This window comes from Sus scrofa, chromosome 12 (genome assembly GCF_054392235.1).
Source record: "Sus scrofa isolate SSC_HxYL_T2T_F1_AM1 chromosome 12, Sscrofa_HxYL_maternal_Yorkshire_Landrace_v2.0, whole genome shotgun sequence".
NCBI lineage: Eukaryota > Metazoa > Chordata > Mammalia > Artiodactyla > Suidae > Sus > Sus scrofa.
The window spans coordinates 552880-1603012 of NC_139394.1; the positions used below are offsets into that span (position 1 = coordinate 552880).

At 61.5% G+C, this 1050133-nt stretch overlaps 60 protein-coding genes, 15 long non-coding RNA genes and 1 pseudogene across 317 annotated transcripts in view; 47 read left to right on the forward strand and 29 right to left on the reverse strand.

Moving 5' to 3' along the window:
• Window positions 1-2135, forward strand: part of RAB40B (RAB40B, member RAS oncogene family) — a 23792-nt gene extending 21657 nt beyond the window's left edge. For both annotated transcript variants that reach the window (XM_003357921.5, XM_013989822.3), the window contains exons 4-6: window positions 1-60; window positions 652-874; window positions 1273-2135. The exon at window positions 1-60 is cut by the window's left edge and continues 18 nt beyond it. In XM_003357921.5, the coding sequence (XP_003357969.4) occupies window positions 1-60; window positions 652-874; window positions 1273-1544 (555 nt within the window). In that variant the 3' untranslated portion in view covers window positions 1545-2135. The remainder of the gene's footprint in view (window positions 61-651; window positions 875-1272) is intronic.
• Window positions 2136-8006: 5871 nt separating this feature from the next.
• WDR45B (WD repeat domain 45B) lies at window positions 8007-32824 on the forward strand. 13 transcript variants are annotated; one of them, XR_014820199.1, is made up of 10 exons: window positions 8007-8177; window positions 13467-13541; window positions 22590-22691; window positions 25837-25924; window positions 26622-26716; window positions 29133-29323; window positions 29749-29800; window positions 30489-30590; window positions 31478-31599; window positions 31793-32824. XR_014820199.1 is itself a non-coding variant. In XM_084982625.1 (10 exons), the coding sequence occupies exons 5-10, from the start codon at window positions 26644-26646 to the stop codon at window positions 31897-31899; spliced, it is 681 nt and encodes a 226-aa protein (XP_084838751.1). In that variant the 5' UTR covers window positions 8007-8177; window positions 13467-13541; window positions 22590-22691; window positions 25837-25928; window positions 26550-26643; the 3' UTR covers window positions 31900-32824.
• A 9868-nt stretch (window positions 32825-42692) lies between these two features.
• Window positions 42693-46385, forward strand: LOC146397954 (uncharacterized). The gene is made up of 2 exons (XR_014820501.1): window positions 42693-44960; window positions 45423-46385. It is a non-coding gene; the product is annotated as an uncharacterized LOC146397954 (long non-coding RNA).
• Window positions 46349-101129, reverse strand: FOXK2 (forkhead box K2). Of its 2 annotated transcripts, none has more exons than XM_013989821.3 (9): window positions 100665-101129; window positions 71209-71403; window positions 68129-68276; window positions 66030-66176; window positions 61132-61325; window positions 60265-60440; window positions 59080-59376; window positions 58670-58876; window positions 46349-49352 (listed from the first exon to the last, which is right to left on the reverse strand). In XM_013989821.3, exons 1-9 carry the CDS (start codon window positions 101075-101077, stop codon window positions 49162-49164), a joined length of 1968 nt encoding a protein of 655 aa, XP_013845275.2. In that variant the 5' UTR covers window positions 101078-101129; the 3' UTR covers window positions 46349-49161. The 2 variants fall into 2 exon arrangements, with proteins under 2 accessions (XP_013845275.2, XP_003357968.2); XM_003357920.5 differs by having other exon boundaries at window positions 46349-49355.
• Window positions 83752-91990, forward strand: LOC146397955 (uncharacterized). The gene is made up of 2 exons (XR_014820502.1): window positions 83752-87268; window positions 91646-91990. It is a non-coding gene; the product is annotated as an uncharacterized LOC146397955 (long non-coding RNA).
• Window positions 101130-101659: 530 nt separating the features above from the next.
• On the forward strand, window positions 101660-107136 carry LOC146397956 (uncharacterized). The gene is made up of 2 exons (XR_014820507.1): window positions 101660-101717; window positions 103903-107136. It is a non-coding gene; the product is annotated as an uncharacterized LOC146397956 (long non-coding RNA).
• A 9081-nt stretch (window positions 107137-116217) lies between these two features.
• On the reverse strand, window positions 116218-135818 carry NARF (nuclear prelamin A recognition factor). 4 transcript variants are annotated; one of them, XM_005656876.4, is made up of 11 exons: window positions 135702-135818; window positions 134689-134772; window positions 131654-131797; window positions 128690-128822; window positions 126254-126388; window positions 121635-121753; window positions 121211-121340; window positions 120221-120284; window positions 119395-119529; window positions 119004-119161; window positions 116218-117746 (listed from the first exon to the last, which is right to left on the reverse strand). In XM_005656876.4, exons 1-11 carry the CDS (start codon window positions 135726-135728, stop codon window positions 117505-117507), a joined length of 1371 nt encoding a protein of 456 aa, XP_005656933.2. In that variant the 5' UTR covers window positions 135729-135818; the 3' UTR covers window positions 116218-117504. The 4 variants fall into 4 exon arrangements, with proteins under 4 accessions (XP_005656933.2, XP_084839325.1, XP_084839324.1 ...); XM_084983199.1 differs by lacking the exon at window positions 131654-131797 and having other exon boundaries at window positions 128690-129526; window positions 134293-134772; XM_084983198.1 differs by lacking the exons at window positions 134689-134772; window positions 135702-135818 and adding an exon at window positions 133346-133531.
• A 5674-nt stretch (window positions 135819-141492) lies between these two features.
• CYBC1 (cytochrome b-245 chaperone 1) lies at window positions 141493-146532 on the forward strand. Of its 13 annotated transcripts, none has more exons than XM_084983201.1 (9): window positions 141493-141676; window positions 141920-142121; window positions 142527-142651; window positions 143404-143615; window positions 143703-143836; window positions 143931-144004; window positions 144511-144607; window positions 145174-145318; window positions 145647-146532. In XM_084983201.1, exons 4-9 carry the CDS (start codon window positions 143569-143571, stop codon window positions 145765-145767), a joined length of 618 nt encoding a protein of 205 aa, XP_084839327.1. In that variant the 5' UTR covers window positions 141493-141676; window positions 141920-142121; window positions 142527-142651; window positions 143404-143568; the 3' UTR covers window positions 145768-146532. The 13 variants fall into 13 exon arrangements, with proteins under 13 accessions (XP_084839327.1, XP_084839326.1, XP_084839328.1 ...); XM_084983200.1 differs by having other exon boundaries at window positions 141493-141556; XM_084983202.1 differs by having other exon boundaries at window positions 141493-141556; window positions 145668-146532.
• Window positions 146512-161932, reverse strand: HEXD (hexosaminidase D). Of its 17 annotated transcripts, none has more exons than XM_084983195.1 (16): window positions 161753-161932; window positions 161502-161637; window positions 160158-160206; window positions 158354-158486; window positions 155402-155511; window positions 155167-155262; window positions 153809-153896; window positions 151728-151892; window positions 150774-150957; window positions 150035-150106; window positions 149726-149921; window positions 149022-149104; window positions 147928-148006; window positions 147754-147855; window positions 147517-147606; window positions 146512-147028 (listed from the first exon to the last, which is right to left on the reverse strand). In XM_084983195.1, the coding sequence occupies exons 7-16, from the start codon at window positions 153812-153814 to the stop codon at window positions 146842-146844; spliced, it is 1164 nt and encodes a 387-aa protein (XP_084839321.1). In that variant the 5' UTR covers window positions 153815-153896; window positions 155167-155262; window positions 155402-155511; window positions 158354-158486; window positions 160158-160206; window positions 161502-161637; window positions 161753-161932; the 3' UTR covers window positions 146512-146841. The 17 variants fall into 17 exon arrangements, 15 of the variants coding, with proteins under 15 accessions (XP_084839321.1, XP_084839320.1, XP_084839322.1 ...); XM_084983194.1 differs by lacking the exons at window positions 161502-161637; window positions 161753-161932 and adding exons at window positions 154115-154571; window positions 160854-161154 and having other exon boundaries at window positions 155190-155262; XM_084983196.1 differs by lacking the exons at window positions 161502-161637; window positions 161753-161932 and adding exons at window positions 157525-157660; window positions 160854-161154.
• Window positions 161196-173982, forward strand: OGFOD3 (2-oxoglutarate and iron dependent oxygenase domain containing 3). Of its 2 annotated transcripts, XM_013989804.3 has the most exons (10): window positions 161196-161372; window positions 162936-163037; window positions 163132-163352; window positions 164375-164450; window positions 165612-165654; window positions 166517-166581; window positions 166679-166735; window positions 168937-169090; window positions 169723-169846; window positions 172025-173982. In XM_013989804.3, exons 1-10 carry the CDS (start codon window positions 161299-161301, stop codon window positions 172189-172191), a joined length of 1083 nt encoding a protein of 360 aa, XP_013845258.3. In that variant the 5' UTR covers window positions 161196-161298; the 3' UTR covers window positions 172192-173982. The 2 variants fall into 2 exon arrangements, with proteins under 2 accessions (XP_013845258.3, XP_003357963.4); XM_003357915.6 differs by lacking the exon at window positions 162936-163037.
• Window positions 172251-176893, reverse strand: LOC146397957 (uncharacterized). The gene is made up of 3 exons (XR_014820506.1): window positions 176776-176893; window positions 173434-175259; window positions 172251-172399 (listed from the first exon to the last, which is right to left on the reverse strand). It is a non-coding gene; the product is annotated as an uncharacterized LOC146397957 (long non-coding RNA).
• On the forward strand, window positions 176795-177818 carry LOC146397958 (uncharacterized). Its single transcript, XR_014820508.1, has 3 exons — window positions 176795-176921; window positions 177442-177539; window positions 177690-177818. It is a non-coding gene; the product is annotated as an uncharacterized LOC146397958 (long non-coding RNA).
• A 1469-nt stretch (window positions 177819-179287) lies between these two features.
• UTS2R (urotensin 2 receptor) lies at window positions 179288-184838 on the reverse strand. The gene is made up of 2 exons (XM_021066354.2): window positions 184703-184838; window positions 179288-182364 (listed from the first exon to the last, which is right to left on the reverse strand). Exon 2 carries the CDS (start codon window positions 182279-182281, stop codon window positions 181163-181165), a length of 1119 nt encoding a protein of 372 aa, XP_020922013.2. The 5' UTR covers window positions 182282-182364; window positions 184703-184838; the 3' UTR covers window positions 179288-181162.
• A 6356-nt stretch (window positions 184839-191194) lies between these two features.
• Window positions 191195-193890, reverse strand: TEX19 (testis expressed 19). Of its 2 annotated transcripts, none has more exons than XM_084983035.1 (2): window positions 193687-193890; window positions 191195-193009 (listed from the first exon to the last, which is right to left on the reverse strand). In XM_084983035.1, the coding sequence occupies exon 2, from the start codon at window positions 192780-192782 to the stop codon at window positions 191757-191759; it is 1026 nt and encodes a 341-aa protein (XP_084839161.1). In that variant the 5' UTR covers window positions 192783-193009; window positions 193687-193890; the 3' UTR covers window positions 191195-191756. The 2 variants fall into 2 exon arrangements, with proteins under 2 accessions (XP_084839161.1, XP_084839162.1); XM_084983036.1 differs by having other exon boundaries at window positions 193829-193871.
• A 5081-nt stretch (window positions 193891-198971) lies between these two features.
• Window positions 198972-201635, forward strand: LOC100624315 (testis-expressed protein 19.2). 2 transcript variants are annotated; one of them, XM_021068066.2, is made up of 2 exons: window positions 198972-199156; window positions 199834-201635. In XM_021068066.2, the coding sequence occupies exon 2, from the start codon at window positions 200061-200063 to the stop codon at window positions 201084-201086; it is 1026 nt and encodes a 341-aa protein (XP_020923725.2). In that variant the 5' UTR covers window positions 198972-199156; window positions 199834-200060; the 3' UTR covers window positions 201087-201635. The 2 variants fall into 2 exon arrangements, with proteins under 2 accessions (XP_020923725.2, XP_084839163.1); XM_084983037.1 differs by having other exon boundaries at window positions 198972-199014.
• A 10985-nt stretch (window positions 201636-212620) lies between these two features.
• Window positions 212621-219100, reverse strand: LOC146397960 (uncharacterized). Its single transcript, XR_014820585.1, has 4 exons — window positions 218974-219100; window positions 218415-218567; window positions 213208-215778; window positions 212621-213060 (listed from the first exon to the last, which is right to left on the reverse strand). It is a non-coding gene; the product is annotated as an uncharacterized LOC146397960 (long non-coding RNA).
• A 26-nt stretch (window positions 219101-219126) lies between these two features.
• Window positions 219127-253552, forward strand: SECTM1 (secreted and transmembrane 1). 7 transcript variants are annotated; one of them, XR_014820559.1, is made up of 7 exons: window positions 219127-219194; window positions 226125-226270; window positions 226426-226740; window positions 227207-227239; window positions 227393-227608; window positions 227980-228116; window positions 253536-253552. XR_014820559.1 is itself a non-coding variant. In XM_084983356.1 (7 exons), the coding sequence occupies exons 2-6, from the start codon at window positions 226183-226185 to the stop codon at window positions 228073-228075; spliced, it is 681 nt and encodes a 226-aa protein (XP_084839482.1). In that variant the 5' UTR covers window positions 219127-219194; window positions 226125-226182; the 3' UTR covers window positions 228076-228116; window positions 253536-253552. The 7 variants fall into 7 exon arrangements, 6 of the variants coding, with proteins under 6 accessions (XP_084839482.1, XP_084839484.1, XP_020922015.2 ...); XM_084983356.1 differs by having other exon boundaries at window positions 227460-227608; XM_084983358.1 differs by having other exon boundaries at window positions 227536-227608.
• Window positions 230392-235740, forward strand: CD7 (CD7 molecule). 6 transcript variants are annotated; one of them, XR_014820554.1, is made up of 5 exons: window positions 230392-230538; window positions 231718-232032; window positions 232245-232378; window positions 233004-234318; window positions 235017-235740. XR_014820554.1 is itself a non-coding variant. In XM_021066357.2 (4 exons), exons 1-4 carry the CDS (start codon window positions 230469-230471, stop codon window positions 233109-233111), a joined length of 627 nt encoding a protein of 208 aa, XP_020922016.2. In that variant the 5' UTR covers window positions 230392-230468; the 3' UTR covers window positions 233112-235740. The 6 variants fall into 6 exon arrangements, 5 of the variants coding, with proteins under 5 accessions (XP_020922016.2, XP_084839476.1, XP_084839474.1 ...); XM_021066357.2 differs by having other exon boundaries at window positions 233004-235740; XM_084983350.1 differs by lacking the exon at window positions 235017-235740 and having other exon boundaries at window positions 233099-233355.
• Window positions 253553-257612: 4060 nt separating the features above from the next.
• Window positions 257613-285060, forward strand: CSNK1D (casein kinase 1 delta). Of its 2 annotated transcripts, XM_021066360.2 has the most exons (10): window positions 257613-257744; window positions 266380-266490; window positions 276193-276341; window positions 276754-276982; window positions 277169-277339; window positions 278100-278248; window positions 279673-279844; window positions 280357-280496; window positions 282586-282649; window positions 283550-285060. In XM_021066360.2, exons 1-9 carry the CDS (start codon window positions 257669-257671, stop codon window positions 282616-282618), a joined length of 1230 nt encoding a protein of 409 aa, XP_020922019.1. In that variant the 5' UTR covers window positions 257613-257668; the 3' UTR covers window positions 282619-282649; window positions 283550-285060. The 2 variants fall into 2 exon arrangements, with proteins under 2 accessions (XP_020922019.1, XP_020922017.1); XM_021066358.2 differs by lacking the exon at window positions 282586-282649.
• Window positions 285061-286244: 1184 nt separating this feature from the next.
• On the forward strand, window positions 286245-288015 carry LOC146397961 (uncharacterized). Its single transcript, XM_084983337.1, has 2 exons — window positions 286245-287160; window positions 287868-288015. Exons 1-2 carry the CDS (start codon window positions 286245-286247, stop codon window positions 287993-287995), a joined length of 1044 nt encoding a protein of 347 aa, XP_084839463.1. The 3' UTR covers window positions 287996-288015.
• Window positions 287443-297360, reverse strand: SLC16A3 (solute carrier family 16 member 3). 4 transcript variants are annotated; one of them, XM_084983331.1, is made up of 6 exons: window positions 297287-297360; window positions 291426-291544; window positions 290206-290453; window positions 289653-289796; window positions 288777-289535; window positions 287443-288302 (listed from the first exon to the last, which is right to left on the reverse strand). In XM_084983331.1, the coding sequence occupies exons 3-6, from the start codon at window positions 290426-290428 to the stop codon at window positions 288052-288054; spliced, it is 1377 nt and encodes a 458-aa protein (XP_084839457.1). In that variant the 5' UTR covers window positions 290429-290453; window positions 291426-291544; window positions 297287-297360; the 3' UTR covers window positions 287443-288051. The 4 variants fall into 4 exon arrangements, with proteins under 4 accessions (XP_084839457.1, XP_013845288.2, XP_084839456.1 ...); XM_013989834.3 differs by having other exon boundaries at window positions 291426-291552; XM_084983330.1 differs by having other exon boundaries at window positions 291426-291572.
• On the forward strand, window positions 295332-302654 carry LOC146397962 (uncharacterized). Its single transcript, XM_084983363.1, has 5 exons — window positions 295332-295481; window positions 295815-295873; window positions 296259-296383; window positions 296528-296628; window positions 302381-302654. Exons 3-5 carry the CDS (start codon window positions 296296-296298, stop codon window positions 302555-302557), a joined length of 366 nt encoding a protein of 121 aa, XP_084839489.1. The 5' UTR covers window positions 295332-295481; window positions 295815-295873; window positions 296259-296295; the 3' UTR covers window positions 302558-302654.
• Window positions 302655-310635: 7981 nt separating this feature from the next.
• CCDC57 (coiled-coil domain containing 57) lies at window positions 310636-408186 on the forward strand. Of its 50 annotated transcripts, XR_014820519.1 has the most exons (23): window positions 310636-310695; window positions 323563-323983; window positions 325296-325404; window positions 333075-333176; window positions 334527-334684; window positions 334879-334953; window positions 335667-335867; window positions 339043-339201; window positions 342142-342304; window positions 342612-342743; window positions 347798-348017; window positions 348677-348826; window positions 351432-351573; window positions 352720-352823; window positions 354281-354392; window positions 355729-355905; window positions 358807-359014; window positions 360642-360755; window positions 380076-380206; window positions 381708-381805; window positions 384616-384735; window positions 385034-385256; window positions 407755-408186. XR_014820519.1 is itself a non-coding variant. In XM_084983270.1 (22 exons), the coding sequence occupies exons 1-21, from the start codon at window positions 310650-310652 to the stop codon at window positions 405221-405223; spliced, it is 3198 nt and encodes a 1065-aa protein (XP_084839396.1). In that variant the 5' UTR covers window positions 310636-310649; the 3' UTR covers window positions 405224-405256; window positions 407755-407890. The 50 variants fall into 50 exon arrangements, 22 of the variants coding, with proteins under 22 accessions (XP_084839396.1, XP_084839392.1, XP_084839393.1 ...); XR_014820531.1 differs by lacking the exons at window positions 360642-360755; window positions 380076-380206 and adding an exon at window positions 352010-352257 and having other exon boundaries at window positions 352559-352823; XR_014820520.1 differs by lacking the exon at window positions 380076-380206.
• On the reverse strand, window positions 383356-390680 carry LOC146397963 (uncharacterized). The gene is made up of 2 exons (XR_014820596.1): window positions 390017-390680; window positions 383356-387399 (listed from the first exon to the last, which is right to left on the reverse strand). It is a non-coding gene; the product is annotated as an uncharacterized LOC146397963 (long non-coding RNA).
• Window positions 408187-413108: 4922 nt separating the features above from the next.
• Window positions 413109-428273, forward strand: FASN (fatty acid synthase). Its single transcript, NM_001099930.1, is given in 41 exon segments — window positions 413109-413248; window positions 413867-414019; window positions 415139-415312; window positions 415524-415724; window positions 415840-415962; window positions 416053-416168; window positions 416256-416390; window positions 416707-417169; window positions 417254-417441; window positions 417517-417706; window positions 418317-418411; window positions 418539-418673; window positions 418762-418965; window positions 419057-419172; window positions 419341-419513; window positions 419600-419791; window positions 419873-419956; window positions 420077-420256; window positions 420387-420566; window positions 420644-420847; window positions 421364-421668; window positions 421875-422261; window positions 422391-422555; window positions 422654-422772; window positions 422850-423004; window positions 423157-423360; window positions 423457-423607; window positions 423698-423876; window positions 423962-424081; window positions 424205-424327; window positions 424431-424654; window positions 424735-424936; window positions 425033-425184; window positions 425312-425403; window positions 425573-425724; window positions 425811-426056; window positions 426235-426423; window positions 426606-426836; window positions 426920-427140; window positions 427235-427333; window positions 427418-428273. Coding segments are annotated over 41 exon segments (7539 nt in total). The 5' UTR covers window positions 413109-413121; the 3' UTR covers window positions 427808-428273.
• Window positions 428274-435848: 7575 nt separating this feature from the next.
• On the forward strand, window positions 435849-442134 carry DUS1L (dihydrouridine synthase 1 like). 3 transcript variants are annotated; one of them, XM_021066391.2, is made up of 15 exons: window positions 436422-436596; window positions 437101-437137; window positions 437440-437686; window positions 438071-438179; window positions 438565-438615; window positions 438905-439017; window positions 439381-439463; window positions 439582-439685; window positions 439926-440070; window positions 440224-440320; window positions 440400-440488; window positions 440941-441083; window positions 441369-441406; window positions 441579-441654; window positions 441750-442134. In XM_021066391.2, exons 3-15 carry the CDS (start codon window positions 437450-437452, stop codon window positions 441887-441889), a joined length of 1425 nt encoding a protein of 474 aa, XP_020922050.1. In that variant the 5' UTR covers window positions 436422-436596; window positions 437101-437137; window positions 437440-437449; the 3' UTR covers window positions 441890-442134. The 3 variants fall into 3 exon arrangements, with proteins under 3 accessions (XP_020922051.1, XP_020922050.1, XP_020922049.1); XM_021066392.2 differs by lacking the exons at window positions 436422-436596; window positions 437101-437137 and adding an exon at window positions 435849-435919; XM_021066390.2 differs by lacking the exon at window positions 437101-437137.
• Window positions 442135-442281: 147 nt separating this feature from the next.
• Window positions 442282-447946, reverse strand: GPS1 (G protein pathway suppressor 1). Of its 5 annotated transcripts, none has more exons than XM_021066381.2 (14): window positions 447872-447946; window positions 446343-446435; window positions 445640-445821; window positions 445117-445281; window positions 444689-444824; window positions 444512-444589; window positions 444291-444351; window positions 443811-443896; window positions 443558-443652; window positions 443335-443440; window positions 443175-443255; window positions 442960-443097; window positions 442758-442892; window positions 442282-442670 (listed from the first exon to the last, which is right to left on the reverse strand). In XM_021066381.2, the coding sequence occupies exons 1-14, from the start codon at window positions 447932-447934 to the stop codon at window positions 442596-442598; spliced, it is 1494 nt and encodes a 497-aa protein (XP_020922040.2). In that variant the 5' UTR covers window positions 447935-447946; the 3' UTR covers window positions 442282-442595. The 5 variants fall into 5 exon arrangements, with proteins under 5 accessions (XP_020922040.2, XP_020922044.1, XP_020922043.1 ...); XM_021066385.2 differs by lacking the exon at window positions 447872-447946 and adding an exon at window positions 447319-447381 and having other exon boundaries at window positions 444291-444348; XM_021066384.2 differs by lacking the exon at window positions 447872-447946 and adding an exon at window positions 447319-447381.
• On the forward strand, window positions 447463-452077 carry RFNG (RFNG O-fucosylpeptide 3-beta-N-acetylglucosaminyltransferase). 2 transcript variants are annotated; one of them, XM_021066394.2, is made up of 8 exons: window positions 447463-447783; window positions 448315-448363; window positions 448879-448981; window positions 449080-449233; window positions 449484-449572; window positions 449659-449824; window positions 450192-450277; window positions 450351-451146. In XM_021066394.2, exons 1-8 carry the CDS (start codon window positions 447490-447492, stop codon window positions 450430-450432), a joined length of 1023 nt encoding a protein of 340 aa, XP_020922053.2. In that variant the 5' UTR covers window positions 447463-447489; the 3' UTR covers window positions 450433-451146. The 2 variants fall into 2 exon arrangements, with proteins under 2 accessions (XP_020922053.2, XP_084839464.1); XM_084983338.1 differs by lacking the exons at window positions 447463-447783; window positions 448315-448363 and having other exon boundaries at window positions 448461-448981; window positions 450351-452077.
• Window positions 452078-458396: 6319 nt separating this feature from the next.
• LOC102160997 (uncharacterized) lies at window positions 458397-468275 on the reverse strand. Of its 8 annotated transcripts, none has more exons than XR_014820579.1 (5): window positions 467421-467556; window positions 466425-466507; window positions 463859-463958; window positions 460093-460162; window positions 458397-458529 (listed from the first exon to the last, which is right to left on the reverse strand). It is a non-coding gene; the product is annotated as an uncharacterized LOC102160997 (long non-coding RNA). The 8 variants fall into 8 exon arrangements; XR_014820575.1 differs by lacking the exon at window positions 458397-458529 and adding an exon at window positions 462259-462391 and having other exon boundaries at window positions 459312-460162; window positions 467421-468275; XR_014820580.1 differs by lacking the exon at window positions 467421-467556 and having other exon boundaries at window positions 460093-460159; window positions 466425-466563.
• Window positions 464092-466341, forward strand: CBR2 (carbonyl reductase 2). Its single transcript, NM_213827.1, is given in 8 exon segments — window positions 464092-464149; window positions 464566-464663; window positions 464766-464920; window positions 465015-465057; window positions 465146-465245; window positions 465369-465433; window positions 465663-465780; window positions 465878-466341. Coding segments are annotated over 8 exon segments (735 nt in total). The 5' UTR covers window positions 464092-464097; the 3' UTR covers window positions 465982-466341.
• LOC146397964 (uncharacterized) lies at window positions 466605-468347 on the forward strand. Its single transcript, XR_014820589.1, has 3 exons — window positions 466605-466707; window positions 467061-467158; window positions 468207-468347. It is a non-coding gene; the product is annotated as an uncharacterized LOC146397964 (long non-coding RNA).
• A 122-nt stretch (window positions 468348-468469) lies between these two features.
• On the forward strand, window positions 468470-470343 carry DCXR (dicarbonyl and L-xylulose reductase). Its single transcript, XM_021066401.2, has 8 exons — window positions 468470-468560; window positions 468651-468748; window positions 469256-469410; window positions 469495-469537; window positions 469614-469713; window positions 469802-469866; window positions 469955-470072; window positions 470184-470343. The coding sequence occupies exons 1-8, from the start codon at window positions 468509-468511 to the stop codon at window positions 470285-470287; spliced, it is 735 nt and encodes a 244-aa protein (XP_020922060.1). The 5' UTR covers window positions 468470-468508; the 3' UTR covers window positions 470288-470343.
• Window positions 470344-470786: 443 nt separating this feature from the next.
• Window positions 470787-472852, forward strand: LOC146397965 (uncharacterized). 2 transcript variants are annotated; one of them, XR_014820592.1, is made up of 3 exons: window positions 470787-470901; window positions 472446-472497; window positions 472702-472852. It is a non-coding gene; the product is annotated as an uncharacterized LOC146397965 (long non-coding RNA). The 2 variants fall into 2 exon arrangements; XR_014820591.1 differs by lacking the exon at window positions 470787-470901 and having other exon boundaries at window positions 472376-472497.
• Window positions 471386-474505, reverse strand: RAC3 (Rac family small GTPase 3). The gene is made up of 6 exons (XM_021066402.2): window positions 474385-474505; window positions 473791-473862; window positions 473499-473616; window positions 473324-473386; window positions 471968-472127; window positions 471386-471850 (listed from the first exon to the last, which is right to left on the reverse strand). The coding sequence occupies exons 1-6, from the start codon at window positions 474417-474419 to the stop codon at window positions 471720-471722; spliced, it is 579 nt and encodes a 192-aa protein (XP_020922061.1). The 5' UTR covers window positions 474420-474505; the 3' UTR covers window positions 471386-471719.
• Window positions 474506-475008: 503 nt separating this feature from the next.
• LRRC45 (leucine rich repeat containing 45) lies at window positions 475009-481719 on the reverse strand. 10 transcript variants are annotated; one of them, XM_084983308.1, is made up of 17 exons: window positions 481203-481719; window positions 480687-480748; window positions 480263-480333; window positions 479861-480039; window positions 479500-479628; window positions 478775-478887; window positions 478543-478601; window positions 478262-478339; window positions 477900-478035; window positions 477721-477798; window positions 477511-477622; window positions 477367-477437; window positions 476839-476931; window positions 476640-476732; window positions 476017-476187; window positions 475786-475933; window positions 475009-475584 (listed from the first exon to the last, which is right to left on the reverse strand). In XM_084983308.1, exons 1-17 carry the CDS (start codon window positions 481420-481422, stop codon window positions 475388-475390), a joined length of 2010 nt encoding a protein of 669 aa, XP_084839434.1. In that variant the 5' UTR covers window positions 481423-481719; the 3' UTR covers window positions 475009-475387. The 10 variants fall into 10 exon arrangements, with proteins under 10 accessions (XP_084839434.1, XP_020922032.2, XP_020922031.2 ...); XM_021066373.2 differs by having other exon boundaries at window positions 476017-476190; XM_021066372.2 differs by having other exon boundaries at window positions 479500-479640.
• A 298-nt stretch (window positions 481720-482017) lies between these two features.
• Window positions 482018-485250, forward strand: CENPX (centromere protein X). 5 transcript variants are annotated; one of them, NM_001435259.1, is given in 6 exon segments: window positions 482018-482094; window positions 483844-483895; window positions 484093-484146; window positions 484409-484497; window positions 484595-484732; window positions 484789-485146. In NM_001435259.1, coding segments are annotated over 5 exon segments (240 nt in total). In that variant the 5' UTR covers window positions 482018-482064; the 3' UTR covers window positions 484610-484732; window positions 484789-485146.
• An 838-nt stretch (window positions 485251-486088) lies between these two features.
• ASPSCR1 (ASPSCR1 tether for SLC2A4, UBX domain containing) lies at window positions 486089-512260 on the reverse strand. 8 transcript variants are annotated; one of them, XM_021066376.2, is made up of 16 exons: window positions 512150-512260; window positions 511298-511353; window positions 508436-508550; window positions 506807-506907; window positions 499792-499849; window positions 498896-498969; window positions 498199-498643; window positions 490947-491086; window positions 490623-490704; window positions 490346-490412; window positions 489625-489687; window positions 489199-489251; window positions 486771-486822; window positions 486519-486588; window positions 486268-486443; window positions 486089-486178 (listed from the first exon to the last, which is right to left on the reverse strand). In XM_021066376.2, exons 1-16 carry the CDS (start codon window positions 512249-512251, stop codon window positions 486108-486110), a joined length of 1725 nt encoding a protein of 574 aa, XP_020922035.2. In that variant the 5' UTR covers window positions 512252-512260; the 3' UTR covers window positions 486089-486107. The 8 variants fall into 8 exon arrangements, with proteins under 8 accessions (XP_020922035.2, XP_020922036.2, XP_084839430.1 ...); XM_021066377.2 differs by having other exon boundaries at window positions 486089-486186; XM_084983304.1 differs by having other exon boundaries at window positions 486089-486186; window positions 489199-489389.
• A 14526-nt stretch (window positions 512261-526786) lies between these two features.
• LOC146397966 (uncharacterized) lies at window positions 526787-527591 on the forward strand (annotated as a pseudogene).
• NOTUM (notum, palmitoleoyl-protein carboxylesterase) lies at window positions 526798-535107 on the forward strand. 2 transcript variants are annotated; one of them, XM_021066404.2, is made up of 12 exons: window positions 526798-526975; window positions 528173-528528; window positions 529647-529699; window positions 529781-529876; window positions 530329-530389; window positions 530605-530663; window positions 531081-531183; window positions 531672-531863; window positions 531948-532048; window positions 532557-532704; window positions 534118-534165; window positions 534398-535107. In XM_021066404.2, the coding sequence occupies exons 2-12, from the start codon at window positions 528200-528202 to the stop codon at window positions 534702-534704; spliced, it is 1497 nt and encodes a 498-aa protein (XP_020922063.2). In that variant the 5' UTR covers window positions 526798-526975; window positions 528173-528199; the 3' UTR covers window positions 534705-535107. The 2 variants fall into 2 exon arrangements, with proteins under 2 accessions (XP_020922063.2, XP_084839455.1); XM_084983329.1 differs by lacking the exon at window positions 526798-526975 and having other exon boundaries at window positions 527916-528528.
• Window positions 535108-535919: 812 nt separating this feature from the next.
• LOC146397967 (uncharacterized) lies at window positions 535920-545874 on the reverse strand. 3 transcript variants are annotated; one of them, XR_014820593.1, is made up of 3 exons: window positions 545731-545874; window positions 540614-541349; window positions 535920-537628 (listed from the first exon to the last, which is right to left on the reverse strand). It is a non-coding gene; the product is annotated as an uncharacterized LOC146397967 (long non-coding RNA). The 3 variants fall into 3 exon arrangements; XR_014820595.1 differs by lacking the exon at window positions 545731-545874 and adding an exon at window positions 538737-538763 and having other exon boundaries at window positions 537492-537628; window positions 540614-540745; XR_014820594.1 differs by lacking the exon at window positions 545731-545874 and adding an exon at window positions 538733-538763 and having other exon boundaries at window positions 537492-537628; window positions 540614-540745.
• A 51-nt stretch (window positions 545875-545925) lies between these two features.
• MYADML2 (myeloid associated differentiation marker like 2) lies at window positions 545926-548429 on the forward strand. Its single transcript, XM_021066407.2, has one exon. The coding sequence runs from the start codon at window positions 546072-546074 to the stop codon at window positions 546993-546995; it is 924 nt and encodes a 307-aa protein (XP_020922066.2). The 5' UTR covers window positions 545926-546071; the 3' UTR covers window positions 546996-548429.
• A 2140-nt stretch (window positions 548430-550569) lies between these two features.
• Window positions 550570-555530, forward strand: PYCR1 (pyrroline-5-carboxylate reductase 1). 5 transcript variants are annotated; one of them, XM_084983339.1, is made up of 8 exons: window positions 550570-550767; window positions 551748-551870; window positions 552108-552178; window positions 552878-553057; window positions 553235-553456; window positions 553612-553704; window positions 553851-554014; window positions 554683-555530. In XM_084983339.1, exons 2-8 carry the CDS (start codon window positions 551804-551806, stop codon window positions 554846-554848), a joined length of 963 nt encoding a protein of 320 aa, XP_084839465.1. In that variant the 5' UTR covers window positions 550570-550767; window positions 551748-551803; the 3' UTR covers window positions 554849-555530. The 5 variants fall into 5 exon arrangements, with proteins under 5 accessions (XP_084839465.1, XP_020922076.1, XP_020922075.1 ...); XM_021066417.2 differs by lacking the exon at window positions 550570-550767 and adding an exon at window positions 551287-551591; XM_021066416.2 differs by lacking the exon at window positions 550570-550767 and adding an exon at window positions 551287-551377.
• Window positions 555531-559656: 4126 nt separating this feature from the next.
• MAFG (MAF bZIP transcription factor G) lies at window positions 559657-565262 on the forward strand. 9 transcript variants are annotated; one of them, XM_021066420.2, is made up of 3 exons: window positions 559657-559858; window positions 563828-563891; window positions 563986-565262. In XM_021066420.2, the coding sequence occupies exons 2-3, from the start codon at window positions 563856-563858 to the stop codon at window positions 564436-564438; spliced, it is 489 nt and encodes a 162-aa protein (XP_020922079.1). In that variant the 5' UTR covers window positions 559657-559858; window positions 563828-563855; the 3' UTR covers window positions 564439-565262. The 9 variants fall into 9 exon arrangements, with proteins under 9 accessions (XP_020922079.1, XP_020922085.1, XP_020922083.1 ...); XM_021066426.2 differs by having other exon boundaries at window positions 559657-559854; XM_021066424.2 differs by lacking the exon at window positions 559657-559858 and adding an exon at window positions 560197-560482.
• A 3578-nt stretch (window positions 565263-568840) lies between these two features.
• SIRT7 (sirtuin 7) lies at window positions 568841-574828 on the forward strand. Of its 7 annotated transcripts, none has more exons than XR_014820163.1 (11): window positions 568841-569008; window positions 569079-569216; window positions 569298-569402; window positions 571308-571378; window positions 571482-571554; window positions 572078-572176; window positions 572248-572484; window positions 572642-572722; window positions 572901-573007; window positions 573464-573549; window positions 574147-574828. XR_014820163.1 is itself a non-coding variant. In XM_021066030.2 (10 exons), the coding sequence occupies exons 1-10, from the start codon at window positions 568856-568858 to the stop codon at window positions 573471-573473; spliced, it is 1074 nt and encodes a 357-aa protein (XP_020921689.2). In that variant the 5' UTR covers window positions 568841-568855; the 3' UTR covers window positions 573474-574828. The 7 variants fall into 7 exon arrangements, 3 of the variants coding, with proteins under 3 accessions (XP_020921689.2, XP_084838662.1, NP_001107744.1); XR_014820165.1 differs by having other exon boundaries at window positions 572274-572484; XR_014820164.1 differs by lacking the exon at window positions 573464-573549 and having other exon boundaries at window positions 572274-572484.
• Window positions 574829-575184: 356 nt separating this feature from the next.
• PCYT2 (phosphate cytidylyltransferase 2, ethanolamine) lies at window positions 575185-581765 on the forward strand. 2 transcript variants are annotated; one of them, XM_021066428.2, is made up of 14 exons: window positions 575185-575336; window positions 577169-577257; window positions 577738-577899; window positions 578032-578098; window positions 578785-578869; window positions 579017-579061; window positions 579279-579332; window positions 579730-579868; window positions 580011-580093; window positions 580273-580350; window positions 580440-580505; window positions 580636-580701; window positions 580882-580970; window positions 581070-581765. In XM_021066428.2, exons 1-14 carry the CDS (start codon window positions 575248-575250, stop codon window positions 581179-581181), a joined length of 1224 nt encoding a protein of 407 aa, XP_020922087.1. In that variant the 5' UTR covers window positions 575185-575247; the 3' UTR covers window positions 581182-581765. The 2 variants fall into 2 exon arrangements, with proteins under 2 accessions (XP_020922087.1, XP_020922088.1); XM_021066429.2 differs by lacking the exon at window positions 579279-579332.
• A 1612-nt stretch (window positions 581766-583377) lies between these two features.
• Window positions 583378-583947, reverse strand: NPB (neuropeptide B). Its single transcript, XM_021066433.2, has 2 exons — window positions 583678-583947; window positions 583378-583603 (listed from the first exon to the last, which is right to left on the reverse strand). The coding sequence occupies exons 1-2, from the start codon at window positions 583918-583920 to the stop codon at window positions 583475-583477; spliced, it is 372 nt and encodes a 123-aa protein (XP_020922092.2). The 5' UTR covers window positions 583921-583947; the 3' UTR covers window positions 583378-583474.
• A 1874-nt stretch (window positions 583948-585821) lies between these two features.
• ANAPC11 (anaphase promoting complex subunit 11) lies at window positions 585822-589945 on the reverse strand. Its single transcript, XM_021066434.2, has 3 exons — window positions 589815-589945; window positions 589190-589309; window positions 585822-586119 (listed from the first exon to the last, which is right to left on the reverse strand). The coding sequence occupies exons 2-3, from the start codon at window positions 589296-589298 to the stop codon at window positions 585974-585976; spliced, it is 255 nt and encodes an 84-aa protein (XP_020922093.1). The 5' UTR covers window positions 589299-589309; window positions 589815-589945; the 3' UTR covers window positions 585822-585973.
• Window positions 589946-590036: 91 nt separating this feature from the next.
• Window positions 590037-593793, forward strand: ALYREF (Aly/REF export factor). 4 transcript variants are annotated; one of them, XR_014820557.1, is made up of 6 exons: window positions 590037-590330; window positions 590759-590890; window positions 592359-592523; window positions 593060-593123; window positions 593220-593397; window positions 593484-593793. XR_014820557.1 is itself a non-coding variant. In XM_021066430.2 (6 exons), the coding sequence occupies exons 1-6, from the start codon at window positions 590097-590099 to the stop codon at window positions 593496-593498; spliced, it is 771 nt and encodes a 256-aa protein (XP_020922089.1). In that variant the 5' UTR covers window positions 590037-590096; the 3' UTR covers window positions 593499-593793. The 4 variants fall into 4 exon arrangements, 2 of the variants coding, with proteins under 2 accessions (XP_020922089.1, XP_020922091.1); XM_021066430.2 differs by having other exon boundaries at window positions 592359-592506; XM_021066432.2 differs by having other exon boundaries at window positions 592359-592506; window positions 593229-593397.
• A 4479-nt stretch (window positions 593794-598272) lies between these two features.
• Window positions 598273-604023, reverse strand: LOC110255935 (uncharacterized). Of its 3 annotated transcripts, XR_014820573.1 has the most exons (4): window positions 603963-604023; window positions 602858-603730; window positions 600968-601392; window positions 598273-600198 (listed from the first exon to the last, which is right to left on the reverse strand). It is a non-coding gene; the product is annotated as an uncharacterized LOC110255935 (long non-coding RNA). The 3 variants fall into 3 exon arrangements; XR_014820572.1 differs by lacking the exon at window positions 598273-600198 and having other exon boundaries at window positions 600913-601392; window positions 603130-603730; XR_014820571.1 differs by lacking the exon at window positions 598273-600198 and having other exon boundaries at window positions 600913-601392.
• A 102-nt stretch (window positions 604024-604125) lies between these two features.
• Window positions 604126-608081, forward strand: ARHGDIA (Rho GDP dissociation inhibitor alpha). 5 transcript variants are annotated; one of them, XM_084982760.1, is made up of 7 exons: window positions 604126-604202; window positions 604528-605405; window positions 605772-605988; window positions 606095-606178; window positions 606406-606482; window positions 606562-606625; window positions 606721-608081. In XM_084982760.1, exons 3-7 carry the CDS (start codon window positions 605799-605801, stop codon window positions 606918-606920), a joined length of 615 nt encoding a protein of 204 aa, XP_084838886.1. In that variant the 5' UTR covers window positions 604126-604202; window positions 604528-605405; window positions 605772-605798; the 3' UTR covers window positions 606921-608081.
• A 4336-nt stretch (window positions 608082-612417) lies between these two features.
• On the forward strand, window positions 612418-622132 carry P4HB (prolyl 4-hydroxylase subunit beta). 4 transcript variants are annotated; one of them, XR_014820548.1, is made up of 12 exons: window positions 612418-612789; window positions 613870-614076; window positions 615818-615951; window positions 616038-616175; window positions 619014-619118; window positions 619302-619427; window positions 619524-619724; window positions 619825-619945; window positions 620018-620199; window positions 620323-620409; window positions 621245-621889; window positions 621934-622132. XR_014820548.1 is itself a non-coding variant. In XM_021066427.2 (11 exons), exons 1-11 carry the CDS (start codon window positions 612645-612647, stop codon window positions 621323-621325), a joined length of 1527 nt encoding a protein of 508 aa, XP_020922086.1. In that variant the 5' UTR covers window positions 612418-612644; the 3' UTR covers window positions 621326-622132. The 4 variants fall into 4 exon arrangements, 1 of the variants encoding a protein (XP_020922086.1); XR_014820549.1 differs by having other exon boundaries at window positions 621245-621880; window positions 621928-622132; XR_014820550.1 differs by having other exon boundaries at window positions 621245-621880.
• A 5024-nt stretch (window positions 622133-627156) lies between these two features.
• Window positions 627157-628345, forward strand: PPP1R27 (protein phosphatase 1 regulatory subunit 27). Of its 2 annotated transcripts, none has more exons than XM_021066435.2 (3): window positions 627157-627484; window positions 627563-627713; window positions 627992-628345. In XM_021066435.2, exons 1-3 carry the CDS (start codon window positions 627295-627297, stop codon window positions 628113-628115), a joined length of 465 nt encoding a protein of 154 aa, XP_020922094.1. In that variant the 5' UTR covers window positions 627157-627294; the 3' UTR covers window positions 628116-628345. The 2 variants fall into 2 exon arrangements, with proteins under 2 accessions (XP_020922094.1, XP_084839480.1); XM_084983354.1 differs by having other exon boundaries at window positions 628015-628345.
• A 343-nt stretch (window positions 628346-628688) lies between these two features.
• On the forward strand, window positions 628689-635445 carry MCRIP1 (MAPK regulated corepressor interacting protein 1). Of its 4 annotated transcripts, none has more exons than XM_021066463.2 (5): window positions 628689-629038; window positions 633732-633827; window positions 633906-634024; window positions 634480-634581; window positions 634665-635445. In XM_021066463.2, the coding sequence occupies exons 1-5, from the start codon at window positions 628944-628946 to the stop codon at window positions 634727-634729; spliced, it is 477 nt and encodes a 158-aa protein (XP_020922122.2). In that variant the 5' UTR covers window positions 628689-628943; the 3' UTR covers window positions 634730-635445. The 4 variants fall into 4 exon arrangements, with proteins under 4 accessions (XP_020922122.2, XP_084839488.1, XP_020922123.1 ...); XM_084983362.1 differs by having other exon boundaries at window positions 628689-628721; XM_021066464.2 differs by having other exon boundaries at window positions 628689-628721; window positions 633772-633827.
• Window positions 635446-640476: 5031 nt separating this feature from the next.
• GCGR (glucagon receptor) lies at window positions 640477-648080 on the reverse strand. Of its 8 annotated transcripts, none has more exons than XM_021066445.2 (14): window positions 647845-648080; window positions 644433-644573; window positions 644252-644354; window positions 643498-643605; window positions 643280-643401; window positions 643086-643192; window positions 642862-643018; window positions 642616-642775; window positions 642483-642543; window positions 642209-642278; window positions 641829-641917; window positions 641548-641686; window positions 641409-641450; window positions 640477-641060 (listed from the first exon to the last, which is right to left on the reverse strand). In XM_021066445.2, the coding sequence occupies exons 1-14, from the start codon at window positions 647902-647904 to the stop codon at window positions 640839-640841; spliced, it is 1581 nt and encodes a 526-aa protein (XP_020922104.2). In that variant the 5' UTR covers window positions 647905-648080; the 3' UTR covers window positions 640477-640838. The 8 variants fall into 8 exon arrangements, with proteins under 8 accessions (XP_020922104.2, XP_084839441.1, XP_084839444.1 ...); XM_084983315.1 differs by having other exon boundaries at window positions 644204-644354; XM_084983318.1 differs by having other exon boundaries at window positions 643280-643396; window positions 647845-647958.
• Window positions 648081-656065: 7985 nt separating this feature from the next.
• LOC110255939 (uncharacterized) lies at window positions 656066-680983 on the forward strand. Of its 3 annotated transcripts, none has more exons than XR_014820565.1 (5): window positions 656066-656407; window positions 658173-658349; window positions 658819-659017; window positions 659432-659652; window positions 661415-661858. XR_014820565.1 is itself a non-coding variant. In XM_084983364.1 (5 exons), exons 2-4 carry the CDS (start codon window positions 662651-662653, stop codon window positions 680134-680136), a joined length of 360 nt encoding a protein of 119 aa, XP_084839490.1. In that variant the 5' UTR covers window positions 659520-659652; window positions 662578-662650; the 3' UTR covers window positions 680137-680251; window positions 680863-680983. The 3 variants fall into 3 exon arrangements, 1 of the variants encoding a protein (XP_084839490.1); XM_084983364.1 differs by lacking the exons at window positions 656066-656407; window positions 658173-658349; window positions 658819-659017; window positions 661415-661858 and adding exons at window positions 662578-662710; window positions 679540-679770; window positions 680068-680251; window positions 680863-680983 and having other exon boundaries at window positions 659520-659652; XR_014820566.1 differs by lacking the exon at window positions 656066-656407 and having other exon boundaries at window positions 658098-658233.
• Window positions 680984-681630: 647 nt separating this feature from the next.
• On the forward strand, window positions 681631-685066 carry LOC146397968 (uncharacterized). Its single transcript, XR_014820570.1, has 3 exons — window positions 681631-681717; window positions 682607-682723; window positions 682868-685066. It is a non-coding gene; the product is annotated as an uncharacterized LOC146397968 (long non-coding RNA).
• On the reverse strand, window positions 682436-688609 carry SLC25A10 (solute carrier family 25 member 10). 3 transcript variants are annotated; one of them, XM_084983345.1, is made up of 11 exons: window positions 688386-688609; window positions 686394-686513; window positions 685824-685938; window positions 685701-685749; window positions 685453-685494; window positions 684735-684778; window positions 684573-684643; window positions 684226-684318; window positions 683959-684036; window positions 683513-683569; window positions 682436-683432 (listed from the first exon to the last, which is right to left on the reverse strand). In XM_084983345.1, the coding sequence occupies exons 1-11, from the start codon at window positions 688476-688478 to the stop codon at window positions 683331-683333; spliced, it is 864 nt and encodes a 287-aa protein (XP_084839471.1). In that variant the 5' UTR covers window positions 688479-688609; the 3' UTR covers window positions 682436-683330. The 3 variants fall into 3 exon arrangements, with proteins under 3 accessions (XP_084839471.1, XP_084839472.1, XP_084839473.1); XM_084983346.1 differs by having other exon boundaries at window positions 686739-688609; XM_084983347.1 differs by lacking the exons at window positions 682436-683432; window positions 683513-683569; window positions 683959-684036; ... (1 more) ...; window positions 684573-684643; window positions 684735-684778 and adding an exon at window positions 684965-685102.
• A 3076-nt stretch (window positions 688610-691685) lies between these two features.
• On the reverse strand, window positions 691686-694974 carry MRPL12 (mitochondrial ribosomal protein L12). 2 transcript variants are annotated; one of them, XM_021066454.2, is made up of 5 exons: window positions 694815-694974; window positions 694015-694201; window positions 693796-693879; window positions 692174-692308; window positions 691686-692087 (listed from the first exon to the last, which is right to left on the reverse strand). In XM_021066454.2, exons 1-5 carry the CDS (start codon window positions 694886-694888, stop codon window positions 691971-691973), a joined length of 597 nt encoding a protein of 198 aa, XP_020922113.1. In that variant the 5' UTR covers window positions 694889-694974; the 3' UTR covers window positions 691686-691970. The 2 variants fall into 2 exon arrangements, with proteins under 2 accessions (XP_020922113.1, XP_020922114.1); XM_021066455.2 differs by having other exon boundaries at window positions 694015-694230.
• Window positions 694975-698415: 3441 nt separating this feature from the next.
• On the reverse strand, window positions 698416-711101 carry HGS (hepatocyte growth factor-regulated tyrosine kinase substrate). The gene is made up of 22 exons (XM_021066440.2): window positions 710999-711101; window positions 709508-709592; window positions 709206-709281; window positions 708776-708868; window positions 707250-707373; window positions 704807-704859; window positions 704237-704305; window positions 703613-703737; window positions 702782-702857; window positions 702615-702713; window positions 702422-702517; window positions 701903-701941; window positions 701687-701827; window positions 701532-701591; window positions 700989-701196; window positions 700652-700824; window positions 700433-700573; window positions 700172-700349; window positions 699618-699751; window positions 699416-699535; window positions 699241-699330; window positions 698416-699006 (listed from the first exon to the last, which is right to left on the reverse strand). The coding sequence occupies exons 1-22, from the start codon at window positions 711033-711035 to the stop codon at window positions 698896-698898; spliced, it is 2328 nt and encodes a 775-aa protein (XP_020922099.2). The 5' UTR covers window positions 711036-711101; the 3' UTR covers window positions 698416-698895.
• Window positions 711102-711342: 241 nt separating this feature from the next.
• On the forward strand, window positions 711343-716917 carry ARL16 (ARF like GTPase 16). Of its 5 annotated transcripts, none has more exons than XR_014820562.1 (6): window positions 711343-711414; window positions 711570-711628; window positions 712068-712181; window positions 712576-712774; window positions 712919-713180; window positions 716129-716917. XR_014820562.1 is itself a non-coding variant. In XM_084983360.1 (5 exons), exons 1-5 carry the CDS (start codon window positions 711354-711356, stop codon window positions 713088-713090), a joined length of 522 nt encoding a protein of 173 aa, XP_084839486.1. In that variant the 5' UTR covers window positions 711343-711353; the 3' UTR covers window positions 713091-716917. The 5 variants fall into 5 exon arrangements, 2 of the variants coding, with proteins under 2 accessions (XP_084839486.1, XP_084839487.1); XR_014820560.1 differs by having other exon boundaries at window positions 712659-712774; XR_014820561.1 differs by having other exon boundaries at window positions 712919-716917.
• Window positions 716918-718092: 1175 nt separating this feature from the next.
• On the reverse strand, window positions 718093-724161 carry CCDC137 (coiled-coil domain containing 137). 7 transcript variants are annotated; one of them, XR_014820552.1, is made up of 7 exons: window positions 723969-724161; window positions 723450-723583; window positions 720950-721172; window positions 720493-720772; window positions 719721-719803; window positions 719478-719557; window positions 718093-719315 (listed from the first exon to the last, which is right to left on the reverse strand). XR_014820552.1 is itself a non-coding variant. In XM_084983344.1 (6 exons), the coding sequence occupies exons 3-6, from the start codon at window positions 721054-721056 to the stop codon at window positions 719091-719093; spliced, it is 495 nt and encodes a 164-aa protein (XP_084839470.1). In that variant the 5' UTR covers window positions 721057-721167; window positions 723450-723583; window positions 723969-724161; the 3' UTR covers window positions 718093-719090. The 7 variants fall into 7 exon arrangements, 4 of the variants coding, with proteins under 4 accessions (XP_084839470.1, XP_020922131.2, XP_084839468.1 ...); XR_014820551.1 differs by having other exon boundaries at window positions 720493-721172; XR_014820553.1 differs by having other exon boundaries at window positions 720493-721172; window positions 723680-724161.
• Window positions 724162-724278: 117 nt separating this feature from the next.
• Window positions 724279-725787, forward strand: OXLD1 (oxidoreductase like domain containing 1). Its single transcript, XM_021066473.2, has 2 exons — window positions 724279-724361; window positions 725235-725787. The coding sequence occupies exons 1-2, from the start codon at window positions 724305-724307 to the stop codon at window positions 725634-725636; spliced, it is 459 nt and encodes a 152-aa protein (XP_020922132.1). The 5' UTR covers window positions 724279-724304; the 3' UTR covers window positions 725637-725787.
• A 1548-nt stretch (window positions 725788-727335) lies between these two features.
• On the forward strand, window positions 727336-730776 carry PDE6G (phosphodiesterase 6G). Its single transcript, XM_084983365.1, has 4 exons — window positions 727336-727767; window positions 729194-729392; window positions 729818-729858; window positions 730294-730776. The coding sequence occupies exons 2-4, from the start codon at window positions 729247-729249 to the stop codon at window positions 730368-730370; spliced, it is 264 nt and encodes an 87-aa protein (XP_084839491.1). The 5' UTR covers window positions 727336-727767; window positions 729194-729246; the 3' UTR covers window positions 730371-730776.
• Window positions 730777-731239: 463 nt separating this feature from the next.
• TSPAN10 (tetraspanin 10) lies at window positions 731240-742714 on the reverse strand. Of its 6 annotated transcripts, XM_084983336.1 has the most exons (6): window positions 742606-742714; window positions 739902-740278; window positions 735332-735531; window positions 733624-734216; window positions 731844-732342; window positions 731702-731810 (listed from the first exon to the last, which is right to left on the reverse strand). In XM_084983336.1, the coding sequence occupies exons 3-5, from the start codon at window positions 735365-735367 to the stop codon at window positions 731886-731888; spliced, it is 1086 nt and encodes a 361-aa protein (XP_084839462.1). In that variant the 5' UTR covers window positions 735368-735531; window positions 739902-740278; window positions 742606-742714; the 3' UTR covers window positions 731702-731810; window positions 731844-731885. The 6 variants fall into 6 exon arrangements, with proteins under 6 accessions (XP_084839459.1, XP_084839460.1, XP_020922128.2 ...); XM_084983333.1 differs by having other exon boundaries at window positions 731240-732342; XM_084983334.1 differs by having other exon boundaries at window positions 731240-732342; window positions 735332-735787.
• Window positions 742715-742818: 104 nt separating this feature from the next.
• NPLOC4 (NPL4 homolog, ubiquitin recognition factor) lies at window positions 742819-776984 on the forward strand. The gene is made up of 17 exons (XM_021066476.2): window positions 742819-743044; window positions 746865-746945; window positions 750380-750492; window positions 751090-751266; window positions 752782-752830; window positions 753590-753684; window positions 755410-755533; window positions 756449-756628; window positions 759569-759655; window positions 762262-762333; window positions 762715-762841; window positions 764942-765102; window positions 769681-769752; window positions 772097-772192; window positions 773103-773219; window positions 774450-774552; window positions 774726-776984. Exons 1-17 carry the CDS (start codon window positions 743030-743032, stop codon window positions 774881-774883), a joined length of 1827 nt encoding a protein of 608 aa, XP_020922135.1. The 5' UTR covers window positions 742819-743029; the 3' UTR covers window positions 774884-776984.
• A 2738-nt stretch (window positions 776985-779722) lies between these two features.
• FAAP100 (FA core complex associated protein 100) lies at window positions 779723-788484 on the forward strand. 3 transcript variants are annotated; one of them, XM_084983303.1, is made up of 11 exons: window positions 779723-779972; window positions 780155-780273; window positions 780394-780618; window positions 780875-781827; window positions 783120-783276; window positions 783738-784510; window positions 784604-784740; window positions 785828-785944; window positions 787085-787171; window positions 787519-787656; window positions 787884-788484. In XM_084983303.1, the coding sequence occupies exons 4-10, from the start codon at window positions 781056-781058 to the stop codon at window positions 787648-787650; spliced, it is 2175 nt and encodes a 724-aa protein (XP_084839429.1). In that variant the 5' UTR covers window positions 779723-779972; window positions 780155-780273; window positions 780394-780618; window positions 780875-781055; the 3' UTR covers window positions 787651-787656; window positions 787884-788484. The 3 variants fall into 3 exon arrangements, with proteins under 3 accessions (XP_084839429.1, XP_084839428.1, XP_020922134.2); XM_084983302.1 differs by lacking the exon at window positions 780394-780618 and having other exon boundaries at window positions 780827-781827; XM_021066475.2 differs by lacking the exon at window positions 780394-780618.
• A 3151-nt stretch (window positions 788485-791635) lies between these two features.
• Window positions 791636-800840, reverse strand: FSCN2 (fascin actin-bundling protein 2, retinal). The gene is made up of 5 exons (XM_003357929.5): window positions 796422-800840; window positions 792984-793140; window positions 792463-792584; window positions 791969-792136; window positions 791636-791879 (listed from the first exon to the last, which is right to left on the reverse strand). Exons 1-5 carry the CDS (start codon window positions 797245-797247, stop codon window positions 791674-791676), a joined length of 1479 nt encoding a protein of 492 aa, XP_003357977.3. The 5' UTR covers window positions 797248-800840; the 3' UTR covers window positions 791636-791673.
• Window positions 800841-811753: 10913 nt separating this feature from the next.
• Window positions 811754-814565, forward strand: ACTG1 (actin gamma 1). The gene is made up of 5 exons (XM_003357928.5): window positions 811754-811843; window positions 812219-812587; window positions 812879-813317; window positions 813413-813594; window positions 813686-814565. Exons 2-5 carry the CDS (start codon window positions 812225-812227, stop codon window positions 813827-813829), a joined length of 1128 nt encoding a protein of 375 aa, XP_003357976.1. The 5' UTR covers window positions 811754-811843; window positions 812219-812224; the 3' UTR covers window positions 813830-814565.
• Window positions 814566-841660: 27095 nt separating this feature from the next.
• On the reverse strand, window positions 841661-898225 carry BAHCC1 (BAH domain and coiled-coil containing 1). Of its 6 annotated transcripts, none has more exons than XM_013989840.3 (27): window positions 897904-898218; window positions 876592-876771; window positions 866676-866798; window positions 861630-863354; window positions 861268-861376; window positions 860825-861033; window positions 860555-860713; window positions 860148-860380; window positions 859655-859985; window positions 857835-858641; window positions 853750-853949; window positions 853467-853603; window positions 852853-852963; window positions 850684-850804; window positions 849917-850208; window positions 849039-849221; window positions 848647-848948; window positions 848361-848468; window positions 848119-848257; window positions 847904-848018; window positions 847706-847781; window positions 847493-847601; window positions 846658-846777; window positions 846331-846507; window positions 845045-846222; window positions 844419-844655; window positions 841661-843930 (listed from the first exon to the last, which is right to left on the reverse strand). In XM_013989840.3, exons 1-27 carry the CDS (start codon window positions 898079-898081, stop codon window positions 843724-843726), a joined length of 7866 nt encoding a protein of 2621 aa, XP_013845294.3. In that variant the 5' UTR covers window positions 898082-898218; the 3' UTR covers window positions 841661-843723. The 6 variants fall into 6 exon arrangements, 4 of the variants coding, with proteins under 4 accessions (XP_013845294.3, XP_084839339.1, XP_084839338.1 ...); XM_084983213.1 differs by having other exon boundaries at window positions 848884-848948; window positions 849039-849217; window positions 849913-850208; XM_084983212.1 differs by having other exon boundaries at window positions 849039-849217; window positions 849913-850208; window positions 853479-853603; window positions 897904-898217.
• Window positions 895218-897049, reverse strand: LOC146397969 (uncharacterized). The gene is made up of 3 exons (XR_014820586.1): window positions 896912-897049; window positions 895791-895872; window positions 895218-895352 (listed from the first exon to the last, which is right to left on the reverse strand). It is a non-coding gene; the product is annotated as an uncharacterized LOC146397969 (long non-coding RNA).
• Window positions 898226-942169: 43944 nt separating the features above from the next.
• On the forward strand, window positions 942170-945641 carry LOC110255945 (uncharacterized). The gene is made up of 2 exons (XR_014820590.1): window positions 942170-942545; window positions 943924-945641. It is a non-coding gene; the product is annotated as an uncharacterized LOC110255945 (long non-coding RNA).
• A 27389-nt stretch (window positions 945642-973030) lies between these two features.
• Window positions 973031-1006351, forward strand: SLC38A10 (solute carrier family 38 member 10). 11 transcript variants are annotated; one of them, XM_005668573.3, is made up of 17 exons: window positions 973031-973415; window positions 975944-976061; window positions 979513-979558; window positions 980337-980430; window positions 980576-980719; window positions 981367-981491; window positions 983849-983951; window positions 984381-984563; window positions 985413-985524; window positions 985943-986049; window positions 995374-995545; window positions 1000281-1000448; window positions 1000582-1001037; window positions 1001501-1001608; window positions 1002631-1002654; window positions 1004528-1004698; window positions 1005101-1006351. In XM_005668573.3, the coding sequence occupies exons 1-17, from the start codon at window positions 973317-973319 to the stop codon at window positions 1006063-1006065; spliced, it is 3195 nt and encodes a 1064-aa protein (XP_005668630.3). In that variant the 5' UTR covers window positions 973031-973316; the 3' UTR covers window positions 1006066-1006351. The 11 variants fall into 11 exon arrangements, with proteins under 11 accessions (XP_005668630.3, XP_084839421.1, XP_084839418.1 ...); XM_084983295.1 differs by lacking the exon at window positions 1002631-1002654 and having other exon boundaries at window positions 1005101-1005912; window positions 1006152-1006351; XM_084983292.1 differs by having other exon boundaries at window positions 995374-995530.
• Window positions 990602-992941, reverse strand: LOC146397970 (uncharacterized). Its single transcript, XM_084983341.1, has 2 exons — window positions 992027-992941; window positions 990602-990886 (listed from the first exon to the last, which is right to left on the reverse strand). Exons 1-2 carry the CDS (start codon window positions 992797-992799, stop codon window positions 990751-990753), a joined length of 909 nt encoding a protein of 302 aa, XP_084839467.1. The 5' UTR covers window positions 992800-992941; the 3' UTR covers window positions 990602-990750.
• Window positions 1006166-1021793, forward strand: TEPSIN (TEPSIN adaptor related protein complex 4 accessory protein). 10 transcript variants are annotated; one of them, XM_084982812.1, is made up of 14 exons: window positions 1011646-1011943; window positions 1012356-1012502; window positions 1014195-1014267; window positions 1014465-1014556; window positions 1014670-1014763; window positions 1016148-1016215; window positions 1016370-1016448; window positions 1016591-1016662; window positions 1017386-1017589; window positions 1018291-1018468; window positions 1018574-1018687; window positions 1018832-1018910; window positions 1018992-1019126; window positions 1019941-1021793. In XM_084982812.1, exons 8-14 carry the CDS (start codon window positions 1016593-1016595, stop codon window positions 1020463-1020465), a joined length of 1305 nt encoding a protein of 434 aa, XP_084838938.1. In that variant the 5' UTR covers window positions 1011646-1011943; window positions 1012356-1012502; window positions 1014195-1014267; window positions 1014465-1014556; window positions 1014670-1014763; window positions 1016148-1016215; window positions 1016370-1016448; window positions 1016591-1016592; the 3' UTR covers window positions 1020466-1021793.
• Window positions 1009193-1011343, reverse strand: NDUFAF8 (NADH:ubiquinone oxidoreductase complex assembly factor 8). Of its 2 annotated transcripts, none has more exons than XR_014820251.1 (3): window positions 1011217-1011343; window positions 1009601-1011066; window positions 1009193-1009402 (listed from the first exon to the last, which is right to left on the reverse strand). XR_014820251.1 is itself a non-coding variant. In NM_001435434.1 (3 exons), the coding sequence occupies exons 1-3, from the start codon at window positions 1011298-1011300 to the stop codon at window positions 1009388-1009390; spliced, it is 210 nt and encodes a 69-aa protein (NP_001422363.1). In that variant the 5' UTR covers window positions 1011301-1011323; the 3' UTR covers window positions 1009193-1009387. The 2 variants fall into 2 exon arrangements, 1 of the variants encoding a protein (NP_001422363.1); NM_001435434.1 differs by having other exon boundaries at window positions 1010956-1011066; window positions 1011217-1011323.
• A 4773-nt stretch (window positions 1021794-1026566) lies between the features above and the next one.
• CEP131 (centrosomal protein 131) lies at window positions 1026567-1046024 on the forward strand. 4 transcript variants are annotated; one of them, XR_014820541.1, is made up of 26 exons: window positions 1026567-1026783; window positions 1028247-1028447; window positions 1028679-1028788; window positions 1029170-1029284; window positions 1029494-1029621; window positions 1033935-1034048; window positions 1034510-1034665; window positions 1037308-1037425; window positions 1037771-1037887; window positions 1038037-1038187; window positions 1038643-1038737; window positions 1039122-1039304; window positions 1039813-1039989; window positions 1040071-1040196; window positions 1040550-1041358; window positions 1041685-1041801; window positions 1042253-1042355; window positions 1042751-1042952; window positions 1043224-1043331; window positions 1043418-1043535; window positions 1043800-1043874; window positions 1044371-1044513; window positions 1044589-1044766; window positions 1044850-1045046; window positions 1045690-1045750; window positions 1045827-1046024. XR_014820541.1 is itself a non-coding variant. In XM_084983291.1 (26 exons), exons 6-26 carry the CDS (start codon window positions 1033972-1033974, stop codon window positions 1045943-1045945), a joined length of 2736 nt encoding a protein of 911 aa, XP_084839417.1. In that variant the 5' UTR covers window positions 1026567-1026783; window positions 1028247-1028447; window positions 1028613-1028788; window positions 1029170-1029284; window positions 1029494-1029621; window positions 1033935-1033971; the 3' UTR covers window positions 1045946-1046024. The 4 variants fall into 4 exon arrangements, 3 of the variants coding, with proteins under 3 accessions (XP_084839417.1, XP_084839416.1, XP_084839415.1); XM_084983291.1 differs by having other exon boundaries at window positions 1028613-1028788; window positions 1040550-1040675; window positions 1044850-1045035; XM_084983290.1 differs by having other exon boundaries at window positions 1040550-1040675.
• The last annotated feature ends 4109 nt before the right edge of the window (window positions 1046025-1050133 follow it).

Sequence of the window (1050133 nt, forward strand, 5' to 3'; positions counted from 1 at the left end):
GACATCGCAAACCGCTGGTCCTTCGATGGCCTCGGCCGGTGGATCACAGAGGTCAACCAGGTACGGCTCGGCCGGGCTCCCGCGGGCGGGCCCGTGGCGGGAGGGCAGGGCCGGGGAGGGGCGACGACACAGCACCTCCTGCCCAGGATCTGGGGCTGCTGTCGTCAGGTGGGTGACCCGGGCACCCGGACTGTCCAGCTGCCCTGGGGACGTGGAGTGTCAGTACCACCCACGCATGCGTGTCCTGGGCCGTGACCGCTGCAGACTGCGTGGCTTCGTACGGCAGAAACGTACCCTCTCAAGTCCTGGGCTCAGAAGGCCAACAGCAAGGTGTCGGCCGCACTCCCCCAGGGCACCAGAGGAGGGTCCTTCCTGCCCACTCCGGCTTCCGTGTGGCGGACAGTCTCAGCCTGTGGGCGTGTCCCTCGGTCTCTGCTCTGCCGTCACCTGGTCTGTCCCCTCTCTGCTTCTTATAAGGACACAGCGACTGGATGTAGCTTCCAGCTCAAGACCTCGTCATAACTCATTCCATCTGCAAAAACCCTATTTCCAAAACCCACAGGAATTTGGGGGACGGCCCTCATCCCAGGACACCCCGGTGCCAACCACACTGTCTGCAAGTCCCCCCACTTTCCTTTCTCTGCCCTTTAGCACGCCCCAGGGGTCCCCAAAATCCTGGTGGGGAACCGCCTGCACCTGGCCTTCAAGCGGCAGGTCCCCACGGAGCAGGCCCAGGCCTACGCAGAGCGTCTGGGTGTGACCTTCTTCGAGGTCAGCCCGCTGTGCAATTTCAACATCACCGAGTCCTTCACGGAGCTGGCCAGGACCGTGCTGCTGCGGCACGGGATGGACCGGCTCTGGAGGCCCAGCAAAGGTAAGCGCCTGCCAGGACGCCCGGGCCCCGTCTGCCGTCTGCCCAGCTGACACCCGCTTTTGACGTCAGCCACACAGTAGGGAGAGCGTGTGTCCATGAGCCCGGAGGGCGGTCCTGTGGGTCCCGAGGAAACCACCTCGGCGGGGGCCGGCCAGGTCCCCACACCTCTCAGGCCTAGAGGGGAGGTGCTGGGGGTGTCAGGTGTTGGAGACCTGAGTTTATGGTGATGAAAGCAGGGCCAGCCATCCCCAGGGGCCCTGACGTCTCACCTGCACGGGCCCAGAGTCGCGGAGAGGAGGGAGGACAGGCGTGGGGGCTGCGCCCACCCCATCCCCACCCTGCGGCCGGCGCCCAGCCTGAGCCCACACACACTCAACGGTTCTCCTTTCTCCCCCAAGTTCTGAGCCTGCAGGACCTGTGCTGCCGGGCGGTGGTGTCCTGCACGCCTGTGCACCTGGTGGACAGGCTGCCACTGCCCGTGGCCCTGAGAGGCCACCTCAAGTCCTTCTCGATGGCCAGCGGCCTGAACGCCCGGATGATGCACGGCCGCTCCTACTCGCTCACCACCTGCTCCGGCTGCAAGAGGACCAGCCTCCGCAAAGCCAAGGCCGGCCGCCCCCCCCAGAGCCCCCCCAGACGCCGCAGCAGAAACGGCTGCAGAGTCTCCTGAGGAGGATGCGGGCGGGCTGCGGGGCCAGCAGAGGAGCGGGACAGCGGGGACAGGAGGCTGCCGGCGTGAAGGGGACCGTGTGCTCAGGGCAACGAGACGTGGCCGTCACGGTCAGGACGGGGCTCACCTGGCGATCCTGCGTGGCCCTTCACCGGCCTCTTGCTTTGGACCCGGGTTTATAGAGAGGTCGTGATCACAGGGCAACTGTTTTGGGGGCCACACTCTCAGCACACGAGTTCCGGGCCAGGGGTTAAACCCCCGCCACAGGTCCTTAACCCACTGCCCCACCAGGGAATTCCGCAAGTTTTTTCTTAAAATAACGGCTTCTTTATAGGAATGGTGACGTGCATGGGGTGAGTGCAAATCCTAGGGATTCCGAAGAGCAGGGATGGAGGGGAATCAGAATCTTCAGCATCGCGAGGGGCCTCTCCGTAAACCTCTGTTTAACGTCAAGGCGCTGATGTGTAAATGCCACAGGCCCGTTGGAGGTTCCGTGCAGCGGATCTGTCCAGCGTGTGCGGGACACAGACTTGATAAAGGCTTTGCTATGTCATTGACTACATTGTGGTGTGAATAAGTGATTTACATGCATATTTTTCTGTGAGTCTACGTTTTTCTGTACGAGATGTTCCATGAGTTACGAAGCGAAGGGAAGAAAAGGCCAAAGACACCTGGAGTTGTGATGAGCAGGCCGCAGCCCCTGACCCCAGGTCCAGAGCAGCGAGAAGATGTCCCCCTCAGCTGTTTTGGCTCAGAGCGAGGCGAGCACTCAGCCAAGGAAGTGTTTCTCGACAAGAGAGAGTGTGCTTGCTTCCCGGTAGAGCTGTGGGCTGTTCTCTCTGTTTGTTTTTTTAGGGCCGCATCCACGGCACATGGAGGTTCCCAGGCCAGGGAACTAATCGGAGCAACAGCTGCCGGCCTACGCCACAGCTCACGGCAACGCCGGATCCTTAACCCGCTGAGCGAGGCCAGGGGTCGAACCCACAACCTCGTGGTTCCTAGTCAGGTTTGTTAACTACTGAGCCATGACGGGAACTCCCGTTTTCTCTGGTTTTATGTGCTGACCTGCCCTTCAGTCCACCCACTTTACTGCCGTGTCAGGCTCCGCAGAGCTGGTCCCTGGTCTTAGCAAAATGGCCCATCCCTGACCCGTGTCGGCTATTTTTCTGGACAGAACCAAGAGGCTGGTGCTGGGGCCTTAGGGGCGGCTGCCCGGCCTGTGCCCCTGATGGGCTAACAGCGCCAGGTGCTCTCGGGCCCCAGCGGGCGGGCCCGTCTGCTCCCAGCACAGAGACGGAGCAGAGCTGGCCCTGCCGAGACTCCAGGCAGGGCCTCCCCCTCCTGGTTCTGCCGCTCCGTTCTCTGTGGGGCTGGAGGCTACGACGAGGAATTGAAACAATAACTCCAAGAGAAGGGAAAATGCCCCAGCATCCTCGGACTCCCATAATGCTCTCTAGACCCAGGGCCCCCGGAACGCGAGCCACCCTTTCATTCAGAGAGAGTAGGGCTGAGGCCCCGAGGGCGGGTGGCATGGCCACCACCAGTCACCCAGCCCCCTGGGCATGGAGGGTATGGCGCCCCCAGGGGAGCCATCGAGGGGACAACAGGAAGCCCTGAGGTCTGTGGGCCTGGGAGGACCCTTTGCGTGCTGGTTGGTGGGCAGAGGCTCGAGAAGTGCTGACCGCTGACCATGGGGCCCTGACTGCTACCAGCAGAGACGAGGAGGGCCCCCTGAAGGCCAGCCCCCGCCTTCCCCAGGGGCCCGTGACGGGGAAGGCGCACGTTCCCGAGGCCGTGGGGGGAAGGTGGCCTGGTGGATGGATGCCTGGAAGCCAGGCTGAACTCGGCCCCTTCAGCCCGTTTTGTGGTTTAGTTGAAGGACCCCCTGAAGCCAGGCTTCTCCAAGCGCCAGCTGTTCAGGAGGGCTCAGCCCTCCTCAGGCGAAAGACACCCGGGGCCGCCAGAGCCACCCCGGATGCAGACTCCAGCCTGCAGAGCCATGAGAGGCGCATTTCGCTTGTTTCAGGCCGCGAGTTTGGGGCAGTGAAGACGACCGGGACCCTCACAAGACAAGGAAGTCCGTTAGACTTCACAGTAGAAACTGCTGTCACAGTGGCGTTTCTGGGAGTTCCCTGGTAGCTCCGCAGGTTAAGGACCCAACATTGTCACCACTGTGGCGTGGGTTTGATCCCTGGCCCCGAAACTTCCACATGCCGTGGGTGAGGCCAAAGGAAAATAGTGGCATTTCTGTGAAATAAAAACAAACCCAGGAGTTCCTGTCGTGGCTCAGCCGTAATGAACCCAACTAGTATCCATGAGGACACAGGTTTGATCCCTGGCCTCGCTCAATGGATTAAGGATCCAGAGTGGCCGTGAGCTGTGGTGCAGGTCACAGGCGCAGCTCGGATCCTGCATTGCTGTGGCTGTGGTGTAGGCTGGCAGCTGTAGCTCCAATTCAACCCCTTGCCTAGCAACCCCCGTATGCTGCAGGTGCGGCCCTAAAAAGCAGCGTTCACTCCCTGCTCCCTACAGGCTGCTGGGCCTCACCTCCCCGGGGGCCCTGCCTCCACTGGGGGTGACACCAGAGCAAGGCTGTGAGGCTCACAAAGCCTCCGAACCAGGCAGCCGTTGCTGCAGAGGCTTCTGCGACCCACTACACTGGGCCAGGATCAAACCGGGGCCTCTCCAGCAACCCAAGCCACTGCAGTCAGATTCTTAACCCCCGAAAAATAGAAAATAAAATAAAAAGATTCTTTTTTTTTTTTTTTGGTCTTTTTGTCCTTTTTTTTAGGGCCTCACCTGAGGCATATGGAGGTTCCCAGGCTAGGGGTCGAATCGGAGCTGTGGCCGCCAGCTACACCACAGTCACAGTAACATGGCATCCAAGCTGAGTCTGCAACCTACACCACAGCTCACGGCAATGCCAGATCCTTAACCCACTGAGCGAGGCCAGGGATCGAACCCACAACCTCATGGTTGCTAGTCGGATTCGTTTCTGCTGCACCACAACAGGAATTCCCTAAAGTAAAAAGATTCTTAACCCAGGGTGCCACAGCAGGAACTCCCCAAGTTTGGGTTTTCATATGACTGTCCCTTTCCCGCCTCAGTCTGGAACTCAAGGGTGCAGTACTGCTTCTTTCTCTCTGCTTTTCCACAATAACAGTGGAACCAGCCCAGCGCAGAGGTCTCTGAGTCATCGTGGTGAGGAAGACAGAGGCAAAAGTCCACCCTGCCCCCAGGCAGCTGCTGCTGCTCCAGCCTTCGCCCCTTCTAGGTGAGGCAGTCAGAGGTGCTGTCACTGCCGTCAGCCAAAGACTAGCAGGAACTCACGGAAGAGGGAGACTTTGCCTGGCGCTTCCCGTGGGAAGGTGCTGGAAAGGACTCTGCCCAGCCTGTGCTGGGGGAGCACTGTGCCAGGCTCCATGCTCTCAGGGAGCGGCGGCGAGGCTGGGATGGCCATCTGGGTAACTCTGGGCTGGCAGGAATGGAGGCTAAGAACGGCTAACATGTCAGGTCTCCCTCCGCTTTCCTCTTGGGAGGACGCAAGTGATGGCATTTAGGGCACGTTCAGATCATCCAGAACCCCCCCGCCCCCTGCCCTCAGGTCCTTAATCTAAACACATCTGCACAGATTCTTTTCCCCAAATGCAGTACTGTTTGCAGGTTCAGATGTGAGGACCTGACAACTTTGAGGGCCCTTCTTCAGCTTGCTGTGAGCTGAAGCAAGCTTCCAGCTGGCCTGGCTTAAACCTCACCTGTTCATTCTACAGCTGTGCAGTCAGGAGCTCGGAACAATCCTCCAGGGGCTAAACTCAAGGGGTGGGCAGGGCTGGTTTCTTCTACAGGACAAGGGAGGACCGGGTCCAGCCTCTTCTGGTTCTGGCTGCTGGAAGCACCCAGTTCTCTGGCCCCCCACTGGACTGGGCTAACCTCTGCCTCTGCTCACACAGGCCCTCCTGGCTCCCTCTCATAATGGGGTGGCCTTTGGGGCCCAGCTCAAGGTCCATAACACGAGCCCATCTGCACAGTCACTTCCGCCACATGAGGTGACACGTTCGCATCTCTGGGGCCGTTTTCCGGCCTTACGCCGGGGCCCCTCTCCCGGTGCGGGGAGCCTCTGCCCAGGAGCAACGCCATCGCCAGGTCTGTGAACCACGCCTGCTTCCTTCCACGTTGGCATCCACGGACCTACGTGTCCCGCCGTGAGCCTCGCGCACAGTGAGTCGTGCGCACCTGTCCATCGCCGGGGTGGGTTGGGGGTGGGAGGGCACGTCTTCTCTGCGCAGGCGGCTAAACTCCCTGGCCTTGCCCGGCACTTTTCATCTTGCAAAAGCACCTTTAATAAACCTGCAGATGCGACCCTGGGTCACAGGGACACTCAGAGTCTCCCCGAGAGGGTCCTGGGCAGCATCTCCTCCTGGGGCCAAGGCTGTGGAGACCCTAGGTAGTGTTTTCCTTACAAAAGGGGGCTGGGCTCTCCCACAGCACCTATGGCAAGCCTGTGCCCCTCTGCCTGGCTCAAACCCCGTCTGCCCTCAGAGGTGGGAGTGGCTTGACAGGGTCCTGCTCTCCCTTCCCATCTCCCCAGAAGACTTGGGGCTCGTCATGGGGCCAGGAGGGCCCCCATCTGGGGGTCTAGGGGGTGGTCGTGAGGCCGCGTGGGCCCCCATCTGGGGTCCAGGGGGTGGTTGTGGGGTCTGGGGGAGAATCCCTCCCAGACCTCTTCCAGCTCTTGGTGGCCCGAAAACCTTGGCTTTCGCTGCCTTGACCACACCACCCCAATCTCAGCCTCCACCACCCCTGGCCACCCTCTCTGTGCCCCTCCCCCTCCTCTCTCCAAAGGAGAAGGTTTGCCATTGGACTCAAAGCCATCTTCCCAGGGTGAAGGTGAGCCATCTTAGAATCTTTAATCATGCATCTGGGCGGACAAATTGTTTTTGTTTTTGTTTTTGCTTTTTAAGGCCGCACCCTCGGCATATGGAAGTTCCCAGGTTGGGGACTGAATCGGAGCTGCAGCTGTCAGCTCCACCAGAGCCACAGCAGTGCCGGATCCTTAACCCACTGAATGAGGCCAGGGATCGAACCTGAGTCCTCACGGATACTCGTTGGGGTCATCACAGCTTCGGCTTGACGGGAACTCCTGGGTGGACACATCTTTGAGGCTCCTGTCAACCCCAGCGCAGTGGGTGCAGCGCCTTGAGCTTCCTGGTTAGGCTGTGGTAAGGAGATGCCCCACAAACACCCCAGCCCGGTACCGCAGTGGAACTGAGTGACATGTGAATTGGAGGTGGCCTGGAGGTAGCCTCTGGGAAATCAAGAGAAAAGCTGGGCCCCTCACTTCCCCACGCGCCGCCCAGGACCACAGGTAATTGCTGGAGCTCCAGGTGGTAACAGCCAGACCGGGCTCCAGCAGCAGGGTTCCTTGAGTCTGGGCTGTGCCGCAAGGGGCCCTGGGTCTGGGATTAGATCTCGTCCAAACCATGGGTTGCTGCCTGTCCAGCCCTGCCAGCCTGCAACCCCCACGGTGGATGGAGTGAGAGGGTTGCAGGTGGGTGGGTGTGGGGGGAGGTGGACAGTGGAGCGGAAGGCCGGAGGGGTCTCTGCGGGGGGACTCACGGGCCAGATGCTCCTGCCTCTGTGGCCTCTTGAGCTGGATAGGAGCTGGGCTGGCTCCTTGGTGCTGGGAAGCCCAGAACCTTATCCAGGGATGGGCTGGATCCCAGGGGCTGTGTGTCCTGGGGTGGGGGGGTGAGGGTGCCAGGTGTGTGTCCTGGAGATTCTGTGTCCTCCCACTCTCCACATAGTAAAAAAATCTGCGTGTAATTTGGAGTCAGCGCTCCTATCGCGTCACTGCGGTTCTGCACTTGCTGCTGCACTTACTACTGAAAAATGCCTGTGTAAGTGGCCTGCATTGGTCAAGGGTCACCTGCACTTCCATTTCCTCACTTCCACCCATTTTGGTGTTTTTGCGTACATTTTACTAGCATTCCTGTAAAAACTCCATAGTGCACTGTCATTTTCACCGAGACACATCTTTTTATCAATTAAAAATAAGAAAAGGTCTCTTACGTTTGCCTTAATTTACACGATTTCCGGGGGAACTCGAGTTACTGTGGGGGTCTGGGCCCCGCCTGCTCCTGAGGGTCGAGGGGCACAGCTGTTACTTTGAATCGAAGTTCACGGGTGGGTGGGTGGCCCTAGCGGGGGTGTCCTCCCACCCAGGCAGGCGGTTCCGGGCCCCCAGCCCTCCCCGCCCTCTCCAGATGAGGCCCCGCCCCTCGGGCCAGGCCCCGCCCCAGAAGCGGCCCGCCGGCTCCGCCCCCAAGATGCCCCGCCCCTTCTGGCGCGGCCCCGCCCCCCGTGGACGTGACGCTCTCGACGCTCCTAACCGGCCTGCAGGCCCCGGGTGGATGCGCTCGGAGCTCCGCGCTCCCTGGCTGCGCGCGCAGGTGGTGGCCTCTCACTTCCGGCCGCGGCGGCCTCCGCGCTGGCCAGACAGACCCCGACGGCCCCGGCCTCCCTGAGCGGCATGCGGCGCTGAGGCGCGGCGGACCCCGGGCGGCGCCATGAACCTCCTACCCTGCAACCCGCACGGCAACGGGCTGCTGTATGCCGGCTTCAACCAGGACCACGGTGAGGGGAGTCCCGCGGAGGCCCCGGCCCCGGCCCCGGCCCTCCCGCCGCCGCTGCTCCTCCCGGGCGGCGTCCCGCCTGGGCCTCCCGCTCCCCCGGGCGGCGTCGGCGCCGAGCCCAGGCGGCTCGTCCGCGGCCCTGCACGCCCCGCCCCCCGCCCCCGGCGCCCCCTCCTGCCCCCCGGGCACCCCTCCGCTACGCCCCTCGGCCGCCGGCCCACCGCCCCGGCCCGCCCTCGGACCTGACGGGCTTTCCCTGCGGCTTCAGGGTCACCAGCGGACGGGCCCGGGTCGAGCGAGGTGCGGACGCCCGGCCCTTCGCCGCCCTCCCCCACCCGCGCAGGCCCTCGCCCTCGCCCGCGAAGGTCTTCGCCTTTTCTGCTGGTTTCAGAAGAAAATGCCGCCGGATGCACATTTTCTTCTTTTGTTGGGTGCAGCACGCCTTTGGGGAAATGGCTTGTTTCGCGTTTCGAGGCCGGCGGGGTGCGGGGCCCCTTGTTCGCCGGCTTTGGAACCGGACTGTAGAGGATCCAGAAGCAGGAGCTGCGGTGCCGGTATTTGTGGAGAAAGTTCTGAGCAGATAGATTCAAACAGACCGGGCCGGGGTCGGCCGGCTCTGTCGGCGCGGGGTCAGTGGCTTGTGGGGTGCTGGCTCCGAGGTTCTGGCCTGGGGCCCAAGGAGACTGACGTGTGTCCGGGGACCGGGGCGGGGCAGGGTCTTGGAGGGGTGGGGCTGGGGACCGCAGGCGGTGTGGCCCCACCGCGGGGGTTTCGGGGTGCGCTTGGGGGGCCACTTGTTAGACGCTGGGGAGTAAGCAAGGGGTTGAACACTATGAGTTTTGAATTCCAGAAGGAGGACCAGCAGGTTTTTAATAGGTTTTGATAGTAATTGAGAACTCTTTAAGGAGTTAACGTGGTTTTGAAAACTCTTTGAGAAATGTGCTTTCAGTGAAAACAGGTGGGTAAGGGAGGGGAGAGGCAGCTTCAAAAAAAAAAAAGAAAAAAAGGCAAAATCGAAAAGCTTGCTGCCTCTGAGGCCCTTAAATGCAAGGTCTCCTCTGTCTCCTTAGTGGCAGACGAATCCTTGTACTAAGTTTCAGCATAAGGATAGAGGCTTGTAAATGGTGTTAATTACTTTACAGTGACATTTATCCTTTTTTATTAAATTTTTTATTGTTGTTGATTTACATAGTTCGGTCAGTTTCTACTGTACAGCTCGGTGAACCAGTGACCCTCTTTCTCGTATTATCTTGAGCCATGCTCCATCACAAGTGATTGGACATAGTTCCCAGTGCTGTGCAGAGGTCTCTGTCTACCCGGTCCTAAATGTAACAGTCTGTGTCTGTTAACCCAAACTCCCACTCCCTCGCCTCCGAAACCACACTTTGGCTGAGTCTGCCTCTGTTCTGAAGGTAGCTTCAGCTGTGCCACATTTTAGATCATTTACACTGTTTTGTGTTTTGTTTGTGTGTTTTTTTCATTTGTGGCCACCCAGTGGCATATGGAGCTCCTGGGCCAGGGATCAAATCCGAGGAGCAGTCACGACCTAAGCCACAAGTGTGGCAACACCGGATCCTTGATCCACTGTGCTGGGTGGGGGATCGAACCTGCGTCCTAGTGCTCCCAAGAAACAGCCAGTTCCGTTGCGCAACAGTGGGAGCTCCGGTACTGCTTTTGTAAAGGTTTCATCAGGAGTTCCTGTCGTCTCAGCGGAAACGAATCTGACTAGCATCCGGGAGAATGCAGATCCGATCCCTGGCCTCACTTAGTGGGTTAAGGATGTGGTATTGCCGTGAGCTGTGGTGTGGTTCACAGACACGGCTCAGATCTGGCATTGATGTGGCTGTGGTGGAGGCCGGCAGCTGTAGCTCCAATTCGACCCTTAGCCCGGGAACTTCCATATGCCTGGGGTGCAGCCCTAAAAAGACCAAAAATAAAAAAGTTCCATCAAAGATTATTTATTTAGCTTTTTAGGGCCGCACCTGGGCCATATGGAGGTTCCCAGACTAGGGGTCAAATCAGAGCTACAGCTGCCGGCCTGCACCACAGCCACATCAATGCCAGATCTGAGCCACGTCTGCAACCTACACCACAGCTCACGGCAGCAGCAGATCCTTAACCCACTGAGCTAGGCCAGGAATGGAACCCCCAACCCACAACCTCATGGTTCCTAGTCGAATTAGTTTCCGCTGTGCCACGACAAGAACGCCCATCAAAGGTTGTTTTAAAAGTAGAGCTTCGGGAGTTCCCGTCGTGGCGCATTGGTTGACGAATCCGACTAGGAACCATGAAGTTGCGGGTTCGATCCCTGCCCTTTCTCAGTGGGTTAACGATCTGGCGTTGCCGTGAGCTGTGGGATAGGTTGCAGGCGTGGCTCGGATCTTGCGTTGCTGTGGCTCTGGCGTCGGCTGGCAGCTACAGCTCCGATTCGACCCCTAGCCTGGGAACCTCCATATGCCGCTGGAGCGGTTCAAGAAATGGCAAAAAGACAAAAAAAAAAAAAAAAAAAAGTACAGCTTCGGCTTTTACATGGTTATGTTTCAGATGTCTGAAAAATAAATGCGCTTTTAACAAATCATGAGGAAAGTTTACAGTGTTACTGAAAAAATATGCTTTTGTACTTAAGCTTTTGGTTATCCTTAGGCTAACTCACTGTAATGTAGATTTATGCCGGAGGGCTGAGTTCATTACATTCTGGTTTTATTCATACTGATTTTTTTTCTTTGAGGGCCACACCTGTGGCATATGGAAGTTCCCAGCCTAGGGGGTTGAATCCGAGCTACAGCTGCTGGCCTCCACCGCAGCCACAGGAACGCCAGATCCGAGCTGCATCTGCAACTTATACCACAGCTCACGGCAACGCCGGATCCTTGACCCATTGAGCAAGGCCAGGGATCAAACCCGCATCCTCATGGATACTAGTCAGATTCATTTCCGCTGAGCTAGGATGGGAACGCCCATGTTTATACTGATTTTTAATTTTCACTCAGTGTTTTTTGTGTTGTTTTTTTGCCTTTTCTAGGGCCGCTCTCTCGGCATATGGAGGTTCCCAGGCCAGGGGTCTAATTGGAGATGTAGCCGCCGGCCTACGCCACAGCCACACAGGTTCCAAGCCATGTCTGCGACCTACCCCACAGCTCACGGCAATGCCGGATCTTTAACCCACTGAGCAGGACCAGGGATCGAACCCGCAACCTCATGGTTCCTGGTCGGATTCGTTAACCACTGAGCCACGACGGGAACTCCTTCACTCAATATTTTTAGCACGTTGCAACTTTGGGTTTAGAAACATCTGCTCATAGCTTATTATTATTATTTTTATTTTATGGCTGTGTCTGTGGCATTTGGAAGTTTCCTGGCTAGGGGTCAAATCACAGCAACCCTGGATCCTTACTCACTTGGTGAGGCCAGGGAACAAACCCATATCCTCTGGCAGACTGTGCTGGTTTCTTAACCCGCTGAGCCACAATGGTAACTGCTTTTATAATTGTTGTTGTTATTATTATTTGGTTAAGGCATGTAGCAGCTCGATGTGGGATCTCAGTTTCAGACCTGAAATTGAACCCAGCCACGGGGTGAAAGTGCCAAATTTTAACCACTAGAACACCGGGGAACTCCCTCATAATTTTATTTTATTTTCTCTTTTTAGGGCTGCACCCATGGCATGTGGAGGTTCCCAGGCTAGGGGTTTAACCAGAGCTACAGCTGCTGGCCTACACCACAGCCACAGCAACGCAGGATCCAAGCCTCATCTTCGGCCTACACCACAGCTCACAGCAGCACTGGATCCTTAGCCACTGAGCAAGGCCAGGGATCGAATCCGCAACCTCATAGGTAGTAGTCAGATTCGCTTCCACTGCACCACGACGGGAGCTTCTGTCCCTGGCTTTGTATTCATGTCACGTTTGTGGGATTCCTCCCGCGTTGTTGAGTCGATCGTTCCCGTTGGTGTGGTGTCTCTGTGGCTTACCTGCTCTGCTCTTGGTGGGCGTTTGGGCCAGCGCCAGCTCGGGGCTGTTGGGAGGGTACCAGTGCTGCCGGGAGCCCTCTCCCACCTGCCTCTTGGTTCCCGGGTGTCGCTCTTCCTACGAGGCTCGTGTCGGGAGTGGACGTGCCCGTGGGAGTCGGGCAGACGGCTTGCTGCCCTGGTGGTCCTGCTTCGCCCTCCACCCCCAGGCCCTCCTCACACTCGGCGTGTTGGCCTTCGTCTTGGCCTCTTGGGTGGGTGGGTGTCGGTGTCACTGTGGCGGGTGTGAGGTGGTGGCTGCGTTTCCCAGATTCTGCGCGTGTAAGGACCGTTTGGTTGTGCTCCTTTGTGAGGTGTTCAGGCCTTTTGCTCGTCTTTCTGCGGGGTTGGCTGCTTTTCCCTTGTGGATTTATAGGGATCGTTTGTGTGTTTTTACACAAGTCTTGTCTGGTGCCCGTGGAGCCCGGGGGCTGCTTCAGCGCATCTCCAGATCCTGAGGGCCCTCTCACCGTGAGAGGGTTTATGCGTGACTTGGATGGAACAGAAGCTTGTTCTCCACTCCGGGGGGTGGCCGACGGGCGAGAACAATGTCATCCCAACACTGGGACGTGGACCCAGAGAGGCTGCCGACTCACGGCAGCCTTGGCATCCAGACCCGCCTGCGGGCACGGTGCGGGCCTGGGCTCTGAAGCCTGTCTTGGGTGGTGTGTCTTTTCTGGCCACAAGCCCCGTGTGAACCGGCAGCTGGACCTGAAGGAGGCGGGCGTGGTCCTGGTCACACTGTGGCCTCGAAGTCCGGGTCACAGGTCACCTACATGCGAGAGCTCCGTTCCCTTCCTAGGACGCCTTTCGCTGGCCGCTGACACTCTGGTGTGTGCCTCGGGGTGGTGGCCGTGCTGGGATTAGTGCCAAGGGGAACCTCAAGCTGCCTTCTAGGGGACCCCGCCCCTGCCGGGCCTGCCCCCACCTGCTGGGCTGCCCACTCTGCGGCTGTCCTCCAGGGGACGCGGCTTTCTTGTCTGCAGTTGTCCCCTGGGGCCTGGCGCCTGACAGCCCTCCAGAGGGAACTAGGAGGCGACAGAGGCAGGGTGGGGGCAGTGTGGGGCGGCAGGCCGGGCCCCTGGCGCTGGGGCGTCGACACTGGAGCGGAGCCTGCCCCACAGGAACCAGGAGGGCCTGTGGCAAGGGGATGCCCACAGCTCCGCCCACAGTCCTGTCTGTGCCACAGCCGCCAAGGGCAGCCCCTGGCCTGTGCTGCTCGCTCCAGGCTGTGTCCTTAGCCAGGAGCCCGACGAGGTGACTGCTGTGTCTCTCACACTTCAGGATGCTTTGCGTGTGGGATGGAAAATGGATTCCGAGTCTATAACACCGACCCGCTGAAGGAAAAAGAGAAGCAAGGTGAGATATGTTCCCGTTTCTCTCCCTTTCCAGCCCCCGGGGCCTGAAGGTACCTTGGGGGTGGGGGTTGCTGGTTTCGTGACGTGCATGGGGTTCATGGCCCTTTGCCCTCTCGAATGGAGCTGCCTTCCGTCCTTTTCTTCTTTCCTTTTTTCTTTTTTGTCTTTTTAGGACTGCACCTGCGGCATACGGAAGTTCCCAGGCTAGGGGTTGAATCGGAGCTGTGGCTGAGGCCTGCACCACAGCCAGCCACACAGGACCCTTAACCCACTGAGCTGGGCCAGGGAGTGAACCTGCATCCTTTTGGAGACAGCCTTGGGTTCTTAACCTGCTGAGCCACAATGGGAGCTCCCTTTTTCTTTTTATCTCTCCTTCTGCCTTCTTTCTTTCACTGTGCTTCTGCGGGCCCAGCTCCCCTGGCTGGGATACAGCAGCGGTTCGATTCAGGGGGTGTTGGTGACTCTGGTTCCGCCAGTGAGTCCTGGCTCTACTGGGAGAACCAGGAGTGGTTGGTCCAGCCACCGCACTCTTGCTGTTGAATGTGAAACGGTTGAGAGCTCAGATGAGGGATTTAGTTACAGCTTCTGGGACTTGGACTCTTCAAATGACTCACACTTAGAAAATACCGCTTGTAATAGCAAAGTATTATTGCTGCTCTTTACATAATGCATTGTCTTAGATTAGGTTTCCATGGAGTGCAGGTTTTCAAAAGCTGGAGTCAGGGTTTCTGTGGGTAAAATAAAATAATGGTGGTCCTTTTCCCATTTGACAGGAAAAATGTGTAATTTGTGGGTGGCATCTTTCCATCCACTTCTACGTGTTTTTCTTTTTTTTTTTTGTCTTTTTGCCATTTTCTTGGGCCACTCCCACGGCATATGGAGGTTCCCAGGCTAGGGGTCGAATCAGAGCTACAGCCACCGGCCTACACCAGAGCCACAGCAACGCAGGATTCGAGCCATGTCTGCAACCCATACCACAGCTCATGGCAGCGCTGGATCCTTAACCCACTGAGCAAGGCCAGGGATCGAACCCGCAAACTCATGGTTCCTAGTCGGATTCCTTAACCACTGTGCCACGACGGGAACTCCTACATGTTTTTCTTATGCTTTTGGTGTCTCCTGGTCCTTACCTGCCAACGGATGAACAAATCTCAGATAAGTCAGACAGTGAGAAACCTTTTTCTTCCTGCGGTTGTGGTTTGTTTTTTATTCAGTGCACAAATTATATTTTCTGATGCTAGAATTTTTTCTCATCTGTAGGAGGAAGTCGCTGCATTTGGGGCTCCCCTGTCGGACCCCAGTATGTGGAACAGTAGGTGGCTTTACATCTGGAAAGTGCTTAGGCATCAGCTGAAGTCTCTCCCTTGCATCTATTAGAGAAAGACAGGGTGGCCTGGGAGCAGAGGCCTCAGACTCCAGGCCGTTGCGTGCTGCCCCCTCCTGGTCTGGCCCGTGTCTAGTTGCTGTGTGACTTCTCTCGGCCCTGGTGTCTCTCTGAGTGGAAATGGGAATGGTCACTGTGAGGCCTACCTCCTAAGACTGCTGTAGAGACGGGGGAGTTCAAACCCGTGAGACACTCGGCGGGTGCCTCGAAAGCTTGAGTCCTCCCAGTGGGCAGTGGCAGAGGGCCTGTGGGGTCAGGGAGGGTTCCAGGCCACCGTGGGCCTCTCCTGCCGGTCTGGTCTTCTGTCTCTTTTGCTTTGGTCGCTTTAGTGAATTAGGACAGCTCTGCTTTTTACAGAAAAGAAGTTATGAAATATTTTGAAACAGCTTGACTTGCAAATTTCAGGATACTTTTTAAAAGTTGAATCATCAGGGGCATGCTAACCACTGCTTCCCAATTAATGAAGTGTTTTCAATAAAAGTAGGTTGCTCATAAACAGAAGTTAGACAGGAAGCAGCTCAGCCTGCTAAGTGCCGGGAAGCTTTGCTGCTGTCCTGCTGCCCCTCGGCTCCGAGCCGCCCGTGCCCGGGTCCAGCTGTCCCCAGGCTTGGCTTGTGGAGAGTGTGCAGGGGAGCCGGCAGGGCTCTGCAGTGCTGACTGGTGGCTCGTGTGGGACCTGCTGCTGCCACCTCCCTGGCAGCTGGCTCAGCAGTAGAAAGAGGCAGAAGACTTGACCTTGTTCCTTCTTTGTCTGCGAGATGTGCTTTCCCAGGGGAGGAAGGAAGGGGCCAGCCTGGCAGGGTCATTCCCGGGTCTGGGCGCTTAGCCTCTTCCAGCCGTGACGGTGGCTTCAGGAAGGAGACCGCGCCTGGCCGTGGACAGAGTGCCTCCCTGGACGGAGGCTGGTGCGCTGGGAAGCCGTCTTGGGCCTCCTGGGTCCCCGGAAGGCAGCCTTCTCCTCTGAGGCGCTGCTGGCCCCGTGTCTCTGCACTGAGTGGCCGTGCAGGGGCCTCGCGGGGAAGCCGGGCCGTCGAGTGTGCCTTCCGGTTCATTACACATGTCCGAGTGTGCGCTAGAGGGAAGGTTCAAATCTCATTCAGGCAGAGATGTGCCAGGAATGATGATTTGGATAAAATGCTACATCCTCTGGTTATGGAAATAAAGGGAATATGTGAGGAGTCAGCTCCACTATAGCTTTGGAAACACAACCTCCCACGTCCCAAAGGTGCCTAGAGCTTCTGTGGTCCACGCTCAGTGGACTGGAAGGGTCCCCCAGCTGCCTCCTCCACGCAGCAGTGCTCACACGCGGGACGGGGCAGCGTATGTGGGGTGGCGGAGGAGCTGCGACGGACGGGCAGGGCGGTGGTGAGGCTGCACGGGGGCAGTGATGGACGCCACCACCCGTGTCGGGAAGTCAGACGTGACCTGACAGTCTCAGCCCATCATCCTCCAGTTCAGAGCAGGTGCGTGGGCTCCGTGCCCCCGTGGTCAGCCCAGCCTGCTGGGGGTTCGGGGCCTAGAGAGAAATGAGCATGAAAGATGGAGGGAGGTGAGCCGATTGGGGCGGGGGCTCTGGTGAGGGTGTGGGGACGCAGAGCGTCCCACGGCCTGTTGTGACAAGTTCAGGTTGGTAGAACTTTTTTTTTTTGTCTTTTTAGGGCCGCACCTGCAACATATGGAGGTTCCCAGGCTGGGGTCCAATCAGAGCTACAGCTGCCGGCCTCCACCACAGCCACAGCCACGCCGGATCCTTAACCCACTGAGCGAGGCCGGGGAGCAAACCTGAAGCTTCATGGTTCCTAGTTGGATGCGTTTCTGCTGCGCCGCGACGGGACCTCCAGAACCTTCTTTGTAGACTAATTTGGCAAGCTGTTTTCTGTGTTTAAACATACTCCCTTCAGGTATAATTGCTCCAACGATTATACTTAAAGGATTTTTTCTTTCATTTTTCACCTTTTCTTTCTCAATTGAAGTATACTTGATTTGCAGCGTGTATAAATTCTCTTTCAGATGCTTTTCCGTTACAGGTTCTTACCAAACACCGCGCAGGGCTCCCGGTGCGATACGGGAGGTCCTTTTCGGCTCCTTTATGTGTACGGCAGCGTGTACTGGTCACCCCGACCTCCTGAGTGATCCCTCCCTAAAGGGTTTTATCTGAAGGAGAACACTGAGGAGAGAGCCAGATGCTTGTTATAAATACCGCCTGCAGCGCAGTTTCTGAGAGCGACCAGTTAGCGGGGGGCAGGACCGTCCTCTCTCGGACGCGGGACATCCTGCGGCCGTGCAGCCTGTGCGTCCTGACCTGCAGGGTCGGCCCTGATGCTGCTGTGTGAGTTCAGGGGGCATGCGTGATCTCGTTCACAGCGGTTTCTACTTTATGCTTTAATGTGCTGTTTTATTTTATGATACGTATAATTTGCATAGTGAGAGATAATTAGGTCTTTCCATCAACTTCGGAAATAGGAAAGAGCGGGCCGGGGCTGCAGGGCAGAGGCCGGGATGGAGAGGCAGGAGCTGGGGCCCTGCTGGGAGGGCTCATCCTGCCCTTCCTGCAAGACCACCCTCCCCCATTGTCTTCCAGTTGCTCGGGTTTTGGAGGCAGGTTCTGTCAGGTGTTGATTGGTGTTGGCCTTTCCTGGACACCCGCTCTGTGTCTCCTCGCCCTCTCTGCAGTGCTGGTCTGCGGCACAGCCAGCCGGCCTGGGCACTTCCGGAGATGTCCAGTTGGGTGCGGCCTTGGGCACGGGTCTGCTTTTCTGTCAGCGAGAGGTGCCTGTGGATCTTTCAGGACCAGCCCTTGGGGTCTGGGGCGCGGGCTCTGCTGGCAACCTTGGGCTTCCTTTGGGGGTTAGACAGCCTTCGGGGCTGTGGCAGATGCCCTCCGGGGTGGAGGCTGCGGCCTTCAGGGGTGAAGAGTCCTAACTCTGCTGGGATCAGCATTTCTGTGCTTCTGCCCCTTCCCATGGAAGCCTCGCAGCCCCTTTAGTTGAGGCTGAAACGTCTGCGTTTCTCTTTTTCTTTCCGAAGTTAAATCCCAGAGGCCACAGCTGTTGATAGTGGTCAAAACTGCTTGGAGTTCCCATCATGGCTCAGCGGTAATGAACCCGCCTAGGATCCACAGAGATATGGGTTCAATCCCTGGCCTCACTCAGTAGTTCGGGGATCCAGTGTTGCCAGGAGCTGTGGTGTAGGTCACAGGCTCGGCTCGGATCCTGGGTTGCTGTGGCTGTGGTGTAGGCCAGCAGCCTTAGCTCTGATTCGACCCCTAGCCTGTAACTTCCATATACCACGGGTGTGGCCCTAAAAAGCCAAAAAAAAAAAAAAAATTTTTTTTTTAATTGTTCCTTTGTCTTAATTCTTAACTTTTTTGTAATCTTTTTGTTGTTGTTTTCTTTTTCAGCCGCCCTGCAGCGTATGGAGCTCCTGGGCCAGGGATCAGATCTGAGCCACAGTTGGGACCTGAGCCACAGCTGCAGCAACACGGGATCCTTAACCCACTGAGCAAGGCCAGGGATGGCATCTGCAACCTCATGGTTCCTAGTCAGATTCGTTTCTGCTAGCCCATGATAGGACCTCCTTTTTTTTCCTTTGTGGCCACGGCCATGGCATGCAAGAGTTCCCAGGCCAGGGATTGAACCTGTTCCGCAGCAGTGACAGCACCAGATCCTTAACCCGCTGAGCCACCAGGAAACTCCTGGGTTTGTTTTGTTATTATTAGAAGGCGGCTTAGAGCAAAACCTCAGCCTCTATCATTTAGAACACTATTTCATTTTCTTTTTAGGGCCGCACGTGTGGCATATGAAGTTCTGAGGATAGGGGTTGAATCTGAGCTGCAGCTGCCAGCTTACACCACAGCCACAGTAACGTGGAATCCGAGCCACGTCTTCGACCTCCACCACGGCTCACATCGGCACCAGATCCTTCACCCACTGAGCAGGGCCAGGGATGGGGCCAGCCTCCTCTTAGGTGCTAGTCCAGCTCCTTACTGCTGAGCCACAAGGGGAACTACAACAGCCTGGGTCATTTAAATGAAAACTTTGAAACAGAATGTAGCAGATTTTTGGTGATTTCCTCTGTGAAGTCCTGCAGCCTCCCCCCTCCACGGAATTGGCTCCCTGTGTCAGGTTGAATTGCAGGCGCTGCTGTGTCTCCTGGTGCCCCTCCTTCTCCGTTTGCTTGGTCACATCCTGCCTAAGGGACCTGCGTGTCGCTTTAGGACTTTCCAGGACCTAGGACTCTGACAAAGGCAGCCCTCTGGGCTGGTTGAGTGGTATTTAGAGTGCTGGGTGGGCGTTCCCTGGTGGGTCAGCGACCTGGGCCAGTGACCTGGCCTTGTCACTGCCGTGGCTCCATTTCAGTCCCTGGCTGGGGCACTGCCACGTTCTGTAGGAACTTCCGCATGCGGCCAAAACAAATGAAAAATCAAAATAAAACAGAGTATGTTGGTTCCTTCTTGGTGCAGTTCACAGGTTGCTCTTAGTTGATTGGATCCTAGAATTTCCCGGGGCTGCACTGAGGAAACCGGTGCTCCTCGCAGACCCCAGAACTCTTGGTCTTGCAAGGCGGAGCCTCTGGGCCCATGAAACACTGCCCCCTGCCCCCCCCCCCCCCCCCCCCGTCCTGCTTCCTGCCTCTGAATTTCTCTCACTCGGCATTTATCCTTTCGTGACGAGGTATTTCTCGCAACAGGATTCTCAGGGCCCGCCGTTTCCTTCCTCTTTAAGGCCGAGTGGCGCCCCACTCTGGGGGTGGACGGGGTTCGGTCCCCCGGATGAACGTGTGTGTGGCTTCCACCTCTCGGCTCTTGGGACTAATGCTGCTGTAACACGGGCGTGGAAGTCTTTCGTCGAAACCTCGCTTTCCGTTCTTTGGGGTGTAGACCAGCTGGTGGCGTTGCTGGTCGTGGGTTGGTTCTATTTAAGTGTTTGAGGAGCACCACTCAATTCCAGCAGCAGCTGCAGACAGTGCCAAGGTGAGGGTTCCTGCTTTGCCACTTGTGACTTGTTTTCTTTTTTGGTAGTAGCGTCCTGGGGCGTGTGGCAGGATAGCTCACTGTGGGTTTTTGGTTTGTTTTTTATTTTATTTATTTATTTATTTTTGTCTTTTTGCCATTTCTTGGGCCGCTCCTGCGGCATGTGGAGGTTCCCAGGCCAGGGGTCGAATCGGAGCTGTAGCCCCCAGCCTACGCCAGAGCCACAGCAGCGCAGGATCCGAGCCGTGTCTGCGACCTACACCACAGCTCACGGCAACGCCGGATCGTTAACCCCCTGAGCAAGGCCAGGGATCGAACCCGCAACCCCATGGTTCCTAGTCGGATTCATTAACCACTGTGCCATGACTGGAACTCCTGGTTTGTTTTTTAAATGGGAGTTGTAGTGTTTTTTTCAGGTTCTCTTGTTTTTTCTTTTTTCTTTTTTGCCACACAGGCAGTGTGTGGAGGTTCCTGGGCCAGGGATCGAACCTGTGCCACACAGCAGCAGCCAGAGCGACAGTGATGAGAACTCAGGAGCCTTAACCCTCTAGGCCATCAGAGGTTTTAACGTGCATCTCTGCGATGTTGGTGACATGCCCATTTTCCGGGTGTCGGGCACTTGATGTCATCTTTGAAGAAAGGTCTCTGCGTCCATCACCCTCTGTTTTATCTTCTCTTTTTTTTTTTTTTTTTTTTGGTCTTTCTAGGGCCGCACCCGCAGCATATGGAGGTTCCCAGGCTAGGGGTCAAGTCGGAGCTGTAGCTGCCGGCCTACACCACAGCCCCAGCCACAGCCACTTGGGATCTGAGCCGCGTCTGCGACCTACACCACAGCCACAGCAACGCCGGATCCTTAACCCACTGAGCAAGGCCAGGGATCGAACCTGCAACCTCATGGTTCCCAGTTGGATTCATTAACCACTGTGCCACGACGGGAACTCCCATCTCTCACTGTTTTATAATCCAGTTACTTGGTTTGTTGTTGTTTGTTGTTGTTGTTGGGTTGTTGTTCTTTGTATATTTTTGACATCAACCCCTTTTCAGGTGAATGATTTACAGGTGTTTTCTCCCGTTTTGTGAGTCGCCTTTTCACTCTAAGTCCCTCTAATGCACAGCAGCTTTCAGGTCTCACACAGACCCTTTTGTTTATTCTTTTGTGTGCCTTCGATGTCGTGTGTGAGGAATCATTACCAAGTCCAGTGGCATGAAGATTTGTGCTTCCAAGAGTTGTGTGGTGTTGGATCGTACATGTGGGGGTTTTTTTGGTTTGGTTTGGTTTTCGTTTTTGTTTTTGTTTTTTGTCTTTTTTGGGCTTCGGCATATTGGAAGCTCCTAGGCGAGGGGTCGAGTTGGAGCTGTAGCCACCAGCCTATGCCAAAGCCGCAGCAGCATGGGATCTGAGCCTTGTCTGCAACCTACACCACAACTCGTGGCAACGCCAAATCCTTAATCCACTGAGCGAGGCCAGGGATCGAACCTGCATCCTCATGAATACAAGTCAGATTCATTTCCGCTGCTCCACGATGGGAACTCCCTTACGTGTGGGTCTTTAACCCATTTTGAGTTTGTTTTTGTCCGAGGTGTGTGATATGGGTTGCCTTCATTCTTCCGCATGTGGGTGGCGGGGGCTTCTCCCCATGGGAGCTCAGGAGCAGTCGTTGCAGGTCTTGCTAAGCTTTGCTCTGTTAGAGCCCATTGCTCTCTGGGTGTGAGAGGCTGAGGCTGAGGTTCACGAGCAGCTGAGGCGGGAAAGGCCCCCCACCCGCCGAGGTGGCCCAGCAAGTCCCAGCTGGGCTCAGGGACCTGGTGTCGTACCTGGAGGCCACATCCCATCTCGGCCGGGGGAGCTTGGACTGTTGGGGAGCAAGCCGTGCCCCTGCTGGGTGGGCGCCGCCCTGTCTGGGGCTTTGGGGCATCTGTGCGGCCCTGACTCTGCGGGCGGGAGTCAGCTCCAGGGCCGAGCCGCTGCCGGCTCAGAGTGTCCTGCTCCCGACCCCCCACAGCCGGCCGTCTGCTGACCCTGCCCTCCGGACAGGGCACCCGCGTTTCTGCGCACATGGGCTCCGGCAGGAGGAAGAGGTGTTCGAAGCCGCAGGGAGTTCGGTGTTGGGCTCTCTCAGTGCGCGAAGTTTGCTGCACCGTCTCCTCGAGTTCTGATCGCTGTGGGCATGTTTGGCCGCATGGGCTCTTGGGAGCCAAGTGTTCACACGAGAAAGGGAGTTGCTGGTGAGCGGAGCAGGGACGACGGAAGCTAGTCGTTTTCCTCGCCAGTCGCCGTTCTCAGCACTCAGGGTAGATGCGCGTCGCTGGGTAAAAATCAAACACTAAAGGAGTTCCCGTCGGGGCACGGTGGTGAACGGCTCCAACCGGGGACCATGAGGTTGGGGTTCGGTCCCTGGCCTTGCTCAGAGGGTTAAGGATCTTGCGTTGCCGTGAGCTGTGGTGTGGGTCCCAGACGCAGCTCAGATCCCGCGTGGCTGTAGCTCTGGCGTAGGCCGGCGGCTACAGCTCTGATTCGACCCCTGGCCTGGGAACTTCCACATGCCACGGGAGCGGCCCAAGAAATGGCAAAAAAACCAAAAAAAAAAAAAAAAAAAATCAAATGCTGAAAAAAAAATCACATGCTGTTGTTGCATTTTCACCTTTTCTTTTTTTTAATAGTGAAATGTTCATACTAACTTTTATTATTTCAGAATTTCTAGAAGGAGGAGTTGGCCATATTGAAATGTTATTTCGCTGCAACTATTTAGCTTTGGTTGGTGGTGGGAAGAAGCCGAAATACCCTCCAAACAAAGGTAACGTCATCGTGCATTTCATAGCTTTGTCTCACATGCAGTCCCATCCAGACCTGTTGGCGTATCCTTGGGTCTCTGGCCACGCCAGCCCGTCCCTGGTGGCCCTGTGACACTTGCAGGACTCGTGCTTGGGAAAGAACCCTCCGGAGAGAGTGTCTGGTCTCCGCTTCTCCTGGGAGATGCTCTTGTCCTCTCGGATGGAGAATGTGCTGCCAGTGGAGGTGGCCTGGTGGGACATGCCCACACCAGCCCGCCCCGTCCTGGGCGCTCTGCTGCGGTTGGTGTCCTGTGTCCTGAGCTAATTTTAGAGGACGGGGCTGTCCACAGAAGCACGTGGAGCAGAGAACCAGCTTGCTCTGGGCTGAGGCGTGTTCTCGGTGTGCGTGTTCAGAGAGCGGGTGGCGTGGAGTCTAAGGGAGAGTCAGGCCATCCCAACCACTGGACCCTGCGTGCCACTAACTAGCTGTCTTTGGGGGCGAGGAAGAAACCCATAGAAGGAGGGTAGAACCTGGAGGGCAGGTGGACCAGGGAGGGGTGGGAGCGTGGTCAGGCTAAGAGGGAGGGGAGCCGTGTCCTGGGGGGGCGGGGAGAAGTGAGTGTGGTTGTCAGAGGCCGGGGCTGTCCAGCTGGAGCCCCGAGACGGGGGTGGGGGGCAGTGGGGCCACGTTTTCGGAGCTTTGGGCTGTCGTGAGGGAGGTCCCCGATGGAGAGCGGGGACAGACGGGCTGCCTGAGACGGTGGGGAGTCGGGGGTCGGGTGGCAGTCGGGTTGCCCTGGAGCCGCGGGGAAGCAGCGTTCTGCGTGACCCTGGACAGGCCTGGGGCCCAGCCGGCAGTTCCCAGTGGAGCCCGCTGTGGGCTGTGCGTGATCTGGGAGCCCTCAGCTGAGGGTTTGACCTGATGACCGCAGAGGGCTGAGGGCAGAGCGCCAGGCTGCTCTCCCGGTCGGTCTGCCCGGCATGGATGGTAGGGCCTGTGGCCTGGCAGTTACTGGGCAGCAGCTGTACTGGGGGCCAGGCCTTGGCGCTGGAGTGAGGTGACGGGGCTCCTGGGGGCCAGGCAGAGGGCCCACCGGCACCACTGAGGAGTGGAGGCAGGAGCCTGGCCCCACCTGGGGCACTGTTTCCCGAGGGGTCACCGTTCCTGGATCATCTCTGGGTCTCTCTCACCTGGGACACCTTATTCGCAGTAAAAGGAAAAAATCTGAGACTATGTTAGACTTACAAGACAGCAATTTTCTTTCTTTTTTTTTGATCTTTTTGCCATTTCTTGGGCCACTCCCGCAGCATATGGAGGTTCCCAGGCTAGGGGTCAAATCGGAGCTGTAGCTGCCAGCCTACGCCAGAGCCACAGCAACATGGGATCTGAGCCGCGTCTGCAACCTACACCACAGCTCACGGAAACGCCAGATCGTTAACCCACTGAGCAAGGGCAGGGATCGAACCCGCAACCTCATGGTTCCTAGTCGGATTCGTTAACCAACTGCGCCACGACGGGAACTCCAGAAAGCAATTTTCTAACAGAACACTTTGAGTAGAATGTAAGCTTCTAGACAGTGCTAAAGGCAATTTAAACAAATCATTTGTTTATTTATCTATTGTTTTTTTAGGGCATATGGAAGTTCCCAGGCTAGGGGTTGAATCTGAGCTACAGCTGCTGGCCTCCACCACAGCCACAGCCACGCCAGAGCCCAGCCGTGTCTGTGACCTACGCCACAGCTCACGGCAGCGCTGGATTCTCAACCCCCTGAGCGAGGCCAGGGATCAAACCCAAATCCTCATGGATACTAGTCAGGTTCATAACCTGCTGAGCCACAGTGGGAACTCCCTGAAGGCAATTTTTTTAAAAAGAACTTGGTCTGTTTAAACTTTTATAAGGTTAAAACAATTTTTTTCGATAATGTCATTATTATTTCTTCATGTTTTGATGACTACGCATTAAGAAACCCATTGTTGCAGCGTAAAGAATCTGGCTTCTTCGGTGTGTGAAGCCAGAGTGAAGGGGAGTGGAGGAGACTGGGAGTGGAGGCCAGCTGAGTCCTGACAGCGCCCAGGAAGGAGTCCAGGGCTGTCGAGAGAGTTACTGCTCTCAGGAACTGCAGGGCCGGGCCAGAGCCCTGTTCCCTGCAGGAAGGTGCCACAGTCCTCGGCCACTGCTGTCCTTGGGGCTTCGTCACGGAGCTTCCAGAAATTTCGGAAAATGGAATCCGGTCGTGTCTGTGACCCCCTTGGCCTCCTCGGGTCTGGCGGGGCTGTGTTAGGTGGCAGGGCCGGAGGTGCACCCCGCCCTGTCCCAGCTCGGAGGAGCGAATGCTCTGCCCCGAGCGAGACTCGTGAACATGTGGGTTTGGAAGGACGTTCTGGTGGATCAGGAAGCTGCCCGCTGCCTGGCCGGTCGGTGCCCAGTGCCCTTGCAGGAGGAGCTGGCGGTGGAGGTTCATCCAAAGGGGTGTTGGAGGGGCAAGAACGAAACTCCGGCTTCGCGTTGGAGTGGTTAGGAGTCATAATTAATCTCTCCAGCAGGAAGCCGGGCTTAGGCTGTTCCGTGCGCGTTTTGGGGGTTCCGGCCCGCTGCCCTTCAGCTCTGCGTGGCTTGAAGCCTGCTCTGGCCAAGCTGACTCATCATTTCCGCCGGCAGGACTGTGTTGGCCATGGTTTCTGGGCCTTTGGGGGAACCTTCTTCCCCTCCCATCCCTGGCCTCACAGGCAGAGATACGCCGATCCTGCTCCCCCGCGGGCTGTCGAGGTCGCGGTGTGAGCGGAGGACGGTGCTGAGCCTGGAGCCGCGCGGGAGCAGTCGGGTGGCCCTGCTTCTCGCGCGTCTGCCTCCCTCCCGGGTCCGGTGTGTCTCCAGCACCTGGTGCCTGTGGTCCGGTTTGCTTTTGGCTCAGTCTGGGGGGAGCAAGGACGGGAGGGGAGAGAGTTTGCCTGGAAACTCGGCGGGGGGGGGGCGGGGGGGCGAAGGGCACGCGCACGTGTGAACGCGCGTCTGGAGGTGGGTCTGGAGGTGGGCGAGGCCCGGTTGGCTGCCCGGGACGAGGATCGGCTGGCTCCCTCCCCCTCCCGGTCGGGGTCGAGCCGCCGGAAGCCCGGCGGGGTGGCCGCGCAGGCCGGCCGGCCGCGCTCACCGGTCCTTTGCTGTCTCAGTGATGATCTGGGACGACCTGAAGAAGAAGACGGTGATCGAGATAGAATTTTCCACGGAAGTCAAGGCTGCCAAATTGCGGCGAGACAGGTAGGTTTGGCGCCTGGTTTCCGGAAGTGGAGTAGTTCCTTTCTCCGAAGAGGCTGGAATGGCTTTACTTTGGAGGAAGCGTGTTAAACGTGGGCCTCCGTGTAGTTGGTGACCCAGAAACGGGGGGGGGGGGGGGGCAGTGACTTTTACCTGCTTGGAGGCGAGTGGTTGGCGGGCTGGGGGAGGGGGCCCCCGAGCCTCTCCGGGCACCTGTGCCCGAAGAGCAGAAGGCCCTCACCAGAAGGCCCTCACCGGGCTTTTAATCTGCTGCGATGGACATTTACGCTGGGCTGTGGGGGAGGGGCGGGTGCTGCACCAGGCCAGCGGGGTGTCTGTTCCTTCGGGCGGCGCCGGCCCCCAGGAGCCGCAGGGGACGCCAGCCCTGGGGCCAAGGCTGGGCTCTCACATCTCTGCCTTAGCAAGTTCAGCGTCTGAACGGGGTCGGGATACAGTCCCTGCCCTTGGGTCCCACCTGGCTGTCATTGTAGACGGGACGTCTGTTGAGGGCGCCCCGTGCGCTGTGCCAGCCTGGCACCCAGCGCCCCCCGCCAACCTGCCAGGCGGCCAGCGCCCGGGCCCAGGCCTGCCCTCTTGTGGGTGCTGGTGGCCGTGCCTCCGTTGGCAGCGGACAGGAGCGGAGCCTGCAGCCTGGGTGCGTCGGCTCCGGGCGGGAGCAGTGCGGGCCTCTGCCTTGCAGGATCGTGGTCGTGCTGGACTCCATGATCAAGGTCTTCACCTTCACGCACAACCCCCACCAGCTGCACGTCTTCGAGACCTGCTACAACCCCAAAGGTGAGAGGCGGCCCGGCCGGCCGCGGGGGGGCGGGGGGCGGGGCCTCGAAGGTGAGAGGCAGCCGGCCGCGGGGGGCGGGGGACGGGGCCCCCAAAAGGTGAGAGGCGGCCTGGCCGGCCGCGGGGGGCGGGGGACGGGGCCTCGAAGGTGAGAGGCAGCCGGGCGGGGGGCGGGGGACGGGGCCCCCAAAGGTGAGAGGCAGCCGGCCGCGGGGGACGGGGGACGGGGCCCCCAAAGGTGAGAGGCGGCCAGGCCGGCCGCGGGGGACGGGGGACGGGGCCCCCAAAGGTGAGAGGCGGCCCGGCCGGCCGCGGGGGGCGGGGCCTCGAAGGTGAGAGGCAGCCGGGCGAGGGGCGGGGGCGGGGCCCTCACTGTGGTTCTCAGCCCCCCCCCCCCGCCCCCGCCCAGCAGAGTCCCCCGGGGCGTCTCCGCCCCGCCACCGCGCAGCCCTGTCTGCCTCTGGGGCCTGAGGAGGCCCTGCTTCTCTTTTCTGCTGGAGGGAGGCTGCAGGCGGCCGGCTGGGTGGGCGCCGCGTCATCTTCGGCTCCTTCCAGCATGCTTGGGGGTGTCCTCTCACCTCGAAAGCTCATCCTGAGTGAGTCACCTCGGGGGTCGTGTCGCTGCTCCTCCGGTCAGGCAGGACGCACGGTCCGTCCCCGGAGGACCCGGCCCCGCCGGCCGTGGGTGCTGCCGTCGCAGGCGAGCGTGCCTTCCCCCGGCTCACCGACACCCCCGCGCCCCGTCCGCGGGCTCGCTGGGCGCTTGCTGCTGCGCGCGATGCCGTCTGCGGGGGCGCAGCCCGGGCTCTGGCCGCCGTGGACCGACCCCGCGGGTCACGCTCGCGTCTGCGTGGACGGCTCTGTTTGCGGGGCCTGGTCGTGATCATTCCTGGACTGCGGCGCAGGCGGCGACTGCGGTCCTTCCCACGTCTGACGACTCGCGCTCGCGAGTCGCCCTCAGGTCCCTGCTGCTGCAGGGGCAGCGGCGTCTGTGTGGTGGGTGGGTGTCCTCCCACTGGCACCTTCCGTCCATGACCCCTCGAGTGATTCCTGCTGGGTGTGTGCTTGTTGCCACTCATCGGTGGGGGGTTTGTAGGTCTTTTTTGGTTTTTTTCTTCTCTCCCTTGTGAGTGCACGACTGTCTCCAGTGTCTGTGTGGGTGTGGGTCTGTGTGAGCCGTGTGTGTGCGTGTGTGGACTCGAAACAGCCGGGGTCTTCAGCTCAGATGCGTTTCGCTGCCCTCCTCGTGTGCTGGTTTTGACGTCAGGTTGTGCAGCGTGTTCTGTGTCCCCTTTGCTTAGGGCGCATGTGTGGGACCTGACTTCTGCCTCCTAACCACCCACCGGCCGCAGTGGCTGCCTTCAGTCCCTGCTCCACGCGGGCCTTCACGGTTTCCGCGTCTCCAGTCGGGGTCTTTCGTTTTTGCTTGAAAGTCTGCCTCTATTTACCATGCGTTTAAAAGGCTTTCTTCTGCACTGAGTTACTTTCTACCTTTTTAAGTCAAGTCTGTGTAAGGTTTTCCCGACTCCCGTTTCTGTTCCTGTGTCTGCGTTTCTGTCCACAGGCCAGTGTCAGGCCATCCTGATTTCTGGAACTTTAGGATGATTCTTGGAATTGGGTCGTCCGAGTTCTCCCATCTTGTTCCTTTTTTTTTTTTTTTTTTTAAGAATTGGGGGCTTGGGAGTTACTTTTGTGGTGCAGAGGAAACAAATCTGACTCGGATCCGTGAGGACGCAGGTTTGATCCCTGGCCTCTCTCCGTGGGTTAAGGATCTAGCATTGCCCCGAGCTGTGGTGTAGTGTAGGTCGCAGACGTGGCTCAGACTCTGAGTGGCTGTGGCTGTGGTGGAGGCTGGCAGCTGTAGCTCCGATTCGTCCCCTAGCCTGGGAACCTCCATAGGCCACAGAAATGGCCTGAAGAAGGAAAAAAAAAAAAATTTTGGTGGGCTGCCCTAGGCCTTTTCCTTCTAACTTGGGGATGGCTTGTCTCTTTCTTCAAAAAGCAGGACGGCCCCATCTCTGGACAGTAGGTGTGCGTTTCAGCCCCTGGTCCCGGGACACCTCCATCTGCCGTGTGGCTTAGTGTCCTTTTCAGCCACCGTTCAGCTTATTCCCAGGTTTTGGGTTTTTTATGCTATTGCTGATGGATTCGTTCTTAAGATTTTACACTTTTGCACTCTCGGGGGTTGGGACCCCGGAAGGCAGATGTTTCATTCAGTTTATTCCGTAATGAATTCAGCAAACATTCCAATCAAGAAGCCGCCTCGGGGAGGTGGCTTTGCTCGGCCCTCTGCTGCCCTTCACAGTGGCTAATGCTCTTCTTTTCCGGGGCTGGAGGGCAGCGGGCAGGTGTGGCTGTGGAAACACAGAGGCTCCCAGAGGCTCTCTAGTCCTAATGGTCGCTCATCTCTGTCTAGGCCTCTGTGTCCTGTGCCCCAACAGTAACAACTCCCTCCTGGCCTTCCCGGGCACACACACGGGCCACGTGCAGCTCGTGGACCTGGCCAGCACCGAGAAGCCCCCCGTGGACATTCCCGCCCACGAGGGTGTCCTCAGCTGCATCGCCCTCAACCTGCAGGGAACAAGAATTGCGACCGCGTCTGAGAAAGTACGTGGGTGTCCTCGCCCCGCGTCCCCGTCCCCGCGTGTCGCGAAGCGAGTGGTCGTTGACTGAGAGGGTCAAGGGTGGTGCTTGGTTCTGCCTCCTCCATTTAGTGGCAGAGTGACGTGGGTACCTTTCTGCCTGGCTCGGGTCTTGGAGGGAGCGAGCTGATGGCCCTGGGGCCTGGCTCTGCCTGGGGAGGTGCCCGGGGCTCGATGACCGAAGACCCCAGTGAGCTCTCGGTGGCAGCAGGGGGACAGGTGGAGTCAGGTGGTGCGGGTGGGTTTGGGAAGGGGGTCCGATGGGCTCGTGCCTTTGTGAGTAGAAGTCATTTCAAAAAAACTGAAAAGTTGTGACTCTTTGATAATGAAACGAAACACTTCACTGTTTTTCCAAGGGGACCCTTATACGAATATTTGATACTTCATCAGGGCATTTAATCCAGGAGCTGCGGAGAGGGTCTCAAGCAGCCAACATTTACTGGTAAGCCGCCCGCCGCGCGGCCCTGGCAAAGGCTGTGGTCACGGCCTGACCCGGGCCGCCTGGTCTGGAGGGCCCGTCCCGACCACCCGCACGAGCAAGGGTGGGTTCGAGCTCGTGTTGTGACGGTGTGACCGCCCTGGGGCGGAGACGCAGATGTGGGCACAGAGCCTGGCCCCCGGGCCCTGGCCCCCGCCCGTCCACCCTGGCCCATTTGCTCTCCCGCCCCGCCGCACCTGCGCTTCCTTCTGGGCGCGTCTGAGGCGGCACTGTCTGTTGTCCCTTCGCCCCGGGGCTGACCTGCTTTTGCAGGGTCGTAACCGTGGCCCGCGGGGTCCGGTGCTGCAGGGGCCGCGCCCCCGCGTGGCCAGGACCTTGCTCCTCGAGTCTGCGGCCTTTGCAGGTGTGGGGCTGCAGTCGGGCCCCAGCGATAAGCATGTAGCGGGTGCCCTGACGGAGGCCCGTCCTGGGGCTGCGGTGCAGTGGGCGCGCGGCCCTCCGGCCAGCCTGGCAGGTGCCCGCCCCCATGGGCCCGGGTCCTCGGAGGGGAGCTGTTCTCCCCTGGGGGCGGGGTGCCCTCCAAGGAGCCCTTGGCGGGGGGTGCCTGGAGCGGCGTCCTGAGCGCAGGAGGCCAGGTGGGGCAGGGCGCCCTCGACCCCACGAGACCCGAGCCTCGTCTGTCTTCTCGCAGCATTAACTTCAATCAGGACGCCTCCCTCATCTGCGTCTCCAGTGACCACGGCACCGTGCACGTCTTTGCCGCTGAGGACCCGAAAAGGAATAAGCAGTCCAGGTGGGTCTGTGTCAGCCAGGGGCGCTTTCCTGGTCGCGGGTCTGGTTCTCTGAAGACCGGAGCGGGCGGCTTGGGGCGAAGGCAGTGGGGGCGTCAGCCCGCCCTTAGCTGCTTAGACGTCGTCGGGTGACCTTCCGGGCGCCTTCCGCCACCCAGAACCTGGCCCCGGAGTCCGACTGCCACCTTGTGGTTGGTGCCCTGCTGATGCTGGTAGTTTCTGGGTTTATAATAGAGCCGTTAGCGGAGTTCCCGCTGTGGCACAACAGGATCGGCAGCGTCTTGGGAATGCTGGCTCGCAGGTTCGGTCCCCGGCCCGGCACGGGGGTATTAAGGATCCGGCATTACTGCAGCCATGGCTTAGGGTGGACTGCGGCTCGAATCTGATGCCTAGCCTGGGAGCTCCATGTGCCATGGGGAGGCCAAAAATAAAAATAAAAAAAGTACATAACAAAGCTGTTAGTAAAGACCTGGTTTGCTCATGCGAAAAATGAAACTTAAAGGCAAAATAGAATTTCAGCAGTTCCCTGCGTGGCGCAGTGGTTAATGAATCCAACTAGGAACCATGAGGTTGGGGGTTTGATCCCTGGCCTTGCTCAGTGGGTTAAGGATCCGGCGTTGCCATGAGCTGTGGTGTAGGTCGCAGACGCGGCTCAGGTCCCGTGTTGCTGTGGCTCTGGCTTAGGATGGTGGCTACAGCTCCGAGTAGACTCCTGGCCTGGGAGCCTCCATGTGCCGTGGGTGTGGCCCTAGAAAAGGCAAAAAGACAAAAAAAAAAAAAAACCAACAAGAAAAAAAAGAATTTCAGTCCCGAGGGCTTGGCCACACGAGGCAGAACTGTGTCTCTGCTGCGTGGACCTAACTTCTCTCTTCGCTTCCTTTCCTCACAGTTTGGCATCGGCCAGTTTCCTTCCAAAGTACTTCAGTTCCAAGTGGAGCTTCTCCAAGTTTCAGGTGCCCTCGGGCTCCCCGTGCATCTGTGCCTTTGGGACAGAGCCCAACGCTGTCATTGGTGAGTGGCCCTGCCTGTCCCTCCGCGCGGTCGTGGGGGCGGGTCCTCGGCTCTCCGGACTCTTGACCAAAGAGGGTGGCTGAGCAGACCCGGCCCTGAGCGGTGGGTCCTGGGCCACGTGCACCCACCACCCACGGCCCCTTGGAGCGGGCGGGCTTGCTGTCCAGCCCGAGTGAGACGGTCTCCTCCCCAGCCATCTGCGCAGACGGCAGCTACTACAAGTTCCTGTTCAACCCCAAGGGCGAGTGCGTCCGCGACGTGTACGCACAGTTCCTGGAGATGACCGACGACCGGCTGTGACCCGCCCCAGGCGCACCGGCAGCACCGCGGCCTCCGACGCCAGGCGTGAAGGGGAGACTCCCCGGGCACGTGGGCGCCCGCCGCTGGCTCTACCGTTCAGGCGGCCACCGCGACGCTCACCTCAGTGGCTCCACCGCGTCCTCTGCCTGCACCTGGGGCTCCGGACAAACTTAGGGGCGCCTTGAAATGTCCGTCATTTTTCCCGAGTCTGTAACGGGAGGGGAACGTGCCTGTGAACCGGACTCGTGTGAACTGGACGTAAGTGGGTGATCACACCGGCAGCCTTAGCGGAGGAGGAAAAGCCCCTCTCCCGTCTGAGCGGAGGCGGCGGCACAGGCCGGCAGCCCTCGGGAGCCCGCGGTCTCACCTCGAGCCCGCCAGGCGGCCCTGCCGTCTGCGGCAGCTGTTGGGGCGGCCCTGCCTTCTGCGTAGCGCCGTGGCCTCCTGGTGACGCGTTTCCCTCCGACGCGGACTTTAGAAATGAGTCATGGGAGAACGCGTCCCTTAACGCGGAGGCTACGAAGGGTGACCGCTGCCGCAGCGAAGCCAGGCAGGGCCTCGTCCGGGGACCTTGGTGGCCACTGGCCGCCCCTCGGCGCTCGCTGGCCTTCGGGGAGCTGTGCGCTAGCACCTGGGAGCTGAGCTGGGTCGTGGGCTCTGTCCTGTTAGTCCTGCTACAGTATACGTTTCATTTTCTCAGACTCCCTTTCCACCTAATTTTGTTTTGATTTCAGGCTGCAAACATTCAGGACCTACAGGTTCCCCGTTTTGTCAGTTCTTTTATTGTCCTGTAATCAGCTAATCCTGTCTGTGGGTTTCAGTGTAAAGTATGCATGTTACTTTTATGTGTATTTAATCATGAAATTTAATTTTGCACACTTATTTGTAATGTTTCTTTTAAATAAAAGTGACTAATTTTGTTGTAGTCTGTACCCGTCAAGGGAAGAGAATTGTACGGAACCAGATGCCTCTAATTTAGAACCTGGACGGACTGCAGGCTGCAGGGCGGCCCCTGTGTCTTTGCACGTGAAGCGCCTGAGGCCGGCTGGACGCCCTGCTGCCCGTGCGGGTGACGGCCTCGCCCGGGGAGCAGGGGTCAGTGGCTTCTGTCTCTGGTGAGGAGCCCCTGTCCAGGCCCTTTGGGGACGCTCCCCTCGGGGAGAGACGCCCGCCTGGGGCAGCGTCCATCGAGCCAGCCCTGCCGCGGGGCCGCCAGGATGAGGGCGGTCCCCCTGAGCCAACCACCGGCTCCTCTTTGCCCCGCACAGTCCCCGCAGCGCGTCCAGGTTTACATCCGACCAGGAGACGCTCAGTCACAGCGCCCGGAGGTGCCTCAGGCTGGTGAGGGAGGCAGGGCTGGGAGAGGCTGAGCCCTGGGCAGCCCGGAGTGTTCCAGAGCCTCTAGGAAGAGCCCGCGGCCTGCGGGCGAGCCCCGCCGAGGGGCTCAGGTTTGTCATAGGCGCGTCGCCTCGAGACTGCGGACGCGGTGACTGGCCTGGGTAGGGCCCCGGACGAGGCTCCTGGACACAGGGCCTGCAGGCACCGTCGCCCCCCAGGCCCGTCGTGGCCTGGCTTCGCCCCGAGCAGGTGTGGGGAGCAGGCCCACCTCCGCAGCCCCCCGGACAGTGGCAGTCGCCGCCTTTCAAACGAATGACCTCTGACGCGTGCGGTGTGAGCTGGGGCCTTCGCCACCCTGCCTCAACCCCCGATGTGGGTCCAGGGGGCACAGTTGTCAGAGTCCCCGCCCAGGGCTCCCACGAGGCCTGCTGGGGGCCGGGCTGGTCAGGACTGGTCTGTCCAACCCCAGTGTCCACAGGGGACATCCAGGGGCCACCTCACAGGGCCGTGGACGAGGAGGGCTCCGAGGTCCTAGGTGGGGCCGGGGCGTGGAGGCTCGGCCGTCCCGCTGGGCTCAGCCGCAGTGCCCCTGCTCCCCGAGACCTGGAGGCTGAGCCCCGCTCCCTGCCCCCGTGCAGCTTGTGAGACCGAAGCCGTGGGAGCTGCGTCTCTGCCACCAAACCAGACTTGCAGACGGTCTCCCGCCAGGTCCTCCTCCTGTGACAGGCCTCGGCGTGACAGCAACGCTCTGGGAACTTGCGCTGACGTTTTGCTCTTCGACATGGATCAGGAAATGCTTGAGATCAAAGTACAAACTGTCTGCTGTAAGACAGGAGAATCATACAGAAGAAGCAGAATACTCACCCGCCCTGTGGGGGCCTCCAGAGAAGACCCTCCGGGAAGCCCGCGCCTTTGGGGGAGGCCAATTCTGCAGCATTTCGGGGCCCGGCTTCAGCTTTTCCCCACACGTGGACGTGTCAGGACACGCTTCCGTTGCCCAAAGATGCGTATTGGAGTTTTTCGCTTTCACAAACGTCTTGGAAGCGCCTGTGCGTCCGCCTTTACCCCGTCCAGCTGTTTCTGCGACAGCGGCACCTGCTCCTGCGAGGTTTCCTGGCTTGGCTGCCCCTCCCGCCACGAGGCCGTCCGCCTCGGCCTGGCCTTGACCGAGCTCGGCACACAGGCTGACCTTCCCTGAACCAGAAAAGAGCGACGTGCGCCAGGCCGGACGCTTCCAGAGCCTTCGCTGGCCGTCTCCAGCTGTTTTGTAACTTGTCTGTCTTGTCTGTGAGAACCCTGGTCATTTTTTCACCTGCTTGTTCCAGTTTGAGGGGTTGTGCTTCTCTGTGTTGCGCCCGATCTGTCGGCCTTGTTGCTCAATAGTTCCTGGTATCAGCTCACGATTAAAACAAAAGGTTTTCCAGGGGTGCTCTGTGTGGTCTTTGCTTTCCTGCTTCGTCCCGAGTGTGACGTCCGACGCGCAGCGAGGTGCGGGCCTTGTCTTGCTGCTCCAGACGGGCGCGGGGTGACCCACTGCAGGGCACCCACAGCCCACTTGATGCTGCAGGTCTGGGGTCTCCTGCACCGTGGTGCCCGGTGTGCTTTTCTGGTTTTGATGAAAATCGTGCATGTGCCCTGTGATGAGGCCACGTGTCAGATTCCCTTGTCACCCGCTGACTTAGAGTTTTCTGCGTACGTGGCTCCGCTGACTAGAAATATTCTTAAGGACTTTTTCCCCAGATGAACTTTAAATGAAATGATACTTGAGACTCTTATAGTTGATTTACAGGGTTGTGTGCACGTCTGCTGTTCAGCAGAGTGACCCGGTCACACGTCTGTGTCCATTCCCTTCCTCATATTACCTCCCACCACCTTCGACCCCAAGAGACTGGGTTGAGTTCCCTGTGCTGCACGGCAGGACGGCAGAGCTCACCCCTCCCATCCTGCTGTGTGTCTATAGTACCCGAAGTAAATCTTTAGTTTGCATCTACCAACCCCAAGCTCCCAGTCCATCCCACTTTAAAATTCTATTGGAATTTCTTTCTTTTTTTTTTTTCTTTTTCTTTTTACGGCTGGACCCACAACATATGGAGGTTCCCAGGCTAAGGGCTGAGTTGGAGCTGCAGCTGCCGGCCTACACCACAGCCGCAGCCACGCGGGATCTGAGCCACATCTGCGACCTACACCACAGCTCAGGGCAACGCCAGGATCCTTAACCCACTGAGCGAGGCCAGGGATCGAACCCGCAACCTCGTGGTTCCTAGTCGGATTTGTTTCTGCTGCGCCACGATGAGAACGCTTGGAATTTCAAAACTGCAAGTGCGATTGGCTCTCAAGCGCTGAGGGACAGAACGTGCGAGGATTTCATAAACGTCTTCCCCCAGCGGTGACGCGGTGGCGCGGGGAGGCTCCGAGGCGGTGTGAGCCCGCCCTCGTCTTCTCTCTTCTCCAAGTGACGTGGAGCTGGGCCACGCGTGTGGAAAGAAGCCGTGAGTCCCCGTGTCCTCTCCGTGTTCTCTTTCACGATGACGAGAACTGTTTTATGAAGTGACGGTTTGCAAACTGTGACGTGGCTGCGTTGGTGTTCTTGTGTGGATCATGCGTGGGGCTCATTGAGCTTTGTGAATTTTCGCCAGGAAAGCCATGGCTTTCTTCTAACTTGTGAACATTCAGCCGTTATTTCCTCAGATAATTGTTCCTCCTTCGTCTCTTTCCTACTGGGATGCAAGCGCACGTGCTTCACAGCCTGTATTGTAAAGTATTTTCCTGTTTTTAAAATAGGGTGGTTTTCATTTCCTGTGGACTGCCACCGTTAATGACCTACCACTGCCGCGCCGCCCACTCTGCCCAGAGCCTATACCGTGCAGTTTAAGCTTTAGATGAATTTGTCAGTTTTAAATCAGCTTCTGATTCTTTTTTTTAATATTTATTTCTCTTGCCTTTTAGGGCTGCACCCGAGGCACATGGAGGCACCTAGGCTAGGGGTCCAATTGGAGTCGTAGCTGCCGACCTCCACCACAGCCGCAGCAACGCAGGATCCTTCACCCGCTGAGCGAGGCCAGGGATCGAACCCCCATCCTCATGGTTCCTCATTGGATCCTTTTCCGCCGAGCCACAGCGGGAGCTCCGGGAGCTCCTAATTCTTAACTAAGCTTTTTCGCTTGTTCGTTCGTAGGAACAATCATGCTTTACATCTCTGTGTGTGTTCAGAGCACCCGAGTTAAAATCTTTGGTGACTCCCATCTAGACACTCTCGGAGCAAGTCTGCATTAATTTTCTTTTCTTTTTTTCGTCTTTTTGTCTTTTCTAGGGCCACTCTCGTGGCATATGGAGGTTCCCAGGCTAGGGGTCCAATCGGAGCTGCAGCCGCCGGCCTCCACCACAGCCACGGCAACACAGGATCCGAGCCGCATCTGCGATCTACCCCACAGCTCACGGCAACGCCAGATCCTTCACCCACTGAGCAAGGCCGGGATCGAACCCGCAACCCCACGTTCCTAGTTGGAGTCGTTAACCACTGCGCCACGACGGGAAGTCCTCCATTAATGTTCTTTTATTCCGAGTAAGCGTCCCCCTACCTCGTGCGTCTGCTACTTCAGGGTTGTAGCCTAGACACCGTGTTGGTGGACTTTAGATATTCCAGAATCTGGTGTGTTTCTCTGAAGAGTGTAGATTGTTCTGCTTTATAAAGAGTGTAGGCCCCTTGCGCCCCCCGACCCATCCGCCCAGGATGAAAGCGCGGCGAGCGAGGCGTGGGCGCTGAGCGGAGGGCTTCCCGCCGCTGGCGGGGACAGGCGTGGGTTTCTGCCTCCATCATGTCCCTGCCTCCATCACGTCTGAACCACACCGCCGAGTGTCCGGCCAGCCCGCGATCCTGCGCTGACCCCTGCCCGGCCTGCGCACGTGGGCCGCTCTCCTCGGTTACTAGTCATCGTGAACTCGACCTGCCGGTGCACGTGTGGGAGTGCGTGTGTGTGCTCGCCCGCGTGCGGAAGAGACGCTCGTCTGCCATTCTGCAGTGTCATCGCCACATGTGGCTCATGGATATCAGGTCAGTTGTTTTGGTGTTAATTTTAAAACTATTTGCTAGATGGAGACAGAGTGGATTTTAACAAAAGCACATGTCCTCAAGAACTGAGGACTAGTGGAACATGGTTTTAATTTTTACTGTATTTTTAAGGCTGCACCCACAGCGTATGGAAGTTCCCGGGCCAGGGATTGAACCTGTGCCACGGCAGTGACACCACCAGATCCCTTAAGCCCCTGTGCCACAGCAGGAACTCCGACGTGGGTGTGAAGCTCGACCTGAGAGAAGCCCCCGGAGGCTGTTCTCGCCCAGACCTTTGCTCTGACTGAGCTGCCCACGGATGGGGCGGCATGTCCTGTTGTTCTCCTCCGGGCCACCGGCCGGGGTCCTGTCGCTGAGCGAGGCCTCCCGGGCGGCGGATGAGCACGTGTTGCCGCTCCTGGGCAGGTGGCCCCCATCACGGTCTAGCTCTGGCCGGAACCTGCGGAGGAGGGTGTCCTGGGGACATCAGAGCAGACGTGTGGCTCCTGCCCGGGACACGGGCTCCTGCCAGCAGGCGCTTACAGCCATTGTGCCCATGGCGACCAAGGCCGTCCTGTCCTGTGAGCGAAAACAAGCCACGAATCAGGCTACGTGATTGATTCAAATACAGGAATGGACAGGGTTTCTGCTCTCAGACTTGAGACCAAAACCAAGTTGCTTTTCTGATGCCGAGGCAAGAGCTGACTCGTTACACCGTCCCGAAGCTCTTCCCGTGAAAAGCACGGTTTCCTATTAAACGTCGTACTGACCTGACGGCCAAGCACGTGTCCCGCGGGGCAGTCTTCCAAGGCCTGAAAGTGTCCCAAGGGAGGCGTGGAGGCCACCAGGACCTCGGTGCAGCCCGACTCCCGTGAGCGGCCTGTGTGCTGGACGGGGCCTGGGCCTGGAAGGAGGTGATGCCCCCTCCTTGCAAAGCCAGCGGCCGAAGAAGCAGCCGCTCGGGTCTCCAGAGCTGGCCGGCTGGCGTGTGAACCGCATCCGAAGCCGCCGTCCCAGGTGGACCGGCGTCCGGGGCACAGTCTCACTGCTGCACAGCCCGTCAAGGCCACCGAGCCAGATGCCACCCGCGGCCCCCGGCCCCCCCAACACTGGCCTCCGTCCGGCGCTAGCACCTGGGACTCCCGCATCTTTGCCAGACAGTTCGGCCTGGGCCGAGGCTGCGTTTGGTGTCTCAGCGTCCCGCCCAAGGCGCCCCCGTGGCTCACTCGTTCCTCCTTTGAGGGCTTTCGTGTCACGGCTTGTCCGTCCGTCCACCACGGAAGGACACTTGGAGTGTTTCCAGATCTGGGCGACGACACGCAGTGCTGCCGTGAACGCCGTGGCGCAAGCTCTTGGCGGGATCTGATTCCTTTGGGGGTGAGATGCAGACCCGCTCGTGTGTCTTCACAGGCGGCGGCTGCCCCCTCCTCCAGCGCCAGGACTTCTTCAGCCCAGATGACCGCGTGCCCCGGGGAAGCCACGGCCGCTCCCCCAAGCCCCCTCCCTGTCCTGGGCACGGGACGGGCTGTCCCGTCCGTGGATCGGCCTCTTCTGGACATGTCGGCTGGAAGCCGTTCCGCCGCAGGCAGGGACCGCCGGCTTCCTCAGCTCGAGCCGCAGCCCGGGTCGGGCGGCCCTGCTCTGCGGGCCCAAGGGTGTTCTGCACGGAGGGGCCTCGTCCGGTGGTCCGCTCCCACGCGCGGGGTGGGCGCCGGCGTCGCTTGTCTCGGCGGCCGGGGCGGCGCTGCCGCAGACGTCGTGCACCGAGGCGTGGGCTTGCGGGCCGTGCGGTAACTCCTTCCAACTTGGGAGGGGCCCGAGCTACCGTCCGTGGCCGCTGCGCTCTTTCACTTGCCCGCCAGTGGTGCCGAGGCTCCTGTTTCCCCGCATCCCTTTATCTTCTTTTTTTCCAAATCCACACCATCCTGGTAGGTGTGCAGTGGCTCCTCGTGGTTTTAGTTTGCGTTTTCTTGGTGGGCAGTGATGTTGAGCATCTCTTCGTGTGTCGGTTGCTTGGTTGTCTGGGAGACACGTCTGCCCAAGTCCTTTGCGCGTGTTTGTAATTGTGCTAAAGTGCTCAGAACAAAACCGATCACATGACGTGTTTTTCTCCACCGCTCGGTGGCAGGAAGCACATCCGCACTGCTGGGCGGCCGTCACCACCTGCACCCCTGGAGCTCTTCTCCTTCCCAAACGGAAGGGCTGTGCCCATTAAACGCCCTCCCATTTGTGCCCCTCAGCCCGTGGTAGCCTGTTTCGCTCACTGTCTCAGATTTGAGCGCTATCGTACCTAAGTGGAATCAGACAATATTTGCTTCTGCTTTGTGTCTGGCTTATGAGTGTCTTCAAGGGTCATCCGTGTTGTAGGATGTGTCAGAACTGCATTTGTTCACCTTTTTTTTGGTCTTTTTTAGGGCCGCACCCATGGCTGTGGAGGTCCCCGGGCTAGGGGTCCAGTCGGAGCTGTAGCCGCCGGCCTGCACCACGGCCACAGGAACTCGGGGTCTGAGCCACATCTGCGACCTACACCACAGGTCGCAGTAACGCCGGATGCTTAACCTGCTGAGGGAGGCCTGGGATCGAACCCGCAACCTCACGGTTCCTGGTCGGATTCCTTGCCACTGTGCCACAGCGGGAACTCCCATTTGTTCATCTTTATTTTCTATCATTTTACTTTGTCTTTCTACGGCCGCTCCCGCAGCGTGTGGAGGTTCCCAGGCTGGGGGTCCAGTTGGAGCTGTAGCCACCAGCCTACGCCGGAGCCACAGCCACGCGGGATCTGAGCTGTGTCTGCGACCCACACCTCAGCTCACGGCAACGCCGGGTCCTTCACCCGCTGGGCAAGGCCAGGGATCGAACCCTCAACCTCACGGTTCCTGGTCGGATTCCTTGCCACTGCGCCCCGACGGGAACTCCCCGTTCACCTTTAAATTGGGTTTCTGGATGTTAGAGTAGGAGTTGCTGCGCGCCCGGTCTGTGGACTCGTCTCTCCACCCTGTTGGTGCCGCCCCCTGAGGCCCGCGTTTTCACGGTCACGAGGCTCCGCCGATGTCGTCTTTCTCGTTGCTCCTCCTTCTGGCGTCAAACCTGAGACTCCGTCGTCAGTATCTGCCCTCTGTCGTCTTCCGCCAGCCCTTCGGTGCCAGCTCAGTCAGGCCGCCGCTCCCGTCAGTGTCGGTCGTTGAAGCAGCGCCGACGTGGACGACGCTGGTTTCGGGTGGTCGAGTAGCGGTGCGGCTGTGCGTCCCGCACCACGGTCAGCGCGGCCTCGCGGGCGCGCATCCCTGTGCTGCGCGTTCCATCCCCGGCGCCGTTTTGCCGCCGGCCCTTGGCGCCTGGGCGTCCCCCCCGCCAGCCCCTCGGGTCCCCTTTCCAGCTGCGTCTACTCCTGTTCCGTCCTATTTGTTTTGTGGCCGATTCCACACCTAAGTGAGAACACACGGAACTTGCCTTTCTCTGACTTGTTTCACTAGACATCCGAGCCGGCCCGGCAGGCATGAGGTGGTATCTTGGGTTTTGATTTGCATTTCCCTGATGAGCGATGCTGGGCATCTTTCCACGTTCCTGTCGGTCGGCTATATGTCGTCTGTGGAAAACTGCCTATTCAGGAGCTCCTGTTGTGGCTCAGCTGGGTAGGAACCCAACACAGTGTCCGTGAGAATGTGGGTTCAATCCCTGCCCTCCTCAGTGGGCTAAGGATCCAGCGTTGCTGCCAGTTGCAGATGTGGCTCAAATCCAGTGTTGCTGTGCCTGTGGTGTAGGATTCGACCACTAGCCCTGGAACGTCCATGTGCTGCAATGCGGCCTTAAAAAGAAAAAAAAAATCAATTGACAGAGTTCCCCTGTGGCACAGTGGGTTTAGGAGCCAGTGTTCTCCCTGCACCAGCTTGGCTTGCTTCCATGGTGGGTTCAAGCCCAGGGATTTCCACATGCCACAGGTGTGTCCAAAAAGAAAAAAGAGGAGTTCCTGTTGTGGCTCAGTGGTTAATGAATCCAACTAGGAACCATGAGGTTGCGGGTTCAATCCCTGGCCTTGCTCCATGGGTTAAGGATCCGGCGTTGCTGTGAGCTGTGATGTAGGTTACAGACACAGCTCGGATCCCGTGTTGCTGTGGCTGTGGGGGAGGCTGGCAGCTGCAGCTCCAATTAGACCCCTTGCCTGGGAACCTCCATATGCCACAGGTGCGGCCCTAAAAGGACAAAAAAGAAAAAAAGAAAAAAAAAGTGCATTAAAAAATCAATTGGCCACGGATGTTTGGGTTTATTTCTGGACTCTCATTTCTACTCCATTGGTCTATGTATCAGTCCTTATGCCGGAACCACACTGGGGGTTTTGGTTTGGTTTGGTTTTTTCTTTTTCAAGAGCCACACCCACAGCATGTGGACGTTCCCAGGTTGGGGTCTAGTTGAAGCTGCAGCTCCCAGCCTACACCACAGCCACAGCAGCTCGGGGTCTGAGCCATGTCTGTGGTCTACACCGCAGCTTGTGGCAGTGCCGGATTCTTAACCTACCGAGCGAGGCCAGGGATCGAACCCCCTTCCTCATGGATCCTTGTCGGGTTCGTAACCCCTGAGCCACGACGGGAACTCCACAAACCACACTGCTGTGATTACCGTCGCTTTGTCGGAATTACTGAAATTGGGAAGCGTGGATCCTCCGACTTCTTTATTTCAACACTGTCTTGGCTTTTTAAGGCCCTTTATGCTGCTTTCTGAATTTGAGGACTGGCTCTTCCATTGCTGCGGAGCGGACTTCTGGAGTCCTGACAGCGACTGTACTGAACCTGCAGACGGCTTTGGAGGTGACGCCGTCGTCACGGTATGAAGTCTACCTGCCCAGGAACAAAGGATGTCCTTCCACGTACTCGGAATTCCATGCTACGGATTTCTGAGTTTTTCCTGCTTGAATTTGTTGAGCTTCTTGTACAGGTATTTATCTTCTTTTTCTGCCTCTTTTTCCTGATTCTCATAACACAATGTGGGGTTCTAGACGGTATCCCACACTTCTCCTTAAGTTGTTCTGTTTTTCATTCTTTTTTTCTCCTGATTAGATTGGGTTATTTCAGTTACCCTGTCAAGTTCACTGATCATTTCTGATGTCTGGTCAGATCTGTTGAACAGATTTGATTTTCAAATCTCAGCTATGAACTTTTCACCTCCGGAATTTCTGTATGATTTGTTTGTATAATTTCTCTTTATTGATTACTCTATTGTTCATAAACTTAGTTCTTTGTCAATTATTTCCATCAACTCTTTGAGAATATTTAAGACTCTGTAGTTAACTCTAATTTCTGCGTTTGCTCATGGATGGTTTCAATTTTTTTCACCTGTGAATGACCCATGGTGTTTTTGTTTGTTTGTTTGTTTGTTTTTAGGGCCGCACCCACAGCAGATGGAAGGTCCCAGGCTAGGGGTCGAGTCCGAGCTACAGCTGCTGGTCTACACCACAGCCACAGCAACGCAGGATCTGAGCTGTGTCTATGACCTACACTGCAGCTTGCAGCAACGCCAGACCCTTAACGGGTACACTGAGGGAAGCCAGGGATTGAACCCATATCCTCAGAGCGACAGCGTGGGGTCCTTAAGCTGCTGAGCCACAGTAGGAACCCCCACAGTTCTCTCTTCCTTTCCATGTTTTGTAATTGTGCGTGTGTGTGTGTGTGTGTGTGTGTGTGTTTCCCATTTCTTGGGCCGCTCCCGCGGCATATGGAGGTTCCCAGGCTAGAGGTCTAATTGGAGCTGTAGCCACCGGCCTACAGCACAACCACAGCAACGAGGGATCCAAGCGGTGTCTGCGACCTACACCACAGCTCACAGCAACGCTGGATCCTTAACCCACTGAGCGAGGCCAGGGATCGAACCCACAACCTCATTGTTCCTGGTCAGACTCGTTAAAACACTGAGCCACGACGGGAGCGCCATATGTTTTGCAATTTTTTGTTGCCAACCAGGCATGTTGAATATTGTAGCATGTGAGGCAGAAAATCAGTCTCTCCCCTCTCTCCCAAGCACTGCTGCCTTAGTCCTTGGGGCCTTGCAGATCTTACAGCCAAAGGCTGTGGTCATCCGTGTAGTGACCTACAAACCATCTTCACACACTGTATTTCTTGTCATGCATGGTCACTGAAGTCTGTTACTTAAGCTTCTGTTCAACTAAGGTTGTGTCACAAATTTCTTTAAATTCCTGGATCAAATAAGATTGGGGGGGGGGAGGCTCTTCTGCCTTTTTATTTTAAATGGCTATATCCACAGTACGTGGATCGCCCCAGGCCAGGGATGTAATCTAAGCCACAGCTGCGACGTGTGCCACGTTTAACCCAACGTGCCAGGCTAGGGATCGAACCCACACCTCCACGGCACCCAAGCTGCTGCAGTTGGACTCTTAACCCACCGCGCCATGGTGTGAACTCATTCTGCCTTTTGAATCCCCGGATTCATGCTACCAGAGAGGCTGTTCTAGCTGTGGATGCTGAAATAATGACCACGCTGAACCGGCTCCTCAGCAGAGTTCCAGGCAGATTAAAACACACAGCTCGAATCTCTGGAGGCAGAAGCTCCTTTTATTCACCCTGGCTTGAGCAGGTTGTGCCAGTAAGGTGGGGTGCTGTTCCCCCCGGCTGCCATGGCGGGGCTGGGCGTGGTGGTGGCTACATGAAATGCCAAAATTCACTGAAATCTGCCAGCCTTTCTTTATCAACCACCTCCTTGGATGTTGTGAGTCTGAGGAGACTCCTCAGTGCTAAAATAGTTATTTTAGTTCTTGTCGTGGCTCAGTGGTTAACGAACCCAACTAGTATCCATGAGGATGCAGGTTCGATCCCTGGCCTCACTCAGTGGGTTAAGGATCTGGTGTTGCTGTGGCGGTGGGGTAGGTCGCAGACACAGCTCGGATCCGGTGTGGCTGTGGCCGTGGCGGAGGCTGGTGGCTGCAGCTCTGACTGGACCCCTGGCCTGGGAACCTCCACATGCCTTGGATGTGGTCTTTAAAAAACTGAAGCGTTAATTCAGACAGATTTTGCAAGCTCAGTAGTTGATTTGGTGGGGTACTGATTCCTGGAGCTTACCTATGTTGGAAGGGTTTGAGTTACACGTTCAGCTGTTTTTTTTAGGTTCCCAGGCTAGGGGTCAAATGGGAGCTGTAGCCGCCGGCCTATACCACAGCCACAGCTGCACCGGATCCAAGCCACATCTGCAACCTGTACCCCAGCTCACAGCAATGCCGGATCCTTAACTCACTGAGCGGGGCCAGGGATCAAGTCCGGGTCCTCACGGATGCGAGTCGGGTTCATTAACCACAAGCCAGGACGGGAACTCATTCGTTCTTTTTGAGTTGCGTAACTTCATCTGCGTTGAGAGCACTTGCCCTCATTTCATGGGGTGTGGTCGCAGCTCATGTCCTTTCTGCTGCCCCCGGCATATGCTTACGTCGCTGTTTTCTCTCCCTTTAGGGGTTTTCCTGGCTCTTTGCACATCGAGTCATTCTGGATGGTTCTGGACATCTTGCGTGGTCTCTGAATCCTATGTAAAGCCTCTAGAGAATGTTAACTTTTTTTCTTTTTTTAAAGCAGGCACATGATCCAGCCAGGGTCAGACTGAACTGCCAACCTACCCGCTGTGCGCCGTGGTTCCAGGTCAGTGGTTCTCCAAGCTTGCCGAGCAGCGTGGGCAGCTCAAGGTGAGCCGGGGGGCGGTATCCAGCTCCAGGGGGGGCTTTCTCTACCTTCCTCTAGGCCTTGATGTCCTGTGCGTCCTGTCTCCTGACCCTCAGCTAACAGGCCCAGGTCTCGGCCCCCCCGTGACGTTACGCACCTCGTGGGGCCAGATAAAGCCTGTCTCCCTCCCACCCCCGCCTGGACTGGCAGCGCCCCTGGTCCGGCCCCTCCGCGGGCCCACTGTCTCCAGGGTGTGCAGTGCTGATGCCCAGGCCATCCCAGAAGCTACGCCAGGAGACGCGGGGGGACAGTTGAGGACAGTCGTTGCTGCAGGGGCTGCTCTTCTGGGGATGATCCCCTGCTGTCGCTTCTTCCACGACCGAGACGGTTGCTTTGTCCCGTGAATGCCCGAGACACAGGGCAGAGCGTGTTCACACCATGGGGACCTCAGGACGTGTCTCAAGTCAGAACTTCTGTGTTCACAGGTTTCGTCGTCTCACCAGAGCGCGTCTGAAACCTGCGAACACTGGTCACTGGGGACAGGAGCACGGAGGCGGGTCCACCTGGGTCTTTCCACCCCCGCACGCGGTGCAGCCTCACCTCCGCTCGGGCCTCAACTCACCACGCGGTGATGGCACGGAGCCTCCAGAGCTGCCTCAGCCCACGGGACGGCACGGGGCCCAGACGCGCGCCTCCCCCAGCGGCTGCCACCCTCTGCTCTGAGGAGCTCGTCGGCTTCCACGAACCGAAGGCCTCCTCTCTCGACTCCTTTCTCGGGTGGAGGAAGGTCACCCTGCAGGACGGCGGTCGCCTCCCCCTCCGCTCCATTCACTTCGGCGTGAACTACGGCATCACCAGAGCGGCTCCTCCGGAGCAAGAAGGGGCCGAGACCTAAAGCACTGGAAGCAGGGATCCGCCGCGGACCCCGGCCCCAAAGGCGCGGCCGTCCAGGCCGCTGTCCGCACCGCCCTGCCTGTCTCTAGGGAGGGCGCCACTCTTCGCTCCGTGGGAACTGTCCTTGAAGGCGGTGCCACACCCCGGGTGACAGGCCGGGACCTGCGTGCCCGCCTGCCCCTTAGACACGGTTTCCGTCTCACAGGACGACGTGGCTCAGCTGCTTTGCAACGTCCCTTCCCAGGCTGAGCGCTGAGCCTGCAGGAGAAACGGCAGCTACGGGCTGTTCAACTCCAACTCGACGGCAACAGCCAGGCTGACTCAGCGGGGCCTGCGACCGGAGCCTGTGCCCGGGCACACGCGCTCCCCCTTCCCGCGGTGGAGCCCGGAGCTGGCACTGCTGTCGTCACAGCCGCTCCTTCCGACACTTGTTCCAGCGCACGAGGCCTCTGGCGAGCTCCGAACAGAGCAGTGCCTGCTTAAGCTTATCCAAAGGACAATGATACTCTGTATTCAATTAAAATTAATAAAAATATTTTATTGAGTTTCAGGAACTTGGTACGTTTAAAATTTCAAATCTTTGCACACAGATCACCACTATACCTTATAGAATAGTGGAGGTTAGGACCCGAAGATTGTCACTTGTCTCCTTGTGTCACAAAGCACAGAAATCCCAAGTCCTGACACGGCCCCACCCTCTGACCGTGACTCTGGCCTACTCTGTCGTCCTGGGAGGGGACGGTGCGAGGGGTGACGTGTCCGGAGAGCTCAACTGTCCGAGTGGAGACCCCCCGACTCGAGAGGAAGCTCAGTCCGCGCACGAACCCGGGAGGAGCCGCGTCACTCGCCTCCCGCGTGAGTCCCCCTTTTGCGTCTTGTCGGGTTCAGGGCGAAGCTGCTGAAATGAAGTTTCTTGTCCCTGAGGGAGCGCAGACGTTTGGCAAAGGTCAGAGCAGACACTGCCTGCAGTGAGGCGCTTAGGAACAGCCGTGCGCGGCTGGGCAGGGTCCAGTGCGACGTGACCTCTGCAGCACCAGGCTTCCCCCGGGGCCACGGGAACCAGCTGTTTCTCCCAGGGCTCGGGGGCCACAGGGCTCCTGGGACTTCCGGGCTAAATTCAAACATAAAAAGTGCCTGCGGTGTGGTGGTTTGTTAATCTGTGGGGTTTTCTGCCCTCTCCCTGGCATTCTGAGATTTCTATGTGCCAGTGAGTAAGCCGACTGAACAAGACGGAGGAGCAGCAAAGAGACCGCCTCACCTGTGACAAGGGCGCACGTTAGCGCCTGACAACGCAGCCTGTCCTCCTCTTCTTGGGCTCTGAGGACGGGCGCTCTTCCGACCCATGAGCCCACCAGGGAGCCCCCCAGACCCACACAATCCACACACGGGCATCATCACCCACCGACAGGCGGCGCCTGCAGGCGACGGTGGTGGGACGTGTCTCCTAGGAGCACGGGCCAGGCCATCTGCCCGCGGGGGGCCCCGTCCACCTCCCTCCCCAGAACTCACGGTCAGGGGCTCCAGCGGCCATCAGTGAAGCCACCCAACCTCACACGCGGACACAGCGTGATCTGAATGATTTTGCCGACTGCAAACCTTCTGAGTCAAAAGAGAAACACAAACGTACATTCCAAGGTCTCTGGAAAGTGCCTGGGAGGCAGGCTGCTGCCTGAGGCACTCGGACCCGTCCGTGCTGCAGTCTGCAAGCGAGGCTGTGCCACTGTCACACACGTGGTCTGGAGTTGACATGATGGTTTTATTTCTGAGATGGCTGAGTTATAAATCCAGCTAGTGTGCAGTCATTTCATAATTTTTAATACGCATCGTCTGCAATAACATTGTGACAGCTCCATACCGTGGATTGACACACAATACTGAGAACAGATTTATCATATTTGGTCTTTAGGTAAATAATAAATGTTTTAAAATTGCCTAAATATACCATTCTGAGCCGTTTCATTCCACCAGGAAAATACAGGGTTTTTTCCCCTCTCTTTAAAAAAAAAATTAAATACCAAAATAACTACATTTAAATAAATAACGTTATGATGATGACATTTAAAAATTCACAAGAAGGCCAGCGCCCTCTTTCTGCCTGCAGGGCTGCTCAGCTCCGAGCCCGGATCGCTCTGGGAGGCGAGTGGCTGCTTCCCGAGGAGGGCGAGGGCCGTGCGAGGCCGCCGCCTCCGACTCTCTCACCTTCGCTTGCTCTCCGCCTGCTCTTGTTTGGGTGGGAGAGCAGTGAGCCGTAGTCCTCGAGTCAGTTCTCACAGGCGAGGGGCATTTCCTAGTACAAGTCAGAGAACGACCTGGATGTTTCCAGCGCTTGCCCAGAGGTGCCGCAGGAACAGGCAGCTTCTGCTCCAGTGCGAGGGGGGCTTCGGCAGCGCTTCGGGCGGGCGGCCGGCGGGTCAGACGTGCCGAGAGCTGGTGATGGCACCTCCGCTGCCGACGCCCTCGGGGAGATCTGTGACATCTGAGAGGATGTGTGATAAAAAGATTAAATCTTTTTTCCAAATGAAGAAGTGATAGCTCTGTTGTTTTAAACATACACACTACGTAGGAGACCTGTTTTACTGAGAGTGGAAATTGTGCCGGGGTCAAGGTCGACACAAAGGGACAAACGACAGCAAGGAGCAGAGAAGAGAAACAGGAAGCGCAGCTCCGGAGCCCGGCGGCTCCTCCGGCGGGGGTGGCGCGGTCGGTCGGTCGGTGCCCCGCGTGGGCGTGGAGGAGGAGCAAGAGCAGCGGCCCGGGGCTGACGAGGAGACCCTGCGGGTGTCGTCAAGGGCCCCATCTGACTGGAGCAGGACAGACAAGGGTCCGTCATCCCAGAGGCTGCAAACAAACAACAAAAACAAACAAAACCACGTCGCTGCTTCTCCCCAGACGAAATCCACGCGAGAGGTCCGTGGGATTCCGAGCGTGCCAGGGCGGAAATGGAGTGATCTGAAATGTCAAAGACCCCATTACTTTGCAAAGAAAGAAAGTACACCTCAAAATATTCTACTTCCACGTGTCAACAACAAAACACTGTCTCGTGCGCCAGCGGCGGGGGCCCCGGCCCCGGCCCCGCAGATCCGCGTCCTCCCCAGGGCGGGGCGCGCGCTGGGCGGGAGGCCCCCCGCGCTGGGCGTTGCCACGCGGTCTTGTCGGGGTGACGCCGGTCTCTGCGCGCAGGGGTTTTAAGGCCGCCTGGGTGTGTGTCCAGTGCGGAGGGGAGTCCACCGCAGGGCCCTCTCCCCACCGGGAGCACGCGCTCGGGCGTCGCGAGAGGCAGTGTCTCCTTTTGGCACCACAGGTTGACAGTGACGTGGGAACGCCCGGCCGCTAGTTCTGGACGCCCTTCTCCCGTCCGGCGGCCGGTGCGTCCACGCTCAGGGCGATCACGATGCCCTCGCCGTCCTCGGTCTTGACCCGCTTCAGCTCCGGCTGCTCCGCCGGGTCGCCGTTCTGGCGCTTGGTGGGCAGGGAGGCCGAGGCCGAGGCGTGCGTGGCCAGCATGTGCAGAGGACTCGCCGCTGCTGTGGAGAGACAGCAGGTCAGACAGAGCCCGTGCCACCCGGAGGGCCTGGGTCCCCACCCCAAGTCAGCCGGGGCCTCGGCGGCGAGCGCTGGGGCTGACGGCTGGCAGCCTCCGCGTACCTCCTGCTGGCGGGCAGGGGTGGTGGAGGCCGGGCCCGGAGCAGACGCCGCCGCACAGTCTCGGCCGAGAGGCTGCTGCCAACGCCCCCGTGCGCCCTGGCGGCGTCTCTGCACCGCCACGCGGGCCCCGCTTCTCTCCCGCCTTCCTCCCCCGGCCCTGCCCTGCCCTCGCCGGCCGCCGCCCTGAGCAGCCAGGCACCCGCGGAACGGCCCAAGGTTGCCGCCTCCACCGCGTGGGAAGGTGGGCCTGGGCTGGGCGACGCCACACAGGCTGGGGGGGGGGGGGGGCGGGGGCCGGGGACACAGTGACCCGGAGAAAGTAGCATCGGTGTGGGGGACCCCTGCCACCCGCCCCACGCCTTCGTGCCCCGAGGGAGGGTCGGGGCCAGGGCAGCAGACGCCTGGTATGGAGAAAGGAGCGCAGGAGGGCAGCCCCGACTCCCGGCTGCCCTCAGTGCAGAAAGGAGCCTGTGGGACAGACCCACACATCTGGGTGGCTCTTGACGGCGTGCAGGGTAATCCAGTGAGGAAAGGAGCATCGCTAAAACCACACAACAGCTGCAAGACGCAAAGGAGAACTGTTGGTGACCGGGCTCCTGACAAGGACCCGTCACGCCATCTCTTTGGGAGGGAGGAAAACTGCAGAACGCTGACGACAAAGGGGACGTCCCTCATCCCGCAAAAGACACGCGTGAAGGCAGCACGCCAAGGCACAGACCCGGAGGAAACACGTGCAACCTACGCATCTAGTGGTGGCGTTACCTCCAGAGCACAGAGGCAAACAACCCGCACCGTCCAAGTGGGTACACCACCCGCCCTCCCACCACGGCGATCCTCAGCCGCGAAGGGAGCCGGCGACAAGACGCTCGGTGTCAGCCGCCACCAGGAAAACAGGGAGTTGAGCCAAGGGACCAGCCCAGACTGGCCAGAGGCTGGCCATTCAGAGTGCTGGCAAGGACACAGCCACAGAGGGAACCGTCCTCTGAGGCTGGGGAACGGGGACGGTCTCTCGAAAGGTTACTCGTCCAGCACATGACCTGGCCAACCAGCCACCCTTGGCTGTTTACCCAGAGAGACGAGCACGGGTCCACCGTGGGAGATCAGTCCAGGCAACCACGTGGGAGCTGGTGGACGTGGAGGCAGAAGTTCGGCCTAAGCTCAGCCACCGCTAATACGATTCGCACCCACCCAAAGCAGCCAGAACCCCCGATACACAACTAACAGGAGGCCTCTAGCTCACCTCCACTGTCCCCTTTCAAGAGGGACGGCTGTGTCCTTCTCCTGAATAAGGCCTGCGTGCGCTGGGGCGGCATGGAGCCTGGGTCCTCCCAGCAGGACACGTGTGTCACTGCCATGGCCCCCGCGCAGAGAGCCCAGCTAGTCTGGGAGGTGCCCAAACTCTGGCCTGAACCAGTGCTACTGGCGGAGGGTGGAGCGAAGGCAGAATCAGGGCAGCAGGGGCTTAATGTAGGTCAGGGCAGATGTCAAAGCCAGATTCCTGAAGGCAGGCAAGGGCCGGGCCAGGAGGGAGCCTGAGGAGCAGGAAGAGGAGACATCCCCACAGGAAGGGGGGAAGGGCCCTGGGCCCAGTGAGCAGGAGGGAGGGACGCCAGCTGAGCACAGGGGGCCCAGGACGCCACGTCCCACCTAAGCGACAGGAAGCCACCTGGAGTGACGGGCACACCCGTGCTAGGGGATCACACACACGAGATGGGCTGGGGCCGAGAGCCCGCCTCTCTGCTCCTCAGAAACCCCGGGCATCAGAGCACCAGGCTTTCCTTCTCACACCTCCCAGGTCGCCAGGGGTCAGGGCAGCCCTGTGCTGCATGATCCAGGCAAGTGCCTGGTGACACAGGCTTCCTGTCCCCAGGGGAGAGGGGAGAGTGCGGCAAGGGCTCTCCTGGGAGGGGCTGGGCTGCCCAACAGGTGCCTCAGCAGGAGGGTGACAGCCCCAGAGTGTCCTTCCAAGGGACGCCGGGCACACCCTGACCCCTCACCCCCACCCGTCCATCAGCACGGAATGTGCACACAGGCAGAGGCCAGTGGCTCAGCCTAGATGGTGGCATAGCCTCCTCGTGGCCGGAAATGCCCCCAAACACCCGTCTCGGGCCCGGAAGTTTGCCGTCCCACCTCAGCCCCAGCCCCACCCCGCCGTCCTCGCCGACGTCCTGTCCTTGGTTCAGGACACCTCTCCACTCAGACTCCACTCCCGCCGAGTGTGACCACAGACCGTTCCTGCTACAGGCCAGAACACCTGCTCCCAAGAGCCGCCTGACACAGACCCAAGGGGCTCAGTGCCCAGGGCTGAGCCACAGCAGGCGGGATGCGGGGCTGGCGGGCGCCGAGCCGCCGACCCGGGGAGACGCGGAGCGGGCTGGTCAAGGGGTGAGCGCACACCTGGCTCTCCGCCTCTGACTGGAGACGGTGTAACCTATGCTGCTGGTCTGTCACCAATGCGTCCTTGCCGTGTCTTCCTGTGAAGCCCTTCGCACCACAGCTCTCTCTGCCTAGAACACTCTGGGCCTTTTCAGAACTATGCTCAGAGGCCACCCGAAACATCAAAATCACCAATGAAAAGCCTAGACCATGAAAACCGTGGCCCTGAGAGACGGTGAGAAGGACACATGTTCACAGCAGGAGCAAGAACGAGGAGGCGGAGCCAGCACACGGCACTCAGTACCCTGGTGCCCCACTTGTGCCCACAGGAGCACTGACGTGGGTGCACCTCAGGGAGCAGGCGAGGTCTGCAAATGCGGATCCACGCACACTGAGGCTCATCTGCACAGGGGTCACCCCCCAGGCGTCCCCCAGGGCACCACCTGGACGGGGCGGGTGCAGTGGCAAGCAGTGACCCGGAGGAGGCAGTGGGCAGTCGCTCCAGTGGGCACTCTGCCTGCTGCAAGCATGACCCGCGAGCGGCTCCTAGAGGCCGGTCAACAGGACGCATGACCAGCAGATAAGGGGTTCTGAGACACGGGCCACCCTCAGCCGTCACTTCCTCGCCCACAAAACCACGCCCACAGCAATGCTGGATCCGAGCCACCTCCTCACATCTGGCAGGGCCTGGACCCCAGCGCAGCACAGGCTGGAGGCTGGGGTCACTTCTGTGGACACGCAGACTCTGGAGGACGACAGGGAAAATGCTGCTCGAGGGAGGACACTACCTGCAGGATGTGGACACCCTCCTTCCTGGGACCCCCCGACCCAGAGGACGGAGGCCTAGGGCAGCAGTCCCCACAAAGACTGCCCGGGTGCCTGGGACCACAGCCCAGGTCGGGAGAGGCCGACAAGTGGCCAGGGCACGGCTGTGTTTTCTGGGGGGCAGCGTGAGCGGCCCAGAAGCTGCCAGGAAGAGGTCCCACCCAGCAGGGGTCTGGGCCAGATCCAAGTTCATTCCACAAGGCCCACATTCCCCAGACACCAGAGCCAGCCAAAGACACGACGGGGAGAGAAAACTCGAAACCAGTATCCCTGATGCGCACAGACACGGCATCACCAACAAAGTATCAGCACATGAGTTCAAGGGCACGCCCCCCCCCCCCCCCCCACCGCCGCCGGGAGAGGGGATTAACCCCAGAAAAGAGGGTGGTTCAACGTGTAAGACCCAGCAACGGAAAACAGTGCACTCGCAGAACGGGGGAAAAACCCACACGATCTTTTTTAGGGGCATACGAAACTCAGGGCCAGGGATCTGAGCCGCTCCACAGCTGCGAGGCAAGCCACATCAGTGCCAGCTCCTTAACCCACGGTGCCACCAGGGAACTCACACATGATCGTCTTTTTTGGGGGAGGTGTCTTTTAGAGCTGCACCCACTGCATATGGAAGTCCCCAAACCAGGAGACAAAGCAGGGCTGCTGCTGCTGGTCCACACACTGGGTCCTTAACTCGCTGAGCGAGGCCAAGGTATCAAACTCGCGTCCTCATGGATACTAGCTGGGTTCGTTACCACGGTGCCGCCATGGGAACTCCTGATCACCTTCTGGGTTTTTTGGTCTTCCTGGATGCGAGCCAAATCTGTGACCTACACAGCTCACGGCAGCGTGGCCAGGGATGGAACCCACGAGCTCATGGTTACTAGTTGGGTTTTCAACCCGCTAGTCACGTAATCTCGTTTTTGTTTTTTGCTTTGCAGGCCACACCTGCGGCATATGGAAGTTCCCACGCTGGGGGTCGAATCCGAGCTGCAGAGCCGGCCTATGCCACAGCAACGCAGATCCAAGCTGCATCTGCAACCTACACCACAGCTCACGGCAACACCGGACACTTAATCCACGGAGCAAGGCCAGCGAGCGAACCCACATCCTCACTGATACTAGTCGGTTCGCGACGGCTGAGCCACAATGGGAACTCCCTTTTTAAAAATTATCACTACTTTTTTATGGCTGCACCCACTGCATATGAAAGTTCCTGGACCAGCGATTGAATCCAAGCTGCAGCTGTGACTGACACTGCAGCTGTGGCAACACTGGGCCGCGGGACTCAACCCGCACCTCTGCAGCGACCCAGGCTGCTGCAGTCGGATTCTTAACCCACGTGCCACAGCGGCATCTCCCAGATGGCCATCTTAGGTAATGCCAAAGACTGAAACTCAGCTCGTCTGCGACCTACCAGTCCCCGTGGGCACAGTGCCTCTTCGGCCTCTTCAACTGCTCGGTCTCATTCAGTGTCTCCTGCTGGGAGAGTGTCACCCGTGGTCCTTTCGGCAGAAGTGGGAACATCGGCAGGATGGAAGAGGAGGAATCCCCAGACCTTATTCTCCGGAGAAACACCACTCGACATACTGCCTGAACGAATTTATGAAAACGCCACACCCCTGTGATGAGGTCACGGCAACTGAGAGCCACACTGAAACGGTAGGAGAAGCCGTCCCATTTCACCCCGAGACCCCTTTCCCCAAACCAGCAGAGCTCGGCACAGACGGGGGTGGGGAGTAAGACGGCCACGATTTACAAAAAGGAGAAGAGCAAGCGCTGGTGCGGGTGGGCACGAGTCGGGGCACTCCTGTGGCACTGCGGGTGGGGGGCAGGGATATGGCTGCTGTGGAAACGATTGGTGGCGCCTCAGTAAACTGAACCCAGAATCACCACAAAACCCAGTAACTTCACTTCTAGGTACACACCCCAAAGAAATGGAAACAAGGGCTCAAACCAGCACGTGTGTATGAGCTCTCATGGCCACACTACTCCCCACGGCCAGGAGGGGAAACAGCAGGAAAGGAAACGCATGCGGCTAAGGAACGGCGCGCGGACACAGGCTCCGGCAGGGGTGAGCCTCGGCACACCATGCTGAGAGGCGAGCTGCGAAAAGCCACACGCCACAGGAGTCCACGCACAGGAAACCTCCGGTTCAGGTAAATCCTGGGGCCATACAGTACACGGGCGGCTCCAGGGACCGAGCTAAGCGGGGGATGGGAAGTAACTGCATTATGGGTACGAGGGCTCCTCGTGGGGTGAAGAAATGGCGTTTCAACTAGTTAGAAGTGATGGCTTCGGAGGTCCCGTCGTGGCCCAGTGGTTAACGAATCCGACTAGGAACCATGAGGTTGTGGGTTCGATCCCTGCCCTTGCTCAGTGGGTTAAGGATCCGGCGTTGCCGTGAGCTGTGGTGTAGGTCGCAGACACGGCTCGGCTCCCGCGTTGCTGTGGCGCTGGTGTAGGCCGGTGGCTACAGCTCTGATTGGACCCCTAGCCTGGGAACCTCCATATGCCGCGGGAGCTGCCCAAGAAATGGCAAAAAGCAAAAAAGACAAAGAAAAAAAAGTGATGGCCTCAAAAAAACGGAGTGAACTTAATGCCACTGAACTGCACACCTGGAAATGGTAGACTTTTTTATGTTATGTACAGTTCACCACAATTAGAAAAAGGCAGGCATGTGGAGTTCCTGCTGTGGCGAGTGGGCTAAGGAGCCAGCGGTGCCGCAGCTGTGGAGCAGGCTGCAGCTGCAGCTCAGGTTCAATCCCTGGCCCAGGAACTTCCACATGCCGGGGTGTGGCTGGAGGGGGAAAAAAGGATGGTATAGAGATCTGAGCCCTAAGGAGACACTGGGAGATCACTGCTCGGAGTTCTCTTGTGGCGCAACGGGTTAAGGGCACAGCGTTGTCACCGCTGTGGCGTGGGTTCAACCCCTGGCCCAGGAACTGACGGGTGCCAAGGGGAGCATAGGCGAATTACACCTCAATAAAGCTGTGGCTGGGCATCTTAAATAAAAGATTAAAAAGAAAAAAACTTAATCCAGAGCCAAATCATATAGGAGTGTGTGTATGAAATAAGTAAAACGGGAAAATCTGTCTTGAACTTCGTAATTTCATCACCTCAACCACATTTGACAAAAATAATTGACGTTAATTAACCATTAGGTTCATGTTCCTCCAAACAACTAATAAGTATATACAAATATTTATATCCTGCATGTTAAGGAAGAATCTGTTGCTGTTGATTTAGCAAAAATAAAATCATTCTATGCAAAAAACAAACAAGCAAACAAAAAAACAGAGTCCCTATTGTGGCTCAGTGGCTTAAGAACCCAACTAGTATCCATGAAGATGCGGGTTTGAGATCTGGCCTCGCTCGGATCTGGCCCACATCTTCATGGATCCAGTATTGCCACAAGCAACGTAGGTCGCAGACGCAGCTCGCATCTGGCGTGGCTGTGGCTGTGGTGGAGGCCGGCAGCTGCAGCTCCAATTGGACTCATAGCCCAGGAATGTGCATATGCTGCAGGTGAGGCCCTAAAAAGATAAAAAAAAAAAAAATTCCTGTTTATTTTTCAACAGTGATAACAGTACTATGCTTATATATTAAGAAAGCTCTGGAGTTCCCGTCGTGGCGCAGTGGTGAACGAATCCGACTAGGAACCATGAGGTTGCGGGTTCGATCCCTACCCTTGCTCAGTGGGTTAAGGATCCGGCGTTGCCGTGAGCTGTGGTGTAGGTTGCAGACGCGGCTCGGATCCCGCGTTGCTGTGGCTCTGGTGTAGGCCGGTGGCTACGGCTCCGATTAGACCCCTAGCCTGGGAATCTCCACATGCCGCGGGAGCAGCCCAAGAAATAGCAACAACAACAACAAAAGACAAAAAGAAAAAAAAAGAAAAAAAGAAAGCTCTTATCTTCTGGAGACACTAAGACATGACATGACTCGTCCGGCTCTGGATGGGAAGGGATGGGGCAGTGGGAATATAGAACGAGACTGGCTGTGAAAAAAATGTCCAGAATGTTTGTTATTCTCCATGATAAAAAGTTCAGGAGTTCCTGTCGTGGCGCAGCGGAAATGAATCTGACTAGGAACCATGAGGTTGTGGGTTCAATCCCTGCCCTCACTCAGTGGGTTAAGGATCCAGCGTTGCTGTGAGCTGTGGTGTAGGCTGCAGCCGTGGCTTGGATCTGGCGTGGCTGTGGCTGTGGCGTAGGCCGGCAGCTGCAGCTCCAATTAGACCCCTAGTCTGGGAATCTCCATATGCCGCGGGTGCAACCATAAAATGACAAAAAGACAAGAAATAAACCCCCCAAAACCAGTTTAAAATATAAAAGCTTCTGATTTTCAGAATTCACTAGTAACAGGCACTGCCTCCCCTTCTCCAGAGTGACTTTCAGTGGAAAGGCGGTCAAGGTCATGCAGTGTCCACACCAAGCCTGACGCTTGCAAGGAGTCTTCCTAGGGGCGCACCTGCCCTTCCTGCCCTTCTCAACAGCCTCCTTCACCCACTCAGCCAAGCTGCATGTGGACGAAAACGTCAGGATGGAGCCAGAAGCAGAGCCAGAGTGAAAACACTGGTGCTGTGAACCCGAACATCACTGACCGAATATCCAACCCTTTCTGGACCCAGTGATTGCTAAGTAAAACACCGCAACTAGGGGTTCCCACTGTGGCACAGGGGTTAAGGACCCAGCATCAGCTTTGCAGGCAGGGGCTGAGGTGGCTGCGGAGGCACGGGTCAGACCCTGGCCTAGGGCCTTCCACGTGATGCTAAGGCACATGCTGTCTGAGCATCACTGGCCTACAGAACGGCTCAAGACCGGGAAGAACGGCTCAGGCCAGAAACAGACCGTCCACCTCTCGAGCCACCTGCTCCCAGACGCACGCTGGGCCCCGCGTTTGCTGCATCTAGACCATCCGTGTCCACACAGCTGCTCATGGAGCAAAGAAGAGCGGGGCCCGAACGACTCTGAATTCCTTAGGAGATGCAGGGCTTGAGGAAGAAAGCACTTTCTTTGGCCACACCCGTGGCATACAGAAGTTCCCAGGCCAGGGACTGAACCCACGCCACAGCAGTGACAATGCCAGCCCCCTAACCTGCTAGGCCGCCAGAGAACTTAGAAGAAAACATTTTAAATGGGCAACTGATTGCAAATTTCTCAGTTTACCCGCAGGTGGCCTGTTACCTATCACTTAAAAAACTCCGAGAGGTTAGTCTTCCCTAGAAGACACTTCCAATAAATACGGGAGGGGCAGGGTGGGCCCCGGAATCACTTGAGTTCCCTCAGCAGCTCAGTGACGATTCAGAGGCCCACACACTAAGCCTTCTGTTCCCCACCCTCTTCCAAAGCAATGACTTCTGGGCACCGAGAGCTGCTTTGGGGCAGGGGCTCCCGATCCTGCTGTTTGAGGACCTGGATCCCTGCAGGTGCCTGGGATCGGGACAGGGCAGCGTCCTGACAGCCCACACGTGGGCACAGCAGGCACTGCACACGCGGGGTGAGGTCGCCGCTGAAACATCCTCACACGTGGTCCAGGACCACCAGCTCCTGAGCTGACTTAACAGCCAGCTGGACCCCAGCCTTCACACTGCTCCCCGGGGCTGAGCAGAAGGAAAGCTCCTCTGGTCTCAAAGCTGAGCCCCCTCAGCCGTGGGCGTGAGAACAGCAGCACCCCTCCTGCCCCCGGGGAGACCCCTGGGGACGGCCCCAGGCCCCACCCAGACGTCTGCGGGAGGCAGGGGCATCTTCACCTCTCTGGGTGCGTAGAAAGGGGCTCTCCCCAGACGGCTCTGCCCGCGGGCGCCAGCGGTCACAGCCACGTCCCACTTCCTAGAGCATCTCTGCTCCTTGCACTTCAGAAACGCGAGCGTTTCTTCGGATGAGAAAATTAAGGCGGGAACAGTGGGAACCAAAACCCTGACCCCCGCCCCTCATGAAAGGAGAGCGGGGGCCATCGCCGGCGCTATCAGCGCCCAGACACCGGGGAGAACGCCGCTTACCGTTGTTCACCTGGCTGTGGACGGCGGGGATGGGCACCACGTGAGTCCCGTTCTGCGTGACAGCTTTTATGGGAAGCTGGTGCTGACCTAGAGGGGCCTGCTGCACGATGGTGACGGTCTGGACAGGGGTGGCCTGGGGCGTCTGAATGATCCGGCCGGCGGCACCTAGCGTGGCGTGGCTAATGGCAGGGATAGGCTCCACTTTCACTACATTCAAAGAAAGGGGGAAAAATGACACCAACGGACATTACTGGGCAGCGTACAGAAATCTCACCAGTTTAAAACAAAACCATCAGGAGCGAGCAGCCCTGCTCTGGCGCCACAGAAGGTGACCCGTTAGAAAGGGGCTGGGATGAACAAGGCTTCCAGAGCCTGAAAAGCGCCCCCAAGTGCCTGCTCCCACCACTCACCTTTTACCTCTCTGTGGTCCCCGTTCTCTTGGGGCTCAGCCTTGGGGGGGGCCAGCACGGCCGCCTGAGTGACCACAGCCTGCCCCGCGACGGTGTATGTGTTTGCTGGGGCCAGTCCGGCCACGCTGGTGACGGACACCGCTGGGATCTGGTGGACGACGTGGACCGTCTGCACGACGGGCTGCTGGGAGGTCGAAGTGGTCACAGGGGTGGTGACAGTGTAGGTGACAGGCTTGATCGTCGGTGGCAGTGGTCGCTGCACGGCGATTAAGACTGGCTGACCAGACAGAGGGGAGCCTGCCGAGGACAGGAGCAGAGTGAGGCTCGTGCACCCCAACCAGCGTGACCCCCACTGGCAACAAGCAGATGAGGTGAGGAAAAGAGGAGGTGCCCCCACCCTCCTGGAACAAAAGACGTCACTCACAGTGAACGAAACGCAGAACTGGATGAGGACATTTAGTGCGTACAGCTAACTACTAAAAACGCAATCTCGGATGTAGTCAGATTCCTTTTTTTTGTCTTTCTAGGGCCACACCCTCGGCACATGGAGGTTCCTGGGCTAGAGGTCAAGTCGGAGCTGCATCTTTGACCTTCACCACAGCTCACGGCAACATCAGATCTGAGCTGTGTCTGTGACCTACACCGCAGCTCATGGCAAGGCTGGAGCCTCAACCCCTGAGGGCGGCCAGGGATCGGAGCTGCACCCTCGTGGATACTAGTCGGCTTCATTACCGCTGAGCTAAGATGGGAACTCGTACCTTTTTTTAAAAATTCTCTGGGGCACACAGTTTCATTCTGCATCATAATTTTGCAAGCACACGACAAGATACTTACCTACTCAGCAAAGAGACTTTTTTTTTTGCTGCCTATGTCTAGTTTATCTGTTTTATTTCATTTTTTTAAGGGAAACTTTTTTTTTCAGATTTCTGAATGACGAAGCAACCAACTGAGAAACAGTTCTTTTTCAGGCACCTGCCAAGAGTCACGTAGAAGAATGCTGACTGACTATTTAAACACAGTGCTAGCAGTTTTTCAGAGCCTATGAAATACACTCAGGTGCTGTGCAGAGTATCAGGACAAGGGACAAAGGAGCCGTGGTCTCCCGCTGTCTCTTCTCCCAGGAGCCCGGCTCACATGCCCATCTGACCCACCTCTCCCGCCACACCTGCCCGCGGCACACCTCACCTGGCGCACTCTGGGCAAACCGGGCTTCCTGGATGACAGCAAGTTTGGGCTGTGAGGCGCCAGGCTCAGGCTCCAGAGGGGCTGGTGAACCTTCCCGCGACAGGCTCTCAGGGGTCTGGGCACCACTGGAGTGAGCAGAGAGCACTCCAGCGTGATTGGGAGAGGCTGGGGCACTTCTGCATCACCAAAGAGAAGAGAATGGATTTTCACAGGTAAAGCACTCACAAAGCCGTCCTGCTGTTTTAGTATGTGTATTCTGCAAAAAGTGGCGTCATGTGTCACAGTTCCCTGGGGCGGACACTCAGCAAGACGGGGACGGAAGTGACAGAGCCACCGCGTGCCAGGGTGCCGCTGCTCCACACCCAGCACAGGCCACACAGCCGCCCGCTCTAAGCAGCCCCCGTCCACAGCCAGGCAGCGCGTGAGCCGGCTGGGGCTCACTCTTAGGGTCATTCCCATTTTGTTCAAAAAGAGGGTATCTATTAACGAAGCTAAAAATACGTATTTTAAAATCAGGCAACAAACACTGTACGGATCAACCCTGAATTTAAAGCAGCTGAGATGTAGCTGTAAAGAGCTTTCCAGTGGCAAAGAAAGGGACACCATAGCTTCGAGGCGGCATCACTCTGCGGCCGACATGTCGCCTCACTGCGTGGACCCCACGGGGTCAGCGAGGCCACAACTGCTACACAGGCGTGAAACGTAACACAATCCCGACTGTTCCAGACCATTAGAAACAACAACCCGTGGGTGGCGTTCAACACTTTTTTCCAAATCCCCATCCCACCATTTAATCAGGAAAATTTACCAGCATTTCAAAGGTAAATTTACTGACCAGTAAGTGAGCTTTTTGTCTTTTTTCCTTACCTAGATGAGAGCGGTCCCAGAGGGGTTCTAAAGCAAGGCACGCCCCTAGGCCGTCTTTTCCTAAAAGCCTGCTCTATTAATTTGCTTTCAGAGGCAGGATCTATCCTCCAGAATGAGCCTTTGCCTGGTTCTTCCTGGGAACGTGGTACTTTGATGAAATAACGATTCAGAGAGAGATTGTGGCGAATTGAATTCTATGAAACATAAAAAAATACGTAGAATTCATACATTTCTTTGCTGAGAAATTAAAATGTGCCCCAGTTTTAGTGCCCTGCAAAGCAGCAACCCTGAGGCTCGGCTCCGGCAGCCCAGCACGGGAAGGACCCAGCCCTCCCCAGGGCCAAGGAGGAGCCGCGGTGTGACCACACAGAGGCTGCCACAGGGCTGCCAAGGAGAGGAGGGCACGAGGATACCAGCACTGTGAACGGCATGGCAAGTGGGCACCAGGGAGCAAGGAGGGAGGGCTGGGGGACGCGGACGGGGTGAGAAATCGATGCCACACACAAAGACGCTGTTTCCAACGGGAAGGACGTCCGCTTCCACCTTCCCACCAGGTAGGAACCAAGGAGACCACAGAGCTGGGATCACCATTCCTTTAAAACACTTTTCTGAGCACAAAACTACCTAAAAGCATATGTCATAGCCTTTAAAATGAATAATCCAGGATAGGATAGCAAAGGAGAAAACTAGCAAAGAGGAAAAATGGGCCAAAGTTTAAAAAATATTACTGACACCACCTTCCAGTAAAAGAACTTCTAGATACTTTATTTCACCCTCAAAATAATCTCTTGAGGCACACGGAGAAAACTTCTTCCTCGATTCCTAAATCCATTCTTTCTAGGACTAAAAGCTCAGCTCACGGTTTGTACAGGATCTAAGGGCAGCTCTCCACCGTACCGCATCCCGAGACCTCCGAAATCTCAGGGGAAGCTGGACGGAGTCATGCCTTCTGGTCGTTTCGTGCATTTGCATTAATGCTTAAATTTAAAATTAATAAACTATAGGCGTTCCCACCGTAGCTCAGCGGTTAGCGAACCTGACTAGCATCCATAAATAAGGATGCAGATTCGATCCCTGGCTTTGCTCAGTGGTTAAGGATCTGGCGCTGCTGTGAGCTGTGGTGTAGGTTGCAGATGCGGCTCAGATCCCACCTTGCTGTGGCTGTGGCTGGTGGCTACAGCTCCGATTCAACCCCTAGCCTAGGAACCTCCATATGCCACGGGTGCAGCCCTAAAAAGACAAAAAGACACACACACCCCCGAAAATAAATAAATTAAAAATAAAATAAAATCAATAAACTATTAAAGTGTCAACCCAAAACTAAAATTTGGCCATCCAAAAATCATTTCTAAGTTCCCCACCTGGCTTTCTAGTAGAACTGCTAGCAATGACCTGAAATTCTAAGTGGCCAGAGGTGGCTCAGAAATCAAGACACGCCAATTACTACTTTACAGCCAACTGAAGGGACTGCTCAAGAACCGTGTCTCAGGCCATGGTAAGCCACCAACGCCTGTGGCCATCTGCCACCTCGCCGGCAACATGCAGGGCAGGCTAGGTTGTGCCTGTGATTTGTGAGACTGTTCACAGGTAAGTTATATCAGACTTATAATATCTTCATAACCACAGACGTTATAACGTTTTATCAAAGGGCCTGGCTGATCACCAAGATTTTTCTATTAATCCCTCCAGAAGGTCAACTCTGTGACAGGCGCCCCTTCTCCACCTTACGCGAGTGTGGAGCAGGCGGCAGATTCCAGGACCGCGGATGGAGAGAGGCAGCCGGGACGATGGCACTGGGGAGCCACTGGCTGTCAGCAGCGGGGGAGGGTCCAGAGCTCCCTACGAAGGCTGGCCCTGCAGAGCCTGGGGTGGGGCAGGCTCATGCTGTTGGAGGAGGGCTAGCACAGTGCAGATCCGGAGGCGACTTCAGGGGCCTGGGCCGCCGGGATTTCTACCCTCTGACAAAGGTCAGGACCAGAGGCAGCAATGCTGCTGTCCCGTTACCCCGCACACCCACCCCACAGGCTGTACAGTCAGCTCTGAGGTCAAAGAGACACTCTTTTCCGCCCTGAAAACCTAACAGAACCCACCCTGAGTCATCAGTCTCCAGTCTGAAAACAATCCTACAGGCAAATGAGCCCCGTTAATACACGGTCACATGCAATCCTGCGGCCACCAAGACTCTAGAAAGTATGAAGAGATAATAAGAGATGTTTAGACACCGGAGAATAAATACTGTGTTTCTGAGGAAACCTAAGGCCGCTATGATGTGGTCAAACCAAGCGACACACATCGGAACCACCCTCATTCAGTTGCAGGCATCCAGAAATTATCGTGACGTCTTCAGGGAAAAGGCAGGTTATTACTGAAAGCGACTCGTGAAGACAAGGAGCTGCAACGCTGAGCCTAAGTACCCTGGGCGGGGCTGCTCCCAGGACCCAGCTGGCGGGGGGCGGCACCTCCCAGGGGAGAGTCCAGTGCAGGTGAGGTGGGCACACTCGGCGCACGTGAGGAACCCGCTTGGTCCTTTCGGAGGCCGAGAGCCCAGAACTCTCAAACCTTTCACAGTCACGACAAACACCTCAGCTCTGGGCCGGGTAAAATTTAAAAGCCGTAGGGAAGGAAACACTCTGCCCCGAGTACCCGGAAACAGGCCGTCCTACAGCTGGGTTCTCAGACCACCGTGCTGCATCCCACGTCTGCTCCAGAGCGGGCAGCTCTGCCACAGGTAGACTGCGAAACGCCCGCAGTCAGTCGGAGAGGAGCCCCGGACCGGCACCGAGAGCTCAGAGCAGGCCTGGTGGGCAGTGTCGCCCTAGGAACGGAGGGAGGGCAGGGTGTGATCTTGAACCCACAGCTGGAGGGAGGGCCCTCCGCCTGGACACTCTCAGTGCAGGCACTCGGACGGGCAGCTCTGAGTCCCGTGACAGGACAGGGACGGGGGTGCTGGGAGAGCCGGGAGGCCCAGGGCAGAGGGCCTCTGCAGGCCTGTCCGTCACTTAGAGGAGGGCTGGAGCAGGCGCAGCCTGACGCAGGCAGGCGTCACAGTCACCCTTACGGACCTGGACCTGGACAGAAAAGATGTCTCAACACAAACCAGTGGGGTTTTTTTGTTTTTTTTTTTTTTGTTTTTGATAGGCAAGAAATAGATTTATTAGGATAGGATACTTGTGAGAGATGCAAGCGGGCAGGCCTGGAAGCTCTGCCTCAATACAAACAAGTGTTAATGACGGTTCAATAGCAGGGGCGTTTGGCTTTCGGTTCTGACTGTGACTCTAGGTTCCAAGTGGGCTGCGAAGTCACTTCCAGGAGCCAGCAGCAATCCGTGCATCCAGGAGTCACCTCTAAGGGCCACGGCCACTCCTGGCCTGACTCACTCCCCAGGAGGCTGAGGCCTGGATGCAGTGGCCCTCCAGCCTTCTTTAGCAAGAAAACTTGGGGATGCCTGGAACCAGCTGTCACATAAACAGATGCCACGACGCACAGGGCAACACGGCCAGGAGGGAAACAGACCACCGCAAGTCTGGCCAGGCTCTTAGAAACACTCACTCCCACGAACGCCCAGCTCAGTGGCATCACAAACCATCAGAGGCGGGCACACGGACCTGGCCGTGACTGCACTGCGCTCAGAGGCCTCGCCTGCCTGCGCACAGGGAGCTGGGTCCGCCGGCAGCCACTACCCAGACGGACCAAGGTAACTCTCTGCTTCTGCTTCTTCTGTTTCACGTTTCTTTGCAGCACAACCTCGTGGTAACAGATTCAACCTGGCAAGTGCTGCCAGGACTTCCTACACTGAGAGGAAGACCGGCCCACAGCCGACAGGGGAGCCCTCGCCCAACCAGCACCTCCCTCGCCGCCGACCACCAAATGCCCCCTCGCGGAGAACGGGGGGTGGGGGTGGGGGGCAGCAGGATGATCCAGGCCGATGGGGAGGCTGGTCTCGCCTGCACCTTCTCCAACCAAATATCCTGACATGACTGAAGACCCCTTATAAAGGAAATACTCAGGATTTGGCTGGGACACCGTTTTTATGATGACATGTTTGTACACCTGCAGGCAGAAGCAAAGTGCCTACCCTCCATTAAGGGGGGAAAGGTTACCCTCTCCCCACCCCCGCCCCCATCACCTGATTAGGGTCATGGTGCGACAGACGCCTTTTTCATGGACCACTTGCTCATTAAGCCTCGAAGGAATTCTGAAGCTATCACTGGTTACCAAATGAATTCAAAAATCACAAATGTGTATTTCTTCTCTGCTTATACAATGTAAAGGTTTAAATACTGAACTCAATTTAAAAAGCGAAATAATGGAAATACTATGCACCGATTTCAAAGTGTCTTCTGAGGAGGCCCAGGCCCAGGCCCAGGCCGGGAGCACAGGGGACAGGCCGGGCGGCCCCAGCTGACGCGGGGCGGCAGAGCGCCCGGCTGGTTTACACAGCGGCCGACGGGGGGCCGGAACGTCTGAACAAAGGGTTCCTCAGTGAAACAGTCAGAAAACCGTGTGTGCGCGAGCTTCAAAAGCTACATCCGTGGGCAGCGGCAGCCGAGGGCGGCGGGAACGACCGTCAAGGGGAAGGAGGGCTCCTCACGCGGCTCCACCGCCCGCGCTGCGCGGGTGGAATCGACAACGATCGACAATCGATCAACAGGCCACGACCCCCCCCACCACGAAGACCACGACACAAAGAAACGGGCTGCGGCGTCGCCTCCTGCTCTGTGCTGAGGTGGTCAGAGCAGAGGGCACCAGCAGGCCGCTGACCCGTCCTCTCCCAGCAAGAGAGACCCCCCACTCATCTCCCTCCGACTGTGCCCTGGCACGACTCGCCACTCAGCCGCCAGTCAGCATCTACGGGACGCGGGACACAAGGAGCCGATGGCGAACGGAGTGGGACCTACCTGCCAGCCCTTGTCCGCGGTCCTGTAGTAGGGGTAGTTTTTGGTGATGTGCGTGTAAATGCCGTTCAGGGTGAGCTGCTTGTCAGGAGCCATCGTGATTGCTTGAACGATTAACTGTGCATAGGAATAAGGTGGCTTCGAATCATCCTGTATTCAAGTGAAAAAAAAAGTTACCAAAATTTGAAGTTATCAAAAATCTTTACCGAATTTAGGATTCCACTCTTGATGCTTCTGAGCATTCTTGAGATAAGGCTTAGTTTTCTTTCCTAAAAAGTCATATAATTTCAGGGAAAAGCATTTGGAGAAACTGGAAGAAGCAAATGGAGGAGTGCGAAAAAGAACATAAAAACCACATAAGGAGAACGTCCAAGTGGCAAAAATGAACAGACTAAGATGAGAAGAGCTGCATGAGCCCAGCAGAGTCCAGCGGTCTCTGTGCCTGAGCCGCGGCCGAGGGCGCATCAGTGGACCCAGCAGTCAAGTCAAGAGCTGGGCCAGGCCTGCGGGGCGAGCAGTGTAGTGAGCCTGCATGTCTCCCGGGCCCTGGGCAGGGTCCTCGCTGCATGAGATGGGGGAGCAACGCCCTGCTCCGTGGCACGGAGTCGTGGCTGCTCAGAAGCACCGAGCGTCTGTCAAGGGCCTCCGCCCAGAGGACAAACCTCCTCGGAGGCACCAGCACCCAGCCCAGGCCACCCGGGGCTCCTCGGCCCTGTGACAGCTCAGAACCCCATGCTGGCACACAGGCCCTCTGGCTGTGAACTGGGAAACAGGCATGTCCAGAGGAAGCCCGAGGCAGGAAGCCGGTGCAAACAGGGCACCACGCGAGAACACCTTCCCGCTGGCTCTCCTCACACACGCCTTAGCAACCGACACGTGAGACACTGTTGGGGGGCACACGCAGAGGAGCAGGCAGCAGTGGCCTGCAGGGGGCATGGCGAAGGGGGCGGGGCACCAAAGGGAAGGCGGGCTTCACTGCAGAGAGACCGAGGGCCCCCAGAACCCAGCACCCCACGTCCCAATGCCGAGATTCCCCAGCACCGGGCTGTCCCTGGGTCCCGGCCGGGCAGGAGCACAAGCCTTCTTCACCCGCTCGTTTCAATCTTTTACGAAAGCTTTCAGCACATTCAACAGTGTAACAGACAGGAAAGGCCATCCAGCCCTATCTGCTGAAAAGGGGCCGTGCACAGCAGTGCAGCCCACACGGGGTGGAGAACGCGCAGCCCTGAAGCTCCCTTGCCCCTGCCCGCTCCACCTGCCTCCTGGCGCTTGGCCTACCCATGACCCTGCTGCAAGGGAAGCTGTGCATCTGAAACACCACCATTGGTTCTGCCTTGAAACAGATGCACAAGCTGGAACCCTCAGGGGGCCTCTGCGTCTGCCCCTGCCCTGCACCCCGTGTGCCAGGCTCCTGGGGAGAGCACACAGGCACGGTCAGTGACCCCACAGCTGTGCCGTGTCCTACCACACGGTGTAAACGCGTGCTTAAAGTAACACCACGCCTGGTCTGACTCCTTGCTCACCCAGCATTACACCAAGGGCGCTTCAATCCGCAACTGGGTCACATAACAGCCCCTTAACCATCCTTCCTCGGTGAAGGACACTGGGCTGCCTTCAGTTTTGTTTTATATGAACTTTTGTTTGCGGTTTTGTCCGTTTCCCTTAGACGACGTCCTGGAAGGGGCATTACTGGGTCAGAGAAACTGTCGTGGTCCTACTGTGGGCCACTGACAATGCCTGCCAAGAGAGGCTGATGGGTGCTCCCAACATGGGTCTGAGTGCACTGGTGTGCAGAGACAGAACCTTCAGCATTTGGGACAGCAGGACTAAGCCCCAGGAGCAGTGTCCTGGGACACCAGGCGCCAAGCCCCTGAGGACCAAGGGTTCAGACCTCAGCCCGCAGCGGCCACTGGGGAGGGCCCAGTGCGGAGGGACCGCAAGGAGGCAGGCACCTGGAGCATGGTCAGCAGTGAGCCTGCATCCACGCCGAGGGACACTTCGCAGGAGGCCCGGTGGTGCTGCTCCTTGACACGCAGGCGAGGAAGTGAGCCCAGGGGTGCGTGTGGCCCCTGGGTTCTGTTTCGAGGCTATAAAACATTTACCTTCGGGCTGTCTCCACCTGAAGCTTCCTTCTCGTTTTCTGGCTGTGAGTTGTCAGCCATTAAATTGAGGTCAGATGGTATCACACGGCCCATTTTGTACCCCGAGGACCCTGCTCCCCGGGGGCTGGATGGACAGGAGTTTGCAGCACTGTAGACGAGAAAAGGTTGTTCCCATCAGCCTCTCACTGATCACATATCACACGATGTTTCAATAACTGGCTCTTATTTCAGAGAAATAAATTTCACCCGTCAATCCTCTGAAACGGAAGCTCACCCCAAGAAATCCAGTATTTGCTTCCACATGTGTCATCCTAGGAACTTACCAAGGACACAGGGCCCTGTCTCAGGGCTCCAGGGCTCAGCCTGGCAGGGGATAGCACTGTTCGCTCCCCGCTCCCCCTCAGGGAGCTGAGGACAGGCTGCGACGAAAAACATAGCTTTCAGCTACAGCAGAAAGGTGAGGGGGAGTCTGGAGAGGGAGAGGGAGAGGGAGAGGGCAGCCAGGCTGAGGACAGGACACAAAAGAGGAGAGGGGGCTGTGACAGGCTCAGGGAATACCCAGAAATCAGAGAAAGGAACCCATTTTTAAACATGCACCATTGTTCGTAAGGTAGTAAGGCCAGGCTGTGATGCTGGGAACATTCAGATTCTTGATCTGCTGATTAAAGGCCCTATCTGTTTGCGACAATTCGCCAAGTTCCATATTTAAGTTACCCCCTTCTGTACAGTATTGTACTTTAAAAAGAGAACAGGCGGCGTTCCCGCTGTGGCTCAGTGGAAACGAATCAGACTCGCATCCACGAGGACAGTTTCGATCCCTGGCCTCGCTCAGCGGGTGAAGGATCTGGCGCTGCCGTGGCTGTGGCGTAGGACGGTGGCTACAGCCCCACTTTGACCCCTGGCCTGGGAACCTCCGTATGACTGGAGTACAGCCCAAATAAATAAAAAAATAAATAAGAACAAGCTACTGAAATGGAAGGATACCAAGTTAAGATTGTTAAAAAAATCCAGTAAGTTATAAAACAGTAGGTATGATTAATTCTCATTTGTGCTTTGGGTAAAAAGGACAAGAGTTGTCAATGTAAATGTCTGGAAAAATACCTAAAAAACAGTAGTTGTGTCCAAAAAACCAACCTTGAAACGAGGGGCCCAGGGGGTGGCGAGACACCTGCACGAAGCGCAGCACTTAGGGGCTCTGGACCACTGCTGTGGACGGTCGGCACGCGCACTCACCCGCACGCCAGGAACAGCGCCCGGGCACTGGGCGGAAAGGAGCAAGGCAGATGGCAGGACCACATGCACCCTCAGGGTCTGGACGCTCCCAGGCCAGAGACTGAATCCATACGCCACATCTGTGGCCATACAGGGCCCTTAACCCACTGGGCCAGGCTGGGGGTCGAACCTGCACCTCCGTGGTGACCCCAGACACTGCAGCTGGATTCTTAACCTACGCCACAGTGGGAACGCCCCTGCTTTATGATTTGAAAGCAGCTGACTTTTGAGAAGTGTTGCCATGGGGCAGGTGAGCGGCTCCACTGGCTGGATGTGGTGTGAAAGGCAGGTGGGGGAGTTCCTGTCGTGGCACAGCGGAAACGAATCCGATTAGGAGCCATGAGGTTGTGGGTTCGATCCCTGGCCTCGCTCAGTGGGTTAAGGATCCAGCGTTGCCGTGAGCTGTGGTGTAGGTCACAGACGCAGCTCGGATCCCACGGTGCTGTGGCGTCAGCTGGTGGCAACAGCTCTGATTAGACCCTTAGCCTGGGAACCTCCATGTGCCAAAGGTGCAGCCCTCAAAAGACCAAAAAAAAAAAAAAAAAAAAAGTAGATGGGCTCCCCTGAAGCTGTCTCAAGAGGAGGGCGCATGGGGTCAGGGGGCCATGGGAGGCCTGAGTAAGGAAAACAGGATGAAGACGGAACAAGGGGTGAAGAGAGACTGGATCAGGAGCTGGTCCAAACCTCCTCTGCTTCCCCGACACCCGCACGTGCCAGGCAGTGTCGACGGCCAACTCAGGGCTGTGCCCTTCCCTCTGTGACCTCTGCCCACTTTTCACACGGTGCAGAGTCAAAACTGGCCACGTGGCTGCTGACCTGCACCTGCCCACAGACACAGGGCCTGGTCCATCGAGTCACACGTGGGCTGGTTCACCAAGCAGGAGACGGAGCAGCATCCCTGCAGAGCGGCTGCCACGGGAGGCAGAGGAGGGGTGCAGCCAGAGGCCTCGCCAGGGGGATACCTTTCTATCGAAGCTGGTTCAAGGTAAGAGACAGAAGCCCTGACTGAAAGCTATGACCCAGAGCCGCCAGGCCCTCTGTGCTCTCCTCAATCTGCTACAGGTTCCAGGTAGGGTCAGTCTGGGTGGACAAGGCAAGGCCTTCCCAGCCATGCCCTGCGGGCACACCTGGACAGCAGGAGCCTGGCTCTCGAGAGAAGCAAACGTGCTCATTTTGTACCTCATGTGGAAAAAGATCCAAATAACACTTGGCTCTCCTAAGACGCAAGAGAATGTAAGAGGTCTGACATTCTGGCCTGTCCGAGAGGCCCAGCAGAGACCCAAGAGCAAGCGGCTGGGGGTCCGGGGACGGCTCCCGACCTGACCCTCCTCTACCGCCCTGACAGCTGGGGCGCCGGTGGAGTGTGTGCCCCGAAGGCACCGTCCTCCACGTCCTGAGGCTCCGAGCGTCTCTCAGGACATCAGGACAAGCACAGGTTTCTCTCTCTCGGGGATCAAACTCAGTAAGTAATCCAACGTGTAAAATCTACGTGAAACTGTAGCCCACTCAAAACACTCAAAATCCTACTGAAAATCCATCTCACGCTTTAGACCAACACGACAAACCATCTGTCCCTTCACCTCACGCTCAAACAGAAGAACCTCCGAGCGAAAACCAGGAACATTCGGGAGTTGCACTTCACAGGCAGGAACCTGAGAGCAAAGAGTGCTCAGAAACTAAGGGATGTTTCAAGCGCCCTCGACATCGCTCCACGCGGGAGAGCACAGGGGTCGCCACGCGTTGCTGGCTGCTGTACGTCCCAAGGCAAGAGGCAAAGACTGAAACCTGGACCACGGCAGCCGCCGTACCTGATGGTTCCTGTCGGGGAGGGGAGCGGGCTGATGAGGTGGGCCATGGTGTCTGGAATGTTGATGGTCAGCGGCGAGATGTGGGCCTGCACCGGCTTCACCGGGGACTCGGGCGCCTCCTGCGTCTCCCTCTTCTCACTGGACAGGGCAGTGAACGTGATCTTGATGTTTGTGCTCGGGAACCTGAATGTGCACCTGGAAAAGAAACGCCGAGCGTCAGCGCCCATCTGTAGGCAGGGCCTGGGCGTCCCGCCCACGGCTCGTCGCAGAGCCTCGACTTGTGTGCAGGATCAGCAAGAAGCCCACCTCAAGCTCATCCCGTGGGTTACGAGTCGCTTTAATGACTGAAACCGCAAACGCGGTGTCTCGCGACCTAGAAACCCTGGTGGTGAGAGCGAAAACATCGCCGAGGCCAGCCCAGCAGGAGGAAAGGCTCAGCAGACTCAAGAGGCTCAACCGACACTTCATCAGCGCTACTCCTTTCAGGATAAATACATGAATGCATCTGCGTCATTAAGCAACAATTTTGTGGTTATTTCTTTTTTCTTTCTTTCTTTTTTTTGGTCTTTTTGTCTTTTCTAGGGCTGCATCTACAGCATATGGAGTGGAGGTTCCCAGGCTAGGGGTCTAATCGGAGCTGCAGCCGCTGGCCTAGACCACAGCCACGGCACTGGGGGTTCCAAGCCACGCCTGCGACCTACACCACAGCTCACGGCAATGCCGGATCCTTAACCCACTGAGCGAGGCCAGGGATCGAACCCGCAACTTCATGGTTCCTAGTCAGATTTGTTAATGACTGAGCCACGACGGGAACTCCTGTGGTTATTTCTTATTTAAGAAAAACCATTCCTTTTGTCTTAAAAAAATCCCATCACCCTTTTTACTTAGCAAATAAAAGCCAGATACTCAATTCTTGGGAGAGCTTTGCCATTTAACACCTTTACTATTCCCTTGGCCTCACTCAGGAATATTTTACATGTACTTCAAGTAATGCAAGCCGGACACCTTCAAAGAATAAAATTTTCAATCAGCTCCAAAGACTCATGGCCTCTGAGCCTCGATGTCACCCCAGCTGCCAGTGCCTGATTAGAGAGCAGGTAAACGGCCAAGGGCTCAGCCGACCTCTGTGCATCCAGCCAGGGTACCCAGCTCATGGCCAGCTCTGCCCACCGCCCTGTCTGACCTGGGTGGCCACCAAGGCAGGGTCCAGCACGTGGAGGTCACATGTCCCTCCTACTTCTTCAAGGTGTACTGCCCACCTTCTGGTCTGGCAGAAAGGACACCACTGGGCAGCATGTGACAGTCGCTGCCTGGCTTCTTCCTCCCTCACACCCCCGCCTCTGAGGCCGCTGCCCTCAGGTTCCCTGCCCTCTACCTTGCCGGTCAGCACTCCAGTCTCCGAGGATGGAGCAGAACCAGTGGAGGCCCCGTGCCCTGCCTGCCCCTCGGGGCTCCTTCTCCACCCCAGGGCACTCTCCTCCCTCCTAACCCACATCCACGGTCCCCGGCCAAGATGCGAACTTCTGGGCTTTTCAGCCAACACCCACGCTCCGCTGGGTGCATCCAGGCCTGTGACCTTCAGCCCCCGACACCCGAATGATTCCAAAAGCTCCGTTTCCTGCACGCTGGACCCGTCTCCCACCGCCCCACTGCTGCCTCGTCTGTGCCCACGCTGGACCTCTGACAAGACTCCCACACCAGCTCCTCTCCAGAGCTCTCCTTGGCAACGAAGGGCGCCACCCAGCTGCTCGGGCCAGAAACACAGGATTTACCCAATCCCCCAAAGCCGTGAGCACCCACCTTCAAAACACACCCGTCACCAGGAATGAAAATGTCTGCTTGTCAGAGACCCTGCTAACACATGAAAGACAAGCCCCCTTCTTCCTCCGCTCACATTCTAGGAGAAAATTTTTACAAATCACACATGCAACAAGGGACTCACACATACGCAGACTATCTATCTAAAGACAACAGTAAGACAACAAGGAACACCCTGAGAGAATGGGCGGCAGATTCAAAAGAAGCTACCGCACGGAGATCTACAGATGGCAAATAAGGACATGGAACGATGCTATGATATCACTGGCCATCAGGACCCGGCCAAGTAAAACCTCCACGAGGTACCTCCGAGTCCTGTCAGAGGGTAAGACCCAGAAGACTGGCGGCCCCAGGGACGGAGCAGGTGGAAAAGCACGCGCTGCAAAAGCAACAGGGCAGCCACCCAGGAGGCCCGCGTGGTGGCTTCCCATCAAGCTAAACATACACGTGTCATCCGTCCAAGCAACTGCACTCTTGGGTATTTCCTGGGGAAAAGAACGCGGGCATTTACACAGAAAATCGCACGGATGCTCACAGCAGCTGTATTCGTAATAGCCCCAAACTGGAAACTACTGCGACGTCCTTCAACGGGAGACAGTGTCCTTGGCCCACGTCACAGAGCGCAGATCCAAAACAAAAAGGACTGCCTACTGGTACGGCGGCGGCTCTGCAGGGCACTGCGCTGGGTGAGAAGAGCCAGCTCCCCAGAGTTACAGCCTGTGTGATTCCATTTCTGTAGCAGCCTCCACACGACAAAATCAGAGCAAGGGCCGGTCAGGGGATGCGGGGGGGGGGGGGGGGTGCAGTCCCAAAGGGGCAGCACCAGCGAGTCCTCAGTGGGTCGGAACTGCCACACCTTGACCATCAGATGGTTACATGCAACTGCGCATGTGACAAGTCACAGAAACACAAAGACACCCCCCTCCCAACAAACCAAAACCAATTCATGCGAAAAACAATGGGAAAACTTCTGTCTGCAGCCCCAAACCACTAGTTCCCACACTTCCATTTCCACCGGCTCCTGGATGATGGGCCTCAGCCCCCAGGGGCACCAGGCAGCGACTGCAGACAGGCTGTGGGATGGAGAGAGGTGCTCTTGGCACTGAGTGGAGGGAGGCCAGGCAGGGATGTGGCCAACCCCAGGTGCACAGACAGCCCTCACAAGGAGGGTGCCCAGGCTCGCCCCTCACCTGCTGCCCGGCTCTGTTGGCGCCCTGTACCCAGCCCTTCTCTCAAGTTCCCACCCTGGTCTGTCTGCACCCAAAAGCCAGGGTAATTTTCTAAAACAGCAAGAGCTACATGTGGTGTCCAAAGATCCAGAAAGGCTGCAGCCAAGTTCCCTGTTGGCTCAGCAGTTAAGGACCCACCGTGGTCACTTCTGTGGCTCTGGTTACAGCTGTGGCGCAGGTTCAATCCCTGGCCTGGGAACTTCCCCATGCCATGGGTGTGGCCAAAAATAAATGAATAAACAAACAAAATGAACCACTAGGCCACCAGGGCGCTCCCTCGCTTAATCTTTTTTTTTTTTTTTGTCTTTTCTAGGGCCGTTCCTGCGGCATATGGAGGTTCCCAGGCTAGGGGTCTAATCGGAGCTATAGCCGCCAGCCTACAGCAGAGCCACAGCAACGCGGGATCCGAGCCGCGTCTGCAACCTACACCACAGCTCATGGCAACGCCAGATCCTTAACCCGCTGAGCGGGGCCAGGGATCGAACCCGCCACTTCATGGTTCCTAGTCGGATTCATTAACCACTGCGCCACGACGGGAACTCCGTCCCTCACTTAATCTTAATTAATCCTAAAAGCCCTGTCTCCAAATACACCCATAAAATCGGGGAAAGCTGGCCTCTGTCTCTCCTGCCCGCAGGCACAGCCGCTTCTCTAGGGAGGTCCTGCGGGTGCAACCTCCCCCCACTCCCAAGGCCCAGAGCCCTCGGCCCACTCTAGGTCAGAGCTACACCCTGCCTCTCAGCCACCCATCCAAGGGCCTCCCTGCCGCCTGTCCTTCAGCTCACTCTGGCCACGTGACTGTTACTGCGCATTCACTTGCTGTCACCAAACAGGACGCAAGCTCCACAGGAACACGGCAGGGTTCACGTTATAACCTGGAGACCAGAAGAGTTGTTGGTACACAGAGAAGGCCCTCAGGATACACTTGGTTTTTGTTTTGCTTCTTCAGTTTTTTTTTAAACTTTTTTTTTTCTTTTTAGGGCTGCACCTGCGGCATACACAAGTTCCCAGGCTAGGGGTTGAACTGGAGCTGCTGGCCTGCACCACAGCCACAGCAACACCAGACCCAAGCCTCATCTGTGACCTACAACCACAGCTCATGGCAACGCCAGATCCTTAACCCACTGAGCGAGGCGAGGGATTGAACCTGCATCCTCATGGATACCCGCTGGGTTCTTAACCCAATGAGCCACAAGAGCAACTCCCTACACTTGTTGAATTAATGAAAAAGTGCCCAGTTGCATACATTAAAAAAGAAACTGAGATAAGCAAATCACATGACTAAAACACACAGAAGCCCACAGTTAAATACTGTGCAATTACTTCTTTGTCTTTAGCACGAGATCTGAATAATCGACTCCAGGCCCAGAAAAGGTCATTACGACCCCACCGGCCTTAACTCTGGCACGACACATACAACCTCCATCCCGACCTTCTTCTCCCTCCTGCACGCAGCTCCCAAGCCCCTGCCTCAGGCGACAGTCACTGCTCGCCGGGGAGGCTGGGCCACTGGACTGGCTCCATCACCCAGCGCAAGAGCCCATGGACGTTGCAGAGCTATTACCTCTGCACCTGCCCCTCATTCCACAGAAAGGGAACAGCACCCTCCTCTGAGACTGTCACGAGGATTAGCTCAGACTTTTACCAAACACTCAAATGTCCATGAAAATGAAAAAACCAAACTACCTTCAGCCCCACTGCAAGACATCAACCCTTACTCTTCCTAGAGCCGACCCTGGGCCCCTGCCGTTGTCTGCTCCATCGCCGAGAGCCCCCAGGAAGCCCAGCCTGGACCAGAGGAGCAGCACTGCAGAGTCCCAAGAGGGAATGTGATGAGGGGGGCCCTTCCCTCCCCATGGGGCACCTACCTGTCTCCAGGTCTGTTTCTGCTTCCCACAAAACAGGACCACACCCTCCACGCTGGACCGCTGCCTGCACACTCCTCACTGTCACCCACAGGCCCACCCACACAGATGGGCTGAGCACGGCCTTCGTAACCGGCACCACATCAAGGACACGCGTCCTTCACATCCCAACGTTTCCAACTGCAGACACAGGCGTCTCCCCGGCACAGGCTACAAGGGCTCACACGGCCACCTGCCATCAGCCTGACTGACAGAGTATGGGGGAGCTCCGGCCACCAGTGGACTCTGACGCCTGACAGGTGAAGACACGGTATCTGTGTTTGCTTCTAAGAGTGAACTTCTTTTCACACGAGTATGAGCCTGAAACACATTTAAAAGCTATGCAGGTTTTCCGGAAACTTTCTGGTTTTTAGCCTGGATTCTGACTACACGGGTAAGTTCCTGTTTGTGAAGATTCATCGAATTATACATGAATGGTACATGTGCTTCTCTGTACACGTAGTACATTTCAACAGAGAGGGTTTTTTTAAAGGGTAGATGGATACAGAAATTAGCAAAATGGTGGTAACACGTCAGGGGTTCCCAGTGCATTTTCTACGCTGTGGGGTTAACAATGGCTTACTTCCTGGGTTGGGATTATGTGGGTACCTATGTTATAATTTTCACTGGTTTTTCTATGTAGGTTACCTTCAGAGCAAATACATCAAAACAGTTTGATTTCCCTATGGAGTTCAGCTACTGAAATACCATTCCCCTTTAGGGTATGCGAATGGCCACTGCTTGACTTTTCTAAGCCAAAAATAAAAAATAGGGGGATAATTTTGATTGTTTCACAGAAGTAAAAAGAGCAGCAAATCATTGTAAGAGCAGATCAAACCAGGTGAGCGTCAGCCCTCCGCCCCCGCCCCCACTACCAAGAGGCCCGGGCGGCGCTACGTCTGCCCACGCGGGCCCCTCCCTGCACCAGTTCCCGAGGCGGCCTCTCCGCTGGTCCCGCAACTTGTTCCCGTGAAGCACTCAGGTCAGAGAGGCACGTACTGATCAGAAGAGCAAAGCGCATGCTGACCGTGTCTCACCCCGCTTTGTACCAGGTGTTCTTTAAAGGCACTTTGATGGTAAAGCTCAGTATAAACACACACGTCTGTGTATGAGAACCCTGGGAAAAAGAACCAACCAACGGAGGAAAGGGAGGGATTTCAAAATGAACAATAAAAGCCGGAAAGCAGAATTGCAAACCTCTACACAAAAAATGACCCCTAAACAAACCCCTAAACAAAAAGTGACCAGGTCCCAAGCACACATCTCAAGCCACAAAATCAAAACTAAAGGCTCCACGCTCAGGCAGAAGAACCCTGGTAAAACTAAGTTTCTCTTACTTGGATAAACACGAACAGTGTTAACAGGACTCGGAGTTGCAGACACTCTTCTCTCCACCTCTCCTGCTCTTCAGTACTTGGCACCTCTTTTCCCTTCCACTTTTTAGGGCCACGCCCACGGCACATGGAAATTCCCAGGCTGCGGGCCCAAAGGGAGCTGCAGCCGCCGGCCTCCGCCAGAGCCACAGCAACGCGGGATCCGAGCCACGTCTGCAACCTGCACCACAGCTCACGGCAACAAAGGATCCCTGATCCACTGAGCAGGGCCAGAGATCGAACCCGCATCCTCCTGGATACTAGTCAGACTCAGAGTTAGTCCCGCTGCAGCACATGAGCACTCTGACAGGCATTTTTCTTGCTGGAATGGAAACTCATACTAATGACACACGCAAACCGATGGCTTGGGTCTAGAGCTCTGAATTTCCAGATTCGCAAACATCTAAGGATTCTGAAGACCCGTTCTTTATGTACAAAGCCAGGCCTTGCTGCAAATACTTCGACACCGACTACCAGCATAGAGCTCTGCAGAAATAAGCCATATTCAAATAAGGCTCCAGCCAAGTGGAGCCAAATTTAGTGATATGCTATGCGAAGTAAATTCAAACAATTAACCAACTGGGCAAACTAGTCCCTACAACCAAGTGCAACTGGGCCACTTCAGAGGCTGCACTGGCCTCAGAAAGAGGCTGCATCCCAGGCCCCTAACTGTAACAGGAGGATGAGCCAGGCTGGAGCAGTGCTCTGGCTCCAGAGTGCCGCTCAGCAAGGGGAGCACAGCAGAGCTGCCTTCCTCCTCAGCACCCGTAGCGACCGAGGGCCCCGGGGGGATGGCCACCGTGTCCCCCAGCCTTCTGTCACTCTTCTCTGTTTGGGCCCAGATTAGACACAGTTCCTGAGTTGGAAAAATCTCCCCACCAGCAGGCTCCCTTTCTACCTACTCAAAAAAATATGTCTGATTGCAAATCAGACAGCCATCGTTAGGCTAACTCTGGAGTCCCCCAGTTTTTACAGGATTTCAGAAAATTTAACCAACAGAGGCCTCAGCACAAAACAGCAAACAACAGGTTCCTGCCCTGGGGCACTGAGAGGACCCAGCCTCATCGCTGGGTTTCCCACTAAAAACAAACCTGAATCTCACCAAAAGGAAACATCAGACAAATATTCTAAAAAACTGGTCTGTCCTCTTCTAAAGCTTCAACATCAGGAGTTCCCATCGCGGCTCAGTGGTTAACGAATCCGACTGGGAGCCATGAGGTTGCAGGTTCGATCCCTGGCCTCGCTCAGTGGGTTAAGGATCCCACATTGCTGTGGCTGTGGTGGAGGCCGGCGGCTACAGCTCATGCCATGGGTACAACGCTAAAAAGACAAAAAGACGAAAAACAAAAAACAAACCAAACCAAAACTCAACATCAGAGAAGACACAGCACGGCCACAGATGAGAGGAAAATTCAATGTGAGAGAAAGAGCATCACCAAACTACAGCCCCTGTCCAGGGAAAGCCAGAGGTGGGGTCACAGTGTCGCACCAGCACTAGGCGGTGTTGGCACTGGGCTATGCGTGTGGAAGAGAATTTTTTAGGACACACACGTGGAAATATTTTAGAGGAAAAAATGCATCATGTATGCAACTCACTCTCAAACATTTCAGGAAAAAAACAGTGATGAAGCAAGTGTGGTAAATGTTAATATTTGGGAACCTGGGAAAATGAGAATCTCTGCTCTATTTTCGCAACTTTTCTATAAGTCTGAGTAATTTCAAAGAAAAACAGAACCTTTCAAGATGTCCAGTGCAAAAAGCTTGATGGTCTCGGCTGTGCCCCTCTGGGTGTGGCTGGGCCTGTGCCAGGCCAGGAGCTATGTCGTGGTCCATGGCAAGGTAAGCTGGGCAGAGCGCCTAGAAACCACTCACTCCTGTGGCTGTGCGCTGGGCCTGCTCAGGGACAGCCTGAGAGCCCTGTTCTGGGACATTCTCGTCACTGACTCTCTTCCCATGAGAGTCTATGCATTTCAGAAATTTATCAAATTCCAGCGGAGTTCCCGTCCGTTGTGGCGCAGCAGAGACGAATCCGACTAGGAACCATGAGGTTTCAGGTTCGATCCCTGGCCTCGCTCAGTGGGTTAAGGATCTGGCCTTGCCTTGAGCTGTGGTGTGGGTCACAGACACAGCTCGATCCTGCGTTGCTGTGGCTGTGACTGTGGCGTAGGCTGGAGCTACAGCTCCCATTAGACCCCTACCCTGGGAACCTCCATGTGCTGCAGGTGCAGCCCTTAAAAAAAAAGGCAAAAAGACAAAAATAAAAATAATTAAAAATTATAAATGAGAAAAACATTAAAAAAAAGAAATCTATCAAATTCCAAGGACGATCTGGTGGGACGCCTGACACAGTTATGAAAAAACGTTGCTTCACTGCAGTTCGATTCTACACCTGCCTCCAGGGTGTCTATGTGCCTGACAGTCAGCCTCAGGCCAGGCAGGGAAGTGCCACCCGGTTCTGGGGTACACAGGGTCAGGGCCACATGACACAAGCGACCCTGCCGCCTGTGTCACTCACGCAGCACAGGTAATGTCAGAGCGACACACCAACCTGTCACTGCGATGACACCATACTCCGGACTGCTCTCCAGGGAGTAAGGTTTGTTCCAGGGCGGTGAGGACAGAGAGGGGGACGGGGTGTGACGGGCGTGGGCGCGGAGCCGGGAAGACCGCAGGACGCGTGGCTTCACGTCTGGCTTGCGTGACTAAGGGAGTGTCGCTGGCCGTTCCTGGGATGCGGGTGACGGGTGGGTGAGGAACAGGCTGGCGGCCCCATGGCTAAGGGGACACAGGACCTCTGGGGTACTCATGACCCGCCATCCCAGGGGGACAGCCGACCAGCCCTCTCTGGAACTGGACAGACACTCAGTGTCCCTGGAGGGCGCACTGGCCACATCACAGAAGAGAAGCAGCCTCAGAAACTCAGCTCGCAGGTCTGGTGGAAGAGGGCAGCCCCTGAGACGCCAGTGAGCTCACCTCGAAGGAGGGGCACTGACACGGGAGATTAAAAGTGGGCTCCAGGAGTTCCCATCGTGGCGCAACGGAAACGAATCCGTTTAGGACCCATGAGGTTGCGGGTTCGATGCCTGGCCTTGTTCAGCGGGTTAAGGATCCGGCGTTGCCTTGAGCTGTGGTGTAAGCCGGCAACAGCAGCTCCGATTAGACCCCCTGGACTGGCAACCTCCAGATGCTGTGAGTGTGGCCCTAAAAAGACAAAGGACCAAAAAAAAGGAGGGGGGCCCTCCAGTGCCAACCCAGCAACAACAGCAGCCATGCTGCCTCTTTATCTTCTGCAGAACTGGAAGAAAAATTCCTCTTCTTTCCAAACCCGCTGTCTACTTTCACATGTTCATCATTCTCCACCACCAGTTTCCTCTAGTTTCTGACGGAAATAACGAGGCCTACACTACAACCTTGAAGGAACGGTGCTGGTGACTCATAAATTACTCCCCCAGCCCAGGCTGCCTCTTCTGTGGCTCTAGGAGCCACACGTCCACACCAGCAGCCCGTCATGCCTGCTGGCCAGGCCCAGCTGCCACCACCATTGGTCTGAAAGGGCCACCGAGAGCCTAGCAGGCACTTCCTTTGCCCCAGAAGCGGGGGCTCGTCCAGCTCAGGGGAGGGCGGCCAGCAGCCACTTAAAGAGTAAAGCCACAGGTCCAGAGCCTGACCAGCTATGAGACCATCAGGACCGTGCAGACGACGCGGGAAGGAGCTGGGAACGAACCCTAAGAGTCCACATTTCTCTCTGTTGCTCCCCAGCAATGCCTATCACCTCAGCTTGACATCTTACCCTGAAAAGCACTAACGCATGAAAACTCACGAAACACCACGGTGTCCATTACAGCAGGCAGTTTTTGTTGCATTTAACATGCACTTCTAAAAGAAAGAAACAAAACAAAACCCCCCCCAAAAAAACAAAAACACACGCATTTCTAACCAGAGCCTCAAGAGCCTGATTCAGGAAGACAGCTGTGACTCGGGCTCAGGCCCTGGCTGGCAAGTTCCATCTTTGAGAGAAGCACTCTCACGGCCCGTGTGGCTTGGAGGTGACAAAGGAACTAGAGGCACACGAGACCAGACTGTGCCACAGGGACAGGGCCACTGCGGGTGTGTGGCTGCCCAGTGCAGTCGGACAGGTTATGTGCTCAGGACCACAGAGGAGGCGGGCTGTTCTCAGCCAGCACCCAGGTCGCCCGTGAGTCCGTTTTCTCAGTGAGGCCCAGTGGGTCAATGGAGCACGGCCTGGGGCCTGCAGGCTCAGCTCACAAACACCTCGCCTCCTGCAGCCCTTCCCTCCAGGACCATTCCGGCCGTACTCTTCCAAAGTGGTTATGCCCACGAAAGCCGAACACACGTACACCCTGTGAGCCACTGGAGCCTTCCCAACAGAAATGTGCACATGCTCATCAACACTCAGCTACCAGAACCTAGCTCACATTTTCAACTACAAAAGCATGCCAACTTAAAAACATCTATAAGATACTCAGAGCAGCATTATCCATTATAATAGTCCCAAATAAAACTACCTAGGAGTTCCCTGGTGGTTCAGTGGGTTAAGGATCCGACGTTGTCACTGCTGTGGTGCAAGTTCGATCCCTGTCTGGGAACTTATGTGTGCTTCAGGTGTGGCCAAAAAAACCAAAAAGCCCTACCTAGAGAGTTCCTGTCGTGGCTCGGCAGTTAATGAACTTGACTAGCATCAGTGAGGATGCGGGTTCGATCCCTGGCCTCACTCAGTGGGTTAAGGATCTGGCATTGCCTAGAGCTGTGGTGTAGGTCGCAGACACGGCTTGGATCCCACGCTGCTGTGGTTCTGGCGTAGACCAACAGCTACAGCTCTGACTGGACGCCTAAGCTGGGAATTTCCATAGGCCATGGGTGCGGCCCTAAAAGACAAAAAAAAAAAAAAAAAAAAAAAACCACAAAACCCTATCTAAATGCCATTCTATATCAGAATATCAAGTTGTGGTATATTCATATTATTAAATATGTTACAGTCATGAGAATGAATGATACAAAAACATGGGCTAATCTCAAAAACATTTTTTATTGCCTTATTTGGCCACCCCTGCAGCATACGAAGTTCCCAGGCCAGGCAGCAAAATCCAAGCCAGAGCTGTGATCTGCGCCATGGCTGCATCAATGCTGCATCCTTAGCCCAATGTGCAGCATGTCCCCACACAAGCCGGATTAACCCACTGCACCACTGTAGAAACTCCTCAAAAACATTGTTTTCTTTTTTTTCTTTTACATCCGCACCCACAGCCTACGAAGTGCCCAGGCCTGGGATCAAACCCCTGCCTCTGCAGCAACCCAAGCCGCTGCAGTCAGACTGTTAACCCACTGAGCCACAGCAGGAACTCCTCAAAAACATCTGATTCAGTGAAAGGCCAGCACCACCCCTGACGTCCATTCTGTTTAATTCCATGTACACAAAGTCAAGAACAAATAAACACCAGGGTTTAGAACTCAAGATAGTGGTTCTGTGGCTCGGAGCGACACAGGGGCTTCTGGGCTGCTGACAAGGCACTGTGTCTTAAACAGAGGCAGGTTACACTGTGGGGTCTCACTAAGCCTTTTTTTTTTTGGCTGTATCTACAGCATATGAACATTCCTGGGCCAGGGATCAAACCTGCACGATAGCAGCGACAACACCAGATCCTTAACCTGCTGAGCCACCAGGGAACTCCTGGCAGACCTGTGCTGTCCGGCTCTCTGCTCACTGCCATTTCTCCAACTGCCCCACTGTAGTGCCCCCTGCACCCAGCAAGCTCACAAAGCACCTGAAAATAAGTGTTCGTCTGTGTGCAAAAGAGCTCGTTTCTCCTACTGCCTCCCCGGTAACCAGAATCCCACTTATGAATCATGTCTGAACCTCAATAATCTGATCAGCCTCTATACATGATCAAACTGCAATGTGGGTTCTTTTTCCTTTCCTTTTTTTTTTTTTTTTGTCTTTTTCCCTTTTCTAGGGCTGCTCCCCTGGCATATGGAGGTTCCCAGGCTAGAGGTCTAATCAGAACTGTAGCCACTGGCCTACGCCAGAGACAGCAACTCGGGATTCGAGCCGTATCTGCGACCTACACCACAGCCCACGGCAACACCGGATCTTCAACCCACTGAGCAAGGCCAGGGATCAAACCCACAACCTCATGGTTCCTAGTCGGATTTGTCAACCACTGAGCCACAATGGGAATCCTCTTTTTTCATTTTTAAAACTTTTTGTTTTCTGTGTTTCTTTTTCTTTTTATTATTTGTATTTTTTGGCAGCACCCATAGCATGTGGAAGTTCCTAGGCCAAGGATCGAACTGGCACCTCCTCAAAGATAAGCCAGACCATTAACCCACTGCAACACAGCAGGAACTCCAATGTTTCTCGTTTTTAAAGATACACTTCACCAGGAAATTCTAACCCTGGCAATGCCCAGGATGAATCTCGAGGATATTGTGCTAAGCAAAATAGGCCAGACACAAAAGGACAAACACACTGGAGTTCTCACTGTGGTACAACAGGATCGGCGGCACCTTGGGAGCACTGGGATGCGGGTTTGATCCCCTGCCTGACACGGTGTTAAGGATCTGGCAGCTCGGTTCTGATCCCTGGTCCAGGAACTCCGCATGCTGCAGGATGGCCAAAGGAGGGAGGTGGAGGACAAACTGTATGATTCCACATGAAGAACCTTGAGTAGCTAAATTCAGACACAGAAAGCAAACTGTGGCGGCTGGGGCTCAGGGAGGGAAGATGGGGAGTTAGTGTTCAATGGGCAGAGCCTCAGTTTTACAAAAAGAAAAAGAGTCCTGGGAGTTCCCATTGTGGCTCAGCAGTAATGAACCCAACTAGTATCCACGAGGACATGGGTTTGATCCCTGGCCCCACTCAGTGGGTTAAGGGTCCAGCGTTGCCAGGGTTGTGGTGCAGGCCGGCAGCTGCACCTCCAATTCAACCCCTGGCCTGGGAACCTCCATATGCTGCAAACACAGCCCTAAAAAGAAAAAAAAAAAAAAAAATCTTCTGGAAAGAACCATTGGGAGTGACATCAGCAAAATGGCTCAGTAGGAAGCTACAAGCTCTCACCACCACCCCCCAACACCCCCCGCCGCCCCCCCCCAGAGGAAACCAAAGCGAAACTATCAGAATCCATGTCTGAAAGCTGCAAAGCTGTCAGGCGCCTGTAACCACCCCGTGTAACCACCACTGGGAAAGAGGTCCTGAAAGGTAGGAGTTTGGAGTTTGCTGTCCCTGTTCACACCCTCCACAGGGCAGCAGGCCTGGTCCTGGAGCACAGAAGGTCTTAAAGTGGCCGGTCCTCAAGCGGTGGCAGCCTGGGTTGCCAATACGGCACTGTGTCCCTGGTGCTGGGGAGCAGAGCAGACCTCACTCACGTTTTACTGCATCTGTCTGTTCCAAACCATCTCGCGGCTTCCGAAAGGACCACCCCTCTGTGTTCTGCCTACTACAGAACGCAGACTTGAAAAAGCTTGAAAACACAAGTCAATTTTGCCTCTGAGCCTACAGCAAAAGACTGCAGTTCAAACACATGATATACTGCCTACGGCAAAAGCTGGGGACAGTTTCCCTGGGAAATGAGGACATTGGAAAATAACAGTGCCCACTGGGAAATTCGGAAAGCCACACACACACCAGGGCAGGACGCCCGTTGATACAAGACCTGAGAAGACCCTGGGCCTTCGCTCTGGCCTGGTCCCCAAGCACGATGCAAGCCTGACCAAGAACTGAAGGAGGGCCCAGGCACAGAGCCGACTTTCAAAGACTAGGAGATGGGAGCGCTCCTGGCGTTCAAAGAAATCTCTGTCAAAACACCAGCTGAACACGAGCCATTAAAGAGGACTTCAGAGTCAGAGTGTCAAGGAATAGTCTTTGCAATAGCAGTTTGGGAAAATCAAAATCACTATGCAAAAAGGATACCTATAGCCTTGAACAAACAAAAACAGAGTTCCTGTCGTGGCTCAGCAGAAACAAATCTGACTAGTACCCATGAGGATGCAGGCTCGATCCTGGCCTTGCTCAGAGGGTTACGGTCCAGCATTGCCGTGAGCTGTGGTGTAGGTCACAGACATGGCTCAGATCTGGCACTGCTGTGGCTCTGGCGTAGGCTGGCAGCTACAGCTCTGATTCAACCCCCTAGCCTGGGAACCTCCATATGCCACACGTGCAGCCCTAAGACAACCAAAAAAAAAAAAAAACTTAAACAAGAAACAGCAAACCCTAAGGAAGAAGTAGAATCTGATTTCCAGAACTACTACATTATAATAGTCAAATATCTGGTTTTCAACAGCAAATCACAAGGCACAAAAAGAAACAGTGAAGTATGACTCAAAGGTACAGAATAAACGAACAGAAATCATCAGTGAAGAAGGTGAGAGATTGGACTTACTGATAAAAACTTTAGAACATTCTGCTACGTGTGCTCCGGTAACTGAAGGCCAACACCAACAACTAAAGGAAGTCAGGAAAAGGATGTACGAAAAAAGGAGTATCGGTAAAGAACAGAAATAAGAAGGAATGAAACACATCCTGGAGATGAAAAGCACAGTGTATCAAATAAAAAATTCACTACAGGGCCCAAAAGCCTATCTGAACAGGCAGAACAAAGAATCTCCAAACTTAAAGACAGGATCACTGCAATTATCAAGCCTAAGGAGTAGAAAGAAAAAAGAATGAAGCGTGAGCACAGGAGTTCCCGTTGTGGCTCAGTGGTTAACGACTCTGACTAGGAACCATGAGGGCGCAGGTTCCATCCCTGGCCTCGCTCAGTGGGTTAAGGATCCGGCGTTGCCGTGAGCTGTGGTGTAGGTCACAGATGTGGCTCGGATCCCACGTTGCTGTGGCTGTGGTGTAGGCCGGCGGCTGTAGCTCCAATTCGACCCCTAACCCGGGAACCTCCATGTGCCACAGGTGCAGCCCTAAAAAAGCAAAGCTCTTCTCATTAGAGACACACAGGCAAAGAAATCCTAAGCACTGACGGCCTGGTTACTAGGAACCCACAGATGTTGCAAAGAACTAGATATTTTTCAAAACTGTGACTAACAATTTGCATCAATAAAATGTACACTCTGAAAAACAAGCTTTATGAGAGAACAAAGTAAAAGATCAGTGGAAAATAAAGTTTCACTTTCAGGGGTGGGGAGGGAGAGGAGGATAAAGCTGGACCACCACACTAAGGACAAGAACTTGCTCCAGCTAGGACAATTCCAGAAGCATCTCCCTAGGCCTCTGCAGGAGTCCTCCACCAGAACAACCACCAGGAGCCTGCCCCTCCTCCAGCATGAGACACAGGCCACAGGAGCCAGGGTCCGTGCACCTGCTGTGTGGGCGAAGTGAGGACGCATCTGCAAGGACACAGGCAAGACCAGACACACCGTGACCAGCAAGGAGTGACACTGAAGAAAAGAAAACTGCATGGGCCAACTGGCCTCTGGAAGAGACCTCTGCTGGTTACCAGGCAGCACAACAGCTATGTCACCAGCACACATCACCAAGGACATTTTTCTTCAACTACAGGAAACGCTGCTCACAGGTATCCAACTCCCCCTTGCCACGTATCCATCAATCTAAAATACAGGGAGTGCCCCCTGTGGCTCAGAAGGTTATGAGCCCAACTAGTATCGATGAGGATGTGGGTTCGATCCCTGACCTCACGCAGTGGGTTAAGGATCTGGCATTGCCACAAGCTGCAGCATAGGCCAGCAGCCTGGGAACTTCCATATGCCACAGGTATGGCCCTAAAAAGCCAAAAAAAAGGAAACAAAAAAAAAAAACCGAAACCAAAAACTAAAACCAAAAAAACCACGTAGTATGGTCTACCATCAACATAAACAAGACAAGTGCAGAGAATTAAGAATCAGAGAGTGAATTTAATTTTATATTTAACTGTCTACACGGTTTCCTTGATGCAATATCTACCAAATAAAAATCCTGAAGCCTACAAACTCACCAACAGACATCTGAGTCCTGTCAAGCTCCTGGCACCACCCAAGGTCACTGAGGGTCATAGGCCACAGTCCCAGGAAGCATACAACCCGAGGATGAAGAAGCCCAGCCCAAGGAGCACTTGAGTGCCAAGGCGCAGGATGTGAGCAGTGTTTAACAACACGTGTGGGCCAGTCCAGAGGGAGCCTAGGCAAAGCAGGACACAGGACTCGGGAGAGGCTGGAATGCACAGTTTGCATTTAAGCCACATCCTCCCTGCCCAGCTCAAAAGGCTGTAAAATTGATCCTCGTGATCCTAACACTCTCCAAAAGGTGAGAAAGAGAGCAAAACAGAGTATTTTTAAAACATCACTTATCACTCAAAATGCTATTACAGTCTGAGAAAAACACCAACAAAACACAAGTCTTCAATTTACTAGTTTAGGGTTATCTGTATTCCATCTGTTCAAGGGTAAAGAGACGAGGGTTTTTTTTGGTGGGTTTTGTTTCTTCTTTTTTTAGGGTGGCACTAGAGGTATACTAGGAGGTTCCCAGGTTCCAATCAGAGCTGTAGCCACCGTCCTACACCACAGCTCAAGGCAATGCCAGATCCTCAACCCACTGAGCGAGGCCAGGGATCGAACCTGCAACCTCATGGTTCCTAGTTGGGTTCGTTTCCACTGCGCCATGATGGGAGCTCCAAAAGATGAGTTTGGTGCTGCCAATTACTGGTGACTAAATACCAAGAAAACGGCGTCCGGCAGCAGTCCCTCACGGTGTGGTGGTAGTGACAAGGATGTCACTCTCCCTCACGCCACCAGCAGATGTTCCACGGGAACCAAGACCACAAACCACTGCCTAACTCCACTGCAGCAACTCAGTGTTTCATTAGCCACGGATGCTCTTAGAAGGATGTGACCAACCTAAAGAAAGCCGCTGGACAGAGGGCTGAGAGCAGCCTCCTTACAACCCAGGGAAGGCTCAGGATCGCATCCTGGGAGTGACCTTCCAAAGCTGCCAGGGGTGATTCCACCCCAGGCCCGGAATCTCAGTCTTCGTTTCAGAAAGGCTCTGCTCCTGAATTCGAAACAAATGCTTTGGTACCTTAAAGGTCTCAGACACCTGCAAATTATTAAAATTCAGCATCTATGGGGCAAGGAGTGACGGCCACTGTAACCGTCTGCTAGATCGCTGTGCTCCAAGGGTCTCGCCATCCCAGCACTGAGGCTCCTCTGTTGTAGGTGGAGTGCCCTGCATCACAGGGCTTGCAGCAGCATCCTGGCCCCAGGCCACTAGATGCCAGCAGCACCCTCTTCCAGTCGGGCCAACCTAACATGCTGCCAAACAGCCTGGGGAAGGGAAGGGCACCCTAGTGAGAACCACTGCTGTACTCTGACACCTCTCACTGCGTAAGACACAAGAGCATTCCGTCCCAAATGACAAACTGCAGCAAGAGCCAAATAACGTCTAAAATCCCTATGGAATTCTCACGTGCACACACACCGGAAAGTGAGGCACACACCCTGGGAAAGGCACCATCCTACAAGGCGCTTCCTCGTCTCCTCACAGCCACCTTCTAAAGTGACGGTGGTACACCTTGTCATGATGCTCCAACTGCTTCAAATCACAGAAACGGGAGTTCCCACTGTGGTACAGCAGAAACAAATCCGAGTAGCAACTACGAGGTTGTGGGTTCGATCCTGGGCCTCACTCAGGGGGTTAAGGATCCAGCGTTGCCCTGAGCTGTGGTGTAGTTCGCAGATGCAGCTCAGACCTTGCATTGTTGTGGCTGTGGTGTGGGCCAGCAGCTGTAGCTCTGATTGGACCCCCTAGCCAGGGAACCTCCATATGCCATGGGCGTGGCCCTAAAAAACAAAAAACAAAAAACCACCCAAAAAAGGGCCTTATTAAAAACAGGGACCACAGGAATTCCTGTTGTGCCTCAGCGGGTTACAACCCAACTAGTATCCTTGAGGATGAAGGTTCATTCCTGGGCCTTCCTCAGAGGTCTAAGGATCTAGCGTGGCTGTGGCCAAGGCCAGCAGCTGCAGCTGCAATTCAAACCCTAGACTGGCAACTTCCATATGCCACAGGTGTGGCTCTTTCAAGAAAATAATAATAAAACCTGGGACCAGAAGGGTAGGAGCTGACCTACTGTATTATTATTTAAGATATTGTAAACTGGTCAAAAACCCAAACTTAAAAAAAAGTATGACCCTCATAAAAGTGTTAAACAGATTAGAGTATCATCAAAAATGCTAACCGCTTTCATTAAAAGCTTCTTTATCTCAAAGGGAACAATCCCAAAGACATTCCACAGAGCCACCATCACCCTACTACCAAAACCAAAGACACTAACAAAAAGGAAAATTATAGTCCGATATCTTTGATGAATATAGGTGCACAAATTCTCAACAAAATTTTAGCAAACCGAATCCAGTAACACATAAAAAAGATCATACAACACAACCAAGCGGGACTCATTCCAAGTTCGCAAGATGGCTCAGCACAGAGAAATCAATCAATGTTAACACACTACATTAACGTAAGTAAAAAACCACATGATCATCTCAACAGATGCAGGAAAAGCTTTTGATAAAACCCAACATCCATTCATGATAAAAACTGTTACCAGGAGTTCCCACTGGGGCTCAGTGGTAATGAACCTGACTAGTATCCATGAGGGCATGGGTTTGACACCTGGCCCCACTCAGTGGGTTAAGGATCCAGAGTGGCCATGAGCTGTGGTGTAGGTCACAGATGAGGCTTGGATCTGGTGCGGCTGTGGAGTAGGCCAGCAACTACAGCTCTGATTCGACTCCTATCCCTGAAACTTCCATATGTCGTGGCCTCGGCCCTAAAAAGACAAAAAAACAAAACAAAACAAAAAACCTTTTACCAAAGTGGGCAGAGTGGAAACATATCTCGGCATAATAAAAGCCATTTATGGGAGTTCCCGTCACGGCTCAGTGGTTAACAAATCCAATTAGGAACCATGAAGTTGCGGGTTTGATCCCTGGCCTTGCTCAGTGGGTTAAGGATCCGGCATTGGCATGAGCTGTGGTGTAGGTCACAGATGCGGCTTGGATCCCGCGTTACTGTGGCTCTGGCGTAGGCCGGTGGCTACAGCTCCAATTAGACCCCTAACCTGGAAACCTCCACATGCCACAGGAGCAGCCCTAGAAAAGGCAAAAAGACAAAAAATTTAAAAAAAAAAAAAAAAAAAGCCGTTTATGACAAACCCACAGCCAATATAAAGCTCAACAGAGAAAAACTAAAAGCCTTCCCACCAAAATCTGGAACAAGATGCCCACTCTCACCACTTTTATTCAACATAGCACTCAAGTCCTAGCCATGGCAATCAGGCAAACAAAAGAAATAAAAGGTGGAGTTTCTGTCGTGGCGCAGTGGTTACCGAATCCGCCTAGGCACCATGAGGTTGTGGGTTCAATCCCTGGCCTCGCTCAGTTGGCTGAGGATCTGGCGTTGCCGTGAGCTGTAGTGTGGGTCTCAGACTTGGATCGGATCTCACGTTGCTGTGGCTCTGGCGTAGGCCAGCGGTCACAGCTCCAATTCAACCCCTAGCCTGGAAACCTCCATATGCCATGGAAGCGGCCCTGGAAAAGGCAAAAAGACAAAAAAAAAAAGAAAGAAAGAAAGAAAGAAAAGGTATCCAAATTGGAACCGAAGTAAAATTGTTAGCATATGCAGATGACACAATACTATATATAGAAAACCCTAAGGCCTCCACGGAAAACCGACTTGAACTGATCGACAAATTCGGCAAAGGAGCAGGATATAAGACGAATGTAACCTGCTGTGGCTCAGGAGGTTAAGAGCCCAACATAGGGCCCGTGAGGATGCCGAGAAAATTAAACACCTAGCAATAAACCTAAGCAAGAAGGGGAAAGACCTATATGCTGAGAAGTATAAAAATTAATACTGGAAATTATTAAAAGGATTTGAAGAAATGAAAAGATACCCAGTGCCCAGGACTAAAAGAATATTATTAAAATGACCGTGCTACCCAAAGCAATCTACAGATTTAATGTGATCCCTATCAAATTACCCATGACAGGACTTTCAGACGTGGGTCAGATTTGCAGTTGCTGTGGCTGTGGTATAGGCCAGCAGCTGCAGCTTCAATCTGCCCCCTAGCCTGAGAACTTCCATATGCTACAGGTGCAGCCCTAAAAAGATTTAAAAACAAAAAAACCCCAACTACTCATGACATTTTTCACAAAACTAGAATAAATAATCCAAAAATGTATATGGAATCAGGGAGTTCCCATCGTGGCTCAGTGGTTAACGAATCCGACTAGGAATGATGAGGTTGCAGGTTCAGTATCTGGCATTGCCACGAGCTGTTGTGTAGGTTGCAGATGCGGCTCGGATCCGACGTTGCTGTGGCTGTGGTGTAGGCAGGCGGCTACGGCTCCAATTCGACACCTAGCCTGGGAACCTCCATATGCCGCAGGAGCAGCCCAAGAAATGGGAAAAAGACCAAAAAAAAAAAAAAAAAAAGAATATGGAATCATATAAGACCCAGAAGTGCCAAAGCAATCATGAGGAGAAAAAAAGGGGGGGAAGGAGGCACAATTCTCCCAGGGTTCAGACAACACTATGAAGCTGCAGTAATCAAAACAGTATGGTATTGGTACAAAAACAGACATACAGACCAACAGAACAGAATACAGAGCCCAGAAATAAACCCTCACACCCACACACCTACAGTCAATTAATCTTCAACAAAGGACGCACGAATATAAAATGGGAAAAAGACAAGTCTCTTCAGCAAGTGGTGCTGGGAAAACTGGACAGCTACATGTAAACCAATGAAATTAGAATAGACCGTGTACAAAAATAAACTCAAAATGTTTTCAAGACTTAAACATAAAACGCATCACCATAAATCTCCTAGAAGAGAACACAGGCAAAATGCTCGCTGACATAAACCGTAAAAATGTTTTCTTAGGTCAGTCTCCCAAGGCAATAGAAATATAAACGAAAGTAAATAAATGGGACCTAATCACAAACTTTTGCACAGCAAAGGAAACCATTACAAAAATCTGAAAAGATAACCTACAGAAGGGGAGAAAATGGTTGCAAACCATGCGGCCAACAAGAGCTTCATCTCCAAAACACACAAACAACTCATACAACTCAGCACAAAGACAAACCAAATCAAAAAATGGGGGGAGTTCCATTTGAGCCACATTTGAGTTCCATGTGGCAGTGGGTTATGAACCTGACTAGTATCCAGGAGGATGTGGGTTCAATTCCTGACCTCACTCAGTGGGTTAATGATCTGGCGTCATTATGAGCTGTGTTGAAAGTCGCAGACTTGGCTTGATCCCACATCACTGTGTCTGTGGCATAGCCAGCAGCCATGTAGCTCCAATTCACCCCCTTGCCTGGGAACTTCCTAAAAGACCTAAAAAGAAAAAAGGAAAAAAAAGAAAGAAAGAGAAAAGGATAATTTTAAAAAGGGGGCAGAAAACCTAAACAGACATTTCTCCAAAGAAGACACACAGATGACTAGTAGTCCCAAGAAAAAAATGCTCAACATCACTATTTATTACAGAAATGCAAATCAAAACTACAACGAGGTACCACCTCACACTAATCAGAATGGCCATCACAAGTAAGTCTACAAGGAGTTCCCGTCGTGGCGCAGTGGTTAACGAATCCGACTAGGAACCATGAGGTTGCGGGTTTGATCCCTGCCCTTGCTCAGCGGGTTAAGGATCCGGCGTTGCCGTGAGCTGTGGTGTAGGCCGCAGACGCGGCTCAGATCCTGCGTTGCTGCGGCTCTGGCATAGGCTGGCAGCTACAGCTCCGATTCGACCCCTAGCCTGGGAACCTCCATATGCTGCGAGAGCGGCCCATGAAATAGCAAAAAGACAAAAAAAAAAAAAAAAAAAAAAAACAACAAGTAAGTCTACAAATTAATGCTGGAGAGGGTGTGGAGTAAAGGGAACACTCCCTTTGGTGGGAATGTAAACTGGTAAAACCACTACGGAAAACAGCACGGAGGGTCCTCAGAAAACTAAATACAGAACTACCATACGATCCAGCAATCCCGCTCCTGGGCACATATCCAAACAAAGCTATCATTCAAAAAGATACGTGCACCCCTATGTTCACTGCAGCACCAGTCACAACAGCCAAGACATGGAAGCAACCTAAGTGTCCACTGACGGATGAGTGGATTTGGAAGATGTGGTACATTTACACAAAGAACTACTCGGCCATAAAAAGAACAAAATAATGCCATTTGCAGCAATATGGATGCAACTAGAGATTCTCATACTAAGTGCAGTCAGAAATAGAAAGACAAATACCACAATACCACTTATATGTGAAATCTAAAATACGGCACAGATAAACCTATCTACAGAACAGAGACAAGCTCACAGACATGGAGAGCAGACTTGTGGTTGCCAAGGGAGAGGGGGATGGGGTGGGATGGACGGGGAGTTTGGGGTTCATAGACGCAAACTATGACATTGAGAATGGATAAGCAATGAGGTCCTGCTGCCCGGCACACGGAACTCTATCCAACCTCTTGGGACAGGACATGATGGAAGACAATATGAGAACGGGAATGTATATATACAAATGACTGGGTCACCTTGCTGTACAGCAGAAATTGGCACAAGACTATAAATCAACTATATTTTAATTTTTAACCCCCCCTCAAAAAAACTCCTTTATTTTAGAAACCCTCCTTTCTTCCTTTTCCAAAAACAAAACTTTCTCCTCAGCCAAGCAAGAATAGCTGCATTTTCACAATGGAAAAATGTGCTCTGTTACTATAACAGCCTCATCTTCTGGAATATTTCCACCAATTATGCATGAAGCAACTGCGGGTCTCCATGGGATCTGCTGATAAATGGGGAACCATAAATGGAGCAGCCACACCTGACCAGAATCCTGTCACTAAGGGACCCACATTTGAGAATACTCATGAAACAGGAGCGCCCTAAGGCGCCAGCCAAGGGGTACACATGAACGGTGCACGTACCAAGTGATGACGGCTCTGGGCCCTTCCAGGGCGTATCAACACACACGGGACCTGGCCCCCTCGGAGAACCAGCAGGGGAGAACGCCAAGCAAGAAGGCAAGTTAGAGCACAAGGTGATGAGAAGAGGACATCCTGCCTCATGCAGCCCGACAGCAGCGAAGGTTACCGACAGGCCAGTGCCAAGAGCAGACCCCCCGCCCTTGCACGCCGCGGGGCCGCAGCACTTCCGAACGCAGGAGAGCACACGGGTGACATTCGAGACCAGCGGGAAAGCCCGGATGGAGGTCCCCCTGCCTTTCAGAGAGGGACCGTGCCAGCGTTTCAACGGAATACGTGGTTTGCTACACTTTAGTAAAAAGGTGGTTTCAAAAAGAAAGCAGGTGTAAATCAACTAAATTCAATTCTTTGAAGAAATCCTTGAAAAAAGGTAAGCAGTCTATCACAAACTGCAAAGTTCTTTGGACGAGAACCTCCCTTCATGTACAAAATGACAGCACGGCCTCCACAAACAAGAGTCCCCAAACCAGACCACAAACCAGACTCGGCTTTCCACCAGCTCCCCTTCCTGACTCTGCCCCCAAGGCAAAGGCCCTTTTCCTCCTCCCCTGAAACAGGGAAGGTCTGCAGGGAAGCCCACGAGCCGGAAGGGGGCAGAACCGGGCGGGGGGCGCCCCCCCCCCCAGAGCTCTCCCGCCCCGCCTGCTGGACGACCCCAACCACCTCCCACAGCCCGGCTTCCTCCTCAGGTCCCGGCAGGGAAGAGCCAACATCTCCCAGGTGAAGAGATTTCAAGCCTGGCCGCCAGTCAAGCATGTGAGCACGCGGGCGGCGCTGCGAGCAAGCTGGAGAGTGCTGGCCCCTGGAGGACGCCCCCATGTCACATTTTCCGCCCCGCTAGATCTTCACGGGCCCCTCCACACCAGGACACCGGGGCAGATTAGACACAAGCGGCCCCTGGTGTCCAGCCAGGGCACAGCACGGGCCACACGACGTCAGGTATCACTTCTGCTCAAACTGAAGGAACCTGGAGTTCCCGTCGTGGCGCAGCGGGAACAAATCCGACGAGGACCCATGAGGTTGCGGGTTCGATCCCTGGCCTTGCTCAGGGGGTTAAGGATCTGGCATTGCCGTGAGCTGTGGTGTAGGTTGCAGACACAGCTTGGATCTGGCGTGGCTGTGGCTGTGGCGGAGGCCAGCAGCTGCAGCTCCGATTCAACCCCTAGCCTGGGAACCTGCATATGCTGTGAGTGCAGCCCTAAAAAGCAAAAAAGAAAAAAGCAACTGGGCTCTCCTGTGGCGCAGCGGGTTAAGGATCCAGTGTTGTCACTGCAGCGGCTTGGGTTCCCTACTGAGGCACCAGTTCCATCCCCAGCCCAGGAACTTCAACGTGCCTCAAACATGGCCAAAAAAATAAAAATAAGAATAGATAATAAAGGGCCAGGGCCTGTGGCTTGGCTCTCTTTTACTTAAAAAAACCAAAAAACAAAAAAACAAGCAAATAACAGCGATGACAACCATGAAGGAACTAGAACTCAGGGAGGTTAAGTGGCAGGACTGGAAGCTGACTTCAGCCTGTCAGCCTGAGCTTATCTCTGCCTTCTCCTGACACAGTTAGTTGGCACATAATTGATCCCCACAGGAGACAGGTCCCATCATGCAGGCTTGCTTCTCAAAATGTGTTAGAAATTCAAATTATTTTAAATCTAAATCATCTTAAACCACTCCTTATGTAAACAGTTTTACCACTGGAAGGACTACTGAGCACTAGATAAAGTAGATGTAAGCTGGCTGTTGGGTTACTTTTTTCCGGGGGGGGGGGGGGGTAGGCCTGTGGCATATGGAAGTGCCCGGGTGAGGGATCCAATCCATGCCACAGCAGCAACCCTAGCTGCTGCAGTGACAACACCTGACTTAAGCCTGACTTGACCCGCTGCGCCACAAGGGAAATTCCTGGGTTACTTTTAACTTAGTAAAGTAACATTTAGGTTAAAATAGCTGCACTGTATTCTCAGGGTCTACAAATCAGTGATTAGAATGTATCTCAATTTGCTAAGTGAACATACAACATTGCAACTTTTAAAGGAAAATACATAGGGGTCATTAAAAGCAAAAGCACACTGAGCACTTTCCAAAATGCCAGCTGCCTCTGCCACCCTGCTGTAATCCTGTCAACATGTCACCCACCCCTGGGTCCTGGAGGCATCCTGGACCCCAGCCCTCAGCTCTGCTTACAAGCTGGTCAGTCTCAGGTCATAAAAGGAAGGTGTTTCAGCCAACCCTGCAGTCCTGAAACAAGAAAACACAGCAGACCCCACGAGAGACGCTGCTTAGGTCTTCAGAGCAGACGCCCCGTTTTACCTTCTCCTACCGGGGACTCTGTCCTCCACACCTCACCCGTGTCCACTGTCTGAGCCCCAGCTCAGCTCTCGGTGGTTCCCTCCCCCCTTCACCCGGTGATCCGCAGGGTTTCCACGTGCGGGACCCTCATCTCACCCCGCCCTCCTCACAATGGAACACCCACCCCTCAAAAACACCCCTACTCCCTCCTCGCTGTCTTCACCCGGGAGTCCCACACTCTGTCCCTCTCCTCCAAGCCCTCGGTTCCCCAAGAAGGACGACACCGCAGCTCACTGTCCTGCTCCCAACACTCCCCTCTCTTGGCGTCCCCTCCTTCCCTCCTTCCCTCCCTCCCTCTGGGAACCCTGGCTCTGAGCAAGACCCAGTCACTGCAAGGCCCTTCATTTCTTTCCTTGGCGTCTTCACCTCCAAAGCTCCAGAAGCCTCTCCAGTCCTCACGGTGGAGGACGCTGTCTGGGATCCAACGAGAAAGTCTCTGAGTGGGACATGACCCAGTCCCACCTGCAAGTTAAAACACGCCACAGGAGAAAAGAGTGCTGCTGTACCGCCAACTGCCAGGCCGTTAATTTAGCAGGAACAGGGTCACTTTTCCAAATAAACACAACTGAAGGTCCACACGTTCGATATCTTTGGGCAAGAGTAAATTCAATTTGTTCGACTTATGTTTGGCTGTTAGACACGTGAGATCTTACTGATGAAAAAATTTATCAAATTCCCTTGATGGTTCAAAGTACAAACAAGGGTTAAAGAGTTGCTTGTTTTTATTTATTTATACCTAGTTTGCTACAGTGGCCACAACAAGAGCAACAACAGCAAACCCAGACATTCCTACCCAACAGGTCTTCCTAAAACACTTTACTGCTCATTCAGGCGCCAGACCAGGTCCTTAGACAAACAAAGACCCTGTTAGCCAAGAAAGCATTCTTCATCCTCCCGCTGCGCTGACCGTGGAGAACCGTGGAGAAGCGGAGAAAACGCTCCCCCACAGGCCCAGACAAACCCCACACTCCAAACCTGCCCTCAGGTCCTTTCCAGCCTGAATCCTACCTCCTCTAGCACCAGGCTGCCCGCCCAGCCACACCTGCAAGGCCACCTCCACCTGCCCACTCCAGGAGCCCAGCCCAGGTGGCTCCAACATCTCCCACCTGAACCTTCCACAGACCCCAATCCCCCACTCCCAGTCATACCTGCACCTGCAAGGAGTCAGAGGCTCCTAGAAGGGAAAAAGTTGCATTTCTATACACACAACCCTGCACACTTGGCTGAAAAATCAAGGATTGTTGGAAATCACTTGTTTTCTGGAAAACCACAGGCTCTAACACTCCTGTTCTGATTCAGCCAACCCCAACCCAACACACACTAAGGCATGGAACTTACCAACCATCAGGGAGAAGGTGCTTGTACTCAGACCTTACCCAAACCACTCATGACCACAACTTAGAGGATCACAGAGCCTGTCTTCCTCTTTGCTCCACAAATTAATACTTCAGTGTTTTAATAAACTAGTGACCACACTTTAAGCTTAAAACTATTTATGTACTCTTCCAAATTCTACGTATAATTTTTTTTTTCTTGTTTGGCCACCCCACGGCATACGGAGTTCCCAGGCCAAGGGTCAGATCTGAGCCACAGTTGCCACCCAAGGTGCGGCTGGGCAACGCCAGATCCATAACCCACTGTGCCAGGCTGGGGATCGAATCTGCGTCCTAGGACTCCTAATCTGCCACCGATTCCATTGTGCCACAGCAGGAACTCCTGTAAATTTGTAATACTAACTACAAAATGTAAATTCATTTTTAAAAAGTTGGAATAAAATCACGGTCATTCAAATAAGAGACCAACTGTAGATTGCCATATTTTTAAAAATCCTGTGATTTCCAATTCAGTGAGCAAGTCTGAAATAAGCAATAAGAGTATTTCAATCTTTGCATAACTGCTCTAAATTACATGTACTTTTAAACTTACACAATTGGATTTTTTAATGTTAAAAAAAATATAAAACTGACTTTCGGAAAAGATTTTTAAAACAATTTCACTACATTTAGCTAGCACCAATTGTCTTCACACAGTTTTTCCACTAACCTGTATCTATTACCACCCTACACCAACAATTTGGAAACAACTCCTTACCAAAAGGGAAGTGCTGGAGTTCCCGTCATGGCTCGGTGGTTAACGAATCCGACTAGGAACCATGGGGTTCGATCCCTGGCCTTGCTCAGTGGGTTAAGGATCTGGCGTTGCCTGTAGTGTGGGTCGCAGACGTGGCTTGGATCTCACATTGCTGTGGCTCTGGTGTAGGCCGGAGGCTACAGCTCCAATTAGACCCCTAGCCTGGGAACCTCCATATGCCTTGGGATCCGCCCAAGAAATGGCAAAAAGACAAAAAGAAAAAAAAGGAAGTGCTGCAAAATCCACGCCGAACGGGGGGGGCGGGGGGGACACTCCCCTCTATCAATGTGAGCAGAGGTTCCCAGGCCCATAAGCCAAACGACTCCTGCCCGTGTACCAGCTGGAGATGAAGGCCAGAGGCAAGGCCGCTACCCCCACCTCTATTCCTCATCTCTTCTGTAAGGCTCACTCTACCCTCAGAAAACCAGAATTCTTCACCCTAGGAGAAAGGTCAACGTATTTCCATGTTTCAAATGTTAACACAAATGGTTTTCACTGAACGGTTATAAGAGGATTTTCTTTAAAAACCTCAAAACTCTCAGAGTAAAAATACAACACTCTTTCCGTGACGTCAAGTTATTTGTAAACAACAAACCGTCAAAAGACAGCTGTCGGGCCCCTACCATTGACTTTACATCTCTTACAGTGTAAACACACACGAACAGCTTTCTGGTTTGAAAAATCACATTCTTTAACTTGCTCCCATCATGGTTTCAGGAACTAGCTGGTGCAGCTTTGCAGGCTAAGCAGTAACACAGCACACATGTTCAACAGCCAAGGAACAGAGAAAAGCAACAGCTCTTATCAGCATCTCCAACAACTGAAAGCAATTAAAAATTCCAGTTTGTGGAGAAGGTTCTACTGGGAAAAATCTAGGAAGTCCCTTGAGGAGTAACTAGCATTTCCTAGAAAGTAAGTTTGTTTCTCAAGCAACCTAAATGATAACTTCACAAAACCACAGAACCAAGCTGAATCGCTTTGCAGCCAAACTGACAGTTCCTCATGAAGCTCGCTTAATTATACTCCACAAGACCTTAGAATAGTTTCTAATAATCAAGTGACTTTTTCAAAAAGTTATGTTCAAAGTACCCCATTTCCCCAAAATTTTCAAGTTCAGAGCACAGATTTAAAAATTCACCCCGTTTCAAGAGTTTTCAATTTTTAAGCTACGAAAAATACGATGAAAAAAAGAAGTCCTTGCAGCTTAAAAAAAACCCCAAAACTCTTGTAACAATACACTACTGAAAACACGCACAACAAAAAGGAAGTACCAGCCAGCCGGCCACCGGTCACCGCTCAGGAAGGTACAGATTGCAGTTCGGGCCCCCCCCACCAACCAGTCTAACGCCCCTGTTCCGCACGACCTACACGCTAGTTAAGAAAACTGCACACAAACTCCCGGAACGCACTGAACCCCAGACACCTCGGCCCACGTGGACACTGCCCGAGCCTCCCGCGCGGGGGGCGGGGGCGGGGTCCCACGCAGGGAGGGGGCCGGGGCCCTGGGGCCGGGGTCGGGCGGGCGACCAACGCGGCCAGACGCCGCATCCGGTGCCGGCTGTGGGCAGGACGCACAAGGCCTGGGCCCGGGGTCGGGCTGGGTTCCGAGCGAGCCCGCCCGCCCGCGCCCCGGCCCGGCCCACTCACACGCGCGGCAGCTGCAGCGGCGGCGCCCCGCGCCTCTGGAACACGCCGTCCACGAACACGCCGTTCTTGCCGAGGCAGCGCAGGTAGAAGTCGCCGCCCGCGTCGGGCCCGGGCTGCGCCGACGGCTCCGGGGCCGCCCCGCCATGGCCGCCGCCGCCCGGGGGCGTGAAGATCTCGAGGTGGCGCCGAGAGATGAAGCTCGAGTGGCCCATGCTCACGTCCACCGAGCCCTGCGACGAGTTGCGCCCGATGGTCACCGAGCGCTTCTTCATCAGGTACTCGAACTCGCGGCCCTCGAGGCGCGCCACGGCCCAGCCGCCCGGCGGGGACCCGCCGCCCGCGCCCCCGCCGCCCCCGGCCCCGCCGCCCGCGGGAGGCCCGCCCGCGCCCGGGAGCGCCGCGGCCGCCGCCATGGGCCTGCGAGGGCCCGGGCCGCCTTCCGCCGCCGCCACGGAGCTGAGGGCCGAGCGAGGCCGCCGGCCGGCGAGCGACGAGCGGCGGCGAGGGGCGGGACACGCGCGGCGCGCCGCGGGCCGGCCCCGGGCCCGTGACTGACGGGCGGGCCAGCCTATGGGGGCGGCGCACGGCAGTGGGGCTACCGGCGGCGGCCAATGGCGAGGCACGCCGGCCGTGCGGCCGCACGTCGGCCGCGGCGCCCGACGCAGGCGCGGCTCCGGGCGGCCTCGAAAACCCGGGGCGGAGCGGGGCGGCCGCGGAGCCGCCGTGCGGACGCGCGGCTCGGGGGAGGGGGAGGGGGGGCGGGGGCGGGGGCGGGGGCGGGTCAAGGTCGGCGCAGGTGGCGGCGGCAGGGCTCCCCCAGCGCCCCAGCATGTTCGCACCCCGAGCCGAGCTTTGCCGCTGCTGTCACGCGTGCATCCTCGAGCGTGGCGGGAGCCGCGTGCTGCCAGCCGAGCGAAATCCAGGCACTTCTACAGTTGCAGTGTCTGAGGGACCCCATGATGCGTGTCGGCGGGGCGGCCGGGAGGGGCGCGGCGGGAGTCGGGAGGGGAGTAGGGAGGAGAGTGGGGAAAGTCTGCGGGGAAGGTCCGCCAGGTAGGTCCACGGGGGCGCGGGGAGGGAAGTGGGGAGGGTCCCCCGGGAGGAGAATGGAGAAAGTCTGCACGGAGGGTCCGTGGGGAGGGTCCACGGGGGCTCGGGAAGTGTCCGTGGGGAGGAGCGTGGGGCCTCAGGGCGGCAGGCTGATCTGGCTCCTCTGACAGCCCGTCTGTGAGGGTTCTCCTTAAAAGGCCATTCTAAAGAAATGCGAATTAACTGGCCTTCCGAGTGCAACACCTACCTGTCTCATTTGCATGTATGTTTGCAGTTATACTACAAACGCCTAAGGGTTCACTCGGCTTTAAACCCTAAGTGTGGCAGAATGTCCTGGGCAGAACACAGGTAGTTTCGTTAAATACTCATTTATAGGAGTTTTTTTTGTGGCTCATCAGTAATGAACCGACTGGTACCCAGGTTCCATCCCTGGCTTCGCTCGGTGGGTTTAAGAACCCGGCATTACTATGAGCTGTGGTAGTAGGGCGAATGTGGCTGGGAGCCCAGGTTGCTTCCACCTGTGGCCCTAAAGAGACACCCCCCCCAAAAAAAAATATATATATATATATACATGGGAGAAATTTGAGGTGTTGTTGAGACAAATACGGAAGTGGTGAGTGGGGAAACCTTTCATTCAACAACCAAACAGGAGTTCCCATCGTGGCTCAGCAGAAATGAATCTGACTAGCATCCATGAGGATGCAGGTTGGATCCCTGAGGTCTCCCAGTGGGTTAAGGATCCGGCATTGCCATGAGCTGTGATATCGGCCACCGATGAGCCTTGGATCTGGCATTGCTGTGGCTGCGGTGTAGGCCGGCAGCTGCAGCTCCAATTGGACCCCTAGCCTGGGAACCTCCATATGCCATGGGTTCGACCCTGAAAAGAAAAGAAAAGAAAAAAAAGGTCTCAAAAGAAAGCATCTAGATGGAATTAGAAACTGTCACACTAATTGTAGTCAGACTGTGAAAGACAAACATATGATTCACTTATATGTGGAATCTAAAAAAAGGACACAAGATTCCCCACTGTGGCTCAGGGGGTTATGAACTCGACTGGTATTCATGCGGATGTGGGTTTGATCCCTGGCCTTGCTCAGTGGGTTGAGGTTCCAGCATTGCCACAAGCTGTGGTGTGTATCTCAGATGAGGCTCAGATCCTGCATTTCTGCGGCTGTGGCATAGGCTGGCAGCTGCAGCTACAATTCAACCCCTAGCCTGGGAACTTCCATATGCAGCATATGCATCCATAAGAAGAAAAAAATACATCCTAAAAAGAAAGAGCATCAGGGAGTTCCCATTGTGGCTCAGTGGAAACGAATCTGACTAGCAACCATGAGGACGCAGGTTTGATCCCTGGCATCCCTTAGTGGGTTAAGGATCCAGCGTTGCTGTGAGCTTTAGTGTGGGTCTCACGTGCAACCTGGATCTGGCGTTGCTGTGGCTGTGGTGCAGGCCAGTGGCTACAGCTCCAATTCAGTCCTTGGCCTGGGAACCTCCCTGTGCCGTGGGTGCAGCCCTAAAAACACACACGCACTAAAAAAAAGAAAGAGAGGATCTGGGAGTTCCCAGTGCGATGCAGCTGAGGCTCAGATCTGATCCCTGGCCCAGGAACTTCCACATGTCCTGGATGTAGCCAAGAAAAAAAATACTTCTCCTGAATTGAATTAGCATTACAACTATTGCTAACATAGAAGTGACTGCAACAGTAATACTATATGCAAGTTTTAATTAAGACTAAAGATTGGGAGTTCCCGTCGTGGCGCAGTGGTTAACGAATCCAACTAGGAACCATGAGGTTGCGGGTTCGGTCCCTACCCCTGCTCAGTGGGTTAACGATCCGGCGTTGCCGTGAGCTGTGGTGTAGGTTGCAGACGCGGCTCGGATCCCACGTTGCTGTGGCTCTGGCGTAGGCCGGTGGCTACAGCTCCGATTCAACCCCTAGCCTGGGAACCTCCATATGCCGCGGGAGCGGCCCAAGAAATAACAACAAAAACAACAACAACAAAAGACAAAAAGACAAAAAAAAAAAAAAAAAAGACTAAAGATTGGACATTTGTCTCATAACATGTCTAGGGCTTTTTCCCCGGACAGTCCATGTGGCCAGTGGGGAGGGTTACTAGAAAGAGGCACGGTACTGAATCAGCATTATCCCTATTTTTTTTCTTTTTCTTTGTGGGCCACCTGGCAGCATGTGGATTTCCCCAACCAGGGATCCAAGCCCCAGTCGCAACCCAAGCCGAAGCTGCAGCAACGCTGGATTGTTAACCCACTCTGCTGGGTGGCTGTGGCTGTGGCTGTGGTGGAGGCCAGCGGCTACAGCGCCCATTGGACCCCTAGCCTGGGAATTCGACTCCTCCCATTTGACTCCATATGCCACGGGTGCAGCCATAAAAAGCAGAAAAAGAAAAAGAAACACTTTAAATCTAAAGACCGAGATAAGCTGAAAGTATGAGGACAGGGAAAGGAGCGGAAGCACGCTGGCGATGTCGGCCTCAGACAAGAAGACCTCAGGTCGGGGAGGACGGCAGGAAGGGTCGTCCACAAGGACAGAAACAGCTCATCAGTAAAAGGCAGGGCTCCTGAGCGTGTCCAATAACTCGGAAACGCTCAAAGCAGAACCGACAGAACCGAAGGAAAAGTAACCCGTCAACATCCCACGAGATTTCAACAGGTCTCTATGTGATTAATGGAACCAGCAGGCAAAAACGTCAGTAAGGATAGCGATGGCGCCGTTAGGAACTCAGCCGGTTCCACTCCACAAGCGCGCCTCTGTGCTCTCCCCGTCACCCCTGCAGCGGTCCGGCCACAGCACAGGCCGGCGCAGTAGGAAGGAGGCGCCCGGAGAAGTCACGTGGCCACCTCGGTCTGCACTAATGCAGGGGTGGTGTGGCCTGGCTCCCACCGTCTCATCCACAGCTCGGTTCCCTCGCCTGCAAGGTGGGCCGAGCCCAGGTCGCTCTCTGAAGGCTCTTCCAGCTCCAGCCCTCCATCCTGAGCGGGCTCTGGGGCCTTCCCAGGATGCCGCCCACTTGAAGCGCCTCTTTCTAGAAGAAAGGGGGGTTCAAACAATGCCTGACACCTCCAGTGTGGCCGTCGGGGCTGTGCATCCGTGATGTGGTCCGCGGGCCCTCGTGCAGTGTTCTCTGCATGCCAGGCGCTGCCCTGAGAGCCGTCTAGATACCAGCTCAGGCCGTCCTCCTGATACAGCCCAGGCTGGCAGGGGGCAACTGGGAGGCACGGAGCGGTCGACTCACGTGCTCCGTCAGCACAGCCAGTCTGCTCCTCGTCACTTCCCTGGAGTTCCGATGCTCACTCACAGTAGAGGGGGTGCTGGTGGATGATAAAATAACCATGAACTCTGATACTCTTTAGGAATCAAAAATTGAGAGTGAACTCCAGCGCTGCGGCGGGTTTCACTGACCCAAAGAACAACTCCCGGGGAGAAGCCCTGTGGTCCTGAGGCCGTCGTATGACTGTCCTACTAAATAAACTACCTTGAGAAGCTCGTTTCCTCCCCGTCCAGCTCCTGCTCAACCTTCCCTGTTCTTCCCGCCAGCCCCTCCCTGCACACCTGCCCTCCCTGCACCCCACCTGTGCCCGGTGGCACCTGGGCACCCTCCCCCCACCCAGCCAGTTCCCTTTTCTCGCACAAACTGTCCCCTTGCTGTGGCAGCTCTGTGAGGCTCCCCAGGGCCCTGAACTTGTAACTTGTGTGTGTTACTTGACAATAACCACTTTCTGTGCTGTTGCTTTTCATGGGTGCGTGGTGTGTGTGTGGCCTGTCTCACTGGCTCTATTAAAACAGCAAGACCTTGAGCTGGGCCTCTGAGTCACAGTGACAGGCGCCTGGTACCATCTGCCTCACGAAACCATGTAGCTCCATCCGACAGGGCTGCCAGGTGCTGCTCTCCGCTCCGTCCTTGGCTGTGGGCACCCCCTCCATTTGGATGCGGTGGAAGCGGCACTTTGAATTGATGGGGAAAAAATGCGCACTACAGAAAGGAGACAACTGTTCTTATTTGGGCTAAGCTTTTGCAGAAAATATGAGGTACATTCATTAAAATACCGCCCTGGTGGTAATCGGTGCCATCGAATCAAAAGGTCTTATCATGGATGGAGAGTAGTACCTTGAATACATGATAAATTTCAGAAACGCAAATGCTAAAAAGTAAAGAAACCCCACTACCCACGGCTTTTTGCTACCCGGGAGTCCAAGAAGAACGACATGCTGTGTTTGCTCCGACGTCCGAGGCTCTGAGGCAGGAGTGTGGCCACACCTGCACCGCAGCATCGCAGAGCAGGTGTTCCATGTGTTGGTCAGATCACGGAATGGAACTGAGGTCCCCTTGCTCAAGAAAAAGCCACATTTATCACATGACCATGAGGGTTCAAGTAGTTGAGACACAGCTGAGAACCTAACATCCAGACCTTATCACGGGCAGTTCCCACTGTGGCTAAGTGGGTTAAGAACCTCACTGCAGGAGTTCCCGTCGTGGCGCAGTGGTTAACGAATCTGACTGGGAACCACGGGGTTGTGGGTTCGATCCCTGGCCTCGCTCGGTGGGTTAAGGATCTGGGGTTGCCGTGAGCTGTGGTGTGGGTCACAGTCGCAGCTCGGATCCCAAGCTGCTGTGGCTCTGGCGTAGGCTGGCAGCTACAGCTCCGATTAGACCCCTAGCCCGGGAACCTCCACATACTCCGGGAGCAGCTCTAGAAAAAGGCAAAAAGACAAAAAAGCAAACCTCACTGCAGCCACTTGGGCCGCAGTGGAGGCTCGGGTTCAATCCCTGGCCCAGCACAGTGGGTTAAAGGATCCGGGGCTGCCACCGCTTTGGCACGGGTCGCAGCTGCAGCTGGGATGCAATACTGGCCCTGGGGACCTCCACACACCACGGGCTCGGGGCAGAACAAATGAACGGCGAGGAAAGACCCTCATCACTGGCGTGGCTTTCGCCTCCTGACATGGTCTCGTGGCGCACGTGATCGCAACTGGGAATACCTTTTGTTTGTTTCTGGCCATGCCCACAGTGGGCAGCAGTTCCCAGGCCCGGGATCAAACCTGCACCACAGCAGCGGCCATGCCAAGTCCTGAACTTCTGGGTCACCAGGGAACCCCAGGAATGCTGTTTTCTTCATGGCCCTGCGATGTGCCAAAAAGCCACCTGCCAACACAGAGTTCATCCTGACTGGTTTAGTTAAATATATTGGTACAGAGCACGAAACAAAAGTATTCTTGAATATTGATTTGTAAGCTGATCTCTCCTTCCAATCAAAGCCCCAGCTGCCTGCTGGTGGGAGCTGACAAGCTGATCCTAATATTTATATGGAAATGCAAAGGCACCACAATGGTCTCGAAATAGAAAACCTCGGAAGGATTTACGGCCTTAATAATATGAATTAAAAATAAAGCTGTAGTAACCCAGTGAATGTGATGCTTTTCTAATTCAGCTTTTAGCGAGAAGCTAATACAGTACAAACTGGAGCTAATAAAGCTGCAGTGATCCATCAGGTAAAGCTCATTGCAATTGTGTGGCACTGGTGTTAACAGACGAGTCGGTGCCGCACAACAAAAAGCCCAGAAACAGGCGCTCCCGCTATGGCACAATGGCATTGGTGGCATCTTGGGAGCCCTGGGATGCGGGTTCGATCCCCGACCCAGCACAGTGGGTTAAGGATCCAGTGTTGCTGTAGCTGTAGCTTAGGCCAAGACTGCAGCTCAGATTTGATCCCTGGCCCAGGAGCTGCATATGCTGTGAGGCAGCCAAAAATGGGGGAAAAAAGGGCCCAGAAACAGAACTCCACATACAAAATCAAGTGATTTTCAGCCAAGGTGCCAAAGCTATTCCACTGGAAAAGGGCAGTGTGATATGAATATATACTTGGTCTCTGTCCCCAGGTCCTGACGCAGGGCGTCTGAGCCCCTTGTTATCTCCGGGGGACCTGAGCAGCTTCTGTTCTGCCCGAACAGGTCGACTTGGGTGGGTTCCCAGAAGGGGGCTGGTTGGCGGTGGAGCCCTCGGCCCACCCCATCCTCCAGGGAGGGAAGAGGGGCTGGGTGTGGAGTTAACAACCGATCGTAGGATAGATTAAAAATAAAAATTAAAAAAAAAACCCGCAACCAGTCGTGACTATGTGAGGAAACGTCCATAAAAATGTCTACACCACGGGTCCCGAGGGCTCCGGGGTCTGCGAGGGCCCACGTGCCAGAAGGGTGGCACCCCAACCACTCAGGGACAGAAGCTCCCGAGCTCAAGACTCTGCTGGGCTCCCCTGGGTGTCCCCCCCGCCCCCAGCTGCTCCTGAGTCTCTGGAAAGACGCTTTACAGTGAACCAGACAACGCGATGCAGCGTTTCCCAGGTCGTGCACCTGAGCAGGGGTCGTGGGAGCGCCTGGTTGGTAGCCGGCTGGACCCTGGGACCCGTTACTTACAACGGGCGTCTCGCGTGGGGACGAGCCTGCCACCTGTGGGATTGGCACCAACTCCGGGCAGCTGTGTGAGAACGGAGTTAAGGTGCAGGACGACAGCTGGCGTCCACAGAGAACTGGAAATTGTTTGGCATGGAAGCCCCGCACATTTGGCGTCTGAAGTGTTGAAAGTGTTTCTTTAGGAAGGCGACTCAGCAGACAGTGCTGGAACAGCCGGATCCCTGACTAACCGTCCCACCAGGGAGCACTGGCCATACCCCACAGCACACAGAATAAATAATTTGAGCTGGATCACAGAGCTGTGTGTAAAAGCCGAGACTAAGCTTCCAGAAAGAACCAGGACTCTCCTGTGTCTTCTGGGTCCCAGGTGCCCCAAAGGGAGAAAACCTATGGAAGGAAAAAAATGGCTAAGTTAGAGTTGGGCAAAAATTGTACATTGTGCTCCTCAAAAGACAATGAAAAATGGGAAGACGTGAGCCACACGCTGAGAAAATATTTGCTACACATACACCTGACAAGAAAATCTGAAGAGAACTTAAAAGAACTCCTAAAACTCCATAATAAAAGGGAAACTGGAGCTCCCTGGTGGCTCGGCAGGTTAAGGATCCAGTGCTGTCACTGCTGCGGCTCTGGTTACAGCTGTGGTGTGGGTTCAACCCCTGGCCCAGGAACTTCTCTACGTGCCACACATGTGGCCACAGAACAAAGGCCAGCCTTACTAAGTGCAGGCAATGATGTGAAGCGGCCAGCCAGCCCTCTTTGACACAGCCCGTGGGAATAAAGAGGCTCGACCACCCAGGAAGGTAATCTGGCAGGGTTTTTGTTTTGTTTTTGTTTTTTGTCTTTTTAGGGCCACACCCAGAGCACATGGAGGTTCCCAGGCTAAGGATCAAATCGGAGCTGCAGCTGCCGGCCTCCACCACAACCACAGCCATGCCCGATCTGAGCCGCATCTGCGACCCACACCCCAGCTCACGGCAGTGCCGGATCCTGACCCCACTGAGCGAGGCCAGGGATCGAACCTGCAACCTCATGGTTCCGGGTCGGATTGGTTCCCGCTGTGCCATGATGGGAGCTCCAGCCTGGCAGTTTCTGATACAAAGTCACACACATGCACACGGCTACCACTCGGATCTGGCGTGGCTGTGGCTGTGGTGTAGGCTGGCAGCTGCAGCTCCGATTAGACCCTTAGCCCGGGACCCTCCATATGCCATGGGTACAGCCCTAAAAAGCAAAAAAAAAAAAAAAAAAAAAAAAAAATCAAACAGAAGGAAGGAAGGATCTTAGTAGTAGTGGGATTGGGAAAGACAAGAAAAAGGAAAACAGAAAGAAAAAGTCTGCTAGAAACTTCAAAATATCCAAAAAAAAAGAAAGTGTACCACAATGGAAATAAAAAATTGTAATGGTCAAAAGCATGAAGAAAGAGAATCACAGCCAAGAAAATGTGGGTAGTGAAAATGACAACACAGAGATATAATCAGAAGGAAGACAATGGTAACAGAGGAAGGCCAGGAGGCATCCGCTAGGCAGCTCGCAACAGGCGGCCCACCCTCCGAGCGTGGAGCCCTCGACCTCACTGGGCTGCGAAGTTTCCCTCTGCCGCTAGAATGAGCAACCACTCCCCCACCCTGTTTAATGAAAAATTCACTTTTCAAAATCGTGATCCCGTTTATAAAGAATCAAGTAAAATGTACCATGAGCAAAAAAGATATTTCTTGAAACATTTTTCTTTTATGGCCACACCTGTGGCATATGGAAGTTCCTGGGCCAAGGACTGAATCCGGGCCACAGCTGTGACCTTCGCTGCAGCTGCAGCAAAAACAATCCTTTAACCCACTGTGCGGGGCCGGGAATCGAACCCTCACCTCTGCAGTGACCCGAGCTGCTGCAGCTGGATTCTTAAACCACTGTGCCACAGCAGGAACTCCCTCTTGAAATGATTTGAAAGTTATTTTTTTATTTTTTTTATTTTTATTTTTTTTTTTTGTCTTTTTGCTATTTCTTGGGCCGCTCCCGCGGCATATGGAGGTTCCCAGGATAGGGGTCGAATCGGAGCTGGAGCCACCGGCCTACGCCAGAGCCACAGCCACGCGGGATCCGAGCAGCGTCTGCAACCTACACCACAGCTCATGGCAACGCCGGATCCTTAACCCACTGAGCAAGGGCAGGGACCGAACCCGCAACCTCATGGTTCCTAGTCGGATTCGTTAACCACTGCGCCACGACGGGAACTCCGAAAGTTATTTTTTTAAACAGGAAAACTGCTCCATGATACTGACTAGCCTTTTCCAAGACAAAAAGTTGCCTGTATTATTTTGCTTGGATACAGCTGTCAATAAGACAGACAGCATTCCCATCAGACAGACTTCAAAGTCAGTGAGTATCTCCAGAGCCCACAAGCGTCGTGAAGTCTGCCCAAAGCACATGACCACGTTAACTTGGGTACAGACAGGTTACGTGGAGATGGAGTAGGCTCCTTCTGTAAGGAGGGCGGAAACAGAACTCAGGAGATCTAATTAGTGAAGTGAGAAAAACCAGCAGGGAAAGTGCTTTCCATTTCTTCCTGATCTGACGGGAAATACAAATTATGAAACGCATGGCACAAAGCTCCTAAAAAGCCACCAGTTAGAGGTGTCCACAGACCGAAACGCCCAGACCCTTCGGCTTTACACGGGGCAGGTTTGGCCAAATCCGAAGGCAACCCTAACAAAGCAGGTAGCACCACCAATAAGCATGCAACACTGACAGTCTTTTCTCAACTCGTAATAATGAAAAGCAGATTTTGATCAACCCTGCTAAAGGAAAGGCTGAACTGTCTGTTTACTCTGTGTGAACAGCATTCCCAAATCACTCCCATGTCAGCATCATCCAGGTCTGCACCCAAAAGCTTAGGACAAAACACCTGCGGTGTGTCAGGCGGTTCACTAATGAAAGGCTTTAACTGTGTCGAGTTTGTGGTATTTACCAGCTGGGTATAATTTCACACTGGCTGTGATCTCTTGTGTTAATCAACCTTCACCTTCGTATCAAATTTTGCCTTCTTTTTCATTGAAAGGGTGCTCCGGGGAGTTCCCTGGTGGCCTAGCGGTGAGGGGTCCCACGTTGTCACCGCTGAGGCGGGGGTTCTATCCCAGGCCTGGGCACTTCCGCGTGCTGGCGGTGCGGCCGAAGAAAACCAGGGTGCTCCAAACCGCCCGAGCTGGAGACCTCACGCACCCTGCGCGGGGCGCAGGCCTCCCGGGACCCCGAGCGGGCGGCGGGGACCTGGGACGCGACCCGGAGCGCGCAGCGCCCACCCAGCCCGAGCATCAGTCTGCGCGGCGGCCTCGCCCAGCCGGACCCCGACCCCCGAGCCCGCGCTGCGAGGTGAACGCGCACCGGACGCACGCAGGGCGCGTGACGCCCGCGGGTCCCGGCCGCCTCCGGGCGGGCAGGTGCGGCCCCGGGGGCGGGCCTTGGCCGCGGGCCGCGGGGTGGCGCTGCTCGGCCGGCCCGGGGGTGCGTGGGCTCCGACTCGCCTTTTGGGGGCGCTGCCCCCCGGGGGGTGACGCGCTGCCAAATTCTGTAACTTAAGCAGTTTGGTGTGGAGCAAAGAGCTTCCTTGGCCGTGGGGAAGAAGTCGGTCAGGAGAGGAAGCCGAAAGAAAAGGAGAGTTTTTGAGGAGTGGACAAAGTGGGAGTCGCTTTCAAGTGATGGGGTGAAATTGTGTGTGTTCTTTTCTGAGATCCAAGCAGCACCTGCCGCCTGGTCCAAGGACACTCTGGGCTGAAGGTTGTGTGCCTTGACTCTTTTGAAACAGCACAAGAGGGCATGAATTCAGAGACTTCCCTGGGCAAGAAGTTGAGGGAGGGAAAGGGAAAGTCCACTTTATTCATAAATGGGCATTTGCAGAAGCCCCTGGTTGGTTCCTCCCACTGGGCTGTGCCCCAGGGAGCCAGCGGCCCTGTCACAGGCAGGATTGAGCAAGAGGCCTTGGGGCAGCAGAGTGGCGCAGCGGCAGCGTGCTGGGCCCAAAACCCAGAGGTCGATGGATTGAAGCATCCCCTGCCATGAGCCTGCGTCTTCGCCAGCGACGGCTGGCGTTTGGGTCCCCGGCTGCTGGGTGAGGCCGTGCTGTGGACCCTGATGTCCAGGGTTGGCAGCTGGGACCTCTTCTGTCCCCTCCCAGGGGCACTTAGGCCAGGAGTCGCCCTCAACGGGGCACAGCAGTGTGTGGTTCTGTGGTGTAATGGTTAGCACTCTGCACTTTGAATCTGGCAAGTCTGGGTTCAAGTCTTGGCAGAGCCTGCTTTGTTTGTGGCCATTTTGTCTTCCTCTCTTGGGTCCCCATCCAGGCTCTGAGTCCTCCCTTCCCCCTTCCACTTATATAAGGACACCTTCCACTGTGGGACAGGGGACCTGGACTGGCACAGGACAGGTGGGAACTCTGAGACCCTCGTCTGCATAGTCCCCAGAGGAAGCCACTCAAGGGAGTCCCTGATGTCTTTGTTCCTTCTAATGTCCAATTCCCTCTCTCTAGTTTGGCTTTTTAAAAAAGGAGACCAAAGGGGCTTCTGCTCCTGAGATTTCCCGTCATGCACATTTCAACCGCTGAAATCCCACGTCGGGACAGACGAGTGCTTAACTTCTCCACTGATGAGCTTGAAGCACAGTGTTTATTTTCACAAACGTGCACGGGAGAGTGCCTCTTGGGTACCACGCACAGGGCTGCTGTGTGGCAGCCGTGGCAGGAAAGCTCTGGAGAGTGATGCTGTGCTGGCAGCAGATGCACCTGCTCTTCTCACTGACACGAAAACTTCATAGGTCACTTGCCCAAGCATATGTTTATGCGTGTGTATGCATACATGTCTACACGTGCTCAAATGCTCACGTCGTGTGTACCATGTACATGTATATGTGCATGTGTGCACATATGAACACCTATGTATGTATACACACATGCATGCCTGTGTATGTGCATATTCATATACATTTACATGCGTGTGTACATTGCACGTGTACATGTGTGTGCACATATGCTTACATACCTATGCATTACAAGCACTTGAGCAGCTGTGCACACGTATGTGTATGCATGTATGTGTATATGTGAAAAAAAATTTTTTTTTTGCTTTTTTGCTTTTTAGGGCCACACCTGTGGCCTATGGAAGTTCCCAGGTTAGGGGTTGGAGCTGCAGCTGCCAGCCACAACCACAGCAACACCAAATCGGAAGTTCCTGTTGTGGCTCATTGGTAATGAACCCGACTAGTATCCATGAAGACCCAGGTTCGAGCCCTGGCCCTGCTCAGTGGGTTAAGGATCTTGCATTGCCACAAGCAGTGGTGTAGGTTGCAGACGCGGCTCGGATCCTGTGTGGCTGTGGCTGCGGTTGTGGCCGGCAGCTGCAGCTCCCATTCGACCCCTAGCCCTGGGAACTTTCACGTGCTGCGGGTTCAGCCCTAAAAGACAAACAAACAAACAAAAACCCCACCACCACCCAGGCTGGGTGGCGGGAGGAGGGGCAGCAGCCAGGCAGCCCAGCTTCGAGAAGGCTCCTGGCACCACGATGCCCAAGTGGAAGTTCAGCTCCGCCCAGGGGGCCGCCGAAGAGGAACACGAGAAGAGACCTGCGAGGTTGCCAGCTCAACCTGCTGCTGCAGAAGCGGCAGGGAAGCCGAAAAGGCAACAGGAGAGGATGACTCTTCAGCCAAAACAGGAGAGATGGGAGCAAAGGGCACACGGGCCGACCGCTAACGGAGTGCAGGATTCACTGCAGCAGAGGGAGAAGCCAGAGGAGAGCCCAGCCACCAATGAAGTGGGAGAGAGTAGCCACGTGCGGTGACAGGCACGACGCGCCCGGCCCTGGCAGGTGTCCGTCTCTCTTCTTGTACAACCCAGAGGAATGTTTTTATCAACAATTTTGCAAACGCAAGTTTTTAGTAACTCTAGAAACACCTTTAAGAAGGCGAGAATCCCACCTCATTCCACTTTTTAAGTGTATGTATATACATATATATATATATATATTTTTTTTTGGTCTTTTTAGGGCCACACCTGCAGCATATGGACGTTCTCGGCCTAGGGGTCGAATTGAGCTACAGCTGCCAGCCTGCACCACAGCCACAGCAACACTTGATCTTTCACCCGCTGAGTGAGGCCAGGGATCGAACCCGCATCCTCACGGACTCTACGTCGGATTCTTAACCTGCTGAACTCACTCCCGTAAGTCCTTTCTTTAAGAGGTGAAACGATTTGCTGGTGGTTCATTTTTTTTGAAAACAGAAAACAGCGGCATATTGACTGGGGCAGCCCTGTCCTGGGGGCGGTGCGCCATCCCACAGGCGGGGGCTCTCAGCCGTATGAAGGGATGATTTGGAGTCGGTTGTGCATTTGTCTCAAACGCTTCCACTGGCTCCGCCTCCCATGTTGTTTTTGGTGGAATTGGTTCCTAAAGCAAACCACTCCTTGTTCTTGGCTCCCCGCAAGTTCTGTGCAGTAACACCTGTGGTCGTGGCCGACTGAAAATTGGGGCACGTGGTTTATAGACGTTAAACTGAATTAGTGGCACTTATAACAGCATATCAGCATTTGAAGATACGGGTGCCTGATATCCTGTTAAGGAAAATCTGCCTTGAAAAATTTATTCTTTTTCAGCTGCGCACACAGCACATGTCAGTTCGCAGCCACGGATCAAATCCGAGCTGCATCTATCGTTACAGCTGCGGCAACACCAGACTGCCTCCGGATTTCAAGCTGTTTAGAAAAGTCTCAACTGTATTATTTTTTAGATGTTTGGTACATATGTGAAGAATCGTGTACAAATCAGGAGTTCCTGGCTGTGTTGAAATGGGATTGGCGGTGTCTGGGGAGCACTGGGACGCAGCCTCGATCTCTGGCCTGGCATAGTGGGTTAAGGATCCAGTGTTGCTACAGCTGTGCTGAGGTCGAGACTGTGGCCTGGACCTGATCCTTGGCCAGGAAGCACCATGTGGCACAAGGCGGCAAAAAAAAAAAAAAAAAAAAAAAAAAGTGTGCAAACTGCAATGTCTGTGTACTGATCTTCAAAACAGCCAATAATATCTCAATTATGGAAAAAAAGGGAGTTCCCTGGTGGCTCGATGGGTTGAGGATCCGGCATTGTCACTGCTATGGCTCAAGTCACTGCTTGGGCACAGGCTTGATCTCTGGCCTGGGAATTTCCACATGCCAAAGGCACAGCCAAAAAAAAATTAAAAAAAAGAAAGCCAGACTTTTCACAGCTTCAGTGTAGCATCAGAAAGACTGGTGCCATGTGTCTCTTATTAAGCATGCTACATCTGTGACTCACACAAGACACACGGCTTATCCTCATTCAGAAGGTACGAGGGCCCGAGGGCCCGTGTCTGTCCATGCGCGAGGCCCTGGCCTCTGCTGCCCTGAACGGCGAGCTGAGGGTTATTTGCTGCGGCCAGGGCTAGGCCTGCGGCAACCACTCAGGAGCAAGGCCGATGCCATGCCACAGTTGGGCCCAAGGGGAGGGAGCCCACGCTAAGTGGCTGAGACATCAAACGGCTGTGGGCAGTGGCTGAACTCCCACCCTCTGCCATCCAAGTGGAGGAGGAAGCCCAGCGCTACACTCCAGAACTGACCCAAGCTCCCAGGTCCGGCGGGAACAGACTGAGAGACCTGGGCTCCGTCCGACAAGGTCCCGAGCGAGGCTGCTGGAGAACAGAGCTGTTCACCGCTGTGGCCAACACATGCCTGCAGGACGCGTCCTCGGTCCCTGGGGGTGCCAGCCACCCTGAGACAGCAGCACCTGGGAGGCGCTGCTGCTGCCGGGCATCTGGTCTCCCGTCCCCGCCTCAAGCTGGGACGCCCGCACGCTGCCCCTTGCCGGCCTCACGTGCACCCTCGTCCCGCTTTCCTCTCCCGCCGTAACCCAAGGGGAGCTGCCCCTCAGCCCTGGCTGCGGGGGTCTCCCTGCGGCTGGAAGAGGCGGCTTTTGAAGCCAGAAGAGCAGCCCCACCCGGCTCCGGGTGTCTCTGGGAGGGCTCCAGGCTGCTGACAAGGGCACGAGCGGGCGGGGGCACGAGCGGGGGCGGGCGCAGGCTCCAGGCTCAGACACTCAAGTGTTTATTCCATCATCAGTTACTGTAGCGGATAGAGACCCAGAGGCAGGTAGGATGGAAGCAAAAGTGACACATTTTCACACAGTGTATCCAGTTGTCACCCAGCGAGGCACAGCAGTACCACCACACCCAGGAACAGCAAGAAGGAGCTCGCAGCTGGAGCTTTACTGCAGTGAGGGGTCCACTCAGGCTCACAAAAGCCACTCCACGTCTGTGCCGAGGCTTCTCTGGTTTCACGGCTGGGCCAGCCGCGGAGCTCCAGGGTCCACGGTCCCCAGAGCCGGCCGGCCCTTTGTTTCCGGTGCAACTGCGCTCCAGCTGCTTTCCTGGGGGCACGCGTCCTCCCACAGGAGCAGTGCTTGCAGGTCGGGGAGTCCGGGGAGGGGGGGAGGCTTCACCAAGGCCACCGGGTGAGCCTGCCCGCGGGGTGCAGGAGCCTCAGGAAGCTGCCTCCCTCAAGTTCAGAGTCAGAAGGGCCGTCACCGGCCCGGTCCCACCCCGCGGGATGGAGGGGCTGATCCCCTGCCACAGCCTGGCCTGAGCGGGGCGCCTGCCCCTGCGACCTTCCAGCCAACACCCAGCACCGTCCTCAGGCCTCCCTCTGCTCGAGGCAAGTTCAATGCTGAACGGGAAAGCATGACTCGGGGCCCAAGCTGCCAGAGCCCGAGGGACCCCACAGCGAGAGGGTCTGGTGCCAGGAGGCAGCCGCCCGCCGCACCCTGACCTCCGCAGCAGTGAGCCGCGCGGCCCGCTGCGCCCCAGCGCTCCTCGAGAGAGGCCGGAGACGCAGAGCTGTACCCGAGCTGCGGTTCCAAGAGGACACAGTTTACTCACGTCGGGCAAGAACACCTTCAGAAGCAAAGCGCGTGGGTAGGAAGGGGGGCCCCCTGGGCAGACGGCGGCCGGACCCCCGCGGCCCGTCATTCCCACATCCGCCGCGCGGGAATCACAGCTTCCGAGGTCTTCGCTCTTTGCAGACCCTTTTTGGGTTTTTAAGCATAAAAGACAGAGCTCTGTCTCCGGTCTTGTTCTTTGGGATTTTCAGTCGAAAGGAGACCGACACCGGGCAGCCCTCCTCTCACGTTAAAACACTGCAACCACACACACGGCACGAAGGTAGCACCACACGGAACTGAGGGGGGAGCTGCCGACAAACGCGGGCAGCAGAGAACTCTGACAACGCGAAGGAGCCGCAGAAAAGCCACGCTGTTTCCGTCACGGGTCTCCGGTACCCACGCGCGGGGCCCATCCATCCTCCGAGCCTCCCCGCCGCCGTCACCACTTGATGTCTCGGCCGTCGGCGGGGCGCCCGGGGCCCTGGTGCGCCGTGTGCAGGGTTCCCCGGGCCCGGGGGGCGTCGGCGCCGTCCAGCCACTCCCGGTACAGGTCCTGCACGTGGGCGCTGGTCTCTGGGGTCCGCCCGGGGCCGGCGGCGTGGACGCCTCTCATCCTCTGCAGCAGGGCCTTATCCGCCCGCCCGTCCTCCGTCTGGGCCTGGCCCCTGCCGTTGAGGCACCCTGAAAAACACGGGTGGCCGGCCTGCTCTTCGCCTCCCTCTGTCTCGAGGCCACGGCGCCACGGCCACATCCCGTGGCCAGAACCTGCAGCTGGAGCCCGGGCCCCGAGCCCCAGCCACAGGCTCCCTGGCCTGCGACCTCCTGCTCCTTTTTTTTTGGCTGCCCCCACAGCATGTGGAAGTTCCCGGGTGGGGATCAGGTCCAAGATGCACCTGCGTCTACATGTTTGCGTTTAAGTAGCAGCAACATGCAGCAAGCCTGTTCTTTTCTCAGACCGTGGGGTGTGGCCTCCCAGGTGGGCTCCTTAAACCACTGTGCCACAGCGGGAACTCCAGCTACTCTCTCCTTCTCACGTTTGCCCATGAAATGTTCTTCCTAAAACAGACACAACTTGCCGACCTGTGAGAACTGGGTGGCTGTGTGTCTAAGTCCCAGTTTCCAGTTTTGCTTGACATTCATCAAACCCAGGAAAGCACAGAAATCACTGGCCGACAGCTAAGCCACTGGCGTCCACGTGATGCCTTAGTGTGCGGGTCCACGCCTGGGGGCCTGGCCCCATACCCCGCAGCCTGAGAAAGAACAGGCTTGCTCGCGTGGGTGCCGCTGACTCTCGAACCCCGAGACGCCGGCAAGACCGCAGATCTCCAAACCTCCCTCCGCGAAGCCTGCCGCAGCGGTGCTCACCTGCCATCTGGCCCTCCCGGCCGACTCCCCAGGTGCCTGCTTTCTGCTCGGACTCAGACCCCAGCCCCGCCCCCACCCCACATGGACCCCAGCTCACCTGCTGCCTCCCTGTCCTCGCCCCCTGCCGGCCCCTGGAGGGGGAGCTCCAAGCCCCCACAGGATGGCACAGTGTCCCCAGTGCCCTCGCCTCTGTCACCACGGAGGGGGGGTGGACCGCAGGGACACGGGCTCCCCTCCTCCCCGACTCCACAGGCACGTCCTCCTGCGGGTCCCTGCCTCTCACGCAGGTCCCTCCCCTCCTGCTGTCACTCAGAGACAGAACCCGGCCACCTGGCAGCCTCAGCGCTCCTGACGCCAGCTGCCACTTGAGCTGGCCCTCACCTGGTGCCATGTCCCCAAGAGGACTTCCCGGGTGACACCTCCCGCCCGCTCCTTCCACTGTGAGGGAAGGCGTGGACCACAGCGCCACAACCCCCGGGGCAGCGTCCACACTGCGGCAAAGCCGCTGGAGCTGAGTGAGGCTGGGGTGGCCTGGGGCTTGGAGGGGCCCCGCTCAGCCGGGCCCGTGCTCACCCCCTGCGCAGGCGAGGACCTCCACAAAGTGGTACGGGAACCTGCCCCTCTTCAGCTTCAGGACCACGTTCTGGATGTTTCGGAAGCCGTAGGCGGCAGCAAAGCGCAGGAGAACCTTCCCGCTCTTCTCGAGGGTCACCTCCTGAAAGTCTCTGTTCCTGCGGGAGCAAGAGAACAGACCGCGACCCCTGCCTTGAGCACCACCGCCGATCTAAGTCGGGACACCAGCAGAAACTTAAAAAGTCTGTGAGTGACACCGAAAAGGCCTTTCCACCCAACTGGCGCAAAGTCCACCCACAGGACCGCAGCGGGCTTGGGGGTGGTGTCTATACCCAACGGCCAGGGCGGCCCACACAGCCAGGCGGGCGGAGGCCGCCCCAGCCCCACGCACCTCAGGGCCCGGTAGGTGAGCTCCCCCACGTCCTCGTCGAATAGCTCCTTGGCGGCGTGTCTGAAGATGTGCGCCAGGCACCCGTCGGAGCTGGCTCCGTCGTGGCGTCTCACCTCTTCCCTCACGTCTCCAAACCTCGGCAGGTGGGAAAAAGCGATGGCCGGAGTTAAAGCCGGATCCCCGAGTGTCACGGCCCAAGGTCATGAAAACCTTTACAAGCGTTCAGGGCGGGTGCTCCTGCCACCACCGGATGCCCAGGCATCAAGGCTCGACCCTCAGAGCTCTTGACCTGAACAGGGCAGGAATGGCCATCAGGGGGCCACTTGAGAGAGCGCTGCCTGTGACCGGCCACGACCAGGGCTCTGAGGCGGCCTGGACCCAAGCGAGGCTCTGGCCACCTGCTGCTGAGATGCCGTCGCCCTCGGCCCGCCCCCACACTAGGGCCACGTGCCATGCGAGCCCCCTGGTCTGTGTGCCCTGGGGCCGGGTTTGAGGCAGGAGTCCACTCATCGGTGGGGGGGGGGGGTCACTACCAATGGCAGAGACTCAGCCTGCTGCTCTGCGTCCCTCCCCCGCAGGTCCAGGTGTGAGGTCAGGAGCGTGTCAAGACCACGGCAGGTGCTGATGTCCAGGTCAGACCACGGGAAGCGTGGGCTCCCGCACCTGATGAATGGCGTCCAGCCACAGAGCTGCCCACACTCGATCCGAGCAGAGGGTCGTGGTGGGGCCGCCCCCCGCCCACACCTCCGTGAAAAGGAGGGAGGCCCTGGGGCACGCACCTGGCTGAGGAGGCCCCCGAGCTGCCCCTCCCCGCAAAGCCACTTACAGGGTGTCCAGGGCAGCATCTCTCACCGAGAGGTCACTCTGCTCCATCATCTGAGCGATTTCACCTGCAGACGAAGAAGAGGCGTGAGAGGCCGTGACGGGGCGCGCGCAGCCCCCGCTCCCCAGCCGCTGTTCCGACGTCACCTCCTCGCCTCAGGACACCCCAGGTCAAGGTCATCTTGGACGCCTCTCACGGGCAGTAGGTGCAGACCAAGGAAAGGTCAGGGAGAACCCACTCCCCTCCTGCCCCGAGGAGGAGTTGTGAACGGTCTCTCCGCACGTTTGCCTCCCGAGCAGAGACCCTGCGTGGGCGCCAGCCTGCTGTGGGCAGGGTGTCGGCTGGCTACGCGGAGACCAAGCCCGTCAGGACCCCTTTCCTACCTCCCCCTGCAGGAGGGCCTGAGAGCCGTGAGCCCGGGGGCACGCAGTGGGGGGCAGAGCAGAAACCCACTGTGTTCAGAGACCAGCGGCCCGAGTGCGGACTTCGGGAAAACCCGTCCCCCGCCCCCGCGAGCGGGGGCCGAGGCTGGGGCTCCCTGCGCCCGCTCACCCCGTCACTGCCACGGCGTCCTGCGCCGGGGTGGGGTGGGGGGGCGATTTCCACGGGCTTCCAAGTAGGGGTTTCTGGTCAGGAACTTAGGGCTCGCCGACGCCGCCTGCGAGCCGGCCGCCCTGCCCCACACCGTGGGGACCTGTTTTGGGCCGTTTAAAGTACACCCGCCCAGCTTCAGCAAGGACTTCATCTACCTCTTGACTGACGGCAACACTAAGTGGGTCTTGAGGTCCCAGGGAGCCCCTGCCGCCCCCAGGGGCTGCTGGCTTTCCCCACCAGCCCAAGGGCAGGGCCCCCCCGGAGACCACCCGCAACGCCCTTGGCATGTGCACACTGTCCCCTTGTCCCCGGCTGCCAGGCCCTCACTGGGGACACACACGGGATGCTGGCTGGGGCTCGCAGCCCCCCTCGCTGTGCCTCCCGAGGCCCCACCCTCACCTGAGGTCAGCACACAGTCTGTGCCGCGGAAACCCGGCGAGGCCGTGGGCACGTCCTCCTGAAGGGCCTCCAGCTTCCTGTCGTAGCAAGGGGCCACGATGACGTGGAAGATCCTGTCTGCGGACAGGTCCTGTGCAGAAGGAGCAGACCCTGCACTGCCCGCACCTCCTCGGGGCCGAGGCCTGAGCTGTGGCCTGTTTCCCCCAAAGCCACGGCAACGACAGGCCGCTGCTGGGCTGGACGTCTTCCCGCAGACTTTCCAGATGCCTCCCAAGCAACCCGGCCCCCAAACGAGCAGGATCAGTGGCCCCACCAGGAGCCGGCAGCTGCCGCACAACCTTCCCGGGCCCACCCAGCCCCCGCTGTCCACGTGGAAGCTGGTCGCCTAGCCTGCAGGCTGCCCTTCGGGACAAGGCCAGCTTACCTGCCGCCTGGCAAAGTAGTCTTTCACCAGGGAGCCCATGATCTGCTGGGGAGATCTGGCGGTGCAGAGGTGGGGGGTGACCGGGTGACCCAGCACCCGCTCGGCATAGCGGACCCAGCCTGAGGAGGGAAGGCGCCCGTGTCGCTCCTTGCGGCTGCCTCGCCCTGGGTAGAGCCGGGCAGCGCGTCCCCCAAAGCAGGAAGAACACAACTCGCCTGCAGGCTCAGCTTCAAGGCGGTGTCTGGGGCAGCAAGGGCTCAGGGCCACCACGCCCGGTGCCCGGCTGCTCGCAGTGGGGACAGGGGCCCCCGCTCAGACGGGGCTGGCACGCCAGGCCCCTGCTCCTCTCCAGTGCTGGGGATCAGCCCAGTAAAAGGACCGATTTCAGACAAGAGAATGAGGACCCACAGCCCTGGTGACAGGCAATACAGCGACATCCCTGGCACCCGGCCCAGGCATGTCGCTGACGCCCACCAGGCCTCGGGCACCACCACTGCCACAGCATCTGGGGTGGAAGCAGGTCAGAGGGAGGTCAGCGGACACCGCGGCGAGCAGCTCCACATGCGGGATCCATGGCTCACTCCCTCCTCCCACTGGGCACAGCGGGTGACACCGCTGACCCCACACACCAGCAGTCACACCACCGCATCGTGGGGGGGAGGGCGTGGGAGCCCCAGCCACACGCACCCGCCCGGTCTGAACAAACTCGAACCACAGCCGCCACCCGCTTGCAGGCTGAGGACACTCAGGAAGTGTCCCTGAGGACCAGCAAAGCCCCCAGGAAAGCGCTGCTGGAGCCTGGCAGCCCCCGCTCCCAGCCACGCACAGACAGTTACGTTAAAAAGAAAAACGGGGGAGTTCCCGTCGTGGCGCAGAGGTTAATGAATCTGACCAGGAACCACGAGGTGGTGGGTTCGATCCCTGCCCTTGCTCAGTGGGTTAAGGATCTGGCGTGGCCATGAGCTGTGGTGTAGGTTGCAGACGCGGCTCGGATCCCGCGTTGCTGTGGCTCTGGCGTAGGCCGGCTACAGCTCCGATTCGACCCCTAGCCTGGGAACCTCCATGTGCCGTGGGAGCGGCCCTAGAAAAGGCAAAAAGACAAAAAAAAAGAAAAAAGAAAAACTGGTCAGTTCCCATTGCGGCTCAGAGAGCTACAAACCTGACTAGTATCCATGAGGACACAGGTTCAATCCCTGGCCTCACTTAATGGGTAAGAATCCGGCATTGCCGTGAGCTGTGGTGTAGCTCGCAGAGCAGCTCAGACCCCATGTTGCCGTGGCTGTGGCGCAAGCTGGCAGCTGCAGCTCCAATTCGACCCCTGGCCGCAGGTGCACCCCCGCCCCTGGAAAAAAAAAAAAAAAAAAAAAACCATCACGGGCTATGGGGCGTTGAGGGTCAAGGCCCATGTGCACCCTGGGCTCAGCTCCCTGGGACCTGCAGACTGGGTCTCAGGCAGGCCCAGCCCTGTGCCGGGAGTGGGTGCTGTGTGCTAAAGGCACCAGGACGGGGTGGGAGGGAAGGACCAAGCAGGGGTGACAAGGAGGAACCAGGTCGCGGGGTCCAGAGCACCCAGCACCCAAGGTCAGACAGGCTGGCACTTTCCCAAGACGCCCCACCTCCAATCAGAACCTGGGACCAGTGTCAGCCTGGGACCTGGTCAGCCCCACTGCCGCCCCCTGCCCCCCCTCACAGCAGCGTGGGCACAGATAGGGCAGCCACATCCCATCAGCCTGTTCCCTTCTCAGTGACCCCCTCTGAAGGCACAGAGGGTCACCTGCTCGGAGAAGTGCCTGGCACAAGGCGCCTGCTCTCCAGACGCTGCTGGGCTGAAGAGAGGATTCCCGCCCTTTGGCCTAATGAGCGCCCCCTGGGCGGGTCCTCCTGAGGCCCGAGGCCCGCGAGCGCGTCCAGAAGCTGAGCTGCACGAGGATGCGTGGGCGAGGCGGCGTGCTGTGGGTTTGCAGGCAGCAAGGGGCCCACCCCGACATCCCTGTCCTAGACAAGCCGCTGGGTGGGAGGGAACCTGTGTGGAAGCCGTGCCCAGCGAGCCAGCCCAGGGCCACATGGCCCGATGCTGCATGCCAGGCAGACATTCTTTTTTTTTTTTTTTTTGTCTTCTTGTCTTTTGTCTGTTGTTGTTGTTGTTGCTACTTCTTGAGCCGCTCCCGTGGCATATGGAGATTCCCAGGCTAGGGGTTGAATCGGAGCTGTAGCCACCGGCCTACGCCAGAGCCACAGCAACGCAGGATCCGAGCCGTGTCTGCAACCTACACCACAGCTCGCGGCAACGCCGGATCGTTAACCCACTGAGCAAGGGCAGGGACCGAACCCGCAACCTCATGGTTCCTAGTTGGATTCGTTAACCACTGCGCCACGACGGGAACTCCTTTTTTTTTTTTTTTGTCTTTTTGTCTTTTGTCTGTTGTTGTTGTTGTTGCTAGACATTCTGATCTTGGTGCTGCTTTCATGCCCCTCATCTCACACGGAAGCAAAACCAACCCCAAACTATAGGAAAGAGTTAGTTTTGAGCCAGCCCTCACCTGACCAGCTTGACTACAAAGAGCTCCAGGAGAAAGAGCACCGAGACGCCCCAAAACCCCAAGTGTATGACCCTGAGCAGCTCAGAGCCCACAGGGCTGGGGTAGGGGAGCGGCGGGTTCGCTGCAGGGCTCCCGAGGCAGGCAGGCCACCCGGGCTCCACCAGCGCCAAGCTCACTCCGCGGCAGGGGGCTCACTGGCGTCCACGGGGATCGGCCACCTGCTCACGACCCTCATCGGCAGTTCGTTCCTGCCAGTGTGGGGGCTTCGGTCCCAGGCTCTGTCTCAACAGCGCCTCCCATGAGGCCACTATCTGCTGGTCCGCCAGGATGGCACAGGAGTTCCTCAAACGATGCCCAAGTCTGGGACCACTGCCCCGGGGGCTCGGCCAAGCTCGTGTCATTTTAGGCTGCCTCTTCCTCGGAGGGGCTGAACCACATTGCCCGTGGTGTGTGGCATCAAAGAGAGGGCCCCAGGGGCAGGGGCGCCTCTGCAGGGGCCCTTGGAGAGCCGGGCAGTCCCCAGGGCCTTGGCCGTGCACGTCTCCCTGGCAGTGGCCACACAAACAGCTACAAGGGCATCAATGCCCAAGTGGAGCCCTCGGCCCAGCGCAGCCTGCGTTCAGCCTGAATGCGGAGGACAGAAACTGCTTGCCAGGCCCAGAGAGCGGGGAGCACCCACCTAAGCTCCCCCTTCCAGGAGAATGAGCCACATGCCAGAAACAAGCCTCCCCGGAAGCCGAGGACCGAGCACTGAGTGCTAAGCACCAGAGGCCACTCCCTGCAGCCTGCGGGCTGCTGAACAGCACGGCTCAGCCACCAAATCAACCCACGCGCCTCTTGGACAGACGGCCAATTTCCTCTCCGCGGTTTTATCAGCTCCTAGAAAGTATCTCCAAATTCTAAGCAACCATAATGTCAAAACTCCATTTTTCAAAAATCATAATGAGATGGATGGGTGACGTGTAAAATGTTGGAAAAATTCGGAACCACGGGGAAAGCGGAAAGAAAAACCTGAGAGTAGAAACGTGAGCAAAACCCTGAGATCGCAGGGCCGCCACGGCTCAGAAAGGCGCGCTCCCTCGCTCTCACGGACCCGATCCCTCAGAAGCGAACTTCGCCAAACGTCAGTGACAGGACAGCACGTCCTTCCTTCTCTCGGGCATCATTTGTAAACATTTCCTTATCCCCAAACCTCCTATTTTCCTGGAATTAAAAAAGCTCATGACAAAGCTCTTCTCTTACACCTGAGGCACCAGACTCCACATGAGGAAACTAGAGACTGGCGTTCCCATCGTGGCTCAGTGGAAACGAATCTGATCAGCACCCATGAGGACACAGGTTCGATTCCAGGCCTTGCTCAGCAGATTAAGGATCCGGCATTGCTGTGAACTGCGGAGCTGCTGGCAGCTCCAATTCCACCCCTAGCCTGGGAACTTCCACATGCCATGGTGTGGCCCTAAAAAGGCAAAAAAGAAATACTTTTTATTATGTAATTTCTTTTTTTGAGGGGGGGATTACAGGTGTGGCATACGGAGGTTCCCGGCTGGCAGCTGAATCAGAGCTACACCTGCTGGCCTACGCCACAGCCACAGCAATACCAGATCTGAGCCGTGTTTGCGACCTACACCACGGATCCTCGCAACACCGGATCCTTAGCCCGCTGAGCAAGGCCAGGGAATAAATCCGCGCTCTCATGGATACTAGTCAGGTTCATTTTCACTGAGCCACGAAGAGAACGGCCACGTAACTTCTATTCAAGCTGGCAAAGGGTACACGGGCATCTGCTGCTTTATCTGTAATCACAGGTCATGCTTTTAAGGAAAAATACATTCGCTTTCCTCAATACACATGTTTGTCTCAAACTTCAAAAACTTTTATAAAGAAAGATAAGAATTAATACCTACCTGCTAGGTCTTCCCAGCAAACCACCCAGAATCAATAAACACGTTGCCTGACATGAAGCTCCTCCCAGAGGCCCAGGGACCCCTGACCTCGCCCGCTGCCCAGGCCCGGCCCCAACCGCAGCCCACGTGAGAGAGCGTCTCAGGCCCCGCGGCCCAGCAGCCGCCCTGCGCTCACCGGGACAGGCGGAGGTCAGCATGGGCAAGGCGGGCTCTTCCTCGCTGTGCTGGTGGAACCGGCGCACGAACTCCTTCTGGCTCTCCAGGATGCTGAAGTCGGCCGCGATCGTGGCATCGAAGACATAGTGGACCCCTGCAGGAGGAGAGGCGTTGGGCTGCATGTCACGGAACGGGGGTCGCCTCTTGGGCCTGCCGCCCAGAGACCACGTGCCCGGGCAGCCCCCACAGGCGCCGCCAGCTGCCCAGCACAGGGCTGCACTCCTTCCAACAGCAGGTGAGTCGCTCTCCCCAGGAAGCACAAAAGCGCTCTCTCCTGCTTCGTCCTTCTCTCTCTACCGCCGTCTGCGGACGCGCCTCGCGGAGTCCGGGCTTGAATGAATGAAACTGTAAGGAAGCAGCAGCATTCTCTGCTCGTTCACTAGGGACGTTAATTTTCAGTCTCTGACGGTCTTTTTTAAAATTGTACTCAGTTTGCCTTTCTGGCTTTTTAGGGCCACACCTGCGGCATACGGAGGGTCCCAGGCTCGGGGTCTAATCAGAGCTGCAGCCGCCGGCCTCCGCCACAGCTCACGGGTCCTTAACCCACTGAGCGGGGCCAGGATGGAACCTGCATCCTCATGGATCCTAGTGGGTTTGTTTCTGCGGAGCCTCAACCTGCAGCCCTGAGAGTCTTGGATCTTTGACGCGGATGCTGAATGGCTGAGCGTACCTTTACGATGGCCTTACTTTTTATGCTGATGTGTAATTAGTTATCTTAAAACATTGTCTTAAATCGAAGTGTAGCTGATAGACAGCATTGTATAAGTTACAGATGTACCACACAAGGATTCGCAATTTTCTTTTTCTTTTTTGCTTTTTAGGGCTGCACCCATGGCACATGGAGGTTCCCAGGCTAGGGGTCGAATTGGACCCCAGCCCCAGCCACGCCAGATCCGAGCCGCATCTGCCACCCACACCACAGCTCACGGATCCTTAACCCACCGAGCGAGGCCAGGGGCCGAACCCACCACCTATGGTGTCTAGTCGGATTCGTTTCCACGGTGCCCCAGTGGGAACTCCCCTGGGGATGCACAGTTTTGAAGATTGTGCTCCACTGACAGTTGATATAAAACATCGCCTGTGTGTCCACGGTGCGCCGTCTACTCTCGAAGCTTATTTTATATGTGAGAGTTTGCACCCTTCTTCCCTAACCCCACCTGCTACTCCCCGTCCCCACTGATCACCACTAGCTTGTTCGCTCATCAGAGTCGTCTCCGTTTTTGTTATGCTCATTAGCTTGCTGTATTGTTTTAGATTCCACATGCAAGTGACATCATCCAGTATTTGTCTTTCTCTGACTTATTTCACTTGGCGTAACACCTTCCAAAGTCCATCCATGTTGCTATAAGTTTTCATAACACTGGAAAATAAGCCTAAAAGTTCCGTAGTTATGATAAAGTAAACCAGGCAAATCTCTTAAATACCTGCGGCCGGTCTAAACCTTAAAAGCGAATCACGATTTATTTTTTCCAAATCATGGTATTTTAAAAAGAGAGTGGTAACGCTAATATTCAAGGACATGTTGGGGTCTCTAAGAGACAGACAGGCCGTGGAGACTGAGCGGTACTGACGGCGCTCTGGTAAGAGCTGCAGACAGCTAAGCACACACACTCAACTCTTCTAGCTGTACCCTTATTTTCGAATTCTCTTGGCTGGCTGCGCCTGCGGCATGTGGCCGTTCCAGGGCCAGGGATCGAACCCGAGTCACTGCAGGGAGGACCCTTACCCCACTGCACCGCAGTGGGAACTCCAATACCCTTACCTTACGTAAAGGATACCACATACTCCTCAAGGGCCTCTCTGAGCCCGCCAGGGCGTCACCCACAGGGCTGCAGTCGGCGGCCCTTCAAGGTGAAAGCAGGCGGCCACAGCTAGGTGGGCGGGCTGGTCTCAGGACGGCCAGTCTGCGTGGCAGGTGCTCTTCCCGCTCCAAGGCGGGACCCGGGAGTGCGCTCCCCCGTGAGTCCGCGTGAAACAACGACCTTTCCTTCTGCACACCAGGACGCAGCGCCCCCTGCGCTGCTCCTCTGAGAACCTCCTGGGAAACCAGATGCCAACCCTGCCAACGAGGTTCTCCAGCGAGGAGCACCCTCTGCAGCCCCCGCGAGCAGGGCGACCCGACGCTGCTGGGCAGTGTGGGTCCCAGGTGCGCCAGCCGCGTGCCCTAAGACGGTCAGGGGCTGCTCCTGGTGGGCCAGCCCCGCTGTAAGACAACACGCTCCCGCCTCCGGGGCGGAGTCCCCTTACGGTCCACACGACTCCCCGGGAAGTCCTCACCTACGCTGTGCCCTCGAAAGCGGAACTCTCCAGATTCAAAGGGCAGTTGCAAACTCAAGTTATACATTCAAATTGTATCAAATGGATCTGCTGTAGATGCTATCAAAGGACACCTCACCGAGACTTTTGAGGAAGCCACAGAGTCTTCTGGATGCATCCGTCACACTGAGGCTGAACTTCGCAGCAAAATAAGGCAGGGACTGAGGACACACCGAAACTGCCAGCACCCTGTGCTCGGAGGCATCACACTTCTAGGAGAAAGAGAAAAGAGCACCGTGGACGCGACGAGCACCCAGGAGGCGCCACTCGGACAGCAGAGGGCAGCAGGTGTCCCACGGAGGACGCAGAGAAGCCACAAGAGCCAGCACGTACAGTCCAGGAGAGAGGAGAAGGCGGCTAGAGACAAAAAACGAGCACGGCAGAAATCAGCCCAACACCGCACACCCACTGCACTTTAAAAAGAAGACACCCTGCAGCTCCGTCGTGGCGCAGCCGAAACGACTCCAACCGGGAGCCACGAGGTTGCGGGGTCGACCCCTGGCCTTGCTCAGTGGGTGAAGGATCCAGCGTTGCCGTGAGCTGTGCTGCAGGTCGCAGACACGGCTCGGATCCCGAGGGGCTCTGGCTGTGCCGGCTGTAGGCCGGCAGCTATAGCTCCAGGTGGACCCCTAGCCTGGGAACCTCCATGTGCCACAGGTGCGGCCGTAAAAAGACAGAAAAGAAAAAGACATCCCAAGAGATTTTCTCCATTTTAAGAAGAATACTATATGGTAAATAGGCTTTATATCAGTATCATATGTAAGGGCAAACATCGGGAGAAAATTGATAAATTTTAGTGAAAAGTAAAAGTTCTGTACAATATTGGCCCATAAATAACTGAAATGACGAGTTCCTGTTGTGGCTCAGAGGACGTGAATCTGATCGTGTCCATGAGGTTGCAGGTTCAGTCCCTGCCCTTGCTCAGTGGGTTGATGATCCGGCGTTGCCGTGGGCTGTGGTGCAGGTCACAGACATGGCTCAGATATGGTGCGGCTGTGGCTGCGGTGTAGGCCGGCGGCTACAGCTCCGATTCGACCCCTAGCCTGGGACCTTCCATATGCCGCTGGTGTGGCCCTAAAAAGACCAACCAACAAACAAAATAACTGAAATGACCCATAACAATGAAACTACATTGAAATGGGGCCCTGCGGTCTGTCCCCAAGAGACCTTGAGCTAAGACACTTAGTGACCAATTTTTATTTTTTATTTTTTGTCGTTTTGCTATTTCTTGGGCCGCTCCTGCAGCATATGGAGGTTCCCAGGCCAGGGGTCGAATCGGAGCTGTAGCCGCCAGCCTACGCCAGAGCCACAGCAACGCGGGATCCGAGTTGCGTCTGCGACCTACACCACAGCCCACGGCAACGCCGGATCATCAACCCACTGAGCAAGGGCAGGGACTGAACCCGCAACCTCATGGTTCCTAGTCGGATTCGTTAACCACTGCGCCACGACGGGAACTCCTTAGTGACCAATTTTAGCAAATTTTAAGAAGGTAATTCTCCTCTTCTATGAATGATTCTAATAAATGTCACACAAACGAGCGTGACACCAAGCTATCCACACCCTGACACCAGAAGCAGACACTGGCAGCTCAAGGAATCCCTAGAACAGACAGAGTTGAGAAGCACGCTGACTCACCACAGACATGCAGCATGTAACCCAGGGAGCAGCGTGAGCCAACGGCTGGGGCAGCACCAACTCAGCAGTCTGCAGTTCCCATGTGGCTCAGAGTTTGGTTAAATGCCCAGTGTTGTCACTGCAGTGGCACGAGTTCAATCCCTGGCCCAGGAACGTGCACGTGCCTCAAGTGTAGCCAATAAAATAAAATAAAGCGTTTTTGTTTTTGTTTTTTTAGGAGAAAGTCAGCATTGGGATCCCCGACCCCCGACCTGGACGTGAAAGGAGACAAGGGGCTGTTCAGGTCGGATGCCGCCCGCAAATCCAAAAAGCAGCGACCAGGACCGTGGACTGGTCTGGTCCCGTCCCCACGCCCCTGCCTCGCAGCTCGGGCTGCCCATGCCCTCCCGACAGGACCCCACCTGCACCCGAGAAGCTTCCAGGTGCCAACCCAGCACACGCCACCCTGAGGCTCCCCCACAGGCTCCTATGACGCCCCAGCCAGCCAGGAGGGTGCCTGTCGCTTGCGACCCACCGCAGCCTCATACAAACTGGAACAGGAACGAGGAAGGACAGGGAGGAGGGGCAGAGGCGGTCCTGCCCCCGCGTCAGGAGCCAGACTTCTTGCTGGCCTGACACCTGCCCAGGCCACCAGAAGCGCGCTCTCGAGCCCTTGTCACTTCAGTCCCACTCAGACGTCACCTCCTCTGAGGGAGGGATGTGTGATGGGGGTGGGGACGGGGGATCAGCCTGAGCCCAGAGCCACAGGCGGCAGAGACGTAGAAGGTGCTTCTTCCTGATGACGGCTCTGTGTGACCGACGCAGCCAAACCCAAACGGCCCCCGCTTCTTAGCGCTCGGCTTCATGGAATAACTAAGCATGTCCTCCTCATGCTGGTTTGAGTTGGGACCCCGTTTTCTACAACCAAACGCTGACTGGTATGGCTGTCTGCCAGCAGTGAACATTTCTGCAAACACCTACCTAATGATGCACCTTCACCAGCACTTCCACGAACATCGGAGACGAGCCTGCAGCAGCGCGACTTTTACCAGCACTGTTACCCCCGCACCCGCACCGCCAAGTGGGCAGGGCCCCCCACCCCCGGCACCACGCGCAGAGCCCCCGGCACTGCGTGCAGAGCCCGAATGCAGCCTGGGAGCTCGGAACGCCCGGAGCATGGAGCAGGCACCCCAGGCCAAGGGAGCCTGGATGGTGGTGCCAGCCACAGCTGCTGCCAAGTCAGGGAGGGGGCGAGTCTGCGTGGGGTGTGGTTCCTCTGGGGAGCAGCTCTGAGGGCCACCGAAGGCAAGGGACACAGGGACAGGGCCAAGGATGTACCCTGAGCCCCAGCAGAGGCTCCGTGCCTCACCTTGGCCTCTGCCCGCCTCCCGCGCCGCCTCCCGCGCCGCCTCCCGCGCTGCTGTACCTTGTTAAGGTTCAGGACGCGGAGGAAGTCCTTGGCGTTCTGCTGGGCGACCTGGACTCCTTCCTCTGCAGACACACAGCTGTCACATGCCAGGCAGTCGCTCAGAAATATCTTGGCGTCAGCCAATTTATGGAATTCTCCCTTCTATGAAAGAAAGATGATGTTCCGGCCTGATTCTTCCACAAACCCTTTTTCGGACGCTCTCCTTTAGGGAAAGTAACAGCCTCACAGCACAGCAGACTGGCAGGACACCCCGAGACGGCGGGGCCGGCCTGGAGCCAGTGCTGTCGCCAAGACGGTCCCGCGGGGGAGCGGGCCGCTGCCTCAGACAAGCTCCCTCCCTCTCTCTCCCTCCCCTCCCTCCCTCTCCCTCCCTCTCCCTCCCTCTCCCTCCCCTCCCTCCCCCTCCCTCCCTCTCCCCGCCCCCTCTTCCTCTCTCCCTCTGCTTCAGCACTTCTCTGGCCCCATGCCCCTCCCTGTGGCTCCCTGTGGCACGGGGGCTGCAGCCCTGGCCTGCTCCCCTACCCCCGCCCCAGCAAGCCTCCAAGGAAGCCCGCAGCCTGGCCGCAGCCTGGCCTCCGCAAGGCTCAGACCCAGGGGACATCAGGGTCCTCAGGCCAGTCAAGTCGGGGCAGTGATGCTCAAACCCACACCACAGCCAAAGTGACTCTGCTCCACTGGACGCCAAGATGCCAACCCTCGCTGCTTCCTCTTCTCCTGGCAGCTCTGCCTGGGCAGAGGGCACTAGAGCACAAGCCGTGCCATGCCCCGCCCCACCCCCCCGCCGGAGCTCAGCTCTGGCACAAGGCCCCCTGCTCTGGGTCTCCCTGAGAGCAGCGCTCCCCAAGAGCCTGGCTCGCCCCTGGACCCTCGCAGCCCCTCCCGGCACCGACGCGCTGCCCGCCTCTCGCCGCTGAAACACAGTCTTGTTCCGTTCCCTTCTGTTTCCTGACGTCTCCACGAGGCCCTGTATACAGAAGGCGCTTCACAAACACTTGGTGGACGAATACACATTCTGAGACCTACTAGAGCCATTTCAACAGATTAGTAAGAGCTTCTGGTAGCTGTCTACCTGCTTTTCACTCAAGCATGATTTGGTGAGAGATGGCTCAGAGCAGGGGTGGCCTCCTCTCCACAGCTCCTGCGAACAGGAGTGGGCGCCATCCCCTCCCCACTCCCCCCATGTGCCCCAGCGTCCCCGGGCAGCCCTCATTCCGGGACCCTGTTACTCTGTAGAGGCTCATTCCAGACATCTGTCCGGGCTCCAAGCGTTGGCCCTTTTCACGAGCTCCCAGGAGCACGGGGTCTGGCATACAGCTGGGGCCTCATAGATACTGCTGAGCTGCACGGAGAGTTCTGCCTCCACTGCCCCTGCAGGGGTGTCTGGGACAGCAGGGCTTCCCTCGTCTCGATCCTGCCCCCTCAGCACCTCTCTTCAGGGCAGCGTCCGTCCCACACCCCCGTCTCTCCATCAGGCCCCCACGAGCCCTCTCCCTCACAGGCTCCAGACTCCAGCCTGCAAAACTCAGCGTCCACCCAGCTCAGACTGCACTTGGCTCGCTGGGCAGCCCCCTCCTTCCTGCTTCTGCCACCGCCCCACCACTCTCTGCCCCCGGGTCCTCCTGTCCTTCCCCTGCTCTGGCCAGCTAGAGCCAGCTGCCTCTGCCACCCGCCCTAAAACACACATCTGACCTGTCTGTCTCCTCGCCCGAGAGCCTCAGGGCCCCCGAGCCCTCCCCAGACAGCTCCCATCCACACCCTCCGGGCGCCTGGTGAGCTTGCTTCCCATCCCTCGCCCCCTCCCTCAGTTCTCACCGCCCCCGGGGGGCGCTCATCCCCCCAAGCTCAACAGCCTCGGGGCTGGCGGGGCGCCCACTCAGGCGGAGCACTCACTTTATCTCCTGCTGCCACAGCCGGGGGAGAGGAGTAGCCCCACTCCCCCTGTCACTGATAAGGAAACTGGGGCTCCAGGGTTAGATGTCTGCTGGAGGTGGTGCAGCTGGAGGGCAGTCAGGGAGGCCCTGGCCGGCTGCTCTGGGGCTGCGGGCCTCGGGGCTCCCTGCCTCCATGCCCTGGGTGCCTGTCCCACCATTGCTGCCCACGAAGCCCCACGGGCACCAGGGCAGTGCTGGCTCCCGAGAACCAGGTGTATCGGGAGCACTGAACTAAAGAGGAACCTGCTGCTTGCTTCCCCTGCGTGGCCAGGTCTGCATTCCTGAAACCGGGACCAGTTCTTCCTACCGGAAGACGGAACCTCAGCCTCCCTGCACCGCATCCTCCTCTCTGAGAAATGGAGGCAACAGCAGGGCGTACCTGAGACGCTCGTTCTGAGCACAGAGTGAGTTCACAGGTATAAGGCACTTTCACTAGTGCCTCGCGCAGGGTAGGAACCCAGTAAAAGTAAACCATCACCACCAGCTAAGGAGGACTAAAAACTCGAGAACCAACAGAAAAAACTATTAGAAAAAGAAACTTCCAGAATCATGAAATTTGAGTTGTTTTATAAATTACCTAACTAAAACCCCATTATACAGAATGAAACTTTACATTAAAAAAAAAAAAATTATAGGAGCTCCTGCTGTGATGCAACAGGATTGGCGGCGTCTCTGCCGCGCCAGAACGCAGGTTCAATCCCCTACCGGGTACAGTGGGTTAAAGGAGCCAGCATTGCTGCAACGGTGGCTCACATCTGATCCCTGGCCCAGGGACACCATCTGCTGAGGGACAGCCCAAAAAGAAAATAAAACTTGGAGATTTAAATATCACAGCGCTGTTCCTACTGAGAGGCCTTTTCTTTGTCCCTAATGCCGGGTCTTCTAAGGAGACGGGCTCGTCGGCGCTCTCACCTTGAAGACCAGGGCCCTCCACCTGCACATTTGGACCCTGGCTGGGGCTTTCTAATTTTCTAAGCCCCTTTATTTCTTGCTTCTTTCTTAGAAAAACAATGTAAACAGTGACATGAGGCGCCCCCCAAAGGAGAAAAACAGCACTAGATGTTCACTCCAGGTGGATACAAAACTGAAAAATTCACTTGCCTCCTCTCCACTCTCCGGGGCTGGACTTGGTACCTCGACTGATGCATTCTCTTGGTCATCGGTTTTTGTTTTTTTACTACATTCCTTGAAAAGACGAAGGAACATACGAAAGATTTTTTAGGTTGATTCTCTTAATTAAAAAAACGAACGTACAAAAAAGTACATACCTGCTGATGAATTAATCTCACGCCTAGAAATCTTTTCTACAGAAAGGACAGCACTGATACTTGTGGACACGCAGACACACTCCCACACACCCCTATATCTGCACCATTTGCAGTGACTGGAAACTAGAAGTGGCCTCTCCTGACAAGGTAATCAGGGCCCAACTAGGTGGACACGTGTATACTCAGAATACAACTAATTACGATTGCAGGTAATGCTCTGAAAAGGTATCTCTCGTGCAACCCTAAGTGAAATAAAGTCCAACTGAAGAAGGAGTACGATCCAACTTAGAAAATACAAACACAACCCGCGCCGGGCACCGTAGTTATTTTATGTTACCATAGCCTAGAAACACGTGTGGACGGCTGGCACCGTTGCCATGGCTACCCAGGTGGAGGAGGCCCAGCCCCGGGTTTCCTTCCTGCGCTTCTGCGCCCTTCTTGTTACTATAAGCACGGAAGGTTGGGAGAAGCATGACGCCCCTAAGCACTTAATCGCCGTGCAGATCATTCAGACCAAGGATAGTGCTCGCCTCGCGTGCCCTGGGAGGTAGCTGAGGTTGGCTGGTTTTCCGGGGGCGGGGGGTTGGCTTCGAAGGCACTTTGAAAGGCCAGACGCGCGCCCCGACGTCACGCCGCCTTGGGCAGCTGGGACCGGACGCGCCGGCAGCCTCGCCCAGAGCCACCTCCAGCGCGGAGAGCACGAGCCGCAAGCCGGGCCCCGAGGTTCCGTCAGCGACAACGCGGGGCAGAGGCGCTCAGAGTTGCCGGGCTCCCGACGCCCCCGAAGGCCCGCGAGCGCAGGCTCCTCCACCCCGCCCGGCCCCGCCCGAGTGCCTCCGAGCTCACCTTCCGCGTGCAGTGCTCACACTTCATCTGGAGCCGGGCGGGCAGGTCCGGGCGCGCGGCCTGAAGGGAGCACCGGGAGACGCGGTCACCGCCGCTCACCACCCGCCGCCCTTTGTTGTCGTGGTCCGGAGCGACCCCACCCCCGCAGCTCCGCTCGACCAATGAGGGTACCGAGAGCGGGCGAGCCACAATCCTGAACCAATAGGAACACGCGAAGGGCGTTGCGGCTCTACGGCACTAAGCTCAGCCTAAGCCAATGGGACTGCGGGAAAGAGGCGGGGCTGTACCAGGAGCCAATTGGAGAGCGCGGGGGCGGAGCGCGACCCGCCCCGTCGAGACCCCGGGGAGGCCTGGTAGGTTCTGGCGTGGGTTTCCGCGGCGTGTGGGTCTGGCAGTGGCGCAAGGCGAGCGGGCTCAGGGTACCCAGGGGGCTCGCCGGAGTTGCTCCGGGGCGCTCGGGACTCGCGCCTTCCCCCCGGCTCGGACCGCCCGAGACGGCGCCGCCCCGGCCCGCCGCCATTGCCGCCCGGGGGCGCATCACGTAGACCCGGCGCGGCCGCAGTGCGCAGGCGCCGCGGGACCAGGAGCACGTGGCGCGTGCGAGGCGGAGGTCTTGGACCTGGCGTCTGTCCGCAGCCTCTTAGCAAAGCCGGGGGCGATGCAGGGTCAGTGGGAACGTTGAATTCCGATAACTTTGAACGCTTTGTGAAGTCAGGGGATGCTCATTTCAGCACCATCGAAGGTGAGAAATACGCCTGAAGAGTCCATTGGACCCACGTGTGTCTCTGCAAACGTCAGTTCTCAGGAATTTTCCTCCTCACCTTGGGGCCGCAGAGGCCAGCAAACTATTTAAGGCTATTCCACGTTGCAGAACCTTACTGGTATCTTTAACAGTTCCCCGTTAAAACATTACAAAAGATTTGTTTGGCTCATACCATCTTTCACAAACACATGTTTTAGGAGGTCCTCTAACCCTAACTGGCTGCCAGATTAACCCTCTGCATTACTCAAATTCATGTTGGCACCTCTCAAAAAACATCTTCAATCATCAGCATGAAGAAAAAAAGGATAATTTTATTTATTTTTTATTTCTATTATTTTTTTTTGACATTTCTTGGGCTGCTCCCGCAGCATATGGATGTTCCCAGGCTAGAGGGTCGAATTGGAGCTGCAGCCGCTGGCCTACACCACAGCTCATGGCAACGCCGGATCCTTAACCCCTGAGCGAGGCCAGGGATTGAACCCTCAACCTCATGGTTCCTAGTCGGATTTGTTAACCACTGAGCCATGACAGGAACTCCACAAAAGGATAATTTTAGGTTGTCATTTGTATACATTTTGTTAATGTTTAAAAACCATAACAATACCATATTTTACTTTCATCAAACATATAGTTAGTGTTCAGGTTTCTCCAATCTTTTAAATTGTTTTTGGCTGCATGAAAGTCATATGGAAATTTCTGGGCTAGGGACTGAATCTGAGCCACAGATGCTACCTTCTGCCAGAGCTGGTCAGATGTTTTGACCCACTGCACCAGGCCTGGGATCTAACGCACCTCCACAGCCACCCAAACCATGGTAGTTGGATTCATAACCCACTGTGCCACAGCAGGAAGTCATTTTTTTAAAGTTTCAATTAGGACCTAAATAAGTTTCGATGTTTTATTGCCCATGTTTCAATTAGTGAGTTTGTCTCTCTTTAAAAATATTTGTTCCTTAAAAAAAGTTAAGTTTCACTTAGAAGTTGCAAAGATAGGAGCTCCCCGTTGTGGCGCCGTGGAAATGAATCTGACTAAGAACCATGAGGTTTCAGGTTTGATCCCTGGCCTTGTTCAGTGGGTTAAGGATCCAGCATTGCTGTGAGCTGTGGTGTAGGTTGCAGACACAGCTCAGATCCTGCATTGCTGTTGCTGTGGCGTAGGCCGGCAGCTGTAGCTCTGATTAAACCCTTAGCCTGGGAACCTCCACGTGCTGCAAGTGCGGCCCTAAAAAGAAAAAGAAAAAAAGGTTGCAAAGATAGTTCAGGGACCTCCCAGTCTTAAGGGTTTCAGTTTTATTTACTAATTTATTTATTCTATTTTTAGGGCCATACCTGTGGCACATGGAGGTTCCTAGGCTAGGTCTAATCAGAGCTGCAGCTGCTGGCCACAGCCACAGCCACGCCAGATCCGAGCCACATCTGGAACCTACACCTTAGCTTTCAGCAACACCAGATCCTTAACCCACTGAGCGGGACCCAGGGATCAAACCTGTGTCCTCATGGATACTAGGTGGGTTCATTACTGCTGAGCTATACGGCAATTCCCAGGGTTTGTTTTGTAAACCTGTAGGTACTGGCCACCCCCCTCTCTCCTAGCATGTCACTATGAAGGGTTCAGGTTGTTTGCATGCAGGCTTTTCAGCAACTGCTGACTCATCTCTGTGGAGCTCTTTGGCACATCCTTGTTCTGGATTTTCAGTACAGCGTGGTTTGAACATTCTAGTAACTTGATGACAGGGAGGTTAAAGTTTTTTGGCGAGATATAGATGGAGTTGTGAAATTCCATCAGGAGGTTCCAAGTTCTTTTAACATCACATTAACTAGCAACCATTGATGAGATTGCCTCGATTGACTAGGGTGATTTGGGTTTTTTTTCCTTTCGGCCATGCCATGTGGAAGATGTCCCGCCAGGGATGGAACCCAGGCCACAAGAGCATCCCAAGCAGCTGCAGCGACAACGCTGTGCCAGAAGGAAACCCCGTAGGTGATGTTTTAATCCTATCATTTCTTCATTTACTAGCAGGAATACTTCCATGATGCGACATTTTCTTATCCACTATTCAGTTGTTCTGTTGTAAATCTTATAATAAGAAAAGCAGGATAAATGCTTCTTTTCCTTCATTAACCAGTCAAGAAGAGCCACGTTTGTGTCTCAGCACCATCCAAAAGTTATCAAAGAATTTTTAAAATATCATGAATTACGGATTTAAACACATGATTTTTTTTTTTTTTTTTTTTTTTTTGCTTTTTAGGGCTGAACCCTCGACATATGGGAGCTCCCAGGCTAGGAGTCAAATTGGAGCTACTGCTGCTGGCCTACACCACAGCCACAGCACCTTAGGATCCAAGCCGTGTCTGTGACCTACACCACAGCTCATGGCAATGCCGGATCCTTAACCCACTGAGCAAGACCAGAGATGGAACCAGCATCCTCCTGGATACTAGTCAGAGTCATTTCCACTGTGCCACAGAGGGAACTCCTCCAGCTTCTTCTTTTGACAGTTTAACATCATGCCAGAGAGCACAGAAAAAATAAGGGCTCAGATGCATTTTCACAGAGCAGGCGATGAAGTTTGAATTTACAACACAGATACAGTCCGTGAATGGCTGGCACAATACACAGATTTAGTCACTCAGTCCCCTATTTATGGATTTTGTATTTATTTAGCCTTTTGCTGTTAGCAACATTCAGCAGGATTTTAACCAAATCGGAAATTATTTGTTCATTCGATCCCTGGCCTCGATGAGTCGGTGAAGGATCTGGCATTGCTGTGAGCTGTGGTGTAGGTCACAGACGAGGCTCCAAACCCGTGTTTCGGTGGCTGCGGCGGAGGCCAGAAGCTGCAGCTCCGATTCAACCTCTAGTCTGGGAACTTCCATATTCCTGGGTGTGGCCCTAATTAAATAAATAAAGGACAAAAAATAAAATAAGACCATTTAAATAAAAAAATAAATGGCTTCTCATCCAGTAAGAAAGGTGAAATTATACAAATAACTGTAATGCAAAGCACAACATTCTGGGCATCAATTCAGTCCTACCTAAACGCTAAGGAGTAAGATCACCTCCAGTTGCACGAAGTAGGAGGACTTGGAGGAGGTGCTAACCATGCAAACGGACCTTCACAGAGACGAGGGCATTTCAAGTAAATGGAATTCCACGAGCTGCCGCCTTCAGCCGGAACCTAGTTTTGGTGCAGCTTAGAGCAGAGGTCCTTCCAGGGTGGTTCCCAGCCCAGTAGCATCAGCACATCTAGGTTTTAAGGCCCTACTCACGAACAGGAACAGGCCGCTTCAAAAAGTCCATCAGGTGATTTTTTTTTTTTTTCCTTTTTAGGGCCGCACCTGTGGCATATGGAGGGGTCGAATTGGAGCTACACCGCTGGCCTATGCCACAGCCACAACCACACCAGATCCTTAACCCACTAAGTGAGGCCAGGGATTGAACCTACAAACTCACGGTTCCTGGTCGGGTTCGTCTCCACTGCGCCTCGACGGGAACTCCCGTCAGGGGATTCTGATGCAAACTCAGGCTTGGGAAGCACAGGCAAAGAGTACATGAAGGAGACCGGTAACGTAGGAAAGCTGTCTCCAATTTTTCGGTGTTTTTTGGCCATGGTGTGCAGTGGCTTGCTGTGGGATCTCAATTCCCAGACCAGGGACTGAACCTAGGCTGCAGTGGTGAAAGCACCAGATCCTAACGACAGACCATCAGGCCCTTACCTCCAAATTTCTGACCCTTGCCTATGCTGGTAAAGCTTACATGCTTGGGCACACCCTCGTGTATTTCCTTTTAAGGTCATGTGCATGGTATGTCAATCTTACATAAATTATAAAACACATAACAGATGTAAAAAGAAAAAATAAGTAGGGATACAGGCTCTAGAATGTTCTTCCAGCACTCCACAGGTCATCTTGACTGCTCCACTCTGGAGGCCACTGAAGTGGGCAGCAGCTGTGTGGTGGAGGCCCTCCTGTTCCAGGTGAGGTCTTTCCCTGCCTGGTGGGAAATAAAAAGGCAAGTTAGGGTCCTGCTGGGGACCTTCGTGCTGAGTGTCTGGGTGGAGAGTGGAGCAAGACGGCCACTTAATCAGCCACTCCAGGGTTTCTCCGGAGAAAACTGTCCTACGACAATCCTCCCTCCCAGACTCTGGGGCACGTCTCTGAGTGGCAGAAAAACTGCCATCACAACATGGGAATGTTGAGTTTTCCCAGCTACATTGAGTTTTTCGGGGTCACGGGTCTCTGGTTTCCCCCTATCCTCCTCCACAGTGTCTTGCAGAACTGTTATTATCATTATTATTTTTTTGTCCTTTTAGGGCTGCAACTGCGACATATGGAGGTTCACAGGCTAGGGATCAAATCGGAGCTCCAGCTGCTGGCCTACACCACAGCCACAGCAACAGATCCAGATCCCAGACATCTGCGACCTACACCACAGCTCATGGGCAACGCGGGATCCTTAACCCACCGCGCGAGGCCAGGGATCGAACCTGCCTCCTCATGGGTATGAGTCAGATTCACTTCTGCTGAGCCAGGACGGGACTCCCAGAATTGCTTAGATTTAGTTTTTTAGCCTGGTGATATTCTTACTGGGTTTGCATGGAAACTGCAGATGAACAGGGGCAAGTTTACAATTTTACAATAACCCCGTGATCTATCTTAGTTCTGCTCCAACGTTTCTCACTGAAGTTCTCACAGAATCTACCATGACGTTCGTACACACCCGCTGTTAGGTGAAATAATACTTTATACGTTTTTCTCGTCATCCTCAACACCTCTTTCACCTCCCGCTGCGGACCTTTTAAAGCCTATCACCCCAGACGCCCTCAGGTCGGGGCCTGGGCCCTTGCACCACGCGGCCGCCGCCGGCCGGGATCCGCCCTCCGCAACGACCTCGCTCGGGACCCGCCACCGGACCGGCACCTGCGCGGCTGAAAGGGGGCCCCCGCCGCCCGCTCCCGCGGGCCCGGAAGTCGGTTGTCCCATCCGCCCCCGCGCGCCCGGAAGTGGGCCGGGCCCGCCCCCAGCCCCGGAAGTCCGTACCTGGCGGGTCCGCAGGTCCCGAGATCCCGCCTGCCGCGCGCCCTCGCCCGCAGGTCAGTGTCTGTGGTGGGCGCCGGGGCCGTGGCCGCGGTCTGAGCGGGTGCGGGGCGAGCTGGGGGGCGGCTCCCGCAGCCCGAGGGCCTCCGGCGGTGCTGTCTCGGGACCGGGCCCTGGTAGGTGGCCCGGGGTGCTGGCGGCGGGCGGGGGCTTGCGGGCGGGGGGGGCGCGGTGGCCGCAAGGGTCAGGCGGGGCATGTCCAGGGCGGCTCGTGCCGGGGACCCGCGTGATCTCGCCCCGCGGGCAGCGGAAATGCGTGGAGGCTCCTCAGGGGAGGGGGCTAGTGATGGCCAGGAATGGGCTTCGTTTGTGTGCAGTGAATCCGCTGTTTCTTGCCAACGTTTGATTTAATTTTACAGGAAGTAGCTGAAAAGCTACCCAGAACGGGGTCCCTGGAGCCAGCTTTTCGAGCGCACTGCAGCGTCCTCCACGCTGGAAGATAAGCCCCCCGCCCCTTGGTGACTCGTTCATTCAGCCGGAGCTCAGGGACCTCGGGACCTTCTGCCGGGTGCAGCCTGTTGGCTCCGCAGCTGGTGAAGCCTGCAGAGCTGACTTTTTCCGGTCAGTGCCAGTACAGACTCAAACCATGATTAGACTTTCAGTTCCCTTTTTCAAAGGCCAGCAAAGGAAAATGAGGGCGTTCTGACAGGTTCTGGTAGGGTGCCGGAAGCTTGAAGGCTGCTGGAGGCTGAGGGTTTCCAGGTAGGAAGGAGGCAGGGGGTGATCAAGTGGTTGGTGCTTTGCGGGTCAGAGCAGGGGATGCAGCCACAGTGCAGCCGTTACAGTTCAGCAGAGAAGGGCCTTCCTTACAGAGAAAATGGGTCTCTGGGGGATGAAGTGACCTGCCTGCCTGCAGAGACTGCAGTCAGCAGGCGGACTGGTTCTGGAGCCTTCCCAGAGAGGAGCTGGGTGCCTGCCTGCGGGCAGCGGCTCCGGGGCTCCAGCTGTCTCTCTGCTCTCCCCTAGCCCGCGTCTCCTGTTGAGAGAGGTGGCAGCACGTTCTGGGATGTACATGCAGGTGGAGACACGCACCAGCTCCTGCCTCCATCTGAAAAGGGCTCCAGGCATCAGGTCCTGGTCCCTGTTGGTTGGTAAGGACGTCCGCTTTTCCCCTCAAGTTAAAAATTTAACTTTCAAAAAGGATGAAGGTGAACGTTAGCTTGTCCCTGCTTCTACTCCTCCAAGACATAACAGCTGTTTAATTCTTCCGACTTTTATGTTCTGTCTGTGCTTTTACAGATGATGTGTGTCTGTCTAGGCTTTTTTTTTTGTTAAACCATTTAATAGCTTCCGGTTAATGCTCCGCATGCTCTTCTGAGGTCCCTGTACTTCCCTTTTGTTTGCTTTCACACACCCATTCCAGGCACAGGGTTTATGCCAGGGCCCCCCCCCTCCATCCAGGTCATACCCCTCAGAGGGCCCTGCATCTGCCGGGCAGCTGCAGTGTGCTGCTTGGGGCTGACGTGTGAAGGGCGGTGCCCTGTGCCGTCCACAGCCCAGCTCTGGCTTCTTTCCAGGGACCCTGCCAGTTTCATTCCACGTGCCAGACTGGGCCTTTGTCTGCAGTCTGGTCTTAAAGTTCCGCTCCCTGTGCTGTTGGTGGGAGTCCATCCACTCTGGAGGCTCCCGTACACGTCTGGTGAACACGGTGACTGGCGGAGAATGTTCTCCTGAGCAGACCTCCTCTGCCGTGTCTCCACCTCTGAGCCTGGTGGTCGTCTCACCCCCCCCCCCCGCGCCCTCAGCCATCCCCGGGCCATGGGCGGGGCCTTCGGGTCCTGGGGGGAGGGGGGTTCCGGGCTGGTGGTGGCCTATTGGGAAGGTGCCTGCTTCCTCCTTGCAGGAATCGCGTCCATCGGCCTGGCTGCTGCGTATTACAGTGGAGGTGAGATGCGTCATGTGCCCCTGGAACTTCCTCGGCTGACTGACGGGAAGTTAGAGAAAAGGAGGGGCTGCTGCTGCGTGTGACCCGCCAGGGCCCGGCTTGGCATGTCGCCCCTGCCTCTCGATGGTGTGCAAGGCGGCCCCACCTCTCTGCTGGCGTGTCCCCTGCAGGTGGCAGTCCTCCCACTCCAGCATTTTCTTTGGCCGTAAAACAGCCTTCAGAAAGGCAGGCTCACATCCGCCTCGGGTTCTTTGCAGGGATGGTCCCTGTGCGCATGCCCACCTTCCTGCTCTCACACGCTGCGCCGCTACTGTTGGCTCCAGGAGACCCCGGGGGAGAGCGGAGGGCCCGCCATGTGGTGTGGCCATGGTGGCGGGGGCTGTCCTTGCAGGTGTGGGCGGTCAGCCGGGTCCCCAGGTGTCCGGGAGGGGCACCTCGCCCCCCACTGCCATCCCTCACTGGGCTGTCCGGTGTTCACTCCCCAGACAGTCTGGGCTGGAAGCTCTTCTACGTCTCCGGCTGCCTGTTCGTGGCCGTGCAGAACCTGGAGGACTGGCAGGTGAGGCCCGTGGGCAGGGCACCCGGGCACTCGGGCTGCCCTGCGGAGGGAATCAAAGCAGGAAGGCAGGCCCGGGGTCCACGGCCCCTCACCCAGAGGCATCAGCGTACTGGTTTGCAGCCCACTGGACCCGGCCCTGATGTGGCTGGTCTGCAGCATCCCTAAGCCAAGGAGTCCTCTGGGCTGTGCTTCTCCCGGAGGTCCTGGAAGGGCCAGCCCACTGCCCCTTTGTCCCCGTTCATGTGTCCCTGGGCCACCTGGCCCAGTGTTGCCCTCTGACCTCCAACCTCCACTCCATCGTTGGCTGGCCTTGCCCACTGTGCTTTCTTCTCTTCAGCGGAGAGGAGTGGCCACCTGCCGGGGCTCAGGCTCAGCGGCTCGGGGTTCTGGCTGGGATGGGCAGGAAGGGGGGCTGCCCTCCGCGTCTGTCCTGGTGAGGGTGGGGACGCAGTCGGTGAGTGGGCATCCAGGCCAGCGGCGGGGTGACCCTTTCTGGTGGCTCTTAGGAAGCCATCTTCAGCAAGAGCACCGGGAAGGTTGTGCTGAAGACATCCAGCTTGTACCGGAAGCTGCTGACCCTCTGCAGAGCGGGCCACGAGCAGGGTGAGGCACGCAGTGGGCCAGGGCTGCGCTGACCTGGGGCTGGTTGGAGCGCGGCAGTGTCTGGGCCACGGCAGGGACCGGGCTCAAGGCCTGGCAGTGGCCTGGGTCCAGCTGGCTGCTTGGGGACCAGGGTAGTGTCCATGCCCAGGCATATGCTGGCCCAAAGGATGTTGCCAGGCAGCCTCCAGCTCAGTGACCGGCCTCCAGAGACCGGGAGGGTCGCCTGCAGCGGCCAGGAAAATGACGCGGGAGACAGCGACGACCCTGAGCCGCCCCGAGTTAGGTGGGGGGTGTCTCACTGCAGCCGGGGGTGGGGTGGGGGCGCTGCTGGGCCTGCCTTCTCACCAGGCTGGAAGTCCGCTAGCAGCCATGGGACCCTGCACTGTGGTCACTAGCCTGTGACACCTGAGATCGGGGTCTCAGCCTCCTCCGGGGCCCAGCCTCAGACTTGGAGTGACGCGCTTTCTGCTTCGAGGCAGGCGTGTTGCGGCTCTGGAAGGTCCGCCAGCGGGCCGGGGGGGCGGCGGGCGGGGGCGTGGCCACTGACCCCCCGCCCCCGCCCGCAGTGGTGGTGCAGCTCAGCGACATCCGGGACGTGAGCGTGGAGGAGGAGAAGGTCCGCTACTTCGGGAAGGGCCACGTGGTGGTGCTTCGCTTTGCCACGGGCTTCTCCCACCCCCTCACCCAGAGCGCCGTCATGGGCCACCGCGGGTGAGCCGGGACGGGCGGCTCGATGGGCCCACGCCCCTTGCCACCAGTCAGGTGGCCCTCGCAAGGGACTACCGGCCGGGCAGGGCGCAGAGGACTGGGGGAAGCTGGGAGGTGAGGTCGGGGCAGGCCTGCCCGCACCCGCTGGGGGATGTTGGGAGACCCCACAGGGCAGAGGGGACAGAGGGCTGGGCAGGCGTTGGGTGAAGGTGGGGGCTCTGGAGCTAGAGGACCCAGGACCAGACCCGTGTGGTGCCCTGGCTGCTGTGGGGCGGGGGGCCAGGACGTCCACCACAGTGACCTGCCCTTCCTCCTCGGCGGCCGGGACCAGTGACGTGGAGGCCATTGCCAGGCTCATCACTACTTTCCTGGAGCTGCACCGCCTCGAGAGTCCTGCGGAGCCGTCCCAGAGCAGCGACAGTGAGGCCGACATCCTTGGGGACCACAGCTGACCCTGCGCACCCCCAGCTTGGCTGTGACCCCCGGCTCCGGTGCCTCAGCAGGCCCAGAGGGCTGCCCGCAAGTCGGCCTCCGCTCCGGGCTTGGCCCTGGCAGCTCCGGGGCAGGACCCTCCACTGTTCCTGCTGTTCGCTTCTGCCCCCTGAGCCAAACCACAGCAGGAGCACCTCTGGCCTCCCATCTGCCTCCTCCGGGAGTCAGACGACCTGCTAACCTCTGAAAGGGGAAGGCAGGACGCATGAAGCCCAGGGCCGAGCTGGGCCAGGACGCTCTTCAGCCCCGGGTCCCAGGGCGGCAGTGAGGGCGTCAGGCAGGTCCTGCTGCGGATGTCACCTCTGTGCACAGACCCCCGGGATCCCTGCGTCTCCTGCCCGGCTCCCCACGCCATCCCTCGCCAGGCCGGACACCCCCTGTGGTAGGAAGGAAGGTGCTTGCCCACGAGCTGCTGGGGCTCAGTGGATGCCAAGGTGCCCGCCCACCCGCCCAGTGTGCTGCTGCCCCTCCCGAGGCCTCCCCCACGACCGCAAAAGGCTCATCTCAGGCCCAGCCAGGCTTCGCCCCTCCCCGCCCCCAAGTAGGCAGAGCTTCTCTAGCCTCCCGCAGCATTTACAGACCAGGATCCCTGAGTTCCCTTAAAGCCGAGCGGGTTAAGGACCCGGTGTCAATGCTGCGGCGTGGGTTCAATCCCTGGCCTGGGGACTGCATGCTGCAGGTGTGGCCAAAAAAGTAAAATAAAATAAAGGCGTGAACTGCTGTAATTGATTTCTGGTGTTTGGCCGCGGGCTGGGAGATGCTTGGAGAACAGAGGGAGGGTGTTTGGCCCGCTCCTCCCTCGGGCCGGCTTCTCGGGCCACCGTGAGGGCCCACCTCCAGCAGCCGGAGCCAGGGCGCTGACAGGGACTTTGCGGTTTCCTCTGGCGTGACCTCTGGCTTCCACTCTCCTCTTGAAGGAATCAGTCGTCTGCACTGACCGCGCACAGGCCCGCGCCTCTGCCTCCCGGTCCGGGCTCAGCCTCAGGGACAGGAAGGCCGGCGGCCGGCTCACCGCCCCTGCCCCCGCTCCTTGCTCAGGGGTCTTGGCCCGAGTCGGGCCTGGGGCTGGCCGCCTCGTGGAGGTCCTGCAGCAGCGCCTGCAGCCGCTGCAGGCTGGGGTGCACGTTCTCCTCCAGCCACTCCTCCACCGCGTCCGGGTAGAAGACTCGCTTCAGGGCAGCTTCCAGCTCCCCCACGACGGCACTCCACCTGGACAGGAGGCTGAGGGCCAGCAGCCGGTCGGCCCGCAGCCCCAGCCCGCCCACGGGGCAGTAGGTCCCGCGCCTCGGTTCGCCCGTCCGGGGATCAGGACCATCAGCAGCAGCTCCGGTGTCGGGAGTGAATGAGAGGCTGGAGGGCGCCTCCCTGCAGGCTGGCGGGCTTTCAGCGCACGAACCTGCCAGCAGCGGCCGCACCTCTTACTCAGAGGGGGACAGAGTACCGGCTGCTGGGACCCTGTCCCCATGGGGCCGGCCACCACAGGGCCAGGGTCAGCCCTAGGTCTGGGTCTGGTTCTGTGAGGAGCCCTAGACCCTGCTCAGGGTACCTGGTGACCATGAGCCTTTCAGGCAGGAAGGCCCCCGCCTCTCTGACACCCAGGGCGTGGCTGCATCAGCTGCGTTGCCTACGAATCCACGGCTGTGACACCCAGGAAGCTCGGCTAGAAAACTGCCAGCCAGCAGCCGGGGCGGGTGCGGGGGAGGGGGTACCTGAGCGCCCGGGGCTGGATGTGCTGCACCATGACGGGGTGGATGCGCCGCCGCCTGCGGTGGTAGGGGCTGAACCAGCCGGTCACGTACCTGGCAGCAAAGAGCACGCAGCTGGGCGAGCCGCGCCCTCAGGGCACCCTCAGTGGAAGAAGGTGGAAGAAGCTTTTCAAAGCTGTTGCCCCCCAGGCGGTCTAACTGCATCGCCCGTCCCTCCCCTGCCCCTCCCCTGTCCCTCACCTGTCCCTCTCCAGCAACGCGTCCACGGAGCCGCACAGGTGGAGGCTGACGTGGGCGACGAGGGCCAGGATGTCGCTGCCGGGGAAGGAGCCGGCCCGCTCGCTGCGCAGAGAGCCGGCTGAGGACAGGCGAACGTGGCGGGGAGGCGGGGGCGGGCTGGGGAGAGGGGGTTACCTCGTGAAATCTGTTACTTCTAAGCTCCAAATCCCAAGAAAGCTCTCCACTCTTGCTTTAACGGTCTCGGCAAAGCCTCCTGAAACCCAACACAGACGAGGGTCGGAGGGGCCTCTGGAGGAGGAGCTCCTGGCCCTTGCGGTGAGGAGGTGGGCAGAGCATCTGGAAAACTGCGGGCCACGGCCCGGCCGCCCGCACGCCGGCCTCAGGGACGGCTCAGCCCCCCGCTCCCATCAGACAGGAGAGAACGTGTCTGTCTTGTTAAAAGTCAGAAGACAGAAGTAGGACCGGGTCGCCGACAGTGCCGCTGCATGAAGACACCTGCCCAGACGGCTCGGGACGAGCGGCGGCCCTTCCTGGGCTGCCCAGCTGCCCGCTGGCCAGGGCTACCAGGAATCGCCAACTGTGGTTTCTCACACCTTGGGACCTCGAGAGCGACGGGCCGCTCGAGGGGCCTGCGGGGAGCAGGGAGGCACCTCCAGGCCAGCGTGGGTGCTCCACTGGCCAGCGGGGAGGCCGAGGCGCTCTCAGCCCATGGGCGGCCGCCCCACCGTCTCAGCTCCACCCCCCCGCCAGCCCAGCTCGGCAACAAACGGGTTTATTTTCAGGCCTGACTTTCCTCAACACCTGGACGCACTTCTGCGCCAACGCCACACACACAGTCGCTTAACTTCCTCGCTGGTCTCAGCTTAACACACACGGTTAACATAATCAGGGCCTCGCTGGGACCTCACCTACTGGTCTCGCCTGCCCACCTCTGCCCGCACCTGGTTGCTCCCACGAGAACCGGAAGTGGGGAGCTGCCCCCCTGGAGCCGCGCCTGCAGCTGGGCATTCAGGATATTTATACGGTGCAGGTGGAGCCTCTCAGCACCCCATCCAGAAGGAATTTTTCTGTGGCTTCGCCATGCTGAGGGGCCCTCCCTCTAACTTCCTGGCCTGTGTCTTAGTTTTAGGTTTGAAGACCCAGCCGCCATTGGGGTGGGGGGCAGCTGAGCTGAGGCTGTGGGCATGCGTCCCCCCGCCCCCGCTCAAAGACCACGGTCCAGCCCCGACCCCGGGCTCACGGCTTCCTGGGAGGGGCAGGGGCCGTACCGTGTAGGAGCGTCTGCAGACAGACGGCCAGGGACGGGACTCCCACGGGCAGCAGCTCACACAGCACAGAGAAGTGGTCGTACCTAAATCCGCAGGAGGGGGGCCCTCAGCAGCTCGGATGCTGGAGCTCGAGCCACTGCAAGACGGGACTGGGATCCAGAAGCTTCTGCAGAGCAGCTTCAGGAAGGTTCCGTGGCTTCAGGGGCATACAGCTGGCAGTCACACTGGGACCCCACTCAGAGGGACTTGCCTGGGTGGGGACCCTGCCTCTAGCTGCCTCCTGCCCTCAGGGTCACGGCCAGCTGGCCTCCCCCTCAGGACGGGACCCGAGGCCAGGACCTGGCCCAGGACCAGGGGTTTACTCACAGCTCTGCTTCTCAAATGGCACAAAGCCCCGAACAAGCTAGCCTGTCCACACCCCTCCCAGGCTGCAAATGCGAGATGTGTGGCCCTGGCTTGGGGGCGGGGGTGTTGTGAACGTGCAGAGACAGGAGCAGCCAGGAGGCCCGTGTGCCCAGGACCTGAGTAGCATGTCCTCAGCGGAGCGCAGTGCGGCTGCTCTTCCCACACCCTCCTCAGGGCGAGAAGGACAGAGGCCCAGGCTGGACACGCCGGAGGGTGGTGTGTCTGGGCACTGGGAGCTGCTCTGACCCTCCCAGGACAGGGCACCCCCAAGAGCATCCCTGGGGCCCGCGTGGCCTCACCTCTGCCAGCCAGTCAGGACAATGCCCCTCAGCGAGTCTGCTGGCACGCTGCCCGCCACCTGCAGCCACTGCACCTGGTTTCTGAGGTGGTGCTCGATGGGGGTCAGGGCCTGGTTCGCCCCCGTGGCCCCCTTGAAGGCGCTGGCGGCCCAGAGCCAGGCAAAGCCGCTCTTGCGGTACTTCTCCATGAGGAGGGCTGGGCGAGGAAGCGAGAGGCGTCACCGGTGCAGCCGCAAAGCCCGAGGCGCCAGGCCTGGCCAGGCAGCGACCCGGAGGGAGCCCGCCACCGCCTGGCTCCGCGCTACTGACCCTTGCCGTGGACGTCCAGGTCGGCCCCGTAGTCCCAGAGCACGGGTTCCACCAGCTGCGGCAGCCTCGACGCTGGGGGGAGAGGCCGTGAGGGCACGTCCCGCCCGCCCGCATTTCTCACGGTAACATGGGTTTTAAGTACAGACCCAACACCGCAGCCACAAAGCCAGCCAGCCTTGGAGGTGACTGACACTGCCGGAGCTGCCAGGGGCGAGCCCCGGGAACACGACATTAACTGGACTTAACTGCAGTTCATCAGTTAACACCCAAGGACCCCCTTTGAGCAGGGACTGCAGGAGGGCGCCTGGGCCAAAAAGAAGCAGGGCAGTGAGCCCCCTGTCTCTCCCCAGAGCCTCCGGCAGGCCGGGCTCCCCTCCACCAGCCTGAGTGAGCCTCAGCCGAGGCCCCTGTGGGGCTGGCCATGCAGGTGTATGGGGCTGAGGCCCTGGAAGCACTGGATGCGCTCAAGGCCCCGGGGGGGTGCTGTGCCCCTCACTCGGCCTTGCTCCTCCCAGCCACGCCCCCTGGAGCCAGTTCTCTCACAACTGCATCCTTGCAAGAAGGCGCCAGAAGGCCTTTTAGGGGAATGTGTCTCTACGTGAGAAACTGAAGGTGGCTGAAGCAGGATCATCTGGAGTCAGAAGCCTGCGTGTGGACCTGCTGGGGGTTTCTTTGCAGGGGCTCAGGGCTTCCTCCCACCCGACCCCCGGCCCCCAGCTCAGCCCACCTCCCGGCCCACCTGCCAGCTGGTCCCCCGGGATGTCTCGCAGCATGTCGTCCCACACCAGGGGTGTTGTGGCAGGGTGCCGGGCCCGCACGTGGCTGGCCACCGCCTCCATGTGGGACAGACACAGCTCTGCTTTGGAGTGTGGCTCCTGCTGCAGCCACCGTCTGGAAGTCTCGCCCTCTCCGAGGTAGTACACCTGGGGGAGACAGGTGCGCTTGCCCGGGCAACACCGGTTCTCACCCGCGGGCGCGCCGTGGGGAGGGGGCGACGGAGGTTGCTTCTGCGCGGAGACCCAAACCTCCACTCAGGGCTCCCTGGAGCCTGTGCACAGCGGCCAGAAGGTGGGAGAACCAGGCGCCCGCCCCAGAAGACAGTCAACGAGGCCGGCGCACACGCTGGAAGGTCAGCTACAGGCAGGCACCGGGCGGCGGCGCCCCCGCCTGGACGAAGCTGGAGGGGCGCCGAGGGAGACGCCCCACGTGGAGCGGGACTCCTGCGCGGGGCCGGGCGTCCACCCCCGGGACCAGACTGAGACCGGCTCGAGTTACTGGGCTGGTCACTTTAAAGTGGTTACGATGCTGGATTTCACGTTATGTGTACTTTACCGCGCACGCGCAAAAGAGATTTTGAAGTGGGGTTTCTCTAGGACGGGAGCCCCCCCCCCCCGGCCCCCTCCCGGCCGCCCTTCCAGCTGGTGCGTCACGGCCCCGAAGCACTGTTTCCAAAGCCGCACCTGTGCAGCTGGGAGAAAGTCACCGCCCCAAGCTCCCGGCCACGCCGGCCCGAGGACGCGCAAGTGCCGCCACCAGGCCGCCGGCTGCTGCCCCGCGTCCAAACCCATGGGAGCGCGCGCCCCCTGCGCCCTGCTCGGCCCCGCAGGTCCCCCGTCAGCGGGGACATCTCCCCGGCCGGCCGGCCTCTCTCGACCCGGGCGCTGTTTTTCTGTTGGAGCGGAGAGGCACCCACCTCGTCACAGCCGACGTGGAGCCAGCGGGCGCCCGGGTGCAGCTCCATCACCTGGTCCACCATGGCTGAGACCAGCGCCAGCGACTCCGCCTCGTGGGGGTTCAGAGTGTTGGGGAAAAGCGCCACTTCTCGGAGGTGAGCCAGCGCCTCGTGCTTCAGCACAAACTGCGGGGACACGGCAGGGAGCGGCCTGTGCCCCAGCGCCTGGTCGACCCGGGGCCCGGAGGGGCTGCCTGGTCAGCAGCCCTTCTCCCTTCTAGTCGCCGGGGCGGAGGGAGAAAACGGACAGGGGCAGGTGCCCTTCAGAGCAGAGGAGCGCCCTGGCTTAGGCGGGCGAATCTTCCTCCCCAAACAGGCACAACGTGGAACCACTGTCAGAAACGACCGTCTCAGGGCTCCAGAGGCCAACCACAGGTGAACCAGAAGCACGGAACTCTCTGTTCATGTAAGGCTGCTCTGGCTTCGGATAGGAACAGGCATCCTGCAGCTCCTGCCTAGGTGTCCCGGGGCCTTGGGGAGCCATCAGCAAAGTGGCAACCTGTTGTGAATTCTGTGGTCCCCAGAGGGCCACAGAGGTGACACACATTCCCCTCGCACACGCGGGGGCCCAGAGCACTGGGCAGGAAGCAGAAGCTGGTGGACGGAGAACCGGCTGAACTCTGAGCACAGCCCCCAGCCCCTGCGGCACAACCGCTGCCCAAACCCTGGTAGGCCACCAGCTGTGAAGACGGAAGAGGGACCCCAAGGGAACCAGGTGGAAAATAGAAACAAGAATAAAAAGCCAACAGAGGCAACAGCGGCCACACACAGCTGGGGAGACGTTAAATCCGGGCAACTTATGATCGCCCCCAGGGAAAAAAGTCAGATTTGCTATAACACATAATCTGAAACGTCCAGTTTTCAACCAAACATTATGAGACATGCAATAACTAGAAAGACCCAGCCTCAGAGACAAAACAAGTCTATGGAAACTGATGCCAAGCGGGCCCAGATGGTTGGATTTAAGGGACAATCATTTTAAAGTAACTATTATGAATATGTGCCTAGAATTAAAAGGAACTATTTACAATTAGGGAAATAAAAAATCCATTCAATGGGCTCAGCAGACTTGAAATGTCAGAAGAGAAAGTCAGTGACTGGAACAAAAACCAACAGAAATTATTCAGTCTGAGTGACCTTGAAAAGGTGGAAGATGAACAGCCTCGAGACCACGTGAGCAGAGGGGGTCCCGGACGGAGACAAGGGGGTGGGAAAAAACACGAAGAAGTGGAGTTCCCGTCGTGGCTCAGTGGTTAACAAACCCAGCGAGCATCCCTGAGGATGTGGGTTCGATCCCTGGTCCCGCTCAGTGGGTGAAGGATCTAGTGTTACTGTGAGCGGTGGTGTAGGTTGCAGACACAACTCGGATCCCTCGTTGCTGTGGCTGCGGTGGAGGCTGGAACCTACAGCTCCGATTTGACCCCTAGCCTGGGAACCTCCATATGCCGCGGGTGCAGCCCTAAAAAAGATAAAAGACAAAAAATTAAAAAAAAAAACACGAAGAGATGCCACAAATTTCATAAACATGAAGAAGCTCATCAAACCCTCAGCAGGATGAAAGCAAGGAAACAGATTCTGTTCTAACACAGGAGCTCAGGAAAATACTTTCAATATTTGGTGAGAAAAAGAGAAAACAGAAGGTACATTTTCTCTACTTTTTTTTTTGGCCGTGCTCGTGGCATCCATTACTTCCTAGGCCAGGGATCGAACCCATGCCCTAGCAGGGACCCGAACCGCTGCAGGGACAATGCTGGGTCCTTAACCCACTGCACCACTAGGGAACTCCAGAAGGCGCATTTTCTTCCTGCTCCACTTCACTGGCACAGTAGTGCTTGGATGAAGCACACTGAAAAGGAAAGCCACCCGTCCAGTGGCCCCGTGGAAAGCAGGCACCTCCATCTGCTCTCCCCTCTCCTCCCTGGAGCTCCGAGCTCCTCGGCTGAGCACGGGGCTGCGCCCTGCCCTGCCCTGCCCGTGCCGGCCCCGAACCTGCCTCCCCACCGGGCACCTGGGCACCAGGTCGCTTCACTCGTCCCGCTTACCTCCATGTGTCCGAACGTCTGCACCAGGGGGATGACCTCCAGCTCGTTCAGGGTGGCCAGACGCAGGATCTCTTTGATTTCGGAGGGGCTGGAGACAGAGACCCCCCCGGAGAGGTTCAGCGCCTCCCCCCCGCCCCCCGCTCTCCCGCCCGCCTCAGGTTCCTGGGGGCCTCTGCTGAGGAAACTAGCAGCGTCTGACTCCGAAGAGCCCAGCAGGTATTGTTAAATCTGCAGGGAAGACCCCCCGCCCCGAGAACTCAGGACAGCCATGCTGCTATGTCCCCAAGTTAATGGTTTGCTTCTTACCAGTGACTGTGACCCAAACCCTACAAGAGGCTCAGGACATTTTACAAGAAACTGGGCCACACAAAGAATCATATTCTAGAGCAAGGGTGGCAAGACTGGCCTGAAGGCAAACTTCCTGCCTGCTTTTGCGCAGCCCACGACCTAAGAAGGGTTTCTGTATCGTCAAATTGTCGAGAAAAACCAAGGAGAGACTGTTCGTGAGCTGGGAAAGTCGTGTGCAATTCATCCTGCAGGGTCCACAACGAGGGTGTTGTTGGGACGCAGCTGTGCCCACTCGTCACTATCGCCCGTGGAAACTCCGGCCCCACAAATGGTTCTAAGAGGCCAGCTGGGCTGCGCAGCCTGAAACATCTACTGTCTGGCCCTTTATAGAAGCAGCTGGTGACGCCACCACAGAGCACAGACGGAGGAAGAGTCAAGGTCGGGGGCAGTGACATCCGGGGGGCAGCACCCCGACCTGCAAATGCATCGAGCCCTCATGAGGACAGTGCCCTCGCCCACCTGAGGGTCCCTGCCCCGAGCTCCCCCGTTGGGGAGGCCCCTGAGGGCTCCATCCTGAGGCTGTTTCTGTGTGCGTTTGAACCTCTCTAGGGCTCACCAGTTCTATAAATGCATTGACTAGGTAAAGGTCCCCTCTTCTTCTTTCTTTATTTATTTATTTGGTCTTTTTGTCTTTTGGGGGCTGCACCAGCGGCATATGGAGGTTCCCAGGCTAGGGGTCTACTCGGAGCTGTAGCCGCCGGCCTACGCCAGAGCCACAGCCACGCCAGATCTGAGCCACGTCTGCGACCTCCACCAGAGCTCACGGCAACGCCGGATCCTTCACCCACTGAGCGAGGCCAGGGATGGAACCCCCCTCCTCATGGATGCCAGTCAGGTTCGTAAACTGCTGAGCCACGAGGGGCACTGCCCACCCATAATTTAAAGGCGGGCCGGGTGGGCAGTGAGCACCCAGTCTGACTTCACTGACTCTGACCCTCTGCCCTTGACCTCACTTTCCCGGCGAGGATCCCACCTGCGGCTTTAAGAGCAGCCCCTTCCCCACGTGACACCTGTCGAAGGGTCCGCCACCCACTTGCCGCTTTCAGCGCTTCCTCGTGGGGCTCGTGGTCAATGCTTAGTTTCTCTTTTAAACGAGTCCACGTTCCCTGCAGCGAACATGCTTTCTTTGTACGAGGAAAGACGTGCACGTCACCAGAGGGCTGTCCCGCCCGCGCCATCCCCCACCCACCCGGCCCGCACACCCCTGCGGCTCCGCCGGGGCGCCCTGCTGGGCGGCACGGGTACCTGTAGGCGTGCTTGGCCCTCAGCAGCCCCAGGCGGCCCCCGTAGGGAAACATGTCTTCATACTCGACGAGGAGGCCGTTGGCGCCCAGGGCTCGGAACAGGGGGAAGACCTGGAGGAGACGGACGCGTCGAGTGAGCACCTGAACCGCAGGCCACAGACGCGCGGCCCAGACCCGTCCTTCTGGCCGAGGGGGACAGAACCCGTCTGGATCTCTCCCGGGAACTGGCCCCCTGGAACTCGTGCGCTGTGTGACGCCGCATCCAACTCTAGCGTGGTGACCGTTCACCTGACACAAGAGGGCGGGGACGCCCGCCACGGGACAGCAGCAGCTGTCTGGTGCCACAGCTGGGAGGGGGCTGGGCAAGCTGGGTCGCCAGCCCCTCAACCGGGACCTTCGGGAGCGGGGCTGGGGCGAGGGTCGGTGGTGAACGCGGGAGGCTGTCCCACTGTGCTCATGCACCCCGCCCCCGGTCCCCCATGTCTTTCTCAGCCCGCATCTCAAAGGACACGGGGTCCTGTCCTCCAGGACTGGAGGGCGAGCCCCCCGTCTACCGTCCACAGACAGCAGACTTCCTCCTGGCCCGGCGCCCTGGCCGGGTGGGCGCTAAGGGAGGGGCTCCCTGCAGGTGCTCAGAAGAGCAGCCCGCCTCCAGACAAGGGCTGCGCGGCTTGGGTGGCTGCAGCCCTCTTGCTGATGTTGCCGTCAAAGGCTGCTCCCCACGAACTCGGGGACGTTGTGAAGCGTGCTGGGTGGAAGGAGAACGCGCTGGGGAAATTCAGAAAGTGGGTGATGGCTGAGCGATGGCAAACTGGAACCCGGGCTGCACACGCGCACCAAGGGCACCTAACAGTTACGGGGTCTTCGAGTTTTCTTGGCAGTTTCGCCCCCGGGCTCCCCGTAGCTGTCGGCCTCTCTGGCACTTGTGTTGGGGGTGGAGGCATCCTTGGTGCTGTGGGTGGCTGGCAGGCTAAGCCCGGCCTGAGGGCGCCCCCAGGGGGAATAAGAACCTGTGTCTGGACCCGAGGCTGGGCGGGCTGTCGGCAGCAGCGGTAATGAGCTGGGTGCTCGCTCTGTGACTGATGTGCAGCTGCCCCTTTGTCACAATGCTTTCATCTCGTCACACCCGACGTTTTCTTCTCTGCCCGCTATTTCCCATTACTGCTCCCTCCGTGGTGGCTGCTCTCCGTGTGTCTGCTGTCCATGGTGTCTGTTCGCTTCTGTTCTTTTTCTGGTTTCGTCTTAATGTCTGACTCTTTCACTCACCCGAGTTCTGGAGGCAGTCTTTTCACAACCTCCTCGATGGGGCTGTCACGCTTCTGGGCTTTTCTATTTCTGATTCGTGCTGTTCTTCTGTAGCTTCTACCACTTCCTTACTTCTCTGCTCTCATTCTGTTTTTATTGTCATTGTTGGTTTTGGCCTCACCCGCGGCAGGTAGCAGTTCCCGGACCACACCAGTGACAATGCCGAGTCTGACCCATGGCACCACCAGGGAACTCTAATGGGTTTTTTTTTTTTTTGTCTTTGTTTTTGTTTTCGTCTTTTTTTTTTTTGCATTTCTTGGGCTGCTCCCGCAGCATATGGAGGTTCCCAGGCTAGGGGTTGAGTCGGAGCTGTAGCCACCGGCCTACACCAGAGCCACAGCCACACGGGATCTGAGCCGTGTCTGCGACCCACACCACAGCTCACGGCAACGCCGGATTCTTAACTCACTGATCGAGGTCAGGGATCAAACCTGTGTCCTCAGGGACGCTAGTCAGGCTTGTTTCTGCTGAGCCACGATGGGAACTCCATCTAGTAGTGCGTTTTTAAGTGAGATGTGTTTTCCTGTGTTTCCAAGAGCAGGTTCTTGAGCTGCTGTTATGCAGGGTCAGCACTTTCGGACTCTGTGCAGCGACTCCCACGGACTCGGTCCCGCGTCCCCAGGAGCCCGACCTTCGCTCTCCTGCACCCACGAGGTCCCTGCCAGCTCAGTGTGGATTCTTTCTGCGTCCTTAGCGTAGGGCTCCGCCCCTCTGAAGAAGTTTCTGGAAGGAACTGTGGAGTGCCTTGAGGCCTGTCTGCACGCGCCCTTGGGGTGGAGCCAGAGACACCTGGCCCTGTTTCCCTCTGACAGCCCTTACCTGCGGGGCCCTGTTCTGGGTCCCCTGGTCTTGGCGCTGTCGCAGTTCCTCTTTCTCCTCCCGCTCCTCCCCGCAGCCCGGCCGCTGGCCCCACGTGGGCGTTATGCTGTCAGTGGTCCAGCCCCTCCGCCTGCATCTGGAAATTCAGCGAGATCCCTGACACCGACTTTAGTTTGAGAGTCCCTGGCTTTCTCCCGTGGCCCCCATAACAAGTCACTGCACACTGGGGGCTTCAGAAAGGAAGCCTTCGTTCTCCCACAGTCCTGGAGGCACAAGTCCAGCACGAAGGTGTCAGCAGGGCTGCGCTCCCTCTGAGGCGCATGGGGAAGCCCCCTGCCCCTCCCGCTTCGGGAGGTTTCTGCCATCCGTGGCCCTCCTGGGCTTGTGGCTGCATCCACTGTCTCTGCCTCTGTCCTCGCGTGGTACCTCCCCGTGTCCCCACACCGCCTTCCCTGTGTCTGAATTTCGCTGTCCTTATGAAGACGGCAGCACTCCCCCAGGACCTCATTTAACGTCGATGACACTGCAAGGACCGTCTTTCAACCAGGTCCACTCACGGATCCAACGTGTCACGTCTCTTTGGGAGACGTGACTCTGCTCACAGCGAAGCGGCTGTGGGTGTCCCCTGTCCCCTGTTTTCCCCTTTGCTGTCCTGGCTGCAGCCTGTTTTGTGAGGGCATCTGGGGAAAATTCGAAATCTGTGCTGCTGCCACCACCGCGTCCCAGCCCGGAGTCCACAGCTGCGTTCCCGGTGCCGGCCCCGGGACACGGTTCACAGCTTCAAAACCACACCCAGAGAGGCGGCGCTCTGAAGAAGAGGGGCGCTCACCTCCGAGAGGTAGCAGACCCTCGGCGGAGCGCCTTTCAGGTCCAGGTGAACTAATCGCATCTTAAATGGAGAGGAACCCGCCATGTCGCTGCTTCCTGTGAGGTCACACGGCAAAGGTCTCTTGTCCGGACACCTGTTCCCAGTAAAGAAACTGAGTTATAGACGCAGAGGTCCCTCTGGCCCCGTCCTTCCAATGTCGGTTTCGTCCTGATACCACCTAGGAGGAAACGCTTTTCACCAACAGGAAATGACATCAAGATGTTTGTGTCCACGTTCAAATACAGGGACCTCTGCCATTTAGTTGCGATCGGTCCCTGAAAACGGAATAGCACCGGTTTCCTTATAAAATGGCATAACATGTAATAACACAAGTGACTGAAAAATGAATTCTTGCTTATTTTTTTGTTTCTTGGGGGGGGGTTTTGGCTGCGCCCACAGCAGGTGGAACCTCCCAGGCCAGGGACCGAACATGAGCCACAGCAGTGGCAATGCCGGATCCTGAACCTGCTAGGCCACCAGGGAAGCCCCCTTTCATGTTTTAAAGACCTTTTCCTGCATATACAAACCGTATCTACTACGCCAGTGAAAACAGACGAACATTGTTTAAACATTTCTCAGGCCCCACAATGCGATGTTTCTATAGAAAATTTATCCTCATTTTTACTCTATTTTGAATAGTATTAAAAATAACTTCTGTTTCTAGAACTTGAGTCAGCTTGGTTGTACGGAGAAAGAAACTGCAAAAATTTATCTTAGGTCAGAGAAAAAAGTCTAGGATTCAAAATAGACCATTGATAATGTGACAAACAAATGAGTCCCAAGATTTGTCCGTGCTGACTAGTGTACATTAAAGGAAGTATCCCTAGGATACCTAAGCAAAGCAGTTGGGAAACAAGGACTTCTTCTTTCCCGTCACTAAACACAAAGGATTAGATGAGAAAAAGAAAGAAAGTCGTTGTATATTGGTCACATATTCAACTCAGTAATTCAAACTACTCATTCTGTGCAAGAATTCATAAATCCCTGACCTTAATACAGCAAGAAGATAACATAATGCACACAGAAATGAATCCGTTGGATTTTTTTTTAATTTTATGGCTGCACCCACAGCATAAGGAAGTTCCTGGGTCACGGATTGAACCCGAGCCACAGCTGCAGCAACGCCAGATCCTTTAACCCACTGAGCATGCCAGGGGTTGAACCTGCCTCTCCGCAGCTACCCGAGCCGCTGCAGTAGAAATTTCTAACCTGCTGCGTCAGGGCAGGAACTCCAGTTTAATTAAAAAAAAAAAAAAATTTGCATTCAAGATAATCTCAATGAGAAAATTCTTAAGTCAACTAAATTATGAGCTGAGGACTGAATGAATTTAAGACAAAGCACTTTAAAAAGCTGCAACGTTTTGAGGATGAACTGTTTTACTTTTTAAAAAACCAAATCTATTTTCCAGGGAATCAAATTAAAAGGAAAACATGCAAGCTAAGAAGTTTTTTTTGGTTTTTTTTTTTTTTGTCTTTTTACGGTCACGCCCGGGGCATATGGAGGTTCCCAGGCTAGGAGGCTGATTCAGAGCTGTAGCTGCTGGCCTACGCCACAGCCATGGCAACGCCGGATCCTTAACCCACTGAGCGAGGCCAGTGATTGAACCTGCGTCCTCATGGATACTAGTCAGTCGTTTTCGCTGAGCCGCAATGGGAACTCCCGAGCTGAGAAGTCTGCATGGGTGCCCTGTGAGCCTCCTCGGGTTCAGAGAGAAATCCTGTCATTCCTGCAGCCCCGGGGTAGCAATGAACGCAGACGTCTTACCTGCAGCAGATGCACTTGGAATTGTTTACCAGCGTGAGGTGCTGCAAACCTAGAGGAAGAGGGAGAAGTCAGTACTCCATCTTCTGTGTGTGTGGCTCCATTGCTTTGAGTCCCTCCTCCATGAGTTCTACAGAAATGAAACTATTTCAAAGACTTGTCAACTGTCACCCCTGTTCTTAGACGACCCGCTAGGCCCACAACTGTCCCTTCTAGGTAAGTTGCCATGAGATGGAGTCTGATTGCCCCAGTTTCAGGACTGCTGGGCTGATCTCTTTTCTTGTCCAATGAGTCTAGGAAGGTTTTCTTTTCCCCCTGTACCAGTAAACTACTCACCTTCTTCAGACTTAACCTTCATGAATGAACCTCCCTGCTAATTCCACTCTTTCAGAATTTTAGGTATCCTGACAGGGCTCCTTAAGAGCTTACTTCTTGCCCACTGGATGGAAGGTTCTCTAGGGAAATTGAAAGCTGTAAACAAAGCAGCAGGGGAATTCCTGCTGCGGTGAAGTGGGTTAAGAATCCCACTGAAGTGGCTCCAAGGCTTCGGGTTTGATTCCATGCCCTGTGCAGTGGGTTAAAAGGGTCCTGCTTGCCGCAGGTAGGTCGCAGCTGCAGCTCGGATTCAGTCCCTGACCTGGGAATCCCCATATGCCATAAAATTGGGTGCAGCCATAAAATTAAAAAACAAACACAAACCCAAAGCAGCAAGTCCTTAGAGATGCAGGTGTACAAAGCACCAAATGGGTACAGGGTCCTCAGATGCGGCACGGGCCCAGGGAGAGGGGCCTGGAAACCCTCCGGGAGAGGCCTGGAGACCCCTGGGGAGCTGGACCTGGACCGGAGACCCCGGGAGAGCGCGCACGGCAGGGCGAGGACACACTTCAGAGAAGGCTCAGAAGCTCGTCCGGTTCCGTGGAGCGGGCAGGTGTGCACTGCAGAGTGCGCGCCAGGTCGGCGTTCAGGTCCCCGCCCCGCACCGCTCGGCCTCCGATTGCTCCGGCCTGACCAACAAGCCGGAGGTCGACAGCCGAGCGCGTCGCTCCGGGTCCGCGGCCGCGCCGGCCTCGCACAGCCTCTCGCGGCGCTCGTCCGGGCTCGTGGGGGATCCCGCGTTCCGCACAGCGCCGCGGCGGCCCGGCCAATGGCACCTCAGCGGAGGGGCGCGCCCAAGGGGCCCGAGGGCTGCGGGGCGGCGGAGCGCGGGCGCCCGAACAGGTACCGGGCAGCGGGGGGGAGCGCGCGGGCGGCCCGTGGGAGTGGCCAGGGCGGAGGGGCGGGGCCTTCCCGGCGGGTTGTGGGCGGGGCCTTCCCTGGGACGTCGCGGCGGCGTGGGTGTGGCCTTACCGCCGGGGCGTGGCATGTCCTTGAGCGGACCGGGAGCCGAGAGGGGCGTGGCCTGGCCGGAGGGCGGGGGCTGCCCGTGGGGGGACCGTCCCTGACCGCTTTCCGCGTGTGTATCGCGGGCTCCACGCCGCGCCTCCTGGACGGGGACAGCGGTCGTGAGGCCCCCCTCGTCTGGTCTCTGGGCTTTCCTTAGGGCTGTGCACACGAGGGTTCACCGATGGGTGGCCCGCTGAATGAATAAATGATCTCACCATAGCCTTGGAGAGGATTCTGCCGAAAGCTTTCAGAGCCAGGGCGTATCTTCATCCTTCCACGATAAATCACCGCGTAGTCGTGCTTGCCCCAGGGGCCGTGGACCTTACTCCCAATTCCCTTCTGTTTTGGCAGAATTCTCAGGGTACAGCTTGAGCCCGCTAACCCTGAACAGGGCTGGGTTCCTGTTTTGAGGAGAGGCCCCACCCCCTCAGGGGGGTGTTGCATCCGAATCTGGCCCAGGAGGCTCTTCCCCCTCTCTTGTCTCCGCACCTCCCTCTCCAGGAGAACTGTAACACCCACAGCTTTGTACCTCTCCTTGGGGTTCCAGCCCTTGCCACTGAGATGGGGGGTGCCGTCCCTCTGCCTCCTTCGGAGTTCTTGGGAAAGAGAAGTGATGGGCCCGCTGGAGTTAGGTGTCCACCTTGTTCTAATAAGAGGAGGCCAGGTGGGCTGGAGGCTGGACGGCCGTTCCGTGGTGTGGGGATGGGGGAAGGGGTCTTCGGGAGCTGGGCATCCATGCTCCCCGTTTAAGAGGACCGGTATCTGTCCAGCATGGTCTGACTGAGCTGTGCGCCCCGTGGGACTCATTTAATTGGATTTCATGTGTTACTTATAGAGCAGTTAGAGGTGGGAGGGGCGTATAAAAATAGAAGGCAGCCTTCCTGCTTTTCAGGAATCGACCTTGTACTTGAAGGAACAAGGTGCACCTCCATAAAAGGATTCCCGGGTCGGCTTCTCATTTCTGCCCGTCTGAGCCCTACACATGTTTCTTGGGTAACAGAGCACACGAGTGCTCCGTGACACCAAGTGAGCACAGACACGCACGGTGTGCACCACACACACACACAGACACGCCCGCAACTTCCACGGGGCGGGGTGACTCCCGCAGTTAACCTGAGGGCACAGAAAGTGTCTTGGTGGCGAGTCATTCTGTCATACTTGTGTTCTCTTTCTGGCCGCCAGTGGTTTCGGTGAAACTGGTTTGACTCACATTTGACTTAGTTCGCATGGTGCGCGCACGCCGCTCCGGGACCCCACGCATGGGGTTGTATGGGGCCGTTTTTAGATGCAGGCAACCTGATTGGTGCCACAGACTGTGCAAGGACCCTCACACAGGTTCTCTGTGGGCCGGGCTGGGAGGGAGGGACACTGACGGGCATTTCACCTTGCTGCCCTCAGAGGTCACAGTGAACCCTGCCTCGTCACGGGGGTGCTGGGAAGTGCCCCTGGACGGACTGTGAGTGGCTCTGACCGTGGCCAGCATGGGGACACTTTAAGGCTGTGAGTGAGTGTGGCATGGCCTCTGGTGGTCGTGGTCTCCCCTTTCAGCCCCGGCAGGTGTGTCTGGGTGACCACAGCTGTCTTCTGTTCTCAGCACCAAGGGTGTCCGGGCACCGCGGGATGTGCGGAGGAAGTGGCTGCGAGTCGCCGTCCTGGGGGCCTGCACCACGCTGGCGGGGCTCCTGCTGTGGGGCCGCCTGGGGGCTGATAAGGATGGCATCGCCGAGGTGCTTGCTGGCCGCAGCGAGGTCCTGCCGGGCAGGTTCATCGAGGTGCCCTGCTCCGAGGACTATGACAGTCAGCGCAGGTTTGAAGGTACTCGATGCGGAGGTGACGGGGGAGAGGGCAGCGTGGTCACGCCCTCTGGGAGTTCCCACTGTGGCTCAGCAGTAACGAACCTGACTAGTGTCCACAAGGACGCAGGTTCGATCCCTGGCCTTGCTCAGTGGGTTAAGGATCCCGCGTGGCTGTGGCTGTGGTGCAGGCCGGCAGCTGTAGCTCTGATTGGACCCCTAGCCTGGGAACCTCCATGTGCAGCAGGTGCGGCCCTAAAAAGACAAATAGTCATGATGATAATGTATCAACGTTGAGACCGGTTGGCCTGTGTGGGAGGGTCTGGGCTTCCAGTGGGGAGGGCGGGAAAGGTCGGGAGGTGAAGGTCCTGGTCATTCAACAGCGAGGGTGTGGGTAACGCCGCAGCTGCTCCTCTAAAACGGTTCCAGTGGCAAACTGGAGGTTGTGTACATTTTTACGACACCCCTCAGATAGCTGGGTGTGGTTGAAGCCTCTGGACTCCCCTTCCTCGCCCTCGGTGCGGGCGGCGTGTCTGTGGAGGTGCACTCCCGTGTGTGCACCGACGCCGACAGCTCACTTGCTCACTTGCTTACTTTCCAGGAGAGAGGCAGGGAGGGTGGGGACCATCCTGGGGCAGCTCTCCAGGCCCTGCAGAGGGACAGCGGCCAGAGGCACAGACACAGCTTTGGTCCTCCAGAATGGGCTTCCCAAAGGGGCCGGGTCTCTGCTCCGTGATGGTGCTAGAATGGTGTGGATGCCGCCTCTGGGCTGTCCTCCAGGGTGGGTGTGTGCCCGCTGCTGGGCCGCCCAGTGGGGTGTGGGGCACCACAGGGATTGCTTGTCCTGGAAAGTCGCAGTTGTTCATCTGAAATTCAAATCGGCCCCGCTGGCCTGTATTTTCCTGGCCAAACGGCCCCTCATCCCAGCAAGGCAAGGCCCCATCCCACAAAATTCCAAGGCCCCTGGGGAGCGCCATCCACAAGAGGCAACTCTGTTGTTGGGGTTGCGGAGGTGGCATCTCATCCTGGCTGCCGTCTTCGCAGGCTGCACCCCGAGGAAGTGTGGCCGGGGCGTCAGCGATGCCGTCATCACCAGGGACGAGGCCCGGAGGATTCGCAGGTACTCATCCCTGAGCTTCTGTCCTGAGCAGCAGGTGCAGGAGGGGGCTGGGGGGTGGGGAGCAGAGATTCACCCCTGAAAGGATGACTTCAGAAATCCGTTTAGAGTTAATCCCTAAGAATCCCCTTGAGCACTTCCAAGGCAAAGAGGCTTTTCCGAGTTCCAGGAGGGAAGGCTGTTGCCCTAGCGATGCTGACGGAACCTCCCGGAGGCCCAGGCCCTCTCCAGGGAAAGCAGCTGTGGCCCTTTGGGAAGGTGGGGGGATGCACCCATCAGACGGTGGGGGCCACTCAGCAGCAGCAGGTGGCCTCTAGGCCGTCTTCCGGTTTCCTCTCCAGCACTCATTGGCACCAGCCCTTCTGCTGACTCAGGAGGAGCAGGAAGTCTTACTGTGAGCAGCTGGCACTGGATTCTTCCTTGCTGTCTTTGGAAAAACAAGACCTTTTTTTTTTTCTTTTTAGCCCCTCCAGCCCCTGGTGGCATATGGAGTTCCCAGGCCAGGGATAAGATCCCAGCTGCCATTGCAACCTATGCCACAGCAGCAGCAATGCCGGATCCTTAACCCACTGTGCGGGCCAGGGATTGAACCTGCATCCCAGCGCTTCCAAGATGTTGCCGATCCTGTTGGGCCAGCACGGGAGCTCCAATCTTAGAGCTGTGTGTAGTTCGGACACGAGGCAGCTGCCCCCGAGGGAGGAGTGTCTGGCCGCGTGCCAGCTGAGTCCCAGCAGGGGTTCCTCCTGTTTCTAGGCCTTGCAGGGGCTTGCTGGGTGGGGGTCACCACTGAGAGGGATGGACCGGCCTGGGTCGGTTTCCCGGGGTGGCATCTGTCAAGGGCACTAGAAACACCTGCAGCTTCAGTGAGGTCTGCCCCCCAGCTGGTGGGTAGGAGCTGCCGCCAGCAGGCTGACAGGAGGGGCCCTCGGCCCAGAGGAACCCATTCACCATGGCACCGTCTCGGGCTAACAAGGAAGCTAAGCCCTCTGTGTCACTAACCAGCTGGTGGCAGAACATGGACTTTTACTCACTTGAAATTCAAGTCTTTGGTCTAAATGCTTAGCGCTCCGTTAACCACGTTGCCCATGCTGGTGGGCGTGTGTAGACGCGCGTGGCGGGTGCTGAACTCAGGGCTGAATTCTGACCCAGGTGCTCTTCCCACAGCATAGCCGAGAAGGGGCTTTCTCTGGGCGGATCCGACGGAGGGGTGAGTCCTGCGTCCTTCCTGCTCCGGCTCCTTCACCCTTAATGTTGCTCTCCCTCGGAGGGGCAGGGAGGGTGCCCACGGGGCAGGGCCTGCGTGCGCTGGGGGGAGGCTCCCCCTCCCTTCCCGGGAGGGCTGCCTCGGATCAGACCCCAGGCAGGCAGAGGGGGGACAGAGCGGGTGGCCAGCAGGGGAGGGGGAGGGCTGTGGGGATGGGGGGGAGCCAGCCCAGCTCTCAGTGGGGATGGGGGAGCCAGCCCAGCGCTCAGTGGGGACGGGGGAGCCAGGTGGGGGGGGCCCCAGACGTGGGCAGGAATGCCGTCGTCCGGGTGAGAACGCACAGGGTCCAGCAGTGGCCTGAAGGATGCACCCGCCGAAACCTGGAACCTGGGAAAAGGGTCTTTGCAGATGTCATTAAGGGCCTTAAGATGAGGTGGTCTTGGGACATCGGGGTGGCCCTAAATCCAGTGACAGGACTCCAGGGCCTGACGTCTGGAAACTAACAGCTGCTGCGGCAGAAAACGCACGGTGGTGGCTGGGCAGAGGGAGGGGTCGCAAAGGCCGCGAGGGGGTCTGGGTGGCGGCTGTGCCCACCGCCCTGAAGGGATGGTTTCCTGGGCGCGTCCAGCATCGAACCTACCCTTGGTCGTCGTCGGCCATACCTCGACACGGCGGGGGAGGGAGTCCGCAGACCCCTTCGCAGGGACTGTGTCTGGGGGCCACACTCAGCACGTGAGACCAGTCTTCGTCCGGGGGGCATGGGAGAGGGCGCTGCCCTCACAGCCCTCTGTGCCCGAGGCCAGTAGCTCTTAGAGCTCCCGCGCTGCTGGGCAGCCCTCAGCCGCTCTGCTGTCGTCTTTCCCAGGCCTCCATCCTGGACCTGCACTCGGGGGCCCTGTCTGTCGGGAAGCACTTTGTGAACCTGTACAGGTGAGAACTGGGGGAGGGGCGCCCCGCCCAGGACCTTCCAAAAAAAGGAAATAAGGAAACACCATGTCACGTTTGTTAATCCTCCTTATTTTCCCAGGTACTTTGGGGATAAAATCCAAAATATCTTCTCGGAAGAGGACTTCCGGTTGTACCGGTGAGGGGCAGGCCGGGTCAGGAGTGGGAGGGCGGCGGCGGTGGGGCTCTGAGTGCGGAGCGTGCAGCGCAGCCTCCGTCTGGCCCCTTCCTGGCTCTCTCCGGGGGCAGGGCCGGCGTTGGGCCGAAGTTCCTGGAACCACAGCAGGTGTGAAGCTGAGACGCTTCCTACTGGTTCGTAAGTGGTGTGAAGGGCAGAGCCCACCTCTGTGGCCGTGGTTCCAGCCTGGTCGTGCTCACAGGACCCTCTGGGAGGGGACCTGCCGGGAGGCGTGAGGCTGGCACCCACCCAGGTCTGTTCCTGCCCCTGATGACAGCACACATAACCCCGCCCTGCCCTGGTGTCAAGCACAGCTCCTGCCCAGGCGGCTCCCTCACCCGGGAGTTTGCTTTTTCCACCCGAGTTCTCGAGATAATCGAGATCCCATGGTTATAAGAAACGAGACAGGAGGGAGTTCCCGGCGTGGCACAGTGGAAACGAATCCAACTAGACTCCACGAGGATGCGGGTTCTATCCCTGGCCTCACTCAGTGGGTAAAGGATCCTGCGTGGCCGTGGCTGTGCTGGAGGCTGGCAGCTGCAGCTCTCATTCAGCCCCGAGCCTGGGAACCTCCATATGCTGCAGGTGTGGCCCTAAAAAGCAAAAAAAAAAAAAAAAAAACCTAAAAAACAAAAAAAGCCACACACAGGAGACCCGTGTACCTTCACCCAGTACCCCAACACCTGCAGAACTGGGTTCATCACCCCGGGAAGGACACCCCCCATCTTGCTCAGATTCCCCGCCTGTCCTCATCCGTCTGTGAGTGTGTCTAGTTTTGTCTCATCACCTGCTGGTCAGGTGAGGACCACCGCAGGCGCAGGCTCACACCGGACGCTTCCCTCACCAAGTGACGAAGCCCAAGCGCACACGGGCGGGACATCGGGAGCCGAGGGCTTCTGCTGGGAAACCCGCAGCCCCGGAGGTGGAGGGCGTGGGCTCGTGTCCCACAGAGCCGTCCTGCCCGGGTTAGAACTCAGCTCTTCGTACTGCAAGGGCCGGGGCTCCAGGCCAGACGGGCGGGACGTCATGTTCCACCTGCAGCCCTTCCCGGGGCCCTGGTCGGAGGTGTCGGGAGCAAAACAGGCCATATGCACCTGCAGCATATGGAGCTTCCCAGGCCAGGGGTCAAGTTGGAGCTGCCGGCCTACACCACAGCCACAGCAACGCGAGATCCGAGCCTCATCTGCGACCTACACCACAGCTCACAGCAGCACTGGATCCTTAACCCACTGAGCGAGGCGAGGGATCGAACCCGCGTCCTCATGGATGCCAGTCAGATTCGTTTCCGCTGCGCCACGACGGGAGCTCCACGCGAACATTATCAGTGGCGTTGAGGTCACAAACGGTCTACTCGCGGAGGGGAGTCTGAGGGTCAGCGGAAGAGTCGCTCACCCTCTGGACCCGTCAGCTCGAGCCGGGCATGTGGGGCTTGGCTCCTGGTGTGGAGACACCGGGAGGGTCGTGGGCTGCCGTGAGCTGGCACGTTTGGGGCCTGGCTGGTCACGTGTCCCGCGGCCGGCACAGGGGTAGGTACGCATGTGGGCGGGTTTATGTGACTGCGTGTGCTGACACGTGTGACCGTGTGGGGATGCGTGTAAGCGTACCTGTAGGTGTGCACGTGTGTACACATGTGCAGTCATGCGTGCAGCCATGTACTGTGCGTGCGTACGGGTGTGTGGGTAGGCATGTGTGAACATATGTGTGTAAGTGTGCCCACACGCAGGTGGGATGTGGGTGTAACCTGTCAGGCCCTGCCCCATGTTCCCGGCTCTGGGGGTCAGTGGCAGGCCAGGGAGGGCCCCTGGTGCCCCTGGTCACGTGGCTGCACGGGTGGGACTGGGAGCCCAGGCCCCGGTCAGGCCAGGGAGGGAGCCGTCTCCCTTCCGCTGAGTCAGGCTGCTGCCCCAGCCACAACCAAGCACAGCACAGCCCTCCATCCGGCGCCGGGTCCCCAGGGACACTGCCCATGCTGGGTCTCTCCTGCAGAGCACTGGCCCTCAGGTCCCCGGGACCCACTGGTAACTGTCACAGGGCGTGGACGGAGGGCACAGGCACTCACCTGTGGGCCCTCCCGGCCTGGGCGTGACGGAGTGTGGCCCCAGGGGCCACGGAGAGCCCTCCCACGTGGCCGCGCTGCCCCGGGTGACAGTGCCCCTTCGCAGGAACGTGCGGCAGAAGGTCCAGCTGGCGATCGCCCAGGCGTTTGGCATCAGCGCGTCCTCGCTGCACCTGACCAAGCCCACCTTCTTCTCCCGCATCAACAGCACGGCGGCCCGGACGGCGCACGACGAGTACTGGCACGCGCACGTGGACAAGGTGCGCCCGGGGCTCTGCTCCCCTCGGGAGTGGGTGCGGCTTCTCTAGACTTGTTCCTCCTGCGACCAGGTCGGAGGGCGTCGAAAGGCACGATGCAGAGCAGCAGGGCCGGGTGGGGGCCCGTCCCAGACGCCGCGCTGTCTGCCCCCGGAGCTCGGTCCGCCCGCGTCCTAACCCCGCCTCTCTGTCCGCTGCGTCCCCGGGGCCCCTCCCCACTTTGCACCTCTTCTTGGGAGGTCCTCGCCATCACTCCAGCCTGAGCGGCTTCCCCTCGCTCCATGTCCTGCTGTTCCCCGGACACAGTGACGCCTAATCAGGGTCCTCCCCGGCCACCCTCGAAGCCCCTCCCGCCTGCACCAAGGCCACTGTCCTGCCCCCGCCTGCAAGCCGAGTGGGCCGCAGACCCGTCTGCGGGCTGCTGGAGGTCCCCCCGGCTGCGGGTGTGCTCAGAGGACCCAGCAGCACCCGTGTCTCCTGGTGCTGGAGCAGAGGAAGCGAAGCGAAGCAGCAGAGGGTCTGGGCAGGAGCTCGCAGATGGGGCAGGACAGGACCCTGTGCAGCTGGGAGGCTGCGAGGCCTGGGTCCGGCCCTCTCCAGAGGGACAGTGACGCGCCCTCCCGCTTTGCCCACAGGTGACCTACGGCTCCTTCGACTACACCTCGCTGCTCTACCTCTCTGACTACCAGGATGACTTCGGCGGGGGGCGGTTTGTGTTCATGGAGGAAGGGGCCAACAGGACGGTGGAGCCCAGAGCAGGTAGGGTGCGCAGGTGGCCCCGGGGCACGTGGGCCGCATCCCTTCCCGGATGCTGCGTTTACTGTGTGTCTGGCGTGGCCACGGAGGCCATTGGTCAGAGGAGGCAGGCGTGGCCGTGGTCACTGCGGTCGCTGCAGAGCGGGTTCCTGGAGATGCCCGCCCTCCGTCCCCCGCAGTTCCTCACAGCTTAAGACGATGCAGTGGGCCCACCCGAATCACGTCGGTCACGGCACCAAGCACGGGGACCTGCCTCCCTGACCTGATGGTCCCGGACCCCTGCTGCCCGCAGCCCAGCCTGCACACCAGCCATGAACTGTCCCCTCCCCTCCCTAGGACCCTCCAGGGGCTTCCTGAGGAGCAGCCCAGGCCCCGGTCCAGCCCCAGCCGAGACTGAGCCAAGCACAGCCACTGGGCTCTGGCCTGGGCACCTCAACTGTGCCAGCGCCATTCTCCTGCTGCCATGGCTGACCCATCCCCACAGTGTCGCCCTCACCTGCTCCCTGCACAGCTGTGTTCACACACGCCTGGCGGCAGGCAGCTCACACCAGCAAGGCTGTCCAGTTGTGTTAGTTCAGGACATCTGCACTGGCCGTGGGCCAGTCCCGCAAGCCCCTGGGTCCAGGTGGGCCCTGTGGGAGCCCTGAATGCAGGCGGAGCTGCTTGGACGCCAGGAGGTACAGAAAGGAAAGCGGACAGCTGAGGGCTGGCCTCCTTCCTCAGGGGGCAGCCCCCGGATGCCCTGCAGCTTCCAGAGAAGCTCTGCTTCTTCAAACTGCCTGCTTCTGCCCCAGACGAACTTTTCCCTCCGAGGCTCCAGCATGACTGGTGGGTGGTTTCCTGTGGTCCCAATGTCACGAGGCGCCTCGTTTTTTCTTAGTTCTTTCTTCTCTTTCCTTTGCTGCCTCTGTTTGCAAAGTGTGCAGAAACGCTGGGCTCCCAGAGACCCCTACTCTTGGGGCAGGTCGATGACACTTGATAACACGTCTGGGGCGGGGTGTTGGGCCTGCTGTGCAGACGGCCCAGCTTCTTGCCTCATGTCTCAAGTGGGACTGAACGTGGACAAACAGGTGGAAACATCCTTTGGCGAGAAGCCTGAGAAAGTGCGTGACGCCAGCTGTTCGGGGAAACGGTGGCCTGGCTGCTCCATAGGAGGGTCTGCGGGTCGGGCATCCCGGGGGCCCCCAGCAGAGGTTCCCCGAATGTCACACCTTCTCTTTTGCTTCGCTGTCTGCAGGCAGAGCACAGCTCTGTTTACAACCAGAGAGCAGCCACCTCTGGGGTGGACTTTTCTCCGCTTTCAAAGGTTGAGAGTCAAGTTTCAAATGTGAAAGGAAGCAGCCCCCTTTGAAAGGCTCGCAACAAGGAACAAGGCACCAGCAGGGGCCGGGGCTCCTCCCCCGTGGTTCTCAAATGGTCCACTCACCAGCGCTAAGACACCTCTGGTGGCGTGAGAGCCCCTAAGCACCCGGCCCTGTGATCGAAGCCGAAGCCGGCAGAGGCCCCTCCCGCAGCCTGGGGCCGCCCTGGGAGGGGCTGCCGGTCCTGCTCTGTCTGCGGAGCCTCCTGACTCTGCTAAAACCCTGCCGTCCCTCCAGGGTGTGGCGCTGTTCCACCAGGGATTAGAAGTAAAACCCCGGGGAGGGGCCCCAAGATGCAATCCTGCTGGAAAACAAAAAACAAAAACAGACAAGGGAGTTCCCGTCCTGGTGCAGCAGTAATGAACCTGACTAGGAACCACGAGGTTGCAGGGTCAATCCCTGGCCTCGCTCAGTGGATTAAGGGTCTGGCATTGCCGTGAGCTGTGGTGTAGGTCACAGACGCGGCTTGGATCTGGTGTTGCTGTGGCTGTGGTGTAGACTGGCAGCTGTAGCTCCGCTTCAACCCCAAGCATGGGAACTTCCATGTGTCGCGGGTGTGGCCCAAAAGGCAAAAAAGAAACAAACAAAAACACCTCAAGGGGGCCCCGGGGCTGTTGCATGGCTTGTTGGGGCCCTGGGGTGGCAGGAGGCCTCACCCCGAGTCCAGGCGCCTTGTGGACTGGGGAGCCTGCGGAGCTGGCGGGCTGGGGCTCCCCTCGCCCTGCCCTGCACGAGGGCTCTGCTGCTGCTGGCTGTCTCCACAACCCCCCCCCCCCACGGTTCTGGGGCCTCGTGGTCACCTCTGCTGTCCTCTCCCCAGGCCGCGTGTCCTTCTTCACCTCGGGGTCTGAGAACCTGCACCGGGTGGAGAAGGTTCACTGGGGCACCCGCTACGCCGTCACCATCGCCTTCACCTGCAATCCCGACCACGGCATCGCGGACCCGGCGCTCACGCCGCCCGGGGGCCCGTCCGCCCAGCCCCGCTAAGCCCCCACTTGGCCGGTTCCACTCAACAAGGTGCCTTATGAACCCTCCTGAGCGAGTACCGTTTGGTCCTTTTTGTCTGCGTGAATGGACAGATCCAGCCTTCCCCTCCCGAGGTCAGTGTCTACTGTAGGGCCCGCAGGCAGCCGTCCTTCCCCGGGAGGGGATCCCGTGCCCCCAGCTGACAGAGGCTCGAGCCGCTGGAGACCCACTGAAGTGGAGAGCAGGTTGCGGAAGCACAGTCAGTCACCGTGACCCCGAAGAAGGTCCCGGGGGCGGGCCGTTCTGGGAGCCGGAGCAGGAGGGCGGGCAGGGCTGCTGGATCCCAGGGCGAGGCGAACGTCTGATGTGCAAGCAGCCCTGAACCCCCCATGCTGCTCTGTGATCACCCTGGCACTGCATTCGTGCCAGGCCAGGCTCTGCCGCATCCCCAGCCAGGGCGCCGACTTGGCGTCCACGTGTGTTCCCAGCACGGCCGTCCCCAGCCCTCCAGGGCCGCCTGCCCATGGGACAGTCTGTCTGCCCAGCTTGCTGTCTCTGCGTGCGTCTCTCACGGAGCTGCAGCTGCCCCTCACTAAAACCAATGCTCAGGACATAGTGGGGGAGGGAAGGCCTGGGCAGCCTGGCCCAGGGGTGAGGAGGGGTGGCACGGCCACCAGTAGGGTCAGGTGAGGTCCTAGGGACGCCCCACCAAGCGCCCGGCCTGGGGTTTGTGCACCTCCCGGAGAAGGGCCGACTTCCCCCGTGAGTGCAAAGCGAGCCCGGGCAGTGGCTGTGGGAGCAGAACCCTCCGGGCCATCGGGCCCTGACCGGGAGAGCACAGCACCTGCTTGACCCACCCGGTACAGATGCGTGGACACAGCCCGACGCCGGAGGAGGCTGCACCCTCAGCCCCACACGTCCCCACGCACCGCAGATACAGAGCTGCTTGGGGCTTGTGGACCAAGGGGCAGCTGCCTGGGCCCGGGTGGGCCGTCCTCAGGCCGCTCAGGGTCTGGAAGCCAGGACCTGGGTCCCCTCCTTGGTTTTTCGGGGTCCCTCGTGCCCCGTGGGCAGTGACATACATCTCAGGGCTGTGGGATACACGCTGTGGGATGTGCCCCCTTCTGGGTCCCAGCTGCACATTCTGGGAAGGCCCGGCTGCCACCTTCCCCGGGGACCTCGATTGTGGCTCCTGTCTTGAAAGGACTTTGGGCAGATCTGGGGAGGAGGGAGGCGGGGCTCTGGGTGGCGGGCAGGGCTGACCTGGAGGGTCGTGGTGCTCCGGGGACACTGCCTCTGGGTTGGACCGCCAGGCCTCGGTGCTCTGCTTGGCCTCTAGCTCCTCCCGTCTTGACTTCAGAGCGGTTGCTCTGGTCTCAGGACAGACGCTTCGAATCCGACAGAGGAGAGGCCCACCCAGGCCACCCTCTGTTCTGTAACCTTCGGGCTCCCTGAATGATGCCGGCACCTCGGTGTGAAGACAGGCACATGCCCTCAGGCCTCCACGGCCCACGGGCCGCTCGCCGCGTCTAAGGGGGCATCTGGTGGTTAGTTGGGGCCGAAGTGCTGTGGAAACAGCTGAGGCGCTGGTGTTGCCGGGCGCTCGCTGCTGCTTCTCCTGTTGGTGATGATCACGGAAGTACTCGGGCGAAGAAACGAAGGTGTTCGGGAGTTCCCTGGCGGCCTAGGGGTTCCGGCGTTGTCACTCCCGTGGCGCCAGTTCTGTCTCTGGCCCCGGGAGCTTCCCTGTGCCATGGGCACAACCGAAAAAGAGAGAGAGAGAGAAGAAATAAAGATGTTTGGGCAAAAGCACACACGTCCTCCTTTCGCAGGGGGAAGGGCTGCGTGGCGTGGAGCCGCTCGTGTGCCCGCTGGGCGGCGCGGCTCCTGGTCTGTTCCAGGGAGAAGCAGGGGCCCGGGAGGTCCTCTGCTGAGTGCCCACTCCTCAGAAACACATTTAGCCTGAGTCACGGAGCAGGACGTTGGTCTCTGCCCATAAACGGGTGGCCACTCTGGCTGTTCTGCAAGCCGGCCCCCTGGGCCAGGCCTGAGCCGGGCCTGAGGGCCGAGGCCCAAACGACGGCCTTCCCGCCTCGCGCCGGAGCAGCCTCGCCTGCGCGCTCAGGGCAGAAGGGACCAGGGCGGGCCTGCGGGCGCGGGCGCCATGTCTCCTCGGGCTGTGTGGCTGCCAGTGCGGCACAGGAAGAAAAGGGCCTTTTCGGGTGTGGCTCCGGAGGCAAAGTTTTTTAAGAAGAGGAAGCGGGGGGGGGGGGGGGGGGGGGGGGGGCTGCCCCCCGCCGGGCGCGGCCTCGGGGGCAGCCTCAGAGGACGGGAGGGAAGGTGCAGCTACAGACAGCGGGGAGGACGGGCTGCGGCGACCGGGGGTCCGTGCAGGGCCAGGGGCAGGGCCGCGGGGAGGCCCCTGGGGGTTGCGTTTGCACAGATCCGGCCCCGGGGCAGGAAGCCGTCCGCTCGTTGCCTTCCAGTCGCAACCAGAACCGCGTCCGTGGCCTCGGGACGGCGCCGGCGCTCAGGGCGGACGCCGCGGCCTGACCTCCCTGCCCGGCCGCGTCCCTTCCGGTTCTCCCCGCGACGCGGTCTTCGCACGAGAACAGGGGCCAGCCCCCCCCACCACGTCCCCCCCTCACGTCCCCCCCCCCACCAGGCCCCAGCGGCTGGCGGGCTTAGGGGCGGGTTTTTCTCCCGCGGCCGCTGCGCTGCGGGCCTGCAGCGTCCAGCTCGTTTGCCTTCGGGTGTCCCAGCGTCCCGGAGCCTCTCACGCCTCCTACACGTTCTCACAGGCAGAGGCTGGGGACATCTCTGCTCCTCCCGAGGCGAGGGACCGAGGACCTCAGACCCCACCGATGTGTGTCCCGAGTGACACAGTGTCTTCCAGAGACCAAAGCAGTCACGCGGCACTCAGGCCCCAGGGCGCAGCCTGGAAGGCGGGCGGCTGGGGGCAGCAGGGGTTTCTTCCTTGGGTCAGGGATGCAAGAGTACGAGGCAGTGAGCCGGGGAAAGGAGAGCAGGCAGGGGTGAAGGCCGAACCAGCTGGCAGTCAGACTTCAGGCCTAAGGCTCCTGGTGGCCCTGGGGAAGAGGGCAACGTTCTCAGTCCAGATCCAGCCCCACCTGTGGTCACCTCCGAAGCACTGACACTGGAGGCACCCATTTCTTACTTGATCTTGAGGTTCCAGAGAACAAACTGTAGGCCCCCATTGCTCCTCAAGGAAGGGCCTAGGCTCCTGTTTATTTTCCCAGCCCCCAGAAGCCCCTCCATACCCCTGCTCGCCTTCAGGGGCCTGAACCTCTCCTGCTGGCCAGCACACTGTGCCCCACAGAGCGCCAGGGGAAGGTCGCTGCCAGGTGACGGGGACAGAAGCCTGTGCTGTCCCCTGCGATCTGAGGCCCCACCTGGCATCCTTTCCATCCCAGCACCTTTGAGGCCACGCTGACCCCAGCGGACCTGGGGTGCAGGTGATCCCAGGTTCTTGAGAAGGCCGATGTGGGGGGGTAGGTACTGGGCCACACCTGCCCCGGCGCAGGGCAGCTCTCCCACCTGCAGCGAGGGCGTCATGCCAACCACTGCCCGTCCCAATGGACACACAAAGGGGGTGCAGAATCTTCCCACAGTCACACACTGGCCAGGTGCCCGGCTGGGGCCCCCGACCCTGCTGGCCATTCCTGGGTCGCCCAGGCCTGGGGGTATTCACTGCCCCCCCCATGCCCCTTGATTAAGGAAACAGCTGGGGACACTCAGGAAGGGCCTCATTCCTGGAGGAGGAGGGAGGGAGGAAGGGGGATGGCAGCTGGGCACCATCCAGGGTCACTTCACACTCAGGGTGGGTTTTGGACCAAGACTTCCTGCCCAGGAAAAAGTGGGCCATGTGCACACACCTGCCCCTTTCTGGGGTCCCCGGCTCCCCGCAGGCCCTCCCTGCAGACCCCATGCAGCCAAGCTTCCCCCCACTGCCCTCAGCTGTGGGGGCTGAGAGGGGCCAGCAGGGCTGGGGGCTGGGCAGTGGGAGTGCTCCTGTGCCTGTGTTTCTATGAGGCCAGGGTGGGGTTGGGCTGGGGTCTGTGTTCCCAGGGGACCCCCGCCCTTCATGCCCCACCTGCCCCCCAGGGCTTGGCTTTAGGCACACACCCCTCAGAGGGGACCCTCAGCAGGGTCAAGACCTGCCCATGAGACCCCAGCTGGCACTCAGGCAGCCTTCCCGCATCCATCGCAGGGGGCACTTGTGCCTTCCGCACCTTTCCCACCCCCGTAAACACCATCAGGACCAGCTCCCGGTCGCCTTTCTGGTGGAGAAGCTTCCTGGCCTCCAGCTGCTGGCTGCCCGGGCTGGCACATTGGGCACACACGCACCATCCCAGCTCTGCCCAGCCCCCAGGGATTGGGGGGGAGGGGCAGGATGAGGGGAGGGGTGGGGGCAGACGTGGAGGTTCAGGGTCAGGCCCCACCCCACCCCGGTCAGGCCGCGCCCTGGCGAGGAATCTTGGCGCAGGGCAGCCAGCTCTGATGCCCAGGCGGCTTTGGTATTTCACACTGACATAGTTTTGGGGTGAGACCAGGCTCTGGACTTTCGGTCATACTGCGGGGTACCAGAGGCCATGGTGGGCAGAGGGCACTGAACCCGCTGAGCTGAGGGTAGGAGCTCCTGGCTCAACCGCACCTGCTGGTCCTGCGTGGCCTGGATACTCAGCTGAGAGATGGGAATAAGGGAATTTGGGAAAAGAGATGACGCAACGGTGAGCTCGCTGAAGGGGCCGCCTGGAGGCCAGGGGACTTGCACACAGAGGGAGGGCAGAGGGGCTGCACCACCAGACAAGTCCCCAGGCTGCCGACGGCCTCTGCTGCCTCCCCACCCTGACCCTGCTCCCCACCCAGGCCCACCAGCCTCGCTTTCTTCAGCTGCACGGGGGACTCTGTCTCACCCGGGGGCTCGCCGGTCCTGCCCTCCAGGGCCTCACCACAGCCAAGAGGGGCTGGGCCATCACAGGCCTGGAGAAGGCAGGAGGCCGGGGCTCCTGGCTACTGGCCCTTGGCAGCCTCTCGGCCTCCTGCTTGGAGTGCCCTCGTCATCTGCCTGGCATTCCAGTGGAAGAACCTGCTCTCGCAGGTGGTCCTGCAGCTCCCAGCCCCCGCTTGGTGGTTTGTGGGTGTGGGGGCCCCCACCTTCTGCTGGCTCAGCCCCCTCCTCTCCTGCCTGGTGGTGGCGGGTGGGGGCGGGGGGAGGGAAGGTGCCCGTGAACAGAGTCCTTTCTCCAGGGTGAAAAGGAGCCCCAGGACCCTGCCCCCAAGGCTGGCCGTCCAGGGAACCCTGGCCGACAACACCTGTCACCCAGGCATGCTCAGCTTGGAATCAGGTGAGAGTTCAGGTCTCTGCCAATGGCTGGGCCCCCTCCCTGCAGGACCATTTTCACTGGGGTCACCCACGGCCCCCCAGAGCCCCATTTGGCAAGGACGGTCTTCAAAAACCGCTCTCTCGGGTAAACAGTGGCGTCTACTGGTTGTAGGTGCAACACAACTCCCGAGGAATGAGTTCCTGGAAAAATCCGGAGCAGAGAAGCTTTGGACAGTGTGTGTTTCTTTGTTGGTAAATAATCTCCACTAAGCGAGCTTGGCAGCCCTGCGGGCGCACCCGGGACAGGTGCTCTGGGCCTGGGCCTGTCCTCCGCACAAGAGCTGGACTCTAACCCTCCGCCCCACTGGGACCCATGGAGGTGGAGGGGCGGCTCAGGACTCCGGCCCCGGATGGGGCCAGGCCACTGTCCTGGGCCTGCAGAAGCCCACGGACAGCAGCCAAATCCCAGCCAAGCCCAAGCCTCCCGGAGACTGCAGGCCGCCGGCAGGAAATGTGCCTGCGCCTGGGAAAGCCATTGTCCCCTCCCCGCCACCAGGCGCCTGGATGCCCCGCCTCCGGCGAGCGGGGCTGTGAACTCGGCTGTGAACTGCCCGCTTCTGGCTTCTTCGCCACCTCCTGCCAACCCCCTCCACCACCTCATTCGGAGGACAGAACTGGAGAGGGCGGCGGGCCCCTGGTGGGGTGGGGTGGGGTGGGGGGGTGCACGGTTGGTCGGTTCACTCACTCACCCCTCCCCCGCCGGGTGCCGGGCGCCTCCGTTGGCCGCGCTCCTCAATTCTGCTCCAGGAACTGAGAGTAGTTGCGGGGGGGGGGGGGGGCCCTCAGGGAAGGGGGGGTGGGGGGTAGGGCAGAGGGACAGCCCCAGGCCTGGCACTTGGCCCCTCCCCAGCTACTCCCTGGATCTGAGGCCAGCCAGGCCTGTGGCCGCGCTGATCACTGCCTCCCCGCAGATGGGAAAACTGGCCAAAAGGGTTCAGAGGACCCACGGCACCAAGATCCATGGCGATGTCAGCGGTGGTCTGTCCGTTTCTCTGGAGGGGCTCCGCTGGCTGCCCCTCCCCTGGCACCTTACCAGGTGGGGAAGCCCAGGTTCCTGGGACAGGGCTGGAGGTGAGGCAGCCTGTTGGAAACCGAGGTGACGCAGTAGCAAGGGGAGTGCCGCTGCCCCCGCCCAACCTGCGGGCAGCCCTGCCACCACCTGCGGCAAGGCCTATGCCCCAGCCCTGCAGACACGCGACTCAGAGACATTGGCGTGGCAGAGCTGCCTGTTAGCAAATGGAGTTTACCCACAACAGCTGCTCTCTTGTCATAAAACGGTGCCTGCCCAGAGGGGCCCTCACACACGCTGCTGGAGGGCACTCAGATGTGTGGCCTTGGGGACAGCCTGGAGGTTCCATGGCAGCTGCACCTCCAGTGGAGGCATCTCCCCAGAGAAAGGAAGCATAATATCCGCACAGACCCGCGCACGGGCCGTCACGGCCACCTTGTTCATGTAGCAAAAAGTTGGAAGCAGCTCAAATGCCCACGACAGACACGTGTACCCCCAAGGGGAGCGTTCAGCTCTGACCACGCTGCGTGGACGGGCATCCGCTCTAGGAATGTGGGCACACGGGGCTCAACCACTGGGTTGCAAGCCTTCCAGCAAAGACAGGGTTTTCCGGGAAAGAAGGACTTCTGCGTCACCTCCAGCTGGAGTTTCCCACAGATCTCAGACTTGCCAGCCCCTTGGGCATGGGGCCACCTCCTTCAGGGAGCCTTTTATTGTCATTAATTATTATTTGCTCAGCTGCACCCAAGGCATGTGGAAGGATGAATCCAAGCCGCAGCCACAACTTATGCCACAGCTTCAGCAACGCTGGATCCTTAACCCACTGTGCCACAGTGGCAGCCGTGAGCCTTTTATTCTTTACATGTGTGTCCTGTTGGTCAGTTTCTGTGGCGCTCCAGGCCTGGCGATGGCCTGCGACTGGACAGTGGTGATGGTTACACAGCTCTGTCATGCGACTGAAAATCATTACTTGCACTTTAAGTAAGTGAGTTTTATACAATGCAACTGCCCCAATAAAGCTGCCCCATCAAATAGCAGCCCTGGGAGTTCCTGTCATGGCTCAGTGGTTACCGAATCCAACTAGGAACCATGAGGTTGCAGGTTCGATCCCTGGCCTTGCTCAGTGTAAGGATCTGGCGTTGCCGTGAGCTGTGGTGTAGGTGGCAGACATGGCTCAGATCCCATGTTGCTGTGGCTGTGGTGTAGGCTGGTGGCTGCAGCTCTGATTCGACCCCTAGCCTGGGAATCTCCATATGCCGTGGGAGCGGCCTAAGAAATGGCAAAAAGACAAAAAATTTAAAAAAACCGAAAAACAAAACAGCAGCCCTGACCTGCTAGGGCCCATTCTAGCCACATGCACACTCACCCCGGGCCACCCCTAGCCCAGGGCCCTCTGTCCAGCTTGCTGAGGGCCAGGCACTGTGCCTGCCGAGCTGACCACTGTGGATCTTGAGCCAGACTAGCCTCCACAGATCCTCTGTGCCTGACTGGTGGGTCCAGGGGACCCGGGCCCCCAGCTGTCCCAGGCTTGGCAGCAGAAGCTTGCCCGGCCCACCTGGGGGTGTTAACCAGGATAGGTCTTAAGTGTGAGGCCAAAAATGTAACTTCTTCAGCGTCCCACCAAGAAACAGAGCAAAGATCACACGAGCAGCTGAATGGGGGCTGGGCAGTGAAAGGCGTCTCGGAGGGGCATGGCTGGTGGTGAGCTGGGGGTGGGATCTGGGGCCACAGCGTGGCGTCTACTGGCCATCGGGGGCAGGGGCAGGGGGAGCGGGCGGGAGAGGTGGGTGGGCTCGCTGTGGCCAGGGCCCTGTGGTCTTGGGGTTCACGCGGTGCTTCACCAAGAGGCACCGCGTGAACCCCTCCATGTATCGTGTGATCACACCCCACCCCCACCCCCATACGTCGGGGAGGGCGAGGCAGCGAGCTGCCAGGGGGAGCGTAAGTCTGGCCCCTGGGTTCAGTCTGGGCACCTGTTCCTGCCCTGGAGCGGCGCCTTGCTGCCCCTCCTCCCTGAGCAGGTTGGCCTGGTGGCTCCCCGCCTGGCCCCGGGGTCTCAGGCCCCACACCCAGGGCCCAGCTCAGCTGGATGACACCAGCCTACCCGGTCAGGGTGGCTGGATGTGCAGCCTCTCCAGCCAGGCAGGCGCCTCCAGGTGGTGGGGCGGGGGAGGCCTTTCTGGGGGCCGCCTCCCTCGACATCCCACCCTGGCTGCTGCTGCGGCTGAGTGTGGAAGAGCCCAGGGTTTATTGCTCCAGGTGCTGAAGCTGCTGGAGACGGAGCCCCGTGGGGGCGGGGCGGGGATGGGGCCGGGTGCTGCGGGGCCAGGCCCCGGCCAGGACAGGTGTCCCACGCAGGCGCTCACGTCCGCTGAGGGCAGTGGAGACGCCACTCGCGAGGTTCTTCTGAAGCTGGTCCTCAGCGATGGGCGGGGCAGAGGGAGCCCAAGAGAGCGACGGAGAAGGGGCGGGGGAAGCTTTCTAGAAGGGGTCGGAGGATGGGGGCAGTCTGGAGGAGGAGCGCCGGGAGCGACCTGGGCTCTGGGTCCCCCCACCCACGCGCCGGCCCGAGATGCTCAGGCGCAGAGCCCCCCAGGCGCTGCGGGGGACAGCGCGATGGTTTCGGTGGCCCGCCGGCTGCTGGAGGACAGCGAGCGGGCCGAGGCGCGCGGGCGGCGGGGGCGGCCCTGAGGGATGCCGGCGGCGGGGGCGCCCGGGCGGCGGCGGAGCGGGCGCCGGCGGTAGTCGCGGTAGTTGCTGGTGAGCAGCGTGTAGAGGAAGGGGTTGACGCAGCTGTTGCCGTAGGTGAGGCAGGTGGTCAGGTAGTTGACGATGCGGGCCGGCCGGGGCGGGAGCGGCTGCGCCCCGCGGTACTGGGCCAGCAGCTGCCACAGCCAGAAGGGCAGGAAGCAGGCCCAGAAGAGCAGCACGATGCCCAGGATGAGGCAGAGCACCCTGGGGTTGGGCAGCCGCCGCGTCTGCGGGAAGGAGGCCCGCTGCGCCAGCCAGTAGGCGCGGGCCAGGCGGACGTACAGGAGCGCGATAACCACGCCGGGCCCCACGATGCTGGTCCCGAAGAGCAGCGTCAGGTAGGCGCGGTGGGCGCGCGGGCCCCAGGCCGGCAGGCAGAGGCTCTTGCGGCCGCTGCGGACCAGCCGGATGGCCAGCATCATGGGCAGCGCCAGCAGCAGCGCCAGCAGCCACGTGCCCAGCGCCAGGAGCTTGCGGTAGCGCTTGGAGCGCCGCACGGTGTCCAGCGGCCTCGCCACGGCGGCGTAGCGCTCGCTGCTCATGAGGGTCAGGGTGAAGATGCTGGCGTGCATGGTCAGGAAGTCCAGGCTGAAGAGGAGGCGGCAGCCCACGTCGCCGAAGTGCCACTCCCTGGTGACGTAGGTGGCCACGATGAAGGGGACGCTGAGGAGGTAGAGCAGGTCCGCCAGCGCCAGGTTGACCACGTAGACGTACAGGGGGGCCGAGGCGCGCAGGAAGCGGCAGGTGACCGCCAGCGTGTACGCGTTGCCCGCCACGCCCACCACGCCCATGGCCGAGAGCAGCACCCCGAGAGTGCCCGTGGCCACCAGGTCCTCCAGGGAGCTGGACTCCGTGGGGCTGGCCCACGAGCTGTTGAGGGACGCGTTGGGGGCGCCAGGCGATTCGGGCGCGGTGCTGCTCGTCGGCTCTGGGCTCAGGGCCATTTCTGCCGCCTCACGCCGGGCTTGGGACGGGGTCCTGCTGCTCGTTTAGACGGAGAAGGGGCATCTGCGGCCACAAGCTCGACCTGCAGGAGAGGATGCCCATTAAAGATGTGGGCAGCCTCCCTCCCTCTCCGCTCCCAGGAGGGCGGGGGCTCGCCAACGGTGACACCCCCTTGGGGCTCTCTATTCAGGGCTCTACCGCTGGGCCTGGTTTCCTGGCTGTCCAGGGGGACTGGAGAACCACCTGGCCGTCGCCCCGGCCCTGGGCCTCAGTGCAGGCCTCCAGGTTGACTGGGCTTTTCCAGCGCCATGGGTGGGGGGTGGCGGGGGTCAGCCGTGGAGTCCTCCCTAGACCCTCCCCCCTAGGTCTGTGAAGGGCAGACCCCAGAATCCTTTCTCCCAATGCATTTCTCCCATGTGTTTAAAAGAAATCTGTTTTGTCCAGATTGCAAAAGTAACATCTGCTGACTTAAGTCCAAATGAGAAAATATGGGAGTTCCCGTCGTGGTGCAGTGGTTAACGAATCCGACTAGGAACCATGAGGTTGCGGGTTCAGTCCCTGCCCTTGCTCAGTGGGTTAAGGATCCGGCGTTGCCGTGAGCTGTGGTGTAGGTTGTAGATGCAGCTTGGATCTGGTGTTGCTGTGGTTCTGGTGTAGGGTGGCAGCTGGAGCTCCAATTCGAGACCTAGCCTTGGAATCTCCATATGCCACAGGTGCAGCCCTGAAAAGACAAACAAACAAACAAGCAAACAAATACCATTATATAGCACAGGGAACTGTGTCCATTCTCTCATTCTCTTGATAGAACGTGATGGGGAGGACGTGAGAAACAGACTGTAGATACATGTGTAGGTCACTTGGCGGTGCAGCCGGAATTGGTACACTGTTGTAACCAACTACACCCAATATCAATCAATCAATCAATAAAACATTGAGGTGATTTCACTAAACTTAAGATCTTCACTGAGAGAGTAAAAAATGTAAACCATGGACCGAGCAAAGATTATCAGAAGACACATGCCAAAGAACTAGTAATTATAACATAGGAAAGAACTACAAATCAATACGGATTAACAATTCATTTGGAAGGAAAAAAACAAGACAAGATTTGAAGCGTAAATTCTCAAAAGAGGACACCCAATGGCCAAGAAGCACGCAGGGATGCTTCACACCAGCAGTCACCAGGGCGAGGAGGGCAGAAGCCACTGCAGCCTCGCCAGGACAGCTGGAATCAAAAAGGTAGTTCCTAAGGGCTGGGAGGCCGTGCAGGAACTGGACTCCTGAATGGCAGGTGGGGCCTTGGAATGGCACAGCCCCCATGGAAAACAACCTGGCACCATGAGTAAAGTCGGACACGTGCATGTCCCATCAACCAGCAACTCTGGTTTGTACCGGAGAGAGAGACGAGAGCAAGTGCCCCCCAAAAGCAAGAGTGAGAACGTTCACAGCAGCCAGGAGCTGGAAGCCACCCACGTGTCCAGTGAAGGGTAGTGCAGCTACAGAAACTGACATCTCCATAAAGAAGCTGGTGGTGATGAAAAGATGGCATTACCCTGAATCAACAGCTCCGTGGAACGCACATAGGCTGTGATGAGCAGACAAAGAGACACAAGGAGCACACACTGTGGGTCCGTTTACCCCAGGTTCAGGAACAGGCAACATTTCTATGACAAGCGGTACCCGGAGGGGAGGGGTGTCATTGGTAAGTGGCACTGGAGAGCAGGATCGTGCGCTATGTCCTCCCGTGGTGGTGGTGGTTACACAGGTGTAGGCACGTGTAAAAACTCCTGGAGCTGCACACCTACGACCTGAGCCTACTGTGTGGAAATCACGGTCATAAAACTGAAAGGACAGGTCCCTCTGTCGCCCCACCTCGCCACGTCCAAGGATAATACCGGCTCCAGGATTTTTCTCTCGGCTCTCCAGCGTTTCCATTAACGCAGATAACCTCGGGTCGACCACCCGCCGAGCCCTCCGTTCAGAAAGGAACCTGGGTGCAGGGATGCTGCCTCAGGACCTCTGTCCGCAGGACCCGCCCGGCTTCCAATCTGGCGAGGGGAGCGGGGGTCCTTCGCACCAGCCGGAGATCCCTTCCCGACCGCCGCCCCGACGGGTCGGGGTTCCAGCGCCTTCCCCCTGGGACTAAGGCGACCCCGCCGACGGCGCCCCCGCGTCTGCGGCCGCGGCAGGACCTGCGAGTGCTGGGACCGCGCCTCGGGGCCCCGGAAGGGACGCAAAGCCGAGCCAGCGGCGCGCACCTCACCGCTCGCCGCCCGGAGCCGAAGCATCCTCCACGGGGCGCGAGGAGGGCTCGCTCCGTGGCCGGACGATCCTGCCGGGGACGGGGAGGGCCGCCGGGGAGGGCGCTCGCCCCCCCACCCGCACCTACCGGCCTTGCCCCTCTCAGTGCTCGCGCCCACCTCGGTCACCCGGGCATCCGGTGTGCGCCCCCGCGCCGCGCCCCGGGGTTCGCGCTCAGGACGGTCCACGTCTCCAAATGCTCGGCGCGCGGAGGGACGCGGGGGCGCCCAGGCGCGGGGCGGAGCGGAGCCGCCCGCGGGTCCCGCAAGGAGAGTCACGCTTCTCGCCCAGGCCCCTGTCGCCGCCGCCACCTGCCTGGCCGCCAGCTGGGAATGCGCGGCGGCCCTGCGCCCGGCCCGGATATTAATAACCCGGAGCCGCGGGAGGGGGGCTGGGAGGCGCTGGGGGAGGGAGTTGGGGGGGCAGCCGGTGCAGGCGCTCGGGGCGCAGGGGGGCAGGTCACCTTGGGCCACTGAGCCTCTGTCTTGCGATTGTCAATCAAGCCCTGGGCCCTCTCCTGTCCGGGGGTGGGGGGTACGGGGGTGGGGGGGTACTGAGAGACCGCGGTGGGGGGGGTACCAAGAGACGGGGCGGGAGGGGGCGCGTGGACCCAGTGGGACATTCAGAATGTTGTGCACTTATCGCTGCTCCAGGAAGGAGCCAGGGTCACCGGCCAGGCTCACTGAGCCACCTAGCTTGACCCGGGCCCTCCGGGCCGCAGGCTGAGATGCTTGCGTGACCAAGGACAGCATTTGTGTGTCAGTCAGCTCTCTGCATCTCGGAGTGGCCTGGATCTCATCTCCTGGTGGTGATGTCCTGCAGAGCCACCCACAGGCTCCACGGCCCACAGCCTTCTCTCTATTTGCACCAGGAGAGAACAGATACCTGTCCTGGGCAGGCCCTGGGGTCAGTGGGGTAGGGGCTGGGCTGTCTGCATGTGAGCGACAGGGGCCAAGAGTGGAGGAGGGAGGTATTGCAAGGCCCAAAGATGCCTGTGGCCAAGGTATGTCCCCTCAGGGGGAGCCACCAGCGAGACACGCAAGGACACTCCCAAATTGCACTGTGTCCTCCGCATGGGCCTGAGAGGACCGAGTGGCCTCAGAGGGGGCCCGAATCCTGCAGGCTGCTGTCCTGGGGTTGGTGGGGCCGCCCTGCTAAAACCTGCTACTGTGATCTGTGCAAACGCAACTCTGCCGCCTCTAATTCGGTTGATGGACCATTAAATCATAAACCATAATCACACAACTTACTTCCCACAAGTGTGACCTTAATGCTTTGCTCTGCATATCATGGGTTCATGGGTTTTTTGCTTGTTTTGTTTTTTAGGGCTGCACCTGTGGCATATGGAGGTTCCCAGGCTAGGGGTCCAATTGGAGCTACAGCTGCAGGCCTACACCACAGCCCCATCAGATCCAAGCCTCGTCTGCAACCCACCACAGATCATGGCAACGCCAGGTCCTTAACCCACTGAGCAAAGCCAGGGATCGAACCCGCAACCTCATGGTTCCTAGTCGGAGGGTTTTCCGCTGAGCCACGACGGGAACTCCAGGGTTCATGGTGCTTTGAAATGATAGTTTTCCTGCCCGCAGCTCTTCCCAGTTGAACGTCTCATTACGAGGAGAGTGAGGTTCCGCGGGCGGAATCAGGTTTCAGGGGATCTCTTCCCGGGTGCCCTCCAGCCCGACCACACACTTGTCAGAGGCACATCTTGTCACTGCCCTGTCCCCGCCGATGCTCAGGAAAGAGAAAGGACTGGGGTGGGGGGAGCACAGGCCTTGGTGCCCCCCTCAGAATCTAGGCCAGCCCCTCCCAGGAGAGCAAAGACGGGGAGGAGGCCTGTGTTGGGCAGAACTGGCCGGTGTAGCCCACCCAGAGCCCAGGCACCGGCGGAGGCTGCTGGGGCCCAGCACCTGTGCCAGAGGTCACGCCTGCCTGGCCGCACCCCTGAGCCCAGGGCCCCCCGCAATCAGTAGTTAACTGTGCTTTTCCAGGAGACGCTTCCCTTGGTGCTGCTGCTAGTGTTACTACTTGATTTCAATTTCAAAAATTACAATCTGTTCAACCACCATGCCGGAAACCCAGCTGGAGGGCTGAGGTCCTCAATCAAACCAATTAAAACACGCGGGTTCCCAGCTGGAGGCACCCCGGGACGTCCGCCAGCGCCTCGTCCTGCGGGCAATCCTGGGGCTGGAGCGTGAAGCTGGCACCAGGAGGTGGGGCCTGGACTGGAAAGCGGGGCTGCAGGATGGGAAGAGTGTCCAGGACGCACACACTGTCTCAGAATCAACACTGGGCCCTGAGGGAAGCCATGTGGGCCTGCTGCAGCCTCCTGGGGGCCACTTAGGGGACCTGTGGAAAGAGGCCCCAATTCAGGGTCCACGAACCTGCGCGATGCAGAGGCTGCAGCGGCGCGCGTCCGTGTGGGATGGGCTGGGAACCTCGGGGCCTCCTGATTTCTCCTCAAGGCAGGACAGCCGGGGCCACCTGTCTGCTCGGTGTCCGTGGGCTCCACCCCTGGTTCTGTCCAGGTGACAGAGATTGGCGCCTCCCCCTCAGCACAGCCATCGCCCTCCTCCCTGCCTCCTGGAAAGCGAGCAGGTCAGGCCCCCCCTTCTTCCTGAGGCCCTTCAGCCCCATCCACAGAAACAGCAGTGGGGCGCCCGAGCCCCCAAACTCCTGGAGGGGCCTCTGCAGCAGCCAGAGTCCCAGGGGTGGGGTCCCTGTTCTGCAGGTCTCTCCTGGGGACTTTCTCCATGAGCACCACCTCCCCGTGACAAGGACCCCATTCCTGGGCCAGATGCTGACAGAGCGAGGCAGGGCTCTGGGGTCATAGGACCCACCCCACCCCTGCTGGGCAACTGCTACCAGGTTTGGGAGAGCTGTGGCACCACCCCCCATGGCCCCTGCCCAGGGGAACGCCGCCTGCACTGCAGTAGGTGTTTCTGGAAGGCCGCGTACCCGAGGCAGGTTGCCACATGCCCTGTGTCCACCTCCCCTCCCTTTGGGCCCCACCCGCTCTGTCCTGTGCTCTTGCCAAGCGCCTCGCAGATGCAGGCCAGGTACTGAGAAAACACAGGACCCCAGTGGAGTTTGGCTGCCGATCAACCAAAACAAGTAATTAACGTTATTTGCAACACCGGACAGAGAGTCCCTGCGCAGGCGCCCAGGCTGGGGGTGCAAATGAGCGTGACTGTTGGTAAAATCACCGTGTAATTATCTGCAGCCTGAAGGCCTGCATTTCCACTAAAGGCCAGAACTCACTGTGGCTGTTTTAATGGAAAGAGCGGATTAATTCACATCGGAGCGGCATTGTTGGGTCTGGGGCACCGTGGGGGCTCTTCCTCGCAGGCCCTCTGGAAAGAGAATGCACAGTCATCCCAACCCTAGGCCAGTGGGCTCCAAGTTTTACATTTTTAAAAAATTGAGGTGAAATTCACATAACAGAAAATTAATTCTTCAGTGGGCGTGGCGCGTGCGCAACATTGTGCAGCCGCCACCCTCGCTAGTTCCAGAACATTCCTATCATCTCGGGAGACCCTACACCCATTTATTTTTTTGGCTTTTTAGGGCCACACCTGCAGCATGCAGAGGTTCCCAGGCTAGGGGTTGAACCCTACACCACAGCCACCGCAACGCTGGATCCTTAACCCATGGAGCGAGGCCAGGGATTGAACCCACAACCTCATGGTTCCTAGTCCGATTCGTTTCCACTGCACCATGACGGGAACTCCAGAGACCCTGCCCCCATTAAGCAATTACATCCCATGCCTCCTTCGCCCGTCTCTGGCAACACTCATCTGCTCCTGTCTCTAGGAATTTGCCTCTTCTGGGTACTTCATGTAAGTGAGGTCATACAGGACTTTAGCAGGTTAAGGACCCAGCGTTGTCCCTGCAATGGCTCAGGTTGTGGCTGTGGCATGGGTTGAACTTCTGTATGTCAAAGGCATGGCCAAAAAAGAAATATAGTCATATAACACACGGTCTTTCGTGACAGGCTTCCTTCACTTATCACGCTGTTTTCAAGATTTGTCCACGGCGCAGCCCAGGCCAAACCTGCACTCCTCTCCATGGCCGAGTAGCTCTCGGTTGTGAGGCTGGATCGCCCTTTGGCACTCCATCCAGAGGCTCATGGACTGCCAGATGGTTTCCACCTCTAGACTGTCGTGAATAAGGCTGCCGTGGGCACACGTGGGCACATATCTTTATTTATTCATTTATTTTTTGATCTTTTCTAGGGCCGCATCCGTGGCATATGGAGGTTCCCAGGCTAGGGGTCAAATCAGAGGTACAGCTACCGGCCTACACCAGAGCCATAGCCACGCCAGATCTGAGCCACGTCTGCAACCTACACCACAGCTCATGGGAACGCCAGATCCTTAACCCATTGAGTGAGGCCAGGGATCGAACCCGCAACCTCATCGTTCCTAGCTGGATTCGTTAACCACTGAACCACAACGGGAACTCCACCCACGCACATATTTTTAATGTATTTGAGTCTAGCAGTTCCCATCATGGCTCAGCAGAAACGAATCTGAGTAGCATCCATGAGGACACGGGTCGATCCCTGGCCTCACTCAGTGCGTTAAGGATCTGGTGTTGCTGTGGCTGTGGTGTAGGCTGGCAGCTACAGCTCCGATGTGACCCCTAGCCTGGGAACCTCCATGTGCCACGGGTGTGGCCCTAAAAAGGCAAATATATGTATTTGGGTCTATACCCAGGAGTCGAGTCTGGCTCACATGGTGATTGTAGGTTTACTTTTTGAGGGTACATTTGATCTTATTTCATCTTCACTGTCACCTTGTCAGTTGATGTTTTTCCCCATTTTCAGACGAGACTTGCTGAGGAACCATCTGCAACCTCTTGGTAAAGGGTGGAGGCACTTGCTGGGCCCTGCGGCCACGCTGCCTTCCAGACCTCAGCGCCCCACAGTGTGGCAAAGCGGCCGGCTCACTAAGAAGTCTGCCCCACACAAGTGTTTAACCAGGAGGGACAGAGAGAGGCGGCTCGGCGACGCAGGATGGAGCAAGCTGGGTTTACTTGATTTGTTTTTTTTGTGTGTGTGTGTGTGTTTGCCCTTTCTAGGGCTGCTCCCAAGGCATATGGAGGTTCCCAGGCTAGGGGTCTCATCGGAGCTGTAGCACCGGCCTACACCACAGCCACCGCAACACGGGATCTGACCTGCATCTGCAACCTACACCACAGCTCATGGCAACGCCAGATCCTTAACCCATTGAGCGAGGCCAGGGATGGAACCCGCAACCTCATGGTTCCTAGTTGGATTCGTTAACCACTGTGCCACAGCAGGAACTTCCGTTTTGTGTCTTTTTTAAGACTGCACCCGCGGCATATGGAGGTTTCCGGTCTAGGGGTCAAATCAGAGCTACAGCTGCTGGCCTACACCAAGCCACAGCAACGCTAGATCCTTAACCCACTGAGAGAGGCCAGGGATCGAACCTGCAACCTCACAGTTCCTAGTCGGATTCGTTTCTGCTGCGCTACGATGGGAGCTCCTGGGTTTACCTGGAACGAGAGCCAGGGGCATGTTCTAATACAGACTCCAAGGGAATAAATGCCCACAATCATGAGGTTGTGTGGAAATGATGTGTTTTGATTGGCAACTGCATTAATGCCTTCCCTCCATTTAATGAGCAGCGGAAACCTTCGTGATTTACGGCCTCGAGACTCACTTTCGAGAGACACATGAGAGAAGACTGTCCTCCAAATCCAGGATGGCAGTGGCAGCCCCCAGGCCCCAGCGTGGACCCTTAGACCTGCATCTGTCACTGAAAGGGACATAGCCAGTCCTTGAAACATGGGGGGCCATGCCAGCCAGAGACCCCCACGCAGGATTGCAGAAACTTCCAGACCGGTAATTTTCAAGAGAGACTAGCTGCCAACTAAGAGCTTCTTCCTGACCCACAGCACCCTGCTGACGAGACGGCCAGAGCTTCTCCTCCAGGGAGTCTGTGCAGAGTGGGGGCACTGGCACCGTCCCCCCACCCCAAGTCATGAACGTGATTCGCAGTCTTTGTACATGGTTTTGCCTCAGGGATTTTTTTAAATATTAAGGCCACAGATTTAGATTCATTAAAACCTGTATTCGGGAGTTTGTCATGGCTCAGTGGCTAACAAATCCGACTAGGAACCATGAGGTTGCGGGTTCGATCCCTGGCCTCGCTCAGTGGGTTAAGGATTTGGCGTTGGCGTGAGCTGTGGTGTAGGTCACAGATACAGCTCAGATCCAACATTGCTGTGGCTGTGGTGGAGGCTGGCGGCTGCAGCTGATTAGACTCCTAGCCTGGGAACCTCCATGTGCTGCGGGTGCGGCGCTAAAAAAAGAGACAAAAAACCCCCCCTGTATTTGATGACATACGTATTGTTCAAAGCCCGGCCCTTACTGTAAGTGTGTGTGTTTGTACTTGTTCTTTGTAAATAATGTGATAAACACCTGTGAAACAAACTCCTCCCATGAGCCAAAAACTAACCAGAACCCTCCCTCTGCCCTTCTGTCCCCTGCTCCCAGGGGACCTTAACCTGTAAGAATAGCTCAACCCGGACCTAAGACAAGACCAGTTGACAAGGGCTATGCGAGGAAGCAGCAGCACAGGGGCTTGATGCAAAACTTTTAGTGCTTTATTTAATTAAAAACAACAAAGAAAACTAAACTGTCAAACTGCATTAAATGGCCAACGTTTGGAATCAGATTTTCTCCGCTACAGATTAGAGCATCCAGCGCTGCTGACAGGGTCAGGTAGCGCCCCAGAGACCATCAGGTGACGCTGTCAGCAGGACTTCAGCCTGGGCCTAAGCTGGTGTGCCACTCACAGCACCTCTCCACAAGTCCAGGCTGGGCTGGTGCACGCTTCACACTCACACTCTACGTGGCTGATCCCGCCGGCACATCCTCATCAGTGTCCTACCCCTCCCGCCACAGTAGCCAACCAGTAAACTCTTCTCTCCCCAATTCTGGCATTTGTGTTGCTTCCCCTGGGGCCCGAGCAGGTCCCATTTCTCAGCGCCCAGACCACTCACCATTCTTCCCCCACAGGCCCAAGGCCCCATCCCTCGTCAGGTGCCACCCCGGTTGTTGCGGCGAGGCGGCGGCCAGGCCTGCCCAGCCTCCAGTGTCCTGGGGAAGCCAGGACAATGGTGACCACCCGGGGCCTCGGTCCCTCAGTTCTGGGGCCCTGGGCCGAGGGGCTGGAAGCGTGGCAGCTCCCCCAGGGCAGAGGCTCCCACGACAGCCAGGCCCTCCCCAGGCCCCCAGAGCCCGCCGCCGCTGCTGCTGCCGCCGCCGCCAATGGGATCCCACCCCAGGGGCCAGGACTGTGGCCTAGAGGCTGAGGCCCCCTCCTCTGCCTCCCTCACGGCCCTGGGTAAATAGGAGAGAACGGTGAACCCCCTCTTGAGCAGGGCTGAGTCCGCAGGGACCAGCTCTTCATCCTCCCCTGAAGGGGAGGATTCCAGAACGCTCAGCTTCCAGCGGTGCAGCTCTTGCTTCTGGGGGGCGTCTTGGTACTGCACCACCCACACTTCATCCGGCTCCAGCAGCAGCTCCCAGCACTGGCCTGGGGTCTGCAGGGCCCACGCCGCCTTCATCTTCCGCAGGTAGACGGCGTCATAGCAGCCCACTATGTACAGGACCTGCAGGTCCAGCAACCAGGCCCTGGCCTCGGCGGGGTCCATGGCCTGGGTGGTGCCCAGCTTCAACACCATGGGCTCCCCCGGGGGCAGGTCCGCCTTGAAGAACCCCTGCCTCGGAGGAGACGGGCTGGGCCAGTGCGAGCAGACCGGAAGCCTCCCCAAAAGCCAGGGAAGGCCCTGAGTCCAGTCGGCTGCCTCGGCGCCCAGGCCCAGGGGGGCGGCGTCCTGAGGCTCCAGCTCCGTGGGCACAAAGTGGTGGTGCAGGCCCACCCCTTCGGACTCCACGGGCCCTGCGGCCAGGGCGGGCTGCCCCTGGCCCGGCCCCAGGGGCGACTCCTGCTCAGACCCCTCCTCCGTGTAGTCCATCAGCTCGGGGTCCCAGTCTTCATCTTCCCAGTCTTCGGACTCCAGGAACGCTCGAAGCTCCTGAAAGGCAGTCCTGAAGCAGGCGAAGCACATCCTCACCCGGCCGCCATGCTGAAGCTGGTACATCCAGGACGCATAGAGGTGGGACACGCCCTCCGCCCAGTACCGCCCGCTGACCGGGGGGCACATGGCCCCGCCGCCCGCCGCCCGAGTGGTGGACCCAAGGGCAGGACTCGCTGGGACCTCAGGGGTCTGGCCCGCGGGGGAGGGTCGGGAGGAGGAGGAGGGCGTCTCCCGCTCGGGGACCTGGGGCGGGGGGATGACCCGGGTCCCGATTCCACAGGGACCTGCAGAGGCCGGGAGGGGTGCGCCTCTGCAGCGTCTTCAGCGGATGCAACGGCCGCGTCCTCAGGGGGCTGAGAAGGAAAGCACGTGAGGTCAGCGCCCCCCGGCAGGCCGGGTGGGAGCCGACCCTGCAGGGACCACAGGGCACAGGGGGCCTTGCGCTGAGACCCCGCCCTCGTAGCTCTGCCTCTGCTCAGCTTAGCTCTTCTGGGGCCTGTGGGTCACACGCGCCCCCCCCCAACTCCCAACACCCCACCTCTGGGACCCCCCCCCCCATCCCAGTCAGTCTTGCCTGACAGAACCTGAGAGAACTTGAGGAACCTGACAGAACCTGACAGAACTTGAGGAACCTGACAGAACCTGACAGAACTTGAGGAACCTGACAGAACCTGAGAGAAGCAGACAGAATCTGTTAGAACCTGATGGAACCGGAGAGGAACTGACAGAACCCGAGGGAATGTGACTGAACCTGACGGGTCAGCATCTGAGAGAACCTGTGAGAACCTGAGAGAACTTCACTGGCCCTGCTGGTAGCTGAGGGAACCTGGCAGAACCTGAGAGAAACTGACAGAACCTGAGCGAATCTGACAGAACCTCACGGGACCTGCTGGAACCTGAGGGAAGCTGACAGAACCTGAGGGAAGCTGACAGAACCTCAGGGGACCTGCTGGAACCTGGCAGAACCGATGAGAACCAGCTAAAATCGGAGAGAACCTGATGACAGAACCCAACAGAACCCCCCCCCCACCTGAGCCGACCCGTCTGGCCCGAAGCCACGCTGGACCACAGGGCGTGGCGGGTGGCGGGTGGCGGGTGGTCTTCAGCCTCTAAGCCCCGCGCTCAGCCGGCCCGTGGGCCCCAGACCCTCGCCTCAGTCCGAGGGCTCTCACCAGGCCGGGCGCCGCCCCGCTGTGGGCGCCCCAGGGGGGAAAGGAAGGGCGCGCGCCCACCTGGGCATATAAAGGGCCATTTCCCATGGTGCTCTGGGCTCATCTGCATATCTCCCATGAGCCTCAGCCGCCAGGAAGTAAAAGCGCCGAGTCCCCGGCCCAGCCCGGCCGGCCCTGTCCCGGTCCCCTCCGCTCGGGAGAGCCTCGCACTCGCAGGCGGCAGGGGGCGGCCCGGGGTGGGGGGCGCGGACCTGGTCCCCCAGCCTGTCCCCAGCGTGGTCGGCCTGTGGCCCTTGCTCCGAGGGCTGAGACGGCTGTTCCTGCCGCTCTTTCAACCCGAGGGTTTCTGGGGGTCCTCGTCCCTCGGGGGTGACCTGCCCGGCCTCGGGCCTCGGGCCTCGGGCCCCGTCCTTCCGTGGTTGCGGTGGAGTCCTTCCTCGTAGCTCTTGACAAAGTTTCTTCATGAATTTCAGAAACTGACATGGTGCCAATCATTTACATTTTAAGCACATGTCTGTCTCTTCGGCTTTTCTCACTTGTAAAACAAAGCCTTTTTAAATGAACACCGTTTTTGAAAATAGGCATTATTTTTGAAGTCGTTTTGTGTTCACAGCGAGATTGAGCAGCCAATGCAGAGAGCACCTGTATTGGTTTCCTCACCCGCCATGAGCACAGCCTCCTTAAAATCTGCACCGGGCGGTACAGCTGCAAAAATCAAAGAGCCCGTAGTGACACACGCTTATCAGCCAAAGCCCGCAGTTTACATTAGGGTTCATTTTTAGTGCTGCAATTCTCTGGATTTGGACGAAAGTATTATGACACATATTCACCGTTATTAATTTATTTTTTTGTCTACTTTAGGGCTGCATCCGTGACATATAGAAGTTCCCAGGCTAGGGGGCGAACCCGAGCTGTAGCTGGGGCCTGTACCACTGAGTGAGGCCAGGCATTGAACCTGCGTCCTCACGGATGCCAGTCAGATTTCTTAATCACGGAGCCACAATGGGAAGTCCTCACCAGGCCACTTCTTAGAGCCCATCTGCTTGGCGATAGGGGCGTCCCACATCCCAGGCCCCCCGTTTGCCCTTCCAGGTGGCGTCTCTGAAGAGCTCTCCGCAGTGAATTCAGGAACGATACGAAACTGGTTCTCTCCTTCTTTAGTGCCTGTGGTGGGGGGAGGAGGCCACCAGTAAAAACCCACCGAAATGCTTGGCGCAAACATGCAGACAGGCATTGAGGGCTGGACTTTGTACTATAAGAGCGACAACGTAGATGTTTCTTTAAGATCCAAGGACTTGCACTTGGCCGGAATAGGCCGTGGTCCCTCCCTCGTCTGGATTATTACAACAGTTCTCAAGAAGGTTCTATCTAGTGAGTCACTTGATTGTCTAAACACACGTTTCTTTCTCGTCGGGGACCGACTCCAGCTGGGTCACCTGCCCAGAGCCAAGGGCCCCATGGTGGGGTGGTTTCTGGGCACAACTGGCCCTGCTGGGGTCAGATTCCCAGACACGCTGGCAGAGCCCGTGCCTGCTGGCCCTGGACCCAGCCAGGATGCAGCGCCCAGAAGCTCTCCTCCAAAGGCTGGCTATCCTGAGGATGGCAGTCGCCAAGCCAGCGAAGCAGCAGGAATGTGTCCGCCCCACAGACACCTCTGGAATGTTCTCGAAGCCTCAGAAAGTACAGCAGGCCCAATGGGTAAGATGGGTCCCTTCTGCTGCATCAAAGGCGCCTGCTCCGAGGGGAAGGGGCCTTGGTGTCCTTCCTCCCGAGGGCCTTGGCGCCCACCCCGTGGGCAGTGGGTCCTGTGCCTGACCAGGCAGTGGTCCTGGTGCCCATCTGGTCTGTTGGCCCCAACTCACTCGCCCCTGCACTCCTTGGCCTCCCCCTCTTCTCTGCAAGAGCTGCCGTGGCCCGGGCCCGTGGGGGTGGGCTCTGGACTCTGGGCAGGCCCGGGCCCTGCTGGCCTCCAGGCTGTGACCGCTCAGTTTCCAGAAGGTCACCATGGGGCGACCAGGCAGACCATGGCTCCTGGGGGTCCCTGTGGCGACTGGCTTGGGAATTAGTTGCTCTCAGACCACTTTTTGGGGGGACAGAGGAGGAAGCAGAGGACCCATCGTCTGTGAAGACTTCTAACCTCAGCTGGTGCTCTAGGACTGGTTCTTGCTTGTCCAGCGTTTTCAAAGAACCCGCAGAGTTTGGGGCCCTGATGCCTGCAGGCTGTATGTGCGAGTTCTCACATCGCTGCCAGGGGAGTGTAAGCGCTCTTTAGCTTTGTAACAAATTACCAACCATAAAAAAATAAAAAAAAGAAAAAGAAAAAGGATTTAAAAAATAAAACTACCCAATGTAGTGGCTTAAAACAGAACACATTTCTTTTCTCAGTTTCTGCGAGCTGGGGGTTGGGACATTCCCGGCTGGGCCCCTGCTCAGGCTGCCACCAAAGTGCTGGCCAGGCAGTGCCCTCAGCTGCCGGAACCAACATCGTTGGAGGTGTAGGCCTGCGGGTTTCAGCTGGACTGGCTGGCAGCTGGGCCGGAGGCCACCCTCGGTTTCCTTCCACAGTGCACAGTGCACTGTCACAGTGGGAGGGACACTGCCACATAACAGAACCTCATCACGGCAGTGCCAGCCACCACCTTGACCACTGCTCTTGAGTGGCTCCACCCCCACTCACCAGGCAGGGGTGACGGGCGGGAGGCGGGGGGTACCTTAGCTGTGTCTGCCACATGCCATGATGCGGCCACTGGGACTCCAAAGCTCCTGAGAAAGTGGCGCGCAGCAAAACTGGGGAGCCACTTATCCGAAGACTTTCACTGTTGTCTAATTCTAGAGGCAGCTGTGCCTCCTTCCTGCAGGCGTTGCCCAACCCATGCCCAGCCGCCAACTACTTCATTCTGCGTGCTCTCCACACTTCGAGGGGGGATGTTGCCCCCAAACTCAAATAACGAAGCCCTAAGCCTCAATAGGACTATGTCTGGAACGGGCTCTTTAGGAGGAAATTAGGGTTAAATGAAGTCCTAAGGGTGGGACCCTAACCAGACAGGACTGTGGCCTTAGGAAGAGAGAGAGCGAGGTCCATGTCTTGGTCACGCGAGGACACAGCGAGAAGGAAGCCATCTGTGCAGCCAGGAAGAGGGCCCTCCCCAGAACCTGACGGAACTACCCCCATCTAGGATTTACAGGCTCCAGAACTGTGAGAAAATAAGCTTCTATTGCCTAATCTACCCAATCCGGTATTTCCTATGGCAGCCACAGCCGACTAACACGAGTGAATAAGAGGAAAATGAAGGAAACTAACATCATGACCTTAGAGTTGTAGGATGTGCTTTAAGAGAACAAAAAAGAAAAGACAGAAGTGATAAACATTTGATAATATCAAAAAAAGCCTCTGGACAAGTTTTTATTTATTTATTTTTAGGGCCACACCTGCGGCATATGGAGGTACCCAGGCTAGGGGTCATGTCAGAGCCGTAGCTGCTGGTCTACACCACAGCTCACGGCAACACTGGATCCTTAACCCACTGAGCAAGGCCAGAGATCAAACCTGTGTCCTCATGGATGATAGTCAGACTCGTTTCCGCTGAGCCACAACAGGAGCTCCAAGTCTTTGTTTTTAAAAGTGTCTTTTACCTACATAAATCCAGTCTTTTTTACAAAAAGACAGAGGCAATACAATAGAGAAAAGATAGTACTTTCAACAAATGGTGCCAGAAATAGTGGACATCCATCTGCAAAAATACGGATCTATTCACAGATCCTGCATAAAAAGTTAGATCATAGACCTAAATATAAAATGCAAAACTGGGAGTGCCCGTCATAGCACAGTGGTTAACAAATCTGACTAGGAACCATGAGGTTGCCGGTTCGATCCCTGGCCTTGCTCGGGGGTTAAGGATCCGGTATTGTGGTGAGCTGTGGTGTAGGTTGCAGACGCGGCTGGGATCCCGCGTTGCTGTGGCTCTGGTGTAGGCCAGTGGCTGCAGCTCCGATTCTACCCCTAGCCTGGGAACCTCCATATGCCGCGGGAGCAGCCCAAGAAATAGCAAAAAAAAGACAAAAATAAATAAATAAATAAATAAAAATAAAAACTTCTGCTCTGCAAAAGACACTATCAGAAAAATGAGAAGACAAACCATAGATTAAAAGAAAGTATTTGGAAAAGACATACATGGAGTTCCCATTGTGGCTCCGTGATTAAGAAATCTGACTGGCATCCGTGAGGACGCAGGTTCAATGCCTGGCCTCACTCAGTGGTACAGGCCCCAGCTACAGCTCGGGTTCGCCCCCTAGCCTGGGAACTTCTATATGTCACGGATGCAGCCCTAAAGTAGACAAAAAAATAAATTAATAACGGTGAATATGTGTCATAATACTTTCGTCCAAATCCAGAGAATTGCAGCACTAAAAATGAACCCTAATGTAAACTGCGGGCTTTGGCTGATAAGCGTGTGTCACTACGGGCTCTTTGATTTTTGCAGCTGTACCGCCCGGTGCAGATTTTAAGGAGGCTGTGCTCATGGCGGGTGAGGAAACCAATACAGGTGCTCTCTGCATTGGCTGCTCAATCTCGCTGTGAACACAAAACGACTTCAAAAATAATGCCTATTTTCAAAAACGGTGTTCATTTAAAAAGGCTTTGTTTTACAAGTGAGAAAAGCCGAAGAGACAGACATGTGCTTAAAATGTAAATGATTGGCACCATGTCAGTTTCTGAAATTCATGAAGAAACTTTGTCAAGAGCTACGAGGAAGGACTCCACCGCAACCACGGAAGGACGGGGCCCGAGGCCCGAGGCCCGAGGCCGGGCAGGTCACCCCCGAGGGACGAGGACCCCCAGAAACCCTCGGGTTGAAAGAGCGGCAGGAACAGCCGTCTCAGCCCTCGGAGCAAGGGCCACAGGCCGACCACGCTGGGGACAGGCTGGGGGACCAGGTCCGCGCCCCCCACCCCGGGCCGCCCCCTGCCGCCTGCGAGTGCGAGGCTCTCCCGAGCGGAGGGGACCGGGACAGGGCCGGCCGGGCTGGGCCGGGGACTCGGCGCTTTTACTTCCTGGCGGCTGAGGCTCATGGGAGATATGCAGATGAGCCCAGAGCACCATGGGAAATGGCCCTTTATATGCCCAGGTGGGCGCGCGCCCTTCCTTTCCCCCCTGGGGCGCCCACAGCGGGGCGGCGCCCGGCCTGGTGAGAGCCCTCGGACTGAGGCGAGGGTCTGGGGCCCACGGGCCGGCTGAGCGCGGGGCTTAGAGGCTGAAGACCACCCGCCACCCGCCACCCGCCACGCCCTGTGGTCCAGCGTGGCTTCGGGCCAGACGGGTCGGCTCAGGTGGGGGGGGGGTTCTGTTGGGTTCTGTCATCAGGTTCTCTCCGATTTTAGCTGGTTCTCATCGGTTCTGCCAGGTTCCAGCAGGTCCCCTGAGGTTCTGTCAGCTTCCCTCAGGTTCTGTCAGCTTCCCTCAGGTTCCAGCAGGTCCCGTGAGGTTCTGTCAGATTCGCTCAGGTTCTGTCAGTTTCTCTCAGGTTCTGCCAGGTTCCCTCAGCTACCAGCAGGGCCAGTGAAGTTCTCTCAGGTTCTCACAGGTTCTCTCAGATGCTGACCCGTCAGGTTCAGTCACATTCCCTCGGGTTCTGTCAGTTCCTCTCCGGTTCCATCAGGTTCTAACAGATTCTGTCTGCTTCTCTCAGGTTCTGTCAGGTTCCTCAAGTTCTGTCAGGTTCTGTCAGGTTCCTCAAGTTCTGTCAGGTTCTGTCAGGTTCCTCAAGTTCTCTCAGGTTCTGTCAGGCAAGACTGACTGGGATGGGGGGGGGGGTCCCAGAGGTGGGGTGTTGGGAGTTGGGGGGGGGCGCGTGTGACCCACAGGCCCCAGAAGAGCTAAGCTGAGCAGAGGCAGAGCTACGAGGGCGGGGTCTCAGCGCAAGGCCCCCTGTGCCCTGTGGTCCCTGCAGGGTCGGCTCCCACCCGGCCTGCCGGGGGGCGCTGACCTCACGTGCTTTCCTTCTCAGCCCCCTGAGGACGCGGCCGTTGCATCCGCTGAAGACGCTGCAGAGGCGCACCCCTCCCGGCCTCTGCAGGTCCCTGTGGAATCGGGACCCGGGTCATCCCCCCGCCCCAGGTCCCCGAGCGGGAGACGCCCTCCTCCTCCTCCCGACCCTCCCCCGCGGGCCAGACCCCTGAGGTCCCAGCGAGTCCTGCCCTTGGGTCCACCACTCGGGCGGCGGGCGGCGGGGCCATGTGCCCCCCGGTCAGCGGGCGGTACTGGGCGGAGGGCGTGTCCCACCTCTATGCGTCCTGGATGTACCAGCTTCAGCATGGCGGCCGGGTGAGGATGTGCTTCGCCTGCTTCAGGACTGCCTTTCAGGAGCTTCGAGCGTTCCTGGAGTCCGAAGACTGGGAAGATGAAGACTGGGACCCCGAGCTGATGGACTACACGGAGGAGGGGTCTGAGCAGGAGTCGCCCCTGGGGCCGGGCCAGGGGCAGCCCGCCCTGGCCGCAGGGCCCGTGGAGTCCGAAGGGGTGGGCCTGCACCACCACTTTGTGCCCACGGAGCTGGAGCCTCAGGACGCCGCCCCCCTGGGCCTGGGCGCCGAGGCAGCCGACTGGACTCAGGGCCTTCCCTGGCTTTTGGGGAGGCTTCCGGTCTGCTCGCACTGGCCCAGCCCGTCTCCTCCGAGGCAGGGGTTCTTCAAGGCGGACCTGCCCCCGGGGGAGCCCATGGTGTTGAAGCTGGGCACCACCCAGGCCATGGACCCCGCCGAGGCCAGGGCCTGGTTGCTGGACCTGCAGGTCCTGTACATAGTGGGCTGCTATGACGCCGTCTACCTGCGGAAGATGAAGGCGGCGTGGGCCCTGCAGACCCCAGGCCAGTGCTGGGAGCTGCTGCTGGAGCCGGATGAAGTGTGGGTGGTGCAGTACCAAGACGCCCCCCAGAAGCAAGAGCTGCACCGCTGGAAGCTGAGCGTTCTGGAATCCTCCCCTTCAGGGGAGGATGAAGAGCTGGTCCCTGCGGACTCAGCCCTGCTCAAGAGGGGGTTCACCGTTCTCTCCTATTTACCCAGGGCCGTGAGGGAGGCAGAGGAGGGGGCCTCAGCCTCTAGGCCACAGTCCTGGCCCCTGGGGTGGGATCCCATTGGCGGCGGCGGCAGCAGCAGCGGCGGCGGGCTCTGGGGGCCTGGGGAGGGCCTGGCTGTCGTGGGAGCCTCTGCCCTGGGGGAGCTGCCACGCTTCCAGCCCCTCGGCCCAGGGCCCCAGAACTGAGGGACCGAGGCCCCGGGTGGTCACCATTGTCCTGGCTTCCCCAGGACACTGGAGGCTGGGCAGGCCTGGCCGCCGCCTCGCCGCAACAACCGGGGTGGCACCTGACGAGGGATGGGGCCTTGGGCCTGTGGGGGAAGAATGGTGAGTGGTCTGGGCGCTGAGAAATGGGACCTGCCACAGCATCAGGTAGAAGGGTCCAAACCCTTGTAACAGAAGTTTTCTGTCCGATGTCACGGAATCAGGAAATTGAGGTTATTCAGGATGTGCTGTGGAACATGTGAAAGGCAGGAGTGATGCAGATCTGTGCACCTGGCCGGGGTGGAGGGGACATCTTAAGTGTGACACAGCTGCAGGGACACGCTGGGGTCTGAGTGCTTGCCTCTACCCAGGGGCCTCTGGGCTCCTCTGGGCCCCATTATCAGCACTGGGGGCTCTGCAGCAGGAAAGACCTTGTTTCAAACATTTCCTACTTTATGCAGTTTGGCTGTTTAGTTCCCGTTTATTTGTGTGTCATTTTTAACAAAATACAGTCAGAGAGTTTTGCACCAAGCTGTTGCCCGGAACTCTTCCTCAGAAAGTCCTTGTTGGTTCACCTGTCGTCTGCCCTCAGGGACCGATCAATCCTGGCCACCCCTGCTGAGCCCTCGGAGTTGACCAGGATGACTGAGAAAATCTATAGCTTCCCAGTGAGTGATGGTTAGGAAGTCTGAGGGTGACCCTGTCTGGGTCTTTCCTATTTTATTTCTTAGGAAGGACAGAGGCTGGGGCCAGAGAAAGTCTTTCTGGAAGAGTAGAAGCCCTGGTGGGCAGTGTCTGTTTTCCCGCCTACCTCCAGATACTCCCAGAACCAAATGAATGTTCAGTCAAAGTCCCAGGCTTGGTTTATGGAACTTTGGACCCAGCACACACATACACATGCCCGTTGACACTAACTCACACCAATGATCTACATGACACGGGCCCGCGCCACGCAGACCTTTGGGTGAATAGGATGTTGGTAAATTGCCATGTCAACACTTCACATTTGTGCGATGACTGTTCTGTGATTGGTGCGGGGCGCAGTCAATCACTGAAGATTTAATGAGCCCTGCTGTGCGCCACATGCACCCTGTTCCAGGCACAAGGGTCACAGAACAGATGGAGAGTTCCCCGCGGGGGAGTTTCCAGTCCTCGGAGGAGCAGGGTGATGAAAAATGGGGCTGAGGATGGAGAAGGTGGTGAGGGAGGAACCTCAGCTGTGCCCAGGGGGCCACCGTCCAGAGAGCCGGTCCTTCCAGCCCACCCCTCCTTGTCTCACTTGCTTTGCCCACCTGCTGACCTCTGTCGCCTTTGTCCTTCCAAGGGACCTGGACGCTGCAGGGCGGAAGCCTATCCACGTGCTCTGCCGCGTCTCAGCAGAGGTTTGTGGGACCAGAAACCCCCGCAGTCTCTCTTCTCATCCTCTGGTCATCATGCACTTATAGACTGTCCTTTTATTTTTTAATTTTTTTAATTTTAATTTTAATTTTTTGTTTTTTTAGGGCCACACATGGCACATACAGAAGTTCCCAGGCTAGCGGTCAGATCCGGAGCTGCAGCTGACAGTCTACACCACAGCCACAGCAACGCCAGATCCAAGCTGCATCTATGATCTACACCGCAGCTCATGGCAACACCAGATCCTTAACCCACTGAGCAAGGCCAGGGATTGAACCCTCATCTTCATAGGTACTGGTTGGGTTCATTACCACTGAGCCATAACAGGAACTACCAGACTGTCCTTATAAAAGTTAACTTCCAGTATTTGCTTATTTCAAAATGATGTATATTAGAGTTCTCATCGTGGCTCAGTGGTTCATGAATCTGACTAGCATCCATGAGGACGCAGGTTCGATCGCTGGCCTCGCTCAGTGGGTTAAGGATCCAGCGTTGCCGTGAGCTGTAGTGTAGGTCGATGAGGAGGCTCGGATCTGGAGATGCTGTGGCTGTGGTGTAGGCTGGTGGCTACAGCTCTGATTGGACCCCTAGCCTGGGAACCTCCATATGCCCTGGGTGTGGCCCCCCAAAAAAGACCAAAAAATTTTGTTTAAAGTGTGGTCTATGCATGTCATTTTTAACAAAATAAAGTCAGAGAGTTTTGCACCAAGCTGTTGCCCGGAACTCTTCCTCAGAAAGTCCTTGTTGGTTCACCTGTCGTCTGCCCTCAGGGACCGATCAATCCTGGCCACCCCTGCTGAGCCCTCGGAGTTGACCAGGATGACTGAGAAAATCTATAGCTTCCCAGTGAGTGATGGTTAGGAAGTCTGAGGGTGACCCTGTCTGGGTCTTTCCTATTTTATTTCTTAGGAAGGACAGAGGCTGGGGCCAGAGAAAGTCTTTCTGGAAGAGTAGAAGCCCTGGTGGGCAGTGTCTGTTTTCCCGCCTACCTCCAGATACTCCCAGAACCAAATGAATGTTCAGTCAAAGTCCCAGGCTTGGTTTATGGAACTTTGGACCCAGCACACACATACACATGCCCGTTGACACTAACTCACACCAATGATCTACATGACACGGGCCCGCGCCACGCAGACCTTTGGGTGAATAGGATGTTGGTAAATTGCCATGTCAACACTTCACATTTGTGCGATGACTGTTCTGTGATTGGTGCGGGGCGCAGTCAATCACTGAAGATTTAATGAGCCCTGCTGTGCGCCACATGCACCCTGTTCCAGGCACAAGGGTCACAGAACAGATGGAGAGTTCCCCGCGGGGGAGTTTCCAGTCCTCGGAGGAGCAGGGTGATGAAAAATGGGGCTGAGGATGGAGAAGGTGGTGAGGGAGGAACCTCAGCTGTGCCCAGGGGGCCACCGTCCAGAGAGCCGGTCCTTCCAGCCCACCCCTCCTTGTCTCACTTGCTTTGCCCACCTGCTGACCTCTGTCGCCTTTGTCCTTCCAAGGGACCTGGACGCTGCAGGGCGGAAGCCTATCCACGTGCTCTGCCGCGTCTCAGCAGAGGTTTGTGGGACCAGAAACCCCCGCAGTCTCTCTTCTCATCCTCTGGTCATCATGCACTTATAGACTGTCCTTTTATTTTTTAATTTTTTTAATTTTAATTTTAATTTTTTGTTTTTTTAGGGCCACACATGGCACATACAGAAGTTCCCAGGCTAGCGGTCAGATCCGGAGCTGCAGCTGACAGTCTACACCACAGCCACAGCAACGCCAGATCCAAGCTGCATCTATGATCTACACCGCAGCTCATGGCAACACCAGATCCTTAACCCACTGAGCAAGGCCAGGGATTGAACCCTCATCTTCATAGGTACTGGTTGGGTTCATTACCACTGAGCCATAACAGGAACTACCAGACTGTCCTTATAAAAGTTAACTTCCAGTATTTGCTTATTTCAAAATGATGTATATTAGAGTTCTCATCGTGGCTCAGTGGTTCATGAATCTGACTAGCATCCATGAGGACGCAGGTTCGATCGCTGGCCTCGCTCAGTGGGTTAAGGATCCAGCGTTGCCGTGAGCTGTAGTGTAGGTCGATGAGGAGGCTCGGATCTGGAGATGCTGTGGCTGTGGTGTAGGCTGGTGGCTACAGCTCTGATTGGACCCCTAGCCTGGGAACCTCCATATGCCCTGGGTGTGGCCCCCCAAAAAAGACCAAAAAATTTTGTTTAAAGTGTGGTCTATGCATGTTCCTTTTTTTTTTTTTTTAGGGCTGCACTTGAGGCATATGGAAGTTCCCAGGCTGGGAGTCCAATGGGAGCAACGCAGGATCTGAGCCATGTCTGCAACCTACACCACAGCTCATGGCAACGCTGGATCCTTAACCCACTGAACGAGGCCGGGGATTGAACCTACGTCCTCATGGATACTAGTCGGGTTTGTCTCTGCTGAGCCACAACAGAAACTTGCGTGTTACTCTTGAGTTAGGAAGAATGGCTTCGGGAGGTGCTGGAAGAGGGGCCTGGGCGCTGATATTTGGTTGTGGCCAGTGCTGCCCCGAGACCTTCGGGTCGGGATCTGGGTGAGCTGCATGTCATTGGCTGCCCTGGGCAGGTCCAAATCCCGGTTGCGGCACAGAGTCCCCTCTTTTCCCTCATGGCCAGGGCGTCCCTCCTGAATCCAGCACCTGTGACGCATCTAGAAGCTCCAGCAGGTTGTGTAGACAAGAAAGGAGCAGGACAGGAGCAAATGGGTGTGAGAACTGCAGGGCCCTGGGCCGAGTGGCCCCGGTGGTCTGCATACACCAGCCGTCCTTGCCACTGAAGCGGCACACATCCATTTAAAGGTGGGTTTCCTGGGTTTGTTTCTGTTGCTCTTTTTTCTTCCCTTCTCTTGTTCTCTCCTCTTGTGGTTTGATGACTAGTGTTGTATTTGGGTTGATTTTTCGTATTTGTGCGTGTATCACTTGTAGATTTTTGGTTTGCAGTTACCCCGAAGTTTTGATACAGGAGTCTGTCTCTATATGAGATTGCTTTAAGTGGCTGGTCACTTAATTGCAAGTGCATCCCAGTGTCCTGCATTTGTACCTTCCTCTGCTCATGACTTCTGATTTTGGTGGCATTTTGTGCATGGGTGGTTTCCTACCTTTCCATTTAAAGGTGGGTTTCCTGGGGACCAGTTAGGCGGTGGGGAGGTGTGCAAGACCCTGGAAGGGGGGGCATTTCATGCACCTGCCACGGCCAGGGCACCCTGCGGAGTCAGCAGAGACCTCCTGGGGGGGCCCTTTCACAGTCTGAGCAGCGCCGTAGGTGGGGGCACTGGTGTGTCCCCAGCAGAACCGGGAAGGCCTGACAAGGCAGTTTGGAAATGCTGCCCCCACACAGGCTGGACCCAACCAGCGACCAGGCCGGGCCCAGGGCATCCCTCAAATGCCCTTGCGTCCGGCTGACCGTCCTTCAGAGTGAGGTTCTCAGCCCCAACCCACAGCCACTCGGGTTTACTGTGTTGTTTCCGGGAATGTAGCGATATCGGCTTTTCCTCTCAGGTTTACGGGGCCGGTCAGTGGCCCAGACCCGTGGTCCCTAAATGCCCATCTCACCCCACGGCCGAAAGCTGCCCCCGGTTTGCAGAGCGCCTGGTTCAGACCACCTGCCCTGGGAATTGTCGGTGCGCTCGCCCACCTCTGAGTGGGGGGGCGGGTTCTGGCTTCACCCTTCCCTGGGGGGCCTGGGACATCGGATGCTGCAGAGGCATGCAGAGTCCCTGCAGGCTGGGTGGTGGTGGCAAGTCAGGAGTGGCTGGGACTGGTGTCACCGCTGTCACTGAGCATGCCCGCCAGCCATGGCTCCCTGCTCCTGCCAGTGCCAGGAAGCCCAGTCTTGTCACCTCCACCACCGGCCCAGGGTGCCCCTGGGGAGTCGGGAGAGTCTTCCCACACCGGCCAGGCCATCTCTGCTCCCCTCTCGCTGTCTGGAGACGTGGAGGTCAGGGTGCCTTTGGGGTCGGGCTGTGGGCTCCCCTGAGGGAAAATCCCAAGGCTTGGGGGTGGCCCCACTCTTGTGCTCACACTCCTCCTACCACCCCCCGCCCCCGCCCTGTCTCCCCATCACACTGGGTGGGGGCGGGGTACACGCTGGACGCTGGCTTCCAGGTCCCTGTGTGTGCTCCCTGCCACCGCCTGCTCCTGGCTCGGGGTGCATCCCCCCACCCCTCAGGGCACAGAGCGGGCCCTGAGTGTGGCCGCCCACACCCCACCCCCCCAGCTGATTTAGAGGTGGAGTCTCTGGGCTGCCTGGATTAGAGGGACGGTTCGGAGCCTAGACGCCTGCGCCCTGCTGCTCTGGAGGAAGCCGCCTCCTCGCCCAAGGAGCCCGTCAGCCAGGGGCCCCTTTGCCACAAGCACGAAGTTGTCACCTGGGCACTTCCAGCAGACTCCTTTTTCCCTCTCACTCGCCTTTGCCAGCGGCTCCCCCTGCTGGTGACTTCAGGCTGTGTGGACTGACCGGTGCTTCCCTACCCAAAGCTCCGCTTCCTGGGAAGGAGCCGCCGCCCAGCCTTAGCTCCAGAGAACTGGAACTAAGGGCCAATCCCTTAACTCGGAGAACTCGAGCTCTGCCGTCTGCTCTGGCCTCTGTTTTCTGATCAGGGAAGTCAAGCTGGTGGACATGGGGGTCCCGCCAGCTCAGGATCCCTCCCAGCAGAGCCCAGTCTTGCGGGCTGGGGGCACACCCGAGCCACCCGCAGGGCAGCTCTGCTGCCGCCCGGCCCGGGAGACCAGGCGTGCGCGCGCGTGCACATGTGCACCTGCAGCCGGCCCGCCCCCGAGGTTCCTGCCCCCCCCCCCCGGGCTGTGTCTGTGAATTGGAGTAAATAGAAGATGCGATTAATGACCACAGGACCTTGGGGTGCAGAGGGCCTGGTCCCAGGGAGAGAGGACCGAGAACCAGATGTTGGCAGAGGCCACACCTGTGGGGATGGGGTCTTCTGCTCCCCTGTGTTTCCCGTGGCTCCTAAAATGAACGCGGGGAGTTCCTCCTGTGGCGTAGCAGAAAGGAACCCAACTAAGAACCGTGAGGTGGAAGGTTTGATCCCCGGCCTCCCTCCGTGGGTTAAGGATTCGGCGTTTCCGTGAGCTGTGGTGTAGACGGCAGTCGTGGCTCAGGTCCTGCGTTGCTGTGGCTGCTGCTGAGGCATAGGCGGGCAGCTGCACCTCTGATTCCACCCCTAGTCTGGGAACCTCCATACGCTGTGCCGCAGATGCAGCCCTAAAAATAAAAATAAAAAATAACTGCCGTTCTCTGGGTAGAAGTTTAAAAGTTTTTTTATATCAATGGCTTGGGAGAACGGGACTGTTGGGTCTTAGCAGATGTGTCCCCAGTTGTAACAGTTTCATAATTAGGAAAACCACTAAGAAAGATGCTATTAAACCATGCATGTGGCTCCATGTCTCAGCCGAGCGTAAATCAGCAAAGTTACCCAGGCGTCAGGAAAACCAGGGAGGGCCGGGCAGGTGGTGGAGGTCGCGGAATCACCCTCTAATTAAAGGTGCCCCAGGCCCGGATCCTGGCCCAAGAGGTGGAGTTGAACCCTCAAAGGGACAAGAAATCCGTTCATGGGGCCCCACTTCTCGCTCAGTCACCTTCCAATGGCCCTGCCTCCCAACACAGTCACCCTGGGGGCAGGATTTCACGTGTGGATTTGGGGGGACACCACACCCAGCCTCTGTGCAGACACTGTTTCTGTGTCTCAGCAATGACTTTGGGCGGAAGGTCCCGCTGTTTTATTTCTAACTCTTAGGGTGGTTTCCGAATAAGGGGGAATGGGCATCCAGTGTGGGGGTGGGGGGATGAAGAAAAGGTAGCAGGTGACCAGGGCAGGACAGTGGCCTCAGGTGACCAGGAATCGCAGGAGGCCTAGGAGGGGCCTTGACCCTGACTGCCCCTTCTTCATCAGCAGGTGCAGCCGCCCCTCCAGAGGCCCTGGGCTCCGGTACTTTCCACCCTCCAACCATGGGCCCCAGAAGTGAAAGAGAAACCCAAACCCTCTTCCCACAGTGGGGACAGGAAACCTGAGGCCCCTCAAAGGAAGCAGGAATCAGAGGCAGAGGGCACCAGCTCTAAGGAAAGAGAACCACGGGAATGTCTTTGGGGCATCAGGAGCCTGTGACCCGTGACCTGTCCCACCGTGTGTCCTGAGGGGGTGGCAGAGAGCTCTGGCCGCTGGCCCGCCCTCAGGGCCGGGACCTCTCCCTCTGGTCTGTTTAGGCGCTACAAGGCCTGCCATTGGTGGCTCCCGCAGAGCCGGGTGGACCCACCTGAAACAAATCTCTGACATTGCCATGGCCACGGTGCGTGAGGTGTGGACAGGTGCCGCACGGCGCACAGAGAGTCGCCTCGCCCCATGTGACCCAGGAGCAGCCGCAACTGGTGAGCACAGCATCCACCACTCAGACCTGCAGAGCCAGAAGCCACCAAGTGACCAGGTGCCCCAGGTGTGTGCAGGTGGGAGACGGGGCCAGTCCCATCCTGTATTTCCAGGCGGGGCTGCCCCAGCCCCTGGTGGGGGCTACTTTTCTTTTATTTTAATGTTTAATTTTTTTTGGCTGCTCCTACGGCATACAGAAGTTCCCAGGCCAGGGATCGAACCCATGCCACCGTGGAGACCTGAGTCTCATCAGTGACAATGCCGGATCCTTAACGGCTAGGCCACCAGGGAACTCTAATTTTAAAATTAAAACTTCTGGGAGTTCCCTCTGTGGCACAGGGGTAAGAACCCAGTGTCTCTGTGACGGCACAGGTTCAATCCCCAGCCCAGCACGGTGGGTTAAGGACCAGGTATTGCTGCAGCTCTGGCGTAGGTTACCGCTGCAGTGTGGGTTCAGTCCCTGCCCCAGGAACGTCCATGTGCCGAGGGCGTGGGGAGCTTTATTTGCTGTCTGACACCAGGACAGCAGTGCTTCCCTGTCCAAGGCTGGGGGCTGAGGGCTACTCCTTGCCTCGTGTCTGGCTCAGAGCCCCCACCTGGGGACTTGCACCCCCAACTTTCACCCTCACACCCCACGCCCACTTCCAACCTCACACTAGGGCCGTGAGGTATGGACAGTCAGGGAGTTTTTTGGTTTTTGTTTTTCTTTATATTTTATTTATTTTTCTTTTTAGGGCTGCACTGGCAGCATATGGAGTTTCACAGGCTAGGGGTCCAATCAGAGCTGTAGCTGCTGCAGCAAGGCAGGATCCGAGCTGCATCTGCGACCTACACCACAGCTCACGGCCACGCTGGATCCTTAACCCACTGAGTGAGGCCAGGGATCGAACCCGCATCCTCAGGGATGCTAGTCGGGTTTCACCTGCCGAGCCACAGCAGGAACTCCCCCTCCTTGCTTATTCGTAAAGACGTTTTCCCTGATGATTCAGGCACATATCCACTGTAGAAATTTGGCAGGAAAAAAAGTAGAAGAAACTGCAAAACCTGTAGTTCCTCAACTCAGACTTAATTCCTGATGACATCTCATGTCCTGGCTTTTCTGGGAGGGGTACGGAATGTTCCTGTGCATTAAGAGGAACCAGGCGGACCCGTCGGTGCAGTTGGCGGCTGGCTGCCCGCTTCTGCCGATGCCCGAATGGCACCGTCGGACGCGCCCCCGTGTCACCCTCAGTCCACGCCAGACACTCCGGGCACAGGGGCTGCTCAGGGAGCCTGCAGCCGATGAAGCCGGTGTCATGAGAGCTGCCTCAGCCGGGTCCTCGGCTTCTCCCCAGACCATGCGGTGGCCCCAGAAGCCCCTCCAGGAGAGCACCCGGTGGCCCCTCTGCCTCACAGCATCCCCGGGGACCCTGCCCCTGGAGGACCACCTTCAAGCAGCCCCTGGAGAAGGTCTTCCCAGCTCCTGCCCCCCAGGGACAGCGGCAAAGCCTCTGGAACTGCCCCCCTCTGCCCTTGGGATCGAGGTGGGCCCCGCCCAGGGCCTGGCCTGCCACTCGCTGGGGACTAGTTTTCCGGGGAAGTGTCCTGGCTCCTGCAGTTCTGGGAACAAAGGCTGACAGCTAACGGGGGAGGACGGGCCACGAGGGGTGACAGCCGTGGGCCGTGCTCACTCTGGGCGGGACTGGATGGGAAACTGCTCCGAAGGGCTCTGACCTCGATGGGCCTCAGCCCCTCCGCACCGTCCTCCCCCGCCCCCCGCGGCCGAGCGTCCAGGGATTCCGCAACGGGTCCCAGCCGCTGGCTCCCCCTCGGCCCAGGTTTGCTGAGCGAGCAGATGACTTGGGAAAGAACCCATGTTGTTAGAACAGAGACGTGTCGACAAAAATCACCGGTAAACAATGAGAGAGAAAAGACGTTCATGTGACAGCCAAACGGAGGACTGGCCCTGAAGCCCGCTGCCCAGACGACGCGGAGAAACTCCTCCAGGGAAGCAGCGTTTTCGGCACAGTTTTAAATCTTGTCAGAACAAAGTCAGGACCACAGTCCTTCAAGGATTAGAGAAACAAAAAGGAGTTCCCACCACGGCTCAGCGGAAACAAACCTGACTAGCATCCACCAGGATCCACGAGGACGTGGGTTTGATCCCTGGCCTCACTCAGTGAGTTAAGAATCCAGTGTGGCTCTGAGCTGTGGTGGAGGCCGGCAGCTGCAGCTCCAATCCGAGCCCTAGCCTGGGAAGCTCCATGTGCTGAGGGTGTGACCCTAAAAAGACAAAAAAAAAACCCCAAAAAACAAAAAACAGACCACAGACTAGCAGGTACAGAGCGAGTGAGCACGTGAGCGTGGCCTTGGCACCTGGGGAGGGAATCTTATTGAGGCAGACTGTTCACTCGGGTCGTCCGCGCAGGAGCGTGGGCTTCGACGCCCGCTTGGACGTGGCCACTGATGAGCATGTGTGGCTTAAGGGCTCCGGGAGTAACAGCCCCGCAGGCCTTGTTGGCTGCAGGGAGTGCACCTGCGCCCAGAGGGACAGGAGTCCCTCACCCCGAGACTCCCTTTACGGGAAGAAAAGGTCAAAGAAACTCTGAGGCGTACGGGACATTTCCACCCCTAGGACCCTACTGGACAAGGACGGATGTGGGTAATTGAGCAAGGCCAATGGGAGAAGACCCCACCTCTCTGGACCCCATCTTTAAGGAACAAAAACCCCTATAAGACAATGGGGGAGGGGGCTCTTCTCCCTGCTCCCAGCAGCCCTGGGAGCTGTTTGCTTTCCTTTAATAAAGATTTTGCTCGCTTGAAGAAGAAAAACAAAACAAGATGCAAAAACCAGAATCCTCACAGACACTATGTCAGGTTCTTAACCTGCTGGCCGCAGTGGGAACTCTGGAAATCGTTTTAAAACTTGACAGATGCCATCAAAATAGCCAAGCAAGTGATTTAAACAACACTTTGACCCTTTTTTTTTTTTGGTCTTTTTAGGGACACACTGGCGGCATATGGAGGTTCCCAGACGAGGGGTCTAATCAGAGGAGCTGGAGCTGCCGGCCTACGCCACAGCCACAGCAATGCAGGGTCTGAGCCGCATCTGCAAACTACACGACAGCTCACGGCAACGCCAGGTCCTTCACCCACTGAGCAAGGCCAGGGATCAAACCTGCAACCTCATGGTTCCTCGTCGGATTCATTTCTGCGGCGCCACGACGGAAACTCCTAATCTTTATTTTTAACATGACTTCCTTACGTCTGGTCAGTGTGTCCATTTCTCTCATGATTAAAGCAGACGCGCAACGTATGTCTGAGTGGCCATACACAGGCTGCTTCAGTTGGCGTAAATTCAAGTTAACTCACGTATCAGCCAGAGCAAGGAGCTCCCATTGTGGCTCAGCGGGTTAAGAACCCAACATAGTGTCCAGGAGGATGCAGGTTCGATCCCTGACCTCTCTCAGTGGGTTAAAGTGTAGCTGTGGTGTAGGTTGCAGACGTGGCTCAGATCCCACGTTGCTGTGGCTGTGGTGCAGCCCAGCAGCTGCAGCTCCGATTTGACCCCTGGCCTGGGAACTTCCATATGCCTCGGGTGTAGCCCTAAAAAGGAAAAAAAAAATAAATTCAAGTTACCTCATGTATCAGCCAGAGTTTCTGCCCTGTGTCTCAACATGCGAACATTTCTTTTATGAGATTAAACCAACCAACAAATGTCAAGGACGTAGAAATTAATGTAATTCTGCCCAGAACAACCCCAGGTACATCTACAGCTTTGCAGGTGAGGGTTCTGCGGGGAGCAGGTCTGGATGCTGCGGGTCACCTGCCACCCCGGCAAGAACCCTGGAAGGAGCTGCGGGCCGGGTTCATCCCCACCTGCTCCCCCACCCCATCACTCTTGATCCTGCTCAGATGCCCCCCCACCCCGAGAAAGGCAGAGGTGAGGCTACTTCACGGAAGCGGCAACAAAGCAGCCACTTCTACGAAGAAGGGAAGAGAGCGCTCAGATGGATGGAAAGGTATCTGGTCTTGATTAGGAAGGATGAATGCTGAAAACACGCTTCTTGCTAAAACGAAGCTACAAAGACAGCAAGGTCCCAAGTGTATTGAAGGCCGGGTCAGGGGAGGACGAAGTAATGAGATGCTCGAACGCAGCCTTGTCAGAAGGAAAACAACAAATTCGGCTTAAATTTAAAATCTAAACAATCCCCAACACAGAGAGAAGTTAGAAGAACAAGAACAGAAAGGAACAGCAAAGAACCGAGGAAAAAGAGTCCCCTCTGTGGCTCAGCGGTTCACGAACCTGACTAGCATCCATGAGGACGCGGGTTTGATCCCTGGCCTCGCTCAGTGGGTTAAGGATCCTGCGTTGCCGTGAGCTGTGGTATAGGTTGCGGATGCAGCTCGGATCCCGTGTTGCTATGAGAGTGGCATGCGGCCAGTAGTTACAGCTCCAATTAGATGCCTAGCCTGGGAACCTCCAGATGCTGGGGATGTGGGTCTAAAAAGAAAAAGAAAAGAAAAAAAAAAAAAAGAACCGAGGAAAAATCTTCGCTAAAAAAAAAGGTGTGACCACGGGTTGGAGGCTGGGACCTCTGGGCAGGGGCAGGGCCAAAGAAGAGGAAGGAAACGCATTTCCTGGAGTTAAAAATCTGAAAGCCACCACAAGCCCCAGGAAGGGAGTCAGAAAACACTTCCTTCCCCCCACCGAAGAGGAGGAAAAGCTTAACTCTTCCCCAAAGGATGACGATGGAAGGAACAGACCCTCTGACGCCCTCTGCGGCCCTGCCTGCAGGACCGCCCCGACCCAGGCTTGCGAAGGACAGAGTAAATGGGTGACGGGGATTCTGGGACTGTGCCCCCGGCCCTGGGCATCAAATGCGGACTTTCAGGCCCGTTGGCCCCCAGAGGGTGTGCACGCAGAGGGGCCCTGGTGCCAGCAGACACGTGGCGCCAGAAGGTGGCCCCCACCCCGGGGAAGCTGCTTGTCCAAATTCCGGTGAAAGTCTGCCCGCTGCCAGGCCATGCGTGGTGATGCTGAGCCGTAATCTGATGCAGGCAAAGTGGGCTCAACGACCAGGTGGGCAGCGGGATAGACGTCTGGAGTCTCCCCTCCCAAGAGACGTGCCCGAAGCCTGTGGGGGCACAAGGGTGAAAGTCAAAGCCGGAAAATGACTCCTCAGGGCTATTCCAGCCAAAGACGGTGGGATTGTGGGGTTGCTCTGCTCATATCAGACTAGAGAGACCAAGACAAGTGCACGGTTAGGGAGAAAGAGTCGCTGTCTGCTGACAAACGCTCGACCAACCAAGAAGAGAGCAATTTAAAATGCCTCTTGGAGTTCCTGCCGTGGCGTGGCGGAAACGAATCCAACGCGTATCCGTGAGGTTGTGGGTTCAATCCGCGGCCTCGCTCAGCGGGTTAAGGATCCAGCGTTGCCGTGAGCTGTGGTGCAGGCCGCAGCTGCAGCTCGGAACTGGCGTTGCTGTGGCTGTGGTGGAGGCCAGCAGCTGTAGCTCCAATTCAAGCCCTAACCTGGGAACCTCCATATGCTGCAGATGTGGCCCTAAAAAGCAAAAAATAAAATAAAATGCTTCTGCATCTAATAAAATAGCTTCCAAACGCAGCATGAAAGCTCCAGAACGACAGGGACAAATGGATGCCTCTATCATGCCAGCGACCACGGCCCACATCCCCCGTCACTGGCAGACCAGCTCCAGCTGATCCAGACCCGCAAGCCTGTGAATGGTCCACACGACCCCGCTGACCCCGCCGTGACGGGAGGGACCCAGAGGACAGGTCATCTCAAGGACTCTGGGGCACTGACAACAGCAGGTGTGTGTGTGCGTGTGTGTGACAGCTGAGGCACAAGACCGGAACATCAATGCGCCGGAGCCGGGAGAGAGAGGACAGCAGTCAGAATGAACGTACGAGCCGGGAGACAAACACGGCAGCACTTCTGGGCCAGGAAGAACTCGCCGCTGGATGTGTCTCTAGTTGGGCAGCCAATCAACTGAAACCTGCAAACTCCTAGAGTCAAAAGAAAACGAACCGCCACCTCTCGCTGCAGCTGAGATTCCAGGGTGACCCTCTGGAGAGAGACGGGCTCCCGGCGTTGCTAAAAGCAGGGAGACAGGCTTGGCCCGGCTCGTGCCCACGCAGGCACATGATTGCCCAGGAGTCACGTGGTTGAGCGCCCACGGCCTTGCCTCTGGGAAGTCACCTCTGAAAGCACTGTTCACTTTATGGTTTTATGACATTCCAGCGGTTTGCGTTCAACATAAACAGACTAGTTCATTGTCAGACACCGAAGGGCTTCATGAGGACACCCCTTCCCATCAAAGTCCCTGGGGCACCTCATCTGTGAGCCCTCAGCCTTGGAGGCCCCTCGGGGTGTGGGAGGCCCGCCCAGGAGCCCCCGCTGAGCTGGATGGGCAGGAGGGCAGGCTGATTTGGGAGGTGGCCTCAGGGACCAGCCCCTGCTTTCAGCCCAGGGGGTGGGGCACTTGGGTCCCCAGGCCAGGCCATTTGTGAGGCCTCTTTCTCATGCCTCCTCCGCCCTACTGCCAGAATCTCGGCCGCCTCTGGGCACTGACACCAAATAGAGTCACGGGGAGACGGAGCACGAGGAAACAGCAGGAAACAGCTGGCTAGAGCCGCAAGGACCGTGGCCCCTGCCCCGCGGGGCGGGGAGGGAGGAGTCCCAGCGGGGGAGGAGCAGGGCGGGATCGGCTCGTGGACATTTTCCTGATTGGCTGGTGGTGAGGTCATCGGGAGTGGGCGTCATCCTCCTCTGGTTCCAGCTGGTCGGGGGTTTCGGGGTTTCCGTGCTGGGGGCAGCATCCAGTCGACTTCCGCCTGGTGGGGCTTCGGCATCTGCAAAACAGCTCGGAGGACAGGGCTGGGGATGCTACCTCGAGTCCTTGGGGAAGAACTCAAGGTTCTTGACTTTGTTGAATGACTAAAAGACTGTTTTCCTCCTTCTCTATATTTTCTCATTTCTCTGATTAAATTGATTCCTTGACTGAGGTTTTTCTATAAACAAACGGAGGTGGAGGACCTGAGCCAGGGTCCCCAGGGTCCTGCTCCCTTACAGCCCTCGGGGCAGGGTGGGGTCTGGGGCCCTGGCCTCTGCGCCCCTCTGGGGGCTGGATGTCACAGTGACTTGGTGCCATCGTCCCGCGAGGACGACTGGATTTGCGCTTTATTTGCCCACTGGGCAAAAGTCACAAAAGTCACTCCTTTACCACGTCCTGGTGTAGGGACTCTGTCCTGCTCTGCCCACCTGGTTCTAGATGCTCCACCTGTGGGGCAGCTGGAAGGTTCTGCCCTATCCCGTCTGGGCCTTTCCTCTGCCACACCCAGAATTCAAGGGTCCCCCAGACTCAGTTCTGCATTCACCTCTCGTTTCAGCAACGTGGGGCATCACCCACTCAGCACCCTTAGCCCCAGCACCCAGCACCCTTAGCCTTGTGCCCGACGAGGACTTGCCACCTGTGGGCCCACAGCCTGGGGACCACCTCGTCCCTTTCTCCACCCCACACTTGGCCAGCGTGTCACCTTGGATTCTAGTGGAAGGAGAAGGCCACATGCCCAGCTGGCACTCCTCTCCCCACCCCTAAACCACCAAGATCTGTGGGCTCTGCCTCCTCTGTACCCTTCTTTTTTTGGTCTTTTTGTCTTTTTAGGGCCGCCTCTGTGGCATATGGAGGTTCTGAGACTAGAGGTCGAATTGGAGCTGTAGCCATCAGCCCACACCACAGCCACAGCCACAGCCACACAGGATCAGAGCCTCAGCTGCAATCTACACTACAGCTCATGGCAACGCTGGATCCATAACCCATTGAGTGAGGCCAGGGATCTAGTCGGTCGCTAACCGCTGAGCCACGATGGGAACTCCTCCTCTGTACACCTCTGAGCCTTCCCCACCCTGCCTCGGACACCCCGCTCAACCCCTGACCTCCAGACCCGCCACCCCCCCACCCCCCTGCCTTCCAGGGCTGATGAGGGGCCCTGGGCTGAGAGCAGCTGCCACTTGTCAGCCGAGTGCACTGGCCCTGGCTTCTCTCTGACACTTTAAGGAAAAAGCAAACAGCAGGCGCCAGGCTCTGCTGGAGCAGAGACAGACCGCTCCAACAACACATGCTCAGACAGGTGCCTGGGGTCACAAGGGAGGGTGCCAGCCCAGGATGAGTTAGCCCCCCCTGATACCCCCCACCCCGGGCTGGAATCCACCTGGGCGAAAAGATGCACAGGTGAGGCCCTGGGTGTGGTCAGGTGTGAGAAATAAAGCAAGATAAGTGGCCAGAGAAAAACAACCACGCGGAAGGCCTGCCCCACGTCCCTTGGCGGCTCCCCACCATGGGGCGTCCACACTCGCTCTGCGTGCGCTCTTGGGCTTCCGCTCCCCTGCTCCCCCGGCGTGTGCCCTCCCGATGCCCTCCCGATCCCCATAAACTTTGTGCCTGTTTTCACCGTCTCCTCCTCCTTGCAACACCCTTGCTTTCAGAAGGCTAAGAATCGGGCAACCTGCTTTTTGCTTCCAGCCCCCAGGGGTCTCGGGGCTTTAATTCCCGGTTTCCTCCCAGGCTGCCCAGGCTCCATTCCTGAGCAGAGAATCAAGATCTCGCCTCAAGCCGCCGCTCAGTACTGTCTCCCCGATGTCAGTCCCACTCTGGAGGGGACAAACCCCCTCTCTGGTCCCCACCCACGACATGGCGACCTCTAGGTCTCCTCCTGGGGAAGCCGGGCCCCGCCCGGCACGTGACCCCTTGTCGCCCTTGACTGGAGGCTCCGTGGCCGCGTCTGCACCTGGCCGGCTGCTCTGCCACAGGGAAGACGGAGCTTAGAGAGGCTACGCAGGCTGGCCAGCGGGGAGTGATAACGAATGGGCGAAGGACCAGCAGCCAACTCCTAGTCAGCAGTGAAGCTGGCTGGGCTGGCGATTCCCCGAGAGCTGGGGAGGCTGGACGTGGACCCAGGGTGCAGGTTCAAGTCCAGGACGCCTGCTTCCCTGCAGCAACCTGGGGAACAGGGCCTAGAGGTGAACAGGAGTGACTCCCGCACCCCCATCCTTCCACATCTGTGTAGCTCGCAGGTATCCCCTTGCCCCGCTCAGAGGGTCAAAGAGAAACTTATCCTAGTGGTTTTATAATAAGCACCAGACCCGTGTGTACAGAAAACTGCACAGACCCTGCAATGAACTCCGGCTTCCACGCTTCTCCCAGGTCAGCACCCAGCAGCCTCCACCCTCTGGAAACGCGCTCACACCGGTGCGTCCCCAAGGCGTCTCCACGCCCACCCCGTGGGTCCCTCAGTGGGGAGGGAGCCGGGAGGACCCCCCCCCCCCCGCACCCTCTTAACCCCTCACCGTGGCTGCCATCCCGCTCCCTCGCCCTGCCCGGCCCCCACATAGACCCAATGGATTCTCAGCCGGTGGCTCTGCCCTGTGTGGGCGCGGCACACAGGAGGGGACTGGAGGTCCCCCAGTCCACGCAGGGAAGTGAACCCACCTGGCTCCTGCCCGCAGAAAGAGGCGCATCCTTTCCGAGGAGCTAGAGCTTCGACCTCCAGGGACGGGGGCTCCTGAAAAACCATTTCCTGCAGTTTTCTTCAGAATGACCATCTAATGCAATGCTTCTAATTAAATTGCGGTGAGGGATTCACTACCAAGAAAACCACAGGCGTTTCCCATCACTTCAGGGCAGTTCCGAAGCTCTTTTTGAGTGACTTCCCATAACTTGGGGTTTCCCTTTTTTTTTTTTTTGGTCTTTTTGCCTTTTCTAGGGCCGCTCCAGAGGCATATGGAGGTTCCTAGGCTAGGGGTCTAATCCGAGCTGTAGCCACTGGCCTACACCAGAGCCACAGCCACGCGGGATCCAAGCCGCATCTGCGACCTACACCGCAGCTCGGAGCTGTAGCCACTGGCCTACACCACGGCCACAGCCACGCGGGATCCAAGCCGCATCTGCGACCTACACCGCAGCTCACGGCAACGCGGGATCCTTAACCCGCTGAGCGAAGCCAGGGATGGGACCCGCAACCTCATGGTTCCTAGTCGGTGTCGCTAACCACTGCGCCACGACGGGAACTCCTTTCCGAATCCCGGACCAAGTGCTGCACCTCCTGCCCATCCTGGATCCGCCGCCTTTCCTCCGCCTCCTCCGCAGGCTCCGCCCTGGGATTTTCTCACCCGGCGAACCGAGGAGCGGCGGCCGAGGGCGTGGAGAAGCCGCGCGGGAGCGGAGCGGAGTCGCAGGCGAGGCGCGCGGGGGAGCGGAGCGGAGTCGCAGGCAAGGGGCGCGCGGGCAGCTCGGGGCGTGTGGGTTCGCGCCGGGGTGGAGAAAGCGGGGCGCCGAGCTCCTCGACCCGCCCCCGCCGCCTCTTGCCAGGGTGTCGGCGCGCAGGGGCCGAGGCGCAGGTTGCGCGCCGCGGGAGGCAAGGGGCCAGGGGCTCTCGAGGCGGCGGGGACTGAGTCTCTGCAGGGCGCCCCCAGGCTCGGCTCTCAGAGGGGCCGGGAGGTGGCATCTCGGGTTAGGGCGCCCAGCGCTCAGGACAGAGCCCCTCCTGCCCCAGACCGGTCCCGACCCAGCACGGCGGTTCTCACACTCGCGGGCACAAACTCACACTTATGTGCACTCACAGGGACACACACGCACGCACACGTGGACACTCACAGCCACAGCTTATTTACTCACAAACACTCATAAAGCAATAAAATCCCAGCCCCCTCCCCCGAAGGTGAGGGGAAGGCACTCGACGGCCCCTGTCCTTGCTCAGCTTTCATTTTTGGTTTGACCGCAGCAACAACTGCGAAATTCAATTCAACACCCACTACTGGTTAATGATCTGCAGTTTGAAAACCCCGGGGCCCCTGGAGGCCCCTGTCCCTGGGGCCCGAGGTTGTGAAGGGAGTGGGAGGTGCTGGGGCCGCCGGAGGGGGGGCCCGCGGGTGCGAAGGAGGAGGATTCTCAGGGGAGGTGTCTGTGTCCTGGAGCAGAGGCACAGCGGGTGCTGAGCTGTGCAGTGGGAAGGGTTTGCAGGCTCGGGCCCCAGGCCCGGAGGACTCTAACTGCCCAGCAGGGACCCGGCTGGGTAGGGGTGCCCCAGACTGGGGCCTTTCTCCCTCTGAGCCGGGGTTGGGGCTCTGTCTTCTGGAGCCGGTAGGTCACATCCCTGCACGGTGATCAGCGCCGAGCTCCCCCTCCCACGTAAACACCCAGGTGCATCCAGGTGGGTGTTCCTGGAGCCGCTGCAGCAGGTGGGAAAGCTGTGCCAGCTGCCCTCGGGTGCTGTGGGCGTGGAGATCCCTGATGATGCAGGGCCCCTGCAGACCTGGCCAGGCGACACCCTCCCTTCCACAACCTGCTGCCTCAGTTTCCCGAGGTCTCACAGCAGAAAAGGTGCTGGCCACTGCACACACTTTCTGAGGTGTTTCGCTGGCTCCCAAATGTGAGCAGCTCCCCAGTGGCCGCACAGACCCCAGCAGTGTCACCCCGTGTTGATATGTGCAGATGCCAATTCAGCATCAGTGATTTGGGAGAAATCTGAATTGTTGCCTGTGCTTTTCCACTTCCAGAGGTCTGGAGGCCCCTCCAGGCCATGCCACACGGACCCGTCTGCGCCTCTGCCTCCACCCCTCACTTTCCTCTCTGTGCCTGGGCCCCTCTGCTGTGTGGTTTTCTGTCTGCAGAAGTGTCAGGGAAAGGTGGGGAGCCGTGTGGAGCTGCCAGATTTAGGGACCCATGTGAATTTATGATAATGAAGCATTTTGAAATACCAGCATATCCCAAATATTGCATAGAATATACCTGTGTTTAAAAATGAGACAGAAGGGAGTTCCCGTTGTGGCACAGCGGAAATGAATCCGACTAGTATCCATGAGGGCGCGGGTTTGATCCCTGGCCTCGCTCAGTGGGTCGGGGATCAGGTATTGCTGTGAGTTGTGGTGTAGGTTGCAGACGCGGCTTGGATCCTGCATTGCTGCGGCTGTCTCGTAGGCCGGCAGCTGTAACTCCGATTGGCCCCCTAGTCTGGGAACTTCCATATGCCTCAGGTGTGGCCCTAAAAAGCAAAAAATAAAAATAAATAATAAAAATAGAAAATAAATAAAAATGAGACAGGCGTTCTCATTGTGGCTCAGCGGTAACGAACCTAACTACCATCCATGAGGTCTCGGGTTCGACCCCTGGTCCCGCTCAGTGGGTTAAGGATCCCACGTGGCTGTGGGGTGGGCTGGCAGCTGCAGCTCCTATTAGACCTCTAGCCGGGGTACCTCCATATGCCACGTGTGGCCCTGGGAAGACAAAATAAATACAAAATAAGAAAACTAAAGACGAGACAACAGTGCAGCCATAGACAGATCAGGGCAGCAGGATACGCCTGAGGGTAACAGGGGGCCTCTGTCTCCAGTCGTGCTCTGTGCAGACAGCCTTCCGCGCTCCATGAGGTGGAGGCGTGTCTCCACTTACAGAATCGGCTCAGTGAGTTAAGGCTTGTCTGTGGTTGCGGGGTCTGCCCCCCGCTTGGGGATCTCCCCCACTCAGCCTCTCTCCTCTGATGGGGGCGACCCTGGTCCGAGGTGGGTACAGTTTGGGGGCAGAGATGGGACAACCCAGGCGTTTCCTTGTCTGGCTTCTGGAGCCACCCAGGGGCAGGGGCTTTCATGGCAAGGGGGCCCTCGATGAGAGCGTGAAGATGGACCCAGAGCCCATTGTGTGGGGGCAGAGCCCCTCGGCCTGGGGGGAGCTCGGAGGAGACCGGGGCGGGGGTGGCCTGGGGCAGTGGGGACAGGAGCCTGGAGCCCACACCTTCAGCAGTCCCCCACTGCCCGTGACAACATGACAGGATGGCCAGGGCCACCTTCGCAGGTCACACCCCTCAGGAGGACACTGGGCGGCGCTCGCAAGCCTGTGACTTCCCGGTTGGAGGCTTCAGGCCACTTCATTGTGTGTGAAAACATCCCTTGAAATAGCACGTCTCAGGACCACAGACGTGGATTTCTCAAGGTGAAGCCGAGAGTCGTGTTTTCAGAGTGAGTCAGTGTGACCTGGCGGTTAGATCACCGGGTCCGCAGGGTGCTGAGAACCGCAGAGCCTGGGGCAGGGAGGCCCGTGAGAGTCTCCTGCCAGGAGACCCAACATGCAACGCCGGCGTGAAGCACAGCCCGCAGCACGGACTGGGCTCGGGGACCCCACACCCCTTGCTCAGAGGGCCACGTCCACACCCCCAAAGGCCACCCGCCATCCTCCCTGCCGACCTCAGGGCCCAGCCTGCTGCTCCCTTGGCCTCCCTCTCGCCGGGCAGCACACGCACTCTCTCCCAAAGCCCAGCCGGGCAGGTCAGCATGTGTCAGGTCACCCCCGCCCCCATCTCCGCGTCACCTGGTCCAGCTGAGGACCAAGGCTGACCTTTGACCCACCCAGCTTAGCCGAGGCACCTGCCCAGGGTGTGCGTGTGCGTGTGTGTACGCGCACCTGCGTGGCCTGACTCCCGTCGATGGGGCACCCGGACCCACGTTGGACGGCTGGGAAAATGGGGGGGGCAGACGCTGTGCCGAGGTCAGTGGAGGCGGCAGGGCGGTGTTGGGGGGAGGGGACCTTGAGGAGCCAGGAATGCTGGGTGTCCTGCCCAAGGCCTCATAAACGACACAAACACATGAAGTGTTTATTCCGGAAACAATCGGGAGAGTTGATGGGGGTGCAGTTGCCATGGTGATGGTGTGTTTCTGCTAAAGCTCTATCATCACGGAAGAGTTGGTGAAGGATTTGCAAAGGCCATGGCAGCGTGGGAATGAGAAGGGCTGAAGACAGGACAAGCCCACCAGTCTCTCGAAGCCCCGGCTGGGAGTCCCCTGGGGGAGGTGGCACCAGGAGCCGAGGGCCCCCGGGAGGTAGAGGTCACCCAGGGTGACCTGCAAAGGGAGAAGCAGATGCAGAGAAACGGACAGAGCATGAGCCAGATGGCTCCCTCCTGTGTTTGGGGTTTGTGCCTGGTTATCCCTGAGTGAGGGGAAGGCTGGGGTCCCTCCTGGGGACAGACCAGCAGTGGGAGACCAGGGTGTCAGCAGGCTTCCAGCTCCACCTCCCTGGGCTTGAGGCTTCCCGCCTCCCCCGCCTGGCCGCTCCCTGCCGGGATGTGTCCCCTCTCTCATCAAGACGCCAGTTTCCCAACCTAAATGTCCATCGACAGAGGAGTGGATCCAGAAGAGGTGGTACATATACACAAGGGAATATGACTCAGCCATTAAAAAGAACGAGATACCGGCATTTTTTGCAACATGGATGGACCTAGAAACTATCATGCTAAGTGAAGTCAGCCAGACAATGAGACGCCAGCATCCAATGCTTTCACTGACATGTGGAATCTGAAAAAAGGACAGACTGAACTTTGCAGAACAGATGCCAGCTCACAGTCATTGAAAAACTTATGGTCTCCGGAGGAGACAGTTTGGGGGGTGGGGGGATGTGCCTGGGCTGTGGGATGGGAATCCTGTGAAATCAGATTGTTATGATCATTATACAACTACAGATGTGATCAATTCATTTGAGTACTAAAAAAAAAAAAAAAAAAAAAAAAAAAAGGCGCCAGTTTCCATGGGGTCCCTACTCCTCGCAACCGGCCTCCTTTTTCCCCAGAGGGCCCCGTTTCCCAGCAGGGTCCCCTCACAGGTTCTGCGTGGACGTGTCTTGGGGCCACTGCTCACCCCAGTGTTTGCGCTTTGCGGGGGAGGGTGGGCAGTGGGCGTCGCCGCGGAGCCTCCTCGTCTGAGCCGATCCCCCTCGCGTGAGCTGGCGCGCACGCGTGCACACTCGTGTACAAGAGCGTGTCTCTCAGGGCAGCGTTTTCGGGTGCCTCTTTCCTCCTCAACTGCAAACATGGTGCATATGTGAGAAAAGACACCGCCGTTCTTTCGACAATAAATTAGAAATAGGAACAAGCCCGGAAAACGAAAGGCGGGGGCGGGGCCGACACCAGCCCCGCGAGCTTAGACTCCGCCCACCGGACCCTCGGGAGCTCAGCGCGGTGGGGCCGGGCGACTCAGCTCCGGGGGACCTACACCCCGCGTCCCCGGGCTGGGCCTCGCGGCTCCCTAGCAAACACTGCCCGGCAGCCTGACCTAGATTAAAAACCACTAAAATAAAGCATCTCTGGGTTTCAGGGATGCACAGAGGCGCAAAACAGTGCCTCCGAAAGCAAAGGAGTGGTGCCAGGGGGTGGGTGGGTGCAGGGGAGGGGAGGTCAGCCGCGGCCGGCATGGGCGGTGGGCTCCCAGGCGCTGGGTCGTGGGCAGATGAGCGGATGAACTGGACCGGTGGCGAGAATCACAGTGACGCCGCTCTGGGCTGTGGGCGCCGGCCGATTAAATGGGCGTCCACGCAGATGGAAAGCTGGCACCCAGCGCAGAGCAGTTGCCACTGGTGGACAGAGTTCAGGACACACCACCAAGCCCTGGCTTCTCGTCCCGTTTGCCCTGGCTTCTCGTCCATGGTCAGCACTGGAGGCCAGCGAAGGGCAGGGCTGCGATGTTACGGGCCCATCACACCCTGTGAGCAGCCCCCCAGGACCCCAGGAGCCCCTGTGTGTTAGGGGAGAAGAAGGCCCCTTCCGCCATGGGCCTGGCCATCTGTCTGTCTGCTCCCCCAGTCTGTCCCCCAGGAGGACAAGCCGGCTCGGGCCACCCCTGGGCCAGTGGGCACACCTGTGACAAGGTCCCCCGTGCCCCCAGGAGAGTGGTGGTCAGCCCAGAGCCTCCGCAGGCCCGGCCCTGCAGGAGGAGGACAGGAGAGTGCTGGGCAGTTTGCATCGTATGTTCCTGAAACTCCCCCTGGCTCAAATGAGATGTTTCTTTCAAAGCTGGACACAGCCATTCTCCTTCCAGGGCGCAGTGGGCCTCCCTGTGCTGCCGCTCCGAGGCCCCCAGACCAGCGGGGTTGTGCACCCGCCCCACTCCCACCAAGAACCCCTTGTGCCCCCATACACTGGCCCACTGGCCGGACATGCAGGCCTCAGGCCCCCAGCCCCACAGGAGCCCCAGGGGGAGGCAGGTGGGGGCAAGACCACTGGTGGTCGCTCAGCTAGAGGCAGGAGCCCAGTTGGGGGTGGGGCGGGGAGGATCACAGCCCCCCTGCCCCCCCCCACCCCAGTCCGAGCTTCCGCACTTGCAGCACTGGGGAAAGGGTTGTGCTGCCGCCAGCTTGTCCCCCAGTCATTCTCCTTGCTCAGCCCAGAGCCCCACGGGTCAGGACGGGGCCTGATCGCCAATGGCCCGAATCTCTCAGAGGCCTTTATGTTCCCGTCTGGCTTTGCTCCTGGCCCTTCTGCCCAGTTCCCCCAAAACTGGGGGAAAAAATCAGAAGCAGTTGCATTCAAAACCGAACGATCCCAGCCCTGACATCCTGGAAAAGGCGAAACTATGGCCTTCGTCAAAAGATCAGAGGTTGCCAGGAGTCGGGTTGGGGGCGCACAGAGGGCTTAGGGCAGTGAGACGGCTCTGCGTGGTGCCTAAGGATGGATGCGTCCCACCTCTGCCCAAGCCCACTGGGTGTCCCGCACCGGGGGGGCCCTGCCGGACCGTGGGGCTGCGGCCAGTGTGGCTGAACAGGCTCATCAGCTGTGTCGAAGGGCCCGGGGGTTCGCGGTGCCTGTCCTGCGGGGGCGCAGAGCCTCCGCACTTCCTGCCCCGTCTTCCTGTCGGCCTGCAACTGCTCAAAAACAAAACAGTCTATCATCACTACTGTCATTCTTTTTCTCAAAGGGTCAGTCGTTTAATTGAATCAGTGAAGCTCATCTTTCGCTTTTAGTGGGAGCTGAAGATGGGAGCTTATTTCAGAGGAAGTGAAAGTCCCGTTTTCCAGATAACTCACGAGCTCCACGGGGGACTTTCTGTCGCTGAGAGCAAGTCCCCACGTGCCCAGCCGGGCGTGCGGGAGCGGGAGGGGGCTGGGGGCCGAGGCCGGTCGCCTCCAGCTGTAACCCTGTGGGACACACAGCCCAGCCGTTTGGCACATTTTATATAAAATGGAGGAGGATGCCTGTGGCGTGAGCGGGGGCATCTCCCGGGACTCGCTTCCTGTGTCCTCTGTCTGCCAGTGTCCCCTGGCCACATGATGCAGTCCAGAGAAGGGTCGGGACACAGTGGCCCAGGAGGAGCTGGGGAGCTTCTGCGGGAGCTTCTGCAGCAGCCCAGGGCACCCGTGACCCCTGGGCCTTCCCTCCTCCAGGAGCATCCGCAACACCGCTGAGGACCAGGGGCCCCGGGGCCGACCCCGGCCGCCAGCCATGCAGGCCTCCGTGTCCCGCCTCCTGGTGGCCAGGCTGCTGTGGGCCGTCCTGCCCTTGGCCGCCTCGGGGAGCGCTCCGAGAGGAGGTACGCGCTGCTCTGCCGGGGGGATCCCGCAGGGGCCAGGCAGCGGTGGGAGCCAGCCCCGGGTCAGGCCAGGAGGGGCCCAGGCCCCCGGGGAGGGCGGTCGGTGGGCGTCCTGGCGCCCAGCCCTGCCGAGCGTGTGCGACATCCCCCCACAGGCTGGGACAGCCCCAACTGCACGGCGGGCGTGGTGTCGGTGTCCCGGGGCGAGCACGCCGAGCTGGCCTGCAGCATGGCCAACCCCTTCTCCCACGTGCGCGTCTCCCTGCGAGCCCACCCCGGGGAGAGCTGGCAGCTGGTCTTCGACGAGCAGGCCCCAGGAAGCTTCCGCCGGGATGGGTGGCAGCTCTGGGTTCAGGGGAGCGAGGCACGGCTGGTGATTGAAAAGGCCCAGGACGCCCAGGCGGGGACGTACAGGTGGAGTCTGGCGGGCCTGCAGCGGAGCTTCGGAACCACCGTCCTGAACGTCTTGGGTGAGCCGCCTTTGCCTTAGGGAGGGGCCGAGGCCGGGGTGGGGAGCTGCTGCCCGGCTGAGGGGCCCGGAGGCACAGGGACTGGCGTCCTGCTCCGCCCACCCTGTCCAGCGTCTTCCCGGGGCAGCCCCTGTCCACACGCCCCGGGCCCCCTGCCCTGTCTTCACTGGGAGCTGGTCCCCTTCCTCCCGAACCCCCCCTTCCTTTGCTGCCAAACTCTCCAGATCACCCCCTGCCCCCATGCCTCGATGTAATGCCCTGGTGGGCACCCTGGGGTCTGGGGACGGGGAGCAGGAGCATGGGGGGCTGAGGATGGCACCCCCAGCCTGGCTGAGCCCTGGGAAGGGGACCCAATGCACACTTCCTGGACTCCTGGGACCAGGGCTCCCCTGACACCCGGCTGGAGGGGCACACTGGGGCTGGCCTTGGGCAGCCCCCCAACCTGCCCGGTGTCTCGCTTTGGCAGAACCCCAGGACCAGCTCTTCACGCCTTCCTGGGGTAAGTGTTTCTGTCTTCATCCTAGGGCACAGGAGGGGAGCCCCAAGGACACCCCTTGAGTCGACACCCCCGCCCCGCCCTCTGTGCCCAGTGCCCAGGCCCATCCTGTACACTTGTCCGCCTGCCACTCTCCCCCCACGGGCATCCCGCCAGAGGTGACATCCCCCCGGAGGGTGCCCCCAAGGCGGGCAGAGGATGGAGGCCTCGCCGCTGCCCGCAGGCCCCCAGATGCTGCCCCCCAAGCCCACGCCCAGTCCAGAGAAGATCCCGGTCCAACTGGCTTATCTGGCCTTCAGCCCGGTGGCTGTCTTGTTCCTGCTGGTCTGGCTCCAAAGGCGTGCTTCCAGGAGGCGCTCCAAGGTCGCGCAGGTACGGTCGCTGCAGCAGGGCTGGGCAGGGTCTTCTCGGACCCAGCATGGCCACTCCGCCCACGGTACCCACAGGGGCGGGGAAGGTGGGGAGGGGCAGGGTCCCAGCCAGGGTGTCCTCTCCCCCAGAACACGGATGCCCCCTTCCAGCCAGGCCACTGGGTCACCCTGGGAGACAACAGGGGGGCAGGAGACCTGGGATGTGTGGACGGTGGGAGTGTCTGCACACGGCTCCCCCCCCAGATAGGGAGGCTCTGGGCTCCACACAGAGGGGAAGCTCGGGCAGGACAGCAGCTCCTGTGGCCCAAAGCACAAAAATCTCAAGTTCCAAAGCCCTCGACCCGAGAGGATCCCCTCCTCTGCCCCGTCCAGGCCCCGAGCGACGCCGGAGGGCCATGCTGCTGTGACCCCAGAGACCGCCCGGGCGGGGCTCTTGCCTGTGAACACACTCCTGGTTTTGGACCGTGAGCGAGAATAGTGTTTGAGGACCCTCCGGCCCGCAGCTGTGGTTCCAGAGACGGAGCGTCGGCTCCACCAGCACCACCAGGGGGCAGAGCCGTCCCTCTGCCGGCCAGGTGGCTCCAGCAACACGCCCCGCCTCCCCGACACCTGCCGCCAAACACCTTTGTGCTAATGACATCATACTCCAAAGTCTACCTCCGTGGAGTGTGTTCTTTTGTTTTTGCAGGTCTTTTTCTTTCCTCTTTTGTCCTCTGTGATTCGAGGACTCTCTGTAGCATTGCATTTGGATCTGTTTTCTTTCATGTGTGTGTATCTGTTACCGATTTTGGTTTGCCTTGCCATGGCTCCCGTGGAAATGCTGGTTTGTGCCACACGGGGCCAGGCTGTCAGACACAAGGGGCCGGGCGTCTGGGACTTCCGTGCTCTGGGCCCGTGGGCGTCTCTTACATTTTCCCCAAAACAGACCAGAAGTGTTGATGCATTTAAACAGATGTCAGGAGTTCCCGTCGTGGCGCAGCGGTTAACACACCCGACTAGGATCCATGAGGACGCAGGTTCAATGCCTGGCCTCGCTCAGTGGGTTAAGGATCCGGCATTGCCGTGAGCTGCGGTGTGGGTTGCAGATGCAGCTCGGATCCCGTGCTGCTGTGGCTGTGGTGGAGGCCGGCAGCTACAGCTCCGATTAGACCCCTAGCCGGGAACCTCTGTATGCCGTGGGTGTGGCCCTAAAAAGACAAAAAGCCACACACACACACAAAAAAAAGAGAGAGAGAGAGAGATGTCAGAGGTGATTTTAACATTGCTGTCACATGGGGAGGGGCTCGCACAAGCTGGGCAGGCCCTGCACATGCCAGGCGAGAAACCTAGGAGAGGCCGGTCTGTGTCTGTGACTAATTTCAGTTTCTGCATGTTGCTTATTCGTGTTCTCAAGGACTTCCCTAAAGAAAGTTTAGTGCTGGGTCCTCGCAGTGTCCCAGAGGCCCTCCCGAGCCCCTCCCCTCCTCAGCCACACTGGCCCTCCCCTCGCAGGCCCTCAGACACACCAGGCACTTTCTGGCCTCAGGGGTCCTGCACCTGCCAAGCCCTCTGGCTGGAGCCCTGTTCCCAGATACCACATGACCCCTCCTCACCTCCTGGGCCCTTCGTTCCTGCGGCCCCTCCCCTGACACGTGCTGTGTGCCCTGGCGTAGGCCTGCTCCTACAGACCAGCGTCTTGTCTGTTTTGCCCTCCGTTTTTGGCACAGCGGCTGGCACGTGCAGGCATCCGGAGAGTGTCCGTGGTGAACAAAGGCAGCAGGAGACCAGGAAGGGGGCTCGTTTGCAAAGCCGGTGCCCTCGTCCCCTCCGGCCAGCAACTTCCTAGGACCCTCGGGGCAACTCCTAGGGTCTGTCCCCAGACAGATCCGTCTCGAGTGCAAGGAGAGGCTCTGGGCAGGAAGGCAGCCCCCGCTAAACTGCCCCCACCCCAGACCCCAGCCACACCCCGGGACTCTGAGCCATCAGCAGACAGGAGCGTCCGACCGGCCAGAGGAGGGGATGCCGGGGAGGAAACAGCTGGGGGCTGTGGGTCCATGTGTGAGCCGGGTGCTCGCTCCTGTGCACACATGCGCATGTGGCCTTGGGCGGCTTGAGGCTGGGCCGTCTGGCCCAGGGCTCCCGGGTGGAGAAAGTCACCTCCTGATCATCCAGTCTCTTCTTCCCCAGGGACCTCCGTGAGGGCACAGGTCTCCCTCTGCTGGGGGGGCAGGGTGGTGACTGAGCTGAGCCCTCGAACCTACACGAGGCAGAATCAGAGCCACTGGGGCAGCCGCAGCCTTGGCCATGTGCCCTGGCCCATCTCTAGGGCCACATCGCACCCACGGGCTCAGTTTGGCAGTCCTACCCCTCCCACTGCAGGGGTGGGGTTGGGGGGTGGGGAGCTACTCCAAGTTTCTGGGCACAGATCAGGTCCCAGCAGAAAGGGAACCAGAGGACCAGGGCGGCTGGACCCCCAACCCGACCTGGGGACCCCCTTGTCTTCCTCCTGGTCCTGTCCCCACCCAACCTTGACCTCCTCCCTCCCCCTCCTCTCCCTGCTGTGCTCTGTGGAGATGCCAGAGGCCAGGACCACAGTCTACCTGTGGGCACAGAGCAGGATGGGGGAGGGCATGCAGGTGGCCCCCCAGCCTCGCCCGCAGTGCCTCTCCTTGCTCAGGGCACCACCTTCAGGAAGCCCTCCTGGAAGTGCCCAACCTCCAGTCACTGCAGGCAGCCCCCCCCCCAACCTCCGGCTCCATCCTGCCCCCACCACCCTAGAGCTGCGCCTGTGAGGTGGTTGCACTCAGTTGGGTGCCGCTGTAGACAGGAAGAGTCGTGAAGGCCCTTAAGAGGGGCCTTGCCCTTTCCTGCCACCCAGCGAGATGGCCCGGCTCCTGGGGCTCCCGCTGCTCCCCCTGCTCCTTGCCCTCTCTTTCAACCGGGCTGCCCAAGGTGAGTGCTTCCCAACTGCCCCCCCCCCGCCGGCCATGCCCCCTCCCCCAGGGTGCCCTTCCCAGGGTGCATGGTCCCTGGATGTGGAGCGTGGGCGTCCCTCAGAGCCCGCAGCCCTTCCAGAGAGTCAGGGCCAGCCCTGAACAATGGGCACCAAGACGGCGGCATCTGGGTGCAGAGCCGCCGCGGGAGGGCTCTTCTTTTCACGGGGGCTCTGGGGACTTTCTCTTCGACAACCAGCAAGGCTGCCTCGTCCTTCACATGCCTCCTGTGAGAGGCTCTGCGGTGAGAGGGAGACACCAGTCATACAGGTGGGAAGGGGCTCTCTGCAGGCACCATTCTTGTGCCCCCTGCCCCCAAAAGGGCTGCAGAATTTCATTTGCTGAGAAGCTGACATTTGGATTATGTTTGCCCCCCCGGGAAGCTGGTCCTGCTGGGCCCCCGTGGGCAGGCGAGGAGCCTTTCTGGGCATCCCACGGACAAGCCAGGATGTACCCACCCCAGGGAGCTGCTGGCTTCAGGTGCCTGGAAACGGTGGGGAAACAGAGGCAGTCGGCCTCGAGAGGGCTGGGCAGGCAGGACAGTGCCCTGGCTCTCTGGGAACTGGTCATTTAAGAGGGAAAAGCTGGGAGTTCCCGTCGTGGCGCAGTGGTTAACGAATCCAACTAGGAACCATGAGGTTGCGGGTTCGGTCCCTGCCCTTGCTCAGTGGGTTAACGATCCGGCGTTGCCATGAGCTGTGGCGTAGGTCGCAGACGCGGCTCGGATTCCGCGTTGCTGTGGCTCTGGTGTCGGCTGCCGGCTACAGCTCCGACTCGACCCCTAGTCTGGGAACCTCCATATGCCACGGGAGTGGCCCTAGAAAAGGCAAAAAGACAAAAAAAAAAGGCTGTGGAGCTGGGGAATGCCCCCCATCCCCCCCCTCCAGAGCTCTCAGCAGGGGTCCCGGTGCTCTGGAGGGAAGAGGCCCCAGCTCAAGCGTCCCTGACCTTGACCTGCCACCTCCTCTGGTGGGAGAGGGTGTCGCGAGTGGCCCAGCCCCCAGGGGAGGTCAGCGTGGGGCTGCTGGGCCACGGAAGCCACCCCATCCCCGGTGACACGTCAGCAGTGAGCTGTCCCCAGGAGACTCCCCTGCCCCCGTGCCCTCTGCAGCGGTGGTGACCGGCGGTCCCCCTGCAGAGGTGTGGCAGTCCCCCGGCCATGCCATCGCTTTGGAAGTAGGCTCCATCCACATCACCTGCTCCAGCCGTGGGCCCCTGCTGGGCATCTACCTGAAGCGAGTACTGCCGAAGGCCAGCAACGTGATCTACTACGAGGAAGGGAGGGAGGCCACCGTGGACGAGCGCTTCAGGGGCCGCGTCACCTTCTCGGGGCTGCAGCACAACCTGACCATCAGCGTGCACCGCCTGCAGCTGCCCGACACGGGGGCCTACGCCTGCCAGGCCATCATGGACAGCGAGGTCTGGGGCCCCGGGACCCTGGTCGTGGTGACAGGTAGGGAGGGTGCACCCCCCGGCCCACCTGGCCCTGCCTGGGGCTCTTCCCTCTGCGCTTGCTCCGGTTATGCCTTCCAGCTGGAGCCCACCGCCTCCAGGAAGCCTCCTGGATTCCCCCGCACACACACACTCCAGAGCCCCTTCCTGAACCCCCAAGGCTCTCTGGGACTCCCCGCCTGCCATCTGCCTCTCTCTGTCCCTTCTTCCCAGACAAACTGCCTCAAGCTGCGAACAGCTGCCGGGAGGCTCAGTGGACACACATGGCCCTCTCTGCAGCCCTGGCTGCGGTCTGCTTCCTCGCCGGGCTGGGGCTGGGGGCAGTGTGTGCGCGCCGAGGGACACAGGTCAGTGTGGCCTCGGATGTCATCCACCAGCCAGCTCCTCTCAGGGAGCAGGGAGGAACCGGCAGGGGTGCCCAGGGAGCTGGCGGTGTGGGAAAGCCCAGCGCCCCCCCACGCCCTCCACCCAGTCTCGGGAGCTGGGCGTGTGCACAGCAGGGTCCACGTTGGGAGGAACCTAAGAACTGAGCCCCAGCAGGGCCGGGCATGGGGCCCGGGAGGACGCCTGGTCAGACACCTAAGGGCAGTGAGCGGGGCATCACTATCTGAGAGTCTGGGGGTGCCCGTGGGACTGAGAGCGTGCGTGTGTGAGAGCCCGTGCGCGTCCGTGTGCAAATGGGAACGCGGGATCTGTGGCTGCGGGAATCTGCATGGGCATGGCCTGGAGGTGGGAGGAGCCGGTGACACGGGCCAGCTCGGCCTGGCCCCTCTGCTGTTGCTCCCATTTTCGCCTGGCACCTCCATCTCCCAGGCGCCTGCATTCCCCCCTCCGCCTCCCCAGGCCTGGCAGCTTGGGAGAGCTGGGGGGCTGGCATGGCCCCTCGGGAAACGGCTTCCTGAGCAGAGGTGTCTGGAAGACGGAGGGGCCCTGGGCTGGCTGCCCGGGGGGAGACATGAGGCTTTCTTCCAGATCCGCAGACTCTGCTGTGCGGGGGGCGAGAGCTCTGTGTGTGTCATCTACGAGGACATGTCCCTCAGCCGCAGCAACACCGTGTCCCTCCCCAGCCAGTTCCAGTGAGCCTGCAGCACTCAGCCTCCCGCTGCCTCCTCCCGGAAGCCCTCCTGACTGCGTCCCAGAGCCCACCTTGGAGCCCCCAGAAAGGAAGCCTCTCTGTCCCGCTGCTGCCCTGACCCTCGCACCACTGGGCGGGGGGCTGCTCTGTAGGACGACGCACTTGGGCAGCTGGTGGGGGGCGGGGGCGGGGGCGGGGGCGGGGGCGGCCCGGCCTTGCCAGAAATAAAGGCTTCTCTTCTCCCCTTTCCTGCCAGTGTCCATTTCTCAGCCAGCTCAGAACCCACAAGGGGGCCTTGCCTGAAGCCCCCTCTGGTGTCTCCTAGGACTTGGGCAGCCTAAGTGCCTGTGGGTGAGACGGTCCATGGAGAGGAAGGGGCGGGGGACACATGTCCCCTCGGGCCCCTGGACGGGACTGGGGGAGGGGCGATTCAGCCAAAGCCGCTCGGTGGGGCGGGGCTGACGAAGGGCTGCTCGCCCGCAGGCTGGGGTCCTGGATGGGGAGAAGCAGACGGTGCTGGCCGCCAGCTGAGCCGAGCTCGCCCTTCATGCCTGGGATTCTGCGCAGATTAAACTGTCATTAGCAGATGGCGTCCCTTTCACCCGGAATCCTATCTTTGGGAAACGAGCTTTGGGCATAGAAATGAACTGCAGTGAGATCCACGGCAGAGTTGCTTCCAGGACGGAAATCAACTGAGAAGTTGCCCGAATGTCCAGATAAGAGATGTGCTGCGTTGGCGACGTCGCGCACCAGCTCAGATGTTCAAAGGGCACCAGGGGCATCCGTGGGAACTTCGTGGGACACTGGAGAGACACAAGCGGGGTGCAGAGCGTGTTGTGGCCCCGCAGGTGTAAAGCGCAGATGGGTGTGTGTGCTTCTGTGTCTACGTGGTGACACCATGGAACAGCAGAGGGTTGCTGACACTGGCTGGGACTGCGTGTTGCCAGGGATGCCCTGGGCTTGCGGTGGGCAGCTCGGGCCACTCTCAGCCTTTTGTGGAGGGCCCTGGGCCTGCAGCTGGGATCCACACGGGTGCCGGGCAAAGGCAAGGAGCACAGCGCCTCTGCACCCTGCCTCCAAGGACCCCGAGGAAAGGCAGAGCCAGGAACCTGGTGGTGTCCGCCAGCTGCCTGCTGACGCCTGGTGCCTACGCAGGACCACTTGGCAGCGTGGCCCTGGGCAAGCCCTGCCCTTGGGCCTGGGTCCTCATCTGTAAGTTGGGGGAGTGGGGCCCCTGCTCTCCTCCGGAGCCCTTGCGGGCCCCTCTCCACCCTGCTGCGCCTGCCACCAGAGGCCACGCCCACTCACCAACCCTGACCGGTCACTTCTCGGTCCACACGGGACTGTGGAGATGGGCGGGCAGGGTGGAGCCCTCGTCTGCGTGCCCCCTTCCCCCCCGCCCCGAGCATCGCTGGCATGGAGCACATCTGCGCTTCGGTCCTGGAGCACCCCTGGCTGGGTCCGGGCCCTGCTTCTCCGTGTGTCCCCTGAGCCGGAGCTTCTGGGACCTCGGATTCCTCAGTGTAAAACAGGGGCCCAGGGTCAGGCCTCAGCGGCCTCCTGGAGCAAATGTCCTACACTGTGCGGGTGTGGGCTGAGCCCACAGAAGCTGGAGGCAAAGGCCTTGACTGTGGGGGGCCCCCCCACAGACTGCAGCTTTGGGGCCCCTGGGGGCTTTCAGGTTTGGAGAAGGGGGGGCCAGGGGGAGCACAGCGATGGAAACATGTGCCTGGGGGATGGGCTGCTCCCCGCTCTGGCCCCCAAGGCCCTGGCATGGCTGCGGATCCTCCCAGCACAGGCCCTGCCAGAAGGCGGGAGGGGCAGAGGGTGGGCTCTCACCTGCCCAGGGGGTGCACCCCTCCCTGCCCTCGAACCCCAGGCTGAACTCACCAATACTAAGGTCCTCTCAGATTGGATTTAGAAGAAAAGATTCAACACTGTCTTGTGTGCCGAGAGACAGACCCGCCTTCAGCAGGACACCGTAGATTGGAAGGAAGAGAATGGAAGAGGTACGAAGCAAACAGGCACCAACGAGAAAGCTGGAAGGGTCCCCCCTACCTTCTGACAAAGCAACAACAGAACAAAATACATAACCAACGTGCAGACGGGGGGATCTAAAAATAGCCAAACACGAAGGCCAGAAAAGATACACCCGCTGGGAAAAGAGACCAAGCAACCACTTCCGCCTGAGAGTTCAATGCCCCTTCAGACCGGAATCTTCCTGCTAGTGGAAGAGAATCCCACGCTCATCGACAGGAAACAGACAGGACCGCTCACCACCCGTGAAACTTTTTGAAATGAACATTCTCTGTCAACAGGGGCTGAGCAAACCAAGAACTGAATGAAGTCTGCAGGCCCAGCGCTGCCTGCGGGGGCTGCAAACAGGCCCGCGGGTTTACCTTCAGCAGACGTACCTGTGACGGACTCAGCCCTGGGCTTCAGGGGCGGGGCGGGGCCGGGGGCGGGGCCTCTGTCGGGGACCCAGGCTGAGGCCCCGGTGGCCACCACGCTGACCATCCCAGGGTGCCGGCCACAGGTGCAGCCCAGCCCTCCGAGGTCCCAGGTACAAAACCGGCACAAAAGCAAGTGCTAATTTAGAATGAGAAAAGAAAATTTTTTTTACAGCATCCAAAATATCTGGGAAATGACACTATTTTAAAATTAGCTGACCCCACTCACAATTCTCTCTCCTGCTCCCTGCCTCCCCTTTGCCTCTTCGGGTGACCAGAAAAGAGCGCAGCGACCCTTCAGCCCCAAAGCCCAGCGCTGGCCAGGAGGGGGCGGGGGGTGGGGGTGGGGGTGGGGATGGGGGGGCCCTGCTGGACCAGGATGTGCTCGGCCGGCTGGGGAAGCCGAGCAGGGGCCTGGGCTCTCCGTGAACCCAAAGATCTCAGAAAATTCTACTTTTCAAGCGTCTCCAAAAAGAGAAAGGGGGGATGGTGCAGCTAAGCGTCAGGCTGCCGGGCTGGGCGCAGTCCTGGGGCTGAGCCTGTTCTGACCGGCCCGGACACGCACCAGGACTTCTGCCACACCGTCACGCTCCGCACACCTCCGCCGGCATCGCAGGGCACCCGCTCCGCCCGCCCCGACCCCCACCTTCCTGTCGGGGGCCGGAGAGCCCCTGGGAGCTGGGATGTGAGGACAGGCCTGTGCAGGTGCCCACAGCGCCCCTAGCGGACTGCGGGCTACGACAGCTCGGTTGGCTTAGAACAGAAACTGATTTTCTCACGATGCTGGGGGCCAGAAGTTCAAAACCAAGGCAGGGTTGGTTCCTCCCGGAGGTTCTGAGGGAGGGTCTGCTCCAGGCTGCTCCCAGCTCCCAGCGGTGCCAGCGAGGGCTCCTGCCCTCATCCCCAGTCAACACATGGTCTTCTGGGCCCAAAGTTCTCTCTGCCTCTAAGGACACCAGCCACACCGGGTTTCGGGCCACCCGGGTCTCCTGGTAACTCGATGACAGCTGCAAAGACCCACCGCCAAATCAGGCCCCAGTCAGAGGCCCCAGGTGGACATGAATTTCGGGGTCCCGTTCACCCCAGTGCACTATCCCTCCCCAGATCGACAGCAGAAGCGTCATTGATCTTGGAGCCAGCAGGAGTGCAGAGGGGGCAGGGGACACAGGCGAGGGGACCAGCAGGTCACACACTCACTCTGGGAGGGCCCGGAGCCGGGTGGCCTGACTGAGGGCGTTACGGTTCTTCTGGCTGGACGGCGGCCAGCCATGAATCGGCCCCCAGGACTGCAGTGCACAGAGCAGATAGAGGCTGAGGACGGTGGCAGGTCAGCTCTGGACGCCTTGGCGGACCGGCGGGGACTGAGTGGAGGGGTTGCAGATGGGGGCCTGTGGGCATAAGAGGTCAAGGCCATGTCCTGGGGGGCAGGGGGACTTCAGCCAGACACCAGGCCGAGGGGCAGGGCTGGAGCTAAGTCTGCCTGCTGCCCTCGCTGCCCTGGGGAGGACTCAGGTCCGAGGGCCTGGGGAGGAGGAGGGGCAACCCCAGGAACCCCTCGCTCACAGGCAGAGATGAGCAGCCACAGAAACGTCAATCTGCCCACAGCGCCTGGCAGCCTCACCACAGAGCCTGCGGCTCCTGTGCCCGGGCCCCCAGCTGCACGCAGGAAGGAGAGGTGAGGCCTGCAGGGCCCCTCAAATTCTCACCCCCTTGCCGGCCACACCTGTGCCCCCAGCCCAGCTCAGTCCTGCAGCCCCCCCACCCCCAGGGGCAGTAGCACAAGTGGCCCCCATACCCTGGCATCTGCCTTTCACACCTCGACCCCACCCCTACCCCTGCCCGGGCACCATCACCACCTTTGCAAACGAAAACCCACAGCCCCGAAGGGCCAGGGACTCCTGTGCACACCGCCCTGCCCCCACCTGGCCACCAGTGCGGCCACAGTCTGCCCCTCAACCCCGGGCACTGGGCCCAGCCCGCCCCACCTGTCCGGGCTCCTGGAGGCGCTTTCGCCCTCCTCCCCTCCGGGTCCCGGGCCCCCACATCCCTCTGCCCCCCAGGCCCTGGCTTTGCACTCTGACCTCCTTGCCATCTGGTAGAAGGTGTCCAGGACCTCCTGAGCACCCGGTCTCTCGGGGGATGGCCGGCCTTGGGCAGGGGGCTGCCTGCTCCGGTGATGCCTTGGCCTGGAGCTCCCGCCGTCCCGCAGACCCCCAGCATCCGCCACTCAGGCTGGAGTCCTGGGCTTCCGGCATCACGTAATGCATCCGCAGCCCCCCACCCACTGACCCAACCCCGCCTTGGCCCCCACCCCGATGGGCCGCCCAAGAAGGAAGGCGGGCTCCCTTCAGGAAAGACTCCAAAGCCCCCGGAAGTGCCGTGGCTGCATTTCAGAAGTGGCATCACAACCCCTGCCCCTCATTCAGACGAGCTGCCCCGGGGTTGGGGAGGGGGCTCTGCTTCACTGTAAGACCTGCGGTGGGGGGTGTCCCCATTTGACAGTTGGAACGTGGGGTCCTAGAAGCCAGCGACACACAACAGCAGGCCTCAGGGCCCCCAGCCCCAAGGCCCTGCAGCAAAGGGCCCTTCCTCACAGCTCAGCACTGTCTAGGGGCTTCCTGAGTCCCAGCAAAACCTGCCTAGAGACCACGGACGAAGATTCCAGAAGCCTGGAGGACCCCGTCCTGGGCGCTACACGTCATCACTGTGCCCACTGCCGGCCACTGGAGGGGAGGCTGCTGTTGACCAGAGCACCTGGAGAGACGTGGCACCCAGGGCCTGGGGATCTTGGAGGGGCGTCCCAGGCTGCAGCTGAGTGGAGTCTGTGGGTACCTGTCCCCTGGGTCACAAGCTCCAGGCCTCCCCGGGATATGAGGAGAGCCCCCAGAGGCAGGTGGAGACGGCGCCTTGTAGGCGACCCCGTGAGGACCCCACAGTGGGGGGGCACCGCTCATGGGGAGCCAGCCTGGACCCACAGCTCTGCAGGCCAGTTCACCCAGCCAGGCCCACGGGTTCGCACCACAGCGGCCGCGCTTCCTGCTTCTCATAGGTGGGCAAGGAGGCCACATCCTGCCTCTCCTGGGTGCCCTCTGTGAAAGCCCACTGGCCCAGGCCAGCCCCAGCCCCGGGGGGCCCCGCTGCAGCCTCCCCCCAGGACCGCCCCCCCCATCTGGTCCATGCGAGGGGTCCAGTCTACACTCAGCACGTCCAGAAAGCCACCACTTTGGCTGCAGGGTCCTCTCTCTGCCTTCTTACCCCCGTCCACCTGGCCGCGTGGGTCTCTCTCCACCTGGGCTCGAGGCTTCAGCCTTCACTCGCCGGAGGTGAGGGTCCCCTGGGGGACCAGGCAGAGGCTGGGATGTCCCCTCGACCACTCTCCCTCTCCTTGGGCTCCAATGTCCCCCTGCCAAGGGGCTGTCACTTGCCAGACCACAGGGCCAGAAAATGGTGGTCAGCCCCAGGAATCGGGGCTCCTACGGCCCTCCAGCCACAGAGCCTTGGGAGCCACTGGCGCTCCTGGCTTGGGCCTCGTCAGAAGGGACACCCGGTCCTGGTCACCGAGCTTGGGCAGGTGGCCCTTGTGACACGGCCGGTCACATCTTGCTGGTATCCAAGCCACTTAGGGGTGGGGCTGCCTCTCTCATCCAGTCCCTGGACATTGTATGGCCCAGGCCAAGCCCACACATGCTGGACCCCTGCCTGGACCCCTCTCGGCTCCAGCCAGGGCTCCGCTCCCCCAGTTCTCACCTGGGTCCCTGCTGCCCCACACGCAGACCGGAAGGCCTGCGTCACCTCCTCCCTCTTCACTTGGAGAGCTTGCTCTGAGCGCAGATCTGCTCTCAAGATGCCACTGCTTCTGCTCCCTGACATGGGCACAACCCCGATGGCCCCACCCAGTGGGTTCTGGGCACCTGTGGCGGGGAGGTCCAGTCCTGACCCCTACCCTCCATCAATCACCTCAGCCGCTACCCACCATGGCCCCCAGAACCCCTTGCCTCTCCACCCCCTTCTTCTGGAGCCAGAGGAAGGGTCCAAACAAGGGAAGAAGCCCTGGGGAGCGGCCGTGTCAGAGCTCAGCCTGCACACACCCCCACCCTCGCCAGCCCCTGGCTGCCTCCAAGGGCCCTCACTGCCCACAGGTGATGAGCCTGTGCCCAGCCTGGCACAGCAGGGTGACCGAGCTGGTCCTGAGCGGGGTCCCCCAGCCCCTGCGGATGCTGTAGAGCCCTAACCGAACCCGTCCTCCAGGCCGCAGCTGCCGCCCTCGAGCGCTGTGGAGCACGGAGCTGCCTGCCCTCTGGTGGCAGGACTGGGACAGGGCAGGGAGCGGACCCAGCCACAGTTCCCGGATGGACATGCCAGGCCTGGAAGGGACTGAGTGCCGGGTTCATGGGAGTCCAGCCCCTTGCCGACAGACGGGAGACGGAGGTCCGGAGGTGGCCTTGGACAAGAGTTGCAGCCCCCAGCCTCAAGGTGGCTTCTGCGGTGGGCTGACTGAGGGGCATGGAATGGTGAGAGGGTGTCACCAGGCTGTCAGGGTGTCCCTGAGAAGTGGGCACCCCTACCGCTTCACAATGGTTTGGGGGTCCAGGATCTGGGAACTTTAACGACCGCCCTGAAGGGCTGGGGTGGTTGGGACCCCCTCCAGGGCTCCAGATCCTCAGGCCTCACCGCTCCTCCCCTTCTGGCCATTGAGGGGGGTTCTGGCCCATGGATGGGGCCTGGTCGCCCAGCCTGTGGGGCAGCAGAGCCTAGGTCTGACAAGCACCAGTACGCAAGCACACGGGGCCTTCACGTGGACCAAGCTGGCTCCCCACCCGTGCAATTTTCCACGTGCCTGACCCCCCCAAGCCGTCTCCTCCAACCTCCTCATCTCTGCACAAATCTGGAAAGGAGCTCAGCTCTTTCCTGCTGGCAGTTACGGACTCAAATCTGTTTTTGCCACGTTGGTGGGCTTGGGAGACTGACACACACACTCACATGGCCTCGAAGACAGCTCCTGCTCCGCAGCCTTCACTCCTGCGCCCGGATCAGCCTGCCCACTGCTCCCCCGCCCTGGACAAAGGCCTGGGGGGCACGGCTGGGGGCACAGCGGGCAGAGCCACTTTGAGAAGCCCCCCTGCCTGGGCCTCAAAGGGGCTTCTAGGGTCCGCTGCTCTGGCTGGACCTCCCAGCCGTCCCTGGGGGGCCCTGCTGGGAGGAGGCTTGGGGCACAGTGGGGAGCAGACATTCAAGAAGGGTGACCCCTGGAGTTCCCTGGTGGCTCTGTGGGTTAAGGATCTGGCATTGTCACTGCTGTGGCATAGGTTCAATCCCTGCCCTGCGATCTTCTGTGTGCCACAGTGCAGCAGGAAAAAAGAAAAGACAAAAGAAAGAAGAAAGACAGGTCCCGAGGCTGTGGCTCTGGGTTTGGAGTCAGAGGGGCCGAGTGTTCCCACGGCTCCTCTCCCTGGGCCACGTCATCACTCCAGGCACAGACTTCCGGTGCGCTGGCCCGCTCGTCCACGGTCGAAATACGCGTCATGGGACAATGACCCAGAACACGTCCGAGACAAAGGAAGAGAAGCTCTCTCGAGGCAGAAGCCCACGGCCCAGCGCACGCAGGCTCTGGAAGCGTCTGGGTCCGGCGAGCCTGCCCCCAACGCCTAATGGACACCTACGGTGCATTCCTCCCTGCCACCCTCCACCACCCACCTGGGCCCCTCCAGGGTGCCCCCAGCCCCACCCCCTCCCAGCTTTTCCAGACCAACACCTCCTCCCCCTTTCTCACCACTCGCTCGTCCCCTCCCCCCACCCCCAGGTCTCAGAGGGAAGGGACCCAGGCCAGGCACCCCCGCCCAGCACCGTCCTCACACCAGGATGCCAGGAAACAGAGAATGCCCCCCTTGGTACTTTGTGTTTTAATTCAGTTCCAAATCATCTGCAAAGGTAACAATAAAATGACAATGAAATGTTATCAAAATTTTTAATAAAAACTTGGAGTTCCCGTCGAGGCTCAGTGGTTAACGAATCCGACGAGGAACCATGAGGCTGCGGGTTTGATCCCTAGCCTCACTTAGTGGGTTAAGGACCCAGCGTTGCCGTGACCTGTGGTGTAGGTTGCAGACACGACTCGGATCCCGCGTCGCTGTGGCTGTGGTGTAGGCCGGCGGCTACAGCTCCGTTTAGACCCCTAGCCTGGGAACCTTCATATGCTGCCGGTGCGGCCCTAGAAAAAGACAAAAAAAATTTTTTTTTTAACAAAAACTTAAACATAGAAAACATCTTTGTACTTTTATCAAGTTTTTGGGCTTTTTTTTTCAGTCTCTTCAAGGCCGTAACTGCGGCATATGGAAGTGCCCAGGCTAGGAGTTGAATCGGAGCCGGCTAAGCCACAGCTACAGCCACAGCCACTTGGGATCTGAGGCAGGTCTGCGACCTACACCCCAGCCCATGGCAAGCACCGGGTCCTTCACCCACCGAGCGAGACCAGGGATCCGTCCCCCGTCCTCATGGACATATGTCGGGTTGGTCACCGCTGAGCCCCCACGGGACCTCCCTCGAGTGTTTCTGAAACAGACAACACCTCTGACTGGAACCCAGCCAGAAGCCAGATTGGGACATGAACCTACCGTTTTTGTTTTTGCTTTTTGTCTTTTTGCCATTTCTTGGGCCGCTCCCGTGGCATGTGGAGGTTCCCAGGCCAGGGGTCCAATCAGAGCCGTAGCCGCCGGCCTACGCCAGAGCCACAGCCACATGGGATCCGAGCTGCGTCTGCCACCTACACCACAGCTCACGGCAACGCTGGATCCTTAACCCACTGAGGAAGGCCAGGGATCGAACCCGCAACCTCATGGTTCTTAGTTGGATTTGTTAACCACTGAGCCACAACGAGAACGCCCTGAACCTACCGTTTTTAAATTAGAATCGCTCACCTGGTGCCTTGATTTACGGGAGTTCAGGTTCTTTGTGTCTCAGCGCAGAAGGAACTCAGCAAGAGACAAAGTGATAGGCGAGAAATAGATTTATTAAGATAAGATGCTTGTGAGAGATGCAAGCGGGCAGGCAAGGAGGCTCTGCCCGGGGATCCGGTGGCACCAGTTTTATAACCCAGGGAAAGCGGGGAGGGGGAGAGACCCCCTTCTTCCTCGTCCTTCAAGGGAAGGTCCGGCTTTACGTGGAGGTCCCTAGCCCCTCTTCAGACTGGGTGAGAGAGTCTCTGATCCCATGAGGTCAACCTGGGACTGTCCTGGTGCTTTTTCAAATCAGCAGAAAGGTGGTCACAGCCGCTAACATATGTTGAATCATCATCTCAAGTTCCGTCTCGTGAGGCTCCCACGTGCAAGGTCATCTTTCCCTCCGACTCCTGTGCTGGGTCCTGGGGATCCTGTCTTGCTGAACTGGAACGCAGGCCTGCTTTCATCTTTCACTGAATGCCCTCAGCCTGTGTGTCAGCATGTCTCGTGCTTGCAGTTATGGTTTACAGCGAAGCAAGCCTGCTTCACCCCCCAATGTTCTGATGGCTTTGTTGAGTGATTATTAACTTACAGGGTCTCCCAAAGTCCCCTAGGTTTCCCTCCTGGGACTTCTGCAACTGCCTGTGTAACTATCCTACTCCATCCTATCAGTTTTAAAGCACAGACTTCGCTGAAGATGGAAGAATCCTGTCCTGGGTCCTTTCAGATGGGAGATGGTGACAAAATGCTGCGATCTGGCCGCCTGGGGGCCGCTTCTCCCTCCACCGCCAGGGCCAGGGCTGCTCCCTTTTCATCTTCCGATGTGCTTCTCTTTGCCTCTCCCGCAGCAAATAAGAGGTTCCCGGAGCCTCCACTGCGCTCAGTAGAGCAAACTGCCCCCAGAGAGGTGTCTTGGGAAAGAGGACCGTCCCCCCGAAGCCCCTTGGGAAAACTGCCTTCCCTTTCACAGTGGTTAGTCACCGTGGGCCGAGAGGGAAGTGTGGAGAGCAATGACGAGTCATTCCTTTACTGAGCAGGACCTAGGGGGCAGGGGACAGTCCCTCCCCCAGGGCCTGTGCGCCTCCCTAGGGTACCTGCTGCATGTTCCTGAGTTGTTCTACACACGTGAAAACCCGCCACCAAATGGAAGATGTTAATTACTTGCTTAGGAGCACGTGGCCCGGCCTCTTGGAGCCTAAACACAGATGCTGTGACCCCCCCCACGTGACCCCGCCCTGTTGTCTCACCATCAACCAGAGAGTCGTGCAGGAGCTGATCCCGCACCCTCTGTGCCCTCTGCCCTTAGACGGGTTCTTGCAGCACCCGGGTTCATGGTCCTGCATCGCCACTGCAGAGGCTCGGGCTGGCTCCCTGGCTTCGGAACTTCCACATGCCCGCAGGCTCGGCCAAAACAAACAAGCCAACCGACGCTTTCCTGAAAGGCACCGGGAGTTCTGGCTTTCTGGGCACTAGCTGCCCGGACTCCTTACTTGGCGCCGGCAGTAAACGCCGCCGCACGTCCCACCTCCCCTCCCCACGACCCGGTGTCAGGACCCAGTGTCAGGCCAGGGGCGCCGAGCTGGGCTTGTCAGCAACCTTAGGATGATGAACTAGCAAAGCTACAGGAAAACTAAGACGCGCTGGTGGGCCCACTCTAAGTGCAAGTCAGGAAGCGCTTTATTCTATTTAGAAACAGCGTAACCGTGGGTACCCCGTGCACTTCGAAGACCTGTACGAATTAAAGCCTCACCGGAGTCAGAGCGCTGGAGAGGCGTCTGACCCAGGCCGGACCCGGACCCCCAAAGGCCACCGGCGCAGCTCGGCGCAGCTCGGGAAGGAAAGACGAGCCCGTGAGTGCCGCGGGGGTGCGCGGGGACGCCGCCCGGGGGCGGGGGGTGTGGGGGAGGCCGGGCGGGGGGCGGGGAGGCCGGGGGGGGCGGGGCTCAGGGCGCAGGCGCGGCAGGGGCGGGGCGGGTGGAGAAGGCGCGGCATCTGCGACCGCTGGGGACTTGGGGCGGCGGAAGCTGGCGGGAGGACAGGATCCACTGAGGATCACGGGGGCCCGGAAGCCGGCTGCCGACCAGGCCAGACACTCCCGCCGGGGTTTGTCCGTGCGGCCCCAAGTGGATGGTGACCCAGGGAGCGCGTGCGCCGGGGAGGAGACTTCTGCCCGGACGCCCTCAGTGTCTTGGTCTGAATGCGGAGGTTCAGGACCCCGGGCCGCAGCGCAGGCGTCAACGGACCAGAGCCCAGGAGGCAGCCCTCGGGTGAAGGGACACCATGCCAGGCAGGCCCGCTCCCAACCCCAGGAGGGTCCGCGGCCAGGCTGCTTTCTCCGGAGGAGGCGCCTGTTAACTCCGCACACATCCGTGCCTGTTTGCCCTCAAGTCCTTGCAACAAATGATGCGATTAAACGCAGACATCCACATCGCAAAAAGAGATCCTGCGTCATGTCGTGTCTAAAAATTAATTTCTAGATTTAAAGGTGAAAGCTAAAGGAGTAAAGTTTTCAAGGAAAACGGGGAAAAATCTGCTTGATTTAGGAGCAGGTTAAGGCTTCTTGGCAGTAACCCTAAGAGAATAAATAGAGAAATTAGAGGTCACTGAAATTTAAAATGTCTGTTCCTGGGTGTTCCTGTTGTGGCTCAGCGGAAATGACCTGGCTAGTATCCATGAGGATGTGGGTTCAATCCCTGGCCTCACTCAGTGGGTTAGGGATCCAGTGTGGCTGTGGCTGTGGTGTAGGCTGGTGGCTGCAGCTCCAATTCAACCCCTAGCCTGGGAACTGCCATATGCCACACCTGTGGCCCTAAAAATTTAAATACAATAAAACAAGGAGTCCCTGTTTTGGCCCAGCAGCAGAAACTAATCTGGCTAGTATCCATGAGGATGCGGGTTCCATCCCTGGTCTCGCTCAGTGGGTGGGGGATCCAGCATGGCTGGTGAGCTGTGGTATAGATTGCAGACCCAGCTCAGATCCTTCGTTGCTGTGCCGTAGGCCCTGCAACTGTAGCTCCAACTCGACCCCTAGCCCGGGAACTTCCATGTGCCGCAGGTGCAGCCCTAAAAAGAAAAGAAATGAATAAATAAAATGTCTGTTCATGAAAAGACACTAAGACAAGCAGCAAGCCACTAGGACTGGAGAGGATATTTGCAAACCTAGTATCTGACACGGACTGGTCTCCAGACTATGCAAAGAACTCCCACTGCTCCACAGTAAAAAGTCAAAATTGGAAAATTCCATAGTATCTCACTTTTGCTCTTTTGACCACGTTGGAGAAAGGGCCAGCCAAAGCTCCAACATGAATACAACTGTCTTTTATGAAATCAAATCCATGTTTAGGGTGTATGACCTCTTCACCCTGAGGAGGAGAACCAACCAGCCCAAGAAAGTAAATTGGGAGCCGTCCGTAACTAAAGGACACGAGGCCAAAGCATCCGGAAGTAAAAGCTAAGGTGATCACAGGCAGAAGGTGGAATGTGCGCTTTTTCAGATTGACATTTTGAGTTGCCTACATGATGGAAAGTTAAACAAAATGTACACTAACCTCCTTCCTCTTTTATTATCACATACCCTCCCTGCAGCGTGACTGAAGCTGGCACTGTGAGGAGTGCCCGCCCAGAACTGCCAGAGGCCAGCAGGTCCTCCTCAGCAACACCACCTGCAACACACAAGTTTAGGTGGGCCCACAGACCAGACGCACTTCCGCTGTCTGAAACAAGGGTTTAAACACGGGGACGGGTATTTTGAATCCACCAAAAACTTGTTCTTCTCAAAAGAAGAACAAAGTACCTAGTCATCAAGACAAGGCAATTGAAAGCCACAGTGACATACCACTTGCGTCTTTAGTAGAATGACTGCTAATTTTTTAAGTGCTGGGGTCAAGTAGTTAGGATTTGGCTCCTTCACCACTGCAGGCTAGGTTCAGTCCCTGGTCCTGGACAGCAAGTCGCTGTGTGCTGTGGCCAAAAAAAATACAAAGTGCCGATGAGCATGTAGGGAACGTGGAGCCCTTGTTCGCTGTTCGTGGTGTGCAAACTGAAAGTCGTGGTGGACGATGTGTTGGCTTCTAGTGACACAAAACACTCCTATCCTTTGACCTGGTCCTGGATATCTGGCCAGAGAAATAAAAACATATGTCCACACAAAGACGTCCAAAAGAAGGTTAGCAGCAGCTTTATTCGCAATAGGCCAAACCTGGAACCAGCCCAAGAGTCCGTCACAAGGTAGAGGAACACAGTGGAGCCGACCTCGGCTACAGAAATGACCAACTGCTGATGCACCAAACACGGATGGTTTTCAAAAACATTACCCTGAGCGAAGAAGCCTTACACAAAACTATGTTCTTGGTGCATCATGTATGCGACTCCTAGAATATCCAAGACCACAGTGGAAAAAAATCACAACAGTGAATGCCTCTGGTCGGCTGGGGTGGACATGGAATGGGAAGGGCAGGGGGAAACTTTCCGGGTGGTGGGCTTGTTCTCTTTGCCTGGACAGCGTCTGGGCTCACTCAGTGGTTGTATTTGCTAAAGCTCAGCAAATGTATGACTAGGATTTACCAACTTCACTGTGAATTTAACATTAAAAATCTGTGAACAAATGCTACATGCTAAGGGTATGGGTGCTGAAGTATTCGGGGGGAGTGTGCTTATACTTGCAACATAATAATATTAAGTTTTTTATAAAAAAGTATGTTTTTACCATAGTGGTGTAATAATATAATGAGCACCTGCAAATCAACCTCCAGCAGCAACATCAGAGCATTTCCAGTAATTGGCGTCTATCGCTGTGCTTCTCCTCCCATACCCAAGGTGTTTAGCATTTTCCAGCTTTAAAAGGTACCTCCCTATGTCCGTATGCTGTTATGTATTGTAAGAGTTTATAACACATTTACAGGCCTAAAAAAAAGACGGACTGACAGATGTCAATGGCAAAGTTTCGGTGGAGTTTACTGGAAAATTACTTCCACTTTGCTGAGTTGCATTATCCGTTGAACAAAGCCCTGAAGGGCAGGGTGGGGGTGAGGCGGGGGTCTGGTCTTTGGGTGTTCCACCCTGGACGAGCGCTTTGCCCAGGGCCAGGGGCCCGGGAGGATAGGCTTCCAGCGTTCTGAGCTGGCCAGCCGGACGCAGCCTCGGCGATCAGCAGGGAACCCAGCCCGGCTGACCCTCCCAGCTCCCTTAGCCGCGGCTACTCCGCACATGACCCAGTCTGGCCAATCACAGAGGCCGACTGGGCCCGAGATGGGCACATGATCCTAAGTAGCCAATCATAGCCCAAGGAGGTCTATTTAAGGTGGAGCTGGCCCCCTTATCCGCAGCTTGGCGTGCTGGCGTTTGCGGCTGTGAGTTTGCTTCTCGTGGGCGGTTGGAGGGGGCGCTGGCGACCGCAGAGAGCTTTCGAGACGCTAGGGGCGCCCACTTGGACCACGAGGCCCCTTGCTGCATCTCCCAGAGGGTGACTTGGGATAAGTCCCGAATAAGCCCGCGAGGTCAGGGGTCGTTGCGGTGGTCGGCCTGGGGCGCATAGTCACGTGTGTTTCTGGGGTCCTGGCTCGCCAGTCCCTGCAAGCCTCCCCCGCTGGCCCACCACTCTATGGCCGCTACGACGTGGCAAGAATAAGCCCCAGGAGGGAGCACAGGGGGCTGCGGAATAAATGCCGGGTCTTTAATTGAAATACAACGCACCGGACTTCCCGTGCGGCTCGCAGCATAACTACTCGGCGTTGCTTCTACAGTGGCTGTGGCTTGACCCCTGGCTGGGGGACTTCCATGTGCCACTTGTTTAAAAAAAAAAAAATGCAACGCACCTACTATAAAATTCGCTTATTTAAGCTGTGTGGTTCAGGAGTTCCCGTCATGGTGCAATGGAAACGAATCCAACTAGGAACCATGAGGTTGCAGGTTCGATCCCTGGCCTCGATCAGTGGGTTAAGGATCCCGCGTTGCCGTGAGCTGTGGTGTAGGTTGCAGATGCGGTTTGGATCTGGCGTTGCTATGGCTCTGGTGTAGGCCGGTGGCTGTAGCTCCCATTCGACCCCTAGCCTGGGAACCTGCATATGCCACGGAAACAGCCCTAAAAAGTTAAAAAAAAAGGGGGGGGTGTTTCAGTGGTTGTCAGTATATTCAAAGTTGTGCAACCAAACCCCTCTATCGAATTTCCATTTTCATCACCTCAGAAAGAAGCCCTGTACCCATCAGCAGCCATTCTGGGTCCAGTCCCCCCGCCCATTCTAGGCAAAGCACTAATATACTTTCAGTCCCAGTAGCCTTAACTCTGTGGCGCATACTAAAAAATTATTCCGGGTTCATTTGAAGTAGAAGTTTGATTGGATGTCTTGTATTTTCATTTGCTAAGAGTGTTCAAGCATCCTCACCTGACGAGGGGTGACTCTCTTTCCCTATTGTCTAGTTTTCTCTATATTTAAAAATAGTTCAGAAGTTCCCAGTGGCCTAGCAGCTAAAGAACGGGTGTTGTCACCGCTGTGGCTCAGGTCACTGCTGCAGCATGGGTTTGAAACCTGGCCCTGGGAACTTAAGCATGCTGGTGTGCAGCCAAAGAATACATTTACATGTGATAGTTCACAGCGAGTTTCCTAGGTCACATTTCAATGTTGTCTTTTAACCATTTCCCAGTTTCACTACGCAATGGCTCAGTAACCCTTCCTTTCACCTGGAGGCCCTGCGGGAGGGAACCGGGGCTGGTGCCTCCCCTCCCTGCCCTCTTAGCGGAGTAAACAGGCTGGGAGGCCTCACCAGCCTAGCCAGAAGCAGGCGGGCTCTGTGGCTTTGGGGCTAGCCTTCCAGTTTCACAGCTCCCTCTTTCTCTGAGAGTCGAGTTCATCACACGTCTCAGGTTGTGGAATATGATCGTGCTTTGTAGTGCGAGGCCCTTTCTTGTTTCGTCTGTTTGTATTTTACTGATTCATTTCCTGCTCTCATTCCCTGACCCCATAGGCAGCCCTTCCGATGGGTTTTGTGTGTTTTGTTTGCGTGTATGTTTTTTCACCTCAGAGGATGGTTTGACTTAAATATTAAGTGAATACTAATTATCAGTACAATATGAGCCAGCTAGGGGTAATGGGGGAGATCTTCCTTGTTATGGTAACAATCGGGAGCCTACAGCAAATATCTTTTTTCTTTAGAGCCATTTTCTTTGTTTATTACTCAGTGAGGTTATTACATTTATAGTTGTACAAAGATCATCACAATCCAGTTTTATAGGATTTCCACCCCCCACCCCCCACCCCCCACACTGTCTCCTTTGGAAACTATAAGTTTTTCAAAGTCTGTGAGTCAGTATCTGTTCTGCAAAGAAGTTTAAAAAAAAAAAAACAAAAAACCCAAAACTGATGTTCCCGTTGAGGCTCAGCGAAACAAATCTGACTGGTATCCATGAGGACGCAGGTTCGATCCCTGGCCTCGCTCAGTGGGTTAAGGATCCGGCGTTGCCGTGAGCTGTGGTGTAGGTTGCAAACAGGGCTCGGATCCGGCGTTGCTGTGGCTCTGGTGTAGGCCGGCAGCAACAGCTCCAATTGGACCCCTAGCCTGGGAACCTTTGTATGCCACAGGTGCAGCCCTAAAAAGACCGAAGTAAATAAATAAAAATCAGTAACAAATAGACTAGACCTGCTTTCTTCCAGGCAAGTGTCAAATGCTCTTCCGTTCCTATGCTTCGCAGCACCTTTCTCCCTCTGCTGTGAGGATGAACTACGCGAGGTGTTTGATGTTAAATCCAGACCTTGAGGCCTGTTTCTCACTTACCACGGGGGCCCGACCTAGCGTTTTATCTCAGATCTTTTGCATCCAAGTTCCTGAGTGAAACGGGCTTCTCATCTTCTCTTCTCATTTGTCTGGTTAGGAGCCAGAGTGAGCTGGACACATCCCACTCTCTTCCACTTTCTGGAACATTCTGTCCAAGGCAGGAATTAACTGGTCCCTGGAATCAGGGTGGGACTCTCATAAAAGCAGCTTTGGCTCCAGGCTGGGGGAGGGGACGGCCCTGGCAACCACTTTTTAATCTATTCCTGCTTTTTGCTTCATTCTGCTCTTCTTTTTCCCACTTTATATATTTTTGGGAATTTATCTACCTCATTTCGGTTTTCAACTTTGTTAGTGTGTACAGTTTCCTAATTCTATTATTTTTTTTTATTTTAAAAATTTTATTATTGTTTTTGGCTGCACCCATGGCATGGGGGAAGTTCCTGGGCCAGGGATGGCACGTGCCCCACAGCAGTGACAGCACCAGACCCTTAACCACTAGGCCACCAGGGAGCCGTGTCTGCGACCTACACCACAGCTCATGACAACACTGGATCCTTAGTCCCCTACATGAGGCCAGGGATCGAACCTGTGTCCTCATGGATGCTAGCCAGATTCGTTTCTGCCGAGCCACGATGGGAACGCCCCACGTTCTATTATTTGGAAACTCAGGTTGTGCTGCAGCTCGTGCTCTCTGGCTCTTCTGCTTGCTTGTCTCTCTTCCTGCCTTTCTGCTGGAGGGCTTTCCTGTGGTTCTTCTTGCAATGACCAGCTTTGGGTTTTGTCCCTCTGCCCTCTTCCTGCTCTCCCTCACGCCAACCTTGACCTCTGCCCTTTTCAATTTCTTTTGTATCTTCTCCTCGTGTCTTTGGATTTGCTCTGAATTAAACTGCATTTCTGGGACCCATGCTCAGTTGGAGCAGAGCTAGTCTGGAGTCAGCTGCCCCCATGACCCCGGCACCACGATTATTTCAACCTTCGGGACAACTGTGCGCCCCTCTCGGGGCACGACCCTGCCCCCAGCCCCCACCCCACTCCCCGGCAGGAGCCCCGCCGGAGAGCATTCCGAGTCTAGCCTTGATTTGACTCCGGAACCCTCTGCTCCTGGAGGCCTCCCGGGGAACAAGGTCAGGGCTGGCCAGGGCCGGGTCACTCGACCAGACACCCTTTGCAGGCTGCGATTGGGGGTATCTTGGCTGGAGCAGACTGCTGGACCTGTGTTGTCAGAGGCCCCGGCCCCCACCTTGTCAGGGACTGTTCCGTAGGACCCTCCACGTGTGTGACGGGCTCCAACCTACCTGGGGTGGGCAGACCAGTGAGGCCTCAGGGGAAGGGGTGTCACGGAAGTGCCTGTGGCTGCCAGCTCATCGGGTGGCACCTGGGGTAGCATCTCAGCCCAGTAACTCACCGCCCAGTTGCACAGCACAGCTGCAGATGCGGAGATGGGCAGACAGTGGTCTGAGCGCCCCCAGCTGACCTGGCCCTGGGCACACAGAGTGACTACGAGAGAGGACACCACCTGAGGCCAGGGACAGGCCGGCAGCCACAGCCCATCAGGGAAGGGGCACCCCAACTTCCTTCTGGCCAGATCAGAAGCACAGGTGCCCCCGTTGTGAGGGCTTCACTGCCTACCCACAGGCCGCTGTTCCTGGCCCCTGGACAGTGTGTAGCCTGCTACCAGGGCCGGCAGGAGCACGTCTGGACCCTGCCTGCAAGAGATGACAGAGGGTGGCGAGGCCAGAGGTGAGAGGGGACAGCTGGGAGAAAGGCCTCCCGCTGGAGGGGTCACCGCCAGAGATCCTGCGGCTCATGTGGACCAGGGCGGGACTCCGGACGAGGCTGCAGGGACCTGCCTCCTGTCCAGGAACAGGGCCCGGGGCCCTCTGTGTCTGTGGGTGACACCTCCAGGAGGCACCTGTTCTTTACGGCCCACCTGAGCCAGGCATTCAGGCGGGAAATCAGCTCCCTGAGGCTGGAAAGTAATCAGGGAGCCGCAGAGAGGGGTGGGGAGCTTGGGTTCAAAGGTCAGGGTTGCCTTGCTGAGATGCTGCTGCCCCTCTGACTGCCCTGTGTGTGAGTGCTGAGGACCCGCAGAGCCTCTGCCCACTGCGGGCTGGCCTGAGGATGGGCTGCTCCTGAGCCGGGCCTGGTCACACGGAGACCGAAGACCTGGCCGCCGTTGTGAGCGGCCCCACCGCCCCCAGCTTGGAGGCCCGGGACTCCCAGCGTCGGATCCCAGCCGCCCAGAGCCTGGAAGGCTGCTCCACCCGAGCCCGCGGGTGCTTGTCTGGCCAGGGCCCGGGGTGACCGCAGTGCTTCCTGGCCTTTTCCTCAGCCAGCGGCTGGGCATGAGCACAAGCAGCCTCTCACCCCTGGGAGGCCCCCACGGGCCCCGCTGCCATCCCCAGGCGAGGCCACGCTTCCTCCTTCAGGTCTCTGGGCAGGTCACCTCCCCATGGAAGCTGCCAGAAGCCTCAGACCGCAGGCCCCTGCCCACACCAGCCAGGAGCCCGCCCGGGCACGGCCCAGCCCTTGTCCGGTTGGTAACGGCGTCCCTTCCCAGGGGGTGGACTGGGCAAGCTCGCCACCGCCCACTGCCCCCACCGCAGCTCGCTTGGTGAATTAATTCTGCAAATTAAGTGGGGATGACCATTGATGTGGGGGGCAGGGGTGGGGGGGGTGGGCATGGTCCCCACTGCCCTGGATCTGAGCAGGGGGCTCCAGAGGGGGCCGGCTGGGCTGTGGGCTGTGGGGCAAAGGAGCCCCTGTGCACAGCCTGGCGGGTCAGGAGCCTGGGTCACGGAGGAGGAGCCCGGCCCAAAGCGCAGGCTGCTGTGCACAGCCTGACTCAGCTTTTTCAGGAGGAAGGAGGGGGCCCTGCTGGGGTCCTGCTCCCAGCGAGGCTGTTGGGGGAGAAGACGGGGCTGCAAGTAGGGGAGGGGGAGGGGCCGCCGCAGGGCCACCCCAGCGTGGCCTCCCCCCGGGGGCCGTGGGAGGGCAGATGTGGGATACTGCGGTGGGGTGGGCTTCCCCTGCGGCTGGGCTCTGGCCTTCAGGGGCAACGGGCCTGGCGGTTGCCCTTTAAAGATCAAGAATGGCTTCCATCAGTCAGGGGTGTTTGCCTCCCGTGAAGGAAGCAGGGCCTCATCTTCGGCTCAGGCCGTGGTGAGGAGTGAGCCCTTCCTGGGGGACCATCTGTGGGGGCCGAACCCCCTGCCCTCCCCCTGGGCTGTCCCCTGCGGAGGATGGCCTGAGAGCCATACCCCTGGAAAGGGCACAAGGGCCAGGGGAGCACTGGGGGCGAGGAGGAGGGGGAAGGCCCTCCCCATGCCCCACCTTCCAGGCCTGGGCTGAGGTCTTGAGGGGGCAGCCCCCAGCCAGCTCTCAGGCCTGCGTGACCGTCTGGAGCCTCCCTGTGCACACGCCTGGACCCAGCCCTGAGGAGCCTCCCAGCTCCGGAGGCCGAGGGCCCTCCTTGGACGGCCTCCCGCTTGCTCAGGGGCCCCAGAGAGCCTTTCCATGGAGGGGCCACGTGAACTGGGTGCAGAGCCCACCCCTGCCAGCCCACAGAACCCCTCCAGGTCCCCTCTTCTTCCTTCAACATCTGAGGGGCCGGCTGCTTCATTTCTCTGGCCGACGAGTGACCGACAAGCAGAGTCCCCTCCCAGCCACGATGGAGGCTGGAGGTGGGGTATCAGCAAGACGTAAACGCGCCTCATCAGTCCCCGAGGTCTGGGGGCTCCTTGTTACACAGCTTAGCCAGCCTGGCCTGACGGAGACCATCCGTACCCCAAACGGTCCACCGAATGTGGCCACCCGGAACATGCAGGCTGGGGACTGCTCTGTGGGCACCTGCCGGGCGAGAAGCAGGCCTCCCCGCGGGGCCCAGGAGAACGTCGAGAGCACGTCGTGGGGGACACAGGCCCCATGGGAGAGCCCCACCCAGGCCTCTGAGGTGTGGCCGCTTTCCTCAGCCTTCCTCCAGCTCTGACCGTGAGGGTCACAGAGCAGGCACAGGGGCGAGGGGACCGTGCGGGAGGCTGGACCGGGAACCTCCCGGAGCTGTCACACCCACCAGGGCCGGCTCGGAGGAAGAGGCAGCTGCTCCCCCCACCCCCGATTCAGGCCTCTCCCCACCGGGGTCCACGCCCTGGAAGCCCCGCAGCACTTTCTCTCCTCGACCTCGTCCTCGGAGGGCCCTCCCCTCCCCGAGGTCAAGAAGCAGCCGGTCTTTTCCTGCCTCTTTTCCTGCCGTCTAAACAAGACCCCAGCTTGTTTTCCCCATCAGGTCCCTCTCCTCCGCGCCCTCCCGAATGACAAGAGGAAATCCCTGGAGGATTCACTCCTGTGTCCTCCCCTCCTGCCCACCTGTCGTGAGACCTCAGAAGGAGTCTATCGTTGACTCCCCACCCCCAACTTCCGCTTTTTCAGCGCTAGCCACAGATGGATGGCCTGGCAGCAGCCCCTTCTACAGCAAGAATCCTCACTGAGAGCCTCCTTCCCCCGACCCCGCGAGATGTCACTACCTACTTCCACTCCGTGTCAGCCGCACGCAAGCACAGACACACAAACCATGTGTGTGTGCCCGTGTCTGTCTGCAGGATGCGTGTGCACATGTGAACTCACGAGTGCGCCCGAGGCCGTGCTGTGCCTCGTGCACCCGTCGCACACGTGTGGATACGAGCGCTGGGGGAGAGCCGGCAGAGGAGGCTGAGCACTTCTCCGTGGTCCCTGTACCTCTCTGCCTGGAGGCCTGGTTCTGTCTCATTCTCGTTTCCCAGGAGGCCTCTCTGGGCCCCTTCCTGGCTGGCCTCAGGGCATCCAAGTCGGGTGGTGTCTGCGCCGGCCCCTGCGTCCTGGGAGCGGCCAAGGCTGCTAGAATGTGCTCTCCCCCAGCCTCTGCAGGCTTCTAGTCACACAAGGCGCCGGAGGCCAGCCTGCCTCTTTTTCCTTTGTCAGCATCTGCTTTCTCAATAAAGTTTTGAAAACCTCTTCTTTCCCCATGGGGTGTAGGAGTTTTATCGGGCTGGGCCTGGGTGGGCCTGTCCTGGCTTCCCACGCCCGGGATCCCCCTTCGGCTCAGAAGGTGTTTGGTCATCTGTCCCACAGTCCTGGTCACACTCACCACCTGTCACCTGCCCCCTCTGGGTCTCTACCCTCGGCCGAGGTCCAAGCCTCGCATCTCCTCCTGGTGCCTGGCATCCTGGCGCTTTCCCTCTGTGGTGAGGTGGTCCTTCTGCCTGCACGTCCAGGTGTTCATCAATGGTGGCCTCTCCCTCCGGTCACTGGCTGACATTTTTCTAGTTCGGCTGCAAGGATTCCTTTGCGTGTGTGTGCGTATGTGTGTGTGTGTGCACATCTCTGTTGGTTTTCTCTGTGGCGTGTGGGGGCCAGGTGTTCGCACTGCCTCCTCTGGCAGCTCTTCCTCTCGGACTCCTGGGCTCTGGCCCATGTCCCCTCCCGTGTCACATGTGCCAGAAGAGGAGCCTGGGCACCTGTGGCCCCACCAGGGACGAGGACAAAGCCATCCTCTTGCCCTGGGCGGGCCCATCTGACGGCGCCTTCTGGGCGCCCCCTCCCCTGTGCCTGCGGGCTTCTCCACTGTCTAGGTTACAGAGTCAAGACACAGAAATAGCAAGACGCGGGCACGCAGCACAGCACCGTTGCAGCTGTCTGAAGCTCTGCCACGGAAAGCAAGAAAGATAGATAGGCGCCATTAAGAGGTATAAACAGGTATCTACAAAATAAGCTGTAAGGATATACTGTACAAGACAGAGAACGTAGCCAATATTTTATAATAACTACAAATGGAGTATAACTTTAAAAAATTTATGAATCCGGTGGTCACAATTTATGCAAATGACCCCACCCCTGCCCCATCATTTGGCTCTTGCCAGTGACCTGTGACTCCCTGCAGACAAAGAACTGGCCGACCAGGACCAGCCAGTTAGCTGAAGAGGCACAGAGGGAGGTCACGGGAGCTCAGTGGCAGAAACTACCAGAAGCCAGAGGAGGAAAGAGAATGGAAGCGGTGGCCGGGAGGTGCGAGGCCACTGTGACAGCAGCAGCAGCGGGGGGACCCCAGCAGCTCCCAGCCCCCACCAGGCCCAACAGACACATGCACACACCCCAAGCTCCCTCCCCGAAGGGCCTGAACGGGAGAAGGGAGGAGCGTGCTTTCAGGACACGAGAAAATGCGAAGGTCTGCAGCCAGGCCCTGCGACCTCAGAGCACAGCACTTTGTTCATGCGTGGGCCTGGGGCATGACTGTGGGGTGGAGGCTTCTCTTTGGGGTGATGGAAAAGTGAAGTTGACTGTGACGATGGTTGCTACGTGCTAAAACCATTGACTCGCACACTCTGAATGGGCGCATTGTGGAGTTCTCGCAATGGCGGTGTGGGTTAAGCAGCCCACCGCAGTGGGCTCCGGTGGCTGTGGAGGTGGCTGGTTGGATGCCCAGCCTGCTGCAGCGGCGTAAAGGATCTGGTATGGCCGTGTAGGTCACAGCTACCATTTAGATTCAATCCCTTGCTGGGAAACTTCCATATGCCGCTGGTGTGGCCATGAAATCTCTCTCTATATATGTCTATATATTTTCCACTGTGTGTCAGGCACAGGCTGGGTGTCAGCTTTGAGTCCGTGTGAGCTGGGACACTACTGAGGCTGTTGGCACCCAACAAAAAAGCGTACCTAGCACCTAGTGGAGGGAGCATATTACTCCCTGCAGGTGCCGGTGCAGGGAGGTGCCTACCCCCCCCCATAGGGCACTGCCTGGGAGCCTGTCCCAGGCCTGCAGCAAGGAAACGCTGGCTTCCCAGACAGCTGCAGGGAATCCTGCACGAGCCCATAGATCCTGCCGGCGGAAGGGGTCCAGGCGAGGGGCTCTGGGCCCTGGGCTGCTGCCAGAGGCAGGGGGCAAGGAGCGGGGGGAGGTGCCTGGCCGGGTGCGTCAGTGGATCGGGAGAACGCGGTCCCTACCCCTAGGGCTGCGCAGGCCCGCCCCCAGGCCCCGCCCCGCGGTCGCGATCGCCCCGCCCCGGCCGTCGCTTGGAGCCGCGGCCCCGCCCCGCCGGGTTGCTAGGGGAAGTGACGTCACAGCGCGATGGCGGCGGCTCCTTCAGGCCCCTGAAGGGGGATTTAGGCCCGGGAGATCCGAGTCCATCCGCGGCGGGGAGAGGGCGAACGGGGTTGGCGGAGGCCGGAGCAGGGGCGGCGGCGCCCGGACTGTCCCATCCGCCCCGTATTGAGGCGCTGGGAGCGGCAGGGCGGCCGGAAAGCGATGGTGAAAGCGGGGCCGTGAGGGGGGCGGAGCCGGCAGCCGGACCCGCAGTAGCGGCAGCAGCGGCGCCGCCTCCCCGAGCTCAGACCCAGGAAGCGGCCGGGAGGGCAGGAGCGAGCCGGGCCGCCGCCGCCATGGAGCTCAGAGTGGGGAACAGGTACCGGCTGGGCCGGAAGATCGGCAGCGGGTCCTTCGGAGACATCTATCTCGGTGAGGCGCCCCTCCCCCCGGGCGCGGCCCCCAAACCGGCGCCCGGCCGCCGGGCTCCGCTCCGGCCGCCGCCCCGGCGACCCCGCCCCCGGCGGCCGGACCCCTGACTCGCCCCGGGGCCCTCACGGCTCGCGCCGCTCAGCTCCCCGGGCGGGAGCCTGCGGCCCCCCCGACCCGCGCCCCGGGGCAGCCGCCCCAGCCTGCCCGCGGCCTCCGGGACGGCCGGCGACCCCGCAGGCGACAAAGCGGTCGGCGGGCGTGCGGGCCCGCGTCCTGCGCGCTGCGGCCGGGCACGAGACGAGGCGAGGCTTGCGCGCTGCCCCTGGCGGTGCCCAGCCCCTCCGGCCGCGGAGCGCAGGTGCAGCGCGGGGCCGCGCGGGGGGCCCGTCGGGCGGTGGTGGGGTACGTGTTGCGCCTCCAAGTTGCAGCCTCTGTCCCTGGCCGTCAACCAGAACGACGCTCAGGCGACCCAGGACGAAGTCAGCGTTTAGGCGTGGGCTGAAGTAGAGGCAGGTCGAGTGGCGCAGCGCTACCCGGAGCTTGTCCTTTGCTGCGAAAGTTCTCGGGGTAGACGGGAAAACCTGGGGTTAGAATGTCCCGGATTGTTTGAGGTCTCCAGCGCAAGAAGGCTCGGATACACCCGTGTGCTAGAGGGTGGGCTTGGATCTTAAAGTTGGAAGTTTAAACAGAACTCAGCGGCATTCCTCGGAGGAACTGTGGGCCACTCGCTGCCACCCCCGCGTCGGGGCTGCCCAGCCCGGCACGCCTGCTGTGCGGCGGGACTGTCGTTGCGCAAGTTCGGGGTAAACATGCGCCGGTGGCGCAGCCCGCCCCGGGGCTTCCGTTCGGCTGCTGCGCTTGTCGCCGAGGGTCCCTGATGCTCCTGGTTATGCCTTTCAGATGGTCCCAAGTGTGCGAGCTCCCCGCCCCATCCTGGGCTCTCGTTACCTGGAGCGGGTGCGCGACCTCGGTGGGCTGGTGTGTAAGAGGAGCCCCCACTGAGGGAGTTGGGAACTGCTTTTGGTACCCTTACCCCACAGGGTACCTGTCCCTCCAGCATGTGCGCTGCTCTCCAAGTAGGATACACTTCAGAGACACTTGCATTTTACTACTTAAATATTTATGTCCAGTCGTCGGGAGCTGCCTTCTCAGCAGGGTTTTGGAGGCGAAGCGCTGGGTAAATGCAAGCTGTTTGCCTTATTTATAGAACAATAGATTTTGGCAAAAGTTTTAACCTAGGATCTAGGAGCTGTACTCCAGAACCGATCCATTAGCCGCCTTTCCACAGATAAGAAAAAGATATTTTGAAGCTTTTTGTTCTCCTTTCTGAGACTTTGCCAGACGGCTGCTTTCCGAAGCTGCTTTTGGACGCTCAAGTGGAGGAATGTTGTGACCAAGACATTCACCAATATGGGAGCTTCGTGGGAGACACCGAAGGCCTGTCCCCAGCTGTGTCCTCCGGGCCTCACCTTGTGATGGACGCACCGGTGGTGCTTGATACAGATCGGGCTTGCCGGCCTCAGAGGGGTCTGTCCTCAGTCTCCTCCACCTTGACTCTAAGAGGGCCGGACCTGAGGCTCGGGAACCCCCGTCAGGCGCGCCGTGAGGCCCACCTATTGGAGTAGACTTTGACTGACTTGTGTGGCGTTCGCACAACTGATTTATTTTCTGTCACCGTTGGCTCTTGTCCCATATGGTGGTCCCTTCAGGCTGCCTGCGACCCCACAGAAGAGCCGCAAAGTGGTCTTGTTAGATTAAGATGTAGCGGGAAGGCGGGTCTGAGGAAGCTCACATATACTGTGGTTAAGGGTGGAAGAGGGCAGATCCGCCACGAAGACCACGTGATGGAGTGAGTTGTCTATATCACGGGTGTTTTCTGTTTGTTAGGAGACTAATTAGGTAAGGAATTGGGTCCTCATCTTAAAAATCAGTATGTTCTCCGTATCCTGGCGTGACAGTTAAAACCACGCCTAGTACTGTCCCTTCGCCCTAGTGTCAGAAGGCTCCTGACTCCTCCAGGTAGGTTCACCTTGTCTTTAGGCCTGGGGTTTGGGGTCCTGAATTTCCACCTGAGACTTTCTGGTGCTTTCAGGTATTTGAGGTGGGAGGAAAGAAAGCTTGTTCAGCTTGCCAAGTGCCTCCTGGACCCAGAAAGCCCAGTGTTGCCCTCCCTTCTCAGCGGCCTGCTGTGCTGACGTGGGCAAGCGGCACTGTGCCCTGCCAGCTTGTTCCAGTCCTTCCCAAACACGTGAGCCCCTATTCTTAGGGAACTGTTCTCCCCCCGCCCCCCGTCACGATTGGCGGGATGGAGGTTTCCTTCCTACCAGTTCTTGGCACTTGGGCTCGCGCCTTTCGCTCCATCAGTTCACTGGGGATGGCCTCTCCTGTCCAGATGTTACCCAGCCGGACTGTGTCTGTGGCTTCATCACGGACACAGGTGCCTGTTGGGAAGGAAGGAAAGCTTAGTACTCGCTGACGGTGCTTCTCTGCAGTGGACCTAGCTGGATGTCTGGCACGTAGTAGGGCTTCTGAAGTGCTGGCCGGCTGGCTGTCAGAAGAGGAGAGCAGTTAGCTGCCTGCATGCTCAGCTTGAGCTTTCGTCGTTTTCTGTCTGTGTTCTCAGGGTGGTTTCTGGTGAGAAGTCACCAGACTCTGTCAGCTGTCTCGTCAGTGGTTGCCCTGCGAGAATGACCTTTGCCCTGCTGTTCAGAGGCCTCTCCCTGTTTCTTCGCGATAAGACAGGCGTCCGTGGGAGTTACCTTTCTGTCCCAGGACAGGGTCCTGCTGGGGGTTAAGTTCAGGTAATTTACCATCTGCCTTTGCGCAGCTTGAGAGATGGAATTTTGTCTTCCTAGGACCAGCCTTAGCCTGTGTCTGACGTAGCCGGACGTCTCTGCTTAGTGAGGAGGACTCCTGTGTGACTGGCACTGGAGCTGCACGGCAGAGCTGAGGTTGTTGCGAGATAAACACGCCCCGTGAGTCAATGTGACATGCTCCGAATCTGGCCTCCAGAGCTTCGTGGTGTCTTGGGGATTTTTGTTCCCCATGTAGAAGTACTTCTAAAAGTTACCTGTGGTGAAGGACTGGGTTTTGTAATTTCTGATGTTACAGACCGGCACTTTTGTAAAATAAAGTCTTGTCGCAGTGTCACGTTGCTGTCAGCTCCTGGGTGCTTCCTGGCTGTCCTCTGTGTGTCCCCATGTGGGCTGGTGGCGGCTTGAGGAGTAGACATGGGGCAGCGCAACCAGTGGAGCATATGGGCTGCTTTCAGCCAAGGGAGCTGGGACAGGACTGCAGGGCTGGGGACTGGTGGACCTCAGTTTTGCTTAGTGGTCTCTGATGTTTGGTTTGCATGGGAGGCACAGAACTTGAAGCTCTGCTGCTTCACCCAGTGGGGGAAGACCTCTCAAAAAAGGCAGCCTTTAGTGTTGTGCTGCCCTTGAGTCTGTTTGGCAGGGAACCCTTGTCCACCTCCTCTCTGAGTCATCAGACTCAGGGCAACCTTCACATCTGTGGTCCTGGAAGAGGCTGGCGGTGTTGCTGGTGTGATCCTGCGGGAGGCTGACCCTGTTGCTGGTGTGATCCTGCGGGAGGCTGACCCTGTTGCTGGTGTGGTCCTGTGGGAGGCTGGCCCTGTTGCTGGTGTGGTCCTGCGGGAGGCTGGCCCTGTTGCTGGTGTGGTCCTGGGGGAGGCTGGCCGTGTTGCTGGTGTGGTCCTGGAGGAGGCTGGCGGTGTTGCTGGTGTGGTCCTGGAGGAGGCTGGCCCTGTTGCTGGTGTGATCCTGGAGGAGGCTGGCCCTGTTGCTGGTGTGGTCCTGCGGGAGGCTGGCCCTGTTGCTGGTGTGGTCCTGGAGGAGGCTGGCCCTGTTGCTGGTGTGGTCCTGGAGGAGGCTGGCCCTGTTGCTGGTGTGATCCTGGAGGAGGCTGGCCGTGTTGCTGGTGTGGTCCTGGAGGAGGCTGGCCCTGTTGCTGGTGTGGTCCTGGAGGAGGCTGGCCGTGTTGCTGGTGTGATCCTGTGGGAGGCTGGCCCTGTTGCTGGTGTGGTCCTGGAGGAGGCTGGCCCTGTTGCTGGTGTGGTCCTGGAGGAGGCTGGCCCTGTTGCTGGTGTGATCCTGGAGGAGGCTGGCCGTGTTGCTGGTGTGGTCCTGGAGGAGGCTGGCGGTGTTGCTGGTGTGGTCCTGGAGGAGGCTGGCCGTGTTGCTGGTGTGATCCTGTGGGAGGCTGGCCGTGTTGCTGGTGTGATCCTGGAGGAGGCTGGCCGTGTTGCTGGTGTGGTCCTGGAGGAGGCTGGCCGTGTTGCTGGTGTGGTCCTGGGGGAGGCTGGCCCTGTTGCTGGTGTGGTCCTGGAGGAGGCTGGCCCTGTTGCTGGTGTGGTCCTGGAGGAGGCTGGCCCTGTTGCTGGTGTGATCCTGGAGGAGGCTGGCCCTGTTGCTGGTGTGATCCTGGAGGAGGCTGGCCCTGTTGCTGGTGTGGTCCTGGAGGAGGCTGGCCCTGTTGCTGGTGTGGTCCTGGAGGAGGCTGGCCCTGTTGCTGGTGTGATCCTGGAGGAGGCTGGCCCTGTTGCTGGTGTGATCCTGGAGGAGGCTGGCCCTGTTGCTGGTGTGATCCTGGAGGAGGCTGGCCCTGTTGCTGGTGTGGTCCTGGAGGAGGCTGGCCGTGTTGCTGGTGTGGTCCTGGAGGAGGCTGGCCGTGTTGCTGGTGTGGTCCTGGAGGAGGCTGGCCCTGTTGCTGGTGTGATCCTGTGGGAGGCTGGCCCTGTTGCTGGTGTGGTCCTGGAGGAGGCTGGCCCTGTTGCTGGTGTGATCCTGGAGGAGGCTGGCCGTGTTGCTGGTGTGGTCCTGGAGGAGGCTGGCCCTGTTGCTGGTGTGGTCCTGGAGGAGGCTGGCCCTGTTGCTGGTGTGGTCCTGGAGGAGGCTGGCCCTGTTGCTGGTGTGGTCCTGGAGGAGGCTGGCCCTGTTGCTGGTGTGATCCTGGAGGAGGCTGGCCCTGTTGCTGGTGTGGTCCTGGAGGAGGCTGGCCCTGTTGCTGGTGTGATCCTGTGGGAGGCTGGCCGTGTTGCTGGTGTGGTCCTGGAGGAGGCTGGCCGTGTTGCTGGTGTGATCCTGGAGGAGGCTGGCCGTGTTGCTGGTGTGATCCTGTGGGAGGCTGGCCCTGTTGCTGGTGTGGTCCTGTGGGAGGCTGGCCGTGTTGCTGGTGTGGTCCTGGAGGAGGCTGGCCCTGTTGCTGGTGTGATCCTGGAGGAGGCTGGCCGTGTTGCTGGTGTGGTCCTGGAGGAGGCTGGCCGTGTTGCTGGTGTGGTCCTGGAGGAGGCTGGCCGTGTTGCTGGTGTGATCCTGTGGGAGGCTGGCCCTGTTGCTGGTGTGGTCCTGTGGGAGGCTGGCCGTGTTGCTGGTGTGATCCTGTGGGAGGCTGGCCCTGTTGCTGGTGTGGTCCTGGAGGAGGCTGGCCCTGTTGCTGGTGTGGTCCTGGAGGAGGCTGGCGGTGTTGCTGGTGTGATCCTGCGGGAGGCTGGCCCTGTTGCTGGTGTGGTCCTGGAGGAGGCTGGCCGTGTTGCTGGTGTGGTCCTGGAGGAGGCTGGCCCTGTTGCTGGTGTGGTCCTGGAGGAGGCTGGCCCTGTTGCTGGTGTGGTCCTGGAGGAGGCTGGCCCTGTTGCTGGTGTGGTCCTGTGGGAGGCTGGCCGTGTTGCTGGTGTGATCCTGTGGGAGGCTGGCCCTGTTGCTGGTGTGGTCCTGTGGGAGGCTGGCCGTGTTGCTGGTGTGATCCTGCAGGAGGCTGGCCCTGTTGCTGGTGTGATCCTGCAGGAAGCTGGCCCTGTTGCTGGTGTGGTCCTGGAGGAGGCTGGCCGTGTTGCTGGTGTGGTCCTGGAGGAGGCTGGCTGTGTTGCTGGTGTGGTCCTGGAGGAGGCTGGCCGTGTTGCTGGTGTGGTCCTGGAGGAGGCTGGCCCTGTTGCTGGTGTGGTCCTGCAGGAGGCTGGCGGTGTTGCTGGTGTGGTCCTGGAGGAGGCTGGCCCTGTTGCTGGTGTGATCCTGTGGGAGGCTGGCCCTGTTGCTGGTGTGGTCCTGGAGGAGGCTGGCGGTGTTGCTGGTGTGGTCCTGGAGGAGGCTGGCCGTGTTGCTGGTGTGATCCTGTGGGAGGCTGGCCCTGTTGCTGGTGTGGTCCTGGAGGAGGCTGGCCGTGTTGCTGGTGTGGTCCTGGAGGAGGCTGGCCGTGTTGCTGGTGTGGTCCTGGGGGAGGCTGGCCCTGTTGCTGGTGTGGTCCTGGAGGAGGCTGGCCCTGTTGCTGGTGTGATCCTGGAGGAGGCTGGCCCTGTTGCTGGTGTGGTCCTGGAGGAGGCTGGCCCTGTTGCTGGTGTGATCCTGTGGGAGGCTGGCCGTGTTGCTGGTGTGGTCCTGGAGGAGGCTGGCCGTGTTGCTGGTGTGATCCTGGAGGAGGCTGGCCGTGTTGCTGGTGTGATCCTGTGGGAGGCTGGCCCTGTTGCTGGTGTGGTCCTGTGGGAGGCTGGCCGTGTTGCTGGTGTGGTCCTGGAGGAGGCTGGCCCTGTTGCTGGTGTGGTCCTGCGGGAGGCTGGCCGTGTTGCTGGTGTGGTCCTGGAGGAGGCTGGCCCTGTTGCTGGTGTGGTCCTGGAGGAGGCTGGCGGTGTTGCTGGTGTGATCCTGCGGGAGGCTGGCCCTGTTGCTGGTGTGGTCCTGGAGGAGGCTGGCCGTGTTGCTGGTGTGGTCCTGTGGGAGGCTGGCCGTGTTGCTGGTGTGGTCCTGCGGGAGGCTGGCCGTGTTGCTGGTGTGGTCCTGGAGGAGGCTGGCCCTGTTGCTGGTGTGGTCCTGGAGGAGGCTGGCCGTGTTGCTGGTGTGATCCTGTGGGAGGCTGGCCGTGTTGCTGGTGTGATCCTGGAGGAGGCTGGCCCTGTTGCTGGTGTGGTCCTGCAGGAGGCTGGCCCTGTTGCTGGTGTGGTCCTGGAGGAGGCTGGCCGTGTTGCTGGTGTGGTCCTGTGGGAGGCTGGCCCTGTTGCTGGTGTGGTCCTGCGGGAGGATAGAATTCATATTGTTCCAGAGTTGCCTGTGGTCATTTGTCCCCAAGACTGTCAGTATTGCAGGGTTACTTCCAAACCTTAGCTTTGTCCGCTGCAGTATGGTGGAGCTAGACGCGTTCTTAGCCTTCTCAGAGATGCTAGTTCTGTAGGTAGCCTGTGCGGGCCCAGGCTGTCTTGTCATTGAGGACCTGCCTCCTAGCAAGGGTGACAGTGCCAGCGAAGTTGGAGGAGCAGGAGTGCTCTCAGCAGAGGCTTCACTGCTCCTGCCCTGGGGGGCGGGGAGTTGCTGATGTAACTCGTGAGATGAGTCAGCCGTTCCTCCTGGGCTTCCGAGTTCAGTGCAGGGCTCCAGTCCTCACAGGAACTCTGCGTTCATTTTTCATCTGCACGGTACACTTTATGATGAAGTCGTTTCTCTTGATAGACTGTCCCAACCTCAGGCAGGAAGAACAAAATGTATTACCTGTCTTTCTTCTGAGTGCCCAGGAGTCTCTGTGGAATGGTGGTGGGAGTTCTTCAGTCAAGCATGGTCACTGGCAGTGACCAGGTGGTGCCTACCCCCCCGGAACCCCAGCATCGGGGACCAGTTTGGGATCCAGGTGGGCTAGGAGTGGTCACATATCGTCAGCGAGCTGAGCAGACGAGGGGAGAATGCCTCCCTGTCCTTCCTCGGCACTTACTGGGTTTGTGACTCAGCTGACAGCTCTCCTGCAGGTCTTGTTGCTCTAATGCCTGCCGAGTTCTCTCTGCCTTTTGTCCAGGAGTCTCCGAGTGCTTTGTCACCATCACCCACTCACCCCACAAGTCCCTCAGGACGCAGACTGCAGGTCTCCCCACCGAAGACAGGTGGCAAGAGAAACTGAGTCGCCCAGGACCGGCGGGGTTGCTTTGCCCCGCAGCACGGGTCTCCCTGAGCAGGCCGTGTCTCGGCTTCCGTCTGGTTGCTGATCAGAGCGTTAATTCCTTCACACACAGCACTGCTAGCGGGAGGGATTAAAGTGCATGTACTCGGAGGAGCTGGCGAGGAAAGCAAGGGGGAGCGGGCTGAGCGCCGAGGCTGCTTTTCCCTCGGCTTCTGGAGGAAGGTCCTGCAGCGCAGCTTTGGGCCTCCACTGATGCCTGGAGGGTGGCGGGTGTCACGTGTGCTGGCCCTTACTGTAGTCAAGAAGAGGGTGGCTGAGCTCCCGTCATGGCACGGCGCCAGTGAACCTGACTGGGACCCATGGAGATTCAGGTTCGCTCCCTGGCCTTGCTCAGTGGGTTAAGGATCTGGCATTGCCGTGAGCTGTGGTGTAGGTCACAGACACGGCTCGGATCCCACGTTGCTGTGGCTGTGGTGTCGGCCGGCAGCTGTAGCTCCGACTCAGCCCCTAGTCTGGGAACCTCCATGTGCCGTGAGTGTGGCCCTAAAAAAAGCAAAAAAAAAAAAAAAAAAAGGTGAAAAGTAGGGTATTTTCCCACAGGGACATACCTGTCCTGACCACATCTGACAGCAGAGAGTGGGGTGCGCCTGTCACCCTGCAGCCTTCGTCTCTCCCGTGTGGGATGACTTGGGTTGGGTGGGGGACTCCAGATGGCTAATGCCTGTGATTTTCTTTCTTTGCCAAGGTACGGACATTGCTGCGGGAGAAGAAGTTGCCATCAAGCTTGAATGTGTCAAAACTAAGCACCCTCAGCTCCACATCGAGAGCAAAATCTACAAGATGATGCAGGGAGGAGGTACGGCTCGCCTGGTGGCAGCGAAGGCCAGGGCAGTACGGGTGTCGTGAGCTGCTTTGTGTGGGGCGGGGAACCGTTCACACCCTGAGCCCGTCCCATGGCTTCTTCAGACTCTGCCTGAGTCCGCGGACCCTCCGTCCTCAAAACGTCGTTTCGTGCTTTTCTCATAAACATCCCCTTGCTTGGTTTTTTGTTACGTGACTGTCTTTGGACACGGCCTGCGAGGACGCTGACCTGGAGGACGTCACTGGTTCTCCTGGGCCACCTCTGTCACGCCCTCGGCTTTGGGCCAGACCCTGCAGACTCTCCTGAGCGAGGGGCACGGCCTCAGCCACCCTGTCCAGCTCAGTTACTGCCCCCGCCCCAGGAACCCGCCTTGGGGCCCGAGGGTGCCTGAAGGCGGAGGGTGCCCAGCCTGAGGTCAGGGTGCTAGCCTTCTCTCAACTTTGGTTGTTTGGCTGGCGGAGCAGGAGGGGGTCTTGCTGGGGGTCTCAGAGTCCTGGGGATGCTGTAGCGTTTTGAAGGGTGTGCCCGGGCCACTCCTCAAGGAGCTCAGGAGGCCAGGGCGTGGCCCGGGGTGTCTCGGGCCTTCTCCGGGGTCAGGGCTTGCTGTGCGGAGGCGGGCCGTGCTGCTTCCTCTTTGGCAGCGCGTCCATCAGAAGCCCCCGTGGTGCCTTCCTGGCGGGCGTGGGGTGGGAGGGCTCTTGGCGCTTTGCCAGGGGAAAGCTTGGCTGCACGGGCCCTGTGGCCCTTCTGTCGGGGAGGAGGGGACTGGCGAAGCCACGTCTTGACATCTTTGCTCTGCGAAGGGGGTGAATGCGTGCTGCTCCCTGAAGCCAGCCTTTCTCTGTTGTCACCGCACAGGGTGTCTCTCCAGCCGCGGCTCGTCCTAGAGCAGCGCGGTCCTGCGGGGGCGCCGCGCACCGCAGCGGCCTCGTCCTGCGCCTCCTGTCCCGAGTCCCCGGGGCCAGAAGAGGCTGCGGGCTCTCGGGCGGCCTGTGGGGAGGCGACTCTTTGGCTCCCCTCGTGCCCGGGAGAGGTCGGTGGAGGACCCCACGGGTGTGTCGGCCCTCGGCGGGCTTCTCTGCGCAGCTGTCGGCGGAAGCGGTGACGTGGGCTGCGGCCCTCGGGGTGGGGAGGAGCCCGAGGCTGGACGTTGTGCTCCGAGGAGCAGCATTTCCGCGAGGCCGCGGAGGCCTGGCGTCGGAGTCCGGGCCGGGGGAGGGCGGGCGAGGGCCGGCGGCGCCGCTGTCACATCTCTCACTCGTGTGCCTGGTCCGCTCCCACGGTGGGGCCCAGACGCTTGCCGTCTTTTTATTTGGAAGCCTCGATGGCACCTAAGAACATGCGTGGCGTGGGGCTTCAAGGGCGGTGACACGGAGCGCGGAACGCCACCGGCGACCTGCCTCCCTTGTCTTTAGATTGTTGTCGCGCTCACCCTGCCGGAAGTCTGTCTTTCACAACCCGATGACGTGCTCCCCGAAGCCAGCCTTTCTCTGCTGACACAGCACAAGGTGTCCCTCCAGCCGTGCTGTTTACGTGGTTCTCAGGTTGAATCGGCAGACACTTCGTGAAAAACTACTCGCGTTCATGCCGAGTCCCCATGTTTGCATTGAAACCTCCCACAAGTCAGGTGGAGGCCTGTCCAGGCGGGCGCTGTCCCCCCTGCCCCCAGGTGTGTGTGGTGCCCTTGGCCCCGATGAGGGAAGAGGTGGCAAGTGGCAGCAGGCGGGGTGACCATTTCCTGTGCCGGGGCCGCGGGCCAGGGGCAGCTGGCGTCCGCGGCTGGCAAGACCCGTGCCTGGGAGCAGGGCCGCATCCCGGCCGCTGCTTCTCTAACCCCTGGCCCCGCGTGTCCTTCCAGTTGTCTCAGGTCACAGGGCGGCCGTCTGTATGGGTAGCAGCCCGTTCTTGCGTGTGGCTTCCTGGCCGTGTGCTGCCTGGGGCTGTGGCACGTGGTTTGCAGAGAGTCCACGTAGGACGAAGCAGGTGACCCAGCGTCCTCGTCCTCTGGCCGGAGTGCTGCGAGCAGAGCGCCTGGCCGGGCGTGTAGGTGCGGCCAGTGGCTGGAAGGAAGGAGCTGCTGTGACAGGCCGTCAGAGCGGGCGGGCGGTGGCCAGCCCCTGCCACTCGCCCCCCCAGTCCCCCCGCTTCCAAATAGACACAGTACGGTCTTGCTGGGTGCGTTCTGCGACCTTCCTTTTTGACTCGCTGTGCTCCTGAGGTGGGTCTGCGGTGACGCAGCTGTGCTTTGATGGTTTTCGTTGCTGTTACCGTGCTCCCTGGGCTGGGAGCCGAGGTTGGCGCTCAGCACTTTGCTCTTAAAGATGGGACCTGGATGACCCCGAGCCCACGTCTGCAGGTGCAGAACCCGAGAGTGCCCCTGTGTTTGCTGGAGCGGCCTGCAGGGTGGCACCGGGGCTTTGGGGAGCAGGGGTGCGTTCCAAGGGGGCGCTCGTTTACCCTCCCGCCTGCGCGGCATTGGGGCTCCTGTTGGATCCGCATCCTCTTCAGCCTCGCCGTTGCCCCCTCTCCAGCGTGGCCGGCGGTGTCCCAGCCAGGCCAGACGGCGTTTTCACGGGGTTGTTTTCAAGAGCGAGGATGGGAGAGCGAAGAAGTCGGAGTGCTCGTGCTCGTGCTCGTGCTCGTGACTAGGAGACCCCCGTCCATCGGCTTCTTCTCGGTCCCGACCCCACTTTCTGCCGGGGCCCCTGCTTCTCTCCCTGGGATCAGAGGTTAAGTAGGTTTGAGCAGCCTGAGTGTCACGAATCACGTCCAGGAATGGTCTTGGCTCAGGAGGCTGGCAGCAAGGAACGGAGTGTTTCTAGCTGCTTCCGTTTTTTGGCGCAGGCCACCTAAGGGTTGTGGAGACAGAGTTCCCATCATGGCTCAGCAGGCAACAGACCTGACTGGCATCCGTGGGGACACAGGTTCAATCCCTGGCCTTGCTCAGTGGGTTAAGAATCCGCCGTTGTCGTGAGCTGTGGTGTCGGTCGCAGATGAGGCTCAGATCTGGCGATGCTGGGACTGATGTCTGGCTGCTTTTCTTTCAGTACAGTAGGGAGTTTGCAAACAGTGGAAACCCTGGAAGAACTTGGGGAAAGACCCACACGCTGCACCGAGAGCGGCTGCGCCTCACCTCCTCTGCAGCCAGTGCTCACGGGGTCCCGCGCAGCCCTCGCAAACGGTGGGGCGGCAGAACCCGGTGTCAGCACGTCTGCCGCCTTCAGGTGCAGTGAGTCCAGCAGGCGAACCAAACCCTTTGTCCTTCAGCCGCCACACTGGCCACTGCTGCCATGGGCAGGACGCTGGCACCAGGTGCTACGGAGGAGCCCTCGCCTCTGGTCTCAGGACGCCGAGGGGAGAGAGCCACGCCTCGTTAAGCCTTAAGGATCTGGGTTCTTGCTTCCCGTGGCCACCCGGTAGCTCAGGGTGGGGGCACAGGACCCTGGTGAAGGGCCAGGGAGGGACACACGCCTGCCGGGGGAGGTGCAGGAAGGCTTCCAGCGCGGAGACAGCCTTCCCCGCCTGGCCTCCCCTGCCCCGTCCGAGCCACGTTTCCTGATCGTGCTCATTCCTGCCTTCTGGTAGGAGGCGCTCAGCTGGAGGGCAACAGAGTCAAAACCTGGCCTCCAGTGGAACGGTGGAGTTGGAGGGTTTCAGGAGGGCAGACGAGCCAGCTCTAATCGGCAGAGTGAGATGGTGCGGTAGACTCTGCTCTCCAAAAAATTGTCCTCCTCGGTGTCAAAACCCCAGAGTTGGTGCCTGCCGTGCTTTCCGGGAGCCACCGCCACCGCCGCTGGCCTGAGACTGAGGTACCCAGACGAGTTTCTGTCAAGAAAGGGATTGAAACGCGCAGATGGGTCGTTTGCAGAGGGCTAGTGCCGTTAGCACCCCGAAAAGGGACCCCAGGGAGCAGTAGGCCTGTGCTGCCGCAGGGCTGTAGCTGTTGGCCTGCCTCCCTTCGCCTCAGCCCGGCACCCCGCCCCGCCAGTGGGTCTGGAGGAGACCAGCGCGGCCCTGAGGGCCCCCCGAGAGAGCACTTTGCCTGGCCCTGCGCCTGGTCTTCTGTCGTTAGCGTGTAGCTTTTCCTTTTAGGAAAACGCCCGGCCTCTTTCCAAAGCTGGGGTTTGGGGTGGAGACGCCAGGAAACAAGCGGATGCGGGAGGGCTGTCCCCCACGCCCTCAGGCACTGGCACGAGCAGGGTCGGCGCCTGGCACCCCAGCTTTTTCCACTTCCTCCACCCCCTGTGGCTCAGTCCTGGTAGGGCAGGGGTGTGAGCTCCTGCTCCTGAAAGGAGGCCGGCTCACTGTGGGGTGAAGCCCTGGCAGAGGGGGCGCTTCTGGGGTAGGCCGGGGAAAAAGTGGGTTCCTTGGCACGCAGGTCTACACCTGCCCACAGCCGCCTCTGGCCTGTCTCCGTCCATCTCTGTACTCCTGACACAGAACACCCGCCAAGGTCGGTGGCTAGAGAGCTTCCAGGCCCTTGGCCGCCTTCCAAAAGGTCAGCTCTGCTGCCTCGTCCTCCGTGAAGCTCTGGACGCTCTCCGCGTGCGTCTGACCCTGGGGCTCAGACATCCGCTTGGAGGCCAGGCGTGGCCTCGGGTGCCGGCGGCTCTGCTGGCCGGAGAAGTCCAGAGGCCAGCGCGTCGTTCTTAAAATACTGTTTACAGCAGCGGAAGAATCCGTGGGGTATAGGTGTGACCTGTATATGGAAAATTTTAAGCTTCGTTGGAGGACGCTGACAAAGACTGGTCAACGGCAGCCGTTCTGTTCGTGGTCAGGGCACCGCGGCAAGATGCCGCCTCCCAGCGCTCCGGGGCTCCGGCCAAGGCCAGCAGGCCTCTTCCCACAGAGCAGGCTGAGAAGGGCCGAGTCGACGATGGCATGGATGCCACACGCCCACACACAACGCCTGGGCTGGTGACGACCCGGCACCCTGGTCATGGCTTCTAGTGTCACTTGCCACCACGAGGGGCCCAGGTGCCAGGTGGGGCAGGAAGAGCTGGCAAGTCACGTGGAAGGGACACAAGTGCTCCCAGGCCAGTGGGCGGGAGTCCAGAGGGGGGCGCGAGCCGGGGGCAGCGTCTTTCGGCCACGCTTGGGTCAGTTAGAGCCTCAGAGCGGTGAGGGGTGTGACACGGGGGCGACCTCACCCTTTCAGCGCTGATGGCCGTCCTCGCCAGAGCGGTCGGATGAGGAGAGGAAATAAAGGAGCCCGACTGGCGAGGAGGAGGTGAAGTCGTCCTGATCTGCAGGTGCCGTGAGGCGGCCTGTGGGAGAAACCCTGGAGGCCCCAGGCCGCCTGCCGGGACGGGTGGACGGGGCCGCAGGGCCGCAGCGGGCAAGGTCGACGGACATTTACACTCACAGCGAAGTGCCCGGGAGAGTCTGAAATACCTCGGGGTACACCTGCCCAAGGAGGCGGGAGAGTGACATGCGGAGAACCGTAAGATACCAGCAGAGGAACTTGTAGATGATGGAAAGAAATGGAAAGACCCCCCAGGCCCTGGGTTGGAAGAACTGCCGTTGACGCGGCCGCACTACCCAGGCCGCCTACGGACTGACGCTGCTGGAGACCACTGAGCAGCCGAGCTCTGCGGAGGCTCCGGCTGCGGACTCGGCGGACTCGGCTGTAGAGCGCGGGGGCGCCTTCAGAGACGTTGTGCAGAACTGCTCTTCCGTAAGCAGCCGCACTGGGCCCTGGAGGGACGTGCCGGTGCTGATAGTGGCCTTTGTTGTTCACCAAGCGGTGGCCTTGTCGTTGCCTGTGCCTGCTGCCCACTCATAGCCACACAGCACCTTCCTTAGTAAAGGGCGTGTGGCCTGAAGCCCAGGGCCTTGGTTCTGCGGAACAGGGCCTCCTGGTGCCGCACTTTCTCGTGGAAAGGGGTCTCGAGGGCTTCGCGATTCTGCCCACTCCCCCAGGACGCCCCGTTTCCCGGCAGCGCTGGACAGCGCGGCAGAGTGGTGCCCCCTTAGTTCGGTCCCTTTCAACTTCATGCTTGGCCTTTTTCACAGAATTAGAGCAAGTAGTCCCGAAACTTCTATGCGACAGGGTTCGCTTTGCTGTCAGTTGTCCTCTCATCTGGTCTCGGCTTTGCGTTTCCCCTTTTCTCGGCTTACTTTGGGTCGATGAAGTTTTCCCTTGGGTTTCAGGATGACTTTTGTGCTGAGCCCCTTTGTTGAATTCCTTCGCCCTGCCTGAGCCGACTCGGGGTGGTTGTCTTTGATGTGTCACCACCCACCCCCGAGTGCATGTGGGGTGCCTTTCCCACAGAGCCCTGTCTGCGGGGAGAAACCCACCCGCGTTTGGGTTTACTGCGGCATCATTTTTGTGGACGCCGTCGCATCTTTTAAATGTCAGTTGTCTTTATGTACTTGGGTTGCTACTCCCCCGGCCTCATCCCTTTGTGTAGGCGTGGAGTCCCGTAGCAGGGGTCACAGGGCGGGCCTGCTGGGGATTGACTGGTCACCTCCTCGGTCTGTGACTGTTGGATCTTAGCTCCGAGGTGTTTTTGCGGATGGCCAGTTCTGTGCCCAGCGCTGGGAAGGTCTTCCTCCACGGTGCCCTTTCTCTGGCTGCTTCCAGGGTGGTCTCTTTGTCCCTAGCTGCGAGCAGTTGGAGTGTCCCGTTCTGGGCTGGCGTCTGTGTCTCCCTCGGCTTCCCCTCCGTGTGCTCTCGGTTCCCTCCTCCCCTCTCCGTGGGGCTCCAGTTTCAGGTGGCAGGGTCCTGAGGCTGTCCTGTAGCTCTGAGCGCTTGTTGGCTTTTGCAGTGGCTTCTGTCGCTGTGCCTTCAAGTTAGGCGTCTCTTGCCCCGCAGTGTCTGACCTGCTGTTAATCACATCCTCCTGGACAGTGCAGTCTCGTCTCTGGGAGCTGAGGTGTGCATCTTCCACTTCGTCTCACGCGGGACACAGCTGTTGTTTATGGTAGCTTCCTCCTCTGCTGCCTCTGACACCTGAGTCTGTCTTCACGGGTCTTCTCCGCGTGGGTCCTGTTGGCCGCTTCCTGGCGTATCTGGTGTTCTTTGGGCGCAGCACTGAGGTTCCACGTCCTCAGCTCTGTGATGGGTTGGAGCTGCCCGGTTTGCCCCTCTGCTCGCTCAGGCAGGACTGGCGTGTCGCGTCTCCGTGGTGGTGTCGCTCGATGCCCACGGTCGTGTCGACTCGTGTCTTCTCCTGGTTATTGTGTGTGAACCTAAGTTGGGTCCCTTTGTCCATCTTGGCTGGACGGAGAGTCAGGATGGGCTCTCACGTAAGACACCAAAGAGCAGTAAAGGAGCGGGCCGAGACCTTGGAGCTCCCGTCGTGGCGCAGCGGAAAGGAGTCCGGCGAGGAGCCATGAGGTTGTGGATTCCATCCCTGGCCTCGCTCAGTGGGTTAGGGATCCCGCGTTGCTGTGGCTGCGGTGGAGGCCGGCGGCTACAGCTCCGATGTGACCCCTAGCCTGGGAACCTCCATGTGCCGGGGTGCGGCCCCCAAAAGCAAGAAAGAAAAGATCAGCACGTTCGTCTTCGTTGAAACCTAGCATCTCGGAGTTCTCATTGTGTCTCGGTGGTGAACAAACCCGACCAGCGTCCATGAGGACGTGGGGTCGATCCCTGGCCTCGCTCAGTGGGTTAGGGATCCAGGGTTGCTGTGAGCTGTGGTGTCGGTCGCAGATGTGGCTTGGATCCCACGTTACTGTGGCTGGGGCGTAGGCCGGTGGCTACAGCTCCGATTCAACCCCTAGCCTGGGAACCTCCACATGCCACCGGTGAGGCTGTAAAAGACAAAAAAAAAAAAAAAAAAAAAAAAGTAGCGTCTCTGTTCATCACAAGACCCAAAGAAAGTAAAAAACATCCATTAACAGAGAGAAGGTATTTATTTGCCTTTCATAAAAATGATAATAGTTGAGTATCCAGAATTTATAAAAGAACTGCTATAAATAAAAGACCCTGTGATAGAAAAAAATCATCAAAAGATATGACTAGACGTTTTGGAGAAGAGGAGACATACAGCCAGTAAATAATGAAAAAAGATGCAAACTGGGAGTTCGGTGAGAACCGTTTCACACCCACCCACCCGGCTGGTGGAAGTTAAGAGCTCTGATGAGATCCTGCCTGAGCTGGAACCTGTTCACTTCTGACCGGCTGTGAACGGGGTTGTTTTCAAAAGCAGTGTGACGTTATCTTGTGTAGTCAGACGATTTGTGCCCTGTGTTTCTCGGTACAAACCTGGGAGAACTAGGTAAGAACAGGGACTCACGCGTGGGACCTTTGACCAGTGGACACGCGTGAGAATGTCCTCTGCATCCTGTTTAATTATGAGAAACCGGGCCTGTGCTGTGCTCGCCGAGCAGGTGCGTGTGGCGCGTACACATCATCAAAGCCGGGGAAGGGCGCAGTCCCTCGTGGCCCTCGTCCAGGGGGTGGGAGGTGAAAGCGGACCCCGTCTGTGTTCACTAGGGTGCCACAGACTTCCTTGCATCGTGTGTATGCCTGTGTCATGTGTCAAAGGTATGTTTTTAAAACTATTTCATTTTTTGGCCGCACCTTTGGCATGTGGAAGTTTCCAGACCAGGGATGGAACCCGTGCCACAGCTGAATCCTTAACTGCAAAGCCAGGGAACTGCTGAAGTGTGTTGTTAAAGTACTTAATTTAAAAATAACAGGCGTTCCCATTGCGGCTCCGTGGGCTATGAACCCGACTGGTACCCATGAGGCTGCGGGTTTGATCCCTGGCCTCACACTCAGTGAGTTAAAGGGTCCGCCATCGCTGCGAGCGGTGTTGTAGGCCGGCAGCTGCGGTTCTGATTGGACCCCTGGCCTGGGAACTTTGATATGCCACAGGTGTGGCCCGGAAAAAAAAAGCCCAAAAATGAAAAACAAAAGGAAGCGTTTGTCCCATTGGTATCAGAACTAAAACTATTAGCGTCTTACAGTATCGGAAGGTAAGGCAGTGCTCAGAACGGGCAGCGCCTGCCACGAGGGGCCGCTAAGGAGCAGCCAAGGCTGGGACATGCTGTGCAGCAGGGTCCAGGACGTTGTTGGAGAGCGGGCCGCACGGATGGGAGACACTGAGCGCCTAAACGGGGAGAAGAGAACTCCCGAGACCCGCATGTCGGTGCTCTGCTCCGGGAGGGCACAGACCCCTTCCGTGTGGGCCGTGCCTGGTGACCTCCCCCCAGAGAGCAGGAGGACCACCGGGGGGCCCAGGGCACGTCCATGGCCATGAGTGGCCTTGAGAGCCCGGGCCCTGATGCGACGTGATGGGAAGGGCACTTTCCCCCGAACCCACATGCCCAGACTAACGACGGGGAGAAGACGGACACCAGCACAGGGCCATCTGCGAGCCCCTGCCCAGCCCTCCTCCAAACTGCCGGGCCCTTCACCCCAGGAAAGGCTGAGACCCTCCCAGCCGGGAGGAGCCCCAGGCGACGGGGGTCCAGGGGTCCGGGGTCCTGGAGCAGCAGGAGGGCGTGAGGTTGGAACTGAGGGGACCCAGAGAGTGTGTTGCTAATGACAGCACCACATGCGTGCCTTAGTTGTGACAGGTGCACCAGGCTGCTCTAGGATGTTGGCTCCGGGAAGCCGGGTGCTGGTGTGGGGGGAGCCCAGCCCCTCCCCCACTCCTCATCGAGGGGCTGGTGCAGTTGGTCACTGGTGCCAGCGCAGTGCCCCAGGGTGGTGGGGGCGGGCTGACGCTGGCTCTCTTGCAGTGGGCATCCCCACCATCCGGTGGTGTGGGGCCGAGGGCGACTACAACGTCATGGTCATGGAGCTGCTGGGGCCCAGCCTGGAGGACCTCTTCAACTTCTGCTCCAGGAAGTTCAGCCTCAAGACCGTCCTGCTGCTCGCTGACCAGATGGTGAGAGCGCCTTCTCAGGTCACACGCTGGGTCTGGCTCAACAGTGCAGGGCCTGCGAGCGCACGGGGAGGGCAGGAAGGGCTCGGGGCCCTCCAGGGCTTTGTGTCCACAGCACAGCTGTCACGTCAGGCTGCGGCTGCCCCCCTGTGAGAGCCCAGGACGGGGCCGGAGGGATCGGCTCGGTGCCCCCACACGTTTTTAAATTGGTGTAGGATGCTGGGGGGTTTTTTTTGGCTGTGCCTGCAGCATAGGGAAGTTCCTGGGCCAGGAACAGCGCCCAAGCTGCAGCTACAACCTGCACCACGTGGGTGCTTCCTTTGTGCCCCTTTCTGACGCCGAGGGCTGCGGAGTGTGGGCACCGGTCTCCTGTGGGGCCCCCTGGGCTTTGACCTGGCTCCCCCCCTCCCCGCAGATCAGCCGCATCGAGTACATCCACTCGAAGAACTTCATCCACCGGGACGTGAAGCCGGACAACTTCCTCATGGGGCTGGGCAAGAAGGGCAACCTGGTGTACATCATCGACTTCGGGCTGGCCAAGAAGTACCGGGACGCCCGCACCCACCAGCACATCCCCTACCGCGAGAACAAGAACCTCACCGGCACCGCGCGCTACGCCTCCATCAACACGCACCTCGGCATCGGTGAGGCCTCCAGGCCCGGGCCCTTCCCGGCTGGGGCGGGGCGGGCGCGGGCTGGCTCCCTGGCGGCCCCCGCGACGCTGTTGCCGCCCTTGCCGTCCGGGCTGAGAGCGCCTCCCGGCAGCACAGCAGGGGCGGCCTGTGCCGCGCAGGCCTGCGTGCCGCCCTGACCCTCGGCCCTCTTCCCAGAACAATCTCGGAGGGACGACCTGGAATCTCTGGGCTACGTGCTCATGTACTTCAACCTGGGCTCGCTGCCCTGGCAGGGCCTGAAGGCGGCCACCAAGCGCCAGAAGTACGAGCGCATCAGCGAGAAGAAGATGTCCACGCCCATCGAGGTGCTCTGCAAAGGCTACCCCTGTGAGTGTCCCGGGGACGGGGGGCGGGGCCCGAGGCTGGGGGGCGGGGCCCCGCCCACACCCCGTGAGTGTCCCAGGGACGGGGGCCGAGGCTGGGGGGCGGGGTCCCCCCACACCCCCGTGAGTGTCCCAGGGACGGGGGGCGGGGCCCGAGGCTGGGGGGCGGGGCCGCCCACACTCCGTGAGTGTCCCAGGGACGGGGGGCGGGGCCCGAGGCTGGGGGGCGGGGTCCCGCTCACACCCCCGTGAGTGTCCCAGGGACGGGGGGCGGGGCCCGAGGCTGGGGGGCGGGGCCCCGCCCACACCCCGTGAGTGTCCCAGGGACGGGGGGCGGGGCCCGAGGCTGGGGGGCGGGGCCGCCCACACCGTGAGTGTCCCAGGGACGGGGGGCGGGGCCCGAGGCTGGGGGGCGGGGTCCCGCTCACACCCCCGTGAGTGTCCCAGGGACGGGCCGAGGCCCTGCCCACACCCCTGCGCTGGGGCGGGACAGGGGCAGGTGGCCTCTGTCCCTAGAAGAAGGCTCCCCTGTCTTCCTAAGCCGTGCCTCCCGGGGCCCTTCGTTTTCGTCGGGCGCCCCCTGGGGAAGGTTCCCCCAATGAAGCCTAGGCTCCGCGGCACTGTTTTCTCAGCCTCTTTGCTCAGTGTGTGCCCGCGTTTCACGTCCGGCACGTGGCAGGCCTGCTCAGGGGTCCTGCTGACAGACGCCGTGCGGCCCTCGGTCGGGCCACAGCTGGTTACCCTGAGTTTCCCGTGTTTTGCAGCCGAGTTCGCCACGTACCTGAACTTCTGCCGTTCCCTGCGCTTTGATGACAAGCCTGACTACTCGTACCTGAGGCAGCTCTTCAGGAACCTGTTCCACCGCCAGGGCTTCTCCTACGACTACGTCTTTGACTGGAACATGCTCAAGTTTGTAAGTGTGCCACCCGCCACCGAGCCTTCCCCTCCCTCCTCGGACGCCACAGGGCGGGCTTCGGGTGGCGTCGCTGATGTGGGGAGCGCGAGGGCCTCCGAGACCAAGAAGGCCCTTCCAGGACAGCCAGGGCCACGGGGGTGTCTGTGGTGCAGGCCTGCCCCCTGAGGTCACTGTCGTCGTCGTCGTCCATCCTGGGGTGTGCAGCCGGTGGCCTGGGTGGCCGGGTCACTGGGGCGTGGCTGCCCCCCTGGGGTGAGGACCTGCCTCCTCCCCTGCGCGGCCTCCGAGGGGCGCCATGTGTTCCCGAGGCGGGAGCCTGGCTGCGTGAGCAGGAGCCGAGCAGGCTGGCGCTTTGGTGTTGCTCTGAGACAGGCCTCCTGTCGCTGAGTCTGTCGAATGCACTCGATCAGTCTTCGGGAAGCACTGCCGGCGTTCCAGTGTTTCATTCAAAGTTGGTTCTAAGTTTTTGGTTCTGCGCTTCAAGCCCAAGCAGGCACGTTTCTGGGGTGACGGAACCTGATGGGGACAGAACCTCCCCTTGAGGCCCCAGCGCAGGGCAGGCAGCCCCTTCCCGGGGCCTCAGGTGTGCAGTGCTCACCCCGGGATCAGGTGGAGGTGGCTGCAGCCTCCTGCAGTGGGGCCAGCGCCAGGCCTGGTCCGTGTCCCCTGGGAGCCAGGCCCCTCTGTCAGGGTGGCCGTCGGGACAGCCCCGGGGGAGGGGGGTGTGGGTGGCCCGGAGTTGCCACCGCGCTGGACCTCCTGCCAGAGCCGCTCTGCCACGGTCTGTTCTCCGGAAGATGATTTCGGACCTGCCGTCTGCACCGTGTTGGCACCGCTGGTCCCTGTTGTGCCCAGAGAGCTGCCTGTGCGGTTTGGACGGAAGGGCGTGGCTGCGCCAGGGGCGGCTCGGGAGCCGGGGGCTGCGAGGGCCGGCGGGAGTGCCCTTGACTAGGACGGGTGCCAGCACCGCACTTCCTCAGGTGCCCCCAGGCTTCCGGTTACACTTCACTGTTCCGGGAGCAGCCCGGCCGCCTCGTCACCTACGCGCCGCCGTGACCTTCGCCTGGGGCTCTGGGCTCGGGGCTTTGGCTGGAGCCCTCAGCCGACCAAGTGCTGCCTCTCCCTCCGGCTTCGCGGGCCCCGACTGTCGCGGGGCTGGGCCACCTCTGACCCAGGCTGGCTCCCGTCCCACAGGGCAGGGCCGCTGGGCGCCGCCGGTCCCGGCTTTGAGGAGGCGGCGGCTGGGGCTTTCTCTGCGCACCGGCGGGCCGGGCCGCCAGGTTCCGGGGGGGACCGCTGGGCTGCTGCGTGGCTGGCGACGGCTGCCCCGGCCCACGGACCCCCATGCCCGGCGTCGCTGGAGCAGTGGCTGAGAATCGCCGAGCCCAGTTCAGTCCTGGTCTCGCCCTCTTTCCTCGCAGGGAGCCAGCCGGGCAGCCGACGACGCCGAGCGGGAGCGCCGGGACCGAGAGGAGCGGCTGAGACACTCCCGCAACCCAGCCACCCGCGGCCTCCCCTCCACGGCCTCAGGCCGGCTGAGGGGGACCCAGGAGGCGGCCCCTCCCACCCCCCTCACCCCTACCTCACACACGGGTGAGTGTCCTGGCGCCCCAGCACGCGCCGCCACCCGCTTTGCCGGCGGCCGGCCCTCCGGCTCGCGTGTCGGTTGCTCCGGCCGCGCCAGCGTGTGACCTTGTAGGTCCCCATCCCCGTCGGTTGTTATCCCGAGGTGCCCGGGCGGCTGGTAGTGTCTGTTGGCGGGTGCTGGCCTCCTGAAGGGCTGCGTCCCCCCCCGGGAGCTCCGCGTTGTCGTCTCGCTCGTCTCGAGACTTGAGTCCTCCCCACCACCTACCCCTCCGTTCTCTTCCTCGCCCGTCGCCTCGGCCGCCCTCCCGCTGGACGCCTGGCTCCCAGGAGTCAGCTGGGTGCTGCCAGGGCCCCGACGCAGGGCCGGCCCAGAGTCCGGGTGCAACAGCGCTCCCAGCCCGACGCCGGCGCAGCCGTGGCCGCGGGTCCTCGTGAGACACGGCTCCCGAGGAGAGGCCCTCGCGGAGTGTGGGGCCGCGTCCTGAGGCCTCACGCTGCCCTGTCTCCCTCTCCTCCAGCGAACACCTCTCCTCGGCCCGTGTCCGGCATGGAAAGAGAGCGGAAAGTGAGTATGCGGCTGCACCGCGGGGCCCCCGTCAACATCTCCTCGTCCGACCTCACGGGCCGGCAAGATACCTCCCGCATGTCCACCTCACAGGTACGCGCCCGGCCGCCACCGGGCCCTGCGCTCTGCAGCCGCGTTGCGCGCCGGTCCTGCGGCCCCCGCAGTGGGCGACGGCCTCGGAGGCTTCCTGCTTTCCATCCTTCTCGTTCTCCCTCTTCGGAGCGTCTGAACTGCCGGGGACCTCGTGTCCCTCGCTGCCGTGGGGCCCTCGGTTGAGGGCCCCAGGGACGAGCTCTGGGGCCAGGCTGCGCCCTGGCTGTGCTGGGACGCCCGCTGGCGCCTCTTCTCTTGCGCCGTCTTCCCTGGGCGGACGCCCCCAGCCTGTGGGCGCCTGGTGTTGCAGCGCGCCTGGCCCAGCCTTCGAGCCTCTGTCCTCGCTCTTGTCAGCCGGGCGCTCCACCCCCGCGGAGAGCCCTTGTCGCCCGCCGGCAGTCACTGTAGGGCGTCCTAGGCGCCCGGCGCCATGTCTTCTCTAGCCACGCCCTGTGCCCACTCGCTCTGCTCGCTGTCCCTGCCCAGCAGCGCCACTCCTCGCCTGCGTGCTGGCAGGTCTTCTGCGCGTGGGTGGCAGGAGGCGGGCAGGGTGAAGAATGGTCCAGGTGGGCCTCTTCTCTGCTTCAGCCAGTGTCCCGTGGGGCCGGGGTCACCCCATGCTGTCTGCTGGGGGTAGCTTGTCGGTGAATTTGGCGGGTTGAGCGTGTTGATCTGGAGGCACAGGGCCTGTGCGAAGTGCCCAGAGCCTGGTTCTGCAGCGCCGGCTGGCCAGGCAAAGGGCGGGGTGTGCCCAGCAGAGGAGGTGCCCCGACCACGTTTTCTTAACTGCGTGAAGTAAACAGGGCACCTGTCGCTTGCTGGCACTTCTACTGGAAACGGGCTGCTGTTCGCCCATTAAGCTTCTCTCTGGCTGGAGACGCAGCTGGTCGGAATCATGGGGCACAGAGGCTCTGGTCAGGGGTTCGAGATCGGCCCCATGCGGCTCCCGGCCCCCAGCCATCCTGCCTCCCTCGGGACACAGAAAGGGCCTCCGGGTGTGTTCCCACGAGCCCTGGAATGCACGCCTCAGTGGCCTGGCACGGGCCCAGAGCGCCTCGGCTGGGACGAAGGAGGGCAGGCCTCGCTTTGGCTTTAACACAAGGAAGGATCAGGAAGCGCCAGGGGTTCAGGGGCGCCGGCGCCTCGGGTCTGCGACCACCTCTGCCGCCGGCTCCTTGGGCTTTGCTGCCCAGTCTCCCCGTGAGGGCCTGCCTCTGCTCTCTGTTCTCTCTCTGCTTTCCTACCAAGACGTGTGCCGTGGCTCTGAGGATGGGGCGCCTCCACTTTGTCCCTCTTCCCCCCGGGGTCTCCTTAGGACCTCTGCGTTGAGGGCACAGCCCCAGTCCCCTCCATCCAGGACGGCTCTATCCCTTGGCACTCTTGCTGGCAGGCGCCGTTCCTGGCCGCCAAGGGCCTCCGTGATCAGGGCTGTTCCAGGCTCGGTCTGGCTTCTTCCCCCAGAGATGCGAGCGGAGCAGGGGTGGTGACACAGGGGTGCAGGGTCGCAGTGGGCTGGGGTGGCCACTTCCCTAGCCGCCTCTGCCCCTTAGGGAGGAGGCCTGCTGATCTCAGCTGGGGGCGGGGGGACGTTGGCCTGTGTCCCTGGTCGTGGCTGGAGTGCCGCGGAGACGGCGGAGGGCTGCTGGCGGACGAGCCTGGCGGTGGCGTTTCTCTGAGAAGTGCCCCCTCCGTCCAGTGCTGTCGAGGGACACGATCCCGGCTCCTGGTGCCAGTCACTCGTGCGGACTGACTTGTGCGAATCCCTGCCTCCCCCGCCCCCCCGAGGCCCGGAGCCCGGTCTTCTTCCCCGCGTCCAGCCCTCGCGCGCCTGGGCCTCGGGGAGCCGTGGGTGTGAGAGCCGATGGAGGGGCCGCCGTCGAGGGTCCCGTCCTCTTACAGCCTGAGCCCTGGGGGCGGGCTCCGTGTCGGCAGGTCCAGGGACCACTCTTGAGAGGCCGCTCCGCGGGGAGAGGCCCGGCCGGGGGCCTGGTTCGCGCAGGCAGCGCTGGTGCAGGAGGAAGGAGGAGGGGCCTCCGTGCTGGTCCCGCCGCGAACCCTCCCCAACAGCTGTCTTTTCCCCCCACCTCAGAATAGCATTCCTTTCGAACACCACGGCAAGTAGCTGCACGGCTCCCGTCGGAAGGCAGCGCTGGGTGAGTGTGCGCAGGCCGGGTGGGGGGCTTGCATGCCAGGAGCCGCCAGCGGGCGAGGCCCCTGGCCCAGGTCTTCTCCTCAGGCGGATTCCGGGGCAGCTGTCCGCTGGCCCTTGGCACCGGCGTGGGGCGCGGGAGCCCGGTGGCGGCTCCCGTGGCCCCGAAGGCTGGTGTGGACGTGCGTCCCGTCGTGCTGGCAGAGGGCCGCAGGGGGAGGGGGGCCCCTGCGCTCTCGCTGCGGGAGACACTCCTGGTCTCGGCTGTCCCGGCTTTGTCATCTCTCTTCCTTAGCGTTGACCTCTGTCGTCCTCGTTTGCTTTTCTTTGCGAGCTCGGTCTCTGCCCAGCACCTCGTCCACGCGCTCGTTTGCATTAACCCATCAGCCACAGCCGCCTGCTCCCTGCCGTCGGTGCATGGCTGGGCGTCCACGCTGCTCCTCTCGGCAGCGACTCTTGTGGCTCCTCCTGGCTCTGTCTGCTGGGCGCTGCTCTCTGGGGGCGTCTCGGTGGGGAGTGCTCGTAGGTCTTGCCCGCCGGAGTCCCAGGGCCACCAGGGCCTGGGTCCTGTGTTCAGAGCAGCAGGCTCCTTTCCAGGAAGCGGCTGGGAGCAAGCGTCCCTTCTCCGCTCGGGCCCTGGTCTGATGACCGGCTCTCGGCCCCACGCCGCCGGGCTTCCTCGCCTGCATGGCTCTCCTTCCCTCCCCGTCTTCTGTCACTTTCTCTGCTGCACGTGTCCTGGCCTCAGAGGGACCTTCCGGAGCGGCTGGGGGTGCGCGTGCAGAGGGGCCAGGCGGTGTCTGTCCCCTGTGCCAGGGCACTGTCCCTGGTGGTGTGTCCAAGCCTGACCGGCTGCGTCCCTCAGGCCTCATGCTGACCTTCTCCTGTGCTTTGGCTCCGACAGATTGCCGGTCGGGTGGCTGCCAGCGGTCTCCAGTCCGCCGTGCACCGGTGAGAGCGCTCCTTTGGCTGAGGGCAGACATGCATGGCCGACCTACTCTGTTATAGTGACACGCCCCGGTCTAGAACCGAACCGTTACCACCGGGAGCTCTCCAGGCCACCCACCCAGCGACGCCCACGGGGAAACAAACACAAACCCAACCGGACAGACTGCACGCGCTGCCATCGCCAGGGGCTGCGCCGAGGCCCCGCGAGCTCGGTGGCAGCGGGGCTGGGAAGAAGAGAGACGAGCGCAGAGAGAATCAGACTCCCATCCAAGAGCCTCTTGGTCCGGTCCCTCGGGTGGCGGCGCGCCCGTGCCCCTGCCGAGTCTGCCGTAACCACCGACCTTCTACTCGGCTAAGACAGTTTTGTATCATTTTGCTAAAAATTATTGGCTTAAATCTGTGTAAAGAAACCTGTCTTTTTATTGTTTCTTTCCTGTCTGTTTTGCTGTCTGTAAAGAAATCCGAAGCAGACGCTGGCGTGGAGTCTGGGAGGGCAGGCCGGGCGCGGAGGAGCCCACGGGGCCTCCCGGTCTGTGTCTCGTGCTGTCTTGTGCGGGCCGCTTGGGAGCCTGGCACGTGTATACGCGTGTGTAAGTAACGTGTGTGTCCGTGTGTGCCTGTGTCTCGTGACCTCCCTGACCCTCCCTGCCATCCCCGTGGACTGAAGCGCCTGCTCACAGTGGACCCGCTGGGCACTCGAGTCGTCAGAGCGATTGGACAGTGCCGGCAACAGCGCGGGCGCAGCAGGTGCCTCCCGATTGAGCAGCCACGGCGAGGAGGAAGCTGAGCCTGGAGACGTGGGGCCCTCCTGGGGGCGGGGTGCTTGTTTCAGTGGCGGGTGCCTCCGCGCCTTTGCGTCTGGGAGGTTCTCTAAACAGACTGTCGGCGTTAATAGCGCAGACTGGTCTTCCGTCCGTGTTAGCATCCGGATGAATGGCCAAGGGCTGTGGCGTCCGCCCCGGATGCCAGCTTTGCCCAGGCCCAGGCAGGCCGGCGCATCCAGGGGGATCGGCTCTGAAGTGCCGCGAAGCAGGGGACTCTTGACAGCCTGACCACCCAGCAGGGCGAGGGTCTGGACGGGGGTGGGGGCCTGGGCAGCCAGGGGCCTGAAAGGCGTCCGTGTCCTGGGACACCCTGACTGCCGAGTGGCCGGCCCGGAGCACAGCCGTTTGCGTCTTTCCGAATCCCGAGCCGGCTGCTCCGTGTGTTGGGGCGCGGGCACTCGGCCGCGTGGGCTGAGACCCAGGAGGGTCAGCGCGAGCTGCCCAGTACCTTGCGCAGAGGGCGCCTGCCTTCCCGGGGAGGCATTGGCAGCTGCGGCCCTCGCCCCGCGCCGCGGCTGCAACGTCTGCATCGCCTGTGTGCCGGCGGCCGGTCCCTGCGCTGCGCTTCTGTTGGATCACTGTACCCGTGTCCACCCTCCGTGTAAATAATAAACTCGTGACCACTTCCACCTCTGCTCCCTGACCTGCCGTCTGCTCGTTATTTACCTCATCAGTTCCAGGCTCGGTGTCCGTCCCTGACGCGAGACTAGCTTTCTGAGGCCGGGCGTCGTGTTTCTCCTCTGAAGCTGTCGCTGTCTTTTGGCAGCTGATGGGGGGGCAGGTGGAGTGACACTGTGGACATGGCACGGCCCCGCCCCCTGGGGATACCTGTGGGGAGACAACTGCGCGCTGGCACCCAGCTGTCTTCCTGCTGCCCGCAGGGGTGCACGTAGCTCCCAGGAGGCAGCTCCCAAGGGGGCCCTGCTGGGACCCAGGGGCTCAGGCCTGGCAGCTGCTGTTCCAGTCAGGGCAGCGCCCTGCCCACCCCGCACCCTGGCGCTGGCCCTTCCTATCAGCCAGCACGATCCGTCCGTCCGCTGCACTGTGGCCTCCACTTCCTTCTCACCCTGGAGTCGTTAAAGCGCAAGATGTCCCCAGCTCCAGGGAGCCCCGGGCGGCGCCGAGTAAGAAGGCGTGGGCCCGGGTCCACCCGAGTGGCCCCAGCAGGCCCTCCTGTCTGTGGGGACTTGCCGGCCGGGGCGGGGGGCACCTGGGACCGCAGATGTGCACTTTCTGGTCCACGTTCAACTCTGGAGCTGAACACGCTGAGCACAGGCTGGGCACGGGGAGGCCCTGGCCTTGCCTGCCCATGGGACACTGCCCTGGGCCCGGGGGAGGGGGCAGCATAGCCCCTTATCCCTTCTGGCTGGCTCTCCTGCCGTGCCAGGTGGTCCCTGAGGTTCCCAAGGGGGCCTGGGCCCTTGGCCCCCCCTCCCCAGCCTGCTGACAGGTGAGCTCCTGAGCTCTGCTTTCCCTGCAGGAGGGGGAACCTTGCCTGGCCCACTGCCCGGTCCCGGACCCACGTCACAGGGTCTGAGCTCGGGAGAGCAGCCCTGGGAAGGAAGGTGGACTCTGTCCTTGGCCTGCTCCCCCTTCCCCACCTGCCCGGAGCCCTTGGCACCACGGCCCATAAGGGTTTCTGGGTTCCGGGGCAGAGCAGGAAGCCACGAGGGGACTGGCGGGCAGGAGGGTGGCGGCCTCTGCCCTGCTGCCAGGCTCCTCTCCGCTTCAGGCCCTCCCCTGTGTGTGTGGCAGGCGGGCACCTCAGGTCTGGCCAGGCTGGCAGCCCAGGTGCCTGACTCTGCTGTAGGCTGATGTCCTCCTAGGATGCTGAGCAAGGCATTCAGAGGGCAGGGGCGCCCTGTCCGTGCCCGCCCCTCCCCCCAGCACCGCTCTTTGGGCCCTTGGCTTCCTGGGCATCAGACGTTTCCCTTGTGCACCTTGGGCACAGCTGCAAGTACCCGTCAGAGGACTTGGCAGACAGGCCGGTCCGGTCACCCTGTGTCCCCTCATCCTAGCCCTGCAGATCAGCCTCCAGTCTGGGCTGTCACTGCTGTGCAGGCAGGGCCTCGGGTCCACCCCCGACCTGCTGTGGGTCCCGCCCCCAGGGGAGCAGGTCCCACATGTCGGCCCTCTCAGAATCACAGACCTGCGGACTCCGAGCCTGGGGCAGGGGTGAGGGTGAGGCTGCTGTGGCAGGGTATTCGCACCCAGACCAGGAGACCCAGGAGGGGTGGGGTCCGCACGGAGCAGGCCAGGGTGACTGGGGGAGGGGCTTGGGCAGCCTCCCTTCCCTGCCGCCCCTGGCTCAGCAGGTGGCTGTGGGAGCGTAGGTGGGGCTGCCCTTTGAGCCCTGACAGGTGTGGTGTGCCTGGCTCTGCCTTGCCTGGGGCGAGGGCAGTGAGGCTAGGCTGCCCCTCACCCCAGCATCGCTGCAACCCGAGCACCTGGCAGCGGGCACAGAGGGGCAAGGGCGCCCGGCTCCCCCTTAAGAGCTCAAGGGACAGATGGAGGAGGCGGCGGCAGCCCCCTCAGGATGCCGTCCCGGGGGCAGCCCGAGATGTGAGCTCTCGCTTGCTTTTCGTTGCAGAGGAGCAGGGACGTGGCATCTCTCCGGCTGCACGCGGCCCGCCAGGGTGCCCGCTGCCGTCCCCAGCGCCCTCGACGCACCACCTACTGAGGCGGCCCCAGCGGCCTCTGACCGGCTCCCAGCCACGCAGGCCGCCGCTGGCCACAAGGGCAGGTGGGTGTGAGGTCCCCGGGGCAAGGAGAGTGGGGAGCAGAGACCCGCCCTGCGCGCGGACCGCGTGGGGCGACTGACCGGGGGGCCGGTGAACGGAAGGCAGGCAGACCGCCTTCTTTAAACACACGCAGCGTGTACAGAACCCGCGCCACCCTCCAGCCGCCGTGCGGCCCACCCCCCGGCAGCCCCCAGGGCGCCGTGGGATGCTCTGAGCCGTTGGGGCCCAGCAGGGCAGGGTCCAGAACCAGCGGTACTCAGGAGGCTGACACGGACCAGAACCACTTTGTAAAAATAACTAGGCTGTTTGTTGAGAAAGTGAGATCCCGGGCACGCGGGTCAGACCGCTGCCCTGCGGGGAACACAGCTCCTGCCGCTCCGGGAAGGCGGCGCCTCCCACACGCAGGCTTATTTCAGCCCTTCCAGACTTCGGGGGTGGGGGGCTTTGTCCACTAGACCCTCAAGAGAGGGGTGGGCTGGGTGCCCAGGGAGAGCCGGCAGGACGGGGAGCTCGTGGCACCAGGGAGGGCCGTCATGGCGGTGCCCGATCTGCAGCGCCCAGCCCTGCCCCAGTGAAAGTCGTGTTGTCTCCGAGGCGTGGGTTTCTAGGTCCTCAAGCCCCGCGGTGGGCCCTGGGCTCGGGGCAGGGGGTGGCAGGCGGGGCCCCTGGCGCAGATGGCTTGTAACTTCGCGGCTTGGCTTCACCACAGATCCGCCTTGGAACGACGCGTTCCCACCCCGCCACCTCCCCCGAAAAACACGATGGGGCGATGACCTGCTGCGCGGGCAGCTGGTGCCCAGCCGACGGCCCCGCCCACTGGTCCTGTCTGTGAAATAAATACAAGCGTTGGCGCGCCCCGTCCGGCTCCCTGCGCCCCTGCCGGCTGCCCCGGCTCAGACGCTGGTTTCCGGCGTGTGAACCACCTCCCCGTTCTGCTCGGGCTCCGTCTTCAGGAAATGCTCCACCTCCCGGGAGTCCACCCTCACGTCCTCGGGGGGCTTGGGGGCCTCCTCCGGGGCGGCCGCGGGCCGCCTCCCGATGCAGAAGAAGTTGCCCAGCACCAGCACGAGGGAGGAGGTGAGCACCTCGGCCCCCGCCAGGATGAACACGTACTGGTAGACATGCGTCGCGTCCAGGAGCTTGCCTGCAGAGGGGACGGGGTCAGCCAGGGTCCCCCTCACCGCCCCCCGTCCCCCCTGCCCCTCGGGCAGCACAGACTCAGAGGACGGGCCAGCGTGGCTCTGGCGAGGGTTTGGAGCAGAGCCTCCCCCCAGCGGCCCTGCCGGGAGCCGCCCGGGCCCCAGGACCGCAAGGCAGTGGCAGTTCAGGCCCCAGACCGCTGCCGGAGGGGAGAGCCAGAGGGGCCAGGGTGGAGTAGGAGGCGGGAGACTGCAGGGCAGGGCAGGCCGCAGACCCACAGCTGGGTGCGGACAGCCAGGGAGGGCCAGGACGCCGCCTCGTCGCCACCGCCTGTCTCCAGCACGCCCTTCCTCGGGCCCGGGCCCACGGCCGCCTCCCCCGGGGACCAAGCACGTGGCTCCTGGGGCCGGCGCGAGGCCGCGCTCCCTGCCGACGCCTGCTGGCCGGGCTGCCGCGAGCCTCCCCGCCCGGCACTCACCTCCCGACGGGGGCCCGATGAGCACGGCTACGGCCTCCAGCAGCAGCACGAGGCCGATGGCGCTGGAGAACTGCTGGGTGCCCACGATGGCCATGAGCACCTCGAACTGCAGGGCCCCCACCATGCCGTAGGAGATGCCGAAGAAGATGCAGAAGACCACCAGGCCGCCGTAGTCGCCGGCCGTGGACCCCGTGAGGTCCGTGAAGCCGTTGAAGAACATGGCGAAGCTGAAGAGGTAGACGGAGTAAGGCCGCACCCGCTTCAGCCCCGCCACGAAGCCCGCCGTGGGCCGGGCGAAGATGTCGATGAAGCCGAGCACGGTGAGCAGGAAGGCCGCCCGGGTGTCGGGCACGCCCAGGTCCTTGGCGTAGCTCACCACGAACACGGGCGGCACGAAGAGCCCCAGCACCATGACGGAGGCCGCCACGGCGTAGATGACGAAGCCGCGGTCCCGGAAGACGCTCAGGTCCAGCAGCCGGCGCGCCGGCCGCTGCGGCCCGGGCCCCTGCCTGCCTCCGGGCGCCTCCAGGGGCCGCATGAGTGCGGCGCACACGCAGCAGTTGAGCAGCAGGCCGCCCAGGATGAGGAAGCCGCCCCGCCAGCCGTAGTGGTCCTGCAGCAGCTGCCCCAGCGGCGACAGGGCGCACAGGAACACGGGGCTGCCCGCCGCCGCCAGCCCGTTGGCCATGGGGCGCCGCTTGTTGAAGTAGCGGTTGAGCATGATGAGCGAGGGCTGGAAGTTGAGCGCCAAACCCAAGCCTGGAAGGAGCGGGGCGGGTGAGGGCTGGACGGGCGGGGGCCCGGCAGGGGCGCCCCGCTGCCCACCCCCAGAGGCCCTGTCTCCTCCCTCAGTCCGCTCCCGCGGGCCCCGCTCACCGGTGATGACCCCAGTGGTGAGGTAGAGCTGAACGATGCTTCCGCAGAAGGACGCGGACACCATGCCCAGGGACGCCAAGAGGCCCCCCGCGAGCATGACGGGCCGGCAGCCAAAGCGATTCACACACACACTGCAGAGCGGGCCTGGCGGGTGGGAGACAGCTGTGGCGGGGGGGCGAGGCCGAGGCCCGCCCTCCCCGTGCCCCACCTCCGGCTCAGCGGACACAGGTCACCAGCTCGCCGTCCGGGCAAAGCGGGGCTCACCAGGAGAGCCTCCCATGAGAGGCCTCTCCTCCGGTGGAGCTGCGCAGGCGGCAGGACCCAGGCGTCTGTGGGGACTGGCGCCGGGACCCAGCCCAGCTGGGCAGACACAGCCCTTTGGCCAGGGCCCCAGGCAGCCTGGGCGACCACGGAGCCCTGGTAGGGCTTCCCTCTGGGCAACCCCGGGGGCTGGGCTGCAAACACCAGGTGACCCCCGATCCCCGGGCCTCTTTGCCCAGAACCGAACCTGGTGAGCTCTCAGAAGCGTCCCGCGGGCACGACGGCCCCTCACCTGTCCCGTACAGCATGGCCAGCAGGATGGAGGAGACCCAGGCCGTGTCACTGTAGCCGATGCCGAACTCACGCATGAGCTCCTTGAAGAAGACGCTGACCGCCTTGGGGAAGGCGTAGGAGAAGCCCGTGATGACGAAACAGCCCCAGAGGACGGCCCAGCCCCAGCCCCCGTCCGGGGCCTTGATGCCTGTCGGGCCCTCGTCGACCACGGCCCCTCCCATGGCCAGGAGGGCTGGTTCCGCGTCCCTGAGAAAGAGGAAGCCTGGCTCTTCACCTGCGGCAGCCCGGCAGTGTGGGGACAGAGCTGGCCCCGGGGGCCGGCCCCCCGCCCCGTCAGGCCTCAGCCCCCGGCAGCTGCCCCGCCTTACCTGGGAGCCCCGCGTCTGGCTCTCACCTGTGCCCGGCGCGGGGCAGGAGGGTCTGGGGTGACGGGCAGCTGCGTGCCTCCACCCTCCTCCCTCCCCCGCTCAGGCCTGGCCAGCTCCCATTCAGCTGGCTCTAAAGGGCAGTGGCTTTTTTGGGCTCAGCCAGGTCTCAGGTTACCTCCTGAAGACAACAGACCCCAGGCGGGAAGTCAGCCCTGCTCTGCCTCCCCCCTGACCCTGCGTCTGAAGCAGCTCCCCCTGCAGCCTGGTTCTGGCTGCCAACACCTCCCCTCTCCTCCGGCAGCGACGCCAGCCCTGGTGGGGACCTGGGGCCTGAGCTGTAGGGCGCTGTCCCTTGAGCCCTCAGCCTAGATGTGGCCGCCCAGCTCTCCCACCCCCGGGGGACAGGGCTCCCCTGCCCACTCGGGCACCCCACACCAGAAGTGCGCCGGAAGAAGAGGCTGGGGCGCCTGTGCCGTGGACTCAAGCCGTGCCCCCCAGCTCCCCACACCCGTTCCTCCCGCCTGCACAGCCCTCTGGGACAGGAAGGGGCCCAGGTGGAAGGCGGGGAACGGGCAGGAGGGCCGGGCTGACACCCAGCCACCCAACAAACCGTCCCAGCGTCCTAGCACCGCTGCCAGGCGCGGAGAGGGCGGGCCGCACCCGCTGCAGAAGCCCGGCCGACTTCCCTCTTTTAAGTCCAGGGGCCTCGGCTCCTCTGAGGCCCAGGAACGCGAAACGCCAAGGCCAGATTTCCACCTGCAGATACCCCCTCTTTGCTCCTTGCCCGCCCCGTCGCCACTGCAGACACCCCCTGAGCCCCAGGCCAGCCCAGGGCCCCTTCCCGCCTCACCTGGCAGAAGCTGCTCCGAGGACGGTCGGCCTCCTGCGGCAGGCGCTGGGCCGGGAGGGCTTGTCCGCCGAGGCTCTGTCTCTGCCCCCGCGGCAGGCTGCAGACCCGGCGTGCAGGGCCTGTGGGGCTGCAATGTGAACGCTCCACCTGCACAGATGCCCCCAGCACCTCCTGACCAGGAACGCTGGGCCAGCACCAGGCCCCTTCCCTCAGCCCGCCCGCCCCCCCGCCGGTTTCATAACCTGTCCTGGCTCCACCCCTTGCCCCTTTTCCTTGGGTCCCTCTGGACCTGGCACAGCCCCCTGGGTGGCCACCTCTGTGTCCAAAGTGGACACAGAACCCGGGGTGGGACCCCAGGACAGACAAGGGCCTCTGCCCTGGGACAGTCTGAGCAGAATGTGGACCCCCACCTCCAGCCTGCTCCCAGCACCTCGGTCACAGCCGCCGTGCCCCCTGGGGGCCCCAGGTCGGCAGTGTGGTGGGGTCTGGGCTCTGATTCAGAGTGTGTGTGTGGGGGGGTACCGCTTTAAGGGCTTTCTAGGTCCCAAGCCACAGCCACTGTTCGTGACTAGCACTGTGTGGTGGCCAGACCCCCAGGAGCCAGCTGGCTGTCCGGGTGATGACCAGGCAGACACAGCCCACTGGAGCAGAACAGTGGCCCTGCCCCCACCCTAGGCTGGGCCAGAGGCCCACCTTCAGAGCCCGCGCTGCCTCCCAGCTGGGCCAGTGCCACGCGCGCCACTTTCGGGAAACCCAGAAGCCCTCGCCTCTCTCGGCCCTTGGCCCCCGGTGCTCCGAAGGCTTGGACTTCAAGGGGCAGGATGGAGGGTGCATCTGAGGCCAAGGGCTGCGCAGCCGAAAGGGGCCTGGGGGCGCCCCAGCCAAGGGAGCCCGTTCCCCTGCAGACGCGGGCACAGCCCCTGGGTGGCCACTTCCGCGTCCGAGGCGGACACCGAACCTGGGATGGAACCCAAGGAAGGGCGCTGGGACAGTGAGCACCGCTTCAGTGTGGCCTGCCCCCAGGGTCTCCACGTGCCTGGGCCTAGGACAGGGCAGATGGCACCGAGTGGCCCTCCCGTTCCCTTGTCAGCGGTAAGTGTGGGAGGTCTGTCTCCAAGCTACATGCGACAGAGTGGCTGAAAACAACAGCAGCTGTATCTTAGGAACAGGAAGGCGCTGTGGCGCAGTGACACCGTTTCAGGCAGAAAGCACGCGGACCCCAGACCCGGCACCCAGCGATGCAGCTGGCCACGGGCATGGGGCGCTGAGAGCCTGCTTGTCCTCAGGATCCTGGCTTGTTTGAGGCCGTGGGCTTCGTGAGTAAATCACACGGGCCTCGCAGAGGCCCAGAGGGAGCGGGTCTGGGCCGAGCAGGTAGGAAGAGCCCAAGTCTCACGCATTTCAGGTCATAGAACAAGACGAGCCTCCCTCTGGAAACTTCCTGGTTGCACCCAGTGCTCACAGGGGGTGGGGGTCACAGAGGCCTGTTCTCTGCCCACCAGGGCCGGGCCCTTCCTGGAGAACTAGCATCTAGGAGAGCAGGGAGGCAGAGGGCTGGTGCCAAGGCCCAGGGGAAGGAGGACACAGCCTGTTCCGGAACCTCTGTGGCCCAAGTGGCTGCCACGTGAGGCTCGTGTGGGGAGAGGGCCATCTTCTGAGCCTGGACCAAGGCCCAGGGTCCCCTCTCCCACCAACCCCTCAGCCTGGGGTGCCAGCCCCACTGTAAAGACCCCACCCATTCCTGCACCCACCGGCCCGCAAACAGGCTTCTCGGGGAGCTTTCGGCTTGCCCCCGGGGAGGCAGGCAGGGAAGGGGATAGAGGCCGGGGTGGGGTGGGCTCTAGGTTGGGGGCCAAGGGAGTCCACCCAGCAGGGCTCCACGGGTGGAGAAGGGGCTGGGATTTCCAAGAGCAGGCAGTGGGGCCTCATCAGACCCGCCCGCTTGCCCGCCGGGTAGAGGCGGCAGTTCAAACACAAGCTGGCTGAAGTTCAAGGAGAACCCTGGGTGGGAGGAGCGGCCCCTCCGGGTGGGGGCGGGGGGGACCCTCAGTGCAGGGCGGGGGGGGTGGCACCAGCATATCTGAGGGCACATGCTGGCCAGCTGTCCTTGCAGTGACATTTACTCTCCCAAGGAAGCACGCAAACCACGTCCCCAGCCCAGAAATAACCCGCCCTGTGGGCCTCAGAAAGCTGATCTCCCAGGTGGGGTGCGTGTGCCCACTCCTGGGTCAGGTGAGGCTCTAGGGGCCACCCGGCAGGTCCCGGCCCAAGGAGGGGTGTGCATGGGGCCCCCTCAGGAGGGCCCGTCCGCCTTGTCCTCCCAAATTGGGACTCTCCCTAGCTGCTCGCCGGGCGAGGGTCCTACCTCAGGCCAGGCTCCAGCTTTTGCGTCACCCCCTCCCCCAGGGCCCTCCTTCTCTGCCTACCTCACCCCACCCCGCATCTCCACCCAGAGAGCTAGAGTTCCCAGCACGACCACCCTCCCCTCCACCCGGGAGTCAGCCCTGGCTGTGTCTGCTGGCCCCATCTCTCTCTCTCACACACACACACACACACACAAACGCGCGCACACGCGCGCGCTCTAGACGCTCACCCACCTTGTCAGTCCCCAGGGTGGGCCATGAACCTGGGGCGGGGTTCAGGGGGGCCCCAGAGCCCTAGAGCCTGCAGCCTGTCCCAGGTGCTTAGGCGGTGTGCCCTCTAGGCTGGCTGGTTACCTCACTGGACTTCCAGCTCCTGGCACGTGGGGCAGCAAAGGGCAGTTACATTCCTTCCTGACTCTTCCTCCCACACCAAGGGAACAGCCCAGCCTGCCTGGCCAGCACCCGCTCCTTGGCCCCGAGGCCCCTGAAATCCGTGGCTGACGGCTAGAGGGTGCCACATCCTCAGGAGGGGGGGTCTCCCCTTCTTCCATCTCCCACTGCCCCTGTCGTGAGACAGGACTCAGAGAGCACTGCTGGTCAGAGTGCCTGTCCCTTCCCAAGACGCCCGCCCTAGCCACACCCGCCTGTGGCTGCAGCTGCGGCTGGAGGGAGGTGGGCAGTGGGTGAAGGTGTGATGCAGGCCTGCTCGGCCGGGCCTGGCCCTCCACTCCAGCTCCCCTGACCAGGCGGCCCTCCCACGTGCCCAGTGCCCCCGCGGGCCCTCAAGTGGGGATGGAGACAGTGGCCTCACTTGCCAGGTTGGACACGGCACCCTAGGCCAGCCCCGAGCTCGGAGTCATCTCCACTCCACCACCGTCACCCCATGATGACGAGGAGGCCACTGGAGGGGGCCTGGGACATTTTTGTGCTCACCAGGAGGAGACCCTCCTCTGGGAGGGGGTGATGGGGAGGGGCCAGGACCGAGTCCGGACTTGAGCAGACGCAACCCTGCCCAGCCTGGGAGTGCCCGGCCTGCCTGTTCACGTGGTCGCCTTGTCCCACTCCGCAACTCCCTGAAGCCGCACAACCCTAAAGCCACTGACCTAGGGCCAAGGCCCAGAGGGTGGTCCGTGTCAGCAAGCTCCACCAGCCAGGAGGGGCCCCTGCCCCCCCAACTGGGTTCCTAACTCCCACCACCACCACACAGGGCCTTTGGGGCAAGTGGGGGAGGGGAAGGGCAGTAAGTGGACGGACCCTGAGCTCCACCCACTCCCCTGGCCCCGCCCCCACCCCACCCCCTCCCGGAGGCAGCTGGATGGATGCCCCTTCCCGCGCCAGCTTCCGGCTGGTCAGGCGGGGGGTCGGGGTCGGGCTGCGCTGACCCTGCTGGGCGGGGGGGTGGGAAAAGGGAGGATGCTACGTGCGGCCCCGCCCCGGACCCGCTGCCTGGCCGCGCGCGGGACGTGGGGGACGTGACCGCGCCAAGGGAGGAGCCGCCGCCGTATTGCCTGGAGTAGGCGCCCCCCCGCCGTCCGCTACCGCTACCGTATTGGCCGGAGCGTACAGCCAAGGCAGGGGGCCGCCGAGGTCAGCGAGTGCCGGGGCTGCACTGGGCGTCCCCGCCGCGCGGAAGAGGACCCCGAGGCTTCTCCAGGGCGGGGCCCGCCTCCCTTTCCCTCCTTCGGGTTCCCAGGTGGGCGCGGCTCGGGCTCGCAAGTTGACTGAGAATTCTGTGTCTCTGGGACCCGCTTTCCTGCCCTGAGGCCAGGTCTGCACTTGCAAGCGATGCCACGAGGAGCCCCAGGCCCTGTCCGCTCCTGCCCCGCCCCTGCCTCTGGGCCCAGTGCCCGGCTGGCCCGAGGCCCGATCCATGCCCGAGGCCCCATGCGGAGGCACCTCCAGTGGATCAATTGCTCTGCGAGGCCGTCTTCTCCCCTGACCACCGCCCAGAAGGGCCAGTCCAGGGGTCGCTCTACCGGGCTCCTCGCCTCGAGGGGGGAGCAGTGACCCTCTCCACACCCACCAGGTGACTGCGAGGACCACCCTGGAGCAAATCAGCCTTGTCAAGAGGGACATCGCTAGCCAGTGAGTGAGACCCCACAGGCCCCGCTCCACGCACACACACGCACACGCACGCACTAGTGTCCAGGAGCAAAAGCCCTCCCGCTGGGTGCAGCCCTCCACACTGAGGTGTCCAGCTGTAGTGGGTGAGAGCAGGGCTGCCTCCTGGGTATCAGGCCCTAGCCAAGGTCACATGAGGTCATTACAGAGCCTGCCTTGGGGTCAGGCCTCCCAGTGTCCACCCTAGGCATTATCTGGAACACACCTGCCTGGGCACTGACCCCCGGGGCCCTCAGAACCCCTTGGGGGCAGACCTCCCAGAATGCGAGCAGCTCCTCAATCGCTGGGCCCAAGGGGACCCAGTCCACCCTCCAGGACACAGGCTGGCATCTGTCCCTGTCCCTCCCAGTGCCCATCTGACCCCTGAAGAATCCTGGTCCTTCAGAATGAGGCAGGGGACCCACCAGCTCGCACAGCACCCACCCCTGCTCTTGGCTTCAGAGCAGCCCTTTGACCTGGATTGCACGAAGGCTGGTGAGTTCGGCTGCCATCTCCTGCGCCTCAGACCCCTCAGCTGGCCATGGTCAGCACACAGAGGGACCCCGCCAGCCCAAGCGCCTCTGATGGGCAGCTCAGGGCTTCCGGGACAGAAGTCTTTGTCCCTCACCACGACTCCAGGCACCCCCAGCGGCCACGACCCCCATGGCCTCCCTTCCACTCATGCCTGCTGCCCACCGGCCTGGTTCAGCATCCAGGCGCCTTATCAACCAACTTTCCGGGTAAGTAAACCCAGGCCCCCCAGGTGTGTCGCCTGGTTTTCCCAGGGCTAGGGGCCTGCTGGGAGGGCGCGAGCGAACTCAGGACTCCAGTCTGGTCCCCGAGGGGCTCCCCTCCTCTGCCCGGGTCTGGAAAGGAACCGTCTGGTGTGGGTTGGTGAGTGTTCGGGGCGGCGGCGACAGCAGGAAGGAGGTGAGAGAGGACGGCCTCGGCGCCGCCGCCCGGTGCGCACGTGCTCCCCGCTCCCTCCCGAAGGGGGCCCCGGCCGGCGGTAGCCCCACCAAATATAGCCGGCGCGCCCCGGCAGCTTGCCGCGGACCGCGGACCGAGCTATTTATACCCGGGACCGGCTCTGCAGCCTGGCGGAGCCGTCTCCGGGCCCGAGCCCAGCCCCCGAGGGGCGCCCAACAGACGGGTCCCCGGGCGACCCTGGGAAGTCGCGGCCGTGCGACCCGGGTCCGAGGGCGCGAAGCGGCGAGGCTGGCTCCCCGGGGCCCTTCAATGGGGGCAGCCGCCGGCGAGGGCCTCGTCTGTGCCCGAGGCGCCCCCCACGCGAAAGCGCGGACCCCGAGGCCGCCCCCACGCCGAGCGCAGACTCAGCGCGCGGGCGGCTCGGAAGGTCCCAGGACCCGGCCCGCGGAGCATCCGGGCCGCGCCTACCTGTCGCCGCTCGGCCGCCGCGCGCCTCTGCCCGCCTCGCTGCCAGGCGCCGAGCCGGGGGCGACTCAGTGCTCCGGTCGCTGGCGCGGCACGTCCCCCGTGCACGTCACCGCCGCCTGGCGCCGCCCCGGCCCGCCCCTCCGGACCCCGCGGGAGGGGCGCCCTAGTGCTCCCCGACGGCGCGGACCCCGGCACGGGCTGCGCCTTCTCTCCCCACCAGACCCGCGCCCACAGGCCAGCCTTGCCAGCCCCTGGCGCTGGGCTGGGGGCCCGGCGATGGGACCCCTTCTGCCCCTCTATCTCCCACTCGGTCCGCGCTCGCCTCCCTGTGCCCGGACGTGATAGGAGCACGCCCGTCGCCCCCAAGCCCAGGGCCGCGCCCTCTGACAGGTGCTCCCCACACGGCGAAGTGTCCGCGGACCCGGCGGGGTTCCCGCGTACCTGCTCAGCTCTGGGGTCTGCAGGCCTCCTTCGCCAAGTCCCCTGGGATTTGCGCCCCCATCCAAACCTCCTTCCTCCGGGGCGGGGCGGCGGCGGCTTCTCCGGGCCACCATGCGCTTGCCCGAGTGATCTTGGGCAAGGCCGGCATCCTCTGTGGCTTCCGTTTCCCCCTGTGGCTCCGAGCGCCGCGGAGCCAGATGCGGCTACGGCCCCTCCCCCCCCGCAAGCGCGCACTGCCTGTGCTGGGGTGAAGGGGCCCCACTGCGAGCTTCCCATGCCCACGCCCGCGCCCTCCATCCGGCAGGATCCTGGGCAAAGCGCTTCAAACCCAGGGTTTTCTGTTCTTTCTTTTTTCTTTGTTTTTTTTTTTTTTGGTTTTTTTTTTTTTTTTGCTTTTTAGAGCCGCATCTGTGGCATGTGGAAGTTCCCAGGTTAGGGGTCGAATGGAAGCTGCAGTTGCAGGCCTACACCACAGCCACAGCACCACTGGATCTGAGCTGTGTCCACAACCTACACCGCAGCTCATGGCAACATCGATCCTTAACCCACTGAGCCGGGCTGGGGATGGAACCCGACTCCTCAGAGATACTAGCGGGATTCCTAACCTGCAGAGCCACGGCGAGAACGCCAAACCCCGGGTTTACTGATCTGCCACATGGAGAGAACTCAGGTTTGAGGAGCTGCCGCAGCAGAGAGAGGTGTGGCCTGGGCCCAGGATACCTCCTGGGGGCGGCCCCCCAGCCACGTGACCATTTTCCACCGAGTTTACTTCAAAACAATAGCCAAGTCTCCTGGGACCACAGAGGCCAGGCACTGGTGCCTGGGCTTTATCGCAACAACCCCAGTCCCTCTGGGCCAGGGTGGCAGAACGACCATCCCTGGAGGACCACCCCTCCAGGCCTGGAGGGCGGGCACCCCCCCTTGGCACAGTAAAGAGGGGTGGGCAGAAAGGCAGCATTGGCCTCCTGGCCCAGAGTTCACCATCTGACCACCCCTTCTTTTTTTTTTTTTTTTTTTTTGTCTTTTTAGGGCCACGCCCACAGCATGTGGAGGTTCCCAGGCTAGGGGTTGAATCGCAGCTGTAGCCACGGCCCTATGCCACAGCCACAGCAACACCACATCCAAGCCGCGTCTGCGACCTACACCATAGCTCAGGGCAACGCCAGATCCTTAACCCACTGAGGGAGGCTATGGATCGAACCTGTGTCCTCATGGATGCTAGTCAGATTGGTTTCCGCTGAGCCACAGTGGGAACTCCCCAGCCACTCCTTCTGAGACACCAAGTCCACTGAGGCCTTGTGCTCTTTTTTTCCCCGGCACTGGGAGACCATCACCCACCCATTCCCTCTTAAATGAGCCCTGGCACTCACAGAGGATGTGCCAGCCCACCCCTGCCTCGGCCCAACCACCCTCACCCCAACGTGCCAAAGCAGTTGCTACAGGGGCACGGCCCAAGCCTCCAGAAGCCTGGCCAAGACTCCCAGGTGAGGCCCACTGAGTTGACCTGGACCCTGGCTCTCTGTAGGGACTCTTGGGGAGGAAGGGGGTCCCCACGGGGTCTGGGCAAGCCAGCCGCCACCTGCCTGCACCAGTGACAGTCACTGGCCTCCTTACTGCTGGAGGTGAGAGATGTAGCAGCGTGGGGGTGCAGGGCAGAGCTGCAGAAGGGGTCCCTCCCCGGGGCGGTACTTCCAACCTCTGGGGGCACCACCCTCCTCTGCCCCATCACCGAGGCGCACACCCGCTCTGCCCGGGCCCCTCTTGCCACCTGCCCGTTTTCATGAGGCTTGGGACCTGGAGACCCCACCCCTGACGCCAGAACCAATGATTCCCTGCAGCCCCAGAATCCCCTCCTACCCCTCAACTGGGAGAGCTGAGAGGAGCAGCCAAGCCTCCCCCAGACGGGGGGCTGGGTCTTCTCTGAGACCTGGGACACCCCACCCAGTGACTTGGGGGAGTGCCGGGATCCCCCCTGCCCCCCAGAAGGAGGGTTCCTGAGGGTCCCGCCGGGATTGGTTAGCCAGAGACACTGTGGGCCTGCAGGGGCCCTGGGGAGGCAGAGGTCGGGCCCCCAGCCCCGGGCCCGGCAGGTCGTCCCTGGGTGTGGCCCCTCCTGGGGGCACGGAGGGCAGGCTGACTTGTGTTCCAGGGTGCATGCTCTCTTGGGGTGTGGAGGACCAAAGTGGGGTGATGGCGTGCTGGCTGCCGTGTGTGGCCCTGCGCGGGAGCCAGCCTACTGACAGCCAGCGGGGCAGAGCAGGCTCACCCTGGGGCCGCCCCGGGCGGGGAACCACCCGGACCTGAGACCCACAGCCCTCTGGACCCTGAGCTCCCCCGGGTGCTCCATCCCATGTCCAGGGCCAGGAGCCCTGAGCACAGCAGGCAAGGAGTGGGGCCAGCTCCTCGGAGCGGGGGGTGGGTTGGGGTGGAGGTAAGGCTAGGGGTACCCTCCCTGGACCTGGCTCACATGCCCAGTTCCCCACTGTGGCCCTGGGCCAGCCCTCCACCCCAGGCTGCCCTTTCCTGAAAGAGAAGGGGGTGGCGACCCAGGGTGGGGGTGCAGCCAGCCCCGGCGAGGTCCGACCCCGGTCCACCGTGCCCCTGCCAGTGCCCCACTGGCCGCATCCTCCTCTCCACCTCCTGGACCCCAACGCCTCCGGTCGTTGCAAACCACAGCTGCAGGTCCCGCCCCCCCCCCCCCAGCTGCAGCTCCTGGGGTCTCTCCAGCCTCCTGGGAGGAGCAGGTGGACGTGGAGCCTCACCCCACCTCCGATCTCCACCTCCCACCCAGACGGCGGGTGGAGCCAGGCTCTGCAGGGCGGCTCTCCCTGAGAGTGAGCTGGGAGACCTGCAGAGACGTCTGAGGATCTCAGCCGCCCCTGCGGAGTGGGGGGGCAGGCCTCTCGCTCCTGCCCAGGGTCAGATCTTGGCACCAAGGAAACTTCTGGGGCCTAATGGAGCCGTGGAGGCGTCCCATCCTTTTAATTTTTTTCTTTTCTTTTCTTTTTAGGGCCACACCTGTGGCATATGGAGGCTCCCAGGCTAGGGGTCGAAATGGAACTACAGTTGCCAGCCTACACCACAGCCATAGCAACTCCAGATCTGAGCTGCATCTGTGACCTACACCATAGCTCATGGCCACGCTGGATCCTTGACCCACTGAGGGAGGCCAGGAATCGAACCTGCGTCCTCATGGATACTAGTTGGGTTCTTAACTCACTGGGCCATGATGAGATCTCCAAGGGACCCCATCCTTGAGCCTTCCACACCTCCCACTGGACTCCAGACCCCAGTCGGCCACTTGTCCTGCCCCAGGCCTGCCTGTGCTAGCCAGCACTGGCTGCCACCACCCTGGGGACAAGGTCGGGGCCAGCACAGGCCAGATTGTTGAAGAGGTGAGTCTTGGGATGGATATGGGGCTCCCTCTGCCCTGGAGTCCTGGCTCTTGAGCCCGCCCTCCTTAGGGACCTGGAGGCAGGACTGTCACAGCAGGGCCTCGCTCTCACACTACACCTGCAGGAGGTGCAGCAGCAGAATCTTCCCTGAGGCCTAGATCTGGGTGGGGAGGCCGCCTTTCCAGCCAGAGGGCAGTGATGCCCAGGCCTCTCTCCCAGCAAGGCCCCCCCTTCCTCCTGCGGCCCCTGGGCTTTTCCTTGGAATCGGCTCTGGCTTCCAGTAAAATAAACACATTAACCACTTGGCTGGCCCAGGCTGTAGGCAGAGGCAGAGCCAGCTGCAGAGGCCAGCGCCCGCCCAGCTCAGCCTGCTGCGCCTGCACTCCCCACCCGGGGCTGGTGCTGGCACGGCTCGGGGTGAGCATGTGGGTGGGATTGGGGTGCTGTGGGGGAGGAGAGTTTGGGGGGAATGGGGCAGGCTCTGGCCTGGGCCTGGTGGGTGACCACCTGGAGGCCCAGGCTGGCTGCCACCACTCCGGCCAAGGTCAGTCACGAGGGGGTCACCCCAGCTCCCTCCTCCTTATCCCACAGCCGCCCCCCCTCGGGGGGGCAAGGAACAGCAGCCTGGCTGGGGTGGGGGGAGGCCCGGCGTCTCTCCAGAGGGCTGGGTGTCCTCGCACCGTGTGGCAGCCGCCCCCAGAGGGATGATTCAAAGCAGCCTCGGAGGCTCTGCCGACTGGTCCCGGAAAGCCAGCGCCGTCACCCCGGCTGCCTCCTGTGGGCACAGTCCTCCATCCAGGCCCCACTCGAAAGGAAAACTGGCTCCACTTTGGGAATGCCCTGGAGGACACAGACCCTGGACCCTGAGAGGAAGGGGAGGGGTGGCAGGTGCCAGACTAGGATTGCTGTCTGGGCCACGACCCCCGGTCCCCTGGCAAGGGCACCGCTGGTCCTTCCTTCCACCCCAGCCCAGAAGTCTCCAGGCAGTGCCCCTTCCAGGTGGGTCTCGGCAGGGGGTGGACTTGACCATCGAGCGGCCAGAGGGCTGTGCAGACCCTGCCCCCTCCCCTGCCATGCACACCCCAGCTGCTCAGCCACGGTGCCCCCCTTTGCCTCTTCTCCTGGCCTGGCCCAGGCCCCTCACCGGGCCCTGGGGGTTCAGGTGTGGCAGTTCTGCCACTCGGCCCCTGAGAGCAGCCTGGGTGACAGAGTGTGCTGTGGTCAGCCTCATTTTACCCAGCTGGTCCTGTTTCTGAAGGCGACGCCTGCAGTCCTGCTGCCTGCCGACCCCGAAGCGGGAAGCAGCGCCGGAGGGCGAAGCAAAGGCCACGTGCTTGCTTTTAGAAAAGTACCCGCGTGGCCTGGGAGCGACAGAGGCCCACGCCCCCGGGGGTCAGGTGGGGCGATACTCCCTTTCTCCTTTGCACTTTTCTAGGCTTTCCCAGTGTTCCTGCAGGGAGTGTCTATTTGTTGAGTCTTTGCCTTTTTTCCAGTTGAGGTTATGTTCACATAACACGCACTTAGTATGTAAAGTGTGCAACTCAGTGGCGTCCGTGCACTCCCAGTATTGTGCAAACACCAGCCCTCGCTCGTCTCAGAACTTCTTCACCACCCCGTAAAGACCCTCCCCGGATCCGAGACGTCGTCGCGCCCCGTTTCTCGCTCCCGAATCCTCCGGGAATGGCTGACCCGCGCCGCCCCCGTGGACCCGCCTCGTCCGGGTCCGCCACGTGAAAAGCACCCGGGGAGGGGGGCCGGCAGCCTTTGTGTCTGGCTGCTTTCACGCTGCAGTGTCCTCAGGTCCACGCACGTTGCCTCTGCCCCTTCACTCCCTTTAGGGGTGAACGCCAACCCACAGTTGGAGGTCCAGTTCTCCGTGGACAATGGGGTCATTTCCCCCTTTTGGAGATTGTCAGTAACGTGTCTATGAACAGGAAAGGTTTTTAGTTTTGCTTTGTTTCGTTATTGCCTTTTTTTCTTTTGGTCTTTTTAGGGCCACACCTGCGGCGTATGGGGGTTCCCAGGCTAGGGGTCCAATCAGAGCGGTAAGTGCTGGTCTACACCACAGCCACAGCCACAGCCACGCGGGATCTGAGCCACCTCTGCGACCTACACCACAGTTCATAGCAACGCGAGATCCTCCACCCACTGAGCGAGGCCAGGGATCGAACCTGAGTCCTCACGGATGCTCGTCAGGTTCTTTAACCACTGAGCCACGAGCCATGATGGGAACTCCCCGTTTTTGTCTTTTCAGGGCCACATGTGCATCCTATGGAAGTTCCCAGGCTAGGGGTCAAATTGGAGCTGCAGCCACCGGCCTACACCACAGCCACAGCGATGCAGGATCCGAACCGCATGTGCAACCTACACGGCAGCTCACGGCAACGCCGGATCCTTAACCCACTGAGCGAGGCCAGGGGTCAAACCTGGGTGCTCATGGATCCTGGTCAGACTCATTTCCACTGAGCCAACCCAGGGACTCCCCTGCTGCACCCTTGTAGGTTCCCAGCAGCACACGGGCAAGTTTCCGTTTTAGAAAAATCAAACCATCTCAACAGGCGCGAAGCGGTCTCGCATTCTCATTTTGATTCGCATTTCCCTTGTGACCAGTGACAGTGCATCTTTTCCGGAGTTCGCTGGCCACTTGCACATCATCTTTGGGGAAATGTCTCTTCAAGTCCTAGACCATTGTTTAAATTCGATGATCTTTTCTGGCTGAGTTTCCTCTGTGTTCTGGACCCTATCAGATGCATGTTCCTGGGCCTCTTTGCCTTTCACCCTCTGACTCTGCCCCTTGATGCAGAAGGCGTTTGTCTCTCTGGTTGCTGTGTCTTCCGTGTCACAGCTCAGAAGCCATTGCCTTGAAGACTTACCACACGTTTTCTTCCAAGGATGTTTGGGTCTCGCTCCTTGGGTTTAGGTTGTCGAGCCTTGAGGAGACATTTGTGTGTGACGTGAGCTCGGATCAGACTTCATTATTTGGCAGCTGGAGACCCACTCATCTCAGTGCCGTTTGTTAATCTATTACTTTCACAACTACGAAAATAAGTTAAAAAAAAAGCCTGTCCTGGAGTTCCCGTCGTGGTGCAGTGGTTGGCGGATCCAACTAGGAACCATGGGGTTGCGGGTTCGATCCCTGGCCTCGCTCAGTGGGTGAAGAATCCGGCGTTGCCATGAGCTGTGGGGTAGGTTGCAGACGCAGCTTGGATCCCGCGTTGCTGTAGCTCTGGCGTAAGCCGGCAGCTACAGCTCCGTTTGGACCCCTAGCCCCGGAGCCTCCATATGCTGCGGGAGCGGCCTAAGAAATGGCAAAAAGACAAAAAAAAAAAAAAAAAAAAAAAAAAAGCCTGTCCCTGTATTTAAATTGGAGTAGGCATTGCAGGACAGAGGCCTCCCTTGGGTCCAGAGGCTGCCGCAGGCTCCCCTTCCTACTCCCAGAGCCGCAAAGCCCTGCCCCCACCCTTGTCCTCTCCAGCCTGTGGGCCACAGGGGGCCGATGAGCAGCCTCGAGCCGGAGGCCCTACTGATGGATGTGGAGCAGAAGGCCACTCGCCTAGGGAGGCCAGGCCAGGTCAGGCCATGCAAGAGACCCATCTCTCCCTGGGATCAGGCTGGGCAGGTGGGCCGGTGGGTGGGGGCACAGCCCTTGGCTCTCAGCCCAACCTCTTGGCCTGGAGGCTGGATAGGGCAAGCCCCTAGGGTTTGGGCTCTCCCTGCCCCCACCTGCTGCCCCAGGCCCTCAGACCCAGTCCTCTTCATCCACTCCCCGCCGGCGACGCTAGGGCTCTGTTGCCCCTGCTCCATCCCGAGCTGGGGGCTGAGGGCAGGAGGGGGTCAGGGCTCCCTCTGCCCCTCCTCAGAGCCCGGCTAGGTCCTGGGGTGGGCCTGGGACCTGGGGGTGCGTGGGTCAGGGTGGGAACTGTCCTTTCGTGCTGCTCACCAGCCGGAGCCTCCCACCTCCCTCTTTGCTCCCTGTGTCCACACCCTCCTCTCCCTGAGGCCTCCTGGACCTTCCAGCCATGGGCCCCACTGCCCACGCCTCCCCTCCTGCCGGAAGCCGCCCAGGTCAGGCGCCCAGCAGACAGCCGCTCTGCTGGCTTCCTACAGGCCCGTTCTTCCTCGGGGTCTCCTCCCCGTGCACCCCCCACCCCGCAGCCTGCCGCTGTCTGCCCCCCACCAGCCGTGGCCTGAGGGAGGTGTTGCTAAGAGCGGTGGAGCGGCCAGGCAGGGAAGGACTGGGGACAGAGTCTGTTGGGGGTGGGCTGCGGGGGCCCCTCTGCTGGTGGGCCTGGCCCAGGCTGGCCCTTCGCGATGACCAGTGGGGATTTCAGGAACTGGCGCCTCCACGCATGGTCCGGCCTCCTCGCCACCCTGCAGCCCGTGCCCTGTGCCACGGCTGGAGGGAGCCTCCCATCCCGCTCCTGGCCCAGGCCTCCACCTGCTGGCCCAGGCCACCGTTGAGGCATCCGCTGCTCAGGTGGGCTGCCCGGTGGCCCCGGTAACTTAGCCCACGCTCTTGGCCCTGACCTCCCGCTCACTGGGGATCTTCGTACCTGCTGAGGGCTGAGCCAGCTGTGGGCCCCCTTGTTTCCCGACTTCGCTCTCTAGGGATCAGGCTCGCTCACCCGGGCTGCCCGCTTCCAGGTGGCACCTGGAGTTACAGCTCCCCACTAACCCCCTAATCTCAGCCCCAGGGGACAGAGGTTGTAGCCCCTGCCCGGCACACGGAAACCCTGGAAGGTTCTCCTGAGGTGCAGGGTGGGAGTCGCAGCCCGCGCCCCCTTCCACCTTCACCACGTCCCTTCCAGGAGTGCTGTCCAGGCCAGCTGGGGGTTGCAGCCAGGCCTTGGCCAGGAGCCAGCCAGGGAGCCACCGTGGGGCGGAGGGACGGGGCTGGGGCTGGGCTGTGTGCCAGCTGCCGGGAGGCCGAGGCCTTGCCCAACCTTCCTGCGCCGACCGCAGCGCTCGGCTCCCAGTGACTCAGCACAGCGAGCGCGGCCCAGGGCCTGGGGGAGCCGGGAGAGGGTGGCCCAGTCAGGAAGGCGTCCTGTCCCCACTGTGCTTGGCCGCTGCCCCCACCCCCACCCCCCCCTGCCCTTGTTTCACCCCGGAGGGTGGACCTCATGGCCTCTGGGGATTCGGTGACAGGCAAACTCTCCAGGAGCCCCCAGGCCCCAGAACCCCCTCGCAGGCTGCGGTGGGGGCACCAGCGTCCTGGGCAGTACTGTGTGGGGCTACACTGACCTGCAAGGCGCAGCCCCTCCTGGTGCCCACCTGCGAGCATCCCGTGTCCATGGTCCAGGCCTTGACCTCTAGGATATGGCCACACTGGGCTCCCTGGTCCCCTCTCCTGTCCCTTCCAGGATTACTGACCTTCCCACCAAAGTCCCTTCCTGGCTGTGGGGCCGTGAGGATGCCCCCCCCACCAGTCTTTCTTCCCCCTGACCCCCCCCCCCCGGTTTGCAGGCAGCAGGGAATCTTCCGGCCGATAGGCCACAACCTGGCACCTGTAGAGGTGAAAGACATCTCCCACTGGAGCCCCCTGCTGGTTGCTGTTTCCTCCGGCCCCACCAGGGGTTTGCCCTTCTGAGGCTCAGAAGGACACGCAGAGGCCCAGGTGGCAGCCCGGCCTTTCCTGCCCTGGGGCCTGTGAACCAGTGGAGCGGCCATTGCAGGCGCCCTCCTAACCCGAGGGGGAACTGACCTGCTCGTGGCCACGCAGGTCGGTGCCAAGCCTGCCCCACCCAGATCCTGTGCTCCCAGCACCGTGAGCCCTGAGGCCAAAGACCGGAGGAAGGTCCTGAAGTCACAGGCAGTCCAAGCGGGGCCTCCTGGGCCCGCCCCTGGCGCTCCCCACATCCTCCGTCCCGGGGGGACCTCCAGCTGCCAGGCCAGGCTGCCCACCCAGGGCTCCCTCGATGGCCACCAAGGTCAGGCTCTGTTCTGTCCCCTGATGGGCACTGTCCTGGTTTCTGCCCCCACAACCACCCAGCCTGCCCCCCGTGTCAGCGTTGGCTCTGGGCTTGGGCGCGGGGCCTGCTGATGGGCGCAGGCTGGTAGCTTCGGCCACGCCTGGACCCCAGCCTCGGGTTCCCCATCTGTGAGGTGACTCTGAGGGGACGATGAGACAGGGCAGCAGGGCCCCCCAGGGCAAGCCGGGGAGGTCCCGGCCGGGCGCTGGGCCGCCGTCAGGGCTGCTGCGTGTTGCTGCTCCCGCACCAGCAGGAGCTGGCGGCCTGGGGCGCGCAGTCAGCCGGGTCCTGGCTACACCGGTCGCGAGGGGGCTGGGCAGGCCCTCAGCAGCCACTGTCCTGTCTCGCATCTGTGACGGTGACCTCAGGGTGGCCTGAGGGAGGCTGGCCTGGCCAAAGCCGCCTGACCGCCTCAGGGGTGGTCTCTTCCAGAGCATTCGGTCCCAGTGCTGTGGGGCGAGCTTCACGGCCGTGGGGCGACCCAGGTGGAGTCGGTGAGGCAGAGGTCACGCTGGAGCAGGGTGGGGACCTGCGTCCGTGGGAAAGAACATGCGAGACGGCAGGGGGGAGGGAGGCCGTGGGGTGACGCCTCTGCCGCTGAGGGAGGAGGCGGGTCAGGGTCCCAGCGGGGCCTTGGGCGGGACCAGAGCCCCACAGGCACCTTGACTGCGGCTTGTGGCCTCCAGAGCTGCTGCCTCAAGCCCTGGCCTGTGGTTCCTGTCACTGCTACCACAGGACAGACGCATGGCCAGCCAGCCCTGGGCATCGGGGGAGGGGGGGTGCGGCAGGCCGGCCGGAGGTCACCCGGCTTGCAGGGGGGCAGAGGGCATTCTGGGCAGAGCGGGAAGGGTGTGGGTCTGCCTGGACCTGTGTGGTGACAGGGCAGGGAGCCGGGCAGAGAGCAGTCAGAGCAGAAACGAGGGCCCACTGTGCGTTGCTGCCGGCCTTGGCCTTGTGGGCTCAGCGGACAGGAGCCCCTGATGGCCAGGGGGCCACTGGGTGGGAGGTCACTGAAGGCTGGTCAGGTGAGCGGGGTGTGAGGGGCCTGCCCGGGGACTGGGCAGTACAGAGGCGCCGGGCACACAAGGCAGTGAGATGGGCAGAGACGGCCCATGCCAGGGCCTGGTGTCAGCATGTCCCTTCTCCACCCCCACTGGGCTCCTGGATGTGAGGCACAGATAAGGGGCCGGGCTCCAGAGCCCCAGAACTCCAGATGGAAGACCTTGGAGGGGCTACGGGGCCGGCCAGGAGTGACGAGGCCCCTTGCAGGGTGGCGACCCCACCACCACCGCTGGCTCTGCTGTTCTGTGGCTGTGTGACGCCCGGGCGCAGGTGTGTGTGCCACATCTCTCCGGGCCTGGCCCCTCAGAAGCCTTAGGTGGGGCTAGGTGAGGGAGTCAGAGGTTCTGGGATGCTGGGCAGTTGAAGTGGTGGGAGCTGGCCCTGCCGCGGGAAGCAAGGCCACGCTCCACCTGGGCTACCCTTGGGATTCGTGCTAGGGTCGGAGTCTGGGTTGGCGTTAGTGGGGGCTTCTGCGGGGACAGGGCTCTGCTGGGGTGGGTCTCAGGGCATGGACGGTGAGGTACAGAGCCTGTGTTCATTGTTCCTGTTTATCTTTATTCAAAGGAGCACGTCCTCTGGCCCCTCGGCTTTGCATAGACACACCCCAGAGCCCCTTCCCCGGGGCTGAACCAGCCCTTGTGTAGCTTCTGATCCTCAGATCCATGGGCATCCACTGGGCGTTGTCCCTGCTTTATGAAGAAGCAGAGTCCCAGGAAGTTGTAATAAGGCTGAAGCAGAGCTAGGATTTAAAAAAATGTATTGGGAGTTCCCGTCATGGCGCAGCAGAAATGAATCCGACTAGGAACCACGAGGTTGTGGGTTCCATCCCTGGCCTCATTCAGTGGGTTAAGGATCTGACGTTGCTGTGGGCTGTGGTGTAGGTTGCAGATTCAGCTCGGATTCTGCGTGGCTGTGGCTGTGGCGTAGGCCAGCAGCTGTAGCTCTGATTCGACCCCTAGCCCGGGAACTTCTATATGCCGCTGGTGCGGCCCTAAAAGGCAAAAAAATAAAATTAAATTAAAGAAATGTTTACTATTGTTGATTCACCATGTTCCACCGATTTCTGCTGTACAGCAAGTGCCCAGTTATACGCATACATACATTCTTTTCCCACATTATCCTCCATCAGGTTCCGTTGCAAGTGATCAGATGCGGCTCCCTGTGCTGTGCAGCAGGATCTCATTGCTTATCCACTCCCAGTGCGACCGTTTGCATCTACTAACCCCAAACCCCCAGTCCCCGCCATCCCCTCCTCTTGGCAACCACAAGTAGAACTAGGACTCGAACCAGGACTGTCAGGCAGGTAACCAGGTCTGGAGGCAGCAAGGTTGCCCAGGGCCTGAAGGATGTAGGTTAAAGGTCGTGGGAACCTTTTGTGGCTCCTCCAGGCAGGCCGAGCTGTTTTCACCTGCTCTCTGCACCCATAGGCTCACACCTTCCACTTTCCACGGGTCTTGAATTATTGATCTGCCTGATATTTAATACCCCCTGGACTTCCCTCAAGAGCTGCCTCCTAAAGCAGAGCCGTTCTTACTGTCAGCCGGGTTGGGATGCTCATCCAGGAGTGGCAGGACCAGCTTGGGGACTGCCCTGGGCAGCCAGAAGGCTGCTGGGGTGGAGAAAACACCGTTGGAGAGGAGGGACTGGACCCAAGACTGTGTCCCCCCCACCCCTCTGTGCCCATCCTTGCCCGGAGCCCTGTGGTGCCACTGGCGGGGAGGCTGAGCGTGGGTGTCTCCATTGGTTGGGACAGCTGCCTTCCCTTCAGCCTGGGTGGAACCTCGGATGCTGGGGAGGGTGTCCCTAAGCACGGGGTGGGGGCCTTGGCGTAAAGTTTGCTTGTTGCCTCTGTGAGAGTTTTTTTTTTCTTTTTTTAACTCTTAATTGAACACATTAACACCAAACGCACAGGTTATGAGGGCACACAAACTCAAGAATCCAAACAAGCCAAGCACACTGTGCAACACAGCTCCGAACAAAGGGCATCCCCCGCTCTGCACCAGCGGCCAGCGGCCTCGCCCGGGATGCCGTGTCGGCCTCTTCCACGGCTGGAGGAGCCACGCTGCAGGGAGAGACGCCCCACGTCCTGTGGGCCCGGGCGTTCGCCCCGCGGTAACTGTGCTCCAGCCCACGTGCAGCCCCAGGACCCCCACGCCCCTCGCATCCCGGGCCCCACCGCTGCCAGGTCCAGTCCCGCCCCGCCCCGTCCGGAGCCACCAACAGCCTGGGGCTACGAGGCGGGCGGGATCGCGGAGTCCCGCTGGGCGAGGGAGGACCGTCCCTGCGAGGAGCCTCGGCCGCCGCCCGTCCACCCCAGGACCCCGGGCCCTGGATAGTCCGAGGCCTTCCTCCCTGGGCGGATCCGCCCGAGTCCGGTGGGAGGAGGGGGCGGGAGGAGCCCGGAACCCGGCGCCGGAGCTCGCGTTTCTGGCCGGCGGGACCCGAGCGCTGCACCGAGCGCGCCCGGACCTCGGCCGACGGACTCAGGTCACCATGGCAACGCGGCGGGACCAGAGGCTGCTCGCGGCTGGCGTTCCGGGTGAGGCGCGGGCGCGGGCGGTGCAGGGCGTGGGGGACCGCAGCGCGGGAGGGCGCGGCCTCTCGGGCCACCTGTTGCGGGTGTCGTGCTTTCCTTGGAAAACCGGAGTCGTGCCGGCCCACCGTGCGTGGCTGGGTGCGCGATCGGTGCTGGCCGGCGGAGCCCTGTTCACCGAGCTGGGGCTGTTCCCTGCTCATCTGTTCCCTGCAGCGCCCGGCCGGCCGCCGGGGTCGGGGCACTGGAGGCGTTCGTGGGCGTCGCGCTTTGTTTTGGGAACTCGCGGTTCCCTAACTCGCCCCTACCAGGTGCCTGAAGAGCGGGGCGCTGCGGAGCCGAGAGGCTTTGCCGGGTTCCGCAGCCGGTTCCGCAGCCGGTTCCGCAGCCGGCGAGCTCGGGTCCAAGGCCAGGCAGGCTGGTCCAGAGTGATTCTTTGTTATTTGAGACTCACATACAAGTTGCAAAAGTCTAAATATACAGGATTTATTCAAACTCAGCAGTTATCTTGCGACGACTTTACCTGTTTACAGAATCCAAGCTAGGACCATCCGTGTTTTCTTCGTTTTCTCATTCCTTAATCTGGAGCAGTTGCCCAGTCTTTCCTTGACCTTTATGAGTCAGTTGTCTCGCAGAATGCTCCTCACTTTGGGTTTATCAAAGTTCCCTTACGATAACTTGTATTTTTGGTGAGAAAAACCTTACCAGTGGAATGGTGTTTTCTCTGCACCCTCTCAGGAGGCACATGATGCCAGTTTGTCCTATTACTTCTTTTAAAATGATTTTTATTTTTCCCGTTATAGCTGGTTTACAGTGTTCTGTCAGTTTTCTACAGTACATCAAAGAGACCCAGTCACACACACATGTGTACTTTCTTTTTGTCACATTGTCCTCCATCCTAAGTGTCTAGATGTTCCTATTACTTCTGATACTAACTTTGGTCCTTTGTCCTAGGTGATATCTACAAGGTGTTTGCATCATTAAGCTTCCATTTCCCCCTTTATCTATAGTAAATATTTTGTGGGGAGATACTCTGAAACTATGTACATAGCTTGTTTCTAACCACACTGCCAGTCATCTGGAGGTGAGCATTTTCTGAAAAAAATTATAAATGTACTTGCCAGGCGATGATATTTCCATTCACATTATTTCTTCTGCTTTTATTAGTTGGAATCTTTTTCTTTTTTTTGTCTTTTTAGGGCCACACCCTCAGCGTGTGGAGGTTCCCAGGCTAGGGGTCAAATCGGAGCTACAGCTACTGGCCTGCACCACAGCCACAGCAATGCCAGATCTGAGCCACGTCTGCAACCTACACCACAGCTCACGGCAACGCCGGATCCTTCACCCACGGAGTGAGGCCAGGGATCAAACCCAAATCCTCATGGTTCCTAGTCAGGTTCATTTCCGCTGAGCCATGACAGGAACTCCTATTAGTGGGAATTCTACCGTAAGGACGAATCTTCCATGTTTTAATTTATTCAGTTGTTTATGTTGGTGTAGACATTTTAATTCTATGTTTGTTTCACAGGTTATAATCCATTCCTATCATTTATTTTGATGCTCTTGTTGTCCAGATCTGGCCCGTTCTGTTTGGTTTTTATGTCCTTTTACCCTGTGTCCTTGTCCCCAACAGTTTGAGCACCTCCTCATGTTTGACACCAAAAGATGTCCCAGACTCATCAGTGCTTCTTTGACCTAGGCTGGAATCAGGCATTTCTGTGAGGAGTGTTGGCTCCTTTTAGTTGAGAAGGTGTTTTCCATAAACCAAGATGTGGGGAGGTGTGCTGCTGGAGTGTCATTGCTTTTTGGCTTTCTCGGCGGGAGGAGCCGGGAGCCAGGACACTGCACGCCCTGTATATACATCTGTATCTATTTCTAGATCCACATGTCAGCGTGTGTTCAAAACTGGGTTTAGGAGTTCCCGCTGTGGCTCAGGGGTAGCGAGCCCAACGCGTATCCATGAGGATGCAGGGTCGATCCCTGGCCCCACTCGGTGGGTTCAGGATCCTGCGTTGCCACAAGCTGCATCACAGGTCACAAACCCGGCTCAGCTCCCGCATTGCTGTGGCTGTGGTGGAGGCCGGCAGCCAGCTGCAGCTCTGAATTTGAACCCTAGCCTGGGAACCTCCATATGCTGCGAGTATGGCCCTAAAAAAAAAAAAAAATAATAATAAAATAATAATTTTAAAAACCCCGAGTTTATACTGAGATCTCCAGTTCCAGTCCGTCACCGCAGGGTTCGTCGCACATTTCTCTTCCTCTCGAAATCTGGCTCCTGTTGTCCTCGGCGTGGGTACCCTCCCGCTCGGCGCTAGCCTGCACGTAAAGTAGGTTCGGGGCTGCCCATCCGTGTTTCCGAGAAAAACAAACCGACAGGAGTTCCCGTCGTGGCGCAGTGGTTAACGAATCCGACTAGGAACCATGAGGTTGCGGGTTCGGTCCCTGCCCTTGCTCAGTGGGTTAACGATCCGGCGTTGCCGTGAGCTGTGGTGTAGGTTGCAGACGCGGCTCGGATCCCGAGTTGCTGTGGCTCTGGCGTAGGCTGGTGGCTACAGCTCCGACTGGACCCCTAGGCACCTCCATATGCCGTGGGATCGGCCCAAGAAATAGCTAAAAAAAGACAAAAAAAAAAAAAAAAAACCGACTTACCTAGAGCAGGATATATGCCTGCGCGTGTTTGTTTTTATCCTTAGGACAGGTAGTCAAGATACTGTTTTACAGAGTCGCTATAGTGTTTACGTCGTTAATTTATAATGAAGTTATAGGTTTATTTGTTTCTGATTATATTTCACCGTGAGTCCTTACTGATTTTAAGTTTCAGGATGTGACGCATTTATGTGGTTCTAAAAGTTAGCAGAGCTCTTAAGTACACGCTGTTGGACTTCTCTTTTTCTCTCTCATTTGTGTACTTTTTTTCCCCTGCTTTTTAGGGCTGCTCTTGCAGATTTGGAAGTTCCCAGGCTAGGGGTCAAATCGGAGTTGCAGCTGCCCGCCTACACCACAGCCACAGCAATGCGGGAGCTGAGCCACATCTGCATCTTAAACCACAGCTCATGGCAACGCCGGATCCTTAACCCACGGATGGAGGCCAGGGATCGAACCTGCATCCTCATGGATACTCGTCAGCTTCATTTCTACTGAGCCACGGTGGGAACTCCCCATTTACTTTTTTTAGAAGGGGGCAAGGCAGCTGTAAATTCAAGTAAAGCATTTCATTCCTCTCAATGCAGCAGTGTTCTCTCCCCCAGCAAGTTCCTGCCGTGGAACTGAGGTCCGTCTGCTGCTTACCTCTCTCATTTCAGGCTTTGCACATGGTGGTGGGACTATTTGGCAGTCAGTGAAGGGCAGGAGGAGAGGCTTGGGATCACAGGCCCCTAATTTTCATCCCCCAGAGCACCCGAAAGATCCCCTGCACTGAGTTGAGTTCCCGAGGCCCATGCTGGGATTCCAGAGGGTGCGACACTGAGTCCCTGTCCTGAGGCCGAGACGAGCCACCTCTGGACTTTCAAGTCCCACAAAAATGTTTTGTCAGTTCAGCTTGTTAAATATGTTTGCAGAGCAACAACAGGACAGTATTCTTGACCGAGGCAGACCTGGGTTCTTCTGCATAAGGAATGGTGTTTGGGGAGTTCCCGTCATGGCTCAGTGGAAACAAATCCGACTAGCATCCATGAGGTTGCAGGTTCAATCCCTGGCCTCGATCCGTGGGTTAAGGATCTGGCGTTGCCGTGAGCTGTGGTGTAGGTCGCAGACGCAGCTTGGGTCCCATGTGGCTGTGGCTGTGGTGTAGGCCGGCAGCTACAGCTCCGATTAGACCCCTAGCCTGGGAACTTCTATATGGCACTGGTGCAGCCCTAAAAAGACAAAAAAAAAAAAAAAAAAAAAAAGGTGTTTGGGTGGAAAGCCAAAGGCACCTCAGTCTTTCAGAGGAAGGGGGGAAGGGACCTTGCTTTGGGTGTCTCTCTGCTCAGCCAGTGCGCCTACGTGGCGCGTTTGCGAGCGTCTGGGGACTGACTTTCAGCCTTGGCAACAAACGGTCCTTTTGCGTAAATGCTAGCGTCTGCAGCTGCTTATATGTTATTGAGGTCATGCAATGCTTTCCCAAGGGCGCACTTTCAAGTGCATGTTCTAAAACAATTCCTCCACGTTTTTGGTCAGACCAACGAAAGTGGGATTAGTTCCGCTGTCGCAGCTGCAGGTGGGGAGCCTGGGCTTCCTCTCTGATGGCTGTGCTTTCCTCTGCCCACCCGGTGCTCGGCGAGGCCTGAGGGTGGCGTGGAGGGCGTCTTCCTCTGGGGCCTCCTCCCCGTGTATCCCGCTCGCAGCCCCTGCAGCCCCCTCGCTGGGGGGCGGCCCCTGCCGGGCAGGACCGGCCGCTCTGCAGGGCCCACTGCGCTCGGGAGGCTCTGGCTCTTCGGCACGGCTCCTCCTCGCAGCGACTTCGGGCCCATCTTTTGCCTCTTCTCTTGAGTGCGCTGCTGGCTTGGGGATGCTTGGCTGTGGCCCCGGGCGCAGCTCCCACCCGGTCTGGGAAAGGGCGCCGAGTCTCTCTCCCTCGTCGGCCACCCTCTCGCGGCTCCCTTTGATCTGACCGGGCTGGGGCCCCGCGCGTGTCCCAGCTGGTCCGGCTCCGCTGTGTCATCTGGCGGCTGAGGGGGTCTTCCCGGCGGGGCCTCTGCTGCTTGTGTCTGGCTGCAGCCTGCCCGGCTTCCTCGTGTGGGAAGCATGGCTTTCACGAGGAGTCATTTCCACCTTGCGAAGACCCAGGGATTTGCAGGTGCCTTTCAGACCTGACAGGCAGACATCCCCCTTAGATTCAAAACGGAAAGTTAGAAAGCTCAGCATTTTCATTGGGTTGTGATGTTCGTTGTAGAGCTGTAAATGTAATACAATGCACTGAGTTTAAAAAAAAGCCCAGCATTTTACAGATAAGAAAGTCAGAGATGAGGTGACCCGGCCCGTCCCCTGCTGACCCCGCTGGTTTTCGTAGGGACCATGAACGCTGTGGGCAGAGCTGAGTTGCCAGTGTGCTGCCCCGCCTTTCTGGAGGTTTCTGCTGTTTCCCCAGAAGTTTTGCGTGGTTCCTCCTGAACCCTGGGTGCCTGCTGGGGCATCCGCTGGTTGGCTGACAGACTGGCTCCGGATCGTGAATCGGTGACATTTAATAAAAGCGGATTAACTTCGGCCTTGGGGCTTCAGGATTTGTGATGACAGAGGCAGGCAGGCTGTCTGTGAGGGGGTAGGAAGGCAGGGAGCATCAGTGCTGGGTGTATGGGGCACGGGGAGGGGGGGCCTGCACGGCCAAAGCTGTCTCTGGGGAGCCACCGGAGCTGCAGAGGGAGCTGTGCTGGGTGTGGTGGGCAAGACGGGCCAGGCCACCCTAGGGATCTTTGAATCCTGTGCCAAACAGGTGCAGCTTTACTTTGAAAAGGCCCCAAGCCACGGGCACAGGGTCACGTGTCCAGATTTCCGTGCCGTAACTCCCGTGGGTGGCTGTGTGACCATGCCTTTAAGAGGCGAGCCTGGTGGCAGGGCGCCTGGCACGGGACAGGGCACACAGGGCGGTCCTCAGAGGAGGGAGGCCCTTCCTCGCAGGCCTGGTGCACTGTTGAGGCAGCGCAGCGATGACTCACTGCACTTCGCCCGGGCACGGCATCGGCGCCATCGAAGGTTGTGTATTTGCTTGAATCCCGGTTCGTGGCCTGTGTGTGCACTGATTTCTGCCGACAGGCCTGTGCCGGAGCCCAGAACCCGCTCGGCTGTGCACCAGCCCCACCGCAGTCAGCGGGTTTGTGTGAATGTTAGGGTTTGGGGGGCCAGGCGTTAGGCGGGTAGTGGGTGAACTCCCAGCCGTGGAGGTCACCGCATCGCCTTATTGTTCCTTGATGCACTTTCCCTGAGCTTGGTGGCCTGACCTGCTTCCCGGGGGTCCTGGGCTTGCGGGCCGGCCTGACCTGCTTCCCAGGGGTCCTGGGCTTGGGGGGCCGGCCTGACCTGCTTCCCAGGGGTCCTGGGCTTGGGGGCCGGCCTGACCTGCTTCCCAGGGGTCCTGGCCTTGGGGGGCCGGCCTGACCTGCTTCCCAGGGGTCCTGGGCTTGGGGGCCGGCCTGACCTGCTTCCCAGGGGTCCTGGGCTTGGGGGCCGGCCTGACCTGCTTCCCAGGGGTCCTGGGCTTGGGGGCCTGCCTGACCTGACCTTGGAGTTCCCAGGCCAGGTGTCATATCTGAGCTGCACTTTCAACCTACCGTGCTGCTGCGGGCACACCAGATCCTTGAACACACTCGCCTGGCTGGGGGTTGAACCTGCTTCCTGGTGCTGCAGAGACGCTGCTGATCCTGTTGCGCCACAGCAGGAGCTCCTGAATACTTGTTAAGTGGAATTTAAGAAAGATTGCTGGGTCTGAGGGAGGGAATTTTCCACTACTTGGTATCATTATTTTTCTGGCTACAGTGATTCCCACTCGAAATGGAGTTGGAGTAAAATGCTTGTTATCTCCTTCAAGGGGCCAGGGACTGGCGTACGGGACAGAGTGTGACTCGGGACATAGACGAGGACCTCCTTTGCTGTCTACTTGGGGGAAGTACTTGGTCACTGACTGAATTTGAACCCAGTACCTCCAGTTTTTACTGATTGAAAACTTTTTTTGGCCGTACCTGCTGCGGCATGTGGAAGTTCTTGGGCCAGGAATCAAACCTTCACCACAGCAGCGACTGAGCTGCTGCCGTGACAAGGCCAGATCCTTAACCTATTGTGCCACCAGGGAACTCCTGGAATCAAAATTTTTTTTTTGTCTTTTGTCCTTTTAGGGCCGCACCCATGGCATATGGAGGTTCCCAGGCTAAGGGCCAAATCGGAGCTGTTGCTGCCGGCCCATGCCAGAGCCATAGCAATGTGAGATCTGAGCCACGTCTGCGACCTACACCACAGCTCACGGCAATGCCAGATCCTTAACCCACTGAGCGGGGCCAGGGATCGAACCCACAACCTCATGGTTCCTAGTTGGATTCGTTTCCGTTTCCGATGTGCCATGACGGGAACTCCGTGAAATCAAAACTTTTTAAAGTAATTGTCCTTCGTTTGCCCCTAGTTCCTTGGTACACCCTTAACACGCTTAAGGGTCAAGTGATCACAGCTCTTGGGACGACTCTGAAGGGTGGAGGCTTGGGGCCGAGTGCAGGGGCCGGAGTGGGGGAAACCATGGCGGGTAGGGTAGCCCAGGTGGGCCGGCGCCTCAGCAGGTGCGGGCCCATCCCCTGGGGGTGGAGCCACGTGGCGGAGACTCCAGCCTTGGGAGGAAGGGGTGGTTTGGAGGGCGGGGACCGGGGAGCAGAGATCCCTGCCACCCCAGCTCTTCTGCCGGAGCCCCACGGTTGTGTGTGTGGTGTGACAGTGTCCCCGCAAAGTTACGCAGCTTGGGAGCGCCTCCTGGGGGCTGCCGTGTGGAGGGGCAGGGAAGGGCGACGGGCGAGCGGCCCCGCCGTCGAACTTTGAACAAGCCGGTGGGCGGGGCTTCCGTCTGTCCCCGCCGGGGACAGACCGACCGACGGAGCGAGCCCGCCGGGGGCGCGCGGGGCCCGCTGTGCTGGGCGCGGCCGGGCAGGAGGCGGGGCCCGCTCTGCTGCGAGCCCCGCGCGGAGCCCCCGCGCCGCCCCGCGGTTAGGGCCCTGACCGCCCTCCCACCTGCGCTCGCTCCGACGCCGGCGTCGCCTCCACCAAGCGCCCCCAGGTCCCCGCGGACGCCAGCGAGCCGGCGGGCGGGCGTCCCGCGTTCACCTCGGTTCCCACACCGACCGCCCGGGGCTGGTGCCGGCCCCGCAGACGCCGCCTGGAGGGGCCGCCGGCCCAGGTGGTGGCCTCCGCTTCCGACCGACGCGGAAAATCAGGGTCCCTCCGCCCTGCGGAGCCTCAGCTTCAGCAGCGGCAGCTCCGGCAGGCGCTCTGCTGACCGGGCCGCCAGCTTCTTAGGAGGACGCGACGCAGGGCAAGGGGTGCGCGCGCAGGGGGACACTGGCGTCCACGTCTCGCCTTCGCCGGCCGGGAGCTCCCCACACCTGGTGGGTCGGGATGCCACGAAGCTGCGCCCGAGGATTCGTCAAACCCTGCACCTGCCTCCACTAATCAAGGTCGTCCCAGGACCTTTAAGACCAGAAAGAAAGCCGTCTGCCTGAGTCTGCCTGAGTCGAGTGCCGGGCGCTGCCGGTTCAGACTGGCTGGGGCCTCGGACCCTCCAGCTTGGCGTGGGGGCGCGGGCGACACCTCCACCCTCCGAGCGGGCAGGGGCTGTGGCTTAGTTAGACCTGTGCCGGGCAGTCCCACACCTCCTCCCAGCCCCCTTTCCTCACCCCCCCTCCCCAGGCCTCTGACCGCCTGCTGTCTTTTTTCAAGGTCCTTTTAGGGCTGCACACACGGCATGTGGAGGTTCCCAGGCCAGGGGTGAAATCACAGTTACAGCTGCCAGCCTGCACTGCAGCCGCTGCAACGCGGGATCCGAGCCGTGTCCGCGACCGACACCGCAGCTCACCGCACGGCCGGATCCTTAACCCGCTGAGCGAGGCTGTGGGGCCACAGCAGGAAGGCCTCTGACCGCCTGCCCTTTTTTCCTGATGCCCTAATGCCCTGAGCCCGCGGCCTCTGGGGAGGTGGATTTCAGCTCCATTTCCCTCCCTCCACCATCTGGAGAATCAAGCCCCTCTTTGCTGCAAACCAAGGTGCGTCAGTGTTGGACTTTGCTGTGTGTGTGGACCAGACTGAGTTCCTCTTGAACGCCGGAAGCTTGGGGCTGTGGGACCAGCCTGAAGCAATGGTCGGCCTTGTCACCTGGTGCGGAGAAGGCACCCTGCACAAGACTGGCCTTTGGCCAGACTCGGCCTTTTGTCTTCTGCAGCCGCTTTCACCAGCCACCCTGTAACCCCGACTGCCCTGTGGAGAGAAAGCGCGCCCCGCTGGGCTCTCACAGGAAGAACTGCATAAGGAATTCGTCTGGATCGAAATGCCAGGGCTTCTCCTGAGACATTGCCTTGCTTTTTCCTTATGAAACGTGCAAATCCTAGGACGGACCCTGTCTTCCTCTGCGCTTTGCCTTCCAGCAAGCCCTTAGACGCGTTGCTCAGTGCTCACCAAATACGTGGCCTCTGTTGCTCACCGCTAACGTTCATCCTGTTGTGTTTTCTTCTCCCTTTTTTTGGCTTTTTTTCAGGGCCACACCGGCAGCATATGGAGGTTCCCAGGCTAGGGGTCTAATCAGAGCTGCAGCTGCCAGCCTACCCCACAGCCTCACAGCAATGCCAGATCCTTAACCCACTGAGCGGGGCCAGGGATCGAACCTGCATCCTCATGGGTACTAGCCGGATTCGTTATTGCTGAGCCACGACGGGAACTCCTGTGTTGTGTTTTTTTATTTTACTTTCTGTGTTTTAAGTGCAGAGATAACAAATGTCGAAAAAGCTTTTGTGGGGAGTTCCCGTCGTGGCGCAGTGGTTAACGAATCCAACTAGGAACCAGGAGGTGGCGGGTTCAATCCCTGCCCTTGCTCAGTGGGTTAAAGATCCGGTGTTGCCGTGAGCTGTGGTGTAGGTCGCAGGTGCAGCTTGGATCCCGCGTTGCTGTGGCTGTGGTGTAGGCCGGCAGCTACAGCTCCGATTCAACCCCTAGCCTGGGAACCTCCATATGCCACAGGAGCGGCCCTAGAAAAGGTAAAAAAAAAAAAGAAAAGCTTTTGTGTCTGCTGGGCATCCTGGCACACAACATGCATCTTCTCCCAGAAAACACACCCTGTTTTTCTTTGGTCCTGACGGAATATTTAGGGATTCTCTAAACACCAGCCCAGGCCATTATGACACTTCCTCCCTTACTGTTTTCTTCATTTCGTTACCAAGATGTTATAGTCGTAATTCTTTTTTTTTTTTTTTTTTTTTTTCTGGCTGCGCCCACAGCATATAGAAGTACCTGGGCCAGGGATCGAACCTCTGCCTCAGCAGGACAACAGTAGATCCTTAACCCCCCAGGCCACCAGGGAACTCCTGTAGCACTCATTCTGACTACATAGATCATTTTTTGGTGGGGTTCTGGGGTTTTTGTTTTGTCTTTCTCTGTTGTTTTATGTGTTCTGCTAGTGGCCATATTAGTGATCACGGGGCAGAGGGCTCTCAGCTCATAAACTGAGCAGGGATGTGGGCTGTGGAGTGGCAGCAGCTCTGCAGTCCCGCCGAGAGCTGGATCGCAGTAAAACCAGTGCTCTCAGAGTGCTGCTGGGTAAAGGAAAAAATTTTCCGCTTCCCCTTCCACTGGGTTTTAAAGATAATGTTTCATTGTGGAGCAGTTGTTGGGTTTTGTTATCAGTAATTTCAGGACTGAAGTGAACCTCGTGTCTCTAAAAAGTAGGGTTCTTTTAAAACGGGTTAGAGAAGGGAGTTCCCGTCGTGGCGCAGGGGTTAGCGAATCCGACTAGGAACCACGAGGTTGCGGGTTCCATCCCTGGCCTTGCTCACGGGGTTAAGGATCCAGTGTTGCTGTGAGCTGTGGTGTAGGTCGCAGATGCGGCTGGGATCCTGCATGGCTGTGGCTGTGGTGTAGGCTGGCGGCTGCAGCTCCGATTCGACCCCTAGCCTGGGAACCTGCATATGCTGTGGGAAGAGGCCCTAGAAAAGACCGAAATAAATGAATAAATAAAATGGGTTAGAGAGTGTTTGCTGGATCAAGAATTCTGTTTAGTTTTTGAAGAATGTGTACGTGTATGTGCCTGGGTCACCTTGCTGTGCAGTAGACAATTGACAGAACACTGTAAACCAGCTACAATGGAAAAAAGAAAAATCATTATTAAGAGAAAATAATTAAAAAAAAAAGAATTCTGTTTAGTTTTAAAAGAAGAACCCCCCCCCCCCCGCCCCGAGTTCTCTTGTTCCTGTTTCCGAGTCTGGATGTTTGCCGTGACCCAGGGGGACCAGTACTGATGCTGCTGGTGCCCCTCGGGAGGGGCTGGGGGGCCTCTCCAGCTCACAGGTGCTCTCACAGGCCCCGAGTGCTCGCTCCTCTGCCCCAGGGCCTGTGAGTGTGTATTTCCCTGTGGCTTGAGACCACCTGGGACACTGTGTCTTTTTCTTCTTAAAAAAGACCTGTTTAAAGTGAATGGGCAGGAGTCCCCGCGGTGGCTCAGCAGTCAACGCGCCTGACTGTCATCCATGAGGATGTGGGTTCGATCCCCAGCCTCGCTTGGCGGGGTAAGGATCCGGCGTTACCGTGAGCTGTGGTGTAGGCCGAAGATGCGGCTCGGATCCCGCGTGGCTGTGGCCCTGGCGTAGGCTGTCAGCCACAGCTCTGATTGGACTTCTAGCCTGGGAACCTCCATATACCATGGGTGTGGCCCTAAAAAGAGAGAAACACAAAAACAAAATAAAATGAATCAGCAAACTACTGCCTTCGGAAGGTATAAGCAAGGAGATCCTGCTGTGTGGCTTCGGGAACCATATCCAGTCACTTGTGACGGAGCCTGACAATGCGAGAAAAAAGAATATATACGCATATGTGTGCCTGGGTCACCTTGCTGTGCAGTAGAAAATTGACAGAACACTGTAAACCAGCTATAATGGAAAAAAAATCATTAAAATAAAAGCCTGGAGGAAGAAATATTGAATTGCTATGTTGTGCGCCTGAAGCTAACATAATAATGTAAAGGAACAATACTTCAATTAAAAATATTTTTAATAGAAATAAAAAGCCTAGAAGGAAAGGGTTAAAAAAAAACAGAATCAGGCGTTCCTGTGTGGCTCAGTGGGGTTAAGCATTGTTGCTGCTTTGGTGCAGGTTCCAGCCCTGGCCCGGGAGCTTCTTCATGTCGAGGCCAAGGCCACAAACAAACAAATCAAACGAATCAGACATTTCAGATTCTTTGGGGACAAGATGCCTGTCCCTCCACCCAGCCCCCGGAAAGCCGCTCAGAGCAGAGTTTCATTCTCACACCCCCAACCCCGGAAGATGCCAGGGCACCTCTGTCAGCCGGCCACCCTCCAGGCTGGTTGTGCAGCAAAGCTTCAGGCCCAGCCCGTGGGTCCAGGCCAGGAGGGCCCCCACCAAGTGGCTTTTCCCATCGGAATCCACCCCTTCCCTGCCAGCCGGCTGCACTGGGAGAGTTCTGCAGGTGCCGGTGGTGGGGGGGGGGTGTGCTGTGGCCTGGGCAGCCCGGCCCCTGGCAGGTCGTCCTCGGCAGACCGGGGCAGGGTGGGGGGGGCTCAGATGCTTGTGGGCAGTTTGACAACGCAGTTGTATGCTGTTTAATACTTTCAAAAGTGGAACAGGAGTTCCCGTGGTGGCGCAGTGGTTAACGAATCCGACTAGGAACCATGAGGTTGCGGGTTCGGTCCCTGCCCTTGCTCAGTGGGTTAACGATCCGGCGTTGCCGTGAGCTGTGGTGTAGCTTGCAGACGCGGCTCGGATCCCACGTTGCTGTGGCTCTGGCGTAGGCCGGTGGCTACAGCTCCGATTTGACCCCTAGCCTGGGAACCTCCATATGCCGCAGGAGCGGCCCAAGAAATAGCAAAAAGACCAAAAAAAAAAAAAAAAAAAAAAAAAGGTGGAACGTATATCTGGGGTTTTTTAGTTCATTTTTTTCTGGCACTTTATTGTTTGGGAAAGTATCGGTGCTTAGCAGGTCAGAAGCGGAGGACGAGGTACCTGGTCCTGGGTGGTGACTCTCCAGGAGAGCGGGGGCAGGAAGGGCGGTGGGAGCGGCCTGGCCCTGCAGGACTCGGTGTGGCTGGACAGCGGTGACCGGCCAGGGCATCCTCCCGCTTCCGGGACAGCGGCCACTTGGGCGGGGATCTGAGGTGAAAGTCGGGGTTCCTAATGGTGAACCCGACCCGCGCCTTCTCTTTGCTGCAGCAGCCGAGATGCCGCCCCCGCCTGGGCCCCAGGACCAGGCCCTGGACGCCCTGCTGGCTCGCAAGGAGGAGGAGTGGCGGGCGCTGCAGGCTCGGCGCTGGCAGGTGCAGGAGGCCGCCCTGCAGGACGCTCAGCGCCAGCTGGAGGAGGCGCAGGCGAAGCTGCGGCGCCTGCAGGAGGACTTCGTCTACAACCTGCAGGTGCTGGAGGAGCGGGACCGCGAGCTGGAGCGCTACGACGCCGCCTTCGCCCGGGCCCGCGGCCTGGAGGAGGCCCGGCAGGCCGAGGTGAGCGAGCTCCAGATCGAGGTGGCCAAGCTGAGGCAGGCGCTGGCCCGCGAGGCCCGGCGGCTGGAGGACGCGCAGCAGCAGCAGGAGCAGAGGCTGCGGGAGCATCGCCTGGAGCTGGAGCGGGTGCACAGGTGAGGGGCGCCCCGCCCTCGGCCCCGCCCCGGCCCTCGGCCCCGCCCCCGGCCTCGGCCCCGCCCACTGTTGGTCCAGGGCGGGCGCGCCGGCCCCCGCACCCGCACCCGCACCCGGGCGTCTCTCGGGGTTTAGCTGTTTGGAATCTCGCATGAATTGCAAATCTATATCATTTTCATAACGCGTATTTGAGCTTATGATTATTTCGATGAGGTGAGATACGGATTCCATTCAAAACTGAGCGAGCTACCTCGAGGCACGTGGGCTGAGGCCCTGAAGGCGCCCTCAGGTCCTGGGGGCTCCACTCAGGTGAGGCAGACAGGCCTCACCTACCGCGCTCTGCTCTCGCCTGGAAGTGCTTTGTGTCTTTCTGTGAAGCGTCTGCCCGGGGCTTTTGGTTCCTTTTCACTGTATTTGGAACCTTTTCAACCGCTGTTTCTTCAAGTACATTTGGGCCCCACTCTCTTTTTCCTTCCGTTCTGGGGCTCCAGTGACAGTAGGGTGAATGCCAGCTCTTTTGTCCTCCTCCCATAGGCCCCTGAAGCTTCTGCTCAATTTGTTTTCAGCCCGTTTCCCCTGATCCTCGGTCCGTAGCTTCTGCTGCTCTGTCCTCCTTCTTCCTCTGACGGATTTGCTCCGCCGGCCGCCCAACCGGACTGCCCTCCGTTTTGGGGTGGTGCTTTTCAGTGCTCAGGTTTCCATTTCATTCTTTGTTGTGTTTTCTTTTTCTTTGCTGAGAGTCTCTGTTTTCCGTTTGTCTTAAGGCTGTCTGGGAGTTCTCCTGTGGTGCACTGGATCTGTTAAGGATCTGGTGTGGTCACTGTTATGGCTCAGGTTGCTGCTGTGGTGCAGGTTCGAGCCCTGGCCTGGGGACTTCCGCATGCCACGGGCACGGCCAGAAAAAAAAAAAAAAAAAAAAAAAAGATTATATGAAATTGCTTGTTGAAGCGTTTTTGACAGTTGCTTTAAAATCCTCGTTAGGTAATTTCGGCATCCGCGTCATCTTGGTGTTAGTGTCTGTCGGTTTTCTTTTCTCCTTCAAGTGGAGGTTTTCCTGGTTCTCGGCATGGCCGGTACTTTTGATTGTGTCCTGGGCACTTTGGGAATTACGTCGTGAGAGCCTGGGTCCCACGTCACATTCTCTTCTGCAGGCAGTCACCTGTCTACGTGTGGTATGCAGACCCCAAGTGTCCTGCCAGAGCCACCTGCAAAAGTGAAACCTATCACTTCATGTTTGCACAGGTGACCCTGCAAATGTGTACTTTGGAGGCTGTTCATTGTGACTTTCCAAACACCGTGTTTTTCACCCAGTGACAGGAACAGTGAGCTGGACCAGCAGCAGGAGCAGTACAGAAACCTGAAGTGGAAGCTGGAGCGGAGGCTGGAGGAGCTGGACGGCGAGCTCGCCCTGCAGCGGCAGGTGGGGTGGGGCTGGGTCTCAGGGGCTGGTGCAGTTGGGGGGGGGTCTCAGGGGCTGGTGCAGTGGGGGGGTTCTCAGGGGCTGGTGCAGCGGGGGGGTCTCAGGGGCTGGTGCAGTGGGGGGGTTCTCAGGGGCTGGTGCAGCGGGGGAGTCTCAGGGGCTGGTGCAGCGGGGGGGTTCTCAGGGGCTGGTGCAGCGGGGGGGTCTCAGGAGCTGGTGCAGAGGGGGGGGTCTCAGGGGCTGGTGCAGTGGGGGGGGTCTCAGGGGCTGGTGCAGTGGGGGGGGTCTCAGGGGCTGGTGCAGTGGGGGGGGTCTCAGGGGCTGGTGCAGTGGGGGGGTCTCAGGGGCTGGTGCAGTGGGGGCGGGGTCTCAGGGGCTGGTGCAGCAGGTGGGCTGGGCTCGTTGCAGGGGCAGGTGGGGCCTGGCAGGTGGAGCGAGGCTCCAGTCCCTCCTCGGTTGCCCGCCTGCCCGCTCTGACAGCAGAATTGTACCAGGTGGAGAAGATGGTCGTTTTGTCGCCACCTGGTACCCTGAGGGCTGCAGGAAGTGGGATGGGGTGTCTCAGTCTTCCTCGGTGCTGACTCCAGGGTTCTCTTTCCTCAGAAATCAATCAACATTTCCTCCTTTATTTATTTCAGAAAAAGGTATTTGAAGTTAAATCCAGAGAGACTTACTGTAGAAAAGACCTGGGAACACAAACTGTAGTAACTGCATTTCTTTCAACAAAACAGTAAATGATCATAAGTTTAAATATAGATGCGTCAGCTGACTGGTGACACTTAAACCTGTCACCCAGATTTCTCCTCGGTGTCCTTGAAACTCGGCCTCCACCTCCGCAGGTCTAAGCTGTGTGGGGTTTGCGGGAGCCTCTCCTTCACATGTGCGGCCAAAGCGCACGTCCAGCAGAGCTGCGCGCGTGCAGGGGCCTGGGGTCCCTTGGTCTCTTCCCAGGAGGCGCCGAACTTGCGTCATCGAAGCAGTGGCTGGTGTTGATGGAAACTGCCTCCATGACGCTCCTCGAGCAGGGGGGTGAATTTATCTGCTCAACCCGTTTGTTGTTACTGTTGTTGCTTTGTCTTTTTAGGGCCACACCTGCGGCACATGGCAGTTCCCAGGCTACGGGCTGAATGGGAGCTGCAGCTGCCGGCCTACGCCATAGCTCACGGCAACACTGGATCCCCGACCTACTGAGCAAGGCCAGGGATTGAACCCGCATCCTCATGGTTCCTAGTTGGGTTTGTTAACCACTGAACCACGAAGGGAACTCCGGCAGAGGCCAGTTTTGATCTACATTTTACAGACACGGGGGCCTGAGGTCCAGAGGTGTTAAGTAACCCGCCCAGGACCCATCTTAGTAAGTGGCATAGCTGTCATTTGAGCCCGAGACACCCAAACGTGTGAACTCGGGCGCTGTCGGCCTGTCTTGGGGCAACTACTCACGCCTTATTTTTAGCCTCGTGTCTGTGATATTGGAGAAGGAACTGGATCTAGACGTCAGCCTTGCTGTGCCCTCGGAGTGATGCTGAGTGAGCCACTGGACCCGAGCTCGGGCCCTGGTTTCCCAGGAGACGTGCCGTGGGGCAGGTGTGTTCCTACACCGGCCTGTGCTGCTCTGTGCTGGGCAGGGCCCCGCAGTTCTCAAGGACAGCCCCCCCCCGCCCCGCCATCCTCGGCCCCGCGCCAGTGCCCTGAGATAGGGCAGCATCGTGAGCCATGCTGTGCCCATCGGTCAGGGTAGACAGGCACCTGCCCGAGCCTCCCGCGTGGCCGGCGGCAGAGAGCGCCCCCCCCACCCCCACCCCCCCGCCTCCGCCCGGGTCTGGAAGCCCCGTCCTCGGTGCTGCGCGCGACGCCCTTCCCTGAGCTTCCTCGGAGGGCTTTCCTGTGGGATCCTCGGGGCCAGTCTGACTTTTGGAAACAGCCCAAGGTCACTGGGGCCTAAGCTGGGTGGCCAGGAAAAGCCCAGCTGTGACTCGTGTCCCTCAAGGGAGGCTTCCAAAGACGGCGCTTCGGAAGGGCTCCGGCCAGGCGGGGGCCGTGGCCCTGGGAGGCAGCGGTGACCCGGGGGAGCTGTGGCTGCTGGCCTGGGTCTCTGGGGGCAGCCCCGCCTGTCCACACGCAGCCCTTGCTGAGACTCAGGCTCGTTCTGGCTTTGCGCCCTCGCGGCCGTGAGGAGGGCGCTCCAGACTGGGTTTTCACTCCGGCGCTGTCTCCGGAGCGAAGGAGAGGGCGCCCGGCTCCCCCATTGCCAGGGGCTCTCTGGGCCGGGCAGCCGGGCCCACGCCGCCTCTGTCCGCCTTGGGGCTTCCCTAGCCGCTTTGCTGTCTCCGTTTGAGGCTCTGTGGGCACACTTTCCACCCGTCGGAGGGTGAACGCACTCAGTGCTGACAGTGAGCTTTCCTTCGGGAAAGAAACAGAAGACGACAGGCACCGAGTTACCCTGCTTAGCGCTTGGTTGGGCCTGCAGGTTGTAGACGGTGGACTTGGGGAAGCTTTTCCCTTGCTGGTTGGCAGTCACAGGATTAGAAGCCATTGGAGGAGAAACAGAACAGCTCATGGGCTTACTCATCCTGTAACAAACGGTCTCTGCCAGGCCCCCGCCCCGGGCCCAGGGTTGGGCCTGAGCACCGGCCCCGCCCGCCCTGGGTGCACAGTGCAGGCGGAACAGCACCGTCCCTGGGGGGAAGCCACGGAGGGACACGGAGGCGGGGCCCCGGGGGGGAAGAGGACATGTGAGCGCAAGCCTGCAGGTGCCGGGGGTGTGGGAGGGAGCACGGGTGCCTGGGGCCAGAGTTCAGGTTCCCCAGGCCGAGGCGGGGCGGCGTGGCCCTCCCAGGCCCTCGGGGGAGGCCTGTGCTCCAGGTGAGCGGAGACGCTCTTGGGTGCTTTTTAAAGGGTCCTCTGCTGTTGCACTGAGGACAGGCTGTGGGGCCCCGAGGCTGCTGCAGCACTGGTGAGAGGTGGGCTGAGCCCCACAGCAGCGGGCAGGTGGGGACACACGCTGAGAGGGCAGGCGGGCCACGAGGCAGGCGCTTTGGAGCTGAGGGCCGACCTCGGGAGCCCAGCAGGGAGCGGGGGGTCGGGGTGGGGCTGGTCAGGCTGCGTGGGAGGTGGGGGCGTCACAGGTTCAGAGCTGAGAGCCTGGGGCTCCCCAAAGGGTGAGCCTTGAATGCAAGGACCAGGAAGGGGAGGGGACGTCAGACGGGGTGGGGGCAGCAGAGAGGGTGGTGAGGCGTGGGCCGGCTGGCCTTGGACGCAGCGCCTCGTTGCCTTCGCACCAACTGCTTCCCGCCGCGGGCCTGCGGGCCTCCTGCCCCCTGGCGGCCGCGGCCTGCGGAACCTGGGGCAGGACCAAGGGCTTCGCTGTTGTGAAGAGTGCTGGAAGGAGCGACCTGGGATCCTTCTGTCCTGATCCCAGTCTCTCGCGTGCCCCTACTGCATCTCGCTTCGCAGAGGATTAGAAAGTGTGACGCTCGTGTCTGTAGCTGTGTTTCTGCGCAGTGTCGCTGAGGATGGCGGGGAGGCTGCTGTGTGTGTATCGGCCTCCCCCAGACCCCCTTCTTGGGAGTTGTCCAGGCCTCTTCAAGGCAGGCCCCTGGGGAGGTCCCTGGTGGCTCAGTGGGTTAAGGACCTGGCCTTGCCACTGCTGTGGCTCTGGTTGCCGCCGTGGCGCAGTTTTGATCCCTGGCCCTGGAACTTGTGCATGCCGCAGGGGCAGCCGAAAAGAAAAAAGCAGGTGCTGTTACTTGGTCAGAGATCTCGAATCCGCTAGTGTGCTGTGCTGTCCGTGACTTCAAGCCGGTCCTCACCGCCTCGTCCCTGGCGTGAGCTCCTCGCGCTGGCCGGCGTCTGGGCAGCTGGCCCGCGGGAATGAGTGTCATCTGCGCCCCGCTCAGCACGGTGCCGGATGGAGTCGCTGTGGGATTCTAGGGCAGGAGAGGGACTGGAGTCGCACTGACCCGTTCCAGTGTGACTCTCTCCCTCACTGGGTACTTGGTGCGGCTGTGTCCAGGCCTCTGGTCCGTGTGGCACGTCGGCCACGCTTGTCCACTCTTCCGACGCCGCTGGAAACGGGACGATAAAGGACCAGGGCGGTGAGGCCCCACAGCGGTGATGGGGGCAGGAGCACCACCGCGAGGGCTTAGGGCTCAGGAGGCCAGGGGCCCGCGTGTGCCGTGCGGCCAGACGGGGGTCGGAGGTCCGCAGTTGGGGCCAGGACCCCCTCGCGTGCAGATGGGGTTCCCAGGCTCCGGCAGAAGCTCGGTGCAGCTTTCTTTCAAGAAGCTGAATTGCCCAGGGGGAGAAGCAAGGCAGCCCTGCGGGCCCCTGTGCCTGCAGCGCAGGTCTGACGTGGGGGTGATGCGCCCTCGTCACCTCCCGGAGGACTCAGCCCTGCTGAGCTGTAATTTCCTACGGCCCCGGCACCCGTGCTAAGCGTGTGCTTCCACAGGGTTCCAGGCAGGTTCTCCTGTGCAACCAGCAGGAGCACCCCCCGCCCCCCGGCTGGGGGCTCCCTGCTCTGGGAGCTGGGAGGTGGCTCCTGCCGGCTGTCTGAGGCATCCCGTCTGTCTGTCGGGTGGGCGTAGCTCGTCCCTTCTCTGCCCGGTGCCCTGCAGCTGTGTGGGCGCTCGGGCTGCTCTGTTCCCCGGCCGTGCCGCCGCACGCATCCTCGGGCGCGGGCTCGGTGACTGCCATGCGGTGCTGGCTTGGCTCTGACGTCAGAGCCTGCCCAGCCGTCTTCCTGGACGGTTGGGGCGTTTCACAGATGGGCCTTCTGGTCGCTCCGGTCCCGGCCCTCGGCGCCGTCGGTCTCTCTCTGTCCCCCGTCTCGTGGGCCCGTAGTCGTGCCGGGCTGTGGCTTGAGCACTCCTGATGATCAGCGTCTGAGCGCCTTTTCCTGCACTCGTTGTCACACGTCTTCTTTTGGGACGTGTCTGTTCAACTTGTTATTTGTCTTCCTATTATTATTTGGCCGCACCCACGGCAGGCAGAAGCTCCCAGGCCAGGGAGCAGGCCTGCAGCACCGCAGCAACCCAAGCCCCAGCAGTGACAGTGCCGGGTCCTTAACCATTAGGCCACCAGGGAACTCCTTATTTTCGCATTATCAATGTGTAAGAGTGCTTCTTGTGTACTCCAGAAACACATCTTTTTTTTTTTGCCATTTCTTGGGCCGCTCCCTCAGCATATGGAGGTTTCCAGGCTAGGGGTCGAATCGGAGCTGCAGCCACTGGCCTACACCAGAGCCACAGCAATGCAGGATCCAAGCCGCGGCTGCAACCTACACCACAGCTCACGGCAACGCCGGATCCTTAACCCACTGAGCGAGGCCAGGGATCGAACCCACATCCTCCTGGTTCCTAGTCGGATTTGTTACCCGCTGCGCCACGACGGGACCTCCCAGAAGCTCATCTTTAGATGCATACATTTGAAGTAGCTTCTCACTCTGTGCCTCCTCTTTTCCTGTCGCGCATGAGAAGCAGGTGTCTTTAATTTTGACGTCCCAGTGAGCTCTCTGTTGCCTCAGTCCGGAGGAGAGGCTTACAGCTGAGGGGGATCATGCAGCAGCAATGCCCACAACACGAGAAGAAGCCCAGGGAGACGGGGGAAGTGACCCGGGTAGGACGGAGACGACTCCTGAGGCGGTGACCCCAAAACCGGCCACCGTGTGGTCCACTCAGGTGTGAGGTGACGGGGTGGGCTGCCTGGCCAGCAGGGAGACGGCGGCCCAGGCTGTGCGCGTGGCCCTGCCCGAGCGTGGCCCTGCCCGTCCTTGCCGGTGCAGCTGTCTGCCTGTGGCTCTGGGCCCCGCAGGCAGCCCTGGAGGAGGGCTGGCCGTGTTCCTCCTTCCCGGGCTCATTCTGTGCCCTCCCCCAGGCGAGAACTTGAGCCTGTTGGAACCGGCGGTGGGGACAGGGCCCCTCACCCGCTAGCGCTTCGTTTTCAGCCTCTCAGGGCGTGCTGCGGGGCGCCCTGTGACGAGCACCCCCAGAGTTGTGTTTTGTGTCCAAAACTCGAGAACAGGATGCCAGGAGAAAGGGCATCAGAACAAGAAGGATTGTGACAATTAGAAGTATGATTTGAAAACTAAATTCAGGAAATAGAAGAAAAGACAGAACATCCTAGAGAACATTTAAGAGACACGGAGGATGAATCCAGGGTTCACCCGCGACGGAAATTCCGGGACCCTGCAGGGGAGAACGGGGCGGGGGGCGGGGTGTACCGAGCAGACAGGGACGCCGCCAACAAAGGTACCGCCCGGAGTTCCTGTCATGGCGCAGTGGTTAACGAATCCGATTAGGAATCACGAGGACGTGGCTTCCATCCCTGGCCTCGCTCAGTGGGTTAAGGACCTGGCGTTGCCGTGAGCTGTGGCGTAGGTCGCAGACGCGGCTCGGATCCCACGTTGCTGTGGCTCTGGCGTAGGCCGGCAGCTGCAGCTCCGATTTGACCCCTAGCCTGGGAACCTCCATATGCCGCGGGAGCGGCCCTAGAAAAGGCAAAAAGACAAAAAACACCCAAAGGTACCGCCAGGCCCCAACCCCACAAGCGCAGCTGGGCTAGGAGACTTGGGACGAGGTCTTCGGTGTCTTGGGGGGAGCTGTAAGCGGGGGGCCCAGCCCACATGTGGGGGTGTGCACCGCCCGTCTCGGCCACGGCCGCCCGTGGGGTGGCTGGAGCGTGACCACTGAGTGAGTGCTGTGTGGGGTGCTGTTGCGGGGGGGGCAAGGGCTCAGCCTAAGGCTGCCTCACTTTCCTTTGTTTTATTTTTTGTCTTTTTAGGGCCGCACCCGCGGCATATGGAGGTTCCCAGGCTAGGGGTCGAATTGGAGCTGCAGCTGCCGGCCTCCACCACAGCTCACGGCAACACCAGATCCTTAACCCACTGAGGGAGGCCAGGGATCGAATCCGAGTCCTCATGGTTCCTAGTCGGATGCGTTTCCTCTGCACCACAACGGGAACTCCTGCCCCACTTTCTCCTCTGAGTCTGAGAACCAAGAGATGGCGCAGAGCAGCCTGCCTGGAGGAGGAGGCCCGGGCAGGGCAGGCTCCCTGGCCCCAGGGCTGACCGGCAGCTTCGCACTAGAAGCGGAAATGGGAGCCTGGGACGAGACGAGGGGCAGGAAGGTCCTTTCTGGCAGGAATGACCCAAGAGGGGAGGCCTCTGGACCCAGGAGAGCTGCAGGGGGGTGGTGGCCCGGGGGACCCCAGAGAGGGTCACGCTGTGGGGGTGACCTGGGACGTGGACAGGGAAGTGATGAGGGGGTGGGGTCAGGAGTTGGGATTGAAAGCTGCAGGGCGGTGGTCGTGGTCCAGTGGTTCTTGTACCTGGGCCTCGTGGACTCAGCCTGGAGTGAGGCTCAGAAGCCAGGGCAGCCAGAGCCAGGGGTTGGAGCCGTGAGCCGGTGTCAGGCGTCGGGGGGCGCCTGCTCGAGACAGACGGGAACCAGCAACCAACGGCCGTGGGCTGGGAGGGCGGCTGGCGGGCCTGGTGCCTCTCCTCTGAGCCACCAGCAGCTGTCTGTGCCCGGCACCGCCGGGACCTGCCCACGTAGGCGGCCGGGGCACCGCGAACCCGCTGATGCCCTCTGTGCAGGGTCACAGGTCGCTGTGGACTGTGTGCTCCAGGGGGCCCCACGTGGCGCTCTCACCACGAGCCCTTCCTGTTCCAGGAGCTGCTCCAGGAGTTTGAATCCGAGATGCAGAAGCGGGAGCACGGGTTCCGCCTGCAGGCCGACAGCATGAGCAATGTGGTCCGGGCGCACGAGCTCAAGGTAGCGCCGCCCTGCAGCTGTGCCTGGTCCCCTCGGAGCTGGGAAGCCCCTTGGGAGTTAGGGTTCACACCAAGGCCCCTTTATACAGGGGCTGGGGTGACATGTGGGTGCTGCGGTAGCTGCTGTGTCAGGTCCTGTTACCCGGCCTCCAGGAAGCGGCACCCCCAGAATAAAATGCCCTCTTGTAAGCCCTGTCCTTGGCCTGTGGCTTCCTGGGACCCCTGAGAATGGGCCTGTGTGGGGGTGACCCAGGACCCCTGAGAGTGGGCCTGTGTGGGGGTGACACGGGGCCCCTGAGAGTGGGCCTGTGTGGGGGTGGCCCTGGAGCCTGAGAGTGGGCCTGTGTGGGGGGTGACCCAGGACCCCTGAGAGTGGGCCTGTGTGGGGGTGACCCAGGACCCCTGAGAGTGGGCCTGTGTGGGGGTGACCCGGGACCCCTGAGAGTGGGCCTGTGTGGGGGTGACACGGGGCCCCTGAGAGTGGGCCTGTGTGGGGGTGGCCCTGGAGCCTGAGAGTGGGCCTGTGTGGGGGGTGACCCAGGACCCCTGAGAGTGGGCCTGTGTGGGGGTGACCCAGGACCCCTGAGAGTGGGCCTGTGTGGGGGTGACCCGGGACCCCTGAGAGTGGGCCTGTGTGGGGGTGACACGGGACCCCTGAGAGTGGGCCTGTGTGGGGGTGACACGGGGCCCCTGAGAGTGGGCCTGTGTGGGGGTGACCCTGGACCCCTGAGAATGGGCCTTTGGGGGGTGACCTGGGACCCTGAGCGTGGGCCTGTGGGGGGTGACCCGGACCCCAAGAATGGGCCTGTGTGGGGATGCTGCCCATCCCAGCTCTCAGGAGGCCTGTCTGTGCTTCACGCCCCCAACACCCGAACTCGAGTTCTCTAAAGTGCTGCCCCCACCCCAGCCCAGGGCAGGCGCCAGAACCACTCACTGAGACAAGGACCAGCCTGGAGGGGACAGGGGTGTGTGGGGGACGAGGAAGCGGGGGTGACACCTGGCTTGGGCCCAGGGCCCCAGCTGGTTGCCCTGGGCAGCATCCAGCCAGGCCTTAGTAAGACAGACCCCTGCCCCCGCCACCAGCCCCTGTAGCCCGCGGTCCCAGCCCGGGCCGCCTGAGCCCTCACGGGAGCCCCGCCCCTAAACCACCCCTGCCGTGTGAGTCCAGCGCCTACAGGCCGGCCGGGGTCGGGACCCCACATGCTGGGAGCGCCTGAGGAGGCTCCCACTGGTTCACGGCCCCTGAGTTCCAGGCTTTCTTCTCTGCTGCTCCTGGTAAGACAGTGAGGCTGTCCTCACGCCTCATCTTGTTCTGCTTACAGCCTCATTTTGAATGTCTGCCCTCTCCAAGGTCAAGCTGTTGAACAAGGAGCTGGCGGCCCTGAGAGAGGCCAGGGCACAGGCGGCGGAGTCCCTGCAGAGCACGGAGGCAGCGCGTGCCGAGCTGGCGGGCCAGCTGCAGCGCAAAGAGCTGGAGCTCAGGGACCTGGCTGCCGTGAAGGACGCCAGGTGTGCCCCCCAGCCCTGCCCCGTGGGTGGATGTGGCCGCCGTGAAGGACGCCAGGTGTGCCCCCAGCCCTGCCCCGTGGGTGGACGTGGCTGCCGTGTTGAGCATCTGGACTTGGTCTGGAGGCATCCGCCCGTCTGGCTCAGGCTGTGCTGCGGCCTTATCTGCCTCCCCACTGGGGGCCGATTCTTTCCAGGATAAAGGACTTAGAGGGGACACTTCGCTGGGCACGTGACACCAGGAAAAAAGAAGAGGAAACGCTCAGGAGGAAGTGAGTGTGTCTCGTGCCAGTTTGGGGAGCACGGTACCCCCCCAGGCGGCAGAAGGTCCCAGGCCTGCTGTGGGTCCCTCGTCCGGGTCAGCCTTCGCGCTCCCTTCCAGGGGGCGTGTTTCCGCGTGGGGGGGGCGAGGGCAGTTCGCCCTCGTCCACGTGCCTCCTTGAAACGAACGGCCCGGTCGGAGCCGGGCGCACGCAGACCCCCGTCCCTCCCCTGCCGCGGGACCGGCAGGCGCACACGCGGCCGAGGTGACGAGGGACCTGTGTGGAGAAAAACTAACCGAGGGGCATGAAAGCAAGCAGTTGGGAAATAACTCCCTTGCTTCCCTGGCCGTCTGGACCCGACCCGGCTTGTGCCGCGGTGAGGACGCGTGTGGCCCGCCGGAAAGGAACGGCCCCGCGACGGGCCTGGGCAGAGCTTTTGCCCCGAGACGGTGGGACACACTGGCCAGTCGGCAAGATAAGTGAGCTGAGTGACTGGGAGGAGACGTTGAGCCAGCCGTCTCTCGTCTCTCGGAGCAGCGCTGGGGCTTCTCACGATTCTTTGCAACCGAACAGAATGAAGGTGCAGAGCGAGCAGCGCCTCCTCCGCTTCGCGACGCTCAGCAGCCGCCGTCTCCTTGAGACGGAGTCTGTTCCGCTCAGCACCCGGCTCCAGGGCTTCCGGGGCCCCGCGAGCTGCCCGGGACGCTGCTGCTGTGTTTCAGGCACGAGGAGCTGGACCGTCTGGCCCGGGAGAGAGACGCGGCGCTGGCGGCGGCCGAGAGCGCGCACGAGGAGCAGCTGCGGGCGGCCGAGGCCCGGGCCCTGGAGCTGCAGGCGCGCTGCGAGGGCCTGGAGGTGCAGCTGCGCCGGGCCGAGTGGGGACAGACGGCCGCCTCCCGGGAGAGGGACGCCACCATTGACAAGTGAGCCCGGGCCCAGGGCCTGGCTGCCTGCTCCCTGGGTCAGAGGAAGGGAAGTGGGCCCCCCCGGGGGGGCGTCCCCGTCGGTGTTCTCACCGTGATCTTCGCTCTTTGTTTCGAAGCCGCGCGGTGAGCGTGGCGGCCGTGCGGCAGTGCGCGGGTGCTGGTGGTGAAATACACGCGGCCTGAGCCTCCCGTGCGAGCCGGCTTTAAGTTCAGCACGTTAGGGCGTTCCCTTGCCGGGCGCTGCCCCCCACTCGCCCGAGGCCTTCGCTTTGCGAAGCCAGGCCTGCATCCACCGTGCGCGGCGCTCCCACTCCGGGCCCCTCCTGTCCTGTCCATGAACTTGGCCACCCCGGGGTGCGGGGGAGCAGGACCCTTGCAGCGGGTCCCCTGGGCGTGATGGCGCCAGGGTCCAGGGTGTTGCGGCCGGTCCCCCTCCGTGAGGCGGAGGCGGGCGCGTCGCAGCGTTGGGTGAGAGCTGCACGTGCTTTATCGGCTCCGCCGGTGCCGCCGTTTGGGTCGGTTCCGCCTTTGGCTGCGGTGACCAGTCCCGCCGTGAGTGTGAGCGAGCGGCACCTATGCAGGTCTCTCTTCAGCTCTTTGGGGGCGCGTTCCCGGAGGTGGGTTTGCCGGGGCACTTGGGGACTCTGGGTTCCGCTCTTGGAGGAACTGCCTGACTTTTCCACAGTGGATGCGCCGTTTTTCACAAGGGTTCCAGTTTCTTTTTAAACCCGGTTTTCTGGAGTTCCCATCATGGTGCAGCAGAAACGAATCCAACTAGGAACCATGAGGTTTCGGGTTCAATCCCTGGCCTCCCTCAGTGGGTTAAGGATCTGGAGTTGCCGTGAGCTGTGGTGTAGGTGGCAGACGTGGCTCGGATCCGGCGTGGCTGTGGCTGTGCTGTAGGCCAGCAGCGACAGCTCCGATTCGACCCCTAGCCTGGGAACCTCCATGTGCCGCAGGTGCGGCCCTAAAAAGACAAAAAGGCAGAAAACCCAAACAAACCCAGTTTACTTTTTGGCGTCTAGGCCAGGCCACGCTGTGAGCCGCTCTGTCCCGCTGTGCCTGGTGTCTGGGGTGGGGTGGGGGGGCGTGTGCCCGTGATTGAAGTTGACTGACCTCCGTCTTGGCGGCCAGGAAGGAAGTGGTCCTTAGGGCAGCTGTGTTTCCGGAGCGTGAATCAGACAAATAGGTCCCTTGCAGAGTCTGCTGTGTAGCGGCTGGCTTCCCCTTTGTTGGGGCATATTTCTGTCTCTTCTTTACCGAATTCTCTGCCAGATTCTGTTTCTGTCTGAGGGCCCAGCAGCTGTGAGATACGCGAGGTACACTCGCTCCTGAGCTTCCTTAGACGTGGCTCGTGTTACAGTCGGTCGGGTCTGTTAGAGGCAGCAGCAGTGGCTGGGGGAGCAGAGGTGGCTCTGTGTGGCGTCGCGTGCATGGGAGCTCTCTGGGCCCAGGGGCCTCTCGGGGTCTCCACCCTCACGTTCCCTCCTGCTCCCCGTGTGACCCCAGGCCGGGGCTGTGGTCCCCAGGAGAGCCTGGGTGTCGCGCCAGTGTCCATCTTTGTGAGGCGGCTCCCGATGGGCCTGCTGGGCAGCAGCGCGTGTGGCGAGCTCGCCGTCTCTTTGGGCCTGCTGGAGAGGTTTTCCTGGGAGCGTGGTTCGTGAGTGGCAGCGGGGAGGAGCGTGAGACCTGGCCCCCGCGACACGGTACCGTGCGTGGGCCACATGCACCCCTGCTTCCCGAACCCACAGCTGAGACGCAGAAAGGAACAGGTGAGGTTACTTCCTGCGACCACCCTTCTTCGTCTGAGCCAGAGCGAGCCGTGTGCGATCACTAACGAAGGATGAACGTACCGAGCAAGTTACTGTTGCGTGATTTGCACTTTTTGGTGCTAAGATTTGAAGCCACATCTCAGTTCAGACCGGCCGCCTGCCCAGGAGCCCCGCGTGGACGTGGAGCAGTGTGGGCAGTGCTGGTGTGAGCGCTGGATGGGGGCTGGACTCGGAAAGGGCGAGTTCCCGGGCTCTCTGAACGCGCAGCTGCTCGCGCTGGGCTGGTCTTGGCGGAGGGGGCAGGAGCCAGGTCCCAGTCCTGGACCCACGTAGCCCGGGGCGCCCTGCACAGCCTCAGCCCTGGAAGAGTCGGGCTGGGCAGAGGAGCGGAGTGACCTGGTGGGAAGGACGGCGGCAAGAGCCGTGTGGGAAGACGCGCTGAAGCCCCGGGGGCGCGAAGAGGTGGCGGCTGGAAAAGGCACAAACCCTCCCAGCCTGCGCCGCGGCGGGTCTGCCCTGAGCAGAGAGCCGCGCTGTCCCCGCACGCAGGGCCGGGCCAGGACGCGGGGTGCCCGGGGATCAGCTGACCCTTTGCCGAGTCATCTGCCTTGATGCTGAGTGAGGCCTCTTTAAGCTGAAACCTCCAGAGAAGTCTCCCACGAGGAGGCTGCTCCCTTCTTCCCGTCTGCTGGGTCGGGGTGGGTTCTGTCTGGGCTCGGAGCTCGTCCGCCTCTGCCCCGTGGGCTCGTGGCTCTGGGCCGTGGCCGGGCGTGGCCACACATCCACCCTGCAGCGGGGCCACGTGCAGCTTAGAAGGGGGCAGGCCAGGGCTGCAGATGGGGTGACGGCCCGCGGGCGCTGTGCGGCTGGTAGCTCGGCCCCTCTGGTCAGCATCTGCAGGTGTTGCCCCCGAAGCTCCGCCTCCCGGGAGACTCGCCCAGTTTTGGTGCCGCTCCCGGGAGCGGAAGGGTTTCTGCCGGACCGTGTCTCTCTGTTGGCGTGGAAACGTGTGACCGTCTACACAGGGGGCCGGTGCTGGGCCGGCAGCGGCACGACGGCTGGCGCTGCCTCAGGACCCTGGGCTCCGGGAGGTGTGTCCTGGCCCACGGTTCCCCACGGGCCTGGCGTGGGCCTGCAGCGGGCTTGGCGTGGGCTTGGCTGCTGCCGGTGCCCGATCCAGGCCTGGGTTGGTGGGGGATGGAGGCCGGGTCTCGGGAGGGACCAGCCCCTGATCTGGGCGGGGAGGGCGAGGAGGCCCCTGCCCTGCGAGAAGAGCCCCTGGTCTGCCCTCCCCGTGCGGGCTGTGCGGGCTCGCGCTCGCGCTCGTGCGCGTGCGGGTGGGCGTGAGGGCGCTCCGGCGGGAACCCGCCCTCGTTCACGTGGCTCCCGTCTCTGTTTAGACTCCGGGAAGATGCGTCGGCTCTGAAATCCGCCTGGGATGCCGAGGTGGCCCGGCTGTCCAGGGAGATGACGGCCCAAGACCTGCAGGTCCAGTCGCTGCGGGAAAAAGAGGGGGAGCTGAAGGCACAGCTGGCCAGATGCCAGCAGGACGTCGGAAGGTACTGAGCGGGGCAGGTGGGGCAGCGGGCGGAGGAGGCCCTCCCCACGGAGCAGGGCTGCCAGTGGGGCCCCGGGGCTGGCCAGGGGCGCGTGCCGTCTGGTCCCGGTCAGGAAACCTCTGGAGCCTTTTGTGTGATTGTTGGTGTCTGAGAGTCTTTTCCTTCTGAGGGAATGGACACTTGAGAGACAGGGGGTTTTGGTTGGTTTTTTATAATGATTTGTATTTTTCCCATCATAGCTGGTTTACAGTGTTCTGTCCGTTTTCTCCTGTGCAGCAAGGTGAGCCCGTCACACGTAGGGGTACACATTCTTTGGCTCTCACTGTCCTGCCGCACCCCGAGGGACTGGGCTTAGTTCCCAGGCGACACAGCAGGATCTCATTGCTTCCTGGCTCCAGGGCGACGGTCTGCACCTCTTAAGCCCAGACGCCCACCCTCCCCTCCCCCTCGGCAACCACAAGTCTGTGCTGCAGGGGCGTGCGTTTCTCTTCTGCCGAAAAGGTTCATCTGTCAGGCTGCTCTTTCTTGAGGCGTCTTTGGAGTACCGAGCACGTGTTCTCTGACAGGCACGCACCCAGCACGGCCGCCAGGCTGCTCGCCTCCTGGGGGACCCCGCCTCACGGGAGGAGCCCCGCAGTTTGCTCTTTCCTGTGTCTAGCTTCTTTGGGTGCTTATTTGCATATTCAGGATCTCTAGTTTCTTCCTGTGTTACTTTTGGCAATTTGTGTCAGTTGGTGAGTTTGTCTCTTTCGTCTTTATTACTGGGATGAAGTTGTTTGTAATGTTTCTTTCCTTTTTTCTTTTTTCTTCTTTGGGCTACACCCATGGTGCGTGGAGGTTCCCAGACTAGGGGTCGCCTGGGAGCCACAGCCACAGCCACACCGCTTCTGAGCCACATCTGCCACCTACTCCACAGCCCACAGCAACCCTGGACCCTTAACCCACTGACCGAGGCCAGGGATCAAACCCTCGTCCTCATGGATGCCAGTCGGGTTCGTGAACTGTGGAGCCACGACGGGAGCTCCTGGAGGGTTTCTTTACTGTCCCTCTGATAGGTGGAAGTTCCTGGGCGAAGGATTGAACCCGGGCCACAGCAGTGACCATGCTGGATCCTCAACCTGCTGCACCACTGGGGAACCCCTGCGTTTTCTCTTTTTTCCTCCATCAGTCTAGCTAGAGGTTTGTCCTCCTCACAGATCTTTCCAAAGAGCTCACGCTCGGTTTCACTGCGTTTCCTGTCTTTAGTCTCATTCTCCGTCTTACCCTGACCACTGCCTCTGCGGCTCATGGGCCTCCCCGGCCTGCTGTCCAGGAACTGACAGCCGGTTCGGCTTCATCGGGTGTCCTGGCTGTTGAAGAGGGAGGGCAAGCCTGCCGACAGGTGTCTGTGGAGGCGCCGAGCTGGCCCCGAGCTTGGCTCCCCCTCGCAGCCGCGGGGATTGGACGTCTGTGACCGTGTGTGCTCATCTTCTGCTCGGCCTCCTGTGGCTCGGGGCTCTCGTCCCTCCCACCCCAGCTTCCACTGCCGCCCCGTCGGGGCCGCTCGCGGAGCCCTTCCCTCAGCGTGGGCAGGGCACGGCCCCGGGCGGACGCGAGGGCCCTGGAGCGGGATCTGCCCGGGCCTGACTCGGGTCTGCGTTCCCGAGCCTGACTTGGATTAACCGAGGGGTTTCTCTTGGAAAGCGGCCTCCGTCGAACACATCCTGCTCGCGGAAGCGAGGCCGCGTCCCAGATGCTGCAGCGGTGCCCCCCGCGACCTCCCACGGAGCGTCCTGGGCCTTGGCCTTTGGGCGACAGGGTGACAGCCTCCACCCGGGAGGCAGGGCGCAGAGAGCTCAGGCGGGTGAGGTCCCGCGTCCACTGTGTGAAAGCCTGGGGCCCAGCAGCGGGCGCTTTAAAGACTTGCTGCCTGGGACGGGATCTTCGCGGCCTGTAAGAACCGCCATCCGACGGTCCGCCTCCGGGTGACCGGCTCCGGGCGACCGGTTCCGGGCTCTGTCTTCCGGGGCTCCGTCTTCCCTCCTGTGTCAGTGGGGACCTGGCTGCGCTTTGGGTGCCGGATGCACATCCTTTTCCCTCTGGATTTTAAATCCGTCGAGGGTGACCGTCGTCGCTTTGTGCGCGTGACGCCATCGGAGCGGCCTGACTCGGTACCCCCCCCGCCCCGCGCCCCCGGGACTTCGGCCTCTGTGCTCAGAGGCCCAGCACGGCCCACTCCCTCGGCTGCGTCTCTTCTCAGGCGCGGCCACCTCCCGGCCTGTTCAGGCTGCTGGGGAGGTCTGCTCGGGGGCGAGGCCTCCGTCTCCTCCGTCTCCTCCTCTCCTCCACCCCTGCTGGCCGGCAGCTGGGCTGTCCTGGCCACGTTCCTTCTCCGTGTGGCCAGCAGGAGCGTCCCCTGCAGTGGGCACGACACATCCTCCCGGGTCCCCCTGGGGAGGGCGACCTCCTGCCCTGTCCCGGCCCCGCCCACCAGGGACCCCCACCCGCGCTGGTCCGCGTGGCCCTGTGGCTGCCGAGAAGCCTCCCTCTCCGTGCCAGCTGCCTTCCCGGCGTGAGGCGCCTCCCGTCTGGCCCCGCGGACCGTGTCCCTCCGCGGCTGAGGTGGCTCACCTTCTGCTTCCGTGCTGGTCCTTCCTCCGTCCTGGCCTCTCCCAGCCCCCTCGTGGATGGATGCTGGTCTCGTGCGTCCTGTTGGACGCCCCGCTGGCCGTTGCCACTCCAGCTCCGTCCATCCACCTGCACGGCCACGTCCTCGCCTGCAGTCATCCTCCTGGGCTCCTCTTGGCCCCTGGCTCCTCTTCCTGGAGCCGGCCCTTCTCTCTCGCCGCCCCGCTGCTCTCTGATGCTGGGCCTGCAAGTGGGGGCGTGGCCTGGGGGCCGCCCGCTCAGCTGCCTCCCACCCCTGGGCGCGGGGAGCTGACGCTGGTTCTGTCACCCCAGGTATAAGCAGCAGCTGTCCCTGGCGGCGGAGAGAGAGCAGAGCCTGGAGCGGGAGAAGGTGCAGCTGGAGCTGGACTGGCAGCGCCGCTGCGACGGCGTCGAGCGCGAGCAGTACCAGCGGTCCGAGGACTTGATTCAGGGCCTGACCGCAGCCAGAGACCAGGTCTGCGCCCCCAGGGCTCACTCCCGTCCGCGGGAAGAAGGGCGGGGAGCTCCACTCAGCGCGGGAACCGGCCTGGGCTGCCCCCAGTCGTCCTCTGCCTTCAGAACCCCAGCCGCGCCCAGCAGCTCGCTGTGGACCAGCCGGACTCGGGGTGATCACAGCGCTCGTGTGCCCGGCTGCTGGGTCCCTGGCCCCCGAGCGGGCTGCCTGCTTCGCGGAGGCCCGAGGGGCACCGTCTGGACCCTGGGGGCCGACACTGCCCCTTCGTAGCCCCCCCCAGGTTGAGCCGAGTCTGCCTCTTCCCCAGGCTGCCGCCAAGCTCCAGGAGGCAGAGCGGGTGCTGCACGAGCAGGACGTGGTGCTGAAGGCGGTGACCCGGGAGCGAGACCAGGCCCTGCAGGCGCTGCGCACGCGCGGGCCCCGCCCTGAGGAGGCGCAGGTGAGGCCCTGGGGCCACGTGGGGGCCTCTCCGTCCCAGCCTTAACCCAGGGGAGCCTGCTCTCGCTCTGTATCTTCCGCCTCTGCGGTCCTAAGAGACCCCAGGTTCAGACAGCTCGCAGGCCGTGTGGCGGGCTCCTCCCAGGGCCGCCCGGGCCGCGTGCGCCCTGAGTCTGCCCGGGGACGACACCCGCGCCTGGTGCCAGCTCACCCCCCCGCCTGGCCTGCCTCCGAGGTGGACCCTGATCGACTGGCCTGAGCTGTCGCAGCTCGGAGGGAGGGTCCCTGGTTAGAAGGGCCAGCGGGAGGGAGGGGCTGGGGCTGGGGGTCGCTCCAGGCCGTGCGGGACTCGCGTCTCCTCCTGCTTGTCTGTTTAAATGGGGGCATCGCCGTGCAGGGAGAGGCACCTGCTACCCACGCCGCTGATGCGCGCAGCGTGTGGCCACCCCAGAAGGTCCCCGTGCTCTCCCTGTGCCCCCCCCCCCCGAGGCTTGTCATGGGGACCCAGCCGGGCAGGCTTTCCGCCAGGCGCCCAGCGGCCGAGTGTCCACAAAACCCCGGACTGTGTCGCCTCGTCACTCACCCAGCCCCTCGCTGACAAGGACGCAGACCAGGTGCCCGTCTGCCTCTTCCGAGAGCTTGACGCTCTCACACAGCGTCGGCGTCGACATCAGTGACTCTGTCTTAGCGGCCCCCGGGGACTGTCGAACCTGGAGACTGAGCTGGTGGCTGAGTGGACGGAGGCGGGGCGGGCGGCCCCGCGCAGGAGCCGGAAGGCCAGCATCCACCGCACGCCATCCCGGCTGTGGAGCCGGCCGGCCCTCACTTGGCAGACCTGGGCGGTGCCCCCGCCGGCTTGCTTCAGGTGCCCAGAGCGCCGCCGCCGCAAGGGCCCCCGGTGACACGAGAACCGAGTCCTCCCCTTGCCTCTCCCTGCCTGGTGACGGAGCCACCAGAGCCGTGAAGACGGCCGCTCCCTCCCACCGCTGTGGCCGGGCCTGGCTGACCGTGGGCCCAGTGCCCCGGCGGGCGACCTTCACGGCCATGGGGCGTCCGGCACGGAGTTGGTGAGGAGGAGGTCACACTGGAGCAGGTGGGACCTGCGTCCGTGGGAAGGAACACGCGAGACGGCAGGGGGGAGGGGCGACGGGGCAGCACAGGGCGACGCATCTTCAGCCGACGGGCGCCAGGACGAGCGCCGAGGACACGGAGGCTGCAAGCGGCCACAGGGGGGCCTGTGCCTGGACTCGGGTGTCACGTGCACTCTGCTCGGCCCAGGCCTTGTCCCCGTCCACCTGGGGCCTGGAGGGAACCCGCAAGGACGGGGCCTGCGGAGCCGCTGCAGCGACACTTGGCACAGCCCGACCATCTCGGACGCGGCCGTCCTGGTTCCGCGTCCCTTTGTGGAAAGCCGTTCGCCCGGTCCTCCAGGGCAGCGGAGCCCCAGACCCCTTGCTGTTTCCGGGGTACCGGCCTCTTCCTGCCATCCGCCCGCAGGGGCTCTGGGTGAGCAGGAGCCACGTCTCCAGGCATCCCCCTGCCTGCTCACACTGTCGGGGGCACAGCTCACAGTCCCTGGGCCCTCTGCGAGGGACACGGGCTCCCTGCGGGGAAAGGCTGCCGGGGCCCCCTGTGGCCTCTGGGGCTGGTGCATGCCGGCAGTTGGTCAGGGTTGACCGGGACTTCGCCTGGACGAGGTGGCCTCCACCAGCCATGCCGTGTGGCCAGTGACAGTCCTGTTTGCACAGGGGCCTGCAGAGCCCCAGCCTGCCGCTGGGAAAGCCCGCGGCGTCCGGAATGCACCCCTCAGCCTCCCACCTGGGCTGCTAGGCTGCATGCCCGAGGGGTCGAGTTCTGGAAGGCGTGCCTGAAGAAGCCCCCAGGAACAGTCGAGGTCAGCAGGGGGTCAGGCCTGGGAGCACCGGTGTCCCCGGAGGCGAGGTGGGACCGACTCTGGCCACCAGGGTTCCCCACGGTCCCAGGGCTCACGGCAGGTGGTCTTTGCATGGGCGCCTCCTCCAGGGCGCAGGAGAAAACGAAGGCCTCTTTTTCTGTCAGTGAGCCATCCCCCGCCCCAGTTCTTTGTCGTGTTCTTTCCCCAGTCCGGCAGTTCCAAGTTGTTTGTGTCCAGGCCCCAGCTCAGCATTGGAGGAGGCCTCTCGGCGCTCTCCTTGTTCAGTAAACAAGGAGCCTTAGAAATGCCTGGCAGTCGGGCACAGGCACCTGGCCATCCCGCGTGGCAGGGGGCACCCACACCTTGGCCCTGTCCAGAGGGTCTGGCCACGCGGCCACGGGGGCGAAGCGAGCGGGGCGTGGCGGAGCGGGTGGTCTGAACGTGACCGGCCCTGACGGAGAGACGTGGCTTCTGAGCCGGGACGGCATGGGGGCCGGGGCTGCCCAAGCTTCTGGCTGACACAGTGGAGTGAGGTTCCGAGCCCTGCAGGTAATCCAGCAGGACACAGCACCTGCATCCCCCCTCGCGGAGCCTTCCTGGCTCCCACGGCGGGGTGTGGCCCCCTGGCAAAGCGGCAGCTGTCAGTGGGCAGCAGGTGGCGCTTGCTTCTGCAGGGCGGGGCCCTCCTGGCACACGCTCCTCTGGGAGCAGCAGGATCCCTGCCTACGCCGAGGTCGGACGGAGGCTGCACAGGGAGGCAGCGCCGAGCGTCCCCGGGTGGCGGCCCCCGCGGTGTCCGCTCTTGGCTGCGGCGCGACTTCCCGGCACGGAGCCTCTGCGGGGGGCAGCGTGTCCAGCAGGAGGCAGGGGCTTTCCTCCAGCAGACTCCGCGGAGGGCTGGGCGGTGCCAGGCCAGACGCGGGCACCCGCAGACCCGGGCCGCCCTCCTCCGCCCCCCGTCCTGGGCCGCGGTGCCTCCCGCTCTCCTGGGCTTTCCCGGCGGAGTCGCCGCCGCCGCCGCCGCCGGGCGAGTCCTGCGGCCGCGAACGCCTCCGGGGCCAAGGCGGCGTCTCGCCGCGCCTCTCAGAGGCTGTTCTCAGTCACTGCAGCCCTCACGGGCTTTTCTTTCTGAGAGTGGTTCCGGCGTCTTCTAGGTCGCCCTGGTTCTCACGGGAAGTTGGCAGTTTGTTGTATGTCACTGCTCCTCGGCAGTATCGTCACCTATCTTTTTTCTGTTTTGTTTTTTTTTTTTTTTTTTCGTCTTTGTGTCTTTTCTGGGGCCGCTCTCGCGGCATATGGAGGTTCCCAGACTAGGGGTCAAATCGGAGCTGCAGCTGCAGGCCTCCGCCAGAGCCACAGCCACTCCGGGTCCTTAACCCATGGATCAAGGCCAGGGATCGAACCCGCCACCTCATGGTTCCTCGTGGGATCCGTCGACCACTGCGCCCCGACGGGAACGCCTGCTCTGGTTATTTTTACGAGGCTTTTCTCAGCAGTTGGACTGTGAGGCACCCGCTGCTGTGAGCTTCTTTGTGTTTATCCTGCTTCGGGTTTGTTAAACTTCTTGAACCCGCGGACGTAGCTTTTCATCAGGTTTGAAATCTTCGGCCCGCACGTTCTGCACATTCCCCGTCCTCCTCATCGGTCTGGGCCGGTGCGTGTGTCGGCCACTCGCTGTTGCACGGCCGCCAGTGCCCCCCGCTGTTGGTTCTTCTCGGCCTCCCTCTCTCTGCTGGAGTTTGGGTACTGCCCTGTGTTTACCCTCACCCGCCGCTCCCCCCGCAGTTTCCGACCTGCTCATAATCCGCAGCCGTCCCAGTAAGTGTTTCTTTCAGATCATGCGGTTTCTGTCTCTGTAGGTCGCATTTGACTCTCTCTTTGTGTGTATCTGCCATTGCACTCTCTCTCGCTCTCTTTTTCTCGGCTGTGCCTGTGGGATGTGGAAGTTGCCGGGGCAGGGATCAAACCCACACTACAGCAGTGACACACATGCTGCAGGGACAACGCCGGGTCCCTAACCCACTGTGCCGCAAGGGAACGCCCTCTTCCGTTTCTCTCTCTCTGATTTTTTTCCTTTTTCCACTGCACCCACAGCATATGGAAGTTCTCAGGCCAGCGATGGAATGTGAGCCACTCCTGTGACCTACGTTGCAGCTGCAGCAACGCCAGAGCCTTAACCTACTGGGCTGGGCCAGGGATCAAACCTGCGCCCCTACAGAGATAAACTGGATCCCTAACCCATTGCCCACAGTGGAAATTCCCATTTCTCTTTTCGTGTTCTTGTTTTCTTTATAAATCTCTGAGCAAAAAAAAAAAAAATCTCTGAGCATATTTATGGGAACTGCTTTAAAGTCCTAACTGTCACTTAGCATGATGTTTTCATGGTTTGTCCATGTTGTACTTTGTGTCAGGACATCACCCTTTTCGTGGCTGAATAATATTCCACCCTGTTGCTTTGTGTTGATCCATTCACCTGGTGGTGGGCATTTGCGTGTTTCTGCACTTTGGCTGCTCTGAATATTGCTGCTGTGAACGTGTGCTCGGGTTTCCGTGGGGCTGTGTGTTCTCAGCTCTCTCTGTGTGGAGGCTCCGCGGTTCCCTTGAGAGGAGCAGCTGCTCTGCGTCGGGTTCTGCAGCCCACAGGGCTCGGTCTGCTCCACATCCTCCCAACACTAGTTGTTGTCTGTCTTCTTGTCACTGCCACCCTAATAGATGCACAACGGCTATTTTTTTTGGCTGTGCCACGGCCTACAGAAATTCCTCGGCCAGGAAGCGAACCCGAGTCACAGCAGCGACAACACCAAATCCTTAACCACTTGGCTCCAGGGAAAAGCCATTGCAGTAGCTGCCTACAAGGGCTGAATCTTTTCTGTCCCTCATAGATGTGGCTGAGGGTGTGCCTCGGCTTCCCCAGGGAAGTCCAGTAATGGCTTTTTAACCGAAGAGGCAGGGTCCCCACATTTCTCAACGAAAGTTTTGTTTGAAACCAGTGGTCTCGTGTTTGTGAAACCTAGAAGGAAAAAGTTCTCCGTGCTTCTGTCAACACCAGCCACCTCGGGGACAGCCGGGGGCAGGGACAGAGGGCGGGAGGTGCAGGAGCCAGCCGTCGGTTCTCAGTGGTGACGCCTCCGTTTCTTGCTTTGTTTTCCTGTGTTTGACAGACGCTCCTGAGGCCTCGTGAAGAGGAAACGGGGACCGGCTCTCCGGCTCTCGCGGTGCAGCAGCTGCAAGAGCAGAACGCGAGCTTGCGAAGTGTCATCGCACAGATGAGACAAGAGATGGAAACGCTCAGCGATCAGATGCTCCCTCCTGCCCGCTTAGGGGCGGGGGCCCCCGAGGCCACCCAGGACCCAAAGGCAGCGGCCGATCCCACCGTTCCTGGTGAGCGGGGGAGGGTCTGCTGAACCCACAAACTGACACCGCTGCAGTGGTTGTTTTTTGTTTGGGGTTTTTTGGTGTGTGTGTCTTTTGGGGGCCAGACTCATGGCACATGGAGGTTCCCAGGCTCGGGGTCGAATCGGAGCTGTCGCTGCCGGCCTGCACCACAGCCACAGCCACGCCAGATCCGAGCCACGTCTGCCACCTACACCCCAGCTCACGGCAACGCCGGATCCTTAACCCACTGAGCGAGGCCAGGGATCGAACCCGCGTCCTCATGGATGCCAGCCGGGTTCGTTAGCCGCTGAGCTGCGTCGAGAACGCCCCTTCAGTGCTTTCTGCAGAGTGGCAGCTGCTTTTCCCCAGGGGAGGGCACCTTCAGTCGGATGTACACGCACCTGGGCGTGGGGGGAGCACAGGGCGTGCGCACAACACGGGGAGAGACCAGAGCCGAGCAGGGGCTGGGATGGCGGGGACCCAGCACCGGTGGGCGACCCACGAAGGGAGGTGCAGGTGCCCGAAGCCGCGGCTGTGCCAGTCCCGGGGGCAGACCTCCTTGCAAGGCCGGCGTGGGAGAGTCGTGGGTCGGCAGGCAAGCACGGGTGACAGATGAAGGGCGGGGAGTAAACGCATGTGCCCTTGTGTTCACTGGGTTTTGCAAGGTTACGTTCTGGCTCTTGAAGCAGAAATGCGACACCTAAAGCATAAGTTTAAAACCCTGGAGGAACACCTGGAAGTGTCAGAGCCTTGGAAGACCCCCTCGTCCTGCGCCGGTGCTCAGCCCGGTGTCCCGGCTTCCGCAGATGCTGCCGGTGAGTCCCTGAGCAGCGGCACAGCCGCGGAGCTGCGGCAGACGTGCCGCCCAGAGGCATCGGGTGCCCGCAGCGGGGGCTGCCCTTTTCCGTGTAGGTGGGATCACGCGCGGGCTCGTCTGCCTTCCGAGCCGTGGGTGTGGTCAGTGTGGACGCAGCCGCCCTCTCCCCGTGGCCTCCCGGTGGCTATGAAGTGGCTGCCGCAGTGGCTGTCGTCTGTACCCGTCGACTTTTTCCGTGTTCCCTGTGGTGTCCGTCTGCTTGGGCTCCACGGCAGACCCTGAGGCGGGGGCCGAAACCGCCGACCTTTGTGCCTTCACTGCTGTCTTTGGTGATGGAAGGTCTTTTTTGTTGGGTTTGGGTCTCTGCTCTTTTGGGCCACACCCACAGCCTATGGAGGGTCCCAGGCTCGGGGTCGCTCGGAGCTGCAGCTGCCGGCCTTCCCCGCGGCCACAGCGACGCGGGATCCCAGCCGCGTCTGCAGCCTACACCCCAGCTCACAGCAACGCCGGGTCCCCAACCCGCTGAGCGAGGCCAGGGATCCAGCGCAAGTCCGCATGACCCTAGCTGGATCTGCCTCCGCCGCAGCGCAGCGGGGACTCCTAGACGGTCTTTTTTTATTTGTGAATTGCTGTTTTTTTGAGGTATCGCTGATTTACAGTGTTATGTTTCAGGTGTACAACTGTGATTCAAACATTTCATAGATTTTACTCCATTAGAAGTCATTATAAAACGTTGCCTGTTCCCTGGGCAGTAGCTTCTTCACTTTTTTTTTCTCCCCTGTCTTTTTAGGGCCACTCCCACGGCATATGGAGGCTCCCAGGCTAGGGGTCTAATCGGAGCCACAGCCACCGGCCTCCACCACAGCCACAGCGACTCGGGATCCGAGCCGCGTCTGCAGCCTACACCACAGCTCACGGCCATGCTGGATCGTTAACCCCCTGAGCAAGGCCAGGGATCGAACCCGCAACCTCATGGTTCCTAGTCGGGTTTGTTAACTACTGAGCCACGATGAGAACTCCCAGCTTCTTCACTTTATACCTGACAGTTTGTCCGTCTCACTCCCCTGCGCTGTCTCGCCCTCCCTGCTCCCCACCGCTCGCCGTGGGCTTGCTCTCTGCACCTGTGAGTCTGCTGCGGTTTTGCTCCGCCCACTGGCCCGCTGTGTCCCCAGACCCGCATGTCGGGGTGCCACACAGCACTTGTTCTCGCCCCCTGCCGTGTCCCACGAGCAGAACGCCCCCCACGTCTGTCCGTGTTAGTCTGTGACCAAGGAGGCGGAATAGGCAGGGGAGACAGCACTCTTGTCAGTGGCGCAGGGACCCCTGGAGGTCGGCACACCCGCCAACACGGGTGCAGACACAAACTCCGGGTGGACCAAAGACCCACACCCGCGACCAGACAGCGGGGCGGGCCCGGAGGCGAGGCCGGCAGGCGCGCGGCCGTAAATTGCAGCCGCGGCATCCGTCTGGATCCACGGCCCGAGGCCCGGCAGGCGTGGATCTCGGGCGAGCCGGGCGTCCGGCTGGCCCTCTGGGCAGGCCCCGCAGCGCAGGGTCCGTCCCGTCTCCTCGCTCCAACTTCCTTTTCCGACGGAGACGCCTGGCTCCCGCGGCCGCCGCGCGTCTCCCGCCCAGTCGGAGGCCGCCCCCTCAGCCCGGGCTCCGCGCTCGGACGCCCCGCCAGGTGACCCTCCCCGCGAGGCCCCCAGGCGGCTGGCGCCCGGGGGACCAGGGGACGGGGTGGCCGCCAGGAAGGGCAGGGCAGCAGGGCCCTCTGCCTGCGGAGGCATCGCCTCCCAGATGGTGCGGTTTTGTTTTTCTTTTCCAGGGCTGGTGTCTCTTGCTTCTTTGTGCGATTTCCTTGGGCCGGAATCTCCCGTGTGAGGGATCATGCCCAAGTTTCTGCCTGACCCCAGAGAGAGACTTTCCACATTTTACTTTCATGTTTACTTTCGCTTTCCTGCCTTCCTTCCTTCCTTCCTTTTGGTTAGATTAAAGAAGATTCTTCCTGGACTTCCCGTCGTGGTGCACTGGTTAACAGCCCCGACCAGGAACCATGAGGTTGTGGGTTTGGTCCCTGCCCTTGCTCAGTGGGTTAAGGATCCGGCGTTGCCGTGAGCTGTGGTGTAGGTTGCAGACGTGGCTCGGATCCAGCATTGCTTTGGCTCTGGTGTAGGCCAGCGGCTTCAGCTCCGATTGGACCCCTAGCCTGGGAACCTCCATATGCCGCGGGAGCGGCCCAAGAGATGGCAAAAAAAAAGGACAAAAAGAAAAAAAAGGAAGAGTCTTCCTATTGTCATACAGATCTTTTTTTAAACCACAATTGTGTCCATTTTTGGTTAACATTGTTAGATGCACGTACGTTTAGAATTATGTTCTCTTGGGAGTTCCTGTCGTGGCTCAGTAAGTTAAGAAACTGACAGTGTCCGTGAAGACGCAGGTTCGATCCCTGGCCTCGCTCAGTGGGTTAAGGACCCGGCGTTGCTGGGAGCTGGGGTGCAGGTCGCAGACGCAACTGGGATCCCACGTTGCTGTGGCTGCGGCGTAGGCCGGCGGATGCACTCCAGTGCGACCCCTGGCCCAGGAACTTCCATATACTGCAGATATGGCCTTAAAAAGTCAAGAAGAAAGTGTGGATGTTAAAAAGAGAGCGAGGGAGCGTGTCAGATTGCCTGTTGGAGTTGTGGGAGTTCCAGCGTCTGCCGACCGGTGGTGCCTTCTTTCTTTCGGGGCGAGACTTCCCTTGTGAGTACCACGAGTGACTTCGCTTCTGTCCTGGGCATTTTGAGTCTCAGGTCGGGAAAACCTGCCTGTCACAGAGTCTGTTTTAATTCCGCGTCTTTTCTGTTAGCGGCCATGGGGTTTCCCTCGTCCGGCCCTGCCTCCTGCTGAGCTCAGCGGTCTCTCCGGGCTGTGGCTGCTCCAGTGCTGAAGGGGGAGGCACGGTGGGGAAAGGCAGGCGCTCCCTGGGGTTGGAGCCCCCGCCTCTGCCTCCGAGGCCCGCAGCCTCGCTGCCTGCCTTTCCGCGCTGTTCAGGATCCGCCGGGGCAGCCTTCCCGTTGCTTTCGCTGTTTCTGTCCCCCTTTCCTGCTGAATCTCACCAGGGACTTAGTTTGAAAAGAACCGACTCTGGTCTTTCTTTTTGTTTTTTAAGAGCCTTTTTAATTTTTTTTTTTTTTAGGGCCACACCGGCGGCATATGGAAGTTCCCAGGCTAGGGCTCAAATTGGAGCTACAGCTGCTGGTCTACACCACAGCCACAGCGAGGCCAGATCCGAACCGCATCTGCGACCTACACCCCAGCTCACGGCAACGCTGGATCATTAACCCACGGAGCGAGGCCAAGGATCGAACATGCGTCCTCATGGTTCCCAGTCGATTCCTGGGCCGGGGATCCAGCCCGAGTCACAGCAGCGACGGCGTCAAACCCGTAATTAACCTCTAGGCCAGCAGGGAACCCCAGCCCGGTCTTGCCCTGCCCTCAGCACCCGCGCTGCTTTCCGTTTCCTCGGTGTCTGCTGTTGGCTTTATTCTCTCCCTCCTCTACTTTATTTGCTTCTCCCCTAGTAAGTTTTTGGGCTCCCTTGAGGCACATGGAGGTCCGCAACGTCAGATCCTTAACCCACGTGCTGGGATCGAACCCGCGTCCACGTGCTCCCCAGATGCACCACAGTCCCAGGTTTTGAGATGAACGTTCAGCTCATTTGTCTTTTATCTTTCTTTAAAATAAGCTATGAATACTTCTGAGAGGAGAGCTCCACATACATCCTTGAGATTTCATCAGCCGTGCTTTGGGGACAGTTCAGAACTTCTAACCTGCACGGTGACTTCTTCAGTGGAAGCTCCCCCCCGGCTGTAGGAGGTGCGTCTGACAGGGTCGCTCTTTCTGCAGGAGGAGCTGTGCCCGGCGACAGCACCTCCGCGGGACTGGCGCTCCGGAAGCTTCGAGACAGGGCACGGCTCTTGAACTTCCTGGTGGCGCGGCTCAGACGGAAGGTATGGCCACCCTCTGACCCTCGGGCTGTGAGGGCCTAACGGCTGGAGAACGCTCCTGGGCCGGGAGTGAGCCCGGCCGGCCACGGCCCCTCCGAGGCGGGGGTTATTTGAGGAGCCGCAGGGAGGCATGTGTGGTGAGGGCCTGGTGCACAAGGGAGGGAGCTGGAGCAGGTGCACGGGGCCTGGTCTCTGCCCCCTCCAGCAGGTGCTCGGGCAAGTCCTGGGACCATCCTAACAGGGGACCAGCTGCCGGAAGGTGGTCACCAGTGCTGGGCTGACCCGGCTCTTCCTGCGGAGTTCCCAGCGCAGCTCCAGCTGGTACTCCGGGGTGGGTAGGCCATGCGGTAAAACGTACCTTTTTTTCTTTTCTTTTCTTTTTAGAGCCTCACCTGTGGCATATGGAAGTTCCCAGGCTAGAGGTCGAGTTAGACTGGCCTACACCACAGCCGCCTACACTGCAGCTCCGGACAATGCTGGATCCTTAACCCACTGATCAAGGCCCGGGATCCAACCTGTATCGTCATGGATACTAGTTGGGTTCATTATCACTGAGCCACAGTGGGAACTCCTATACCTTGGTTTTTTTGGCCACCCAGCAGCATACGGAATTTCCCAGGGCAGGGATCAAATCCGAGCCAGAGCCTTAACCCACTGCACCAGGCCAGGGATTGAACTCGCGTCCCACTGCACCACAGCAGGAACGGCTCAAATATACCATTTTTGTGGGTACAATCTGGTGGCACCGAGTATACCCATGGTATTGTGTAGCCGTCAGCAGTCTGTTGTCAGGCATGTCCATCGTTTGAACAGAGCTCTGTCCCCATTGGGCACTAGCTCCGCACCCCCTGCCCCTCTGTCTCCGTGGCCCTCATGCGGCGAGTGCATGGCACTGGAACTGCACCGCCTCAGCCCCTGAGACCGGCTCCCTGCATGGGCAGTGTCCCCAGGGTGCATCCGCGCTGTGGCAGGTGTCAGGGCTTCATCCCACACTGTGTGTCCTTCTGCTCCACCCCGGGCTGCTGTCTGTCCACGCCCGGCTCCGGCTCCCCGGCCGTGTGCATGGAGCACCTTCCGGGTCACAGGGCAGCTCTGCACCTGACTGCCAGCACCCACCAAATGCACCCAGGGCGGCTCTGTGCCGTCCACACCTGGCTGGGCGCACGAGGGTCCCGCGTCCCGTGCCCGCCCAGCGCCTGCCGCCTTATGTCTTTTTGACTCTGGGACAGCGCTGTGGTTTTGACTTGCACTTTCCTGGTGGGGGTTGATGCTGAGAGTCCCCTCACGCGCTCACTGCTGCCGTTCGTACCTCTTCTTTCCCGAGAACACCCTCGGCCCACTTTCAGTCGGGTTGTCTGTTGTTGCAGCCTCAGAGGGCTTGTGCGTTCTGGATACAAGCCCCTTGTCACATGTGCAGGTCGTGAACGTTTGCTGCCATCCCATGTCTTGTCTTTTCTCAGTCTGGCAGTGTCCTCGGGAGCAGCCCATCTTCCTGGGGAACCACGCGGTTCCGTCGCCTTTTGCACATTCCCGCGAGGCGATTTTCACGTGTCCTCTGAAGTCCGTAAGCATGTAAATTCCAGTGCCTGGTGGGCTTTGCACCTTCTGTGAAACAGATCACCCGGCTAGTGACACGTCACTCGAGCTTTCCGTCCCCACAAGGGGCAGGCAGTGCTCCGGAAATCAGAGGCCTCATCCTGGCGGAAAGTGCACTTTTGCTGTCTCAGTGGAGACGAACTCGACGGCATTTCTGTTTCTGGGATCGTGGGTCTTTGTCACGTAGGAGGGGAGGCCTTTTTTTTTTTTTTTTTTTTTTGTCTTTCTGCCATTTCTTGGGCCGCTCCCACGGCATATGGAGGTTCCCAGGCTAGGGGTCCAGTCGGAGCTGGAGCCACCGGCCTACGCCAGAGCCACAGCAACGCAGGATCCAAGCCGCGTCTGCAACCTACACCACAGCTCACGGCAACGCTGGATCCTTAACCCGCTGAGCAAGGGCAGGGATTGAACCCGCAACCTCATGGTTCCCAGTCGGATTTGTTAACCACTGCGCCCCGACGGGAACTCTGAGGGGAGGTCTTCAGACCTCAGCCCCAGTTTAGCCCACTGTCAGGAGTTCACGCGCACGCACACATGGAAGGCACGCACACATGCACACACACACCAGCATACAACTCAACCCCCCCCCACTCACACTACTAACAGGAAGGAGACATGGAAGTAAGAGCCGTCAGTCTGTCCTCAGTGGTCCCGCGTGGCTTGATTATCCCGAGGGAAAAAGTCCGCCTCGAGGAGCTTTTGCGTTTTCCTTAGCGGTGTCTGCTCAGCCCGGGGTCACTTTCCAGTGTCTGTGAGACGAGGCGTGAAACACTCCCGCTGCCGCTCTTCACAGGAGCCTCTGCCACAGGCCGACGGCGTTTTATCTTCCTGAGACTCCGACGGGCAGGGTGCGGTGCAGAGAGCTGTGGCTTTCTGCCTGTTCCTTTTTCCCGCCTGGGGTCGGGAGCGGGGGCAGATGTCAAGAGCAGCCGAAGGCTGAGGCTGGTCCCCGGGCTCCGGCCAGGACTCTGCCCGGGCACTTGCTGGCTGCCTGCAGCCGCCCCAACTGTTCCTGCGGCCGCACCTCCCTGCCAGCCCGTCCACCCACCTCTGGCCCTGCTGGGCCTCCCCACGCCGCCCTTGGCCTGCGGGACGAGGGCCTCCGTGCAGACCCCGGCGCGCACGGCCTCTGCCCAGCCGGGCTTTGCTGCAGGGGCCACGGCCCCTTTTGAGGCTGGGCGGGGTGGGCAGCCGTCGCACGCCCTCCCGCCCTTCCTGCACTGACCGCCGTCCTCCTCTGTCCTCGTCCCAGCTGCCCGTCCTCCCCCAGAGCCGGCCGCCTTCCTAACGTTGTCCCCGCACGGCCTCCCAGGTGCTGCAGGAGCCCCTGGACGTGGACACCGTCCAGCGAGAGCTTCCCCACGAGCTGGACCAGATGCACCTGGAGGTTCTGCAGCTGCGGAGGCAGGTGGCTGAGCTGGAGCAGCATCTCGGGGCGGCCCGGAAGGAAGGCGGGGACACCTTGGACACTGCGGGCCTCGGAGCAGAGGTGGGTGCCCTGTGCCGGTCTCGGCTGGGTCCTGGCCACCTGGCCCTCCCTCTGCTGCCTCTGGCGGGGCTGCCATCCCATCTCCGGCCTCCAGGTCTCCGAGCCCCTGGGTTCAAACCGGGTGGGGAGCCTGCACACGTGAGGAGGCTCTCCTGTCTCCTCCAACACCGGCTCCTGGACCGCCTGCCTCGGGCCCTGGGAAGCTCTCCGCGCGCAAAATGGCAGCTTTTCCTTCCCGGGATGCCTGAGGGTGGGCCCTGCAGGTCCCAGCAGCTTCTCGGGGTGTCTGTGGCCAGGCTGAGCCGGGGCAAGGGCTCCGGGGCAGCACGCTGGGCCCATCGCTGAGTCAGGCCACCTTCCTGCACCCTGAGTGCAGGGACACAAAGCTCTCCTCACGGGTGTCCTCCGACCCGCTTCCCAGGCCCATCGGTTACCTGTGTTCCCTGTGGTTGCAGGCAGTGACCTGCTCACGAGCGGGTCCGGGGACCGCTAGACGCCGTCTGGAAGCCACAGGGGCCAAGGGTTGAGAGCGACCCTTGGGAGCGCAAGAGGACAAGGGCCTCGTGTCCAGGCAGCGAAGGGCCTGGGCTGGACAAATGCGGCCCGGGGCTGGCTGCCTGGTGGAGTTCGGGGGGCCTGCAGGGGAGGAGCTGGTGTGGGGGGCCCGGAGGAGGGCCAGGCCCTCGGTTCTTTTGGAAGGTGGACGCCCAGGAGCCTCGTGGTCTAGGCCGGGCTCTGGGCCGGCTGGCGGCCAACACGGGCGTGACCCACGTGCTGTCCCACAGCACAGCCGCTCCAAGGGCGCCAGGCACTCGCTGCAGCCCTGGCCCTCGCGGCCTCTGTTGCAGCCCTGGCGTCACGAGCTGGTCCCACTTGTTCAGAGTGAAGGGAAAGAGGCCGTGCACGTGAGGGAGTTACAGCCCGGGTGTTTGCCAAGAGGACCCCGTACCCGAAAGCCGCGCGGGGTCCTGGGCCCCGGGCCCGAGACACAGGCCTCAGAGAGGCCGGAAAGGACGTGCTCTGGACGCGGCTGGAGGCTCCCAGGCCCCCGCGTCGGCTCACATGGCTGAGCCCCTGGGAGACGGGAGGTTCTGAGAACCGGTGGTTCTTAGGACGTGCTGGCTGCAGGGCTCCGGGGCGCGGAGTGTCCAGCTCACTCTCGCCTGGCGCGGGGAGCGTGTGTGCGGGGGGCAGTCACCGTGAGGGGCGGGACAGTGGCCTGGGGCCTTGGGCAGCCGAGGGCCTCCGTGCAGGGTTGCGGCTCTGCCCCGAAGGGGCCAGTGCCGCCTGGAAGGGAGCCTGGGAGCCTGGGGGCTCTCGTGGTTACAGCGGCCCCCATGGGGCGGGCGCTGCAGGGTCACACTGTCACTCTGTCACAAACACCGCTGGGCAGCCCCAGGCCTTCCCACTGCCCTCGGCCGCTGGGGGGCAGTGTTGGCTGGCAGTCCTCCCGCCGGCTCAGCCTGGAAGTTCAGGAACCTCTTTCGTGGCCCTTGGGAGCCGACCAGGGCGGGGGCTGGGCTGGTGGGCCCGTGGCCTCGGGGCCTGAGCTCAGCGGGGGCAGGAGCTCTGGGCGTCCCAGTTCATGGTGAGCCTAGTGTTGTGGGGACAGGCGGGAGTCATCACACACCCCTCAGCCCCCACCCCGTGTGGCGCGGGGGCCGGTCAAGGTCGGGACGCGCCTGCTACCGAATTTGAAGAGATTTTCAGTCTGTAAGGTTCTGCAGTTTGCGGGTCTGCTTTTGCGGTTGTCCCCCACTTAAAAGAACAGGAGACTCCAAGAGCAAGTCCCTGTGGAGGCTCAGGCCTGGAGAAGGGGCGGCCTGGGTCCCGGCCCCAGGGCTGCTTGCCTGGAGGCCACAGGGACTCCTGTGCCCCAGCACCCAAGCCAGGCCTGCCTGGGGGCCGGGGCCCGAGGCCTTTCCCTGGCCTTCCCTTGGCCACCTCGGCCCCCTTCACAGCAGGCATGTGCCCGGGGACATTGTGCAACCACCGTGGGCCCCAAGCCACAGGAGAGCCTGGCGCCCGCAGCCTGCAAAGGTGCACCAGGAAACTGGCCGGGACAGGGCGTGCTGCTCTGTTCTAGCCAGTTCCTCCTTCTGGTGCCAGCTCCTGGGGGTGGAATGGCACAGGGTGGCTTTTCATAGGTGTCAAGAGCAGCCAGGCTAAGTAGGCCACCTGCTTCCCTCGGGGCCTCGGACGCCACCGCCCCGCTGGCCCACCTCCCCTCCCCCACCCCCACCCTGTTCCCAGTGCCTCCGCCGGACCCTCGCGGCGGGACCAGGAGTCCAAGCCGGGTCCATGGGCTGTAGCTCAGCTCGGTGCTGGCCCAAGGCAGCCCCCAGGCCCAGAAGCTGAGGCCCCAGGTGGCCGCTGCCCCCTCCCTCTGCCTCCCCTGGGCGGGCCGCACATGGTAGGGGTGGCATCCACCGCAGGTAGAGAAGGTGGGGGGCTGGGCTGGGGTCCAGGTGGAGGGGCCAGCCGTGCTTCCAGGACAGAGGGAGAGAGAAGGAGGCCGCCGCCCCCCCCAGCCCTGCTGGGGCGCCGCCAGCCTCCTTGCACCTTGGGCGGGCGGCACACGGGAAGCAGGGTCAGAGCATGTGGGCAGCCCTCAGGGGTCCGGGGACGATGGCTCCTCCTGGTCCCTGGGGACACACAGGTTTGGGGGGCACAGAGTCAACGCAGACCGGCAGGCCTTGGCCAGGGAGCCTGGAGGCCTTGACACCCCAGGCCCACTGTGAGCCAGGAGGCGGCTGCGTCTTGCCACCAGGGCACCGCAGCACGAGACCCTGCCCTTCGGTGCGTCCCCATGGAGGGACCTCGCCCAGCGGTGCCGCTCTGGCCTCGCGCCCTCCTACCTGTTCCCAGCGGGGGCGCTTCTCACAGCAGGTTTGTTCACAGGGCCCCACGGAGGCAGACGGAGGGCGTGCGGGCACCGGGGATCCGGGGGCACGGCCCCCCCAGGCCCTGTGTGTGCCCCGGCTCCAGAGGAAGCTCAGGGAGGCGGCAAGGAAAATCCTGCGGCTGCGCCTGGAGAAGGAGCAGCTCCTGGAGCTGGGGAACCGGCTCCGTGCAGAGCTGGGCCGCCTCCCTGGTGGCGAGTGCCCTGGTGAGTGCCCGCCTCACCGCCCGTGGTTGGGGCTGGGGGTCAAGGGGGACGGGGGGGGAGGCCAGGGCGCCTCACCTCCGCGTGGGGACTCCCAGGCGCCCGCTCTGGCGGCGTTTGTGAGAAAAATACTGCAGGTTAGCCGAGCAGCTGGCCTTTTGTGGCTGCGGCAGAGGCTGCGTGTCCCCAGGCCGGCTGGGGCCTCAGTCTCCTTTGCACAAAGCAGCAGTGTCTGGGCGAGGCACGGCCTCTGGGCTGCAGATGCCAGGCCCCCATCGTGCTTGGGGTGCTGGTTCCCGAGAAAGCCGCCCCCGTGTCCCATGTTTGCAGCACAGAGCGGCCGGGAAGGCCCCGGGCCCGCACTCCCTGCCGAGGGCCTCTCGAGCGCTCGGGCTCCCCCACCTGCAGAGCCCGGAAGACAGGGCCTGGGCGGTGGGCTCTTCCCAGCGCTAAGCTGTGTGGGCAGCAGCCGTAGCTTTGAATGCGTCCGTAAGACTCCCAAAGAGACCCCGTCAGGCCATGGGCTTGGGAGACCCCTGGATGGCCGCGGGTCTGGGCCCCCGGTGCCGGCGCCCGGGGTGCAGGGCGGCAGGTTGGCACCCCTGTCCTCCGAGGCTGCCAGTGGACCTTGGCCTCCTTGCCAAGCGCTGCCCTACAGGGGCACCCTCCCCGGCTCCCACGGCCCCAGAAGGTTCCTGTGACCACAGCCATGGCTGCCTGTCCCTCTGACCTTTCACCTCGGTGAACCCGTCTCTCCCCTTCCCGCGGGTCCCTGTGGTCAGCAGGCCTCACGGCCAAGTATCCCAGTAAGTTGTCCGCCTGCCTGTCCAGCCGCCGTCCATCACCCACCTGTTCACCCGGCTGTCTTGCTGCCCGCCCCCCACCCGCGCGGGGCCCGATGCTGCCCGCCGACCTCACGGTCTGCTCTGCCCAGGCCTGCTCCCCGCACCCCTGCAGGTCGGGGGGCCAGGGACCCCCAGTGACCGAGCGTTAGAGAGACCTCCTCAGCAGTAGGTTTTCAACTCGCTCTTCAGCTCCTCTCTGCTGCCTTGTCTGTGTGGGCTTTCTGCCCCAGTTCCCCGCCTTCGCTAAGACTACCTTGTGCCGCGAGGTGGGATTCGGCTGGAGCCGTCCTTCTCCCCTGGGCTGTGCTCACTGCGCCTTGGCAACAAGCCCAAGCCGTGTGGAAGGCTCCCCTGAATGAGGGTAGAAAGTCTAAAACCACCTGGACATGGGAGCGCCAAAGATCAGCAGATTTGATGTCGTTAGCATTTTATTTTAATTTTTTCATCTATCGGCTTATTCAATTGGATTTTATTGGCGTACAGTTGACTTACGGGTCAGTAGCGCGCGCACACGCACACGCGCACACACACACACACGCACGCACGCACGCGCACACACGCTGCTTTTTTGCCGTGTGGGTGGTTGCAGGCCGAGTAGATCTCCCCGAGCTGTGCAGCAGGCCCGAGATGGTCTGACTGAGAAGCAGGCGTGTGATGTGCTCTTTCCCGGCCTCCTCTTTTGTCCCTTCGCCCCCCGGTCCCCTATGGTCACGATAAACTTGGTGTCAAAATCTGGGCGTTTGTTTCCGTCTTATAAATAAATTCTTTTGTATCATTTTTATTAGAGTCCACATAGAAGTGATCCTATATTTATCTTTTTCTGACTTATGTCACTGCGTACGTTAATCTCTGGATTCATCTATGCTGCTGCAAATGGAATTATGTCATTGTTTTTACGGGTGAGTAATGTTCCATTGCATGTATGTACCACGTCCTTATCTGTCCCCTGTGGCGGTGGTTGCTTTCGTCTTCCATGGGTGTCTTTATTTTTCATTTATGTTTATTCCTCAGTTACGTTTACGGCGTACGGTGACCATCACAACCCAGCGTCACGGCATTTCCGTCCCGAGTCCCCAGCATCCCCCCGCCCCCCAACCTGTCTCAGTCCGAACCTGTAAGCTTTTCAAAGTCTGTGAGTCAGCATCTGCTCTGCAAAGAGGGTCCTTGAGTCCTGCTTTCAGACTCCACATGTCAGTGAAAGCACTGGATGTCGGCGTCTCATTGTCTGGCTGACTTCACGTAGCATGATAGTTTCTAGGTCCATCCGTGTTGCTAAAAATGCCGGTGTCTCGCTCTTTTTAATGGCTGAGTCATGTTCCCTTGTGTATATGTACCACCTCTTCTGGATCCACGCCTCTGTCAGTGGACACTGAGGTGGTTTCCATGTCTTGGCTGTTGTGAACAGTGCTGCAGTGAACATCGGGGCACATGTGTCCTTGCGAGTCGTGGTTTCCTCTGGGTAGGTGCCCGGGAGTGGGATTGCTGGGTCACATGGCAGTTCTGTGTTTAGCTTTCTGAGGACTCTCCTTACTGCTTTCCACAGTGGTTGCACCCGTTCACAATCCCACCGACAGTGTCACAGGGCTCCTTTTTCGCCACAGCCTCTCCAGCACTTACTGTTGGCAGACGTTTGGATGAAGGCCATTCTGGCGGGTGTGAGCTGGTGCCTCGTCGCGGCTCTGCTGTGCGTCTCTCTAATGACGAGTGACGCTGAGCATCCTTTCATGTGTTTCTCGGCCGACCGTATGTCGTCTTTGGAGAACTGTCTGTTTAGGTCTTCTGCCCATTTTTGATGGGGTTGTTTGTTTTCTTGGCATGGAGCTGCAGGAGGTGTTTATAAGTTTTGGAGATGAGTCCCTGTCAGTCGCTTCATTGGCAGGCATTTTCTCCCAGTCTGTGGGAGACCTGCCCTCCCCTGGGCTGTGCGCGTACTAGCTCACTTCATCTTTGCAACAACCCCAGGCTGGGTAGAAGGCTCCCCAAATAAGGGTAAAAGTTTAAAACCACCTGGACATGGGAAAGCAGATTTGATGTCATTAACATCGTATTTTATTTTTAAAATTTTATTTATTTATTAATTTATTGCTTTTGAGGGCCGCACCCACGGCACATGGAGGTTCCCAGGCTAGGGGTCCCGTAGGAGCTACAGCTACCAGACTACGCCAGAGCCACAGCAACGAGGGATCTGAGCCGCGTCTGCGACCTACACCACAGCTCACCGCAACGCCGGATCCTTGACCCGCTGAGCGAGGCCGGGGATGGAACCCGCACCCTCATGGCTCCTTGTCGGATTTGCTTCTGCGGCGCCATGGCGGGACCTCCGTCATTCTATTTTAAAATGTCTCTAAGGAAAAGTCACCATAAAGATAAAAGACAAAGAGCAGACTCGGGAAATGTTGGCCATGTGGTGACAGGTACAAAGGGTCGGTACCAGGGACGGGCAGAGTGCTGGGTGGCACCTCCTGGAGAAAACGCACAGAGCTGCTGAGGGACGGGTGTCAGGCGTCTCCGCAGGGGCCTGAGTTGCCACCTCAGACTAAAAGGCCCACGCTCAGTGTGCGGGAGAGCGTGGGGACACCCTGCCTCGGTGGCAGGAGCCCTCACTGGGGAAGCCGCTTGGTTGCCTGTTTGAAATGTTTAAATATTCAGACCCGTCGGATGGGTGGGTCTCCCCAGATCTTTTTCTCCCACATTTGAGAAACGTACTGCTTCAGGGGCATCTGCCGCAGCGTTTCTGCTGCAGTGAGAGGGTAGCTGGGGTCTGGGTGCCCCCCTCGGGGCACCAGAACCAGGGCCTGGGTGCCCCCTCCGCACAGAGCTGCTCAAGGGAGCAGGGGCGGCACCGTCCGCAAGCCCCGCCCACTTGGGCGGTTCTTTTGTCAAGTGTGGTGAAAACGCGGCCAGTCCCCGTGACTTCAGAACCACTTCTGTGTCCTCATCTCGGGCCGGGAGGAGCAGCCTGGGCGCAGGGAGGGATCCACCGGCAGAGCAGTGCGCATGGAGCCCAGGCGTGCGCGCAGCGTGTGCGCGTCCGTGTGTGTGCCCACGCGTGCCCACACCCAGGGCAGACCGGACGAGCGTCAGCACTTTGAGGAGCCCGGGGAGGGGGAGAGGAGAGAGGGCAGTGGGGGCCTCTCTCCACCTGCTTCCTTCCCCAGCACCGCGGGGTGGGGGCCGGGGCGGGGGCGGGGGGGTCTTCCTGTCCCTCGTGGGCGTTCAGACTTGACAGCAGAGGCTGGTCTGTCTGCATTTTCTTACAGAGATGACCTGTCAGGTCATGAACCCCGTGGCGGTGGCCGCGGTCATCACGCAGTGCAGGGACGCGCTGCCCAGGAAGGGTCCTCCCATCACTTGACAGCAGCACAAACGCGAGCCCGGCCGGCCCAGGCGGAGCCTCGCCCACGCGGTAGCTCTGCTCACGGCTGCCCTGCCCTCCAGGCTTGGCCTCCGGTGGGCCCTCACCCCCCGGGAGCTGCCGGAGCAGCCCGGTCGCCGCCGGATGAAGATGCTGCCCTTATTCATTCCGCAGCCCCCGAGGCCTAGGGTCGGGCTCCCCACGGCCACGAACGACCCTCTTGGGTCCAGGCCTTGGGTCCGCGTCTGCGGACAGGTGCGTGGCCCGAAGCCGGCGGGGCCCCTGAGCTAGGCCCGCCCCTCCGCTCCTCCAGGCGGGTGGGTGGCAGTGTCGGGAGCCACCTCTCCTCGGCCCCGGCCGTTTCCACTCCTGGGGCCCCGCTGTGGTGGCCGGCTTCGCGTCCCGCGTCCCTCGTCCCTCCCGTGCGCCCTGCTGCCCACATCCTGCCCGGCTCTTACCTCGGGGCGGGGGGCGCATCTGCGGTTCACGGCGCAAGGGAGCAGGCCCCGCCCTCGGCCGCCGCCCTGGACCGTCGTCTGTCACCACCAGAGAGCCCTCAGCCAGAGCCCGAGGTGTAGCTCGGGCCCCTGTGGGCGTGGACAAGGGGAGGTGATGGACAGGTCCCCACCTGCAGGGCGCGGAGGGGCTTCGCGCCTGGCCTCTGCCCCGCTCCCTCCTCACCGGCTCTGTGGCCGCCTTCTCCAGAATGTCGGAGGCCCCCTTCTCCAGAATGTCGGAGGCCCCCTTCTCCAGAATGTCGGAGGCCCGGAACCACACAGGGTGGAGCCTTTGACATTTGACATTTGAAAAGTCTTTGTTGTTTTCTGATCGTGAAAAGGCTGCTTGTGCTATAAACCTTGAAATGCGTGCTGTGAAATCGCTGGTTTCTGCTGGAAAGCACAAATCACTAACTAGTAGTCCGGTTGGTTCACCACTCAGCCACGACGGGAGGTCCTCTTTCTGCTGAATTTTTGATTCATCAAGAAATGATTTGGGAGTTTCCGTCGTGGCGCAGTGGTTAACAAATCTGACAAGGAACCATGAGGTTGCGGGTTCGGTCCCTGCCCTTGCTCAGTGGGTTAACGATCCGGCATTGCCGTGAGCTGCGGTGTAGGTTGCAGATGCGGCTCGGATCCCACGTGGCTGTGGCTGCGGTGGAGGCCGGCGGCTGCAGCTCTGATTCGACCCCTAGCCTGGGAACCTCCGTATGCCGCGGGCGTGGCCCTAAAAAGACAAAAAATAAAACTAGAAAGAGTCGGTAGAAGAGGACCCATCGGGGATCCGGCTCTATTTTTATCTAAGTGTCCAGCGGGCTGGCCCAGGGCTGTTGCTCAGGCCCTGTGGGCAGACTGAAGCCCTCTGCACACTTAACGAGCTCGCTCCAGCCTCAGGTCTGCGTGGGCAGCCCTGCTGGAGACGGTGCTGACTTAGAGGCAGTGATGTTCAGTCCCATTTTGTGGCCTCCCGCGTGCTGGCTCCTCGACAGCAGCGCCCTGCCCCGCGCCCTGCACCCGCGTCTCCCCCGAGGGGCTGGGAGGGGAAGGGGCTGCCGCGCTCGGGGCCCAGACCTCCTTAGGAGGAGCCTGCGGCGGCCGCTCTCCATCTGCTGGACGGGGGTCTCGTCACGCGCTTCCTGGAGCGTGGCACGGGGACAGGGACCTCTGACTGGCATTTTCTCGCACCTTTTTTCCAAACAATACCCGCTGTCCTGGGAGAAGCCGGCCACAGTCTGAGCGCCTTCCTCCCTGGCGGCCTCTCTCTCCTCCCCGGCTGCTTCCAGATTTTTCTTCTCAGCAGTATGTGCTCCTGTTCAGTCCTGAGTCTAAGTGGGGGTTGCTCTGCTTTCATTTAACCTGCTCCGGAATCAGTGTGTTTTTAAATCTTAAGCCTTGCTGTTTGGGGTTTTCCTCCATTTCTGAAAACTCTCAGCCGCTATTTCTTTAAACATCACTTTTTCTAATCTCCTTTGGAGCACATTAGATGGGTTTATTAACGGGGCGGTGCTGTGAGAGAGCGGGGGCGGGGGGAGAGAGAGAAGGGGGAGGGGAGAAAGGGGGGGGGAGGGGAGAAGGAGGGGGAGGGGGGGAGAACTTCTCTGCTGGCTTCTGGGGGGTTTCCTCAAAGGCCAGCGTGTGGACTCCTGTGTCTTTTCCAGACGTTTCCATCTCATCTTCATCCATTACTTCCCTCGGGCTTATTTTACTGTCCTTCCCGGATTTCTTTGGCACCTATTTTCTTCCTTTGCGTGCAGTACTTGCGTGTTCAAGGGTGGCTTTCCCATCCGAGCAGCCCCTCGACCCCGTCCCCGAGGTTTCCAGGGACTCTGGCCTCGGTGCCATGAGTTGCCGGGTAGTTTGCCGTTACGGCTCAGCTTTTCTGTTTAACTCAAGTTGGTGGGAATGTTCACCTAAAACGAAGAGGTGTGGCCAGTTTTTTTGGTTTTTTTGTTTCTTCCTTTTTCGGTTTTGCCCCATGGCCCGTGGAGTTCCTGGGCCCGGGAGCAGATCTGAGCCTCCGTTGTGGCCTACGTGGCGGCTGCAGTGATGCCACATCCTTTCGCCTACCGTGCCCAGCCGGGGATCAAGCCTGTGCCCACAGCAGGAACGCCATGGCCAGTTATTTTACCAGCAAAAGAGGTTTCTGGGGGAGCAGCAAAGAATTGCCGTTTGAGACCTGCAGCCACGGCGAGCCAGCTGCAGAGGGAGGCAGGGGTTTCTTACAGGGAGAGGAGGGTGGCCCCGCCTCACACCCTCTCTCAGGGACTTTAGGCCGCAAGGGAAAGGCCCTTTGCCTGGGCGGCACGGATTAATTCGGGGGCCAGGTTTGAATCTTGGTGGGAGGTGCCCTGTGGATTTGCTGATACCAGTGGGAGATTTTGCCCAAAGGAGGGTGGCAGCTGGCCTGAAAGGGACAAACGGTCGTGTTTCCAGAATCGGGTCCAGGACCATCAGAGACAGAAACAATAAAACACGTCAGGGTGGGGAGTTCCCGTCGGGGCGCAGCGGCTAGCGAACCCGACTAGGAGCCATGAGGACGCGGGTTCCGTCCCTGGCCTCGATCAGTGGGTTAAGGACCTGGCGTTGCCGTGAGCTGTGGTGTAGGTTGCAGATACGGCTCAGACCCTGCATTGCTGTGGCTGTGGCATAGGCCGGCAGCTCCAGCTCCTCTGATTAGACCCTCGTCTGGGAACCTCCATATGCCGCCAGTGTGTCCCTAAAAAGACCAAAAAAAAAGGGGGGGGGGTCAAAGTGTTGTTTAAATCACTTACTTGGCTATTTTGATGGCATCTGTCAAGTTTTAAAATGATTTCCAGAGTTCCCACTGTGGCCAGCAGGTTAAGAACCTGACATAGTGTCTGTGAGGATTCTGGTTTTTGCGTTTTGTTTTGTTTTTTTCTTCTTCAAGCAAGCAAAGTCTTTACTAAAGGAAAGCAAACAGGAGTTCCCGTCGTGGCGCAGTGGTTAACGAATCCGACTAGGAACCATGAGGTTGCGGGTTCAGTCCCTGCCCTTGTTCAGTGGGTTAACGATCCGGCGTTGCCGTGAGCTGCGGTGTAGGTTGCAGACGCGGCTCGGATCCCGCGTTGCTGTGGCTCTGGCATAGGCTGGTGGCTACAGCTCCGATTGGACCCCTAGCCTGGAAACCTCCATATGCCGTGGGAGCGGCCCAAGAAATAGCAAAAAGACAAAAAAAATTTTAAAAATAAAGAAGATAAAGGAAAGCAAACAGCTCCCAGGGCTGCTGGGAGCAGGGAGAAGAGTCCCCCCCCCATTGCCTTATAGGGGTTTTTGTTCCTTAAAGATGGGGTCCAGAGAGGTGGGGTCTTCTCCCATTGGCCTTGCTCAATTACCCACATCCGTCCTTGTCCAGTAGGGTCCTAGGGGTGGAAATGTCCCGTACGCCTCAGAGTTTCTTTGACCTTTTCTTCCCGTAAAGGGAGTCTCGGGGTGAGGGACTCCTGTCCCTCTGGGCGCAGGTGCACTCCCTGCAGCCAACAAGGCCTGCGGGGCTGTTACTCCCGGAGCCCTTAAGCCACACATGCTCATCAGTGGCCACGTCCAAGCGGGCGTCGAAGCCCACGCTCCTGCGCGGACGACCCGAGTGAACAGTCTGCCTCTGTTACGGCAGCTGCCCAGCAGCCCTGCACCGCAGCGTATCTGCTCTGGCGACAGCCCCGTGGCTGTAGCCTACTGGCTCCAGCAGCCCTGTGGCCGCAGTGGATCAGCTCTTTCACCCGGCGAGAGACCAAGCGGGCCCTCAGAGAGCTGGAGCCCCCAGGTTTACGACGCCGGCGGGCTCAGAGGAGACCGCTCTCCAGAGTCTGCGCCCCGAAGGAGGGTTTCGCAAGGCTTTTGTGGGCTCCCTCTTCCGGGTCCACGCGAGGCTGGGGGGACCGGGTGACGTCAGGCCAGGGAGTCGATGCGGAACCACATTTGCAGAAGCAGATGTGTGGGCAGGGGTGGTTGGGGAGTTGGCTGGACTTCGCTCAGTCGGCATGGCCGGGGTCTCTCCTTTCTACGTTTTTCTTGGGACAGCTTCTCCTACATTCCCGCCCACCTGCATCACTTTCTGTATGTGTCAGTCTGTCCCTTGTCTTTCCATCCAGAGCAACAAGCTGAAGTCAGACCGACTTTCTTTTCCCTTAATAAAAGGCAGTTCACACATCCTTCCTTTCTAAAGCAGCCACCGACTGTCTGTCATAATTTCTGGAAGCACATGTTTTTCTCCCGGAGAACGTCTCAGGGTGGCCCTGACCACACTGGTTCATCATCCTGCGTTCCTCTGGGCTGTGTTTCGTACCTGACTCCCAGGGTCTCGTTGACTTCTGATAAATCCACGTACAAGGCGTTATGTTTAATGCCCATGCCTGTATTAATTAGATCGACAAGCTTCAATTTTCATATAAGACATTAATTTGATACTATTTCCCAGTTCATGTGAACCTAAAATTAATTTTGGCCGGTTAGTTCCCGTCCATGTTTTGAGACTCTATATATGCGAAGCCTCAGTCAAGGGAATGCAGAAAAAGGCATCTTTGAAATCTCCTACAGTCACCCAGGCTGCTGTTCCTGGATCTGCGAGAGGAGGGTGTGGGGGCACCACCGGATGCAGTGGGACCACCGCCTCATTTATCAGAGGAGGGCCCTGCACTCGGCGCCAATCCCCATTAGGCTTTTGTGCTCGAATATAGGCTGTGAGACCCCGTTCCTTTAGGTCTCTTACGATTGGGATAAGTCCCCGTCGTGCCTCGGGTCTCAGAGGATGTTGCTGTTGGCAAGGAAAGAACTTCTGCTCTTTAAGAGTTATTTCTAATGCTCGAGCATTTTTTGCTCTTCCTGTCTTTCGTCCTGTGGCCCAGACTGCTGGGTCCATATCCATTTCCGTCAAAGGCAGGCACAAACCTCGATTAGGCTCCGTGGCCTGTGATGGGGGCTTTAGCCTGTGACAAAACAGCTCTTCCTAAAATTGGAGTTGGCTCTGGAACAATCAGAAAAGCAAGAGAGAAGAAAACGGGCCCCCAGTCACCACTCAAAGGCTGTGCGAAGAACTTTGTGACCGGCTTGCCAGGAATGCCACAAATGGTGGCAGATTTATTTGAGGGGGGCCAGGCTTGGAGGACAAGGTGGCTCCCGTATCCAGGAGGAAGTGGACAGGCTGTCTTCCTACACTTAGGGCCGCCCGGGGCTCCTGGGTGGTGATGAGGACAGGAGCCGAGATGGACAGCCCCGGGTCCGGTCAGCCTCGATCCTGGGTTTGAGGATCAGCCCCAGGGACCTTCGTCTTTGGGGGCAGCCCTTGCAGTGATCTCCCCGACATAGGGGACCCGGCCTGGGCGCTGGGGTCTGAGCCTGGGGGCATTCCCACTTCAGGGGGTCCCTCGTTTCCGCAGAGGACACAGGCTGCGGGCTCAGGTCTCTGCGCTTGTCCGCTCCCCTTGGAGGCCCCCAGGCTGGCTCCCTGCAGCGCTGGAGCCAGAGCCTCGGCCGGGTCCCTGTCTCTCTCCTTGCTCTCCTTTCGTTCTTCCCGGACCCGACTGTGACACACTCGAGTTGCTGCTCTGAGGTGGGGCTCCAGGTCCCGACCAGCCGAAAGCCAACGTGGGGGCTTTCTCCGTCTCTCCGGCGCCGACTGAGCTCTAAATGTGTCTCTGGGATTGTTTGGCGCCCCCATCGATTCTGGGTCCATCGGTGTGTGCTTGCTCAGTGCCCCTCGGAGGGTTTCTGAGAAAGCCGATGATGGACTTCCGCGCCCCGTGACAGGCCCCCGACGGTCTGGGGCAGACTGTGGTCCTGACTCGAGAGGCTCTTAGTCCCACGCCAGTCGTCATCATCCCCCATCCGCAGACCCGCGGGGGTCGCGCCGGGAACTGCCTGACCCCCGTGGGCAGGCTTGTCCGTTCCTCTCCTGACTGCCTCTGGCACTTTCCGCGTAGGCCCGTCGCCCCAGCCTTGCGCGGTGGCTGAGACTTGCTCTCTTTCACCGTCGGCCGTGTCTGTTTTCCTAAGAACATGACGTCCTTCCCGGCCAAGTCGAAGGACTGCGTGAGACCCTGAAAGGCCTCCGTGCATCTCTCCGGGTCTTCAGCAAATTGTCCCAGATCTGCCTTTATCCGCCGTAAGTCCTGAAGTGAGAAAGGCGTATGGACCCGTGTGGGTCCCCATTCTCTGTTTGCCACGACTCGCAAAGGCAGCGAAGGGGGATGTACCTCTGGCACTGGAGGGGGAGAGGAGGAGCCGTGGGCGGTGTTGGAGAAGGCGGATGACCTGCCGGAGGGTCGCACCCCGTCGGGTGGGCATACGGTGGGCACCTAGGTCCTGAGGGAATTGGCATCCCACACTGAGAGCGTCCACAGGCTTCCTCAGCGTAGTGTCTCCCTCCTTGTAAAGCGGATGCGACGTAAGGCGCCTCTGACCACTTCCCTTCTCGTCTACCAATCGGTCTCGTGGGAGAATGGTATTAAAATCTAGAGAGCCTTCGGATGGCCATGGCTCTCCATCCGACAGGTTATACAGGGGCCAGGCTTCTGCGCAAAAGAAAATGAAACGTGGGGTCCCGTCGTGGCGCAGGGGTTAACGAATCCGACTGGGAACCATGAGGTTGCGGGTTTGATCCCTGGCCTCACTCAGTGGGTGAAGGAGCCGGCGTTGCTGTGAGCTGTGGTGTGGGTCACAGATGTGGCTCGGATCCCACGCTGCTGTGGCTGTGGTGTAGGCCGGCGGCTGTAGCTCCAATTCGACCCCTAGCCCGGGAGCCTCCATCTGCTGCAGGTGTGTCCCCCCCCCAAAAAAAAAACCTATTTCCCCCTTTTGGGAGAAAGGAGTTCAGCACGATACTTTCCCGAGAAGCCTCAGCCTCGTAAATGACTAGCATCAGAGGAGCTGCAGAGGAAGGGGCAGGAGTCTCCCAAAGGGTCAGAGCAACAGAGAACAGGCTCAGAGACAGGCGCCCCCCGAGGTTGAGTAGAGACCCCGCTGTTTGGACCGAGTGAGTGCTCTGAGGCAGGGGCTGCCGTCAGAGTGGGGTGTCAGCAGCACAGAGACGCTCACCCCCGCCTGGAGAGCGGTTTCCCCAAGCCGATTCAGCGAGAGGATTGAGGAGGCCCCATGTGGCTTGGGGTTAAGGACCTGCCATTGTCACTGCAGCGGCCTGGGTCGCTGCTGTGGTGCAGGTTCAGTCTGGGGCCTGGGCATTACCACATGCCACGGGCACAGCCAAAAACAAAACAAAGCAAAGACAGGGTTGAAAGAGCCCCAGCCTTCCTCAAGCCCCTCCTTGAGAGTGAGGTCGTTGGAAAGGCCAGTTTGAGGGCTGACGGTGCCCCGGTGCTTATTAAACTTGTCAGCATTCTTTGCAGTAGTAGCAGAAGCCGGAAAGTTTTTGATTCTGTTCAGGAGCCTTCATTTGTGGGGGTCGAAGCTTAAGAATTTAGTGGGTTTTGTTTTTGTTTTGCTCTTTAGGGCCACACCTGCGGCTTATGGAGGTTCCCAGGCTACGGGTCTAATCGGAGCTGCCACTGCCAGCCTCCACCACAGCCACAGCCACGCAGGATCCTTAACCCACTGAGCGAGGCCAGGGATTGAACCTGCAACCTTATGGTTCCTAGTTGGATTCGTTTCCACTGTGCCACGACAGAAACACCAAGAATTTAGTGGTCTTTCTTGGAGTTCTCTTGTGACCCAGCAGGTTAAGGATCCGGCCATTGCCACTGCAGTGGCTGGGGTCGCTGCTGTGGCGCGGGTTTGATCCCTGGCCCAGGAACTTCCATGTGCTGTGGGCCCAGCCCTCAAAATAAATAAATAAATATACTTTAGAAACATGTTTAGAAAGAATTGAGTGTCTTTTAGGGGACTCATCTAGGGGTCAAGTGAGCTGATTGGCCAAGTTACCTAGATCTAGAGTGGACACAGTTTCCCGTTCCGCCCTCGTCCTGTTAACTGAAAGAGAACGATTTGGATCCAGCCCCCACTGGTGCGTAGGAAGAGAAGGACCATGGGAGTGGTCTCGACACCTGAAGGAAGCCCTGAATTTCCTTTAAAAACAAGCTGAAGTCAGTTACCGCAGTCATGAACAGGCTCATCAAGTTGTGATGTGTAAACGTGAATTTTGTTCCCATCTGAAGGCTTCGGAGTGAAGGTTTTCAGACGGGAGTCTAGCCTCTTGCCAGAAGCCAAAGGGTTGTTTTCTTTCTGAATCCCCTCCAGGGTGTTGCCATCGGGCTAATTTCATCCGGTCTTTAGCTTGCCCCTCACCCAAAGCACGTGAACGCTGGTACAGATCTGAGAAGGCAGACTGGCGGGTCTGAGGAACTGCGAAATTCTTCAAGCCTCCGGGTCCTCGGGTGCTTTGGGAAAGTCTTTAGCTGCGCCTGGCAACTCAGCCTTGGTCAAAGGAACATGAGTATCTGGGGTTTATCTGGATTCTCGGAAGGTTTGACTACGAAGGGCCGATTCGGAGAGGGAGGGGCAGGGCAGGGGAGGGTGACCCTGGGAGCAAAGGCAGGTGTGGGGATGGACAAGGCCACACCAGGGATGGGGGAGCCGGGGGCGAGGGGCAGAGGCGTCAGGCCTGTTTGTCTTAACTGTTTGCCTCAGTAAGTGTAAGCACTGTATGTGCAGAGAAGCACCTTCAGATTCCTGATCCACTTGGAAGCCTCGAAACAGCCATCAAAAAAGGCATCCAGTTTAATTTTGATCATGTGCGAGCCGTGGCGGCTTAACCCAGTTTTAAGAAAGGGAAGTTCGGGGAGTCCAGAATCCACCGTGGCGGTCACTGATATTCTAATGACTTTCGGTTAAATTGGTCCCTTTCGTTAGAAACGTGCGCGAGGAGGAATTGGCTTTTAACCAGGGTCCCCGAGCGGGGTGCCCTCGAGACGCTTAGAGGACCGGGATCTCAATTTTTAGAATTTCTTCTCCCTCTAAAGCAAAGGGGTAATTCTTAAACAGCCTGCAGGCCAAATACCAGCCCAGCTCCAGTAGGAACGGCCGGATCCCACAGAATCAGGACAAAGGCCGAGTGGCCGAGGTCCAAAAGGAAGGGCCTGGAGGCCAGCACAGGGTCTGGAGGAGGTGCCAAGTGAGTCCTCGCAGACCAAACAAGGCCTTAGCAAAAGAGGCCGAAGCCTTCCAGCAGGTCCCAGATAAGGGCCGGAGCCTCAGAATGCAAGACAGCGGAGCTCGGACCCGAGAGGCGCTTACCCTCCCCCTCCAGGGTTGGCTGGACAAACAGCGAGCTCAGCGGGTTCTGGGGCCCACACATGTTTGCGCACCAGCCTCAGGGCTGCGGGGGGTCAGCTCTGGATCTCAGTGGGACGTCCATGCCATGTCAACCTAAAACTGATATTTTTTACCAGAAAAACGAGTTTATTCAGGAGCAGCAAAGAATTGCAATTCTGAACACACATCGATGGCAAATCTCAGGCAGGTCCTTAAAGCAACAGAGAGGAGGCTCTTTTATAGAGGAGAAGGGCGGGTGGGAGGGGCTGTCCTAAATGAGAGGCCATTGGAGGGAACCAGGAGGTCCTGGTGTAGTGGCCTCTCATTGGCTGGGCTGTTGCTGGGCGAGGAGAGTATCTCCCCCCACTGGCCACAGTGAAGCAGCCTCATTTCCTGCTGGAGGTGGGAGCTGGTCTCTTCTGCTGGGATCTGTGGCCATGTGAGTGGGACTGGGGGGGGCTCCCCTTCTGCTCCCCCCCAACTCCGTTTCAGTGAGATTTCCCTTGGTTGGTCTACACAAGAGAGTTTCAAAACTCCTTTAGTTTTTAAGCATGAAGTCGACTTTTGCGTCTGTTAAGCAGCCCTATTAATTATTAACGTTCTATCTAAAATGATTTATACTTGGTCGCTTAAAATGCCAAGAACCATTTTCCCGGCTAAAATCTTGCACTGCTCTTGTATTTCTTTCCGTTTCTCCTTCCACTCACCGTCATACCAACTTTCAGCAGAAGCTCCTCATGGTTCGTATTATTCAGTGTCCTTTCTGATGTTTAATAATGGTTAATAGGAGTTCCCGTCGTGGCGCAGTGGTTAACGAATCCGACTAGAAACCATGAGGGTTCGGTCCCTGCCCTTGCTCAGTGGGTTAATGATCCGGCGTTGCTGTGAGCTGTGGCGTAGGTCGCAGATGCGGCTTGGATCCCGCGTTGCTGTGGCTCTGGTGTAGGCCGGTGGCTGCAGCTCCGATTCGACCCCTAGCCTGGGAACCTCCATATGCCGCGGGAGCGGCCCAGGAAAATGGCAAAAAAAAAAAAAAAAAAAAGACACACACACAAAAAATAATGGTTAATAATTCTTTAACAAGATGTTATCATTTTCAGAAAGAAGTAAAATATGGCTCTCAGGCATGAAAATGAGCACGTATTTAGGATTTTGTTCTTTTCATTAAACAGATGTGAGAACCAGTTCCAAAGAAAAATCCAAAGAGCACAGATTTATGGGGAATAAAAGAATTGAATTGCAGGAGTTCCCGTCGTGGCGCAGCGGTTAACGAACCCGACTAGTATCCATGAGGATGTAGGTTCGATCCCTGGCCTCGCTCAGTGGGTTGGAGATTCGGCATTGCCATGCGCTGTGACGTAGGCTGCAGACTCGGCTCGGATCCCGCAGTGCTGTGGCTGTGGGGTAGGCTGGCAGTGACCCCAACCTGGGAGCCTCCTTGTGCGATGGGTGAGGCCCTAAAAAGACCAAAAAAAAAAAAAAAAATTGAATTGCAAATGGAGGCAGAACTGGCTTCTCAAAAGGGAGGGAGGGCAGCCAGTGAACCCCCCAAGGACCAGGCGTCATATGCAGGTCTGTCGACTTGCCGAATTCCCGAGCCTACCCGAGGTGGCTTGGACACAGTGAGAAGCAGACCGGACAGCCTCTGAGCGCGTCTCAGGGATCGCAGGTCCTTGAAGCACAAAATTTTTCCTATTGTCTCTCAGCTTTTGATAAAAAATAATCTCAAAGAAAGATTGTGGGTTTTTTTTTTTAATTTGCATTTTTAGGGCGGCACTTGAGGCATGTGGAGGTTTCCCAGGCTTGGGGTTGAATCGGAGCCACTGCTGCCGGTCGTCTACACCACAGCCATAGCAACGTGGGATCCGGGTCACGTCTGCCACCTACACCACAACTCAGGGCAACGCCGGATCCTCAACCCACTGAGCGAGGTCAGGGATCAAACCCACGTCCTCATGGCTCCTGGTTGGGTTCGTTAACTGCTGAGCCACAACGGGAACTCCTCTTTTTTCATTCTTTCTTTCTTTTTTTTTTTTTTTCTTTTTTTCCTTTTAAATCGCACCTGAGGCATGTGAGTGTCCTGGCCAGGGATCGAACCTGAGCTACAGCAATGGCAACACCAGATCCTTACCTGCTGAGCCACCAGGGAGTCCAAAGGAGAGTTATTCTTGGTCACGAAACAGCGTTGGTCCCATTTGGCCTGATTGTGTTAAGTGATCTTAACAAGTTTACGTGGCCACAGTGGCCCTCTCGAGTTTGTTTTACTGGAAGTTTCTGTAAGGATTTCAGATTGGGCTTTCGCAAGCGTCTTGTTTATTGTTTCGAATCTAAGAAGCCAAGAACTCACCATGTTTCACCTGCTGGGTGATTCTGAGCAAATGCCTTTTTTCTCAGGGTTTCCAAATCACCCCGAGGGCCCTGCACCTGCCAGGAGATGACCTTCGACCTCCCTGTGAGCCTGGTTCCTGGCAGTCTCCCTAGGAGGCTCCGTCGTCAACCACCATTCCCTACGAGCGACGGGCCCATGGGTCAGTGCGTGTCACTGTCAAATCTGGCCTCGCCTGCACGGCCCGGGCCTCCGTCACCTCCCGGGACAAAACGGGCAGAGGCTCTCTGAACCTGTGCCAAGAGCCGCATTGCCAGGCAAGCAGGCGTGTTCAGCAGGGCTTCTGAGTCCAGGAGGACCCGGGCAGGGAGAGCAGATACCACGCAGAAGTGTTTCGTTTCCGTTACAAAACCAGAGACCACTCATTTTTACAGCTAAGGAGGAAGGAGGGCAGGTGGCTTGTGTATCCAGGAAGCAGAACGGGAAAGTGGCCTCGGCGGGAGTCTCGGCAGCCTTGCGTCATCCGTCATCAGAGCCTTCATTCCTGGGTGTGAGTCCTCATTCCGCTCCGCCTAAACGGCCGGCGCTCCGGGCCAGGAGCCTGGAGCTCACGGCAGCCCCCGGGGTGGGGCACGGCCGCGCCCAGACTGCAGGCCTCTGCCCTTGGGAAGAGGAGCTCGCTGGCCCGACTCCGCAGCTCCCTCTCTTTCTCCTCTTTCTCTTTCTTTTCTTTTTAAATAAAGGAAAAGAAAATCTTTGTCAGGATCAACTGAAAATCGGTGCACAACCTACAAGTTGGGGATTCTGTTTTATTTTATTTTTTTAATTAGTTTATTATTTTTTTGTCTTTTTGCCATTTCTTGGGCCGCTCCCGTGGCGTGTGGAGGTTCCCAGGCCAGGGGTCAAATCAGAGCCGTAGCCGCCGGCCTCCACCAGAGCCACAGCCACGGGGGATCCGAGCCACGTCTGCGACCCACACCACAGCTCCTGGCAACGCCGGATCCTTCACCCACTGAGCGAGGCCAGGGATCGAACCCACAACCTCATGGTTCCTGGTCGGATTCGTTAACCACTGAGCTGCGCCGGGAACTCCGGGAATTCTGTTTTATTCGGGAACACGAGTGAGGACAGTAGCGCAGGAGGCAGCCTCCCTGTGGCTCCCGAGGACTGTTCCAAAGAGGTGACGGAGGAGACAGCACGTGCAGCAGATTTTGCTGAGAAGAAATTGTTGAACATCCAAAGATTATTGCTAATCCCCAGAATCTGCGTCTCCGGTTAAAGGTTTTAGTGCTTTTCTCCTCTGGGAAGGTGCCAGAACCTGGACCCTTTGAATTCATCCCTTTCATGTGCCTCCTCACTGCCTGGGGCTTCTCTCCATCCTGGGTCCCCTCAAGGTGCACGTGGAGGGACGGGCAGGGGCACAGGTGGCGGCTGGCTTCGTGGCAGGCAACATTCTTTGTTGATTGAAATGGCAAACTTTTTTTGGTCACACAGACGACAAAGACTTACCGTGGCTGTGGTTAACGTGCCAGTAACTTTCAGAAGTAACAGATCTGAAGGGAGCTCCCAGCAGGAAGAGGGCCACTGAGGGAGCTCCCGTCGTGGCGCAGCGGTTATTGAACCTGACTGGGATCCGTGAGGATGTGGCTTCGATCCCTGGCCTCGCTCAGTGGGTGAAGGATCCGGCGTTGCCGGGAGCTGTGGTGTGGGTCGCAGACGCGGCTCGGATCCCCCGTGGCTGTGGCTCTGGTGGAGGCCGGTGGCTACGGCTCCGATTAGACCCCTAGCCTGGGAACCTCCATCTGCCGCCAGTGCGGCCCTAAAAAGACAAAAACGTCCATGTGGTGCAGTGGGACCCTAAAAAAAAATAGTGCAACTGAGAAGTTACATCGGGTTGTCTCTGCATCATGCGAAGTAAAGGTATCCCCTCCCCCAACGTTCTAGATACAGTTAATCTAAGATGTTTATGCCTGTTTTCAAAGCAGACGGTGACTGTTACACCTGACCTATAAAAATGGGTGAAAATAGCCTTTAGAGGGGAAAGTCCCGTGAGATCTGACGCAAAATAACCCTGAAACATCACTCACCGTGAATGAGCCAGGAGCATCAAGTGGAGAGTCAGGCCTCGTGGAGCAGGTCCTGGCTGACGGCACCAGCTGCAGATGTGAAGCCACAGCTGCAGGCCCCTGGCCTCCCAGACGCCGGCTGCAGGTAAAGAAGTCAGACTGTGACCACGTGGGCACAGAACCGCAGCCGGGTTAGGACACGAAGCGCCGCGTGGTCTCCCTGCGGGCCTCCGGTGAGAGGACCTTTGCGAGCAGCCGGGGCCCCGGCCCATCGCTGGGAAGCTCCTCAGACGCGTGATTTGGACGACCCTTCACTGACAAGCACGGCGTAAAGTGGCTCAGCGGGGCGTCTTTTCCGATTGGGCGGCTCTCCTCGGGAAACGCCTCAAATAAACCTAATTATTTCTTTATTTGTATTTTTATCGATTTTCTTCCGAGTCTCCCACGGTCGGGCTGCGATGCCAGGATCTAGACACAGTTCCCAGTGGGACACAGCAGGATCTCATCGCAAACCCATTCCAAAGGCAAGAGTTTGCATCCGTTAACCCCAAGCTCCCGAGCCCTCCCACGCCCTTCCTCTCACCCCAGGGCAACCACAAGTCTGTTTTCCAAGTCCATGATTTTCTTTTCTGTGGAAAGGTTCATTTGTGCTGGATATAGATACCAGATATAAGTGATATCATGTGGTACTTGTCTTTCTCCTTCTGACTTACTTCACTCAGGATGAGAGTCTCTAGTTCCATCCAGGTCGCTGCAAATGGCATTGTTTCATTCTTTTTTCTGGCTGAGTAGTATTCCATTGTGTATATATACCACATCTTCCTAATCCAGTCGTCTGTCGGTGGACATTTGGGTTGTTTCCATGTCTCAGCTATTGTGAATAGTGCTGCAATGAACATACAGGTGCATGCGTCTTTTTCAAGGAAAGTGTTGTCCGGATAGATGCCCAGGAGTGGGATTTCAGGGTCATATGGTAGTTGTATGTGTAAATTTCTAAGGTACCTCCACACTGCTCTCCATAGCAGCTGAAACCTAATTATTTCTAGCATCCGCCTTCTTCTAAGAACTGATCTTCGGGCTTCTCTGGGGCCCGGGGAAATCTCAGATGATTTCAGGTGAGAAAGGCATCCGGAGCGTTTCATCTCATTTTACAGCTAGGTTCAGTTTGATGAGGAAAAATATAAAAAGCCACCAGGAGATCTGAACACTAAAATAGGGTCACGGCTGCCTGAGATAACAGTATCTACCTACTCAGGTGAGAGTGATAACGAATATTTCAAAATAAACACAGAGGGAGTTCCCCGGTGGCCTAGTGGTTAAGGATCTGGCATCGTCACTGCTGTGGCTCGGGTCACTGCCGTGAATCAGGTTCGATCCCTGGCCTGGGACCTTCCACAGGCGGCAAGTGCAGCCAAAAATAAATAAAATAAAAATAAACACAGAAACGAATGCCGTTGTAGAGAACTTTAGCTCTCATACGTAGGAAAGCTTTGTTGTTTTCAAGCCATGAAACATAATAAACTCAACATAAAGCAAAGAAAATTGTTTCCGTAAGACACGGAAGCTCTGCTGTTCGGGCATATTTCTTAGAAGGTGGAGACTACGTTTTCATATTTTAGGCGGAGGCAATAAATAGCAAACTGACAAGCCCATCAAAATGGAGCAAACTGCAGAGATGTTAACACTTTCCATAGCTTTTTAAAGGTGTCTTCAACTCAGGTAGGACACGTACGACGGCCTCCAGCAGGTGGACCGTTGGAAAGTGTACGATCGTTGTCATTTCACGCAGTCACATCTAGTTCCGGAACCTTTTCGTTGCCTCAGAAGAAACCCCGTCCCCACCAGTTACTCCCTGTGCCCCTCCCCTGGCAGCCCCGCGCTCTGCTCTCCGCCTCCACAACTTGCCTGTTCTGGGCATTTCACATCAGTGCAGTCGCGTGTCATGTGCCCTCTTACGTCTGGCTTCTTTCACCGAGCGGGGTGTGTGTGAGGTTCGGTCATGGTGCAGTGTCTGTGCTTCACCCCTTTTCATGGCTCCGTAATATTCCTTTGCGTGGCTGCACCCCCCTCAGTCCATTCATCAGTAACGGACATGTGGGTTTTTTCTGTCTTTTGGCTGTTGTGAATAATACGGCTATGGAAATTCACGTGCAAGGTTTTCTTTGGACTTGTTTCAGTTCTGGGTATATACCTCGAATCGGAAGGGCTGGAGTGATACAGTAATTCAAACTTGAACGCATTGGGGAGCCACCAAATTGTTCTCCACAGCACCCGCATTTTATTATTTATTCATTTATTTATTTATTTTTGCCTTTTAGGGCCGCAGCTGCAGCATATGGAGGTTCCCAGGCTAGCCGTCGAATCGGAGCTGTAGCTGCCGGCCTCCGCCACAGCCACCGCAACGCCAGATCCTTAACCCACTGAGCAAGGCCGGGGACGGAACCTGCTTCTTCATGGATACTAGTCAGGCTCTTAACCTGCTGAGTCACGACGGGAACTCCCAGCTGCATTTTACTTTCCCACCAGCAGCATAGGAGGCTCTGGTTTTTCTCAACATTTACTTTCTGCCTTTTTGGTCTTAGCCGTCCTGGGGGTGCGACGGACCATCTCAGCGCGTTTTGATTTTGCCTTTCTCAGATGACGAATGATGTTGGGCATCTGTCTTTTGATGGCTTGCTAGCCATTTGTGTATCTTCTAGATTGTATAGCCTTTAAACTTGGGTATTATAAACTAAGGAAAATAAATTCATTTCCAGATCTTGTCCTTCACATGCCCTTTTATCACCTGGAACAAAGGGATGCATTCCTTTAGGCCCCATCTCAGGACTGTGGCGTCGGAACTAAGCTCAGATGTTCATGAACTGCAGAGTGTCCGTCCCTGCTCTCGGTAAATGAAGGAATCTGTAAGCTTTTGAAAAATTCCTCTGAATCAATTTCTTTTCTTTTCATCTTTTTAGGGCTGCACCTGTGGCATATGGAGGCTCCCAGGCTAGGGTGCAAATCAGAGCTGTAGCGGCCAGCCTAAGCCACAGCCACAGCCATGCGGGATCCAAGCGGCATCTGCAACCTACACCACAGCTCACAGCAACGCCGGACCCTTAACCCACTGAGCGAGGCCAGGGATCGAACCCGTGTCCTCATGGATGTTAGTCGGGTTCGTTCACTGCTGAGCCACGACGGAAACTCCTGATTCAGTTTCCAATATGGTCAATATCAATAGTTTTAACTATTAGCCTAAAACAGTAAAACAGCCAGTTATTTTATAGGCAAAATGGGTTTATTCAGGAGCAGCAAAGAACTGCAATTTGGGACATACAATTATAATGGACTCCATGCAGGTCTGGGGAGACAAAGAAGAGGAAACTCGTAGACAAGAAGGGGCAGTTGGGAAGGGCTGTCACAGGTCCAGGAGTTCCCACTGTGGCCCAGTGGGTTAAGGCCCTGACATTGTCTCTGTGGGGATGCAGGTTCGAATCCTGGCCTTGCTCAGTGGGTTAAGGATCCAGCCTCGCTGCAGGCTGCAGTGTAGGTTGCAGATGAAGCTACGATTTGACCCTTGGCCCAGGAACTTCATATACCACAGGCGCAGAGGTAAAAAAAAAAATCAGAAAGTTCGTTGGAGGAAACTGAGACCTTAGAGTTTGGTGGCTTGTTTTGGCTGGGTTGTGACAGCGCATTGGCTGGGCTGTTGCTGGGCGAGGAGAAAAGCTTCCTCCCGCCGGGGGCAGTGCAGCAGCTTCATTTCCTGATGGAGGGGGGAGGTGGTCTCGTCCCTTGGGGTCTGTGTTGATGGGAGTAGGACTCGGGTGAGGGCTCCCCTTGTGCCCCCCAACTCCGATTTAGTGAGGCTGCCTTTATTGGTTTTCACCTAACTTCCACACAGACTCTGAGCCCTCAGTAACCTCTGTTTAACCAGGTTGATTTGTTATTCTGAGAAATACCGTTTCAATAGTAATTATGTTTTGTAGCATGTCATCTTGAAGATGAATCTCCAAGAGTCTTAGGTAACAGAACACAAATTGACTTGATGGGCATATTCACTTGATGCCTAGATCATTCCCGAGTGAGGCCGAATGCCGAAGCATTGATTGATTACAAGAGCAGTCCTCAAGTTTACACCCTTAAATTTTGCTTCCTCCATCTGGGTGCTGTTGAGAGGGTGTGTCTCGGGGTCTGTGAACGTGTGTGTTCATTACAGCCACTTGGAGAAGCCGCAGTAAGTTTCTGCGTGTTCACAAATTCTGCTGAAATGCCAGTCTGTGTCACATACCTCACGACTGTCCACCCCGAGTCTCTGTGAGAGAAGGGCCAGGGGCTCTGTTCAGCATGCAAGAAGCCCAAGGGTTGTGCACACAGACGACAAACCCGCTCCCTCATCTCATTCGCAGGGAAGCCGGCTGGTCTCCCTGTCGCCGAGGCACCGGGCGGCGTGGGTGAGGCACCTCAGGCACCCCTGGGACAGCTGCAGCCCCGTCTCACAACTCAGGTAGGTAACACTCCTTGATCTAAGAAATGTTTTTTTTTTTTTTTTTTTTTTTTGTCTTTTGTCTTTTGTCTTTGTTGTTGTTGTTGTTGTTATTGTTGCTATTTCTTGGGCCGCTCCCGCGGCATATGGAGGTTCCCAGGCTAGGGGTTGAATCGGAGCTGTAGCCACCGGCCTACGCCAGAGCCACAGCAACGCGGGATCCGAGCCGCGTCTGCGACCTACACCACAGCTCACGGCAACGCCGGATCGTTAACCCACTGAGCAAGGGCAGGGACGGAACCCGCAACCTCATGGTTCCTAGTCGGATTCGTTAACCACTGCGCCACCACGGGAACTCCTCCTGCCGGTTTTAAAAATTAAAACTATATCATGGAGATGCGTTTTCACATAGCTTCTGTCCGCCGGCCCAGACAGCCAGGCGGGGGCCGTCCTCGGGGGTCACAGCCTGTGTGTGCCAGATGCCCTCTGCTCTCGGCGGGGGTGGCGGTGTTCCTGCCTCTCTTTTCTGTGCTTCGCGAGATTTTCACTCTGACTAGTTAGTGCCTTGGAGCTGTGCGTGTGCACGTGTCTGTCCTCTTCCAACGCCTGATGCTCAGTTTCTTTAAAGGATGTGGGAGCGTTCTAAAGTCTACAGTCTAATCCTTATGGGTGTTCTACACCTAGACTCCCAGTGTATCTCTGTCTTTGCAGTTTATTTAAAGAAATAAAGAGGCAGAAAATATAAGAAAAAAATAAATAGGCAGGTGAGAGACGAGGGCCCCCGGGCCGCGAGGTGCCGTGCGTTTGCTCTGCTCTCAGCAGCAGCGACAGTCCGTCCCGGGTGCGGGTGGGGCCGGCTGGCGAGGAGGAGCGAGCCCGGGCGGGGGCGGCCACCGGGCAGGGCAGGGGCCGCAGGTCCGAAGCGACGGAGGCGGCGGGCGGGGTAGAGGCCCCGCCGCGGGGCGCACGTGGCGGCGCGAGGGCGGGGCTTAGCCTGCGGCGGCCGCGCTCCGTCGCCATGACGACAGCCAGTCCGCGCCGGCGCTTGCGGGCGAGCGGGTGGGGGCAGAGGGCGGGGTCAGGCCCGCGACCGCGCGAGGTCGGCCTGGGGCCTGGGCAGAGACGCGTGGGGGCTGCGCCCCGGAACCGGGGCGGCGGCCTCTGGGGAGAGGGAAACAGGCCGGAAGGAAGGAAGGCCGAGCGGCCCCGGGCGCGGGGTGGGGGGGCAGCGCCCGGCCGACTCGCCCCACGGGCGCGCGTGGGCGCACGGACGCGCCTGCGCCCAGGGGCCTCCGCCTCCCGCTGCGGGCGGCGGTGGAAAGCTGGTAGCTTTGAGGTCGTCTGCACGGGTTGCCTCAACTTCTAGATGGATGTTTTCAGAAAAAAATCGCTCCCAAGTCATCCGTGAAGGTTATGGTAGAACATATGTTGTTATCTAGAGCCCCACTTCTTTCTAGTACGTGAGATACTTTATTAAACTCGATCGATGTCCTTCAAGCTGTAAAACTGTCTTGTGTTCTTTGTACCCAGTGAGGTAACTCATCTTAAAATTCGAGAAAAGAAGACTGGGATCCCCGTTTGGTTCCTCTTTATTCCCGGTAATAGGTGATGGTGCATGGGAAGCGACAGAACATGCAGAAAAGAACCATAGATCAGTAAGAAAAAGAACAGACAGGAGTTCTTGGGGCGCAGCAGGTTAAGAACCCAGCATGGGAGTTCCCGGGGTGGTGCAGCTGAAACGAATCTGACTAGGATCCATGAGGATGCGGGTTCGATCCCTGGCCTCATTCAGTGGGTTAAGGATCCGGCATTGCCATGAGCTGTGGTGTTGGTCGCAGACGCAGCTCGGATCCTGCGTTGCTGTGGCCGAGGTGTAGGCCAGCAGTAGTAGCTCGGATTAGACCCCTAGCCTAGGAACCTCCATATGCCGCAGGAGCAGGCCTAAAAAAAAGCAAAAAAAAAAAGAACCCAGCACAGTGTCTGTGAGGACGTGGGTTGCATCCCTGGCCTCCTCAGTGGGTTAAGGACCTAGTGCTGCCTCGAGGTGTGGCATAGGTCACAACTGTGCTCAGATCTGGTGTGGCTCTGGCGTAGGCCGGCAGCTGCAGCTCTGATTTGACCCCTTGCTTGGGAACTTCCATATGTTGCAAGCGTGGCAGAAGGAATGAAAGGAAGGAAGGAAGTGAGGGAGGAAAAAGAAAAGGGACAGATAACTGGTAGGAAAGTAAGCAAAGGATAGGCAGAAGCCACCGAGGAAGAATCTCCATGAGTCAGTCAACAAACTTAAGAAGGTGCTTGTTATCAGTACCACCCAGGCACTGGGAGTCAAAACCAAAAGACACGCATGTGTTACTACTTGGCCGAAAATTCAAAACTTAAATCAGCTTGAGCAGGAAAGGCAGCCCCGCAGCAGGTGACCCACTCTCTGCTCAGTCCAGGGCTTCCATGCTCCTTGCTGACCCACCCGACTGCCTTTCCACAGGGGCTTCCCCTGCGGGAGGATGTGCTGAGGGTCCAGGCTGCAGGGGCCCCAGGGGCTCAGTTGCTCAGTTAGGCACCAAAGACCTGCCCCAAAAGCGAGGTGCAGGCCCCCTGGGCACTGCAGGAGAGCTGAGGGGCGTTCAGGTGCCTGGCCTCCGGGAGGGCTGGAGAGGTACTGAGATCATCAGCCACCAGCCGTCCTGGTCCCTGCTCTGGACTTGTCCAGAGCCCAGTGAGTCCCGAACACCAGAAATTTGGGGAACATGGTTCTTCCTCCTCTTGAGGGAAGACTTAGTAACGCAGCCCATCGACGACCTGCTGACTTTCTTTTACCTAAATTTCCACGACAGGACTCGAAGAATGCCAAGAAAGAAGGTGTGTCCGAATGCTCCGGGAAGAGCCAAGCCCGCTTGGCACAGACCGTCCACAGAAGGGATGCTCGGCCAGGCTGCGCGCCGGGACCAGGACTGGTAGGCTCGGAAGCACCTGCAGCCAGAGCTGCGGCTGCGCCCTGAGTGACCTCGCCCCCCGGGGGCAAGGGAGTGCCTTGGACTGGGTCCTGGGAAGACTGGGACCCCAACTGGGACCCCGGAGCCCACGACCCTCGGGGCCTTCTCGCAGCTGTAGGGACAGGGCCTTGGGCTTGGCCCTGGTCCCCAGTCCCACCCCTTCCGTCTGGGTCGCCTCTCGTGTTTCAATGTCCACGTTCTCTGTCTCACCCCAGGAGGAGAGAGGGCAGCTCCCAGGGTTACTCCTCTTTCCTCACAGTCACAGAGGCAGCGCGGCATCTCCACGGTGACTTGCAGACCAGCCCCTCGGAGGGAGAACCGCTCTCCGCGGCCGCGCCTGGCTCAGGAATTCCAGGAGGCGAGCGGCCGCCACAGCCAGGGCTCCTCATCACTGGCCAGCAGTTCCCTCCAGGACACATGGAGGCTGCTGGACCTGGGGTCCAGCCCTTCTGGCCTCACCTCCCAGGACGACTCCCCTGCAGGTAGGTGATGAGCTTGCCAGGACCCTCGATCTGGATGCTGGCTGCCTGCAGGCCGCCGCGTGGTGCTTTAGGAATCTCCATCCCGCAGTCCTGTCCTCTGAGTTACGCCTGAGTGGCCCTTGGAGACGGAGCATGCCTCCCAGCCCAGGGTCCGGCTGACATCCCTGTGTCTACACGGCGGTGCCCTCGGGTCCCTGGGACCCTCCATGGCTCCATGGGGCGGTGGGGGGGGCACCGCACGGTCCGTCTGTCACTCTGGGAGGGACAGGCTTCTGTGTCCTCTCAGGCTCCCGAGGCCCAGGGCAGCCTGGCAGGGTAGGAAACTCGCTCAACCCTTGCCACTGCGAAGGGGCACCTTTGTGGGAACTGCGTGAGATCAGATGTAGCAAGATGTGGACAGAAGGGAACCGGGGTAGGGAGCAAACCTGGAGCCCCTCCCGGTCAGCTCACCGCTTCCCGGGGTCAGTCTCCATGGATGGGCGTTTGGGGTGAGTTCCATCTTTGGCCATTGCAAATTAATGCCAAAAGGCGTAAATGGGGAGTTGCCATCGTGGCTCAGTGGTTAGCAAATCTGACTAGGAACCATGGGGTTGCGGGTTCGATACCTAGCCTCCCTCAGTGGGTTGCCTTGAGCTGTGGTGTGGGTCGCAGACATGGCTCCGATCTGGTGTCGCTGTGGCTCTGGCGCAGGCCGGCGGCTACAGCTCCGATTCGACCCCTAGCCTGGGAACCTCCATATGCCGCGGGAGCGGCCCTAGAAAGCCAAGGAAAAAAAAGGCGTAAATGTAAATTCCCAAAGTAGGGATGGCTCTGTCCACAGGGCCGTGCTTCTCTAGTTTGGAAAGATGTCGGTTGGGCTCCATCAGAGGGAACCAATTGATGCCCACCCAGCAAAGGCTGGGCAGCTTCTTCCTCCAGACCCTCTCTCTGCAGCAGTGTCATCAAGGCGCAGCTCTGCCAGGCCGACAGGTGTCGTTTTAAGTGGTGTCTCTCCTGGGGGACGGTGTGCATCTTTTCACACTGGAGCTGCCTCCTTTTCCTTGTCTTCAGTTCTCTGCCCCTTTGTACATTGGGTTTAGAATAATTTTCTTATTGATTTGTCAGAGCTTGTTATATAAATTGGAAAGTAGACCTTTTCTGAGACATGAACTGCAAATATTTTTCCATGGTTTTCCATTTGTTTTTTGACTTTGCCCATGGGGGGTTTTGTCAGACACACGTTATATCGACTTATTTATTTCTGGCCGCATCCATGGCATGCGGAAGTTCACAGGCCAGGGATTGAACTTGTGCCAGCAGTGCCAGTGCCAGGTCCTTAACCCACTGAGCCACCAGGGAACTCCTCAAATGGGTTTTCGCTGTTTCCAGAGTCATGTGATTTGGGGGGGGGCTGTCTTTTAGTTAGTGATTTCTGCTGTTTTTACATCTTGGTTGGAGAATAAGACATGCTTCTTCTGACAGGACTGTACTCCTACAGCTGCGACCACTGATGGTCCATCCGTCTCCCTGGGGCTCTGCAGCCCAGATGCGCTCTCTGGGCGTCTGAGAAAGCCTGGCGCCCTGGGCTTTTTCTGTGCTTCCATCGGCGTGGCCCCGCTGGCATGAACTGCTCCTCTGTCAGCGCCCTCCTCTGGCGGTCTTTGTGTCCTGTGCTTGGCAGCTCGTAGGCACTGTCTCCAGTCTCGTTGGGTAGATCACCTCTTTCGTCGCCTTCTGCCTGTTTTTAAGTTACCCGCTCCGTTTTCACTCTTCCTCAACTACTTAGACCTATTTTCATTTCACCTGTACCGTTCTTAAGACTTAGCAACTTCCGTATTGCCTGTATTTTCCTTGGGTTCAGTTCGAGCGGTAGCAGTTGGCTGCAGGCAGCTATCTTTTGGACAACAGTCACTTGACTGCGTCCTATAATTTGTCCGTATTTGCTTTCAAAATCTCATAGGAGCCTCTTAAGATCCGTTTTTCTCTTCCCAACATAATTTTAAAAGAGAATTTTTATATGAGAAACTCTCTGAGGCCTGTATGTGAGAGAGTGTTTTTCTTTCTGCTTCACATTTAAATACGCTTCAGTTGAGTATCAGTCTCCAGGCTTTCGTTTCTCATAATGTGACAGACCGAGGGCCTGGATTGAGACTTGCACTGAAACCTGCTGAATAAAAAGTGAAAGCATGGGGTTCCCATCGTGGCGCAGTGGAACCGAATCCAACTAGGAACCATGAGGTTGCAGGTTCGATCCCTGGCCTCATTCAGTGGGTTAAGGATCCGGCGTTGCCATGAGCTGCGGAGTAGGATGCAGACGAGGCTCGGATCCGGCATTGCTGTGGCTGTGGTGTAGGCCGGCAGCTGCAGCTCTGATTCAACCCCTAGTTTGGGACCCTCTATATGCAGCAGATGTGGCCCTAAAAAGAAGAAAAGAAAATAGTGGAAACATGCTTAGGAGGCGTCAAAAGTCAGGAAGGTGATGAGTTCAGGCGACAGCAGCACAGCCCAGGGTGTCCCCACCGCTGGACTCAAAGGGCTACGCCCTCCCTGTGCTGGAAGGACCGAGGGCCTGGCTCTGGTGGCAGCGGGAAGGTTGTTACTTGTTTAGTTCCAGCTGAAACCCTGGTTGGCCTGTAACTTTAACTTAGAGTGACTCTGAGCTGGTGGCGTCTCCGAGAGCTAGCAACAGCATGCATGCGAGGCACCAGGGATGAGGCCAGGGTACAGGAAACTGTGCCCACATGTTTAAATGAGTAAAATGCCAGCAAGAAAACACAGTCAAGGAAGAAGGAAACAGAAAAGCCAAGCAGCCTTAAGAAAGAACCAGAGAGCTCTAAGAGGTGAAGGAAAGTGGGGGTTCCCGTTGTGGTGCAGTGGTTAACAAACCTGACTAGTATCCAAGAGGATGTGGGTTCGATCCCTGGCCTCACTCAGTGGGTTAAGGATCCAGCATTGCCATGAGCTGTGGTGTGGGTCGCAGATGCGGCTCGGATCCTGCATTGCTGTGGCTGTGGTGTAGGCCAGCAGCAAAGGCTCTGATTGGACCCCTAGCCTGGGAACCTCCATGTGCCATAGGTATGGCCCTAAAAGACAACAAAAAAAAAAAAAAAAAGAAGAAGAAGAAGAAGGAAAATGGAATTATTGAAGTTAAGAACTCAGTAGAATTCACTGGAGTGACGCTACCTAATACCCGCTACCCAGAGAGACACAGCAAAGAAAGAGGGGAGCAGGTGCGGAGCCTGGAGAAGAGCGTGCGAGGTCCTGGGCCGCACTGCCCGGAGCTCCGGGGGCCGGCAGGGAACTCTGGCCGCACACCCAGTCTCAGCCCAGGAGGCCTAGCGAACCCCAGGCCCCGTGATTAAGAAGCAACCACGCCTGCATCTGCCCTGACACCACCCAGGAGCCCCGGGGTAAAGGGGGACTTTGAAAGCTGTCCGAGCAGGCCGGCTACCCTCAGAGGGCACGGCCTGATGGCTGGCCTGAAGGGTGACATCTCACTGGCCACTGCCGGGGGGTCTGGGACGGGAGACAGAACTGGATGAGCAGAGGCTGTCCGCCTCGAATCCCACTGATGAGGGCAAAACAAAGACGGCAAAGGCCAAGCACCTCTGCCTCCCCGGCCGCCTTGGAGCAGTTGCCGCATCCGGTTCAGCAACTTTCCTTTAGGGCCCCATGTGACACGTTGGGCTTTTGCAGCTCGTTGCTGCCTGCGGCTTGAAAGCCGCCCCAGGCCAGGTGGAAACTGCGTGTGTGCTGGGCGGCCCTAAAGCCTGATTGACCACAGCAGGTGCGAGCAGTGCGGTGCGCCTGGAGCTGAGCACACGTGTGTCCTGTGTGCTGATGCGGCGGCGGCGCTCTCGGGAGCGGGGCGTGGTCAGCTGGCCCCGGGCGGCCAAGTGCCCGTCGTCTGCGTGAGGCCGGAGCGAGAGCGGCACCGTGGCCTCCTGGCACCTCAGGGAGCGCTGGAGCTGTCACCCAGCCTTCTGGCTGGAGCGCCCGGAGGGCCGGGCCGGCGGCAGCCACAGCTCAAGGACGACCCTGCAGGAAGGTGCGGAGGCGCAGCCTGTCTGTCCGCAGGTGGGAGAGTGCGAGACAGGGATGCTTGGCGGGGGTGGGGGTGGGGGTGCAGGCTCCGGGGGGAGCGAGGGGAAGACCCGGGGGACTCGTCCCTCTCGCGCGGCAGGCGGCCAGGGCCAGGGCACGTGTCGGTCTTCCCTCTGGGGCTGCAGCATCTGCACGGCCTCCCAGCGCAGCCCCGAGAGAACAGCGCCTGGGTCGGGCGAGAGGAGCCCACTCGGGCTGCAGGAGGAAACAGGGCAGGGCCGGCGCCACTGCGCGCAGCCGGAGCAGCCCAGAGGCGGGACGGGCCGGCCGAGGGGAGGAGGCACTGCACGTTCGTTTAAATGCTTTGGGTACAAGTTGTGGCACAGCCTGATGAAAGAGACAGAACGCTTCCCAACCTCTGTCTGTTGACACCCATAGAAAATTACCTGTGGTCATTGAATGGGCGAGAGAGGGCCAAGGTGGTAGCCTTCCTGATAGGCAGCCTGCACACACAGCGGCGGGACACCCTGACTGAGACCGTGCACGTCCAGGCCGGAAGTGAGTGGGCCTCGGGCTGGCTCCACTGGGACGCTTCCTTCCCCAGGGTTCCACGAGGGCTGCCGCAGCTCTGTGCATCACGGCAGAAGGCCTCCCTCTCCCCCCCTGCTTTGCCCTCTTTTTATCGGAAAAGGAAGGTTTTCCCGGAGCTCCCAACAGGCCCCCCTCTTCCATCTCACCTGGGTCATGCAGCCTCCCTTGATGGGTCTCAGGGAGACGGTTGCAGACCCTGAGAACCCACTGCCTGGAACCAAACAGGGTTAGGCTTCCAGGGCAGAAGAGCCGGGAGGGGCTGTGGGTGGGCCGCCGCCGGGTCTGCCCCCAGGACGGTAGGCAGCTCTTGGCGGTGAGCGGCGGGAGCGGTGCACTGCTGCCTCGGCTTTGAGAGAGACTTGGTTGGAAAGAAGGTTGGAATCGATGCCGTTTCGCCGTCTTAGGTACCCCCGTCTCCTCTCCTTGCGTCTTGAACACTGAGCCGGTCTCACCGAGCAACCGTGGGGTGTCTCCACTTTGTGTAAAGTACTTTTGAAAACCTGGCCGGCGCCCTCAGCGGTGGCCACAGCTCTGAGGCCGTGAGCGTGCTGGCCCTCCTGACGGGGAGGCCCGCGGGGGCCCCGGCCGGTCGGCCGCTCCGGAAGCTCGGTGCTGAAACTGGAAGGCCCTGTGCGCCGCCTGCTTTACATTTTCAGCGCGTGGCGGGGGACAGGCAGGCCCACCCTCCCGCGCAGAGTTGAAAGTGGGACCCACGCCGTTGAACCACGTGTGCGGTCGGCGCGGGCGTTAAGAACGGGGCCGCGGGCGGGGTATTTCCAGCGCAGGGGGAAGGCCCAGCCCCTCGGGCTTGGGGGTGGAGCCAGGGCCGCGCCCCGCCCCCTCCCACGCCGCACATGCGCACTGCTGGCCCTTTGTGAGCCTGACCGCGTGCTGCTGCAAGCGGGTCTCAAGGCCGAGCCGCAGCCTGACCCCCCCCCCCCCCCGGCCTGGACACTGGCCTGGGGTCTGGATCACCCCGCGGCACCGCAGACCCCAGGGCCACTGTAGCCCGTCCCTCACTGTCCTGGATCCGAGGAGTGCGCCCAGCCTCCTCTGACCCTAATCCTCGCTGCATCTGGACAGACCCTTGGCCAGACCTGCCCCCGCCCCCACGTTTCCTGGTAGCAGTGGCTCCGGGACTCTTCCCCACCCCCTCCTGCCCGCACCTGCGGAGCCCTGTGCATATGCGGGCACCCCCGGCCCTCCTCTCCCCAGCACCTGCTGCTTCCCTGAAGCGGGCAAAGCCCGCCCTGGCCACCTCCTCCCAGGGCTCAGCCCCGACCCGGCTGCCCGCCCTTCTCCCCAGCACTAGCCTCCACACCACGGGTTGTTTGTGTCACCTATCTTGGTTCTGTTCTGTCGATGGGAGAATGCGGGCGGGGCGGGGTGGGGGGTCTGCAACTGCATCTTCCTTGACCCTTGACCCCTGGCCAGCACAGGCAGGTACACAATAGGCAGTCAGTCAGATCGTGCAAGCAGATAACCAAGAAGCATGGGCGCCCAGCAGGGCCGTGTCTGCAGCTCAGGGACCAGAGCCTGGGGCGGGTGGGCGGCAGGTAGGTTCCATCACCTGGGCCCCAAGCTCAGCCCCGGGGCACCTCAGTGCCTCAGAGTCAGGCCGCAATTATACCGAATTGGAACTGTTTACAACTGGCTAGAAGGTCATAGCCTTCAAATCTCAGATTTCTTCTTTCTGACCTCATAAATAACCCAATTGAAAAGGTATTTTGAAGCACCGTGGCAGGGGCCAGTCATGTGTAAATAACCCATCCAGAACGACCAGCCGCGCTCTCAGAGCAGAAGCGCTCAGCCAGGGCAGCCGCAGAGAGCAGGGTGCTGGCTCTGCCGGCCAGGCAGCCCTGGGAGAGCTGAGCCAGGCCTGGCCCGTGGAGACATTTGGCGGTGGACCAGGGGCTCGTTGGGACATCAGCCTGCCTAGTGTCTACACTGCAGGCGCAGGTGGCCTGGCTGGGCAGCACTGGAGCAGAGGGGCCCAGGCCTGGTCCAGCCTGAGTGACACCTCCTTGTGGCTGGGAAACCAGCACAGCGCCTGGGGTTTTAGGTGACAGTCTGTGCCCACCTCTCCCGCAGACGCCAGGCTCACACTATAGAAGCAGAGATCTCGGGGGGCCCTGCCCTGCTTCCTGGACCCCTGTCTGTGGCATCTCCCCTGCCTGTGGGCACGGAGCCGATGGATCTTTTCAGTAGTTTAATGACCTGCTGTGGGTACCTTTCACTCGGCTCACGACACCTGGGTGCTTCAGCGACCCTGCCGGTGTGTGTGGGTGCTTGTGGGCGCGCGCAGTCAGGCGAGTGCCTCGGAGAGACACCACTGGGCAGAGGTGAGCAAACCGCGCTCCAGGACGGGTTACCTAATCACCCTTGGAGGGTTGGCACAGGTCATGTTCATGGCCCCGGGCGTGAGGCATCTTCCCTCACTCCAGTTCTGGTGTGTCTCATCAAACTTTTTCTTTTTTTGGCCAATCTGATGGGTGAATGGTGGTTTTAAGCTGCAGATTTTAGGAGTTCCCGTTGTGGCTCAGTGGTTAACGAATCCAACTAGGAACCATGAGGTTGCGGGTTCGATCCCTGGCCTTTCTCAGTGGGTTAAGGTTCTGGCATTGCCGTGAGCTGTAGGTTGCAGACGCGGTTCTGATCCCGCGTTGCTGTGGCTCTGGTGTAGACCAGCAGCTACAGCTCTGATTCGACCCCTAGCCTGGGAACCTCCATATGCCACGAGAGCGGCCCAAGAAAATGGCAAAAAGACAAAAAAAAAAAAAAAGCTGCAGATTTTAAATGATGGGTGAGACCAGCCGGTTGACGTCTGCTTGGTGTTCAGCTTTGCGGCCTTTGCAAGGCGACCATGAGGGGCAGCAGCAGAAGGAAATGAACCTTGGCTCCGGTCTTGAAATCAAGGCAAAGGATAGAAAAGTACTCTGGGAAGGGCCAGCTGTGGGCGGTGGGGCTGAGGGCCAGTTTTCACACACAGATGCAGAGGAGAGTCCAGGGAGCTCCCATCGTGACTCAGCAGGTTAAGAACATGGCTGGGATCCATGAGGTTGCAGGTTCGATCCCTGGCCTTGCTCAGTGGGATAAGGTTCTGGCATTGCCGTGAGCTGTGGTGTAGGCTGCAGATGTGGCTCGGATCCTGCATTGCTGTGGCTGTGGTGCAGCTGTAGTTCCAATTTGACCTCTAGCCTGGGAACCTCCATGCGTTAAGGGGATGGCCCTAAAAAGCAAAGGAAAAAAAGAGAGGGAGGTCCAGCTAGAAGCCTGTATTTTCTGAGGGCCTGCTGGTGCCACGGCCACTGCCCAAGGTCCCAAGTCCCAAGCCCCGCTCCCCCTCTGGAGTTGCAGGTGGCCCGCAGGGGCCAGGGTTGTCCCTGAGGCCAGGCAGATGATGGGCAGAGGCTCCTGAGGAACGTGAGCGCCTGCCTTCCAGAGGAAGGGCCTCCTGGCCCTGCCCCAGGGCGGACAGGCCTGCCCATCTCAGGTCCCCAGCAGGTGGGCACCCTGCTTCCTCCTGGGGGGAAGAGGCCCCCCAGGATGAGGGAATGAAAGAGGTCCAGGGTTCATGTTGCGGGAGGGTGTCTAAGTTTTTGTTCTTTTAGAAATTACATTGGTTTTCTGCAGAATTACATTCTGCCTTTAACACGGGTTGCCTGAGGCGCTAAGATGCGACCTGCACGGGCCTGTTAACTGGCTGCTGATCCAAAGTTATCTTTAGCCTCTGTGTGGCGGGAATGCTTCTGGACCCATCTCCCCGGGGAGATGCCTGAATCAGAGCGCGGGCTATACGGAGGCTCCAGGAAGCAAACAGGCAGCCCCTGCCCCTCCCGCCCTCCCTCAGCCTGAGTTTGCTGCTGGTGCCCTGTGCCACCGCCGCTGCCGATAGCTGTCCCTCTGCCCACCTCAGTGTGTCCTCTTCCAGCTGCTCCAGGAGCCCCGGGATGGCATTCAGACAAAGAGGCCAGGCCCAGAGAGGCTAGGCTGCTTCCCAAGGTCACACAGTCCCCTGTTCGTGGATTCCCTGAGCCCACCTGAGAAGGGTCCCGGATGCCAGTGGCTCAGGCAGCAGGTGACTGAGTGCAGGTGGGCAGGGCTGTGCTGACTACCGGGCAGTGCTTGGCCTGGTCAGGGGGTGGGGGGCCTGGGCAGCTGCCTTGTCCAGCAGAGGCAGTTGATGCCAGCACCTCACAGCTGCCCTCCATGGCAGCGTGGGGCCAGCAAAGCGAGGTCGTCCTGGGTTTTGAGAGATGCCGGAAATCTTGTTTTCTATACAGAATGTTTCCGTGTTTCGTTTTTTGTGGGGTTTTGTGGGGGGTTTTTTTGTCTTCTTTCAGGGCCGCACCTGCGGCATATGGAGGTTCCCAGGCTGGGGATCTAATTAGAGCTATAGCTGCTGGTTTATGCCACAGCCACGCCAGATCTGAGCCACGTCCGTGACTACACCACAGTTCACGGCAATGCCAGATCCTCAACCCACTGAGCAAGGCCAGGGATCGAACCCTCAACCTCATGGTTCCTAGTCGGATTCGTTTCCGCTGTGCCACAGTGGGACCTCCCCATTTTTGAATATTGGCAACTAATTACAAAATCAAAGGACAGGCCAAATTACTGCCCAGCTTGAGAGCTTGCACCCCGGGAGCCAGACCCATCCCTGCCAGGTGGCACGTGGTCTCTGTGGCCCTTCAGCTTGGGCTGGGGAGGGGGGCGGCCTCCAGCAGGGCACCTTCCCAGACCAGGAAGAAGCGCGAGCCGGGAAATCCAGAGTCTGTCTCCCACTGGGAGGGTCGCAGTGATGGCACCGCAGAGCAGACGCTCCCGTCCCCATTCTCGTTCTCGTGGTTAGTGGACCGGCCTGCAGGGGTCACCAGCCTCCGAGGGGGCCCAGGACACCCCCTCATCCTGGCATTTTGTGTTCCTGAGTGGAGAAGCAGAGTTTGGGGCCTTCCTCGCAAGTCAGGTCGTGACTCAGCCGTGGCTCTGCCAGCCCAGCTGTGCTCCGAGGACACAAAAACACACTCTGAACACAGGACCTTGGAGTCACCTTGTCTGTGTGCCCTCAGTCTGGCCTCCCCACAGATGCTTCGTGCTTCTCACGAAACCCGGGCTCTGAGCACAGGAGAGCAGGGCCACGTGCCCAGAGCCACGGCCGAGGGACAGGCAGAGGGAGCAGCCGCTTGTGGTCGGACTAGAGGGAAGCAAAAAGAGGGTGTGTGATCCGGGTACAGACGGCCTCAGAGAGCCGTGTGTGATTCCAGGGACAGACTCACCAGGAACGTTACTTTGCTTCTTCCCAGCTGTGGTCCCCACACCTGTGTGCAAAGCAGGCGCCCTTGGGCCTGGGACCCCGTTCTAGAAGGTGGACTTGGGCTTCTGGTGCGTCACAGTGAGGCGGGCAGGCCCCGGGGGAGCCTGGCGGGGTGGGGGTCCAAGCTCCCCCCCCCCCACGCGGGAGGATATTCCAAGAGCCAGACCTCAGAAGGGCAGGGCTCCGGGGCCTCGGGCCGTAGGCGGCAGTGGGACGTGCCCGTGGGCACCATGATCGGCACTGTCCCAGGGGCTCTGCTGGTGCCAGCCTCACCCACAGGACGGGGCCAGGCGGGGGAGCAGGCTGCGCAGCCACGGAAGAGGCCTGCTCCGCCCTGGGCAAGCCCTTGCAGCTGAGAACCCGCGTCCTGGTCAGAGGGGGTCACCGCGGGTCTGTGTGAGCTGAGCAGCCCCCCGCAGCCTGCCTGCCTGACTTGCTGAGACTCGCCAAAGCCTCAAGTGTCCCTGAGACCTTGGGACACCTTCCAAGATGTCTCTCCCCTCAGAGACCCTCCGAAGGAAAGGTTTCGAGAAGCAGACGGCGAGCTAGGCCTTGGTGAGCTCTTTCTTCGAAGTTGTCACGATGCAACGCCGTGTGCGGCTGGCACTTGGAAAACACTTGTGTTGAAATAACTTTTAAAACAAAGTAAATACTTGAAGAAAGAGCCAGATGGGCTTATAGGTTAGTGATGTTTATTCTGGGGCCACAGCGTGACCAGCACTCGCTCCCGCTTCTGGCCGGGCTGAGGACTGGGCAGCCGCACCCTCCATAAACAGAGTGTGTGAAACAGCCGCTTCAGGCATCAGATGAGGGCCCAGGACGGTGGTCCTTGAATGAGGGAAGACAGAGGCGGCGCCACTGGGATCCCCTGCTTCCCGCCCCAGGGTTTCTGGCTGCAGGCACAGCGACAGGAACGCCAAGCAGAACGCAGCGCCCTCCGGGGGGCGGGGGGAGAAGCAGGAGTTGAGCGTGGGGAGGCAGAGGGTTGGGATGGCAGGAAAGGGTCCAGAGCCGGCCGGGGGTGCGGAGGAAGCGCCCAGAGCCTGTGCAGGGATTGTCTTGCGTCTTTACTGGGTACCAGCCCGTAGATGGACAGAGTCAAACTCCGTGAACCCGGGCGAAGGAAGGACCGACAGCCTGTAAGCTGCCCCACCTCCAGGGCTCTCATGGGGGGCAGTGTTCAGGCTCCAGCCTTCCCTCTGCAGCCCCAGAGAAGCCACATCTTGCGCCCAGAGCCAGCGGCCTCCGGACTTACCCTAAAAGCTGAAGAAGAGTCTTTGACATGGCCAAATAGGGAACCTAACCGCCTACAAAACAAAGCCCAGTGCTCTGAAAAAAGACAAGAAAATTCAACGAGGTGGTTAAAATGTCCAACAGCCAGTGAAAAATTACAGGATGGCTTCACTGGCGAAGTTTATAAAATACTTAAGAAAAAAATAGTATTAATCCCACCCAAACTCATTTTTTAAAAACTAAAGGGTGGAAGAAGATAATTGGTCTTGCGAGGCCAGCACTGTCCTGATGGCGAGATGCGGGGAGACACAGACGTTATAGGAAGCGGGAACTGTGGGCGCTGTGCTCAATGAGCAGAGGCCGGGAAATGCTGAGTAAGGCACTAGAGCACCACAGTCAGCAGCTCGCGATAAAGGTGGTACATCCGGACCTGCTACACCGACGCAGGTTGGCACCACGTTAGACTATCGGTATGCTGTATTTACAGATTCAAAGCAGGAAACCAGGAGTTCCCGTCGTGGCTCTGTGGTTAACGAATCCGACGAGCATCCATGAGGTTGCAGGTTTGATCCCTGGCCTCGCTCCGTGGGTTAAGGACCCGGCGCTGCCGTGAGCTGTGGTGTGGGTCGCAGACGCGGCTCGGATCCCGCATTGCTGTGGCTGTGGCGTAGGCCGGCGGCTACAGCTCTGATTCGACCCCTAGCCTGGGAACCTCCACTCCATATTCCTTGGGTGCGGCCCTAGAAAAGGCTAAAAATAAAAAGAGGGAAACCACATGATTGTCTCAATAAATACAGAAGAATATTTAACCAAATGGAACACCCACTCGTGATTTCTTTAAAACCCTCAGCAATTTAGGAGCAGAAAGGAACTTGTTTGCCCCATAAAGGGCATTTAGGCAACGCCTACAGCTAATGTTTCACTCGATGGCGAAAGGCTGATGTCCATTCCACGCTGTGCTGGTGGAGCTGTGGCCACGTAATGAAACAGATTTTGCACAAGAAGTCCCACCGTGTGGCGTTCCCGTCATGGGCTCAGTGGTTAACAAATCCGACCAGGAACCGTGAGGTTGGGGGTTCGATCCCTGGCCTTGCTCAGTGGGTTAAGGATCCGGTGTTGCCTTCAGCTGTGGTGTAGGTTGCAGACACGACTCGGATCCCACGTTGCTGTGGCTCTGGCTGTAGGCCGGCAGCTGCAGCTCCGATTAGACCCCTAGCCTGGGAACCTCCATATGCCGCGGGAGCAGCCCTAGAAAAGGCAAAAAGACAAAAAAAGAAGAAGACGTCCCACCGTCTTTATTCACATAGTACTCATCTAGTACGTAAAACATTTATATTTTTATTTACATAAAAATCGTAAATAGCATACCCCCAAAAAAACCTTAGTAGAACTAAAAAGTGATTTTAGCAAAGGCCCATGATCCAAGATCAATATACCAAATCAATTGTATTTCTGTATCTGTTAGAAATTGCAATAAAAATACCATTAACGATAGCATCCAAAACCATGAAATACTTGGGGATACACTAAGCAAAATCCTGTGTGCTTAAAAAAAAGACCATTGCAGAGAAAGTTAAGACCCGGGTAACGGAGAGATGGGACCCATTCCCGGTCTCCATGTTCAGAGGTCATTTCTTACAAAATTTATAGATTTAACACAATCCAAATCAAAATGCCAGCAGGCTCTTACAATTGAAATTGAAAATTAAAATTTACGTGGAAACAAATAAGGCCCATTTTAAAAAACAGCCAAGATACTCGAGCAGACGTTTTACAGAAGACGAGGCCCACGTGGCCAGCAAGCTCTGAAAGACCCTGTCCGCGTCACCGGGGACGCGGATATAAGCCACGGCCAGAGGACACGGCACGGTCACTCCGACGACGGGAAACCTCCAAACCCGGACACTGACCCGAGCCTGGTGCGGTTGGAACCCACCCGAGGGAGCACGGATGACCGCGCCTGGAAGGCAGCGTGGCCGCTGCTTAAAAAGTGAACCACACCCCACACGGCCCCGCCGCTCCGGCCCGCGTGGCTGGGAGAGCGCGAGGGAGAAGGGTCCCCGCAGCCAAAGGCCTGAACTCGGGCGGGAGCAGATGAACGGAAGGCGTCCCGTGCTGAGTAGTGTCGCCGTCCCACACGCGCAGGGCCCGATGGCCGTGACCGCAGAAGCAGCGCGCTGCCCTCCGGAAGGACCAGACAGTGAAATTCTGCGGACGACCATCATGCCATAAAGTCATAACGACGGAGAGCAGAGGGTGGGTGCCGGGGGTGGGGGGCGCTGGGGGGACGGAAGCCTCCAGGCCCGCGGTTGTGTGGACTCTCTGCCGCCCCCCAGCATGTGCTGCACACTCAGAATGGGTGCGTCTCACTGGATGGGAATGACCGAGCGGTGGCAGCTCCGTTTTCAGGTGCAGCAGGACTACCTGAGCTCAGGGCCACCGGGCAGCCGCGGGCAGCCGCGGGGACACGCCGTGGACCAGGCGGCCGTCCTGCTCCCCACGTCTGTCTCTCTCCTGGCCCTGCCCCCCCTCCCAGTCCCTGTCTCCAGTCCAGGAGATCGGAGTCTGTCACAGGCAGCGCCACGAGGACCATGGTGGGAAGGACAGGGTGTCCCCTCGCCTGTTGGCCGCTGTGGGTCCCTGCAGAGTTGCTCTAATTCCCATCAGCTCACTTGGCTGCTCCTAATTATCCTCCGCCGAGGCGCTAGGACTCCTGGGGGTGTCCTCACTGCCGGGGCCCAGGGCCTCCGGGAGGCCTTGGGGTGGAGGAGCGGCTGGCCTCCCCTCCCACTTGGCCAGAGCTGCCCTGGGCTGCAGACCTGCACTCAGGACGCGTGTGAAGACGCAGTTCCTCGGCTGGAAAACCCATTAGGAACCCGTGGGTAAAACAAACACACGCCTGTTTGCTGGAGTCGCACGGTGATTTGCACCCCGGGGACCATGGCACATCTCTCACTCGTTGTGGAAAGCGGTGGTGGCCTGGACCCCGCCTGCCTGGGCGGGGAAGGCCACCAGCGGCTAGTGGCAGAAGCGGCCACGGAAACCAGCCGCCACCCCTGTCCTCCAGCCGCAGACAGTGACGGCAAGGCGTCCGGCCCGTCCCAGCGAGACTCCCTCTACCAGCCAGGCGGCAGGCGGGTTTGGCGTTTTCTCGCTGCTTCTAAGATGTTGTCCTCTTGGCTGGGGGGCTCCGGGGCCCAGGCTGCCCTGTCCCCACGAACGTCCACGCTTCACTAGCGGCTGTTCCTTGGGGCCTTGTCCCTGAGAGCGGCCTGTGGCCCTGTCGTCCCCGTGGTGACTTTCCTCCCTCAGGGCTGACGCGTACCCGCCAGAGGTGGTGGGGACCCTGGAACCATCTCAGCCGGGGGGTCCCCTTGTCTCGTCCCCTGACTCGAGAGGACTGGGGCTCGTTTTCCACAACGAAAAAGGATTGCAGAGGGTGTTTAAAATCACACCTCTACCGAGCTAAGAACCTTCCTCCACTGTCTCGCTGTCCGTCAGAAGCGGGGGTCACACGTCAGGCGTGGTCTTCCGCATTCAGACACGCCTTTCCTTCCCCTTTGTGGTGAGACCTGGGCTCCTCTTAAGGTGAAGACCATATGTTTTTAAGACTCATCTGATGTGTACAGATCAGATCACCGTTTGTGTGCAGGTTGTAGAGCCACACGCACAAGCCGACCACGGCCGGCATTAGCCGCCTCTTGCGCGGCCCTCCCCTGGGGTGGGAATAGCTTCGCTCATCAGCGAGCTGGGCCGCTGTCACACACGCTCTCTCTGCTGATCTGAGTAAGTGAGCACCGCAGACATCGACTGTCCCTGGAAAACCCGGTTTCCGTGAAGCTCCAGGAGGCTCTCCTCCAGCCGTCTGAGCCGGTCCGTCGCCGTCGCAGCTCCCGAGAAGGGACTGGACGCTTGTGCGGCGGGCTGAGGAGCTCAGCGTGTGCCCCACGCGACGGCCTGGATGGCTCCTCGGTCACCCGAGTTACCCCTGCTGGGTTCGTTTCCTCTCCGTTTTTTGGGTCAGTCTTGACAGAGGTTAATCTTGCGCTGTGCTGTTTGTTTGCCTGGGTTCTTACTTCGCTGGAGTTTGCCCTTGTCGCTCCGACTTCCTTTTCCTTGTTGCCGAGTGTGTTCTGTGTCTTTCTCTCTGCCTCCTCACGCTGGAGGCTGGCCCACCTCCTGGTAGTTTGAACCGTCCGTGTTTCCGGATAAAGGGGACCGAAGGCCCTTTCAGCCGTGACCTGCAAACTCCGAGACTCCGCTTGGAAATGTCTCGTGACTCGCTCCGCGATTTCCAGCAGCGCTCCGGGATTGCTCTGCTCCGTCAGGGCAGTACAGGCTTGGGAGGGTTTTGATGTGGCTTCAGGCTTTGTTGTACTCTCTTTGGAACCATTGAGACCTGCCCTGTGGCCTGATAAGTGGTTTGGTTCTGTATATGCCTGTGTCTTAGAAAAGGAAAGTGCATGAGCTGCCCTTAGTTTAGGCAGGTAACGTGCCTCCTAACTTCATGCTAATTCATACCTTTGCCTGAGTCTCTGCGTCTCTGTATGAGCTTGTGATCTCCGGGGAGATTAAACCCTTCACCTACCTGTTTCTGCCACTTGCTTTACGCTGCACCTGCTGCACCGCTGTCCCGTGTCACCTGACATGTTTTAAAGGCGTCTCTTCACCAGCACACAGAGTGCTTCTTTGCCTCTTAGGACATTTTGTGCCTAATTCCCTTTTTTTGGTTGTTTTGCCTGCCGTGTCGCACATGGAGTTCACATGGAGTTCCCGAGCCAGGGGTCAGATCAGAGGCAATTTCCACCTACACCACGCCTGTGGCAACCTCAGATCCGCGAACCCTCGGTACCAGGCCAGAGGTCTGCCTCCCAGTGCTGTAGAGTAGCTGCTAATTCTATTGTGCCCAGAGGGAACGCCCTAATTCTGGGTTGGTTGGATATCTATGTGTCTTTTGTTTTGAATGGGTCTTTTACACAACATCTTTCTGGATCTTGTTTGTTTTCTACATAGAACCAATTTGAGAGTCTTTTTCTCATTGGTGAATTCAGCTCATTGACGTAATTCTTACCATGCTCTCCTCCTGCCCTGGGGCAACTCCCTCCCTCCCAGCCCTGTGAGCGCTTGCGGGTGGTCCCCCTGCCCCCCAATTCCCCACCCCGCGTCTTTACACACAGTGCCCTGCCCCCCAACTCCCCCCCCCGCGTCTTTACACACAGTGCCCTGCCCCCCAATCCCCCCCCCGCGTCTTTACACACAGTGCCCTGCCCCCCAATTCCCCCCCATCTTTACACACAGTGCCCTGCCCCCCAATCCCCCCCCCGCGTCTTTACACACAGTGCCCTGCCCCCCAATTCCCCCCATCTTTACACACAGTGCCCTGCCCCCCAATTCCCCCCCCCCGCGTCTTTACACACAGTGCCCTGCCCCCCAATTCCCGCCCCCCGCGTCTTTACACACAGTGCCCTGCCCCCCAATTCCCGCCCCCCGCGTCTTTACACACAGTGCCCTGCCCCCCAATTCCCCCCCCCCCGCGTCTTTACACACAGTGCCCTGCCCCCCAATTCCCCGCCCCCGCGTCTTTACACACAGTGCCCTGCCCCCCAATTCCCCCCCCCCGCGTCTTTACACACAGTGCCCTGCCCCCCAATTCCTCCCCCATCTTTACACACAGTGCCCTGCCCCCCAATCCCCCCTTCTCTGCCCCCCCCAGGCACTGTGACTGGAACTCTCCTTTGGGGCTGCTTTGCTGTCCCCACTTCCCAGGTCTCTGACCGCTGCTTCTGGTTTGCTTTTCTCCTCATGTCAGCACTTCTCCTGGGAGCACCCTCTACACAGACCCTTCTACTGAACCACGAGTGTGATCCTGCTTGTTTAAGAAACACTCACGCCCGTGCCCCGGAGGGGTTTAAAGTGTGTGGTCCCCGGAATTCAGTAAAGAGGTGGCAGGGCTCCTGTCGCCTTGGCCTCATGGGAACTGCGTCCTCTGAGCACTGCCGGGGGCAGTAAGCCGCGTAAATGTGTAACGACTGCTGGACAGCGAGGGGTTGTTCTCCAGCCTGGGACGGGCGGTAAAAGAGTTCCTGGGCGGGAGTCCCCTCATCAGCAGAAACCAGTCAGACTGGGATCCGTGAGGAGCGGGTTCAATCCTGGCCTCGCTCCGTGGTTAAGGATCCGGCGTTGCTGTGGCTGTGGTGTAGGTCACAGACACGGCTCGGATCCCGCGTGGCTCTGGCTGTGGTGTAGGCCGGCAGCTGTAGCTCTGATTGGACCCCTAGCCTGGGAACCTCTGTAGGCTGCGAGTGTGGCCCTACAAAGCAAAAAAAAAAAAAAAAAAAAAAAAGGAAGAGTATTTCCTGGGCTTTGCACGAGTGACACTCGTGGCCGGGTCTCTTGTGAATCAAAGGTCCAACTATGACGGCTTTTGGCACCGTCCCGCACGCTGCCCCCACTCCGTTTACATTCTGGTTTAACCCCGAGAGCCAGGGACCGACCTGACGGCAGGTGCCACGCGCGTGAGCAGCCCTCCCAGCCTGACGTCCCGCCGTTGGGCTCCGCGGCCCCTGCTGCAAACGTGGGTTCCAGGGCGCGCTGTGTGGTCCCGGCCGAGGCTCCCTGGTCCGCGTGGGGACGGAGGGAACCCTGCAGACGGGCAGAGAAACCCAGCCACCCACGGAAGGGGCACCCGACCCAGGGGGCTGGGCCGTGGGTCGGGGCCCTTGTCTTGGCAGCACCCACAGGAGGCCTTCTGACCTCCAGCCCGGCAGCCTCTGCCCTCGGCCCTGCTGCACCAGCTCCGTGTCAGGCCGGGGCCCCACAGCCCCCGTGTAGGGGCTGGGGCGTGAGGCGGCTGTAGGCCAGGAAGCTTTGCCCGGAGCCGAGCCTGTCACCGGGCCGGCACTGGGCAGACGCTTCCCTGCCCTCACGCGGTCCCTGAGAGGCCTCCTGACCTCCCTGCCAGCCTCGGGCCTCCCCCCAGGGTGACATGGGATGGGGAGCCGTGGAGAAGGTGCGGGGAGCACCCGGGCAACCCAGTGGGTGTGTGTGATGCCCACTCCCGGCCCGAGTGCCAGCTGCCTGCCCTGCTGGGCCTGGCTGTCCCTGGCCTCTCCTCCCGGGGTTGGAGGGGGACTGAGAGCTGTCCGTGGGGTCCTCAGGTCATCCTGGGGCCTGGACTGAGCCAGGCAGCTGGCGCGTGCCTGCCAGTGGTGGCTCTCCCGAGGGGCCACGTTTCTGTGGAAAAGGGGAGCGTGGCCCCGGGCACAGCTGTCCTGCCAGGAGGAGCAGAGAGCCGGCCCTGGAGGCGCGTGGCCTGTGGGCTGCACCCTGGCCGGGCCTCCCCTGGGGCAGAGCCCCGCGGCCTTTCTTGAATTTCACCTTGGTGCACGCCCCCGGCTTCCATCTCCACGGAGAGGAGGCAGGCCAGCCCCCCAGCGCTCTGGTCAGTGTGCTCCAGGCTGTCCCCACACACAGCCGGCCAGGGTCCCGACGGGGGCCTCTGGCTCCTCAACTCCTGCCTACACTCTGCCTCCCAAGGGGGACCAAGCCCCATCCCTGGGCCCAGCCCCCGCTGTCCTGACCTCTGTCCTGGCGCCAGCTCCTCTGCCCCCCTCCCAGCCTGGCCTCCCCCAGCCCCTCTCCCATGGAGCTGCGCCTCAGACGGGCCTCCAGAAGGGCTGGGTTCCCTCAGAGGGCGGCCAGCTCTCTTCACAGAGCGTCACCCCTGGTCCCCTGCCCGAGGCCTGGCTCCCTGCAGCCCAGCGGCCCTTCCCAGAGCCCACGATGGCAGCCAGGCTGGGCCACACGGAGGGGTGCCTGCACGTGGGCTTGGGGAAGCCCCAAACCAGGGAGGAGGTGCCCCTAAAAATGACGTGAGGAGGATCAGGGCCACTGTCCCGGCCTCGGGAAGGGCGGAAGAGGGCGCCGCTGTGTTCCCCAGCGTGGGTTTGAAGGCTGCTGCAGCCCCAGGCTGGGAGTGGCCTCCGGGCCCTGGAGACTCAAGGGTTTCCTGCCTGCCCTCCTCCTCCGCCGCCCAGCAGAGCAGTGCGTGTCCGCCCAGAGCTTCTGCCCCAGGGGCCAGCGGCCGGGCAGGCTCAGGGTCTGGTCACAGCGTCCTGCCCGCAGGGATCCCACACTGAAGGCTCGGGCTCTGTTGGGCGGATTGTGGGGGCAGCAGCAGACTCTACCTCATAACCACCGATTCCCTTGGGTCCAGGGTGGGGGTGAGGAGACTCCCGGGGAAGCAGGAGAGAGGCCTTGGCAGAGAGGAGGGGCCGTCGGCACGGGGCGGGGTCCCCCCAGAGAGGAGCCCGAAGAACCGGCTAGAGCAGCTGAGGCCCAGGTGAGCCTCAGAGGGCCTTGTCCCTGGTGGCCAAAGCCGCTGCCGGGAGCTGAGTCTTGAGTGGCCCCAGCTCCAGGGAAGGCTCTGGAGAGCCAGGGCGGATATCCCCTTTCTCAGCAGTGCAGTGGCCCTTAGAGGCCTGGCCGCGTGTCCTCGGGCTCAGCCCGCAAGGCAGGCACCCTGGAGGCCAACATGGAAGGGCCAGGCCAGCTGGGCCAGCTCAGGCCTCCGCGCGCAGAGCCTTGGAGTCCCCAGATGGGAGACTGGGCCGCCTCCCCCAGCGCTGGTCCACGAGGCCTTCCCCACCCAAGGCCCTAGGGTGCCCTGAAGGTCTCGGGGAAGGCCACCCACCGAAGGGCAAGCACATGCCCCTCTGCCCTAGGAGCCCCGCCTGCATCTCACGGAACCTTCCCGAGAGTGGGGGCTGGACTATTGGCGCCTGGGAGGCCAGAGCCGTGCCCCTAGCACCCAGCGCAGGAGGACGGCAGAACGGGCCGGGTAAGGAAGCGAAGGCAGGCAGCAGGGTGGGGGCCTCGCTGCCATGTGCCAGCTCCTGCTCTGAGTTGCGGGACCACGGCGTGCGCACAGGGAGACATCCTAGGGCGAACAGGCCTGTCCTGTCCGGCTTCATGCCTGAGCCAGGCCCGCGCTGCCCTGGAGGCCTGTCCTGGAGGAGCCAGTCACCCCCCAGGGCGACTCTGCAGAGAGAAGGATGAAAACCAGAGACCAGGAGCTTGGCCTTGTGCGCAGGTCCCACCCCAGTCCCGGGCGACCCTGGGAGGCAGCCTCTGGTCCCAGGGCGCTGGCCTCGCAGCCAGAGGCGGGCTGGCCTTCGCCCTCCAGCCCGCTTTCCCCGGGAGCCCGGGAGCCCGAGGTGGCTCTGGGATGAACTCAGGCCACCGGAAACCCCTGAGGGAGGGACCCCAGCATCCCGGCGGTCGGAGTCCTGGCCCTGCTCCTCCCCACTGGCTGCTGCCTTCCATCAGGAAAGCAGGCAAACGGCTGGAGCTGGCCAGAGGCCCCTTCTCCACTTGTAGAGGCGTCTGGGCTGGGAGGGCCCGTGCCTATTGCCCCACATGGAAGTTCTTGGACCTGGTATCAAACCCGTGCCACAGCAGTGACAATGCCAGATCCTTAACCTGCTGAGCCACAAGGGAACTCCCGACACAAGCCTTTTCTTTTTCTTTTTTTTTTTTGCTATTTCTTGGGCCGTTCCCGCGGCACATGGAGGTTCCCAGGCTAGGGGTCGAATTGGAGCTGTAGTCACCGGCCTACGCCAGAGCCACAACAATGCGGGATCCGAGCCGCGTCTGCAACCTCCACCACAGCTCACGGCAACGCCGGATCGTTAACCCACTGAGCAAGGGCAGGGACCGAACCCACAACCTCATGGTTCCTAGTCGGATTCGTTCACCACTGCGCCACGACGGGAACTCCCAAGCCTTTTCTTAATGAGCAGGAAGCAGCCATGGCCAAGGAAGCCGGGGGCCGGCGGGGGGGTTGTCTAGGGACCCACATCCTCACCCCACCTGAGACGCCCGCCCTCAGAGGCCCACAGCCAGAGGACAGCGGCCATGAGGACACAGGAGGGGCACCACCGGCTATGACCCCAGGGAGGCTCTGGGAAGGGGAGACGGTTCTAGATGTTTCCAGATGCGAGCGGAGCAGAGAGGCTGGCCCGGGTGCGCCTGGAAGACCCCCAGCCTGAGGTCGCTGGAGGAAGTGCAGTGTGGGCTGTGTGCTTTCAGAGCCCAGCTTCCCGTCTCCCTCCAGAGGCTGTGCGGCTGCCCTGCTGGCCTGGCCTCAGCCTCCAGACTCTCCCAGGTGGGTCTGCCTGTGCAGCTCGCGGTGCTGGGCCACGTCCTGGCCGGGCCTCCAGACCTCTCCCCACAGCATCAGGGTTCCACGCCCAGGTGGTGGCTTGGCAGCCCCCGTGAGGGATGCCAGTGCCACTCAGCCAGGCTTACCGACCCCGGGGCAGGGTCCTTCCCCGGTGCAGACCATTCTGGAGCCCAGACCGCCACCCACTGGGCCAGTGCACTAGGGAGGGAGAGCAGCCTCGGAGCTTGCACGTCATAATTGCTTTGTTTGTTTTATTTTTCAATTTTTAAATACATTTGTAGACAATATTTTTTTTTTTTTTTTTTAGGGCTGCACCCACTGCGGCATAAGGAGGTTCCCAGGCTAGGGGTCCAATTGGAGCTGTAGCCACCAGCCTACGCCACAGCCCCAGCAATGACAGATCTGAGCCACATCTGTGACCTGCCCTGCAGCTCATGGCAACACGGGATCCTTAATCCATTGAGCGAGGCCAGGGATCGAATCCGCATCCCCATGGATCCCAGTCGGGTGCGTTAACCACTGAGCCACGAGGGGAACTCTCATAACTGCTTTTTAACAACATCTTCTCGGTACTTTTAAAAAAAGAAATACATTCTTAGTTCTAAAAACTAGGAAAAGAGAGCAAAGCTCAAAGCACTGTTGAAAAATCACCCGTGGTCCCTGGTGCAAAGACAGCCCTTGTCCACGTTGTTGAGGCTGCCCCCGGAGCATCGCTGGGCCTGGGCCTGTCCACGCCTGGGGCGGGGGGGCTGCCAGAGGGGCCGGGCAAGCATGGCCAGAGGGCAGGGGGTGGTTGAAAGCCTGGAAAGTGAGTCAACCATTAACCTCGGCACCCCTGTGGGACCCGTTACGAAACGGTTACGACGGGAGATGTCCCTTTCAGGGCCAGATGTCCTGAGTGCCCAGCGGAGGGCCAGGCCAAGCCCCATAGAGCATCTGGAGAGCACGTGCCCACAGAGCCCCTCTGTGCGGGAGGCCAGGGCCGGGCCCCCAGGCACAGCTGATGCCGCTGGGCTGTTACTGCTGGCGGCCACTGGCCTGCGTGTGCTCAAGGAACAGGGGGCGGGCTTGGAGTGAACCCAGCTCTCCAAGCACAGCATCCGGCCCCCTCCCACCTCCTGGTGACCCCCCCCCCGTTTCTCTCCACCTGCTAGAGCACCCGGCACCCCCAGTGGCCTACAGCCTCCAACACCCCGAGGGGAGCCCCCTGCGGCCCCAGATGGTCTTTGCCATGGAAGGGATGAAGATGGACACCCAGGCGAGGGGCAAGGCCGCCAGACAGCTCAGGGCGCGTCCTGCCAGACCTAAAGGCTGCCAGCGGCCCCCCAAGATTCGTAACTACAACGCCAAGGACTGACCTCCTCGGCCACCAGCACCCCCCGCCCCCCGCCTTCCCACCCCTCCCCCTTCTCCCTCCTCCTCCTTGGCGCTTTTATCTCCACATCAGGGCTGTGTGTGCCCCTGGCGAGCTGCAGAGCAGCCTCCGCAGTGCTGCTCAGCTGCCTCCCAGACCAGCCCCAAAGCCCCCAGTTGTTTTTTCCACTTGGGAAAGGCAGTAAAAGATTTCCTGGGCTTTGCACGAGTGACGCTCGTGGCCGGGTCTCTTGTGAATCAAAGGTCCAACTATGACGGCTTTTGGCACCGTCCCGCACGCTGCCCCCACTCCGTTTACATTCTGGTTTAACCCCGAGAGCCAGGGACCGACCTGACGGCAGGTGCCACGCGCGTGAGCAGCCCTCCCAGCCTGACGTCCCGCCGTTGGGCTCCGCGGCCCCTGCTGCAAACGTGGGTTCCAGGGCGCGCTGTGTGGTCCCGGCCGAGGCTCCCTGGTCCGCGTGGGGACGGAGGGAACCCTGCAGACGGGCAGAGAAACCCAGCCACCCACGGAAGGGGCACCCGACCCAGGGGGCTGGGCCGTGGGTCGGGGCCCTTGTCTTGGCAGCACCCACAGGAGGCCTTCTGACCTCCAGCCCGGCAGCCTCTGCCCTCGGCCCTGCTGCACCAGCTCCGTGTCAGGCCGGGGCCCCACAGCCCCCGTGTAGGGGCTGGGGCGTGAGGCGGCTGTAGGCCAGGAAGCTTTGCCCGGAGCCGAGCCTGTCACCGGGCCGGCACTGGGCAGACGCTTCCCTGCCCTCACGCGGTCCCTGAGAGGCCTCCTGACCTCCCTGCCAGCCTCGGGCCTCCCCCCAGGGTGACATGGGATGGGGAGCCGTGGAGAAGGTGCGGGGAGCACCCGGGCAACCCAGTGGGTGTGTGTGATGCCCACTCCCGGCCCGAGTGCCAGCTGCCTGCCCTGCTGGGCCTGGCTGTCCCTGGCCTCTCCTCCCGGGGTTGGAGGGGGACTGAGAGCTGTCCGTGGGGTCCTCAGGTCATCCTGGGGCCTGGACTGAGCCAGGCAGCTGGCGCGTGCCTGCCAGTGGTGGCTCTCCCGAGGGGCCACGTTTCTGTGGAAAAGGGGAGCGTGGCCCCGGGCACAGCTGTCCTGCCAGGAGGAGCAGAGAGCCGGCCCTGGAGGCGCGTGGCCTGTGGGCTGCACCCTGGCCGGGCCTCCCCTGGGGCAGAGCCCCGCGGCCTTTCTTGAATTTCACCTTGGTGCACGCCCCCGGCTTCCATCTCCACGGAGAGGAGGCAGGCCAGCACCCAGGCGGGCACTCTGCTTGTGCCGGGCTGTCATGCATGGGGAGCTGCAGAGGCAGTGGCAGGTCTCTCTGATGTGCCAGGCAGCAGACTGCTGGCAGCAGATTTGCAGCCAGCTGGCAGGGGTCTCCATGCTCCCTCTTTCTGGCTTGCGCCTCCTTAAGTGAGGGGTGGCCTCGTGACTTCCTGTAGTGGAAAAAGTGAAGCGAGATGCCCTGCTGCTTTTCCTCAGAGTGCTTCAGTGCCCACGAGCAGCGCCAGCCGCTGGGCTGCAGACCAGGGTCTCGTTCTAGCTGCCCAGCCTGGGCCCCTGTCCCCCTGCAGTGAGCAGAGCCCCACTGACCATCAGGAAGTAAGCCTAGGATAGTTCAAGGCACCAAGAGTTGGGGTGTTGGTGCAGCATGGCCATCCACTCCTTGTCCGGGGTGCCGGGGGTCTGAAAGCTCTTAAGAGGGAAGTTACAGAAAATCTGGCATGGTGGGGACGGCAGTTCAGCCATGGAACCTTGGGGCTCTTCCCTCTTTGCCCACCCCTCTCTTCCCTACAGTGTGTGAATCAGAAGCCCCCAGGGACGAGGCCAAAGGGAAGGTTGGGACCAAGGTATGGAGCTGCCAGCGGGACCTACGTAGAGGCCTGGGAAGAGAGCACTGTGGTGCCTGGGGGTGTGTGGGCACAGAAAGCTGTGGTTTCACGTGCCAGTCCCATTCTGTGCCGGCCCTGAACGCCCCTGGCCGGTGCAATGCACCACGGACAGCCCTTGAGCTTCCGAGGGCAAGGCAGGAGGGGTTGCCAGAGAGCAGGGGCAAGAAGCAGCCGCGTTTGATTTCAAGACCATGAGGCTGCGGGGCCCGGGGACCTGCCAGGGCTCCTCTGGCCTCCCAAGGGTCTGTCTGAGGCCCCAGGAGGTAGCCAGAGCGCTGCAGGGCGTGGCAGTCAGGCCACGAGGGCAGCCCTCCTGGATTCTCACGTGACCCCGGGGACTGTTTTCCCTTTGGTTTGGAAGTTAAGGGGTTTTTTGGTAAATTTGGTGCACATTTGAGGAGGGGAATTACAAGGGAGGGCGCGCTGCTGCGCCAAGACACCGGTTTCTGTGCGCGCGCCAGTGCCCCTGTGTAGCGAGGCTCCTTTGTTCGAGTCATACGAAGAGCCCGCTCGCCAGATGGCCAAGCCCTCTCCCAGCGGCCGCCTCCAGGGAGCCGCGGGGAGCACCCGCCGGTCCCCAGGAACGTCCCCGTGGGTTCCCGCGCTGGCCTCGCGGATTTGGGCGGCAAAGCAAGGAGGACCAGCCTGGCTGCACTGGGGTGACCGGCAGTAACCCCGCGCGGGGCGCCCTCGTCCGGGTCAACGACCGCGCTCGCCCCGCGGCGTTCAGCTCAGCGCCCGGGGCCCGCCCGGCCCATCACCCTATCGCCTAGCAACGCCCACTCGCGCGTCTCCATTGGGTCGGCGCGCACGCCCCCGGTCCCCTATTGGCTGCGGCGGCGGAGCGAGTCACGCCCCCGGCCCGGCTCCGAGGGGCTCGGAAGCGGGCCTGTCGGTCCGGACGCCTGGGGGGGTCCGTCCGACCCCCGTAGTGGCCCCAGTATGACCCCCAGAGTGACCCAAGCACGCCCCGTCCCGTTTCCCCCGCGCGCGCGGTGCACACGTGGCCCCCACGTCCGCGAGGGTAGAGGTGGCCCCGGGAGGCGCGGGGCGCGGAAAGGAAGTCGGGGGCGGGGGTGACGCCGCGCCCCGCCCCGCCCCTGCGCTCCCCGAGTGCCGGGCCCCCAGCTCCACGCCCCCAGGGCGCGCCTCCGTGCAGGGTCCCGGCGCCCGGCGGCGGCGCGCGGCATCACCCCACCGGCGGCGGCGCGCCTGGTCCCGGGGCGCAGCCCCGACGCTCATTGGCCTGGGCGGCGCAGCCAAGCTGTCAGCCCATGTGGCGTGTCCGCGCGGGGACGGCCGCGGTTAAATAGCGCCGGCGCGGGCCTAGAGGGAGCCAGAGAGACGGCAGCGGCCGGGCCTCATCTCCTCCGCTCGCTCCATCCTCGCTCTCCCTCCGCCACCCGTCTCCAGACCAGGTAGGATCGGCCGGACCGGGCCGAGGATGGGTTTTGGGAGCCAGAGACCTGGATCCTGGGGTCGGGGGAACCCCGGGGCCGGGGCCGAGCTGGGGGCGACGCGGCCTGGCTCGAGGGGGCGCCGCCGACCCGCATCCTCCGGCCTTGGGCGCGCGTGCTCCGGAGCGACCGTGGTGACTGTCGCCCCGCGCAGGCTGCCTTGGTCCCGGGGTCCGAGCCCCCGGCCTGGACGTTTGAGCCCCATGGGGCTCCCGAGGCCGGGCCGCGAAGGGCCCTAGCGCCTCGTCCCAGGCCCGGTGGGGCAGGTGGGCGGATGGCGAGGGGCAGACGCCAGGGAGCGCCGCCAACAGCCATTTTGGTCTTGGGCTGGGCCGGGAGGCCGCGGACCCTCGAGGCCTGTAGGGTTCGCGCCCCGCTCCCGGCGCCCACAAGAGCCTCCTTTCGGGCCGGGCCTCCAAGCCCTTCGTTCGCGCCATCCCCCCACCTCCGGGTGCCGGATAGCCGAGTCTCAGCCGTCCGGAGGGACTGAGGAGGGGGTGGGCCGAGGAGGCGCGGGGCTGGGTGCGGACGGCTTCCCCACCACGTGGGCTCCGAACGCAGCCCCTGAAGTTCTGGGGGAATAGCAGCTCCCGCTCCGGACGGCCCCGCTGCGGCGCAGGCCAGGCCGCGCGCGCGCTGCAGGGGTCTCCACCCCCCTGCCTCGCCCGCCCGCCGGACTCCGCGTGAATAGCAAGTAGGAGGAGAACAGAACAGGCACTTTCTGGAGGAAGCGGCAGCCCCGGGAGCTGGTGCCTCTGAGCCGGCAGAGGGCTCTTTATTCAGCGCTGGGGGAGGGGGCTCCCTCTTTGCCGGGACAGCAGAGCGATCAGGCCACCGGTGGAAGACCCCCAGCGAGTGGATGCTGGCTCCACTGGCTAGGGGTCTTCCTTGCTCAGAGAGCCCCAGGAGGGCCGGTGATTGGCCAGTCCCCTGGTCCTCAGTGCCATGAGGCCTGGAGCCTTGGCGGAAGTTGCAGGACCAGTCCTGGCCATGCCCCCTCTCTGGAGGGCTTCCCAGGAACCCCCATCCTGGATCCACAGGCTCAGAGTGGCCCAGCCGCCCTCTTTGGCGCCTTGGGGACCTGGGCCTGGGTGGGTGGGCAGGGTGCATGAAGGTAGCCAAGCAGGACCCTAAGGCCTCACCTGTGCAGGTGTATGGGTCCAGGTAGGACTTTCCTGGCACCTGACCAGGAGTGGTTGTCCAGGTCCGAGCCTGCCGGGGAAGCCATACTGTCTGAGCCTGTCCACCATGGGGCAGGGACCACTTTCCCCCCAGAGTCCCACGAGGCCTTGGCACCCATAGCACCCGAGCCGTGGCCCCAGCGTGGAGGGCAGCGGTGGGCGCTGAGTCCAGAGCCGGCCTGGGCCTGGGCCTTCCTTCCCACCACCGTGTTTGCCTTTTTTCCTTTGCCTGCTGCGTTCTCTTAACAAGCTGACCACCCGGCGGGGTGGTGCCTTCCTCGGAAGGGTTTGGGCCCTTCTCAGGACTGGCCCTCCGACCTTGCACCCCCACAGGGGGTCAGCAGCCAGCTAAGTGCTGGAGAGCGGGCCCAGGGCAGCTTGGCCGTGGCGGGCTGACCCCAGACCAAGGCCGGTGCCCCAAGCGTCGTGCGGGCAGGCAGGACCCACGCGGACGCAGGGGCTGGCCATGCGGATCTTGGGTCGCAAGGCCTTCTGAGCTGCGGCTCCCGGACCGGATGGACCTCCACTGAGGCTGCCGACGAGGCAGAGGCAGTGCGGGGCAGCAGCTGACGCCCGCGCGGCCCTCCCTGCAGAGAGAGCAGCCATGGAGGAGGTGGTGATCGCCGGCATGTCCGGGAAGCTGCCCGAGTCGGAGAACCTGGAGGAGTTCTGGGCCAACCTCATCGGCGGCGTGGACATGGTGACGGCCGACGACAGGCGGTGGAAGGCGGGTACGTGGGCCTGGGGCGCCCTCCTCTCCCTGCGTGGTGCGCCGCGTGCTCTGCAGGCTCTTCCTGGAGGTGGCGCCAGGAGAAGGCCGAGGACGAGGAAGCCTGGGCCCTCCGGCCAGTGGGCTGGGGATGGAGCGCCCGCTTGCAGGACGCCGAGGGCTGGCCCGCTTTACAGGCGGGCTAGGCGAGCTGCCGGGGGGCAGGGCCGGGGCCGGGCCAGGGGCTGGGCTCCTCCAGCCCTGCGGCCTCGTCCCCGCAGAGCCTGGCCGGCCACGGCCAGCCCACGTGTTTGCTGGAACAGCTCCCTGCCGGGGAGCTGGTCTGACTCTGACTCCCTCACGCCCAACAGGGGAACCGCGGAGCGGTTCTACCTGATCCGCAGGATGTGAGTCAGTGTGGCGGAGCCTGGCCTGGCCTCAGGCAGAGGGTCTGCAGCCAGGGCAGGACAGCGGTGGGTGGGAAGGGGTGGCTCTGCCCCCACGGGGCTCTGCTCTGGGAGTGGGCACAGCGGTCCCGGGGAGCCTCAGCTCCCCGGGGCGGCCAGCGCCGCTCCCCCCAGTCGGCAGCTCAGGGCTGTGGGGTCCCGCGGCCGGCGCTCCAGCTGCGTGCCTTCCGCAGGGCTGTACGGCCTGCCCCGGCGGATGGGCAAGCTGAAGGACCTGTCCCGCTTCGACGCCTCCTTCTTCGGGGTCCACTCCAAGCAGGCGAACACGATGGACCCCCAGCTGCGGATGCTGCTGGAGGTCACCTACGAGGCCATCGTGGACGGAGGTGGGTCGTCGGGCGGCGGCCGGGGGCCCTGCCCTGAGGTTCTTGCCTCTCTTGAAAACAGTCCCTCTTTCTGCTTTTGAAACCAGCACGTGTGTGCAGCAGAACGCCTAGAACCAGAAGCGGCCGCGGGGGGTGCGCGGGCTGGGGCTGATGGCTGGGAAGGCGTGGGCCTCGGGCAGGTCACATTTCACAACCGCATGCCAGAAGTGTCCCGGGTGTGTCCTGATGCCCCAGTTTCCTCGCTTCCCGTTGCATGGCTGATCTCGGGGTGAGAGCAGGTTGCCAGGCCGAGCGGGAGGTGCGATCTGGCCCCAGGACTCGTCACCATCCACTCTCCCCTCCGCTGGGTTGCGTGTGGCCTCAGACAGGTGCCTGAAGCCAGCTGCCCCTTGTCCCAGGACACAGACCCATGCCAGGGCCACTGGAGCATGGAAGGCCTGCCTGGTGAGAGAGGAGGCTGGCCATGTGGGTGTGGCGTCTTAGCAGGTGGGCGGCGATGGGAGCCGCGGGCCTGCCCGCTCCTGCCTGTGCTTGGCAGCCCATGGGGGTGGAGGACGTCCCAGCTTGCAGGTCTCATGGCCTGCAGCAGATGTGAGCCAGCCCCCGGAGCTGACGTTGAGCGTGACCAGGTCATGGACACATGCTGCTGATGGGGGTGTGAGGGGGGCTTCCACTGCCTGGGCCCCACCCGGCGACCTTGGGTACCGCTCCCCAGGGGCTGGGCAGGGTCCCTCCCTTCTTCCTAAGCCTGGACACTCAGCCTTTGTCTTCCTCTGTCGTCTTATCTCGGCCAACCCAGGGCAGGCCGCCCTTGGGGCCCACCGGACCCTGCCAGCAACACCAGGGGCCAGGGGAGTAGCCTGGGGACAATGCCACCCTCTGTCTCCACCTCTGGCTGTCTCTGCCTGCTGCCTGACCCAGAGCCTGGAGCCCCACCTGGCACCCTGCCCGCCCCCAGGCCCCGGTTCCTTGTGACCTGTTTTCCGTTCCCAGCTCTACCTGGGCTGCCCCCCGCCGACTGCCCCTCCAGAGTCAGGTTGACAGGGAGCCCCTCTCACCCCAGAGCTGGGCGGCGGGTTAGGTGCCGCAGTTGCCAGCTCGGACCTCTGCCCTCCACAGGCATCAACCCTGCTTCCCTTCGTGGCACGAGCACCGGTGTCTGGGTGGGTGTGAGCAGCTCTGATGCCTCAGAGGCTCTGAGCCGAGACCCCGAGACCCTCGTGGGCTACAGCATGATAGGCTGCCAGCGCGCCATGATGGCCAACCGTGTCTCCTTCTTCTTTGACTTCAAGGGTGAGCGCCCACCCAGCCCCTCTGGGCCTCGGGTTCCCAGCAGTGGCGGTGGGGCCGGACAGCAGCCGAGACCCTTCCTGACAACCTCCCGCCGGGCGGGGGGGGGGCGCCCTGCAGGGGTGAGGTCCCCGTGTCATGGGCTCCACGTGGGGGGCACCCGCTAAAGCTGCCAGGGTCCTGGGGATCCCACAGCCCGCGACCTTGCCCGCAGGGCCCAGCATCACCATAGACACGGCCTGCTCCTCCAGCCTGCTGGCTCTGCAGTCCGCCTACCAGGCCATTCGCGGAGGGGAGTGCTCTGCGGCCGTCGTGGGCGGCCTCAACGTCCTGCTGAAGCCTAACTCCTCGCTGCAATTCATGAAGCTGGGCATGCTCAGCCAGGACGGCACCTGCAGGTCCTTCGATGCCGAAGGTGAGGGGGCGGAAAGGCGCGGGGCGGCACCAGCCCCCCCTCTCGCTGTCCAGAGCTCCTGGCCAGGTGGGGGGACTGGGCGTTGCCCCCAGGCCTGAGTGCCCTCTGCCCCCAGGGACCGGCTATTGCCGTGCGGAGGCCGTGGTGGCGGTCTTGCTGACCAAGAAGTCCCTGGCCCGACGGGTATACGCCACCATCCTCAATGCGGGCACGAACACAGACGGTTCCAAGGAGCAAGGTGCGGGCGGGCCTCGGGGAGGGGGAGGGGGGCGCGGGGGGGTCCACCCGGTGGCAGGGGTGCTGAGGCCCGGCCCCGCCCCCACTGCAGGTGTGACCTTCCCCTCGGGAGACGTGCAGGAGCAGCTCATCCGCTCCCTGTACGCGCCAGCCGGGCCGGACCCCGAGTCCCTGGAGTACATCGAAGCCCACGGCACCGGCACCAAGGTGAGGCCCCGCCTGGCCGCGTCCACCCCCTACCCCCCCACCCCCAGAGACGCTCCCGTGAGTCTTCACCTCCCCGAGTCCCCGCAGGTGGGCGACCCCCAGGAGCTGAACGGCATCGTGAATGCCCTGTGTGCCACCCGCCGGGAGCCCCTGTTGATCGGATCCACCAAGTCGAACATGGGACACCCGGAGCCTGCCTCGGGGGTCGCGGCGCTGATCAAGGTAGGGGTGTGGGCCTGAGGCCGTCCTGCCCAGTGGGGGGCAGGTCCCCGCAGGCTCTGCTGTGGGGTGGGAGCCACTGAGGCCTGGACCTCAGGGTGCCAGCTTGCGGCCAGTCCCTGCCCTGGTTCCCACACGGCCCATCAGTCTGGGGGGGCGGGGAGGGGGCCTGCCGGGGGGAGGGAGCTGGGAGCGGGGTGGGGGGACCTGGGGACCCTGGGCAGCAGGCAGGACTGTAAGGTGGCCTCAGAGGGTCCCCGGGGGATGTGCCCACAGCACCCCTGGGGCAGCCACGCCACTGACCTCGAGCCACTCGCAGGTGCTGCTGTCGTTGGAGCATGGGGTCTGGGCCCCGAATCTGCACTACCACACCCCGAACCCCGAGATCCCAGCATTGCAGGACGGGCGGCTACAGGTGGTGGACCGGCCCCTGCCCATCCGTGGGGGCAACGTGGGCATAAACTCCTTCGGCTTCGGCGGCTCCAACGTGCACGTCATCCTTCAGCCCAACTCCCGCCCCGCCCCACCGCCCGCCCAGCATGCCGCGCTGCCCCGTCTGCTGCAGGCCAGCGGGCGCACCCTCGAGGCCGTGCAGACCCTGCTGGAGCAGGGCCTCCAGCACAGCCGAGACCTGGCCTTTGTGGGCATGCTCAACGAGATCGCGGCTGTCTCCCCGGTCGCCATGCCCTTCCGCGGCTACGCCGTGCTGGGCGGCGAGGCCGGCAGCCAGGAGGTGCAGCAGGTGCCAGGCAGCAAGCGCCCGGTCTGGTTCATCTGCTCAGGTGAGCCCCCCGCCCCCCAGGCCGTCCCCGAGGGCGGTGGGGCAGGGCCGCGCAGCCGTCCCCTGACGCCTTTCTCCGGCACAGGGATGGGCGCACAGTGGCAGGGGATGGGGCTGAGCCTCATGCGCCTGGACCGCTTCCGCGACTCCATCCTGCGCTCGGACCAGGCCTTGAAGCCTCTGGGGCTGCGGGTGTCCGACCTGCTGCTGAGCACGGACGAGGCCGTCCTCGACGACATCGTCTCTTCCTTCGTGAGCCTCACCTCCATCCAGGTGAGCCCAGACCCGGGGCCGGCGGGCCGGTGGGCGCTCGGCCGGGCATCCCCATGACGTGCCCTGTCCCCCCAGATCGCCCTCATAGACCTGCTGACCTCCTTGGGCCTGCAGCCTGACGGCATCATCGGGCACTCCCTGGGCGAGGTGGCCTGCGGCTATGCCGACGGCTGCCTGACCCAGGAGGAGGCTGTGCTCTCCAGCTACTGGAGGGGCTATTGCATCAAGGAGGCCAACGTCCTGCCAGGGGCCATGGCAGCCGTGGGTAGGTGTTGCCCTGGGCTCCCCACCCTCCTCTGCCCACGGGCCTGAGGGGCTCCTTGGGAGGGGCGTGTACGGAGGGGCCTTTGCCGGTGGTGTTGGGCTGGGGCCTGGGGGCGACCAGCTGCCACGTCGTCACTGCAGGCCGTGCGCGGCCCTGGACAGCCTCCCCGCGCCTACTGGCCTCAGTGCCCGGCCCCTTGCCCTCAGGGACTGGTGTCAGCAGAGGCTGGCATGGTTTTCACATGGGAAGCCACCGGGTTTGTGATAAAGTTGGGATGACCCAGCCCTGCTCCCCCCTGTTGGCAGCCGCTCCTGGGGGGCTGCTCGCACGTGGGGCAGGCGGGGCAGGGCACAAGCGGGGCCTGGGAGCCTCCGGTGCCCATGCTGAGCCAAAACCAGCGCCCACCCACGGTTGGCAGTAACGGCCCTTCGGCCTGAGGTCAGACGCGGCAGGGGTGAAAGTCCCTCGTAGAGGTGCCACTTTGCAGTTGTCATCACCGCCCCTGTCCTTAGGACCACCTTGGCAGCGTCGCCCCGCCTCCATGCCGGGAGGGGCCGGGCAGGGGTGCGGGCTCCCCACGACCACCCTCTGAGGCTCTCTCTGTCCCCAGGCTTGTCCTGGGAAGAGTGTAAGCAGCGCTGCCCCCCTGGCATCGTGCCCGCCTGCCACAACTCCAAAGACACGGTGACCATCTCGGGACCTCAGGTGGGCCCTGGGAGGCAAGGCCTCGTCCCCAAGTCCCCTCCCGTCCCTCAGGGTGAGCTCTGCACGGGGAGCCGGGCGCAGGCCAAGGCCTGCTCGTCCAGCGCCCTGCCCCCGCCCCTGCCCCCAGGCCGCTATGTCCGAGTTCCTGCAGCAGCTGAAGCGGGAGGACGTGTTTGTCAAGGAGGTGCGGACGGGCGGCATCGCCTTCCACTCCTACTTCATGGAGTCCATCGCCCCCACGCTGCTGCGCCAGCTCAGGAAGGTGGGCTGCTGCCCAGAGGGGCTCCCGGGGTGGGCGGGCTGGCGGGCTGCGCGCGCCCTGGCGCAGACTGACGGTCCGGTGCGTGCAGGTGATCCTGGATCCGAAGCCCCGCTCCAAGCGCTGGCTCAGCACCTCCATCCCTGAGGCCCAGTGGCAGGGCAGCCTGGCCCGCACCTTCTCGGCCGAGTACAGCGTCAACAACCTGGTGAGCCCGGTGCTGTTCCAGGAGGCGCTGCAGCACGTGCCCGCGCACGCCGTGGTGGTGGAGATCGCCCCGCACGCCCTGCTGCAGGTGCGCGGCCGGGAAGGTCGGCGGGCGGGGTCGTGGCGGCCTCGCAGGCAGGGGCCTGGCAGGAGAGGCCCAGCCCTGTGTGCCTCCCCAGGCCGTGCTGAAGAGAAGCCTCGAGTCCAGCTGCACCATCATCCCGCTGATGAAGAAGGACCACAGGGACAACCTGGAGTTCTTCCTCAGCAACGTGGGCAGGCTCCACCTGGCGGGGTGCGTCCTCCCACCCGGACTCCCCCCAGGCCCCCGTCCCCAGGAGGCAGCAGGCCTGCGGGGTGCCCCCCACCCCGCCCCGCCCCGCCTCGGCTGTCTCCGGGGCCTTAGGGGAGAATGATGGGCCCTGGGTGAGGGTCCTCATGCCTCCCCCCCCCGACCTTCCAGCGTCAGCGTCAACCCCAACGGTCTGTTCCCACCCGTGGAGTTCCCTGCTCCCCGGGGGACTCCCCTCATCTCCCCGCACATCAAGTGGGACCACAGCCAGGCCTGGGATGTGCCCTCCGCGGCCGACTTCCCCAGCGGCTCCAGCTGCTCCTCTGTCGCCGTCTATAAGTTCGGTGAGGCGGGCGGGGCGGGCGAGGCGGGCGGGGCGGGCGGGCAGCGCCTGCGCCTGCGCCCAGCGCTGAAGCCGCCCGTCTTCCAGACGTCAGCCCGGAGTCCCCGGATCACTACCTTGTGGATCACTGCATAGACGGCCGGGTCCTTTTCCCTGGCACTGGCTACCTGTGGCTGACCTGGAAGACGCTGGCACGAGCCCTGAGCCAGAACTTGGAGGAGACGCCTGTGGTGTTTGAGGACGTGACGCTGCACCAGGCCACCATCCTGCCCAAGACCGGTAGGGAGGCCGTGCTAGGGGAGTGGGCGGGGGTGCCGGCCGCTGACCCCCGCAGCTGACCCCCAGTCCTGTTGCCCACAGGGACCGTGTCCTTGGAAGTGCGGCTTCTAGAGGCTTCCCACGCCTTTGAGGTGTCTGACAGCAACGGCAGCCTGATCGCAAGCGGTGAGCAGGGGCACCTGGCCAGGCTGCAGGGTCCCCAGCGGGGGGTTCCGGGGGGACCCTGGCTGCTGCCTCGCCCTGCCCCACGCTCAGGCCATTCTGCTGCACCCCGCCCCCCCCCAGGGAAGGTGTACCAGTGGGAGAGCCCTGACCCCAAGCTCTTTGACACCCGGGCCGCCGTGGACCCCGCGGACTCCACGGCTGAGTTCCGCCTGAGCCAGGGCGACGTGTACAAGGATCTGCGGCTGCGGGGCTATGACTACGGGCCCTTCTTCCAGCTCGTCCTCGAGAGCGACCTCGAAGGTGAGGGCGAGGGGAACCCTCCTGCTGCCTGGGGCCCGGGCCGGGTGGAAGGGGGGTAATGGTAGGCGTGAGGGGGCCACAGGGGCACCCGGGTCGGGGCCCAGCCGAGCCGACGTCCCTCTTGCCGCAGGGAACAGGGGCCGCCTGCAGTGGAACGACAGCTGGGTGAGCTTCCTGGACGCCATGCTGCACATGTCCATCCTGGCCCCCGGCCAGCTCGGCCTGTACCTGCCCACGCGTTTCACCTCCATCCGCATCGACCCCGTCACCCACCGGCAGAAGCTGTACACGCTGCAGGACACCACCCAAGGTAGCGCTGGCCCAGCCCCCGCGCCCCCGGGTCCCCACACCAGGTGCCACCCGCACTCACCCCGCGTGTCCCCGCAGCGGCCGACGTGGTGGTGGACAGGAATCTGAACATAGTGGTGGCTGGAGGCGCCCTCTTCTTGGGGGCCCACTCCTCAGTGGCCCCACGGCGACCCCAGGAGCATCTCAAGCCTATCCTGGAGAAGTTCTGCTTCACACCCCACGTGGAGAGCGGGTGCCTGGCCGGGAACACGGCCCTGCAGGAGGAGCTGCAGCTGTGCAGGGGTGAGGCCTGCACCCACCACCTGCGTCCCAGGGTCCTGCTCCCAGGGCCTGTGCCTGTCTCTGGCAGCTGGGAGCTCGTCGCGTCCCCGTCCGCCCCGTCCCAGCCCCTCTTCCCTGTGGAGCCCAAACCTGCCCCCTCAGGGCCCCCAGGCCTGGCCCCCGCCCACAGCCGAAGTCTTCAGAAGGGCCAGGCTTGGCCCCTTCTGCCTGTGCCCCCAGCCAACTGCCCGCAAGGCCAGCCCCCTGCCGAGCCAGTGGGCGGGGGTAGGGGCAGAGAGCTGGGGGATGCAGCCAGGGACATCAGGGCACCGAACCCACCCTCTGGGGCTCACGCCTCAGGCAGGGGACCCGAGGCGGATCCTGGTGCTTGACCGGGCTGCCCCCACCCCATCTCTGTTTGCTGTCAGTGGGCAGGGCTGGGAGGTAGGTCCTGGTTACCGCCTGCTCCGAGCAGCCACCTGCTGTGGGGGGGGCTTGAGGAACCCCAGCCCGACCGATGCTGTTCCCCTTCTCCAGGGCTGGCACAGGCACTGCAGACCAAGGTGGCCCAGCAGGGGCTGAAGATGGTGGTGCCTGGGCTGGACGGTGCCCAGGCCCCCCGGGAGGCCCCGCAGCAGAGCCTGCCTCGGCTGCTGGCTGCCGCCTGCCAGCTGCAACTCAACGGGAACCTGCAGCTGGAACTGGGCCAGGTGCTGGCCCAGGAGAGGCCTCTGCTGTGTGATGACCCCCTGCTCAGCGGCCTCCTCGACGCCCCGGCACTCAAGGCGTGCGTGGACACCGCCCTGGAGAACATGGCCAGCCCCAAGATGAAGGTGGTGGAGGTGCGTGCCGAGCGCGGTGGTCCAGCACAGCGCGTGTGGACCCAGGCAGGGCAGCGCCACAGCTAAGGAGGGCCAGGGCCTGTCGGACAGGAGGTCACTGCCTTGGCCGGCTCCCGGTAGCTGGGGCGGGCTTTCTGGGAGACACTCAGCCCAGGGGGGGAATGCCTGCCCCGTGGCAGCCGATCCAGGAAGCTGTTCTGCCCCAGGTGCTGGCTGGTGACGGCCAACTGTACTCCCGCATCCCGGCGCTGCTCAACACCCAGCCCGTGATGGATCTGGACTACACGGCCACTGACCGCAACCCGCAGGCCCTGGAGGCCGCCCAGGCCAAGCTGGAGCAGCTCCACGTGACCCAGGGCCAGTGGGACCCCGCCAACCCAGCCCCTGGCAGCCTGGGCAAGGCTGACCTCCTGGTGTGCAACTGTGCCCTGGCCACCCTCGGCGACCCGGCTGTGGCTGTTGGCAACATGGCAGCCACCCTGAAGGAGGGGGGCTTCCTGCTGCTGCACACGCTGCTCGCAGGACACCCCCTCGGGGAGATGGTGGGCTTCCTCACCTCCCCTGAGCAAGGCGGCAGGCACCTCCTGAGCCAGGTAGGGCGGGGCCCGGGGGGAGGGGGCGGGGCCCGGGCGGAAGGGGCGGGGCCCGGGCGGGAGGGGCGGGGCCCGGGCGGGAGGGGGCGGGGCCCCGCCCCCCTGCGCGCTGACTGCCGGGCCCTGCAGGACCAGTGGGAGAGCCTGTTCGCTGGGGCGTCCCTGCACCTGGTGGCCCTGAAGAGGTCCTTCTACGGCTCCGTGCTCTTCCTGTGCCGCCAGCAGACCCCACAGGACAGCCCCGTCTTCCTGTCCGTGGAAGACACTAGCTTCCGTTGGGTCGACTCACTGAAGGTCAGTTGCTCCCAGGCCCCAGCCGTGCCCAGCTCGCCCAGCTCCAACACGTGGGCCTGGGGACCTGCAGAAGCCAACACCCCCCGCCCCTCCTCCAGGACATCCTGGCCGACGCCTCCTCCCGGCCGGTGTGGCTGATGGCTGTCGGCTGCAGCACCTCGGGCGTCGTGGGCATGGTGAACTGTCTCCGAAAAGAGCCCGGCGGCCACCGCATTCGGTGAGATGCTCACTGAGCCCCGCCCCCGGCCCCCCCCCTGCCCCCCAGCTTCCCCTCACCAGCCTGGCTGCCCACAGGTGCGTCCTGGTGTCCAACCTCAGCAGCACGTCGCCCGCCCCTGAGATGCACCCGAGCTCCTCGGAGCTGCAGAAGGTGCTGCAGGGGGACCTGGTGATGAACGTCTACCGGGACGGAGCCTGGGGGGCCTTCCGCCACTTCCCGCTGGAGCAGGGTGAGCCCCCCCACCCAGGCTCCTCGCATCACAGCCTGGAGGGCCGAGAAGGAAAGCGGGGGGCGGGGGTGGGGGGTGGACCTGGGCGGAAGCCCCACCTGGCCCCCGGCTGCACGTGGCCCCGTGGCAGCCCCGCGTCCTGCCACCCCCAGACCGGCCAGAGAAGCAGACGGAGCACGCCTTCGTAAACGTCCTCAGCCGGGGGGACCTCTCCTCCATCCGCTGGGTCTGCTCCCCGCTGCACTACGCCCTGCCCGCCTCCTGCCAGGACCGCCTCTGCAGTGTCTATTACACCTCCCTCAACTTCCGAGACGTCATGCTGGCCACGGGCAAGCTGTCCCCTGACTCCATCCCAGGTGCGGGCAGCACCCAGGCCGGGCCGGCCCTGGGGGAGGCGGGGGGGGGGGACCTCCCTGGGAAGATAAGGGCCTCACCCCGCTGTCTGCCCCCAGGAAAGTGGCTCACTCGAGACTGCATGCTGGGCATGGAGTTCTCCGGCCGAGATGCCAGCGGCAGGCGCGTGATGGGAATGGTGCCCGCGGAAGGCCTGGCCACCTCTGTTCTGCTGCTTCAGCACGCCACCTGGGAGGTGCCCTCCACCTGGTGAGTCGGTGAGGGGTGTGACCTGAGCCCCCCCCCCCCATGGGCATGGCCTGGGTCGAGCCCAAGCTGACCCCCGTGCCGTGCCCACAGGACCCTGGAGGAGGCAGCGTCGGTGCCCATCGTCTACACGACGGCCTACTACTCGCTGGTGGTGCGAGGGCGCATGCAGCCCGGGGAGTCGGTGCTCATCCACTCGGGCTCGGGCGGCGTGGGCCAGGCCGCCATCGCCATCGCCCTCAGCCGGGGCTGCCGCGTCTTCACCACCGTGGGTAAGCCGCCAGCCCTCGCCGGGGCCCGGGCCTGCCCCTCCAGCCCCCGAAGGCCAGGCTCCCCAGCAGCACCTCCCCCTCCCAGGGTCGGCCGAGAAGCGGGCGTACCTCCAGGCCAGGTTCCCCCAGCTCGACGAGACCTGCTTCGCCAACTCCCGCGACACGTCCTTTGAGCAGCACGTGCTGCGGCACACGGCCGGGAAGGGTGAGTAGCGCCCCCGCCGCCAGCCGCGTCCAGCCGTGTCACGGCCCCTCGGCTCCTCACCCGCTTGAGCCAGGTTGGCCAGGCCGCAGTCCTCACCGCGAGAACCCCTCTCCCCCGACGAAGGTGTCGACCTGGTCCTGAACTCCCTGGCGGAAGAGAAGCTGCAGGCCAGCGTGCGGTGTCTGGCCCAGCACGGCCGCTTCCTGGAAATCGGCAAATTCGACCTTTCCAACAACCACGCCCTGGGTGAGGCTGGGCAGCAGTCCTGGTGGGCGGCTGGGTGGGCGGGGGGCTGGCGGGCGGGGCGGGCGGGGGCTGAGCCGTGGAGCACCCCTGCCCGCCCGCGCAGGCATGGCCGTCTTCCTGAAGAATGTGACCTTCCACGGGATCCTGCTGGACTCGCTCTTTGAGGAGGGCGGCGCCACCTGGCAGGAGGTGTCGGAGCTGCTGAAGGCGGGCATCCAGGAGGGCGTGGTGCAGCCGCTCAAGTGCACCGTGTTCCCCAGGACCAAGGTGGAGGCCGCCTTCCGCTACATGGCCCAGGGCAAGCACATAGGCAAAGTGGTCATCCAGGTGAGCGGGGCACCCCAGCGCCCCAGCGCCGCGCCTGCGGGCGGCGGGCGGCACCTGACGGGCGTGCGGCTCCGCTGCAGGTGCGCGAGGAGGAGCAGGGGCCGGCGCCGCGCGGGCTGCCGCCCATCGCATTGACCGGCTTGTCCAAGACCTTCTGCCCCCCCCACAAGAGCTACGTCATCACCGGGGGCCTGGGCGGCTTCGGCCTGCAGCTGGCGCAGTGGCTCCGGCTGCGAGGGGCCCAGAAGCTGGTGCTCACCTCCCGCTCGGGCATCCGCACAGGTGAGGGGCCCTGGGGTCCCGCGGGCGGGCGGGCGGGCGGGCGGGGGCCCGCGGCCAGAGCCCTGATGGCCCAGCCCCGCTGTCCACCTCCCACAGGCTACCAGGCCAGGCAGGTCCGAGAGTGGAGACGCCAGGGCGTCCAGGTCCTGGTGTCCACCAGCAACGCCAGCTCGCTGGACGGCGCTCGGAGCCTCATCACTGAGGCCACACAGCTTGGGCCCGTGGGAGGCGTCTTCAACCTGGCCATGGTGAGGACGGCTCTGGAGGGGCTGGAGCCAGCCGCCCGGGGAAGCTCCCCCCACCCCCCACCCCCTGCGCCAGCCGTCTGGAGCCCTGGGGCCAGGGCAGTTGGGTACAAAGCTCCCCTCGCCCCAGGTCCTGAGAGACGCCGTGCTGGAGAACCAGACCCCGGAGTTCTTCCAGGACGTCAGTAAGCCCAAGTACAGCGGCACCGCGAACCTGGACAGGTGCGCCAACCCCGCCGCACTGCTGTGCAGAGACCAGGCCGCAGGCCTCTGCTGGGGCTGAGCCAAGGGGCTGGGCAAGTGGGGGCAGTGTGGCGGGCAGGCGGGGGTCCTGGGCATGCCAGCCGGTGGGCTGGCGCAGCCGGCTTGGGGGTGACTCAGGGTCCCACAGGGTGACCCGGGAGGCGTGTCCCGAGCTGGACTACTTCGTGATCTTCTCCTCCGTGAGCTGCGGGCGCGGCAATGCCGGCCAGGCCAACTACGGCTTCGCCAACTCTGCCATGGAGCGCATCTGCGAGAAGCGCCGGCACGACGGGCTCCCAGGTGGGCCCACCCCCACCCCCAGCCCGCGGGGCCACCCTCCCCGGGGCTTCTGCTCACGGCGGCCCCCCCCACGCCCCGGCCCACAGGCCTCGCCGTGCAGTGGGGTGCGATCGGCGACGTGGGCGTCGTCCTGGAGACCATGGGCACCAACGACACGGTCATCGGCGGGACGCTGCCCCAGCGCATCGCCTCCTGCCTGGAGGTGCTGGATCTCTTCCTGAGCCAGCCCCACCCCGTCCTGAGCAGCTTCGTCCTGGCTGAGAAGAAGGCCGCCGCCCCCAGGGACGGCAGCAGCCAGAAGGACCTGGTCAAGGCCGTGGCTCACATCCTGGGTGAGGGAGCTCGCCGCGCCCCTGGCAGACGCGGCGCCCCGGCCCGGCCTCCTGGCCGCCGAAGGGGCCGTGCGCGCGGGTGGAGGGAGGGACAGGAGGGGTCTGCAGAGCGGGGTGGGGGCTGCGTGCCACGACGGGGGTGCCCGTACCCCACCGCCAGCTGAGCGCCTCTCCCCAGGCATCCGGGACGTGGCCTCCATCAATCCGGACAGCACGCTGGTGGACCTGGGCCTGGACTCGCTCATGGGCGTGGAGGTGCGCCAGATACTGGAGCGAGAGCACGACCTGGTGCTGTCCATGCGGGAGGTGCGGCAGCTCAGCCTCCGGAAGCTACAGGAACTCTCCTCGAAGACCAGCACGGACGCCGGTACGTCCCCTCGGGGCTGCCGGCCTGTGGGCAGCCTGGGCCACCCCTAGGTCAGGGCTTGTCCACCTGGCCCCTTGTCGGCTGTGTGCCCACGCTCGCACACACTCCTGGGTGTGCCCTCTGGGTCTGTGGCGGGGAGCCCGCACAACCCCGCCCTCCCTGGCATCCGCCCCTCTTCACAGACCCGGCGACTCCCACATCCAACGAGGACAGCCCTGTGCGGCAGCAGGCAACGCTGAACCTGAGCACCCTGCTGGTGAACCCCGAGGGCCCGACCTTGACGCGGCTCAACTCCGTGCAGAGCGCAGAGCGGCCCCTGTTCCTGGTCCACCCCATCGAGGGCTCCATCACCGTGTTCCACGGCCTGGCCGCCAAGCTCAGCATCCCCACCTACGGCCTGCAGTGCACGGGAGGTGCGTCAGAGGCCCCCCGGGGCTGGCCCCACCGCGGCCCCCCACGCCCCCGGCAGAGGCTAAGCCTCCCCCTGTCCCCACAGCCGCCCCGCTGGACAGCATCCAGAGCCTGGCCTCCTACTACATCGAGTGCATCAGACAGGTGCAGCCCGAGGGGCCTTACCGCATCGCCGGCTACTCTTACGGGGCCTGCGTGGCCTTCGAGATGTGCTCGCAGCTGCAGGCCCAGCAGAGCGCCACCCCCGGGAACCACAGCCTCTTCCTGTTCGACGGCTCACACACCTTCGTGCTGGCCTACACGCAGGTGAGGGCGGCCTCCCCCGCCCCCCGGGCCTGCCGTGGGGTCCAGGGTCACGCCCAGGAGCCTGTGGCTACAGCAGCCCCTCCTCCCCTTGCAGAGCGTCCGCGCTAAGATGACCCCCGGCTGCGAGGCCGAGGCCGAGGCCAAGGCCATGTACTTCTTCGTGCAGCAGTTCACCGACATGGAGCAAGGCAAGGTGAGGCTCCGGGGCATCCCGGGGGCGGGAGGTCCGGCCCCGCCCCGCCCCGCCCCTGGCTCCGCTCACCGTCCTGTCCCGCAGGTGCTGGAGGCGCTGATACCGCTCCAGGGCCTGGAGGCGCGCGTGGCGGCCACCGTGGACCTGATCACGCAGAGCCACGCGGGCCTGGACCGCCACGCCCTCAGCTTCGCCGCTCGCTCCTTCTACCAGAAGCTGCGCGCCGCCGAGAACTACTGGCCGCAGGCCACCTACCACGGCAACGTGACGCTGCTGCGCGCCAAGACGGGCGGCGCCTACGGCGAGGACCTGGGCGCCGACTACAACCTGTCGCAGGTGTGCGACGGCAAGGTCTCGGTGCACGTCATCGAGGGCGACCACCGCACGCTGCTGGAGGGCAGCGGCCTGGAGTCCATCCTCAGCATCATCCACAGCTGCCTGGCCGAGCCGCGCGTCAGCGTGCGGGAGGGCTAGGCCGCCCCGCAGGGCCGGCGCCCGCCCCCGCCCCCGCCCCCGGGCGAGGCGGCGCCGGGTGTGGGGCCGGGACCCACGCCACCGCCACCGCTCGGAGACCTGCTCGGTCTGTGAAGAGTCGGCCCAGCCTCTCGCGGGGCGGGGCTGCCTGTCCCTTCTCCGTGGGATTCTCCTATTTATTGTGCTGCCGGGAGGCGCCGGCCGGGCCACCCAGGAGGCCGGCGCAGGAGCCCGGCCCGGGTCCCATGAAGCCCGCGGCGAGCAGAGCAGCCCCGGCGCCGGGCACCCACCCCTGCTCCCCTGTGTTCTGTCTGTCGAGACACGTGGCTCGAGTCGCGGCCTTGAAATTTACTGTCATTGTCTGTGTAAACAGTATCTGGACCCCGTTTCATTTTTACACGAACCTGGGGAAAACCCTGTCTCCTCTGGAGCCCCCCCCACGATTAAAGTGCACGTGTGCTCTGACCGCCCGGCGTCCGTCCTTCCTTTCTCCCCGCGCGCCTGCGCCGGCAGCCTGGAGGGGACCCCCGCTCGCTCCCCGCCGGCCGGCGGGAAGGGCCTCCAAGCAGGGAAACGCGGCCGGGGGGAGACAGGCACGCAGGCCCCTCGGTGGGGGCCCCTGCCCGAGCCGCTTACCTCACGCGGCCGGGCCTCAGCTGAGTGGAGGGGGCCCCGCCCCGTGGCTCAGACCACCTTTGCCTGAAGTCGCCACCGCCCTTCCCGGCAGCGCCTGGACCGTGTGCGCTGCCCGTCCCGCGGCTGTAGGCGGAGGCTGCGCTGGGAGGGAGGGACGGAGGGAGGCCCCCGCGGATCTGATCCCAGGGGCTGGGGCTTCTGGGGAGGGGGAACAGGCCCACTGCTAGATGCCCAGGAGGGTGCGCGGTTGAGCCCAGAAGCGGGCCTGGAGCTCTTCCGCGCTCCTGAGAGAACTAGCCCGTGAGCCGGTAACTCCACTCCCAGGTAGAACCCAGAACAGCTGGAATCAGACTCCGAAGCCAGTACACCAATGCTCACAGCAGCGTCACTCACCACGACAGCCGAAAAGCATCTGGGACAGAAAAATGAGCACACAAACATGGCCTGTGCCGAGATGGGCTGTCACCCAATAGCCTTAAAAAGGAAAGAAGCTCCGATAGCAGCCACGACAGGCGCGGACCTTGAAAGCACGCCAATGGTAGCGAGAGGCTTTCTAGGACGGGCGTGTGCTGACATCAGGTACAGTACATTTCAGAGCGAGGAAGCTATCAGGTCTGAAGAGGGGCCTTTGACACGACGCAGGTCAGCTGATGCAAAGGACACGAGGCCTGCAGCTCCGGGGCTCCTCCGGCAGCTCCAAGTTACAGGAAGTCAAAGCTCCAGCTCTGACAGCGGAATCGGGCAGGACAACAGCTGCAGACGGCAGAACCCCTCCTGGCAAGGGAACGAGTGGACGGAAGACGCACAGGGACCTCAGTCCCGAACGATACAGTCAACCAGGGGACAGCGCACCCAACGAGAGCAGAGTGCGCCTCTTTCCAGATCCACGTGGAACATTCACCGAAATGCTTTGCATCCTGCAGCATCAAACCAGTCTGGACACGCTCACAGGAGCTCAACGTCTATGAAGAAGTTTCTTTGACCGCAACTGAATCAAATGAGAACCAGTAGCAAAAAGGACGCTAGGCTATCTTCAGAGATTTAGAAACCAAACAACATACTGCAGATACCTCCAGAGTTAAGGGAGGAAGAAAAGAAATTAGAACGCCTCTTGAACTGAATTCAAAGGCGGCAGGCCAAAATCTGCGGCCTGCAGCTAAAGCAGCGTGAGGGGAAGAGTTAACCCAGAGGCCCGTGTCAATACAGACATTTCTCGGTGGCTGCGAATTCTTCCTTGTGAAACTGAAAAAAGAAGAGCAGATGACACCCAAACCAAGCAAAATAGAGGAAATAATACAAATCAGTGAGAATCAAATAGTCAAAAACCACTTTTCGAGAAAACCAGTAATTCATAAACCTTAAACGAGATTGAGCTGGAGGTCCCTTCGTGGCTCAGAGGTTAAGGAACCCGACTAGGATCCATGAGGACGCAGGTTCGATCCCTGGCCTCGCTCCATGGGTGAAGGATCCGGTGTTGCCGTGAGCCGCAGGCCTGTCTGGGATCTGGTGCGGTCGTGGCCATGGCCGTGGGGTAGGCCGGCAGCGGTAGCTCCGATGAGATCCCTAGCCTGGGAACCTCCTTATGCCGCGGGTTCGGCCCTAAAAAGACACAAAAAGAAAAGAGAGGATGACGGAGGCGACATCGCTGAGATTCGACACACGTTAAAAGGCTAATGAGGAATTATCACCACCAACTTCATGCCAAACAACTGGACAACTTGGGAATGAGGAAATTCCGCACAAGCCCCAAGGGCAAGAAGGAGACATCTGAAAAAGCCCGCATCCGTGGAAGAAAATGAATCTGGGATTAAAAACGTAACCGTGAAGAAAACGCCAGGCCTGTGTGGCAGCCTCTGCCCAGTATCTGGTGGGAAAATACTACCAGTTCTACTCAGACGCTTCCAGAATTCTGGAATGGAAATACGTTCAAAAGAACTCAAGTTACATAAAATGTTTTGGGGGATTCCTGTTGGGGCTCAAATGGGTGATGAACCCGACTAGTGTCCGTGAGAATGTGGGTTCAATCCCTGGCCCTGCTCCACAGGCAGGGATCTGGCGTTGCTGGGTGGCTGTTGTAACCTGTCCTCTGGCCTAGGAACTTCCATAGGCTGCAGGTGTGGCCCTAAAAAGCAAAACAAATTTTTTAAATTAAAACAAAATAAACATTTTTTGGATGTCTCTGTCTGTTTAGGCGGCCGTAACAAAATCCCATAGACTGAATGGCTTAAACAGCAGGAATTTGTTTTCTCACAGTTCTAGAGGCTAGGAAGCCCAAAACTAAGGTTCCTGCCAATTTGGTTGCTGGTGACAGCCCTCCTCCTGGCTCTCAGCAGCTGCCTTCCGCCTTAGCCGCCTTCTGCCTTGCTGTGCCCTTGGCAGCGTGAGCGCCGGCCAAGGTGACTCTTCCTCTTGGAGTGTCACCCATCCTCCCGGGCCAGGACCCCACGCTTGTGACTCCATTGAATTTTTTAGCGCCTCGTAGGCGGCCTCGTCTCCAAATACGGCCCCCTTGGGGGTTAGGGCTTCAGTGGGAATGAAGAGAGGATGTGGGATTCGGTCACCGCAAGGGAAAAATTCGCAGCTCTTCCTGGAGGCCAGCGTGACTTTTGATACCAAAACCCCCAAAGAAGGCATAATAAGGAAACTACCAGAGTTCCTGCCGCGGCGCAGTGGAAGTGAATCCGACGAGGAACCATAAGGTCTCGGGTTCGATCCCTGGCCTCCCTCAGTGGGTAAAGGATCCGGCGTTGCCGTGAGCTGTGGTGGAGGTCGCAGGCGTGGCTGAGATCCTGCGTGGCTGTGGCTGTGGTGCAGGCCGGCGGCTACAGCCTCGATTTGACCCCTAGCCTGGGAACCTCCACATGCCGCCGGAGTGGCCTTAGCAAAGGCGAAAAGGCAAAAATGCAAAAAAAAAAAAAAAAATCGCTATAATTCACCATGTTATTGATAAAAACGTTGGTCATCTCAGTGGATGTAGAAGGCAGCATTTTTTTTATTTACTTTATTTTTGTAATTATTTCCCCAATACAAATTTTTTTTTCCCTACGGTACAGCAAGGTGACCCAGTGACGCATGCACGTACACATTTTATTTCCTCACATGATCAGGCTCCATCCTGAGTGACTAGACGGAGTTCCCAGTGCCACGCAGCAGGATCTCGTTGCTCATCCGTGCCAAAGGCAGTAGAAGGCAGCATTTAGAGAAAAACTCAGCCACTTCCTCAACCCGCTTAAAGACTTCGGCAAAAAACATACAGCAGCTACCATCACACTTAAGGCTGAAAGAGGACGTGTTATTCAAGATCGGGAACCAGACGGAGAGTTCCAGTCTCACCCCTTCTGCTCAGCCTTGTGCTGGAAGTTCCAGCCAGGGCAGCAATTCCAAGAAAGGGAATAAAAGGCATACAGATCAAAAAGGAAGACATAAAACTTCCCCTATTTGCAGACAACGTAACTGTCCTTGTAGAAAAGCTGATGAAATCTGCAAAGAGCTCCTAGAAGGAGTGCATTTGGGACGATTGATTGCAGGAGAGAAGATCAATATACAAAACCCAGTTGTATGATTTTGTGCAAGGAATGAGCTCATAGACATTGGTATATAAAGAGCAATACCAGGAGTTCCCTGGCGGCCCAGCGGGTTAAGGATCTGGCATCATGAACCACTGTGGTCCAGGTCACCGCTGTGGCTCAGGTTTGACGCCTGGCCGGAGAACGTCTGCCTGCCGCAGACGCAGCCAAAAAACAAAGAAAAAAACAAAACTATAAGCCCCAGACTTAGGGGAGGGGGGCTGCTATTTAGAATTCCCAGCGCCGACAAAGGATTTCTTCCCCAAATTATGCAAAGAACAAGTAGGGGGCAGTAATAAGACAAAGCATGCACTGCATCCTAATCACCGGACCACCAGGGAATCCCTATAGTTTCACCTTTTGCATTTAAGCTCATGATCCATTTGGAATTAATGTTGGTATAAAGTTTGAGGTCGAGGGTTTTTGTTCTTGTTTTGCCTACAGACGGTCAGTTGCACGATCCGTCCACGGGAGAATGGCTGCTGGCCCTCTGTCAAGGTTTAGTTGGGCTTAACCGTGTGGGTCTTTTTCTGGGTTCTCTCCCCTGTGTCGTGTGTATCTGCCGACAGGACAGCCACCATCTTCGCTGCTGTAGCTGGACAGCGAGCCTGAACAGTGGGGAAAGCAATGCCTTTCCCGTCTGCTTTTTTCAGTTTTTATTGGATTGTGGTTGATTTACAATGTCGCCTTAATTCCAGGAGTACGGCAAGTGGCCTGGTGCACGTATATATTCTATTTTTACAGTCTCTTCCGTTATTACAAGTGAACGAGTATAGTCTCCTGCTCTTTTTCAAAGTTGCTTTAGCTATTCTAGGTGCTTTGCTTTTTCATATGCATTTAAATATATTTGTTTATGTCTACAAAACTTGCTGGATCTTTTGGATAGATTTACATCAAATCCGCACATTGACCTGCATAGACAGAATCTATGCGCTGTCTAGTCGTCTGATCTGTGATCACGGCAGACCCTCCAGACCGTGAAAGAAAGTCTTCTTTGATTTCTTTCACCAAAATTCTGTGATCGTCAGCACGTGGATCTCGTACATATTGTGTTCGATTTATTCCGAAGTATTTACTTTTCTTTGGCGCAACGGTAAATGGTATCGGGGTTACAATGTCAATTTTCGTGTGTTTGTGGTTAGTATATAAAAATGTGATTGAGGAGTTCCCATGGTGGCACAGTGGTTAACAAATCCGACTAGGAACCATAGGGTTTCGGGTTCGATCCCTGCCCTCTCTCAGCGGGTTAAGGATCCGGCGTTGCCGTGAGCTGTGGTGTAGGTTGCAGACACGGCTCGGATCCCGCGTTGCTGTGGCTCTGGTGTAGGCCGGTCGCTACAGCTCCGATTCGACCCCAAGCCTGGGAACCTCCATATGCCGTGGGAGCGGCCCAAAGAAATGGCAAAAAGACAAAAAATAATAATAACTAAATAAAAATAAATAAAAATGTGATTGAATTTCTGCACGGACCTTGCTGAACGCATTTGTTAGAATTGGGCTTTTTGTTTTCGGAGCTTTCTTAGGAGTTTCTATTAGGACCATCTGCCACGTGCAAGGTGGGACGCTTCTTTTGTTCCCAGCCACATGCCTTTTTTTTCTTTTTATTGCTTTATTGGCCAGGTTGGAATTGCCCACACTATTTTGAATAAGAGCTGTGAGAGCAGGCGTGCTTGCTTTGTCCTGATCTTAGGTGAAAAGCAGTCTGGTCTGTCACCACTGAGTATTAATTATAAGGTTTTTGAGTAGATATTTGTTTTCAAGCTGAGGAAGTTCTCCCCCCATTCCTAGTTTATCAAGGTTTTCTCCTGTTTGTTTGTTTGCTTGTTGCTTTTTAGGGCTGCACCTGTAGCCCATGGAGGTTCCTAGGCTAGGGGTCGAATCAGAGCTACAGCTGCTGGCCTCCACCACAGCCACAGCCACGCCAGACCCGAGCCACTCTGTGACCTACATACGCCACAGCTCACGGCAACACTGGATCCTTAAGCCACCAGGGATGGAAGCAAGGCCAGGGATCGAACCTGCGTCCTCATGGATGCTAGTCAGATTCAGTAATCACTGAGCCATAATGGGAACTCCGTTTTTGTTTTATTTTGTTTTGTTTTGTCTTTTGTCTTTTTAAGGTGGCATATGGAGATTCCCAGGCTAGGGGTCAAATCAGAGGTGTAGCTGCCGGCCTGCACCACAGCTCACAGCAACGCTGGATCCTTAACCCATGATCGAGGCCAGGGATCGAACCTGCATCCTCATGGATCCTTGTGGGGTTCGTTCACCACTGAGCCACAACGGCGACTCCAAGGTTTTTTTTTTTAAAATCATGAGTGGGTGTTGGATTTTGTCATCTGCATTTACTGAGATGATCATGTGTTTTTTATACTTCGTTACATTAACTGATTTTCAGAAAACAAGCCAACGCTGTATTCCTAGGAAAAATGCCACTTTGTCATGGTATGTAATTCTTTCTATATGTTGGTGGGATCGTGTTTGCTAATGTCTTGAGGATTTTCATCGCTGCTCATAAGATATGAGTGTGTAGTTTTTTACCATGTTTGTGTCTTTATACTGTTTTAAAGCAATCATCTATGTAATTACTGGTGTTCCTTATATTTTCATATGGATTCATGTTACAACCTGATGTCATTTCTTTTAATTCTAAAAAGACTTCCAGGATCTCCCCCTGTGGCTCAGAGGTAACAAACCCGACTAGGATCCATGAGGTTGCAGGTTCGATCCTGGCCCCACTCAGTGGGTTAAGGATCCGGCGTTGCCGTGAGCTGTGGTGTAGGTTGCAGATGGGGCTCGGACCCAGTGTTACTGTGGCTGTGGTGGAGGCCAGCAGCTGTAGCCCTGATTCCACCCCTAGCCTGGGAATTTCCATATGTTTCATTCAGGTGCAGCCCTGAAAAAATGAAAAAAAAAAAAAAGTTTAAATAAAAAAATAGGGAGTTCCCGTCGTGGCGCAGTGGTTAACGAATCCGACTGGGAACCATGAGGTTGCGGGTTCGGTCCCTGTACTTGCTCAGTGGGTTAACGATCCGGCGTTGCCGTGAGCTGTGGTGTAGGTTGCAGACGTGGCTCGGATCCCGAGTTGCTGTGGCTCTGGCGTAGGCCTGTGGCTACAGCTCCGATTAGACCCCTAGCCTGAGAACCTCCATATGCCGCAGGAGCGGCCCAAGAAATAGCAAAAAAATAAATAAATAAAAATAAATAAATAAATAAATAAAAGACTTCTTTAATATTTTATGTAAGGCAGGTCGGCTAGCAGCATATTCTCTCCATCTTTATCTGGGAATGCTTTTCTTTTTTTTTTTTCTTTTTCTATTTTTTTCCGGCCTTGCCCACAGCATGTGGAAGTTCCTGGGCCAGGGATAGAACCTGAGCCACAACAGTGACCCGAGCTGCTGCAGCAACAATGCTGGATCCTTAACCCACTGAACCCAACGGATGTTTTTCTTAAGACCACAGGTGCAGCCCATGGAAGTTCCCAGCCTAGGAGTTGAATCCGAGCTGCAGCTGCCAGCCTTCGCCACAGCCACAGCAACGCGGGGTCTAAGCTGACTGCCACCTACACCACAGCTCACGGCAACGCCGGATACCTAACCCAGTGAGCGAGACTGAGGATCAAACCCGTATCCTCACGGACACTGGTGGGGTTCATTACTGCCGAACCACAGTGGGAACTCCCGGGAAATTAATTTAATCTCATCGAAAGAGTGGTTCTGCTTCTTTCACAATCCTATCCTCGGGGCATGTGGAAATACTTAAGGATGAAATGGTAAAATGAAACTTGGCTCTGCCAGAGGGAAACCTTTCTGTCTTCCCTTTGGGAGGGTGCTTGGGAGGCCTGCAAACCACGCTGACAAAAGGCGGATGCACTGCGGCGGGGACAGAAGGCGTCCCTCTGTGATGAGAGGTGCGGGGAGAAAGGCAGGGCCAAGGCGCCACGGCGTCTGTAGGAAAGAGAGGCAGGGTTTGGGGGACAAGCAGGTTGTGATTCCGTTGGCCGCGCAGGTGGCGCGGGAACGCCTGGGCTCTAAAGCGGAGAACCTGTGGTTCCGGGCGGCCGAGCGCGGCGCCGTCGGGCCGCGGGCCGGGAAGCTCGCCGGCGTTGCCGCAGTAGCACAGCGGCTTCGCTCCTTCGCCGTTTTCACGAGGTTCCGCGCGGGCCCGGCGGCTCGGGCGCCCAGGCGGCACCCGGCCCAGCGAGAGGCGAGTCCTGCCGCCCCCGGCCCCGGCCCGGCCCCCGCACGCCCGCCTCCCCGCGCCGGGCGGAGCCGCTCTCCGGCCTCCGACCGCCGCCCCGCGCGCCGCGCCTCCGCCGCGGGGCGGCCCTTGCGCAGCCCGGCGCGGTTTCCCGGGGACGCGTTTCCCGCCGCACCGCGGGCCGCCCGGACCGCCCTGGCGGAGCACCTTCCGGCGGCCCCGGCGCGGAGCCCTGCGCTCGGCGGCGGCGGCGGCGGCGGCGGCCCGGCGGTGGCCCCGGCGCGAGCCCGGAGCCGTACCCCGCGGGACCCCCGGCTCCGAAGGCCCAGCTGCGTCGGGAGGAGCCGCAGCCCGGCCCGGACGCCCGGGCGGCCCGGCTCCGCCCAGGTAGGCTCCGTGCGGGCTCGACCCGCGCTTCTCGGGCTCCCGGGGCCCTTCCTCGGGTGGGGGCGGAGAGCGCGCCGCCGGACGCGTCGTGCCCTGGTCTCTGGGCAAGACGTGGGCGGCCGAGGTGATTTTTACACGTAACGTCACAACTTCGCGAAAATATGAAACCCCCGTTGGGAACTTGGTCACTAAGCCGATGACCCCGCTTAATCAGCCCCTACCCAGGTCCGCCAGGTGAGCAGAAGGCGCCTCCCTCCCTGCCAGTCGGCGCCTCCGGTGTTTCCTGTTGTAATCAGGGCCGGGCGGCTGCCTGTTCAATCCTTCAGGGATTTAAGCAGGCTCCTTAGGGGCCCGGCAAGCCTGGCCAGGCTGCGTAAGGACCCCTGGAGGGAAATGCCCTCAGTACACTGTCATAGCGGGCCGACCCTCGGACCGCCAGAGGAGCTACAGAGTGGCCAGGTGGCCGCCTGGGCCCCCTGGTGGCCTCCAACAGTGTCGGCACAGGGGGTCCTGCCTCGGTGGGAGCCCCTGAGAATTGCAGGTGAGAGCTGCTCTGCGCCGGGCCGGCCCGGACGAGGCCCTTACGTTGAATTTCCTCTTCACACCCGTTCTGCCGGACACACACCTCATCCCGCTAAGAAGTGAGGGGTTCAGGCTCAGAGAGGTTGAGCGACCTGCCTAAGGTCTCCCCCGGCGCTGGGGTTTCCTTCTGCTCCTGGTCTGCACCAGCGTCACCCTTCGGGTCCCCGTTTGTGACCGAGAGGCAGCACCGGAGTGGCTTGGGGAGAGGTCGCTCCTGCCCTGTGCCCTGCCGGCCCCTGAGCCCCTGGTTGTACCCCTCAGTGTGGAGACGATGCCAAAGCTGCAGGGCTTTGAGTTCTGGAGCCGCACCCTGGGGGGGGCCCGCCACGTGGTGGCCCCCATGGTGGACCAGAGCGAGCTGGCCTGGAGGTTGCTGAGCCGCCGGCACGGCGCCCAGCTGTGCTACACACCCATGCTGCACGCCCAGGTCTTCGTCCGCGATGCCAACTACCGCAAAGAGAACCTGTACTGTGAAGCGTGCCCCGAGGACCGGCCCCTCATCGTGCAGGTGGGTGGCCCGGCCCCAGAGTGCTGGCGGCGGCGGCGGCGGCGGCGGCGGCGGGCAGGCAGCTTCCCGAGATCAGAGCGGAGGGGCTGCCCTTTCTCCTGGGGTTGTCCCCTTTCCTCTGGTGGCCGGCGCTGGGTGCTCTGCGAGATTTGCAGCACACGCCCCCCAACCCCTGCCACGTGTTCCCTCTGCACAGGCATGGTTAGGACAGGAGTGTGACGGGCCTGCTGGGCGCTGGGGGCGCCGCCTAGCGCAGCCCTGCTGTAAACATGCAGGAAGGGGCGCCCCTGCCGTCGTTCTCACCCCCACACCCCCCGTCAGCTCTGAACCCCTTGTGGGACCAGGGCCTGGCTCAGGCTCTTGTGACCTCCGTGTCTCCCCCAGTTCTGCGCCAACGACCCAGAGGTGTTTGTCCAGGCGGCTCTCCTGGCACAGGATTACTGTGATGCCGTCGACCTGAACCTGGGCTGCCCGCAGATGATCGCCAAGCGAGGTGATTCGGGTTCCGGGGTTCTGCGTTGAGTGCCAGCCCCGGGCTGGGGCGAGGCTCTGAGCCCAGGGTGTGGCTGACGCCAGGGGCAGCTCGGGGGCAGCTGGCCCTCCCTGGGCTCCTTTCTCTGGAGGGTGGGGACGGGGTTCAGCTGGCTGTCAGAGGTTGTCGGGCTCCCTCGGGACAAGTGTGTCCTGCTGAACCGAGGTCTCCCCGCACCGCCGTGTAGCCGCTCTCCCGGCACCTCAGCTCCTCTCCCCCACTGGCTGGAGGAGTTAGGTGCTGGCCGCTCCGAGCGCGTGTCGGGAGGGTGCTCGGCGCGGGCCGGGCAGCCGGAGGCCTGTGTGGGCCCGGGAGCAGGCGCAGAGGGCGTGCCTGTCGTTCGCAGGCCACTACGGCGCCTTCCTGCAGGAGGAGTGGGACCTGCTGCGGAGGATGAGTGAGTTGGCCGCGTGCTGCCGGCGGGGACTTGGGGCCGCTTTGGGGGCGGGCTCCGGAGAGGACGGGGGCCGGCAGAGGCCTCCTGGCCCTGGTGCTGTCCCTGCTCTGGGAGGTGGCTGTGAGGAGTGGCCTGTCCCGCCGCAGCTGCCCCCTTAGAATCAGAGCGCGGGTGCCGGTCAGAGGCGGCTCTCTCCGCTGCCCCAAGCGGCAGCCCGCACACGGTCCCCTGGAGGCCTGCCCGGAGGTGGCCACCACAGCGCCCGGAAGCCCACTCTGCCTTTCCCCAGTTCTGCTGGCCCACGAGAAACTCTCTGTTCCCGTCACGTGCAAGATCCGTGTCTTCCCCGAGATCGACAAGACGGTGAGATACGCCCAGATGCTGGAGAAGGCTGGCTGCCAGGTGAGGGCCGGGGGCCCTGGGTGGGGCTGGGGGCGGGAGTCCCTGAGACGGATGGAGGAGCCCCACGCTCGTGCCGGGGCGGGGGCAGTACTGGGCAGACCGGCTGCTGGGCCTCGGCCACCTCCTCCCCAGTCCAGCCCACCCCCGCCTCGGGCAGTGGCGGTGCTGCCACTTCCGGGGGACTGGCCCTGGGAAGGGTCTGGGCCTCCCCGCCCCCTCACCCTGGGGGCACACGGGATGGCTCTGCCATGTCACCCGGCCCCGGTGCAGCCAGCCCAGAGGACTGGGCTCGGGACCGAGAGCCGGGCACGGCGCGGCCTCCCCGGAGTGGTCGGGTGCAGTTGAGGGCGGGCTGTGTTCCAGCTGCTGACCGTGCACGGGCGCACCAAGGAGCAGAAGGGGCCCCTGTCGGGCGCGGCGTCCTGGGAGCACATCAAGGCGGTGCGGTGAGCGGACCTGGGGGCCCAGGGTGGGCAGACGGGGGTGGGGGGGGGGCTGGCCCTGCCGCGGGGTGAGGGGCCAGCGCCCTCTCTTCTGAGCCGCTGCCGCCCCGCTTGCCGACAGGAAGGCGGTGGCCATTCCCGTGTTTGCCAACGGCAACATCCAGTGCCTGCGGGACGTGGAGCGCTGCCTCCAGGACACGGGGGTGCAGGGGGTCATGAGTGCAGGTGAGGCTGGGCCCTGCCTGCTGTTGGGCCACCCCTGGCAGCCGCTAGAGGGGCCGTCTGCCCGTCTGCCTCGCGCCTCCACAGGCCCAGATGAATCGCCCTCAGGCCGCACGGTCCTCGCCAAGGGCCCCGTCTGCCCTGCGGGGCAGAGCCCTTGGGCCCGTGGCCAGCCTTGCCCTCGGGATGGCGCCACCTGGGGAGGACGTGTGCCCCTGACCCGCGCCCCGCCCCGCCCTGCAGAGGGACACCTGCACAACCCCGCTCTGTTCGAGGGCCGCAGCCCTGCCGTGTGGGAGCTGGCCGAGGAGTACCTGGACCTCGTGCGGCAGCACCCCTGCCCCCTGTCCTACGTCCGGGCCCACCTCTTCAAGCTGTGGCACCACACGTGAGTTGCCCCCCAGGGGACGCGGTCTGGTGACATGGCGAGGGCGGATGCAACGGCCAGGCCAGAGGAGAGAGCGCCCCTCTGCGCCAGGGCCCAGGGCCAGTGGTCGCCGAGCTGGGTGCTGGACCGGCCCTGACGGGGCGGCCGTCTCAGGCTGCAGGTACATCAGCAGCTTCGAGAGGAGCTCGCCAAAGTCAAGACCTTGGAGGGCATTGCTGCCGTGAGCCAGGAGCTGAAGCTGCGGTGCCAGGCAGGTGCCAGGGCGCCAGACAGTGGGAGGGGCACTTGGGCTTCGGGCCCCTGACCAAGGGCCCCCTGGGCTCTTGCAGGAGGACATATCCAGGCAGAAGGAGGGAGAGAAACCCTCGGGCGGCCTGCCTTTCTTCCACTGGATCTGCCAGCCTTACTTCCGGCCAGGGTGAGCCTCCCTGTGTGTAGGTGGGCTGCGGGGTGGGGGACACACCTGCCTGGCCTTGGCCAAGGTGCAGTGGCTCAGCTGTGTCTCTCGGGCGGGGGCGGGGGCAGGCTCACGCCTTTGTCAGACGCTTCGGTTTCTATGAGACGCTTCCCTGAGCAGCTCTGCCCTGGGGTCCCGAGGCTGACCCCCTGAGCTTCCTCTGGGTTTTCTGAGGAGGGGACAGACTGTCATCTGAAGCTGCAGCCCTATCCAGGGGCCAGTGGCTCAGACTCTGGTGTCCCCTGGTGTCCCAGCCTCCGCGCCAGCCACTCGGGCCAGCCCTGGCCCAGGCAGCCTGAGCCGAGCTGCCAGGGCCTCGGGAGAGCTGCACACACGTCCTCACCCCAGGCTGTGGCTGGTGGGCTGCCTCTCATGGGCGTCCCCCAGCTCTGCCCACTCCCCCTCCCTCTCAGGCCCCAGGAGGGGAGCAAGGAGAACGGGGGTGCCCGCAGCAAGCGGGCCCTGGAGGAGGAGGGCAGCACAGAGGCCCTGTCCAAGAACAAGCAGAAGAAGCAGCTGAGGAACCCACACAAGACCTTTGACCCCTCGCTGAAACGTAAGCCGCGGCACCCCCCACGGGTCCCCGGGTTCGGGTGGTGCAGATGCCTCCTGAGTCGTGGGGAGTCCAGCAGGAAGGGCCCGTGACCCTTCCACATGTCCCCAAGGAGGCTGATGGGCCCCCCAGTGGGTGGGGTGAGATTTCCCAGCAGATCCCGCCCAGCGCCCCCCGCCCCCGCAGCCGCCCGGCCCACGTGGACACCCGATGGGAGCCCCGTGCAGCGGCCGGCAGCAGCGGGTGGGCTCACCTAGGTCAGCGGACACCTCTCTGCTCTCTTCCCAGCAAAATACGCGAAGTGTGATCAATGTGGGAACCCAAAGGTGAGTGCGTCCTCGTGGCCCCACCACCAGCCCCAGCCCCAGGAAGGGCCCCGCACGAGCTGTCCTCGTCCTCAGCCGCGGGGGCAGCCTGGCCACCGCCCAGGGCGGGTGGCTTCTCCCCATCAGGCTGGCTCTGCCCAGGCTCATGGGCTTTCCCGTTTCCCGTGCCCAGGGCAACCGGTGTGTGTTTAACCTGTGCCGGGGCTGCTGCAAGAAGCGCGCTTTCAGGGAGACCGCCGACTGCCCAGGTGAGGGGCGCCCGCCGCCGCCGCCCCCCTGCCCAGAGTCAAGGGACCCTCGGCCTCCTTGAACCCACATTTCCTTCATCTCGCTTCTCTGCCAGGTCACGGGCTTCTTTTTAAAACCAAACTGGAGAAGTCTCTGGCCTGGAAGGGGGCCCAGCTGCGGCCGCAGGAACCTCCGCAGGCGGGGCCAGCGCCGCTGGGTGGCCTCCCCGAGGCCGTGGGCAGCGCCCTGACCTGAGGGGCACCTGCAGCCCCAGGCTCCAGGCCTGCCCGCCGACGCCTGGACTCGTGCCCATTAAGGAAACGCCTTTTCTCAGGGAACCTCCTGCTCCTTCACGCGGAAGGACAAGCCGCTCTTCCCCTCGGCCCAGGCCGTGGGCTCAGCGAGGCCACACCGGGGAGCGGGCTCCCCAGCCGGACCTGTCCTGGGCTCCAGCCCGCCTGTGTCCCCAGTGAACAATAAATCACTTCAAAGCCGCCCCATTCCTGGGCCTGAGACCTGGGTGTTGGCAGGGCCGCTAGGGCCCAAGGCACCTCCTGCCAAATAGAGCCTCAGTCTCCTCCGTGCGGCCACCCTGTTCCCGGGGTCGGGGGGGAACCCCACGGAGACAGGAAGGAGCGGCGCCAGGGGCGCTTCTCAGGCTGCCCTTTAATGAACTCAGATTCAACAAGGCTGCGACCCCAAACGACACGTCCCCATGGAGGCTGGGAGGTGGGGCTGCCGGGTGGGGGCCCGGCCCTCCCGTTAAACCCACCTCCTCCCCGGGGCCCCCAGCACAGGGTGAACAGGGCCGGGGGAGAGGGGTGGGGGCCGAGGGCTGGCATCATCCGGCACGTGGGCTCCAGGCACCACCTCCACAGGCACTGCAGCAGCAGGAGGGAGGCCCGGGCGTCCGGGGGTGGGGGTGGGGGGCGCAGACCGTCCCGGAGGCCGAAGGGAGCCCTCACATGTTGGTGCTCATCCGGGACTGGCTGTTGGCCGGCGTCAGCTCCCCCTGGCTCCCTTCTCGGGGAGGGGACTGCGGTGGAGACAGCGGCTCAGCCCAGGGAGGGGTGTGTGTGCCCGCGCCCCCCTCCAGCCCAGCCCAGCGCGGCCCCCGCCCCACCTTGACGTGGATCTGGTTGCGCAGCACGGCCGCCCGCAGGATCATGGCTTTGACGCGGCGCTGGAACTCCTTGCCCATCAGCAGGGACTTCTCGAAGGTGGTGCTGCGCTGGTCCACGTCCCGGGCGTACAGGATCTGTGGGGGCGCAGGGGTCAGCGGGGCCCGGGTCGCCCGCCCCGCACCCCGGCCTGAGCCCGGCCACCTTGCTGTGGGAGTCGATGCGGGCGTTGATGAGCCCTTCCAGGATGAGCTGCGTCAGCTCGTCCTCCAGCGCCGCCACCGTGGTGTTGAAGGCCGTGGCCATCTTGCGCATGTCGGCCGACACGTAGGGGCTGAAGTACTGCAGGGCGGGGGCCGTGAGCAGAGCGTGGCCCCCCGGCCGCCCCCCGCCCGCCCCCGCCCCCGGCCCGGGTTTACCTGGATGAGGGCCCGGTTGCGGATCTGCGTGTACAGCGTCCTGACGTGCGGAGCCAGGTACATGTCCAGGAGCAGGTTGTCCTGGGGGCAGAGCCGGTGAGGACGGCTGCCCCCCCCTCCGCAAGCGGCTGAATGCGCCGCCCCCCGCCTGGCCCCTCACCTTCATCTCGTCCAGCATCTTGAGGCACGAGGCGTACTTGGACTCGTAGAATTTAAAGATGATGTCCCGAACCTGCGGCTCCAGCTCCAGGAACAGCTTGAAGGAGCTGCAGGCGCCAGACTCCTCAGAGCCCGCCCGCCGGCCCGCCTGCCCGCCCACCCGGGAGGGGCCCGGCACGCGGGGCAGAGCCGGGCGCTGGAGCCCCACGGCCGCCCTCCCTCACCTGCTGGAGATGACGTTGCGCTGCAGCTCCTGCCGGTCAAAGGTGGCCAAGGCACACAGGCCGCCGTAGACGGCCACGTTGCTGGGGGAGAGCAGCTAGGCAGCAAGAAGCGGGGAGCGGAGACCCGGGTCCCCAGCCGTCAGGACACGAGTCCGGCCTAGACCCGCCCACCACCCACTGGGAGAAGCCCACCCAGGGTGCCATGGGAGAGACCCCTCCGCCCCCGCAGAGCCAGACGCTGCTTCGCCCTCACCTCGGGGAAGTCGCAGTGATCGAAGGCGGCCAGGAGGAAGCACTTGGCAGCCTGCTTGTACTTGCGTGCCGCCAGCTCGGCCAGGCCTGGGGGCGAGGGGGAGGCGGGGTGAGGCAGGAGGAAGCTGCCAGGGCCGCGCAGGGCCGCCAAGAGGCGCACCCAGACGGGCCCTCCTCAGCGGCAAGGACAGAAACGCTGGCAGGCACCAAAGACAGTCCCCTGGGCCAGGCGCCCAGGGAGGCCGTGCGGCTGCTGTTGCTACTGCAAAGGGGCTTCTAGCTGATGCCCCTTGTTCGGCATCAGGCACCAGCTGGGGGTCAGGGAGGGGAGTGACCAGCCCCGGCAGCAGCTGTCAGAAAACAAGGCCTCCCCGAGGGGAACCTGAGCCGGGCAGATGCCAGGTGCGGGGCGCATGGGTTTCGCTGGCTGGGACAGGGTCAGCTGTGGTGCCTGCCTGCCCCAGTGCCCCTGGGCCCTCACCTGCGGCACACTTGAGCTTGGTGAGGATGGCCTGAGTCTGGGTGTCACGCTCCCCACGCTGCTGCAGGAGAAGGGTGTGCACGTGAGCAGCCCGTAGCCCCCAGACCCTTCCCCACCGCAGGCCCGGCCCCGCCGAGGAAGAGCAGAGGCCAGAAGGACCAGGCCCGCGGGAGCCGGCAGCGGTCAGGGCTCAAGGGGCCGGGGCCCAGGGCTGGCGTTACCTCAGCAATTTCTGGGGTGGACTCGGCCTTGCTGACGTAGCTCAAGACATGAGACCAATTCTGCAAGTACACACTGACCTGCCGGGCGGGGGACGGGCTCAGCCTGGGGCACCCCCTCCTGGCCCACCAGCACCGCTGCCCGGCGGCCCCTCCCACGCCCCCCACACCAGGCCCCACCTTGATGACGTTCAGACACATGTTAATGACGTGCTTGGCGCTGGTGCAGTAGTCGCGGGCCCGGGAATAACACTTGAGGGCGTTGCTGAGGTCCCCACAGTCCAGATAGTGGTCGCCCAGGTCGTCATGGCCCCGCCTGTGGGCCCAGCCACGAGTGGACATGGGTCAAGCCATGAGCCTGGTTAGCCGCCCCCCACCCCTGAGCACAGCTAAGGCTGCCCCCATGGAGCCCGCCCCCGGCCCCGGCGGGGATGGAGCCCGCCCCCCGGCCCCGGGCACACCTGATGCTGCCGCCCAGGATGGAGCCCACCCCCCCGGCCCCGGGCACACCTGATGCTGCCGCCGGGATGGAGCCCGCCCCCCCGGCCCCGGGCACACCTGATGATGCTGCCGCCGGGATGGAGCCCGCCCCCCGGCCCCGGGCACACCTGATGCTCTCCTTGATAGAATTGCCCTTGTAATTCTTCAGATCCGTGTCCAGCTTCTCCAGCTTCAGCAGGGCCTTCTTCCGAGTGGCCTCCACCCAGGCCGTGTCCAAGGGCGGGGGCTCCACCCCACTCTCGGGGATGGCGTCGGGCGTGTTCTGCAGCTCCCTGGGGAGGACCCGGCCGTCAGGGGGGCTGGGATGCTGCCAGCGGCCCTCGCCCCATGGGGAGAGCGCCCCGTTGACAGGGGCACAGCTCTGACCACGGAGGCCCGCCGCCTGGCGGGACGGCCCAGGGGGAAACGAGTCTCGGCGCCGCTCCGAGGGGCGAGGGGAACCCGCTGCGGTCTCCGCAGGCTCCGCGCGGCCCAGAACCGCGCGTGCGCACACGCGAGACGCCGCCGCAGACGCGGGGCGGGGCCGACTCTCGGCAGCGCGAGCGCCTCCCGCGTCGAGCGCCTCCCGCGACGGCTGCGCCTCCCGGCTCTGCCACGAGAAAACGAGGTCGCCGGGTCCTGGGGCCTCACCTGGTGGCCTCCGAGAGCTTGCGGTGGATCTCCTCGTACATGTCCACGTTGAAGGTCCGCTGCACGAAGGAGAGGGCCATCTTCAGGGCCTCCGCCCGCAGCGGGGGGCAGTGGTCGGCGATGAACTGCAGCCGCTCGATGCGCATCAGGCCGCTGTAGCTGGCCGCATACTGCTCCAGATCCTGGGGGCAGGGGGCAGAGTGCTCGTCCCCCAGGCTGGGACCCCAGACCCCAAGCCCCAGCCAGTGGTCGGGAGCAGTGGCGTGGGGGCACCAAACAAATCGCCGACCGTCCAGGGGCTGAGGAGAGGCCGCTGGGAACGGGCCGGTGAAGGGGCCTCCGGGGTAAAGCTCTGGCCCGGGGTGAATGGCCGGAGGCACGTGGGCACCCGCCCAGACTGCCAGTCACCAGGCTGAGCAGTGAGGAGACCGAGCTTCACAGGCTGGGCCCCAAAGAAGACGTGTCCTTGCAGTGAGATGACCAAAGCGCAGCCTGGCACCCAGGGCTCCTCCGTGGGGGGGGGAGCAGATGAAAGGTCTGGAGCGGACTAGCAACCCATCAGAAATGAGCAACCGAAACCCGAGAGGTTTCCAGGTCAGAAAAAGACGTGGTCGGCGTGGGGAGCCCTAGCCCAGCCCTCACAGCAAGACTGACACCCCAACAAACCCACTGATCCCCTAGGAGCGGCTGCAAGGCTCCCTACCAGGGTGGGGTTCTCCACGACATAGTTGACATCGGGTGCGTTCTGCGGGTCCTCCTGGGGATCCACGTCAATCTGCATGGGCTCCACCGCCCCCTGCAACACGGGCGGCACCTTGGCACCTCTAGTGGGGGATGCCCAGGGAGAGCGAGAGACCCTCACTGTGCCCCAGCTCAGCTCTAACCCGGCTCCAGACAGGCCCCTCCCCACTGCCCGCCACGTCCAGCGCCGCCACATCAGGGAGGGGGCTCCCGGCGAGACCGGCGCTCAGGAGCAGAACCCCGCCCGACTGTGACAGCCTATCTCCGGGGCGGGAACCGGACGCCGGAGGACCGCTTCCCAGGGTCCCCCGAGGGTCCCTACACGCTCCCGGCCACCGTCCTGACGCAGCCTCCTCCGAGCCAGGGGGAGGACCCTGGGCGTCCTCGACCGGGCGCATCCGAGCAGCGGGAGCAGCGGCACCCGGCGACGCCCGCCGGGGGCCGGCCGCGGCCGGAGGCGGGAGGGGGGCGCCCGGGCGCCCTGCGCGGCCCGCGCTCGGTGGGCGGGCGGGCTGGTCCCGGCCCCCGTCCTGGAAGGTACCTCATAAAGCAGCGTACAGGCCGACAGGCTGGCGCTCAGGCTGAAGTCCCCGGCCGTGCCCGGCAGGAAGAGCTCTGACCTACCGCTGGGAGGGGCGCAGTGCACATCTGCCACTGACGACGCGGCCGCACGGGGGGCCGGGCCACCCCGCATTCTGTCCTGACTCTCTGCACCCCCCGACCCTGACACAGAGCTGGCTGGCTGCTGAAGGAGAAAGAGCGTTAGCGCGCCGGGCCTGCCGGGCCTGCCGGGCCTGCCGGGCTGCCGGGGCCGACGGGCGGGACGCTGCGGCCGGAGCCCGGGCGCGGGGAGAACGCCGCGCGGGGGGCGCGCACGGCCGGCCCCCCTCCGGCCCGGCGGCGGGGGCGCGGAGGGGCCGCCGGCCGCGGCTCGTTACCTGCAAGTTAAACACCTGAACCGGCAGCGGCATCTTCGCCAACCCCGCCGCGGCGCGCCGTCCACTTCCGGGGCAGCGCGGCTGCCGCTTCCGGGTCGCGGCTCGGGCGGGGCGGCTCTTAAAGGGGCCGCGCCGCGCTGGCCGGGCGGTGCCCGCGGGTCCCGCGGTCGTATGAGCCGCGCGCGGGGGGCGCTCTGCCGGGCCTGCCTCGCGCTGGCCGCGGCCCTGGCCGCGCTGCTGCTGCTGCTGCTGCCGCTGCCGCTCCCCCGCGCGTCCGCGCCCGCGGCGGCCCCGACACGGGCCCGGGCCCCGGGCCCTGACTCGCGCGCGCCCCCTGCCCGGCCCGCCGCGGCCCCCCGACTGCGGCCCGACGACATCTTCATCGCGGTCAAGACCACCCGAAAGAACCACGGGCCGCGCCTGGGGCTGCTGCTGCGCACCTGGATCTCCCGGGCCCGACAGCAGGTGGGTCCCGCTCCGGGGCCCCGCAGACTTCGGGATTCCCGCCCCGCACCCTCCCACGCCCCGAGATCCCCGCTCCCCAGATGCCTGCCTTTGGGATCCCGCACCGCTGGCTTCCCAGGACCTCCACCGCCTTTGGACTCCGCTCCCTCATCTCTAAACTGGCATCCCTCCCTGAACCCCACCCCGGATCCCTTCCCCACTGCTGTGTCCCCAGCGTGGCCGTCAGGCCCCAAGCCCCGAGTACGTGGGGAATGGACGGGCACCCCCAGCACCCACCCTCCCAGATTCCAGGCTCGCATGAGTTCTCCCAGCTGACCCTGGGCTGAGACCCCTGAAACATGCCTGGCAAGAGCAGGGCCACCCCAACATTGCTGGGGACGCTGAGGGTACCGGCAGGCTGCTCTGCTCTCCTCTCTGATCTGCCCAAGCTCAGGCCCAGCCACTTGTGCTTCTGCGGCTTCAAGCCAAGGCCCTGCCAGACCTTGGGGTCCCCAGGGGGCGCCCCTTGATTCCTCACAACTCTCTTTCCAGACATTCATCTTTACTGATGGGGACGACCCCGAGTTGCAGCTCCAGGGTGGTGAGTGCCCCCGTCCCGCCCTGCTAGCTGCCTCCTCAGCTGTCCCTCGGTCCAGGGCCACCCGGCCCTATGCTGTGTACGGGGGGGGGGGGGGGGGGGGGGCGGGGAAAGGCACCTGCTCAGGGCCACACAGCTGGTGGAGGACAGAGCCCCGATGCCCACCCACCGCTGGCCCCGCATCCAGGGCCCCAGGCCCCAGCCCTGCTCTGCCTCCCTCAACCACGCCCCCTACAGGAGGGCCAGCAGGGAGCCCTCCCTTCCGGGCCTGCCCACCTCAGTCCTGCTCCCTGGCAGGTTTTCTCTCGTGAGATTCCAGGAGGAGGTTATCTGTCTCGACAGCAGCAACAGAGTCAGCCGAGCGAGGCCGGGACAGGGCTGTGCTCGGCTCCGACGTCAGGGCCTCGAGCGGACAGACCTTGCGTCGCCAGCTAGCCACATCTTGCCTGACTTCAGCGGGGTGGGTACACTGGCCACAGACTTCCCTGGCACTCGCTCTTCTCCTCCTCCCACCGCAGGCAGCCACGTTGTCAACACCAACTGCTCAGCCGTGCACACCCGCCAGGCTCTGTGCTGCAAGATGGCAGTGGAATATGACAAGTTCATCGAGTCTGGACGCAAGTACGTGGTGGCCGCGCCCTGTCTCCTGCAAGCCCAGGGCCAATGCCGGGCGCGCCCCCTGGTCCGGGCTCACTGCAGGTTTCTGCACACCCCTCCAGGTGGTTCTGCCACGTGGATGACGACAACTACGTGAACCCCGATGGCCTGCTGCACCTGCTGTCCAGCTTCTCGCCCAGCCAAGACGTCTACCTGGGGCGGCCCAGCCTGGACCACCCCATCGAGGCTACCGAGAGGGTCCAGGGAGGTGGAACCGTGAGTGCCGGGGCCGGGGAGGCAAAGCAGAGAGGGGAGACCCCAGCAGGTGTCCCACCCACGTGTCCAGAGCTGAGGCCAGTGAGGGGGAGCCGTGGGAGGGGCCGAAGCCACAGGCGATCGTGGGCACCCCCACCCATTGCGCCCAGGGAGCTTTGGCCACCTGGCCGGAGAGCCCCGATGGGTGGCTGAAGAACAGGCCTCGGGGTGTGCAGGGCGAAGAGCTCTGATCGCGGCCCCTCCTCCCCAGGTGACCTCGGTCAAGTTCTGGTTCGCTACTGGGGGGGCCGGGTTCTGCCTGAGCAGAGGCCTTGCCCTCAAGATGAGCCCCTGGGCCAGGTGAGGGGGGACCTCTTGGGGCCTGGCTGCCTGGGAGGGGGTGCCCAGGGCTGGGCAGGCGCTGACCAGACCCCCTCGGCTCCCAGCCTGGGCAGCTTCATGAGCACAGCTGAGCGGGTGCGGCTGCCAGACGACTGCACCGTGGGCTACATCGTGGAGGGGCTGCTGGGCGCGCGCCTGTTGCGCAGCCCCCTCTTCCACTCCCACCTGGAGAACCTCCCGAGGCTGCCGCCCGACACTCTGCTCCAGCAGGTAGGCGTGCTGGGCCCCTGCCCCCACCTGGCTCCCTGACGGGTCACAGCACCGAGGCACAACTGCCATGGACTCGGGGTCCGGGGCTCACGTGGGGGCGCCTCTGTAAAGGGAGCCACTGGGCTTTCCCAGGGGCCCCAGCTGTCACAGACCCGGCCTGGAGAGGGGAGCAGCTTCGCGCAGGGGGTTGGGGACAGGCGCCAGCCGCCTCCCTGGGGTGTCATCTGTGCTGGCCACACCTCCGGCCCTTCCATGCTGTTCCTGAGCTGGCCCCGGGGACGCTGGGGAGGCCAGGCGGCCTCTCCCCTGGAGAACACGGCGCGGTGGGAGATGCTGACCCCGAGCGTGACGCCGTCCCTTCTCCCAGGTCACTTTGAGCTATGGGGGCCCTGAGAACCCGCACAACGTGGTGAACGTGGCCGGGGGCTTCAGCCTGCAGCAGGATCCCACGCGGTGAGCGGGCAGCGGGCAGGGGTGCCGGGCCAGCCTGCCCTTCCCGCAGCCCTGACCTCCCACTCCCTCCCAGGTTTCAGTCCGTCCACTGCCTCCTCTATCCGGACACGGACTGGTGTCCCGGGCAGAAGCAGAGCGACCTCGCCCCGCGGTGACCCTCAGCCCCTGGCCCAGAGGCGGCTCCGGCTCTGCCCCGCGGTGCAGGCGCAGGGCGAGGCCTCCGCGGGAGCAGGCTGCCCCCTCCTGGGCTCGGTTGGCTCCTCCAGGTGGCTGTGGCCACGGCCTCCCCCAGGCGGGTTAGGGGCACCTGCGGATACTCAGGCCGGCCGGCGGGCCCCGGAGACCCGGTGCTGCGGAGAGGACCGCAGCGCTGTGCTCCTGCCCGGGGGCCCAGCCCCAGTTCTCACCGGAAAGGGCTTCCAGGGCGGCGGCCTGCGCCCCTTACCTGCGGAAAAGGGGCCTCCAGGCCCGAGTGGCGCCTGAGGTGCTGCCGCCGTGCAGAGGTGTCTGCAGAGCCTCCTCCGGGGCCCCCGGGAAGCCGCCCTCCCACCGCAGGCTTGGCGCTGGCGGGCCGGCCCCAGCCCGATGCAGAGGTGCCGTCGTGCGGGCCCCGGGCCGAGGCTCCTCGCGGAGGGGCTTCGAAGACACCGTCGTCCACGCTGGCTCGTCGCTCCGTCCTCGTCCTCCCGCCTCAGGCCCCACGTCCACAAAACAGAAGGAGCCTTGGGTCTGGGGCTCCCGCTGCAGGGAGACAGCCCCGCCCGCCCGCCTTGGCCTTGACGGGGGTCGGGGGGACGAGGGGCCCGCACCTCCTCCTGGTCTCCCGCTCTGTGCCCGCAGCCGCTGAATAAAGGCCCGCTCGCTCCCGAGCTTCCTCGTTGTCTTCGCCAACCAGCCACACCTGGCAGCCCCGTCCTCCCCACCAAGGCTCTGCCCTGAGACCGGCTCCCCAGCGGGCCCGTCTGTGCTCCCGGCCCTGCCGGCGGGTCTCGAGCGGCCACTGGGCTCCTCGGTGTGAGCACAAGTGCCTGTGGACCGGGCTCCCTGCCGGGCGTGCTGGAACCAGGACAGCCCGCCCCGCAGACAGCCCGCCCCAGTGTGAGGCTTGCTGTTTTAGCACATTGTGCGCACCTGTGTGTGCGGCGTGTGGCTGCGCACACACAGGCGTGTGTGTGTGTGTGCGTGTGCGCGCGCGCGCATGCCGGCCAGGCCGGCAAACCCAAGAAGCGGGTTGAAGTCAGCACAGGCTGTGCTCAGGCTGAGGTTCCCGGGAGAGGAGCTCATGGCGGGTCACCAGGAACTGTCCCTGCTCAGCAGTCACCTCCCCTCACGTGCCCGGACGTGGACGTGTAGCCCCCGAGGCCTAGACCCGAGCTGCGCTTCCCAGACCCCGGCACACTGGGGTGTCCACACAGCAGCCCCCAGGATGCTGCAGTTGGGCTGCCCTGCCCTCCCCAGCCTGGACCGCCCCAGGCAGACGCCTCCCTCGCCCGGGCCCGAACCCCGGCACCCTCCAAGGCGAGTGTGACGGGCCAGCGCCCTGAGGCTGTGGGCACGGCCAGGGGGGTGGTCCATTTATTGCTGAGAGAGAAAAAAGCCTGGAAGGCAACACACGAAGGTGTCTGTGTGTGACGTCGCCCCGAGAGGCAGAAATTGGTGGAAGCGTTTTTTTCCTCTGACCCCTTTTTGGTATTTGGCAAGTAACAACATGTCTCCTCGTGGTCATAAAGCAGACGTATAATCAGGAAAAGTTAAAATTTTGTTAAATTAAGTTTCCAAATTAAATTGTGTATACTTGGCCCCCCATTCTAACGTTTTTTGGACGACTAAGTAAGCACACTCGGTCCCATGGCATTGCATGGCTGGCACTGAGCCAGCCCTGGACGACTGCCCCGCTCCCCGGGGCCGCAGAGCATTGGCGTGAGGGCTGCGTAACCCCTGGGGGGTGCGGGCTTTCTGGGTGGGGGGCGGGGGGGTGAAAACAGGCATCCTCGTTACGCGAAGATTCTGTGTTTGCAGATTCACCCACTCGATGCAATGTATTCCTACCCCACATCCATACCTGCCTCCTGGTTGCTCTCCGGCTATGGAGACGCTGAGGCTGACCCGGGGAGGCTGGCCTCGGAGACGGGGACAGGACGCAGGCAGCAGGGGGCAGTGCCGAGTAGAGCAAGGAGTCCAGCGGGAATCAACTCATCCTGGAATGAGAGTTCGCTGATGGTTCCACAACTCGGAATGTTAGAAGAGCTACCACAGGTGGATCCTAAAAAAAAAAAAAAAAGGATGCGATTGAACTTATGTGCAGAACAGAAACAGGCTCACAGACTTGGAAAAACTTGGAGACCAAAGGGGACGGGTCCGGGGGCGGACGGGGTGTGGGATGGGCACAGGCGCCCTGAGGTCTATGGGGTGACTGGCCAACGGGGACCTGCTGTAGAGCACAGAGAACTCTACCCAGTCTTCTGGAATCATCTAGGTGGGGAAGGATTCAGAGCGTGAGAGAGAAGTTCCTGCTGTGGCGCCGTGGAAATAAATCTGACTAGGAACCATGAGGCTGCAAGTTTGATCCCTGGCCTCAGCTGGAAAAAGAACCAACTACTGCATTATACGCTTCAAAACTACACTTTTTGGAATTCCTTTGAGGCACAGTGGATTGAGGATCCAGCGTTGTCACTGCACAGCTTGGGTTGCTGCTATGGTGTGGGTTCAGTCCCTGGCGCAGGAACTTCCACATGCCCTGGGAGCAGGAAGGAAAAAACTCATGCACGTTTTAATTTTTGGCTGCGCTTGTGGCATGTGGAGGTTTCCGGGCCAGGGATCAAAACCATGCTACGGCAGTGACCCGAGCTAGAGTGGTGACAACACGGGAGCCTTAGCCTGCTGCGCCATCAGGGAAAGTCCAGGACAGTGCGCTTTTATTCTCTTTTTTGGCTGCTCCAGGCCAGGGGTCAGATCTGAGGCGCAGCCTCGACCCAAGCCACAGCTGCCGGATCCTTAACCCCCTGTGCCAGGCCGGGGATCCAACGTGTGTCCCAGCACGCCCAAGACTCTGCCAGTCCTGCAGCACAGCGGCAGCTCCAGGACTGTACACTTTTTGGTGCGTGAGTGCTATCTCAATAAAGACGTTATTTAAAAAAATCGAGCCAAGGAGTTCCCACTGTGGCGCAGTAGGAACAAGTCCAAATAGGAACGGGCTCAATCCCTGGCCTCGATCAGTGGGTTAAGGATCCGGCCTTGCCGTGAGCTGTGGTGTAGGTCACAGACCTGGCTCGGATCCCGCGTTGCCGTGGCTGTGGTGCAGGCCGGCCCCCACAGCTCCCATTGGACCCCTAGCCTGGGAACCTCCATATGCCGCAGGTGCAGCCCTAAAAAGACAGGGAAAAAGAAAAAAAAAGCCAGCCTAGGGAAATGTGTCCATCAGGATGGGCCAGGCTGTGCGGCAGGAACTGCTAGGCCCTGGAAGTCTGCGTGTTCAGGTCACACTGTGACACGCATGGGTGCCCCTCTTCTCGGAGAGTCGAGGACCCAGACCCACGGGAAAGGAAGAGGAGTTAGGACGGAGCCACCAGCGCCTCACCACCTGAGCCCACAAAGGACGCTCGTTTCTCACGTTTCACAGGCTTGAAGAGGTCACGCAGCCACCGCAACACCCAGGGAAGCCAGAACGTGAGAAGAGGCCCAGGGTTTGCTGGGTGCTGGGCACCGATGACATGGAACAGGCGCATCGGAGCCCCCACGGGCGAGGCCACACGGGCCGGGTGTGGGGTCCGGAGCGGAGGGGAGTGCGGTGTGGCCCACTCACCTCAGCCCCCTGGATTCCCGGGTGGCTTGGGAAGAGAAGAAACGGGACACAGAGGGTGTTAGTCCCTGCGAGGGCCCCGCGGGGCCTCGGCGGCTGCTGGCGGCCCGCTCTCATCAGAGAAGAAAGACCAACTCCTGTGGTTTCGGCCAAGTGCCGCCAGCTGGCAGCTGAAAGCACCCACCTCACCGGAAGCGGGCCGCGAGGTCCAGCAGCGCAGAGAGCTTCTGGAAGGAGTCATAAAGGCAAGCAATGAAATAAAGGAAAACAGAAAAAAGAAATCAAAGGGCAGACGGACGAGCATGCGGGAGGAAGCGCCCTCGGCTTGAGAGGGCGGCTCTGTGTCGGTTCCACGCACACACTGCGCCACACGCGGGCGGGACATCCATCGGGAGCCGAGGGCTTCTGCTGGGAAACCCGCAGCCCCGGAGGTGGAGGGCGTGGGCTCGTGTCCCACAGAGCCGTCCTGCCCGGGTTAGAACTCAGCTCTTCGTACTGCAAGGGCCGGGGCTCCAGGCCAGACGGGCGGGATGTCACGTTCCGCCTGCAGCCCTTCCCGGGGCCCTGGTCGGAGGTGCCGGGAGCGAAACAGGCCAGCTTCTTCGGCTTAAGGCTCAGCACCTGAGAGGCAGGGAGCCCAGTGTCAGGTGTCACTGGAGCTAAGAGGCCGCGTCCCTCCACTGAGGAACCTGTCGGGGAGTCGGTGCCGTGCACAGTTAGGGGAGGTTGGCCGTCCCTGTCCCTTAAGAGGAGGGGAGAAGCACCCCACTTCCACTTGGCTGGGGCGTTAGCAGCTTTGGAAACTTGACAGGCTGGAAGATGCTGGGTCGAGGTGACTCTGTTCTGCACATGAGCTGCGTTCCAGACCGGGTCCCGTGTCGTCCCCTTGCCCAGCTCTGCTGGCGCCCGGCCTTCCCACGCCCTGTCTAATCCCCAACAGGGCTGGTGGCGAGGGCGGGCCTGGCTCCCCTGAGCTGTGCTCCTTCACTCACCGCACAGGCGCTGGTCTCTCCCTTGAACCCTTGGAACACATTTATAAAAGCTGCTTGCAAGTCTTGCTTGGCGAAGCCAGACAGGTTTGGTTTTGTTTTAGGGCCGTACCCACGGCATATGGAGGTTCCCAGGCTACGGGTCTAATCAGAGCTGCAGCTGCCCGCCTACACCACAGCCACAGCCACAGCCACAGCCACGCGGGATCCAAGCCGCGTCCGCAACCTACACCACAGGTCACGGCAACACCAGATCCTTAACCCACAGATCGAGGCCAGGGATTGAACTCGCATCCTCATGGATGCTAGTTGGGTTCGTTAACCGCTGAGCCACGCCGGGAGCTCCCCATTTTGCTGCTCCTTTCCACGCCTAGCCCGTTTTCCTGTCCACGACACTCCAGGCCAGAGGCCATAGAGCGACTGGACCCTGTTTCCTTGCCCTCACGTGCTGACCTGTGCCCTGGCAGGCAGTTTACTGACTCATCACTCTGCCCTTGTTTGGCTTTGGTCAGGGGCTTCATTGGGGCCGCCTGTGGGAAAGCTGTGGCGTTTCCCCAGGGCCTCCAGCTTAATGGGATTCGGCTCCAAACTCCCATCTCCCTGTGCATTTTATCAAGGCTTCAGGGACTAGACCAGAGCAGCTTGCCTCAGACTTGGCAGGCCTCCGCTGGCAGAAGAGCTGAGGGGCCGTGACCTGACCCCTTCACCCCGAGGGTGACCTTGGACCCCAGAGCAGGGCCCTCCGCTTTGGACTTGGGGTACTCGGGGCCCTGTGCCTCCAGGCTGAGGTCACCCCCTCCAAATGTAGACTCCAGAAGGGATTAGGGCATCTGTGCCCCAGGCTGGGGCGGGATCCCCCAAGAGACCGCTTGCCTGCCGAAACCGATGCCGCCCAGCTCTGCATCCCCGCTAATCCTGGAGTGGCCTGGGCGGCTTTCCCAGGGGCATCACCTTACAGGCTCCGCAAGAGCCTCTGTGCCTCAGGAGCCGCCCCTCCCTACAGGGAAGAGCTTAGCCTCCTGACAAAGGAGGGCAGGGCCGCTGCCATCCACACCCGCCCATCAGGCCATAATCCTATTAAATGGGGGGCCTTTTCCCACTTGGGGAGCCGTGGGCACTCCAGGGGGCAGAGGAGCCCCAGGGAGTGGGACCCGCCCAGTCACCTTGGCACGAGGTGCCCTTTCATTTCCCCAGACCCCGGTGCCGAGCTGCGGACAAGTCAGCTTCCCGGGGGGCAGAGCCCCCAGGGTGGGGGGTGTCCTGAGAAGGACAGACTCCCCAGTGGGGCGCCGCTACATCCTGCGCCTCAGCCTGTGCCTCGCGCCCTGCCCCGTGTCTGCGGGGCCCCTCCCCGCGCGTCACTTTGCCCTCCGAGACTCTGGCCCCCATGGCAGGAAGTCACACTCCCTGCAGGTGAGGGAAGAGCACCCAGCCGAGTGCGAGGGGCCAGAAAGGCCACCGGCTGGGGCTGCCCTTCGGGGTAGAGGTGGCCACAGGCGTCCGAGGTCCTCAAAGCAGGCCTGCAGGGGAGTTCCGGCTGGGGCCCAGTAGGTTAGGGATCCGGTGTTGCTGCAGCTGTGGCTCAGATTCGATCCCTAGCCCAGACACGTCCATTTGCCACAGGTGTGGCCAAAAAAAGGGAAAAAAGGGGAGGCCTGCAGGAGCCCATGCCCTGGGGGCCTGAGGGCCCAGGGGTGCCCATGGCAGGAAAGGCCTGGCGCTGAGCCTGCGTCGGTCCAGGAGGTGAGGCCCCAGCGGGGCTCCTGGGGCAGCGGGAGCCCTGGGTCTACTTGCAGGGAGCACAGAGGCCTAGGGTCGGGATCTCAACCTGGGGAGCTATGCCCCGCATGGTCAGCTGGCCGCAGGGGCCCTGGCCAACTGCCAGCCACACGAGGACTGTCCTGAGAGCCAGAAGGACCAGGACAGTGGCAGGAAAGCAAAGGCCGGACGGTCGTAGGTCCTTTCTCCTTTCAATCCCTCCCTTGTCCACAAGAAAATAAAATATGCCCTGCACGTGGCCCCCAGTCTCTCTCCCAGGGGGGCGAGCACTTCCCAGCCCCCTCCATGGTGACCTGCAAAGGCTGCAGTCCTGTCCCAGCTCCTGGGCCCTCGAGAGACTCTGCCCAGTGGGCACCCTGAGACCAGGCGGCAGCGGCCAGCGTGCCACAGCCGTCCTCCCTTGGCATCTGGCTGGGGTGACCTGCTCCAGCCAGTGCCAGGGTCCTGTCCCCACTTTAGTGTAGCTGTGCGGCAGGAGGACCCTAAGTGCAGTGACAAGGACACGGCCACACCTGGCTTCGGCTCAGCGGGCATCAGGAATGAACCTGCCAACCTCCGGGTCCTCTACATCCTACCACCCATGTGTGCGTGTGCTCACATGTGCCCGTGTGTCCCCGTGTGTGTGCCCAAGTGCGTGTGCCCACACCGCCCTGTGCCCGGGTGTGCACACACGAGCAGTGACAGGACTGGTGACTGCTTCCAGTGACCTGAACAGGTTCTCCAGATCCCCTTATGCGTTCTCTCGGCCGCACCTGCTGCTTCCTCCAAGAAGTCTGCCTGTGTTGCCTGCAGCCCAACACCGCTCTGGGGATTCAGACCCCATTAACCTCCAATTAGGGTTCACGCCCTGCGACAGGGAGGGCAATACATATATATATATAAAAGGCATCACTCATGGCATATGAAGTGCCCTGGCTAGGGATCAAATTGGAGCTGCAGCCACCGGCCAACCCCACAGCCACAGCTGATCCAAGCAGCATCTGTGAACTACACTGTGGCTTGCGGTAACGCCAGATCCTTAACCCACTGAGAAAGGCCAGGGATCGAACCCACTAGCTCATGGAGAGAGCAGGGTTCGTGACCTGCTGGGCCATGATGGAAATGCAATAGTGCTTTTTCTTTTTTCTTTTGCCTTTTTCTAGGGCTGCTCCCGTGGCATATGGAGGTTCCCAGGCTAGGGGTCCAAACAGAGCTGTAGCCGCCGGCCTCCACCACAGCCGCAGCAAAGCAGGATCCGAGCTTCATCTGCAACCTACACCACAGCTCACGGCAACGCCGGGTCCTTAACCGACTGAGCAAGGCCAGGGATCGAACCCACAACCTCACAGTTCCTAGTCGGATTCGTTAACCACTGCGCCACGACGGGAACTCCAATAGTGCTTTCTTGCTAACAGCCCTATTTATTGATGGTAATAAGGCCCCGTCCACTCACCATGGATGGGGACCAGGCCGGGGCTGTTATCCGAGCCCATGGACTGCCCGCTGGTCGGCCTGCTTGATTGGACGCTCCCTGGGCAGGCCCAGGTCACAGCCCGTGAGCCGTGGGGCCGCAGGCTGGCTGCCCTCCTTGCCTTCTTTTATTCATTTAAATGTTCATGACTTCACTCTGCAGACAGACGCTAGAAGTACACTCTCTGCCAAGGGCGGGGGGAACAGGGACAGCGGGCCCAGCCCCGCCCTCTCTCCTGCAAGTGACAGAACAAACGGAGGGTTGAGAGCCAGGCCAGGGTGCAGGAGCCCAGCGGGGTGGCGCCTGGAGGAGCTGAGGCTCCGCGGACATTCCCAGGTCAGTCTCGAGTGCGGCCTTGCCCCACGAGCACCTGAGGGCTGGCCCTTGGGGGGCCATTCCTTTCAAGGCTGCTTGTCCTGGACCCCGGGCAGCCCTGATCTCAGCCCCCCTCACCCCCCCCAAATGTCCCCTCTGAGGTCGGTTCCAGTTTCGAGTTTCAAGGGCCCTCTCCTCACCCTGAGAAACAAGAAAAGCAAATAAAACCACCCTCCCTCTCAAGGGCTCCAGAGAACGACATGAATAGGCTTCTGGGAAGAACCTTCACCCAGGTCACCCATCGGTCCACCTGCCGTCCCCTCGGGGGCCGAGCCCCCTCCCCCCCCGCCCCCCTGCCGCGCATGCGCGCGCGCTCACGCCCCCCACTTCAGCTCCCGGTGGCTGCGCTCCAGCCCTCGAAGGAGCCCCTTCCCACGCCGTCCTCCTCGTCCCCACGGCACAGCTCCATGGCCAGCACGTGTGTGCCCGCGTGTGTGTGCACACGAGCAAGTGCGTGCTGCCCCCCCCCTCCCAGGGCAGCCCCCGAGCTGAGTGCAGCCAAGAGCGTTAGAGGAACGAGGCCCGCCCAGCGAGGGCTGGCGGGGACCGCAGGACTGGCCGCAAGGAGCGGTCTGGGAACAGGCAGGGCTCCTGAGGGTTTAGCGGGGGAAGAGGGCAATGAGACTAGCACAAACATCAGGCTCGAGGGGTGCCCGCACGGGCTTTGGTTTCTGATGCCTCTGTGTTAAGGAGGGAGAAGGAATACAAGTTGCTTTTGTTGCAGAAAATTCCTTGGTGCAGAAGGGCCCAGCGGCTGGGGAAGGGAAGGTCACCGGGTCACTCCCGAGGGTGTGGGGCGTCAGAAGGGCTGGGGTTGGAGGCAGAAAGCCCGTGTGTGCTGGGCGGGGCGCCCCGGGCCGAGACGGGGGAGGGGCGCCGAGGGTCTGCAGAGAAGAGGGGGGAGCAGGCCACCTGGCCAGAGGACAGGCGATGTCACCATCCCTGCGGACTCAGGGGGCAGGAGGGTTGTGGTCATAGCTGTTTCCGTCCAAAACAGCGGGCAGGTGCAGTGGCGAAGTTAGGGCCCCGCACACTTGGCTGCTCTCTGCCAAGCCCCAGTGAGCCTGGGGGACTTGTCCTGGCCACGGTCACAGCATCCAAGAGCCAGGATCCAGGAGGCGGCCTCCATGGGCCTGAGCCTGAGCGCCGCCCCGGCTTCCTCAGGTGGAGCCACAGCAACGGTGGGGTTTGTCCCGTGGGTGCCCAGTAAACAGCGGTCTGAGGCCAGGTTCAGGGGACCCCACAACCACGTCCCGGTCCCATGATTTGCTAGGAAATTGCTGTCCTTGAGATAACGGGGGAGGGTTTCGGCCACCCCAAAGCATGTGCAGTTCTGGGCCAGACCTGAGCCACAGCTGTGACCTACACTACAGCTGCAGCAACGCCAGAGCCTGTAACCGCCATGCCGGGCCGGGGATCGAACCTGTGTCCTGATGCTGCAGAGATGCTGCCGATCCTGTTGGGCCACCGCAGGAATTGCGATCACAGTTCTACTAAAGCAAAAGGATACAGAAGGTCAGCCAAGGGAAGGGACACGGAGGGTGGGACCGGGAACCGTCGGAGCTTCCGGGGAGCTCCCACCGTGGCTCCGCGGAAATGAACTCCACTAGGATCCGTGAGGGTGTGAGTTCGATCCCTGGCCTCACTCTGTGATCAGGAGCCACATGGGTGGGGGGTGGGGGGACACTCTGCACCCCACGCCTGCCCCCTTGCCCCACGGCCACGGCATCTGAACCGGGGGGGGGGGGGGCAGAGGGAAGCCCCCTAGCAGGAGGATTGTGGACAAGGAAGGACCCAGAATCCCAGGAGGAGAAAAACAGTCTGCCCTGCGGGGGTGGGGGTGGCCGCATGAGGCCCTCAGGCTGCCTGTCCCTCTGCCCGACTCCGGTGCCCTCCCGGGTCTGTCTGTTGGCATCCGCTTCCCCTCCCCCAGCCCTTTTCCTTCCCCGGGACGCCCCCTCCCCCACTGCCCCTTGCTCCTGCTCCTGCCGGGACTCCTCGCCATGTCCCCTCCCCAGCGCCGGCCTTGCCCTGCACCTGTGCTCCTCAGCTCAGGTCTAACAGGACCAGCTGGTTGCTTCTAAGTGCCCAGGAGAGGCCAAAGTCCCCTCCAGGGAAGGACCAGCTCAGCCCAAGGCCTGGCAGAGGGGCCTGAACATGTCCGGCGCGGCCCTGGAAGAGGCGCGGATCCCCAGAGGACGCAGGCAGAGACGTCCAAACCCGACACCAAAGCTCAACCTGAATGCTGGGCAACATGGTTCCTGACCCCACAGGGAGCCTGTCGTTAAAGCTGCAGCATCGGCTGGTGATGGTGGCAGCTGGAGCAGGGGCCGGGCGAGGGGTGATGCTTGGAGCTGCCTGCCCTGGAACTCAGAGCCAGAACCTGCTCCCTCCCCCGGCCCCGCCGGGCTGCAGGGAACAGCTGGTGCTTCCAAGCACACAGCTCATGGGCCCTCCTGCGCCAGACCTCAACCAGAGGCGGCCCTGAGAGAGGGCCTGGCGGGGACAGGTGGGGCTGTAAAAGGCACAGAATCGGGGAGAACGGCCCCGGGACTTGCAGAAGGCGGCGTAGACGTGGCTCCCTGAGCAGGGCTGCCGCATCAGGGCTCGATTGCCAGCAGCCAGGGGGCTCCACCATTGTGCTTAGTTGGCTGGCAAACCTGGGCCCCAAGGTGGCCACTCTAAACGAACGGAAAATGCCCGAATGTCTGTGCCAGGTGGTGGAGCAGGGGGTCAGGGAGCAGAGAGCGAATGTTGCAGTGGACTTAGCTTGTGAGACCCGCTCCCCCCCACTCACCCACCCAGAAAGCCCAGAGATGCGCTTCTCAGTACACACTTTTTTTTTTTTTTTTTTTTTTTTTTTTTGCCTTTTAGGGCCTTGCCCGCAGCATGTGGAGGTTCCCAGGCTAGGGGTCGAATTGGAGATGTAGCCGCCGGCCTACACCACAGCCACAGCAACGCAGGATCCAAGCCACGTCTGCAACCTACACCATAGCTCACCACAATGCCAGACCCTTAACCCACTGAGCCAGGCCAGGGACTGAACCCACAACCTCATGGTACCTAGTTGGATTCGTTTCTGCTGCTCCTTGACGGGAAGAAATGCATGAGGGCACCCCAGCATCCTCGGGGCTCTGTGGGGCTCTTCTCCTCACAGGGCAAAAGCTGCCATGGAGCTGGGGTTCCTGAATTCGTGGTGTGAGGGGCCCAGGAGGGCAAGGGCCAAGGGCTAGCAAGCACTTGCCAACTTTACTGAGAGTAGCTGCTCCTTGCACCAGCGAGAGCAGGTTTATTCGGGAAGAGCAGAGGAATCACAGCCACAATCAATGAAGTAGGGCAAAGCCTGGGAACAAGCGCGGACCCTGCTTTTACAGGGTGAGGAGGGGGCTGTGATAACTAGAATCCATTGGAGGAGCTGGGGGGGGGTTCCAGATACGGGGCTTCCCATTGGTTGGGCTGCGCCAGTCTCTGATTGGTGGATCCTAACCTACTGGAGTGGGGCCACGGATCCAACCCATATCCTCAGGGATACTAGTCCTGTTACCACTGAGCCACAGAGGGAACTCCTGCAGTTGGATTTTCAACTTACTGTGCCACAGTGGGAACTCCAGGAATGCTAGTTTGGAGCATGATGCTTCTCGAATGGCTTGGCCGGGTTGAGTGGGGGTGGGGAGTGGCTATTATCTTTGCAACTCTGAATTATTTCAAAATAAAACTTATCTCTAGAGAAAGACAAATACCATGATATCAGTGAAGTGGAATCACAAATATGACACAAATCAACATTAGCGAATGGACTCAGAGACCTAGAGAATTGATTTGTGGTTGCCAAGGGAGATGGACGGGTTGGGAGTTCAGAGTTAGCAGATGCAAACTATTGCATACAAAGGCCAGATAAACAAGGCCCTGCTGTATAGAACAGGGAGGTGTACGGGATGTCCCGGGAGAAACCACAAGCAAAAGAATACGAACACCCACAAATCCCTCCGCTGTACAGCAGAAATTAACACATCACAGAGTGACAAAACTTCAATAAAATTAAATTTAAAAAAAAGGGAGATGGTGCTTGGGGAAAGACCCCCTGGTGTTCTAGTAACTCCTTCCTCCTGTGCAGTGACGGCGCGGTGGAGGGGGCGGCCGCTGGGTTTCGACCTGGGCCGACGGGGGTTGGGACGGCAACGCTGTGAGTCGATGGGGCAGGGGATGGGTGGCAGCTGAGGTCTTCCTCAGGCCACAGCCCAGGTGTGTCCCTGTCCCCCAGGCCCCCTGAAGGCCAGCCCCGCGGGCTCAGGACAGGGATGGGAGCCACCATGCAGGTGGCACTGTGGGCACGCGTTTAGCCTCTGCTGCTCAGTGTCGGGCCGGCTGCCCCGTGTGCACAATTGATGTTTAGGGCTCCATCGCCACGGTCTGCACTGCATCCCTCTTAAGAATGAGTTTCTGGGAGTTCCCGTTGTGGCACAGTTGTTCACGGATCCAACTAGGAACCATGAGGTTGCGGGTTCGATCCCTGGCGTTGCTCAGTGGGGTTGAGGACCTGGCGTTGCCGTGACTGTGGTGTAGGTGTCAGACACGGCTTAGATCCCGTGTTTCTGTGGCTCTGGCATAGGCTGGTGGCTACAGCTTGGATTTGACCCCTTGCCAGGAAACCTCCATATGCCGCGGGAGTGGCCCAAGGAACGACAAAAACAAAACAAAACAAAACAAAACAAAAGAATGAGCTTCTGACAAAAGTGGGGGAACAAAGCCAGGTTGGCTGTGTCACCCGCGTCCCTGCCAGGGCCAGAGCTCCTTCCTTTTATTTGCCGAGGAATCACAAGACCAAGGGCAGTGCCTGTGCCCTCCAAAGGGCAAGCCCACGGGGGCCTCCTGGAGCAGGCACTTCTCAGAGAGATGGGGGTGGGCTTTCTGACGTGAGTGAGGCCAGGGACCCACCTGCCTACCAGGGCCACGCCTGTGTCAGAGATGTGCGAGTCCCGGGTTGGCTATGGGCAGCTGACGACGACTCTGGAGGCCAGAGTGGCCCCCAGACGTCCTTGGTGGGGATGGGGTTGGCGGGGTGCAGGGGGCCAGCCTTAGGCAGACTCTGCCTTGGCTGCTGCCCACAGCAGCAGGCTCAGGGTTGGCAGGGACCAGCTCCCAGCTGGGCCATTGGCCCCCAGCCCGCCAGGAAGGGGCACATGCCATACCCTGGGGTTTTAGCTTTTTTTCCAGAACCTAGGTGGCAGCTTCTGGTGCACCTTTGGGTCATGGGTGAGGAGGGTCGGCCCCTTCCCGGAAGGTAGATTTCTGTGAACAAACAAACAGAAGCGGCACTGAGGCCCCAGCCTCCCCTCCCTGGGCCAGCCCACACACACCCGCCCCACTGCGTGGCCTATAAAACCCCACGCCCTCCTCTCCTGTGGGAGAGAGGCTCGACATTGGCACCATGCAGATGAATTTCAGTGGTCTCCGGGCCCTGGTGACGGGGGCAGGGAAAGGTAGGTTGGAGCCCCGCAGGGGTGGGTTAGGGAGGGGCCAGACCCAGAGCCTCACAAACCTGTTTTGGGATCGAGTCCCTCTGTGCCTGCCACGGCCTGCCACTGTCCCCCCATTCCACCCACCGTGCCAGCTGGTTTAGGCTCCACTGGGACAGGACGCTAGCCTCTCTCTGGTCAGTGAGAACCCCCAGAGGATGCTCCTAGACTCGGTCTAGGCAGATGAGGGATCCAGCCGAGGTCTCTTCGCCTGGCCCAGCAGGAAGGGGCTGCCCTCTGGGCCTTGCTTGGCCAGGCCTGTGACCCCAGCACCTCCAGGGCCACCACCCTCAGAGCGCTCTTTCCCAAGCAGCATAGCTGCAGCCCCCACCCCCAGCCTCAACCCAGATGTGCTGGGCCCTCTGCCTGCACCCCTGCAGGGATTGGGCGGGACACGGTGAAGGCCCTGCACGTCTCAGGAGCCAGAGTGGTGGCCGTGACCCGTACCAACGCCGACCTGGTCAGCCTCTCCCAGGAGGTGAGGCGTGCGCCCCAACGTGGCCCAGGCCTGTGATGCCCGGGGATGCTTCACGAGCCTGCCGGGGCTCCCCTTGGTCACTGGCCTGTGCCCCCCCCACAGTGCCCAGGGATAGAGCCCGTGTGCGTGGACCTGGGCGACTGGGAGGCCACGGAGCGGGCACTGGGTGGCGTGGGCCCCGTGGACCTGCTGGTGAACAACGCGGCGGTGGCGCTGATGCAGCCCTTCCTGGACACCACCAAGGAGGTCTTTGACAGGTGGGGAGGGGACAGGAGGTGGGCTGGGGAGGGGGCTGCGGAGGACGGGGGCGGGCGTGGCCATCGTCCCTCTGACACTTGACTCTCCCTGCAGGTCCTTCAACGTGAACCTGCGTTCTGTGTTCCAGGTGTCCCAGGTAGGCTGTGGGAGGCGGAGGCGGCGCAGCGCTGGCCTGGCCTGAACCTGGGGGTGGTGGGGTCAGGCTGCCCTGTCTCCGCCTCCAGATCGTGGCCCGGAGCATGATCGAACGCGGAGTGCCTGGCTCCATTGTCAATGTCTCCAGCATGGTGTCCCATGTCACCTACCCCGGCCTAGCTGCCTACAGTGAGTCCTTCTGCCTGGCCTGGACGCCCCCATTCCATGCAGGGGCTGCTGGGGTCCCAGGCTGGGCCTCCTGCAAAGTGCGCTGTATCCCTAAGGGTCCTAAGTGCTGCCCTCTCCCCACAGGCTCCACCAAGGGCGCCATGACCATGCTGACCAAATCCATGGCCATGGAGCTGGGGCCACACAAGGTAGGCATGGTGGGGGGTGGGGGGGCGCGCTGGTGGTGCCCAGGACCTGGGCCTGGAAATGCAGGAGGTCGGCATGGCGGGGGGTGGGGGGTGAGTGGGGAGGGCAGGCTGGAGGCTGGGGATGAGAACAGGGCGGGGGGAGGGGGTCGTCAGGGGATGAGTAAGCCAGCTCAAAGCGGTCTGTGAGGGGGCCCGGGCTGAGGCCGCCCCTCTGGCCCCTTGGCCCCAGATCCGGGTGAACTCCGTGAACCCCACCGTGGTGCTGACGGCCATGGGCCGTAGTGTCACCTCGGACCCCGAGTTAGCCCGGAAGCTGAAGGAGCGCCACCCGATGAGGAAGTTTGCAGGTCAGCCCGGGCTTCTTGGAGCGGCGGGCCTGGCCGGGGCGGCTGGACCGAACCAGCCAGGCAGAGCCGCGCTAACTCCGCATGCCACCCGCTGCAGAGGTGGAAGACGTGGTCAACAGCATTCTCTTCCTGCTCAGCGACCGCAGCGCCTCCACCAGCGGCTCGAGCATCTTCGTGGACGCGGGGTACCTGGCTTCCTAGAGCCAGGCGCTGGGCACCCGGAGGGACTGCGCGCCTTCCGCCCCGCCCCGCCTCCAGACTCGCCGGGACCCGCCACGCCCACCACCAACCACGCCTCCAACGCAGGCCACGCCCCTCCCGCAGCTCCTCCCCCAGCGCCCAAGGCGGTGCTTGCTGTCCCCGCTCCACCGCTTGGCCCCACCTCCACGCCACGCCGCGGCTCCGCCCCACAGGCCTGTTCCCTACCCGCGCCAGCAGCCCATCCTCCACCCTCTGCGTCTACACCCGCCCGCCAGGAGACCCCTCCCCTGTCGGTCCGCCCACTGTCTCCTCTTCAGGGTTGGGGTGATTTGCCTGAATAAATGGAGGCCATTCTCCTGCAGCCAGTCGTGCCAGGGCTCTGGATGGGCACTCCCCGAGGCTGGGGAGGGCAGGGTGGGGGACTGGGGGGCACACACACTCACCTTCCAAGAAGTAAGGGGGACAGAGATTGGAAGCTAGCCGGATCCACCGCTGACCCCGCCTTCGAGCTGAAAGGTTGCGATTCCTTGCAAGGAAGAGTTTCCTTGCATCCACTTCCCTGCCTCAACACCCAACCAGCTCTGGGCAGAGGGCAGAGGGCAGAGGGCAAAGGGCAGCCTGCAGCCACCTTTCTTCCCCTGCGGCTCTGGCCCCGCCCGGGAGGGAGCTGCGGGGAGAGGCCTTGCACCACAGGCCACCTAAGATGGGATCGAGCCTTCAGCCCGGGTATGAGGGGCAGGGGGTGACCCTGGGGAACCCAGCTCCACTTTGGGGGCACACTTCACCCCATGAGAGGGCAGCCCAAGCTGGGGAGGGATCCACAGCTGCTGCCCTACCTACTGTTGCTGGCCTGACCCTGCAGCTGAGGAGGCTAGAGGGTCTTGCAGGCCCTGTGGGGATTCAGTCAGGTTCCCCTAGGGCACACGCCTTCTGAGTGTGGGTGTGCTGAGCTGGCGCAGTGTCCGATCCCGGGCAAGGGGTCAGGGGCTGGGGCCCTCCAGGCAATGGTACCACCGGGCTGGGAGAGCATGGGGCCTGTGGAGGTGGGGAGTGCTGAGGGCACCTCTGGCCAACCCCAGGGCCTCCCAGAGCAAGGCTATGCCAAAGCTGCCTTGAGTCAGTCCAGCTGGATCTCCGAGGATCACCGGACAAGTCAGAGGATCTGGACATCATCCGGGTAAAGCCAGTGAGAGGACCTAGCAGATGTCCCCTCCTTGGCTTCTGGCAGGCAGAGAGCAGGGTTTGCCGGGGGGGGGGGGCCAGAGGGTAGGGTTGCATCACAGGCCAGGTCTGGTGTGGAGGACTGGCTTGGCTGTCCTCCAGGGAATTCTCAAATCTGAGTCTCCTGCTACCCCTGGCCACCCTCTCCTGCAGACTGTCCACCCCTCTGGGCCCAAAGCCCCAGTGACCCAGAAGCCCTGCAGTCACCAATTCCTTACCCTTGGCTACAGAAGGTCCTCAGGGCAGTGATTCTAGACTTTCCCACCACGGCCCACAGAACAAAATAGCTTTCACAGGAGCCCGTGCACACACGGCCACGTGAACACACATCTATCTCTAGTTGACCCTGAAGCTGCAGGAAGCAATGCCTGCCTTTGCTGGCCACCGTGTACCCGATGACCCCAAGCCTTCCCACTCTGTCCAAGTTTTCTTTTCCTTTTTTTGTAAAGGCTTCCCCCGAGGCACGTGGAGGTTCCCGGGCTAGGGGTCGAATCCGAGCTACAGGTGCCAGCCTAGGCCACAGCCACAGTAACGCCAGATCCGAGTGGGGTCTGTAGCTTACACCACAGCTCGCGGCAACGCTGGATCCTTAACCCGCTAAGCAAGGTCAGGGATCGAACCTGTGGTCTCATGGATACTAGTCAGGTTCCTTTCTGCTGAGCCACGATGGGAACGCCTATCCAAGTGTTCAAAGTCCTGGTGGCCTACTGTGGGCTGGCAGGGCGACCCCTTGTTGGCTCTAGCGTACCTTTGCTGGCCTTGGCCTCTTCTTCAGGCTTACTGGGTTGTCCAGACTCTGGCCCCCAGCACCGCAAGGGAGCCGGCGAGAGCGCCTCCCAGGTCTGGGGGCGGGGGGAAGGGGAGCCTGAGATTCTTTTTGCCGAACCGTTCTTTTCAGAAACAAAGCAAACCGTGTTGGCACTGAGTTCTCCGTGTCACGTTTTGCTACGCTCTTGCTGGTATTAGCTTGCACATCTGCTTTTTTATAATAATCTCCTTGGCAGGGGAAAAACGCTAGCGGGACCCGCGGAACCATTTTCACGCCCGGCTTGAGGGTTGCCACCTGGCTGCTTGAAAAACGTCGGGGGTCGAGCGGGGATCCCGCTGGCTCCGCCCTGCCGCGCCCACTTCTTCCGGCCAATCGCCCCGGCGGGGAGGCCGCTATTTCCATGTCCCCGCCCCCGCCAGGACACCGCCTGCGATTGGGCCGCCGAGTCCCGCCCCTCGCCTCGCGCGGACCCCTGCGCACAGCCGAACCCTGGCACTCGGTTGGGCGGACGCAGCGCCCAGAGCGGGCCCAGGCCTCATGGAGTTGGGGCTTGCGGGGCGCCGGGCGCTCGTCACCGGGGCGGGCAAAGGTGGGTCCGAGGCGGCGGCCCGGGACAGGCAAAGGTGGGCCGAGGGGGCCGCCGGGGAGGCGCGCGCGTACTGAGCCGAGCTCCCCGCAGGCATTGGGCGCAGCACGGTCCAGGCGTTGCACGCGGCGGGTGCGCAGGTGGTGGCCGTGAGCCGGACCCAGGCCGACTTGGATAGCTTGGTCCGCGAGGTAGGCGCCGCCCTGCCCCAGCAAAGTGGGCAGCGGGCAGGGCCGGGGGCGGGCCGGGACGTGCAGGCGTCGGGCGCTGGGACTCACCAAGGACCGTAGCACCCCCTCCCCGGCGCGCTGCCTTCGTGGGCCGCCGACTAGGCGGGAGAAAGACGACGCTCCCTGGACTTAAAGGAGGCAGAAATGGCTGCCTTGCAGGCTCGGGACCAGAGACTCTCGCTGGGAGGAAGTGGACTGACTGGCTGGAGGCGGGGCCAGGGCCCTGGTCCCCAAGCGAAGCCCTGAGTTGACCAGGGGCCCAGAGGCCGAGTTAACTCCCCTTCCCCCGCCCAGCCTGGGCTTCCAAGCCCCAAGAAGGCGACCGGCTCCTCTGGGCCCGCTGACCCCTGTCGGACTCAAAGGTCGGCCACACCTGGCTCCCCGTCCCTCTGGTGCAGAGGCCCAGCTGTATACCCTTTCTTGGCATGGAGCCCCTGGTAGATGTGACCCTACCACCTTTATACGCAGTGCCCCGGGGTAGAGCCCGTGTGCGTGGACCTGGGCGACTGGGAGGCCACGGAGCGGGCGCTGGGTGGCGTGGGCCCCGTGGACCTGCTGGTGAACAACGCGGCGGTGGCGCTGATGCAGCCCTTCCTGGAGGTCACCAAGGAGGCCTGCGACAGGTGAGCCAGGCGAGGAGGGGACCCCCCGGGAAAGGGCTGTCTCCTGCCGCAGAACCTGACCAGGGTCTATCCCCGTGGCTCCAGGTCTTTTGAAGTGAACCTTCGGGCCGTCATCCAGGTGTCCCAGGTGAGCTGCCTTCAGGGCAGGAGTGGGAACGGGTGGGTGACCCCCCCGTTCTGCCTCACGCTCTCTGTGATTTCAGATCGTGGCCCGAGGCCTGATAGCTCGGGGAGCCCCGGGGTCCATCGTGAATGTCTCCAGCCAGGCCTCCCAGCGCGCCCTGCCTAACCACAGCGTCTACTGTGAGCGAGCCCTGGCCGTGCCCTGCCCTAACCCCACCCCCGCCTGAGCAGCCGGCTCGGGCCCCACACCTGCTGTCCCTCGTCACAGGTTCCACCAAGGGGGCCTTGGACATGCTGACCAAGATGATGGCTCTGGAGCTCGGGCCACACAAGGCGAGCCCCACGGGGATGCCTCCCGTCACCCACCCGGGTGCCCAGGGAGCCCCAGCCCCCTTGCTGACCCCTGCCCGTCCTGGTGCAGATCCGTGTGAATGCAGTGAACCCCACAGTGGTGATGACGCCCATGGGCCGGGCCAACTGGAGCAACCCCCCGAAGGCCAAGGCCATGCTGGACCGCATCCCACTGGGCAGGTTTGCTGGTGAGTTCGGGCCGGAGCCCAGTGGGGACTGGCTCCAGGGGTCTGCCAGGGGTGGGGGGGTGGGGGGGGGAGGCAGCCCCCTCATCGCACCTGGACCGCACCTCCCCGCAGAGGTGGAGCACGTGGTGGACGCCATCCTTTTCCTGCTGAGCGACCGGAGCAGCATGACCACCGGCTCCACTCTGCCGGTGGACGGAGGCTACCTGGCCACCTGAGCGCCCGCCCCACCCCCACCCCCACCCCCACCCAATAAACGTGCTGCTTCTGCCCAGTCTGCACACTCACTCCTAGGCTGCTGCCACACACAGCTTGGGCCCGGGTGTGGGGAGTGAGCCCAGGTGGAGACGCCTCTTCAGCTCACCTCCTGGGCCGGCTGGCGGCCTGGCTCCTCTGCCTGAAGTTAGGTCCCTTCCAGAAGGCCAGCTCCTCAGGAGGGTGGTCCATTTGACCAAGGAGGGCCTTTGGCCCTGTCCCAAGGCCCCTAGGGTGGGAGCAGGGGTGGGTTTTGTTTTTGTTTTTGGCTGCCCCCAATACATGGAGTTCCTGAGCCAGGAGTCAACTCTGAGCCCCAGCTGTGACATACACCGCAGCCGTGGTGATGCTGGATCCTTAACCCACGGTGCCGGGCTGCGGAACCTATGACCCTGGCTTCCCAAGAAGCCTCTGACCCCGCTGGACGCAGTGGGAGCTCCAGCAGTGGTGTTTTCAGTAGGAAGGTTGGTTGGTTTTCCCTGAGGTCAAGCGGGGCCGCGCTGGGACTTCACTACTTTGCCGATGACTCGAGGGACGCCTGTACCAAGTCTGCGGACGGTTTCCAGTCCTCAGCTGGGTGAGTGATCTGCCCCGTTCCAAGCACACGGGGCACAGGTCCAGCTGGAGAACTGTCAGTTTTCCTGGTGAAAAACTCCCACCTGTTCGAAGCCCTCAAGGTGGAGACTGGGAGAGACCCCCTCGCCCCCTGCCACCCCTCACCAGGCTCCTCCCACCTCAGCCCCGACGCCCTGGCTCCCGGTGCTCTGTCTTCCTGAACACACAGCTCAGTGTCCCCCGGCCTTGCCCTGGGCTCTGCAGCCCCCCAACTCCACCCACAGCTCAGCTGCTCTGGCTGTGGCCCCCCCAGAGGCCTGAGGAGGGCAGGACGGGCTTGCCCCCCTTTGGTCTTGGTCCCTCCTTTGGAGACAGGACCGCTCAGGAAGCTTCCCCCCCTGTCCTCTGGCCCGGGGTGGAGCGGCAAGCTCACCTGCTCCATACGTGGAGCGGGGAGTTGGGGGTCTAGCACCCCCCAGGGTGGAGGGCAGGCAGGTAAGACAAGGTGGGCAGGAGATGAACGTTTATTGTATAAAATAAGGGGCCACCCCATCCTGGGGCACAAGGACAGAACCCACCCCACCTCCCCCGTTAGGGAAGCCCGTCCCGGGGCTGCCCTGGACCTGCCTCTGCAGCCTGAGGGAGACCCTCTCCCGCCCGGCCTCCCTTGGGAGCCAGGGGAGAAGGCTGGAGCTGCGGCCCAGGAAGAGGCAGCGGAGCGGCCAGGACCCCGTGCTTCGCCCCCCCACCCCCACCACTCCCCCAGCGGACTCAGGGACACCAGACAGCGCAATGCAACAGACGGGGCGGGGCAGGGGCTGCTCCTCCAGAAGTGGGGTTCTAGAAGACCGTGCACTTCTTCCCCGGCTTCTTCACAGGGGGCGGGCACAGTACAGCCCGGATGGCCTCGTCAAACACTGTCTTCAGGCCCCGCTGGGTCAGGGCCGAGCACTCCAGGTACTTGACAGAGCCTTGGAGCAGCAGGGGTGGAAACCACTAGGGGGCAGCCCTCTGTGCCCCACCCCCTTACCCCACAGAGGAGGGCCCCCCTCCTCCCTGGTCCAGCAGGCCCCGCCTTGCCCACTCACCGATCTCCCGGGCCATGGCCAGGCCCTGGGGGTAGGTGATAGGTGCCAGCTTCTTGTCCCGCAGCCGCTCAATGGTGTCCTTGTCATCACGGAGGTCCAGTTTGGTGCCCACCAGAAGGATGGGCGTGTGCGGGCAGTGGTGCCGAACCTCTGGGTACCACTGTAGGGATGGAGGCTCTGATCCCTACCCCTTGGGGGCTGCACCCCTAGCCTGGCCCTCCCTCGTGGTGCCTCCCTAGGCCTTCTTGCTTCACGGGCAACCACCAGGTTTGGCAGGAAAATGACCAAAAGCGGAAGGAGCCAGCCAAGGGGCTTCCCGGCCCATCAGGGCCTCACCGCCAGGAGCCTCCCCCGTCCTGGAGTGAGAGCCTCACTCACCACCCCTACCCCACCCTGGCCCCTCACCTCCCCCCCCCCCCCCCGGGGGCCACCTTCAGACCCCACACCAAGCATAACAGGCATCTCCTCTGCTCTAAAGGACCCCGTGTGCCATTTGCAGCAGAATGGATGGAGCTGGAGACTCTCTCATAGTAAGTCAAGTCAGAAAAGGAAAGACAAGTACCATGTGACATCGCCTATATCTAGAATCTAATAAATGGCCCAAACGAATCTATCTACAGGAAAGAAACAAACCCACAGACATGGAGAACAGGCTTGGGGTTGCCAAGCGGGAGGGGAGGGAGTGGATGGACCGGGAGTTTGGGGCTAGTGGATCTAAACTATAGCATTTGCAGTGGATAAGCAATGAAGTCCTGCTGGACAGCACAGGGAACTAACTTGCGACGGAGCGTGATGGAAAATGACGCGAGAAAAAGGATGTATGTACATGTGTCACCGGCTCACTTTACAGAAACCGACAGAACGTTACAAAGCAACTATGATAAAGAAGATACCTTAAGTTAAAACATCAATGTTAAAAAAAAAAAAGGGGGAGTTCCCGTCGTGGCGCAGTGGTTAACGAATCCGACTAGGAACCATGAGGTTGTGGGTTCGGTCCCTGGCCTCTCGAATCCGACTAGGAACCATGAGGTTGCGGGTTCGGTCCCTGGCCTCGCTCAGTGGGTTAATGATCCGGCGTTGCCGTGAGCTGTGGTGTAGGTTGCAGACACGGCTCGGATCCCGCGTTGCTGTGGCTGTGGCGTAGGCCGGTGGTTACAGCTCCGATTCGACCCCTAGCCTGGGAACCTCCATATGCCGTGGGAGTGGCCCAAGAAATAGCAAAAAGACAAAAAAAAAAAAAAAGTTAACTTCCCTACTTAAGATTTTCCAGCAAGAGGCCCCTTCCGGATGAGGACGAGTGCCCTGGGCTCCCCCGCCACCCCACGGGAGACGCACCCTGCTTCCAGCCCTGCCTACCTTGGCTCGAACATTCTCGAAGGAGGCTGGGCTCACCAGGGAGAAGCAGATCAGAAAGACGTCCTTGGAGAAAGAGAGGGAGGCACCCTGAGAGTGGTCAAGGAGGCTCCCAACGTCCCCAGCATCAGGACCCTAGGGCCTCCACCCAAGCCACCCAGACCCTGGGGTCACCTACGGTTTGGGGGTAGGAGAGTGGCCGCAGGCGGTCGTAGTCCTCCTGTCCCGCGGTGTCCCACAGGCCCAGGTTGACCGGTTTTCCGTCCACCATCACATTCGCAGAATAGTTGTCGAAACTGCAGGAGCAGAGCCGTGTCTGGGTTCTCAGGCCTGCACGCACCTGGAGCTCTGCCAGCACCTCGCCCCACCCTGGAGCCCAGACCAGGGCCACCCGGCCCGACCTCGGAGCCCGGGGAGCCCGGTGCACCGGCGCCCACCCGCCCGCCCGCCCGCCCGCGGCGCCTGCTCACACGGTGGGGATGTACTCTCCCGGGAAGGCGTTGGTCGTGTAGCTGATCAGCAAGCAGGTCTTCCCCACGGCGCTGCGGAGAGAGCGCGAGCCATGCGGCTCGCAGGCCGCCTCAGCCGGCTGCCCAGCAAGGGCAGCCCGCTCCCACGGGGCCCAGGGCGGGGACAGCGGTGCTTGCCCTGCAGGTCCGCCGCGACCTACGGACGGAGGGGGAGGGCCGGGGCGGGCGGGCCTCCCGGGGGCAGGGCCCCGGGCAGGAGACGGTGGAGCCGGCCGAGGGTTCAGCCCAGGTGGGGGGCCTGGCCGCACCCACCGGGAGGCCAGGCGGGGCCGCGGGCCGCCGCAGCATCAGGTGGGCCTGAGCCGAAGGCCTGCGCCCCGCGACCGGCCGGGACCTCGCTCCGCCTCGCCCTCTCGCCCCGGCCCGGCCCCCCGGCCCGGTCGGGGGCGCGTCTGCGGCCGCCCCGCCCAGACCCAGAGCAGGGCTCCCCGGGCCGCGCGCGCGCCGCCCACTCCGCCCCGGCCGCGCGCCCCGCCCGGAGGGGCCCCGGGGCCGCCCGCGCCCGGCCGAGCGGCCCGAGCGCCTCGCACTCACCCGTCGCCGACCACCACGCACTTGATGGCCTGCATGGGCGCGGGCCGGGCGAGCGCGGCCGCGAGCCGAGCTGCGGAGAAATGCCCGGCGCCGCAGCGGCCGCGGACCCGAGCCGAGCGCCGAGCCGAGCGGCCGGAGACAGCCGAGCGCCGCCGAGCGCCGGGCGCGGAGACAGCCGAGCGCGGCCGGCGGGGCGGGCGGGGGGCGGCGGACGCGCCTTCCAGAGAAATCTGGTGGGGGGGGCGGGGACACGGCGCCCCCCGAGCCTGTCCCCGAGGCCACAGGCTGTCCCCGGAGGCGATCCACGCCAAGGGGCGGGAGGCGGCGCAGGCAGGCGGCTCCCACCCGGCTGGACAGGTTGCCGTGGCCCCAGAGCACAGGGTTTCTGCTAGGAAGAGCCCACCCGCCCTCCTGCTGGTGCCAACTCGGGTTCCTGCAGTCACCAAAGACCCTCAAGGCGGGCAGCTCCCGGCCCGGTTGTCCCCATCCCCTCCTGTGTGCTGCAGTAGCCCGACCCCCCCACCCACCCACCTGGCAGCAGTTAGGAGGGCGTCGCAGCCGCACCCGGAGGGCCTTTCCCGCAGGGCCCGGGCTGATGCGGGATAAAAGCGCTGGGCCTAAATGTACCACAAAGTGCAAAAATCTGTATTTCGGAACACCCCGCGCTTACACAGCGCCGGTGACTGACCAGTGGGTGGGGCGCTGCTCCCCCACATTTCCTGCCACCACGGTCAGTGTTCTCGTTCCTGCGGCGGCACCAAGGAGTGGGAAGGCGCCAGGCCCAGCCCAGCCCTCTTGGCCGGGCCTGGCGCTGGACCCCCAGGCGAAGCCCCTGGTCGTGAGCTGCAGCCGCCCTGGTCTCAGGTCCACCCCAGCACTGATTTTCCGGGTCACCAGCTTGCAGACCCTGCCCCGAGAGCCAGGACCTCTTCCTCCTGAGAAGAGGATGGACAGGCAGGTGTGCCACACAGCTGTCCGACAGATGCCACCTTCCTGTCTCCCCTCACTTTGGGGGGCTCAGGGTCCTCAGAGGGGACCCCTGCACATAAGCCAGGACAGCATTTTGCAGGAAGCTGGCCCTCTGTGCTTCCTCTTCCCGGATTCGGGCGATCTCTGCCTCTTTCAGCCGAAGCTTCTCGCGGAGAGAGGCGTTCTCGCTTTCCCTGTCCAGTAGCGCCTCCCGGTGGTCACTCGCGATCACTGCAAGGGAGGAAGCTCAGTTGAGGAAGGGCGCTGCCCAGGCTCCTGCGGTTCAGGGGGACCACAGGGACTGGGATGGGGCTTGCTCAGGGCCCCCTGGGTGCACAAACACCCAGCGTCCCCTGCCAGCATCCTCCGCCGAGCAGAGTCCCAGGCCAGCCCCTCCTCCTGTGGGACGACCCAGTGAGAAGGCCTTGCCACCTTTCAGCTGGCGCTCCAGGGCTGCCGCCTTCTCCTTGAGCGCTTCCTGGGCCGTCAGCTCCGCCTGCAAGCGGCCATTCTGCTCCTGCAGCTCCAGCCGCACCCTGGTCACCTCAGCCGCCTTTTCTTGGTCCTTATTGCTCAGCTCCTGCCAGGCGTGTGTGTGTGGGGGGTGAGGTGGCCGCTGGGGGCCAGGGGCACCCCTGGGAGGCCCCAGAGTCCGGCTTCTACCTGCTGCAGCTCCTCCAGGCGCCGCCTCAGGCCCTCCACCTGTAGGCCTAGCTGGCTGGCCCGGGCCTGGGCATCGGCTACCATCTGCTTCTGCTGCAGGCAGGCACTCTGAGCCTCGTCCCGCGCCTGCGCCAGCAGCCGCAGCTTCTCCTCCACGTGAGCCAGGCGCTGCTGCTGTGGGCACAGGAGAGGCGCGGGCCGGCTGCTTTGGCCTGTGGGCCTGAGTTCACGTGGGGAGTGACCCCTCCCCACCAACTCGGCCCGAGGTTTCTTTGCAAAGCATAAACCACCTTGTCAGGAAAGTTAGCACACGTCTTGCCCTGAATGGGCTCAACCTGGACAGAGGGCTTTCCTCCCCCACGGCCCCAAGCTGCCACCCCCCTGCGCTCCCCCGCTTCCACCGCGTGGTCACAGGCTGCACGTTTGGGTCAAACCCCTTCCCCACCTCGGGGCTGGATGGCACGGGCTCTCTGCGGGGGGCCAGATGGGGTGCTTGAGTGTGCTGTCTGCCTCTTCTGTGCCCCAGGAACCCCTGTTCCCCTCTCCCTCTCCGCCGGAGCCCAGCCCCTCCACCCTCGCTCCCTGGTGGGCGCTGCAAGCAGCAGGCCGTGGCCTGGGCTCACCTCCTCCAGACGCACTTGACTCTTGGCCTTGAGAAGCTCCTCTTCAGCTCGGCCACGCTCGCTCAGTGCCGCCGCCTTCACCTGGCTCAGCTCCTGCACCGCAGACAAGCCACCTGGGCCTGTCCTGCCCCTGCCCAGACACCCCTGCCGGCCACACCCAGCCGCTCGAGGGGAGGGCAGGGCCTGGCGCCCAACTCACCTCCTCCAGGGACAGCCGCACGGCCTCCAGCCTCTGCACCCTGTCCTGCATGGCTTTCTCACTCTCCTCCAGGTGGCGCGTCATGTGCTCCACCTGCCCAGGTGTGGGGTGGGCGTGGGGCTGGCAGGCTGGCTCCCCAGCCTCCCCCTCGGGGGACCCCCACCCTGGGGAGCAGCTGAGTCCTGGGGACCCTGTTCCTTCTCAGCAGGGGCTGCCCCAAGCGGCCTCGCAGGAAGTGAGGTCGGAGGATGTGTCCCAGCGTCACCCCACCAGGTACACTGAGCAGCTGGCAGCCTGCCCAGCGGCCCCAGCGCGGTCAGGGTTCCTTCTAGAAACCAGCTGGGAGGTTCTGGGTCTGACATCTGCCAGCACTGTTGGAGAAGGGCCACGGGCCACGGGCACCCCAGGTTGTTGAGGGGAGCCCGGCCAGGAGGGTGCCTTGGGGACACCATGCCACACGGAGGCGTCTGCAGGCCCCGGTGGGGGGTGGGGGGGCGCAAAGGCCCGAGGACGCAACGAGCGAGGCACCTCCTTGAAGCGCAGGTGTTCTGCGTCCTCCAGGTTCTGCCGGGACCGCGTCTTCTCCAGTTCCAGGCGTTCTGGAAGCACCAGGGAAGGGCGTGGGTGGGCCTCCTCCGGCCCCGCCCCGGGTCTCAGGTCCCGCGAGCCCACCTTCAGCCTGCGCAGCCCGCATCTTGAGCTCAGCGGACGTGGTGGTCAGCTCCTGCCTGCTCAGGAACAGCTGCTCCTGCTGAGACTTCACCTTCCGCTCCAGCTCGTCCACCTGGAAAGTGGGCGCCGCAGGAGGGCAGCTGGCAGCCCGGCCGCCGGAAGCCCCGCCCCCGGCTCGCCAGGGGCCCGGCCCCGCCCCCACCGCCCGACCTGGTTGCGCAGCCGCAGGTTCTTCTCCTGGGCGGCGGACAAGTCTCGGAGGAGCTTAGACTCCCGGTCTGCAGCTTCCTGGGGGTGAGACGGAAAAGGGATGCCACGGGCCACCTGCCACCCCGCACCGCCTGCCGGTGCCACGCCTGCCCACCTGCCACCCAGCCCTCCCTGGCCACCTGCAGCTCCAGCCTGTGCTCCTTCGCCTGCCTCTGGGCCAGGCTCCGCTGCTCCTGCTCTGCGGTGGCCAGGCGCTCCCCCAGGTCCCGGGCCTTCTGCTCTGACAGAGCCAGGGCGGCCTCGGCCATCTGCAGCCTGCAAGGAGGCAAGGGCCATCCCCACCCCACCGCTGGCCTCGCCAAGGCCGGCGACCCCTCCTCCAAGATGCCCCCCCAGGTGACCACCCCAGCGGTTTCCCACCTCCGCCTGGTATTCCGGGGACCCGAATCCTTGTCGGGACGGCCCTCCTCTGCCCCTGGGCACGTCTCTCCAGCGTCCTGGAGCCTCCCCACGCCCCCACCCTGCCCTCCGCCCTCCTTACTTGGCCTTGAGGGCACTGATGACAGAGTGCCTCTCACTCAGGGCTTCCTGGAGCCGCCCCACGCGGGCCGCCGACGCCCTGTGCGCAGAGAGAAGGGTCCGAGACACCCGGACCCCTGAGCCCTCCGGGCCCTGAGGCTCACACAGCAGTCCAGCTGACTCCCTCAGCAGACACACCCCACGACCTCAGCCGTGGCCAAGCGACGGGCTGGGGTTAGGTCACACCGGGGCCCGAACCCTGGGCGCCCCCGCTACACCGCCGCCCTGCCCGGCCCTGCTCACGTGCTGCTCTTGGCCATCTCTTGTCTCTGCCTGTCGATTGTCTCCATCAGGTCCAGGAACTGGGCACAGAGCCGGCCAGAGCCCCGTCAGGGCCCAGAGCCCGCCTGCTCTCCAGGGAAGGAGGGCAGCCACCTCACAGGCCCAGAGCAAGGGGGCCGGGGGGGGGGCGGGGGGCCTTCGTCTACACAGCCAGGGTGGGTGGGGCCGCAGTCAGAGGCGGCCGTGTCCTCACCTGCTTGGACTTCTCTTCCCGAAGGTGTTGCACCTCCTTGCTGAGGATGTGGGCGCGGGCCTGGCTCTCCCGGACGGAGGCCTGCCGGTCCTGGTTGCGGTCCATGGCTTGCTCTGTTGCAAGGAGCCAACTGATCCTTGTAGCCGGGGGCCTGAGCCCCACGAGTGGCCGACTGCCGGCCCAGCCCCCGGCCCAGCCTATGCGCGGAAGCCACCGTGCAACATCTCACCCCCAAATCGGATGGACCCCTCAGTGCACCAGGCAGATAAGGGGCTCCAAGGGGGTGGGGGTGGGAGGCCCGCAGGGGGAGGAGGGGCAGGCTGTTCCGCTGCCACCAGAGGTAGGTGTTTAGTCCCTGCCCCAGAAGTCAGAGGCCGCTGCTTGGCTTTTAAGAGGTGCGTGTGGGCTCTTAAAAGCCAAGGCAGCGTTTACAAAACGATCAGCCAAGAGCAGCTCTGGGGGCAGAGCAATTACAAGAGCTTGCGCCACAGCAGGCAGGGCAGGGAGCTGAGGGGAGTGGCAGGGCGCTCAGCCGCCCTGGGGCCAGAGGTGGGGTCGTGATGGAAGGGGACTGTGGCACGAGGGGGTGAGGAGCAGCACCGGGCAGTCGGCTCCCACCATGAAGTGTCTCCTCGTGCTGCCCAGAGCAGCTCCTCCCCTGGTAGCCAGGCCTCCGTCACAGGGGCCAGCGCTGTGCCCTGCTCCGGAGTGCAAGCCACCCGTACCCACGGCTCTGAGGACGTCGCTGGGGATGCTGTTCCCAGCCAGCTCCAGCCTCCACAGGGTTCTGTTGCTGGGGAGACAGTTCGCCAGGGCCCGGCCCCCCAGGAGGCCGATGTGATTCCAGCGCAGGTCTGGAAAGAAACCTGGGGTCGCACAGGGTGGGGCTGGGGGCTGGCGCAGCCTGAGACACTTCCTTTGCGGGGCAGCACTGCCTGTGTCGGGGGCCCTCGTTCCCCACACCCTCCGCTCTGGGACAGACCAAAGGAAGCAGCCAGGGCTGAGGGGCCAGAGATGAAGCCCTTGCCCCGACCAAGACCGCCCAGCCTGGTCTGAGGACCAGGGCCCGGAGCCAGGCGGCCTCACCCAGCTGCTGGAGGCTGGCGTTGCTCCTCAGGGCCAGGGCCAGCTCCTCGGCGCCCTTGTGGCTGATCTGGTTGTTGCGGAGGTCCAGCTGCCGCAGGGTACTGTTGGCTGCCAGGGCCCCGCAGAAAGTGGCGAAGGCGTCTTCCCACGGGCCCAGGCTGTTCCACTCCAGGGTGAGGCTGCAGGAAGGGTGCACGGGGGGTGTGTGGCCTCATGGGGCCTCCAGCTTCCATGGGCTGCACCAGGCTCGAGAGGCTGTGGTAAAGAGGCTGGAGCCTCGAGAAACACTCACCCCCGTCCATGCGCAGCCCAGGAAGACTGGCGCGCAGGAGTGCACCGCGTCCTCTGGAGCCAACCCAGAGCCATGCTGAGAAGGAGCAAAGGCTGGGACCGCCACCTCACCTCTGGATGGACTTGTTCTGTCGGAGGAGTTTTCCCAGAGCCTCAGCTCCTGCAGCGCAAAGGTTATTGCCCTAGAACAGGAAGAGGCCAGCCCGTCATTCCTGGAGTCCTGGGCCGGGCTCCGAACACCCTCATTGGGAAGTGGGTGAGGTCACAGCGAGCTATGGGCGGGAAGCGTGGAATCCTTTCAGATTCTGCTTTCCCTGACCACAGTGGCCCCCTGATGCAGGCTCTTGGTTTGCTGTGGAATGCTCTGGAACTCACATTCCTGCCCTCAGAACACTGGCACACGTGCAGGAGACTGAGAGTCAGTGCGTACAGACACCATCTCTCGCCGCCATCGGGATCCCCGGGCCCCAGGACAACTGCAGCTTCGCTACTCTCCCTGGCCGGGGGGCAGGGCCCTAAGCGCAGATCCACCCACCTTTAGATCCAGAAACCGCACCACGGTGTTGACACACAGTCCCTGCAGCAACAGCGTGGCTCCTGTAAGGGACCAGGACAGTCACTCTCCGCTCCTGGTGGCTCCATCAGGGGCAGCTCCCCAGACGGAGGGAAGGGACGAGGGTCCCCGACCAGCCAGGGTTCATGCCAAAAATGAGTCAGTCGCCCCACTCCTGTGTCAGGTTTGACACGCGGCAGGTGCAGAGTCCGGCTGCAGACCCCCCCCCCCCCATGCGGACTCTCCTAAGCCAGCTGGCTGGGGGCGCTAAGGTTTTTTCGCTACAGAGAGATGCTCCCCAGTTTCCCGAGTGAATGCTGCTGCTTGCTTTGACTACAGTGAAGGGGAGAACTCCCAAAGAAGAGGACAGGCGGGCCACCGAGCACCAAGGCCTGGGGGTGCTGAGCAGCAGGGCAAACAAGCCCAGGGACGCCGACCCCTGCCCGCCCTCCGAAGCTGCAAGGGCTGCTGTGGCCACTGCGGTCCGTCGGTGCCCACCCTCGTCGCTCAGCATGCAGTCACTCAGGACCAGTTCCGTCAGCAGCGCCTCCTTCTGCAGCAGCTTGCCCAGAGCCCTGCAGGTGTCCAGCGTCAAGCTCTGTGTGGCCAGGTCCAGCCGGCCCCGCAGCAGCCCGTGCAGCCGCTGCAGGACGGCCTCCTGGGGCTCGGCCCCGCTCTCCTTGCACAGCCGGCTGTAGGCGCGCTGGAGCTCCTCCATGAGGGAAGGGCTGGCGGGGCTTCCGGCAAAGCTCCCAGACAGGCCTCACCCGGAGGCGGGGAGGCTGGGGAAGTGGGCTGCTGGCTCCTGCTCCCCTGCCCCAGTCCTTGCTGGCTGTAAGCCTCCCCCTGGGGTCTACGGAGAGCCCCCGACAGCGCAGGGGGGCGCACACAGACCCTACGCCCTCAGCAACCGCGGAATGAGGAGCAAACAGTTGCTTCAACTGGCGGGAGGCCCCGAGAGGGCGGGGGCGGGTGATCCTCGGGGTCGCCGAAGCCCAGGATCCGGGAGGAGGATGCTCTCGGGGGCGGGGCGTCTAGCGGAGGGGCCGCTCCCGCCCCCCGCCCCAGGCCTCGCGCCTAGGAACCCCGCCCGCTTGCCGCGGGGGCTGGCGGCCGCGGTGCCCCTCAGTATCCAGGAAGAGCGGGGCGCGCCGGGAAGGCCTGGCGGAAACTACGACTCCCAGGACGCTTTGCGGGGGCGGTGCGCTCGCTTAGGACCAATTAGGGCGAGGGAGTGGGCGCGCGCGGCGACCCCATTGGCTGGGGGGCGCAGGGGCGAGGCTTCAGAAGGCGCGCTACGGGTCGATTGGCTGGAGGCGCGGGGGCCGGGCTTCTGAGAACGCACAACTTGGCGGCGGTCATGGAGGAAAGCGGCACGGGCTTCCGGAAAGTGAGCGAGGGACTGCGAGGCGGGGCGGAGCGGGACGGGCTAGGGGGCTCGGGGAAGGCACTGGGAGCGAGCTCGGGGCCCGGCCCCCTGCGTGAGCCACGTGTGGGCCCTAAACCAGTCCCCGTCCTGCCGGCCGGTACCTTCTAGGGTCGGCCCATTCCCAGAATCGGCCACGACCCCCATCCCGCGCGTACTTAGTCCTCCGTGGCCCGAGTGGGTGGGTCGCTAGGCCGGCAGGCTCGGTTCCCAAACCCTTCGGGCTGTGAGTGGTCTCTGGGTTTCGCTTTGTTGCTCTGCGCTAAGGGTAGGAAGCACTGAGCTTTTGATAGCAGCCCTTTGTGTACCTGGGTGAGGACTTCCTTGTCCAGCCAGCCCCTAGTGGGGGAGTTCTCCCTCTTCACCCTGGATGGCCACTTTGCCCAGGCCTAGAAGGGGTTAATGCGTCAAAGGGGAAATCACTGAGGCTGGGCCCTCCCTGCACTGTAATAGCTGCAGAGGGGAGCACTGGCTGGGCCTCCTTCTTGGGATCCTGGGCAGCTCTGGAGTCCTAGCCCTGAGGCCTCGGGCTAGAGCTGGGGTTGCCGTCATTACCCACGAGCAGGCCTGTCCCAGGCGAGGGGCACGGGGCCGGGGTGGGGGGTTGTGGTCCTCCACACAGAGAGACAGAGGCTGACCAAATCCCAGATCTCATGCTGCCCTTTGCAAGCTTGGGGACCCCCCTCTCCCAGCTGGTGCTGGCTCCTTTAGTTGTCAGGGTAAGCCGGTGCAGCAGCTGCTCCCCAGGTGGCAGCCTGGCTCTTTCAGCTCTTCCCTGGAGTCTGGGATCTAGTGGGGCAGCAGGGCCTTCTGGGCTTTCTTGGTGGGACCAGCAGGTGGCGCCAAGCTCGCGCGCTCACTCTGGGAGGGTGCGCGAGGCCGCTGCGACGCTGCCGCAGGTACGGGCTGCTGCAAGCTCTCACCCTCCTGAGCCCTGGCCGGGGCAAACTCCGCTCCCCGTCACGCGCGCTGCTCTCCCGCTTTGCTCAGCAGCTCTGGGCGAGGCCGTGCCATCTCCCGTGGACAAGGCTGGAGGCCTGGAGGGTCCCAGCACACCTTGCCTGCACAACACCCCGTCTGGGCTCCCCCTGCTGCTGTCCTCTTGGCCCCTCGTTCACAGCCTCTCTCGTCTGGCCTCCACCCTCAGCAACCTTCCCCGGTTCTCATCACCAGCGTCTGCCATCTCTCAGGCCCAGCTGCCCACTGGCTGCTCTACCTGGGTTCCTTGGGTGTGTCCCTCACGAAAATGTTCCGAGCTGAGCTGAGTTGCTGGCCCGAGTCCATCTCCTCTCAGTGGTGCCGTCCTCTGGGGCTCAAGCTCCCCCTTGAGGAGACTGGGCCTTGCCCCGCATTTGGCCCATCCTTGCTGTTCAGGAAGTCCCGCTGGTAGCCTGGGCTCCGTCCCTGACCTTGACCGCCCAGCTCCAAGGTTCCTATGGTGCCCTTCCCCACCAGTTACGGGAAGATGCTGTCCATGTTGGCGTGGACAGACCCGTGAAGGGCTCACAGTGGGAGAGCGCCTCGTCCCTGGGCCAGAAGCACGAAACCACTCTGGTCCCGCCGGGAGCCTCCCAGGGAGCGGTCTCCCCGCTGCCCAGTCCCCAGCCCCGGAGAGAGAGCACTTCTAGTGGCAATTACCAGCCTGTCCCATCCAGGACTCAAAGCCTAAAGGGTGGGGTCAGTGGCCCACCTGACACCTCCTTTGTCCCCCAGGAGCTAGTGAGCAAGCTGCTGCACCTGCACTTCAAGGATGACAAGACCAAAGGTGCGCGGACCGGAGGCTGGGGTGGGGGCGGGGGAGGCGGGCAGCCAGGCACCGGGACCCTGCACTGCAGCTCTGCAGGGCCAGGGCCTTTGGCCACTGGACACGAAGCACGTGAGCCGGGTCAGAAGCGGCAGGGACAAAAGTGGGGAGGCAGGGAGAGGGCGTGTCCGTGACCCGCTCCCTTCCCCACCTTGCAGTCAGCGGGGACGCGCTGCAGCTCACGGCCGAGCTGCTGAAGGTCTTCGTTGTGGGTGAGCGGAGGGCCCGGCAGGGTCCTCGGGGTCCCGTCCTGCTTGCCCAGACCACCGTGATCCCTTTACACTGTGGTGTTTGGTGGGGAAACCAGGGCACACTCCCACTTTCCCACAAACACCCCAGCTCTGTGTCCCTGGAAAGCGGTGTTTCAGGCCCGACCCCGGTTCTGAGCTGTCAGCTGGCACGGGGGTGGGGCAGCAGCGGGCCCAAAGCCCAGGGCTTGGGGTTCGGCCGTCGCTGCTCACCTGTGTCCTGCAGAAGCGGCCGTCCGCAGCGTCCGGCAGGCCCAGGCGGAGGACCTGACCCGCGTGGATGTGGACCAGCTGGAGAAGGTGCTGCCTCAGCTGGTAGGTGCGCCTCCGGGAGCGGGGCCTGGTCCAGGCGCTGTGGGGGCTGGGCTGGCCGCACCCACAGGTTCTGAGCACGCCCCCCGCCCCCCAACAGCTCCTGGACTTCTAAGGCTTTCCACCTCACCGTGGCTGCCTGCCTGCGTCACGGCCAAGCCCCGTGTCCACGTGTCTTGTGGCTTCTACTTTCAGAAGGGACAGGAGCTGCTGCCCCCAGGTTCTCCTCCGCTCCGGCAGGCCCAGGCGGAGGACCTGACCCGCGTGGATGTGGACCAGCTGGAGAAGGTGCTGGACAGGCCAGCGTCCCAGCAAAGCGCCCCTCCCCATGTCATGCTCTGCCTGGATGCGGCAGATGGGGGACTGAGTGGGAACCCGGCCCATGAGGGCTGGCGCCTGGGTGGTGCCCTCCCCTATGCACCCCCAGGAGCAGCCGAGCGCCCACTGGGTGGCAGGAGCACACGCAGGAGGAGTGGGCCTCCTGCCAACCGTCCGAGCGTCCTCCGCACACAAGCAGAGTCATGGGGCGCTGCCACCAGCGTCCAAGCTGGGCTGTCACCTTCCAGCCACTTGACACTCCTCAGAAGATGCTCCCCTGAGCTGTGCGTTTGTTCTCACAGAGCAGCGTCAGTAAACCAGAGCCGCCTCTCCAGACACAGCCTGTTGCCATTCATCCCCTCGGAGCCGGGCTGCTTCCAAGTCGGGGGGCGGGGGGGGGCGGGTGACGCACAGCAGGTGTGAGGGCCGCGCCGTGGGCCGGCCTCGTGGGGTGAAATTGGGGCCCGTGCACGTGTGGCTGCCTGCCTGGGACCCCACCTACGCCACGGCCTGGGGTGCCCGGGACCAAGTGGGGCTGGCTGCCGGGGGGCACACTGTGGGAAGGGAGGGCCACTGGCCCGGGCCCACACCAGGGACAGGCAGCTCGGAGCTGTTTGGGCCCCTCTACAAGTCTGGTCGGGACACCTGGCTGCCCTCAGGGGCCCACCCCACCCGCAGCACCCACCTCCCACCAATCCCGAAAGTTGCTTGGACTGTCAGAGGCTGCCCCAGGGCTGAGACCACAGAGTCACGACCTGCAGGGTTGGGAGACCCGGCCCATTGGGGAGGGACCCCCGCCCCTACTGCTGCGGGCACCTGGAAGCCCTCCCTCCAGCCGCGGCTCCCCACCTCTGTCTCCCCCTTGCAGCAGGGAGTCTCGGGCTTCAAAGCTCTGGGCGCATGTGGAAGTAATCAGACCTGAGGGGAGAGGCTGGTGACAAGTGCCAGCGCCTGTGCCCCACAGCCACTTTGAAGTGCGTGCAGAAGTGGGGTGGGCGGGGCACCGGGAAACCCCAGGCCAGCCCTGCCCGCCCGCCCTGCGGGGTGGGGGCTGTCCTCCACCCTCCTGGCAGCAGACAAGGGATGCCCAGAGGCCCTTCTCAGAGGAGGAGCGGTCAACTCCATCCGACAGCTAAAGCCCAGGGGCCCTGTGCCCTTGGTGACGGCCTCCCAGGCCCAGGTCACCCTCCAGCCCGGCTGCAGACTGGCCAGTCCCAGGGCCAGCAGCAGGCAGGGGGTCCATGGGCCCTAACCCGGAAAGGACGACAGAAGGGGCTGGAGAGAGGCTCGCGTCTTTATTCCCGCTCGGTAGGCAGGGGTCCTGTGGCTGTCAGAGTGGGCACCTCTGGGCTGGTGGCTCTCACCTCTTGGCGGCTGCAGCATGAGAACACAGGGTGACTTCAGGGTCCCAGCCCCTACCCCCCGGCCCCACCCGCCTGGTGGTCCCCATAGTACCTGGCAGCTTCAGCCACTTGGGCACCTTGCCCAGGTCCCTCCTCACGGGCTGGGCCACCCCAGGGCTGGGTGCGGGGGGCCCTGCTGCCTCTTCCTCAGAGGTTGGTTCCAACTCCAGGGGCACAGAGGCAGGGGCTGGCAGCGGGGATGGGGTCCCGGCGGCCCTGGACATGCACCTGAGGACAAAGGCCAAGGAACAGGATAGTGGGCACTGGGCACTGGGCCCTCCCTACCCCTCTGGAGTCACTCACCTGGCCACCAGGACGTCAGCAGCAGATGGGGACACAGTGTGTTCCAGCAGCCTGGGCTCCAAGTAGATGCCTGCGGGAGGTCCAGCCTCACCTCAGGCCACAGGGCAAGGGGCCTGGCCGGGCAGGCGGCTGTCCCAGCCCGAAGGGGGATATGGGGGCATCAGGGCCACTGGCCTCCCTCCCGCACCCGTCTGAGGAGTGGGCATCCACGCCCAGAGCCAGTGGCGGTGGGCGGAGAGAGGGGCCACCCACCTGTCGGCTCCTCGGGTCCGAAATGCACAAGGGCAGCGGGGAAGAGGCTGGCCTGAGGGGTGCAGAGGGAGCTCAGGGGCCAGGGCACCACCCCACAACATGGCCCACCACCCAGCTGCCCTGGCTGGCCAGGGCATCAGACCACAGGATCCTGCCCGGGGCCAGCTCCAGCCCCAGCCGGACGGGCACCTGTGCGCTCCGGCCTTTCTCCCCCCAGTTCCCGGGGAGCAGCAGACATCCTGAAGGAGGAGCTAGGCCTGGCAGCGCCCCCCCCAGCAGAGGCTGCCGGAGGTTTCTGCTCCGGGTCTGGCGTGGGACTGGGTGCCTTCCGGGCAGGGGGCTGGACTGTGGGGCCGAATGGGGCTGCAGCAGAGGAGCGCAGAGCCCCCGGGTCACCACCCGCCTCTGCACCTGAGGATGGTCACGGCTGAGACCCCCAAGCGGGCCTGAGGCGGCAGCAAGGCCACTGCCTGAGGCTCCACGTCTCCGGTCCCTGGTGGAAGGGCCACAGCTGCCAGCTGAGTGTGTCCCCCCGCCCCGTTCTCAGGGCCCAGCTCTTGGAGTTGGGTTGGGGGGTTAGTAAGAGGGAGCTTCCAAGGCTGGACCCAAGGTCACAGCAGAGGCTGAGGCCGAGGGCAGCTGAGAACACTCTGCAACCCCACGCGGCCATGTGGAAGCCCGGGGCGGAGGCATGTGGCCTGCAGGGTCGCAGGAGGTGCCCCAGGGCCTCGGACACTGACGGGGGCGGGGGGGGGGCGCACAGGTAGGGTGGTGCCCCAACCCGCCCCGGGTGACCCAGCCAACCGGCCAGGCACTGGGGCCACCCGCCCTGTGGCGCCTCCTGGAGGCGGCTCCTCGTGAACCCGGCCTCCTGGCCTCCCCTCGGCACCTGCTGGAAGCCCCCTACCCGCCGGCTCTGTCTCGGGGTCCCTAAGGGACAAAGAGCTGAGGGCAGCGCGGGCGACCACGGGGACCACTGGGAGGGAGGGTCTACCCTCTGCTCAGGCTGACGAGGTGGTCTTTGGGGCCCACCAGGGGTGGAGCCGGGGCCCTGGGCGAGGCAGTGGGCAGGAGGCTGAGACGGAGGAAAGGAGGGAGGGGCTCAGCCCGGGCAGCAGGCCTGAGGTGGGGGCGCTGGGCAGCTGTGTCCACACTGCGACCTCCGCATCCTCCCGCCCTCGGCCCCCTCGGCCTCTCTCAGCAAAGAGCCGCTCCTGCTCCCGCAGCCAGAGGGGCAGCTGGGCTGCCGTCCCCACACCCACCCGGAGCTGTCACTTTCTGGGGCGCAGGCCTGGCCCCAGGCAGCCCTGCCAGGGACATGAAAGCCGGCCGCTTCCGCGCCCGCTGGCCCGCGGGCGGGAAGAAGGCTTCCTTCCCGGGGCCCTGCCAGCTCTCTGATCACGGGCAGCCAGGGACGCCACCCTGAGTGAGGCCCCGCGGCTCCAGGGGAGCTGATGGATGAAAGGAGACGGCTGCTGGTAGCGGGGGGCAGAGTGTCACCAGGAATCAGGCCACGTGGGTGGGACAGGCGGCACCCAGGGCTCCCAACTGGAGGGAGTGTACGGCCGCGGGCCTCCCCACCCCGAAGCATCTTCCAAATTCAATGTTTATCAACAGGCTGGCCAGTGAGGAGGGCGGGCGGGGACAGGAGGAGGCCCAATGCCTCCGGGGCTCCCAGGGGCGGAGAAGGGGGCGCGGGGGGGAGCCCCCTGCTCCCGCCAACCTTGGCTCCTTTCCTTGGTGAGCTTCCAGCCTCTCTGCGGTCGGTCTGCCCCCCACCCCCACCCCCCGACGGTGGCAGCCCCGGGCGGGCAGCACGGAGGCCCCTCACCCCAACTCGGATCTCTGCGGGGCCTGCTGGCCGCTTGACAAAGGCCAGCCTCTGCTCCTAATTAAAATATCTGAAGAGACTTTGACGAGGAGCCATTAGGCTGGAGGGCTGGGGAGGCCCCGGGCCGCTCTCCCGGGGCGAAGGCACAGGACATTCCTTCTGGCTCTGGACGCAGCCCAGCAGGGCAGCCCATCAGGATCACCACTCCCCACCCTGGGAGCTCCGGGCCCCGGCCAGCGGGGAGGGCCCAGCACGGCATTCCCAGCAGAGGCCACGGGGTCGGGGAGAAAGGCCTGGCCGCAGCCCCTCCAGGCCGGGGCCAAACCTGCTGCCAGCAGCTGGCACCCCCAGGCCTTCCCAGGCAGCTGGCCACCCGTGGCTGCGGCCTCTGACCCTTGAGCCTTCCGGGGCTCCCCACAGCCCAGCAACCAGCCCCTCTCCCCCAGACCAGGGGCAGTCCTGGCAGGGCCGAGGCTGCAGAGCCCCAACCAACTTCGGAGGCGCTCTGCTCCCTCCAGGCCACCCGCCCCTCCCTGGTCCAGGGCCTGTGCCGCTTCGGGCCGGCCCAGCAGCGCCCCCAGCCTGGCAGGCTGGTACCTGAAAAAGGGTCAGCGTGTGGTCGTCCAGGATGGTCTTGGGCGGAGCGATGACTGCGGAGAGATGGGTGTTGTCTCGGCAAGCGCCCTGGCCCTCGGTGCCGCCACGCGGGAGCAGGAGGCCTGCGGCCACAGCTGGGGGGTTTCTGAAGCGGCCCCTCAGCTCACAGCCCCCCGCCCATCGCTCTGCTGCTGCCAAGACCCAACAGGAAGCTGGGGGGAGGGCATGGGGGAGGGCAAGGGGGGGGCCCCACCTGCAGGGTATGCTCGCCCTGCTCAGCGCCTTGTGCGGCCCTGCAGCTCTCCCTGCACCCCACCCCCACGGCTCCTGGGGCAGGCAGAGGGCACCTTCCTCCCTCCCCCTGTGCCCCCATCTGCCCCATGATGCTGTTCACGCGGGAGAAGCTGCCGCAAGCCCCCTACTCACACAGGTGGAAGGGCAGCGCGGGGTTGCCCAGGTGGCTCCTCACAAAGTCCCGTAAGTCCCCCACTGCGGGAGGAAGGGCAGGTGGGTGGGGGCCCAGAGGCAGATCTGCTCTGGTGTTGCGGCCGCCAGGCCCAGCCTCCACGGACGCAGCGGCTCGACCTCAGGCCAAATCCGAGCTTTGAGGGCAGCAATCCAAGCTTGTTCTTTCCACGGTGCCCCCGGCAGTTTGGCCAGTGGGATGGTCCCAGCCTGGGACCCCATCTGCTGGGGGGCTGTCCCTCCCTCGGCCGTTCGCTCCGCCCACCACCAGCCAGAGCTGCCCCTGGGGACCGGGGACCTTGAGGGCCTGCCTGCCACCCCACCTCTGCAGTCTTGGGTCCGGGTCACCAAGGACCCCACTCAGAACCGGTGGCACTGCTGCCTTCCCCCCAGGTGAGCCACAGCCCCAGGCCGGAGACCCAACAGCAGGTGCTGGGGAGCCCTGGGCCCACCTCCTCTGGGTGCCCCTATCCCACCCGCGCCCAGAACTGCCCGCCTGGCCTGCCAAGCATTTGATGTGAGTCCAGCCCCTAGCCCGCACCTGCCGCCTGCCCCACGGAGACCACAGCACCCGGCCAAGGTCCAGCCCTGGAGCCCAGCCCTGCAGCCCCACGGCCCTGAGGGAAGGGGCCTGAGGGGGTCACGGGCCGCCCGCCCCCCAGATGCCCCGAGGGCTGCTCACCGGTCTCACTGGGGCGGAAGAAGCCCTGCAGGATGTGGCGGTCCGGAAACAGGACCCTCAGGACCACCTGCAGCAGGACAAGCCGGCCCGTCAGCAGGGCGCCCGGAGCCCGGGCCAGCGCCCCTCATGCGCTGGCCACGGGCTGGATCCGTCGGACCCCCGGGTGCACGTGTGAAAACACCGACGTTTCTCCTCCTACGTGGGGCCGACGGGCTCGCGGACGACCCGAGGCCACGCAGGCCTGTGCTGCCGCCAGGGGCAGACCCCCCACCTGTACCTTAGGGTAGCGCTGCAGCTTCTCCTTCATCTGGGCCTCCCGGAGGGCCTTGGTCACCAGGGGTGCTTCTTCCAGGCGCTTCCTGGCGGTGGGGGGGGAGGTCCCAGGTTTCCCCAACCAGAGCAGAGCCCCCACACGAGCTGGACTCCGGACCTCCCCCCACCCCCTCGGACTGGGTGAGCTGCCCCCCGCGCCCCCCGGGGCTGGACAGAACTGGGAGCCCCCACCTGCACCCCCACGCCCTCTGAGCTGCTGCCCAGGGCCTGGTGTCAGCACCCCACACGGGCTGGGGGGGGGGTCTCCCGAGGGCCAGGGCACACCCACCGCTCGCTCTTGAGCTGGGCCAGGCGCCTTCGGACGTCGTCCACGGTCACCTCGAAGAACTCATCAGGCAGCTCCGCAGGCCAGGCCTGAAGCAGCACCTCCAGGTCGGGGTGGCACACCACGGGGGCTCGGTCCACCGGCTGGGCAGGCAGAGGGCTCGGCTGACACAGGGCTCAGGAAGGGCTCCGGCTCCCACCCCATGGCACTGGGGCAGACATGCAGCCCCATCTGTCCGCCCAAGGCCAAGGCCACGGAGCCCCTCCTCTACACCTGCCTGCCTCACGACGCCGGTGCCGAGACCCCCACTCACCGACAGGGCACACAGCTCTGGGGTCTGGGCTCAGCCGGGCCAGCTGGCATCCTCCGGCACCCACACCGCTACAAGAACCCCAGCTGCCTCTCTGTTCACTCCCTGTCTCCATGGGGGCTCCCCACGAGTGCCAGGGAGCTGCCTGGCACTAGGGTTCTCCAAAGTGGGGGACAAACGTAGGGAGCAGCGCCCCGGTCAAGGCCACACCGGGGAGGGGCAACCAAACAACAGCCCCTGAATTAAAGGTTTGGCAAACACCTGCCAGCAGTTGGCCCCATGGCCAGGCTGAACCCCCTCCCCTCCCCAGGGGAGCAGCCCGAGCCCACCCTGCCCTCTGCCCACCTTGGGGACACAGGAAGGGACAGTGTCATGCCTAATTGGCAGCAATGACGACAGAAATTTACAAAGCAGGGCCTGCTCTGCTCACAGTACCTCCAGGCGGGAAACCGCTGCGAGGGTAGCTCGAGAGACCGTGGGGGCACTTGGCGGTGCTGAGGCCGCCCGTGGAGCTGGGCCCCCGGCCTGCTCCCGCCTGCCCCTGCCCCATCCCAGCCTCGGCACAGGGCCCTTGCCTCCTGCCTCTCGACACCGGGGCTGGGCTCGGCCGGCTTCTCTGGATGCTGCGTCCTGCGGTCCTGGCCACAGCACCCCCCACCCGCTCCACAGGCCAGACTCTCGGCTTCGGGGAGGGCCAGGCCCAGGCTGGCCGCGGGTGGAAGCTGCCCAGGGCCCCCCAACCACACCCAAGGCCTCGACTGCCCAGGCCGGCAGGTCTCCACTGTCGGCGGGTGTACAGCCGCATGGCGCCCCATGATAACAGGAGGCGGGCTCTCGCCAGGAAGCCCCCCGGTCTTGGGGCACCGGGGCAGGGTGGCCAGGAAGGGCTGGCGAAGGCCGTGGCAGCGGGGCCCGTAGGTGGCTGACCAAGGCCCCGAGGGGCTGTCCCCTCAAAGCCACAACCCTCCTGCAGCCTGCAGGCCGTCCACGCCAGAGCTTTTTATAACAAGATGCCAGGCGCCAGGCTGCCCCCCACAGCCGCGGCGCCTGCATTCCAGAAGGGCCGAGTGTGCGCCTGGGCCCCTGGGGGAGGGCGAGGGCGGACGTGGATGCGCCTAAGCTGGGCACCGTGTGTCTGCCAGGGCCAGGCCCAGGCACACAAGCCCCGGAGCCCAAGCCCCCGAGCCCAACAGCTGCCGTTACGACCCAGCCCCTGGCGGGTCCCACAAGAACAGCAGACAGGCCAGTGGGATGTGTCACCCTGCTGCCAGGGGGCTTCCAACGCCTCCACGTCGCCCGGCCCACAGAGACACCGCGACCAGAGGGGAGGGGCTGGGGTGGAGGGCGGGAGGAAGCGGGGCAGACCCCTCACTTGGGACACTCCCCTGGCAACCGGGCCCTGGGGTGCAGTTACGCCGCCCAGCTCCAGTCCTCGGTGGATTTATGGGGAGGCTTCTGGATGGAGGGCAGAGTCTAGGACGGGGTGCCAGGGAGGAAACGCACAGGGGCAACCACCAGCGGCCTCACACTCTTGCCATGGGGCTCCCCGTGCACTGGCAAGGGCCGCAACTCCAGGGGCCGCGCTGGGGCTCCAAGGTGACCCTCCCCTCTGGTGCCGAGGACACGGGTGGGGTGGCTGGCCTGGAACCCTCCCAACCCCCACCTGCGCGTCAGCTCCTCCAGGGGCTTCCGGGGAGCCGTCAGGCCTGGGTCATCCCAGCCAAGGGACAGGCTTCCCATCACGGGCTCACTGCCCGGCTCCTAAAAACAACTGCCAGCCTCCGGACAGCCCCCACGTGGACTGGCTGACACTGGCCAGCGGTCCAGAGGGCGCCTGGGAGAGCCGGGAGCACCCCCTGCGGGTGACGTTCGGAGGAGGCCTTGGCTGACGGCCGGAGGCTGGACAGATGCTGCACTGACACGTGAGCCACCTGGGGACCAACTGTCCCCTGGGATGGCCACTGATGCCTCTGTAAGGAGCCCCTGCCGCCAGGACGGACCCTTCGAGGAAGCCCCGAGGGGAGAAAAGCTTGCGGGCCCTGTCCGTCCTCAACCTCGCGCCAGGTCAGCGTGGCCCCAGGCACAGCCAGGGGCCGGGCCTGGAGGGGACGAGGGGCCCCCACAGCCAGTGGACACGCTCCAGGGGCCGCCCACGAAGAGCTGAAGACCCGCCTGGGCACACGGGGGTCCGCCCATGTCAGAAGCAGCCTTGCTGCTGCTGCGGTTTCATTTTCTTGACGCTAATTTTCCAGGACATGGACGACACACTGAGGAAAAATGCGGCGACGCTTTGGAGGTGACCTCAACCCAGACGTGCCCGCGTCCCCGCGAGGACTGTTCTCCTCGATTGCTAACCCTCCCGCCGCCCTCTCGGCGCAGCCGCCTCGGACCACGGCTGGGGTAACAGCTTCCCCAAGGGGCTCGGAGCCCAACCGCATCGCGGGCGGGCAGGCGGGCGGGAGGGCCGCGGGCCAGCGGGGTCACTCGCCACCGCCCTCTGCAGGGAGTGCGGCGCCAGTGCGAGGCCAGGCCTGACCCCGAGCCCCTCGCCAGGCCAGGCGGGTCTCCCCAGGCACGGGGCGCGTGAGCCCCCCAGGGCGCAAAGAAGCAAACGTGGGGCGTGCGTGGGCCCGCCTCACCCCCAGGGGAAGGGGCAACCCACAGAGGGGGCCCCCAGCCGAGCGGCTCTTGGGGCTGCAGGGGTACCCCGGCGGCCGAGCACCCTGCAGTTCCCACTGTCCCGCCAGCCCCGTCACGGCTGAGACTGCAGGACAGCCTCAGCAGTAGGGCATCCGCTGTCGCCGGGCCACTGATACCTTCAGAGCTGCAGAGCTGTCTGCCCACAAACCTGAGTGGGCGTCCTGGCCCAGGCCAAGGCCGAGACCGGGGGCCGTCCACCTGCACCCCCGGGGAGGGCCCCACTCACACTCCCCTGCCCTGGGCCCGCACCTGGCGACGTCACAGAAGGCACTAAGGCCCAGAGATGGGCAGGGACCAGCAAGGGGCACGGCTCTCGGCCCACCCCGGCCCCTGGCACTCGGAACCTGCCTGGAACCGGGAGCAGGACGGCCACAGGCGAGCTGACACCTGCCCAGAGACGGGGTGCGCAGTGCCGAGCGGGTCCCCAGGGCCAGGACCACCCCAGGAGGGTGAGGGGCACAGGGGAGACCGCGGTCAGCCCGCCCTGCCCAGGGGGTCGGGGCCTTTGATCACAAACCGGGCCAGCTGCGTGGGGGACGCCTGCTGGGACCACGGCCAGCAGCACAAAGAGCTGCGGGGCAGCCCCCAGGCCAACGGAAGGGCTTCAAAGGACCTGCCGGGCCGCCGCACAGCCCCGACCTCGCCGGCACCCGGCACCCGGTTCTGTCCGCCAGTAAAACTACCTTCTAATAACCCGTGTTTCGACATCAAAGGCAGGAGCCGCCGCGTCTGTAAACCATCCTGGGCCTCAGCCGAGGACCTGCCTGCATCTCATCCTGTCTCTCCCGACTCTTCACTCAAAGCCCAACCACACACAGGCAGGACACGGACGGGAAACCTGGAAACTCTTTTGATGACTGCAGCGCACCTTTGAAGTTCCCAAAAGTTCCGTTCGGTTCCTTCTCCCCTCCCCCAGGACTTAAGGGGACACAAAGCAGACACCATGTGGCCGGCCGGGCCTCCGGGCGCGCGGCTGTCAGTGTGACAGGAGGCGAGGGGCGGGCGGGGGACGCGCCCCAGTCAACCAGCTGCCGGGGCCCCCAGATCAAAGACCAGCGCTGCTGGCGGCCAGGCGGCCCCTCGCCGGGACCCCTCCTTCCTGGGCCCCTGGGGTCAGCACTTGGGGACGCACGGGGCTCCTGCGCCCGGGACAGCAACCACCTACCAGCCAGCACCAGTCCAGGCCACTCCCCACACGGCCACGGGGCACCAGCGGGTTCCCAGGAGCCGCGAAGGCCACAGCCTTCAGGGAGGGAAGGGCCCTGCCCCGGTGCTGGATTCCTGGCCCCCGAAAGAAGAGCCCTGGAGGGAACCAGGCCCCTGGCCCCAGCCCACTCCGACCACAACGGCCTGCTTTCGACGGCTGGTTCGGGCCCAGTGACGAGGCCACGAAACTGGGGGCTTCATGCTAGTTTCTAAGGCAGCTGGAACCTCCGCATAGAAGCCACCGGGGTCCCTGGAGAAGCCAGAGAAGCACCACCAGCTCCTCCCCAGGACGGGCGTCCACGGGCCGGGGACTGGCTCAGCCCCGCCCCCTCCCATTCGGCAAGAACACAGGGAGGTCCGGGGAGCAGGAGGAGGCGCCTCTGTCGCAGGGCTGAGCCTCCCGCACTCCCAGAGGGGCCCCCACCCTCCCAGGTGTGGGGCCTGGAAGCAAGCGTGAGGAGGGGGCTCCAGCGCGCAAACGCACGTGGACCACCACCAGCGGTGTCGCTGAAGACGCCAACCAAACTGGACCCTGCCCGGCACGCGAGGGGAGCTTGCTGGGGGCACCGATCCGAAACCTCACCACGCGAACAAACGGAAGGAGCCAGAGGCTCAGAATCACCTCAGCGCGGAAAACAGCTGGTGAAGCGCCGTACCCACCTGTGCAAGAGAAAGCCGCTCAGAGAGGCCGGGCCAGAAACCCCGCCCGACACAGGCTTCTCACAGCACACGTCACCCTCCACGGACAAACGGACACCCCAAGATCAAGGACAAGCAAGGATGCCCACGACGTTTGCTGCTACTCAGCGGATACCAGAGACTCCATCAAAGCAACAGGATTAAAAAAAACAACACGAGGAGTTCCCGTCGTGGCGCAGTGGTTAACGAATCCGACTAGGAACCATGAGGTTGCGGGTTCGGTCCCTGCCCTTGCTCAGTGGGTTAACGATCCGGCGTTGCCGTGAGCTGTGGTGTAGGTTGCAGACGCGGCTCGGATCCCGCGTTGCTGTGGCTCTGGCGTAGGCCAGTGGCTACAGCTCCGATTCAACCCCTAGCCTGGGAACCTCCATATGCCGCAGGAGCGGCCCAAGAAATAGCAAAAAAAAGACAAAAAAAATAAAAAATAAAAAACAAAACAAAACAAAAAAAAAAAAACAACACGAGACAAGTAAGAACATCAAGGAAAGATACAACTGACGTCATCTGCCAGGACGCCAGCTCAAGTTGAGAAGCTGCTGGAGCCACCGAAGCAGGTGAGCCAGGCCACCCAGCATGAAACCCAGCGGACCCCACTCGTGGGGCCGAAGCCTCACCATCCACACTCCACAAGCTCCCCTCAGTGGCAGGGGGGTGGGAGGGCTGCAGTGGTTCTCTGTCACCCAGAAAGGTGACCTGTAAAAAGGGAGTCGCTCTCGGGACTTCCTGCCGCGGCACGGCGGGTTAAGAATCCAACTATGGGAGCTCCTGTGGTGGCTCAGCGGCTAATGAACCCGACTGGCATCCATGAGAATACAGGTTCGATCCCTGGCCTCGCTCAGTGGGTTAAGGATCCGGCGTTGCTGTGGCTGTGGCGTAGGCTGGCAGCTATAGCTCCAACTAGACCCCTAGCCTGGGAACCTCCATATGCCTTGGCTGCGGCCCTAAAAAGACAAAAAAAGAAAAAAAGAGTCCAACTACGCCACTCGTGTCACAGCGAAGAGCAGGTTCGATTCCCGGCCCAGCACAGTGGGTTAACAGATCTGGCGTTGCTGCAGCTGCAGTGTAGGTCACATCTGTGGCTCCGATTCAGTCCCCGGCCTGGGCACGTCCATATACAGAGAGTACAACCGCAAAATAAAAACAAAGGGGGGTTCTTTCGGCAGCAGCATCCTTCTCATCACCACGTAAACTGCTGGGGACACGGGTGGGGCAGAACTGCCCGGATGGAAGGGAAGGACAGAGCAGAGGGGGAGCAGGCTGGAAGGCACACACATGCCTGACGGCTTCAGGGGCTCCGCAGGGACAGCGTGCTGCCCGGGCTGGAAACCCAGGCTGGCCCCACCACCAGGTCTCTCAGTTGGGAAAGACCCCTCCGGCCACCAGCCAGAGGCCGGCCATGCTTGCCTGGGTGGACGCCCCAGAGGTGGGAGAGCCTGGGACCCTGGGGAATCCAGCACACGCTTTTGCTGATGACAGGGCGTGAGCGCTGCTGAGGGGGCAGTCCCGCAGAGGGACCCAGAGAAGCCTGTGGGAGCCCTGCCGGGACTCGTGAAAGCCCACAGGCGCTCCGATAGAAAGTCCCGCGCCGCCGCCGCCCAGACCCAGCTCCGCGCTGAGGGGCCCACGCCTGTCCTCTCTCGGGACCTCGGACAGGGCTGCAAGCGGCCACACGCCTGGGCTCCCCTCGCTCAGGCGGACAGAGCCAGGGACAGGGGTGGGTGTCAGGCTCGGGGACAGCTGGAGCCAGAGATGCTCAAAGGAGGGTGGTGCCCCGGCAGGAAGGGGCACCCCCAGAGCCCCCCACTGCCGGGAAGGGCCAGGCCGGTCTATCCCAGCTCAGCCAGGGCCGCGTGCCCCCCTCCCGGCTGCGGCTCAGGCAGCTGCTGGCAACTTCCATGCCAAAGAATCCCCACGAGAGATACACGAGGGCCCCCACAGGGCTTGCCTGCCCATGTGGGGCACATGCCACGCGCCCCCCCACACACGCCAGCCGCAGGACAGAGAGTGACTGGGGGACGCCTGGCTCAGGAGGAACTGTGGCCAAACCACCTTCACATCAAAAGCTGCTCAGAACCGCCAGCCCGGGCAGAAGGCAGGGGGCCGGCCCCAGGGCTCTGGGACGGCGGCTCCAGGCTGGGACGTGGCCACAGGGACACACGCGTGTGTCAAAATCCGTCAGGCCGCACCCCTAAACCGATGCTCCAGAAAACGGACTGCAGACGACATGAGACCAAAGAGCGCTTCCCCAAGGAGACGGACAGGCACCCGGCGACCACGCTGCACCCCTAGAGGTCAGGTGCGGGCAGGAGACAGGACCCCAGCGCCCGGCTCGCTCCTTACCGGCTCCAGCTCTGGCTCCGGCTCCTGCTGGGGCTCCTGGCCAGGCCGCGACTTCTTTGGCTTCGAGGGGCCTGCGGGGCTGGAGAAGGACTTGGGTGGTTTGGCTGAAGGTGACACCAGAGGCCTTGCGGCCCCGCAGGGCCCCCCCAGTCGCTGTCCCCCGCCCGAGAAGGGCACGAAGGGGGCAGGTGCGGGCTCCTTCGCGACGGGCTTGGCCTGGGCGTCTGCGGGCGTCGGGCCGGGGCCGTCCGTGAGGCCGGGCCCCGCGCTGGCTGCCGCGTCCTGCCGGCTCACGTCGCCGTGGCTGAGCCCTGCGGGGTTCAGCGGCAGCAGAGGGCTGCCGGCGGCCTGGCCGGCTGGTGTCAGGCGCGGGCTTCCCGGGCTCCTGCTCTGGGCGGCCCCGGGCTCCTGCGTGCCGGCCGCGTCCCAGGGCTTCATGGCGAACCTGAGGGGAGCCCACAAAGTGAGGCTCGGCTCGTGCGGCCCCATGTCTCCACGCGGCGGCTCCCCTCGGGGGCCGACCGAGCCGAGTCCATCCCGGGAGCAGCCCCCGCAGCCGCAGCAGAGCGCAGGGTGTCCGACCCCCAGGCCACAGGCGGGGGAAGCCGCCAGGGGAGGGGCGGGGCTCCCCCTGTGCCTGCTTCCCTTCCTCCCAGACCCCACTTTCCTTCCCTGAATGAGACTCCGAGGCCCCCACCTGATGGTGGCACTGCCCCCGGTGAGGCCCAGCGACTGCAGGGTCGTGCTCTGCAAGGCGGCTCTGCCGGTCACCTGTGAGGAGGGAACGCGCCGTCCTGCTGACCGCCCACTGACCGAGCGCCCCATCCGCCTGCCTCTCCCAGCCTGGGCTCTGTCACCAGCACCCTGGGGTCCCCAGCCGGCCCCAGCCCGGCACCAGCGCCCGAGAGGCCCGGGCGCGCAGGGCTTGGGCCTGGGTTAGCCGCATGTGGCCAGCTGACCAGCCCGCCGAGGGCTGGGACTGACCACGATGGCCCTGACCCAGGCCCGGGTGCGAGGCTCAGTGATCTGCCTTCCGGGGGGGGTATGTGGCCCCAAGGGCCCGCTGTTCACATCCCTGGGTCAGGAGCCTCACACTGGGATAAAAGGTGGGCAGGGCCCAGCCCCAGCAGGGGGCCCTTGGGGACGGTGGCCACCCCGCCAGGAAAGGGCACTTGGCCAGGGTCGAAACAAAAAGCCCCTGTGAGCCAGGGGACCCCGCGCCAGGAGGGTCCCCCCGTCACGGGCGGGCGGGCAGGCGGGGACAGGCAGGGCCTCGGTGCCAGGCCAAGCCTGCCCCACGCCATACTCGGTTTTGAAAAGATCAAAACACGGAGCAAAGCAAATATTTATTAAAACGAAACCACTTTTGTGACTCTTGGGCTTTGAGAGGAGCTGGGAAAACAAACAGGGCTCTGAGGGAGGCTGGGAGCAGCCTGGGCGGCCCTTGGTCGCTTCCCGCGGAGCCGGCGTCGGGCCTTTTTTCCATGAAACACACCAGGCTTTCAAGGCCCGAGCCTCCCAGCCGCCGCTTTGAAGGCAAGTCTGAGAGCGAATTTTCCAGGCTGGAAAGTGGGGGCGGGCGCGGGCACCTACCTCGTCCCGCATGTACACGCAGACTGGGCTCGCCTGACACGGCCGCTCGAGACGCTCCCTGCAGGGACAGCGAGCGAGACGTCACAGACCCGTCTCCGAGGAGGACTCGTCCGCCCTGGCCGTCAGCCTACGGCCTGGCGGCGTCTCCCACCTGCCCCGGCCTCCGAGCACCGGGACGACATGGAGCAGGGAGACGGGCAGCGCCAGCCCCCCCGGGACCAGCCTCGCCCAGGCCACCACCAACCCTGCCTGGGCTTGGGACCAAGAAAGTCCCAGAGGGGCCGAGACCTGGGCTTTTACCTGAAGCCGTTGCCCGTGTCCCCTGAGAGGTGGCTGCCCCAGAAGCACAGGGAGCATGGGGCTTGGGTCCACCACACGACCTCCAGGACACAGCAGGGCAAGGCCGGGACGAAAGCGGCGGGGCAGCGGCCTGGCCACGGCGCCCTCCCTGTACACCAGACCCCAGGACGGGAGGGAAGGGCCCCGGGGGACGCCCAACCGGAGGATGGGGGAGGGTGGGGGCCTGCAGGTGCACAACCAGGCCCGCACCCGGGACAGCCGGCACCTCCCACACCGGCCTGCGCTGGCCATCGCGGTTACAGGCCGCGAGGTGACCAAGCCCTGGCTTTGGATGGTCACATCACTGCAGCAGGCCTGTGACAACCAAGCAAAGTTCACTCTGCGTTTCTGACACACGAGTGCAGACCTCGCCCCCAGATAAATGTCTGACCCAGACGGACCAGCAGCGCTCCAGGCCTGTCCCGCCCTCCAGAGAGGCCTGGGCCGCCAGAGCAGGAGGCCTGGCACGTCCTCAGGCCGCGCGGCGCTGCCCTGCCAGGCCCCAGGGCTCAAACAGACCCGGCCGGGTGGGAGAGCCGACGGCTGAGCCGGTCACCACACCTGACGCTGACACTTGCCACCTGGCCCGTCCCCGAGACCCGTGCCACTGTCCTCTAAGTGCCTTCAGCACGTCCTCTCGTTTGCTATCGGTTTTGCTTCTATGAGGCCCCCAGGACTGACAGACAACCCAGAGCCCGCCCTGGGAGGCCCTTGGAGCAGGTCCCGGGCCACCTCCCACCGGCTGGCACCCGGGGGAGCTCAGCCCATGCTCTCCGCCCCCCGCCCCCGGCCTGTGCTCACAACAAAGCCGCCCCCAGGGACGCCTTCCAGCTCTCAACCCGAGCAACTCGGGGGCCAGCCAGGCAGGCGTGACCCTGCACACACAGTGGGGCCAGGCTCAGGGAAACGTAAGACCCCAAAGTGGTGGAGAGACAGCCCTGGCCAGGCCCACAGGCTCTTCATCCTGAAGCCACGATGGAGGAGGCGCAAGAGAAGATGCTCCTGCAAACCAGAGCCACCGGGCCGGGGGGAGGGAGGGGGGGAGCCGCTGGGACGCGGCCCCTCTCAGCCGCGACAGAGGCAGTGGCCGCCTGGGCTCAGGAAGCTGGCTGCCCGCCTGCCACGCGACAAGCAGAGTGCTCTCTGCTCTCGGGGGCTCTGGCCAGGTGTCCTCCTCACAACCCCTGCCCAGCACCCCTGTGGCCAGTGCGGGGCTGCACGTCACCCGCGGGGCGGAGGGCACAGCAGCGCCCGGGAAGGGAAGGCCTCCGGACATCAAACAGCAGGCTGGCTTTGATGTCGCCGCTCCAGAGGGATCGGGTTCCGCGGGAGGCATCTGAGGAGAGGCCCGTAAACACGCCGAGGGGAGGGGCAGCCGCGCGATCGCTTCCAGACTTTCCCGGCCAATTAGCGGTGCTCTCCCGTCTGGCCAAGGACAGTAGACCCGAACCTTCCAGCGCATCGGGCGCTGCTACCACGCCCTGCAACAGACCGCCAAAGCCCCCCGTGTCTCCGACGGAGATAGCTTAGCGGGGGCTGGGCCTGCCCCATACCCCAGCCAGGCACTTGGCCCAGAGGGACAGTGCTGGGGAGAGGCTGGGGGGGGGGGGTCCTCCCGACATCCAAGGCCAGCAAACCCGCTCCCCACGCCAGGCCAGGGGCCAGCGGGGCAGAGGTGCTACCGCCGCCGTGCTTCTCCCCGTCACGGACGCAGCCGGACAGCTCCCGGCAAGGCACTGCTGTGAACCGGGGGGCGAGGCCAGAATTGGGAGCCCCTTCTGTTTTTGTCACCCGTTGGGGCCTGACCAAGTTGGACTGGTACAAACACAGATGCCACCAACACAAGCTTGGCACCATAGCCCCCCGACGCAAGAACCACCAAAAGTGGCTCAGATGAACTGAGCTGTGACTTCGGCTTCAGAGGAGCTCCTGCTGCCACAAGGAGGCCCTCGGTGGCTGAGGCCACATCCCAAGAGGCCAGGTGACGTGCACCCACCACCCAGCTGCCCGGCCCACACAGAGATGAGGGAGCACTGGGGGGCACAGAGGCCGAGGCCCAGCGGCAAAGCTGAGCGCCTGCGGCCGGTTTCCAAAGAAAGGGAGCCCCAGGCCTCTCAAAGACGGCACCCTCGACGGACACCCTGGCATCTACGCCCTGGCCGTGCCTGCAAGGCCCTGGGCACAGAAACCCATCCCCAACCTGACCACAGGCGGGCCCCGCCCGCATGGGCAGCCCCTCCCTACAGCCTGCTGTGCCCCAGGGGCCACGCGACCCAGAGAACAGGTGGATGGCCAGTCTCTCCGGGACGCTGGAATCAGTGGGATGAACACGGCTGAGAGCCAGGGGCGGGGGCGGGGCTCGGCTCCAACACAGGGCCAGACGTCGGGGGGAGACCCCAGCCTGGGGGTGGGGGGCGCCCAGAGCCCCCCCTGCAGCAGAGGCAGGCTGGCCGGCCCACAGCGAGCCAGCGCCCCCCGGGGTGGCCACCCTTCCACGCAGCGCTGAGCTTCGCAGGGCGCCCCGCACGGAGGGAGGCGGCTCCAAGCGTGAGACGCGCCAATTTCCAGACCAACGAGGAATGTAAAGTATCTCCTTTCGCGCTGATGACACGTTCCGAGGATAATGTTTTGGATGTTCTGAGTCGGTTAATTATATTCCTGAAATTAATTGCACCTGTTTCCGCTTTCCTTTGATGTGGGTACGAGACAATTCCGAATTACCTCCTGTCCCCACGTGTGGCCCACACGCCCATCCAGTGGACAGCCAGTCGCTCAAGACACTGGGGTCGAGCCAGGCCGCCATCCACCCAGAGCTCCACGCAAAGGGCCCGCACCGCTCACCTCCAGCAGCTCTGGCCGCGTCCGGCACGCCCGCTGCTCTCGTGAACCACTTCAAGCAAGAAAAACCGGCTCCGTGACAGACTCCCGTGGGGAACAGGGCCGCCCAGAGCTGCTGGGAGCCAGCGCAGCTCCCGCACCTCTTGCCTTGGGCTCGGGCCGGCGGGCAGGCGCTCCGGCATCCACAGGGCTCCGCGGGGTGGGACGCAGACAGCGGCTCCTGCACGGCTCCTGCATGGCCCCAGCGCAGCCTCGCCAGCTCACCACTTTGGGGCACGCGCTCCCTCATCTGGACTCAGCTTCAGCGCTGGCAATGCCAGCTTCCCAGCAAAGGCCTGGAGCTGAAGCCTAGACAAGTCCCACCCGCGGTTCCAGCAATCCTGCCTCTAAAGCCCCGGCCCGGCGGTGCAGACCTCCTGCTGTGCACGAGAGACAGCGGAGAAAGGCTTTGGAACACGAACACACACACACACACACACACACACACACACACAGAGGCAGGACGGCGCAGAAATGATGCCCAGGGGATCCTGTGAAGACACGACGGTCCCAGCCCAACAGCAGGTGCGTCACGCCACGTGTTCAACGCCCTGTGTGAGCAAAGGACTGGCCCGGCACAACCCCTGCCCTGGCCCACGTTCCCTGCCTCGTCACCCTGCTGCTTCTGCCGCTGTCCCCGCTGCTCCCCAGTGCTGTTTCTTAACGTCTTAAGCCCAGTTTACGGAGCCAGTCGGCCCGAAAGGCTCGTGCGACCCGTGTTCCCGGCACCTCGGCCCTCCCCAAGGCGACCCCTGGACCGGGACGCGGGCCCAGGAGGGCACGGCCATCCTCATGATGGGGTGACCCTGGCCCCCCGACAGGGCAGCCAAGGAACCGCCGGGTCTCGGGAAGGTGGACCCCAGACTGCAGAGTCCAGCATGCTCCCCAGGCCACCCCTTGTTTCGACGACCGCAGCCTGAGCAGGGGCTCTGGCGACTCGGGGCCCCTCAGCTCCCTGCCCTCCATGCCCGCCCTTCCGTGCAGCAGCCAACAGCTTGTGCAGAGGCTGCGCGTAGCAGACAGGTGATCTTTTGGGTCTAAAAACAGCTTTTTTGTGTGTGCTCACTCCTCACTAATCTGGCAAAGTAGAACATTCTAGAACAAACGATCTTCCTATGGCACACTCCTTCCTGGTGGTGGTGCCAGGCAGGGTGAGGCCTTCAAGCAGGCCAGCCGTCCCCAAGCCTGTGGAGCCAGCCCCTGGTCCGCAGCTCCCGACGAGGCCCTGCCGGTCACTCGGGCCATCACGGCCTTCAGCTCCGCCCCGTGCTTCTCTGTCCCCTTTCTAGAGACGCGGAAGCCCACAGCCTGGCCGTCTGGACCCTTCCTCTGGCCTCCATCCTCACGCTTGGCCACCGGGCTCTGCAGCTCCTCCCCAGGAGGCACCTCAGCCAGGACGGCAGGGACCCGGCACTCCAGATCCAGGCATCAGCTCCCAGCCTCACAGGGCCCAGGAAGGATGCGCTCTGGCAGGCTGCAGACAGGACAGACCGGCGGACCCTCCAGCATATGAGCAGGAGGGCAGATCCTCAGGCCGCCAGCTGTCCCCAGACATGTGGCATTCGCTCACACATGCCAGCGATCACAGCCCTCGATCCCCAGCCGTGGCCCTGCTCCACCTCCTGCCATGCTTTCCTCTCCACGCTGCGCCCGAGCCGCTGCAGCGACACTGGATCCTGAACCCGCTGTGCCACAAGAGAACTCCTGAACGCTCTTTTTCGATGTCACCCATCTCCAGGTCCTCAGAGACGGGGAACAAACTGCCACCTGTCCGGACGGCCGCCACCCCTTCTGGCTGCCTTGCTCGGACTGGGCACGTGGGGCCATGGGGCTCCTGTTCACGCCTGGGGCTCTGGCTGCAGTGCAGCTGGCTGTCGGTACCCAGCTGGTAACTGGGGAGCCAGCGGAGCCCCCAACGCCGAGAGCCGACAACAACGTGGGAGCCATGGGTGCCTCACACTTGCCCACCCCCGTTCTCGGAACAGTGCGGGCACCCCCCCGCCCCCGCCGTCCAGAGGGCCCCGCCTCGCCCAGCACACAGTGGAAGGGAATCCTGGACCCCACTTCATCCAGCACTGGCCCGCCACCCCAGACCCTCCCCACCCACATCCGCGGCAGCCACTGCCCGTCCTCCAGGCCGTGTCACTGCCGACCCCCTAACGGCGCTCGGCCTCCTGGGAGAAGGCAGAATCGCAGCGCTCCACGGGTGCTCCTGCTCAGTCCGGCCCCGGGCCCTCTGCCCGTGCGGGCCCTCGGCCCCGGCAGCAGTGCCTTCCCTTTGCAGGTGCAGCTGGCTCCTCCCAGGCCTCCCCAGCCCCCAAGGCAGTGTCCCTCCTTCCTGGGGAAATCTGAGCGCTCTGAACACCCGCCAGGGTGGGTACCGGTCAGGTAGCTCTGCAAGCCCTGGACCAGCTTCCCCACTGCAGCCCCGGCCGACTGTGCCGAACAAACGACAGAACAAAGAGAAACAAGCAGAGGCCCCGTCGTTTCAGCAGCGCAGCCAGCAGCTGGGCAGGGAGGTGCTGGGCCCCAGGCCCTGAGCTTTGAGGAGTACCCCCCAAAACCCTGAACAGCAGCCCAACCCCCCAGGGCCTGGTGGGACAACAGGTGCCCAGAGCTGCACAGGGAGGCAGCGCTAATGCCACTGGAGGCCATGCAGGTGGCGGGGGTGCAGTGGGGGGGGTCCTTTCAGAACGCGTCTGGCGGGGAGCAGAGGCTGGCTGCCGGGGACCAGGCCCCTAGGAGGGGTAGGGACGCTGGGGCTTGGCACTGCTGCCCCCGCGGCCTCATCTTACAAAGAACAGAGAACAGAGGGCCACCAGCACCAGAGAGGGCTGGTGAGGAGCTCCCGGAGGCAGCTCGGGTGGGGCTCGGGTGGGGCAGCAGGAATTGGCTGCTGGGACGGCTCGGGCAGCAGGTCCCTCGTCCGCTCGGAGCAGGCTTCCCTAGGGTGGGGCCCTGCCCAGAGCCCCTGCCCCGCAGGCAGACTCAAACCAGGCCCCATTCTCGGCACTCGAGACACAAGAACGCATCCTCTCATCACCCTCGGGAGGCCCAGAGAGGGTGAGCAACTTGCCTACAGCCACAGAGCAGCCACTCTATCCTCGCGTCCTGGGACGGAGAGTTTTAAAAGTGGACTCATGAGACTTCCCTCCCACAACGAAGAAACAAAACTTAGAAGGTGACCCTTCTGACACACACAGGAGCAAAGTTTAAACATTCGACCCCTGGCCTGGGAACCTCCGTATGCCGTGGGTGCAGCCATAGAAAAGACAAAAAGACCAAATAAATAAATAAATAAATAAAAATAAACATTAATCCCCAGACAGAACTAACACGTGACAGCTGTCGGCAAGATTTTCTCTTTAAACAGAGCCGGTGCCCGGCACTCCCTCACGGCTCAAGGAGCCGGTGCTGTCAGCGCTGTGGCTCTGGTTCCTGCTGTGGCGCAAGTTCCATCCCCGACATGGGAACTTCCGCATGCTGTGGGTGCAGCCAAAAGAAAAAGAGCCCCAACCACAGCCCAGCGTCACCTTAAAGAGTTTACACCAGCGGCGGCAGCGGGGCGGGGGCTCTCAAGCTCCCCCCAGCCCCAAAGCGTGTCTTGCTCTCCAGGAGGGGGAGGTCTAGCTGTCCCGGGACCCCCAGGGAGGACCAGCTGCCGGCAACCTGCGTGGCTGGTGCGGCTGAAGAACGGGCGCGGCCCTCGTTTCCCACCCGCGGGTCTGGATCGGCCGGGCCGGGCGACGTCCCCGGCCCGGCGCAGAGCCTCGCCTGCGAGCTGCTCGCCGACACTCACCTGATCTGCGCAAAGTGGCAGAGGAGCTCCCAGAGCGTCCGGCCTGAGCAGAAAGCGTCTTGCAGCCGGGAGCCGTCGTCCAGCTGCAGGGCAACGCGCACCTGGGGGAGACGCGCGCCAAGTCAGGGAGAGGTCTGAGCCCGGGGCGCGGGGAGCCAGGCTGAGCGCTGCCCTCACTCGCCAGAGTAATTCCTTACTTTTTTTTTTTTCCAGCCAAGTTTGCAGCGTGCAGAAGTTCCTGGGCCTGAGCTAGAACCCGCGCCGCAGCAGCAACCTGAGCTCAACCATGACAGTGTCAGATCCTTAACTCACTGCGCCACCAGGGAACTCCCCAGGGTAATTTCTTACCTAACAGGTAACTAACTCCCCCTGTCTACTGAATTCCCTTTCTCATAAACGAGCACACTGCTTCTGTCGGCCCATCTTGAGTGACTGCCTCCCTGAACAGGGACACAGGTCTACGACCTGGGAAGGGGTAAATACCTCTCAGGTCCCTCTGCAGAACGACAGACGTGCTACCGCAGGACCGGAGCCCCACAATGCACCGGCTCTGCCCCAGCTGCCAGGGCCGGGCACAGACTCACCACACCATGGCTCCTCCTGCCCAGAAGCGGCCTTAAGACTCTTCAAGGGCATGTTTATCTATTATTTAGTTGTCTCTTTAGGGCCGCACCTGTGGCACGTGGAAGTTCTCACGCTAGAGGTCGAAGCAGAGCTGCAGCTGCCGGCCTACGCCGCAGCCACAGCACCACCAGATCCCAGCCATGGCTGCGACCTACACCACAGCTCACGGTAACACCAGATCCTCGACCCACTGAGCGAGGCCAGGGATGGAACCCGAAACCTCATGGATGCTCGTCAGGTTCTTAACCTGCTGAGCCACAACAGGAACTCCAGGAGCATGTTCATTTACAATTAATCCCAATAACTAACAAAGGAGGGACGGCTCCTCCAGGCCGCCCTCCAGGAACCTGTGCAACAAGGCAGGGTTCCTTCCACGTGAAAGGCTGAGAATCACAGCGGCAATGGGAGAGGGGCAGTGGGCTCAGCCCCAGCTGCCTGACTCCCGGGGGCCTCTGGAGAGAGCTGACACCCCAGGGCCCGGGCCTTCCTCCCGCCTGCTGGGAGAACACAGCCAGGTGTGAGCTGGCAGCAGTCCCTTAACTGCCATCTCTGTGCCCAGTGACCCTACAGTCATTCGCTAACCCCCTGGGCTGGGACCAGGCTTACTGGTCTGGTGGAGAGCAGCGTGTGGGCCGGAAGACCAGGACTCCGGGCGGCAGAGCCCTGCGCCCCAGCCGTGCCTTCACCCCAGAACTGAGGCCGCGTGGCCTCCGCAGAGCCCTGCCGGCTCAAGATTCTCAGAGATTTTCTGGCTGGAAACATCAGGTCCCATGGTGAAGGCTGCCCGCGTGCGGATGGGGACACAGCACAACCCCTCTCCACCCCCCCCCAAAAGGCCACGCAGCACAGAGAACGCAGACTCTCGTCTCCCACCAGCAGCTCTCGGAGAGCAAGGCGGGAAGGCGGTCTGCTGAAGCCTCCTGCGGCCCGGACCACCTGAGCCTGAACGAGAAGGGGAAGGGCAGGCAGGAGTGGTGCTGCCAGCCCACCGCGAGGGCCACCTACCATGGTCTCAGGCCCCTCGCGGCTCCGGGAGATGGGCACCATCTCCAGCTTGGCGTTGTTGGGCAGGTTGGCGAATCGCCACTGCAGAGACAGGTCCAGCACATTCCTCTGAAACCTGCAAGACAGACCAAAGCCACGGGCTGCCTGCCGACTCGAGCCCAGCCCAGGGCTGCCGGGAGCCGAGGGACGCCCGCATCCCGCCAGCGATCCCGCAGCCTGCAGAGGCAGAGCAGGTCCCAGCTCCCGTGGCGGGTCTCGGGAAGGAAAGAGAGCGCGAGCTGCAGGGACAGAAAGCACACAGACGGTCACCCTGGGGCTCCTCCGATGGGGCAGCGCTGTGGGACCCGCCCAAGCGCAGACTCGGAGAATCAGAACATACACAGGCATGACGGACGCGCGTGCGCCCTGCTCTGCTCAGGAAAGTTCGAATAGAGCCCTGTCATCACCGCCCAGAGCTGTGGCGGCCTGGCCGCTGCAGCCACGCTCCCCGTGCAGCCAGCCACTGGCCAAAATGACCGGCTCCAGTCACTCCTGCTTCCTGCCGTTCTCTGAAGCAGAGCCACAACTCTGAAGACAAGCAACAGAGGCAAAGGTTCTAGAAAAGCACAAACAGGATGACCCGGCCTGAAGTCCCCAGGGAGTGCCAGGCCCTCACGGTGGCCGGGATTTGGGGATGAAGGGCTGAGACCACCATTCCTGGCTGGCCAAGCCAGGTCCTCCAACCCTGGGCCAGCCCGTAAGTCCCTCTGCCCGTGTCCTGCACGTTTGAGCCACTGCACAGGGACCTGCAGCTTTGAGCCTCCAACAAGTAGGCGAGGCCTGGAGCGTCCTCTGACCCTCTCGCACAGCTTGAGTCCAAGTGGGGGCGGTTCTTGGAAGGAACTGGGGGGAGCCCAGCGAACTGCTGCGTAGGAGGGAAATATCCCAGGCCAGGAGAGATGGGCACAGGGCGAACCCCGGCACCTCTCTCGGCAGCCTGCCTTCCTGGGAAGCATGGCCAGGGTCTGGGTCAGCACGCTGTACAAACGGGAAACTCAGATGAGCAGCACCAACAGGTGGCCCGGGCCACCCCAAGGCTGCGCTGGGCCCACCACGCGCAGGGCCTGACGTCCCGCTCAACGCACCCCCGTCTGGACTGACACAGAGTCCGACGCCCACCACTGAGGAGGAAAGAGGGGGCCGCAAGGGACTCAGAGACCTGGACACTGCCTCACCTGGGGGCAGGGAGCGTGGCAGCCAGGCGGCCTCTCCTCCAGACCCCCTCAGCTCCCAGGAAGCCTCCGGGAACGGGAACCAGCACTGCTAACCCCAGAGATCAGCTGGGCCTGAGAAAAGCTCCTGCCCACGGCACAAACCGCCACCGCGGTGCGGCTTTGATTTTACAGGAGAGAGAGGGCAGAATGCACGGCCAGGAGAGCGAATAAGAGAACATACTTATGCTGCTCAGAAGTCAGACGGTGAGCTCTCTTTTTACCGAAGGCTGGGGGGGAAATGACAGTGCGGGTGAGAGACTGTGAGATCGGACGTCTCCAGGCGGTCACCCGACTGCACGAAGGCCGAGGTGCCTTTGCAAACAATGAGTTTCTCAACGGGGAACACAGCACCTGAAGACAGGAGAGGCAATCCTCCACGCTGCCGGAAGCTGCCATACAACAACCTCGACACCGAGGCGAGACGGGACAGCAGACCCCAGGGGAAGCCTGGGAGCTTGTGCTGGGAGCCCTGGCGGTGAGCAGAAGGGAGCTCACATGCGTGCACCTGTGCACACGCGTGCACCCGAGGCTGCCTTCCTTGGCAGTGGCAGCACTTTTTAAACAAATCACGCAATTGGTGGCTGCAGAGAAGACAGGAAAAAAATCAATACGCGCAGTCAAAGGCCTGACATTCTGACCAGCTCCAACCAGACACCACGTGGATGTCTCAGGCAGGTTCAGAACACAAGAGCGGAAAGGGGACCACCCAGCTCTGTGCCTGGAGGCCAGGGCACCAGCCAGCCCAGGTGCCTGGGATTTTCGGGGGCCGCAGAAGGAAGCAGGGATCCAGGATGGCGTGAGGGCCTCTCTGCTCAGAACCTCCTCTGCACAGCCCCACGCGACGCACAGACAGGCTCCCACTCCTCGGGCTCCTCGCCATCCCTGCCGTGAGGACACACCGCTAAGGTGGCAAGCTCCCGCTACGGGACAGAAACCCATCCACCAGTGTGGGGTTTTGACCCCTGGAGAATCTGGTGCAAGCTCTCTCTTCGGAAAAACGCCTGCGCACAGAGAACTGTGCACACAAACACAGGGGCTCTGAGGCCCCAGAACCCCCTCTCCGTTTGCAGGTTTCTTCGAATTTCTCCACGGCCACCTCCTCTCGCCCTCAGAGCCCCACCAGGACCTTACAGCACCAAATGCATAAAAACCCTCTGCAGTGCGCAGAATGGTAACCCCTAGAAGGATCTATCCACCCCCTGACCCCCCAAACTCGTGAGTGTGACCTATGGAAACAAGGCCTTTGCAGAGGGTGATCAAGACCCTCGAGATGACGTCATCCTGCATGACCCGGGAGGCCCTGAATCCACGGACACACGTCTTCATGAGGGACAGAAAGAGAGAGAGACACAGCACACAGGAGCAAGGAGGCAGCGGATGGGGAGGCAGCCGCAAGCCTCGGGTCACCTGGAGCCCCGGAGCTGGAAGAGGCAGGACCAGATCCCCCCAGACCTCTGGAGAGTGCGGCTCCACCAGCACTGTACCGGGGGCTCCTGGCCTCCCAGGGGTGAGAAAGTAGGCTTGTGTCCCTTTAAGCTGGGGAGGGCGGGCTGGGGGAGGGGAGGGGAGCTGGGGAGAGGGGAGAGTCCACAGTGGCCAGAGCACTCACTTCAGGTCGTACTCGTTGGGGTTGAAGTCCTGCCGCCGGCACGTGTCCTCCAGGACCTAGGGGTGAGATGAGGGCATGAGCCACTGCATCCGATGGGCGTGGGGGTGGTAGGCAAGTGACACTGAGGCACCCAGGGCACAATTCGCCCCTTGGAGAGCTGCTTGGCTCTGCCGGACACAGCCCAGTACAAGCCATGAGAGGGACCGACCACTCAAAGGCACGCACGTCTCACTGCGCACTGTCCTCCTCCGCACTGGACCTGCCTTGTCACCCCAGCTCTTGCGGAGGGCCCTGCACACCGGGTCCCCAACAACCCGTCCCCACAGACCTCTTCCCACACACTCAGGGACTCCCCCTCATAGAGAACCAGCTCGAGTGGGTCCTGCCCGCCCCCCCGGGAGGGAGCCCCCTTCTGCGCCCTGCACGCCCAGAGATGTCACCACCGGCTCGGCCCCCGCCGCACCGTGTGCGCGCACGGTCGCCGACACAGCCGCGCTCAGCAGGCACTTTCAACGTGGTAGGCTCGACGTCGGCCGGCTGCCCGGCGAAGTGCCGCCAGTGACTCAGCACAGCCGGCGGCAGCGCACCGCGCCGGAGAGCGTCCCCGGGGTGGGGACCGGGGCTGGGGGCGCCGCCGCCTCCGCCGAGGGCGGCAGGGGCCGCGACCCCCGCCGGCCCCTCAGTGCCGGGGGCCCGGCGCCCGCCGCGCCAGGAGGCCGCCCATTGGCCACCGCAAGCCCCGCCCCGCCGGCTCCGCCCGGCCCCGCCCCCGCGGCCCTCGAAGCAACCGCAGCAGCGGCCGGCGCCGCGCCCCCGACCCCCTCCCGCCGCCCCCCCTGCCCGCGGCCGCACCTGCAGCAGCACGGTGCTCGGCGTCACCTTCACCGTGTGGCGCCGCCCGTTCGGGGCCAGCACCGACACCGCGGAACCCCCGCCGCCTGCCGGGGCCGCCATCTTCCGCTCACGTGACCCGCCGCCGCCCGCCCAGCGTCAAACAACTTTATCCGCTACAGCGGGACGCACGGCCACGCGGGGGCGGGGGCGGGGCCGGGGCGGGGCCAGCGCGCCTCCGGGCCCGCCCCTGCCTGGCCACGCCCCCCGACGCTTCCGCTGGGCCCCCGAGCGCCCGCCCAGCAGTGGTCCCGCGAGGTCACCCCCGCGGGGCCACGTGGCCCGGGTCTGGGCTGACCGTGTGGGCCGCGAGCGCACCGAGGCGAGGGCTCCCTGCCCTAGCCCTGCCCCCTTTGGTCCTGAGCTGTGAGATCAGGCCCCGCACCTCTGCCGAGTGAATGCGTGCCGCCTTGAGAGGTGGTGTGAGGGTCAGGGAGCGGCCGCGGGGAAAGGCCAGCCAGAATCTGCAGACCCAAGAGCAGATGCGGTGAAAGTCTACAACGAGCATTCGGTGCCCTCAGTCTTGCAGCTGCTGAACCGCGTGGCAGAACTTGCCCCCCACCCCGACCAATTCCAGCTGCTCAAGTCAGGGGAGGCCGGAGAAGGGAGGCGTAGGGTGTGGGATGGCATGCTGCCACCCTGGTGGTGTGGGTGCTGCTAGGCCTTTGTGTAGCTGACACTTGCGTCTCACAAAAAGCCTGTCCTAACAGAGGGCCGCATGCATATGCTAGAAAACCGGAAAGCCTCCGGGTAGTCACTGCCCCAGGGCCGACCGCACACAGTCCAACAGGCATGCGCCCTGTGCAGCCTCAGTGCCCTAAGCACACATTGCCTGGTTGCCATCAGCCAGACCCCTCCCCTGAGGCTGGGGAGTATCACAGGACCCAGGATGTCAAGTTCGCTGGCTGGGAGCTGACTTCCCTGACCTGCTCCGTCCCCTCCTTCCTGCTCACAGGGACCTCACATCCACCTGTAGCTGAGCATGTGAGGCTTGGGAACGGACACCCTTGGGGCAAATTTTTTTTTTTTTCCCATTTTTGGCCGCCCTTCAGTGTATGGGGCTCCCAGGCCAGGGGTCGGATTGGAGCCACAGGGATGACCTAGGCTGCCACTGCGGCAGTTCTAGATACCTAACCCCCTGTGTGGGGCCAGGGATTGAACCCGCATCCCCGTGGCCCCCAAGATGCCAATCCTGTTCTGCCACAGCAGGAGCTCCACTCTGGGCAATTCTGACACTGCCTGGTCAAGCGCTCCAGCCCACCCTTCTGCCCCTCAGGACCCCACATGCAGGTCTGCAGCATCCGGTCCCCTCGCACCCCAAGTTGCCCCCAGCCAGGCCTCTTCGGCACTGCGGGGTTTCCTCTAAGGCTCATGTGTGCTGGGACAGGTTTTTCGTGCCTGCTCTCTTGTTTACCGTCTCCGCCAGGGGCAGTCCCATCTGCCTGGTCCTCCACTGGCGGGCATGCAGAGCAGAGCCTGGCAGGGGCCGGTGCTCCGCAGACATCTGCTGGAGGAATGACTGTTGATGGGGGGACAAACAAATGCATGGTCCCCCCACATGCGTCTTCCCCTCCTACCGATGCTGCTCGCCGGGCTGGGGTGGAGCGCCCCAGGCGCAGTGTAGTATATGTGTGGGCGCTGGCAGGAGAGGTAGGGAGCAGAACAGACCCGCTCCCTCAGTGGCCTGGCTGGGCTGGGCCTGGTGAAGACCAGACCCTGTGAAGCCAGCCCCAGAGATGACCTCTGGGTGCTGCTCGGCCTGAGCTTGACAAGCCTCCAGAGACAGGAAAGGCCCAGCAGAGTCTCCCCTGAGATACAGGGTTATTTCAGGCTGGAGGTAAAAATTCCAGTGGCTCCACTCCATAGCAGGAAGGACCCTCAACTGGCCCACAGGCAGGTTGCACATAGATAAGAAATCAGCCGTTCCTTTCGTGGCTCATCGGTTAATGAACCCGACTAGGATCCATGAGGATGCGTGTTATATCCCTGGCCTCATCCAGTGGCTTAAGGATCCTGCGTTGCGGTGGCTGTGGTGTAGGCCGGCAGCTGCAGCTCCAATTCCCCACCTAGCCTGGGAACTTCCATATTCTGCAGGTGCACCCTAAGACCAACAACAGCAACAAAATCACACAGCTCCAGGGGAGGCTGCTCCCTGTGCTTGTCTTCCTAGGCTCCCCTTGCAGCTCTGCACCTTCCCGAGAGGCCCCATTGCCTCCTGGTCCTGCGTCCTTCGGGGCGGTCAAGGCACAGCTGGGAGCTGCCCAGGTTCCAGGTGTGATCAGGGGAGTGGGGTGGGGTCAAAGGTCATCTTTGGAGCATTCCCTGGTGGCTCAGCAGTCTAAGGATCTGCCAATGTCACTGCTGTGGCGCTGGTTCCATCCCTGGCCCAGGAACTTTGCAGTGCCACAGGCTTGGTGAAAAAATAAGAAAAAAATAAGAAAGAGAAGAGTTCCCATCGTGGCGCAGTGGTTAATGAATCCGACTAGGAACCATGAGGTTGCGGGTTCGGTCCCTGGCATTGCTCAGTGGGTTAAGGATCTAGCATTGCCGTGAGCTGTGGTGTAGGTCGCAGAGGCGGCTTGGATCCCACGTTGCTGTGGCTGTGGTATAGGCCAGCAGCTACAGCTCCTATTAGACCCTTAACTTGGGAACCTCCATATGCCGTGGGTGCGGCCCTAGAAAGGCCAAAAAAAAAGATGAAAAAAACCAAAAGGATAAGCATAAGAAAGCGAGATGGAAGGAGGGGAGGAAGTGGAGGACAGATTCAGGGTGGCTGGAGACTAGAGGCAGCGGGGATGCAGGCGGCCACACCTCTTGGTGCCGGAGCCATCCAGTACCTGGACACACCAGCCTAGGCTGGATGAGACTGTAACGTGACACACGCACCAGGAGGAAGGCAGGTGCGTTGTGAGCACATCACTGGCCTGTTGTCAGGGGCTGGTTTTGCCAGATGTTACCACTGCCAACGAGTGGGAGGAACACAGGAGGCCTTGCTCTGTGGCGTCTCTACAACTATCTCAATGAACATTTCAACGTAAACAATGACAAATCTACAAGCTAAATGTTTAAGACAATAGGAGTTCCCGTCGTGGCCCAGAGGAAACGAATCCAACTAGGAACCATGAGGTTGCGGGTTCGATCCCTGGCCTCGCTCAGTGGGTTGGGGGTCGGCCGTTGCCATGAGCTGTGGTGTAGGTCACAGACGCGGCTTGGATCTGGCATTGCTGTGGCTGTGGTGTAGGCCAGCAGCTGTGGCTCCGATTCGACCCCTTAGCCTGGGAACCTCCATATGCTACAGATGCAGCCACCCCAGAAAGCAAAAAATTAAAAAAACGTTTTTTAAAAAAAAAATAAAAAGATTTAAGACAATAAACTGCTATTCATCACCTCCTCTGTACCTCCTCCTAGATACACCAACTGTCATTTCGCCGCATGGGCCTTTTCTCTCTGCATTTATATACGCGCATCCATTTATATTTGAACATACGCTGAAGATACGCAGGCACTTGCCCTCCAAATCCGCCAGCAGTGCCTCCTGAGAACCAGGACTGTCGCCCATCACCACACCCACAACCACACAGTCGCGGGTACAATGATGCCGTCTAACTCGGTCCCCTGTGGCATCTTCCCTCCTTGCCCAAAACGGTCCTCTAGAGCTGGCTGTCTCCTTGCATGTGGTGGTCGGGTCTGTTTACACGCCCTCTAATCGGCCCGTCCCCCACTGTTTGTTTTAGTTTTTCATGACGTTTGCGTTTATGTAGCGTCCACAGGCCGGATCTGCCTGGCCTTTCCTGGAGTTAAACATTCAGGGCAGTGAGGCCATTTGAGAGGACAGCCCCTCAGGAGATCCAGGATGCCAGCGTGTCCCATTAGTGGGGAACAGCGGTTTACACACTGGGTCAAGGTGAGGTCACCAGGTCTCCCTGTTTCAGGTCCCTTGCAGACGGAATCAGCTGTGGGGGGGGGGTTAATTCTTTGAGAGCACAAATACAACATTTTTCCAATAACTGCTTGCACAGTGGTTTCAGCATCACCCCATGGTCCTTGCCCGAATCCATCACTACAATTACTGTAAAATTACAAACTTCCCACCTTATCATTTCTCTAAAATTCTTTTTTTTTTTTTTTTGGTCTTTTTGCCATTTCTTGGGCCGCTTCCAAACCACATGGAGGTTCCCAGGCTAGGGGTCTAGTCAGAGCTGTAGCCACTGGCCTACGCCAGAGCCACAGCAATGCAGGATCCGAGCCGAGTCTGCAACCCACACCACAGCTCACGGCAACGCCGGATCCTTAACCCACTGAGCAAGGCCAGGGACCGAACCCACAACCTGTTCTTAGTCGGACTCATTAACCACTGAGCCACAACGGGAACTCCTAAAATTCTTAAAGATTAATATGAACTCATGGGAGTTCCCGTCGTGGCGCTGTGGTTAACGAATCTGACTAGGAACCATGAGGTTGCGGGTTCGGTCCCTGCCCTTGCTCAGTGGGTTAACGATCCGGCGTTGCCGTGAGCTGTGGTGGAGGTTGCAGACACGGCTCGGATCCTGCGTTGCTGTGCCTCTGGCGTAGGCCGGTGGCTACAGCTCCGAGTCAACCCCTAGCCTGGGAACCTCCATATGCCGCGGGAGCGGCCCAAGAGATAGCAACAACAACAAAAGACAAAAAGACAAAAGACAAAAAAAAAAAAAAAATGAACTCATGGATTCTTTTTCTTCATCACTTTTTTTTTTTTTTTTTTTTTTTTGACTGCTGCCTGCAGCATGTGGAAGTTCCCAGGCCAGGGATCAAACCCCCCACAGCAGCGACACAAGCTGCGGCAGTGACAGTGCTGGATCTTTAACCTGCTGCGGCACAGATGAACTCCCAGTTATTCTGTTGATGCTCGAACTTGATCCAAATGTAGCCAGCGAGGTGCCCACCACTTCAAGCTGGCTCCTGTGCTCATTTGGGGAAGGGCAGTGACTTTTTTTATTTTTATGTCATTTCAAACTTAGAAGTTGCGAGAGCAGTACTACGAACTCCTACATATCTCTTAGAAAGACTCACCAAGAGTTCCCGGTGGCTCAGCGGCATTGTCACTTCAGTGGCTCGGGTCGATGCTATGGTGTGGGTTTGATCCCTGGCTGGAGAAATTCCACATGCTGCAGCTGCTACCAAAAAGAAAAGGAGTCCCCATCATGGAGCAGTGGAAACCAATCCGACTAGGAACCATAAGGTTGTGGGTTCGATCCCTGGCCTTGCTCAGGGGGTTAAGAATCCGGTGTTGCCATGAGTTGTGGGCAGACATGGCTTGGACCTGGCGTTGCTGTGGCTGGGGCGTAGGCCAGTGGCTGCAGCTCCGATTTGACCCCTCGCCTGGGAACCTCCACATGCTGCAAGTGTGGCCCTCTCCCCGAGTGCTCCCCTGTGTGTGTGTGTTTACTTATTCATATACAAAGCTGTTTTGAAGCATCTGAGAGTAAGCGGAGACACTGTGCACCTTTCCACGCAAGACCTCAGCGTGCATTGCTCACGGGCAAAGCCATCTCTCACATCACCGCCAAACCGTGACACAACCATGGGAGATCCGTGCCTGATGCCTCACTCCAAGCTGCCCTGACATCTTTCCTGCATCCTTTTGATGCATTTGCTGTTCACCGAGCACTTCCTCACTTCTGCCACAAGAAGGCATCCTCGGCTAGCCCAGGACGTCCCTGCCCCTGCTCTGAATGCACCATTTCTCCGGAACCCCTTCTAGAGGGACGGGATTTAGAAACCCAGGTCCAGAGCTGAGCGTGCTCAATGCTCCTGGGGTGCCTCTCCTCTGTGGGCCGTCTCAGGCGACAGAGCAGTCCCAGCATTCTGAATTTACCTGAGTTCCTCGCGCTCCAAACCTCCCCCCAGTCTTCCTCTTCTTCCCTCCTTCCATATGTGCATCCAGCTGAATTTTAGGAAATGACCAATATCCAATCATTTTCTTTACTTTTCTTTTCTTTCTTTCTTTTTTTTTTTTTTTTGTCTTCTTAGGACAACACCTGCAGCATACGGAAGTTCCCAGGCTAGGGGGTCAAATTGGAGGTACAGCTGTCAGTCTATACCACAGCAACAGCAATGCCAGATGTGAGCAACATCTGCAAACTACATCACAGCTCATGGCAATGGTGGATCCTCAACCCGCTGAGCGAGGCCAGGGATTGAACCTGTGTCCTCATGGATACTGGTGGGATTCATCACCGCTGAGCCACAAAGGGAACTCCCCAACCATTTTCAGTCTACAAAAAAGGCACATCTGGAGTTCCTGCTGTGGCGCGACGGGATGGGCCGCATCGCTGCAGCGCCAGAATATGGATTCGATTGCTGCCTGGCCCAGTAGGTTAAAGCATCTGGCGTTGCCCGAACAGCAGCTGGGATCTGCTCCCTGGCCCAGGAACTCCACATGCTCCAGGGCAGCTAAACAAACAAACAAAAAGGCACATCTACATGATTTAACCAATTATTCTCTTCTCCACATTGAGAACTCTTGCTTTCAGCAGCATGAATGTATTTATTAACTTGCTCTGCTCCAAGATACCCTCCAAATAGCTTTGGAGTGACCACAACAATCCTGCTACTAACGAGATGTACTAAGGAAATCTCAAGCTCTATTTGTAATTATTTTTTTCCTCAGAATATATCCCACTAGTGAAATACAGGGGGTTGTGTTCAAAATTCTTTGAATTAATTCTGTTTTTTTTCCTCTGTGGTTACGTTAATTTGATACACAGGTTCACTTAGTACTGAACGTTAGGGTCTATTTTCATTCTTTTTTGATTTACTGTGTTTTGTTTTTTTTTGTTTTTTGGTTTTTTGCTTTTTAGGGCCACGCCTGTGGCATATGGAAGTTCCCAGGCTAGGGGCCGGATCAGAGATATAGCTGCTGGCCTGCACCACAGCCACAGCAACTCAGGATCTGTGTCTGCGGCAGCTCGCAGCAACGCTGGAGCCCCAACCCAGTGAGCGAGGCCAGGGATCAAACCCACATCCTCATGAATACTAATCAGATTTGTTTCTGCTGAACCACGACAGGAACTCTGACTTAACTAGTTTTTGATTCAAAAATTATAAGTATATGGGGGTTCCCATTGTGGCTCAGCAGTACAGAACCTGTCTAGGATCCATGAGGTTGGGGGTTCGATCCCTGGGCTCACTCAGTGGGTTAAGAATCAATCTGGCGTGGCCATGAGCTGTGGTGACAGTCACAGACAGGATCAGATCCTGAGTTCCTGTGGCTATGGTGTAGGCCGGCAGCCGCAGCTCCAATTCGACCTGGAAACTTCCACATGCCACGGGTGTGGCCTTAAGAAGAAAAAAAGCTATAAGTATTTGGAGTTCCCTGCTGGCTCAGAGGTTTAAAGATCTTGCACTGTTACTGCTGTGGCTCAGGTTCAATCCCTGGTCCCACAACGTCCACATGCCACGTGCGTGGCCAAAAAAATGAAGAAACAAAATGACCCATGGCCAGAAAAGAGTCACTTCCTCCTCATCCACTTCCACTGTCTCCCCAGAGAGCGCCTCTTCTTCCGGTTCTGGGGAAGCCGTCCTGCCTCTCCTTCTGCAAAGATGAGCGTGTGCACGTATCAGAGGCTAAGTGGACACAGACGCAGATGCTTCCTCGCCTTCCTTCTTACAGGTGACACAGCACACGCCCTCGCTGGTTCTCTTCTCTGCAGCCTGCGTGACCCACTCTGGGACCGCGCCTTGCCCCCTCCCTCCACGGTTCGGGCCACCCGGAGCACGAAGTCATGAACACTGTAGAGCCTGTCACAGCATCCAGACAGCCCGGGGAGTGGGCAGCACGTGGGGTTCAGGCTCCTGCCCGGAGCAGAGCTTTGACGCCTCCTGTCTGCCGGGACCGCTGTTCGTCACCTGTAAAACTGGACCCGGGGCGGTGGAGGTGAGCCAGGCAGGACATGACAGGCAGTGGCTCCTCCCGGTGGCCGTGGGAAGCCCTGGCCTGGGGCTGAGCTCCTGCCCCCAAGCGCCACAGGATCTCGCCTCAAGGCTGGCCCAGGGCCGCCGGAATGCTGGGTGCGGGGTCAGACCAAGGCTGTATCTTCCAAAGAAACGCTGTCCAGACTGCAGTCCCTATTGCACTTCTGGTCACAGGTTAAGGCTTCTGAGGCTGCTCTGAGTTGGACCTGGCTGCTTAGGGTCCAGCCAAATGCATGTCAAACGTACATATGTAAACATATGTATATATTTAAGACGGTAAAATTGCATCTTAAATATAGCCTAAAGTCTACCTTCTGACAGACCCTTCGGGAAATTATCTGTATTATCACTTAGGCAGTGGCTTTCTCCACTGCCAAAGGAAAAAAATGGACAAGTTCCTGGAGTTCCCGCTGTGGCCCAGCGGGATCAGCAGTGTCTCTGGAGCGCTGGGCCGCAGGGTGGATCCCCAGCCCCCCACAGTGGGTTAAGGATCCAGCTTTGTCACAGCCGCAGCATAGGTTGCAACCTGACTTGGATCTGATCCCTGGCCTGGGAACTCACATGCCGTGGGGCAGCCAAAATAATTTTTTTTTTAATTTAAAAATTAAAAAACTTTTTTTTTTTTTTTGGTCTTTTTGCCTTTTCTAGGGCCGCTCCCGCGGCAAATGGAGGTTCCCAGGCTAGAGGTCAAATTGGAGCTGTAGCCACCGGCCTCCACCACAGCCACAGCAACGCATCTGCAACCTACACCACAGCTCATGGCAACGCCGGATCCTTAACCCACAGAGCAAGGCCAGGGATCGAACCTGCCACTTCATGGTTCCTAGTCAAATTCGTTAACCACTGAGCCACGATGGGAACTCCTAAAAATTAAAAAACTTTTGAGCAAAGTAGGCTCCTGGTGGCCAGCTGCCGCCGCCGCCGCCCTCGCCGCGCTCCCCCACGTTCCCTGAGCCATCCCTCACCTCCGTCCCCAGCCAAGCGGCTCACCTCTGGGGGCCTCCCTGACCCCGTCCCACCTGCCGCCCTCTGCCTGCTTTTCCCATGTCGCTCTCCTCTGCATGCACATCCTGGAGCCCCTGGGGCAGCTGTTTTCCGTCCTCTGCTCCCTCGCCCCCAGCAGACAGCCGTGGGACAGGGCTCGGGGAATGAGTGCCTGGAGCTGCCCCACGTCTGGTCTCAGGGGGTGGCTTCCAGGCCGGGCAGACACCCGGACAGCTAAGAACCTCAGCGCGAACTCACACATGGAAGAAAGGTCCCACTACTGATTTCACAAAAGGAGTTGAGTTTCTAAGTTGCCATCCCACCGACGGGCAGGATAACCAGCACCCGAGACTCGTGACTCGGGCGCTGGCTGGGTCCTCAGCGCCCTCCCGCGAGACGTGGACTCTGACTCCCAGGGGAGGCGGCGGCGCTGCTGCAAGAAAAGCCCTCGGCGCGGTCCTCCCCCCAACCAGTTCTCAGGAGCAAACTCAGTGGGGTCCGGAGAGGGCGGGGAAGGCCACCTTCCAGCTCCTCCTCGCTGGCATCTTTCCTCCTGGGCAGCGGCTCGACAGCTAGCTCTTCTCAGGATCTGCTTTGAATTAAAAAGTGCTGTGGCCCTTTAAGAGAAGCATCCGCCACCCCCGCCCGCCCTGCTGCCCCCTTTGAAGTCTCTGGCGCTGAAAGGTTCCCAGTGGCAGATCTGAGGGTTTGTTTCTGCCTCCCGAGAGGCCACGTGCGGATCACGGGGGGCGGGGGGGGGGGGGGGGTGTCACATGATCGGCCAGGCCGCCCTGGCCTGCAGCTGCTTTGCAGCAGGCACGGAGGACCAGCCGGCTCCTTGGCTGGGGACAGCCTGCTGGAGCTCCCTCGGTCTCGCAGAGCCAGCAGCTGGGGGAGCGAAGGAGCAGGCCCTCCCCTCGGGCCTGGGGCGGCCGGACCTCCCTCGCCCTCTCACCTGCACGGTGAGACACTCTGGTGACACCCGCAGATGTGTAGGAAGCCCCTCCATCCCCCTGCCCTTCCTGCCCCGGGCTTTGGAATGTGGCCGTTCCCAGGAGGATGCAGGGACCCTGACGACCCACAGTTAGAACAGGTCGGCGGCGGCCTGGCTTCCTGGAGAGTCCTCCAGCCGGGACTGCCCAGCAGCCAGGTGGGCTGTGCTGTGCGGGGAGAGCGGGATGGGGCAGGGGTGCCAAGGCCCGCCCCGGGGGAACCCCCCCACCCCCGTGTCCTCCGGGCGCAGACATGGGGGCGGGGCTTGCAGCTGAGTGACAGGAGCACCGGGGACTCAGCTTCCTCGCGAAGCCCTAGGGGCTCTCACCCACGTGCTCTCAGTTCCACAGGCGACCCGGGCCGGGCTCCCTTGCCGCCCCCCGCCCCCCGCCCCTGCACTGGACAGCCCCAGGCCAGGGCCTTTTCTCCTCGTGGCCCCGGGATGGGGGGGGGGTAGGCTCCTGATGATGGATGGGGTGCCTGCACCTGGGCTCGAGGCCCCTCCCCCAGCTCAGAGCTGCCAGGGGAGGGGCCTCCACTCGGAGCTCCGAGCCAGCCCCTGGGGGGAGTGCGGTGGTCTGCCCGCTTCCCTGCCCTCCTGGGCCTCAGAGGCCAGCAGCTGGGACGCAGAGCCGCCCAGGTGGTTGTGCGAGGCGGGGCGGCTGAGGCCGGCAGGCAACAGCTGGGCCCCAGACGGGTGGGCGGCAGCTGCAGCACAGAGCAGCCCCCTGCTGGGAGCTGGGGCTCAGGGGTCCCCAGGAGGGAGTGGCTGTGTGGTAGGGGGCAGTCCCGAGTCCAGGCATGGGCACTGGGTCTGGAGCTGCTGAGCATCCCGAGGCCCTGAAGGCCCAGTCCCAGGAGGGACCCCCGTGCCACTGCCCCAAGCCTGCCCAACTCAGGCCCTAGCTCTTGTTTCCTGAAATATTTCATCTCCAACACTCCTTTCCCAGGAATTGCCCCCTTGCCCTTGCAGGGACCGAACTCTCATGATCTAGCTCTGTGCCCCCTCCCCTATAACTTTTTCCCCACAGGAGCAGCCCCTGAACCCCCATCCTATACCTGAGGACACCCCTCCAAAAGAGGCAGAGGCCGCCTTGCACCTGGGCATGCATGGGCTCTAAGCTTGGCCGGAAGCCCCTGCCACCCGCCAGAATGGGAGCCAGGAAGCCAAGAGGCAGGAACGATGCAGAGCCAACCCTGGACCTGGCACGTGGTGGGGCGCAGAAGGGTGGGTCCCACGTGCAGCATGTGTGGTGTCCGCGGTCCATGGGGACACTGTAACAAGGCCATTTGGGACATTGTTCCTGCGTTCCCTCCCCAAGCCTGAGTGCCTGCCCTCCAGACATCCCACAGGCCCCTGCGCCCGGGACCCCGGTCCACCCTGGTCCCTGAAGGATGGCTGGCGTCCACCAGGGAGTCATAACTACCGTGGGTCACATGCTCACTGGCCATGAATCCTGCCTCATTTCATGCCCCTGAGACCCTGAGAAGCAGGTACCATTCTCCCGCACCTGAGGTTCAGAGAGCCAGCTGCCGGCCCTGCATGCTGCATTCAGGGTCCCCAGATACATCCCCCAGGGTCCGCTCATCTGTGCAATGCGGGGATGGGGGCACACACATCCCTCGCGCCCGCAGGATCTCCGGGGTGGGACCAGCCCACCCCTCTCATCTGCCTGCCCTCCCCGCCCCCAGTCACCTGGTGCCCCAGGCCCAGCGTGCTGGCTGGCCGGCACCCATCAGACCATCAGCGATTGGAGGTTTTTTAGGTAAAATTTATAATGCAAAACCTCTTTAAAGTGTACGATTCCACTTAGTACATGCAAAAAACACAACCATCAACACGACAGAAGAACACTTTCATCAACCCGAAAAGAAATGCTGGGGAGTTCCCGTCGTGGCGCAGTGGTTAACGAATCCGACGAGGAACCATGAGGTTGCGGGTTCTATCCCTGGCCTTGCTCAGGGGGTGAAGGATCTAGCATTGCTGTGAGCTGTAGTGTAGGTCGCAGACGTGGCTTGGATCCCACATTGCTGTGGCTCTGGCGTAGGCTGGTGGCTACAGCTCCGATTCGACCCCTAGCCTGGGAACCTCCATATGCTGCAGCAGTGACCCTAGAAAAGGCAAAAAGACAAAAGAAAAAAAAAAAAGAAAGAAAGAAAGAAAGAAATGCTGGGAGTTCCCGTTGTGGCTCAGGAGTTCCCGTGTGTCTCCGTGAAAACAAATCTGGCTAGCATCCGTGAGGACGCAGGTTCAATCCCTGGCCTTGCTCAGTGGGTTAAGGATCTGGCGTCGCTGTGAGCTGTGACGTAGGTCACAGACTCGGCTCAGATCCCGCGTTGCCGTGGCGGTGGCGTAAGCCAGCAGCTGGAGCTCCAATTCATCCCCTAGCCTGGAAAGTTCCATGTGCCACAGGTGTGGCCCTAAAGAGACAAAAGCAAGAAGAAAGAAAGACAGAAAAGCTGGATTCATTAGCAGCTGCTCCCTATTCTTCTCTGTCTCCTGGCAACCACCAATCTCTGTCTGTCTCTAGAGATTTGCCTGTGCTGGATATTTCATGTAAACGCAATCACACAATAGGTGGCCTTTTGTGTCTCACTTACTTTCCTCTCCTTCATGTTTTTAAGATTCCTCTGTGCTGTAGTGTGTGTCCTTTTTATGGCTTTATTATAGTCCATTATATGGAAGAACCATATTTTTCTTTATCCATTTTGCTCCTAAGGGACATTTGGGTGGGTTCCACCTTTTTGGCTAGAGTGAGTATTGCTGCTGTGAACCATCACGAGCAAGCTTTTGTTTGACCACCTGTTTTCATCTCTTTTGGGGCCATGCCTGGGAGTGGAATTGCTGGGTCACGTGATCCTTCAACACGGAACTGACTGAGGAGCCACCAAACTCTCTCCACAGCGGTTGCGCCATTTGATGTTCCTGCCAGCAACACACGGTTCCAATTTCTCCACATCCTCGCCAACACTTGTTTTCCATGTTTTGATCTCAGCCATCCTAGTGGGTGTGAGGTGGAATCTGACCTGCTACTGTTCGCCCACCTCCTCTCCCCCTCCTACGGGTCCGGCCTCTGGTTCACTGGGTTGGGTGCAGGCAGCCTGGAAACAGAGGCCCAGTGCTGAGTGGCTCCAAGGACCTGCCATCCCGGGGACCCCTTCCCAGGTGTGAGAGCTGAAAACCCTGCGTGGGGGAGTCCGAGGTGCAGAAGGTAAGGCTGGCCTCTCAGGGGCGGCGGTCCAGGGGCAGAGCCAGGCTGTCTGAGTCCAAAGGGGGATGAGGTGTGAATACCAAGCGTCTGGGGGGGTTGTCTAGGCTTGAAAGGAGAGGTTTGGGGGAAGGCAGAGACAGCGAGGGACAGGCGAGTTCCAGAGAAGGCTCTTGGCTTCTGCCAGGGGTGTGGAATAAACCAAACAGGAACTCGCTTTGGTGCAGGCTAATTCTCATTCCAGCAATGCCAGTGTTTACAGCAGGCACCCCCCACCCCCGGCCCTGCCATTTCCTTGGCGATCAGAACGGCTGTCCCTGCAGCACGGGGCATGTTCACGCATGGGCTCCCGTAATCCCACAGCGGCCCTCTGATGCAGGCACGGTCATTGCCCGGCTTTAAAGAAGAGGAAATGGAGGCACACAGAGAGGTCACGGGCCTCGCCCAGGATCGCCCCTCCGGGAAATGGCTCAGAGCCAGGACCGCGAGGCGCACACTTTGCAGTCATGCCATCCGGCTTGAAGCTGCATGTCCCGGCCTGGGACTTGGGATAACAGGTTCCTAGAGGAAGCTCCCCAGCGCGGGGGCGGGGGGCCACCTTCGTAAGGGGGACCTGTGTCTGATGTTGCCGCCTCTGGCCAGTCCCATGCATGGCCTTTATCCCAGCTCGATAACAGGAGGATGGCGGGTGTGGATTTGCCAAGGACCAGAGCTCACTCTTGGCTCTTTTGCTGCTAGCGCCTCTGACTCTCAGTCTCCCTCATCAGGGAAATGGGTGCACAGCTGGCCCACAGGTGCTTTTGTTTGTCACCATCTGCCTTATCCTGCATGGAGTGACCCCGGCCAAGACCAGCCTCTGGAGCACCTTAGGTTTTGAGGTGGAGGTGACAGCCAAGGGGGTCTCAAGTCCCCAGGCTGGTGTCCCACTGCCTCCACTGGGAGCCTGGCAGAGCAGGCTGCTGCGTCGTAACTTTCTAGCGGGCAGCTCATTGCTCAGCTGGGGACCGGGCAGGACGCTGCTCACGACCATTGGGGCAGGAGGCCAAGGCAGAGGCAGGGTCCTCGGTGCAGCCAGAGGCTCCGGCAGCCTCCATTCTCCTGCTCTGGAGGGGCTGCAGGTGCCTCCCCAGGGCGCAGCTTCCCCACTGCCCTGAGTTAGGAGGGCGCTCAGGGATCCCACCCCAGCTCCAGACCCCTGTGCCCAAGGGAAAGGTCTGTTTCCTGCCTTGAAGGTGGCACAGTGACATCCACGGAGCTGTGGCTGGGAGGGGAAGGAGAGGTCTACCAAAGCTGGCTATGGCACTTTGTGTGCGGAGAGCGAATAAAAACGTGTCTGTCTTCTGTCTGCCCACCCAGCCGGGAGGAAGCCTCCTAAGTAAACACCTGCCCCCACCCCACTTTCTTTTCTGAGGAGGAATCTCTTTCCGGCCCCAGGGAGGGGCGCGGGCAAGGTGAGAGGATGCGGCCGACGCACTATGTTGCGTGGAGATCGCTGCACAGAGACCGCGGCGGCAGCTCTTCTAATGTCGCCCACGCCACGGAGGCGGCTGGAGCCCAGAATGGTTCTCAGGGGTCCCCGGCGCCGGGCGCACAGCCAGGGGGCACCCGGGGAGGATCCAGAACCCCAGCCCGAGGCCTGCTGACCTCGGTAAGCGGCAAGGCCCCCTCCGCCTCCACTGCCTCCGAGGGCCGCCCAGCTCCTGTCCACCCAGGCGCGGGACGGGGCGGCTTCCCCCGTGGCGCCGGGCCGCGGCGCCCGTTCCCTCCCGTAGGTCTCCGAGGGCGCCGGGGCCTCGCGCCACACCTGTCCGCTCCTCCGGGAGGCCCCGGCAGCAGCGGCGCCGGCCCCTCGGCGCGGAGCCCTGTGTCCGCCGTCGCTTTGATCCCGGGGGCCCCGCTGGATAAAAGTCCCGGGCGGCTCCGCGCCAGCGCCAGAGGGGAGGCAGCCGAGCCGGGCGTACCAGCGGGCTGGCGCTGGGCGAGCGACGCCGAGGAGCAGGGGCCGCGGGGCCGCCCGCGCCGGCCGCGGTGAGCGCGGGGCCTCGGGTCGGGCCAGGGTGGGGGATGCGGCCCGGGGTCCCCGTCGCCTGCCGGCTGCTCGGGGCCCGGGCGGCGCGGCGAGGGGCGCTCCGGCGGCTCAGGTGAGCGCGCCCCCTGCGCCCCCGGCCCGTCGGGCCCGGGCGGCCGCGTGGCGGGTGGCGCTCCCCCCGCGCGGAAAAGCCCCGCTCCTTCCCCGCCCGCCCCCCCCTTCCGGCCGCCCGGGGGCGGGGGCGGCGGCGCCGGGCTGGCCGCGGTGAATGAGCCGCCGCCGGGGCCGCGGGGCCGCGCTGCCCCCCACGGAGCCAGGCCGGGAGCGCCTCCGGCGGCCGCGGCGGGATAGTCCAGGCCCCTCCGTCAGGCTTGCGGTTTGGGAAGAAAAGGCGATGCCTCCGCCAAGAAAAGAGCGAGCGCGGCCCCCTCCCCCTCCGCCGAGCCCGGGCGGCGGCGGCGGCGGCACATCTAAGGCGCGGGCACCCGGGCCGCCGCGGCCCCCGCAAACTACGCCCAGGCTCGGCCCCCGCCTCTCATTGGCGCGGGCCAGAGCCAGCGCACCCAGACCGTGCGCTGCCCTCGGCCGGCCGCGCGCGGAGCCCGAGCTGCCCAGGCCGACGGCGCCCGGCCCCGAGAGCCTCGACGCCGAGCCGCCCGCGCCTCCTCGGCCGGGCCCAGCGCGGGGAGCGGGGCGAGCGAGCGGGCGCGGCTGGCGCCCCGCGGCCCGGGCACCCCCGGCCCGGCGCCCCCGCCGCCCCCGCCGCCGCCGCCGCCGCCGCCGCCGCGCCGCCTCAAGGCCGCCCGCTCTCCGCAGGTGGCCGCGGGCCCGAGCGGCGCGGCCATGGGCCGAGGGGTGCGCGTGCTGCTGCTGCTGGGCCTGCTGCACTGGGCCGGGGGCGGCGAGGGCAGGAAGACCTGGCGGCGCCGCGGCCAGCAGCCGCCCCCGCCGCCCCCGCCGCGGGCCGAGGTGGCGCCCGCGGCGGGGCAGCCGGTGGAGAGCTTCCCGCTGGACTTCACGGCCGTGGAGGGCAACATGGACAGCTTCATGGCGCAGGTCAAGAGCCTGGCGCAGTCCCTGTACCCCTGCTCGGCGCAGCAGCTCAACGAGGACCTGCGCCTGCACCTCCTGCTCAACACGTCGGTGACCTGCAACGACGGCAGCCCGGCGGGGTAAGGCCCGCACCCGCCCGCCGCGACCTGCTTGCCCCCGTCGGTGGCCCCGGGGCTGCAGGCCGCCTTGTCGCCGGCGGGCTCGCGCCACCCACCTCCCTGTCCCCGCTCGGACGCACGGAGTCTCTGCGCCGGAGCCTCCCTGCTGGTGGCAGCGGTGCTCGCCCACAGGGGCAAAGGCTCCCGTCGGGGCCTCAGGGACGCTTGACCCCGGGGACGCTGGCCCCGGGGAGGGCCCTGCTTCGTGACTCGCCGCGCGGAGGGGGTGGGGCAGCTGTTGCAGCGCTGGTCCGGGACCAGCCCGGGCACTGACCCCTCGGCTACGGGGTGCCCAGCCCCTGTGCTCGCGTCCTTCGGTCCCTGGGCGGGGAGACGGCAGTCGGCGGCGAGTGGCCCTGGCTCCAGAAGGAGGAGGTGACACAGGGGGGCGGGGAGAGTCCTGCCGTCTTCCCACCCCCACCCCAGCTCGACTCGCCGGGTTTACTGCTGCCGGGACTGCCGGGGGTCCCAGCCAGCCGGAGGGACAGGCAGGGGGCGCAGGTGGGACAGAAGGACCTGGGGGGCGGCGGTCACCCCTCTCCAGCCCGAAGTAGAAAAGGAAGGACGCGAGGCTGGGGCTTGGGGAGGGGCTGGGGGCGCCCGTGCCCTCAGCGACGCCACTGCCCGAGGAACCAGATCCTGGGTCGAGCCTCGGTGGGAAGGCTGCGACCCGGACTCGGCGGCGCCGGCGCCCCTCCACGCCCGCTTGCCCGACCCCAGGGCCCCTGCCCGACGCTCACGCTCCAAGAGCCGCTGCGCGTCCCAGGAGGATCCCGGGCCGCGGCGAAGACCCCTCCCCCGCCCGGCCGCGGGCGCCGAGGTTACAGCGGGTCCCGCGCGGGGCGGGCCGTGGGGATTTTCCACGGACCATGCAGCCCCTCGCCTCCCATCCCCGCCCCACGAGCGCCACCTCCCGGGACTGGTCGCCGCTGGCGGGGCCGGCGCGCTCTGCGGGGGCCTGGCCGCTGGCGCCCCCGTGCGGCCCGCGGGCCCCGGCGACAGGTGGAATGACCCCTTGGGCCCTGGAGCCAGGCCCGGGAGCCCTCGCTGACCGCCCGCTCCGCCCACTTCCCTTACAGCTACTACCTGAAGGAATCCAAGGGCAGCCGGCGGTGGCTGCTCTTTCTGGAAGGTGCGTCCCAGGGGCGGAGGCAGGGGGGTGTGGGCTGGGGTCCCTGGGCGCTGGACCCTGAGGTGGTGGCTGTGCCCGCAGGAGGCTGGTACTGCTTCAACCGGGAAAACTGCGACTCCCGATACGACACCGTGCGGCGCCTCATGAGTTCCAAAGACTGGCCTCGCACCCGCACAGGTCAGAGACCAGGGGCTGCCAGGAAGTACCCCCACCTGGAGGGAGGGGCTCCCAATTGGAAGTCCTGGAGGAAGCCCCTCCTCCTCACTCTCTGGAGCCCCAGAGAGGCCCCACCCCCAGTTTAGGGAGCGCTCACTCTCACCTTTCTCTTGTTCCGCAGGTAATTGCCCGGGGCTTACCGCAGCTGCGCAGTCCACGGCTGGCCCCTGGGTCAGCGCAGCGGGTCGAGGGGGGGCGGTGGAGGGCCATGTCCAGTTGCCCGGGCCTGGCTGGGCATCCTCTTTCGTCCGTCACCAAACCCATCCGTTCCCTACTTCCCAGGCAACTTTGGTTTGGGCAGGTGTCACCGCCCACTTTGCTGGGGCCGACTAGGATCCCCTCACCCCCCAACCTCCCCCTAGTCCTCATCTCACACGCCCCCTGCCACCACTGCCTCTGTCCCCCTGCCGCAGGCACGGGGATCCTGTCCTCCCAGCCAGAGGAGAACCCGCACTGGTGGAACGCCAACATGGTGTAAGAAGGAGCGAGGAGGTCCTTCCCGGGGAGTCTGGTCCTGGGTCTTCCTGAGGGAGTCCGTCCTGGGGGATCCTGCCCTTGAAGGGTCTTCCCTGCAGAGGTCCTGCCTAGGGGAGCCCTCTCCTCAGGAGTCCCTCCTGGGAGGGTGGTCCGCCCTGGGAACCTCGGGCGGCAGAGGAGCGTGGCGGGCTCACACCATCCCTGTGTCACAGCTTCATCCCCTACTGCTCCAGTGACGTCTGGAGTGGGGCTTCGTCCAAGTCTGAGAAGAGTGAGTCCCCTGCCTTCGCCCCAACCCCTCTCGGCGACAGGGGTGGGGGCAGAACATCTGGGGCGACGCAGCCTTTCAGCCTTGCAGCTCCCTCTAACCCTTGCGAGTGTGTCCCGGAGTGCCTGCCCCTGCCCCCCCACCCCCGCCTGGCTCATCCAAGCCTGGCCTGACCCCTGGGGCATCCCTGCCTGGCTCGTCCCTGGCCCTGGGGTGTCCTCACGCCTGGGTGTTCGAGAGCCCCCAGGACAGCATCGTGCCTCGACTCGCCTCTCTCCGGTCCACCCCAGCCCCTGGTCCCTGCCCTCCCGGAAGACCCTCTGGACCCCCAGCTGTAACCCTTCTCCCTGCAGCCGGCGGGTCGGAGGCCTTGTCCTCCGCCCAGGCCCCCACTTGAAGCTCCTCTCCTCCTCTGTGCAGACGAGTACGCCTTCATGGGCGCCCTCATCATCCAGGAGGTGGTACGAGAGCTCCTGGGCAAAGGGCTGAGTGGGGCCAAGGTGCTGCTGCTGGCCGGGAGCAGGTGGGCGGGGCAGGGGCTGGGGTGGGAGTCTGGATACGGGGCGGGGGGGCAGGGACACGCCCGCAGGGAGCCGCAGCGTGGGGTGTCTCCCAGGCAGCGGAAGCTGTCCAGAGGGTGCTCTGGATCTGTCGTTGCGTGTGACAGACACCGGGGATGGCAGTAACCCCGGTGGCTAGTTAGGGGTTGGCTATGGACCAGCGTGCTGCCCAGGCCTGGGGTCCCGTACCCCCCTCCGCAGGCATGCCGTGCTCCCGGGGCACGTCCCAAAATGGACGAGGAGGCAACCGAGGCAGGCAGGCAGGGAGGGAGGAGGAAGCGGGCTGGCTGACCCTAAGCTCTGCGTCAGCACCTCAAGCTCTGCCAGCCCCTCTCTCCTCCGAGACCCCAACGCGCCCACAAGCTTTGGGACCCCTGCTCCTCCGGGGTGGGCTTGGGGCTGGGGGGTGGTCCTTCCTCGGCCGCCTGGCCTGACGCCCACTTCCCTGCAGCGCGGGGGGCACGGGGGTGCTACTGAACGTGGACCGCGTGGCCGAGCAGCTGGAGGAGCTGGGCTACACCGCCATCCAGGTGCGGGGCCTGGCCGACTCGGGCTGGTTCCTGGACAACAAGCAGTACCGCCGCACCGACTGCATCGACACCATCACCTGCGCGCCCACGGAGGCCATCCGCCGGGGCATCAGGTGCCGGGGGGGGGGGCAGTGCCGCGGGCCTGGGGCGGGTGCCCCTGGGGGCGGGGGCAGCCTAACCGGCAGCGTGTGGCCCAGGTACTGGAACGGGGTGGTCCCAGAGCGCTGTCGGCGCCAGTTCAAGGAGGGCGAGGAGTGGAACTGCTTCTTTGGCTACAAAGTCTTCCCAACCCTGCGCTGTGAGTGCCCCTCCGGCGGCGGCAGGGCCGGGGCGTGTCCACACCTCTGTGCCTCCGGGATCCCAGCCTAGAGTCCAGCCCTCAGAGGCCGGGCCAGGACCACTGTCCCACTCCCCCCCCCCGAAGGGTGACCGAGTCATCTGGGTTCGGCTGGGACCTTCACAGGCTCGGTGTGGAAAATCCACTGGGTTCCAGGCAAACCAGGATGGTTGCCCACCCTGTTCCCACCCAGTGCTGCCCCCCCCCGGGGGGTGGCTTGGCCATCCTTCCGCGCCCCACACTCGAGGCAACATCCTCACACATTTTGGTCCAAGTAGAGAATCAGGGAGGCAGGCAGAGGTGGGGAGGGGGCAAGGCGCTGCGGGGAGTGGCACCCCCCCCCCCGCCCTGAGGGAGCACCCTGCTGGCCCCGGGAGCCTGCTGTAGAGCCGCCTGCAGCCTCGGACCTGACTGAGCCGGGGTGGGGGGCGGAGCACCGAGGCAAGGCCCAGCTGAGCCGTCCCCCCAGGCCCGGTGTTCGTGGTGCAGTGGCTGTTTGACGAGGCCCAGCTGACAGTGGACAACGTGCACCTCACGGGGCAGCCGGTACAGGAGGGCCAGTGGCTGTACATCCAGAACCTGGGCCGAGAGCTGCGGAACACGCTCAAGGATGTGCCGTGAGTGCACCGGGGAGCACACGCCCCCCCAGGTAGACAGGCAGCCGCTTAGAGGCTTCGAAGATGCAAAACAGGAAGCAGCCCCAGGGGCCTAGGGTAGGTGATGAGCTGGGGTCCGTCTAGGCAAGGGGATGTTAGCTGGCGCTGGAAGGGGAGCCACGGAGCCACGGAAACACATGGTGGAGCCAAACATGCGAGTTACCCGGTGAAGGAAGCTGGTCTGCGAAGGCCACATGCCCCGCGATTCCAACCCTGCGCCAGCCTGGGAGAGGCAGAAGCCCGGACTCGGTAGAAAGATTAGCGGTTGCCGGGGGCGGGAGGGAGGGTGGCGAGGTGGAGCAGAGAGGGTTTTGGGGGCCCAGAGACAGCACCGTGTGGTACCACCACGGCGGACACGTGGGTCCAGACTCGTGGCAGGGACGACACCAGGCATAAGCCGTGCTGTAGACCGTGGACTCCGGGGGCGATGGTGCGTAGGTTTGCTGCTGTAACCAACGTCCCCTCTGCTGGGGGACACTGGTCGTGGCGGAGGCTGTGCGTGCATGAGAGCAGGCGCCAAACGGGATGCTCCATGTCATCCATCAATTCTGATGCCACCTAAAGCTCCTGTTAAAAACTTAGCTGAGGAGGGCGTTCCCGTCATGGTGCAGTGGTTAACAATCCGACTAGAAACCGGGTTCAATCCCCGGCCTTGCTCTGTGGGTGAAGGATCTGGTGTTGCCATGAGCTGTGGTGTAGGTCGCAGACGCGGCTCGGATCCCGCGTTGCCGCGGCTCTGGTTTAGGCCAATGGCTACAGCTCCGATTCGACCCCTAGCCTGGGAACCTCCATATGCCACGGAAGTGACCCTAGAAAAGGCAAAAAGAGAAATAAAAAAGCTAAGTTGAGGAGGAGAGTTCCTCTTGTGGCTCAGCTGTGAATGACTAGGATCCATGAGGATGCAAGATCGATCCCTGGCCTCGCTCAGTGGGTTAAGGATCCCATATGGCCGTGAACTGTGGTGTAGGTCACAGACGTGGCTTGGATCCTGCGTTGTTGTGGCTGTGGTGTAAGCTGGCAGCTGTGGTTCTGATTTGACCCCTGGCCTAGGAACCTCCATATGCCAGGAGTGCAGCCCCCCAAAAAAAGACCCACTAAGTTTATTTAAAAAACAAAAAACAAAACACTCCATGGTCCAGAAGAGCCCCCTCCCAGCAGGATTTGGAGGCAGGAAAGAACAGGGTTTGCTGGGAGCAGGCGGCTGCTGGGGACAAGGCCTGGGCCGGAGGAGTACTGGCTGGCACCATGACAGGAGGGAAGCAGGGCCAGGCAGAGGATGGGCCCCCAGGGGAGTGGGCTGGAGCGGCTGGGGCCCGCTGGCCCTGGGGTGCCGGGGTGGCACATGGTTACTCACAGGTTGTCTTCTCCCGCCAGGGCCAGCTTTGCCCCCGCCTGCCTCTCCCACGAGATCATCATCCGAAGGTCAGTGTCCCCGCCTCCTGGGCCGGCTCACACCCGTGGCTCCCATTCCAAGCATCCACCGAGCCCCCCTCCCCAGTGTGCTGCCCACTGGCCTCCTGGGCTCTGGCTTTCTTTGGGGAGCTTTTGAGAACCACTTATATACAGCTAGCTGTGTGTCAGGGACCCCGTGGCTGCAATGCTGTCCCCTGCTTGGGCTGCACCCAAGGGACTCCGCCTGGGTTTCTGTCTGCAGCCACTGGACGGACGTCCAGGTCAAGGGGACCTCGCTGCCCCGGGCACTGCACTGCTGGGACAGGAGCCTCCACGACAGCCACAAGGCCAGCAAGGCCCCCCTGAAGGGCTGCCCCGTCCACCTGGTGGACAGCTGCCCCTGGCCCCACTGCAACCCCTCCTGCCCCACCATCCGGGACCAGCTCACGGGGCAGGAGATGAACGTGGCCCAGTTCCTCATGCACATGGGCTTCGACGTGCAGACGGTGGCCCAGCAGCAGGGCCTGGAGCCCAGTAAACTGCTGGGGATGCTGAGCAGCGGGAGCTAGGGCCTCCCCAGGCCCCTCCCCTCCAGGCCCTCCTGCCCTCCCAGGACCACAGGCTCTGGCTGTCCCCCCCACCCCCGGGTCTGGATGGCCTCCCGGCAGCCCTCACCGCCTCTCTGCCCCGGCCTCCCAGAGGCCCAGCCGGAGACCCAGCTGTGGCCCTGGGACCCTCCCCCCGCCCCTCCTCCTCTGCCTCCAGCCCGTGGTGGGAGCCAGAAGCACTGGACTCCTCAGCCCCCGGCCCGGCTCCCGGCCTCCCCTGCCCTTTTGTATTATTTTATAAAGTGACTTTTTTATTACTTTAATTTTTTAAAAAAGAAAATTAAGCAAGAAATATATGGTGAATGATATTGTTTTGTAACATATTTTTTTTAAATAATGAAAAAAAAGTTAACAAAGAGCCTCACCCTGTGGCCGTGTTTATTTGAGGGGGCACTTCGCCCACTTCACCCCTCCCCCCACAGGGCCCCTGACCTCTGACCCCTGCTCCTTCTGTTCATGCATTCAGCCAACAGCAGCCAAGGGCCTGCCTCGAGCGAGCCCCCAGCACTGTGGTGAGCTCTCTTTCCTCTTTATTTTGTTCTTGGGGTGACATTCACAATGCACACCCACCGTTTCTTTTTTTTTTTTTCTTTTTTTGTCTTTTTACAGCTGCACCTGCAGCATATGGAGGTTCCCAGGCTAGGAGTCCAATCCGAGCTACAGCCGCTGGCCTACACCACAGCTATAGCCACGCAGGATCCAGGCCTCGTCTATGACCTACACCACAGCTCACAGCAACGCCGGATCCTTGACCCATTGAGCGAGCCCAGGGATCGAACCTGCATCCTCATGGATACTAGTCAGATTCATTGCCACTGAGCCCCGATGGGAACGCCACACTCAGCATTTCTGAGTGCACAACCCAGCATCTGTACACCTGCAAAGCTGTGTCTCCCCCAGGAACCCCCAGTTTCAAAACTTGATCACAAAACACTTCCTACCCAGCTAACACTTGCTCAGAAGTTTCTACTATGCTTTTTTTCACAAGTGCACACTTGCAGGTGGTGGAGAATTTGATGCAAAGAGATGGGGGGTGAAAATCCTTCCTCGGGCCCAGCCCCTGGCTCTGGGCACGTGTGCACACGTGCACGCGCACGCACACAGAGGCGCGCACGCACACATGCACTGCTTTTCCTTCCACACGTGACTACCTGCCGCGCTTCTGCCACCCGGTTTCTTTTTTTTTTTTTTTTTTGTCTTTTGTCTTTTTTGTTGTTGTTGTTGTTGCTATTTCTTGGTTCTTGGGCCGCTCCCGCGGCATATGGAGGTTCCCAGGCTAGGGGTCGAATCGGAGCTGTAGCCACCGGCCTACGCCAGAGCCACAGCAACGCGGGATCCGAGCCGCGTCTGCGACCTACACCACAGCTCACGGCAACGCCGGATCGTTAACCCACTGAGCAAGGGCAGGGACCGAACCCGCAACCTCATGGTTCCTAGTCGGATTCGTTAACCACTGCGCCACGACGGGAACTCCCTGCCACCCGGTTTCTGGCACCTGGTTTCCACCCCCTGCGCGGCCGGCAGCCTCAGGGTTCTGTGCGGGCGGACACTCGGGGCGGCGGGTTCTGTGCTTTGCACCCTGTTCAGGTACGAAGGGTGCCGGCGTCCGTGCGCGTGGCCAGGGTAGCCTCGGCATCCACCCAGAGGTGGGATGCAGGTCAAACCCAGCGAGCCGCTGTGGTTCCGGTGAGCCGCGGATCAGCACCCCCTGGCGGCCGAACCCTGCTCCCCCAAGGACTGTGCCGTCCTCCGCGCTCCCCACGCTGAGCGCCCGCGCGCATGTGGCGCCCCGATCCCCACAGTCGCCCTGTCCTAAGGTCTTGTCCTAAGCCCCGATTTACGATAAAGAAACTGAGGCCCAGAGAGGCTGTGAGAAGGGCTGGGAGGACCAGAGGGCAATTCCAGCCAAGTTGGCCTGGCCTCTGCCGCCAGCATCTCAGGCAGCCTGCGCCTCCGTTCCCAGCGTGGGAGGAAGCGCGCAGACCCCTCCTTCACCCCTAACAAGACAGGGCTGTGCCCGGGCTCTGACCAGGTCTGGACCCGCCCGGGGCTCCCTCATCACCAACATCGGCTTCCCGGGGAGGACGGGGGTGGGGGTGGGGGTGGTGCTAGGGGCCCATTGGTGGCCTCCTCTGTGGACTGCTCCTCTGGGAACCACAGAATCCCAGTAGCCAGGGGAGACAGTGGACCTAGAGATGGGGTGGATAGAGACTGGAGGTGACAAAAAGACGGGGTCCCCGGGGACGGTGCTGGTTGGAGGAAGCAGGCCCCTCTGTGACGTCCCGCGGCAGGGATCCCCGTGGGAGAGCCTGGCTGTCACCCACCCAGAGAGGCTTGCTGGGAGGGAGGGGCCCCCGAGCGGTCAGAGCTGGGCGGGGACCAGTTCTTTGTGTGGGGAAGGGTGGCAGACGGTGGCACCGGGGCTGACAGGTGTCTTGCTCCGTTTGAGGTGGGCTGAGAGGGTGAGAGAGCAGCTCTGTGTGTCTCCGGGGTGCCAGAGGCCCCCTGAGCGTCGCGCTTGTGGGTTAGGCCCGGTGGGCTTTCGTCAGGCGAATGGGTCTTTCTTCCCATGTTCCCGACAAAGAAGGATGCTGGCTCGGCCTGCCTGCGGCCTCTGGGCTCCACGGCGGGGACCAGAGGCCAAAGGAGTCCAGGGCCTCTGAGGACAGTGGGTGCCGCCGAGGCTGCCGTGCTTAGTGCGCTGTCCACAGGGACATGCCGAGGGCTCTGTCTGGCTTCCTGACTTTTCTGCAAATGTGGCCACTTTACACGTCGCGTGATTCCTGCACCAGCAAAAATGCGCAGGACAGAAGCCACCAATATGCTCTTCAGTAGATGAGCGGAGAAATGAACCACAGTCCTCCAGACAGCGGCTGTCACTCGCGCTAAAAAGAAAGGAGTGCTCCGTTTTCTTCTGGCAAAGTGGGTTAAGGACCTGGCGTCACTGCTTCGCCTCACTGGTGTGGTGTGGGTTTGGTCCATTAAAAACCTAAAACCAGCAGTTCCTGTCGTGGTGCAGAGGAAATGAATCCGACTAGGAACCATGAAGTTGTGGGTTCGATTCCTGACCTTGCTCGGTGGGTTAAGGATCCCGCTTTGCTGTGGTTGTGGTGTAGGCTGACAGCTGTAGCTCCAATTGGACCCCTAGCCTGGGAACCTCCACATGCTGTGGGTATGGCCCTAAAAAGCAAAAAAAAAAAAAAAACCCACTAAAACCAAAACCAAACACAGCAATAAAGTCACAGGGAGACGTGAAGAGAAGAAACCCAGAAATTTTGGTACAACCTGATGTATGTGTGATATTTGCGGGCCCTTTTAGAAAAATTCTTTACTTTTTTTTTATATTTTATTTTTTTATTTTTTGTCTTTTTAGGGCCACACCCTCGGCATGTGGAGGTTCGCAGGCTAGGGGTTGCATTGCAGTTGCAGCTGCTGGCCTACACCACAGCCACAGCAAAGCAGGATCCAAGCCACGTCTGCAACTCAACCTACACCATAGCTCACGTCAATGCCAGATCCTCAACCCACTGAGCGAGGCCAGGGGTCGAACCTCAGTCCTCATGGAAACTAATGAAGGTTTGTTACCTGCTGAGCCACAACAGGAACTCCTTCACTATGTTTTGAATAGCAATGTTTTGTTTTGTTTTGTTTTGTTTGTCTTTTTGTCTTTTTGTTGTTGTTGTTGTTGCTACTTCTTGGGCCGCTCCCACGGCATATGGAGGTTCCCAGGCTAGGGGTTGAATCGGAGCTGTAGCCACTGGCCTACGCTAGAGCCACAGCAACGCGAGATCCGAGCCGCGTCTTCGACCTACACCACAGCTCACGGCAATGCCGGATCGTTAACCCACTGAGCAAGGGCAGGGACCGAACCCGCAACCTCATGGTTCCTAGTCGGATTCGTTAACCACTGCGCCACGACGGGAACTCCTTGTTTTTAAATACAAATATTTGTTACAATTGGTGAAAATACACAGTAGCAAGGAGCATACCTACCACTCCATCTCCGGCTCCGACACCAGCCTGCAAGAATGAGAAGAAACATTCATGGAGAAACACCTGCTTCTAGGGCTGGCAAGAGGACAGGACACGCCCAGGGCACCATACAGCACCTGTGATGGGAGGTGCTAAAAACACCCTCCACCCCCCCATGGTGGTGTGTGGCTCTGAGCCATGGAATAAGTGCCTGTCGTGGCTTAGTGGGTTACAGATCCAACTAGTATCCGTGAGGATTCAGGTTCCATCCCTGGCCTTGCCCAGGGAGTTAAAGATCCAGCGTTGCCCTGAGCCGTGGTGTAGGTTGCAGGTGTGTCTCGGATCTGGCGTGGCTGTGGCTGTGGCTGTGGCGTAGGATGGCAGCTGTAGCTCTGATGAGGCGCCTAGCCTGGGAACCTCCATATGCGGCAGGTACCACGGTAAAAAGAAAAAAAGATGTAGTTTGGGATCATAACCCAAAGTCCAAATAAACGTTATTGAGTCCATGCTGATGTAGGTAAACAATGGAAGAAATAGAAGTTCCCCTCGTGGCGCAGTGGTTAACGAATACAACTAGGAACCATGAGGTCATGGGTTCAGTCCCTGGCCTTGCTCAGTGGGTTTAGGATCTGGCGTTGCCATGAGCTGTGGTGTAGGTTGCAGATGCAGCTTGGATCCCGCATTGCTGTGGCTGTGGTGTAGGCCGGTGGCTACGGCTCCAATTCAACCCCTAGCCTGGGAACCTCCATATGCCACGGGAGTGGCCCTAGAAAAGGCAAAAAAACAAAAAAAAAAAAAGGAAGAAATAAATAATTGGGAGAGAAAAGACCCACCTCTTTGCAGAATTCCACATAATTCGATCCTGTGTCCTCAAGGAGGCACCAGACCCTCCTTACGTGTGGGCCCCGCATGCGTGGTGACCCCCCCTCCCGAGATCATGATGATTGACAGGTGACTGAGGGCAAGTGGCAAAATGATGTCACGTGGGGTCGGGGGTGGGTCCTGGAGCAGCAGGAGGGCATGAGGTTAGGCCAGGAAACCTGGGAGTTCCCTGGCGGCTCAGTGGGTGAAGGCTCCAGCGTTGTCATTGCTGTGGCTCTGGTTACAGCTGTGGCACAGTTTGAGCTCTGGTGGGAAAATGTGCACATGGGCACAGCCAAGTAAAACCCAAACAAACGAGAAACGTGACTAAAGCATGGGCCTCACTTATAATAATGCACCAAGGAGGAGTTCCCACCACCGTGGCGTAGTGGGTTAAGGATCCAATGTTGCCGCGGTTTTGGGCAGGTCGAAGCTGCGGCTCAGGATCGATCCCTGACCTGACTGGGAGCTTCCATACGCCGAAAGTATGGCCCCCCGAGAAATCATGTGTTGATAATGACATACCAATATTGGATCATTTAGAGTAACGGCTGTCCCGGAATTCGTTCCCAGTAGGACCCACTGGATGTGGGAACTCCGTCAGCTCCATTTCTCTTTGCATCTACGACTATTCTTTTTGTTTGTTTGTTGCTTTTTAGGGCCACACCTGTGGTACACGGAGGTTCCCAGGCTAGGGGTCGAATTGACGCTGCAGCTGCCAGTCCACACCACAGCCACAGCAACATGGGATCCAAGCGGCGTCTGCCACCTACACCACAGCTCATGGCAACGCTGGATCCTTAACCTACTGAGCAAGGGCAGGGATCAAACCTGCATCCTCATGGATGTTAGATTCAGTAATCGCTGAGCTGTGAAGGGAACTCCCACAGCTCTTCTAAAAATCAGTCTTTTCCCTAGTTAGGAATAGTTATTATTTTAGAGAACTGGGAAAACACTGAAAATCCGAAGACGAGCCCAAGCACCTGCCACCCCACCCCTCGGAGGTGACATCAGGGGGACTTGGGGGCTTACCCCACCTGTTCTCGTCTCCGAGGCGTGTGTGTCCATGGTCCTTTCGTCTCTTACAGGAGCAAACAAGCCTCTTCACAGGTCATACCCTTGCCGCGACACCCCGCCCTTCTGCAAGGGGACTCCAGGGCAGCCGAAAGGTCCTCGCACGATGTGTCCTGCTCTCCTGCGCTGATCTTGCAGGATTTGGTTTCCAATCAAATTCCCTTAAAACTTTGTTCATATTTCCGCCCTGGGAGAAGCTGTCGATCTGGAATCCCTGAGTTTCTGTCACGGTGGCCGGTTAGCAAACCTCGAGCCCAGACAAAGCCGCCGTCAAACGGCGTGACGGCGAGTGGCTGGGAGCTGGTGTCTGGAGCCGGCGCGGGGCCTGGGGCGGGGTCGGGGCGTGGGTCCAGCTTCCACGCGGCGCAATGGGGACTCGGGGCTCCCCTTGGCCAGCGCAGAGGGGACTTCGGTGTGAGCTGCCCTCAGACTCTGAAGGCCGCTTTCAGAGGAGGAGCTGACGGTGTGTGGTCATTGACGTGGCGCTGGTGTCTGGTGTGTCTCTGTTATACGTACACACACATTTTCTTCTCTGCTGTGGTTTATCACAGGACGTCGAATGTGGTTCCCTATGCTGGACGGGGGGACCTTGTTTATTTCATACAGAAGGAGCTGATGGTAGGAGTTCCCGTCGTGGGGCAGTGGTGAACGAATCCGACGAGGAACCATGAGGTTGTGGGTTTGATCCCTGGCCTCGATCTGTGGGTAAAGGATCCGGCGTTGCCGTGAGCTGTAGTGTAGGTTGCAGATGAAGCTCGGATCCCGCGTTGCTGTGGCTGTGGTGGAGGCCGGTGGCTACAGCTCTGATTCGACCCCTGGCCTGGGAACCTCCATATGCCATGAGTGCAGCCCTAGCAAAGATGAAAAGACAAAAAAAAAAAAAGAGAGAAGGAGCTGATAGTAACGAAGAAAGGGGGAAACAGCAGGACCCAGACCGCCCCCCTCCCCCGCCGCTATCGCTTCTGCCTCTTCCACTGCGTTCCACCGAAGCTGGGGCCTGGTCACCTGGAGCTGGGAGACCTTTACCCAGAGACTGGGGGTGGGGGGCTGGGCACCCCCCAGCTTTTTCCAGGGGGGTTGGAAAAGCTGGCCCAGGAAGGCCCCGAGGACCAAGTCTGGGCCAAGCCAGGGTAGGTGGCTGCCGGGAGGGTTCCAGGCCGGCCCAGTGTGGGGACCAGGTGGCTGCTGGCAGCAGGGCAACTCAAGCCAAGCGGCTTCTGTTTCTCACGTGGATTTCCAGAGGGCCAGCAGCTGGTACCGGGTCGGGCTTGACCAGGTCAGGCTTGAGATCCTCTCACTGAGGTCTCCCCGCCAGCCCAAGTGCCCACCCCTGTCCCCAGCATGGCACCCATGCCAGCCATGCCAGCCACAGCTCTCGCTTGGGCAGACCCCAGTGTAGGCCTCCAGGCCCCACAGGGCCAAGTCGACTTTGAGTGGGGCCCAGCGAAGGGCCAGTTGGCATCCCGAGGGGCTGCCAGACGTCCTGGGCTCTGGCCCTCACATGGAACCCGGGTTCCCCACCCACTCAGGGGGAAGCTGCCCGGTCAGACGTCCCAGGATGGTCTTGTCGTCATGCCTGGTTTCTGCCAGCATTTGCCACCTGATTTCCAGGCATCATTGCTGGCAGATGCAGGCAGGGGCCGTGCAGTGGCTGGTGTTGAGGAAGGAGCCAGCTTCTGCAGGACATGCCTGCCTTGCTCGCCACACCTGCCACAGAGTGCCTGGGGGGCTGCTGAGTCCCTGAGCACCTGGGGACCCCCCCCCGAAGAGCCCTTGGCTCCAGGTGCTGCAAGCTGGACCTCTTTGCTTGGGGGGTGTGGAGGGGATGAAAGCAGAGGCCAAGGGCATGGGAGGGGGTGCCCAGCGATCACGGGAGTGTTCACTGTGGGGATTTGCTGAGCTGTGAGCTTAGACTGAAGCTGGCACGCGTCTGCTCTGCACAGGACTTCCTTCCAGCTGTGGTCACCAGGCGGCGGGACCGAAACCAGCTTCTCTGCACCTGTGACGCCTGGGGCTGCGCGGCCCCGGGGTCAGGAGCACCTGCTGAGGATGCCGGGAGGGCGGAGGCGTGGACTCCTTCCCAAGGGGCTCCGGGAAAGGTCCCTGTAGGCCATCCTGCCCGCTCCCTCTCCACTGGAGTGTCCAGACACCCCCTCCGGGTGGGAGAGCCCAACTCCACAAACGCCGCACTCACGCGCAGCACCTGCTCCGGAAACGGAAGGCTCGTTTGGGCGGAGCTTTTACAGGGGGAGTGGGTTCCTGGAGAACTCTGCCCACAAGAAGCATCAGCAGATGCTAAGACCCCTGGGGATCTGCAGGGACGAGAGAGAGGAGGACGACACCCCAACCCACCGGCCAAACGTCTCATTTCTGACGCGCGGCCACCACGATTCTTCCGAAGGGTGACATCTCCCACAAGCTTTTCCTGCCCAGGGCTTTTGGCCAGGATCTAACCATGAGGAGACAGACCATACATAGAGACCACCTATAAGCCTGCTGGCTTCGAAAACATCTGTGTTATGAAATGTAAAAAAGCAGAGGCCCCTGCAGAACAAAGGGGAATGAGAGCCGTGAGAGCCCAAGTGCGACGCGTAACTCCCATCGGATCCTCGTGCAAAAATTCAAAACACAGAGTTCCCATCGTGGTTCACGGTAATGAACAGGACTAGCATCCATGAGGATGAGGGTTCAATCCCTGGCCTCGCTCAGTGGATCGGGCATCCGGCGTTGCTGTGAGTCACCGTGTAGTTCGCAGTTACGGCTCAGATCCCGCATGCTGCGGCCGTGGTGTAGGCCGGTGGCTACTACAGCTCTGATTCGACCCCTAGCCTGGGAACCTCCATGTGCCATGGGTGTGGCCCTAAAAACCAAAAAAAAAAAAAAAGAAAATCTAAATGCTACAGTGGAGTTCCTGTTGTGGCTCAGAGGGTTATGAACCCGACTAGTGTTCATGAGGTTGTGGGTTCAGTCCCTGGCCTCGCTCTGTGGGCTAAGGATCTGCTGTTGCCGTGAGCTGTGGTGTAGGCCACAGGTGCGGCTCGGATCGGGTATGGCCGTGGCTGGGGTGTAGGCCAGCAGATGTAGCTCTGAATAGATGCCTGGCCTGGGAACTTCCATATGCTGCAGGTGTGGCTCTTAAAGAAAAAAGAAAAGAAAAAAGGCCATCGTGTATTTTGGCGGCAGGTGGGGGGGCTGAAGGCCTGTGGGTGAGATGGTCCCTCTTCAGTTTCCCAAGTGCGGTTGCTGCGTGAGCCGGGACGGCCTCACCCCAGGACATGCCTGCGGAAGCATCTTGGGGACAATTGTCACATCTCCAGAATTAATTTATGTTATGATTAACTTCCTTTTCTCTTTTGGCCACACCCGCGGCATGTGGAAGATCCCAGGCAAGGGAGTGAAACTGCCCCACCGCAGTGACCTGACCCACTGCAGTGGCAATGCCTGATCCTTGACCTACTGTACCATCGGGGAACTCCTGTCATCATTAACTACTAACGGAGGAGGAGAGACGGTGCGCAGAGCAAAATATTAATAATTCTTGAATCTGTGAAAGAGCTGTGAGCATTCGTCGTGCTATCCTGCAGCTCTTCTGTAAATGTGAAGTTTTTCTAAGTGGAAAGTTGGGGGGAAATCGGGTGCGGCTGCACGTACAGCTGCCCCCCAGCGTCAGAGGGGACTGGTTCCAGGACCCGCCCAGGACACCGGAATCCACCGGTGCCCAAGGCCTTTGTACAAGATGGCATGGTGCTTGCAGGTAACCTAAACACCTCCTCCCACAGCCCTGCAATCTCCAGATGGGAGTTCCCGTCGTGGCTCAGTGGCTAGCGAACCTGACGAGCATCCATGAGGATGCGAGTTCGATCCCAGGCCTCGCTCAGTGGGTGAAGGATCTGGCGTTGCTGTGAGCTGTGGTATAGACTGGTGGCTGCAGCTCCGATTGGACCCCTAGCCTGGGAACCTCCATATGCCACGGGAGGAGCCCTAAACAAAGACCAAAAGATAAAAATATATATAAAGATAAAAATAAAAATTAAAAAAAGCCTCCAGATGACTTAGACACCTGAGAGCGTCAATGCTGTGTGAATAGATGCTGGCTCACAGCAAATTCAAGTTTTGCCTTTTGGAGCTTTGTGAAAATTTTTCCCTGAATGTTTTTGATCTGAAGGTTGGTCAAATCCACGGATGAGGAACCCGTGGGCGCGGAAGACTGACTGTATCCACGGGAGGGTTATAGTGGTTGAATCCAGGGGGTAGAGTTACAAGTAAATTAATTACAGGCAACGTCTCTACCTTCTCCCGTACCGATTGGGCCTGAGCGTGGGCTCCCTTTACAGTCACAAAAATGTCTTTTCATTTTCAAAACGTTTCTTTTTTTTTGTCTTTTGTCTTTTTAGGGCCACACTGGCGGCACATGGAGGTTCCAATTGGACCCCTACACCACAGCCACAGCAACGCCAGATCTGAGCCGTGTCTGCGACCTACACCACAGCTCACGGCAATGCAGGATCCTTAACCCACGCAGCAAGGCCAGGGATTGAACCCGCATCCTCATGGTTCCTAGTTGGATTCGTTTCTGCTGCGCCACGACGGGAACTCCAACATTTCATATATTTTTAATATTTGAGCCTAAAAATGGGAGGTTTTCTTTCCCCAGGTGTTTTGCATGTCTGGGAGGGACAAGCAGAGCGCCGTTATGGTCCCCCAAATAATAACTCAATCTCACCCCCCCAGGGCAGGCTGGGGGCTGGGAGAAGAATGAGGGGGGCCCCTGTGGGAGTGGGGCAGGGTCTCCCCCAGCACTGCCCGGGAATCAGCTGCGTGTGGGCCCAGGTGTGGTGGCAGTGAGGTCCTGAAACCAAGCCAGCTCTGAACCAGGCCACCTTCTGGAAGGATGCCAAGGCAGACCCCCTCCCCCGCTCCTCCCCGGCCTCCAAGAGCCTCTTCAAAGTAGCCCCTCCCCCCCAGGCTGCCCCCGGGCTGCTCGGGCAGGCGGGCGGGGTGGGGGGTGGAGGAGCCAGGGGCTCTCTGCTCGGCTCCCTCCCCCTCCCCCGCGGCAGCCCGGCTGGTGGAGTCAACTGACCGACAGATGCAGGTGCTTCCGAGGTGGGGTGGTGCCAGCAGCCAAGGGGTTAATGGTCCTGGCCGGGGCCCCCGCGTGGGACCGCAGGGGTCAGATGTCCTTCCAGCATGGGGACAGGCACAGAGGCTGCTATTCCGGGGCTCTGATCACGGTCACCTATTTATAGCGCTGGGGGGGGCCTCTGCCCTCCCCACAGAAGCAGCGGAGAGGCTGCTCCGCTGCAATGTCACTGGCGGCGTCACCGCCACTGCAGGCTGCTGGTACTCGCTGCTGCCGCAGGCGACAAAGGGGTGAGACCCCGGGCCGCCAGGCACCGTGTGAGGCGGGACGCTGCTGGCCACATGGGCAGCACCATGGAGCCCCCCGGGGGCGGGTACCTGCACCTGGGCGCCGTGACATCCCCGGTGGGCACGGCCCGCGTGCTGCAGCTGGCGTTTGGCTGCACCACCTTCAGCCTGGTGGCCCACCGGGGCGGCTTTGCGGGCGTCCAGGGCACCTTCTGCATGGCTGCCTGGGGTTTCTGCTTCGCACTCTCGGTCCTGGTGGTGGCCTGTGAGTTCACGCGGCTGCACAGCTGCCTGCGCCTGTCCTGGGGAAACTTCACGGCAGCCTTCGCCATGCTGGCCACGCTGCTGTCCGCCACGGCCGCGGTCATCTACCCGCTGTACTTCACCCGGCTGGAATGCCCACCCGATCCCGCAGGCTGCATGGCCAGGGACTTCCGCCTGGCAGCCAGCATCTTCGCCGGGCTCCTCTTCCTGGCCTACGCCGCAGAGGTGGCCTTGACCCGGGCCCGGCCCGGCCAGGTGGCCAGCTACATGGCCACAGTGTCGGGGCTTCTCAAGATCGTCCAGGCCTTTGTGGCCTGCATCATATTTGGGGCGCTGGTCCACGACAGCCGTTACGGGCGCTATGTGGCCACCCAGTGGTGCGTGGCCGTCTACAGCCTGTGCTTCCTGGCCACGGTGGCCGTGGTGGCCCTGAGCGTCCTGGGCCACACGGGGGCGCTGGGCTGCCCCTTCGACCGCGTGGTGGTCGTGTACACCTTTCTGGCCGTGCTCCTCTACCTCAGCGCCGCCGTGATCTGGCCCGTCTTCTGTTTCGACCCCAAGTACGGTGAGCCCGGGCGGCCCCCCAACTGCCCTAGAGGCAGCTGTCCCTGGGACAGCCAGCTGGTGGTGGCCACCTTCACCTACGTCAACCTGCTCCTCTATGTCGCCGACCTGGCCTACTCCCAGAGGATACGCTTCGTGCCAAGCTTGTAGCCTGCTGGGCAGCGGCCCACCCGCCTCTGCTCTCCAGGGGCTCAGACACCCCAAGGGGACTCAGGCGAACCCAGGACCCCGGGACCTGCAGGAGGGAGGCAGCCAGGAGAGCCAGGGCTTCTGGCAGCGCTCAGCAGGTGGGCTCAGGGAGGGGCCGAGGGGCAGAGGGGCAGAGGCCCTGAACAGGTCTCGGGGGAGAAGGCTCTGCCAGGCAGCTCCCCACCCCCGGTCCCTCTGTGTCCATCGCTCTGTTCTTGTTCTCTCTGTCTCTGTCTCTGTCTCCCTCCGCTGGCCCTCCCCGCCTCCACACTGGTCACAGCCACACGCAAGAAGCCTTTGGAGCAGGTGCTGTTGTGACCCACTTCGCAGATGGCGCCCCGGGACTCGGATTAGGGAGTCGGCCCCACGTGGCCGTCAGCATCTGCAGCCCACGCCGGGCTGAGCGACTAAGTACCGCTGGGAGGGAAGGGGTCGGAGGGGAACCCAGGAGAGGGCCGGAGCCGGCGCTGCCTCCGGCCTCGAGGGGGCAGTTCCTGGAACCCTGGAAGGATGGCTACCCAAGCAGGACCCTGCCAGGGCACCTGTGCCAGCTCAAGAAGAAGGAACCAGGGAGTTCCCATCGTGGCGCAGTGGTTAATGAATCCGACTAGGAACCATGAGGTTGCGGGTTCGGTCCCTGCCCTTGCTCAGTGGGTTAACGATCCGGCGTTGCCGTGAGCTGTGGTGTAGGTCGCAGACGCGGCTCGGATCTCGCGTTGCTGTGGCTCTGGCGTAGGCCGGTGGCTACAGCTCCGATTCAACCCCTAGCCTGGGAACCTCCATATGCCGCGGGAGCGGCCCAAGAAATAACAACAACAACAGCAACAAAAAAAAAAAAAAAAAAAAAAAAAGAAGAAGGAACCAGAAATCGGAACTCCAATTCGTCCGCCTCTGAATGGCCACAGTCCTGGAAGCCGAGCAAGGACTCTGGTGTGGCTGCACAGGCAGCCTCAACAAGCCGGAGCCAGCAGTACCTCTAAGAGCATAGCAGGTCGAGGAGAAGCTGGGGACCCCCCCGCCCCTGGCAGGGAGCCACCACTGGGCTCCCCCTGCTCTGGCTCCATGCAGCAGCTTCCGCAGTGCCTACCATGGGCCCCAGGGTCTGGCCCAGGAGAGGACCCGCCTGGGGCAACCACTGGGACACGAAGCCTGGGCACCAGGCATCTCCTTGATGCTCACAGGACCCCGACCTCCGCTCGTAGCCATTTGTCCAGCCGCTGACCCCCAGGGCCTGCTGGTACCCTTGCCCTCCACACTCCAGCCTGCTTCTCCCACTCAAGAGCCCAGACTGGGCCAGCCCAGAGCAGCCCATCCGCTACCCAAGCACAGCAGTCACTCAGTGCATAGACTGGCCCATGGCCTTGAGCAGGAAATAAACACCAATGCTGACTGGCACCAAGCCCTTTCTGCTGAGGGGGTGGTAGTGAAACGGGGCACTGTACCCCCGGGGCCATCTGCTAAGAGTGGTCCCAGAGAGGGTCCAGGACTGGGTCTGGGGAGGAGGAAGGAGGCAGCCGTGGGGGTCTGGGGTTCTCTGGTGGTGAGGGCAGCCTCCCAAGAAAGGGCCCCGTGGTGTCCTCTCTCTGGGTGGGTGACAGCAGGGAGCTCTCTGCGCTGACGTCACCACCGCGGTCTCGAGGGGTCCAGGCATGGCAGTGGGCAGCAGACCCAGGCAGCTTTTAGGCACGGGCCTGAGAGCTCCTTGTGTGGGTGCCATGCTGATGCGAGAGAAGCGACCTACCGGCCGGACGGGGAGGGCACATGCACAGGGGGCCTTTACCTGGGGAGGCCAGATTCCAGAGGGGGCAGGAGTTGCTGTGGCCTGAGATGTCCTGAGGGCTCCCTGGCTGAGGGAGGGTAGGGGTTGGAGGTGTGCTACCTGGTGACAAGGGGGCACATGGACCACACCCTTCCCAGCCCATAGGGAGGCCCATCTTCCTTTTCCAACCAAACTTCTGAAACGAGTTATCTGTCACCAACTCCCCAATTTCCTCACTGTCCTGCGTTCTCCTGCCCCCCAGAGCTCCACCCACCCTAAGTGCCAAAGGTTCTAAGGGGGCACAGAGGAGGGGACGGGTTCCAGGGCTCAAGATGAGCAGGGCAGATGTCCTCTGTCCTCCGGGGGCCCTGGGGCGTTGTCCCCGGACCGGAGAACTCTACTGGGGAGGACCTAGTTACTTGTTCTTATCACTTGAGAAACAGCACTTTTGAAAGGAGGGCTCTGGCCTCTGATTACAGTCAGCCGACACGCCGGGTTTGGGTCTGTGGGTTCGAGTCTGAGCCCTTCCCCGAGCGGTCCACTTCGGACCGGACCTCACTCACAACAATGCCTTGCTCAGCGGGAGAGGATGCCAGGCCACCACCAGCGTGGGCCGGAGCCTGGAAATCTGCCAGGGACACGAGCTCACCGTGCAGTGCTCTGGTGGTGTCTGCGGTCCTCGCTGTGCCAAAGAGAACTCACCAACATCCAAGAAACACGGAAATCACATTTCGAACAGCTTGTCACTGCAGGGGACAGAGAACAGAAAAAATAAAACAGCTCGCCCCTCCCCCGGCGGGGGATGGGTTGCTAATGACAATGGCTTCTCGCCTTGTTCTTAACTCTGCCCCTGCCTGCCTGGGACCCCAGACCAACCGGACTCAGCTCAGATGAGCCCCCAAAGCTCAGGGCCGAAAAATTCCAAGGGCCCTGCAGATACACTGTCAGGAGACCTGGCTGCTCCGTGGGGACAGGGGGACAGTATGGGATGATAACCTTACCTACTAGTTGACACCCCCCCCCCCCCCGCGCGTGAGCCTGTTTGAGGAGGGGGAGACATATGATGCCAACAGGCCTGTGACACCAGGTTCATGCAGCTTGCAAAGGGCATCTGCAAGAAGAGGCTTGCAGAGCAGAATGCCCCGGTGGGAAGGCAGCATCCAGACCCCAGGAAGCTTATCTTCAGTCCCAGGTGCCTTGGAGTTTTGAGATTCTGAGACGCCCTGGGCACTCTCTCCAGTTTTCCAAACCTCCAAAAACAATTTTTTTGGTTTTTGTCTTTTTTAGGGTTGCACCCACAGCATATGGAGGTTCCCAGGTTAGGGATCAAATCGGAGCTGTAGCCTCCTGCCTACTTGGGATGCGAGCCACATCTGCGACCTACACCACAGCTCACGGCAACACCAGACCCTTAACCCACTGAGTGGGGCCAGGGATCGAATCCTTGTCCTCATGGATACTAGTTGGGTTCATTAACCACAGAGCCACAACGGGAACTCCTCCAATAACAAAAAACAAAAATACAATATCAAAATAGTGGTAGATCTTAAACTTTTTGATTTGGTAAATTATTTTCAATCTCCCCCTCCTGGTTTTTTCAAAAAAAAAAAAAAAAAAAAAAAGAAAGCAAGAAATCGATAAAAAAAAAAAAAATGCAATACAAGAAAGAGAGAAAGAGGAGTTGTGTCTCAGTTTGTTAGCAACCTGTCATGGATTGGGTTTGATCCCTGACCTCGTTCAGCAGGTTAAGGACCTCGAGCTGCCCAGAGCTGTGGTGTAGGTCACAGGTCTGGCTCGGATCTGGGGTTGCTGTGGCATGGGACAGCAGCGCCAGCTCCCATTCCACCTCTAGCCTGGGAACTTCCATATGCCACGGGTGCCACTCTAAAGAAAAAGAGAGAGAGAGCTAGAGACTCAGAGAGAAAGAGAGGGAAAAGGCTGTATAGTTGGACGACTCCAAACGCGACGGTTAAGGTAGTAACATCTAGATTCACAGCCAGCGAGGGCCACGCGGTCAGGGACACCAGAGTCCAACGACAAGAGCCGGGTTAGGGGGACCCCCAGCCCACAGCTGGCGCCCCTCCTCCAGCGTCCTCAGGCCGGTTCGGTCCGGGGGCGCGACTCTGACAGCAGGGGCTCGAGGGGAGAGGGGGGCTCCGGGAGCAGCGGTCCAGAGGGGGGAGGTCGGGTGGGAGGGGGTCTGCGGACACAGACGTCCGGGCACAGGTCCCGAGGGATCCGAGGGATCCGGGTGCGGCCGGGTGGGGGGATGGGGGGCCGTTCCGAGGCGATGCGGATTCGGGGCCCAGGTTCCGGCGGGCGGGGTTCGGAGGCGGTGCAGGTTGGACAGCGCTGGGCGGACCAGGGCCCCGCTGGTGGGGGCGGGGGCGGGGGCGTGCGGATGATGCAACTGCCCCTCTGTGCCTCCCGTGCCCCGGGATTGGCCGGCGCCAGGGCGGCCGCACAGCGGATTGGCTGGGGCGGCGGGGGCGGGGTCTCCGGGGCTGGGTGCCGCGTGGCGGGCGCGGCGCTGTGAATTGGGGGAGACCCGCAGGGTAACTTGCTGCGAGTACCCAGGCTGGGGGTCAGGGTCGGGGTCAGGCTCGGGCGGGCGGTGGTGTTTCGGGGCAGAGGGAAATACGCGTCTGCGCTCTCGGCTCAGGCGTGGAGGGTCTCGGAGCTGGGGGGCGTGGGGGCATCCGGGCGCCGGCGGCTGGTCTCCGGCACGGCCGCTCCCCGACCCCTTCCGGAGGCGGGCGCGCCCCTCTCTGGCTCATGTGTGGGACACTCCGGAGCAGGTCGGGTCGCCGCAATGGGCGGGGGCACCGGAGCTGGGGAGCGTTGGACCAGCTGGAATTGGGGGGGGGGGCCTTCGGTCGGGGATGGAGTGGCCAAGCTTGGCACTGCCCGCCTAACTTTTTGCGCTGGATCCTGCCCCTTCGTCTGTCCCGCAGCTGTTCCCAGAGCCGGTGCCAGCTGTGAAGGCAGTGGGCCCAGGCCTCCAGACACCATGAGCGTGGGCTTCATCGGGGCTGGCCAGTTGGCCTTTGCCCTGGCCAAGGGCTTCACAGCAGCAGGTAGGCGCTGAGGCCAGGAAGGGGCTGGGCCAGTTACCTGTCCCCAGGCTAGGGGACGAAGATGGGGGGTGGATACCCCGTCTCATTTGAGCCCTGTGGGAAGGGTAGCCGGGGAAGGTTTGGAGTAAGGCTGAGCTTTGCTGTGTTACCCTGGGCGGTGGGATTTCTGCTCTCCTCACTGGGAACGTCGGCGAGGGACGCCAGGACTGGCCTTGAGGGAAGGACTGTTTCCTGCAGGCGTCCTGGCCGCCCACAAGATCATGGCCAGCTCCCCAGACATGGACCTGGCCACAGTTTCTGCTCTCAGGGTACGTGCACGGTGGCGGGTGACCAGGCAGCTGTCCCTGCAGTGGTCAGTTAATGTATCCACAGGCTGGTGTGTGAAGGCCTTGACCCTGGAGGGCCCAGAGTCGAGGCCTGGGGTGGGGGTAGGGGCACCATGCCACAGTGCCCACCCCAGCAAGAAGAGGGTCCCTGGGCTGGAGCAGTTCAGACATCCTGCATTCTGGGCTGCAAACGGCTCCCCTCCCTCAGCTCTCGGGCCCCGGCTGACACGTGAGAGGCTGGTGCCGAGAGGGTGCTGGTCAGCAATGGGCTTCCCCAGGTGGAGCCACCACAGGGGGCCACACTGGGGCCAGGAGAGATAGGCCTGGGGGCTGAATAGAGCCTCTTCGCTTCCAGCTCGAGACCACTGCCCACAGCAGCGCTCACACCTGGAGGGCAGGGGTCTGGGGCTGCTGCCCTTGGTGAGATGGGCCAGGACAGTGGCACGGCTGCAGGTCCCCTTCTCTGTCTGCAGAAAGGACATTTTCCAGAGCAGGGTGCCTGCTTTACTTTTGGGAGGGACGGGTGCTTAGAAACTGTCCGAGCCCCAGGCCTGAGCCCCCAGCCCTGCCATGCCCCCATTCCCGGCATCCTCTGTGCTCTTCTGCACGGGGGGGCTCTGGGCGACTAAGGGGGCCAGCTAGCCACGAGGGCAGGCTGAGCTGCCTCGGTGCTCCCTGCAGAAGATGGGGGTGAACCTGACACCCCACAACAAGGAGGCCGTGCAGCACAGCGACGTGCTCTTCCTGGCTGTGAAGCCCCACATCATCCCCTTCATTCTGGATGAGATCGCGCCTGACATCGAGACTCGGCACATCGTGGTGTCCTGCGCAGCCGGCGTCACCATCAGCTCCATCGAGAAGGTGGGTGTTGCGGGTCGGGGCTCCGGGGGATCCGGAGGTGGGGTGGAGGCGTGCCCTGCCCAGGGCTCAGGAGCCTTGGCCCGCTCCACACTCCGGTTCTCCATCAGCGAGAACTCAGGGAACCGCAGCTGGGTGAGCGCAGGGCCGGGATGGGCACGCCGCCGGTTTCTCCTCCAGAAGCTGACGGCGTTCCAGCCGGCGCCCAAAGTCATCCGCTGCATGACCAACACGCCGGTCGTGGTGCGGCAAGGAGCCACCGTGTACGCCACGGGCACCCACGCCCAGGTGGAGGACGGCAGGCTCCTGGAGCAGCTCATGGGCAGCGTGGGCTTCTGCACGGAGGTGGAGGAGGACCTGATTGACGCGGTCACGGGACTCAGCGGCAGCGGCCCGGCTTACGTGAGGACCGGGAGGGGCGGGGTCTGCAGACGGGTCTCGGCCTCGGGGCACATCTGCCCACCTTCCACCCTCTTCCTCCCGCTGGGCCACCGTGGGCGGCTGCTGGGCGAAAGGAGACAGGGCCTGGGGCAGCAGCCTGGTCGCTCTCTCCACAGGCCTTCACAGCCCTGGATGCGCTGGCTGACGGCGGCGTGAAGATGGGGCTTCCGAGACGCCTGGCCGTCCGCCTCGGGGCCCAGGCTCTGCTGGTCAGTGTTTTTCCTGACCCTCCGCTGGGTGGGGACCAGTCCTTGCCAGGACCATGGCCGCTGCCCGGGGGCGGGGCTGGTGGGCAGCGAGGCGGGGGTGCGGGAGCATTGCCCTCACAGCTTTCAGCTTCCCTCTCTGGCTTCAGGGGGCTGCCAAGATGCTCCTGGACTCCGAGCAGCACCCCGGCCAGCTCAAGGACAACGTCTGCTCTCCAGGCGGGGCCACCATCCACGCCCTGCATGTGCTGGAGAGCGGGGGCTTCCGGTCCTTGCTCATCAATGCGGTGGAGGCCTCCTGCATCCGCACACGGTGGGCCCCCCGCCCAGTCATCCTCTTAGCAGTTTGTCGTGCTCCGGCCTGGCAGCGGGCAGGGCACAGGGAGCCCTGAGGTGCCCGGGTTACCGTGTTCAGCTTCCCTCTGCACCCTGGTCATTCTCCCGTCCTGCGAGGAGGGGCTGCCCTCTGGGGCCGGGCTGTGCTCTGCACGTGGTTCATCGCTGGTGGTTTTCAGAGCGGGGTGATCATCCGGGGGGCTGTCTGTCTCTGACGGTGACAGCTTCGTCTCGGCCTTGCCGGAGAGACCGAGAGCATGACGACTGGGACGCATCTCGGTGCGCCACCGAGGCGAGCTCGAGGGAGTCCCGAGAGTAGGGTGCACGAGCAGCGTGGCGTCTTAGCCCAGAGTCACGGTACCAAATGCCACGGGATGGGCCGTCCAAGTGCCCAGGCTTCCCTGATGCCCTGCATGGCAGTGGAGCTGGGACTGCCCTCCTGGCACCAGCCTGCAGGTGACACACACGAGGGCTGTGAGGGGCCCCGCTGGGAGACCTGGTGACTCTGAGCTGACTCGGATGAGGCGGGACGCAGCCGAACAGCTGTCAGGGGCTGAGCTGGCAGGTGCCGGAGCTGTGGGCTGCCTCCCGCTTCCCTTGTGGGACCTCAGGGCCCTGCTCTAGCCCTCCTTGCTGTCTCCGCAGCGAGCTGCAGTCCATGGCTGACCAGGAGGAGGTCTCCCCAGCAGCCATCAAGAAGACCGTTCTGGACAAGGTGAAGCTGGACTCTCCTGCTGGGGCCTCCGGGGCCCCTCCTGGCCACTCCAAGCTGCTCCCCCGCAGCCTGGCCCCGGCGGGCAAGAGCGACTGAAGTTCCCAACCTGCCCACCCACTGCTCTCTGCCTTCCTCTCCTGGGCCTGGAGCTCCTGCGCTGAGAATGGCCAGCCCCAGGCCTCACACGGTGCCTCAGGGGGGCTCCTCTGCCCAGGACTCTGGTCCACTCGGGTCGGGGGGTCACGGCCAAGGAAGGGACACTTCGCTTCCGAGTGGGAACTTCCACGGCCCCCGGGTGTGTCCTGGCCCCAAACAAGGAAGGAGTCTCTGACTCAGCCTCCGTCTTCCTCTCCCCCTGTCCGAGTCAGGACCCCCCTCCTCCAGAGCCCAGGAGGCTGGTGGGGGGCTCACTCCCCACTGTCAGCTGGCTCGGGCTTGGGTGCAAAGCTCAGTCAAGGTCCTAGGTACAAAGATCAAGGTCCCCCCCAACACCCAGCCAAGGAGGGAGTCCAGGCGCACCCCTGCCCTGACTCCACTGTCCACCCGTAACTCCCTTCTCTGCGCGGGGAGGACCAGGGGCTCTCTGGCATCTTGCAGGAGGGACCACGGTGCTTGGCCAGCTTGACATTTGAGGAAAGGGCTCCTGATGTGGCTGAACTGCTGAGGCCCCAACGCCCTCGGCCCATCGTCTCCCAGTCCTGACCTGACCCACAGACACAGTCACTTCTGTCTCTGACTTTTTAGGCTAAATAAATTGGTTTCCAGCTGCAGCGCCCCAGCTTCTGACTCTGCCACCATCTGTGCCTGAGGGTTGATGCTGTCTGGTGTAACATGGCAGGCTGGTGGGCAGCGCCCAGGCCCTGAGCCTTAATCTCAAGGCAGCCAGCCTGGCTGGTGGCAGCCGACTGGGTCTCCCAGTGAGCAGAGGGTGAGCGAGCTTCGGGGGAAGGGTGCTGCCCCTTTTGTCTTGGTCGTTAGAGGCATGATCTCTAGTGACGTTGGCAGGGTAGGCTGGGCTTCCAGGCCCTGCTGTGCGAGGGGCACCAGCCGCAGCTCTCTCTGTGCCTCCTGGCTTGGTGGGGGCAGGTATCTCCCCAGCTCACCCAGGCAAGACCAGGGCAGGTGAGGAAGCAGCCCCAAGAGAGGCGTGTTAGGGTTTTCCAGAGAAACAACCTGTAGGAGATGCCTTGCTTAGGTAAAACAGGAATCATAGGAAAAGAGAAAGGTTTATTGACTGTGGAGGCCCACAGGCAGGCCGGAGATCTGGAGTGAGCCAGCATTCCGACTCAGAGGCCACCAGGCAGGGAGACCTGATGTTGCAGGTCCGTCTGAAAGCAGACTGATGGCGAGTTGTGTCTTACACTGTGGTGGGTTGGTCTTTTGTTCTCTCTGGGCCTTCAGCTGCTTAGGTGGGGCCCACCCCCATCTGGAGGGCAAATCTGCTGTAGTGATCAAATGTTCTGCTCTAAGGTTGAAGTCTACCAGTTTACCTGTTCATCTCATGCAGAAATACCCTCATAGAAACAGAATAACATCTGTTACCACATGGTCCAGTTGGGTTGACATTTTTTTTTTTGCTTTTTAGGGCCACACTGGCGGCATATGGAGGTTCCCAGGCTAGGGGTCCAATTGGAGCTACAGCTGCCGGCCTCCACCACAGCCACGGCAACCTCAGACCTGAGCCGTGTCTGTGACCAACACCACAGCTCGTGGCAACACCGTGATCCTTAACCCACTGAGCAAGGCCAAGGATCGAACCTGCAACCTCATGGGTCCTAGTCGGACTCATTTCCGCTGCACCACGAAGGGAGCTCCTGAGTTGACAAATAAAATGAGCCATCACAGGAGGCCAGCAGGGTCAGAAGAACTGCAGAGGATCAGGAGCTTTTATGGGACCAGGAGGGCCCATGTCTGATCAACAGTTATGGAGCAGAAACAGGAAGGAAAGACCCCAAGACCCCTTGCCTCCAGAGATTTACACACACACACACACACAGCGGGGCAGATATGTCAGAGGAGCAGGGCTGGGGGCACCCAGGTGAAGAGGTGCCTCTGAGAGGGGCAGGGGAGGAACCAGCAGTGTCCTGGGCGGAGGTTTTCCCAGAACTGCACTGCAGGGTCTCAATTCCACTTCCTCCCCTGGGCCCCTCAGGGCCCAGGCTCAGTGCCTGTAGGCGGAGGAGCACTCAGGGGACAGGGACGCAGCCTTCCAGGCCTAAGGGAGAAAGGAAACACGGGATGGCAAAAGTCACAGCAGAGTAAGCAAGGGGCCAGACCGCATCACTCGTTCCTGCAGGGTGGTCTCCAGAGGCCCCCATGGTTGTCAGTTCTGCCACCTGCCACGCCCTGGACCTGTGCCAGGTGGGGCTGAGGCTGGAGTGAACCCTGCTGCCCCGGCCCCATGGGCCCGGTGACCCTGGTGGAAGAGCCAGCTCCCTTGGCTTAACCCAACTGCCACTCCAGTTTCCCCACTGGAAACTGGTCCTAGGCCTCTGCCTGCCTGGCTGGGGCCCTAGCCCCACCCTTCTCTGCTATTCCGCTCCTGTTCAGGCTGTCCCCCTGTCCTGCAGCCCCATGCAAGCTGGGCTCGGGCTCCAGAACAAATGGGTCGGTGACTCCCAGCAGTATCTTCCCCAGGAAGCGGGGCAGGATGGGGGGAGACGGCTTCCCAAGAACATGAGCCTCTCAGGCAGAAGAAGCAGAGTCACTGATGCTTTAAAAATCAGCCTTTTGGGAGTTCCCATTGTGACTCAGTGGTTAACGAATCCGACTAGGAACCATGAGGTTGCGGGGATTCGATCCCTGGCCTTGCTCCGTGGGTTAAGGATCTGGCGTTGCTGTGAGCTGTGGTGTAGGTTGCGGACTCGGCTCAGATCTCATGTTGCTGTGGCTGTGGCGTAGGCTGGTGGCTGTAGCTCCCATTAGACCCCTAGCCTGGGAACCTCCACATGCTGTGGGTGCGGCCCTAGAAAAGGCAAAAACACAAAAAAAACACACACACACAAAAAAAATCCAGCTTTTGGAGTTCTCGCTGTCACTCAGTGGGTTAAGTACCCAACATAGTCTCCATGAGAATTTGGGTTCAATCCCTGTCCTCGCCCAGTGGATCAGGATCTGGCATGGCTGCAGGCTTTGGCGTAGGTCGCAGATGTGGCTTGGATCCTGCGTTGCTGTGGCTGTGGTGTAGGCCAGCAGCTGCAGCTTGGATTCAACGCCTAGCCTGGGAACCTCCATATGCCGCAGGTGTGGTCCTATCTTAAAAAAGTTGGCCTCTTGGTCACCTCCCGCCCATAAATGGCAGCCAACTCCAGCCTGGGAGGATGGAGGAGTCTGGCACCGGGGTGATAAGTTATTGGTGAGCATCCACCAGCCCCAGCGCCAGTCACCTGGGCATCAGGGTTTCACGATGTCACGAGTCCCTGCTCAAGTACGGTGGGAGGAGGTTAACAGATGGAAACTGCCATAGCCCCATGTTGCCCGCCAAAGCCCTGCTGCATGGACTGTGTGCTCATAGCAGGACAGTTCAGATGCCATGTGCCTGCCGAGTGGGGCCAGGAGAAGGAGCTGGCAGCTGGTGATGACACCAGAGGAGACCGAGCCAAAAGGAACTCTTTCTTGCCCTCAGGGGCAAGTCTTTGTGGTTTAGTACCTCGAATTGAGGGCCTGACAAGTCAGGCCCTATACTCTGAGACTGGCTCCGTGCTGGAGGACACACCCTGTCCTCAAGAGCCCAGATGATAAGACCACTACATGCAGCCCTGCCAAGCAAAAGGTGACAGAGTGCTTTGGGATTCAGAGGGAAGCTACTGGAGTCTGGCAGGGAGGGTTTCTGACACCTTGATGCTCCAAGGCTCTAGGGGCCACCTGGGTGGCCTTTGTCGTTCCTTCAGTGGCACTGAATTCCCATAAGGATCCTGCCCTCGTCCCTGGCTCCTCCCTCTTTCAGCTCATCTGATCTCACTGACCTGTCTGGTGGGGGGGGGGGGGGCGCGACCCTTCCTGACCTCACACCTGAGAAGAGACGTCCAGAATCTGGAAGTAGAATTGGGTCCCTTCAGTTTCCCTTCTTCCTTTCCAGACCTCTTTCTCTGGGGATTTTGAACAGCAGTGAGAAGTCCTTACAGAAAGTGTAGAAACTTTCTGTAAGGGTCCATGGGTCCATGGACGGGGACCTAAGCTCGGGGCAGACGCTGGTGAAACAGAAAGGAAAGGCGCACCCCCTACATCAACTATGAATTCAACAGATGCTTACTGATGCCCACATTCACCGCACCCACTCTGAGCCAGACGGGTTCTAGGAGCCGCCTGAGCCCGGTCCCTCATGTGAGGTCTCGGGATGCTGGGTGAAGACAGACCACACTACTCAGAAGCCTTGGAGGCGGCCTTGAGCTTCGGACAAACCCTTCGCCTCCCTGAGCCTGTGGGTCTCCTGTGAACCAGACAGCTGTTACTGGCAAGGCTGAGGCCCGCTCCGCAATTACGGAGGCAAGGCATGCAGAGCCTGCCGGGGAGTAACAGAAACACCATGAGGACCTTCTCCATAATGCGTACGGACCTCGGATCCGCAACAGAAAACCGGACACGTGGCCTTTGCAACGTCTGCGCACAAGCCTCAGGAGAGCTTCAGAGGACCACGAGGCCCCGCCTCAAAGGGGGCGTGGCCGGACAGGGAGCGCGCGCCCGGGCCAGTCCCGCGAGACCTCACCCATCGGGCGCGGCGCGCGTTGCCAGGGCGACGGCGCCCGGCGCGCAGGCGCAGTGCCGGCGCGCTCTGCCGCCCGCCGCCGCCGCCGCCGTCGCCGCGCCTTCCCCTTTAAGCCCCAGCCGGTCGCGTCGCCGCTTCATGAATGGAGCCCACGTGACCAAACATCATGTGACGTCTGAGGAGCGGCGGCGGCGGCGGCGGCGGCGGCGGCGGCGGCGGCGGCGGATCCCGAGCCCCGAGCCTGGTCCGGCCCGGCCTTCCAAGCGCGCTCGGACCGGCCCGCGCAGGCGGCGAGCCCCTACCCCGGGCCCGGAGCCCCCGCGCGGCCCACTCCCGCGCGGCCTCGGAGTGCCCGCCCCGCCCCGCCCCAGCCTCGGCCCGCCGGGCCCGCAGTGTGGTGGGTGAGTGCGGCGGCGGCCGGGCCGGGGCAGGGCGCGGGGCGGCTGGGGGCTCCGGGCCGAGGGCGGGCTTCCGCGGGGCCTCGGCTCCTTCGGGCGTCCGGGGCGGCGCGGGCCGGACGCTCCGAGCTTCGGCTCTGCCCCGCGCCCTGCTGGCGGCCCGTGCCTCGATTTCCCCACTAGTCAGAAGCGGCTTCCTGCCCTTGCGCCTGGGGTGCTCGGGTGGGCGCGGGGGTGCCCACAGGGGCGGGGCGGTGCTTGCGCGGGCTGGCTTGCTGGGCCGGGGCGTCCTGGAGGGAGGGGCGGCCGGGGTGGCGGGAGGAAAGGGTGGGGTCGATCGGGGAGCCCAGGGCTCCGCGGAAGAGCCTGGCCGTCCCAGCCTGAGCTGCTGATTCATCAGGTGTCTGTGTTAACGCCTCTCGGACGCGGGGGTCCTTGGAGGCCGGGGGGAAGGGGGCGGCACGTGGGGGGTGGCTAGGAAGACCCTCCCCGCGCCGACTTCGCTCTGTCACACTCGTGCCAGAGCCCAGAGGGAGACTTGCTGAGTCATCAGCATGAGGTCACTCGATGCTTGTCCTGATGCCTGGGGGGATTTGAGCGAGGGGCTCGAGAGGCTGGAAGCGAGAGGTGAGAGCTAAACCAGGGAGTGGGAAGGGGCTAGGCCCCAGGCTGGGGTGCCTGCTTAAGTTCGGGCTGATGTGCGTGTTGAAGGTTTGGGGGGTGAGGAGTAAATGGAGGGACCGCTATTCTTATTATTCTGGGGTAGAGGGTGAAGACCCTGGTCCGTCCATCCCCTCCCCGGCAGGCTTTTCTCAGGCTGCTGGTCCCTGACCCGCGTCTGGGACAGTTCCCCAAACTGGGAAATAGTTCTCTGAGTGAGAAGAGGGAGGAGCTTAGGGGGGCTGTGCTTGCGGGCTGGGAAGCCGGCTTTCCTTATGACTGGTCTGGTTGGCCAGGCTGGGCAGCCTCTGGGCGGGGAAGATGGGGAGACAGTGGGAGAAAGAGGGGTGCCTGTACCCGGTTTCTGGGTAACAGTGGACAGGGCAGGGGGCATGTAGGTGCAGCTCTACCAGGAAATTGCCAATGAGAGGAAGCAGCAGGACTTAGACTTCAGGGGAGCTTGGTGTCTGGTGAGCAGGCCCTGCCTCTCTTCACAGCCCGCCGTGGGGTCTGGCTCGAGGCTGTGGGTGGCGGTAGCTTGGAGGGCACCCACCTTCAGGGCACTGGACTGGGGTGGACGGCATGGGCTGAAGAATCTCAGTCACCCCGGATTGTTCTGGTTGGGCTCAGGGTTGTGCAGCTTAACAAAGAAGGTGGTCCTGACGGGGTGGTGGTGGGGACTCCTGGGGAGGGAACTCCAGCCTGAGGGTCGTGTGGCCTGAGCCACCTTCCTAAGTGAATGGGTGGTTCCTGGTCTCCAGGGGCGGGGGTGGGAGTGGGGGTCTTTCCTCTAGACCAGAGCTGATCCTTTTGCCCAGGGGTTCAAGGCTAGGTAAGGCTGACCTTGTGCTTTGTCCTCAGGCATTACTTCCGCTCCCCTTCACCCCAGCCCTGGGCATACAGATGCCAGCTGATCTTTTTTTTTTTTTTTTTCCTGGCCACAGCATGCAGTGGCTTGAAGTGGGATCTCAATTCCCAGAAAAGGGATGGAACCCAGGCCGCAGCAGTAAAAGTGCCGAGTGCTAAGCACCAGACCACCAGGGAACTCCCACCAGCTGATCTTTTGGCTGGAGTTTTATGAAAATGCAGATTCCTAGAGTGGTATTTCTTTAAATCTTCTCAGCTACTTGCGTTTGGTGGGAATGAAGTTTGAGACACTTTTCAGAGGGCTTCTGGGGAAATGGGTCCGAAGGGCAGGGTGAGTGTAGCGGGCTGGGGGGGGTGCCAGGATGACCGGGGCCACGCCTGCCGGGGAGGTTTGGCCACTGCGGTTTGTAGGACAGGAGAAGCAGGAGCGAGCTGGCCTCCTGCCCAGTGTCCATGCCCTGGAGTTTGAGCCCAGGGGAGGGGGAGGGGGCCCTCTCTCCTTCCTGGCTGGCTCTCAGCTTGAGTGGCTAGGCCTGGGTACCTTGGTGGGTATGCACTCTGGGGACCACCCCTGCCTCCTCCCCGAAGTGGGCTCAGCCTCTGGGGGAGCAGAGGCAGGAGGAGGGCTGCAGGGAGGCAGCGTCTCCTTGAAACGGCCTCGGGGATCCCCTTCCTCCGGCTTCTAGAGGTGCCCTGAGACCTCGGTCCCAACCCAGGCCCACAGGGTGTCTCGTCCTGGAACTGTGAGGCCCCAGGTAGCGGAGACCAGGCCAGGAGGCCGGAAGGCAGGCCTCGCCGAGACCCCCTCCCCCAGCCGAGCGCGCACACCTTTGATTAGGAGGCGATTGGCTGCACTTGTGCTGAGTTCAGGGCTTCTGCGCCGGGAAATCTGTCGAGGAGGCACTTTTCGGCTCCCAGCCGCCACGCTCGGCACTTTTCTGGGTGATTCTTCAGGAAGTCACCGTGGGCTCAGCATTCAAGTCTGGAGGGAAGGGGGTGGATGAGAAAAGCTGGTGCCGAGGCTTTTCCTTCGGGCTGACAGTCGTAGGGCCAGTGCGGTGACCTGGTACCGGGGCCGGAGGCTGGGGGTGCCCCTCTGACTGTGTCTTGCGGGCCTGGCTCCCAGCGTAGGCGTGGGGACCTCTGGCCTCCAGCTCCTCTACCCCTGGTAGGACAGCGGGGCTGGGGCCTCTGGCCTCCCGTCTGCAGCCTCCTGGCTCAGGGCCGGGTGAGGAGCTGTCTCTACCCTGGGTGAGCGTGTGCCTCCACCTCCCAGCCCACCCTGCCGCCCCACGTTGCCTGGAGGGCTGGTGGCTTCTGCAGGAGGGCGCTGCCGTCCTTGTTTGCCCCCATTTACCTCCCTGCATCTAACCTGGAAGTCACAGAGGGAGTGGGGGGCCGAGGGGGCCGACTGAGCCGGGAATCCCAGCACTAGGTGGGTGAACAGGTTCTTGGCAGGGCTGCAGAAAGGGAGGCAGGGCGAGGGGGAAGGAGGGACCCTCCGGTTTTTGTTTCCTGCCCTGGAAGTGTGGCCCCCACATAGGGAGCCGAGAACCGTCGGGCCAGAGGGGGCTGTGCAGGCCCCTGGGGCCGATTGTGGGCACTTGTGAAAGACCTGGGATGGGGTGGGGCAGGGCCGCAAAAGCTTGCAACCCAAAGCCACCGGATGGTTACTCCATCAGCAACAGAGGTGGACCGAGGGCGGAGGGCCTGGGGCAGGGCTCCTCTGGCTGGAGGCTCTGCCGCCTGGAGGGTTGGGAACTCCCACCAGTGCTGGAGCAGAGTCGGGTGGGTTGGCCAACCCCATTTGCTGCTCTTCCGTGTGAGCCCTCTGGGAGCCTCCGTCTGCCCTGCAGGGCTGTGTCCCAGGGCGGCTCAGGGGCAGCGGAGGCCGGAGGTGTAACCCTGGAGTACACACGCGCAGCGTTGCTGGCCTCGGCCCTTAGCTGCTGCTGGCCAGGCTGGCCTTCGCGGCCCCAGCAGCTGGCTGCTGCCAGGCCCCTGGGGCTGCGTTGGCTGGCGGCCTGGGGAGTGCCAGGCCGGTGAGAGAGCGCGGGAGCGATGTGCTGAGTCAGCATGACTCGCCAGGAACAGCCGTGCTCTGGGGCGCACTGGGGTTATTTTTAAAGCTCCCGGCTTCCTTCTAGGCTGGCCCCTCCCGCATCCTCCTAATCTCTCCCCTGGCCCCCTGGCCCCTTTTCTCGCCTCTGCCTCCCTGACAGCCTTCAGTTCCCCTTCCCCCTCGGACCCTCCTGGCCTCCCACCTGGTTCCTGGGGGCAGGGTGGACAGGGAGCAGCCCGAGCCAAGGCTGAAGGGCGGTTCTCGGGGCCAGGTACCCAGGGCAGGAGCAGGCAAGGGGCGAGGCTGAGGGCTGGGCGGGCAGAGGCGGCCGGGGAGGGCACGGGTGGTCTCCGGGGTCCTGACCTCTGCTCCCTGTCTCGCAGAGTGCCTGCTTGCTGCGCCCCCCGGGTTATGACGACCCCCAATAAAGGAAACAAAGCCTTGAAGGTGAGCAGGGAGGTTGGGCCGCTCTCGGGCTGGGGTGGCACCGGGCGGGCGGCCTCCATCTGGCCTGTGACCTCGCCCGCTGTGCCCTCCCCAGGTGAAGCGGGAGCCAGGCGAGAATGGCACCAGCCTGACGGACGAGGAGCTGGTGACCATGTCCGTGCGGGAGCTGAACCAGCACCTGCGGGGCCTGTCCAAGGAGGAGATCATCCAGCTGAAGCAGCGCCGGCGCACGCTCAAGAACCGCGGCTACGCCGCCAGCTGCCGCGTGAAGCGGGTGACCCAGAAGGAGGAGCTGGAGAAGCAGAAGGCGGAGCTGCAGCAGGAGGTGGAGAAGCTGGCCTCCGAGAACGCCAGCATGAAGCTGGAGCTCGACGCCCTGCGCTCCAAGTACGAGGCCCTGCAGAACTTCGCCAGGACGGTGGCCCGAAGCCCCGTGGCACCGGCGCGGGGCCCCCTTGCTGCCAGCTTGGGGCCCCTCGTCCCCGGCAAGGTGGCCGCCACCAGCGTCATCACAATAGTCAAGTCCAAGACGGACGCCCGGTCGTAGGGACGTGCTCAGCCCGGCGGGTCTGCAAGGGGCCAGTAGGCGCGTGGCAGATTCGGCAGCCCCGTCCCCTTCCTCCTCCCCCGCTCCCTCCTCTTGGCCCTCCGCCTCCTCCCTTCTCTCCTCCCTTCCCTGCAAAGCACAACCTGCAGCCCAGGGGCGCCGGGCTGAGCCCCTTTGATCTCGTCGTTGTCATCGTGTGTTTTGTACGTTGGGATTGGTCAGTTCGGCGGTGACGTGGGCGGCCCCGCCCCCTCGGTACCTCGGGCAGGTGGGCTCGGCGTCCAGAGAGGGCCTGGGGGCCTGGACGGAGCGAAAGATGGAGCCAGTGCTCTGGGGCAAGTGTGGCCCCGAGCGGGGAGGGCTTCAGGGCAGGAGGGGCTGCTCTCCATTACAGAGGGGGCCCCCGGGGGCCCCGACGGCGCGGGGCAGGCAGGGCGGGTCCCTCTCAGCCCGGCCATTGCCGGCGCTGGGGGGGCCTGGGGCGTCGTGTGGCTGCGGGCCAGGGGCCTTGGGCTCCTGCCTGAGGCGTTGCACTGAACAAGACCAAATCACTGGTTGTGAGCGTCCGTGAAGGGTGTGTCCAGTGTCCTGCAGTGGGTCCCCTGTCACTGTTTACATGACCTATTTGTGTGGTTACATAGCCCTTTATTTAAGAGAGAGAAGTTCCTTTTACGAAGTTATTAAATTATATGTTTAAAAGCTACAGAAGAAAAAAAGCTGCAGAGTATTTATAAAATTGTCTTTTTAAAAAAAAAAAAAAATCAAGCCAGAACGTTTGACCATAGGCACGGAAAAGGGAAGAAAGCATAATAGAAACTTTGCTAGTTTAGAAAAAAGAGAAAAAAAATCAACAAAAAAAAGTCCCTTTCTTGTAAACTTACGGACAAGTCTTTGTGGCTGTTGGAGTTTAGTTTTTATATACACAGAGTTATCAGACGTTATTTATAAAACTTAGTTTAAAAAAAAAAAAAAAAAAGAGCCGAGCCGCGAGCGACCCGAAGGCGCGTCCTCACACGTCCTCTTTGCTGTCTCTCTTGCAATTGTACCGAAAGTGACTTACTCCTCTGCCCTTCCTGCTTCCGTCTCTGCCGGTGCCGTGGTGTCGTGCGTGCCTGGTGCGGTCTTGTGCAGCGTCACGTGCTGGTGCTTCTGGTGACCTTTGACCTGTGGGTGTCCCTTCTTGTGTCTCTTCTCCCGTGTTCGTTTTTTGGATTGGGTTGTGGTTTGGCTTCCGCTGGCTTGTCAGGCTCGGGCTGGGGTGCCGGCTTGCGCCTGCCGCACGGAGCGTGGGGTCCGGGCCCGGCCTCTTCTGCTTTGGCGCCCACCCCAAGCCCCAGGGGGGTCAGGTGCGGGGGCTCTGCCACCCCCACCCCACCCCCACCCCCCGGCTGACCCTTGGCTTCGCGTGTGTGTCTTGGGCTTGGGCTGATCCAGCGGCAGGGGAGTTGAAACTGGGGGCCGTCCGGGCCTCCCCCCTGCCCCCCGCCGCTGCTTCCTTGCTCACCGCCTCTGGCCCTGGGTGGAGGCTTTGCGGGGATCAGGGAGTCACTGTGCGTGTCGGCGGAGTCAGGGCCAAGCGTGTCTTCCTTCTGGCCTCCGTTCGGCCTGTTCAGGCTCCAGCCGCTGACCCAAGGTGTGTTCCTGTGGGTTTCATGTGAGCCTCAGCAGGGGAACCCCAGGGGCCCCTGCCGTCTCTTCCCAGAGCTGTTCCCATGCTGCGGGGCGGTGCTTTCCAGGCAGAACCAGGTGGTTTGGGGGCCCACCTGGGGCAGCCCCTTCTCCTTGCCTGAGGGCCTGGGGGTCCCCACTAGTGCCAGACAAGGGCTCCGGTCTCCAGGGCCAGGTCCTGTCCCTCTCCCCGAGAACATGCCGGCAGCTCTCGGCTTTGGGCCTTCTTCCACCTCTTTGGGATCTGTGTCTTCCAGGCACCCGCCGCTTGGCTTTGGAGGTGCTTCTCCGGGCTGATCCTGCCTCCCCATCCTGGCTCCACGGCGAGGCAGCCAGGCTCCCAGACGTGGTTCGGGCAGCCACTCGTAGGCACGTGATGGGGCCGCTGGCGGTGCGGCGTCTGCCCCCAAGAGGCTGCTGCCCTGGCTCTGGCCACGTGGGGCTTGGCCACTCCTTGGGGTCACTGGTTGGCTTGTCTGGGGGCTCTGAACCCCTGAAAAAGCACAGCAGCGGGCTGGTGGAAAGACAAACCATGCAGCCTGGAAGGGCTTAACCTCGTGGACAGCAGACTCTTCGTCCCAGAGTTTGACCCAGTGCGCCCGTGGGACAGGAGGAAGGATGTGCTCGCAGCTTGTGGCGTCTGGACGGGCTGCTCTTGGCCCTGGACACGCTGTACCCAGGTTGGCCTGCAATGGAGGTTTTGGTTGTTGACCCTGAATCACTTAGTGGCTTCCTTGGCCTCCCTGCAGTCTGGCTTCGTCTACTGAGGGCCTGGGCAAGAGTGGTTCATGTTGGTTGTAGCAGCAACCAACTGGAATCACGTTGTAAGAATCCCTAAAGCGAGGCCAGGCTATGCCCTGTGCTGGACGGGGCAGGCGGGGCGGGGAGAGGCTTTCCCTTGCCGAGTGTGGGCCTCACCCATGTCCTGCCTGCGCGGTGGTCGTCCATCTCTGTGCACCCCTGCTGGGCTCTAGACCTGGAGAGAGGAGGGTTGGGGCGTGGGCGTAGGTGGACCAGAAATCGCACATCCTTGGTTTGGTTCACAGAAGCTTCTGGAGTTAGGGAGGCTCTGCTTCCTTTGGAGGTTTTGGAATTTGGAGCAACTGTTTCTTGGGTCTCGGGGAGCATCCTGCCTCCACCAAGCCAGCCTCGGGGCCGCTCGGCCCCTTCTCTCCCTGCCCTTGGTTCTTGACAGTAGATCCTCTGTCTGTGTGTGACTGGTCGGTGTCTTTCTGGTTCTCGTTAATTCAGTTTTCCTACTGTAAGCGTGTTGTGTTCTCTTTCTCTCCTCGACTTTTTGACGCAGCGATTGAGGGCTTTGGCCGAGGCCGAGTCTCCCCACCTTGTCCGCTAAGTGAGCTGTATCGTGCACCTTCCTTCACGCCTTTTGCCCTCGCCCGGCTCCTTCCTTCTCCCGACATGGACACTCAGACTTGCAAGGAGAACCCTTGGGGAACAGGTCCTCTCCTGTCCCCAGCGTGGCCCCAGGGAGCCCACCCCATGGCCCCTGGCTGCTGCTCCAGGCGGCGTGGCGTTTATGCGGGCAAGAAGCTGCAGCTGCTCCTCGGCTGTGTGGCGGGCTGGTTGCTGCTGTGTGCGGGTCTCTCCGGAGGCTTTTCTACTCTTGGTCTGTGCCTCAGGTCTGGGCACAACCCTGACCGTCAGCAGCGGCCTTGATAGTTGGTGCCCAGGCCCATGGCTCTGATCAGCTGCAGCGTGCTTTGGGACAGGTGGACAAACTCCACGCAGTCCCTGCCGCCTCCCCCCTCTGGGGTCGAGAGTTGGCCAAAGCTCCAGTCCACAGCTGGAAGCCACAGCCTGCAGCACTGTTTCCGCTCTGGGATCTTGTAAGTTACTTTTTTAGGCTGTGGTTTGGTGAAAGGAACCAACCCATTAACGATTTTTTTCCCCAGAAGCCACCGAATAATTCTTTTTGGCGCGTTTTCACCTTCCTCTTGGCTGTCTGGTTTTGGAGCAGATGGGAAGAGGCAGGGGTGTGCCCTGGAGACGGATGGCCTGCCCTGCTCTGGCCTGTGTGTCCTGAGCGTGTGCTCTACCTGTTGGGTCAGTTGCATATGTTTCCACCCCACCCTGGGGCAGCAGCCTTGGCGGGAGTGTCCTTGGCGGGAGTCTGAGCTGGCGTGTAGGAGAGCCTGTCCGAGATGAGTTGTGAGGGAGATGCCTCTCATGGCCTCGTGTCCCAGCCCCACCCTTCTCCCCATCCCCTCAATCTGCTAGTCCCTGAAGCCTTTAACCAAACGGGAGTGGGTAAAGAAAGCCTTCTCCTGGCATCTTAGGGCGGCAGGACAAGGGCTGTCCAGTGTGTCCAGCTCTGCTGCTCTCCCGACGCAGCGAGGGTGGGCCAAGCAGAGTTGATCAGCCCCTGCCTGCTCTGCTGAAGGCTGCGGACAGGAGGGGGTGGGGGTACCCTGGGGTCTGCGGGGGGCGGGCGGGGGTTGTTGAAGATCCAGGTGAGGAGGGGCCTCGCTGGGGCACCCGGGCTGACCTGGGGCGGAGCGGCCTCGCGCCGTCCCTGCCCTGTGCAGTATTTATTGCTAAATTATTGTCCAGGAGGGGCGGCACTGGGCCGGGCCCTGGGTATTTATTGCTGTACATAGTGTATGTTTGTGATATATAAGGTTTTCTTTATTTTGTATATGATCAATAAACACCTTTTAAACAGACTGGCAGGTGCTTCCTTGGGGCGGCGCGCGGGCGGGGCGGGGGGCGGGGGCGGCGCCTCGCGCGCATGCGCCGGCGCGCGGCCCGCTGGGAGGCGGAAGCGGAAGCGCGGGTCTCCCCGGGAGCGATGGCTGCCGGGGGTCTAAGCCGGTCGGAGCGCAAGGCGGCGGAGCGGGTCCGGAGGCTGCGGGAGGAGCAGCAGCGGGAGCGCCTCCGCCAGGTACGCCGCCGCCCGCCCCGCGCCGCATCTCCGCCCCGCGCCACCCTCACCGCCTGCCCTGCGCCCGCAGGTGTCGCGCATCCTGAGGAAGGCGGCGGCCGAACGCAGCGCGGAGGAAGGCCGGCTCCTGGCCGAGAGCGAGGACCTGGTGACCGAGCTGCAGGGCCGGAGCAGGCGGCGCGAGGGCCTGAAGCGGCGGCAGGAGGAGGCGAGTCCCGGGGTGCGGGCGGGCCGACCGGGGACGCGGGCCGGCCGGGGGCCCTCACCACCGGCCTCGGCGTCTCGGCAGGTGTGCGATGACCCAGAGGAGCTGCGGAGAAAAGTCCGGGAGCTGGCCGACGCCGTCCGCAACGCCAAGCACCTGGTCGTCTACACGGGCGCGGGGATCAGCACGGTAGGGAGGCGAGGCGGGGACAGCCGCGCCCCGGGGCGGCTCCCAGTTCTCGGGAAACGCGGACCAGCGGGACGGGGGCGGTCGGAGGGCGCCCCCTTCTGGGTGTCTGACCCCAGCACCGAGCACGGTACTGCTAAGCAGCAACACGGATTCACGAAACATTCCCCTTAAAAAGCACCTCTGAGAGTCTTTCCTTCTTAGAGGAGCTTGAAAGGACTCCACTTGGAACTTCACTGAGTAGATAAACGTTCTCAAACACTTGAGCTCTGTGTTACACGCAGTTAGAAAGAGGAGAGGAAGAGGGATACATCGGGGCGTGCCAGATCAGTGCTTGCGGCGTCCTCATCGAAAGTTACGGGGTTAATTCTCCCTCCGAGGTGATGTGGGGAGAGCCAAGCCCCAAACCCTCTTCTGACTCTCCGTGCGGTGTGTGTTCTGAATGAGGAAAGGTCGGTACCGGACAAGGCAGTACCGGTCAGGTTAGGGTGCACCCTGTGAGAATGAGACATGCTTTGTTTTGCGAAGTTGTAGCGCGACGACCTGGGCGGTGGAATATGACCGGCCTTGACAGTGGGGATAGTCTGATTGCTGGCTGTAGGTTGAGTGTGACCTACAGGTGGGCCTGGCAGAGGTGAGTAACAGGGATTTTTGTCTTCAAGATGCCCAGCACTGCCAGGTGATGCTCGGAAGCCATGTTGACAGATACTTGTAATGTGGGGCTGGCCGCGCTAGGGCACTAGAATAGAAATCCCAGCGCCAGAGTTCCTGCTGTGGCGCAGTGGGTTAATGATCCGGCTTGGCTCTGTGGAGGCGCTGGTTTGAACCCCAGCCCAGCGCAGTTGCTTCAGGATTTGGCGTTGCCGAAGCTGCGGCCTGAGTCGCAGCTCTGGCTGAGGTTGAGTCCCTGGCTAGGGAACTTCCATGTGCCTCGGATGCGGTTGAAAACAAAAAGGAAAATTCAAGTATCCCCTCTGAGGTCTCAGATTGGGAGACCCATCTGGTTGGTTTTCCGTGGAAGGCAGCACTGAGTCTGGGCTTGAATGGTGGGAAAGATTTTCTAGACGCTTCAGGGGTAAGACACTGCAAACAGGGTTGACTGAAGAGGCCCAGTAACGAGGGTGTGTGAGGTACGTTACCTGCTTAGCAAACCTCTGGAGCCCTGGCACCCGTGAACTCCCATCACGAGATTCCGTAAAAGCTGTCATTTCACTTTCAAAGAACTGTAAGCAGCTGCGGAAGCCACGTGGCATTCAGGAATTGGCTCTGAGTGTTACTGTTTGAGGCTCCCCTGTTCAGGGTGAGTCGGAACCACTGGTCAGGGCAGGCATGTTCCTGAGTTTAAGCAGCAGAGAGGAGTCAGTGCTCCCCGGAAGGGGGCGCCCTCCCGGCCTGGGAGACGCCAGACGTCTTGGTCCTGGCGAAGTTTTTGTCTCCTTCTCTCGGGGCGGTTCTTTCTCACTGAATTGGAAACTTGGGGAATTCAGTCATGTTTCTGTCACCTGAAGAGGCCGGCCTGTCTTCTGAAGGCAGGACAGGAACCCCTCACAGCGTCCGGTTGTAAGGCCTTGGAGGAGGTGCGTTCCGCCTAGGGCCTCACCATTTGCTGAGCACTGGCTGGGCCTGGAGTACACAACACCCAGATGAGCCTGACCAGTCCTGCTCCATGCTAGCGAGGCTCTCTGGATCCCAGAAGGATGAGCCGGACTGGTTGGGTGCAGGGGTCCAGGCAGAGGGAAGGAGTCGTGGGGGGTGCTCCCTCTGGGCGACCAGTTAGACTGGGAAACGCCGAGCCCCTGGAGTGAATGGAGGCCAGTCCCGGGACGTGCTGGGGAAGATTCTTGGGGATTCTGCCAGCGCCTACAGTGATGCCCCTTCACTGGGCCTGTCTTCTTTCCGGACGTGCAGGCGGCCTCTATCCCAGACTACCGGGGCCCTAACGGAGTGTGGACGCTGCTTCAGAAAGGAAGAAGCGTTAGGTAAGCAGCCTGGCGCAGCCTTCCCACCTGGTTGAGCAGGGGCAGCGTGGGCCTGCCCTGCCCTGCCCGGTCCCCTCACCTCCGCTTCCCTTCCACCCGGCAGTGCTGCCGACCTGAGTGAGGCCGAGCCGACCCTCACCCACATGAGCATCGCCCGCTTACACGAGCAGAAGCTGGTAAGAGCCCAGGGCGGCGGCGCGCTTGTGTCCGGTCGGCCCTGGGGGTCCGCCTCGGATACCGGAGGCCGAGGACGCTCAAGCCCCCCCCCCCGCCCCCGGTAGACCTCCCGTCGCCTTCAGCCCGCTTGTACCACCAAAAACAATGGCAGGGCTGTGCAACTACCTGCCCGCATGTGACAAACTCCATTTTGGCGTTTTGGAACTTTCTGGGTTCTCTTTTTGTGGGATACTTTTGATTCTCGGAGGGTTGAATCCGTGGATGTCGCAGGGCAGGTGTCGATCCTTCTGGGCCTTCAAGGCCCAGAAGCACAAGGAGGCAGGCGGGCATCGGGCTGGGCCCTGAGCCCCTTCCCGGCCAGGAGGCGGCTCCTAGTGCTTCTGAGTTGTTGCCCCGCGCCGCCCCCTGCCCCCAGGAGCCTCCTTCGTCCTGCCGGGACCAGCCTGCGGCTCCGGGTGTGCCCGGGATGCTCTGCCCCTCCGGCCGCGAGCTGACCGCGCCCTGTCTCCCCGTCCCCGGCAGGTGCAGCACGTGGTGTCTCAGAACTGCGACGGGCTCCACCTGCGGAGCGGGCTGCCCCGCGCCGCCATGTCCGAGCTCCACGGGAACATGTACATCGAAGTGAGCGGCCCTCTGGGACGCGGGGCCCGGGCGGGCCGGGGCTGCGGGCTCACGGTGCGCTCCTCCCTCAGGTCTGCACGGCCTGCGTCCCCAACAGGGAGTACGTGAGGGTGTTCGACGTGACGGAGCGCACGGCCCTGCACCGACACCAGACGGGCCGCGCCTGCCACACGTGCGGGGCCCAGCTCCGGGACACCATCGTGCACTTTGGGGAGAGGGGGACGCTGGGGCAGCCTCTGAACTGGGAGGCGGCCACCCAGGCTGCCAGCAGAGCGGACACCATCCTGTGTTTAGGTTCCAGCTTAAAGGTACGTCCGGGGCACCGTGGACGGGACGGGACGGGTGAGCCGGCTCGCGACGGGCTGGCTGGCGCAGCCTTTGCCCCCGGCTTCCTGTAGCCTCGTTCCCTGGTGTGTGCGTGTGGTCTGTCTGTCTGTCCGTCCGTCCGTCCGTCCGTTCCCGCAGGTTCTAAAGAAGTACCCACGCCTCTGGTGCATGGCCAAGCCCCCCAGCCGGCGGCCCAAGCTCTACATTGTCAACTTGCAGGTAACTGGCGAACCTGCAGGGCTGCCGCCCGTGCCCAGGGCCTTAGAACGGGAAAACCAGGATCCCTGGGGCTTTTATGTCCCAGTCTCGCGTGCCACGGCATTCTGGCTGAGCGGAGGCCGGCAGGCCGGCGGGAGGGAGCCCGCTGCCGTCCTCACTCACCCTCTCCTGTCCCCAGTGGACTCCGAAGGATGACTGGGCGGCCCTGAAGCTGCACGGGAAGTGTGACGACGTCATGCGGCTGCTCATGGACGAGCTGGGCCTGGAGATCCCCCCCTACAGCAGGTGAGGGGCCGCGGGCCCAGCCCCCTCCCCTGCCCCGGTGTGGACGGGCTGTCTTGTCATCTTTCGTGAGCTGAGCGTAGAGAAAGCTCTGAGGTGATGCAGATGGCGTCTCAGGCGTGACTGCAGTGTGGTGGCCTCTGCAGGGCCTGGCCTGGCATTGCTGAGGTGCCCTGGCTGGTGTGGTTGGTTTCCTGCGGGGAGAGGGCATCTGCCAGGGTGTGCCTGGATGGCCCCTTCACCTCAGGGGGCCTGGACGGGAAGGTGCCTTGAAGGGACGTGCTCTCAGCAGCTCTGCTCGTCAGGATCTGGGTGCACTTGGCTTGGGGAGCTGGCGTACTTTGGGGGAGCTTAAGCAAACTGTGCCTTAATTCAGAATTTGCGATATTTAGACGTGGTGTGTGTGTGTGTGTGTGTTGAGTAAAAAAGTTTACACTTTCTTTCTCTGTGAATTTTCAGGGTCTTATAGGGGAAATCAATTACTTCTTTTAATGAAAGGGTTCAAGAATTAAGGATCCCTTCACCTTCTGGGCCTGGCAATTCTTGTATGTTATGTTTGTGGTGTTCTGTAATGTGGGCCTATCGTGTACTGTACCTTCGTTTTTTTTTTCCACATTAACTTAGCTCATTTTCTTTATCAGTGCTTATCTGTATCTTTAGTTTATAACGTGTGCTTCTACATCTCAGTCAGACACATGATCTCTCCGCGGTGTAGTGTTTAGGCGGCGCCTCCCTAGTCAGCTTCCCTCCCATCAAGTCTTGCGGGCTGGGAAGGGGAAGAGGGTCTGGTCCACCTGCCCCTGGCCATACAAGTGACAGGTGGGGCCCAGAGTTGTCTAGAGCCGCACCCCTCGAGAGGCCGCCGCCGCCGCCGCCCCATCCCACATGTGCGCGGCCCCCTGGATCGCCGGGGAGGACTCACTTCTGCGGAGGCTGGGCTAGTCTGGGTGCTGCTGGCCTTTGAGCTCCGAGGGGACCTCGCCCCCCCTTGCAGATGTTCTGGAGCTACCGGAGGCCAAGCCCAGTCACCGTTAAGACACGGGAGGGGCGCAGGGCCACCTCAGTCAGCTTCCTCGTCCTGGGGCGGGTTGCGACCGTGAGGGGCTCCCGGGGACACGTGACCCAGCTTTCCCTTTCTGTAGGTGGCAGGACCCCATCTTCTCCCTGGCGACTCCCCTGCGTGCGGGTGAAGAAGGCAGCCACAGTCGCAAGTCTCTGTGCAGGAGCCGAGAGGAGCCTGGGCCTGAGGACAGGGGCGCGCCACGTAGCTCGGCCCCCGCCCTGGGTGGCTGGTTTGGCAGGGGCTGCACCAAGCGAACCAAAAGGAAGAAAGTGACGTGAGCTGGTGCTTGACCGGGAACAATGATGGCACTTTGCAGACAGCCGGGACTCTCGTGCAGGGGCAGGTGGCACCATGGAGGCCAGGACTGCCCCCGAGAATGCTCTGGGGATGACATTCTCACCCTGACGTGTTTAGCCCTTTGTCCCGGGGGAAGCCTCCTTGCACTGCTGCGGCTGCCGCCCGCGCGGGCCAATAGTGGAAGACCCTCGGCCCGCGCAGCCTCTTCCCGAAGAGGGGGCAGCCACGTCTTCTGTGAGAACAGAACTCGGGTTATTGCACGCCTGGCCGGCCAAGAGGAAGCACACGCTGCCTTACCTCATTCATCAGGCTAGTCTCAGGGGCCTCGACCCTATTTCTACTACTTCTTACTGAGAATGTTAAATTCAAGGAAGCCTTTTTCTGTATTGGGTATGCTGCAAAGGGATGGTTTTGAGCCTTGGCGCTCAGCAGACCTTTTTATTATTAAACATCTCCGCACTGTCTTCCCCGTGTTACCGAGTGACTGCCCTTCTGAAGCTGCCGACGCGCGCGGACGCCTGGCGGGGCTCCCGGGGAGGGGGAGCGGGTGGATGCGCCCCACGTGGTCCTGCCCCGCCCCTCCGCCGGGCGGGAGCTGAGCGACGGTGCGCGCGCGCCATTGGCCTGGCGCGGAGGGGCGGGGTCTCCAGGGACCTGGACGCACCCCTCCTGGGCGGGGGGCGGGGCCGCCGTGGGGCGCGCGCGAGGGGTGAGGGGCGGGGCTTCGCACGCGGGGCAGGGCGGCGCTCGCCATTGGTTGCGCGCGGCGGGTGAGGCCCGCGTGACGGCGCGTGCGTGCGCGCGCGGGCGGGCGGGCGGCAGCGGGTCGGGAGTCGGCAGTCGGGAGTCGGGAGCCGGCCGGGCCGAGCAACGCCGCGGGGCTATGATCCGGAACGGGCACGAGACGGCGGGAGGCGCCGAGCGGCCAGGCCCGGGGGGCAGGCGCCCCGTGCGGGTGTGGTGTGACGGCTGGTGAGTGTGGCAGGGGGCGCGGGCGGGGGCGCGGCCGCGGTGACCGCGGTGACCGCCTGCGCCAGGGCCCGAGCGGCCGACGAGCGCCGGGGCGGTGGGAGGCGGCGACTCGGCCACGGAGGACTCCTGGGCCCCAGGTCACCGCGCCCGCCGCGGGCAGCCCGGCTGCGGGTCGGTGGAAGCTTTCTCCGTATCTCTTTACGAATTCCTTTACCGGGCCGCTCCTTTTGCCACGTCTGTCGTTAAGCCGGAGAGCCAGCCAGGCGGTCCCACCTGTCTCGTGCACGGTGGTGGCGGAGGCAGCATGTTTGATCTTGATGACTTTAACCATTGCAGTGTCTGTCCTAGGAGCTCTCTTCTTCTGAAGAGCCAGGCACCCAGAGTTCTCCCTGTCCTGTTTCCAACTTAGCCAGGAAGATTCTCCTGGGCGTCTGGGTAGGAGCCGGCGCAGACGGTGTCTGATCTGTGCGAGACCCTAACGGAGCCCCCAGGCTCCTGGGGCCCGATCAGGAGGGTTACAGTGCCTAACTGTCCTCTCTTCTGACCAGCCGCACAGCCGGAGTGCTTGGAAGATAGGGTTGAGGCTGTCAGCAGCGAGGAGGAAAGTTTATCTCTGGTGATGAGTTGCCACCTCGGTTGTCTCCTCCGACGTTTACTGAACGGCGGCAGAATAAAAAAACCGTGTCTGGCTAGGCCAGGGCTTCAGGGGCCAGCACGCAGGGCTGCTGTACTCCTGGGCTTGCACCTGACTCACCTTGTGGAGGGGTGTGGCTTCATTTCCCAGGACTCTGACCTTGTGCCTGAGCAGGCCAGGCCCCTGCCCCAGCTAGTCGTGGCTGCAGGCCAGAGCGATGGGATGTGCCTGGACCCAGCACTACCCTGCAGTCTGCGCTGTGCACCCTCCTTCTGCCCAGCCCATCCAGTGGGCACAGGGCTGGCTCGGCTCCTGAATTTGGACCCCCCTCTTTTTTTAGCCTAGGACCAGAGCTCTGGGACCCCACAGGCTTGTCTGCTGGGGCCCGGTGTGCTGTGACGGGGTCAGCAGGTGCTGTTGAGTAGAATGCTTCTGTGCACCTGCTGGTCTCGGTCACCAGGAGAAGGAGCGACAGCTCCACCTATTTGAAGGCAACACGAGGCTGGGAGGAGGCGAGCGTGAGGGCCCAGCTCAGGGCCCCCAGAAAAGTGGGGCTCCCCCCCGCCCCGCAATGGCCACCTGAGTGGGGCCGTGGGTGCTGTGTGTGGTTTCAGCTGAGAGTTCACTCTTGACCTGGCCTGGCTTTGAGGATGAAAGCGCTCTAACCAAGTGACAGGGTGGTGGGTGTTGGCCCCAGGGAGCAAAGTGTCTGAGTTTCCAGAGGCCAAGGGGGAGCAGGCAGGAGTCTGAAGCCAGCGATTGTTCTTCTTCGTTGCTTGGACTTTGTTTCCTGTTGGCCACAGGGACTGTGCCCTGTCTCGGGGGATACAGAGTTCAGTCCACCCCACATCATCGTGGGTTTATCCTACAGCCTGTGACAGTTTGCGCTTGTGAGGGGAGCGCCTGAGGACAGAGCGCCGTCCCAGTGTGGGGAGCAGAGGCTGTTCTGTGAACGCACCAGCCCTGGGGCTGCCAGGCCTTGTCCCCAGGCGCAGCTGCGCTTGCTGGGTCTGGCCCTGGGCCCGGGTACCAGCCATGTGGAGAGCCGAGCACCCCCCCACCCCCGGCAAAGCCCAGGCCCAGCCAGACCCTGGGAGCACTTAGTTCCCAGTGCTGGCTTCTCTGAGCTTCCCAAGGGTGATGCATTGGAGCAAAGCCCGCACCCGAGCGCCGGTGTGACGGCCCTGCCCTCCCACAGCTATGACATGGTACATTACGGCCACTCCAACCAGCTGCGCCAGGCACGGGCCATGGGCGACCACCTCATCGTGGGTGTGCACACCGACGGTAAGCCGGCTGCCGGGTCCCCAGGAGTGCGGCTCCCCAGGCTCGCCCCAGCCCAGCCCGAGCCGGGCCTCCCAGAGCTCTCTCTCCTGTCTGGCCTCCTGTCCCCAGCGGGGGGGTGGACGGACAATCTGGGGTGCTGCCCACCTCCCACCTGTTCCCAAGGCCTTTGAGGACAGAGCGCCTGGCCGTCAGAGGGCCCCCCCCGACTCTACCTGCTGCTTTGGCTGGCTGGGCGCCATGCGGTTATGCAGCAAGCGTGTCCTGGGCGCCCGTACACTCCCGCGGAGGACAGAGCGGATGTGGTCCCTCCTCGTGGGCTCAGGGCCCTGTGAGAGGGACAGCGGCCCTCCTCGGCCCCCTGGGCGCCTGCGGGCCCCGCTCAGTGCTGGGCGGTGGCTTCCGAGGAGGGGCTGGCCAGCCTGCGGCCGGCCCTCCCGGGTCACCGCCTTGTCCCCCGCCCTCTGCCCCCTTTCTGCCTAGAGGAGATCTCCAAGCACAAGGGGCCCCCGGTGTTCACCCAGGAGGAGAGGTACAGGATGGTGCAGGCCATCAAGTGGGTGGACGAGGTGGTGCCAGCAGCCCCCTACGTCACCACGCTGGAGACGCTGGACAAGTACGGCTGCGACTTCTGCGTCCACGGCAGTGAGTGGGCGGGGCGGGGCACGTCGAGGCCCCGGGGGTTGGGCCGGCCTGGGGCGGGGGTGTGGGTGGACCCTGGTGGTCGTCCTGGCTTCAGGTGAAGATCCTTGTCCTGGTGTGCGCGCCACCCCTTAGATGACATCACGCTGACCGTGGACGGCCGGGACACCTACGAAGAGGTGAAGCAGGCCGGGAGGTACAGGTGAGCCCTCCCCGCCGCGGGCCCCCCCATGGAGAAGCTCCTTCTGCCTGGTGGGGGGCAGCGTCCGGCCGCAGCTTCCTCATGGCCGGGACAGGAGCCAGGGCGCCACGCGGCGGAGCTCCCCGTGTTGTCCACCTGCCCTGTCTGTAGGGCAGCCACTGGCCACGAGAGGCTGCGGAGCAGTACAAACGTGGGGTGTGGGGTTCCCGTCGTGGGCTCAGTGGTTAACGAACCCGACTGGCATCCATGAGGACACGGGTTCGTTCCTTGGCCTCGCTCAGTGGGCTAAGGATCTGGCGTTGCCGTGAGTTGTGGTGTAGGTCGCAGACCCAACTCGGATCCCACGTTGCTGTGGCTGTGGTGTAGGCCGGTGGCCACATCCCCCATTCGACCCCTAGCCTGGGAACCTCCAGGTGCCGCGGGTGCTGCCCTAAAAAAAAAAAAAAAAAGAAAGAAAGAAGTGGCAGCGATTGCTCTGCTCTTCTGCTCTCCTGGTCCTGGTTTTCTGTCGCTGAGAGCAGCGGGGAGATGGCCGGTCTGTGCGCAGCGTGGCGGGGGGCTGGCCTGCGATGGGCTCAGCCAGGAGCCGAGCTGCCCTCGGGCGGGGTGCGCTGGCGGTGCAGCCTTGTGCGTGTGTCCCAGGATAAGAGCCCTGCCCCCCCCCCCACCCCCCCCCCCGTCCCCAGAGAATGCAAGCGCACCCAGGGGGTGTCCACCACGGACCTCGTTGGCCGCATGCTGCTGGTGACCAAGGCTCATCACAGCAGCCAGGTGAGCCTCGGAGCCGGAGCGGAGTCCCTGAGGTCCCAGAGCTGGGAGGGAGCCTGCACCGGGCCCTGGCCCCGGGCTGGGCTCTGGGGTCCTGGGCCGGGGGCTGTGTCTGGAAGGCCAGGCCCCTCAGCCCCGCCTCCCGTGCAGGAGATGCCCTCGGAGTACCGGGAGTACGCGGACAGCTTCGGCAAGGTGAGTGTCGCTGCCGCCCGGGCCCCGCCCGCCGCGGCCATCCCGGAGGCCTGTCCCTCGCCCGGCTCCCTGCTGCCCGCTCTCCGGGCACTGACCGGGTCCTGAGCGCCCGTCTCACTGGCCGGCCGCTCCCAGCGGCCACTGCCTGGAGGAGCGGCAAGGACTGCCCGCGGACGGGGGTCTCTAACCAGGCGGCCTGGCTTCTCTCCCTCCGTAGCCCCCTCACCCGACACCCGCCGGGGAGACACTTTCCTCAGGAGGCTCCTCCCAGGTGACCGGACGGCGGCCTCAGGGGGCCGGGTCCCCACGGGGGCCGTGTCCTGGTGGGCCAGTTGCCAGGCCGAGGAGGTGTCGGCTGTGGTGGCTGCTGTGGCCACGGGCAAAGGGGCTGTGGGGGCCCCGCCCAACCGGCTGGCGCACGGTGTGAACCGGTCAGTGCCCACTGGCCCGCCGCAGCCCTGAGAGCTGCCTGCCTGGAATCCCCGCGGGGCGGGCGGCAGCCAGGGGCTCGCGATCCTGGCCTGTAGCCCCAGGCCTGCCCCCCTCGGCGCCACAGCCCTGGCACTTCCCAGACAGCCCGGCGGGTGCGGGCAGGCCCGGGGCAGGGGCACAGGGGAGGCGGCGCCCGCAAGGCCTCTGTCGCTGACCGGCCTGCTCTCGGCCTACAGGGCCCTGGGGGGCGGAACCCCTGGACGGGGGTGTCCCAGTTTCTGCAGACGTCCCAGAAGATCATCCAGTTTGCCTCGGGGAAAGAGCCTCAGCCCGGGGAGACGGTGGTCTACGTGGCCGGTGCCTTTGACCTGTTCCGTATCCTCCAGGACCGCGGCAGGGTCGCCCCGCCCCGGGCTCGCCTCCGCGCCTCCCCTCGTGCTGCGGGGTCTGCAGGGGCCTCCCCGGGTCTGGGGTGGGCGCCACTCCCTCGGTTACCGGCCCTTTAACACGCGCGCAGACATCGGGCACGTGGACTTCCTGGAGAAGGTGCACGGCCTGGCGGAGAGGCCCTACGTCATCGCCGGCCTGCACTTTGACCAGGTCTTGCCCGGGTGGCGGGCGGCCTGGCGGCCCCGGAGGGGCTCCCGGGCCCGGGGTGGGGCGGGGGCGGCTTCCCGGGGTGGTCCCAGGCTGGCAGCTGCCCGGCAGGGCACCGCTGGAGGGCGCGCCACCCCCACCCACGGGGCGGCCTGCTGACCCGCCGTGCGCTGCGGCTCTAGGAGGTCAACCGCTACAAGGGGAAGAACTACCCCATCATGAACCTGCACGAGCGGACCCTGAGCGTGCTGGCCTGCAGGGTGAGCGTGGCGGGCACGGGAGGCCGGGCTCCGCTGGCCCGCGCGGCCTGCCGGGGTCCCGGCTGACCGGTGCTCCCCCTGTTCACCAGTACGTGTCCGAAGTGGTGATCGGGGCCCCGTACTCCGTCACGGCGGAGCTCCTGGACCACTTCAAGGTGAGGGCGGGGCTCCGGGGGGGGCGGCTTCCCCGGAGGGCTCGGCCGAGCCTGCCCCCCGCCCCCCGGGAGGGCCCTCTGAGGGCCAGGGGCCGTGTGGGCGACACCGACCCCCGCTCTTGCTCTGCAGGTGGACCTGGTGTGTCACGGGAAGACGGAGATCGTGGCCGACAGGGACGGCTCGGACCCGTACGAGGTGGGTCGCGCGGAGCCCTCCCGCCAGCGTGCTTTTCGGGGCACCAGGCGGATGACAGCGGCCACCTGACGGCCTCGGGGGTTGAGGAGGGGTGGCCAGCGGGGGGTTACTCCCAGCAGAGTCTGGGGTGGGACGCTCCGGCCAGGGCAGCACGGCCTCCTCCCCACCTCCCACCCCCAGGAGCCCAAGAGAAGGGGCATCTTCTGTCAGATCAGCAGCGGGAACGACCTCACCACCGACCTCATCGTCCAGCGCATCATCAAGAACAGGTGAGGCCTGGGCGGGCCTGGCGGGGGTGGCGGGGGTGGCGGGGGCAGCTGCGGAGGCCCGGGGCCGGGATGTGCCGCTCACCCGAGCCCGGCCCCCAGGCTCGAGTACGAGGCCAGGAACCAGAAGAAAGAGGCCAAGGAGCTGGCCTTCCTGGAGGCCATGAGGCAGCAGGAGGTGCGGCCCGAGGGAGAGAGCGACTGCGACTTCTGACCAGAAGAGGGAGGCCGCGCGGGGCTGTCGGCGCGCTGGCGCTCTCCCAGCCCTGCCTCGAGAGCCCGGCTGGGCCTCTGACCAAGCTGCGGGGCCCTCCTCGACCCCCTGGCCGCGGAAGGGCTGGTCCGAGGCTGCTGCCTCCCACCCTGCCTGCGAGGTGCCCGTCCTGCTGAGCTGCACAGAGAGGGCATTCAGCAGGGTGGAGCAGCCCAGCGGGCAGGGTGAGCAGGGGGCACCTTCAACCGGAGGGGTGCCACCTGGTGTGCCAGGGAAGGCCCAGCTTCCGTTCTCCCAGCTCCACCGCTGCTCCCTGTCCTGCCCCCAGGAAGCTCCTGCAGACCCCGGATGCCCCCCACTGCCTGGCCTCTGTGGGAGCTGGCTTCAGGGAGCAGTGACCCAGGGGGCCGCCCCTTTCCTCCTCGGGGTGCCACCTCCCACGGGGCCAGCTCTGCCCCGCAGCGTGTCCCGGCACCCACACGCTGTGCCCTCTTCCTGGGCCAGCTTGGCTGCTCTCCCCACAGACTGTTCACGATTTTGTACCTGGCTAGCTGGTGTGCAGCCGAATAAACCTGCTGCTGGGACGTGCTCTGTGTCGAGCTCTCAGCCCTGCCCCTGCCACCTGCCCAGCGCCCAGCGAGGAGGAGCCAGCAGGCAGCCTGGCACCAAGGACCCCCCTCATCAGGCCGCCTTCCACGTGGCAGGCAGGCGACAAGTGAAGAAAGGGGGGCCACAACCAGTAGAGGTCCCTTGGCCCCCGGGGCCGGTCATGGGGAAGGTGGGAGTGGGCCACCTGATCGGAGAAGGAATCGGGGCCGCTCCCTGGCCAGGTCCACAGACTCTCAGTCTCATGTACCCACAGTGAGGCCCACCTGGAGCAGTGCTGCGGCTGCAGGGCGCCAAACCCTGTCCCCTCCTGATTGTGGGTGGGGAGGTGGCAGTGGGTTGGTTGGTCCTGCGTTGGGACTGTGGTGTTTTGTCAGCCCTGTTTCCAGCTCCCTCCAGAATGGCCTTTCAGCGGCTGAGCGGGGTGGGGCTGGGGCCCGGGCTGGGTGGCATTCACGCCTGCACGGTGGCCCTGTCTTCTTTTTGGTTCTAAAGCCCAGCCTCGAACCCCTGCAGGGGCTGCAGTGGGGCCGTGAGGTGCACACACCCTGCCTGGGCCCCCTGGCTGGAGGAGCCAGTGGTGCTGGAGGCCTTCCCCTGCTCGGAGCCAGTGGGGGAGGACAGAGGCGCTCCCAGCAGGCTCCTCTGGACACCAGAGTCAGCCTAGGCCTGCTCAGAACCCTCTGCTGGGTTGCTCCCCGGATGAGGACTGGGGGACTGGCCACAGCAGCCACCAGGAAGCCCCAGCTGGGTGGCAGTTGGGGGGCGGGGCTGGTGGGTCCACCTCTCTTGGGGCCCCTGAGGCCCCGCTGGCCAGGCACCCCATGGGATGGGGGACACCCCTGAGTCAGGCTCTGGGCCTGGGGAACTTAAAGGTCAGCCTTGTTGGGGGGGTGGGGGGGGACATGCACCCGCTTGCGTTCCCACGCGTGAACTAGGTGGTTAGCCTGAGCGCTGGGGCTGTTGGGGGGGGTGCCGACAGCCCCTCCCTCGTTGACGGGTGGCACACGTAGCTTTTGGGGACAGCTTCCCTGTGGTCTGGGGAGGGGAGAACAGTTCCCACACCTGGGAGGGGCGGGGGTTACTCCAGCTTTGTCCGCCCCTCCCCCAGCCCCTCCTCGCCCTAAAGCCCCTCCCCCTCCTGCTGGGCGCAGCCTGTCCCTTTCCCGCAAGTGCTTGTGGACCTCGAGGTGTCCCAGGGTCTCCTAGAAAGGAGTGACTCCAGGAGCTGCCCTCTAGCAAGGGAGACCTTTGACCTCGAGAAACCCAGGATTTAAGGCAGGAGGGCCTCTTGGTGTCTATATACGGCAGGAGAGGCGTCTACACAAAGCAGGGCGTTTGAATGGACCGGGTGGCTAGAAGGGACCCAGACAGCACCTCCCAGAGGGACCCAGGAGCCTGTGGCAGAGGCAGGGAGGTGTGGGGGGGGCAAAGGCCGGTTCTGGGGAACGTGGACCTGGAGGGCTGGCTGCTGTCTGGGCCTCCAGGCGAGCAGAGCGGGGGCTTGGAAATCCGCAGGCACCTGCCCACGCCCCTCCCGCGGCGCCGGCGCCCCCCCCCCCGCCCCCGCCCCCGCGAGGCTGCAAGTCGTTTATTCTTTAAGCCGTTTACTGAAAAGACGGGGCTTGGTACTGGGCGCCAGCTCCTGACCCCGGGAGCCCAGGCAGGTCCGGGCTCGGGTCGGGGCTCACGTGCGGCGACAGTCCGTGGCGCGGAGGGACAGGAAGACATCCGCCTTGCACTGGAAGGTGACTCGGCCGTCGGGGAGCCGCTCGCAGCTCTGCAGGTTGGGAGTGACGTCCTCGAGGCACACGGTCTGGGGGCGGGAGGAGGATGAGGGGGCGCCCCGCACCCTCCCCTGCCCCGCACCCTCCAGCGCCCAGTACTCACGAGGCTCCGCAGGCTGGGGCGCAGGTCGGGGAAGGCACCGGCCCGGCTCAGGGGGCCGGTGCCCACGGGGGATTCTGAGCGCCGCGTATACGGCGACCTGCGAAAGCCGGACAGCAGCCCCGCGGCGCGGCCCACGGAGTAATAGCCCGGCCCCGCGGCCTGCTTGTACCATGCGAGGCAGGGGGGCGCCAGCAGCAGGCACAGCGCCAGGGCGGCGCCCACCAACATCGCGGGCCTGGCCATGGGGACGCGGGTGGCAGCGGGCGGCGGAGCGTGGCCGGGCAGCACCTGTTTTATATCTGCTCTGGGGGCGGGGCGGGCGGGCCGTGGGGGAGAAGCCGCGGTTGGGAGCCAGCGAGGCCCCCGGGCTTGGTGCAGGTGCAACGCCCTCTTCCTCGCCATCCCCGCCCGTCCGCCCGCCTCCCCGCCTCCCCGGTGTCTGGTCCTGCTGGTCTGGCTGGGAGGCGGCCCCCTGGCCGGGTGGGTCTGGCCTCAGTGGGAGCAGGGCCAGTGGTGCCACACTGAGCGCTCAGGCAGGGAGGGGCGGCCACAGCCCACAGCAGGCCGGAGAGCCCCTGACCTCACAGTTCCCACCTTCAAGGGGAACTGAGGAGGACCAGGGCTCCTGGAGGAGGCGGTGTGGGGGGGTGTCGGGGGCAGCGCTCAAATTCACACTTAGGAGGGAGGGTTCTGCCACTGGTAAGGTCCTTGGAGCTGGTGGCAGGACAAGGAGGGTGGTGCTGAGGGGAGAGCTTTTGCACAGGGGGTGACCATGTGCCTGCTTGGTGGTGGGAGAACTGAGGTTACTGGGATCTGAGAGGACCTGGCGAGACCCCGGGGGGAGGAAGACGGCTGGACCCTGGGTATGTGCGGGGCCTGGCAGGCAGGCAGGCCCTGGGAGGACCAGGCTGGAACCCAGGAGAGTGGCCAACGCCCAAGCGGCCAGGGAGTGGGAATGGCGCCGGCAGGGCCCGTAAACCTGCAGCAAGCTGTGGACCCCTCGGTGCGTGTACTTCCCAGGGGAGAAGTCCCAGGGAGGGGCGGGCTGGAGGCGGAGGCCAGGGGAGGCCAGGCCACCCGGCAGAACCCTCTGCAGTTGCCAAAGCTCCCCTCCTAGGGAAGGCGGCTCTGTGAACTCCTCGGTGACCCCAGATCCAGACACAGTGTAGACAGAGAGGGCCCTAGAAGACAGAGTTGCCGCCTAGAACCCAGCAGCTAAACAGGAGGACCCGGGAAGCTGAGCCCAGGGCCCTCCCTTCAGAGCCCTGGCAGGTGACACTCAGCCACCCGCCTGCTCGCTCCCCAGCGTCCTGGCCCCGTGTCTTCCCCAGGACAGATGCCAGCACAGGGGCCCTGGCAGTTGGGTTCCTGGGCGAGGGGCACACGACTTCCAGGTTCTGTGTGGGTGTGATGGTCCCCAGGGCCTCCTCTCCTCGGGACGCAACGCCTGGCTGGGAGGCACAGTGCCACGTGGGTGACCACAGTGCCCAGTCCTCCCCTGGGGCCTGAGGACAGAGAAAAGGTGTGTAAAAACGCTCAGCAGCCAGCTCTCCACTAGGCAGAGGGGCTCCAGGGGCACAGGGTGGTGACCCTGAGGGCAGAGTGGAAGGGGCCTGCACAGACAGGACATACGGGCTGCCAGGACCGTCACCCAGAGGGGCCGCCACCCCACGGGAGCTGTCGTAGGGAGGCCCTGGACACCTGCAGACGCGCCCAGATGTCGAGGACTTCGGTGCCGACCAGGAGCTGGCCTTCAGCTCTGGGAGACAGCCGGCCACGGCCTTGGCACCACCAGCGCCTGCTCGGGCACCGCCCTCCAGCAGGAGGGAGCGCAGCAGTGGCTGCCAGCTGTGTGCAGCCAGGGCCCTACAGGGCAGCCTCAAGAGCGGTCCCCAAGGCCTCAGCCTCTGTGCCAGGGTTCCACGGCTTGCCTCACTGGCACAAAGATACCCCAGGGCCTCAGCCAGGCCCAGCTCCTCAAGCCCTGAGCCAGACCCTCCTGCGCCAGCTCCTTCTCCTCCCCTCCAGGGCCTGTGACTCAGGGCCTGGTGGCATCACGTGGAGATGTTTTATTCATGAGAGTTTTCATATCAACGCGCCAAGGCGCGTCTGCGCCAAGAACACAAGCAACCGGAGGCCTCCAACCAGGCTCAGGTGGTTTAATGAGTTTTACTTATTGGATAAAAGTGTCAACGTTGTGATGGAAAAAAACAAATGCAGCTCCAGTCCTCGTTTCAACCCCGTCACAGGCCGAGAGGGACGGTTCCCAGGGTGGGGGCGGCGTCTGGCAGTGGCCTCACTCCTTGAACTTCCACTCCTGGCGGCACATGGGGCAGTGCTGCTGCACCTGCTGCGCGTGGAGCCACTTGAGGATGCAGTGCATGTGGAAGCAGTGCGAGCACTGGCCCCACACCAGCGGGCAGTCATCGCCGGGCACCTTGCCTGCAGGAGGGAGGGAGGGAGGAGCAGCGAGTCACCCAGAGCGCGGGGCAAGCTGGGAGCGGGGTGTGCCCAGGGTGGCCAGAGCCCCTTGTGCCCTGTGTCCCAGCAAGGACAGGAACCAGAGTGAAGCCACTGCCCCCACGGCAACTCCTGCAAGGCCCACCTGGGCTGCGCCCACTCTCCCTCCCCCTGCCCTGCTGGGGGATGGATGGCTCCCCAGCAGGAAGAGCTCCGGCCGGGCCCACGGCTCCCACCTGCCGGCTTCCCAGGGCCTGGGCCCATCTAGGGACACACCGAAGCTCTGGCCCTGCCACCTGGCACCCATGTCACGTGCCTGCAGGGGACACATGCATCTGAGGGGTGAACTATACCTCTTGGTCAAGGCTGGGAGGGCCGGCCGTGGCTCTGGGACCCAGATGGTTCCCTCGCCTTGGGGACACTGTGATGTTTGTGGCCTCGCCTGTCAGCAGCTGGGAGTGACAGGACATCCCGTCTCTCTCCTGATTCTAATCTGAGAGAGTCCTACCTCCAAGGCCCTTGGTACCTGCTGCTGGCACTCCACTCCACACACCTAGAAGCGCTACCTCTGTGGAGAGGACGTGGCACACACAGGACACGCTAACGCTGCCTGAGGTCAAGGGCAACAGGCGGCCCTCTGATCTTCAAGGATCTGGAAAACCCCGCCAAACAGCTGCTAACAAGAGAACCCAATGACCTCCCCAGGTCAGGTCCCCGCCGGGACTGAGGGGCTGCAGCCCACTGCCCCCACCTTCTCCTAGGTCCCGTTCCCTACGTCACTGCCTTGGGGGGTCTCTGCGGCCCTCACGTGCTAGCTGTGTAAGGTGTCACTGGTGCACAGACAGACCACCAGGACAACAGGGGCCATCTTGCCCAGGAAGTGGCTCCTAAGTGCAGGTCTGGGAACCCCGAGACCCCCGGGCTGGCCTGGTCGCCTGTGGCCCTGGTTCTTAAGACACCAAACAGGGACACAGGTGACCATACAATACGTTAAGGAGACACCACCACGGCCAAGCCACACCACGTTGCTCTCGAGCCCCAGGCAGCACCTGCTTCTGCTGGACGGCGGGCCAGGCACCTGGCCTATGTTCTCGACCAGCCTCACCGCGCTCTGCAGCCACCACGCTGCCCCACCTGATGGAGGCCAAGGCCCCACAACTAATGAGGGCCGCTGCCACCTGAGGGGCGGGCGCTGTTCCGACCAGGTGGCTGTTGTCGTGTCCACGTCTGCTGAAGACACCCAGCTCCTTCCCGACCCGAGCAGCCACCCCCGTGGGACACACGTCGCACCGCCATCGCCTTCATTTGTTTGGAGCAGTTCCTCAATCTTTTAAAACATCCTTTTTGTAACTGGAGACATCTCACCCTTTCCGACAACCTTTGGCAAGGACAAAACTCCCTCTGCCTCCCAGGCCACGGGGGTGGGGTGAGCAGGACGCTGTGCCAGGAGCCCACCGGGTGGGGGCCCTCGTTTAGATAAGCGTCCGGCGTCCCACCCGGCCGTTCCGCCTCAGCAGAACAAGGCTTGCCATCACCCCTGACACGTCAGAGTCCCTCACAAACAGAACAGGAGAGGACGAGCAGGGCCAGCTAGCCCACTGGTGGGTGCCCCGGCCGGCCTGCCTGCCCCGGGACCTGACAGTACAAGAGCACGCTGGCGGCGGGCCGGCTTAGGCCGGTGGGGTCCTCTCAGCAAGACTCGCCCGCCCTCGGAAACCCTGGGAGGAGTGGATTCATCACAGTCTGAGTCCCTCCGGATTCTTCAGAGTGCCGTTTCCGCAGAGAAGCCCCAGTGTCACCTGATCCGGGCAGAAGGCATCCTGGGCTCACCCACCACTTTGCTCAGTACCACCGGCTCCCTCTGTTTCACCACCAGCAGGCCCCAAGTTCAGACTCCAAGCCCCCTCTCCGTTGCAGCTGACACACTCGCCCGTCAGCCTGCCCCGCAGCTGGAGTGTGCCACTGGGCGGTGTGCACCGGGTACCACACAGGCTCATCGCCCACTTCGGGCCAAGGGCACAGCCACAAAATTGCTTTCGAGGACTCTTCTCTCCTGAGGCCGTAATCTGCTGCTGAGGAGGTTGCAGATACCCACCCCACCCGTGTGGTACTCTTGGAAAAGGTGGTTTCCTTTCTTTTTTCTCTAGGAAGGGCCAGATCTCCCACTTCTCCTCTCCTTCACGTTCAGGAAAACCTCATCAGGCAGAGCCAGTCAGGGCCTCCTAAGATTGCATCCCGCCTGGCTGACTGACAGGATGGGCTGAGTCCTGGGTGATGAGATTCCCTCTCAGCAGGAAGACGAAGGATTACCACCAGGGTAGAAACACGTGACTCTCACTGTAAGAAGCAGCACCATTCGGCCTCACATGGCCCCACAAGACAGGCCTGGTCACTCACTGCACCCGAGCAGCTGCTCAGTGGTCCCCAAGCCCCACCTCCCTCTTGGGACCACCCTTGTCCCCTTGGCAAAGCCAGAGACCCTTTCGTCTGTCCCCAAACTAAATTAACTCTTGACCTGAATATAACAACCACTTTCACTTCACCAAACACCCTGGGAAGGAACGAACACGGCAAAAGCGGCAAAAGATGTCTCCTTGCGTTGTGTTGTCTGTGGTGACAGCAGTGGCGAATGACAGAGAGAAGTGAGTGGCAAAAAGCATTACCTCCAGCACTGACTTTAAAACATTTGGACAAAAGCAAATACGGAAACATGTCATTTCCGGTTTGACCTGCTAGATGGGAGAGTGGTTTTATAACATTCCATTCTTTTGTTGGCTTGAGAATAAAGGTCTTCGAATAAAAGATCTTAACACATCTCTCAGTCCCACGTGTTTCACAGTGACTCTCACCTGGACAGGAAGCTGTGCTCTTTTTTCTCACCAAACCTTTGACAGACGTCTCGTGTACAAACATGGGCCCAAACTGACTAGCCTTTCCCCATTAACTTTCTTGGGGAAAGGAAATCAAACGCTGGGGATGCTATGCAGGTATCTCTAAGGACCTGCCAAGGCCAGCAAGCAGTCAAAACTCGAGGGCGGGCAGGGGCACTCACAGTCCGGGCAGCAGCCATTGAAGGCCATCCGGCAGATACCGCAGTTCTCGTCGTTGGCCACCCAGAGCCACGTGGCCACGCCGTTCCAGCACTTGATCTTCACCTTCATGGCGCGGGAGCCTGCGGGAGGGAAGAGACCCCCGGGGTTCCGGTGAGGCTGCTGAGCTACAGCACTTGGGAGCCAAAGAAGAGGTTCCGCCCCGAGCCCTCTAGAGGGTCGGGGAGGGCAGGAGTCGCCTCCGGCAGGGCAGCACAAACTGTCAGCGAGGCGGCTGGGGCAAGGGCCGGGTCCCCGGGAGGACCGGGCGCTCAGCGCATCTCCCAACGCCGCGCTTCTGCCCGGGCGTCCACGGAAGGGGGCGTCGGCTTCCGTTAACCACTGCAAAATCCTGCCGTGTGTACGTCTGAAAGGGACATGACTGTCGAGGTCAGGAGGAGAGCCAAACCCCTCCCTGCAAGACACCCGCGGAAACAAGCCCCCGGCCCGCGCGGCCGCTCCCCCCGCCTCCGCGGACCCGAGCGCGGGTTCGGGCGGGGGGAGGGGCAGGACCCGGTTAGGACGTGCAAGGAGGGGCAAGGGAGGGGCGGAAGCCCGGCCCCGCCCAACGGCCGCACCCCCACTAACCAAATCACGCGCTGCCCCACCCGCCTTCCGTTGGCGGCGCCGGCGCCCGCGCGGGAAGGTATATAAACGACCGCGGCTGCGGACAGGCACTTCTCAGCGGCGCCCGCCGAAGCCCGGGGTCCAGCGCGCACGCCCCGCCCCGCCCCCCGACGCCGCCGCCGCCTCGCAGCCAATCCGCGGCCGCTCCGAGGACGCAGGCCCGGAAAAGGCCGCGCGGCGCAGGAAGTGACGCGCCGGCGTGCTGACGCGCGGGCTCCAGCCGAGGCCGATTCCGCGCCCGCCATGGCCGACAAAATGGATATGTCTCTGGACGACATCATTAAGCTGAACCGGAGCCAGCGAGGCGGCCGCGGCGGGGGCAGGGGCCGCGGCCGGGCCGGCTCCCAGGGCGGCCGCGGCGGCGGGGCGCAGGCTGCCGCGCGAGTGAGCCGAGGCGGCGGACCCATTCGGAACCGGCCGGCCATCGCCCGCGGCGCGGCGGGCGGCGGCAGGAACCGGCCGGCGCCCTACAGCAGGGTGAGTGCGGAGGCCGGCTGGCGGGCCGCGGCCGGGGGGCGGGCAGGCAGCGCGACGCGGGAGCAGCGGGCGGGCCGGGCCGGGGGGGTGGGGGCGCGGGCGCCGGCCGGGCGGACGGGGGAGGTCGCGCGCCAGCCGGGCCCCGAAGCGAGACCCCACCGGCCTTTGTTTGGGCTGGACGCCGGGCCTCGTGGCGCCGGGGGCCGAGGAGACGTTGGCGCGGCCGCCCTGGCGGCGGGAAGTTAGTTGGAGGGAACCGAGAAGTTGCGGGAAGTGCGGCCCCGCGGGCGGGAAGCGGGGGCTGCGGGCCCCTCTCGGTGCCTTCCTCCCGGGCCGCGATGGGGGAAGGTCTTGTGGCCGTGGGGGCGAGGGCGAGTCCTGGAGCGCGACTTATGGGTCTTTTTCTGTCGCGTTTTCTTTTTCTTTAGCCGAAACAGCTTCCTGACAAATGGCAACACGACCTTTTCGACAGCGGTTTTGGGGGTGGTGCCGGCGTGGAGACCGGTGGGAAACTGCTGGTGTCAAATCTGGATTTTGGCGTGTCCGACGCTGATATTCAGGTAAGAGACTGGAGCTTCTCCTCGGGAGCAGCTCACCCTGTACAGCACTGACTGTGGTGTTTGGGACGGGCCGGGACCCTGAATCCGCACCCACCTTGGGACAGTGAGCCCCTCCCAGGCCCTCGAGGGCTGGCCACCACTGCTCCCTGGAAGGGGCTGCTGGAGTGCATAGCAAAGGCCAAGCTAGAGCTGAAAGTCCAACTGCTGGTTCAGTTTGCGCTGGAAGACAGGCCCGGGTCGGGCCGGGCCGAGGCACCGCGGCTTTGGTAGCTAAGCATCCGCCGTGGGGGTGAGGAGCCTCTGCCTGCCCTTTTCTGGCAAGTGTGGCTGAACGCGTGTGGTTCTGCGTCCCTGAAAGAGCGCGGCTGTCTGCGGCTTTATTTCGTGCCCGTTTTAGTGATGCTTTGGGAGGAGAAAGCCCTTTCTCTGCAGGGCTGACAAAGTGCAGAAGCAGAGTGCTACAGGCATCTCTGGCTCCCTCTGCCTTAAGCCCCGTGGAACTGGGTCCCGGTCTTTCTCTCACCTATGCTCACGCTCTGGGTCTCGTTAGCGGCGCAAGTGTTTATTTAGTCTCGTCTTCGACTCAAGCCTCTTTTCTTTTCCGTTTCTTTTTCTCTTTTTTAAATCCACTCTCCAAGGCACTTGAACTGATTTTCTCGTGAAGTAATGCCGTTTTGGGGGTCAGTCCTGCAGATGGCTGGGTCCGGGTGAGGGGCCTTCCTGGGTTCGGTCTCCCAGAGCCCAGCCGTTTTACTTAGCCGTGGGGGGACAGAGCAAGGCCAGTGAGCGCTCACAGTGTCTCCACACTTTTTTTAAGGTGGTTTCTGGCATCCACTGGAAACCGCTTTTGGTGAACTCCACTTCCCGCTGTGTGCCTGCGGCCGGAGTAGCCCCACACTCTGGGTTCCCTCTCCAACTCCCAGCCTGCCTGAGGTCAGGGCAGTTTCCATGGCAGCGCTTGACTTCAGACTTTGCGGCAGGCTTGAGTAGGAGGAGAGGGAAAGGTGAGCCCGAATCTGCCCGGGGGAGGGGCTGGGTCAGGGCTCCCGAGTCAGCGGGCCCTTCGAGCTGATCCACCTTGGCTTAGAGCCCCTCGCTCTGTGATCTTGGCCTTTGCAGCTTCTCGGCGCAGTCCTCGGGCGTGTCGTAGGTCTTCCTCTGTAGAAGGCGAGGGCCACTTAATCTCGCGCCCTTCCCCGCGGGCTTTGTGATGCTTTACCTGCACTGTGGTACCTGTGTCAGGTCCCCCGACTGGCAGGAGCCCTCAGGCCCAACGGCTCCTGCCTGGAAGTTGCTGTCCCCCTGCCCCATCCCATCCCCCAGTTCCCGCTACCACTGCCCTGCCCCCCCCACACGTGACGTCTGCCTCCCAGGGAGATACCCCAAAGCAGTGCACACTTCCAGGGAGTGTCCCTGGGCTGCCAGGAAGAAAAGGGCTTCGCTGACGAGTGCTCTTTCGGACTCACAGGAACTCTTTGCTGAGTTTGGAACTCTGAAGAAGGCGGCTGTGCACTATGACCGATCGGGCCGCAGTTTGGGGACCGCTGATGTGCACTTTGAGCGGAAAGCAGACGCCCTGAAAGCTATGAAGCAGTACAACGGCGTACCCCTGGACGGTGCGTACCCCTGGACGGTGCGTGGCCCTGGACGGTGCGTCGGGAGCCGCGCCCAGAAAGGCCTCGGGCGCCAGGAGTGGGGCCGCCTGTGCCTGAGGACACTTGGCCGTCGCCCCTTTTTCTCCCTCTTCCCGTTCTGCCGTCTCACGCTCCCCCGCGCACCTGGACCAGCCTCTCGTGAACCCCCTCCAGCAAGCAAGCCCCAGTCCTCCCCTCCTGCAGCTCCTTGCAGGAGACTCCCTTCTGCGAAGGCCCTTCAGAACCGCCGTAGTCCGCCTCTGAGCGCGGGGCCGTAGTCTAGAGACCAGGGGCCTTTCCACTCGGGAGCCCTTCAGACACCCCCCTGCCCTGGACCCGGGAGGATGCTGCTGGGCTGTGCTCAGCGCGAGCTCGCTCTCCCAGCGGCATCTCCAGGCTGTTGGCCTCGTCGGGAGGGAGCATCGAGATGCCCAGGCCCCTTCCCAGTGCTCGCGTGGAGGCTGGGGCGCGGTGCCCAGCAGGCCGACCGCAGAGCCCTCTAACGGAGCGGGCCCTCTTGTGTTCTCTGCCGCAGGTCGCCCCATGAACATTCAGCTCGTCACCTCACAGATCGACACGCAGCGGAGGCCTGCACAGAGGTGAGTGTGCGGCCTCCGGGCGGGGCTGGCCCTTGGGGTGTCCACTCAGCTCGCAGGCCCCCCCGGGCACGAGAGTGAGTTCCCTCTTCCTGCTAGTGTAAACAGAGGGGGCATGACCAGAAACCGTGGTTCCGGAGGTTTCGGTGGCGGTGGCGGCACCCGGAGAGGCACCCGTGGCGGCAGCCGTGGCAGAGGCAGAGGCACCGGCAGGAGTTCGAAGCAGCAGCTTTCCGCGGAGGAGTTGGACGCCCAGCTGGACGCTTACAACGCCAGGGTAGGTCCCAGAGGAGGACGCGGGGCGGCGGCCCCGGACCTCCTGGGAGGCCCGGTGTGAGCGAGAACCCTCGTCCTCTGTTTCAGATGGACACCAGCTAAGCAGACCGGCAAATCCGTGCGTGGACCAGGACCCAGACGTCGCGTCCGTGCTCCCCGGAGGGGGGGGTGACAGACTGGGGCTGAGTGGCCAGTGATGGATTTGTTTCTTTTATGTTTTAAAATAGGGTTTAAAATTCATGTAAAGGTTTCTTTTTTTTTTCTTTTTCTTTTTTTTTAAATCCTGAAGCAGACCTGTTTTGTACCGAGTTATTTTTGGGATAAATTTTACTGGTTGCAGTTGTGGAGAAGGTGGCGTTTCCACCTTTGCCATAATAAACTAGAAACGTGTGTAGAAGTGGCCCTGCCTGATTCCTCCCGTGCTGGGGTCCTCGCCTGGGCGCCCCCGGGGTCCGGTGGCCGGAGGGGCACGGGCCTGCGGGTTGGAGGTGGTGGCCGCGTCTCTCCTGTCTGTTCCACAGGTCTGAGCTCGTCTCTTTCCCGCCCGGCAGGTGGGAGGCCGTGGAGCAGGGTCTTCCGCCCGCAGCTGCGGCTCGCTGCCTGCACGTCGAGGTGAGGGGCCGGGTGGGGTGGGCACCCTGGCTTTCAGCCTCTCTCTCCTGTCTCTGATGCTGTGGTTCCAGACACTGGGATTTAACCGTGGTGACCTGACGGCTTTGCAGTGCGATTCTCTTCGTCGTCGCAGCAGAAGTCCCGTGAGGGTGTCCTCGTTACAGCCTTGGTGACGTAGCTAGTGGGAGCTGGGGCCGCATCTGACGTGAGCTACAGGGAGCTGGAGGGGCTGGCAGACACAGGTGCCGCCTGGACCGTCTCTGGGGCAGAGGAGCGGAGGACAGTGACGTCAGGGTGCCCTGTGCAGGGTTCAGGGCACAGCCGTCTTTGGGTGCCCCCTCCTGCGAGCTACTCCGCTCTGCCTTAGCCCAAGCTGGGTGGGGGGCTGGCCCCCGGCCGCCCCCTCCCACCCGATGCTGGGCTGCTAGGGCGCAGAGGAGGCCGAGGGGAGGCCTGGCCTGCCGCTCAGGGGGCTTCCAGGCTTCCACACTGGGGACAGGGCCGGAGCGAGTCACCAGGGAGGTGTGCCTGGCAGTGGCCCTGCCACGGCCAGTTACCAGGCTGTCACCGCAGAGCCAGCAGCTGCCACTTGAGCTGCCTGAGCCAGGTCAGGCTCTGCGTGGAAGGGGCTGAGGACGGCGGTAGTGGGGAGGACGGCGCAGGGAGAAAGCCGGCCGAGGGGCTGAGCTCAGGGTCGGGTCCAGGTGGGCGCACATGGCCCCAGACCGTTGCTGCTTTGAGGCCATGTGACATCTCTGGCCTGGAGGCTGTGGGCGCCAGCACAGCGGTGACAGGCGGGGGAGGGTGACACCAGGCTGGGCCACCAAACCTCAGCCTCCCCGTTCATGAAGCAGGCAGCCTCGGCTTCCTTCGAAGGCTGGAGGACCACGCGCGGCCCTGCCCGTGTGAGATGCTCTTGGGAGGAAGGGTGGTGCTACGTGCAGGGACAGCCCCCTGCTCCGGGCCCATCAGGCGTCCGGTCACCTGAGGGTGGTGCCCGGGGCGCCGGCCAGCGCTTCATCCCCGAAATAGTGGTGGAGGGAAGGGAGGGGGGAGAGGTCTTGGCGCTCGTGCTCATTTTCTCCTTCGCGTGTTTGCGTGTTTGCCCGACCGGCGCCTCGCGTACCAGCTGGCTGCGGCTGCCCCGCTCGCAGGGTCAGGCCCCCACTGGGATGCGCCCCAGCCAGCCTCCTGCCCTGCGATCTGGCGGAAGGTCGGTGAGGTGCAGGAGTGTGCGGGCCTCCCTCGGCCGCTCAGCCGTCATCCCTCCGGGTTTTGAAGGGGTTGAGGGGGAAGCTGGCGTTGGGGGAGGGCGGGCACGCGCACAGGGGTTGGAGCCCCGGGCCTGCCTGGCCTGAGGAGCTGCTGCTGGGGGGCTCCCGGGAAGAGGTGTCGACTCCTGGGCACTTTCTTGGCACGTGCGTGCTTGAGCCAAGGTACACAGGTTACCAAGCAACCGGAATGAGAAGGAAGAGCTCTGTCCCCTTGCAGGTGTGAAACCCAGCAGGAGGCTCAGGCGAGGTCGCGGAGTGGGGGTCACACTCCCCAGACGGGGTTTGGAACCCCAGAAGGTTGGTGTGTCTGCTCAGCTGCAGGTTGTCCTCCAAACAAGGGCTTAGTTCTGGCCTGCAGGGGCTGCGGCTCTGGTGTAGGAAACAGAGCAGATGCGGTGACACAGGCTAACGGCTGCACTGGAAGCGAGAGAGGCAGGAATAGAGACTTGCGCGTTTGCGTTCTCCAGGAACGTACATTCCAGTCGGGAAAGATGGGGAAGCAGGCTGCCAGGTGGTGACAAGGCTCTGGAAGAAAGCAGAGGGTGGGGGCCTTGTGACGAGGGGGACTTGTGTGCATGTGGATATGTGGGGAGGGAGCCTTGCTGGCAGAGAGGAAAGTAGGTGCAAAGGACCTGGGGTGAGAACCTGGGATGAGCCAGACCTTCAGTGTGCCTGCCGGAGGGCGGAGGTCCTGGGGCCTGACTGCTGGCTTTTGGCCTGGGGGAGGGCTCCCAGGGCCCAGCCTTTGGGGACGGGTGTGGGTGACATCCGTAGACAGTGACGGAAAGAAAAGGAGAGACGGCAGAGTGGCCTTTTGTGGTTTTGTTTCAATGCGTGTAGGATAAGCTGTGTCATCAGTACGAAAAGGTAACAGCATGAACAGTCACTTTCCTACACTGTCCCGAGAAAAGCTTGTTGCTGCAGGTTTTTTAGATAAGAGCTTTATTGACATAATTGACATATTGTGATGTTCCCCCATTTACTCAGTCAAATCCACCGCCACATTCAAATCCCAGCACACACTCCTTTGTCCCCGCGAAGAACACACGAGCCTTCACCTTTCTGCTCCCTTCCCAGCCTCCATGCGTCCGCTTTATGGATCAGGCCTTTCGTGCAAAGGGATCTGGCTTCTCACTCAGCACAGTGGCTTTGAGGTTTATCTCTGGTACAGCGGCGGCGGGGTCTCTCTTTCTTTTTTTTCTGGGCCTCACCCGCGGCACACAGCAGTTCTCAGGCCAGGGATCGAACCCACACCACCGCAGCGACCCCAGCTGCCGCCGTCGTAACATGGGATCCTTAACCCACAGCACGGCACAAGAACTCTCCAGAGTCACCTGCAGTGGTAGGAATGCCACAGACGGGGGGTGCTGTGGGTACAGCACAGAGTCTGGCTCGTGGCCGAGGCGGTGGCCTTGATTGTGTGGATCAGCGGGAGCCGCCGGCTTCTGGATCGGAGAGTTGGGTCCCCCCCCCCACCCCCACTGTGTAATTCCTAAATCCGCGGGTGGAGAAACGGCACCAGGTGAATCCTTGTTTCGCCCCACTTCACTCTCTCATCTCAGCACCCACGGTGCAGTAATTGTTACTGTGACGTTTAATGGTGAGTTCTTAAATTTTGCTCATTCTCTCCATGTTAATTGGAGTTCTTTTTTTTACAGTTGTTTAATATGGTCGATTTACAGTGGTCTGCCCCTTTCTGCTGTACAGCCGAGTGACCCAGTCATACATCTGTACCCACTCTCTCATCCCCCCTTTGTGCGTGATCCATCACGGGCGATTGCACATAGTCCCCTGTGCTCTGCAGCAGGCCCCCTGTGTGTCCATTCCTGATGTAAAAGTTTGCACTTGTCAGCCCTGAACTCCCACTCCCTCCTCCTCCCCTTTGGCAACCCAAGTCTGTTCTCTGTATATGCGAGTGTTGCTGTTCTCTAAGTAGGTTCATTTCTGCCATGTTTTAGATTCCACAAGGACCTGATATCATAGGGTATCTGTCTTTCTTACTAAGTATGAGAATCTAAATGAATCTTAAGTATGAGACTCTCTAGTTCCATCCATGTTAATGCAAATGGCATTATTTTGTTCTTTTTTATGGCTGAGTCGTATTCCATTGTGTATACACACCACATCTTTTTTTTTTTTTTTTTTTTTTTTGTCTTTTTTGTTGTTGTTGTTATTGTTGCTATTTCTTGGGCTGCTCCCGCGGCATATGGAGGTTCCCAGGCTAGGGGTTGAATCGGAGCTGTAGCCACCGGCCTACGCCAGAGCCACAGCAACGCGGGATCCGAGCCACGTCTGCAACCTATACCACAGCTCACGGCAACCCCAGATCCTTAACCCACTGAGCAAGGGCAGGGATCGAACCCGCAACCTCATGGTTCCTAGTCGGATTCGTTAACCACTGCGCCACGACGGGAACTCCTACACACCACATCTTAATCCATTCATCTGTCAGTGGACGATGAGGTTGTTTCCACGTCTTGGCTCTTGTGAATGGTGCTGCAGTGAACATGCATGTGCATGTGTCTTTTTTTTTTTTTTTGCATGTATCTTGTTTTCATTTCTCAGTGAATTTTATTACATTTATAGTTGTACAACAATCATCACAACCTAATTTTATAGCATTTCCATCCCAGACCCCCAGTGTGCCCCCCACCCCCAACCTGTCTCCTTTGGAAAGCATCAGTCTTTCAGAGTCTGCATCAGTGTCTGTTGTGCAAAGAAGTTCAGTGTGTCCTGTTTTAGATCCCACATGGAAGTGAAAGCATTCGATGTTGGTGACAGACCTCGCTTAGCACAATAATTTCTAGGTCCATCCGTGTTGCTGCAAATGCCGTTCTTTCTTTCCTTTCAACGGCTGAGTCGCAGTCCATTGTGTGTATGGACCACATCTTAACCCACTGGTCTGGGTAGATGTTCAGCTTGTTTCCATGTTTGGCTGCAGTGAGCACAGGGGTACGTGTATCTTTTCTGTTTTTTCTTTTGCATGTATCTTTTTGAATGAAAGGTTCTTCTGCATATGTGCCCAGGAGTGGGATTGCTGGATCGTATGGTAGTTGTGTAGTTTTCTGCGGAATCTCCATGCTGTTTCATAGTGGTTGGACCATAGGAGGACACCCTTTCTCCACCCCGCCTCCAGCATTTGGTATTTATAGACTTACTAATGACGGCCATTCTGACCAGTGTAAAGTGTTACCTCATTGTAGTTTTGATTTGTGTTTCTGTAATAATTAGTGATGTTGAGCATTTTTTCTTGGGCCTGTTGGCCAGCTAATATGTCTTCCTTGGAGAAATGTCTTTTTAGGTCTTCTGCCCATTTTTCATTTGGGTTATTTATTCATTTATCTTTTGGTGTCAAGTTGTATGAGTTATTTGTATATTCTGGAGATCAAGCCCTTCTCGGTTGCATCATTTGAAACTATTTTCTCCTATTCCGTAGATTGTCTTTTCATTTCATTAACTGGAGTTCTTTTGTAAAAAAGAGCAGTTCTTTGTCCACCATTTATTCAGTTATTTATATCAGTGTGGATTTGTGGGTGTTTGATTCTATGAGTCATAACCAGGTAACTGTTACTCTGTTGCTCAGACTGTTAAGGTTCCTCCTGTCTGTCCCCTTTTGACCTGCTGTGTCCTTTTTTAAGCATTTCGGGACTCTGGCACCGCCAGAGGCTCCAGGCTCCTTTCACGGAGACTGGTATGTAGCCACCAAGATCTCGCCCGTGGGTGTGCTCATTGCTCCAGGGCTGTTACTGCTTCGGGGCCCTTCCCAGACAGAGCTGGAAAGTACATATACTAAGTCATGCACATAAACCTGTGTTCACTTCTGTAATGAGCTAGCTGTATACATTTAAAAAGCTGTGAGCTCAGCAGCTCAGCGGTTTAGCAAACCCAACTAGCATCCCTGAGGATGCAGGTTCAATCCCTGTCCTGGCTCAGTGGGTTGAGGATCCGGCGTTGCCATGAGCTGTGGTGTAGGTCACAGCTGCGGCTCGGATCAGGCGTTGCTGTGGCATAACCTGGCAGCTGTAGTTCCTGTTTGACCCCTAGCCTGGGAACCTTCATGTGCTGTGGGTGCGGCCCTAAAAAGCCAAACAATAATAACAAAAATGGACAAAAAACTTGAATAGATGTTCTACCATAAGAGACTCTTCATCAGGGAAATGAAATCAGCATTGAGGCAGCATGTCACACCCACTCGGACAGCTTCGGTCAAAAAGACAATGCCAAGTGTTGGCAAGGGTGTGCCCAGTTAGAACCTTCTCTGGATTGCAAGATGGTCCATCCGCCTGCAAAGTGGGGAATTCCACTCCTCTCGGGAGTGAACCCAGGACAAAGGAACATGCCTTCAGGCCAGCAAAGTGCAGATGTTCTGACAGCAAAAAGGAACCCAAAGTCCATCAACCAGCAAGTGAATACAGCAAAATGGGCCACTGTACTTACACAAAAACCAGGACGCTCTAGATGGAACCCAGACCGTCAGGTGAGCTCGCAGATGCAAGATCCTCTAGGTGGTGTGAGTCCACGGACGCAAAACGAACGTCCAGGAAGGAGGATGTACAGATGCGGAAAGCGGGACGGGGTTGCCAGGGTCTGGGGTGCGGCGGGGAGGCTGGAGTGGGCACCGACCACAGGCATCTCAAGGGGACGTTATTGGAGTGATCATTAGGCACGTCCACAGATTGGCGAGGAAATCGTTGAATTGTACACTTTCAGTGGGTGGATTGTGTAAAGGATCCCTTAGTGACGCTGTAAGAGAACCGGTTGCCTTTCTGTGTCATTAAATACTTTTACTTGAATAATGTGAAAAGTTTTCATTCATCACAGGGTTTTTTTACTTTGGGGGGTGGTTAGGGCTGCACTCACAGCAAACATATGGATGTTCCCAGGCTAGGGGTTGAATTGGAGCTGCAGTTGCCAGCCTACACCACAGCCACAGCCACAGAGCAGCAGCTGTGTCTGTGACCTACACCACAGCTCACGGGAGCCACAACAGGAACTTCCCATCAGAGCCTTTTTATATTAATATGCATTGGAGTTCCCACTGGGGGTCATTGGTAGTGAACCCAACTAGTATCCATGAGGACACAGGTTCGATCCCTGGCCTTGCTCAGGGGGTTAAGGATCCAGTGTGGCTGTGGCTGTGGTGTAGGCTGGTAGCTGTAGCTCTTGTTCAACCCCTTGCCTGGGAACTTCCATATGCCACGGATGTGGCCCTAAAAAGACAAAAAATAATTAACACGTAGTAGTATTTGTTAGTCACAGGCGCTGGGGTGTGGCCATGCCGCATCATATTTCTCGGGTTCTTTGCTAATTTGATAAAAGTTTCAAAATAGAATCAACCCTCCCTTGCGATGGTGCAGAAACACGTCACAATCCTGGAGTCCGGCTCCTGCGGGCCCCTCCCGCACCTGCAGAAAAGATCAAGGGCAGGTGTCAGCACTGGTGTGGTGTTGCCAGCTGGTCCCGGAGACTCTTCAGGACCAGTGACCTGGTCCTTCCACAGGACGCTGTGCAGAGCAGGGAGACCGATCCTGTCGACGGAGATGCTGCTGCAACTAACGCCAGGTGTGAAACTCAGCTCAGAACAGTCAAGGAAAATATTGGTCAGATCTTGAATGATGTTTAAAAACTCATTTTCTTTTTTTGGCCACACCCACTGCATGGAAGCGCCTAGGCCAAGGCTTGAACCCTCACCACAGCAGTGAGAATGCTGGATCCCCAACCCACTGAGCCATTTGTTAATGGCTCCTGAACTTGTTAATTTCCTTGGTCGGGTCTGTAAATGACTCCAAAACTTGACGTGAAACGAACTCGCCTTATGGTCCCACGTTCCCAACATCAGAGCGTGAGGCGTCTGCCTGGTGCTCAGGAGCAGGTCTTCTGGGTCCTTAGCCTAATTTTCAAAGAGAAGCCACACCCTCAGCCTCCCCGCACCCAGGCCCTGCACAGGAAGAGGCCCTTGAGGTTGCTAGGAGGCAGGGGGTGTGTTTTAAAAGGAGAGGAGAGGCCACAGTCCTTGGCTTCCCTTCTGATTAAGAGGTGAGTCTCTGTTATGGTGTGATTTTTTTTTTTTTTCCCCAGGGCTGCAGCTGCAGCATATGGAGGTTCCCAGGCTAGGGGTCGAATCGGAGCTGCAGCTGCCAGCTTACACCACAGCCACAGGGTATCAGAGCTCCATCTGGGACCTAGGCCACAGCCTGGAGCCAGGCCAGGCCTGTGTCAGGTTCTTAACCCAGAGCCACAACGGGAGCTCCTAGATGAGAAGTTTGATGGACAATGTGCCACTGGAAGAGAAGGAACAACTGGTAGACGCCCTCCCTGAGAGTAACTGTGACTCCTTAGAGACCTCTGAGCCGAGCGCCTCAAAGCCTTTGCTACGGGACCTGACTGCGCTGCTGGGAGCTGCTCCCGCTGTTCCAGACGGCGTGAGTCCCTGTCACAGAGAAGGCAGCTTCCTGCTCACGCTTGTCTGGAGACCTGTGGCCAGAGTGGAGCGGTTCGTAACCTCCTTCCCTGCTGTGGAATTGTGTGTTGGCTACACCTTCACCTGTCTCCACCCCTGAGACTCTCACCCGCTCTCACGCTTGGGCTCTGTGGCAAACTCTGCCCTTGAACCTGGCCTGGCTGAACTTGGGCTTGGGAGCAAGGAGCCTCAGAAGGCCTCTTGGAGCACTTGCTCGCGGAGTGCAGCTGCCAAAATGCCACGAGAGAGGGTGTGGAAGGCCCTCGGGCTGACAGCCTCTGGGTTTGCTTCACACTTGCTGCATGTGGAGAAAGGAGGGCACAGATCAAACAAGACGGGCCACAAGCTGGTACCTGCAGAAGTGGGTGGCAGGTCCACTGGGCTTCTTAACCCCATTCTTACTACCTCGCGTGGGGGCTGCCCCCTTGTTCTGGTGCCCCTGTGGGCGCCCATCACATTGTACCAGACACGGTCTGTGTCGCCAGCAGGAGAGGCAGCAGTGGCGGCACGTCTGACACGACGCTGTGAGGGACACTAAGGCTGTGTCTTGAGCTTACTCTTGTTCTGAGGCCTCACTCGGGAGGGAGGCCGAAGGAAGCAGGGAACTGAATCCTCCTCCCCAAAGGGAGGACCCGAGCCTCCTGCCCACAGCGCAGGCATGAGCTTGAATTCCTGCAGATGTCCAAAGACCAAGTCCCTGGTTCCCAGCTTGACCACAGCCTCATACAAAACCCAAAGCCACAACTACCCTGCAGAGGGGCTCCCTGATCCTTGGACACTATGCAAAATAATAAAATTGGTCGTTTCAAGTGGCTAAATTTCATGGCCTGCTTTTACACAGCAACAGACGATGTATGTAAGAGCCTGGTATTTTTTTAAAAAGCACTTGGGGGAGTTCCCGGTGTGGGACCCAGCGAAAACAAATCCGACTAGGAACCATGAAGTTTTGGGTTCGATCCCTGGTCTCACTCAGGGGGATCCGGAGTTGCCCTGACCTGTGGTGTAGGTTGCAGACTAGGCTTGGATCCCGTGTTGCTGTGGCTGTGGTGTAGGCCAGCAGCTGTAGCTCTGATGTGACCCGCAGCCTGGGAACCTCCATATGCCACGGCTGCGGCCCTAAAAAAAGCGAGAGAAAAAAAAAAAAAAAAAGAATAAATAGGAGTTCCCCTCGTGGCGCAGTGGTTAACGAATCCGACTAGGAACCATGAGGTTGCGGGTTCGGTCCCTGCCCTTGCTCAGCGGGTTAAGGATCCGGCGTTGCCGTGAGCTGTGGTGTAGGTTGCAGACACGGCTGGGATCCTGCGTTGCTGTGGCTCTGGCATAGGCCGGTGGCTACAGCTCCAATTCAACCCCTAGCCTGGGAACCTCCATATGCCGCGGGAGCGGCCCAAAGAAATAGCAAAAAGACAAAAAAAAGACAAAAAAAAAAAAAAAAAAGAATAAATAAAGTAAAAGGCACTTGGGTTACTGGAAAGCAGTTTGGCAGCGAGGCAGGACGCCCGGCTCTGGCGTTGCAGCTTCCAGTAACAGGACGCCTGCGAAGCACATCCCAGGAACCAACCAGCTTGGAATGCTCTGCCTTTGGCCAGCTCAACTTTCTACACAGAAAGCTGACAGTATTCCCCAAACTGGCGCAAGTTGAGACATTTCCAAAAATACTAAGATCAGTATTTCGCAGTTCTATCGCTTCTACCGCCTAACAAGCCGATGCGCCATCCAGGTGAGCGTACGTGACCGCGCCGTGGAGCGGAGGGCTTGGACCCCACGCGGAGAGACGAGCGCTGGGGGGCCCTCGGCAGCGCGGGCTCCATCCCGCCGGCCACAAATCACGCGCGCCCCCAGCCCCGGCGCTCCGGGTGGAGACCCCGGGGGACGGTGGCGGCTGAGCCAGGGGCTTCCGGAGTCACGAGCGGCACAGAGCCGCTCCCGATGCTGAGTTTCTCTTCGTGAAGGGGCGCTCCCGGCAGGGCGGCCAAACGCTGACGGGTCTGGAAAGGAAGGAAAGGCAGGGACGGCGCGCTGGTTTCGGGGACGGGGGCTGCCCGACTAGCGCGTCCCCGCGGTGTGACGGCTGCGTGCCCGAGAGACACGCCTGCGCCTCGCGTGCCACGCCCACCGTCCGCGAGCCACTGCCTCGCCCCTTTAGCTTGCGGGTTGACCCGCGGGGACGCCCCGGACCAGGAAACGCAGGTGCCAAAGGGCGCAGAACCCCAACCCTACCGGCCTCCACAGGGCTCCCCGCTCGCTGCCCACGCGGGACGCGCCCACAAGCCGGGATCTCAAGATGGCCGCGGCGCGCTCCCAGCAGCCCCCGCGCACGCATGCGCTCTCCGGAGCCCGCCCGGCGCGAGCGGAAGTCGCGTGATCCCGGAAGTGGCCGGCCGGGCGCGCGCGGGTGGGGCGGCGACGTTCGTCATTCCGTGCGGGAGGGAGCGCGAGAGCGGCGCGGTCGAGGCTCCGGTGAGCGCGGGCGGCGGGGCCGGCTGGTGCGGTGGGCTAGCGGGCGGGGCAGCCGCGGAGGGGGAGGCGGGGGGCCGCGCCTTTGTTCCCGCCGCCCGCCCCGCCCGCCCCGCCCTCCTGCCTGCCCACCCGAAGGGTCTGCGCTGGGCGGGGGCGGCGGTGACAGCGGGCGGCGGCCGGGGCGCCGGGGCAGCCCACGTGCGAATCGGGGACGCCGGAGGAGGGAGGCGGCGGCGGGGGAGCTGGAAGGCGAGAGGTGGGGGCGTAGGGGCCGGGGGCGGGAGCTGGGGATGCACAGAGGTGCAGGCCTCTTTTGTGGTCGCAGCTCGTGCTCAGCGGCTCCCTCCTCGCCGGTGCACGCCAGCCTGCTCCGGCCGGACGCCCACTCGCCTGAGCCGTGTGGCCCCCGCGCCCCACCCCGCGCGCCTGCCGCGCCCTGTCCAGATTGCGGGCCCTGCAGGAAGTGCGCGCCGCGCGATCGCACTTAGAGGATCCTGTCGCCTGCGGCCGCGCTTGAGTGGCGTTAGGGCGTGAGCTTTCTAGAGGAATTCCAGAGGAAGCGACTAGGAGGTCTGGAAATACGGGCCGGGCCCCACCCTGCCTTCGGCGGCCGGGTGGTTCCGGGTCCCCCGCGGCCCTTTGTGAGATCTTGTCCGCGCGCACATCCCGGCTTTGGCTGTCTTTACGGACAACGGCGGCCCTGACCCACCTCCCACACCACCGAGTCGGGTCCGAGCGGGTTTCAGATACTGCTCGGGGATTCCGGGGGGGGTATGCGATGGTCATTCTTAGTGAAAGAAGACCAGTGGCTGCCCTATGCACTGCTCCTCTCTTTGATGGCACTGCTGCGAGCTCTTCTGGGCGAGGGTCCCGAAGGGGGCTCCTGAAATTCCCACACGTCTAGAGCAGTTTCCAAATTCTAGGTCTCTGAACCCTCACAGCTGGAGATAAGGTTGGCAGACATTTAGGGTCCCTCGTTCCATTTCAGGATTTATCTGTGCGACTCAGGCTAGCCCTGTCATCTGAGCCTTAGGAGAGCCTTGTGTTTGTAGGGTGAGAAAGAACTAACTTGTAGCCTGCACAGACATTTAGGACAGGCCTGAAGGAACAGACCGATCAGCAATAGTCAGTAGGAGGGATCTCTTGAGGTGAGCCCCTGGGCGATTCAGGACAAGCAGCAGGACTTGGTCCTGACCCTGCTAGGTAGGTCTGGGGTGCTGCTGCTTCCTGGAAGCAGGGGAGCTGTCCCTGGTCTTTGCAAGGGGCAGGCTGGGGCCTCTCTAGCCCTGGATACTGTGGACCTGGAATTGGGTCCCCTGAGGTGGGCAGGATGAGGAGGTGAAGGTGGCCCTTCTGGGCCTCGGGAGACTGTTTCCGGGCCCTTTTCGACGTTCTGGCTGTCATGGCCTTCCTGTTACAGAGGATGCGCCTGCTCTTGGGCCCACATGGAGGCTTGGCCACCTGTGGAGGAAGATCCAACACTGATCACCAGTGGGACCTGCAGAAGGGCTAGAAGGGGCGACGCTGGGTTCCTCCAGGCTGCCACAGCCCATGCCACCCTGCCCACAGGTGTCCCAGACCCCGCTAGAAGAGAGCATGGCTGAGCAGGAGCCCACCGCCGAGCAGCTGGCACAGATTGCAGCTGAGAACGAGGAGGACGAGCACTCGGTCAACTACAAGCCCCCGGCCCAGAAGAGCATCCAGGAGATCCAGGAGCTGGACAAGGACGACGAGAGTTTGCGCAAGTACAAGGAGGCCCTGTTGGGCCGCGTGGCCGTGTCTGCTGGTGAGTGGACAGGAGCGCGGGTACCCGTGGCTTTCCTGGGTGTCTGCCGCTATTTACCCCCCCCCCCCCCGCCCCCGCAGAATTCTAACTTGCGATCACTTTGCAGACCCCAACGTCCCCAATGTCGTGGTGACCCGCCTGACCCTGGTGTGTAGCACTGCCCCAGGGCCTCTAGAGCTGGACCTGACAGGTGAGTGGCCTCTCCGAGGTTCCTGGCTGGGGCCGCAGCGGTCGGCTGCTTCCGCTAAAAATAGTTTCTCGGGCTGCTGGCGCCCTCTGCTGGGGAGCACAAGAAGTGCAGCCGAGTCCTCTTACAGGGGTTGTGGCTTTTCCAGTCTTGCGTCTGGGGTGCCCAGGATGGTGGGAGGTGACTTCCTTTGGGTGAACTTCCTAGCATGGTCTTTCTCTCAAATTCAGGAGATCTGGAGAGTTTCAAGAAGCAATCCTTTGTGCTGAAGGAGGGTGTGGAATACCGGATAAAGATCTCTTTCCGGGTAAGGCGCCGGCGTCGGGGAGGTGCGGGGCCTGGGTGGGAAAGCCTCGCTGAGCCCTGCTCGGGGTGCCTCCCTGCAGGTGAACCGAGAGATCGTGTCGGGCATGAAGTACATCCAGCACACGTACAGGAAGGGGGTCAAGAGTGAGTGAGCGGGGCCCCCAGCCCCCAGGAGGGAGGGAGACCCGGGGGGTGGGGAGCAGAGCTGCCTCCTGACGGCTGTGTTCCCTGCATCGCAGTCGACAAGACCGATTACATGGTGGGGAGCTACGGGCCCCGGGCGGAGGAGTATGAGTTCCTGACGCCCATGGAGGAGGCGCCCAAGGGCATGCTGGCTCGAGGCAGCTACAGCATCAAGTCGCGCTTCACAGACGACGACAGGACCGACCACCTGTCCTGGGAGTGGAACCTCACCATCAAGAAGGAGTGGAAGGACTGAGCTGCGGCCGGAGGGAGGCGGGCAGGGCGGCCGAGGTCGAGGACGTGCCCCCCCACCCCCCCCATCCCCCGGACCCCAGACCAAAGTGCCGCCAGGGCCACCCACACTGCCGCCTCTCCCCGTCTGCCTCCTGGCCGCCCGCCCCTCCACCCTTCCAGCCCGCAGACCCAGCCGCCTCGGTGGTCTAGTGTCGTTGCTGCTTCCGCCTGTGCTGGGGGGGGGTGGGCTCCTCCCAGGCCTTGTCTCCCCTTCGGTGTCCTCGAAGTCCCCACCTTCCTGACCCGACCCGCGGCCCTGGCTTCCCCCAGGAGAGTCGGGCATCGCGTGGGAGCTCTGGGTGCCCGGGTCCCTGGGCCTCCAGTCGCCCTGGCTCCCACCGTGGCCCCCTTCCCGGCGGGGGCGGGCTGTACCGCGTAGGGCCTGGCGGGGCCGGTTGTCCTCCCGCTTTCACTTCTCCCCGGTCAGTCCATCCACCGCTGTCAGTGACCGTCTAACCATGATGCCTTAACATGTGAACGCGTGCTGGGGGGGCGGCCCTAACCTCTAACCCCGTGTCTGCATGAGCATGTGGTCTCCCCCGGTCCCTGCCCTGTCCGCGCTCCCTGTGGCCCGGGGAGGTGTGTGGGGTGTGCTGCTCCCCAGTCTGCCCGGGCCTGGCCGGCCCCCCTTCCCCGGCCAGCGCTGTGGGACGGCTCCTGGGGCTCGGGAAAGCCAAATTGCCAAAACTCCAGTGGCTTCCACTCCCATCTGGGAGGCTGGGTGTCCTCCCGCCTCTGCCTTCTCTGGCCCGTGGGCAGTGCCTGGAGCCCAGGCCCCGGCAGAGGGCCCTTGGCCGACGGAGCCAGTGGCCAAGCCTTACTTGTCCCACCTGGGCCTGCCGGCCTCGAGTCGCCTGCCTGGCCTGTCAGTATTTCTTGCCTCCATACGTGCCGTCCTCTGGGCCCACTGGCCTGCCGCCTTGCCCCCAGGCTTGGTGCCACCATCCCCAGCCAGGCCCTTCCTGGACCCAGCCAGGACAACTGTGGGACCAAGCTTGCACAGCTGGAGCCGTCCCCTCTGCCGCCCCCACACCCCCTCCCTGGTCAGGCCCCTGGCCTAGAACGCACAGGAGCCTGTCCCTGCTTCTCCTTTTCTGACCGGGAAATAAACTCCCCCTAAGGAGCCAGGGTGTCTGCTACTCGTCTCCCAAAGGGGAAGGGAGGGGGGGGGTGACTCCAGGGCACCCACGGGGTGGCCAGGGGCCAGGAGCAGTGGCTGCTGCTGCTGCGGCTGTTGAAAGAGGCTGGGTTTAAAATCTTTTCTCGGTCACAGCAGCCCGCGAGGCCAGTGCTGCCGTGAGGCTTGGCAGGTCCTGCGGGGGATGTGGGTGCAGGCAGGCCCTGGGCCCATTGCGTGTCCACTGCCCCAAGCGGGCCCCTGCACCACGGTCGCCAGCGCTGTCCGAGCCTTCAGAGGAAACACTTCCAGCCCCAAAGGAGAGGGACCTGGTTGGAGAGTCCACAGCAGACGCAGGGCTTGAGGTGGGAGGTCAGGGTCCCACGGGTATCAGGGACTCCAAGCTGGGCCGGAGGGCGGAGGGGACGTTGGCACCATGCAGAGCAGGGCCGATGGAGAGGGCGCTGTGGGACAGGAAGGGCCAGGGCCCAGAGGTGGGTCAGCGGGAGGAGATGGGGACCCTCGCTGTGCGGAGGTGCCACGTGCCCCACAGCCTTTCCTGCCAGCCGGCACAGTCTTGGCAAGGCCTCAGGGTGGTGGGGCACCTGGGAACCGAGGTGGCCCCAGAGAAGGGCACGAGGGAAACTGCAGCTCCCGACAAGAGGGTTAGTTCCTCTTTATAGCTGGGTGCGAATTGTAAAATCTGTTCCCTTTGTGATCCGAGCTGGTGAGAAAAGCTACGTGTCGAGTGCAGAGCTTGCCACGCCCAGAGCTTGCTGCCGCGCCTCCTGGGACCTGACATTTTTCCCAGCACTTATCGGAGGGTAAACCCTTCCAGGAGCTTATCGCCAACTGGGGTGGACCTGGAGGTACCTTTTGCCCCCACTTCCAGGTCAGTGACCACAGGCCGTGCCAGGGTGGCTCCTACAAGGCCAGTCACCACTGTGGCCTTCCTTACCTTACTGAGGCCTCTGGCACTCCGGAGGCTGGGCCCTGTGCTGGCTGGCAGGACAAGATGCCACCTACAGCAGCTGTAGACCCCAGATGAGATCCACAGGGGCCTCTGGACTGGCCCCAGCAGGATCGGCCTGCCAAGCAGGGGAGGTGCTGAGACCGCAGCTCCAGGTTCCCAGGCCCAAGGCCCTTCCCGCTCAACTCAGATGCGCCTGCCTTTGGAGGGATGAGGCTCCAGAGCAGCAGCTCCAGTCCCAGCTGGTGCAGGAGCCACAGCCACGTGAGCTCTCCCAGTCCACTTGCTAAGAGGTCCATGGGAATCCAGACCTGGGGCTGGCCTGTACTGTCAGCAGTTGGGTTGATTGGGCAAGGACCTTCTGAGGCTCCACTGGGCCAAAAGGCCTATTTTTGCCCTTGGGTTTTTCAGGCTTTAGTGTGACAGGTGACCTGAGACCTCAAGTGCCAAGTTGTACAGGCACACTGCCAACAGCCAGGACTTTGTCCTGGCTCCTCCCCTGGCGGAGGATGACACGAGGGCACCTGCAGGACCTGTATGACGTGTCTCTCAGGTTCCAAGTCTAACCTGACCCTCCTAGTCGCCTGCCAAGCCTGTCTGTACAGCTCTGAATCCCTGGGCCTGGCCTCCCCGCCCTAGTGAGCCAGCGCCTGGGACCTCTCCTCTGCCTCCGGCCGTGACCCGTCACCCCCCAGGTAGACCTTCCTTCCACTGAGGAGGGTGGCAGCAGAGACCAGGTTGGCATTTGATGTGACTGGTCACCAGTTATGGTAGTTTATTAAAATCTCCTCTGTGTCCCCCCCCTGTCAGGCTTTACAATCAGGGCCCCCTTCAGTCCCCCAGGGCCATGCTCACCACTGCACCTGCTTCTCACATGTGTCTCAGCTCGCCCACAGGCAGGGCTGTGGCCCTCTGTCCCCACTGCTGCTCCATGGTGGGAAGCTGCAGTCAGGAAAGAGCACCCACAGGGTGAAAGGGAGTTGTTTTATGCTGAGGACTGTTTTTGAGAATGAAACGTATCAAGACATTTGAGCAGTGCAATTGTTCAACCGATGTTTAATAGGCACCTTTTCTGAGCATGAGACCCCTGGAGGACGCCCTGAAGCAGCTGTGCTGGGTCCAGAGAGATGCCAGAGTCCCAAGGTGTGTCCCGACAGACCTTGGCTTTGGCCATGGAGGCCCAGACTCAACCAGAGTGAGGCTCAACCACAGCCAGCAACTCAGTCTTTGTTCTGCATCTGGTCTGTTCTCCCCATTCCTAGTATTCTCTTTGCTCTGGGGCTTAGCTGCCTCCAAACCATCACAAACTAATCAACATCGTGCTATGCCCCCATCAGCTGAAAAACCTGATGTCCCAACACTTGGGCATCCAAACTCTGACTTCATGAGTGTCTCCGAAATCTAGACACAGTACTAAAGTCCCTTGTCTCAGGCCCCAGGTTGTGGTCTGTAAACAGTGGTGGCAATCACTAAAGTGTTGGGAGACCGGGCAGCAGACGTGAACCAAACCCCACCTGTCCCCAGAGAGCAGCAGAGCACGCCTGCCCCGGCTACTTTTTTTTTTTTTTTTTGGTCTTTTTGCCTTTTCTAGGGCTGCTCCCGCGGCATATGGAGGTTCCCAGGCTAGGAGTCTAATCGGAGCTGCAGCCACCAGCCTACACCACAGCCACAACCAGCAACGTGGGATCCCAGCCAGCAACGTGGGATCCGAGCTGCGTCTGCAGCCTACACCACAGCTCACGGCAATGCCGGATCCTTAACCCACTGAGCAAGGCCAGGGATCCAACCTGCAACCTCAAGGTTCCTAGTCAGATTGGTTAACCACTGCGCCACGACGGGAACTCCTGCCCCTGCTACTTATGAAGCACTGCTGCTCAGCAGGCTGGCACCCAACTGACCTGAAGTGGAGGCCACAGCCAGAGACACGTGTCCAAGTCCTGTAAAGGTCCCCCGTAAGGCAGACAAGCATCCCAGCAGGTACAACCTCCCCAGCCTGGCCCTTGCTCTACTGGCACTGGGGGAGAGGCACAGAGAACCTGGAATTCCTATTCTAGGAGCTGAGAAAACACACCCTCATGAACAACGTATCCACAAATACAAACTCTCAGAAACACAAAACCATCTTTTTTCTATACTTTCCCACTTCTGAAATCAGGATGCTATTACACAGCCAATGTGTACCTTTAACGTGTTTCCGTTTTTCCTGCTAAGTTATTAAATCGATGATGAGTCTTAAAATCGGCATTGGGTGGCGTTTCGTAACCGAGAAAGTGAACACAAACGGAGAAGAAAGGAATCTCAAGGGGGTGGGCGATGGGGGGGTTAGGTTTTGAGCCCCGAAGAAAAAGAAGAAAAAGGAGCTGCTCGGTTCAGAGCTGCGCCGCCCGACGGAAGTAACATTCCGGCCACGTATGCTACTTTAAATGTTCTAAAGCCACGTTAAAAAAAAAAAATGAAAACATAAAATTTAATACTTTTACTTAACCCAACGTATACAAAATATTCCATCATGTCCGTATAAAAAGGCATCAAGGGACTTGCGTACACTCCCCTCCCGTCCTCGGCCTTGACGCCCGGTGTGTGTCACGCTCACTACCCGTGCCGCTGGGCTGGCCGCATTTTAGAGCTCCGGGGCCCCGGCAACCCTCCGATGGATGGTACGATCCACCTGGGCGCCTAAGAGCGTCCCAGAGACCGCTTCGTGGGACTGGCAGCCCGTGGGAGGAAAGGAGGTGCCCGCGGGGGAAGATGCCGGCCCAGAGCATCTCACCGGCTGGCGGCCCCAGCCCTCGCCAGCGTCCCCATTCCAGGCCCAGAGCCGGTGGCCCTCCTCCCGAGTTTTCCTGGCCCCATCGCGTCCCGCCTCGAACCTCCCCGCCGGCCCCCGCGCGCTGCCTCTGCGCTTCGCCCCGCCGCCACCGGGAGCGCCCTAGCCGCCCGCAGACGCCCCTAGGTCGACGCCCGAGCCGAAGCCCGGCAAGCCCGGCAGGCGCCGCACGGGCCTCACGCGCGCCGGAAGTGCGTCAGCCCGGCTTCCGGCCTGCAGAGCCGGGAGGCGGGGCCAGTTGGGGATACGCGGTCCAGTCAGAATGCAACACGAGGGGTTTAGGAGGCGCAGGCGTAGCTCCGCCCCCCGGCTGGGGGCTCCGCCCCACTGCCACGTTCGACGAAGGATAGGGCGGGGTGCGCGCAAGTCTGGGCCAATCAGGGGCCGCAGAGCCCGGGCCTCCGAGGCTAGCAGCCATTCAAGACCCGCGGAAGGTGTAGGAGAAAGCCACCAGTCACAAGTCGAGGGAGAGAAAGTTCTCCGCCGGGAGCCAATGAGAGGCCGGGAAAGAGTGCGAGCGCGAGCTCCTCGGCCAATTCCGGGCCAGGGCGAGGGAAGTGCCCTTAGCGATTCCGAATCCGGGGCCGGGGCCAGTGGGGGTGCCCAATGCGAGCGCGGCGCAGGCGGGGTCCGGAGCCTGCTGGCCAATCGGGAGCGGGCCCAGGCGGGCGCGCGCGCGCGGCGGCCAGGATTATAAGGGCGGGACGGGCGGCGCGCGCTCTCGTGGCCTGCTGTCCGGCGGCGCCAACCGAAGCGCCGCGCCCGTGCCGACATGCTGCGCCGCGCTCTGCTCTGCCTGGCCCTGGCCGCGCTCGCGGGCGCCGGCGCCCCCGACGAGGAGGACCACGTCCTGGTGCTCAACAAGGGCAACTTCGACGAGGCGCTGGCAGCCCACAAGTACCTGCTCGTGGAGTTCTGTGAGTGCCGTCCATCCGTCCGCGCTGGGCCTCGCCGCCGCCGCCGCCGGGTGGGGACAGAGGGGGCCGGGCGCGCAGCGGGACAGAAGGGGTGGAGGGGGTTGGAGAGTGGTGGTGCCTGGGCGCCCTGTCCTCCTCCCCTGGCCCCGCCAGGGCCGGGTTGGGGGCTTCAGGGCTGTCAGCGTTGCGGCCACCCCAGGGCGCACTGACTCCTAGCCCCTGGAGAGGGTTCCTCTCAAGCTGAAACAAGCCACAGACCTGGCGTCAGCGTCCCGGGGCCGCGCGCGCGCGCGTCCCGGGGGCATCCCTCCTGCCTAGCTGGACCCTGCGAGCGACCGAGGGCCGGCAGCTTGGACTTGCCCTTGTGCTTGACGTCGCCCGGCAGGACCCCTCTGTCAGCCCAAGAAGGGCAGGGCGGACTGTGTGAGCGGCCACAAAGGCAAGGAAGCGCGCCAGCGTCCAGCCGCCTGACTGCTCACCTGGGCCAGCCCCCAAGCACCACTTCTGCCCCGGCCGCCTTCATCCTGTCCTAGCTGTCTTCGGTTTCCTCCAGTGCCCGCTGGGATTCAAACCTTTGCTGGTGTTTCTGAGTCTTCGAGCCCTTCCTGTTTAGGGGGGAGTCTTAGGCCCAGCCCAGCTGCTCCCCTTAGCTGGGAGCGCCCTGTCCCCACAGTGTAAGGAAGGCAGTTTAAATGGGAGTCTCCGGGCTGGTGGGCATGGATGTGTGTCTGGTCCTCAAGCCTGGTCTCGCTCCGTGGACAGTTGAAGCGGCTTCAGCTTCTAAACGTCTCTGGTTCCTCAAGGGAAATTGCAGGGACAGGAGTGCTCTGGCCGCCCGCAGGTAATAGGAAGTTGCTTGTCCTCACCGACTGTCTCCATGCTGCTGGTGGTTTGTCATCCGCGGCCCCTGTCAGGCATTGCCCAAGAGCACCAGGCTGTCTGTTCAACCTGCGCCCTGGCGGGGGGAGTGTTGGTGGGAAGATAGAAGGTTTTCAGGAGGGAAGCGCCAGAGGAGAAGAAGGGGAGGGAGGCAGTGGAGCCGGGCAGGGCTGCTCTCTAGGCCCCCGCTTTCTCTTTCAGACGCCCCGTGGTGTGGCCACTGCAAGGCTCTGGCCCCGGAGTATGCCAAAGCGGCTGCCAAGCTGAGGGCGGAAGGTTCCGAGATCAGACTGGCCAAGGTGGACGCCACTGAAGAGTCGGACCTGGCCCAGCAGTATGGCGTCCGGGGCTACCCTACCATCAAGTTCTTCAAGGACGGAGACACGGCTTCCCCCAGGGAGTACACAGGTGTGGCCCAGGCCCTGCCCTCTTGGCGCCTGGGGGGCGGGCGGGCTTTGCCGGCAGGCCTGGGAAGGTGGCAGGTGGAGGAGAACCCCTTCTCGGGCGGAGTTCTGGGTCTGGATTGGGCTCTGCGGGGCACAGGAGCAACAGTCTCTCCTTCCTGAGCCTTGTGGGTGGAGAGGGCCGTCCTCCGAGCAGGGGGAGCGGCCCAGCAGCCTTGCGGGGCCGGCCGAGACCAGCGGGTCCCAGGCCAGGGCTCACGGCCTTGGCAGAGCTCAGATCCAGGCCCCACACTGTCTTCCACACGGGCCCTTAGCCACTGCCCGGCTGCTTTCCTGGGGCTGGGCCACTTTGGAGGCTGGTCAGTACCAGTGACAAAAGGAGAATCTTTGTAAAACTAGTTCAGTGGCTCATCCCGTCAGAATCCTCTTGAGCAGCAGATCTTGGGTTTTCTTTGTTTTGTGTTTCGTTTTTTGTGTCTTCTAGGGCCGCACCCGCGGCACATGGTGGTTCCCAGGTTAGGGATCTAATCGGAGCTGTAGTCTCCGGACTACACCACAGTCACAGCAGTGCGGGATCCGAGCCGCATCTGCGACCCACACCATAGCTTACGACAACGCCTGGATCCTTAACCCGCTGAGCAAGGCCAGGGATTGAACCCACAACCTTGTGGTTCCTAGTCGGATTCGTTAATCACTGAGCCACGACAGGAACTCCAGGTCCTGTTAATCCTCGCGTTGGCAGCTTCGGTCTTGCCACCAGGCTGCTGTTCGTTCTGGGGACAGAGGTGCCTTGTGCAGAGTCCCCACCCGCCTGTCACCAGCGCAGGTGAGGCACCTGTTTTTCTCTTCCCCCTGTAACTTGCCAGCGTCCTTTTGTTTGTTTGTTTTCCCTTTTTGGTCACCCGGTGGCACAGGGAGATCCCCAGCCAGGGGTCTGATCCAAGCCACAGTTGTGACCTGACCTGTGCCACAGCTGCGGCAGTGCTGGATCTTTGAACCCCCTGTGCTGGGCGGGATCAAACCTGAGTCCTGCTACCGCAGAGGTGCCACCAATCCCGTTGCGCCACAGTGGGAACTCCTAGTCCTTTTCCTTTTCCTTTTCCTTTTCCTAGTCCTTTTCCTTTTTTTTTTTTTTTTTTTTTTTTTTTTTTTTTTTTTTTGATTGGCCACATCCTGAGCCAGGAATTGAACCCACGCCACAGCAGTGACAATGCCGGGTTCTTAACCCTTAGAATCCTTTTAAATGTGAGATTGGGCAACTAGGTGGTCACATCTTACAAGGGGAAAAAGGCCAGCCAGCGTCCACCCTGGAGGGCAGCTGCTGCTTTTTCGCCTCATCTGCTTGGGTGGCATGGCCTCTGCCTCCTGCGGGTCCAGAAGGACACCTGACCAGCTTGGGCACATGAGGTGGTAGAGCCTGTGAGCTGACGCAGGGGAAGGCTGGCCTTGAGACTGACTCGGTCGCCAGCCCCTTTCCCCTAGTGGAACCCCGTCTCTAATTAAGACGAAGCTTAGGGTGAGACCTGGGGGTGGGGAGAACATGAATACGTCATGAATTTTAAAGCCACAGAAAGTGGACCAGGTGCGAAGAGGTTAGGGAAGAAAAGGGACTCGAACCCCCTGGGGTTGGGGCACGTATGTGGACAGGATGCCTTTTCTGGGGCAGGGGGCGGTTTGCTGTGGTTTGGGCAGGGAGGGTGGGTGCACTCCCGGTTTCAAGTGGACCCCGCGCGTGTTGGGTGCAGCTGGCAGAGAAGCCGACGACATCGTGAACTGGCTGAAGAAGCGCACGGGCCCCGCCGCCACCACCCTTGCCGACGGGGCTGCTGCGGAAGCCTTGGTGGAGTCCAGCGAGGTGGCCGTCATCGGCTTCTTCAAGGTAGAGGCTTCCTTCCTCCCGCGGCGGCCGGGCCGGGCCGGGGCCCTGGGCGTCTGCAGCAGCCCCCTCTGCCTCTCCTGCTCCAGGACGTGGAGTCGGCCGCGGCCAAGCAGTTCTTGCTGGCCGCAGAGGCTACAGACGACATCCCCTTTGGGGTCACATCCAACAGCGACGTGTTCTCCAAGTACCAGCTGGACAAGGACGGGGTCGTTCTCTTCAAGAAGGTGAGTCGTGGCCCCGGCAGCTCCCTGGGGGGGTCGAGGTGTGGCCCCAGCGCTGGTGCCTCCCAGGACCTTGCCCCGCTGGCCTGTTATCAGGGCCCCTTCTTGCAGCGTCAGGTTGCCGGCGCCTCCTGGACCGTGGCCTTCAGCCCTTTGTTCTGGTGGCGGTGGACCCGGGAGGGAGCGGCTCCGGAGCATTGGCTCTGGAAGGGGTGGTGAGACGGGGCAGGGGGAGGGCAGCGTTTGGCACTTGACCCGCTTGGAGCGTGGCATTCGGTAGCAGGAGTCCACTTGTGGGGTGGGGCAGCTGTCACTCTGCCGGCTTCGCTCCTGGGCTGTTCCCACCCTGTCGGCGGAGCCCGGCCCCGCGTCTCTTCTTCCTCGTGAGGAAGGGCCACGTGTCTTTGGACTGCTCTGCGCTCGTGCTGGAGCGCGGCGTGGCCTTGGGGTGTGCCCGGCCTTCCTGGCGACGACGGGGCTCTTTGATCCCAGCCACCAGCCGGTGGGCCTGGGGCCGGCTGAGCACCCGTGCCGTTGGGACACAGCTGTCCCTGCAGTGGGTGGCAGGGAGTGGACGCCATTCAGACCTTTGGCGGGGAGCGGAGCCAGGCCAGAGGCGGGTCTCCAGCAGGCGGGACGGAGCCCCCCACGCGTCCTGTTTTGCTCCCCTGGGAAGAAGCTGGTCGTACAGTTACAGGAAAGTCGCAAGCTGCGTGGCCTGGGTGGTGACAGTGTTTGGCGTGCCACCGTCCCCCGCCGTGTGCCCTCGGTTGGGGCAGCGTGTCCCTCCGAAGTGCACAGGCGGCCCGTGGGCTCTCCTTGCGCCGTGGGTGCCCTCACGGCGGCCCCTGAGGGGCCCAGAATTGCCATCTCAGGCAGCTGTCACCTCAAGGCGCCCAGGAAGCCATGATGCCAGCTGGTGGCGAGAGAGCCCTGCCATGCGGGCTGGGGAGAGGGGCTGGGGGCTGGGGCCTGGCGGGGGCCCCGGGCGCGCCCTGCGGTTCTGAGTGAGGAGCTCCCTGGCCGGCTCTGGTCACCCTGGTCCACGCCGTGCTTCTTGTTACCGCTGAGCTCTGGAGCGGCCTTTGTGACGCCGGACCCATGCTGCCGGCGACCACGTGTCCTTGAGGGTCGGGATGGTGGCTTCTCGTCCTGCAGGGACCATCGGAGGACGCGGTAGCTCATCCGTTGAACTGACCACCGTCGGTTCTCTGGTGTCCCCGCGGGCTGGGCACAGCCTCGCCAGTGGTGAGCAGGAGCCTGGCGGAGCCCATGGGCCTTGTGCCCGTTGGGGTCCTGGGGTCACAGGCACAGTCAGACCGTCAGGCGCTCCGCCCCGTCCCTCAGAGGGAGCTGGGCCCAGCGGTGGGACAGGCTCCCTGCTGCCCCCGCCAGGCAGGATGGCAGGGACGCGCCCCGTGGAGCTGCTTTGGCAGCGGATCACCTGTGTCTTGGTGGCCCTTTTGCATCCGTGACGCCCGGGGCCTGAGTGTGGGTGGGGGCCCTTCTGTGGTGTTCCCTCGGCAGCCCAGCGGGCGGCCTCTGCCCAGGGCCCCAGGCCTCGTGCGGCTGTCACCGGATAACGTCACCTCGAGGACGGTGACGCACAGGCCACGTGGTCGTGGCGGAGTGGGGACGGTGGCCTGTCACCGCTGACGGGGGCGCTGCACTAGGCCTGCCGGAGTGGCCTGGCAGCCTCTCGGCTTGGTTTCCACGTTTTCCGTCTGCACCTCTGCGGCCCAGGGAGGGCAGAGTGGCTCTGCCCCAGGCGCCCAGCACCCGGCCTCCGTCGCCGTCAAGCCGTGGCTCGGGCACCACGTGCGTGGGGTGGGAGCAGGAAAGGGCCACCTGCTTTCCTGGAAGTTATTGTGGCGAAATGCAGAGGGAAACGACCTCCCGGGGAAGAGAGCAGCTCTTCCTCCGGCTCCCCTTTGAGTTTCCGGGGAGATAGGAGGCCGACCTGCTGGACATGCTGAGGCCCCACTCGGCCTCCCTGTCAAGGGCAACCCAGTCCGAGGCGAGGCCGCCCCTCCGGACTTTGGCAGCAGCGCCCCCCCCCATGGCCCCGGGACTTTGAAACTCACAGGTCGCTAGGCTTCGCGTGGGTCCTACCTGTCCTTTTTTACTGCGCTAGACTCGCCCTTCTACGGTAACCGTGACAGGTGTGCTGTTACAGTCTCGGGACGGTTAGTTTTTCCCAGACGATGACTCTTCAGTGGGAAGAGTGGGCTGCTCGTTTGGCCCGCCTCCGCTGTCTGCCTAAGCAGAAGTCAGCTGGGCTCTGTTTGCCCTCAGCCTGATGCAATGTCACACGCCGTACCGCACACTCGGGGAGGGGAGCGGGTGACCAGGCACCTGCCGCCGGAGCGGGATTGCGAAAACCACTTGACCGTGCAGCTGCCCTGGGAGGGCCTGGGGCCGCAGGGGCGAGGCCCGCACGGGTAGGGCTGCAGTTTTTTGGGGTTTTTGTTTGGGGGCCGCACCTGCGGCACACGGAAGTGCCCGGGCCCGGGATCAAACCTGTGCCCCCAGGAAACTCCTGGCTCCAGTTGCGGGGACGTGGAGACGAGGAGGCCCCAGCACCCAGGAGAAGGACACGGGTCTTGCAAAGCGTCAGGATGTGCCGGGGCAGGGTCCGGGCCAGGGCCGCTGCGCCCCACAGGAGGCTGCCTGGGTGCCAGCCTGGTGCCCAGGGGATGCGTCCCGGCAGCTGACCCTGGGCTTTGCCTTGGACAAGGGTGTCCCCGAGTGGTGCTGCAGACTGCTCGGGGCCCGCCGGGCCCGCTAAGGGCCGAGGGCGGCCTTGCGGAGAGCCCCGGCACCCACGCCTCTCTTCCACAGTTCGACGAAGGCCGGAACGACTTCGAGGGCGAGGTCACCAAGGAGAAGCTGCTGGACTTCATCAGGCACAACCAGCTGCCCCTGGTCATCGAGTTCACCGAGCAGGTGGGGCTTCGCTGCTGACCCTGCGGCGGGCGGGCGGGCGGGCGGGGCGGGGGACACCCCGCACGCTGGCGGAGCCCTGCTGGGGTCCGGGCGGGCGGCGGCACTGCGGCCGTCGGGAGAAGAGCCGGAGTCGCGAGCTTAGCTGTGAGTGACTCAGACCCCGTCCCCGGGTCTCTCGCCCAGACAGCCCCCAAGGTCTTCGGGGGCGAGGTCAAGACGCACATCCTGCTGTTCCTGCCCAAGAGCGCGTCCGACCACGCGAGCAAGCTGAGCAGCTTCAGGGAGGCCGCCGAGGGCTTCAAGGGCAAGGTCAGCCCCCCACCCCACCCCGGTCCCGGCTGCGGGAGCGGGGCGGCCGAGGGAGCCCTGTCTCCAGCGCCGTCACCGTGCCCTTTCTCCCCCAAGATCCTGTTCATCTTCATCGACAGCGACCACTCGGACAACCAGCGCATCCTGGAGTTCTTCGGCCTCAAGAGGGAGGAGTGCCCGGCCGTGCGGCTCATCACGCTGGAGGAGGAGATGACCAAGTACAAGCCCGAGTCGGCCGAGCTGACGGCGGAGGCCATCCGCACCTTCTGCCAGCGCTTCCTGGAGGGCAAGATCAAGGTGCGGGCGCGGGCGCGGGCGCGGGCGCGGCCGGGGGGCTCCCGGGCCGGCGGGCCGGCGGGCGGGGCGCGCGCCTGACCCGGCTCTGGCCGCCCCCCAGCCGCACCTGATGAGCCAGGAGCTGCCGGACGACTGGGACAAGCAGCCCGTCAAGGTGCTGGTCGGGAAGAACTTCGAGGAGGTGGCCTTCGACGCGCGCAAGAACGTCTTCGTGGAGTTCTGTGAGTGAGGGGCCCGGGGCCCGGGGGCGGCCGCCCCCCGGCCCAGCGAGACGCCGAGCTGCTCTCTTGCAGACGCCCCGTGGTGCGGCCACTGCAAACAGCTGGCCCCCGTCTGGGATCAGTTGGGTGAGGCCTACAAGGACCACGAGGACATTGTCATCGCCAAGATGGACTCCACGGCCAACGAGGTGGAGGCGGTGAAGGTGCACAGCTTCCCCACGCTCAAGTTCTTCCCCGCCGGCGCCGGCAGGACGGTGCGTCTCTCTGCCCGGGGCGGGGGCTGTCTGCCCGGGGCGGGGGCGGGGCGGCTCCCCGCGCGAGGGGGCGCGAGGGGGGCGGCGGGCCGCTTCCCGCACCTGACACCCCGCGCACCGCAGGTCATCGACTACAACGGGGAGCGGACGCTGGACGGTTTCAAGAAGTTCCTGGAGAGCGGCGGCCAGGAAGGGGCGGGCGGTGACGACGTAAGTGGCCCTGGCCCCGTGGCACCCAGACGTACATCCTCGGAAGGGCCCAGAGTGCTGGCGTGGGCTTAGGAGTCCCTCCGGCATGGCCGCCAGTCCCCTGCGCTGCGCTGCCGGCGTGCGCTCAGGCCTGTCCACGGCTCTGCTGGGGGGCGTCAGAAGTGCATTCAGGAGTTCCCGTCGTGGCGCAGTGGTTAACGAATCCGACTAGGAACCACGAGGTTGTGGGTTTGATCCCTGCCCTTGCTCAGTGGGTTAAGGATCCGGCGTTGCCGTGAGCTGTGGTGTAGGTCGCAGACACAGCTCGGATCCTGCGTGGCTATGGCTCTGGCGTGAGCCAGCGACTATGGCTCCGATTCAACCCCTAGCCTGGGAACCTCCATATGCTGCAGGAGCAACCCAAAAAATGGCAAAAAGACCAAAAAAAAAAAAGCGCATCCAGGCCAGGAGGGTATGGCAGGAATCAGGCCACGGAGGCGGCAGACCTGCCTGCCGAGGGGCTCCCCTGGCTGCTGGGGGGCATGGGGGATCAGGGCGACCCAGGTCGTTGGTGTGACGGTGGCCGTGTGCAGTCACCGCCCCTCAGACTGCAGGGGGGGACATTACGCGCCAGCAGCTCCCTGCTCAGTCTTCACGCCGTGGCGGGCCCTGCACCCACCTGGGGGACAGTGGGGGCAGGGATGCTTGGCTCCCCCTTGTCCTGGGGGCAGAAGCCCCCCCACACACACACACATCTGCTCACGTCCCAGGGGCCAGCTGGTCCCTGGTGTGCGCGCGGGGGGGGTGGGGGTGGGCGTGGGGCCGCTCATGCCGGTCCCTCTCTGTCCCCGTCCAGGACCTGGAAGATCTGGAAGAAGCGGAGGAGCCGGATCTGGAGGAGGACGCCGACCAAAAAGCTGTGAGAGACGAGCTGTGACGCGGCCGACCAGGCCCGGGCGCCCGCACCGGCCCCTCCCGGCGGGCTGCGCAGCCTCCGGCCGCCGCGGCCCCTCCCGGAGAGGGCGCACTGATCGGAAATGCAGGGGACTCTGCTGAGGCCACACGCGCTCTACCCCACGTGGAAACCTAAGCCCGTCTTCCTTCGCTTTTCAACTTTCGGAAAGGGGTTTATCTCCGGACCAGCCCAGCCCATCTTCAGCTCGGTGGGCCTATTTTTAATTGTGATGTACCTTTTCGTACATGGCTTTGTCCAGAGTGCTCCCTGAATGTTTTAGGATCTCACGCTGGCCACGTCTCATCCTATTGGGTTTATATTGTCACTTGCAGAATTCCGTCGGTGGGATTTTTAGACATTTTGGGGACATCAGGGGGGTGGTCCAGCTTGGCGAGGCCTCTCTGGAGACTCCTGTCCCCTGTGTGGGGCGGGACCAGGCCGGGCTGGACGGTCCCTCACTTCACGTGGTGTCACCATGGCAGAGCGTGGCTCCCGCATCCTTTGGTTCAACGGAAACTTGAGGTCTCCGTCACAAGGGCCCCCCCCGCCGCCGTGACTGGAGGGGGCCGCTGGGCCCGGGACAGGCCCAGCGGCCCCCTCCCTCCCCAAGCCAGGGTCTTCATGGCTCAGTGACCTCCAGGTGGCCTGAGGCCTGCACCAGCGGAACGCTGACCTTCTGTCTCAGGCTGGGAGGCGGCCGAGGCTACCTGAGCTGAACTGCACGCTCTTGAGGCGTTTCTACCCCGATGTTGGAATTGGACACATTGGCCAAATAAAATTGAAATATTCTGCCTGTTGTTGCCTCTGCTTTGTGAGCTCCAGGCGCTGGGAAGTCGGGCTGGAATTGCAGCTTTCTAGGGGAGAGGAGGTGGGCTTGGTGGGGGCTGCTCTTGTGCAGACACATCCTTCTTGGAACGTGGCGGGGGTGTGCACCGGTCCCAGGGATTCCGAGTGTGTGGCCGGGGCGAGGGTGCCTCCTGGCCGAGTGCCATCAGCTGGCTCACCTGGGGTGGGGGCGGCCAGCGGCCCCAGGGTGGACTCTGTGTCAGGACACGCAGCTGGGCCTGCCAGAGTCGTGCCTCCCCACCGGAGCCTGGAACCGCCGCAGGCTCAGAAGAGGAGTCTCCAGACTTCAGAAGTGCGGTGCTCATCACCAGACTTTCACAGGAGGAAATCTGGTGTTAAAAGAGCAGGACTCTTAATTCGTACAGTGTAATCTCAGGAGTTCCTGGTTGGTTCGGCAGGTTAAGGATCTGGTGGAGTCGCTGCGGTGCACAGGTTCGATCCCTGGCCTGGGACGGTCACATGCCACAGGTGAGGCTAAATAGGTAAATAAAACGTACCTTGACTGCTAGAACTTTCACTTGCTAGTTTTGCACGGGGACGTACAACTGTGACAGCTGTGGGCCCGGTGGCTGTGTTGCCCTGATGGCACCTGAGCTCAGACGGGCGACACCTGGGCCTTGGGGGCCTCGGGACCTCTGAGTGGAGACCCGCGGGGGCTGGCTGGGGCTTGTGCCATCGACACCCTTGAAGGAGGGTGGGGAGGTGGGAGGCCAGGGACAGAGTGAGGGTGGCAGCGTTTCCCCGGAGCCTGGCCCGTCACGCCCTGTGCTCTGTCCCACGTCCTGGTTCCAGGCCCCTGGCCCTGATGCTGCTGGGAGCCTGGAGGTGGCGGGCAGGCGGGCACGCGGGGCAGTCGTGACCCTGAGACTTGTCATAAATGTGGTCTCTCAGTAGTCTTGACCCACACGGAGGCGAGTGTGACTTTTTCCCGTGACTACGGCCTCCCGGGTGCCCCCAGGCCCCTACAAACCAGTCTGCCCCCACCTCTCACCTGGCACGTGGTATACAGCCGGCATCCAGGAAGGTCCTGGGGTTGGTTGGTACCCCGGGCAACCCCCAGCCAAGCCTCCGCACAGCCCACGGCTGGGGTCCCTTCCCTGAGCCCAGGTGGCCTGGTGGGGGCTGGCTTCTGGCTATTCTGCTCCAGATCTGAGCTGGCTCTGCGGGCGCTCGCTGGGGAGTCCTGGCTCTGTCTCTGATTCGCCGGGGAACACAGGGTTTCCGGAGGAGGGAAGCCAGGGTGGGCTGAGAGCAGGGCTGTCGGGAGGCACAGCCGTGAGGGGTGACCCTGCCGGCGGCTGTGCAGAGCCCAGGGCTGTCATGTGCTCCCGGGAGGGAGTGAGTCACTGACACCTTTCCCCTTTTGCCCGGGCAGCTGATTAGCACATTCCTGGGCCCGGGTTTGCTGGGCCGTGGAGGTTGGAGCCCAAACCCAGCAGGGCTGATGGATTAGCGAGGCAACTCTGCAGGCTCTGGGGTAGGCAGTCAGGGCTTAACAGCTTAGGAAGGAAGTCAACCTCTCTCCCTCTGGCCTTCCTCGCTCCAGGTGGTAGGAAGCTCCTGGCCTGGAGCCTAAAAAGCAGCCGCTGGGATGTGGAGGTTCCCAGGTGAGGGGTCAAATCAGATCTACAGCTGCTGGTCTACACCACAGCCTAACACAACACCAGATCTGAGCCTCGGCTTTCACCTACGCTGCAGCTCACGGCTACACCTGATCCTTAACCCACTGAGCGAGGCCAGGGATCGAACCCCGAGTCCTCATAGACACAGATCGAGTTTGTTACTGCTGAGCATGACGGGAAGTCCCTTGGAGCTTCGCTAGTTGCATTCTTAAGACTTCTGAAAGTAAGCTCTTTGCATTAAATGTTTCAGTTTGCGTGACTTCTCCAGAAGGCCGCAACTCGGAGTTCCCTTTGTGGCTCAGTGGTTAACTAAACCCGATTAGGATCCATGGGGATGTGGGGTTCGATCCCTGGCCTCGCTCAGTGGGGTAAGCATCCAGCATTGCCGTGAGCTGTGGTGTAGGTCGCAGATGCAGCTCGGACCCCTGGCCTGGGAACGTCCACATGCCACGGGTGTGGCCCTAAAAAGCAAAAAAAAAAAGGAAAGAAAGAAAAACCCAACCCATAAGGCCGAAACTTAAAGCCACGCAAAACCAGGTCACTCAACGAGTTCCCACGGGCAGAGGCTCAGGACAAAGCTGTGTAAATACAGGTTTGGTGCTGGTGTGGTTGTGCGAATAGCAGGTTTGACTGCTCAGGGCCGGCTCCTGCCCAAAGGTTTCCGAGTGAGCTGCTGTAGGCCGTGACCGTGACTCTGAAGACACGTGTGCTTCCTGGTGTCCTCAGCAGAATGCCCTTCAGGTGTCTGATCCAAGCATCCCAGCAGAAACCCCAAAGCTCCTGAGCTCTCTCGGTTTGCCTTCAGCAGGAGGGTCCCTCTTGGGGCTGCCAGCAGGCCCACCCTAACGGGGTGGCCCGCCTGGCCGAGGCCCGTCTCTCTCGTGGGAAGGGCCCTGCCATTGGCGGCAGCTTCATCCAGAGTTCTTCCATCTGATCCTCGCAGCAGGGCCAGCAGACAGAACTTTCCACAGCATCAGAAAAAGGCAATCTTCACATCAAAGCAAGTTCCGTAGGGACTTTGTCTCTGGGCTTCTTGTAAACGAGGCGGAAGAAACTGTACCCGCTCCTCGCTCCTCCCGAGAGATTAGGAGTTAGGACCGCCCAGCACTGAGCCCGCGGGGCAGGAGCACCGGGAACCAGCCCTCCCCCACCCCCGGCCCGGGGGAGGTTCCCACGGAACGTCGGCACAGAGGCAGGAGAAACGCTGCGGAAGCCCTGTCGGGGCCACGAGGGCAGGGAGCCCGCATAGGCAGTGCCCTGTCGTCCGCAGCATTTGGCCCAAGGCTTTGCACCTGGGGTGTCGATGCATTTGCTGATACCGTCTTGCCGGATGGAGAGCAGCCTGGTGCTGCAAGGGCTTCTGGTGCCTGAGCCCCTGCCCCGCTGCAGAGCAGTGCTGGCCAACCTTGGTTCCTGTCCGCTCGGAGGCCTTTCGTGACTGCCCAAAGGGCTTGCTGGTGCCAGCAGCTGCACTGTGCCCCCAGTAGGCAGGTGTTGGAGTGTTAACTGCCGGCACCTCAGGGTGGGGCCTTAGTGGGAAGTGGCGCTGTTGCAGGTGTAACTGGTTTAGGTGGCTCACACTGGAGTGGGGTGGGCCCTGATCCAAGAACTGGAGGCCTTATGAAAAAGGGACTCCTCGGGAGTTCCCCTCATAGCTCAGTGGTTAACGAATCAAACTAGGAATGATGAGGTTGTGGGTTCGATCCCTGGCCTGGCTCAGTGGGTTAAGGACCCAGTGTTGCCGTGAGCTGTGGTGTAGGTTGCAGACACAGCTCAGATCCCACATTGCTGTGGCTCTGGCCTCAGCCAGAGGCTACAGCTCCGATTCGACCCCTAGCCTGGGAACCTCCATGTGCCGCGGGAGTAGCCCTAGAAAAGGCAAAAAAAAAAAAAAGGGGGGGGGGGACATTTGAGTTCTTTTGTGGTGCAGCGAGTTAAGGGTCTGGCATTGTCACTGCAGTGGCTCAGGCCCCTGCTGTGGTTCGGCTTCCATCACATCTGCGTCGTGTAGTCTTTGGTCTTTGGAACTGCTGTTTGAGGACTTCCCATTGCGGCTCAGCAGGTTAAGAACCTGACATAGTGTCTGTGAGGATGCAGGTTCCATCCCTGGCCCCGCTCCATGGATGAAGGATCTGACGTTGCAACGAGCTGCAGTGTGGGTCACAGAGGCAGCTCGGATCCAGCGTTGCTGTGGCTGTGGCGGAGGTCCCAGATGCAGCTCCGATTCGACGCCTGGCCTGGGAACCTCCATATGCCGCGGGAGCGGCCCAAGAAATGGCAAAAAGACAAAAAAAAAAAACCAAAAAACTGTTGAGACTCCCAGCCTGGAACTTCATCAGCAGCCCTAGATGATCAGCACAACTGGTTTCAGATGCTGCGGAGCCTGCCCGGCTGCCAGGGGCCCAGATCTGCTCCAAGCCCACGAGCCCTGGGCCCGTCCCTCCCTGGCTCGTCTCTCACACTGAAGCCTAAGCCTCACCTTGGACGCTGGTGGCAGCCGCCCTGAGGGCCGCCCATGCTGGCCGGCCTGCCGAGACATCTTACAACCCCACGGGCTGAGCGCCCACGGTCAGGGTGCCCTGAGCCAAGTGCAGGGGGTACACACCCCTAGGACATCACGGTGAGGGCGTCGTAGTCCTTGGGAGCAGACTAAGTGTGAGCATGCGTGTTCTTGGCAGGTAGCAGCCAGGAGCCTGGAACTGGGAGACATGCAGGGGGCGGGGAGGACGGGCTGCAGGGGCCCCTGATGGGCAGGGTGGCAGGGCCTGAGTGGGAGCTGAGGTGTTTAGTCTAATCTGGGAGGTTTCCAAGCAGAAGGGCAGCACCCCTGAGGCCCGCGTTCTGGAAAAACCGCCCTGAGAGTGATACAAGTCACGATGGAAGGTGACAAGTGACAGGGAGGTGGGTAGGGAGGGCTGGATCTTCTCCAAGCACGGCCAGGACCCTGCGGTTCCTCAGGTGTGGGCGGCCCCCTCGCCTTCCAGGAGGCAGAGGCAGCCAGATGCATCAGGTCCTCCTCCCCGGGCTCCTGGGGCTGCAGGTGACCTTGGCCCTTGAGGACCCCGGTACCTGTTTGCTTTCCTTCCGGGCCCTGCCTTCTAGGGCCTCTCCTGCCCTCTGTAAGGCACCTTCTAGGTCCAGCTGTGGGGGGGGGAGCGGTGGCCAGGGAGGATCTGACCCCTTTGGCCGGGCACAGCGACAGGTGGGCTGAAAGATGAACCACTAAACATGATCCTGGGGGCAGGGCTGGAGCGGCTCAGTTTCAGCCCCTCGGGCGCGAGCATGACTGCGCAGCTTTATATAGCACGCCGGGCCCTATATAAGCGGGAAGTGCCCTGGCCAGCAAGAGCACGGGAAGCACTGTGGGGGCTACGCTGGAGGTCACGGTCAGCCGCGAGAGCCTGCACTTGGATCTGGTCTGGGCACTTTCCTCCCCCAAGCAGTGGGGTCCCCACAGGGGTGGCCCACGCCATAGCCTCCAAGATGCCCAGCAGAGCAGCCCGCTATACTCGCTACAGCCCGAGGCAGCGGCGCCGGAGGCTGCTGGCGGATCGCAGCGTGCGCTTCCCTAACGACGTCCTATTCTTGGACCACATCCGCCAGGGCGACCTGGAGCAGGTGGGGCGCTTCATCCGGGCTCGGAAAGTCTCGCTGGACACCATCCATCCCTCAGGTGAGTGCCTGCGGGGCCAGCCAGGGTCTGCGGGGTGGCAGGGAAGGCCTCAGGCTTGACCCCTGCTGCCCTTCCCAGGCCTGGCTGCCCTTCATGAAGCGGTGCTCTCTGGAAACCTGGAGTGTGTGAAGCTGCTGGTCAAACACGGGGCTGACATTCACCAGCGTGACGAGACGGGCTGGACGCCCCTGCACATTGCCTGCAGTGACGGGTACCCCGACATAGCCAGGTGAGAGGGTGACCTCCAGGATGCGGTCCCCCGAAAGGTGGCCCTCCCCATGCAGCTGACAACCCTAAGGCTTCTGGCATCTCCTTTCTGCCCTTTCCCTCCCAAGAGCAAACTGCCAAGGTCAGCTGTCCTTTCCAAAGGGTCTGGTTTCTTCCTCCTCGCCCCACCTGGAAAAATAAAAAACAGGCGGACCTTAGAACCCCAGCCTGCTACCCCGGGGGGAGGAGTGAGCATCCTCCAGGCCAGCTCCCCTCGGCAATCAGGGCTGCCTTTGGCAGGTATCTCATTTCCCTGGGTGCAGACAGAGAAGCGGCCAACGACGACGGTGAGCTGCCCGCGGATCTCATTGACCCTGACTTCAAGGACTTGGTGGAGCTCTTCAAAGGGACTAAGATGGACTGAGCCCAGCCCTGCCCTCCCAGGGCTCTAGCCCTCCCTGGAGAAGTCAGATGCCCACCTCCCCGGGGTGCCAGGGGTGCCCCGCCCACCGGGCTGGGGGGCCCACCAGGCGGCCCAGGACCCCATACCTGGGCGCGACCCCCGCACCCCCAGCGCTGGCCTGGCTTTTTCTCCGGGTGAATTTTTTATGGTGACACTTTTTACTTTTTCAATAAACGTGATGCCCAAGCCTGTGGCGATGGCCTGATTACTGGGGACCCGCCGACCCAGGCCTTCGGCTCCGGCGGCTTCCGGAGGTCAGCGGACCTCGTCGTCCACTCGGCGCTGGGGGTCCGGCAGTGCCGGAGCAAGAGCCCGCGGCCCGCGGCTTCCGCGCGCCGGTGCCCGCCGTCCGCCGCCCCCGCCGTCCCCGCGGGCCCGGACACCGCAGCAGCCCGCAGGCCCGGGAGCCCGTCCGCGTCCCCTCGCCGCCGCCCCGCGCGCCTGCGGTCACGTGGCCGGCGCCCCGGCGTGCGCGCGCGCGCGTGCGCGGCGGCGGCGGCGCGCGTCACTTCCGGCCGGGCCCCTGGCAGCGGCGGCGGCGGCGGCGGCGGCGGCCGAGAGGGCGAGGTGAGGCGGCGGCAGCGGGGGCGGGGCGGGGCGGGCGCGGCCGGGACCCGCCCTGGCGCGGCGGCCGCGAGGGCAGGGCCCCGGGCGGGGGCGCGGGCGCCCGGCCCGCCGCGGCGGAGGGTGAGGCGGGGCGGGCCGGCCGCACGGGGCTCGGAGGGGCGGCGGGCCGCCCGGCTCAGCCCCCGAAGCTGCGGCCCGGTCGTCTGGGGAGCATCCCTGCCGATGCTTCCTGACTCCGGAGCGCCACTCGCCCGCCCTCCGCCGTGGTCCCGCCCGTCCCGAGGTCTCGGCCCCCGGGCCGGGCAGGGCGGCGCCAGGTGCGGACCCAGAAGGGGTGGGAGGTGGCCCGCGCTCAGCGAGGGTCACCGGGCCCGGGGGCTGCCAGGGTGGGCGGTGGGCTGCAGCGGGGAGGCCGCAGCCCAGGTGGTGAGACATTGCACGAAACGTGGAGGCGCAGGAGTCGTGTCCCCGACCTACCGCAGGGGACGCTTCGCAGAGGAGGTGGTCGTGAGCTGAGCCCCCAGGGACCAGTGCAGTAGTTTAGGGCAGACGGGGCATCTCGAGCAAAGGCCCGGAGATGTCAGACGGGGGCGTCTGGAGCTCTTAGAGGAGTGTGGGCGGGGAGGAAAGGGGACAGGAGCCGCGTCCCGAAGGAAGAGGCGCGATTTGGGGTGGCTGGAAGGGCCCAGGGACGTGGGAGGGGGTATCTGTTGCTCGGAAGGGGAGCTGCTGCCTCCACCAGGAGAGGGGGAGGGCGGTGCATTGCTTAGAGGCTTTGCCTGGGGGTCTTCAGGGGACGCCAGCCCTGGCGTCTGGTACTGCAGCATCCTGCTGGCACCCGCTTGGGTGGTAGATCACTTTCTCAAAGTCTCATGGGCAGAAACTGGGCTGCTGAGAGCCCCAAAGACAGAACATGACAGGAAAGTGGAAGCTGGAGACTTTGGAGTTCCTATCGGAATTCTAAAGGAACACAGAATGGCCACACCTGCATCACTGATTCTAACTCCAGAATATCCAGGGTCACTTTCCCAGACAAGAGAGTATCATCTCGGTGCCTGTCTTGAAGCATCTGTCTTGGGGGTTGGGGATGGGGGTGGAGAGCGAGGGGCGGGAGACTGGGTTTGGGGCCCCCCCAACACCCTGCCTCCATCCCTGAAGCCCTTGGTTCCCGTGGCAGGGCAGGGTGCTACGTAGATCCATCCAGGAAAACTCTGCCCGTCTCTGTGCAGAGCCACGTGGGTGCCAGGGGTCCAGGAACCTGCCAGGGCTGGACCCCTGGCTGGCCCTGACTCCTGAGGCCCTGGAGACACGGAGGTTGGGAGTCCCTTGGGGTGCAGACCCCGCTCTGCTGGGCAGCAGGTGGCTTTGCCCTCCCAGCCTCCCAAATGTGGGTTGTCGGGGTCCTGCCTGGCCCGGTGCAATAGCTGCCCACAGTCAGCCCTTGGCAAGTGTTTGCCGTGGCCAGCGGCGCTGCTACCCCCTCACGGTGTCCCGTCCGTTTGCGGGTCTCCACCTCCCCTCAGTGGGCTGCCTCTGCGTTCATTTGCCCTGGGCTTTCCCGGCTCAAGCTTCCTGGTCAACAGCATCTCTTAGCGTCTCAGAAGTGCCCAGTTAGACGACACATTCCTCCTGTGACGGCGCTGTCCGCCATCACATTGGGTATGTGGCCATGGAGAGCTCATTTGAGACGGCCGCTTCCCATGTGCATACTTGGGTCTCTGCGGAGCAGGGGTCCTGGTGAATGTCCTTGGGGGGTGGGGCCGGGACTCAGATGAGCGGGAGGAGGCTCTCCCCAGGGGCTCCAGAGCAGAGATGGACGACCCCAGTCACAGAGGGGTTCTGGATGCTGCTGTGCACCGAGCGGTGGGCTAGGCGGCGGTGGGCGACAGTCCGGGCCCGCAGGGCGCCTGGGAAGCAGTGTGTGTGGTTCTCCTGGCAGCAGCAGAGGTGGCTCTGTGGCACAGGCTGTGTTTGGGGTAGGCGGGGGCCCTGGTGAAATAGATGGTGGCCAGACCTGGGGTTTAATGGCAGAAGGCCCAGGTATTGTTCTGGCGGGGAGCGACTTGGTAACAGGGTGTCGTGGAGACCGTGACGCGTGGCGTGTGTTGGGGACAGGAGTGCAGGAGACTGTCCCCGCCCCGGGGGTGGAGGGCGAGGGTGGATGTCGGGCCAGAGGTGCTGGCGGCGGGCAGGGTAACGAGCCCGTAGCTGGAGACCAGGGATCTGGGGGGCCGGGGGGGGCTGGGGGGAACCGACGTGTCATCAGACGGAGACCTTGGGGGGGGTGTCATCAGATCTGAGACCTCGAGCAGAACCTCGGCTGGGCTGCTGAGAAGATGGAAAAACGCTGCCGGCCTTTGCGCTGCTCGCTGCCAGGCACGACCCCCCACCCCGCCCCGCTGTTAGAATCCAGAAGCGCTTCTCAGGTTGATGGGATGCAGTGTATATGATGAGGTTTTGGGCTCCAGGCTCGAGGAAATGGTTGTGCCTGATAATCAGCGTGAGCGCAGGGGAGCGAAGCAGGGGAGCGTGGTGACGGGGGAAGCGTCTGCTCCCTCCCTGCCGCCGGGTGGGCCCTGGGGTGGGGTGCGAGCTGCCATCACTGTCCCGCCAGCCTCGAGGCTCCAACCTCAGCAAGGCCGTCCTGGCCTGCTGGGCCCCTGCCCCCCCCCAACCCCTGCCTCTGCAGTCTGCCCCTGCTCGGCCCTTTCCCCTGGTGGGGAGCCTGCTCGCTCGTCTCCCTCCGCCCCGCCAATCTGCCAATCTCGTCCCTCCCCAGCGGCTCTTCTGGGACAGGCAGTCCTGGTTGCCAGGCCCACTTCCCTTCCGGCGGCACTGAGACCCTTTGTGCCAGGTCGACGGAGATTTTGTCAGGCTGGTCCAGCGGTCACCTCTCCGTCTGGGTCTTCCTGGAGCCCAGTTAACCCCGTGGACGGCTCGTCCATAACCTGGTTCTCTCTCGGTCTGTGCCCTCGAGGCTCGGCCCTCTCCACTGGAACAGCCACGTAGCCCCAGGCGTCCGTTTTCAGTCCCTCTGGGCCACTCCTTTGCTCACAGCCGCGGTGCAGTCCCCCTGCTGTGGCCGTGGCTCGTACTCGCAGCTGTCACCTTTCAGTGGCTCTTCCTTCTGGGCACTGGTGCATGCTCTCTGGTTGCTACTGTGCACCTCTCGGTGCCACGTGGCTGCTTCCCTCAGGTGCGTGCCCAGGACCGGGGTGCATGTCCTGGGGCCTGCAGATTTATTAGGTTTTTTCGTGGAGATTGCTTCTGGGGTCAGGCCGAGGGGCCACCTCCTTGGAGGAGCCTCAGGAGCTGATGAGGGTGAACGAGGGCAGCTCCCTGCTCTCTGTTTTCGGGGGAGCAGCAGCCGGGGCCCCTGGGAAGGCTGCTCGTACATTCAGGGAAAGCCTCGGTGTCCCTGCATCCCACTGGCTGGCAGGGCTTGGTGGGGCGGGGGCACGACCAGCCCAGGGTCCTGAGGAGAAAGGCCCCTGGAGGGAGGCTGAGCTGTGGGGGGAAGACGGAGGACTCGGGGTTCCTCACGTCCGGCGGGACCCGCTGGTAGGACACAGGCTGTTCAAGGGCCTGGCTGGGAGTTCCCTGGTGGCACATCAGGTTAAGGATCCAGTGTTGGCACTGCAGGGATTTTGGTCACTGTTCTGGTTGGATCCCTGGCGTGGCAACTTTCTCCTGATGTGGGTGCAGCTGAGATACGCATACGTATGTATATATTTGAAGAGGAGACAGATGGTGAATCCTTTTTAAAAAGGTATTTTAGGAGTTTCTGTCGTGGCTCAGCGGGTTCAGAACCCAACCAGTGTTCATGAAGATGTGGGCTCGAACCCTGCCCTCACTCTGTGGGTTAAGGATCTGGTGTGAGCTGTGGTGTAGGTCGCAGATGCGGCTCCATTTCCACCCCGGCCCAGGAACTTCCATATGCTGCAGTTGCGGCCCTAAAAGGCAAAAAAAAAAAAAACCCAAAACCGTCAAACCAGCATGATGACGTGGAGGGCTTTTCCCCTGTGTTCCGGGGCTGGCACCGCTGGCGCCTGGACGGGAGACCCGGGCCTGGAGATCCCCCGAGCCCAGGGAGGGAGAGGACACTTCGTGGGAGCCCAGGGAGGGAGAGGACACTTCGTGGGGAGCGGGGCCCGCCTGGGAGGGCCCAGGAGTCTACCTGCCCTCCAGAGAGCTGGCTTCATGCTTTTCTGTCGTGAATGCCTCCGCCTCTGGGCTCTCTTTAGCCGGGCAGGTGTTTAAATGCTGAAGGAGCCTGGGAGGGGGGGCCCTTCGGGAGGGCCCGCGACCACATGCTCTGGGGCGTCCGGGGTCCCTGCGCCGCAGAGCTGGGCGGGGCGGCACGTGTGCTGAAAGGCCCTTCCCGGGCTCCCCCCGCACCCAGCCCCCAGCATCTGGGGTTCCCTGTTCTGGGGCGAAGCCAGGCCTGGGACCTGCCCTGTGCAGCCAGCTTCCTCATCCTGCGGTGTGTGTCTTCAGCCAGCAAAGGGACGCTGTCCAGCTGGCCGGCTTGAGAGTCCGGCTAAAAATAACCCCCATCCAGGGCTGTGCAGTCCCCTGGGCTGAGAGAGACGGTGAGCTGGACGCACTCCGGGGCCTCGGTCGCTAGGTCGGGGGCCTGTGGCTCCCTCCAGGCTCACGGCCGTCCCCCAGCCCTCGTGTCGCACCCCAGCCTTGGGGACCAGGAGGCTGGCAGGCTCTGCTGGGCTTCTCACTGCTGGGCAGCACATCCCCGTTTTGCAGATGGGGCCTGAGGCTCAGCCGGAACAGGAGCCAGGGCTGTCCCAGGACGCCGGGCCTGGGGCCTGGGAGGGTCGGCGGGGCTGCCGGCTCTGTGGAAGGCCCTCCCCGGCCGCAGAGGCTCAGGCTGCTCCAGGTCCTGCGCGTCACCCCCCGCCTCGCCCCTTTTGCCACTGGATTGTGGCCGGACCCCATCCATCCGTGGTAGCGGGAGGAGGCGGACGGATGCGTCCCACGCCCTCTCCCCGCCAGGGCCCCATCCCATCCCGGCGTCGTGGGCCTTCCCTTCCAGAGGCCGAGGGGATCCCGCAGTGGAGTGCGAGGACCAGACGCCCCAGCGATGACCAGGTGGGTCTCTGGCAGCGAGGGGCCTCGGGGGCAGAGGCAGGTGCCCCCAGCGCCCCCTCACGGGCCGGGCTCCCCCAGTTCCCCTGTCTCCAGAGTCGTCTACAACGGCAAGAGGAACAGCAGCCCCCGCTCGCCCCCCAGCAGCAGCGAGATTTTCACCCCGGCTCACGAGGAGAATGTGCGCTTCATTTACGAAGGTACGCGGGGTGCCCCCTGCGACTGCCCCCGCACCCTCACGGGCCCGGTCACCGGGGTGGTGGGTGCTGCGGTGTTCCCCGCAGGCAGTGCCCGCTAGAGGCCGTATCTGGAGCCAGTGCTGTCTGCATGGGGAGGGGCCCGTGGAAGAGACGGTGCCCCCAGGGGGACCCAGGGCTTGAGCCCAAGTGCCTGGCATCTGCCGGGAGGAGGGCGTCAGGGAGGCAGGAGCGGTAGGAAGCCTGCCTGGAGGAAGTGCTGTCCCCCGTGCGTCGTGGATGCCTCTGCCCGCGGCTCTGGGCGAGGTACCACGAGGCTGGGAGGGCTGTGTCTGCGCAGGGCGCCCCAGGGAGCGGAGGTGTGTGGGGCACCTCCAGGTCCAGAGCAGGCGGGCTGGAGGAGGGGAGGGGAGGGCACGCCTGGCAGGCCGGGGCTCTGACCGCCCTGCGTCCTGCAGCCTGGCAGGGCGTGGAGCGAGACCTGCGCAGCCAGCTGTCGGGCGGCGAGCGGGGCCTGGTGGAGGAGTACGTGGAGAAGGTCCCTAACCCCAGCCTGAAGAGTGAGCGGGGCCGACCCGGGGGCGGGCGGGGCTGCGGGCAGGAAGGCCCACCTGCGCCCACCCTGACCGCTCTGCCCCCGCAGCCTTCAAGCCCATCGACCTGAGCGACCTGAAGCGCCGGAACACGCAGGACACCAAGAAGTCCTAAGGCGCCGGCGCCCCCGCCCTGGCCTCTGGGGGACCTGCACGCCCGCCGCGGCCGCCGCCTCTCCCCTGGGCCAGCTCCTGGGAGGGGAGGGGCCTTGCTCCCCGCCGGCCGAGAAGCCCGGGACCAGGACAGGCGCGCCGGACGGCCCAGGCCGCCCCTCCTCCCTGAGCCCCCCTCTCCCCTCGGGGGACCTCAGGCTGCCCCCATCCTTGGGAGGGCCTGGGCCCTGCCTGCCCCCAGGGCTTGACCTGACTCCCCTCCCCTTCCCAACACCTTCCGCTGCCCCCACCCCCCTCCCCTGGCCACTGCTAGGATCAGGAGGGAGACGCAGGGGCCTCTGTCGTCTCCTGTGCTGGCAGGACCAGGCCGGCTTTGTCCCCGAGGTGGCCAGGAGGCAGGACAAGGGTGGTCCCACCTGTGCCCAGCATGGGTCCCCCACTGACCCCTGTTGCCCCTTTGGCCTGGACACGGGGAGCATCTGACACCCCCCTCCCCCCCGCCACTGTCCAGCCTGGCCCCTTCCCTCCCCGTGTCCGCTTCAGGATGGCACCAGCTCTCCTGGGACACTGCCGTGCCCCCCCGCGCCTTAGGAAGGGGTGTGGGGCTGCCCACTGGGTCCTGCCCTGTGCAGTGAGCTGGGAGGGTGTGCTGTGCCCTCCAAATCCAGGTGTCCGACTGGAACCTGAAGGCCCGTGAATAAAGGTGGGGTGGCCTTGGCTCAGCCTCTTGGTCTGTGAGGCCCCTGTCCCGGCTGCCCACACAGGGCTGGAAACCCAAGGTCACGGGCAAGGCCCAGAAGTTCCCTGTGATCCTTGGGCTCCCTCAGGGAGCTCAGGCCTCCTGGGGGGCTGTGGGGGTGGAGGTGGCACATCCCTCTGCCGTGCGGGGCCCTGGGGGTGGCCCCTCTGCTGTCCAGACGGAGGAGCAGCTACTGGGCTGCGAGGTCCTGGGGTCACTCGACCTGCCAACCTGGCGCAGCAGCCCCGGCAGACACGACAGACGGGATTGATTTGGGGAACGCCCTTTCCCGTAGAGGGTTCTGGGGCTCCAGTGGCCCTCCCTGCGGCTGTGGGAAGTGTCTTCTGGGACGGTTCCCCAGGGACGGGGGGGTGCAGGAAGGGTGGGTCATGTAATAAACAGCGGCCACGGCTCACTGCCAGTGGGCGCTGGCTGGTGCCAGGCCCTGAGCCAAGTTCCTGTAACCACGCAGGCCCATTTGCTCCCCAGGGACCTGTGGGGCATCCTGCCAAGGGTTTGAGTGCCTGCTGGCTCGGGTCACCCGAGCAGCCCCCCGCTGTCTGTGGCCGGAAGGGGGTGGGTATGGCCTGGCCGGGGCACAGGAACCCGTGGCCAGAGGCTGAGTGGGCACCTGGGTGCACAGGCCCTCCACCCTGTGTGTCCTGGAGCAGGTAGGACCGGATGGTGGCTTCCAGCAGAGAGCCTGTGAGAGGGAGCCCCACCCCCTCAGACCCATTGCTGAGTCTCCAGTTGGGGGTTCGTACCTGCCCTGTGGGTGGCCGTTTCCTGCTCGGGCCTGTGGCCCGCTGTGGCCTTGAGGATGCACTTGACAGATCGCTCAGCCCCAAGGCTTCAGGGGGCCTGGGCGTCCGCATTCTGGTGGTTGCAGGCACGGCCTTGCCCTGGGGCATTTCTCAGAGCTCCCCCAACTCAGTTTCGCCTGTAAAGGGACGGGTGGGCTGTGGTGGCTCTAAGACCTCGTCGGAAGCGGAGCTAGGCCCCCTGGCAGCACGTGGGGAGTGTCTGCTGTCTTGCTATGTCAGTTAAAAATCAACTTTGCGCCAAGCCCTCCTGTGGGGTGGAAGGTGGGCCTGAGGCCACACTAGGCCCCAGCGTCTGGTCTCCCCGCAGCCATACCCCGGGCCTCACCCCCTAGGCTGGTCCTCCTGCGCCTGTACCGCGTCCCTGGGTGGCTGGACGCCCTGCAAGGCCTGCTCCTTCCTGCTGTCCTGGCCCAGCTTAGATGGAGGCCCCGGGCCTGGGGTCTTTGCTGAGAACACCTCGGAGGTGGGGGGGTGGATCACAGGCCGTGCTGGGTCTGGGGGTGAGACGCGGAGCGGGGCGGCCCCCAGGGCAGAGGGGAGGCGGGGAGCGTCCTGGTAGCAGGTCCACACCATTGTCTGCTTGCGTTCAGTGCCGACAGCATGGGGGCGGGGGGCAGATTGTGGTTCTCTGATCCTACATGTGTGGCGAGCTCCTGTGGGAGACTGACCTTTGAATGGCAAACTTTTATTTTTTTAAGGCCACCCCTGGGGCCTAGGGAAGTTCCCAGGTTAGGGGTCTAGTTGTAGCTGCAGGTGAAACCTCCACCACAGCCACAGCCACCCCAGACCCGAGTCACATCTGCAACCTATGCCAGAGCCTGTGGCAACGCCAGATCCTTAACCCACTGAGCGAGTCTGGGGATTGAACCTGCGTCGTCATGGCTGCTGGCTGGGCTCATTACCCCTGAGCCACAGGGGAACTCTCTATGTTGGGTTCTTAACCTGTTGAGCCAGAGTGGGAACTCCGTAGGCTTTTCTCTTTATCAAAGTTTGAATTTAGTGAATCCTGAGCATGAGCTCTGAGCATGTGCGTGTGTGGTGAGCGTGAACAGCTCCCCGATGTGGTCTAATGCTCAGTCCCTCGCACCTTGTGTCTAAAAGAGCACTTTCCACGTGGCTTCTAGCCCATCGGTCACGTCTGCCTGCCGTGAGCCTCACCCCGTTCTTGCTCCCAGCGCCTCCTCCCAGGTTCCCCTCCGCTTGTGGCTGAGGACCCCCTTGGATGCTTGGGGGTGGAGTCCCCAGATGCTGGTTTCGGCTGGCTGCCTCCTGTGTCCACAGGTTCCTCTGTCCCCTGTGTTCTGTAAACTGAGGTGAGGTGTGGCGGCTCAGTGGGGTTCACTGGAGGAGACTTTGGCTGGAAAGGGGTTGCTCCGGCTGCTGTGATGAGAATCGGCGGCAGGGTTCAGGGTGGAAGTGGGGAGACCTGTTAGGAGCGCTGCCTCGGTGACTCAGGGGAGGAAGAAGCTGCACGCGGGGACAGGGAAGGAGCTCGGGGACACGCACCGTGGGAAGCAGAGTCCAGGCCTTGCATCTGGGAGACCAGGGGGTCAGAACCACAGAGTGGACGTAATCGGAGTGTCGACGACCTTTTCAGGTTGATGGAGGAGGCTGGAGGCGGACCCACACTCCCCGGGGGTGGCCCTGCCGTCTGAGAGGGGCAGGAAGCAGGAGAGGGCGCAGAGCCAGGGCGGGACAGGACCCCGAGCTGAGGGCCGCCAGCGTGTCCAGGGGGCGGCCCGGGCAGCTCGGCGTTCGGCCGGTTGCAGCCCTCGGCCTTACCACTTTGGGCTTTTCTGCTAATTCTATTTCTGAACTGTTAGTTTTGGGGTTTTGTTGTTTTTTGCTTTTTAGGGCCGCACCTGTGGCATATGGAGGTTCCCAGGCTGGGGGTCGAATCGGGGCTGCAGCCGCCGGCCTCCACCACGGCCACAGCCATGCCAGATCCGAGCCACATCTGCGACCTGCACCACAGCTCATGGCAGCGCCGGATCCCTGACCCACGGAGCGAGGCCAGGGATGGAACCCGCAACCTTATGGTTCCCCGTCGGATGCGTTTCCGCTGCGCCTCTGCGGGAACGCCTGTCCTGTTGGGTCCTGACGCTGCTCTCACCCCCTTCCTCCCAGCCCTGCCCCCCGCGGGCGCCTCTCGCTCATGTCTGGTTCCGCCGAGCTGGGGATTTACTCTGATGACTGCGTATCTGGAGCTGAGCCGCGGGGTGACTTGGGGTCACTTTTCCTTTTCTGCCCAACGTCTTGTTTTCCTGGGTTCGTCGTCGTCCTGCTCTCTTACCTGCGCGGGTGTCTGTGCGCCGGACCCTGAGCTCCCCGCGGGGCGTCCAGTCACTTGGATGCCCTTAGGGTGTCTCTCCGTGAACTGCCCTGCTCCAGACTCCCTCCCACCGGTGACCCGCCCTGCCTGGCACACAGCTGCCATCTGGGGGATGCCCCGCCCTCCTAGTTTTGACCCCTGTTTGCTGTAGTCCGTGTTTTCCTCTTTCTTGGTCCCCAGGCTCACTTGTGTAGCATGCGTGTGCACGCGCGCGCGCACACACACACACACACACACAGCGGCTCCCACGCATTCTTTTGGGGAAGGGCCTGCGACCAGGACCAGGGTGGAGGTGGGGAGGGCAGTGGAGGTGGGTGCTGGGCCCTGTGTTAGAAAGCGGATTCCCCCACCCGTACCCCTTCCACCCCACCTGCAGCGCTGCCTGCTCAGAGCCTGTGCAGATTGGCTGGGTGAGTCCAGCCCTGCCGGGCCGCCACCCACCACCACCCCTGGCTGCACCGGCCAGCTCCAGTTCCCTGGGGACAGGCACAGGGTGCAGGAGGACAAGGGCAGAGGGAGTCAGGGTGGGGGGGGGCTGTCAGGAGGCCCCGCGACGATCGGCCCCAGCAGCCACCACCTCTGAGCTCAGCTGGCGTGAAGGAGAACTGGTGCTCTCCCTGTGCTAGCTCGTGCCCACAAGGCTTCTGGGCACGCAGGGCTGGCAGGGGTGCCGCTGTGGGCAGGGCTCAGAGAAGCGGCAGGGCCTGAGGGGCCTGGGGGCTTGAAGCCTCAGTTCGCGGCCTCTGGTGCCACCAGCTTCACTGCCGGCCTGCCCTGCAGCCCCCACCGGTAGTAACCTCACACCCTCCTGAGCCACAGGGGAGCCCAGGCCATCCTGAGTCACCTCCCTCCTGCTTCCCTCGCCACCTGTCCGGGTATCTGCAGTGCGTGGCCAGGGCCCCTCAGGAGGGCCCCGCTGCTGGGCAGGCGAGTAATTCTATTTACCTTTCCCGAGAGGCCTCCTGTCCTTTCATTTGCTCCAATTAGCCCAGCTCCGCCTGAGCGGCTCCAGCCCACGTGTCCAGGCGGGGACTGTGGACACCCCCTCCCCCAGGGGCACCCACCGGCTCCTCGGAACAGGGACACTGGGCTGGCTTGGGCTGGCTTGGTCGGTGTGTGCTTTTGGCTCCAGGGGCCCCTCCCTCCTTTGAAGCACCCCCTCTCCTGCCCCTCCACACTGCCCCTCCCAGGCATCTTGGGGGGTCGGGGGATGCCCTAGTGCGGTGAGCACAGCGTCACACCCCACTCCTGCGCCTGCCTCTCCCTCTGCATCAGACACACTGCACCCCAGGAGCAGCGTGGACGCGTCCTGCGTCCAGCACCCGGGGCCTCCCTGGTGTGCATCAGCCCTCACTGCCTGCCAAGCAGGGTGCCCACCCACATGGCAGACGGCTGCCCTTCCACAGCCCCTGGTGCAGCCAGGGCTGCAGGGACCTGTGCGGTGACCGCATCGAGCTGAGCAGAGGTCTTGGGAAACCGCAGTCGGAGGGTTGTCGTCTGGGGCCCCTCTCTTTCCGCTTTGGGCGGCCACATGGCCCGTGCTGGGGTGAAGCAAAGGCCAGTAGAGGACCCCAGCTCTGGGTTGTCTAGCAAGGAGCCGGGGTTGTTCGCGTGGGGTTGGTGGGGCTGTGATGTCGGTGGCCTCTCTGGCCATCCATCGTCCTCCTGCCCCTCTGCTGGCGGACAGTGACCCTCGGGCGCTTGGAGACTAAGTGGAGACGGTCCACTCTGGCCCGGGGCGGGGGCGAGCCCACCTGAACTGGGCTGGAGGGAGGCCAGAACCTTCTCTGGTGGGGTAGGCGTGGGCTGGTGGCCGCCTCTGGCCGTCACGCGTACCTTCACATGCTCAGGGCTTCCAGCTCCAACACGCCTGTACAATGGGGCGGCCTGGACGGAGAGGCCCCAGACGGAGCCCACGGTGCGGCCCGTCCAGGGCCCCAGCCCTCCGCCCAGCTCTCCGCCCCGCGTGTGCACAGAGCTCTTTATTGTCCGACTCAAGTTTCCCCTAACTCAGGCGCGCGTTCACGGGACAGCTTCCTGTCCCCACCGCTGGGCACAGAGCAGGTGCTCTCAGACCACCACACCAGGGACACATGGGTAGTGGGGCACTGTCTGGCTCCCATGCCTCCAGCCTCTGTTGGGCACCAGTTCGGGATTGTTTGGCAACATGCTCTTTGGGCACCAGAGTCCAGCCCCGGCTGGAGTTGCAGCGGCTTCAGAAGGGGTTCTCGGCCACTCCAGGGAGGCCGCTGGCCAAGTGGGTCTCTGCAGAGGGCTCCTGGCTGGTGCCATTGCTGCTGCCACCCGTCGAGAGCAGCAGCTTCTCGCTGGGGGGACCGCTGGGGGGCCGGGCCGAGTGGCTGCCAACGCGGTGCGCCTTCTGCAACGCTTTGCCCTCGCGCCAGCGGTGCCAGCGCCGCAGCAGCTCTGCCTGCACCTGGGGTGGGCGGGCAGGTCACCCTCCAGCACCCCCAACCTCCCGGCCATGAAGGGCCATGTGGCGCCCTGGGTGTGGAGCCAGGCGGGCTCTGTCGTGATGGAACGCTGGGGTCTGAGGACCCCCTCACTCTCAGGTGCACTCCCTGAGGACAGGCTCAGGCCGACCCATCTCAGCAGGCCTGACGCCTAGCGCCTTGGCAGCTGAGCCCAGTAGGTGCAGGCGGATGCAAAGGGCTTGCGCCCCTGCGGGGAGGAGGGCGGACGGACGGAGGCATCTACACCACCCCCTGCCCTGACCCCAGCGCGGGTTCCCCTGACCCCAGCGCGGGTCCCAGCCCCGACCTACCTCCTTGTTGAGGAAACAGTAGAGAACCGCCACCAGCAGGCCCTGGAGAGAGGGCGGGGGGTGGGGGGTGGGGGGGGGTGGTCAGGGCCGTCCCAGTCCAGGGGGCGGGGGCGGGGGCGGGGGCGGGCGGGCCAGGCACCTGGAAGGAGCTGAGGAAGAGGTCAAAGAAGAGCTTGGCGGAGCGCAGGGCGCCCTGGGCGTGCTCGTCCGTCACGAAGGCAAACACCACCTCGTGGACCCCCAGCAGCGGGATGAGCGTCAGCGTGGACCTGGCCAGCCTGCGGGGAGCGGAGCCTGAGGCGCCCGGCCCCGGCCCCCCCCCAGGCGCTCCGCCCTCACCCGCGCCTGCCCCGCCTCTGCCCTGCCTCTGCCCCCGCGGTGTCCGGGTCTGCAGGCTGCCTGCCCACCCCCAGCACCCACCGGAATTTGTAGTCAGTGCAGCGCATCTGATGGGCTCGCAGCTTGGCCACCAGCACGTGGAGGACGCGGATGAAGATGGAGAAGTTGATCTGCACGTGGGGACACAGAAGAGCCCGGCCCCAGCCTGTCCCTCTGCGAGGTGGGTCTGCCGCCAGCCCCGCCCTGGCTCCCGGGGCCCTGGGGCTGCGGGTGCCCAGCCAGGGATGGGTGCCGGCCAGTGTCCTGGCGGAGTGCCAGGCCTCCCTCCCTCTCCACTCAGGCAGGGTGCTGTCTGTCTCCTCAGGCTGCTGCAGGCCAGCGAGGAAGGAAGGGGCTGGGCGGCCAACTGCAGCAGCCTCTGAGCCCTCCCTGCGCTGCCAGCGCGTGGCTGGTCCCCTCACCAGGATGGCCAGGAAGACGGGGAAGCGCAGGATCCACCAGAAGCCCATGTTGTCATTGCTGGTCCAGCACCTGCGGGCACGGCCGGCTCGTGTCCCAGCAGCCCCCCAGCTCCCCCCGCCCCATTCCTTGGTGTCCAATGGGTGCCTCAGGAAATGAAGAGAGAAGGTCACGAGGGACCGCCCCCAAGGGCGACGGGCCAGGGACCCCAGCCCTCTCCTGCAGAGCTGCAAGGCCACGCCCCACAGCCCCCCTGCCCCGTTGGCTCATACTCACTGGATGTTCTCAAACAGACACTTGACCACCGCCCAGGGGATGACGAATAGCATGGGGGCACCTGCGGGGGAGAACAGCCGTGGGCCCGGGGCCCGGGGCCCGCCCGCCCCCCGCCCACCACCAGCCCACTCACCCCAGCCGATGGCCAAGTAGAGGGGGAAGCAGCTCCTCTCGGGGATGGTGGCCTGGCGCAGCAGGCTGTGCAGGTACACGCCCTCCACCAGCAGCCAGCAGTAGTTGGCCACGACGCCGTACTGCATGAACACCGCGGCCACCCGGCAGCCGGCCACCGCCTGGCCATGGGGGCAGCGTGAGCGCGAGCCTCCGAGCCACCTGCCACCGGGGTGTGGGGCCGAGGGGCTGGAGCCGGGTGGCTCACCTCGTCACTCAGCCAGATGCTCACGCTGAGGTCGTCCCCAAGCCGCTGGCTGTAGCGGGTCTTGAGGAGCGCGTCGAGGGCCAGCACGGAGCTGGCCCTGAGCACGAAGGACGCAAGCAGGTTCGCGTGGATGTAGTTTCGGGTGCAGTGCAGCTTGCTGCGGGGACAGGGCGTCAGTGTCTGCCCGCCAGGGCCCCCCTGGGCGCGCAGGGCACAGGGCGTACCTGAGGCCCAGCAGGATGGCCAGGGCCAGGAGCAGGGCTGCGAGGGACAGGGAGTAGCCGGCCGTGTACATCGCCTGGAAGCTGCTGTACATCTCAGCCACCTCCCTCTGCAAACAGCGGGGGCCAGTCATCAGGCCGGGGGAGGCCCACCGCGCCCCTCCCTGCCGGCCCCGCCGCACCCGCCGTGGGCTGACCTGGACCCCAAGCTCCTCGTCGTCCACCTGGCACTGGGAGGCGTTGCGCCACGGCTGCCCCCGCGGCCCACGCACCCACTGCCCATCGGGCCCACACCGTTTGAAGACGAGCCGGTGCTGCACTGGGCGGGACGGGGCGGGGAGCAGGCTCCGGTCAGCACCCTGCTCCCGGGCTGGGCGCCCCCGTTTGTCTGACCCCCACACCCCGCCGTGGCTACCTTTGTGGTACCAGGGCAGGTACCAGGGGCAGGAGATGTTGGCCGTGGTGTTGGGAGGGGTGTCGGGCCAGCAGGAGTACTTGTCGAAGGTTCTATTACAGACCAGCTCTGCACGGGGCGGGGGGGGGGGGGGGGGCTGCTCCTCAGCAGGCCCGGCCAGCACGGCCTCCCGCCGCCCGCTCGCCCCCTGCCTCCCGGCACGGCTGCCCATCTCATCTTCCCCGGACACCCCTGTCCTGCCTGGTCCTGCGCTCCAGCTCCGCCCAGCCACCTCGGACGCCCCTATGGGGTCTCCCCCAGGCCTCCCCTCTTCCAAGGGCCCTTCTAGCAGCACTTGTGTCTCTGGAGGCTGAACCCCAATACTGTTGGCTCCCTCCTGGGCCCAGCCTCAGCCCCCCTCCCTCGCCCAGACAACGGCTCTGCTTCCGGGCCGCTCCCCCTGCCCCAGCGGGATCTTCAGAGCTTGCGGGGAACACTGCACTCCATGGGTCTGAGCCTCGCTGGAGAAGGGCCCCCTGTCCCCCTCGCCAGGCCCCGTGCCCTCTGCCCACCCTGCTGGAGCCGGCGCCCCGCGGGGCCCGATCCACGCGCACGAAGGGGAGCATCACGAAGCACTGCGGCGCTGGGGCAGGTCTACCGTTTTTGGAACATCCTGGCCTGCGTCCCCGGGCTGGTCACTAGCCTCTCTGTGGCTCTGGTTCCTCACCTGTGAATGGGGGGTGGGTGGGGGGCGCCCAGGGCAGGCAGGGCTCACCGGTGGGCGGGGGCAGCAGGCTCAGGTTGCGGAGACACTGGTCGCCGTAGAGCTTCCACTTCTGGAAGAGGAAGTCCATCGCCTGCGCGGCGGGGGCCTGTGGCTGGGCGGATAGACCGGGTCAGCACGGGGGTGCGGTGGGGGCACAGGCAGGCCGGAGGGGGGTGGCGGCAGAGCTCACCTGGCAGGCCAGCAGCAGCAGCAGGAGGAGGTGGGGGTGGCGCAGCCGGGCGGGGGGCATGCCTCCGGGCAGCTGCCCCCCACATCTGGCTGGGGTTGAGTGCTGGGCAGAGAGGTCCTCGTGGCGCACGCATGCCTCGGGCTGCCGAGTATCAGGGCGGCAGAGTTTGGCAGGGACCCCCAGGAGCGAAGAGGCCCACGGGTCCACCTTGTGACAGCGGGGTGACCCGCTCCCCGCAAATCACCCCGCTGAGCCTCTGAATCCTACTGACAAAGCGCGCGCTCGGAGGGAGGGGACACCAGAAGGAGTCAGCCGGCTGATGGCAGGTTGGGGGTCCCGGCCAGGGTCCTGGGGGCTGAGCCATCTCCCCTACTCAGATGGCCTGCGGCCCTCCCCTCTGTGCTAGCTAGGCGACCTGGTCCCAAAGCTGCCGGGGGGAGCCGTCTCCTGCCTCCCACCTCCTCCCTCCCCTATTCTTAGCCCCTGGGAAAGTCAGCTTGGCAGGCGGGGGCAGGGTGCCATCCAGCACTTGGTCCCCAGGGGCATGCTTCTCAGGGTGGCCCAGGCCAGCTCCCAACCTTGCCAGGGGCCAGGGGTGCCAAGCATAGGCTTAGGGTGGTTCCTGTTACATGCCTGCCCCTTTGCCCAGGACTGGGGGGTCTGGGTGTTCCCCTGTCCCCTCTCAAGGCTCAGGCCAGGCTTCCTGGGTCCCCTGGACCACAGCAGGCGGGCAGCTGCAGCGCATTCCTCTGAATTACCCTGCTGGCTGCCAGGGCCAGACGCAGACCCTAAGGGGAAGCAGCCCTTAGGAAGTTGGGGGACAAAGGACAGCCTGAGGGGCCCGGTCTGCCCTGCCCACCCGGGCCATGGAGCAGCGAGCCCAGTTGCTGGAGGAGGCGAGGTGGGGGCAGGCTCAGGGGGATGGGGCAGCGGCGATGGCTAGAGGCTCCAGGGGCGGGGGGGGGGCAGAGAGTGACAAGGGCCAGCTGGGATGGTGGGGACAGTGGAGAGGCAGACGGGGGATATGGGGAGGAAGGACACTGCCCGATAAGCTGTCCCCTGCCCAGAGGCCCTGAGGGGAGGGTGAAGCCTCAGGGACAGCCCAGTGAAGAGCTCCAAGGAAAATGTCACCCTCAGAGCCCAGCTGAGGCGTGGAGGCCAGGGCAAGCCTGGCTGGGCCTCGGCTTTCCCGCCTGCAAAGTAGGGGTTCACCTTGTCCACCTCCTAGGGCTGCCAGGGGAACCCCGTGCGCAGTGCGGGCGGGTCACAGCCAGGGCAGTCTGCCCTCCAGCTGGGGATCCCTTCGGCTGGGGGCCACAGAGGGCAGGGCCGGGGGAGGGGAGGGGGCTGCCCTGGGGCCCTCACCGCCTCTCTCCCGTGGCAGCCAGGGCGGAGGGGGGTGGGTCTCCACGGCCCTTACCCCACCTCTGATCTGGCAGGTGTCCTGGGAAGCCTCAGCGCCTACAGGGCACAGGCTGGTAGCCGGCTCAAGGCCCCCTTGCCCCCGGGCCCCTAGGGGTCAGGACATCAGCACCTGCCCCCAACGCCAGAGGGGGAGGGTGACCCCCCCCCTCCCAAATCTCTGACAGAAACACGAGAAGAGGCAGAAGTGGGCAAGGGCCCCATGCCTTTCAGGGGAGTTTGGGCAAGGAGAATTCTAGCCACTTCTCCGGATGGGGGCGGGTAGAGCGTGGGGGTGGAGAGACTTTCACTGCGCAGGACCGAGGCTCTGGGGGCTCTGCCCGGGCACCCAGCTGTGAGGCTGGCCCCACAGAAGAGGGTGACATCACGGGACCCAGCTCTGGTCCTGGGCAAATACTTGAACTTCTCAGAGCCTGTTTCCCCACTTCCCTGCCTCCCCTTCGCCAAGCCAGGAGGGCTTTGCCGCTCGAAGGGAAGGACATATTATCACGTCCAGGCCCCCTCCCTACCAAGGGGGACACTGCAACCCCACAGGCGGCGGTGGCGGCAGCCAGCCCAGGGATAAATATTTGTGGAGTGATGGAAAGGCTGGGACCCGGAGGAGCAGGTGCTGCTCCAAGCTTCCCACTGACCACGGCCTCAGAGCCACCGCTTTCCACCTTAGTACCCTCCTGGCACAACAGCCATGGGGGTGGGTACTACAGGCCAGGGACAAGCCTGCTCCCTGCACGGACCTGGGGGGACCCTGCTTGGACCCGGAGGGACCCAGCCGGCTCCCTGCACCGACCTGGAGGCTGGGTTCCCTCTCCAGCCCCGGACAGCACCCGCCCAGCACTGAGGGCCAGCTTTCCCCCAGCCCCAGTCCACCCCCTCCCTTCTTTCCCAGCCCCCCTCCCCTGTGGATTCACTCCTCCTGCCCACCCCCACCCCCACCCCTGCTGCCACTGGCTGGGCTCACACACGTTCTGCCCCCTGCTAGGCAGAGCCGCACCACTCCTGGGTGCTGAGAGCCCAGCCCTTTTCTGTGTCCCCTGAGGACGCTCTGGAACTCTGCAACCTGCAGCTGGGGGAGGGGCCCCAGGATGGGTGGATGGCCCAGTGGCTGGAAGAGGTGGGCGCTGGTCAGCCCAGCGCCTCCCAGGAACTGGATGGGTGGGGTTGAGGCCTGGCAGATTCTGATGGGTATGGGGGAGGGGTGTTTGTGAAACCAGAGCAAGTGGTGGAAGGTCATGGCCCCAGGGCGGGAGCAGGGGCCACAGGCTGTTGACAAACCTTCATTTCTGTGTCTTCCCCCAACTCCGTTGGGGCAGGGCAGGCCTGGATGTGGGCCAGAGTGCTGCTCCCCCACCAACCCTCATCCGCCAGCACAGAAAAGCCAAAAAGAGCCCGGGGCCAGGACCTGGGAGGATGCGGGCGCCCAGATCTCAAGGAGTCAGTGGATTCCTGGTGGGGGCAGGAGACCTGTGGCCCAGACCGGGGAGGGGGCGGGGGGCAGGCAGCATAGAATCAGGAGCAGGTGGGGCAGTGACCTGCCCTCTCTGCAGGTCCGAGTGACAGGTGTGGGCCGCTCGGAAGAACGGACCAGGCTGGGTGCTGACGCCCCTCGGCCCCTTGGGGGAAACCTCGCCAGGACACTGCTGGCGCGCTTTGGGGAGCAGGAGGGAGCGGGCTGCCCAGTGCGACCCCTACCCCGCGGCGCCCCTGGGGGTGCCTCTGCGGTTCTGTGTATGCGCCGGGGTAGGGGAACGGGGTGCTAGATGGAGGAGAAGGGAGCGGACAGGGGCAGCAGGACCGAGCGCCCGGCGGCCCCGGGCACCCCGACCCCGTGCCCAGGGGCAGAGGACGGGGAAGCGGCCAGACCCATATCCCTCCCGAACGTGCGGGGCCAGGGTGACGGTCCGAGCCGGAAGGGCGCATCCTGGGGGTGGGAACCGGGTGTCGGATCGGAATGAGGACGGCGACAATCGGGTCCTCGGGGCCGCCCGCTTACTCTTAGGAGTCGGCGCCGGCCGGTCCCGCGCTCCCGCCTTCGGCCCGCGGCCGGGAACATGCCCTCGGTGTCCGGCCCAAGGGCTCGCCGCGCGCGGCTCCGGTCGCTCAGCGCCCCCCGCCGTCTTCCGCGCGCTCGGGCCGGGGGCTGGCGGCCGCCCGTCTCCGCGGCGCTGCCGGATCAGGGTCGGCGCCAGCTCCGCGCCCGCGCCCCGCGCCAGCAGCGCGCAAACTTTCCGGCAGCGACGCTGGGCCGCCGCGGAGGGGGCGGGGGCGGGGCGGGGGCGGCCCCGGGGCGCGGGGCGGGGTGGGGGGGGAGCGGCGCCCCGGAGCCGCAGCCCGCGCCCCCGCGCCCGCTCCTGCCTCGCAGCCTCCTTCCCGCCCGGCCGGCCCCCCGGCCCCGCAACCCAGAGCTCGCTCGGCAGCTCTCCCCGGGGGACCCCGGACGGCGCACTGCAGCTCCCGGCGGGGACAGGAGCCCTGGATGGACAGGTGGGGGGGACAGGTGAGGGGGGCAGGGTGGGGGCTGTGCCTCGGCGCGCCTTCGTCTCGCTCCCTCCGCCTTCTCTGGGCCCCGCGCCGCTTCTTTCCCCGGTGCTGCACTGAATCCTGGAAGGACTGATTCCCTACTTAACCCCGCACCGTGGCTCCTGGGTGACCCGTCCACCGCGTCCAGAGCAGGCTGGACTGGAGTGGGGAGCCCAGGCCAGGCAGGGAGGGCGGCCCCTGGGCTGCCCCTTTAAGCCCAGGTGTCCCGCGTCGTCTCCCTTGAGCCCCCTCCAGCATCGTTCATCCGGCACCCCGCAGAGCCCGACCCCCTACCACCTCCACTGCAGGTCGTGCTGCAAGGGGGGCGCCCTGCTCCTTCCACTCCCGCTCCTTCCCAGACTCCTGCCCCCAGACCCATCCTCGCGAGCCCTCCTCTGCCCACCTCCCCTCATGCCCGAAGCCAGCATCTCAACCGCTGCTTGAGGACCAAGGCCCTTGCACTTCCTCTCCTGCCACCCCTACCCCCCCCCCACGTCTCTTGCTCAGCCTCCAGTGACCTCAGGGTCACCAGACTCCGTGGATACTTGGGGGCCTCATCTTTTCTGGCCTTTCAATATCCGGCGACTTTTTTCTGGAAAGTTCTCCCATGGCTGTGGCTTCCAGGCTGGCACTCCCACTCCTCTGTGCACTGCCCTCTGCTTTCCCTTGAAGAGTCCCCAGGGTTCCACGCGGGTCTCCTGGTGTGCCCCGGCCACGTGCCCAGGGCCCCAGCGGAGCCCCAGCCCCTCAAGCCCCTCCCATCTCTCGGATGCACTTCTTCTGCCCACGCGCCTGCTGGACACCTGGTCCTAAGGTCGCCAGTCCATCACCAGACCCCGACTCTCCCTCTGGGCCACCCTTCCGCCGTCAACCACGGTCCGGCCGCCGTCACGCTGGAATGTCCTCCCTACCCGCCTGTTGGATGCTGACCTTTGTCTTTGGGGCCCTTCTCCCGGCTCTACTTCTGTTTCAGGGGACCTTGGAACCCGTCCAGGGCTCCCCCACCCTCCAGCCCCCAGAGCAGAGGGTGGTCCTGTGCCCTGAGACGCCCTCTGGCAGCTGCCGCTTAGTAACTTGACCTCCGCGTTCCTGCCCTGCTGCTGTCTGAAGGCTCAGGAGGCGGGCAGTCCTGGGGATGCCCTCGAGACCCTCATTCTTACGTGCCCACCTGAAACCCTGCCCCCACAGCTGCTTATCTGTTGTGGTTCAGGCACCGGCCAGAAGGCAAAGGTCAGAGGCAAAGGTCAGAGCGTCTGGCTCTGCTTGCACAGGTGCTGGGGGTGGGGGTAGCTTTCTGACACTGGTGCCCAGGGACCCTCGTCCTCCACCCTCCTCTCCCCTCCCCTCGCACCCTTCTTTTGTTTGTTTGTTTGTTTTTTGTCTTCTTAGGATCATGCCTGTGGCATATGGAGGTTCCCAGGCTAGGGGTCTAATCGGAGTGGTAGCCTCCGGCCTACGCCACAGCCACAGCAGTGCGGGATCTGAGCCTCGTCTGCGACCTACACCACAGCTCACAGCAACCCCAGATCCTTAACCCACTGAGCAAGGCCAGGGATCGAACCCAAAACCTCATGGTTCCTAGTCGGATTCGTTCACCACTGCGCCATGACGGAACTCCTCTCCTCGCGCCCTTCTTCCAGCTCGCCTCCCACCTCTCTAGGGCAGGGCACCCGAGTGGGCAGCACAGATCTGGGTAGGTGCCCCCTACTCTCTCCCCAAGCTTGTGACCTTGGGATCTTGCTGTGATCTTGGCCAGCTTCAGCCTGTGGGGGGGGGAATGGGCCTGCTCTGGGTGGCTGGGGGGCTCCAGGGAGAAGCCGCAGGTTCTCGCTGGAAGGGGGGCAGATCTGAGCCGCTGGGAAGCTCCTCCCGGCTGTGTGATCTTCAGGGAGGCCCTTCCCTCTCTGGACCTTTGCTGAGGCTGTTCCAGCAGTTGGGGAAGCGCTAGATGGCCTGCGCTGGGCTCCAGCAGGAAGACATGGGAAGGGGTAAATATGAAATGCGGGGAGGCGGGCCCACGAAGTGTGGACATAGCGGGGAGCAGAGGGGTAGGGGGAGGAGACAGATGGGCGGGGGGGGCTTCTCCCTGGGCTGGGCCGCCTCTGTGTACGTAATTGTAACTGAATTCACAAGACCTAAAAATGCCTCAGCCAGGAATGAAGGGGGCTGGGTCTTGGCACAGTGCATGAAGGCCTGGGGACTGAGGAAGGGTCCTGTCCACCACAGAGTCCCCAGGGGTCCCCGTGGGGGTGGGACGCCGGAGGTGTGCTGGCTCCCATGCTCCAGGGCAGGCCTGGGTGGGGGCTGCCCTCCGCCGCTGCGGACATGCCACCTCTGTGCCCAGTGATCTGAGAGCACAGCAGCAGAGCTCAGTGTGGCCAAGTGTTAGGAGCTGGTACTGTCCCCAGGGCCTGGTGACTGCCTGCCTGCCGGGGAGAACTGGACACCCCCTTCGGGTCCTTGGGCGGGGAGGAGTGGGGGGGGGAGATTGTAAGTGACCGAGGCAGAAACCCAGGGCAGAGCGACCCTGGAGTTGGGAGGGGGCGTCAGGGCCCAGAAAGTATGGCGCCGCAGGAAAGGAGGCAGAGGGAAGAGGCGTGTCCCCCGCCAGAGCCGCTCTTGGCATCACGAGTTGTTTTCTTCCAGATCTTTCCAGTGTGCATTAATACGTTGCCTTTGATGGTGTTTTGTATCCAGCTTGTCCCAGTGCTACTGGTACCACAAGCCCCTCCTCATCTTTTAGGGAAGCATCAGTGAGCGGTCCTCTAAGCGCTGTGGTACCTGGGCCCTTCGTAGTCTACTGCGTGGTTCTGTGGGCCTTACTCAACCATCCACGGGCTGCAGGAATCAAAAAGGAGACCAGCCCAAAGTCCTGGCAACTGGGCACTGAGCTGCATCCGGGTTCCTCACTCGGACGTATGTGAGAGCCCAGGACCTAAGGGAAAAGAGGGCGCTGCGGGAAGCAGAGCTAATGCGGGGGCCAGAAGAAAACGCCAGAAATGCTTTCACTGCAATGATCACCCTCAGACAGGAAAAGCCAAGACAGCTGGCACAGGGCGCGTTGGAAAACGGGGAACGAGAAAGAGCCCTGGGAGGGCCTGCCGTGGCACGGGGGGTTAGGAATCCCACTGCAGAGACTCGGGCTCCACCCCCCAGCCCAGCTCAGTGGGTTAAAGGATCTGGCGTGGCTGCAGCTACAGTCGGGATTCAGTCCCTGGCTGAGGAATTTCCACAGACCGCAGATGTGGCCATAAAATTAAAAGAGAGAGAGAGAGAGCCCTTGCGAATTAAAAATATAATAACTGAAAACTTAAAATTTTAATGAAAGCATGGAGTTCCCGTCGTGGCGCAGTGGTTAACGAATCCGACTAGGAACCATGAGGTTGCGGGTTCGGTCCCTGCCCTTGCTCAGTGGGTTAGCGATCCGGCGTTGCCCTGAGCTGTGGTGTAGGTTGCAGATGCGGCTCGGATCCCGCATTGCTGTGGCTCTCGCGTAGGCCGGTGGCTACAGCTCTGATTCAACCCCTAGCCTGGGAACCTCCATATGCCGCGGGAGCGGCCCAAGAAATAGCAACAACAACAAAAGACAAAAAAAAAAAAAAAAATTTAATGAAAGCATCAGAAGAGTGAGTTGGGTGCATCAGAAGAAAGAACAAAAATCTGAGTGAAAGAGGCGTTCCCGTCGTGGTGCAGCAGAAATGAATCACACGAGGAACCATGAGGTTGCAGGTTCGATCCCTGGCCTCAATCAGTGGGTTGAGGATCCGGTGTTGCCATGAGCTGAGGTGTAGGTTGCAGACGCGGCTCGGATCTGGCGTTGCTGTGGCTGTGGTGTAGACCGGCGGCTGCAGCTCTGATCGACCCCTAGCCTGGGAACCTCCATATGCTTCGGGTGCGGCCCTGAAAAGACCCCCCTCCCAAAAAAAAAACTGAGCGAAAGAAACTAGGAAAGAAGATGAGAGACAGTGGAGGATCCGTGTGGAAGGTCTCGCATTTGAGGGACAACGTTTCCAAAGAGAGGCGCGAAGGAGGGGACGCGGGGCTCTCCTCCCAGGGTCTCTGCAGGGCAAAGGCCGCCCGGCGTCCCCACCGTGAATGCTGCTCACAAATAACGACTCACCCCCCCCCACTGCATCGCCGAGAAATTTCAAAGTCATCAGAATAAAGAGAAGCTGTCGAAAGAGAAAAGGGTGAAGGTGCAGCTCCTGAGACAGGCACCACTCAGCGTGGCATCAGATGTGTCGCCAGCGGCGGAGCGAGCCAGGTCCCCGGGGCCGGGCTTTCTCACCGCCTGAGCTCTCTCCCGGTCCTCCATCCTCCACGTTCTTTCAGTGATGTGAGCGCAAAATAAGGACATTTCCAGACACCTGAGGACTCGGCTTACTCCCCAGGGGACCGGCTCGATCAAGAAGACATTGAGGCTGGGAGTTCCCTGGTGGCTCAGTGGGTTAAGGATCCCGCATTGTCACGGCTGTGGCACAGGTTTGATCTCTGGCCTGGGAACCTGCACATGCCATGGGTGTGGCCAAAAATTTGGCTTTGTAAAAATTGCGTATACATTTCGGTAGAGGTCCTTTACCAGAACCCTGCTTTGTAAATACTCTCTCCCCTTCCACGGCTTGCTCTCCTGCTTTCTTACTTGTCTTTCAGAGAGCTGAGGTCTTCGCTTTGATGGAGTCCAGCGGTCCCACTTTTCTTTCATGACTTGAGCTTTTTGTGCCTCGCCTTCTTCCTGGTCGAAGGCGGCCCAGACTTTCTCCCACGTCTTCTCATCTAGTTTTTCTGTTTTTTCGTTTGTTTCTTTGTTTTTGCTTTTGAGGGCCACACCTGCGGCATATGGAGGTTCCCAGGCTAGGGGTCGCATCGGAGCGGTAGCCCCCAGCCTGCACCACAGCCGCAGCAATGCGGGATCCTTACTGCCCTGGGTGAGGCCAGGGATCCAACCTGCATCCTTATGGATTCTAGTTGGATTCTTAACTCCCTGAACCACAATGGGAACTTTGAGAAAGATCATGTTAACTGAATCTTCCCACTCATGAACAAAGTGCATCTCTTCATTTATTTGTTTGTTTGTTTGTTTTTCTGGCTGCACCCATGGCATGCTGAAGTTCTCCGGCCAGGGATTGAACCTGAGCCACAATGGTGACAACTCCAGATTCTTAACCTGCTGAGCCACCAGGGAACTCCTGAGAATTTTTTTAGAAAGTCGTGAATGGGGGTTCCTTTTTGTTCATCAGGGTAAGGGCGTGACATAGCATCTATGAGGATGTGGGCTCGATCCCTAGCCTCGCTCAGTGGGTTAAGGATCTGGTGTTGCAGCAAGCTGGTCACAGATGTAGCTCAGATCCAGTGTGGCTGTGGCTGTGGCTGTGGCCAGCAGCTCCAGCTCCCATTCAACCCCTAGCCTGGGAATTTCTATTTGTCACAGGTGTGGCCTTAAAAGGAGAAAAATTGGGAGTTCCTTTTGTGGCTCAGCGGTAACGAACCTGACGAGTATCCATGAAGATTCGGGTTCAATCCCTGGCCTCGCTCAGTGGATTAAGAATCCAGCATTGCTGTGAGCTGTGGTGTAGGCTGCAACTACAGCTCTGATTCTAGCCCTAGCCTGCGAACTTCCACATGCTGTGGGTGCAGCCCTAAAAAAAAAAAAAAAAAAAAGGAAGAAAGAAAGAGAAAACAATTAAATTAAAATTAAAAAAATCTGGAGTTCCCATTGTGATGCAGTGGAAATGAATCCCACTAGTATCCATGAGTATGTGGGTTTGATCCCTGGCCTCCCTCAGTGGGTTGGGGATCCGGCACCGCCGTGAGCCATGGTGTCGGCCAGCATCTGTGCCTCCGATTCAACCCCTAGCCTGGGAACCTCCATATGCCGCAGGTGCGGCCCTAAGAAAAAGCCAAAAAAAAAAAAATTAAATCGCAAATGGGTGTTGAATTGTATCAGGTGCGTTTCTTTTTATAAGGTGATCTTTCGATTTGTCTTTCCCAGTCTGTTGCCGTGGTGAGGTCCACTGATTTTCTAGTGATGTATCTTTTTTTTTTTAATTTTTTAAAATTTTTATTTATTTTTTTATTTTCCCACTGTACAGCAAGGGGGTCAGGTTATCCTTACATGTATACATTGCAATTACAGTTTTTCCCCCACTCTTTCTTCTGTTGCAACATGAGTATCTAGACAAAGTTCTCAATGCTATTCAGCAGGATCTCCTTGTAAATCTATTCTAGGTTGTGTCTGATAAGCCCAAGCTCCCGATCCCTCCCTGATTTTCAGATGTACTAACTCTGCATCCCTGGGACACATGTCATGAAATATTATCCTTTTTATTTCTGGGTTAGAGTTGCTAAAATTTAGAAAAAATTGTTGGAGGAAGCTCGTGTTACAGTGTTGCGTTACTTTCAGGGGCACAGCAAAGCGATTCAGTTATGTGCACCGATGTGCTCCCGTTTCAGTAAGGAGTTTTGCATCTGTGTTCATTAAGGATGTTAGTGTGTAATTTTATTTCCTCATATAATAAAATTGTCTGGCTTTGGGATCAGGATGATACTGGCCTCACAAAATGAGCTGGGAAATAGCCCTTCCTCTTCTGTTTTCTGGAAGTCTGTGTAGAATTGGTCTTATTACTTCCTTAGGTGTTGATAGAATTCACTGGCGAGGCCTCTGGGCCTGGTGCTGGCTTTTAACCAAATGTTTCATTTCTTCAATAGACATGGTGCTTTTTTCCAGACACTGCCCCATGGCTATTGAAAATTATCGTGCCACTAGCAGGATTTAAGAGGATTTTCCTGTTGCTACACCGCTAGGTTCTGTTTCGTTGTCGATTGTCTGCAGAGTTTGTTTGTTTTTGCTTTTTTAGAGCCGCACCCACGGCACACAGAGGTTCCCAGGCTAGGGGTTGAATCGGAGCTGTAGCCGCCGGCCTGCGCCAGAGCCACAACAACACCGGATCCGAGTTGGGTCTGCGACCTACACCACAGCTCATGGCAACGCCAGATCCTTCACCCACTGAGCGAGGCCAGGGATCGGACCCGCAACCTCATGGTTCCTAGTCAGGTTCATTTCCGCTGCGCCACACCGGGAACTCCCCTGCAGGGTTTTTTTATGCACACCTGCGGCATATGGTTGTGGGCCAGGGATTGAATCCAAGCCTCAGCTTCAGCAATGCCGATCCTTTAACCCGCTGTGCCAGGCCAGGGATCAAACGCGCACCTCTGCAGTGACCCAAGCCACTGCAGTAGGGTTCTTAACCCACTGCGCCACAGTGGGAACTCCCAGAGTATTTCCTCGAAGTCAAGCAGAAAGTGCTGGGTGGCCGCCCAGATGAAATGAGTCTTCGGGCGGGGGTGGGGCCTCCTGCTGGGGCGGCTGCAGGCCAGGCCCTCCTCTCCAGGCCTCAGCTGGGTCCACTTCTGCCAGAGACAGGGATTTAAAACACCCGCAGGGGCCCTCTCCGTCATGCAAATACGTAGCCAAGGCCTCCGGGAACCAGCTGCTGGCACCCACACTGGCACCCTCCCTGGCACCCTGGCCTGAGTGAGGCCCGAGAGGAGTCTGGGCCATTCCTCCTCCCACACCTGCTTGTCCCTTCAATCCAATAGACTGAGGCAGCTGCTCCGAGTCTGGAGACAAGCTTTTTTTTTTTCCTTTGGGGGCAGTTCTTTTTAAGGCCACACTTGCGGCATATGGAGGTTCCCAGGCTAGGGGTCCAATCCGAGCTACAGCCGCCAGCCTACGCCACAGCCACTGCAACACCGGATCCGAGCTGTGTCTGTGACCTACGCCACAGCCACTGCAACGCCGGATCCTTAACCCACTGGGCAAGACCAGGGTTCAAACCCGTGTCTTCATGGATACAGGTGGGCTCGTTAACCACTGAGCCTCGATGGGAACTGCTGAAGACAAGCTTTTGTTTGGCTGAGTCCCCAGCATGTGGAAGTTCAAACCCACACCATGGCCGTGACCTGAGCCCCTGCGGTGGCAATGCTGGATCCTTAACCTGCTGAGCCGCAAGGGAACTCCGAGACGTGCTCGAGAACATGTAAGTCCATAGTATAGGGGGTGTGTGTGTGTGTGTGTGTCTGAGTGTGGGCACATGTGGAAGCCCCTGGGGCTGCTCCCCGCCGTCTCCAGTCCCCTGTTGGGAGCACCGAGAAGCGGGGACTCCCCAGGGCCACTAAGAGGGGCAGCCACGTCCTCGGAGATGGGCCACCTACAGGTCCAGTGCCTGGCTCCATCAGCCAGCAAATGGCTGTGACCAGAAGCCCGCTTGCCTTTCCGGGGCGGGAGGCTGGCGCAGAGGTCAAGGTGCGTCTGTGATGGGGAGGCCACCCCCCGCCAGCCTCCTCCCACGTGTCCCTCCTCCTCCCTCCCTGGCCTGTCTGTCCCTCCTTCTCCCCTGCTCTGGCTTTTGATTACAAAAGAAACTCCTGCAGGGGGGCTGCCAGGCTGGCCCTGCTGCCCTCTGGCCTCAGCAGCCCACCCTCCCGCCCCGGGCCAGGCTGAGCTCCGCCCCCAAGGCCATCCCCCACCACAAGCCCCCATCTGGCTAAGGCTGCCCCCCCATTAGATGGGCCTCCTCTGCCTCTTGGATGCTGCGGCCACTTTCCTGAAGCCAGGGACCTCCCCCCCCCCGCCCCGCACTCCCCTCCAGCCGCCAGCCGCAGCCCCAAGTTAAGCTGAGGCTCTGTGGCCCCTGTGTGTATGAGCCGAGCCTGGGGGCATCGGGGAGCCCAGGGCAGGGAGAGGCCTGGCCCCCCCTGACCAGCCACAGTCACCCCCAAGTCTAGCCAGCTTCTAGGCACCAGGACCAGTCCCCACAAACTGCCCCGCTCCTGAGAGCATCGGTCCCGCCAGTGTCCACCCAGCTCCCCCGCAGCTTCGGCCCTGGGCCGGTTCCCACCCACACACCCTGTTTGAATTCTCCCACCCGTGGGTGGGGAGGGGGGATCCAGCCCTTTTCAGAGAAGGTAACTGAAGAACCCCAGCCTGCCCGTGGGCCCTGCCTCAACAGGTGCCTGGGAGCCCAGAGCCCGCGTTGCGCCCAGATGGAACCCGGGGCCTGGAGACCAGACCGTGGGGGGCTGGGGTCCTCACTCCCATCTGACAGGCGGGAGCCCGAGGCCTGGGCACGAATGGCCACCCAGGGTTGCAGCGCCCAGAGCCGGTCCTGGGGAGGGGCCCTGGGCCCGGCTGGCCTGCAGCAGGGCTGGACTGAGGAGGGGACGGCCATCGCTCTGTCCCCGAGTGACCCCACCCTCTGGGTCCTGGCCACTGTCCCGCAGGCTGCCTCTCTCCCCGAGCCACCGCCAAGGTTGCTAGGCCTGGCCGAGTCACATTAGGTGGCACCCAGTGAGGCTCAATCAGGTCAGGCCACTTAGACGGATGGCCATGGCAGGAAGGGGCCCCGGGGCCACCCACCCTGGATGGGGCCAAACGCGGGGCAGCAGCACAGCAGGGAAGGGCAGGGAGGAGGTGCTGGGGAGGCCAGGTGGACGGGGGTCCTTGGGCAGGGAGGCGGTGGCCCAGCAGGTGGCCCTGGACCTGGGAGCTCGGGCCCCCACCTGGGCCATCGGGGTGGGACATGGAGCACAGGCTAGGTGGGCGCGGAGGAGGCAAGGCCTCCAGGCTCCTGCAAACCCAGCCAGGCCAGGCGGGGTCGGGGGTGACAGGAGGTTGGAAAAGCTGGGAGGGGGCCCACAGGGCTGGGGCCAGGATGTAGGGAGTTAAGTCTGGAAGTTTGCCGGAGTCGGACTCGCCCAGAAGCACCATCGGTTGTGGCTCATTCTCTCTCCTTCCTCCTGCAGGGCGTCCTGACAGCTTTTGGTGGCTCCCCTGCGCCCACGACGGCGGAGTCTCCTCCCCACGGTGCACAGATGGCCCCGGGGCCCTGGCTGGCCTTCCTTGACCGCCGTGCTCCCTTCTTGTGTCATCTCCCCCTCAGCCGGGCCCAGAGCCGTCCGGCCCCCTCCTCTCCTTGCTGGGTACCTCCTTCCGTGGCAGCGCTGCTGGCTTCTCTGCCGACGGCCTCGAGAGCTGGGAGTGGGCGAACCCAGGGCCAAGGAGGCTGGGCTTTGTTCCCTGTCCCCCCCTTCCACCCTCCCTGCCGGGTCGCTGGAGAGGGGACTGCGACAGCTTCTCACCTAGAGTGGACTGGCCTGGGCCCCGGGCGGGCTGGGATGCTCTAACCAAGCCTTGTCCCCAGCCCCGGAGAGACCGGGCAGCGGTCATTTTCAGGGCTGGACAGCCTCTGGCCTGAAGCCTCCAGGAGAGCTCAGGTCAGCCAGCTCAGGGCTGCCGGGAGATCCGGAGACCCCGTGACGAGCTGACTTGTGTCCCCCAGTGGGTGCGTTAAAATCCTAATCGGCACGTCGAGCTGTGCCTGCTTAGAGGGAGGGCTTTGACAGGGGTGGGCAAGGTCAAACGAGGTCATGAGTGTGGGCGTTTATCCAGGCGCCGGTGTCCTCAGACGGGGCGATCAGGACACGCAGCCCTGAAAGAAGGGAGACCCTGACACAGGCTGCAACATGGAAGGACCTCGACGTCACATTCTGGGACAGAAACCAGCCACCAAAAATGTCACATACTAATCCAGGGAGTTCCTGTCGTGGCTCAGCGGTAACGAACCTGACCGGGATCCATGAGGATGCAGGTTCGATCCCTGGCCTCACTCGGTGGGTTAAGGGTCCTGCGTGGCTGTGGCTGTGGCGTAGGCTGGCAGCTGCAGCTCTGATTGGACCCCCAGCCTAGGAATTTCCATGCGCTGCCGGTGTGGCTCTAAAAAGACCCCCCCCCAAAAAAAAAAGAAAAAAAAAAGAAAGCAATTCCACACCCAGAGCATCAGATTCATAAAGACAGATGGTTGAGGGAGCTCCCTGGTGGCTCAGGAGGTTAAAGATCCGGCGTGGTCACTGCTGTGGTTTGGGTTTGATCCCTGGCTGGGGAACTGTTGCATGCTGAAAATGGTACACTGTATTATCTGTAATTCGTTGTATTTATTATTTATTTATGTTATTGATTATATTTTATTGTATTTTACCGCAATACAAATTTTTTACATTTTAAGATGCAGGAGTGGTGGCGCCCGTGGTACCCGTGTTTAACTCACGGCCGGGACTGCTGCCAGCACCGCTGAATCACAATGACTGTGGCGCAAGTGCGAGCGGGAGCCTGAGCGCAGCTGGGCAGGCCTGCTCCTCCCTCAGCCTCGGCGCTGCCCCAGTGCCGACTCTGCCCTGGCGACTCCCCTGTTTGGAGACAGCGGCATCAGGGAGGCTGTTTCTGGGGGTGAGTCCTTGGAGAGTCAGCAAACGGGCTGGAAGCATTGATGGTGGGGACAGGACATGCTTAAGGGTCCTGACCCTGGCCCTGACCCAGCCTGGGGCCTGGAGGGGCAGCCTGCGGGGCCCACAGTGGCCAGGCCTCCAGGGGGCTGGGGAGGAGTCTGGGCCCTGGGACCTGCTGTGGGAGGTGGCCCCCAGGGTGCAGGGTGTTCCCAGAGAACTGATCACGGCTGCCCGGCGTGGCCCCTGAAGTGGCCCTGGGTGGCAGTGCAGGCAACGGTGGCCTGTCCTCCAGTTCCCCTCGCTGGGGGCCTCTCTGTGTTGGGTGCTGGGAGACAGGGAGCCCCACAAAGGTCCTGGGCTTTCTAGTCACCGTCAAGGCATCTAGGAAATAAAGCCGGACCCAGGCGGCTAATGAGGAAGGACCTGGTCACTCGCAGGGCAGGAGGGGGGGCCGGAAAAGGCTCTGCGCTCTCTGCCCAGTCACCCCGCTGGCCCTTCCAGGCCTGATCACGTCACCCTTTGAGCCCTCCTGGGTCGCCCCTGCACCCTGCCCCTGCAACCCTGGGCAGCAGCCCCTCGGTGGGCCAGGCTCTGGTGTCTGCTCCCTCTGTCCCATTAGCCCAGGGGCCCACTCTGGGTGCCCTGAGGCTGGTGGACCAGCCAGCTGGGGCCTGGCATGTCCCTGGCTCCTCAAGGCTGGCCGAGTCCAGGGGCCACTGCAGGTGTGGAGGAGAGGCTGCCCTGAATCCTGTCGCCCGCTCTCTGAAGCCCCTGGTCCCTCCTGCTGGCAGACGGATTAGATGGGGTCTGGGCTCTGGCTTTTTGGAGTTTTGTACTTTCCAGACCATTCTTGTTCCTGGAAAAAGTTCCAACCAAATTTTTCTTTATCTTTCTTTTTTTGCTTTTTATATGGAGGTTCCCAGGCCAGGGGTCGAATCAGAGCTGTAGCCACTGGCCTACACCACAGCCACAGCAACTCGGGATCTGCTCACGGCAACACTAAGCGAGGCCAGGGAACGAACCTGCACCCTCACTGATACCAATCGGATTCGCTTCTGCTGTGCCACGGCGGGAACTCCTTGTTCGCCCCCCTTTCTCCCAGGAGGGCCGGCGGGCCACACCCCTCTCCATCCTGCCTGGCTGCCCACTGGCACCGCCCGCTCAGCCCCTCTGGCCGTCAGTGTCTCGAGGCTGCCACCCAGTGGCCATGTGGGGAGTGGCCAGCTTTCCCCTCGGTACCCGGCCTTCTGGGTGGACCCACCCGCCCCAGCTGCTTCTCCCACCCCTTTCCTCCCTCACCTGCTCACTCATCCATTCCTCTGTTCATTCATTCATTCGGCCAAGCACAGTGAGCTCTGCTGAGCCAGGCCTGGGCGGGCCTCAGAACTGGAGGGACACCCGCAGAGAAATCACTCTGTGTCCCCCCCCATGGAACACAGACGTGAGCACGGGATTTAAAATAGCGGGCAGGCGGCAGATGGGGTGGGAAGGGGGCTCCTTCTGTCCCAGCCTCCCTGATTCTCCCAGCCGCCCTGGCCGGGGCCTCGTTCTGGGCCAGGAAACCTGACTTCTGGGGGTGGGGGGTGCTCCGGGGGAGGGCATGAGGCCCCAGTCACCGGCCGCTCTCCCTGGGGGGCCGCCCCCCCCCCCCCAGCCCCTGCATTCTTCCCTCAGCTCCAAAGAGTGTCCATTTGTTTGGTGCGGTTTTGTTAGCAGCTTTGTTGAGACGTAATTCACACGCCATGTAATTCACTCCTTTCAAGGGTGCCGTTCGGTGGCTTCTGGTCCATTCGCGGTCATGCAACCATCGCACAGTTATTTTTCACCCATTTCATCACTTCAAACGGAAACCTGCCATCTAACCACCAGCCCCCCGCCCCGAGCCAGCGCTAACGGGCTTTCTGTCTGTGAGCTGGCCTGTTCCAGGAACCCTCGGGCAGCGGAGTTACACGCGGCTTGCCCTCTGCCTCAAGCCTCAAGGTGCCTCGGGGTTGTGGCAGGTGTGAGGGCGCGATCCCTTTAAAGGCCCGGTCGCGGCCATCGCCCGGCTGGACCTCATCCTGCCCAGGCCTTGAGCCGCACACAGGCCTGTGGGTTGCTTCCACCTTCCGGCTCCTGAGTAAAGCTGTTGAGAACATGCGTGTCCAGCCTTTCCTGGGGACACGTGTTTGCGTTTCTCTCGGGAATAAACCTAGGCGAGCAATTTCTGGGTCGTGTGGCGCCTCTTGGTTTCATCGATGGGCTACCTGCCTGGGGAACACCTACCTCTGAGCAGTCACAGCCCCGCTGCAGGCCCTCGAAGAGCTCCTGACCGCATAGCCCAGGCCTTGCCTCCTGCCCTCCGCCCTCCGACCTCTGCCCTCCAGCCTCTGCCCTCCATCCTGGGACTGCGGCCGAGCCCCCGCCCACCGCAGGGGTTTGGCGAAGGCCTGGGTCTCCGCCTGGAGCTCTCCCGCTTTCCTCCTGCCTTTCTTCGGGCCTCAGGGCCAGGCAGGCTCCTTGGAACTCCTTTCCTGCACGGCTCCCACGGTATTTGTGCAATTGGTTGACGGGAGCCCAGGTCTGGGGCTCCAGGAGGGCAAGCAGTCGGCTTTAAAGCCCAGAACGGAGGTTCCGAATCATTTGGCGGAAGAAGGCATTCTCCGAGCAGAAGGGGACTCGGGGCTGTTTTATTTTCTAAATGGGTCGCCGGGGACCGGGCTCCCTCTCGCCTACACGACGTGCTCCAATCTCGTCCCCCTTTTCTGGTAAGAGTACCTGAGTTTTCCTCTGGGGACTCTCTCCCCACTCTTACTGAAAGGGGGCTGGAAACTCAGGCTTGGCCGGTCAGCCCATCCTGGGCAGCTGAAGTTGATTCAGGCGGGCAGATGGCTCAGGTGGGAGCCATCAGATATCATCCAGGTATTTGCTCTCCCCTTCTCCACAGGGGCTCCGAGCTGGCAGCACATGGCCACAATTTGAGGAGAGGCTGCCTGGGAATGAAGCCATGACGAGGAAAGATGGACAGAAACAGGAGAAAAGGAATGAAGCACCTGGATGGAGCTGTACCTGAAACCCAGGTGAGCTGATACATTCCCTTCTGCACAAGTCAGTTCAAACTGGGTTTCTGTACCGTGCAGTCAAAAGATGCCTGATTAATGCAGGGTCTACGGCCCCAAAACAGTTTGCAGCCTTAGCCCCTTTTCCTGTCCGGTGGTTTCCTCTTAGGACAGTAATTTGCAAGAGCATTCACCATATTAGGAACTTTCCATCACATCCTTTGCAACTGGTTTCTCTGGTCGGCTGTGTACATGTTTGCATGTGTATTCCTTTTTCTTTTTTGTCTTTTTGCCTTTTCTAGAGCCACTCCCACGGCACATGGAGGTTCCCAGGCTAGGGGTCGAATCGGAGCCGTAGCCACCGGCCTCCACCACAGCCACAGCAACGCCAGATCCGAGCTGCATCTGCGACCTGCACCACAGCTCGTGGCAATGACAGATCCTTCACCCTCTGAGCGAGGCCAGGGATCGAATCCGCAACCTCATGGTTCCTAGTCGGATTCGTTAACCACTGCGCCACGACGGGAACTCCTGCGTGTGTATTTCTTTATGGAATTTTTTGCCACACCTAATTCTCTGAAGTATGCAGTCCCAGGTGTCTCTCTCTCCTATAATTTGGGGTTTAATTTTGCTTTATCTGTTAAAGCCACATGTCCTTTATCAGATTCAGATGTTGCTCTTCAGGGTTGCTGGGAGACCTTTTCACAATTACAAATGAGTATTAAATCGTATCAAGTGCTCCTTCTTCAGTTACTGAGATGACGGGGCATTTTTTTCTCATTTCACCTGTAACAGGAAATGCATTTATCAGGTTCCTGGCCTTGAAAGCCCACTGTAAGCCATGGCAATACCATCTTTGACGTACCGCCGACCTCACTCGAACAGCCTCTTGAGGCTTTCTGCGTCTATCCGGAATGAGACTAGTCTTTTAATTTTCATCTTGGAGTTGAGATCATGCTAGCTTTCTGTGGTATGCTTAAGACAGGGAGTTTTCTGCTGCATGTGCCTTTAGTAAACATTCGCACGTGAAACCAGCTAGACCTGGGGTGTCTCTGGGCGTGAATTTTGAGAGCATACGCTGTGGCTATAATGGAGGGACCCCCGAGGGAGAGGGGGCAGGGGCTGGGCCTCTGCTCTAGCTGGGAGGCGGCCCCATCACGGTGGCAGAGACTCAAAGGCAGGCGGGCGAGGGGGCAGCTTCCTAGAGAAAGGGCCCCCCGTGCCCTGAGTGGGGCTATGAGCTGGGGAAGCTGCGGCGGCCGCTGGGGATGCTGCAAGCGGCCGGTGGGTCCGGGAGCACACCTGGCTTTCTCTGGTTGGTCCTGAGCTGGCAGCGGGGCGCAATTAGGGAAGCAGCAGATATTGGCCAAGTCCTGGCCGTTTGGGTCCAGCCGCTGCGGGGGCTGTGGCCTGAGTTCTGCCCACATATCTGGTGGGCATCATCTGAGGGTACAAGTCGTTCTGTTCTAGAGGCTGCCCCATTCTTCTACCTTCCAAATGTACTGGCATCAAATTGTTTATAGGATTTGCTTTGATTTTTTTTTTTTTTTTTTGTCTTTTTGTTGTTGTTGTTATTGTTGCTATTTCTTGGGCTGCTCCCGCGGCATATGGAGGTTCCCAGGCTAGGGGTCCAATCGGAGCTGTAGCCGCCAGCCTACGCCAGAGCCACAGCAACGCGGGATCCGAGCCGCGTCTGCAACCTACACCACAGCTCACGGCAATGCCGGATCGTTAACCCACTGAGCAAGGCCAGGGACCGAACCCGCAACCTCATGGTTCCTAGTCGGATTCGTTCACCACTGCGCCACGACGGGAACTCCTGATTTTTTTTTTTTTTTTTTTTTTTTTTTTTTTTTTTGCTTTATTAAGGCTACACCCGCAGAATGTGGAAGGTTCCAGGCTAGGGCTCTAATCAGAGCTACAGCTGCTGGGAGTTCCTGTTGTGGCTCCGTGGTTAACGAATCCAACTAGGAACCATGAGGTTGTGGGTTCAATCCCTGGCCTTGCTCAGTGGGTTATGGATCCGGCGTTGCTGTGACTGTGGTGTAGGCCGGCGGCTGTAGCTCTGATTGGACCCCTAGCCTGGGAACCTCCATGTGCCGCGGGTGCGGCCGAAAACAAAAAAGCAAAAAAACCCTTTTCTACACTAAAACGAAAAATATAGTTTTAGGAGGACTTTTTTTCCCTTTGGTAGCATCCTCGGGATTTTCTGCACAGAAGGTCTTATTATCTGCAAAGAGGAACCAAACAGTTTCATATCTACCTCCCCATGTTTCTGGGCCGTTTACTTTCTCTCCTGCGCTGGTAGAACTTTCGGGAGGCTGCTGCCTAAGGGTGGTGAGTGCAGACACCCTCGCCTCATTCTGATTTATAGGGAAGGCAGTTAGTCTTTCATTGCTAAGAATCGTGTTGGCTGCAGGCATTTTGCATCTACATCACGAGAGATGTTTGCGTTTCATCTTATTTTGTACTGTCCTTGGTTATGGTATCTGGGCAATCGCAGCTTCATGAAATGAATTGAGAACTATCCCTTCTTCTATTTTCTGGAACATTTTGGTGCAGTTTCTCTTCAAACATTTGGCGGAATTCTACACACAACCACCTGGCTTGGAGAGTTCTTTCTTCGGAAGTTTTAAAAGCACGACTTCAATGTCCATGATAGTTATGAGGCTATTCCCACGGTCCATTTCAAAATGAGCAGGTTGTGCTGGTTTGTGCTTTTCTAGGACTTGTTCCAGTTCATCTAAGTTGTCAAGTTCCTGTTATTTTTTCTTTTCTTTTCTTCTCTTCTTTTTTTTTTTTTTTTTTTTTTTTTTTTTTGGCCACCCCTTGGCATGTGGAGGTCCTGGGCCAGGGATCAGATCCGAGCTACAGTGGCAACCTAAGCCGCAGCTGCAGCAATGCTGGATCCTTAACCCACTGTGCCAGACTGGGGCTCGAACCTGCATCCCAGTGCTCCCAAGACACCACAACAGGAACTCCTTTTTTTTTTTTTTTTTTTTTGCTTTTTTTAAGGGCTGCACTTGCAGCATATGGAGGTTCCCAGGCTAGGGGTCTAATTGGAGCTACAGCCGTCGGCCTCCACCACAGCCACAGCCATGCCAGACCTGAGCTGCATCTGTGACGTACACCACAGCTCACAGCCACGCTGGGTCCTTAACCCACTGAGCCAGGCCAGGGATCGAACCCGCAACCTCAGGGTCCCTAGTCGGATTTTTTCCACTGCGCCACGACGCGAACTCCTTCGTTACGTTTGAATTAAAGCATAGTTGATGTACGATGTGCCAGTTTCTGCTGTCCAGCAAGGCGACCCAGTCACACGCATGCCTACGTTCCTTTCTCATGCTCTCTTCCATCAAGGTCTGTCCCCAAAGACTGGGCGTGGTCCCCGTGCTGCACAGTGGGGCTTCATTGCTTATCCCTTCTAAACGTCAGAGTCTGATCTACCGACCCCAAACCCCAGGCCACCCCACTTCCTCCCACTCTCTTCCTCGGCGACCACAAGTCTGTTTGCCAAGTTTGTTTCTGTTCAGTAGATGGGTTCATTTGTGATATATTTTATTTTATTTATTTTTATTTTTTTCCCCACTGTACAGCAAGGGGATCAAGTTATCCTCACATGTATACATTACAATTACATTTTTCCCCCACCCTTTGTTCTGTTGTAACATGAGTATCTAGACAAAGTTCTCAATGCTATTCAGTAGGATCTCCTTGTAAATCTATTCTTTTTTTTTTTTTTTTGCTATTTCTTTGGGCCGCTCCCACGGCATATGGAGGTTCCCAGGCTAGGGGTCTAATCGGAGCTGTGGGCACTGGCCTACGCCAGAGCCACAGCAACTCGGGATCCGAGCCGCGTCTGCAACCTACACCACAGCTCACGGCAACGCCGGATCCTTAACCCACTGAGCAAGGGCAGGGACCGAACCCGCAACCTCATGGTTCCTAGTCGGATTCGTTAACCACTGCGCCACGACGGGAACTCCTCCTTGTAAATCTATTCTAAGTTGTGCCCAAGCTCCCGATCCCTCCCGCTCCCTCCCCCTCCCATCGGGCAGCCACAGGTCTTTTCTCCAAGTCCCTTATTTTCTTTTCTGAGGAGATGTTCATTTGTGCTGGATATTAGATTCCAGTTATAAGTGATATCATATGGTATTTGTCTTTGTCTTTCTGGCTCATTTCACTCAGGATGAGAGTCTCTAGTTCCATCCATTTGTGATATATTTTAGATTTCACACATAAGTGCTATCATGAGGCATTTACCTTTCTCTCTCTCTCTCTCTTTTTTTTTTTTTTTTTTTTGCTTTTTATGGCTACACTAGTGGCATGTGGAGGATCCCAGGCTAGGGGTCGAATCACAGCTATAGCTGCCAGCCTACACCACAGCCACAGCAACGCCAGATCCTTAACCCACTGAGCAAGGCCAGGGATCGAACCCGCAACCTCATGGTTCCTCGTCGGATGCATTTCCATTGCGCCACAACGGGAATTCCTGCCTTTCTCTTCCTGACTTAACTTCACGTAATATAATGATCTCTAGTTGCGTCCATGTTGCTGCAGATGGCATTATTTTGTTCCTTTTTATGGCTGAGTCGTATTCCACTGTGTATACGTACCACATCTTCCTGATCCATTCATCTGTCAGTGGACGTTTAGGTTGTTTCTGTGTCTTGGCTGCTGTGCATCGTGCTGCAGTGAACATAGGGGCGCATGTATCTTTTTGAATCACAGTTTTCTGTGGACGCACACCCAGAAGTGGGACTGCTGGGTCATATGGTAGTTCTCTAGTTTTCCGAGGCACCTCCATCCTGTTTTCTGTAGTGGTTGTACCAATGTACGTTCCCACCAACGGTGGAGGAGGGTTCCCTTTTCTCCACACCCTCTCCAGCAATGGTTATTTGTTGAGAGGCTTTTTTTTTTTTTTTTTTTTTTTTTTTTTTTTTGGTCTTTTATCCTTTCAGGGCCACACCTGTGGCACATGGGGGTTCCCAGGCTAGGAACCCAGCAAAGTGTCCATGAGGATGCGGATTTGATCCCTGGCCTCAGTGGGTTAAGGATCCAGTGTGCCACAAGCTGCGACCTAGGTTGCAGATGTGGCTTGGATCTGGTGATGCTGGGGCTGCGGCAAAGACCTGCAGCTGTTGGGACCCCTCGCCCAGGAATCTCCGTAGGCCGCAGGTGCGGCCCTGAGCAGAAGAAAAAGAGTTAGTGAGGTTAAGCATTTCTCACGTGCCTGCTGGCCGTCGTATGTCCTCTTTGGAGAAATGTCCATTTAAGTCGGCCCGTTTTTTGATTGGGTTGTTTCGTGATGTTGAGTTGTGTGAGTCGTTTGCATATTTGGAAGCTTAAGCCCTTGTCGGCCACACGCTGTGCACCTGGATTCTCCCACTTGTAGGTCGTCCTTTCGTGATGTTGCTGGTTTCCTTTGCAGTGTGAACGTTTGTAAGTTTGATGAGGTCCCACTGGTTTATTTTTGCTTGTATTCCCACCGCCCTGGGAGACTGAGCCAGGAGCCATTTGAACGGCTGATGTCAGAGAGTATTTTGCTCTGGTGTCATGTCTTATGTTTAAGTCTGGAAGCTGTGCCGAGTGTATTTGTGTGCATGGCGTGTTCGGGTTTCACTGGCTTACAGGCAGCTGTCCAGTTTGCCCAGCACCACTTGCTGAAGAGACTTCTCTTTTTCCCACTTCATGTCCTGGCCTCCTTTGTCAAAGCGCAATTGACCACAGGTGCCTGGGTTCTCTGTTCGGTTCCATGGTCTGTGTGTCTGTTTCTGTACCAGTGCCACACTGGCTTGGTGGCTGTAGCTTTGCAGTACTGGCTGAGGTCTGGGAGAGTTATGCCTTCTGCTTGTTTTGTCCCCCCGCCCAGGATTGCTGTGGCAATTCAGGGTCTCTTATGGTTCCACATACATTTTTGGATTTTTCGTTCTACTTCCGTGAAAAATGTCCTGGGTAACTTGATGGGAATTGAATTAAATCTGGATTGCTTTGAGTAGTAGTATTAAGTCTTATTAATTCTTTCCATCCAGGACCTGGGATATCGTTCCACCTCTCCGATTCCTCTTTAATTTCCTTGATGACTATTTCATGGTTCTCAGTGTGTAAGTCTTTCACCTCCTTGGTCAGGCTTATTTCTAGGTATTTAATTTTTGGGGGTGTGTGTGTGATTTTGTTTATTTACTTATTTATTTATCTTTTTAGGGCCACACCCATGACATGGAAGTTCCCAGGCTAGGGGTCCAATCAGAGCTGTAGCTGCCGGCCTGCACCACAGCCACAGCCATGCCAGATCGGAGCCGATTCTGCAACCTACACCACAGCTCACGGCAAGGCCGGATCCTTCACCCACGGAGCGAGGCCAGGGATCGAACCTGCATCTCACATCCTCATGGATCCCAGTCAGTTTTGTTAACCGCTGAGCCATGAAGGGAACTCCTGGGGATGCGCTTTTAAAAGGCGTTTTTGTTTTTGTGTTTTTAATAGTCCTCTTCGAATGTTTCATTGTTAGCGTGTAGGCGTGCAACGGATTGCGAAATGCTCACCCTGGGTCCTGCTACTTTGCTGCATGCGCTTAGCAGGTGGAGTAGTTCTGTGTGGGGTCCCTAGGGTTTCCATACACGGTGTCACGGCATCTGCTGGCAATTTGACCACTGGTCTCCCAGTTTGGACCCTTTTATTTCTTCTCTTGGTCTGATAGCTGGGGCTAGCACTTCCGATATTACGTTGAATAAAAGTGGTGCGATTGGGCGGCCTTGTCTCGGGCCAGATTCTAGGGGAAGGCTTTCGGCTTTTCTCTCTTGAGCAGTGTGCTGGCCGGGGATCTGTCATAAATGCCTGCGATCCTGTTAAGATATGTTCCCTCGGAGTTCCCGTCATAGCTCAGTGGTTCACGAACTCAACTGGGATCCATGAGGATGCAGGATCAGTGCCTGGCCTTGCTCCGTGGGTTAGGGATCCGGCGTTGCTGTGGCTGTGGTGGAGGCCGGCAGCTGTGGCTCAGATTCAGCCCCTCGCCTGGGAACTTCCTATGCCACAGTTGAGGCCCTAAAAAGAAAAGAAAAAAAAAAAGATATTGGCCTCTGATTGTCTCTTTTGGTGTCTTTGGTTTTGGTATTAGGACGGTGGCTTCATAGACTGTCTGGGACTGTTCCTTCTTCAATCTTTTGGAAGAGTTGAGGAAGGATGGGTATAGGTTCTTCTTCTTTTTGTCTTTTTTCAGGGCTGCACCTGCAGCCTATGGAACTTCCCGGGCTAGGGGTCGAATTGGAGCTGCAGTTGCCGGCCCACACAACAGCCACAGCCACAGCGGGTCTGAGCCACATCTGGAACCTACACCACAGCTCACAGCACCGCCGGATCCTTGACCCACGGAGCGAGGCCAGGGTTCCAAGCCGTGGCCGCATGGATACTAGTCAGCTTCGTCACTGCTGAGCCACAACAGGAACTCCTGCGAATTCTTCTTTTGTGTGTTTGGAAGAATTTGCCTGTGAAGCCGTCTGGTCCTGACTTCCGTTTGGAGGCAGTGTTTTTATCACATATCCAATTTCATTTCTAGTGTTCAGTCTGTTCGAATGATCCGCTTCTTCCTGACTCAGTTTTGGCGGGTGTGTCTCCAGAAAGCTGTCTATTTCTTCTAGGTTGTCAGGTTTGTTGGCATGTCATTGTTCAGAGTAGTCTCTTATTTTTTTTAACATTTCTGCCGTCGTCAGTTGAGAGTTCTCCTTTTTCGTTTCTTTTTTATTACTCGTTGCATTTTCGTACATTTATAGCAGCATTTACAGTTATACTTATTTTGCTCATTGGTTTCTCTCTCTTTTTCTTGGTGAGTCTGGCCAGAGGTTTCTCCGTTTTGTTTACCCTTTCAAAAAACAGCTCTGGAGTTCCCGTCGTGGCGCAGTGGTTAACGAATCCGACTGGGAACCATGAGGTTGCGGGTTCGGTCCCTGCCCTTGCTCAGTGGGTTAAGGATCCGGCGTTGCCGTGAGCTGTGGTGTAGGTTGCAGACGCGGCTCGGATCCCGCGTTGCTGTGGCTCTGGCGTAGGCCGGTGGCTACAGCTCCGATTAGACCCCTAGCCTGGGAACCTCCATATGCCGTGGGAGCTGCCCAAGAAATAGCAAAAAGACAAACAAAACAAAACAAAAAATCAAAAAAAACAGCTCTTGGTTTTATTGATTCTTTTTCTATTGTTTTTCACTTTTTATTTTATTGATTTCCTCTCTGATCTTTATAATTTCCTTCTTCCTTCTGCTGACTTTAGGTTATTTGTTCTTTTTGTAACTCTTTTTTTTTTTTTTTTTTTTTTTTTTTTTTTTTTTTTTTATCTTGTAAACTTTCTTCTTTTTTTTTTTCCCCACTGTACAGCAAGGGGGTCAGGTTATCCTTACATGTATACATTACAATTACATTTTTTCCCCCACCCTTTCTTCTGTTGCGACATGAGTATCTAGACATAGTTCTCAATGCTATTCAGCAGGATCTCCTTGTAAATCTATTCTAGGTTGTGTCTGATAAGCCCAAGCTCCCGATCCCTCCCACTCCCTCCCCCTCCCATCAGGCAGCCACAAGTCTTTTCTCCAAGTCCATGATTTTCTTTTCTGAGGAGATGTTCATTTGTGCTGGATATTAGATTCCAGTTATAAGTGATATCATATGGTGTTTGTCTTTGTCTTTCTGGCTCATTTCACTCAGTATGAGATTCTCTAGTTCCATCCATGTTGCTGCAAATGGCATTATGTCATTCTTTTTTATGGCTGAGTAGTATTCCATTGTGTATCTATACCACATCTTCCGAATCCAATCATCTGTCGATGGACATTTGGGTTGTTTCCATGTCCTGGCTATTGTGAATAGTGCTGCAATGAACATGCGGGTGCACGTGTCTCTTTTAAGTAGAGTTTTGTCCGGATAGATGCCCAAGAGTGGGATTGCGGGGTCATATGGAAGTTCTTTTTTTTTTTTTTTTTTTTTTAAATTTTATTTTCCCACTGTACAGCAAGGGGGTCAGGTTATCCTTACATGTATACATTACAATTACAGTTTTTCCCCCACCATTTCTTCTGTTGCAACATGAGTATCTAGACATAGTTCTCAATGCTATTCAGCGGGATCTCCTTGTAAATCTATTCTACGTTGTGACTGATAAGCCCAAGCTCCCGATCCCTCCCACTCCCTCCCCCTCCCATCTTTTTGTAACTCTTTTAAGTGGTAGGTTAGGTTGGTGGTTTGAGATTTTTCTTCTTTTTTCAGGAAGGCCTGTATTGCTACAAACGTCCCTCTAAGAACTTTTGTGGCTCCCATAGCTCTTGCATGGTTGTGTTTCATCATCATTTATCTCAAAGTTGGGTTTTTTTTTTTTTTTTTTTTTTGTCTTTTTAGGGCCGCACCCACAGCACATGGAGGTTCTCAGGCTAGGGGTCGAATTGGAGCTGTAGCCACCGGCCTCCACCACAGCCACTGCAACGTGGGATCCGAGCTGCGTCTGCGACCTGCACCACAGTTCAGGGCAACACTGGATCCCCAACCCACGGAGCGAGGCCAGGGATCGAACCCTCAACCTCATGGTTCCTAGTCCGATTTGTTTCCGCTGTGCCACGACGGGAACTCCTATTTTTTATTTTTTAATTAAAAAAATATTATAGTTGACTTACAAAGTTGTGCCCCTTTCTGCTGTACGGCAGAGTGACCCAGTTACACAAATACGTGCAGTACGTTTCCCACATTATCCTCCATCAGCTTCCGTCGCAAGTGATCAGATGCGGTTCCCTGTGCTGTGCAGCTGGTTGGCATTGCTTATCCACTCCCAGTGCGAGCGTTTGCATCTGCTAACCCCGAACCCCCAGTCCCTCCCCCTCCCCCTCGGCAACCACAAATCTGTCTCCATGTCTGTGAGTTTCCTTCTTTCCTGTGAAAAGGTTCATTTGTGCCAAGCATTAGCCTCCAGTTGTAAGGGGTGTCCTATGGGACTTGTCTTTCTCTTTCTGACTGACTTCGCTCAGTATGAGCGTCTCTAGTTCCAGCCGTGTTGCTGCAAATGGCTGTCTTTTGTTCTTTTTTAAGGCTGAGTACTACTCCATCGTGTATATACACCACATCTTCTTTTTTTATTTTGAGGGCTGTACCTGCGGCATATGAAATTTCCCAGGCCGGGATTCGAATTGGAGCTGAAGCTGCTGGCTTACACCACAGCCAAAGCGATGCAGGATCTGAGCCGCGTCTGCAACCCACACCACGGCTCACAGCAGCATCAGATCCTTAAGCCACTGAGTGAAGCCAGGGATCGAACCTGCATCCTCATGGATACTAGTCCAATTCGTTACCTCTGAGCCACAACGGGAACTCCCTGAATCTTTCATTTTTTGATTTGAGAACTTCTTTTCTTTAAAAAAATTTTTTAATTAAAGTATAGTTGATTTAGGAGTTGCTGTTGTGGCTTAGTGGTTAATGAACCCAACTAGGATCCATGAGGACACGGGTTCGATCCCTGGCCTCACTCAGTGGGTTAAGGATCTGGCATTGCCATGAGCTGAGGTGTAGGTCACAGATGCGACTCAGATCCCACGTTGCTGTGGCTGTGGTGTAGGCCGGCGGCTGCAGCTACGATGCAACCCCCTAGCCGGGGAACCTCCATATGCCGCCGGAAGCGGCCCTAAAAAGACAAAAATAAATAACTATAGTTGATTTACAATGTTGTGCCAATTTCTGCCATACAGGAATTATTTTCTCTTCTTTGCTAATATAAGCATTTGATGCTATAAATTTTTCTCCAAGGCCTGTGTTTTTTGCCAGCAACGCATTTTCGTATGTTGTGTTTTCATTTTCATTTTTAGTTTCCCTTTAGATGGCCTCTTTATCTTTCTGTCGGTGACTTCCAGTTTGACTCTGCTGTTGTCAGAGACACTGTCTGACTTCAAGCCCCTGAAATCTGTCGAGGCTGGTCTTCTGACTCAGGATGTGGTCTATATAACAAGCCGTGTGGGTGTTTGAACAGAGGTGTGTCTGGGTCACTGCTGGCGGCTCGCCGGGCGCTGATTGTATGGTGGCTGGTTCCCTGCCTGGTTTCAAGGGGCGTCCTGCTGTCGTGGGTGGAGTGCCCCCCAAGTGCCAATGACAACCTACTGGGTGATGCTGCTGAGGTCTTTTATATCCCAGCTGATTTTCTGTCTCACCTTCCATCAGCTACTGTGAGAGGGGGGTGAAGTCTTAAGCTATATATGGATATGTCACATGTATAAAAATATTATTATTTTTGGCCATACCTGTGGCACGTGGAAGTTCCTAGGCCAGAGGGTGAACCCAAGAGCCCCTGCACTTACAATGCTGGATCCTTAACCCGCTGCACCGCAAAGGACCTCCTGGGATATTTTTAAAAATAGTACTTCAGGAGTTCCTGTTGTGGCTCAGCACTCATGAGTCCAAATAGCATCTATGAGGATGCAGGTTCGATCCCTGGCCTTGCTCAGTGGGTTAAGGATCTGGCGGTGCCTGAGCTGTGGTGTAGGTCGCAGACATGGATTGAGTCTGGCGTTGCTGTGGCTGTGCCATAGGCTGGTGACTACAGCTTCGATCTGACCCCTAGCCTGGGAACTTCCATATGCCTTGGGTGCAGCCCTAAGAAGACATAAATAATATATAAAGAAATAAATATAAATAAAAATAGCACTTCAGGGATTCCCACTCTGGTGCGGCAGGTTAAGGATCTGGCATTGTCTCTGAGGCGGAGTGGCTTTGCTCCCCAGCCTGGGAACTTCCATATGCCATGGGTGCAGCCAAAACAAAAAACAAAAACAAAATCATTTTGGAAACGAACTCTTGAATGAAAGCGCGAATTCAAAATTTAAAAAAATTTTAGGAGTTTCCACTGTGGCACAGTGGGTTAGGAACCCAACTGCAGTGGCTCAGGTTGTTGCAGAGGTGAGGATTTGATCCCTGGGCCAGCGCAGTGGGTTAGAGAATCCAGCGTTGCTGCAGCTGCAGCTCCGATTCAATCCCTGGCCCAGGAACTTCCATATGCCCCGGTGCGGCCATTAAAAATATATTTAAAAAATTGTTTTTGGTCATATGCCCATGGCATACAGAGCTTCCTGGACCAGGGACTGGACCCTAGCCACACTGTGACCCAGGCCACTGCCGTGACAACACTGGATCCTTAACCCGTTGTGCCACAGGAGAACGCCTAGAATTTTTTAATGATAAATAGAGACATTATTTATTGATCAAAAGCTCGTGGGCCCACGTCAGTCTCAGTAGAAACACGTTACAGCCCTCAATGCATAACTTGGAAAACACGGATGATTAGTCATCAATCTCGTGATTGAAAGAGTATTGAGAGGCTGTTAGGAACAGCTCTAAGCGAATACATGTGACACGTTCCTGAAAAACACAAACTAGCGAAGCTCATCAAAGAGGTGGAGAAGCTGCGAGACACTGTGGCTATTAAAGAAATGAAGCAATTAATTAAAACCTTCCCACGAGGAAAGTCGAAACAGCTGCTGAGCTGATGTTTCTTCGCTTTTGTCTTTTTAAGGCCGCACCCGTGGCACATGGAGGTTCCCAGGCTAGGGGTTGAATCGGAGCTGCAGCCACTGGCCTGCGCCACAGCCACGCCGGATCCTTCGCCCACTGAGTGAGGCCAGGGATCGAACCCACATCCTCATGGATCCTAGTCAGTTTCGTTAACCTCTGAGCCACGACGGGAACTCCCGGTGAGCTTACGTTTATTTTAAGTTTTATTTTATTGAAGTACGGTTGATTTACAATGTTGGGCCAACTTCTGACCCCTCGCGGTACAGATTCAGGGGAGTTCCCGTCGTGGTGCAGTGGAAACGGATCCGACCAGGAACCATGAGGTTGAGGGTTCGATCCCTGGCCTCACTCAGGGTTCAGACCTGCACCCTCAAGGATACTAGTTGGCTTCATTATCGCTGAGCCACAGTGAGAACTCCCGTGCCGTATTTTAGATTCCATGTATACATGACATTGCATGTGTCTGTCTTCCTCTTTCTGACTGACTTAGTATGATAATCTCTAGGTCCATCGGTGGGGCTGTGAATGGCATTATTTCGTTCTTTTTCATGCCTGCGTAGTATTCCATTGTGTGTGTGTGTGTGTGTGTGTGTGTGTGTGTGTGTGTGTACTACACTTTCTTTATCCATTCACTGTTCCCATGTCTTGGCTGTTGTGAATAGTGCAGCAGTGAACATTGGGGTGCGTGGATCTTCTTGAGTTATAATTTTTCCAGCATTATAGTTTTGTCCAGATCTACGCCCAGAAGTGTGATTGCTGGATCACATGGCAACTCTGTTTTTAGGTTAGTTTTGTTTTGTTTTTAACGGCTGCACCCATGGCATATAGACGTTTCCAGGCTAAGGGCCAAGTCAGAGCTGTGGCTGCCAGCCTACGCCACAGCCACAGCCACGCCAGTTCTAATCCACGTCAGCAACCTACACCACAGCTCACAGCAACGCCTGATCCTTTACCCATTGAGTGAGGCCAGGGATCGAACCCATGTCCTCATGGATACTAGTCAGGTTCGTTAACTGCTGCGCCATGATGGGAAGTCCCTTTCATTTTATCAAGAGGAATGAAAGTACACAGACTTTCATAGCTGCTTTCTTTGTAAAATCCAAAGACTGCAGATAGCCTTGGAGTTCCCGCTGTGGCTCAGTGGTTAGCGAATCCGACTAGGAACTATGAGGTTGCGGGTTCCATCCCTGGCCTTGCTCAGTGGGTTAAAGATCTGGCGTTGCCGTGAGCTGTGGTGTTGGTCGCAGACATGGCTCAGATATTGAGTCGCTGTGGCTGTGGTGTACAGCTCCAATTCGACCCCTAGCCTGGGAACCTCCATATGCTGCGGGAGCGGCCCCAGAAAAGACAAAAACAAAAAACAACAACCAAAGACGGCAGATAGCCTTAATGTCCAGAGGAGGTGAGGGACAAGCCCACGGAGGTCTCCCCACGCGCACGGCGGGATGGTCCCAGCCTGCGCTGGATCTCAGGGTGCTTGGGCTGCGCAAGGAAGCGGGACTAAACGAGGGCTCCTGCCGTGGCTCCTGCCTCTGGCAGGTCGAGTCTAGAAACCCTAGGAGCGAATCCGCCAGAGTCTCCAGCCTGTCGGTGGTGGTCTGAGGATGCGGAGGGCAGAGAAGGCCAGCAGGAAACTTTTGGGGGCCGTGGGGAGTTTCGCCGTCCCGCCCGGGGTGACAGGTTCAGGGTGTGTCGTCTGCACACTCTGCTAAGATCGGGCCCTGCCACTGCGTGCAGCTCCTCGCGTGTTAGGACGGATGAGAGGTCAGGGAACCGCTGAAACCTCTCGAGAGGTCCTTTTGCAACACTGGCTCTCGGCAAGGTCCCCCTGGAACCCAGTGGCTGTGACAGGCACGAGCTACAGGGAGGCCGCCCCGAGGCCCTCTGGTCAGCAGCCGGCCTCCCTTCGGCCCTTTCACGGGAGCCGTGTCCCAGCGTTGGTGGCCCTCGGTGGGGAGGCCGAGGCCCGGGGCCCTGGGCTCCGGTGGAGCGAGGGTGGCTGCGGAGAAGCCCGGGGTCTGACCTGCTTCAGAGGAGGGGAGGCCGGGAACCGGCTGTGCCCAGCACAGCAGCTGGGTGACCTGCAGTGGGGAGGCCAGACGCAGGGGCGAGAAGTCCCAGAAAACCCTCCCCGGGGGGAGAGGGACCCGATGGGGGCAAAGGGCGTCGGAGAGTTGGGGGAGTGGCGCCAATTAGCCCTCTGCTCCCACTGAGGAGGCGACACGGCCTGGGGGGCCGGCCGAGGGGACAGGAGGCTGCAGGCTGTGTGGTGGTCGCAGCACAGACACCAGGGCAGAGGAGAGGCCAGAGGTGATGCTGCAACGGAGGCAGAAGCCAAGGTGCGGGCGTGGGGGGGCTGAAGCGCAGACCGAGGGCTCGCTGGGCTCCAGGAACCCGCAGGCTGACCCCAGACACTCGGGCCCTGGCTGTTACTGAAGTTCAGGGCAAAAGAGTCCCTTAGGCCTCGACTCGGGGCCAGCCCGTGGCCCCCAAAGGGCGGGGGATCGGGTCCTCAGTTCCAGGGGGTAGAGCCGGGCAACCTGCAGAGCGCAAGCTGCAGTTCAGGCCCAAAGGGGACCTCAGACCCCCTCCCACCGCCCAGCCTTTCTGGGAAAAATCACCCCCAGACGAAAGCCGGGCAGGCGGAGGGGCTGGAGCGCAGGATGCTCCAGGTCTGGGGCAGGGCCTCAGCCGCCACCTCCCGGGAGGCCAGGTCGGGCCCTCTGGGTCCTGGACCCTGGAGGCCCCTCCAGCCCCTGGGGAGGTGACAGGGTGGGGGGACTGGGCTGTCCTGAAGCAGAATCCAGACCAGAGCTCAGCATTTAGAAACAGGATGGAAGCTGAACCTCAGCAACAAAGATGCACAAAACTCAGCGTTCAGTGCTTAGCTCTTGACCATGTAAAGCTGTGAGGACAGCCCCCCCAGGCTGGCCGTGTCCAGGGTCTCGCGGGGTGGCAGGAAGAGGGCGGGAGCCCCGATCCTGTGGGCCCCGAGAAGGGGTCCTGCTGGCCGCAGAGCAGGGGTCTGAGCTCCAGGGAGAGACTCCTAGGTTGTAGCACCAGCAGGCCGGCAACTCGGCCAGGAGGCCCAGGCGCCAGGAAGGCTGCTGCACAGGCCCCAGTGACACGGAGGGCGGTGTGGGAGCCACGCTCAGAGCAGCCCCTGAGGCGCCGCTGTGTGGGGCGCCCCTTTGCTTGGTTGGCAGCGAGGAGGTCGGGGAGAGGCTGGTGTCGGGGAAGGAGGGACACAGGACGGGCGCCTCCACTTGCACGGTGTTTCCACCATCTTTCGGGAACGCGCATCTCTCGCGGAAGATACTTCCTGAGACGGGAGTTTCCTCCATCTCACTTCTGGTTTCTTGTTTTCTGTTAAACTCAAGCACCGTGGGAAGGGTACCCCAAGACCTGGGGGCAGTTTTTCCAGGGAGGAGTCAAGGCCCGGGTCTGGTTGGAAGGAGAGGAACCGTCCCAGGAACACTCCGCCGTGTGTGAATTTGTGTTGTGGTGCATGGCTTACTTAAAACAGCTGCTTATAGGAGCTCCCTGGCGGCTCAGTGGGTTAAGGATCAGGTGTTGTCACTGCCCTGGCTCAGGTTACAGCTGTGGCTCGGGATGGATCCCTGGCCTGGGAACTTCCACATGCCGTGGGCACAGCCCCCAATCCCCCCCCCCCGCCCCCCGCAAACAGCCTATAAACAGAGGGACCAGTAGCAGTAACACAAGAGTGAGGCAAGGCAGCTGTGGTTGGCTGAGCCATGTCCCCATTGGCTGCCACTGGCCGGTCCCTCCCCAGGCGGCCCGTCCCTCCCCAGACAGCCCGCCCCACCTGCTCCGTCCGGCCCTCTGCTCCTTTGGGCTGATTTCAAGATTTGAGCCTCGTCGTTGCCGTCTGCCCCAAATGCCAGCAACCTCGTTTCAAGACCCTCGTTCCATGAAGGGCAGGTTCGGAGGACGGGGGCCTCACGGGCACTTGTGAAGAGTGTGTGCATCCCAAAGATGTCCTCGTGTCCCCCCCCGTGTCCCCAAGTCCCAGCACAGCAGCCTGGCTCTGGCTGCTGTGGGCTCTGCAGGCACGGCTCCCATGTGCTTCCCTTACTGTGCTCGGGGCTTCGACCCGACTCTCAACGTCAGACACACCGTCCCGTCCATGCAAAGTGTGTGATGATGTAACACTTTTATGGAACGTTGTAAGTGACCAGGTCCTCACAAGCGCTTTTCTTTCCGTGTCCCCCGCACCCGCCCTGGCTGCCGAGACGCAGACGGATGTGGCGGGGTCTTTTTCTTTGTTTTGCTCTCTGTCCACTGTCCTGTGCCGCCTCACAGCCCTGCGTGTCACCCTGGCACGGGGTCGTGCTCACCTCTCCGTCGTTCCCGACTCAGCGTGCTGCCGCGGGAGGGGAGCGCACAGCGTCCGGGACGCAGTCCCCGAGCAAGAAACGGCTGTCGCTGAAGCGCAAGGACCGGTTTCCATCGGCCGTGGGCTCGCGGTGGGGACACCTGCAGCGGGAACGGGACCTCGGGCGGGGTTTGTGCGGTGGCGACTGGGATTTTAAGGTGAGAATGCAGAGGGGGGACGGGTGAGAGGTCGGTGGAGTCAGGCAGGCAGGGGCTGCGCCGCGAGACCCCCCGACGGGCTTGCTGATAGCGCTCATCCAGGGTCAGCCTCGGTCCCCACGGAGGCCCAGGGACTGGCTGGACTTCCCTCGGGCTGAGCCCAGAAGGGCCTCGAGCTGCTGCATGTCTTTCCGGACCTGACATGGAGCAGCCTCAGAGGAGCCTGGCTGGGCTTTGGTCACCAGGTGCCACACGACCGTCCATTTAAAGGGTACAGGGCTTTCACTGTGTTCACAGCGCTGGGCAACCGTCACCCGAGTCCACTGGGAACATCTTCTTGACTCCACGAAGAAACCTGGCCCCTGAGGCTCCCCCCTCCCCCCCCCGTGGACTTGCCTGCTCAGGATCCTTCACTCCAGGGGATGGTCAGAACAGGCCGTGCCCTCCCGTCACCTGTCCCGCTCAGCGTCACCTACGAGAGGTGCGCCTGGGTGGTCTGTGTTGGCGCCTCGCCCTTTACCTGGCCCACCAGGACTGCACCACAGACACACCACAACTGACCCGCTGACCGTCGGGTGCGGGACGTGTGGGTTGTTTCCACCTTTTGGTCGTTAGGAGTAAAGCTGCCCTGCATCTGGGTGTCTCTCACCCTGCAGCAATGGGCCCAAACTTGGCCAATACCGGCCGCTTCCCTAATTGCTGCCCTGCTGCCAGCTCAGGACCAACCAGAGAAAGCCCAGTGTGCTCCCGGACCCACCGGACGCTTGCAGCATCCCCAGCCCACAGCCCTGCTCAGGGCACAGGGGGGCCCTATCTCTAGGAAGCCGCCCCCTCGCCTGCCTGCCTTCGAGTCTCTGCCAGCGTGATGGGGCTGCCTCCCAGCTAGAGCAGAGCCCCAGCCCCTGCCTGCGCTCGCTCGGGTCCTTCGTTTCCATGTTTTGTCTGCAGGTGTGTGGGGTGTGGGAGGGGCCGTGCTCTGCACGCGGGTGTCCAGTCGTCCAAAGCCATTTGCCAAAACAGCCAGGCGCCCCTGTGGGGACTTCTTGACCATAGATACCCACCGTGTAACTGTTTTTTTTTTTTGCTTTTCAGGGCCACATCAGACCCTTGGCACGTGGAGGTTCCCAGACTAGGGCTCCAATTAGAGCTATGGCTGCTGGCCTACACCACAGCCATAGTGACATGGCATCCAAGCCAATTCTGCGACCACCACAGCCCACCGCAACGCTGGATCCTTAATCCACCCAGCAAGACCAGGGATCGAACCTGTGTCCTTGCGGACACCAGTCAGGTCTGTTACTGCTGCGCCACAAGGGCAACTACCCACTGTGCGACTCTTCATGAATTACGGTCTTTATTTCAGGACAAGCTGGGACTGAGTCATGAAAGGGGCGCCAGTGCCCCGCTCACGTGGGAAACCCGCCCCTCCCTGCGGCCAGGCTGTGTTCTGCTCACCTTTTCCGGCTCGTCCTGCCGGCCTCGTCCCCCCCCCCCCTCCCCCCGTGTCTCTGTCCAGGAAGCTGTGGCCTCCCGGGCGGCTGGGCCTTGCCCGCAGGCCTCCCTTCACCCCTCCCCCCGCCGGACTGGGCTCCTCCTCCCCTCCTTCCGGGATGCTGGCCCTCGAAGCGCCGCATGAACTGGGCGGGCTGGGAGGAGACGGGGGCACTTTCGCAGGGAAGGAAAGCGGACCCGCTGCCCCAAATCAAGCAGCTCCGAGGACCAAAAACGGCTCCCGGGCCTGCGCTCCTCCCGCTCCAACGGCCCGACCAGGGATCCAGCCCGGGCGCTGCAGCGCCCCCTGCCGGTCCCGGGACCCAGGACGCCTGCCTCTGTCTCCAGCCAACAGCTGCTTCACGGCTCAGACGCAGCAGGCACCGCCGGGGACCGTCACCCACAAATGTGACTCTAACCGAGATCTATCCGCGGAGGAAGGGCAGGGATGGAGAGGTGAGCAGGAGCTGGGCTCCAACCAAAGCCAACTTAAGAGGCAACCTGGGGAAACCGGTGACAGGATGGGTCAGGTAACAAATCATTTCAGTCGTGTTAGAACTTTTTAAAAGACCACTCTTGGTGGTTGTGCCTGAGTATTTATGACTGGCTCCCAAATAACTCCGTGGCAGGGAAGCATCTGCAGGACATGAACCCCGAGATCCCCCTTGGGGCGGGGGGGGGGTACGTGGGTGCAGTCTGCTGTTTTGCAGAAATGACAGCTTTGCTGCGATACAGTGGTTTTCAGGTTACAGGGCTATGCAGCCATCACCACGGCCTGAGAACCCTGTATTTTTCATCTACTCGAAATGCTCCCACAAGCCTCAGGTCCACGACGAGGGTACCAGATCACTGGTGTCTGAACGAGCTTCCCAGGAGACCTGTCCTGCTCCGACTGGGACACCGAAAGGCCTCAGGGTGGCCCCCACCCCAGCTCCCTTTTGGCTTACTGGACAGTGGGCCTGTCTCCAAACGCCCAGGGCACTGACTCAAGGGGCACCTCGAGGAGGCTAGCCTGCCCTGGGGGGCCCATGGTGACCTGGATCAGGCCCACCCTTCTGCCTGTACCCCTGCTCTCCTCTGCCCCCAGGCCACCCCAGAAATCCAGCCAGGGCTTTCTCCCCCCTGGCGGTGAGGCTGCCCGCAGCCCCGTTAGCATTGGGCGCAGAAACCAGGCTTGGCAGGCCCCCAACCTTTATTAACCCCCTGGCAGGGCGACGGGGCCCTGCTGGCCACCTGCTGGGAGGAGGGGGAGGGGGCACGGTGCCCAGATGACCTCAGCAGGCTGTTTTGGTGGCAGAACCTGGGTGGTGGCATTTTGGCTGATCAGCTGCTGGGGGCCTGACAGGTGACTGCTGTGCAGATGGCCGCCCCTGCGGCGCTGCCACTCCTGCCCAGGGAGCCACGCATGGACACCGCACACTCCCTGAGGACAGCAGCGGCCTTCCAGCACCAAGAGGTTTTGGTAAGTGTTAGAGCAACTGGGGGAGGGGTGGGCAGGGCTCCTGAAACCCGGAGCTCCCTCCCGGGTGCTCATTCTGCACTGGCCTGGGAGCTGTGGGGCCCCGCCACCCTGGACAACCTCATAAAGCTATGGTCCCTCTCCTAGGGTGAAAGAGCGTGTGCACATGTTTGGCAAGCGAAGCTGGGGGACCCCCTCTCCTGCCACCCACGTCTGCAGCGGAAGCTGCTGGAAGACCCTGCGGGAGCTGGGCTTCATGAGAGGAAGAGATTCAGGGGCTTGGAGAAGAGGCAGGGCCCAGACCCTCCCCAGCTCCAGGGTTCACTGCCTCCTTGGGGACAAAGAAACCCCTGGATGTGGACACCCCCCGCCTCGGAGGGGTCACTGTGCAGAGAAGCAGCTGCTGGACGCCAGGTAGGCAGCGGGAGGAGGTGAAGCTGGCCGCTCGGGAAGGGTGGATGGTCTCCGGACCCCCAGGCAGGCTGGGGGGAGGGGCCGGGGCGCAGCGGCAGGTGTGGGGCTCAGGCCGAGCTTGGCCGCCCCCTCCTGGACGCCGGAGAAACTGCGGGGGGGGGGGCGCTGGGCGTGACCCGGCCACTCAGAGGCCACATCAGGATGGCACCTTGATGCCAAAGTGTTTGCGAAGCTGTTCCAGAAACACGAAGGTGAGCACGGTGTGGGGCATGAGGCGGATGCCGGCTGGCACGAGGCCCTGAGGGAGACCGGGGTGGGGGGTGGGGGGTGAGAGGAGCCCTGGAGGGACCCCCGCTCCGCCCCCAGCCCCCGCCGAACCTTGTAAAAGGCCAAGGGCCCGAGCTTGGCCGTCTCCATGGCGCAGTGCAGGACCCCCTGCGGAAGGTGCAAAGCAACACGAGAGCTGGACCCCTGCCCCTGCGGAGGGACGGCGGCCCGCCCCGCCCAGGGAAGGTCACAGGGAAACCCTGGTGGCTGAGCTGGGGGCACAAGGGTCGAGGGCTACCCTGGCTGCTCCCTGGCCACACCCAGGGCCAGGCTGCCTGACCCAGCCCCGTGAGGACACAGGAGACGCCCCGTGTGACTGGTGGAGCCCCCCGCAGGGCAGGGCAGGGCAGGGCAGGGCAGGGTTTCCCTGAGCACGGCCCGACCGACCGGGCGCGCCTGGTAACGGGGTGTGGCAAAATCTGATTTTAAAAGCACACAGGGCCCAGCTGCTCCGGGCCGGACAGCCACGGGGAGGGTGGCCTCGCTGGGCTGCTCACCTGGTACTCGCCCTTGGCGTTCATCAGGCGGGTCTTGAGCACATCCAGGGGCTGGCAGAGGACCGTGGCACATCCACCCTGGGGGGCGGGCCGTTACCAAGAGCCGCTGGGCACCCCGCCCTCCTCCCCAGGCCCCCGGGGCCGCAGGGCTCACCGGGGACCGTCCCAGCCCAGGCTCTGGGGGACCCGCGGGGCCTCCAGAAGACTCGCCAAAGCCTGCTGCCGCTCCGAGCCCTGGCTGCCCCCCAGGGGCACCCCGCCACTCACCGCGATGAAGCTGGCAATGAAGTGAGTGAAGATGCCATCAGACAGGTGCCCCGTGCTGAGGACCAGCTGCTTGGCCTGGTCATAGCAGGACAGCTGTGGCAGGGCAGAAAGGTCAGGGCAGGAGGGAGAGCCCCCAGCTCGGGGGAAGCAGCCCAGACCCACACCGCCAGCTGGACAGAGGCCAAACCACCTGCTCTGCGGGTCTCCTACGGTCACCACACCTGGGGGCGGGGGACCGACGAGGCCCCGCCCCGCCCGCATTCCGTGCCCACTGCCTTCCTGCGGGACCTCTCGGAGGGCTGAGGCCAGACGCCCCGGATCCCGCCCCCCCCAAGGAGAAGGCGCACCTGGCCCACGGTGACCAGCATCCCTCGACTGGACGCCATGGTCGCGCCCGAGAACAGCTTCTTCAGACCCTCTGCCGCAGGAAGGGGAGACGTCAGGGGCCCGGCCCAGACCCCGCCGGCCCCGCCCCGCCCCGCCCCCGCGCCAAGGGCCTCCCCTCTCACCCTCGCGGGCCACGCGGTACAGGCCGTCCAGGGCGTGGGCGTAGCTGTCAGGACACACGGTGGCCATGAGTCGCCTCCTGGCCCTTCCCGGGCCAGGAGGCACTCGGGGCGCCACAGGGGCCAGATGGAGGTGCCCTTTCTGTGAACACAGCCTGTGGACCCCGAGTGCCCCCGGCAAGCCCCTCCCTGCGGGCTGCCTGCTCTGAGGCTGGTCCTTCCGGAGGGCGGGAGGAGGGGACGCTGGACAGGGAGGGTCGCCTGCAGATGCTGTCTCCTGAACTGACGCCTGGGCCAAAGGCAGCGTCAGGCCATAAACAGCACTTTGGAACCCACAGTGTCTTAGATTTCATGCAAGATGGTGTCTCTGTCTTAAAAACAAAAACCACCACCCAAACGCTTTGGAAGCCCAAACTCAAACTTCCAAAGCCCCCTCCGTGTGCCCAGGCCCACGTGCAAGACGAGCAGAGCGTGACTGCCCCCCGCCCCATCCAGCCCCCACCCACGGGATCCTCCCACAGGGGAACCGGAGATCCTGGAAGCCCCCAGGATTCTAGAATGGATGTGCACAGCATATATTTCCAAAGCCATCAGCTGCCCCACCTGCTCGTGACCCCACAGGCCGGGTGGCCCGCTGGAGTCCCCGCTGGAACTGCTGGGGGTCTTCCTGCCTGGCCCCGACACCCCGGGGCCGCCCCAAAGGTGCAGCCTGCTTACTCACTTGCGGCGCTGATCCGGGGGCAGCTTCATGTCATTCTGCATCCTGAAACAAGCGGGGTGCAGGCTCAGACCCCGGCAGGCGTGGGGGCCTCCTGAGAGTGAGCAGCGGGCCCCGCCCAGGGCTCCCCGCCCCCGTGCCCAGGACCTCAAGGTCCGATTGGCTTGTTCCAGCTTGAACGTGCCGTGACCCCATGAGCAGGCTTGGTCCCATCAGGGGACAGCCAGATTCTGGCCCCAGGGGCCACTGACCTGACATTGACCATGTCCGCAGGAGTCCCCACGAAGCCGCCAATGCACCCTGGCAACAACCAACATATCACCATGCGTAATGCTTGCCCCTCCACCAGCCCCGCCCCCCCACGGGCCACTCACCGCTGATGGAGCCCAGCAAGACCTTCTTGTAGAAGGGCAGGGGACCCTGGCTGCCCTTGGCCACCTGGTCCCGCACGGTCTCGTAGATGGCAAAGCGAGTCAGGGAGTAGGTCATCTGGGGAGAAGGCGCCCAGCTCAGAGGGCATGCTGGCACCACGTGGACCCCTGGGACACCCAGGGACCTTCCGGAGGCCACATGGCCAGCAAGCCGCTGAGCCAATTCACAAACCCGGAGCTGCTGAGCCAGGCCCTGCACCCTCCCCTCCCCGCCCTGGGCCTCAGTGTCCCCATTTGTAGGGGGCGGTGGTCCCAGGCTGGCCCTCCCGTGTGAAGCAGCAGCCCCGCCAGGCCACGCCACGCCCTGCACCCTCCCTGGGGGCTGCTAGCTCCCTGCGCCTTGCGGCCCCTCCTTAAAAGCCGCCTCGAAAGGCGAGAGTCGGTTCTGTGCCCACCGGGCACCCGCAGTGGGTGGGGTGGGGTGGGCAGGGCAGGGCAGTGACCCCAGGGATCCCCAGCTGATGAGTCCCAGCGCCCACGACCCCGGTAGGTGGGGAGCCCCCCCAGAGGCACCTGTCTGCATAGGGAGGCGCTCAGGCCGTTGTAGAGCGCCAGCAGGCCGTCGGAGCGCACCACCCGCAGCGCCATGCCCGTCATGCGCAGCCTCACCTCCTGCTGCGTCTGCAGGTGCACCTGTGGGGAAGGGGGCGCACCTGCTCAGAGCAGCACCCCACCGAGAGCCCGCCTGGCCCAGCTCTGCGCTAAGTGCCCTTACACCCTCACACCGAGCCTGTGGGCCAAGGGCCACCGGTGGCCCCGCTGAGACAGCAAACAGGCTCCTGCGGACTCTGTGCCCAGGCCTGGCACCAACCTTTCCAGGCTACCGTCTCACAAGAGACAACGTGAGCTCAGTCCCACCTGCCCTGGGACCTTTAGCTGAGGATGCAGGCGACTGCCGAGCCCTCTCTGTAGCCATGCCCCCCTCTCGAGAGGGACAGAGTGACGGGGACACCGAGACGACCTGAGGAGACATGGAGAGCGGGGGCGCAGAGGGGAAAGGGCGCCGGGGAGCTGGTGCCTGCACACGGCGCTCTCCCGACCAGCCGTGCCTGGGCAGGCTCCTGACTCTGCTGCTTCCACTCCTCAGGGCAGGGGGGCAGGGTGGCCACCCGGGCAGCAGCCCCGTCCAGGCAGGAGGCCACTGTGAGCCAAGACGGTGAGCAAAGGGCAAGACCAAACAGCTTTAAAATTCTTGCTCCAAAGACATTGCTGAGAAGCAAAAACACTGGCCAGGCCTCCCCAGAGGCCTCTGTGGCTGCCGGATGCACCCCCGCACGAGCCACGTGCTCCCCAGGCCAGAGGCCGGGACATTCCTGTGGCCACTTAGGCCACCCACTGCCCGGCAGGCCATGGTCCGCCACACAACAGCACCTGGGGGTGGGGCAAAAGGCAGTGACCCTCAAAGGACCCCGGGACAATGGACGAGGGACTCTAGGCTGGCCGGGAGCCAGGCAGACAGTGAGCGTGACCCTCCGGGGGGCCCTGACCTTCCAGGGCGGGGGCCCAGAGACCCGGCCGGCATCTTTTCAGAAAGCACAACAAAACCAGCCCTAAACCACCTCTGCCCAAGGGCCCCGCCAGACCGCTTCACAAGCCGGGGGCCACCAGGAGCCGCACGGGCTCGCCCAGGCGAGCCAGGTCTCGGATGCCAAGGGACTCCCAGCTGCAGCGCAGCCCCCAACATCTGCTAATCCTGCCTCTCCTGGTGGCAAGCCTGAAACTTAAGGGATGGCACTGCGTCAGCCCAGGACACAGGTGCCGTTCCTTCCAGAGGGCCAGCGTGGAGCACAGGCTGCTCTGGGGGGGGACAGGCAGGGGGTGGCCAAGTGGCTGCCCTGGCCCAGAGGCTCCACAAGCCCACAGCCCAGGCTCCCTGGAGCTGGGTCCCGCGACCAAAATATGCTTTGAGCCTCTGGCCCGACTCTTGCTGCTTGTGCCGAGAAAGGGGCAAAAGGCAACCCTCCCGCGGCTGGCCTGCCCTCCGAGACGACGAGGCTCTGTCTTCCTCTTAAAATGCCCCATGAGCATTTTCCACAAAGACAGCAAAGGAGGAACTGCTGGAGGAACTGCTGGCCCTCATCAGGCGGGACCTGCACCCAGGTGGGACCGAGGCTTTCAGGTGCTCACCCACCCCCGGGAGGAAGCGGCCCAGCGCCGGGGGGTCAGCCCACGCCCCTCCTCGCCGCCCTCCGTGTGTGCGCGGGACCCCTAGGCAGAGGAGGCGCGAGCTCCTGGGGCGGCGGGGGGGGGGGGGGGGGCGGGCGCGTGCGGCGCCTGGGCACGACCCTAAGTGCCCGCAGCTGCGCTCCCAGGGAACCGCCCCCTCAACGCGTCGCTCAGCGGAACGAAGGCCTCCAGAGTACTGGGGAAGGGGGGCCAGAGAGGCCAAGGGACTAGCCCAAGGTCACCAGGTAGCACAGCGGGGGCCCCGGGGCACCTCCGCCGGGCGTTTCACGCAGGGCCTCCCGGAGCGACGGCCCGGCCCTCCGCCCTCGCCGCGCTCACCTTGAGCAGGTCCAGTGGGTGCGTGCAGCAGGCGGCGCCGCAAGACGCCAGTCCTCCGAAGTACCAGCGCGACACGCGCGCCTCGGCCGCCATGGCCCGAACGCCCCCGCCGCCGCGGCCGCCGCGGAGTGCAGACGCTCGGCCCGGACCCCGGCGCGAGAAGCCCGGACGCCGCCTCGCCCCCGCTCCGCCCCGGACGGACTCGACCCGGCCCGGCCCAGCCCGCTCCGCGCAGCCGCCCGCCGCCCGTTTAAAGCACAGCCGACCGCCCGCCCCCGGCGCAGCCAATGCGCCCGCGCGGCCGGGGGGCGGGAGCCGGGGGGCGGGGCCAGGGACACCCCGCCCCGAGACGGGGGCGGGCCCCGCGCCTTAAAGCGGCCGCGGCCCGGCAGGCCGGACGGGGCGGGGGGCCTCGCAGGGCCTCCGCGGGGGCTTCCGCGGGCGGGGGCCGCGCGGACTGCAGGAAGCCTGCGGATGAGCCTGCCCCGCTCGCTCCAGGATCCTGCGTCCGGCCCCAATCTACTCCCGCAGCCCGCGGGCCACCCCGGCGCCTAGGGCACGTCGGCGAAGGTCAAGGCCTGAGTGGCCCGGGCGCTCGGCCTGCCCCCACCCCTCCGGGGGGCCGGCCTCCAGCAAGCGCCCCGCCCCTGAACTTGCACCTGGTGATCTCGCCGCAGCCCGGCAGGCCCCGGGGGTCCGCCCCGGGATACGCGGAACTGCTGGAGGCAGGAAATCTCCTACAGACAGCACGAGAACAGGGGCGGGGGCGAAGGCGGCGCCGAGACTGGCCGCCGAGCCCCCCGCCCTCCCGGAACTCGCAGCCAAGTCCAGCCTCGGGCCCGCTCTGACGAGACGGCCCCAGGCAGCCACCCTGAGGCGGCCCGGGCTGCGGGGAGGTGGCTGTCAGCAACCTGCCTGTCGGCTCCCGGCCCCTGCCGAAGCCGCGCACCCCCAGCAAGCCGGCAGTGCAGGTGTGCTGCCGGCCCAAAGGCACACCTGCCGGGCCGTGGAACCCAGGGCCACCGGAGGGCGGGGCCGCACGGATCGCTGAAGAAGCGGAACTGGAGCGCCCCGCTCCAGGCCAGGACCTGCGTCCTGCAGGACGAACTCGGCCACTGCAGCCTTCACCCCAACGGAGAAGGGGAGGGGACCGGGGAAACAACTGGTCCCCTGGGCCGACGCGCCAAGTCCAGCCTGGCCCCTGAGCACCCAGGGGTCTCTAAGTGTCGTTGGCAGACCCCACCTTCCCTCTAAGGCAGCCCCTAGATCCTACAGAGACAAGCCCAGGACTGACCTCTAAGGTCATCAGCTGGGGGCGTGAATAGAGGCTGCTGAGATTTCCAGCCCAGAAAGGCCAGGGCGGGGCTAGGGGCAGTCAGCCAGGCCCGTGGGTGCTTAGGGAAAGGACAGCGGGAGCGAGAAAAAGGGCCCACAGCAGTCTGGGGCTGAAGGGAGAGGGTGGGAGACCTGCACCGAAGCACCACGAGGAAATGTGAAAATGTCCCCAAACAGCTCAACACACCCAGATAGCAGAGCCAACAAACTCAACTGTTAGGGTGTGGGAGGGGTGGCCTCCGAGCCCGCGGCCGGCACACCCCCTGCTTCCCACTGTCAGGTTCAGTCTGCGAGCAGGGCGGCTCCTGACCACAGAGCAAAGCGGCGAAGTGGAGGGGACTGCAGCCTTGAGCCCTGGGGTCTCCGCGACTGCCCAGAAGGCAGGGGTCCAGGCCCGGATGCCAGGGCTGGCTTCTCACAGAAGGAACCTGCCCCCAAGTTGGGGGGGCAGGACGGGGCACGGAGAAGAAACCTTGGAAAATGCCCAAGACTGGAACACCCTTTTTTAGGAAAAGGTAGATTTTGCAAATTATACATCAAGAAACTCCAAAAGACCCCAGCCAAATCCTCAAGTGGATCCTAGACTCGTGCAGAAGAGCGAGGGGGTGGGGTGGGCAGGCAAGGGGATCACGGCGCCGCCAGGCCCGCCCTCTGCAGGACCTGGTGTCTTCAGCAGCGTTTACGTTTCCTCTTGGTGCCCGAGCAGAGGCAAGCAGCGTGGGTGGCCTGGCAGACACCAAGGTCCCTGGAATGGAGGGAGTGGCATCTGGGGGTGAGAGGCACGTGGGTCGGCTCTGGGCCTCCCTCTGCCACCATTTCCTGAGCTGGGGCAAAGGCCAGTCCCCACTCAGACCTCACCAGAGCTTGTGAGGTCCTGGGTGGGTGCAGACCTGCACCAGATGCCTCCCAATACTAAGCCCGAAGGCCATGTGGGCTCCAGGCATCCCCCCACCCCTCCAGATCTGAGACACTTAAGGGCCACCTGCAGGCTGGAGCAGGGCAAGGGTTGCTGGGAAGGGAAGACCCAGGGCCTGGGTGGCACCTCTGGGTGTGACAGCAAGTTGTCCCCTGGGAGCAAGGCGGGTGGGGTCGCTCCACCTTTCAGCAGCCAGCTCGGTAATAGGAGCTTGAATAGAAGGTCCCATCCTTGAAGGATCACGGCCACCACCCCCACTGCCTTGGGACAAGGAGAGGCTCAGAGTCTAAGCAGCCTTTGCAGGTCACTCAGAGGGGACCACTCCCTGCAGCCCCCAAACCTGGGGCCAAGGCACGCCCAGATTGCCTGGTAAATCACTAACCCTCGGGCCAGGCTGGGTGATGGCTCTGGTCAGAGGGCAGCCCCTAGGCCCCACCCACCTGGCAGCCTGGCAGTTCCTGGGCCTGTCCTGAGCCATCCCACCCAGAGGGATGTAAAGTCCCCACTCTGGTCCCACACAGCTGACCTTGCAGCCCATCCTTCACACAGGCATAAGGAAGATCCAGGCCTGAGCGTGGGGTTCCATGGGTGGCAGGAACTTGCCCCCCCCCCATGACACCCAGCAGTCCCCTGCCCTCCAGCGCTGCCCAGAGCTCTAGAGCACAAAGAGGGGTCCCTAGAGCCAGCGGGCACAAGCAGGGCCTGCAGGCTCAGAGGCCACCAGCTCCCTCCCCTGGGCTCTGCTTTGAGACGCAGCTGCCTGAGCCCAGACCAAGGGACCCACAGGAGCCGCTCCAACATGCAGGGCAGCAAAGCGGGTCCTCCCGCCCGCCCGCAGCCTCACAGGCCTGCTGCTCCCGCCTGCCCGGGCCAGGGGCTCAGCTGTTAGAACTGCTGACATTTGAGGTCAGGGACGCACGACCACCCACCCAACTCCACCCAGCTCCCGGTGATCTGGCACCAGCCACCAGCAGCTGCCGCCCCAAGCAGAGGGCGATGCTGAGGCCCGGCTCCTGCACGCAGGGCCGGCGGACACACGACGCCACACGTTCAGCGCCTGAACAACGCTTTTTTCTCACAGGCCACCAGGGGGCGCGTGACCTGGAAGGTTCCAGAGCCCTGCCACCGGCGGGCCCAGGCGCGGCCGCCCCCCTCCCCATCTCAGGAGGTCCTTCCGTCTGTCCCAGGACGGAGCTGGCCACGCGCTGCAGGTGCCAGTTCTGCTCCAAGGCCTCTCCGTCCACTGAGCCTGGGCACTGGTCGGGGAGCAGGTGGCGCCCCACACGGGGAGGGAGGGGGGGGGCCGGACCCCTGTGCACGGTCCTCCGGGAAGCCTACTCCAGAACCACGGTGCCGCCCACCGCCTCCAGGGCCGCCTTGATCTTCTCAGCCTCAGCTTTGGGCACGTTGGCTTTGATTTCCTGGGGCAGGGATTCCACCAGCTTCTTCGCCTGCCAGAGAGGAAAGTCAGACCCGGGCCGGGCCGGGCCGCGAGGGTCCGCGCAGAGAGAGAGGGCTGCGCGCGCGCGGGGCTCACCTGCACCAGGTTGATGCCCTGGATGTGGCTTTTAATCTCCTTGATCAGCTTCACCTTGTCCACGGGCTTCGCCTCCGTCAGGCGGACGGTGAAATGCGTCTGCTCCTTCCGTTTGGGGAGGTCTTCTTCCGCGGCCTGGGGGAGGGGAGCGGCGGGAGGTGAGGACGGACCAGGGCGGGGCGGCTGCTCTGTCCCCGGAAGGCCGGCCAGCAACGCCTGGACTCCGGCAGAGGCCCCTGGGGGGCTCCCCCCCCCCCTGCATCCCTCCAGGGGCTGCTGGAAGGCTGCCTCGGCCCGCAGCCCCGGCCCCGCCTCCAGTGGCCTCCTCCAGAGCAGCCGTAACTTAGGGAAGAACAGCACCCGAGGTGTTTACGGAGAAAACGACGCCAGGGACCAGCAGCACCAGAGATGCTGGGCTGCCAACCCGAATGCGACCAGCTCCAGCTGCACTGAGTGACCAACAGTGGAGACGACGGGGCGGGACGCGCTCCTGCCGCCCTGCGTGGGGACTGCAGCACCCCCACAGCAGGACCATGTGCCCCCAGCCCGGACTGCTCCTTGTTGACACACGCCCTTTCTTCTTAGAAGCTGTGCGGTTGTTCTCCCTCCCCGCCCCGCGCACCCAGCCTGCAAAGCCGGCTTCCAGCGCACAGCGGGGAGCAGAGGCTGGGGGCCATCAGACGCAGCTGGGACGGTGGCGGCGGCTGGGGGACAGGGCTTGAGGGCACCCCCAACTCCGTGAGGCTCAGGAAGCCCAAGAGCCAGGTGCGGCGTGCAGACCTGGGCACGACCTTGGGGACAGCTGTTTTCAACCCAAGTGACACAGACAGGAAAGCCCCCTGATTGCGTTTGCTGGGCAAACAGCTCATGGCAACGCAGGGTGCCCGTGGTCTCGGCGATGGCCGCCGCCGCCCGCCCGCGAAGGAGCCTGCCTTCGGCCTCAACCAGCAAGTGGCCTGTGGCTGCTGAGGCCGAGCCCAGGAGAACGTGTGAATCACGGCGCTTCTACGTGAACAAGTTTTTTGGAACAAAGGAAGCGAAAGTGGGAGTCCCCGTTGCAGTTCCGCAGGTTACGAACCCACATCCGATCCCTGGCCCCGCTCAGTGGGCTGAGGCTCTGGCGCTGCCGGGAGCTGCGCTGTAGGTCGCAGGCGCGGCTCGGATCTGGCGTGGCTGTGGCGAAGGGGTGTGGCTACAGCTCAGATTCAACCCCTGGCCTGGGAACTTCATGTACTGTGTGACCCTAAAAAAAAATTAAAAAAGAAAATCCTCAAACGCAAGATAGGTTTCTCCGTTCAGGACTCGCGGTTTCCACAACCGAGCCTTGAGCCGAGGATGCGGGGCAGCGTCCCCTCCTCCCCACTCTCTCTCTGGGATCGTGCCCTTGCAACCATCCCTCCTTTTCTCTTCTCCGCTGCCGGGGCTGCTGCTCCTCCGTGCGCTCTCAGGGGCCGGCGGGCAAGCCCGACATCCTCGGCGGGGAGGCCCCACGTCGTGTGGGGCCGATGCAGGACCCAGATGAAGGGCGGGTGAGGAGAGAACCTGGCCACCCAAGGCGAGACCGGGTGGGAGCCAGGCACTAGAGCCACAGCCTATGCACGGCAAGCCCGGCCTGCACTCACCTCTGGGGCGGCGGCGGCAGGGGGAGCGCCAGGGGCCACGGCACCCATGGGCATGAACCCAACGTCCTGGATCTTCAGCGTTTTCTGCAGGACAGAGAAAAGCACTCTCAGAAGCAGGCGCCACACTGGATGTGCCTGGTCGCAGCAGGCACAGTCTCGAGGAGCCCCCCCCCCCCCCCCCCCGCAAAGGGGCCACGAGGTGGGGCGCCTGGCCAGTACCTTCAGGAGCTCGTTGAGGTCTGAGATCTCCAGGAGCGTAAGGCTGGCAATGTCCTGAACCAGCTGCTGGATTTTGGGGGGATACTCCTTGGGGGCGTTATCCAGGGGGGCCCCAGCAAGAGCCTCCCCCTTTCGATGGCTGCTGCATCTCATCAACCGCACACCGCACAGTCTCGGTCCCTGGTGCCTGAATCCCGTTCAAACAGAGCCATCAGCCTGCACAAGCCAGGCACGCAGGTGCCTCAGGCTCAGATCTAGCTTCCCCGTCGGAACCCAGGGATCTCAGACTGCAGGACCCACACAGCTAACAAAAGGGACTTCCAATTACTTTGGACTTTTTCAAAGACCTTAAAAACGCACGTAACTGTTTGCAAAACCGCTCTCTACAACGTTACTTTCGCTTTGGATAAGCTGCACCAATTTGTGGAGACTAGACAAACACTTGAAGGCGCTTTGCCACACAACGCCTTTCAGAACGTGGGGTTCTTGGCGGCCGAACGCCAGCCAGATCCACTCACGGGAGTCCCGCCACGTCACTGCGCTGCCGGGGAAACTGAGGCCCAGAGAGGAGCAGAAACCCGTCCAAGGTCATCCAGGGCCACGCCGGCACGCTCAGCGGCCCACGTGGTTAGGCGGCTGGCAGGAAGGACCCTTGCGCCCTCTACTCCTGCAGGGACCAGCCGCTCGAGGAGGGGGGCAGCCAGCCAGCCGCCCAAGACGCCGCCCCCACCTGCACCTGCAGTGTCCGGCCGAGAGCACCCACACTGCCCGTCCGCCCGGGCCTCGGCAGCCCGCGGTACCTGGCGACGCGGAGCGCAGCGGCCCGAAGCCCGAAACACGGCCCCCACAGGGAGCTTGCAGCCGCCGGCAGCATCGCTCCGCAGGCGGGAAGGTCACACGCGGGTCCCAACAGGAGGGACTCCCTAGCGGCCTCAGCCACCAGGCATTCAAGCTAGAAAGGACGCTCTAGCCGGCTGGACAGCCGAGCTGGGGGTAAGACGCTCTAGCCGGCTGGGTCGTCGGAAACACAAACTCTATCCTTCCGGACCACCGAGCATACGCGCTGCGGGAGGACTCTCTAGCCCCCGGAGCCAAAGGGCACATGCGCTGAGGGGAGACGCTCTAGCCGACCAGACGGCCGAGCATTAGCGCTGAGAAGACACTCTAGCTGGCTGGAGTATACGAGCGGAAGGCCGACCTTTTAACCAGCCGGACGGCTGAGCATACGCTTTGGGGGCGCTCTAGTCGGCGGGACCGTTGAGCCGAAGCGCTGGGGGGGATTCTCTAGCCCCCAAAACCAACGAGCATAAAAGCTGAGAGGACACTCTAGCCCCGAGAAGGAAAGAGCATACGAGCTGAGGGTCGACGCTCTAGCCGGCCGGACCTCCGAGCATACGCGCTGCGGGAGGACTCTCTAGCCCCCAAAACCAACGAGCATAAAAGCTGAGAGGACACTCTAGCCGGCTGGAGCAGACGAGCTGAGGGTCGACACTCTAGCCCCGAGAAGCAAAGAGCATATGAGCTGAGGGTCGACGCTCTAGCCGGCCGGACCTCCGAGCGTAGGCGCTGCGGGAGGACTCTCTAGCCCCCAAAACCAACGAGTATAAAAGCTGAGGGGACACTCTAGCCCCGAGATTCAAAGAGCATACGAGCTGCGGGTCGACGCTCTAGCCGGCCGGACCTCCGAGCATACGCGCTGCGGGAGGACTCTCTAGCCCCCAAAACCAACGAGCATAAAAGCTGAGAGGACACTCTAGCCGGCTGGAGCAGACGAGCTGAGGGTCGACACTCTAGCCCCGAGAAGCAAAGAGCATATGAGCTGAGGGTCGACGCTCTAGCCGGCCGGACCTCCGAGCGTAGGCGCTGCGGGAGGACTCTCTAGCCCCCAAAACCAACGAGTATAAAAGCTGAGGGGACACTCTAGCCCCGAGATTCAAAGAGCATACGAGCTGCGGGTCGACGCTCTAGCCGGCCGGACCTCCGAGCATACGCGCTGCGGGAGGACTCTCTAGCCCCCAAAACCAACGAGCATAAAAGCTGAGGACACTCTAGCCGGCTGGAGCATGTGCGCTGAGGGTGTACGCTCTAGCCGGCCGGACCGCCAAGCATACGAACTGAGAGGACGCTCTAGTTTGCTGGAGCATACGAGCTGAGGGCCAAGGATCTAGCCCCTAGAAACAAAGAGCATACGAGATGAGGGTCGACACTCTAGCCGGCCGTACGGTCGAGCATATGCACTGGGGGGAAAACTCTCTAGCCCCTAGAACCAACGAGTTGAGAGGACACTCTAGCCAGCTGGAGTATACGAGCGGAAGGCCGATCTTTTAACCGGCCGGACGGCTGAGTGTACGAGTTGGGGGGCGCTCTAGCCGACCGGACTACGAGCATGAGAGCCGGGGCCCGATTCTCTAGCCCCCAGAACCAACGAGCATACGAGCTGAGAGGACACTCTAGCCGGCTGGAGCAGACGAGCTGAGGGTGGACGCTCTAGCCCGTCGGACCGAGCATATGAACTGGAGAACGACTCTCGAAGCCCCCAAAACCAAGGAGCATACGAGCTAGGGAGCGGTGGAGGGTAGACGCTCTAGTCGGCCGGACCGCTGAGCATAAGCGCTGGGCGATTCTCTAGCCCCCCAAGACCAACGAGCATAAAACCTGAGAGGACACTCTAGCCGGCTGGAGAATACGAGCTGAAAGGACGCTCTAGCTTGCTGGCGCATACGAGCTGAGGGTCGACACTCTAGCCCCGAGATGCAAAGAGCATACGAGCTGAGGGTCGACGCTCTAGCCGGCCGGGCCTCCGAGCATACGCGCTGGGGGAGGACTCTCTAGCCCCCCAAACCAACGAGCATAAAAGCTGAGGACACTCTAGCCGGCTGGAGCATGTGCGCTGAGGGTGTACGCTCTAGCCGGCCGGACGGCCAAGCACATGACCAAAGAGGACCGTACGAACTGAGAGCGGACACTTTAACACCCAGAACCCAAAGAGCACACAAACTGAGGGTAGACACTCTAGCCGACCGGACTGCCGAGCATACGGCTGCGGGAGAAGTCTCTAGCCCCCAGATCCAACGAGCATACGAGCTGAAAGGACACTCTAGCCTACTGGGGCTTAAGAGCTGAGGGTGGGCGCTCTAGCCAGCCGGACGGCCGGGCGTAAGAGAGGGAGGCCGTCTCTCTAACCCCCAAAACCAACGAGCATACGCGTTGAGGAGGCACTCTAGCCGGCTGGGGCCTGGGAGCTGAGGGTGGACGCTCTAGCCGGCAAGACGGCCGGGCGGACTAAGTTCGCTGAGCACAGGAGCCAGGGCCGAGGATGCTCCAGCCCCCCGGGTCAATAGGAATACATACTGGGGGAAGACACGCTGTGTCCGCCAAGAACACTGAGCATACGAGCTGGGGGGAGAGACGCTCTAGCCGTAGCTCGACTTGCCGCCTCTCGTCCTCCGAGATTACGCCCAAGGCGGCGGGCCGCGCAGGCGCAGACCTTGGCTGGCGGGGAGGCGGGAAAGGGAAAGGTGGGGACTCTCCCCTCGCAGGGCAAACGAGGAACCGAGAAAGGTGTGGCGCCAGTTCCCGGGTGGCGCTGCCAGGGATAATTAGCCGGGCCCTGGCCCGGCGACACCTGCCCCCGAGAACGGGCTCGTGAGGTTTGCGCCGCCGCAGGGCCCGGCCGCCTGCAACCCGTGCTCCCCGGGCGGGAGGAGCGCCCCTGCCCTTCGGGCCGCCTTCTCTTCGATTTCTTCCTGAAGTTAAACGGCGGCCGCGCTTCGCGGAGATCAGGCCCGCAGCGAGCTCGGGACTCCGCTTACAGCGGCTGCTAAATGCTGTGCCTGAGCCCGAAATGGGTCGAGGATGGGGTTCTGGCGAAAGGCCTAGCGCTTCACCTGCGAGAGAAGCGCAAGCCCTGGCTCGGTCTTCAGCTACCCGGATCCGCTGCTGCTGCTGCTGCCGCCTCTGGGCCCAGTTCCCATTCAGTACGTGGGGTGTCCCCAGCCCCCCAGGTTCTGGGGCCTTTGCTCTTTAAAAGCAGTGAGGGACACCCCGCCCCCCTTGCTGTCCCAAACATCACGACGACTTTCCAAGAGCCCAGACGGCAACAGCCGCGACTTCGGCAGGGCTGCCCTCGGCCCTATTAAGCCCGTCCATTGGTCCAGAGAAGTGGTCTGCATACCTCAGGGGTGTGAAACGTCCTGCGCTGGACACGAGAGACTGGGCGTCTAGTTTAGACGAGCCCTAAACCAGTAGGTGGGCTGGGCCTAGAGCCAGGACCCACAGCCAAGGCCGAGCAGTGTCCGGCCAGGGGAGCTGCCTGTGGGCCTGGGCCGGGGGCGGAGCACCTGCACCCCATCCAGAGCTGCACCGGCGGCCACCCCCTCCCTCGGAGCAGACCCCCAAACACTCGTTGAAAGACACTTTATTCTCGCTGTTCCATTCCGCTGGGTGAGAGGACAGCTCAGAAGCAGAGAAGCTAGAGACAGGCCCACGCCCCTCATGCTCACAGCGGTGGGGGGGGGGCGCACATGCCCGACCGCCCGGGGTGTCCCCAGGCCAGTCCCAGACCACAGGCCCTGAGGTGTCAGGGTGGCTGGGCTGGGCGATCCTCTCCGAGAAGTGCCTTCCCTCCACCCTCCTCCCGGAGGCCCAGCCCTGGGGATGGAGTCAGACACCAGCTGGGCAGATGCACAAGGACGGGGCCTGGGGGCAGCAGGTGGGCACAAAGGGCGGGGCTGGGGTGAAGGACCCCCCACCCCTGGCCCGCGCGGAGCAAGGACACAACAGGCCTAGAGGAGCTGGAGGCGGGAGGATGACGCACTTAAGAGACAGGCGGCCAGAACCGTAGTGTTACTCGGATGGGGGTGGGGGGGCTCCCCGCCAGGCTCAGTCGAAGGAGATGAGCTGGGCCTCGCTGCCCTGTGCCGGCGGCCCCTGTGCGGGCGGCTGCTGGGCCACAGGGGGCTGCTGCTGGGGAGGGCCTCCGGAGGGTGCCATCTGAGAAGGACACACAAGCCACGTCTGTCCCCCCCTCCCAGAACACAACATGGCCAGCATGGGCCCTACCCGGTGTCCCCCAGAGAGCGCAGACCCAGGACCTCCCAAGTCACGGCCGTGGAGCTGACCTGACGTGACCCCGGGCTTTTAAACAAACGCACGAGTTTGACACCCGTGGTGCTGTGTGTCCTGGCCGCACTGGCCACAACTCCTGTGGCCCCCGCGGAGCCTCACCTGCTGGTACACGGGCTGCTGCCCTGTGAGGTAGGGCTGCTGCGGGGGCGGCAGAGGCGCGTCCTGGCCGGGGAGGGCAGTCAAGAGACCCTGGAGGGGAGACACCCGCACGCTGAGCCAAAGGCGACCAGAGAGGCGAGCTGGAGGGGCTGCGGCAAAGACCCCAGCCTCTCACCTGCATGCCGTAGGGCTGGTAGCCCACGGACACCGCCTGGCCCCCGACGTAGCCCAGGGCGCCGGCCTGCGGGGGCTGGGAGACGGCTGGGAGGCTCTGCGGAGGCTGCGAGGCCACGTTCTGCGGAGGGAAGGGGGCGATGGAGGGAGAGGGCCTGGGCCCTGGGCACGGCCTCGCTGGGGCGGGGAGGCCTGGCGCCTACCTGGTAGGCCTGCGCGGGGCTGGGCTGGTAGGACGAGTAGGCCGGGCTGGCGGTGGGCCCGGCAGGGCCTGGGGGGGCCGTCTGTGCGCCTGTGGCCCCTGCCGGGTACATGTAGGCGCCCACCATGCTGGGGTCTGTGGAGGAAGAAAGAGCTCACCGCCCTGAGTTTCGTGGAACCAGGGTGGCGCGGAGACCCCAGGGCAAAGCCAAGAATGTTCTAGGTTAAAGGAAAGGCAAGTCTGCTCCACACACGCGACAGGTCTGCCCTCCGCACAGAGGGAGTCTCCGGGGCCGAGGGCGACACGGTCACACCACGGCCTCAGCGGACATCCTGGCCTAGCAAACGCACCAAGGGCTCCAGGAGTAAAGGGCACGCCTGCCCCCCCGCCCCCCGAATCACTCGGAAGAGGAGGCGTGCGCGGGAGGAGAGCAAGAACTAAGGGGAGCGTTGGGGATCCCCTCCTTGGTGCCCCTCTGCACCGCCCCGAGGATCTGAGGGGCGCCAAGGGAACCCAGAGAAGAGGAAGGTGGGGGCTGGTGCGCCGCCCCCTCACCTGCTGCGGCTCCAGGCAGGCTCGGGTAGGGGCCGCCGGCGGCCGGGGCGGGCTGGCTCATGTACACGGTGTGCATGGGGGAGCCCTCCACCGAGCCCGCCGGGCTGAAGGTGCCCGCGAAGCTGGCTGGGCCGGAGGGCTGGTACAGCACGCCGCCAGCCGTGGGCATGGCCTGGAGCTGGGGACAGAGAAGCGGCCGTCAGGGTGGTCCCCGGTCCCCGGAGTCCACGGAGGGCGCAGGCGAGGGGTGGGCTTGGGCACCTGGGCGTAGGGCAGGGAGAAGGCGGGCATCTGGGCCCGCATCTGGATGGTCTGCTTCTGCTGCTCCAGCCGCAGCTGCCGCTCCTTCTCCTGCTCCTGCAGGCGCTGGATGGCCAGCTGCCGCTGCACCTCCAGGTACTCCTGGGGGCCAGGCAGCGTCAGGCCCGCCGCACCCACACCCCGGGGCTGCCTCCACCGCCACCGCCACCGCCAGCACACCTGCTTCTTCTGTCGCATGATCTCCAGCTTCTGGGCCAGCTGGATCTGGCGCTGGCGCTCAGCCTCCTCGGCTGCACGGCGCAGCTTCTCCCGGTGCTCCTCCCGCAAGGCGCTGAGGGCCCCCCGGGCGTCGCGGATCTGCGCCAGCTTGTCCTGCAGCCCTTCGTAGTACACTGCGGGGGCGAGCAGGGAGCCCTCGGCGTGGGCTAGAGGCTCGGGCCGCCCGCCGGTGGCAGTGACTCTGCCGAGCGCCCGGCCCGGGACCTCCTCTGGGCAGCCCCCCCCACGCAAGCCCGGGCCCAGAGGGCACCCCGGCCCTGGCGGGCGCGGCACCTACGCCTGCGCTCGTCCAGCTGGTTGAGCAGCTCGAGCAGCTGCGGGTGCATGCCGTTGATGGACTGGAAGAGCGACAGCACGGCCGAGTCGTTGGTGATGCTGCGGCCACGCACGTGGTTGCTCCTCACGCGGTTGACGAAGGTGGAGACGGCATTCTGCAGCGCCTTCAGGAACTGCGCGTGGCTCTCCTCCGACTCCCCGTTCTGGTACTGCCGGGCCCGGGGGGGGGCTGGTCACTGCCCGGGGCGCCCCCCACCCCCGCCCCGAGGGGCTCCGTCCCGCGCCGGCTCTGCGAGCAGTTCTCGGGGGGACGGGGACGGGCTGCGTGGCGGCCGAGCTGGTCGGAGCCTGTCCCTTGCCCACCAGGTGACAAACCAAGCGCAGAGCCTGGAACGTCCCCACCGGTTCAGGGCCGGCAGCGAGGGGCCGAGTTCGGGGCCACCGGGCTCTGGGGGGGTCCCACGGGCGCAGGTGCCTGGGCGGGGCCTGGTGCCGGGGCTCCCGGAGGCCAGTTCGCCCCCCGCCCGAGGGGGGAGCCACTTACCTCGCCAAAGGGGCCCCCGGCGGGAGTTACAGGCTGAGGGTCTCCCTCCGGGAGGGGGGTCTGGAAGGGGCCAGAGAGTGAGTGGGGCTCCCCCTCTGCCCGCCCTGGTGCCCCCACCCAGGGCACAGGGAGGGGAGCCCGAGAGCGGCGCCCACCTCCACGCTCGCAGGGACCGCGTGTCCCTCCCCGGGCTGGGCGGCGGGCTCGGCCAGAGGCACGGGCGCGGAGGGCGTGGGGCTCTTCCGAGCTTCCTCCTGCTTCTTCTCCCAGTAGTTGCGGTTGAGGTAGCGGGCGAGCTGCACGGCAAGAGGGGGTCACTCGCGGGGCCGGGAGAGCGCGAGAGGAACGTGCCGCAGGCAGGGTGTCCTCACCTCGGGGTCAATGTCCTCGGCCAGAGGCGCCGACGAGTTCTGGGGAGACGCGGGGCGTGAGGGGCCACGGCGGAGCAGCGGCAACCCCGGCCACCGCCGCTCAGGACGCGCAGCGGTGAGGGGCCGCCGGAGGCTGGCCGGAGCCCGTCCCAGGCCTGAGGGGCTCAGGACGCGCCCCCACGACACCCCAGGGGGCGGGTGGCAGGCCGCTCTGAGCCCCACGCAGAGCCCGCAAGGCTGGCGAGTGACTTTCCAGACCTCAGGTGCCCCCTTCTCACAGACCTTGGGCGGAGCCCGGAGCGCAGTGCGGCCGCGGCCACGGAGCCAGAGGCAGGCCCGGCACCTTTGACCCCAGGCGCCCCGCCGCCTGCCCGGGGGGCTGTGCGGGGTCTGGAGTCTTGACAGCAAGGCCTCCAGGCCGCACGCAGCCCCCGCCCGCGAGACACGCAGGTCCTTGCTGGGGTGCAGCGCCCGCCCCGGGAGGGGGTCCAGCGGACGGGCAAGCTGGGGGGGGCTCACCACGGGCGAAGAGTACAGGCTGCTGGCCGGCGGCGCCGACGAGGCCACGGGTGCGGGCTCCGCCTTGGGGTATGCGGCGTAGGCCGACTTCTGCCTCTGCGGGAGGACCGGGAGGAGGGTGTCGCCAGGGCCGCCCGCTCTCCCCGGCCCCCCAGCCCCCCAGCCCCGGGCTCGGCGCGGCCGCCCGGCTCACCATCCTCTCCTTCTCCTCGGCCTCCGACTGCGACAAGGCCAGGGCCAGCTGCAGCTCCTCCTCCTCCTGCAGGGCCGTCTCATCCCTCTTGGGGGGCAGCTGGGGGGGACAGGGCGGCCTGAGCGGGGGCCCGGGGGCCAGGCGCCCCCCGCCGGCCCGGGCAGTACCTGAGACTGCTGCGACAGGGGGCTGGTCAGGTACTCCGGGGGCAGCTCCGTCGAGGCGGCCTTCCCCTCCGCTTTCCTAGAGGAGACACGGGCTGGGGGTTGGCATGCGCTTACCTCGGCCCCCCAAGCTCTCGAGGACGTTGCCCGGGGCTTCTTCAAGGTCCCCGCACAAGGACCACACCCCAGTGCAGCCAGACCCTCAAACCAGCGGTCCCCTCCGGGCAGTGGGGCCCGGGAGAGTCTCCCATCTAAGCTACAGCTGCCCTCCTGGAAACGGGGCTTGGACACCGCCCAGGCTGCCGCTTCCCACGGAACAGGGCCGCCTGTGCAGCAAGACCCCACTGAGCCCGGGGATCGGGCCCTCGCTGATGCGGGACAGACGGACAGCACGGGCCTCCAGACCAGCCGCCCAGAACCCAACTCCAACCGCGAGGCAGCCTCGCACCCGAACCAAACAGGCCCCAGAGCCTGGACCCTCAAACGTGTCCTGGCCACGAATGACGAGGGGCTGAAACACACGGGGTCCTGACAGGACGGAACTGCCCCAGGACGCCACCGGCACAGGGGACCCAGAGGCCACAGGGAGGCGTGGGCACCACGTGGATGCCACACGGCCCAGCTCAAGAGCCGCGCGGCGGTCACGGCCATGGTCAGGCTCCCCTGGGGAAGCTCTGCAGAGGCCAGGGGAGGGACGGGCGCCTGCGGCTGGGCCTCCACTGGCTCAGCACGCGAGGGCCTGGGGACGGGGCAGTGGGGAGGAGGTGCACGGGGTGACGTCGAGGGGGCGCCAGCTGCAGGGCTGGGAGCTGCGTGCCGGACGGCCGGACTCACTTGTTGAGCTGCTCGTAGCAGGGCTCGCACACGCGCACCTCCTTCTCGATGCCGAACTTGGGGATGGTGGAGCACCTGGAGGAGCACTTGCCACAGAAGATCTGGCCGCACGCCCGGCAGTGGTGCTGCGACACGGGCGGGTCAGGCCCGGCCGGCCCCTCACGCCCACCCCACCTGCCCAGCACCGCCTGGCCGGAGGGCAGGAGGTGGGCCCAGGAGGCAACAGAGGCCCCTTCTGAGCTCTCAAACACAGCCTCCACTTGGGGCAAAGGGCGGCAAATTTCAAAGAAAACGTCACCAAAAACGTGCCTGAACAACAAGCTTTCTTGGGGGGGGGGGGTCCGGGAGCACCCGGGGGGAAGAGGGTGGCCGCCTGGCTGAGGCAGCGGGACTCCCGGCTCCAGGGCTGTTGGCTGAGGCAGCGCAGACCCAAGCTCCCGGGCACAGGCACTGGGTGTCCCCCCGGGCAGCAGCCTTGCCCGGGCTTCGCCTGAGGGCCGTGACCACTGGAGCACCACGTTCCCCACACCAGCAGGTCCCCACCAAGGGCAAAGGACGCGGTGCGGGTACAGGGGCCTCGTGCTCATGGTGGCAGCCACACGTGGAGCCGGGGCGGGCACTCACCTTGCGGGTCATGACCCCGAACTGCACGCGGCACCGGTGGCATTCCTCGGCATCCACCCAGTCAGGGGCCTGGGGGTGGCAGAGTTGGGTCACGCGGCCCCTGGGCCCCTGCCCACAGTGGGGAGAAGGCCCCAGAATGCACGGGGAACTGGGGCTGAGCCACCGTGGACGTGACTCAAGGAAGGACCACCCCCCCCAACCGACTTCCTTTTTCTTCTTTGGCTGCATGGTCAGCAGCTTCTGTGCGATCTGTTTCCAGAGTGCGGGCCACAGCAGCAGAAGCGCAGAATCCTAACCACTAGACCCCCAGGGAACTCCTCCTTAAAGGCCTGATGGTAAGACTTCCCGCAGCTCTGGGGACTCAGGCGTTCATTTTAACCACAGGAACCGCCAGCCACAGCCCTGAGGCCCTGGTCAGCCTGCAGACGCGGCTGCACATTCTACTCTGGGAAGCGGGGCGCACTCCCGGAGACTACCAGCAGCTCGCCTGTTCCCGACAAGCCGGGGCCCCAGGGCCTCCTGCCCCCCTCAAGCATCCTGACACCCAACCCCCGCAGCCCGCAGACGCACCCTCTCCGCGGCGAACATGGCATCGCTCTCCTTGAACTCTGGGAAGACGTGTCCTGGGAAAGAGAGGCCCGTTACTGCCGCATGCCACCCTGGCATGCGAGTCTCCAGCCTTGCCAGTCCCCTCCAGCTGCCTCCCCCAACCCGAAGCCGACAGGAGAGGCCCCGAGCCCCTCCACCACCTGCCCCCGCAGCAGGTGCAGGGACCATCCCCCAGCCCCGGGCCCCCCACAGAGCCAGGCCTTGCTCCCGCCAGGTCCAGGCCCGCACAGGCCAGCCCCGGACCCCCACCTGCTCCTGTCCCACACTCCAGCCAACCGTACTTCCCAGGGCTCTTAAAGTCGGGGGTCCTAAGCTCCGAGGCACGGACCCTCAGGAGTCCCAAAGAGCTCCAGAGATCCTCGTGGCTCACGCTCGGTGACCGAGGGCTTGAGGCCAGCTCATCAGTGTCCGCATGGGCCTGCCCAGGCCACAGCCAGCAGGCGCCTCCGCCGCTCCCGCTCCTCCCGCGGACAGGCAGGCCCCTGCCCGGCCATCTCATTCCACGCCTGGCGCGAGCACCGGCGCAGCCTCCAAACAGGGCCTGAACCCACAGCCTCCGAGCCCAGCCCGCCGCCTCTCCACGGCCACCGCACAGCTCCCAAGGCGACGGAAGCCAAAGCAAAACTAAACAAGCGGAACCTACTCAAATGTACACGCTTTGCTCGGCAAAAGAAACCGTAAACGAAACAAAAAGACGAGCCAGGCTCTGGGAGAAAACACCGGCAAGGACGCGAAGAGGAACCCGCCCCGCAGAAGGCGAGCAGGCTGCAACGGGCGCTTCTGCGGAGAGGCGGGCCGCCGGCCCGGAGGCCCAGGAGAGACGCCCCGCTCGTCGCTCGTCGCTGCCGAGACGCGAGTCAAGACAAGGACGACGACGGGCGCATGTCCCACCACTCAGAAGGGCCACCGCCAAAAAGTCTACAAACAGCAGGAGTTCCCGTCGTGGTGCAGCAGAAACAGATCTGATGAGGAACCACGAGGCTGCGGGTTTGACCCCCGGCCTCGATCGGCGGGGCAAGGATCCAGTGTTGCCGTGAGCTGTGGTGTGGGTTGAAGACGCGGCTCGGATCTGGCGTGGCTGTGGCTGCGGTGGAGGCCGGCAGCTGTGGCCGATTCGAACCCTGCCTGGGAACCTCCATGTGCCGCAGGTGCAGCCCTAAAAATATCAAAAAAGGACAAAAAGAGAAAGAGGTAGGATGGATGCTTCTGTGTGTACACAGTCGTGTGCACAAGGGACCCCCACTCAGATGTAAGAAAAGAACAAGCAGGACAGGCGTGTAAAGCCCCGTGCAACATCCCGGAGGGAGCTGGAGAGTCTCACACTGAGCGACGTAAACCACGAAAAGACACACGATACCCCTTACACGGGGGGCCTAAAGACGGCACAAGTGGCCTCATCTACGCAACAGGAACAAGTTCACGACACGGAGAACAGACTCGTGGTCGAGTCGGAGACGAGCGGGAGCCGAGGAGGAGCGACCACGAACCACCAACCGTCACCAACGGGAAGAAGGGCTGCGAGCACCGCGGTCCAGCTCGGGGCCCCGCCCCGCGGCCCGCGGCAACGCAGCAGCCAAGCACCGGGAGGGGCTCCAGCGGTGGGGCCGCGCGAACAAGTCCCACTGGCATCCAGGAGGCCTCGGGTTTGACCCCTGGCCCCGCACAGCAAGTCAAGGATCTAGTGTTGTCGTGAGCTGTGGTGTAGCTCACAGACGTGGCTCGGATCCCGCGTGGCTGCGGCTATGGCTGTGGCGTGGGCCGGCAGCTGTAGTTCCCACTCGACACCCAGCCTAGGAACCTCCACATACCGCAGGAGCGGTCCCAAGAAAAAGAAAAAAAATAAATAAAGAATTTTGAGAAGAATACATACACCTGTGTAACTGCACAGCAGAAACACAACGTTGTCATCGACGACACTTCAAACAAAAGAAAATGTCCCCGAGTTCCCCCCAGCCGCCCGCCACCCCAGTCCCAGGCCCTCCAGGGACTTGCACTGCGCTGAGCTCCCAGCCAGACCCCACCCCAGCCCCCGGGATGGTAGCTGCTGTGCACCTGGCAGCCGTGTGCTCGAGACCGGGGCGCCCGACCCTGAGGCCCCTGGGCCCAACCTTCTCTTGTTGGTACATCCGAGCTCAGGCCTGGCGCCATGTCCCCTGCTCTCCGGGCCTCCCGACCACTCCTCCCACACCGTCCACCCCGCTGGCCCAGGCCCAGTGCCCAGCCTGACCGCCTTCCCAGGCCCCGCGCCTCTTGGGACTCAGCTCCCGTCCCTCGGCCCTACCCCGTGGGTGGGAGGCCCAGAGCCGGGCCGAGCCCAAGCCCGCGGGGCAGGAGCAGTCGGGAGCCGTCCACACCCTGCAAGGGCCCGCTGGCGCCGCGCCCTGAGCCCCAGGCCTGGACCCACCTTCCACCTTCATGATCTGGTACGTGTCCTGGACCACCTTGTACTTGGGCTCGTTCCGGAAGGCGTGCGCCCAGGCCTGAATCAGGTGCAGGATCTTGTTGCGCACGCTGACTTCCACCTGCCTCTGCAGAGAGCGGACGACGCGGGTGAGGGGCCGCAGACGCAGCTGCAACGACCACGGCGAGCAGCTGGCTGGCAGGAGCCGGCCGCTGTGAGCAGACGGGGCAGGCACAGGGGGGGCGGTGGGGCGGTGTAGCGACCCCACCCCACCCCAGACGCAGGCCTCCTCCCAGGAACCCAGGCCTGAGGACACACACACGACGTCTATCTGTGCATCCAGCGCCTGGACTCATCTTTAACCACCTGGGAGAAGCCGGGGGGCCCTCGGTGGAGGCTCTCCAATCCCTGCTGGCCTACAGCAACCTATGACCACCCCAGCTCCGCAGGACCCTGAACACCTAGGGAGGGAGCCCCCCAGTCAGTAAACCACACTGGTGCCGGCTAAGGCCAGCCTCGAACAGGCAGAACCAAGCAGGCCTGGGCCAGGGAGCCGCCAGGGCCAGCCTGGCCGGCGGGGGGGTGGCTGCAGAAAGCTCCCCACGTCAGAGCCACTCCGCCAGGCGGTTAAAGCAGAGCCAAGCACACCCCGGGGCTCTCTTGGACACCTGTCCGCATACCACACTCAGCACGGCGAGCGACAGAGCGGCATCAGAGACGCCGACTGCAGCCCGCGAGCCGGGTTCTGCTCCTTCCTGTAACCTGTGTTGAGTCAGGGAGCCCCCTCCTGTCGCACCCCGCCCCTCGGAGGACGAGGACCACGTGCAGTAGGAACAGGGCACAGCTGTGCCAAGGGAAGGAGGGCATGATCCTACCCCTGCACTGTCCACCAGGAGGAGAAACCCACAGACAGCTCCGCCCCAGATGGGCTCCTGGCTGCCAGGACCCGGCCTCGGTGGCAGAGACGGTACCGGGGCTGAACTCCTTGGCTGCCACGCAGGGCAGGGCAGCCTCACCTGCAAGACAGCTGCACCGCCCGCTCTGCATCACACAGCCTCCCGGCGTCGCCACCCACATCACAATCCCTGCAGGTGGGCAGGACCCCGGGGCCCCGAGGCCCTTCCCTCCTCTGCCTGGGGGTGGGAGCCCACTGCCCCACCACCCCAGCCCTGCTGTTCCCCCAACTCTTCCTCCACAAACACGTCGCTCACGGGGTTCCCTGCTCAGAATCCTCCCCCAGCCCGCCGGAGCCCCCAGGCCTCCCCGCCCGTTCCTGCCTTTGGCAGATGGTGTGCCCTCTCCATTCTCAGCATCCGCGGCCCTTCCAGACTCAGCTCCTGCCCCCCGGGAAGGCTGCCCAACCTCAAAGGAGGAGCGGGCTCTCCTCCATGCCTCCAGATGCGGTCCTGGCTGGCCTCTGGGAAGGCCTGACCTTGCCAGGCAGGGACCGAGAAGGCCCGCCTGCTGGCCCGCCGCTGTCCAGCCACAGGTGCTGGCCCGCCCGTGAGAAGCCTCTGGGGGAGCCCCACCTTCAGCAGCTCCTTCAGCTCCTCCATGGTCTGCTTGTTGGCCACCTCGTCGTGGACAGTCTGGCCGCAGTTCTTCACCACAGACTCCATGACCTGCAGACCCCGAGGAGGGGAAGGCCTGGGCCACTGCTCGAGTCAAGGATCTCCCTCCCGGACGGGCCCCACCTCCCCAGGAGGAGGCAGGCCCAACAGGCCACCCAGCTGACCACAGCCTCCCAGGCAGGCAGAAGCCAGGGCTGCATGTGCTCCGAACTGGGTGTTTTATCCTGAGAGCAGGCGCTGGGGTCAAGCTGGGGGCCCACGCGTGTCCGCCTTGGGTGGAGGAGCAAGGCCCTGCTCCCACTGCTGCCCACCCTCCCTGGGCAGCCCCCGTGGCAGGACGGCCACCCCCATCCCCCCCACTGACGACTGGGGTGGGGGATCTGATTACCTCCAGGGCGTACAAGGCCACATGGGGGTTCTTGTCGTTTACTTTTTTCTTGATGGAACTCACGGCATACTTTGCTCTGATAATAAAAAGAAAAGCGTTGAATAAAGAGACAGAAAAAGCAAAAGAAAAAAAAAACAGCCTCTAAGCCAGAGAAAAAGCCCGCCCGCCACCTCCAGACAGCCACGCCCCCCACCAGCGCCTAACGGGGCGCTTCCGTCAAGGCAAGATCTCGGAAGATCCGAGGGCACCAAGAGCCCCAGCCCACGGCGTGGCCACCCCTTCGCTTCCAAAGCACCACTCACTGCGTGTCCCCCTGGCGGATCAGGTCGCAGATCTGCAGGATGGACTCCCAGTCGGTCTCCAGAAGAAGCTGGCTGGTCGCTTTGTCTAAGGCGGAAACGCACCATGGCAGGAGCATGTCCTGTCCTGTGGTCCCTCAGCCCCCCCAGCTCACAGCAGGCAGGAGGGGCTGCCCCTTTCCCATTCCAGGCACGTGGAGCAAATGGACGACCGCGTGGACATCCTCCCGACAGCCAACCACCAGCCAAGGGCTGTCCTTTCCCAAAGACCGCAGACAGCCTGGCAGACATCAACAGAGAACCCTAGGGGGGCTTATCCGGGGCACGTGCTGCCTCAAACACGACGTGCGCTCTCACAACTCAGGGAGTTCAATGCCATTTCTACCCTCTTCACAGACAAACTGAAACAGGTGAGGTCATTGCCTGGAATCACACAGCTTGCTGGGACAGATCCAAGATTCAACACTATGCTCAGCTGCTGCTCTGCAGTCCGAGTCCCTGCTTTTCAGCTCTTTAATCTATTTAACTAGCTCTCAACTGGCCCAAAGCTAAAAAGACACGCAGCACAGACCCCCTTCCTCTGCTTCAAGTGCTCTGGGGGGCGCAGACAGGGCTGGCCCGACAAGGAGGACCTCTACGTCCCCGCTGCCTCAGACGGACAGACGTGGACAGATGTGTCCCCCGGGCTGGCGCTCCTGCCCTGCCAGTACGTCTTCCCTGGAATCCAACAATGATCGATACTGATCCGGCAGTAATCTTCCGCGCTGATCACTGGAGGGCCAAACCCCCCCACAAGCCAAGTTCCTCCGCCTGCTGTTCCAAGAGCAAGGGAGGCCCCTCATCTCGGGTCTTCTCCAAACCACACTAAGGAAGACGGACAGCGGACCGAGCATGCCAGCCCCCAGAGCGCCTGCCCCAAACAACACAGTTCCTGGGGGGCGCGGGCGACTTGCCTATAAACATGTATTTTCCCTTCTAAAGCCTGGGACCTCTAGGAGGCTCTGAAGGGTCGGCATTCCACCCCGACACACACAAGGAACGCCACCCTAAGCCCAGACGCTTCCTGCAGCCGAGCGGGGACAGACGGCGCCCGTCTGGTTCCCCAGCTCAGCAGCGCTCCAAAGGGCCTGGCAGGTCCCAGAGACGACGCTGCTGGCTACACCCGCCCGAGCCTGAATTTGGGTCTGAACTCCCAAATCCCTCGCAACCTAGGTCTTTGGGGGGAAAAAAGGTCTACTAAGACCTCATTTCACTGAGTCACCCGTCTTCGTGACTCAAGACGTGAGGCCCTCTCGGCCAAACGCTGGGGGTCGCTTCCCCGGGGCTCCTGGCCAGTCTCTTGTGTGGACCCTCACCCAGTCGGCCGGGGCCAGGTCCGCGCCCCGGGCCGCCGGGCCCCGCGTCGCCCGCGCGCCCAGGCCCCTGTGGCGCGGCTACAGTCCGGGTGCGCGGGGAGCCAGGGGCCTTCCCAATGAGGGGCCGGGGCCGCGTTACCTAGGAGACGCTCGAAGGTGCCGCTGCCGCGCCCCATGGCGACCCCAGACCCCGACCCGACGCCGCGGCGCTCCCTGCTGCGAACCGGCGCGCCCCCGACTTCCGCTTCCGCCTCTCTGTGGGCAAGCGCACGAGCACGCGCACGTCGCCGGCCAGTCCTGGAGACGCGGGAAGGCGGGCCTTTCCGCTCTCCCCAGACGCTGGCGTCGATTGGCCCGCGTCCGCTGACTGAAAGCACCGAGAACCACTGATCAGCCCGGAAGCGAGGCCTAGCCAATGAGAGCGGGATTGAGGGCGGGTCTTGCGTCGCCACGACGCTGAGTTACGGGTCCCGAGTCGGACCCAGAGGGGAGGGATGTGCCTACTGCTAGGGGCCACGGGTGTGGGGAAGACGCTGTTAGTGAAACGCCTACAGCCTATCCTTCCGCGCGGGGCGGGGGTGACGGGGATCGGGGACTGGGGGGACGCTGGTGGGGAGCGGGGCGGGGGGTCGTCGGGGGCGGGCACCCTGAGAGGGGTCCGGGTGGCGCTCCCTCCTCAACCCTGCTCCGAGTCCTTGACCGCCTCGCACAGCTGAGCAGCCGGGATGGCAAGGGCGACCTGGGCGATCCTCCTCCGACGCGGCCCACGGTAGGCGTCCGGCCCCTGCAGGTTTAGGAGAAGCGGGCCCCCTGTGCGGTTAGCAGAGCGCTTTGGGTTCCTTAAAAATGGAACCTGGCGAGTCAGTGTCTAGGATGGCCCTCGGGAAGTGGTGGGTGTCACTGGAAGGAGCCTGGCTCCACCGGGACAGAGCCGCCCGTTCCTCACCTGTGCGTTTGCTACTCGCCGCATAGGGCGAATCCCGCTGGTGGGCGTCGCTCCCCTGACTACAGCCAGCCCTGAAAGTACGAGCCCTGAGCATGTTTATTAGGCTTCTTTGCTTAGGGGTTCTGCCTTAGGGCCTGAACTCTTGAGAAGGCACACGTTGGGGGTAAGTCGCAGTGTAAAGGGCTGAGCACGTTGCTATCCAGGAGCTTCCAGTGGGAAAGGGCTTGTTGTGGTCTCTTTGCAACCTGTTTTTTTCCCACAGGTGGGCACCAACCTGACGGACATCGTGGCCCAGAGAAAGATCACCATCAGGGAGCTGGGCGGCTGCATGGGCCCCATCTGGTCCAGTTACTATGGAAACTGTCGTTCTCTCCTGGTAGGTCCTAGTCTCTTGGGGCTTCCTTTGGGGAGGTATGTCCTCATTCCTGCATTGTCTTCAGTTTGAGTCTGGGGGGCCCCCAGCTTGCCCCCTGTCTTCTGCTCTCAGCCCAACGCGAGAACTTTCAGAGGGCCGGCTGAGGGCAGTGTTCCTTCTCTGTGGGTAACCGCCCGCCCACTCACTCGCCATGGGGGTTATTTATGTTTGGATTCTCCGGCCCTCTGGTCCGTCCCATCCTAGCAAGGCCTATATCCTGGATTCCAGGCCCTTCCGTGGCGACGTAATGGCCAGGCAGGTAGATCTCCACACAGGCGGACGCAACCCTGGTCTCGCAGCTCACTCCCCTCTACTCCTGCCTGAACCCAAAGCCTTTTTTCTTGCTCTTCCTAAGCCAGGCCTGTGGTGTGAGGAGAGGTTTGGCAGAAACAGGGTTCTATAGAGGAGGAACCCTCGCCTCTGTTTCCTTCTACCCAGTTCATGCTGGACGCCTCCAACCCCACCCAGCTCTCTGCATCCTGTGCGCAGCTCCTGGGCCTCCTTTCAGCAGAGCAGCTGGCAGAAGCATCGGTGCTGATACTCTTCAACAAAATGTGCGAGTCCACGAGCTGAGTGGCAGTGTGCGCCCCCCGCCCCCGCTTCCTTGGACTGTAGCCAGGAGGGTGGCTCCTGGGGGGGGGGGGGGGCGCTGGGGCAGGCATGGGGCAGCCCAGCCTGACCGGCTGCTTTTGCTCCAGAGACCTGCCCTGTTACGTGACGGTGGAGGAGATGAAGTCACTGATCAGGCTCCCAGACCTCCTCGCTTGCGCCAAGCAGAACATCTCCACGGCGGAAATCAGTGCCCGGAAAGGCACCGGCGTGTCTGAAGTGCTGCGCTGGCTCCAGGACCCCCACAGGACCAACAGCTGACTGCAGGGCGGAAGCGTGGCTGGCCTGCCCTGCGGCAAGAAAGCAGAGGTGGCGCTGTTCAGCCCCTGGCCATTGGCTGCTTTCATCAGGGTAGGATGACGCACCACAAGCCCTAGAAGATGGGGTTCTCTCCTGAGTTGCAGTGATGGGTCACCCGAGGCACCCAGGTTACAGAAAGCCCTGACACCGGCCCTCTGGTGGCAGGGCTGGGAGAGGACAGGCCTGCCGGGTGGCTTGTGTCTGGCCGCCATCCTGGCATGGTTCTACTGGGATTTGTCCTGTTCCTCCCAGGAGATCTGCTCTCTCAACTGGGGTTCAGGCTCCAACCTGTTGAGTTTCTGATACACAGATGGTGGGACTCCCCCCACAAGATGACACGAGGTGCACGAATGCAGTTGAGTAGGAAGAACTACCAGGCGTAGGATTAGGCATTGTAAACACTGTAAATAACCAGAGGAGCCTGGACAGCACAGGGCCCTACGGGTAGGCCAGGGTGGGGAGCCCCGCGGGAACACGGGCACGCTGGGGCGTTCCTGGCCAGGCCTTCGGGCCGCAGCTCCTCGTGTCCCACTGCATCCTTTCACCTCAGCTCAGGGAGACCTTGGGAAGCCATCTGTGCGTTGGGGCACTTGTGTTCTGGGCCCTGTGACATAACCGCGAACCTGGCTTGCATACGTCCTGGTCATAGCACTGGAAACCAGAATCTCCAAGTCAGCAAGGTTGGTTCCTTTCGAGGCTCCATTCCTTGCCTTCTGGCTTCTCGGGGCTGTCAGTGGTGCTGGGTGTCCTTGGCTTGTGGCCGGGCTGGATTCCCTGCTTCTGTCTCCACGGGGTCTTCTCTCGTGAGGAAGAGCTGGGGCCCCCTCCAAACCTGCGGTGGTCTCATCTCAAGCTCCACAGTCCCACGTGCAGAGAGACCTTTTCCCAGATAAGGTCACCTCTGCACGTTCCAGAGGTTACGGCTTGGATGCTCCTCTTGGGGCCAGGACCAAAGCTCCTGTGATCAGGTCAGAAACTGGCTTGAGTGTGGCGGTGAATTTCTCCAGCAGCGTCCTCCGTCGCAGCTGGGTGTCTGGCTCATCGGGCCACGAAAGACCACCAGCCCAGGCCCTTGGCCATCAGGGGGTTTCCAGTCTGTTCCTACAGAGGTAAATGGCGCCCTGAGAAAGCTCACACGTCCCACGAGGCAGTGTGGGCCCAGGCCTTGTTCCCCCAGTTCAATGCTGCTCCTCAGGTTCTCTACTGGGTTCAAGCTGGACACAGCCTGTGCCACCTTTTTTTTTTTTTTTTGCTTTTTAGGGCCTGCACTCATGGCATATGGAGATTACCAGGCTAGGGAGTCCAATCAGAGCTGCAGCTGCTGGCCACGGCCACAGACACGCAGGATCCGAGCCACATCTGTAGTTCCTATACTGCAGTTCCTGGCAACGCCAGATCCTTAACTCACTGAGCAAGGCCAGGGATCGAACCCACAACCTCAAGGTTCCTAGTCGGATTTGGTTCCACTGCGCTACAAGGGGAACTCCGTGTGCCCCCTTCTCAGGCAGACCGCGTAGGTGCTGATGGGTCTGTGGAGACTTTGCAGGACCCACGGTGACAGACTGGCAGACGTCCCCCAACCTCAGGGCACCCAGGAGAGCCTGGCAAGTCCTTGCAGTGTCAGCCAGGTGCAGGTTCACCTTCTGGCGCGGCACAGGTGGCTCCGAAAGAAGCCTTTCAGCCTCGGCTGAATCTCTAGGTTTCCAAGCAATGGAGAGTGACACCTGGGAACGTGGTTTACCCAGAAAGCAGAGTCTTAAGCAGGGGAGGAGACTGCCTCCTCCCCACCGGCCCGGCGTCCGGAACAGGCCACCTTGAGTTGACAGCCTCAGGGATGAACAAGCAGGCTCCGGGCCGGTCAGCACAGCCTGTGACTGTGTCCAGTGGGGTGGACACCTCGACCCTGCTGTCGGGGTTCTCTGCTGTTTGTGGGGGTCTGCTCTGGGTCTGGGCCTCGTGACTGCCAGGGTCCAGATAAAGAAGGGGCAGGAGTTCCCGTCCTGGCTCAGTAGAGATGAATCTGACTAGGAACCATGAGGACGCAGCTTCAATCCCTGGCCTCGCTCAGGGGGTTAAGGAGCCGGCGTTGCCAGGAGCTGTGGTGTAGGTCACAGACATGGCTTGGATCCCAAGCTGCTGGCTCTGTGGTGAAGGCCAGCAGCTATAGCTCCGAGGCAACCCCTAGCCTGGGAACTTACACATGCCATGGGTGTGGACATAACAAGCACAAAAAAAAAAAAAGAAGAAGAAATAGATCATTTGAACAGACTAATTACTAAAAACGAAACTGAGTATGTAATAAAAACACTGCCTACAAACAGAAGTCCAGGACCAGACAGCTTCACAGGCAAATTGTTCCAAACACACAAAGAAGAACTTACAGGAGTTCCTGTCCTCACTCAGCAGTAACGAACCCGACTGGTATCCATGAGTCCTAGGGCTGGAACCCTGGCCTCACTCCATGGGGTAAGGATCCAGCTGTGGTATAAGTTGCAGATGTGGTGCAGACCCGCTGTGGCTGTGGCGCAGGCCAGCGGCCGCAGCTCCAATTTGATCCCTAGCCTGCAAACTTCCATATGCCACAGGTGAGGCCCTAAAAAGCCAAAGGAAAAAGAAAGAACTTATATACCCATCCTCCTTAAACTTTTCCAAAAGATTGAAAGAGAACACTCCCAAAGACATTCTGTGAAGCCACCATCCTAATACCGAAACCAAACAAAGATACCGAAAAAGAAAAGTATAGGCCGATATCTTTTTTTTTTTCTTTTTAGGGCCACCCTGGCACATGGAAGTTCCCAGGAGAGGGGTTGAATCTGAGCCACAGCTGCCAGCCTACACCACCACCACCACCACCACAGCAACACAGGATCCAAGCCACGTCTGCAACCTACACCACAGCTCATGGCAATGCCAGATCCCCAAACCACTGAGTGAGGCCAGGGATCGAACCCACATCCTCATGGATGTTAGTCAGATTCGTTTCCACTGCTCCACAACAGGAACTCCTGGGCTAACGTCTTTGATGAATACCGATGCAAAAACTCTCAACAAAATGTCAGCAAACTGACTCCAACAGCACCTAAAAAACACCAAGTGGAATGCATCCCACGTTCACAAGGACGGTTCAACACACGCAAATCCATCAATGTCATAGACCACGGTAACAGAAGAACAGCCAAACACCACGTGGCCACCCTAACAGATGCGGAAAAAGCATTTGACAAAATCCAACACCCATTTGCGATCAAAACTCTTACCGAAGTGGGTACAGAGGGAGCGTATCTTGGCATGATCGCAGCCATTTATGACAGATCCGCGGCCAGCACACTGCTCAACAGAGAAAAGCTGAAAGCCTTCCCGCTAAAATCCAGCACGAGACAAGGGCGCCCTCACTGTGAATGGGACATTCCCACATCCCTACGCGTCCCGAGGTTCCCGACCGCCAACCGTGACCACACTCACCGGACCGCAGCCGATCAGCGCTTCGCCCAGGCCTCTGGTACCACAGTCTGTGGGCTCCCGAGTCAAGGATCCCTGGAAACTTCGCTTCTCCACCCACTCGCGTGCACAAGTCCCCAACGAGGCGCGTGGTGTCATCTGTGTCTTGGCTTATTGCCCAAGCAATTGTTGGTTGCGATGCTCAGTGTCATCTCTGCCTTCTGGCTTCTAAACTTCTCCAAAACGGGGTGAAGAGGGCCAGACGTGTTTGGGACCCTGTAACACTGGGGCCCAGCAGAGGGCCCGCCCAACCTGGGGAGCGCTGTATTAAAACCTTTGTTTTAACCCCATCAACGTCTGCTTTATTTATCCCATTTCTTTTTTTGGCTTTTGTCCTTTTATTTATTTATTTATTTTTTGTCTTTTGTCCTTTTGGCACCCGTGGCATATGTAGGCTGCCAGGCTAGAAGTTGAATCGGAGCTGCAGCTGCCGGCCTGCACCACAAGCACAGCAACATCAGATCCGAGCCATGTCTGCAACCTACACCGCAGCTCACGGCAACGCCAAATCCTTAACCCACTGAGCGAGGCCAGGGATTGAACCCGCACCTCATGGTTCCTAGTCGGGTTTGTTTCTGCTGCACCACGACAGGAACTCCAAGTTCTGCCTCTTTCAGTATTTGCTTTCTTAATCTTATTACTCAATGACCCTTTAAAAATTTCCACCTTGGACTTCCCATCTTGGTGCAGCGGAAATGAACCGGACTGGGAACCATGAGGTTGCGGGTTCAATCCCTGGCCTCGCTCAGTGGGTTAAGGATCCTGCGTTGCTGTGGCTGTGGTGTAGGCCCGCAACTGTACCTCTGATTGGACCCCTAGCCTGGGAACCTCCGTGTGCCACAGGTGCGGCCCTAAAAATAAATAAATAAAACTTCCCCCGTGTTGGGAAGAGTCCCGTGACCCCCCGGCTCTTCCCTGCTCTCCTGTTGGCTCACACACTGCTTTTGTCAGGGGAAGGTGAAACGGCAAATTCCCTAAGGCTTCCCAAGGTCTTTTTTTTGGGGTCTTTTAGAGCCACACCCACAGTATGTGGAAGCGCCTGACACCAGTCGGATTCTGAGCCTGCTGAGCCACTGCCGCGACTCGGCGTGCTGCGGGCTCCGACACCGCGGGCAGCTCAATGCCGCGCTCGCCAGTGCCAAGTTCCCGGCAGATGGTACCGATGAGGGGGACCGGCAGTACACACGGGCGGCACGTTCCCCACACACGACCCAGAATCGCCGTCCCCACTGCTCCCTCCCAGGCACTCCAATCTGCCTGATGGGCCACTCGGGGTTTGACACGTGGGTTTCATAGTAACTCTGCTGCGAGGACACCGACACTCAAAGAGAGGCCGCCCCAACGGCCGTGGGGCGACGGGGCTGAGTCCTGGCTACTGCATGGCCACCTGGCCACCACCCCCCACCCCGCCCCCGCCAGGACCACCCACCATGAGGAAACACAACCCTGAGACGGGGACAGCTTCTGCAATTTAAATCTTTTAATTGGAAGATAAACTTCCTGACACAGAATGCCAACTTGGGGAAGGGCAAACAGACCCACACAACTCCATGCTCTCTGCAGGGCCGCTGCGGCCAGCACTGGGGCCGGGCACCCCCTGCACTGCCCAGGCCGGCTCTGCTGGCTAGAGGGCCCTGAGCTGGGGAGGGCGAGGAGGGAGCCCACCGGCTGTCCTTCCCAAGAGAGCTGTGAGCAGCCCCCCCACCCAATGCTTGGCTGCTCACAGCCCAGAAGCCTCAGCCCCTTGCTTGAACCCCACACCCGGGCAGGACAATAAAGCCAGACGCTCCCTCCCTCGGGGCCAGCAGGAGAGTCCAACCTCGCCAGGCCCTCCTCGGCAAGAACTCACACGGCCCTCCGACCACAACAAAGTCCTCGTGGTCAAACCACTCTGGACCGGGGAGGCCTCCCCAGACCGCAGTGCAGGTGGCTCAGACTGCAGCTGAGCGGAGGTGGCTCTGCCTGCGTCTGTGGGGACGTGACAGCAGTGCCACAAACTGGTCCAGGTGACTGGATGCTGACGGCTGTGCTGCTCTGTCACAGCCACCAGAGCCTCAGTTATGGGCTCAGTCGACCTGACTCGACACTGTCCACAATGAACTGGCATTTAGGGACAGAATTATGGGATTGGCTCTCCCTAAAGCGGCCCTGGCTTCTGTTCCAGGCTGGATCTGAGTGTCCAGAGCAAAGTTTCACGTGACACCAGGCTCAGGGGGACAACGCAGGCTGCGTATCGTATCACCCAGAGCCAGCCCCATCTACAGGATCAGGAGAACGACGGCCTGAAGGAGACGTGGCCCTGCTGGCGGTCACTCACCACAGAGCAGTCCTCAGGGAGAAGGGAGAAGACCGAAGCCCTCGCCCCGCCTGAGGCCCGGGGTGAGCTCCGAGGAAGGGGCCCTCAACCACAGGCCACCCGCCGGCTCACCCTGGCCCAGGGGCAGGCGCTCTGCTGGGTCGCCATCACACACGCGTCTGCGGCTTCTTCCCGGGCTCGGGGCGGGGTGGCCGTGGGGACTGGGTCCCCAGCCGCTGCTGCTGCTGCAGCTTCTTCAGCGCCCTGTAGGCCTGCACGGCCCGCTCCCTCTCCTCCTGGACAATCCGCCGTCGGGCCAGCGAGGTGGCCGGAGGCTGGGACACCCCGCCGGAGCTTAAAAGCATCTTCAGCATCAGCGGTTTCTTTCCGGGCTGAGGAACAGAGATGGAGGCTAAGGCACAGGTTTGGGGGAGGCGAGGTCACAGAGCCCTGAGCTCGGTGCAATGGCCTTGGCCCAGTGAGGACACGGCGCTGCATCTGTGCGCCCTGGGCCAGGCAGCACGGGCGCGCGGCGAGCCCCCGGCCCCGCTTACCTGGCCACCGCTCCCGCTCGTCCTGGGCTTGGCGGTCAGCTCTGGGGGCTGCAAGGCCACCTCACCGAACTCCACCGTGTCTGGACGGACAGAGGAGCACGGCTCAGGCCTGCAGTCCACAAGGCTGCAGCCCGGGCACCCAGGGCCAATGTCTGCCCACCCCCAACTCCAGGGAGACGCTGGTGCCCAGGCCCGCCCCCACCCCCCGGAACCAGGGCTGACAGTGGCTTCGGGCAGAGCGACCTCGGAGCAGCTCCTGCTCCAGCCTTTCGGCTGCCGCCTCCTCCCGCCTCCGCCGGACCTTCTCCAGCCGCCGCTTCTGGAACCTGAGAAGAGAACAGGGCTGTTCACGCCCTCGACTCGCCTCCCGACTCGGGAAGCAGGGGCCGCCCCACTCGCAGGGGGTGACCCAGAGGGCTCTGAACCAAGCAGGGCCCTCCAAACCACCGAGCCGGGGCCCTCAGGGGCGGTGACTGTGCCCTCAGGGCCCCCAGGGTGACAATGCCTGGAGATGTGGGGGGTGGAGGGGAGGACGCTGCTTAGCGCCCTACAGAGCACGGGACGCCCCCAGCCCACCCCGGACCACCTGCCCGAGTGTCAACTGAGCTGCTGCTGCCAAGGGCCCTGCACAGTAGCACGTGACAGGGCCCCTTAATGTGACTGGAACCAACATTCAGTGACACCTTTGGAGCTCACTGTGGCTTCAGGGGGTACCAGGGACAGGCGTTTCCGCTGGCAAACGTGACCACGTGCATGATGGGAACTGACACGCAGAGAAAGCACAAAGCTGAAAACTACCAAGCTTGCGGAGAAGTTTCTGACGAAAGTTTGGCTCAGTTCATGTCAGAAGTTGCAGCAAAGATAGAAACACACCTCAAAAGCCCTTGTTTGCTGAAATCTCCGCCCCAGCCCCCGCCCGAGGCTCAGGGAGGTGCCACAGTGCCAGCCTTCTCCAGCGCTGAGGGCAGGATGGGCAGGGGAGCCCTCTGGGTGCCAGTATCTCCACCCAACCCACCCGGAAGCGGAACTGAAAGGGCGCAGACCCCTGCGAATGACACCGCCGCAGGCTCTCCCATCTCTCTGGGGCTGGGAAGGTGAATCTGACGGCCGACGTGCGTAGGGCAGCCAGGAAGCCGCCAGGAGGGCACTGAGCCTCGCCCATTCTCGACTTTCTGACAACTGGCCCTGGGGAACAGCCAGTCCTCAGCCTCTCTTGGACACTGTGGTGCTCTCCAAAGAAAGGCAGACAGAGATAGGCCTTCAGAGTTCCATGGGTTCAGAGCCGCCCTGAAGCCCTGCAGAGAAGCAGTTCCGGTGGAGACAAAAACACCGGCTGATGGACCGGGTCCATGCTCTCCCGGAACCACGGGGTGTGTGGTGGGCGCCCCTCAGCAAAGAGACGCTGTCTTTGCTGCAGAAGACATCCGGGGACACCACAGCCCTGCCTCCCCAGCCCCTCCAGCCCCACGCACGCCTTCTTCCGCTCAGACTTCTCCTTCCTGGGAGCCGCCTGCGCCTCGGGCTGCCGGCTGGCCTGGTTCTTGCTGAGGAACAGCACGTGCTGGGCCTCCTGCTCCATGCGCCGGACGTAGGCCCCATCGGACTCCCACTTCCTCTGCTTGAACTTGGGGACGGCGATGTCCGACTCCACGCCCTTTGCTTCCTTCTCCAGTGTCCTTCTGAAGGCCACCTGGGCTGAGGACAAAGGGAAACGTCAGAGCAGCGAGTTGGAGGGCGACGGGGTAGCAGGTGGGCACCAGGCTGGCCGCCCATGTGCATCTCCCCTCCGAGGCCACAGGAGGGAAGACAGGCTCAAGTGGGAGCTCAAGAACGTCCAAGATGCCAGCTGGGGGCACCCTGGGCTGGGATCCCTGCAGCCCACCAGTACATGTCAAGATGGCCTCTGAAGGAAAAAAAAAAAAAAAAAAAGGGAGTTCCCGTGGTGGCGCAGTGGTTAACGAATCCGACTAGGAACCATGAGGTTGCGGGTTCGGTCCCTGCCCTTGCTCAGTGGGTTAACGATCCGGCGTTGCCGTGAGCTGTGGTGTAGGTTGCAGATGCGGCTCGGATCCCGCGTTGCTGTGGCTCTGGCGTAGGCCGGTGGCTACAGCTCCGATTCAACCCCTAGCCTGGGAACCTCCATATGCCGCGGGAGCGGCCCAAGAAATAGCAACAACAACACCACCAACAACAACAAAAGACAAAAAGACAAAAAAAAAAAAAGATGGCCCCTGAAGGAGTTCCCGTGGTGGCTCAGTGGTAATGAACCCAACTAGTATCCATGAGGACACAGGTTAAATCCCTGACCTCCCTCACTGGGTTAAGGGATCCAGCATTGCTGAGGCTGTGGTGCAGGCCGGCAGCTGCAGCTCTGATTGGACCCCTAGCCTGGGAACCTCCACATGCTATGGAGGCAGCCGTAAAAAAACAAAAAAGGAGTTCCCGTTGTGGCTCAGTGGTCAACGAACCCAAGAAGTATCCATGAGGACGCGGGTTCAATCCTGGGCCTCGCTCAGTGGGTTAAGGATCCAGCACTGCCGTGAGCTGTGGTGTAGGTCGCAGACTCAGCTCAGATCCCACGTTGCTGTGGCTGTGGTGCAGACCGGCAGCTGCAGCTCCAATTCAACCGCTAGCCTAGGAACCTCTATATGCCATAGGAGTGGCCCTAAAAAGACAAAAAAAAAAAAATTCCTCTGGAAGCAAAAGTCAGGACACCAGACAACGTAGAGAATGAAAGCATACATAGCTTTTACCCTGTAAACATGTGAGAATATGGGAGGTCAGACAGGAACATTAACAGCGTTTCTTGGTGGGGGGGGGGAGCAGGACTCAGAGACAGGGAAGGAAGCTACGCCTCACTGCAGAGCCCTCGGGACTGTCCGATTTCACCAAGTACTGCTACCGTCTAAGCCACCCAGCAGAGCACCGACTCACAGAGCGTGTTCCAGAATGTGCCCTCTCCCACCTGCGCCAGGGACCTCCTCAGCCTCTCCCCTTCCTCAACTTTTTTTCCTTCTTAGGGCTGCACGTGCGGCACATGGAGGTTCCCAAGCTCGGGGTCCAATCAGAGCTACAGCTGCTGGCCTACACCACAGTCACAGCAACGCAGGAGCCGAGCCACGTCTGCGACCGACACCCCAGCTCACGGCAATGCCGGATCCTTAACCCACTGAGCGAGGCCAAGGATCAAACCTGCGTCTTCAAGGATACTAGCTAGGTTCATTTCCACTGAGCCATGATGAGAACACCTCCCTTTCTTCAACTCTTTATTTCACTATCACTTTGGCAGCCACCTAAGGCCCAGCGGAATATCTAAAGTTTACAGAGAAATAACAAAATAGCATTGCTGCAAAATGAGTCCCATGTTTGGGAAAACAAATACCTAAATGTGTACAGAAAACACAAACACAGGGGCCTCCACTCCCCAGCATCTAGCGTGTGATTTGCAACAGGTGAGCACCCTACCTGGCTTTGGCAGCAGGGGGAGGTGCTCAGGGGATGGGGCCGATTCCCTCCCTGAGCTCGGGACACCATCTACGTCCCTCCACCGTGATTTCTGCGCTGCGGCCTGAGAAACCCCCATCATTTCTCATTTGCAAGAGCTTCCCTGGCCTGCAGTGACCTCTCACTCCCGCACCTGCTACATAATGACCTTTTCTCAAGTAAATCCGAACTGACCGTCCTCCCTGATGGCTCTCCACCATTCCGAGGGGCAGGGGGAGGAGTCAGCAGTCCCACCTCTGCCCATGAAGCTCTGGGGCTCCTCCTGGAGCCTCACCTGAAACCACAAGGCTACCTACAGCCAGTCATTGCTCTGGCCCTGGCAACACCAGCCTTCAGTCAGTACCCCCTGTGCTCCTGCAGCCTCGACCGCCAGGGCCTGGCAGATTCCCTTTGCCGGAAATACTGGTGCAATTAAGTGGATTCAAACACACCAGGCTTTCCTGCCACCCAGCGCGAGCCTACAGTTACCCTCTTTCTTCCTCTTCTTGTTACTGATGGGGTTTTTCATCTCCTGGCGGCTCCTCATAATCTCTCGGAGGCGGAAAGGGATCTCCTGCTCGTCCCGGTTCTTGGGCTTGCAGTTCACTTTCTTTTTTTCTTTGCTAGGAAGGAGAACACGAGGGTGAGACGCGTCCCAAAACAAGCAGAAGCAGAATCACAGAAACTAAAGCTGGGCTTGAATAAACCTCGCAGGCCACCTTGGCGGCTGTAGTGCGTGCCGGTCACCGGAGCACGACCTCGTCCTCGCCCTCCCAGATCCTGTCTCTGGCCGGGTTTCTCGCAGGACGCTGGGTGGGGGTGCTCCGAGAGCTCCCGGACGGCAAAGCCGGCACTCTGGAAGCTGACAAGGGCCCTCTCCCTCACGCCTTCTCCCCCCCGCCCCCGGCTAACCCTCCAGCGCGTGGACCGCACGGACGCGGCAGGGCGCTGGGCCCGGCCGCGGGAGGGAGTCCCGGGGAGTCTTCAGAGTGGTGAGACCGGACCCACCTGTGCAGCCCTGGCTGCGGTGCAGAGCGCTGCTTCCCCGGCTGCCGCTGCCGCCGGCCCCGCGGTCGCCCTGGGCGCCCAGGCCCCGCTGTCCCTGCGGGCGCCGCGGCTCGGCTTCCATCTCCCGCCATCTGCACGCCTGACGCCCACAGGTGCAGCCGCTTCCACACTCCCGCACGGTCCCGCCCCACTCCCGCCACTTCCGCTTCCTGCGCTCAGCCCCGCGCTCATTGGCGGGGCGCAGCTCCCTGGCGGATCGGGATTGGTTAGGGCGGCCGCCTGTTCGCGGCTCGCGTTGGCCGGGGCGCGCAAGCGCTGTGGGCAAGGCTGCGGGTGATGCTGCTGCGGAGCGTAGCTGGGGGATGCTGGGTGGCTGCCGCTGCCCGCAGCCGGGCAAGTACCGCCTGGGGAGGAGGCGGGATGCGCCGGGAGGCCGGGCCCCGCAGGAACCGAGAGCCCCGTCTGCCCAGCCTCGCCGCCTGCGGTGACCGCCCCCTGTCCTTGGTGCTTGCGCCGGGCACGGCGTGCGGGAGGGCCGCTCGGCCACTGGGCAGAGCTCAGGGTAGTACCGGCGACTTCGTAGTGTGTTCCCTCATCCGGCGGTGCTTGGGGAACACCTGCTGTGTGCGAGCCCTTTGGGGAAGCCTCGGTGACGTCAGAGAAATAAGTTTGGGCCCGTGTTCAGTGCGCTGGAGACAGAGGGGGAAGGGGACCCCGGGGGCCGGGGTCGGTGCTAGAGGTGGGGAGACGGCTGCCCACCCGGCCCCCATGGGGCTTGCGGGAAGGGCTGCCCACCCAGCCTTTGGGGGTGACCTGGGGGGCCTGGGCTTTTCATGTGACAGAGGGTAAGAGATGAAAGGGTGCTGTCAGGAGTGCCAGCTGGAGCAGAAATGGCTGTGTGGGCTGGAGCGCGCAGACTTCCACCGCCCACACGCCTGTGCAGGCCAGACAGAGCCTTCCAGCTGGAGGTGCAATATCACACACACACACCCCATCTGCTGGAGTACATGCCTAGTGCCAGGACGAGGCCAGCAACTCTTCTGAACCATAGGGCACCCTCATACCAAGTATCATGTCCATTTTACAGATGGGAAACTAAGTCTAGAGGGGAAGTCACTAGTCTTAAGGTCACACAGGAAGGAAGGAAGCTGAAAAGGACACATAGCTCCCTGCCAGTGACAGGAGGCAGACATTTCCCCAGGGCTGGAGGCAGGCAGGGCCCCCTACCAGCTTGCTGGAGACTCATGTGCTTCTCTGTATCTGTAGGTGCTACTCTCCAGCTGGGACCGGTGCCAAAGGCTTCCTGGAGACAGCAGCATTCTTCACAGGACCCGAGGCTTTGGAGGCCACCGAGGGTTCGGAAAGGACCACGAGGAGGTGGAAACCCGAGCAGGTGCAACGGACCCCGGGCAGCCCAAGTCCTCCCTGCCCGGTGGGCGCCCCTCAGAATCCCCGTACCCACCACCACCTGAGCTCCAGCCACCCACAAACTGCTGCATGAGCGGCTGCCCCAACTGCGTGTGGGTGGAGTACGCAGATGCGCTGCTGCGGCACTACCAGGACGGGGGGCAGCGGGCCCTGGCCGCCCTGGAGGAGCACGTGGCTGACGAGACCCTCAAGGCCTTCCTCAGGGTGGAGATCCAGCTCCGCCTGAAGAGTGGAGGCTGAGCCACCTGCCGGCCGCGCACGCCTAAAACAAGCACCTCGGATGCGGCTCAGCCTTTGCCCCACGGCCCGTGTGTGGCGGCGGCGACGGGAATAGGACGAGCCGCTCCTTGTCTTTGCCTGAGAATAACACGTTCCCTGCAGTGGTCAGCCAGCAGGCTTTTGTGTTGTCTGTAGGCTTGTGTCGCCTTGTCAGGGAAAGCAGGGGCAGTTGTCATCATTTGTTCACTGGGCACCTACAGCCGTCACCCACCTGTGAGAGTGAAAGGAAACACGTCCTTGACAATGAGCCCAGGAGCCCCCTTCCCTGTCCCAGCATCCCAGAGGTCCCACCCATTGGTCAGCTCTGGTTACACCCAGGGGTGCGCGGCAGAGGGAGGGCCATCTGGTCCCATGAAGCTGCCTTTGGCAAAGCCCTTGGCAGGCACAAAGGCCCACGGGCAGCCTGGGAAGCACCCCATTCATCCAGCTGCAGGAACGATCCCCAGCCGCCAGCCAGACAAGGCTGCAGGTCAACCTGCAGAGGCCCGAGCACTGCCTGGTCCCCAGTCCTTCCAATCCCCTCAGCCGTGGCTCCCAAGGCAGTTGGTGGGGCTGAGTGATTGGGAGGCCTCAGGTGTTAGCCCTAGAACCAGTCTGGTCCTTGGCTACAGAGCTGGCCACTGGACCCTCAGCCACGTAGACTTTATCTTAGGGCCCTCACTGCCCAGCCCGACTCCTGCTCACCCTTGTCCATGGAAATTTTCCCACCTCCTCTGCCTCCCCCCCACCCCCCGCAGTTCCAAGCTCTGATACCAGTGGCCTGGACAGTTGAGGGTTCAAGGAATTTAAGCCTGCTTTACTTCCTCTCACTTAGGAGCAAAGCTAGCATCAAACATGCCTTCATGAGGAATTTGAGCTGACACACAGGCCCTCCCAGGGGCCATTAATGGAGAGCCAGTGTTCCCCATGGAGACAGAGCTGTGAACAAGGGACTGAAACCACAGCCACACATGTGCTGCCCACCTAATGCCTGAGGACACCCAGGAGTGCTGGCTCTCCCTGGCCAGCCAGGGTGTGCCACGGGGCAGCTGTTTTGGCTGGTTCAGAGAAGAGCGATTAGAACCATCCACACTTGTTAGACTCCCTCTCAGAGAACACCTACTCCAGCCCCGTCCTCACGCAGGTCGGAAGACCGCCCAGGAAGAAGGAGATTTACCCCAGAGACAAGGGCACAGCAGGGCTTGGTGGGCTCAGGGCCCCCGAAGGGGTCTGCAACATAGAGGTGGTTGATCTTGGAGACATAAGAAGAGGTTGACCGGGTTTTGAAAGGTTGTCTCTGTGTATGCGAGACTGCGGCAGATCTCCGACACCAGGAGAAGGGAGCTGGGGAAGGGCGAGGAGGAGGAAATGCACCATGTGACAGGGCCAGTGGTGCAAAGGCCCTGGGGTAGACAGGGCCTGTTGGAGCACAGAGCACAAGAGGGAGGGGTGAGACGTGAGTTCAAAGAAGCAGATCAAGGAGTTCCCATCGTGGCGCGGTGGAAATGAATCCGACTGGGAACCATGACGTTGGGGGTCCGATCCCTGGCCTCGCTCAGTGGGTTGACCATCCGGCGTTGCCGTGAGCTGTGGTGTAGACTGCAGACATGGCTCGGATCTGGTGTGGCTGTGGCTGTGGTGGAGGCTGGCAGCTGTAGCTCTGATTCGACCCCGAGCCTGGGAACCTCCATGTGCTGCAGAAGCAGCCCTAAAACAAAACAAAAAAGTGTATCGGGACCAGGCTTTGGGTCCACGAAGGCAGATTCCTCAGCAGTCAGGACTGGAAGCAGGGGAGGCCCAGGACAGTGGCCGGCCCGTCTCAGCTTCAACGTGAGCAGCTTCAAGAGAGCCCAGCCCACTTCCTGATCACACCTCCCTTGCCTGCCCTGACCCTGTTCCTGGCTCGTCCTTCCTTCGGGCCCTTGACCTCACCGGAGCCGCTTCCCCCATCGTGGGGAGTCCTCGGTGGTGGTGCCCGCCCCACAATCTCCTTAGTGTGGGCGCAGCACGGTCCTAATCAGCTTACCCAGCATGATAAAAGCCCAGCTGGCACCCTGCTGCGGGAAACCTGCCAGTCACACCCACGGCCCCCTGAGACCCGCCCCAGCACTGGGTGAGTAGCGACCCTCCCAACTTGCCTTTCCTGGCGGCAAGGGCGTCTGCCCGGAGGGTGGGCTGGCGGGCTTTTCACCGCCATCCTGAGGTCCAGGTCTGGGAGTCAACCCACTGCTCTGTTCAGAAAGGATGCCCAGCCCATCACCTCTTCCGTGCCCCATGTCAGACAGCGCTGCCGGCTGTCCTCTAGGCCAGCAGTGGTCTCTGAGCCTCAGGCCACAAGCTCAGCCAACGTGAGGGGGTACCAGCCATAGGCCTGGCTGCTGCCAGGGCAGCTTGGGTGCGGTTTCCAGGGGGAGAGCATCTGACAGAGCTCCATTAGGCCTCAGATGTCCCAGGGCCTGAGGCTAGGGAAGGGGTCGGGCTGGGCCTGCACCGCCTGGGCTGTGGGAAGTGGGTATCCTGGGGGTTGAGTAGCCGGGACCACCAGGCCTGCCATCGGCCTTGGACCCCATGCAAATCGGGCTCCCGATGCCAGCTTCCTCCCAGGCTGATGCTGGTCCTGGCACAGAGGCTGGACCTTAGAGATGGAAGGTCCACAGCGGGGTCCACCCAGGGGCCCCAGCACCCACGGCCAGGCCTTCCTCGCCAGTGGAACCACCTGATCTTGCCTCCCAGTTGCTCTCAGCCCTGGTGCTCCAGCAGGCAGCTGGTAGTGCCCCAGGCTAGCGTCAGGCACTGTGGCCCACAAAGTGGAAGCAAGAAAGGGGGCCCTAGAGGTGGTGCCTGGGGCACCCAGGGCCAGGGCAGAGGCTCCTGTCTGTGTCACATACTTAGCCCCAGAACCTTCTGGGCTCGCAGTGGCCCCTGAGGGATTAGAGTCTCCCTCTGCTGCTAATACGCTTAGAGGAAACTGAGCTGCCCCGGGCAAGGTCACTGGGGCTTAGGGCATGGGGGGAGGCTCTGGGGGAGAGGAGGAGGGGAGGTCACCCTGTTCAGTGGGTTCAAGGACTCCAGCAGGTGACACTGGCACCCAGAACGAGCTCTAAGCACAGTGAGCAGCCGGGGGTTTGGGGGGCGGTATTTCCCAGGAGAGGGAGATGCGGCACACGGCTCGCTACGTGTCTCATTGTGACACAGGCGCCTCTCCTGCCTGGACACCCTGCCCCCCCGTTTCTCAGGTCACTCTTACTGGTACCACCGGGTGCCCAACATGCCACCGTGAGTGAGACCACGTGTCCTGCCCAGGGGTCGGGATGGGGAACACAGGAGAAGGGGAAGGCCCTGAGGAGGGCTGCGTCTGGGGCCGCCCACGTGGAGCTGGTGGGGGCTCCCCGGGGCAGGGATATGCTGGCCAGGTCATGCTGGGGGCCAGGGGTCTCGTGCGTCAGGCTTTCTTCTGCCCTGGTGGGTTGAGAACTGCTAGGGGTGTCAGAAGCAGGAGGGCTGACTGGGCCCCGCTCTGGTCTCTGTGCTGCCCACAGTGTGAGGGGGTCCAGACAGCAGAGGTCGTCACAGGGTCTCAGTCAGCCTGGCCATGAACCTGGAGCCGCCCAAGGCCGAGATACGGTCAGCCACCAGGGTGATCGGGGGACCCGTCACTCCCAGGAAAGGTCCCCCCAAATTTAAGCAGCGGCAGACCAGGCAGTTCAAGAGCAAGCCCCCCAAGAAAGGCGTCCAAGGGTAAGCAGAGCTGTGGGGGGTGCCCCTGAGCGGGGGTGGAGGGCCCAGCCCTGGCCGCACGGGGGAGGGGCTGCCCCTCAGGTCAGGAGCCAGGCGGGGTCTCAGCCTTTCCTGGTCGAGGGTGGTCCCATCCTCCTAAGCAGGTGGGGCAGTACCCAGGGCCTGAGCCTGGCCTGTCTCGTTCCTTGGCACGGGGTCCGGGGGCGGGGGGGGGCGTCAGGGGTGCCTGTCACCCTCTAGCTGTTGTTGCCGATAGGTCTAGAATGCATGCCCACCCCCGCCACTCAGCCACAGTCCCACCAACCAACATGCGTCCACACGCCTGCACGCACACACTCACAACCCCCAGCCCCAGGTTCTCAGAGAGTGTGCCACGCCCCACTCCTCTCCTCCTGCCTCCCGCCCTGACCCCTCTGTCCTTGCAGGTTTGGGGACGACATCCCTGGAATGGAAGGCCTGGGAACAGGTATGACAACCACTGGGCTCCGCCCAGGTCCCCCCGACTCACACGCCCCGGGGTGTGTGGGGGGCCCCAGCCCCACCCCGCGCTCTCAGGCAGGGCCTCACTTCAGGCACCACCTCGACGGTCCATGTCCGCCCCCGACATCAGGTTCCAGGCACCATCCAAGGAGGCCATGGTGTGCTTGGAGGGGCGGGAAAACAACCAAGCTCTTGCCGTCCCCACCCCCAGCAAGGCCAGCTTCCTCTAGGCTCCCCCACAGCCTGCTGCCCTCTCTCTTCCTGGGCAGTGCCCACCCCACCCCCAAAGCTGGTGCCTCCTGAAAGGAGGGCTCTGCACCTGGGACCTGCAGCCTCCCTCCCCGGGGGGGGACACCAGGGCCCCGCGAGGCTGGGGCCCTGGGACACGACCCTCCTGGACCCACTGGCCCTTGTCCTGCAGACATAACGGTCATCTGCCCCTGGGAGGCTTTCAACCACCTGGAGCTGCACGAGCTGGCCCAGTACGGCATCATCTAACCCGACCGCCGCCTGCAGCCCCGGCCCCTCCACGCCGCCGCCAGCGCCAGCCCCTGCCCAGGCTCCCTGGCAGGAGGCCCGCCCCCCAGGGAGGTCCAGAGTGTCCAGATTGCGTCTGGAGACCCTGGCAGCATGGCATCCTCGGCCCCCTGACGCTAGTCATCACCCCGCAGGACGCCCCGGGGCCACAGGCCCTGGTTAACTTCCCGAGACCCTGGTCCTCAGACCACCTCTTCCCATGGCTGGAAAGCGAGGGCGGGGCCTGCCCCGGCACCCCCCCCACGGCCCTGCCTGTCATGGGGGGGTAAGCGCTCCCCACTAACCCCCAGCTGAGGCCCTAGGTGGTGTGGTGGGTGACAGGAGTCATGCCTGGTGTCCTTTCAAATAAAATGAGTGTGTCCACCGCTTGCCTGGGGCACGGTGTCAGTGGGGGCAGGACCTGAGGGCACCGGGTGGGGGGGCAGGGGCGGCAGGGGCCTGGCCAGGCTGAGGGAAGGAGACCCATCAGGGGCTGGGCTGGGCTCGAGATGGCTGGACCAGGGCAAAGCAGGCTGCACCACGCACTCCAGGGGCACAAGCAGACCTCGGGGGGCCCAAGGGCAGCTCAGGTCAAGGAGGGGAACGCCACTCTGCTCCCCACGGGTGAGGAGACAGGTGCAGCCGGCCCCTCCTCAGTGTCCACTAAAGCTGTACAGCTGCCACCCATGACCCCGCAGTTCCCCTCCTGACCCCTCACCCAGGAGAAGCAGGGCACGCTGCCACACACACACACCTGCGTGAAGCTGTCCCTAGCGGCGGTCGGCATCCAGAAGCCTCCAAGCGCACGTCCACACGGATGTCGGGGTGTTCACACAGCAGAGACCAGAGAGTGACTCTTGAGGAGGGGCCCCTGGGACCCCGTTTATGCAAAGGCCAGAGAAAGCATTGTTAACCAGAGGCGGCAAAGCCCCAGCAGGGGTGACCGCGGGGAGGGCACGAAGGCGCCTGCTGGGGGGGCTCCACTGGCGGCCGATCCTCGGGTGGTTAGAGAGGCAAGGCCCTCACGCTGCCCCCTCGGCTTGGCTTGCCACAGTTCCCTCAGTGACACGTCTCCAGGAAAGCCACACCCCCAAAGGGAGAGCACTCAAGGGAGAGGCCCGGGCCCCAAGGTCAACTGCCACCAGGGACAGGAAAGGGGGAAGGGGCCCCAGAGGAGGGCAGGTGTCAGCCTTTGGTGAGGACATGGGGCCTCCCAGACTGGGCTTGGAGATGGGACTCAGAGGTGGTCGGAGGTGGGGGTCGGAGGTGAGGGTCAGAGTGGGGGGCTGAGAGGCAGGTTCCGACCAACCAGTTCCTGCTTGCCCCTGTTCTCCCCACCGGCCAGGGGGCTTTGCCTGGCACCCCCCATGGGCAGCAGACATTGGCCAGGCAGTCGTTGGGTCGGCTTACAGCGGTGGGCAGGCAGCAGGGGGAAGGGCGCTGGGGAGACGGCAGGCAGCAGGGGGAAGGGCGCTGGGGGTCCCAGCCCCAGGCGGGTCACTCTGACATCTTCCCGGGGGGAGAAAGGGAGACCTGCAGCCCCAGACCCCATCCCAGTGCCCTGGTCTTCGGTCCCACCTGCCAGGCAGCCCGCTTTGGCAAAGGGCAGGGCACTGGGTCTGGGGGTCTGGTGGACGGGCCCAGCCTCCCTGCTGCGCCCTTGCAGACAGCCAGGGCCCTCACCAGCTGGGTGGCCAGCAGGACCTCAGCCCCCTGGACCGTGACGACCGTGATGAAGCAGCTGCCTATAGCCCCGATGTTGCTGTGCAACCACTGGCGGAGTTGGGGGCTGCAGCCCTCCAGGTGCACCCGCCTCTGGGCCCCGTCTTCACCCAGGCCCAGGGCCCCAAAGCCACACTGGTCGTTGACAGAGGCCCCATCTTCCCAGGGGTCGATGCAGCAGGAGGCAGGAAGACGGCAGGCCTGGACCCGGGCGGAGCTACAGTTGAAGTACCTGCAAGGGCGCGGGGGGCATCAGTCTGGAGCGTGGAGCCCAGGCTGGACCACGGTGCTGGGTCACGTGTCCTCTTCCCATCTTCAAATGTCCGTGGCCACACATGTGCAGGCACACACACACACAGGGCACGCAGAATGAACTCACACCCAGACACACACACAATACCCCAGCCCTGAGCAGCCCTCTGCACCTGGTTCTAGGCTACGAGGGGCACCCTGCCTGAGCAGCAGAAGGGGGACGGGGGCTGGCCGGGGGCTGGAAGTAAGACAGCCCCCTGCTCCAGAGATGCGGCTGAGCTGGTCTGAGCAGCAGAGCTGGAGTGGGAGGAGGTGGGCTGATGACTGGCAGGGGCTTCTCTAGCGGTCCGTGGCCGTGGTGGGGGGTGAGAGGCCGCCCTGGGCAGTGACGGGGGGGTAGGGAGGCTTGGGATGAGTTTGTGGGGCCTCAGAGGAGTGTTGCTCTCATCACCTGCTTCAGGCGGCCCCAGGTGCCCTTGGCCTTTGACTGGCATCTAGGGCCCTGCTACCCGCAGGCTTGCCCCCTGGGCCCTCCCTCACAGGTGAGGTCTCACGTCCTTGAAGGGCGGGCCTCACCCAGGCAGGGGCTCAGAAGCCAGCAGGCCGGGTGCCCTTACAGCACCAGAGGGGGCTGCCACCAACCCAACGTCACATGTGGCCACCAAATGAGAACAAGCCATGTGGATGCTTTTAGGACGCCTGGTTCACAGAAGGATAGGAGAGCACATCTCATGACTGTTGGGTACAAATGGCTGGTTTTCAAGCGTCTCTGACTCACACACACACACACACACACATACCACGGAGGAGGGGGGAGGGGGAGAGGGAGAGAGAGAGAGAGAGAGGGAGAGAGGGAGAGGGGGAGGGAGGGAGAGGGAGAGGTCTGAGGAGTCATAGTGCAGAACCACGTCCTGAATTAACCTAAGTTATTTTCATTTGACTTTTCGACAGTGAGGTGTCTTCCATAAAGTCCTCATTAAAAAAGAAAAAAGTGATTTTCTAAGCGTGCTGGCTGAGCTCAGAATGTGCGTGCACACACTCGTGTGCACACGCGGGCCTAGCACTCGGGTGTGTGCAGGTGCAAGTGTGCCCGCACGAGCATGGGCACACGCGTGAGCGTGTACGGGTGAGGCGTGGGCACCGGGAGTGTCCGGTAGGTCTGCGGATGTGAGCGTGTGTGGGGACCGCCTCCTCTCCAGCCCCGGGGACCCTGCCGGCCACCTCGGGGCGGCCCTCCTCCCTCCCGGGCTCCAGGACTCACGGGTTCCGCTGCCAGTCCTGGTAGGAGGCAGCCCCGCAGCACTGCAGCCCGAGCTGGACTTGGTCGATGAGGAAGCACAGGTCCGGGTCGTCCTGGTAGTGGGTGATGGCTTCGCGGAGGACGTGCTCCAGGCCGTCCTGCAGCTGGCCCCAGAGGGCCGCCACCAGGGCCCCTGCCACGGCCTCCAGCACCAGGAAAGCGAGGACGCCCCCAGAGAAGCAGTGCAGCAGAAAGGCATTCTCGCAGAGGGCGCCCAGGCAGCCCGCCAGGCTCACCGCGCTGACGGCCAGCCCGCCCAGCACCAGCCCCAGCATGGGGTCTGCGGGCAGGGGGCCCCCGCAGCTCCTCCCCAGGGAGCCCTTGACAGCCAGGCCCCAGAGCCCAGCGGCCAGGGCCAGCAGGCCGAGCAGGGAGAAGAGGCAGTTGGTCAGAAAGACCAGGCACTTGAGGCAGCTGCTTCCAGCAGGGGGGGGACAGGCCAGGACCCCCCGAAGGCCGGCCCTCCAGGCCTGGTCCTCCCAGGGCGCCGGCCCTGCGCGACGTGCAGTGAGTGGGCTGCTACTGGCGAGGGGTGCTTCCTGACACCCAGCACCCTGCAGAGAGAGGAGGTTCCGAAGGGGTCTTGCCGGTTCAAACCCCACTCAGACCCTGGGACAGGCAGCTGGGGGGAGGCCAGAGCCGGGGGCCGGCGCCCACGGGAGAGGAAGCTGGAGGGTGGAGGCGGGAGGGGTGCTCAGGGACCTAGACGGCCAGGGACGTGGGAGCCTTCGGGCTGGCCAGGCAACAGAGGGGACTGTGAGGGGCTCTGGGGGGGCAGGGCTCTGCCTCCCCTCTAGAGGGCACTCAGCCAAGCCCAGGCCAAGAGTAAGGGGTGCTGAATCTTGGGGGCCCCCTCCTCTCGATTCCCCGACAGAGGCCTGGCTCACTGATGGCGAGGTTTGGAGAAGCTGCAAAGTCAGTTCCCCTTGGCCCCTGGACAGACAGTCCCAACTTCAGACCTGCCGGCCCCTCAACCCCTCCCCACAGGCAGGTGTGGGGGGCTCTGCTCTCTCTGCAGGGAGCAGGGCAGCGGAGCCTCGAAGTTTGGTTGGGGGCAGAGTCAGGAAGCTGTGCCCCAGCCTGGGCAGGGCTCCCAGTTTCCCAGGAAGCAGCTGGCCCTGCACTCCCCGCCCGCCCGCCTGCATTGGAGCAGAGGAAGGGAGGTTTATCAGCCCCCCAGACCCGCACGAGTCACTGAGAGACAAGGGGCAGGCAGATGGCATCGGCTTTCAGCCCCCTCAGCACCCTGAGCCAGAACCCACCCCCGTTCACAGAGAGGCCAGGCCGGCTCTCTTGCCCTGGGGCCACGCTGAGCTGAGCCGATGGCAGCCTTGGCGAAGAGGCGACAGGGAGATGGGAAGGCCGAGGGCACGATGGGGGCGTCACAGGTGGACAGGGATGAGGAACACTGAGGGTGGCCCTGTGGCCCTGCTGGGCACCGTCCCTGGGCACCACCCCTGGGCTCAGATTCGCCCCTGGCCGTGTCAAACACAAGGGCAGGGCCAGGTCACGGTTCAGAGTCTGATCAGGGCGTCTGAGCACTCAAGCCCCCCTCAATCCCAGCAGCTCCTCCCGGGAGTCCACCACCCAGCAGGCTGGGGGGTGCCTATGCAAGAGAAACGCGCCCCCCCCCCCGCCCCCCGGGCGGGGCCTCCAGGGCGCTGCTTACCTGGGCCAGCAGGGGGCTCCTTTCCCCCGCCTCCATCCTCCACCAGCACCTGTGCTCTGGCCCCGCCGGCCTCTCTGGCTGGGACACCGGGGCTGGTGCTGCTCGCGCCCCCGCCGCTCTGTGAGCTGAGAGCCCCACCGGGAGGCCGTGGTCACGACCGGATCATGTGAGAAGTCATGTTTTAGGGCTTGAGACAGCGTCTGCTGGTCCAAACACAGAGGATCCTTGAGCCCAGATTCTTGGCTGCGGTCTATGCAGGCTCCACAAGGGGGTGCCGTGGGGGGCCAGCTTTGCAGCCATCACGCAGGGCCCAGTGCGGGCCTCAGCCTGGCGGGGGTTCAGTGCTGCCCCGCAGCTCAGCCAGAGGTTCAGGCCCCTGCAAAGGGCTCCAGTTACAACCCCGGGAGACCTGCTCGCTAAAGGCAGCTGAATGCCAGGTTACTGCTGATTTATTCACTGCAAGAAAGAAATTATAGGAGTTTCCATTGCGGCTCGATGGTGAGGAACCTGACTAGCATCCATGAGGATGCAGGTTTGATCCCTGGCCTCGCTCAGTGGGTTAAGGATCCAGTGTTCCCGTGAACGGTAGTCGCAGACACAGCTCGGATCTGGCGTGGCTGTGGCTGTGGTGCACGCCAGCAGCTGCAGCTCTGATTCAACCCCTAACCTGGGAACCTCCATGTGCAGCGGGTGCGGCCTTAAAACGACAAAAATGAAAAGAAAAGGGAAATTGTGTATATATACATATGTGTGTACGCACATACACGCAGGTATATTATGCATACGTAACACGGGTACATTTTATACACATATACACACACACACACACACACATATTTGAAGTGCCTTTCTTTTTTCCCCCACAAATTACTGGCTAAATCAGGTCCTTCCTGGTTCTGAGGTACCTGGGCTCCCCCCCCTGGAGCTTCTCAGGAGCAGGACGCCGTGCCCTAGGGCCTAGAAGGACCCGGGTCAGGCAGTCGCCCCGTGGAGGACAGAGGTGCGCCCAGGCTCTCTGACCCTGCATCATCCAGCCGGAAGGCTGGCTCAGAGCAGACCCCTACCCACCACCAGCTCTGCGAGACTGCACGCAGCCCCCACGGCTCCGGTCCCGCTGGCGCACTGTGTGAGGGCACGACCTGTGTCCACGCTGCTGTTGGCTTCTGGAACCCGAAGGTCCTGGGGGGCGGAGGCTGCCAGGTGCCCCTCTGCAAACACGCTCTCAGGGTCCGGGGGTGCACCTGCTCTGTGCTGTCTCCACTGTCCTCCCCACTTCCTTTCTCGGCTTCTTTTGTCTGACTCTCAAGCCCAGCCTCTCTTCCCCGATGCACCCACCACTTTACAGTCCAGCCGCATGGGCAGCTTGCTGGCCCCAAAGGGCCCGGCACCCCCTGAAATCTCCTCCCAGTGTCCAGTTCCAGACCAGTGCTGCCAGGGAGAACCTTTCATGTCTATGGGCTTCGCTAGCTCCTCCCAGAACGACCACCCCGCTAAGCTCAGCCTAAACGCCCGCAGGGGCCTGTCCCACAAAGGATGGTTGTTTGAAACCACAGGATGGTGGGAGAGTCTGCTAGTCAGCACGAGGGTGACCACAGACGACTGACAGGGTTTCTTCTCTGCCGGGGGCTGTTCCGAGCCCTGCAGTAGAGCTGTGAGAAAACCTGACAATCCCCACCCATGCAGGGGAAGCCACAGAGTAAGCACATAAGGAAACATATGCTCTCCTGTATGGTCACAGGGGCTACGCAGTGAGGGAAAGAGATGGGGGGGGGGGGCGTGGTGTGTGTGTGTGTGTGTGTCTTTTTAGGGCCAGACCCTTGGCATATGGAGGTTCCCAGGCTAGGGGTCCAATCAGAGCCATAGCCTCCAGCCTCCGCCAGAGCCACAGCAACTCGGGATCCAAGCCGCATCTGCATCCTGCACAACACCAGCTCCCTAACCCTCTGAGCGAGGCAAGGGATCCACCTGCATCCTCATGGATGCTGGTTGGGTTTGTTAACTGCTGAACCACAGCGGGAACTCCTGGGGGGGGGGTTGTCTCATGAAAGGTGATCGGGGAGGCCTCACTGTAGGAAGCTGTCTGGCTCCTGGGCATGTGGCCAAAAGAATTGAAAACGGGGACTCCAGGAGCTCCCCCTGTGGCTGAGCAGCTTAAGAATCCAACTGGTATCCACGAGGATGCAGGTTCAACCCCTGGCCTCCCTCAGTGGGTTAAGGATCCAGCGTGGCCATGAGCTGAGGCATAGGTCGCAGATGCGGCCTGGATCCTGCGTGGCTGTGGCTGTGCTGTGGGCCGGCCGCTGTAGCTTCGATTAGATCCTTAGCCTGATAACCTCCTATGCCGCAGGTGCGGCCCTAAAAAAGCAAAAAAAGAAAAAAAGGGGGACTCCGACAGTGACATGTTCACAGCAGCCGACAGCTGGAAACAAGCCAGGTGTCCAGCAGTGAAGAGTGGACAAACGCCACGTGGTCCCCCTAGACCACGGAATGTCACCCAGCCTGGAAAGGAAAGAAACGCTCACACAGGCGACAACACAGACGACCTCTGAAAACCCGATGCTCAGCGAGGAAGCCAGACACCAAGGTCCACACATTGCACAATTCCACTTACTTAAAATCCCCAGAATAGGGAGTTCCCATGGAGGCTCAGCAGCTAATGCACCCGACGAGCAGCCGTGAGGAGGCGGGTTCCATCCCTGGCCCCACTCAGCGGGTTAAGGATCTGGCGTGGCCGTGAGCTGCGGTGTAGGTCACAGGCGCGGCTCAGATTCTGGGTTGCTGTGGCTGTGGTGTAGGCCGGCAGCTGCAGCTCCGATTGAACCCCTAGCCTGGGAACCTCCATATACCGTGGGTGTGGCCCTAAAAAGCAAAAAAAGAAAATACTTTAGACTCCAGAGCCGCAAAGGAAGTGGCGTTTCAAGGGCGGAGGGGGATGTGAGCTGTCCGACACCCCAACAGAGGCCTCGGGGACCCCCGCGGTGGGACGGCCTGTGGACGGTCCAGATTGGGACATGGGGCTGGGCCTGGACAGCCATCCACTGTCACTGGGTGTGAGCTGCTGGGGGGAAGGGACCCGTGGCCCAGGGTGGGCACAGTCTCCAAAGGAGAGCTCAGCTGAGTGCTGCCAGCAGCGTCTGTGCTGAGCCGGGGTGCTCTCAGCACACACGAGGCCAAGGTGTGCAGGGAAGTGGGGTGCAGGCCGGAATAGGCCTGGGAGGAAGGCAGGTGGCGGTCTCCACATTTTGCTCCAATTGCGAAGGGGAGGTGACGGAGGCTGAGTAGTGCGTACCCTGACCTGACTCCTGCTCTATTTTACTATTTCATTTCACTTCACTTCATTCTTTGGCCGTGACACGGTTAAGTTCCCAGGCCAGGGTGGAACACGTGCCATAGCAGCCACTCAAGCCACAGCAGTGGCAATGCTGCATCCTTAACTGCTAGGCCACTGGGGAACTCCCTGACTCCCTCTCTATTTTATTTTATTATCTATTTTATTTTATTATTTATTTATTTATTTTGTCTTTTGTCCTTTTAGGGCCACATCCCCGGCATAGGGAGGATCCCAGGCTAGGAGTCCAATTGGAGCTGTAGCCGCTGGCCTACACCACAGACACAGCAACGCGGGATCCTATCCATGTCTGCGACTTACACCACAGCTCACGGCAACACCCGATCCTTAACCCACTGAGCAAGGCCAGGGATCAAACCTGCGTTCCCATGGCTATTAGATTGGTTTCTGCTAAGCCACGCTGGGAACTCCCCGATGTTTTAAATACGATGGTCAAAGGAGTTCCCTGGTGGCCCAGTGGGTTAAGGATATGGCACTGTCAGTGCTGTGGCTCGAGTTGCTGCTGTGGCAGGGGGTTTAATCCCTGGCCTGGGAGCCTCGAGTGCAGCCAAAAAAACCAAATAGCTTCTACATGTATGTACACGCTCCATTCCTTCCGTGCTTTGGCACCTGTCACTACCTGACAGTACATATTTAGATGCCACAGATTCCACCAGGGCCGGCTCTGCTTTCTGCTCTATCCCCAGTGTCAGTGCCATCCTACACATAAGTAGACACCTCGTAAATACACAGATGGAATGAATAAGCCAAGTGGAAAGAATCCCTGACGGGGGGCGGTTATAGAACAGAGTCTGTTATACATTTCTTTTGTCTTTTTAGGGCCGCACCTGTGGCACATGGAGGTTCCCAGGTTAGGGGTCCAACAGGAGCTGTGGCCACCGGCCTCCACCACAGCCACGGCCACTCAATATCCGAACCCCGTCTACAACCTCACACCACAGCCACAGCCACACCTGCACCACAGCTCATGGCAACGCCAGATCCTCAACTCAGCGACTGAGGCCAGGGATGGAGCCCTGCACCCTCATGCATATACTGGTCGGATTACTTTCCACTGAGCCGCGGTGGGAACTCCTGTTTTTAAAATGTTTTGGCCACACCCATGGGATGTAGAAGCTTCTGAGCCAGGGGTCAATCCAAACCACAGCAGTGACAACTCTGGATCCTTAACCCACTGCGCTACCCGGGGACTCTGCGGTGGGGGCTTTAAAGAGTAATTACCTTAAAATAAGGCCATTGGCGGGGTCCTACTCCAATGTCCTTATGAGAGATGGAAGATGCTCAAACTTTCTTTTCTCGCATTTTTGTTTTGTTTTGATTTTTTGCTTTTTAGGGCCACACCTGCGGCGTATGGAGGTTCCCAGGCTAGGGGTCGAATTGGAGCTGCAGCTGCCAGCCTACACCACAGTCACAGCAACGCAGGATCCAAGCCGCATCTGCCACCTATGCCACAGCTCACGGCAACGCTGGATCCTTAACCCACTGAGGGAGGCCAGGGATGGAAACTCTTGGTTCCCAGTCAGATTCGTTTCTGCTGCGCCACAGCGGGAACTCCCAGGATGAGAATGTGCGTGCAAAGATATCAGTATACGCTTCTCCTAAAAATCCAAGTAAAAGTGCCCAAATTAAAAAAAAAAAAAAGAAAGAAAGAAGGAAGGAAAGAAAGATGGAAAAGGAAATTGGGACACAGAGAGACACCGGGACGCACCGGGACAGAGGAAAGACACAGGAAGAAGGCGGCCGTCTGCCAAGGAGGAGAGAGGCCTCAGAAGAGCCCAAACCAGCTGTCACCCTGGCCTCAGACTTCTGGCCTCCAGAACCAGGAGAAGATCAATTTATGCCACCCAGTCTGGGGTGTTTTGTTACCGCAGCCCCAGAAAATGCATGTAACCACCAAGGTAACCTCAAAAAGAAATCCAAGAAACACCGTCACAGACACACAAGGGAGATTCCAGGGTAAGCAGGGCCGAGAGCAAGAGACACGGGTCCTCCAGCAATGCCCGAGTGTGTCCGGCCTGGGACACGCCGCCAGGAGCCCCGGCCTGGCCCTGCTGTGCAAGGGGGGCCCTCGTGAGAGGAGATGCGAGAAGAGGCCGTCCTGGACACGAAGAAAAGGCCACGGTGAGCGTGCAGGACACGTGTCCGCATCAGAACCCCACGCCAGCTCCTCGAGGCCTTTGCTGCCACACGATCCGCCCTCTGGGCTACTGCATCCGCCCCGCTGCCCCCCCCCACCATGGTCTGTTCTCTGTCCAGGCTCCAGAGAGCAGGTCTCCTCCACTCTTGCCCCTCCAAAGGCCTCCTCACGCCCTTAGACTAGCGTCCAGAGGTCTCCCAGGGTTCCAGGGTTCTTGCCAACGAGGCCTTCCCTGTCCTTCCTCTTTGCACTCAGCCAGAAGGTCTTTTTTTTTTTTTTTGGTCACTCCCCATGGCACGTGGAAGTTCCTGTGCCAGGGAGTGAATGTAAGCCACAGCAGCGACCCGCACCGCTGGAGTGACAATGCCAGATCCTTAACCCTCTGTGTCGCAGGGGAACTCCAGCCCAGCCCGTTCTGGTTCCTGGGCCTCCAGCACGTCTCAGGCCCCTGGACTTTGCATGCGCTTTCACCTCGTCCTGTGTGCCTCGTCCCTCAGGTATCTGCATGGCCCACTTCACCTGGGACCTGCTCAAACCTCGTCTCCTCAGAGACAGCTTTCTTGACCATCTTAGCTTTTATTTCAATTTTTTTTATTTTTAATTTTTTGGCCGATATTTTATTTATTTATTTATTTTTGTCTTTTGAGGGCCGCACCTGCAGCATATGGAGGTTCCGAGGCTAGGGGTCCAATCGGAGCTGTAGCTGCCGGCCTACACCACAGTCACAGCCACTCGGGATCTGAGCCCCATCTGCAACCCACACCACAGCTCACGACAATGCTGGATCCTTAACCCACTGATCGAGGCCAGGTATTGAACCCACATCCTCCCGAGTAACAATTTCCTAACTCTTTTCAGCACAGAAAATAAATAAATACAATCTGAAATTGATCCATGGGGGTTAAAAAACATAGTTTACTCTCTTTGAGGGTCTCATTTTTTTTTTTCATAATTTCAGGCAAGGTCAGCTACAAAATGTGCAGAGCCCAGCGCAATATGAAAATGCTGAAAATGACAAAAAGACAGGAAAAAATAAATTGGAGTTCCGTTGTGGTTCAGTGGTTAATGACTCCGACTAGGAACCATGAGGTTGCAGGTTCGATCCCTGGCCTTGCTCAGTGGGTTGGGGATCCAGCATTGCCTGAGCTGTGGTGTAGGTTGCTGACACAGCTCGGATTCTGTGTTGCCGTGGCTCTGGCGTAGCCTGGCCGCTACCGCTCCAATTGGACCCCTAGCCTGGCAACCTCCATATGCCACGGGTGTGACCCTAGAAAAGACAAAAAGACACACACACACACACACACACACACACACACACACACACACAAATGCTGCAAATGCAGAGCTCCTTGCTGAAAATTATTAACGACGGCAAGACGGTGATAGCAGAGCACGAACCTAAAGCCAGGCCCTTCCAAAAAACAGCGCTGGTCTGTACCCATGAAGCTGGCACTGTGGGCAATTTTAGGATATTGACTCTCTGGCAAAAAGCATTTATCTAAAATGCAGTTGAGAAGCTCCCGGCGTGGCTCAGGCCGCAGGTTCGATCCTTGACCTCGCTCAGTGGGTTAAGGATCCGGCGTTGCCATGAGCTGTGGTGTAGGTTGCTGTGGCTGTGGTGTAGACCGGCAGCTGCAGCTCGGATTCGACTCCTAGCCTGGGAACCTCCACGTGCCTCGGGTGCGGCCTTAAAAAATGCAGTCAATACTCGCTCGTTTCTCTTACGTAGGATTGAGGGAAAATGCTTTCTTTAAAATATGTGTGTATATCATCAAGGTGTGATGTCACCTTCTCGAGCCTGTCTCCGTTTCCGTGTGACCAGGTGTCGGGAACGCCAGGCCGAGCCGACGCCCCCGGGCCCGCCGACCTCTCCGCAGCGTCTCTCCCGCGCGTGGCCAGCGGGGGCGCGCGTCTGCGCGGAGCCCAGGGCGCGGGGGGCCGGGCTGCGCAGGCGCGGACCGTTGGTGGGGCCGGAACCCGGTGCGCGGCCGGAACCCAGTTGCGCGGCCGCGGGGCCCGGGGAGCGCGTCGGGCGAGGCACCGGACGTCGCGGCGGTGGCTGCCGGCGGCGAAGCTGGAGCGGCGGTGGCGGCGGCGGCGGGAGGCCGGGGCCGGGGCTGAGGCCGGGGCCGGGGCTGCGAGGCCCGCGGGGCGGCAGGCGGCGGCGGCGGCGGCGGCCCGGGGCTCGAGCCCGGAGACAGGAGCGGCCGCCATGGCCGAGAGCATCGTGAGTGGGGCGGCCGGGCGGGAGGCGCCGGGATGAGGCAGCAGATTTGCCGGCGCGGCCTGCGGGAAGCGCGGCGGCTTGCCCTCCTCCGCCGGGCCGGCCGGGCCCCCGACCTCCGGGTCTCGGCCGGCGGGGAAGCCGGGCCGTCCGCAGGGGCTGGGCTGTGCCTGCCGCCTCGATTCCGGGCCGCGGGGGGCTGGCCGGGCGCGCTCGGAGGGGCTCCGGTGCCAGGGGCCGGGGCCACGACCCCGCCTCGCCTCGCCGCCGTCCATCTCTTCTGCCTCCTCCCGCCGCCCCAGGAAGTGCCTTGTTACGGGTCCCCGAAAGCAGGGCGCTTTCCACCGACGGGGACCCCCTCCCCGCCAGAGGAAGCTGCGAGGAGGGTGGTCTGGCGGACGGCAAGGAGAACTTGACAGCTGCCCGTCTAAAGGGATGTTCTAAAGGGCGATTTCACTTTGTACCCGAAGGTTTTTCTTAAGTAAAAAAAAAAAAGACACAAACGGAAAAGCCAGTGAAAAGCAGAAAAAGCCGGCCATGCGTTAACTTGTAGAAAGTTTCCTCTCAAAAGTCAGTGCGGCAGGAAAAAACCCCTCAGACCAGCTGCACAGAATATGTTGGTCTTCATTGAGGACTGCGTGAGATTTCCCGGGGAAGCAGAAGCAGCACCGGGGGGCAGGTGGTGTCGAGAACCTCGCAGGGCGGGGGTGGCTTCGCGGTTTGGCCAGGTGTCCCGAGTGGCGCGGTCCTGGCTCTGCGGGGACCCCCAGCCCTGGGCTTCCAGCCCCTCCTGTGATGCCTCCTGGATACACAGCTCTGTGCTCGGGGCTCTGGGGCCTCCTGCACGGTTCACCACCTGGAGATGAGCAGAGGGAAGTGGCCCAAGAGAAACTAGCCACTGACTCCTTTTAGAATAAGATTTCCTAACCCTGTTCTAGAAATAGGCTAAGAATTTAACACTCAGAGCTGCTTTCAAACTGTCTCCGTCCTGTATTATTTTTAACTGAATTCAGGTAACCACGGTCAAATGAGTTGTTTCAGAGAAGGCCGTTTCCTGCTAGGTGTGGCATGGATCTCTTGTCACATTTCTCGGGAATTAAAACAGATCATTCTTCTGAAACTTATTTCAAAGGTTGTGAGTTTTTTTTTTAAGATTTTCGTTTTTTCTATTATAGCTGTGCTACAATGTTCTGTCAATTTCTGCTGTACAGAAAAGTTTTCATCTATTATTTTGGAAAGATCTTCCAAAAATTTCTGTGGGATAACTGGTTTTTATCTTACCAATTCTTTGACTCCCCCAAGAAGTGTTCTGAGTTCCTTTTCTTAGAAAGAGGGAAACCCAAGTTCCCAAGGAACTGTGTGTCCCTGTCGCTGGGTCATATTTTACATTACGGCCTATGTCAAAAGTGAAGCCATAATTTCCCTCAGTGTGAGTTATGTTTGTCTCTTTGAGTTAGAGACCGAGCTTAGCTTGGAAACGTGGGCTGCTGCGCCCTGCTGTAAAGGAACAGATAGAATAACTTAAGCTTTAGATGCACACAGATACATACGGGAAAGTGTATGTCTGCCTTTTCGCTCCTCAGAGACTGGAGCGTCACGCTCTTGGTCCTAAGTGAGCACCTTCAGAGCAGCCCTCCCAGAATCCTTCAGAGAGAAGCAGGGCGCCTCTTCACCTGCTCCGGTCGGGGAGACAGATTTCAGGAACAGATAACGTGGAGCCTGTCTAATGCCCAGGCTGCGTGGCGCAGCGGAAGCAAATCCGACTAGTATCCATGAGGATGCAGGTTCAATCCCTGGCCTCGCTCAGGGGGGTAAGGATCCGGTATTGCCGTGCGCTGTGGTGTAGGTCGCAGGTGCGGCTCAGATCCGCTGTGGCTGTGGTGCAGGCCCGCAGCTGTAGCTCTGATTCGACCCCTGGCCTGGGAACCTCTATATGCGAGGGTGCGGCCCTAAAAAGCAAGGAAAAAAAGAAAACATTTCTCTAGATGTTGAATCCGGAGTAACGTGGACTAGAAATCAAAAGTGAAAAGAACTTTTGTATGCAGTACACACATTTGAGCGCACATCATCTGGGTGAGAGAGTTAAGCAGATATTGTTGAGAAGCAAACAAAATATGTTATGCTCTTAACAGTCGGTATTTCATGAATATTATTCAAAACAAAATCTTAAAAATGGGGAACAGTGCGGGGGGGGGCAAAGCGTTTTCAGTCAAGAGACGATTACTAGAAAAATGAGAAAGATAGTCAAGCTCTTTTAGGATAATCTAGATTATTCTTAATTTGTTTGATGAAAGCGAGCAAATCGGCAGCCATTGTGCACTTTGTCCTGTGTCATTGAAATTCTTTAAAAAAACATTTCTCATCCGTATTGTGCTGTTTTACATACAGTACGAGGCACAGTAACTGCCCAGAGGAGGAACTGCCGCGTGCGGCGTTCTGGTGTGTTCTGTCCCTTGGTCCTCCCACCCCTCAGGTGGCTGAAGCAGCCTCTGTCTTGCTGGCCGCTGGGCAGGCCGTGTCTTGTCCTGCTCTTTGACTGCAGCAGGACCTTGTCTGGTGGCTACCTTCAGCTCAGTCAGCATAGAACTCAAGTCTAGAAAGAGATGGACTGTGTCCAGGATCTCCAGACTGGGCCACCACTTTAGGCTTCCCATGAAAATACTTTTTTAAAAGCCCAGCCAAGCTTTACCCTGGAACGAAACACCTTGATTTCTTTTCTTTTCTTGTGGTCTTTTTTTGGCCATGCCAGCGGCATGCCGAAGTTCCCTGGCCAGGGATTGAACCCACGCCATAGCGGTGACAGTGCCAGATCCTTAACCTGCTGAGCCATAAGGGAAATCCTTCTTTTAATCTTTTTGTTGAAAGTAAATAACAAGTTAGAAGATTTCCTGTGATTCTTTTAAATTAGTTTAATCTGTGTATGAATTCTGGAAAAAAACGAGGTGGGGTGTTTTTTTTTGGTCTTTTTAGGGCCATACCTTCCATGTGTGGCATCTGGAAGTTCCCAGGCCAGGGGTTGAAATGGATCTGGAACTGCAGTTGCAGCCACAGCCACAGCCACACGAGATCTGAGCCACGTCTGTGACCTACACCGCAGCTCACGGCAATGCTGGATCCTCGACTCACTGAGCGAGGCCAGGATTGAACCTGTGTCCTCATGGATACTAGTCGGGTTTGTTACTGCTGAGCCATGGCGGGAACTCCCAAAGTGAGGTATTTTTTTAAAGGACTCATTCGCGATTCATGGTGGGTTTTTTTCCAGCCTTTTTTTTTCTTTTTGTGAACTTGAAGACAACAGTGTTAGTGTTTCAGATATATTCTCTTTATACATAACGGTGAAAAACTGAAGGTGTATTTTCCTCTCTCTCTCTCTTTTTTCCATTTTTAGCCACCCTGTAGCGTATGGAGCTTCTGGGCCAGGGATCAGATCTGAGCTGCAGTCACAGCCTAAGCTGTAGCTGCAGCAGTGCAGGCTCCTTAACCCACTGTGCTGGGCTGGCAATCCAACCTGCATCCCACTGCTCCCAAGTTGCCGCCCATGCCGTTGTGCCACAGCGGGAGCTCCTGAAGGTGTATTTTTTGAGTGAAGTGACGAGTTGAGAATCGAGGCGGTCCTCTCAGGGTGGCCTCCCAGGGCTGATGACTCTCAGAGCCAAACCTCACCCTCCCCTTGCAGCACCCAACCCGGTGTGTCCAGAAGATGAAGCACAGGCGCAGGTTTCCGGGACCTAGATGCTGAAAGACTGCAGGGCTTAGTTCCAGTAATAAGTAGGCGAGGTCCTCGCTGGTCTGTGTAGTCACCGTCTGGTTTCCTTTACCACAGATAATTCGTGTCCAGTCTCCAGATGGGGTGAAACGGATCACAGCAACAAAGAGAGAAACAGCTGCAACGTTTTTGAAAAAGGTACCTGTGGCTGGTAGTGACCTTTCTTCATCCTCCGCTGTTGTTCCCTTCCTGGTCCGTGCCTGTCCTCTTTTCCTCGTTTCCTGATGCCGCCCCTCCCAAGTCCAGTCTGCACTGCTCTTGTCTAGCACGGTTGATGACACTGATACAGGATCAGATGGCACAGCTGACCCCGCTTGCCGTTGTAGGACCAAAGATAAGTGTGAAAGGACTTTGCAGGAGGAATAGTCGTAAGAGTGAAAAACCAGAGAACAAAAAGCTTGAATTGTCCCCCAAAGGGGAATTTTAAAAAACATGATCCCACTTTGTTCTTTGCTTTTCTTTCTTTCTTTCTTTCTTTTTTTTTTTTTTTTTTTTTTTTTTTTGTCTTTTTGCCTTTTCTAAGGCTGCTCCTGCAGCATATGGAGGTTCCCAGGCTAGGGGTCTAATTGGAGCTGCAGCTGCCGGCCTACGCCAGAGCCATAGCAATGCCAGATCTGAGCCGCTTCTGCAACCTACACCACAGCTCATGGCAATGCCGGATCCTTAATCCACTGAGTGAAGCCAGGGATCGAACCTGCAACCTCATGGTTCTTAGTCGGATTCGTTAACCGCTGAGCCACAACGGGAACTCCCTACTTTGTTCTTAAAATATTAAAGCCACGTGGAGTTCCTATTGTGGCTCACTGGCTTAAGAACCTGACTAGTGGAGTTCCTGTCATGGCTCCACGGTAACGAACCAGACTAGTATCCACGAAGATGTGGGTTCCATCTCTGGCCTTGCTCAGTGGGTTAAAGATCCAGTGTTGCTGTGCGCTGTGGTGTAGGTTGCAGACGTATCTGGGATCCTAAGTTGCTGTGGCTGCAGTGTAGGCTGGTAGCTGACGCTCGAATTCAACCCCTAGCCTGGGAGCTTCCGTATGCCACAGAGGTGACCCTAACGAAAAAAAATTAAATCCACGTGCACACGTCTGTTCTGGGAGTGCAGGATGGGACTTGTGAGCACACAAGCCAGACCTAAAAGGCACAGCCCCAGACGGGAGGCCAAAGTAAAGAGCACGGCCTTTGCTTTATGCTTCATGGGAGAGGCTGGAAGAGCAGGGCTCACAGCTCATGGCTGGCTGCCTGTCTTCTCTGGAAACCAGCCGTGCTTGTTGCTTTATGCACTGTCTGGCTGCTCTTGAGGTCCAGTGGCCCAGCTGAGTAGGTGTGACAGACCGTATGGCCTAAAAACTGAAAATACTTCCTGCCGGGCCCTGTACAGAAAGAGTGTGGCACCTCATTAATACATTCTTTATTGTTTGAATTTGTGCCAGGCAGCTATTACCTTTCTAATGATAAAAGCTTTTTTTTCGTTTTTCATACGCAAAAAAACTTATTGAGTCACAGATTGTTACAGCCAGAGGGACTCTTAGATGTCATGTAGGTTTTTTTTTGTTTGTTTGTTTTTTAAATTTATTTTTTAGATTACTTAATGAATTTAATTTCATTTATAGGTGTACAAGAGTCATCACGACCCAGTTTTATAGCATTTCCATCCCAAACCCTCAGTGCATCCCCCCACCCCCCAACCTGTCTCATTTGGAAACCCTGTTTTTCAGCCTGTGAGTTAGTATCTATTCTGCAAAGAAGGTCGTTGTGTCCTTTTGTTAGATTGCACATGGAGGTGAAAGCATTCGATGTTGGTGTCTCATTGTCTGACTGTCTTCACTTAGCATGATGATTTCTAGGTCCACCCACGTTGCGGCAAATGCCATTATTTCTTTCCTTTTAATGGCTGAGTAATATTCCATTGCGTCTATGGACCACATCTTCTTGATCAGGTGTCATGTAGTTTGGTCCTATTTTCTCAAAGGTGGAAACCGAAGTCGGGGGGAGTAAAGAGCCTTGCCTTGCCGAGGGTCTCGCTGGGCCCGTGATCCGTTAGGGAAGCCACAGCGCTTACCTGGGGCTTTGGTTTCGGAAAGGAAGTTGCTGTCCTGATTCCAGCAGCGCTGCCTGAGGGACTGTTTTTGTGAGAATAAAAGAAAGAAGAATCAGGTGCCGCAGACCTCCGAGGGAGAGTCTCCTGCCTTTAAGGACTCTTTTGTTAGCCTCCCCTTTGCTCTCCTGGTGGCATTTGGTCACTGTCAGCTTGCTCCTGCAGGTGGTGCTCGGATGCCCCAAGCGCTGGTGTTCTTGAGAGGTGGTCAGAGCCTGGGATTAGGCAGGAAGCAGCGCTCACGTAGACGCTCGAGGGGTGGACCCGGGATGGAAGAGGACTGTGCCGACGGGCTCTTCTGAGTCTGATGGGAAGTTTCTTAGATCTGTGGTAACGTGGAGCGATGCTTTTGTGCTTGGTACCACACGCAGGTTGTCGGACAGGTCAGGTCCGGATGATTTCAGGGGACCTATAGACACAGGGTTGTAGTTCTGACCTTGATTTGCCTCACAAGGGTCCTGAAATCCTAGTGTCCCCTCTGGGTGAGTAATCGTTGCCTTGCAAAGGGAACACAGACACAGCAGTTGTCACTGGATGTTGGTGGACTCAGGGGGCTACAGTTCAGTACTGACTGATTCTTCGCCAGAGCCATCATCCACACTGTAGTCACAGTGCTTGGAAGACTTTTTTTTTTTTTTTTGGTCTTTTTTGCCTTTTTAGGGCCACACCTGCGCCATATGGAGGTTCCCAGGCTAGGGGTCCAATTGGAGCTGGAGCCGCCGGCCTATGCCAACCACGTCTGCAGCTTACACCACAGCTCACAGCAGCGCCAGATGAGCGAGCCCAGGGATTGAACCCTTGTCCTCATGGATGCTAGTCGGGTTTGCCAACTGCTGAGCCGCGACGGGAACTCAAGTATTTCTCAGTGCCTGCTTTGTCCCGCTTTCCCGAGGCTCACTGGGTGTCCCAAGGGTCCCTAAGACCCTGTTCATCTTCCTTTCAAATCTCTGTCTCCACGGGTGTAGTTTCTGTTAACCTATCTCTAGGTTAACTGCCTTTGCTTTGCCGTCTCCCTTCTCCTGTTCAGTCCATCCAGTGAGTTTTTCATTTCAGTTCTTCAGTTATGGAATTCCCAGTTGATTCTGTTTCACTGCTTCTCTTTCTCTGCTAAGATTCCATCTTCTCTCTGTTTAACTCTACTCTGTCCCTAGAAGTGGAGCTCCAGGAGTTCCCTGATGGCCTAGCCTTTAAGGACTCAGTGTTGTCACTGCTGTGGTTGGGGTTCCATCCCTGGCCCAGAAACTTCCACATGGTTCGGGTGTATCCCCCCCCAAAAAAAGTCAAGCTCCAGAGCCGTCCCCTCTTCTGGCTCCAGACTTGAATTTCTTCGCAAGAGAGCAAAATAGCAAGAGAAATTTGGTTATTGAAGAGCAGTTTCTAAATGTAGCGCGTGCTCCAGGAACGTCTGGTGTCTGTGTGGTCAAAGCAACAATACTGCGGTATTTGATTGAGTCTTGTTTGGGGCTTGTCTTAGGTGGCAAAGGAATTCGGCTTCCAGAACAACGGCTTCTCGGTTTACATCAATAGAAACAAGACTGGAGAAATACCAGCCTCTTCCAACAAATCCCTCAACCTGCTGAAGATCAAGTGAGCGCCCCGGGAGAGGGCGGGAGCGGGCGTGGTCCTGACCTCGAACCGCAGTGCCGGGCTCCGCGGCGTGCGGGGTCTGCGGGATCTGCGGGATCCGCCGCGTGCGGGGTCAGGGCTGGGCGTCCCGGAGGGGGAGGTGTGTGCCGCTTTGCTCAGCTGCTTCCCTCGGAGAAGGGCCTTGGCTGTGGCTCTGCAGACCTGCTTGGAGGGTGGGGTCTGGCAGGACGGTGGCCCCGTGCCTGAGCTGTGTTCTTGCTCCAGGACCCCTGGGAGGCCTTAGAACTGCCGAGTCTGCAGCCCCTGCTGCCCACTCCCCGGAGTCCTCCGGTCACGGTGGCTGCCTCTCCCAGGCGGCGCGTGCGGAGGGCGCGCCTGCCGCCCGGCTAGGGCCGCGTGCCCGCCAGGAAGGGCCCCCGGGCCCAGAGGAGAGCCCGCTCCCCTGCGCCGGCCACCGCCTCTTGGGGGCTGCGGTGCGTCGCGCTCGCTATTCGCTGGCCCCTGAGCTTGCTCTTGGCGCAGCTCAGGGTGCGTGGCAGGAAGGCGGCCTTCCCGTCCCCAGTCACCCAAGTCGCGCTGTGCTCCTTGTTCGCCCAGGCACGGGGACCTGCTGTTTCTGTTCCCCTCGAGCCTCGCTGGCCCCTCTGCGGAGATGGAGACGTCGGCCCCGCTGGCGTTGAAGGCCTGCGGGGCTCCCAACGTGGTGGAAGACGACATCGACCAGTTCCTCAGCCGGCAGGACGGCAAGATCTACCGGAGCCGCGACCCGCAGCTGTAAGTGCCCCCGAGCCCGGGTCGGCCCAGGCCGCGTTGGTCCTGGGCCCGATGCGGGAACGTGAGCCTTGATCCGACCGCGCGATTTCGGGTTACGTCTCCTTCAGGTTGTGTTGTAAACTTTCTCATTGTTTGACGCCCAGAGTTGGCGCCACGTGTACCTTCCCGGGTGGCGGGCGCCTGCTGGTGCGGGCCTTGTTCACCTGTCGCCTCCGCTGTGGCTGGGGAGCCCAGCCTGCCCCGCGCAGCGCACCTCCCGTCTTCTCGCCCCGGTGCCTCGGCCTGAGTGCCCCTCTCAGTACTCGCCTCTCCCCCGGATTGTAGCAGAGGCCGAGGCCTGAGCATTTATTTTAGACTTGGCGCAGTTCTTGCCAGGAGACCAGTTATAAACGTGTGAACTCCCCACAAGGGACGTGGCCTGAGAGCAGCTCCTGTCACCGGAGCATGGCGGGGTCTGCCGTGATCGGCATCAGCGACCAGTGACTTAAACGAGGCCCCATGGGGTGGAGCTGCCCTCGGCCTGGAGCCCCTCGGTGCCCTTGGCCGCTGGCCGGTTCGGTGCCTCCGACACTTGCTCCCGGCGCGGCTCACCCCCGCTGGCTGTGTCTGGGAGGCTCTTGACCCGAGGGTGCCTGGGCCCACGAGCTCCCTGGCGCGTCTCCTGGGAGACTCGGGCCCTCGGCTCGGAGGTGGGGATTGCGGTGCCCCTGTTCTGAGCCCATCAGGGCTCTCTCTCCTGAGTCTGTCTCCACGGTCACACGGGGCAGGGGAGGGGGTGATGGCGCGAGGCTCCCTGACTGAAACGTCCGAACCCACAGAGCCAAGAGTTCTTTTTATGCTTTTTCCCCTAAAATCCGCGGGAACTGAGTGTTTTCCACACTTGTGTTAGTGCTGAGCTGTTCTGAGGGTTTTTGTCATAACTGTGCACCTGGTTTCTGTCTACATAACAGTTTTTGTGTGTGTGTGTGTGTGTTTTTGCCTTTTCTAGGGCTGCTCCCGCGGCACATGGAGGTTCCCAGGCTAGGGGTCGAATCGGAGCTGGAGCCACCGGCCTACGCCAGAGCCACAGCAACGCGGGATCCGAGCCATGTCTGCAACCTACACCACAGCTCACGGCAACGCCGGATCCTTAACCCACTGAGCAAGGGCAGGGACCAAACCCGAAACCTCGTTGTTCTGAGTCGGATTCATTAACCACTGCGCCACGACGGGAACTCCTACATAACAGTTTTACTGAAATTGACTTCGAATCCATTCACTTGGTTTCTGGCCTGTGACATTTTAAGTCATCGCTATCCCTGAAATCACAGGTTTGATGTGCTGGTCAGTTTTTTGCTAACACACACCCGCACGCTGAACTGTTGCAGTAAAAACTGTTCACCACGGTCCGTTTCGAGACACTCCCGTGGGGAGGGAAGTGCTTCATCAGGTTTGACGTGGGTTTGACACAGCCGCGCTGGGGGCGGCGGCAGCAGGGCAGCGTGCTGACGCGGTGCGTGTCCCCTGTGCCCACAGGTGCCGACACGGGCCTCTGGGGAAGTGTGTGCACTGCGTCCCTCTGGAGGTGAGTCCCTGGCTGGGCGTGGGGTCGGGAGGGCGGCGCTGTCTCCGCTAGTGCAGCTGCGCCCGGGGCACGGCCTTTATTTACGGGGGCGACCTTCTGGGTGGCGTCTCAACAGCCGAGGCAGGGCTCTCGGGGTGATGGAGGGGCAGCGTTTCCTGCGGGCTCCAGGCAGCCCCTTCACACCTGATTTACTCCGCTCGGGATCTCATGTCGCTGCGGGTCTGTCCCGAGGAGGAGTGGTACCCGGTGATGCTGACGGCTGGCTGCTTAAGCGGAATTGACAGCAACACAACCACCCTGGTCTTGGTTTTTTTCTTTTTGGGGGCCACCCCGCGGCGCCTGGAGCTTCTGAGCCTCAGCTGAGAGCCAAGCCGCAGCCGCGGCAACGCCGGATCCTCACCCCACTGTGCGGGGCGGGGGATCGAACCTGGGTCCCAGTGCTCCCAGGACACGGCCAGTCCCCTTGCACCACAGCGGGAGCGCCCACCCTGGTTTTCTTCGTGAGGCCCCGACGCGTCATCCCATGGCTTTTGCTGCAAGAATTACCTGATGTTACCGGCTTGGAAATGCTTTGGTTTTTATCTCGAGCCGGTCCCTGGTCCACAGAGGAGCCTGGCTCTGGCCTAGCGCCCCGAGGGGGGGCCCAGCGCCCGGCCTCCCCCCGATCCGCACGGGCTTGGTGGGCGAGGCCCATCCGCCTGGGCCCCTCGGCGCGGTGCGGCGGCGGGGGTGTGACCGTTGACCGGGTTGTCTTGGCAGCCGTTCGACGAGGACTACCTGAACCACCTGGAGCCGCCCGTGAAGCACATGTCCTTCCACGCCTACATCCGCAAGCTGACCGGTGGGGCCGACAAGTAAGCAGTGCGGGGCGGGCAGGCGGGTGCAGCCTCAAGCCCGGGCCCTGAGGGAGAAGAGCAGCACCAGAGGCTGGGCACAGAGTCTTCCAGCTCGTGAGCCTTTGCTCTGATTCTAGAAAAGCAGTGGGTGGGTGGAGACGGCGGGGCCGCCGGTCATCCACGGCGGTGATCCGCGGCGCCTCGCCTGCTGGACGGGCCCCAGGCACCTGGCTGGCCTTTCCTTGGGTGGGCAGTGCCCTGGCAACTTCGTCATTGGTGAAGGTGGCCGGTCGTGTGTGTCTGAGGGGTCTGAGCCTGTCCTCTGCTTCTTGGCACACCTGGACTCCCCGCGGTGCTCTCGGCTCACCTGATTCGCAGCCCCGTCCGCCCTCTGCCTCTTGCAGCCCCGATTGACAGCCACGGCGGGGCCTGGGCAGCAGCAGCTGTGTGGCCGGGCCTCGGTGCCTCTGCGCTGCTGTCTGCAGGCTCAGCCAGGCGGGCAGCGTGGGTGCAGGGCGGGCAGTGGGGCCGCTGTCTCTTGGCTCCTTGAGAGCATCCTTTGACAGCGGCCGGAGACGGGCCCACCGAGAGCGTCCTGACTGCTTTTAAATCATGTTAGGTGCTTGCCTGCACCCCCTCTGTTGCTCTGGTCACCTCGCGAGACAGTCACGCCTTCTGACCGTGATTTTATGACTCCCGTCTGTGCGGCCGGGGAGATAGATGGTGGCCAAGCAGGGTCAGCAGCGTTTTGTGAGGAATGTCCTGGTGGCCTGCTGTAGTTTTCTCTGACAGCCCGCTGGCATCCTAAAATGATTTTGTTTAAAAGACTGGGGAGGGGGCACATCCCACCAGAAACCCATTCCTGTTCCTCTGAGAGGTAGGCTCTGGAACTTTCTGGACCAGAGCACGAGTGTGCTCGGACCTGTCAGCCTTTTGTCGGGGTCGGGGCTCACTTGTCACTGTCATAAACACCCAGCCTTGGTGGCAGTCATTGGGTCCCTGGGGCCGTGGTCCCAGCACGCGCCTGGCCTGTGAGCCTGGGGGGAGGATGGGGTGCAGGTTCACCCCAGGTCCAGCCTGGGGCCCAGGGCTTCCTCACTGACCGAAAGCAGAGCGAGGGCGTCTGTGTCATCAGGTTTGCCCGACGGGCGGGGGTGGGTGGATTTCACACGGGACCACCGTCCTGGACTCTGATGTAAACGGCTGACACTTAAGAGCTTCGGAGTTCCCGCTGTGGCTCAGTGGTTCACAAATCCAGCTGGGAAGCATGAGGTTGCTCAGTGGGTTGAGGATCCGGTGTTGCCGTGGGCTGTGGCGTCGGCCGGCAGCTACAGCTCCGATTGGACCCCTAACCTGGGAACCTCCATATGCCGTGGGTGGGGCCCTAGAAAAGGCAGAAAGACCAAACAAAAGCCTCGTTTTGTCTCAGTGGCATCGGTTCAGTCAATAAATGCTCACCTGTACCCTGAAATCTTCGTGACTGTTCGTGATGGTGACCATTAAAGCTGCCCTTAGGGGAGAATCGTCGTGCGCTTCTTGGTGCTGTGCAGGCCGCGCGTGCAGGGCGGAGCCCAGACCGGCGTCCGAGTCCTGCTCAGGGCGCTTTCCCCGCTGCGGCCCACCCCGCGCTCAGCCTCCAGAGCCCCGTTCGCGACGTCTGCCACACCTGGTGGTTTTTCCAGCCTCCTGCTGGACGTCTCACCACTGGGATGTTTGAGTATCAAGTTGCCTTTTCTTTCTCAGGGGGAAATTTGTTGCCTTGGAGAATATCAGCTGCAAGATTAAATCAGGGTGTGAGGGCCACCTCCCGTGGCCTAACGGCATCTGTACCAAGTGCCAGCCCAGCGCCATCACGCTGAACAGACAGGTGAGCTGCGCTCCTGGCCACTTGCGGGGAAAGCAGCCGCTTCGGGCTCCCGCCTGCGGAGGGAGCGTTTCCGGAAGAGCCCTCCGTGGAGACGGGCTGCCGCCAGCCGTGTGCATTGCACGTGGCAGTCTCGGGGTTTGGGCTGAGTGAGGGATCCGCTTGTGGAGGTCGCACGTGGAGGACAGGATTTGTAAGCTCGTGAGCTCTTTCAAGCCTGGAGGGGAGCCTTCAGGTCTCTGTTTTGTTGGCTGGTATGGAGGCAGAATTTTCTTAGTGACCGTTTCAAGTGCTCAGAACTGTCCTGGGACCAGTTCCAGGCATCCATCCAGACAGGTTAAGAAGGGAGCTGGACTCGGGGCGGAGTCAGGGAAAGTCGTGGGAAGTCACTCGTGTCGGCCGCCTCGAGGCGCAGCCGCCTGTCTCCCCGCCCTCGCCTCTAGCCCTTAGAATCCCACGGCCTCCCGGCCTGTTTGAGGGCCTTTCTTCCTTCCCTCCGTCCATCCCTCCCTTTCTCCTTTTCACCCTTTATTTTATTTTGTTTCTCTCTCTCTCTCTTTTTCTTTTTGGCTGTATTCACAGCAGGTGGCAGTTCCTGGGCCAGGGGTCAAACCTGTGCCGCAGCAGCAACCCAAGCCACAACAGCGACAGTGCCAGGCCCCTAACCTGCTGTGTCACATGGGACCTCCTCTTCTTGAGGAATCCGTTCCACTCTTACCCCTGCCACCCACTAGAATCTGAAATGGTCTTAAGGGCAGAGCACCTTCTGTGTGTGTGTGTGTGTGTGTGCGCGTGCGCGCGCGTGTGTGTGCTCGGAGTAACTAGGTGGAAGGTATTTGTGAATGGTTTGTGCTAAAAGAGTAAGTTGGTCGTTTTGGGCGGCGCGTTTAACCCAGCCCGCTGTTGTCACCTCTACAGAAATACAGACATGTGGACAATATCATGTTTGAGAATCATACGGTCGCCGACCGCTTCCTTGACTTCTGGAGGAAGACGGGGAACCAGCACTTCGGGTACTTGTATGGACGGTATACGGAGCACAAAGACATTCCTCTTGGTATCAGGGCTGAAGTAGCTGCGATTTATGAACCTCCTCAGGTAGACGCCCGCAGGAGTTGCAGTTTACGGGCCTCTGGGTTGCTTTGTTTCGAAGGCTGTGGGGGATGCGCTTTTCAGACCGCTTGTTGCTTCTCTTCCTGTGTCATCAGCCCAGTCTCTTCTCTGCACACACACGCACCCCTGCGCACCCCCACACAGACACACACAGACACACCCACGGTGCTGATTTGCTGAATTGTTGGAGAGCAAGGAGATCACGGCCCCTCCGTGCTTCGGGGAATATCTCTGGAGCACAAGGACAGTTTAGAAAACACGTACACCCGTCAGCTTAAGTACGCCGAGCATCGGTAGCTGTTTCACTCGGACCCGCCATCTGATCCCACCGCTGTCACTCGCCCCCACCATGTCCCGCAGCTGCGCTCCCTCCCGATCCCGCTTCTCTGCCTCGCGCACAGTCAGCTCTCCTGGCAATGAGGGCCTGCAAGTCACAGCTTTTTATCTTACATCTTAGAATTACAGTAGCAAGATTCCCACCGGTAGAGGACTGAAAACATCACGATTGTTTGGGGTGTTCCCGTCGTGGCTCAGTGGAAACGAACCGTGAGGACGCAGGTTCGATCCCTGGCCTCGCTCAGCGGGGTAAAGATCCAGCATTGCTGTGAGCTGTGGTGTGGGTCGCAGACGAAGCTCGGATCCGGTGTTGCTGTGGCTGTGGCACAGGCCTGCAGCTGTAGCTCCTATTCGACCCCTAGCCTGGGAACATCCACATGCCCTGGTGTGGCCCTAAAAAGCAAAAAAAAAAAAAAAAAAAAAAAAAAGTTGGAGTTCCCTGGTAGCCTAGTGGTTAGGATTCATGCTTTCACCAGTGCAGCCGGGTTCAGTCCCTGGTCTGGAGCTGAGGTCCCACAGCCACTGCACATCCCAGCCATAAATAAGTGAGTAAACCTACAATGTTGCAAGAGGGAAGAATGGCACGTTTGCAAGGTGAGATCTACAGGCAGTGTGCTGCCCTTCATCTGGTTGCCTCCGTCCCCTTGAAGCGGTTTTTGGCTTAGAGCTCTCGAGTGTGAGTTTTTTAAGCACGAGCAGGTGTGCGTACTGTGCCCTGTTGTCTCTCTGGGCGGGTGCCACACTCCGCGCTTGCCTCACTTTGTGCCGCATGCTGGAGGTCTCGCCATGACTGGTTTCCTTTTTATTTTTCTTTTTTTTACTCAACAGATTTTGTTATAGTTGTACAACCAGCGTCACAACCTAACTGGTCTTCTTTGTAAATGAACCAGGGTCTGCATCTGTGGGCCTCGTGGCCACGGCCGTGTGCAGGAGTTGGGCTCCTGCCTGGCTGTGTTTAATGCAGAATTTGTGTAGTCTGGCCCCAGGGGATTTTCCCTGTTACCGAGGAAGTGTTTGCAAGGCCTTTTGTGATGGTTCATGGAGACGGAGGCAGGAGGCACTCCCACAGAGACCCCACTGTCTGACCCCCTGGCACCAGGTGCCCTGTCCGTGGGGGCTGCTGGTGGGAACAAGAATGTTCCAGTTCAGATTGACGAGGGTCTCTTATTTTTTTATTTTTTGTCTGTCTTTTTTTTTAGGGTCGCACCTGCAGCACACGGAGGTTCCCAGGCTAGGGATAGAATCGGAGCTGTAGCCGCCGGCCTACACCGCAGCCGCAGCCACGCCAGATCCGAGCCGCGTCTGCGACCTACACCACAGCTCATGGCAACACCGGCTCCTTAACCCACTGAGTGGGGCCAGGGATGGAACCCGCAACCTCATGGTTCCCAGTTGACTTCGTTTCCGCTGTGCCGCCACGACGGGCGCTCTGACAAGGGTCTCATCGTGAAGGGTTTCTGCAGCGCTGTCAAGAGTGACCGCCCAAATCCCACAGAAACCTTAGTCGTCCATACTGCTGGCGGCAGCAGCAGCTCCCAGACGGGGTCCTGGAGGTGAAACATTTGACCTCTGATGACCTCTGGCTCGTTACACACTGAAGCTTTTGCTGCCACATGTCCTAAAACAAACTCCTTAGCTCTGTCCTGAGCGTGTGCTCCGCCGCGGGGCCGGGAGATCCTGATGATCACCGTGGGGGGACCCCAGCAACGCCCAGTTCTTGGGTCGTTTTGCCGGAATTCGACTGTTGGGACAGGGAGGTACGGCTTAGTGGCACTTGGTGTGTAATTACCTCCGTTTTCCTCTTCTGCCGCCGGGTCTTCTGCTCCCGGTTGGTCTTAATGACCCGAGAGCTGCATTTCAGCACCCCCTGGAGGTCTCAGCACCCCCTGGAGGTCTCAGCACCCACTGGCGGTCTCAGCACCCACTGGCGGTCTCAGCACCCACTGGAGGTCTCAGCAAGCTGTGTCCAGCGCAGGCTGTGGGGTTCGGTGGCCGGTGTCGGTTGCCTGTGAGCCAGCCCCCGCCCCCTCACTGCCCTGAGCCGAGGCTCTGCCAGCCGTCAGCAGGTCCCCCAGGTCGGGTGCTCGGGGGTGTGTGCTGCCCCCTCTCACTCCACTTGCCTGTGAAGCCAGGCCTGTCCCTTGGGAGCTGGGTACGCGAGTTCCAAGGCTGCTTTCTGGGAATGAATCGTACCTCAGCGCCGATCCTGCTGTCTGCAGCCAAGCCTATTTGGAGTGAGACTGTTTGACGCTAACGTCTGTCCCCAGTGAAGGCCCCGTGGGGCTGGAGAGCCTCGTTTAGTCCTGAACGGCCGCACACCTTGTGTGGATCTGTCTGCTGTGAACCAGCCACGTACCGTCTCTTCCTGGTCTTTCTGAGCCTCGGCGAGGAGCACAGCGCAGGCCTGGGGGAGGCCTGGAGGCTTGCTCCCGCTCGCCGTTCCCTTGGCTCTGGGCCGCTGTCGCTCCCCGCCCGGCAGGGGAGACCGGTGCTCCTCTGTGACGCCTGAGCCGCAGGGGCGCAGAGCCGCTGGGCTGCTTTTCTGAACCCGCTCCTCTAAACCCGTCTTCTCTCCTTAACACCCCACAGATTGGTACACAGAACAGCCTGGAACTTCTCGAAGACCCAAAGGCCGAGGTGGTTGACGAAATTGCTGCCAAACTTGGCCTGAGGAAGGTACTGCGGTGGTTGTGCTGCCCCTGGGGGGTCCTGGTTGTGGGTTGGCACATCCAGGTGGGTTGGGCGGCCCGGCCTTTCCTGGGACGGAACTCCCAGCTGCACGAGGTCGGGTTCAGCCGCAGCATGTCTTTAGGCCTCGCTTGTCTTTATCGGGCGCCGAAAAAGGGGCTCTTGTGTTAGCCAGACATGGTCCTTGAGCACTGCCTCAGAGTCGGGGGGAACAAGGCCGTAGGAGCAAGACCCTGCCTCCTGCCCCGGAGGGGCCTTGCCGCTGGGCTGTGCCTCCCGCCTGCCCTGGCAGGCACGTCCTCCTGGGTGCCTGCCCGTGGCGTTCATGGCGGCCCCTCTTCAGGGGAAGCGCCTGTTTGTAGTGGAGGCGTCTGAGCAGGTGAACCTCTGGCTTTAGCGGGCAGGTAGAAGACGGCGGAGAGTTTAGCCTTTGAGTCTGCTGACCTAGTTGATCTCACATCCTTGGTAAAGTTCCCAGGAACTTGAAAGATGGGTTTTTTTTCCTTTTCCTTTTTTTTTTTTTTTTTTTTGTCTTTTGAGGGCCGCACATGCGGCATATGGAGGTTCCCAGGCTAGGGGTCTAATTGGAGGTGCAGCCGCCGGCCTACGGCAGAGCCAGGGCAATGCCGGATGCAAGCCGCGTCTGCAACCTGCGTCACAGCTCACAGCAACGCCGGCTCCTTAACCCACTGAGCGAGGCCAGGGATCGAACCCGAAACCTCATGGTTCCTAGTCTGATTCGTCAACCACTGCGCCACGATGGGAAGTCCTCTTTTTTTGTCTTTTTAGGGCCACACCCACGGCATATGGAGATTCCCAGGCTAGGGCTTCAGTCGGAGCTGCAGCTGCCAGCCTACACCACAGCTCACGCAATGCCGGATCCTTAACCCGCTGAGCAAGGCCAGGGATCGGACCTGCGTCCCCTAGGGTGCTAGTCTGATTCACTTCTGCTGAGCCATGACGGGAACTCCTAAAGATGGGTTTTTACAGGTATGTTTAACTGTGATTTCGAACACATCTTAGAAGTTCACTATTAATAGCTAGCGAGGTGAGTTTTATCCTTTATTTTCTAACCAATTTAGACAATGGGAAGTAAACTCCCTGCAGATAAACGGGAGGAGAACTGGAAATGTGCTTTATGACACAGGAGCGCCACAGAGCAAAGCTATGTATCTGACAGGGAGTCAGCATTGTGATTTAGCATCCTGTTTTGGTTTGAATTCTGCAAGTTTCTGTTATTCACAGGAGAAATTGATACAGATTTTTACCTGTTCATTAATAAAGGTTTGCTTCCTGATGGTCGTGACAGGAGACCTTGAAGTGAGCCAACGGCCTTTCTCCAGACTTTCTTAGCCCTTATTTGTCTCAGCTTGATTTGGGTTCTGCTTTATTTGCTGCTTAATTACATGTATCCTTTAAGTCTCATTTTCTTCATGGCCATCCTTCTGGGGCTTTCGTTCGTGGGGGCATTTTTCAGTGCCCCCATGTCTATGGACGTGCCTGATGGTGTCTGCAGGAGAGGCTTTGGAGACTCTTGTGTCACGGTTGTGCTGGACAGGGCCCCAGGCACCACATCACTGCTCCACGGGACAGAAGTGGGGTGCGCCTGGACTCAGCCTCACTCGTAAACCCCCTGCCAGGGTCTGGTTCTGGAAGGGGAGCCTCTGTGAGGCTTGGGGGCCGCAGAGGACGGGGTTCACAGCGCCCACAGGCAGGTCCTGGCACAGCGGCAGGACGAGCGGGAGGCCGACCCTGCCTGAGGTCTGGGACCCGGTGTTCCAGGTGCCTGTGCGCTCAGCCCTGCCGTGGAGCGCAGCGGAGTTTCCGTCCTGTTACTGCTTTCTGTGGTAAATGCCTTCTCTAGGGAGTCTGTTTTCCCGTCTCAGGGAGAAATCCCTGGCGTCCGAAAGGGTGTTGTCTTCATCTGCTTGCGCGTCGTCTGTCTTCCGCTTTGGGGTACAGGTTCCCTTTCTGCCAGCCTTCTGTTCATCTTGTACCCCCGGGCCCCGGGCACTCGGCGCAGTGCTGGGTGCGCAGGTGGTGCCGGCAAGACTCCTCGGATGGAAGAGCTCTGCTCGTGAGCCCTGGTCTCCGGCCGGCAGTGCCGGGGCGGGCCTCGGCCACGTGGATTGAGAGTGGCCTGGCCGATGCTGTCGCTGAGGAGCCGACTCTCGTGGGAGCAAAGGCCTGGCTCCCAGGAGTCTCCTCGGGGTGTTACTCTTTTTTTTTTTTAAATTATTCTATTTTATTTTATTTTATTATTTTATTTTTGTCTTTTTACGGCTGCACCTGCGGCACACGGAGGTTCCCAGGCTAGGGGTCCAATCGGAGCTGCAGCCGCCGGCCTCCGCCACAGCCACAGCCACGCCAGATCCGAGCCACATCTGCGACCTACTCCACAGCTCACAGCAACACCGGACCCTGGACCCACTGAGCGAGGGCAGGGGTGGAACCCGCAACCTCGTGGTTCCCAGCTGGATTCGTTTCCGCTGCGCCCCGACGGGAACTCCTCGGGGTGCTCCAGGCGGAAGGCAGAGGACACGCAGCGTCCGTTTCAGCAAGGGACTCAGAAGGCATCTCTCTCTTTCGGGCAGGTTGGCTGGATATTTACAGACCTTGTCTCCGAAGACGCCCGGAAGGGCACCGTGCGCTACAGTCGGAACAAGGTGAGAGGGGCCGGGAGTGCGGGCTGGGCCGCAGCTTGTTACAGACCCGCGCCGGGCCTCACGCCCAGGCGCCTCGGCCCGGCGCTCGCTACGACCACGCTGTTTTCAGCACAGCGTTCTTGGTGGAGGAAGGCCGGTCTGTCCGCTCTGTCTGTTTTCCTTCATAAACTGGTGCTCTGGGGAGGCCGGCCGTGCGGGTGGGTTGCCTCCTGCTTCCAGCCTCACTGGTTGCGAGTGGTTTTGGTGCAGAGTCTGTAACAGGTCCTTGTCTCGCGGCAGTTTTGGCACGTGCCGGTTTAGCTGTTAACGTTTCTAGAGAAGAAACGGAGGCGTATCTTGACGTGCGGCTGTGAACCTTGACCTGCTGGTTGTCTTTCTCAGGACACCTACTTCCTGAGTTCGGAGGAATGTATCACTGCGGGAGACTTCCAGAACAAGCACCCCAACGTGTGCCGGCTCTCCCCAGACGGGCATTTTGGATCCAAGTTTGTTACTGCCGTGGCTACAGGTATCCTCATGCAGTAGCTTCGCGCTCTTCACTTAGTTTCAGTAGGTTTTCTTTTTCTTATTTTTAGGGCCACGCCTGTGGTACAGGGAGGTTGCCAGGCTAGGGGTCGAATAGGAGCTGCGTGCACTCCTGGTGTATACACCACAGCCAGAGCAGCAAGGGATCCGAGCTGCACCTGCGACCCACACCCAGCGCACGGCAACACCGGATCCTCACGCCACTGAGCGAGCCCAGGGATCGAACCTGCATCCTCGTGGATACCAGTTGGGTTCTTAACCCGCTGAGCCACAATGGGAACTCCCTCAGTAGGTTTCCTTGATGGGCCTGTCAGAAGATTCTTCTTTTTGGCAAAACTTCCAGGCTCTTAGCCTGGCCCTCCTCTAGTCCACTCTTGGCCTCTTCAGTTGGTTCACTTGTGTCTGGATCTGAGTTCAGGCTGCCTTTGACCCTTTGTGGGAACCAAGAGTGACCCTGTCAGGCTATGCAGGAGAAAAGGGATTTCCTGTTTCTGTTCCTTGTGATTTATGAGTGGGAGAGTCATTTTTAAGAAAACGTTTCCTTAAAGCTTCTTGGGCAGTGGTGTGTGTGTGTGAGAGAGAGAGAGAGAGATCGTGTGTGTTCTTGTGTACATGATGTGCGTTGTGAATGTGTAAAGACGGAAGACCGTGGCCTATGAAAAGGTGCCGCCAGACCTCTCAGGACATGCTGGAAACGCTGTCCTACAGGGAAGCCAGGCGCAGGACCCCATCATTTAAAGGGAGGAGGGGACTGAAACTCGCAGAAGCAATTCATAAAAGCAGTCTCGGCGTTCCCGGGTAAGGCTCTGGTGCTGCCAGTGCTGGGGCTCAGGTTCGGTCCCTGGCCAGGGGACCTCTGTGTGCCGCAGGCGTGGTCAGAAAACCCGAGCAAACCCAGCCGATCTCTTTGCTCAGTTGTTTAAAGTGAATACTAGCCTCGATCCTGTGAAGATTTGGTTTCTGCCTCAGAGATAATTGAGTTTGTTCATGGCAACCATCCTTCCTCTAGTTCAAAAGCCAGTTTACAAACAGCCCAGGCGTGGAAGCAACTAGCTGCCTGTCAGTCCTGGTCGAGCGTGCCACCACCGCCCCAGGAACCGCAAAGGAAAGAGCTGGTCGGCCAGGCACCCCTGCGGCACGTGGGAGGTCCCGGGGCCAGGGCTCGAAACAGTCCAGTCTGATCCCCGATGGTCACACAGGTGTGCAGGGGACACTCAAGGCCCGTGGGATGGGGAACAGTTCCTGGCTCTGCGGGATCCGCCCCCAAACACAGCAAGCCGGCTGGCATCTTCTAACCCAGCCCGCTGCCCCCTTCACCGAAATCACACGAGTCACTGCCCCGGGTTTCCAGCGCTGCTCCTCGAGAGAGCTGCTGTTTTCAGCTGCCACGGGCTCCCCTGGTCACCTAGCCCTTGGAATTCCTGTTTCTGCGGGAATCATTGGATGGGCCAAAAGAACTGGCACGTTTGTAGGATTATAAATCGTTCCTAACTCGGGCTGCCTGTGCTTTGAGTGCTTGAGTTATCGAGTCACACCTCTTGATGGAGGGTGGAAATTACAGCTTGGCCATGGGATTTTTGCCTCTGCAATCGGCACGTCCCTGAAAGGTTTTACAGCGGTGGTCAGTGAACCACTTAACTCCGAATCAGACTTGCGGTCAGAGTCCTCTGGCGTCCGTGCTGAGCCGTCCTTCGGCAGCTCTGGCAGATGCTCAGGCCCCCGACCCCCTTCCCCGGGCAGCGAGGGGAGGTGTCCCTGGGTGTTGGATCCTCTGCCTCCAGACCAGGTGGGCTCTCCCCTGTCAGTGCTTCGCCCGCAGCACTCGAGCAGGGCTTGTGGCCGTCTCCCAGGAGCCTGCCCGATTCTGAGCGAGCCGTTGCCCGTGGAGCCTGTTGGAAGGGCTGCAGCGGCATCTCAGCGTCCTGCCTCCGGGCGCTCAGCACTGCCGTCGGAGGGTTCTGCCGCCCACCCAGACCCACTCCCCCACACGGGCTCTGCGGCCCCGGGCGGGCGCCGCCGGGGCTTGTTTGTACGTCCCTTGTGCATTCAGTCACAGGTCTGTCTCTGTCTCTCTCTCGCGCAGGAGGCCCCGACAACCAGGTGCACTTCGAGGGCTACCAGGTGTCGAATCAGTGCATGGCGCTGGTCCGGGACGAGTGCCTGCTGCCCTGCAAGGACGCCCCGGAGCTCGGCTACGCCAAGGAGTCCAGCAGCGAGCAGTACGTGCCGGATGTGTTTTACAAGGTAACGTGCGACGGTTCCGAAAGCCTGGAGTGCGGCGGAGCGCTGCGGGCGTGGGCCTGTCCTGCCCGTTGCGACCTGCGCCGTGTTCTGGCCCTTGAGCCAGGGGCCAGCCCGGTTGTCTGGAGCCCCGCCCGTGGATGAAGGGGTCCTTGCACCTGTCAGCTCCCCGGGCCTCTGCGGCGTCAGGGTGACAGGCAGCCGTGCGAGTGACGCACGCTGGGAGCACCGGGCCCAGACCGCGTCGTCGCTGCCCCTCAGGACGTCAGCGGGAGGAAGGCTGGAGCTTCGGGGCCCAGGCTGCGGCTCACCGCTCAGACAGACGGTCGTTTCCCGTGACGACAAGTGTGCTCTGGTTTGAACGTGTCGCGTTGGGTGCTTCCTGCGGGGCGGGAGGGAAGGCAGCTGTCACCTCTGTGTCCCCGTCTGCAGTGTGACTTGTCAGGCTGGCTGCTTTTCCACCCTGCCTTGTCACTGCTCTTACCAGGGGATTGTGACCTGCCTGCCTGGGTGTCCGCTCACGCATCCCGTTGGCCTCCTGGGTCCTGTGGGCTGATCGTGTCGGGTTTGGGCTGCCGGGTATGTTTTCTGGTGCAGACTTGGCGGCTGCAGGACAGCCCCCAGCTGCCCCACCGCTCCGCTCCGTGCGTGGGGATCCGGGCGGTCGTGGTGTCGACTGGGGCTTCCATCTCCCGTGAGGCGCCAGGCCTTTGGCAGCTTTTGGCTCCCAGGGCCCATGGCTGTCCCCAGCCCGAAGGAGCGTCGCCCTGGCTCCACCATCGCCGCCAGCACCAGCTGGCGAGGGCTCTTGTCTGACTTGGCCCATCCGGGTGACCCAAGGTCATCTCCTGGTTCGGAGGTCAGCTGCTGAGTGCCCGATGGCTCCCGCAGGAGCCCCTTGGCCGCGCAGGGCCGTGATTTCTCCTCCGGGCCCAGCTCTGGGCACTGGGGCAGGAGATACCTCAGGGGCACTCTGGGACTGCTGCGCTCAGTGTGGGGCTGTGTCCTTTCCCTGGGGCCTCAGTCACCGTCCGTCTGGCTGCGGGACAGTGACCGCAGCTCCGCCGCTCGGGCTGTTCTCTCCCGCTGCATCCCGGGTGGTGTCCGTCGCTTCCTCAGGCTCCTTTGCTCTTCCTTCTCTCGGGCCCATCCCGTCTCATGGCTGCTCATCCCGCACCTTGTGGTTTCACCGCGAGACGTGGGGTTTGTTTCCATGCCTCCCGCGTTTGAGCGTAGCGTTTTGAACGTGTGGCAGACTGTTACAGGGACTGTTTCCCTGTCCCTCTGCAGATCCTCCGTCATTTCCAGGTCAGTTCTGATGGGCCGGCCCTCCCCCAGTCGTGGGTGTAATCCTGTTAAAGGCCCCGCGTCCACCGATGCGTCGTCGGTGGGTTTGCAGTTGCCGTCACATCGTCCGTCTTTCCTCCCCGCGTGTTGGGCGCGTTTTGTCCTCTGCGGGTCGTGTTTGTTAAAATCATAAAAGCAGAGGCCCTTTCCACCGGGAGGGCTTCCCCTTCCGCTGGTGGGAACTGGGGTGGCGGGCTCTCCGCCTCCGTGGAGACCTGCTTATCCGGCGGGATCTGCTCGCACCTGACTGCGGCCTTTTCACGGAGCGCGGTCTTCCAGGGTTTCCACACGCGTCTGGTGAGCCTTGTGAGGTCACAGCCAGCCTTAAGTCTTTGGCCACTCAGCCCCGAAAGGCCAGGGGAGGTTCTGTCCAGCCCTTAAGGCGTTTTCGGCTTGGCCGTTGCCTCCTGCGGTTTAGACACGTGGGCCCCTTGCACCTCAAAAGTGGGGCATTACCTGAGGGGAGGCTGGCCGTGGGCTTGCAGCCCGCGCCCCCGTGTTGCGGCCCCAGGCCTGTGTGAAAGCCACGGTCTCTGCTGGTTTCTTCCTTTCCAGCGGGCACCGCCAGCCGGGCGGGCAGAGCCTGTGTGCAGCCCCATGCGCCCTGGGGTCACGAGAGTCTCCACAGCGAAGCTCAGGCTCTGTGTCACTGATCACTCTGGGTTTTCTTTCTTTCTTTCCTTTTCTGTCTTTCGTCTTTTTAGAGTCGCACCCATGGCATATGCCGCAGCAGTGCCAGATCCCAGCAGCATCTGCGACCCACACCACAACTCGGGGCAATGCCGGGTCATGTGTAGGGACTGGGGCGCGGGTCAGGCCCAGGCCAGGCTCCACGAGGGCCCGGGGAAGTGTCGCTGGGGTCGTAAGCACCCGACAGGTGCCCTGTGGGTGCTCGTCCTCCAAAAAGACTTCGTCCTGAGAAGTCGGTCTTTCTTGCTTCACCCTGTGAGGCTCCGACTGCACTGCTAGTTTTCACTCGGCGCCTCCTTGCGGGTCCTTTGAGGAGGAGGGCAGCGCACCCAGGGCCCAGCAGCCCTTTCCTCCGCCAGATGGGGCCACCCCTGTTGTCCCAGCACAGGGCCCTTTGAGCTAAAAGACAGAGACCCTTGGGTTTCTTGTCGACCTTTCCAGACACGGCCGCTAGCAGGTAGCGAGGCACCGGGGGCCGTGATTTCTGACTGTTGCAGGTGGAGGTAAAACTGCTGACGCTCTGGCGGCGGCCAGAGCTACGATCCAGATGTCTCCTTGCCAGCGCATTCCGCCTGACGGGCGCCAACGCCCATAACAAGCGATTGCCTTTTAAAATGGTGTCTGGGGCTCGGGCTCGGCCGGCAGGAGCCTTCGCGGGAAGGCCTGGGGCGAGGTGGAAGGCACCTGTCTCTCCTCCAGGGAAGAGGGGGCGGTGCCGCACCTTCATTTGCCGGGGGCAGAAGGGCGCAGCGGGGTGGTCCAACCCGAAAGAATCAGTAGCATGGCACACACGGAAGAGAGGGATGCATTTAACGGGAAACGTCCCTAGAGGGGGGAGTAACGCCAGCAGGTGCGGGGAGGAGGTCTGCGTGTTAATAGCGCTTAATTCGATTTGAAGACGAATCCCAGGCGGGCTCCCTCCGCGTGAGCTGTTGTAGGTTGTTTCTTGGGGGGCAGGCGTGCGTTTTTGGAGATGGTGAGTTAGCCGACTGGAAATGAGTCCCGCTTCCCACCACGTCTCCTCCAACGAGAAACGGCCTCTCCTGGGACCCCAGGACCCGTCTAGGAGCCTCACGTCAGGGCTGCTGCCGCCCGTAGAGGCGGTGGAGCCACGGAGAGCCGGCCCAGCCTGCCTGCTGCAGGAAGGAGCCCACGGAAGCCCCAGGGAGGCCGGCCCTGATGGAAGGGCTGGAAGCAGGCCACATTTCCAGGAACAGGTCCTGGTGGCGCGCGTGTGTCTTGGGTAGCGAGGCGGGGGGGGGGGGACCGTGGTCCGGGAGGCAGAGGGGCGGGGTCCTGCCGGCAGGTCTCGGGGCTGCGGACAGAGCGGCTGCGAAGCCGGCGTGCGCGAGGAGCAGCTGCGCTGCTGAGGGAAGGAGCGCCCCGGTAGGGGTGGGCCTGCTGGAGCCTGGGACGGCTGGGGAAGGTGGCCCACCAGACCCTCCGACATCCCCGAAGGTGCGCTGTGCCCAGGCGGCCTCGCGTCACCCGCGCACCTTCGTAAATGTAAACGCGATCGGGCGCCGCGGCTGTGGGATTTGTGTATGACTCGGCGAATGATTTCTGTGATGGCAAGTGATGACTTAGAGGGAAAATATGACCCCTTTTGCAGAACTTTTAATGGAAAGCGCCGGTTTTTATGAATTTATTTCTAGAGCTCTGTTTGACATAAATCAGATCTAATTGTCATCTTATGATTAATGAACGTATGCTGGCCGTTTTCCCCGTAATTAAACTCTATGCTCCGTGCATCTGACAAAGCAGAACACGTTTAGACTCTGACAGATGGGTGGTGGGAGGTCCCGTGTCCGCGTGCGTGTGCGTGTGTGTATTTTATTAATGCACAGGGGTTAAGTTTCCATGAAGTTGAGGTTTCAGAGATGTAAGGTTAAGAGTTCGCATTCAGGAGTTCCCGCTGTGGCGCAGCGGAAATGAATCTGACTAGCATCCGTGAGGTTGCAGGTTCGATCCCTGGCCTTGCTCAGTGGGTTAAGGATCCAGCGTTGCCATGAGCTGTGGTGTAGGTTGCAGACACGGCTCGGATCCAGCATTCCTGTGGCTGTGGTGTAGGCCGGCAGCTGCAGCTCCGATTCGACCCCTACCCTGGGAACCTCCACATGCTGCAGGTTCGGCCCTAAAAAGCAAAAAAGTTAGTTGTAGCATTCAGGTGTGAGGCTAAGCGCCTCCCGAGGAAGGGGCCTGGAGGTGGCCCGCGGGGGTGGGAGCCCTGTGTCTGTGTCTCCCGCAGCTTTAGCACCAGGCGGATGAGGTGGCTGAGGACGGGTCTGGGAGGCGCTTTCTCTGCAGAGACCCCGGCCAACCCTGGCCTAAAGCAAGGCTGTTCTGCCGGGTTGTGTTCGCGTCGAGAGCTCCAGGCGACGGTGGAAGGTGGATTCATTGCCAGAAGGGGCCCATTTTCCTCTCTACTTGTTACTCACTTCGACAAGAATTGTAGTCGTGCAAGAGGGGACCAGATGGGTGGAAGGAGACCCTGTCGCAGGGCAGCCGCCGGGACTCACGCCCAGACCTCCTCTCGTGTTTCAGGACATAGACAAGTTCGGCAACGAGATCACGCAGCTGGCCCGCCCCCTGCCCGTGGAGTACCTGATCATAGACGTAAGCGTGCCATCTCCCTCTCCCCGGGGCCAGGACAGCAGGCGGGGTGGCCTTGCGAGGGCGCGGGCGCTTGAGCGCCTGCCCCCCTGCCTGGCCCAGGACGGGCCCCAGAGGTGCATGCATCACCGAGCCGCTGGTGGCTCTGAAAGGCTCCAAATCTTAGGGCTCTTCCTTTCAGCTTGTCTCTTATTTCCTTAAAAACAACTTAAGGGGGTAAGTGCAGGGGAGGACCGCCTCTCCCTGCTCCCTGTGCGGCTGCCACCCCGGCACAGCTGCGCTGCCACAGCCGGGCTCGTGGTGGGCCACGACTCTGTCCCTGAGTGCAGGGGGCTGTGGTCTCGCGGGAGCACTCCAGGAGCTGAGAAGGCCCCTGGTACCCACACACCTTCCCCAAGTCCCAGCTCCGCCCACGGAGACGTGGCCGCAGGGCAGAGGGCACGGAGGCGCTGGTTTCCTCCCTGCTTCCTGCCAGGATGAATTCGGGCTGCATTTGGACTCGGGACGGGCACGTGATTCCGGCTGTGAAGTGTTGTTGCGCTTGGAGCTGCGGATCCCCGTGAGCCAAGCCCGCCAACGCGCCATTCCAACTGACAGCTCCCGAGCCCGCGTTTATCACCGAGGCCGCGAAGGCGTCTGCTCTGAGGCCACCTCGGGGCGATTAGGATGAGAGCAGCTTGATGGGGCGTCCCCTGGCAGGCGTCTGCGCGATGAAAGGCAGCTTCCTGAGCCCTCTCCCAGTGGCCTCCCCGGCCTTTCCTTTCTCAGAGGAGCCAAGTCCTTGCACCCGTGCTCTGCTCGCAGGAGCATCCAGCCCCGCCGCCCGGAGCGCTCCCCTAGGAAGGAGGGGGCAGTGGTGTCCAGACAGGCGCCCAGCTCCTCCCCGGCCCCAGCCCCCTCCTGTCCAGGGCACCTGATGACTTCACATCTTGTGACCGAGTGGCTTCTCGGGCTTCCGTGGGTGCTCAGCTGGTTGACGAGGCGGCCTGGGTTGGGAGAAGGTTTGAGCCCAAGACGAGGTGTTTGGTGCCCTGCATCCTCTGCCTAGGCGTCTGGGATATTCACAGACCCCGTGGGAACCTTGAGTCTGTCGCTCTCCAGGGGCAGCTCCAGGTCCAGCAGACCCTCCCTCTAAGTCCACATTCCCTCACCAGTGGCCGTGTTGCCAGGGCACTGCCGGCTCTGCCTTCCAAAGGGAGGGCCTCCAGCAGGCCACAGGCTCGGCCAGAAGCGCGGCGGCCCCTCTCCCGTCTCTAGAATCGTGGCAGCAGCTGCCACTGAGCCCCCACGTGTGCCGCTCCCTCTGCGGGCTCCTTGTGTCAGAGTGGTAGGCAGCCTCGGGCACGGGCTCTCTGGCTGGCCCCACATCTCTCCGGTGGACGGAGCACGTTCCAGAGGCCACTCCCTGCGGCTCGAGGCCACGTGGTCTCGGCAGTAAAAGCACAGCGGTGCCTGAGTTTGGGAGCAACTGATGGCTCAGCTCCCCTTCACAGCGCTGGCACGGCCACAGCGGGTCCTGGGCCAGCCAGCCTGAAGCAGCTCGCTGCCTTGGCTGATGCAGAAACCAGGCCAGAGCAACGTTTTCATGCTTTAGAAATAGTCCCGGAGGAACCAGAACAGCTACCGTCAATCTGGACGAGGTGTAATCTGCTGCCGCCAGCGTCAGGTTGCAGAGGAGGAGCTGCGCCAGCGAAAGCTGGCAGAGGGCTCCCACTTGGGTGCCTCGCGGGGAGGGCCGTCCCCCGGGAGGGATGAGGAGCGGTTGGTGTTGATTCTTGTACATCTGCCCCGTGCCCGTAGCTTCTATTGATTGTACGTCGGATTTAAGACGCCCTGTCGCTTCTGAGGCGTCTCTGAGCCAGGTGAGGGGCTCGGGCTCCCCTGTGCACCCGAGCTCTTGACGCCACCCTCTTCAGGGGCAGCGGTGCCCTGTGTCCAGCGGCCTTGCCCTTCTTCCTGCCTGGATGTGCCAGCTCCAGGGCACGGAACCTGGAAATGCAGAAGGGCCTCAGCCAGCTCGCTGGAGGGCACTGTGGCCCTCAGAGCCGTCAGGCCCTCTGTTCCTGTGGCTGCGCTCCAGTCCAGCCTGGATGGCAGGAGAGCAGCTGCCTGGGCAGCCGGCCCCGTGCCGCGTACCGCCATCCTAGCGGTCCCTCAAAAGGACCCTTTAGTTTGCCCCCCAGGGTCCAGAGTTGCAGGATTTCCACCTGGGGGCGGTGCTGAGGCTTTGGCATCCCCTTGAGTGTGGACCAGCCAGGACCCCTGCGGGGGGGCGGGGCAGGGAGGGGTGCGCTCAGGGCCCAGCCCCCTGCTGATTTATCATGTGTGTGTGTGTTTTCTTCATTAGATCACGACGACTTTCCCCAAGGATCCAGTTTATACTTTTTCTATTTCGCAAAATCCATTTCCTATTGAAAACCGGGATGTTTTGGGTGAGACGCAGGTGAGCTCTTTGTCCTCAGGAGCACAGTGTAAGTCGCTGCTGCCTGCTCCTCTTGTGTCACTGCTGTGTTTCCCGGGAAGCACCGGGCTTCCTGACTCTTCTCTTTGGCCTTGTGATGGAGCCCAGCGCCAGGCGCCTGCTGAGGGCAGGACCGCGGCCGAGCCTGTGGGCACATCCTCAGGGTCCTCAGGCTGGGGCTTTGCCAGGGGCACCGTTCGGGGCCCGCCGCTGGCCACCTTGTGTCCCCTCCCAGCAGCTCTGCGATGAGGGACGAGCTGTCTCTCGCCACCTCGTCACCCTGCCGTGGCTCGGGCACCGCCCGGGCCACGGGGCCTCACGTGGCCCAGCCTTCAGGGCTCTCGCCTGTCCGCCAGGCCAGGTCGCAGCTGCTGGGCCCCCCTCGTGGGGCCGCCGCGCTGGTGTGCAAACGCGCGTGCTGCGCGCTGCCGCAGTGAGACCGCCTCCCGCACGGTGACTGGCTCACAGGCTGCCGGTGCTCACTTTCCTTGCGGCCCGCCTGCCTGGGTGCTGGGGGTGCAGAGACACTCCGGTCCCGCAGAAAGAGTCAGTGGCACTCTCCACCCGCACACGTCTCCTCCCTGTCCTGTGGCCCAAGATGGACAGCACGGCGAGGCCGTGGCGCGCGTGTAGACAGACAGGGCTCCTCCCGGCCCGCAGAGGCCCTTCCCACCCCAGCGCCCTGGTGGCAAGCATGAGAGTCGCCCAGCCGGGCCGCTTCCCCTCTGGACAAGTCAGGTGTGCTGAGCAGCCACGGCCACAGCTTTGCGGGTGCTGGGCCTTCCTCCGTCCCGGGTCCAGGCGGTGTGGTTCCGGGAGGAGGGAGGGCCGTCCGCCGAGGGCCGAGGCTCCCCGCTCACGTCTGTCCCTCCCCCGACGCCTGTCGCCGTAGGACTTCCACAGCCTGGCCACCTACCTGTCCCAGAGCACCTCGTCCGTCTTCCTGGACACCGTCTCGGACTTCCACCTCCTGCTGTTCCTGGTCACCAATGACGTCATGCCTCTGCAGGTGCGGCCGGCTGGGCTCCTCCTCACAGGGCAGGGCCTTCCGGGCAGCTGGGCCGGGGCCCGCAGCTGGGCCCGTGGGCCTTGAGAGCAGGGCGCTTCCCCGGAGCGTTTGCCCGGGAGCAGCGTGTCCCCTGGTGGCGCAGCTCCGCCGCTTGCTGGAGTCACGGGGACGCGGAGGCCACTCGGCTCCGTGTCCTTCTGGCCAAACCGCAGGCAGAGCTCTGTCGGAGGAGCTTGGGAGTCCCAGCCTCTGCCTCCCCGCGCTCCCGCCTCCCGCGTTAACTCTGCTTCCTCGTCCCGGCCCAGGAGGTTGGCCTGTGCCCAGGCCCGGGCGCACAGCTGCACACTGGCATTTTCCAGACCCTCTGTTGGAGAGACGAGGGCGAGGGCTAGAGATGGCAGCTGCTGCCTGCATGGCCCGGGGCAGTGGGTCCAGCCGGGAGGCCCCTCGCCGGGGCTGTGCCCGGGGGCTCCTCCTTTGGGCCCCTTTTCTGCCTGAGACAACCGCACTTCTGCGAGGCGACAGGGTAGGAAGGAAAGGCCCGCCCCTCCGACTGCTCTTCTGGGCCAGGTGGCCTGGAGCTGTTCTTGTATCCTGCTGGGCTTGTCTGGTGTCTGTGTTTTGTCCCCAAACTTCCCAGGCACACCAAGCTCACTGGCTTTGCCTTCATGTTAAACCCAGAGCGGTGCACCTCCAGCCCCGGGCTTGGCGGCTTCCTGTCCAGTCAGGGAGGGGGTGGAAGCTCAGGGCCTCCTCGCTGGTAACGGGGGGCTGCTTTGCCGTCACCTGTTAGGGAGTGGATCCTGTAGGTGCTGCTTGAGAACCCGGAGAGCTTTCTGAAGCTCATTCTGTGACCCGCTGGTTCTCTGCACGGTGACCCTGGAGGCCTAGGGTGCAGAGTGCACTGACATGCAGACATGAGGCAGAGGACAGGGCCAGCCGGGCTCGAGCGGGGAGGCTGGGCCGTGGTTGCCTGGGGGTGGGGCACCGCCAGCCCCGGGCAGAGAGCGGCACAGGCGCCGGCTCTGGGAAGAAGTCACGCGTCAGCTCAGTGTAGCGCTTACATTTATAGACTTGAGTGCGTGGTGTTTTGTGGTTCCTAGTGACAGCCTGTGAGATTTTTGATGTCTCCTCTAAAGCGTGTCTTCGTGTTGGGGAAAAGAAACTTGGGAGCAGGTCCGTCTCCCATCTGTGAAGCAAGTGGGAACCTTCTTTTTTGGCGTCTGGCAGGACAGCATCAGCTTGCTGCTGGAGGCCGTGAGGACCAGAAATGAGGAGCTGGCCCAGACGTGGAAGAAGTCGGAGCAGTGGGCCACCATCGAGCAGCTGTGCAGTGAGTGCCCTTCCCAGCCCCGCAGACCTGACGCCAGACGTGTTCTGGCCTCACGGGCACTGGAACAAGCACAGACAGGCCTCCAGGATGTTATGCCTGTGTCCCGCCAGCACTCTTGCGGGTGCAGTTCCGCGGGTGTTTATTCACCTGTCGCTTCTCCTCCCGCCCCGCAGGCACCGTCGGCGTGCAGCTTCCCGGCCTCCAGGAGTACGGCGCCGTCGGGGGCCCCACACACGCAGCCTCGGCCGCCATGTGGGCCTGTCAGCACTGCACCTTCATGAACCAGCCTGGCACCGGCCACTGCGAGATGTGCAGCCTCCCCCGGACCTAGGGCTCCCGGGCCCTGCGGGCAGGACGGGCCCAGCCCAGCCCCTCGGAAGCCAGGACCTAGGGCCCCGGGGCCCCACGGCGGGCAGCCCTGAAGGGCTTGGTGGCGATGGCAGTGGCTGCCCTGGGGTCTCCGACCCACGAAGCTTCTCGGCACAGGCTCCCCTGGAAGGAGGGGCCAGGCCGGTGTTCTGCGGCCGAGACGGCCTCCTGGCCAGCCCCGCCTGCACAGGCCGCACGGCCCCCTGCGGCGGGAGGACTAGGTGCCTCTGTGTCATCACCTAGGACCGAGGGGCCGCAGGGCTCGCTGCCGCCACCCAGCTTTCTTTTTTCCTTCCTTTGGGATGCTTTCTGTTCCTGCCTCGCCCATGTTTGGGCTGGGAGCTCTTGGTGGCCTCTGTACCCCGTTGCTCTGGGGCGGGCCCTGCCTGTGGGGGCCACGTCCTCCCCCGGGAGCCGCTGTCTGCTGGGAACGCGTGGCCACGGGCTTGCTGGCCTCCCGTCCCCTTGGCCTGCAGGTAAATCTGCTGCCCGCCCGTTCCTGCTCTCCCCCGGCCTCCGGGGCTTTTAAAGTCTGCATTGGTTGTAATAACAGTTATCAGTAATTCCTGCCCAGAAGACGTATTTATTTTTTTTAAGATAAAAACTCCATAAACAGGGAGTGGGAGAGACTAGTTTCCGCCCTAGCCCTCCTTCAGTGCGTCCCTGTGGGGGCGCGGGGAGCATGAGTGGCCCGGGACCCACCGTCAGGACTCCTCGCAAGTAAACCTCAGTGCCTGAGACTCTCCTGCCAAGCCGCACGACGGTGCCAGCTGCGGACTGGGTGGTCGAGTAGGCCCCCACCCCCCCGGGCGGCCGGTGCCACTGATCAGGCCTGCAGGGGGTGAGCTGGGTGCCCAGGCAGGACCAGAAGCTCTGGGGCCCTGGCCTCTGGCATGGCGACTTGGCCAGGAGGCCAGGTGAGGGAGTAGGAGCTTGTTGTGAGGGCCGCGTGGGACCGCCACCAGCACACCGGAAGGTGGGTGCCGGGCTGAGGTGTGGGTCCAGGCCGTCCCAGGACAAGGCTGCAGTCAGGCCCTGCGCGTGCTCTGGGGTCCCTGGTTCCCTCTGGCTAGGCTCAGGTCCGACCCTTCCCCAGGGAGCTGTGGGCGCCCTGCTGCCTCTTTGCCTTAACAAGAGTCGTAGCTCCAAGCTGCACGACATGCATCTGTGGGAGGCTGGCCCAGACACGAGCTGCTTGGGGACTCTGTGTCTCTGTCTTGGGGGCGAGAGGCAAGCCTGTGTGACCCTCCCTCACCCTTGGTGGGTGTGTTCACCATGGCGGGGGCCGTGCCTGGCGCCTCCAGGAGGTGGGTCACCTGGCGTGGGTCTGGCTGTAGCAGAGGGTCTGTCCTGCAGGGCAGGAGATGCAGAGCAGCCGCTCTCTCCAGCTCACGTGCAGCCACCACCAAGAAGCAGTGGGGACCGGCTGCTCCTGCTGCTGGCAGCCGCCCCGTGGCACTCTGGGCTGTGTCCTTGGCTCCTCGGATGGGCTGTGAGGCTGCAGGGGGGTGGGAGGGCACTAGCCTCAGACTCGCAGCCCCCGTTCCTCCTCTGCTGGCTCTGTCTTTATCCACGGAGCTGGTGTCCTTTTCTCTTCAACCTGTATTCGCCTCACCCTGACCTTCTGGCATCTGCATAGTTGGTTTCCTTTTGTCTTTTAGCTAAAGAAAAAGTACTGTGATTTCTTTGCTTCTGGTTTCGAGTCACTCTTTGTTCAGTAATGCACTTTATTTTATTGTCCAAAGAGTCAGGGCTCAGCCTGAGGGGTGGGAAGCAGCCTGCCACCAGGCCCAGGCCCGGGCAGCTCAGCCACCTCCTGGTGCACGGAGCAGAGGCCCCCAGCCCCACCTGCATCCTCCCTGCCCTTGCGTGGACGTACCCTCTCAGGCCACCAGGCACCATAACCCAGTGGCGGGCGGGGGGCAGTCGGGTGCCGGCCTCTGCCACCCAGCCTACTCCCGGTGCTCCCGCTTGGGGCTTGCAGCTGTGCCTTGGTTGGGTTCACAGTAGCGTTGCCTGGACTCCAGCCCTGCAGTGGAACCAATAAAAGTACCTGAAGCGACTGCCAGCGCCCCTTTGTCCTTCCTGGGCTCCGAGGCCTCTCCTTTCCCAAGCCTCATTGCGCCTACCTCTTTAGGTGACAGGACGACTTTCCCCTCCACGTGTCACTGCCCTGTTTAGACTATTGAAGAGAGACCCCACTCCCCCCTGCCCCCTCCTAGGCGCTGTGCTCCCCACGCAAACATCCATGTGGCTGCTCCTGGGCTCTGCGTGGCGGGTCAGGGGAACGCAGCCAGGCAGCAGGGGATGGATGCCTTCGGGAAGCCCCCAGACTGCACAGGGGTGGGGGGTGAGGCTGGAGATGACTTGCTGCCTGCGCTGAAGCCCCCCTCGTGGAGTGACGGCCAGGGGCCACTCTCCCTGGTGTTCAGGTGCCAGCTCTCACGTGCACCGTACTGCCCACTCTTTTGGCCACTGGCTCACTGCTCCCTGAATACTGGCCACTGCTGCCCGAGGGGCCCTGCCTCAGGGTAAAGCAGCAGGCCTGGCCTGGGCTCTGGACCCGGGGTTTGGGGGCAGCGCTCCACGCTGGCCTCCCATCACATTCCTGAATTTGCCTGCTTTTACTGGCAGTGCCCTGCCGTCTGTGCAGCTCAGGCTGCTGGACTTGGTGGTTCTGTGACGTGATGAGGTTCTGAAACACTCCCTGCGCCCTGGAATCCAGCAAGTGGCGTGTACTGCTTAGAAATGGAACTCGGGGTCCTGGCACATTCAGTGTGTTGGTACATTCACTGTGCTGCCTGTGAGGCAGGCTGGCACAGCCTGTAGCTTCCCTGCGTGTGCTGTGGCCTGGCCCCCTCCCACCCCCTGCCGCTGCCTGGTGGTGGTTTGTTCTTGGGACCGTGACACACAGCCTCCATATGCAGCGTAGAAACTATGCTGCTGTCTCAGGTCTCCTGCCACACACCGGTGCACACCCTCCCGAGAGACCCCTCCACATCACCCCAGAACTGTCTAAGCCCTTTGCTCATGTCTGCAACCCTGGGGGCTGGTATTCAAGGCCCCCTCGCTCTTCAGACTGCTGATGGCCATAAATCTATCACAGAGTGTGGGGCCTGCCTGGCTTGGGGCTGGGAGCCTCATAGTCCCCTTGAGCGGGAGGAAGCGGAACAGGAATGACCCACTGAGCAGTGCCTGGCTCGTCAGGGCTAAACCTGGGATGTAGGTCCGGTGAGCTTAGCCCACTTCCTCCCAGAGCCACGTGGCCCTCTTTTTCGGACATTTCTGACATAGTTCCTTTGATGTTGAGTCTGTGGCCCACAGGGACTGGTGGTCAGAAGACTGGCTGGGGAGTTCCCCCTGTGGCTCAGCGGGTTAAGGGCCTGATGTCTCTGAGGATGCAGGTTCAATCCCTGGCCTCCTTCAGTAGGTTAAGCTTCCAGCATTGTTGCACGTAGCTGTGTGGGTCACAGATGCAGCTTGAATTCGGTGTTGACATGGCTGTGGCATAGGCCCCACCTGCAGCTTCCATCCACCCCTCGCCTGGGAACTTCCAAATGCCGCAGGTACAGCCATTTAAAAAAAAAAAAAAAAAAAAAAAGACCATCTGATAACACTTGTGCACTCTGGGGTGTGGGGGTGGGGGACTCATTTCTAATTTCAAAGGCCAGGTAGGAATAGGTGTCAGAAAAGGTGAAGGACAGACTGCAAATGCCACACTCGTGCTGTGTCCAACCCAGGAACACTGTGGGATTAGAACTTTTGCTACTGGTTCTTTGTGTTTTGCAGGTTTTTGCCTTGGTGAGGTCAGCTTAACTCAAGCTAAGAAAACATTTGGCAGCTGGACCCCCTCAGCTTGCCCTGTCTGGCCACACACTGCAGATGCCTCTCTCACTCATGGATGTCTGGCCTTGGAGACTTTCCCAGTGGCTTCTAGAAGGAGGCTGTGATTGACTGCAGGCACTTCTCAGGGTTGCTCTGGGCCTCTGAGTCTCATCCAGAGAGCTCTTGGGCCCTCTGGTCAGCACCTCTCACCGAAGCCTTGGAAATCAGGGTTGGGAAGGAGAGGTGTTGGGCTCTGCCTTCACCCCAACCCCCAGGCTGATTGCTGATGAGCTGCCCCTCTTCCTGAGATGTGGTCAGGCATTTTCTTTACGCTCCTCTGCCCTCAACCCACAACAACTCTGGCTTACTCTTTGTCCCCACTGGCCAAACCAACGCATCCACAGACAGCATCAAGAGAGGGATACTTCTATCCGTGGTCGCGCTCAGACCCAGCAGTGCCCTGGGGATGTGGCAGGAGTAAGGTGGCTCAGCCGCTCAGAGCCGGAGCCCCAGCGCCGCGGGCGTGGCAAGACGTGAAGCTGTCCGACCCCCTGCTGGGCTTCACAGATCCAACCGCCCGTCGAAACCCTAGAAAGTGGCTTTAGGAGCGGACTGCCCGCTCGGAGGAGACGCGTTCTGATGGCCCCCGCCGTGGGGGAGCCGGCGCGGCCCTCGGAAGCACGGGGGAAGCGCGACGTCGTGGGTTTCCAGGGGAGGCCCGGGGGAGAACGGACGAGCGACAGGGTCAGGGCCTTGGGCTTCCCGCGTTTGGCTTTAAACGCTCTGGACCTTCGCCAAACCGCCCTGAGTCCACGAGCTTTACGCCAGCGGTCTGGCCCTCAGCCCGCTGCGCGGGACTCCGGCCGAGGGCCCAGCTCTCCGCCCGGCCCCGCCCCCGGCCCCGCCCCCGCCGCGCCCCCCGCCCCCGCCCCCGCCCCCGCCGCGCCGCTTTACGGCGGAGGCCGCGCTGAGACCGGAGCGGCCGTAAAGCGCCCCGCCTCCGGCACGGGCGCCGCGAGGCCGAGCTCCCTCTGCGGCCGGGCCTCCCGGCGACTCCCGCCATGGCCGGCCTCGCGCCGCGGGTCGAATACCTGGCGGGCTTCTGCTGCCCGCTAGGGGGCCTGGCTGCGGGCAAGCCCCGCGTGCTGTGCCACGGGGCGGAGATCTTCCTGTCCACCGGGAGCGAACTGGTCTACGTCTACGACCGCGACGGGCGGCTGCTGACCGTGAGGGCCGGGCGGGGCCGGGAGGAGGGCGGGGCGGGGCGGGGCGGGGCGGGTCCCGGGCCGCGGAAGGGAGGGGGCGGGGTCCCCGCGGCGGGGCTCGGCACGGGGGGGCCGGCGCCGTGGAGCAGTTCGTCCGCTGCCTCGGCGCCCCGCCCGACGCTGCCTTCTCCCCGGGCGCCCAGGCTGTGTACAAGTTTCCCGGCCGGGTGTGGCACCTGGAGCTCCTGGCCCTTGGCAGGGCGCTCTACGTTCTGTGCGCCCGGAGCGGCATCTACTGCTTGTCTTTGGACCAGGCCAGCAGGTGAGGTTGCAGGCGCCGCTGCTCTGGGCGGGCCCTCACTGGCCTCGCCGCGGTCGAGGTCGATATGGTCTCAGGTGGGCTTCGCGCTCTCCCTGACCGGTGTTTCCCTGCCGTCCTCAGACACTGCCTCTGGTGGGACAGGGGGTTCAGGCAGCCGAGTCTGCCCCCCGGAGCAGGGTGCTGCCCCTTTGGCCTTGGCGGGGCTGCCATGTCACACCTTTGAGGCGGGTCTCTGTGTACCTGGAGTCAGTGGCCAGAGGAGCCAGGCCCCCACCCCAGGTAGCAGTGCAGAGCCTAGATGCCGGCCCCTGCTCACGACTGGTTTAGCAAATAGAAAGGTAGCAGGTGTGAGTCACAGCGGAGGCCCGGGGTGGGGCGTGGGGGGCCGACAGTTCTGTTGCGAGGAGAATTTCCTGTCCAAACCCCGTTTCTGGAAGCCTTGGTACAACCTGTTGGGCATGTGCCCCCAGGTGACTGTCTGGGAGCTGGGCAGTCCATGGAGCAGGTGGGATCCCTCCCTGTGCAGACCCCAGACCTGTCGTGTCCTGGGCAGGTTGCCACGCAGGGAGCTTGTGACCAGCAGTTCCCTGTGTTCTCGAAGGTCTGTGAGCCAGGATGGCAGGAATGACAGGGACGACCAGGACGGTGAGGCCGGCGAGCCCCCTGCCCCTGTGATCCCTGTGGACCCAGGCGCCTGTGTCCTCCCTGATGCCACGCTGTGTGCCTTCACCGTGCTGGACAACGTGCTCGTCGCCCTGGCGCAGGGCCCCGCCCAGTGGAAGATGCAGCTGTTTGAGCGTCCCTGTCCGGGGCAGGACCCCCGGCCCGGAGGCCAGATTGGTGAGGTGGAGTTGTCCACCTGCACCCCCCCATCTGGGAGCCTGGGGGAGCCCGCAGCCCCCTGCTTCCTCCCGGTGCTGTGCTGTGCATCACCGCCAGGCCCCGGGGTCCCTCACGGCCACCTGCAGGGCTCCGGGGGTGTCACGCTGGAGGAGGCCCTCTTTGGCTTACTCTTTGGAGCCGACGCCTCCCTCCTGGAGTCGCCGGTGATCCTCTGTGGCCTCCCTGATGGCCAGCTCTGCTGTGTGGTCCTGAAGACCCTGGTCACCTCCAGGTCAGCCCCTGGTGACCCGAAGGCGCTTGTCAAGATCCTCCATCACCTGGAGGAGCCCGTCATCTTCATCGGGGCCGTGAGGACAGAGCCACTGGCCGAGGCTACGGGGGACGCCCACTCTGACTGCCTGGTGGCACTCGGGCACCACGGCCGGACCCTGGCCATCAAGGCCAGCTGGGACGAGGTGGGGCACCTGGTGCCAGAGCTGCGGGAGTACTGCCTCCCGGGGCCCCTGCTCTGTGCGGCCTGTGGCGAGGGCGGCCGCCTGTACCACAGCACCCCCTCGGACCTCTGTGTGGCGCACCTGGCTCAGGGAGGCTCCCCTTGGGACCCCATGCAGCCCACCGGGGCCCCAGGAGGCCTGCCCGCTCTGTTGTGTCCGGCCAGCCTGAGCGTCTGCAGCGTCGTCACCCTCTCGGTGTCATCGAGAGCACCTGAAGGTAGGAACTGCGACGAAAACCGAGCGGCGAAGTCCAGGGCGGCGGCCTCTCCTCCTCTCCCCGCCTCACGCCTCTTCTCCGTACCCCTGCCGGGGCAGGCCCACCCTCACCTGGCGCAGCCTCAGGGTCGACACTTCTTGTCCCCAGGTCCTGCGTGTTAGGGCGGGGCCTCTGCCACTCTGCCTGGGTGGGCTCTGCACCTGGGCGACTCGGAACAAGAGCGTTTTTCGGGGACAGGTTGTCCGGGGGGGGGAGTGCAGGTCGGTTCAGGTCTTTCCCTTACGCCTCTTTGGAAAACTGGAAAATGCCTGCTCCAGCTCCCTTGTGGCCTCCGACAAGCCCGCCCCGCCTGGAGGGCTGTGAGGTGTGTTCACCCAGGCAGAGCTCGGCCAGGCCTCGGCCATGGTGCCCAGTGTTGGGGGGCAGGAGAGATCCCCTTTCTCCCAGGGCGTGTGCCTCTTAAGACAGCTCCCACGTGCACCACAAAGCCTGCCGTGGCCCCCACTTGACCCATAAGAAGTGCCTTTCGAGGGAAAAGACTGTTGTCTCCCCCACAGGGAGTAAGGGTGCTGCACCTCTGGGTGGGCTCAGGCCTGGACCTCAGGAGACGGAGCCTCTCTCCCAGGGGAGCTCCCTGGTGGCCCAGGAGCAAGAAAGGAGGCTGAATGGTGCCGGGGAGGCAGCGGGCTTCCAGAGAGGCCAGTGGAGGAGTTCCCGTCGTGGCTCAGTGGTTAACGAATCCGACTCGGAACCATGAGGTTGTGGGTTCGATCCCTGGCCTTGCTCAGTGGGTTAAGGATCCGGTGTTGCCGTGAGCTGTGGTGTAGGTCACAGGTGCAGCTTGGATCCCGTGTTGCTGTGGCTCTGGCTGTAGGCCGGCGGCTACGGCTCCGATTAGACCCCTAGTCTGGGAATCTCCATATGCCACGGAAGCGGCCCTAGAAAAGGTGAAAAAAAAAAAAAGACAGGCCAGTGGAGGAGGCCCAGGGCCTGTGTGGCACCTGCTTCCCTTGGAAAACCTCAGAGCAGCTTTGCTCTCGGGGGGCCTGTTGGAGGGGCTGCAGCAACGCTCCTGGCCCTGGTCTGGCCCCTTTAGTCCTGTCCGGGTACCAGGTATTGCCTCTGTTGTGCTGATACTCTCTCCGGGGGTGGGCCCTTGACAGCGTGTGCCCGGCCCAGCATGCACCCCCGGCTCTCGGGACGGCCTCCCGACCTGGGCACCTGTCCTGCCAGGGCCCTGCTCAGTGCCCCTCCCCGCCTGTCGACCAGGCCCCACATGTGTCCACCCTCAGGTAGCACCGAGCTCCTGGCCCTGTCTGCCAGAGGCCGGCTGATGACCTGCCTCCTGGACCCACACTCTGAGGCGCCCTGCCCCACCCGAGTGACCGTGGCGAACGCCGGCCGAAAAATCAAGGAGCTGCTGTCTGGAATTGGCACCGTCTCTGAGAGGTGAGCAGGGCCGCAGCTCGGACAGAGGCTGGTGCGGCGTCTGGGGTGGTGGCGCCACTCTGAGCCAGCCCTGTGTCTTTGGCTCTGAGCCCCATGACAGCCCCGGACGTCCCATTGCCTGGCCGAAGACAGCACTAAAAGCAAGCTGTGGGCACCAGGCCCCTGTGGTTTAGGGCATTTCCAGGGCGCCTGCCGTCCTCTAGGGCGTCACGGTGGTGTCACAGATAGGCCGCCTCGAGACACGTTGTGGCGCAGGCGGCCACCCCACCGTGGGCACCACCTGGCCTGGTGGCCCTGACGGGTGCAGGCTCCGTGAGCCCGGCGGGAGAGGCCAGGCCACCGAGTGCAGGCTGCCCAGCTTCGCCTCTGTCCTGTTCTCCTGCTGCTGGAGTGAAGGGCAGCGGGCGGGACCGAGGACGAGCGAGGCCCAGGCCCGCCCTCAGCTGCCGCTCTGCCTCCAGAGTGTCCTCTCTGAAGAAGGCGGTTGACCAGCGGAATGAGGCCCTGGCGTGCCTCAACGAAGCCATGAACGTGAGCTGCGCCCTGCTGTCCAGCCGGGAGGGCCCCCGGCCCATCTCCTGCTCCGTCACCCCCGCCTGGAGCCGCCTGCAGCTGCAGGACGTGCTGACGGCCACCTGCCTGCTGGAGAACAGCAGCAGCTTCAGCCTGGACCGGGGCTGGGCCCTGTGCGTCCAGGTGCTCAGCAGCGCCCGGGCCTTAGACCTGGACTCGGCCGGCTCAGCCGTCACCTACACCATCCCCCTGGACCAGCTGGGCCCTGGCGGCCGGCGGGAGGTGACGCTGCCCCTGGGCCCCGGCGAGGACGGGTCGCTCGACCTGCCAGTGACCGTGTCCTGCGCGCTCTTCTACAGCCTCCGGGAGGTCTTGGGGGGGGCCCTGGCCCCCAGGGACCCTTTCGAGGAGCCCTCTTCCGAGGAGTGCCCCCCTGGCGTCCTGCCCGAGCAGGAGGGCGTGTGCCTGCCCCTGAGTGAGCACACGGTGGACATGCTACAGGGCCTGCGCTTCCCCGGCCTGGCTGCGCCCCCCGTGCGGGCCCCGGGCCAGCTCGGCCCTGCCGGGGACCCCGTCCACACCTTCCTGCAAACTTGCCGCGGGCCTGGCGGCCAGCTGGCGGGACCCGAGTCCCTGCGGGCCAAGTACCTGCCCCCATCGGTGGCCACCATCAGGGTGTCAGCAGAGCTGCTCAGGGCCGCCTTCGGGGACAGCCACGCAGGTTGGTGACACTGACTGGCTTCGCTCTGGCCTTGGGGCCCCTCCCTCTCTCCTGGGATCTGCCCAACCTCACGGCCGCGCCTCTCTCCCCCAGGAGGGCCCCTGTGCTCAGCCACCCTGCAGTGGCTCCTCGCCGAGAACACCGCCGCCGACGTCGTGAGGGCACAGGCGCTGTCCTCTGTCCAGGGGGTGGCCCCCGATGGCGCCGACATCCGCCTCATCATCCGCGAGGCAAGCGGGGGAGCAGCCCTGCTGCCGGGGGGCGTCGGCCTCAACAGCAGCAGCTCTGAGCCAGGGCCTCGCGCCCCTGGGGAGAAGCGGAGTCCAGGGCCCATCCTCCGGAAGCCTCCGAGAGGCAGGCTGGTGGGCGGGCCTCGTGGGGCTGCAGGCAGGGTCAGCTTCTCACCGGCTCTGCGTCAGGACGTCCAGCACGCTCGACACGAGGCCCCGGCTGTGTGTGTGGCTCGGTCCCTCGCACCGGAGGCAGCATGAGTGACTCCAGCCCCCCCCCCCCCCCAGCTGCCCCTCCCTAGACCAGCAGGGCGCCAGGCCCCGTCCCAGAGGCCACCTGCCCGGGGGCGCTAGGATGGGCTCAGCCCTCCGGCCCTGCCCCTCGCGCACACCTTCCTTTCTGAGACCCCCGTTCAGGGTCCGACAGACCCCCGTGCTGCAGCATTGGAGGCGCTGGGGGAGCAGCCCGGGGGAGGGGGGACTCGCCAAGGGTGGTCGGTGGAGGCCGCCCACTGGACGGCCCTTTCCGGTCAGGCCAAGACTGGGCAGGCTCAAGGCTCTGGGGCCTGCGGGTGTGCGGGGTGCCCCAGGGTCCCAGCGGGAAGGGCTTCTGTGGACGGCCTCCTCCCGCGGCCCCTCGGGGCCCAGGGCCTTGCCCCCTGTCCCGCCTCTCCCCATCTCCTCGGGTTTTATCTTTGGCCTGAAGGTGCTGAGCTGACCTCAGTCGCCCAGCCCCTTCCCCGTTTTCACACTTGAGACCCTGACCTGCTGGTGGGCCCGGCATGAGCAGTGTGGGCCGTGGGCGGGTCCAGGCATGGGCTGTCCGTGGCGGTGCAGCCACAGCTGTCGCCTCCCTCTGGAGTGCGTCCCCAGTCGGATGCTGCGGGGCCGGGGCTCTTCCGCAGACGTTTCCAAACAAGCAGGCCGGCTTTTGCTTGGCGGGCCGGTTCTTCAGGTGGTAACTGGCATTGGGTACGGGGACCCAGACCCCGAGCCCCCAAGCTGTGGGGGCTCCTGCCGGCTGCAGACCCTCAGGCGTGAAAGGGCAGGGCTGTGGGCAGCCAGCGAGGCTCCGTGTGTCTTGCAGGTGTCCGTGACCGACCTGTGCCCAGCGGGGCCCCTCCAGGCCGTGGAGATCCAGCTGGAGAGCTCCTCTCTGGCCAACATGTGCAGGGCACACCACGCCGTTGTCGGGCGTCTGCAGGTCTGGCAGCTGTCTTTGGCTTGCGCGGGAAGTCTCCGTGGGGTGGTGGGGACCATGGTGGCCTGTGGCTACGTGCCCAGGGTGGCAGCTGAGCAGTGCGTGGTTGGGAGGTGCGTGGGGATGGGCCCGGCTTGGTTCCCGGCGGCCTGTGAGTACATGTGGCCCGTGGGTCGGAGGGAGACGTCCACGAGGCCTCTGTGTTCTGGGCGGAGGTCTGAGCCGGGCCCAGGTCAGCCCCCACCTTCTCCTCCCGGTCGAGCCTGCGGCCTTGGCTGCGCAGAGGGGTCTGCGGCCACAGCATCAACCCGTTCCCATGCCTTCCCCTACGCGTGGTCTCTGCACCGGCCCCCAGCCTCCGGGAGCCAGAGAAGCTGCACTTGAGCTCCAGCAAGGATCGAGGCTGCTGTTCTAGACCCACTAGTCCATCCAGGCAAGCCTGGGCCCGGCCACTGCTGTGACCACCGTGCTGAGCCACCGTGGCACGTCCGCGGCTTCACGCCTGAGCTCGGGAACCTGGTTCCCCGTCCCCTCAGCAGAGCGCCTGCCCCTGCATTTCTCCACCCTGTCGTCCCTCCCGCCGGGCCCGAGACACTCAGGGCTCCAGACACACCGAGCGCAGCAGCCGAGATGTGGGCCGTCAGCGAGCAGGCGGAGCAGCGTGCCGCGCAGACAGGGGTGGCGTCCCCGGGCTGCCGCGACAGAGCCCCAGGGGACACTGCACTCAGCCGGGAGGCGGGATCCAAGTGTCAGCGGGCTGGTTGCTTCCGAGGCCTCTCCTGGGCGTGTGCCTGTCCCTCTGCCTGTCTGAGTCCTGACCTCAGCAGCCAGGGGCCACCCACGTGACCTCGCGTTACCCCGATGGCCTGTGAAGAGCCTCCCTCCAATCACCTCTGGGTGCTGGGGCTTCCCCAGGTGTGCTTGGGGGCTGTGATTCAGCCCCTCGTGGGGGCTGCAGGCTCCTTGAGGAGGGGCTGCTTGGGGGCCGCAGGCCTCTGTCCTCCGTGCTGCACCACGGCGCCCCCGTGACAGAAGTGTGCTCATCACAGCCGGCCTTCGCCTGGCCGCTCGAAATGTGGGGACCCTTTCGACGTGCAGCTCCAGCTGCCCCTCAGGGTGACGGGCTCTCTTGTGTCCCCCTAGAGGCTGGTCGTGCAGCAGGCCGCCCGGGGCTCCAGCCCTCCTGACCTCCGCCTGCAGTATCTCCACCAGATCCAGGCCAACCACGAGGTGAGGCCCTTTGAGGGGCCGGTCCCCTGAGCCTTCCAGCAGCCTGGGGAGGGGCTTCTGGGTTCACACACAGGCCCTTGGTGAGTGCCCATCTTGGTAGGGACGCGGGGCTAGGCTCCTGCTGCAAGGGGACACTGTTGTCCCCTAGGGACGTGGTCTCCTCTCAGCCCAGCCATGCCTCATGTCTCAAGGGCTCATCGGGGCTGGGAGGCGTGTCCCACACACCAAGGACACAACCACGTCCTGAGTAGGGTCGGCCTGTGCACATGGCGGGCATCCCCCAGAGGGACCCGCTGCCGTGCCCGGTGGGAAGGTGGGGGCCTAGCGGCTGTCACCCCCACCGGTAGACGCTGCTGCGGGAGGTGCAGACCTTGCGCGACCGGCTGTGCACAGAGGACGAAGCAGGCTCCTGCGCCACCGCCCAGAGGCTCCTGCAGGTGTACAAGCAGCTGCGCAGCCCCAGCCTCCTGTTGCTGTGACTCCAGGTGGGCCCCGGCTGGGTCGGGCCCCCTTCCAGCCCCTCTGACGACTCAGGGCCTTCAAAGTTTTATGGAGAAAACCTAGCTGCTTCTCAGTCCTGGGCCCGGTGACAGCCAGGGGAGTGCTGGGGTGAATGCAGCCAGGCCCCCAGGCCAGGGTGGGGTGGGCTCAGAAAAGGGGGGCCTGGGCAGGCTCACCGGCCCTCCCGCTCACTCCTTCCTTCTCCCGGCAGCTGCCCGGCCTCCATGCTCAGCCTCTGCGCCCAGAACAGTGGGGCTGGACCAGCAGCATCCCGCCCACTTGGAAGCCAGGCCCAGGCTGTGGGCTCCAGACCCCAGCGCAGGAGCGCCGTTGCCCTAGCGGCCTGCAGAGGCCATGGAGACGGGGCTTCTGGGTGGAGACTCGAGCGGGTGGGCTTTGGTGGGCCACGTTCCCGAGCCCAACGCTTCCCCTCTCGGCCGCACCGCCTGCTCACCCCCAGACCTCTCATCCAGCACTGTCCACAGCTGCCTGGCTGCCCACCCTGGGTGCCTCAACCCTGCTTCTCTGCAGCCGCTGGGGTCACCAGGTGAGAGGGCGCCCCTGTGACCAAAGCACAAAGAGGAGTGGGGACTCCTACAGGTGCCTTGTGGCCAAGATACTCAACAACTAGGCGCCTCTGGCCAAGGCCAGCACTGTGCATCATTCCCAAGGGTCGCTCGGGGCAGGCAGCAGCCCTGGCGCGGCTCCGGTGCTTTGGGGAGGGTGGCTCTCCCCGACTTCCCATGGTGCCCTCCTGCTGTGCTGCAGCCCGGCGAGACCTCTCGCCTCAAAGAACGCCCCTTTCTGTTGCACTGCCTCGGCCTTGGCTGGTTTTTACTCTTCCATGCTTGGTCTGGGGGCGGCTTGGACCTGGGTTCCTGGATGCACCCCCAGCTCGGGGCCCCTGCCAGGTCTGGTGGCCTGCACTGCCCAGATGAGCCCGACTGGCTTCTCTGTGCCCCACGGTCTGGAGGAAGCCGCAGCGCTGGGGTGAGGTGGTCCCTGTGGCACCCACAGGTCACGAGGCTCCTCCCCAGGAGGCCCGAGGCCAACGCCTGGTCCCCGCCTGGAGGGAAAGGGGAGGTCACCACATGGACCCAGCACTGGAAGGCTCTTCAGGGCAGGAAGAGGGGCCGGCCCACCCTGTGCTGCCCTGTCTTCTCCAGGGGACGAGCAAGCCATCCACCGCCAGCCTCGGTGGGCTCAGGTGGTCCTTACGCTGCCTGGGGGGCAGTGTGGCTCGGCCACAGAAGGGCCTGTCCTCCCTTAGCCCTGTCCCCAGGTGTTTCTGGGGGTCCCCTTCCTGTCACCTCCCTGAGTGCCATGGGGGAGGGTGGGGTGGGGTGGCTGGGTCAGCCCCCAGGGACCCCAGGGTAGGGGACAGCATGCACGGGGCCTGCTTTGCCTGCCACAGAAAAGGGTGACAAGTCCCAGGCCCTGCCCCAGCCTCCTCCCATCAGCAGCACAGGCTGCCCGGAGCCCAGAGCTGACAGATCTAGTCTTTCAATCACCTGCCCAGACCCCAGCTGGGTGCCAGTCACAGAAGTAGGGGGAGACACTGGAAGGGCTGCCATCTGCCCTCAGTCACACCCCTCCCAGCATCTTGGCCCAGAGCAGCCCTGCTGTCCCACTGTGAGAGCCTCAGCTGTGCAGATGGCAGGCACCCATGTAGAACCATCTCCCCCAGGCACCTGGGGGTCACTCGGCCACCCCTGGTCCCTATGGGGCAGCTCCCGACGCGGGCAGCGATAGCCCCAGAGCCTGACCCTTCTACTGGGTGGGTCTCCAGGACAGCCTTCTGGATGTGGGTGCCAGTCTGCTTGTCAAGTCTGGCTTCCGGACAAGTGGAAGGGGCACCAATGGGGAGAGGCTCCTCTTGCCGCCAGGGGCCCTGGCAGCGCAGGCACCAGGCCAGTACCAAGGCCCACCCTCCCACGTCAGATGCACGTCGCAGTCTCCAGAGATGGAGAGCTGCAGGCAACCGGGAAAACGAGCAAGAGAGGCAGGAAGGAGGGACAAATGGGAAACAGGCAGGAGTTCCCGTCGTGGCTCAGCGGCAGCAAGCCCAACTAGGATCTATGAGGACGTGGGTTCGATCCCTGGCTTCACTCAGTGGGTTAAGGATCTGGCTCTGCCGTTAGCTGTGGTGTAGGTCGCAAACGCAGCTCGGATCTAGCGTTGCCGTGGCTGTGGTGTAGGCTGGCAACTGCAGCTCCAATTCGACCCCTAGCCTGGGAACCTCCATATGCTGTGGGTGCAGCCCTAGAAAACAAAAACAAACAAAACCCAGCCAGGAGGTGACAGAGCAAGCTGTGGCTTGCTTCGGTGTTGATCGGCTGGATGAACACTCAGGACTCGGGTCCCAAGCACCTGACAGACACAGGTGTGCAGTGGGGGCCCCGGGCCACAGCCAGGGACGAGGGATGGTGGCAGTCCACAGCCAGCTGCTCCAGTAGCCACCCAGATTACAGATGTGAGCCCGGAGCCCTCACCTGCTTGGGTGCCACCTCTCAGGCCCCCAGAGCAGGGCCAGGGCATCGTGCTGGCCACCAGTGGGCCCTGTGCTGATCCTGCTGTGTGCGAGCAAGGCCCCAGGCAGGTCCCAGAGGAGTCTGCACTGGGCGCCGTGCCCTGCTCTGCTCCCCAGCCCAGAGTGCCAGGGCATCCTTCTGCCACCCCAGCCACCCCCTCCTGGACACCCCCCAAACACTCTCTCCTGCCTCCCTTCTCCAGCCACTGCCCTGGGCCCGGCGGGGGGGGGGGGGTGTCCAGCAGCTAGTGTCTGAGGCTAAGAGCACTGTATGGCTGAGGTCAGCAGACAGAAGATGCCTCCACAGCGCCCTCTGGAGACAAGGAAGTGCCTAGTAGGTGGGCCCCAGCCCTCCCATCTCAGATGCCACCAGGGGGCAGTGGAGACAGCAGCTCAGGACAGCGACTCTCCTCTCTGCCCAGGGCTCCTACATCTGATACTTGGAGGGTTGGTTAGAGGCGGCTGGGATTGGTCACCCTCTTGGTCCCTAAGGTGAGGGGAGGAGAGCCAGGTGGAGGGTCCGACAAGGGGGCCCATGGAGGGGTCCTAGTTGGTCTTCCCCACCCCCAGGGTGCCTCGTGGTCCCTTCCTGTCCTCCCAGTCTCTCCCCAAACCTGAACCTGCCCCTGCACCCCTTCCTCTCCCAGAGCTCCTCCCACTGGAGGGCTGCCCGGGGCGGGGAGGGGCGGGGAGGGGCCGCGGACCTGGAGGAGGACTCGGTGAGGCCATCTGTGTCCGAGCTCTCCCCCTACTCCCAGCTCTAGACTCTTGCTCAGTCTGTCCCCCTGCCCTCCATCGCCCCAGAGCTCAAGGGCCAGGCCAGTCCCAGGGGTGTGCCCCCCCTTCCAGTGAACCGGGTTACCCAGCCATCCAAGAACGCTGGCCTGGGTGGGGTTCCTTGGGCGGGACCTGGGGAGTTGGGGCTGCCAGCTGGCTTGGGGACCATGGGCCTTGTCCCTGCCATCCACCTCTTCTAGGCTGGGCAGGGCTGGGTAGCGGCGGGCGGAGCAGCTCTGTGTGGGAGGGGTGGGAGTCTCTCTCCATCAGGCGCCCCTGGTTTCCCCAGGACCCCGCCCCTGGGACAGAGACCTCCAAGCGCCCGACCTGCCAGGGCCTGGGACCCTCCCGGCTGCCCCACCCGCACCGCGGTCCTGCCGGGTTGGGGCTTCGTGGGGAGCTGGGAGGGCGCGGCAAGTGGACGCCTAGGCCTGGCTTCCAGAATGGGGGGCGTGGGCGCGCGACGGCCCATCGGCCGGGCCCTCCCGCTGGACAAGCCCCGACCTGGGATCTCCCGGGCATGAGGGATGGAGGGCCAGCGGCCACCGCGCCAGCCCCAGGGCAGAGGGGCCGCGGAGGGCGGCGAGGCGGCCCCCGCGCGCGCGCGCGCCCCTCCCCGCCCCCAGCGGCGCCACCGACCCACGAGCCGCGGCGTGGCAGACACGGTTTAATGGGGGACGGGGGGCGGCGGCGCTCAGTACTCCCAGAGCGCGACCCCGGCCGGCGCGTCCGCGTCCGCGCGCAGCAGCCCCGAGGCGCCGCCGCGCAGGTACTTGCCGCTCGGGGCGCGGATGGCCAGGCGGCCGCGCTCGCGGAACTCGAACAGGAAGTCCTCGGCGCGCTCGCCGTCGCTGCACACGCTGCCGTGGCTGCCGGTGTGCCAGAACCCGCCGCCGCGGCCTGCGGGGCACCGGGCGGGCGTCGGCCGGCGGCTCGCGCCCCCTCGCCCCCGCCCCAGCCACGCCGCCGCCGCCCCCCGCGCGGCCCACCTCGGATCTGGTAGGCGCCGTCGCTGAAGCTCAGGTGGAAGACGTCGTAGACCGAGCGGTTGGTGTCCAGCTGGTTGGAGCCGCGGCGGTGGCCGACGAAGCCGTCCAGGCCGCGCAGCACAAGGAGGGGCCGGTTGATGAGCTTGAGGATGAACTCCTCGTCCTCGCCTGGGGGAGAGGGGGCCGAGGGCCCGTAAGCGGGCTCCCTCAGAAGAGCTCCGGGCCCCGACGCCTGCCACTGCCAGCTGCCTTTGTGACCTTGGCCAGGGTCCTGCAGCCACTGGCCAGCTTCCCCAGAAGCGCAGCAGGGTTGAGGGCGCGCTGCGGTCTGCTCCCCACGACAAGCGCAGGGACCTGGAGCAGCAAGTAGGACTAAGGCAGCAGGCCCCCCAGGGAGGGGAGGGGCCAGCTCAGTGCAGACAGGGTTGTAGCTGGCACTGCTCCCAGGCAGAGGGCCCAGCCCCCGGCCCCCAGAGCCGGAGGGTCGTGCTCACCCACGAAATCGCTGATGGCTGCCAGCTGCCCGTTCTTCTTCATGCACACGTAGCGCCCGTTACTGGCCTTGAGAGCCACGCGCCTGCCCCGCCACTCCATCTCAAACATGGCATTGGCAGAACTAGAGCGAGCAGATCAGGACCCCTCAGAGGAGCCGAGCGTGGGGGCTCAGGGTCCAGCCTCCCCATCCCCCTCGAGTCCAGTACCCCCCTCAGAGAAGGGCCAGGCACCGCCATCAGGAGCTGCCTCTCTCCCGAGGGGCGTTCTGCCCTGGTGGGGCTGGCACAGGGGTCCCTGTGTTGAGGAGGAGCTGGGAATGCAGAGGGGGTGGTCATGGAGGTGGTGCTGGTGCTGGTGGTGGCAGAGGAGGTGGTGCTGACCCTGGCAGAGGTGGTGCTGGCGGTGGTGACGGAGGTGACGGAGGAGGAGGTGGTGTTGGAGGTGGTGCTGGGGGGGGGGATGCTGGTGACGGAGGAGGAGGTGACAGTGGGGAGGTGTGGTGCCGGGGGGCGGGACTCACACTTGCGTGGCTGTGGCCTGGATGCCCCCGTGGGTGACCAGGGTCCAGTAGCCCCCGGTGCTGGAATAGAAGGTGCACTTCTTTGTCTCTTTGTCGATTTGCATCAGGAAGGTCTCATGATCCAGCTCTTCGTCTTGGTTGGCTGAGACATTGACCCCTGGCGGGAGGAGACGGCAAGGCCCTCACACCTCACCCTGGGCGGGGCGGGGAGCAGAGGGACAGGGAGGGAGGCCTGCTCTTGGGGCAACCCCGCAGGCAGCGGGGCCTCACTTAGAAGCCCCTGGGTGTGGGAAGCCGTGGAAGGCATGTCTCCGGGGGTTCTGCCCCAGGGCCGTGTGGGCCCCTGCCCCTGCTCCCTAAGGCGCTTGCCCAGCTCCCAGCACCGCCCCGGAGCCAGGCCCTTCCGTGCCTGCAAATCCTTGCTCTGCTAATCGGGGGTAAGCTGCTTGTCCTGCCCTGGCGACAAGGACTCACCAGCATCTATTTTTATCTCTCTCTAAGCCCCTGGGTGGACGCAGGGGTCCCTGCCCTCCTCCAGACGCGGCTCAGGACACAGCGGGGGCCTGGGAGCAGGGGCCGCCCCCCCCATCACCTCCCGAGCCCTCCACTCACGTTGTGTGGCCTCCCAGGAGCCCTGAGGGAGGGCAAGGCTCCCTGGGGCTCTGCCTGGGCTTCCTGGGCAGAGACGAAGGGGGATCTATGGCCAGGTGGACGGCAGCAGGCAGTGGAGCCCCCAGTACCTCCCCGTAAACCACATCCCTGTTCCACCGCAACTGGCCACTCCAAGCGTGGGGCAGATGACAGGGCTCCCCTGAGGCTGGGCTCCAGGGGCTCCCCTGGGGGAGGAGGAGGGGGTGGGGCAGAGCCCCACCAGGGCCTGAGGGTCAGGGCCACCCAGACCAGAGGCTGTACCCTCCAAAGCCCCCAGGCTGGGGTCTGTGTCCCCTCCCGCACATGACCCTGCTCAGAGCTGAACCACGAGGCCCAGCATTTTCACCACCAAGCCCACCAACCCATCAGCAGTGCTGCTGCCCTGAGCCCAAGATCAGTGGTAACAAAACGGACAACCGCCCTCGCCCTCCTGGCTCTGGTCCTCAGGGAGGGGCGGACCCAAGGCCTGTGACTGCCTTGGCCTTGGCCAGGGTCGGCCTTACTGAGGCAGAGCTGAGGAGGTGAGGGGACCCCCCCTGCCGGTTCTAGGGGAGGAGGCCAGGGGCCCTAGGCTGCGGCCACACTCCTCCGCCTCCATCTCCCAGGCTGGCCCTGGTGGTGCCCCGGGCACAGCCCCCTCACACCCCCGCCAGACAGGATGGCTGCCCAGGGGCCCAGACCTTGGGGTGGGAGAGGCTCACTGCTTAATGCCAGCAAGGGGTGCAGCCCCAGCTGTCCCAGGAGGGACAGATCCAGTGATGGGTGTGTGAGCAACAAGGGGTGGCTGAGAGCCTCACAGGAGAACTTTCCTCACTCCTACAAGGCACAAGAAGAGCCACTGTTCCTCTTTCCTTTGGACTTTGCCTGTCTGGATGTGAGGCCTGGAGCAGCGGCAGCCGTCTTTTGACCATGAGGGCACCAGCCTGAGCTCACCGCTGTCCCAGGAGAGCAGTTCCCCAAAGAGGAAAAGCAGAGGACTTTGGCGATGTCCCTGAGCTGGCCATGGTGCCCGACGGGGACCCTACCACCCCATGCCTCCAGACTTCCTCTCATGCGAAATAATCAGTGTCCTTACGGCTTAAGCCAATTTGCGACCATTTTTCTGGTACACGCAGCAAGGAACACAGCCTGCTGGGCCACCAGGCCCCCACACAGCGCCAGCAAAGGCCGGCAGCGGGCGCGGCAGAAACAAGCAGGGTCTGGCTGCTGGAGGCAGCAGGTGGAAGGAGATACTGAGATGCTCAGATGCCCAAGGGGAAGGAGAGGGGTTTGGGAGCTGCCTGGCCAGCAAAATGACTGGGATGGTGGCACCACTGCTCCACTCTGCAAAAGCCACCACTCCAGGTGCCTCAGAAGCTGGCGGCGCCACCTCCTTGTTCCCCGCCCCCTGCCATCCCCCAGCATGGAGATGCCACGTTCCGCTTCCTCGAATCACGGGTAACTAAGTCCACATGCCAACATCTCTGGGCCAGGCCAAATGCCCCGGGCTTATCACAAGCAAAGCAGGGAGGCAGACATGGGGCTCTCTGGCCTCTATGGGGCAGGGGGCGGCTCTGGTCCTTCGTGGAGGGTCCCCCCATCAGGGATGGGGTCAGATGGTGGGTAGTCCAGAGAATGAGCCAGGGTCGATACAGCTACTCTCCCTCACCCCCGCCCCCACCGCCCCCCCTCCAGCGTCACCACCACCCCCGCTGCCACCACACAAGTCTCGCTCACAAGCCGAACATACTTTGTATCCAGCATCTTCTGTGACTCACAGAGAAAGCTTGTCACGCTGCTGCCCACCTGTTACCGACACACCAAGCATGGGGGCCTTGGGCTAGGCCAGAAAGCGGTGTGGCTAGACAGGGGGACCTGCGACGGGGAGGCCCAGGGCTATCTGTCCTCTGCCACAGCCCAGGACCCCACCACATGCCGCAAGTGCTCGGGGGAGGGCGTGGAACGCTGCTCCCGGGTCTGCACTGCCTTGAGGCCCAGACTTGAGGTGCTCAGGGCTGGGCCTCTGCTGTCCGGACCAGGTGGTGGCAGTGAGCCGGGCCAGGGTGGCCCGGCCACTCCTGGATGCACAGAGCCAGGAGCCCGAGCAGCTTGGGGCCGCTCTGGGACCTCAGCTTCCTTGAGGGGAAGCAGGAACTGAGTGTGCTCACCCCACAGGCAGACCGGCCCACCAGTCACATCAGGGAGGTGACCGGTGGTCCAGGGTTTGGGGGAGCCCTGCCACATCTGCTGGGCGGAGAGTGTCTCCCCGCCAAGGAGTCCAGGCATGGAGGGGCCCCTTGCATCCCCCTGAACTGGAGGGACTGGGGCCAGAGGAAGACCTCCCCCCGCAGTCAGGCACGTGGAGGGGTGGGGGCAGTTGCTGTGCCACACTCCACGCCCCTGGCTCCTTGCCCTGCCCTTGGTCGCCTCCCCAGCTTTGGTTAAAGTTTAGAAGTGCAGAGGCAGAAAAGACGGGGGGCGGGGCCTGAGCCTCCTCCAGCCCCCCCCCCCCCCTCTTAGCCCTGGGCCTGGGTTTGCTCCAGGCGGGATGCGGCCCGCCCTGCATTCAGCAGCTGTCCGGCAGGCCCAGGGCTCTGCCGAGACCTCCTCCCGCCATCCCGAGAACCAGGCCTCCCCCCTCCCCCGAGACCCCAAAGCCAGCAGCCTTCGGGGGAGACCCGGCGCGTGGCCCACGGCCCAGCCACCCTCAGTGGGTGCTGGCACACCCTGTTCCCCGCCACCAGCCACGGTGCCACTCCCTGCGCGAAGCCCCCACCCAGAGGCTGGCCCGCCGGGCACCCTCGTTACCTTGCCGCACGGACACGTAGCGGTGGTTGGCGGCCAGCAGCACCACCTGCGGGTGACTCTCCTCCAGGTCGAAGAGCTCGTCCTTGCCGGGCCGCGTGTTTCGGCCGGCCCTGAGCGTGCCCGCCGGCCCCACGGGCGCCAGGTAGCGGCCATCGCAGTCCTTGAAGGCCAGCTTGCCTGCCTTGAACTCCAGCGTGTAGCAGGCGCGGGCCTCGGGCTCCCAGACGAGGCGGCCGTCGCTGCGCAGGTAGCGGCTGTCGCAGGACTTGAGGCAGTAGCGCCGGTTCTGGAAGATGAGCGTGAAGAGCGCGTCCACGCCCCACGGCGTGTTGCTGTCCGCGGCGATCTCGTCCTCCTGCGGGCACAGGTGCGCGTAGCGCCGCCGGCTCACGCTCCGCAGGTGGGCCTGCGGGTGGATGGCCAGGTGCACCGTCCACAGCTCGGCCGGGGTGATGGCCGTGGCGAAGCAGGACAGCTGGTCCTCGGTGCCCCCGAAGAAGCGGCCGTGCGGCTCGGACTGCAGCACCCAGCGCCCATCGGGCTGCGGCAGGACCAGGAAGCGACAGTCGCGGCCCGGCTGCTCCGCCTCGCAGGCCACACGCCCGTCCTCCTCGGCCGACAGGTAACGGCCCAGGTGGCTGCTGCGCAACAGCACGGCCGTGCCAAGCCCCGGGTCCGGCTCCAGCACCCACATCTGCTTCCTCTTGAGGCTGAGCGCCGAGGCGTTGACCGTGAAGCCAAAGCTCTCAGCCGTCAGGTAGCGGTCAGTGTCATTGACGAGGCCAAACTGGATCTTCAGCACCTGGTGCAGGCCGTTGGTGGGCATCTTGGGGACCAGCTGACGTCCCCGAGAAGGGCCGGCAAGCTCTCTCTGGGCGCTCACGGCCCCCGAGGGCCCCCAGAGGCCCGGGTCGGCTGGGTTGGCCCGTGGTCCCCCGGCCCGGCCGGTGTCATGGACCGGCTGCCCGCTCGGACACTGCCTCTGACCAGCGGTCACCGGCCCGGGCAGCTCTTACATGGCCAGCGGGTGGCAGAGGGCGGGCGGGAGGGCGGATCAGAGCCCGGCCGGCTTAGGAAGAGCGGCTGCCTTTCGTTACCCCAGCTTGGACTCCAGCCAGTGCCGGACTGGCCAGGGGCCGGAGCCCGGGGCCTGGGGGCTGGGAGAGCGCCACCCACCGCAGGGCGGACCGCTGCCTTGTCTTTGCTGGCAGCTCCCGGCCCCGGGCTGGTGCCGGGTCCCCGCACCGCCCGGCCTCTCTCCACCTCGCCCCCCACCTCGGGGCCCCCGGACCCGCTGCTTGGACTTGGCGGTCCAGCCCGGCCCTTTCCCGAGGTAGAGAAAGCCGCCTGGTGGAAAACTCGCATGTGGCCGCAACCCGATCGCAGCCCTCCACCCTCAGCCGCCAGATCCAGTTACTGCTTCTCTGATTCCTGCTGCCAGGAGCACAGCAAGGCCCCCACCGGGGCGGCATCCTGCACCATGCCTCCAGCAGCCCCGGGGCCGGTGCTGCCCAAGGGTGGCTTACGCCTGGGAAAGTGGCAGGCCGGGCTGTCGGTGCCAGTGAGCGGGCCGGGCACCCCCATCCTGGCACCCAGATACAAGGCGGGTGTGGGGAGGCAGCTGCTTGGTCGAATTCACACTGGCCAGCCCACCTGGCTGTGCTGGGCCCGGGGAGAGGCCCCAAGTTTGGGCTGAGGTGGCAGCTGTGTGATGGAGACCGTGATGCCCGCCTAGTGGGCTGCACAGTGGGACGGTGACACAGGAGGACCCGCACAGAGCACACACAGCCTTGGCAGCTCAAGGAGGTGACAGCCCATGGGACCCAGGGTCAGAGGGCCAGGCTGGGAGCTGAACTCTGTACCCTGAGCAACTCACAAGGTTCACGAGGTTGCCACTGACTTCTATGGGTGAGCTCTGGTGACGCCGGCCCTGGTGGGTGGCCTTAGGAACCCCTGAACTGCCGTTCATGGCAACACAGCAACCGCCTTGACTCTGGGGTCTTCACAGGTTGGGTCCCAGGGCCACAGAGGGCAAAGCCTTCCCAGCAGAAGGATGAGGCCAGCAGGCTGGGAGAAGCCAGAGCCGACGACCTCTGACCCCAGCCGCCGGGGCCACCCCCTTGCACCCCTGCCTACGCTAGCCCGAGGGGGTGTCTTTGGGGGCTGCCGTGGGCCCACTCACTTGGCCCTGCCTGCCGTGGGCCGGCTCTCTTGCACCTGCCTCAGCAGCCAAGAGCCAAGTAGTGAAACCAGAGCTGCCCATCCTGGGCCCGGGCCAGCTACGGTGTCCTCTTCCCATCACAGTGTGTGACCCTCGGGCCTCCCTGGGGACCAGGACAGGGAGCCACAGGGCACTCCCAGCCACGGTCTCCAGCCTCACCCGTGCTTACGGGCCCTGGGTGCTTCAGGCATCACCCCCCCATCCTCTGGGGGCAGGTGGAAGTCCGACAGAATGAAGGGCCTAGGGCTGGGCCTGCATGGGCCCTAGGGGCCAGGTGGGCACATGGGCACATAGGCCACGGTCAGGGAGTGGGCACAGGGTCAGGAGTCTGTCCTCCATTTTCCAGGTCCTAGGTAGGGACCTCACCAGGCACGGGCAGACGCCACAGAGGGGACCCAACACCTCGCTTGTGGGGTTCCCTGGACTTCAGGGAGACGAGCCTGCACACAAATGCCCATGACAGCAGTGCCCGCCGCGGGCCAGCGAGCGAGCCGGTCTCGGCGCTGCCTGTGGACTGGTGATGTCCCCCTCTGAGACCCACACATTTGTGGGGCATCACTGTGTGCCCAGTAAGGCTGTGTGCCAGGTGCCCCACGGTAGGGAGATACGGTCTGGGGTTGCACCCTCTCCCCAGAGATGAAACCCACGCAGAACCCGCCACGTTCCCGGGGGACCGAGGGCCCAGGCCTTGATGCCGGGGAATGCCCCGATTTGGGGCAGAAACCGGGCTCTGATCCACACCACAACTTCCATGTGCACGGGGGCCCCGAGGGGAAGCGGCGCCCACGGCCACCCCAGGTACGGGCACTGGTCACTCCTCTGCACCCCACTCCCAGCCTGGCTGCAAAGGAGCCAGCACACCCCCAATCAGCATGACGGCCTCATTAGGGCTGAGTGCTGCTGGCAGGGCGCTCACGGGCATCACGTGCTGCCAGGCGCTAAGTGGGCCTGGCTCCAGGCAGCCTCTCAGCAGCAGAGCCAGAAGTGCCTGTGGCCTCTCAGTTCCAGGGCCCTGCGGCCCCAGGTGGCGGTGGGGTGGGGCTGCCTGGCACCACCTGGGGGTGGGAGCCACAGGGTGGCTCTTCAGGCGCCTGGGGGACAGGCAAGCCTTCCAGCATAGGCCCGCTTGAGAGGAGTTGCTCACGTGGATGCCCCACCCCCAGCACACCGCCTGGGATCCAAGGCCCGGCGCCTGGTAGGGTCCTGGGTCCTTTCTGGATCCCCAGCAAGGTTCCGGCACCCAGCTGGTACTTAGTAACGTTGTGGGTGTTCCCCCTGTGGCTCAGTGGGTTAAGAACCTGTGTCTGTGAAGATGTGGGTTCGATCCTTGGCCTCGCTCAGTGGGTTGAGGATCGGCATTGCTGTGAGCTGCGGTGCAGGCCACAGATGCGGTTGGGATCCCGCAGTGCTGTGGCTGTGCTGTAGGCTGGCGGCTACAGCTCGGATTCGACCCCTAACCTGGGAACCTCCATATGCTGCACGTGCGGCCCTAGAAAGAAAAAAAGAAAGCCTGTGAGTGTTTGCGGTGGGGGCCCCCGTGTGTGGGCGCAAGTGCACAGGATGGACCGGGGCGAGCGAGCCCCAGCCGCCTGCTGGGCCACCCCAGCCTGGAGCCGCAGCTCTGGATGCGCGCCTCGGAGCCCCTCGCCCCTCGTGGCAGGACGGTCAGGCTGTGCACACCCAAGGGCTGCTTCCGAGGCGTATCACACCCCAGGTGTACCGACACTTGCCCGAGAGCCTGGCTGGGCTGGCAGCACCCTTGGGCCGTGGGGAGCACCCGGGTCACAGGACCCCAGGCAGCCCTGTGGCCGTGCCTCCTGCCAGGACGTGTCCACACGACAGCCCCACAGGCGCCCACCGTTCCCCGTCCAGCCTGCCCTCTGGGACATCCGAAGTCTCGGCCACTCTGGGAGTCCCACTCGTCTACCCCCGGCTCGCTTCTGAACCTTATGTAGTCCTCTCCCCAGGGCGGGGCGTGTGCCAAGCACGTGCCCCCTGCCCTGGGCCGGCATCAGCTTCCTGGACCGCACCTGGGCACAGACGTCGCACTGACCTAACTATGTTTGCTTGAGGGGAGCTGCACCTTAGCCTCTACTTCAGGGAGCGGCCATCTGCAGGTGAACACAGCCCACTGGACCCTTCTAGCCACAGCTGGGCCCAGAAGGCGGGGGTTGCCTCAGCTGTCAGAAGCCCCCCCCAGCACACCAGGCTGGGGCCGATCCTCGGCCTCCTGCCCCTCTTCGCATCCAGCTGGGGCCAGGACCAGAGAGAGCCTTAAAGACCCCCAGGCCCCTGGCATCGTCCTGGAGCTCTCAGGAAATTCTTCTTTTCTTGGGGTGCTGGGCGATGGGCAGGTCCTCCCCCTCCACCCAGTCAGGCCTCTCTGGGGCTACCAGGAAAAGACCCCCACCCATGCACGTCTAGACAGCTGGCCCTAGATGCTAGAGCCCAGCCTGGGCTCCTGCCAGCATGCCGCCTGCTGCCATGGTGACTGGCGCGTGCACCAGGCTTGGTGCCCGGGCAACGCTGATGCTGGTGGTATGAGCTGGCACAGGCGCCGAGTGTGTGCAGGCTGGGGAAGGGCCCTCCCCGCCTCAGCTGGCCTGGAGCCCTGGAAACTGGGAAATGGCCCAGGATGGGGGCTGGCAGCGCCCCTCCCCACCCCGGCTGACGGACCTCCACGGGTCGCACCTTTCCCAGACTCAGGTCTCGGGGTCCAGCGCTAAGCAATGCCAGGCAGCCCCTTCCCGCAGGGCAGCGAGCCTCTGGGGGTCACTCCTCACAGCAGATCCCCAGCGCGCCCCGCCCCACCTTCCAGAGCCTGCGCCTCAGCCCCAGGCCCTGCTGGCTGCTGCTCTGGCTGGCATTCCCCACTCCACACCCAGATGCCCTGCCCCTCCTGGGGCTGGGCCACCCTGGCAGGCCCCCTGCCCCCCGGGCTCTGTGGCCCCACAAGATGAGGGCCCCCCTGCCGGGCCAGGGGCTGCTGGGCTCAGCGTGAGGCCCTGATTTCCTCACTCCTGGGCCCATCGCCTGCTCCCGGGGTCCAGCTTGGCAGGCGCCCAGGGTCCAGCCTCCTGCGTTATCCCTGAGGCCGGCCCACAGCTTGGTGTTCTCATGATTTTTTCATGGCAGAGCGCTCTGCTGCCCCGCAGTTCCACTTACACAGGCGGCGGGGGCCGCGGTTGGTTTACTGCAGGCCTGCAGGTGGTTTAGGGTGACAGGTCCCCTCGGCAGGGCAGCGGCGAGAGGACTCCTGCGCGTCTCAGACGGCGCTGTGTGCGCAAATCCTGGGGGAGCCCACAGCCCCGCAGGTGACCGGGGCAGCCTCCACCCAGCCCGGCCGTGTCCTCCTTCACACGAAAACGCACACACACACACACACGTGGACCCCCACGCACGCGGCCGAATCTCTCTGCCCAGGCTCTGCCCATCGTGAAAGAGGCAATCAGAGGCAGTGACTCAGGACCCACTCGTGCCAGAAACCTTGCCGGGGGCCCAAAGAGGAACACGCTCCATCTCCGCCTCCTGGGCCCAAACAGAAATGGACCACGGCCTCGTCCTAGGGTCAGACAGGCTGTGCACACGGTCCCCTCCTTTGGCAAACGGCTCCCGTGGGGCCAGGGCCGTGCCGCTCAGCTCGAGGCATCAGGGCTGCTCTGCTTCTGGTAAAAATCTTCTCGGCGTCCCCACTGTGGCACGGGGGATGAAACATCCAACGGCAGTGGCTAGGGCCACCGGAGAGGCAAGGGCTGGATCCCAGGCCCAGCGCGTTGAGTGAAAGGATCCTGCTTTGCCACAGCTGCGGCACAGGTCTCAGGTGCGGCTCGCGTTCAACCCCGGGAACGTCCACTCCCTCGGGCGCGGCCATGAAAACAAAACAAAACCGGAGTTCCTGTGGTGGCACAGCGGAAATGAACCTGACTAGGAACCATGAGGTTGCGGGTTCGATCCCTGGCCTTGCTCAGTGAGTTAAGGATCTGGTGTTCCAAAAAGACAGAAAAAAAAAAAAACAAAACCCAGTAGAGGGAACAAGACAGAGACCCTGGGGATTAAATAAGTTATAGGTGAGGACAACTGAATGCAATACCAGATCCTGGATTAGGTCAGGAAAAAAATGCCACGGAGGACCTTACCGGGACAAGCATTGTCATTGAACTCTAGCCTGCAGATTAGAGGAAGAGGGTCAGGCTGGTGTGAAATTCTTTTTTTTTTTTTTGTCTTTTTGCCTTTTCTAGGGCCGCTCCCATGGCATATGGAGGTTCCCAGGCTAGGGGTCGAATCGGAGCTGTAGCCACCGGCCTACGCCAGAGCCACAGCAATGCGGGATCTGAGCCGCGTCTGCGACCTACACCACAGCTCACGGCCATGCCAGATCCTTCACCCACTGAGCAAAGCCAGGGACCGAGCCTGCAACCTCATGGTTCCTAGTGGGATTCATTAACCACTGAGCCACAACGGGAACTCCTGATGCGAAATTGTTGACGTGGTCACTGTGGTTGTGAAAAACAAGGACCCTGTTCTTCGGAAGAAGACACTGAATGTCAGGGATGTCTGAGACCTACTCGCAAACAGTTTAGAAATGAAAAAGGTCGAGTTCCCTGGTGGAGCAGCTGGTTAAGGACCCGGCATTGTCACTGCTGTGGTGCAGGTTCAATCCCTGGCCCAGGGACTTCTGCAGCCATGGGTGCAGCCAAAAAGAAAAAAAAAAGGGAAAGTTACAAAGAAAATAAGGCAAGTGTGATAAATGGTAAATTTAGTAAGTATGAAATAATCTCAACAAGTTTAAAACTATAAGTATTAGAATTTTAAATTCCACTGCAGGGTCAGAAGAGGTCAGAAAAGGCAGTCAAAAAAATAAAGAGGAGTTCCTTGGTGGTGCAGTGGGTTAAGGATCTGGTGTTGCTGTGAGCCATGGTGCAGGTCGCAGATGTGGCTTGGATCCCTCATTGCTGTGGCTGTGTGTAGGCCAGTAGCTAGAGCTGCAATTCGACCCCTAGCCTGGGAACCCCCATATGCCATGGTGTGGCCCTCAAAAAAAAAGGCAAAAAGACACACACACATAAAAAGAATATTAAAGGATTCAACAAAAAGATATGACCAGCCAATTAATAGAAATCCCCAAACAAATGAAAAGAAAAGAGGAAAGAAGGAAATTATGAAAGAAATAACACAAGAAAATTCCCAGGAACTGAAGGATATTGTGGGCCTAGAGCCTAGAAGTGGCCGAGACTGAGAAGCCGCCACCACGTGCCCCCCCAGGCATCTCGGCTCAGCTGCACTAAAGGGAAAAGCCTAAGCGTTTGTGGAGAAACACAAAAAGCCAAGGACGCTGGATCTGGACCCAAATGACAACCATTCCATCGAGGCTGCAAAATCTCAGGGGATGGTTTCATCTTGAAACTCCCCGCCTTGGCCCCAGGCCTGCTCCTTCCCAGCGGGGTGGCCCCCTGTCTTTCCCTGGGAATGACCTGACCCCAACTCGCCTCCCTCTGCTCCCCACCCACGTGCCCCTGGTGTGGCTGTACCCCTGCCAGCGCCCCTCCCACCTTCCTGGGGCTAGCCCAACCCCAGACAACCTAGCCCCACTGCTCACAGCCCTCAGGCCACCCCTGGAAGAGCGGAATGAGCTCACACCCCTGTCCCCAACCTGGCCTCCCCACTGCCACTGCCGGCAGGGTGTGTGTAGTGGGGGAGGGGGCTCAGGGGAGGGGCCCCCCTCCAATCCTGCTGTGGGACCTGGAACCAGCCTCAGCCTCTCTGAGCCTCCCTCTCCTCTCTGAATAGGTCGTCTACTGCCATCTGCCTGGGCGGCTTAGCTGCTGAAGTCACCCAGTGTGCCCAGGGAGCAGACAGGCACGGAGCTGAGGGCTAAACCTGCTGGGAACCAGCTGTGTATTCAACAGACACACTCAGGTTCAGGGTCTGCCCTGGTTTGGGGGCCCTCCTGGGTGCTGTCTGCCCCCTGAACAGAAGGTACAGGGACACAGGGGCGAGCTGGCCCAGTGGGGCTGAGTGGAGGCCCTGGCCCTCCCCTCCTCCGTCGCCCTGGATGCGGGCTGATCCCATCCCACCTTGTCTCCTTGCGTCAGCAGTGGCCGCGGTCACCGGACACTCCCAAGCCGCTCCCTGTCCCCTCGGGCGGCAGTGACTCAGCGGCCCCCGGTAGCTCCCTCCCTAGCCAGGGTCAATGCTCCCTAGCCAGGGTCAATGGCTCGGGGGTCCTTCCGGACGCTGGGCACCACCACGCCAGCTCGGGACAGCCCCGGACATTGATTGGGGCGGGGCGGGCAGGTGCGACCTTCCTCCTGGCCCGGCCCGGGGCGCTCCGCCGCGCTAGCGGGACCCTCCCCTGGCGGCCCACCTGGGAATGACACCGGCCCGCTTCCGAGCCGGGCGCGGGTCCGCCTCGGCCGCCCGCAGCGCCATCTCCTGGCCCAGGCCGCCAAGCTCGCCGCCTGTAGGGGTTGACCCCGCACGCAGCCCGTGCCCGACCGCCAGAGGTGCGTGCTGAGTGTGGGCCCTGCACTCACCTCCCCCGTCTGCAGGGCGCCGGGCGCCGTGCCCTGCCTGCAACCCGCCGGGGCAGAGGTGATGCCGGTTGTGAGGTGTAGGGGAAGGGACTCTGGCCCCACGTCTGAAAACAGCTAAGATCGGGGGCGCAGAATGGCCGGGGGTGGCAGGTCGCCCCAGGCCTCCGGCAGGAGCTTGCGCTCTTTCGGCGGCAGCCTCTTCCCCACTCCCTCGGCCGCCCGCCGGACCCCGTCTCTCCCGGGACTCCAGCGCTGACCCCAAGGGCTCAGGGTAAGCGGGCGCTGGGATCCGGGTCCCGGAGACGAGGAGGCCGAGCAGCGGGGCGGGGCGCGCGAGGCCTTCGGCCCGGGAACCAACCCGGGACCAAATTAGGAGACTCGGCCCTGGGCCCCGCCCGGGAGTGAGCGCCCGGAGCCCCGCCCACCGAACCAGCTGGAGTGGGCGGGGCTGAGCGCAGCCGGGCCCGCCCCCCGCCGGGCCCGCCCCGGACCGCCGCCTCCCCGGGAAGCGCGGGCCCAGGCAGAAGCGCGCTGCGAAGGCCCGACCCCCATTCTGGACCCCCGCCTCCTTCCATCCTGCCCACCCCGGCGGCAGCCTTCGGAGCAGCGGCGGGGAGGACCGAGCACCAAGAGCAGCGGTCCCCTGCCTGTGGCTTACCCTGCTCCTCCTCCGGTTCTCCGGGTGGCGCCAGGTGTCCCTGGGGTGGGGACACCTGTCGCAGCAGCCCTGACCGAGTCTAGCTCAGGAGCGTTGGGCTGGCCGGGCAAGCTCCCTGAACGAACTCTTTGCAGCCCAGGGCCAGAGCGGGAAGTGCAGGAGGGTTTAGCTGTGAATCTTTGCTGTGTCACCTCACCACCCCACCCTTGTGCCCTGCAGCCCCTTGAGCCTGCCAGCTGAAGGGCTGGGAGAGAGACCCTGGTGGCAGTCAGGCCTCCGCTCCCTTCGCAGGCGGCTCTAGGGCCATATATTCTCTTTCCACGTTGGTGTCCCAGTGGGCAGAAGAGCTTGGCAGCCTCTCCCCCTTCTGACCCTCAGGGAAGGCCCTTCCCTCCTCCAGGGCTGGAGTCCCTCTCTCTGTTCCCTCTGCCTCCATTCCTGCCTCCCTCCCATGTATCAGTGCCAGGGGCCACTGGCCTCACCTTGTGTCCGGAGAGCCTACCCTCTGGGACAGAGGGTGGGGACAAACCGAATAACCAACATTCAGGTGGGAGGTGGGGACTTGCCCCAAGGTCAGGGGATGACCTGGAGGCCTGCAGCGAGGAGGCAGCCAAAGGGGAAAAGCTTTCTGAGCAGGTGCTGGTCCCGGGCTGCAGGGCAGTGGGTGAGAAGTGAAGTAGGTGAAGGAACAGATGGTCAGGCAGAGGCTCCGCACCAGGGTAAGGGGCTCAGGCTCTCCCTCGAGGCAGCGGGTGGGCAGGGGATGATTTGTAACATTAATTGTGGGGAAGCAGGAGGCTGGGCATGACAGGCACAGGCCAGGGATGTGCCAGACGAGCGATGGTCTGATGGGCACCCCGGTGTCCGACTTCAGGGACATGCTGAAGTAGGACCGTCTCTAAAGCCGGTGGCGGCCCGGACGCCTGGATTCAGTCCTTGGTTCCGGGGTGCAGTCTCTGGACACCGCTCGGAAGAGTAGAAGCTACGTGGAGGTGGAGAGTGGTGGCCTCTGGGGGCGGGGCCCGCACGGTGTCTGTGTTGCTGCTCTGGGCAGCACGGGCAGCAAAGGTGAAGGGCAGGCCGTGACCATTTCTGGACCACCGTGCCAGGCCCAGCACCCCACTCAGCAGTGTAGGGAGCGAGGCCCGGGGAAGCAGAGCCGCAAGGCCTCTGCTCCCGGGAATCTCAGCCTGACACACAGAGCTGCTGAGTGAGTACGTCTTACTCATCATTGAAAACTGAATGCCTGGGGACACTGAGTCCAGAGTTCTGGAAAACCTCAGCGCTGAGGCCTGTGGAGGGTTCACAGCCTCGCGTCCCCAGATGCGTCTGTCATCCAGTGCGGGAGGGCCACCATCCTCCGAGCCTCCGATGGGCCACACCCCTCACATCCCTGCCCATCTTCTTTTCAGAAGCCTAGGTGCAGAATTCAGGTCCTAACTCCCAGCCCAGAGGTCCCCCAAGGGCCTGCCTTCTGGGTCCCTGCTGCACCTGCTGGGAAGATGGGACCATCGCCCAATAAACACCAGTGGGGCCTGGCTTCGCGGGGCCTGGAACCCTCCACTGCCCGAGCGGTGGTGCCTTGGCTTGTGTGTCTGCATATCTGACTCTACACTTCATACTGTAGTGGCGGCACACACTGCGAGCCTCAGTTTCCTCACCTCAGGCAGTGAGGACCGGATGCCACACGAAGAGGCCTGGCCACCTGCATCCTGGCATGGGACAAATGGCAGGCTTGCGCACACAGCATCTGACAGCTCACCGAAGCCTGAGCATCTGAACAGCCGGCCGCCATGAAGGAGCCACCGGGCTTGGTGCCCCAGCCTCTAGGTGTGCCTGTCTCTAAAGTGCTGGCAGAACAAGCCCCCACTGGACGCTAGATCAGAGCCAGAAAGTATGTGTGGCCCAGACCCTGTCCCTTGACCAAACCCAGAGGTGGGCAGGCCCAGCCAGGAGGAACTTGGCCTTGCCTCCCAGGGCAGGCTGGGGAATCACTGCTCCAAACAGACAGAGCCGCAGCAGGGGGCTCCCGGCCCCCGTGGGAGCCAGCCCAGTGCCCTGGAGAAGGCCTTAGGTGACAGAACAGTCAACATGCACTTGATCTGTGCACACGCTGGGAGAATAGGACAGTGAGCGGAAGGTAGGGAAACGCTGGTTTTCCTGGGCATTTAAAAAATACGGTTTTTTTGCGTGTGTCTTTTTAGGGCCGCACCCAAGGCATATGGAAGTTTCCACACAGGGGTCGAGTAGGAACTGCAGCTGCCGGCCTACACCACAGCCACGGCAACACTAGATCTGAGCCGCGTTTGCGACCTACACCAGAGCTCACAGCAACACCGGCTCCTTAACCCACTGAGCGAGGCCGGGGATCGAACCCGCGTCCTCGTGGATACTAGGTTTGTTACTGCTGAGCCACAAGGGGCACGACCATGAGCTAATCCGAGATTGGCAGAGAAGTCGCAAAGACAGTAGCAGCATTCTTGGACCTGCACCCAGTGTCCCTTAAAGTAAACAACTTGTTACACAGTCACAGTTCAGCCGTGGTCCTGAGAGATGATTTTGGCACTTGGCAGTAACCAAAGTCCAGACTTGGATCTCACTGAGTCTTCCACTCCTGTCTTTTTTGTGCGTTCCTGGACCCAACCTAGGAACCCATATTACCTCTGCGGGGGAGGAAGGAAAGGCATTCATATCAGGTGGACCAGCAGAGGCAAAGGCCAGAAGTGGGGGACTCGTGACCAAGTTCCTACCCTGTCTGCCTGGCAAGTAACTGACTCGTTGGGAGGTGGCAAGAGGTGGGAGGCAGGGATGGGGTGACGGCCTGGGCGTCAAGCTAGCAGGCGTAGAGGTGACTCGGACACTAGGAAGCATCCCTAGAGGCTGGTGCAGGGAGATGACAGGCTGGCCTGGGTTTCGGAGGGAGGGGCAAGGACCCTGAGCTGGGGTTGCTCCGCAGTGTCTCAGCCACTGCCACACCTCCCTCGGCCGTTTAATGGATGGAGGATGAAATGAGATGCATCACAAGCAATTCACCAAACCAGCACTGAGCGAGAACAAATCCCATCACTTCTCTGAGCCCAAGTCTCAAGAAGGGAAGGACACACCCGCTTCTGGGCACAGACGCAACCGCAGACTTTCTCCCTCCTCCCAGGGCCTCCTTCTCCCTGGGAGTCTCCTGGGCCTCTCCGGCTTCAGGAGGGGTGGGGGCGGCCGGGCACAGCCCTGAAGTGACCTTGGGCGAGGCCTCGCACTGCCCAGCTGCAAAACAGAAAAATCACGGCGCAGAACACGGCGCAGGGCTCGAGGCCTCTATCTCGGGGCGGACCCCGCACCCGCGCATCCGCGTACGCCGGGTGGCCGGTGCGGCTTCCCGGGCGGGTGGTCGGCCCTCCCCTCCGCCGGCCCCCCAGCTCCGCTCCCCGCCCCCTGATCTCGGGGGCCTCGCGCACCCCCACCCCCCATTCTCGCGGCGGGCGGGCCACGACGCAGCGGGGTCTCTGGGACCCGCGAGGGCCGGGCTGGGGGTGGGCGCGGCGGCCGCTCGCCCGCCGCCGCCGCCGCCCCTTTGTTCCGCGGGCCAATCGGCGGCCTCCTTGACTAAATAAGGCGAGGAGCGCGCCCCGCGCCCCCGGTCCGTTACTTCCGCCCCCCGCCCGGCCGGTGACTCAGGGCCGGCGGCGGGCGGGGACGGGGCTGCCCGGGCTGCGGCTTCCCGGGCGGCGGGCGGGGCTCCGGCGGCGCCGAAATGGCCAAATATGGCCGCGCCGCGCGCCGCCGCCCCCCAGCCGCACACCTGCGGCGGCACCTTGACCCCCGCCTCCCGCCGGTGACACAGCCGCGGAAGAGGAAGCGGCTCCCCCCCCACCACCCCGCGCCACGCCGGCCGAGAGCGCCCCCCCCACCCCGCGTAGCTCCGGCCCTGCGGCGGGGGGGGGGCTGGCAACCTACCGAGGTGGGGGGGAGCCCCGGGAATCTCGGGGTTCCCAGGCCCCGCCCCACTTTCCCCGCGACCCTCTGGCCGCGCCCCCGGCGCCCTGCCCACTGCAAAGTGGAGAAGGGAAGGAGGACGGAGACAGAGATCCAGGGGCCTCTGCCTCTTCGCCACCTGTCCGCCGGAGCAGCTTGGGCACACCAGACAAAGGAGTGCCCCGCGGTCGAGGGAGCCGGCGTGGAATGTGGGGCGGGCGGACCCAGGGCGCGAGGCCTTGGATACTGGATACTTCCCACTTCCGTGTGTGACATCTTGGGACCGCCAAGTGTGGCAGTTGTCCTCACACATGGACGCCCCCACCTGGGGGCTGAAGGCCCATGGTTGTGCCCAGAGGTGCCAGTAAGGGGGGACTTTTCTGGAGGCCCAGCCCCCGGTTCTCCCAAGAGTGGCACACGCACACACCAGGCCTTCCCTGTGCCTTTGGAAAGTCTGGGAAGTCGGGTACCCAGCTAGGCCTGGTGGCACAGGTGGCCGTAGGCATGGATTGCGTTTGGGTGACAGAGGTTCCCCCCCAGGTGAGCTGGGCAGCGGCTTTACCTGTCTAGCCCAACGCAGATGTGAACACCAGCTGAAGGGCTCTTGGGGCACCTGGTCCCGCCCCCCCATCTGCAGACACCTGCCCAGGTCCAGCCAAGCATACTGGGACCCTGACAAGGCCCCAGACTCGGTCTGCCCGGCACCACTGCCACCCCTCTTGGCCAGTGCTCTCTCTTCCCCGTGGCTCTTTTGATGTTTAATTCCGTGCTGAGCAATCCCGAAAGCTTCCAAAGTACCTGGTTCCCTCCGGGCATAACCAAAGCACTGGTGGCAGCAGGTGTGACCAAGACCCTGCCAGCAGTGACAGGACTTCAAGACCAGCCTCCTGGGGAAAAGGGCGCGCCCTGGAGCCGACTGGACCCACAGCCCCAGAGTTACTGAGGCCTAGGAAACCCACTCCAGGCGTGGCCGTTTCCTAGTATCATAAACAGAGAAGAGGGTGCCCCGCTCAAGTCTAGGGGGAAGGTGATGATTCAGGTAGCCCCTGCCTCAGTTTCCATACAACACTCAAAAGTAATTAAAATGGAGCAAAACTCCACCACCTCCCCCGCGGACGAGGAGGGGGTGGCCCCAAACGCAGAGAGGAGCCGCCGCCTGGGGACAATCGGGTCTGCGGTTTGAGGCGCAGGATGCGTTGGTTGGGTGTGGTAGGACGGGGCCTGTCTCTGCACAATCAGGGACCCCCGGCGCCCCGACACCGGCGGAGGGGCCTTGGCGGTGGTGGCTGCGCTAGGAAACGGGCGGCTCCTTCTCGTCGTGAGAAGGGCGAGGTCACGGCTCCCCGGGACTCCCCCGGACCGCCGGGCCCACAGTGCCGCCACGGCGACCGGCGGCGACCACCGCCCTCTCCCCTCCCCCACGCCCCCAGCTCAGCACCGAGAAGCCGCCTTCGCGGCTCGGGCTCTCTGCAGAGCCTCGGGGAGGAAACTCGCAGGGGGCGCGCGGGGAGCGAAGCCCCCCTGCGGGGGCGGGGCGCGGGAACACACCCTGCTCCCGGTGCCGCCCAGCCCCGGGCCAGGCAGTTTCGGGGTGCAGCCGGGCCCTCCCCCAGGGTGCGCGACAGTCCCGGGGCGGAGCCGGCGGGTCAGCTCTGCGGCCCACCCTGCGACCCCCGGGGGCGGTGGTGGGGGGAATCGCCAGCCCGGCCGGCTAGCCTGCCCCGCACGGGGTCTCGCGCGCGGGGTCGCGGGGGCGGCGCGGGCGGGGCGGTTGGGGGCGGTGCGGGAGGGGGCGGGACCGGGCGCGGGGCCCCACGTGCCCCGGCCGGCCGGGCCAATGGGCGCCCGGCGTTCGGAAAGATCGCCATATATGGACATGTTCTGGGGCCGCGCGCGCCGCCGGGCCGCGCGCGCCCCCCGCTCCGCTTAAATAGGGGCGGGGGAGGCCGCGGTCGGTCTCGCTCGCCGCAGCCGGCCCGCGCTCCGTGTCTTCTCGCCGCTCCTCCGCTCGCTCCTCCGCGCCCCGCGGCCGCCGTCTCCGCCGGTAGGTGACCAGGCCTGCGCAGCTCCGGCCCGGTGTCCGGCTCTCGCGCTCCTCCGCAGGCCCGGCCCCGGCCCCAGAGGCCCGGCTTCACCGCCGCTGGGAACAAAAGGGGCGGCCGGGCGGGCCCCCGGGGTCCGCAGTGGGGGCGCCCTCGGGGGCGGGAGCTGGGTGGGGTCCGGCCGCACTGCCGAGCGCTCTGGGCCGCGCCGCCGCGGAACGGCGGCGGGCGGGGGGGTTACATAAAAGGCGGCCCCGGTTCCGGGCGGTTTCTCCGCTGCCGGGCCGGGGGGAGGCGGAGCGTCTCGCGGGCAGGGCCTTTGCAGGGGCCGTCCCGGCGCCGCTGGGCGCGCCTGAGCCGCTCGTGCCTTTGAGCAGATCGCCATGGAAGAAGAGATCGCCGCGCTGGTCATCGACAATGGCTCCGGCATGTGCAAAGCTGGCTTTGCTGGGGATGACGCCCCCCGGGCCGTGTTCCCGTCCATCGTCGGGCGTCCCCGACACCAGGGTGTCATGGTGGGCATGGGCCAGAAGGACAGCTACGTGGGCGACGAGGCTCAGAGCAAGCGGGGCATCCTGACCCTCAAGTACCCCATCGAACACGGCATCGTCACCAACTGGGACGACATGGAGAAGATCTGGCATCACACCTTCTACAACGAGCTGCGCGTGGCCCCCGAGGAGCACCCCGTGCTGCTCACGGAGGCCCCCCTGAACCCCAAGGCCAACCGTGAGAAGATGACTCAGGTAGGCGCTGCCGGGTGCAGTGGGCCGTTTCCATCCGTTTCATGAGTCGTTTAGTGCTGAGCTTTTGGGTTTTTTTTTCCTGAAATTCAAGTGTTTCTTTCGATATTTTCAGGGTTCTGTTCTTCTCCTGGCATTTCCTTCCTGAAGTCTCAAGGTTTCTCGTTTGTGTTTCTGCCTGCTTCCTTTTCTTTTCTCCACACATCACATCACGTTTGTGGCATGTCGGCATGGTGTGTAGCATGGGGTGGCCCGGGGTCCCTTCTCTGACTAAGGAGCCGTTGCCTTTCCCAGATCATGTTCGAGACCTTCAACACGCCGGCCATGTACGTGGCCATCCAGGCCGTGCTGTCCCTGTACGCCTCTGGCCGCACCACTGGCATTGTCATGGACTCTGGGGATGGGGTCACCCACACGGTGCCCATCTACGAGGGGTACGCCCTGCCCCACGCCATCCTGCGTCTGGACCTGGCTGGCCGGGACCTGACCGACTACCTCATGAAGATCCTCACGGAGCGGGGCTACAGCTTCACCACCACGGCCGAGCGGGAGATCGTGCGGGACATCAAGGAGAAGCTCTGCTACGTCGCCCTGGACTTCGAGCAGGAGATGGCCACCGCCGCGTCCTCCTCCTCCCTGGAGAAGAGCTACGAGCTGCCCGACGGCCAGGTCATCACCATCGGCAACGAGCGCTTCCGGTGTCCAGAGGCGCTCTTCCAGCCCTCCTTCCTGGGTAGGTGTCGGGCAGCGCGGCCTGCCTGGGGGGGGCCCGGGGGCTCGTCCCCTTGCACGGGGGACCGCTAAGGGGGCGCTCTGTCGGCCTCTCAGGCATGGAGTCCTGCGGCATCCACGAGACCACCTTCAACTCGATCATGAAGTGCGACGTGGACATCAGGAAGGACCTCTACGCCAACACGGTGCTGTCTGGCGGGACCACCATGTACCCCGGCATCGCCGACAGGATGCAGAAGGAGATCACGGCCCTGGCGCCCAGCACCATGAAGATCAAGGTGAGTCGGGTGGCCGTGGGGTCGGCAGGCGGCCTTGCTGGGACCCAGGGCTTGGCTGCCGGAGACTGAAGTCCCGCCCTTGTCTCCCCAGATCATCGCGCCTCCCGAGCGCAAGTACTCGGTGTGGATCGGGGGCTCCATCCTGGCCTCGCTGTCCACCTTCCAGCAGATGTGGATCAGCAAGCAGGAGTACGACGAGTCGGGCCCGTCCATCGTCCACCGCAAATGCTTCTAGACGGACTGCGAGCAGATGCGTAGCATTTGCTGCATGAGCTAATCCAGAAATAAAGTTTGCCCTGGCAAATGTACACACCTCATGCCAGCCTCCTGAAACTGGAATAAGCCTTTGAAAAGAAATTTGTCCTTGAAGCTTGTATCTGGTATCAGCACTGGATTGTAGACCTTGTTGCTGATTTTGACCTTGTACTCGAGTTAACTCTTCCCTTGGTCTCTGTTTAATACCCTGTGCATATCTTTGATTTAAACCCCTAGTTACACACACGCGGCTCTGTCACCTCGTGGCTGAGGTGAGAACCTGTTTATCGTGGAAGAGAAATCCGTTGGCTGGTTGAGAATCTGAGACGGAGTCTCTCCGATCTGTGCAGGGTATTCATGTGTCCGAGCTCCTATTCCAGGATTTCTCTCGAGGCTGGCAAGAGTCCTGAACCAGTTGTCATTTCTGTCTTGCCGGTCTGACGGGGTTGGGAAGGTCCGAGCCTTAGGACCCACTGTCCTTTCTTCCCCGATGTTTGCCCGCCAGAAAACCGTGGGTTGTTAACTTGCCTTGAGTTGGAAGCGTTTGCATTCACACCTGTAAATTTATTCATCCTTTTAATTTATGTAAGGTTTTTGTACGCAATTCTCAATTCCTTAAGAGATGACAACAGATTTTGGTTTTCTACTGTCACGTGAGAACGTTAGGCCCCAGCAACGCGTCATTGTGAGGAAATAAAGTGCTGCAGTAAACCCTTCGCCGGCTCCTGCTTGGGCGCGGGGCGGCTTCCCCACCAATGGGGGGCCCGCGGTCTGACTTGGGAAAACCAGAGGTGGGCTGGGTGTGTTGAGAACCAGTGGTCCCTGAACATGTGTGCAGCGCGCCTCTGCCCCCCGGGGGTGGGCTGCTGGGGAAGGGAACCGAGCCCCCAAGCTTGCTTGTGGGGGGCAGTCTACAGACAGGCTTTCCCTACCTGGCAGTAGGGCTGAGGTGCCAAGAAGCCCTCGCAGCTGCAAAGGGCAAGACTTTATCTGCAGGTGCGCGTGGGGTAGGGCTGGCCGCCTGGTCTGCCCCTCTCAGTGGGGCGACCGGGGGTGGATGAACCAGCCCGCAGGCTGAGCAGTGGGGCCCTGCAGCTCAGGATAGAGGCCACCTAGGGTCCCGAGTGCGACTCAGGCTCTGAGCGCCTGGGCTTGTGCTCCAGAGTAGCTATAGCAGGTTTTCAAACTTCATTCTAAGATGTCTTAGGTTGGAAAAAGCTGAAAGGTTTGGAAGAACTTGTTTTTGGAGCACAAACCTTTTGTGCCTTTGCCGCGGGGAAGCACACTTCTCCAGCTGGTTGGGGAGGGGGCTCTGTTAGGCTGGGTCAGGAGCACATGACGGAGGGATGTAGGGAGAGGCTCTCTGGGAGCAGAGGTGGGCCCTGCCAAGGGCCCCTCCTGAGTTGCTCCAGTCTGTCACCTTGCCCACAGGGACCCTGTTAGCACCCCTGGAGCAACGGGTCAGGGATGACCTTTTTGCCCTGGGCAGCATTCCGCTGGAAAGTCAGATTGGGAGCCTGAGTAGATGAGGGAACTGGGCGAAGGCATGGGGAGGCGGGCAGACGTTCACACATTCAGGACCGGGGAGGAGAAAGGTGCCTGGGCTGCCTGTGATCCCAGCTCCATTCGCCCTTCCTGGAGTGGGGCCCCAGGGCCTGCCTCCTCTGCAGAGGCCCCTCCACCCGGCACCCGGGCAGCAGCATGCGTCCTCCCGCCTTCCTGCTCCTGGGGGGTGGCAAGCTTTCTGCAGATGAAAGACCCTGGCTTCCCTTTGTGGCGCTCTGGGGACAGTAACCAGATGGGAAACCGCGTCACGCTCGCTACCCACTGGAAGAGGGAGCAGGGTGGGGGAGAGGCTCCGGGCTCGGGGCCTGGCAGATCCTGTTGGCGAGCTCCGCACACCACCCTGGGCCCCAGGTAGCACTTACCTCCCTTAGTGCCCGAGAGAGAGGGCCTCCCCCGGCCCCTGGGGAGAAAGCTCGCCTTTGTCAGCATCATTGCTCCAGGTCGCCCTGCCTGCGCCAGAATGCCCGGCTCTGCCAAAGGACAGGGAGCGTGGGTCTATGCACTGCATCCAGCATCGTCACTGCTGCCGCTCAGGTCACAGCTGGGGTGGGATTCCATCCCGCCGCTGCTGGGGCTGCCCGCTGCACACAGGGTCTCGTGGCCCCCCAGCTGTGCTGGCTGCAGCCTTGTCCCCCCCACCCGTGACCATCCAGGTGTCATTCCCCTTCCTCCTTTCAGCTCCCTGCTGTGGCGGTGGGGAGGCCCTTCAGAGAGGCCCGCCTTGGCTCACGACGCCCGCCGTCTTGTAGCACTTGCCATGGGCGGCCCCTCTCTGGGGGCTGATCCACTTCCCCCCCGTCGATGGTGACTTCGGCCCTGGATACATTTTATGTATTTTTAAAAAAAATTTTTTTTCTGGCTGCACCCACGGCATATGGAAGTTCCTGGGCCAGGGACTGAATCCAAGTGGCAGCCGCGACCTACACAACCAGATCCTTTTAACTCACTCTGCAGGGGCTGGGGCCCAAACCTGTGCCTGCAGGAACTCAAGCCACTGCAGTCAGATTCTTAACTCACGGCACCAGAGCAGGAACTCCCATTTTGCTTTCATTTTTGAAGAGAAGTTTCTCTGGATATAGAATCTAAAGTCATAAGTGAGGGTCCTTTGGGGGGGGTTAGCTGTGTTTAATTATTTTTATTTTTATTTATTTACTGTTTGGCTGCCCTGGGGCATATGGCTGGCCAGGGGTCAGATCTGAGCCGCAGTTTCTGCCTAAGCCACACCAGTGGCAATGCCGGATCCTAACCCACTGTGCCGGGCTAGGGATTGAACCTGCATCCTCGTGCTCCCAAGATGCTGCCTATCCTGTTGGGCCACAGTGGGAGCTCCTTAGCCATTTTTAAACGTGTCCTTCAGTTGTCTTCGGATTTGCATTGTTTCTTATCATAAATCTGTAGTCATTCTTATCTTTGTTTTTCTAAATAAAACGTGTTTTTCCTTTGCTGCTTTTAAGCTTTTCTCTTTATCATTGGTTTCAGAATTTTGACTCAGATAAGTCCTGACGTGGTATTCCTTATCTTTCTCTTGCTTGGGATTTGTCAAGTTCGGGATCTGTGCCTTTATAGTTTTCAACAAACTTGGAGAAATTTTAACCATTATTTTTTCAAAATTTTTTTCCTCTCATCCCCTATCCTGCGATTCCAATTGCATGTAGGTTGATTGCTATAGGCCCACTGAGGTTCTATTCATTTTTCACATTTCTTTTTCCCTCTCTGTGATTTTTTTTTTTTTTTTTTTTTTTTTTTTTTGCTTTTTGGGGCCACACCTACAGCATGTGGAGGTTCCCAGGCTAGGGATCCAATTGGAGCTGCAGCTGCCAGCCTACACCACAGACACATGTGATCTGAGCGGTTCTGTGACCTACACCACAGCTCAGGGCAACGCTGGATCCTTAGCCCACTGAGCAAGGCCAGGGATCAAACCTGCGTCCTCATGGATGCTAGTCAGGTTCATTAACCGCTGAGCCCCCATGGGAAACGCCCTGTCAGTGATTTGATTTGGATAGTTTGTACTGTGTCCCCAAGTCCACTGATACTTGGATTTGCTTCTCTATCTGCTGTGAGGTCCACGTGGCTCCTTTTTTTTTGAAACTTTATTAAAGGACAGTTGATTTACAACGTTGTGGTAGCTTCTGCTGTACAGCAGAACGACTCGGTTCTAGACACGCCTTTCTGAAGCTACATTCATATCTATGCTTTTCATGTTCTTTTCCGTTACAGTTTGTCCCAGGGTACTGGTACAGTTCTCTGAGCTCTGCAGTAAGCCCTTGTGTCTCTCCACCTGTGGTTCGTTCCTAATTTCAGATTTTTTTTTTCAGCTTTAGAAGTTCCATTTGGCCTCATTTATGTCATCTCCTCCTTCTTTATTAAGTTTAAGTTCTGTTTTAAACTTGTGAACAAATATGAACTATCTATTTATTTATTGCTTTTGAGGGCCACTCCCGTGGCATATGGAGGTTCCCAGGCTAGGGGTCCAATTGGAGCTGTAGCCACCGGCCTACACCAGAGCCACAGCAACACGGGATCCGAGCCGCGTCTGCGACCTACACCACAGCTCACGGCAATGCCGGCTCCTTAACCCACTGAGCAAGGGCAGGGACCGAACCCGAAACCTCATGGTTCCTAGTCGGATTTGTTTCTGCTGAGCCATAAGAGGAACTCCCAGATAGGAACTTTTAAATAGTACAGAAGTCCCCATCATAGAGCAGCAGAAACAACGCCTCTGTGGTGCAGGTCGCAGATGCAGCTGGGAGGCCACTGCTGTGGCTGTGGTGTAGGCCAGCAGCTGCAGCTCCAATTCGACCCATAGCCTGGGAACTTCCATATGCTTCAGGTGTAGCCCTAAAAAATATAGAAGAAAAAGAAGAATAAAATAAAGCTTTGCTAGAGTGAGTCCAGACCAGCCTTGGATTCTGGTTCAGCATGGCTGTAGTATGACTCTTATGGAATCTCCGTGAAATGCCCCGGGTGTTTAATGAGGTCTGTTGGGAACCCAACTTCCTCTGGGTCCTGAGCTCTGGGAATTGCTCAGCGTCGCGGCTCTCCCGAAGTTGTTCTTTGCTGAGTCTTACGGGGTTTCCCGGACACGCGCACAGGGTAAGAGTCATGATGAAGGGACCTCTGTGTGGACTTCTGGGACTCACTGTCTGCACAGCCGCCTCCTTGGACACTCTGCTTTGCACATGTCAACACCTTCAGCCTCTCCAAACTCCAGTCTCTGTGTCTCAGCTCCCAAGACCTCTGTGTTCCGTGCCTCGGCCCAGAAACTGCCTCCAAACAGAAAGTCGAGGTCACTGGAGGCCTCGCATGTGCAGGCGCCTTCCTCAGGGTTCACAGTCCTGGTCCGCCTGTTGTCCAGCGTCGAAAAACAGCTCCCTCGTGTGTTATCGTTCCAGTTTTCTAGTTGTTTGTGGCAGGAGGGCGAATCCACACCGGTTTCCCCATGATGGCTGGAAGTAGAAGTCCCTTCTAGCCTTTGTCGTATATATGTTGACATGTTTTTAGGCATAGAGGACATATTCTTCCATGATCTGGGTTTTCTTGCATTGACGTGTTAGTGACATCTTTCCGTGTCAATTCATTCAAATATACCTTCTTCATGGCTACATAGTATTCTGCTGTAGAAATCTGTCATCAGTTAACTACCGACCTACTCATGGCTACTGAGGTGGCTTTAAGTTTCTTCCTTTTTTTTTTTTTTGTCTTTTTGTCTTTTCAGGGCTGCACCTGCGGCATATGGAGGCTCCCAGGCTAGGGGTCGAATTGGAGCTACAGCTGCCAGCCTACGCCAGAGCCACAGCAACACCAGATCTGAGCCCCGTCTGTGACCTACACCACAGCTCACAGCAACGCCAGATCCTTAAGCCACCAAGCGAGGTCAGGGATTGAACCCACAATTTCATGGTTCCTAGTCAGATTCGTTTCCAATGCGCCACGACGGGAACTCCATAAGACTCTTACGATTACACATAACACAATGACGGGCCTTACACCTTCGTAATGCACGTGTCCTCAAGACTCAGCCAATCAACCTTGAGCTTTCTTCAAAGACCTCTCGCATTTTAAGTCTTTTCCTAATTTTCATGGGGACATTTCCGTTTAAACGTGGAGACTCTGGAGTTCCTGTCATGACTCAGCGGTTAACGAACCCACCTAGCATCCACAAGGACACAGGTTCAATCCCTGGCCTCACTCAGTGGGTTTACGATCCGGCGTTCCTGTGAGCTGGTCGCAGACGTGACTCGGATCCCGCGTGGCTGTGGCTCTGGTGTGGGCCAGCTGCTACAGCTCCGACTGGACCCCTAGCCTGGGAACCTCCATGTGCCGCAGGTGCAGCCCTCCCCAAAAAAGACAAAAAAAAAAGTGAAGACTCTTCCAAACCTTTCTGCCAACTAAATTCCAATCGGGCAGGCTGCGCACCTGGTCTCTTGCTTTCAGTAAATAACGCTTCCTCGGGCTTTACCCGACCACACGGCCATCCTGCTTCTTTCATTTGCTATTATGACCCAAGCAGTTCCCCAGATTATCCAGTATTTTGGGGAGACGGGCTGGACCAGGACGCATGTACTCTCCTCACTGGGAAACGAGGTGGCTGCCACCGGTTGGGGTTAGAATCAGCCCTGTGATGACAACCAGCGTATCAGCCGTTCCCCACTGCTCCCTGGGCCACAGGGGCACAGCCATGTGTGGGCTTTTCGTACGTACTGAAAACTCGCTTTCCAAAACGTTGTGCCAATTGATGCCCAGCAGGTTAAGGACATGCCTCCCCCGCCCCGCCATGGCAGGCGGCGGCTTGATGTGGGATCTCAGTTCCCAGAGCAGGGATGGAACACGGGCCACAGCAGTGAAGGTGCCGAGTCCTCACCGCGAGGCCACCAGGGGACCCTCACGGAAACTCCTTTTTAATCAAATTAATGGCCCACGTTCCAGAAACCCAGCACATTCACAGCCAAACCTGAATCACGCCACAAGTGGAGGCAGCAGAGACCCCGCTCTGGCAGCAGGTGCTGGGAGGACCAACAGGAGGAAGACGGCAGGGGTGGCAGTGGGTCTAGTAGACTCTTGCTGTGTGGCTCTTGCTTGGGATCCTGCTGCGTGGATGTGGCTGGAGCAGCTCTGCAGCAGAATCTCAAGCCTCCCACTTAGCTCCACAAACCTCGTTTCTGACCCCCCCCCGCCCCCCGCCCCTTGCTCATCTGTGAGCCTCCTGGAATCTTGTTAAAAGATTCCTCTTGGGGAGTTCCTGCTGTGGCTCGGCGGTTAGCAAACCCGGCCAGCATCCATGAGGATGCGGGTTCGATCCCTGGCCTCACTCAGTGGGCTAAGGATCCGGCGTTGCCATGAGCTGTGGTATAGGTTGCAGACGCAGCTTGGATCCCAAGTTGCCATGGCTGTGGCGTTGGCATATGGAAATTCCATATGCGCAGGTGCGGCCCTAAAAGACAAAAAAAAAAAAAAAAAAAATTCCTCTTCTGCTTGGTTTTGCAGGGTCTTCTCACCTCTGCCTTCTGCCCCCTCCTATATTCACTCCCACTTCTTTCTTGCCAGTGCCAGCCACGACCACCTAGCTCCCTGCTGTCTCAGCATCCCCCACAGGGTGGGAGGTCGCACGCCCAGTCCTGCACAACAAGGCCCAAGGGAGAGTCCACTGCAGGGGCTTCTAGGAGAGGTTTCTCTCTCCTTATAAAAGGGGGCAGATGTGACCGGCACTGCGTCTTCCGTCTTCGTGCCTTCGCCATGGAGGCATATGTGATGTCTGGTGTTGCAGCAGCCACTCTGCAAACACAAGTTTCTCTTAACGTTGTTTCAGCTCTGCTCATCCCTGACGTCTGGTTTGTGTTTGTGCTGACTTCTACAAGGCGGCAGAGTAACTGCGGCACCACCAGATCTGCACCTCTGGCCCACACTGCTCAGGAGGATCAGCCAGGTTTGGATCCAAACTCACTACCTCCAAGCAGGGGCCTGGTCGGAGAGAACTGTTCTGATTGGTTGGGAGGTGGACTGCCTGACCAATCACCTGCAGGGGTGGCAGCCGTGATCTGAGGGACTGGGGCCGGCGCCAGTGCATGGTGGGTGACGTGGGGGTCATGGATGATGGCAGGCCACCCCAACAGGCGGGAAGCCGTGAGGGCAGCGGTTAGGAGCAGGGCCTCAGAGCCAGCCTGCTGGTCTGAATCCCAGCTCTGCCACCCAGCAGCTGGGTGATCTCAGATGAACGCCTCAGCGTCTTTGAGCCTCCGTCTCATGCACCCTTGGGGGGGTCCCACCAGAGTACCTGTCATGTGCCTCGCCAACTCTGCCTTCCGAGGCAAAGCAGGTTGAAAGTTGACACTCCCTGCCCCGAGTCAGCAGCGTTTATTAAACACCAACTGTATGCCAGGTGCGGTTCAGGCCAACCCTTCAACCTGGGTAACACCTGCTGCAGGGGAGGGCTGACTCCCTGGCGGCGGAGGGAATGTGGGCAGACCCTCCCTGGAAGGTGGGCGGGAGCATGGCCTTCCTGTTCGCAGGAGGAAAGAGAACTTTCTGGGCAGAAGGAAATCCACGTGCAAGATTGCCAGGAGGGCAGATGGCTGACCAGAGGGCTGGCCAGCAGCCCCTCGGGAATGGGCACTGCCGGGCCTGGGCCAGGGCTGGAGAGGGCTTGCAGCCCCAGCCCACAGTTCTCTTTTTTTTTTTTTTTTCTTTTTTCGTTTTCCTTTTAGGGCAGCCCTAGAATATGGAAGTTCCCAGGCTAGAGGTCAAATCGGAGATGCAGCTGGAAGCCTACGCCACGGCCATGGCAACGCCAGATCTGAGCTACCCCTGTGACCTACACCACAGCTCTTGGCAATGACACATCGTTTACCTGCTAAGCAAGGCCAGGGGTCAGACCTGCATCCTCATGGATACTAGTCGGATTCTTAACCTGCAGAGCCGCAATGGAACGCCTACCCCAGGGTTCTGACCCCAAATCCAGCCTCCACCCCTGTCCCTTGTCAGGAAGGGAAAACCGCTCACAGCCACAGGATCCCTCCCTTCCTGCCTTTTCTGTTTTCAGAGGTTCCTGGCTCTGTCTACTGGGCTGCTTTCAGTGACAGGTGGGTCCTTTATCTCTAGGTAACCAGCTGCCCCAAAATTCAGCATCTTGGAGTTCCTGTTGTGGCTTAGTGGTAACAACCCCAACTAGTATCCATGAGGACTCGGGTTCGATCCCTGGCCTCGCTCAGTGGGTTAAAGATCCGGTGTTGCCGTGACCTGTGGGGTAGGTCACAGGCGCGGCTCGGATCTGGCATCACTGTGACTGTGGTGCAGGCCAGCACGTGCCGCTCTGGTTTGACCTCTAGCCTGGGAGCCTCCATGTGCTGCAAGGTGTGGCCCTAAGAAGACAAAACAAAACCTCAGTGTCTTAAAACAACTGTGTCAGAGGGTCAGGATGGCCTGCCTGGGTGGTCCTGGCTCAGGGTTTCCCATGAGGTTATGCTGAAACTGTGGGCTGGGGAGTTCCTGTCGTGGCGCAGTGGTTAACGAGTCCGACTAGGAACTATGAGGTTGTGGGTTCGATCCCTGGCCTCGCTCGGTAGGTTAACAATTTGGCGTTGCTGTGGCTGTCTTGTAGGCCAGCAGCTACAGCTCCAATTGGACCCCTAGCCTAGGAACCTCCATATGCCGAGGGAACAGCCCTAGAAAAGGCAAAATAAATAAACTGTGGGCTGGACCCCATGGTCTCTGAAAACTTAAGTGGGTGGGACGGGGGCTCTTGTGGCTGTTGGCAGGAGGCCTCTCTTGGTCACTGGAAGGAGGAAGTGATGGAGAGACGGAGCTGTCTTGCAACCTGCTCTCAGAAGCACATCGTGGAGTTTCCGGTGTGGTAAAGCAGAAACAAATCCAACTAGGAAACATGAGGATGCAGCTTTGATCCCTGGCCTCGATCAGTGGGTTAAGGATCCAGCGTTGCTGTGGCTGTGGTGTAGGCCAGCAGCTGTAGCTCTGATTTGACTCCTAGCCTGGGAACCTCCATATGCTGCGGGTGCGGCCCTAAAAAGCAAAAAAAAAAAAAAAAAAAAAAAAAAAAAAGCAGCAGCAGCATGTCGGAATTACCTGTGGCACAGCAGGTTAAGGATCTGGTGTTACTGCTGTGGCTCGGGTCGCTGCTGTGGCATGGGTTTGATTTCTAATCTGGCAACTTCCACATGCTGCAGGTGCAGCCAAAAAAAAATGTTTTTAAGGTAAAAAATTGAAAAAAAGAAAAAAGTTTTGTCTAGTTAAAAAAAAGAAGTGCATGGCTCAAGCCTTCCTCTGCTGGCCCGACCTGGCCTGGTCCAGTGTGGGAGGGGACCAGGTGGTGGGGCCACAGAGCTGTCTTGGAGGCGGGCACCACACTTGGCTGCTGTTGAGTGTCTGTCTGCCTGTCTACATGTTTGTTTGAAAAGCTAATTAGCCAGTCTTATTCTTCTGTCCACCTGAAGCAGGTTGCTGGCATTCTTCCAGAATCCTTTCTCGGGAGGTCCTAGGGGCTCAGATGGCCTCAGCCTGCCCAGTGTAGACGAAGAATTCCCTTGGATTCTTTCTCCAGATTTATTTGTGTGGAAGATACTCATTTGCTGCAAATAAATCCCTTTTTGTGATGCTCATGAGTCTTGCCTGCCTTGGTGATTGAGGCAACGAAATAGTCCCAACTCTCCCCGCAGCCTTGTCAAGCTGGGGACCTCCTGACTCCTTGGGGGGCACGGATGAGAGCGGCCCGGGGCAGGACTGCCCCTTGACAGGGCTCTCCAGGACTGATAGGTATCCAGGCTGTGGAGCCAAGGACCCAAGCAGCTCTGATGCCACTGCATGGGGAGTGGCCCAGAGCCAAGCTGAGGAGCCTCCAGGAGAAAGGGACAGAGGATCCGATACGTCAGCCACCCAGGGTCAGGAGAGACTTTGTCAGCTCCCGGCCCCACACGGCCCCTGTGGAATCAAACGAGCAGTCTTGCCCAATTTTAAAGAGAAATTAAATGCATCAATAAAAAAAAATGTCAGGCAGCGATGTGGGGGGGGGGAAGGTGGATGGAGCTGTGTGATTTATTGCCTTTTAATAAGCATCTCTGGGGCTGCTCTGGCAGCCTCCCGCCAACCACACGGTGCCCGAGGGCCCCTTCACGGAGGTGAGCAGAGCCCAGCCTCAGGCTGGAGAGGGGGCATCAAATACAAACCACACTGGGGAAGACATGGGAGGGAGCCAGGGGCAGGCAGTGGCCCGTCCCGGCAGGAAAGGTCTCACCAGCTTCCTGGCCTGGAGGTGGGGCAGGCTCTCCCATGTGGTTAGAGCTGAAGTGGAGCCCCCCCCCCGCCCCCCGCCGGCTAGCTGTGCTCTGTGGGGTCCTCAGCATGAAACTGCCAGGGCCCTTGGGGGGCTTCTGCCCTCCCTCCTCCTCCCCCCTCCCACCAGGGGCATCTTCTCCCTGCAGCCCGCCTACACCAGCGCTGAGCACGCTGAAATGTTTGCCAACCAGGTAGGTGAAAACAGACACCTCCCGGTGCCTGAATGAGCATGTCTGATTTCCGAGGGCCGAGGCGTCTTTTCCTTCGTTTGAGGCCATCGTGGACTGTCTGATCACGACTGTTGCCTATTGAATACGGAGGTCACAGGCTAGGGATCGAATCCGAACTATAATCGCCGGCCTACGCCACAGCCACAGCCACGCCAGATCCAAGCCTCATCTGCGACCTACACCACAGCTCACGGCAACGTGGGATCCTTAGCCCACTGAGCGAGGCCAGGGATCGAACCCGCAACCTCATGGATACTAGTCAGATTCGTTAACCACTGAGCCACGACGGGAACTCCTGCCTGTTTTCTGTTGAAGTAAGGTTCTCCTCCCTCGATGGTTGCTAAAGACCCTCTGCTGTGTCGAGGATGCTCAAGTTACTCCTGGCGTTAGAGCTGGCCGCCTGGCCTGCTGCCGCAGCCCTGGCTCCGGTGTGCGGCTAGAGGGAGGGTTGACCGACCTTGATCTGAGAGGTGGTCTGCAGATTTTCTGGATTTATATTCACTGCTTTACTGTCCGCAAACACTTAGCGAAGGCCTCCTGGGAGCCAGACAGGATACAGCCAGAAACACAACAGGCAGAAAGAACTCACATCCTAGCGGGGGGACAAACTCTTAAGACAAGGCAGCTGTGCAGTGCATTGGAGGGGGTGCTAGCTGCAGAGGGCCAAGCTGGCACTGGGGGTGGAGGAAAAGTTTGAACAGGGGGCTAGAGGAGGCCCCTCTGTGAAGACGACATTTGAGCAAGGATTTGAAGGAGATGGGGGGGAGGTCTCCAGGGAGATGGAGTGCAGTCCCTGGGTGAGCAGAGGTCTGGGTGTATTCCAGGAACTACAGGGAGGCCTGAGAGTCTGGGGCCACCAGATGCCATGAGTTTGAGGGACAGAGCAGAGAGGAGGTCAGATGGGGGGGTGCCTGAGAAGGCAGCAGAATAGGATCCCCAGTTTCGGTAAGGCCACAGAGGCTAGGAGCAGAGTGACTTACTGAGGTTTGCAGAGACAGTGAGAAGCAAAGCCCCCCCAGCCCCTCTGAGGACCTCCGTTCTGCTCCGCCCTCCCGCCCCTCTGGAAATGGGGCTTCCGATGCACACCCAGGCAGCTCTTGGGGAGCAAAAACCCAGGCCTGGTGACAGGAAGGGTAAGGAGATGGGGGGTGATGGGCTCCCCCAGTTACATGTCCCTGAAGCTCGGCCCCCCTTGTGCACACGGGCGAGGTGCTGCCAGCCCTGCCACCCACGTCCTCTTCCACAAGGCGCCCCCCGGACCAAGCTGGGCTCCCCGAGGAGGGAGCGGGGGCAGCACCTGCTCGCCAGCCCTCCTCCTCAGCCCATTCTTCTTGCAGGAGGCTGCCTGGCCTGGACAGCCCCCAGTGGGCTGCCCGCGGCCTCACTCTCAGCTGGTGCCCGGTCTCAAGCGAGGGGCTGAGGCCGCCGGTCCCTTCGGCCTTTGTGCGGAGCCCCGCCCCGGCCACCTGGGCTGGCCCGAGGCGGGAGCAGGGGCGCCCTCCGCTCCCTGAACGAGCCGCCGCAGGACGGGGAGGGGCCGGGTTCCCCAGGGAAGGGGCAAGGATTTGTCCTGGATGAGCCATGGTCCCTGAGGGCCCTTCAGAATGCGTGATAAGTTATCTCCGCGGAAGGGGCGGGGGTCGCGGCCGCCCTTGATTCTATTAGTTATTCCCCGAAGCGGAGCTGACTTAATGAAAATTCTCCTGAAGCCTTTTCTCTTAACCTTGCCGCTCGGCTGCCGGCCTGGGGGAGGGGAGGGGAGGGAGGCGAGCGGAGGGAAGGAGAAGGGAGGGGAGGAAAGGGGGAGGGGAAGGAGGGGGAAGGGGAAGGAGGGGGGAAGGGCAGGAGAGGCGGAAAGGACCTGGAAGGAGGGGGAGAGGGGAGAGGGAGGAGGGAGGAGGAGGGGGAGAGGGAGGGGAGAGGGGAGGAGATGGGGGAGCGGAAGGGGCAGGCCGGCCCAGAATTCGGGAGCGGGGCTGGGGCGGGGGGAAACTACACGAGCGGCCATCGGGAGCCGCAGCCGCCCCTAGGTGTCTCCTCCCCGCGCCCTCCCGCAGGACGGACAGGGACCCCCGCTGTTGCGGCCTCACGGGCCCGGGGGTCCCTTTGTTTCTGGATAAAGAGACCCCTCTCGCAGCCAGATGTCGCCCACGGGCTCCAAGGGGGCCATCTCGTAAATTCTGCGTCTCCCTTTTGTACTGAAGCCTTCATTCTCTTACAATAATGACCATTCTGCTGCAAAACAGGCTTCCACCTCCTGGTTCTGGTTAGAGGAACCAGGGGATGAGTGGGATGGGGGGGCAGCGGAGGGGGGCCGGCGAACACCGACCCTCGGTCGAGGGTGGGCGGGGGGGTCTCCACGCAGCCGGGGAGGGGCGGCGCGTATGCCTGATTCTGCCTCTACCCTCCAGGACTAAAGCCGAGAAGTAGCGCCCATTCACACTCGACGAGGACCCCACGAGAACCTGGGGGCGCCAAGGGGCGACCCACAAGCGGCGGGGGCGGGGTCGCGCGCAGGATACCCCGTGCGCACGCGCCCGCTGCCGCCCACCCGCGGCGCCCGGATTGGGCGCTGGGTCGTCGCCCCCCGTGATTGGCCCAGGCGGCTGCGTTCTTGGCCAATGGGCGCGCGGCTCCAGGAGAACCTGGTGGCAGGGATGGGGGTCGGGGTGGCGACGGCGGCGAGCCCGGTGGGGAGTCGTTGGGCGCCCACCTGCGCGGTTACCGAGGTCTCTCCCCCGCCCTTCAGTGAAGGAAGTGAGGCTGCGAGCGAGCCTGAGATTCTGGTCGCCCTCCAAATAATGGACCTGTGTGTGGAACCGCAGTCTGACCGATGTGAAGCCCCTGCCCCTTCGTTGGCGGGACCCCTCACTCCATGCTGGCAGGGGGTTATCCTAGGTCTCAGGAAGCTAACGAGCTTGTTGTAAAAACCGGTAGTAGCCCCCAGAACCAGCGTGGTCTTCTCCAGTACAAAGTGTTTCTCCTCTGTAGTTGATAAGTTATTTCCCCAAAATATATAGTTTGTAATGAAGACAATGCTTAAAACAAACAAACAAACAAACAAAAAACCCATGATGGAGTTCCTATTGTGGCCCAGAGGGTTAAGAATCCAACTAGAATCCATGAGGATGCGGGTTCAATCCCTGGCCTTACTCAGTGGGTTAAGGATCTGGCGTTGCCCTGAGCTGGAGTGTAGGTCACAGATGCAGCTTGGATCTGGTGTTACTCTGGTGTAGGCCAGCAGCTGCAGCTCCGATTTGACCCCTAGTCTGGGCCTTTCCATATGCCACAGGTGTGGGCCTAAAAAGCAATTAAAGGAGCTCCCATCCTGGCTTAGTGGAAACCAACCTGACTAGCATCCACGAGGATGCAGGTTCAACCCCTGGCCTCGCCCAGTGGGTTAAGGCTCCAGCGTTGTCATGAGCTGTGGTGTGGGTCACAGATGCAGCTCAGGTCTGGCTGTGGCTGTGGCTGTGGTGCAGGCCGACAGCTGTAGCTCTGATTCAACTCCTAGCCTGGGAAGTTCCATATGCTGCGGGTGAGGCCATAAAAATGCAAACAAACAAAAAAACCCCAAAAAACTCTTTGGGATGATGAAAAAACTCCGAAAATGGATAGGAGTGGTGGTTGCCAAACACTGTGATTGTACTTCATACCACTGAAAATGCCACTTGTACACTTGAAAATGGTTTTGAAAGGGCAGATTTTGGTATATGTATGTTTACAACTTTAAAAACGAATAATGTAATGTACCAAAGCCATGGAATTGTACTCTTTAAAACCGGTGAATTGTATTTTATTGGAAACAGCATTTGCCGTCTCTTTGCACCAAAAGTGCTCTTTTCCTGGATGTGGCAGGATTCGAGTTCGGAAGGACTGACTAGTTACTTAGCAGGTGTGAGTGCTTCTCTTCTCCATCCCACCTCGTGAGTTGCGAGGGGCAGAGTGCCTCAGGGGAGCAGCTCTCTCCGCCCCCCTTTTTTTGTCTTTTTGTCTTTTAGGGCCGCACCAGCGGCACATGGAGGTTCCCAAGCTAGGGGTCGAATAGGAGCTGTAGCCGCCTGCCTATGCGAGCCGCGTCCGCGACCTACACCACAGCTCACAGCAACGCCAGATCCTTAAGCCACTGAGCGAGGCCAGGGATGGAACCCTTGTCCTCAGGGATGCTAGTCGGGTTCGTTAACTGCTGAGCCACGACGGGAACTCCAGCTCTCTTTTTGGTTCCCAAGTTACCTGCTACCCAATCAAGAATACCGGGGGCTAGGAGAGGCGGGGACGCTGTCCGCTGGGGTGCGGAGGGGTCCGCAGGCTGGATCTGGGAAGACCGCCAACTTCCCCTGAGCGCCGCCCGCGCTTCTGGTCCTCCGTTCGGCCGCCGTTCCAGCCGCGGCCGCTGGAGGGCGCCCCCGCACCGCTCCTGCCGGCCGGCTCCCTCCGGGAGAGCCCACGGCGGCGCCGGTGGTTGATCTCCTGGTTCACAGCAGCGTGGTCGACCTCGGAAGGGTGCGGGCGGGCGACGACGTGCCGCCCGAGGCTGCACAGCAGTTGGCGGAGGTCGGGCGAGGGGGGGCGGGGGTGCGAAAAGGCAGCAAAGACTCAGTGGATGGAGCAACCGCCACTCCTTCCTTCCAGGGCTACGCACCTCCCTGTGAACTGCTCCTCTGCAAGCAAACTTGCACTAATCCCATCTCCTGAAGGGGGTGCCTACCCTCCAGGCTGAACACGCACTCCCCTTCAGACAAGACAGCAGACAGCCAAGATCTGGCATCGCTCTCCGGTCCCTCTGGCCCATCCGCACCACCTCCGGGCCTCAAAACCCTACCTTGGGGGGGAGGTCTGAGTTCGGAGGTCCTAAGCAGGTGACATGCAAGCAACAACCAGCCTCCCCGGCCCCTCCCACAGCCCCTCCTCCTCTGGCAGGCCCCCTGGCTCTAGCCGCGGGGCCCCAGATTCAGGCTGTTTCATGGTCGGCCGGCCAGGAAAGGGCGGCAGCCCCACTGATGTCCCCGGCCAGGGGCTGCGGCAGCTGCAAAGCTTTCTCCTCATCTCCAGGTGAATTAACCCTGGTCCCAGGCTAAGTTCTGGAAGTGGGACCCTCAGCCAGTCCCAGGCCCAGACACTGGTCAGTGCCCTTCCTCAGCCTCTGCCCCGTGGCTTCTGAGGGCTGGCAAATGACACTCTCCCGCTGACCAGTGGCCTCCACGGGGGTTCGCTGATGAGATGCCAGAGCCTCAGGTGGCATCATAATGGTCATTTGAAATCAAGGGACAGATGTGGTCTGGCTGTCCTGGGTGACAGTGAGATTGTCACCACTGTGGCACATGAAGAGCAGAGCAAAGCTCCTTTGTCACGTGCTGTGCCTGGTGGCAACTGGGCGAGCGGGGGTCTTGGCCTGACGTGTGGCAACCCTCCCTGCCCCAGCAGCAGCAACCCAAAGAGACGCCACCTGCCCTGAGGCTCTGGGGAAGGGCATTTGAGGAGGTGGCCCTGCTGCCCTGCCAGTCAGGGAACTGGGTGCCGCTCTGGCAGCCGGACGCTCCAGCAGCTGCTTGGCCTCCCAGGCCGTGGCCAGCCTTGGGTCAGCCAGGTCACAGAGCAGCCGGCCCCTAAATCATTCCGGGCCTGCCCAAGGCGGGGGGGGGGCTTCCGCTCCAGGTGGGTGACCGGCGGCCCTTGCTATCATCTCCGAAGTCTGCTTCCTCTTCCCTCCGCTGGCTCCTCCAACCTCCCTGGGCGGCCTCCTCTCTCTCTGGTGGAGCCTGCAGCTTCCGGAGGCCTCCATGCGGGAGCCACAAAATGCCATCGAGAGGAGCCTGTGCTGTTGGGGAGCTCTGGAGCCCCCGTCTGCAGGGCTGACAGCTGAGAAGCCCAGAGGGCCTGCATCCTGGATGCAAACCTGCGCCAGCCCCCGCTGAGTTTCCTCCACCGCAGCCCCGGTAACTTGCCCCAGGACCCTCTTCTGGCTTTCGCTTTTGCGCCATGCCCCTCCCTCCCTCACTGTGGTCAGCACAGAGGGTCCCTGTCCCCACACAGCCAGGAAAGGGGTGTGTCCCACTTGCCTCTTCACCCCGCATTCTCACTGGCGAGATGCCCCCGGAGACAGGCTGTGTTGCCCCCTTGGCTCCGCTCCCTGTTCCTTCCCATTCACTGGGCTCCCGGCCACCCCGATGGGGCCTGTTTAATTGATTCAATTTGTCCAACAGTAAAAACACTCTGCAGATGTCAGCCTCCCACCACCCCACTCCCAGGGAGCCAGCAGACACCTGCCAAGGCCCTGAGGCTGGGAGTCCTTCCAGGGGCCACTACAGCCAGGCTGCGGGGGAGGCCTCTGACCCTGATGCTGCTTGCTGGGAGCTGGAGTGGGTGGCCCAGCACCCCAGAGCCAAGGAGTCACACCGAGTGAGGGCGTGCTCCACCCGTGACATGAAGAAGTGTTCTGGACACCGGTCAGGTTCAAATCTGTCTTTCTTGGGGAATTACATCTTTTACAGACTCTCAGTTCTTTCCAGGCGGGTGACCACATTTTGGTCAAACTGTCCCTGAGCCACTGTCAGGGCTCCATCTTCGCCACCAACACTGGCTTAGGGGCTCTTCAAAGTCAACGGGAGTTGGAGTTCCCGTCGTGGCGCAGTGGTTAACGAATCTGACTAGGAACCATGAGGATGTAGGTTCGATCCCTGCCCTTGCTCAGGGGGTTAAGGATCCGGCGTTGTCGTGAGCTGTGGTAGAGGTTGCAGACACGGCTTGGATCCCGTGTTGCTGTGGCTCTGGTATAGGCCTGCTGCTACAGCTCCAATTGTACCCCCAGCCTGGGAACCTCCATATGCCACGGGAGTGGCCCTAGAAAAGGCAATAAAAAAAAGACAAAAGACAAAAAAAAAAAAAAAAGTCAATGGGGGTTGCAAAGGGCACTGAGGAAACTGTGGGGCCTGACCTGCCTGGTAGGGGCCCTGTCCCACCTCAGTGGTCTCCTTAGCTGCTGTATCATGGGAGAACGGAGCTGAACCTCTAGACTCCCAGAGAGGGGATCCGAGCCTGGAGAGGACCTCAGGCCCCAGTCTGGAGATCGGGAGCCGTGTGTCCACAGCCTGGACAGCACTGCAGCCTGACTGCCTCCCAGGATGTGTGTGGCCACCAAGGCACTGGGCGATGCCTCCAGATAGTTTCTGGAGGAAGGTGGTGACTTTGAGGAAAAGAGACCAGACTGAACGCCTGACCCCCTAGCCCAGCCCAGTGCTCTTTCTCCCGGCAAGGGCCCTGGCTCCTAGGGCCACCACTTTCCACCCCCGAGGGGGGCCCCTGTGAAGTGGTGGAAGAGGGAGGATGATTTGGGGAGAGTTTGTACAGCTGGCCCGGCTGAGGCCCGGGCTTCTGTCCCTTCCCCCATCCAGCCCCTCGGATCAGGAAAGGACTGTCGCTCTAAATGAGGGCTCAGGTTAGCAATGTCCAGACACTTAGTCTCCCCTCTAAGGCCATCTCCCACGTGCTCCACGCTCCCCCGCAGGAAAAATCGGAGACTTTCTGTCACTGCCTGGGCACGTTGCAGAAAGAGCCCCAGCTCATTTTTTATGGGCTCTTCTTGTCCCCAAGTCCTGGGAGACAGGGAGAAAGCAAGGGCAAGGCACCGAGGGACGTAGCTGAAAGGGCTTGTCCAAGGTCAGCCCCTGCGCAGGCTGTGTTTCAGGCAGCTGGTTCTTTCTCCCATGCCAGTCGGGTGGGTGAGGAGGGGGCGAGAGCGGGGCTGGCCCCAGGAGCGGCCAGCTCGGAGGGGCCTCGACCGCCACTGGCAGCCTCCCGGCGGCCCCGACCGGGGCTTTGGGGTGGGGGGGTGCCCACAGCTGAGGCGCCGGGGCCGCAGGGGACCCCGAGGCGGGGCCCGGGAGGCGGGGCCGGCGGGGCCGCGGAGGAGAGAACAAAAGAAGGCCCCGCCCCTCGCTGACTGGCTCTCCGCAGCCAATTGGCGAGGTGGCTGCCGACGATACCCTCTGATTGGCTGCTTGGTGGCCAATCGGGTGCCCGGGCTGCGAGCCCGTACGGCCCCACGTGGGGAGGCGCGCGCGGCGGTTCTCAGTCCTAGGCGGGCGGGGCGCCCAAAGCCCGGGGCGCCGCGGAGGCAGGACAGCGACCCGCGGCCCCGCGGCCCCGCGGCCCCGCGCCACTCCCGGGACGCTCGCCCCGAGGACTCCGAGCCGTCCCCGAGGGTCCCCGAGTGCCCTTGGAGCGCAAAGCGCTGTGCCATCTTCTCGGCCCTCTGTCGTGTGGGGCCGCGGATGGCGGGGGGGGTCGTGGCTGCTCCCGTTGCACACGTGGAGTGAAGTGACAGCCTCAAAGCCACAGAGCCTGTGAGGGTGGAGCCCCTGGGGTTTTCTTGATCCCGCTGCTGGACCGCGGGTCCAACCACGGCTTGGGCTTGGGCTTCTCCCCACCCCCCGCCACTGTACCCCCAGAAGGCTGGGCTCAGGGAAGGAGGGACCTGAGGGCTTGACCAAGGAGACTGAGGAAAATCGTCAAGGAAGGGGCAATCTGCTGTTGGGTGGTGGAGGGGCCAGCAGGGATCAATCCATTCACTGATTGAGTCAGTTATTGACAGCACCTGCTATTATCCTGAGGCCACAAACAGCGGTGGCCCCAGGAAGGCCTGGAGGCAAGCCTTCCCCTAGTTTCCACTGGTCTCCCCTCCAAGCTACTCCAAGTGGAACATACAAGAATGTTCTTTGATACGGGCAATTGATGTGGTCTTACACTTTTATGGCACCTCAGACAGAGGATTTGAAAAGAGTTGAATAAATGGAAAATGAACGAATTGAAGAGGAGATCATGCAGGCCAGGGCTGGCAATAAAGGGGAGCTGCTATCCTGTTGACTTGAAGGGCCATGGGAGAGGCCCATCCAGCAGAAGGTCCGACCTTGGAAGGAGGGTCGTGGCCAACCTGGCAGGGAGGGTCCTGGTTGTACATGTGCTGGCCTCACGTTCCTCCTGCCTGCTCCTCACAGCTGCAGCTCCTTCCTGGCTGAATCCCTAGCGACCCTGTGCCCCGGGGTCCACCTCCGGCCACAGGGCAGGACAGCTGGGGCGGGAAATGGGGACATGTCCAGCACCTGTTCTGAAGTGTGACTAGAAGCATCTTAGGAACACTGCTGTTTTGTTTTATTTTGTAGGCAGTGACATACGGTGTGAGTGAAACCCAGGTGTGTCCTTGCAGAGGTACCTCCCCCTCGCCCCCCACCCCCACCCCCCTGCTTTAGGGCCGCACTCCCAGCACAGGGAGGCTCCCAGCCTAGGAGTCAAAATGGAGCTACAGCTGCCGGCCTCCACCACAGCCGCAGCAACGCAGGATCCGAGCCGCGTCTGCGACCTACACCACAGTTCATGCAACGCCGGACCCTTAACCCACTGAGTGAGGCCAGGGATTCGAACCCGCCACCTCAGGGTTACCCGTCAGATTCATTTCTGCTGCACCACGGTGGGACCTCCCAGAGGTACGTTTGAAATGGGTGGGGTGGGGCTTGGCCAAGCCTCTCCCTCCCCAGTGCGGACCCATTCCAGCTCTCCAGAAGGACGGTGTACAGTGATGAGTCGAACAGGAGGCAGAGCAGTGGACAGAGCACACGTGTCCGTCCACATGGCCTCCTAGATGCTCCTAGCTGTCACGGGCACAGTTGGGACCATACGTCCCCGGGGCAGGGACTGGCCTTTCGCCGTTGTCTCTTCACGGTGCCTGCGTCAGAGGGTGCTCCGCCCACACTGCAGGACGAAGGGCCCACGCCTTTTTTGGGTTTTGGCTTTTTTCCACAGCCACACCTGCGACAAATGGAAGTTCCCAGGCTAGGGGTTGAATCGGAGCTGCAGCCACCAGGCTACACCACAGCCACAGCCACAGCCACGCCAGATCCGAACCACATCTGTGACCTACACCACAGCTCACAGTAATGCTGGATCCTTAACCCACTGAGCAAGGTTGGGCAAGGATTGAACCTGTATCCTCATGGATACTATGTCAGGTTCTTAACCCACTGAGCCACAGTGGGAACTCTTGGACCATGCGTTTTGCTTGGTGAGTTTAGAGACAGGGCTTCCCTCTGTGGCGGGGGGCGAGGGGGGTCATTCATTCACATCCTTTCAGGGGGCCTGTCTCTACCCCGCCAGGGCTCAGCCCCAGGAGGCGCCAAGGAGGCGTGACGTCCGCGGTCCAACAGGAGTAGCCAGAACAAGTTCAGGAGGGGATAGCCTGAGCCAGGGACCTCTGAGAAGTTGGGAGGAAGAGGACTCCTTGCAGAATGGAGATGATGGGAGGAGGTGGCGCTTGAGGTGGCTTTGAAGGGCGGGTAGGAGTGGGAGCCCGGAGAAGATGAAGGAAGGCAAAGGGCGCAGGTGAAACCGTGGGGTCCAGAGACGTGGCTCCAGGGAGTCTGGCTGTGTGCACACCCCACCCGGCGGGAGTCGGGGGGCCTGGCCCAGGCGCCCCTACCTCGGACCCCCCCTGTCGTATGGCAGCATTAATGGGATTAGCGGGCAGTCGAATGAGAATGTGAAGTGCTAATTACCGGCTCAGTAAATACACGTGAGCTGTCGTCATCAGCATCCGCTGAAGTCAGGGAGGTGGTGGGGGCTTTGGTGGGATTCAAGGAGCCCGAGTGGGAGCAGCGGGGGCTGTGGCGTGAGGATGGCCCTCAGGGACAGCAGGGTCACCTTGAGTTCCTCCATCGCGTGGCCGATGTCACTGATCCAGCAGCCCCTCTTTCCTGCACAGCCCGGAGGTGGGCTCAGGATCCTTGGCGCCTTCTCAGGCAGCCCCTAATCAATCGCAGCTGGCACACAAGATGACCAGGTTGCCATCCCTGCCTCGGCCAAGATCAGAAACTTGGATCCGATGGCCTGGCGTCAGGAGCGCCAACTCCAGACCTGCCTTTTCCCTGAGCCTGCTTCCCACGTGGAAGGAAACCGGGCAGGTGGACCTGATGGCGCTCCAGAGTAGGGAGGGCATGTCCCTTAGAGTGCCATCTGGCTGCTGGGCGGGACCTGCCGGTGCCCTCGGTGCTGTCGGAACAGCCCCGAGCCCCGGGGTGGGGGGCGGTCATTGTGGTGCCCCTCAGGTCAAAAAGAGCGAGAGGACCAGGAAGAGCAGGCAGGCACGGCAGGAGTGGTGGGCTCCGTGGGGCGCTGCGCGGAGCCCAGAGCCTCAGGGCAGAGGCGCGGCCCTGAGCCGAGAAGGGGAGAGGGGATGAGCGACACGGGCTGGTCTGGGGGACAAGACTGTCTCTACATTCCCCGGCACACGCCTCTTCCTTTTAAAAATTCGCCTAAAAACCTGAGTGCACGCGTCTCAGGTTTACAGGCGAATGGAGTTTGCGTCTGTGTTCACCATGCCACCAGCGTCCCATCCGGACGACTGGCTGCCCGCCCCCCCCTGCCCCGCCCGAGGCTCCCTGGTGCCCCCTCCAACCCCGCACCCTGGAGGTGCTCCCTAGAGATGTCTTTTGCCTGATCTTTATATGTATTCGTGCAACCACACCGCCTGGCTTGAGGCTGGCCTCCTGCCTCAGTATAAGTGATGCGACTGCACCCATGCCGGGCTGTGCTCCCTTGTACGGCCGCATCGTGCTCCAGGGACGGGCAGCCAGTCTATGTGCTTGGTCTCTATGTGCGAAAGAGCACGTGGGCTATCGCCGAAGTTTGCAAATAGCGCCGCTGTGAACACCCTAGTGCATGCCTTCCGAGTTTGTACCTGGTGGCCGGCTTGCTGGGGGGCAGTGTTCAGCTGCAGTAGAAACACCAGCTCCGCTGGGGGCCGCCCCAACCGCCTCTCTTCCCAGCAGCATGGGAGGGTCCCGGGGCCCCACACCCGTGTCAGCACGTTGGATTGTCTGACCTTTACTCTTAGCCGTTGGCGGTGGGGAAACAGGTTCCACCTTCCGATCTCCCTGATGCCCCCGTGAACAGGATGGCGGGGGGGGGGCATGATTCCCACTCACAGGACAGGAAGGCGGATCTGAGGTGGGAAACCACACGGCCAGCGAGCGCTGGAGCTGCTTTGGGAGTTCCCGTGTCGATTCTGCCCCCTGAGAGCAGAGCTCAGAGAGGGAAACGGGCTGGTGCGGATATCACTAGAAGGCGCTGGGGCTGGGAGCCCCATCTCGAGGTCAGGACGGGTGCAGAGCATGGGGAACTGGGGAGGGGACGCCGGGCCCTGGAGGGGGGCAGGGGAGGCGGGTGGGAGCAGCAGCAGGGGATGTAGGGGCCGAGGAGGGGTGGGGGGAGGGCCGTCGTATCCGCAGGGCCAGCACCCATCTGTGGTGGGGGAAGGGTTGCTGGGTACGCACTTGTGCCCGGACCCTGAGCTGGGTGCAGGGACACCCTGGTGAGCACACACAGGCAGGGGCCCTGCCCTCGCATTAATGACAGTCCTGGGAAGCAGGCAATCAAAGAAATCCACAATAAATACATAATTACAGGCTGTGAGGAGTGTTCTGTGCTGCAGTAGGGCCTGGCCTGGCAGTGACATTAGGATGGAGAATGAACCACCTCAGACGTCACACTGCCCCGGGGACTCTTAAAAGAGGTGTCCGGGCACAGGGGCGTGGGCGGGTCTGCGAGGCGTGGCGGGACGTGGACGTCCTCGGCACGGACGGGCAAGTGGCAAGAAAAGGAGAGCCTGAGAGACGGGGGGCAGACTGCACTGCATTCAGCACTCAGTGAGGATTAGATTTAGTGTTCAGAAACTCCAAAACGACAGTGACTTGAACAAGGGCGAGATGTCTTTCTTTTTCACAGAAAGCTTCCAGGGCCACTTTGGAGGCTCCATTGTCATCAGGAACCCAGGTTCCTTCTCCTGTCTTGTTGCTCCATTGTTCTCACATATGGCTTCCTCCTGATCCAAGAAGGCTGCTCAAGCTCCAGCCATCGCATGTACATTCTAGCCAGCAGGAGAGGAGAAGAGACAAGGAAGAGCACAGCGCCTATGTTAAGGACACTTTCCACCGCACATGGTGTTACTGGTCCCTCTCATTGCCCGGGACTCGGTCTGGCTGCAAGGGGAGCTGGGAAATGTGATCTTGGCTCTGGACAGCCAGATGCCCAGTTAAAGTTGGGTTTTTCTATTACTGAGGAAAATGGGGAAGACAGATACGGGGGCAGCGTGGTCTCTGCCCCTCCCAGTCGCTGGACACAAGAGGATGCTGAAGGCAAGAACTGGCCAGTGGGGTTTATCTCTGCCTCTCTCTGCAGGCAGTGTCATTGCCCAGGGCCTGGCAGCTCAGAGGGAGGGAAGGTTTACAGTGGGGTCCTGGGGTGCATCCTTTCCGCCTGCCCCCCATGCTCTTTGCAGGAGCCCTTCGAGCAGGTCTCAGGCTGGCTGGGGGGACAGGAGACGATGAGCAGCCCTGGGGTGGGTCAGTGCCCACCGACATTAATAAGAGTCCTTCCACAGCGGGCCTGATGACCTCGCGGGCAGGTCGATGCTAGCCGCTGGTCACGGTCTGTGATGCCTCGCTACTCTCCCCTCCCCCAGCCGCCCTGACTCATCTGTCCTTTGCTCCTTCCAAGTCCCCCGCATGTGGCCAGATGGCTGAGCACCGTCCAGGACTCTGCAGACCTCAGCTCAACGCTCTACGGCTGGGAAGACGGCCTTGCGGGCAGGGCTGTAATGGCACCATGGTCCACTTGGGGCTGGGGCTGGCACCTGCAAAGAGCCTTCTGTAAGCCAGAACTGCTTTTTCCTTTTCTTTTCTTTTCTTCTGGGCCGCCCCTGTGGCATATGGAAGTTCGCGGGCTAGGGTTCGAATCAGAGCTACAGCGGCCGGCCTACACCACAGCTCACAGCAACACCGGATCCTTAACCCACGGAGCAAGGCCAAGGCTCGAACCCACAACTTTTTTTTTTTTTTTTTGTCTTTTTACTATTTCTTGGGCCGCTCCCGCGGCATATGGAGATTCCCAGGCTAGGGGTCTAATCGGAGCTGTAGCCACCGGCCTACGCCAGAGCCACAGCAACGCGGGATCCGAGCCGCGTCTCCAACCTACACCACAGCTCACGGCAACGCCGGATCGTTAACCCACTGAGCAAGGCCAGGGACCGAACCTGCAACCTCATGGTTCCTAGTCGGATTCGTTACGCACTGCGCCACGACGGGAACTCCATCGAACCCACATCTTCATGGATCCTAGTCACATGCCCGGCTTGAAGCCAGTCACTGTGGCAGAGGCATCCTGACTGGCTGGGGGGGTCATGTGACTGGAGTGCGGCCGCCCACGTGGCCTCTCATTTGCTCGTTTGCTCGGTGGGATGGTCCTTGCGGGTGGGCTGGTCCTGGGCGCAGCTGCAGGAGAGGCTCTTCTTGCTGCGCCAGGGGCTTCTGGGCCACGGGAGCTGTGGCCTGGGGCGGCCTTCAAGGGCTGCTGAGGGGAGCCCCCTGGGACTGGGACAGCTTGGTTTCCCTGCTGATCCCAGGAATTCTTGGGTGCCCTGTGCAGAGGCTGCCCCTTCCACGGCAGTGGGCTCGGGTCCTCTTCCTGCAGGCCCCCGCACACTTGCTTCCAGACTCGGTCCAACAGGCAACCCAAGAGGGGAACCACTGCGGAAAGCTTGGGGAGCCCCGGGCCCAGGGTGCTTTGCTCGGGATCCGCGGGGTCTGCTGAAGGGCCCGGTGGAGAAAATGTAATTAGCCTGTCAGTGCCGAGTCTCCTGCCTCCCCTGCTCGCCGCGGCAGAGTCTGTTTCTTATAAGTGAAAACAGATTTCCTGACAAGGAGCAAAGATCTTAAACTTGTTCAAAAGCTCCCAAATAGAAAGAGTGGTTTTAACTTTCCCTTCTCCGAAAACCGAATTGTGAGGAGGCCCCGAGGCCGTTCCGTCACTGCCGGAAGGGCTGGGGAGCCTGAGGCGCCTGATGCTGGGGACCCGAGGGCCGTGGGAGGCCTCGGGTTCAGCCCCCACCCCCCCACAATCCCATCCGGAGGCTTTTTCCAGTGGAGCCCCAGCCCCACTCCCGGGCTCAGGAAGAGCAGGGCCCCTGCTGGCCTCAGGGCCAGCCTGCCCCTGGGCTGAGGACTCAGGCCTGGGGCTGTTCTCCAGGTCACAGTTTTTATTTTTTATTTTATTTTTTATTTTTTGTCCTTTTGCCATTTCTAGGGCCGCTCCCGCGGCATATGGAGATTCCCAGGCTAGGGGTCCAATCGGAGCTGTAGCCGCCAGCCTACGCCAGAGCCACAGCAATGCAGGATCCGAGCCACGTCTGCAACCTACACCACAGCTCACGGCAACGCCAGATCCTTAACCCACTGAGCAAGGGCAGGGACCGAACCAGCAACCTCATGGTTCCTAGTCGGATTTGTTACCCACTGCGCCACGACGGGAACTCCAAGGTCACGGTTTTTAGAGGGGAGGCCGGTGCAAGGTGCTCGCCCCCCCGCGAACCCCACTTCCTGCCTTCCTCTGAGCTGCTTCAGCTCTAACGTTTTCCCTCAGATTGAATCGGTTAAAGGAAGCAGCTGTGGGGGCCCCAGAATTGCTCCTGTCAGGGGCTGAGTTTCCTGGGAGAGGAGCCCCCCGCGCCCCGGGGTCCTTGGTCTGCGGCTGCCCGGGGCTGAGGCAGCCGCGCTCCGCAGCCCAGCTTCACTGGAGGGCTGGGTTCCCCGGCTGCGGTGGCTTCTGCACCAGCCTTCTTCCTGGCTGCACTTGAGCGGCTGCAGGGCGGGGGCCGTCAAATCCCTCCAGCGTGGCACTCTGGTGTCTTGGCATGGGGCCCTGCACCCAGTAGGTCTTCGGTACCTGCTTGTCAAAATACCAGACGGATGGGTGGATGGGCGGACAGGTGGAGACCGTTGCGTTCCTGCCAGGGGCGGGTCTTATCTGCAGGGGTTGAGAAAGCTCCTGGCCGCATCCCTCTCTGTGGGGAAGAATGGCTGACTCCAGGGTGTTTGGAATGGGGGAGAGGTGTCGGCGGCTCCCCTGCCAGCCCTGGGTGCCATCAGGAGCCTGAGCTCCCTCTTTGTCGGGAGACAGGACTGGTGAGGGTTGCCCTATACGGCAGGCACTGGGCCGGCCAGCCGGGGTGCCGGGTCCGTCCTGCGCCTGTTTGGGCTTCCTCCTTGCAGCTGCACAGATGCAGAGGCCGGCAGGGGCCTGGCGGGCCCTCGGCCTTTGGCCAGCGGAGTCCCTAGATGACCCCCTCGACGGCTGAGGCGCTGAGCCCAGCACCCCTGTCCCCCACCTGGATCTGAGCCCGGCGCCCGGCTCCCCGCCCAGCCCCCAGCCTCCTCGCCCTGGCCGGGCATAACTGTTGATGCCCCTGTCCCCAGTTGGTCTGCGGTATTAAAGACGAACTGTGAGCAGCCAGTTGTCATTTCTACCTGATAAAACATCACTTCCACTGACCCCCCCCCCGCCCCGTGCCATCGCTCCGCTTGCATTCTGTGGGGGGGGTGACCCTCTCCCGTCCCCCCGACGGGCCCCGGGGACTGATTCGGGCTGGGTGTCTGATCCACCTCCGGGGAGCTGTGCGAAGGAAGGGAGGCTCGTCCTGGAGGCTCACGAAGGCCAAAGCCACTGCAGGGCCTTTCTGGCTGCCCGGGCCCAGCGCCCGGGGGCTTTGCTTGGCTGCCTCGAGGGGAGGCCCGGCCCAGACACCCCAGTCTCCCGTCGGCTGAGACCCCGGCCTCTGGGGTCCCTGGGGAATCCCCGTGGGACACGCACACGCACACTGGGGTGCAGTTAGGGTTCCGGGACCACCGAAAACCTGTACAATCGGTCATAGATTTATTCTTGAGCAAGTTATCAATAAAAAATTTAATACCAAAGGCCTTTACATATAGAGTTTGCTGTTCATAAAACCTTTGTTTTTTTGTGTTTGTTTTTAGTGTTTACATTGAAAAAACTTCAACCACCCTCTTAGTTTACACATGTACAAGAGTCGTGCTTTCTGCCAGGTTTAACCACGGCTGGGGGGCCAGGCGGTCTGCACACACGCGGAGAGGCCAGGAGGAGGAAAGCAAAGGGCAGAATTCCGCGGAGGAGGGAAGAGGACCAGCCGGCGGCAGAGAACCCGGAAAAGGCAGCCTGTTCCTTGGCTCCCGCCTCGCGGCTGGGGTGATCGGAGCCCTGGGTGCTGCTTCCACGGCTGGGCGTCCCCGCGCACCTTGGCACCGGCTGCCTCTCCTCTGTGGAGTCTTTCTGCCTCCCCAGCGGAGAACCTTGGCCGCCGCCTCCGGGACGACCACCAGGAATGAAGTATTGCACTCGTGCTGAGACAAAGGCGAGAGCTGGGCTGGGAGAGGGAGCTGGGGTGCCGGGGACGCCCCCCCACCCCGGGGCCCTGTCCTTCCTGTGGGGAGCGGCCAGGAGCCGGGGAGGGGCGGGTGGTTTCCTGGTTAGAAAAAAGAGGGGGCTGGGCAGCCAGCGACATCCCTTCCTTGCTGGGTACCTGGGCTGTGTCTGCGGGTCACACGAGAGCTCGTCCTAGGGAGCAGAGGCTAACTTGGGGTGCTCTCCTGGGGCTCCCAGTGGGCCCCGGGAGCCTCAGTGCGTGCTGGGGACGAGGGCTGTTGGGCCTTGGGTCTGGCTTGCCCTGCCTGTTCCTCTTGGCCTCAGGAGAAGTGAAGGGGGGACTAGCTCTCTGGGGTTTCTGGGGGGTGCTGGCAGTCTGGGACACCTGCCCGACAGCCAGGTCGCTGGGCAGAGGGGTGAACAGTCCCCCAGGGGTGCTCCCCGCATGCGAGGCTGGGCTGTGGGCAGGAGGAACACCGCTCTGTGCCCCAAGCGCCAGCCCGCCAGGCAGTCGGGTCCTGCCCGGCACGTCCGCACGAGCTGGCGGGGGCCACGTCCCTTCCTGCTCTGAGTGGAGGCCGGACCAGCGGGCCACTGACACGGACATCGAAAGAAACTGGGGACATTCAGGAAATAAAATCAAAACATCACTTCTTCATACGGAGAGTTTTAAAATAGTATTTGTTCATTTTTGTTTCGTTTTAAACAGAGGTAAGATACATATGGCTGCCGTCACCCCTTCGGGCTGGGGCCCTGCTCCGGGGTCCCTGCTCTCCCCGCGGGGTCCTCACTGTCGGAGCTGCCCCTCGCTGCCCTCTTCCCGGGAAATGAAGTATAAGGAAACGCGCGTGTGGCTCCCCCTGTTCGACAGTCCCCCCAAAAGATCGGCGGGTGCACCCCAGGGTCCTGTCCGCCCCCTCCTGTGCGCCCCCCACCCCAGCTGCCTCTGTCGTCACAGACGCCCCAGCTGGAACTCAGCTAGGCTGAGGAAAACAGTGCATTTTCAAAGAAAACCTCCTCCGAATGAAACAAAAGTCTCTAAACACACACACACACACACAGGCACCCACGCACGCATGCACGCACGCACCCACGCACAGCCTTGTCACGCGTGTGGGGAAAACAAAATCCTTTTCCACGTTTTTCCATAAAACTTCCCCGCAGAAATACAATATTTACAGAGAGAAATAAATAGACGACACACCTGATTTCTGCTTTCCCTGGTGGGAGACAGTGGGAGGTACTAGGGAAAATATGGCTTGGATTCTACGCGCTCGTGAACTGCCAGCGGGAGAGCGGCGAGGGCCGGCCGGTCCCCCGAGGGGCGCAGCGGACCCTCCGCCGCAGACGGGTGGGGCTGGGTTCGGACGCCCAGGAGCTCTCTCTCGTTCCAGGGAAAATCATAAAAAGCCTGGATCTTGCCTCGGTGGGTTTGCATATTGGCTCAGAGCCGCCCCCCACCGAGGGGTGGGCGGGCCCCCGCTTGCACCGGGCACCGCCTGGCCTCGGGTGGGCAGGCCAGTCTGGCCGGGGCTCAGCACAGGATGGGCACGCCGTCGGCCGTCACCAGGCGCCCAGTGGTGGGGTCGTAGGTCCCTGCCAGGTAGTAGAGGTCCCTCCGGTCCTGGTACTTGCGGCTCCGCGTCATCTGCTCGTACTGCTCGCGCCCCACGACCTGGCACTTGTGGGAGATGGTCTGCACGTCGTTCTCGTCCTCGTGGCAGGACTGGTACAGCGCATTCTGGGGGGTGGGGGTGGGGTGCTCGGGGTCGGGTCCGGCCTCAGCCGGCACCCGGCATGCCCCACCCTACGGGGCCCTTGGTTCTGGAAGGCTCCCTTGGCTACGCTTTCATTTGAACAGCGTGCCCAGGGGGTCTGTGCCCAGGTCCCCGGCGGGGCTGGCACAGTGGGAGAAACACTTGTTTCTGTACCGTCTGCAAACACGGTTCCCAAGGGACAGCGGGAAGGGTACGGGGGGCGCTTCTGTCTTGGGTGGGTTGACACAGGGAGGGAGGGACCGGAGGGCTCGGGGGTGGGGGCTGCCGAGGACCCGGCCTGTTTGGTGCTTCTCGCTGCCTTGGGTTGCAGACCCCCCACCCTTGGGTGAAACGGTCACCCACTTCCCGGAGAGCCACGGGGGCACGGCCAGGGAGGGACCTGGGGGGCGGGGTGTTCTTAGACTGCAGGTGCCTGCGGCTGCCGCACCCCGCGCCCTGCCCCCGGGCCCACCTTCCCGTCGCTGTGCCGCTTGCCCAGCCTGGTCTCCTCCGGGTGGTAGAACCACTTGACCTTCACCACCATGTTGCTGCCCCACGACTCCCACATGCTCTCGATGCGGCCGATGTAGGGCAGGTTGGGCCGCCCGGCCGACAGGAAGACGGCGCAGTCCCCGATGCGCAGCGTCTCCTTGCCCCGGACGATGGCCTTGTAGAACAACTTCCGGGCCTTCCCCTTCATGCCACGTCGCTGCGGAGACAGCCGGGGCCAGAGCGCCGTGAGGGCCCGGGAGCCTCGGGGACGGGGTGGGACGTGGGCGCTGGCTGCAGACGCAGGACGGGGCTGGCCCCGCCCGTTCCCCCCCACCCCCCATCCTGACAGCAAGACCGAAGGCCCGCGAACAAACGCTGCATCTGGGAGCAGAGGGAGCAGGCTCGCGAGAGTCCACGGCGGCCTGGTTTCCAAGGACGAAACCGCGCCCAAATGCACGTCCAGCCACGAGGGTGGGGGCAGTGCAGCGGAGCCCCCGAGGCCCTCGCCATGCCCGAGGGCCGTTCAAGGGATGGGAATGGCGCTGGGCATGAGACCGCCAAGGAGGACCACGGCACGCGCCGTGGGGGCGCCCCGGGCCCGCCTACCTGTGTGGGGCTCCCCGACCACTTCCAGAGCTGCCGGGCAGGCAGGAAGGCTGAGATCTTTGGCCGGTTTTCCACGGAGGGCAGCCGCTGCCTCCGGGACAGCTCTTTGGCTTTGGAGAAGCTCAGGGCCTCCTTGCGCTTGAGCCTGGGTCTGCTGCCGCTGGGGCCCGCGCCCGTGCCCCCGCCGGCCACCGCCGTCCTGGACAGGAAGCAGCGCTGGGCGTGCGCGTGCGGGCCGCCCCCCTTGGAGCGCAGGGCCTCAGGCTGGGCCAGGAGGGCGGGCACGGGGTGGGTGAGGCAGGTCTGCAGCAGCAGGGCCGGGTCCTCCTCGTCCGAGCTGTAGGAGGAGCCCTCGTCATCCGAGGAGCAGAGGCTGGAGGTGGACAGGGAGCCGGAGGAGGAGGAGGTGGACGAGCCCGAGGAGGAGGAGGACACGGACAGGCGGGCGAGGAAGCCGGAGGGCACGCCGGGGGCCAGGCTGGGGCCGTCCTCCTCCTCGTCCGAGTAGGAGCTGTGGCAGTCGCTGTCGCAGGGCAGCGGGTACTCGGCCTGGCCCGCGAACTTGCGCAGTGCCAGTCCCATGGGCAGCGGGTGGACGGGCGCCCGCCCCTTCCTGTCCTTGCCCACGAGGACCGGGTGCCCGTAGCCAGGGCTGGGCAGGGGCCGCCCCGGCCGGGGCCCTGCGTCCTTGTCGCCTGCGTGCAGCGCCTTGCAGTTCTTGCTCTTGGGGGAGGTCACGCCCTCGTGGTCCAGTTTGACCAGAAACTCGCCGCCCACCCTCCGCCGCCCGCCCTTCTCAGCCTCTGCCCGCTCGGCCTTCTTGGCCCGCAGCAGCTTGTGGGCGCCCCCGGGCAGGCCGGGTCCAGCCCCACTGACGAAGGGCGTGTAGGAGCTGGCCAGGCTGCTGAAGGAGTCGGCGCGAAAGCCATTGCCAAACACCGGCGCGGCCACGCTGTGCACGGGGAACAGCGCCTCGCGGGCCCGCAGCTTCTTGGCGCTGCCGTTGAGCTGGAAGAGGTTTTGCAGCGAGCCAGGCCCCTTGCCGCCCGCTGCGGCCGCCTTCCGCTTGGTCTGCGCTACCGTGGACCAGCTCAGCAGCGGGCTGCCACGACGGCCCAGGAAGTGGTCCGAGGCCCCCGTGGGGGGCTTGGTGCTGGCGCCCAGGAGCTCCGCTTTGCCTGGGGAGGGGCCAGGTGGAGTCAGAGGCACCACCTGCCCGGCCCCTCCTGGGCCCCCCACCCCCGGGGGTGCTTCCCCAGCCGAGGTCCCGGCGGCCCAGGGAGTACCGGCTTTGTCTTTGCCGACGGATTTCTTCCCGGGAGGCTTCGAGGCTTCGGGGCCGTCGTGCGCCTTGGGAGACAGGCTGGGGGCTGTGGTCTCACTGGGCGGGGGTGCCTCACAGGACGCCTTCTTGGTCCTCCGGCAGCTGCTGGACACCAGCAGGGCTGGCGAGGGCTCTGTGCCTGCGGAGCGGACCAGCGGCCTCAGCGCTGTGCCGCCAGGGGGACAGCCTCCCTCGCTCCTCTCCTTAAGAGACCCTCTGGACCCGGGGGGGGGGGCGCCCAGCCCAACTCCAGCCACAGCGGCTGACCCTGGAGGGCCCTGGGGCTCACACTGGATCTTGAAGTCCGGAGGCAGCAGTCGGATATTGGAGACGGCGATGTGGCCGGTGTCCCCGTCGTCAAACTCCACCACCACGGAGTCCAGGTCCTCCTCCTCGTCACTGGAGGCTCCTGGGGACAGGGCCCACCTGAGCACGCGGTCCTCCGCTCAGGCCCGCGGGCTTCGCCCCGGAGGCCGGGGCGGGAGGATGACAGGACGGGCTCCAGAGCGCCTGACAAATGACTCTGGGACATTCTGCTCCCTGATCACATTTGACCTTGAGCTGCCATGGCAGCCGTGAGCAGCTCGCCTCGCCTCCGCCTCCTGCAGCACGGCTGGAGCGGCAATATTACGGCCATCCATCACCCCCATCCCAGGGCACCCACACAGGGCGGGGGCCCCGACCTCCCCCGGTGCACACAGTGCGAAAACACATGTGGTGGCCCGAGGCCTCCTGCCTGCCGACCCATCAGACCGCAGGGTCCCCACATCCGGTGCCGGGGGTGGGGCAGAAGGATTCCCCCCCAGAGAGCTGTGCCCAGGTGACCAGTTCAAACCGCCAAGTGTGCGGCTCTGGGTCCCCCTCTCTGTTAGGCCTTCAGGACGGCCAGAGGAGCTCCCTGTCCCCCGCCCAGGTACCTCTCTCGCCTTTTCCTGGCGACCAGGGAGCTGACCTTATCATTTGCTCTGTCTGACCAGCTCTGCGCTCTGCGGGGGAAGCAGGGCCGGTGGGAGGTCCCCAGAGGGCCCGGAGGGGACCCTGCAGTCTGCAGCGTTCCCCGGGGGGAGGGGCCGTTGGCCTTGCGGGGTGGGGGGGAGGGAGGTGGGGGCTTGAGGGGGGTTTACCTCGCACCACGTTGCCTGGATACAGGCAGCGGGACTTCTGGCTCCAGTAGGCGCAGACCCTCGTGCCGGGCGGGAGGTACCTGCTGGATTGCGGCCGGACGTCGAGCACCTGCAGAGACAGGAGGGGCGGCGGCCGTGAGAGGGCGGGGCTGGCCCGGGGGCGCCTGGGAGGGGCTTGTGCAGCCCCGCCCCCTCCCCGGGCGGCGCCCTCACCGCCTCCTGCAGCAGCTGCTCCAGCGAGTAGATCCTTTGCCGGTTGCCTCTCTCGCCCTCGATGACGATGCTGTAGCTGAGGGAGGGGGAGGGCAGGGAGCGTGTGTCGGGGCCCGCGGGTCCGTTCCCCCCCCCCCCCCCCGCGCGCGCCCTGCGCCGCCCTTCCCGGCCGCGGCCCGTCCCCTTCCCGGGCCTCACATGTCGGGGGGCTGCAGGGTCCTGACACTGCCCGCGTACAGCAGGCTGTCTTCCTTGGGGATGAGCACCGGCAGCCCGTCCTGCAGGTCCTCCTTGTGGATGGTGCACGAACGCGCTGGGGACACGCGGCGGGGGCGGGGGGTGAGCTCCGGGCCGGCCCCGCCCCTGCCCGCCCGCCGCTGCCCCAGAGCGGAGCCTCCCGTCGCGCCGCTCACCCAGGGCAGCGCTCTGCTCGGCGCTCAGGGGGCCTCTGGCCTCCTCCTCGTCCTCCGAGAGGCTGCTGCTGTCCTCGAAGGCAAAGTCGTCCTCCACCGCGAAGCTCTCCAGCAGCCGGCTCACCGCCTGGCCCTTGCCCTGGGGGGCCAGAGGGGTCAGCTCCCTCGGGGGTGGGGGGGGGTGCGGGAGGGGTCAGGGTCGACTGGGCCCTGAGGTCGGGCCGGGGATGCTAGCTAGCTACCTGTTTGGCGCCGGCCTTGGCTTTCACCTTGCCCGCCTTCCTGCCTCTCCCCAGGATGGCCTTGGCGTTGCGGGGTGACAGGGCGATGGACAGGGCCCCGTTCTTCCGCTGCGGGAGGGGAGAGTCTGAGGTGAGGGTGGCACCAGCCTCCCTGCCCGCGGGCTGCCCAGGGTGCCACTCAGGCTGACCCGGAGTGACCCCGAACGTGAGTCCCAGGGTGTGACTCGGTGTGGCAAGCGGACAGGGGTGCCTGGCGCCCACCCTGCTGGGGCCCGCTGGCCCTCACCCGCAGCCCTGGCTGCAGCACCGTGCTCTTGCGGGTGGCCCTCTTGAGGCGCTCGCTGGCCAGCCTGCTGCCCTCCGCGTGGCAGGTGAAGGCCCGGGAGGGGCTGCCGAGGGTGTCCCTGCCGGGCGTGGCCCCCGGCTCTGCCCGCAGGCTGCCCTTGGCCTTGCTCTTGGTTTTCTTCTTGCCGGGCCCGCCTGGGGGCCTGTGCCCTGGGGCCCGCTCCAGCTTGCTGCCCACCTTGGCCTTCACCGTCCTCCGCTTGACCTTGACCTCACCCTCAGGGCTGGACAGGCGGCAGGCCCCTGTGGGAGGGAGGGAGGCGGTTGCAGGGGCCCGGCTGCCCGCGGGGCCCCCACCGGCCAGGCCTACCCCGGCCCCTCGCCCGTGGGTACCTAGCAAGCCCTGCCTCTCCTTCTTCTTCTTGGCCTTCTGGTTGGCCTCCATCTTGACCACGGAGGAGGGTGAGGGCCCCAGCACGGCCACGCGGGCCCCAGCGTGCAGCGCCAGCCCAGGCTCCTTCGGGGGTGCCTCTGCCTCCAACAGACCCTCACAATTGTCACTGTCCGAGCCGCTGCCTGGGGAGGAAGGCAGTCCAGGTGACTCCGTGCGGCGTGTGGCTCTGCTGGGGGCCGCGTGGAGGCGGCGCTGTCATCCCGGGGCTGCTCCGGGGCCGGCACCTGGGCCAGGTGCCCGGGCGCAGGGGTTTGGTCTGGCATGGGGGAGGGGCGGGCCTCTGGGGCCCTCCTCCTCTGCCTCGGTTTTCCTTCCTTATGCCCTGTGGGGTGCGCAGGGCTGGGGTCTGCTCCCCAGGGCAGCCCCTTCCCCCTTATCCTCCTGCCAGATGCCCGGCTGCTTCCTGCTTCCTCTTCCCTCCCTTTGTTCTTTCTCGGGAGAGCCCTGGGGCGGGGGGGGGGGGGGGGGGGTGGCAGGGAGGAAGCCTCTATTTTTCCAGGCTCCGGTTTCTGGAAATGTGCATTTGCTGGGGGCCAGATAACCCCACCAGGCCAGCCCCGCCGGACACTGCAGGAAGGCGGGCTGGAGCAGGCAGGAGAGCTAAAAATAGCCCCAGGATGCATCCAGCAGCCTTTTCCTCCCTGTGGCCCCCCCATGTGGGAGTGGGGCCCAGAGAACTCCGCCCAGGCCAGCGAGGGGTTCTCCTTGGTCCGGCACTGCCCACGCGCCCCGACCGGGCTCCGGTGGCTGTCCCGGCCCCTGCCCACCCACTCCTCCAGCCCCAGCGGCCTTGGAGGTCCTGGCTCTGGTAACTTGCCTGCCTCGCGTGCCGTGGCCGCTGCTGGCTGGGCCGGGAACTTAGGCGTCTCCCTGCTGCCAACGCCACCGTCTGGTTGTGGGTGCCGGGCTGCCCCGGTCACCTTGGCGCTCTTGGCTCGAGACAGCTTCTTCCGGATGCGACCCCCTGGGGTGGCCTCTTTCCGTCTGAAGGGGCTGAGGCCCGCGGGCAGTCCCTTGGTCTTGACCTTTGGCTTCAGCTGGGCCACCTTGTGGGCCACTGCGGATGCCAGGTCACCCTGACTGCTGCTCTTCTTGCACCGAACTTTCTCCTGTGAACACGCAGGGGGAGGCTGCACTCACCGGGGGTCCCCGCTCTGGGCCACCGCCTTCGGCCTTCAGCCGCCTCCACCAGAGCTGGGCTTGGGAGGTGGCACCTGCCCGGCCTTGCCCTCCAAAGGGGCTGAGCGGGAGCCTGGCTCCGGGGCACAGGGCCTGCCCACGGCAACCTTCACTTGAGCCTGTCCTGTCCCCCACTTCACAGCCTCCCCAGACGGCCCAGCCAGCTCCGGCTCGGGGGAGGGAGACCTAAGACCCAACCAAGAGTCTGTGTGGGTCCTGGACAGGCCCAGCCTCCTGCTCTGACACAAAGTGACAACAGACTCAGACCCACCTCTCCCCTGTCCCTCCCAGGAGCCCAGGATGGAGGCGGGGCGGGGAGGGGTGGGGTGTCCGCGGCCTGCTGCCTGTCCTGTCCGTCTGCCACCCTGCACCAGGGCCTGAGGGCCAGGCTGCAGTGGGACTCACCGCAGAGGCGGGCTGCAGGCCCACGTAGGCGCCCTTCTCCAGCCGGCCTCGCTTCTTTGATGGCTCGTCATCGCCGCCCCGCAGCTCGGCGCACAGCAGGCTGAGGCTGGACCGCACTGCCCTGGGAGCATGGGGGTAGGTGGGCACGGGCCAGACGCAGGCGCCCTTGGCGCCCGGGCCTTGTCCCCCTAATAGCCCTTGTGATGGCGGCCAGGGGTCTGGGAGGGTAGGGCAGCTGCACATCTGGAAGACCCATGTGCCGCCCCGAGGGCCCCCGCTTCTGTCCCGGCCAGGCTCCTCCGAGCAGGCAGAGCCAGTGCTGGGCCCCCACGCACCCGCTGCCCTGCCAGCCCCCTCTGCCCACTGCCTGGGAAGAGGCAGCCCGGTGCTCAGGAGCCAGGGCTCTGCAGCCAGCTGAGCAACTGAGTGGCCTGGGCGGTGGCCTCAGTCTTTCTGCTTGGAAAACGGGGGTGCTCTTAATGGTGCCCCTCTGCTAGGCTGGCCTTTAGGGGAGCAAGGGCCAGTGGCTGCAGCAGTTTGGAGCAAAGAGGGCGTCGGGAGACGCTCCTGGGAACGGGGTCCACCCCCAGCATCTCTGCCGCTGCCTGGGAGAGAATGAGGGGAACGGTGGCCAGAGAAACTCGTGCCTAGGCTCTGCCTTCCAGCCCCCAGGGACCCCTGCTGCTGGGCCCAGACCTCCCCCAGGGCCCTGTCCTCTGCCCTCATGGGAGGGACTCTGTACCCATCACCCAGCTCATAGACGGGGCCACGAAGCTGCTGACTCTGAGCGGGTTCCCTGTGCCCGGCGGTGTGAGGCTGCAAGCGTGGCTGGGGGGCTGGGCCTCTCACCTGCCCCCTCCTCACCCACACAGCGTGGATGGAAACGAGTCCCAGGTGGAGGCTGAGCGCTCTGGCCTTGAAGGGCCGGACCGTACATTTTACCTTCCTGCCCAGAGAGGGCTGGTGGGAAGCCGGCCTGCAGCCATGCTTGGCCTGCAGGCCTCAGCCCTCCCGCTTGCTGCTGGACTGGGGTCCAGCCGTCGGCAGCCTCCGTGGGGTGGGGGCCCCGCGGCGGGATGAAGAGTGAGGTGGAGCCTGAGGTGGGGAGAGGGTGCCACGACCCTTGGGAAGAAAGGGCCCCGGGCTCGGTTTCCTTCCCGGCCCAGCCAGGGAGAACACGGCCACGATGCAAACACCAGGGCCCAGCTTCCGGGCTTGGGGGGGGCTTGGTACCAGGCAGGTTTGAGAGAAGCATGGGGCAGTCTTGCCAGGGGCTCCCCAACAGGACCCCTGGACGGGCCCTGGCCTCAGCCAGCAGCCCTCACCGTGCTGGCTGGTCCTCAAAGGGAGCCCCCTGGAGCTCCTGCCCCGTGGTACCTGGGCAGGGCGGAGGGACAGCCCAGGGAGGACCCCCCCCCGCCCCCCCGCCATATGGCCTATCCCCTCCCCCGCCCGCAGGCGCGACGCGCTCCCCTCCCTGTAACCTTCTCCGCATTTGCTAATGTTTTGTGACATAAAGCCCTGAGATTAATTTTTTGCCTCTGTCTTAATTGAAGGAACCATTTAGTGCCGATTTAACTATTATTACCAAATCATCAGGATTGATGCAGTGCACACATGCCGCGCCAATCGTGTTTGGAGAAGCTCGAGGATTTATGCAAATGGGCCTGCCGGGAGAGGCAATTTGTAGCCGAGAAGGACAATTACACCAGGCCCGGGAGTGCGCCGACGACGGCGCCGGGCGGGTAATGGATAATAACCGCGGGCCGGCAGCCGTGAGCCGCACCGCAGCGTGACCAACGACTCTATACGGTGCAGATAAAGAGGCTTTTACGCAACGCCGCCTCGCACTCGAGGGGCCGGGAGGAGGCCGAGCAGGGGGGAGGCCCCGGCCCCGGCCAGGTGTGCGGAGCTGGTGTGGCCACGCTCCAGGCCCGGGGCCAGGGCCGGTCCACACTGAGCTCGGGCCCCCCGGGAGCTCACCCGCTCACCAGTGCTGGTCCTGGGGCGGGGGAGTGCTGGGTCTTTAGGAGAAGCTGTGAGGGGGGCCCGCCCAGCAGCCTGGCCCTCACTGCCCGGGCCTCGACGGCACCTGGGCCAGCCCAGCCCCGCCGCGTGACCCCCAGCCCCAGGCACCCCGTGGGGGCCTCCACACCACCCCGGACTCACTTGACTTTCTTGCCGTCGCCGGGGCGCAGGGCAGGCAGCAAGCTGGAGTACTTCCGCTTCCTTGGCCGGCCGGGCCCCCGCCTGGCGGGGCTCCGCGAGCTCTCATCTCTCCTGGGAGCCACGGGAGGGGTGGTCAGAAGTGGACACCCGGCCCGGCTCCCTGATAGGGGTCCAGCAGAGGGCACTGCCCTCGGGGGCTGTGGTGGGGGGGGCAGACCCTCCCAAGACTTGGCCTGGCCCCACCACCCCCAGCCCTGCGTCTCAGCTCCAGCGCACAGCAGTCAGGGGAGCTCCCACCTCTGCCACCGCAACTTTAGGGCTTCCTTTTGCTCCTCAAACCGCCACTCCTGCCCTGGCCGCCCAGTCCCCTCACCCTTGGCCCCACTACCCCCGAGAACTCCCCCCCTTAATGCCTCTGCTGGGTGAACGCCTCATCCTCCCGCCGCCTCTGGGGCCTCCCAGACCCCCGCTCAGCCCAGCACTTGCAGGTTGATCCCTGCCCCTGAGGTGGTGGCCCAGGGCTGGGCTGTGCCCCCCGAGCCCCAGGGCCTGAAGCCAGGGCGTCTCCCCAGCCGCGCCCCAACCCTCCCACCCTCTGCCAGCCTGGGCCATACTCATGGTCATGCCTGCGCTGCAGCCGTGCCAGCTCCCGCTGCTTCTCCTTGTAGCGCCTCTGCAGCTCCGCCAACTGGACACGCATCTCCACCTCCTGTGTGTCCAGCCGGTCAATGGCAGCCTTCAGTGGGCACACCTAGGGGCAAGGGGCACGGTGGCCTGTGAGCCCAGGCGGGGCCCAGGAGGAGGCAGGTGGGTGGCCGCCCACACACCAGGAGCCCCCTCCCGCCCCGCCCCAGGTCGTGACACTGGGCGATGGGGCGGCCAGGGCTCCCCACTCACAGGCTTGGTCTTGGGGGCCCAGCTGTCCTTGCGCTGCAGGATCTGCATGCGGGGGGTGAGCGCGGGCGCCCTGCAGGGGTCGGCGGCGGGGGGCTGGCTCGAGGAGGCGGGGCTGTCCAGGCCAGCGGCCTCCACCAGGGACCAGGCTGAGGCCAGCGTGGCGAGGCGCTGCAGGTTGAAGGCCAGCACGTCCTCCTCCTCTGCGGGGGACACGAGGGTCAGTGTGTCTGCAGCGGGGAGGCCACACGCTGCGCCTCGCAGAGGCTCCCGACACCAGCCTGCTCGGAACGCAGGCTGAGGACTAGGGAGAGGCTGCAGGTGTCGCCCTCGGCTCCCGAGAGCCAGCCCCGTTGGGGGGCCCCCGCCCTCGGGACGGTGCCCAGACCGTTTCCTTAAGGCATGCGGCCTGTTACGCTTCTAACAGAGACGGCCCTGCGTGTCTGTCCTCTTCCAAATGCGTGAAAACCAGAGTGTCACAGCCCCAACGGGAGTGGGGCTGGCGCAGCACGGGGTGGCGGCGGAGCCAGCGGAGGGCAGCGTCCGTCGGGGGAAAGGCTTGGGACCCAGCGCAACCCCCCGGGGAGGGGCTGGGGGCAGAGGTGGGGGTCAGCACGCACCCGCGGCTGATCCCACGAGACACTGCAGCGGGGGAGGGGAGCCAGCCGGGATGAGCCCTGAGGGGTTGGACAGGGTGCCGAGTGCCGAGGCGTCGGCGGGCAGTTGTGATTTCCAGAACATACGGCCAGCTCTGCCCTCTGCGAGGACCTGGGAGCAGCAGCACCCCGGTAGCAATGGGCACACTCAGCCCCCCAAATCTGGCTTCTAATATCTTTAAGGCAAGGAATCGGGTTTCTTTTTTCTTTTTTTTTTTTTTTTTGGTCTTTTTCCAGGGCTGCACCCACGGCCCCGGAGATTCCCAGGCTAGGGGTCTAATTGGAGCTGTAGCCGCCAGCCTACACCACAGCCACAGCCATGTGGGATCCGAGCTGTGTCTGTGACCCACACCACCGCTCATGGCAACGCCGGACCTTTAACCCACTGAGCGAGGCCAGGGATTGAACCTGCAACCCCATGGTTCCTAGTCAGATTTGTTAACCACTGAGCCATGATGGGAACTCCTGGGTTTCTTGAAGAAATGCATGATTCCGGGGGTGGGGGCGAGAAGGTTCAAAACACAGGCAGAGCTCAGAGAATGACGGGGACAGTCAGCTCGCACACGAGGCAGCTGAAGGGACCAAACCTCAGCCAATGCAATCACTAAATTGAATAGTGACAGTGACAGATTTGAAATAATTGAAGGGACTAGAAACCCACAAGTCACAATGATATAAAGGAAGGAATCCACTGTTTGAAGAGGGATGGGGGGTTATCACACCATTTCGAAGTCCCGCCCAACTGCAAAAGGGGGAGTGGCCCAGGTACTGCCTCGATGCGTCAGGGTGACCTGCGCTCAGTCACGGGACAGAGCGCAGGTGGATGTGGGGACCGAGCCTCTGGATGAAGTGCTGGGTCACGGCCAGAGTGGGGTGCCGCATCACGGTGCCCTGGAAGCGGGGGAGGGGCCAAGGGGGGCTTCCCCCTCCCCAGTCCCAGCTGGGGCAAGCCCCCATTTCAGCTGTAAGTTCCACAGAGTGTCTCCGTTGCTTGGGGTCGCTGTGACTGCTGGGAAGCCCCTCTGTTCCTCCCTGCCCCCCACTCCATCCTCCTGACCCCCCTTGACTCCGCAGGCGAAGCCCACCGAGACAGCAGTCTGAAGGTGGACTTTGGGGGGACAGTGGGCTCAGGGACATAGGGGTGGGGTTGGGCTCTTCTCTGGGCTCCAAAAGACACCCTGTCTTGCTCTCTGGCTCAGGGGGCCGTGGGCGCAGACAACAAGCACCCTCCAAGCCTTGGAGAGATCTCTAACCCCTGTGCCGGGAGAGGCGCAGAGCTGGGCTGCCCAGGCAGGTTGGGGGCTCCGAGGCACAGGGAAGAGCCGGGCTCGGATTCCCCAATCAGCCAGGTCTGTGGAGGCTGCAGGGCTGGGAGGCGGTAGAGGCACAGGTGTGTGTGGGGGGGTCTGTGGGCGCGGTGGGATCTTGATTCGGCTTATTAACCTGGGTTCAGGGTCACTTAGGAAAGAAGGGAAGCCACAATCCAGAAGGGACAGGGCCCGGGCTTTCTAAAATTCCCAGGTGAATGCAAGCCCCGTGGGTACCACGCCCCTGGGCGGCCCTTCCCAATGCCCAGGGGGCATTCTGGGTGCTCAGGGATGGGCCCCTGCAGGCAGGCCCCACCACCTGAGCCAGACAGCACAAGTGTCCAACTCCACCTGCCCCAGGCTCCACCTGGGTTCTGAATCCTGCCCCCTGGGATGGAGGGCTGGGGGCTGGGCAGCCCACCCACCGAGCTCCCTCCCTGGACCTGAGCCCAGGTGGGGGAAAAGCAGCCTCCTGTGGCCAAGTCCTACTGGTGGGGGCTGCGAGGGCTCTGGACACCCACGTTAGTGAGGGTGGGGCCCGAGCCCCAGCTCCACACGGCCCAGCTGTGCGAGCCGGGGGCCACGCTGCCTTCCTGAATCAGGGGACCTCCGCACCCCACTTCCCAGGGGCCCCTACCTGGCCTTTCAGCAGCTCTGCCCGCGGGGAGGAGCGGGGGACCTCAGGGGTCTCCTCTGGGATCTGTACCCCTCCCTCTCTGCTCTGCGACCCAGCCTGTCCCCAGGCTGTCCCCTGCCTTCTCCCTCTGCAAGTCCTGCTGCTTGCTCGGAAAACAGGCTCCCTTCCTAATTAATTTCAGGCAAAGCAGTCACCACGCTGGTAGCAAAGAGCTCTGAGAGGCTGTGCCCACCAATTAACTAGGACAGAGAGAGGGTGGGGCTGGGAGGCCCAGAAGGGGAGGGTGGAGGGAGGCCCAGCGGTGGCAGCAGGGCCTGGCCGGAGCCCGCAGCTGCAACGCCCACAACGGGACACACGTGGTCTCTACCCGCGCGTCCATTCAGTGCATGGGCACGGGTCCAGCAGGCACTCACACGCACAGACCAGGCGGCCACACACACAGGGCCCGGCGTCTGCCCAGCGCGCCCTCACGCCAGCCGCAGACACCGTGGGTCTGGGCAGCACAGGGCCTGCCCGGGACACCCCCTCCTCACCCTACAGCTCCGAGCACTAGGCCCACCTCCCGGGGGGCCTGCCCTGCAAGGGCTCCGGGCTTCCTCCCCTCGGCACAGCGGTGGCCCCTTCGGTCAGATGGGAATGGAGGGACACAGAGGCCCTGGGGGACGTTAACTTTACAAGGACTTGGCTTATCTTCACGCGGCACAAGCGGCGCTGGCGGCTGGCCGTGGGCAGTGGGGGGCTTCACGCTATGGCAAGCGAGAGGGCCAGCCGAGGGGTTTGCTGGGCTCTTTCTATAAACGCCATGGCAGCACGATGCCTGGCAGGGGTGCCCCCGAGGGGACTCTGGCAGGGAGAGCCCAGTGGGCTCCCCACGGGCAGAGTGGAGGTGAAGAGGCCTGGGCCCGGGCTCTGGCAGCACCAGCCCTGCGTCGGCACGGGGCCTCTGGGCAGAGCGGGGGGCACACAGGAGCACCTGGCCCCGCGGGTCGGCCCCGAACCTGGAGAGGTGGAGGGACGTGGGTGTGCCACCTCCCTGGGGTCCGGGGAGCGAGGGCCACCGTGCCCCCAGCTGGTCCCCCTGCAGGCTCTGGCCCGGGACCGGGGAACCTGCGTGCTAGACGCTTGCTGAGAGCGCCGTCCTTCCTACCCTTTCCCGGCTGCACCGCCGGCCCAGTCCCCCGTGGGCCTTGGCATCCTCCGCGTAAACCGGTGACAACCCTGAGCGCCGAGGGCATCGGGAATACCCACAGCAACAGGAGTGGTGCCACCTCCTGCCGCCACCGTCAGGTGCGCATGAGGCCCGGCCCTCACGGCCCAACCTGCAGCCAGGGCTATGGGTGACACGGTGTGGGCACCCCTGCCTCCGGTTTCCTGACAGGGGCCATACTGCGGGGACAACCGAGCAGGGCTGAAGGCCCCAGGCTGGCTGGCGCACCCTGAGCCTGTGCCCAAGGGTCCAGCTCCCGCGGCCGGAGGGCTGGGGCTCACCTTGCAGGGCCGGCTCCATCCGCTGCTGCTGCGTCTCCAGGTCAGCCAGCTCGCTGAGCAGGGCGATTCCATGAATCCCTGAGCTACGGGGTGGGGGTGCTGTGCTGGGTGGCCCAGGGACGGCGGGGGGCTGAGGGTCCAGGGGGCCAACGCCAGGCAAGTCCCCCAGGTCAATGGTGGCTGCCACCAGGGCATCCAGACCAGTGGGCAGTTGGCTGCCGTAAGGAGTCGACCCCCAGGCCTCCTCCTCCTCCTCCTCCAGCCCAGCCTTCGCCTGGGCCTCGGCCTCCACCTCGGGCTGCCCGGGCTCAGCCTGCCCCAGGGCATCCAGGCTCCCCGCCTGCTGCTCCCCGGCCTGGGGGCCGCTCCCCAACGGGGGCCCTTGCTCTCCCTCCTCCCCCCTCTCCTCCGTGGTCCTCTCCTCACGGGCCCCTCCCTGAGTAGAATCAGCCTGGCCAGTGGTCTCCGGGCCCCCTCCCTCGAGGAGGGCCCCGCACTGCAGTTCTCGCAGCCCCTCCAGCGGGCTGGGGTCTGCTGCCTTCCCCAGGGGTCCCCGCTCAGCAGGGTGGGGGGTGGCGGCAAGGTCCTGGGGGGGCTCCCTTGGCCCCGAGGGCAGCCCGGGCTCCTCCAGGTTCTGGGGGCTGTGTGGGTGCAGCTCCCGGGGTGGGAACGTCCTGGCCAGCTCAGGCTGGGCCCCCGGGGGAGCGGCTTGCATAGTTTCGGGGTCCGAGAGGTCAGAGGAGTGCACGTCGGGGGGCAGGGAGAAGCCCGGGCCGGCCGCGGGGCAGGTGTATCCGGGAGGCAGGTCTGCAGAAGAGAGAGACACGGTCAGAAGGGAGTGGCCGGGGCCAGAGCGGCCGCCGAAGTCTCAGACCCCCGCACCTGGGAGGGGCGTCCCCAGGTAACACTCTGCCCGTGGAACGTGGGGCAGGAACAAACATGGTATGTTGAGGGGGCAGAAGGGGAGCATAGGGTACAGGAGGGGAGGCCCCCAGCGCCAGGGACCGTAGGTGCCCCCTCCCTGGCCAGGACAGCCATGAGCTCCCTGGCTCTTGCCACAGCCTCGGGGGTCTCTGGGGGCCATCTCTGGCCTGTGTGGTGTGGCTAACCAGAAAAGGGGGGGTTTAAAACAAGATACTTGAATCAGGGCTTCCCCTGAACCAGAACGAGCTGGCAGCCTGCTGGAGGCATTACGCCCCATTAACTACAATTTAAAAAAAAAAGGCAAAAAACTCTAAAATACACACACACACACAACTCCACAACCTCCGCTGGCTCCGTCTCCTTATTGTGGAACTGGGACGGATTTTATATCTCGCCACGCAGGCTTCCAGGGTAAACGCTCAGCCTAATTCAGAGAGAATCAAATAGCTGCAGGGAGCCGGTGGGCGGCTGCAGAGCCCGAGGCCGGCCTGGCAGCGGCCGCCTCTCCTTGCCCTGGGCCAAGCGGGGGCATCCTGAGCCCTGAGGGCAGGGATGAGCTCCCCAGCTGTGCGGCTGGCACTGTCCCCGGCAGGCCAGGTGCTTTCTCAGCGCCCGCTGCCGGGCCTGATCTTCCTCGTGAAGGACCTTCCAGCGGCGGGGACCCTGAGGGCCTCCCCCGAGGGTCCCCCAGAAGGATTGTGGAGAAGGAAGACGAGAAACAGCAGGGGGACAAGCACCCTTGCCCTGAGCCCTACCTGGGGGACCAGGCAGGTGGGGGCACCCCTGCAGCCAGGCAGCCCCAACCCCATTCAGCTCTGCCCACGAGGCGGGTGACCGCCTTAGAGCGGGGGTCGGGGCGGGGGAGGCAAGGCCAGCGCAGCGCTGCCCGCTCTGACCTGGTTCCAGCGTGCTGAGGTTGGCTCCGGGCCGCTGGCCCTCCCCACGCTTGTCCTCGGTGCTGGGAAGCTTGGAGCCTGAGCCGGGGCTGCCAGAGGGGCAGACAGATAAAGTGCACGGGGCGCCGGGATGCGGCGGTGGCGTAGGGCAGCTGGCGGGGGGCTTCGGGACCGGAGAGTGGCAGCAGGGTGACAGCTTGGCAGGGCCTGTGGTGGCGGGGGAGGGGGTGCCCTTGGCCGTGGGGGTTAAGGCAACTGGCTTGTGGGTGGACTTCAGGGCCTTCTCCTGGGGGGGCTCCTCCGGCTCCAGGTGGTGGTCCTCCGGCTTCTGCTGTTGGGGGGGGAGAGGCTCAGCCCGGTTGGGCCCCCGCTCAGGGCATCAGCACCAGTGGTGGGGCGGGCACTGGGGAACTCCTGGGCCAGGCAGGGTGCGGCAGAGGGGGACCCAGGGGTGCCCTGGGTCCTGGCTGGGTGTGGCCAAGGGGGCGGGTACCTGGAACGGGGGGGCCCGCTGCAGCTCCAGGGCCTGGCTGGCCCGTTGCTGCTGCTGCTGCTGCTGCTGCTGCTGCTGCTGCTGCTGCTGCTGCTGCAGGGCGTAGAGCTCCTGCTGCCGCAGGAACTGGGACCGTGAGTAGACGGGGAGCTGGCCTGGGTGCTGCATGTGGGAGGCAGGGCCCCGGCCCCCATACATGGGGGGCCACAGCGAAGCCTGGTCCATAACGTCAGCTGTGGGCAGGGCCAGAGGAGTGGTCGGCCCCAGTGAGGACGGGGCCCCGGCTGGCCCCTCCAGCCCTCACCTCTTGCTTATCGGCCTTACACCTGCCTCCCGGGCCCAGGCCCCTGCCCGGACGCACTTCTGACACCCCCACAGGCAAACGGCCTGGCCCGGAAGGCCCTTACCAAGCGCGTGGGGGGCGGTGTGGGGCGCGGGCTCGGAGGGCAGGATGACCAGCTGAGCGGGGGCGTCCTGGGAGAGGGGGAAGACGGGGGGCATGGAGCCAGGCACGGACGCGGGGAAGCCGGGGGGCAGGTTCTGGTGCAGGGCGGGGTGCCCAAGGCCTGGGGACAGAGCGCTGAGGTCAGGCCGCGTGGAGCGGGAGGCGGGCCTCAGGTGGAGGGCTGTGAGCCCCAGGCTGGCACTGCCCACCACGCCCCCGCCGGAGCACTGACCGTAGGAATGGCCCCCCATCCACAGGGAGGGGCTTCGGGTGCGGGGCAGCCAGGGGGGGTGGGCCGGGTGGGGGTGGGGGGCCGGCTCCCCGCCCAGCTGGCCGCTCGGCAGGGAGGAGCCCCCGGCGATCATGAGGTGGGGGGCCAGGTCTCCAGGGCAGCCGCCCGACGGGTGGATCCGGGCGAACTCCACGAGGTCCTTGTTGTCCCTAAATATCACGGGGGGGGGCTCAGCACAGCTGCCCCCACGGCCCAGCCCCACCCCACCCCGCCCCGCAGGGTCCCGCTCAGGTGGGCCTCATCGTCGGAGGAGGGTTGGCAGAGCCCCTCCGATGTGGGCCAAACCCAGGCAAAGCCTGGCGGGGGGCGCACCCCAGGCCCAAGGCCGGTCCCCAAACCTGCCATCGTGGCCCCCCTGCCCCCGGCTGCAGCCTGGTTCTTACTGCAGCAGCAGCTCGCGGCCCGTGAGCCCCAGGCGGTCTTCGCACAGGCGCACCCTCTCCTCCTCAGCCTCCAGGTCCAGGCCGTGGGTGGCGCGAGGCCCACCGCCGGCTGCAAGGGTTGGAGACAGCAGAAAGGGTGAGAGCTGGGGTGGCCGGGGAGCCAGCGGCCGAGCCGGCAGGAAGCCCACTTGGAGCCAGGGAGCGGGCCGGGGAAGAGGCAGGCGGGTCAGCCCCGCGAGGGCCTGCGGACGTGGGACGTGGTGGGCGCGAAAGCCCGGGGCCCAGCCTGGGAGCCTCGGGTGGGTGGATGAGGGCTGGTCCGCAACCCTCCCCAGGCCTCCCCCTCGGTGGAGGGGCCGTACCTTTGAAGGCGGGGGCTGCCCGGCCCTGCCGCCCTGGGTTGCCACCGTAGGCCATCTCCGACCGGCTCACCGTGTCCTTCTGCCGGGCCAAGGCCACCGCGATGCCCACGGGCGGCTGCCTCACCTCCACGTCGCCGTGCGGAGCGTCGTGCTCCCGGCTCCGGGCACAGTCGGGCCTCTCCACCTCCCCGGGGGCCTGGCCCGGGCCCTTGGGGGCCGGGAACTTCCCATCCTGCTGGGCGCAGCTGGCCTTCAGCCCCCCTAGACCCACGAAGGGCGCCTTCTGGCCGACCACCAGCGCTTGGTTGCTGTATTTAAGCAGGTTCTTCATGGCCGAGACCTCGTCGGGCGGGGCAGGCAGGTCCTGCGGCAGGAGGGCGGCCTGCTGCAAGGTGCCGCCGAAGGGGTCCAGGTAGGCACCTGTCTTGCGCTCCTCGCCGATGGCCATGGCGGCGCCCTGGCCCGACTGGACGCTCCACGGGGGTGGGGGCGGCCCGCCGTAGCCCAGAGACGCCAGCTCCAGAGACTTGTGCTTGGCCTCAGCCCCACCGCCCCCCAGCTCCACCTCGGGGGCCACCAAGTGCTGCTGATGCCGGATGCGAGCCACCTTCTGGGCCCCGGGGGGAGCCACGGGGGCCTCCTTGCTCGCGGTCTTGTCTGAAGTGACCTTGCCGCCCAGAGGGTCCTGGTGACCTGGCCGGGCACAGTCCTGCGAGGGGGCGGGCAACTCAAAGTAGCCGCTTTTGTCCATACCTCCTTTGGGGAGCCCGGGGAACGGGGCCTCGGGGCCTGCGCTGTCCAGGTACTCCAGGCCCTTCAGCCGGGGGTTGAGGGCCGCCGCGAAGCTCCCGGGCCGCCGCTCGCCCTTGCCCTCGGCCTTCAGGTGGCCGTAGGAGACCCCGTAAGGCGCAGCGTGGTCCGGGGCCACAGCCCCGTCCAGGCGCCGGTCTTTGTCCTCCGCCGCCACAGCACAGGCCTCGGCCGCCTGGAAGGGGCGGCCCTTGTCGGCCAGGTGTCCCACGGAAGGCACGAAGGTGGGCCCGCTGGCCTTCAGGTCCCGGGGGACTTTGTCCTGCAGGGGGCAGAGCCCCTCGGGGCCCCCATGCAGCTGCAGGCAGGAGAAGGAGCCTGCAGCTGTGCTAAGCGGTGGGGGCGGCCCGGCGGGCAGGCCGGACGGCACGGTGTAGGACACAGCGTGGTGCAGCATCTGCCTCCGCTCCAGGCACTCGCTGAAGGCTGGCCCAGGCTCCACAGGGCCCGCCGCCTCCTTGGCGCAGCGTCCGGAGGCTGGCATGCCCCCGCCGGGCCGCCCCAGCACGCCCCCCGCGCAGCTGGCCAGCTCGCCGTCGAGCACCTTGGTGTTGAGAAGGCAAGCGGCCAGGTGCTTCGGGCGGGCCTCGCAGGCGCCCCGGGCCACGCCGCCCTCCTTGCAGTGCGCGTCCCCGGGCACGGGAAGCACCAGCTTGTGCCGCCCCCTGCCGTCCTCCTCCACGGCCGCCGCTGCCGCCAGCCGCTCCTTGCCCTCGGCTGCCTTGCCGGCTTTCTCTTTGCCCACGAGGAAGCGGTCGAATTCCTTGGTGCCCTTCTGCAGGTGGCTGGCCTCGCCCCGGTCGCGGCTGCACGAGCCGATGGGGTGGCCGGGGGCAGCCCGGGCCACACCGGGGAAGTTGTGGTTGGCGGGCAGAAGCGTGGGCTGGGGGGGCAGGTTGCGCAGGTAGAAGTTATCTGCGAGCCAAGAGAGCTGAGGTCAACGGGACGCCTGGGGCAGAGGCAGGAGGGCTTGGTGCCCCCAAACCCTGCTCCAGGTGCCTCAATGGGCCGCCAGCTGGCACCGACCCAGCCCAGCGGTAATAAGGAACACTTAAAACTGTGAAACACAGGAATTCCCGTTATGGTGCAGTGGAAACAAATCCGACTAGTAACCATGAGGACACGGGTTCGATCCCTGGCCTCGCTCAGTGGGTTAAGGATCCGGCGTTGCCGGGAGCTGTGGTGTAGGTTTAGACACGGCTCGGATCCTGCATTGCTGTGGCTGTGGTGTAGGCCAGCGGCTACAGCTCTGATTCAACCCCTAGCCTGGGAACCTCCATATGCCGCAGGTGCGGCCCTAAGAAGACAAACCAAAACCAAAACCAAAACCCCCAAGTGTGAATCCTCACGGTTCTCAGGTGTGCATTCCGTGGCCAGGAGACAGTCCGTGCTGCTCTGTATCACCGTCCGTCTCTTTGTTATCGTCCCAGTCAGATGCTCAGTCCCCATTCAACACTGACCCCCCCCCCCATGCCCCCAAGGTGTGGACTTAAGTCCAGCTCTCAGCAGATGGCCCTTCAAAGGGCCTGGCCCTGTGCTCAGCCTGGTACCCGCAGGGTGAGTGGTGGGAGGGGGGCAGCGGGTGGCAGTGCGTCCCAACCGGAGCTGGGGGGTGAGGGCTGGGGTCTCAGGGATCCCCCCCAACCCCACAGGATGCTGGGGGAGTATGAGCTGGGTGGGTCTTTACAATCAGCCGTCAGAACCGTAAAAGCTAGGGAGGCTGCGGGCTCGTGGCTGGGGTTTGGCTACGTGGAGGGCTTGCGGCATGATGGGGCCCCTGCACAGCACGCTGCGCCAGGACGCCCCGCCACGGGGCGGGGGTGACTGAGGCCCCCCTTTGAGCAGGATGGTGCATTCTAAGTGAAGACCCCCCGGAGGAAGTGAGGCCCAGGGAAGGCGCGTTTGAGAACGGGCTGGCCGTGGACGACCTGGGAGCCCGCAGCCCTTCCGCACCGTAAGTGGCTGTCTCGGGCTGGGGGCCAGCGTGCGCGTTTCAACGAGGAAGATGCCCCAGGCGGCCTTGCCCGTCTCTAGTCCACTGAGGCGTCTCACTGCCTCTGCGGCTCTGGGCCCATCCAGCCTGGGGGCTGGTGGGTGAACCCCAGCTCCTGTGCCAGGCTATGGCTTGCTGTCTAGCCCTGGGGATACCCCTGCTCCCTAAGCAGGGCCATGGTACCAACTCTGGGGACCTTGGGTGGCCCTTCTACACCCAGCTGGGCAGCCTAGATGGTCCGGAGTGGAGCGAGACAAGAGGGAAGCAAAGAAACAGGTGGAACTTTTAAAACTGTCCTCAGTCGCGTAAATTCCTCGTCACTTTCCTGCTCCCTGAAGCAGGAGGGAAGAGGCCGGCCTGGCCCACACCTAACAGCTCCACTTCCAAAGCCAATGACATCGTGGGTGCGGCTCCGGACCAAGGCTGTGAAAGCCCAAGGCTGCCGTCAGCGCCTGGAAGGCAGGAGCCCACGGTCCAGAGGGCGTCTCTGGCTCCGGGTTGGGTTTCTGGGGCTGGGACCCCCGCCTGCTCCTGAAAAACGCTATCAAAAGAGCAGCATAGCTGGGCTGACTGGGAATCTGGGGGACTCAGGCCGAGGCCTGCGGGGGGGCGTCTTCTGGGCAGCAGAGCACCTGCTCTCCCACCCCAGGAGACCTGGCTCCCTGGAGGCGTCCAGTGGCCGTCCAGCCCCCTGACGGTCTAGGGAGCTCTCCCGCCCCGGCCTGCAGGCAGGGCCTTATCTGCGCCAATCCCAGTTAGCCAGCCCTGGGCTGGGCCAAGGCCAGGGCCTTCCATGCCTCGGCGGCCCTGCCCGGACAAAGACGCAAGACGGGCTCCAGGGCCCGGCCACGCCACGCTCGTGGCCCGGAGGCTGTGAGAAGGGGCTGGGAATGGAGGTGGGGAGGCCCACCCCGGCTGCCTCACGGGTCCGCTTCCTTCCCTGAGACCCTGGAGGACGCTCTCCTGCTCTGTGGCCACCACCTCGGCCCCGCTCAGCCCCGGTCCTGGCACTCCCTGGGCCGCACCTGCCCCGGCCCAGGAGCCCCTCTCCTCGGGCTGGGTCAGCCTCTCAACCCACGTCTCTGGCGCTGACCCACCATGAGTGTACAGCCGCCTCCCGGACACCCCCAGGAAGGACCCCCGCCCCACCCCGTCCCTCTGCCTGGAAGCTGAACTCACCCCTCCCCTCAGAACTGCTCCCCTGCAGGTGCGCCCCCTCCTACAGCCTGGGCCACAAATGGAGATCACCTGGGAGCCCTTGACCCTCAGGCCCCTTCCAGGCCCCAGGGGGAGTCACGTCACGGTCCAATTCCATGACCCTTGTCATCCAAATACAGAAACTAACCCCAAAGCCTCTGCACCCCGCCTCCGGGCCGTCCCAGGAAGGCCTTTCTAAAATGCAAATGAGATGTCACCCCACCCCAGAAAAATCCTGGAGACAGGGCGCCGAGGCCTCCAGTGGCTCCCCACACCTGCCCTATCTTCGAGCGGCTGCGTCTCCCGCAGGCGCCCTGATGGGATCTGTGCCCTGGAGGCTGGGCTGGGTACGCACAGGTGTGTGTGCGCGTGCACCTGCACGAGCACGCCCGCCTCGGGGACTGCCCCTCACGGCCCCACCTTCTCATCAGCGAAGCCCCAACCTCAGCGCCCCCTCTCCAGCCCCTGCTGTCTGCTGGGCCGCACCCCTGCCCCCTTCCCTGCCGCCCCCCCTACCCCAGGCCCCGGTGCGGGGTGGGGGCCTGGGTGCGGCCCAGCTCAGTGAGGCAGGGAGCACCGGTTCTGGGGGCCTCCCCGACCCCCACCTGATGGCATCCTTCCCCTGAGCTGCCCCTGGGGCCCCTGAGCTGCGGGGGCGGGGGTGAGGGCTACAGGGCCAGGGGAGGGCGGGGAGGGAGCTGGGTGCCACCCCCTCAGGGCCACGGTTATTTGGGATGCTTCCCCTGAACCCTGAGAACTCAGACAGCGTGGGCGTGGCTCCGGCAAGCCCGCCCGCCCCAGCATGAAACCTGCTGCTTGGCCGTGGTCTGGGCCTAAGTTTGAATCCTGCAGGGGCCTGAGAAGCGGGCCCGCCCTCTTTCCGTCCCTCTCACAGCCGCCTGGGCCCGAGGCCTGGGAGGGAGGGTTGGCTTAGGCTGGCCGCCTTTACCTGGAGGCCCGGACATCCTAGCCCTGCCCCGGCCCCTCTAGGATGCGCTGTGCCCCAGGCCCCACGCCATCCCTCACGGCCCCACGCCGGCACTTGCCTTTTTGGGTTCCATAGAAACGATGTTGCCCATAGAGAACATTGCTGTTTCCATGGTGATCCAAGTGGCTCATGGGTAGGAAGGTGGATGCCAGACTCCCCGAAAATCTGGGGTACCCTGGAGCTAGAGAAGCAAGGAAACGGCTGCAGAGGCGCCTCCGGGCCCCAGGCTCGCACCGCCCTGACCCCAGGGAGGCGAGAAGCCGGCAGGTGGCCCGGGAGCGACGCCCCGCGGAGCCCGGCGCACAGCCCGCCAGTGGGAAATCAACCCATCAATACATCATATTAACTCTGACTCGACTAATACCATCCCTCTGGTGTGGCACAAATTGAATTGCTGATGGGCTGGGGAGAGAGGCAGGATGGAGGAGGGAGCCTCTGAGTTCCCTCCCAGCAGCACTTAGCAGCACAGGAGCTGCGAGGCAGGGCAGCAGAGGGGCTCTGGAGAGGCGTCCTGGGAGGAGGGGGAGGAGGGGGACGCACGCGGCCTCAGAGGCCCTTGCAGCACAGGCCGAGCTCCGGGCAGGAGAGCCGGGGTCGGACGCCGCCTCGGCCTGCGCCTGAGCAGGCAGCTCCGGGCTCAGCGGCCCACACCCTGGGCTGACTTCGAGGGGTGGCAGCCTTCCACCTCGTTGGAGGCCAGAGGCTCCGGGCTCTCCACCGGCGGGGCCCCCTCTGCTCTGAGGTCAGCGGTGGCGATGCCACCCCTGGAAGAGTGCCCTGCACGGGCCCCCAGCCCCGAGGCCCTCCCTGGAGCCTCCGAGCCAAGTCAAGCAGGGCCCTCTGCGCGTGGAGGGGCCCGGACTGTCTTCCTGGCCTGGCACTGCCCAGCAAGAAACACCAGCCACACCCTGGACCCAGCTCTGGCTGCCGGGGACACCACCCTGCCTCCCAGACAGAGCTAACCCTTGGCCAGGGGAGGCGTCCAGACACAGGCACCCTGGCGTGGGGCAGGCGCGTCCGCTGGATGCCCAGAGCCACCAGCCACCAGGACGCAGCTCCTCGCGGCTGGTCCTTCTCCAGCAGGCGTGGCGGGGAGGGCCGGGGGAGGGCAGAGGGCTTGCACTGGGTGGCGGTGTGGCCGCTGGGCTGGGCGCCATCTTACTCCCAAACTCATGCTTTTCCCCAGGGAACATGGGTCCCAGAGGAGCTGCTCGTGGGGACCCCTGATTGTCCCAAGAGCCACCAGCTGCCGGGAGCCGCCTCCCACCTGCGTTCTGGGCACCTGGTCTCTGATGAGGGAGCAGGAGTCCCAGGGTCTCCCCAGGGACAGGGACAGGGACAGGGTGGGGCTGGGCTGCCAACAGTGCCAGGACCAGTGTTTGAACAAGAGTCACAGCCGGGCCTGACACAAGGGAGCCATGAGCCCCACATCTGGGGAACAGGGGCGCCCGCAGCCGCTCAGAGCATCACAGAGCCGGGAGCTCTGTGCAGTCTGCCCCTTAACCTTCTTCCAAACTCCTTTCGGACAGAAGCCCTCTGCTGTGCCGGTGGAACCCCTGGTGACAACTCGGGGTCGCAGGCTCCACCGAACACACGAGACAAAGACCTTTCCAGGAGGGGAGGCGGGGAGCCTCAGGACACCTCCAGGCTCCACGTCCTCGGGGGGCCCGAGGCCCCGGGCCCCCTGGGCACTGGAGCTGCTGAGGGAGGTGGGGGGCGGAGGCCAGCTCCACCTTGGTGCCAGGGGGTGTCTGCGTGCAGGGGGGCAGCCCTGGAACTCACTTGTGCAGGCCCGAGGGTGCGGGCGGCCATGCCTTCGTGGGTGGGGCCGCGGAACCAGCTCAGAGGCTGGGTGAAAGGACGAGGGGCAGAGCTCGGAACGGGAAACGGGCAGGCACCACAGAGGGACAGAGGAAAGAAGAAAGGGTTCCTGTCCAAAGAGGGTGCCCTGCACCGGACCCCGGCGGGCCCTCGGGCAGGAGCCACGGGCCGCTAATGACACATGATGCTCTCTGGTCAGCACATGCCTTGTGAAAGCTCTGAGAGGTCCCTGGATGTTGCCCCATGTGGGACTCACGTCCCCCGGTCCCATCTGAAGACGTGGGGAAGGTGCCCGCCGCCGCCCCGGGCGTCCCCCCTGCAGCCCCGCCTGCGGAGGGCACGGCTGAGCCTGGCTGACCGGCCGGGTTTGTGTGCGGAGACACAGCTGGAGCAGATGTTTCCCAGATTAAACGCAGCTCCTGGAAGACTTGACAAAAGCCGAGAGCTGGGGAGGGGGGGACAGGGCGGCCGGGCAGAGGCCTGTGTGTGTGTAGCTGGGGGTGGGGGGGGGCGCGGTTAAACCGCGCAGCTGTCCTCCTTTAATTGGCTGCTGTTAAATGTTTTACGGGGCCTCATTTTGGTAAACAGAAGTCTGTAAATTCCTCCTTCCCAGACTCCGTTTCCCAGGCACAGACCCCCCTGTGACCCCTCAGGAGGTCTGGGCCTCCCCTCCGCCCACCCGTGCCCTCGGGGGAGCGGGCATTCAGCCGGGCGGGCCGGGGTGGGCTCCTTCCGGCCGCACCCTCTGGGGCCAGAGGGAGGCCGATGGCCATGCATGTCCCCTCCGCGCGCGACCCTGCGCTGGTGGCCAGGGACGAGGGGCGCCCCCCCCCCCCAGCTCCGGGACCCCAGAGGAGAATGGGGGGAGGAGGAGGAAGCAGATGAGGGCGGCGGAAGGGGAAAGGGAGAGGGCGGGGGGAGGGGCCCGGCCGGGGTGGGGGGCACCGGGGGTGCGGGCGGAGGGGGAAGCGGAGAAGCCCTCCCCGCCGAGCCACAGAAAGAACCCTTTCTTCTTCCCAACAAGACCGCACTCTCTGAATTGAAGAAAATAAAAAATGATTTTTATGAATCAGAGCAGCTGTTCTGAGACCAGGAGCCAGAAGCCGGGGCTGCTGTGGCCGGCCCGGGGCCGCCGGGTGCACGGAGGTTTAGACCGCGTGGTGGGCTCCGAGGAGGGCGCAGGGGCGGGGGACGCCGTCGGACACCCCGGAACCAGGGCTGGGGCTCCTCGAGTCCACACTCCTTCAGGGGTGGTGTGGTCCAGAACCCCCTCATTCCCAGGCCCTCGCGGCCCCTCACGTCCAGCCACTGAGATCACCCCAACTGACAGGTGGGCTCCGGCTGTGTCCCTGGAGGCTCCCAGCGAGCTCTGGGGAGGGGCCCGGGGCTCAGAGGTCACACCTACTGCATCTGAGAACGCCCCCCCATCCTGCGCCCACGCTGAGTTACCGGAAGACTTAACCCAATCCTGTGACAAAAGCGACAACGGGGCGGGGTGGGGGGGGTCCCGTCACGGCACAGCAGAAACGAATCTGACGAGGAACCACGAGGTCGCGGGTTCGATCCCTGGCCTCGCTCAGGGGGTTGAGGATCCGGCGTGGCTGTGGCTGTGGTGTAGGCCAGCGGCTACAGCTCCGATTAGACCCCTAGCCTGGGAACCTCCACTTGCTGTGGGAGCGGCCCTAAAAAAAAAAATCGAAAGTGGAAGTGGGATGTAAGAGGTCGAGGCCCCTCCCGGCATCCCCCGGGCCCCCAGGGGCCACATCCCGGAAGGTCGGGGTGTTGGTGGGAAGTGTGCTGAGCGGGCAGGGGGAGCGGGGTCAGTGGAGGCTGCCAGAGGTCAGGGTCCGAAGGACAGAGGGGTGAGGAGGGCGGGGGCAGTTCGCGGGGCGGGGCGGGGAGGGGGCCTGAGAAGGGGTGGCTGCCCGGGAGGACCCAAGGCCCGCGGCAGGTCTCTCAGCTGGGGGGGAGGGCACCCCGAGGCCACCCTCCTCTCCCGCCAGTCAGCTCGGCCCCACCCACCTGTGCAGCCCTCACCTGCCCTGGGCTCCACGCCTCCCCAGCAGCCCAAGGTGCCCCAGGGCACCCACCCCCCTGGCAAGTCCTCCCTCCTGCGGGGATCCCGGCCAGCCCCGGATGGGGGGGTCAGAGGACCCCCCACCGCAGGGTCCCTCCAGACCGCCACCCCCAGGCCCGCGGAGCTCAGTGTAGACACTGCAGGCTCAGCAAACTCTTCCAGGGCCTGGGGCTCAGGGTTGAGATCAGCCCACGCCGCTAGTACATGCCCCAGGTCCCCGCAGGCTACCCGCACGCCCATGGGGGCAAGGCCTTCCACGATGGACGGCCCCGGCTCCCTGCACTGCCTTGACAAAGACGGCCACCTCCCTGGAAGCTTGAGTTGCTAGAAAGTTCTCCCCACCACCGAGCCTGAAGCCGCGGCGGCTGGGGGCTGAGGGGGCTCCCCACCACGTGCCTGGCTGAGCGCCGACCCCTGGGGCCAGTCATCGTGGGTGAGCTCCACGGAACCTGGGTCGAAGGGTCCCCAAGCGCCTCCCTCTGAGTGGGGGACCAGGACCCCTCCCGTCTCCTCTGGGTCCGGCGCACCTGCCCGGGCTCCGACGGAGCCACCAGACCAGCTCACCCCACCCACGTCCCGCAGCCCTGACGGCTCCCGCCCTCCCTCTGCCTACAAGCCTCCTCTGCAGAGCCCTAGCCAACAGCCCAGAAGCCTGGCCCACTCTCACGGGTTGGTTTTTTATTATTATTACTTTTAGGGCTGCACCCAGGGCATGTGGAGCTTCCCAGGCTAGGGGCCGAATCAGAGCTACAGCTGCCGGCCTACCCAGCTGGCGTAGGCTCACGGCAACACCGGATCCTTCACCCACTGAGCGAGGCCAGAGCTCGAACCCACAGCCTCATGGTTCCTCGTCGGATTCGTTTCCGCTGTGCCACATCGGGAACTCCCTACTCCTAACATTTTGAAAGCTACGACATGTGCCAGGCTGGGGGCCCGGACCCAGCGCCCAACCCCGACTGGGTGCTGGCTCTCTCCCACGTGACACCCCTCCCACTCAGGGTGCCAGCGGGTTGAAGTGTGGTGCACCAGTCTGCTGAGTGACAGTGACTGCCCAGGACGGCGGGCTAAGAAGGATTCTGAAGCAGCATCCCCGTGCAGCGTGGGAAGGGCGGCAATCGACGAATCCGGTCGGCCCCGGGTCCAGGAGGGGCCCTGGCGGCGAGGTGGTAGGACACTTGCCACCACCCCTGCTCTGGCATCTGAAGGGAGTGACCCTGGCACAGCCCCTCTCCACACCCTCACTGATTCTTGCCAAATACTCTGCCTCTGTCCACAAGCCCCTCAGGCTCGCACACGGGCTCAGCACCCTGGGGTGTCGAGGCTCTGCTTCCAAGTCCAGGTCCCAAGATCCACCGCCCTGGGCTTTGGGGGGGGGGAGCCCAGAGAGACCCCCTTCTTGGGCTGGAGGCGGCTTCGGGAGTGCCCAGCAGGGGGCTGGGTCGGGGGGGCCTGGGTGCCCACCCCACGCACACACTGACCCCCAGCCACACGGTGTTCGGGGCCTGGCAGCCTCGGTCTGTTCCCAGGCCGAGGGGAGCGGCTCAGAGCCGGGGGAAGGTGCCAGCCTCCGCGGGCGCCTCTGGAACAAAAGCAGCAGGCAGCCAGCCCAGGAGCCAGGCGCTCATGGACAGTCCCGGGCTCTTGGCCTGTGCTCCGCAGAGAGGAGCCGGGCTCAGGCCCCATGAGCAGGCAGGCAGGCTCGGCAGAGGCCCCTTGGAAGGTGCGCGGCCTGTGGGTGGGGAGGGCTGGGGCGACAGGCCTGAAGCCGGGGGAGATGACGACAATCTCAGAGCCTGGCGCTGGGAACAAGCTGGCGTGACCCCCAAACCCTCACCAACACCCCCCACAGCAGCTCTGACTGCCAGGGAGCTCGGCTGGAGGGAAGCCTGGGCCAGCCCTGCCTGGACCTCTTGCCCTGGCTCCCCGCCCTGCCTTCCTGTGGGCTCCAAGCCCCTTCCTGTCCCCCAGGGGCATCTGACATGTGCTTGGCGGATCCCGGGGGCCTGGGGCCACGGAAACGATGCCAGCCAGCCCCACGCCCAGGTGTGAACCTGAGAGGTGCGTCTGCCCAGGCAGCGACGCCACCCCGAACCCCGGTCAGACCAAGGGCTGCCCATACCCCTGCTGCCAAGGTCGGCCCAGGGCGACACACAGCTCCCCGGCCCAGCCGCGGACAGGTGCTGCAGGAGACACGCAAGGACAGCGCGGCCCCTGGAGGCCACGTCTCTGATGAGGATGTGCCTGAGGTGAGGGCGCTGAGGGGCCGAGGTCGCCAGGAGGGCGCAGGGAGGGCTGGCCACGCGAGGCCGGCGAAGGCTCTGGAGGGCATCAGAGGTCCACACAGAACCGGCCTCCTTCTGGCTCTGACGAGCCGGCTGGAGGGATCCTGTCTGCCCCGGCTGCTCCGCGCCCCGACATCTGGATCTCGAGAGCTTGGGCCCTCCCCCCACGCGGTCCCCGGACGTCAGAGGAGCCAGCGGCTCCCACGGACCCAGCCCCTCCCCTCTGGCACCGGCAGGGACCCGGAGGCAGGGGAGGGGTGCTGCCTAGTGCGGGGGCGGAGTCAGAGGCCATCCTGGCCACACCAAGAGGACCGAGGCCGGGAGAAGGGCAAAGGGACCAGGTCCAGGCAGGGGCCTGCCTCGGAGAAGCGCAGGTGACGGCCCTCCAGACGGCAGCCATGGGGGCCTCTGAGGCCACGAGGAGGTGGTGACCTCGGTCCCTCCCACAGACATGCTCCCAGAAGCCCTGGTGGGCCCCGGGGTCCCCGAGGGACAGAGGGACAGCAGGGAGTCAGCCCCTGCCCCACGGGAGGTCTCCCTCCAAGCCCCGGATGGAGAAGTGGCGCTCTGCCAGAGACCGGCCAGGCCGAGAGCCAGCACCGGCACACGTGCCCACTGCCGCCCCAGGCGCCCCCTCCAGGCGGCACGAGAGACCGCGAGCAGCGCAGGCCGAGGGGGAGCAGGAGCTCCGGCCCCCATCCCTCCGCAGCTGAGCCCCCAGGACAGGATCCCCTTTCATGGCCCTGTGGGTGGTCCCCCCAGGCAGCTGGGGGTGGGGGAGGGAAGGAGGGGGGCAGGCTGGCTGACAATAGGCCCAGCTGTGCTGCACCCCTGCCCCCGCTGCTGGGACCCACCCGGGGCAGGCTGGCTGGATGCTGCCTCACCCCTGCCTGGGGCCAGATCCGCCGCCCACCCTCACCCTGGGCCCCAGAAGGGAAAGTCCAGGCCCTGGGGAGACCCCTCATTGGGCGAGCCTGGGGGGCCAGGAGGTCCAGGGGCGGACAGACCAGCTCGGCCCCCCCCAGCCAGATGTTCCAGGGCGGCTCCCCTGCACCCCAGCTGCTCCCTCGAGGAAGCAGGAAGCCCTGGTCCCTGCTCTGGAAGCTGCCCCACAGATGGCGGGACAGAGAGGTGGGGCCCCTGCCTGGGGTGGAGGGGCAGCTGGTCCCCAGTGGCATCCAGCCCCGTCCTGGCCTCTTTGCTCTTGAGCTAAGGACCTTTTCAGGGGCCCAGGCCTGGCCAGCCCCAGGCTGGGGAGGGGGCCACAAGAGGCTTTGCCCGGCCCATCTCCTCGCCCATCCTGGAAGCGGTGAAAGGGAGCCGGACGAGGGTGAGGGCCAGACCTCTGAGCAGCCCGCCCAGGCAGCCCACCGGGCCTGCCAGCCCCCACTCTCCGGCCATGTCGCGTGCCCCCCGCCCGCCTGGCCCTCCCTCCCCCTGCACACACACACGGCAGAGAAACAGGCCCCGGCACGCGGGGAGCCAGCTGGCACCCAGTCAAACTAGCAGCCAGGCACGCTGCCAGGGCAGCCAGCCAGCAAGCGCTGCCACTCGCCCCAGCCCCGCCCGCCCGAGGCCTTTCCGCGGAGCTCACAGCGAGGCAGCCGCACCACGTGGCCCGTCAGGGAGCGAGGCTGCAGAGGGCGGAGGGCCGGGGAACCCCGCGGGAAGGGGTTCCCCGGGCAGGGCAGCTTCACCCACAGCAGAGAGAGGGAGGCAGGGCGGGGAGGCCAGGCCCGGGCTGGAAGGTGCTGCGGCTCCCAGGACAGACACACCAGGTGCCCACAGGTGGGACCTGGCAGGCTGGGTGACTCCCCTCCCCGCCTCAGCCACTGCTCCCCACCTTCCATGTGTTCCGGAGCCGGGGCGGGGGGGAGGTCAGAAGCCTGACCCGCACCCCTTGCCCCATCCCTGCCCCCCGACACAGCACCCTCCCCCATGAGGGTGTGGGCACATGCGACCTGAGCAGGGGCCAGGGGCTGGCACAGACCACAGTGCCACCCCACACTGGCTTCCCAAGCCACTCGGTGGTGGGAGCTTCGACGGCCAGGTGGCCCCAAGACTGTGGCTGAGGGCGGCGGTGGGCGTGACTCCCGGCAGCGGCTGGGGTGGGGGGGTGAGTGTCTGGGGGCTGTTGAGGGCGCTGCCTGCAGGCTGCCACCACCCTGCCCTCCCGGCAGCCCCCAGAGGGCAGATCGGGGGGCACCTTCTCCAGGGCCCCGAACAGGTGGCACTGCCCACAAACCACCTCCTTTCGGAAAAGGCCCACACGGGTGGACGGGAGGGGCGACACACACACTTCCTGACGCAGTGCTCAGCCGCCCCGACCCTGACCGGAGCCCACGCACCTGGGGCTGTGCCGGGAAGGGCGGCCGTTAGCTGGGCACGGTGGTGGCACCGGCTGCTGCGGGCCTCCTTGCGCCCCCACCACCCAGGGCTCGGCCTCCTCCTCCCCTCGAGGACATCCTGGGAGCCAGATGCTCCTGCTGGGACCAGGAGTTTTCCGGCAGACACAGAAGGCAGGAGGGTGGGAGCAGCAGGGGTGAGGGGTGCCAGGAGCTTGGGGCTACCCAGGGCCAGCCCGGGAAGCCCTGAGGCCGGGCCGGGCACCACCGCCCTGGGCGTGCCCTGGGGAGGCTGCTGAGGGAGTCTGGCCCAGGGACCCTGCTCTGCCCACCTGGTCCTCAGGGCCGGCCTGGCCGCCCCTCCACCGGGGAAGAGAGTGGCTCCTTATCGCCTGCCCAACATGTGTGCTCCGCACGGCGCTTCGAGCCCAGATTATTTTAACAACTGTCCCTCACTCGTCACCTGTCCCGTTTGGAAAACAGCCCCTTTCTTGTTGCACAAAGAGAGGTTTCTCTCGCTCTCCAGCAGCGCCGGGCGCTAATCTCCCGGCCTGGAACGCGGGCGGCGGCGGGCGCGGTGTGTGGGTCCGCGTGCTCTGCAAACACAACGCCCGCCGCTCAGCAGTCATTGAGTTACGGCGGTACCGGTGCCAGGAGCGGAGAGCCCTCTGTGCCCGCTGCCAACTGCAATTACCTCTCCGCGTGCCAGCCGCCGTCGGGCTTAACCCTTACCACGCCGTGGGGGCCCAGGGGCCGAGTGGATACCAGCTACCACAGGCCAGGGAGGCTGCTCACGTCACAGTGCCAAAGGGCTGAGCAGACAGCGGGCGGCCGGGCAGGGGGTGCCCTCCCTGGGGAAGCTGCAGGGAGCCCCGGCATCCTAGCAGGGGCCCTCCTGCAAGCCACAAGGCCTGAAAGCCAGGCGCATGAGGCGCCTACTGTGTGTACAAAGCCACGGCAGCGGGGGTGGGGTGGGGGGGGGGGCAGGGGCCTGGGAGGGGCTCTGCTCTAGGCCGGGCCCCCAGGGTGGCAGCCTGAGTCTGTTGACAGCTCTCTCCTCCCTGGCCCTCCCTCCCAGCTGGCACATCTGGAGCCCATGCCTGCTTGAGTCTGGGGGTGGGCGCAGCCTGCGGTGGAGGGCGCGGCCCCGCCCGGCCAGCCCAGCTGTGCTGCACATTTGCCTCCCGGAGCCCTGCCGCCCGCTCCTTCTTCCCTCCCTGCCCATCTCTGGTGCACATCTGGCCAGGACCACTGGCTGGCGGGCCCGCCCCCTCTTTCCAACCAATTACCACCTCCCCCGTGCGGGCTTCCTCGACAGGGAAGCAGCCCCTCGCTAGAGTGCCTGGCAGGGTCTGCAGCTGGCTCTCCCGGCCACAGCAGGGGAGCCCCTGGCCGCACCCCTGGGCCCGGGCACCACGGGGCAGCTGGGAGCTGGAGCCCGGCACTTACCTTCGTGGGAGTGGGAGAACCAGATCTGGGAGGCGGTGGGGTGGGAGCCACGGTAGGCCTGCTCCGAGGGGGAGGGCGTGGGGCCGCTGGGGTGCGCGGAGGCCGCTGAGCCCAGGCTGCTGGTGAGGAAACTGCCCATGAAAGAGGAGGCCGGAGAGTTCCCCATCAGGCGGCTGCTGGCTGTGGACGCAGGGGGCAAGAGTGAGTTGGGGGCGGGGGTAGTGAGAAGCCCTTCTCTCGGCCAGACTCCTGGGTCCCAAGCGCCCCAGGCTTTTGCCTTCAAACGGCCAGCAGCCGGGGTGGGTGCTGCCTGATCGGCTGACAGTCAAGCTCCTGCTACTGCGGCACCCCAAGGCTGGCACTGTCACGGTCACCACGGTGCCCACCTTACCCCGCCTCCATCAACCGGGTGCCCAGTGGTGTGGCAGAATCAACGTCCAGGCCCAGGGCCCATAGGGAACAGGTGGCCCTGCGGGGGACCTCGGCCCCGGAGGCAGAGCCCCTGACTCTCCCAGGCCAAGGCTGGCAGACGCGCCAGAGCCCGTCTCCCGGGAGGACGCGGGTCTTGAACCTTCTCCGTGATTCCCATTGAGGACCCCATCGGAGCGGGGTGCCCTCTGCCAGGCGAGCAAGAGAAGAAAGTGAGGCAGAGGAAGGGAGCAGCCAGAAGGGCAGGGAACGGCTCTGACGCCCCCAGGCTTTCTTGGATCAGGCCCCGACCCGGGCACTGAGACGCGGAGAGCAAGTCACAGTCTAGGACATGGCATTTCCCCTGGCAGCCAGCCTCCAGAGCCCCCGACACTGTGTCCCCTCTCTGCCCAAGTGCAGGAGCCAAGGCCAGGCTGCTTGAGGCTCCCGGGGTTACCATGGTGACGGGTGGACCGCGCAGGAAGGGCGGACTCAGAGCTCTGCGCAGAGCAGCCCCCAGAGCCCGGTGGGTGGTCTGGGCTGCACAGCTCAGCCCCCACCCCGGCAGGGCCCCCGGCACCTTGTCCCCTCATGGGCAGCCAGCCTGGCTTGGGACCATCCCGGGTCCAGGGAGGAGGGACCTGGGGGCTTGCTATCCCATCAGGCTGAGTGGAGGGGCCTGGCAGGGTTGGCAGGGGTTCTGGGGGCCCCCGCGAGGCTGCAGCCCAGCCCGAGGTGAGTCAGGGCAGCGGTTTCCCTGCCCTGGAGGCAGAGGGAATTGGTGAATTCCTGATGCCTCATCCAGCCTGGCTTGGCCCTGGGAGCTTCCCAGACACAGGGTGAGTCAGCAGAGAGGCGGCAGGCCCTTGAGCAGGGGAGAGGGAGGGGCTGCCCCTGCCAGGACCCTGGCAGGTCCCCTCCCCTGCCTTCCACTCCCGTGCAGGAAGGGGACACTCGGCGGAGAGAGGCAAGGGCCTCTGGAGAAGGGTATGTGCGCACCGGCCAGGCACTGGGGTGCGAGCTGACCTCTGCAGCAGGTGTCAGGCCAAAGGGAGACCCCGCGCGGACCGGGGGCAGGGGGCGAAGGTGCCCAGGAGCCAGGGACTTCCCGGCCCGCAGGGCTGGGACCGCTGTGGGCCTGGCCAGACCACAGGAACGTCCAGCCAGGGGAGGGACTTGGGCTGGGAAGGGAAGTTCTGGCCTCGGGGCAGGCGGGCGGGTGGAGCAGGCGGAGACAGAGGGCGGCCCCTGCTGGGCTCCAGGGACCTGGGGGGGCCATGCCTGTGGGATGAGTGAGGCCTCTTCCTGCCTCGCCCAGGCCTCTCCACCCCCGCACCCTCCCAGGAAAGTCCCTCCGCCCTGCTCCTCCGGGGGACAGTGGGAAGCAACCGAGTCCAGAAGTCGGTCTGGATAAAGGATTTCTCCAGGAGCTCAGCCTGAGAACCTACAGTTCTCCCACACCACGGGGAGGGGCCGGGGAGGGGGGTGGCGCCAGGCCCCGGGCTGGGCGGGAGGAGCGGCCACCCGGAACCTGAGGCTTGGAGGCAGCCCCCTCACAGACCACCTCTGCAGACCCACCCACCACCCTCGCCCTCGAGGCCACCCACCTGCAGCCAGAGCAGGTGGGGAGCAGGCCTGAGGCCCAACAGGGCGTCTGACCTGACGGGTCCCTTGAGCTGGAATTTGGGTGGGGGTGGGGAGGCACGGGACTCTCAAGGGTGGGCATCTGTTTTGACACTATTCCAGAAGGGGGTCCCACTGCAGGGAGCTTTGGGGGGTGGCGGCATGCAGCTCGGCCAGCCGGGGTCCTGGCTTCACACGGCAGGCAGGGGACAGGCCAATGACAGGCCGCACTTCTTGCCGTGGGCCTCCCTCGGCCCCATGCCAGCCAGTCTCCCAGCATGGGGGACCCCCTGGGTGCTTTTGAGTCCAGAAGCAAGGGCCCCGCCCCAGAGTGTGAGAAGTGAGGGGGTGGGACGGTGCCCCAGGCCTGAGCTCTGGCCCCGGATCTGGGCTCCCTGGGAAAGGGGGGGACCTTTCGTTCCGAGCCCTCAGGGCCGGTTACAGCCTCGTGGGCAGCTGGAGGCCCCCAGGGTCCCGCCTCCGGCTGGGCCACTGATCCGAGGGTGAGGGGTCTCCTCTCCTGCCTCCTCCTTCCCTTCATGCTGAAGACGGAAGAGGCTTGTCACATGTCTGTTAATCTCCGCTGTTAGACACTCAGGTGAAACGAGGAAGGGGGCAGAAGGCCCGGGCACAGCCGTGGGTCCCACGGACCACCTGTGAGGCACTGCTCAGCTCCAGGGCCCCAAGGCTTGTGCACTGCCCTGGTGGGAGACTTGTGCCAGTACCCAGGTGGCCTCTCCCTCCTAAAACCCCAGCCCAGGCCAGTGCGGGGAGGATGGGCGTGGGGGCAGGTGCAAAGCCAACTCCCTGCCAGGTGCCCAGCCCGGGGCTCTCCCTCGCCGTCCTGAGCCAGAAGTCTGGAAGCCGCCGTGGGTCCTACAGGCTTTGCCGGGGGGCCCTTACGTGGGGGCGAGGCGAAGGGGACTGCTGACACCCAGACCCCTGCCAGCTCCTGACCCGCGGACTGAGTGTCCAGGACGCTCCCATGTCACCTCCACGGCCAAGGAGTTTGGCCGTGGCACCATGCCCAGCCAGCAGAGGCGTGAGCAGACCTGGCTGCCACCTCCCCAGCCCTCACCCGCTGACCAGTAGCCAGCCCCAGACAGAGCCTGAGCAGAGGCGGCCTGGGCCCCGGCCAGGGCTGGAGCCGCGCGGCCAAGTCTGGCCGGGAACTGGGCCGGAGGCTTCTTTCCTCTTGGCAGGGTCCTTGCCCACGGAGTGCTGCGGTCAGTGGCCTGGGCTGGGGGGGACAGTGGGAGCCCTGATCCTGGCACCTTCTCACAGCAGGGGCTTTGCGAACCTCGTATTAATCCAGGTCACTGCCATCCAGGTGGCGGGCCCACCCCGGGGCTGACAAAGGAACAGCGTCCCAGAGTTGGCCCCGCGGCCCAAGCCTGGGCTGGGTCTGGATGAGGCCTGTCCCCTCCGAGGCCGCCCTGGCTCCTTGAAGAGGAGGGTGGCCTGTGCCCTTCGTCCCCCGTGGGCTCTCATCGCAGGGATCCGGCCGCATTGAGCATCATGTTGAGACAGGGATCTGAACGTGGGGGGAGGCGTCGGTGGGGCACAGAGGCTGCCCGCTCTGCCCCGCGCCGGCTGGCCCCACCACCCGGCCCGCCCCAGACACCGGGCTCCAGCCCCAGCCCCAGCCCCGCCGAGGACGCCACGGAGGCCTGGCCTGGGTGCCGGGCTGGCTGAGAAAACCGCTCCGGAAGCCAGAATGCCCGGGAGGGCTGGTGGACACCCCCTACCCACCCCGCCGCCTCGGCCCAGCTCCTCCACCCGCCGAGGCCATCCGTTCCCACGCCCCAAGGCCCAGACAACCTGGACCGGAGGCGGGCGGTATCTGGATCCTGGCTGTGCGGCTCCTTCCCTGCCAGCTGCCCGAGCTGGACAGAGCCAGGCTGCAATGCCCTGACACCCTGAGAGGCTCCAGTGACCGCCGAGCCCAGGCTTCTCTCACACGTGCTGGCCCTGGCAGAGGTGGCCCTGTGTGGCCAGGTAAAGCCGGGGGGGGGGGGCCTTCCGCTGCCAACCTGTTTGCCAGGCCCACCTGCCGCAGCCAAGATGGTCAACAGATGTGCCCGGGGAGCCTCTAGTCCAGAGAGGGTCTGCCTGCAGCAGAGCACCCAGAATACGAGGGGCCGGCCGGGCCTGGGGGCCTCCCACCCCCACCCCCTCCCCCCGAAGCAGGGAGAGACAGAGACGGGCCCCAGAGAGCTGGGAGAGAGAGCTGGAGCCCAGAGCTATGGCAGGAGGAGCGGTTTTGTGTTTTTTTGTTTTTGAACTTGGCCACCGAGACAGCATCTTCCTTTTCTGGAAACTGCGAAATGGGTTATTTTTTTTTTTTTTTTTTTTCAAGGCCTGGTTGTGATGGCTGGTGGCCGCTCCTGAGGAGCAAAGCCCCTTTCCAGGCTCTCGGTGCTCCCGTTGCTTCTGGGCTTCTGGAAGCCCAGCTGATGGGCTGCTGGCATGGGGCTCCCGGCGCCACCTGGCTGGCTCCCACCTCCCACCTCCCCCAGGGCCCTGCAGAACCCAGCTGGGCCCTGGGGCACCCGCCTGGGCCCTGGGGACAGCGGTGGCGGCTGAGACACTGGAGAGACGGGTGGCCAGCCTGGAGGGTCGAAATGCCCCTCGTGTGCTGAGCCAGGCCCTGGGCGGGCGGAGGCAGGAAGGACAGCGGGACGCGCCCGGCCCACGCTGCTCTCAGGCCGCCAGGAGAGGAGGACGAAGTCCAGGCCGGGGGTCTGTGGGGACGGAGCGGGAGAGGGCTCGGTCCAGCCTGCTCGCAGGCGGGTCCATCTGTCTGGCCACCCACAAGGATGGGGGAGGAGACAGGGTTGGGGACACCAGGCCCTGGTGGGAAGGGCTGCTCTGGGGCTGCCCGTGGGAAACCCAAAGGGCTGCAGCCCTGGCGGTGGCAGGTGCACCACAGCGCCACCCACAGACCCCCCACAGACCCCCTCCGGGTGCACACGAGTCTGCCAGCTCCATCACGTTGCCACTGGGAACTGGGTCAGCTGGGCTGGAACCCACCAGTGCCCAGGCATGAATGTGCATGTGTGTGTGCGTGCGTGTGTGTGTGCACACGCGTGTGCAGGCACAGAGGCAGCCAGGGGCTGTGCGTGGGCACTCGGGTTTGTCTGGGTATGTGTGCCTGGCTCTGAGTGTGCACGAGGTGACTTGTTCTTGTGCGAAGGGGTCCCTGCGCCGGGCCCCTCAGGGACACTGCTTCCCGGAGTCGTGTCTCCACCAAACCGTCCCCCTACTGACCCAGGCCCTGAAAAAGGCTCCTGGCCTTTGGTTCTGTCTGATGCCAGTGGTGACACGGGAGGGCTGCCAGGCCGCGCCCCTGGCGGGGGACACATCCAGCTTAGACGTGGTGGGAGGGGAACTCTAGCCTCAAGCCTGTACCGAACTGCGGCCCCAAGACCCACCAACCCCCCTGCTGCCCGGGAGTCGGCCCCCTCCCCAGCCCAGCGGCTCAGTCCCCCGCCACCTGGAGCTGAAAGCGGGTCCAGTGCTTGTGTGGCTTCTGGGGGCAGCTGCCAGGCGGTCCGATGCCTCTGTGGTGCAGAAGCGGCTCAGATGCCCTGTCTGCTCTGGGAAAACCCTGCCCGCCTCAAGCCGCCCCTCTGCTGCCACAGGCCTGGAGTCCTGAGGACCCCACCCAGGAGCCCAGCTGCCGTGCACAGCCCCAGGAGATGGAGGGACAAGAAGGGGAGGCCCAAGAACAGGGAAGGACAGCGGAGAAGGACGAGGCTGCAGTGCCGGGGGAGGGGGCAGCCAGGGGAGCGGGGGAGGCGAGCTTCCGCCAGCCCCGCCCTGGGCCATGGGGCCCGCCCAGACACATGAGCACTGGCCTGGGAAGCCCCTCTCTGCTGGCCCAGGAGAACCGTCCAGGAGACCCGGTTGGCTCAGAGGCAGCGTCTCTCAGGCCATAATAGGAAAACCCTGTGGTTACCGAGCCACCAGCCCCACAGATGCAGAGGCAATGATGACAAGGACAGGCCCAACCACCAACAGCCCAGAACTAATAAAAGAAAAGGAAAACCGGATATAAATCTGCTTCTTATTAAAAGGGTAAATTTAGCTTTGGCTGGGGCGGGGGAGAGGGGCGGCCCACACGCCCCACGGGGCCGCCCTCGGACTCTGGCCAGGGATCCAGAGGGCTGCTCCCCCCACTCCTGCTCTTCACACCTCCCGGGGTCCCCGCCTCCCTCCCGCCTCCCGCGCCCCCTGCAGACACGGCCAAGGCCAGGCCGCAGTCAGGCCGGGGTGGGGGTGACCTGGCCCCGCCGGCGCCACCCCCTCCAGACCCCGCCAGCCCGAGGAGCATCCTCGGCCAAAGCCAGGCTTCCCTTCACGCTGTCTTGGAACAAGCCGGCTGTACGGAGACGAACGCCCTGGTGGTGCGGGGGCAGTGCAGCACGCCCTGGCCCCTCCGGTCCCCTCAGAGGAGAAGCCCACCCGGACAGGGTTGCAGGTGTCCGCTCTGCCCCCCCCCACCCCATCCCCTGGACCCGGGCACCCAGCAGCCCCGTGCTGGCCTGGGACCCCCGCATCTCAGCTATGGGCTGAGGGCGGGGAAGGGGGCCTGGACAAGGGGGTAGGGGGGCACCGGGCTAGGCGGGCCTGCTCACAGGGTTTGGTCGGGTCTGGCGGGGCCAGCACAGGATGGGCCCTGATGAAACCTGGTTCAGGCGAAGGCCCCGGGCCTGTGGGCAGTGAGTTCGCCCTGCTGCCCACCCCTTCCTGCCCCGTGTGACCCAGCCATGAACAGCCTGGCACTAGACTCCGTCCAGTGGGTGTGATCCTTCTGCTCTGCCTCTGTCCCCGCACTGCTGGCTGTGCTGCGTGGAGGCTCCAGGGCCGGCAGAACAGGAGAAATTAAGCTGAGGGGAGGCAGGTGCCACCACCCTGGGCGCTCCCCGATCCTGTGGACTCACCCATCTATCTGCCCCCCTCCCTCCTTAACCCACTCCCTGCCCCCCTCCCCTCCCTTCCACCATCCCCGGAACGTCCACGGTGGGTCTGGGGTGGTCAGAGTCTCCGAACAATTAGCCTCTCTCTTGCCACCGCTTGCTGTGTGCCCAGCCTGGGCAGTAGTAAAGGGCATCTGGGCTGCAGCCCCCTTGCCAAGCTTCCTGACACACCCCCAGCCCTGTGGCTGCAGAGATGGACTCAAGCATCACTCCTGGCGGGTACCCGGCCCCGCTGCTGTCGTAAGCACGGCACTCTCACCCTGCCAGGAGGCTGGCAGTTTCGGGGGCACTGAGACGCACCACTTCTGTGTGGCGCGTTGAGGAAGGGTTGGTAGGGTCCCTCCAGATGACACCCCCACATCCTGCCCCAGGTCTCAGCCAAAAGGCATCGAGGTGGAGCTGGTTTGGATGGGTGTGGGCGGATCTGAAGAGCCATCCCAACGACACTGAACATGGCTAGAGGCAGCACCATTCCGGAGCAGGGTCATGGGCCATCGTACAGAGCAGCCTGTTGTACCCCCTTTCTCGAGAAGCTTCATGGGGCCCTCTGATGGTGCCAACTTTTTGTCCTCATTTCCCAGACAACTGCTTCAGGTACCGTTTGATCCAGGCACACCTTTCTGCCACTTAGGGACCCTCTGTTCAGGCCCGGCCGTGCCTCCAAGCGGCGGCGCACCCAGCCATCCCCTCCACTTGTGGGGCCTGGGAACTCAGCCCCAGGGAGGAATGCAGATGGGAGGAGAGAGACAGGGTGATAGGAAGGGGCAGGCTGACGCGGGGTACCCCAGAAAGCGGGGTCACGAGCAAGGTGGGACGGCCAGAGGGACACCAGTCAGTGGGCCCTGACCCCAACTCTCCTCGGAAGCTGGTCCAGCCTCAGGCTTACTCAGCACGGCCACCCCTGGCCTTGGCAAGGGGCGGGCTCAAGACGGACTTGACCCTCAGGGTTTGGCCCAGGGACGCCTCCAAGTGGGACGACCAGCAGGAAGGGCAGAGAGCCAGAGGAAAGGCCGGGCCAAACACGCACACAGAGAAGGGCTGGGACATGGCGGGGCAGACCCACGATGCTGAACACGCAGCGGGGCGTGCCTGGTGGGCACGAGGTGGGGCAGGCAGGCGCCGGGGAAGGAGGACCTGGATGTAAAGTGCTGTTTATGTCTCAGCAGGACTGCCTGGCCCTCCAGGGGGCACGGGGGCGGGGGGAGCAGGGGAGGCTGCCAAGTCCATGGCCCTGCCCCCCGGCCCCCAGGAGGCCCCGAGGGGCCCCAGCACGTGTGACACCTCCAGGAGATACGGAGGAGACCAAATCCCCAAAGGGGACCCTGGGGGAGACGGGTCCCTGGCTGCCCAGCACCCAGAGCCGACGCACACCGGTTCCTGGCAGACGGGAGCGGGGCCTGGGCCTCTCCGGGCAGAGGCCTCCAGGGAGCGCACACTCTCCAATTCGATTCCTTTTTTTTTTTTTTAAGGGCGGCACCTGCGGCATATGGAGGTTCCCAGGCGAGGGGTCGAATTGGAGCTGCAGCTGCCAGCCCACACCACAGCCACAGCCACACCAGATCCCAGCCGTGTCTGCGACCTACACCACAGCTCACGGTCACACCAGATCCTTAACCCACTGCGCGAGGCCAGGGATCGAACCTGTATCCTCAGAGTTCCTAGTCGGATTCGTTTCCACTGTGCCACAACGGGAACTCCCCACTCTCCAATTTCTGACAGGCCGCCCTCTGCACCCCACCCGTGCCTGCTGAGGTTCTCAGTGGACCTGGCCTCCCCACCAGGCCAGGCCTGGCTCCCCGCTAGAGAGCATAATGGGGGGGGTGCTGGTGGTGGGAGTCCCCCAGGAGAAGGGAGGTGGGACGGGGGCAGGGTGCACCCAGGGCCCCACCGTCTTAGTTTCTACCAACAGCAGCAGGGCTGAGAGGAAGCAGCCCACGCCCTTCAAAGCGCAAAGATAATGTTCTCACCTCCAAAGGCGGTGGGCGTGAGCCCAGGGAGAAACCCCCTGACGCAACACGGCGGTGTTTCTGGGATCTCAAAGTGAGCAGAGCTGCTTGTGGGGTGGAGAAGTGTACCCCAATGATCTGGGGGCCCCCAGGACAGAGAAGCAGCCCTGGGGTGGGAGGGGCGCTGGGCAGAGGACCAGCCTTGGACCTTGGCCTGGAGGCCTGTGCTCCTAGGAGGCTCCCGACGACGTGACCGCAGGGCAAGCAAGAGGCCTTGTGGAGGAGCCTCCGCCACCTGGACCCCCCTCGCCTCGGGGGCAGGACGGCAGGAGACCTGGCCCTCAGCCCGATTCACCCTCTGGGCTCTGGGCAAGTGCCGTGTGCAAAAAAGGACTCTGCTGCTGGAGTGGGGGACGCGGCTTTACCTGCTGCCCGGGCAGGACGAGGTCCCCAAAGGCCAGGACCAGCTGTCCACTCCCGAGGGGGCCGCCAGGTCTGCCCTGAACCGGCGTCGGCTCCAAGCAATCCAGGGGGACACCCAGGTAAGCCCGGGCACCTGCTGACCTCGCTAGGGCAGGCAGCTGGCACGGGACCATCGGAAGAAAGCGCTGCCCAGACCGGACAGCACAAACGTCCTTGTCACCCAAGCCACAGACTGGGCGGGCCCCGAGCTCCGTCCAGAGAATGGAATTCTAAGCCAGCTCATCCGTTAGACAAACAGTTGCTGAGCGGCGGCAGGGTGCAGGGTCGCCCACCCTCACCCTGGAACCCGAGGAAGCCGCGGGCGCCCGGGCACCCTGGCCTTCGACAATGGCCCTTAGTCCTCTCGTGACCCCCGCTGGCCTCGCGGCCGCTTGGGGCTGTCCCGCTGGCCTGGGGCTGGCATATCTGGGAGCAGACTTCTGGCAGGTGGAAGGCACACGCTGCCCAGCCACGGACAGCAGTGCCCGCCGGCAGGGGCGGGGCCGTGTTTGTCTGGGGGCCTCCCCGGAGGGGGGACCAGCCTTTCCAAGGGGACAGGCCAGAGTGGACTCCCTGGGGAGAAAGTGATGACGGCCCTGGAGCTGGACCAGGCGGAACAGAGGCGAAGAGGGAGGGGGCTTCTGGTGGCCCAGCCAGGTCACATATGCAAGGAGGCCGAGGGTCTGGGGGGAGGGGAGGGACCTCCAGCCAGCAGCGGAAGGACAGGGAGGACCAGCTAGGGTCAGCACATGAGGGCAGCTGCCGCTCAGGATGTCCCAGGGGAGTCAGCTGGCCCCCGGCCCCCCATGACCCCTGACCCCAGGTATTCAGGCCTGTATGTAATTCCCTCCCCTGAAGGGTGGGCGAGACCCTCTCCCTTTTTTTTTAGGGTCGCACCCTTGGCATATGGAAGTTTCCAGGCTACAGGGCAAATCTGAGCTGTAGCTGCCGCCCTACACCTCAGCCACAGCCACATCTGCGACCGTGAGCTGCCCTCGTGGATGCCAGTCAGATCCTTAACCCTCTGAGCCACAGGAACTCCCGGGACTCGCTTCTACGAGCAGAACCCCGCAAAAGCGAGGGACACTCCTCGGGAGGTTTGACTACAGAGAAGCTGTGATGGCCCAGGGGAGGGGCCCCAAGGAAGGAACCCCTGTCTCAGCCCAGCCTTGAGACGCCTGAAGCCCTGACGCCTCGGCCTAGACTCCGACCCGCAGAAACCGAGAGAAGAAATGTTTAGCTGCTAAGTTGGAGACGACCTGTTACACAGCACTAGCTGACCAATACACAGAGCGGCAGTGGAGGGAAGGGGGAGACACTCCGGCCCCGAGACACAGAGCCACGGACGCACTCCAGCCCCCACGCCCCCACTCCAGCCCCCACGCCCCCAAGCCAGCCTCCCCTTCAAGCCGGGCCCAGGGGCACTTCGGCCCTTGACCGCTGCGAGGACGAGTGGCCGTGGCGGTCCCTGCAGGGCATCTGTGCCCGGTCCCCCTCCCCTTTTGCTTGACACGCTCAGGACTGTTTATCCATCTCCCAGGGTAGAAGTTCCACTCGGTACGTGGCATCCACCCGTGGTGGGTGCGAGGGACACAGGTGCCCCGTGTCCATCGTCCCAACTTCTCTCAATTTTATCTGTATTCACACGCGTTAGGGCTTTTTAAGAGTTCGCCTAAAGATGCATTGCAACTTAATTTAGATTTAATTTTAATATTAATTTGAAACAAATTAAAAGCTTATTTTTAGGAGACCCACAGGGATGCAAAAAAGTCTCAAAAAGGAGACTGGCTTCAGGCAAACTGCCCTCGAGTGACCTCCCGGCCGCGCCTGTGGCAGGCAGGTTGGAGAGGGCGGTTGCCCACCACCCGGCGAGTCCTGGGGGACCACGGAGTCTGGCTCCGAGCTCTCCGTGCCCTGCAGGGCGAGGATGGCTGTGCACACAGCCAGGGACAAAAGGATCCATCAGCACCGTTCTGCACAGCACTGCCAAGCCAGGAGGCGGGCGGGAACCCGGGTCCAGTCCTCAGGTCTGAGTCCAAACCTGGGACCTGAATCCACCCCCTGCTGGCTGCCAGGGCCCTGCGGGGAGCGAAAGGAGGAGGCATCTGGGGCCGACCCTAGTGACCCCCGAGTGCCAAGTGCTCTCGGAGGCACCAGGTTATGAGCGAGCGCTGCCCGGGCGAGGGAAGGGCCTCCACGTGCAGGCTGGGCAGGGGGCTGCCAGGCAGGGGTCGGGGGGAGCCAAGGCCCAGAGACCACCCGACACTCCAGGGACGGTGCTGAGGCTCAGCTGGGGCAGGTGGGTGGGCAGCGTGGAAGGCCTGAAGCCCAAGATGCCTGCTTAGGGCGCACGTCTGCAGCCCACCACGCCCCGGCCAGACAGGAGGGAGGGGGGAAGCGGGGAGGAGCCAGCTGTTGACCACAGTGTCCAGTCAGGGTCTTCGTGGCCGAGGACGGAGCTGGCCAGCCATCGTGGGACCCCTCCTCATCCCCCAGTCACCGGCTTCCCACCCGACCTCATCCTCGGGCAGCCCCCGGGCCCAGCCACACTCACGTCGGCTCCCTCTCATCGGCCAGGTCTGGGCACTGGTGCCTGTCTGGGGTCAGCGTTGGGGGGTGCTGCCGAGGCCCCGCAGGGCACACCCTCGTTGGGAAAGGGCTGAGGACCAGGCGGGTGGCCCAGGACAGATGGGTGGGGAGAGAAGTCCCAGGTCTCGCCCAGGTGTGGGGCAGGGGCTGTCTCAGCTCAGAGCTGGGATCGTGGCCCCGTCCCACCAGCATCTCTTCGCGCTCACGGATGAATTAGCTGAGAGAGGCTCACGGGGCAGCTTTCCTGAGGCTCCCCCCAGGGGGTCCCGAGACCAGTCCCCGCGCTGGGGCGCTGCAAGGCTTACCAGCAGGATCATCCGAGGACGCGGTGCGCTCCGCATAAGAAGCCCAAGGGGGCTCCCAGGAGCCTCCCCTCACCCCGGGCTTCGAGCCTGCGGCCTCCGAGCTGGACACCGGGTCGGCACCGCCACCACCCCAGCTGCGTCTACGGGTCCAGGGCCTCCCGCAATGCACTTCACGGGGCTCCAGGATGCTCCCACCTGGACCCAGCGCCCCAGAGCAGGGCTGGCGATCGCCCTGCTCACATGACGTCCCACTCCACTCACGTCCCCAGCCCCGCAAGCCTCCCCCCCACGGCCCCAGAAGCCAAAGCCCAGGCGGCAGAGCGGGAGGGAGGGCGCAGGCAGGGGTGCGGCCGGACCCAGGGCCAGGGCCTCGAAACAGAAGTTCTGTGGTCCGACTAAGGCCTCAAGACGGCAGGACTGCACGGCCACCGGGGAGAGGGACTGGGGCGGCTGTGGCCCGTGAGGCAGAGCCCCTGCCTGTCCCCTGGGAAGCAGCTCCCCTGACTGTGGGGCTGGTCACTTCCTCGCCAGGGGTGTGGCCAGGTGTGGGCTCCCAGGACCAGCCAGCTGGGGTAGGGAAGGCTGGAGGGGGGGCCTCCAGGTCTGTGCCTGCCCCGTTCGACCCTCCAGCCACTGGCTCCCTGCAGAGAGAGGAGGCAGAGAGGGATTCTGCCTGCCTGGTCCACAGCTCCTCGGGGCCAGAGCAGGGGCCACTCACGGCCACCAACCCCGAGCAGCCGCATGCTGGCCCTGCCATGCCCTCTGCCCGGGCCCGCCTTGAGGCTGAGAAGCAGGAGCCACCTGCAGGGGGCCAGTCGAGGGCCAGACAGGAAGAGGCCCCCCTGGTGCCTGGCTCCCGCTCGGCCAGGCCCCTCCTTTACGGCAGGGGAGGGGGCAGCGGTATCTCCCTGTTCTATCCTCACTGGCCCCGTCCCTCCACCACACAGCCTCACAGGTGCCGCCTGCACGTCACAGCATGACGCTGGGCTGCACTGGCCGGCGGACCTCTCCCTGCTGAGCCTTCACCCCCTGCTGAGTAGTGGGGAGCTGCAGGGACAGTGGAATGACAAGGGTGGTGGGTGGGAGCTGACCTAAGGCATGGGGGGGGCTTGGGTTAGGGAGCCCCCAAGGCATAGAAAAGCAGGGCTGAAGGCTCAGCCAGGCTTGGGGCTGACCCCCGGGGTGGTGCGGGGTGGAGAAGCTGACCAGGACTTCCTGGGGGACAGTCTCTGCTGGAGGAACTGGACGTGGGGACAGCTTCCCTCGAAGCAGGAGCCCGGGGTGGGTGCTGGCAAGGGGCCAGCTCCAGTTTGCAGGCCCCAAGAACGGGTTCCACAGGGGCAGGGAGGAAAGGGGCCGAGGCAGGGGTGGGCGCCTGGCCAGCAGCAAGCCCCGCCCGTCGCCTGCGGGGGTCGCTGGGGACCTTCAGGCTCCACCCCCAGCAGGTGGCCAGGAGCTGAAGGATGGAGCAGGTGGCGGGGAGTGGAGACAGCCCCGCAGGCACATTCCGATCCCGGGGCAGGCCGGCTCTCCCAGGGGCCAATTCCTTGAAGGCCAGTTATGAGCGTCGGTGAGCGAGGGCATGCCTGAGTGTGAGCAGGTGTGTGCGCAAAGACCTGCCCGGAGGTGTGAGCCCATGTGAACTGGCGTGACACCTGTCCACGGCCGTGGGCTCCCGTGCGCTCGGCCGGTTAATGCGCTGGCTGGCTTTGGGGGATGCAGGGGGCTCCCGGGGCCGGGCCAGGGGCCGCCGGCCGAGTTCCGGGGAAGAAAGGCCTGGCTTCCTCCGGAGAAGGAGCAAGACGGCCCTTTCCCAGGAAGACAGCAGAGGGTGGCTCGGTGCCTCCTTAAGGCAGCCGAGGATCTCCACGCGGCGGGGCGTCCCAAGAAGCCACCGCCCCAGGTCACCCTCGAGGACCCCAGGCTGCCGCTCAGAGACCTCTCTCAGAGAGCACCTCCGTCCTCTGCCCTCCCCCGCATTTCTGGCACTTTCTAGTGGAAACCAAGTTCCTGCGCTTGGCTAGAGAGGGGCCGTTCCAACTCTGCTTCTGGTTCCAGGCACACGGTGGGCCCCCCTTCCCCAGCTCCAAAATCTTTGGATCGAAAGACAGTAGCCTCTTTGTTGGGGGGGGCGTGCTGGGGAAAGGGAGGGGGCAGGGAACCCTACCCACCTGTTCATTCCCTCCTCCTCCGCCCCCACCTTAGGTCAGAAGGAAGAAAAAAGAAAAGCTTCCTGACTGATCCAATCTGGAACCTAATCGTCTGGACAGCTGCGGCGGCCCTGGGATGCCAGCCCGGCTGGCTCCCGGCTTGGGCACTGGATGCTGCCCCGCCAGGCCCGAGGCCTGCTGCAAACCCGAACGGACCCCATAAGCCCGGCCAGGGCAGCCCCCCGACCGGGGGCCTCCCCCCCTCCTCTAAGCCCACGTCCAGTTCCCAACAACCGGTCCCCTTCCTCCGGTGGCAGCTGCTGGCAGGGCCACGGGAGGCAGTAATATTATATATTATAACAAACAGAGGCGGCCCACTGACAAATAGGCCTGCGTGATCTAAACGGTATATTATCCCATAAAAACGTCAGCAGGCAGGGTGTCAAAGCCAAGACAGAGCAGCAGCCCTGGGGCACGGGCTCCAGGGCCCAAACCTTCCCCAGCATCGCCGGGGACTGTGGGATGTTCTCTAGGCAGCACACGCTGCTGTGATCTTGCTGTTTGCTTGTAATGCAGTCTTTGGTGGGATAAAGAAGGTTCCAGAGGGGCCTGGGGAACCCTGGGAGCTGTCCCCTGGAAGGCGAGGCAGGAAGCCACCTGCTGTCCAACACGGCATCCTGAAGCCCGGGGTCGGGCCGCGCCTCGAGCACCGAGGTGCAAAGGCCTCCGAGGAGGGCCACTCCTGAGAACTTTGTCAGGGGGGTGAGGAGGGGCCTAAGGCCGCAGCTTGTCCCGGGGGGCGGGTGGTTTCTAGGCACCGAAGCCGTGCAGGGCGGATGCTGGTCAGCGTGGCAGCGACAGGGCCACTGCGCTCTGGTGCTGGGAGGTTGGGGAGCAGGCGCCACCAGAGGCTGTGCGGGATGTGCTCATGGGACGCCCCAGGCAGAGGCAGTCCTGACACCCCTCCCTCCCCAGACGGAGCACCCGTATCCCGCATCCCGTTGCCACTGACCCCTTGCCAGCGTGATCGTAGCCTCTCGAGAAGGGCACTCGCCATGGGCGGAGATCAGGCTGTCGGTGGGAATCCCCCTGGGACCCTGGCCATGCCAATCAGGGCAGCCACGCGGCCCACAGGGCCCCTGGGGCGGAGGCGCAGTGCCCATCTGTCGGGCCTATATTCAGATATTTATGGTAGGGAGGAAGCCAGGCGGGGCTCAGAGGCTTCTTTCAGGAGGAAGGGCAAAGGGGCACTGGGAGTGGCGACCAAGGCCCCCTTCCGCCCGGAAAGCACTCATTCCCAGTGGTGCTGGCTGCAGTCTTTCTGTGCTTGGGAATTCCCAGCTCAGGGCTGGTCCCAGGCTCAGACCCTGGAGTTCGACCAGGGGCATTCTGGGAAGTGTAGTCCTTGGGGAGTTGGGAGGGCCTGCTGGGATTTCTGGGGGCATTTTTGTCAAGAGCAGCAAGCAAGAGAGAGCAAGAGAGGTTACCCTGACCCTAATCCCAAGGTGGAAGTTTGACATTCCTGGGAAACGGCCGACCTTAGACATCTGCTCGCTGAAAAGACACCACCCAGTGTTGGCTTCCAGCCTCAGATCACACCCAGGGGTGATTTCTCTGAGCAAGGCACCCGGAGCTCTTATTTTGGTGGGAAGACCTGGAACTCCCCAGAGAGGGGAAGACCTTGCCCAAAGGACCCCAACCCGTCCTCTGACGGCTGTCCCCAGACAGCAGGGCAGATAGGGGTGCTACCTGCGGGGCTCCAGGAAGGGCTGCAGCACACCCACACACACTCACACGTTATTTATGTTCACCCGGAACTCTTATTTTGGTGGGGAGACCTGGAACTCCCCAGAGAGGGGAAGACCTTGCCCGGAGGACCCCAACTCATCTTTTGACAGCTGTCCCAAGACAGCAGGGCAGACAGGGGTGCTACCTGCGGGGCTCCGGGAAGGGCTGCAGCGCACCCACGCGCTCTCACACATTATTTATGCTCACAGCCTGCACTGATGACATATGTAAGTTGACAGCGAACATCCTATCAACTTGCTGGAGTGTATCTTGATTGTTAAAACACACTCTTAAAGGTGTACGATCATTTATCAAATTAAAATAGCGGCGCCTTGCCTGTCCCTTTTCTGCCTTTCCTGCAGCCTCCCTCCTCCTCCTCCTCCTCCGGCCTCCTGGGTTTCCTGCCCTTGCACCCAGGCCCTGCGCCTCGGGTGGGGGTGGGGGGACCCTGCCCCTGCTTCCAGGGACCAGGACTCGGCGCCCCCTCCCCACCCCCCCCCGCCCAGGCCAGGGCAAGCCCACTAATCGCCAAGAAGTGACAAATGCCAGAAGCCCCACCAATTAAATCTAAACTCAAGCAAAGCTCAGTGGCCAGTAAATTATTATTTTTATTAGCTTGAACCAAGTTCTCGTAAGAGAGAAAGTCAACTTGCTCCCATGAATGGCTCTTGTATAATTTATTTAACTCTGTGCTCTTTGCCAAAGCCTGGAATATTTTTAGCTCGTTCTGTTGTTGGATTTGGCTTTTTTATGTGTGTTTCTGAGGGGTATTTTTAGCTCCCTCCATGTTATTCTAACAGCCTCCTGTGCGTTTTGTCCTGTCTGTGCGGGCTGTTGAACCCAGTCTCGCAGCAGACGAGGGAGATTTCTAAGAATAAACGGGCACGTTTGGGGGTGCTGGGGATGGCACGAGGCCGCTCCCTGCCTCGCCGGCTAATGTGCCTCCGTGCTCACGTGACCTGGATATTCCTATAGGAATATCCTCGTGGGAATAATCCGACAGGGGGGCAGCTCACGCCCTCGGGAGAAAAAACCCACATTCCAAAAATGGCTTCGCCGGAGCAGCGGGCAGCGGGCAGCGGGCGAGGCGGCCACAGCCCGGCCGGCGGGTCCACACGGCCGCCGGATTCCGGGCCCCGGGCTCCGCGGGGCGGCTCGGGCTTTGATGTCTGCTTCTGTCACTTACTGAGCAGGATGGGTAGCGTCCTCGGAAAGTAACTCTTTTCACACCTACTTAATGTTGGTAACTGTTGCAGAAACACGCCATCGTGTCATTGAGTTAATGAGGTATTTACGAAAATGTATTTTTTTTCCCTTTACAAAAAAATACCACGTGAGCCGGGAGGGGGAACCTCTGATGGGGTCTTTTCACACCAGGAAGTGATCTTTCTTCTCCTCTGCTGCGTTTTTCGGTTTTTTCTTCTCGAGATGGGCGATCCGAAGCACTTGTAGCAGGAGAGGCGTTGGTGGGTCTCCGGCCAGAAGGAACCAGCCGCCCTGTTTACTCCCAGGAACCGCAGGCCCAGGGCACCAGGCTTCCAGGCTGGACCCTCACACCCCAAAGAAGCCGGGAGAAGGGGTGGAGGGAGGGGAGAGGCCACACGCAGCCAGACTGCGGACACCCAGCCCCCCCGCATCGGTCGGCTCCTCCGTCTTCCTTGGGTGGAGACCCGGTGACTCTCGGAGGCTCGGCCCCCCGAGAGAAGGATGGAGGGCGGGAGCCCACCGGCGGGAAGGCGGGGCGGGACCCGGCCTCTCCCAGGCCGGGCGGCTCCCCACCCCGCGCGATTCCCCAGGCGCTCCAGGCGCATGAAAAACCTTGGGTCGGTGCGTCGCTGCTGCTCCCGCCCCACCCCCACCAGATTTCACAGCTTTGCCTCCGGACCATCTGTATTAGAGACAAAATCTAACACTGCACTAAAAATAATGATTCCAAACATTTTAATTGCACCTTTTGGTGACAAGGTTACTGGAACAGCACTTTACCACACAACCCTGCAGCCTGATGATAAAGCCATCGGCACTTTCATTTTTAGAAAAACAACGGACGCAGCCCAGGAGCCCGACGTCCCATCGGGGTCCCTCGAGCTGACACTTTGAAAGCACGGGCTGGGGACGAGGAAGGGCAGCTGCCGTGGAGGACGGGGAGGGAGACCCTTGGCCCGGGCTGGACGGCCGCGCCAGGGACGGGCCATGCTCAGAAGCCAGGGGCTCCATCTCCGGTGGCTGGACCCTCCTCACACGGACAAGTAGGAAGCCGCTCGGAGGGATCTTCCTTTGAGCAGGGCAGCCAGCGGGGAGGGGCAGGCCGGGCTGCTGCAGCCGGAGCCTGGGAACCTGAGGCCGTCCGCGGAGACGAGAAAAGGCCGCCAAGCCGGCCGTTCGGAAATCCACACGCAAGATGCACAGACGCACACCAGAAAATTCAGCTGAATGATACAGGCTTTTCTTCTTAGACTAGATCATGTACAGATACAGACCGAAGCAACGGAGTCTGAGGCATAACGCCTTTAAAAAAAAAAAAAAATGGATCCAGCTAAATTTTGAAACCAATGCAAGACCCTGGCTTTCAGCAATTTCAAAAGGCTTTCAGCGGCAGATGTTTCTAGCTGGACGCCCACGAGGCCAGCCTTCCCGACGCAAATGGGTCGCCCATCTCCAAGCACAATAGGTTTCTCTGGTCCCCCTGGGAGGTGGAACAGCCTCCAGGAGCTGGGGACACGTGGCCCTCCGGCTCCCCTCCTCCGAGGGTGCCCTGGGGACCTCCAGCGCCCTCTAGAGCACCCTGCCCGTGGGGGAGGCAGGCAGGGTCTGGGTCAAGGACACAGACCGGGCCAGCGCCCACCCAATTTCTCCAAATCCTCCGTGGCCCACGATCTAAGGACCACGTGGTCAAACTTGGAAGGAGCAAGACAATGGTTCGGGCCACGCAGCCCACGTTCCTACCTGACTTGGTGGTGCCTGCACCTGGAAAGAAGGGCAGAGAGGAGAAATGGCGGCGGACCAGGACCTGGCCGGGCTGTGGGGACTGGATGGGGATGAGAGAGGCAGCAGTGACCTGAACTGACAGGGAATCCGGCCTGGCCATGCCTCCCCAAGGGTGACAGCCCAGGCCTGTCTGCGCTCTACTGGCACAGCCTTGGTGTCAGGGGCCCTTCCGACCCTCATGTCTGCTACCCTCCAGGCTGGAGGGCATGGCCAATGGGGGGGGGCAGGGGGGCTGCAGCCGCTCCTTTCCCATCCCCCTGACCAGCAGGCTCAGCCTCCCAGCCTCAGCAGGCACCAGCAGCCTGCAGCCAGAGAGGGCGGGTGGGGAAGCTGTGGCACTGTCCCTGCAGCCACCACGAGCCCCCAACCCCAGCTCCCCAGTGTGGGCTGAGCTGGATGGGCGGTGTCTCCGATGAAGGTGCAGGACACGGAAGCTCAGGGACAGCCAGGCCAGATATTTAAAATCACCAACTGCCCAGGCAAGTACTTTTGCTCTTCCGAGGTAAAAATCCAGCAGAGAAAGAAAGAAAGAGAGAAAGAGAGAAAGAGAGAAAGAAAGAAAGAAAGAAAGAAAGAAAGAAAGAAAGAAAGAAAGGAAGGAAGGAAGGAAAGGGAGAGGAAGAATGAGGAGCAAGAAGCAGGGAAAAAGCAGCCTTGCAGAGGGCTCACAGCGGAACAGCAAGCGGCGCAGGGCTGACTCCAGCCGAGAGCACTGCGTCCGGGCCCCCTCCACTCCCACCCGGCTCCAACTTTTTGAGTCTCGACATGCAGCAAATGCTCAAAGCCCACTAGCAATTAAATAATTTCTCGTTGTTTTTTTTTTTTTTTTTTAGGAAATTTACATTATTCTTTCTGCGGGCTCTCCCTTCTGACATTTTCCCTTCTCGCCTGACTCTGCCATCCGTTTTAATCCACACACTAATTGTAATCCCATTAAAGCAGATATAATTTTATTAGTATTCACAGTTCATCAAGCTACCAATAAGAACTGTTACTGCCAAATCACCATCAACAACAGCAACAACACGGCACCCACCGTTTTGATGTTTAGAGCACACTGTAAACAAAAGCAAGCCAACCTTCCAGGGTGACCGGCAGGTCCCCCACAGGCGCAGCCCCTCCAGCTTCCTGCCAACTTAGTCGGCGCTGGCCAGTGATCTCCAGGGTCTCGGGAGGTAGCGGCCCCTTGGCCATCCTGTCCCTGGCCCTGGTTCGCCTCCGACCTTGCCAAACAGGAATATCAAAGCCACCCGACAAGGGGCCCGCTCTGGAGGCCTGGAGAAGACCGGAGTGCGGGATGGCCCTGGCTCTCTCCTCTTGGAGCAAATTCGCAGGGAACTCGCCTGCACCGAAATCCAGAGGCTGCCCCCGCGGCCGCCCCCAGCCGAGCCGGCGCCGGCTCTGCCCTCCCCCGGGGCGCAGGCCCTAAGGCTGGGCCGCGATCTGGCCACGCTTTGTCCCGGCTTTAGCAGGATACCAGAGGCACTTGTTAAAGCAAATGCATCTCCTGCAAACCCATTCTCGCCCTGACACTTCAAGGCTTTATATAGAAACAGGATTTGCTCGTCTTACACCAGCAGTCCCTATTAACGCTCACCCCGCGCGCACACCGCCCTAATCCGCCAGGCCGCGGCACCCCCCCCCCCCCCCCCCCCCGCGTCACAACAGCCGTTTTGTTCCCGCAGAAAGTGCCTCGTTGTCCCAGGCCCGGAATGGCTTAAGGATGTGAATGCAGAATGCAGAAATGAGGTTTCCGCGGAATTTAGTTCTGCTGCAGGAAGGGGTGGGGGAGGGTGGCAGGAGGGGAAAGGCTTTATTTTTAGCCGGCTCCTGGGATGCCCTTCCGAGACCCCCGGGGGACCCCAGGGAAGGTCGCTCGAAACCGCGATGCTCCGGCTCGCGGGGCCCGCAGGACGCGCGGGCCGCCGCCGGTGCCAGAGCAGGGAAATGAAACCGAAGGCTTCTCCGCAAAGGCTCCAAGGAGAAGGGAGGGACGGGCGCCCTCCGACCCTGGACCTTGCCCAGCTCGCCGCAGGGCCTCCTCTCCCGCGCCCGGCCGCCCAGCACTGACCTGTGTGCGAAGCCATGGGCAGCGGCGACGGGAAGTACTTTCCGGGCTGGAAGTGCGCCGGGGGCTGCGCGGCGGGTCCGGCCGGGGCGAGGCGCGCGGCAGCAGCGGCGCTGCGGTGGCCCAGGCTCCCGCGCTCCGACAGCAGATGCGGCGGCGGTGCGAAGTCGCGGCCATCCATGCCGGGCCCCGGCCCCGGCCCCGGCCCCGGCCCGCCGCCTCCCGGGAGCAGCGCGGCCGGGGCCCGGGAGCGGCTCGGCGCGCGGGCGGCGCGCGGGCGACGCGGAGGCGGCGGCGTCCGGGGTCACCGGTGGCGGCCACGGAACGGTCAGCACGCCGGTGGACTGGGCTCCTGGGAGGGCGGCCGCGTGCCGAGCCGGCGGCCGCCGTGCGGATCCATAGTCTGCGGAGGCAAGCAGAGGAGACTCGGTGACTCGGGGTCTCGGCTCGCCCGGGGGGGGGGGTCCCCACCCTGCCGGTGCCCCCCCCCCAGCCCCCCGCTCCGCCGGCCCGAGCCGCGGCCAGGCCGGGCGGCGGGGCCCGGAGCGCTCCGCGCGTCTCCCCGCTGAACGCGCGCGCGCCGGCCACCTGGGCCGCCCGGATCCCCGCGCGCACACGCACCGTCCCGGCCACGCTCCGCCGGGTGGAGCCCGAGGGAACCCGGCCGCACCGCTCGCCGCTTCCCCTTCGCAGGTCCCTGCGGCGAGGGCGCCGCGGCGAAAGGCTGCTGGCTCCGCTGGGTGATAAAAACCCAAATCTGCGAAGCCATCACGCACACACAGACACAGTCGCGCGCGCGCGCACACACACACACGCACGCACACACACACCCTCTCCCCTCCCCCGCTGCCCAAAGGTGTCTCCGAGGAAAGGCCTGGGGTCCACACTAGCTTTTTTTCCTCTCTCCCTATTCCGAGGTTCAGCTTTTACTGCATTCCGCTTAACCGAATAACCATGCTAATTAAGCGAGTAATTTTATTGATTGTAACTCAAGAGTTCTTTCTTTTTTTTTTTTTTTAATAACCTTCCTTTCGCCCCTCTCCCATCCCCCTATGCGTCTTTGGGTCCATTCTTTTGAACCCAGCCCCCCTCCCGAGCCCTAATGGGACCAGGCCCCCACCCCGCAGCGCCGAGCCAGGACCACGGGCCAGCTCCCCGGAGCCCCGGGAGTCGACGTCCGCCTCCGGCGTCCCCTGGGCCGCCTCGCCGCAGTGCCGGGCCTGCCGTCCCGGAGTCGGGAGCTTTCTGGCGAGGCTCGAACAATCACCCCGCCCCCCAGTCACATTCGCCCGGGATCTTCCTCTGCGGACTGGGGGCTGGGGGGTGGGGGGGCTCTGAGAATCAGAAATTGTTCTTTCTCAGCGCCCCAAATGGGCCAGGGAATTCCTCCCTTCGGCGCCTGCCCCCGGCCGCCAAGCCGAGGCCGGGCGCCCGGGGGGACCCGGGGGCACGGACAATTGGCCGGGCCCAGAGCAACCTTCCCCGCTGCTCTGGTCCCAGCGGACCTCAGGCCTCCGTCCACCTCCACCTCCAGGCTGGGCCACCGAAGGCCCCCCACCTCCCTTGGCTTCCACCCCACCCAACGCAGAGGCCACACTCCGAAGCGAAACCGGGGACAATTTCAGACGCTGGGTGCGGGGCGGCCGAGCAAGCGACACACACTGGCCGGCGGTGCCCCCGCCGCGTGGACCTCTTTCATGTTGCACACGTCTCCTCATTTCCTAAGTCTGCACTGTTTGAATGTTTGCGATCACCTCCGACAAAAGGGCGGTGGGTAGGCTCAACATTCTTAACAGCAAAATGTGCAGAATGCCTTCTGATTTTTTTTTTTTTGGTCGTCCCACCCGTGACAACAAAGCGATTAGGACGTTTTGCATTTTGTGAATACCATCTTAAATCGCTATATTTAATGCCGCGGGTTCTACACGTCTTATTTGCAGAGTATTTTGTGTTTGATTTAATCTACCACCGAAGACATAATGTATTAAGTGAATACATATTTGCTCAGCTGATAAGCTTTTTCATATTTATTCGGAGAGCTTTTGCATTGTAAATAAACGAGGCCTACACAAAGAGTTCTCTTTGTCTCTCAACTTCATACAAAGGGGTTCGGGGTTTCCTCCCCTCTGGGGATCGTCAGCTCTCTACCCCGGTCTAACAAACAGCTCGGCTCGCCGCCGCTTAGGCCTGCAGAGCCAGCGCCAGGCCGCCAGGGCCGGAGGCGGGCCGGGTGAGCCGGCTGCCCGCACCGGGGTCAGGGAAGGGAGGGGCTGCCAGTGCCGGGCTAGGGGCCTGCGGGAAGCGAGGTGGGAGCCGGGGGGCGCGGGGCGGGACAAAGGGGAGAAGGAGGGGAGGGAGGTCGGGAATCTGCAGCTTCAAAGGCGCCGAGGGCCCCGGGCTGCGCGCGCGGGGGTGCAGCACTCCCCGCTGGCCTCCGGGAAGCCGCGTAGGCTCTGCTTTTGTTTGGGGGGGCTTCCTTTTTTTCCAATAAGAAATCCCAAAATTGCCGAGAAAGCAGAAGCTGCTCTACATTCTCGGGATGCGGGCTCCGCTACGAGCAGCAATTTTAATCTTCACCTTCTGCGGGCGGATCGCGGGCTGGATTGATCCTTCTCCACCAGCCTGCTAGACTTTTTACGCGGGAGGGGCTGGGTTACTGCCGCCCGTCTGGGCCGCGGCGATTCCTACTAGGTCGGAGGGAGCTTTTCTTTGTGTTCTTTGCTCCCGGGGAGAGGCCGCGCCGCGCCTCCCTGGCCGCCGGAGAGAGGCGGCCTGCAAAATACCAACAGGGCAGGGAGCGGGGCGGGGACCCGCGGCCGCCGCGGCCTCGTCCTGGACGCGAAGTTCCGGAGCCCAGGTGCCGCCACCCGCGAGTCCCAGGGCTCCGAGCCCCCTCCCCCAAGCGCCGGGAGAGGCGGCAGCAGAGGACAGCTCTGCAGCCGCGAATCGGGCGGGTCTAACAAATGAAACGGAGCGAAATGGGTGGCGGGCAGGGGGCCCCCGCGCCGGCTGAAAAATCGCTGACAAGGGCATTTTGGGAAGAGCTGAACCTCGCAACGCCGGGCTCCTCCCCAGGACCCCGCGGCGCGGTCCCTGGAGTCGCCTTTCCAGCTGAGCGTGGCTCGAGCGCCGCAGGATGTGGGGTTCCTCCAGATTTGCTTCGGTTTTAACTTAGGCACCAAGAAGCCTGCCCTTGCTTCGGGCGCGCTGGCGCCGTGGGGCCTGCAGGCTTGGTTGGGGCCCGGCGCATACCGGGGCAGGCTGCTCCGGCGCCGCCACAGAACCCGCTCCCTGCGAAACGGTGGCATCCGACCCCCCCTCCCCCGCCCCCACCCGGAGAGGACCGAGGCTTAGGGCCGCGCGGGATCCCCAGGCCCCAGAGCGCACCCGCCCGCAGACCTCGCCTAGCGGGCGGTGGCCTGAGCCCCGCACGCCGCCCGGAACGCGCGCGGGTAGAAAGCCTGGCTGCCCTGGCCTCGCTTGGCCCCCTCTTCCACCCTCATCCCCCGGGAAAAATTTTTCTGAAATGAATTAGGCTCTGCAAAGCAAACCCCCACCCCCGCCCCGCAACCTTACAGTTACCCCTCTCCGCCCGGTCCCTCGCCCCGCACGCTGCCAGCGACCGGAAAGCCCCCCTGGTAGGTGGCCCGGGCCGCCTCGGCCAGTGCGAGCCGGCTCGTTCCCAGCGCCGAGGAGCGATCGGGCGGGGCAGACCCGAGGCTGCTCGGGGGAGGGGAGAAGGGTGGGGGGGGCAAACAATTGGGGTTCGTCCGTGGTGCCGCCAGAGCCGGGCACGCATTGACTGCGTCTGGGAGCTCGCCGACTGTCCACCCAGAGTCGTCCGCGCCGCTCGCGCCGGACGCAGCCTGGCGGTCCCTGTCCTGTCGCGATTATTTATTTTTAATGCTGGGTGTCGATCGAGAAAACAAGCGCTCAGAGCAAAGCAAGGACGCATTACGGGGGGGGGGGGATTTTAAACCGATCAATACGATTTTTCAGAGGGAAAAAAAAATCGCTCTTATATATAGTCCATCTTTAAAAAAAAAAAAAAAAAGCCTGCTCGACATTATAACGGATTTTTTTAAAGGGAAGATATATACTTAACATCGCAACCCTGAATTTCTCTCGCTAAAAAAAAAAAAAAATGTAAATCCCCAAAGCCAAAATAAAATAATAATAAAAATACAAAAAACAAAAAAATGAAAGCAATTTCAGTTACTTACTGGAGGCTGTTTCCTGGATACAATTGAATGCAATACAATTAAACCAGTAAATGTGACTTTGTTTTGTATTCCTATTGGTATTTTCAATGTGCTGACTGTTGCACTGTAAATGCACCGCTTCCACAACAACGACTCTAGCGAGCCCATCCAGAGCGGCTCTCAAACCTGCAGCCCGGCGCGGCGAGCCACGGGCCCTGCATACTAATAAGCCCGTGCCACTCAGCCCCGAGCAGCCCGCGAGCTGATTGGCCGCGCGGCCCTCCGCGGCCGGGAGCTCGTGCCACTCATTCGGCGTAAACAGGCCTCCCAATAGGCTGGCGCCAGGCCAGGGAGCTGCCAATCAGGGAGCAGCAGGGCTACTACGGAGCCCGATGGCGCCTAATTCAAGCCCGGCGACTGCGCAGCTCCTCTGCGCAGATCGTTGCTGCTGAATGGGACGGTGTTGGCGCTGGGCGGGAGAGGGAGCAAGGACGAGTGGGAGCGTGTGTGTCCACGCCGAGGGGAAGGCTTTGGCTTGTTTTTTTTTTTTATTCTGTTTTTAATTTTAACCCAGCATGTCACACTTTTGGCGTCTCGTGCACAGAGGCCAGGAGAATAAACAGCAACACTCATTGCAACAGATGCTTTTTCAAATACCTAGGATCTGTCTGGCAGGTGGTCGAACCCGGCACAGGTAGGCCCGAGCTCCAAGAACGGAGGCTTCCTCGGATTGCCCAGTCCTTCGGCCACTCTGAGGCCTCCGCCTGCTGTGACCAAGCTCAGGAATGCCCACGCGCCCGCAGTACAGGCTCCAGATTCGCCCGGCTGGTCCTCTCCTTCCCTTGATCCAAGGATCAAACTCTGGGGAGAAGGTCCTGTGTCTCTGGCCATGTATCTGGGGACCCTGCTTTTATCTTCCTTGGCTACATTTTACAACAGAGAACTGATCGAAATGAAATCATGGATTTACTAAGGTCAAGACAAAGGTTGCCCTTTCTTCATCAGCAACGAGGTTTTTAAAATATGTTCACCTTGATATGCATGGCGCGAAACCCAGGCATAGTACGTTTCAATGTCGCTCTTACATATCCGCTAAATTCCCGTCCCAATTAAAAGACACTTGGGAGGTGTCTTCATGGTAATCAGATGCAAACTTCTTTTTTAAAAAAGAGTCTCCAAATAAATATCTCTGCTAGAATTTGGTTTCCCAGCAAAATGCTATTTATTCTCAGGAGTCAAGGCTGTGTCTTAGAGGCAATGGATACATGATTTTTGCTCCTCTTTCTCCAGGTGAAGCCCTGCCTCCCCCTCCGGGGGACAATATATATATATATATATATATATATATACCCACATACATATATAGGTGTGTGTATGTGCACACACACCTACATGTGTATATGTATGTATAAACTAGATGCCAACCAATGCGTGAACAAGCGTTAGAAATTTTCTGCCCGCTCATCCCGGTAGGGACACTAAAGGGTTAAGCCGGAGACCTTCTGTTGTCACCTTCTTTCCCCGCCCTCCCCGCCCACTCCCGCGGGATCGCCCGGATTGGCGGGCACTCCGCCAGCAGGCTGTCAATCACCGAGTGTAAACAAGGCGCTGATTGGCTGTTGTCCAGTCCGCACAGGGCCTCCCGAAAAAAGCAATTACTGGCTCCGCGGTTTCAAGGCGGCCCAAGGCCGCTTGATGAAAGGAGATAAGCTGGGGACCGTTTCCAGGACCCCCTCGGGCCGACCCCGGCCGCCCCGGAGCCGAGGTGCGGCGCAGAGCCCGCGGATCAAAGGAATCCGGAGAGAAAGGGGAAGCGGGCGCTCGGCCCGGGCCGGCCTTCCCCCGCGGGCATCTCTGACCTGGGGTGGGGGCTCGGGCCGCGGGCGGGGCTCCGGAATTAGGGCCCGCTTCCGGCGGCGCGGCCGGCGGGGCAGTTCCCGGGAGCCTGGGGCTGGCAGGTAAGCGCCGGGCTCCTCGGGCCCGGGCCGGGGGCTCAGGACAGGGCGCGCGACCCCGAGTCCCGGCTCGGACGACAGCCCTAGGGGACGGCGAGGGCTCCGCCCCCCACGGCCCCAGCCCCTGGCCTGTCCCGAGGCGGGTGCCTTCGGAAGCGACCCCGAGCGGCGCACGGCGGCCGCGGGAGGAGAGGCGGCACGCATAAATCCATAAAGCGCTAGGAGATCCGATTAGGGCACGGCTATTCATTAGGCCGGGGGCGATTGAATTAGGTCGCGGGTGTGGGCCCGGGGGGGCCGGCGCGGGCTGAACGCGGCCGCCGGGATGGGCGGGGGTGGGGGGAGAGGTCTCTGGCGCAGACCACCGGGCTTGGGCCGTGGCTTCCGGAGAAAGAAATCCCAGCACTGGCCCGGGAGGGAGTGTTGAGGAGACGGGGTTCCTCCTGGTCCTGAACCCTTGAGTGCGTGCGGAGGCCGCCCGCTTCCCACGCACACCGGGGAAAGCCAGCCCGAGCCCTGTTCGGCTCCGGAGAAATCGCGCCCTCCTTGGGGTGGGTAGGTGGGTGGGGGCGCCCTCGGCCCCCCGATCCAGCGCAGGGCCAGGCGGGGCCGGAGCTGAGGCAGGGAGCGGCTGTCTGTGCCCTCCCGGAGCACTCCGGGCTCCCAGCACTTCTCCGGTTTCGGTGGCGTGGCGCGCCGAGCCGGCCCGATCCGTGCGCCCAGCGGCCCCGCCAGCTCCGCACTGCCCTTGGATTCCCAGGCCCCAGCGGGGCGCCCCTCACCTCCGCATGTTTCCCCATTACTGTCTCCGATGAGCTTCTTTTCTGGCCCAGAACTTTTTTTTTTTTTTAATTTAAGATTAAGTTTTAAAGCTCCACTTGAAATTTTTTAAAATGAGAAAAATACGTGTAAGAAGGAAACCCTCCATCCAAAAGAAAGAACGCCTTGGCAACCCGCAGTGTCCCTGGAGTTGCTCGGAGCTTCCTGAGGGTGTGCTTGCTGGTGCGCCCCCAGACGCGACGGTGGGTCGGAAGGGCCTCCAGGCCCCCATTCTCCTTCCGGGTGTCTGAGGAGGGGCATCTGCTGGGAAGCTCCTCGGGGGCCCCCAAACCCTGTCCCATCCCCCTCGGGCAGAGTATTGTCCGAGGGTCCTGGAGCTTGGCTGATGGGCCCCACCCCAGCCACAGCCCTAGACTTGCAGGCTACCAGCTGGATGAGAGGCGGGAGGGCAGCACAGGCTCCGGGCCTCCCTTCCCTCGGAAGATTGGCTCAGATCCTTCCAGCTCCCCATCACCACACGCCTAAGTCAGGGGGTGAGAACTGGCCTGCAGAACACCAGAGTGCCCTAGAGTCCTCTGCCCTGTCCCGCAGGTCACCTTCCCAGAGAGATGCTGCCCACGTGGGGAGGAGGAAGAACAGCTCCCTGTCTGCCTCACTTCCCGCCTCCCTCTCTCCCCAGTGTCACTTGAAACAAATCTAGTGGGCTCTTTTTTTTTTTTTTAACCCCAATACTGTTTCAAAACAGTTGTTACAGCAAATAGCTGCAGACGGGCCTGCTGGATGTGGCAGGGGCTGGCAGCTGCCCAGCACAGGCGCTTGGCCGCCAGGCAGCTCCCACAGTACCAAAATAAGCTCCCCGTGTTCCCCCTCGGAAGACGGGGCCCGCGGAGGCTCTGGCAGGGGCACGTCTGGTTGGGCGAGCTCTCAGCTTGGAGGAAACCTCCCCTCTTTCATTTTTCACCCTCCCTGTTGTCCAGAGCTAACAACTGTTTCCAATTTCAGAGGAACATGGTGTAGGATCTGCAGAGCAGCCTTCCCCTGGGTGGGAGAGGGCAGGGAAGGAGAGGGCTGGAGAGATGAGGTCAGGGTTGAGCTGGGGCGCCCAGGTCTCTGCAGCCGCCCACAGTTTCACGAGTGGGCTCCCCATCAGGCGACGCCCACACACCCTGGCCAGCGGGCATGCCCTGCCCCAGTCTGGAACACCACCCAGGGGCGCCCTGGAACCCCCAGCTCGCTTCCTGCCTGGCGGGAGCACAGGCCTGGCAGGTACTCGCTTGCGCTTGGCCTCTGGCCCCACGTAGCCAGCTGTGCCTGACACCTGGGCACGCGCACTTGCTCAGCACACAGCCACACGGCACTCCCGCACACACAACTCACGTGCCGTTTCACTGGTGTGCCACCCCCCCCCCCCCGCACACGCACACACTCCTGCGCATCACACAGCGCGCCACACACCCACACACGCCTTCACAGCGCTCGCTGGCACCGGCGCTTGGGAGAACCTGCCTTCTTCCCTCGCACAGCCTGGGGGCCCCTGTGGCCCCTGGCCCTGCCACCACCAGGTGCCCCCTCCTGCGCTGGCGCCCCCTCTGCTCCCCCCCCCCCCCCGAGAGCAGCAGCAGCAGCGGATCCAGGGCTCCTCACTCCCCAAAGACCACCGGCCCGCTGTGTCTGAAATCATGAAATAATCATTTTTTTTTTAACGCAAGGGGGTGGAGGCATCGGGCGAGTTACATAAAATTGTGAATTAGTTGCTGCTCCAGATAAACGCCTGCTCGGGCCAGAGAGCAGCAGAGCTGCGCCGCCTGGGCAATTGTGTGTCCGTGTCTCTCCATTGTTCCCTGGGCCATTAGTCAAAGGGCAAATTAGAAACAATTTCTTGACAAAAATTGACTCCTCATTTTTCCCACCAGAGGCACGGGGGTGGGAGGCTGGGCCAGCCGCAGGCAGGCCGGTCTGGAGGGGGCGCTGGGACCCCGGGTCTGCACTTGCCCCGCGTGCCAAAGGGGAGAGGCCGGGCTGGGGCCGGGCACCCCCAGCTGAGGGGCCGAGTTACCAGCCCACCTCCCCCCACCATCTGGCTGGCTGCACAGCCCACTGGGTTCCCCAGGACGGTGGAGGGTTTAGGGGTTTGCAGCCTCCTCTCAGGTAACGGGGGTGGAAGAGAATCGGTGCCCTGGCTGGGGAGCTGAGCCTCTGGGAAGCGGGCGAGGCGCCCGCCCCAGCCCCAGAAGGAGGTCTTCTGCCACCAGGTGTGGCAGGTGTGGGAGGTGGATTGGGGGGGGGGGTCAGTGTGCACCAGCCCTGCCCTCGCTCCCACTCCCTGGGCACCCATCAGAGCAGCCTGCACCCCTGGCTTCCCTCCCCACCAGCCTCAGCTTGGCTGGGAGTGGGCGGAGGAGCCCCCGCCCCACCCCCAAGCATCCCTCCCAAGGTGCTGCCTGGGACACGGGTGCCTAGGCGGGGGTGGCCTTCTCCTTGCCCTGCCTTCTGTCTTTGGGGCTTCAGCTTGGTCGGGGCAGGCCTATTTTGGAGGGGAGAGGAAGGCAGAGATCTCCCAGACCCCTCATCGGGGAAGGGAGCTGCCCCCACCGGAAACAAAGCTTCCAGTCACAGCCCCTTCATTATCTAGCAGGCCCGGCGGGGCCCAGAGGGCCAGGTGGCAGGAGAGGGGGCCACTCTGAGGCCCAGGGTCAGGAGGCAGCAGACAGAAGATGAAGCGCTGTCAGGAGCCGGGCCGGGCGGGAGGGTTCTCCTGTCACCTGGCAGGAAGACTGCCTCCAGCATCTCCCAGGCTCCGTGCGCTCGGCTGAGTGCCTTTCTCAGGATCCCAGCTCAGGCCTGAGCCCTGCTCAGCTGGAGCCCCCGGAATGTCAGGGAGGCCCAGCTGGTCTCTGCAGGCCACAGACAGACTCCAAGACAGACTTGGGGATGTGGCTGGAAGTTTTAAAAGGCAACAAGAGCAGCAGGGGAGCCAGACTTTGAAGTCAGATGAACAGCTTTGCTGGGGCGGGGGTGGGGGGGGCTAATTCTGTTGCTGGTGTGTGCAACCAGGTCAGGAGGCTGCCCAGCCCCCTCCGCTCAGGAAAGGTGCTTGTTAAACACAGAGTCATAATTTGTGGCTAAATATAAGCCAGTGTGTTCACACGGAAAGTATAATTCAGGGAGCTGGTTGTGTGAGCTTATCAACCAGGAGGCCCATCTGGGTTAAATTGAAGTGATTTTCATAAATGAGCAGGAGCATCCGATGGCCAGGTTCCTTCCTGACTTTGTATTCGTGACAGTCTGACTGCTATTAGTGTTAAAGCGGATAAAGGGGGTGGGGGATCCCGGGACCCCAGAGGAGGGGGCCTCCCAGCGCCCTCCCCTGCTCTCCCCTCTGTCCTGCCCCCCCAGCTTCCCATCACTTTCTCAGCTAGGCTGGAGGACCCACAGGGAGTCTCAAAAGAACCAGTAGTGCCAGGAAGTCTGGGGACAGCGCCAGGAAGCAGGTGCTCTGGGGACCTATATGCACCCTGTAAAGCTGAAATTGGGGTGGGGGGAGTTCCCGTTGTGGCTCAGCAGTCATGAACCTGACTAATGTCCAAGAGGATGCGGGTTCGATCCCTGGCCTTACTCAGTGGGTTAAGGATTGGGCGTTGCCCTGAGCCGTGGTGTAGATTGCGGACGTGGCCTGGGTCCCGCGTGGCTGTGGCTGTGGTGCAGGCCGGCAGCTGTAGCTCGGATGTGACCCCTAGCCTGGGAGCCTCCATATGCTGCAGGTGCGGCCCTCAAAAGCAAAAAAAAAAAAAAAAAAAGCTGCAATTGAGATGCACCCTGAAGATGTCTCCCTGCAGCAGGTGGACCCAAACCGGGCCCTTGGTCTTCAAGCACGTGAGGAAGGATCCTGCTGATGAGAGCACAGACTGGCCTGTGGGCAAGGGGGCAGGAGGCTCAGTGGCTGGAACTGCCCCGCTTGGGGCCCAAAGGTCTGGCAGGGCCTGACGAGAGGCGGGCTACTTAGTTCTTCCGGCAGGCCCCCCCCCCCCCACCAGCCTGGCCACTGCTCCTCGGAAGGACACCTGCCTCCCTCTGGACGTGGCCCCAGAGCCCAGCCACGGGAAGTGCCGAGTAAGCAGTTGCCGCCCTGCTGCTCTGCTTGAGGCTGTGTTTGGGTATGTTTACACGTGTTGCTGTCAGGGTGCGTCTGGACGTGGCCTCCAGGGCCTGGTCTCACACTGGTGGGAGGGCCTGGGGAGAGGGGTGCCGGCTGGGTGTCAGGGTCTCTGAGAAAATCCAGCTGGCCCAGGCAGAAGAGGAGCGGGCCAGCCAGGCCAGTCAAGCCTAAAGAACCGGGCCTGGAAGCCCCAGTCTCTGGGGTCGCAGCTCATCCGCCCCCCACCCCCCACCCCGCCCGCCCCCGTGTCCAGCAAAGTTCCCCTGAGCACCAGTTTCAGAGATCAGGTGGCACAGCGGGATCTGTCTCTACCCACCATGCCCATGATGGGGGGGCGCCCTCGAAGCCAGCTCCCCCCCTGGATTTCTTCAAATTCCTAGACTTGGAAAAGCCCCAGCCCCTGCCAGACGCCCCCCCTCCCACCTCTGCCCCAGCAGGGGGCTCCAGAGGGTAAAAGGCTGCCCATCCGGACTGGCTTCTGACACACCAAACAGGCCTGGGGCCACACAGCCCACCCTCCCCGTGCTCTTCCTGCCCCCACGTTGTGTTGGCCAAGCTCCCCGCTCACACCCGGCCCAGCAATCTGGGCCCCCATCCCACAAACCTGCTTCCCCCCCCACCCCCGGCTGGAGCCACGCCCCCACCCTGTCCTGTAACCCCAGGACTTTTTCCTGGACCAAGCTGAGGGCTCCCTCCCCAGGCTGCCTCTGGGAAGAACCGGGGGCTGGGCCTCAGGACTAGGAAGGTGACAGACACACCTTGTCCTCTTATTTCTGGGGGGACCGAGGGTTGCATCCTTGGCCTGGTTACCTGTGCCATATATAGACCACAAATAAATTACTCCCATCAAAATCCCCATAGAGCTGCCAGGGCCTGCAGCGAAGCCCTCTCCTCCCGGTCCTGAGAGGCAGGCAGCCGGGCTGACAGGCGAGGCGACTCGGCCACCAGTCACCAGTCTTGTCTGACCTAAGCACGGCCACGGCCTCTTTTGTTAACAGGGCAGTCGATCCATTTAATTAAACATTCAATAGGTCTGTTTTCTTCTGACCTGCACAAATACAGATTCCACCCCAATTCGTGATGCATCAATACCCGCCAAAGGCAGGAATGGGGGGGGCAGGAAAGGGTCCCAAAGGGAGACTCCCCAGAAAACTATCTCTTCCAAAAGCCCCAGCCAGGATGGCCAGAGGAGCTGCCCCGAAGCCAGCGCCAGGCCGGCCACTCCCGCCCTGGGGGCTTTTCGGGCACATTCCATCAAGGCTGGGGCTCTCTCAGGCTCTGGGCTCAGGTCCGTTTCACTAAAGCCAACCCAGAGCCTGGCCTGCTGCTTTCTGCTCTGGCGAGTATTTGCAACGTGCTCGCAACGAGGGCTTTTTCTTTCCATCAGAATTGATTTTTGTTTGGTTTGCATTTGTATTTTTTAATAGCAGGAATTTTCCACGCAAAAAGCCTCCCCCAGGAGGGTGGGGAAAAAAAATCCAAGTCCTACATCCCAGCCAGCAACAAAAGCCCTTTGGAAACTGCGCTGCAGGGCGAGCTGAGCCGGGCGCCCAGGACCCGCGTGGGGAGAAGCGGGCGCAGCACCTACCGCTCGGCGGCGGCTCCAGCTCCAGTCCGGGCAGCCGGTGTCCGACCTGCTCGTCTGAGTCCGCCGGGTCCCTGGAACGGGGAGGCGGCCGGAGACGCCATAAGCGCAAATTTATGGCCCGGGTGACGTGCTTCCCTCTCCCACAATGGGGCCCGGTGACATTAAACAGAAAATTGATGAGAGAGGAGCGAAATCTAATCCCCCCCCCCCCGCGCGCGCGCGCCCCGGGACGGTTCTCCGCGCCTCCGGGGAGGGGCTGGGGTCGGGAGGCAGAGGGGTCGCCTTCGCTGGTGGCTCGAGAGCCCCGCGCCAGGGCTTCCTCCCGCGTTCAGATCCCGGCCGGCCGGCCGCGGGCTGCGGGAGGGATCGCCAGCCTCGCCCGGGTCCCCATCCCCCGCGGGCCGCAGGCTCTCCGCCGCTCGCTTCCACGCTCCCCGGCGGGCGGCGGGGGGGCGAGCACCTCCCTCCCTCCTGCTCAGAGGCCCAGGGCCCCGGCCCTCCCTCTGCTACCCACCTCCAGGGGGTCTGCATTCCACCCCCGCATCCCGCATCCCGCGCGCGGAGCTCCCCGCCCCCACCGAGCCCGGAACAGAGGCGAGGACCTTGTCCACCCAGCCCCCACCCCAAGCGAGTGGGGCAAGGAGGGCAAATGACCACGCAGGGCGCCCCTGGGGCCTCGGGCTGAGAGCGCCAGCTCTCCTCCGCCCGCAGCGCGTCTCCCCCGGGGCGCGCCCGGCGCCTCCTGGCACCGACCCCGCCGTGCCACGTCCTTAAAGGCGCCGCCCGCCCTGCCGGCCTTTGTCCCCGTGGCAGGGAAGGTCACGCCAGGGACTCTGAGCCGCCGCAAGGCCCCACGAAGCACTCGACCCCTCCTCCTCCATCCTCTCCTCTCCTCCAAAATTTATGCCCCGGCCCTCCCTCCTCTGCCCTGCCCTGCCCTGCCCTGCCCCCTGGCTGGGAGGAGGTCCCAGCCCAGCGGCCACCCCGCCACGTGCTGCCTGAGACCTCCGGGCTTGGGCGAGATGCATTGTCCTGCTGGAGTACACAGCTGGGGCCCAGGATCTGCCTTTCAACAAGTTGCAGGGGGGGGGGGTCTTCTCAGAGAGCGAAGGAGTGAGGGAGCCTCCGTGGGGCCCTGGGAGAAAGAAGTGCCAGGACTGGAAGGGGAGAGCGCACCCCCACACCAGCCTGGCCGCTTGGCGGCCCTGGGCCCCACCTGGCGAGCTGCAGCCCAGGGGATGGGCAGAGCCTCGGTTGGGGGCCCAGACTGGCATCCAGAAGGTAAGGCTTTAAACAACTCCGTTGGCCTGCCCCTCTGGCCCAGATGACAGCATGTGCGTCTGAGTGCCCGGCGGCGTCCTTGGCACCGCCTCAAGCTTCTGGACAGACCGGGACCCGTGTCGCGATGATCACGCCCATTGTTGAGACGGGCACCCTGAGACAGGCACCGACTCTCCTGTGTTCTCACCCAAAGGCTCGGTACCTGCCCCAAGTTCTGCAAAACCAGGACATGGATGGGCTGGTCTTGGGTCCCTGACAGCCTGGGATGCACGCCGCAGACTTGTGCCCACAAGCTTCTTGCCCTTTTGTAGACAGAGCAGGAAGAGGTGGGCCTCGCCCTTGCGTGCTTCGGGCTGCAGCACCCCCCCGCCCCAGGCCCGTTCTCCCTGGAGAGCCCCCCTCTGCAGGCTCTGCCAGCCCCGCCGGTTTCCCTGAGTCCCTGGAAGGAAGGCCCAGCAAGGCAGGTCACCACCTCTGCCGCCGGGAGGACCTGCTGATCTATGGCAAAAGCATCTGCAAGCCAGTTCCAGAAGGTCACATTGGACGGAAACCGGGATGAGGTTTTAACAGGCTGGATGGGAACCGCCACCTTCACGTTCAAAAATCAGCCGTAAAAACGCAGGCAGCTTCCCACTGCAGGCGTGAGGAGCTGACTTGCAGCTGTCTGTACCATTCAGGCAGAACGGGCTCCCCAGCGCAGGCCCCTTGTGAATTCCCGGCGCCCCGGCAGCTGAGCCCCCGCCCTCAGGGGCCCTCCCGGGATGTCGGGCTCCCCGGGGGGAGGGCATGCAGCTGGGGACCGCAGAGAATGGGGTCCTTGTGCTGTGATTATCAAACCCGGGGCTGGATGAACACCGCTTTGTCCGCACCCACACTCCCGTGGCCACCACGGGACCAGGGATTAGCGCCTGGGGCTGGGGGCGCTTCAGAACCAGAGTGGCTGCTTTTTGGCCTCAGTTAACCCTTGAGGGGGGCGTTGGATGCACCGTCTTTCCTTGGCCCTGGGCCTGGGGCCCAGCGGATGTGGAGGACAGGCGTTAAAAATCAATATCAAGGAGTTTCCTGGTGGCTCGGGGGGTTAAGGAGCCTGTATTGTCCCTGTCGCAGCCTGAGTCGCTGATGCGACAGGGCTTCGATCCATGGCCCGGGCACTTCGGCGTGCCCTGGGTGCAGCCAAAAAAAAATAATCCACGTCAAGTCCCAAGGTTCAAAACAGGGTTGTTAAACCCCATTTTTCCCAGTTTCAGTGGTGGCAGATGAGGCAGGATGAGAGGTGGCTGTGGGTGAGGGAGGGGATCGGGCGGGCGGGGTAAGGCTGAGGTTACTCTGCCTTCTGCACAGAATCCCCTCCCCACAGCAGGTCCAGCTGCAAGTAGGCGCCCAAGGTGGCAGCACCCGTCCCGGCCTGGCTCTGGGTGTGCTTCCCCTCTGAGTTCTTAGTCTTCCAGAGGCGGACACCCCACACTAGGCCTTGTTGGCCCTGATCTGCAGAGCGGAGAGTGGCTGGAGAGCCTCCCCTGGACGCCGGAGGCCTCCAGGGCAAGGCATGGGCTTCCAGGAGGCAGGAGGGCAGGTGGAGGTGTGGAGGCCCAGGGTTCTTGGTGGGCCGGTGGCTTGAATTTGCTGCTGTGGGTCTGGGCTGGGAACTGGGGTCCTCCTTATTCCCCCCCCACAGCCCCCAGAAGTCCTTCCCACTCCCCAAAAGCGGTGTGGCTTGTCTCCTGAACACTGATGCTGCGGCGAGCCCTGGGCAGACACACCCGGAAGGTGCCAGGCCAAGGCCAAGGCCCCGGGTGCCCGGTGATGACAGGGTATGTGGCACCCAGTGCCCCGGGCTGAGGCCAGGCTCCCCTCAGGGTCAAGGGCCTGCAGAAGGGCTCGCCCAGGAGTCAGGGTCCACCACTGCGAGGCACGCCAAGGAGTCGGAGAATGCCCGAAGAGGCTGAACTGGCTGGGAAAACAGCCACGGCCGCAGGGCAGAGCGACCCCCTGCCGGCTGCTCAGGCTGGTTAAGTGAGTCTGAGTCCCCTCGAAAACCCAGGGGTACAGTGACTCTTCCTGAGCGCTGAACTCAGTCATCGGGGACCCCCTTCTCCAGCCCCAGCAGGTGGCCAAGGTCCCACAGGCAAGAGGAAGGAGCCAGGGCTCAGACCCAGATCCTCTGCCCTGGCCCGAGCTCTGGCTGCTACGCACAGCCCCCCACCCGCAGCCCCGCAAACCCCAAGAAGTGCAAGATTTGGGTTCTGATGGACGCGTTTAGTGGCGGGGTCTCTGGGCAAGGGGCCAAGCTAGAGGTGAGGGTGCCTGGGGCAGAGCAGGGGTGGGGTTCTGCCCTGGGGTGGGGGACAGGCCGATGGCACTCCTGGCGGGCCAAGCCCAGCCCAGTTCCTGCTTCTTCTTCCTGTTGGGTGACTTACGTTATTAATGAACCCAACACCCAGAGTTCAAAGGTTTGAGTCGCATATCAGCAGCAAAAAGGCCAACGGCCCCCAGGCCTTGTCTGCCCCTGCCATCCCTCGTGCTCAGCAGCCCCAGGTCCCCACCAGCACTGCCCTCCTCCCATGGACAGCAGGGCGGCCCCATACACCCCTTGTGTTTCAGGCTGCCCAGGCCACACAAGGGGTGCCAATGGGCACCCACACCTCTGCCCTGTCCCCCTTCGCCACAGTGCAAGACCATGCCCAGGGCTCACACCACACCAGACACCCAAGGCCTGCCACGTTCGCTGGACCCCTGCCCTGCTGGGCCACTCCGAGGCCCCTTCTGCTCTGGTTTCTAAGGGGCCACCCAACTCCACAGCGCCCAAGACCTGGGAGGGGGACCCTTCACTTCCTGCAAGTCGCTTCTGGCCCAGCTGCACCTGCATGTGCGCTCGGGAGCGGCAGAGCCACCCTCTGCAGACAAAGTGCCTCTTGGTTGACAGGAGACAGCAGGGCCCCAGGCTCAGACCCGCCCAGACCCAATCGAGATCTGCCAGGGACTGGCCTGGGAGCGGGCAGGTCGCCTCATCTCCCTGAGTGCACCTGTCCCTCCTGGATCACGGGGCAGACTCCTTCCAGTGGGGAAGGGAGCAGCCAGATGCTGTTGGGGTGTCCCAAGTGACACAGGCGAGCCCGCGGCAGGGGTGGGGGGCAGTGTCTGTGGACGAGGGTGGCCCAGTGCTCGTGCTCATCACTCTCCTGGTCAGAACGGCGGTCATGGTCATTGAAGGGCCCTCCGGGCCAGGCCCAGCCCCTCTGCAGGCTTGTTCACACCTGGCGGTTCAGTGACGGCATTTGGCGATGTGCCCACAGCTCTCAGATCCCACAGGGCACGTGCTTAACCACGTGGCCAGGAGCAGTCCTGTCCCTGACTCTGTGCTGTCTTGGGGCTCCCACTGTGGTGGGCTGAATGGGGGCCCCCAAAGACGTGCCCACCTGCATCCTGTGAATGAGACCCTGTTTGGGAAAAGGGTCTTTGCAGGTGCAACTGAGGTGAAGATCTCGAGACAAGATCCCCCTGCGCTCCGACGCGCCCTAAATCCAAGGGCGAGGGTCCTTTCTTTCTTTTTACTTATTTATTTTTATGTTTGGCCGCACCTGTGGCACGTGGAATTTCCCAGGCCAGGGATCGAACCCGTGCCACTGCAGCAACCCAAACCGCTGCAGTGACAGTGCCGGACAGGTAACCCGTTGTGCCACCAGGGAGCTCTGACAAGTGTCCTTTCGATAGAGAAGCAGAGGGACATTTGAGAGGCGTGAGAAAAAGGCTGTGTGAAGCAGGGGGGCGGGGGGGGCAGAGGCTGGGGAGTGTGGCCACAAGCCAGGGAAGCCGTGGGGCCACCGGCAGCTGGGAGGGACGAGGAGGGACATGCCCTTGGTGGCCCTGCAACACCCAGATCCGGGGGCCCAGCCTCCAGAACCGAGAGCATACATTTCTGCCATTTAAGCCACCCAGTCGGTGGTCACTTACTGCGGCAGCGCCTGGACGCCAGCCCCCTCGCTGGCCCTGGCCCGTGGGCAGCTCTCCCATCCTGAACAGAAGCTCAGGGTGAAGTCAGAGAGGACGCGAAGGTGGGGCCGGCAGGGGGTCAAGGCGGGACGGGGCCCCGACCTGCTCCACCAGATGGAGGGGCTCTGAGCCGTGGTGATGCCTGGTTGTGTTCGGGGGGGGGGGGTCACCCACTCCCCACCCTTCTCCAAACTCAAAGGTTGGGGACGCCTTTGAGGTCTTGGTTGGGGCGCCTTTTGCACTAAGATGCAACCTACCGACAGGAAAGTACCATCGGCTATAGTTACAGCCCCACAGTTTTACCCTCGCAGAGCAGCCAGCGGGGAAGACAGCCTAGCGGCCCCCTTGGGGCGCCCTTGGGGCCTGCAGGTCATTGGCCAGCCCTGCCCCTCCCACCCCCACCCCCCTCCGACAGGGACCACTCTTTTGACTTCTAGTGCGAGGGTTTGCGTTGCTTCTTCTTCTTCTTCCTTCTTCTTTTTTTTTTTTTTTTTTTTTTTTTGCTTTTTAGGGCTGCACCTGCGGCATATGGAGGTTCCCAGGTTAGGGGTCTAATCGGAGCTGTAGCTACCAGCCTACACCACAGCCACAGCCACACCAGATCCAAGCCGCATCTGCAACCTACACCACAGCTCACGGCAACGCCGGATCCTTCACCCACTGAGCGAGGCCAGGGAGGGAACCGGCACCCTCGTGGTTCCTAGTGGGATTCGTTTCCACTGCGCCACGACGGGAACTCCTGCTTTGCTTCTTCCTTTATCTTTCGGTCACTCCTGTGAGGTGTGTATCCTCTCCTGTTGGGTGGAACTTACGCGGTTTCCAGTCTGGGGCTTTGCTGAATGACGTCCCACCGAAGATGTGTCGCCGAATCCTGCCAAGGAGGCTTTACTTAGAAAAAGATGTAACTGGTTGAAGATCTCAAAATGAGATTACGCGGGATTAGGGCGGGCCCCAAATCCAACAAGGGGAGGGAGGCTGGACACAGACACACAGGAAGGAGGCCTGGTGACACGGCGGCGGAGTGGGGAGGCGAGGCGGTGATGCGGCCACAGGGACCGCAAGGACCATCACAGCCCAAGGTCGCCAGAAGCCAGGAGAGAATCACAGGCGGAATTTCCCCTCCGCGCCCCCAGGGGACCAAGCCCAACGGCATCTTTGTTTCAGACCTCTGGCCTCCAGAATCTCCAGCGGATCAAACTGTGCTGCTTTGGAGTTGCTGCTGTGGTGCAACAGGATCCGCGGCGTCTTGGTGGCGCTGGGACGAAGGTTGGATCCCCGGCCCGGCACAGTGACGGTGGCTTAAGATCCAGCGTTGCTGCAGCTGTGGCTTGGGTTGTGACTGCGGCTTGGATCGGATCCCTGGCCTGGGAACTCCGTAGGCCGCGGAGTGGCCGACAATGGAAAAACAAAAACAAAAGCAAGCAGACGCCACCACCAAAACTGTGCTGCTTTAACCCATCCCGATCGCGGGCCCCAGGACACCGGGGCCGGCCCTGGCGAACACAGCCTTTTCCGTGACTTTTGAGGAGCTGCATCTCTGCTCGTTATTTATAGTTGGGTCTGATGTACGCCCGGAACTGCGGTGTTGTCCTCGCTCAAGTTCAGCCCCACGGGCACTCCCAGTAACGTCTGACCCGTCGTCCGGGAGCTCCTGGGCCAGTCCCATTGACACGCAGTCGCCCGCCCCAGGCTCCCCGCGAATCAGCAGAAATCCTCAGATGGTTTTCCGGGGACTGTCCTGCGCCCCCCCCCCTTCCCCGCCCCGGGCGTGCGCGAGCCCCGCTCTCCGCGGCCTCAGCAGCACTGATCACCGTCGGACGCTCTCCGTCGAGACGGTCCAGGGGGTCCGAGCGGGATCTCCTTGTGGTCCGCGTGTTTATTTTCCTGGTGATTAATGAGGCTGACCAGCCTTTCCTCGGCGTATTTGCCCATTAAGAAAAACCGGTGCGTCTCTTTTGACTGATTCATAGGAATTGTTTATTCTGGCCTCCAGGCTCTGGTTGGCTAAGTCTCTATCTACCAAGACAGGCAGCCCCACGGGGGTTTGCGGCTTCTCTTCCTCCTCTCCTCGCAGCATCCTGAGGAGCAGAAGTCCCTTCTTGGAATGAAGTCCAGGCTCCCCTTGTATGGGTTGTGCCTTGGGTGTCTCTGCAAGAAATCTTTGCCAACGATAAGGCCTTAAAGAGAGTCCCTCATGTTTCATTCTAGAACTTTTTTGGGGGTGCCTTTCCCATCGTGGTCTGTGATCCTTTTTTATTTAATTTAATTATTTAATTAATTAATTTATTTTTTTGTCTTTTTGCCTTTTCTAGGGCCACTGCCACGGCATATGGAGATTCCCAGGCTAGGGGTCGAATTGGAGCTGTACGCCAGAGTCACAGCAACGCAGGATCCGAGCTGTGTCTGCGACCTGCACCACAGCTCACGGCAACGCCGGATCCTTAACCCACGGAACAAGGCCAGGGACCGAACCCACAACCTCATGGTTCCTCGTCGGATTTGTTAACCACAGCGCCACGACGGGAACTCCTGTGATCCATTTTTAATTAAGTTTTGTTTATGGTATAATGTAGGGATCAAGGGTTATTTTCCCACCAACACCCAACTGACACGGGGCCTTGAGTGAGGCTGTCCTTTCTGTGCTGAGGTGGCTTTCGTTACAAAGCAGTTGATTTGAGGGAGGGGTCTCGTCCTGGACCCTCCTTCCTGTCCCACTGGCTGTTTGCCAATCAGCCTGAGCCCTTTGCTTAGTGAGCCCACCCACTGGCTGGTGCAGACAGGCCCCTGAGGTGAGGCTGCAGGGCTGGCTGGAAAGTTCCTGGTGGCTCCCAGGCCCCTGTGTGTCCGCTCAGCTCGCTTCCCTCCTCCCCCGCCCTGAGCAGAGCCGCCTGCACATGTCTTCGCAGACCACAGAGTTCCCAGGCCAGCAGGTGGCCTGAGACCCAGCTGCAGCTCCCAGCAGGGGCCAACCCCAGGCCAGGTGCTGAGGCTGAAGGCGCCTCCCAGGGGCCCATGGGTGAGAGAGGGGGCCAGTTCTCAGGGGAGGGCCAAGGTCGGCCCCACCCGCCAGTCTGGAGGCCTCACGCTGACTCCATTGTTCAGCCACCGCGCAGTCAGCTCGTATCCATGAGGAGGTGGGTTAGGTCCCTGGCAGGTGCAAAGGCCCTGCGGCTTCCAGGAAGGAAAGGAGGCCGGTGGGCCTTCAGCTAGGAGCAGCAGGGAGCAGCGATGAGGGCGCTGGTGGCTAGACTCCAGAGGCCCTCACAGGCCGCTGAGAAGGCTGGCTCGGGGTGCGGGTGTGGGAGACCCACGGAAGGACGGCTGTGGCTGCTGGGAGATCTAGAAGGAGCAGGCTGAACCCCGGGGAGGAAGCTGCAGGTCAGGGAAGAATGCTGGTGCTTGGCCTGGGATGGAGGGCCAGAGGTGGACTGGCTGCAGATCAGAGTCAACCATGACAGCAGTCTTGGGGCTGAGCCTGCAGGCCTGGGGGGCCCTTTGCTGAGATGGGGTGCTGAGGGTTGCCGGGCTTCAGGGGGGCTCAGGGGCTGGGGTATCAGGGAGCCGGGTCCTTCTGGAGTGCAGGAGAGCTGCCTGCTGGTTTGCGGACCTGGACTCCGGGGTCCGGGCAGCGCTCAGACAGAAAGCAGAGGCGGGGATGAGGTCAGTGCCAGGGCAAGGGGGACGCCCCTAGAGGGAGGGAGGGGACATCGAAGAGGCAGGGGGGGTCCCCAGGACAGGCTGGGGACAAGGAAGATCCCAGCAGGAAGAGTCTCGGCCTCCTGGGTCAACCGAGAGAAGGTGGAGCCCAGACCCGTGTGTCTGGCGCGCGAGAAGCCACCGGCCACCCGGACAGGCCCGTTTGGCTCCCTTTCTCCTCCCAGCTGAGTGCCACCTCGCGGGACTGGTCGCTCCCCACGCCAGCGTGCACCCCAGCGTCCCCTCCCAGAACTGGCTCCCTGGCCCCAACCTCCCGAGCCTGCAGGAAGGCCCTGACCTGGTGGCACAGCCCCGGGCACCCTGTGAGCCCCGCCGTATCCCCCGCGGTTCTCAGGGCCCCCCCCGAGGGAATAGGCTGTGTGAGCTCCTCCTGTGTCCCTGGACCTAGAGGTCAGCCACGGGCCTGGGAGCCCAGGCGCCCACCAGCCTGGGCCGTGCCCCTTCCCTTGGCTCTGCTCCTCCATTCACAGGGGAGGGGCTGGGCTCTGCCCCTCCCCCGGCTCCAACTTATACCCTGTCTCCATAGGAGGTGGCCCTGGATTTAGGATGGGTCCAAAATTAAGGACAGACGTCCCTGTCATAAGAGAAAGGGAGAGATGTGACACCCGGACACACAGGGAGGCCACACAAGGAGGAGGCAGAGTTGCGCTGCTGTGGCCACAAGCCCGGGCTACCGGGAGCTGGAGGAAGCAGGTACTTCCCTGGAACCGTCGGAGGGAGCTCGGCCAGCGCCCCTTGACCTCAGCCTCCTGGCCTCCAGCGCTGAGGGAACAAAATCCTGCTGTTGGTTTTTTTTGTTTTTTTGGTTTTTTGCTTTTTAGGGCCCCACCTGTGGCCTGTGGAGGTTCCCAGGCTAGGGGTCCAATCAGAGCTACAGCTGCCGGCCTACACCACAGCCACAGCAACGCCGGATCCAAGCCGCGTCTGTGATCTACACCACAGCTCACGGCAACGCCGGATCCTTAACCCACTGAACAAGGCCAGGGATCGAACCCACATCCTCATGGATACTAGTCAGGTTCATAATCCACTGAGCCACAGCGGGAACTCCACATTCCTATTGTTTGGTTACTACATTTGTAGAAAATTTTCACGGCAGCCCTAGGAAAATAACACAATGCTTAAAAAAAATTCCAGGAGTTCCTGTCGTGGTGCAGTGGTTAACGAATCCGACTAGGAACCATGAGGTTGTGGATTGGATCAGTGGGTTAAGGATCCGACGTTGCCGTGAGCTGTGGTGTAGATCACAGACGCGGCTTGGATCCCACGTTGCTGAGTCTGCAGCGTAGGCCGGCAGCTGTAGCTCTGATTGGACCCCTAGCCTGGGAACCTCCACAGGCCACAGGTGGGGCCCTAGAAAAGGCAAAAAGACAAAAAAAAAAAAAAAAAAAAAAAAAAAAAAATATCCCAAAGGCAGAAAAGATGATAGAGCCCATGGTTGCTCCCAGCACCTGCGCCCCCACCCCCGGTGGATCACAGACCTGTTCCCACGGACGCCCAGCTTAGAGGCTTCGGTTTCCTGGTTCCACCCCCCCCGCACCTGGGGGGTTCGGCTACTGGGAGGGTCCCTGGAAGTAGAGCTGCAGATCAGGGGCGCTCACGTTTGGGGGTCCACGTCCCCAGGTAACTCCCCTTCTCAGTCTCCGGCACACACGGGGGGTGACTCTCTTCCCCCCCAGCCGGGCCCCTTCACAGGAAGGTTGGTAGAGAGGGCCCTGGAGCGCGGCGGCCACGAGGAGTGGCTCTCGCGGTGTAGACGTGGCTGAGCCAGCGGGGCTGGGCCGGCCTCCCCGAGCCAAGACCGGCCCACGTGTGTGCTGGGCCACGTGGCGGGGAGGGGGCTCCCGCTCGCCACCTCCCCTGCGGGTTGACGGACCTGCCGTTAACCTGCCTGTGGTTATGTTGGCAAGTGAGCTGGAACAGGAAGTTAGTGTTATAAACCAGAGCCTTTCAAGTTATGACAACTTCATCAAACAAATGAACCCGAGAGCACAGAGCACTGCTCCGGCCTCTCCCGTCCTGACCGAAATGCAGGCCGGTGCAGCTGACACGGGCCGGGTCCTCGCTCTGGGCCGGTCTCTCTGGAGAGCCACCCCTCCCCCAGCACCTTCTGGAAATCCAGGCGCTGCTAATGCCTGAGCAAGATCCCGCCCACCCCCACCCCTCGAGAGAGCAAGTTCCCGACCCCGTTCCCCGAAGGGGGCCGTGGCGCTTAGCGGGGCCTCTGGGGAGCACCCCCAACTGCCCTCTAAACACAAAGCCCCCTCGTCTGTGGCAGGTCTAAGCAGCGACCTCTTTCTGCTCAGAGCATGTGCTCCCTGGGTTGGGGCCACTTCTTTCTTTTTTCTTCTTTTTAGGGCCGCACCCGCGGCATGTGGAGGTTCCCAGGCTAGGGGTCGAATCGGAGCTGCAGCCACCGGTCTACACCACAGCCACAGCAATGCTGGATCCTCAACCCACTGAGTGAGGCTAGGGATCGAACCCGCATCCTCATGGATCCTAGTCAAGTCCTGGAGGCAGAGCTGGGGGGAGAGAACCTGCAGGGACCCCGCAGCCAGCACGCTGCCCAGAAAGATCTCTCTGGCCCGTCCCGGCCTGTCCAGGCCCCAGATCCGAGGCCTCTTCAGCGCTGAGGGTGAAAGAACCCAGAGAAACGTTCCCTCCTGGGGCTCCCGGCGCAAGGCTGCCCGCGGCGCTGAGGGTGCCCAGTGAGACCTTCCCAGGCCCGACGCCAGGGAGCCCCACGTTGTCGGCAGCCACAGAGCTGGGAAAGGTACGAAACAGATCCTCCTCCAGAGCTTCCAGAAGGAACCAACCCTGCGACACCTGGACTTGGGACTCCAGGCTTAGAGAAAGGCGGGAACCCGTTTGAGCGTGGTGTCCTAGGCCACCCAGTTCGCGGCAATGTGTCACAGCAGCTGCGGGAAAGCGCTGCCCTCCCTCTGACCCGCTCCTGGGTTCCATCTGACCCAGTCCTTTTAGGGGGGCCAAGGGACGGGACCCCGCAGGCGTGTGGCTGGAGGGCTGCATGCAGGGCAAGGCAGTCGTTGGAGGGAAGTGTGTTGAAGAAGCCAGGCGTCTCCCCTCCCGGGGGGGAGCTTCAAATTCAGGAAGGAGGAAGCCCCGACTGGCTCAGGAAGCAGGAGCCCAGCTGTGGGTCTGGTATGAACTCATGACTGTTTTTTTAAAGGAATTTTTTCTTTCTCCCTTTCTTTCCTTTTTTTTTTTTTTTTTTTTTTTTTCCTTTTTCTTTTTAGGAGCGCACCTGCAGCACATGAAAATTCCCAGGCCAGGGGTCGAATCAGTGCTTCAGCTGCTGGCCTACACCACAGCCCCAGCCCCACTGGATCAGAGTCGTGTCAGTGACCTACACCACAGCTCACAGCAACACCAGATCCGTAACCCACTGGGCAAGACCAGGGATCAAACCCGAATCCTCATGGATACTAGTCGGGTTCTTAACCTGCAGCGCCACAACGGGAACTCCTGAATCCATGATTTTTAATATAGAAATAGGTGTGCGTGTGTCTTAGCCGTTTGCCAAAAGGGCTCATAAACAAACAACGAGCACAGCCAATGCCCAGATCTTGGTGTTCTAAGTTCCATTCGCTTCTAGAGGGACCAGGGCTTTTGGAGAAACGGCTCATTTCCAGGGCTGGGGCAGGACATGCTGTGGCTGGAATCTCCAGCGGGGGCAGAAGGGAAGGAAGGATGATGCGTGATGGGGGCTCAAAAGGCGGGACGCGGCTGAAGGGGCTCCCGCTGTCCAAATCCAGAAGACTCTGAGCAAGCAAATAAAGCGGGGAGAAAGGTTATCTTTATGCTACAAATAATGCACGACAGAAATAAATGAATGACTACATAAAGGGGAGAGAGAGTGGGCTCCTAGGTGTAGAAGGCACAACGGAATTAGAAAACTTGCTTTCGGCCACCCGTATATTAGCACTGATTCAGGAAGAATTGGCAACAAAGGGGCCAAAAGGCCGATGGGAAGCAGAAAATTTACAGGGACTCTACACACGTCCGCACCGAGTCTTTGCTAATTATTCCTCATTCATTAGTGAGTTCAAATCCTTATCCATCAGCCTTACAGTGGAGAAGCCTGGCAGACTTGCCTTACCTGAAAGATGAGCGTTCCTGCCACCAGCGCTGGGACAACAGGTGTCGCGTGCCTTCAGATAAGACGCGGTGAGAGCAACAAAGAGCATCCGTTCCGATGCGGTCCTGCCCAGAGCGCGGAGATGGATCGAGGCACCCACCCAAACCGAGGGATGTTTTCCCAAGTCACCTCGGAAATGTCATAGTCCTGGCGGCTCCGTGGGTGAAGGATCCGGTGTTAATACAGCCGTGGCTCAGGTTGGATCGCTGGCCCAGGAACTTCCGAATGCCACATGCACAACCAAAAAAAGAAAAAAAATTCACAGTCGTGAAATATAAAGACCAACTCTGCAGATAAAGATATTTTAAACTAGATTTTTCAAAAGCAACCCTCTTGGGGAGCTCCCGTCGTGGCTCAGTGGTTAATGAACCTGACTAGCATCCATGAGGAGGCGGGTTCGATCCCTGCTTTGCTCAGTGGGTTAAGGATCTGGCATTGCCATGAGCTGTGGTGTAGGGTGCAGACGGGACTCAGATCCTGGGTTGCTGTGCCTGTGGCACAGGCCGGCGGCTTCAGCTCCTATCCACCCCGTAGCCTGCAGACCTCCACATGCAGTAGGTGCAGACCTAAAAAAAAAAAAAAAAAGACCAAAAAGAGTGACCCTCTTGGAATTCTCATGGTGGCTCAGTGGGTTAAGAATCCAACTAGTGTCCATGAGGATGTGGGTTTGATCCCTGGCCTCGCTCAGTGGGTTAAGGACCTGGCATTGCCACGAGGTGTTGCGTAGGTTGCAGAGGTGACTCAGATCTCGAGTTGCTGTAGCTGTGGCAGAGCCCTCAGCCTCGGCTTCGATTCTACCCCTAGCCCGGAACTTCCACCTTCTACAGGTGAGGCTGGTTTTAAAAAGAAAACTAGGGAGTTTCTGTTGTGGCGCAGCGGAAACGAATCTGACTAGGAACTGTGAGGTTTCGGGTTCGATCTCTGGCCTCGCTCAGTGGGTTAAGGATCCAGCGTTGCCGTGAGCTGTGGTGTAGGTCGCAGATGCGGCTCAGATCCTATGTTGCTGTGGGTGTGGTGTAGGCCAGCAGCTATAGCTCCGATTCGAACCCTAGCCTGGGAACCTCCATGTGCCGCAGGTGCAGCCCAAAAAAGACCAAAAAAAGGAAAGAAAAAAAGAAAAATGGAAGAGACCCTCTGGTCTTCTGACCTTCTGGGCTGCCTGAGCAACTGACAGTGATATTCAGACTCCCAGGTCACGGTCCACGCAGTCTTGGCAAGGGGCTGGAGAGCCTGGGCAGACCGCTGTTGGCTGCTGAGCCATCCTGAGCAGCCCCCCGCCTGCTGGCCTCCGTTTGCCCATCCGCCCTCCTCCCTGAATCCCGAGGTGCTGCCCCATTGGTCACAGCCAAGTGTGGCACAAAGGCTTGCCGGCGCCAGAGTGGCAGAGCCACAGAGAAGCACCTGGATTCTGAAACGAAGTCGACAGAGAACCTGGAGCCAGCGTGTGATCCGGGTTTGGCGTCTGGATAAGACGCTGCTGGGGCATCCGAGGCGCTTGGCTGGAGTCTGAGTAAAGGGTAATATGGTATCAACATTCACGTCCTCAGGCGTTCCTGCTGTGGCCCAACAGGCTCGGTGGCGTCTCTGGGGCCCTGGGACACAGCTGTGATCTCTGGCCTGGCACAGTGGATTCCAGAGCCAGTGCCGCCACATCGTCTGGGCCCGGGAACTCCATACACTGCAGGGCAGCCAAAAAAGGGAACACGTAGATAACATCCGTGTTTTTTTTGGTTTTTTTTTTTTTTTTTTTTTTTTTGGCTGTGCCTGCAGCCTGCCAAAGTTCCCTGGCCAGAGACTGAACCCGAGCCACAGCAGTGACAATGCCAAGTCCTTAACCGCTAAGCCACCAGGGAACTCCTCAGCGTCCTGACTTTGATCGTTACGAGGGTACTTGTTTCGGGGAATCCACAGGTGAGTGTTAACGGGTAGCGGCATCGTGTCTGTCACTTGCTCTCAGATGGTTCCAAAAATTAAAAGCCGTAAATAGAATAAGAAAACATGGTAAAAGGTTAATACCTGGGGAAACTGTCTGAGCTGCACCCAGAAACACTTTGTACTATTCTAGTAACGACGGTAAGCTGGACATTATTCAGAAGTAAAAAAAAAGGAAAGTTCAAAAAGGAAAACAGGAGTTCCCATCGTGGCGTATCCCTGGCCTCCCTCAGTGAGTTGGGGAGCTGGCGCTGCCGGGAGCCGTGGTGTAGGTTGAAGATGCGGCTCGGATCCAGTGTGGCTGTGGCTGTGGTGCAGGCCGGCGGCTGTAGCTCTGATTCAACCCCTAGCCTGGGAACTGCCATATGCCATGAGTGCGGCCCTAAAAAGCAAAAAAAGAAAAAGAGAAAAAAGAAAAGGAAAGGAAACAAACCAATGGGGGAAATCCGACCAGGGACTAGTATCCAAACTATGGAAAGAATTCTTAAAGCTCAGCAGCAAAAAAGCAAACAATCGAATTAGAAAAGGGGCGAAAGACCATAAGCAGACATTCCCTGAAGAGGCCACGCAAACGGCAGCGGGGCACAGGAGGGGGCGGTCCACGTCCTGATGAGAGACGCAAATTAAAACCCCAGCGAGGCTGAGGCTTGGGCACACACCTACCAGAAGGGCTAAAATGAAAAACAGTCCCGGAGTTCCCGTCCGGGCTCAGCGGTGAACGAATCTGACTAGCAGCCATGAGGACGCAGGTTCGGTCCCCGGCCTCGCTCAATGGGTTAAGGATCCGGCGTTGCTGTGAGCAACGCTCCGGCGTGCCGCGTGCGCAGACTCGGCTTGGAACCCACATTGCTGTGGCTGTGGTGTAGGTCGGTGGCTACAGCTCCGATTAGACCCCTAGCCTGGGAACCTCCATCTGCCGCGGGTGCAGCCCTAGAAAGACCAAAAGGAAAAGAGAAAAGAAAAACCAGTCCCCAAGCTCACATTCGGTAGGCCCCATTTACATAACATTCATAGTAAGACAAAGACAACATTACAAAATTCCAGGAACGGAGAGGAAGAGGATGGGGAGGGCTGGTCAACTGGGGGGCGTGGCTATAAAAGGCAACTGGGGGACCCTTGTGGTGACAGAATGTTCTGTATCTTGACTGCATTGATGCCAAAACCCTGGCTGTGATGTGGGGTGATTTTGCAAGATGTTGCCTTGGGAGGAAACTGGGTGAAGGGCGTGTTGAATCTGTGTGTGTATTTCTGACAACTGCCTATGAATCCATAGTTACTTCAAAATAAATTTTACATGGTTATTTCAAAATAATGCTTGCATATCACAGTCATGTAAAATAATATAATGTGATTTTTTATAATTGCCAAATATATACTGCTGGATTGCTTACATGTATTTGCCCACACTTAAATAAAAGTATAAGCCCTTAGGGAGTGCCCATGGTGGCGCAGTGGTTAACAAATCCGACTAGGAACCATGAGGGTGCGGGTTCGATCCCTGGCCTTGCTCAGTGGGTGAAGGATCCGGCATTGCCATGAGCTGTGGTGCAGGTCGCAGACGTGGCTGGGATCTGGCATTGCTGTGGCTGTGGTGGAGGCCGGCAGCTACAGCTCCGATTCAACCTCTAGCCTGGGAACCTCTATATGCCGCGGGTGCGGCCCTAGAAAAGGCAAAAAGACACACACACACAAAAGCGTAAGCCCTTAGAAAGGCCCGTCGAGGGTCCTGCAGAGCCTCTGCTGGAATCGAGACTGTCCGTGTCTGCAAGTCCCCAAGTCAGTTGTGATGGGCGCTCAGGCTGAGAACCACCGGGTCCCTTGTCTGTCTGCAGAGACACTAGGCTGCAGGCCACGCTTCCAGGCCTCTCAGATCATCGGGGTCGGGCTGTGAGCGGGCACTGAGCTGGGGCTGGGGTCCGGAAACCCTGCTGGGGCTCCCAGGTGGGAGGGGCCGGGCCGGGGGCCAGGGCCCGGCGCCCGCTCCAGGTCCCCCGTCTCACGCCTCTGCTCCCTGCTCCCCTGGACCCCTCGTTCTCACTCCGCGCCCCGCGTGCTCTCCCGGGCTGGGGTGCTGGTCCACGCTGCAATCGCCCATGCGCCCAGTGCTGCATGCGGGTTGGCCTGGCGATCTTGACTGTGAGAAACAGGGCCAAGCCGATGCCTCTCAAAGGCAGGTTCCTCCAGGAAGCTGCTTCACAGTCACCAAGGGGGCCTTCCCGAAACCCACCCCAAATTCACAGACCAACTTTTCAATGAATTTTTTTTTTAGGGCCACACCCGCGGCACATGGAGGTTCCCAGGCTCGGGGTTGAATCGGAGCTGTAGCTGCCGGCCTCCACCACAGCCACAGCCACACCTGATCCAAGCCGAGTCTGCAACCTACACCACAGCTCACGGCAATGCTGGATCCTTAACCCACTGAGCGAGGCCAGGGATTGAACCCGAAACCTCATGGCTCCTAGTTGGATTCGTTTCCACGGCGCCACGACGGGAACTCCTCCTCCCACGAATTTTAAGTGAACTCTCCTGGGGACTCTTTGCATCTCACTGGTTGGACTCACTCCCTGGAATTTCGACCCTTGTGCAATGAACGGAATTGGGCCATTTCCCACATGCGTGGTTTGAAAAAAAAATGCATGCTCACAAATCCTCTGATACGCCTTTCGTGGTCTCTGTGCCCCCACCCCCGAGGGTCAGGGCTGGCTCTGGGGACAGCAGGGCTGGGGGCGGAAGCCTCGATGCCTCCAGTCAGTTCTCTACTTCAGAGCCCTGGGCCAGGCCGGACGAGGTCTGATGCCCCCAAGGCCTCCTCGTCGTGAAGAGGCCCAGCCTCTCGGAGGGGCCACCGCCGACAGTGGCATCAGCCACCAGATGCGTGGACACAGGTGTTTCCAGATGATTCCAGCCCCCAGGCCCTTTGGGTCATCCCGGCCCAGATATCCTGGAACCAGCCCCCCGGCCCAGATATCCTGGAACCAGCCGTTGCCTCTGGCCCAGCCCAAACTCCTGACGCACAGAAAGCGTGTGCCTCAGGGAATGGGGGTTCCTGCCACTGAGTCTGGGACGGTTTGTTCTGTGGCACCGGTAGCTGGAGGCACCGGTAGCTGGAAGCCAGAAGATGGAGGCCCAAGCAGAAGGCCACAGGTTCCTGCCGCCTGGATGCCAGGGGCAGCCCTGCTTCCGATGCCACTGGAAGCCTGGGTGTGCAGTTCGCCCCTCTGGGCCGTCAGCCAACCCACATCCTTCCAGATTAGCCCCAAGAATTCCAAAGAGGCAGCCACACTGACCACGAAGTCCTGTGAGCGTCCACGTGGAGGTAACGTACAGATCTGGGGCCTGAGTGCGCGTGTGGGGTCCTCAGCCTGGAGCTGCGGTCAAAGACGCAAGACCCAGACGAAGCACGCAGAGAGGGAGGAGGAGGGGGCGTGCCCGTCGTGGCCCAGAGGAAGCGAATCCAACCAGTATCCTGGTATCCATGAGGACGCGGGCTCGGTCCCTGGCCTCGCTCAGTGGGTGAAGGACCTGGCGTTGCCGTGGGCTGTGGTGTGGGTCCCAGACGCGGCTCGGATCTTCAGTTGCTCTAGCTGCGGTGTAGGCCAGCAGCTGCTGCTCCAATCCAACCCCGAGCCTGGGAACCTCCAGATGCCACCAGTATGGCCCTAAAAAGGCAAAGAAAGAGAGAAAGAGAGAGAGAAAGGAAGGAAGGTCCCCAGACTCCGATGATTTTGTTGTTGTTGTTTGCTTTTTAGGGCCGCACCTGCAGCACATGGGAATTTCCAGGCTAGGGGTCCAATTGGAGCTGCAGTGGCTGGTCTACACCACGACACAGCTCACAGCGATGCTGGATCCTTCCTTAACCCCGAGTGAGGCCAGGGTTGAAGCGGCAGCCTCTTGGATGCTTGTCAGGTAGGTTGTCACTGAGCCACAACGGGAAATCCGAATTGCACTTTTCGCAGCTACTATTTCCTCATTTGTTTTTTGTCTACCTGGCCTCTCAGTTTCTGAGACCGATGTGTGAGGAGCTTCTGCTAAGTGTGGCTTTGTCGAACGGGTGCGCGCTAGCGCTTCGCTCTGTGTTCCAAAGCTATGTTGGTTGGCCCATAGCCGTTCCCAACTGGTGTGGCAGAAAGAGGCGCACCAGTACCCTGACCCCCCTCGTTCACCTTCCTGAACTCTGTCGATTCCTGGCCTCCCTGGAAGACAAAAGGTGTCCATGTGACCCGGTCCTGGCCAAGGAGAGGTAAGGCTGAACTCTCTGAGGACTCCTCTCCCTAAACTCGAAGGAGAAGCTTTGTGGCAATAAGGCTTAGGCTTTTAGCCCATAACCCTTCCCCTTCTGAGTGGTCGTGGGAAAGCCCATAATCGGAGGCGCAGCAGCCATTCTGCAGCCATGAGGACAAAAGCTAGATGCCTCCAAAAGCCAGCCTCTCTATCTAGTGAGGTCCTGCAACAGCTGTACCTTCTCGGGCTCCACATCTTCCTGCTTCAGAGAAACACACTTTGCTTGTGCCGCCCGCTGTCTGTGGCCTGGTCTCTGCAACTCAAGCCCCAGAAACGCTACTCCAGATGGCCCCATATCTCTGTGATGGCTGCAAGTTCAATATTGTGGGGGGTTTCCGGGGAGGACCCCTCTAAATGCTTTTCGTCTTTGCTTTGGATTCTTTTTTGTCTTTTATTACTCTTACCGCATCTGCTCTTTTTGATGAGCATTTGTCGAATATAGCTTTTTTTGTCATCCTACCAATTTCGATTTTTTATTTATTTGTTTATTTTGCTTTTTGCTTTTTAGGGCCTCACTGTGGCACATGGAGGGTCCCAGGCGAGGGGTCTAATCCCAGCTGCAGCTGCCGGCTTGCGCCATGGCTACAGCCATGTCGGATCCGAGCCACATCTGCAACCTGCACCGCAGCAGCTTGCAGCAACGTCGGATCCTTTAACCCACTGATGGAGCCCAGGGATCAAACCCACATCCTCATGGTTCCTAGTCAGATTCGTTTCCGCCGCGCCACGACAGGACCTCCTTTTGTTTGCTTTTTGTTGTGGTAAAATATACATACAAAATTTATCATTGTAAACTTTTTGGTGGGAGGGGGCTGTTCTTGTGGCACGCGGAATTTCCCGGGCCAGGGATCCAAACTTGCTAGAGCGGCAATGCGAGGCACAGCAGTGACACCAGATCATTAACCCACTAGGCCACCAGGGAACTCCCGAGAATACGATTTTTCTTTTAGGCAAGAAATAGATTTATTAAGATAGGACGCTTGTGAGAGGGGCAAGTGGGCAGGCACGGAAGCTCTTGAATAAGGTTTTTCAGCACATAAAATACACAGGATTATAACGGAAACCAGTTATATAACAAGACAACAAAGTATACGATTTGTGTGCTTTGTACAGATATATCACTAAATGAGAAAAATTGTGATATTTGTGCTTCCTCATTAACACATGAAATATCTACCAAGGGAGTTCCCATTGTGGCTCAGCAGGTGAAGAATCCCACTAGGGAGTTCCCGTCGTGGCGCAGTGGTTAACGAATCCGATTAGGAACCATGAGGTTGCGGGTTCGGTCCCTGCCCTTGCTCAGTGGGTTAACGATCCGGCGTTGCTGTGAGCTGTGGTGTAGGTTGCAGATGTGGCTCGGATCCTGCGTTGCTGTGGCTCTGGCGTAGGCCGGTGGCTACAGCTCTGATTCAACCCCTAGCCTGGGAACCTCCATATGCCTCGGGAGCGGCCCAAGAAATAGCAAAAAGACAAAAAAAAAAAAAAAAAGAATCCCACTAGTATCCATGAGGATGTGGGTTTGATCCCTGGGCTCCATCAGTGGGTTAAAGGATCCGACGTTGCTGCAAGCTGCTGCGGTGCAGGTTGCAGATGTGGCTCGGATCTGGCATGGCTGTCGCCATGGTGTAGGCCGGCAGCTGGAGCTGGGATAAGACCGCTCGCCTGGGACCCTCCATGTGCCATGGATACGGCCCAGAAAAAAACAAAACAAACACCCCCCCAATAAATAAATAAACAAATACTTACCAACATTTGGAAGTACTGCTAAACAGAAACACTATTTCAAGATACGTGCAATCATTGCAATGTAATTTGAAAAAACCTGTCATTTCAGTAGAGTCAGGGGTTCCTAATCAAAGGACATGCCAAACTGGAGGTGAGATCCGAGAAGAGCAGGTGTGAAAATGCGGCTCCATCCACTGTCACGGCCCCCGACCCTGCCCGTGAGCCCAGATTAAGGACCCCTGGCCAGACCAGCCACGGCTGGGGTCGGCTTCCCAGACACAGCACCCTCGAGATGCTGAATCGTAGCCTCTCCAGGGTCTCTGTCTTTTCAGGCAAGACTGCGCGGCATTGACCGTGATTTACCGACTGACACACTGAAACCCGCTCCTGAGACCTGGCTTAGGGTTTTCATTGCGTTTCCTGTCGTTAGACGCCCTCCGCCCCCATCTCCTGCCTCTGACAGATAAGTCGGGGGGGGGGGGGGGGGGGATGTCTTTCACTTTTGTCTTCTAATGCTTTGGAGGTGTGACTTCATACCTGCAGTCATTTACCTTAAAATGTTTCACATGCACTTTGACCTTAGCCGTCCCTACCCGTCTAGAGGTGACTGGAAACTGTCCCCACGAAGGAGACACCCAGCAGGTATCCCCCCCACCCCCTGCCGCCGCCCCACGGCCCGGTGAGGCCGTCTGGATTTCCCTCCAGACGGTGGAGAGCATTTTCCAGCCTGCGTCCCCGATAAAAATAGTTTCACTGGCTCCCGCAGCCCATGTTTCCCTCTTGGACGCGTTTGTCGTTTTGCTGGAGTATATGGAAGCTGGTAATTACTTTGGATGGTATTTGTTGGGAATAAACTCTCCTAACACTTGGCACGACCCAGAAAAGCGTTTTTTCCTCCCGACGGAAAGGCTGTCAGGCTAGGCAGAGAATTAAAGGCTCAAGGCATCCTGCCTCCACACTGCGGAGCTGCCCCGCCGGTGCCCGGGATCCAGCGGTGTGGCCGTCTGATGGCAGGCTTAGCCTTTCCTTTCTCGTTTTGGAGGCAACGTGTTGTGTTCTGCCCCCGGGAGCTCTTCCTTGATGCCGTTCTCTCTGCGTGCTGGAGAGTCCTCCTGCGTCTTCAGCCCAGGCTGTTGCTGAATATTCTCTCCCGAAGCATTCCTTTCCTCCTCCGTCCTTCTGATTCCTTTTCAATAACGGAACGCAGAAAACAGTGGGCTTACGTCCCACGTTTCTTAGCATTTCCTTCCTACTTTATGAGTGTGTCTCTGACGCTGGAGAATTCCACAGCTTGACCTCCTGGCTCACTCGTTCACCACTCGGCTGTGTGCCATCTAAGTTTTGATGACCTACTGAACAGCGTTTATGTCACCGTCCATATTTTTTTAATATCCTAAGATACCTTGTTGACTTTGGGAAAAGATCTCTTTTTTTTTTTTTTTTTGCCTTTTCTTTCAAGGGTTGCATATGGAGGTTCCCAGGCTAGGGGTCGAATCGGAACTGTAGCCAATGCAGCTCTGGCCTATGCCACAGCCACAAAGGATCCTACACCACAGCTCACAGCAAGGCTGGATCCTTAGCCCACTGGGCAAGGCCAGGGATCAAACCTGCATCCTCTTGGATACTAGTCAGATTCGTTTCCGCTGAGCCATGATGGGAACTCCTCTTTCTTTTTTTTAAAGGTCGCATCCTTGGCATATGGACGTCCCGGGCCAGGGGTTGAATCCGAGCTGCACCTGCAGCCTACACTGCAGTGGTGACAACGCCAGATCCTTAACCCCCTGCACTGGGCAGGGGACTGAACCCGCATCTCTGCAGGGGCCTGAGCTGCTGCAGCGGGATTCTTAACCCACAGTGGGAACTCCCAGAAAGTATCTTTTTAAACTCATCTTGATCTTACTTTTCCACTTACCTTCTGGCACTTTGCTGTCGCCTCCCCAGATTTCCCTCGTGTTTAGGCATGGCACAACAAGGGAAGCATGTCATCATTTCCAGCTCACCATATCCGTTTCCCTGCCATCCGCAAGCCAACCACTAAGCTAACGCCACATACTATTGGGTTTTGTCACACCAGCTCCCCGGGTACCAGGCGTTTCTGTTAGGCGGGGCGTATTAGTCAGCTGTTACCACAGCAATGCTGCATAACAAACCACTCCGAAGTGCAGAGGCTTAAACGGCCCTCACTTCGATGCTCACACTCAGGCTCAGAGGGTGGATGCTGCGGGGGGAAGGGCCAGCCCTGCCCTGGGGGCTCCCTCCCCCTCCTGGGGCCAGTGGCTTCCCATTAGCACGCAGTCTACACAGACCCGCTAGAGCCTTCTGAGCCTCTGCTCGCTTCACATGTGCCCACAACCCACTGGCCCCAGGGCATCACGCTGCCAAGTCTGAAGTCAAGGGGAGGAACTGCCCACCCACCCGAGGCCCTGGCCAGGAGGGAGGTGTGAAATTCTACTGCAGGGAGGGAAGAACTGGGGTTGGGCTACCTCGTCTAGCACAGTTCCGTGGAACTGCTCCAACTACAAAGGCTTCGTTTTCGGTGGAACAGTCCAAACAACAGAGAAGCTTATTTCTCCCTGAGGAATCCCCAGAAAGGGCTCGGGTTTGCCAGGGGCCTCAGCTCCAGCAGCTTTGACCCATGTCCTCCACACGTTCCTGCCCCTGTCACTGGGGTTGTCACCATCGAGGCCCACAGGAAGAGCATGGACAGAGGTTTTGGAGGGCGCAGGAGCGGTGTCTGTCACACTCACTGACGCTCCACTGGGAGGGGCTGGTCTCAGGGCCACACCCCCTCGCTAGGGAATTTGGGAGGAAGCGGGGTGGAGAGCCCCGCCTCCCACGAAGTCCGGCCCGAGTCAGGGAGGAACCCCACCTCTGGGGAGGGTACAAAGAGCAGCAGGCGTGCAGCTCTGGCCGCTCTGGCCGGGGAGGCTCCGGATCGCAGAAGCCCTGGGCGCCGGCTTTTCCCCCTCGGTATGAGCACAGGGGGACAGGGGGACACTCCTCATCCGGGGTCACCCTGAGACAGGAGCCAGGCAAAGAGTGCAGCCACGACTGGCTCCTGGGCCCCAATCCCACTCCAGTGGACAGTGCGGGAGCGAACACACCCCTGAGCAGCGTCTCGATCCGGGGCTCCGGGAAGCTCCCAGCACCTTCTGTCTCTTCCAGAGTACTGTATTTCTATGAAAGTCCCTGGAGAGATGCGCGGGGCGACCCCGGACACTAGACGCGACATGCGGGCCTTATCCTGATCCCCTGGGCCCTTGGAGGGGCCGGGTGCTGCTCCGCAGTCGCCCCGGGGTGTCATCCCCACCCTCTCGGGCGCTCACTCCGCAGTCCGGGGCGCTTTTCCGGAGAGCGGAGGGTGGATTCGGAAAGGGGAGCAAGCGCGGGGCCTGGGGTGGCGAGTCACCCACTTCTGAGGCTCTGTCCGGGCCGCGGGCGCAAGCCGGCCCGACACCGCCCCGCAGCGCACGACGCCGGACCGCGGCACCTCCCCTTTCGACCCGCCCAGCCCGCCCATTGGCCCGGACCCGCGCCTCTCGCATCTCCGCGAGATCCCATTGGCCCGCGCTCGCAGCCCAGACAAAGGGAGCGGCGGCGGCGGGCGGCGATTGGCCAGGGCTCCGGATGGGTTGGGTTGGGTTGGGTTGGGTTGGGTTGGGTTGGGGGGGGAAGGCAAGGGAGGGGGCGAGTTGGGAGGGGAGAGCTGGGACTGGGGGAGGAAGAGGGAAACACCCGCACAGGAGGGGGCGTCAGGGCGGGGGCGAGGGGCGCGGAGTGGGGGCCGGACAGAGCTTGGGGGGGGGCGGGAGGAGAGCGAGTGGGGGAGGGGTGGAGGAGAACGGGAGGGGGAGAACGACCAGGGAGGGGAAGGGAGCGCGGAGCCGCGCGGCCGGGGGAGGACAGCGGGGCTCGAGGTGGCGGGGGAGGCGAGGCGTTTAAGGCGGGGAGGGGGGAAAGCGGGGGTGTTCGAGGGGGCGGACTTCGGCGCGGGGGCGGGGCGGGGCGCCTCCGCGGGGGCGGGGCCGGGCGCCCCCGGAGGGCGGTGGCCGTGGGGCGCCCGGAGCCCGCCCGCCCCTCCGCCCGCCCCTCCGCCCAGCACCCCTCCCGCCCCGGGGCTCCAGCCCGGACCGCGGCCGCCGCCGCCTCCTCCTCGTCTTCCCCGAGGGTTCCGCGTCCGTCTCCGCAGCTCGGTCGGGGACGTGGGAAGGCGGGAGCCTGGGCCGAGAAGGACGCGCCCAGGCCCAGGTCTGGACCTGCAGCCGGAGTCGCAGCCCAGCGACGGGACGCGTGCTTTCTCGGCTTCGGAGCCCCTCTCCGGGTCTGCCGGGCCCCGGGGATCCTCTGCGCGTCCTCTGCACGGGGTGGAGACGCGGGCCCTGGAGCAGGAAGACGTACGCGGCGCCCGGACAGGAAGCTCCTCGCGCTTCCTGGAGAGTTGGCTCGGCGGGGTGCGTCGCCGGGGAGGGAGGGACGGGCCGTGGGGCGATCGGCCGGGCGGGAAGTGGCTTCTGGGGGCCCCCTCGCCAGCAGCGGGCCCCCGAGGCTGCCCTCGGAGCGCCGCCAGGTACGTGTTTTTTTCCTTTTTTCGCGCGCGCCCAGAACGCGCTCCGGGTAGGGAACGAATAAAAACCCGGCTGGTGTGTAAGAGCCTTTCGCTGCAAACGTGTCTTTCTGCGGGCTCAGGGAGGGCCGCTAAACGCGGGCTGCACCTTGGCCCAGGAGGTGCCGGCGGCCTCGGCCGGAGCACCGTTCTCCACTCCACCTCGAGGCTCGGAGCGACCGTCCCTTTGGAAAACCTTGGCCCTTTTCTCCAGGATCCGTTGCATTCGCCAGGGAGACCGTGCGCCCTTCCTCGGCCCCGGAGCCGGGGCGGTGGGGCTTTCTTTGTTCGTGCAGGCTCTCCCAGCCCTACCCCCTGGAACCCCGGCGGTTTCCGCGCCGGGATGCCCAGTTCTGAGGGAGGATCCGAGCAAACTCGGGAGAGGGAGACCTGACCTTGGTTCCCCGCTGGACGGGCGGGCGGGCAGCGCCCCATCTCTCGTAGTCAGCCCCACGACCCCCGGCCCTCCCAGTTAGGGGAGGCCGGTGGGCTTTGTTTTGGGGGGTGGTTTCGGGAGGCCCGGTCGCCGGCCTGGGGCGGACTCTTCCCCTCCCCCAAGCCCACGTCAAACAAAAGAAGTCCCCGGAGAATCGTTTCCCGGGGAGACCTCTGCCGAATGTGAACCTGTGGTTCCCGCGCCCGCCCCAGTTTTGAGGTTGGGATCGTTTTTTCCAACAAAGGGGAAGGTTGGAGGGAGTGGAGGGAAAGGGCGCGCTTTTAGGGAGACATTCACTTCCTCCCCCGTTTTCTTACCCGATGAATGGGGCTCTGGACGGCCTTTGGATCTGGGATGTTTTTCTTTGGAGACAGACTCAGGAAAGGAAGCGGCCTAGATGGGCGGGAAACTGGCAGGTCGGTCTCCACCCGGTGGGCAGAAATCCCCCATGGAGTGAAATCGCTTCCCTGCCATTTTTGAGGCGGACAGAAAATTAGCGATCTGATGGTTAAAGGGGAGGGGGGGATTTTGTGTCATTTTCTGTGCCCCCCCCCCGTGCGCCCTGCCCCCACGCCGCCCATAAAAGTCCGCAGGAAGGGGCCAAGGTGCAAAGGGACCGAATGGGTTGGGGGTTCAAATGGGGCACGCGGTTAAAACAAAAACAAAAAACAAAAAAAATCCACTTCGCGTCCCAGGCCTGCTCACACCTCAATTTCTCATTGGAGTTTGGGTTGGAAAGAAAAGGAGTCAGCCCCCCCAGAGTCGGGTCTGTAGCAGGACCCAGGAGTCCTGGGTACCCGGCTGGGAAGTGAGGGCCCCTGAGGGCGGGAAAGGCACAGTTTCCATTTCCAAGAGGTTGCGGTGTCCTGGCTGCACTCCCGGGGCGGTGGCGCTCCTGGCAGAGACCCGCATCCACCAAACCCCCAACCTGACGTCTCAAAATAAAACTCAACAAGCCGTAACAGGCTCCCGATTCCAGTGGAAAAGACGCCGAAGATTTATGACCCCTCAAATTCCCCACACTCTAATTATCCCTGTTTTTAGTTGACTTACGGATGGTGACCACGAAAATCATTTTCCATTTTGGAAATTTTTTTTAACATGAGAAATGCAAGCTTCGCTCCTTCTTACCCGCATGGGCGGGCCTTTTTCCGTGGGAGGAAATTCCGGCCTCCCTCTGCCTCTGTGCCTCCTCCGCTGGGCACCGCAGACTCGTCCACCCTTCTGCTCCACAGCCCCCTTTATCGCCCCTTTAGGGCAAGTGTTTTTTTTCTTGCTCCCACTGCCCAAGGGCTTTAAGAAGGATTCTTCCCTAGGAGCACCGCCCAGCCCAGGGGTGCGCTCGATGCCGCAGGGACTGCTCAGAACCCCCCTCTGGGGCACCGGCTCCCACCCTGGGAGCAGGCGGTGAGCCCAGCTGGAGAGCGAGTCCCCCCACGCTCCCGGCGCGTCTGGCACCCTCGCCTTCCTGGGGGCCTACGCAGGGCACGAGCTTGGGGCGCTGAGGGACCGCCACTGTCCTGTGGGGGCCCACGGACCAGCCCCTCCTCCCTGCCTGGCGGCCCATCCCCCATCTTCCTCCCTTTGTTCGCCTCTCTGGACACTGAGATGAAAGTGGCAGGAAAGAAATAATTAGATGGAAATCAAAGATTAGACGGGGTGCGCTGGCGGCCTCGGCAAGGCCTGGCTGACACTCTGCCGGCGCCTCATAAATCCTCGCGGGCCTGACAAAAGCTGCGTCCCGGGTTACCTGGGAATTTGGGGACTTAGCGATCGCCGCCTCCCAGCTCTGCACACCTCTTCCGGAGCGAGAGCGCAGAGCCTTGGGGGCCTCGATTTCTGGCCGAGGCTCCCAGCCCAAGCCCGGTGTCACTTAGTGTTCAGAAATGGACAAAGGTGTCCTGGAGGAGGGGGTGGTCCGGCCAGTGAGTGACGGAGGCCCAGGACCCCCATCTGAAGAAGGCAGCAAATGCCTGCACCCAGTTTGCTAACTCAATCAATATTAGCAGGGTGCTGCCTTTGCCTGTCCAAGCTGCCTTAGGCTGGTGTGTGTGTGGGGGGGTGGATTAACCCCTCACTGGCGACTCCTTTGTCTGCCTGGCCACTGCTGGGACCAAGGGCCGGGCCTGAGGGCTGGGCACCGAAGCCCAGAGCCAGCCAGGCATCTGAGGACCCCCTCTCTGGCTCAGGTGTGCAGGCTGGCTGCGGGTGGGGAGGTTCTGTTCAGCCACCGGCTCTCCTCGGGCTGCTCCCCTGGGTCCCAGGGCTTGGGGCCCACGTGCGGTCCACCCGGGAGCTTCTGGTGCCATCGCCCCAGACCAGCCCAAGCTGGAGGGAATGTGGACGGAGTCTGGGCCCGGTGAGGTTGGTTTAAAAACTCAACCTAATTGGGAAAATAAGGACACTTCCCAACACAGAGAAGAGGTATGTTTTGGGGGGGGGCTCTTTTAAAAATTAGACCCCCTTGTGGCAGTTGTTGCTGACCTGTTAAATGTTGCCACGTTTCATTTCTGTTGCCATGAGATGTGGAGAGGGTAGCGCAGCATTTTGAAGTAATTTGATAAGGCTTCAAGTAGCAAACCCGAAAGGGGGGCTGGCGGCCCAGGTATAGTTTCTTTATAACCTGAATTTACAGTGAAAGCATTCTTCTTTATGGATATAATAGATTAGATTTCACAACTTAATTCACCGGAATGGCTCCGTTTAAGGGAGCTCCGGCTGATTTTATTACGCCAAGCCAAATTGGATGTTTGTGGTCTTCAGGAAAAGCGATTGTGACACAAAATATATAATTTTTAAAGTAAAAAACCCAACCAGTTCGACCCTGTCCCCTCCTGGCTCCCTCCTTCCTCCGGTTCCCCAGTTTGGGAGATCCGGAGAATTATTGGCTGGTGGATTTCTTGGGGAGAGACAGGGACCCACGCCCCGGGAGGGGGTGGTCGGGGAAGAGCCGGCCGCGAGTCGGGCCGGCCGGCCGGTTGGAGGGCTGCGCGGAGCCGCGAGCCTCGTCTTCCAGGCTCGTCCCCAAGCTCCAGCGGGTTTCGGCCGCAGCCTTCCCCTTGCCGGCGGCGGCGCGCGTGGGGTGCCGTTTCCCGGGGAAGGCTTGGGACCCCGATCCTTGCGGTCCTTGTTAAAGGCCAAATGCCGAGCCGGGCTCTGGAGTCTCACGGGCCTCGGAGCACCCATGGGGGCCGCGGCCTCTGCCCGCCCCGCGCAGGACAGCGGCCCCGGCCTGCTCCCGGGAAAGCCCGGCGCGCGCTCCCCTGGCGCGGCCTCGGCGGGACCCTGGGAACGGAGCGGGCTCCTCGCGCTACTTTGTGCAAAACAACTCCGCTCCCGCCTGGACCATGAGGACTGGCTCCTGGACCCGCCCTGTCCCCAAGCCCGCACCCATGGCGCGCGCGGCGGTGGGGGGGGGGAAGGTGGGCATCACGTGCAGAACCGTCCAGGGCCAGCCCCCCCCCCCGCCCCCCCCGCGGCTCCGAGAGGCCCCCGGGAGGCCACCCTCCCTGCGCCCAGCGGCGGAGACAGGCGCGGCCGCCGGGCCAGCAGAGGACCGAGGGGGGATGGGGGCTTTGTGGCCCTTGCCGGCCTGGCCCGTTCTACTGTCACTTCTGATTAAGGTCGGGCTCTGGTCTCCAGACGGCGAAGTCCTCCTCCTGCCCTCTCCTCCCTCCCCCGCTTAGTGGGGGGTGGGTGGAGGCCAGATTTAGCCCCAGGCCCTCCCCAAGGATGGGGAGGCCGGCGGTGGTCACCCTCTCCCAGATCGGTGTCCCGCCGGAGACCCGGCCTGTGACCGGGGAGCCAGGCCCGAGCCCGGATCCTCCAGGGCCGGAGGGACCGCCATGGGCTCCACGTGGCGCCGCGAGCCTGGCACCCGTGCCGGGAGCCCGGCCTGCGTTCTGGTGCGTGGCTGGCGGGCTGCGGGTGCGCGCCTTAAATTGAATCTTTGCAGCGCCTGACCTTGTTTTTTCCTCGGCCTGAGAGCAGCAGCAGCTGTTTTTTCCAGAATTCCTGCTGCTGGGGGAGGGGCGGCAGTATTATTACTTTTGGTTGTCACAACCTCCTGGTCTCGGAAAGCGCGTAACAATAGCCCGCAGATTTCTGGAGGAAGCTCCCCTCCCCTGCGTTCTCCAGGGACGCCTCCGCCCCTGGGCTGCTGCAGGGACCTCTTAGGAAAGTGGGGACCACCTCCCCTGCTCTGGCTCCGGCCCCTCAGTCTGGCTCCCACATCCACCCCCATGCGGGGTCCTGTCCCTGCCCCCATCACCCCTGGGAGCCGTCTCCTCCAGCATCAGCGGGGGTGGCGTGTCCTTTCCCCTGGAATCCTACCCTTGTTTGCTTTGGGGGTCAGGTCTAGACCAGAGGCCGTTAAAGATTAATGGGCCTGGGCTCTGGGGAACGGGGTGAGGGAGCAGCGAGGGAGCCTGGCCCCTCCCTGGGCGGTCAGGCCCTGCGGGGGCTCTGCACTCTCTGTTGGGCACCCAGGGCTGGTCCCTAAAGCTGCTCGGCCTGACCCCGAACATGGGGCCAAACAGTGGCTTCAAGCGGGCAGCAGTTGTGGGCCCACCTGTCTGGTGGGGGCGCGGCCTGCAGGGGTCAGGGGACTCTGGTTGCTAACTGCACACATGATCAGCTTCCAGCTTCATCCTGGCGATTCCGCTGCACAGCCTGGAAAGAGGAGGGGACCCTGGCCCTCCTGGTCCCCTTCCCCAGGGGTGCAGGAAGCCCAGAGAAGTGGCCATGGCCGCACACAGGAGGGGCTGGGGAAAGCCAGGCTGGCCAGCTGGTCTCCCAGTGTGAGGCTGGTCTGGGCCTCCCCAGATTGGCCTCGTCGGGCCGTCGTCCTGCTTCTCTGTCACCAGAGTGTGGGGATACCTGGCCTGCTCCCTGTCCTTCTCCCTCTGTGCTCTCTCCTTGGTTGGGAAGGGGAGGGGGCGGCCCAAGAGGCCCATTCCTGTCCGGCAGGCCCCTTGCTCAGGAGGCCGGGGCTCCACCACGGAGCCTGCAAGACCTTCCCCGAACCCCTCATCCTGCGGGAAATTTATTTACACTTGTGTCACGCCAGGCGTGTGGCTGTGACCATGGGTCCCCCGCCTGCCCTGCGTGGACACCAAGACTTGAACTCTAGTCTCCAGGCAATTAAGATGGCAGGGACTGTACTTCATTAATGGTGGTTATGCAATAAAAACGATCCAACGGCCCTTATTTTGCCATTTAAAAATGCAATTTATTTTAATTTACGTTTCTAAGTACTTCTGGGGTTTGATGGGGGGCGGCCAGGGCACCATGGAGCGGGGCTAGAGCCACAGCTCCTCCATGGGGAGGGCGGGGAGTGGCGGAGATGAAATGGGACCTGAGCAGCAGGACATGCAGAGAAACCTGAGGGGGTGGGCCGTGGCCTAGGCTGGGAGGAGATGAACGCGCTGGCTGCCTTTTAAAAAGCGGTGAAAAGTCAGTCTGAGGCCTTGCCCTTCTGTCCCCGGCGGCTGCAGAGGGGACCAGAGCATTCCTGAGCCGGCCGTCCGTCCGGAAGCCTGCCGGGCAGGACTGTCTCCTGGGAGCCTGGGACCTTGGGCACAGCCGCTGCCCCCAGGCCGCCTCGCGTGCAGCCGGGCAGGTTCCTCGGGTCCAGCAGCATCCAGCCCGTGGCCTTTGGAGACTCCCTGGAATCAGGCGCCCGGCCGCGGCGCCCTCCGCCTCCTCCCAACCTCGTGAGGGGATCAGATGTCGGTTCTGCAGCCTCTGGACGGTCCAGCTGTCCCGTCCCAGCGCGCCCTGTGCGAAGCCAGGGCACCATATGCACCGCCGAGGCCTGAGGGCCCAGACAGCCCCCGCAGGTGCGTCTCTCTGGTTTCCTCCCGCTCCCTCCCCCAGCCCACAGGCAGACCTCGGGCACCTGGAGAGCCCTGAGGGTGGCAGCCACATCCCCAGCCCAGCCGCAGCTGCTGGAGGGGTGGGCACGCCTGCGGGAGAGTTTGGAATCCAGCCTCGAAGGTGGAGGGGCTGGTTTCACCCCGAAAAGGGGGAAGGACGTGCCTGAAGGAGCAGAGCTGGGACTGGAGCACCTGAAAGCCTGGCGGGCACAGTAGCCCTGGCCACCCGCTCCTGCTTTTCAGACTCAGCGCCAGACCGCCAGCTTTGTCGGCCACTAGTGGACACTGTCCGAGCCAGGGCTGCCTGCCCAGCCTGCCCCCTGCCCCCCATAACACACACACACACACACACACACACGGCTCCCTGCCCAGCCTGCCCCCCCAACACACGCACACACACGCACGCATGCATCCTGCAGCTTTGCCCCTCCCTCTTCTCGCTGCCACAGGCACGTGGGGTTTGGGGAGCAGCCCTGGCTCCTCCTCGCCCCCCAAACTCCTGAGGAGCATGGACTCCACACCCGATGCCCCCCCACCCCCGCAAGGACTGTCCCAGGCCCCTGCCTCCCTCTGCCTTTCCCTCTGGGCACCTCCCCCTTTCATTCTTGCACCTTGCAAGTTAATTGGCAAACTTTCCCAGAAGTGAACTTGACGGATGGGAATTAATAATTTTCTCGGCCATGCACATGACGGCTATGCCTGCCAGCTGGGAAGAGGGGGCCTGGGTGCAGGGGGGGTCTGAAAACCATTAGCATGAACATATCTGCCGGGGCTGTGGGTCCCTCACACAATTGAAGGGTTTGGCACCCCACTGCTGGGTGCAGAGACGGCAGGTGGGGGGTGCTTTGGGAGGGTCTGAAGCACCCCTGCACCCTCCACCAGGGTCTCTTGGGGTGTGGCTGGGTCCCACGGCATCCTCTGGGGCGCCTCCAGCTGGGGTCCCTTACACAATAGGGGTGAGGGAAGGGGTGCCCTGGCCGCATTCTTGGAGACCTGTGGCGGGAAGTGGCCCTTGGGGGCCTTGGAAGGAGAGGCAGAGGAGGGCGGCCATGGGGGCCGGTGGGGGACCAGGACCCCCTCCCCTGCTTGGAAGCTCTTCTTAGGAGACAATGGGCCAGGATACCCAAGGCAGAGGGTGCCTCGCGCTTGGGGACTTTGCTCCCGGGACGCGCCCCCCCCATGAAGGGGCACTGTGCCCACGGATCTAGAGCTCCGGCCTTGTCGTGTTGGGGCTGGGCGGACCCTCAGGCAAACAGCCCCTGCATCCCCAGGAGCGGCGAGGCTGAAGCGCCTGATGGCCAGGTCCCCGGCAGCACCTCAGCACAGTGTTGGGTGTCCCCAGGAGCCCCTGTGGACACCCCGCGCTGGAGATGACCAGCAAGTACCCAGGTGGTCTGACTCCCACAGTCCGGCGATGGCCCCGGGGACCTGGACAGGCTGCAGGGTCAGTGATGGGAGCAAAGCTGAGCTGCACGCTTCACGCGCGAAACGTTTCGTTGACTGAATCCTGGACAGACGGACGGATGGTGATCTCTCGCTGGGCACAAAGAAGATGTCCGTGGCCCTTTTAGGGTCCACACACCTGTTGGTGGCAGAGCTGACCTTGCTGGCTCCACCTGTCAATTTTCTTTGGAGAATCAGAGAGCAGAGCAAACCCCCAGGCAGACGGACGGGGTTGGGGGAGGTGGGGGTGGCCTCGCTGGCCTGTTCCTTGCAGTGACCAAGCGCACAAGGGACACAGGAAAGACGCCCCCCTCCTTGACAAAGGCAGGGGCATAGAGGGGCCCTGGAGTGCAGTCCACCCCCCACCTACCACCCACCCCAGCATCTCAGTGCTGGTGAACCGAGGCCAGAATGAAGCCGGAGGAGCTGGGATGTGCTTGGGGGAGGGGCGGGGAGAGGAGGACAGGGACAGGCCTCACTTGTCGCCATGGAACCCGCTTGTGGCCCGCTGCCCCAGCCGAATGGGGCCTCCCCGCCCACCTGGCTGGGAAAGACCCCTCCTTGGGCTTAGTGGGCTTCCGCTGGCCCTCAGGCCAGGCCTGGCGCCCTATGGGGACAGCCAGACTCCTGGGTCCCAAGGACACAGGACATGGGGAAGGAGGGAGAGGAGAAGGAAGAGAAAGAAGCTGGTTCCTCACCCTCCGCTCCCTTATAGCCTTAGAACGTTAAAGATGAAGACGAGAGGCACAGAGAGGTTCACTCTCTTGCCCAAGGCCACACAGCAGACTGTGAACCAGACCTGTCTGGCTGGGTCGTCTTTGTCCAAGACAGGACATATTGCACATTAATTAAAGTCGTCATCCCAGCAGGACACCTGATGGTCCCCCCAGCCCACCCCCTTGCCTGAGACTGTGCCCATGGCCCCAAGCCAGACAGCTGACCCAGCTTCCCGGGCTAGGCAGCTTCTGAGGGCAAGGGGCTCACGCCTCACCACACAGCGCTGGGGCCTGGAGGCAGCCAGGGCCGTGGGGGCGGGGGAGGTGGGAGGCTCCACCTTGAGGACACCCGGGGGGCCTCGGCCCGGACCCCTTGCATCCATCTGGAGACACTTCCCAGGAAAAGGATGTGCAGATTCCAGCCTGGACTCTGGCTGCTCCACCCCCAGCCCTTCCGGGAGCTCGGGCCTGAGCCCCACTTTGTCTGAGGACCAAGGGCCTCGGGAGCAGCTTGACGAGCTCCGTGGGCGCCCCATTCTGTCCTGCCAGCTGCCCAGGCCCTCTGCTCCCTGCTGGCTCCCGAGCCAGCGCACAGACGAAGCAAAAGCTGACACTTCAAGGAGCCCCGAGTCCACGAAAAGGACAGAGCGATGAGTGGCTGGCTGGAACCCCCTGTGGGAGCCCTGCCACCCAGGCCTGCGGGTGGCGGACAGCACCCACCCACCGGAGCCCCCGCAGCCGCGGGTGGGAGCCAGGCCCAGCAGTGGTGACCGTGTCACTCCCTCTCTCTGAGCCTTTGTTTCCCCCAGGGGGCTCGCAGTGTCACCTATGCGATGCTCTCATCCAGGACGCTTAAGCTGAGTCTAGCCACAAGGGAAGAATAAAGGAAACTCAAATCGAAGGACATTCTGCAGAGCCATGAGCCACATGCAGCTCAGTGTTTCAGCTGGTGTTGGCACTGCCCGTGGTGCCCATGGTGGGGTGGCTGGGGGCAGGGTCTGGTTGCTCAGATGCACCCGGAAGGAGTACTCGTGTCTCCCCAGGCACCCGTCTTTGTGTCCTGAGACACAGAAAGGCTCCTGCCTCCCACTGGAAGGTGCCCACGGGTCGATGCCCACAGGCCCAGCCCTGAGCAGGGGTGCGAACTCCCGCAGGAGGAGCCGGAGGGGCCTGCTCTTGGGGGGCTTGCTGTCAGCCCTGCCGAGGTCAAGTGTGTCACTGTCATGTGCACAGGGCATCCCACACTGGCAGAGCACAGAGCACAGCCAGGCTTGTTGGGCTGATGGATCTGGGAAACTCCCCGTGCGGACGGAGCAGTGAGCCGGCTGTGGCCTTTGCTCGTCGGAGCCTGGGGCCTCCCCTCTGCGCCTTGGGCTCCCAGTCAGCCTGCAGAGCCCCTCAGCCGCCCCAGGGCTGCACGGAGACATCCCAGCCCCTGGCCCGCTCTAGGCTGCTGGCTGCCCCAGGCCCACCTGAGCACGTGGCTGTGGCTGACCCCACTGACCGCCCCCTTGGCCCCTTCCTGGGCAGGACCACCCTCTTCTCCTCCCCCGCCTGACGTCCACTCCCAGGCACCCCCTGAGCCTGCAGGCGCCCCTGCATCTGTGTGTCCGTGGCGGTCAGGGGGCTCAAGGTGAGAAGCCCAGTTCTCTGAAGGCGATGGGTGGGCCTGGGGCCCGGGACACTTGCTGCACCTGCCAGGTGGGACCCCTGAGTCAGGGCTTTTGTAGCATTTGGTCCGGGGCGTGGGGACACGCAGCCTTCCCCCGACTTCTGGGTCCCGTCTCCCTCCCCTTCGAGACCGCTGACACTGGGTCACCTCCCAGCAGCCCAGAGAACCGGAGTGGGGCCCCCAGCTGGGGAAGGAGGCAGGCGGGGGGCTTGGCACCAGCGGCTGCTGGCGGTCCCCCACCCGTTCCCGACACCGGCCCCCACGCCCCACTTCTCAGTTGCGCCCGCACCGGCATGGTCCTGCCTGGGATCCTTTGCTCTTTGCTCTGCCCGGAGTCCGTTCCGTGTCCCCCAGTAGCGCCTCCTTGTGAGGCCTCAGTGGGCCCCACAGAGGCCCTGGGCCTCCTTTGCTGCTGCCCCAGCCTCCCCCTCCCCGCAGAGCCCCAGAGGCAGCGTGGTACCCGAGAGCAAAGAGGACAGGCGGGAAGGAGGGGCTCGGGGCTCTCAAGGCAGCTCCTGAAGGAGGGTCTCCGTGGGCAAGTGAGCAGAACACTCCAGGAGCTCTTTTTTTTTTTTTTTTTTTTTTTTGTCTTTTTAGGGCCGCACCCGAGGCGTATGGAGGTTCCCAGGCTGGGGGTCTGATGGGAACTGTAGCCACCAGCCGACACCACAGCCACAGCAGCTCGAGATCCGAGCCGCGTCTGTGACCTACACCACAGCTCACGGCAACGCCGGATCCTTAAACCAAGGAGCGAGGCCAGGGATTGAACCCATGTCTTCATGGTTCGATAACCACTGAGCCACGACGGGAGCGCCTCAGGAACTCCAGAGTGGTCCTGGCCCCTCCACCAGGGAGGATGTGGGGCAGCACCCCGATCCACCCCCCCGGCCCCTCCCAGCCTCTGAAATCCAGGTGAGAGTGACAGATCGGGGCCAGGGAGCGGGGTCTCTGGAGCCTTGAGGACACCTGCAAAGGCTTTGCTGAGGAGGTGACCCAACCAGAGACACACACAGAGGCCCAAAGAGCGGAAGCAACTTGCTGGAGGCCTCACAGCTAACTGGGGAGGTGTGGGGGCCATTCCTCAGCCCTGCCTGCCAACCAAGCCGTGCTTCCCGCCCAGGGCAGAGCCCGGAGCTGCATGCCTGGGGGGATGGCCCACAGCCTGGGTTCCGGCCTGGGAGAGGCAGCTGCTGCCTCAGTGACAAACTGGGCTCAGACGCCCTGGCCCCAGGCCTGTGTGGGCGTGGGATGGAGCCGCAGCCCAGCCACACCTGTCCCGCCCGGGCCGGGGTGGGGTCTCCCATCCGCTGGAGCCTGGTCAGGTTTCTCACTTCACCCGAGGCAGGGCGCTGGGCAAAGGGCCCTGCCGGCTGTGAGTCACCGTCACCACCCAGCCTGCCAGCCTGCCTGCCAGGGCCGCTGCCAGACGGGAGACCCTGCAGGCAGGGCCCGGGCTCCCGCCCAGCCCGGCACCTCCCTCCCGCCCTGGCCTGACCTTCCACGGACCCTGCGCCGTTTCTTACTCAACCGGGTTCTGAAATTTCACGGCTCCCTTTCCCCTGATCTTCTCCCCGGCGTTAAGATCTGTGAAATCGCAGGCTTGATCGGTTGGTTTTGTTTTTTCTCACAGACGCTGGGAGAAACCACTCGTGTTAAAAAGTTTGTGGGGGGCAGGTCCCAGGCGGCCTGGTGGGTTCAGGATCTGGCGTTGGCAGTGCAATGGTGCGGGTTCGATCCCTCGCCCAGGAGCTTTTGCATGAAGCTGATGTGGCAAAAAAAATACGTAGGTAAATAAATAAGAAATGAAGTTTGTGGGGACCCTGTGTGGATCACGCCAGGCAGTCGCCTCCAGGAAGGCCAGCTCTGGAAACACAGAGCCAGGAGGGGCTGCGGCTACTGCCGAGAGGACCAGGGAGGGCTCTTCCTGGGGGCCGTGGCCTTGAGTCCAGTCCAGAGACCCCGGTCCCACCTTCAGGCAGGCCTGGACCCCGGAAGCAGCTTCTCCAGGCAACCTGGGGTGCCCTCTGCCCTGGGGACAGCGCGCGAGGCCAGTACACCCCAAGCAGGCTCCTGGTCAACCGCACACCAGCCCCCCGCCTCCCTGGGCCGTGCCCCTCCTCTCTAAGCCCTGTGGTCCAGGGGCCCCCTCCCCTGCAGGTGAGGCCTGGGGCCCTGAGAACCCTGCAGCGGGCAGAGCCCCATGTGGCCGGGCGACCAGCCTTGAACTGCCCCCACCACGGAGGCTGTCCATCACTGGATCCAGAAAGGGTCACTGCCGCCCCTCAGGAAGAGCAAGAAGGAAGCTGCAGGGCGCCCCCTACTGGAGAGAACCTGCACAGCGGGCAGACCTGGCCCTTGACCCTGGTGCAGGCAGGGGACACAGTCGGAGGCCCGAGCCCTCTCTGCTCTCCGGGGGTCTTTTTCCCTGGGGGCTGTGAGCTCAGCCGCTGCCCGGGGCCTTGGGAGGGACCTCACGGAGCCCTCATGACACACCAGGGCCGGTCTCTGTGCTGTACCTCCCTCCTCTGAGCCCAGAGCCCCCGAAGACGTGGGTGCTTGCTGTGTCTGCCCTCGACAGGCAGGAAATCCAGGCCGCAAGCGACAGGGACACCGCCCGGACCCTGCTGCCCTGGAGGCACGGAGCTGACTCCAAGAGACAGCCTTCCAGGGTGGGCGCTGGGGCCTCCCCACTTCCAGCAGCGCCCCAGGCCTTCCTCACCCCCACAGCATCCCCCCCCCACCCCAGGCCCAGGGAAGAGAATGGAGACAAAATTTCTTTCTGTAAAAGACCAAAATCTGGGTTGAAAAAGGCCTGGGTGCCCGTGGTCCCTTCAACATAGAATCGGCACGGAACCCAGCCATGTCACGTGTGGGTATTTTTCCAGCGAGCTGGGGGCAGTGGCTCCCCGTGTTCACAGCAGCCAGAAGGTGGGCACGGCCCACTGTCCACTGTCGGGTGGAGGATAAGCAGAAGGTGCTCTGCCCACCCGCTGGGATTCGATTTGGCCTTAAAAAGGAGGACACTCTGGGAGTTCCCGTTGTGGCGCAGGGGTTAACGACTCCGACGAGGAACCATGAGGGTGCGGGTTCGATCCCTGGCCTCGCTCACTGGGTTAAGGATCCGGTGGTGCCGGGAGCTGTGTGGCAGGTCGCAGATCTACAGCACAGCGGCTGGGATCCCACAATGCTGTGGTTGTGGCGTAGGCCAGTGGCTACAGCTCCGATTCGACCCCTAGCCTGGGAACCTCCATATGGCGCCCGTGCAGCCCTAAAAATTAAGCAAAAAAAAAAAAAAAAAAAAACCAAGGAAATTCTGACACACATGGATGAACTTGAAGACATCATATGCTCTGTGAAAGAAGTCAGACAAAGAGGACAGATATGGTTTGATTCCGCTCACACGGGTCCTTCGAATGGGCAAATTCTATTCCTAGAGACAGAAGCGGATGAGAGGTTACCAGGGGCGGGGGGTGGGGTGGGGGGAGTTATTGCTCAATGGGTAACGTTTCTGTTTCAGATGATGCAAATTTTGGAAATTGATAGAGGTGATGGTTGCACAACTTAGTGAATGGAGTGAAAGGCACTGAATTGCACACTTAAAAAATTACTTAAAATGGCTAATTTTATGTGACATGAATTTTTCACAATAAAAAGATTTTTTCAAAGAAGGGGCCCAGGGAGAGGCGTTGGGGGCGGGGGCCTGGGCTCTCCTCGTCCCTGTCCTGTCCTCCCTGGGAGGGGCTCCGTCCACCTCTGTGGCTGCCTCCCTGCCAGGCAGGCCCTGCTCAACAGGAGATAAAAAGCGATTTGGTCCACTTTGCTCCTTATTCAAAGACGGACACGGGGAACAAGTTGACACCGTGGGCACAGATAAGGTTGGGGGGTTCTCACGTCCGCGCCTTCACGCACCCCTTGCAAGAGTGGCTGCTCGGAGGCGACCTTGCGGCCACCACCCTCCGGCCCGGTTCTGGCTCTTGTCCGCCCCCCATCCCCCACCACTGCCTGTTGGCTGTGGGCTGACCTTGGCCTCCCTGCTGCTGCCAGCTGTGTTGGGAACACCTGCAACCTTTCCAGGCCGCCTGTTCCAAGACACTGACGGAATATGCGGAGGCCGCTTCCAAGCTGTGCCGCTTTGGGGAAGCGCCTTAACATCTCTGAGCCTCATTTTTCTTCGCTACAAAGGAGCATAATAAGGTCTGCATCCCAGAAATGACCGCTGCTGGGGCAAAGGGCTGGTTTGCGTGGCACCTGATACAGAGGGCGATCTCCAGGGTAGTGGCGGGCTAGGCTGTCGCCGAGTTGTGGGCTGAATGGTACCCCCCCACCCCCAGAAAAGAGACGTGTCCACCTGGAGCCCAGGACTATGACCTTATTTGGAAAGAAAGTCTTTGCTACGCCTCCCTCCAAACACCCCGCAAAGGCGGGTTTGTGGGTCTCACTCTGGAGCCATCTTTCCTACCCACGCACCCCCCGTTCGCCCTCAAGGCTGAGCCCAAGGACCTCCAGGCTTCCCGGGCTCGCGGCAAGGGGTCAGAGCATCCTGCTTCTCCAGCACCCGGGTTCTGCTTCGTCTGCTCCCCTGGAGCTCGGGGTGCAGGCCCTTCCCAGCGGGCCTGTGTGCGGCCCAGCTGGCTGGCAGTGCGCCAGGTGCATTCGGGGCAGCACGCACCTTGGGAGGGACCGAGGCTGGCCAGCCCGGCCCACCCGCAATGGGCGCTGGCGAAGCTGGGGTCCTCTGTTGAGCATCAGTCTCCTCGCTGGCTCAACGAGGGATCCCCCTTAGCGCACTTGGCTGCTGGCGGACTCTCTCCATCCTACTAACCAGAAGGCCTCCGTGCTTTCAAAGGCAGCTTGTCAATAGCGCATACGGGCATGCAGGTGTTTCCCAAAGGGGTGCAGTGCCCAGGGCCGCAGTCTTGGAATGGGAGGGTCAGGGCGGAGGGAGGACGCTGGGGACTCTCTGGCCCCCAGACCCCAGGAAGCCCTTGGCTGACCTGGCTGTCGCCCCAGTTTGGCCCCAGCTCCTTGGCGACCCACCGGGGCCTGGACAGGTGTGATATGAAGGGCTGGCCCTTCCAGCTCTGTCCTCCAGAGTGAAGTGGGGGTCAGAGGGAGGAGGAGCCCTGGCGGTGCCCCCCACTCGCCCTGAGGAGTCTTTCCCCTCACAGGAAACAGGCCCTGGCCGCCGTGGCCTTGGCCTGGGCACCCGGGTTCGCGCGCCGGGCTGCCCGGCCCCACGGGTGTGGAACCGATTTATTCGGTAGCTTTGCCGCTGATTAGTTGCAGGTGAGTGGATGGCACGTGGTTTGTGTTGTAACAATATTTTGGGACAATTAGATTGAAACCACATTGTCTTGGCCCTGCTGGCGGCTCGCCCCAGCGCTGCACTCTCAGTGCCCTTTGCAGCTCCCGGGCTGGCCGGGCCACCCCAGCCTTCCTGGGGCCCCAGGGCACAGGGCAAGGGGGAGGGGGCCCTCCTGCTGGGGGGAGGGGGCCCTCCTGCTGGGGGGAGGGGGCAGGCCTCCCAGCCTCACCCCAGAGGGCTGTCCCCCCGGCCTCTGCTGACCACCGCCTCTGGTTGTTCTAGAAAACAGCTTTTGGGTGACTTCTCGAGGCAGGCGGGGAAGGGGCCTGGGGGGCCCAGAGGAGGACTTTAGGCTGGAAGGCCCCCCTCCCCCAGTGGTATCTTCACACCGTATGTCTGTTCCTACCCCGCAGGGGAGACCAGGAAGCATCTTCGCCCCGACTCCAGCTGCCATGACCCCAGACGGCATGCTCCAGGAGCAGAGCCCAAGCCAGGGACCCTCGGGTGGGAGGGGACAGCGAAGGGCAGGTCAGCCCACCTACTGGCTGGGGTTTGGTGTCCTACCCACCCCCCCAGCACCACGCCATGGGCAAAGAGGCCTGGCCACCACGTCTCCCCTTGGAGGGGCTTCGCCCCGGACCCGTCCCCTTGGGAAAGGCCCAGGGTCCAGCGTCCATCCTTCGAGAGGAGGGAGGGGCTGCAAGGGAGCCCTGGGGCCAGGCCCAGGCTCTGGAAGGGGGTAGGTGACAAGGCCCGAGCACAGGTGGCAGAGTGAGACCTGAGTCCCGCCCCCACTGCACTAGTCAGCAGCAGCCTGGGCAGGGCGCCTCGCGGGGCAGGGGTCTGCAGAGGAGGCGTTGAGTCTGGGGCTTGTGGGACCGGGGGAGGGTGCGGACCCCACGTGCGGTGCCTCCCTGCCTTCTAGAAAAGCCACAGCCCTGGCCCAGAGCATTCTGGGACAGCCCTGGGGTGGGGGTGGGGGTACAGGGCAGGTGGCCCCGGGGCCCCACCTCTCAGCCTCCTTCAGACAAGGGTGATCCTGCAGATGGGGTGTTCCAGCTGCCGGAGGCCTGCCTGGGGTCCCGGGGCACCCCTCCCTGACCTGCCTGAGCTGAGAGGGGGCGCGGGCGCCCCCACAGCAGTGAACCGAATTAAGGGGAGGCCTTGCTTTCTGCAGCAGGACCGCCGTGCTCTTGGGTTTCCAGTTTAATTCTTTTTTTTTTTTTTTTTTGGCCTTTTTGCCTTTTCTTGGGCTGCTCCCACGGCACATGGAGGTTCCCAGGCTAGGGGTCGAATCGGAGCTGTAGCCACCGGCCTACGCCAGAGCCACAGCAACGTGGGATCCGAGCCGTGTCTGCAACCTACACCACAGCTCACGGCAATGCCGGATCCTTAACCCACTGAGCAAGGCCAGGGATCGAACCGGCAACCTCATGGTTCCTAGTCGGATTCGTTAACCACTGAGCCATAATGGGAACTCCTCCAGTTTAATTCTAGTCACGCTCCTGGGGCTGCCTTGTTTCTAACGTTTCCTGAGCACTTGAGGGAAATTTTTCCAGATGGGATTTTCCTGGACTTCTGCTCCCTGGCCCACGTCAGCCCACTCTGTTCTGTCCCCAGACCCCGTCTCTCTGCCCGGCCTCCACTCCAGCCACTTTGTGTGTCCCAGTGGCTCTCGCCTTATGACAGGGAGCAGACTGGGCACAGGGCCGTTTGGGGCTGCTCTGGGCATAGGGAAGACGGGACCTGGGTTGTGCACAAGCGGCGTGGGAAGCCGGGGAGGCAGTGGGTGACCCTGCGGTGCCGTCTAGGCCCCTCACATTCAACCCCCGACCCCACCCCATCCCAGGTAGGGGAGAAGTGGGACAGCCCACGAAGCCTCGGCTTCCCCAGAGCGGCCACCACCTCCACGCGGGAGCTGCAGACATTTTGATGGCTCTTGGGAAAGTCACAGAAGCGGGGGGACTCGAGCGTTCACAGCAAAATCGCCAGGTCAAGCGGCCTCCGGACTCTGCGTATCAGCCGGGCTTGAGGCCAGACCAGCCCTTCCCGTGAGCTGAGGTTTCACAGAGGACCCCCTGCCCCCAACCACGCCCACGAGGGTACAGTGTCCTCAGGGGCCATGAGAATGTGGGGCCGCCCCCCGGCCCCCGCTATGAGGGCCGAGAGCTAAGGGAGTGCCTGGGAGACAGGCCATGGGGAGAGGCCCTGAGGACCCTGGGAGGGGCAGGAGCCCCCCCAACAGGTCTGACCTGGACGGTCCTGGTGGACACATGGGGCCCCTCGGGGAGCAGCACCTGCCGGATGATTCCCACAGAGCCTGTCAGGACCTGCCCTGCTGGTGCCGCGCGCAGCCTCAGGCTCGCTGGGGGCACAGCGTGGGAGCCGGGCTCCTGGACAGGCAGAGGATGCCCTTGCCTGTCGGCCCTCCCTGTCCACGGGCAGGCACGGGGGAGCCCGGCAGACCTTGAGGGACCTTCTTGAGCGCTCATCTCTGCTCTGGGCTGGGGGCTGGCAGGACGCCCTGCAAACATGTGTCCTGGGTGTCCCCAGCCCCGGGTGCCAAGGGGCATTTCTGAGGCTCGTGGCTGGGGCATCAAAGCCCCAGGCACCCACCCCTTGTATGCACGTCGGGGTTGGCCTCTGTGGCCTTCCAGGCTCAGGCCTGGGCCCAGGGCTGCCTCCCGGGGACGGTGGCTCTAACTCAGACCTGCTTTAGGGGCTGCGGAGGCATTCCTTGGGCAAAGTGCTGGCGTCCTGGGCTGTCGTGGTCAAGGCCACACACCCAGACATTGACGGTGTCACGGTCTGGAGGCCAGAGTCAAAGCCCAGGTGTCAGAGTTCCCGTCATGGCTCAGTGGTTAATGAATCCGACTAGGAACCACGAGGTTGCGGGTTCAATCCCGGGCCTCGCTCAGTGGATTAAGGATCCGTGAGCTGTGGTGTAGGTCGCAGACGTGGCTCAGATCCCACATGGCTGTGGCTCTGGCGTAGGCTGGTGGCTGCAGCTCTGATTGGACCCCTCGCCTGGGAACCTCCATATGCTGCCAGAGCAGCCCAAGAAATAGCAAAAAAAAGGAAGAAGAATAAAAAAAAAGAAAGAAAAAAGAAAAAAAGCCCAGGTGTCAGCAGGGCTGGCTGCCTGTGAGGGCGGAAGGAGAGCCCTCCCCCGCCTCCTCGGGGCTCCTCTTGGCTCGTGGCTGCGACACTCGGATCCCTGGCTCTGCTTCCCATGGCCTTTCCCTGTGCCGCGTGCCCTGGCTTCTTCCTTCCAGGCGTAAGGACTCCGGCATCGCTTCCCTCCTCTCAGGACCCTTCTCTTAATTATATCTGCAAAAGCCCCTCGATCCAAAGAAGGTGACAATCCGAGGCTCTGGGGGGCCCAGCACTCCACCCACTGCACTGCGTCCCCATGTCTGACCTGAGCTTGAGGAAGGGCTCAGAAAAGCAAGTTCCTGGAGTTCCCGTTGTGGCACAGTGGTTAACGAATCCGACTAGGAACCATGAGGTTGCAGGTTCGGTCCCTGCCCTTGCTCAGTGGGTTGACGATCTGGCATTGCCGTGAGCTGTGGTGTAGGTTGCAGATGCGGCTCTGATCCTGCATTGCTGTGGCTCTGGCGTGGGCCAGTGGCTGCAGCTCTGATTCGACCCCTAGACTGGGAACCTCCATATGCCGTGGGAGCGGCCCAAGAAATAGCAAAAAGACACAGAAAAAAAAAAAAGAAAAAGAAAAGAAAAGAAAAGAAAAGAAAAGCAAGTTCCAGAGTCCCCGTCATGGCTCAGTGGAGACGAACCTGACTAGTATCCATGAGGACGCAGGTTCGATTCCTGGCCTCACTCAGTGGGTTAAAGATCTGGCGTTACTGTGGCTGTGGTGGAGGCTGGCCGCTGCAGGTCTGATTGGACCCCTAGCCTGGGAACCTCCATATGCCATGGGTGTGGCCCTAAAAAGACCAAAAAAAAAAGGAAGAAAAGGAAAGAAAAGCAAGTCCCCTTTCAGAGGAGGGGCGGAGGGAGGGTCTGGGAACAGGGGAGTCCCCAGGGAAGGGGGGGCAGCCCAAGAGTGGATTCCAGACCGCTGACCCAGCCCAAGGGCGTGGCCCCAACGGCCACTCAAATAGCCATCCTGGGTGGGCTCCACCTCCCTTGGGGGTCCCTCCTCCAGTCACTTGGCCTCACAGCCCTTGTCCACAAGGAGACTTGTGTCGAGTGGGGCCACTTGGGACGCGAGGAAATGCACTGGGTGTCAGAACTTGGGGCTCCCTGAGGCTGGTGGAACAGGCAGTTGGGGCTCCCTGATGGGCCTCACCCCGTCTCCCGCTGGACAGCCTCGGCCCCCGCACCCAGCTCCGCCTCTCTGGGCCCCAGCCGCCCACATGGGGCTGATCCCGTGGGTGCCTGCAGGTGTGTCTGTCACCCGGGGGGTGAGCCCCGTGATCCGAGGAGAAACAGGGAAAGCTGTGTAGCTGGGTGGCCAGGCCGGGGCCCGTGGGCGCTGGCCCCGAGGGAGCTCTACACGGCCTTCCCATAAGGCCCTGACGACCGGCCATGTGGCCGTGTGGCCGCATGGCCGGGGAGGGAGCCCGGGTGTGAGTTTCCATCACTTTGAAAACCCCTGAGGGGCCATTTCTAGAGACTGGACCCATCACGATTGGGGTGTAAAAGGAAACTGTGATGAAACCCCCAAACCACAATTTCTCTGTTGAAAGAGAAATTTATTACACAAATTGAAATTTCTGCACAATACAGACGTCGTTATTAACAAATGCCAAAGACAGCAGGCTGACGCGGGAAATGCCAGTTACAGCCACAAAGAGCCACCGCGGTGCACCTCCCCTGAGATGGTACAGGTGCCAGCGAGGACACGGGGAATGGAGCTGGGCCCCTCGCCCTGCCGGAGGGAACGGGAGACGCTCTTCTCCCCCTGCCCTGCGACCCAGCCCTTCTGCCGCCGGGGGTCTGCCCAGGAGATGAAACCCATGTTCACATAACAGCCTAGAACTCGAATGTTCACGGCAGCCTTGTCCATCAACAGCCCCAAGCTGGGGTGGCACGGGTGCCCGAGCTCAAGAGGAGGTGCCGCCGGGCACGGGGTCGGGGACCCTACCCGGCAGTGAAGGGATGGCACACGGCCGAGGCCGGATGACTGAACAAGTCGTTTGCTGAGCAAAGCAGCCAACGCATTTTGCATGGTTCCATGTACGTGAAATTCTAGAAAAGGCAAAACTACTCTGCATGGGCAGAACGCGGGCCGTGGTGGCCGGGGCTGGGATCCGGCGGGACATGGGGACGGGCCCCGGGCTGCCTCGAGGGTTCTGCTTCTTGAGCGGAGCAGTGGCTACGTGACTGCCCTCCTTTGTTCAAACTCGTCTAACTGGACACTCCAAACAGGTGCTTCTGTTGTATCTAAGTCATATCCCAAAGCTGATTTTAAAAAACCCTACTGGCCACCCCCTATCCCCTATCAGATGACAGCGGGAGCCTCGCACTCAGAAGGGGTGGTATTGGCACGCTTTCGCCAAGCAGTTTGGCCATAGCAATCAAGATTGGCAATAGGCACGCCTTTCACCAGCAGCTTCTCTTAGGAGAAATGTTATCTTCCAGAAACATATGTATAAGGCACAAAGGCTGTGCCACCAGAGGTCAGGGTGAGAAATTAGCAACTACCTAAACTTCCAACAGGAGCACGCTGGCTGAGGGCACGCACGGAAGCTCACCCATCAGGACCATCTGTCCCCGTGTCCCTGGGATACTTCTGGCATTGATACATCCCGGGATCCCAGGTCTCCTCAAACCCAGACACACCACGGAAGAGACAGGCAAGGGAGTACTACAAGGTCATTAAAAAAGACAGGCGGGGAGTTCCCGTCGTGGTGCAGTGGTTAACGAATCTGACTAGGAACCATGAGGTTGTGGGTTCGATCCCTGGCCTTGCTCAGTGGGCTAAGGATCCAGCGTTGCCATGAGCTGTGGTGTAGGTCGCAGACGTGGCTTGGATCCTACATTGCAGTGGCTGTGGTGTAGGCTGGTGGCTACAGCTCCGATTGGACCCCTAGCCTGGGAACCAACATATGCCACGGGCACGGCCCTAGAAATGGCAAAAAAAGACAAAAAAAAAAAAGACAGGTGGGTCTAGGGGCACCTGCAAGGCATCTGAGAGTGAGTAAGATCAAACAATAGCCTGGTTGCCGGAGATGGGGCAGGTTGGGGGGGGCAGGCAGCCCCCAGACGTTGCCATTGCAGGTTGAGGCGCCGGCCGTTGAACTTCATTCCGTGTGTGTAAAGATTTTACAATTTAAAAAGATTCTAAAGGACTTGCGACCTTGGTCTGCGGGCAGAGGCAGGTGGGTGGGGCCTCTGAGTTAGAGCCACAAAGATGCAGGTGCTGGGCCAGGGAGACCCCTTCAGCCCTCCACTCCCTTAGGACACCCGCCCAAGGGGGCCCCTCGCCCAGGACCTGCCTCCGGGAAGACGTGGCCCCTCTTGCTGCCATGAGCGAGCAGCCGCTGGGCCTCCCCCAAAACGCAGCAGCCCAGAAACGCCACGCAGATTGACGGCAGGGGCCCTGAGCCCGGCTAATTCCTGTGTCTTAATGAGTAGGAAGATGAGGTTTTTATTCATCACTGGGGCTTTAAAAATTGCAGTAAAGTGGCCCACTTTATAAAGAAAAAAATCAATAGCTAAACGAAAACAGGAGCATGTAAATGGACAGGGTGACAAAAAGCGGGCCAATTACCCCCCAAGATGAGACACAGTTACGGCTCCATTAACTCAATTATATTTTCAAAAGGATTTCTTACCAGGCCCCCACCGCCCCCCCACCCCCACGCCTGTAATTTTTACATCGACTTCAAGCCATTAAGTTGCATTAAATTATTTTGTGGGAGAGAGAGGTGTGTTTGGGCGGGGGGAGCCGTGGTCCTGTCCGGCTCCCTTTGGGGGCTTGGGGTCAGGCGCGAGCAGGCAGCAGGGACCCCGGTAGGCGAGCCGAGTCCTGGGGAGGGGGCTCCAGCCCTGAGAGGTAATGAAGACGAACCCAGGCCCCACCCAGGTAGCAGGACCTGCCCGGGTCCCCAGCCTGGAGGTGCCTGTGCTATCAACTACTTAATCCTGTGTGCTCTCCCGCTCTGTGACGCCCCTAGGGGGTGGCCAAGAACTTGCCAATCCAGATGTGGGCTCCTAACACCGCTGGCTTCATGAGGTTTCTCTTTGTCTCCTTAGAGTTAGGCAGCTTTTTTTTTTTTTTTTTTTTTTTTTCCTGCTTTTTAGGGCCGCACCTGGGGCATATGGAGGTTCTCAGGCCAGGGGTCGTATCAGAGCTGCAGCTGCCAGCCTCCGCCACAGCCACAGCAACGCAGGATCCCTAACCCATTGAGCGAGGCCAGGGATCGAACCCGCATCCTCATGAATCCTAGTAGGGTTCGTTAACCGCTGAGCCACAGTGGGAACTCCAGAAGCCTTAATTTTTTGAAAACATAGAAAAACAGAGCGTCTCAGAAGCAACCACACCAGCAAACTTAGGTCCTACCCTGGGATGTGTTTGATGCCAGCTCTTCACGGAGGCCTCTGCACCCAGAGCCCCTGCATGCAAGGCTCTCAGATGACGGTGGCAACCGTGTGCTCAGCCACCACCTTTCAGCTGCCCCGAGAAGCCAGGGAGCCCCTGCAGCCCCGGCAGGGCCCACCCGTGTTTCCTGACGGTTCTCAGGACTGTACTGGCATCGAGGCTCGCTGGCTGTGACCTGGTTTTCTGCCTCTGCTGCCCCCGGGGACCTGAGGCCTGTCCTACATAAGCCTGTGCCCAGGCCGCCCAGGCCCCAGCGCTTACTACGGGAGATTCCAGGCAGAGACGAGGAAGAGGAGGGGGCAGGGCTGGGGCCCGAGGGGGTCAGATGGGGCGCTACGGGGCAGGACGTCCTGCCTCACGGGGCAGGCCACTGGCCAGAGAAGGCAAAACCAGCCCGGGGTGTGCAAGCGGACAGGGGAGATTTGGGCTGAGTCGTGGAGCTGGGATGCCCCGAAGGCATGAGCCAGGGCCCCCCCTCCATCACAGGGTTCCCTGGGGCCCCCGCGGGAACTTCAGGCTCTCACAGGCTCTCACAGTTTGGGGCCCCATGAGCGCCCCAAACTGCGGTGCCCGGACAGCGGCAAGAGGGGCCTTCAGCCTCTGGGTGGAGAGCCTGTGGCAAGAGACAGCCAGGGAGGGGGCGCAGGGACCCTGTGCCCGGGCGCCAGCGTGTGCACACGCGTGGACGCATGGGTGCTCGCGGGTCCCGGGATCCACACCCACCCCCACTGCCCACCCCCAGGCCCTCGGGCACCAGAGGCTGGGATGTGTGTGTGTGTGCGAGTGAGTGTGTGTGAGTGTGCGCGTGAGGGTGAACAGCATGGATTTCTGGAAGTGGATCGTCATCCTCAGACAGGGTGGGATCTTGGGCTTCAGCAGCAACAGGAAAGACTCCCAGGGCCGAAGAGTGGGGGCAGTGGCTGGGGCCACAGCAAGGGGCGTGGTGCCAGGAGGGGGAGACAGGCCGGGGCGGGAGGCAAGCAGGGGCGATGGCTGGAAGGGCCTGCAAAGAGGGCGTGGCGACATTGGGAGCCCCCAGCCACGGCCCCGCCCTCCCCAGCGCTCCCCGCCTTGTGCCTTTTTGCCCCCGTGCCAGGCCCCTTGGGGCCACCAGCCCTCCTGACCCTTGGGGACCTGCTCAGCACCCAAGTCCTGATGGGGGGTGGCTGAGCCCACCCTCCCCAGCTGCCCTCATGCTCACCACGCCGCGGGCGCCGAAGGAGTGGGGGGACCCCATCTCCCCCAGGACAGGCCAGCGCCTTCGGTCATCTGCCAGCCCACCGTCAGGCCCCCTGGCCCCCGGCTCGGCCTGCCCCTGGGCTGCAAGAGCCACTGTTCCAGAGGGATCTGGGGGAGCGCAGGGGACACGTCGGCTGTCAGCCAGTCTGTCAGGGTCAGAGCCCAGCGTCTGGGCCAGCCGTGCCTGGGCACCCAGTGGAGACCTGGGGACCGTGCTTGGAATGAGGCCTGAATTCAGGGTCCCCTCCCCTCTTCTCTGCCCCTTCCTCCCCATCTCAGCCGGAGGGAGTTGGCTGCTACGGCAAGTTGAGGGCCCAGGTCCCCGGAGCCTCGGGTCCGGCTGAGGGGCCCAGGGCAGCCCAGGACCAGCGGGATGCTCTCTGCCTGGCCCTGCTCTGCACACAGACATCCGGCCTCCGCCCTCCCCGCCCCTGCCCGCCTTGGCCTCGGCCTCTGGGTCTCGCCCTCCGGTCTCCCCGTCTCGGTGTATCTCTCCGCCTCTGTGCCCCTCCCGCCCGGCCCCCAGGAGCCTCGTCCGTCTGCCGGAGGGACAGACAGAAGGCAGTGCCCAGAGGTCCGAGTCCTTGGTGACAGTCTTCCGTGGGGCCTGTGTGCCCAGCCGACGCAGGCCTGTCCCTCTCCCATGCCCTGACCTGCCCCCCTGCCCTCAGTGCCAGCCCCCGACCCACACACCCAGGCACCGTCCAGAAAACCTCCCGAGCTTTGTGCCTTTGGACCCCCCGCCCCTGGAGGATGGATGTTTGGCCCTTTCAGCCCCTGTTGCACGAGAACGGGTGGGCTCTCCCGCCTCCCCACCCTGCGGGAGCTGCAGGGGACCTCGGGGTGAGACCCCTCCCTTAGTTTCTCCCGACTTCCCTCCCGCCCCAGACAACTCAAGCTGATGACCCCTCCAGGCCAGACGGGTGGCCCAGGGCTGGTGAGCACTGTCCCCAGGAGACACAGAAGGGCTGCCTGAGACCAGTGGCCACGGGGTGGGTGTGGCAGGCGAGGGTGCCCCCGCGTGGTGCCCAGGACCCCAGACGCCTCCTGCCCTTTTCATCCAGCCGGCAGCCACGGGGCCAGGTCCCGCGTCAGCCCAGGGCTGCGGCGTGTCAGGTGCCGAGGGCACCTTGGAGCCTGGCTGTGGGCCACAGTCTGCAGAGGGGGCTCTGTCTGTCCCCCACCCCATGCGCTGGCTCGCTAGCCACGCTCTCCCACCCCGAGCGGCTGGAGGTGAGGAGGGCGTCCTTGAGCTTTCCAGCCGCCCCAGGCCAAGGTCTGGGTACCAAGGTCACTGCCAGCCCGCCGGAGGGAAGGGAGAGGGGTGACGGGGAGGTTACGGGGTGGAGGGAGGAGGGGCCGGGAGGGAAATAAAAAGAGATTACATTTTTTAAAAGGTGCTCCAGCTGTCTGCTGACACCATCCCTGGTCTCCATCCGTTTTACAGCCTGATGGCTCAGGCAGCTGGGCGCCGCTGCCAGGGTGTGTGCGTGTGTGCGCGCATGTGTGAGCGTGTGTGTCGGGGGTGCTCAGAAGCCAGACTCCCCCCGCTCCAGGGAGGTCTGCTAGATGCCCCTTCTCTCCCCCTGCCTGGCTTCTGCTCCAGGACTGCCCAGGCCACGGGCATCCAGCCCCTGGGGGGAGGGGGACACCCGGGCAGGTGGGACCCCGAGGGTGGGGGGACCTGGCCCCGTTGGGCGGCCACTAGAGCTGCCATCTGTCCCCCTGACAGGTCACTTTTCTCCCGTGTTTTACAGGGCCTTTCAGAGCAGGAACTGTGAGCCGGAGGTTGATTTATGTCCTTACCTGGTCTTTGTTCACAAGCCTGCTGGGCCCGCGCTCTGCAGGGCTGCCCATCACTCAGGCCGCGGCCGCAGGCCTCCTCCCCAGGGACCCCCACCTGGGCGCCTTCCAGGGGCCGGGGCTGTCCGGGCCACGCCTGAGCTCCCTCCGACACCCCCAGCCGCGTTTCTCGGGAAGTGGGGTGATCCAGGGCGGTTTGAGTGACCTGGCAGAGGGGCTGCCAGCCACATCCTCCTGCCACCCGCACGTGGGAGGGGCGTGTCCAGGGGCTTCTGGTGAAGGATGGGGGGCAGCGATCCCCAGTGTGGAAGGGAAGGAGGCTGGGGTCGTGGTGGTATCTGCACATGAATCCGACTTTTGTTTCTCAAACAGAGCTCTTCCCGGTGTCCTAGCACACCAGGGGACAAGGGCCTGTCCCCTGGCCTCCTCTGGGGAGGCAGCCTTCTGAAATAATGAAAATCCCTTGTGTGCAATCGGCGAGCTCCATCAGGCTTCTATAAAGCGGCAAGGGGAACGTTTAGAAAACCTTTGGCGGACACTCCAGGGGGACACAGCTCAGCACCAAAGGGCTCCGGCCCCGCCCCCACCTCTGCCAGGCCCCGCCCCCCCGGAGAGGATTCTGGGAACCCGGGGCTGTGGGGGCTTCCTGGGCACACCCAAGGTTCCCTGTGGTTTTGTCAGGTACTCAGGGCGCTAAGCAAGGTGACCACTGCCAGTGGTCTGGATGCCCCCCAATGCCCGTCTCCACCAATGCTTGCAGCCTGTCCCCAAGACGCTGTCGCCTGGCACTCAGAGGCCCAGGACGAGACGGCCACTCGACAGGTGGTCAGACAGGTAAGGATTTCAAGATCCTCACCCCAGGGCCTGTGCGGGAGTCCCCAGGAAGGCTCTGGGTCCTGCCCTTACCCTCTGGGACATGCCAACACGGCATCCTGGGGGGCTGGCTGGGCAGGGGCCTCACCCCGGAAGACCCCAGTCCTGAGACTAGCGGGGCCAAACCTGATTCTTGCTGAGGGAGGGACCCCCCTTGCCTCGTGGTCTCTGCCCCATAGGAAGCCAGACACTGGGCACAACCTCCCTGGCAGCCAGGGACCCAGACCTCGGTGCGTGACCCAGACTTTGGCCGGCAGACTCCCCCTGGTTCTGGACGGTGGGTGACCCCGGATCAAGTCACCAGGGGCAGGGATGGGCGAGTCCGCTGGTGTGGCCGACCAGCTGTCGCGGCTCTGCCCAGAGATGGGTGATGCTCTTCCTGCTTCCCGCCTCCCCGGGAGCCCTGTTTCCCAGCCCAGCTTCTCAGCCACCTGTGTCAGCTGTGAGATCCCGTGAGCCTTCCATGCTTAGCCTGTTTGATGGTGAGAACAATGCTGGGTTTTGTCTCCCCAAACTGAACACATTTGGCTGATTTAAGACTCACCAAAACGGGGCGTTCTCATTGTGGCTCTGTGGAAATGCATCTGATTAGTAACCATGAGGACGCAGTTTCGATCCCTGGCCTTGCTCAGTGGGTTAAGGATCCCGCGTTGCCGTGAGCTGTGGTGTAAGTCACAGACGCAGCTCAAATCTGGTATTGCTTTGACTGGCGCATAGGCCGGCGGCTACAGCTCCAATTCAACCCTAGCCTGGGAATCTCCATATGCTGAGAGTGTGGCCCTGGAAAAAAAAAAAAAAAAAAAAAAAAAAAAAGACTCACCAAGATGAAACTCACAGGGTTGGGACCTGCGGTTCCACTTGGAGAGGGCTGTGGTCCAGGCCACACCCACCAGCCCACCCATTTCTCCATCCATCGACCCCTCCACCCAGCCACCCACCCATCCATACAGCATCACTGACTCACGTGTCTGTCACCCACCCGCCCATTCACCAGCTCCCCCTTCATCCACTGGCCCATCCAACTCCCCATCAATCATTTGCCCCGTGCACTGCCCAGCCACCCAGCCACGTGTCCACACACCCGCTCAGCCATCCTTTATCTCCCCCCACCCCCCTCCAGCAAACCCCCTGCCTGCGAAAGCATGGATAATACTCCAGCCGCCCACGAGGCCTTGTGTTAGTCCCTGTCTGGTGGAATTTGGACACATGAGCCGGGCAGGTAAAACCCAGTTCGGACAGGGAGAGGCCCAGGGAGGCTTTCAGCAGGAGGAGCCAGCGGGGCTCCGAGAGGGGCCGGGGGAGGGCCTGCGGGGCAGTGGCCAGGAAAGGTGGGCGGCTCCAGGAGGCCGGAGAGTAGGTTGGGAGGCGGCCACAGCGCAGGTGGCGTGGGGACCTCTGGAGGAGCCTGGGTGAGGACCGAGTCTGGTGGCCCTTGCCATCAGCCCCAGCCCCTGATGGGCCCTGGACGTGCAGGGGGTGTCTGGCTTGGGGCTCAGCACCCCACTAGCCTGGACTATCATTAGCTCTCCTAGGTTATCCAAAACCTTGGTCTGTGTTCAGACACCCAAACGACGGTCATGACCCCGGCTGGCAGTGACGGGCCCGTTGCATGCATTCCCGCTGCTTCTCCTCCAGGTAAGTGCGGTCAGCAGCGCCTCTCCCTCCCTGGGCACAGGGGCCCTGAGCTGCGGAAGAAAGGGTGGGCCGTGCTGGGAGAGGGAGGGGGCTCCTCACCAATTAGGCACCTGCTGTGTACTTCATTTGCTGTCAGGGCTGTGGGAGGGGTGTGGCTGGCGAAAACCCATGTGCGAAAACCCAGCCTGTTGGTCAGAAGGTGGGGAGACATCGGAAGTTCGCCCAGAGCCCGCAGCCCTCTCAGCCCCTCTGAAGGGGACATGGAGCTGAGGCTGCCCTCTGGGGGGGGGGTGCGGCAGGGGGGTCCTCCAGCAGGTGTCAGAGGGGAATCTGCTTCCTCCCACGGGAGGGGCCGGAGGATTAGACACAGCCTGGCGTGGGTCGGAGGGCGGCCAGGCCCACTGCCCCTGGCCTTGCCCTCGGGCCTCCGTGGCTTCCCTGCCGGGGACCCCTGCCTCAGTGAAGGCCGCCTTCCCCCTGCTCCGCCCCAGCCTCTGCCTGGGGAGCGGAGGGGCCTGGGTCCCCAGAGAGAGCCTCCCACGGTCCCCACCTGCGCTCCCTGTCTCGTCAGCCCTGGGCTGTCCCCGGCTCTAATTACCAAGGCTCCATCTGCCTGGGCCTCTGCGCAGCTGGGGAGCTCTCAGAAGCTGCGCCCCTCACCCGCCCGGGCATGTTGCATTCCTGCACACCGCCCTCAGCCCGCTGTCCTGCCCGGGGCCGCAGCTGCTGGATGGGGAGCCTGGATGCGGCCCAACTGTGCCCCGGGACGCCCAGCTGTGTCTCCACCACCTGCTGCAGTCCTGTCCCCCAACCCAGCAAAGTCAGATATGGATTTTTCTGGGCCGCTGGGGCTGCCTGGAGGAGCTGAGTGTCCAGGAGCGCGAGAGAGAAAGGCTCCCCCACACGAAAGGAACCATCTGACTTTGCAGTGTCGTCTCCTGCCCTGCGGGTCACAGCCTTCCCTGGAGCCTCAGCAGGGCCCATGGGCCCTGGGAGACCCGGCAAGCCTTGTTTGGGACACACTTTTTAGGGGAGACAAGTGATAGACACCTCTGATCCTGGGGCCACTTGCCCTGGAGAGGGCCAGTGCTGGGGTGGTCTCCCCGGTGCTGTGATGTGTCAGGACCAGAGGCAGAAGGGGATGAAGAGAAAGGAAGGCAGGTCCCCCAGGCCCATCCCCGCCCCTGGCAGGGCACATCTGCCACGCTCGGGCCACCGTGGCTGGCCGGTCCCTCCTGGAAGGTGAAATGGCCGTTTCTTGCTCTCTCACAAAGCCTTGAGGCATCTGACTGGCCAGGGGGCCTGGGGAGCTCACATCTGCAGCCAGAACACCCCCAGTCTGTCCTCACTCTTGAGACGCAGCCTGGGTCCCTGGCGGGCCTGCTTGGTCCGTGCGGCCGGGTGGAGGGCGGGCTGAGTGCATGTTGGGGTCCCATCTGCCAGCCTGAGGCTCAGCGGAAAGTGGCCCTGGGACGGCCTGGCATCCCAGCTCAGGGCAGATGGCGCAGTCGGGGGAGTACATGGCCTCTGGTGAGGGGTCAGGTGCCACTGGGGTCAGGTGCCAGCTCTCAACATGCTCGGTGTGTCACGAGAGAGGGCCCTGCCTTTCCTGCCCCCAGGTCTGCCTCCAGCCCCAACAAGAAGGGCAGGAAGCCACCTGCAAACGGTGGGGGACCCGTGCTCGCAGGGGCTGCCGGGAGGGTGCCTGGGGCCTGTGCCCGCCAGTTTGTGTGTCTGGACGTGCGACTCTGCACCTATGTGTCCAGGCAGCTCTCTCCTCGTGTCTGGAATTTTCAGAAAAGAAAAAAAAAAAAAGGTAGATGAAAGCAGGTTTTCTATCTTGAATTCTCAACCACCCCTCTAACTACAAGGCAGTAATGGGACTCGGGGAGGGGGTTTCTCCTGGTGGCCAAGGATACCATCTGCAGCTTTTGTCTGAGCCCAGGGACATCACAGAGGTCACACAGGGGTCTTGACACTGGGTCACAGAAGGCCTTCCCCGATGGGGCTGGGGACGCTCCCCGTTCCCGGTCGCTGGATGGGACCTGGCCAAGGCTCCCCTCTCAGCCCAGTGAAAGGGGAGGCTCCGGTGGGGACCAGATCGACAGAGGCCACAGGCGGCCCCGAAGCCTGTGTGCAGGGGAGCCCGGGGCCGGTCTGGAGAGCTGGAGTGCTCTTTCCGATGTCCCCTTTCCTCCAGCGTGGCCTGAAGCATCCCCAGGAGCTCGTCCTGCAGGCCCGGCCCTGGACTCCAGCGGCAGCTAGAGGACGCTGCCTCCCCCCGGTCAGCTCAGGCGGCACAGGCTAGTGGCCCCAAGGTGCAGGAACTGTGGTGCCACAACCCCTGCGTGTAGGTCTGGGCCCCCCACTTAGGAGCTGTGTGGTCTTGAGGAAATCGCCTCACCTCTCTGAGCCTCAGTTTCCCCACCTGTAAAAGGAGAGGGGTATGGAGCTCCCACCGTGGTGCAGCAGAAGCGAATCTGACTAGGAGCCATGAGGATGCAGGTTCAATCCCTGGCCTCACTCAGTGGGCTTAGGATCTGGCGTAGCCGTGAGCTGCGGTGTAGGTCGCAAATGCGGCTTGGATCCCGCGTTGCTGTGGCTGTGCTGGAGGCCAGACGCTATAGCTCCGATTCAACCCCTAGCCTGGGAACCTCCATATGCCGAGAGTGCGGCCCTAAAAAGACGAAAAGACCCCACCCCCAAAAAAGCATAACAGGGAGGTACTGCCTTCCCAGGCTCCTAGGATTCTGGTGTGGGTCAGGGGCGCCGGAGAGCTGGATGGTTCATCTGGGGTTTTTCCAACAGAGGGTCTCCTGGCTGCCCCTGCTCCAGAGAGAGGCCCCTGGAGGCAGAGGGACCCAGTGTCAAGACCCCTGAAAGACACTGCCAGACACCCCAGCTCTCCCAGGCCCACCCAGCCCAGGCGCCCAGAAACACTGCTCTCCTGCCGTCCTCTCCCAGGCGCGGCCCCCAGCCCTCCTCCAGGATCCCAGGCCCCCAAAGTCACCACAGCTGAGCTCTGGGAAACACCCTTGATCAGCGGCCTGAGAGGCTGGGGCAGAGGGCGGACTCTCAAAGCTGAGCCCACTTCAGCCACCGGCTCAGGGCGGCCTACCCAGGTCCCCCTCATCAGCCCCGGGAAAGCTCCCCTGCAGACGTCTCCAATGGGGGGGTCCCAGCAGAGGAGGGGACCTCATCGCCCTCCAGGCCACCTGGGACCGGCCCCCCCCCCCTCCCCAGAGGGGCTGCGAAATGAACGGAGGGTGTGCACTTCGGTAAAGCCCATGCCACCTCTCTCCCGTCGCATTAAGGCCTGACCGCCCCCACCGATGCCCCCACCGGGAAAACCAGGGGCAGCCAGGGCCGGGCGGGCGGGGGCGGGGTGCAGCCCTGAGGCTCGCGGGAAGCGGGTCGCGCCCCGGGCTTCCGGCGCTGCCCCCCTCCGACGGGAGGCCGGGCAGTGGGAGGGGCTCGGAGGCGTCCCCGCCGCACGTGACCCACGGCCCCGCCCAGCGGATGCTCAATGGGATCCGTTCGCGGCTCTCGGACCTGTTGTCAGTTTTATGGCTCTGGGGTTATATAAACAGCGGGAGGGGCGTGCGGGGAGTCCGGGCCGGGGGCCACCAGGCCTGGGCTCCCCCCTCCCCTCGGCCACCTCCCTGGGCTCGGGGCGGCCTCCAGACTGACGCAGACGGTCTGAAGGAGGGAGAACCCCACCAGAGAGGGGAATGGGACTGGGTGTCTGGACAGTTGGGCCCGTTTAACCCCTGCTTGCCCAGGGTGAGGAAAGACCAGAGCACCGCCCCCCGCCCCCCGCGAGGCTCCCTGATGCCCACATCACCCCACCCCCACCCCCTGGGCCCCAGGATTCGTTTCCTACGGACCATGCTGCCCCCCCCCCCTCCACCCATCACGCCTCTAGTTTGGAAGCTGGAGACGCAGAGGAAAAACCAGGATTGCCTTCTCTCCAGGAGAGAAGGGACCAGCCCTCACCTGGACTCGTACCTGTGACCCCAGGGAGAACCCCGGAGCACGCTCCTCGGCCCCATGTAGCACCTGAAGACACCGAGGGTTGACCCAGGGTCCTGGCAGCCAGGGCACGGCCTGCTCCACTGCCCAGGGTCTGCCCGCCGCCGCTGGCTCCTGTGGCCCAGGGCCTCTTCTCCGGGTGCCCCTTGCTGAAGCAGCTCTGCTCCCACGTGGATTTAACCCAGGCCAGGTCCCTGCATGTCTGTGGTGAGGACCGAGGTGGGGGAGACGGACGGGAGGGAGAAGCGGGTGGTGGCGGCTTCACCCTTAGTAAAGCAGGCCCCCCAGCCTGCCTAGTGTGGGAGAACCGGATCCTTCACCTCCCGGCTCACGTGCCAGGTGGGGTCAGCATCCCCCAGTTTGAAGACCTAAACTGCCAGCAGCCAGAGGCGGGACCCTCATCTGGTCCCTTCCCCTCCTTCCGTAGATGGTGCCTGTGGCTCCATCAGCCTAATGGAAAGCTGCTACCACTTCAGGGATGGGTGCCCAGCGCAGGCTCAGAGAGGTTCATTTGTGTACCAGGGTCACACAGCCTTTGTCTTCCAGAAGCCACAGACGGCTCCTGTGGGACGGCGGTGCCCTTTGGGCTCTGCTAAGTGAATTCACGTGTGGGTGGTGAGAAGGAGGGCTGCTGGCCGGGAAATGGCCACGGTGCTGCCCCTCCCTGCTTTAAACTTCGGTCCTGAGACCTTCAGGTGGGCACAGCCGTAAGAGAAAGTAGTGCTGGAGATGGGTGACAACCCACCGAATTCAACAGCCCCCTGGAGTTCACGGGGGAAGTCTGACAAGGACCAGAACATTCGGTTTCAAAGGGCCTCCCACAGACCACTCCGGAATCACCGAGGGAAAGATATAACTTTCAGGTACTTAATCGAATGAGCAAAGAGACCATTACCAGGGAGTCCCCGTTAGTGTGCAATGGAAGTGAATCTGACTAGAATCCCTGAGGACTCGGGTTCGATTCCTGGCCTCTATCGGTGAGTCGGGGATCCGGCGTGGCTGTGGCTGTGGTGTAGGCTGGCCGCTGTAGCTTGGATTTGCCCCCAAGCCTGGGAACCTCCATATGCTGAGAGTGTAGCCCCCCAAAAACAAAAACAAACAGCGGCCAAAAAAAAAAAAAAAAAGAAAAACACAAAAAACACAAAAAGACCAGCACTAGTCGTGGGACAAATCCCCTGCTGGGACTCCGTGGAAACACGGCAGCACATCCGTGATGTTGCTGCCAAAGACCTAACTGGAATTTCCTCATGCGTGTGGGAGGCAGAAGACCGACTCCCCCCAAAGACGTGCACCCCTTCATCCCAGGAGCCTGTGAGTATGTTACCTCACGTGGCAAAGGGACTTTGCAGCTGTGATTGAGGTTACAGACCTTGAGACGGGGGATTATCCTGGATTATCCGGATGGGCTGGGTTTAATCACACGAATCCTTAAAATTGAAAACTTTTCCTGCCTGGGTCGGAGAGAGACAAAGTTGACCCCTCCCCTGCCACCGGCTTTGAAGTTGGAGAACGGGGGCCACAAGCCAGGGAATGTGGCCTCTAGAAACTGGGAACGGACCCTAGTTTTCAGTTGGTAGGAAATGGGTGGCTGTGGTCCTACCACCCAAGGGACCTGAATTTTGCCACCGATCCAATGAGCAGGAAATGGAGGGTCCCCGAGAGCTCCCAGGAAGGGGACGACCTGCTGACACCTTGATTTCAGTCTGGGGAGCTCCATTCGGAACCTCTGACCCACAGAACCGTAAGAACAGATGGTGTTGGTCAGCAGATTTGTTACAACGACAACAACAACAACGGAAAACCAACACAACGAGGAGACAGACAAACCCCAATTCAGGGACACGGGCACGTTGAGCGAACTCAGAATTTGTAAAATCAAAGACAAATAGCTCGTTAGAAAAGTGGCCAGAAATGAACAAGCATTTCAAGAAATACAAAACAGGAGTTCCCATTGTGGCTCAGTGGGTTAAGAACCCGGCTAGTATCCATGAGGACTCAGATTTGATCCCGGGCCTCGCTCAGTGGATTAAGGATCTGGCATTGCTGCCCACTGCTGCATAGGTCACAGCTGCACTTCGCATCTTGTGTGGCTGTGGCTGTGGTGTGGGCCAGCGGCTGCAGCTCCCGTTCGACCCCTAGCCTGGGAACTTCCATATGGCTGTGGGTATGGCCCTTACAAAAAAAGAGATATGAATGGACAATAAAAATATGAGTAGATGATTAACCTCATTTGTAATTAGGGAGAACAGATTAAAGACTACAATGAGATTGCATTTTGCTCACCAAACTGGCCAAAAGGATACTACCAAATGAATGTTTGTGGCAGGGTGCAGCCAGAGCCCAAGATCTATGGCCCCTTGGCCAAAATGGGGCAGCCATGCTTTTGTAAATAGAGTCTTGTTAGAACACAGTCACACTTATTTGTTTATGTGTTGTCTAGGGCTGCTTTCAATAGTCATGGCAGAGACTATGTGGTTTTTTTTTTTTTTTTTGTCTTTTTAGGGCCACACCCATGGCACATGAAGGTTCCCAGGCTAGGGGCTGAATCAGAGCTATCAGCCTACACCACAGCCACAGCAATGCCAGATCCTTAACCCACTGAGCCAGGCCAGGGCTCGAACCTGTGTCCTCGTGGATGCTAGTCAGGCTTGGTTCCACTGAGCCACAATGGGAACTCCACTATGTGGCTTTTGAAACAGAAAATATTTGCTACCTGGCTCTTCGCAGGAAAAATTGACCAGCCTCTGGAGTTCCCGTCGTGGCTCGGTGGCTAATAAATCCGACTAGGAACCATGAGGTTGCAGGTTCCATCCCTGGCCTTGCTCAGTGGGTCAAGGATCCGGCATTGCCGTGAGCTGTGATGTAGGTTGTAGATGGGGCTCGGATCCTATGTTGCTGTGGCTGTTGTGTAGGCTGGTGGCTATAGCTCCGATTAGACCCCTAGCCTGGGACCCTCCATATGCCGCGGTGCAGCCCTAGAAAAGACAACAAACAAAAAAATTGTCCAGCCTCTGATGTAAACTAGCAAGAACTCTCATAACTACTTGAAGAGCGATTGGGCAATACCTGGTAAAATGAAGGTGTGCCTGCACGTGAACCGGCAGTTCTGCTTCTACGGGTTTACCCTGGAGCCCCCCCAACACCCGAGAAGACAAGGGCCGTGGTGTTCACTGAATCACTGTTTATAATGGCAAATAATTGGAAGCAACTCGGTGGCCCTCAGCAGGAGAATGGATATATATATTCCGGGCTATTTTATTATTGCTTATTTAAAAAAATGTTTTTCCACCGCATCCACGGCATATGGAAGTTGCCCGGACAGGGATCCTATCCCAGACCCAGGTGTGACCTACACCACAGCTGCTGCAATACTGGATCCTTAACCTGTTGTGCCACAGCAGGAACTCCAATTTTTTTTTTTTTTAAATTGTGGCTGCATCGTGGCATATGGAAGTTCCTGGGCCAGGGGTCGAATGGGAGCTGCAGCAGGGGTCTACACTATGGCAACACCGAATCTGAGCCACATCTGCGACCTGTGCTGCAGCCTGTGGCATCGCTGGATCCTTAACCCACTTAGGCAGGCCAGGGGTCAAACACACATCTTCACGGAGACTGGTCCTTAACCTGATGAGCCAAAACGCGAACTCCTCCATGCCCACTCTTTAGAACTGTGTACTCTTGCTGAGGAACTCAGCCTCTCTGTGCTCAGCGTCCCACTCCTAAAACGTGGGCGCTAACTCCTGGAATCCGTTATCAACGCTGACATGAAGGTGCAGCCCCGGAGACCCGCGCATCTAGCACACTTCTCCCAATCGGTCTCGAGGGTAATTGCTGAAAATGAAGGCTTAAAATCCTGCTCCTCTCCAGAAGGCGTGACGTGGCCCTTTCCCTCCTGCCCTCCACTGCTCTTCCGGATGGGGGCCACAAGGGGCGAGCTCTTGTGCTCCAGACCCTGCAAGACATGGCGCAGGACGCCAGCTCCACAGGGAGGATCAGCTGGCTGTAGGGACAGGTGCGCCCCATAGACCCCGTCCCCACCCCCCCCGTGTGCGTCCATCCAAGCCCCGCCCCTGCAGGCGCCGAGGTCCGCCTTTCATTGGTGAGCGCCCTGCCCCGAGCTCCGCCCCTCGTCGTCACTTCCGGGCGGAGGAGCTCGCGGAAGGCGGAAGTGTGCGTGCCCAGGCGGCCGCCGAGCAGCACCGGAGTGTTTCTCGCCGGCTCCCCGCGGCTTTTCCCGGTCTGGGCTCGGGGACGCTGCGGTGGCCCGCGGGAGCCAGCGGGGGACGAAGCTATGAGGCGGCCGCGGGGCCTGGCGGGGCCTGGAGGGTGACTGCTCCCGCCGCCTTCCCGCGAGACCGCCTCCTCCAGGCGGCGTCCCCCTCGGGGTCTCGCGCCCCACCGTCCTGCCGGCGCCTTGGACCCGGGGCTCCGGGGCCCCAGGCCTCGCGCCATGACCGCGGCCGCGGCCTCCAACTGGGGGCTTATCACGAACATAGTGAACAGCATAGTAGGGGTCAGTGTCCTCACCATGCCCTTCTGCTTCAAACAGGTGAGTCGAGCGGGCGGTGGTCGCCGCCCCGGCCGCCCCGGGCTCAGCCCGTCACGGGAGCCGGCGCGGCGGGAGGAGGGACCCGGCAGCCCACCCGCCCCGGCGCCGCCGCGGAAGCCGAGGGAAAGCCCCCCGCGAACAGCTTGCGCACCGTTGGTAACTTCAGACCGAGGTGCAGCGTGTAGCGAGGCGATCTTGAAAACTGGAGAGTGACCGCGGGACTCCGTGTTCGCGTCCTTTCCTGGCGTTTCTTGCAACTCTGATCCCACCGCACTCCTTTCCGGGAGCGCACAGGTCAACCCCCGGCCTTGGAACTAGATTGGGGTGTGGGTTCTGAGGGGGTTGCTAAATTCACCAGATTGGACACGTCAGAGCTTTGTGTTTCGCTGTGGGCAAACCTTACCTTAACGGAAAACGTCGGAAGTATTAAAAAATTGGTGTCATTCCGACGTTAAATACTGCAGGAGAGAAACTCAGCCTTTTTTGAGGTGTGGGTTTATTTGGCTTCTGTTTAATCCACAAATAAAGAGGCTTTTGGTCCTTTAGAAGAGGGAGGTTGACAGAGTTATCAAATTGGGCAACTTCTTAACTAAAAACGAACTTCTCCGCTTCCTGTGTGCCACACTGGAGGTGCCGCTCCCCCGGCCGCCTGGGGCAGGAGCTGGCCACGAGGGAGAGCGGCTTTCTTGAGGCTGGAGGAGGACCAGTGGGACACCAGGGGAGGACAGGTGGCCAGCAGGCCCTCAAAGACCAGCCTTACGTGGAAAAATGCGCATAAGATGATATTTTGGCCTTGACGTGGGCTCCAGTTGCTTCATCTTAGATTCAGGTTTTGCATTTTTCATATTTAGGATGCTTTGCTGTAAATAGCAAGCAGAAGAAAATGCGTTTCGGTTCCCGTGTGAGCGGTTGCTCTGACTTGCTTGGCGACCGTGTTGCTGGGGGGATGGAGACGGCGGGCTGACGTGGAAGGCCATGCTGGCGGCTTCTGGAACCTCCAAGGCAACATCTGTGTCTTGGCATGGGAGTCGCAGTGTGGGCCGGCCCCCTCTGGGTGTTCCTGGAGGGACTACGTATCCCAGCGCGCACTGCGACGCGCCTGGCACAGAACTGCCTCCTGGGATGTGTAGTTGGCTTGTCCTGCGCCTGTACCTGTACCGCCATCCTTCACGCCTGTCTGCCACGTGCCACCGCGGCAGGGCTCTGGGGGTTCAGATTTGAGTGTCTGCCGTGGGCTGGGCACGAGCCTGCTGCTGAGCCCGCTGCCGGAGCGTTTAAGCACGGGCCCGGCTGACTTGCTGGGTGGGGGGGGGAGCTTAGAGGTGGGGGCTGGAGACCTGGCAGGGGTTTGCCTCGCCCTGAGGGCCTGGCCGAATTAGGAGCTGCTCTCAGTTGGACTCAGCATCTTCTCCGCAGGAAGCCCCTCGGCCAGAACACGGTGTGAGGCCAGTGGGCAGTTTGGGGATGTGTGTTTTTCATCTGGCAGCCAGGTCATTAAAAAAAAAACTTGGGGTTCGTGTTGTGTTGTTTTTTGGTTTATTTGGTTGGTTGTAGCAATTTGAGTACTTGTCCAAAAGAATTAACATTTTACTGAAGCGTGTGTAACATGCATCCAGAAAAGCGAGTGCACTTTGGGTACACTCTGGATGACTTTTCATAAAGTAGTTAACGAAAACAGATAGCCAGCCCCGAGATTAAGGAGCACACACAGCGAGCACCCCCCACCCTGCCTCCCCACTGAAGGTCCCCCTGCCACCTCCAGCGCCACCGTCAGCGTTGCCGGGTGCGACCATCCCGTGAGTAGGTTGTGTCCTAGATGCGCTTCGGGGTCTGGCAAGCGCTCCTCCACGTGTTTGTTCTTTAACTTTTGTGGACAGGACGGTGCGGCCTGTTTGGAGCCTGTGCACAGGCTTTGGCGCTGGGGAGGCGTCCCGCAGGCTGCCGACCTGCGCCCGGGCGGCCGGGTCGCGGGCTGTGTGCGCCTTGCGCTCTGGCACATGCTAGGAGGAGAGTTGGTTGTCTCTTCAGCTTTTGGATCGCAGATAAACCTGCTGTAAACATTGGCGTACAGGCTTGTGCAGGAACACATGTTTTCATTTCTTTTGGATAAACACCTAGGAGTGCAATTGCTGGTCAGATGGTGAGTGTCTGCTTAACTTACAAGAAAGGCGTAAATGTCACTTTTAATCTCTTCCTTCCAGAATGTGTTTATCGCTCAGAGCTGTTGATCCACGTGGCTGGAAGGTGGTTCGCTGGAGGGGGTCTGCAGGGAGCTGGGGAGACTGGCAGCCCCTCGATTCCCTGAGACTCTGGGAGGGGCCGGGGAGGAAGCGGTGTCCCAGGTGCTCTCTCTGGCTCACGCACAGGCCTGGTGTCCCTGGACAGCGCGTGTAGCTGCCAGGCCCAGGAAGCTGTAGGCGCGGGAATGAACCAGAGCTGAGCTGAGGCCGCACCTGCCGGTCCGTGCGTCAGGTGGGGACTCCGGCGGTTTTTCTCCGATGACGTCTCTTTTTCTTCCAACCCTCCAGTGCGGCATCGTCCTGGGCGCCCTGCTCCTGGTCTTCTGCTCTTGGATGACGCACCAGTCCTGCATGTTCCTGGTGAAAGCCGCCAGCCTGAGCAAACGGAGGACCTACGCCGGCCTGGGTGAGGACCTCGCCTCCCGGGGGCCGGGGGCTGGACCCTTCTCTGCCCTGCTGAAGAAGGGCTGCGATGGGCCCTGGGGCCCTGGGGCGCATCCCTTTCTTTTCTTTTCTTCCACTTCATTCTTAAAGGGTTCCTTGAACAGCAATGCCTTTTCGTAGTTTGAAATTTAATGCAATTTTTCAAAAAACCATTAATGTGAACACGGGCTTCAGCATTGAGGGATGCTCGTCTTCCCGGCTCCCGCTTAATAAGCACATGCCCACCCAGAGCCCCCTCGTCGTTCAGGCGGCCCCGGCAGCCTCTGCGCCCCTGTGGACCTGGGTCTCGTCTGCCCTCCCACGTCCGGGGGTCTTGCTTCATGAGCCACTCTGTCTGCAGGAGGGTTAGGGTGGCCGGGGGCGAGTCCCCGGTGTCCTGGTGTCTCGAGGCTGCCGGCTACGGTTTTGTTTCCTTCCGTTCTTCTGTCCTCCTTTGGTCTCAGCTGAGGCAGACAGGCTGCTCTCTGCTTCCCTTCGGTTCGGAGCGGTTCCTGGCAGCTCAGCTCTGAGCGCAGGGTCCCTCCCGCCCCGGCCCCGCGGGCCCTGTGTGCAGGCTGCTTTGTCTCCACCGCCTTGGAGCTTCCCGCGCTGCCCTCTGTTCTGGGGACACGTGTCGTGGGTCGTGACATACCAGTACCATGTTCTCGGGCGCGGGCCCTGTGTGCATCTGGGGAAGGTTCCCGTCCTCCGGCTGAAGCCCCGCCCGCCCCCCCCCAGCTCAGGTGGGACCGGGCTGCTGGGGCCGCTCGCGGAGGGCCTGGCTCGGCCCCCAGCCCGAGGCTCTCACGGTGGCGAGGAGGCGGCATGAGGAAGTGGCGTGCCTAGTTCCAGGGGCCAAAGAAAACGCAAACGTCTGCGGGCCCCACGCGTGGGCTTTTGGCAGCGCGACCTCGCTTTCCTTCCAGCCTGCCTGCTCTGCATCGCACCGAGCCGCTGGCGTTGCTTCTGACCTCGGCCGAAGGGGCGCTTCCCCGTCTCTGTTCCGACGAGCACGGTGCTGTCAGACTCTGTCGTCGGAGTCACTTGGGGGGTGAAATGTACCAGCCCCCCCGCCACCCACCCCGGGAGACCAGACTCTGCCTGGGTGACGTGTGCAGCGGGGCTGCGTCTCCAGGGCGACCCTTTCGCCCGCTGAGCGTCTCTGTGCAGCGGGGTTCCTGCAGCCGACGTCGAAGGGCTCGGCAGTGTCCTCAAGGAGGACGAGTGACCCCGGGCTGGAGAGCCGGGCTCTTGACCGCTGTCTGCCTGATTATGCCTGGAAAGTCCCTGGAAGGCGCACTGGTTGGTTGGGGGTGAAAGATTGAGGGGCACTGCCCATGGCCACCCTCCTGCAGGGCTGGCTGGGGCGCCTCCCTGGAACTGCTCGCAGTGACTGCAGCCCGCTTCTCACTGCCAGAAGCAAAGAAGATCCGAAACCACCAGTGGTCCCTGGTTGGGCCTTTGGGACCAAATGAGATGGCTCAGCTGTGGGAACTCCCACAGTCCCCCAGGCCCAGTCAGCAGCCCTCGGGCCCCTCGTCCTGGCTCGGTCTTGGCACCATCTCTGAGCTGGAGAGACCCCACTGCTTGGAAAGGAGCCCAAGACAGGAAGAGAGGAGAATCGCGGGCAGCCCTCCCTCTCCTCCTGGGCCACGTCCCCCTGCTCGTGGGCCTCTCTCCCTTCTCCGTCTTCTCCTGGCCAGGAGCTTGCCCTGCGGCCGGGGAGGGGGCCCAGGAGGAGAGCACAGGGCCTCTGTCAGCCGAGCCCTCAACACACGTGGTCTGCTGGGTCAAGGAGCAGGACCGAGGGCCTCTGTCCAGCCCTGGGGACGGTGCGGGGGGAGCTGCAGAAATTCCTGGCATGGCAGGTGTAGCTTGAACACATAGCCTCTTTAAACTGCTTGTGCTCCGAGGAGAGGGTGGCGGTTTTCTCTGATCTGCCGCCCAGCCGTGTGTTTGTGTTTGCGGCAGCTTCTCGGTGTAGTTCGTCCCTGGAGGAGGCCACAGCGCTGTGCCCTCTGCCCTGGCCATGTGTAGGCATCGCTGGAGGATGGACTGTGCTCCTCCGGGAATCCCAGCCCTGGTGGAGTTTTTGCTGTTGCTTCATATGTGTGTTTCAGGGTGTTTGGTTTGTTGCTTTGGGGCTGGTTGTGTGATTCGATTCCCTTTACCTGCTGCTCCCTTGCCCGGCTTGACCTGCTCTCGTGTGACTTTCCCAGCCCCTGTTTCAGAAGATGCACAGCTGTGCCAGAGAGTCGTCTACCCCTCGAAGTCGCGGCGCCGGCCAGGCCACTGTGACCCGGGCCCTGCCTGCCGAGAGTGTGGCCGGCCCTCGCCGCAGAGCTTCCATTGTGCGGGCTGCTTCAGCTCCGCATTGGTGGTCCCGTCACCCGCCCGCCCAGGTTTCTGTGGCCCTGGCCAGCCTGCCGCCCACTCGTGGGCCCGCCCCAGCCTGCCTGTCCGCGGTTGTGTGACCTGCGCCTGTGCCTTGAGAAATGTGGGTCGTAAACCCAGGCTTGCTGGCACCTGGGGCTCCCCAGCCTCCACACTCAGCTGCCTTTGGAGAAGGAAGGGGGGACGGCTGGGCCGCAGCCACATCGGCCATTGGCTCTTGTGGCTTAGATGTCCCTGAAATGCGAGGGGCATTCAGTAGTTTGCAAACCAGGGGGCCAGAGGGACTCCCCCACACAGTGGCCCCGTGCAGGCCGCTGTCCCTGCTTTGGGCAGTGCCCTGCCGCTTCCTGAGTGGTTTGGAAGCATTTTCAGACTTATCCACGTCCGGTGGCCAGCATGTTCCCGCCCTCCAGCTCCCTGCCCAGCCCTGGCGCTGTGGGAGGAGGGGAGGCCTCGTCCTGCTGGACCGTGGGGTGGGCCGCAGGGGTGCTGGGCCGCTGCTGGGTGTAGACGTGTCCTCCGCTAGAAGCAGCCCCTGTCAGGAAGGCAGGGCCCAGGGGCGCCTCCCCACCGGGTAGGCTCTGTTCGCAGGGGATGAGGGCACAGGCCCGAGAGCACCTGCCCCGTCCCCTCCCAGGCACCACGTGTGACGCCAGCATGAAAGCCCGTAGCCAGGGCCCGTTGGTGTGGCTGCCAGGCCTGGATGCGCTGGCATCCCGCTGGCCTGGAGGGCAGCCTCTGCTTTGCTCGGCGGTGGCTTTCCTTTCCTTTCCTCTCTTCTCCTCTCCTTTCCTCTTTCGTGTGTGTGTGTGTGTGTGTGTGCGTGCGCATGAAAAACCAACTACCTGGTTTTTCCCTGGCGGGGTCCTTGTTTTCTGAGGTTTGTGCTTGTGGAAGGTGGATCTGAGAAAAGCACAGTCCCTCACACCCGTGGACCCGCACCCCGCCGCGTTTCTGTCACCTGCCTTGTAACTCTTGTCCGTGGTGGCGTCTTCGCGGCACCGTCTGACTGGGCGTTCCTTGTCTTTCTTTCGCACCAGCGCTGCACGCCTACGGAAAAGCCGGGAAGATGCTGGTGGAGACCAGGTAGGTATGGGCCTCTGCTCGGCGGGGTCCCTGTGCCTGGCCCGCGGCCAGAGGGGAGCGCAGGGATGGCGGCAGGGACCCCCGTTTCGGCTGGGGATCGGTGTATAACGTGACGCGTTACTTCCTAAGTCGTCGAAAGTTGAGTTTGTTGTGCCCTTAGAATGACTCGTGTCAAGGCTGAAGGCCTTGGTTAAGTCTTACCAAGAAAAGTGTAGGAACGCAAAGCCCTGGGACACAGTGGGGGGCTCCCCCAGCTGTACTTCACCCCTGGGTTCTGGTCCTGAAACCTGTGGGCCAGCCCCCTGCCCCGCCGCTGCCCGGAACGCTGTCGCATAAAGGTGGCATTAGACTGGAAACATCCTGTCCTCGCCTTGGGTAAAATTTTATGAGATGAAAAAAAACGGCTGGGAAATTGCACTTCTGGGCTGCCAAGTTAGGGAATTGTAGCGGGCCAAACCCCTTTCTGAAGCAGCGGATCGTTCTTCTAACGTGCCGCACACCCCGTGCGTTTTCGCAGCCCTGAGAGGACGTTGAGGTGCTCCCGTGGAGAGGAAGCTGTAGCAGCTTGTAGATGAGAGTTCAGAGTTGGTCAGATGCATCCCGAGTAGCATAGCAAACGCCGCAGAACACGCCCGAGTCCTGGAAACTGGGCGGCGTCATCCCCCGCAGCCCTTCCGCGGGTCGCTGCGTGTCGGCCGCCACCCAGCGGGGCTGGGGCGGGTCCGGGCGGCCCCGGGATGGGCTCCCCGTGCAGACGCGCCCACGCGCTTCCTCGCAGCATGATCGGGCTCATGCTGGGGACCTGCGTCGCCTTCTACGTCGTGATCGGTGACCTGGGGGCCAACTTCTTTGCGCGGCTCTTTGGCTTTCAGGTAAGACCGTGCACAGGGGCTGGTGCCGCGGAGGCCCGTGGCCGCTGGCAGGGCGGCCCGTGGCCGCTGCGAGGCCACCTCTCGGGCGGGAGCGGGGGAGTGGGGGCGGGCCTGTGCCCAGGGGCAACGCCTGGCCTCCCTCCAGGTGACAGGCACCTTCCGCGTGCTCCTGCTCTTCGCCGTGTCCCTGTGCGTCGTGCTCCCGCTCAGCCTGCAGAGGAACGTGCTGGCCTCCGTCCAGTCCTTCAGCGCCATGGCCCTCATCTTCTACACCGTGTTCATGTTCGTGGTGAGCGGCGCCGCGGGAGAGGCACGGGAGAGGGACGGGGAGCTCCCCGTTTCACAGCAAGGCCTCTTCTGGGGGGTTTGTGGCCGGGAGTCCGCCGCCAGCCTGTTGTCACCGGGGGTGAGCCGTTACTTTCGAGTGAGTGTTTGCCGCCGGCTGGACGGGGGCTGCGGCGTGGAGCTGAGGCCGCGAGCGCCCCTGCTCCCGAGCACCCCTTCCCAGGGAAGGTCAGACGGGGTCACTCCTGCGGGAGCAGAGCCTGAGCATCCGTGCTGGGCTGCCCCTAGGAGGCCATGCACAGGGCGACGTCCCCTCCTCTCCAGGCAGCCCTGCTGTCCGTGGGTTTGTCTTTGAAATCATGTCTGTGCAAGACCGCCGAGGACTTGCCAGCGTGGGGCCTCTGGTCCCTGAGGCAGCTGGGAGGGCACGGCCGGTGGGCCTCACTGCCGAGGGCCCCTGGATGGGCAGGTGTCCCCAAGTGCCACCGCAGAGGCTGGCGAACCTGGGACCGCGTGGGACCCCTGGCCCCTGCAGCTGGTGACAGGCTGTGCCGTGGGGGCCCTATGTTGCACACCCCCCAGCCATGCAGGCAGCGAGGGCCTGGCCCGATGTGCCCACTGCCTGATGCTGAGCCCCCCCCGCCCCCCCAGATCGTGCTCTCCTCCCTCAAGCACGGCCTCTTCGTCGGGCAGTGGCTGCGGCGGGTCAGCTACGTCCGCTGGGAGGGCGTCTTCCGCTGCATCCCCATCTTTGGCATGTCCTTTGCCTGCCAGTCGTAAGTGCCACCTATACGGGGGTGGGGGCGGGGGCTGCGGTGTGGGAGGGAGCACCGTTTCCTTTGCCGGACGGTCCAGGCCGCGTGCTGGACCGACTCCTTGGCCTCTCCCGCTCTGGCTTCGGGGCGGGGGTTAGATGTTCGCCGAGAGAGAAATCCGCTCTGTTCCCAGCACTCTCTCTCGGCGAGAGCGCCCGGCTTGCCAGGCCCCCACGGGCGGCGCTGGGGGAGGCGGGGCAGCCCCAGCCGTCTGATCACAGAGTCCCGAGCGGTTTGCCAGAATTCAGCGGTTCGCGTGAGAACAGTTAGGAGGAAATTGCACAAACACTGACTCCAGACGGCTGCTGGGCTGCTCTCGGAGGACCGTGTGCGCGCGTGCGCGCGTGTGCATGAGCTGCGTGCTCGCAGGCTCTAAATGCTGACCAGGCTGTTTCCATGATTCCAGCAGCCTTACCTTCCGCAAGGGACAGGAGTCTGTGATTCTCGCCCGGTTAGACGGGAACCCCTCCCAAGAGACTTCAGTCCGGTGGAGGGGGGATGGGAAAGGCCCCTGGGCGGGGCGCTGGCGGAGCAGCCCCCGAGGCTCCAGCGGGCATGAGCTGTGCCAGTCGTAAACTACGTGACAGATGAAATTTGTTCAGACTGCTGTGTTTACACCCACGCGAGGATCCAAATCGTCGTCCCCCCACCGTCTCTCCTGGCAGCTCCGTCTCCGCCAGACCGTGCTCCCCTCTTCCTGTTAACGTCCGCGTTACAGTCGGTGACAGTTGCACCGTTTTGCCATGTACCTAGTTACCGGCTGTCCTTTGTGTCCGCGAGTTTGTTTTTGCGGAAGGCAACCCTGCTTGGGCTTTTCAGCGGTGGCCGCTCTGCAGTCAGGCGCTTGCCCTGGGTTTGGCTCTCAGCTCGATTACAGCTTCCTAGAGCGTCGCGAGCACCCATCCCGCTGCTCACAGGGGCGAGGGGGCTGCAGATCTGCCTGCGTCCCCCTTGGGGAGCGGTGCCGAGGGGTCCAGGGCTGGGCATCTCCAGGGGAAGAAGCGGCTCTTTCACCTGCGTGTCTGCCCAGGACTGTGCGGGCACGGCCGGGCTCCTTGCCCTGTGGCCCAGGGAGGCGCCGAGAGCGCTGAGCATGTGGAGCCTGGGCTGTGCGGGGGGCACTCAGGTAAACTGAGTCACGGGGCCGCTCAGCCAGGTGGGCGGGCTGCCAGTGCCCTGCGGTGCTGGGGTGGACCACCGTGGGGTCTGGCTCCTGCCATCAGGGGTCCCTGGGGTGCCGGCAGGATTGGAGGAGGGCTTTCCACGCCTGTCTTTCCCACGCGCTGAGCACAGCACCTCCTCACGGTGTCAGCAGCTCCCGGCAGGGACTTCTGGGGCCGAGGAGAGTGCCCCTGCCTTGAGATCTGGTGTTGGGGCTCCTGGAGTGGACCTTGCTCCGGCCTGGGGGCAGGTCAGCACCTGGATGCTGGCGCTGGTTCCTCTGCAGGTCCTCTGCCTCCTCCTGGGCTGCAGGGACCTGGCGGCAGCCACCTGGTACCCTCCACCAGGCCGAGGCCGTGTCCGTGGTGACTCCTGCCTCCTGGAATGGCTGCTGGCACCGTGTGTGGGGCCAGGGACAGTGCCAGCCCGGTCACGCAGTGTGAGCAGCCTTAGTGGGTCCTCTCTGTGCTCCTTTCACTTTTTAAGGTGGTTTTGGGCTTTGGCTCTGCCGACTCTTGTGCTGTTCATTTCTGTCCCGATGCGCCCCCTCCCGGCCTCCCGCGTGGCGTGACCACTGACCCGGGCTCCGGCTGTCCCTCACCCTTGGCACAGCGTCACCCTGCTTCCTCCCCTCAGGGCTGCACCTCTGCCAGGTGACCGGTGCCTGCCTGCCTGCCTGCCGTTGGCAGAGAGCCGGGGGACGCCTCCCTTGCACACCCAGCAGCACTGCCCTGCTGGCCCTGGGCCGTGGGACTGAGGCCGCTCCTCCCGACGCCCAGCTGGGTCCACGCCCGTTCTGAGCCCCTTGCTGAGGCGCTGGGATGGGCAGGCGGCCCGGCTTGTTTGTTTAACTTTCATTCTTTTGACAGCCATGCTCTGAACCGCTTCCTGCCTCCCCTGTAAACACGGGCTGCTTCAGCCCAGCCCGGCCCCCGGAGCGGGTACACTCCTGCTGCGGTGGAACAAGCGGCCTTTCATCCGCTGGCACTTGTGAAGCGTTCACAGGGAGCGCGGCGGAGGGCGCCGAGCGCCGTCTCTGGCACGGCCAGGGCTCGGCCCGGCTCTGCGTGGCCAGTGGGGTGGGGAGGCGGGTGTCCGGGGACCTGGCGAGGCGTGTCCTCTGGATCAGCTCCCCGAAGGCGCTGGGTCTTCTGCAGCCAGGTCCTGCCCACCTACGACAGCCTGGACGAGCCGTCGGTGAAAACCATGAGCTCCATCTTCGCCTCCTCCCTCAACGTGGTCACCACCTTCTACGTCACGGTAGGAGCCCTTTCGTGCCCTCCTCGCCCCCGGCCCGGCTCCTCCTCCCCGAGCCCCCGCGTGGCCCCTGGGCCTGCGAACCGTTCGGAGGCGGTGGCGTCCCGCCCCAAGCACCTCCCCGGGCCTGCGCTGACCCACCGGGAGGGTGGAGAGGGGCCCGGGGCCACAGCCCACAGGGGTGCCCCTCCGGTCTCATTCTCCGTGGGTGGTTTTCCCACGTCGCACGTAGAGCTGCGACGTCGGGCTCGTCTGAACCTGGTTGTTCCCCACTCTGTTGGCTGGTGCAGTGGGCCGCCGGGCCTCCGCGCGAGGGCAGCACAGCGTACCCATGGCCCCCCGGGTTGGGTTTCCAGCCAGGTCAGGACCAGCCCCCCGGCGAGGCGCGTGGGGCATCCCGCCCCCGCCGCCGCCACTGCCGTCCCCCCGCAGGTGGGCTTCTTTGGCTACGTGAGCTTCACCGAGGCCACCGAGGGCAACGTGCTCACACACTTCCCGTCCAACCTGGTGACGGAGATGATCCGCGTGGGCTTCGTGATGTCCGTGGCCGTGGGCTTCCCCATGATGATCCTGCCCTGCAGACAGGCCTTGAACACGCTGCTTTTCGAGCAGCAGGTAAGGCACGCGCCCTGGTCTCAGGCGCGCTCTGCTCTGGCTTCGCTGCTTCCCCGTCTTCCCAAGCAGTAGTCGGCAGAGCTTTTTGCTTTTCTCTGGTCTTTTTAGAGCCATGCCTGCGACCTGTGGAGGTTCCCAGGCTCGGGGTTGAATCGCAGCTGCAGCCGCCGGCCTCCACCGCAGCCACAGCCATGCGGGATCCTTAACCCACTGAGCGAGGCCGGGGACTGAATCTGCGTCCTCATGGTTCCTAGTCAGAGTCGTTTGGCTGAGCCCCGACAGGAACTCCTCTGCGGCACTTTGAAAAGCCTCTCGTGGCGTTGGTCTAGAAGGAAGGCGGGAGGGCTTGCCGCCACGTCTTAGCGCGAAGCAGCAGTTCGCACTGGTGGCTGCTCTGGGCGCGGCCTGTGGCTTCCTCAGTTCTGGTCGCAGGTTCACGTCTGCGGACCCGCCTCCTCCCGGGCGGACCCGCCTGGCTGTTGGTGGAGCCCTTTAAGGAAAGGACTCGCCTCACAGAAGAGTGGAGAGGAAATTGGGCGTTTCAGAACCTTTTTATTTTTTTGGCTTTGAGGGCCGCACCCGTGGCATAGGGAGGTTCCCAGGCTAGGGGTCGAAGCAGCACTGCAGCTGCCGGCCTCCACCACAGCCACAGCCACGCCAGATCCGAGCTGCATGTGCAGCTGCACCTGCGACCTCCGCCACAGCTCATGGCAACACTGGATCCTTAACCCACTGAGCGAGGCCAGAGGTCGAACCAGCGTCCTCGTGGTTCCTGGTCGGATTCATTTCGTTTCCGCGGCGCCATGATGGGGACTCCAAGCCCTCTTGTTTTTATTTTCCTTCCTGCAGCAAAAAGACGGAACCTTCGCTGCTGGGGGCTACATGCCGCCCCTGCGGTTCAAGGCCCTCACCCTCTCAGTTGTGTTCGGAACTGCGGTCGGTGGAGTCCTGATTCCAGACGGTACGTGGGCTGCCCCGGCCTGGCCTCCTGCCGCCCTTTCCCGCCCCCGGCCTGCGGCTGCCCGGCCCCGCCCGGGTCTCAGCCGTCTCCTGGGACGTCCAGAGCCTCGCTGCCGCCATCCTCTCTGGCCTGAAAACGTCTCCAGACTCCCAGGGCTTTTTCCTTTGAGGCCCCGGGAGAGGCTCGGGAGCAGTTGCCGGCTCGAGGGCCGCAGGCTCGGGTGGGGACACAGGCCCGGTGCGGGGTGAGGCCTTACCAGGCGGCTCCTGGCCCCTCGCCGTCCTCCGTCGCACCGGTCGCTTGGACCCCCTGGGTCCCTGCTCCCCGCGGCTGTCCCAGGGGGCCTGGAGGTGCCTGGGTGCGGCGGCCCCAGGCCCCGCTCGCAGGAAGCTCACGGCCCCGCCGCTCTGGTCCGCAGTGGAGACGGTGCTGGGCCTCACGGGCGCCACGATGGGAAGCCTCATCTGCTTCATCTGCCCGGCTCTCATCTACAAGAAGATCCACAAGAACGCGCTGCCCTCCCAGGTGCGTCCGCGCCGCGCTCGGCCCCTCGGGGAGAGGAGGCCGTGGTCGCTCTCTCTCAGCGCCGAGGAGGTGGCCCGTGGGGCTGGGGAGGTGGGAGTGAGCCGGGGGAGCAGCCGGCGGCCCGGGGCCGCCGAGCCCCGCACCTGCGCGTCCAGCCCTGAAGCGCTTCTCCCTGCGGTCCTTACGGCGACCGGTCTCCGCCCGGCCTCGACTCCATCCTCCCGAGGTCGCCCCCCGCCCCCGTCTCACTCGGGGCTGCCTTGTGGGCCTCACCTCTCCCGTCCTCCCCCGTTAGAGCAAAACCAGCAGCTCGTCCGCGTTTGAGAAGGTGTCTGCAGGATCTGGGGACGGGGTCCCTGTGTCGAAGCGGGGGGCCTTCTCCCCGGAGCCGGCGGGCAGGTTGGCGCTGTGGCCCCGCAGCCCAGCTCGGCCTCGCCCCTCCGTCCACCCGCGGGTGGTGGCGTCTCTCCTTCGGTGCACGGGCTGTGCTCTCGGTTGTCGGGCGTTTTCTGAGGTTCCGGGGACAGGTTAGGAGTCTGGGGTGCACACGGCAAAGCGCGTTGCTCGCACGTGCGGCTCCGTCGTGTTTGCGAAGTGAGCGGAGCCAGGGCCGGGCTGGAACATCCCAGCGCCTGCCCCCGGCCCTGGCGCCCCGCCGTCTCTCCTCCACGAGGGTTGCTGCTTGGTGTCTTGTGACGTTTTGGAGTAAGTTTGTCTGCCTTTCACGTCGGCATAAACGGAGGCCCACGGTTAGTGCAGGCGGGCGGGTGGGTGGGCGTCTGGCCTCCTTACTCGGCGTCACGCCCGAGATCCCCGCGTCGCTGCCGCTGTCGCTGCCGGGGGCCCTGCCCTGGGACACCCCGCCCTGTGAACTGCCGTCGCCGGAGCCCCGCGGCTGCCCGGGCTGCCTGCCGCTGCACCGGGTGCCTGCACTTTTGTCGGAGGTTCACTTCGGTGCGGACGTGGTGGCCCGGGGGTTACGTCTGTCTGGTGTCAGTGCACTTGGCCAGACTCTCTCTGGCTTTGCAGAGTGGTCCTCAGGCTCCATCTCGGAGCGCCGGGGGCTGTGGCGTCTCTCGTCCGGGTTTCAGCTTCTGGCCTTTCCGACGGATGCTCAGCGGAACCTCCTTTGGGTTTTAATCCGCAGCCCCCACGCGACTAACGATGCGGAACACGCTTTCACACACTCAGTAGCCCCGTGGCTGTCGTCTTTGCAGATACCTTTCAGTTTTTGCCCTTTTTTTTTTTTTTTTTTTGCTTTTTAGGGCCATACCTGCGTCATGTGGAGACGCCCAGGCTAGGGGTCAAATCGGAGCTACAGCTGCCGGCCTACGCCACAGTCACAGCTGCAGCAGCATCGGATCCGAGCCGCATCTTCAACCTGTTCCACAGCCCACGGCAACGCCAGATCCTCAACTCTCTGAGCGAGGCCAGAGGTTGAACCCGCAGCCTCATCGATACTAGTTGGAGTCCTTTCTGCGGTGCCACAACGGGAACTCCGCCCATTTTTTAAATCCATCGTGTTATTTGCTTTTGTCTTACCGATTTATGGAGGGTTTTTTTGTTTTTTTGCCATGCCTGCAGCATGCGTAAGTTCCCGAGCCAGTTATTGAAGCCATACCACAGCAGGATCCCAAACTGCGGCAGTAGCAACCCTGGATCCTTAAGCCCCTGCACCACAGGAGGACTCCTTGTTGAGGTTTTTTTAAAAACTGTATAAGACTTTTTTCAAGGAGTTCCCACTGTGGCTCAGCGGTAACAAACCCAACTAGTGTCCATGAGGACACAGGTTCGATCCCTGGCCTCGCTCAGTGGGTTAAGGCTCTGGCGTTGCTGTGAGCTGTGGTGTAGGTCGAAGACGTGGCTCAGAACCGGCATGGGTGTGGCTGTGGTGGAGGCCGGCAGCCGCAGCTCTGATTCGACCCCTGGCTTGGGAACTTCCATATGCTGCAGGTGCAGCCCTACGGAGACCAAAAGAAAAAGACTTTTTTCAGAAATATATAGTACAAATGTTTTTTTTTCACTCTTGGCTGCTTTTTCACTTTCTTAACAATACCTTTTGATCAACAGGTGTTTGTGGTTTTTTAAACGTGGTTCGGCTTTTGAGTCTTTTTTTTGCAGTGTGCTTTTTATGCACCATGTAAGAAAATGTTGCTCCTTGAGGGTCTTTAGTCAGTCTCGTCCGTCCCTTTGTAGAAGCCTCTTTAGTTTCACTCTCTCGTTTAGATCTGGGCCCCGTCTGGGATGCTTGGTGTGGGGCAGGGATCAGGGTTTGTGTCCCTGTGGCTCTCCAGCTCAGCAGCACCCTCCTCGTCCCAGCGTGGCCATGGCCCGTGGTCGTTGGTGTCCCGCGCATGTGCGAGGCTGGGCACCCTGCCCCGGTCTGTAGGTGTCTCCGGCAGCACGGCTTCCCCGTGTGGTTGCTGAGGCCTGGTGGTGCGTCTCGAGGCCAGCGCCGTGGTCTCCTCAGGACGGACTCGCCTGTCGGCTCTTGGCATCTCCAGCTCAGCCTTGGAACTGGCTTCTCAGCTTCCCCCAGACCAGGCTGCTGGCCTTCGGCCGGGGCTGCATCCCGCTGTAGATCGCAGACGTGGCCTTATTCCATTCGCAGCCTTTCCCCTAATTTCCTTCCTACCTCTTCTTTCACCAGCGGCTGCTTTAGATTTCCAAACCTTGGGGGGTTTTCGAGTGATGCGTTTTACTGATTGGACAAAACGGGCTGAAGGACTTGAGCCTGACGCTCCCTGGCACTGGCTTTGCCGCCCAGCCTGTGCCCACAGCTGTCGAGTGGGCCGCCTGGTCTGCAGTTGTCAGACGAGTTAGATCGAGTTACTGGCTGATTTGAGTATATTCTGTTTTATCTCACTGGGCCACAACCACGGCACATGGACGTTCTGGGCCAGGGATCTAACGCACGTTGCAGCCGTGGCAGTGCCCGATCGTTAACCGCTGTGCCACAAGCGGACTTCCTGATTTTTGGGTTTTCCGCATTTTGACTGATTTTTTTAATCTTCCTGTGTATCAGTCATGAGAAAGGTGTGACAGTTCCCACTGTAATTATAGGTTTGTCCGTTTGCCCTTTCGTTCTGTCAGTGTTTGCTTTTTGTCCTTGAGCTGTGTTGTTAGGAGCATGCAGTTCTAAGGCGATTTTCTGTGATTAAAAGGACCCTTCTTCAGAGTTCCCTCCTGGCACAGTGGGTTAAGGAGGAGGGTCCCTGCTGTGGCACGGGTTCGATACCTGGCCCAGGACCTTCCACATGCCACAGGTGCAGCCAGAATAAATAAGTAAAAAGGTAAATAAACAAGATGCTCACTTCCTGTGAAAGTGTCTCTTCCATCTTTTGCGATGCTTCCCTCCTTAGCGTCGGCCGTGTCTGACGTGGTCTCGCTAACCCGCCGCGTTGGCTGTGTTTGGGGTTTGTGTCCCCACAGGGTTTTTGTCATCCTTTCTCTTTCGAGCTCTCTCTGTCTTTATATATATATATTTTTTTGTTTTTGTTTTTCATCTTTTTGCTATTTCTTGGGCCGCTCCCGCGGCACATGGAGCTTCCCAGGCTAGGGGTCTAATTGGAGCTGCAGCCGCCGGCCTCCGCCACAGCCACAGCCACGCCAGATCCGAGCCGCATCTGCAACCTACACCACAGCTCACGGCAATGCTGGATCCTTCACCCACGGAGCAAGGCCAGGGATTGAACTTGTGTTCTTATGGTTCCCAGTCAGATTCGTTAACCACTGCGCCACGACGGGGAGCTCCCTAAGGTGTGTCTTAAGTAGGAGCAGAGAGTTGGCTTTTGTTTTGATTTAGTCTGTTAGCAGGGGTGTTTCAGAGTATTTACAGGTAATGAAATTATTGATTGGGGGATTAAAGCTTCCATCTTTTTGTTTTTTATTTGTCTCGTTTTTTTCTGTTTTCTGTTTCTTTCTTACCACCTTTTGGATAAATCAAGCGCTTTAAGTATTCATTGTCTATTCTTAGCTGGTTTATACATTTCTGTTCTACTAGTGGTTAAATAAGACAGTTTGATATGAATCCTTGGCTCCCTAGGCTTGACTATAAATTAGTCTTTTTGCTTTTGTTTTTAACCATGTCCCAGATGAGGCAAGTATCTAGTGATATTTTAACTTCATTTACTCCCCTCTGGCCTCTGGTGCTGTTGCTTTTGTGTATTTTAATTTTACGTGTATTTTATTTATTTATTTATTCATTTATTTATTGTTTTTATGGCCACACCTGTGGCAGATGGAAGTTCCCAGGCTGGGGGTCGAATTGGAGCTACAGCTGCCAGCCTACACCACAGCCACAGCCACGCCAGAGCCTTAACCCACCGAGCAGGGCCAGGGATCTAATCCGCATCCTCACGGATACTGGTTGGGCTCATTACTGCTGAGCCACAAGGGGAACTCCATAGTTTTGTCTACATTAACCACCGCACGACGTCACTCTCACGGTTCAGTTGAGTGGTGTTTGCCGACGTGGCCCTTTGCGCCCTCTGGTTCTCTGTGCCCCTGGCCTGCTTGGTGCCTCGGGGGTGTGAGCAGTTGTAAAGGCTCTGGGTGACATGTCCCCTGTCCAGCAGCCAGAGGGCGGGCAGAAGGCCTGTGTCCACGAGCGGCCAGTCTGTTTCACTCCCGGGGGGTAGCCCTCCCTGGATCTCCACGAAATGTGACTGCCCACGGATCACTCAAGGCTCTGCTTAGCGTTCATCCTCTTGGCACCTGCTCTCGGCCTGTCTCCACGCAGCTGGTGGCTGGCACGTGCCCCGCGGGAGAGCTGTGCCCGGAATGTGGCTGCGTCCTCTGAGGTCTGCTCTTCCCCAGGGTCGTAGCGCCCCCGGTTCTGGCTGCCGGGGGGGCCGCACCCCTGACGCCTCTGCGTCTGCAGGCTCCAGGCCGCTGCTCTGCTGTCCGTGTCGGCACCGCTGACCGGGAGGCCCTTTGGTGCTTGGGTCGGTCCTCTGGGGTCTCACCCCTCAGGTCGCAGCTGCTGAGGTCACTCACCAGTGTCTTCAGTGGGGGGTTTTGGTGAGTGTGGGGGCCTCGTTATAATAGGAGACTAGCCACTTGCCCGCCAGGTTGCAAGTGTCGCTTTCTCCCAGTTGGTCAAGTCCCAGTGTTTAGTCCATCAGACTCTTTTTGGGGAGAAAAAAGTTGTCCTTTGAAGGACCGCTCCTTCCCGTCTCCCCCGCAGACCAGGCCCCTCGGCGGCTCTTGGCCGTGGTGCGAGGCCCTTGCCCCCCTCTGCCTCTCCTGGCCGTGTGGGGAGGCTCTAGGTGCCCACACTGGTTTTTTTGCCCGCTGACCGCCAGCGTCTCCTGGGCGTTTCAGCCCCCTCTAGCTGCGTGCCTCTCCTCTGCGCCGTCTCCCCGACTCGGCTGGGCCAGCCTCCAGGACCCCCCTGTCCAGCGTGGCGCTGGCTTTGGCTTCATGCGTAGAAATGACTCACGCACTCGTACGTCCCCACGTGTCTGTAGACGGGGACACGTGGGATCTCGCTAAAGAAGCCTCTCTTGTGCGTGTTTTACTGTGGGCTTTTATTTTATTTCTTTATTTTATTTTTTGTCTTTTTGCCTTTTCTGGGGCTGCTCCCGCGGCATATGGAGGTTCCCAGGCTAGGGGTCTAATCGGAGCCGTAGCCGCCGGCCTACACCACAGTCACAGCAATGTGGGATCCGAGCCATGTCTGTAACCTACACCACAGCTCACGCCAATGCCAGATCCTTAACCCACTGAGCAAGGGCAGGGATCGAACCCGCAACCTCATGGTTCCTCATCGGATTCGCTAACCACTGCGCCGCAATGGGAACTTTACCATCCGCAGAGGCGTTGCTTCCTCTGACCCGGTGTCCTGGGGGGGCACTGCGCGACAGGCCTCGAGCGACTGTCTCACCCGGGCCGAGCGTTTGGGCGCGTGCTGCTGCCGTTTTACCTCCGAACACGGAGCTTTTGTGTTTTGGGGAAGATGCCAAGGGGCACCTGCCTGGCATGCGTCCCTCCTGCCCGGGTGCCCCACTGTGATTCCCATGGGAGGCAGAGCCACCGAGCGCTCTGGCCCAGAGATGCCTGGTCCTGGTTCTGGGGCCTGGGAAGGAGCCGGGGAGCGGGGGGCGGCCTCGTCTGTGTGGGAGGAGGCACGAAAGTCCCGAGAGCCGTCCTCTGGGGCTGAGCAGGAACCGTGAGCGCCCACCTGGCCCTCGGAGCATCGGGAAGAAACTTTGCCTGCTGGCAGCAGCCTGTGCGTTTACCTTCAACCCCCAGACCGCAAGGCTCTTCCCGATGCTGGCCGGGGTGGAGGAACTGCCACCCGGAATTGGCCGCGGGACTGCTTGGCACCCGCAAAGGCCCGGGCAGCGGGGAGCCCTGAGTGCGAGCTTCCCCTGCATCCTGTGCCCCTGGAACAGGCAGTGGGGGTGCTCTGGGGATGCAGTGAAAGGAGCTGCCCTCCCAGAACGTGGCGCCCGGCCCAGGGCTGGGGTCCACGGAGCACCTGCCACCCCTGGTCACAGTGATGTGGAGACTCCTGCGGGGCTGGGTGTGGGGTCGAGGTGGGGCTTTGTTGGCCGTGTGTGTTCCGTGTGCGCAGTGGGCAGAGGCGTCCTCTCGGGGGCCCCGTGCTGCTCTCTGGCGTGGAGCTGGGGGCCCCAGCCGATCGGGAGGCGGAGGGCCCCTGCTGGAGCGCCGTCCTGGTGCTGGGGGAGGTCGGGGGTCAGTGTGGACTTGTCGGGCTGCCCTGGGGACTTGGCCAATATCCATGCCCTTTCCAAAGCCCGGCCCACCTGGAGCTGGTGCTGCCGTGGGCCGTGTGCCCACCCTGGCTCTGGTGGACTCTCGCCTCCCAACACCTGCCTGCTTGCAGGATGTGACCTGGTCACTGTGGCAGCATCACCCTGGACCTAGGTCCGCAGTGACAGGCCTGGCCCTCCCGTGTCCTCACAGACACCTGCCTGGTTCCCCTCAAGCTGGGGTGGCTCTGGCTTCCCTGCTGGGGGGTTTTCCTGAGCCTGTGCCCTTTCTTCTCAGGAAAGGGGGGCCATTTGGGATGTGTGGCCGCTCACAGAGGCCCTGGCTGGGTCCGTGAGCCGCTTGCACCCAGACGGCGGGCAGCTGGCAGTGGCCCTGCAGAGCCCGGGGTGCTCGTAAGCTGGGGTGTCGGGAGGCAGGTAGGGTCCTGGGGATGGGAGGGGCGGAGGCTGCTGCGGGGCGGGGGGCACGGGCGGGGGTCTTCACGGACGGGGGTGGGGGGGCAAGTGGGCCGTGGACGGCCAGGCCGCGGGCCGGGGCGGGTGTGTTGTGCGCGGTGCCAGGAGGACGTCGGGCTCCCCACGGGCTCTGCGTTGTGAGTTGACGGAGGTTGGCGCGTCCTTGGCCTTTTTCGGGACCTTGCTGCCGTAATAGAGTTAATATTTATCATGTGCGTGATGTGTTTCTTTGAGGCCAGGAAGCCAGGGTTGAAATGAACCACTCAGAAGCGTGGATGAGGCGCCGCCTTTGGCTTGTCGGTCTCCCGTGGGACGTTCGGCGACGTCCCCTGTAAGATGACCCGGAAAGCGACCAGCCAGAGGTCGTCCTCTGTCCGAACCGCCGCAGGGCTGGAGGGAGGGGGTTTGCTGGCTGGTGCTCTCCTGGGCCGGCGCCTGAGCTCCCTCCCCGATGGGTGTGTTTCGGGGCGCTCACCGGTCTTGTCCTCGCGCGTCTGGGGCTGCGGGGTCCCAGCCAGGACGTGAAGTTCTTTCTGTTGTTTCTCAGCCGTCAGCTGGAGGAATAAAATTTCTTTTCTTTTCCTTTCTTTTTTTTTTCAGGGCCGCACCTGCGGCATATGGAGGTTCCCGGGATAGGGGTCGAATCGGAGCTGCAGCCACCGGCCTACGCCACAGCCACAGCCACGCCAGATCCGAGCTGCGTCTGCGACCTACACCACAGGCACAGCAACGCGGGATCCTTAACCCACTGAGCAAGGCCAGGGATTGAACCCACAGCCTCATGGTTCCTAGTCGGATTCATTTCCACTTTGCCACAATGGGAACTCCTAAAGTTTCTTTTTAAACTTTGTAAAACCACTCTGGTCACCTCTGGACACCATGAAGCTCTGTTTGCTGGAGCAGGCGTAGTGCGCTGACCTCTGAGCACGCGGCTGCAGCCGTCTGTCCGCACATCTGGGAGAAAATAGCTTGGGGTCGAGGGCAGGGGTCGGGTGCGGGGTTCAGGATGCCAAGCTGTGCATCGCACAGTTTCCGACGCGGCTCAGACCCAGGGGCTCCATCTGGCAGCACCCCCCCGTGTCCCTGACTGAGGCCAGCGGCTGGGCAGGGCCGGAGGGGCCCCGGAGCGCAGGCACTGGCCAGGCCCCGAGAAGTGTCTCGGTGGGAGCAGACCCCCCAAGGCGCCTCTTGCAGGTTGGCGCCCGCCTGCGGGGTGCAGGCCCTTTCCTGCGGTGCAGGTCTCTCCTCGCTAATCGTGTTGGGTCTGGGAACGTCTCACTGGGTCATCTGAACCCGTGTTTTTTAGAGTCGGCACGCTTTCCAGAAAAGGTTTGGGTTCTGGCTCCCCGGGCAGGCCGCCTCGCGGCGCCTCTCTGCGGAACCAGGGGCCCTGCATCCCCACCCTGAGGAGCCGGCGGGCCGGGCGGCGTCTGCGGCTGTGGCAGCTGAAGTGACACAGACGGCAGCGGCCCAATACCCACGGGGGCTATGGCGAGAGCCGGACTCAGCCGACCACCCCGGGATCGGGCTGTGTCCTGAGTCCCTGAGGGTGGCGTTGCTGAGCGGCCTCGGGCCGTCACAGGAGGGATGAGGTGGGAGCCGGGCAGCAGTGCCTCCTCCACGGTGTCTCCCATCTGTGCCTGCGGCTGCGGGCGTGCCCAGCCTAATGGGTGAGGGGGGGGGCAGGCTGTCTGAGGCCAGGCACCTGGAGGCCTGGGTTTTCTATGTGGCTCCCGGTTGGGGAGGATAAGCATGGGCCGCTCCAACTTTGGCAGCTGCCTGAGATTGTCTGGCCAGAGCCCTCAAGGGGCCTGATCTCTGCAGCCCTAGGTGTGGACAGGCCTGGTCGCTGGGCTCTCCAGGAGGCCTGCCCAGTGCGCTGGGGTCTTTCCAGCCAGCAGGCCCCTCCGTGTCACACACACCGCCTCTAGCATCCCTCAAACTCTCGGCCCCATGGCCGGGGCGGCTCCGCAGGCGTGGCCCGCGCTCGGTTACCTCGGTGGCTTGGTGAGCATCACCTGGCGGGCCGTGTGGCTGGGGCCGTGTGCTGCTCACCGCCCCGCCCAGGGAGGGCAGGGGCGCAGGGGCTGAGGGCCTGCAGCTCTCGGGGTCTCTGTCTCGTCCACAGGTGGTGCTCTGGGTCGGCCTGGGTGTCCTGGTGATCAGCACGCACAGCACCCTGTCCGTGAGCAAGGAGACCCCTGTGGACTTGGCCAAGGAAGCCCCCGGCGGCAAGCTCGGAGAGGCCGAGGGCGCCGTCCAGGCAGAGGCGGTGCGGCTCCCAGGTACGCGGCTCCCAGGTACGCACACAGGCACGCAGCTTTCTCGGGGGCATCCCAGCCGCGTCGCCCTGGGGTCATGGGGACAAAGGTGGCACTTGTGGGCTGTCTTCCCTGCCCAGCTGCCTCCGTCCTCTTTGGGTGACTGAGGGGTGGGAGCTTCTGGGGCTGGCGGGCACAGCCCCTTGCCTGCAGGGCACGGATGGTGGAGGGCAGAGAGCGGGGCCGAGGCCGCGATGCCCCGTTCAGAGTGCCAGCAGGTGAGGAGACTTGCGGGGGTCGCTCGCACTTGCTCGTTGAGGTTTGAGGATGTGCATTTGGAGCCAGGTTTTCTTGGACAAAGTCACCGATGTCCCTCGGCTTTGTTTCCTGTTTGATTTTATTACTCGTCGACCCACCTGCTGACAGAGCCATCGTGCCTCGTGAGCTGCAGGCCCGGCTCTGAAGATCCCCCGTGTGGGGGGCCCCGTCACCCCCTCTGTGGCCGTGCCCTCGGGGGCAGGGTGGTTTCCGAGCGCGGCCCTCCAGGGTATGGCAGGAGAACGTCGTGGAGCCCGTGGCTTCGCCAGGCGTGGGCGGGCGGGTGCGGGGAGGGCTCCCTCCGTCCACCAGCAGCGCCGAGCGGCCCGAGGCCCAGGCACTGGTGGGGAGCGCTGTCTGCAGGAATGTTCCTTCTGGGTTCTGGTCCCGACAGTGGCTGGGTTTTGTGTATTCACATGAGTGGTGGATGCGTGTCCGCCCACCTCCCCTGCGAGAGTGCCCTGGCCGCCTGCCTGGGGGTGAGTCCAGGCCCCTTGGGCGGTGATGGCTAAGGAGCTGCCCAGAGCCCGGTCTCCCACTGCTGTGACTGACAGGAGAAGCCGTCCCGAGGGCCGTGCAGGGAGCCAGCGTGCCGGCCTCACCCCCGTCTCAGAACGCCCCTCCCGTGCTGGCGCCCACACCAGCCTTCAGCCTGAGGACAGCTTCTCCGGGGCTCTTTCAGGGAGCGCCGAGCCGGGGGGCGCTGGGCCAGCGAGGGCCGGAGGGCAGACTCCACCTGCCGAGAGGACACAGGGAGTAGGGGCTCAGCAGAGCCAGGGACGGAGTGGGCAGAAGCTGCCTGGCATCTGACAGCCTGTTGTGTGGATTCGGTGGCCTGGACGGTCACAAAGCCCACTGGAAGAGGGCGGGCGGCCGCCCCGCCAGACCCCTCACCCGCCAGGGGACATCTGCAGCAGAACAGCCCTCGGACACCGGTTTCCCGTCGCAGCCGGCTGGGGCCTGCCTGGCTGTGGGCTCCTCGGCATTTGTTGGCATAGTCGGCCCCTGGCCGCCTGTCCCCAAGGCGCCATGTGGCCTCTGGCCCACGGCTGGCGCGAGCAGCTGTGTCCTGTGGTGGAGGCTGGCCCCGCTCACCTGAGCCGCCGCGGCCACATCTGGTTTCCATTTCTTCCCCGAGTCTGTAACAAAACACACGGCCCCTCTCGGAACCGCATGCCGTTTGTCGAACGCGGTCTCCGCTCTGCTCGCCCCCAGCCTCCCTGGCCTGGACAGGCTGCCTTGCGGAGGCGGGGTGAGCGGGGCCCATGGGGCCCGGCTGTGCGCCTCAGCAGCCTTCGGCCCGTCAGCGCGTGAGGCAGCCCTCGTGCGCTCTTGGATGTTGCAGAGGCCAAACCAGTACCAGCTTTCCTTCGGGCCTGAGCTGGCCCTGGGACTGCCGGGGGCCATGCCCCCTGGGCACATGCTGGCCTGTCCGCCACCCCCACCCCGCCCTGGCGTGCTCGGCAGGTGCAGAGGCCAGGACGCACCTGGTGTCGACAGAGGAGGTGGCTGAGCCCCGTCGGAAAGGCTGACGGTCCCCCTCCCCCTCGAGGGTCCGCGGGGCGCTGGGCTCTGCGATACTCACAGCTCCTTCTTGGAACTCGGCTGCGCCCCTCCCTCCCTTCCCTTCTTGTGTTGGGGGCCGCCTGGGCCCCCCTCCCCAGCAGGCACCCAGCCCTGCTTCTGCCGGATGGGAAAGAAGAGGAAGGCCAGGAAGGGGCCTTTGGGCAGCCGTGCATCCGTGTAGGAACACAGGTGGCAGAGGGTGACGCCAGGCCCGAGCAGGAGCCAGTTCCACCCCAACCCTACCCCGAACTCCGTCCTAGTCGCTCGCCTGAGGCGCCATCCCTTCTGCTGCCAGCTACCCATGGGCCGGTGTCGGAACCCCTGCGACAGATGCCAGCGTGCCTGTGGGGAGGCCCCGCTCCTCGCCGGCCTTCCCTCGGTCCCCCGCAGAGGAGGAGCTGTTGGCTCCCCTGGGCTGTGTGATCTCTGTTCGCCTTTCCTGCCCCTGGGTCAGGACCTGGCTGTGAGCTCATCTTCCCCGTGCTGAGAGGCCAAATTCAGAAGGGCTCAGCCTCCCACCCCGTCTGTCCCACGCGGGCCCAGGGCCACTTGCTTACTTGCTGAACCGCGAGGAGAGCAGGTGCTGCAGCGGCCCCACCCGGCGGACACTGGGGTCCGGGGTTCCCGCATGTTCAGGGGACCCGAGTGTAACGGCGGGCGGGCGCACCCCGGCCACCCACGCCAAGAGGAGCGGCCTTGACCACAGACCTCCTCCCACGGCAGCCAGGTGGGCACCTTGCCAGCCATCGGGAAATTAGAGGCAGGCAGGGCCTGGCCTTTCCACGCTGCTCCTGTGCTCTGTACATCCTTGGAGTCTCCTCCAGTCAACAGGGCCCCGTGCGCGGGGCTGTGCTGCTTTTCCTCTGTACCCATCACAAGGCAGAGACGCCCCCCGACTCAGGACAGGGGCTGCAGGGGAGGCCCCAGGAGGAGCCCCTGGCTCGGACCCCCCCGTCTTCCAAGGTGGAACCAGTGCACCCCCGGACTTCAGAACCTTTGCAGTCAAAGTCACCCGGTGCCTGCACTGGACGCAGAAGCCAAGTGGAAGAGTGACTGTCCACCAGCACGCGTGGCTCTCGCGCTCAGGCCCAAGGCCTCGTCAGGAGAGGCTGAGCGAGGATGCATCACCTCCCTGCGGCCGAGGCGGACGTGGGGCAGCGGAGGCCTCGACCTTGAGCCCCAGGAGAGGACCTCTGGGGCCCGGGCGCCCCCTGCCGGCCGCTTCCTGCTGACCCGCTGCCGCCAGCCCCTGGCCCTGCAGCTTGTCGGCACTGTTGCCCTCGCCAGCTTTCGTCCTGCTGGAGCGACCCCACGAGCAGTCCTGTCTCCACCCCCGAGGGATCCTCCGTCTGGGAGGAGTGCTGAGGTCTTACGTTAGTTTTACGGCGACCAGAAGGCGTGGCAAGCAGACCGTCCCCACGAGGAGCTCGGTTCCGATGCCCGGGGACAGCTGAGAAGTGCCAGAGGGCCGGTGCTGCGGGCGCAGTGGCCCCTGTGCGCTCGGAGCCCCTCCCAAGGTCGCTCTGCCCCCTGCTGAGAAAACGCCGAGGTCCTGCATCCTGCATCGGAAGGGAGATTTTCTTTGTTTGCCTGTGTTTGTCCTTCCTCTCCGTCCCCCGCTTCGCTTTGTAACCCCCTGGACAGACGCGTCGTGACTTTTGGGTGGATGGGGCATTAACTGTGGTGTGGTCCGGACGGCCGTGCTTGTTTGAATCAGCCGAGTGACGAAGCCAGGTCTGGGGTCCAGCTGCTGCAGGTGCCCCGCCAGCCCGGCAGGTCGGCCCAGGTCCCTTCCCCTGGGGCGGAGGGGCAGGCCCAGCCAAAGCGGACGGTGGTGAAGCCTCCAGAGCCCCTGGGACCCCCCTCCCTCCCAGCCTTGCCCGCCGCCACTGCATCACATTCTGCCTGCCCCTTACAGGCAGCTGTGCCCTGAGGGGAGGAGAGCAGTGGCTTTGGGCCTCTAGGATGAAATAATTTTTTTTCCCTTTTGGGGCCGCACCCACCCGTATGGAAGTTCCCAGGTTAACGGCTTGAATCAGCGCTGCAGCTGCCGGCACAGCCACAGCAGTGCGGATCTGAGCCACTTCTGTGAGCTCCACCACAGCTCACGGCAACACCCGATCCTTAACCCACTGAGCGAGGCCAGGGATCGAACCTGCGTCCTTATGGCTCCTCGTTGGGTTTGTTACCCCCGAGCCACAGGAGGAACTCCTTGAAATAACTCTTTGTAAAAGTGGTTTCTTCCCCAGGAAATTCTTGGGTTTCTGCCGCATTGGCCCAGCACACACAGAAAGAGGTTGTGTTAACGCGTTGCCTAACAGGCTCCGTTTAGGCCCAGTTCTGCCGGCCGTCTTCGCGCACCCCCGCCAAGGACCAGGGTGACCGAGTGGGTGACCTGCTGGGGGATGAGGGTGGCCGTGTGGGGGGCGGGGACCCCGCTCTGCTGCTTTGTCAGCTTCCTTTTGCTGGGAACTCTCCCTTCAGCAGCAGCGAGAAGTTGACAGGGCTGCAAATCCGCCTCCCTCGGGCGGTTTCCTCATTTTCCTGCAGCAACTCTCCCGCCCCTCCCGCGCCTGCAGTGAGGGGTTGGGCGCTCGCCCTCCCCAGGCCTCAGAGGGTGGGTTCGTGCTGCCACCTGGTGGTGACAGCCCAGCTCACGCGGGGTGTAAATTGCATTTCGCCGTATTTTTGTCATGGATGCATCTGAAAGCTGACGGTTCTCTGTACTCCTTAGCTGTTAGTGGTCGAACAGGAAAAAAAGGAACTGCTTAGGCTCTGCCACCCGACTGGGCAATGCGGCCACAGTCCAGGGAACACCGCCCAGTCGCCGTGCTGACTGGCGGTGTAGCCGTGTGGACATGCCGCTCAGGTCTCTGGGCCGTGCCTACAGGTCAGAACCCAATTGTGGACGTGGCCGAGGACGGCCGAGGCGAGCCGAAGCTGCCCGACGAGAAGGAGGAGGCGGAGCGGGCCCAGATTAAGGGCCCTGTGAACGTGCCCCCGAGGGAGGACGCCAAGGAGAAGCAGGAGGTGGCGCAGCTGGATCGCCCAGGTCAAGGTGCCGTGACCACTCGCGGGGAGGGAGGGGCGGGAGTGTCCCCAGGGCCGGCCCAGGGCCCCGTGCACAGGCCCCAAGGGGAGACCCAGCCACCGGCCCCCGCCCACTCCCCCCGTGGTCCATCTCCTTCCAGGCGTGGCAGTACCTCTGGGCGAGGCCCACCGCCACGAACCCCCGGTTCCTCACGACGAGGTGGTGGTGGACGAGGGTCAGGACAGAGAAGGAGCAGGAAACGAGCGTCCGTCCAGACGCGTGGATGAGATGGCGCTGGGGGGCAAGGGTCAGGTGGCACCACCCCTGCTGGATTCCGAACAAGAGAGACCCGGGCAGGACCAGGCTTTGGAGGCAGTGGGTGGTCTTCCTGAAGATCCCCAGAAGGTTCCAGAAGAAAACGCTCCGCTGGCTGTTGAGCCCGTCAAGGAGGAGCTGGGACCGGGCGACCAGGCCGTGCATCCAGGGCCCCAGGCGGTGCCCCCCGAGGGGCAGGACGTCCTGGCGGCAGGTGCAGGGGCCCGTGCAGACGGCGCCCTGCTGCCCGGCCACGCCGTGGGGGCCGTGGGCAAGCCGGCAGCGCAGGAGAGCGAGGCCGGTGGGTGCTGGCTCCTTTGGTGTGGGGCCCCGGGGAGGCTGGCGGGGGGCTGGAGGTGCTGACCCTCCTCCTCGCGCAAGACGAGCACGGCCCTTCCCCCGCTGCCAGGGGCCTGGCGGCTGCTGTGACCCCATCCCCCAGCTGTGGGCCAGACCACCGAGCGTCAGGTGCCACGCTGCTCCTGTGCGTCTGGGCACAGCCAGGGGTGACACGGGCCTGGCAGGTGGTGCGCGGCCAAGTGTGTCTCGGGGCCGCTGAGGACAGGCCCGCGTGTCGGTGGGGAGGGCGGCTCCCACTGGCTCCCGGCCCCCGGCCTGGGAGACGGTTACGGCGTTCGTTCCCTCCGGGGTGCCCGTCAGGTCCAGGGCGGGCTGGGCTGGGTGGGCACGGGGAGGGTTCAGGACGGCCGCCTCCTCCGCCCTGCGTTTTCTGCGAAGCCCCTGAGTCTTGGCCGTGTGCGCAGGTGGGGAGGCCCCCCTCCCTGAGGAGAAGCCGGCCCCGGGGGCAGCGCCTCGAGAGCAGAGGAATGTGGAGGGACAGGCCGGGGACCCCGCGGGCAGCAAGTTGGAGGGTAAGACCTTTGCTTTCTCCCGGCGCCCACCCTGAGCCCCCCGCCCCTCCTCCCAGAGCCATGGCTGGCAGGCGCCGCCTCGCCAGGGCGCGGCCTCTGCACTCGCCAGCTGCCTGCTGGGGAGGAACCTTAAATAGCTCCCGTCCCACCAGCAGCCCTTTCTCGTCCCGTGTCACCTCCTCGGGAATACGTTTTCTATTTTCTCTTCTCCTGCTTAAAAACAAACCCACTGCTGGTGTGGGGTGACTTTCTGTTACCATCTGTGTTTTGTTTCAGAGCAGGTGCGTTAACACTGCCAGCAGGCAGGCGGGGGGAGGGCGTCGGGGAGGGTGGGAGGGTGGGCCGCTTGCTGCCGTCCCCTTGTCCTGGCTCTGGCAGGGACATTGGTGTCCCTGGAGTGAGCAGCCTGCACCTGTCCCGGCGTGGAAGCTCGTCCCGCCTGTTCCCCCCGAGCAAGCAGAGCTTCCCCCACGTCCTTCTCCAGCCCCTCGTGCTGCCCTGAGCTGCTCCCAGCTCTTGGCTTTTGCCGCCCCCTGCTCCTGGTGCCCAGGGCTGAGTGCCGTCCTCGTGCTGGAGGTGGCAGCCGCCGCTGCAGCCGTGACCGTCTGTCCTGGTCTCTTTGGTCCTCACCCAGTCTCATTCCCCTGTCATCAGATTGGGCCGCAGGGTCCGAGGAGCGGCTCCTGGGCCTGTCCCTCGTGCTCCGGGAGGTGGGGTCCGTGCGTGGGCTCGTGGCAGGCGGGTGGGCTCGCGGGCCGCTTGAGGCTCGCCGCCTCCCAGCCCGTCCAGCAGCCCTGGGACAGCCGGTCGGGGGCGCCGGGCAGGGCCGAGGTGCTGGGGTCCCCTGCGGCCCAGCTGCCGTGGGGATTCCGAACGCTCCCGTCTCTGGTTTTAGTCTCTGTGTCACTGGTCCTCACGGCCTGTTACCTAAGCCTGTCTGAGTGTGACTTCTCCTTTCTGAAACGAACCTTCACGCTTTCCTCTCCCGCCTCTCTCCCGACGCCTCTCAATGGGACGCGCAGCTGAGATCAGAAAGATGGTGGCAGGTAGGAGCCGGAGGGGTGTCGCGGCGCAGGCCTTTGCGGGGGTTAAAGCACAGGCGGGCGGCCGCTGTGCCAGCAGCGCCCGGGAGCCCCACGTGCTCTGCCCCCGCCCCGGCTCGGCCACAGCCCCCCACCCCGGGCCTCCGGATGCCTGCCTTGCACAGATGCCCTGACCTCCTTAGCCCCTCAGGGGCTCCCCTGGGAGCAGAGGACAGCCGGGTGCAGGCTGCGAGCCCAGGCCGGGTGGGGCCTGCATGTGACATGCGCCACGTGCATGGCCTAGTGTCAGTGTCACTGCATGGACGTGCCTCCCTGAGCTGCCTCCCTCCATCCACCTGGTCCCCGGGGGCCTGGTGGCCAGGCAGGAGCCCAGAGCTGCACGTGGGGCCCAGCCGGGGGCTCAGGTTGTCACCTCCACTCTGCTCGCGTCTGTCCCATGTGGCTTCTGGCTGGACGTGGTGGGCTTCCTCTCCAGCCCCGGCGCGGGGCTGCTCCTCCCAGGGGCCAGTGAGTCAGGCACCCTCCCTGGGGGCAGGTGGTGTTGGCAGCACGTGGCGTCATCCTCTTACCATCAACCAGTACGTGGTTGTGAGCCACGGCCACGCGGGGACAGCCTGGCCTTGGCCAGGGCGCTGGCCCCCTGCACGTCCCTCGTCTAAAAAGGGTGCTCAGAGCCCGAGCCGGCCCCTGGCCATGGGCTCTCTCAGCAGGCATCTCGGTCACCTTAGGGTGTCTGGATGTGTGGCCTGGGGGGAGCAGGGTTGGCCCAGGGGCCCCGTGTTCCTCCTGGGCCTGCCCGCGCGGCCTGGCCCTCGCGGTCCCTGGGAGAAGGCCGACCCCGCCCTGTGCTGGCAGGTCACAGGTCACTGTCGGGGAGAACAGGCCAGCACGTCTGCTTGTGCCAGGCATGCAGGGCCCTCGCCGGGGTGTTAGCTCGCACCACGCACAAACTGTCTTGCGATTTGAGCTTTTATGCCTGACAGCCCGTCCAGTCAGGTCCTCTTTCAAAGCTTCCTGTTTAAAGACATCCGTGTGGTGAAAGTGACCGAAACCCAGACTGCTGGCTGCGCACAGCTGACCCAGTGCTGATGGTTGGCGGTGCAGTGTCACCTCCTGCACCCGAGGGGTCCGCGCTCGGGGCTGCCTGCTGGTGCGCGTGCACCTGCTGCAGCGGGCCTGGCCCTCCGCCTGGGCCACCAGCCGCCAGCTCCCCGGAAGGTGGGGGCCGGGGGAGCAGTGTGAGGGGCTTGGTCTCGTGAGGTCCCGGCTTTGATCCCTGCCCAGGAGAACGGCTGTTTGGTTTTAAGACTCCCGTCTTGGAGGAAGCTTCCTTAAGAGCACCGGCGTTCCTCGTATTCTTTACATTTTTATTTATTTTTGGCCATACCCCCGGCACGTGGAATTTCCAGGCCAGGCATCGAACCTGAGGTGCAGCTATGACCTATGTCACAGCTGGATCCTCCACCCACCGTGCCAGGCTGGGATCGAACCCGCGCCACCGCAGAGGCAGCACGGGATCCTTGACCCGCCGCAGCGGGAACTCGTCCGATATCCTTTTTAGAATAGTTCACCCTAAGGTCCCCCAGCCCAGATCACCGTCATTGCTGTTGTGGCATGTGGCCTCACCCTCGGCTCTCATAACCCCATGCCAGGGTGAGAGCAAACCAGCTGGAAGCGCGTCTGGTCACCAGAGAGCCCGTGGCTGTGCCCTGGTGGCCTGGGCGTGGGCTGAGCCAGTGGGAGGAGAGGAGCACCGGGCGGGGGGGGCACAGGGAGAGTCCCCAGGCCACCTTCGCCTCTGAGCGCGTCATGCCGCCCGTGCCCAGCACAGTGCCTTTGCAGCCGTGGGCCCTGACCGCCTGTTTTCTGAACCCAGAAGCTGGCCGGGTGGAGATGCTGGACCACGCCGTGCTGCTGCAGGTGATAAAGGAACAGCAGGTGCAGCAGAAGCGCCTCTTGGACCAGCAGGAGAAGCTGCTCGCGGTGATTGAAGAGCAGCATAAGGAGATCCACCAGCAGAGGCAGGACGGCCAGGATGCTGAGGATGGCAAGTCCGGGCGGGGGTGCCAGGGGCTGGGTGGGGGACAGTTGCTCTGTGGCCTAGGGTCCTGCTGGCCGTTGAGGCTGCGGTTCATGTTCCTTAACTGCAGGCAAGCGCCTTTTTTTCTTTTCTTTTTTGCTTGTTAGGGTCGCACCAGCGGCACATGGAGGTTCCCAGGCTAGGGGTTGAATTGGAGCTGCAGCTGCCGGCCGACACCACAGCCAGAGCAACGCAGGATCCTTAATCCCCTGAGCAAGGCCAGGGATCAAACCCGCCTCCTCATGGATGCTCGCCGGGTTCTTAGCCCACTGAGCCATGACGGGAACTCCTCAAGCTCAGTTCTTTAAGCCCTGCTCGGTAGCTAGTGCTGGGTTCTGTGGCTAAACTGGGGACTGGCTTCATTTGCAGCGGACGTGCAGGCCGAGCCGGGGGTGGCCGCACCCAGAGGTAAGGAGCAGGAGGCCCACGTCGCAGGGATGGTGGAGCGTCTCCCTCCGCAGCCTTTGGAAGCTGTGCCCGGCGCTCCCGGGCAGCCCCCCGCCCTGCCCCAGGGGCACAGTCAGCACTCCAAGGAGGAGCCCGAGGGGGCCGCAGGCAGAGTCCCAGCCGCACCTGCTGGGGGCGCTGACCCAGAGCCCCAGGCAGCACAGGCCGAGCCCAGGGAAGGCCAGCGGGGCGCCGTGCCCGAGGCCGAGGGTGCCCACGTGCCAGAGCGTGTCCCTGTGCCGGACCCCGCCCGGGTGCCCGGGAGCCCAGAGAAGCACGGTGCTGGGGACAGCCCTGGGCAGAGCCAGGACGTTTTTGGTGGAGGCGCCCTCGAAAGGAATAAGTCCGGAAAGGAGGCGCCAGCTGCAGGGGCAGCCGCTCCGGGGGCGGGGGCAGCGGCCGGGGAGCCCCAGGCCAAGCCCCAGCCAGTGAGCCGCGACCGGGTACCTGCAGGCCTGTCCAACAGGTCAGGGGGAGCAGCCGCGGGGGGCGGGGCAGGCCAGCAGGGTGGCAGAGACCACGTGCCTGTCCCCGGCAAGGACGCTGCCGGCCCAGAGCCTGCTGAGCAGAGGCCGGACCCTGAGCTTGGGCACCAACCGGCTGTGCCCGGGGCTCAGAAGCTGGACAATGCCAAACCCAACCGGGACCTGAAAGTCCAGGCCGGCTCTGACCTTCGGAGGAGACGGCGGGACGTGGCTCCTGGCACAGAGCGGGCGCCGGCCCCAAAGGAGGGGGTGATTATCAGCCTCCACCCGCTGCCCGGCGTGCAGGTCAGCGACCTCCGCAGCGCCCTGGAGAGCCAGCTGCACCAGGCCGCGGGGGGCGCCCTGCGGGTGGTCCAGGGCCGCCAGATCAAGCAGCTGCCCAGGGCCCTGGAGGAACCCTGAGCCCGACTCAGGCCACAGCGCTGCCGGGCCACCGGTGAACCTGAACCTAGTGGGGCCGAGTCGTGGAAGCCAGGCGCAGGGTGGAGGCTGGCGGCTCTCCGGCCCTCATGCCTGCCGAGGCCCAGGGCCCCCCAGGCGGCGGCAGTGGCGGGAGCGGCCAGGGCTCCAGGAGCTGACCGCAGGGCCCTGCTGCCCTGAGAGGCCGCAGGCGTCCTTCTCCAAACTTCAGCGCTTTCTCTGTGTCTCCGGAGTGTCCACGAAACCCGAATAAACACTTGTGCTTTCACTCTGCCTCTGCAAATGCTGCTTTGCACCCGGAGTCCAGTCTCTGCACTCGGGCCTCCCCGTCAGGTGTGGTCAGACTTCAGGAGCGGAACTCGCCCCCGGGCTGGTTGGTGAGTCACACAGAGGAGGCCTTTGGTCCAGGACCCTGTCCCACGGGAGCCGTGACTGCCAAGCCCCACGTGATGCCACTTAGAGCCCTGGGGAGGGGCCGTGGGGGGCAGCTTCTTCCCAGGGTCTGCACCCCAGGTCTGCCTCTGCACAAGGCTGCTCCCCAGGGACCTGCTTATCTCTTGGGGGTGGTGGTGTTTTGTGCTGCATTTTGTTTTCAAGGAGCAGAAAGGCTGACGGTCACCCCGGTCCCCGAGGCTGGTGGAGAGGTGACCTGGCAGGTGCCGGGGGCTGTCCCCCTGCGAGCCCGGGGCCTTCAGCCGCTTTGTGCTGTGTGCCCCGCTCCCCACTGGAGTGAAGGCATGCTCCAGACCCTGCCCTGGGGGCGTGGAAGGACCCCAGCAGCCTTACTCTTCCCTCCACATCTTCTGAAGTGGTTTTTTAAATTCTTGGTTTTTTTTTTTTTTGCTTTTTAGGGCTGCACCCATGGCACATGGAAGTGCCCAGGCTAGGGGTGGAATCAGAGCTACGGCTGCTGGCCTCCACCCCAGCCACAGCCACGTGGGATCCAGATTTTTAAATTCTAATTTCTGTCTCCTGAAGACCAAGGCCAAGCTGACTCCCCCAGACCCCGGGCGCTGAGCGGGGCTGGGGCCAGCCCCCTCCCCCCGCCCCCCATTCTAAACCAAACAGCCCCAGACAGACTGGGCAGGTTCCTCAGGTTGGAGCTCCACCCGCCGAGGTTTGGGGGGATCTTGTTTGCGGCCCTGTTTCCCCGAGGTCTTACCTGGCCGTCCCAACGCCCTCCTGCTCTTTCCGCCAAGGTAACGTCCCCAGCAGAGCAGCCCGAGCCCAGCGCCAGTGCGGGGCCTCTGCAGTCGTCGGCAGCCCCGCAGCCCCAGATGCACGGAGTCCTCTGTCCCGGTCAACACCTGTCCCCTCCTCCTGGGGCTCAGCTCTGCTCCCCTCCCAGCCAGCAGCCCTCCCCTGCGGCCTGGGCAGACCTCTGCGGGGAGCAGGGAGGCGGCCCTCCCTGACTGAGGTGCCCTCCTCCTTGGTCCCACGGCTGGCAGCAGTGCCAGTGGTCCCCGCCAGAGCAGCACACTTTTGCTGTCAGTGGGCAACCCTCTGTGCTGGCAGCTGCACTCGGCAGATGGGCCAGGCGGGCCTGGGTGACTGGAACAGGACCCTGCCTGTACCCCTGTCCCAGAGCGGGGCCGCCCAGCCCAGCCCGGCCCAGCCCGGCCCGGCCCGGTCCGGTGTGGGGCTGAGCCCTGGGCCCAAGACCAAGACAGGCGGATGGTGCCGAGCAGCTCAAGGTGACCCGTGGCGACACAGCTACAGAAGCAGCCGAAACCATCTTTGCCGCCCCTTCACAGGCTTGCGGAGCTCCCCTCAGTACGTGCAGTCCTGAAGCAAGTGTGGGGAGGGACCCCCGGGAGGCCCTCGAGCTGCGTTTGGTGTGTGGGGAGCGGCTGGGCCTGATCAGTGGCCCAAGTCTGCAGCCCTGGGCAGGCATGAGACGTCGCTGGAGTCTGGAGGGATGGCAGGTGCTGGCGCCGGCTGGGATGGTCGAGACGGGGCCAGGAGCTCTCGCCAGCGGGCCATCCAAGGTCAGGGTGCCGAGAGCGCGACAGGTCAGGAAGGGAAGGCCATCCTTGGGCCAGAGGCACCTGCTGGCGGGGAAGCCGGCCCGGGCTGACGGGGCGCTGGGACGGCGCTCGGCAGGTCTGCTTCCTTCGCCCCTCCTCCTTCAGCCACCCTGGGGACGCAGTTGTGTCATCCGTTTCTGGTCCTGCATTCTAGTGTTTACTGCGAACTGTCACTGCCCAGAGGTGTCCCGACGCTCTTGAACAGCGTGTGGCTCCTCCGGGAACCACGTCTCACAGGACAGAGGTCTCGGAGATGAGCAAACAGCTCTGGGCGTTCCTGTCGTGGCTCAGTGGAAATGCATCTGATCAGCATCCATGAGGACACAGGTTCGATCCTCGGCCTCGCTCAGTGGGTTAAGGATCCGGCGTGGCTGTGAGCTGTGGTGCAGGTGGCTGTGGCGTAGGCCAGGAGCTACAGCTCCGTTTCGACCCCTAGCCTTGGGAACGTCCATGTGCTGCGGGTGTGGCCCTAAAAAAACCCCCCAAAATAATAATAATAAAAAAGAGAGAGGAAACAGCCCTGGGCAGGGTTGGGGGGTGGGGTAATGGGGGCAGCTGAGTGGTGCCAGAGACCTGTCCCCAGGCGCCCAACAGGCAGCACTCAGGACCTTGGGATCTCCGGGCTACAGCACTGGGCGTCCTGCCTGTTGGTTGGGAGGCCCCTGTGCAGCCCCAGCTTCTTCTCAGGACCAGGGCTGGGAGCAGAGTGGGCAGGCGCCTGGGTGAGATGGGCCTGGGCTCCGACTCCAGAGGCTGCGGAGAGGCGGGTGGGCATGCCCACCGCAGAGGGGAGCCTGCAGCCTCGTGGTCTCACCACAGCCGGGTTCCTCACCTGGACCCTCCTCTGCGCACCTCTCGGTCCTGGAAGGCCCCCCCCCCTTTCTCCCTGCGGATCCCAAACCCCCGTCTGGGTCGGATCCGACGGCAGGACCTCCCCCACGGTGCCACTTGGTCACTGGTTACAGGCATCCCCAGATGCAGACGACGTGTCTCTGGTGAGAAGTGTTTAAAGAGTGAGGTTGGGAGGTGACGTGTCCCCGGCCACGTGCCCGCACATTGGCGCCCAGACAGCAAAACAGCTCTTTGAGCTCCAACTGGTCTTTATTGTGGCTTCGCCGTCACTACCCCAGATCCTTACATGCGCGAGGCTGCCGACCCTTCCCTAATGCGTTTCCCGTCCTTTCTGCCTTTGAGGCTTTAGACGTTTGCCCTTGGGGGCCATCACTGGGCGGGGGGGCATGCGGTGGAGCCTGTGGACCCCTCCTACTGGCCTCCTGTCAGGTCTTCTTGGCCTGGAAGAAAAAGTATTTTGTGTGAATGGGCTGTGGCTCCAAACTCAGAAAACCACCACCTTCTGGCAAATAACTTCAAAGAGCCTGGTCCCCACAGGCCACAGAGCTCACCTGCTCGGGGCCACTGAACAGAGACCTCCCAGCCACGCCCACCTGTGCCAGACACTGCAGGGCCACTGAGCCGCGTGTCGTCCTCACCAGGTGGCAGGAGCCCCTTCCCCAGAGCCAGCTCTCCCAGGGACAGGGGCGGGGCTCCCCGGCGCCTCCTCGGAGCGGACGGCAGATGGGGTCATCCCCTCATGTCCTCAGGTAAGAAAGTCCTCGTTCCCGTCCTGAGTTCCCAGGGCCCAGGGCCTGCAGTTAGGTCCCCATCAGCGGAAAAAGGCACAAGGGCCAGCCTTTTGGGGACAGGACAGCACGATGGAGGCAAAGGAGCATAGAGAGTCTCAGACGACCAGACACCTGTGCAGGTGACCACGCGCCCACAGGTGCCAGAGCAGAGCCTGGTGCCGGGAGCGCGGGGTCTTCACCCCGCAACCGGTGACCGTGGGACCGAGGCCTGTCCCCTCCCGGGGGATCTGCCAGGAGGCAGGAAGCAAGTCCCAAGGACATGTCCGCGTCGGATCAGAGGTTGGTGACAAGGCTGAGACTGCGCGTCCCAGCCACGGTCATGGCAAGGGGAGTGCAAGGAGGGTCTGAGCGGCCCAGAAAAGGAGGGAGAGCCATCCCGGAACGTCAGAAAACGGCCTCAGATTCCTGGAATCATCCTGCCCCCTCTGGGGTCCGGTTCTCAGGATCTGCGTCTGGTGAACAGAGCTGATCCTTGGCATCACAGCCCACCCCAGACCCCGGAGACCTGACACCTCGGGCACCAGCTCAAACCCCCGTGTGGAAGCCTCAGTGCAGTCTCCGCTGCCTGCCCTTGAGATGTCTGGAGCGCCCATCTCAGTTGCCCAGAGAGTTGCCTCCAATTCTACTTCTTCCTCGTCTTTCTTGAAAACACAAACTGGACACCATAGTTCTTTACGTGGGCATAGTGCGTAAGGATTTCTCCAGCACAGGGTTCCATCAGTGAGGATCAGAAAATGCCACAGCTCGGAAACAGAAGACACCCGCTCCTGAGTGGTTGGAGGCAGATCTGAACCCAGAGCCAAGGGAACCAACAGACCGCGTCAGCGCAGCCGCTTCTGCGCCCTTGGCACCGGTCAGCGCGGCTGGTGGAGGACTTCGCAGCCGCTGCGGCCCTGCTGGTTGTCCCTTCACCCTCTGAGAAACGCGCAGTCGAGCAGGGGGAGACCAGGGGCCTGGCTGTAACCGCCCACGCGCAGCACACACGTGGGGTCCCTTTTGGCGTTACCCCGCCTCGGCGACAGGCCCAGGTAGGGTTCCAAGGCACCGCAGTAACACGGTGAGGGTGCCGTTCCCCTCCCCGCGATGGACACGGCGGGGGTCGCGCTGGCTGGTGGGCGGGTGTGCCGTGTGCGCAGCACCTGCCGGCGCCCAACACCGAAACCAGGGTGCCCCCCGCCCCGGCGGGGCCGGCGCCCACTTACCGCGGCGGCGAAGCAGCGCCGCAGGGCTTCGAACTCTTGCGCGCAAAGGTCCTTGGTCAGGCGGCCGCCCGGGGCGGTGGATGCCTGCACGCACCTGCCGTAGGCCGCGGCCTGGGGACAGGACGGGGACGGGCGAGGATCGCGGCGGCCCTTGCGCCCGCCGGTCAGCCAGTAGACCCCCCCCGCCGCTCCCCGGTAACTGCCGCGCCCCGCCCCGCCCCGCCCCGTACAGCCCTTCCCGCCTCGCTGACGGCTCCGCACCTCAGTCCCACAGGCCGCCAGGCGCTCGGGGAAGGCGCGGAGGCGGCTTCGCACTCGACCCCACACCGCTCCGCTACCCGACATGAGCGGCTCTTCCTGGCACCCGTGGGCGCCGCCATCTTAGGTCCGGCCTCTTCCCGCACCCAACAGCTTGATTGGTCGACGCTTCCGCCCACAACCTGTTCTGCGCTTTGTAATTGGCCAGGCTTCAGCCACGCCTCTGCCTCGCCTCCGGAACTACGCTCTGGGAGCAGAGCCCTGTAATTGGCTCGTGGTTTCGTCCGTCTTTGACCTTAGGCTTTGGATTGGTTCAGGTGCAAATTGTTTACCGAGGACGGCCTCAGGGCCCGCCCCACGCGAACGATTGGCCAGCGGGGCCAGGCCCGCTGAGTGACTGGACGGGGTCAGGGCTTGGCGGAAGCTGGGCGGGGCCGGAAGGTGACCGGCATCCATGGCGGCCACGCCGCAGCTGCGGGACCGGCTGAGCTTCCTGCACCGGGTGAGTGCGGGCGGCCCGGCCCCGCCGCGCGCAGCCTCCCGGCCGAGTTGGCCGCCTCCGTGGCCCCGCTCGGCCCCCGCGGGGTCACAGCTCTGCGGCCCCCCCACCTCTCCTCTCGCCTCTTCCCCCCAGCCCCGCCTCCGACACCCCCGGCTCCCCTCCTCTCCCTCCTACCCTCGGACCCCTCCGAGGCTGCGGGACCCCGCCGCACGTGCGTGGAGGAGGCAGGTCAGCCAGCCCTGTGTCAGGTCCTGGGGACAGTGAGACGCCTTGACCCGAGTCCAAATTGGAGAAGAGAGCCAGGGGCCCCAAGTTAGTGCTTTCTTACCCAACTTGAGAGCTTTCGAGAAAAAGACGCAGTGACCCCTGAGCTCTGTCGAAGATCAATTACAGGGCCAGACACTAGCCTGGAAAGCAGGACGACCGTTTCACTCAGTGGCGGGCGTCAGATAGGGGTGAAGGAGAAAAAAATAGCTTTTATTGCTCTGCCAGGCCAAGGAGGTGACAGCAGGCTAACGCCCTAAAGACTGGGCTGTTTCTTGGGGAAGAGTTGCAGGGAGTTTTATGGTCTAAAAGGAGAAAAACAGGGTTTCAGATAAGAATCAGGGTTGGGGCAAACACGCATTCTTCTTTCTTTCAGCGATTCTTAGTCACCTAAGCTGGTGCCGGAGAGCTCAGTGGTTTTCCGGGTTATGAATCTTGACTTTTCCTGGAATAACAATACTTGAGAAAGGGGTATCCTGCTGAGTGGTTAGAACGAATTAGGAAAGTTCCTGAAGAACAGCAGGTGCTAATCTTTAATCCCCAGGCGGTTGTGCTCAGGGCGCCTCATCTTTAGTTCACAGGTGATTGTGTTTAGGGTGCAGTCAAGCCAGGGAGACGCACAAGGAAAGCCTCCAAGCTCTTCGGTTTTAAACTGCTTATTGCTAAGCTGTTTCTAAACGAAACATAAGGAACATAGTGTGTCCCTTAGGTGTATCAGACGCCTGCGTCACTGACGGGGGAGGCGGGGAGCCCTTAGAGCCACCGAGGACTGGGCATTTTCAGGACAGAAGGCTGCGGCTCGAGTCAGAAATCGCGAGGAGCTGGGCAGTGTCCATGGGTTGCCGCGTCCGCGTCTGATAGCTGGTGGTCCTAGAGGTTAGGTCCTGTAGGGACTGGGATTTTCTGGTAGTTACATTTCAAGGAATGGCCTTGAGGTCCTTGAGAAAGACACCCTGGAGTCGTAGGAGGCCCTTGGTTCACAGTTGTAGTTCCTTTTCAGGAAATGCTTCACGAAAGGGAGGTTGGGGCCTGTCACCAGCTGTGAGCCAGAACGGAGAGTAAATTCTGGCTCCTTGAGTTTTCTCAGGCAGGTGGCAGGGTAGGGGGGCCTGAGTTCACCCTCCTGGTGCTGGAAACCTGCCCCGTTCTCTTCGGGCAGAGGTTTCCCTACGTGCCGAAAGTTCTGCGGGTCTGCAGCCGTTGCCAGCTCCGCTTCGGGTCTTAGTGGACCAATCGCGTGACAGTGTGTGCACACAGCTTCACACGAGGTTCACGTAAACTGTGGCCAGAACCTCACAGAGCGCACTTGAGGTTTTCGGGCCTGTGTGCACCGAGGCCTGTGCCCCCAGGTGGGCAATGGTGTAGGAACCCCCATTTCTGGTTTTTGTCTCTGTAAATGGAACATTTTGTGCTGAGTCAGCTCTTAACATAGATGTGTTTGTGCTAACGGATACATGTGACACCTCAGCCGTCCGTTCTTTTTTTTTTTTTTTTTTTTTTGCCTTTTTCTAAGGCCACACCCGTGGCACATGGAGGTTCCCAGGCTCGGTCTAATGGGAGCCACAGCCACACGGGATCCAAGCTGTGTCTGCGACCTACACCACAGCTCACGGCAACGCCGGATCCTTAACCCGCTGAGCAAGGCCAGGGATCGAACCTGCAACCTCACGGTTCCTAGGCGGATTCCTTAACCATGGAGGCATGATGGGAACTCCGAGCCGGCCGTTCTTGCCCTGGGTTCTTTCCCTGGGGTCCCTCCCCGGAAGGGGAGCTGTGGGCCCGTCAGGCTGAATGCTTGTGTCACGTTGCTGATCTGTGCTCCCGAAAAATGGAAACTCGCGGTGCCCCGTGTGGGAAGGGGGTGAGCCCTTGGCTTTTTCTTTCTGCCCGGGAGTCAGTAGGTGTGTCCAAGGCGCCTCGACGTTGCTGTGCGGCTGTCAGCAGAGGGGCCCGAGCGCCCCGCTGGAGACGGGCTGGGCAGAGGGCCCGGCCCCTGAGAGACCGCCCATCTCCCTTTCCCGGGCCTTGGTCCCGGCCCCCGGGAGGGAGCCTCCTGCGGGCTCCCGGGGCAGTGGGACCGTAGCTGGCCTCTCTGGTCTCCTCACCGGGTGGCCTGCCAACAAGGAGCTGTGTGGAAACCGGTTTCCGGGAGCCCTCGGGGCCGCGGGCCCTGTGGACGTGGCACTGACCGGGGCGGGCGCCCTCTCCCTTCCAGCTCCCGCTTCTCCTGAAGGGCACGTCGGATGACGACACCCCGTGTCCGGGCTTCCTGTTCGAGGAGATCGCCAGTATCCTTTGCGGCCACGCGCGGGGCCCCAGCAGGCTCCTGCGCCTCCGCCCTGACGGCCGCGGCCCCTTTACGGTGGGAACCAGCTGCCTGCGGGCAGGCTCCTGAAAGCAGGGTGTGGGGTGGGTGCCTGCCGGGGGGCACCCTGCCCAGCCGATGGCGGCCCGTGCGGCCCATTCCCTAACGAGTGCCTCCCAGAGATCTCCCACGAGTCCCTGGGCAGCAGCCAGTGCCTCCTGGAGTACCTGCTGAGCCGTCTGCACAGCGGCTCTGGCCGCGTGAAGCTCAAGGTGAGTCCCTGCGCCACCCCCCCCACCCCACCCCCGCCCAGGCCCTCCCCTCCCGGTGGGCTGGGGTGGGGGCACTGCCCGTGTGCCCGCGCTGCCCGTGTGCCTGTCCCCAGGTGCTGAAGATCCTGCTCCACCTGTGCGGCCACGGCTCCTCGGCCTCGCTGCTCATCCTCAGGCGCAACCCCGCCTTCATCCAGGAGGCTGCAGGTAGGGCCCGCGGGAGGCCCAGGGAGGGGGCGGCCGGGGCAGGTCCCGGATCCCCTCGTCGGGCCTCTACCCCGCCGCCCACTCCGGCTGTCCCCGCCGTCCTCCCTGCCCCACCCCCGGCCAGGCCGGAGCCTCTCTGCACGGGCGGGACCGCGCGCTCCTCCCTGGGCCATCACTCCCAGCAGGGCTGGGGGCGGGCGGGACCGGTGAGGCCATTGGGAGAGGTGGGGCTCTGGCCTGTCGTGATCAGACGACAGGTGGGTCTGGGGAGGAGCCCTGTCCCTCGCCCGCCCCCCAGGCCGGAGGGGCCCCTGTGGCTCATGGACTCGTGGGGGTGTGGCCTGAGGGTGGACGAACTGAACAGGAAGCCTTGGCCTTCAGGCAAGAAGCCACCCGGCCACGCTGTCCCTGGAGGGCAGTGCCGCAGGGAGGGCCGAGTCTGCTGGCCCCTCCTGCTTGCAGGAGATGTTCGGCAGTGTCCTGCCTGCCCGGTGCCGGGACTCACCCCCACCCCGAGTCCGCTGTTCTCCCCTTACTGTGGGGGCCCTGGGCCCCCGTGCCCGAGTCTGGGAGACAGAGCGGCCTTGCAGCAGGCCTACCGTTACCCCAGGTGTGCAGGGGGCTGGGGACACGCTCATCCCCGCCCAGCCCCCAGAACTTGTGCCCAGAGGCAGCACAGCGAGAGGCTGGCTCATTCTCTCCAGCGGTGGGTCAGACCGGGCCCATCCTAGGGGGCAGCCCGCGTGGCTATGGCTGGGCCGCTGTGTCCCGGTCCTGGAAGAGGGCAGGTGAAGCAGGAGCAGGGGCCGCACACTGTGGCTCTCTGTTGGCACCCAAGTCCAGCTCCGAGCGCTGCCCCCAGGGCCGGGAGGAGGGGCACACGGAGAGGGCAGTCCTTCCCACCACCACCACCCCTGCCCCTGTGGGAGGCCAGGAACAGCAGGGTTGAGCTGCCCCCCACGGGGTGAAAAGTGGGATGCGTCTGGACGGAGGAAACGGCGGGGGGGGGGGGGGGCGTTCTTGCTCTGAGCCCCCAGAGGGCGAGGGCATGAGGTGCATGGGCGATGGGGAGGCCTCCAGCACGGGCAGGGCGCTGTGGCTCCAGGAGGCAGACCAGGTCTGCCGCAGCCGAGGCCGGACCAGGGGGAGGCCCCGAGGCTGTGATAAGGAACTGGTTCCTTCTCGGAGCTGCTGGGAAACTGCGGGGCCGTGAACTGGACGAGACCCCTCTGCGGCTTCTGGGTGGGGAGGGGGTCGAGGGGCGGCAGTGAGGCTGCAGAAGCCCGGGCCGTGGGGTGCCGTGGGGGAGGCTGGGCTTTGAGGCTGGGCTCCTCGGGGCCGGGGAGTCCGCCCTGCCCGGCTCAGCCCTGCCTCCGTCCTGCAGTTTTCGCGGGGCCCCCGGACCCTCTGCACGGGAACAGCTTGTACCAGAAGGTGCGGGCGGCTGCCCAGGTGAGCCCAGGACCGGACTGCTCCCCACTCTCCCTGCCTGGACCCCGGCTCTGCTCCTGCGGCGGGACCGGAGCCCATGCGTGGCCCTCAGAGGAGGGGGTGCGGCGGGCAGGCGGGCAGGGGGCCATGCTCAGAGCCCTCCATCTCCATCTAGGACCTGGGGGCCGCCTTGTTCTCAGATGCCTTGTCACCCCCGCCTCCCTCCCAGCCTCCCAGGGCCCCACCTCCAGCAGGTACGTGACCCCGCCCCGTCACCATCGCTGGATTCTACTCTGGGTGGGCTGGGCTCACAGCCTCCCCGCCTCGATCCCCCTGCCCGGTATCTGGAGGGGGCGCTGAGAGCGGGGGTCCCTGCTCACGCGGGCCTCCCCGCAGGCATGGGCTCCCAGTCCCGGCCCCAGAGCGCTCTGCAGGGCTTCGGCTACAGCAAAGATCAGCGCCACACAGGTGAGCACTGCGGGGGCGGGGGGCGGGGGGCGGGGGCTGCCTCTGAGGCTGCGTCTCTGTCCAGGGAGCCGCTGGTTCTGCTTAACCGACAGGTCAGAGGCCCTGGCTGCGGGTCAGCCCTGCACGTGGGCCCCCAGCCCTGGCTCCTTCAAGGGGCCAGAGACAGGGGCGGTCCTGGCTGCGACAGAGGTGACTTAGAGGGGGCGTGGGGGTGGTCCTGTTTGCTGAGAGTACCCAAGGCCCGCAGCAGGGGCCTGGGACCGTCCCGTGGGCTCTGGGCCGTGTCGGCTGTGTGCTGACTGTCTCCATTGAGGCCTTGGCCCCGCGGCCCTTCTGACGCTCTGAGTCCTAAAGTGGGTCTGCCTTGGTGGCTCCAGCCTGTTGGTTTGGGGGTGACAACTGGCTGGCCCTCTGTGGGGTGCCCACATAGGAGGGCCCCCGGCCCTGCACTTGGCCGTGGCTGTGCCTTACGTGGCCGCGGATTCTCAGGACAAGCCCAGAGGTGGGAGCCAAGGGGCCCAGGGGCACAGCTGTGCTGTGAGCTGCTGAGCGTCCAGGCACCACGGCCCCAAAGTGCTGAAATGAATTCACTGCAGAAGCTTCCAGAAGGCCCTGGTTCCTCCATGTGGCCTCTGCTCAGACTGCAGCCTGCTCCCACCTCCAAGACCTGGGCACGCGCAGGGCCGGGACTGAGGGGCTGTGTTCTCCCCTCCCCCTGGGCAGGCTCTGCGGGCGAAGCCTTCCTGTCCACCATCCAGAAGGCCGCAGAGGTCGTGGCCAGCGCTGTGCGTCCTGGGCCTGAGAGCCCCGGCACCCAGAGGCCCCTGCCGCAGGGTGACGCCTACCAGCCGGCCGTGACACCTTCCGCCGGCCTCGGCCCCCCCACCCCTGGGGACCCGCTCCCCACAGCTGGCCCAGCTGCCCGAGGTACCCAGCACGGCCCTTCCCTGGGGATCTGGCTCCCCCTGCGCTGCCGGGGCCCCAGGCTTCCAGGCACCTGCTGGGCCCGGCCGGCGCAGGTGATGGGGAGGAAGAAAGCACGCCCGTGGGTGGGGGTATGAGCCACCTCTCGGAGCCCACACCCTCACTCCCTTGGCCACGTGGGAAACCTGCAGCGCCAGCCACCCACGAGACTCGAGTTCCCGGCGGTGGCTGCACACAGACCGACCCTGTCCTGCCAGTCTCTCTGTTCGAGGGGTGGGGTCCGCTCAGGGTCCCAGCTGCTCCGATGTAGAAGCAGGACTGGAGCTGGGGGAGGAGCCCAGTCCCTGGCTGTTGGTGGGGCATGTTGGTGCGGCCGGGCAGCCGGTCAGGGAAGCAGGGGCCAGGCTCCGCCGCATGTGCGTCCTGGAAGCGCGCTGTGGGAAAGGAAGGCGGGTCCTGCCTCCCACCTGGACTCTGCCGCCTGGCACTGCCTCCTGCATTTTCCAGGCCAGGTGCTTCCCTGGGTGCAGGGTGTGCCCCGTCCTGCCCCATCTCCTTCCCCTGCTGTTGCCTGAGCTGGAGCCCAGGCAGTAGCCCTGTCCCTCTCTCGGGACCCAGCCCCTTCCCCTGAGTCTCCCTGTCTGGGGCTCCAGGGAAGTGGACAGAGGTTAGTCTGAGGCCCCCAAGGGTCACTGTTCCTCCAGCAGTGAGACACCAGCCCGGGCAGGCCGGAGGCGGCTGGGACGAGCCGGACAGCAGCCCCAGCTCCCAGAACTCTTCCCAGGAGAGCAGTGACCTGGGCAAGGCCTCGGACTCGGGCAGCCAGTCAGGCAGCGACAGCCCCTCGGGGGCCAGCAGGGCGCCCAGCGACCTGGCCGAAAGGTGAGCCGGTGCCCCTCCCTGCCCTGCTCCAGGGTCCCACCCCAAAGGGGGGCCTGACCTGGGAGAGCAGAGCCCACCCTCTGTCCTGACCAGTGTCCCCCACAGGGTCGAGGCCGTGACCCTGAGTGACTGTCAGCAGGAGCTGAGCCTGGTCCAGACCGTGACCCGGGGGCTACAGACCTTCTTGAGCCGAGAGGAGGTGCAGCACTTTGTCAAAGAGTGAGCCCGGTGCCCTCCCGCCCCCTCGCCCCGCCGGCCCCGCCCCTCGCCCCGCCGGCCCCGCCCCACGCCCCGCCGGCCCCGCCCCCCGCCCCTGGCCCCGCCCCCTCGCCCCTCACCCCAACGCCCAGCCCCCTCGTGCAGGTGTGGAGTCCTCAACTGCGAAGCTGTGCTGGAGCTGCTCCTCCGCCACCTGGGCGGGACCAGCGAGCGGGTGCAGATGGTGAGGGTGCCCCCGCCTCCGCGGGTGGGGAATGGGAGCCGGGCCTGGGGGTGGACCCTGCTGACCCCTGCCCGCTCGCAGAGAGCCCTGGGTGCCATCGCCTCCCTCGGATGCACTGACCTGCTGGCCCAGGAGCGCGTCCTGCTTCTTGCTCGGCCGCGGCTGCAGGAGCTCAGCGCGGGCAGCCCCGGACCTGTGACCAACAAGGCCACCAAGGTGGGCGCCGCCCAGAGGAGCGGGCACAGGACTCGCGGGCAGTCCCACCCCCCGCCGCCTTGCCTAGACCCAGACCAGCTCCTCCTGCCACCCAGCTGTGGGGACCGGTGGCGCCCTTAGAGCAGTAGTCGGGCGGCCTGGCCTCTGGCCATCACTGGGACGCGCCACGCTTTCCCACCTGGCAGCTCTAGCCTTTGGGTGACTCCCTCTCCCTCCACTCGGCTTCTTGCGGGAAGCCCTCCCGGATTGCTCAAGTGGATCTGTCTCTTCTTCACTGTGTGTCACAGCTCACGGGCGTGAGCTCTGCTCCCAGACCTCAGCTCTCCCAGAGCTGAGGGAGTTCCGTTCATCTCAGTTCTCTTCCCTGACCACTGTGGGGAGGCCCCTGGAATCTTTTCGGGGGGCCTCTGGGCAATACCTCTGAGAGCTCTTGGCGTCCCCTGGCTTCCTGCAACTTTTGTGGCAGCTGAAAATTCAGATCCTTAGTCCCTTGTCCCGCAACCCTCCTTCATCAGGGGACGCGTGACCCTGCCACGCAGGAAATGCGTCGTGGGCCTGTCACGGTGGTGCTTCTAAAACCCGGGGAGGACGCAGGGTTAGACACGCCATCCCCTCCGCGTGCGAGGAGGGTCTCCCGCGGCCCCCGACCAGGGGTGCCTCTCCCAGCTGGCGGGTCTGGTGGCAGCTCAGCGATGGGAAAGTGTCCGTTTGAGTGACAGTGGGTGGGGGCAGCAGCTTTGAGGACGGCCGAGTGCGCCGGGGACCCTGGAGGAGCACAGGAACCCTCACCGACACCCCTTCTTCCTGTGTCCAGATCCTGAGACACTTTGAAGCTTCCTGCCGACAATGGCCCCCTGCCCGGAGGCCCCTGGCCGAGCCTGGCCCTGCAGCCGCTCGTGGGGGCCCGTCAGACCTGCTGACCGATGCCCTGCCTCTGGCCGGGGGCCAGGCCTTCCTGCAGCCCCTGAGTTCAGCTCTGTTCTCCTCCCGGGGCACTGCTGTGCCCGCCACGGCCCTGGACGGCTGCTCCCCACCAGTCCCTGGGGATGCCAGGGAGGCTGAGGCCAGGTTGGCTGCCTCCAGAGAACAGGGGTCCGGGTCTGAGTGGGACCCGACAGGCCTGGACACCCCGACGGGAGCGCCAGGGCTTGGCCCAGGCCCCAGGCTCGGCCACGACTCCTTGTTTGCTGGCATGGAGCTGGTAGCATGTCCCCGCCTGGTGGGGGCTGGAGCTGCTGAAGAGGAGCCCCTCCCGGCCCCTTGGACGGCATCACAGAGGCCGGCAGCCCAAGAGCCTTCTGGCTCTGAGCCATCGGCTTTCGCGTTCTTAAACGTGTGACCTCGTCGCCTGGGCCACGTGTAGCCTCGTGTCGCCCAGCCCATGACTCCTAGGACCCCATGACTCCGTGTTGTACCCCGTGTCCCACCGAAGCATGGGCCCCGTCAGGTGTCTGCAGTCAGCCTGGCCTCTTGCCGTCTCCCACTGAGGCCGTGGTGTGGCCCTGCCCAGCCAGTGACGAGGAGGGCCACCAGTAGAACCCAGGCGATGCCTCAGGAGTCGGCGAACCAGCCAGAGCCAGGCTGGCACCATGGGGAGCGGTGGTCCCTGCCCACGGGGGCCGCCCCCCCAGCCTTGCCCCCGGGTGGGTTCCCCGTGTTTCTTCAGGGAGGACGGGACCCCCGCGGCCCGCCCTGTGGGTCTGATGGCCCGGGAGCAGCCCCCAGCAGCCTGCGGGATGGCAGAGGGGGCAGGACGAGGAGTGGCCCTTGGCTGCCGTGTCCCCCGCCTCAAGGCCATCTGCTATGGCAGGACAAGCATTTTTCCCGCTTGCTGGAGGGCTCACGAGGGAGGGCACTGTGGCAGAGGGCGGCACAGCCTGCCTGGAGGGCATGGGAGCCAGGCGGGAGGCCCGACACTGTCCCCAGTCCCCAGGGTCCTCACGGGCACACAGAGGCGGGCACCGGGGAGACGGGGCACCTCAGTCGTTGTCCCCCGCCCCTTGGCCAGAGGCAGGCTGTGTGGACCTGAATTCCTACAGCAGTGGGTACGGGACCCCCGAGAAAACCCCTGCCCGCCTTCCCGCAGAAACAAGGTTTTGGGGTGGGTTTAGAACCACTGCTTGGGTCTGTTTGTGGTTTTGAGCTCAGTTCCCTCTGGGGGCAGGGGGGGTCCTGGCATCCTGGCTGCTCCTCAGTCAGGATGGGGCTCCTCCCAGCATCGGGTCCCTGTGGGACCCCCGTGTCCGCTCCTCCTGCCGTGACCACCGCCTGCAGACTGCACAGCCACCTTGGAGTAAGGGCTGGGGTCCCTCTTGGAAGAACGGGGGCGGCCTGGGCTCACACCTGCATAAACACTGCTGTTCACACCAAGTTGCACCGTTTGCTTTCTCTTGTGTGTGTTTTAGTGGGAACGGCACTAAGAGAACTCCTAAATCAGGGCAGCCACCGCGGCTTAAGTGTGTGGCGGGACTCCCCAGTGGACCCATCCCGTCCTCTAGTGTCCTTCGTTCCTTTTTTTCTTTTTTTCTCGGCTGTGCCCACCACGACTGGGGATGGAACCTGTGCCACAGCAGTGACAGTGCTGGATCCTTAACCCACTAGGCCACCAGGGAACTCCAGATGTTCTTAATGGCAAGGTTTTTAACTATAAATTCAATGTCTTCAGTAGATTTGGGATGATTTGTGGTGTCTGTTTCTTCATAACTGTTCGAGTGATTCGTGTTGGAATTGGCCCGTTGCACTTCGGCCATCGAGTCTTCCGAGCCGACCTTTATTAGTGTCTCATGTCTGAGAGTCGCAGCTGTCGCTGCTGCTACGGAGCATTCGTCCCCGTTCCTGGTTAGTCTGATAGAAGTTTATTAATATTATTGAGCTTTTCAGAGATTTATTCATTTATTTTTTCTACTGGTTTTATGTTTTCTTGTTGATTTCTGTGCTTTTTTATTTCATTCCTTCTGCTTTGGGTTTCCTAGTTTTTTAAAGGTGGAAGCTTAGATTATTGATGTGAGACCTTGATTCTTTTCTGTTGTAAACAATTTCAATGCGATACATTTTCTTTCAAACACTGCTTTAGCTGCCTCCCATGAACTTTTATATATTTTTTCTTTAAAAAAAAATATTTATTTTGTTCTTTAGGGCCACACCTGTGGCATACGGAGGTTCCCAGTCTAGGGGTCGCATCAGAGCTACAGCAGCCAGCCTACACCACAGCCACAGTAACGCAGGATCCAAGCCAGGTCTACAACCTACACCACAGCGCACGGCAACACTGGATCCGCAAACACTGAGTGAAGCCAGGGGTCAAACCCGCATCCTCAATTGAGTTGACTAATTGCTGAGCCATTAAGGGAACTCCCTATTTTTATTTTCATTGCAAAATATTTTCTAATTTCCTTGAAGACTTTTTATTTGATGGATTTTCATTTTTTGTAGGATTTTTATTTTTCTATTATAGTTGACTTACACTGTTCTGTCAATATCTGCTTAACAGTAAAGTGACCCAGTCATCCTCATCCGTGTGTGTGTGTGTGTGTGTGTGTGTGTGTGTGTGTGTGTATACACACATATACACTTTTTCTCAACATTATCTTCCATCATGTTCCATCACAAGTGATTAGATATCCCTGGGTTATACAGCAGCATCTCAGTGCTTCTTGATGGGTTATTTTTAAATGTGTTTTTCTGGAGTTCCCCTTGTGGCTCAGTGGTTAATGAATCTGACTAGGAACTATGAGGTTGCGGGTTCGATCTCTGGCCTTGCTCAGTGGGTTAAGGATCCAGCGTTGCTGTGAGCTGTGGTGTAGGTCACAGACGCGGCTCGGATCCCGTGTTGCTGTGGCTGTGGTGCAGGCCGGCAGCTACAGCTCCGATTGGACCCCTAGCCTGGGAACCTCCATATGCCGCGGGAGCGGCCCAAGAAATAGCAACAACAGCAACAGCAACAACAACAAAAAGACAAAAGAAAAAAAAATTTAAAAAGCAATAATAACAAAATAATTAAAAATTGCCATTATTGGGTGTTCCCGTCATGGCTCAGGGGTTAATGAACCCAATTAGAATCCATGAAAAGGCAGGTTCAACCCCTGGCCTCGCTCAGTGGGTTAAGGATCTGGCATTGGTGTGAGCTGTGGTGTAGGTCACAGATGTGGCTCAGATCTGGCCTTGCTGTGGCTGTGGTGTAGCCAGCAGCGACAGCTCCAGTTGGACCCCTAGCCTGGGAACCTTCACATGCCGCAGTCGAGGCCTTAAAAAGACAAAACAAAAAAAACTCTACCGTTATTAGAGTGCCCTCAAAATGAAATAATTTAGGTATAAATCTAAAAAAAAAAAAAAAAGTAGGGTTTGTATGCTGAGAAATACAAAAGACTGATGAAAAAAATCACTGGAGACCTGAACAAATGGAGAGGTGCTCTGTGTTCTTGGATCGGAAAATGCTATTGTTAAGATGCTAATTCTCAAGCTGGTCTACAGATTGAAGAAAATCTCCAAAATCCCGGGGGGGTGTGTGTGTGTGTGTGTGTGAACTGGATCCTAAAAGCTACAGCAAAACGCAAAGGAATTAGAATAACGTGATCTTGAATAAGAAGACTGAGAAGCTCCCGTCGTGGCTCAGCGGTCAGTGAACCTGGCTAGGATCCATGAGGATGTGGGTTCAATCCCCGGCCTCGCTCAGTGGGTGAAGGATCTGGTGTTGCCATGAGCTGTGGTGTGGGTTGCAGACATGGCTTGGATGCCGTGTGGCTGTGGTGTAGGCTGGCAGCTGTAGCTCCAATTCAACCCCTAGCCTGCGAACCTCCATATGCCACAGGTGTGGTCCCCCCAAAACAATTTTTTAAGAAAAAGAACACTGACAGCTCCCAGTACCTAATTCAAAGACATCCCGGCAGCACTCGTCAGTGCAGTGTGGATGGGTATAAAGTCAGACAGGGCAGTGGACCAGCACAAGTTCAGAAGCAGGTCCACACAGATGTGGTCAGTTGGTTTTCCACGGGCGTCAAGATAATTCAGCGGAGAAAGGACAGACTTTCAACAGTCACTGCTGAAACAACTGGAAGAAAATGAGTCTGGGAGTTCCCATCGTGGCTCAGTGGTTAATGCATCTGACTAGCATCCATGAGGACGCAGGTTCCATCCCTGGCCTGGCTCAGTGGGTTAAGGATCCGGCACTGCCGTGAGCTATGGCATAGGTTGCAGACGCAGCTCGGATCTTGCATTGCTGTGACACCTGTGGCTGTGGCCAGCAGCTACAGCTCTGATTCGACCCCTAGCCTAGGAACCTCCATATGCCGAGGGTGCAGCCCTAAAAAGCAAAAGCAAAAAAAAAAAAAAAGGAATAAGCCTTGGCTCCTACCTCCCATCTTACAGAAAATTTAAAGTGAGACATAGACCTAGGTATAAAATTTACAGAAGAAAACCAACCAGAAAATAGTCTGTCCTTGAATTAGGCAATGGCTCCTTCTATGAGATAAAAGAGGCGCAAAACCGTAGTGCAAGAAACAGGCATCCTCAAAGTTTAGGAACTTCCCTTTGAATGACGCAGTGAAGAGAACAGACAAGCCACAGACTGGGAGATGCTTGCCAATCACAGCTCTCCAGGAGGACTCGGATGGAGAACGTGCAAGGCACATTCAAGACTCAACAAGAGAACAAAAACCCCCGTGTACCAAGTGGGCACAAATTTTGGACGGATTTCACTGAAGGAAGGAGGCATATGAGTGGGACAGAGCCCACGGACAGTCTCAGCATCACTGGGGAAATGCCACTGAAGACCACGCGGGACACCGGCTCACGCCTGCTAGAATTACTGAAAAGTCACAATTTAAAAACCCCATGATACCAGGTGTCAGGGCGACACTACTGGTGGGAAGGTGAGAAGGTGAACCTCCTTTGGAAATGGTGGCCATCTCTCGGAAAGTTAAGCATGTTCCTCACATGTGATTCAGCAGTCCCCTATTTTTTTTTTCTTTCTAGGGCTGCACCTGCAGCATATGGAGGTTCCCAGGCTAGGGGTCTAATCAGAGCTGTAGCCTCTGGCCTACGCCAGAGCTATAGCAACACCAGATCCAAGCCGCGTCTGTGGCCTACACCACAGCTCATGGCAATGCTGGATCCTTAACCCACTGAGAGAGGCCAGGGATCGAACCTGAAACCTCATGGTTCCCAGTCAGATTCATTAACCACTAAGCCATGATGGGAACTCCCCCCCCCCTTTTTTTTTTAAACTAAATTTTTAAATTAAAAAAGTATTTTATTTTTAAAAGTAGGGCAAAGACCAGCAGTGTGCTGTTATTTTGAAGGGAAAGATGACTTGGGGAGTTCCTGTCCTGGCGAAGTGGAAACGAATCTGACTAGGAACCACGAGGTTGTGGGTTCAGTCCCTGGCCTCGCTCAGTGGGTTAAGGATTCGGTGTTGCCGTGAACTGTGGTGTAGTTCACAGACGCGGCTCGGATCTGGTGTTGCTGTGGCTGTGGTGTAGGCCAGCGGCTACAGCTCGGATTCGACACCTGGCCTGGGAACCTCCATATGCCGTGGGTGGCGCCCTTAAAACAAACAAACAAACAAACAAAAACAAAAAAAACTTTGGAGAGACCAGAGCCTTTCTGGAGGAGCAGGACTTTCCATGAAGGCAACAGAGACCGCGGAATCGGCTGGGGAGCGCGGCGCCCGGCGCGCCAGATCCGCCTGCGCGCTGGGAAGGACGTGCAGCTGGTCGTGGGGCAGGGGGGACGCCAAGGAGGGGAGGCCCTGTCAGTGGGGCCTGTGGTCTGGACATGGGGTACAGTAGACAACGACCTCCAGGCGTGGCGCTCAGGGTAGGGGGGCTTAAAACTTTGGAAAAGGAGAAGAAAAAAAAAAAAAAGCATTGTCAAGATAGAAAGAGGAAAAAAAAAAAAAGGACAGAGCCACCCACCGCGGGGTCTTGGGTGTGAGGAGGGTTGCGGACACTGGGTGTGGGGTCTCCTAGGAAGCCCCCACCCGCCAATGCCATTGACATCTTGGCGTCTTCCCCAGGGCGAGCCTCCAAAACGGAGCTCTCAGGGGGTGGCGGGACCCAAGTGTCCAGATGGGTCTTGGCAAGGAGTAGAGCTGGGGATGGCGCGGGAGCCGGGAGACCGCGTGGGTGCCCAACCCTAGGCCGGGGGCGGGGGAGGAAAAGCGCCAAACCCCCGCTCGCGCCCCGCCCCTTTCTCCTCCCCATCCCTCCTCCAGAGGCTCCGCCCAGGACCGCCCCATTTTAGCTGAGACCCCGCCTTCTGCAGCCACGTCCAATCGGCAGCCAGTGGCCGCCACGGCCTCCAGCTCTCCGCCGCCCCGCCCACGCTTGGACTTCGAAGGACAGCCGAGTGGCCCAATGAACTCCCGGGATGTCCGGAGCGGGTGGCCGGAGGGCCAATCCAGAAGCGGCGCGGGCAGGAAAGGCGGGCCTCCGTGACAGACGGGGAGGAGGTGCCAGGCTGTTTGCTGGTTGCTAGCTGCCGCCGCTCGCCCGGCCACCCAGCCGCTTCATTGTCACCGGGCCTCGGAGTCAGGGCCCCGGCCGCAGGCACGAGAACTTCGACCTGAAGCCTGGGCCCCACGCGTCCCACCTTGGAAGGCCCTGCGCACCCCTCGCTACTCCGTCCCGCAGGCCCCGAGTCCCAGGCCCGCCTCACGCAGGTGAGGGTGTCTCTGCGCAGGTGGGGTGGCCCCCGCAAGTGAGGGAGGCCCCGGGCCGGTGCAGATGGGTGGCCTGCGCCTGGGAGGGGGGTCCCTGGCCCGCGCAGAGGGGGAGGCCCCGGGCTGCGCAGGTGAGGTGGAACGTGCAAGCGGGTGGGGCCTCGTGCAGGTGACCAGGTCTATGCAGGTGAGGGGGTCCCAGCTGATGAGAGGGAAGGTGCAGGAGAGGGCTCCTCCACCGCCGCACAGGAGGGGAAGGGCTCCTGCCCCCGGGGGCGGGTGAGCCCCTGCTTTCCCAGGAGCATGCTGCAGGGGTCCAGGCAGCAGTGTATTGCTGGGCTCACCACCTGGAGCCAAAGCCCAGGCAGATGGAGAGCTGCCTGGCGGAGGAGCTGCCTGGGGTCCTGGGTGAGCCCATCCTGAGAGGTCCAGGCAGAGGCTCTGGACAGCAGTCTTCAGGTGCTGTGTGCAAGGTGAGGTCTGGCCTGGAGGTTTCCGTGGAGAGGCTCTTTCACCATCTGGGAGCCCCGCACGTGCCTCGCATGGGCCAGCCTCGGTCCAGCCAGTGTCCCAGGGGAGGAGGGTGTTAAATTTCACCCACAGAACCGGAAAGGCATGACCCAGGACAGTGGCCTGGTGAGTGGCAGGGACAGCCTCGGCCCTCGCTCTGGAGAGGAGCGGCCAAGGGCTCTGCTGGGGGCTTTGGGGCTGAAAGAGGCTGTGATGCTGAACTTGGGGTGACAGTGGTGTGTGCCTTGGTGGCCCAGAGGGCCGGCCTCAAACCTCTTCCTCTCCGGTCACTCCTGGTGCCAGCTTATCCACTGAGCACTTGCCAGTGCCAGGTGCCAGGGCAGCACGGTCCCTGCCCTGAGTGGCGCGGAGACCACCCTGGGTGGGCAGGTGAGCAGGTGGCGAAAAGGGAAGCCAGATGAGGGGGTGGAGAGTGACAGGGACGGGCAGCCCTCTGAGCGAAGGGGGCCTCGGAACACCCCGGAAGGGTCTCAAGCGGGGGTGGGGGGGCATGGAGTTTGCGGTCAGCTCTGAGGCCTTCAGGTGAGTGGACTTCCTTCTCCCTGCCTGAGAGCTGGAGGCTTTTGGGGGCGGGTCCCAGCCTGTTCTGAGACTTGGTTCAGAAGCGGGAGGCTGGGGAGCCCTAACAAGTCCTGGTGAGAAGACTCGCCAGCCTCACAGCCGCCTGTCTGAGCCTCGTGACCCCGTGAGGGGCCCGCGGAGGTGCCTGCCGTGTAGGTGAGGATGGCGGGGCTCAGGCTGGTGCAGCCCCTGTCGCAAGTGGGGGCTCACACCCACGACCTTGGCCGTTGGTGCTCAGGGTCCTGCTCTGCCACGCGCTCTGCGAGGCAGGTGGCGGGCGGACCCGGGTGCCCTGGCCCCTGCAGCCCGGCTGGAGATGATGTGTGCAGAACCCGTGCCTCGCCTCCTCGCATCTCTTCTTCCCTGCTCAGGGCCTTCCGTCCACCATGAGAGGCTCCAAGGCCGTCAGCGGCCCCTCCGGCCCCCCCGAGGGCAGCCCAGAAGGCGTGGACCTGAGCCTGACGGGCCTTCCTCCACCCGTGTCCCGGCGCCCCAACAGCGCCTCTGCTGCCAAGCCCATCACCCGCTCCATCTCCATGGTCACCGGCAGCGAGCCAAGAAGAAAGACTCTGGTGAGTGTTCGAGCTGGGGCATCAGGTCTCGGGGTGTCCAGGGCCAAGGACCTGCCCCAGCCCAGCAGGCCATGTCCGAGACCCCCTCGCGGCTCCCCCCGGCCACACGTGGCCTTGGAGACCCACGTGTGACTGCAGAGAGCCTCCCTCTCACCCCGTCTCCAGGCCCGGCGCTGAGCGGCCTGGCCAGGGTCTGCAACTGCCGTGGGGTCGGTTGTCTTGTTTCTGCAGGAGGCCCCAGGGCCAGGAGGCTCCCCGGCCATCAACAACCTTCGCAGATCCAGCAGCACCACTCAGGTCAACCAGCCACAGGCCAAGCAGGCGTGGGCCGGGCCCCTCAGGTAACCGCGGACTGCTTGGCTCGGGCCCTCGCTCAGCCGCTTTCCCACCCGCCGCAGCGCGAGCACTGGCGGGGCGGTGGGCGGGCAGGTGGGACAGGTCTGGACCCATTGTCTCTGTGCGCAGAGAAGCAGGCCTCAGGGCCGACGTCCCCTGCCTGCTCCTGTCCCTCTGTCCTCACTGTGCTTTCCCTGTGGGCATCACAGGGGCCCTGGGCCAGGGTGTGAACGCCTCGTCCAGGCGTGGCTGTCGGATCAGGGTGCAGGTCCGGGGGCAGAAGCCCCATGGTGACCTGGCCTGCCCTGCTCTCTCGTCTGGGTCCCTGGAGTCGGGCTCCCGAGGCCCAGGGCCTGTCCCTGCCTGCCACCCCCTCTCTGCCACAGACCAGCAGAGCCCCCCGACGTCCGGACGCTCTGTGAGGGCAGCCCCGCTGGGAGGAAGAGGCCGGCCAGTCTGAGCAAAGCTTCCAGCGAGAAGGGAGCCACGTGGAACGTCCTGGTGAGGCCGGTGGCTGCGCGAGCCGACAGGACGGCAGGCAGCTCGTGTCTGTTGGTTCACTTGGTTCTTGCTGCCCCTGCAGGGTGGGGGTGTGGGCATCAGTGCTGGTTAGCAGCTTCGCGGCGTGAGGAGGAGCAGAGCCCCGCCACGGCTCCCCGTGTGCGGGCGTGAGCAGCGGGGTCCCGAGCAGAGGTGTGTGTGACCCACAGGATGACCGGCCCAGGGCCCTCACCTTGCCGTGCGACACCCAGAGTCCCGGGACCCTCGACGTGCCGGTGTGCCCGCGGAGGAGAGAGTGCACGGTGCCCCTGGCACCCAACTTCACGGCCAACAACAGGTGCGCCAGCTGCAGAGGCCGCACGGCCCTGCCCCACTGGAGCTGCCCAGGCGGCTGCTCTGTCCTGTCTGTGGTTTGGAATGAGTGAAGGCGTGAGGGCGTGAACGAGTGGACGGCCTGGTGGGGAGGCTGCAGCGTGGGGTCTTGCACACAGGGGCTCAGATGGGGCCCTGCCCTTCGGCCTGCAGTGCCCACCCTCCATGGGGCAGCTCGCCCCTGAGGGCCTGAGATGCCCAGCTTCGCTCTTAAAGAGGTCAGGCCCGGGCAAGGCTTACTCGGGGCTGCGGGCAACTTTAAGGCTCAGCCATCAAGAGCCGCTGTCTCTCTGGAGGGAACAGCGATGTCTGCGAGAGCAGGTCGGCCTCCGGGCCGCACTGGTTACTTCTCAGGCCTGCCGCCCTCAGCGCGTTGGAACAAAGCACACCCGGAGCAGCGGGGTCTGCCCGGGCCGGGCAGGCTGTGGCCTCGGCCTCTGGCCCCTCAGGGCTGGTGGCCAAGGGATTGTCAGGATGGGGGCGCCTGGGGAGAAGGGCTCGGGGTGGCGCCCCCACCACGGGAAAGCTGCCCATCCTGCTTTCGGCCTCCGTGGGGACCCGTGGGCAGAGGGGCAGAAGACATGTTTGCTTCGGCACGAGGAGGACTTCCTAAGGTTTGGAACTGTTTATCGAAGGAACAGTTTTTATTTTTCTTTAGGCCCCCAACCGTGGCACATGGAAGTTCTCAGGCTAGTGGTTGAGGCTACACCAGCGTCACAGCCACAGCCACATCAATGCCAGACCTGAGGTGCATGTGCAACCTACACTGCAGCTCATGGCAACGCCGGATCCTTAGCCCCCTGAGCGAAGCCAGGGATCGAACCCACATCCTCACGGATACTAGTCTTATTCGTAACCGCTGAGCCATGGCAGGAACTCCCAAAGGAACAGCTTTGAGGTGAGTCTTCACCAGAATCGGGACAGGAAGGAGTCTTGCTTTTAACGCAAGAGTTTAAATTAAAACTGAACTTTAATTTTTTTTTTTTTTTTTTTTGTCTTTTTGCCATTTCTTGGGCCGCTCCCGCGGCATATGGAGGTTCCCAGGCTAGGGGTCGAATCGGAGCTGGAGCCACCGGCCTACGCCAGAGCCACAGCAACGCGGGATCCGAGCCACATCTGCAACCTACACCACAGCTCACGGCAACGCCGGATCGTTAACCCACTGAGCAAGGGCAGGGATCAAACCTGCAACCTCATGGTTCCTAGTCGGATTCGTTCGCCACTGCGCCACGACGGGAACTCCCTGAATTTTTATTTCTATCAGGGTGATCTGTGCACACAGCTAAAAAGTCAAACGGTAGCACTAACCTGACATGAAAAACAGCCAACCCTCTGCCCCCGCTCCTGCCCTGGAAGAAGCCACATGCAGGCTATCTCTTCTCGCATTTTCTAGAAAACATTTGTGCCGATGCTGTGGAGCCTCTCACTGTTGTCTGGTTTTCAGTCTGGGACATAATCTAGCCGGAAGGTGGGGTTGGCTGTCGCCCACCCCGCCCCAGCGCCGCAGCCGTGTCCCCGCTCCAGCGCGCCCGAGCGAGGCAGTCAGACCAGCGCCTGTCGGAGCCACACCAGCTCTGCCCGCATCTGATTCTGTTTCTGCCTTCTTTTTTTTTTTTTGGTCTTTTTAGGGCCATACCTGTGGCACATGGAGGTTCCCAGGCTAGGGGTCGAATCGGAGCTACAGTTACCGGCCCACGCCAGAGCCACAGCAATGTCAGATCCAAGCCGCGTCTGTGACCTGCACCACAGCTCACGGCAACACCAGATCCTTAACCCACTGAGCGAGGCCAGGGATCGAACCCACAACCTCATGGTTCCTAGTCGGATTTGTTTCCGCTGTGCCACGACGGCAAGTCCTGATTCTGCCTTCTGTGGGATGTGGGGCAGGTTGCTTGACCACCACCCCCCCGCCGCCCCCGGGCCCCAGGATCCTCGTTCCACCAAAGGGGACAGTGGCTGGGATCACCCCGGAGAGTCGAGAGCATGACAGGGTCCAAGATAATGACCTTGAGGAGCAGAACCTGCTCAGGAGACGCCGGTGTTTGGGACACACTTCCGTCTCCCTGAGTTAAAAACGGTCTCTTTTCTCTCCGTGCTCGGCTGGTTGTCTGCACACAGTCAGTCCTCACGGACTTGAAAGCCGACTCCAAACACCCCTCTGTACAGTCAGCCCAGCGGGAGCCCTGCCCGCCCACCTCCCAGGGAGGTGGAGCCTCTCTTCTCGCACCCGGGCCGAGCAGCCTCTCTCCCATCCTCATCCGTGGGTGGCCCCCTCCCTCCGGGTGGGCCCTCTGTTTCCTGGGGGGCGCGGTCCTCGGCCTGTAGGTTTCTCAGGAGGGCGTGCGGGGCGGGGGGGAGCGTCTGAGAGTGTGTGCGCCCGCTCCCGCCCTGACCGCACACGGCTGAGCCTGGCCACCGGAGTTCTGGGTTGGAAAGCGTCCCGACGTCTTGAGGCCACCGCCCGGTTTCCGTGGAGAGCCGCGAGAATCCTCCGCCTCCTGATGCCCGGGCCTTTCACGGGGCAGTTTTCCTCCCGCAGAAGCAGTTTGCGTCATCTCTGCATTTCCCTGCGGCGGAAGGTCCTGGGGCCAGGCTTCCACACCGGCCTTCCTTGCTCTGCTCTCCTGTCTTCTTCTTTTTTTTTTTTCGTCTTTTCAGGGCTGCACCAGTGGCATGTGAAAGTTCCTGGCTAGAGGTCCAATCGGAGCTGCAGCCACAGCCGTGCCGGGTCCTGGTGGCCTCTGTGACCTACGCCCACCACGGCTTCAGCAACGCCGGATCCTTAACCCCCTGAGTGAGGCCAGGGGTTGAACCCACTTCCTCATGGATACTGGTTGGGGTCTTAGGGGATTCCCCTCCTGTCATTTCTTCCCTGTCGTTTTCCCGTTCTTTCTAGGACTGCCTCCTGGATTGATTCTTCAGAGTTGGCGTTTTCTCTTTCCTTCCTCTCCAGCTTTGGGAGCTGCTTTCCGATGGAAGCACTGCAATGTATCGTTCGACCTTCCTCTCCTGTCCATTCTCCTCCCTTAGCTCTCGGTTCCAAAAGCTCCTCTTGCTCCCGAAAGTCTCTCCATGCTTCCCATCTCGTAGCATCCTGTTCTTGGTTCAGTTCTTTGGGGATCCCACGCAGGGCAGCTGGAGCCGCCGTTGCCAGCCCCTGAAGCCAGAACCCTCCCCGGCCCAGCTCTGCATTCTGGGGTGTCTGGGGATGCCCGCTGGGACTCTTAGCACTGAGATGGGCGGACGCTGCAGATCAAAGCGTTTCCTTCTAGAGACCTGGCACTTAAAGATTTCTCAGCACAGCCTTGTTGAAACATCTTGTGCTCCACTTGGCCTCATTTCCATCGTACTCGGTTAACCTTTCACCTGTGGGTCTTTCCCCAAATGTCTGGAATATTGACTCTGTTGGAATTTAAGAGGGAGGCTTTGAAAGTTGCCTGGAAACCTCACTTTGGGGAGATGGTGCAGGGACCAGGCTGCTGTGCCGGGAGTCCGCAGCCATCGGTGTTCGGGACTTTTCTCTGGGGCGGCTCGGTCTCTCCAGGGAGAGAGTCTCCCGTCTCCACCCTAGGGTAGCTTCCTGGCACCCGTGCTACGGGGGGCTGGACGGGGATGGGGGTGTCCTGGTCCAGGACTCAGACTCGGCGTCACCTGGAGACCCAGCCTCTCGTCTTCTGCGGGGTGGGGTGGGCGTGGTGCCTGAGGCTGGGGGGTGGGGAAGGGGGTCTGGGTGCACCTGCTTTGGAAGAGCGGGGTGCCTTTGCTTCCTGTACCTCTCTGGATGGTGGGGTGCAGACCAGCGCCTCGCAGCCCCCAGGGCACCCAGGTTTCCCCTCGCTCACTTTGCGCATCAGTCACCCCCCGCCCTCCTGCTTGTCACCCTCTAAAACTTGGGGAACATCTCTTTGCCGCCGTCTCCCCTTCGTATGCTTGTGTGTCTTTACTCTTTTTGTTCCTCCCTGCGGGTTTGAGGGGGAAGAGGGGGAACGGTGTGCACCCCCGCCTCCGTCACGTGGAACTGGTGGGACAGGTCCTTTCTCTCTTCACTGTGACTGTCCCCCCCGCACAGGCACGTCCCGAGTCCGGGGACGCGATCTTCACCCTCACGCCTCACGTCCTGCTGGCCCAGCGCCCTGGGTGGAGCTTCCCAGGTCCAGAGAAGGGACCTGGAGGAGACCCCGCAGGGACACTGGGACGATGCCCCAGGGACCAGTGACACCGAGGGCGTGGTCGGGGGTCCTTCCCAAAGCCTGACGCCGCCGCCCTCTCTCTCGGCAGGAGCAACAAGGGCGCCGTGGGCAACTGCGTCACGGGCATGGTGCACAACCACTATACCCCCTCGGAGAGGACGCCGCCCTCCAAGAGCTCCAACCACACGGCGCCCCCCCTCAAGTAAGGCTCTGGCTTCGGTCAGCTGGGCTCGCCCTGAACTGGGATCCCGCTGAGGAAGCTGCAGCCAGCCCGCGTCTTGGGTCCCCGGCTGAGTCCAAAGCCAGAGGGAGGGTGTCTCGAGCGGGGCTTAGCTGAGCAGAGCGGCCCCTGGTGTCACTACGCGGTGATCAGGTCAGGGTGGCCCAGGGGTGTCTTGAGTCACCGTCCAGCTCTGGGGTCCTGGGACGTTGGAGGCCACTTTGCTGTTTCAAATGCAGAGCCCATGAGCCCTGGGTGCCACCAGACGGGCCCTGGGGGGAGTAGGTGGCCCCAGGGACGACCCGCAAGTCAGACAGGGAGCAGGACCGCGCCTGTTCCTGGTGTGCTGCAGGTGCCTCCCCCAGGCCCACGGCCCGGACAGAGCCGTCCCCAGGGGCCGGAGAGGGCAGGGGGCCGACAGCCTGTCTCTGCCCTTCTGTCAGCAACATCCTCAAGGCAGCCACAGACGAGGGTGAGAGCAGCCACCTCGGGAAGCCACAGAAGAACGTGGCCCGCAGCAACCACGCCGTCCAGAACAACTCGGGCAGCGCCGCAGGTCTGCTCAGATGGAAGGAGGTGACCGAGGAGGAGGCTGAGAGGTGACTGGCGGGGCCGGGGGGGGTGTCCATTGAAGAATTGCTGGGTTTTTTTGGCCATGCACACAGCATGTGGAAATTCCTAGGTCAGGGATCAAACCTGCACCAGGACAGCAACCCAGGCTGCTTTCAGTGATGACACTGGATCCTTAACCCAGTACCTCACAAAAGAACTCCAAGAATAGTTTTTTTTTAATTAAAAAATTTTTTTTTTGTCTTTTTGTCTTTTTCTAGGGCCGTACCTGCGGCATATGGAGTTTCCCAGGCTAGGCGTCTAATTGGAACTACAGCTGCCGGCCTACACCAGAGCAACATGGGCTTTGAGCCACGTCGGTGACCTACACCACAGCTCACGGCAATGCCGGATCCTTAGCCCACTGAGCGAGGCCAGGGATCGAACCCACAACCTCATGGTTCCTAGTCAGATTCATTAGCCACTGAGCCACGATGGGAACTCCAGTATGACTCTGTTTATCCAAAACGTCAGGAAAGGCAAATCGGTGGAGTTCCTGCTGGGGTGCAGTGGGATCAGCGGTGTCTCTGGAGAGCTGGGACAGGGGTTTGATCCCTGGCCCAGCACAGGGGGTTAAGGATCCTGCATTGCCACAGCTGTGGCTTAGGTCTCAGATGCAGCTCAGATCTGACCCCTGGCCCAGGAACTCCATTTGCTACAGGGCGGCCAAAAAAAAAGAAAAAAAGGCAAATCTACAGTCAGAAAGAGAGATGGCCGCCTGGGGTCAGGGGAGTGCAGAAGGGGTCTTTTAGAAACATTCTAAAACCAGATCATGCTGGTGGTCACACAGCTCCCTAGACTGACTAAAATCATTGAATCGGGAGCTCCCGTCGTGGCTCAGCAGTTAGCAAACCCGACACGCATCCATGAGGACGCGGGTTCGATCCCTGGCCTCGCTCAGTGGGTTAAGGATCCTGCTTTGTCATGAGCTGTGGTGTAGGTTGCAGACGCGGCTCAGATCTGAAGATGCTGTGACTGTGGTGTAGGCTGGCAGCTGTAGCTCCAATTCAACCCCTAGCCTGGGAACCTCCATATGCCATAGGTGTGACCCTCAAAAGCTAAAAAATAAAATAAATTTTTTTTTAATTTTAAAAATTTTGAGGTGTTCCCATTGTGGCTCAGCAGAAATGAATCTGACTAGCATCCATGAGGATGCAGGTTCGATCCCTGGCCTCGCTCAGTGGGTTAAGGATCCAGCGTTGCCGTGAGCTGTGGTGTAGGTCGCAGACGTGGCTCGGATCTGGCTTTGCTGTGGCCGTGGCGTAGGCCAGCAACGCTAGCTCAGATTGTACCCCTAGCCTGGGAACCTCCGTATGCCTTGGGTGTGGCCCTAGAAAGACAAAAAAAAAAAAAAAAAGAAAGCAGTATAATAGTAAATATAGCAAGAACCCTTAAAAAACGTACACCCCAAATTAAAACAAAGTTAAAAAAAATTTTATTTTAAAAAGCAAAAAAAAAAAAAAAAAAATCATTGACTCGTACTCAAAATGGGTGAATTTTACTAATATGTAAAGCATACCTTAGTAAAACTGTTAATTAAAATTAAAATTAAGGGAGTTTCCCTTGTGGCTCAGCAGTTAGAAACCCGACTAGTATCCATGAGGACACGGGTTCGATCCCAGGCCTTGCTCAGTGGGTTAAGGATCCGGCGTTGCCGTGAGCTGTGGTGTAGGTCGAAGACTTGGCTCGGATCCTGAGTTGCTGTGACTGTGACGTAGGCCGGTGGCTGCAGCTCTGATATTAGACCCCTAGCCTGGGAACCTCCATATGCCACTGGTGCGGCCCTAAAAGACAAAAAAACCCTAAATCAAAACACATTAAGTATAAGAGACACAATGCTGAAAAACTCAGAAACAACTAATGGGGCTGCCCCTAGCGTCTTGGCCCAGGGGAGCAAGAAGGGTGGGCTTTCCAGGGCGGCCCCAGGCCTGTGACGTCGGCCCTGGTCAGGAGCCACTTCGCCGTCAGAGGCTGGGCTTCAAGAGCCTTGCCTGGCTGGGCGGTCACCACTGCTGTCCCCAGAGAGCTCAGGACCCGGCCCTGGAAGTGGGCAGGTGGGGCGAGCCGGGCCGTCCCTCTGTGTCCATGTCCCACAGCTGGTGACTGGTCACATCCTGGACGGTCCCTTAGCACCTTTGCCAGATGAATCGACAAGGGGTCCTGAGAGCCAAGGCCAAGGCTTTGGGATTAACCTCCTGCTGCCTGTAACTGACGTACAAGACCCGCCCCCTTCAGGGCCCGGGGCTCTGAACTTGACGCATGTGCAGTCGTGTCTGCAGACAGAATGTCCTCACCCATCCCACCCCCACTCTGGATCCCCTTGCCCGCCTTTCACCCACCCCTCCTGGCCGAGACCCCGGCCACAGCGGCCTGTCCCCTGCAGGCCCCAACGAGTCCCTGGCCTGTGGCCCTCTGTGCGGGGGAGAGGTGCTGGGGGGCCTTGAGTTACTTCCAGTTTCTGGCCACCACGTAGCATCTGTGCAGATGTGTTTCCATTTCCCTGTGGCACTGGCTCCTAAGAAGTGCTGTGTGCCCGTGCTCCGGCTCCTTCGCCCAGCCGGGCCTTTGGGGGACCCAGGACAGGGGCCCTACTCTGCGGCCTCCGTCCTGAGCCCCGACTGCTCTCCGACAGGTTTATCCACCAGGTGAGCCAGGCCGCTGTCACCATCCAGCGCTGGTACCGACACCAGGTGCAGCAGCACCAAGTGGGAGCTGCCCACCTGGAGCACCTGCTGGCATCCAAGCGAGAGGTCAGTGTGGGTGTGAGCCACACCCTGAGGGACAGGTGAGAATCCCAGGGTTTCTGGGCCCCAGGGGACTGAGCCTAGAGTTGCCCTGGGGGGCCCCCATCTGGGGGCCCAGCTTCCTCCCGATGAGTCGCTTGGCTGGTAGGGCCCAGGTGCTGGGTGGCACCTGCTAAAAGGCCGGGCAGGTTTCTGGCTGTGATGAGATGCCATCTCCCACCTGTAGGAGCCACAGGACGCCTGAGATGGGGCTGGACCTCTGTGGGACCGAGAAATGGTGGGGGGAGAAGTGGGGAGCCTCGTGGGTCACCCCCGCCTTGCAGTCCAAATTACCACGGCTCGGCTTTGCAGGGGCAGCGGCAGCGGCTGGGAGAGGGGACCCTCCTGGACCAGCACCAACAGAAGGAGGCGGCCAGGAAGAAGGCCCGGGAGGAGAGGGCGCGCCAGGCCCGGAGGGCAGCTATTCAGGTGAGGGGCAACCTGCGCCACATGGGGGGCTCGGTGCCCAGGCAGGACCCTGTGTGCTGGGAGCTCCATTCGCCCCCTTCCTTGAGCCTCTGGACGTGGGACCCCCCTCCCCGGCGGGCGCACTGCTCACAGGTGTCCCCTGATGCCAGGAACTGCAGCAGAAGCGAGCCCAGAAGTCAGTCGATGCTGACCTTGGGCGGCCAAAGGGGACCCAGAAGACAGGGAAGCCCCGGCCCACCCAGGAGCCGCCCCTGAGGCCGGGGAGCGCTGCCCCGCAGACCCACGAGGCCAATAATGCTGGTGAGCACGGCTGAGGGCCCCCGGCCACCCTCCCACCCGACCCCCTCTGCCTCCGCTCTGTGCACAGACAGCCCGGCTATGGTGACCCCGGGTGCAGCCATCCCTGAGGGCGGACACCCTGGTGCCAAGACCCCCCACCGCCCCTGCCAGGGAGGCCCTTGGCTGAGAAGGAGGTGTGACCTCTGCCGATGTCCCCTGGCCCCCAGTGCCGGTGCTCGGTTGGTGGCTTCTACCTGTGGGGCTGGGAGGCTGGCTCTTAGCAGACCCCAGGCCCTTCCCTTCCCCTCCTGCCTGCTTACTCTGGAGTGGGAGCCTACAGAGCAGAAGGACCCAGAGGGTCAGGGCCCCAGCACCCCCGCTGCCCTGTGGGGTCTCCTTTGCACATGCTGTCCCAGCCCTCCTGCTCTGTGCCTGGCCTCTTCCTAAGGGCTCCCCGCACTCGTTCTGTTGTGCAGGGGCCAGCATCCACACCACAGGCCCGGAGGACCCGTGCCCGCCTGCCTGCGCCTTGTCCCCGGAACCCCGGCAGCTTGCAGAGAACACCCCTCAGGTCCTGGCACGGCCCTCCCTGCCCCTCCACTGCCGTGGGGTCACTCACGCCAGGAAAGGCCACCCAGGATGGGTCTTGCCACTCCACTGGAGGGCTGGGGTCTCCCAGCTGCTCTGGAATCCCGTGGGTTTTCACGGAAGCCGGGGTAGGGCCCATGAGGGCCCACGGAAGAGGGCTAGAAGCTCAGAGGTCAGGTTGGGCCAAGGTCTCCAGCCTGAGGGGTGAGGAGGCCGGGCCCAGACCCATTGCACCCCTTTTCATTTTCCTGGAGGGGGGTCATTTCCCTGGCTGAGCGGGCAGGGGCCTGTGTGGAGGAAGCCGAGCCTCGGCCTCAAGCCCGCCCTGCTCTGGTGGTCTCCTCCTCTAACGGCCTGCCCACTGCAGGATGCCAGCTCCCAGGACACAGCCGGCAAAGGCCTGGAGGCGCTGGACCCCGCCCGAGGCAAGGCCAAGTCCAGGGCCACCCTGGATGAACTGCTGGACACGTTGAAGCTGCTGGAGCAGGAGCCTGAGCCCCTGCCCCGCCCCCGGGCCTACCACAAGGACAAATACGCCTGGATAGACGAGGTGACCGTGGGCCCCAGCCATGTCCACTCACGTCATGGGGCTGCAGAGCCAAAAAGGAAGCCCACTGGGCTCCTCCCGGCTCTAGTCAAGACCCTGACCCGTCAGGACCCTAACCAGGGCCACTGAAGTTTAACACCTGCAGAGGAACCTAGGGGGGAGTTCCCGTGGTGGCTCAGCAGGCTAAGAACCCAACATAATGTCTGTGAGGATGCGGGTTTGATCCCTGGCCTCCCTCAGTGGGTTAAGGATCCAGTGTGGCTGTGGCATAGACCGGCAGCTGCAGCTCCAATTCGAACCCTAGCCCAAGAACTTCCACATGCTGCACGTGCGGCTGTAAAAAGAAAAAAACAAATAACCCGGGGTGAGAGTGGGGGTGGGCACTGCCTCTCTGCCAGGGTCTGGGCAGCCTTTGGTCCTCCCTCCAGACCAGCCCACCCCTGCCCCGCGGCCCCTAAGCAGCTCCTGGGAGGCCGGCCCAGAATCCCCAAAACTGCGCCCCCTCCCACAGGAGGACGATGCCAGCTCCCTGACAGCGGACAACCTGGAGAAATTTGGGAAGCTCAGCGCAGCCGCCAGCCCCCCTGAAGACGGGACCCTGCTGTCGGAGGCCAAGCTGCAGAGCATCATGAGCTTCCTGGATGAGATGGAGAGGTCCGAGCAGGGCCGGCCGGCCTCGGCCCCCCAGGTGTGGCGGGGTCTCCAGGGAGGGACGGCTGGCAGGTCATCACCCGGCGTCCGGGGCCTGCCTGAGCGGCTGCGTCCCCAGGGGCCTGTGCCGGCGGAGGGGCAGGGGCGCCTGGAGCCCGCGGCCGAGGCCAGCACGTCGGTGAGGCGGCTGCGGCTGGAGGTGGAGGAGAAGAAACAGGCCATGGTGCTGCTGCAGAGGGCCCTGGTAACGCCACCGCCGCCCCTCTGCCCCACCCGGGCAGAGCACTGCCCCCGGCTCGCCCCCAGCCAGCCCCCTATTCCCGCCCAGCACCGTCCGGGTCCAGCCTCTTAGGTCCTCGGTCCTCATTCCGGCGGGAGTGCGCTCCTCCTCCCCGCCCACCCCCGGCCCGCCCCGATCCCAGCGGACCCGCCCCCAGCCCGTCTGGACCCGCCCCATCCCAGCTGGACCCGCCCCATCCCAGCTGGACCCGCCCCCAGGACGCCTGGGCCCGCCCCACCCCGCCCCCAGTCCTAGGCCCACCCTCGGCCCGCCCCTGGCCCGACCTCCTCTCCCGCGGTCCTCCCGAAACCCCGCAGGCGCAGCAGCGAGACCTCACCGTCCGGCGGGTCAAGGAGACGGAGAAGGAGCTGGGCCGGCAGCTGCGGCAGCAGAGGGAGCACTACGAGGCCACCATACAGCGACACCTGTCCTTCATTGACCAGGTGGCGCTGCGCTGGAAGCAAGGCGCGAGGGCAGCAGCACAGGCCTTCCTGAGACGGCCGGATGCAAGGCCTCCTCCTCCTTTGCAGAGGCGGGCGGCGTCTTCCCTTGTGGGGACCTGGTGTCGACCCCTTCACGTCCGACACACACCAGCCCCAGGGGGTGCTGCCCACCCAGCCCTCAGAGATGCTCCCCCACGACCATAGCCCTCCCCCAACCCACGGGGGTGCTCCTGGCCCAGCATGCTGGGGGCATGGGAGAAACAGCACACCCATGGTGGTTGGGCCGTGTGGGGTCACTCAGGACCCAGTGGTCCTCGGGGGGCCAGGGGGTGGCGTTCTGCAGACACACACCCGGAACTTTCCCATGTGTCCCGGGACTGCCCGTATCCTGGGGGGCCCCCCCTCTGCTGGGGCTGGTGGGGCAGCCAGAGCTCCCTTGACAGGGGGCAGCAGAAGCTTCAAGCCCACACTGTGGTCAGCCGAGTCCCCGTCAGGTCCTTTTCTGAGGAAAACTCTAGATGGGGGGTCTGTGAAGAGAAGAAGTCCAGAGTAACCCGGTGGCTTCAAGTGACCGTTAGCGACACTTTGCTTGGCAGTCATAGGTGTGTCCCAACCAGGGGTCTGCCTGGAGCCTTCGGTGAGGCTGGGAGCAGTCCTGGGGCTTCACAGAGACCCCTTGGCAGGTGATGGGCAGGCCCTTTTCTGCAGGCCAGGGTGGGTACAATGGCCCACATCTCAGGAGGCTCCTGACGTGGCCGTAGTGAGGCCTCGAAGCCAAGCTGCCAAGCGCCCCTGGGCTTGGCTGACACCACCTGGGCCCCCCTGGGGGGTGAGGGCCAGGGGCAGCTGCAGCCCCCTGTCCACACGTGCGTGTCCTCCTACACCCTGGGTCCCCCACAGACCAGGGAAGGAGGGGGCCTCAGGATTTGGTGCCCTGGCCTGGTGCAAGGGGAGGGGGGTCTCCTGGCCTCAAAGGGTAGCGGCCTCACCTCTCTGGCCCTGGTTGCAGCTGATCGAAGATAAGAAGGTTCTGGGCGAGAAGTGTGAGGCCCTGGTGGCTGAGCTGAAGCAGGGGGACCAGAGGCGCAAGGACAGGGAGGCCCAGATGCAGGAGCAGCATGAGCTGGTGAGCCATCACCCTCCCACCACCTGACCTCAGACCTGGTGTGCCCACCGGCCCTGTCGAGGGGACCCCAGAACAGGCGGGCCTCAGGGCTTCACAGCCACAAGGCTCAGGAGCAAAGATCCCTGGACCCACCGTGGAGCCTGCGTGGAGAAGCCTGGGCTCACACCCCATGCCTGGAGCCTCCTCTCCAGGAGCCTAGTGGGTGCCAGACCCTGGGGTGGGAGCTGAGGGGCTCCTGTGACCCCTCACCGTCACAGACGAGGAGGTGGGGCTCAGAGGAGAGGACCAGACCTAGCTCTGCTTCCTGGGCAGAGGGACCCCTCCTGCTTTGCCCGCGGGCGCTGTCGAAAGGCTGCCTCCTAGAACCCAGGGGTGGCCAGGAAGAGGGGTGGCATCTGCATCTTCCCTTTTGCATCGGCTCCTCTGGGGACTCCTATTTCCTTGCTGGTAGGAGATTAAGAAACTCAAAGAACTAATGAGCGCCACCGAAAAAGTCCGCCGGGAGAAGTGGATCAACGAGAAAACCCGGAAGATCAAGGAGATCACGGTTAAAGGTGGGGCTGCCACGGGGCAGGGGCGCATCAGGAGGTCCAGATGCGTGGGTGATGGAGAGGCTTCCTGCTGGGGGGTGGGGGCTCTGAGGGCTGATGGGGCAGCCCCGGCTGTGTCTGCCCACGCCTGGCCCTCCTGCCCCAGGACACCCTCCCCTCTACTGTGGCCCCCTCCTCCAGGGGGAGACCCTCCGGCCAGAGCCCCAAGCGGGAGCCATAGTGCGGTGGGCAGGGAGGGGCGCTGGGGCCCTGGTGGACCCAGCTGTGCTTCTGGCCGGAGCCCCCGTGTCATGGTGGCCAGAGGTCAGGGGTCCCCCACAGCACAGGGGGCCGAGGGGCAGGGCTCCTGCAGAGGCGGCCGAGCGTCCCTGCAGCCCGATGCCCCGCACCGCCCCCAGGGCTGGAGCCCGAGATCCAGAAGCTGATCGCCAAGCACAAGCAGGAGGTGAAGAAGCTCAAGAGCCTGCACGCGACGGAGCTGCTGCAGGCAGAGGAGCACGCGGCCCAGCGCTACTCACGCCAGGCGGAGGAGCTGCGGGAGCATTTGGAGCGGGAGAAGGAGGCGCTGGGCCGCCAGGAGTGGGAGCGCGCCCAGCAGCGGTGGGGGTCCCAGCCCTGGTGGGCCTCCCCCGTACGCGGGGGTGGGGGCGAGGCCCGGGGCGTGCCCAGACCCCCAGGGTGAACAGCACCCGCCCAGCGCGGCCTCCCGGGCTGGGGGGCACAGAGGGCCGGGAGGGACCACCCCGCGGTGGCTGGGATGGACGGGGCGGGGGCTGCTGGTGGCTGTCCTGCCGGCGCCTGCCCCGCGCCCCTGCGGCGGGCATGACGTCCTCTCCACTCGGGCTGCCCCTGAGCGGGTCTCCGTCCGCAGCTTCGAGCAGCACCTGGAGCAGGAGCAGCGGGCCCTGCAGCAGCAGCGGCGGCGGCTCTACAACGAGGTGGCCGAGGAGAAGGAGCGGCTGGGCCAGCAGGCCGCCAGGTGCCGCGGGGAGGGGCCCGGCCCGCCGCCCTGCCCGCCGCCCTGCCCTGCCCAGCCCTGCAGGACTGACCCCTGCTTACCTGCAGGCAGCGGGCGGAGCTGGAGGAGCTGAGGCTGCAGCTGGAGGAGAGCAGCTCGGCGGGGGGCCGGGCCCTGAGGGCGGAGTTTGAGAAGGGGAGGGAGGAGCTGGAACGCCGGCACCAGGTCAGCCCCGCCCCCGGCCCCGCCCACCCCCAGCCCAGCCGGGGAGCGCCCACCGGGGGCGAGGGGGGCCCCCACCCGGACCAGCGCCCTCCTGCCAGGGTGGCAGCCGCTAGGAGCGCTGGGCGGAGTCCGGGTTCCCACACAGCTGGGCTCCGCCGCGCTCCCCGCAGACCCTCACCTTGACCGCGGGCCGCATCCGGGCCCCGCAGACACCTGGGCGGGGAGCGGCTTGCGAGGCCCGCCCCCACCCTCACCTCCCACTAGATGGAGCTGAAGGCCCTGAAGGACCAGCTGGAGGTGGAGCGTCAGATGTGGGAGGCCAACTCCGCCAAGAAGGAGGTGGGACGCCGCCGGGGCCACCGGTGTGTGGGGGGGCTTTCTTCCCTCCCGCCCTCCCTCCTTCAAAGCTGGCTTCGCAGGGCGGGGTCGCTGTGCCCGCGGGATAAGTACGTCCCCAGGTGGCCGAGGGCGGGCGTGTCAAGCCTGATGGACGTCTCCAGGTTTACCTCCCAGGCTGCTCTCCCCCGAGGCAGGGGCGCCGGCCCCACCCTCTGCAAGGGATGAGGTCCCTTTTATCAGGGTCTGTCTGGCCGCAGATTCAGCCTCTCCTGCTCTGGGTCCTGGGTCCTGAGTGTGGGAGAAGCCCCAGGCTGGGCTCCCAGATCCCTCTCCGGCCCCTGCTGTGCCCCATGCTGGGTCCTGAGGACAGGTGGGGCCTGGGGCAGGGCGAGGCCCTTCCCTCTCCGCTGTCGGGGCGTCTGGGAGCCCACGTGGCCGTCCTGGCCAGCGGCATCCCTCAGCCAGCCCCACCGAGCCCCCCACGCTTCCCCTCCAGGAAGCGTGGCTGCTGAACCGCGAACGGGAGCTGAAGGAAGAGATTCGGAGAGGCCGGGACAAGGAGATTGAGCTGGTCATCCACCGGCTGGAGGCTGACATGACCCTGGCCAGGGAGGAGAGCGAGAGGGCCGCCGAGAGCCGGTGAGGCCTGAGTCCCCAGAGCCCGGCGGAGGCTGGCCCCGGGGCTGCCCCTGACCCTGTCCCTCTGGCCGCCAGGGTCAAGCGCGTCCGGGACAAGTACGAGGCGGAACTCTCAGAGCTGGAGCAGTCGGAGCGGAAGCTCCAGGAACGGTGCACGGAGCTGAAGGGGCGCCTCGGGGAAGCCGAGGGGGAGAACGTGCGTCTGCAGGCCCTGGTGCGGCAGAAGGAGAAGGAGCTGGCCGACATGAAGGCGGTGAGCCTGCGGGACAGGGGGCCGGCCCCAGCCCCCAGCCCCCGCTGCCGCTCACACGGTCCCTGTCGTCCCTGCGTCCCCAGGTGAACGAGCAGCTGGCTGGCGAGCGCAGCAGCCTGGCCCAGGTCCTTCGCCAGGAGTTCGCTGACCGGCTGGCGGCCTCGGAGGAGGAGAATCGGCAGGTCAAGGCTGAGCTGGCCGAGCTGCGGGCCCGCCAGCGGCTGGAGCTGGAGCAGCTCACGCAGGAGAAGCAGGCGGAGCTGGAGGAGGTGCACGGGAGGTGGGCTGCAGGGTTGATTGGGCCCTTGGGGCGCCCAGAGCCGGCCAGTGGGCCGGACGCTGGGCCGAGGAGGGAGCTGGCCGAATGCCCTCCTTCCAGCTTCTTCCTTTCTGCTGATGCAGAACCGGGCCCATTTGCTGTGGGCTCGATGTTTGAGGATCAGCTGTTCCCAAGTTTGGTGCTTGGCCCAGGGCCCAGGAAGAAGCCCAGCCATCCCGAGCCAGGGCTGGTGCTTCCGTGTGGGTGTCGAGAGGCTCCCTGGGCCTGGGTGGCGCATGTGCTGTGCAGAAAGATGGAGGCCCCCGAGGTGAACAGTGAACAGCCCATCCCCCGGGGACCCCTTAGTCTCTCCCAGGTCCCTGCCTGCCTGCCCTTGGCGGGCGCTCTGCGAGGCAGGTGCACGGTGGGGTCTCGCCCTCCTCTCAGTGGGCCCCTTCCTGAGGGGTGTGGATTCACATGGGGTCAGCTGTGGGGTCACAGGTCCTGTCATCAGCTCCTCCAGGCGGCCCAGGGCCCACGGTCAGCAGGGCTGGGACAGGGTGGGCAAGACAGCAGCCCTGCTGCCTTTCGGGGGGATGGGGGGTCCCCCACTCGCTTCCCTGCCACACACAGAGTTGCAGGCTGGCCTTGCGCTCCCCTGCAGGGTGAAGACGGCCCTGGCAAAGAAGGAGGAGGCTGTGAGCAGCCTTCGGAAACAGCACGAGGTGGGTCTCCCTGGGGCTGGCCAGCCTGGGGGGCGGGGGCGGCTCGGGCCTGACCAGGACGGACGGCGTGTTGCAGGCCGCGCTGAAGCGGGCCGACCACCTGGAGGAGCTGCTGGGGCAGCGCAGGCGGCCGTCCCCAAGCACCAAGTGACCTCCTGCCTGTGGGCAACGGACAGACCGACAGCAGCGGGCTGAGGGCGCCTGGCGTGAAGGACTCCCCGCCGCAGGTGGAGCACCGAGGCTGCGTCCTAGCAGTAAAGCGTGTCTTTTACTACGTGGCGTGATGCTGCCTGGTCTCTACTGGGCTGGGTCGGGGGTGGCAGGGGTGGAGGCTGCTCGGGGGGCCCCCTCCCCAGGGGGTGGTGTGTCTGGACCCAGCTCTGCTCTTGGCCAATCCCCATGTTCTGGCCTGTCCCTGTGGTTCCCCAGCTCAGGTCCAGCCCCCAAGCAGAAAGAACAGCCCTCTTTCCATCCTGGGCCTGGATGAGCCCCGTGACACTTGTGCCCGCCGCCCCCTCCACCCTCACCCACCGCCACAGCCCCTGCTGCCTGCCCAGGCTGCTGGGTGTCCCCTCCCTGGCTAGAGAACCGGCCAGCCTCCCTGAGGCCCTCTCAGGACACCCTCTGGAGAGGTGACAGCCTGGAACCCTTGAGAAAAGGGTACTGGACAGGCTGTGCCCACGAGGAGGGTGGAGGCCCATCCTCCAAGGTTGGGGGGCGAGAGGGCAGTGGGGGGACATGGCTCCTTCGCCCTCCTGCTGGCATTCTTTCACTGCTGCTGCCCTGGCCCAGATGCTGGGAGGCCACTGGGGGAGTGGCCGCTGGCCCGGGTGCCACCCTGCTGTGGGGATGCCCAGGGCTGGCCCAATGGAGGGGGAGCCCCTCCTGTGCCCTCCAGAGGCGGGACTTGGACTTGGACTTGGACTCTGACTGCTGCGAACCCCGCCCGCGGCCCCTCTCAGTGCCAGCAACGGCAAGGGCAGGGGAGGGCCCGCATGGGCCTGAAGCAGCTCACGGGATCCCTGACCTTCGGGCTCTCCCGATGCCCTGTTCCCTGGCATGGCGCCCCGGGGCCTGAGTTTCCGCATCTGCACAGGATGGCCGCTTCCTTCCTTCTGGAGAGCTGGACGGGCTGTGGTGCGAGCAGGGGCGCCCTGGGCCCGACCGCTCCTGGGTGGAGTGCCCGGCCTGGTCCCCAGTCCGCGTCCCTCCCTTGAGATGACAGGGCAGAGACTAGACCTTGAAGCCCCTCTGGCTCTGACGGGGCTTAGGGTGAGGAGGGGGCTGGCTCAGTCACCCACAGCATTCCTGCCCCCACCTCCTTAGGACGGCTCTGCCCGAAGCCCTTCCCCCAGCCCGCTGCTGCTTTTCAAAGAGCCAGGCTGCCACTTGAGCCCTTCCTCCCAAGTCCCAGAAAAGAGGGGCAGAAGGGCTGGGCCCCAGGAATAAGGACATAGAGTGGGCTCTGCCAGGGGAGGGGCAGTGGGTCAGCAGCTCAGTGGGTGTCGGACGCTGGGCCTGCCTCACCCTTCCTGAGCTGCTGCAGATCAGGCCAGGGCTCCAGACACCGGGCAGGGACAAAATGGGGGAGGAGCAGGCTGTCGGGGCCTTTGGACTCCCTGACTCTCCCCCCCACCCCAGTGCAGTTTCATTTGAGCTGTTGCTAGGAGTTGCTGGGGGGAAATGGCTGTAAATGACTAAACCATGGTATTTTTGCAGCTAAGGTTTTAGCAGATGGGAAGACAGACACTTGGGGGGACTCTCAGAGTGAGATGAAAGGGGGTGCAGATGGCTCTTGACAGAGAAGCAGCAGAAAAATGGACAGTGGTGACTTTTCAGTCAGGGAGATGGCTCCTGATTTGCAGCTTTCCATTCATCTGTTCATTTGTCCATCCTTCCATCCATCCATCATCCATCCATCCTTCCATCGTCCATCCATCCTTCCATCCTTTCATCTTTCCATCCATCCATCCATCATCCATCCATCTTTCCATCATCCATCCATCCATCCATCCTTCCATTCATCTTGCCATCATCCATCCTTCCATCATCCATCTGTCCATCTGTCCATCTGTCGTGTGTTCACGAGGACAGGTCGGGTGCCCTCTCTGTGCCGTCTCTGTATGCTCCACACTCCCCCACCTCTGCTAGAATCTGAGCTCTTTGCTTTACTTTCACTCAAGCTTTTCTTGTCACAGGTAATAATTTGTTCCTGACACTAAGTGCTTTGGGGCTTGTGTCATCCTGGGTCTCTGTCCTGCCCATCACCTGCCCATAGGCCTTGTGGTGACATCTCACATGTCCCAGCTGGTGAAAATGTGTTGCTGAGAGGCTAGAAGTGTGGAGGTGGGGTGGGGACCTGCCCCACCAGGCTGTCCCACCTGCACATCTGTGCCCCAAAGAAGGGGGACCGAGACGCCATTCTCATTCCCCAGGGTGGGGAGAGTGGGCCGGGCAGCACTGTGCCCTTTGGTGGCGGTGGGGCTCTGTTAGGCCCCAGCCTCCCAAGGAAGGTCTCCCCAGCCTTCTGGCCCCTCTGGCTAATTCATCATTTTTTTTTTAATTCTTCTATTTCCTTACTGATTTCTTTCCTGCTCACTCTGTCAGTTCCCAAGAGAGGAATGTTACAGCCTCCCACCATCTCTTTTTCATTTTAGTGGCTTGCTTTTGCTTCATGGATTCTAAGGCTGTGTCGGTGGGTACAGACACATTTAGAGCTGTGTGTTTTCCTGGTGAGTCGACCTATTATTTTTTATTTTTACAAACTGTCCTCTTTGCCTATCATTCCTTCCTCTTTTTTTTTGGCTTTTTTTAAGGCCGCACCAGAGGTACATGGAGGTTCCCAGGCTAGGGGTCTAATCAGAGCTACAGCTGCCGGCCTGCAGTCACAGCAATGCAGGATCCAAGCTGCATCTGCGACCTACACCACAGCTCACGGTAATACTGGATACTTAACCCACTGAGCAAGGCCAGGAATAGATCCCGTAACCTCATGATTTCTAGTTGGGTTTGTTTCTGCTGCGTCATGACGGGAACTCCAGCTTTGCTTCTTGCCTTAAAGCCTCCTTCATCCACTGTAGCAGCCATGCCAGCTTTCTCTGCGTAGCGTTGGCGTGGTGTATCTTTGTGACTCTTTGATTTTCAGTCTTTCTGTGGCCTTCTAGTTGCAAAGCACGAAACCAGCCGCAGACCATATGCAGATGAATGGGCATGGCCAGCTGTGGTCTGCATTGAGCTGAATTTGGCTCCTCGTCCAGCGGGATTGCTTTTACTCTGGCGGCGGCAGTTGGGGCAGGAGCTGGGCTAACTAAGGCCGGGCTCTGGTCTCTGGACTCCTGTCCACACTCTCAGCCCGTAGGACCCACAAGCAAAGACCCGCCTCTCTGGCAGGTACCGAACACCCAGGAGCCTGCCAGGTGGCCTCTCAGTCGCTCAGCCTCTTGCCACCAGTTGCAAACCCTAGCATAGGCCCTGTGCCAACTTCAGGCTCACCCTGGCGCTTTCCTTTCCAGGACCTCAGAAGCTTGGTGTTTGCTCACTCATACAGACATAATAAATAGTGTCGGCGTGTGCTCTGGAGAAGAGGGAGCCCAAGAAGAACGCAGACCGCTGGGCGAGGCAGAGCGGGATGGGGCACAGGGCAAGGGTTGGGCTCTTGGGATGTAACATTTGAGGAAAACAGAATGCATGAGGGAGTCAGTCGTGCGGGTAGACAGCTTACCAGGCCCAGGGACAGCCGTGCAAAGGCCCTGGGGCAGGGGGCTCCCCGCTGGGGAGCAGTAGGGAGGCGACTGTAGCTCCAGGGTCTGAGGTCAGAGAGCGTGTGGCTGCCCCAAGGCCTTGTCTCGACTTTGCCCAAGAGGGGAGCTTCCGGAAACTTCCAAGTGAGGTGATGGGTCTGCCTTCTATTTTATTTTATTTTACTATTATTTTAAAATTTGGTTTCTTTTTTCTTTTTTAGGGCCATACCTGCAGCCTATGGAGGTTCCCGATGTAGGGGTTGAATCAGAGCTGCAGCCACCAGACTGCACCACAGCCACAGCCACGCGGAATCCAAGCCGCATCTGCCTCAGCTTGCGGCAACACTGGGGCAGCACCAGATCCTTAACCCACTGAGCGAGACCAGGGATTGAACCCGCACGCTTGTGGATACTAGTCAAGTTCTTAACCCCCCAGGCCACCGTGGGAACTCCCTCTGACCTCTGTTTTAAAAGGGGCTCTTTCTCTGGCTGCTCTGCCGAGAGCCCACTGTTGGAGGTACAGGCAGGGAGGCCCGTCTGGGAACCGAGGCGGTCACGAGGCAAGGGCTGGTGGTGGCCTGGACGGCGAGGGAAGTGGGCCCTGGATGCACTACCTTGCAGGTGGCTGTGAAAGGGAGAGGCC

Bases quoted from the DNA above. Each gene is read 5' to 3' on its own strand.
- LOC146397970 (XM_084983341.1), bottom strand. From the start codon at position 992,799: ATGGATATTGGCCAAGTCCCCAGGGCAGCCCGACAAGTCCACACTGAC. The intron at 990,887-992,026 runs GCAGGTGCCCCT...CCCGGCAGCCAG, and splicing joins GCAGGAGGGACGCATGCCAG to AACCGGGGGCGCTACGACCC.
- RFNG (XM_084983338.1), top strand. From the start codon at position 448,518: ATGCCCACCCACCGCTGGCCCCGCATCCAGGGCCCCAGGCCCCAGCCC. The intron at 449,573-449,658 runs GTGAGGGGGGAC...CTCGGCTCCCAG, and splicing joins AAGATGAGCCCCTGGGCCAG to CCTGGGCAGCTTCATGAGCA. The intron at 449,825-450,191 runs GTAGGCGTGCTG...CCCTTCTCCCAG, and splicing joins CCGACACTCTGCTCCAGCAG to GTCACTTTGAGCTATGGGGG.
- BAHCC1 (XM_013989840.3), bottom strand. From the start codon at position 898,081: ATGGATGGCCGCGACTTCGCACCGCCGCCGCATCTGCTGTCGGAGCGC. The intron at 852,964-853,466 runs GTATGGCCCAGG...CGTGGCTCCCAG, and splicing joins CAGCGCAGGCATGACCATGA to GAGAGATGAGAGCTCGCGGA. The intron at 850,805-852,852 runs GTGAGTCCGGGG...CCATGCTCCCAG, and splicing joins GGCGACGGCAAGAAAGTCAA to GGCAGTGCGGTCCAGCCTCA.
- NPLOC4 (XM_021066476.2), top strand. The intron at 750,493-751,089 runs GTGAGCGCCCCG...TTGTTCGCCCAG, and splicing joins CTCAACCTGCTGAAGATCAA to GCACGGGGACCTGCTGTTTC. The intron at 755,534-756,448 runs GTGAGCTGCGCT...TCACCTCTACAG, and splicing joins CCATCACGCTGAACAGACAG to AAATACAGACATGTGGACAA.
- CCDC57 (XM_084983266.1), top strand. From the start codon at position 310,650: ATGGCAACGCGGCGGGACCAGAGGCTGCTCGCGGCTGGCGTTCCGG. The intron at 342,305-342,611 runs GTCTGCGCCCCC...CCTCTTCCCCAG, and splicing joins TGACCGCAGCCAGAGACCAG to GCTGCCGCCAAGCTCCAGGA. The intron at 384,736-385,033 runs GTAGGCTCGGAA...CTTTCCTCACAG, and splicing joins GCGCGCCGGGACCAGGACTG to TCACAGAGGCAGCGCGGCAT.
- DCXR (XM_021066401.2), top strand. From the start codon at position 468,509: ATGGAGTTGGGGCTTGCGGGGCGCCGGGCGCTCGTCACCGGGGCGGGC. The intron at 469,538-469,613 runs GTGAGCTGCCTT...CTGTGATTTCAG, and splicing joins CCGTCATCCAGGTGTCCCAG to ATCGTGGCCCGAGGCCTGAT. The intron at 469,714-469,801 runs GTGAGCGAGCCC...CCCTCGTCACAG, and splicing joins GCCTAACCACAGCGTCTACT to GTTCCACCAAGGGGGCCTTG.
- ARL16 (XM_084983360.1), top strand. From the start codon at position 711,354: ATGTGCCTACTGCTAGGGGCCACGGGTGTGGGGAAGACGCTGTTAGTG. The intron at 711,629-712,067 runs GTAGGCGTCCGG...TTTTTCCCACAG, and splicing joins CTCCTCCGACGCGGCCCACG to GTGGGCACCAACCTGACGGA. The intron at 712,775-712,918 runs GTGCGAGTCCAC...CTTTTGCTCCAG, and splicing joins CTGATACTCTTCAACAAAAT to AGACCTGCCCTGTTACGTGA.
- MRPL12 (XM_021066454.2), bottom strand. From the start codon at position 694,888: ATGCTGCCGGCGGCTGCAAGCTCCCTGTGGGGGCCGTGTTTCGGGCTT. The intron at 694,202-694,814 runs GTACCGCGGGCT...AACGGGATTCAG, and splicing joins GCTGCGCTCCGCGTCGCCAG to GCACCAGGGACCGAGACTGT. The intron at 693,880-694,014 runs GTACTGGCCAGG...TCTGTCCTGCAG, and splicing joins ACCTCAACGAGCTCCTGAAG to AAAACGCTGAAGATCCAGGA.
- ALYREF (XM_021066430.2), top strand. From the start codon at position 590,097: ATGGCCGACAAAATGGATATGTCTCTGGACGACATCATTAAGCTGAAC. The intron at 590,331-590,758 runs GTGAGTGCGGAG...CTTTTTCTTTAG, and splicing joins GGCCGGCGCCCTACAGCAGG to CCGAAACAGCTTCCTGACAA. The intron at 592,507-593,059 runs GTGCGTACCCCT...TCTCTGCCGCAG, and splicing joins CAACGGCGTACCCCTGGACG to GTCGCCCCATGAACATTCAG.
- SLC38A10 (XM_005668573.3), top strand. From the start codon at position 973,317: ATGACCGCGGCCGCGGCCTCCAACTGGGGGCTTATCACGAACATAGTG. The intron at 983,952-984,380 runs GTAGGAGCCCTT...GTCCCCCCGCAG, and splicing joins TCACCACCTTCTACGTCACG to GTGGGCTTCTTTGGCTACGT. The intron at 1,004,699-1,005,100 runs GCAAGTCCGGGC...CTTCATTTGCAG, and splicing joins CGGCCAGGATGCTGAGGATG to CGGACGTGCAGGCCGAGCCG.
- CYBC1 (XM_084983209.1), top strand. From the start codon at position 142,567: ATGTACATGCAGGTGGAGACACGCACCAGCTCCTGCCTCCATCTGAAA. The intron at 142,652-143,077 runs GTAAGGACGTCC...GCTTCTTTCCAG, and splicing joins GTCCTGGTCCCTGTTGGTTG to GGACCCTGCCAGTTTCATTC. The intron at 143,446-143,930 runs GTGAGATGCGTC...TTCACTCCCCAG, and splicing joins TGCTGCGTATTACAGTGGAG to ACAGTCTGGGCTGGAAGCTC.
- LOC146397961 (XM_084983337.1), top strand. From the start codon at position 286,245: ATGCTGAGCAAGGCATTCAGAGGGCAGGGGCGCCCTGTCCGTGCCCGC. The intron at 287,161-287,867 runs GTGGGTGTGAGG...GCTTCACCACAG, and splicing joins GCCGCTGGCCACAAGGGCAG to ATCCGCCTTGGAACGACGCG.
- OGFOD3 (XM_013989804.3), top strand. From the start codon at position 161,299: ATGGCACCTCAGCGGAGGGGCGCGCCCAAGGGGCCCGAGGGCTGCGGG. The intron at 164,451-165,611 runs GTACTCATCCCT...CTCTTCCCACAG, and splicing joins GAGGCCCGGAGGATTCGCAG to CATAGCCGAGAAGGGGCTTT. The intron at 169,091-169,722 runs GTGCGCCCGGGG...CTTTGCCCACAG, and splicing joins GGCACGCGCACGTGGACAAG to GTGACCTACGGCTCCTTCGA.
- CCDC137 (XM_021066472.2), bottom strand. From the start codon at position 724,099: ATGGCGGGAGATGGAAGCCGAGCCGCGGCGCCCGCAGGGACAGCGGGG. The intron at 721,173-723,449 runs GTAACTGTAGGC...CTTTGTCCTCAG, and splicing joins CAAGAAGAGGAAGAAAGAGG to CCCAGGTGGCCTTCAGAAGG. The intron at 719,316-719,477 runs GTAAGCGGGGCC...TCTGTTCCTCAG, and splicing joins CGAGCGGGAGCGGTGGCCAG to CCCGGAAAGAAACCGCTGAT.
- NDUFAF8 (NM_001435434.1), bottom strand. From the start codon at position 1,011,300: ATGTCGGGTAGCGGAGCGGTGTGGGGTCGAGTGCGAAGCCGCCTCCGC. The intron at 1,011,067-1,011,216 runs GTGCGGAGCCGT...TCCTGTCCCCAG, and splicing joins TGGCGGCCTGTGGGACTGAG to GCCGCGGCCTACGGCAGGTG.
- LOC110255939 (XM_084983364.1), top strand. From the start codon at position 662,651: ATGGACAGAAACAGGAGAAAAGGAATGAAGCACCTGGATGGAGCTGTA. The intron at 662,711-679,539 runs GTGAGCTGATAC...GCCGCCTCACAG, and splicing joins GAGCTGTACCTGAAACCCAG to CCCTGCGTGTCACCCTGGCA. The intron at 679,771-680,067 runs GTGAGAATGCAG...CTGTGTTCACAG, and splicing joins GTGGCGACTGGGATTTTAAG to CGCTGGGCAACCGTCACCCG.
- SLC16A3 (XM_084983331.1), bottom strand. From the start codon at position 290,428: ATGGGAGGGGCCGTGGTCGACGAGGGCCCGACAGGCATCAAGGCCCCG. The intron at 289,797-290,205 runs GTGAGGGGCCGT...CCCACCCGCCAG, and splicing joins GGCCATGCTGTACGGGACAG to GCCCGCTCTGCAGTGTGTGT. The intron at 289,536-289,652 runs GTGAGCGGGGCC...CGCTCCTTCCAG, and splicing joins CACCACTGGGGTCATCACCG to GCTTGGGTTTGGCGCTCAAC.
- GPS1 (XM_021066387.2), bottom strand. From the start codon at position 447,074: ATGCGGGGTGGCCCGGCCCCCCGTGCGGCCGCGTCGTCAGTGGCAGAT. The intron at 444,590-444,688 runs GTGGGGCCTGGT...CCCGCCCGGCAG, and splicing joins TGTGTCTGAACGTCATCAAG to GTCAGTGTGTACTTGCAGAA. The intron at 442,671-442,757 runs GTGGGGCGGGGG...TCTCCACCGCAG, and splicing joins GCAACCAGATCCACGTCAAG to TCCCCTCCCCGAGAAGGGAG.
- CEP131 (XM_084983289.1), top strand. From the start codon at position 1,028,262: ATGAGAGGCTCCAAGGCCGTCAGCGGCCCCTCCGGCCCCCCCGAGGGC. The intron at 1,039,305-1,039,812 runs GTGACCGTGGGC...CCCCTCCCACAG, and splicing joins AATACGCCTGGATAGACGAG to GAGGACGATGCCAGCTCCCT. The intron at 1,045,751-1,045,826 runs GTGGGTCTCCCT...GGCGTGTTGCAG, and splicing joins GCCTTCGGAAACAGCACGAG to GCCGCGCTGAAGCGGGCCGA.
- TEX19 (XM_084983035.1), bottom strand. From the start codon at position 192,782: ATGTGCCCCCCGGTCAGCGGGCGGTACTGGGCGGAGGGCGTGTCCCAC.
- NOTUM (XM_021066404.2), top strand. From the start codon at position 528,200: ATGGGCCGAGGGGTGCGCGTGCTGCTGCTGCTGGGCCTGCTGCACTGG. The intron at 528,529-529,646 runs GTAAGGCCCGCA...CTTCCCTTACAG, and splicing joins AACGACGGCAGCCCGGCGGG to CTACTACCTGAAGGAATCCA. The intron at 534,166-534,397 runs GTCAGTGTCCCC...TTCTGTCTGCAG, and splicing joins CACGAGATCATCATCCGAAG to CCACTGGACGGACGTCCAGG.
- MAFG (XM_021066420.2), top strand. From the start codon at position 563,856: ATGACGACCCCCAATAAAGGAAACAAAGCCTTGAAG. The intron at 563,892-563,985 runs GTGAGCAGGGAG...TGCCCTCCCCAG, and splicing joins AAGGAAACAAAGCCTTGAAG to GTGAAGCGGGAGCCAGGCGA.
- ARHGDIA (XM_021066136.2), top strand. From the start codon at position 605,754: ATGCCACCCTGCCCACAGGTGTCCCAGACCCCGCTAGAAGAGAGCATG. The intron at 605,989-606,094 runs GTGAGTGGACAG...ATCACTTTGCAG, and splicing joins CCGCGTGGCCGTGTCTGCTG to ACCCCAACGTCCCCAATGTC. The intron at 606,179-606,405 runs GTGAGTGGCCTC...TCTCAAATTCAG, and splicing joins TCTAGAGCTGGACCTGACAG to GAGATCTGGAGAGTTTCAAG.
- MYADML2 (XM_021066407.2), top strand. From the start codon at position 546,072: ATGGGCAGCACCATGGAGCCCCCCGGGGGCGGGTACCTGCACCTGGGC.
- TSPAN10 (XM_021066469.2), bottom strand. From the start codon at position 735,367: ATGGAGGCGGGGGAAAGGAGCCCCCTGCTGGCCCAG. The intron at 734,217-735,331 runs GTAAGCAGCGCC...CTCTCTCTGCAG, and splicing joins GGAGCCCCCTGCTGGCCCAG to GGTGCTGGGTGTCAGGAAGC. The intron at 732,343-733,623 runs GTGAGTCCTGGA...GCGCCCTTGCAG, and splicing joins CAGGACTGGCAGCGGAACCC to GTACTTCAACTGTAGCTCCG.
- CD7 (XM_084983348.1), top strand. From the start codon at position 230,469: ATGGCCCGGCTCCTGGGGCTCCCGCTGCTCCCCCTGCTCCTTGCCCTC. The intron at 230,539-231,717 runs GTGAGTGCTTCC...GTCCCCCTGCAG, and splicing joins TTTCAACCGGGCTGCCCAAG to AGGTGTGGCAGTCCCCCGGC. The intron at 231,999-232,244 runs GTCTGGGGCCCC...CCTTCTTCCCAG, and splicing joins AGGCCATCATGGACAGCGAG to ACAAACTGCCTCAAGCTGCG.
- P4HB (XM_021066427.2), top strand. From the start codon at position 612,645: ATGCTGCGCCGCGCTCTGCTCTGCCTGGCCCTGGCCGCGCTCGCGGGC. The intron at 615,952-616,037 runs GTAGAGGCTTCC...CTCCTGCTCCAG, and splicing joins CCGTCATCGGCTTCTTCAAG to GACGTGGAGTCGGCCGCGGC. The intron at 619,725-619,824 runs GTGCGGGCGCGG...GCCGCCCCCCAG, and splicing joins TCCTGGAGGGCAAGATCAAG to CCGCACCTGATGAGCCAGGA.
- ACTG1 (XM_003357928.5), top strand. From the start codon at position 812,225: ATGGAAGAAGAGATCGCCGCGCTGGTCATCGACAATGGCTCCGGCATG. The intron at 812,588-812,878 runs GTAGGCGCTGCC...TGCCTTTCCCAG, and splicing joins ACCGTGAGAAGATGACTCAG to ATCATGTTCGAGACCTTCAA. The intron at 813,318-813,412 runs GTAGGTGTCGGG...TCGGCCTCTCAG, and splicing joins CTTCCAGCCCTCCTTCCTGG to GCATGGAGTCCTGCGGCATC.
- ASPSCR1 (XM_084983304.1), bottom strand. From the start codon at position 512,251: ATGGCGGCCCCGGCAGGCGGCGGGGGTTCCGCGGTGTCGGTGCTGGCC. The intron at 511,354-512,149 runs GTGCGGCCGCGG...TCTCACCCCTAG, and splicing joins CGAGCACCGTGCTGCTGCAG to GTCCTGGAGGACACGTGCCG. The intron at 489,688-490,345 runs GTGAGCAGCCCT...TTCCTCCCGCAG, and splicing joins CTTCCGCCCCAGTGAGACCG to TGGGGGACTTACGGGACTTT.
- WDR45B (XM_005656860.4), top strand. From the start codon at position 8,111: ATGAACCTCCTACCCTGCAACCCGCACGGCAACGGGCTGCTGTATGCC. The intron at 8,178-13,466 runs GTGAGGGGAGTC...CTCACACTTCAG, and splicing joins CGGCTTCAACCAGGACCACG to GATGCTTTGCGTGTGGGATG. The intron at 25,925-26,621 runs GTAGGTTTGGCG...TCTGCCTTGCAG, and splicing joins GCCAAATTGCGGCGAGACAG to GATCGTGGTCGTGCTGGACT.
- SLC25A10 (XM_084983345.1), bottom strand. From the start codon at position 688,478: ATGGCGGCCGAGGCGCGCGTGTCGCGCTGGTACTTCGGAGGACTGGCG. The intron at 684,319-684,572 runs GTGCGCCTTCTC...GCCCTGCCACAG, and splicing joins TGCTGGTCACCGTGGGCCAG to CTGTCCTGCTATGACCAGGC. The intron at 683,570-683,958 runs GTGAGCAGCCCA...CACCTTCCGCAG, and splicing joins ACGCCAAGGGCGAGTACCAG to GGGGTCCTGCACTGCGCCAT.
- FOXK2 (XM_003357920.5), bottom strand. From the start codon at position 101,077: ATGGCGGCGGCCGCGGCGCTCCCGGGCGCGGGCGGGCCTCCCGCGGGC. The intron at 66,177-68,128 runs GTAAATGTTTTA...ACTTGAATACAG, and splicing joins CAGGTGGAGACAGCCCGAAG to GATGATTCGAAGCCACCTTA. The intron at 60,441-61,131 runs GTAAGGAAAAAA...TTGGTGATGCAG, and splicing joins CTGGGACCGCTCTCATCTAG to AAGTGCCCCAGCCTCTCCCA.
- MCRIP1 (XM_021066463.2), top strand. From the start codon at position 628,944: ATGCTTCCTGACTCCGGAGCGCCACTCGCCCGCCCTCCGCCGTGGTCC. The intron at 629,039-633,731 runs GTGCGGACCCAG...TCTCCCCGCCAG, and splicing joins GCCGGGCAGGGCGGCGCCAG to GGCCCCATCCCATCCCGGCG. The intron at 633,828-633,905 runs GTGGGTCTCTGG...GGGCTCCCCCAG, and splicing joins GACGCCCCAGCGATGACCAG to TTCCCCTGTCTCCAGAGTCG.
- PDE6G (XM_084983365.1), top strand. From the start codon at position 729,247: ATGAACCTGGAGCCGCCCAAGGCCGAGATACGGTCAGCCACCAGGGTG. The intron at 729,393-729,817 runs GTAAGCAGAGCT...CTGTCCTTGCAG, and splicing joins CCCAAGAAAGGCGTCCAAGG to GTTTGGGGACGACATCCCTG. The intron at 729,859-730,293 runs GTATGACAACCA...CTTGTCCTGCAG, and splicing joins AATGGAAGGCCTGGGAACAG to ACATAACGGTCATCTGCCCC.
- FAAP100 (XM_084983302.1), top strand. From the start codon at position 779,808: ATGGCCGGCCTCGCGCCGCGGGTCGAATACCTGGCGGGCTTCTGCTGC. The intron at 781,828-783,119 runs GTAGGAACTGCG...GTCCACCCTCAG, and splicing joins GTCATCGAGAGCACCTGAAG to GTAGCACCGAGCTCCTGGCC. The intron at 784,741-785,827 runs GCAAGCGGGGGA...TGTGTCTTGCAG, and splicing joins TCCGCCTCATCATCCGCGAG to GTGTCCGTGACCGACCTGTG.
- CENPX (XM_021066398.2), top strand. From the start codon at position 482,065: ATGGAGGAAAGCGGCACGGGCTTCCGGAAA. The intron at 483,896-484,092 runs GTGCGCGGACCG...CCCACCTTGCAG, and splicing joins CAAGGATGACAAGACCAAAG to TCAGCGGGGACGCGCTGCAG. The intron at 484,147-484,408 runs GTGAGCGGAGGG...TGTGTCCTGCAG, and splicing joins GCTGAAGGTCTTCGTTGTGG to AAGCGGCCGTCCGCAGCGTC.
- PPP1R27 (XM_021066435.2), top strand. From the start codon at position 627,295: ATGCCCAGCAGAGCAGCCCGCTATACTCGCTACAGCCCGAGGCAGCGG. The intron at 627,485-627,562 runs GTGAGTGCCTGC...TGCCCTTCCCAG, and splicing joins GGACACCATCCATCCCTCAG to GCCTGGCTGCCCTTCATGAA. The intron at 627,714-627,991 runs GTGAGAGGGTGA...TGCCTTTGGCAG, and splicing joins GGGTACCCCGACATAGCCAG to GTATCTCATTTCCCTGGGTG.
- OXLD1 (XM_021066473.2), top strand. From the start codon at position 724,305: ATGCTGCTGCGGAGCGTAGCTGGGGGATGCTGGGTGGCTGCCGCTGCC. The intron at 724,362-725,234 runs GCAAGTACCGCC...CTGTATCTGTAG, and splicing joins CTGCCGCTGCCCGCAGCCGG to GTGCTACTCTCCAGCTGGGA.
- LOC100624315 (XM_021068066.2), top strand. From the start codon at position 200,061: ATGTGCCCCCCGGTCAGCGGGCGGTACTGGGCGGAGGGCGTGTCCCAC.
- GCGR (XM_084983314.1), bottom strand. From the start codon at position 647,904: ATGTTCCCGGCCGCGGGCCGAAGGCGGGAGCGCGGGACCGGCCGGCGC. The intron at 643,606-644,203 runs GTGAGGAACCAG...CGCCCCGTGCAG, and splicing joins CACCCACCCCCCATTCACAG to AGCTGGTCTGTAATAGAACC. The intron at 641,061-641,408 runs GTAGGTCGGGGC...CGCCCACCCCAG, and splicing joins ACTGTTTCCTCAACAAGGAG to GTGCAGGCAGAGCTGCTGCG.
- PYCR1 (XM_084983340.1), top strand. From the start codon at position 551,606: ATGGGCGGGGGCACCGGAGCTGGGGAGCGTTGGACCAGCTGGAATTGG. The intron at 551,871-552,107 runs GTAGGCGCTGAG...TGTTTCCTGCAG, and splicing joins CAAGGGCTTCACAGCAGCAG to GCGTCCTGGCCGCCCACAAG. The intron at 553,457-553,611 runs GTGAGGACCGGG...CTCTCTCCACAG, and splicing joins GCGGCAGCGGCCCGGCTTAC to GCCTTCACAGCCCTGGATGC.
- RAC3 (XM_021066402.2), bottom strand. From the start codon at position 474,419: ATGCAGGCCATCAAGTGCGTGGTGGTCGGCGACGG. The intron at 473,387-473,498 runs GTAGGTGACCCC...TCTTTCTCCAAG, and splicing joins CACTCTCCTACCCCCAAACC to GACGTCTTTCTGATCTGCTT. The intron at 471,851-471,967 runs GTGAGTGGGCAA...TGCTGCTCCAAG, and splicing joins GGCCATGGCCCGGGAGATCG to GCTCTGTCAAGTACCTGGAG.
- ANAPC11 (XM_021066434.2), bottom strand. From the start codon at position 589,298: ATGAAGGTGAAGATCAAGTGCTGGAACGGCGTGGCCACGTGGCTCTGG. The intron at 586,120-589,189 runs GTGAGTGCCCCT...TCCCTCCTGCAG, and splicing joins CAATGGCTGCTGCCCGGACT to GCAAGGTGCCCGGCGATGAC.
- UTS2R (XM_021066354.2), bottom strand. From the start codon at position 182,281: ATGGCCCTGAGCCCAGAGCCGACGAGCAGCACCGCGCCCGAATCGCCT.
- LRRC45 (XM_021066371.2), bottom strand. From the start codon at position 481,422: ATGGAGGAGCTCCAGCGCGCCTACAGCCGGCTGTGCAAGGAGAGCGGG. The intron at 480,334-480,686 runs GTGGGTGGATCT...TTCCTGTTCTAG, and splicing joins TGCGGTTTCTGGATCTAAAG to GGCAATAACCTTTGCGCTGC. The intron at 475,934-476,016 runs GTAGAAGCCGGA...CACGCCTGGCAG, and splicing joins GCCTGGAGGAGCTGCAGCAG to GAGCTGAGCAATAAGGACCA.
- FSCN2 (XM_003357929.5), bottom strand. From the start codon at position 797,247: ATGCCCACCAACGGCCTGCACCAGGTGCTGAAGATCCAGTTTGGCCTC. The intron at 792,585-792,983 runs GTGAGTCCCGCC...TGCTCGCTCTAG, and splicing joins CAGGCCACAGCCACGCAAGT to TTCTGCCAATGCCATGTTTG. The intron at 791,880-791,968 runs GTGGGCCGCGCG...GGTGCCCCGCAG, and splicing joins CGGCGCCTACCAGATCCGAG to GCCGCGGCGGCGGGTTCTGG.
- NARF (XM_005656876.4), bottom strand. From the start codon at position 135,728: ATGAAGTGTGAGCACTGCACGCGGAAG. The intron at 128,823-131,653 runs GTACAGCAGCGC...TCTTTCTCCTAG, and splicing joins GCGTCCTGAACCTTAACAAG to AAGTGTGATGCCTCCGAGCA. The intron at 126,389-128,689 runs GTGAGGTGTCCT...CTCCTCCTGCAG, and splicing joins TGGCTTCCTCAAAAGTCTCG to GGGTCCACTATGTCTTCGAT.
- PCYT2 (XM_021066428.2), top strand. From the start codon at position 575,248: ATGATCCGGAACGGGCACGAGACGGCGGGAGGCGCCGAGCGGCCAGGC. The intron at 578,099-578,784 runs GTGAGCCCTCCC...CCCCGTCCCCAG, and splicing joins AAGCAGGCCGGGAGGTACAG to AGAATGCAAGCGCACCCAGG. The intron at 580,351-580,439 runs GTGAGCGTGGCG...CCTGTTCACCAG, and splicing joins TGAGCGTGCTGGCCTGCAGG to TACGTGTCCGAAGTGGTGAT.
- SIRT7 (NM_001114272.1), top strand. From the start codon at position 568,916: ATGGCTGCCGGGGGTCTAAGCCGGTCGGAGCGCAAGGCGGCGGAGCGG. The intron at 571,555-572,077 runs GTAAGAGCCCAG...CGTCCCCGGCAG, and splicing joins GCTTACACGAGCAGAAGCTG to GTGCAGCACGTGGTGTCTCA. The intron at 573,008-574,146 runs GTGAGGGGCCGC...CCCTTTCTGTAG, and splicing joins GAGATCCCCCCCTACAGCAG to GTGGCAGGACCCCATCTTCT.
- HGS (XM_021066440.2), bottom strand. From the start codon at position 711,035: ATGGGGCGCGGCAGCGGCACCTTCGAGCGTCTCCTAG. The intron at 702,858-703,612 runs GTGAGTCCGGCC...TGTCTCCTCTAG, and splicing joins TGCTACGAGCAGCTCAACAA to GAAAGCGGAGGGGAAGGCCG. The intron at 699,536-699,617 runs GTAGGCGCCAGG...TTCCCTCCGCAG, and splicing joins GCCCCGCGCAGGCCTACCAG to AACGTGGCCTCGCAGCCTCC.
- TEPSIN (XM_084982807.1), top strand. From the start codon at position 1,011,668: ATGGCGGCCACGCCGCAGCTGCGGGACCGGCTGAGCTTCCTGCACCGG. The intron at 1,014,557-1,014,669 runs GTGAGTCCCTGC...GCCTGTCCCCAG, and splicing joins CTGGCCGCGTGAAGCTCAAG to GTGCTGAAGATCCTGCTCCA. The intron at 1,018,469-1,018,561 runs GTGAGCCGGTGC...TGTCCTGACCAG, and splicing joins CCCAGCGACCTGGCCGAAAG to TGTCCCCCACAGGGTCGAGG.
- CSNK1D (XM_021066358.2), top strand. From the start codon at position 257,669: ATGGAGCTCAGAGTGGGGAACAGGTACCGGCTGGGCCGGAAGATCGGC. The intron at 278,249-279,672 runs GTAAGTGTGCCA...CTTTCCTCGCAG, and splicing joins ACTGGAACATGCTCAAGTTT to GGAGCCAGCCGGGCAGCCGA. The intron at 280,497-283,549 runs GTACGCGCCCGG...TGGCTCCGACAG, and splicing joins CCCGCATGTCCACCTCACAG to ATTGCCGGTCGGGTGGCTGC.
- DUS1L (XM_021066392.2), top strand. From the start codon at position 437,450: ATGCCAAAGCTGCAGGGCTTTGAGTTCTGGAGCCGCACCCTGGGGGGG. The intron at 439,018-439,380 runs GTGAGGGCCGGG...GCTGTGTTCCAG, and splicing joins TGGAGAAGGCTGGCTGCCAG to CTGCTGACCGTGCACGGGCG. The intron at 440,321-440,399 runs GCAGGTGCCAGG...GGGCTCTTGCAG, and splicing joins AGCTGAAGCTGCGGTGCCAG to GAGGACATATCCAGGCAGAA.
- SECTM1 (XM_021066356.2), top strand. From the start codon at position 226,183: ATGCAGGCCTCCGTGTCCCGCCTCCTGGTGGCCAGGCTGCTGTGGGCC. The intron at 226,271-226,425 runs GTACGCGCTGCT...ATCCCCCCACAG, and splicing joins GGGGAGCGCTCCGAGAGGAG to GCTGGGACAGCCCCAACTGC. The intron at 227,609-227,979 runs GTACGGTCGCTG...TGCCCCGTCCAG, and splicing joins GGCGCTCCAAGGTCGCGCAG to GCCCCGAGCGACGCCGGAGG.
- HEXD (XM_084983184.1), bottom strand. The intron at 153,897-155,401 runs GTACCCGTGCCG...CTCTGTCTCCAG, and splicing joins AGGGCCAAGCACGCCTACAG to CCCCTCCGAAATCAAAGAGA. The intron at 150,107-150,773 runs GTGGGCCGGGAG...CTCTCCCCCCAG, and splicing joins CCCGGGGGACCAGCTGGCAG to CGTCGAGGCTGCCGCAGCTG.
- LOC146397962 (XM_084983363.1), top strand. From the start codon at position 296,296: ATGAGGCAGGGGACCCACCAGCTCGCACAGCACCCACCCCTGCTCTTG. The intron at 296,384-296,527 runs GTGAGTTCGGCT...CCACGACTCCAG, and splicing joins CCTGGATTGCACGAAGGCTG to GCACCCCCAGCGGCCACGAC. The intron at 296,629-302,380 runs GTAAGTAAACCC...CTGTTTCTGAAG, and splicing joins CTTATCAACCAACTTTCCGG to GCGACGCCTGCAGTCCTGCT.
- NPB (XM_021066433.2), bottom strand. From the start codon at position 583,920: ATGGCCAGGCCCGCGATGTTGGTGGGCGCCGCCCTGGCGCTGTGCCTG. The intron at 583,604-583,677 runs GTGAGTACTGGG...TCCCGCCCCCAG, and splicing joins GCCCCAGCCTGCGGAGCCTC to ACCGTGTGCCTCGAGGACGT.